This window comes from Bombus pascuorum, chromosome 2 (assembly GCF_905332965.1).
Source record: "Bombus pascuorum chromosome 2, iyBomPasc1.1, whole genome shotgun sequence".
Taxonomy (NCBI): domain Eukaryota; kingdom Metazoa; phylum Arthropoda; class Insecta; order Hymenoptera; family Apidae; genus Bombus; species Bombus pascuorum.
The window spans coordinates 5343316-6420173 of record NC_083489.1 but is presented as its reverse complement, the minus strand read 5'-3'; the positions used below and the strand labels follow the sequence as shown (position 1 = coordinate 6420173).

The window sequence follows — 1076858 nt, the reverse complement described above, 5'->3', positions numbered from 1 at the left end:
TGAAATAAATATGTATATTAATTTTAAGCCCAGTTCCATGGCTCGTCATTGTACGCTCTATGTATTTTCATCACCTTTTCGCAATTATTCACACATTAATAGCTTTCGAACGACACACGTTCACCAGTGGATGACATTTTACGGTTAATACCGATAATATCGTGAGCGCGTAGCGCGAGCACAGTCAAACACCATTCAAATCCAATCAACGAAATTATCGTGACGAAACATCGAGTCCGATGCATGTACTTACATTGTACATAAATGCGTTTTCGACAATGTTTACATCGCGGTATAACGTCAGCGGTCGGGTGATAATGTCAAAATCGCGTTGCGAATCACGCGCGTAATCACCGATTACGCATCTAGTATTTCCCGTTATCGTCACGGAAAAATCGTACATTCTCGCTGATCAAGGGAAATCTGTTGAAAAACACGGAATCCTCGTATCTTTGTAAAAAAAAACTCAATCGCATGATCGTGATTTATTGGCTTTGGCTAAATTCGTTTACTGCAACGTGTTGAATCTCTGTGTTTTCGCGTAGAACAGAGTTTTAACACAAAGTAACCGTTAGCTTGTTTTATCGAAAACATTTTTTGACTGAGATACGTTTGAAGTATGTTGCGCTATCGGAATTCGTTAATCGAGAAACGATAGATTATTCTATGTTGTTGCTGTAGTATGACGTAAAAAAGAATTTACTTGGTAATTCCCATGTTTTTTTCTTCCTCCAATAAAATTCCTTATAACAATATTTTCATATTATATCAGAGAAATAGAAAAACACGCGGGATATTTGCTTTTAGCGTAAAAGAGAATATTATGTGGAGAAAATTTAAACACTATCTTGTCTACGTATTGACAGATGTGGTAAAAGTAATGGACGTATCATATTATACTAAGCACCTTGTATAACGTATCCTTTCTATTGAAAATGTATTAATATTCACGGCTAAAACAGTTCAAAGTATAATTTTATAAATTAAAACACGATACGTATTTCGAAATGTAATTTTATAAATTAAAACATGATAGAATGTAATACGAGTTAGGTTATTCCGTTACACGTAAGATATTAAATTACGATCTTCAATTTTCAAACCTTAGGGATCGGAAGGATGAGAGAAAAATAGCATTGAATAACTTGCTAGCAGATTCGCCGCAGAGTTCCTTTCGTTCCTTTTCATAACTCTCACGTAATAAAGCACGATACTAAATAAAGAATTTTGTTGGCATCAGAGAGGATGGTGCGTGATATTGAATATACAATCGAACGATCGATTTCGACAATTTTGCAGTTTTATATATATTCACCGTGGGATCAAGTTAATTGGTAAAAATGAAGTACGTAGAAATTTAAATTAAACACGACTTGTCCTGCTGAAAGGGAACAATCGTCCGACTGACTGAAAAGATGAAATACACAAATGTACCACCGGCATTAGAATAACGCAAGGCACACTACATAGAGGTTGCACAGAATGTGTTTAGCGCGTTCGTATAGTGTGTGTGATTAATGTATACATCCAGTCATCTTCTATTCAAAGTTCGATAAAACGACAATTGTACATTAATTCTATAAGAATCGTTGAATTGGAGAAATTCCAATCTTCAAAATCGTAGTGTTTTTAGTTCCCAAAAGATTTCTCGATGTTTGTGGAATCGATTGATTTGAAAATTTGAAAAATTTTGGGAAAGAAAAAGACATCCTCGCTTCCTCTGTGGGAGAAACTAACTAGGAATTCTGAAAATGCAGGCTTTACGCTTTCAAATGAACATAAAATAATTATATGTTTTCTTATTACGAAATATAGCAGTATAACAGTTTAAATATTAGCAATTTTTCGGTGAAAATTTAGCGTTCCTTTAATTTCGCTCGTCTGTTTATTTGATAACGCGTATATGTTTTAATTATGAAAGATGTAAAACAATAAATCGTAAATAATCATGTTTCTCTATTAACGCTAACTTTATCATTGTATCAGGAAAGTGTAATGGAATATATCTTTTATTCATAGATTTCAGTATACGTCATCAATTTATGCTGCAAATTGTGCATGCAAGATTAATGAATTAAGCGTTATTTTGATTAATGACATTTTTTGTACTAGAGCAATTTAATGAGGAATTTTTACTTTATGACCGTCGTGGATAATTCAATGAATCATCACTTTAACAACATAACAATGGATGGTATAGGTATATACACAAATGCATATGCTAGATCAAGGCTTCTCAATCTTTTATGGGCCAAGATTTATTTTCGTAAACGGTACATTTTCGCGATCTACTCGGAGATTGTACGAAATGTAATTATCATCGGCAGTTGACTGACAAGCAATTTAAAACTTATTTGATATCCATGTACGATCTAAGAAAAAGTTTAAAGTTTATCAAAATTGATATTTTTATAAATACAATTGGAAAAGTAGAACATGAGCAAATATTTATTCCATTTATAAAATATTATTACATCGTAATTATATTATATTTTATATATTTTTCCCTAGTACGTGCATTGTATGCACTTTGACATGTAGCTATAATTTATAACCATGTCATAGCACTAAAAATTGATTATCATAATTATCGATTCGAACGCGTCAAATTGCGCATACATATGCTAATGAAGATATCAATACTAAGACAGAAAAAATTGTTCAATAAAATTCTTCGTATCTTAGTATGTACATCGAAAGTATACGTAAGCATTTTAAACTGTTGGAAGCAATTTAAATCATCCGAGCAATTCCTTCGTAATTCAGTTCAGTTCGAGGATATTTCTGAAAGGATGGGATATTTCTATAGCTGATCATTCCGTTATGAATATCCGGCAGAAATTATGTTTTCATACGGATCTACGTGTAATTGGAGGAGTGTAAAGCTGTACAGAAAATCAGATGCAATTACCCAAAGATTCACTACGAATCCATTACCGACTGTTTACATTTCACTTAAGTAAAGTATTTCTGGAACCGTTCCATCGGATGAGGTGTTCCCGCGAAACTGGGCCACGTCTCGACAAACAAGAAACTTCATTCGTCCTCTGTCCTTCGTTTTATTTTTCCCTTCCCCTGACATTGCTGCTCGTTTCTTCATGAGTCCTTCTGGACGCCGAACCGGGAACGAATGGCTGTCAAAGAGACAAACAGTGACACGGAAAATGGAAGAGAGAAAGTAAAGAAGGAAATGGAAGAATAGGACGAGCCATTTCACATTAAATTGCGCGTTTAATCGTGCAATTGTCACATTTTCCTGTCGAACTCGTGTAGTATTTATAGACAATCAATAGTCAGACAGATACCAATTCCTGTAAAATTTGTATTTTCTTACGAAAGCATCTTTTAAAATATACGATTTTAAACATGGTAAAATATTGAACAAAGATAATCGTTCTTTATATAACATTCATCGAATGTAGATATTCTTTATCTTCATTTTCTTAAGTGGCAACGTAGACTTTTAATCACGTCACTGCTTGTAACGAATTTCGATCATTGTTCTTTTTCAACTTCCACAAAATTATCTAAACGAAAAAGGTGTTTCTTGTACGAGTTTAAAAATTATCTAAATGAATATAGAAAAAATTCGGAAAAACATATAAAACATTTTTCTATGAGAATTGCATTAATCTCTATTTTACTCTGATTTCTCTAATTGCAGATCGAAATAATTGAATCTCGTTAGTAATTAAAATGTTGCTCTTTAAAGATTTATAGATTGCAACTAACAATTCGTCATTCGTTTTAATCAAGCTCGATAGGTAAATCAGGTGCTATTAATTATTTTTTGGATAAATTTAATTAAGAATTCGATTTTTATTTTAGTTAAAAATCGTAGAAAGCAATGGACATTATATAATGCATACTGCTGGACATAAGTATTACTCGTTAGATTTTTTGAAATACTCTAACAAATTTTACCTTATTTGGTATATTATCGATAGATTTATATTAAAATAATTAGAAAATAAAATCGATAAGAAGCGTTCAATTTTTACCGAATATCAGTAAGTAATTGATTAAATAAAGCGACCATAGTGAATAAATTAACTCTACATCCGCAAAAAAAAAACATAAAAGATATAACTTAGAAAAAACGAAGCTGGCACCCCGCTGGGGGTAGCCATCCACATGCTATATTTATTTTTATTTTATTTTTTTTTTCTCTTCACCAATAAGATATAACACTTTACCAAATGTCCATAAGGACAAATTGTAAAATAACCAAAATAAAATAAAAAAAAAAGAACATCCGCAAAATCGATATTGCCTTCTCTTCAATTTAATATTTTGAATTAATACTTTGAATTTATGGTTGTTTCTTACATTCTTTCATTATTACTTGGAACGAGTAACGTTTCATATATCTCGTTTATTAGTCTGAGATTCAGCGATTTATGGAAACGACCTTGAATGAAATGATGAATGGATAACATGTAACTCCTCCTACGTCGCATATTTGTACTGTAATGAAAGAAGCTAGCAAAAAGCTAAAGGAATATCAGACGCATGGCTGGTGCCAGTCAGACTGTCGGCGAATAACGTCGATTAAACGTTCCAGTTACGGAATTCAAGGTTACAGAACAACTACTTTCAAGTGACCGTTTCCTCTTTTAAATTTTCAACTATATCGTTTCTATGCTCCAAATTTCACGTGAACTTTGTTTCTTTCTTCTTCGTGTGTGTACTTTCTCATCTTTTATACTTCTGTCTGTTATATTTAATTAATTTTATTACATGAATTTTATTTCATTGTTCTTCGATTAATTCGTCTATGACGTTAGCATGTTTTATCATATCGATGTTATCCCACTTTTTTATCAATATTTGAAGCGTTAAATATTTAAATTATTATTAAATGTCTAGTTAATGGCCTACTAACAACTTCATTGGTTTTTTCAAATAAAATCTGAGCTTAATATGGACTCTGAACCCATTAGTTTGTCAGGTAATCACCGTGTTTCGAAGGATATCAGAATTTAATTAGGAGAAAAATTAGTAACGCAGAATTTATTCGAATTTTAACGAATCGTTTTCAAATTAATGTTTCATTAGAATATTACACGGAATCATAATTTTACATATACATTAACGAAAGAAAGATTTATTAAATATATTTTATAGTATTAAGTAATAAAGATTCTCTCTGAACGTAGTCACGTCTTAATCATTAAATAACTCACTCAAAGTACACAAAATTAAATGTATCATATTCCATTGAACTAAGTTAATTATAAAAAAGTAAACATATAAGTTAAAGAAAATTCTATACTAACAACTCCTTGGTATAATAATATCATGGTTCGTAAAACTTTGAAACAAGAAATATTTAGTAAAAAGAAAGGACCATCATGAAAAATGACTTCACTTGGTGGAAAGAGCCAGGAAGAAATAGTTAAAGGAAGAAGATACTTGACGAGGTAACGATGCAATGGATAGAAAGATAAACAGCAACCTCTGGAAAGTATTAAAACTTGAGATGGAATCATTAAAAGAAACAAGTTAACGATCGAGTCAAGTATCGACTTATCCGCATCACAACTCTACGTGCTTCATCTCAACACGACGTTATTAACTCTTAACGAAACGTAGAATTAGATTATTTAATTTTGGAATATTTAATATGTAAAACACGAGATCAATTAAACAATTTGAATTTTAATAATCTAACGCAAATTATTCTAATCATCTATGACACAATATCGTTCGAAGATTAAACGCCGGAATTTTTTTCCGGAAATAATGCGAAACCACGCTGCAACATCCTTGTTCGAGGTTTCATTAACGAGGAATCATTAAAAATTTTCAACGAAACGGTTGCAGGCAGCTCAGTCTGAAAATAATGATAATTACATTACCCCGCAAGATTATTATAACGTTGTGCAATTAAGCAAAATATTCGACGTTCACCGGAGCACTTAGCTCGATTGTATTGGGTCCGTTTTATTACGCAGCGCGTTCAGCACGTAGCTAAACATCACGCCATTAAACGAGCCGTTTTTATTATTTCGCTGCTGGTAAATCGTCGCTTTGTTGGCTGGGAGCCGACATTCGGCAAAATGGAGCAACGAGAAAAACCACGAGGTCAACTGTCCTTTGTGATTGTCCTTCCCCATTTTTTACTCAAGGCCATTTTCAAAGGGACGCGTGATGATTCCTAATTGAAGAAGCAACGCCTCTTTACAACCTCCGAACATTATTTTCATGGTATTCGTAATTATAAACGAGGGTTTTCATCGTTGTGTTAATGCTTTAACAGCTCAACCAGTGACAGTCACGGGTTTACGTATTTCGTTTGCGTGTGCACTGGATATGACATGAAAAGTTTTACACGATTTTATTATTCCTGTTTTATTAGTATAGAGAAAAGCACGTAAATTATGCTTTCCACGTAGCAAGGTACAGGAAGATGTTTTAAAATAAATTATAATTGGCAACTTATAATAAAATATGTAATTACTTACGTAAGTATGTGATATACTTATTATTATCATTTTGTCATCGTTTTCTACACAAAATATCCACTTCCGTCGTGCTTTTACTTATTTTATCCTGGACTCAAGTAATCAATTTATGAAAAAAAGCAAGTAGGCATTTTTTCGGTAGATTTTGTCAAAATTAAATTGTTTATATATCTACAGTATGCAGATACGAGTATCACCATATTGTGTGCTAATATGTGTTAATTGATGGATTAAATTTTACTTAATCGTTTATTACTCAAATTTTGTGTAACTGCTAGCTAGGCAATAAAATTTGCTTATAGAATATTTGTTATAGATTGAGGAACTGATTAGAAAGAATTTTTAATAATAATAATTTCTATAAGAAGTAACGTTTATATACAGGTACAGATGTCATAGGCAGTTAAGTAAGATTTGTTGGAAAGGGAAAAATTGCTAGCCGGAAATTAATTTTCACCTTAGCGTGTAATAAGTTAATGAAACGCTTTGAAGAAAGTGGAACGTTCACTCGCAGTAGTGGAGATCTAAAATTACTCTTACGTAAGCATAAGACATACGTATGTATTCAGAAAAATGTTTCTAATGTATAAATTGAGTTATGTACGTAATATGTAAATTGTTTGTTATCTGTTCAATGTGATATGTTATCTTAATCCTTAGATTGCAAATATTTTTACGGTGCCTTTAAACTGTAAACATGAGACTCTTATCTGCGATACATTTTTCGGTAATTAATAGTTGTTGAAAAGATAGAAAAAAGAATTCATATAATATTTTCAAACGTACTAAATTATGATTACCATAAAACTTTTGCAAAATAACTTTCTTTAGGCAGGCGAAAAAAGGTTTTCTACCTTGCGAGAAATTCAATTTGGTCGAAATAGCCTGGGCATGAAATATTTACCTTCACAGTTCACGTGTTAATTTTTTATATGTAATCTAAATCTTTGATATGTAATGTATGGAATATTTACGTAGCTGTTGCTTTATCAGAGCGTTTTCTTATCAAAAGTTTCTGCAATATTGCAGAGAATGAATAGAAAAATTTTATGGTATTTCACAATATCATCTTATCTTGAAAAGTCTATTGAAAATGCTGATTCTCAACTATATCAGTTTTCTTATAGTATCGATTCAATGAATCTCGATTTGTAAAAGCGTTTCCTATTACGTGAGAAACACAAATAAAAGATGACGCAAGAAAGATTCAGCATATGGAGAAATATATTCAAAACATAATGTCAATAACGAATTATTAAATACAGTTCCACAGTAAGAAATAAATTAACACACATAGTTCACAAATAAGCTCGAAAACGTAAAACAAGAAGCATAATATTTTAATTGATGATTTCAGATTAATTTTAATTCCATTTTGTTATTAAGAAATTTCATTTTGTTATAATCCATGCCATTACTTTATTAAATGTTCATACAACGAAACATAATTCCTTGTTACATACCACGAATCGCTAATTTCTCGACAAATAAATTTGTGTACATGAAGTTTGCACTCGTTCTATTTTTCTATACTCTTTCTCACATCGAACGTAACAAACGAAACGTACTATCGATATTTATACGCACGTACACTTATTGACATTTGTTGCAAGTAGACGACGAATTGCTCTGCACTCCTAGGAAATTTGAAAACGGGAAATTGCACAAAATCCACCTAATACGACAAAATATATAAAGTACCCAAAGTATAACGCTTCTTATAATATTTGGTAGGTAAAACGATTCTCTGCCGAGGATTCACTCTTAATTGTAGTCTCAAAAATATAAATTTCCATACAAATGCTGGTCGTAGTTAATCCCACAATCTAGTTATAAGTTGAACGCTTTTTACTGCTTTACTTCCAAGTCACTTTATTATGAATCTGTTGTTTTATGCAAATTATACGTGCTCTATAGTGTAAAACGATAAATAAAATAAAATTTTATCTAATTGAATCTAATACACGTGGCCTGGCGATGTATCAATATAAATATTCATTGCTCGCAATACCAAACTTTTCGTCATTGAAAAACACGTGCAATACGCGGAAAACACAACTAATACTCGAAAGCAGTCTCGCGAAATCGTGCCGTTAAAACGCGACAAATAATTAATTTCCACAAAAATTAATTTGTTCCGTGGCAGTCAAATATTTCGAATCACGTGCAAGATAATTTCAAATTCGATTTTTATTTTTCCCCGTGGCGCGCATTAATTTCGGCCACAGCAGCTTCAAGAGTAATTACTTTATCATTTCACTTGTTTATGCCGTTCTTCCCTTTCTCTGATTTTACCACGACCGGTACTTGTTAATTACGCGACCGCTACGTTAATTTGTAACATCTACTTTAACCACCGTGTGCATTTACATGTGCAACTAACGCGTCCGAGTAATTTCATGGACAACCAATTCCGCAATTAGAGATTTCGAGTCGTTGTTGAGAAGAAAAAATTACCGAATTACCAGGACGGGATGCGATGACACGGTGCGGCTGGAAGTGCCGCTGGCTACTACCAGAAGCTAGGACGAATCTCGTGATATGCGATATTCAAATTAGCATCGTGTTAACACGAGAACTGCGAAACCAGTGAGAATGGCTGGTATCAAATCTTTGATTTCAGTAATTATTAAAGACATGCAACCGTGTTTTTGCTACCATCAATGTTTACTTTTAATTAAGCTGGAAACGTGATTATATATACTTGTTTATTTTTGTCACATTGCTTTAATTCTGATTAATTGCAATGGCTACAACATATATTTGCGCACCATTGTATTTCTTACAACATTTACATACCAATTAATTAGAAACAAGTATATTATTAAATTTCGTATCGTTTAGTAGTATACAGTAGTATTCATAGTAGTTGCACATGATTACAAAAATTTAATATTATGAGAATGAAGCGTAGGAGCTGATTAAAAAACGACTCATTGGAAAATAAGGATGTGTGTAAATACGTATCGCACAATTTTGGAGTCTGTGTGTGTGTGTGTAATATATTTAGATATATTTACGTTAAAGACCAGTATTGTTCTAGTATTAAAGAATAAATAGTGTCATCAATAGTTTTTGTTTCTTAACCAGAGAGAAAGCATATGATAAATTGATAGATTGATAGATGTATTGATTTTTTTGGATTATGCAGTCTTTGAATTATATGACATCCTTGAATTTCACAAAATTTTCTAAATACTTATGAAGTTAACACAGTTATTGAATTGATTTTTAGAGATAAATTTGAAAAGATTCCCTTCCTTGTCATTTATTTTCATTATATTTCAGATATAAGTTGAAAATTTTGTATCTATCTATATTTCTTATGTAGATTTATTATGTACATACTGATTTCACATATTTAGCAAAATGGAATACCTAACTAGCACCACTTCGATTAAGTAATGAGTTTAATAAAAAATATTTATTGATATGTGTAAAGAAACAAACTTCATATGCCCTCCATGTGTCTTCCTATTTCATCCAACTTTTATTTGAAATATTTTTCTTCAAAATCATTAATTGCTCAGTAATCCAAGTGAATCTAGTTGTCTGCTCCACTCTTATGTATGTATTTATGTATATATTTTATTATGATATGAGCAGGATGTTCCAGAACGAATGATAGAATTGGAAATTACCTTGTGTATAAAAATAAGTAGGAAACGCAGAATAAAATTTTTTTTCTGGCACTTCGTTTTCGAGAAAATCGAGTTTGTATTGGGAGTCGTCGACACTTCGTTGACAACCGCACTAAACGCGTTCAATCGAAAGTTAGCTGAGTGCACATGTATTCGACAAGTTTTCAAACTTGATTTCCTCGAAAACGAGACCTGAAACTGTAAACTTTATTTTATTTTTTCGACTTATTTTTGCATATAGAATAATTAAATACGCGCATTATGAAAGAAATCAATGAATGACTTCTAGAGCAATATAAAAATGTATAGTGTCATAAGATAAAATGTATTGTATCGTTTCAAACGTCAATATACATATAGTAGATTATCCGGAAAGTTTCTTTCTTTCGTAAACGTGTTTTTTATAACAAATCACCTTCATACAAACGTGAAACCAAGTGTGTGAAATGTCGCGGTGTTTATCTCAACAGAACAAAATCGATCGTACGTAATTCGACAAAATAATATAAAACAAAAAACGTTGTGTGTTTATTATTTCCTCGTAAAACGAATGAAACTTTTCGGACAACCTAATATAAATGCTTTAATAAGAAAATGAATAGAGGCGAACAAACTCTGCGCTCATAAACGGTGACAGTTAAGACGGTAATGAACTTCATCAAATAAATGTAGGGATCAAGACAAGAAAGTTTGAACATGTGTAGTTGAAAACTGGTTTGGTATACGCGTACGATGCGTTTGAAATTTATTTCTCTCGAAAACAAAGCGTTTTACGAAAAAGTTATAGTCGATATTTTTCACTCCTTTTTTTAGCCAAGTTCCACTATGATTGACAAATTTTCAAACTCTATTTTAAAATAATTATCGAAATAAAACATCGTTTTACTCTACGTGATTTTCAACTTTTACTTGCGATTTCAAGTGATATATAACACATTAAACTGTAGAAAATGAAAAATATCCATTTTTCTTTCTACGCGTCAACCTTTTATAGCTACGGTGAAATTCGGAAAATTTTAATTCGCAATACGACATAGCCAGTGATAAGGAGTATACACAAGAGCATACAAAAATGTGTTAAAATTGACGTTCGTTCTTTTTCCCGTGGACTGTTCAAATGTTCCTATCCTTGAGATAAAAGCTGTAGAAATCGTTCTTATCAAATTTATCTTTGAAATTAAATGAATCACTTTCCACATCTATCTTGTAAATTCGCGTTCTGCATAATTTTGCATAATATTACTTGTTTCGTAATATGTATATTGATGTGTAAGCAGTAGCTATCAGTCCAACTATCTAATTATCAAAGAAGGTACATATACGTATTTTCTGTAATTTTATTTCATTCAAATGTATGTACATGACATTGCGTGATATCTTTTCTAGCAAAATCATCAGGTGAGGCGAAGTTGTAGCGAACCAATCACGTTAAGATCATACGATGTATTACGTAAATAATGAATGATATCGGTGGAGGGAGGCACAGGAGTGGCTTTCGTTCATTCACTTTCAAAAAAGCGAGTCATGCGTTTCTTGAAACTGTGATATTTTATAAATCTTATCGATAATAATTATCGCTTCTGAAATGTTCTTGTTATTAATGAAAAATTCATTTTGCATTCCTGCAATAACGTGCAACACTTATATAAGAATTCCATTTTAATAAAAAGATAAAATGACGCGAGAACAAATTTGTAAATAAAATATTGATATTTATATATCAATATGTATAAAAAATCGTATAAAAAACAAACTTTATCGCATATCTTATCATTTGCAAAATAAAATAGACAAAAATAATGTGCTACAAATTATTCGGAAAATTAACAACGACCAGTTATACAGTAGAACGTAGTATCTGCATAAAAAAATGTCAGATCATCAATGTAACGTTTCTTGTCAAATATAAATGTTTTAAACATGAAAAATCTTATTCAAATGTCTCGTTTTATAAATTACTACTCCTCTTTTTCAATCTTTTTCATTTCAAAATAATAATTCATTTATTCATAAGTCAACATTTATGAATTTATACTTTACCGAGCATAGTCTTTCAACAAGACAATTTTATTTTATTTTTTAATTATTTTATTTTCGACTGAACAAAAGAAATAATTTCTTATTAAATTTAATTAATAGGATTTCTGCACATTACATCGATGACTTTGCAACATCGATCTTAGAAATTTTTTTTCAATGGAAATTATTTTGTCAATTTAGAATATATTTAGAAAATACGAAACTACGAATTTTTATAAAATTGCACTTAGGAATTTTCATTTCCAAAAGTAATGGTCGAATCAAGTTCCTTTTTACATTTTTAATGTGGCAGATGCAGTTCAATTTAATAAAAAACGTTTACATTGAACAATTAATATTTTAAATTTAATTAATCTAAATTGATATTTTCTTGAAAATTGAAAAGTAATTTTTATTTTGCGAATTAGAAATAGACTATAATATAAGCAGAAAGATTGAATCTTTTTTTGTCCTAAATGACCAATTTTAAAATTCTTTCTGTGCATTGTTTTACTGATACACAACTGTTCCTACGTAACTTCTATTCACACGTAATTCGAATCTTAGTAAATTATAAATTGGGATGGAGATTTAAACGAAATACCGAATCTGACGTGATAATTTAAATGTTGAATAAGTAATTAAAATTAATACTATTGCAGTTGCATTATTTTGCTATGGTTACTTGAAAATAAAAATAAGACTATAATTTGAATGATAAATGAAAATTTTTTCACTTTTATATAGGACTGAATATTTTTTCTGTATATTATTGTTGTCGTTGTTGTTCTATTATTTAAATCGTATCAACTGTGCTACTGATATAATACCAGATTTTTTATTCATATGTACGATTGAAAATTGTACATAATAAACAAAGCAATAAACAATAAACAAGTGTAGGATCATGTTACTTTTGTACAAATGATGTAACAATAGAATATTGATGTAACATTTTATGGATATAAAAGAGTGATCATGTGAAATTTTTCTTGCTACGTGATATTTCTGAATAACATAGTACTCTACTTTTCACTGGTCTGAAACAGAATATTAGAAATAAGAACAGTGAAAGAATTACTCTCTCCTTAATGGCTTTTTAATCACACATGCTTATCGATAAAAGAACATTTCGTCATTAACGGTGATGTTATTATATGATTAATTTTATGATAAAAGTTATATCTAACCTACTATTAGTACATGACATTATTATTCTATCACTAGCAAACATATTACGAAAGAACGACGAAAGAAAGAACAACGTTTGATAAGTGTTGTACAAAGAAATTATTCACAATTGATAATGTTAAGAAAAGTCAGCTTACAACTAAAGCACGTGGATGTTTTGTGAAATGCATCTGTCTTATAATAATTATTTAGCGATAACAAAGTGTTACATAATTCTTTCGCAATTCGGTCAATAGTCTTTGAATTCTACGAGTCTTTTATTCTTTACCAATAAAACAGTTTTTTTAATTGTAACATTCTTCTTTTTAAATAATATAATTTGACTAAATAGAAACCGAATTTACTCGTCAATTTTCGCGGATATCTTGATACCGACGATCCTTGATACGTGTCACTCTTCTACACTAAAGTAAGTATGCTAAATAATTTGAAGCTTGAAGAGGAATTTCATTAGTATTTCGTTAAGAATTTCGCAGAAACATCAAGATGACAAATAGCGCTTTCTAAAGTAACTGTCGATCGAATTGATTAAATAGCGTCTACTCCGTGTTAAAGTTAAATTCCGTGCAGTATCATGATGTGAAAACAGCCGCATTAAATTCCCAGTGATTTACGAACTGCGAGTGTGTTTGTCGTGTAAAGAGAGTCAGTCATAAAGTACCGGTTAATTCCAACTTGTGAACTTTTTTAAAGAACTACGCGAATATCTCGTCCGAGATAAAGATATTGTCCTGAAAGTTTTTTGATATCCTGCCTGTCTAGCGCGGTGGAAGCTTCTTTCTATCCGGCCCAGCCCCCGTTAAATCATTTCAAGCGTCACAAACAGCGTACAACTTTTCGTCATGGGCCCCGAAAACAACTTCAAAAATTTGACTTTTAGAGGTACGGTGCTCTCGTTTTAAACAATTCTCACTCAGTGTATTCGGTAATTTTTAATTCTAAAAATACCTATTTTCTATTCACTACGTGTATTATAATTTCTTATTAGGTTTCTATTTGCTTCGAATCTTTTATCGTTAAATCGACGATGGAAGTTCCTTCTTCTTTCCGGCGTTACACTTTTTTTTAATCTTCTTCAGTTTAGAAGAAGCATCCATAAGCTGTTAAATCGTTATATTGTTACATTGACGATTGTATTTTATTTACTTTTATTTTCTGCCCTGTAGTTACATTAAAATAGAAATTATATTAATAGAACTGTACTAAAAATGTCCCCTAAAAGGAAAAGACCAATATACGAAACTAATAAATTCGTGAGTATGATATTTAATTAGCGACGTTCGATTTTAAAAACATATAATTTCAGCATAGATAGAAGTAAAACAACTCGAGAAAGGTAATTTAGAATTCAAACGAAAACCATTAAAAAATCTTTGATAATTTCAATTTAATAATCAACGCAAAAATACAAATTTTAAATGAAGATTAAGATTTAATTTCTTTTTTATGGTAATTTGAAAATCAATAAATTTTTTTAACGGTGTTGCCAATGATATAACCCAAGCAGAGAAAACGAATAAAATTAACATCAGTAGCGCTTTGTAAAGAGCACCTTTGATACCAGCAATCGTTCACAGATTACAAGCAAATTGTGCAGAATAACGGATCTTTTCCACACGTTTAATGATGAGTTTCTACATGCAGTAATCGACGATATCGCCTGGCAGGTTTAATGATTGAAAGTGCGGTTGTTCTAGCGGAACCAACTGATATTTGCAAGAGGACTCTTTGATCTTTCAACAGAATACATTTCAGGAAGCTGAAATCTAACGCTTTGCAGATTGGTTTTTTCCCCAATTCCTTCCTCTATCGTTCGTTTAATCGAACTTCTGTTTGGTGAAATCGTTCCGTTCTCTGCTCTGCATTCTTCTCAGACAGGGATTGTCATTTCTCAATTGCGCTCTTTTTAGTAGCGGAAGATTACACGATATTTTTGTCTTTCAATTTCCTGAGAGCAGATTGAAATTAGTTTTCGAGGATTGGAAATTACGAATAGTCGAAGCTTTCATTTTAAAATGTGATTCATTTATAAATTGTACTCATCGAATCGTCGTTATTTTAAAATTGCGTCCTAAATGTTATCTAATTCTAAATTCATATAGAATCGTTTACAGAGTCCGAAAATACTGTTAAAAATATAATACTGAAAATGCAGAACCTATTAATACTTGATCAATCGTTAACTGTGAAACGTTCAAAAAATATTTTTGAAATTTCTATCCCGAGAATCCTTTTCGAACTGTAGTGATTATAATTAATACAATTTTAAACATCTATATTCACCTATTTCCTCGTGTAATCGATTAACAGAAGTTTGTCAATGATCACTATTATTATTATTACATATACAGAACACAACATCTCCATATCCATTTATTACATTTTAGTGTGCTTGTATCCCATTTTTATAATCTTTGAAGAAACCAATTTATAATAACTAACATAATCTATTACTTTGACGCTATGTATTTCGTTTTATTGTACTTTCTAATCCCAATCCTTTCAACATTTCCTATGTATCGAATAAGAATTCTATTCGAACCCCTTATGATTTTCTACTCTGAAAATTGAAAAATCACGATGTATTTGGATATTTCGATGGAAGAAATGAGATTTACTTTCTCCTACAGTTTCAATTGCCCCAACATTCCGCATACATAAAAGGTGGATTCCATTTGACAACCCTAGAACTTTCTATTCTAAAAACCAATTTATACGATACTACATACTATACGTCGTATCGATACAATTTTCATAGTAGAAATCAGATTTACTTTATTCTTCGATAACAACCCTTTATCTTCTATGTAAAGAAAAATGTTCCTATTTCGAATCCTGATAATTATTTATTCTTCGTTATTTAGAAACTCAGATAAAATCAGATCTTTTTACTTCTCTATTCTAATTCCCCCAGCATCTCTTCATCCTTAACGCAAAGAACGAGTTCTACTTCAAACTCTTATAATCCTCTATTCCTTATTATTTGGAAACTCGGATAAAAGATATCGGATCTTCCAATTCTAATTCCCTCTGTACGAAACGAACAGCTGCAACAAGTTGCAAAACGAGATTGTTGCTTCGAGTTCGACCTCGTTATTAGCGGGGTCAGGTCCCAGTTTTAAGAAACACGCTCGCGATCCGCCGGTATTTCAATCATAAACGAAGTTCTCCATCGAATTGGCATATTTAAAGGCGGATCTTTCCACGTTAATCGTGCGCTTCGAAGCAATTTTCTGCCTTCCCCTTACGATATACGCGACGATTCCTTTTGCTCTCGTCATGTACGCCTAACGAGTGGTATTCATGAGCTGACGGACTAGAGTAATCGCTTCACAACGAAGCGCTCTAAAAGTTAGAAGAGCGTTCGGATTGCCGTCTCGGTTGAAAATCTGCCTCACGGTTTTCCTTCCTGGAAATCTTGTTTCTGACACTTTGGACTAGGCTCTTTAATCAAATGAAGCTCACGGCGATAAATCTTGGAGTAATTTTTATCTATTCAAATGTTTAGTGGCTGAAATTCGAAAGCAATAATTTCGGAAATTCCAGCAATATAGGAAATTTTATTCGTTTTTGCCTTGACCGATAGAAAACGAAGAATCTCAAGTTTGTACTTTGAAAAAATATGTCAAGCATGTATTTCCTTTTTAGTCTTATCGCAATTTACAATCTTTTCGTCGTGTTCTGTTACCTTAACGAATAACGAAGAGGTTTAGTTTTTTCAAATAAATGAAGCAATTTAGAAATGAACAGAATCAAATATTCTGCCAACGGTATTACAAATTGACATGCAGAATGCGTGAGAGCCTATCAATTTGCCAGTTTTTCACAACACGAATCATTAGAATCATTAACGGATGTATCATGTCACGGATGTATTTATAAATCATGCCACTGTCGTTACATATCTATCCACGCCATCAAATCATTCACCATCATGAATATTTAGCAGAAAGTCAAAAAAATCTTGCACCAGAAGAATATACGAAGTAAAGTATGAAAAATATATTTCTTCGTTATTTTTAAGGCAGATAAAAGTTTTTAGGATCACTGAGTATCTTGAGAACAGATTTAAGTTATGATATTCTGTGTAAGTTCTTAAAAATATATTTGCCATTCTCTTACGTCAAAGCTGATATTTTTGCAAATCAAATATTGAAATCCATTTAGAATTTAGAATTTAGAATTTAGAAACAAACGTTTCGTTAGAAAAATGAACATTTATATAACGTATACATAGACATATATATATATATATATACACATATGGCACGTGCACATATACACATACAGAAGAATAAATTTCTATTCGAAAACGTTTGTAGGAATTAAATAAAAGAGGAATAATGATGTATATTACATAACAGCACGTGGTATCCTGTACGTACACCCAAAGTTTGGAATCCTATCTTTATTACTTAAGAGAACCACACAGGGCTCTTGCGTAATTAACTTGTTAATGTTAATAAAGTACCATAATTTATGAAAATGCCATACTCATAATGCTAATAAATTCTGTTACGTAATAGTAAAGCAAATAAAGCATTTCCAGTAGATTTTATAAATTTCGAATTAGCTAATTGCTTGCAAGCCAACACGTCAGTCATAAATAATAATTAAAAAATCATCGACTAATATTTAAGTGTTCGTTGTACAACAGCAATGCGAGATTATTTGCAAAATTTTCACAAATTTCGACAGATTAGTAAATTTCGTTGCTGACGATCGATATTATGAATAATGTTCACTCATTCCGTTAATTTGCAGTTAACTTGCAAAATTGCGAAAACAGTTTATCCAAAGGAATTCTACAAACTGCGATTGCTAAATAATACAATCTCTTAATTTACTAATATCATTTGTTCATTGCACGTGGAAACCATGGTATTTTTTCAAATCTTGCATCGAGATTCAACTTACTTGTTAGAAGGAAAAAGCAATTTCTATCATTGAAACGAACATCGGCGAAAAATTGTCGTGTAATCGAATAAAGTCTACCGATACAAACGTCTAATACAAACAACAATTAGAAAAGAAGAGGAACCATCGTATTCGTTGAATTGATTACGCAGGAAATCCAACGCTCAGCATTCGGAAGAAGCTCGTTTCGCAGTCAACGTGGAGAAGCAACTCCGTTGAAAACAGTGGACGTTTTGGTTGGAAACGCGGTTTGGCCTAACTCCGAGGAATCTGGACCGAAACTATCTTCGAACTGCTGGCAAGACAGTTTGCCTGGAACTGGAATTCTCTCTCTCTCTCTCTCTCTCGGGAAACTATCCATTTCGTTTCTTCGTACTCTCTATATCGGTCCGTTTGCACACTACCCTTCGCTTCTCCCTTATCCATCTTCAAATCCTCGACTTGCCAATTTTCACGCTCACGCTCTGACTCACCAATTGTCAGTTGACATCGTTATACCATGCAATGTGACCCACTTTTTACGAAACACGACGACAGATAAATATCTCGTGGCTTTTTCTTTCTATATTTTGATCGTTTATTGGCAATGCCAATAAAATCAATATATAAATATTGGGTTGCCCGGAAAGTTCGTTTCCTTTTCTGTGGAATTTGCTCGACATGAAAGATCATATTGAAAAGTTTCTCACCGAACCTGAGAATCAAAATGTAAATCGAAACGAACTTTCCGGACTGTCCAATACAGTACAATATGTGCCAATCGATATATCTATTCATAAAATACAAAAGTTTAAAGGTAATTTCAGTATTTCGAGAAACTTGAAATACTCGAGAATCTTATCAATTTCAATTAATTCTTATTAAATTCCAATTAATTGTTAGTTAGTTCAGTTAACTATTTTTCTCGTTCAACTACCCTGCATTCTTCTGTAAATTGTTTGCTACGTCGTTTCTTCCCCTTGTCCGCGCAATTCACAGTTTTTCTCGTTTGCTTTTATATAGAATCTATTATAGTTCTTTCCTCGTTGCTGCCTTTGAATCTCGTTGTCATCGGTCTATCCCTTCTTAATAATAATTTATTACTGATTATACCAAAATGCAAATTTATATTTTTGAAAACGCAACAAAGGATAGAAAGATCGAAGCAGAGATTTGTTTCACTCGCTAGATATCGTAACTATATTATATATTTACTATATTTAGTATATCTCGGATATTTTACATAAATAATGTGTATTACGCGCGTTCTGTACATTTTCCTTTCTTCAAATCGCATAAATATAATGCAATCGTCATCAACGAAATTCGTATCTGAATGAACGATTCTATCGAGGAAATTAAAGATTGTAAACAGTTAGCGCGTCACTTTGACAAACGTCAGATCGTAAAATGTGCGTGCAAAATTGTTTTTCTTAGAACGACTTGTACGTTCTAGTTCTGACAGTCCGTAGACTGTCGGAAGATAATCTATAAAACATGCAAATAAATAAACAGGTTGGAAGAAAAAGGAATATATAATCTATGGAATCGTAATTTTATCTTTCAATGTTTAACTTTCTTTTTTAAAACTTTCTAATTTTAATAAAAGTGTTCGTCGTTTCACGTCTTGCTTTCCTAATCTGCGCTTGTCATCCAAGAAGACAAATCTCGTTGAATTGTTTTTTACAAGCTCTGTCTTCATCCTCCGTGTTTTCTACTTCGCGTGCTGAAACCAGAGCAAAGACAAAACGTTTTGTCGGTTTTCTTGGCAATGAATTCGCCAACTTGGCGAAAATTGAATAGATAGCAAAAATGAATGGATAGTGGTGCCAAGTTCCCTAGCAAGAAGGAAAAACAGGACTACCAGCGTAGACAGGACAAAAAAGTCATTATTCCGTTTATTTTAATCGAATAATTTCATGTATCTTTTGATTGCGTAAAATCTTCTAATTATTTTTTTTTTAATGCGTCCATCATATTACAATGAGCGTTTTTTCCTCTTTCTACTATGGTGAATTTTTTTTCTTGTAAATTGCAAAATTATTTACGTACTTATCGTGTCGGAAGTTAATTATTGTACGTCAGAAGAGCGATATTATGCGAAGATATTAGAATCAATTAAAAAGAATCAATTAAACATAGAATAAAAATAAACGAAATGAAATTTTGTATTTCATAATCTTTTTAGTCGAGAACCTGAAGTTCGTAAGATGATTTCAAAAACTAGATTAAAGTTCTTTCCAAAGTAAAGATAACGAAAATTACTTAGGAAAAATGGTGCACTACTTGGAAAAAGTTTTACCATCCCAGACTATGTTTTTGCAGAAGACCGATATAGATACATAACGCACGAACGACATTTCTCTTTTTTAATAAACTGACCGTAACTTCTTATATTAACATGAAAATATTACTTGATATCTTACATCGTAAAATTGCTTATCTTCTATTTCTTTTTTCCAAAATTAAACAAATTGCATTTTGAAAAACATAAATTGTAAAAATTAAATACTTTTTTTAAGCTTGAAACATATTGGCAGAAACGTACAGATTTTAGTACCATAAAATATCATGATAGATTTATTAAAATAAAAGAATTATTTGAAGATCGTATTTTAGAATCCTCCTCTCTTTAATCCATATAATTGGATTTTCAATAACAGATTAGCAGAAAATTTAAAATTTAGGACGATTCATAATCCATCATGCGCGTCACGAATACGTTTACGTTCTTATTACTAACGTTCTAAATGTGGATCTCGGCCCTAGCAGATAATATACAGACCACTGAAGAAAGTATATTTCAAGATAGCAGACATATACACGTAGTTTTATTACTCTCGAATAATAAACTATTTTGCCAATATACGTGTAAGACGCAAGCAAGTGAACACTCCTCATAAACAAACCAAACTATAATTGCGTTCTTCTTATAAATTGATAAACATTATTACTTCATTCGTATCTCCTTCCTTATATATACATCTGTTATTGTATCATTACACATTAGATATTACGCTTAATTACTGATTATATTTTATCTACTGTGTATTATTATTTTTCTTAATTTAATTAATACACAGTTTATTTATTATTAATGTATTCATTAGATAAATAAACTTTAGTTTTAATTTTACAAGCATTTATTCTTAATAATAAGGGAGAAATAACTTTAAGAAATTTAAAATTTCCTATGTTTGCGTGTGTGTACGTTTCGCACGATTACGTTGTTTTATAATATTATTAAGAAAATACTGATTTAATTTTAAAGGTCATATCCAAACATATTCGATCTACCTTTAAGGTTTTATAAGAAGTTTGGATCTTATATCGTAACTTTAAATAATACTGAGAAAGATAACTTTCTGCTTCATTATGTTTCACTTTCGATGCGAAGCTGCAACTTGCTAATCGATTCGCAAATTATATCAAGATCGCTTCAATTGTAGCTAACGATAACTAGCTCAACTATTCTCGTTAAAGAACAATGCAGCGTTATTAAAAAAAGCCAGAAGTGATTTTCCATGAGAACTAGATTACGTTTATTGTTAACGCTTACCATTGTAATACACACGTAATTTTCTTCAGTACTGTGAACAAATCTAAATTTAAAAGGCGACAAAACTCGTAATTTCTAGTTACACGTTACAGAATTAATACAGTCATTACCTTGTAAATGCGAGAAATTGGAAAAATATGTATATTGTTTGGTTTCACATGCGTAGAATACTACGGTAAAAGGCTTTTTCGAAATTCGAACAGTCAATGAAGTTACAATGTTGAAAGTAACGTTGAAAATATCTGTCGAAAACATACTGTTTACTCTGGCACCTTTCATAATATTTATTCGATATACTTCAAATTCTTTATAAAATTAGCTGCGACGTAGCTTACGATATTTTTGGTATTATATTTCATTTAATTTTCATAAATTTCTCACTTCGTAACTTTGGATAAGAAACAATATATAAAAATAAGGCTAAATGTTGAATAATGAACCCTTAAAAAATTGTAGGAAAAGAATTTTAAATCAACCTATTTTCTTAAACCTACGAAATGGTTTTACGTCTCTTAGGAAAATATGGCACGATATTATCGCCTTAATGCAAATTGATATTCAAATTTCCGATACTCTGTACATTGAAGCAAAATTATTCCGTACGAAGCTAGGAATATTATCTACGTGGAAATGTCTGGATTAAGCTACAAATATTATTTACTTGAAAGAGTCTCTGCTTATCTATGTATATCACATGTTACATTTTCTTTTCTTTTGAATCGATCAGAGTGTTGGAATATTTATTAAGAAATTTTATTATTGTTTTCAAAATTTTGTATATCAATTTTTTGTCAAAATTTTTAAGAAATGGTATTTATAATTTATACCACGAAAGAAGCTCATCCTTGTTTATATCATATCTCATATCCTTTTAAATCGATAATTATGAAATTATAGTGTATCTTAACGATATTTTGTTTTTCCATTGATACATTGAAAAATTCTTTATAATTAATTTTGAAATGAACATGATATCTATTATACCAGAGATGAAAATTGTTTAAAAAATTTTACAAACAGAAAAGTGACTCTTATCCATCAAGTTTTAAAGAAATCAGTGGTTCAAGTAGTTCATAGGATGGCGCCACGATACATATCATACTTTGGATTATATATATATGTATTCTTTTTTAGATACAATTTGTTTGAAACTGTAGTTTAATACAAGAAATACAAGTTGATGTAATATCCAATGTACCATCTTATTCCGCGTTTTCTGAACTTCTATTTTTTTGTAATTTTTATGTAATTTCTGACGTTACCGATTCAGCACGAAATAATATATGACATATGATCATAAACGAGGTACAGATGTAATGATATAACTGGCTAAAGATAAGATAGACCTGACATTAAATGGAACATTGTGTATCAGTTTCTGACATACCGACGGCGTAGGTTTGTAATTTATTTAACGTCTTTTAACCAGTTATACAGAATATACATAAAGCAAGGATATTTACCAGTATATCATATGCATACAAACTTACAGATGACTTTAGAATTATACAAGACACTTAATTAAAACATAAGTACAGTTTAGTCAGAGCCAGGATATGGATTTTCTCTGTTTTTCCTTAAGATAAACTGAACTTTTCTATTCATATCCTCAGTATAAATAGCTTTACATATTTCAAAATTAATCCTCCTTCTTGTCTGGGTAGGTTTTTCATAGTATCTAGTACGTCTATATTGTTCAAAAATACCTTCTTTCGATAATATACTATTTAACAAACGAGAAGCTTTTTCTACATTGTTATTTTGAACCATAACTGTCCGAGCAAGAAATTGAGCATGTCTACGCATTCCCATCTGAAAAGGATATCCAGAATTAGTCCTCTATTAATATTTTCTTTGTTTATTATATCAATCGTTGCATTTGCATATGCATTTTAATTATATTTTACAATGAGATTAAAATATATTAATACATATAATATAAAAGTATTCACTAATATAAAATGAATACTATAAAACAAAAGTAAATGAGAAACATATGACATTAACTATTAACTTATTCTAATATAATTTCAATAATTAGGTTGAATTTAAATAACACTACACTTATAGGTTAGTAATGTATTAAAAATATTAAAAGTTCTGTTTACGTTTATCATTTAAATTAATTTCAATATTAATCAAGTAGAACATTTGATACAATACCTTGAATTTTGATTAAACACGTACAGTTATTCAGAAAGATTTAAAATAATTATAAGCGTACGATCACCTGTTATGAACATAACCTATGTAAGTATACCGTTTCGATAAATCGACGTATTCAGTTTTTTCTAAGCGCGGTTCATTTGAATGCTCTATTTATCTACATTATTAGACGAATTACTTTCAATTAAAATATTCCTCGATTTTCATAACAATATAAAGAAAATATTTCCTGATCGATTAACGAATTAAAATAATAAAAGTACTGTGATAATCGATGTTGTGGCTATAAAGTAATAATACATTTTGTAAAAACTTTAATGTGTAGTATCTCTTACGTATATTAAAATATTAATCGATTTCTTCATCTTTTATCCTTTCAATAAAGATCAACGAAAAGGAGTATGACTAATATATATTTATAAATGTTATCGCCTTTACCTGTTACAGCATATGGTTCTTAATTCTTAACTCCTTGTGGACGTTCACAATAAAATCGCATATGACCCAAGAAAAGCATGTTCAACATAGTAATGACGATGAAGTATAAAATTAAACAGGATAAAATCTGTACGTGTAAGTTGTTTATATAAGTGTCATTAATCTGAGTCCATCCATTCATTTAATTTAAAAAGTATGAAACATAATTACGATGATTAAAGATACTTTAACAACATTATAATCTTATATAAGTAATTAATTACTTCTCGGTCTTTCAAATTATACCGAAATCCCCAACGGCATATACAAAGCCATATTGATAAGGATATTAGAAGCAACACCACTGAAAATGGAGTAGCATATATGTGTATACGGAACATTTGATTTTCCTAGCAATTTTACAAACCGCTTTTAGATTTTCCGTACTTCCACCTTTTTCCATAAAGTTCTTCATTCTGTAACATTTAAAGTGACTCGTATTATTAGACTCTTTTTTACACTTTTTTACTAATGATCTATACAATCCTTTTCATTTGCATTTTACATTTTGCAAAAACTGTATATTTATCTATGTTTTAGTAACGTCTGTAAATTTTGCTGAAAAGAAATAAACAAATTGGCCACATTCTCCAAGGTTTTCATTTTGAAACTATAAGAGTTTAAAAAATACAACAAAATTGAGTTTCCCAAAGATCAAGCAGTAAAATACCCTTAATTTTATTTATTACGCTTACCTTACGCTTACGTCACGTGCATCGTATGCTTTTACATCGATCTAATTAGTTGAACAAAACGATATTTGGTCAATAAATTCCTTTTCCCATGAATCAACTATGATTATACATTATTGTGCTTGAATATATGTCTTCTAAAAATATTTATTTCGATATTAGTGAACACATGGATCGGAATTTTGTAGAATTTTAACCTAGAATTTAGAATGACGAACAATCAATGCTTTTATGTTCACTCTGTCATTTGTAAATCTCAATTGTCACGATTAACCTGGAACGTTATCGACTGAACGCGAAGAATCGAAACGAAACTGTCATTTAAACGAAAAATAAATATCGTATGGCAAAGTACTGCTACGTTCAGAATATTTTACACTGAATAATTTCAACGTCATATATCTGTCATGTGAGTTTATACTTTAATATATCGTCCATTTCTGTATACGCACTGTAGAAATGTACATAGCTTTAAATTTTCCGATTTTATTTTCGCTTTGTTTGTCCCTCGTAGTATGTACGTATATAAAAGAGGATACAACAAAAATATGTCCGATTAATCGATTTATTCAGGTCAGTAAACAATGATTTGATCGATCGAGCGAGTGATCAATTTTTTGTATTGTAATACTAAGCATGTAATTTAACTAGATAAAATTAAAAATGCGCGTCGAAGATATTTCAAACAAAAATACATCTATTGATAAAGATTATGGAAGAAGTTACTAAGTAAAGTACATTTACAATATATATACACATAACTATTTAGACGTATAAATAAGTATCATAAGAAAGAAAATTAAATAAAATTAACTTTATATCATTCGCAGAACAGATGCCTACATGAGCTGTATATGGTAATGAATTGTTTGATCGATAGCTGCGTGCGCAAGGAGCTTAACAAATTTCTTAATCCAAGTATCCAGAACAAAGAGGGTACTTTATCCTATCTACACGAAACAAGGTGTTCAACGTTTTAATCGTTTCTTGTAATCAGAGATAGAAGATTATGCCACCGAAAAGAAAAAAAGATGTCAAAAAAATATCCATCGAACCGCCACCAACGTAAGTTTGGAATCACTGTACTTCAAACACAAATTATAATATTTAACTATATAGTATTGTACTATATTAACGTGTCTATAAAAATACTTGGTGGTAAATGACGTTTGGTTACTTATTTATTGTCAAACTTGATAAACTAATAATTGAAAAATGAGATGTTTCCGAGTAAATAAAAAACGGTGCGTTTTATAATCTCAATCATCTCATAAATATTTCATTTTCATTTTGTAACGCATCAAAGTGCTAAAACAAATTTTATATAACGTTTGCAACACTCGTGCTTCTATTTATTTTTTAATACCTTTTGTTCCAGAGCCCTCGTTTCACAGAGTTATTTCTTTTTTAATATTTTTTATCTCACAGCCTTAGTATTTAACATATGTAAGTATTTATAATATCACGATATTTCGCAATTAAATAATTGCATTATGCGTTTAATCGCTTAATTAAAGAAACCTATGATTTTATTTCAACAATTATGACATTTCATTTTGATTTTCTCCTTTTTTTTTTCTTTTCGAATAAAGAATCGAGCCGGATATGCTGGAAGTGATCGAACCGGAAGAACCATCGAAGCCACTAATATCAGCAGTCACTGGACAACCATTCGGTCCTCGAGTCCGTTACATCAGCGAAAAACAGGAGGAAGAAAGTACAGATGACGAACCTGAATCAGAAAGTGACGATGAAGTAAGATACGTGCAGGATGAAGCTCCGGAAGTGCCATCAGAGTTTTGGCACATACAGAAGCTTATCAGATACATGAAAGCGGGTAATCAAACCGCAACTATGGTGGCTGTCTGTCTTTTAAAAGATTACGATCTGACCAATAGGGTAATTCACTTAGTTTTTATTCCATATAATTATAATTTTAATTATTAAGCACAAAATTTCCAAGCGAAGATTCGATGAATTCACAAGTCGAAGAATTTAGAATTAATTCTACAACATTCAATTCATTCGCGTGAAATATTCTCAAAAAATCATACGATATTTAATCGTTGTTACTTGTATTGCATACGAAAATGAAAATTAATCGTATATCGTAATGCCGGAGATGCAAACGACTAGAAAACTAAGAATCTACTTTGATTATCGATTATATTTACATTACATTTATTTCATTTATTTTATGTGAAATAATGTGATTTTTTATTATTTTTTTTATTAAATAATCCAGAATGAAATAGCGGAGAAAGAAATAGGGGCAGGACTTTTTCATAGAAATTCTTAATGTATTAATTAAAAAAAATTAGGAATTCAAATTTTCCAACGTTATACTCCATAATTAGAATTAATAAAACAGGACAAATAAAATACACCTTTAATTTTCTACGATAACAGATTATACAAAAGGCGATTCGAGAGATGGGAGGTCTGGAGATTCTGGTGAATCTACTCGAAACGAGAAATTTAAAGTGCCAGAATGGCTCCCTGTCGGTTTTACTTCAAATCGTGTCATCTACAGAAATGCGACGGCACCTAATCGATCTTGGTATTGTAACACCGTTGATTCAAATGTTAAAGCATCCAGCTAGAGACATTCAAGTTAGTTTTTCGCTCGTTCAGTATACTTTCTTATACTTCACTGATCGTTCATTTGCACAAGAACATTTACAATTTTATTCCTCTTGTACAATAATAATGATAGTACACTTTTTTGAACAAATCTAATGAAAAATTCATTCACATAATAAAACAATAAGATTCGTTTCCAATAAAGCTCAATACAAAATAAGTTACATTAATTTAAAGATACGATTGAATGACATAAAAATAATGAGAAAAATTTTTATATCGAGGTCCTATTCTATTTTTTTAGGTTTTAGCTGCAGAAACTATGGCTATTGTTGCACGAATTAGGAAAGCAAGGAAACAAATACGTATTCGAGGCGGCATACCTCTCATTGTAAGCTTTCTTGATCAATGTATAATTTCTTAAATATTTATTTAACTTTTTGATCCTGTGATCAATGAAATTATTTGCAAAATTTCTTATGAAGCCTCTGACAAATTTTTTGGAATTCTTAGCGTATCATCAACGAAATGATCCTATAACGAAGATTTTATATCATAAAAAAATTGTTACCTTTAATAGTTAGATGTGATGGACGTACCAGATTCTATTCTTCGAACATCGTACAATGAGTTGAACGAAACCAACAAGGAATTAGTTGCGGTTGCCATAGGCTGTGCAAAAGTTTTAGATTCTCTGAGCAGTAGTCCGAAAGTAAGAGACGTACTTCACAAGTTTGGTGTGGTGAAGCTCATGGGACGTTTCCTGAAATCACATCACACTTCTCTTGTAGTACCGATGATGGGAGCTGTTCAACAATGTGCAATTAAGGTAAATGACATTTAAATGTTGAACTATTATTTCAAACGTGGATATTTGAGAATTTCAGGTAATATTCCACGATAAAAGTCAAAATACCTGATTTGCAATTTGTAAATACTAAAATTTAAAATATTTCGGATCTCTAATTCTTTTAACTCGATTTTATTATATTTTTACTTAAGTGTTTTAATCCACGAATTTCGATGCATGTTTTACATAATATGTTTATGTGGGTGGTATATTTTATACGATATAATATATCTTATTTTCTAGTATAACTTTTTCAGTATAAACAGAATTATTATATAACAATTATCTTTTGTTTCTCATCAATATTTAATACTACCAATATTTCTTATCAATGTTCAAGATATTATTCATTATTAAGATTGATACTATTGTACAAATTCTGTTTATATATTTGCGATAAACGAGATAATAAGCAAATTCTTATCTAAAAATTTATAGAACATTTATCAACTTACATATGTCCATCGATAATTCCTACAAAATTACAGAATGTATTTCGCAAAGCGTTCGAGACCACAGATATTATCTGTGACGTTGTACGACACCTGCAAAGTGACAATATTAAATTGAAAGAAAATTGCGCTCTGGCGATATTCAAATGTGGAACAAACAAAATCGCCAGGGACATGGTTCGCCAGACATCTGGCCTCGATATATTGTGCAAGCTTTTACAATGCGAAGAAGTCCGGGCTAATAAACAATTGTTAGCTGCAGTCACAGGCGGAATATGGAAATGCGCCATAAGTCCAGAGAACGTAATAAGATTCAATCAAAATGGTTTGGTCGCTGCTTTAGTGCCATTTTTAGAAGAACACGAGGATGATGAAGTGCAGGCACATGTTGTAGGAGCACTAGCGGAATGTTGCAAAGATCCTGCTAACAGAGACGTTCTGAGGATCAACGATGGTCTGCCAAATCTGGTGATTCTATATTTATTTCTCTTTATAGAAATATCTTTTATCTCGTCGCTCTACTGAATTTAATATGTTAAATCAAAATATGTACAGGCTTTAGCTGTTTATAGTTGTTTCTTTATCTATGATGAGAGGTATCATTATTTACCTAATCTTGACTCTTAATACACTTCGGTACTTCTGAGTATCTCTGATCTCTATTTGCTACTTTAAAGTGGCCATTATCTTCCTTTTAATCCTCTAATTCAATATTTTAAGGCCGATTTCGTCTTTGTTTTTTAAATTATGCCACAAAATTTTCTCTCGTACGTACACTGTAGATTTGAGTTACAGTAGCTGAAAAAATATTAGAAAGAAGCGAAGAAGCAACGTAATAGATACATAACAAAGTAAACGCAAAATTCATGGCATTCATTTTAATTTGACTCTTCTTTTAAAATTTCTTTAGAATTCTTTTAGAAAGTCTGTACTTTTGAGATTTTAACTTGAAGTTAATTTCAAATATGAGCTAGAAAATTCACAGTTTTGAACTGTATATAATCTATACAAAAGTAGAATGAGATATAGTATGATATACACATTAAAGGAAAAGAAAAATGTCATTCAATTCTCCTGTAATATATTTGAAAAATCATTCGTAGTCCAACAAGTACGATCATCGTCAATATATGGCAGCAAAAATATTAATAAGATCTAAATCACTGTGTAGATCAAATTATTAAGCTCCACGTACGAGCCTTTATTGGAGAACATACCATTGGTGATAAAGGAGTGTGCACAGAATGAACAATGCATGGACATCATCAACGATCCAGAGCACATCAATGATGGTGTTCGATTGGTCTGGTCATTGCTGAAACATCCTAGTGACATAATCAAAAGAAACTCCTGCCTCGCATTGGTATCTTGTATCAAATATGCCAAAGACTCTCCGGAAATGGTACGGGCATTTGTAGGTGGATTGGAGCTTACAGTCAGTCTTCTTGAAAGTACCAATACTGAAGTACTGAGCGCAGTATGTGCCACTATTGCCGGAATCGCTACGGACCCGGAAAACTTGGGTATTCTCAGCGATCATGGAGTAGTGGAGAAACTGGCGAATCTTGTGACCACGGTAATTTTTGCGACCTTTATTCGGCGCTACACATTTTCTTTCTTCTTTCCTGCAGAATATCCAAAGAATTTTAACAATTCTTTCGGGATTTTTTGAGATTCTTTCAAAGGCTCAATCTTTCTAGTTTAAGAAGGAAGCATGTTAACATATTACAGATCAGATATTAAGTGATAGCTAGAATTTATGTGTTATACTAATGGAAGTATTTTATTAAAATATTTTGAGATTGGGAATGATATTTTCTTATTACGTTTCTTTTTTTCTTAATTTTGTTTCAAATCATTTTTCTTCAAATGATTTAATTTAAATAATTGGTACAGAAATTTAAAGTATCCCTTTCATGATATTTATGATAAAAGTATATTTTTAATGTATAATGTATATCATCACGTTTTTATTGTTATATAAAATAAAAAGAGAGAGAGAGAGAGAGAATCCAGTAAATCCAAACAGTAAATGAATTCTCTAAGATTTTTGCATGCTTTTATCTATAACTTCAAGTTTGTTCATTATTAACATATTTTATTATTCTTCTTGTCCGAAAATGAACTGATTCAAATTTCTTATTCAAGTAATTCTTAACACATAGAAATAACATTTTACTAAACCCCTGCATATTTAGAACTATTTAATTTAATAATCAATATATTAATGCTTTATTTCAATTTAACATTTTACTCTCTTATAGGAAAATGAAGATTTGCGTGCAAATTTAACATTAGCCATAGCTCATTGCTGCGAATGGGGGGAGAATAATGCTAAATTTGGTCGATTGCACGCGGTTGCTCCATTAATTCATTACATGACTAGCAAAAATACAAGTGTTCTTAGGGGAGTTTGCATAGCCGCGTATCATTTGAGTAAGGAGCCCATGAACTGCATCACCATGCACTCTGCCGGTGTTATAAAGGTATGTAGTATGTACAGTAATGTTTTCCACATAAAAAGTATTTCGACTACGCCATTTCTACATTCTTTTTTTTTTTAAATAAAGAAATTATTAAGATGAAAACCGTGCGATATTAGGAAATATAAGTTAATAATAATATTTCGTCAAAATTCTTCAACAGATTTATACAAGGTTTTTATTTAAAACGGCCTAAAGCCATTTATCCTATAATTTCTACGTGTTCTACAATTTTTGATATGTATTAATATTAAAAATTGACAGCATGTGCTACGTTTGGTGGGATCAAATGACCCGGAAGTGCAAATCGCCGCCGCCTGCACTATTCGAAATATTAGGAAACTTGCACTAACAGCAGAAAAATTACACTTCAAAGAGATGTACGTATTTTTGTTATTTCAATTGTTTTATATATATGTATTATTTAATTAATTTTACCGTTATTAAATTGCAGAAGTACACTAGAAGAAACAGATTATCATTTGTAACATATCAGCGCTGCAAATCCTGTACAAAAACCAAGTGCTCATTTAAAGAATATGAAATAAAACATATCATCTTTATTCAATTGACCTAAAACGCATTTATTAAGATTTTATCGATCAATAATAAATCTATATACTTAAATATAATTATGTCTTCTTAGTTGAATAAAATGTAATGGAATAATAAATTATCAGTGAATAGGAGTCTCAGCATACCTATTTACTTGTAATATTAACGTTGGACTAAGGTTTTCAACAGAAACAATAACAAGGAGTTAGCGAAACTCTTTAGCGCGAAGATGTTTAAAAGGCGATTGACCATTCGACTTGTATAAAAAGGAACAATATAAAAAAACAGGTTATTTTTTACTCATTACCGTAAAATGTATTAGTACACCGACGGTACATGGTCAATTCCGACCTGTGAGTTGTGTTGTAAAAAGTGCACTGGCCTTGTCGCAAGATATATTGTCGGTTTATTGGCTTGAGAAAGAAAATGTATTTGTTTTCATTTCGTCTCGCTCACTCGATGTTTACGTTTCCATTTGTATTCAAAATTTTCCTGTTTTGCAAATAAAACTTAAATATATATATACTTTTCAAACGTATAGAATTTATTTTAAGAATAATGGAACCTTTTACACTTTATTTTATAAGGTCTGAATACACGAATTTGGCATGGATCAACAATGATCTGATATTGCCTCCCGATTGTTAAGATACGACTGGTCAGTCGCAAAATGCCACATATTTCTTCAACCTCTTATAAAATAACGTTTGTTCAAATATAAATTTGGCGCTACAAATATACTTAAAGCTTATATAAAAGCTTGTCTTTATACTTGTGCAAGATTAATATCAAACTTATCATTTCAAAAATTTTGCGCTTACCTACAATTCATTAATTTTTAGTATCCATACATCATACATGTATTATGATTTATGTCATATTCTCAATCTTTATATTATCTAATCCTACCCTCGCTTACAAAATTGTAGATATAAATCTCGTCATTCGTGTTACGTATTTTTTACAAAGGTCGTTTGTCTGGTGATTTTACAAATCATTATACACTCATTTCCAATACTAAAAATATTCACCTTGTTTATAACTGTAATATCATGGCATAAAAATATCTTTATACAGACAATTATACTATGATAGAAAACATTTGCTTGGATAGTGCTCATAATTGTCTAAAATATCATCAATATCCAATCACAAATGATATTGTAAGAATTATTTGTTCAATATTACTAAATTGGCTTGGCTTACGTAAAAATCTTGCAACAGAACGTAACATTACACAGCCATTTTTATAAGACTTGTAATTATAAACTTTATGTATTGATACAATTTATGACAGTATTGTGTATTTATTATATTCATTCAAAATTTTATGATCTGATGAACTACATTCCTGACAAGATATAGAAATTTATAAGATACACAATAACATGTGTAATTGGATTTTATAACAGTATCTTAATAATAGGCACAATCGATTATAAAATTTATACTACTATATAAACATTATATATAGGAAATTAAGACTGTCAAATATATTGTAGTTTCCTTTTTATTAAAAACGGACGAGATGAGAAAACAGTAAAAATTTTTAAGGCATATTTTTTAAGCCTCCAGGAATTCAAAATTGTAAATATTATTCTTGCTTTTCTGTCAGCAAAGCATTTGCTGCAGCTTTAACGGCTGAAATAAAAGTATTTTCTTTAGTAGATTGTAATAAATATTAAAGTATTAACTATGTATTTTGTCATAAAAAAATATACCAGCATCCTGAGCAGACGATATCAATGCATCAACTTTGTGATGATATCTTAAAAAGTTTGGTCTAATAATACAGTTGTATAATACTAAGGAACCATTACGTTCAATAGGGGCCATTAGCCAAATGTAAAAGAGACACTGTAAAACCAACAATATAATAGGTATATGTATATATGTGTAATAAGTATATAATAAATATAATTAAAATATAACAAAGTACCTTAAAAAGCCAGTAGACTGGAAACCAGCATAAAATGTAATCAGCGAAAAATTCAACAATTGTAAAAATTGCAAAAACCACCCAATAGGTTAGCCACTTTGTATCATCCTCTTTCTTTGGACTTTCCAAAGCTTTCATAGAACAATAAGCAGGATATATAAATCCAAAGATATTACAAACTAACTGCTGACCAATACCAAACACCAAATATAATGCTGTAAATCCAACAACACCTAAAAAATATTAAACAACATTATAGAAAAATCCGGTGAAATTAATTATTGTAAGCAGAATTTCTAAGCAAATTGCAAGAATCTTATTGTGATACAGTAAAATGTGTATGTTACACAAATGCGGAAAAATTCTATCATTCCCTTTATTGTTATTATACCTATGAATATTCAATTGTCTTCGAATGCTTTTGTAGAATCTTATGTTATAAAATAACCACGTTGTCAAGGTTCTTTTATATTCTACAATCTATATAATATCGTCGTAGTATAGTCAAATGCGAGTGAAATGTGCGTAATTTGAAAACTTCCAGAATTAAATTCAGAATTACGATTAAATTATTGTTTCCAAGAGAAATTTGTACTAGGTTCTCGTTACGTAAAATGATAATTAATTGATTTATCAAGCAAGACAAAAACTGCCACAAAAAGCTTACAAAGTATATGATTCTAACGTCCATACTTAAAAAAACATAAAGTCGATCGACTCCTGTCTTTTTTTCGACTTTGCCTAGATACTTTGCCCATGTTTTGCTTTCATCGTGTAACGCTTTTTCCAAAGACTGTTTTATGGCTGCTATTCTTGCCATTCTGTTCGAATTTTCAATACACAAAGCTACAGTTACAAACGACACTCCGTCCACGAATTTGCAAGCTCACTACTAACTTTACATGTATCGAATCGATACCGTTGGCAAACGACCACATAGAAAGGAATATCAGGACTTCAAATGCGACATCTATTGGTAAACTAGGAGAACCATTAAGAGCAGAACAAATTTAAATGTATCACATATTTTTGCCTATTATTTGACAATATTTTATAATATAGAGATTGATGTATTGATCATGAAGTACATGTAATAACGAACAAATCGTAAGTATGATTTATTTAGATATAAATAAATATTATTCCATAATAAATATCTTATCACAGAAATATATATAAATGTATCTATAATTATCAATTATGTTTCTAATACCTTTAATAACTAATATTTTTAATCGTTCTATTATTAACACGAAAAGAAACTTAATTAATAGAGTTACAAACCTCTGTCATGTCATTTATCATGAAACTCTTGTAATTAAAAGGAAACTAGCGGTATATCCATCAAACTAATTTTTCATTTGGTAAAATAACAATCAAAGTTATATAGAAGAAATAAAAAATTAGGTCATGCCAGAATAAGAAGAATTATGCAACCGTGTACAATTAGCAATACTTTTGTTTTTATTATGAAGTGTTTTCATTTCACTTGATACAGTTACACATCGTTCGAGCAATTTGATGCTATTACATGTTGTAGATCGCTTATTGTTAGTGGGCTTACAATTCGATTAAATATTTATCACATTTACAAGTTGCTTTTCTTATTATTATTTTTTATTTTTCTTTTCTTTTTTTTATAAAAATACGTTCCATTGTTATAAATGTAGATCAATTTAGTATTCGACGGAGATACGTGAATATGCGAGGATAATAAAAATTAATACTTAGAGATCTACATTCGATAACATTCTCGCGACATTTCGTGTACGAAACGAGTAGGAACATTTTAACAAATTATTGTTTGGCACCGCAGCTGTGTCGCTTGTTCACTTTTTTGCTCGTTGCTTTATGAAATACGGGCAAAATACACGAATAAGTGCTGATTCATGCCTTGACTTAGCCAATGTAATATATTTCCGGTAAATCATTGCTTGCGCAACGTCCAATTACTGTCAGTGAGAATGCTTCATTGTGTCTCGCATTATGCGTTCACCGAAACTGCTCTTAAATTAATGTAGGTAGATTGCGGTTTAATGGAAAAGTTACCGTTTTCATAAACGAAGCACTTGTATAAATTAAAATGGAGATTTTTAAAACGACATTATAATACCTGGAAATGTGATACCAGAAAGAATTTATTCTATATGTAAACAAATAAAAAAAGAATATTTAGTTATTACATCTTTTAAATCATCATTTGAATTTGAAGAAAAAATATCTCGTTAACTGCATCCCGTTTAATCCAATTTTGTTGAAATGTTGTACAATTTTGTAATAGCGGTTATAACTATAATACTAAAATCTTACTTATTCAACGATAATATTTTAATCTTTCTGCCATCGCTTTTAACAACAGCTGTACTATTGCATTAGTTAATTAATTTAAATAATTCGTAAATGATAAAAAATGAAATATAGTCTATGAACAACGAGGAAATCTTCTTTTACATTTAGCAAAACATTTTACATATGATTAGCGATCATTTTTGTCTTCTTAAATCTTAAATCTGCTTAAGAAATTTTTTAATTTTCATATTTGTTAATGATGTAGTTCATTCATTTTATGTATTATAAATTATGAATTGCAAAAATGATGAATACAAATAACTTGAGAGATTATTTCTCTCAAGTGGTTACTTAGTTATATCTCTTATGTGATATCGTTTTGTGATTATCTTTTTTCTTTATATGTAACATTGCAATTTCATCACGAGATGTAATAAGTAGGGATATAGTTTATGTCAGACGATATTACGCCCCCAAGTGTTTCGTTCACACGTATTTCATCCCGTTTCCAAGCACATCTACTTATGATTTTCTCATAACTCTTTGTCGCTTGAAATATAATTATAATTAAATATTTTGATTTGAACCTTCACATTATATCGTTAAAGTTTGCTCGCGAAATTACTTAAATTGCTCATGATCGCAACAATAAAAACGTATTCTTTGATATCTTTGATTCTGGTATGCCGCTGAAAGTAGAATTAGGATTCAATGTTCTGATTTTACTAGTCTGTACGATTTGTTAATTTGTGCATTTTTTCTTTCTTTACGTATTTTTGCTTTGAGATTTGCTTACATAACAATATCCTTCTACAGCCTCAACTTTCATTGCAACACAGAAATATGTCTGTCCTTTCATTCCATTATGGTAAATTATTATGTACAATTGACGCTAATTCTTTTATGTTTGCTAATTGCTTAGAACAACTTACTAGTACGTCCTAAGCAATTTTCCTTCATTCAACTGAGATATAAATATTCAAGATTTGAATCGAGCACCGAATAATCGTAATTTATGCACGAAGAAACCTCTCTACCTTTGACTTCAGATTCAACAATGAGAATCAATAGCATTTAATGGTATAGAAAGTGTTTATAATACAGCAATTTATTCAACGAAGAATGCTTTTATATTACATGGACTTTACACGTTCCCCTTGATTAATTATCATATTGTACAGAAGCGACGTTTATTCTCTTATGCAAAATAACACTTATAACGGTATATTAGAGTTCGCAACGACCGTACAATTAGTCCTTATTGTTATCGGTAAAAAAAATTTCTTAAAGCTTTCTCCTCAAGCGATGATATTTCCTTAGATCTCCTAATAAAGTATGATAATTTTTATCGTATGTATTTATATCTACTTCGTACGCTCTTTCGTTCGTTTTCTCTCATTTCCACGTCAACAATTTGATTTTCTTATGTTTTTCTAATTAGATATGTATGTCGAGGATCATCCGTATTTACATGTTCGCAATTTGATGGAATTTATGTTCGATCGACTTGGCTACTGCGTCGATCACAATTGTCATTTATATTTCTCGATGTTAATTCATTTGTAATATTATAAAAACGTGTAAAGTATGCACTTACTTACACATGCATACTATTCTAATCTCTGTAAAAAAATTCTCAAGGTCTCATGGTGTAACGGCTAGCACTCTGGACTCTGAATCCAGCGATCCGAGTTCAAATCTCGGTGAGACCTTCGCTTTTTGGCGATATTTTTTGATTTGGACAAGATGCTCGATTGCTTTAGCATCATACAATTTGTTTTTAATTATACGACTAGTTATATTTTCAGGTTTAATTATAGAGCATGAAGTAAAATTATATTTTTTGAGACATAATTTCTCTTGATATCGAAAGTGGAAATTAAAGAAAAAATTAACGAACGAAGGTGAGAATGTGGCAAGTATAGAACAAAGCTACAAAAGTAGTACTTTGTATTTTGTATTTTGTATTTTGTGCTGCGATTATATTTCTTTCTTTCTATGTATTGTTGTATGTACATTTTCATCTATTTTTAATAAAACCTATATTGAATGAAAATTTGTTCGGTGAATGCAAAGTTGACTAAAATCACAGAAAAGAACGAGAAACGTCAATATCAAGAACTGTCGTTAGGTATAATTTGAATATAAATCAAAATAGAAATATTTTTACGCATACAGATTATTAAAAAATAGTAACTCAAGAAGAACGAAAGCATCGTAATAAAAATGATGAGAAATCTTATTTTACTCCTCTGAAAAAAATATTGCAACGTATAGATTAAGTTATATCAAGAGAAATATCTGCGATATCTATTTCACGATTCTTCAATTCCAAATTCAATTTTGATTCGAGTTGTAAATATTTGAAGATCGTTACATCCGGCCAAATTTTAATCACATTGCAACAATCGATAAATAAACGTAGATGTCCAAATGTGGATCAAATGAGCACATGCGTAGATCTAAATTTATTTTCGCTTGTAAAAAGAAATCGTTTTATTCGAACAGATAGAAAATCGTACAAAATTTGATCAGACTTATAGTTTCGGAGTCTGCAGCAGTTTCTTCTCCATCGATCGCATTTTGATGCATTTGGCAAGGAGGGCTATTATAGTGAGGATGGCACCGAGAAACGAGACTATTCCTAAGACAACGAGTACCATAAACCAGTTTTTAAAGCTGCCGATTCTGTCGCCGAAATCGCAATTGCAATTCTCGCTCTCGTTGAAGTTTAACGCTGAAAAGTTTACCGGCCTGAGAGAGATCAGCTTGAAATCGTCCTGTACTTGACGTCTAGTGGTAGAATTCTGCGATTTCTTTATGAACCTGTAGGATATCGTGTAAGTGAATTCTTGCCCATCGTACGAGCCCTTCGCGCTATAATATTGTATTAACAATTCATTTCCGCTGGAGGTGAGAGGAACTTGAATGTTATTAATATCCTGGTGGGACACATCGCAGTAAGACCACATCAAGACACTGTTGTTCACCTGGAAGTTGAATATTCTCATGTTTATTTTATTACGACGAAGAGAGTTGCGATTTATAATTAGCATAACAGGAATTGCAGGATGAAAAAGTTCGCTGTAGGATGGAAATGGAATAGTATAAACGAAACGAGGAAGAGAACATTCTTGAAAGATGCAAATGAAAAATGCAATACAAAAGTTTGAGTAAATTTAATAAAATATTTTTGTAAAAGATGCGAATCAAATCATGCGAAGTAATAGAAAAAGTTGTAGTGGTTTTGTTGTTGAAAAAAATCAGACGATAGCATGAAAGTAATATTAAAAAATTTATATATGTAACTCTTGTTAATGATAGTCATATGTTGTTTAACACGTTGATTAATATGCGGGTCACGCCATTAGATAAGTCAGTGACGCTCTAAAGACGACGAAAGTAATTAAATCGTTCTAATTAAATAAATAACTACGTATCTGTAAAATTTTCAACGCTTTTAATATTGCGGGTGATAATATTAAAGTACTAAATATTCTATATAGAAGCACTCGAGCGTTGAAACTTTTAAGCAAACCACAACACGTTAACGTTATAAGTAAAAGATGCAATATTCATCTGCAGTCAGCATGTTAAAATACACAAAAAATGTTCATAGTTTGTTTCATAGTTTTCCAAATCATTTTTAGAGATTAGTTTCACTTAAATATATGAAAACTTATAGTTATTTTGAACAATTATAACAACTCTTAATTATTCCATTCGTGGCCATAATTGATAACTTCGACTATCTGAATTGAAGAGCAAAAGGAGAAAACAGTGAATGATACAAAATAGTGTTATTGAAAAAATTGTGTTTTAATGTTTTAGTCCACTAAGGAAGGAACTGCATTCAATTAAATTGTTCATAAAGGGAGTGTTCATAAAATTTATATCTTACTTAGACATCATAAAAAAAACGATTAATAAAATATTAATCATTTTTATTCGTGTTTTGTTCCAATAATAGACTGGTCATATCCTGTACATACCTTTTTTAATCAGCATATCAAATCTTTAATGTTATCTTATGAAGATGATTTTTGGAAAATTATGATCGTTACAATTTATGCTATTTTAATTCTCGTAAACAAAATATGTTGTAAAATGGAAAATTTTTCCCGTTTTTACCCCAACTCCTCGATTGTTTGATTGAATTATAAAAAGCAATTCTTACACCCATAGAATAGAAAATACGATAAGTGTGAAAATTAAAACAAAATAATAAAATTAAAAAAAGAACGTAATATGTTCATAATGTTTAAATTCAATTTGAATCGAAAATAAATAAAAAATTTCTTACGGTAGGTGCAACGAAATTAGACCCTATACCTACGTAATTTATTGACTTTTTTAAAAGAACGAAGAGCATTTAAGAACAATTTAGCACAATAAGACAAGCAACAGGGAAGCTATTATGTTTACCACACAACCCGTTAATTTCTTACGTTGGCTCGACGGTTACTCACCTCGATCCCATTGTAAACCGCAATCTCGTTTCCGGAGCAGTAATTCAGGCTGAAGTTCCGTTTCTGCAAAGCGTATTCCTGGTCCGGCTCGTTCCTGATTATCTTCATATGAACGGAGATCTTTTCCGACGATCTGCCCATAAATTTGTAACTGCACAAAGTATTCGGCGGATACCAGCTCTGCAACGACTTGATACTTTCCCTGGTTCGTTCCGTACTTTTGTAAACGAACTCGCAATTTCGATCGTGTTTCACGCCGGGCGCCTCTTCCGTTTCCTGAAACGACAACTGGAACCCGTCGTGCATTATAGTGCCGTCCTGTTCCGCAAAGAACTCCACGATAATGCTCCTTCCTTTCGAAAGGATCCGTGGAACGTGACCCTCTCCGCAGAACTTGGAGATTTCAAAGATCTTTCCGTCCACGTTCTCCAGCAACGCCAGATAATCGCCCACGCAACTGGTGCTTGCTAATTTTTCTGGTATTCGACTCTTCTTTGCGTATCTGTAGTCGGGAACCTTATTGGGCGAAGAAATATAATTCGATTATTTCGTTTCATCTCTACGTTACGTTAGATCGTCTAGCTAAATTCGCGAGTTGTATCTATTCCTTGCGCTAGACGCGAAGCGAAACGTTTAATCAACTTGGTCCGCAAAAGGGAACTTCGAGCAAACTGTTTAGCAAGAGTTTGGTAGTTACTGTTGTATCCTTGCAGCGAAATTAAAGCGCACCGGTATCTACTTGCAAAATAATTTCTCCAATTGCAACCTCTATTTCACACCAACAGAATGATCAATAAGTATTTATCGAGTTTCGAGGGACATTTATCGTTGTTGGTTTCCAGTGAATGAGATTAGTCGGGGGAAGACGAAAATTATGTGAGCAGTAATTATTGAAAGAATCGGAAATTGCTTGAAGATAAAGGTTATTTAAAAAGAGGCAGTAGATTGCTTAATTTTGACTAAACCGATCAAAATAATTAATTCAATTCTCTTCTCAATATAATTAAATCGTGTATTTGTAATTTATATGTGATGCTTGTAAATGGAGTTAGTAAAATAAAAGTGTTGCTTAATACGTTATCTAAAAAATGAAAAGTAATACTCGTTTTATTAATAATCCTTTTAATTCAAATTAAAATCTATTGTTTTGTTTTATGAATTATGAAAAGAATGAATAATTTTTAAATTTTAAGAGCGATTTTTATAACCATAATATTCGTTCCTTATAAGTCAAGCAGTTTGTTTGTTCAAATATATCGATTCATACTTTGGATATGCATGGTAAACGGAACTCCTTATAAGTTCAACTCGTCTATTCGATTGCTAACCGAAGCACCTTGTAAGTTCGGCTATCAGATTTCCAAGCGGTAAACCTTACAAGTTCAACTAAAATCAGATAACCTCTGTATGTATCATAGAATAGCACGATAATGGATACCGCGATCAATACATATCTGCGCATCTTTACTTGCCAATTAGTATTTGCACGAGATTTTTTCTTTCCCGCTTTTGTTGTCGAATAACACGGCAATCGATCAAACACTAGGCAAGCTGATCGAAACGATCGAGATAACGTCCGAAAGTGTCGTCCGAAATAAATTTCCGGGGATAACTCACCTGTAACGCGGTGATCTTCTCCTGGCTCAAGCCTTTCCTTGCAATCTCGTGTCCCAACCCGTCGGGTAGAATCCTCGCGTCCGATATATCTCTTAGATCATGATCGAAATTCTTTTTTGAGCTTATCGAATCCATGGACTTCTTATGGACGCGCTGCGGGTGACGAAGTCTCTTCTGGATAGATTCTAGCCGGATTCCTTGATCGCGATAGCCACCGGAATGCCTGAAGCTGCTCCTCGAGCCGTGGAACGCGTCTGCTGAAGACTGTTCAGTGATCTCTTTTGGACGGCCGATATTTCTCCGGATATCCCCGTTCGCTGCTTTTCCATGGGAATTGCCGCGCGGACCCTTTGATCCGTCCGCTTCCTTTTTGGCTTTCTTAAGTCTTCTTCGATTATTTCTGCCCTTCCTGGTCTTGTGCGACGTTTGCCCAATGATAAATTCCACCTCCTCGTCGTGATCCGGGCTCCTCCTCGCTCGCCTCTCAACCGGAACCTCTTCCGTTAGAGATCGTTCGTCTTTCGATCTGGCGACCCTCGTCTTCGTCACTTCCGCCACGATCTCAACGTGCTGTTCGCAGTTCTCCGTCTGGCAACCGTCCTGCGACGTACGGTTCATCAGGTCGAAAAGGTCGTCCGGTTGTCCGCCGATTTTAAAGCGACCCGCGCTCGACTCCAGAGCAATCCTACATTTGATACCACGCGGATACACGCCCGGATAACCCGGGGATGCGAGCCTGCAGGACCTTCGATCGTTCCTCACGGCGCACTCCAATGGGCACTCGGTCGAAGAGGACGGCGAGAATCCACGATGCCGTTCGGCGGCCAGCTGAGCAGGTAGTATGGAAAACTGGGCGGAGAAGATCACCGGATTTTCGGCGGCGAACTTTACGTCCGAGTCCATTATGATCGTTAAATTCGGTCCCTTTCGCAGGAACAGCCTGCGGGATAATTAAAAGGGTATAGCCGAATAGGTAAGGTCTGGCTAGATTACGTTTTTGCGATTTAACGAACTAAAACGTAATGGATTCGCTGGTATTTCTACGTTTAACGGTATCCAATTCGTAGTGGATGAAATGTAGAGGTTCGAAACTTTCGTTTAACATACCTAAGAATTCGTCGTAATGTTAAAAATGTTGGGAATTTGAAAAGTGGATAGTAGGTCTTTTGTTGATTTTAATGTCTGCCATGTCTATGTATCTTTTAGTTTTATTATGTATTCCAAGATTTTAGAATACATATTTAATACAAAAAGTGGAAAGTTTTTCAATACATGTAAGTAATTATTGATAAATCATTCAAGAATATTTTGTTACGTATTCAGTCAATTGGTTTACCTTTGTAACGATATATCGAAACGGAAAGATCTAAATTTTCATTCGATACTTTTGTAATATAAATGAATATAATTTATCGCTATGGAAGCTGCCGCTATCTATGAAACATTACTACATATAATACACACAATAGTTACGAATACATCATGAATAGCCGATAACAATGTTAATTTCTCTGCTATTGTAATCAGCATAAAATATAGCTGAAATAAGAAGGTCAATAAGATACGTAATGCGGAAAATATGAGTTTTCGAGATCAGTATACTCGTACATCAACGTAGCAACTATCTATCTCGTAATGGGTCAATTGGTAATTAATTAAATTCTAGAATACATTATAAATATAACAAATGTAACTATCCATTTTCCTAATTATCGTAATTGAATATCGAAGTAAAATTTAATGATGCGTTGTTATTATTGTAGCAAATTATCTTTCAAACTAAATAACATATTTTGCTTGTACATTCGATAAATTAGAGAATGATTAAATAACTGCATTAAAATGATTCGTAACGCAGAAACGTGTTAATAAGGATTACAAAAGAGACTCGGAAGCCAGAAAATTGAAATTAAAGCAAACCAAAATTATCGGATATATCGAAATGGGGAATATTTACAAACATTAAATGCCGCGTTTATAAGCGGCTTGGAATCGCTACATTTCAACCAACAGGCATCTGTTTAATCCATTATCTACCAGAGGTACTTACACACATTTGGTTTACAACTTGCTGTGAATACTATTCCAACCGGTTAATTATTTTTCATTAACGATCCCACCAATCACTCCATCCTTTTATCTCCATATTTAGCACACTCGTATTTTATCGTACAAACATTTCGTACTCTGATAATGATTTATTTTAGTAATTGCTAAGTTCTGTATATTTACGAATGCAAATTTCTTTGATATCCGATTATTCAGACGTGAGTAGATACAATAGAATAAAAAATGGAATAAAATTCATAGGAAATTATGTATGCAAAGTATACCTATCGATAAAGCAATTACGTAAATCTGTCAGTATAATTATGTGAAATATGGTAACAATCGATTGACGGTATAAGAGAAACTCTTTGCATAACGATCTTATAATGATCTGTATAATGTAGAGCGATGAACAAAGGTATTCGTGCAATCAGTTTTCTTGGTAAAATATAATAACTGAATTTAAAATCAAAGTGCATCGTAAGAAAGAACTGAAAACAGTTACGATAACCTTTATTACAAAATGTATATAATTCTAATAAAATTTATAGAACCGTTTCCTTTCTTTTTTTACCCACGGTCCCAAAAATGTTCCAGAATCGATTCTTAGGTCAATTTAACGGTAATTGAGATAAAATCTTATGTTTTATTCTACTGTTCTATTCTGTACTTTTGTTATAGAGTCCAACGACGATAAATCATGAAGTACTTAAACTTTAGAATTCGAAAGTTATAGATATTTTACAAAAAGGTTGGTTGAAAACTCGTGTGTTTTGCAGATTTATATAGAATTTTATAGGAAAATCTGACCTGTGCCGATATTTCTATTTATGACACATCTATATATAAAATTCTTTGCGATAGTAATATAATTGATAGTAACTATATAATAGCTAATATCAAATTGAAATATATTCTACCTGGTTGTGTTGCCACTCACATAGCCGCAGTAACGTCCTGTTTCATCCTCAAGATCCTCGCTGCCATCAGAGAATTGAACGTAAGCGCCTTCGCATCTGGTTTCTTTCAGGAAACCAACTTGCAACCTCCTAACTTTTAACTCGATCACCTGCGTCGGACCAAATTTTGTTACAGGACATTTTTATAGCGTTCTCGGAACATTATTACGAAATGAAATTCTGTATAAAAGGATATTTATGTATTCGATGCTTAATAGCGTGGATTTTCATTTTCTAAAAAGCTGTTAAATTTTTCTAGGAAGGAATATTAAATTTTATTAATATACTTCGACTGGAAAAAAATGTCAGCGAAGATTGTGTATCGCGTTTCTATGAAATTTCATTACCAGAAATTCGACTTATCTTCTTGTTTTGATGAAACTAACGAATTTTGCCTCGTTTATTGTTATGTTTATTCGATTTATTTACTCTTTATGCAGAGCGAAAATTTGATTTACAAAAAGCAAGAAAAAACGTAATAAATGCAAAATATTTAATTCACAATTGTTAATAAGAGAATTTTTATTTACCTGAGGATCTCTAGGAGGCGCTCTGATGCGAATAATACATCGTCCCATTCGTCCCGTCCATCGTATCCATCCAACGGAATTCCTGACAGTGCGATTGCATCCTGTGAAAAACAAACACGCGATTTTAATCCTTCGTATAACAAGAGCCGCGTTTAATTAGACGTAAATTGTTACGGCAGAAAGGTGTAACAGGATATGAATTTGAAAAAACAACTGTCCATTGTATATCTGTATGAAATCCAAATGTAAAAACAGTTTCGTTGTTTTCAATTTGAGAACATTTCCGACGAACCGAAATAATATTTAATTGCACAAAACCCTATAGTCATGAACATTCGTGTTACGTCCACGAGCATCCAATTTTTTCCAATAAAATAAAATCTAATTTTATTCGTTGCAGTAATATCAGAATTATTATTTTTAATTCGATAAGAAAGAAAGAAATCTTCAATTCTTACAATAGCTTTCCTGACGAACTTACGATTTCATAATTTGTTAAATTTGATGTTAAATTATAGAAAGTATATTGCTTGAGTTGATTCGATGTTCATTCCTATATATTTGTATTACTTAAAAAATGTTATTAACTCCTCTTGCATAATTGAACCAACGTCATTGACTATATTTTATTTGTAATAACAAGTTTCCAGTATTAATTAATAATTTAAATTAACAAAATCCGTAAAAATTCTCTCGCTATTATTTTAATTTCTCTTAATTGAATTAATTTTCCTTCTTTCTTTTATACTCTGTAATAAGATTATATAAAATATACGATCAAATTAGCGAGATATCTTTTAGTTTATATGAAACATTTAACCCATTGCAGGTGAAAGAACATTTTACTCCTACATTTTACACAAATTTCTACACGTTCTTTTATATTTTTCATGAAATTATAGAGATTGTTGCCATTACTATTTGAATACAACTCGTTATTAAAATCGTTCAGGAAACAAAAGGATGCAAATATACTTGATTCTACAAAAGGTACTACAGAGTAGCAGTTAAGTGGATTAAAGTCAAACGAAAGGGGTATTCGTAGCACAGCGAATGTTAAGTAGTTTTTCTTCGTAAATTTCTCTGTAATATCTCATTAGCGTAATAATAATACAAAGATACATAAAACGGCTTGTCGACTATTTCGAAGGTAATAGCAGGACATTTATAATGCTCTTATAATATAATTTCGTAAAATGGTCAGTTTTTAACGTATGCGTATAATAACGAAAAAATCTGCTCAAAGCACACAAAAGGAATAATTTATCGAAGAACGAGGTTACTAAGCAATTCAATTGTGAAAATATAAAAATGTCGAAAAATAAGGAAAACAAGGTGTTAAAATTATTTTTACGATTATTCTGTTAATTTTGTTCTATTCCTTTTCAAATATTCATTCCTGACAAAAATTTTCAAAACTGTTTCGCTCGTTGGCTCTTTTATTGACTATATAATTCACATTATAGCTAATGATACGATCAATTTAATTCGATTGAACTGTTCTAATTCGAAACATAATGTATTATATGTAAGTACATATAAATATATATATCCAACGCTTGACCAATGATTCAAAAGTGTAAGTATATACTTTAAATTGAGACTGATGACTGGACTGCCGATATTTATACATTTATGACTAATTTAATACTGCAAAAATATACAGAAAGCAAACAATATATAAAGATATATAAAATATTCAATGTAAAGTACTGGTTACAATATTTAAAGCAACTCCATTTAATTTTCATTTTTATAATTTCGTTTATAAAAATAATAATAAATATCCAAAAGATATACAGTGCCTACAAAAAATATTCCACATCTCCTTATTTTTTTAATGAAGTGTCTTTTCATCCGATTCTACAACTTCATTTTCATAGCATCAAATATTTGTATTCATACGAAGATACTACTAAATGATACGAAATTTAATATTATTAACCGATTGACCAATATGTAAATGTTATAACAAATATAATGATACGCGTTAACCAAACAATGCAAAATAATGTACACGTTTAACCTACTAGTAGCATAACAAATTTCTATCTTGTTTCCATTTTCGTTACACTTTCTGCAAAAATATGCATCTGCACGAACATCGACTATTCGGACTATCGGCGACATTCCTTCCTACCATTTTCACAAGAAACAATCCAAAACTGCCAAGCAACCCTATCTTTGAGAGGGTGAACTTCACCCCTTCGCAAGGGTATCCGTTACCGGGAAAGCTACGTGGCAAGTAATTCCAAAAGTTATACGGTCCTTTTAATCGTCAGTGTCCGAGGATCTTTCCCCGTTAGTCCAACGCAATGGTCACTAATCCGGGCGCGTTCCAAGCGACATAAAGTCAAAGAAGCAAATCGTTAGAGCGCGAAAAGCCACTGTATCGGCCGGTGGCAGACGGGCGTAATTCACGCTTATATCGTTACTCGCACAACGCTTCCATTGTATCGTGCAAATAATACCGGCCGTATCGCATCCGCGCCACGAATATTGTTAGGACAATCGCGCAAACAGGGGACTTAACGTTTCGCCCGTCGCTCGTACGTTGTATATTGTACGAAGATTGTACTGTATAGAGGCCCGACGAATCGAGACTGCACATTAAAAATAAGTGCGCGTTTCAAAACGGAAATGACAGTACACGCGACTTGAACAAACTGAAACGCGGATGTATTCTTTGCTTGATGTTCGTCCCAAGTGTTCTCGAGCTCTTGATGGCTTATTTTAAGGAAAGCGGAATCCTGAGATTCGTTGCTCTTATCGATATATGTAAATATAGTAGGTGATTCGTTTAAATATCCTTTATAAATCTTCTTATAACTTAATAAATATCAATCGCAAGTGGATCTAGAAATAGGTCCAATATGTACCAACGAAGCTTTTCGTATGAACAAGTGTCGATTCTAAACTTCTGATTAAAGCATAACGGCTAAAGTTTTATTTAACAGGATACATCTTGTTCTTTTCTTAAAATATGGTTATATAAATGCGTAATTATATTACGAATTACAACTAAATGTCAATAAATAAATTCATCGGTGACGATAATGACATTCCAAAATACGTATTCATCAATATCGTAATTCGAAAATACATGCAAAACGAATCCATACCACGTCAGCGTTATTAATTTTGTCAGAGATTAAAGTAAGAAGAATAATAAATATTTTATCATTTAACGACTGTCATTAGCGGTCAATATATCATCTTGAATGTCGTTAAATAAACGTAATTTACAGCACCCGATAAGCAGGATTTCCTCGCGATCCGATCTCATTATCGTAACCAAAATAACGGCGAACTGTTTTCACGCATAACTGCTAATATCGTCACTTGAACGGCTCGTTAATTAAACGATTTCTCCTACCCTGGTTCGTTCTGTACACGAGCCTTAATCGTAGCCAGTGATCACGCGCTTGCTATATTTCTGCTTGCCGGACTAATCCGACTATTTTCCGGCGACAGAGCTCCGCGAACGAGCCCCTAATATTCGCGAATGTCGTTCGATCCTGATACGCAATTATAGTATGGCCCCTCGTTAATGAGATTCCCCGTCGGACAAACGATCGAGCCCCGGCTAAAAACTTCCAAAGCGTCCTCATCTCCAACCATTCTGCACGCTGTTGTTAGGGATCCGCACGAAATATGGATCGTTCGATGATTTTAGCGAAATACGAACTGGGGAACTTGCGAGTCGAGGATAGGATTTTGGACGAGATTTTTATACGAGCTTTTATGATTTTTCATCGTGAAAAAGAATTGCGTTTGAGTGAATCTACGATCTTTTATTTTGGAGTAAAAGCTTTTCGTTGGTTTTCGGTAGAACTCGATTTGAACGAAAATCTGTATATGATCTGTTGTGATATTTTTGTCGCGAAGGAAAATTATCTTGCAGGATTCTGGATTATAGTGAAATTGTTTTTTATAATTTTTTTTATTGTGAATGCATATTTTTTATGATTTCCAACAGAATTTCATTTAGACGAGATTTGTACACATGTAACCATTCACGATTTTTCATTCAGACGAAAGACTGTAATTTTCGATTGCAGAGAAATAATATTTCATAATTTTCTGTTGTGCAATAATAATCTTTCGTGATTTTCAATTGTGATATTCCGCTTATTTGGTAAGCAATTTCAGTTAACGTTAGCTATTCAGTATCATAATACTGTTACATTATACACAATTTAATATTAGCCATATAACGATGAGATTAAAATCGCAATTAAAATTAGAAATTATAATAGAGTAATCTCAAAAAATTGAATTACAATGCACTTAGTTTAAGAAATCAAAATTAAAATGAAAGTTTCAGTACAAATTAAACTATATACATATGTAGTTTACTTCAAACTAATATTATAAAGTGTCACAAATAGAAATCACCTTTAATGAATTGGAATCTGTGTTACAAGCGTAATTCAACATTGTAAAGCTAAGGTAAAAGGCTGAGAACTTGTTTCCGTAAATTTAAGAATGATATAAATAATTATACTTGTTGCAAACATAAGTTAGATATATGAGGATTGAAAGAGTTAATTGTGTATCTTAAATGATGAATGAGTGGAATGAAGTATAGTAGGTAATAACAAAAAATGAATGACCATGGAGATACCAGTGGAATATAACGTCAGAGCGGATAACGAGAGGGTAATTAATTAAATTCGTATCGTTTATGTGTATTCGTAATGCGCTGTTTTCTTTGGTGTTTTTATCATTTGTTTAATTCCATATACATATATTATGAGTAAAGAGGTAAATACCACATTTGATGTTGACTTAATTTAGTGATAAAATTATTATCTCCAATCGTAGCTTTTATTCTTTTAAAAAATTTATCAAATATGCATTTAAAAATTTCAATTATCGTTATTGCAGGAAAATGTGTATTTTTATTTTAACTTTTGCAACAAAAGAAAGATAATCAGTTACTCGACAGCTCATTTTGGACGTCCATCACGGTAAATAGGAAAATCTGATTTAAAACGTGCTTTTAATATGTTAGTTTCATTATTAATAATCTGAAGCTTCATTATTCGTATAATTTACTTCACATATAACACTCCATACGATTTTAAAAAATTGATTAAAAATTTCTCAAGCGAATGTAAAATTACTTATGACAAAATTTTTTAAGAGAACCTCTGGCTGGGATAAATTGAAAACAATTAAAGTCAAGCAAAACCTATGCGCGTATTAAATGACTCGAAAAACGAGGAAGTAATAATTTCTTGTGATGAGAGTTTCTAGCGATGTTTTCAAACTTGAACGCACTTATGCGCAGATAAAAGGAAGATAGAACGAGTTAATTCAACTATCTTTCAAAAACGAATCGTATCTCGAGATATCGTTCTCGTCTCGAATAAACGAACGAGAGTATAATACATTAAAATATTAAAAGCTTTTCCTGATACTTACCTTCTCCACGAAATACCGTATGACTTCGTTCGTCGAGCAAAGTAAAATTCGTCGTTAAATTCTTCAATTCGGTTGCAAGCAATTTTCCATTAAAAATCTTCTCGATAATATCAAATCGATTAATTTACGAGGAAATCATTTTCATAAAATAATTTAATTTCACACGATCGCACAGATTTTCATTTTATATAATCAACATTCATTTTATACTACCATCTCAATACAATAATAATTGAAAATTTCATAAAATAACTGAAGCTATAACTGGCAGCTATAGAAAATTCTGAAGCGTTATTTGCAATACGCATGGAACAGAAAGCGTGGATTAAATGCAGGATAAACAAGCACTTTGCTGGAAAACTGAAATTCAAAAATGAATTAAACGCGATATAATAACAGGAAACGGTGTTTATATTATATTTCACGATGATGAAATACGTGGAACTTGATATTAAAAACCATCTTTCTAGACGCAAGGAGCGAAAGGTATGCGTTGCATTGCATTGTATGATTGATGTTCCGAAAAGATAGAAGCAGAAATGAAATGTTCACAGAAATTTTCATTAATATAAGTGAGAAGAAGAGAAAAATACTATCGAAACAGATACATCGAAACTTCGAAATTTACGATTCTTATTTCGACCATTTTCTCGTCAGACTCATCAGCTCAAATCATTTATTTCGTCGCGTCTCGATAAATCACCTACCGCGTTCTTCTCACGAAATTTCGTTCACGAAACCTCATCAATTTCTGCCGACGAAACGTGGAAAAAAGGTATGAGAGAGAGGAAAAGTGGGGGGAAAGAAAGAAAAAAATGGGGAGGTAAAAAAATAAAAAGAGAAAAAGATTATTCGACGTAAACGAGTTAGTTTCTTGCGTTGGTACCGTGAGCGACGACGAGATACTGTTTGTCAGGAAGCACAAACAGTTCCGTGTGTCCTTCCGGTTGGTTGGAAAAAGAGTGATTAAGGATCGCGGCGCTGGCCGGCACGAGCGATTCGAATCGCTCAGCGGCGTGCGGGCATCTTCGAGGTAGATCGAGCGATTAGGGGCTGACCCACGTGAGGAATCGTTCCCGAAATGCCGGACGACGGTATTCATGGTGAAAACAGGACCTTATTTATTCAACGGCTCTCTGCTCCGGGGACTAATGAAATTACTCAGAGGCCGACGACCGACAGGAGTTTACCAGCTAATTAATTGGCATTGATGCAGCCAATTCCATTGAAATGAAGCGCTGCTCGTTGATGCTATTTCCTCTTTGCGACTCTTATGTTCTCCCCCAACCCCATGTTATTTCTCCCTTCCCTTCTCTCCTACTCTTTCTCTACTCTGTCTCCGTCAAATCGTTGATCTTTATCTCTCTTGATCAGTCTCCTTTGCATCCTGTCGCTAGCCGTCCTCGTCTTATCGTCAGGAATCTATGATACGGACGCGGCCTTTTCAACCGTTTTCGCCGTTTCCTTCCTTTTCATCCCCTCCATCCGCCTAGCTTTCTTCTTATATTTCTTTTTCTTCTCTAAACCCCCTCCTTTCTCGTCGTTCCATCCTGTACTCTGTACAGCGTGACTTCGTCGTCCTCCACCGTGATTTCTCGTCTCTCTTCTCGTTTCGCCTTTCCTTTTTCCTCTCGTTTCTCCGTCCTCGTCATGGCTTCCTCCACCCTATTTTTCTCTCCCCCGCTTTGTCCATCAGTGCACCGATTGAATTTCTACGGGTAAAATGCGGCCATACTAACTTAATGGCGCTTTCAAACCGTGATGCACTTGATCCAGTTTAATTTTTTTCGCCAGGTAATTGTCTCGATTTTTTAACGGCAATATTACCGCGCCCCCCGTGGGGTTTTAGTAGTCGAGCAGCCTGCCGGCACGCGGCTTTATATTTTTATCATTCTCACCGTCGCCGGTTAATACACGCCCAGCGTGCGCCAGTTTTTACGCGCCTGTTTTTAGTCTTTTCGTTCCTCGTTCCCTCTCCACTCGATGTTCTCTTTCCTTTCTTTCCTTGATCAACAATTTTACGTATGAAAATGACCGGAGGCAAGGGGAGACCGTTGTTAAACAAAATTTCTACACTCTGTTAGTCGCACTGGCTTTGTAATTCGTTTAATTCAGATCGTGTTCAAAGCTGTACGGCTATTTGGACGCGTTGGAAGGTGAATTGCGTCGCGTATGGTGTTCATTAAATTATGATATTGAAAAATACGTAGGTGCGCTGTGAAATCGACTATTCCGATCGAACCAGCTCCGCGTTATTTAAATTACCTGAACTGAGAAGTATTCGGTAAATTGGGAATGGAACGAAATGGAATTAAACGTAGTATAGAAGGCAAATTGAATGGACCCGCTAAAAAATATTGTTCTAGAATTTTTGAGTATCGTAGAATTCAGCGACGCGCGTGAAAAATGCTACGTACACGTAAGTCCAAAAGTCAATCCCTGTCAAGTAAAATGCTATTTCCTGTTTGGCTACTGCAAGTGATTTACGAGGGGAACGTACAATGTTCGACTCATCGATTCTGCTCGGGTTTTGCATATGGTTAGAGCGCACTGTATGTACTAGTGTGCAGTAACAGGATGAAATCTACAATTTAAAATTTGACAAGAAACACTACTTTTTACAGATACCATCGGACTTTTATTTCTAGTAGAAAACGTTCCACTAATCTGTAAAAAAAAAAAAACGATCTTTTATGATATCACCAAAATTTTACAAAAATTTGTATAGTAACGCATTTCATATACAGTTTTGAATACTAAGATTAATAAAATATTTGTCACACGCTGATTAGATTTTTAAACGAAAACAAATTTTACATCTTTCGACATAATTTTCATGATAGTTCGATAAAAGAAATATCGTCCACGATAATACAATACGTACATAGCGATATTTTTATAATCTAGGATAAAAATTTTTGCAAGATAAAATCATCCAGAGGAATACTTTATCTCTGGCATTTCACTTAAAATAATTTTCATTTCTCCGCGTACCTACAATCTAAAAATACTCTGATTTTTTATAATTCCGCTCTTCCACATTCACCCCATCTTTTACTTACAAATATTCTCTTATTTCCATGAATACGACGCATTTCCGCGTCTAAAAGCAAACAAAAATCCACCCTAACAAACTCGATGCGTAAGCGACGACACCGTTAAAAAAAATCCTTGAATCTCCCTTGAACAAAGGGGACCTAATGAAAAAACATTGAAGCGTTTTTTTTTTTCTTAACAGGACTTGCATCCACCTCGAGGCTCGATTTTAACGCGGTCTGGTCGTACTACTTGGCAACAATCGCGGTCGTTTGCGGGATAATTTAGTCGCGTGTTGCGTGTGCTGCGAGAAAAAGGAGAAAAACCGAGGACAAAAGAGTAAATGTAAATTCGTTCTTAACGAGATATTCCCATAGGTGCATGTCCCGCGGGGAAGATTGCACACCCTTGTCCCTCGGCGAGGCGGCAAACGAAATCGTCGAAGTAGTCGAGCTGAGATTCCGCCCTGTTAAAACGACGTTAATCCCTTTTATAATAATATCCGCGTAGATTGAAGGACAACTTAATTAGCCGAGATTGTTAGGACCTCCGTGAAAGACCGCGACAATACTCTGCCGGACTGAAATTCGCCGATTATGCGGAGAATAACGTGGACTCCCTATTAAAGATTCATTTTCCGCCTAGCAATACGCCTTAAGATCAGCTAGTGCGTGTCTACAGGGCCCCTTTGCGCCATAATTTACCAAGTAACAATGTAACATCAGTGAATCGACAAGTTGCAAATCGTAAATTATTTAACGTTAATTAATTAAACTTTCTATTTTACAATTCTACGATTCTTACGTCAAATCGGACGGATAATGAAATGACTCGTAATTTATAAAGTTTATCTACTTTTAAGATATCGTTTGGTTGATCGCTAAATTTGCTAATCAAGCGCATTTATTAATAGTAGTAATTTAGTATTTGTAACTTGCGACTTGTAAAACTTCGTTAATGATACTGGTTCGATTGTACGAAAGTGCTTAGGTCTGTGTTATCGTGAAACGAAGCTAGTTCAGTTAGAACTGATTACAAGGACGAGTGGACAGTTTTTAACCCTTCTAATTCGATCATTAAATTTTTTATCCTGCTTCGTTAGAGTATCTTTAATTTTTGTCTTATATATATTAATCCTTTAAAATAAAATGAGCATTATATTACACAATTCTTATGAGTGCATCTGTAATTTATATTATGGAAGAACTATATCTAATTAAGTCATGAACTTATGGGCCTCATGACCAGGGTTTTTATAGAATTTTCATTCGATGATAAGTCAAGATACGAATCACTTTTTATAGTGTTACTAACACTATATCGTGAGTCTAGCTTCTGGCTAATATCTGGAGTTTTGTCTGTGAAAAAGACATAACGCGCTGAAATTTGAGATCGGTTTTGCTGAAAACAGAAATATATTTATGTATATTTAATTAATAATTAATAACGTAATATAAAATGTAATACAATATTAGGTAATATTGGGTGTACATCGAGTATAAAAGGATTTATTTACTCGTAAACTGTTTTGTTGGAAAGAATGTTGTATAATTTCGAGATGGAAATAAAACAGATGAAAATTTTATTTCATCAATATGACAGTGTATTTCATTAATTTTTTTCGAATTGTCTGCGATTCGAATATTCGTAACAGTGGTAGATAAACGGAAATACGCTTTTGATGGAAGCTGTGTTTGAGAAGGTAATTATTCGATAAATTCAAATTACTCGGTTGTTTATTTGAAATAACTAATAGAAAATACTAGTAGAAAGTACTGGATGAAAATATGTATTTTGTACATATTTTGAACGAAGATCTTAGTTAAGATAGCATTTTACGAAAGTTTATATACGATTTCACTTGAATAAATTTGTTTCTTTAATATCAACGGAATTGTATTTGATAAAAAGAAATTATTTGATTTCAAAAAAATGTCTGGTATGTATTTAATTCTTTTAATGAATCAAATAATTCCCTGAAAGTATGTATGAATAAAATGTTGATATTTTCATAGAAATTCCTTATTTTACGCGTATCAAATTGAAATATCGTGATTAATCTTTTAAATTAAAAGAAAAAATCTCTCTGAGAATTTTAATAAACAAGCTTCTAGTATTTTCATAAAAATTCCTTATTTTACGTGCGTAAAGATTAGATATCAAAATGAAGCCAGAAATTGTTGATGAAATTTCAGCTCGTACTTTATGACGTCAACTGAACGACCGCGGGAGGAAAAAGCGAACTCGCAATCGAGTTCGAGGAAGAAATTAAGTAGCCTGTACACGAAGGAACTCGCAACAAACAGATTGAATTAATCTGTTAATCTGTGGGTCTGTACGAGCAGACATGCAGAAACGTGGAATCTCTTACAAATTAGATTAAAGTAAAACGTCGTTAACGGAATGACTGGAAGCTCCTTGCATAATTTCCACCGTAGAACGAGCAAAGCATATGGCAACATATCACGAATTGAATCCGGACGACATGAAACAGCCGTATATTTCCATATGCGTCGCCTGGCCTTTGAATACGATCGGGCCACGCGATAAACTGGCGAGAAATTAGCTTGCATAAATCATACGTAGAATATAATAACAAAATCTGATGGTGTTGCGACGCTATTGGGAGTCGGAGTTCAACTAATTTTCAGAAACTCTAAGGATACAATCGTGTAAAATTAAATGCAACCCCCGTGAGACACTATGCAAGTGTCCTGAATCGATACTGTCCTCTTCGGAATATGTTACTAAGCGTTAAATGCAAGAGATCGTGCATTTGTACCTTAATTCCAAACTTAATATATTGTTCAGATGGTAATGTATGGAATATTGGATTTTGTTGCACTAATTCTTTAAATCTTTTCCTTTTCGATAAATATTTTTATCTTTGTAAATGAATCGTTGTATATCTACTTTATTGTATCTCCTTTAACTGTTCTGTGATTTTTTAATTTCTATATTTCAATCGCATTAATTTTACCAAAGAAAAGGACCTGTAATGTTTTAAGAAAATGTTTGATACAAACGAGAAGTCATGCACACGAACAATTTTTTTTCTATATTGCTGAAATTTTAAATATTTTTTAATATCAGAACAATACAAGATAAACAACATAACGCAACAAAGTTAAAAATGAAAATTCTATTTTGCTGACATTTACATATATCTACATATCGCATCCTTTCCAACATTCGGTGAAGTATAAATTACCAAACCAAATGAAATGTTTGGTGCATTGAAAATTATTCTTCAAATGAATTAAAATCTATCGTTGCTTGACAAGAATATTTTGAATATGAAATGTAATTTGAGAAAGACTGTAAGGCAAATCGTAACGAATTTAATTGGTATAAACTTTGTAAGTATCGTGGAAGAGGAAACGCACAGGACACACGCGTGAAGAGGGTTGACATTTTTAGTTGGACACTGTTTTCTTTTTCTATTTTTACGTGGAATGAAATAAATGTAAATGGTGAAACTATTGTATGAAATTTAGAAGTTTATCAAAATGAGAAATTCGTCAATAAAAATTCAGAGGATGAAGATAGCAAAACTACAAATTATAACTTATATACTAAGATAGCACATAAAAAGACAAATATTTATCCGATAATTTACAGAAACAAAACCGGAGAAAAATAATTGCAAGGAACGTGCTCGGAACTTTTAATTAATAATAACACGATGAGCTACCCGAGTTTATAAAAGTTCAAATAAAAAGTTAATGTAGCGCAGATGGTATGGCGTAATTATAAATATCATAGATTTTTAATCTGTTTAACTTTTCCTCGGCAGTGAAATATTTTTTTTCCATTTGTAAGAATCTCGTTTTAATCATCGTTTGGAGGAAATTGGTTCGGGAAGTTGGGCGTGCAATTAGCGTGCCGGAACAAGCGAAAAACCTGTGTCAATCGAGAAAAACACGAAGGTTTAAAACACTGACTAACGTCATAAAGGAATACGTAATAAGGGCATACGAGTCAAAGGTAAATGCTCGCGTTAATAGCCAATTACCAAGCAGTTTCCTGGTGGAACACGTTGCTTTCGATGAAAGCCTTACGCTTGCTAGCCGTATAATCGAAAATTAGGGTGCAGTTTGCAAGTGCTTAAGCAACAACTGTTTATTGATATAGTTAATGAATTTCCGCGCAAACTGTTAGGTCTCGGCAAATACTATTGCATACAACGCTGCGTTCCTCGAAAATAAATGTTTTCCGTAGAATATCGGAAGTGGTTCGTTAGAAAACAAGAAAGTGGAAAATTATGCGTTTGCAGAAATTTTGGGATATCGTGTAAGAAATATATTAAGAGAAAATATTATTTGAGAGGGATTTTGTTACGAGTAACTGATATATGGCGTGATCAATATAATTGGTACGTTGTAGACAAAAATAGCATAGCGAAAAATGAAATTTATTTAATAAGATGTAGGAGAAATGTAAACTATTAATATTTCTGTAAATATAATAGATTTTTCTAGAAATGCATTATATGTCTTATTATCAGGGATTCTAGACAATCGAACGTTAATTGATAATTAAAAAACACCTAATAAAATGCCGCATTTTTTACGATAATACTGCTATTATGCAAAAATATAGTCTGATGATACTGTTACCATTATGTTACATTGAGGGTAATAATTAATTCGATCGTAGCAGAGAAGGGAACAGCCAATTACCATAATCTAACTATTTACGAAGAATTTTCGCTACTTAAGCGAATCGTTCCTTATTGTGTTTGTTTCCCTTGTTCCCGAAAATGAATTTAATAGAGGAAAACGACGAAGTTTCATATAATTTAGAAAGTACAGTCAGAAATTTCGACTTGAACCACAGAGATTATTACGATCTCTGGTTTTCATGATATTTTACACTACGATATTACGTATTCCAGATTTATAATTTTATCTGCGGCACAACAAAAATTACTTTTATCTAAAACGTAACAGCTGAAGTCGATATGTAGTAGGACAAACATTTTACGTTGATTCTCATACTATTTAAAAATAGTATATAAAATATCTCATTTAAGGGCTACGAAATTTCAAAATATTTGATGAGAAAGTAATCTTCTCTGTCATGCAATTTACGCATATACACAAGAATATTCGCGTAACGTTAATGAATAGAAAAACCTTTCAATTTTACGATTATTTAAGATAAATAATATTAATACGATAGATCGAAATAGACTAGAGATTGGAGATAAAATTTCAAATCCTGTTAATGGTGTTGTAGAATACATCAAAACTGAATAGAGATTTCAATTCATGCATAATTATAAGTATGAATCACGATTAAATTGTCCACCTGTAGCACGCGACGTACGTGCATGAATTGTGCGCACCATCCATCACCGGTAGATAATAGCAGGTATTGGATCCATGTGCTTTAAAGACACAGAGCTTTGGGGAAGGTGGGATCAAAATTGATCCGCTATGCATTATCGTTATTACATTAAGTGGGTCGGAGTATAACCCACTAAGCTTCAAAGGCTTATGCCGAGAATTGAGTAAAGGTTAGTTATTTATACCCTAGCTGGTGAATGCTAAAATCGAAAATTTCGAGGAAGACACAAAACGGCTCAACGACATGTCTATAAAAATCAAGAAATTTCCAATTTTATGTGTATGAAGTAAAAAATAGAAGCCGATGATTTTAAATGACCGTTTCATATTCTATTTTATTGTAGTAATTGTCTGGTACAATCATTTAAATACGACAGTTCTCTTCTGTTTTTGGGGTTGTAGTTTTGAAGATATTTTTAATTCTATGTATCGAAGGGACGTAAAATATAGTTTTGTCATCCTGAAGGTTTAGGCATTTTCTATTCTATTTTAGTAATCACCTAGTATTTAAGTACACGCGTGTCTTATCTTTTACGGGGTTGTAATTTTAAATAGAAATAGAAGCACGAAGTATGCATGTTAAAGTGCATCTATTTCTGCCTAAACAAAAGGGACAAGTATAACAGAAGCATCTCGAACCGCATACTTCGTACTAACATGTTAGTCTAACTCACGGTATCTACCTTTCGAGGTTTTCTGTTTTGTTTAACTTGGACGTTACTCGAGTGTCTGGTTACCTTGTGCATTCTTTGATGTTTTAATGTACATTTATAACTGGCTGTTCCCGAGATCTATGCTTAGTTCGTGTGCAGGTGTTTTGTTTTAAACAAAAGTTTCATTTGCGTGTCATTATACGTGTATCAACATTTTTCTTCTCTCCAAACTTTACTTAATATCCATGCAAAGCTCGCTATACACTTTGGTGTACTTTGTTAGGTTCTTTTTAAACAGGGTTGACAAGAAATTGATATGAAATTTAGATCATGTTGAATAGTAAATAAATGTAAAGAATTGATGGAAATAAATTGACATAAAATTTAGATGACTAAATTCTGTTAGCAAACAGGACATGTAGAATCAGAGAGTAATTTATTGATGTTCATTTATTATTTATTTGATACTGAGAAAGTTGCGTTCAAAATTCAGTGTTTTAAAAATTCTAGTCAATAACCTTTATGAAGATCGAGCTACATAATTCCTTCTACTGATATTTCCTCGATATCAATTGTTTTTATATTTAACACAATATATCTTCTTTCCCATGCTAAATGTATAATGTATAATAATAGAATATCTTACAATAAGAATAATAATAATTCCAATCTTTTAGCACTGATTAATTTAATCAATTTTCTATATAGTTAACTTCATATAACTTTATATAACTTTTATATAACTTTTAGATCCCTTACATTTATCACCAACTATTTAACTAACTATTTTCGTTCTTAACTCAAACATGATAAAAATGAAATTTAAATTGCTTTAATTAGAATTGCTCCAAATAAAATTTGTAAGTCATGCGCAACTTGATTTTTAATTAAATAATTCGTATACACTACAATCTAATATTATTTGAATATAACTGGAACAAAAGTAAGTTGCCATCATTTCCCATCCCTCTAAGATCCAGTTTTCGAGCTAACGTTCCCACAACGCGCTCCTGTTTAATAACGTAACGACATTGTAGAGCGATAATTAATGGCGGCTGTTGGAGGGTTAAAAAAAAAGGTGAATGAGAAATGATTACACCTTTGACGGATCATTAATGAAAATCTACTCGGCGGAAAGTCGAAGAACAACATCGAATATTGTTGTCGGCAGCACAAACGATATTACTAAGCCGTATAATTAGTAGTAAGTGAGGCGTTATTAGTAATTAATTTGCACGTTTTAGGGAACGAAGCCTGCAATCTTCATAATTCAAAATTTTATACGGAATTCGGTCAAATTGCGTGACCTGTTTCCCATCGTCTTCATTTATCTCGAAACCCTTCTCGTTCGTCCCTTAAATCACTGAGAATGAATGAGGGACCGAACAAAAATTAATAACTTCTGAAATTTAGAAGTCGAACTATAATTATTTGAGATAAATCTGTATGCTTCTCTGAACTAATTAATAGTGAAGAGAATATGCAAAGTAATTTCTTCCTTGATTATTTCATTCTAATTTTCGAACAATTTTACGAACCTATTTCTATAATACTTTAGGCATTTTACATTGGTATGTTTTAGAAAATATAATAACATATAATAATAATGTATAAACTAATACAAAACTATATATTACATATAAATAATTATAAATATTTTTTTTTAATTGATGATTTACAGGTTTGTGGAAAACAAAGCGATATTATATATATTTGGAATTTTCACATGTGTTTGTACGATATATTTATACGTTTTGCGTGAAATTACTGAAAAAATCGTTATTAATTGTGTTATTAATTGTTGATTCTGGTCGTTAATTATTATGCTAATGAACATTTCATCTATGTATATTCAACGCGATATTTGAGAACTGTAAGTTAATTTTTACTTGTCTTTCGTATTTTAAATAATAATACTACCTCACTTATGCATAAAGAATAAATAAAATTAATATTCAACTGAAATCAATTCTAAAAAGAAAACACGTGAATTATAAAAAATCAAATACATGTTTCATGATGTGATCAGTACAATAAAATAATGTAATAACAAACGAATAATATGATAAACATCTAACAAAAAAATAATATTTCTGTCCCTTAATTTTTGTCAGCAAATTTCCTAATTATTTTCAATCAAACGAACATCTTTTTATAAGATTACAGTTTTGCCCTGTATCGAATAAAATAAAATAAACAAAGAAGTTTCAAGAAATACTAAATTCTAACAATAAATAAATACTCGATTACCTTCGCAATTTACTTAACCCATTAAGAACTCACCAATAGTTCCTCATAATATTATGAATACTTCAAGTTCTTTAAATTTCATAAAGAAGTAGCAACGAAAGAAAAAGATTAATGGGACCTATTTCATCGTCAAGATAAAAAATAGAATTCGTTAATGTAAATCGAGTGGGAAAAATCTTATAATTAATTAAAAATAAAGACATTCTACTACGATCAGTTAGAACAACGAACGAGTCGTGACTGCACAGCGTGTCAGTTCTTCAGAAGACATCCTCTGGTCGGCTACCATAAGTCACGAGCCAATTATAAGGGCGTCTTTGAACGGGTAAAAATCAGAGGCATTCGCGGTCCATCGACGCGGAGCCGCGTAACGACTAATAAGTAGCGCTTGCATTAATAATTAATTAGCGAGCTGTCGGCCAAGCGAGCTGACCAATTTCCATAATTCAACGACCACGGCAATATACAATATCGCGCGAGCCCTTTCGAACGTGAGGACCTCTAGCCCAGCAATAATGGCGGGGCCGATACTAATAATTACTGGTGGATTCGCACGCGAGTCAATTGCAAATTAGTCGGCGGCTGCGTATAATTGCCGAGTTTTTTGCCGGTGTCGAATCGTTAAGTTCCCCCGGTCTGCCTTGTATGGTAAACAGCCATTACGTCGCTCGAATAACGTTACGTGGGACGCGTTGTTCCTCCGGTGCGGCGCGGAGTCACGTGTACTTCCTTTTCCATTCTCCACCTCTGTCAAATTTTACGCATCGACGATCGATTAAGCTGGTTTAACGTTGAAACTACCGAAGTAGTCAACCTGACCGATTCATAATTTTTCATAGTAGTTTTATATCTGATTTACAATGCAGCATTTATGGGGATTTGAGTGGTTTTTGATGAAGTACGTAGGTATATTGTATGTATATGGGTATGGAGTTATTTTTTCCTTTGTTACTGGAACAACTAATTGTATGATGAACAAGTTATAATTTTTCATAATAAATTCATAAATTTACAACGCTGTATTTTTGGCGACATAAGTGATTTTTGTATATACATAAGGGATTTTCCCCGTTTGTTACTAGAGGAGGTAAAAGTAACCAGTTCAAAATTCTTCATAATAATTTTTGTAGATTGGAAATAGCGTACTTCTGCAGATTTCAGATTGATTTTTCATAAAATATATAGAGAAATGATTATTTGTTCTCTTTTTGCACTGTGTATTTCTCCATACGAATTTCATTTGAATTTCATTCGTACAAGCTTCGTGCTTCAATTGTCAATAATTCTAGAGTAAGTACGAATTTGTAGTTTTTCATATTATTTATCTAGTAAAAATAAAAGTAAATAAGTGAGTTCGGTTGTTGCTATTTTTGTCGAATTTTTGTATTTATTAGGATGTAAGATTGAACGAACAACTTTGTTTTCATTCGCTACGGTGCTGGTTGTAGGTGGTTTTGTTAATATCATATTATGTTCCAAGCAGATAGAAATTTCCCTTTTTGTCGAGTAGAAATATTCGTGGTAGAGTGGAGAATGGTGTAGTAGAGTGAAAATGCAAAAAGCGGGTTATACACGCCTGACGATTAAATAAGAACTCCTATATTTTAGATTTTTTAAGATCAACATTGGCAAAGTTGAATTAAAAAAGGAAAGTATTTAAATCTAGTAATCGCAATGATTTTGTTAAATAAATCAAAAAATATGATAAAAATATCCACGAATATTTATTACTACTACTTTATGCATCAAGTAATCCTAAAAAAATTATATAAAACGATAAATAAATATATTAAAAAGTTTGTAATCGTTATTTTAATTAAAAGCCAGCCAGAACTACGAATTTTACAAACTTCCTCAACGCATAATTTGCAGTAACAAAATTTATCTCCTACAATTCAAACAATTCGAAGAATCAATTTCCTATTGTTCGAACATTTTTCCAGTCAAACAATAGAAATATTTAACAACTTTTATTCGCGTCCATTCGCTCGTTTATTCATTCGTGCAACTACAATTTAATATAGGAAAAAAAGAGAGAAAAACGTAAAAAAAGAGCGCAGAATCGAGTGACGCAATTATTGACGTTATTATTTCTCCGGTTAATTAAAATAGCAGGGCTACGGTGGAGCGTGCGGCTCGAATAATTGCGACCGACGAATTGTTTAATTTGAATCGTCGTGAGTACGTGGAATTTAAATGTTCGCCGCTTTACACCCGCACGATTTGAATACCAGTGACCGGTGGTGGCGAGTCGAATTAAGGGAAAATCAGAAATGATTGTCACGTTGTCGAACCGTTGGATTATGTTCGACTTCGAGCTCGATGCCGTATGAATATTCATAGCGTTTCACCCCTTCGCGAAAAATTCCTAAGCAACCGACAGAGCGGCCCACGAATGCTCTATATAATTAATCGTATGCGTCGGCACGTATCTGATAACCGGATGATCCTTAATTCAGCCGCTCTTTATTTTGGGTAACACCTCTCCCGCTGAGTATCGCGCGCGGAATTTCAAACAATGCTAGGGAATTTTTTATCCTCGGGGGGAAAAAACTTCCTCCTCTTACCTCCTCGTTCGTTATTGAATCAACGCTGGAAACCGAGGCAAATACCAGCGTTCCTTTTTGCGATGAAATTGTAGAGATAGTAGAGATCGGAAACATGTTTGCATTGATTTAACACTGCTACTTTATTCCGTTGTCCAGACGAAGCTGTTTTCCATTTGCTCTTGTTAGAAAATTTTATACATTGATCGTGTTATTCGATTGTATGCTTTTGATTTTTTCTCGAATATAAATAAATACAGATGAAATGAAAGAGAAATACGTTACTTTAATTTTTGGTACGAATAAAATGTTATTTATATTTGTTTATCGAATTTGCTTGTTGTTTAATTTAATTTATTCTATATTTGAATATTACGTTATTCTAATTTTAGCTAGATTATTAATTCCCTCTTTCTGTCTGTCTGCCTATCTCTTTTAAAATAAATCTTCATACTTGTTGAAATAAAATCTTTTTAACGGCCAACAAGTCTATTTTTCGGAATTTACTTTCTTCTGTAATTTATTCAGCGAATAAAAGTGGAATAATTCTAACGAAGAAATTTAATAATCATTAAACTATCTTTACTAATTCTTCGAATTCGCATAATTATTCTCCGCGTTTCAAAGAAACCTTTTCCCCATTAACCGAAAGATGAAAAACTCATCCCTCTAGGCGGTCCGCGGGTTTCCATATTTCCCTTGAAAAAACTAGGAAAAAATGGAGGAGCAAAAAAGGAGGGTATTCTTTCTATCTAAAAATACTTCAAAAAAAAAAAAAAAAAAAAAAAAAAAAAAGAGACAGTAGAACATAACGAAATATTTGTTCCGAAATCCGTGCCCAAAAATTCATTTCAATATCTTCTACGATATCCTCTAACTGTGCAATATATCAAGAGAACAAAAACAGTATTCACGTGGAAATTGGTTTCGACGATGTTCGCCAAGGTTTTTATCGGGCAACGTCTAGTAAGATGAAGTATAGTCTCGATCGGATGAATTAATCTCGGAGCCGTCAGGGGGTGTGAGACGGAAGCATCGAGTCCGAAAATTCGCACGTACCTCGAGTTTCGACGAGAGCCCAGCAAAGATTGGCCAAGGAGAAGAGCAGCAGAGAAAGTAGGTAGAGCGCGGCATCCCATCTCATCTTCGTTGTTCCGGATAGCTTTCTCGGTGGCTGCCTTCACTCTTCTCTCGCCCCTCCTTCACCGGTCGCGCTCATCTTCTATCATCCCCCGGCGCGTTTTCAACGGTGCACGCCACGAAGGCTTCCGTGTTCCGGCTCGAGGACCGCACAGCACAGGCCACCCTCCGAGTCGACGCCAAGCCGTGGAATACAAGGATGCGGGGAAATGGTGGAAAAAGAGCGAGAAGAACGCTCGTGTCAGCGTGCTCGGCTTCACAGTCGGTGCAAGGGTGCTTATCACCTGGCTGATAACACCTGCAAAACAAATAGCCACTGTAGTAAACAGAGGCTACGTTTTCTCGTGTAATTAACCTGCTGGTAATCCCAAGGTGTGGCGAGGAATTTGTTCTCTACTCCTCCTCTATCTTATATGTATATATAACCAGCCAGAAATTTGGAATATTTCTCAGTTTTATTTATTATTGGATCTCCTGCTGACTATGTTATTAACGCTAGAATTATTACTGGACAAAGCGCGAGCTTGTGCCAACGAAATTAAAATGAAAAATACGTAGAAGGAAATATTTTATACGTACGATAGCTGGAATTATAAATTTATAAAATATCTGAAAAATTGTCGATCCATCATTTGTGATAAAAAATTCTGGTAGTTCTAGCGTCAATATACTCGGATGAATTGTTTCCCAGAGGCTAGGGCTCCTTCAAATTTCTCTTTAAGTTAGAAATATGATTTTACCGAGCAGTTGTAATAATTTGTCTTGCGATATAATTTTGTTCATTTAAATCTGACGTTGATAAGTCAATAAAAAGAACTTCATTTATAATCGAAGGAAAAGTATTTCTTAAGATTTTACAAACATGATATTGCCCTAATATCTATGTTTGCAGAAAAGTTTGCTAAGTCTGTTGAAGTAGTCATTATTATGTTATAAGGTAGTTAGCTAAGAAATAAAGAGAAAAAGAAAACTATATATTCATCATCCCTCTTTTCTCGTATATTCAAATAAAACCATATAATGATACACAAATTGAATGATACCAAAAAGTTAACTTCTCAGGAACTCTATGATCCACGTTTCACCACAGTAGCAAACTTTCGTTTCATAATTCTGATTTTTTATGACATAAACTCGTCCCATCTCAAATCTACTAAATGTCTCGTAGTTTATAGGTTGGAGTGTAAGCATCCTACATACATATACATAGTTGTTTTACGCTTCTATTTTTCCGTTTCTCGTTCTCCACGCTTTTTTCTCCAGCTTTTCTTTAGCACCCTTAACGAGTCTCGTACGTACTGCGAAATTGAAATAAAAGCGGACGAACGAGTCCACGGTTTCCGCGCATAAAGCGGCTGATTTAACCGGATCCTTTCTCTCTCTTTCTCTCTCTCGCATGCGGAATTCATTTCTGCGGATTCATTCCTGGATGTATCTATGGGAAGCGGTGCTCGCGGTGGTTACCTGCTCGCCGCCTCTATGAAGCGTCGTGAAATTAGTTTGCGAGGAAAATAAAAGGGAAATATGAGTGGAGATATTTAGTGGGTCGTGGATTAAGGGAAACATACCGTGGGGATCCTCTGTCCCTTCCTTTTTACGATTCCGAGCGGGAAAGTTACCCTCGCGCTCGAACAAAACTGAAGACAGGAAACCTACAGACGTGTGGAAAGAACGAATTGGACACGAACTTCGAAATGAATACAATGTGTTACACATGCTAATATTCGGACGCAACAGTATCTGTTTGTTGCTTTGTATAAGAGGGGGTGATTTAAATATCGCGTTGCTTGTATAATACGAACTATTTCTTTCTAACAATAACGTGTAACAAAAGATTTTTAACAGAAAAGAGGTTGCTCACTTTGTTTCCGAATTTCGATGCTGTCTTCTTCGTCGTGTCATCGAATAATAATCGTGCAATTTCACGATATATTTTACCTTTTACTCTATGACGAATTACATGTTGTCTTTTATCAAAGCCAGTATTCTTTGCTTTCCATGACATGTTAAATTTGTTATGGAAATATTGACACCAATTTCTTCTGGCGTAAACTATACAACATCTTTACAATTATGTAGAATAAATTTATTTCGTAATTCGGACAGTTTCTAAGAATTTTTAAATCGCGAAACGCAAACAAATGTCCTAGTGTTAGTACGTGAAAATAAGACAATTTTGGGTAAGAAATCTATCGTACAATTGAACGTTATTGTTAAGAAGAAATTGTTTATGTATCTTCAAGCTACAGTGAATGGTTTATATTTTCGTAAAATATGCAACGCGATATTTAAATCATTCGCTCTTTAGCAACCAACAAATAGAGAGAGAGAAAGCGAGAGAGCTTTTTTGAAATATTAATGTGCATTACTATAATATGTACATTGCAGAAACCTCTGTAGTTGGTTGATAAAATTATAAGTACAATCGAAAGGTTGAAATGTAAATGTCAATTAATAATGAACAAACGATACAAATGACAATTAAACTGTGATTGAGAGAGATAAACCTATAGCGTACAAATGAATAAATTTAACTAATCCAATACAATTTTTACCATATTCTTCCTCTAAATCTGCTAAGATAGTAAAGTCCCCATTTCTGACATTTACATCATTTACTATTTCAATTCTGTTTATTCAAAGGTTCAGTTATGTTTGATAAATAAATTGGGAATATATAGTAAAATTTATATAATAAATTTTGTATCTCGTATAATAAAGATACTTATGAGATTGAATATGTAAAATTCTTCTCTAGTTGGCTGATAAAATTGGAAATACTAATTCTATTTGGAAGAAGATAATTCTATAGTAAAATTTGTGAGGTAAGCATCGTGTTTGGTTAAAAATATACTACGCTTTATCACGTTTGTAAATATAGGTACTTGTATGACAGACGTAGTTAGATAAGTGGGAAGTGTAACAAAACTGTTGTCCATCTTAATCAGTAGAATTCTATGGTACTATGTGGTACTATGGGTCTACCATCAGAATTTTATATTAGTTCATCCCGTAAGTAAACGGTATAATTCTTTTAGGGCTGAATTCAAAACGTTAGACCTCGTGATGATAAGGGTTTTATAAGCAGGAATGGAATTTATAATATTCAGAATATTCTTACCATAAAGTATCTTAGAAATTATGTTATACAACAAACGAGATTAGCAACATATTATATTTTCAAAATAGTTACTTTGTTCCATGTTTATATTATATTCTACAAATAATTTTTATCTATATTTGTATTGCGGCACACCAATTAGTAATTTCAAAATATTTTACGCTGTTTTTTAATCCAATTCTTTTCTCTTCAGTTTTCAATATTTTAACGTTGCGTAACTTTTTAATAAATGTAAACTAATTAAGCCAATCGAAAACTTATCAATCTCTACGTATATCACCGATTCTGAATTTCAATCTCACATCTCTCTAATTACAGGTCGGAATACTCGTGTAAGTCACAAGATCGATCCCTGCTACCATCGCGCGCGAACAACTTTTCTAAGATCTCTCGGAACAGAGGCATTCGTCACGGTGCGGAATTGCGCAATCAAAAGTACCCGGTATTCCGCATCGTAAAGCATCCGGGAGTTCCCATAGTATCCCGTGAGCGAGCAGAATCCCTAGTGTGTCTCCGCTCGAGGATATCGTTCGGTGATCCATTAAACGATAACGACCATAAAGATACAGGTATAATAGAATCTTTCTTCAATTTCATCGCGGGCGTAACGTCATGGCACGGCGGCCAGTCGCGGATGGGCCGTTTTTACAGCGATAAAAGTGCTTCTTTATCCGAACCATGGTGAACTTATTCCGATCCCGTGATCCTCGCGGCGCGATCCATGGGATTCGCCGACGCGTCTACGTGCACGACCGCCTTCGTGTTTGCCTTGCTCCTTATGCTAAATCCCCGACGTGGATCGAGAAGGGATGACTGGATGGGAGTTCTTTTCGATCTTCTTCAGGTGGCTTCGCCGATCTGGCGAGGCGGTGTTCGTCGTCGGGAAAAGAAAAGGAAGGGAAAAGAAATGGAAACGAATAGAAAAAGAGAAAAAGGGAGGAAAAGAGCTGGAGAGAGTCTCGGTTAAGGAGTTGGAACGAAATTCCGAAAGTTCCTGCTCAGTGAAACAGGTCACGGAACGAAAGAGCCGTCGTGGAGGAACGGTGGCGGTCTTTAAAAAGTTTTTCCTAGCTCCATTGCGGCGAATCCGGCGCTGGGATGCCGCTCGGATTCCCCGGGGATAAAACAAAGGATAATCAGGTCGCTTTTTATTCCCTGGACGGGTTCTGTCGGGTAGTTGCGAAGCTGCCTCTGGAATTACCGGCTTCCGACCCTTCTTTTCCTGTCTTCGCCACTTCTAAGCTGCTCGAATTAGGCTACGTTAATCCTTCGATGCCTGGCCTTCGCTTCGGGCCTGCGGCAACCCAACAGCTAGAGAGGTATCGCTCTTCTTCTCCCTCCCTGTCACGAGACGTCTTCGTTAACGCATCCGTCTTTCGCCTTAAACAGACCACTTCTCGTTCATCGACGAAATTGGATTACGACGTGACGAGCCTCGCTTATGGTTTTTCGATGCATCCTGCGGTTGCTACCCTTTAGCTTCGTACGCTGTTGTTTGCGGCGTTTGGTAGTTGTAGCGGTTTGCTACGTGGTTTTTGACGTTGTATTTACTGATAATAGCGAATAGAGCAATTGAAATGGTAAACGATGTAAATGCCAGAAGCGAAGATTTGCAGTAGAAACAAAAAGACATTTCAGTTAATTCTGCCATTTATATTATTTATGTTTTAAACGTACTGTATTTTTATCGTGTGTCGCCTTTGCAGATTCAGACGGAGAATAAATAGTAAAAATTATATGAGATTAATTGTATCGATTTTTTCCAACTACAATTTATTTCCTGCGTATGATCATTGTATTTTAAATTATTAATAAATTAATTAATAATTAAAATAAATCAATCTACCACTTATAACTTTTTTCAGAATCTACATTTCTTTCTACTAGTACATTCCTTTTTATTCTTTTCCACTTGTTCCATTCCACGCGTTCGTTTCAAAATCGAAACCACTTCAACTTCGCATATACTGAGTGTCGCGGATGGTTATTTGGTTTGGTAATTACTAATTGCTCGATTATCGTCGTTATACCTCAAATAAACGATATTGATTTAGAGCGTGTATGTGATAGAAACTTTTTGCTTCGTTATTTGGCTTGTAACGCAAGTTGTTTTCTTCGTACGTTTTAAAGATGTTCATTTTGTTCGTAGTAATTTTCAGTATGCGAGCTGTTATTTAGCATAACTGGATAATTTGGATGATTTGCATTACTCGTATATGGTTATTTGATATTACAGTTTCTGATAGTTATGGTAGGTATCATGATCGATTATAAACGTGATATTGCATGAAACCTTCACAATTGTTAATTTGAAATTTAGTTTACGATTCAGATATCAGTTTCTATGGTACACAAAACGTTCATGTTTCGAATATGTTCTAATTTCAACATCGTATTCTGTAATTAGTTGAAATATTATGATAGACATATATTACTAACTTAATTAGATTCTTTTTTTTATATTTTATTAATAAATCGTACATTCTCGCGGTATGAAAATAAAACCTTTAAATCATTTCAATTCTGAGCATTTATGCATGGAAGATATAATTTATTATTAATTAGTGGACAACGTTACTCGATTCGTATTATTCATATTTTTGCTTCGTGGATGTTAAATGACTCAGTTTTATCGAAACATTCCGATACTCGCAGGAAACATACACAGCGATGCGTTATCAACTCTGTTTGAACTAAAATGTCCATCATTAATTCATTCATGAAGATAAGATAAGTTATTGCAACGAGAAATTCCTCCATCAAGAATCGCAGTGATATTGAGAGAGTTTGTAAAACGTTTAATAAATTTTCGTATCAGAGAACTATACAATTATTTTAGAAAATAATGTCACAGAAAAGAGATCACTTCGATCATTTAATATGTCTCATTAAACGGAAAACTATAGCCATGAAAAAGATAATAACGAAACAAAAATTTGCAAGTCGATATGTGAAAGAAAAAAAAGAAAAAGAAAGAAAAAGACGATGAAGAAGAAGAAAATAAAAATTAATACGATTGAATATATTAATAATTGTATGCTATACGCTTCTAATGAATGGCAGATTTTTTATTTAAACAAAAATAATTCTACTTCTCTAATTTAATCTCTATAAAGAGATAGAAATAATAAAAATTTGTGGCATACCTTTCTTTCGAATTATATTCACTTTCATCTCTAGCTTTCTAATCTTTTTAGTGGGTTTTTAACGATTAGAACGTGTTCTCGGTGGAAACGATGAGAATCTTGCTATTATCGTTCGTTCGTACAACGTAATTGTCGTATTCACATCTCGCGATTTTAAAGGAAAGTTTCACGCACAAAGGAAATGCTAAGAACAAGGACTGGGTATTTTGTATTCAGGACACGTTATTAACGGACGTAAGCACACCTTTAACAGAAGCTTTTTACACTCCTATATTCAGCACGCGACCTTAACAGTTCAACTATTCGGCAAATTCTCGACATCGTGCCGTAAGACCGTGTTCTGAATATAACAGAGAAAGCAGTTTCTTTCATAAAAGAACAGAAAGCTTTAATTTTTTATAATTCTTGAATGTCTACGCGTTTAAATATCAATTTACAAGAGAAAACTTTCTATTCTGTTACAACTTTCAATAGTTTTCCTATTTACTAACCTACATAGTATCGCTTTATCTTCTTCCCGTACTACCTGTCGTTGTTTGTAGTATTTAGTATTTAGTAGTTATATATTAGTATTTAGTTAGTAGTGTTTGGCTTGTAGTAGTCATTTCTCAGATAATATCACGTTTATATACATGTAGGTCACTGATAAACCAAGCTGATCAACTTTATATTCTGAAAGTTTCTCAATTTTAGTACCAAAACAGTGTTTAGTAGTGTTTAATTCCTCAGAAATTGAACGATTAATCTGAACGATGTGGATTAGTTTGGCTCTTTTGTGTCTCATTTTGCCAATTCACCAGAAGAGATGAAATATTCTTTAATTTTGAGATACACGCGGAAATTAATTCTGAACATGAACTGTTTTCTAAAATAAGAAAAATACCTATTTCAGAAAATTGATCTTCTTAAAAGATCAGGAAGCTGGTTTTCTACAAAAGAAGAAAAAAACTGACGATGCATAATTTTGATATAAAATGCCTAAAAATAAGATCTACGGTATTTATTAATAAACAACGTATTATCCATTGTTTCTTAGAACTATATTTTTATTTGTAATTCCTTTTCCATAAAATTGTTAAAAAATCGAAAACAAAATATTTGGTCGCAACATTTCTCTATATCAATTCAACATCTGTTACCTTTTTTAATTTCCAGCGGCACATTAGCATCATAAAACGATAGAATAGATGAAAATCTATCCATGTCAAGTTTAAAGAATCGAGTAGTCAATTATATTCTTTTATTTCGTCCGATATGGTATTAGTAACATGCGACTAGACATTTTCATCATAGATACCAAAATATTTTTATAATACTCGCCTCATGATAATTTCAATTCCAAAGCGCAACGATAAAAATCCCAGAGTTCATAAAAAATTCGTAGTTTATCTAACCCGATATAGAATTCCTCCATAAGTTATTTTCGTACAACGTCATATTCTCGCTCGTTCTATTCCGACGGAGCTGTTTCGTCTGCCGTGAAATTTATGTTCCCGAAGAAGGGAACCAGCGACGCGTGTATCCAGAAACAATGCCAATACCTATACACGATGTTATCGTAGCCTAAGTAAGTAGCTGCTTCGAAAGTTCCGCTCCTTAATGACGATCGGATCTCGAACTTCGAGCTCGAGATCACCTCAACCGTAATGATCGAACTTGCGATCGAATCCAGCACGGTAGAAGTTGGAACGGTCAGTGTTACGACCAGCGGTTTCATGCCGTTTGGTTGGTAAGATTTCTCTCACACTCGCCAATAATCGTATAAACTCGGAAAACAATATCAATGGAAGAGGGTCTGATTCGATGGGAACCGATAAACGTTTGTAACAAAGATGGACTTGAAAACTGAACATTGACTTCTCTATACTTTTCTATGTAATATCCTCATCCAACAGACACAAGTTAGATTGAAATTGCTCCATAAAAAGATTTTTATTGAAAGAGAATTGCAGCTTTTAACTACCGAGGGAATCGAAAGAATAAACAAAGCAGCAAAGATAGAGAAAACATATGTTTATGCGATAGTTGGGTTTTCAAATTATAAGATGGAGCGATTCATTTAATGTTTGATTGTTGGAAACGTGGTCTGGTTTGCCCATCTCGATGATGTCACCTCGTATCATGTATTATTGATTTACCAGAAATTAGGTACACATTCGACATGGAAACATTTCCAATATCTAGCTTTCATTTGATCAGGTTATTAACGAAGAATGTTAGTTGAAACTTTTTGATCAATTTACAGGTGAAAATTGTTCCGACTGTTTATTCATTCTGATTACTTCTTTATTAAATTCCGTGACTGCAAAAACAATTAAACGCACGTGTGCACTTAATAATGCACTGCTGACAGTTTGTTGATTGCCCCCATTATATTTATTAGCCGCTACATCGTCTACTGCTAGTACATTAAATACAATTTAATTTATGGACCAAGATATTAATTTGCCATTTTACCATCTACATTTACAACCTTACGTACAATTTCATATCCCCATTCCGATTTATGTTTCAATTACTCCATACGATACGTTTAATTGCCTAAAAATAAACGACATAGTGTATTTTGTGAAAATTGGAGATGGTGTACAAATAAAGCTTTTGAAGCATCTGTCGTCCAAGACGAAGATTATCAAAAGATCGTATATGGAATGAAAGTACTTAACTTTCAGAGTACGTAATGTGCGATACAAGACAAAGTTTATTATCTAGATAAAAGAATCTTCTTGCGTAAAATTGTAGGTTGTAGACTTATAATCCTTACAATGTTATTAATTGTAATTTACAAAATTCATTCAATCATTCGAAAGATTTTTTATAAATGGGCGATAATTCGTATTTTCAATCGTAACTATACTTTCATGCGTTGAGCGTACTTTGATTCTCGAGAAACAATTTCACAAAAAACGATCAATCTGTCTTGCCAATTTTTTGAAAATACCTTCAGTAACGAATTATTCTTCTATCGATTCTACAGTAAAAGCCCATCGATAAAATGTTAAGAGCCATTCTCTATCAATGTTAACAAAATTAAACCATCAACGCAATTTTATTAGCGCATGATCTACTGCATATTGTACGGGAATTAGTGAAAATATTAAAAATATCAGAAACCTCTATCTCTTTCATGTTCGATGCTAACGCGAATATCAAAAAACCCTCGATATATATTTAATTTAATTTATACTATATCCCAGATATTTAACAACCACGTATACCTAATATTCCTTGTGGTATTTGTTTCAATCACACGTATACGGATTCCTGTCTACCCTTGAACTTCCCGACGTGTACATACTTTCGAGTCAATAGGGGCCTAACAAATAGAAGAGCACACTCCATCTGACCGAACCGCGCCGGGGACGAAACGAAGCTCGCCCAGTTGAACAAATTTCCGTTTCCGTACAAGTGCGCGTAATTTGAATCTTTGAACGGTAATTGGATAGTTTGAGATACTCCCGGCCTCGGTCCAACAAGTTACTTAGTTTAACTACTTTATTGCCTGTGTACACGGTTGCCGGCCAACGGGAAGGATCGAAGTCGTTCGGCCACGCTGCTTTTCGTCGCTTACTTACAATTAGCTGCTTCTAATTGCAGCCACGTTTGATCGACTTGGCCTAACTTTCCTCGTTCTTCGTTCGACCGTTCGTTCGCTTGATTTCTTCCGTGGCCGACTTCGAGTTCCGAGGTGGAATTAAATCTAGGGAAACCTGGAGAACTTGATGAAGCAATCGTAGCGAGGATATCGAGTCGCGATCGAAGAAATGATAAAGAAAAGATGAAATTTATGTTATGGCTATTTTAATCTCTCAATGTTTTAAACGCGTATCATAATTTTATTTGGAACAAGATACTTGTATTTTGTAACGGAACAGACAAATTATTAGGTTGTCCGGAAAGTGTCTTTCTTTTACAGACACGTCTTTTACAACGACGCATCTTTATACGAACATGAAACCTAATCTGTCGGAAGTTGTAATCTTTATCTTGATAGAACGAAATGGATCGTTTGATAAAATAATATAAAACGGAAAATGTTGTGCATCCATTATATTTTCGGACGACCTAGTATTATGTGATATATTTGAATGTATTCATTCTGCTATTCTTACGCGATTGAGCTAATATTATTAGGGAAATTTGGCAAATAAATTTTATAAACTACAGGTCATTTGATTCTATTGAATTTAAAAGTTATGTTTTTCTTTCTATTGTGTTATAGTATACAAATTCAATGAAAATTATGTATTTACAGGTTAATATAGAGACACTTTCGCTTTTGTTAAAATAAATCGACTACGAGAAAGAAAAGTTAACTTTCGAAAATATTAATGTCGATTTTAAGCGTTATCGATACTACGTGTTTAACGAATATAGTTTCTGTATTCTACGTATAATCGCATAGCGAACGTTCAATGTCGTATTGTATCTCGTTTATTATATCAGCGAGACATTGGACTTTGTATAACGAGAATTTATTGACAACGATGCATGACACGGAAGTTTTAAATAATATTTCCTTATGACAAGGAAATCGCATAATATAAAGCTTGCAGTATAAATTACATTTATGATAACACAGCATTTTAGTAATACTTTATAAACATCTTCAATTTCCTAACTCGCTAAAGCAAAATTTCAACTCCGTATAACACGATTTCATTTAATAAACTTGGACGAAACTTGTTAGATTCGTGGTACAAGGTCTGGAACGAGGTTAACAAGAAATAAGGCACTGCGCTCAATCTGTTAATTCTATTGAAGCGATGAACTTTCTCTGTTAAACCGAGATTGAAATACGCATTTTCGAATAGTCTAACCTAGAGAGGTGAGAGTCAATTAAAAATAGAGAACTAAGAGACACATATATACATAGAGAATGAAAGAGAGAGAGAGAGAGAGAGAGAGACAGAGAGAGAAAGTAGATTTCAGGTGCGGGATCGATCTGTTCGAGGAGCTAGCCGAAGGAACGGCGAAGGCGAACGGGTCAGAGACGGGCTAGAGGATAATTTTAGCGGCAATTACCGCATCCAATTGGAAGTTGAATAGACGAAAACGACCTTAGACGTCGTAAAAGAGACGACACGCTCGCTGGAAAACAAGGAGCGTTCCCTGTGAATTAGAAAAGCTACCGAATGAAATTCGACTGCAGTGAGAAAATGTTGGGGCCAAAAGCGAGCTTTCTTCCTTTTATCTAACCCGGGGCCAAGTCATGGAAGGTCCCCTTCAAATTGGATTAGGCTCGTTAGTTTCTTTATCAGTCATGTAAACACACGACGTGCCTCTTTCTTCGTTTCTTTTCTTTCGCGCCTTCGATCGTCAGTTTCTCTTCTTCGCAATTCCACCACGTTTCTCACGTTTTCGTAATACGCGGCACTGCCTGTTTCGATCCTGGTCGCGTGATTTGCCGTATCAGCAGTACTTTGTAATTATCAAATTTATAGAATTACGGTGTGCACACACCGATAGGGTTCGCGCGAATTTATGGCCTGTCGATAATTGAATGAGTCCGTCCCCGCGACGGACCAACTTCGAAATTGAGTTGGTTTCGGTAAATTATGGATATACACGTATCAATCGATTTTGTATTCATTAGCGTAATGAACGACAGAATTCTGTTAATATAGCCATGACCGGGCGGAAATTCCGCTTCGTTAAAGTGGCACCGCGGGTCTACCTCTTTTAATCCAATGTTTTTCCGCCTGCCGCTGTATTTAACCGAAGGAAAATCGAGTTCGTTGTCTCGCCGATTTATCAATTTAATGTGAAAAACGTTAAATCGTCTCGGAGAATCGAATTCCACTGATCCTGATGAGCCACCTGATCTGATTGCGACGAGATTGCGTTCGATCTGACCTAATCTGTGCCGCGAATTTCCGGTTTAGTCGGGCGAAAATCCATTATATTATACCGCCGAATTGGAACTCCAACTTTCCAACCTCGCTTTATGCCTATAGAATACCTTCGATTTCTCAACTGTCCGCGTTAAAATATACATTTTTACGACCTCGTATACCTTCGATGCATCGCGTAACCTCGCAACTGATCCACGTTCCGCGCAACCTACAAGTATTATAATTTCCCATAGACAACGACGTACAAGGATTTCCTGTCGACCTCTCCACGACGCACCGGCACCGGTTCGTTTCCAGAGATCTCCCCGTCACTCCAATCACGGTTGATTGCGTATTCTTGCACGGGACGCGACGGTGGACGTCCGTCGTTATTTCGAATTAGCCCGGATACCCCTCGGAGCTCGCTGGAAAAGCTCGTTCTCCGACGATTTATCGAAATAGAACAAGCGTAACGAAGAGCTGTTCGAGTCGGGAAGGGGAAATTGCCGCGAGTTCCTTGGCTCGACAATTTAACCGTATCCCGTAAATAACGAACGAATATCCGGAACGGCAAGTAAAGCGTCCGCCAAACTGGCTGTTTGTCGACCATGGAACTGGCTGTAGCCAAGCCAAATTCTTCGATGACTCGAACAGATATGCGGGCCCTCTTTATATCCAACAGTTTGTCCAATTTCGTATCCCTCGCGATTCCTTCACGTCGTCCGCCAACGTTCCTTGCCTTTATACGTTCACGCCGACTTCTTGCTCTGCCTCTCCGGAGTCGACGTCACCTTTCCGTTGTCTCCCTTTGTCCGGGATCTTTTGTTGCTCTTAGCCTCCCAACGGTGCTACACAACGAGAGTCGATTATATTGTCTCGCGATTTACTGACGCGACACTTCCCTACCTGGTTCTCCTTTCCACGCAGTTCTGTTATTTCGGTTCTCCGTTCGACACCGGAATCATTTCCATTCACTTATGGATATGAAGGCATCGAGCTAAGAGATTCTCTCCATTCTGTTCTCGGAATGAATGAATACGCGCCTCGATTTTGAACGCGTTTTGTTTGGCTTTACGTGACACGTGTAGCGTGACTGCTCGCGCAGTTCTTTGGCCAGAGAGAACGCTTTGAGAGTACAGGCAATTCGCCTGTCAGGTAAGCTAGGTTTGCTTTCCCGGAATTTGTTAACTTATTGACGAATTTCTTTGCAGCGATATCGTTCGCTGATATTAACGTAAGAAATTCCTGAAAATTGTCGAATAATTCTGAGCAAACGGTACAAGCGTAACTTTCATCGTCGTATTAATCGTTATTATTATTATATGTTTATCATAGTAGAGCATGCATAACTGTATAATGTACGAAATTATCGATTAATTAAATTATATGTTAGCGATAGCTGGCGGCAAATTACAAGCTGAGATTGCTATTAAATCTAATCCGAACTATGATTAAGCTTCAGGAAAATTCATAATAGAGTTGTATCAGCGATTTATTACTCGCAGAAATAGGAAATTCTGCAAAGGATGAACCATATATCGGGCGTTATAACAGAGAACAAAATTTGCTACAGAATTTGCATTTTCAGTCTTGCTATAAAAAAATAAATCTACGAACTTCCTTTGCCTATTAGAGAAGCTATTATAACCGAAATAATTAATATTTTTAATGAATGCGAGCAAACCATGCGAAAAGCGATGCTCGTTATGCCGGAAAAAATCTGTAATTATCTCGAGCAGGAAGCCTTTCTTTTCACGTTCGATTCGACAAAGGACGAATTACAGTTTCGTTGAAAAGAAAAAAGAAAAAAAAAAAGATAGAAAAATAAGAAGAAAGGAAAAGAAAGAAACATACGACTCTTCCCAATTACGCGAACAAATCTCTATTGTTGCAAAAATATCGAGAAGTGCGTTTCCCTGAAAGGGAAAGTAGTTTCAATCGAATCTATTAAACAATATTCTTTGTTGGCCCCATTGTTATCGGATTTCGCCCGCATTCTAACGAGGAATGAATATTAAGGCTGCTTTGAAAGTCAAGTGTATCGCAGGCTGGGCAAATCAATTAATCGAATCGCGGTAAACGCACGGCCAAAGAACTCTTGCTTTCGATTGTGACGTGATACAGCCGGTGGTGGCTTTTGTAAAATTCATTCGACGCCCGATCGAAAATAATGGAATCAATTAAACGACGAATAGAATGGGCCGATAGACAGAGGAAGAGAAAGCCCGGGGAAAAAGATAGAAACGTTAGGCTCTTACGGTTCGGCTGACCGATTCCGAAGGAACTCGATGGAGAATTCGCTCGGACAATATTTTCGCGATTGGCGAGGATCGAACGGCACCCCGTCGAAACGCCGGCCAAAGCTTTACGTTGAATTTATCGCTTCGCCGATATTTGTATTTGCATAGTCTCCTCGCGTATATTTATTTAGAAACGTTGGCGCGCAAGAAAATATATCGTCCGCCGGGGCGTGTAGTTCTCGCACGGTCGTTCCAACCCCTATCGTTCGAAAATATTTCGATTCGACGTTTCGTAAAACGGGTGAAAAAGGGAATAAAGAGCAGAGAAACGGAAGGTTGAGGTGGGGGAGGGAAAAAAAATATATACAGACGGAGAAAATTGTACGAGTGACTGGAGAGCCGGTAGCGTTCCGCAAGCTCTCTGCCGTTGGAAAGAGAGAAAAGAGCTTGGAGAATCGTGGCGCGGCATCAATCACCATTATCGGGTTCCTTATCTCGCTAGACGTCACAATTAAACGAATCGAGGGACATTTTTCTCTCTTCTCCGACCATCTAAACGCGGTCTTTTGTATCGTGCCAGGGCACAAAAGAGCATAAAGAAGGACGATCAAACAATGTGGCAACAACGGGACCGGAAGAGGCCTGGCCGGATGTCCAGGAATTCGAGCAGCGAATCTTTGCTAATTCGTGCAGGAAAAAATCCTTCGAACCAGTGGGTGGAGAATCTCTCTTGATCACGCCGAAAAATTGTCCACGGAAGAAGGAGAAATCGGATTGAAGAGAACCGACGAGGAAACGATGTGCCCGTACCAGTCTGGGGAACAAAGTGGATAAAGGGTGGCACATAAACGAGAACGGAAGCTCTGGAAATCCTGCAGGTGTATAGAATGGAACACGACTCGATGGTAAGAACGAGAAATGAATTATTTCGTGTAGAAACATAAGCCGGAAACGAAGATTAAAACGAGTCTCGTTGTGCAATATGTAAATAAATTGGCTGTAGATCATGAATATTAAATATAATTTCAGTCAGATCAATGTATCTATGTGTCGTGATTATGCGAATCTTAGTAAGTAAGATGGTAACAAATTGATGGAAGATTTTCGAACCCTCGTTTCATTGGAATAAGATTTTGTATTTAAAAAAGAAATTAATTTAACCATAGTGCTTGTAGAACGTTTCACGCGTACTGAGATTTATCTCTACTTTTCAATCTATGACTACAAAAATCTAGCTACCGAAAAGAAAGAAAGTTTTCATGACTTTATTCGATCGAAATGTGATATTGTTTCATTATTGAAACGCCCACTTTTCGATTCTATTTTGGCTGTCAACGAAATAAAACATGCATCTTTATCTGTATTTGCCGATAGAATAAAAGTCCGCTTTATTCCAACCATCTATATCCTTACAACGTAACGACACGATATCTTCTTGCACGTTCAACGTTTTTGCAAGTTAAAATATGACAAAATGAATTCTTATTATACAGACACAAGTACTTTGTACTAATTCGTATTTGTACGTACAAATACAGATAAAGGTGCAACTACCTTCGCTGTTTGAATATCTTTCATATATTTTGTTTTGTATATATAAACAGTTTCGTACGTCTCGGACATCCTAAACGAAAAGGACTCGTTCTACGAAGTCCAAGCAAAATTTACCTTAACCCTAAAACTCCTAAATCAAGTTGACGATAGAAAAACATCAGATCGTCGGTTTAAAAAATTTATTTCATGACTGTATTTGCGCAAAGTTTGTAGAAAGAATCACCCTTCGGTCGATTCCGCGAGGAATTACTCTCCACCCTCGCATCATCTGGCATCGGGTCGGCGCAGCTTGCGAACAGGGAATAACGATAAAATGGAAGTAACAAGGGAGTCGGTAGTGTATCCGGGAAGCTGAGGAGAAGCCGAGGAGGATCTCGAAAGTAGTCCCCGGGAAAGAAGGTGGCATGGCTCTCTGCTGGGTAATAATAAATTGAAGAGTGTCTCGCAAAAACCTTCGAGTTCGCGGGCTTAACGTGTTCTCGGAGATGGAGGGCTGTGCGAGCGGAGCCAAGCCAGAAGGGGAAGGGGAGGAGTAGAGGATCGAAACTTCCCTTTTGACGTTTGCCACGTTAACCGTTATGACAGATTGTCTTTCGACCAGGAGAGCTTGTAATGAACTTTAATTACCGAAAGCTGTCGCGCTACGAGTATCACGACTCTTGTGCATCGATGTTATTGTTTGACGGTGGACTGTTACAAAGGAAATAAATTTTTTGTGAACATAATTTTCCCGATAAGCTAAAAAATATCGATCGATACTTTCAACGTTGATAGCAGAAACGTTTATATTTTATGTTCCCCATTAGAATCGTTAATAAATTTTCTCATTATATTTTTCATTATAATTTTTCATTATATATTTTATTATATCGTGTAAATCTCGATAGAAAGAGAGAAAATTCCGTTTTTCAGCTTTAATCATAAATTCTCTAAAGTCCTGGGTGTAATTTAAAGCTCTCCTGTTCATACATAACTAAACTCAAAGATGGTACGGACAAAAATGCAAAAAAGCAGATTTTTCGTTTCAGAAGTAACGGATAGTCACGTCCAAACTATAAATCTAAACCGCGCGAACAAAAATTAAAAATATTGCTCAAGTCTGTTGAAACAGACAGCATCACATAATTCAAATATATCAACGATACTGAATATCTCTGGAAATTTATACTCGAACGAGACTCGAGTAACGTAGCTATTCATCAAGCGTATAAATTTTTGTCAAAAATCAGAGGATTTATATAATATGCAGATTTCACTTTGATGTCCATCGGTTCAATAGAAATGTTTTAATCAGGAATCCTTAAAACTGTGTAAGCCTAGTCGCGTCATGGGTGCGTATAGCCCGTACCTAAGCAGAAAAGTTTCAGCCTGGACAATTGAATTCTTCACAATTAATCGAATAAACGGCAATCGACTCGTCGGAAGAAGATCAGGAACGATTTGGGGCTTCGTGAAGCTTAATTATTTTACAGTCGAGAGCGTCCTTCACTATTGTGCACCCTCTCCGAAATCCTGTGGGCTCCTCTTATCGAATTCTCCAAGCCAGTTCTGGTTGCTCCTATGGGAATCCTTTAGAAGCACCGAAATCTTAAGCTATCCCAATTTAATTATCTGCCCTTGATTAATGGATAATGCCGAACTCTTTCTGCTCATTCAAACTGAAACGGATATCTTGTTTCTCATTCATTTGTCTCCCATTCGTCATGTTTATGCTAAACATGCAACCCACGGCTCTGTTTGAATATTGTAGAATTTATAGCAGTTGTTTTGTATGTATTTTCATACGTATATGTTGGAGATGTCAACGAAACGAACTCTCGGCACATTTGTAAAGAAATCGTTTTTCTTTCCTTATAAAAACGAAATTTTCTGTAAGAAATGTGACTTTTATTCTAACAGTGAAATTATGTTTTGTCGTATCTAGTGAATTCTATATTAACAAATATAGAAATATAGTGTATGTAATGATGAAGAATGAACGGTTGTGCGAATGAGCAATATTGTTTTTACTTTGGATTTAAACTAAACTTATACAACGATCCAACACTTAAAAAGATTAATTGTACCTTTTCTTAAAAAATTCGCATGCTTCTTTTCCTATCTCGTCGATTTAAAATCAAGCAGAAATGATTGTAGAAACAAACGAGAATGGAATAAAACAACATTATTTTCGCGTTAATTGGAACCTGTCAAAAGACATAACAATTTAAAACGGAATATTTTTATTATAACGCTTTTGTTAAGATTTGCTAACGGTAACAAGGGAATTTAATCCGGAACAGAATTTACAACAGCTAAAAAATTTCAGCTCTGAAATTCGTATCGGCATGGCACGTCATTACTACGGTATGCCAACATTATTCTGTTCTACAGCAAATATAATATTGATTTCAGCATCGTATTGAATTTCATCGACCTGGCATGCACGTAAAACTTACATAATAGGAACTACAATCATCTCAATTATGTTCATAACAATAAAAAGGAAATATATTACATCGAAGCTAGAGCCAATTAATATATTGATAGAAATAGAGGATTCGAACAATCACATTTGCATATTTATTAATTATTATTTAATCGTATTATGCTGGTACGCGATATTTAAATCCAAAATTGAAATACTTTTCACTAAAGATCGATCTATAATTCTAGTTCGTTTCTTCGATATGCCTTGATTTACCAAATGATTTTGTGAATAACATTGCTCGATGAACGTGTTTTATTTCTATTCTTGTCTCTGGTGTAGGAAAAGATTTATTTGCCATTATTTAAGAATTCGATTATCTCTTGCATACTTCAATCTAAAACATCTGTAATCGATGAAACATAGGCAAAAAATGTTTACCAGATCATTCCTGATACCTTGACATGTTTCGAACACATGTTTCGAACATGTTTCGATCCTCATATATTTGAAAGATATTTTTAATAATGTTTGCAAATCTTCATTTCGGATTTACATAAAAACACGTAACGTTATAAAGAGTATTCATGGACGTCAAACTTTCCTTCTTATACTAACAATTTCATCCGCATATACCTCTAATACCGACATCGACAGAAGCAAGACAACCCCTTAAAGAAAACAGACAGTTCTGCATACAGAAATTCATCGTTCTAGAACCAAAACGAAAAAGAACAGTCGCACGTTCTCTCTGACACGAACAAGAAGGATAACGATATTTTCCGTCGAATTCTCTCTTCCCCTTTTTCTTTCTCTATCTGTCCCGCACAGTTCAAATAGATTCTCTGCAGCACGAACATGATCGAGTTAACGTTTAATTCGATTGTCATTAAAGGAACGAAATACTAAGACGGAAGAGTATGGCGAGTACATCGAGTGCCCGGGTAGACGGCTCGATTTTCAAAGTTCCCTCTTCCGTCGTCTTTATTAACATCATGAGTCATCCGTTTATTTCCCCGCGTGGAGCAAATACGCACACGGGGCCACGATATATATTTTTCTTGCAAATTTTCTCCGGGCATAATTAAAATAGATCCCTTGGGCCCGCTTGGATTTGCGCTGCTGAACGCAAGATTCGCGTTGTCTGTCGTTTCCGCACCCGGTTTTCTCCAACGTTTGTCGCGCGCTGTCGCTCGTTTCCTTTTCTACGTTTTGCCACCGTCACCGTGCCACGTGTACCGATTTAAATTCAGCCCTCGCCAGAACCACGATCCACCCTGCTAATAAGTGTTTTCTTTCCAAACAGACACCGACCGCTTGTCTTCCGTGCCTCTGGCTTCATTACCGCCACGGCAATAACTTTTCTCCTCCAACATTTCGATCATCGAGTCCTTTCCCTTCCTTCTTCTCTACCTTTCTCTTTCTTTTTACATGTACGCACGCTTTCCTTCTTCCTTTCCTGCTTTCCTCTTTTCCGCTTTGTTTCTTTCTCTTTTATTCATCGAGTGTCGTCAACCTGCGGTCTAATATCGTTCGACGCGAACGATGGTCGTGTGATATCATTGGAATATCAGAAGCTTTGAAATGAATTATCGATTCTAATGTGACAATGGGAGGGAAAATTGAACGGTCAAGATTGATGTTCCCTTTTCGACGAGATGAAAATGGAGGGAAGGGCGGAGAAGAGATCGTAATCGAATTACCTTGGTATTATTGATGGCTTATGTTTTCAAATGATTGGGCTATTCTGATCTTTTCTCTTTTCCCTGCCGTGGGATGTGTACATCGGAGAACGTAATTGATAAGCGTATTATAATTATCTAATATATCGTTTAATTTTACATAACCGAAGAATTATTTCTTCGTGGTAATTCATCCTATGTATGTTATTACTATAATCTTCTAATTGCTGATCTTTATTAAATTGGATATAAAATTTAAAAGATACTCTTGCACGTTATTATAGTTTTCTTTTCTGTCCCAAATAATAGTTTTCTAGGTAAAAGAGCTTTTATGGTACATTTTCAATTTAAACATTCCCACAATTTTTGAGACGTATTATTTCGTATCATCGTTATTTAAAAAATATAGAATGGAAAAATTATAGACGATCCAAGAAAATTCATCATCAGTCAATTCTTTTTGAATTATACAACTTCCTAAAGTTATGCTTGCAGGTTCAGAACTGCGTGTCACGGATCTCAAAGATCTTAGTCGTTACATATCTACGATATCCTATTTGCCCAAGAATTTACTTGCACTCGATTCTACCGCAGATGACTTTTCTACCATAGTCGTGATAAAACTTGAATAGAAGGAGTATAAGATGAAATCGTCACTGCAGATTGAAGAAAGAAGGTTTCATCGGAGGCGGTGTCGTTGCGCCGAAAGCTGTTACTGCCACGGTACAATGAAGAAGGCAACGTTCTTATGTACCCAGACGTTGCGAATCTCATTTGTATTTTTTAGCTTTATCGCGACACTTTGGCACGATTCGTAAGCATAAAAATGGCAATGAGACGACAAAGATACTTTTATGACATACATACGCGTTGGCGGACTCTTTTGCAACTTGTAACATCTGAATGAACATCGAGCATCACAATATCATTTATGACTTGCATACAAATATTTTATGAATTTATGAGACATTGTAGACAAGTATTTTTCGCGACAGTGATATCGCTAGAGAATTCTTCTTTGTAAATTTGTTACTCTTTCTCATTAATATCCTTGGAATTAAGTGTTCCTACAATATTAATATACAGACACAGTTTTTCTTCTGCGTATCTATGTTTCTCTTTGTATTTTTATAAAGAATATAAATTACAAAATATGGAAATGTGTACAAAGTTCTACGTCCAAATTTCTGTAATTAACGAAGCTATAAAAAGGACGTTTGAATGCAATTTTCCCAAAACAATCGTTTTCGAAAACTATTTTTCGCTTTGTTTCTATAATATTCTAATTTAATTGACTCTAAATATTAGTTACATGTAGTTTTATAGCCCTTAGCAAAAGTAATTTAATATATATATTTTTATCGTTTTAATTAACTAAAAGTACGAAATGATAAGGTAAATCGATTAATTATTGACTTCGTTCTTTTATTCTGCTACCTGTTTCAGACAAACTCGTTTTAATTAAGAATATATTTAGCTGTTTTGTGTTGCATGAGTAGAATAGTCGAAATGGAAACTATTAGATGATTTCTTATTTTTAAACCGGTCACTAACATTTCCGCCAATTTTTCCTTTTTTTTTTTTTACAAGGGTTGTGAGCGTTATTAAAATGGATACGTGGATAAAATGCTGATATAAAAAGTTAGACAAACTCGTACAGATTTGTACAAAGAGATCAAAGAAAGAAAGAAAGAGAGAGAGAAAGAGAAAGTTTAAAAATTTATAATTTCTTTTATAGTAGATTAAGTCTCTTACTAATTATGATGTAACAAATGAAAGTAGAAATTATTTTTTGTTATGGAAAAGGGCGTTTTATATGCTACGTTCATTTTAACGAAAGAGTCGAGAATTCTGTTAAATGGATCGATTTAAAACGGTAGAGTTGATCTGGGTGATTTTTAAAAGCCGCTTAAAAATACTGATTAATTAACAAGTAGAATTTCTTTCAATCACTCGAGCAAACTTCAAAAGTTACGAAGGAGTTTGATGAAACTTTCGATGAACCTACTTCTCGCATTTCCCTTCCTTCCTTCGTTACGCGTCAAGCAAACTTTCTATACTTACAGTACATTGAAAAATTTGGATAGCTAGTCAAGTTTTCCTCGATTACTAAAACGAATGTTTTTAAACAAGTCGCGAAAAGATTTTAATTCATAGACTTTAATACTTAATTTCTCTTTCCAACGTTAAATTTCGATTTATGAAAATTATTTAATTCATTGAATTAAAAAAAAACATTCTGAATCCTCTTCTATAATCTCCATAATCAAAAAGTTTACACAAATCACTTAAATTTGTATTTTATATAAATAAATTGTTTTCTCTCTACGCGTATATCATACGTATGTACCAATCCTCTTTATTGAATAAATATCTTTAAGAAATAATAATAAATAACATTCGGTAGGTACACGCGTGTAATTTAAGTAAAAGATCCTGTTTTTTTTTTTTTAACTGTGTAAATTTAAATCCCTCGCCTTAACCTTACTATTATCTACGAAAAACATTCGAGAAAATTCCACAAAGTAACAAATGAATATCATTCTTCTCTTTTATGCTCTACTTTTCAGAAAATTCCAAGGAAACTCCGATTCAACTACGGACACATCTACATGGCTCTTCTGTTTTCTTCCTTTCACCCATTACACGCTACTTAAACTTCGCCCGTGTTACAAGAAAAAAGAAGTGTCTTAAAAAAATCTCATTACTCGAGCAACATCGTTTGCTCCAGTTACTCGAAACCACGCTCTCTGTAACAATAGAGTTCACAATAGAGTTTGACAAAATATTAGTCCGAATTAGCTGTCCTATTACCTTTCCCCATAAGCCACCACTAACCAGATTAAACATCTCTTTTTCCAATTATACTTTCATCGTAAATAGCCCGCGTCGTTGGTTTATCACGCGATCCTTAGTCCCGATAACTACTTATCTGAAAATACGCCGAAAAATAGTCGTAGCTTCGACTAAAATGCAATGCAATTCCATAGTTCGCATTCCGATTTCCAGCAGTTGATTGCTAAAATCGATACTTTTATTTCCAATGCCACGATATCCATGTTTCAGACTAAATTAAAGTTACAGGATTAGATTGTTTTAAGTTTCGAAAAGATTGTTTTCGATATATTCGTAGAAAATTTGGAAAAATTACTTTTCACTTTCACTATCGAATCTGTGCTATGTAGAGTATAATAATTGACTGTAATCTATAATACAAAAATCGTAAAGTAATCTCATTCTTTTAGATCGAAACGAAGCTTCGATTATATTTCGATGAATGAGAACGAAATGATTGCTAATGTAGTTTATCAACTAATAAATTATTTCAGAAATAGCTATCCTGCTGTTTTAACACTAATATGAAAATAAAAAGCAGAATAATAAATTCTGATGTGAGCTATACTTCTATAAGAGAAATACATTGATTTCGTTTCTTTTTCGTCTTTTATAGGCAATTAGGAAAAATTATTGCAGACATCGACATAGCGGGAGAGCGAATTCGCGTGATACGTTTCCAAGAAGAACGTGCTCGAATATCTTTGCGCAATATTAAATCTTTCCACCTAACATTCCAATTTCAGGCGTTAAGTTTTTTTCTTCCTCCTCTTCTCTCATATATTATACGAAACATATATTACACGAAAGGCGCCGACTTATCCAAATCCCGGAACATCTAGCGACATTTTCCTTTCTCTTAAACAACTTTAATTCTTTCCTTTCATCCGACTTGTTACGTATAAATTTAAAATCACGCCCTTGTAACGCTAAGCTGTAGAAAAAAGAGCTTCGCGAAAAACAAATCAATTTCTTTAACCGTCCAAACAAGAGAATACTCCCTTAAAGGAGAGGTTGCCGGAGCTAGCGGGCGCGCGATTACTGAAAAGTTAAATAAGTTCGCCTGTAATCCTGTTTTCATGAAAATGCATGGCGAGGCGTTCGCTTTTGTGCCGCGTAATCCTGTACTATCGTGTAGGGCGGCTTTGCCTCTCACGGGGGACACTTTAAAGCGGCTAAAAAGCCCACAGAGCCGCAAGAAACCAGTAATAGTCGCGGGGGTTACTGAAATCCTCGTTATACTGTCGCGTAACCAATTCTTTAACGGACGTTTAATATGCACGACGAACAAGAGAAACGAGTCGAGTGATTCCCCGTGGAGATCCCATAATACTGGACGAAGAAGAGAGAGAAGCAGCAGGACGCGCGAAACCGACGAAAACGCGGTATAAAAATAATGATCCGAAACGAAGTCAGCGGAAAACAGTACTTTCGTGCATTCCCGACGTAAATAGTGCTTCAGGTTTGCCTGTTTGGCTACGCAACGTAGTTTAGTCATGCTAGAGAAAGTGCGTAACGATCTATGGCGCGTTACCAGCTACTTTACGCTGTGACCGTAAAGTATCGCTGCCGATAAATTATGATTCCCGTGTTTTGACGGAGGTTTCGACGAACAATTCGCACTTTTCTTTTTAGAGCAGTTTTATGGATTTATAATTTTTGTTTGAGGTACATCTCGAGGAATTTCAGTGAGTTTTTGTAAAGCATATAGATGAAATCTCGATCCTTTTTGCATTATATAAAAACTACGTGGGAAAAATAAGTATTTTTCTTGATTTTCTGATCTTTATTAATATCAATTGGTATTTATATCAATTTATATCAATTGGTGGTTGAAGAGAACTATTTTAGTATGAAATCAAAATGGCATGAATCTGTTATATGAATACACGAAATATTGTAAAAATACTGTATATTTTATTACGTAGCAAATAATGTTTTGAAATATTTAGAAGGGTGACGAAAATACATATTTGATTTCGAACGATATTTAGTAATATAGGATTGGATTTTGAAAGTGCTTTATTTAACATTTGATAAATGTGGCTTATCACGTTTCTCTTCTACGGCGTTCATATTTCATTTTGATTTTCTTGGTACTAGTTCTATAATTTATTCGTCGACAGTGTTAGGGTAAACAATTTTGCACGTGTTTCCGATTTCTCATTTTGTGGAATTTAATACGAATGCGATACGAACACATCTTTGAACTCTCGTTATTTTTAAACTTTTACCCAATAAATATAATAAGCGATGAATGAATCTATCGAATAAATATACGAATTAGTATTTGATGGAAAAGCGCTTGTACTGAACAAGCATAAATTAGAAATTCATAAAATTATTTCTTTTCTCTTTACTTGCCCAATTCACCGCTTTAATTCCTTTCTCGAATTGATTTCGCTCGTAAAATGTGGTTCATCATCGTCGCTATACCTCGCCAGAACACAGCGACTATATTAAGGGGGCACTTCGAAGCAAGTTAAATTTCCTGTCGCTACTGAAAAGTTAAATAACTTTCAGCTGTAATCCTGTTTCCATGAAAATGCAAGCCAGTACTACCCGCTCTGTGCAATGTAATCCTGCAGGATCGCATGACATTGCCCTACCCTCCTACTCAAAGGATGAAGTGGTGGATGAGGTGGGGGTGGTGACGGGGAAGGAATATTCCTAACCGAGTGATGATAATTAAATTAGAATAATTAAATGGACGTAGTTGTTATGGCAAACAACAATAACTTGGCGTACCTATCGCGAGAGCGCATACCCACGCATACACAGAAGCGTCATTAACCTTGGAGTAATCAACGGCGAACAACACCGACCAACTGAATGTAATTAATTCTCGTGATTGATTCGTCCGTTCGACACAGCAATTTCGTGATATTACACGGTATCTCGTTGTGAGGCAAGGCGAGAAATATTATCAGGTAAGTTGCATTGTCAGGTTGTCGTGTGGCTAATATTTTACCGGTTGGCGAAAGAGAAAAAGCGGACGGAAGAAATAAATTAATGCAATTTCAGAGGAGCAGCGCAGACACGATACAGTTGCCAGAGAATGAGAGTAGCATCCATAAGATCGTCGTTCGAGTTGTTTTTCCTATTTTTTTTTTATATCTCTCTTACTACTTCAAAGGTATTTCATAACACTCGTTTATTTTTAGTTAAGTATTTGCTTTACGAACAAATGCTACGTTATATCTATACATCCAGTTCCAAAAACGAACTCAAATTTCTTTCTACCTCTCTCTCTCTCTCTCCCTTTCTCTCTTTGTTATTTCTTTCTCCTTTTTTCTTTTTTGTAGCTACGTTAAAAAAACGATGGACTTTCTAGTCGTTGCACGCAACATCGGCTTTTAGCGGCACGCGTTAGAAAGCAAAACAATGCCGTTCGCCCACTACAACTATCTCGAAACTAAATACGCCTGTTTTCTTTTAATATATTACAGCCGGATGGGCTGCGGAGTCGAAGAGAAGAAGACACACGGACCGGCGTCGAAATAATATATTCACGTGATATCGTGTAACACTGTTTTCCTTCTCGTAAGGGGCTGCCTAAAATGAGCGCAGACCTCCCGCAGCTGCGGGTCCTACGTTATGCGCTACCACTACTCACTATGCTCTCCTATCCATTCCTCTTTCTTCCCTCTCGATTTCCCTCCGTCATTTACCCTGGTTTGCCTCGGAACCCTCCCTCTAGCTCTCAGCTCATTTCTCTTTCGGTATCGGTCCGTGTTTCGCGTTTATTTATCCTCTTCCAGCCCCTCGTCCTCCTCCTTTCTTTTTTCTCCTCCCTTTAAAACGCGATTCCATCCATTCCGGACTTCCCTTCTTTCTTTATCTTCTCCCTTCCTTCCTCTCGATCCGACGACAATCCGCGGCCACAGCTCGAGAAAACGAGACGTAAAACGATTTCCACCGAACGGTCCGTGCAGTTCTGGTTATTTTAAGCAATTGTTAAGTGCCGTGCCGGCTACCACGAAGACGCGTTTACACACTGCCGTCTCAAACACCCATGATTCAGTGACGGTTTGCACGGTACCGACCGGTGCATCTTTTCTCACCCTCTTCCTCGCTCCTGCTCGGCTTACGCCATCGTTGCCCGTTTATCTCCTCGTTGTCGTTTATCGCGCGTTTTGGCAGCTCACCCCTACGTTCAAGTTCGGGACCACTTCGCGGCCGATAAATCAACGCGCGTAATTAGACGTGGCCCGGCTGTAGTCCACGCGAAACCTGCTCCCTGTCGTCCTTTTCCTCCCCGTTTTTGCCACGAAGCGTCTACGATAGTGGCAACGGTGACACGGGTCCTCCAGGAATTTTGCCCTGTTTGTAGCACGCGCGAACGGTCGTTAACTTGGATTTCGGGATATTTATTGGCAGGCTTGTTTCTCGCACGTATAAACGCAGTCTCGCCTCTATTCGATCGATCGTTTTATAGCCTTCGCGGAAACCTTTCGGGGATGAATGAATGCGAGAAGAGAAAAGAGACTAGGGCTGGGTGGCTGTTTTGTTGATACGTTTGGGGTTGGCTGGTGATAAACCGATGGACTCTTGAACGATTGCGTAACTCTTGATGCGTTTAGGATCGGAAACGTATGTTCCATTTGTTCTTCAGACACTTTTGTTCGTAGCATTTTTGCTGAGCCTTAAAAGTAACAGTTACTCATTTTTCATAGCTTTGTTAAAGTGTAATTGTGGATGATTCTTTATACGTTCGATATCACGTAACAGATTCTTTCGAAATTAATTGAATCTTCTTGTAATAATTCGATAATTTGTTGCCGAAGAAAAAATCTCGAGACTGTGTATTTTCTATTATTGAACGCATAAAGCTATTTCCGCTTATCTTTTATTTTATACGATTACTATATCTGTATGACGAGTCTTCCTTGAAGATGATACGATGCTTTGTTTATATTCGAGAGTTCAACTACGGACTGATAACTTAAATCCTAAGCAATGCCTGATATTATATTATTATTCTTTTATTTATTTATACGCATCTCTCGAAAGACAAATTAAGCAATTCAGCCGTTCGTAGGCTTTCCAATTTCATTCTCCAGATATGTACAATCAACGTTCCATTTTCCAATTAATGTTCCTTTCCACGTCCCGATAAATGATCCAGTTATACGTGATTCGGTTATAAATGGTAGTGAAGAATATTTCAATTTCTAAGAATGAAAATACGCTCTCGTAAAAATACAAAAGGTATAAAGCTATAAGTATAAAGCACAGACTCTTTTCCTACGTCTGATACATAGTTTATTATCAAAATATCGAGGCACATTTATTGCGTATCTCATTGTGCCGGATATCACGATGAATCTTCTTTCCCCATGTTGAAGGTTTCGTTTTAAAAATATTTCTTCTATTAAACCTCTTCGTTTAATCCACAATGTTAATCGTCGAACGTGGCACGCGTCAATTTAAACTTTCCCTGGGAAACTGTACGATACTTAATTGAATAACCGAGACGTCCTGCCTTTTCTTATAATAACGACTTAATATATTCTGTTATGGTCCATTTGCGTAACTCGATAAGAAGTTAAGGTTTAATAGAAAAAAGGTCCGGCTGATAATCGAAATGAACTGACGCTGACGACGCTCGTCGCGATAAACTTCCTGGCCCGTTAGAAATTTTGTTACGAAACTTTTTTAGACAGAGTCGCCGAGATACGGAAATGCAGTCGAGTCGTAGTGTTTTTTTTCTTTTTTTTTTAACCGTACGCCTCGTGAGGATTTAGTGACGCATAAAATCTATGCTTTGATCAAAGTTACCTTTTAACACGAGAATTTTCCAACACGAAGAACAATTTGCATGTAATACAAGTATTTTGTATTTTATACTTATTTATGAATATTATACGTATCAAGAATATTATAACTTTTTAATACATACTTGGGCAAAATGTTTAGAATAGCGAATTCTTAAATCATTTCTGTTAACGTTGTGAAAGAACAATTGATTGTAATTGTAATTATAATTGTAATTGTTTAAATGAAATTATACTTTTTTTGGAGGAGATTTGACGGTAACTACAATCGGGAGAGGTCATTGACTTTGTTAGGCTCACCATATTTTTCTTTTTATTGGCCTAACGTAGGTAAAGATTTTGTCGTCAGGTTACGAACGTAATAATTCGTATAATAGTCAATCAATAAATCGCTAGTACTTAGAAATTGTTGAATAATTTATACATGTATCAAACAGAGTAATATGAAACTATAGAGGAAACAAATATTTATTACATTTTTTATTATATTTATATACATATCGTTACTTTTATATTATTATGATTGTTATACAGAATATTATAGAGAATATTTGAATTCGTGCCTTCCTGAATTATCAAGTACGCAATTATATATTCGTCAATTCATTAAGTTCAAATAGTAGCGTCTAAATATTAGCGTTACTACACGATATTAAAATTGCTAAACACGAACGTGTTCAAAATGTTTAGCATCAACTTTGTCGAAAAACCACATAGCCGGGGAACATCGCACCCCACATTTTCGACAGGAAATTGCAAACGAAATTACCCTTCGCCGTTTCTCAAATTACAAAAATTGCAGCCCGCGTGTATATTTTACAAAGTCGGTCGGCAGCTTAAAAATTTCCAGCCGCGACGAAATTTACCCTCCACTTTCTGAAACGAAGAGATCGCGTTTTGTAAAATTTCGTTCTTTCAATTTGTTCCTGGCCAACGATGTTCCAGGAAATGAGGACAAAAAAAAAAAAGAGTTGTTCCCAGAATTTAAATGTAAAATTGTTGCGCGCCGCGTGTCTGTTCGTCCTCGATGTTGTATCTCCGCGCGATTTAATTTACACAGTCCTACAGCGGGATACTTTTATAAAACGGAGTAACTTTTAATTACGCGGCGAAAACGTATTGACCGAGCGAAGCCAGGCTCCATCAAATTCTGCTAAAATACGTTTGACGATTCACGAATTGGGACACACGACTGAACGGACGCGATACGATTCTGTATCTCGTGCCACGTTTGCTCTCCACAAAGTGCAAAGAACGAACAATAGTTTCATCGTCTGCGAGCGAATCAAAGGGTGCGCGTCAATTGCTGATAACAGGCAGATCATTTTTTAACCGCAATACGTCGGCCCCGATAGAGGAAAAACCGATCTGTGGGACGTGCAGTATCATGATGTGCTCGATTCGGAACAGTATCTGAAAACAGCATACCGGTAACTCTGACACGATTTGATCGTCCAATTGAAAACTATCGAGTTGTTTTTTATTTCGAATAGCATGAGAAGAAAGAGAAGATTGCGAGCAAACGATGGATCAAATTGCAGAAATGCAGTTTTCGATTTGATACTCAAAATGTAATTTGTTATTTTAAGTGAAAGAAAATTTCTTCTTTCAACATGTGACGTGATATAATTTTCGTAGAATTTTGAATTTCGTTAGGTGTGATTTTACAATAACAGCGTCCCTTAATTTTCGATGTTGAAAGAGGATAATTGGAATAATTGAAAGACAATTAAGGATGAAGATAAAAGGGTGTGAGTTTTAATATTAATATTGGTAACCAATTCGTTCCGTTACTTTAAATAGAGGAAAATTGTCTTCTCTAATGTGAAACATATTATCGAATTTAATTATCGAATCTTTAGTTTTTTTTTATTGAATAAAAGAAAGAAGATGGAAGGAAAATTTGAAAGAAATTCGTAATTAAAATTGAAAAATTGTAATAGTATTTAATTAAATTGTCAATTCGATTGCGAAGTATCGATAAGGTAGATGTATCGTATAGGATACGTTTAATAAACGACACATCTTGTAACAAATTAAAAACTAGATTTCACTGAATTCTAAAAGATTTCTTACTAAGACGTAAAACATGGATGATTGAATTTTATATAGTAATAAATATCCTGAGATTAAAATCGATATCGATATCAGCTTGAAGAGGTATCATTCGACCAAATATGTATATGTATGTAAATATGTAAAAAGGATATAGGAGAAAAGCATACAGTAATTACTAGCAATAAAGAGAGAGAACCTAGCATTTATGCAGTGCTTAAAAATAACGTCCAATTACTATTGAGAGAGATGGTTGAACTTCTTTAGGAAAGTTTCCTATGCGAAGAAGGAAACTTGTATGAAGAATCGTGTTAGAAAAGTGTAACTCTATCCGATGATCATAAAAGTTTAATGAGTTCATAGAGATTTCTTTTTTTAGAACTTAATAGGGGAAGTGTCAATAATTAACTGCGATCTTGTCGCATTTTATGGGAAACGGGTTCTTCTCCCATACGTCGTAATAAGGTTAATCCATGCATGAGAAAAATAATGTTAAATAATTCAGATGATGTTTAAAATAGTATTCAAGGCAAGGAAGACGAGTTATACAACTTTTAACTTTACGAGACTTCCTACGCGAGAAGGAAACTTGATCGAAGGAAGCAAGTTGAAGAGGTGTAATTCCATCCACTAAAGGTGCTTTAAAGTTTAATAAAGAAATCTACAGACATTCTATCACAATTGCTCGTAACAAATGCAATCTATTATTCTAAATGGAGGAACACCGTTCTCCTCGTGTTTCACGAAATATTTATTATTCATAACATGCGTTTCAGAACAAGCGCTAGAGAATTTCAGACATTACTTAGGAGATTGTATCGAATAAAATGTTTCATATAGAAACGAATTCTCCATTCTCGATATTTTCGCAATTGCAATTATTTTTATTTTATAATTGTTACTTTCTCTATGATCGTGGTAATATTAAAAAGAATAAGGTAATACCAATTTCTTTTACATTTTAATATTTTAAAGTACTGTTAGAGGAAAATACTTTCAAGTAATAGAAATTCAATATAAATATGATATTACTTGTTAAGTATTATGATCTTTAACACCGAGGAAGTATATTTTAAACGTTTGCGACATTCTAGTAAAATTTATTCATTTATTTAATAAACTTTGTATTTAATATTCATGAATAAATACGTCACACACTTTTCCGTTCGATTTATTGAATAGCCTTAAAAGTTTGAACGGAATTAATGAGAAATAATTGTAATGTAACTTGCTATTGTATTAAATAGAAGAAAAAGTCAGTTGATTCCACGTTCCAACGATGTCTCAAACGAAAAAAAAGGAGAAAGAAAAGCAGTCGGTTGTTTCAACATTTCCACAACGTTTTCCACGCCGGAAAAACGAAGCAGTCAAAGGGAAAAGCGGCGCACAGACCTGTAACTCCAGCAACGAACAACGCGTAAAAGTTTAAGTTACAATTTTCAGTGTATTTCTCACGAAACCGCAGAACGCGACGTTCCATTATCGTTAATCCGCATAAACACAAGGGTTGCAGGCGTAGTGCACTTTTACCGCGACTTATCGCGTCTAATGAAAACACGAGAAACTCTAGATTTATCATCGAGCCACATCGTCCGTGTACCTTGTTTTAACGACGATCGCAAGCGAACGTAACGGCCAATTCATACAGGGTGATTTTGAAATCGCGATATGTTCAGAAAATAGTTGATTTCATACATAAAGGTGAGCTAAAAATATCGAACAAAACTGTTTTATACGTGCGTTCGTTTTTTAGAAAATCTAGTTTGAAAATTTCTTTCTCTTTAATTATAACTGTAATATTTATTGTTAAAAATAATCTGTTCATTCGATCTGACCAGCTACAGATATTCCTATTTGTGTTTATGAAAAATGTCGCTATTTAATATGATTTTAAACGATATAATAAATTCAACAATTGAATTATTGTAACAATTCACAGAATACTGAAAATGATCTCAATAATTCTAGTTCATGGTGTTGGTCGGTTTTATTACTCTTGTTGTTACTCTTACATCATAGAAATAGTTCACATTAAAAATAACTGTTAATTAATGGACAATACCAAGTTCGAAAAGATGAACTCAAACATCAATCGTTACCATGTTGCGGTTCCTCAGTTTCGTAAGGAAGAACGTATTTGTGAAATCAACGACGATAGTTACAATATTGTTAACATAAATCAACTATTGAAACTTACCGCACACTGCATAAAATTATATAGTTGAGCGTTCACTGTCTTTACAAATTTATACACGCGAACAAAAGTAGATACGACAAACCAGATTGTCTAGCATACCATTAGATAGTCAAATCAGACAAGAAAGGATCTCAATGTTATATTTCCGACCTACTTTTAAGCGAGGATATCTCAATTTCAGAATCGCCCTGTATACGAACAACGTTCACAGACTGGATCATCCCCTCGCTTCGCGATAGAACGTTCGTCTTGACATGATAGAGAGTGCGGCAAATTATGTGGAGCAGTACGATGTAGAAAGAAGACGCGAAGATTGTATTGTGTGCCAGCCGGTTGCAATCTCCTTGGCCCCCGAAATTGCAGAAAAGTGGTCCGTTGTATCAGCCTCTTTGTATATTAGACGCGAATGGCGGCGAGAAGCATTTTTCCTCGCTTTTATCCCCACCGCGTTGATCACTTTTTTCCCCTCTTACCGTCTAGGTAAAAAAGAGAAAACGAGGGTGAGAGGGCAAGGTTCGGTCGAGCGCGGGATTACTCGCGGCTGATTGTGCCGTTCGTCGCGACGAAAACGCCCGCACGATTAAACCTAACGATCCACTATTCCGGCCAAGAATAATACCGGCTCGTGCATCTTGCCACGAAGAGTTACGGCAAGCGGAAACTAACGAGGGCCCACCTTCGCATCCACTTTATTCGCGGAAAGGAGAGATTATTTCGCGCGTTCTGACCCCTACCTAGTCCTTTTCCAGCTCTTCCCCTCGTCCTCCTCTCGTCTTTCTCGACGAGCTACCCTTGGCGAGCCGGCGCGACACCCTCGACGAGCCATCTCAGATACCAAGACCTTGCGCCTTTGTCGCTGGTTTCTGGCTCGTGTGAACGAATTTTATATTAGACCGTCATAGAACGGTTCGTTGCAGACGAGGCCAAGAACTGGTGCAACGTGGCTATGTCGCGTCTTCGATAGTTTACTCTTACGTAATGTGTTTTTCAATGTGATACGATATGGTTTGGAATGTATCGATCAGAGAGATTTTGGACAATTGAGAAGAATGTTCGTATAGGAATAATTGTAATTATACGTTTCTGATATATCGAGAGATTAGCGAAGTTCGTTGCTTGTTGTTTCATATGTAATGAATACTATTTTTGTATAAAATTGAGCTATGTGAAGTATATCAATTTCTGCTTCTAAATAGTAGGATTTTGTCTAAATATTTAACGTGCAATTAAATAATTGTACGTTGAACATGAAATAGGAATACCGTATATGTGAGATAATTGTATTTTGATCTCGATAAAAGCTAACATTGATTTCGTCCAAATTATCCATATATCTTTAGTAATTATACAAACACGAGACTGAAACCTGTTACTCTCACGGATTTGATAGTTTTAATGTTAAACGTTTATTCTATACTATAATGTTTCTTCGTTATTTGTTCTAAAAACTAAATTTTATCCGTTAGATCGAAGAATTGTTGACATGAATTCAATAAATTATACATGCGACTTTTCGAACTGTTCGATCAAATATATTAACTCTTCTAAGCAACCACTAATGTTTCTAATACAATTTTTCAAATACCGAGAGTCGTGATTTTATCATAGCGTTAAATACGAGATAGTTTTTAAGCATTGAATGTAATGAGTTCGTTAAATATAGTAATCGTCACTTTCACGTAGAAGTAGTATGAATTTGTTCTTTGTTTTACTTTAAATATTTCTGTTAAATTTTTCTTTAAAATATTGAAGTTCCGCTTTTTGTCTACATCGGATTAGCATTAATACGTAAATGAGCCACGTTTCGTTTACTTAATAGCACGTAATTAGGCTTCTAATTGTAAGTTAAGTATTTTAGTTCGACCGTAACAGACGCACGGTGTTAAGCACTGTTTCCAACCTAATGCGACCTAAATTGCGAATTTAGAAAGCAGAATTTATTCTCCATAATATACATCGGCTAATGGCTTTTTAAATCGAACGAAACTCGTCTGTGCGATAAATATGTAAGAGGCATTCAATTGCGATTAATTGAATTTAAACAAATGAAAAAAATAAAAAAGGAAAAAGCAAAAAATGATAGAAGCATACAACAAAGCTTGAAAGTATTTTCATTTAAGTTGAAAAGAACGCCGATACAATGAATGGAAAGAGCGAACTTTTCTTCTCTTTCCTCTCTTTTTTTCACAGTGAAACGCTGGTTACGGCTATATACTATCGAACGAGGCAGAGAATTCGACGGTTTTCTTGTTAATTTATATCCTTTTATCGAAAATTTCATCGATCACCCTATCCGCGTTATTTTATGGATTATTATTATGAATAATACGCACAGGCGATAGGTATACTATGTACATCGATATATGACACAGACGATATTTAACTTTATTTTAATCCCCGACACGCGAGATAATACATCATTCTCTTTTCATGTAATGAATTTATCACAATAAAAGTATTAAACGTTAATTTCAATCGATCTGACTAATGTATTTTGACAGGGAATCTAGTAATCTGTTTCGGCGTACATCAATCCATAGAAAATCGATCCGAGCTCGGCAATACGTCGAATTTCGTGTTCCCCGCGGGTATTAGTAACACGAACTTCTGCTAATAACTACTCAGTCATCATATGGGACGTATGGTCGCTAATTAATAAGCTGTTTGATTGGCTAATTAGTTGGCCACGGCTTTTGACGTATCCTACCAACAAGTCGTTTACTGAAACAGCTTGCTTCAGGAAATTTTGTGAAGATTTTTATTCGATTAAAAATTATCCTCTTGCGTAACTTTTAATTATCTGTATTATTTCATTTTAGATGTACTTTTCGATATCGTGTCGCACTATCACTGTACAAGATTTTAAGTGCATAATAATTTATCTAATATTTTTAAAAACTTACTTCTATCAATATAATTTTCGTCCATCGTAAAAGTTAACACTATAAGTAAGAACTGATTTTCAAAGGTAGCACTTTAGTAATTTTATGTAGATTTAGTAACATGTATGCAAGATTTCTTACAGAATTGAACTTCTTTATATATCTGTTCAGATTGAGTACTGCATTACGAGCGTGCTTTTCTTACGTAATGTGGAACATTTTAATGTATTCTAATGTGATATGATTGGTTTTGAACTTTGAACGTCTTGTAACAAGTTTAATTCTTCGATATATCGTGATGGAGTTGTTTAATTGAATGTTTAAATGATATATATTTTATCTTTAAAATTAACAAGCATCTGTCTATAGTTGAAAATGATGCAATTAACACACGTATCGGCGATATTACATTATTTATACTTATTATTTTCAATACCCAGAATCAATAATCGAATATAGCCGAAGGATTAATGCATATATTAAAACGGTATTTAAAGCATTATTTTACATGCAGATTAATGCCATTTATTGAACGGTTTCGAAGATTTTAATACATTTTAGACATGTAACGTTAACTACGTCGCAATATACATACATTACATTAAATTAAATTTTGCAAACAAATACAGATTGCCAATTCCATTATATGTTACGCGAATTTCGAAAAATATTAACCGTAACAACATTTGTGAATTATTATTTGTAGCGCTCTCCATTTAAAATCAGTGGAAATCAACGATTCGCAAACTACAGATCAGGTCAATTAGATCCATTTAACAAATCAAAGTCTATTCTCTTAAATGAAATCGGCGACGATGTACTATTGAACTTGCAGATTTCAAGATTAATCAACCGGATATTATTTAATTGGTTAAATTAGGCTTATTGGCAAACGAAGTGAGTAATTTTTAATTAAAAGTCATCTACTATTTCTGAATATATATAAAGCTAGATGATGGCAATGAAAAATATTCTGACCATAAAACTTTTCCATCATATTCTATATATGTACTTACGCAATTTTATAGTTCCAACGTAAACAGTATACGACATAAACTGACCCATACATAATTTCGTCGCACAGATTCATAACATTACGCGACTGTATATTCAAGACTATTGTGGTATAAAAGATAATTTGACATTCGATTCATATAAATAATTTTTCAAACTCTCCCTACGTGAACAATACTAAAATACTTTTAACATATGTTGTCACATTATCATATGATCGTTTCAATATACCTACGTTTATAACTTCTCTCTCTCTCTCTCTCTCGCTCTCTCTCTCGCTCTCTCTCTCTCTCTCGCTCTCTCTCTCTCTCTCTCTCTCTCTCTCTCATAAATCTTCATATAATAGAATTATTGATTCGTATCTACGCGGTTGTTCGAAAGTTTGGAATCATTGATATTGTCAACTTATGAATCTGTATGTTATTAAGAACGAGAGATTTAACGAATTATAGCAGTTTCCAATTTGAAATTATTTTTCACCATAGATTTAAATAAATTCTCACTGAATAATTAGCTACATCTATAATACTTATAATTTTTAGCTATATGAAATAAAACGCAAACATAAAGAAATAATAGTATCTCATAAAAAAGCTGGAGTCGCCAAAATACTTTAAATAATAATCATAATCAGACCGTTTTACTGCAGTTGAATATACTAATTTAAAGTATATATAAACTCAAACATTTATTCATACTTTCTCCATCAAAAGTTCAAATACTCTCTCCATCGAGTAAGTAACGCCAAATTTTTCGCTAACTACCTTCGCAATAAAGTTGCCAAATCTGCTACAACTATAATTAAAACACGGTATCAAACTCATATCAAACACTACGAACGGTTTCATTCGTTCTACCTAAAAAGTCCTCGAGCGATCTTCCCCCGTAAAATTTCACCGCGAAACACAGACGTGCTCGCTTTAAAGAATGTATTTTTACCTCGATGTACGCTGCACGACCACGAGCAACATTCCCTCGTAGGTAACTATATCGGCTAGTGCTTAAAGTGCGGAGTCTCACGAGTCGTCTCACGGGGCCATTTACAATTTCATCGCGCGACGTGTCAACCGTGGTGTTACGAGTTTCCCGAACGGTTGTCCGGAGCCACTGGCCAAACTCTCCAGATCGTTAACCCCGGTTAAAAGAGCCCCGGACAGAGATGGTTCGCGAGCGAACGAAAAGACCGACACTGGGCATTTTCTAGGCCATTGAGCCCGTTTGGGTAGAACCGATACGAAAAACACGATTTATCGATTCCAGGAACGAAGCTCTGGCCGTACAGTTTCGGCCCGGTCGTCATGATAACGTATGAACGTTTAAACTGCTCGCATATGCGGACCAATGTTTACCCTGACAGAGAGAATCAGAGTCGCATAGTCACGGCCCGTGAGCTTTCGGCCCATTCATCGAGTGTTACAAATATGTTAGTCATGGTTAATTGCACCGGAGGCCCATTTAATGAGACACAACCTAGTCCATGGGTATTGGGATTCAATTCCTTCCTCCTCTAAATATCAACGAACACCAGCTGTAATCTGTGAATCGCACAGCTCGAATTAATTATTCCCCGCCTTAATACGAGGCGGTGCGATAACGCGCCGTGCCAATGAGCCGCGCTAAATATAAAACGCGCATGTACATGCGAAATACCGTCCGCATGATAAATCCGCGTGATCGATGGATCGCGCAAATATGAATAACGCGCGGTGTTTCGATTAGATTCTACCCTCTTCTCTCTGTTCTATCTGCTATCTCTATCGTTGTCTCTGTTACACCCTTCTTGTCTCTGTTTTCCTTTTATTCTTTTTTTTTTTTTTTTTTGCTTTTTGTTATCAAATTTATACTTCAATGTTATTTCGCGCATCGGATGGAGAATCGAACGAGTAGCTTCTTTTTTCCTTTTTCCTCGCGTTTATCCGGTATACTATCATTGGCTGTATCTACACAAAAGCATCGAGCACAACGCTACATGGAAGCGGATTATGGGTGCTCCGCGAAGAATCGCGCCTTTCTTACCACTCGTACCAACAGGTGTGCGAATTTCTCGGAACGCACTTTGTATATTTTTCTTGTGCATCCTAGCTACACGTGTTACGGCTATGTTAGGTTAAATAAGCCCGCGTTCTATTGTAGCCTGCACATTGTCGGGGGTAGAGGGCTAATACCAGAGCTTGCACAATGGTGTAGCGCCAAACTTTTATGAAAGCCGGCGAAATTTTTCCGTCCCTATTATTCTTTTATGCGCAACGAGGTATCTCGCGTTCTTGGAGGGGAAATATATTCAATTGTTTCCTAACACGGGCTCGTTAAGGGACATCGGGATAGAAAGGAGGGAAAAAAAAGAAGAGGCAAAGAATAAATTGCCACCGTAAATTTAGATCTCGTGACAATAACAACGAATCGTCAACGAGTCGACCTTGATTCCGGATAATCTACTTGTTGGACCGAAGTCCGATATTCTGACTCGATATCCCCGGTCGACGGGGCACGTGCTTCTTAATACGCGTTAGTTAAGTGCATCAATGATCGTGTCTTTTTAGCATTGAAATTGCATTGGCATCACCTGTCGGGCGTAAGAGTAGAAAAATTCGACAACTCAATTTGAATAAATTTCTCGGCCCGCCTACCAAGCACGCGATAAAGTTTTTTCGAGCATAAAATTACCAACTATATTTGGTGTTTTGCGGCTTACCTTCTCTGATCGTCGCACCATAAATTTCTTCGCTCCTTTCCACCGGTTGTCCTTAACGAGACCCTCGTCGATTGTCCATCAGGGCTCGCGCGTCGGAACGCGTCACACACACGATCAACGTGTAGCAGCAGATACCGTGGAAAAAAGAGCGATTTGCATTAAACGTCAACCTGATGTGTTGCGTTACGCTCGATCACACCGATTCCATCGTGAACGAGCTTCGATTATAACGAACGTAAATCTTCGTTTCACTTTCGCTTTGATAGACTGCCAGTATAGATTTTCGTTTAATCGAACTTCGCGTATGTCGGAAGGGAAAAAAGGCGCCTACCCTTGTTCGTCCTACGCGATCGTCTCGTGCCACTTTTTCAATCTTGTCCGAGTGCTAAGCTTTTACGTTTGGCAACGACATTGCGTCCGGCATCAAGGGTCCAAACTTTTCTCTGGGAGTTCGATCGGCGTTTGTTCGGAAAGGGCCCTCGCCGAAAAAGTGTAGCGTTGTTCCACCGCACCAAAGGTATTTCGTTTCTCTTCCACCCTTCGTTCCGTTTCCTTTTTTTTTGCTCTTCGCCTTCCTCCGAGGAAAGATTAGTTTCTTACGGACGATTGAATCGCGAGAAAAAAATACGGCTGAGGTTCGAGACACACCGCTCTCTGTTCGACACTGGAACGAAATTGTCGAGCGGCTTCGAGGGAAAAAGTTTTTCCGTGAAGTTTCGCGGGGTGATGATGGTGGGGGCTTACTCGCCTCCGGTCGTAGAGGGGTGTGCAGCCAGCACGTGACACTTTTTATCGGGGAATCACACGTGTCACGCGAGATTATTGGCCTTTGTGAGCGCCTTGACAAATGGTCCACCGCATATGGCGCGTCGCGCACGACTGAGGCCAGATTTCGCTTCCACCATCCTCTCCCTCTGATCTACCCCCACCAGGCAGTGGCTCCATCCTCTTCTTCGTCCCTCGCCGTTTCCCTGAGTGTCGTCGTTGTAACACGCAGACTCCGTTACGACGATGCTTTTCTTCCCGTGAGACAGCTCTTTGGTCAGGTGCTCCTCTTTTTACGTTCCCGATCAAAGCAACAGAGGAAAGCATCTACAGCCAGCTTTCTTATTTTGACCGAGTGCACTAAGTGTATTCTCGATCAGACTCCCCGCGTCTGAACCAACAAGATGTTCTTTGACCCACCGTGAATCGGATAACATGCTCATCGGACGATGCGTTTCCCGCCAACGCCACTACCCCTCTTCTCCCGCCATTTTGCGAACAATTACGCAATAGATACTTTTTCAGATAATCGCATCGACTGGAGCATCGTCGTTTCCAGGGGTCTCGTGTCCCGGTCCAACCGTTACGCCACATCAAATTTACTTTCCTCCAAGAGATATCCACGGTTGTATCATTTTCTCGAGTGTCTACCCTTCTTTCTCCTCGAGAAACGACCAAGCGTACTCGTGTATTGTCCCAAGACAAGGGAAGTATCTTTTGAGTCATCGTAGGTCCGATGGATTTCAGAGATGCGTTACTTGCTACAACAAATGCTTGAAGAATGAAGTGAGCGGACTGGTAACGACGAAAATAGGTGATCCAGAAAATTTTTCAATGACTAAAACCAGTGCTGGCGCGTCCACGTTTCAAATTACCTGTTTCGTCAACGAGTCCGCTATCGCGGCTGTTTTTCACCACTTTGAAAGTACGTGCGCACTCGGACGTGTGATAAATACCGGTCCCGCGGGTATTACAAATCAGATAGCATTCTACCTTCGGTAGTATGTTTTTTTTTTTTTTTTTGTTTCCTCTTGCCTCCTTCTCTATCCCCCCGTGTTCCCTGAACTGTTCGACGTCCCGGATAAATGTACATATGTCGTGACGTTCGTGGCGATGTTCTCAGAGACGTAATCGAAGTTCGTCGAACGTACGCTGCGTGTACCGCGATCGAAACGTCAAAAGAATCGAATTAATTCTTCGTGGCGCGATCTCTAGTGGAATTCTGTCTTTGATCAGGTGTATCTCTTTATGACGCCGATCAAAGGCGAAGGAATCCGTCTAAGCCGGCTTTCTTATTGTAACGGAGACAAGCGAGCCAGCCATGTTCCTCGGCCAACGTCCAGAACCTTTCTCGAGGCTGTTATAAATTAGCCGAGTTTTATTGTGCCTTATGTTCCTGTCACGCCTTATACAGGGAACTTCATTTCTTTCCTCTTGAACGTTTAATAGATAAGCGACCGGTAAAAACATCCTGGTGTTGCTATTCAAGGGAAGTTCGTTTATTGATTCCGCTGCCTCCTAAGAGTGATTCGTTTCCCCTTATTCTCCACGATTAAGCGTTATCTTCTCACCTTTACGATCTGACCGCTCGGAGAGAGGTAGTTCCTTTTGATGTCAGAGATGTGTGCAATATACGATAAGATATCGTAGATTGGCATTTGAATAATTTTTATACTTCTAATAATATTTTTTGTTAAAACAAAATACCTTTTGCTCCTAATTCTTTTTTTTCTTTAATAAATTCTGTATTTTGTAGATTCAACACGTCAACGATCTTCCCTATTTTTCAATAAAATTTCCGGAAATTTTTATACAATTTTAGTAACATAATATAACGGATATTGCCGCTTAATTATTTTAACGTTTCTCTAGTACTAGAAAATAATTATGATTAAATAATCGAAGCTTTCAATTTAATTATTAAAAATTCTACGATGTTTCTAGAATCAAAAACTACGGACTAACTACATCTGAACAGTTTCACCTCGTTTTGTATTATTCTTGCGAGCCATGTAAACTTATCCAATTACGAAGAAGAAGCTACTATCAAATCAAGCTCGATCTTTCTAATTTGCACTTTTGTACCGCATTTTACCCCGTCCGGGTACATTTACAGTGGCAATCTTGCGCCGCTCCATTTCACGTATAAAAGAGTCAGCCAGATATATGAAGCAGTTGGACAAAAAGGTTCTATGCGACGTTGGCGTTGGTAAAACAAAAATTACAGATGCGTGCTAGTGCGTTGGCTGCACTATCAACCGAAATGAAAAGCGTCCCAGTCGAGACAGAGAGGGGCAGGACGAGATAAGATCTACAAATTTCATACAACAACTCCGTCTGTGGAAGAGTGTTCCGTCGTGTCGAGAGATATCTTTTCCGAAATTTACTGTGCTTGTTTAGCCCGAATTAACGAGTACAATGGCGCCTTTCGAGATTGCTCCTGTCACGAGTTTCGTTTGTGACATCCTTGGAGTGTATTAGCCCGACTCACGCGTCCCGCAGGAGCAGTTTTCCTGGAAGTTTCATCCAAGTTTGAATCCAGTTATACCCTTTCTCTCTCGTCTGTCCGATAGGAGTCCCAGGTCCCGGGATGAGTCTGAACGACCAAGCAAACCTCACGATATCGCGTCCCCTTGCGATTATCCTTCTGCGCGGGGAGTTATCGCATTGCACCTGTTCCGACGACTTCACAATTAGCCGGTTTAGAGAATATCGCTTGAAATTTTCCTACGTTCCAACGCTTGTTGCTATAGACGTGTCGGACGAATCACCAACGAGAATGGGATTACACGCTATGTGAAATTGCGATGATCTTGCTTGATATTATATAATTGATGGTCGACTCTGACTGACACAAATACGATTACGTTATAAGACATATACCTGACAGATTTTTCAAATTCTCCAAGATTATACGTTGGACAAAATATCGCGAATATTTAAGGAATCAAGATTAGTAGGACAAAGTGTTTTATTTATACGGTGGTACGAAATCTAATTTTACAAAACAAAGTTATATTTGACAAGAGCAATGAATAGATATAGTGTACGTGTAATTTAAAATACGATAGATAGCACTTACCGATGTACTAAAAAATATCCAATAAATATGTTGCTTTCACATATACGTATAGAAAATACTAAATTTTAATATTCTTTCATCTGCGTGTATATAAATTTTAAATTTATAACGTAGGTCACATATAAAAATATCAGACTTTGCGTGCTACTGGTAAACAATATTCCTGAAACTTTAGTATCGTTAGTGGTATAAAAATCATGTTGTAGGCTACGCAAATAAATGTGGCAGCGAGTTGGCTAACTTGTTTAAAGTTATGAGGAAATAACTAACTTTAATATTAGAATGAAGTGATTTCACAGAGAATGGAAAATAGGCGGATAGAAATTACGAATTTTAAATACAATTTAAAAGATGTAACGCTGTTAAAAGCTTTAATATAACTTACAGGTTTAAAAATTGTGTTGAATTTCTACAGCTTAATCTTTCTATCTGAAATAGAATATTAAAGCCTGGAAATGGTAAATACAGAATAAAGAGTTACCTTTTCTTTTCCATATGTATAGCTATACATTTTCATAGCAGTCTTCATGATTATTCGTTATCCTCTGTTAATTAATGTTTTACATGCATAAGGTTCGTGTTGCTGCAAAGTTATATATGGATCGTTCGGTTTACAACTAACCACTAATATCTTACCCTGCAGTTTTGTACGAATGCCAAACCGAAGATGCATAGAAGCATATGCCACTAGCTGGAACGGCTGAGTGATGAGAATAAATATATCTCTAAAATTAAGCGCTTACAAGAAACTATGCAGCATCATAATTCAACTAATATTTTAGCTACTGCCAAATTGCAAGATTTATTACATGCTTATTATTTACAGGCTTTTCTAAATATCCTGACTTCTCTAATTTTCTTCGTTACGTTTCTACGTACGTATATTTGTCATAGTTCTCGTATTCGCATCTTTTTCAAGTTAAACGATGCTGTAATTTTCTATTACTATTAAGGGTGCCATTAACGTTGATTTATATAGCTATTTCAAAAGCAAGAAAATAATTTTTATCGATTGGTTAAAATTATTTTTCCTTCGGGTATCTTCTTGAAGATAATTGTATTGAAAGAATAAATGCATTTAGTGTATAATCTAATTTGTCGTTAGTATCATTATTGAAATTGAAAGTAATATATTCTATTTAATTTGAACATATAATCTATAATAGAATATTTGATTTCTTAAGAATATTGTCTTATACGACCCATTTGTGTTTCATAAAAATGTATATAATTTAATGATTTCATTTTTTCAAACATGATTGCGTTCTATTAGAAGATGTTTTAAGAAACAAAAGAAAGTATTTTGTCGACAATAACGTTATTTAATGGTAAATTTTTTAAGTTTGGTAAAGTACGTTACCCATTTCCTTACTGCATTTATTTTTCTTGTTAGAATTATTCAGATAAAAATGTCTGAAAGAAAAAGTAATCTCATTCGACCGAAGAATATCATTTTATACTTTTTGAAACGTTCGGAATATTGAAGTTCCTTCAAATATGATTTATATATTGTGAACAAAAATTGACACGAAACAATCATCAAAAATCTATAATTTTCAGCTGAAATAATTCCGAAATTCGCACTTACCTTTTGAAAACGCACCACCTATTCTTCAAGATTTCTATAATTCTTGGCGAAGCTAAATGTGGTGCGATTATCTTCGGCGACGCGTCGGTTCGACCAGTGTTTGTAAACGCGGTTGCCACTAAACGTTCCCGCGATATATCAAGCCGCTCTATATATAAAGCTTTTAAGCCCGGATTCTGTGCCTCCTCGTATAATTAGGACTCTAAGTGTTCAACGTAGGTGCTGGCACATATACCACCGAAGATACAATCTATAGGTTGTCATGAAGATCGTTTCCACAGATTATTCGGACTCACTCGGTGAGTCCACGTCGTTAATAAGGAACCCTGTGCTTTATTCACCGGTCTGCACGTGAACGCGATTCCCTTCTGCACGATCATTCACGCCAGATGAGATTCCTCGAGATCGTCGATCCGATCCCCGTGGCTATGGTTCGATCCCTTCGGTGAGCCAGCTGCATTTTCTGGTTGGCTGACTAAACCAGAACCTGTGAAAATGAACACACGTTAAAGCGAAGATGTTGTCGCGCCTTTAGAATTCTTAATCTGTCCCCTGCAGCACGTTACCAGGCTCGTTCGAGACGTTAATTTTCATTGGCGACTCGAAGATACCGAAAACGGTCTGAGAATGCTCGCGTCCATACTTTTTCGACGACGCGGTGACAGAAAAGTTATTCACGCGGGAATTGTTTTCCTACTGGATGGTTCGACGATTTCGTTGGCTGGTTCGAGGTGATATTCGCGAATTGGGACGCTCGCGATACGAAACGTCGTCGCTGGAAACGTCGCCAAAGTTTCATCGGGGGATGAAGTTTATTTGTGCGTCAGGCGTTTATTTCACCGCGGTGCTCGCGAAGGAAAAGTTTCGAGCACGGACATATGATAAGAGTTCGGATTGTTCTAAGACGATTTCGGGAGGCGAAGTTGCCATAGTAGAAACGGGAAAGTCCGCAGAAGTATATCAACGAGGCTGACTTCAACGTCTCGGTGATTTGCGCCACGTTTTTGAAAAATAAAAACAGCCGTTTCTCTCTCGCCAGACAAAGTGGGTCTCCCCTCGTTGTTCGACGGAATCTTCGTCGCCGAGGAATCTTAAGCCGAATGTATGTTTGCTTTCTGGTCGACTTTATGCGTTCATTAGCATCGTTATTTTATTAGGACTGGGAATTCTATCGAGAGTTTCTCTGCTTGACGTCACAAAGGCTGGATGGATGTGTAACGAATATATGTGTGGATAGAACCATGCAGCATACATTTTTGGGGGGAAAACAAATTCTGTCAGACCGGTTGAAACGCTGCCAGTGTATTTTTCACTCTATTAATAGTCGGTTCCCAGTTTTGTTCAAAACATTTTTCTTGTAACAACGATAACGTGGCTTTTATTTTTACAGCTGAAAAGGAGTACACATTTTTTTTGTATATTCGTGAGAGACATCGAGATTTTTGGAGGAAAGGAAATCGATATTTCTGGTAGCTTTTTAAAGTGGCGCACGATCGAAGATAAGACAAATATGACAATCAAAATATTAGTTATGTCGAGTTAAGTTCTTCGAAATTCCTCTTTGATTCGTGTTCCAGGGTCATTCGAAGTTGTCGTGCAAAAATTTTTCAGCGGAACAACGATTGCTTGTTTATATATTTAAAGACCATCGATCCAAATATGATTTTAAAAGAGTCTATAAATATTAAATCAAAGAATAAAAGCACTTGAAATTTTAAACGTTATTTACTACTTCCCGAGTGCGTATAAAATATGTAGGAAATTTTTAAATTTTTCGACCGAACTTTGTAAATACGTTAGAAAAATATAATTACAAAAATACACAAACTGAAATCTATACATTGACAGTAAGATGCTAATATTTAATTAAAGCATTACGTAACGTAAATATACTACATACGTGTACATATACCATAGTCCAGTGTAGCAGTGTAGTTGACCGAATTCCAATCTCATTCATCGCAGGATATCTCAAATTGCTTATGGAAGATCAGACATGAATCTACGAGATTTCATCGGCTACATTGTCAGAAATTTTCGAATTACGATCAATGAGATAACATTTCGGATCTTGTCTTCCTGTTCGGATAATTTGTTTTAAAATTGGAAAGTTCTCCCAACCACTTAATCTTCATTTATACTACATTTATATACATTACATACAATCACGCTAATCCGTATAACATTACTACCAGCTAATGAAACTCACTGAACTTGACTATTCGTTCTTCAAGGATCATTATTTATATAAAGTACTTATATTTGATAAATTTGATTTTCAACCTTAGGGACTGGAAGGGATATTGAGACAAAGATTCAACTGAAACATGATTCTCCTTCGTAGTGGGCTGGTCACAGTCTGTCACAAGTATGATTCAATATCACAATGAAAAAGGTTAAAAGATTGTCAGAAATATATATACTACTTGTACTAAATGTAAATCTTTCTAAATTTACTAAAAGTAAATTATTTTCATAATAGTGAAGCATAGTGAAGCAACTTTTGAAGCATTAAAACAGGTCTGATAGACTAATTCAATCGCAATATCGATCAATGGCGGCGTAAACGAAAGATTCCAGGGCACTGGTATTAAAATCCACCTCGTTTCTTCACCGCGATGTTCACCTCAAACGTTCCGTATTGCGAAGGGCGGTTTAAAATAAGGTAAATGCTTCTCCAACAACGAATTTACCTTACTACCACAAAAGAATGAGAGAGAGAGAGAGAGAGAGAGAGAGAGAGAGAGAGAGAGAGAGAGAGAAAGATATAGAGAGATGGGACCATAGTGGTTTATACCGCGATTCAACGACATAAAATTGAGGTACGCGGCTTGCAATAAATAGTGACCCGAGGCGAGCCAACCAGACGTCGATTTACAGTGGTACGTTTGCGTGTCGAATAAAATAAAGGATCCGCAACAACCTCGGGCCAAGGTACAACGATTTCCAACTGGAAACATTTCATTTTCGAGCCGCCCTTTTATGATTCGCACACAAACATCGGTGCTACCAGCGCGAGAAACTTTTATACACCCGTACACACCATCAGATAGTGTGTTTGTTATTTTCGTTTGTGATTACCGTAGAGTTTTTCTTTCCTGATGACGGTACGATTAGCAGAATCGATTAGGGACCGTTCGTTCAGGAAACGATCTCTTTGTTCGTTTTTCAGCCGGAATGATCCGAAAGTTTAATTCGTAACGGCACCGACCGGGAAATCGAGCGCCGGAAAACAAACTAAAAAGGTATTAATTGAGAGAGGCGAGGGAAGGGGGGTGAAAATCGTTGCGGCAAAACTTGGTCGAGCACGATATTGCGAACTCACCGGAACAAGCCGATGTTTTTTGGTGCTGTTAATTGCCAAGAATTAAAACCTCTCGAAACATTACGTAACTTTTTCCGATAGAAATATTTGACAACTATATTAAACTTCGATATAAAAACACGAGTTTACCGATCTTTCCCATTTTAAACTCAGCGATGGTCGGTGGTTTGTTAAGAATAGAAATACATAAATCAAGGAAATACCGCTGTCTGTATTTTTCGACTGATGTTCAGAGGCATCATAAATACTTCTAACCGAACAATTCCGTTCCCAAAATGTCAAGTCAAAACATCATAAAATTTATAGAGAGGAATCGTTCATAACTTTAGGGGAAAAATCATGGAATAACGTGAAATCCGCAGCAACACGATTCACGAGCATTTTTTGTTGAACCGTGTTTCAAGTACAAAAGAGCGGGATAAGAGGAGGTTCCATCGACACGTTCTCGAAAGGTCGAAATATTTATCGCAACAGGTACGTGAAAAAGTTTCCGACGCGACAATTCAATTTCACCCTGAGTGCTTAAAACTCGCGGCTTAACGGCGACACACCTATGATATATGATTTGCCTTGAGCACGAAACTAGTAACCATCCTTCGAGGAGCATTGTGCTAGAAGAATAGACGTTCACCCCCGGCAATCTTGGTCCCTCTTTTAAGCCACTTCATAGTCCTCCAATAAAAAGAACATTAATCACGATGACGGCAATGGCGATCCAGAGACATCCTATTCAAAAAACACTTACCAATTTTCTACGAATTCCATGTGGTCGAATTACCGATACTCGACAACATGGTTCGCTGATGAAGGAAGCGAATAGGATCCAAATAATCGATTCGTTAGCAGAGTGGAAATGACTCGTGGAAAGCGATAGTTCATCGTGGAAAATCCCGAACGGTGATTTATCGGAACCTTTGTACAACTCTTCTTGAAATGACGCGAGCTACGGGGGGTTAATCGACCACAACGACCAATGGGTCGTCTATGAAGCGTTGCGCGATAATAAAAGGACAGCCTCACGCAGTGGTGTCGACAATAGTGACATGTAATGGTGTCCCAGTCCTGAGAATCTCGGAAACATTTATTTTTCCCTCGATATATACGGATTATCCTCGGTGTACCAGCATGGTCCTCGGAGACGCTACAATGGCTATTTGTGACAGGCGTTTCAGGGTCGAGTTTGTGCAGGGTGTGCATATATATGTATAATGATTACAGGAAACCGTTAAGCCAACGATTTTATACGTAACCCTCTACGACGATCCTTAACGTAAGTGATTTTTATGATGCTCGTTTATTAAATTAATCCGACGAATAAATTGGGATTCTATTCCAGATGAACGTGTAATTGTGTAACCTTATTTATTTGAACGATAGAGATCCGAAGCTTTTTACAAAGTCATGAAATTCCAATTAGAATAAATACAAGCTAGTTTTGGGTAACAAACTTACTGTATATGTTCAATTTAGCGGAATAAAAATAACGTATATGATATTTTTAACAAAATTTGAATCTATCCCATTGGTTAAATTTATCAGCGTGCATTCGACATTTTATTAAATTTCTGTAAAACAACTGCCTGCTTTTACAATATTTATATTCAAATCAACAAGTAGATATTTATTTTCGATTTACAGTATGGTATATAATATGTAATATCAACGACTGAAAGTCAATAAACGCATATTCCACGAAGAGTACAATTGCAAATTTTTCACCGCGCGGCCTTCAAATAATTATAAATATCAGTGTCGTGTGAAATTTTGGAAATTTTCTACAATCTCTATTTTTTGACGAATCTGGCCGATTTCGATGAAACGCGAAGAACGATGTTTACACAAAATCGACGAGGAAACGAGAACATGCGCGATATTATCGTACAAGTAAATGAAATGAAAATAACGCTCCAACGATCTGGCTTTTCACGGCACCGAAAGGAGCCGCGATATATTTCATTGATCATCGTCCCCGTTTGTTGAAACGAAAATATCGACTGGCACCATTCGCTTCCGAATCGATGTGGCCATCGTTTCCATGAAATGCCATCGGTAGGCCTAATAAAGCGTATTGTCCTGGCGCGAATGCCTACGGGAACGCGATAAAATGCGAACCATTAGGGCTTGTAAAGTGTTAACGCAAGGGTTGAACAGCGTGTAACCAGAGTATAGAGTGCGCAAGTTACATCGTTGGTCTATGCAGGACTTAAGGGTTGCGTTGCCGCGTTCTGTCTCACCAAGAGGGTTCACGGGTCCCTACAAAATTCTAACAGTAATAAATTATATTCGAGGCACGCACCAGTCCTAAGGGTGAGCACCACGTGTGCTGCACCAAATGGTACTTTCATTGCACTTGCCTCACGGCTTTTGCATTCTGTCGAGCTCCATCCCCGTGAATTTATCGTTCTTCCTTCCAGCGACTTTTTGAAATGGTGAACACAGTGGATACTTTATACTCCTCTGTTTTGTTCCTCTTCTTCTTTCCATCCACGATCACGAGACTGCGAGTTGGTCGATTCTCTTCGGTCTCTCGTATCATTGGCACGCGTCACGATTTATCCGAGATTAAACGCCGATTTTCAATACCACCCCGTCGACCCTGACGACCTCCGTCGATTCACGAGACCGTGACCGATCGGCTTTCAACTCATAGTGAAGTTGAATTTTATTTCAGAAGCGGCGCGACCTATCGAGGATATTTTATCGAGTCTGTTTGCACGGGAAACACGGCGTGCCGGCGGTTGATTTGCAAAACGCGATTGATTGGAAGCTGGCTGCATCGTTAAAATATTTGCACGGTCGCCGCATCTCCGAGCTTGAAAAAGTCGCTTTGATGTTATTGATGCAAATGAACGGACGCTTCTTTCTTTTAATTAAAGTAATGCGGCCGAAACGATCGGCAAATTGAAGTAGTCGTGATGTTGCGCCAATTTTAAACGTTCTGTATTTCAAACGTTTCGTTGTTAACGTTTAATCGTACGCTTTCTGAATTCTTTGTAAACCGTTTTCGTTCTCGATTCTCGTGAATCTAGAACGTGATGCGATAAATAAATATGAGAGAATAATGATACCAGATTGCTAACCATTATTCTATAGTCTCGTTTCTTTTATGAAAGAAATTTATAGTAAGGGTTTTTTCATTGATAGCTTGCACATATATTTTTCTACGTTTCGGTAATATTAATAAATTTGTCTAAAGAGAAAAAATCAAAATTGGCGGTAGTATAAATTCTCGAACGTATTTCGTAAGTGTGGCTATGGTAGATAGTAGAGTGGAAGATGCTTTTTTCTTCGTGCTTTTAGCGGATAAAAACTGAAAAACGAAGATGGTTGAATGAATTCTGATATAAAAATACGTAAATTGAAGTTACACATCAAACCTAAATTTAACCTTTAATCTCGATGAGATGAAAATATCATGAAATTTAGAAAACAGTTTTGAGAAAATTAGCTCCAAATACGCTTTCACGCACTCCGCATTCGTCAAACTGCTTAACCATCTTTAATTGTCAAATTCAAACATAAACTTCAAACATGTACTTTCTTAACACGTACTTGAAAGTATCACATTTAACTATAAACTTTGATCTTCAAATATACAGTGACTAAAAAATTATTGGTACGCCATTGAATTTATTATATCATTTACATACCATAATGAATTAGGTCCAAATATATCTGCCGTATCGTTTGATAATACTTTCGTACGACTGTCAAAGATTTGATACCATGAAAATGAAATGTAAGATCTGACGAAAATCCGCTTCATTGGCATACAGGCATATGTGCCAATACTTTCTACAGGCATTTCGTTTAACCATTAAGAGAATTTACTAATACAGAAAGCTCGCTGAACGTAAAACAAACCGTTAGATATTCGAGGCACGCGGACGAAATCCTGTCTATATCCTGATTAACCAGGCTATCTATCGCCTGCCTGCTCAAAGGCTAGCAAACAGCATCGCATTGGTGCATAAATTAAAATAAAATGCAACGAAACCGCGGAATTTTCGTCGGTGGTCGACGTAACGACGTCGACATCGTAATTTTCGCTCGTCCACAAAACGTGGATATGTCATTCATTGTGGTTCGTCGAGCAGGACATACTTTACTGGCTCGGGTATTACTCGTTCAAACCACCCGTGCCTAGTTTATTTATACGCGCATGTATACGTTATCGTTAAAGTGTGAAATGATGTATCTTCGCTGACAGCTTCCGTCCCCTCGTTTCCCACGAGCGCGCGCGCGCGCGCGTTCACCAGAATGCACCCCCGAACCGCGTGCTTTGCTCGCGCGGACCACCGTTTCGCCTGATAATTGGGTTACGCGCGAAAAGCATTACCCCCTCGATCAGGGGAGCCGATCTTTTTGGCTCGATGATAGGAGAGACAGACGACCTAGCCAACTTTTCAGCTGTTGCCGATGCACGCCACGGCAAAAAACAGCCGGCTGGAAAATTATCGATCACCTTTGAACACGCTGGCTCGAGTGTTTTTTTATTAAATGCATCACGAACCGGATGAGATTCTTCGATATAAAGGCTTGCGAATTTTTCGATGCAATAAATTCCGATTTTGCTGCTTCGATTAATTTTACCTTTGATTGATGCCGGCTTCCTGTTCCTTTTCAGTTATTAATATAGGATATTGCCGTATCGTTTTACCGATTTTTTTTCTGGTATGCTTCTTTCCCAGATATTTATTGATTTTTATCTATTCATATAGCGAAATGTACAATTTTTTAAATATTGACTCTTCATTTGTAATGGCGCCGAATATAGCGTATCCTGCGTGAATGTTTAGTCGTTTATAAATGGAAGGCTTTTATAGACATGTTGAGTGTGTTGCGGGAAAAATTTTGAAACGTTATCGTCAACCGTGATTAGAAAAATTACAAGATATTCGTTACAAGCATATATTTCGCAAAGATTGAAATATTCGGACAGGGAATTATTGGTTACATTAACAAGTTACAATATTTAGCAAAGTGCTAATTATATATATATTTGAAACAACTGTTCGTCTTGTATACTAATTTTTTACCAAGTTCATGTCCGTGCTGAGTACGTTACAGCTCGTTAATCGTATTAATCACGCGCTATTACACAATTTTCTGTGCTAATTGTTCAAATGCCTTTATGAGCCACTATATTTGTAAGTATACTTCGAGCGTATCTATCGAGCATTATTTAAATAACAATTCTATCGATACGACCATTCTTGTACCGCTTATTTGGATCGTTATCTCGATATCACTTTTGTATTATATTTATCTATGATATTGAACGTGAATTGTCTGATATTCTCCGATACTTTTCGAAGCTGTCTTGCAATTTCCTCGAGCGCTACGTTTCTTTCAAGATACGAATGGAAAGAAATTGCTACTCTGAAGTTACAAACCGAATTTATACATTTAAATATATAATACATTCCGTGTTCTTGAAGAGAAAAGAATACGTCCAGTGGTCATGCAAAAGGAATAAAAAAGAATCCGTTTCCCTTACAATCTGTTTAGAAGTATGGACTAGTTTCGAATAAAGATTAGCAATTTCAAGTTGCCGAAATCGGCGTTCTTCGTTGAAAGCAGAAAGGGGCAGGTTAAATCCATAATGATTTATACCGCGCCCTAAACTGGGATTCCCGGGTAACGCGAGTTTCTTCTTTTATTTCGTAGGCCCTTTCGCCCCTAGTAGAATCCCAAATCTCTTCGTGAAGACGTCGTTCCCTCCGTTTGCTCCCTCATCCCCTCCGACCCTCGATCTTTCAACGATCGAACGTTCGGAAAAATAATTCGATCGCCTCGATTTCCTCCGGGTGACGGCGGGTAGCAGGTGCGTTCCGCTCGGCATCCGTCATTTCGCGAGTCGTCGTCGTGTTTCGACGTGAGTCTCAGTTTCCACCCTCGCAAAGCCCGAAGATTACATCCTCGACATGCATTTCCCCCCCGGCAGCGCGGCGTGGTCGCCTCTCGACAAGCTGTTTCGGAGGGTCGACCACGAGGACACGCGTAACGACCAAAGATCCTCGAAGCGGCGACGGGATAGCAAAGACTCTCTCGTCTACCCGATATATCCTTCGTTCATACGTGTCGCACTTGGAAATCGCGCTGCTTCGAACCGCTCCGATAATTCGGATCTCGTATTTTGCCATTTTCCCAAAACCGTCCCGTCTACGCTTCCTTCTTCCCCACCTTCGCTGCTCGCTCGTCCCCTTTCCAAACGGATTTTACGGCCACCCATACCACGCGACCAGCCTCCCCAAAACAACCGCCTTCACGTACGTGACCGGAGTGAGCAAACGTGCTCTCGCGCCAGGGCTCAAGGAAACCAGTCCGCACGACGGAGTTTTCAGACCGTACCAAGTTCGCACTCGGAACTCGGCAAACACGCGTGCAGCCCACCTACACGCTTCCTACGTGGCCTTTTTTTCGAGACGTTCCGCCTCGAGCGCGATTCCGCTCCAACGTCCTAACCGCCTGAACAAAGCTAACCGCCTGGCTTCTTTTCGTTCCGTGGAACTTTGAATTCGCGGATACGTAGCTGATATGGCTCCCAGTTAGGTAACCTTCGCGTGGTACAGCTATAACGAATGGTTATGGGGGCGGCCGATCGTGGGAGGTATTACGTATCGACGAGAAAGTATTGTTTTAGCGGCATAAGTTTCGGGATAAGATTTTACACGTTGCTAGGATTCAAGATGAAAAATATGCATTTGAGAAATTGTCGACGATACAAGAGATTTCATTGCATTTTACGAGTGCTGTGAGTTAACGGTTTAATAAATGTATCGCGGTATTCTGAACGAATGCCGTAAGTTTTAGCGTATCAAGAAAACGTACTTTAATGTTGGTAATCGGTATAACTTTTAATATCTACGATATCTGACTCATGCGGTTCAGTGAAATTTCCAAAGCTTATCATTAATCGATTCAAGAGAAACAGAAAACAAAATTACTTGGTATTAAAGGTGTACATTTTTCTCAGTAGAAATAACGTAACAGCTCTTTATGAACGAATTTTACATTGCCTCAGTTATCGATGGACGAGAAACAATTGTAAATTAAATAAGTCATATAATCAAGGAAGATCCTAAATTTCTTACTTTCTTAATAAATCTATAAACACGTAAAATAGTGGGAAAATTTTACTTTCGAAAGCTTATATATTTTTTAAGCGATTAATTTGCTCCTCGTGTAGAATTACCAATCTGTGGTATGTTAAAAAAAGCTCAGTTGCCAGAATCTTTATAAATTCCGATCTGAAATGCCATGAAAATTTAAACTACAATGTAACCAGAGTTATCGATCGTGACTTTAAAACGTTCGATTAAAAATTCACATTTTAAAACAATACGAACATCATGGAATTTATGACGTTTTCCTGTAGAGTACGAGCATCGACGAATTCATCCTCCCCTTTCGCTCGGTCGGCTTTGGCTGGCGCGGTGCATCGATCAAATCAGACATAAATTATTCAGGTTTCAGGTCACGCGTGCACGTTTAGCGGAAATGGAATCCATTCTACTGTCCTTCTTCGAGGTATTTTCGAGACCGTAAAGGCCGATGGCTCCCGAAGCGACAGCTGCTGGGACAGCCCTTTCGCATTTGTCTTAATTTCTCGAAATGGTGGTACAGGCCTGATTTCTCCGAATTACGAGCCAGATGAATTAGCTCGCCGAAGATTACGCTTGCTAGTTAGAACAATCTCCTTGGCACTGCCAAAGTCAGGTATAATGACGGGTCTCTCCTTACCAAGGGGATGACGATTTCCGACCCTCCACGAGTCGCTCCTATCGAAAGACCTCTCTGTTCTCTCGAGAATTAATGATTGTTTTGGATTAGTTCGGTAATCGCATCGTGCTCCTTGAGGCTTCAAAAGTAACACCACCACCATCGAATCCCGTTCGTGGGAACGTTCATTTATTTCTTGCGACCGTTGTTGTCGCACCCCTTGTACGCGGTAAGAAGCATTTGTCAATTTTCACTGCGATAAAAGTTTCCGTGAAACTCGCAGAAGACTACCTTCGCGTTACAATCGTGCACTTTTAATGCATTAATAGCATTCGTTAAGCATTTGTTAAGGCGATGAATTCCTTTTAGTTACATGAGCATTTTGTTGAGAATTTCTATCGTCATCCGCAAAAATGTTATTGAAAGTAAACAATGTTTACTGTTTCGTCCGTCCCATGAATTCACAATTAATAGGAATCTATTGTTTCTATAATATGGATCGATTCTATCGAATGTCTTTCCGAATAACGAGTATTGACAAAAACATGGATCGGCTTATTTTTGGTCTAAATCCATTAGAAGGAACTGTATGAAAATAAATGACCATACGACTGCGACTCCTCGTGAGTTTTATTTTGTGACAGCTAAAGTTTTCATTGAACCATAATAAAGTGCAGTTGTGAACAACAGCTTTTTTTTTATTACGCTTCTGTTATCTTACTTTATTACAAAATCGTGAAAACGTCTCTTCGAAATTTATTATTAGTGATGTAGGAATTAGTTTTTAACTTTTTAGAAAATTATAGTATGCACGCGTATAGGAATAGAGTAAAGAGAGAAAGAACAAAATTACAATTTTAAATATATTTGGTATAATAAAGCACGGAAGTTGCGTATTTTTATTACCGTTATAAAGTCATTAAAAACGTTTTAGACACATAAGTTTCATTAAAACGAAAATTTTATGATCACATTACTGTTCAATTCTGAACGTAATGAATATCCATAATGCACGACCTCGTTATTTCAATTTTTGTTAAATTAAATTTTTCCTTTCTGATAATAAATGAGCATATTAAGCTCTAATGTCCGTAAAATGTTTCACGGAAAAACGTTGAAATTTTAACTTTGAAGTGACTGAAGGTAGAAAAAGATTCCTAAAATAAAATCTAAAAATCTAAAATATATTCTTTGATAAATTAATTAATATATTTTTGTAATTCTTTTCTTTCTCTTGGAAAAAGTAGACCAGACTATAATGCGTTAAAGCTATTGATTAAGAAAAATCGTGATTGAAGTTAGGCGAACCCAATATTTCCTTAATATGTAGTAATATAATTACTACATTCGTGCTATTTTAATAAGCACGTTTAAAAAACTTTCAAGCTTAACAAATTTGCCCTGTTAGTCTTCTATTTTCGATATAGTAGAAAAAGGAAATGAGAAACATAAAGTTCTCTTATCGATATTTAAAAAATTGTCTTTGCTTATATTTTATTTTTTCGAGACCTTTTAACGAGAGAATTCCACGTTATCAAATCAATGAAACGCTGTTCCCAGTGGTATACGACGAAGAAAAAGAAAACAGCCGGTTACATCCGCCGATGCAATAAAAACCGTGTGTAACATGGAAATGCGCAAAAATGGGCGATAACGCGGGCCCGAAAATTTTACGGAATCTACGATATATTCAAAATTTATTGCGCGCTTGCAGTATCCAGCTTAAAATACGGACGATTTATTTGGTTCTAGTCTTACGTTAGACATAAATTTCTACTTAACCTGGAATTTAGATCGCGTGCATCCTCCGCATAGTAGCACGAGACGTTACCCTCTTCTTTTGCGCCTTGCCTCGATATATCTAACGGCTGTAAGACAAAATCTAGACGTGCAATCTCCCTCTTGTCCCTTTTCTTTGCAGACTCTCTCTCACCGCGGTATCGACTGCTCGATATTGGCCCGACGACTTTCTTCCGACGTTTCCCAGCTACAACTTCGTGATTCACGATTCCTTCGTCTCGATCTCACCGAGATTAATGTCGCGTCGCGCGTCGCCCCGCGTTTTAGAACGTCAACGGGTGTTTTCTATTAAACGTTCAGCTCCTTTCGATCGACCACTTAACTGCTATTGTGAGACGATATCTATTTCTCGTCTGATTGATCGTTTAATATCCTTAGCCAGCAAATTTAAAATACAATAGTGTTATTTCAGTTTGAGAAGGGTGATCCTCTTTATCACTTGTTTATACATAAATATGTACGAAAATCTTTGTACACTTACCGTAGAAGATTTACAATAGACGATTTTTTTTTTATGGAAGGACGAACTTTACAATAGACGATTTTTTTTATGGAAGGACGAACATTTTCATTTTTATACATTTTCATCGTATTTCTGACTTTCGTATTTCATTTCGTAGAATATGAAACCAATCTAAAGTGTCTGTAAGAGTTGCAAGATGTTTATTGTAAACATACACTTGTTAAAGTATTATCACAGCATTAGTATCAATAATTGTCTTAAATATAATAATTAGTACTAAAGATGATCCTACTAAATATTAAAACGTATTAACATTGCAGATAATTGACCGTGTAAATAGTTTTATGTAAATAGGATTTGTTTCAAACTTCAATAGAATCCTAAGAAAATTCGTTGTACAACGTGTAACATTGTAGAACGTAAGTAATACATTCAAGAAGAGTGTCACAAGCATGTGGTATATGTCTTTAGTTAAATAAAAAAATTACTTTAAAATGCTATTATTTTCTTTGTTTTTTGGTGGTAAGTGATTATCTTTCACTTTAAAAATTGTACATATGTTGTGTATATTTCCTTGTTCAATACTTGCTTTAAAAATGTATTAAAGAATGTGTATCGAATATCGACTTTTAATTTCGAGCTGGATGTACATATTTCTGCTGGTAGAATATTTTTCATTCGGAATGTTGTTTAAAACATTATCTGAATTGTGATACAAACACGAAGAAGATGGTTCTATATAAAAACGCAAATAAAAAATGTATATAAAAGAAATAATAACTTTTACGAAAATTCTTTGAATATAAAGTTACTTTATAGATACATTCAAATTTCATTTTATACAAGAACATATAATTCTTATTTTATTGAAACTATATGAAAAATTAAAGTATATATTTTATTGATACTTAAATCGTGAAAGCTGAAAGAAAGATATACTAAAAGATATACAAAATTGAAACAATGCCAACAGTTGGTAATACATATGAATAAATTTTGTGAAATGTTAATACGATTGTGTCACAGTACGTTAAACAGTAAAGACAATGATTAAATTTGACGTTTAATGCCAAGATTCATATCCGAATTATCGACTACACGATCGGCCCAAAATACGGTTCGCCTGTTGCAATAAATTTGATTCCGAATAATCAGTAAATTGCATAGAATAAAATTGTCATAAATATCACAATATCAAACAAAAATTATTATAGATCACTTTATCCTACATTGCAATAAATTTTAATATTAGACTCTTGTCTGTAAAAGAAACTTTCAGGAAAAAATGTTAATCGAACATTACAATCGTTAAAGTTTTTCTTTTCCACAAATTTTTTTTTTTTTTTATTTTATTTTGGTTATTTTACAATTTGTCCTTGCGGACATTTGGTAAAGTGTTATATCTTGTTGGTGAAGAAAAAAAAAAATATAAATAAAAAATAATATAGCATGTGGGCGGCTACCCCCAGCGGGGTGCCAGCTTCGTTTTTTTTCTAAGTTATATCTTTTATGAGGTCTATTGGGTTTTCCACAAATGATAAAAATTTTATGATTTCGCTTGTGTCTTTAATAACCTATTATAGTGATCGCTGTGACTGTAAATAATTGGCTAAAGGAAATTATCGTACAAGATATACATTATGGCACAAATATCCCTTCTAAACGTTATTCTTTTCTACATATACTTATTTCCACCATAGGCTTTTGAATCTTTCTCCAACTAACGGAGCTCTGGCGGCGCGAAAGCATCGAACAAGGAAACCTAAAACGGCTACCTTTCTTGTATTATAAAATGGTCACCCCTAGGGAACAATATGTGGAAACGTTTAATCGGGATGGACTTTAGAACGTCATCCTGGCTTGTGTATTTTATGAGATTCCGCCATCTGTTGAGTCGACACATCCGATAAAATAAATACGATGTATTAAGTTTGTGAAATATGCGTGTCCATCAACTACGCGACTTAGGGTGAATATTTTATGAAGGCCGTTGAAGAGAAACTCGCAGAACTGCCCATTATGAATTGTTACCTTGGAGGGCAATAAGGATTTCGTTTAATGTCGCGCTTAATGCCAATTGTAGCGAACAGCGTTATAAAAAAATGTAATACAATTCATCAGAAAATATTCATTTCAAGAAGAAAGAAAGATATTTGCCATTTTTCCTGAGAAAGTAAATTTAAGGTCTGAAGATTAAACTCTGAAATTATGTACTCGTATACGTGTATATATATGAAAATACAGCGGCGATCAAAAATTAAAATGTCTAAATTCAAAAGAAATGTCTTTTTACTATAAAAACCTTGAATTAATATCAACGAGTATAGCTAATTATATTTTGTTAAGTACACTCCATTGGTGAAAATTTCAACAAGTTTGAAAAACGCGTTAATACGATCGGTTCATTCCTAAATATCTTTCCTCTACGATATTAATAAAATCGCTGCCTAGAAATCATAATCAAGCTCCAATTACAACCCTGATATGAAACCTATATTTATTAGGTTGTCCGAAAAGTGTCTTTCTTTTACAGACACGTCTTTTACAACGATGCATCTTTATACAAACATGAAACGTAATCTGTCACACGTTGTGATCTTTATTTTGATAGAACAAAATGGATCATACGTAATTCGATAAAATAATATAAAACGGGAAATGTTGTGTATCCATGTTGAGCTAATATAATCAGCGGCAAATTTGATCTCGTGGATAGTTAACATCGTTTGGAAAATCTTTCGCGTGGCAAAAATTGAAATAGAATTTTGCTGGAGAAAAACAGCCAGACATCGTACAGCCAAGGATGATTTATCATGTGCTGGAAAATAATCGAGATCGAAGATAACACGTGCAAGGGAATTGGAAGAAACGCGTGTTGTTGTATTAATATGCACGATATGTATCCGGAGAGGTTTATCCGTATGCTGTTCAGTTTATGGTACACAATCTCCTGGAAAAACATCTCTCTGCAGGGCGTTTTATTAAGTATTCCACGTAGAGTGTGCCGCGCGCGTGTCAGTCGTTCGAACAGTCAGGGGTGAAAAGTTACACCGCAGGATTACATCGGAAAGACCGTCGGCTCCGACGCTATCGGAACCAGATAAAAATATATCATTTAACGCGTGAAACCTTCTGCACGGTCGACACGTGGGAAATTCCGATTTCGAGCGATCCGAGAAAACGAGTATTACGCGAATGAGAGTATTTGAGGGAACACGAATGACCAATTGGGAAATTCGTCTTTAAATTTACGAGTTAAATATAGAACTCCATCATCTGAATTCTGTCTCATTTCACGTATATTGGCTTTACAAATTGCGAAAAGGTGGTCTTCAAGAAATAGAATTTTTGATGTACGATTCGTTAAACGAGATTATAGTTTTCATCTTTGTTAGCATTTTGATACTTTTTAGGTTTTTGTAGACTTGTGTTAAAGAGAATAGAGTGCTTTTGTAGGGTAGTTGCATATTTCTTATCGATCTGAGGAAACGAGTATTATGCGAATGAGAGCATTTGAGGGAACGCGAATGACCAATTGGAAAATTCGTCTTTAAATTTAAGAGTTAAATATAGAACTTCAGCATCTCAATTCTGTCTCATTTCACGTATATTGGCTTTACAAATTGCGAAAAGGTGGTCTTCAAGAAATAGAATTTTTGATGTACGATTCGTTAAACAAGATTATAGTTTTCGTCTTTGTTAGTATTTTGATACTTTTTAGATTTTTGTAGACTTGTGTTAAGGAGAATAGAGTACTTTTATAGAGTTGTTACATGTTTCTTATCGGCTGAAAAATTAGTTTCCAGATGAAATCGTAGATTTTTAGCTAACTGTCTGCACATTTCCTGTTACTCGTTTTAAATTTACCTGATACAAGTACTGATAAAGATGGTAACAATCAGAGTGCTTTAGAGTTTACATTTTGCCTCTAAGTGATAATTGTTAATAATATTTGGATTATCTAAAGAATCTTTCTGAGGAATTACCGATATTCCGCCTTCGTTAAAACCTTTAAGTTAAATTAATTTGAAATGTTATAATTCTAATGATTTAACCAGAATGTTCCAAGTACTAATGTCACAAGAATAATATATTAAAAAAGACGTTGTTATCAGAAAAGTAAGAATAAAAATAAGATAAACAATATGTTTCGATTGGTACAGGATACAAAGAAACAAATCAAAACTTGAATGTTCCTATAAGCAGAAACAAGATACTCAATTTCACGAGATCGAATATTGGAGAGCACTCCACGAAATAGTAAATGGTACTAAAGGGGCGAATATATCTTACACCATAAGTTATCTGTACGAAGGGACGAACAGATATATCCACCATTACCACTCACTTAACCTTTAAATGTAAGTTACGGCTACTAATAATCTAAAGCTTTGGGCATGTAAGCAATCAGAAAGATTTTTTTATAAAAATGCTACAGACTGCGATGAAATTATTAAAGTACATAGCAATAATAATATTTTAAATGTCGAACAGTAATATGCTAAATTAAAAAAATATACGACAGACAGACACATATATTATTATTAAAAAATCTGAAATTCTCGAAAGTTCATTGGATTTTTACAGTTTGCTCAACGTGAACACGATACTTAATCCACGTGCAAAAATTGAAAATACTGAATGGTACGATGGAAAACATGATACGGTTTTTTTAACATTTAGCCGTAAACAAATTACGAAAGTAAAGAGCGAAATGTGCAGCAAAAGAAAATATCGGCGTAATTAATTATTGAAATATCGACGTTTTCACTGAAACAAGAAATTGTAAGTTTGCCGAATTATTTAAATATCAATCTGCCCAATCGATAATAAAAATGAAAATGTTCAAGAATTTCTATTTAACTATCCAATAATAAACTTTACAAATCTCCTGCTACATAAATGAATCATCAAATCGGAAGCGTAAATTGATAAAATAATTAGGTGATTTAAAAATGTTGGAGTACGTTATATTATACGCTTTGATTATATTTTTTTGTAACATTAGCTATATTTGTATTCATAATTATAATAGCTATTAAAAAACTTTGTTCTTTCTATACTTATAAGATAAACACAAATTTCATAATAATCAACTATTTGACTAGAAAATATATTCGATACTTCGATACATCTAGCATATATTACAGACCCATAGGTGTTATTATCGCAAAGCTTTTCACCTGCAAAATAAAATTAGATATCTGCAATTATTTAGTAAAGAAATGATAGGCACATCTGGGTCAATTAAGGTTAATATTTTTAATAGTTAGACCGCGGATGTTTATGCGTTTATATAAAATCTAAAATAATATACAGAATGCACATAATGTACAGAAACCTAGAGACTATCCACGGTCGAACCTATTCTTGTCAGGAAAGAGCCCCGTCACAGAGCTTCTAAGTCTTCTCATCAAATATCGACAATATACTCTACTATCCTTTTAAAAATTCTCAAAACCAGTAGACACGCGACTCAAAAGAATTTTTATCATCTGCAGAACGTTCTAAAATTGGCTGTTTTCTATCATCCTCTCTTTTATGCTCCTCATAAAACTCAACTTCTTCCTATATACACTAAAATTTTCATCTAACATTCAAACGACTGTGAATATTCAAGCACGGCTCTTATTTCGTGTTCAGAGTCAGAGAGAGAGAGAGAGAGAGAGAGAGAGAAAGGGAGGGAGAGAGAGAGAGAGAGAGAGCAAAGAAGAGCAAGGCGAAAAACAGAGCGGTGTAAAAAGTTGAACGAGATGCTTGGTCGGATTTTACGGGCGGATGTCGTTGCTTGAAAGCACACACCAGTTACAGAAGTGTCTTTTCGTTTGTTAACGCAGCGGCGTCGATGCTAAATTACCAGGGCAATAGCGGTTGGAGGTGTAATGTAGCGTTGCTAAGTACCATTGCATTAGTGAGGATACAGTGTACACCGTGTAGGATTGTTATCGTTTTAACAGCAAGGCTAACAGTACCAGTAAATCTCGTTGCGTAGCACAGCAGCGAACACATTTATCTGACCACGTAGTATTTACCGTGTCCGTACGGAACGATCAGTTTTAACGCGATCATGCGTCGTTTACAAGGCAGACGCACGGCCGACCGATTAACGGCCAAATATTGAAATATCTCGGCGTGAGGAAGGAAAGGAGGAAAAACGAAAGTGGAAAGCAAAGTCATAGAGGAAAATAATACACGGGACGATATTTTGCTATTGGCGATAGTCCAGCAGGAGATAGAACGGAAGCTATTCTACTTTTTTCCGGCCTGATATAGTCGACAGTTACACCGTAACCATTCCGACGACGCTGTTATACAAAAATTCATTTCGAAGACAATACAAAACAGTCGTATTTTACGATTGATAAAGATCCGTGGAATATAGCGAAGCAAGCATACGACAGACAGACAAAGCTATTACGCGTGTCTTTTTTCTTTTTCCTGGCCCCTGGTGTTTGCCCTGTCTCTCGAGGAATGGAGAAAGAGGTGGACCAACAGTCAGTCCATCATGAGATCCAGCCACGCAAGCCGATGATCGATATCTGTAATCTCGGACAGTTCGCACCTGTATTTCAGTTCTTCCCTCAGACACTAGCCGCCCCCGGTATTAACTGTAGAAATGGGAAAATTCGGTGTTACCAGCTATTACGTTAACGACCACGCGAACGCATTGCTCGCCGCTTCTCTAATGGGTACACATTGCCCTCGTGTCAGAGTAATAACGACTCTTTCGCGGCTGTTTTTCCGGGCATGGAAATCGTGCCGGACCGATAGCTCGGTGTGTATAGTGTATATTCGGTTGCCGATGCCGATGCCGATGCCGATGCCGATTCCGATCTCGACTGCTGCCTCTACCAGGGTAATCGTCGGCTGATTCCCAATCTCAATAAAGCCAGTAATAGACCAGTTACAACCTAACAGGCTCTTCCATACCCATACCCATCCACCGACCGACCGACCGACCGGTTTCCCTCTTCTCTCTATCCTCCGCGTTCCACGAAATATTTGGCCGACGCAGCTTAACCCGGGGACGACGGGCTTGCATGTGCACCCCAGCGGACTAGAAGCGCGTTCGAGCGTGAAAGCTCCGGCGAAAAATGCGATGCACCGCCGTGAATTTGTAAAACGGTCTCGTCGCTTTTCGCGGAGAACCGAGAAACGTGAAAACTGCACTGCCGTGCCGCGTTACCTTTTTTTGTGCCGAAATTATCGGCCCTTTCCCCCGTCGTCGTCTTGACGTCCAACGGTGAACGTGAGTGGTTTTGTCTCCGAGCAGAGATTCGGCCCGGTGAAACGTGAATTTCTGCTCGGCGATGGTCCGCCGGTGGTCCAACGACTACTATCCAACTCCCACCCACTAACGAATTCTTTTCTCCGCTTTATGGTGACATTGTTTCGGAGATTCTGCACAACGTGATGGCACGACTCTGTATCTACTGTCTCTGCGTGTATACGTTTGATTTTTCTTCGTTTCAATGGGTGTAATCGGCAGTATAAATTCGAACCTCGCGAAACGGAATTTTAAAGATTGTAATTCTGGTTCCATCGTCGACGTTAAGGTTGGAAGAAAAGATTCTTCGCCTGTATTATTCGTGGTTAGCGAGTCGATAGTCTCCTACTATAATGCGGCTTGTTATTGTTGCGCGTATTTTGTAATATCAGTTGAATAAATAATTATGTGACTCCAACAAAACGAAGATAATCGTTAGAGTTTATGTAAAGATTTGACAACGTATGTATTATGTGTACGAAATATAATGTACTCGTAAATTGCAATTTAATAATACAAGGATCATAAAATTAGAATTTGTTACAATTAAAATAAGACCAGCAACTACCAGAAGACTATCATTCTTTATTACGACTAATATGACGAAGTGATTGATCATTCATGGAGTTCTTACAATTTATCCCCAACAGCCCCTATGGTTTAGACATAATGTGGCGTTATCGCAATAAAGAAGGGACCATTAGCATCGATAGGATTTCTCTATACTTAGCAACTTCTGAGAATCCTCGTGGTAGAAATCTACTTCACCAGGCTCTTTTTTAGAATTCCGTATAATTATTCTCTTGTAATTATTTAAATGAATTTAAATACCAAAAATTCAATAATTTGATGAAATTTCTAACCAAGGTGAAGTAAATACAGGACGTAAAACTTTTTTAAATAATTCGTTCTACTTTACGTTAAACGAAATTCAGTGGGATTTTTCTCTATTTAGTTTCTTGTATTGTATTTCAGGTAAGTAACAATTACCAATATTTTATTTTCCATTTACGCAGTCACGAACGTACATAATTCAATGTTTCGAAAGAGACAACAATTTTGAATTATTCGCAACGTATAATTCCTAGTACCACGTACATTCAAAATTGCTTATTTCCATAGGAATACGAGTTCACGTAAAACGATACTCTGTGTAGTCGACTAAAGAACGATGTTAAAGTGATAAAGGCATATAACGATCTTAGAAGTTACGCACAGAATATTTCTCTGTGAATTATTATGCAGATGGGCGGTGCAAATCATCAACAAAGTCAAGGATGCTGGTGTTTGTGTACATGGCGTTAGTTTGGTGTCTTGTCGTGTGGTTGACGTTTAATTCAGAATCTTGTGTGTCTTCTGTCTCTGGTCTCGACTTAAGCTTACTCGTGCCGTTTCACCATGAACCCATAAATCTCAGAAAACTTGGGGGTGGCACAGTGCGAAATAGGGCTGGCTGGCGAGCTAACCACTTCCAATTAGCATCGCCAACAACTTTCAACGTCGTAGATCCATGAACGCGAATGAAACTTTACGATTACGAATAAACACCAAGTCCGATGTTGCGTTTCATGTTCGCACATCGAAACAGATAAAACAGTTTAGCACCGGTCTCGTATGCGTGTATTATGATTGTTCATTTCTGAAACTTTGCAGAATGCTAGGCAAAGTGGTAGCTTCCCGTTCACGTAATATACGTGTTAAATATTCCCTTCGCGATAATATTCCTGGTAAAAAGATACTTTTGCCGACTATGAAACGAAAGAAGTATATCACGTAGAAATGTAAGTAATATTACGTTATACCTGGACTACGGATATTCGTGCAAATTGATATTTTTATGAACATAACTAAGAAAACAGAATGTAAACGAACGCCGCAAATTTTGTAATGTACTACTTTTCCAAAGAAATCTAGATGAAATTGATATAATAGAAAATAATTGAATCCTCTTCTGAACAGCCCATCCACGCGTTAATTCCCTTCGGTATTACATTACATTAACTGATTGAAACGATAGTAATCTGCAGTTAATACTTTGAAAGATAAACGCTAAAATCCTGGCTATTTCGGGTCTTTCTTTTATTCCAATTCGACTCTCTTACGATAGCTGTTAAAAACACGATTTAACCCAAGATACTTCAGTTAAATCAGCCTGATATCCAGAGCAACGGATTCCGATGTGGACACCCTGCCTGTCGCAATGTACGGTATGGAACCGAGTGGCAAATAGCTAGTACAAAACAGTGAAAGCTCCCTATGGGCTCATCCCCATGAACGAGCTCCTGCAAAAACATTAATCACGAGCTACTTGTTACCCAGCTGGCTTTATGGCTGTATCACACATTCAGTTAACAAAAAATACCGTGATTCGTTCTGTTTCTCATCGTTGCAGTTCATATCGTTATTGTAATTTTTACCGCAACTCGTTCTACATTCCGAACATTTTATCTGCATATTTAATGTTTCTCATCACCAGGAAATATGAGACGCGCAACTGTATGGTATTATATTTAAATGATGAAAATAAACGAGTAGAAATATAATATACATATAGCGAGCTAGATTTTTATTTCAGTCATCTAAGTTTCAACATTTTAAGATTTATTCTTGAATTTTTGCATACAAAGATCAAACTTGTATATTATAAGGCACCATTGATCTATGATATAATATCGAACGAAAAAATGAGAAAATAACGTATACCGTAGATCTCATAAAAAGACATCAAAAACGAGAATATTGAAATTAGTCGAACAAACTATATTTTGATGAATGGAAGTTACATCCTCGTAGAAAATCATCGCTGTCGAGCAACTAACGTAAGTACATAATATATCCTATTTCGATATATATAACAATTTTATATAACGAAGAGTTAAATAATCTGTTTTCAGTTGTGTAGATCGCCTAAGAATTATTCATAACCGAACTGAGCGAATTACAAGGCAAATTAACTCGAGTATCCTTCTGACTCAATAACGGTACTTTAGCTTATCGCGTTAAGTTATATATTTTCTTGAATTAAGAAAAACGAAAGTTTATAAAGCTTGACAAAGCCATTTTGATATTACAATGATTTAGGAAATAGTTCACAGATCTGCCACTTTAACTTCCATAATCTTAGTTTTCCCGGCAGACACTAATCCTTCGTAGGCCATCATCGAGGACTTCATTTCGTCGTCGTGAAACTTCGAAAGCCGGGCGATAATGGCTATCCTGGCTGCAACCTTTTGAATATTCAGTCGGGACAAGATAAGACCAAGATGGAAGAATGATCGTCGCTCGTAACCGCGCGCAAAAACTGGAACTTCATTTTCGGCCGTGAGCAGCGTCACGTGTTAACATCGTTTTTCCGGCCTCGCTCGTCCAACCAACCCTCCTTTCGCGGTTTCTTTTCTCTACGATCTCGACGAGGAAAATCGATCAGAGGTTAAATGTAGCATAAAATTTGAAGAGTTCTCGTACGGCTGGGCCGTCGCGTCGCGGAGCATCGAGCACCGGAATCCTCGAGGCCGCTTCAACAAACGGACGAACGGTTCGCAGAACGTAGCACGCTGCTCCTCGACGAAAGGCAATATGCATGTAAAGAGCACTTGGACCCGCTTTACGACTCGAAAGACCCTTCCGACACGGACGATAGCAATCCGTCTGATGGAAACGATATTCCAGCCTACAATGTGTGTATCGGGAAAACTTTCCTTCGGTCGGTCGAGGTAACTTTGTAATTATTTCTCCTCCTCTGCGGGGATGCGGCGAATACGTTTTAAGCCGGCCGAAAAACGACGCGGGAGCTTTGCTAAGCGGTTTAAATATTTCATGCCCGTCGAGTCTATCAATCGAACGGCTTCTGACGGATGATTTTAGCGACTGCTCTCCGGTTCTTGGTTATCGCCCTCCCGAGGAGCGGGAACATACTGTTCGCGGATTTTTCGTGTATCGTTCTGCTCCTATTCCGAAGTACACTCAAGAGAAAAAATATCTACGTAGTTGGATTTTTCGAGTGTAATTTGGGCATCCTTGTTTTGGAATCGTTTAGAGTTGATTTATTGACGTTGAGAAGGCGTGTGACAATAAATATTATGTATATGGTGGTACTTGTAATTACATATTAATAATGTATTATCCAATAATGTATATTAATAACTATATCCTTTGTTAATATATATGCTCTGTTGTATAATGCATTATTCTGGAAGGTATTACTGGAACAATCAACATCGTCGAATAAACTAGATCGTTGTAAAATTTACGAAAGCGTTAACGCTGTTTAAACGATTTTGAAGAGAATCGCGTTGCAATAATCTGGAGCAAGCTTACTGTTTAAATTCTCATGAACGTGAAAATGATCGCAGTACAGTTAAAGCCGATACGATGTAGTAACGGAAGCCCTAAGGCAGTTTAATTGTGTACGTTTTCTGTGGATCTCGCGGGAACGACCCGAGGTTTGAGAGCTCGTGAGTGACCCTATAAATTCTCGTAATCTGATTTCCAGAGTAGTGAAACCGGCTTCCCTTTCGAAATCGAACCGGAGAATAATAGATTTCCGTGATTTCCTGTAACGTTTTTTCGTCAAATATTGATGGTTACTCAATACTGTTGAAAGTGGTCCGACGCTCTACGGTAATCCTGCAAGACAACCTAACACACGCTCATGATATTTTAATTCATTTGGAAGAATGTAAAACTATTAGCAAACCAGCATTAACGTATGCTATTACTTAAAAGAACATTCTATCTTTAACGTTATTTTCGTTTCAGAGTATGATATTCATATAGAGAAATCTAAAAGAAAGTTGCTTCTTCTATGAACATAGGAAGAAAAAGTGCGTAAATAATCGCGATAAGAAATTAAAAACTTGTATTAATTCTAGATTATTAAAACAAGATATTATACTTTCCATCCATCTTTTTTTTTCTTTAATAAGAGGTTTAGAGTCGCATCAACATCTCAGGTCATTTTGTTTTAATTATTTCTAAGAAATAGTAGCTCTTCGTTGTTAATCTTTCGACACGAAAAGATAAAAAATATTTAGCAGTATCTAAGTGTGAATTTGTTTGAATAAGTTAATAAAATTACGTTATTCGATCATCTAAACCCTATTTTTAATTTTCAAGTTATAAATTTTATTGCTCGGTATATGTACATATATAACTTGAGATAATCCTACTTTTATCTATAGCACATTCTAGTTTCTAGATCAGAATAAATAAAAGGAAACTGAAAGAAAATTTAAGTAGACATTCGAACATGCTAATATTTAACCAGCTTGAAAGCTTCCTTATCGTGCAAGTACCAAGGTTAGAGAAGAGTTATTAGTTAGAATACATGGGCGGATAAACGTCCTGAGGATCTAAGAAATGATTAATATCCGCGAAACCAAATCACCGTGACTAATTTGTAACTTGCAGTTGGGGAACCTCGCTTTATAGTACCATAACAGAAGTACAAGAAACTTCTGATGCCTTCGCAGATTTCCGCCCTTGCAATCGAGTAAAACACGAAACACTGTGCCACCCTCGACGTTACGAACTTTCATTTGTCCCACCCTAACCATTTCCTATCGGTCAAAACAATTTCGCAGCTTCTTAATAGACTTAATAAATCAACTGACTGGAATATCGAATCGAACCTAAACTCTCCAGTGAAACGTCGATATATAAGAAAAAAAGCCCGATCGTACCAATTGTATTTTAGAAAAAGTTTTCCATAGGTACGAGAAATCGTACATCATCTACCTCGCCACTGTCCCTTTATTAAAATTTTTATGAATTTACTTGAAATATACGATCATAATTTGCACGTAAATTCGCTCGAGGTGTTTGATATGGAAGAATCGGATATTGATATCGGATATTGATTTTGTTCAAGAAAAATGAGAGTGCATTATTGTGAGAATGAGGATCTCTTGCAGGTGAAAAGTACTCGAAGATGGTTCTTGAAGAATAGAGCGTGAATTTTTCCTCTATAAGTTTAATATTAGTTTTCATTCGAAAATATATGATATCTCGATTTTTGATCAATCATAACATAGATAAAGACACATGTATGTATTCTAAAGGATTGACTTCAGAAATGGAATAAAATTTATTTGAACAAATTCAGTGCCTACCATAGCAAGATATTTTGGAAATAAAACAGGTCGCTTGTAATTTTCATTAGAATTGACGACTATAGTCTATATATCATTATAACAAATTATTGCAATGCTTTATCTAAGATACATTAATTTATTTACACACAAGTACGTATATCTTCGCAAAGATGGACTGAAAGCTGGTAATAAGCAAGTGATTTCTAAATTACATTTTACACAACGCTACATATTATAATAGATTGCTACTTATCGAAACAAACCACATAGTCATGACTTCTAGAAAATTGGAAATCGAATGATTTAAAAAATCGCTTGCAGATACACCTGACTACACGATCGGATCGACGAATCTTACGATTTTTTCTTCGCGGTTCCGCGTACTTTTATTAACCCATTAATTTTTCCAGATCACTTCAGTGGGGAATTACAGCGGTTGGTTGGTACCATGACACTATTAGATTACCGCAAAAATATCTCCTGAGAAACAGTTCGTCCAGGAGGGTATTTTCCTAATCAGGAATACAGCTAATAAGGAAAATTGATGATTTAGGGAGCGAAGGAGAAAAATAATAAGAATAACTGTCGACGGGGGGTACAATGAAATTAAGTCCCAGGAAATGGTTCAACCCTCTGGCAATGGTGCGAAATCTCGAAGGGTGGTCCTTTTCTTTTTCTTTTTCTTATTGCCAGTACCTTCAACCGACTGGCTTTCGTCGGTCTTGCGTAGGCAAAATGAAAAATGGCTTCTTATCGGCTACGGGACCTTGCGCAACTTTTCTTTCGAGTGGTCATATAAATTACAGACACCCGATAGAACCTCAAGTAACGGCATTAGGGTGGCAGGGACCCCCGATATCTTCAAACAGCTCGAATGAAAATAATGCGTTGCGGCTGTAGGATACTCGAAGCTATCGAGAGCTCCTTACAAGGTATTAAACCTTTCATTGATCGTAATCACGTTTCGCTAAGCCAGCAAATTATATGACGGTCAAATAATTTGAAACCTAAGACAAGAGAACAACGATCCCTATCATTACCAGAGGAATTTCAAAATATTAAGAAATATCCATCTTTAATATGTTTCTAATATATTGTTAGATTCTCTGTGATAGAACAAGTTGCGACACTTTACAATCGTTTCCAGGTATATGGATACACATACATATATAGATGCATGGTTGGGAAAATTATGTGGAAAGTACTGGGGAAAAGAGACGGCGTGGAAGGAGCTAGGGGAAAGGTTCCGAATGATTAAGGTTTGGGATTTTGATCATTCGTCGTCACGCGTTCTTGTTTACATAGACATAGAAATGAGTGTTTGTTGCTAGTGACATGGCGATGACATAATTCCAGCTTGTCTCGACAATACTTTGTTGGATACTCATATCCAACGATGTCATACAATTTATAGAATATCTAATTTCTTTTCATAGAATTGAACGAGCAATATGATTAATAATACGTTCTAGTAGCGAGAAGCTGGATTCGCAACATATCGAATTTGAATTCCAAAATCTAACACGATGAATGTTTTATTTCCAGAAATTGAATTACCTAGAATAAAAATTAAAGATGCTAAAATATTCGTTTGCTTTCTTGAAAAAATACGCGACCAAGGGTCGTTCTTGTCATAAGCTTCTCGTTTAATTATTTTCATAATTAAAGCAAATTTTTTCTAATTAAGGAAGTAATATCCTGATTAAGTTATTAATCTTCACCGATATCCAGGAACGTAATATGCTTTGCCAAGCTGGTTCATAATTAATAATGAATGACAAACACAGGCGGAAACTTGATCAGAAACTATTAACCGCCCCAAAAACGGTCAAACCCTCTGGGAAGGAAAGAAATTGGCATTGTGCAGAACCTTGAATAGGCGTATTCCGTTCTAAATTGGATCCTTCGAATCTTGTCCTTCGCTTTTATTTCGAAGTATTGTTCTTCCAATCTTCCCGTTCGGCCAACCATTTGAAGGAAGCGAATCGCAGTCCACGAGCCGGGAACACATCGAAGAGATAACGATTGAAAGCTTAATTCAATTACCTTTCAATTCGCTTTAATTAGTTCTGGTGCGGAAGTAACGGATTGAGGAACCTCCGCTTGTTATCACTGCAAATTGTTTGCCGATATGATTGGATTCTATTTCCGCTTACTTATTTCATCATATACTAGAATTCTTTTAAGAAAGAGAATTGTCTTGTCCTTGTCTACTTCAGTGGAAGATATCAGTGGTATTCAGATCGTGTTAGTGCAATGTTGACGATGTCCGAAAATTATTTATTACTACGTTTGAAAATAAAAATGAAGAGAACAGAGTTAAACGAATGTAAATGTGAAAAAAGTATGGTCGATTTGATTTACATTATCGCTTCGTTATTTGCTGCAAATTGTAAAAATTCATTCTATTAATGGAAACTAGGGTATTTTCAAATAAATATTATCCTCAAACATTATCTTCATACAGTCCATACACACTCCAAACTACAGGATATATCTAATATAATTCTCGAGTTCTTAGGTAATTAGATCCCATATCTCAAGACTAGAAAGCAATTGAACATACAAAACATACAAAATTGAAGGAAATTATTCGTAATTTCCCATCGTTAAAAATTTATGTATTTGTTTTTCTGTTCCTACATGATTAACAAATATTTTATAATTTAATACAAAAGTTGCTTAAGACATTAAAATGTAGTTATTATGTACTTAACAGTAGTATGTTCTGTTCATATCTCAATTGTGATTTACGATGTGAGATCGCAAACTCTGGAAACGTAGACTTATTTTAAATAAATTGCATTTTAAGGAGAAGCGTTGCAACATCTGTACAAATCATTTTGAAAGATCGTTAAATGCCTTTTATTTCAGAGAATTACCAGTTGAATGATTCGTCGGAAAGAAAGCGGAATTTTTCAAGCTTAAGGTGAACAGGACGATATACGTATGAAAGTATTGTACCAAGATTCCAGCCCCATTGGAACAATCTATCCGGTTATTTCGCTATAGGATTGATCGAATACAATTTATCTTAAATTTTATTCGAATAGATTTTCTTGCACGCTATTTTAGGAATGCGTTATATGGTTTTATAAAACGTTCATGATATGCAATTGTCCATTATTAAATTATGATCTAGATGTCTATTTCTGTTTAAAATAAACTATTCTGTCTATTGAATATATGAAAATAAGTGGTAAAATTTAAAATAGTTTCCTATTAGTATAAAGTGAAAATCATTTTTTAGTTACATACAATAAGTACAATTCTATGGGTGATGTTACAATAACAACAATATATCAATAATAACGTAGATAAAGGAATGTCACTTATGAGTGCGGTCACGTGAAATGTATATATCATGTGACTTTAGTTCTAGAATTCGACTATAGATTGCCTGATATGCCTTTTCCTTTCTCACTAGTGGCAGCTACATTCATCTTTTCGTATATAAACATGTCTTTAATGATATTGTGTAATAGGAGATGAAGAAATATATTGCCTGATTGTACAGTGACTGAATGTAATAATAGCACGGACGTAATTCTGATCCTTTTTATACTTTATTTTGAGTTTTTTATTTTTATTGAAATTCAATGATATTATACATTCATACTTCGAAAATGTTTTCTTTATTAAACTTCTCAACTTTATTAAATTATAGTAGTAAATAACTTTCATAATTAGTAAAAAATATTAGTATAGAAATATCTTTTACCGGGTACTATTTCTAATAGCATATTTATTTATGTTTTATAAAAGAAAAATATAAATAGGCAGGTAGTAACACTAATGGTAAAAAATTTTAAATTACTAAACATACGGATTAAATATTTCTAAAAGCTATGTAGGGAGAGGAAATTTCCTCTCTGATAGTATGTAGTGCTATTTGGAGTATCGTAGAAATATAAAATTCTATACTGCATTGCAATTATTCAATCATTAAATATGCTATTTTATATTTTACTCATTATATTATAAGGAATTTCATAAAAGACTTTTCATTCAAACTAGTATCACAAGCGAGATCTCGTCTATGTTAATACTGCATAGAGTCGATAATGTCACACGTAACACGAAAATGATGACCTCAAAAACGTGGAACACAAAAAAACAAGTATCAGTTCCGTGATGTACCATCTACTCTGTACCTCGTCGGTAGTTAGGTTACGTTAGGTTTTCAAGCATAATAAACGCAGCGTGAGGAAACAGTATGTCAGTTCTACTCCAGATGGCAACCCATGTACGATGTTATTTTTATCTATAGAGTCCTCATTCTAATTTACTGACTTAATGTGGTCAAGTACGAGAAGATCGTGTAGGATCGATGGACCCCGTTAATTTTCGCGTCTAATTTCAGTTCCGGGAAAGAAATAGAAAATGTCCGTTGTAAGTTCAGTGTAGATAAGTAAGAGCAAGGTTAAAAAAAGATGGAAGTGACTTCTTTAAGTGAGTAATCGTAAAAAATAAACATTATACTGTCAGCTTTTATAATGATTGAGAGTGAGATTATTTATAATTATTACATTTATAATTATATTTATGATATTGTAGTTTCTCTATAATTAATTTGTAATATGAAGATTCTATACACGAACACATTGTCTATTTAAAATTAAACGTGTGAAAATGTGAACAGTTATAAAGAAAATATTAAATTAGAGCATAAAACAAAATTCGTCTTTCTCACGTGACGTGCTATTGTTGCTGCATACATTTTGACAAAATTTTGTAACTACTTTATGAAATTGCAATATTACATATGTAACTTATAAAGTTTTGGTGGAAACGTTTTATATAATATTGTTTTATATATCTCTTAATAACTAATATGATTGTTTAAAAATAATCTACAGCTTTTTAGGTTATGATGTTTTGTATGATTTGGAGTTGATATAGTAAATTTCAGTGTTTATTGAGATGTAATTGGCGCAATAAACAAAGTGCTGGAGATGGAATTATTGTGAACTTGTTGTAAAAATATTATATTTTTAACAAAACATGTTGCAATCACAAGAGTTCAGCAGTATCCAGCAATATAAGCGTCAATCATAGTATGCAAGAAAGAAATTAAAGAAATGTACAGTATTACAATAACATTATCGTAATGATATTATAACATAGTAATATTACAGAAACAATGTTGTAAGCTATATATATATAAATTGTTAAATCTTTCATATATATATGTATATATGAAAGAATTAATGAAAGATTTAACAATCAATCTCTCAATATAATACCATTTTTCTATTTTTGTATAACTGTGTATTTCTAAAATATCATTGCAAATAATAAACTCTATTAACCGAATTTAATATATTAGGCAGTATACTATATGTCATCTATATAAAAGGAAGATATATAGTTATGTTAGAGTTATATAAGGTTAGACTTAGATAATTATCTATAAATAATATGAACGTCATAATGATATAGTGTAGCTAAAACGATGAAAACATGAATATTATAATTTTTGATTCAATTTAATTTATATATTTGCAGGAACTGGAAATATAAGTTTAATGTTTTATATTAATATGGCTTTCTCTACTTCATAGCCTGATACATTTCCTATTATAAGTAATTAAAAATATTTAAATAGTAACTATGAATAAAATATTTTTCAATATTATGCTTATCCGAAATATCTTGACATTGTATTATATGTAGTTTTATTTTTTGTTTATATATATGCATCATTAGCTATTGCTAATTATCTTTATTCTCAAAATATCAAACTAATCACAAATAGATACGTTGGTTACACAATCTGTTCAAAATTTGAGCAAGAAAAATTGTTATTATTGCGAAATAATATTTTTATTTTAAACATGTTTTGTTGCATGGATATAAGTTTATTAAGTATATTTAGATAAGAAGAAAAGATTATATCTATCAAGTGTATCGTTAAAGCATTTAAGTGATTAATATAACTATACAGCTATTACTTTCAATGCGATTCTTATCTTTTTTCATTAAATTGTTTCAATAATTCATATAATTTATTTTGTGTTACATTTATAAATGACTGTTTATTTATTATCTGAGTTAAATTGCGATATTCTTCAAATTAACATTATTTATAAATTTTCTTCAATGAGAATGATCAAGTCAGATCAGAGTCTGCTATTACTTTATCTTTAGTTGGAATTATTTGAAATAAAAAATTTTCGAATATTTACTTTACTCAATGTTGAATGTTATTTTCTAAGTATATCTAGTGTACGTGTGCAAACAAACTCTTTGTGTGAAAATGAAAATATAGTTTATACATATATATATATTTCACAATTTGAAAATTTGCGTTACCTTTTTTCTCTCGGTGAAATCCCGCGCTTCTGTATTACATCTGGACGCAATGTTGAATTCATTTTATGACTCCGTATCATGAATTTCGTCACAATTATTTATGCATAGTACTATCTTGTATAGAATACTATAAAAGTTACTTATTTATTATACTAATTTAACAATAATTATCGTACTGTGTCGCGAACCAATGCGTTAGATTTGAAAATCCTAAAAGCACTACATGCTACCAACCTTTGATCACTGAAAACGTTCCTTCCGTATATCAGCGCGAAATTCAATTACTACTATGTTTTAAATTAATATATGTTTCTAGTTTTATACTTAAATTTAATATATACATATAATAATTTATCATAAATGAAAAAGATGCGTCCTTGTTGTTATACTTAATTGATAGTTATTATAATGTAATAATAAATGTTGTTAATAATTAATAATGATTCTATAAATAACTAAAAATTCCTCTCTCAATCATCACGAATATATATAAAGTAGGATGTAAATAAAGTAACTAAAATCAATGTAATGTTTGATACAAGTAAAGTTTTGAAAATTTTTGCAGATTTTCAAGAAGTCCTTGTGGAATTGGATGAAGTTATAAAAAATGGAACATTCCTTGCCATTGATGGTGAATTTACAGGACTGAATTCAGGGCCTGATGCTGGTGCTTTTGACACACCTGCTCAGTATTATGCAAAATTGAGATCGGGATCAATGGATTTTCTTCTCATACAATTTGGCCTTTCTGTATTTACATTCAATACACAAACTCAAAAGTACGAAGTTGATCTTAATAAACACTTTTGCACTTTTAACTAAATAAAATGTTTTCAAATTAAAATTTCATGCATTAATATTTTACTAAATAGATAAATACATAGCATATATAGTAGATTTTTGTGAATACCTATTATTTTTCAAGTACGAAATATTTTTGCTAATTTGAAAATTTATGAAAGTAATTTTTTACTCAGTTAAGTTAATAATCCAGTTAATAAGTATCAACATTTTCGGCAGCTATAATATTAATTTACTATTATAAACTGATAGTATGTCTGATTGCTTATTAACGGGGTGTTCGTATCTATATATATTTCCAGATTTGTGTTAATATAATCGTTCTTTTTTTTGTAGGTACAATCAACGGTCATACAATTTTTACGTTTTTCCGCGTCCTCTAAACCGTACAGCTACGGATTTGAGATTCATGTGTCAGACATCCTCTATGTCGTTTTTGGCATCGAAAGAATTCGATTTCAATAAACTTTTCAAATTAGGCATTCCTTACTTAATAGCAAGCGAAGAAGAAAAATTGATCAAACGATTAGAGGAAAAGCAAAGAATAAGGGATGAGACATCAGAGATTTTGCCTATTTCGGATGTTGAGAGGCCTCAGATCGAAGAAATTTGGTAAAAATAATTTTAATTTTAAACAACGTTTCTGCATCATTAATATAAACGAAGTTTAATTGAAAACCATTTTAGTAGAAAGATAGATGAATTCATCACTTCCGAGGAAGAAGAACTAGTGATTGATAAGTGTAGTGCTTTTATCAGACGACTAGTTCATCAGGAAGCAAGGCTGAGGTGGCCAAATAAATTGAGGATTGAAAGTAAAATGGAGAATTTTGAATGTAATCTCATTGTACAAAGATTAGGAACTAAAGAACAAGAAGAACAAAGAGAGATTGAGAAAAGAAAGAAAGAAAGGACAGAAATTGAAAATGCAGTTGGATTAAGTATACTCATGAGAAAAATTTCAGATTCTGTGCGTTTTGTTAATCGTGTTTAATTTATCAAGTAAGTAAGGTGTAATCTATAATGATATATATTTTTATTTCAGGGAAAGTTAATAGTTGGTCATAATATGTTGCTAGATCTCTGTCATATAATCCATCAATTTTTTGGATATTTGCCAGAATCATATTTGGAATTCAAGTCTCTTCTTCATTGTCTATTTCCAAGGTAAGAGTTTCCCACGTTTTTTCTGAACATTACTATTATATCTTAATAAATATGATTATTATATATGATATTTTTTTTTATAGAATTTTAGATACAAAAATAATTTGCCATTCGCAGCAACTCAAGGAAAATGTACCATCGTCGAATTTAGGTATATTGCTAGAAACAGTTAGTAAATCACCGTTTAAAATTACAGAAGTGGAACCTATCAATGGCAGAAGTTATTCAACGCTGGAAGACAAATGTCACGAGGCTGGTTACGATGCATATATAACTGGAATATGTTTCATTGCATTGTCTAATTATCTTGGTTAGTAACTGACATGATTTTATCTTAAGAACATGATCTGTAAACTTTTTTCGCTAGAAATATTCTTTTTTAGGTTCCTTACAAAACCCCGAAGTACCGATAGTTTTATCGGATTCATCATTACTCGACCCTTTTGTAAACAAGTAGGTGTTATTACATTTAATATCATTTATCATGTCTATTATAGTGTTTAATTTATTATTTTGTTATAGACTCCTCATAGCAAGATTGAAAGATATTCCGTTCATAAACCTTGTCGGAGAAGATCGTAAGTATCATTTTAAATTTTACCTTTTTATTCATATATTTTAAGGTGAATCTTATGTTAATAATATATGTTTTTTTTTGCCAGCTAATCCAAATAGAGATCATATATTTCATATAACATTCCCGAAAGAGTGGAGGTTTAATGATATATCTCAATTGTTTAGTCCATTTGGTAAGTATACAGTTACAAAATTCTTCCATTTACTCGATAATCACCACCGACATTTATATAAATGTTATTGTTTTAATGTAATTGATATAACTGTTACAGGAGGTGTGCATGTGTCATGGTTAAATGACACGTCTGCATACATAGGACTATATCGTCGAGATCAAGTTAACGCAGTAATGAAAATTCTAGGTAAAACGAATACCTATAAGATTCAAAGGTATGCTGATTATCAAGCTTCTCTAGGGGTGACTGTTGGTGCAGGAGATCGTAAACGGAAATTATCCTCGTCTGAGTAAGCATAATTACAATGAATACATATATATTTTTAGTTTGGAATCAAACAAATTATTCTTAATGAATCATTCTTACATCACAGGTTTCTTAACTTTAAACAACCATTGAATAATCTTTAACATATTTACTACCAGCATCACACTATCAGCATATGTGTGATATTCAGATTTTATTTTTCAACTTTATATACAGGCTGTTAACGCTATCAGTACCCAGTATTTTTCTCGTAAATGATAAGTATGAGGAAAAAAATGAAAGAGAAAGAAGACGAATGGTTATAAATGAACTACATATTCACGATAATATCTCTATGAAAAACAAGGAAAGATGAAACGGAATACCCTTGTATCTATGTTTTTTTTGTCTTACATATGATAAATTCTACAAAATTAAAGTTAAAATATTTCTGAGTTTAATCAGTTTTCGGCCATGTTACTCTATTTATCTTTTTTTCGTAGAATGACAAAAGGATTCGATTTATGCAAACAAAAGGGAAGCCTTTCTTTAAAAGAAAAAATAGTGCAACTGCAAAATAAACATGCATTTTTCCACTTGCGAAAAGGTATTATCGTGAATACGTATTTCATTTACAATTCATCTTCTTTTTCTTTCATTTTTTCCTATCGTTTACCGTTTGAGAAAAACGTTGGCCAAACTATTAATAGCGTGAACAGGCTGTACATGATTGTATGTATATGTTGTAGTAATAATTCAAAAAACAGAACATAGTATCCGGTAAACATATTGCTTTAATTCACTATAATGGCAAACTGTTAAGTATCTCTTCTACACCGTCTATGAATCTTATATGAATGGAACTTTTCTCCAATTTTGAACACATAAGGCAACATATTCTGCAGATGTAATATTACACTATGTTGTGCCTGTTGATATAAAATTACCAAGTTTCCCTCGTTAATTCCTTAGCTTCTCGGTAGCTGCTATTGTTTTTCCTCTTGACTCGTTGATTTATTGCTTTTCGATCATGCATTTCGCTCAGTCGTCGTAATTTCTGTCGACTAATTTTATTGCTTGTCGCGAACATCTACAGCGGTATCTTCGATGAATGAGCATAATGATGGTAACGAGTGGCGGCACATAGCTCAGTCCATCATAGTCATAAGTTATCTTAGCCAAGGATGATACTGTTGATATCGCGGGATGCGGGATATTAAACGCTGGCAAGAGGTAGCGTTTCATAGTTTAAAAGAAGGAAGTTAACGCATTATAGGAGACTGCGGAATGAGTTGCGCGTGTGCACAATAATAATTTCAAGCGAGCATCGCCGCAAAGCGGACAGAAGGGGTGTGGATGAGCAGAGGGAGGCAACGTTTCAAGCTATAGTCGACTTCTTAGAATTTCCTGTACACGAAAGATTTGCATAGGGTCGTAGAGCTCATTTTAAATTAATGCCAGCAACGCTTGTTACACGCGTGTCTTGACTTCCTCTTTCTCCTGCTTCCTATGCCGCCTGTACTCTTCTTCTTTCTCTTGTGCTCGGTTCGTTCGATGCTTCTTCTTTCTTCGTCCACTCCTTTGCCACTTCGTTCCTTCTCATGATCATAATGATGCTAAAGTCGCCAGTAAATCAGAGTTCCTCGCCCTTGCCGACGGAACTTATCGGATGCGCCGATCGAGTATCGATCTGGCGGGTATCAATAAATTGATCGATGCGTATTGAAAAATGACTTCTAAGCTATGATTAATGAACCTACTAGATTTACGAATGAAATCGAAAGAGGGAATTAATGTTGTTTCATATAATGTTAGACACAAGTACTTTAGCAAGTAGTAACTTGGACTTTCTTAATTATGTGTTTTAGATGGGTATGTTGTAAATTATTCCCAGAGGAAACTTGTTATTATATGGTTGAAAAATTATATGTCAACTTTGACTTTTTGACGATGTAGTAGGAGTTGAACAGAGTGGAAGAAAATTATGTCTTTACTTTTACCTTCAGTTACTCTACATATTTTAAGATATATTTAACGAAATTGGTTATTAGCTAATGTTATGCAGTTTTAAATAGATAAAACGGATATATATAATTCTCTTAATCAATACAATTATTATTATATACACGAAAATTGGAAAATGGTTACTATTTAGTCGATTAATCAAAGATAATATCCTTATTATTAATTTTTATTTAAAAATGTAGTTAATATTGATACTTTCGCAAGAAGAGATTTAAAAAAAATTAAAGTCCTTTATCGTGTTTTTCCTACAAATTAAGCAATTTTTATATTCAGTGGATTAACTAGGAACCTTATATTTCAAACGTAATACTGTCAAGATATTCCATGTAATATCCAAAACGGTTGATTACTCATATATAGATACATAATACTTTATAATTTATAAAATAATAAGCCAAATCTAATTTAGTTTGCCCAAAGCTGTGAGGAAATAGAGAGGATGTTTTTCTTTTTTTATTGTTTGTTCGAGGTCACACATACCTTTTATGGTTATTAGTGACCCAGTTGAGAATAATCAGTGGAACAAAATCTATTCGTATTAAATTGTATTATATAAACCGATATGTTTGAGAAAATTTAGGGAGAAAATGGTTTGTTCGAATGAAAAGACAGCTCGAAACTGCTCGTAGAATCGAATCGTGGCGACATATAATAACCTGCCTGATCGCGATCATTACGAGTACAAACGAGCCGCTTTGCCCACGTGCGAATAAAAGCAAAAACACGCTGGTATTAGGGTCTTGATTAGAATAATGTAACATGCTTCGAATAACGTGTCGTGTCGCTCGACGAGGACGCGACCGCAATGCAAATGCGCGCGTATGAATCAGTTACATCTGACACGTGGACAGCTACTGCGATGGATGCTCAAATTGGAATCGGAGGATACACTTCTTTACTCAAAAAAAAAAAGGAAAAGAAAATGCTACATATGTGCTCGCAATCAAACTAGTTCGCTGGTGAGTATCCTGTACCAGTTTCTTCTGTTCATTTTACCGTTTAGTTACTACGCTGTTGAATTATCAACGTTATTATACGTTGCACGAAATGATTAAAGATACTCATTCGTTCGACAGCTATGTACATAATTAATGCAACACAAAATGTTAAGTATGTATTTAGTTAGGTACAAGAATTCAGGACGCGAGGCTTTGATGATCTATAAGAAATTTGAAAGATTTTATGTTCTCTGAGAGAAGACATAACAGCTACTAATGATAACTAGACTGCGGATGTTCGTGTAGTTATAGCACATTTAAACGTGCAAAACAGTATATACAAACTATCCACGGTAAAGTGCGTACTCTATAATTTAATATTTCGGGAGTGAAACAAATCTAGAGATTCTTCATTTCCTTGCATTCATAAAATTCTGAATTTGCCAAGTTAAGAAAATTTTACGAAATTTCTAACGATAATTACTGCCTCTGTTGAATCGCTGTACATTTCTGTTCATTTTCTTTTTGACTTGTCCTGCCTAGACCATAGGCATTTTTTATCAAACCAAACGGCTCATTGATAAACGGTATTTTGGATTCTGTAGGTTCGTCAGAGACTTCTTAAACAAACATCGTTATTCTATAAACAAGGTTAATTAATTAATTAATTCTATTCATTTATAATATCTTCATAAATTCAAATTTAGTTAATTCTTTATACTCCTCGTTATCAATAAATACTTGACATCGATCATTTCTAGTAAGTTTCTACTGTATCCACGTTTCATAACTCGTTAAAAATTACAATTTCTAAGCCCAAGTATTTATATTAGTACTTAAAAATTCACCCTGAAAAATAAACCATCTCCCTGCGCACAAGTTACAGGAATTTAATTCCATTTGAAATCACTTTCCTCGTTACAATCCCAGGACGGCACGCGAACATTTATTCTCCCCCGAGCGACAAGAACATTGTACTCCCGTAATTGCTTAATTACCCTCGCCATGCGTCATTCGCATTTACCCGAATGTACCGCGCCGTGCTAAATGCACGGCTATTAGAATCGCAAATACGCCGTGGCCGCGGCGTATTATCGCGGTATTTATTTGCCAACTATAAATAAGAACGCCAGCAGATACAGCGACAATTTATAATGGTCAACGTGTGGCCCGGTAATAGCCGTATAAATTACAATTTGAGTTGAACACCGGCGCGCCGTTTTTTCTTTCTCAATGGATCTCGCTTTCTTAAAACGCCATTTAAATCATATCGATCGGAAAAGTCGTGGCCTTAACACGCACACATGCGCACTCGTCTGATTTCTTTGCGTTCTCCGACGCGGTTACTCGGATCCGGTCGGAAAATTCTCCGCGACTTTAATCCTTCATTTTTTCACTCCCCCTCCGCGTCTGCTTTATGATTCGCCGAAGTACATAATGAACACGCCGTAGCCGGACGCACGTGTATCTCTTACCTAGTCTTGGGCATGAGAGCGCGCGTATGTGTGCATGTGCGTGTTCGGTACTCTGGCATGCCCCATAAGCATATATCACTTGGCGGTACCAATGCATCACTCCGCAAACGCGCGCCAACACCATCGCGGACTGCTTCTGTGTCGCATGCGACTTTTATCTGGTACCGCGTTCTGGAGTGCCCCAGCTATCCTTCGGTCGTGTGCACGAGAAGCTTCTTTCCTTCGGACGAAGCTTTCGTGTCACGCGGAAACACCGTGCGCGACCAGTAATTTATCGACGATGTTGGTTCGCGTGCCGTGACTGCGCGCGCCTATCCACGGACATAGTTTCGATACCCTCGCGGTGCTTTATTAATTTTGAATACTCCTGTTTGTTATTGTCGCTTGTCTCGTTTACCAAGAAAGACTGGTCGTGTGTGACTATTCTTTTGAAATAGGGTTTCTTCTAGGTTTTACATCTGGTTGGTTCCTATGGTTGAGTGATTTGAGGCAAGCGCAGGTGGATCGAAGGTGGACAAAAGTGTAGATTGTAGGGAAATTTGTACGTTTGTTTTGTTATCGAAGTATCGCGAAAATTGGTTACAGCGTAATCGGGTTGGATGCGGTTGATATGAGAATGAAAAATGATACAAGTGTCACCCTTATTTTATAATTGACAGTATAAAGGACTTTCAATTATATTATTCATTTTCGTTTATAGAAAGATAATGTTATTGTATTATAATAAATATAGCGTACGTTGTTCGAATGTATTATTCCGATTATCGTTAAGTGCGGTTGACGTCTGCAACAACTTTTGTTCGACTTGTTTCGTAATATATCCTTAATTACTCGTTAACGTAGTGTAAATAGGATCAGGCGGAGCGCAGTGAAACGTATTATGTCAGTTTTTCTTTATAACGTTAGTTAAAAAGGAAATGTTATTGACATTATACTTTTAAAAACGCATTAATAATTTTATTATCTAGCATTTGCATTCCGAGGACGTTGATAAAACAAATCGAACAACGTATTATCAGTTTAAAATTATAATTTGCTCTGCAAATGAAAGCAGACGGCAATATCTCATTACCCTGCGTGTAATTAAAACTTTTCTTCGTGCGCGCAAGAAACAGCGGTGACGAAGAGTCTGGTCACTTTGCATATCTGGCGGCGTAACTACACCCTGGTGATTTCAATGGACAGCTCGCGAATCGAAGCAATTCGCGGCAAGTAATGACGATTTACGAGGCGGATCACTGTGCGGCTGTGCATTAAGCTATTAATATCAACCGGCGCGGCGGGACATTAACCCTCGGCCCAGCTAGATTACTTCCCACCTTCGAAAGGAATCGCACGTAGCACGCCTATTAAATGTTATTTATTGCAACGGCAATTCGTTTATTAAAGAGATTATTAGACATCTACTTCGGTTGCGTTGGTATCGAGCCGGTGAGTTGATCGCAATAAATTCCTGCTCGTCACCATGCAGCAAGTGGTACGAACGACGCGAACGTTGTAGCAACAGTGAGGATTTTTATTACGTGGAACGGCCATTAGGCAGGTCGAACTTGGTCGACACGGTTATCGGACCACGGGACACGAATTTATACTTCGATCGTTCCACGACTGTTCAATAAATTTTATTTATGCCTCGTATGTTTCATTACTAATGCGGCCAAAAAATTGTCCCATTCTTCCACGCGTGTATATTAATTGCCACGATGAAACAGGTTACCGCGCTCGACCACTCTCGTAATTACCTGCCTTGAAGCGGTGGATCCGATCTGGCCAATACGTGGCCTCTTCCAGTGCCGCAGATTAGAAAAAGATTAAAATTCAACCGCGTTCGGGATAAATTGGCTTATTACAGAAAAAGCCAGTAATAACGCTGTAGGATCGCTGATCGTCGAGTGCCATGCCGGTACAATCTAATTGTAAGTAATCTTCGCGCGGTCAGAAGTGTTATTTTGGTAGGCAAGAACCATCACTTTGTTTCTTTAGCTTTCGAGGAGGCAATGTAACGTTTTACCTATTTCATCGTAACCGTATGATTTTTAACGTTTTGTAGAACGCTTTTCTCCGACTCAACGAGAAAAAAGTATTGGTAATTAATAGAGTATTAATAAGGGTTTATTATTAATATTTTGTGTCCTAATGTTTTTGTATCGTTTGATTCCATGGAATCAATTCCATTATATTTTAATCGTATGGCATAAATCTTTGATGAAGTTATAATGTTGTGTCGGCATTTTCTAAGTAAGATGTCAACATTCCCAATGAAGAACGAGGCGTGTTTTATGTAAGTGTCATGTTATCGGGTTGCATGAGATTGACAGAGAAAATAAGCGAAAAAGTGAGACGTATTATATCTGTTAGAAACAGTATTGACGTCTAATGGCTTGGCTTTATGGGAATATCTGATGATATTTTCATGCGTCGAGATAATGTTTGTGGTTTGAAAAAGGTACTTACACCTAGCAGGAGGTAGTAGATTTCCATGCATAATGCAAATACTTTAGAGCAGCTAGTATATCTTGTATCCGAGCACAGCCCCTGTATCTGTATTATGCCTTCGGGATCGCGGCTGTAATGCGTTTAACATGCCTCCAATTTTTCTGTTCTTTTTGCAATTTATTTTCTTCTTTCACTGTCTTTTTCTTCAAAGTATGTATACTCGTTGGGTTGCTATCTCATTAGCGTTATTTCCGAGTCGATTTCGCATTCTGGGAAATTAATTTTTTCTCTATCAACCTCTTTTTACATTTGAAATTATGTTGTGAAGATCCGCATAAAATCCTTGAAATATCAAAGACAATTCAGGTATTTTAATTTGACGAGAAGAACATAAAGAGCGAAAGAAGTTTGAGAAAACTTTTATTACGAAATTTAATTCATCTTGTAATTTTTAAATAGAATCGCATTCTCTCTTTTATATATTATTGAAAATTCCAGGACATCTGTTTACTTATAGGCTCGCGTTTCATATTAAACATAAACGAATATCTTATCTGAAAAGAAACTTGCATGGTCGTATCTAACAAATTTAAACTCGTTTCGTTCGTTTCATCGAATCATCGTTAGTCTTTCGAAATCTGTAAACTTTCATTGACAATAATATCGTATGGTCAGGAATGCTTGAAAAACTATGGGGGCCGTAACTCGCATCCCTTTACACGCAACACGTTGTCTCGATTCGAGACACGTTCGCATGCATTAACCGGCGAATGCGAATGGGAATATCTAGTTTCGGAATAATAATCGGAATGTCGTGAAATAATTCGAGCCATACTCGCATAGAATTCCTTGCTATTCAATGCTTTCGCGGAAGTTTACACAGATACGAGATACATATCCGCTGCACAAAGTTCAAGGTTTCGCTCTGGGATGTAATAAAACGCTTGACAGTCACTCGTTGCGTTTGCAGTTATAACGTAGTTACCATTCCGTGAAATGACGAGAGTTATGAACGTAGTAATTGGTCGGGCACGTGGGCGCCTTATTAATACCGTGTTGCCTGCGAGTCTGATCTGTCTGTCTCATAGGGTTGCTGCCAGGGTTGTGACAATGGGATCGTACCTCCACCAGAATACGTTAAAGCTTATTCAAAGGATCAGGACATTGTTTCTTCATTTTCCACGAAGATAGACTCTTTACATTTCTGGAATAATATCATATCATCCTGACGGTGCGTTGACCTTTTAATTACAAAATTCAGTAAATTACAGAAACTCCTTTCGTACTTTCGCAATCTAAAATTCATATTAACAGCGTACGTAATATGAATAACTCAATTGTAACGTATATGGTCATTTTACGTTTTTAATCAGTTACTTCCTTTTTGACATTAACAGTACATATTGCTGTGTGCGACTATTTGTTTAAAAGATTATATGTATAATTGCAACATTTTATTGCAGAATTCATTTCAATCCCTTCGAAAGGATTAGTTTTAATGGAACAATGCACAAGATGGAGCACTACTTTCGCGGACTGAGATTCGCTATGTACTGTTGGAAGGTATGCAACGAAACGGGTATACGAATCGTTGCGTATTTTAGGGAGATCGTAAACGGCATGTTTTACTAGAATTAATTATTTTTCTGAAAATAAAATCAAAAATTGAACGAATATATGCTAATTTAATTTATTTTTTAACTCGAATATGCGCCGCAATTACAACACTATCATAAGATCATCATCTACCTGCGCTTTTTCCACCTTTTTAAAAATAATATTTTTTATGTACGGATCTCACAATTTTTTCTACGGCAATCTAATCATTTCTGTACAAATTTGGTAACCAGGATATTATTTCTATTTCTATTTAAAAATCTTTCACATTTTTAACTTTTCCTAATTCTTTCCCTACTTTCTATTCATAATCTCGATGATATCAATCAGGTGTACATCTTTTCGATTACATTCGATTCTCTCACTTGTTATTTTCTCAGTTTCTCCAAGTCTTCCCACCTTACTCTTGCTTTTTTCCTTTTACATTAACTGTCTATTCCCTTCCCATTTCTTTTCTATCTCTTTAAGAACTGGTATTTTCGTTCTGGAGAAAAATTCTCAACTCAGTTGCTCGGCCGGCATCGTTGTTGCTCACTGTTATTATTGTTTTTATTATTAAACAAGTGTCGTATTTAGTATCATTTATCATTATTTCGCATGTTTCGAATCCACGTCGTTTATTTCAGCGAAAACAACAAAAGATCTCTAATTACAGATTCATAGCAATCCGCATCAAACCCTTTCGATTTCGATGTATACGTTTTCATCGAAACCTGTTTGAGCCTCGACAAAGTTCAAGAATGGAGAAAGTATCTTAACGTGATTTACAACCATAAAAATGCACAATTTACGCAGCTGTTCCGTCTTGTAAATACCGTAAAGTCAAAATATATCCTGAGTTAGGTTCGTTAACGCAGGGGGAGAAGGAGCGATTCGAAGACTCGTTAACTTCAGCCATTCCAGCTAGTGACATGGTTGATGTTCGCGAAAGGCACGGATTGGAAGAAAATTCCCAGTTGACAGGATATCTGACATTCTTGCACTGATCAGCCATACTTAACGACGATGTACACCGCATGCACGCACGTGATGCTGCATATTCATAAGTTGTGGTCACAGTTGCGGTAACATTTCCGCGGCAAGCTTCAACACGTGCACCGAATAAATTCTTCCCACTCTTTAATGCTCGATAGCGCACGACTAAAGGCAATTGATCTATTTTTTGCCTAAACTTTGGCCAATAATCGTGCTCGTTCGGTATAAAAATAATCGGCACAATGCGTACACGGGAGAGAGATCGACGCCTTTTTATGCACGATCGCGAAATGCGTACGTAAACAGGACAAATACGCTTGACTTGTACCCGTGAATGTTTCGAACGTTCGAGCACAGTATCCTGCGTATGGAAAATTTTACATATCTCAACATATTGCAACAGTTAGACAGATACACAGCAGGATATGGTTGCACGAAAATGATTGCAAAATGATGTATGTAAGAAACGTTGGTTGTACGATATCATGCGTGGTTTACGAATAACAATTCTAACTTTGATTCGGTTCAGTCAACTAGCCATTTGGTCCTTCGTATTTACGTATATACATTTACAGTAGTGTCTAGTTTGATTGCTGTAAACGTTTGGATTATGTATGATATTTGTAATGCTGTTTAAAACTGACGTTCCTCGATGATCGAAAGAAAAATTTCTCTTTGTCCTTTGCTTCGTATATTCTCTGTCTCAATGTATATAATAGGCTATAAGCTATTCGATATGCGAATCAAGTCCATGGGTCGAGTTGATACTCTGAAATTTTGCGAATGGCCGGAAAAAATAGAAATAACTGACGCTAAAAGGTAATTTATATAAAAATAGAATAATTATGTATTTACTTGTATCGGTGAACAAGTACCTTTGTACACTCACCATTAATGTAATTTCTGCCTTGGCATTTAATGAATTTCCCAATAATTCTTTACGTCTTGTAACAAATTTTACTCGTCTACTTTTTAAGACATAGAATTTTTATAAAAAAATGTTATGTCAGAGGATAGCGCCTATTTTGGTACTTTTTGTATTATAGGTCTGTCTCGCCGAAGAAAGGGGAAAACTCCGTGCCAACGAACGGCGTGAAGACTACTGCGGACGACGATGGCTGGGAAGTAGCCACAGGTAATGACCCCGAATTATCATCAGAGTCCATCATCCCTTGCTCCTATCCTCATGAACGATCGAGAGCCACGTCGAGGCCCCGTGCAAGTTATCACGAGGCCGTCGAGACGTTCTTATTTGAACAAGTGAAGGTCAGGCAGAAAATCAGATTAAACAGCAGCGTTAGTTTGTCTACGGATTTCCAGAACGAACGAAAGAAGGACGCGATGCTGAAATACATGATAATGAAACGAAACGCGGAAACTGATAAGAGTTGCAAGGTAGACTATACGAGGCAAATTTCAAAAAATACTGAAACTAAGTTGTCGAACACGGCCAAACACGATCATTATAATTCGTTGATATTAAACAATCGTAACTGCAAGCTGGGAAAAACAAAGAAATTTAATTCTAACAAAGGCATGGGTCAACAATCTGTATCAGTGCAAACTGGTTTGTGTAACAATAAATTGCCTGAGAGAAAGTCATCCGTTTCGACAAAGTATAAAGAAAATGAAGCGTCAGTTGAATCTTCGTTTTCCTTGAAAAAGACGTTTAGTACAACTTCGCTTCTCTCAGCTAGTCCTCATCTAAGAAACCGGAGCAAAAAACAATCGAAAACGAAACCGCCGGTGGTAGAGAAATTCTATAATAACTCGAAAAACACCTCGGCGCTTGATAAAAAAAAATTTTGTTCAGATGATAAGAAACAAAATGTTTCAGAATTGTTGTGTAATTCATCTCATTCAAGTAGAATTGAACAACGATTCAGTAGAGGGATATGTTTGTTTATCATGTTAGCAAAAATTTTTACTATAATTTTTCTTTATTACATTGCGATTAGGACGGATTGAAGGAAGTGAAATGTGATTTTTACTCGAGTTTCGAAGAATAATGTTGTTAACAACGCAACGATAGCGGAATGTTCCTGGTGCTCGATCGTCAATTCCTTAAATTTACTTAATTTGTTTCTTTAAAATATAAATAGTTCGATGACATGTTTTTAGAAAGTATTTATTTTTTAATTTGAAAGAGGCCCTGGGTACTATACAGTCGAGGAGGGGAATCCTTGTTTTATGCTATATTGTTAGTATATATGATTTTCATTATTTAATGATCATATTTTCTTTTGTATTTAATATTTTATACATTTGTTTTTATAAAATATTTCATTTGATAAATGTATAGAATTTGCAATTATGCAACGGAACTGAAATTGAAGCTACATGTGACGATATATACAAAATGTCTCAACTATCGTGGAAGCGAATCTAATGGTGATTTCTCGTGTAAAGATAAGTTAAAGATACAGAACAAGCTGTTTGTATATGCAACTTCGTTTACGAGGAGAACGATATTGTTGAAATTTGATCCAGATGCACATCTACTGATTGTAAAACGAAGTCTCATATGCAAAAAGTTTGTCTTGTGCACTTTACTTCACCATAGGGAATCTCCATTTACCTATCCACGATAGCTGAGCGTTATGTATACGACTTAACTAATGACCACTCTAAAAATGCGGATATATAAATCGATTCTATAAAAGTGGAATAACGACATCATAATGATTATCACAATTTAGAGCTTTTATATTATAAAACTACGTACTTTAAGATTCTTGCAATTAATAATTATTAAAAGAATTGTTATACGCTTTTTAGGAAAGTTATTTATTAGAATGCGTTTTCGAGGCATTTTTAAACTAAACTAAGAATTTTATATATTTACATTTTTACAATTTATTTAAGAAAGTTTTTACACTCTTTTTTATATATGAGTCTCTTACATCCTACTTAAGGAAAGAGAAGACAGAGTTGTGACACTTCACATAAGAAGATTCTTTGTAATTAACGGTTTACATATTGTAAGACAATACATTGTGAAAGACAATTTCGATTTTGTTATGTGCAAAATTTATGAAATTGTGGTCACTTGTAACTGTATTTCTGTGATTAGATTGTTAACTTATTAATGTTGTATTAACTGATAAGAGAAATTGTATTGCTCAAATTTCTACGCTGCTTTCGAACAAAAATTTCAATTTTATTTAAATTTGTACCGACTCGTGATATTTATCATAAATTACAAAATATAGAACGAAATTACTCAAAATACTTTATTCTACTTTCATTGTCGGATTGTACAAAATTATTTTATATTTCAGCTGTATGATAGCAATATCCAGTTCCATAAATTGACAACTAAAATAAGTACAATTTTGTAATCTTTATTTTTTGTAATGGAATGATTAGTAGAATTAAAATTGTAGTATCGAGACAAAATCTGTTATCTACGAATCATTTGAATATTTTATAACACATTCGTTATGTCTCATATTAATGATGATATTGTAATGTTTCAAAAGAATGACTGTGTGAAATAGAAAATTTTCTAATTTACAACTAATTTACAAGTGATATGTTTTATTTCTCTTTTTGTCTATGTGTATGTGTCGAAATACTATATAAATTCATCTATGAAGTAGTCGACTAAAAATGAAGTATTAGTATCAACTAATAAAGTCGAAGGGTTATGTCGTCGCGCATAAACCGATTTTTGTTATGTGCACAGGGAAACGACGCCGGAAGCGGAAGGACCGTACGGACGTAGGTGATGCACGAAAAACGAAGCAGAAATTCCCTGAGGCTGACTCTTGGGAATAGCATTATTCACAAGAGCCAAGTTTCAGATTATAACATATCGTCCTGTGGAGAGACGGTGAATAAGTTGGAAAATCCTGAAACATTTCGACTATATTTTATTGTATCTTATTTCTTGTTCATAATATCAATATAATGATATCAATAATAACTCAAACTTTGCATGGCACTATTTTTTTTTTTTTTTCGCACTTAGAAGCATTAAAAATGTACATGATTGATCCTCTCGTTTCGTTTAATCGCTAAATTAAACAGTGAATCGTAATAACACGTCAACCAAAAATTAACATTATGTTCTGTAAATTAGCATTTTTGATCGAATTTTATATTTATACGTATGAGATCAAATATTTTCACTAAACACAATGTATTAGTACAAAAAAATGTATTATGATCTGTGAAATGTAGCCAAATAGCCTGACTCAGATATGTATGTATTTAGTTTCATGTCGAAAATGCTTTATATTGTTAAATACTTTGGAATAAATATATGATTTGACGAAATATTTTTTCTATACATACAGCATATTATCAAATGTAACATTAAATGGATTAATACAATAAAGTATTTGCTGAAAATCGACAGTCTGTCGTGCTATTTATTTCTTGAAAAGCCCCCTATATTTTCATAAACATCGCTACTCATAATCAGTGATTATAATTTTTCTTTGATACTTTTAATACCTCTGATATAAATTATCTATTAATAATATAATAATACTTACAATTTTTTTATTAGTATTCTTTTACTCATTCGTTACATTATTTAAATATTGAAATATTTAACTATTTAAAAAGTATTAAGTAGTTAAGCTCTTGGTTCTCTAAACACGTTGAAAATATTGTATCTTTTACAATATATTAAAACGCTCGGTTTTTTTTCTAAAGGAAGTAATTTTTCTCTAGAAGCTGTCAATTTGCATATATATTGGAATTTAATTGCCTAATTCATAACGATATTTATATATTTTTTTGTTTGATTATTTGTTTTTAGGAGAAAGCACTTGCAAAGAAGTATATGTATTCATTCCTTTAAATCTTACAAAATTTAATATTTTACTCGTATCGTGTTATCTGAGAAAAATTCGAATATGTATGTTTCTATGTTTATTGTATCATGAAATACATGTCATATCTTGCACTATGCTTTCGCAAATTTGTACTAAAAAATGGGAGTAATTGGTATTTATATACTAGTACCCATTTGCGCGGGAAATATCATTGGTAGTTCATTAAGTTACTACTATTTAATGCAACTTTTATAGAGTTACTAACCAACTAAAAAATCAGTAGTTTCTAACAAACTTCTCGTGTGTATCCTGTTCAATTAACGTTCTTTAACGTGTTCGCATCTTCCTGCAATGCTATTCTGAATCATTCGAGAATTTTAAGATATTAATAAGAAATTAAAGGTTCGAGCCTCATAAACGTTTAGGTTTACGCATGATTTGCATCCGAAAGATTTCATTACATTAACATGCATTTGAAACCGAGCATTTCTTAGAGTCTGTTGAAGCAATAAAACACCATTTAACACGTTCACTGCTTACGTTCCTGATTCAAGTTGGTGCGTACTTTTACGACTTACAATATGGGAATAATATCGACTTAGACACAGGAGGCAAATTATCAGGTCATACCCATAACTAATGTCTTCTCTTATTTTGCACTTTGAATTTCCAGTTAAAATTTACAACCAGCAATTAGAAAGATTGTAAAATTGATATCTACAAGAAAAGTCAATGCTAATGAGTAATGAATGAGAAAGGAATTTTATTTTATTACGAGCGTCAGATAAACTAAAGAGAATGTGTAATTGAAAATTATTACTCCATCCACTTTATTTCTTAGTTAAGTTTATCGTTAGCACGTATAAATTATCGATTCGTTCGATTATTACAAAACCCTATAAAAAAAAGTTAAGGCTTCAATGATTTTTTAAAAAACTAGTGGTTTATGGAAAAAATGGAACAAAGTGTTAGGAATGTGTTAATTATTACAAATATGTTCCTATTAATAAATTTAATATTTCATTTTAATATTTTTTTTATTAATTTATCAATACATTATATCAATGTAATCTTTTTAATTGATAAGTCCTATTTTCGAATATTTAACAGTTACATACATACATAAATATTACTTATAGAATAATTTATAAAAAGACCACATAATTAAAAAACAGTTTGTAACAATTCATATAAATACATATATAAACTCTTGCGATATAAAAACAGAATAAAGATTTTCTATAGAAATTATTTCTTATCCTCTATTATTGTAGGAAATATTTGATTTCACTCCGAGATAAAACGAAGGTATAAACAGACGTCGAAAATAATCGTAATTTCTTATGGATCGTCGAATACGTTATATATGTTTACATTTTCAAATACGCGCGACCTTGCACGTAACGTCCACGAATGTTGTCAAATTCTATTCAGTCGAACGTTGTCTGCGCGTGGTTCGGTATGCGATATTTCTCTCCGCTTTCGAACAAATTTTACGACGTAGCAAGATTTCTGTTTAACTCTAACGATTATATAATTAAGTATTTAGCGATACGTTGTTTTATATCTCAAGTTTAAACAGTGATTCGCTATCGAACGATAAAATATCATTAATTGTAAAATCGGTACATATTTGCAAGGTTCCTTGTGTTCAGTTGTGGCTAATTTCAGTTGGTAACACTTGATCAGTTCGATTTGTCGTCGCGAAGTTGCTTCTTCGAATGTTTATCGAATAGTATATTAGAGTTTGTTGAAAGATTCGTTCGTCGTGTTTCGTACGAGATACATAGTTATTTGACAGTAAGACAGTTTTCTCGGGAATTTATAGTGATTTTCATAGTGATTGTTGTACGTGTTTTCTATCATTTCGCGCACGTTTTTTTTGGAAAGTGTACGCGTACGATTATTCTATATGAACAAAGATTCGCGATCGTTCAAAATGCGAAGGATGTTATTGGACCTTCGGAACCATCTTGATCAAGAGAATGAAAATATCGATGCGACTCCACGGCGCAGAAGCTACGTTAGATTCCCGCGAGTACGGTTGCTAGACTTCAAACCGGTGAGTCATATCTTTGATATTTTTCTGTTATGTTTGATTCAATCGTTGCAAAGATTATCCTAATTCTACTTTCTACCGGATCTAGGGTATCCAAATGACATTAAACTTTAGAATGTAAAATAATTAACTCCGTGAAATATATTATGTACATATATATAAAATAGATGATCAATTTTTTACTATTAATTAGTATATCTATCTTTTAATTTAAATGACTATTGTTTATTAAATATACGATTAATATTTAGTATAGATTTATAAATAAGGTAATTGGGATACCTTTTTTATCTACTTACGTTCTTCATTTTAACAATCTTAAAATGTGATAGCCAATAGGAATTACTGTATAATATTCAATTTGACACTTCAATCGTTCGTTAAATAAATAAGTTAACGAGTATCGTGAATAAAGGAACTGTAGTTGAGTGACTTAAAAATTCTTTAAAAATTCAGTTCTTAAAATACTGAAAATAATTACATCTTGTTTATATATTGTACAATCGTTGAAACTAATATATTTTATTGGAAATGAAATTAACCTGATTCTTTACTTCAAACACAAAACCCGATATTTAATATTTGTTGCACATTAAATATACATTGCATCTTGGGCGAATATATCCAAGTTTGGATTTTGAACTAGAGCTATGTGGAGTAACAGTTTGCTGTTTTGATTGTATTCTCGTAACGTAGACAAGCGTTGGACATTTTTGGGATTTCGAAGGGCATTGCATTTGTGAAAACAAGGCACATGCCGCATAGAAACCCCAACCCTGCCTCAACGAAATCCAAAACGATCTCGTACAGTTTCGTCTCCACATCTGAAATCAAATTGCATTTTTATTTTCACGAGACATATCTTATCGCTGTGTAAGAACAATATACAACGTCGAATTGATACTGCGTGTAAAACAAAGCATTATTAGAGTGCGAATATCGTAGGAAACATAAATTTTTATTTTATTTGGTAGGTGATAAAATTTCCAAGTAATAAAATAGAATATTTACTGCCGATCGTAATAGCAGCTGTAAAAGATAAAAGATCGATACTAACATTCATCTGTGATTTACTGTCAAATCAAGTAAGCATGTAGAAATGTTGCAACTTCAAATGTGAAATCTCACGAGTGGCTTTCAGTATTCTACCGGGTTAGGCTTTGTGCGGACGAGCGGTTTGCGACGAATTTTCGAGGCAGCTCTTGGAAAACCATGGAAATACATATCGCGCCATTTCATGGAAACTGACACAAATTGAAAAACGCTATTTTCGAATTATCGTTATAAAAATGTTGCAGGGACGCTCCTCGGCCAATTATGTAAATCTTATTCATTTATCTTCATATTGTGGCCGATAGAGGACAGTTATGTCGCTTTTACTGATTTATGTGGCACTGTGCGGTATCCTTCAATTGTTCCTCGTAATCGCGAGTTGTGTTTTGACTCGAGAACTAAAATGAAAGAAAAAGAACACTCGAGCCTATTCTTTCATGAATTTGGTTTGATTACGTTCAAAAGTAGTCTAATATTTGAAAAATAAATATATAATAATATTATATATATAATATTAAGTAATATTTTAATAATATTATTTTAATAAATAATATTTTATATATTATATATATATTTGAAAAGTCTAATATTTGAAAAATAACTTTAGCGTAAATTCGTATAACAAAACATGCATATTATTTTTTAGCGGTTTTAATTTTTTAATACTTTTAAGTGACAAGGCAACAACAAGGTTAAGCTTTTCCAAGTTTCCTACCTTACACTACTTAGAATTGAATAAATATAAAACATTCTCCACAGTACCGAATCTAGTAAATTCCATTTTTGTGCAGTTTTTATTACTACATGGAGCTATTAAAAATATTGTAGATGTTCCAAGGCACTGAAAATCGTACTTAAAATACGATGAAATATCCCACGCGCAGAATTAAAAAACAAACTTTTTCAACATAAAATATTCGAGGCTTTAAAGTCTTCTCGCGAGACATCATACTTTTAACGAATATTGAACACGATATGCTGAATAGAGGCGTTCTATGATATTCTTTGCGATATTTACTTCCGGCACTAAATATTATTGATGCATCGATAGCGCGGAAGATCCTCGGTTACGACGGGATGTTTTGTTCGTTGCCTGATTCGCAGCATCTAGCTATAACGCCATTAACATTGATTTATTGCGATTTTACGCTTTTCTCTTCGTCGACACCTCGGGCATTTGCGAGAATCTTCGCACTTTACAGTCCTTCTTTCTTTGTGTTTTGTATACTGACTGTATCTTGAATCGATCGACATTCTCCTACCACCTTTTGCTTCGGAAAGTATCACGTATCATAGATACGTAACTTTATTGCGAAGAAATTCTGGATTAGATATTATCGCGATTATAGCAGTATCCTTGGAATTTTTATTAAATATTCGAGATAAATTTTTCACCTTTTATATTAATTTCTATATTATTTATATTTCTACAGTATGTTAAAAAATCTTCTAATATCAGCCCAATTCTTCACAAACTTGCGTTGAATAAAGCAATAAAGTAAATATATAAAGAGAAGATCGAACAATCGAAGACGGTTTAATGTCTATTGGAAATTAAATCTAATGGAAATATAATCAACGCTTTTTACGATATTAGTTGTTTGTATATAAACATATTACTATAATTTGTCGTGTTACGTTGGTTATTTGCATTATTTATTCACATTTGTATTATTCTTGTATGTTACTAACTAATTATTTAATCTATCTTGAATTTGAATATCATCACGCAGAATATTTTCTTTTTGCGACTTAAAGTAAGAAGTTAACTTGGAACATCATTTTTATCTTGACCGGTGTTGGCGAACATTTGCCTCTAAATTATTTGATCTTCTTTTAAATCACGCAATAAATCAAAAATAATAAATAATAATAAACCATCACAATATACACAACGATATAGTTTACTTACCGCAATATCAATTATTATTAAGTGAATATATTTCTGTACATTATTACGATTTAGTGATTGCCAGTTTCAAACTAATTTAGAACCAAATCGATTAAAAGTTCAATATCAGACGCACGATATGTTACAAAAGCAATATCTTCCACAAATCACATTCAATTTCCACTTCCTCGGGCCTCTGGTATAGAAGCCTTTCAACTTCTATTGGCCAAGTTCTAAGCTCGCTACGAGATCACCCTGTATATATCTCTCTGCACGGAGCGAAGCTTAAAAGGGCGTGCTGCGCTATATTAACAGCAATATACTGCGTCCCACTGCACTGTAATGATTTCTTCGAGTTCTATAGACCATGAGATTTACTGTGCCCGGCAGCACTGCATCGTACAATGATACGACTTCGTTCCCCTACGTAATACCGTTTCTATCCGGACGAGAGTTTCTTTTCGTCCAGGGTAGGAGTTGCACGCTCGGCGTGGGACAGTTTCGACTTGTCACTTTCTGCTCTGTCGATCAGTCTGACAAGTAATCAATCGTTCGTAGAAAGATAACTTGCATGACTGACTGTTAGGGAAACGTTGAAACGTACAAGTGGTAAATAGGCGTGAAGTTCTGCTCTTGGATTATTAAAATTAATTATGTCAGCCGAAAGTCAACATTTTCTTATTATATATCTCATTTCTCGACTTCTTGGGTTTGTCGTGACCAATCAAGTTGTAATAAGTTCGAACAATTTTTAATATTTCAGTCTTTTCGCGTGGGATAAATATCAAATCACCATCACAAGTAATTTCGTACTTCTGTACATGTACATATGTAATTTTAAAGCACTGCGAAGTGGAACCTCGTGTCTATTAATCATGTTTTTTAACGAATAACATATCATTAGCAGTTTTCAGTAACTTCTCAATTTTTCTCTTGGAAGACCTGTACGATTTCCGTGCAAAATACTTGGTTATATAAAATATTATTAAAATTCGGTTTCTTTAAATCCAATTCAAGGTGGTTATTAAACGTGTCGATTCGTTTAATACAGAGAGGAGTGGTAAAATTGTAATAGGCGATATATTAAAATCACTGTGAGTACAAGTATAGAAATAGCGTACACTGATCGCAATCGTCGCTCGCTCGAAACAATTCAACTCCTCTACTCGTTAATTACTCTACTATTGAACTGTCCTAAACAGCATGTTCGTCTATTTATAACAGCAGTTGTTATTATAAAAAATTCAAATGTAACTCCTGTTGACGATTACAAATAACGGCAATAATGTTTTGTCTGTAGCTCGTTTTCTTTTGAACCTAGAAAATCAAAACAACTTTAGTATTCCGAGGCACAATAATATGAGTCTTTCCCGATTCAAATTTTCCGTTGACTCATGTGCAGCTAAAACGAATTGTAGAGTCTTATATTGCTCAAGATACATAAAAGTAAATCTAGAGACAGATAGGGTAATCATTCACAATTAGCATGCAGATTTATCAAATATTATTTTCCTGCAACTATGCATTATTAGGATACAACAAATTTCTTTTCCAATTGAAAGGTGAATACTTTATCTTGTTCTTTAATATTTCCCACAAATATTGGGTTGGCAACTAAGTGATCGCGGATTTTGTCATTAGGTGGTATTGATAAAATCCGCAATCACTTAGTTGTCAACCCATAGATCTTTTGTTTCAAATTTTCTCAGAACAGTATTACGAAATTTGCGTTTACGAAACTTCGTAAAATCAATTAAAATCAATCATTGCAATCACTCACGTGTTCCTTTATTCATACCTTAGCCATTTTTATTACGCACAGTCGATCCTGTCCCCTGCATATCTTCGTTCGTGGCTTTTCATCGCAAAGACCGCCGAAGTAGTGTTCTTTCTAAGACTGACGATGACAGTGGAGATATACGTTTCCGTTAAACAATAGCGGTTTGGTCGAAGAGAATAATCCAGACGGTAGGACGATATCGGCATACCTTCTCGTATTGTCGACCTGTAAAATTAACATCTTATCTCGAAAATGTATAATAGCAGTTGAAAGCGCCGTGGCGCCCCGTAACTCTTCATTGACACATTGCGAATTTGCAGGATGTCGAAATATATATATACTTCTAATGACACCACTACAGTGTTTCATTTTCGTCACGTATATTTCTCTGAACGACGTTCGAAGCTTTCGTAAGGTGCTTTTTTCCACCGAAGAGCACTCGAAACTTTCGTGCAAGCTGTTTCTTTATTATCCATTTCCTCGGTGGTTATTTTACAAGCAGTATGATTTGCAAACGTCGTTATCATCGTATCATATATCTTGGTTAAAAGCAGACCGCGTAGAAAAAGATGCTGTATCTCCGCATACAGATGAAGTTCTTGTGGACTCTGTTTGAAATTCACATCCTGCCAACCGCGCTACGTGTTATTATAGAGTCGGCGATAATTCCGTATTAACAGCTAGAAATTTTTCGCAGTTTTACGAGGTCGGCTCCTTTATGGAATTACGTTCAGACTTCCATGGGCTATTAAGGTCCTTGCTATAATAGGCATGTTACGGAAATTTTTTCGGTAGACACCGCAATAATAGTTGACTTTCATTGTGTTACGTATACGTACGCGGAGTTTCATCGATTCGTTGCTAGGAAAAGCAGTTGGTTTAGTACCCTTTGGAGGTTGCTACGTTATTACTCGTTTTAACGTCGACGAGTCTCTAAAACGCAGACGCACCATTTATGTGATTAACATTTTTCTTTACACTTCGGCGTATGTAAATTACGCGTTTTAATATCGTTTAATTTTTAACACATTCGCTTTATGTAAATCAACCGTGTATTTTTAAGTTATGTACGTGGCGGTGTTTATGAATATCCGGGTGCTTTGGTTGACTTGTAATAACGGTATAAGAATCGTACTAAGGTGAACAAATTAATGATGACAATTAGTAATTAGAAGCGTCACTTACTTACTACGTTTCTTGTGCAATCTATCTAGGCTATACGAATGTAAATATAGAAAATCTGAAGGTTATTGATTGATTTCAATTCACATGAAATCATATCGACTTTAAAAGTATTAGATATAGGGTATGCCATTAGTTTTCTTCACATGAATTTTTCATCTGTAATTAAAGAGGCTTACAGTGACCACAAAAAGCATTTGCACATATCCCCGTTTTTCAGTGAAGAGTCTCTTGTTTTTATCAGATTTTACATTTCATTTTTATAGCAGATATCAACTTTATTTGATACCATGAAAACCCCATTACATGACATGTAATATACTTGGATCAAATTAATTAATATGTAAATGCTATCATAAATACAATGATGATGTACGAATACTTTTATAGCCACTGTACATCTTTGCACCCTAATAGATTATTCCTCTTTTTAACTATATTTCGTTAAAGTATACCCTACCAACCATTGAATAATATTAATATCAGAGATTCAACAAAATTGTACTTATCATATTTTTTCTCCGTAATGTTCGTGTAATTTCCCATTACATCTCCTTAGACGTCTATAGATACTAGTTTCATATTAGCTTAGGATTCCTACGCGGTAGTCGAAAGACTTGGTCGACGGTTGGGCGTGTGCACTCGGTGCAGGTCGAGGACAAGAAGAACGAAGAAGAAGAAGAAGAAGGTGCGAGAATGGATCTTCGTCCTCGTATATTTCTACGCGGTGCATAAATGCGCGCGTGCATTTAAATAAGGTCGTATCTCTGCCAGATGTTAATAAATTCGTATTCGTGGCTGTATAACGTAAGCTATGCGTTTCGATAAGCGAAAAGGGGAATACTCGAGGCAGCACAGCAATTGTAATTATTATAGCTCGATTTCATACGTCTCTGGTATTACGACTAGATACGGAATATTCGTTATTTGCAGTAAAATCTGGTTGGAATTTTAGTTAGTTCACTGATTAAAAATTCTATCGTTTGACCCTGTCTGAATTTGATTTAAGACGATCATTGAGATTCCACGGAGAACGAGAATCTTGTTTTTATTAGGTAGTTAAATCTCTTGATAGCTTTGTGTTACGATCACAATGTGCTGTTGAAGAATCGTTGAAGTTAATCATATTTTGTAGTAAATTTGATAATAGCTTGAGAATGCATATATTTGCATATATTTTTGTTGAAAGATGTTTAAGCGTTAAAGTTGAGCATTTTTTTGAAAATATCGTTGCGTTTATACAATTTGTTTGGTAACGTATTAAAGTATCTTAGATGTAACATATCGCATTTACGTTTTAGTTATTTATGATTAGTTATGATCAATCATGTATTTTTATAGAATCGAAATGCAACGTTATTTGCATTACTATTTAAAATTCTTAAAAAGTTCGCATAAGAATCTGGTTCAATTGATAAGAATCAGTAGTTTTCGCTTGATCAAGGTCGGTTATCTTTATAGCGTTTGCAATATTATTTTCTTTGAATAGATAGCTATTCGATAAGTTGAATCTGTACTTGGAAAGAAACGTAAATTTTTTATTATACATCCAATATGTATGAATATATTAAAGCTGGATGATCGATTTCCTGCACCGATTTACAAATTTACGAAATCGCGATATAAATCTCCAACTGTAACAGTAAGTATACAGTACATTTTTACTGAAATGCAATTTTAATATGACCAGTTAATAATCATTGAGGATAAATTTAAAGACACACATGTATAGAAGAAGAATTTGTAACATTTGGAAATTTTTCAGAAGTTAGGTAAGTCTACAAGTATCAATGTTAGTGCGTTCAAGAAACACGACAAAGTTTTGATAAATAAAGTAAAACAAGCTCAAACTGTTTTCACCTACGAGTAGCCTTAAAAGCCACGCGAGAATTTACTCTTTTTCTCGCCAATTTTAGTTCTTCTTTCCCACGTCCTGTTCGTTCGTTTCGCGAACAAGCTCCGATACCCCTTTTCATCGCCACTCTATCCCACGTTCGTTTGCATTCATTTCCACTCGATCTCTCCGATCTCCAATATATTCCGCGAGTGTTTTACGATCATCCCGTTCGAACGGCTTTTAGTAACAATTTGTCGAACACGAAGAACCGACGCGACGCTTGCTTTGCATCGAACTCGGTATTCGGCTTTCGTATCCTGGCCGCGGGAGGACGATTAAATTTGTATGCCCGTTAAAACACAATGCTTGTTGCATGGTCGTCAGTGGGACCTAAAAAAGTCCTTCTGCATAGCATCGTTCGGATCGGCAACAAGAATAGTACCCGGTTCGCGAAGAGCAGCTTACTCGAGCGATACAGCATATGCTGGAACATCGGTCGCATAGCGGGTGGTTGCCGACTAACTAGAGCACTTAAGAATCCTCTCGACCGATCTCATGCTGCACGAAGAAAGGTAAGCAGCGTCAAATAAATTTTCGAGCAGGCCAATTTGCCTTTTGGATACAAAAGATATTCCGCGAAGGAAATGTTCGTTCGCGATAATAAACGATCATCGGCTCGTCAGGAAGTATTTAATATTCGGATACCGCTAGCTCCAATGATTTCACGCCTTGTGCTGTCTCGGTTTTCCATTTAATAATCGTTAACACCGTGTATTGCAATAATTTCAGGCGTTTCGTGTTCAGATCGCTGTCGCTTTTTCCGCGAACGTCGCCAGCCAAGGTTCGCTGCGAATTATTACGAACCGATACCGATCTAGAATAATCTACCGGTACAGCAACCGGTCGATATTAATGTTATTAGAAAGACGATAAATATGTAAGGAATATGACAGACTTGTAATTAACTTACTCACACGTTGGTCGTGTCGTGACGCCTCCCGGGAGCCACTTAAAATTCCAAGCTTCTGTAACACGCATCGACGCTATGTTAGGTATCCCGAACGCCCGCCGTATCACGATGATTAAATCGACCGTCGATTACTTCTTCTTTTTTTTTTCTACTTTACGTTGCATCGATCTTGACAGCTTCGCCGTGATGAATAAGGCCATTGTGCGCCGTCCTCCGTTCCCGGTCAACACTTTCTTAAATCGATTTTCATTAACTACGTTAAAAGCTTGCATGTAAATCGATACGCCATACCTTTGCGAGTCCTTCTCTCGTGGTATTCCATTAAGCATTAATGGGCCGATTTAAAGGACGTAAATCACCAAACTTAACGAGTCACGTTCTTGGACGGTTACAGTTTCACAAAGAAAAAAGGATCAACGGAATAAAAATGTGCTTGCCACGAAATCTTGTCTGTTTTCGCCGATGAGGCAATAAAAAGCCACCCGCGGCGCGAGTTCACGTGCAATTAGTTTAACGGTCTCGAAACTCTATGTTCGACACGACGCGATGTTACTTTATTTGGTAAAAATAAGCTGACGATTCATCGTCGAAACTGCGCGGTTATGCACTCGTTTATTGCTGCGCGCGCTGAGGATTACTTGGGACTTAGCAGGCCAGTAGGATTCATACACAGCCACCACAGGACCACTAAGGCCCAAATCACCCTCAGCTTTTACTGGTCCCTTTGCACGGCGCAACGCCCAAAACTGGACTGGCGGAGTCGGAGCTCGTCGTTTCATCGTATTTGTATTGTTACCCTCCTTGTATTTGTCAGCGTTCCTCTGTAACGAAAAGTATTAAGCAGTTTAGTGGTGAATAATTTCTCTGTAGTCGTTGGAGATCGTAAACGATATACATATGTTAGTGTCCTTTAACCATTATGGTAGAACGTCGGCGCTTCTTACAAGTCGTTTCACGTTTGCATTTTTAACCTAATGTGTTCTTTCGGTCGTTTCAATCCGTCTTATTGTACTTTTCTGTCGCTAACAAATTTCTTATGTTGGAAGATTATTCAAACGCGATTCAAACACGAGAAGTCGAGAACTACAACAGGGTCACAGCTACGTGCGATCTCAATTTTGCATTTTAATATTTAGCCTATGTATATGAATATTTTCGATTCAAAAAATCTTTGAAAACGGCAGGAAATATCTTACAAAATACAGTAATGCAAAATGTATTGGCACGGATCCTTATTTTCCAATAAAGTGTTTTCTCATAAAGTTTTATATTTCGTTTTCGTAGCATCACATTTTTGTACTCGTATGAAACTAAATGATACGAAGTTTGATATATTTGGACCTAATTGATCGCTACTTTAATGCCCCAGCGAATATAACGGTATGCAAATACTTTCTGTAGCGACTGTATATCATAGAATATCAAAAAATTGTCCAATTGAGATCCTTCGTGACGACGATGCAAATGAATGAAACAGTGTGAGTTATTCAAGAACGTCAGCAAATATTTCAGAGAATAGATTATATCGTACAATGTCAGAACGTAATCCAATTGAAGTTGTTTTCGACGAGGGAAATCTAAGAATCGCGTGCTTCTAATAAAACGAGCAATCGATCGAATGCTACGAAATTCTATTACACAACGAAACAGCAAACCGACAGACGTTACTCTACCATTTGCATCTGCCCCACGGTATTAGCAAGTACGGTAGTGTAATCTACCGATTTAACCTCGATGCACTGCAATCTGACTGAAAGTACGAGCACAGGCCTATATTCGAACAAATGTAAATTAACGTTGAGTCAGTTTCGCGAACAACTCCTTTCTTCCGCGCGTATATATCATCGAAATGCCGCGTAATTATAATGTCACCAGTTGGCTGCCAGCGCCATTATTTATTACATTATACGCTATAAGTAATAACTGACCGACCACCGGCGTGTCTGTCTTATAACACGGCAAAAGCGTTATTCACAGAGCTGTCTATGTCCGTACGATTTACAGATACAACGATTCGACAACTTGTCTAAAACGAGTTCACGTAGGTACTAGCTGATATTTATACGAGCTAACGGAAATTCGCGTGTTCAGCAAGAACGGACCTATTATAATTCACCCTAACCCATTTTGCGTGCCGGCTAACTTTTTGCGAAAAGTACGAGCACCGTGTTCCACGGTGCAAGCGCTCGGAAGGATCTTGTCCTCTAAACAGATTACAGAGATACGTACGATTCGATTCGTTACGAGTAGTCCGTTGCACATGGTGTGCAAGAGACAGGTAATGGTAGATTTCGGGGGGCGTTTCTTCGTTACGCTGAAAACGTATCTCGACTTGGGAATTACCATTTGCGCAATCTGTGTTCGTGGACCATTTAGCACCTCGTGGGATTCGTGGCTCGTACATACCGGTCGATCCAGCGATCGTCGAATTAATAATCGGTTCTTTTCGTTACCAGTCGAGCAACGATCTCTCTCGAACGTGTTTTCAGAGCTAGCTGTGTGCCCTGTCATTGACACTTTCCTCGCTGTTGCAACTACTCGGCTAGATCGTGCATTGCCACTTCGTCGGGCAATTAATCCGAGAGCTCGGTTTAATCTCACCGCTCTCGAGCTGTTATTTATTGTTACTCGTGCTCGATAAGAGCGTCTCGAGCCGTGCACCCGTGCACTTCATCGGCGCATATCTCGCGACTATTATCGAGCTGGTTAATTAGATCTTTCGCGATTGCTTGGATTCCATTGCCGCTTGCTGTTTCGTTGCTTCGCTTTCGTCATGGATCGTGGTGCACCGCGTCCCTATCGATAGATCGCGCTGAAAGGAGAATAAAAGTAACCGAGCCGGGGATTGCTTTTCTCGTAAAAACTACATTATGTATTTCACTTTTATTTTAGTAGTCTATCTTATAATCGAGATTCGTCTCAGGGAAGGGGAACAATTCGGTTTACGCGAAAATGACGCAATCCGTGCAGAATGAGATCGATTCAGGTACAGGTAGGAAGAAAGGGTGCTGCTACAGATCGTATTAAACGTGCTCGTTGTACGAGACATTCCTCGGATCAACCACCTTTTCTTGCACCCTTCTCCTTCTCCGGACGCAACAACCGAGAAGTAAGTAGGAATACGGGGTGATTTAAGTGGTCGAGTTGGACAGTAAGCACATAGCAAATGAACATCGTGCGAGCTAAGGTGCCGTGCTAGACGCCATAGCGAAAACGGGATCCACGGAGGTAGAGCAAGCTCGTTGCACGAGGGGAAAACATCCTGACTAGCTTATTAACGAGATTCAGACAAGTAGTAACCCCCACCATCAGCTGAATTGTAATCGGGTTTCTGAACGTGTGCAACCCTTGGTATATTTGAGCCAGGCTCGATGCTTTCTTTGTTGCAACATGGTAGAAAAGACAGCGTGGGTAACTGAAATCGTAGAAAATAATATTTCGATGTGTGCACACGGCACATTAGTAAAAAACCATTGGATCTTTTATGTGGGAATCTCGACGGTTCGAGCGTTTGCGCTTTTTGTCGGATCTTTTTCGAGTCTCCCTTTCTTAATGCCTTGAGTCTCATTCACACTTGCTTTGCATTTCATTCGATCTTCTTAATGCTGTTTGAACTTGCTGCGCTTGTTCATATCGATTCCTTTCATCTTCAAAGTTTCTTGCTGCAACGTTGAACATCATTCAGAAGAAGAAATTGCAACACGAGGTATGATTACGAAGCTCGAACGTAAAACAAGATTGTTGTTTCGAATTTTGCTGGACGAATTCTCAATTTTCTTGGTAGTAGAATCTCTGCTTGATGTTTAATTTCCATTTTTCATCACGTCGGAGATTCCTGATCGCGATTAGTTTAATCGCAAAACGTGACTATCGTGGATTAAACGCGCATACGCGTGATATGTGTACCCGCGTAGAAGATACAGATCGGAAAGAGGAAAAAGACGTGCGCAACCTCTGCCGTAAACTCCAATCATGAATCAGGCTTAGGCGTTTTATGCTTTGTACGATTGTCATGCTACCAGGCTAGCCACGTTTATCGAGCAATAGATTCACATTTACTGTGTCGAGTCACGGCTCATTCGTAATTAGTTGCGAAGCAACGAGACTAATTGGGAATCGTTAAAATCCGATGGCGGTCAGGTTGTGGCGCATGTACCGGAAATTACTCTTTGGCAAATGACCGAGGCCTCCGGGCAAATTCATTTCGCCGTTTCATCTGCTTCTGTCTTGGATATCTCATCCTGGAATTCGCTGAAATTTTTCTCGTGAATGCGCACCTTGTTAACAATTCTACCCCTAAATGAACCGTATAATTTCTATACATCTCACGAAACAAGCTTCGTGAATGAAAATTTCAGACCTTTCTTTCGTTATTCAAATATCCACATGCCAGTTTGATGTTGGAAAATTTTTATATCTTTCGCTTCTTTCAAGTTGATGGATTTCAAGCTGACTTTCCATTGAAAATTGTACGTATTTCGATAAGAAACCTTGGTATTATGATTGTTTTCTGGCCGAAGCCGCTACTATATCCGAATGATTCAGCGAGAAGGATGTATCTAACGTTAACGATCCTCGATCGTGGCTACGCAAGCTCGCGAGGTTGTAGCGCAACTTAGCTTTCGGTCTGACTAAAAAATGCCGCGAACGACAGTCCCTCGAGCCTTCGCATAAATCCAGCCGTTATCCAAATCAAATCTCCAGCCGAGCGAGGAACTCACTTATTCCTCACCTGAGTTTTATCTGCCGGATCGAGCATTATACTCGACCGGCTAACGCCCGGGAACCAGGGAGAAAGAGAAACAGAAAGAAAAGGGAAAAACAGAAGGAAAGAAAGAGAGGGGAAGAGATGGTTTATCGAAAGCCCGGGGCGCTCTCTCAGACATTCCGGAAATTAACAATTATGATGCTGCTTACTATCATTACGCGTTAAATATCATGGAAGCAGCCTCTAAAACTTAATGACGCCATATGGCATCGGGCAGCAGGAAAATCTTGAAGACGTTCAACGGAAGAACGAAGGAACGCTCGATTCGAGTACGGTGCAATGCATACAGACTGTAATTAATGTATTATAGTAATGAGCAGTTCACGTGCTAGAAGCAGTTGTAATTTAGGGATCCAAGGGTGCGAATCTCAGCGTTGCGCTGGTCGAGATTTCAACCTTTTTCCTTCGTTCCTCCATCTTTTCCTTCTGCTCGTACATGTACAAGTATATCTATATGTATATATATGCGTGTGTATTATACACGTGTATTATACGCGTGCACTGGTATTTCACCTTCGAAGAAGTGGCGTAGTCCGTGGTCCGCGGACTTCCGGCACACTCGTTAGATCGTGGTGTACATAAAATCGCAGTGGATGAGTAGGTGCCTCCGTTGAAACACTTCTGGCGTCCAGCTACGTGAATAAGCTGAACGGACAGTCGTTAAATGCTTCCGACAGATCTGAATGTCGGTAACCACTGGACGTTCGGGACGAAAAGGGAGCGGACAACCAGAAAGAGCCGCTCGCTTCGATCGGACAGTCTCGACGGACATCGCGATTATTACGTGGGACGTGTTTGATCATGCGCGCCTGTATTGTTTCGGACCTCGTTTCGGACACACGTTGATGCAACGACGCGGGGACGTGCAAATTTATTTTGAGTTTCTTTTCGACATTTGTTTCATCGTTTTTAGTTTGTTAGTTTTACGATTGTAACGTTTATATCGTACACGTGTAGATGCCGTTGGAACTGAAAAATCGCATACGCGATACTATATGTATTTCTGCATATACGTGTATATAGACATACATATGTACGTTACACATTAAATGCGAGAAAAATTTGTGCAACGTGTACTAATCACCAATACGCAATAATATTTTCTGTTTTAGTCACAAGTGCCAAGTCGTATAGATTATGAATATTTTCAGATCATCTATACGTATGTTATACATATATTAAACGAGTTTGAGTGATTCGTAAGTAGAAGGGTTGCCTGATAGAATTACTGTATTGACCAAGATTCAGTATACTAATCGCTGTATTAGAAAATCATTATATTAAAAAATACACTTACATCACTATAAATTTAAATAATTTTACAAAATTTGACGTAGTATTCAGTATACTAATCGCTGTATTAGAAAATCATTATATTAAAAAATACACTTACATCGCTATAAATTTAAATAATTTTACAAAATTTGACGTTTATAATATGCTTTTATTATTTGCTATATGAGTCACCTGAAATTGTGCATATTCTCTCCACTATCCTCTCCGAAAGCATTCTACTTTTCGAAATGTGAAATTTTCTACTCTATACACTTATCGTGTTAAAATTGAAATTGCTCTGAAACTGTTAATGGAAATATATCAACTTGCAATTTGCAACTCGACAATGCTATATCGCGTGGTTATTTTTTCCTTTGTCACTTTTTACAAATTCTTACGGTACTGTTATTGTAGCGACACACGAGCCATAGGACCAGGTGAATCGAGAACGATTCATGTTGTTGTTTTGCTTCGAGACATTGAAACCGTCTTGACGCACGAAACGTAACGACAAATAAACTCCGGGTAAAATAATGTCGCCGCTACGTGCAGTCATCGATCAAAGACAAATTCGAATTTTCCGACCCTCCCCCGATCAGTAAACGGACGCGATCGCGAGCAGTTCAGTTATTATTCGAGTTATTGTTGGAATTATTATACGAGTCATTATACGAGTTTCTACCGAATTATCGACGAGTATCTAGCGAGCATTTTATCAAGTATCCATTGGCAATTCGACTTTGCGATTTTTACTCTGTACGAGCGACTCAGCGAATATAGTTTGTATACTAAATTATTATTTTAAATATATTCGACGGTTTCAACAACGAGCAATCTCGTCTATTAAACTTCACGATCAAACCTCCTATATACCAGTTCTCCACATTATAAATAAAACTTACATCTCTATTTATGCGACTTAGTGCAGATCATAAAGAATATAGCATCGTATTGTTATATGTAATAAGCGATAACAAGCATAGTAATCGACCAAGCAATTGCTTGCAGTTATTAAAATGCCAAAAAAAAAGATTTGTTTCAAATATCTATTCTTTCAATATAGAAGAGGAAACACCAATAAAAAATAAATCCTAAACCTAAAGCTACAATGCGATCGGTGGGATATGTTCGAAACGTGAAATAAAGAGAAAGCGTTCATTTAGATAGGGAACATCGATAGAGGAAAGTTTCGTAAAATCTTAGGAAAACTAATACGTTACGTGGTGTAATTTCTTATTTTACCAGTTGGAATAGCTAGTCGTGATAAAGAATGACTTTAGGCAAATAATTTACCTTGCTAGGGAGTTTCATATATTAGATATTAACACATAATGTTTGTTAGAGGTCGTATATTATACTTCATACCGCGAGTAAACGAGTTATAACTCCTTGTATATGACGCCATTATCGTACCACATTGGTGTGCATATTATAAAGACCAACCACCGAGTATTACCATTTAATACGCTGCAATATCGCAAATACTTTGGCTTAATTGGCAAATCAAGAGATTAAAAGGTTATTTAATCCGTACCCGAAATTTACAGATTATCAATACAGATTATTCGCAACATTATCGCATCCTTTGACTAGAAATATACGACAAAAAATTGAAATGTTTTTAATTCTTACATCAGCTCCTTTCCTCAAAATTTTCTTTCTTCTTTAAAATTACTTTTTTCGTGTCTAGATAATATACGGTGGAAGATGTTCCTATGGTGTGTGTGTGTGTTATATAAAACATTAAAAAATTTTATTGTCACTGAAACACATTTGTTATGATAGGTCAAATTTGAAATCAATCTGTGAGCATACACAAAAGTTACAAAATATTTCTTGCAAATATATAATTAGTAAAAAATTAGCATACAGTACGAGTAATCATATTAAACATATAAAACATATAAAAACATTAAACATATAAAGATGATGTTAAAGATGATTCCACTGAATATTTCAGACTTATTGATGTAACGATAATTGGCTCTTTATATACTTTTGTGGTTTCTGCGAAATTTGTAGTTGCATCGAATATCTTGTAGCTTCTATGTGCATTGCCAGATTTGTTTCAAACTCTATCAACATAATCGTGATAGTCGAATCTCGTTAAAGTATAGATGAAATTTCAAAATGATTCGTATAACGCACATGACATACTCGTAAAAGGTTTCCATAAGCGTTCGAATACTTTCATGGACCACTGTATGACTGGAAAGTGAACATCATAAAAATCGACCCAACGATCGTTGTACGCTTTTCTGTGAGCGATCGGCACGATTATAATTCCACGCAGTGAGTTCTGCTGCTACTGACTTTCGTCTAAACAGTCTGTTATTAATTTTCGATCATTGAAACCGCTAGCTGAGGCGGAATCAATTATTGATTAACTTATTTCAAGTAATAATTGCGACACGGTGTACGTGCGCATTTGCTCGGCTACCCATCGCCCGTACCGAGAGCATCGCACCACCAGATTTTATCTGCGTGAGAAAACGGATCCATGAAACGTTTCTACGATCGCTCGATCCGATCGATCGCTCATCGGGTAATATACTCGCCAAACGAAAGGTGAGACGCGATCGTTCCTTTGGAATCGCTTTGACGATCGTCTTGAACGCGGATGATTCGATTCTCCCCGGAATCGATCAGGCTTCTAATAGCGTGATTAATATTTATTGGAAGTTTCTTTGGTGTACGCGTACGCGTTTTCTGATCTTTCGGCCGGGAATCGAGAAAATGGAATTCCTGCCAGCAGGTCCGCTACGTTATTAACGAGAATTTTTTCACGAAGGTAATGGTTGCTTACACTGGCGTAATTGTAGTTTCGAGTTATTAATATGAGATATTCCAATGGAAGCCACTTGTTAAGATACTTCGGGATACAAGTATCGCGACTTTTATCGTTAACATAATGTTAGTAATATCATACTTGTATTGGAATATGATTACAAACGAATTAAGTGGCGTGCAAAATAGTGGGAAATATTATTTTCGGAATTTCTTTCATTTAATATTCGCTACATTCGATCTCGAATTGTTTAAATTTCTAGCAGAGAGAAATTGTGTACGAAAGTGTAATGTTTCGCTGTAATTTACATTTTATTTTTGACGACACCTTTTCAGTGGAATATCTTACTTTGCGATATTTTTATGCCAGTGAAGATACTTTAGTTCAATGTTATTCATAGCCTACCTTGTCGCGGTTTTACACATTAAAAATAACAGCGTAACGACGTAAAAAATGTAGTTAGAGTAACGAGGACGGACAATTTACTGCGATCGTTGAAGAACCAGAGAATGATAGTTAGAAAATTATAAATCATAGCCGTAACAAGGAAACGAGCCTCATTTTAAAGTCGTAACCATAACTTACGTTAACGTCTCCTATGTTTTAAGACACTTTCCATGATTCCGTGTAAATAAGTATCTTGTATATCGTGCAACTCGCTTGACTTTTTGCAATCGAATAAATTAAATATTCTAGTTACAGAGTTAGCTTATCTCTTGTTACTGTATGTGTTTGTTAACATGAAAATTGTGAACTGGTGAATACTGGACAGATAATGTTGTACCCTAGGTTAAGCTTTGTTAGTTTGTGACCAAACAACAAAGGTATTGAGTACAAAATTTAATCTTATATTATAAATATTATAAATGTAAATTAATCTTATATTATAATTTACATTTCTGAAATGTTTAGCGTTTAAAAATATTAGGCACTGATGCGAATATAATTGTTTGATTCTTCGTTGGCACTGTGGCTCAAAATATATATGGTTTGAGCGAAAAACTAGAAACTTTCGATGATTTTTATCCAAATTTATAAATTTCGCAAAATAAGTTATACAATTAGAACGAGTTAATTTTTGTTTGAACGAAGACTGGGAAATATATCGGGTGGTATAACAAGATTTATTTTTTATGATTTTTCTTTTTCTATAAATATAATAATATTTTGCGAGGAACTTCTAGATTAAAAATATTTCTAAAAGAAAATTATTTCTTATTTATGATCTCCGGATTAACATATGAATGCAATGACTCAGGAAAATGAACACACCTCATGTTTTATTCAAGGAAATATTTAAACCTGCTATGATCACGCGAATGTTCTTTTATATGCTTACGAAAGTTTTCTGTATTTCGTTCTTCAAAGATACGGTGCGAAAGACAATTTCATTTACTTGATTAAAAACCGTAAAAGAAAATGTATAGTGAGAGTAAATTCTAAAAAATAAATCTTATTCCACTATCCAATATTTTCAAAGTTATTTATCCCAGAGTTAATTAAATTTAACCTTCTTATTACGAGAAATAGGTATATCGAGAAATAGGTACATCAAAAGCATGAAAATTAATAGCACGAGAAAAGAAATCATTTTCATTTTTACGAAATATTCGTTAAGTTTTAATTTTCATCGAAACAAAAATGAGAAAAGCACAGAAACAGAGACGATACAAATACCACAATCGGTTTCTATCGCGTGCAGCGTCGATTCTTAGCGAACGCATGCGACTTTCAAAGCGTCTGCCATTTTAGAAAAGCGACGCCATGCCGCGTCGAGGAGACGCACGCAGGAAAATGCGTCGGAATCTTTCGCCGCGGCGAGGATTTATTCGCGGCCACCATCTTACCGCTGATATATAAATTGAATTGTAAATGCGAGGCATGCCGAGGCGGCTGGCCCACACAAGCGGCTTGCATTATGCGTGCGACTATTTGCACGCGTGCTATACACCCACGCGTACGCGTAGACGGTGCTCGGGCAACCTTCGTCCTCTTCGCCCTCGCCTTCATCTTCATCTTCTTCGCTAACCTCGTCCTTGCCCTCGAATAATATTCGTTTGATCATTCCGTATCCCCGTTCGAATCTATTCTTCCCAAGTAATTTTCCAACTAATAGCGTGTAACGAGGGGTGAATCAAGCAATACGTATGATTTTTATGCGTTTCTGATGCTCCCGCTTTAAGTAGTATAATTTTACATTTCTGTCTTATTTTTCGAAATTTCTCTCTTAACGATGCTTTACACGGTACAGAGTTAATTGATTTTCTTAATTCGTGACAAAGTTGTGCACAAAGATGGTGATTTGCGTATCTGATTTAGTCGTTTCTTTAGTCGATATAGATTGCTGTTGTAGAATAGCGAATAGTATGTTAGGTTTCTTATTCATAGAGAGCTTCTTTGTTAATTTGGCTTCGATTGAAATTGTCGTTTGAAGTGTGTCACTGTGCTCGATAGAACATCACTCACACGACGTAGTGGGGGTGTACGCCATTTTGAATAAGCGAACGATTCCGATGATCAATGAGAGCGTGGAGCTTGGTGAAGCACGCTTCTATTTTTATGACCGTGAAAAATACGTCAAGTAGAAAGCGTATACGTACACTTGTGGATATTTATAAATTACCATATAATTATATATATATATGATTATAATAATATAAATCAAAATAATAGGGTTAAGTAGCCAACGAAAGTTACACAGATTTCTACGTAGCTTGCATCAATTACTTTGCGTTCGAAAGCAACGAATACACAATAAATAATCGAGCGCCAACGAACTAGAAAATTATAGTTTCCAGTAGAACGTCAAAGGATCGAGTACGATGAAAAAGCACTTTGATAACAAACGCCAATAAAAAAAAGAAAAAAGGCTGCAGCTATATTCAATCCACGAATATCATGCATAAAACACAGCGAGAGACGTGTTAATCAAGGCGAACCGGTCGAAGCAGCGACACACTCGTCAATTATTTCTGAAAATATCTGGAAACTCGTTACCAATCAGCTCCAATTCATTCGCACTGCCAATCACCGGGAATCCTTTGAGCGTTAATAAAACGATACACGAAACTGCGATACCGGATATCAACGTGGTTACAAAACGAAACGAAACGAAATTTCCAGAAATATCTCGACGGGTGATGTGTCGGAATCTGGTCAGTGAACGAGACACATGCAATCTCGTCTGTCGCGAAGCCTTTCGGGATGATGAAACGTCGGAAAAATCGTAGAGTAACACAAGTTCCGTGCCCGTGCTTCGTTACTCACTCCTCATCAGCATCGGTGCAGCACGTGCATCCGGCATATCGACACATGCGTTCGCGTTGGTCACGGCGAAGACGCAGGTGCGAATGCGCAGCGTATCCAGATCCTTGTCCATCTCTGTTCGACAAAGGCGACAAAACGTTGAGGGCTTTCACCGTCCTCTTCCGTAAATGCACCAACACCAGGGGAAGGAAATCGCGGGACGCGGTGACGAGAGCACAGTGAGACGAAACAGAACTGCGAGACACGGCCGAGGGAGCAGTTTCTGCCCGAAAAGTGGAGGAGTCGCCGCGGAAGACGGTCGGTCGCGCGTCACGTTTTTCGTCGCTTGCCCGGCCGAGTTTTTCGTCGCTCCGACACTGCCGGGCCACGCACGCAATATTTTTGCTCCGCACGCACATCCCTCTCGCTTTCACGCAACGCGCCTGTGTGTGCGTCCGCGTATACGAACGCTCGAAACGATTCGTTGTATGGGTTTCGAAACGGGGCTGTATTGGCGCGTACGTACGGGGTCGTTTCTCCTCTCTTTCCTTCCCAACCCACACCGCCACCGGGTACTCACACATCACGGCCGATACGTGGCGGGCGATGTTCATAGAAGGGAGAAAAATCGATGGAGCTGGCAGGAGAGAGGCTACGCACGGGAACCCTTCTTCTTTTTAACCCGCGCGCTTTTCGAGGGCTTTAAAGGCCATGGTGATTAGCATAAATTTCGCTACCTTCGACCACACCCTTTCCCAAATCCTCCGGCCAGTTTCCACCTATCCGGGAGTGGGTCGGTGCTCAGGATGCCTGGCTCGATGGCCAGTCAGCATCGTCTTTCGCTACCCCTAGCTTCCGAGGAAGGGTCGGAGCTTCAAGGGAGGCGGGCAGAAAAGCCACCCTTCGTCGAGTTTATTCTGTCTCGGGAGTGGGGTCGCGAAATTTCGCATGGATTCCGTGCGAATACGGGCAAGGGTAGTTTCTCTTTCGACAACGTCATGCCTTCTCCTTCCTTTTCCCCTGATCCTCTATCCACCCTGTTCTTTTTGTTTCCTTCTTTTTTTTTTTTTTTTTTTTTTTTTTTTTTCGAATCCCTCCCTTGGGTTTGGGTGAGTCACGGGTTATCATGGCGGACTTCTTTGATTCCCTGCCCCTATTTCTGCCGTTGCCACGCTACCAGATACGATGGCAGGGGAACCAGGCGAATCGAGAATCGACGAAGGAGTCTTTATTTTTGTTCCACAGCCGAAAATCTATGCTGTACGTGAGCGCGCGCGTGTTCAATACGACGCCCCGTGTTATCTTTGTACGCTTTTGAAACTGGACCGACCGGATCGGACGTTCTCCGTCCAGGTGTCATACACGATCCTCTTAACCCCCTTTTTATTTTGCTTTGGGAAAATATTAGGAGAAGAATCTTCGTGGGGGACCGGTGGTCTATTTATCGGGTGCGAAGTTGTTCGTTTGTTGCTTCGATCAGACGTTACCCTTTCGATTTCATTCGCCGGTGAGAATGGCGAGGGGCGATGAATCGGTTGCAACGGTGCTCGGTGTTTCTAATGATTTATATTTTGAGGTATCTCGGGTGTCAGAATTTTAATTGTACGCTTCACAATATGTCGTTGTACAATATGGCGTTGGTATATGCTACAGAGAGATGCATTGTGTTGTGTATACGCAGAAAGAGGAATGTTTCAACGAGAGATTTATCGTAGACGCTATGTGTATTTTTATGTAAATTCGGAAAGTACGATGTTTCGCGTAAGGATGCGACTTTAAAAATTTACCCCAGAACGTAAGGTACAATTTTATTTGAGAAGAAATTTTTATTTTATTTTTATTTTATTTTATTTTATTTTTTATTTTCGACGCACACGTACGACGCGGTCTTGAATATCCGAAATATAACTCTATTCACAAACTTTCTACCTCGAAATAGCTGTAAACATTTCTTCGTAATTGTCTCTTTCTTTGTCGTCACTTAGTCGGAATATAGCAAAGGAATACTTTCACCCAAGATTTCATTTAATTCGATTTCTTCGAACTACTTCGCTCTTTCCACTTGATGCCTTGTAAAATTACATCGCACGTTCACGCTAATCGGTGAAATTTCACAAAATCCTCGCGCGTCGACCACCTTCGGTCGTTTTGAATGAGCAAACGCTGTGAACAGTTTAACAAGAAACGCGTGCAGCATCCTAAACGCCATTAGAGTAACACCAGCCAAGCCATACCTCTCGATATAAACATTACCCTGGCTGATATTTCCGTGGTGCTCCACTCGCTGCCATTCTGGTCGCGATCGAACCTTTCGAAAGCAACTTTTTGATAGGTGGCTCCGTTAGTGACGAAATGATTCAGCATCGAATGGGTCGAGCCGGTTTTTACCAGGCCCGGTCTCTCGGTAACACTCGGCTCAAGGTTCGCGGCGACATAATGTTTCAATGTAATGGGACGATAAGAAAGGGAACACGCGAGAAAAACGTACGCCCTGATCGAAATTGTTAAGTAGGCGGTTTAACGAAGCGCAATTTAGTTTCTTCTTTGAGCTGGCCGGAGCCTAGCAGCTGGAAACCGATCGTTCGGCTACCGAAGACCTATCTACCCGGTGATCTGTGGAAACTTGGACAACGGGTAATTACAAAAGTTACCGTGCCACGGTAGGCAAATAGTAGGCCATCCGTGAAGGCAGACGAGGCTCGGCATGTCCCGAGTGATTTAACGCGTCTCGAAAGACACGATGGCATCCGTCAGCCTTTCGATGGACGTTGTTCTCGTTCTCGCGTAATCGTTCGCTTTTCTTGAATGAAATTCTTTTTACGTTCTCTCGTGGCCCTTTCTTTTTCTTCGGTTACCCTCCGCTGTTGCGCCGTAAACCTATTTTACTAAGGCAATTTCGTATCGTTACTCGGGGAAAGAGCAATTTCGCCTGTCCGGTTGCCGGTTACCAGATTTAATACGCGGTTCTCGAGTAAATGCGTAGTGTATCGCGCAGCAGCGGATAACCGTGGTCGCGATCGGTTTTTACCGCGATTCGACGCAGGAGTTCAGGCGACAGACGTTGATATTTTATTTGCTCGTTGACGGATGACGCGTGTTATTAAATCAATACATCCCTTTGTCGGCGAGCGCGGCTCAGAAATTGCATCGAGTCTCCGCGAGACGTGGGACGAGGTTCAATTATTGGCGTTCGCAATACGGATGGAACGAATCTTCAGAATTTAAGGAATGCGCGCTTATGTTCTTCCGCGAGTCAGTCCTCCTCTTCTTTCTTGCGCGTCGCACCAAGGGAACAGACGTCGCGAAATGAATTGTTACGTTTCTTCGGGGCATTGCAATTTGACTAATGTAACGTTGCTCGTTCTGCGACACGTCGTCCTACGTGCTCAATTCATCTCATCAGATTTTTGCGCGTCTTTACGACTGTCCATCCCGACAGATGTGGAAATGAATACCATTTAACATCATGTCACAAACCGATTATTTGCCGAGTACTTACGTCATCGATAATGGCAACTTTTTAGCAAGACACGATAAATAGTTATTGTGTTCTGTCTGCTACGAACTCTTTGCAAGAATCTGAAGCGTTCCAATGGTACGTGCTGTAGGTTATTTAGCAATTAAATGAAAAAGACTTGTTAGTTGCTTAACAGTGGTCTCACGTATTGCAGAGACTGGTCTTGATATGTAAGGGAAGACGCACACAATTTTAGCGGAGGTACTGAATGGCAAGTACCTTATTGTGTCATTCCATTCTGAGAGAATTCAGGAGGAAGATATCGAATTGCATAGATTATATATCTGTTCTGCTTTAGATACATCCAAGAGGGTACTTTGGTAATTCTTGTCTTTTACGCGCTAACATGCACTCTATATATTTAAACAAAACGAGGTAGAACTCTCCCTCCTATTAATATTTTCTAGCTTGTGGAAAAAAATATTTTTTTGCCGATCATTGGTGGTAGAAACGCGTCTTTCCGATTTTTCGAAAGGAAAATGTAACGTACTAAAAATTAGAAACCTATTTGCCAAAACCAAGTACGTTTACCGTTCAATTAATTAACAAGATTTTGAAGTACGACGTTGCTTACGCGCAGTGAAGCGTGAAAAGGTTAAGATAAATCAATTCTCACCCTAGATTTCTACAAAATGCCCGTATAAGATTGTTCAACGAACGCAAGGAAGTATCACGCACGTTTCATTTTTCCTGCGAGATGAATCTCTGCCGTCAGTTCTTGCATCGCCATTCCCTTCCTTTCCTCCTCGGCTTTTCGTCACGCGCATAACGCATAATCTAAAACAAGCTGAGAGCTCGCGTGATTTTCACGGCCAGCGAGAAGAAGCAACCGCCCGACAATTAGCCGCGTCTCGTCTATTTTCTCAGACCAGTTGTTCGCGCGGTCCGCGTCCATCCGCGTGCACATATAGCCGCGTACGTGACACGGTCGTTTCCGAGGAGAAGCGAAAATGCGCTCGGCTCGCGGATACAATTATAACAGCGGAGCAGTTCGCGCTGTGTCTCTGCGCCAACAGTCGTGCCCTTTCTCACGGTCGAGATCGCGAGGTCGCGAGAGAAGTCTGGCCGAGTCGGACGTAAAAGTTGGCGGTAGGCACCTAAGTCGGCCTCTCCTTCGGCTAAACACACGCGAAAGCGCCGCTTCGCTCGAAAGCGTCCTGGCGTAAGTAAGTTACAGTCGAAGCCGTCCGGAGCGACACTCGTGCGGCGACACGGACATTACACCGTGGCCCAGCCGCGGGTAAATCGCCGGATAAAGAGTGCGGAGCGGCGCTCGCTCGGCCGTCGGGCCACACGATTATGCAAACGCAACTTCTGCTTAAGGTTTTCCCGATCGTACGCGCGGAAGAGCCGTGCGAAACGAGCCCACCTCGGCCTCGCTTTTACGACCTTACCGAGAAATTGATGGATAAAAAGGGACATCGAGATCGCACCGCTCGCAGAGTTACGGGTCTATTTGTGACGCGGAGCCGGTATATAGTCTCCCTCCGTATGTAGCCACTTTTGACTACACGCCGGTACTATGGGAATTTTATTAACGACGCGATGCCACTTGTTGGTGTGTGTGTTGTCGTTATTCCCAGCGCCTTAAGTGGAACGAGCTTGGAGGATTCGGAGAAGTCAGTCGTTACGGTGTCGCGTAACTCTTCCTTTCGATCTCATTATGGGGAGATGAGCAGCATGAGAAGTTTATGACGTTTGGTAGAGAAATCTGCTGAAGTTGTGCCGTTACGAAGTTCGAGGTGTTTGTAGGTTTTGTAGAAGTTTGTTTGGATTGTAGTAGTGATTTCTAGAACGGTTAGTTTCTGATCTGCAAAAGCGTCGATAATCAGTGTCTCTTGAATCTTTTCTTCCGATTTATTGTATTTTTTCCAAACAAGTAAATGAAATTGTATCATCGAAAACGAAGATATATCGACCACGAATGAGAGTTCGAATTGTATCGACGAAGTGTGCGCTGGTAACTCGATCCGTATATTACCGATACTGCAACAGCAATCAGTGCGATGACTTTAAACGCCGAAAAGTCGGGCGTTCCTTAAGAAAAAGCCTCAGAAATCAAAGCTACTTAGCAAAAAGATCTTCGTACCTCGAGCAAGAGACTGTTACATATAATTCTGCAAGTTGTACGCCAAACTGATCTCCGTTTGCGCTTCACTGAAGCCATTGAACACGTTTTTCGAGTCATTGAATAACAGACACCGATTCACCGAACGATCGAGCCGAGAGGAGTGAACGGGAAGAAAGAAGGAGCTAATAAATGCCAATGTATACCACCAAACACGTCTCGACGATCCACGATAAAACCTGAAACCTCTCCATTACGAAAGACACAGGCAAAAATATCGCTTCTTCGTTTGCCATTCGGAGGCAAGATCACGTAAAGGAAAGAAAAAGCAAGGTCCATCGGAGCGAAAGAAATCGCGTTCCCGCGATCACGAGGGAACCCCGCGCGAGCATCGCATCGTGCGCATCGGGGAATATACCGCGCCACGTTGGAAACGCTGCAACACGAAGGATTAAAACGCGGCACCGCGATTCCCGGTTGCATACCGCGGCTCCACGGCACTCGGGGGCCCAGTTTAAGTTACGTACGCAGCGATCCTGAGTGACACATGAGAACCGTATAGGACGTGGGACCGGCGCGACGCCGAGTAGCGTGCCGCATATATAGGTATATAGAGGCATGGCAGGCGCCTTGAATGGAGACCATTAACTTCAAACGTATATTATTCAAGCCATTCAGACACGAGGAAATCGTCCCTGCTCTGCATAAGGACGAGCGTAGAGAAACGGGCTTGACATGGGCCCCAGAGTAGCACCGGCTCGCCAGTTCGCTTATGAATCCTCTGCTCCTCGCATACATATGTATCGTCTATTATTGTGCGATGCTTGTCGAGCTACCGTCAAGTAGACGTCACCCGTGTCCGCTACCTTCGTATCGCCGAATTTAAACCACCGTATCGTCCGTGCATCGTTTACTTCGCGATTTATTCGTACTTTTCGGTGAAATTTTGCAAGTTGCTTTCATTGCTGGTGAAACGAAGAATATATAGGATAAGTTAAGGTTACTCGAGTGAAGTTAAATAAGTCGACTCGTAATTCGATAAGTTTGGTTATAAATAATTTTTCGACCGATCCATCGTTGAAGATTAAACACGTCAATTCGTTTTTCGTGCGGTGGCACACAGTGAAATATATTATATGCATTGACAATTTGATGGCTATAGTCGATTTGATATTAATATTCTCAGTTGTAATTGTCGTAATTCAGTAGCGCGTATGTTACTTTATTTCTGAAAATTATCTTTTCGTTTAGGTATTTTTTTTTTAGTTCTTTATACGGTGTTTATAGAATACCGTCTCGTTGACTGAAATTAATTCTATCGTGAAATTGTTCGAATCATTTTTCCGTCTTTGACATTTCTCTAGCTGCGTCTGATATGTTGCTTGATGTTAATGAACAACGGTTTCTCCTCATATACAATAGGTTTGATTATTCTGTGCATAGTTCGAGATTGAGATTTAAAATTGTTGAAGTAATTGCTTCTAGGAAAACTCTACATCCTTTTCTTTTGTATATCTGTCACCTGTACACCGCCGTTACGAAGAAAATAGAATTTAGTGAAGTAACAAAATTAAGAAAAGGAGAGGTCCATGTTATTGTGCTCTTGAATATGAACGTTGTTTTGAGTTACAAGGTCTAGAAACAAAAGAGCTATAAATAGATTTTTATTGCTGTTTCTTGTAACTTTCAGCTGAAGTTGCACACCAAGGTTAATGTTTTGGTAATGCCATTTGCTATAAATTTATCAACGTGCTTCATATCATCTTCTATTCTAATGTAACACTGCTAAAGTGTTGATCTGGATCAGCATACACTCTACCTGTATTTATACCTATACTTACTTCAATATATATTTCTATTACAAATCCATCCACGCGTTCCTCTATCAGATAACCTTAACAAAAATGTTGAAGCTCAGGTGATTCAAAAACACTATACTTCCTACTACGACCGTGTAGAATATGTAGAGAAGAAATTGAAAAAGGAGTATGGTGGTGGTACGAGGATTTATCATGGAACTATGGGATTGATAAAGATAGATGTCTGATGAGATCTTTTATTTATGTTAGAAACATCGATGTCGTAACTGGATGGATCGGTGCTGGTATCTGGAATATGGTTTTGCGAATTATTACTTAATAAAGACTGTGAGAGGAGATTGGCGTCGACATTTTTGCCCTGAGCTATTATTCGATGTGGGAAGAAACGCTTACTTCAGCCATTTGGATAAATTAATTTGCCTTGCGATGAACGAATAATCGCCTTGCAAGTAGAAACGTGTGTTATTAAACAGAGGTACGTGAGAATAACAAAGGAAGAAAATATACCTTTACGAAGATTTGGTAAAATGATGAAACAATAAAACGATAAAATTAGATTTCGGTATAAGAAACTTGTATATGTACGATCTTAACCTTAATAATTAGTTAGAATTAAAGAAATATGACCAAGACAAATATGCATATGTAATTATGTTTCTATCTTAACGAAATGACGAACACTTGTAAGCTATTAGCAATTGCGAAAGAGTAAATAAAACATATTTTTATTTTTAAAAGTTGAAATATTCCCAGTCGTTAAGATACATATCTTCCATTGATGTTAGATACTTTCTTCCCATTTTTCGGCCATTTATGATAGATGAAACAATTCTTATTGCGTATCTGTATCTTGAATTTCTTTCTAATCCCTAAGACGTTACGTTTCACTTAGAGCTCAACTATCCTTTCTTGTTAAATCAACTGTAAACTCAATGAGAGACAGTGAGACGCTCTTCTGATTTTGAAGCAGCAAAGTATGGAATAATACAGGATTGAAAAAAGAATACAAAAATTTCATCTACCTTCGATATACAAATTTATCTTCCGTTTGAGAGTAAACCGTCGAATAAAATGGAGCCGCGGATTGCCTAAAACGACGAGAAACGCGCCACTCCCCATCCTTTACATATTACCACAGCAATTTACCATTGCAAATGTTTACGTCGGTACAAACATGTTCTAATCGTCGCAGCTCGAATTCTTACCACAGCAATCCGTCCTAAAAAGCAGCGGCTGCAAGACCGAGGCAATCTCACGCTTCTAGTCCGCCTGTGTACCACACCTTGCCACATATGGAAGACTCCCGGCGAATCGTTTCGAAACGGTATCAACGAGCAAGGTAATCTGCTGAAAAGCAACGTCGTAAAGGGTCCAACTTTCTCCCGTATTCAACAGCCTGAAAAGCCTCTTCGGGATACATGTCGGCGCTTTTTCACCAGGCGATATACGCGATATACACGCGCTTTCGGCGAGGTCGAGACTGGGAAACAATGGGCCCGGATATGCTCATGGGTCGTCGTTAAGAATACGGAATCTGCTCTATCGGACGGTATTGCATATTATCTGGCCTGCCAGGGGGTACTGGTAGTGAGTATGGGCGAGCCAACGAATTATCATGGTAATCACAGAACGGTAGCCGCTGGTACTCAGAGGTCAGACCGATGCCACTAGATTGCACTGCTCCGAGGTACTCGTAGGTGGACACTGCCTATGGTATACAGTGGTATCCTGTGGTGTAACGCGACTACACTGTAATGGCTCGTACCGATTCTATAGCTGAACATTGCTCCCTAGGAAATGGAGTAACGCGTGTACTACAGCCCGTGGATTCCGTACTGGAAGCTTTGAACAACTGCTGTTTCGTGACAGTACAGAAGTTCTTAAGGGAATCGAACTGGTTTTTGGTGTTTCGAAAAATTGAACAGCTTGGCCGGTGAATAACTGTAAAATAACATGGTTAAATAATTCGCATCGTGGAGAATGATAATGAAAAGCTGGTGGAATAATGAACGTAGTTTTCGTTTTCACGTATTCCGCGAGGAAAGTATCGTATAGAATGAAAATGGATACGAGGAAAAACGGAATATTATGTAATGGAAATTGAACGAAATTTTATATTTACGCAAACAATGACTCTGTTGTACAAATACTATAAATCTTTACGAAGTAATTCTATTCAACTGTAAAGATGAAGTTTGGCCAATTCTGTGACATTATTAAATATGTTTTAAAAGCTGGAAGTCTAGCTTTTGATAAACTTATTTAACAAATTTTAAATTGAAAATTTACGTAAGATTGATTATTAAATTAATGGCGAGAGGATTCGTGGATTCGTTCGATGAAAGTGTAAATAGACGATCACGAGGAAGAAACTCTCTCGTTCGGATTGAGAATCGCTGGCTGCCTGCGGAGATAAGAAAGTCGTGATCCTGGGTAGTGCAGCACCGCATCGTAAGAGATACACATCTCGTATGCTCCGAATTAATAAATAATAATGCAATATTGTTGGCTGAGCTGACTCGACCTACCGGTCAACTGCCGTACGGCACGTATCGGCTTCAGCCAAAAGATTTCGCTAGAACGTTCGCGTTATGCGCATCTGTGCTTAATGTTTCTCGTTCACGAAATATTTTTAATTTGCCGAAAATCCGACGATCGATCGCTACTAATATCGGTTTTTTATATTTTGCTACAAATGCTTCACGAAAGATGGAATATGAAAATTACTTGGCCATTATTCTAGATTCTAGAAGAACGTACTGCTTGATCGAAAATAAGGATCAAAGATATTAAACGAATATCCCGAAAAAAATTTGAGAAATTCCAGAGGATCTATTACGATAGTTCAAGCAAACTACAAGGATTGTTTTATATCGTAGCGTGTTTTTATGAAATTACAATGTGTTTCTTCAATGTGATATTTCAAGGAAGAAATAAAAAGCATCGCGCTTATTCATTTTAGCATCGTATATTTTTTGGATCGTGGGAAAAATATTCTTTATCATCAGTAATAGAAACGTACGTTCTTTGATGCGAATAAAATTTCAGATCAGTTTCATCGAAAGCAAATACATTTATCATTTCACTAGATAATAATTTAAAGCACAATATTGTGTGTATGCGACTGCCGTGAAAGGGTTATAGATACAGTAGTGAGAAGAATATCGAATCGGTCTTACAATTAACGTATTTACACCTGTTCCTAGAATTACCTTTAAAAGATAGACAGTACAAATCTCTATAAATTTGATAGATCTGCAGAGATTGAACCTGTGACTTTCTTAACGCTATATTTTACTTCTCGATCTCGTCCGCTTAACGTGTCCGCACGAACGCGCGTTTGTATCCGTACGTTTCTATTATCCGTAATGAGTGTGAACTTTACCTCGGAACATGACAGTGATAGATCATTTCGCCGGGACTTTTTTCATACGACGTAACAACCGACGATGCCAGAAAACGCGCAAATAGCATTTAATAGTAAAACAAGCTCGCTATAAATTAACCGCGGGCCTGAAGTGCGCGTAATCGCTCACTAAATGCATCAGAGGCCGTAATCACATTCCACGCAGGTCGCACCGAGAAGAGAGATACATCGAGTCTTGAACGCTTTTGCAAAACCGTGAAACAGTTGCAGAAAATCATGTTATCGAGACGGACAAAAACAATCGTGGAACTCGTTTGAGCATCGTACTTTGATCATCGAGTGTACTTCTTGCTTCCGCGAGTCTTAAAACCGTCGCATTGAGCCCACGAACAAAAATCTGCCAACTGTAATTTATCAAAACCGTGATTGCTCCGTCTGAACAAAAATGATTTCCCTTGTTTGCTCGTGGAAACGGCTACATAAAACGCGCGTCTTTCATCAACGCGGAAACCGCTTGATAAACTCGTTTCGCTCGTAAGAATCGGCATGCGAGAAACGTCGAATGCAGCGAAGCAAAGTTTTTGAGGTGGGACGTATCCTCGTGGAGAACTGGCTGAAGTAAAAATGGCGATGAAACGCATCCGTGGTGGCTGGAGAGAAGGGTGAGTCGAAAAGACGACACGCCGCATGTCAAATGTCAGACACACCGCGATAAGGATCTCGAAGAGTCCCCGAGAAGGTACGAGGTTGTCGGTGTCGGGAGCGACGTGGTCTCTCGCATGGACTCATTACCGAGCCTGCAGGATACGTGCAGGATGCGCATCGGCTTCGGACGACGCTCTATTATGCCGCGAAACAATGGTCGTCGTGGCACGGCCTTACACTTGCCGAGAAATAGTTGGTACGTTAAGACAGCAACCATTTCAGGGCAGTAGCAAGGCTGTATCGGTAACATGCTTCTTCATAGAGCCACCATATAATGGAATATAATCGGAATATGGTGCAACGTGCGAGAAATACGACGTGTCGATTCCATTTCCGGTGCTTTCTATATCGACGCGTTCGCAAGAGAAATAGAGGATACCGACATCGTGGAATGTTTCACTGAAGTAAAAGAATCTCATGAAAGTTCTCTAGAACGTGAGTTGCTTGGATAGATAGTTGAGCTATTCAGAGTCCAAGTGGTTAACTTCATTTTTCTTAATGCCATTTAGCGTCGAAATATTTGATCGATACTTATCTTGTATAATTTTATCAATCTCTTTTACCTGTTGTTTTTCGCGGAGTAAATCGGTTTGGATCATTATAATTTGATTCCGTGGAATTTAGTTGATCTCGCTCGTTTTATTAGATATTTTTGTTCGTGAAATTATGATAGATACCATTTATCATACTTATTGTCAGCTGTTTATTTTCTAGGATATAGTTTTCCGCGATCATGTAATCTCAGACGTCGTTAAATGTTAAAATTCTTAAACACGCAACTTATAATATCAATATGAGAACAACTGTACCTTCTAAAGAGAGTTTAATCTATCCACTTTGCATGGGAAAAATATGGAAGATTGCACACGTTCGAACGATGAAAAATGATAAATTAAAAACGATAGTATTAGAAATTTTAATCATTTGAGAATTTACTTCTATCTCAATTGTTGCGTAAACACATTTACAAGCAACCCTTCCGCAGAACACTGACAATAACTATACTCTGCCTCGGAGCGTTCAGAAAGGTCATGCAGTATTCTTCTAATGGCCGGTGAATGGATTGTATGTACAAATGCACGAAATTGCTGTATTCTCATTGACCACGTGTATTGCTCGTTTCTATGTAATATCAAAATGTTGCATATCGGAATGGTACGGAATATGCAGTGAGTCATCTCGATTTACGCAGTAGCGTTGAGAGAGAAAACGGTTTAGATATAAACTCAAACTCTAACGATACAAGCAAACAATGTTTCTCCGATTGTATTCCATATTCGCCGAAAATTGACCGTAAAGTTACATTATCCACGTGTTGCAATGCAAAATTTTCATTTGAATTATCTAATCACACAATGCTATATTTTAAATTGATATTTAAATTAATATTAAGTCACAAAGAGTGTTGAAATTGTGAGAAAGGTAACAAAATAATATTTGTACCAGGCACGAAGAGTTATAATTAAATCTATACAACGTCACGAGCCAGTTTCTCATCAAATAAATTCTTCTATACAGTCGATTTTTAACATTAATTCGTTCAAAATTAGTATTTTAATATTCGTACTTGTATTGGACTAGAACAGATTTACATCGTGTCTGACTAGATACGTTCTCATGTTACTGTAACTCCTGTTGTAGTATTAATTCATAACGTATAACCAATTAATCATTAAATTACGTACAAGATTCTTAAAATGTTAAACGACATGAAATTGTTCTGCTGGTGCAGTTGAAAGTTCTAGATTAACTTTGTCAAAAGAATGAGGAAGCACGTTGAAGACACAACTGTGGCGCGTCCCGTCGTTCGCGAGTAACAGTGATTTACGCGTGATAATTAATTTTCAATTAGTTTGGTGCACGCGTTTGCTTAAGTGGCACTTAAGGATCGTAATAAAGTTAATGGTTCATCTGTAATTAGAGTGCTGACCATTGGAAGGTGTACGCATCAAATCGCGAGAACCTCTCGGTTCTTTTGTGTACTAACCAGCATCCTTTCATGTGCTAGCTATTTCTTTGCTAACAATAAGACAACCAGAATCTAATTAACGTCCCGTGTATGAGTAATAAATGTTAATAAATCATGGCAAATAGTACGCATCGGGCAAGAAGAGCAAATAAAATTGGATGATCGCACAGCCCGTTGTACCTTTGTTGGATGTTTCAGTTTCGTATTACATCTGCGAGATCCGCGAAAATATCTCTTGAAAATTTATGTTATCGTTACAAGTTATATGCTATAGTGATGCATCTGCAAATATGAATCATTGTACGTTATACGTCTCTTCTTAAGTTACTTCTTTGGATTAATTACACATATACTCTTATAGGCGTTTTATCTTATCGTTTCATAATTATTTTAATCTGTGTATGGCTCAATTAATTAATTCAGAAATTATAAATTTTCTTCTATTCAATTCATTGAAAATATTTTTTAAAATGTTTATAATATTGACTGTTAGATATCGTTGCACATTAGATGACGCAATGTGTTGGAAATATTAATATTCCTTTTATCGTGTGGTTTAGCTTTATAACATACTCTTCTAGTCTTACGAAAACATCAGTTTTCAGTAATAAAATGATCCGTCATTTCTTACTTATTCCAATTAGATAATACAGCTTTCTAGCTTTCTTAAAATTTCTTTCTTTCTCCTAATAGTTTGTTCACTGTCATTTATGAAAACAATACTTCCGCGCTCTATCTTTCACCCCACTTTGTATTCAATTTTCCCATTTTTCAAACTTAAACTAACAAATTTTCCCTTGACCCGAAAGACAATCGAGAAAATTAACTTATCCAAAAATTTATCCAAACAATTCCGTGATACAAATTCTCCGACAAATCTATCTATAATAAAATCTTATTTGCGTGCTCTGTATTCGACCGGATGTTCACCGTAAATTAACCCTAATTCGTTGAACAGAACCGGTTAAGAAAAATACCGTGTTACAATCGCTGTACGAAGGTCTTGCTCGACTCTGCTGGAGGGTGAAAGCTTCCGATCTCGAAGTATACGATTGCTTACCGGGCATAGTTGTTCTCCAGCGCTCGGGGCAGTCTTCTCTCGACTCTCGTTCCTTCCATTTGCCATTTCTCTTTCCACTCGATTCTCGAGCCTCCCCGCTGGGCTAGGTCAGGCTCGCACCTGCCGACCACGGCACCTGCGCCTGCAAAAGTTCATAATACACTTTCCAGGATTTGCTGTTTACCGTTAGATCGCCTTATTGTTTATCGTTTGGACGAAACACCGGGGGGCCCGATGGAAAATATCCTATTCGCCGCGATACGTAACGAGTGGTCGATTATGGTGGCGCACGCTATGCGGCAAGGTCGTTTCGTGATTCTCCGTTCAACATCATAAATCGCGCGCAATAAAGCTAGCAGAATGGATGAAATTTGAAATTCCTCAGGGAAAGTAGAACAGTGTGGACTTGGCTTTATTTTGTCTTCTCAACGTAAGTTGAAAATTGGAATATTCTTGGTGTGATGTTATGATTTTGTAAATAGATGCCATTTTACTCGAATATTTTAGGAAATTTTAGTATAAGGCAAAAATAAATTTCTATGGTGTGAATGACAAGGCAGCTTTAAAAGCATTATGTTTATTTGGTGTTTATTTTACTAGCGTGTAAAGGTAAATCACAGGATATTGTTACTTTGTTTGGATTTGTCACTAATTTAGAACGTATCAATCATCTTCGTTGCCATAGGAATTTATTAAAAGAAAATAGTAAATTGACGCTCAAGTGTATTTGAACTATCCACAATTGAAGTATAAATCTTGTAAAGAAACTTTGCAGAAAGTCGCAAGCGATCACCAAAAATACATCGTTCTAGGTTTACACATTTTCTATGTAAAGTTACGTCATTTTGTAAGTCATTTTATCCACTGCAGTAATTGTAGCGTAGCCTCAATAAGCTTCTCGCGCTGCTTTAACGATACAGTACTTTGGTGCAATTCATTATTTGTTGCAATAAATATTTCTCGATGTGTGTACTTGGAAATTTTCATCTTCGTATCTTATTTTCCATATCGATTGCTATATAATTGCAACCGATCTTGTAGCTTCGATTCATCGAACTGAGTCATCACGTTCGTATTGCTCGCGTTACGTAATAAGTTTCTCGATTTAACTACTATGATCTTTTAGATCCTCATACATGATTCATCTATTCGAGATCTGAAACAAATATCCAGCGTGGCGAAACAGTTGGACGATTCGACCGGTGTAGCTTCGTTCCTTCTGCTCGGATGTCACTCAATCGGCGCGATATTTCAATGATGGTGAACAGAGAAAGTGGGCAACCAGAAAACGACTTGGATTCTCTTGCGGGAGAATCGTCAAACACGGGAAGCGCATCGCTCGTTAGCGCAATAGCGGCTCTAAACTGTGGGAAATGAATCTATGCGCGCGCGAGCGAATCTCGTTGCACGTTTGAGTTAACCGTCGACTTCATTGCCGACATATTCAGTAAATAATCTTAGTTATTCGCCGCGATCGATGCAGCCGGTGCGATTCTAATCGATGCATCGTTTCGATACCGTCCGATAAACTGTAACGATAGCAATAATTATATTAAGCACGAACAATTCATATACTGCCATCAGCTATCGCCACTTCGACGTTGTTCGTTGTTCGTCATTGCTTTACTATCCGAGATCGGCTGAGAGAGTCTCGAAGCTAGGATTTTACGTTTCTGACGTAGATATAATATGGATATTTGTAATATTCAATAGCACCTAGCTGATTTTTCGAGGAAAAATTATAGTTTCAAAAAGATGAGTTTGAGTTGAGATGTTGACGTGGTAGTTACATTAGTAGAAGAGAATATCGTTTCTATATTACGTTTTATGATGGCTACGAAAATTATTTGTACACCGTTGAATTTGTTATAGCATCTACGTACATTGTTATCATTTAGTAACACTTTTATATTCTTACAAAAATTTGATAGAATGGAAATTGAATGTAGAATCAAATAGAAAACGCTTGGTGGAAAAATAAAAGTATACGCAAATAGTTTCTGTAGTCACTGTACGTCTTCGTTAATCTATTAAGAACACACGATTTATTTAATTACACATTTCATTTAATTGTATAAATATCACAAAAAATATCAAACATTGGAATATCACAGTGAATCCTTAATCATTATTAATTTTAATTTATTTTCATTACCGTTAATATTCAAAGATATATTACAAACCATGAAACACGATAATTCATACACTAGTTTCTGGAAACACGAAGGAACCTTACTGAAACGACGGTATTAGTAAAGCATTAATCATCTACATTCCGAGATATTGAATTCATCTTGAAGATACGTCTTACATATTGAGCAACGCAAATTTATAACTTCGACAGGACAAGTCCGCTCTTTCGAGCCTACTCCAAGAACAACGTAAATAAACGAACGCAAATAAACGTTTATTCGAAGAATTTAGTTTCTTGAAACACCGATATAAATTTCCTTAGCGCGTTAGTTTGCGATCCCGTAATGTTATACCGTATGGGAAGATTTATCTATCTAACATTTCTGTTTGTGGTGCCCTGGCATCAGTGGTTGCTGATGCGTAAACGCAGATTTCGTTGAGGTTAGCCTTCTAAGAAAGTTAAAATTCCTCGAGGCGTTCCCTGAGGGTCCAATTATCTCTTCTGCATATTCGCTAATAACAGCTGGCCTGGTTACCAATGGTCCATTCGAGTTTATTTGCCGCCGAGTTTCTGCAGCTGCTTGCACAAGTTTTTCGTTTTTCTGATTCATTCGACCATTCGTTTCCATTTATTTCACCGAACGAATTCAACTTCATATGGAAATTTCGTAGTTCATCGATAAACATCATTGTATTAGGTACATTTTCGCGCAACGCGTTTATGTTTCGTCATCGATTATACGGAGGTGTACACGTGACGATATTATCGATCTATCAACTGCTTTTTATTTTATTCAGATTACTGTGGCAACAGAATCGAAAGGTTCCGAGGTATCCCTCGAGCGTCCAATTATCTCTTCCGCGTGTGCGCATCGATGATTACCAGTTTCTAAAGTAGATCAGAGATTCTCCTAACAATACGTTCCTACGGTTGCTTAAAGATTTATTACCTTTAGCGTTTATCCTGCATGTATCTGTTTCCTTGCATTCTGTGTCAATGATCGCGAGTATCACGAAGGAAATTTCACATTGGATTTTTAATATTACGTTGATACCAAAAGATTCGATCAAATATTTTATCCGATAGTTTATTGATACTCGTGGCTGATAAATCTGTCGTTGATCTTGTGCCACATGAAAATGAAATAGAAATAATACGCTTTCATTTGAAAGGCTTTAGAATTGCATAAAGAATTCCTTTTCGAACCATTCGCGTCAACCACCTCTTTCCACCTTTATCGAATAATTTCATCTTTTCTTTTTCATCCAAGACCGTATAGAAATGCAAATTTTTGACGGTAACATGTCCGAGCGAAGAGTCTCTGATTCTTGTTCGTCTATTTTTATCCTTGGCGATATTGTAACTGTCACTCCTCATCAGGCATACGATTCATCGTTTTCGAAAGAATCGGCCATTTTCACAAGCGAAAGAACGCGACTGGCGCGCGGAACCGCCTCGCTTTATGCAGATTGCCAACGAAGTCAGAGGTTTTAGAGGGAACCCCCGAGCATCCAATTATCTCTTCCGCATGTTCGCTAATAATTGCCAGTCTAACCCCAGCTAGCGGTGATCCATCGAATTGATTTTCTTCCGAGTTTCTGCAGCTGCTCGAGACGCAGCGTGTTCCCTGCCACGGGCCTGGCTTCTCTCTCTCTCTCTCTCTCTCTTTCTTTCTCTTCGTTCCTCTTCCTCCGCCCTTTTCACATCCTTTCGTCGTTGTTTCTCTCCGTACGCGACGAAATCGCGACGAACTCTCGAGCACTCTCGAGGGTCAATTAAAATACCGATGACCATCGTCCCGGGCAGGATTTACGAGCGTGCTGATCTTCGGCCCTGATCGTTCATCCGACAGTCAGCTGGTGTCGAAGTCCACAGCTGGGAACCTCGTTGCGTTTATCATTTGCATTGCAGCTATGCAACGCGCGGATCTTGTGCGTCCTGAGTAGCACGAGCTTGCCATTTCCTTTCTTCTTCGTGGCTCAAACCTTGAGCGCCACTTTACCGTGAAGCACACTTGGATTGCGTCCGGATCTTCAAGCTTCGCGGAACATGGTTGCTACTCACGAAGTAGATGCTTGCACAAACGTTCGAGACATGAATTGTACGCTGGTTGCGAGAGTTTCTTATGGGCTTGTTACTTTGTTACCAAAGTCTTTTTGAAAAGACTCGACGAACGTTGCATTTTCAAACGATGATCGATCGAGAGTTACGAGTAATATCGAATTCTTTCCTGTGCAGCTTCGCTTATTGTTCCTTGTTAACACGTTTCAAGCGCCCGATAGGGAGATTCTGACAGGGATTTGAACAGAATGAAAAGATAACTTGATATTTAAAAGACAAACAAATAGTTTCAATTTTATCGATTAACTGATTTCATGAAATTATTTAGAATGATGTCGAATTAAATTGAAAATAGACTAAATATTTTTGGTAACAAGTACAGGAATATTGTAAATAATAATTGGATAGATTCTCGAAGAATAATATCTTAAGAATAATCTTATAAAAACACATTTCTTATAACTTGATCCTATTTCTATATTTCTTTTAATAATTTCTTACTTCCGAGTAAAAACATCACAGACCTCGTTTCCTATTTTAAACATCGAAGTCGCAAACCTGTTTCTAGTACACTGAATCGAACAACTTCGACATTTTTCACAATCCCACGTCGATAGCGATACAGTTCCTAACGTATCCTAAAACTACCGAAGCAATTTCTAACTCCAAACCATAGGGCATCAAGTTCAGTTCCATTAAATGTTATAAAACTGTATCGAATAAATCTTAGCCGAGCGAATGCTTATCTGCTATTCACAAATGAAAGGCACTAATTTAAGTTTCTCTAGGAGAAGTAACTCGCCAGTCTGGCATAGCGCTTCCTTGGAAGTCGGTACGATATCGAAAATTCGCAGAATCCGATAAAAGCGAATGTTACGTTCGCTGGCGGGTTAGTACCGATAGTTGAACCGGTCGCATAATAAATAAACGAAGGTCCCTAATGGATCTTAAGCCGGCAACAATGGCTCTGGCCGGCTTCTGGACATGTTTACGAACACAGCAAACCGGCGCGCGCGTATGCAGATGCATGCCACGTGCATGCACATATGCTTGTGTGATGCAGATCCGTGGAACGCATACGCGTGATGCGAACATTTGTGCATCCACGCGGAGAGGACAGATGCACGCATTCAAACGCGTACGATCGCGTGTATTAGATACGTAGCACGCGATTTCCCGATGCTGCACGGATTTCAAAATGAATCGTGTAACGTCCCTGCCCCTTTTTGTTCGAGTTAAAATCTAACCGAATTCTCAATGTAATCTGACTGAGATCTTATTAAAACGCCAACACGTGTACATATTTAGTTTTTTTAGCCGGATAGGTGAATAAGGTATAATTTATCGGCTACTGCAGTCTTTCTTTCGTATTGGATATACGTTGCATGGTTGCAAGAGAACAGAATATTTCAGAACTGTTGGGGAAGATTGGAATATGAGTTGCGTATGCTAAGGCAAGAGAAATTGTTCATAGGTATAAAAGTATATTTTGAAGCACATATTTATAGAGGCTATTCAATCTTGTATCAGTACATTTCGATGAATTTTGCGCATTGGTATCGCGTACATAAATATATTGTGGTAGTATTATAGAATGGCAGGATGCTTAATGTATTGGAATAACGGAACCCCATTTTTGTTTTTTGTTTTAATTGCACAGAATCGATACAGAATTTTTATTCCATCTTTTTGGAACGTATGAGAAATACAAAAGAATATGATTTTACAAAAAGCACGTTCTAATTATTTCCTAAAAATCTGTTTCCCTTGCGCTTTAACGTTAGTATATTCAACAATATATTTTATACTTTAAAAGGTAATTCCTTTAAAAGATAATCCACGTAAACTCCTGTCCATATGTGTGACTGAAAATTGAAGATAGCTTATACAATTACATAAAAAAAAAGAACAAAAGGAAAGTAAAGAAGATTTGATCATAAATATGGCTTTCAGACAAGCTTTATTTCAACTATGTATGTACAATAATCCTTACTGTACATGTATGTAATCCTTGGTGCTTTTAAACATTGTTACACGTAATCCAAAGTACTTATCTGCGAGAGCAAAGTATGACACGTAAACGCCTAGTCGATAAGAGACTCGTAAAATTGCAACACAGAAGTCACATTTACGCGTGATTTACGCGCGAAGGGATGAAGGTGCATTAGAAGATTGCTGCCGGCACGAACGAAGAAAAACGCGCTCTTTCTATTCTCGGTAGACGAACCACAAGGGTATCGCATTCATTACTCTTTATCTTTGCTCCTTGCCAGCTACCAGGGATACCACCACCCGTTCTTCCTACAACACGTTCCACTCGGACGAAGATTTTCGTGCCTCTGCCCGATAAAAGGCTGCCGTGCATGCATATCGCACCACGATAATTTTGACGAGGCTTACACGGTTTTGGTATTAATATTCAGAAAGTACGTGTTCTGGTTATACGAAACAGCGATAACGAACTACCGGGCTGATTGTGCTTCGAAGATAAGGAATTATATACGTTTCCACGAGAATTACTATGGTATTGTCGATAAATTTGGCTTGTTGTTCGTCGCTATTGAATCATGTTGGTAACGTTGAGTCGTGGGAATCACGGTTTACTTAGAGAGACTTGCGCAGTCATTATGTGGATGGTAAATTGTACTACGTGGTTGCCTCTATGCAGTGTAACTTAGGATTACTAGATTGTAAAGTATGAAATATTCGAGTTTCTTGTGTCACTTTTCTAAATACTTTCTTTTTCGCTAAATAATTCGCTAAATAATAGTATTATCGTATATCGTTTTAACTTTAGCGTGGGTAATCGAGGATATCTGGATATTCTCGGTTTCTCTATTCCTTTTACCAACTTGTTAATTTTCTTGGGTATTTTTATACCACAATTTATGAGGTAGTTTCGAGTATCAAAACTATTAACATACTTATACACTCGTTGAACACCGTCTTTGCAACATTTTGGTTGCCTTCGTAAGGATCAAAAATCAAAAAACTTTCTTCGTCATATACAATTTTAATATCTTAACATTTAGGTGCGAATATAGGCAAATTCCCTTTAATATCTACAACCCACTAGAATCCTAATTTCGCAATAATATAAAGATAGCACTTTCTATTGTTAAATTAATCAAAAGAGTTCCGATATCTTTCCTGTCTATGTTCGGATACCTAAAGGGTGCGATTATTTCGTCCATTTCATCTGGATAATAATTCTATCCTTCGATCAAATGTTTGATCGAACGACTAAGCCAATAGCAAACCTTAGATTTAGAAATTACAGGTTTCAATCGATAAACGCACTGTGTAATTGAGATTCACGTAGATTCCCGATTACTCTTTTTCGTTTCGAACTGCAAAATTAAAGCTCAAAGATGCCCAAGCAGAGATACTATTGGCGTCATGAAATTATGTTCACTGTTGCTCCGATTGAAGAAGCTACCTGTAAGAAAAAGAACAAGGCAGATGCAGCTGGTCGAGAGCGAGATAAGCGAGCCTATCTGTACGCTCCATGCGAGGTATGGAGTTACGAGCGAGTTAGCAGCCGATATGAATGTACGTTGTCTAATAAGGACAGTAGTCTGATTGTGAGACTTGCTTTGCCACGGTGCGGTACCGCCAACTTGCATTAGCGATTTTTCCACTTGATAGCTTGAAAAATGATTCTCTTTTAATCGGTTCAGGAAGCTCTCGATTTAGACTACGTGTTCATCGAGGATACAAAGTGCTACTCATTCTTGTTACGACTACTAATATTCCATTAAGTGACTGTCCCATGGTATAATGCCGTGGTATTTATTTCATTCTGATCCATTTTTTTTTTTAATTTTATACTTCTTGACTAATGGAGGTTTGTAGCGTTTATCACAGGCAACTGTTGGATATGACAATATATGTATTTGTTGGAATAGATATTTAATTTTGATTTGAATCGAAACTCAGTGACATGATAATTTGATTTTTGCTTTCTTTCCTTAAAGTTACTAATTATTAATTTCGAGTTTTTTTTTTTAGTGAAGTATTATGGATAAAAATTGTAACACTTTTTGCGATATATATGTGTGTAGAATTTGAAGTTATTCATTAAGTTTATCAAATAATTTATGTTATTAAGTACTTTATATAAATTGCGACCAAATCGATTTTATTTTTGTATCGCTTCCTATTCCATGTATTATAATTCATTGGAGCCAATTGGAACGTCATATTCGACAAACGCAACATTACAATCTATTTAGAATCTATCAGTTCTATCATTTACTGTTCTGTCATTGTTGCAAAAGTTCATTGTAGGTTTATCAAACGAATCAAGTTCTTAATACAGAGAATTTTACATAAACGAATTCTAGAGTCTCACGAATCGAATACCAATGGTAGGATGTATCTTTCACGCGCGTTTTCACGCCTGTTCGGCAGTCGCTTTTTTACTAGAAAAACGAACAGAATTGAACGAGTTGCAGCTACAGCTAATAAACGAGTTACGCTTACAAAACAGAAGTGCAAACGCGTTTCCAGCTGTCGTTGTCCCAGTGGAACACGATAAATATCAAAGGAAGAAGTCGCGCGCTGATTATACTCGTCGCGATACTTTGCACGTCTTCTTTTCATACCCCTGGGAGTAAAGTTATTTTTCGCGGGAACCCATGAAAGGATCCGCCGCCAGCGTGAAATCAACCAACCGTCTTCCATCGGGTTTTCTTCTGTAATGTGAGATCGTTATACGAGTTTCAGACGGGAAAAGGATATCGACCGAACAGGGATAACTTATTTTAGCTGTTGCGCGAACAGGTTCTTTTTTTCTAATCTACACCATTGGCTCATTTTCCATCGAATACTTTCGATTCCATCAAAAATTAATTCTACCAGTCTTCTCGCTTATTCTTCGCGTTTACAATTTGCGAGGTGTATGGACACTTTCCCTGGAAAATTTATGTCCATATCGTACGTATTACGTGAATATTTTGCAATTTTATTGGCACTGTAATGAGATATGGCCGTTGCGATTGTAATGTTTGTAAAATTTGAAGCCAATCTGAAAGCGTATATAGAAATTATAAGATATTTATTGCAAAAGTAGTATATTAGTAGAAAATTAGTATACAGCATGAATAGTTATCTTAAAAGTATAATTATTAAATACTGTCCCACCGAATATTCGGATTTATTAATACAATGGATATTTTGTGACTTGTACGAAATATGTCTATAATTGCACTAATTATTTTTTAATTTCTATATATATTTTCAGAATTTTTTCAACTTTACGAATACAATCATTGTAATTACAGAATTATTTTATCGTAATTTGTCGTTAGTCGAATTCGAAGATTACGAAATAGACATTAGTTAGTTTTTAATTCAACGTGGTGTCGAACGCTTCGGGGAAAGTGTTGGATTTTTTCTAAATCCTGGAAAAAATGGCTATTTAGTCACCTCTTGTTCGACGTGAACACGCTTGATCGCGTAACACATGTTTGCAAGCAAGCAACTGCTAGGTACACTTGGTGTGTAATGAACGATGACACATTAAATTAGAAGTTACTGCAGCATTGTTCGCTACGCGAAAGTATGCGACACACGCGAAACTGTTGTTCGTGAGCCATTAAACTGTGTGAGGAGAAACACGGCATACGAAAGCAAAGAAGTTCGATTCACTTCCGCGATGCAGAAGACAAATTCGTATAAGCGCATTGTATATCGACATTATCGATTGTTTATTTATTTCGAATTTCATGTTTCAAATGTTTTAGAAATGTCGATATATTAACATTAATATCTACTGGCTACTTTTCGCTCGATCGATTGCTCTAACAATTTTCGTTGTATAATAATCACGATACAACTTTAATTCACAAGAATTTCGATACAAGTTTCAACATTCCAGCCTCGTGATTTTTCAACATAGAAAGGAGAAAACAAAATTCGTCGGATAAAATCCAGCGAATCAATTTGATGCGAGATAAAATCAGAAAACGAGTTGGAAACTTGCAAACGGTAATCGTAAACTAGAAACGTAATTGTGATTTTTCAATTTCATTCTACGTTTTCCATACACCATTGTACATAGTCGTGTAAAGAAAGTCGTGAAATATGTATGAATAAGGAATAAATCATATTTATACAATCATAAGTGACTCAATGGAAACTTTCCTCAATTCCTGAGTCAGAGACCGTCTGTAGAAATCTGTTCGTAGTTTTACGTAACTAATGATCGCCTTACAATAGATAACCTCGAGATTATTTTTAATAGGTTTCGAGGCTGAGGGTGGAGCAACAAACGGTAATTCACCAGTTTTCCTCGTTGTTGATTCATTATGACAGTAAAGTTCATGTAATAATAACGCGTGCGAGTCTCGCGACGTCAATTCCCGACGTTTCAAATTGTTTTTCTGTGTTTTATAGCGAGTCACTAAACGGATCTCCGCTATATTTTCCAGGTGATATATTACATCGAGTGTAAATAAAAGTCAAGAGCATAAAAATGATATTAAAAGCGTGCAAGATTTTTTGCTCCATTTCCTTTATAGTGGTCGTTAAAATACGTCTTTCTAAAACGACGGTGTTGATTTTATTAAAAGCTATCATTACTTTCGTAAAAGAAGATTTAATCAATTCTTGGAGTTTTAATGAATCCTGTTTAGAGGAAGATTTAGTATATCGTTTTTATAAAAGCTTCAATAAACGTGTTTCCGCTAGAACTTTGCGATATATTTCTAACAAAACGTCTAACAAAATCTTAATGAAGCTACACATAAAATGATACTGAACTAAAACAAAATTTTATAATTTCTTACAATTTTTAAATGTAACTATTTTCTTGTTTCATTTTCAAAGTTACCACTTATGCGATAACGTGATCACGATAATAAAACTGATAATAAGCATGGAATACATAGGAAATAAAGATAGGTTGCGATACCAAGGAGAAAGTTTAGACTATTTGAAAAATAATTTAAATAGAAAGAACATCTTTGTTTCTAAATACGAAGCTTCATATAATAACACATTTGTATCGAAATAATCAAACGAAAAGCCATTAACATTACAATGAAATTTTGCGATGTTTTATTTCAATAAAATGGACTCTCTTACGAAGTTTACAAAAATTTCTCTCCATTTATGTATATTTATATCTACGTAGTGGTCCAAATCCGTAAAAACATGAATAAGATCAGTGTAACTAACTGACCACAACTGTAGAGAAAGCAAGAAAAAAAAAAAAAAAAAAAAAGAAAAGAAGCAGAAGAAAATAAAATCCCTCCTTCTTCGGTATTCTCAATTACAAGTTCAATATCCGGCGTTTACGCGCGTATCGCGTAATCGGCAGTCGCGATTCGACACGATTCGAGCGTGACGGGTAGTCGAATTCTTTCTGCGTGGCGCACCTCGGAATTGCTTTTACAGTCACCGATGCCGTCCACGTTAATAGCAGCTTGTTACGCGAACCGTGGCTCCGCGAAACGGCGTAGTAAATTTGCTGATCAAACGTCTAAATAAACCGAGATACATCGTAAAACGTAATAACCGGCGAGGGCTTGGGATTAATTTTCTCCATCGTAGATCATTTGCGCCGGCCTAGCACGTTAAAGAAGACACGCTTCTTTGCTTTTTCGCCTCCTCCCCGCTTCCGTAAGGTCGTTCGGTCGGATTTTTAATTATTACCTGGCAAAGCGTGTTACGCTCTTAGATGCCACCGCGACACGGTTCACTGTCACGAGCGTTTCTGCTTCGTTGCTACAGAGCCGTAGAATGATTTCTAGTTAATTACACGTCAAGTCGTACGACTCTTGTACGTATTGGACGATGTAACTCGGTATGAAAAGTTAGCGTCGATTCGCTCTCTTCCTTGCGTTGCAAACACCGTTTGAATAAGTTTGCGCTGTATCGGGAAAAGCACGAAATTTGTTATGTTTATTTGTCCTACATAGGTACACGCATCTTTCTATTTCTATGTAGATACGTAGAGTTTCTATGGCTATGTATTTATGTATTTTCCTTTGGTATTTATGCGGGAAAATATTCGCCGCTTAAAGTTTTCCTATGTAGCAACATATATATATAAGTACACCGATATTGGTTCAGTTTTATTTCGCGTATTAGTTATTTCATCTTTCTTTCTTAATTAAATTTGTATACGATTTTACGTATCTGATTCTATAGTATTTGTATAATACATCGTTTATGATAATACTTATACTGTTATATTAATACTAATACTGTTATAATACATAATACATCTCATACATCAGGTACGATCTTTCGTTCTTTGAAACCTCATAAACCGAAATCAGGCGATTATTAAAGATATATATTATTACATGTAAGTATGCAATTTTGCTTTCCTACATCTGTAAATATTTTGTCCAATAATAAAAACATGCCTACAAAAATATATAAGATGATTATGTTTGAATGAATCGAGTATCTTCACACTGACGATAGATAACAGAACCAAACTACTAGTAGATAACAGAAATAAAAAAGACATCTTAGTTACCGTTATTGAAATTTAAGGAACCAATAGAAGATAGCAACACAATGACAGAAAGAGTGTCAGAAATTATAAATGATAATTCTAATTCTAATAAAATCAACATCCAATAACGAGATTCCATAATCTCGGAACAAATATCGAAAGTGTTAACATTCACGATTGATACGTTACTTATTCTTGGTATAAAGATGTTCAAAAGATCCTGTCGTCCTGTTCTCCGCGATAACGTTGGAAAATTCCACGAAACTAGCGTCCAGTCGATTTGGAACCGAAGACGACGACCGCAGGAGCTTGTCGCCTGTCAGTTTGGCAACCTGTAAGCCGAACTGTGTCACGTTGAGCGACGCAGAGATGGAAGAATCTTTCAAATGGGAAAGAGCGAGAACGAAACGGTTGGTCGTGCCGCAATTCACCAGATTCGTCGGCCGACTGCAGTCGATCGACGCCGCGCGACGTTTCAACGATCCGACGCGACATGCGGTTACCCTTTCTTAAGAGCTCATCCGGTATTTGATTACATGCTGAGGATATCGTGCACCCTGGTAAGGTGCGTATCCACGTATCGTATCACCGTTGCGTGTCATCGTAGCGTGTCATCGTGACGTGTCATCGTGGCGTGTCATAGTAGCGTGTCATCGTTGCGTATCATCGTTGCATGCGTATCCGTATTTCGTATAAAACCTGAGGATACGATCTGTCATGAGAAATAGGGCTGCAGAAATAAGGTTTCTCCTCTGACTGCAATGACTTCACCTCTTGAGTCAGCAACAGCCTTCTACGTTTTTATACATCGCACTCTGAAGACTCCCCCCGAAGAAAAAGAAAAAGAAAAGGAGGTCATCGTCTCGTTGGTGAATGTTTTAAATATTAGATTGTCCGAAATGTTTCTCTCGTTTTATAAGGAAATAATAGACGCACAATGTTCTTTGTTTTATATTGGTTTATTGAATTATGCACGAGAATAATAGAAATAGAACGAAATGGATCATACCTAATTCAATAAAATAATATAAAACAGAAATTGTTGTTCATCTGTTATCACCTTATGAAACGAAAGAAACTTTTCGGACAACCTAAGACATAAAAGTAGAGATATATACAGTGGATTTAGTTTATTGGCTGAACTGAATGCATCCTAGTGATCTCGAGTCTTCGTTATAGTTAATTGGTACGAAAATATTAAAGAGAAATGTACCACATTTCGAAACGGAATACTCATTCAGGAAACATTGACAAAGAGTGGCCTTACGTATTTTGGCTACCAGAGATTCATATATCAGCCTTTAATATTTTTTTTTAATTTTCAAACTGTTAACACGCAAAGTTGTCCCAGAAGTATGTGATGCCATTGTGTGAGAAGTATCGAAGATTCATATTTAATTAAATACAGTATATTTTATTTTGATTTAACGTTTAACATTATAACCTACTGAAAATCGTTAACTGTATATCATGACTATCTGTTGATATATTTTATAATTATATATACATACATATATTTTGAGAGAAACATTTACGACAAATTGTGAACATTATAATCTTGAAAGATCTGTTTATTGCAAGGTTGTATTTAGGGTGAAAGAGTTTCTGATGCGTAAGCGCGATGGCTTTGAGAGGTGAAATATTCAGGAGAAAAGTTCGGTTGGATGGTAGTCTGGACTAGGGTGGAATGTATAATTAATGTTTCTGTAGTAGCCTCTGATCGCTCTTAAAAATATATTTGAAATGTCATTCCGAATAGCACAGCGTACGTGGTCATCGTACATACGCTATTTTCATGCTATTAAATTTCCAAAATGAAAACTCTCATCTTGCATGATGTTGCCGGAGTTTATCGATATTTAGAAAACTCTACTTTCGAAGCGGTGATCATCCGTCGTTTTTCTCTCTTTCGTCACTGACATTGACGTTAACGTTAACGTTGATAAATTTGGGGAAATTTTTCTCTGCATTTCCTATCGTAGCTTCTGATGGCCTTTCGATTTTTTCATTTGTCGTCACTTCGTATGTATTGTTAAAAATTCCAAAAACGTGACAGTCTGGAAAATGAGAAAATTCGGGACCGGAAGTTCATAAAAGAATCCAAATTAATCGACGGATTATTATAGTACTTACATAGTTAATCTTAAGTTGTCGCTAATGACCTTGTAGTTACTACGACATAAAACTCTAATTAAAAGAGAAGCAGAAAAATGGCTAAAAGTAGCTAGAGATTGTGACGCTATGTGGAACTTTCCACTGTATATCGGTGCTTGTGGTGGTAAACGCGGTACTCCGCGGCGCTCCGTGGAAAGTGGCAGCGAGTACATAAAGTACAAAGGGTCCTTTATCATTGTGCCTTTTTCTAGAGTTGATGCTAATTGCACCTTCGTGTTTTTGGACGTGAGTTGTCAAGGAAGAGTTTCTCTCGAGGAAGAAGGGTATTTGCAAATACCGAGTTGCATACACTAATGAAAGAGAACCGCTGGAATCTACCTCGGTCTATTGCTTTAAGCGGAAGAGAAAAGGAATTACAATCCTTTTTCCTCGTCTGAAAATCTCACGAAACTCTTTCCAGATTCCTGTACTGAAGGGTCCGCGCAAAGGATTTTTAACTGAGGGTTTTGTAGAGCCCAAAGGGTAGTTGAAAATATTTTCGGCAGAGCCTCGTCGACCTTCCGCGTGCTGAGAAAATCTCTGTTATTCAACTAGAAAAAACATGAATTATCGACTAACGGTTGCTCTGTCACACAATTTCTTGCGACGAAGAACCAATTCGACCGCACTGTACGCTTCACAAGGGAGATTTGATTCTGAAGAAGCAGGTGTTGTAACAAATGAGAGTTGGAGAGGGACAAACAACGAATAAACAAGTTCGCTATTTCCCTTAAGAAGAATTGCATGTCGAACAGGATCTACATTGTTAAATATAAGAGAAGAATTTGCCGATTATTTTTCGAGGGAAGGAAAACTAGAATGGCAAGGTAACTAACTATAGAAAATAGTATGGCAAATATATCTGTAACAAAACATATAACACAGCTATGCATAACGAAAACAAATTGCAATGGTTATATAATATAGCCAACAAGAAGTGTAACTTTACTTAAGTATCATTCTTATTCTATAACTTACTCTACTCAATGTATTTTTTGTAGATTATTTTTGTGTGATAGAAATCGTAGGCTTTTAAAGGAGAATCAGCAACTTCTATATATCTCATCTGTCCCTAGAAATAAAAGCAGGAACGAACCTAAAATTATCGCACTTAATCGAAACGACTTACCTTCTCCCATTCCAGTACTTTCCTTTATCTTCATCTTCTCTTCTCAGTGCCGGTTGAAATATCTCATTATTTTTTGCACTGTTCGATAGTTCCTTTTGCTTTCTTTGCCATTTCCTGCCATGCATCTTCTTTCCTTATTCTATCATTAATAATTTACGTTACTTGGGTTTTAAGTTCCAAGAATGCCAGCCATTTACGATACGTATCTATCAATGCGATAGTTTCCTCCTCGTTTGCTCTCACCGCGCTGATCGCGTATAAACGTACGAATAAATAGCGTCGAAGTGATCTCTTTTCGGCAGCAAAGGAACGCGTACAACACTACTCGGTCGAAATTGGCTCAAACGAATACCGCGTCAACCTTCGGCCGTATCCACGGCCAAAGAAGAAATATCCAAGTTCAGATACAGATATAATATAAGAGTCAACAACCACCAAAATCCATTAGTTACGCAATTACTTGACACGACGGATCAGATCCGCAGACTAAAAAGGAAATACCCCTTAGATTGAAGCATTAGATTCGACTAGAATCAAGCATGCTATAAACTTTTATAATTCAAGTTACAGTACCACGCCAAAATAATTTACTTAAAATTCTGTATGAGAATTGATTGTAAATAATCTACTAAAAAAAAAAAAAAAAAATAAAGAAGAACCTCCGGCCGTGAACACGCAGAAGAACGATCCGTTTGTTCTGTCTTTTTTCCGCTTTACGACATCGCGTTTCTGTATGTGTACGGTTTTTGACGTGGCGACGAAAAAAGGAGAAACCGACAAGTAACCGATCGGTTCGGTGTGTATTTTTGAATCACATTTTGCTAACCCAACAAAAAAAAAAAAAAAAAAGAAAAAAAGAAAGAAAATAAACGGTACAACACTTGCCCATCCGCGTTGATGTGTATCAGCGATACGATACGTTTTATACGCTTACGAATTATACAGGATACACATATGTAATGGGTCCGAAAACTCATTGTCGATTTTTTGCCGTCACATCAAGGAAATGATACGCATGCACGCAATATACGACGATACGCAACGATGATGTACGACGGTGATACGCAACGGTGATACGATACGAGGATGCAGGACAAATGGACACGCAGTGATAGGACAACGAAGAATGTAAGAAATACTTGGAATACCAGCTGGTTACTCCGATATTAAACGTCAGCGGCGATCTTTTCTTCGTGTCATTTTTTACTTGCTTTCTTCGTTCAACGAATCGGATGGTCCCGTCGTTGGTACTTGGACTCATCGTTTCGATAACTGCATTTGACAAGTTACCAGACAGCATTGCGTCGTTAATTGAACAGTTAGTGGTATAAAAAGCGTTGCTTTTTTTGCCTTGAACCGCTAATCAAGATTCGAGCAGCGCATTTATACAGACTTTTTCTGCAACTTTTCCAGAGCACGACTACTTAGGATGGAATTTTAATACCGACACGTAGCTTCTTTTGCTGCAGCGATAGCGATCTCTGGTAGAATCGACGTAAACAAATATGGCATGAGCTAACGGAAGTACGTATAATCGGCATAGGTTCATTGTACACATGTACGTAGCTGATAACCCACTTCAATTCGTACTTCGTTCTCTATTATCCTTTGTAATTCGTCGTTTTGCTTTCTTTTCTTTACCGTGCACAGCGAGACTGAAGAGCTCGTTAATTCCTAATTAGCTGTGGCTAATTTCTCGACAGAGAAACCCCCATGGACTACCGTATTTGCGAAAAAGAACTCGAACGATGGGAACTCGATGGTGGTCCGGAATACGATCGTTAACTGGTACAAAAGAATCGAGGGCTTGATTATACCGGGATTTCACAAGAAATTTCGAATGTACAAGAACTTGGAAAGCCTAAATTTGGTCGTACACTGGCCCATGCTACACCATGGAATTTTTAATTCTCTACAATATATACATACCTACCTTATATGTCATGGAATAATTTTGTCGTGAAAGGTTTCGGTATCACGAAGTTGTTCTTCTTGCCGTTTTTGCCCTATTGTTTGATATTCCTAATGAATCGGCGGTAGATTCTGATGCATCGATGCGAAATTTAAAGATGAAGAGACGCGTAGAGTTCATATTAGGTTGTATAACTTTGTTTTATTTTATTCCAAAGGATAATTTTGTTTTATAATACTTTGCGAGTGGATTACGTAATTTATTTATCCGATCAGTTCAATGCTCTTGTTAATTTTGAAAAATTTCTACGCATGTGCATTTTTGTATTCGTTAAATTATTTAACGATTACTAAAAAAGGTTTTCCGAATGGAAGATCGAAGTAATTAACATTCCATTATCATTCGTATCGTAAATATTGCGATGATCTCAGGGATCGAACGAAACTGTGAGAATTTTTGCTGTATTCCTTTACTAAATTGTCATAATGTTCGTTTGCTCTCAATTGTTGTCACTAAATCCACTTACAAGCAACATTTATCCATATTGCTTATGTGCGATTGATATAATAACTCCTATACTGCTCCTCAAAATTTTGTAAAATTTATCAAACACCGAAAGACGAACAGATTAATTAAATAACTTAATGTACAAAAATATATGCCTAAAACACAGAAAAATTATCCGTTATAATTTTTAATAAATAAACCGGATCTTTGTTTCTTTAATTTTCTTAATTTGTTAAAAAAAATATAAATTTGTATAAAACTCTGCAGCCTAGTAATGAATAAAAGAAGTGTATACGTGATAATTCGATAACGTACAACTTCCAGGTAATAAGGATGGAGAAATAAAGTGAAAAGAAAGCTGATAATTATGTAGACTACTTGATTATTGGATTTCATTATCGGATCTTGAACACGGCACTTGTTATTGAGTTATACGCATGTAAACACGGTAATGAGCAATTACATTCTATGTACGAAGTTGTGGAATCGTCAAATTTCTAATTTACTCGACGATTGCTGTTTCCGTTGGTAAAGGATTCGTAATATTTGCAACATTAAAACCTACCGTTTTATTTGGGATCTAAACTTTTTGTTCGTTAAAGTTGTGAAGCATCCTTAATGAAGAGATCAAATATTTTACGTTATTACTTGATGCAAAAACTATGTTAACATATCTATTAAGCGAAAAAAATTTGTACCGCTTTTACACATATAACTTGATGCAGTGGAAATTACAAATATTTACGATAGCATCGTCGTTAAAGTATTACGTGCTCCAATTAACCTCACTTGTTACCGCCATTAGAAATATTATTCAAGAATATTACGCATGTATAATAATTCGACATATATTTACGTTCAACTGAAAGATTTATCCCAAGTTTATATATGTTGCGGTTATTAGATGTATGTGAATACAAAGGAACGCGTGGATAAATTGTAAGGTAGAAAATATATATTTTAAATACTGAGGTGTAAATACAAGTCGGAATATAATTGAGCTGATTCAGATCTGCACGCTAGCAGTGTTACCCTATGACTAAAAACCCTGAAGCAACGTCGCCTATCTACTGTTTATGGTTTGTCTTCGACCCAGTCTTTTGTCTATACGCTGTCGATGGCTTCGGTGCTTGAGGAAACTAAAAGACCAGATGTAGAGTTTTCTTAGAAGTGATGACCACTTCAACAATATATCTAATTATTTTATGATATTCTATAATTATACAGAAACTGTATTGTACTTGTGGTAACTTGTTTTTAGATATTAATTACTTTTCTTTCTGAAGCTTAATCCTAAGAATTCGCTATCCAAATATGTCATATGAATTTTCCGTGCGCATAATTTTTACAAATCGATCGCGAAATATTATACATGCTTCAGCCGTTTATTTCTCTTTAGACGACTGGTTAGGATTCAAAATAGAGATGAATCGGTTAGACTCTTTTGACGATTCTGCTTGATCTGTCCTATTAAATACTTCTAGTAATTAATTAGAAACGAAAGCAGTGTTATAAATTAGTGGTAATGTAGTGGAGATGGTGATTGGAAATCTAAATAGCCAGAGAAACTTAAATCCGACAGTGAGTTCCTTCGAGTATGACAATGAAAATTTGTTCACGGTGAGTTAATATTTGGTTCTTATGAATTATACGATTATAACGTGTCTATCGTTCAGATACGTTGTCTCTCCAATTTATATCGTGCTACATCTCCATTTATTTACTTTATTTTCTCTAAATAAGCTTTCCAAATCTTCCCATACCGTAGCAAACATTTCCCCATCCTCCTATCCATCTATCAATACATTTTTGCGCCGATTTAAGTCTAATATATACAGTTTCACCGCAAAAGGAACATCCACAAAGTACGTAATTCTTTTTTTCCTGTCTAACGTTTTACAAGCGAAAACAACGAAGTACAATGAACCACCGTGAAGGTAATAAATCGCACAAGATAGGAGGGAATTGCATTGTCTGTCGGAGAAATTAAAAGGTAACGGTGCCCTGTTAGCCAATCCACGCTATACTCGGAATGTCAGCGATACAGTTACGCTTGTTCGATCAATGGCAGGCCGTGGTGGGCGCAAACGGTATAAAACGGTAGCATTCTTCTTCGAGATCTCCTGTCCACTTGGGTTCGCTTCGTCTTCTGCTGGGTTAGGTGCAGGAAGAGTCTCGCGCCCACGTTTCAACGTTTCCACGATAGATAAGGAGACGCGGGTCAGTTTTACGCGGCGATGCAGTGCGTAATTTCCTGTGATACCATTTCGAGCTTCTCTTGTCCCCGGTCGAACGATCTGGGACACGGTGCGACCGAGCCAGGAAGACCACGGAAGGGAAACACGCTATGGGACACGACTGGATAAGACCACGGCTATTGTGTCTCTGCCCACGTGGATGCTAATATTGAATACAAATACGCGCAATAAACCAAGCTGCCCTAGCCTGCCCCCTATCTCTTGGCCGCATTGTTTTCACCCCACCTTGCTACGTTTTCGCGAATATTTTTCCATCACGTCGTCATACGATTTTCGAGTGTCTGCTAAGATAACGAATCTGGTGATATACCTTTCACTCAGCTATGAATCAAGTTTCATTCGGCTCCAATTATTTGAATAAGATCACACGTTGGTGAAAAATAGTTGCTTGAATGATACATCATCCTATCTGACTGTGAATATGATGTAGAAGTAATTATGCGTTAATTTACTTTATCAAGCAAACGATTTTTCTTTGGATTATCTAGCTATCACATGAAACAATTTCTTATTTTATTTGGTTTTTACTATTTGTATAAATGTTTCTTGGAACGATCTTCACAAATAATCTTTACAAAAATTACTTCAAAAGTATAAATTTCTTCGCAGTGTCTCCTACAGTCGCTAAAGTAGAAGTAGTAGTAGTTGAAATGTTTCGATATTTCAAATCGTAACTTTTTATCTTTACCTCAAACATAATTTGCTCGTGTTTGGTTTCACTCAGATTTGTTTGAGATGAGAAATTTTATTGATTCTCGTTTGGTAGCGTTCTTGCTAGAGAGAAATGACTAGGAAATAAATGGTTCAAGGAGAGGTATGAAAATAGATCTAATTTTGGAATTTGACAAACATCGTAGTGGATATTGGTCTATAGACCTGGTTACGAGCGGAGAATTTCTTATGTTCCTTAAGCTTTCGCTGTTACAATGTCCAAGAATAAGATACAAGACATAGTTGAGAAGATGTTACTTCTTTGAACTTTATAACAATTTTAATCCTCCATAGTAAATTCATTTGATATTAAAAATAATTGTAATTGAGAGTAACGAATCATTTTCGCGTGATACTGTTAAAAATTTATCATATTTGGCTAGAAAGAAAAATTACGGGAAGAAAAATTAGTTCGAATTCTCATAAATGTATCAATCGGTTTGAACTATTCCGACTTCAAATATTTATTACAATAATTCTTATCTCACCTCGAATGCAAAAATATTTCTATTCTCTTTGGAAATCAGAAATACCATTGAGTAAAGAATTGCTGCGTATGAACTCCTGCATCTAACATTTCAATCTACTTTCACGCCGTATTATATTTCTTCGCAATTTTCCTCGAACCATATGATATAAAGCAGTTTGATGCGTACCATTGGAATTATAGAAATTCTCGGGACGCTATTGTTAGCGTGCTTCGCTCTATTTTAAATTTCCCGGGGCTTTGAAATCCAGGTTGGAACGTTGTCTATGCAATAAACTAAGCTACACAACGCGGCCTGTCTTCTATCTCTGCGGTATTGTTCCCATCAGGGAATATGTTTTCTCGTCCTTTCCTGCTTATGTTTCAGTCGACTCCCTCCGATATCGAATCTTACAACTCGGCCTGTGCTTGAAGTCAGATGTTATCGAAGCATTGTCTGCGGCATCGTTTCGCTTAAACATAGTTATCACTTCTTAGCGTGGATTTTTCTCCTAAATATCGTTAGGAACATTCTATTACTGAAAATGGAACAAGTTTCATTTGAAACTTTAGTTAGGAGAAGAATGTTTATGAAGATAAAACGAAGCTACTATAAGAAAATGAGAGAAATTGGGAATAACAAAGTACATTAGGAATTCTTACGAAGAAATATTTAGTGAAAGAAGATATTAGTATAATTTATGACGATACATATTATACGGATAGGTATTATTCAAGAATTTTATACAAGTAACGTTTAGAAATAATAATATTGCAATACGAAAACTTAAATAAATTTAATTCTAAATTAATTCAGAAATACAAAGAATTCGAATAATTCAAAAACATTTCACGTACGTCCTAAGCAACCTATCGAACAGTAATGTATACGTATAAGAGAATAGAGAAATTGCAATTATCACCAAGTATCACATTGTAAACAGACATGATAGTTAGAAGCCGCATTATTCGTTAAAAGGCTCTAGCAGTTCAAGTAATAGGAATCCAACGTTAAATAAACGAATGTTTTATGCAACTCGTTTGGTAATGTCTCGGAGCCGAGACACTGTGATTATCGTACCAACTGAAGAAAGACGTTCGAGGAACAATCTGAAAAGTACTTCCCGGAGGTGTGATCGCCAATAGCTTATCGCTTTCGTTGCCATTGAAACGGATTTTTACGCGAGAGGATCGACCGGAGGAATTCTTGTCCTCGGCCCACAATGGCCTACGCAATGTCTCGTCACATTTTTCCTCCTTTCTATGTCGCGTTCCCGCTTGTACTTTCCGAGGAGAGACGTTTCGGTTCTATTATCCGTCGATTTATTCCGAGTTACGAGTCGTTTCATATGCTGACGCCATCGTGAAAATGGAATTTATGCAAGAAAATGAGCAACGCGATAATCGTCTTGCTCGGCGGATTATCGATAAAGTTCGCGTTGCTGATGAAAGCAAAATGAAAAGCGAGTAATAAAGTTGCTCAGAATTGAAGTGTTTCGTTTGCTAAGTGTCTATTGTTCGAGGATGCTAATATTTAATATTTCTTACGATATTTGTACGTTACGTAGATGATTCATATCGGTTTGTTGGTAGTTTGTATGTAGGATTCCGAAGAAAAACATTTTCACTTCATATTCGAGAGAGATTGCCCAGTAGGACTTGATGAGTTTTGACCGTGAAGTAATTGCAAGATAATTCGGAGATCCGGCAGGTTCTGTATTTTTATGATTATAAAATTCGAATGATTCTTATAAAATAAAATAATTAATAGAGAGTAATTTTGAAGAATAATACGGCAATATTTCTAATGCGTACGTAAAGTTATGATTGCAACTGCGAAAGATGAATTTAATATTTTTCTTGTTAGAATTTTTCAAACTAATGTTAATGTTCGTATCTTTGAGTTTCAAAGTTAATATAGGTCGGGAATAACGTGTGATAATATGTAATATTACATGAAATATTTGTCTAGATGGTTCAATAAAATACAAAAGTATACTTACACAAAATGAATTCTTTATTTAGAAAAATTTTTAGGTCGGTATGTGATTCGATGCATATGAGCGAAATTACCGATCCCGTTAATATTATATTTCCTTAATTTCAGTTATATTTTTCTCAGAATAATTTATAGCGGCTTGTTTCTTTAATATACATGAACTGCACGTGACGTACATCTGAAGTACACGTAAAGTATACGTAAAGAACACGTAAAGTACGTGTTAAGTTATAATTTTTTTTCACATTGCCAGCGTGTAAAACTTAATCACCATAATCTCAGGACGTGTAAAATTCACCCTTCGAAAATTGATTTCTCGTTTCGTAGTACGTATATCACATACGGAGCATGATTTCGACATCGGGACATGTTATTTTTCCCTTGCGAAAACCGGTCGTAAAGGGGTAACGATCGAAAAATAATAAGATGCTTCTGATTGAAAGGAAAGAAGAGGACGCGCCTGGCGCCGGGTCTAAAGTCTGCTTACGTGGTTGCTTCCTGTTTGGTTTATCACACGAGAAGAGCAGCGATCGATTTCAATTAGTTGATTATATACCGAAAACATAATCCCAAAGTACAAGGAAATCAATTTTTTCCCTTGACGAAGACTAATTCACGGTTTTGAGCGGTATGATAATGCGTTTGTAATAAGATGATGGCGAAAAAATTCACATGTCGCGATATAATGGCTCCCTCTGAAACGGTGATAATACGTGGTAGATATCTGAAATATGTTTTTCAGCTCATTTTAACTTTCTTCCTTTTTAAAACGGTATCAATATATTATATTTATTTTCTGTTTCTAAGAAATAATTTTCCTCGATTAACGAGAGATTCTATCTTATTTATAGTAATATTTAATCGTATTTTTTAATAGAAAAAGAGATACTTCTCAAATGAAAAATCTTTAATGAATTTTTCAACAAATAGGCTAATATTTTTAGAAGAAGGAAATTTCTCTTTGTCGCATATAATTCGATATGAAAATTTATGAGATTTATTATTTTAAAACTTCCAAAAATCCAGAAATTCAAAGACTCTGTAAAGAATAGATTTTCAAAGTCTTCTAGACGATTGGAAATAATCGTATTGAAATATCTCAATCAGTACATTGTAATTACAAGTGTAGCGATTTTATACAAACGTGCTTTTTCAATAATCAACTTGGTACTTTCTGCTGTTTTAATACAGAGATACGTACGTCCATTCATTTCATAGAGATCGACAGTTGACTGTGTACCTCTAACGGTGCTCGTTTCATGTCCACTACTGTTAATTCCACGTCTACCCTGATAGGTGATTGACAGTTACTGCAGCTGTGCGCTGCTTCTGATTCTGTGCAGTTGCACACGGTTACGCACGAGCGTGAATTAAACGTTGACGCGCATATCCAATCGTTTTTTCTTAGAAATTCAACGGAATTTCAAGAGTACAACGCGTTTCTAGGTGTTCTTTTTTTTTTTTTTTTCTTTTCTATAGCGACTTAATGGCGCCAGTGCTTGGCTATTAACGTTGTTGGTGGCCGAACCGTGTGCAATTGAATGAGTAAACCTCGTATTAGACGTTTGACTAAGCTCGTACGCTTTAAACGTTGTATCAACCGTAGCGATATATCTACTATAACATTCAGAGGATTCTTCGTCCTAATGATATTAAGGTAGAGTTCAAATAGATTCTTTTATGAAGTAGCAATATCAAAAAAGATTTTATAGAAATTAACAAGGAAATCAGACTGTCCTTCTTCTTCTTCTTAATATACAAAGATACTTCTTCCTTTTAGTCATTTTAAGATATAGTTGGAATAGATTTCTCTGGGAAGAGGCAATATTAAAACAGATTCTATAGAAATTGATTTTGAAAACAAGTTGTACTTTCTCGTCGTCTTAACACTTCCACTTAATCATTTTAAGATAAATTTCAATGAAGTAGCAATATTAAGACGTCTTACGTTTGTATAGCTTCGCATTTACAGTTTCACGAATATATTGCGAGAAGATAACTCAAGATACGTAAATTGCATGGGATTAATATTTAAATACAATTTTCCGTATAAAGTTCAAATAATTATTATCACCGAATGATACAACGTCGTAGCTGTTCTTTTTAAAAACACCGTATTCCAATACCGTCTAATTGATGTTTCACCATTGAGTCTATCAAGCGCGACGAACTAGCTATAATTCGAAGCAGCATTCTTCCTAGGCAGCGTGTTAACGAATCAATTACCTAATTACCTTTCAAAGTACCAAAGTCGAGACAGTGCATTAACGTTTCATAACGAGTATCCTTTTGAAGTATCTCGCGGTGTTGTCCTTTCTAATTGCATCGTTTAGCGACATAGAAATTCGATCGAGACGGCTCGATAGATCGAACGACCGATATTACAGGCGTTGCACAGAGGGTTCAAGTAGTATGATCGACCGCTTGATGGAATGCAAAGCAAAAAGTCGAGCCGAGTTCGACGACCTATTCTCTCTATATGCACATATACATTAAAGTGATACATGAAAAGGAAGTGGAATTAAAAAAAGAAGGAAAATGAAATATTACAAATGGAATATCGGAGATACCGATGTGTCTCAGCGAAAAGCAATCAAGACTAATTAACGTGCCAGTTACGCCAACGGGTGGGGATCATGTGTTTTCTCCGTACGCGGGCAGAACATTATTTGTCACGTTCCACGACCGGCGAAGATTATGCAAAATGGCGGGTAATTGGCGCCAGGCGAACTGAAACGAGTTTTTAAATTGATTCCAACCCGATTAGGCAAGACGCAGCTTGGACTTTCTCACACCTTTTCATTTACAAGCTGTTTAATCTGGGCATCGTCAACGCTGCTTCTCGAAGCTTTAAATTAAACAGGGGAGCGCCTGTTATCGAACAGAAGACCGATGCCTATCAAACGGAAGTTGCGTTACGAGCTTCGTCTTCTCTTCTTGTCACGATCCTCGCCGACTTAGGAAATTCATTATTCGTGTCTTTTTATTCGATACCGAATCGTGTGCTCAAGTATCTCTACCGAAGGGGTGTGTGGATGCTTTAGACGAATAGAATTATCTTGCATAGTTAAGCTAATTTTTACAAGTTATCACAAGGTACAAATTCTTTTATATATGTAATGACACCACGTTTCGAAATAAAACGGGTAAAATTCTACGCGTTGATATTACGAATTAGACAGCTCGTAATAAAAACCACGTTTGTCCGTGCTTGTCTTTTTTCACGAAAATATTCTATTTTAATTATATTTTAGCATCGTTAGTTTCTGCCGAATGCATTTTAATCTCTTATGTTGCGACCATCGTGAGAACATTTTATAAAATCAGGAATAAGTCAAGTAGATGATAAAAAGGTCAACAAATTTAACATGAGTCGTTTTGACGAGTCCCTTTAATTATAAGCAAACTAATTGTTCTGTTCGATATAAAATAGTAAAATCATGTAATTCTAGAAATCTATAACTTACAACGTATCATTTCTCAATCTACCAATATTGTTTAATTAGTAAATCATTATGCAGGAGAGCGTAGAAAGTTGCAAGTGAAACCTATTTGAATACAGTTAGGTGTTAAGCTGAAAATAATGAAACCAACTATGGAGAGAACCGATCCGTAATGGTACATACTTTATTGCCAGATTTTATCTCGATTTTTCCTTATCTTATTTTCCATTCTTCTTCTCCATATATGCCGAGAGTTCGGTCGTCGGCCATTAATTAGGAATTGCTTAGCATAGTTGGGTACAATCTGAAAAAGCCGCGCAATTAACCGCGTTTATCTTTTTGCATACTTCTCTATGCCTCTCTGAGGAGGCGTACGTTTGTTGCTGATCGAAATAGTACTGGAATGTGATCCCATTATCGTTGTTGTTCTGTGGCTGGTAAAGGCAACTTGTTTCAATTAGCATAAAATGATACAGGTTCAGATTTTCATATAACAAGGTAAATAGCCTAGAATTATTTTTAACAATTATTTAAATATCCGGTTAAGGAACAGTTTAACTACGATCGACATTAACTACGCTTCTTCATTAATGAAGAATATTATAAAATCAATGTCCTATAGAGTTAGCAGAAAATTACCATTCGATTTCCAGATAATACGACAAGTAGCGTAGAATTATCTTCAGTGCACGATTGTTTAGAACAAAGCTTCCTGATACTTATGATATAGACGAAGATATTTAATATAATTTTTACTCTACTTTAAACAGCACTTTTTTCCAAATTACAATACTTTTTTCCAATAGAAAATTTTTAATTGGACAATTCGTTGATTTAAGGATGTCTATAAAAAGATCTGGCAACAGAGGCTTCTCAAAATTTAAGGATTACTCTCAGATTTTAGAACGTTTGCATCTTTGAACTTCTAAGATTTATTTAGAATTTTTGCGAATTTACTTTTCACAAATTTACAAACTTCCAAACTCATACGTGCAAATAAGTTTTCAATTCATTTAATAATTACGCGTTATTTATAAGCGTATAATTATTAAACGATAACTACGTACAATGTGACCAAGGAACGATTCGATCAATTGATATTAACTGAGCTACTTGATCGACGAAGAATGCCACAGGAAGATTTAACGATAAGAGTGCTGATTATTGGTAGTTCCCAGCATATGTAGATTCTTGCCCTGGATCATCCTGGATCGTTGGCGGGGAACACGGGCACGCCGATCGTGAGACGATCGCGGGGGCCGATGAATTAAAGATCACCGATCGGTCGCCTTCGGTAGAAGCCGATGAATTTGTCCCGAGACTGCCGCAGGACATTGAGAACATAATCGGTACTCTATTCTTTGAATCGCCACGTATGAGAATCTGCGACTAGAATCGCAAACGTTCACGCTCAAACCACGCAATCCTACGAAGAACGTTTAGAACACTTCTGTTCCATGGAATGTAACAATTGAATCTTGTTTCATGGATTTCTATTTGTGAGAAAAAGGTAATAAATAAAGTATTCTTTAAAGATATTTCTTTAGAGAGAAGATACGAATAATTCTGCTGATGGCTAAGAAGAATGGATTTTTATGATCAGACACTTTGACTTGACCAAATGCTCCATTACACCAATCGATTTAATTCAAATAAATATATCGCACAATTTCCAATTCAATTTGTGAGAAAAAGGTAATAAATAAAGAATTCTTTAAAGATATTTCTTTAGAGAGAAGATACAAATAATTTTGCTGATTGCTAAGAAGAATGGATTTTTATGATCAGACACTTTGACTTGACCAAATGCTCCATTACACCAATCGATTTAATTCAAATAAATATATCGCACAGTTTCCAATTTCATTTGTGAGAAAAAGGTAATAAATAAAGAATTCTTTAAAGATATTTCTTTAGAGAGAAGATACGAATAATTTTGCTGATTGCTAAGAAGAATGGGTTTTTATGATCAGACACTTTGACTTGACCAAATGCTCCATTATACCAATCGATTTAATTCAAATAAATATCTCGCACAATTTCCAATTCCATTTGTGAGAAAAAGGTGGTAAATAAAGTATTCTTTAAAGACATTTCTTTAGAGAGAAAATACGAATAATTTTGCTGATTGCTAAGAAGAATGGGTTTTTATGATCAGACACTTTGACTTGACCAAATGCTCCATTACACCAATCGATTTAATTCAAATAAATATATCGCACAATTTCCAATTCCATTTGTGAGAAAAAGGTAATAAATAAAGAATTCTTTAAAGATTTTTCTTTAGAGAGAAAATACGAATAATTTTGCTGATGGCTAAGAAGAATGGATTTTTATGATCAGACACTTTGACTAGACCAAATGCTCCATTACACCAATCGATTTAATTCAAATAAATATCTCGCACAATTTTCAATTCCATTTGTGAGAAAAAGGTGGTAAAAAAGAATTCTTTAAAGATATTTGTTTAGAGAGAAGATACGAATAATTTTGCTGATGGCTAAGAAGAATGGATTTTTATGATCAGACACTTTGACTTGACCAAATGCTCCATTACACCAATCGATTTAATTCAAATAAATATATCGCACAGTTTCCAATTCAATTTGTGAGAAAAAGGTGGTAAATAAATTATTCTTTAAATATATTTGTTTAGAGAGAAGATACAAATAATTTTGCTGATGGCTAAGAAAAATGGATTTTTATGATCAGATACTTTGACTTGACCAAATGCTCCATTACACCAATCGATTTAATTCAAATAAATATATCGCACAATTTCCAATTCAATTTGTGAGAAAAAGGTAATAAATAAAGAATTCTTTAAAGATATTTCTTTAGAGAGAAGATACGAATAATTTTGCTGATGGCTAAGAAGAATTGATTTTTATGATCAGACACTTTGACTTGACCAAATGCTCCATTACACCAATCGATTTAATTCAAATAGATATCTCGCATAATTTCCAATTTGCAAATTAACAGCCAAGCATGGAATCGTACAACCAAACAGTCTGGTGCATAGTACATATACGTACATATATTCATAAATGAATAGAATTTTTTATCTATATTTGTAATACATTTTCTTGTATCTTATAACGTCTAGCAATGTTTCAACGATAAAAATCTATTTCTCTATATTATTTCTTTATTCGATATTCTTGTCTGTAAACAGTCATTTATACTTTATTTCTAAATATTCGAAATATAAAGTCAAACATCGTGTTTCTTTTAAATCTCATATGACTGGCGTTAACAGGAGCCATAGTATGTAATACACCAAAACGTCAGGAAGCATTGTATTCAAACGTGAGATTTAGTTAAATATCTAATATCGTTTAACGAATATGTTAAAAATAGCTTTGGGCAAGTTTAAATTCTTCGCGTGCTCCATTTAGGATATATCGATTGAATAATATCTGAAAGAATGACTGTAAATGTATAAGAACGTGGACTTACCGCCACGCAACAATCACAATGTTCGCATGGAACGAAACTCGAAGAAACTGTAGGCTACGACTAGAATTGTAATTTCAAATACAAGCTGCTCCATAGACATGAAAGAGACAACGCCACCGTTTCTCGGGGACTAATGGCGCGAAATCTCAACGCTGCCCGTATCCGTTTCTGAGCTGTGTGGGTGCGTGAAACGGTATACTTGTGCATTATGCACGCAGCGTATAGTTGTTCCTGGTAAGGTATATCTGCCAAGAGGAGCAGCTTCGAGTCCTATTTGTGACACCGGATGTAGTTGTAGCTTTCGATGCAGGGTAGGTATTTTCTCCTATTCCGGTCTCGTTTCTCTTTGATACTCCGGTGCTGACTGCATATGGATTGTTCCAGTTTATTTAAATTTCACGGTTCGTTATTTATGGAGATACGAATACTGGATCATTCGTCGTTTCTTGTGAAATTAAATTTCGCGTTAGGCTAACGAGTGGAGAGTTTCGTCTTTAAAATCGTGCGTAAATGCGAAGATAACTGAAGAAGAAAATGGAATGTAAATAGAAAGTTTCGTTTACGAATTGATACACCGAATATTTTAATTTTCATTTAATTTTCATTTAATTAATAAAGTACCAACGTTTAACACGTAATATTACGAATACTTTGCATATCCGATATATTACTTCGAATTTTTCTTATATCGTATTCACCTATTTATTCACCTATGTTCGCATTTAGATATTTCACACATGCATAAACATTGGTAGTCTAGTAATAACCAGTATACCGTATAGAATCGTTTAATAAAAGCTGATAAGTGATAGTTTCACACGTGATAGAGTGTATGCATATTGAGAAACACCCCTATATTTGTCCGATCAATCATTTTGTTTCTTAATTTTATGCTCTTAAAATATTAGAGTGATCCGTTCCATTCAGATAAGCAATGCATTGAATGAAACACATTTACTTTAGAACATAACACAATATAATATGATATGTCAGTAAAATATTTCGCTTAGAATATTATACCGAACTCTTAATAGCACCAACTCGTTATGCAAATGTTTATCACTTACATAGAATCGGAGTGCCGAAATTTTAAAATGTTTCTTGTCGAAGGCATTTTGCAAATTACGCTCGTTAAAACAGATTTTCACACAAAACATCGAGTACGCGTACAAAGTCGACTTTTTTAAACAACTCCATTACACCGAAAGATTGATGTATTGAGATATAACAGGTTTCTTTACAGTTGACATCAACACAGATATGATTAGTTGTAGCAAACTGACGTTATATAAATGTGCTTGCCAGCAAGAATAACGAAATGCGCGCGATTTTCTCCTACGACACAACGCATTACGTTTCCAATGAAATATCCTGGTATTTAATTTGCATAAAATTTCAGTGAACGATATTTCAATATTACCACCCTCGATTTTAATGCATCGGCTACGTTTAAAAGCAACAACGGAATTCGCTTTGAGGATTAAGTAATCCACATGGAAAAATCGCATAATTACCATATAATCCGTCGTATTTCTCCGGTAGTCGCGTAGATTATGCGCATAATGGCTAATCCACCTAATCTGCGGTGAATCACGCATTCATTATAGTCGATCACGTGCTTCTCCGAGCACGTTTTACGAAGTTTATTTATTAACCAGCCGCATCAATTTCGAAACCAATTTAATTAATTATCGGGCTAACAGCTACCGTTTGCGTGTACTAAACGATAAATCGTGAATTATATTTGTATTATGTCGGGTTATTTAGAGATTCTAAATTAGTTTCAGGGACTTGCATATATAATCCGAATTTCGTGCCTAATCTTCTATCGAATGTTTTCCAATTACATTGTTGTTAAATCGATCGAATTATCGTGTAGTTCCTTCGGGAATTAAGATTTCGAATTCGATCGTTTGTTTAGTCTAAACAATGATTCTTTATACGGTATATTAGAAGAATGCATGTTATTACGAATATTAATTAACTAGAGTTCCGCAATATTTTCAATTAAGCTGTTTATCGTTGATATTGTTTTTGTTCGCGATTTTAGGCACGTGTTGATTTATTTTCCAAAATTCACTACCAACATTTATTATAATAAACAATGTACACTGTAATGTAATAATCTTTACGCGGAGATATAAATTGCTTAAATAAAAAGGATAGGAAAAAATAGTACGAAGAGTAACACCGACTAACACTCATGTTCAAGCCTCGTGTCACTTTCTTACAGAAAAATAGTCACTAAAGGACTAAACAATCAGTACCAATAACTCAGTAATGTCGCTGCAGCAAATTCTGGTTACAAATAATTCGAGCATCAGATATCGCGTACGACTCGTGCGAAACAATGTCGCTGCATTGTTCGCTCCACTTTTTCGAGCTCGTAAATTACGCTCGTGGACCTGGTAAGACAATGGTATCAGCGTCCGAAGATGAAGCAATCGGCGTGGAAAAACGCTCTGGTAATTACCATATAATTCATCGTATTTCGCTGATAGCCGCATACCGGGCTACGCGCATAATGGCTAATCTGCCTAATCTACAGCGTGGCTCGCATCCATTACGCTCGACCACGTGTTCCTCTCTCTCCTTGTTTCTCTCTACGAGCAGCTACACGAGGTTGCTTCGGACTCGTCTGTAACCTGGCGCCGTCTCTCGAGGGGTCTCTTTTATTCGCGGCTCGAGAGAATTCGATCTCGAGATCTCCGGGTCCGATATTCCTACCGACACATCCTGGACGTCGTGGAGACCGGGATATATCGCGATCCATGGCGAATCTCCGGTTGAGTGACACGGAGATCGCTTGTTACCGATACACGCGTGTGTAAGACGACGTGTTCGCGTGATTTAATAATTGCCTTATAAGGACGGGGCCTGTAATTGATCGATACGACTCGCCGCTATTCCAGCCTCACCACAGATACCCGTTCCGCACGCTCTCGCTCCGAGATCCACGCTCGTTTCAGCTTTATGCACCTTTTTTCTACCCGGTTCCCGATGGTTAACCGCTAGATCATCTTCCAGCCGATATAAGCCGAGAATCTGAAAGTGACTGTTCGTTACCAGCCAGGCATCATTTCGAGAACAGTGATGGTTGGTTGTTCGAGACTATCCGGGGAATGGGAGCGATTGCCGGCTGATTGTGGGAATAAGAGTGTCGATACCACCGATAGCAACCGTCTTGTCGTTAGGTCTATCGCGTAAATTTGGATGTAAAATGTGAAGCGGATGTTGTTTGTTTGAGATTATTTGAGGAACGAGAGAGATCGCAAGGCGATTGCGAAAATAAGAGTGCCGATATTCGTGTTTCGTGTTGTTAGATTTATCGTTGCTTGTTTGAATACAGTGGATAGGAAAGATTCGTTCAGAGAAAAGTGCCGATGCGTTTGATTGAAACTTATTAAATGTTAGAATATAAGGATACTCGAATGTATATAATAAGATACTGTTTGTAAGATGTGAAGCAGTCAACAGGTCTGGTATTTGGAAAATTATCTACAATTCTCGTATTTTTTCACATGGATAGTATTGGCTTTTTGCGTAGCAAGTAAAATTAGGTTTGAAAGTCTAAAGATTTTGTAATGTGAAACAATTAGGTTGGAACGATTCTGGTATAGAAATATGTGCAATCTGAATAACAAACTGATAGCAGCTTTTCCCATATTATACTTATATCCGTACGGTTCGGTGGTAACTAATGGCGACCCAATATGTTCAAACGCTTTTATATCGTTTCTTTGCGTCTTTGAATGTGATATATTTACCCCTTTATTCGTATAGCCTACTACCAGTACATATATTTCGTGTTTCACAAGCTACTCGCTTTCATTCGTATTTCATTCGCTAAAAACGATTTGCTGTTCCATCAATCAGATTATATTATTAGATTGTGGAGATTTATGCAAATTTATTCTTTCATAAAGGTAACTAAACGAATGAAATTTACAGAAGATTTATATCATCTTGTTGAATATTACAACGAATACTGTGCTTCGGATATTTTATGCATTTTTATGTATTATGTACTTATCGTGTAATTTTGCATCTTTAAATTTCACGTAATTGCATAAAAGTACTGTTTTCTATGTATCAGTCAACGTATTACCCGTTCTATATGTAGTGGCTCGAATATTTACAAAATTTTGACGAATATATCGCATGTTTTGTACGAAATATTTTGAAATCTCATTAGAATCACTAGAAAATCCGATTATCATTTATATTGGTAAAGGTTGAAACAAATATGGAAACGTACTTACTTAGCAGTTACAAGTTTAGACAGCCAATTATCCGCTGGATTAATAAACCTCACTATATTATAAATACAAACCTCAATATTCACTAGGTCCATCTTTAACACATATTATACGTTTAATATGTCTGTTCGTGGTGTATACTAATTTTCTTAAAAAATGTAATTTCTATATTTAAATTTGTACAATTTTGTCAGAGTTTGAAACCCTGTGTACCTCGAGAAACAGTAAATTTATAATGCAGGAACTTTATGCAAAGGTTAACGTAAAACCATATAACGCTCCATGAACTTTTTCTTCCGAGCTTCATAAGAAAAAAGCTTGACAAATAGAACTATTTCCACGGCGCGATCTCTCAATCTGCCCGTTGAAGAAGAAATTAATCTCCGAAGACGTTGCTGCAAGCACCAGCCGTACCTGAGGGAAAAGCAAACGGAGCACGTGTCTCTTTGCCTCACTTTGTTGAACGAGGCCAGGAACTCGCGATCGCGTTCCAGCGTGGAGAGCGTCGCGTTCTTTGATAAATATCGAGTTCGTGCTTCCTATTCGTGCTCTCGGGCGCAACGCGTGTGTTTCGTGTAAATTCCAAGTAAATTCGCGGCAGCATGTGGCTACGGTTAGAAACGCGGCGGATCACGTAAGAAGTGGCGGTGTGCAGCGCGCACGGTGCATCGAACGTAATAAATAGGAGGAAGAGAGCATTGCGAACTCCGCCCATGGTCGACTGTCTACCGAAGAAGCCGAGAGTCGTGTTGTGAGTTATGGCTTCTCCGGGTGAATTATAACATGTATAACGCATACCGACGATGGACGCTCGCTTCGAATCCACACGTACACCGAACCGCAGGGGTTAAAGGCGCGGTTGTAACTTCTGGATTTTACGGAAATTTCTTCTGGTAGCTGTGGGAGCATTCTGCCATTTAATAATCACGGCACATGTTTCGTTCTTGGTGTACGTATCGAATCGTGTCGTTGGATCTGTGAGCTTCGATATTTTCGATAGTTTTGACAAATTTATACATTAGGTATTTTTCGCAGCAGCAGCTAACAAGAAAGGTCTCTATGGTAATAAGTTGGTGTCTACGTTGGATATTAATCGACACCTCCTTTAACTGGGAATTTTATATCAAGTTATAAATGAGTTATACTTCGCCAAACCTTTAAGACGATGCGTTTATATACGTTGTATGTAATAGTTGAGGAATTCGAGTCATGTAGAAAAGAGAAAATCTTTGACTGCAAAACGATCTACGTATAAACGATCCAAAGTATAGGGAAGAATACAACTAAATGGGAATGGGACATTTCACGTGGTAAAACCTGATATTAAAAGTTAATTAAAATAATATTAAATAATTTATTTTCCGGTAGAAACGAGGCAACGCGTTACAAGCTAGAAAAATCTTAAATAAAAAAATTATTCTGCCTAAGAGTTTGGGATTTCGAGAAAGTGACGAGTTAGTGTTCGATAAATATGTTAAATATGAATATTCAATGTTTTCTTTACGACAAGACTCGTAGTATCTTGTTATACCAAGCCTTCCCAGAGTTTTATACGAGATCTATAGTTACGTTGGAAAATAATCTCTGATCCGAGAGTAGTTGATAATTAAAACAGTAAATACGTACTTTCTATTTTAATTATTAGTGCCGTAAATAACGACGTTATTTCACTGTCGTCGTCAGACACTGCTTGCAAGATGATACTGGGGGACAAGCAATACAAGTTTGAAATTGCAAAGTGCATCAACTTACAGTACATCCATCAAACCCACACGATCTCTTATATTATTCGTAAAGCCGCAATCTGATCAACATGCAGATGATAGTCGTAGTCGTACTGGATGGATCGTAAAATAATTGTATTTAAATATCGAAGATACGTCGCGTACGTACTTTCTTCGATTCTTCCTTCGACTTTTCCAATTCATTTTCAGAATAAATCTAGACTACGTCTTGTGTTTTATCCCTAATGTTATGTAGCAAACTGTATGCTTTATAATTTTCCATATCTTTCACATCACGATCTTTAACCCTTTATCTCGCAAACTTTTACTTGGTTTATCAACGGAAATGATTAATATTGTTTCGAATGAAAGAACATTAATAAGCAAAGTGGGTGTATAATATAATTACGTATAATATATCCTTGCTCTTAGATTAACAAATTCCAGTGGCTAAAAGAATCGATTATATTTAAAAAAAAAATCTAGGTCCATATGTGTCACACGTATGTGTCTTAAGTATCACAGATATCGTCGAATTTCTCTGCAACAGCAAAATATATTAAAACGAAAGTAAAGAGATTAGCTAAGATTCTTTTCTTTCTTCTTTTCTTCATTCTTTTCTTATACTTGATGAACTTACGTATAAAAGCTACATATACATTGAAGAAGACGTAACAATGGTACGATAAAAATATCCACGCCCACGAAGGAAACACGAAGTACTTCTCGTTACGTTCGTTTCCTTCTTTTGCTCTATCCAAAAAGATGGAAGAAAATTCTCCGAACGTGGAAACAGAAATGGGATATTAAGATGGTCATGATATTGAATGCGGGAGGAGTTTGTGACGATCGTTTACGTCGATGCATGATGTGGAAATATATTCCGGCCGTGTAAGTCGTTAAAATCGCGCGTGATCGGTCAGACTTCTTCTGGACGAGGGAAAACACCGTGAAACAGTAGTCGAGGAGGGCCCACGAGAGATGCGATGTCTCGACAACAGCGTACAACAAGAAAGGGAACAGCAGGATGAGGGCGAACAGGTGAACAGAAAGCGTCAAAGAAGGACTGGAATCCGAAAGAAGTGTCGGAAGGCGCTCTTTCCTGATACATACATAATTCAAGCTTGGAGGAAATCGGCTGGTCGACGCGTTCCGCGCTAAATTTAAATTTTGTGTGCTGCGAATTTAATAGCAGTTCGAATGTGTTTGAAAATATCTACGATAGTTCACGAAGCTATTCGAGTACTCGTAGACATTTTTTATGAATGCACTATGCGTATTAGACGAGACTGAATTTGAAATTTTGATAATCAGACTCGACGACGATGATTATATTGAAAAAGTTTGAAACAAATCAAAAAATATACATAGGAGCTACGGATATATTTAGCGCGAATATATATATATATATATTAATATATATATTATATATTATATTATATATTAATATATATATTATATATTATATTATATATTAATATATATATATTATATATATTAATATATTTTCCAGAGATCGTGAAGGTATTTAAGTAGGCAGTATTTAAGTTATTCGATTATCCATTATATTAATAAACCTCGATAGTCAGTGGGATCATGAAAAATATTTATTACATATTTAAAGTGGCTATTCATGCTGTATATTAATCTTTTACCAAATATATCTTTCGTACATTTTAACGATATTTTCTGCATTTTGCAAAATGGCTATTGCGTTTTGTAATAAACCCGTTCGTTATCAGATTGCATTAAATCTACTTACGTTTTATTATGGAAAACCATTTAAGTTTCATTTCCTTCTACAAGGAAATTCCTCGCTGATTATATACCGAGAAACTTTACGTTTTACGTAAAATCGAAGGCTGAACACTGTCGTACAAACAAGTACACCTCGTAATTTCCGTAGACAATTTTTCAGCTACTTAGTCCACCACAGATATAATATGCTACGTAGAAAAAAAATTCCAAGCTGTAATACCATATTAAAAAAAATATCCAGAAAATGGTTAAATTTGTAAAAATACCGAAAACATTACGTTTGCCATTACGCCAAGTAATCAATTCAATATCCTGTCACGACCATTAATTACTAACCAATTTTTATCAATTTAATATCCTGCCACGGATATTACTTCTAAACGAATCTTAATCAACTTGATATCTTACGAATATTTCAATATACCCAACGATAATTAACCCTTAGCTTTTTTCTTGTAACGACGAGCAAATCTCGAGCAAAGATTTGCATCGCTGTCCAACGATAATTCTATCTCGCAGCCTACGAATTCTGATTAAATAGTCGTACACGCGTCACGATCCCGATATGTTGTATACTGCAGTCAGAAACTGGGAATATCACGAAGTCTGGAACACACTGGCAAGAAAGCGCGAAGCAAGCGAAGGCAAGAAGTCGAAGACAAGAAGTCGAGGGCAAGAAGAGCACGAGGAAGAAGCAGGAAGAGTGGAGTCGGCGGTTTCCTGAATTCCATTGGAAGACGGCCGTACAGGCTGCGCGCGGTGTATCTTGGGTCACTCGGTGTCGGCATTTTTGCAATGTTCTAAGTCGTGCTTTACAAGACAAGTGTAGGAGGCGGGGTCCCGCGGTGAGGGACGGAAAAGCCGTGGAATAAAGGCGGAGAGGCTAGAGAGAGGTGGCGAGTTGGAATAAAGGGTATCGCGAGGAAGAAGGAGGTAGAAAAGGGCGAGGAGGAAGGGCAAGGGAAGAAGCCAACAGAAGAGAGCGAGAGAGAAGGTATAACGCATTGTAAATTGAATCTGAAGGCTGACCAGATGGGCGCTGTCATGGTGGCACGAGCGCCACTATTTCATCCGTCCTGACACTTCTCGAGTGGCCTGACCAAACGAAGGAAAATGATTGCGCCCGACCGAGGACTCGTCTTCCGGCTTAGAAATCTAGCTGCGATCACACCCCTAACCCATTATCCTCGCCCACGTGCTCGTTTCCGCGTAATATCTTCGGACTCTGACAGGACAAATGCGTCCAGCTGGGCACCGCGGGAGGAAGCTAACCGGGCAACCCGTTCAGCCCTCCGCCAAGTCTACCTGACTCTGTCAGTTCTTCCACCGTGAAAGTTCGCGGATTTCGCGTATCGTCCATCTTGGCGAAACACTCGGTCGGCGATCTGACTCGCGACCGTGTCTTGCCGCGATTTCTAATGGATCGGCCGAGCGCCGATGCGTTCGCGTCGTCTTTCATTTTCTCTCGAGCTCCGCCCGGTAAAAAGCCGGGAAACGAATGGCGAACGAGCTGCCGAGCGGACGCCACGCGCATCAACCGGATACGGGATTACAGATTGAAATTTCTCGCCGGGAAAAGGGAGTGTCATTTGTATGGGATTAATTTGAAAGCGACGTGGAAGCGGGCTCTAGTTTTGGAAATTTCATGGCGATCGATGAGGCTTCGGATATTTTAAATAGACACGATTCTAGATTAACGTAAGCGTAATTTTTATGGAAAAATTAAACGTTCAAAAATGGAAGATTAATTTGAAACCAAGTTAAAAACTGACTTGAATTTTTAGGATCGTGGAAAGAATAGGGAAAATTTCCGACGTTTGAAGCAAGTACGATTTTAACTGAACGCTGCTGTAATTTCTTTAGGAGAATTGGATTTTCGAAGACAGTAAGGGCAACGTTATTTACGTAGAGAGATTAATTTGAAAGCGAGTAAGATAAAATGGCTTAACTTTTTAGAAACTCGAGGACAACTGGCAAAGATTTAAGTACTAGAAATAGGTGTCTGTTCAAGTTTTTAAGTAAGTTGAGGCAGGTACAATTTCTTTGGAAGAATTAGAGTTTCGGAAGAAAGTAAAGGGAGTGTTATTCGCATGGAGAAATTAATTACCATGCGAGCGAAACAGGCTAGGGTTTTGGAAACCTGAGGAGAATTGAAGAAACATAACTCTAATTGTAAGCTAACGCAAAGGTGATTTATTTGAAAGACCAGACAATGTTACACGATTGGATTTATTAGGATACAGAATGTTAGTTGGAATGAAAATTGAATAATTTCTTGAGAACTTAGGGCATAACATCTACGATTCTATTGTGCGTCGAAGCCTTGAACTTTCCGTTTGAAATCAGATTCAGATTTACATCGGCAATAAAGTTAAATAAGAAGTAGCACAGCATTAGAATGGTAAACAGGCTTCGACTTACCGACGATATAGATCTCAAAAATGTTCAGTTTTCTAGTTTGTGAATCAATCATTATCCATCTATTACGCCTACACGCAACATAATATGTTTCCTCGGTAAATCTCACAAAGATCCTAATACCTCTCTTTACGATTGAAATTTGCAATAACGAACGAGGAACATAAAATCGAACAATTTACACCTGCCATTCCCAAGTTGCATTCAATAGATGCAGTACCGCGTAGAAGTATTTGAACGCTTTCGACTTATTGCAAATAGATGTACAATATTCTGTATTTCGACTGAAACTCTTTAATCTAATTCTAGTCTGTAGTTTTAACCCAAGCAATCGTATATGGTTAGTAGAGATTCACAGAAACAATAGTTAATATGAATTAATATAAATAAAAGAGTAATAATCGAAGAAAATTGATCTTGCAAAGACACTACGGTTAAGTGACGTTTAATCGCTTTTGTTCGATGTTGGGATCATAAAGCGATTGAAATATGTTTTTACTCACGTTCTAGAAAACTATATAGATTTTATGAAATTTCAATTATTCATTAAATAAATAAGCATGGAACTTACGTTACGCGGTATTCTTTGTTTCAGTCTTTTAGCAGAGCAATTGATCCGAATTAAAGTGAAAAAACATTCTTCCGTTATAACGTAGAAAACGTAGAAAGAGTATCGATCCTTCTTATCCAGGAAATTCTTATCTTAATTCTTATCTTAAGTAATTTTCTTGTAATTCGGTTAGTAGAGATTCACAGAAACAATAGTTAATATAAATTACTATAAATAAAAGAGTAATAATCGAAGAAAATTGATCTTGCAAAGACACTACGGTTAAGTGACGTTTAATCGCTTTTGTTCGATGTTGGGATCATAAAGCGATTGAAATATGTTTTTACTCACGTTCTAGAAAACTATATAGATTTTATGAAATTTCAGTTATTCATTAAATAGATAAGCATGGAACTTACGTTACGCGGTATTCTTTGTTTCAGTCTTTTAGCAGAGCAATTGATCCGAATTAAAGTGAAAAAACATTCTTCCGTTATAACGTAGAAAACGTAGAAAGAGTATCGATCCTTCTTATCCAGGAAATTTTTATCTTAAGTAATTTTCTTGTAATTCGGTTAGTAGAGATTCACAGAAACAATAGTTAATATGAATTACTATAAATAAAAGAGTAATAATCGAAGAAAATTGATCTTGCAAAGACACTACGGTTAAGTGACGTTTAATCGCTTTTGTTCGATGTTGGGATCATAAAGCGATTGAAATATGTTTTTACTCACGTTCTAGAAAACTATATAGATTTTATGAAGCTTCAATTATTCATTAAATAAATAAGCATGGAACTTACGTTACCCGGTATTCTTTGTTTCAGTCTTTTAGCAGAGCAATTGATCCGAATTAAAGTGAAAAAACATTCTTCCGTTATAACGTAGAAAACGTAAAAAGAGTATCCTTCTTATCCAGGAAATTCTTATCTTAATTCTTATCTTAAGTAATTTTCTTGTAATTCGGTTATGGACCATTTTTATGCGCTCTACGTCTCTTTGGAAATGTATAACGCAATACCTCTTCGCCGACTCAAGCGATCTTATCACATGGTTATTCAAATCATTTTCTCTTGCCGAACCTAAAGCACACGATATTTTTTCATTATTTCGTCGTTGCGTTAAAGGCTAACAGTGCCTCGTAATACACAAGCTTGACTATTCTATGCAGAGTATAAGATGCAATTGAAAAATGTTGAAGCTTAGATAACTCAAATAACCCTGTCCCACCGTGTATATCTCTTTACCGACACCTTTTATTTTCTCCAATGAGTCATTCAGTTTGCGAGGTTTCATATCCATAATTCACGAACGCCCTTTACGTAATTCCACATTGTTAGCCACGTTCTTCGCGTTGGACCGGCGGTCGTAATTCCGCGCGGGAATGCGCGTAAGAGGAAAAAAGTCGCGGGCGCTGAATTACGCGAAAGCTGGCAACGGAAACCCGCGGTCGCGTTCTTGCTTGTTGCAAAACAAGAAAGTCTGCGCGGTTCTGAATCAGCGGCGATTTGTAAATGTCGGAGACACGTCCCATGGGCTCGTAAATATTTTATCGCACGGCGAATGATTATTTACGCGTTGGCCGACACCTTCTAATCGTGGCCCCTTCTCTCGCAAACGGCGGCGTGTCGTTTTCTTTACGGGCCGCCATCCAATAATTGACATAATCGTTCTTAAACGCTCATCGTTCACCGATCTCACGGAACGGGGAACACAGACGCAACGTTTCAACGATATCGTGCAGCCTGTACGAGGGTAAAAGGAACGGAGGTTCGCGAACCTGGTCATTATCGTCTCTGAAATTGATTTTTCCCCCGTAAATCAGGCAAATTATTCCGAGGCGTCAACACAGAACGTCCCATGGCGGAGCCGCATCGTTTACACGCGAACATTTATAATGCTCGTAATATCACGGACGATCTGTTGGCAGAAGTAGCGGATGAGGTTTTAGTGCAATCTTTGATGTAGTTTGACTTTTATGGAAGTAACAGCATAAAGCTGAGGCAAAGTTGTCGAGTGAGTCGTCCGATGATTAGAGAATTATGCTTGAGATATTTATTTCGACTGCAATTGTGGTAATAACTTATTACTGATAAATAGTCGGAATATTATCGTGGCGCGCTTGACACAGAAGCATAGCGAATATGGTGTATTAATCATAAGATGATTCTATATTTCCATATCTTTATATGATATGTAAGAAATTATTTCGCAAATGGAAAGTAAGACACGACAAGAAGAATAATAGATTTGAACTCGCCGTTAAACTTATTATTTCTCTACTGATCGTAATAAACGATCGCTACGTGCCTACTTGGATTCACGAATTTCATTTTCCATGACAAGCGCTTATTATTTAAATCGAGCGGATATATCCATCGGACATAGACATCGGAACACGGTTAACACCCTTTCATTCGAAGATCACCTGTCTGCAAAGTGACAGCAGGTAATCGTTGGATCGCGCGACATCGAACTGGGACAAAATTAAATTTCACCTAAGAAGGTGTATCGAAGAAGGAGGGAACGGAAACTGGTCGCTCGTAATATTTTCACCAGTCGTCGAGAGTTGCCACCTTATCGGCCGAATGAATGCCGCCCTAATGAAAACCGGCCCCCCGACTAAAACAAGCTGATGCTTTAATTAAGCACACTTAAGATCGCGAAGATTCCAGGTTGTTCTGGTTCTGGAAGCCGGTCGGGAACCAGCCTGTGGCTTGTCCTCTTGTTTCGTCCCGCGAGTTATCCGTCTTCCTTCAGCGTCTTCCTCGATCCCGCTGACTCCCTGGCTCTCTCCTCGTCTCTCACGAACATCCTCCGCTCGAAGCAATTACTCAGGAACGAAGGTTCTTGCATTCTCGGATCCCGTGGCACCCCGTTCTTATTGCAGCTTGATAAAGTGGCCATGGCATTAACTTCTCTTCCGAGTCGCGCTATCGGGACACCGCAAATAACGTACGAGCCGATCGTATTTTCCCGCCTGTGACAGAGAGATCGAATCGGGAACCGCGGCCGATGATCGATGATCTGGTCTCCGGATGCCGACGTGGAATAATCGCAGGAAAGTGGAACCGACCAGAGAGTCTCCCGCCACGAGCCTCAACCGTGCCGAAGATTAAATGCAAAACGACCAGCTGCTCCTTCGACATTGTTTCCGTTAGATTTGCTTTATTTCTGTGGAAATATTCGGCTGGTTAGAAAATCATGTCGACGCGGTATTTAATTAATTCTCGCGTCACGGTATTGTTGTCGTATTTATAAAAAATTGTCGACGTTATATCGCTTTTATCGAACTAGGATTTTCGTTAAATAATCTATGCATCTGGTTTCTTTTATGACGACCTTTCGTTGTTTACCAGGTAGATTGATGATTTTCTAAAGAATTTTCCCTTCCTTTTAGCAAGCGTTTGTTTCAAGTGGTTTTTGGAGAATTGTACGTTATTCTGTTTCTTGTTATTAAGATTTATAACATTTCCGCTGAGATCGAATCTTTTTTAACACGCTCATATCCAAAGTTGTTTCGTCGAAACGCATCTTTTCCATTAATCAATGAAAGATAAAATGTTTATCAATGTAGGAACCTATTTCGTAGAGTTGAATTTCCAGTATTTATAGAACTATAACAATATGATAATATATTACACTTTAAACTTGGTGCTATTTTTGATAAAGACGATTTTTAGTGTCTTTAATATATTTTCGTTCTGTTGGACCTGTGGTCCATTACGGGGTGAATTCGCTAACCCATAATGTCTTTCAATCATTTATCATTATTATCTTCTCCCGTGTTATAGGAGCTTTCCACATAAAATACAGAGTGACTTAATCGAACGAATCTGCACTCGTTTCGGTTTAAAATATTTACGAACGAACCTGTGTTAAACTCTGTTTAACAATTACTTTAACACTTTCCTAATATTCGCATAGCGTTCGTATTTCAAGGACCAGATCTCAGAATTTCGTCATGCACTGATTAAACAGGAATGTAACAGGCAATAAATCAGTTATGATCAACGTAGATGTCTTCCATAGAATTTTTATTGAAAAATCTATATGGGACTTTTTTCTAACAACGATAAAGATATAACAACATGATAATACGATACGTTGCAGTCGATACTTATCACCGATCATGACATAAAATTGTATCTTGGTAAATCTATTCGAATCAAAGATCTTTGGCATCGATGACACGACTAACGTTGGAGGAAAATACAATCATTGAAAGGAGAAATGGCAAGAAGTTGCAGAGGCATTAAATCACGAACGAATAATATTTCGCCAGAAGCAGGAAGAGACTATCTTCGGTTTAATATCGAAGTTGGCCAGCGATGATGGACGATCAAGACGAGCTTCGATGACACTGCTAGATCGGACGAAAGCCACGCTCGCGGAAGAGTTTCTTACTGAGAGATAAGAGAGAAGAAAAGTCGTTGACCATTTTAGATAAAAAGAATGGCCGAAGGAGAATCGTATGTCGCCATAGATGATCGATGTCCCGTCGGCTAATTCATAATGCAAAATTATTGCCGCACGATACGTACGACAAGTTTGTTCTGAAACAGGCAGTGTCGCTTTTTGCCGGAACTCTTCGCTAGTGGATCAGAATTCAGATGGTGGTAGGATGATGGACAGCCATGACCGGTACGGATGGCACCTACAACGTCTCCAGGTTCGCATTTGGAAGATTTTATCGTAATCTGATTGGAAAAAGAACAGTATTACCCTGGAAGGTTACCGATGTAGACGAAGAAAGATGAATGTTGCAGAAGAGGATGAATATGAAAGGATTACAGTTGGTAAGTAGTGTTTCAAGTTTTATCGTGGAGTAGCAACATACATGCCGGAAGTAAAAAGTTTGAAGATGGCGACATTAATGCCTTTGGAATTCTATGTAACTTATTATATTAAAATAAATAATTGATATGTCGCGAGCAGTAATAATGATAAATAGGAAGTATAATAATGGTTGAAAATCATAGTGGCGTACCTATGTCACTGCTATTTTTCATAAAACGTTGTTTCGTTTTTACCGTTATGAGAAGATACAACGCGTATTTTTTGAAAATTAAGAAAAACGTGTCGCAACGCAGAATAAAATTACCATTTAGCTTGATTAAAAGAATAATCCTTTGGAGGGTTGTGAAATAAGAATAATTTATATTCGAACTAAGCTGACTTATGGCGCAATGATTTTTCTGCCCACTGCGTAAATTACAAATTTATTTTATTACATCACATGAAAATTTATTATCGTTCTCTGGTACATTAACCGTAATTAGTGAAACCTCTTACATCTTTTGGAACAATTCCTTCGACCTCTCTTTTCCGATGTAGGAATTAACCCCAAAATTTCGGAGCAACGGTAAAAATAATTAAAATGAGAAACACGTTATTCTTGTTACCGTACGGTTACTAAAGAATGGAAGAATCTTTAGAAATATCGATCAATGGGTTGTGTTGACTTCAACTGGACAGACAACTAGATTTCAAAGATGGCTCCATCATTAAAGACGGACGAGCGTGCAGAATATCGTTTCTGAGCTCCTCGTAGCCGTAACCTCATTTACACTTAAAGGAGCCTGCAGCAGAGCAAAAGGAGTATCCTGCATATTTAAAGTACAGTTTAAAGGACGAACAATGGCACTGCCACCATATGATGGCACCGTATTGTGCGGGGGCTTCTTTTTCTTACTCGTTTTTAGGGGCGTTGCTATTATGGATGCATGAACTTGTTTTACTAGAGACAGTTAACAAACGTCTCCCCGGCCATCTTTCTCGGTCTAATACTTTCGAGGATTCGCAACGTACCTAGGGTGAATGAATTTTGCAGGGCATTAAGCAACATTTTTGTCTGTTTTAAATATTTGTCGTGGGAAATAATAATAAGAACTGGTTCCTCGGAATACCACCCTTTGTAAGATTCGTTCTTTAAGTTCCATCGACTCGAAATCGAGCTGATATTATCATTTTGCTGTCTTTTCTTTCTCTATTCAAGTTAGACGGGGAAAGAGAGAATATCGCAAGAAATTTCTATAGAACCTGTCTTTCGTCGTTATTTAAGAAATTTTATGCTTATTGTTAGATAAAGCTTCTTCTCTCGCCCAGATTTGAATTTTCAAGTAGTTGGAGATTAAAAATTAAATTTTTATATATTTTTTTATATATTCTGTACGATACATCCGATGTATGTATCTGAAAATAATAGGACGATTTTAAATCAAAACACGGTCTTCGCTTTTCTTCTAGCAAAGAAAATTTAACGTAACAATTTGTTCAATATGCAAATATTCGAATAATTTAACGTTTGCAGCAAAATTTCCAAAAGATCTTTAAAGAATGAATTTAGATTTCTACCACCATCCTGCATCTGCTATGGCGGCCATTAGGCGACAGCCATTTTTACCTACCTACCACTACACCAGTACCATCAACCCCCATAATACCTATCTCTCGATCATTCATCTAATAACTAATCCAGCGAACAGCGTTTAATTTACTCGCTTGAACAAGATCTCTTGTTCTCTCCAAACTCATTAACCACGTCGTCTACTACCACCACTTTCACGTTGGACTTATCGATTTTTTCGGTTGCACCTCCTCTTATTTTCCCTTCTTTATGGACAGAGTCCGGCAACGTAATGAACACGTTGCTGGGCCACCCGCACACAACGACGCGAGGGCGCTGCAGCAGCTGTTCTGTAAACTAGAGGACTGCATCTTAGCGTAAAGGGTTGGTTCGGAGGAGGGTGGAGGGTCTCTCGAAGGAAGGAATAATCCGCGGGCTTCCATTGTCTCCGACGTGCCTTACCGTACGAGTATTTTTCTGCCGGCGCGAGTCGAGAACACCAAAAACGACCATATCGCCCGCGTAGCTATTGTTTAGGGAGTATATCGACCGATATGATTTAAAGACCTTGACGTAGAAAGCGGAGACGCTACCTGGACCCTTACGGAGGCCTCTTGTTCGACAGTGGTTCTCAAGATAGCAAGTGCAGATTCTTTGTTTTTTGGAATGTATAACCACTTGAGATTAGGTAAAATCTTGCGACGTATTCATTTGAGATTAGCCAGGATTTTGGAATGTAACGCATAATTATATTTAGATAGCCAGCATTTTATAACTCATTAAATGTGCCTATAGGACTACGTATGTTAGACGAATAAAGTAAAATCATTTCATCTGTGTGAAATGTGAGATTGAAGAGACAAGGTAATCAAAGTCGTGGCTTTATTAGAAAAATTGGAGATTCTTTGGAAAAATTGTTTGCCATTAACTGACGAAGATGAAACATACGTTCGAGAAACTTTGGATAACGAAATAAACTGATATCGTAGATTCTTTGTATATTTTTATTTTTCGATTTCGTTGCTTACGATTCAACAGAGTGAGACGAGAATCGATTTCCTTAGAAACGTACAGATATCTAGAAATATTTACGTCTTTCTTACGAGTCACTGAGTTATCGGATCTTCATCGGTGTGAATCTTTTAAAGGACAATCAAAGAGTTTCAGTAGTTCAAAATAATATATTGGATTTTATTAGAAATTCTGTTTCTATATTTATTATACAAACAAACTGGTCGAATATATATTTTATAATGACATAAAATATTATCAAATTAATTCTTCGTAATAAAACAAAGTCGCCTTGTAAATCAAATACCACCAACGGTTCATAAAATATCCAATTCTTCTCGTTCTTCCACTTTAACCTATATATGTAGCTGTTATTTTTTCTCCAACCAAAACACCAAGAACAACAGCAAGAACAGACAGCAAAAAAGTTCCTTACAACTCGAAGACTGAAATACCGTCTAAGGCGAGAATTGCTGCTAGTTCGCTACAGCGTAATACCAATCAGACGGTGAAAACTGCAAATCGAAGGAACGTAGGAGCACACCACTGGAATTGGGTATTAGGCGGAAGCATCGTTTATGAATGCGCACCTGGTCGTTCCGATCGTCGACTCCGCGACTCACGTATGCCGGGACTGCGACGAAATATTCGGTTCACCGTTTCGTTAAGATTCCTGCCGCACTTGAGACGCGATCGGTTTTTGTCGGGAGCTACGCGGAATTCCGGCAGATAACCGTGGCTGTGGTCGGCGGGACGGTATCGTTCGAATAGGTCGTCTTTTATGGTAAGACCGCGGTGCGCTCGATATTAGTCGATCGCATCGATAAAGCGCGGATTGCAACGCGGGGAACGAGTGGAAGCGATGCGAGGCTCGTACCTGCGGATATATCTGACTGGAGACGGGAGATAGGCGAGTCGGTATGCGCGAGTGGTCGCGCCAGAGACGCGGCAAAACGAACAATATCCATGGCCGTACGAGGGCTGATTTGTGTCACGAAGAACCGTGTTCTCGGAACCGTGACGAGATAAATTGGCCGCGCACGGACCGCTTACGAAGACGCGTGTTTGACTATATAGGCGAGCTGAACCAGTAAAACAGCCCGAAGCAGGAATTTTTGAAAACGTTATAATGTAACCAACCACCTTTTCTTTCCTTTCTTCAGCATTTTCCATATCAGTTGCGCGTGGACTACCTCCGTACGCATATTTATTACTTCTTCCTTCTACCAAGACCATGTTAACGTTCAATCGTGTCTTCTTCTGTATACAACAAATTATCGTTTAGTCGCTGTTATATGGTTTACAGCATAGATCAGAGAACTCGAAATCCAGATATTAGTCTATTGTGAATAAAAAGTTGAACCATAGAATATTCATCATTGCGATATTGGTAAGATGCTCTTTTACACCGCCCTATTTCTCTCAAACTTTGACAACTTAATTAAATTAATTAACTGGCCTTTCATATGTTATAACGAAACAATATGTATGGTGGCAAATTTTATATATTGTGGTGAAATTTGTAAACTGTAAACAGAGACGCAGAACCACGTGTTGGAGGAAACAGGCAGACATCTCCAACATTTTCTGTAATTTTCGATTTCTGTAACTTGAACGCGCACAGGGGAGATCATTATGTTCACACGACAGTTTTTCATCTATTATAATGCGTGGATTCACACCCTGTTGGGGTGCAGATATTAACATGCATTTATGAATAATCCTCTGTAAGACACTCGTTACTAGCTAGAAACTCTATAACTTTAACGTGGATATGCGCTTTCTACGCTATGCTACGCTCATTGACTTTTCGACTGAACTGAATTGTTCGCGTATCATTCTCGTATCAGGATCATTCTTATCCTTAACGAGTCGCGCTCTATCGATATATCGGTACATTCCAATTTCATAAGCGAATGGTCGAAACAGTTGTAAAAGATGATTTAAAGAAGAAGCGTTTAGCATGGTATTCCGAGGGGACATGGTCGATGAAGCGGCGGACCGGATTCGAGGCAGCGAGCAAATCGGAAAAGAAATCTCGCCGTGGAAACGAAGCATCGAGATCTCTCTCCCGATCTGGTGACGCTGGTTATGCTGCTGCACGTTATACCGCGGGGTAGACCGGCCGCGTAAAAACTTGCTTGATAGAAGAAAAAATCGGCACTCATCTAATGATGCCGTGCGCCTGCCGTGGCTCCGTCATACACCGTACGTAACGAACTGGCCGGTCCCGCAAAAAGTCCTCGCCTTCGCGTCCTAACGCGAATTTAAATCGCAACGCTTCACGATTGTCCGCCGGGGATCGCCGCCCGTTCGACCGGCAAATGCAACGTTGCAATAAATCGCCGTTTCTGTGAAAGATTGTCAGACATGTCCCCGGAGCACGGCCAATTACCTTCTGGAACTAGGAGCACAGGCAATAACTCAAAGCTGAGATGCGTTTCATACCTTTGATAATCTTGCTCTCGATCTTTCAACGGTGGATTTGATCTTTAAACCCAAAAGTTTTGTCTTTATGTTAAGAAGTTTGAGCGTCGCTGAAGAGGAACAGCGTTTTTGAGACGTTGAACAGAGATTGGGTTTCTTCGATTCCACGGAATCCATTTAATGTCATTTCGTAGACACCCTGTGAGCGCCGCTTAATATGGTTTAAGGTATTACATTAGGTGGTGAAACTTAGGTTACCGATTTTGTCATCGATTTACATTATTTTCAGAGTAAAATGAACCTACTGCTCGGAGGGATTGAAGCATCAGAGTTTGAAGTACATAGAAACGTAATTGCGATTTTTTAATCAACTTAATTATTTTTATGCAAAGTATAAGTATTTGCTAAATATTTATGGTTATATTACTGCTCCGTATCATTTTACACCTTTTCGAAGAAACCAAGGTTCGATAATTTTTTGTTTAATTAATAATATATGCAAAAATCCATTACTTGTTGAAGGAAAAAATGCTTTTGTCAGATCGCATTTTTACGAGAAGGTTAACGACTTCGCTAAATTCATCGTTAAATAAATGAAATACATCGACAAGTGTCATTTAGTTCAGAAAAATGGTCCATTTCTTGTTAATCTCCGAGCTAGATCAGAATCTTCGAGGAACTTGTAAATATTTCAAACATAAAACTATCGTTTAAATATCAATTTTCTTAGAAGTAGATCGACGATTTTGTCCCAAAGTCACCGTGACAAGAAACAATAATCAGAGCACCTTAACATCTTCTTAATGTTTCATTGAAATTTTATAAATTTACAAGGTTGCATTTTTGAGGATTTCGATAATTCTTCGTCAAATATATCGACAAGAGTTTTCTCTTTGTATTACATATCTTCTCGCATATCTTTCGCTCTGATTTCTCTGGGTACAATTTCTATACTTTAGCAGTCCCTAGATCTAGCGTTAAACAATTATTCAAATTACGAAAGATCAACTATACATCGGCTACCAAAAATATTCACACACCATTGTATTCATTACATTTATTAATTAATTAAATCCAAGTATATTACATTTCATATTATTCGGTAGTATTTCCTTACGACTACAAAACATTCATATTACGAATATAATATCGTATAAAGTAATGGGATAAGAAAATGCTTCATTAAGAAGGAGAGATACTGTGCGAATGCTTTTTACATCCACCGTGTTCCGTCGTGAATTTTTCCATCCACTTGAAAGTTTCGAGCATTGTGAGCGAAGCTTAACGGCAGAGAACAACGCCAGGACACCGGACACGCGACTCGCATACGAATCCCCGGCAGCGTGAGAGTCCAGGCGTCCCAGTCCCTTTTGCCTCCTGGATTCCTTCTAATTGGGCGCATACGCCGCAGTTGCTTTCTCGTCGAATAGACGGGGCTGGCTGCTGCCGTTGCTGCATCCCGACGCTTCTTGCGGCACAGCTACAGTTCTCTCTGCTCCGGACGCATCCGTATCTCGAGCAGCGCACACGCTCCGCGTCCACGCTCGCTCCCACGTTTTTTTTAATCAATCACATTGTCTATTGTGCGTTGCAGCTGTTCCAGCGGACCCGGGCTGATTTGAATTTAATGGGCTGACGTGCATAAGCGGCAACAAGGAATCATTAATTACACCGCCCTGAGATTTCTACATGTCCGCCGGCAAAAATGTGACATGCGCGCGGAACAGAAGAGCTGCTGCTGTTGATGTTGCTTCGCTCTTAAATTAAGCCGCGTTATCCGTCGTCGTGTGGGGCATCGATCGATCCACCGATCGGACGGATGCGTTTCATTCGGAGTAATGCCGTTTCATTGTTAAACGACGGATTGAAATGACCGCAGAGTACAAGATGAAGAACGAGGATGTGGGATTTTTGAGACTTTTGGTCCTTCCAAGGGCTCGAAGCTTTACTTTCCCTGATGTTGATATTGTTTTTTAGAATGTTGGGATAATAGCAGGATTAGCGTGTCGATGTTCTATAGAACGATACCGCAGTATCTATTGTTTTAATCATTTTTTACGCTGCACGGTAGGCTATATTTTTCTCGAGTTTCTTTAACGTTAATAGTATTCTGATGTTGTGCTTTAATATTACTTTTATTCTTTTTACTCTGCTTACATATTGTAGTAAAATTTGTAAACTGTAAACAGAGACGCAGAACCACGTGTTGGAGGAAACAGGCAGACATTTCCAACATTTTCTGTAATTATCGATTTCTGTAACTTGCAGAATTTTAGTAAGTAGATTCTAGGATTTATTGTTAAGTCTGACGCGTAAACAATGTCGCGAACTAAATATCCGCAAGTTTTGTATAGCACGTATTCTGAGAACCAAGTATAAAGTTATAAAACATTGTTTCTGCAGTCCTTCGTAAGTTCCTACGAATCCTCTATCGTGATAATAAATCAATTTTCAGGACGAGAAATTATGTACTTCCGTTTTTACATCTCGAATCTATTTCAATTTTTTTCATTTCATCGTTTCCACTGGATTTTGCCCTAAATTACGAAATGCCATTTTACATGTCATTAAACTTTTCACAAATTCTGAATTAAATGTCGTACATGAGATTCTCCAATATAATTCAGATCTCTGCGCTCTAAATCCCATAAATACAATCAAATTCTCCAACTGTATTTGTTTCTCTGAACGAATCGTTTAACTTGTGTATTTTAGCTATAAATTCAACTCATAAATACAACTCATTGATTTGTTTCAATTCAAAATATAATGTCGCCTACTTGCGACGCGTACGAGACGAACTCAAAGTGAATTACACGCGCGTCGAATCTCGCGCGAAAATTAATTAGCGGCAATCGCGATCGACGCGTGAAGAAAAAACTGTCGGTTGAATCGAAGCCGAAGCGAAATCGCGAAGAACCGTGTAATAGGATTTTTTTGCGGATATAAGCCGCTGTGGGCAACTATGGAAAACAACTTGCCGATTACCCCCGGTCTACGGTATATGGTATCGTTGGAATCTCGCGTGTCGTATCTGGCACGTGGACGCTCCTCGAACGATCGTCTCCTCGCATGACCATTTCAGGAAATTACCTTGTTCCGCACGTTTTCATTTTTTACGCTGCGTATCCTGGAATCCCCCACGAGATTGCAAAAAACCGGAGCATTCCGCGTGTTCGTTTAGAAGCAGACTTTTCATTCGTCGCACGACCAATTCCGCGATATTCGTGATTTTGTCAGTTCCGACCGATAGCCAAGCTGCAGTGAATATTTATTTTTTGTGCAATTTTCGTTACTCGTTTCTATTTTTTCTTTTTTTTTTTTTTTTTAGGTATTGTTTGGATGGAGTTTTCATTTAGATTTTGATTTTAATGGGAGTCTAATTAAAATTTAGATTGGGTATTTTTGAGAATTTGAGATCGAGTTTCGTGATAAGAAACCTCGCTGCGTTTTCCTAATTTTTGTATCTCAATCTCAAACTCGCTTCGATGAACAAAAGGACCTATGCGTAAAATTGCTACGTGAAATTATACGTACGAGTAACGATTTTTCAATTCTATCCTTCAAACGAAGAAAATGTTTAACAATGACAGGATACGATCGGGTAGAAAACGATCCAAAGCGCGCGGCAGGATTAAAATTTTAATATCTCCATTTATCCTATATATATAGACTTATCCGATTTTTCTGAAAGCGCAGTTTCTTCTTCCAAGATTTCTATAGGAAGTTGCGAACGATATCAAGACACGTAGAATGTCGTGGGGAATTTCCTTATGTTCTTGAAATTCTTAAATTTTTCCAAACGTTTTAAAATTCTTCAAGTTCAGTTTCTCGAAAGCTATGCTGGATATTATACGTATTTTTAATTCGTGAAACTTTACCATGTTGCTGCATATCCGATGATATTCACAGAATGCAGTTTTTGAATATGTAGCCAAGATAAGAGTCGAAGTTTGCAACATATCGAAACAAAGCGACGGCTTACGCCTAACAAGAATAATTCTAATCCATACATCTCGCAAATAACATGGTAATCATCGTCTAACAGACAATTTGCCAATCTTTTGCAAACTGAATCTCTCTGATGATAAATCATAAAATTCCTGAAAATCTCTTCACTCTTATTCCAATATATCACTGATTACCGAAGCGAATTTACTCACAGTGAACTCCTGCAATGAACGAAACCGTAAAACGTTCACCTCCATACCTTGTAACATTTAACAAGCTCGATAAACGGAACACCATTCGACCGATTAAACATGCGACCACCCACTGATACCGGTTCGCCATGATGGTGCTTCTTATCAACGGACCAAAACGTGAACTCACTGATCGTTAATTTATCGCCGGGTAGCTTCGTTGCGCGCGTTATCCCTCGAATCGACCAGAGGTTACACAGTCGTGGCAGCGTGTCGCGTATCACAAAGACTGAAAAAGATGTATCGCGTATTACGCGAACGGTTCGAGACCGGTAGAACCGGACCATGCGTATTTATACAGGGGGTTTCAACGGGGCTGCGCTGTTTTATGGTTGTAGAACAGTCGGTGGATGATCGAAACGCAGCCCTGGGGTGTTTCTGCGCAGGAACGCCTGACAAGATGGCGGCAGAACATAGCCATAGTTCTGTACGACGTCGGTGTATGCCTCTTGTTCTCCCCCCGAAGGTAACGAGCAACGTGTAATCTCGCTAAACTATGTGGCCGGATTGATTCCTGGCATTGGCCGCTCGTAAATTCAACGATCCTCTGTGCTTATCGCGTCACACGACCGTCTTCTCGTGCCACGACTACAGGGAAATAGTTCGTCCGTACCAATCTCTCTTGATAGAGCCAGACAAGAGAGAAAGAGAGAAAGAGAAAGAGAGGCGTTCGTATCGGTGGTTGATGCGTCTCGCAAAAAGGTGTACTTGCCATTCACGTCGCGTTTGGGGACTGTTCAGGCAGAGTTTGCCATCCACCGTCGCTGCAATTGCCCGGTAAAGCGTAGAAATGAAAGTTCGATGGGCGACGGGCGTTGGTTCGGTTTCCGCGATAAAGACAGAGACATGATTCCGCAGCAACGCGTAAAGTGGCAAGGAATAAGCAGACGAGTGAGGCTTTTTCGAATAAAGTTAGGATTATCGTTGGGGTAGTTCTCTATCGTGTTGAGTTTGAAATGGGAATTTATGTCTCAGAGATTTGTATTACAGGTTTGAATTGTTTATCGACAAGGTGTTTATAGAGTCTAAGAGTAAGGAATATTTTTCTGCTTCATAATCGATTACTCTGGTCCAATTATGCACATCGATGGGAATTATCGTGTTGTGAAACTAATTTGGAAATTTAACACAGTATGATCAAATTGTTGAATTGCTGAATACGCGTCTAAATATTGCGACCATCATGTCTATTACTTATAATGGAAATATAAAAGATCGTGGAACTGTTTTTGAAGTTACTAGGTCTAAGAGCTAAGAAAATCAAAGACGTGCGACACGTAGGAAGGTAAGGGATTAGCAAGATCTTCGAAAAATATTAAAGCATATCCTTCCTCTCTTATATTAGATTAATTTCTATTGTGAATTTTTATTATGAATCTAAATAACCAATTTAATCCGCGGATGGAAATTACAAACGTTTAAGATATTTCACAGAATATTTGTGTAATATTATTCAAGTAAAATAGAGAAGAACATTCTTATTTCTGTTGCACATCGATTAGAATAAGTATGGGAAAGAGGCTGCATATATTAAAAGAGTTATACCGTTCTAAAAATTTTATAGTAGAGAATTTTTACAAGCGTAGGTATTACAAATACCATAGAACACCTTGAACTATTATTTCCACTCAAATAAATAAAAATTCAATATATATACGATAGAATAGATGAAATCTTTGTTGAAAAATCAAAGATGAAATTTGTCCTGAAAGAATTTATTGTACCCGTTAACATTATTCGACACTTGTCAAATATATCAGGACTTATCTTCACCGACAATCTTCTTTCCTCTTCTTAATATCGTAGAAAATACCATCTTTCTCATAAAACTGCTTTTCACAGAATTTAGATATTTCCAAGCGCGTTTCGTTTTCATTCTCACGTGCCCGCATGAAAAAACGCGCAAACCACGCAGCCGCTAGCTGTTCGTGGTTGAAGTCTCTTGCGTTAATTTACGCGAACAGCAGTCACCGTCCTCGGCTGAATCGTCGTTAATCAGCGCGCATTTTTGCATGTCCTCGAATTTATTCGCGGACCTAGCCGCCTCGCTTAGAACGCCGCAAGAATTCGCAAGCGATGAAGCGAGCCGCTCGCTGACATTGTGGCCAATAATTATGACAAACTCCGTCCCGCTTATCAGCCCAAGATACTGTCTGTCAGCTGTACCGGTGCGGCGTGCCACGGTTTAAACGGATTAAGGTTCACCATACGTACGGCTTGGCTGGTTGACTTTTTTAAGACTCGCGACCTTTGCTTCTCGCGTTCGGCCCGGTTGCCCGTGTCCCGTCGCTGATTCTGAAATATGGCGATCCTTCCTTCTTCTGAGCTTTTCCCACCGCTAGGTGAGGCCAAGGAACGAGCGGACACCGCGATCTCTTGCTAGAAGAAGCTGAGTAACATCGTTACACGAACTGGGCTTGTAGTTGTTTGATTAAATGGATGCTTCGGTTGTTTGGAAATTAATAGAAATTAATAAATACGTTCAGATAAAATTTCAATGCGTTAAAACGACGGTTGTGAGAGGATTTTAAATACTTGAGCAAAAAATGTAAAGATCTGTGATACGAATATTAGTTAGAATTCAGATCTCTCGACAAATTGTCTGCAATTAGAGATTAACTTTAATTTTTAATTCAGTTTGCTTTTACTCTTTATTCGCAATTTTCACGAAGATACGAAACGGTTGCTTAGATATATAAGGACTTTGTTTTTCGTTTTCATTGGGAAGATTCGTTAATTTTGAAACGCATGAAACGAGATGTTGTAGGAGAAATTGAAGGATTTCGGAAGGGATAAAGCAAATATTTTAAGGTAATACAAGGAAAGATAAATAAAAATATTTCCTTACGAGAGATCATAGCTGTTGAATGAAGTAATTAAATCGTTTGATTAAATTTCGAGAATCTCGACGTTACAAAATATTCAGGCTTCGTTGCTACAGAATTTCTCTCTACATAAAAATTAGTGTCTCTTTTTTAAAGAAGTATTCAGACAAAATAAGAAACAGAAAATCTGGAAATGATGAAGGAATACATAAGGTTTTAGATTACTTCACATCAACTATTTTTATACTAGTAAATATTCAATGGAATATCAAGTTTCTTTTATAACTTTTCGCCATCCTTCTTATTAATAATCCATTGCATCTCTCCCATCGAAATAGCATCCTCGTTGATTACAATCATCACGGAATCAGTCATTAACGAGTGCTCTGTCTGCTACACCTATTACAGAAGATGAAAGCACAAAGTATCAAGTTTAAACAAGCCTTGGATAATTAAATTTTCACTGACAAAAAGAGGAAGAGCAAGAAAGACCGATAGAATTCGTAGAATCGACGAAACATCGATTTGTCTCTGATCCAATTAAGGAAAGAAATCCGATGCATTATGGATGATTTGCAGTTACGCCGAGGTCAATTCTCGCTGACGACTGTCTACGAATCGTTAAAGTTTTATTGCATTCTTATTGCTGGCTAATTGAAGCTTCCCTTGGAATGTGTATGATCGCAAGATGGCAATCTGGTCGTTTATGAGCAGCACGTACTTGTCCATGTGCTAAGTCGAGAATTAATGTCGGCATTATCGTGGAAATGAAGACTTTGTACGAAGCTGCGCTTTAAAACTTTCATACATTCTATTCTTATCTTCTCCGCGGCGACTGTTTATGCCCTTTGCCATGAGTAATATTGCATTAGGCGATGGCATAACCGCGTTGTAAAAACTTGAACATAGTTCTTTGGCGTAATTCATCGCGGAAAGATCGTACTTAAGTCTGTACTATCGTGAAGATTAATAAGGTGAATTATCAGGCTAAATATGAATGAAAAACTTTAAGATCTTCTTCTCGTTATTTTCTTTATTACTTGGTCGTTATCTTGCCTCATTTTTATGTTAATAATCGCATAAAGTTATTTCCTGGCATAATAAGAAAAAGAGTTATTTTGAAATGGAAAGTTAGCTTCCTGGAAAATCTTTAATTAAAGTGTCGTTGATATCGATAAATTTGTATACGTTCTTTGTCGAATTTATATCTGTTCCACCCTTGTGTCAGACTTCTTTTATCAGACAACTCACCGATTATTTCCACATTCTACGATCACTTACAATCCACCGTGTTTCCCAAACGCGTAACGAAATTCGAAGAAAATTCAGAAAAGAAAATGTACGTTTCCAAGTTCTCGTATAAAACACAATTTTATGAAATAGGGATGCTACTATTTCGTTAATTTTCAGCCATTGCAAATTCTTCCTCGAACGAATCGCAATACTCGATCAAAAAGTATCTGTTCCTGCAATTGGACGATTCACAGAACCGTCGTATGCAATTTTCACAAGAAACCGAACTTTTGTGGTAGAACGCATCGTAAAAATGTAAAATCGAACCAGGAAGTCTATAAATAGAATAGCAAATGCAAAAGGAAGGAAGAAGCGTGTGATACGGTTTCGACAAATCTCTACAAATCCTACGGTAGAAGATGCAAACGGAGGTCGTACAGGTGTTCGGGCCCAGTTACGACAGGTATTCTGTTCCGTCCTGCTCCATATCGGACATAAATCGCCGGGACTTGACGTCGTCTTTGAAAGGGCGCCTTAAAATTTATCGCCCGATAAAGAAGATGGCGGTATTCTACGGTGGAACGAGACCAGCCTCTGAAACGCCATTCCACACGCGTATTTCACACTGTTACATAAAATCTGTAGCAGGTAGGCGCGAGTATGCAACTGGATCGATACCACGGCCGAAGGATCTCTTTACGACTCGTGCGCGATCCATCACTTTTCACTGTGAAGCGGAAATGAACGGGACACGCGATTGATCTTTCGCCAACAGCTTCGCTTTACGATTGTTCGTTCAGGTTTAAGGCAAACGACGATATTTGTCTTTCTGGAAGGAATGGAACTTGCGTTTGATCCTTCTTTCTGCGTGTTTCTCTGGCGTTAAAAGCACGGTTTGTTTCTTACAGCTTTGAACACAAAGAAAGGTAAACACATTTTAGACGATGATACGAACGATCGATTCAGCAGCCACGATTGTTACAAAGTTGTTGATAGATCGTGTTGTCGTAAATTGGTTCTTTTAACACCATCAAAGGTAATTATTAACTTACCTATCTAAGAAGAAAATAGGAGCTACAGATATATAGATAGATCTAGAGTAGAGTATACGAAGAAGATTGAAAGCTGTCGTTGATATTTGCCAGCAATCGATAAAGAAATCGAAATCGAAGTACTTTTTGAAGTTAGTCGAGCTGGTGTTTTCTTCCATTTGACCTTGCGTCAATTTTCTATTGGGTCTTTTATGAATCGGAGATGCACGATGCATCCTTGTCGTTATTCTTGGATTGAAGCACAACAAGCTAATTTCTTTGTAATAATTAGTCGGCAGTTATTTGTTTTACACTCAACTAAATGTAATCTAGCGACGTAAAATATGTATTATAATAGCACATCAATTAAAAAATATCTGCCATTCTCAAATTGAACAATTACCAACGCCATTAGCAACTCCAACAAAACTGCAAAGATATCCATTGAAGCTCATCGCCAGTCCAAAACAATTCACACGTACGATCAAAAACACAAGTAGCTAAATGAAGACCCAAAAACTATAATTCTTCAACCGATCTCTACCTTCAAACATATCAATCACCCCGTACTATTAATATCAGCGGCAAAACATTTCTCTTTCGACGCGAAAAGAGAAGAACTCACGGTAGAAAATGAGGAGAGGAGTTCGATCAAGGTGCAGGCAACGCGATGATATAAAGACCCTGAAATCACGAATTTATCAATCATCATCTCCACCGGAAACAAAAAGAAGAGCAACGTGTCGATATTTACCAGTCTCTACGAGCAGGCCGATATACAGGGTGTCTCTTACTTTTTCGATCAACCTGTAGGAATATAATCTACAAGCGAAAATAAGGGAAAATTTTCACACGGAACTTTGTTGTAATAAACGCTTTGTTACAAAGTAAATAAATCGACATTGAAAAAAAAAGTAACTACTCGGATGGAATTAATACAACGAATTGATAACTTAGTTACTGATATTTAATTAAATTCTCAAGAAATTCGGAACATAACGAATTCCATGCTACATCGATGTCGACGTTGTAGCAACGTACCGTGACAACATGCTACGCGATCAGAGTTTAACCACCTAAGCAGTTGTGGTTGCTTGTAGCATGCAGTGCTAAAAATGAAGTTTATATATGGAGCTTATATATAGAAATAATGTAGAATCTATCGAGGCTGAATTCGATTTTCTTTTTACTTTCAGTCGCAAATTATGCCCCTATCGTTTAGTCGAAAAAAAGAGGAAACATCGTGTATATTATTTTGTTCCATGAGGATGCAAGCGCATCATGTTGGACTACGCGCAGAGATTTGTGGTGGCCGACAACAAGTCGAAGACAAATGCATCGAGCAAACGAATAAAACGTTGCACGAACAAACGTGGCCAGGTGCATCGGTGGGTACGTGACGTAATTGGGTGAGCGAATAGATGAAAATCCTGATCATCGGTACGGAACCGAGCCAATGGCATGGGCCAGTAAACGGTAATAGGTGAGATAGTGGAGGCTTAATGATAGCTTCCTTAATAAGGCGACCTTAGAGAGGAGAAACGATGTTCGTGGCTGTTGCAGGCCTCTCCTCTCGAGAGTCCCTCTCGAGATAATTATTATGAAATGCTACCTACTACGGGGCTACAATCAGACGAACGTGCTTCTGCTTATACACCTGGTTATTTATTTGTTTCTCTATTTAACCGGCACCGGAGGAACGGGAATTCGATTCAATTCACGAGGAAGTCGCTGCTGATGCTTAATACCGGCATCGTTTCCTAGCTAATGCTTTGCCCTTTGCTAATATCGTGGCGATTATGCATGCTTAATCGATGCTTGCCGGCAAAGGAACGGAATTTTACTGGTCGCGTGTGTTTAGAAAAAATTTCATAAAATCCCGTTTCCTAACAATACATATATTATGAAATTTCAGTGATATCGGACTTTGATGGAAACAGACAAAATCGTAAGAAATGGAGGAATACTTTTTCATTATTTAAATTGGACATACATCGATGACTTCGTGTTGATAATAAAGAAAAGAATTTCCAAGTGAAAGAGTAGGTGTAGTTCTTCAATACAAATTTCTGTTACGTAATATTTATTATTCGATTAACTTTCAGGCTTCTAAGGAAAACTAATTATAACGCTGAGAAAATATTGAAATATTTTTAGAGTTATGGACTGTATGCAGTTCATATATTTATTCTAGGTATTTAAACGACTGGAATGAAATCCTTTGCGATCCATAAAGAGTTTCAATCATTTTATCACGCGAGAATACTCACGTCGGCCACCAAAATTGTTTTAAATAGTAATCGAGGAGACGAAAGAAATAACGATGTTTGTAGACCCTCAAATATCTGCAAACTATGTTCAAGTATGAAGAGGTAAACGACCAACTATCTTATTATTAATTATTTTCAATAACATACGTCTTTATGTTGAAATAAGTAATTGTGACAACCAGTTGGAGAATTACGCTAGTGCAACGTTGATTCGTAATGAAGCTTAATTATTATCTGAAAAGGAAGTTGGCCACGTTTAATTGCCATATCGCATATAGCTCCGTATATGTCATAAAGGAACATCGGCACAGTAATTGCATTCTTCAATAATGATAATAATTTCCGATTCCTTACATTTACGAGTGGATACGGATAGAAAATATGCACTTTCAATACGGGCGGAAGTCACTAGCAGAAATTATGAAAAAAATTTCCACGTCTTTTACCGCTATCAAATTGCTATAAATTCATATCTACAAATTTTCTCCACGCCTGATAATAAAATAATTTCCAACTTTCAAATAATTTTAAACCGTACTGGGCTATACAATATCCGAATTGTAGGATTTATTAGAATTAAAAGAATTAAGGATCTTCAATAGTTGGTGCAAAGACAAGAATATAGAAAATAAATAAAACGTCAGGAATAAGTAAAACGTTTTACAATATTTAAGAGATAAATCACGCTCTTATTCAAACTTCACTTCTCTATCAGTATTTGCAAGAATAAGAATTTTTATAGAAATTCGCAGTCTAGTTACAGTGGCTGTAAAAGATAGACCAATGGCACATACTGTTATCAGCCAATGAAGTCTTTTCCGCTGGATTTGGCATTTTCACCTTCACAGTATCTTTGTAGTCGTATGAATGTACCGGATAATATGAAATTTAATATATTTGGATTAATTAGTATGTAAATGCTACAATAAATATACTGGCGTACTTTTATAGCCACTCTGTAATATTTAATAGATGAAACAAACCTCTGCTTGGGTTCTGTTTCTTCGCTTCTGTGTTCGTAAACAGGTGAGTTTGTACAAACGTGCACAGTCTTACAATAACTTGTGAGTTAGAAAACCGAGTGAAAAGAAGCTTAAGATCCTTAACGTGGAACGATCAATGTACCATAAACACCATTAACTCTCAGATTGTTCGTTCGCTCTTAAACCCACCAGATAACTCAGCAGACAACGCAGACGCGTTACTAAGACTCTCGCTGAGACGTGTATCATCGTTTAGAATTTCAATTCGCGTTTACGTGGGCTGGCATGTGTTGAAGCTTTCCACGGGGAATTCGATTCGGCGTGGTCTCCAGTCGGAGTTATGCGTTTCATTATCATAGCGCGGCGTAATGCGTGTAAAAGAGGCGAGCACCGAGCGGATACTTAGTCGAGGCCGTGGCGCCAGTGGCACGCGTGAATTCCACAGGAACCGTACGAGCTGATAAGCCGTAGCTTTATCGGAATTACGGAGGGAAACGTACACAAGAAGTAAATTGCCGGCGACTGGTTTATTGCGTCCGACCTTTTCAATGCGGACCTACACGAGGGAGTTGCATGAAGGAATAAAGATCGCCGGACTATGAATAGGCAAGCATTTCGAGCGCAGTTTACGAGTCAACTTCTTCCTTTGTCAACCTGCGCCTCGCTTTCGTATCGTGCTCGCGACGAAATGGACCTATCCTCGATTTATTCTAGCAACTAGGCTTTAATAAACATGGATGTGCTATAAGGAGATAAAATTTCTTCAGTTTTATGGTCCCCGTATACGCTGTTAACGTTACGTGTGATACGAGCTTGTTACCAGAGTGAAGAAAATTCTTCACATTGTTAAAAGGGAACCTTTAAACCGTTGTGTTGTGACATAAACACAGCGGGTTATGGAAGCCATATAACGAAGAATGTGGAAATTGTTTTATTGTTGGTATTGGTAGCCTGCGAACATTGAGCAGTTTACTGCTACGTATAATGTGACGTTATCAATCTCAGTCAGTATAGTCGATAGAACCAATATATCGTGGTAAGGTTGTAAATCGAAGCTTTAAGTAGAGTTATTTATCGATGTAGGTCTATCAACAGTTGTATAGAGTCCTTTGAATCCCACGCTGCAAAAATCTGTCATTAGATCTGTATTTTATTAAATATGTTTGGTATTAAATACATGCCGCTTCTGTGTTAAACCACTGGATTAATAAAAATTAATCTGCAATTGTTAAAAACACTAACTCTAGGTCGTCTAAAATATTTCAAATAATTTGTGCTAATACTCAAAATGTAACTCCTTCACCCACCATATATCTTCTATCAATTATCTGCTGATTAACTAGTATTTTCCATTAGCATGTACATCTGATTTACATACGATCTAAACCCATCGAAGATTGTATCCAATACTCAACATATCTCGTTAGACAATACTCTCTTATAAACAAATAAATTATCGACAAATCACATTAGCAAACAGATAGAAATTCTACCGCGTTCGTACTCCTTTATAGATAACAATAAAATATCTATTGCTTGTATCCTTTGAGAAAAAAATCAACGTTCTCTCGTTTTTTTTTCCACGCACGCTATTGATCCCACAAGAAAGAGTACAGCGCGCCGTTGCGTCGTATAAAAGCGGCATTCGAAGAGATACAAAAGCAAGAGTCTTGATAGCAATACCAGAAACCAAAATAAACATCACGTTTTAGCCGCACCGATCTCGGTTATTTGACGCGAAATCGAAATCCTTTTAATGATACTGGCTACCGGGCGCTAGAATGGTAATTCCAACCAAGTGGCTCTATAGATAACAGCCTTATCGAACTTGTTGCATTCAGAAATAGCGAGAAATAATCGCGATCTCGATGCGGTACCGCCACCACCGGAACTTCCATTGTCCATATAGAATCTGTGCGTTGAACTCTTTAAGAAACCAAAGAAAAATGGTACTCTTAGTAAGACGCGAAATACCACACGGAGCGGTGGCTTATCTGCCACGTCGATCGTCGTTATCCGCACAAAAGGAAGCTGTGCGCGATCGGAAACGTACGACTCGCTTTGGTTCGCGAGTGCTGGCTATCGCCAGAGAGCCTCGAACTAGCCACGAGAACTATAGCCGGAGAAGCATACTACCACTGACCATTCCGGCTGGCCGGAAGAGGAAAAAACGCCGACTCGTAGCCCGGCGTCGCATAATGCGATGGCACACGTGTGCAGAGTGCTTAGGTGCACGCGCGTGCTACGTACGTGTGGGTTCACGCGTACGGAAGCACGCCTCTAGCCGTGCTAAATGAGGGCGAAGCTAATTAGATGGTCCCGCCGGTCGATCCCTTTTCCGTCGCACAATGCGATATAATAATTCGTTCCTCTTTAATTGGCACGGGCCAGCATCGGTATTCCGGCCGAAGAAATCGTAAAGAAAACCATGTGCATCGCCACGGGAATAGGAGCGGATTTACATGCCAGGAAACCAACAGGACGCTCAGGATAAACCACGGTTTTATTGTTCCGTGATTGGAATTAGTGGTATTAAAGTAAGCTAGGAGTTTGCGTTTTTAAAGCTACAGTCATGCTTCCAAGCTTCACGCTCTAAGGATTAGAGTTATTAAGGCTCGAGAGTTTAACGTGTTATTTGTTGCTACTGATGCATACTATGCGTCCATTCAATTATCGTGCACGGTTTCTAAATAGTAGCGCTAAATACCGTGTGTTGAGTTTTTGAGCTCGCGTGTTTCGATAGACTGATATACAGACACAAGTAAAGTAGTAAATAGCGTGTTAAAATAGACATTATTATTTGGAATAAATACCTTTCTGATGAAAAAACGTGTAACTAACGGGTAGCCATATTTTAGTAAGTGTGAATGCACTGAGTTCGAAGATTCGCGCACACGGTAGTTGCAAGTGAGAAGCGATTCGAACATGAAGATTTAATTGTACATAAGGAGCAATTATTATTCTTATGCTGAATATTACACAGATGTAAAGTTAACTAGAAATCGAAGAGATAAATGCACGCACCAAGTGAACAATCAACTTTGAAACCTAAATTGATAGTTTAATTGCAAAGAAAGAGATAAGAGACTAATCCAGTTTATATATTCGAACCATGTTATCCTTCGTGGAATTCGCAGGATTATTCTTAATTTTCTCAGATAAATCTCAAGAATTTCCTTTGGTGTAACCCTCATACTCCAGCTCCATCAGTCAACCATTTTCATTCGTGCATACTCTCTTCGAATCCTGTAGACAATCTTCTTCCCCATTACCTTACCCTCCGATCAGCCTAACCGTAATCTTAAACCAAGAAACTGGATCTCGAAAGCAAAGCCAACGCCGCTATCTCCACTATACCGAAACAGGTTCGTCGTTTCTCAGCAACGTAAAGGTTCAAGTTCGAGCTCGACAAAATGGCCTCTATGTACGAAATTGTAGTATAAGCTAATTAAATGGATCGATATATTGTCCATCCATCTAGAATATCGTGTACGCGTGCGCGTTGGTCCTCGGGATAAAGAAAAGTAGTTGGAAATGGTCGCTATCTTAACCGACTCGCTGTTTACGAGACTAAGCACGCAGGGTTTATTTAATCGACGATTCTCGAAGATTTTGCAGAAATAAATTGGGGGAGCGCCGCGTCCATTTAATTGAACTCGATAGTCTTAATGCGCGACGGAACCGGTACGGAACGTGTAAGCGTCTCGATGGCATCGAGCTCGCTCGATGTTCCGTACGCACGGTCGCCTGAATTTATTGCAATCGTTACGTGGGAATAATATAGCCTAGAAAAATCTGTAAGCGGCAATACAGGATGAGCGATAACGATAACGGCCGGGTTATTATATCGGTCGAAAGTTGCGCAGCAAACTGGTCTTCCAGCGAACGTAGTATTATGGGCCGGAGCATTGAAACATGCTGCGGAATGAATATTTATCGGTAAATTGTAGGTACACTTGTACGGGGAGAAGAGCATGTTTGGATACAAAGGAGACGCGGGGAAGGAACAAAGTGCGTTGTTAGTTGCTCGACGAGGTTGTCTTTTTGAAGAATTCTGCGAAGAATGCGAGCGTTCCATCCCTTGGGGTGTAGATTTAAAATTATGCATTTAGTTGGGACAGTTTATCGTGCTCCTGCAGGCTGTATGATAATTTTATTTCATTTCAGGCGTCCGAAGGCTCTATAAATTAATACCTTCCGTTGCGACGGGTCGTTTATAGAAAATTTCGTAATTGATAAAAGATACTTAAATTCTGTCGTACGTACGTTTATGTAAAATAAAGATACACGTGGTCTTATGGCGTGAGATAACGCTGTTAATAGAGTCACGTTTAGAAAAATGTATTAGGTTGTTCGAAAAGTTTCCTTCGTTTTATGAGCAAATAATAGACGCACGTTTTTTGTTTTATATTATTTTGTCGAATTACGTACGATCCATTTTGTTCTGTTGAAATAAACACCGCGACATTTCACACACTTGGTTTCACGTACATATAAAGGTGCACTGTTGTAAAAAACACGTTTGCGAAAGAAAGATACTTTTCGGACAACCTAATATACATAATCTATTCGGTACATTGAAAAGCGATTCGCCAATCAGGAGTTTTATTTTTCTGCATATATAACGATATGCAGGAATGTTGTGTAGTTATAACTTATAATATACTTAAGTTTTCTATTTTCATAACCGTAAGCAATGTATGAACGTATTCTCGATGTCGTGGAAAAAATTCAAGATGCTGTTTCATCGAGATACTTAAAAACTTTCACAATCACCATTACCAGTAATGTCATACCTTCCCAAATATTTCGTATATGTCGTGAAATAGAAAATTCATCGAAAATACAATTCTACCCTTCCAATTAAATTAAAAGACTTCCAGCTACACGTACCGAGCCTTTTTTTAAACAAAAATACTAGAGTCGAAAATTGTGGACGTCTAAAAAGAAGTAAAACTCGCCTAAAAAGCAAACTTTTTACCTTTGTGTTAACGACATAGCTTAAATCTTTTTCACAAACTTCATTTTAAATGGAGACGAGCAAATCTTAATCTATCTTAGAACATGTTCAACAAAAAAACTATCTACGATGGTGAAGAACTTGGGTTAATCTCAATTTTTTACTACCTGAACAAAAATGAGAATGCAAGTGCGAGAAGCATCGTGGCGCAGAAAGATCGCTATCTTGATAAGAAGAGCCGCATAGACTCGTTCGGAGAAGAAAGAGAACGCGAACACACGAGAACACGAGGCGGGATAATTAAATTAAACTTCACCGAAGCGAGCAGGTTATGTTCTTATTGGCGTTGAACTTCCTTTGCAGTAACGCGGATCCAGACTGGAAAGCCATCAACATTATAATCCGACCTGATGCGTAGCAAATAAATCACTTCGAGCACGAAAATCCCTCGAGATTATAATCCCCATTATGATTTTTAATAAAACGCTGTATTTGCGCGTCTTTCCCTTCCCATTTAACAAAAAAAAAAAAAAAAAAGAACCAGAAAGAAAAAGAAAAATTCCAACGTGACGTGAATCAAATAAATTTCGAAATGGAAAATCGTCCAAGATTATAATTTCCTTTCCACCTTTTGGAAAAACGCAAGATTTATCGTTCTCTTCTCATTTAATAGAAAATAAAGAAAAAAGAAAAAATCGTAAACGAAAAAGGAAGGAGAAGAAATAAGGAAGGTTGGAACGATGCAAGCAATTCGAACGAGGAGCATCACGCAATGGTAGAAACAGAAAAAGATAAGATTTTCACGACAGCCGTTTTACCACACGCACATGGCTTACATGAACGGGATTCTGGATTCGAGTAAATCGCGGGATGCTCCCGGTTTAATAGGAACCGATGGTCGTAATACCTGTGGGTACCGGCGCTGAGTACCAGACAGGTACCGCGGGCCACGCGGCCCATTAAGTACGCGCTCGTGTAGTCGCACGTGCACTCGACAAGGAGCGGGGCCACTTAAGTCGCCTGTGAGTAAGTACGTAAAAGTGCAGGAAACGCTGGCTCGTGATGTTGTACCAAGACTCGAAGAATCTTGGCCCTGCTCGCAGAACCAGCTGGCCAAGTTCTCCAATCTTTCAGCATCAAAATACGATACGGAGAAAGTATCGTCGTTGACTGACAGAAATCCAATGCTTTTCAATCGTCGATCGAAATCGTCGAATTTTTAACCATCGAATGATACGGAACGTTCGTTGAAAATACGATGAGCTGATATTGCCAGAAGACCATTCAGGTTGCGTGTTAAGGTTAGTTGGGGATATTTGCTTTGGCATTTTTCTCTTTCGTAGAATTCGAAATAGCGAAAGAGAGGTTGGTTGGCAATGTAATAGTCGAATATTGGCAGAAGTTCATTCGGCTTGTGTGTCAGGGCTAGCTAGAGATATTTGCTCGTTATTAGCCTTTACAGCTTTCTCTTTCGTGCGATTCGAAACGATAGAAGGAATTATGCGTCTATAAATATGTTTTAATCGTCGGTGGAAATTATCGAATTATTAACACAATTTATCGAAACACAAGAAAGGTCCGTTGAGAATGCAATAGTCGAACACTGCCAGAAGTCCGCTCAGCTTGCGTGTTAGGGTTAGGTAGAAATATTTGCTTGTTATTGGCCTTCATAGTTTTCTCTTTCGTGGAATTCGAAATGGTAGAAGAGACTGGAAGTGGCTGGCGAGTGAGACGAAGCGTGTTGCAGGTCGTTCGTGCCTTGGAGCTTGCTGTTTGCTGGAAATCGGCCGGGAATCGCGTGTTCGTGGCTAGGCAACCTCGCCAGGTGACGTGCAGTTATCGTAGATCGCGGAAAGATTTCCAGTAGTCGCGATATAATTACGACTGCATACTGGGCGCGAACGATTCGCGTGCACTCATTAACATCGCGTAACCGTCGTGTAGGAATAGGCGCGGTCAACCATTACAACGATGATTTAAAGTAATTCGCGCGGAAGAAACGCGGAGAATGTACCGGCATTTCGTGTCAAGTCGCGGTTAGTCGCGAGAGAAAGAGGCGTTCTCTTCGGTGGAACGCGAGATCGACTGGGTGGTTTCGATCGGTTGCTGGGAATATCGGTCACTCGTTTGAGATTTACATTTAACATTTATTTATAAAACTTTCATGTTTAATACTTTAGTGCTTAGGCGGTAAATGTTAGGATCGAATATATGTACTTAGGTATCATGATTAGGTATCATTGATTGGAAATATAGAATTCATTCTCTGCATATAATAATTCTACTCATTGAAGAATACTTTACGTTTCAAATAATTTCAACGGTTTAAGAATTATTTAAATAGAGAATTATCACTTATTTATACAATGTATGTTGTAAAATGGCGTTACTATCTTAAGGAAGCAGTTTATGTAAATCTGCTAATCTCAGCTGAATATACAAAAATTTATTCTTAAGGCGTTTTTTAAGCTTCTAGGAAAAATTGTAAAATTATAGATATAATTTGTATTCTTGTGAAATCTTCTGAATAATTTCATTATCTCGTAGTAACGCGAAGTAACTAGATTGAAAAATATTGTTGTGTTTACCAGCAGCACGTTCATAAATATTTCTTTCAAGAACAACGTAGAAACGCAATATATCAAAAGGACAGAAATATCTTTTCGTAAACTTGTTCCTAAGATAACGGCGGTCATGTTTCAAATATTTTCGAGATATTTAAAAATTTTCGTAACATGCTTAATATTATTGACACGCGCCTGTTACATATTCGTTTTAAGTGTACATTTTAAATTGACTCGCGATAATATCTCCCTAAATCCATCTTGCAAAAGTGTACACGCACGCCAGACGATTGATGTATTACTGAAAGGCGACATCATCATTAGCATTTGACTCGATAATATTTCTTATAATTCCCATTACTATCGGACCGTTTTAAATCATTATCCGACCGGATCAACGAGGAGAGATACATGAAATTATGGCAAACCTCGCTGATCCAGCTGTTTCAGGATTGAACAACTTCCAAGCTAAACCTGAGAAAGTTGATCAATTAAGCTTAGTTGGCGATCGTCAAGAGTACTTTCCTGAATCGAAGTTTTGCAATAGTTCCACCAGCAATAATCTAATTTTAACTGTTACGATTAAGATTGTCTATTATTTATCGATATGGAATATATGAATTATGTTCATTCGTGTACCATAAATTCTTCTGCAAACTTATATTGGAGAATATAAGTTAAATTATCTTTATTACGAGACATAAATGTATCTCAAATACATTTGCACTTTAATTTTTAGTCTGCAATTAAACGATGTTTACGTTCAAAAGAACGTAAATCAAAAATTAATATGTGACTTTAACGCAGTTATGCTACGCGAAACACAAATTATCAAAATGTATGTATCTCGAATAATTCGCCACTGAATTATTTATACAGACACAAATGTAACCACCGACACGGTACGCGTAATCTCCGCGTTTGCAAACCTACTGTTCAAATATTCTCACATATTCTCCTAATATCTCTATTAATTCAAATGTCATCCTAATGTTAAGTCATCGAGTAAAATACATACATGGAATACAAAATAATCATTTTGAGAAGTCTCCCCAATAATTAATACAAATTTAATCACTTTTCTACCTTCTGTCAATCTCGTCAGTAAAATAAGAAACAACAAGATGAAACACCTGTATTTAATCTTTACGAAAATCTAACAGACGTTTCAACAAACTCTAACAACAATATAGCTAACTAACTAAGTAGCGTTGCGACTCGAATGAAACCGTCAGTGAGGATAAATCGTAATTAGTACGTCCCATATTTTTGCTTGTTTACAGGAAATTTAAAAGTGGAAAATTGCAGAGAATACGCGTGATATGCAAAAATGTATAAATATCTTAAAATATAGTGATTCCTATAATAACCGAGGTTCTACTCTTTTAATCATATTCTCAAAAATATGAATTCGCATGAAAGCCGGCAATCTGGTAATTACCAACTGTCGGGATCGCTATGTCTGTATTAAGCGAATATTCCTTTCAATTTGAAATGCGAATGCTCGCCAGGGAAGCAAAGGAGCGCACGCATGTATTTCACCTGCCATCTTTACGCCGCACGATCCTACCACGGACACGCGTACCATTTGGAAGACGCGCAGTCGCGGGAAGACAGCGAGACAGTCGAGCTGACAGGTAGGCAGATTTAAGGTTCTTCTTCGTTGGACGAGAAGCTCGCGTGTCACGCCGCGAAGTCGTCTCGTAGGAGTCTGGATGGAACTCGAGAATACACTCACTCGCCACGGAACGAAACAGGCCAAAGAGGAGATACTGGTAATTAGGAGGTAATTAATCGCGTAATTAATGGACCGTTACACGCATGGCGACACTCGGGAATCGCGTACCACCCTACGCTTAGGTATCGAGTGTCGATTCCACTGGCGAATGCTCGAAGCGGATACATCCTGGAATAGTACACGTGCATGCGGATGTTGAGAAAAAGTGGGAAACATACGGGGGCGGAGGAGTTATTCGTTGCTGAAGACCCTGGATCGAATGTCTGATTTCTTAGCAGAGAGAATTGTTGTTTTCGAAGCCTGCGTTGAAGTATGTTGTCTTTGAAGGCTGAATTATGCGGAAGTAATGCGTGTTGGGAGTCTCAAATGTCGTAATGATTGAGCGTGAAATAGGCGAAGTGGTTGCTGAAACATCAAATAGCCAGAAGGTTCACGCATTTTGGAAATTCAGAATTACGAAACTATGCATTGAACGATGATACTGATCGACGAATTAATTCATCGATGCAACGCGACTTACGTACCTGTGTCAGATTAAAATAACTCAGGTGACTCAGTCTGTAAGAAATTATATTAATTTTGAATGATTCTACGAGTGGTATACAAATGTTTAAATTTCTGAAATAAATAAATACACGAATGCGTACAAGATTATCACGAATACTTAATAGAGTGAATAGAAATATAAAATACGTATAAATAGAATATAAGCCTTTTATTTAGTTACTTAAATAATTTTTCACGTGACAAATTAATCTATAAGACTCAATGATATTTCTCATAATTTTCTATATAATTGTTGCTATTAACTCTTCACACCGGTATTCTCTTGTCTAATCAATCTTTTTCGATAAATTATCAATCTCCCGTTCAGTTCCGAGAAATGCAACATTTTAACAAATATGTGAAACTTGTATATTGCGACTATCCATAAAGTTTCGTTATTAGCTTCTATAATCTTATCACATTGCAATTTGCTCGATTTTTCTCGATAAATTAGTAGCGATTTATGTAGTTCCGTAAAATTAAAAATTTCCTCGGATAAGGAAAGCAAAAAGTTCCTTTCTCTATCGTAGTATATAAAAATCCACCTAATTAACCAATTCTCCCATATTTTATATCAGAGCTGTATATCCCGTTTCACAGAATCAAAAATTCCATCAAATAATTATATATTCCATGTTATTCGCACTGTCAACTTTCATTACCTTATCAGACGAAAGATTTCCTAATGAAACAATTTTTTCTCGATAAGTTATCAGTCTCGCATCCAATTACGTAGAACTATGATGCATTTCCTCGAGGATCGTGCACTAGGTGAAAATCTGTCGTTTCGATAACAAGTAGAATAAGAGATCGGACAAGCGGAAAAAGGAAGAGAGGGGCGATATCTGCTAGCGACGACAGTCTCGTTCCCAGGTACCGATCGAGTGGAAGATTTACGCGCGTACCTTCCCCGGATCGTCGCGGCTGATCGATAGATCGTGACGGCGTTCTTGCGTCCTCCGCTTCGCTTAGTTGCCAGGCTGCGTGGGCCTCGACTGCACACCATCACGCATAAACACGTGCGCCTCTTTTCCTAACTTATGCTTTATCGTGCTGGCTGACTGTTGGCTATCAGGATACGTATCACTGTACGTACACGCGTATTTTATACGCGGACGTGTGTTTTCCCAGCTTGGGCGCACGCCTGCTTACAGATAACCAAAAGATACACGAACGTGTGTTAATTTCACTGGACACAGATTTGTCTTGCGTTTTCGATAACGCTAGATTATCTGTTGTGGTAGACGAGGTCTTGTATCGCGAGTTGCATGTGCAGAGTTTACGGTAATGAATTTTTGGTAGACGAATAACAGGTTGCAAACTCTGAAGATCGTAGTTTCTTCTCGTTTTGTTTCCAAAATGAGGAATTATTTTGTTGTAATTTTACCTTTCACCAGTCGTGAAATGGAAACTTTACTTGGTGTGATTTAAAATATTTTAAGTATTAAAATATTTCCGTAACGTAAATGTTCATATCGTTCCAGCCTTTTTTAGGATATTTATACAATCACGCATAACGTATAAACAATTTTCCTTATTTTTGACACGTGCACACTACGTCGCAATGTAATATAATATATTATCTTCATGGCATGTTATGCATTTATTTAAAATACAGGACTTGAAAGCCGAAATTTAACTAAAATACAGATATTTCCGCCAGTAACTTGGAAATATCTTATTCAGTCCAGTTACGCAAAGTAAATCAGAGAAATGTAAACGCGCCACGCAACTACTGAATAGCGTATTTGTGGCAAGGAACCAGCATAATCTCGAACAAGAACGACTAGAATCATGAGCAGGGAGAATCGAATTATTCCACTGTGAGTAAAGAAACGAGATTTTTCTCTGCTTAACCCGAGCACGGTGTATTATCTAAGCTTCATACCCGGTTCTGTCCAATCGTTTGCATTAGTATCCCTTTCGCCCTCTAATGTCGTTCCGCCTTCTTCCGTCATAAACAGACGTTGCTTTGTATTATCATAAATTTCTCCCTAACGAGGAGCTCGATCGTGGCCTGAAACGGTCAGAAACGACGATCCAACAGTCTCCTCGAAACTAAACGCTGATTCGATGAACGACGATCTGCCTTCTCGTTTAAATATCGCGATCGCCGAAGAGAAAGGTATTTACAAGTGTTTAGTATAACGTTCTAATGGAATCGTTTTTGGTTTATTGATAGTAATTGACGGGCTGAATTGTTAGGTTGATTTATAAGTGGACTCGGGCTATTTCGTTTTGACATAGATTTATTTAATTGCGTTACATATCAGAATGAAAGATGGCTAATGTTGTCAAGATAAGTTAATGCGCGTAAACTCGTACGAGCTAAAAATCTTGTGGAAGATTAATTGCTTATATAAATTTTCGTGATAATACGATCAAAATGTTAATTTCCTATATTTATTGTGTAAGTTTTAGTTTATGGAAGCTTAGGTTTCATAACGCACGATGATTGGACTAGATTTTTAGTAAAATATATTTTTGAGATTGAGAAATATTCACAGAAGTGCGATCAATTCGTGCAATTAATTTTCCTCGGCAGGTTGCTACTTCTGTAATACAAACTTGGCAACATTTGATAATCAAACACGATTAGTTAAGTAACGTGTGAATTCTAAGAAAATGTTTTAAGAGCTATCAACGACCCTTCAACGGCTAACGCAAACAACTTTACCGAACAAGTTTCTCGATTCACTCGGCAATTAAACGCCGAGTCACGCATCATCACTCATCAAAATGGTTCAAGAAAGAATCGTTGAACGATCCGTCATAAAATCGTTTTCCGATCGAATGTGTTATTAATTATCCGTTGAAACGAGCAAACCTGGTGGCCGGATAATGGTAGAAAAAGGGAAAAGAGAAGAAAGATAGGATGATCGAAGGAACGCGGCTCGATTTTTGGTACGACAGCCGCTTAAATAATTTCCGGCTAGCATGTTGGTACTAGAGGTGGATACAGCGCTCGTGGAGCAGCAGCTAATGATGATCGATGATGTTCTCACTAGAACATAGCCGCGCTCCGCCTAGACGAGACGCGAACGAGGCTGAGAGCTCGCCGGAACATGGCACTACTCGGAAGAAATGCTTTATTGAATTGTCGAAGACAAGCACCGATGCCAGACATCTGCTCGTTCGAGCCGACAGAAGACGTATGTGTGTCGTCAAAGCGGTAAAATCATCGATCCGTGATTTCTTCGGGTTCCTCCTTTTGTTAGCCGGCTGATTAATCGAAGATGTATTTAAATGAAAGACATCAGTGCCGCTTAGATCGTGCACGTTACGTTACTCGCCCCGTTCTCTCCTTTTTCTTCTGCCTTCGCCTGCATGCTGTTTCTTCGGATTTCGCTGATGATGTTTGAATAGGCTTGGAATGCGTCGATCGACTATTTCCTTTCGTCTGATCAAAAAAAGGGAAGAAATCGTAGTCGTAAATTGATCTCGTAGATCGAACGCTTTCCTTTAAGAGCGAAGTCGCGATTGAAACTTCGTGATGAAGACAGCTAGACTCGCTAACGTTAAATGAGTACTCAGGGACGTGGTTTTCTTTAAACTGGTTGCCATAACTTCGAGCGTAAAAAGTTCGCTGTACTTGAAAGATATGGTGTCTATTAAGCTCGTTTGGTTTTTCTTTCCACAAAGAATTATTATCGATGTCAGTGTTTTTCGTGCTTGTAATGTTGGCTATTTTAGAGATTAGTTAGTTAGAAAAAGATACGGATATGGTCATAGATCGTTTGAGATTCGTAATTACATTTTTGTACAGACTCGAAATCATACTTTGAACTTTAAACAACATTTTACTAGAATTCGGGTAGATTTATATTTTAAAGAATTCGCTATTTTCCCAACGAGAATCAAATTTTCAACATTAGAACGAACAGATTGTCATGAATTTTATACTTTGGTGCTTCGTACGTATCATTTACGTTAAAATGGAATTATAAATGGAATAATCTCAGGTATTACAAGATGACGTTAACATTCGAAAACAATGTAATTACACAGAAATAAAGTTTTATCCTATGTATATGATGGCAGTTCATTTCGCCTTCTTAGACTAATTGTTAATTGACTAATTGTTGCGCTTTGAATTGAAGCCATTCATAAGCTGTGTTTCAGACGTATGAATCGATGACGGAAACAAAAACGATGTGAATCAAACGAATTCAATTTGGATTTTTTAAAATAATAATTGTCGCTTATCGTTATACATCGGTACCGTTACACGCATTTATATTTTATCGATCGCGAAAGATATTTCTACTTAATACATTTGTACGTACTATTTGCTCAGTTTTTAAGTATTCAGAATAAGAGTTGCGATAGAAAAAGCGTGATAACGTAATTGAGGACCTGAAAAATTAAGTATCGATGCTATCGTAAAACGTTTGATTAATCGATCCCGGACATCCCACGGACTGTTCGCGATACGGTCGAGATTTTACGGTCGAGACAGGACGAAGTGGCAATATTCATAGTGCAGCTAAATAAATAACACTTGTGTATATTACAGAGTTTAGTCTTATTACGGGCTAGATGCATTTTAATATACGCCACTATGCCGGATCCAGTGAACTTCCGCGGTGCCGATATTCCGAGATACTCTTCGATAGTTCTACATACCGGCTTTCTGAAATTAATTGCAAACAGTTCCGTGCTGTTTGCGCCGCGTAGATTAGCATGTACTTCTGTGTATCGATTTCAAATACAGGGTGTGCAAGAAAGCAGCCATTAATTCTACCGCGATAACATGGCGGGTTAAATTTTAAATTGCCGGTTCGCGTATGAACGGCGCACGAATGAATCACTAGCCTGGCGATTAAAACCGAAGCGAGACCGTTTAGACCGAGCATCCGTGTCAGTCGGTGGATTACCGACTTCCTTAGAAAGTAGAAGAAAACGTTGATAACACCGTGCAATACGAATCTTGATCCGCGATATCCACTGGGTGATCTTTGTGGAAATTCTCGGCCTGATCACTAGAATTACTTCGTTGTTCTCGGTTTTTGGAAAACATTATTCTTTTATAAAAATGAGGTACTAAATGAAACAAAAATGTTAGCAAGTCATATCCAGCGTTTATCCTTAAACCAAATACTGTATTTTATGGCTTGGTTTTATTTTTGCGATATTTATACGCTGCTTTATCGGTTGGTTCTTCTGTTAATGGATCTGTGTTTTGAAGAAAATGTAGCTTCCATTCTAGTTTCAATCTTACAAATTTTTAATACAAAACGTCGTACCGATTAAACGTTAGAAGTTATGAAATACGTAAAACGTTATGAACACTTAATCAGTGTTTCGTCTGTATTTTCTTGCGCCAATCCTATTGTTGGCTCAAAATGGATGATGCAGATATCATTTGCTTCGCTTGAATAAATTGTTGACGATGAAGCTTCCTAAGATAACAGAAGTCTAAATCGCTATATTTTTTTAACTCGTATATTTTACGAAACACAGGGACATTCAGATGTTTGTTCAATAGCGTATACAATTATGAAATTTCATAATTCTGAAAAATTATAAAATGGTGTTGCACTTAAAATTGATAATACTCGAAAAAGTAGAATTGTGTGCATCGTTTTCTGTGAATTCTCTCAGCTCTGGCTTATACTCTTTCGGATCACCCTGTATAGAATATGCACGCTTCAGGTAGCCAATGGCTTCGAACATTTAACTATAATTCCTATGATAATCTCGGCTATTATCGGGGCTCGTTTGAGTACTTTTTGCTCGACACGGGCTAGCCATACTCGCGTTACCCATGTGATGGCCTATCTCCGCCTCTCAGTCTCGCGAAAAAAGACAAGGACAAATCGCAGAAAAAATTCCATAATCGCTCCATAATTTTTCACCGGCGACAGCGGTTTAAGGCCTACACCGTCCACTGACTCACCTCGATTATGCCCGCCGATTCTGCTGCCCGCCAGGCCAATTTCACGTATCTGAAACAAAAACAGAACGAATGTCAACGACTGCCGACTACTGTCAACGGTGCAAGGATAACGCGTCACTTGAGACTACGTACGGTCCAGCGTAAGGTGCAATTAGCTCCGATCGTTGACATTTAAATACGCGAGGAAGTCTCAAGGAATCGTTCGAATGGTATTTTATTTTTATTTCTACGCTACACAGTTTAGGTACACGATATCGCTGATATTGTTGATATTTTTATTGCCGCATTATTGCCGTTGTACATTCAATTTCTAATTTATGTTTTTCTTATTCTTATTTCTCGTTCTTTCCAATTTTCTACAAAATTGTGCGTTCGTAATCAAGCAATCTTCTACTGCATCGACTATCAATCATTAACTATTGTCTGTCACCTGATTACTTGCTTCGTTATTGTTTCAGCTTCATTATTCAACTACTCCATTGCTTCTACATTCATTTCTCTATAAAATTTCCCCAAAAACAGTTCCCTTTCTTTATAGTATTTCTCTAATTATCTAAACTACTGTCTAATATTGAATACAAAACGGAGAAAAGGGAGATGAACTATATGTATATCGATTTATCAGAAGAGTAACGAAAATATGAGAATTCAATTTTTCGATAAATCGGCTCCTCCTAGAAAATTGCTAATAACTCGTCCTTTAAATAACCCCAAGTAGAAAACTTATCCATAAATCAGACAATGTAGCGTCTAATTGGTACTAAAATCTGCTTTCCATCGTCCTAACATCCTACAAATCAGCTTACGAACGAAACTAATTTCAAGTACCTCGACCGTCAGATAATCAACTTCCTGCGAATAGCCATACGCGCATAAACATATAAATACATATAAATACATCGTTAAACGCTTTACTATACCCATATTACGAGACGAAACTGCGACATTGTTCAACATCGCTGAAGCCACTAACGCCGTAGAATAACCACTTCGAAAACAGCATCTCCCAAACGAGCCAAACCAACCATCCAGACACTTTATTCTCGCCAGCTTCTTCGAAGCGTTGAACGGCGGCAAAATCCTAATAATGGCATCGTCCGATTTGAAAAATCGTTCTCTCGGATACGTAATACGCAACAGCAACGTATCACGCACGAGGCGCAGCGTTCAAAGTGTAGGAGCATAAACTCATAGCAATCATACGTGAACGCCCACGCTCGGCTACGGAGAGCTGACCGCTAGAGCAGCCGATGTCCATAATGCGTTCTCCCCTGTGTCCAGCCTCGGCACGACCATCTCTCCGTGCAGCACATGCGCTCTTTTCTTCCCTCCGCCTTCCTTGCCCGTATTTTATTACGCTCGCAAGAGTACCTATGTATCGGCGATTTTAATCGGCCAGCCTCACGGTATTACAATCAAGAACCGACGACGCAGATACGGCTCGCCACGGTAGATGCATGAATTTTAATGTTATTCCTCTTATTAACTCCCGATGCTACGCTTACACCTATCTGCGCGGTCTAAATTGCTACGAAGAAAGTAGACTTCTATTTGATCGGTAGCGTTTCGGGCTTTCTGCAATAGTTTGACTATTGCTGTTTGACGGTGGTTGGAAACGTCGTGAAAATTTTCTACGTTTTTCATCCGTTTGGTGAAACTGAGAGACACGAGGGAACTTTAGTAACAAGGTTTATTAACCTATTTATATATTCAGATGGTGTACACGTAAATGACAATTTATATTTTCATCCTTTGTCTTCGTCTTGCAGCTTATACTTCTTTCGGCGTATTCCGCGTGCGTTGTTTTTATGTTCTCGTCGCTTTGATAAACAATCTGAAATTTTGCCTTCGAATAGAACAATACAACGATCAGGACTGACGACATGCTGCAGCAGTAAATTAAACGAATCGAACAACTTATGTAACTGCTGCATATGCTTGATGGTATACGTATTTATTAATCATTTGAAGAATCGAGGACAATTTACCAATTTGCCTGATATAATACCTGCATACATGACATATTCTACTCGTTGATACAGAAGTAGAAGACACGTGGTATATTGCAGGAGATTTGAACATCCCTCAAAATATAAAATCCTTTATAACTTTCTTGAAATAATTGGGTCGTTTAAAAAATTCGACTTCGATTTCTCGCCCGATCTCGGGGAAACAAACTCGAACGTCTGCTGAGTCGATCCATTCAACGGCAGATGCTGCGCGCATAAAATCGAACGAGACGAGATCGACGGCTAAGTGAAAGGGTTAACAAAGGTTAATCATCCGTCGAGAGTGTTACACCGTTAGGTAGAAATGTTATATCCAATTTTTCCGTCGCGGTCACTGAAACGAAATCGCGTTCAGAATTTGTCTCGTAGCTGGACGCTGTTCCGCGGACAGATATTTATGATCGAGTTGAGCGAAGCGAGACGCTTGAGAGGCTGTTGAATCGAATCAGAAAATTCAAATTACATCCATTGCAACGGAGCAGACACGCGTGGAAGGGCACGAACGATTTCTGCATTTTCATATCGCGTCTCTCGGTCCTGCTTTCTCGCCTGGTGCTCGTAGATTCTTGGCGCTGACGATCGACAATGGTATGCCGATGATGAGCGATATTGCTCGCTCGAGCGAGAAATCGTTCGGGTTTCCAGCGCACGACGGCTTAGTGACTTTACGATATCAGCGTACAGAACGATGAAACTTACGAGATCGAGAAAATCCGGCTGTTCGAGCACACTCGCGGAACAATCGCGTGCACGCCGTTGCAAGGTGACTTCAATGCGCTCGACGAGATGCACGTTGCTCCGTGGAGTAATTGGAGCTTTCATGGTGATTTTGCGTGTTTATGGTTTTAGCTGGTAGATCGATTTAGACGTTCGCGATACGATGTGAATGTTTCCAGGAATTCGATAAATTTTATAAAATGATTCTTCTTTTAAATAATTCCAAGGTATGCAGAGATAGTTCTCTTTTTTTGAGAAGATATTCATCAATAAATTAGTTTCGTGTAAATTTGGAAGAGTTAATGCGTGTAATAAATAAGTTTTGTTTGAGATTAGTATTTGGGAATTTAGGAACGATCGATGGATTTAATTCTTCGTGAATTATCACGTATTTCATAGAATCTCATGCATGCGATAAGAAATAACTCTTGTGAAAGAGCCTGTATTACACACTAAAAGAAAATGTATTAGACCATTGTATTCTTATAGGTATCACATACACATGTATATGTGTGTAAATCTTCAAACTGTGTATACAGTTTTTAAATAACAGAAATATTTCAACGTAATTTTCATACTTCTTACGCAGGTTATACTTAGCATATATGCTAATTGAAATATCTTCGTTTCATATAATTTGATTAGAGAATGTTTAACGCTGTTATTATAGACTCATATTAAATACTTTTTAGCTCTTATTCTGCATTTATCCTGTGCCATTATTCGATCTTAATCGCGAGATCTTTATTTTTTTGAAATAATAAGCATATTTGAATTCGACTTGAAAGTTCTTCTGATTACACCCTACGTTATACCAGATGAAATACCCACGCTTCATAAAATTTTATTAGAAAATGTTTAATACTGTCATTATGAATGGTTAAAAGTACACAGTACTCCTACCAAACGTTTTCTATCTCTTAAGTTATATTTGCTCTGTATCCTTGTTTGATTATAATTTCAAGCTACTAGTTGCAACGGACACTTTACAATTTTATTAAACTACTTACTGATTAACCCGTTGAAGGTAACAATTTACTAATATAAATTCCTTTAAATTGGAAAATAAAGATACATCGGGTATATGAAATTAATATTGACATTTCTTGATAATATTTACTCCATAAATACTTATCAAATAATGTTAATCTTCGATCAAGATACATACTCTTTCGCTCTTCATGAATATAAATTTTCATATACTACTACTACTTTTTCAAACGTTGGATGATTCCTTACTAACGCTTTCCTCAAAAACAATGTTAACTTCCTAATAATTAAATTCAAACTCGTGAAGATGGCTCGTATTTCTATTTCTATTCATATTTATCATACAGCTGTACAAAGAATGTATTGAAAATCTTCCACTGCTATTATATTTCAAACTAAGTATACATCAAATAAAGAAATATAAATCGACATTGAATTTTATACTCTGTCATATAATTAGATCCTCTCGCAGGCAATTGGTATATCAAAATACAATCTACACGAAGAAACTGAAACATTCACCTGGATATTTCATATCTTACAACCTGATACATTCTACGATCCCTGCAATGTTCTTGCAACAATAACTATCTCTCTTCCCTGGAAAACGCATTTGCATTTAGAATTACTCCAACAGGAACCATTAATTCATTTCCCCTTTCTCTCGACGCATGCATCAATATCTCAATCCCCAGTGTCTACAAACGAGCCGTACGGATTAAACCGAAGCCGAGCATAATTGAGACATCGGTATCCGCATAGTCCGTAAATTTTCGCGGTTCCGTTGACCAATGCATTATGCATAACGCCAATTCGATTGGCCGTATTCGCGTTCAGAGAAAGTACCGGCGTCCGCCCTGTTACTTATTCACCACGTGTAAAGTAGTAAATTAGACGCAACACTTGTTTCGAATTATCCGGCTTGTAACACGCCTTCTACAATAAGGATCGCCGATCGTTCCGCGTCGACTCACGTTGAAATATCGTTCTCATGGTGCGCTTGTTTTAATTTTAGCCGACGATTCTCAGTCGTTATGATCGCAGGAAAATGGAAGGACAGAGAGAAAGAAGGGAGGTAGCGGGCGCGTCAAATATCGACACGCTTGTTGGAACGTGTGGTAATTGGGAAACGTGTCCAGGGTGATTGAAAATTTGTGTGCAGTGAAAAGTCGTGCTATACTGGCCATAGCGTAACACAGACACTGTACGATAGGTTTTATGTAGGACACTTTGTGTCGGATGTTGCGACAATTTAACTTCACTCGTTTCGCTCGAAAAAGATTTGTGTACAACGCACTGTACGAAATAATTTTCCACTTGGAAATTTCATAGCGATTTTTCATCGAAGAATGAAACAGGAGAAAGGTTGAAAAATCGTACTGACGATAATTTAAATACGATTTACGATAACATCAGAAAGTATCAAATTAAGTTTCAATTAAGTTAGTATATTTTTGATGTATACGAAACGTTTTTTTGAAGTTTGAATTTGGCGCCTCAATATCTATATTAAATTTCGTTCTATCGTTGATTCTCAACTATATTAAGGTACAAAAAATTTATTGTAAATTGCGTATATTTAATGTTAAGAAGATTCATAGCAAAAATATGAAACTTTACGTCTGTGACTTTGATGGATAAACAGAATATTTGCGTGATCTTTTGTGGGAATTTAAATTTTGGAAAAACGCTACGAAGGTTTCTGGAAGCACGAGTTTGACATTTGAGGAGCATTAAAGATATTTCCTATTTTACTTAAACAATCTTTTAATATATCGATTAATTTAGTATCGATGCTACTCGATTATACAAGTGTCGGATGTTCCCTCGATCTGTTCGAACGTTAATAAATTTTCATGTCGCTTCTTGCGTCTTAGTTCGATCGTGTACTTCTTGAAAAGTGAAAGGAACGGATATTACAACATTTCGATATTATTATATTATGACAAAAGAAAGAATTTTACTTTGCTATCTCGCGAATATTTTTTGTCACATTCGTTTTAGAGCCTCTTTTACTTGTTTCGTTCTCCCTTTCTTTCATAACTAATTGTAAGATTTAAAGAATGTTGATAAGTAGGTAGTACTACTTCCTTTAAAGATTTCATGTGGTAAATGCACAAGAGATCATTATAGTAATTACTAGGCTTACGGATAATAATATATATTAAAGTTGTACGGTGGAATAGAGTTTACATAAGTATTTCATAAGTTTGTGTTAATAGCTTCTATCCTCTTACTCCTATTTTCTCTTGGTAAAAGTTCAGTTATCCATAAAAATTCATTTTATGTTTATCTTTATTCCTCAAATAAAGTGAAATAAATTTTCCTAAATTTTATTTCGAGATCGAATCAAATTAAAATAGCTCAAATATATCAGTCTATTAATCTCTTTAATTTAATCACTTCCTATTATATGTTTGTATATATATGAAAAATTTAATAATGCAAAAATGCATCCAAAAGCATATAAAATGTTCAAAGTATAGTACTTGTTATGATATTTAGAATGTGTGAGATCAATTTCTGTGTGGTATGCATATCTTTAATCCTGATAATTTTGACGTTATTTATCGCAAAGCTAAATTATTATTTCAACAATATCCTATGTACAAGCGCGTGCCGCAAATAATCTTCCTGTAACTCTAGCAATTTTCGTGAAATCGTATTGCGAAATCCAATTGTTTCTTTGAGAAACAGAACAGCAGAAACAAGGAAGTTCAATAGGTTGAAACTCTTCGTATTTCTGATATCGTGATAAAGATTAACTTTGAAACGACTATCGCGAAAGCGATTCGAAAAAAAGATTCTCTGTATTTTCTTTTTAACGGTGTATTTACGATAACTATGAAAATATTGTTAACATGAAGTCATGCATATCGCATAAAGAATATACAAGTCTATCACGTAACGCTAGAAAGGGTAAAGACAGGCTACCATTATCCACAGAATCGTGTAAATTAAACCCGCCACCAGCATCACCACCTTCCTCTCTAACATCCTGTCCCGGTTTTCTCACCCGACACCTCAGCGTTCACAAGGAAGTCCCGCAGGGGATCGCACCGACGCGGAAACAATAAATGCAGGTTTATTTATTAACGTGTGCAAGCTCTCGGATCCATGGAATTTTTAATGGGCGATTCGCAAGGCGTACCACGACCATTCGCTTTCGTTTTCATCGAGATAGATGTTTATCGGCAGTCGGATTAGATTACCGCCTATAAAGTGTCGGGATAAGCGTGGAAGTAAGGCGCAACGAGTTGGAACAATTGGAACAAAATGAGGGATCGTTGCGCGAGAAAATGTGTGCCGGGTTCACGAGAGAAAGACGGGAAAACAAATCGTCGCTATAGTTCTTAACTATCCTACCTCCATTAGTTTGTAAACTGAGAAAACTCGGTTTAATATTGCGGTAGTATGTTAGCCGGAAAGAACGTGTGAGACGATCGAAAGTTTCTGTTTTAATATTACGCAATTCGACGGACAAACGAGTATGACGCTCTGAAATATGAAAATAAATTGTCAATTTTCTTAATCTTCGTTTAGATTTAATACTAAAGGAAAGGTCGATGGAAAAGAGGATCATTCTGAAATATGATCAGAAAATTCCATTGACCGAACATTTGTCTCTGTATTAGCTCGGGTATGACAGGTTCTACCGTAATATCTTTTTTAGCGAATTATAAACTTATGATCCGTTTCTATTATTTCCGATTGCTTGGTGTGGCTATCGTCAGCCATATATCAGTTTGAAGGGAAAACTGATATAAAGTAAATCAAAATATTTTTTTCCGGTTATACGTATATAAAAATTCCTTTGCGCTTATTATTCGCGATAATTAAACTTAGACGTTCCAAAGCTCCTCTCGTATTCGTTTAAAAAATAAAGTTAGAAGAATCTGAAGCTAGGGCGACGAAACGCAGTAAAATGGCGAGAGACAGAGAAGGAACAGGAATAGGAATAACAACGAAGCAAGGCTTGAGTACATATGCCGGGATCGATCGATCTACGAGGCCTTTTAACGAGAAGAAACGTAAGTCAACGACAGAGCACAGCATGCATATTGCACTGCGCGCCTTAGTTGGACTTTATGGGAACGCTCGCAGGCCGGAAGAAAATCCCCGGTTCGGTTTTTCATGCGTTGATAAAACGAGAAGCAAAGAGGGATCGCGAGCGTGGTAATAGAAACGATCGAGACCGTAAATCCTCGTTTGAGGGAGAAAGGGAGGCGAGGGATGATTGACTGACCGACGGTACTCCTGGTGCAATCACGCCGGACGGCCCCATGGAACGAGAGGCTACCGTTAAAGGGAAATTTTTCACGTCGATCGTATGATTGTTCCTGTTGCTCCTGGCTTTGTGGAGTATGGAATGCACGAAAGAGATTGCCGCCTGAATCCCCAGTTTCGTTCTCCATCGCATTGTATTTGACGAGTTTTGTGGCTCGTGATTGTTATTGGATTGCAGGAAATGGTTTAAAGGAGGAAGAACACGGTTACGTAAAAGTAATTAAAATGTGAATGATGGGTTTTATAAAATTAGCTCTTGTTTTTCTTTTCTTTCTTTTTTTTTTTTTTTTTTTTTTTTTTTGTTGCGATTGAATGAAACGTTGCATCGAACGAGGGTATTGTAAAATTGCACCGCGTATAGCATGCATTTGTGAATCAATGAATTTTATACAAAGACCTCGCGCGAGAATATCGTGAATTATATTTTCCTGCTTTTTAAAATGATCGTTTCTAATCGTATGTAAAATATAGAAATTATCTTCTATTTCTAGTAGTTTTATTATTAAACAGGAAAGACAACTCGCGAATAAGATATCGTTGAATTCTTTTTGGAAGACTTCTTCGCGAGCCAAGAGAATAATAATTAACCGTCTCGCTCAGAGCGCACTGCCTTATACAAAGCTAATTCTCATAACGACTAACCTACAGCTCGAACGTTGCCATACAGCAATATGCAAATAAATCTGCACCGTTCATAAAGTCGTCAGAGGAAAATTAAACGTTAAATCGAATTTCCAAGCATTCCCATCAAACGATCAATTCGCAGAATCCCGTACGCGTTAACGAAAATCGAGCAATCTCTGATCAGATGTTGATTTCAGGCCGATCGACCAAGACAATTAATACCCGAATCACGTTACACGTCCCACAATTAAATTTGGTCCCGCGATAAATGACTGGAATCGGCGGAACCGGTCGGCCACTCGTCTCTCACCATTGCGTCGCGTCCAGCTCGCGGTCCAAGGATTCCACCCTGGATTGAGTCGGTGATGTAGACGATTTCAGTTTGTTAAAGAGACCCTGGAGGTGAAAAAACGACGAGTCTGGAGAGTCCCGCGGTAGGCGTCCGCGTCGCGTATTTGGCGCGCGGCCGACGCGTAAAAACGGAAGTGGTCCGGTTTCGTGATTCCAGACGGCAGCACACGGCAGAAAAAGGACTTGAGCCGCGGCAGCCAGGTGTCACATTCCATTGGTCGGTCTACCTGGTCTGAAATCCATTTTGGTCGGCCGTCAGCTTCCCTGACGATTATTGGCCAGAATAAATTAAGTCGCTTCTCCTTCCCTCTATCTATATCCTACTCCCTTCCTCTTTCCTCCTCGTTCTCTCTCCGTGACGACTCGAAATCGCGGAATGCCACACCGTGTAATTACCAATTTAAGTTTTTCTCCCTGCTGTCCCGAGACTTGCGAATCGCTTTCGAATGTATGCATAGGTATCGTTCATTTGAATTATATATATTATTAAACCGTTTCGCCTCTGCGGCGCGGCGTCAAAACTCTTGGCGGAATCGTTCGTGACGAAGGTGAAACGAGCGGTCGTTTTGTAGACTGCAACTTCCTTTTATGGAAGAACGAGTCTGGTTTGTAGAGCATATTAGCTAGGTAGTATCCGTGAGAATGTCTTTTGTTGGCTGGAGAATGAAGATGTTGCTTATGAGTGGAACGAGAATTAACGGATTAATTTTTGCTATTGGAAAAAAGAAAGATTTCTTACATATATGTAAATATTGTGCGTCTTTTTAATTGTAATATTTAATTGATTGTGATTTATCATGTACAATAGATGAGAGTTTCATCTGTATATATTAGAAAGTGAGAATTACATTCTATTTACGTTTTTATAATAAGTGACGATCCTATAATTTTCTAATGAGAATTAATTAAATTGCGAACTTTAGTTCGCCTTTTCATTTTCCCTCCGCTAAACAAACCACATAGGTATGTTTCGTCTTAACGACACAGTATCATTACAAATATCATTGAATCGAAAAATATTATATATATTCCTATACAGTTTAATGAACAACACGTTTTTTATTTTTAATTGAACTACACATAAAAGAGAAAATGATTTTCCATCAATCGTAACTGTGCACGTGCAACAGTTCTTTACTTTCTCGTTTTCACCGTATAAATTAGGAGCAGTGAAAAATATTAATCGTTTTAATCTATTAAATTTCCCACGATTTACGTGCGTAGAATATGCAAATTTTCTATTTGCCGACGATAGACTCACTTCTTAAGAAAATAATCTGTTGAATTGATATCTTTACACGCTAGTTTGATGCAAATTTAAAGAAAGAGATCAGGTACGTATCTGCTGCCTATCGAACTACTTTTCATTCACAAACTTCAAAACCTGCTCTTTGAGAAAGTGGCGAAATATTCGCGTCAATGTCGCTGGTAAATCCGTTAGAAATGGCGAACGTGGACGTGGCTTCGTTAATGTTCGTTTAACTTCAGCGAAATTACATAAATTGATCCCATTGAGGGTTATATCGTAGTTCGAAAGTGGAAACTAGCAATACAAGAATTCACAGATGCATCATATAAAGAAGTATAAAGATGAAATTCGAATATTGGGCACTCAGGTATTGGTTAGCTTTCTTTAACCCTAAAGCAAAAATTTTAAACTGTTGCAAGGTTGTTAGTTTCCTCTTCGTTCTACTCAGATATATGATTTGCAAAGTATTGGGTTGGCAACTAAATGGTTGCGGATTTTGTCAATACCACCTATTGTCAAAATCGCAATCACATAGTTGCCAACTCAATAATTAGATTCAAAACATTACGTTCGAAAAGAATGAAGATATAAAATATGAAAATTAGGAATAGGAGCACGTGTACGGAAGAATGAAAATTACCTTGGATTCAAATCATTCGAGGGTATCTTATATTATCAAGCCAATAAATATTTTAGATTTGTTCCATGATAACAGTTGGATGGTATACTTATTTATGCAATATTCGCGTGATATCACCTGCAACGTACTATTAAAGCCATAATCGAATCCTGAAAGACATAAATATGTACTCATCTATTAAATATTATTATATGATAATGCTACTAGTCTAGGCTATCAATAACGCTACAATAATATTCTAAAATTTACCTTCTAAATGTAAGTTACTTCAAACGTCACGAATTTTCTCGTTTTAAAATTTCGATTCAAACATTTTGCTTCCAAACATCGTTCATCGTCATACTTTATCAAACCGCAGTAGACAAATCATTTTCCTATATTATTCCAACTGTTTCACCGAAAATTACGCGTAAGAATTTCCAGTGCCTATATGTTTCATCAGCATATCAAAGCGAGGCTGGAAAGAGCCTAAGCAGCTCTTTCTTCACGGGTAATTTGCGCGTTAATGAAATCGAGGCATGGAACACGGATGAATAGTACAGCCAACACCTGGTTCCAAGTTACTTCTATCGAGTTCCTCGTCGCATAGCAGCAAATAAATATCCACCTGGTGAACGTCGTACAAAGTTGAAACTGCGTTCCTTCAGGCCTTTTCCAATCTAGGCCAACATGCAAATTCGTCCAGGCCGTTTTCCTAAGTCACGCGAAGACGTATCTAACCGTCTGCATCATACGCTTTTTACGAGACACATTTCACGACATCGAGACGTCTTTGTTTTCACTGATGATCAAAGAAGGCAAATTTACTGATTCGTGTACAATGGAACTGTGAAACGGGTGATTAATTATTGGATTAACAATTTCTGTGATTTTCACATTTTGTGAGAATACATTGAATATAGACATTGTTGAAATTAAGGACAATTTCGTTGTTCGTAATGGTAGTTCAAACATTTGTGCGATCGACACGCTGTTGATATTGTTGGTTTTGCAACTTTTGAAAATACACGAGTGAAATTTGTCAATTTGCCTAATAGAACGTATTCGTAATTGTTTCAGTATCATATTTACCTAACTTTCTTGCTCGCACGTATTGATCCTGCGCTTCTTGTAGCTGATTAGCAATCATTATTATCCGCAAGTGGCTACAGTAGAGAATGTGTCTTTGAAATTCCTATCTGCAGTGCCTCTGGACACGTGTCCATCGAGGTGTGTCCACTTTTATTGTCACAGAGAGTGCGTAGGCTCGACCGCGGTCCGCTGATTTCTCTATCTAATAATTCTTCGAGGTTGTTCTTGGGTCACCCTGTACACTCTAGATGACACAGATAGCGCGAGTGAAACACAGAATGCTGTCGCCTCTTGTACACCTGTAGATCGAATCAGATAAACGCGTTTGGGAACAAGCAGGTTTACCGAAAATCCGATCGCTACGTGACGGTACTTTCTTTAATATCGTAGAACGTGCACCGACAATGAGATCTTTGTCGCGTTTTATAGACAGTACGTCTTTTGCGTTTTGAATATATGTTCAAATTTAATCCATATCGTTTGTTCTTTATTTTATTTTTATTTGTTTGTTTATTATATTTATTATTCAATAGCACTGGCGTAATTTAAAAAAATTGGTAAAAGATTATTACACCGTGTTGTATTAATAATTTATTTTAAATACTTCAAAGAGATGCAATAGAAATATTTCTCAAGCAATGGAACATTCTTATTACATCGTTGGATCTAATTTGAGATTAAAGGAGAGTTAAATTAATTTCCTATAAGTAAAGTCACTTTCCACGTAATTTATTTCAAATCACGTTAGCTATTTCCGTCGAAAGTTGATTATTTCTACATACATGGATTGCTGTTAATAGCCATCTTCGTAATTCATTTCGTACAAAATTACTACTAACAATTTGTAACTCATTTCTAATGATGCGAACGAATAGGTTAACCTTATCTTATCAAGGATATCCTAACAGGGAATACTACATTTCCTTTTTCCTGCACAGTTTGCAATCCACATACTCAAAATCTACCCAAACAGAGAGATCTAACTAAAAATTAATTTTCAAAATACGTAAATTCTCTTTCAGAATATTTTTAAATATCGTGGCATTCTAACATAGCGAATGATTATACTTGGTGAAAATACTTTGGTGACCTTTGCAAAATATATATTGTCCGAAAAGTTTCTTTCGTTTCATAAAGTGATAATAGACGAACAACAATTTCTGTTTTATAGTATTTTATTGAATTAGGTGTGATCGATTTCGTCCTATTTCTATTATTATGTTCGTGCATAATTCATTGCAGACATGTAATAAATATCTCACAATCTCTATGTACATTTTCAGAACGTCAGAAAATTCTCAAAACGTCTCACGTAACACACGCGATATACGCGTGAAAGTTTTCTATGTCAGATCTTCGAATATCCTCGTAGCCACTTCAAATACATTAAAATCAATAATCTATCAATTTGCTCACGTTATCAAATAAATACAAAGGAAGAAACATCTATAGGTGCATGAGAATCCAAAGATCATCAAACCGTGAGTAATTCACTGGCAATCTCTTTTCTTCTGGCTGCAATGTCCGCGATCAAGAAGATTAATAGAGAATCCTTAGCGCGTTGGCGGCAGGGCGCGAGCCGAACGTCTTTATCGGTGGGATATCTGTGGTCCGTTCATAGCAAAAAGTCCAGAACCGTCGGTTGACAAATTAAAACAGTGTGGCGTCCTGCTGCCGGTTCCTGCGCCCCGCTGTGAACTCCCTTTCGCTGGCTTCTTTCCATCGTGGCCGTACGCTTCCTTGTTCTTGTTCCGCTCGCGGTTTTTTCGCAGACGCCAGAAAAAGGACAGGCGCGAGCAGATCGGTTGCCTGCACAATGGGACCAGTGACAGGGCCATGAATCAATGGCGGCTGGTCGAGCAGCGGGAATCGAAGAGAAGCGGCGGGTTCGTGCGCGCGATTCAAATGACTTAATTGCGCGAGAATTATGCCGTCCCGGTCCGAATCGACCGGCCAGCGGATCCGATCCGCTCGCGTGCTCCGCGCGAAACACCGATAATCGCTACGGACGCATCCTTCTTTATGGCCCTTAGGCTACGGTTATCTCTTGCTGATCGAATGCCAACGGCTACAACACGAGCTATTGACCGTGACCGATCGTGGTTTTTGCCACACGCTCGTTTATGCACAACGATCCCGTGATACTCTGCGAACCATTTTGCCTCGCCAGTGCTCCTTTTCCTTCTATCAAGTTGCACGGACGCTCGCTATTTTGTGTCGGAAGTTACAGTGGAACGATGGTTATCTTTCTGTGCTTCTTTGTGCGGCTAGTAGCAATTATTTTGCGTATTTCGTAGTTGACTTTCAGATGTCAGACGTCTTTGGATTAAGTTTGAATATTGTTGAGGTTATTAGATGTATGTGAACAAAGGAACACGTAGATAAATTGTAGGGTAGAAAATATATTTTAAATACTGAAGTGTAAATACAAATCGGAATATAATTGAGCTGGTCCAGATCCCCTACCAGAGGTAGTGTTACCCTATGACTGAAAACTCTGAAGCCAACGTCGCCTGTCTACTGTTTATGGTTTGCCTTCGACCCAGTCTTTTGTCTATACGCTATCGATGGCTTCGGTGCTTAAGAAAACTAAAAGTCCAGATGTAGAGTTTTCTTAGAAGCGATGACCACTTTAACAGATATTACAAGAGCGTAATATTTTGGTCTACGCAGCAAATTTTGAGAATTACCTTTTCTACTCGGTAAAAGTTTCGCAGCGTATATTCTATTTATTGTATGGAGTATTAAGTAAAGTAGCATTTCATTATATCTACCAACGGTTATCTAATTTCTTCTTGATTTAATCCTCTTTTGTGTAGAGGTACAAATGAATTTTTTTTAATGTAGATAACAGTGTTTTTAATATTTAGTGTCTTTGAGCAACTTGCTTCAAAGTGAATGTTTATACTTATTTATATACCTACATTGGACGAATTAGCCTGTATATTTTTGTTGTTACAATTGTGTTTTAATCGATTGTTATTAGATGATAAAAGGCTTATTATCACGTACCATCCATGTGTAACAGATGTAGTTATATCTTAATGTTATTTACGATAACATTAAACAATCCGATGAAAATGCAGAATTTCGTCAATAAATAAATAACCATAAGAAATTTCTCAAAGTAGAAAATACATCTTCGGATGAAAAATTAACGTATCCTTATTAGACAAACGATCGATTAATTGAAGAACATAGAATCATACCTTAGATTTAATTACATTAACCATCGAAATCACAAGCTCCAGCAATCACCTGCATGAATAATCAACATGAGAATATGTTATAATGGAAAGCTTTTGCGAATGATATATTATATCTCGGAATAACGTCTAACATTTATTTCTCGGTCTTCATCGTTCATATATCTACGTATTTGATCGTAACTAATATTCTTCACATTTCTTGTAACGTTTGAGAACTACCAGGACCTGTCTATGTATCATCGTTCGTAATTTATTTCTATTTTATTCGAAATAAAATATAATATCAAGGCTCGAAGATCATCTAAAAGAGAACCTTTCCTTCTTGGAGAGCGAATGCTTGGAAGAAGTTGCAGTTGAAACGAGCCTACCTGTTCTCATTTTACGCTACTTTTTGCAATTAACATTATGATCTGCCTCGATCTGACGGGGCTTAGACCGCAGGTTAGTGCCGTTCAGCAGACCTTCAGGGCAGAGCTGAGAGCAAAGTAGTCGCGGACTAGCGATGTCACATGCATTAAAGCGCAGCAGGGGAAAGACGCTTGAGGTAGGAGTCGATATTACACGGCTCGTAAACCATAAGAGCATGTGTGTTATTCGGTGTTTACTGTTCGGTTGCGAAACTAATTATTATAAAGAAAAATTATCGTGTAAGTGAATCGCAAAGATCTGACTTTAAATATATAGAAACATGTAAAAATCGTGTCTCCACGGTTTCTGTTACGTAATTCTTCTTCGAAGCATAATTCTCCTTTTTAAGACGGCCGATTGTTACTACGTACATACGTACGTAATACACGCACCGTTGCCCGTCGATTTGTTTACGCCCGGGCAAACCTAACACGCTGCCCGTACGACAGACAACGACTGAATGGCACTGCTGTAAGTAGTATGCGTTGAACGTTCCGTGGCGGCTAGATCTTGTTACGATGTGGAAAACATCGGCAGTAGGTACGTGCATATTTGCATAAATTAACGATGGAGCAAAATGCGGTCTCATCGAAATATGATTCTTTTTAGAAATTCCTTCCTTCGAAGAGGCAACTTGTTGAAACCGGTAATCTGCACCGCGATATCTTGTTGCTTTCGTTCGAACTGATTAATCTTCCTTAGGAAGATGGATGATATATGTATGTTCATTGGATAAAATTCTTATCGCTGCTTGATAAATTAGATTCGAATAATTTTATTTACGCAGTAAGCTATGTATATTTAAGTTTGATTAAGTGTATTGCTACGAAAGAATTTGATATTATTGAAGAATTATTTTACATACTTACAGACACGAGGATATAATCGTACGCTATACCAGTCGAGCAACTACGAAAGAATAATCGCATATTTTATTACAGTCATCGTAGAATATTATGATACAATAAAAAATCTGTTTCAATTAATTAGCAAGTTAACATGCAACATAAAATTTGCGATCATTGTTTACAAAATATCGTTGTTTTGATAATGTAATGCTACTTAAAGTAAAATACGGTGGATCAAAATTACGTGTGAATCACCAAATCCTCAGAACGTTTCAACACACGCAACCCGTAACTCGGTAAATAAATCTTCGTCAGAAGACATTCGCACGAGTCAAGCTTTCAACGATCAACACTTTCCAGGCCCGATAGATTTCATAACTCCATTTCGAGCTATAAAGTATTAAAAATTACGTGCACGAGCCTGACGCGGTAATCACTTGCACTCGAATAAACTCCTTACTCTATCACTGCTCGAAGCCAGTCAATTATAACATTCCAGCTAAATCCAACAATCCTGACGAGTGCAGGTTATTCAAATACCTCGAAACAACTATTACGGAAAACTCAGCAACGCTGGCGCTTGATAAATTCTTAAAACGAAAAAAAAAAGTAATAAAAAAAGAACAAACGCGCTGAACTACGCAATTTCGTATTGTACGCAATTTCTTGGCGTTCCTTCTGTCCGTTCGATGGGCCGTTTGTTGCGCGGAGCTTTTACTCAATAAGGCGGGTTTTTCAGCGCGATAGAGGTTGCATAACGTATGAGTCAATGGGAGCGAAACCGTCCTGGTCGGCCGTGTATGCACGACGGGCCACCCAGCCGGCACAGGGAACTTGTTCTACAATATCTTCCGTCACGGCGGTCTCCTTTATAAAATCACCTTCGATCGGGACAAACGCCAGCACGGCGAAGGCGATCCGTCGTAAACTCGAGCCAACCATTTTTCCTCCATATCCTTGCCAACAGCCGTGCACTTGTTCGTCGCTTCGCTAACGTGAATTCGTTCCCCTCTGTTATTATTCATCGATCTCGCGATTCCCGTGTACAGACCTTCGGAGCTTGTGCGCAGCTTGTTGAACGAGACGCGACGCGACGTTGCGCTTTCTGAAAGGAACTTGCTCGGGAGGACGTTCGTTAGTCCTCGTGTCTTGGTACGAGATATGGGAACTTGTGAATGGAAATTTGGAGCATATAACAAGGCAGAGTTATTTGAGTCGCCTAAGTTTCCACATGTTAAAGTACAGTCTTGAATTTTCTATGCAATAATTAAACTTGTCGTATATTGTGAAACAGCGTTGGTCTTTGATGTAGTAACGAAACAGTGAGAAAATATCACGTGCTTTGGGTCCAGTAAGAGAAAATATCAAAAACGAGAAAATGATTCGAACAATCTTTTAGTAGGGTTATTTGAGTCAATGAAGAGTTGTTGCGTGTGTAAGAACGATTAAGATAAAGGAATTATCGAGAATATTGACATCAGTTAAATAAGCTGTTCTTTTAATGAGTAAAAGTATTCCTGTAGAAACTACTATAATGCTAATATATGTACGAAATTTCTTTCATTTGTGTATCGCGCAACTAACAACGAGCATCAAAGACTTGGAAGAATGAAACAAAAATGAAACAGGATGTTAATTGTTCATCCAATCTGTCTATAGAATCTTAAGTACAAATAGTTCACGTTCTAATCTTTGAACATTTACAGACCACGTGCAGAAAAACCTACTCCTACCGCAATGTTAAAAATCTATATATTTCAATGAAATAAAAAGACAATAACTCCTTAACTGTAAAAGTTCAATTTCGGGTATCTTTTCATAATCAAATTCAATTTCCATCAAGATGTTTGGCGTGCAACCTTGGCGGTAATTGAATTATTCTGAACGCCTATGGCGACCGCGAAACGAGCGGGTGAAAGAGAGCATTGAAAGTGGCGGCGGCAAAAGGATCAGCAATTAAAGCTGCTCTCTACTCGATAATTCCTCGAACAAACATGAGCCACTCGTAAAAGTCAACGCGCCCTGTTCTTGTTTTATGCTTTACGGCTCTATGAAAGCGCCACAAGCGTTCGTGCGAGGTGAAAGATGTAAAATACGCTTCCGAGATTATTTTATTTCCGCACAATGCTATATCTTGGTCTCGTTTCACGACACCTAGCTTCCACATTATGCTCGCGATTCGCGTTTCACGAGAATATCCACAGCAGTGGTTTTACGACTACTGGCGAATTTTATGCCGAAGCGCATTGCAAAGCGTCGATTTCAAACTCTATAACCATTTACTCGATTCGAGTTAAACCACTGAATGGCGGACTAGCGCTTCTGGAATGATATCGAGAGTTGTTTCGGTCGTTCGTGTCTCAGCATGTTGAGTTGAACTTGATTGTTCGAGTTGATTTGTGTTCGTTTAGTTTGGTACTCTTCTGACGGTAATTTATTCGCTGCTTTCGGTTTATTCGTGTTTCTTCTGCTTCTTCATGGTAGATTGTTAATTTAGATTTATGTTAGAACGAGATAGGGTGATTGGGTTATTAATACAAAATTAAAAATATATGGAAGTATATAATGGACGGTTAGTTGATTCTAAATGTAAATATAAAACGTTTTATCATTGAAAAGTATTTTAACGAGATCATAAATAGTTTATAACGAGTAAGTAAAACGGACAATTCAATCGAAGGAACGTTTCACAACAACATATCGATATATATATATAGAAATACTTGTGTTTCTATTATCTGCAATAAATAATTTAATATAACGCAGGAAGCAATTACACGATTAATACACGTGTAAAAGTGTAAATTGATAAATTTATAAATATAGATTTTCAATGTCGAAGTGAGTAAATATAGTGAAAAAGTGGCTAAAGTAAGTAGTTAGAAAGCAGAACATAAAGAAAACGAAATTATTATAATATATAGCACTTTACTAGTTATTGTAAAAATAGAAAATAATGCTTAATATATATATATATCTATATCCTGAGATAATTGTCCAATAATGTCAATTTTATGGTAGCAAATTTTCTCATCTTATTGAAGTTGTTATATACACAATTGAAGCTTTTTGCAAGGAAACTTGAATACGAATCGGATAATAAAAAATAGTAAATCACATATATTAATGGTGAATCGACGTTTATTGTCGACGAATTTATTGAACCATAATTGCTAGTTAGCTGTTGGAACTGGCATCTTTTATTGCTATCAGAGCAATTATCTGCAATTAGACAATTTACTGGTGAAGATGATCTTCACGGCGTCGAAGTCATATATGAATTATTCAAGATGATAATTTTCTCACTCGAGATTATATTTCATTCTACCAATCTGTTCACGAAGAAACATAAAATCGTTCTTTCAGTTTCTTTTCACGACAATTTTATTTTTCCCTATCCCTAGAATATTCGGAATCACCCAGCATAAAATTTTACTTATTAGCTTCGAAAACAAGAATACACGATAATGTCTGGTTTAAAAATTCCAGTTCCCTTTTTTCGAAATATAATACAATAAAAAATCGACCATGTACTACTTCAATATAATCATAATATTTTGAGAACGTAACAGTAGCCGTAATTATAAAAGACAGAAGTATGCAGTTAATGTAGATCCTTGAGTTTATCCTAAATTCCTTCATTTCTATAACGTGTTTTCCCAAAAGAATTATTAAATGAAACTAAATATAAGGAAAGTCATATAAAAATGAAATTAACCATCACGTTTCCTTATTTCCTAAAACCTCTACCCAAAAATATTTATTTCGCATAAAAATGAAATTAACGATAAAAACTTCCTTATGACAATTCGCTTTCTTACGAATCGATAAATAATAAAATCCAAAATCTCAAATAACAAACATTCCGTTCTACTATTAGAATGAAACGTGGCTTTCTTTCCGAACGTGCTACCTGAATATGAGAAACTACGAAATGTATCACCGTCAAAATATAATTTCGTAGTTCCATGATTCGCTGTGCATTTGGACCACCCAGTATAGGTTGTCGATGACGTCAGTGGAGTAGTGGAGAAGAAGGCATCGGTCAACGTCGTGGCACGAACATGCAAACTGACAGACACGACTCTATCAGTGATCGTAGACAGGATTCAACATCGTAAACCTCGGGCCCTCTCCATTCCCTGTCCCGCTTCCTCTTTCACTCGTCCCATTCGTGTTTCCCGTTTCGCTTTCGTACGATTCAGGATCGTAAAACTTGGTTCCTCCTTTCATGGGTTTGCGGATACCCGTATACAGAGAAGAGTGATACCCCAGTGTTGGACGTGATCGTTTTGCCAGCCTGTATTTTTGTACCTCGTTTGCTCCAGTATTTCGATATTCACGTGGCTTCCTCGTTTCTATTCTCCTTCGTTCCTTTCGTTCATCCCCTTTGTCCGCAGATTGAAGCGTCGTTCTTTCAGAGATATCGAGAATGTCTTCATCGAATCCTGTTGCCATATGGTGGTTCGTTGAAAATATTTAGGAAATATTCTTTGGAATATAATCCTTTGGAGAGTATAATTCTGCTTCAGGTTAATTTTAGATTGTTCCAAAGTTGTCTTGGGGGCTTAGAGCCCTTATTTTATGTCTGAATCTTTTATAGGCTTCAGGTGAGAGGGGTTAAGGGTTCGAATACAAATTTTATTTGCCACTTTGTGTAGTTTTTAAGTTGGCATTTTGTTCGTGAATTATTGCTTTATAGCTATCTGCGTTGAGGATAGATACATTTAGATAAATATGCGAAACTTGTTCGATGTAAGAGACATGTGTTTCACTGTACAAATTTATGTAGGTATCTGTATGAATTTAGTTAGTTTCAAAATGATTTATTCAATGCTACAAAACAGGAAAATAAAACACAGAGACACGCAGGTATAAATACTAATTTATACCAAGTTTGGAAGTCTATTTATGTTTATTATTAAATCATAATATTGTGCAGATGTCGTGTTACATAAACATTGGCTGCTATTAAAAATATTCATATTTTATAAGTAATATAGTGGCAGGAAAATGAAACATCTCATTGACTCCAATCTCCCGCGAAATTTACTACTCTCGTATCATGAGCATCCTCTGTGATTATTACGTGAAATTTCTGGTTGTCAACTTTCCGGGAATTCTTTTCATTACCTTGTTCGTCAAACTATCTTTTTAATTACACCGTATCAAGACGAAGCCAGTCATTTTTGAAACCTTTCACACGAAATAACGCGAGGATCTCAGAATCGATCGCTCGTGCAGCTGGCTATGTAAATATTCTCGTAAGAATACACTCGGTATCCTGGCACTTGATTATAAATTGCCGTCTAGAAAGTTACAGCGTGGTTTCCACGTTGCCTTTGAAAGATTATCAAGCACGGTAGAATTTTATCGTCGCACGTTCTTCGATGCATTTACATATATGCGGGTTAAAGAACTGGTTTTCCCAGGAAACTGGCGATTCGTCGCGTAACAAATTTCGCACTGGATTCTTTAAACACCTACGATTATCCCGCATGGGATTAATGTTAATTTATAGTAAAAGATAATAAAACTGATTGGGACGTTGCTAAGTTGAAATAAAAAATGTATCACATTGCAACGCTAAATACGGGGAATGCAGTATTTATAAATAACGGTAGAACTCTATTTATCTGGAGGAATAGAAATATTGTATTTCGTTTAGATAAGTAGATTCAGTCAGTGGGAGTCAGACACTTACAATAAGAATTTCGTCCCAATAGCGATTCGAATGAATAGGGTTGCATTGTAATGGAATTAAATTTAGTTTCAACCTGCAACAAATTTTAAATTAAGTAAAAAAGGTGTATAAGCGTAAATATTTCAGAATTAAGCCATCACAAGATACCTACATCATAAAGATTCTAAATGAAACTACGAAATTTCAAACTCTGAACTTTTAATTAAAAATAAAAAAAAAGTTTTTAAAAGTTTTTGAGAATAACTTACAAAAAAATTACAAAGATAAAACCTGATTTTGCTTGAAAATTTAATTGAATAAAAAATCCAATAAAAATTAAAAAATATGTACGCGATTGTAATTTGATTACGTATAACATCTGTATTTTCATGTTCGCTGATGAACAACTTACACGCTAGCTTTTCTCAGATCGTACAGATTTTATCGACGAAAGTGATCGTACATATTTACATTGACAACGTCCCTTTTATTGCTATGCTACGATCTAAGAATAACGAGGCTGTTGCGCGAGATGGAAAAGATGGACATTGTAACAAGCCTGGTCGTACATGGCCCATCTCGGGTTTCAATTAATAAACGATAAACGCCTAGCGCTCAAATCCCATAAACAAACTTTACGAGGAATCATTTTCAGCCCACACGTTAACTACGACACGGCACAAACCTAATTGACGACCGTGGACGTGTCTATACCAGTACCTATACGTTCGAACATTCGATATCTACACGGTGTTCATCAGTTGGAAATTTATCACTGATCACGGTGATCCCTTTTTATCGAGATTCCACTGTAGGCAACGAACTTTCGCACGGATTCGTGACCGTCGTTAACGTGTCTCGATGGTGTTTTATGAATGACGTTAATTTGTAGAGTGATTGAATAATCGAGGTACATTGACTCGCGTCTGGAAAATTGATGAAGTCTTAAAAGGGGATTCGTGCCTTTGTTGCGTGGGAATGATGAATCGCCTTGTCGATCCACTGATGGCTTCTACGTTTTCTATAGATGGTAAAAGTGGCGATAAATTGCGAGGCAAGAGATTTTGGAATCTCGAACGAAAAATGAAAGAATCGAAGGATATGTTCGTACTCATTCGTCGATCTTCAAGTACGTTACCTTATATGAAAATAAAAGATGTAGCAAGAATTGTATGGAATCTTTGAGCTCTCTAGAGACTCTATAGTACATTTTGGTCAGAGTAGAATTAACAATAAAGTATGGTTCTATAGTTTCTGTCGATCGTTTCAGTACACAGAGTTACAGATATTTCATCAGGTGGTGATGTAACGTGGAACATAAGAAACGCGCTAGATGTTTAAGACTTATGGAACAGTGTAACTTAAACTTCTCTCTTTTCCAAACTGTGCCATAGAGTTAGACTCATCTAGTCGAAACCAAGTAGATTATCATTTTTTCGTCGATATTCGTGCGTTCACCGCAACTATGATATGTGACTGTCCTCGGGCGAGCGTTACATCAGGTTATCCATGGCCGCGATCACGGCACAGCGCGTCGATCTGAAATTCATTAGCGCAAGCCGGTCGAGATTTAGCGATGGTTTCGCTGCTGTAGTCGTCACGCAACGATTAGTCACGCCTTTCGATTATGATTTTTATTGGGAAACCGGCTCAGCTTTTCAGGATCGTTAAGGCGAGGTTCGAGGTTCCGCTGATAAATGTAGGTGGCTGGACACGTCTAGCCCCGTTATCGCTGAATCACCTGGAGCAGATAGTTTCGGAATTCGCTTCGCTGGAATCGCCAGATTGCACGTGGCGCGACCAACGAAAAAGAGAAAAAGAGATACACACAGGAGTCTCTTGTAATATCTGAGAATATATGGCAATAGCACAGTATCGTAGTTAGAAAAATAAAACTCAGCGTGTAGTATTAATTTGATTAGAAAAAATTCGTTTGGAATGATCAAACTTCAAAATCATTGATTTTTAGACTATAAATAGCTTAAGCAGTATCTCCTGAACTGATAGAGATATTTTTACTATTAACATAACCACTGATATTTAGATAAATAGTAAGTGCGAAATGTATTACTGTTATCTCCTTTAACAGATAACCTAAACGTATAATCTGGTAATTAGAACGACAGATGCTGATTCATTATTAATATGTAGCACTTGTGGAATTAAAGTTCATGTACTGTTACTACAAATCGAGCGAAGTGTCCAGATATTTATAACCGGTAGTGCGACTTAAAATGCGTTAAGCATGAAATATTTGCATGAGTCAGAATCGACCCAACCTTCGCTGCTCGAAGGTTAAACGGCGTTAGCTGACCATAGCTCGCTAATTGCATCGATTAATAATTTGTATGGTTAGACAAGAGCGCGGGCTAATGGGTGTCACCGAGGGCATCCGACTACCTTGGCGCGTATCGGCTGAGAAAATTCATTGCTTGTCCGCGGCTCGTGGATTCGTGCTTCCGTGCATTCAGCTGGTCCATGGGAGCGAGCTGGCTCTCTCGCGATCAATGCGACCGCGTACACGCGAATAATTCACCGTTTCGCAATCGTCCCATGGGTTACGAATCTCGGCTGGGATAGAGACGGCTGGACTTTCCAACTCGCTTGCATCGGACTGTTTATCGTCGACCAGGATTGGTGACTCTTGTCACTGCTGGTACTATTCTGCGACTCCTTTGTGGGAAAACGTGTTCGCTGACTCTTTCCGAAGTTTATGTTAATTGAGCCGGATCTCTTGTTGGGTGGCTGACGTGTGATTGATGTGGCTGGTAAAGGTATCAAGAGTTGCGTATCAAATTCGTGGTTTTAGGTTTTTAACGTTAAGATGATGAAATACGTTCTTCATTCTCAGAATATTGTATTTCGAGTTAATTTGTAATCGAAGACTATAGGGGAAGAACGCGATAAATTGTATCTCCTATCTTTCACGGGGAAACGGTTTTAAGATTCATTACATTCTCCATCAATCTCATATTACCAAATTTTTCTGCGTATTTGTTTTTTGCAGATAAACGCGTATTTCCATCCCCTTGAGAATTTTAAAAGTATTGGTGATCATAATATTACTATATCGAACATAGTAAAGTAGTATTTGTCTTAATAACCATACCTATTGTTCCTTCGGATCGAACACGGTCATATTTAAATTCCCCTGTTCAACTATAAGGCGGCACTAAAATCAGAAAATGAATAAATATGTATGTACTTATCATATTTTTCTTCTGTAATCTTCAATTATATGTATATATGTTCTCTCGATGGGTTTCAATGAAATTATTGTGGATAACCAATTAACATTTTATGCAACACATAAGTCTCATTTTCCCACCTTTAAATGTCATACCTCAAAATCTAACATCAGAAGAAAGGTGATTCATAAATCATTGAAAAAAATCGAAGGAAAATTTTCCTATCTCTCACAAGTATCTTCTGATATTTTTCCTAATAGCATTTTAAACACAAGCAATATTCAAACTCCAATTCGTGCACGTACAATTTCTGCTAATTATAAATTCTACCAACACACCTGTTTTCACTTCATAGTATACGAAAGACACGCGTACAAATCGTTACTACCGACAAATAATTACCAGGAATAAAGATAGGATGTCCTATGGTGCGTTCGATCAATCTTGCTCGGCGTTGTCGCGACACAACCCCGTGGCAACTAATTAATTACAAATACCGGACATATTCATCCATCATTCGATACGGTCACGGACCGAATCTCGAAACATTCTCGAACGTTTTTCTCTTTCGAACATATCCTACGCGTTAATTATTGATTCGACTCTTGTTAAAAGAAGAGGATCCTCTGGCAAAGAGAGCGCGTTCAACGATTTTAACCTGAAAGCTTAGTTTCGCAATCTATTACACCGTGACCGGCCGTCACGTCAGCGTATTTTTTTCAATTTACAAGGTTGCAAGCCCCCGTGATTGCCACATAGTGAGACACGGATTGCCTCTAACCAGCTGAAACGGAGGTTAATCGAGGTAGCTCCGACCTATCCTAGCGCTCCTTGTGCTATCGCCCTGTGGCTTATAGACCGGCAGACATCCACACGCGATAAATCCGACGTAGCACAAGCTGCCCCGTACCTCTCCCGCTTTATAGCCTGTCATTTCGTCTGATAGAGCTTCGATATAGATGACAGTGGATTACACGGTCGCGATATAATACGAGGGACGTAGTACACGGGGCATCGCCGGACGTTACACGAGCTAGGAATTTCTGATCTCTTAGCCGCCTGAACACGATAGCTCATTGAAAGGACTGTTTTATGCCTATCGTGGATCTGTAACGCGAACGTCAGTGGCCACCTTTAAAACGCGTTCCTTGAATATATTTCAAGGTTTTGTCGATCTTCAAGAGGATTTGTCTGATCGAAGAGGCACTAGAAACACGACTGATGATGCACGCCCATTTTTGTATGTTGTACGGTTGGTATTATGTGTGTCTTTGGTGTCGAGTTTAATCGAGTGTACTTGGTAATTCTGGCTGTGACACTTCTAGACGTTTTTATCGACGATTTATTAAGCATTCTTTTGTATGACGTATGTGGTTCATGTATGGTGTTGAATATATTTCTGATTTACGAGCACAAGTAATATATGTAAGTTAGTTCATAACTGAGATCAATAGATAGGCTATAGCAAGGATAGTGTTTAAAAGTATCTATTTTTGAAATCTTGTGACAAATGAGGAATTTAATCAGACTGCGATCTATTATACGCAAGGTAGAACTGTTTTTTACTTAAACCGTCGCGAATAATATTTTCCTTGTACATTCGTCGACATAATTACACGTAGAACAATAAGCGTAATTTTGAATTTCAGGAGTTTGTCTTGACAACATCACCCTCGATCACACCATTGTCCGAAATGAATAATATCGTAGATTTTAAGGTTTCGAGGGGTTTTCATTTTGTAGAAAGAAATTTTGTTTTCTTTTTTGAAGATATTGAAGTTGAAAAATTGAATTTTGACCGCGATAAGCGGATTCTCAGACCACTGTGCGTCGCGTCATGAAGAAGTGGAAGAAGGACGAGACGGGGTGTTGTGCCCTCGTCGGTGCCGGGTCACAGCAATCCCTTTGCACTTGGTACACCGACCGATTCATCTTGCGAGATAGTATCGTGGACAGTAGGCAGACGTTGGAGGATGCTTGGAACGAGCTGCATCAGCGACAGATGAAGGTGTACCTGGGCCGATGTTCGATGCCATCGAGTTACAAGCGCGTATCAAAGCGAGACTCGCGTAAATCCTCTGCTTCTCCGCCAGTTTTTTCTTTCTTTCTTCGCATTTTTTCGCGGCCCTTTTACGGTTGTTGCGATGGCGCATTGTCAGAGAATTTGCAGCGACAGGTGCTGCTTCTACTTTTTGCTCTCTTATTCACTACGACGCTTCTTCTCGTTGTTCTCATTTGTGTTTTACTCGCGTATCGTGCGCGCAATAGCAGCGAAGGTCGTTTGTTGAAAGTGGTTTCGTGTGATCGGTAACAGTGTTACAGTATTGCGTTACTTCTGGATCTTCGTGGTTTAATCGGATACTCGTACTATAATCATACATCGTGGTACTCGATTGAACTAGCATTTTAGAGGATCAGGCGAAATGAACGAGTAGGTTGCTATACGTGAAATGTTACATTTTTAATCATTTACACTTCACTGAGTCCTAAGAACGATACGTATGTGTACAGTGTCACGAATCAACTTTCCTTTTTACCATGTGGTACGCCAGATGTGACGGTCCTTGCGAGATTCCCCGTAGTCCGGACGCCAAGACCTATCTATTGTTCTATTAACTCGCAGCAGGCCTAAGAAGACGACATAAACCGAATCTGTTCAGTTTCAGTTTTCTTCACTTAAACATTTTCGGTTTACAGATGGTCCTTATGTTTGTTGCACGCTCTTACCTAATACGGAGAAAGCGGGTGCCTGGCAAGATAAGACTTTTCCCATGAACAAGGATGCCCACGAGCCATATCTAGCTCTCCTTGTCTTTACTACCTAATTCATTTACCAATGGGCATCGCGGATCATTACCCTCACTTTTCCACCAAAAAGTGTGGACAACGAATCCGCGTTCTGAGTTCCAAAGGGAACACTCACACCGAGCTTTCTTCTTTGATGGTACGAGACCGTTCAAACAGTTCCATTTTCAATTCCAATTCAGTTACAATATTGGCCTTTGTAATAAAACTCTAAGTCTAAAAAATAAAGACTATTCTACAAATCAACAGTTGCGTAATTATTCAGAAATTACGCGACAACAGCCTCGTTCATAAATATTAGGAAACACGTGAAAACTTAAGTAGGACTGAAAAGTCATAAGGAAATTGTTAAAACGTTCGAGTATTGTTATCTTCTTTGAAATGTTAAACTGTACAGACGTATAATTATTATAATTTCCAAATACATCTCTGTTACGATACGTTTCAAAGTAGCTTTTGTGAATCTAATCATTACATCCTCGATCTTTATGCAAGTGTATTCAGAACCACTTTTTGTTGCCACGATCGGCACCAATCTGATCGTTACATATTAATACGATCGTGCAGCCTTGGTACAGCGAAAAATGGCCTCGCGACATGACGCAAATCCCTCGGCGCGTTTAATTATGCACGGCGAACAAAGCGCATCCGCATTGCTGAAGCGTTAGAAGGGTAACGCAAGCGATTCGACGTCGGATATTCTATCGGGGACGCGGCGGATAGATTTAGTGGGCTCGCTGGATGTGTGTATTACAATTAGTAATTACACCGCGGATCGAGCGTACGCGCCGTGAAAAGTAGCGTGGGCGCACTGAACGTGAGCGAACGGACGGAACGAAAGAGGGAAAGAGAGAGATCGTTCGGGTTCGATCGTAAGTTCAATCGTCCCGGGGATATCGTGGCATCCTGAGAAAAGAGAGGACCCCGAAGAAATGTCACGCAGCCGGGGAAAGTCCGCGTGTGAAATCAACGTGAATGTTCTCACGCAGCGTGAAACCGAACGTTTACCCGCGTAAATTTTATCCAGATCTGGATGATCGATAAATTCTAAGATTCGCGACATTGTTCGCGAGTGTATTTTCGACGATTGCTGATGATGGGTTTAATTGAAGACAAAATCACATGATATAGGTATAAGACTTGATACAAATTAACCTAATTACCGTGTCATGTATTGCATCATGAATTTTATAGGTACGTAGAATTCGTAAATATCTGATTAAAGTATTATAAGTCATAAGTTCTTTTTGCATCAGGAATTTTATTATTTATTCTCTAACAGAAACAGATATCTATAAAAAATTATACGTTGAAGCGCGATACTTGTCAGAATTTAATCATTTGTGAACATTAAAAAATATATTTCGAATATCAAACGTGGTTTTCTATTTCGAAAATAACATTTGACGATACAGTGTTGTATTGCACTGCTGATATGACATGTACAGATACAATTCACTATAAAAAATATGATTCGTTGTATAACGCAGTATAAGAGGTTTTAGCTATATCTTATTTCTTACAACGTCTTCTATATAAATTTTTATTAAGAAAGATATACTCTTAATATTATAAAAGACGCTTCTCTGTTTCCTGATTGACATTTTACTATGTGAAATTAATTAATAAATGGTAAAGCGAGTAAGGCTTTAATTATATCTTATTTCTGCGGTACCTATTATCAAGTAATAATAGTAGAATGAATGATTCGTTTTAATTATGGCGAGAAAGTATTTGATTGGAAGTCAACCCACTCATATCAAAGTATGAATACGAACAGACTATAAACATTGTACCTTTACGACTTCTCAATTTGAATATGAAATGTGGGTGATAAATAATAATTTTAATGTTTCCAGGGCTGTGGCGTTAATTATTTTCCTTCTTGATAGAATCTATTATAAATATCACGTATCTTCTAGTATCAATCAATATCCCTCTATATTGTTTCATATAACTATCATTTTAGATCATGAAAATAATTACCGTATCAGAATTGTCTGAAAGCCTTGTCAAAGATTAATAGAGTCTTATGATTCTGTAATATAAAGTCTGCTACAATAGGTTGCAGCATTTGGTAGATATTTCATTTTATTTCTTTCCATGAATATTTTTCACATTTTGTAACCTATTACAAGCCAACGTTATGTTGCTGCAAAATTTACTTTGCATTTTTATCAGTCAATTTATATGATCTGTGAATTCTGTTTTTTAAGATTTTGTCAAGGGTTTGCCTAATACAGCATAATAATATTTTCCATCACGGCTTCTTCCACTTAGATTTTAAAATTCTATGAAATTTAAAGAAATTAATGTATTTATGATATTGCGCAAAAGCATTGTTTGGTCGTTAACGGATTAATCAAATGCAAGATATAAAAATTTATATATAAATTTATTAATAATAATATTTCACAAATCTTATATATTGTTCGTAAATATCATTTCTTAGATATGTTTTTCTGTAAGAAATACCAAGTAAACGTTAGTATATTTATAACATCACTTTACTAAGTATAAAGCTCCTACTATGTTTTAACAATTCTTCTCTACTTAATAGCATAACTTCTCGCACGATCATTATTATTTCATTGAATATCAATCTTGCTTTATCATTCGAGAAGCATCCAAAGAGATTTCCACCAGAAAATAAACGACGAATTAAAACCCACGTCATTGGACGAATGACGGAACGTGCGTAGACAACGCAGAACGCGGAGGTACAGGCGCAAGATCAATTAGCAATTAAGGAGCCGGGTGACATGATCATTAGTCTATCTGTAGAGAGAAGTGGGGTTCCATGCTAATGGGCGCCATTGGCGAACGGACGTCGAGCGTAACACAGCTACTCTACCTCTGGAATGGGCACCGATACATGCATTAAAGCTCAGGATGCTCGGCGCTAATGAACAATCATCGCTACTACTCGCTGTCGAAAGCTCACTCGGCCTTCGATAAAGCATTCTGTCCGAGAACCAGACAGTGATACCACATCGACATACGGGGTGGTACTAAAGAGAATCTACGCGTCTCGTTTCTCTGATGCGAATTTCTTTACTGATTAATCATTTTTGTGAAAACTTTTATGGTATATGTATTCTTGATTTCTATTATATCATTAGTATTAGGCTGTCGGAAAAGTGTTTTTCTTTCGCAAACGTGTTTTTTACAACAGTGCACCTTTATATAAACGTGAAACCAAGTCTGTGAAATGTCGCGGTGTTTATCTCAACAAAACAAAATGTATCGTACGTAATTCGATAAAATAATATAAAACAAAAAAAGGACGCTGTGCGTCTATTATTTTCTCGTAAAACGAAAGAAACTTTTCGGACAACCTAATATTATATGTATCGACATTATAAGTATTTTGTGGAGTATGGAAATAGTGGAGAAATTCGTTGGAATAGGCTTCCAATTCATTGATATTTTTTAATTTTGAAATTTAGCATAGGACACGTATTTTCTGTTTTAGTTATCGTTATTCTGAGTGTTTTGCGCAATGTTCAAATCGAGAAGAGGCTCGTTGGAAATTCATAGTTTGAAATTTGGAATAGGTTCTTCGTTGCTTAATAATCTTGACAGAAATTCTATGGAATACATATTTCGTTCATTGTGCTCCTAATGTACTGCTTCGGAATGCATGTAGAATCTCTGCTGTTACTTTCAGGTCGACTAGAGTTGAAATTACCTACAGGTGTTTATCGAAAAATAACTAATCTATTCACGTGCCGATAACTTTTATGAAGGAGACAAATTTTGTTTTTATTATGGAGTTAAGATATGGTTTTCTACCGAGTAGTAATATTTCAAGGAAAATCATACCGTATTGTATAATATTACGTACTTCTCGCGTTTTACAATGGTTTTCGGGATTGACTGAAGATGCTTTGTTTTCTAAATTTGCATGCAAAAAGGTGTGAAAGTAATTCCAAATCTAATAGCATCTATCTAGGATAAAAACATAAAAAACATAGACTGTCGTAAATGTTACTAATAGGTCGTTTAACCTAAGATTATAAAGTGTCTGTAGAATTAGTTTAATATAACGTTTCCCCAGCCTCTTCAATGTACAGTTAGATTTATGATCATCTAGTTTTGGCAAGAGTAAATGTGAGGACATATCTGTATGTGTACACTGGAACGTATAAAGAAAAACACTTTACTGTTTCTTCGTTTAAACATATCGTAAACTTAATCTTACCTTGTGATTATATATCTAATCTCAAAGTCTTCCTAATACTCAAAATTCTTGAAACATATACTTGTGGCTTGTCTTATGCTCCAAGTATCGATACGTCCACGTATATAAATTAAAATTACGATCGATAGCAGTAAACCATCTACCATCTTGACAGCTTTAACTTTTCTTTAATAATCTCAACAATCAATAACGTTTCGTCCCACGTTAAGTTATTTAGCTCCCTCTTACGACACATGACGAGATCAAACAAGTTTATCAATAGTTCAACAATTCTCAAACTATTTTATAACACATTGTAAATTAAATACACCAGGAAAGGATACACCACTCCCTTCAAAAACCCACAGAGAACAACACTTTCACCTCACCGCGTATATCCGACCACAGTCCGGTACGATCAAACGGTTACGTGTAGCGGGTGATCAGTGACAGTGTCGCGATCGCCACCAAAGAAAACATCCCCATGTAGCGTATGCACAACTAGCTTGAAACACGAAGTTCGTTGCTTGCACACGGAAGCAGGTAAAAACACGAGCACCGAGAGAACGTGAAAGATAGAGGGAGAAAGAATAATCGATTAAACGGCACATGGATATCGTGAAAATTGTTAAACTGGTCGCGAATGATTCGACTGTACGATCACCCTCGATGTTCATTCGCCACTCACTTTACCTTGCCTCATCCTTCCTATCTCTAGCAGCCGCATGCCCCGTTCTTTCTTTCTTTCTACGACGTTATACTTTATCGATCGTTAGGTACGACATCGCTCTGCCGTGCTTCGTTAAGCGCGAAACGTAAACGTCAACCTAACGACCGGTGGCAGCCGCTTTAGCTTTTTCCAGCCGCGGTCCGGCTCGTAAGGTCGCCCACAGTGGAGGTCGCGTGGACTTTCTTACGACGACGTATCGATGCACCACGGCAGACGTCGCCCAACCTTTTTACGGTTCCAGCCGGTTTCCTAGTGGGAGTCGATAGCTGTACACGGACAACGAAAGAAAGAGAAAGAGAGACAGGGGTTAACGATAGACGCGAGAGGGTTGGGTGCGGGGTGAACGTCGCTAAATTGGTTCCCATCACCGGTGGAGATTTGTAGACGGGAAGAAGCTTTACTTTTGGATGTTAATGGCGTTGCGTGGGTCGCTCGCGATCCTCGGCGACTAGCCGCGCGCCTTTAACGTGGCAAAATAATTCTTCCTAGCACAGCAGTAAAACTTCGACGTTGCCTGTAGCCGGTATATAGCGAAGATTCTACTCGAAGGGAATGGCTACAGAAAGGAATTACCTGGAATTTGAATAATTGAATTTGTAAAGGATTAGGTGTAGCTAGGATTAAAGTAGTTGGCTATTGATATAGTACGATAAGAGACGAAGTTACACAGTAGTAGTGACAGATGTTGTCAGACATTTAGAACTTGGAAGATTGTACTTGTAAATTTTTATTTACGAAGTTTGTATCGATATAGGATTTTATCGTTGAAGTTTAGTATTAGTATTAGATGGGAGATAGAGCTACAGTAGAAGTGGCAGACATTGTCAGACACTGCGAGTGTAGGAGGTTCTACTCGTGAATTTTTTGTCAGAAGTTGTTGTAACGTAAGTACTTCCCAAGTGTTGGTTTTATTATACATAGGTGTTTATAAATAAAATAACCTGCTCTTCAAGATCGATAGGATAATAAGATCGCAGTTTGAAACACTAAATATGGAAGAATTTTTTATTACGTTTAACACATTCGTTTAACATATACATAAATAACGTAATTTTTTCCAAACATATTAAAACCATTCAAACGATTAATTAAAATTATGTATATAGTTATAGAATAGTAATAATAATATTATAAAGTATATTTTTAGATTTTTTTTCTCTCTCTATATATATACATACTTGACAGTGAAACAGGGTCATTAAAATAATCAATTCTTAGTTTATTGTAGCAATTTTATAGATTTACGACTCTTTTAAGGATTTTAACGATTTTTTGTTAAGCATACGAATAATTTTTTATTATATTTATTGTTTTTTATTTATTATTTATTATATACGATATAATATCCAATTCGAGCAAATTATCAACATCAGTTATCAAGTAAGGAATATATCGAAGAAAAATTTCATAAAACCCCACGTATCACGATTTCGCACGATCGACAAGTTTGTTAGCTATCTCGAAAAGATGCGTGGTAGTTAATTATCCTTAATTACATCAGCACAAGCTAAGCTCACAAACACCTTGGGCAAGCACCATAGCTAACAGAATTTGCAAGGAGTTTTCGTTCGCTCTTTCATGCGTCTACATCGGCCATCAAGCATCCAAGAGGTAACGTGACGAATGGCTATTAATCATTTTGCTAGTTGAGTTAACATGAGTAATAGCCATTGATAATATGAGCTACCATGTAGAATCGGCCCACTGAAATTTTTCGAGGTTACATATTCATACAGGATACGTTAGTAAGCTGAAACCTTGTTCACAATGTCGTAAAATCGATTAATCTATTCGATACCAGTTTAGCAGGTCGCTGATTGAAAAAAACTTAAATTTTTCCCACGTTTAATATCGTTTCGTTGCTATTTCGATCTAGCGAAATTATTTTAATCAGGAAATATTTACGTATGTACTTACACGCCTGCTTATTAGCGCAAATATTGGTATAAAATATGTAAGAGACAAGGTAATATCAGTGCGTAGTTGACAAGCTATGTTGATTAATTTCATAAATTAAAAAGTACAAGAAAGTAATAACGATTGAAAGTAATAATTATCTGCTGAAATTTTCCTTGGAATTTACAATCAGGGATGTTTATAATAATGAATCGCTTGACAAGCGATGTTGATCAACTTCATAAATTAAAAAATAAGTGACAGTAATGGTATTACGGAGTAAAATTGCCTATAGTATTATTCAAAATTGTCCATGAAATTTACGATGACTTGTGTTATCTTCTTAGGATAAATAAATTTATGGATAAATTTATTAGTCGTTTGTTCCTTGAAGAGTCGAACGCTAATTGCATATCTGGCCAATGAAATTGAGAAATTTAGTGAAAGCGAAGTTAATTAGTTTGGCTTTCCAGAGACACGTACATTTTACTTGATAATATTCACATAAATTGCCTTGGTTAAACTAAGTATTGCGCTTGACGTCATTAAATTTTTAATTGGACATTGCTTTGCCTTTTACCGTAACTTTTTATTTTCCAGATTGTTATCCCTATCATTAATTACACTCTATTAAATTACCAAGAAGAAATGACAAATGATTATCTTCGGCCAAATAAAAAGATTGATGAAATTTTTCAGATCAATTTAGACAATACTCAACTATTAACTAATAACTAAATAACTAAATTATTGATCTAAAGCTTTTGTTAAGTTCCATCGTTGGCTATATTTAATGTCCTTATTACTGCGGAACAAGCATTTCTTATCAATATCACTCTATGTATAAAAGCAAGATATTTTCCAAGTAAAACGATACTGTGATTGCCTTAGAATAATGTTCATAGAACCAATTGAACTACCTACGATATATACGTACGAATTCGTATACCAAAAGAGTAAAATCTGTAAAATTCCTAAAAAAAAAAAAAAAAAAAAAAAATAAAAAACACTCGAGAGTACGCACTTTGTACGCGATAATACAGCATATAATGTAAAGTAAATATACTTAACAGAAGCCCAATTCTTCGACGCGTATTATTAAAAGTCCACCAAACTAGGCTCACTTCCACAATAATTATTTCTATCGATGTCTTCCACGATTCATTTCGGTCTCGAAGCAACCCGCATAGTGCATCCCTATACTCTGATCGAACAACACACTTCAACTATTAATCTCTGCGGAACAAGATGAAATTAAATCACACCGGCCGCGGGCGTCGTTCTCGAGCACTCGTTCCTCTAATCATGTGGGTGCAGGCACTGTGCCATGCCACGTACTTCCAATTTCCATCGTCCAGTTTCTACTTCCGTGACCCGTGCCACCGTCGGTCAATTACGGCGCACCGTCTGCACCGTGCTGCACTTTGCAACGCTATTTATCAATGCCAGGAATCGCGCGTACGTGTGTTCCGCGTCTGCGCGGGTCAACAAGGATACACGATATTTTCCATAACCCTTGAACTCAGCCCAGAATATCCGGACCAGCTGGTCGACATGGACGTCGGTAAATCGTGTTCTTATTGGGCCAAGAAACAATTTCCGCGATAGTTGCTGTTCAGGCTCGGTCTACGCTGCTATGGTTACGAACAGACAGTCCTTACAGGTTCCCTGCTCGTGTTTTGTTTTCTTGATTTATTTATAAGTAGATCGTGGATGTTTATGCAAATTCGTGTCTTTTATAAATTCAATTAACTCCTTCACAAGCGAGGTTTACGTAACATTGCGGTTTAACGCGTTATTAAAATTCATCGAGTGCTGGCTAAAATGCGGCAGAGGATGTTTTCTCCTTCTTCAAAGCTTCATATTTATTTATAACATATATGTTTCGCGTGTATTTTTTAATTTCTCTTATCGATTTTTGGATCTTCTTAAAATTTTTAATAATTGACTTTTATATGATGCGGTTTAAAAGAGGAAATGTTTGAAAGTACATTACACTCTAAATACTAGTATCTTATTTAGAGTGTATAATTTGTTATACATTCGGTACAATAAACGATGAATTTCTTTTTATTTCAACTATTGTCGGTACTATCATTTTTATCGAATGTCTTCTCATTGAACGCGGAATATAACAAACTAAAATTCTTTTCCAGATATTTGATGTATCATAACTGTGGGTTAAGCGAAAGTATTACTTGATTAAACGATAAATGTATTTCTTTCCAGTAAACAGAGTGTTATTACCACAGAGAATACATTTTTTCTACTATCGATAATTAATAAAAAGAAAATCTTTTTCCATAGCTCGAAAAAATTGATTCCTGAAAGTGCCGACGAGATGAAACCGAAATGAAGATTTATTTCACCTTCAAAATATTACAATAATTTATTTTGAGTGTTTTATATATTCTTAAATATTATATGCATTTTGTATGTTTTTTTGTTTGTAAATTAAACTCCCTATAAATGCAAAAAAGATTCGTTGTCTTCTTATAAGTATTGCGAAGGTTGAAGTTGAATCTGATTATTTTGTAGCGTGATTATTTTTAAGAAATCTCTCTAGAGGTTTTTGGGTTTATTGATAATTCTATTATCGAATCGTGGGAATATTTATAGAGGGCTTTGGTGAGAATGTTAGCTAGATTCTTCGATGGAGGATACTTCAAGTAGGACGTGAGAATGTGGACTTGGTGGATTCGTGTAGAGATCTTCATGGTATTGCTAGTGGTTGGTGTTGTTCAAGATCGATTTTATTATCTGCAATGTCTGTTAGCATGTTTTGAAAATGAAGAAGTATGTAATTTTTATCGTATTTGTATTAAACATGGCATTCGTAAGATGAAAGGAATCTCGGAGTATTTAAACGCTCGTAAACTTCAAATGTATATGTTGCGAGCCATGATATGTTGAAACTATACCTTCGGTATTTAAATATTGAGATTTGAAATGGAATTAAAATTGTTGAAAATAAATGAAATGTATTGAAATAATTACAAACAAATACAATTACGAAGTGATTTTACATCATTGATACAATCGCCAATGAACTAACTTATACAATTATCTATAAATTATCAGTTAATATTGTTATAAATATACATGTTTCAGTTCTTTCCGATCAAACGTTGTTGGTGTATTCTATAGATTAGGATAAGAAAAAATAGTCGTATAAAGAAATGGCATTGGAAGCAGTGTTATAGAGTCATAACAATAAAACGATATACGAAATGAACATGCGTTACTACGGTACAAAGTACGAATAGATCAGGAATATTTACATCTAGTAGTAGTCAGAAGGTATCATAACATTTTTACGACTCCAACTTCACGGGTAATAAACGGGAACTTCAAAGAGTAATAAATTCAATTTCTTTTTGCCGCTGCCAATCCTGTATCGCCAAGAATTCTGAACATTTTCAAATGGAGTTGTAGTTTAAGTTGTAAAAATATTATGATATCTTCTGACTACTACTAGATATAACTATCCCTGATCTATTCGTACTTTGTACCGTAGTACCGCAAGTTTATATTATAACGTCACATTTCGTATATTGGTTTTTCTTTGTTATAACTTTTTAACAATGATTCCAATGACACGTGTTTATACGACATTTTCCCTTATCTTAGCCAGTAGAATATGCTGATAACGTTTGGTCGGAAAAAAGAAATTTCTAGTATTGCATACATTTTGATAAACATTAGTAGCAAACAATATACTTAAAAAAGAGCACATTTTTTCATGCACTTAGGTGACATTAATTAACCTTTAATTCTAATACGAAAGAAACTCAAAAAGTTACGATACAAATAATATATGCGTCGATATAGTATAATATATAAAATGTACTTCGCAGAGTAGTTGTTAATGTTTCAAACCACAAATGGTTCGGTTGCGTTTTACGTTTTTCCACAATAACTCCACTAACTACAAGCTATAGCATAAAACTTGTACGTAACATATAACTAAGATAAAACTCTATGACATAAGACTTTCCTACATTCTATCTAATAATAAATCCACGTTTCATCGTTCCATCTAATAAACTCAGGAGGCATGTCGTATCGAGATACCATTATAAGCCTGATCGAAACCGTAGAAGCGACCATAAAGCAAATCTCTAATTTCACGTGTCTCGTCGATTTCCTTCGTCGTTTTTCACGATACCACGATACGTATTTACGCGCACCTGTTCATCGTCGCGACAGATACTGGTTTAGGAAGAGAAACTTAACAGCTACTCTCTTCAGTGTTCGCAACGATACTTGTCGAAGCAAGTATGCGACTTTCATTGTGGCCTACCGTTCGGTAACTTATCTGGCGATCGGCTAAGCATTCGCCTCGCGCGAGTAATGAGTTTCCCCGGTAATGTCTGGAAATTATCGAAACATGGGCGTATCGACTGACGAAATTTTTGCACAACAGGCCACAAGATTGTTCGAACGCTTTCGTAATTCTTCCCAGGCCACGATTACTGTAATTCCCTCCTCTATCGGGGTTATTTTTGCAGAGGTTAACGATTTTTTTCCAGGGAGCAGATTTTAGAGGAATTCGTTTCGCTGGATTTCGTTTCGTCGACGGATGTTGCATTTTTTCTTTTTTTGCGGCTATTATGGGCCTGGAATTATTTAAAAATTCACTGGTTTCCGCTTTCAGTGGAGATATTGTTCAAAGTAGTGGTTGTGAAATTCTTTTGCGAATTATGTAATTTTTGATGAAATAGATTATGATTTATGTATATCGTTTTTCATACTAAAACTATCGATCTATAATATGTATTTAGATCGTATTGTGCATAGATGATTATAATCGAAGTGATACGATAATAGAGATGTATAGACATATGCAATCATGTTTCTATCTCAATAAAGTCAAAATTAATGTTACCAAAAGTATCTTGTTAGTAATCTAACATCTGTAATTTTACAATATTTTATAGTTTCAGGATTAAAAATATCGATTCAAGTGTAATATTTATGTTTCATGTATACATAATGTGTTTCAAATAATGAATTTTTGTTTCTTCTGTATTAATTTAAATCCCTACCAATTTAATATTATTAACAAAATTTGAACACTTTTTACACTCAGCATCCCTATTACAATAAGTTGTATATACATTGTATTATTGTTATAACGAAGCCTCCGGCCAATTTTTCACATCGTTAACTATCCACAAACGTTCGAATCTAAATAAGATTAAAAACGAAAAGCAAGGTTTCTTCTCTAAAAAAAAAGAACTGTTCCACAAATGCAAAATAAATAACCTGCTTTAAATCCCATCATATACCCATCAAGCATTCTCCAACTCTTCCATTCATCTCACTACTAAATTCCAATAATAAATTATATTTCTTGATTCAACACCTTGCCAAATAGGTATATAAGATTACAACTGGAACGAAGATCAGAACGTAACAAATCGCCGTACAATAAATCACATTTCAGGGGAAACCGGGAAAGTAACAAACGACGAATCTCTCGTTATCCGTCAGAAGACTGCAACATTGTCGATCACGATTACAACAGCTGAGAGCATAGAACGGCCAACGTAATTACAGTCCACGGTTGATTAATGGAGACTGAGATTTTAAAAATATAAGATTTCAAAAGATCATCCCGATCGATCGGGGTCAAAGATGGAAAAGGCATTTTCATGCGAGGAACAGCGCGCGTCTTGAATCGCGATTGATGTCGCGCACCGTGTCCCCACTCATTTGCCGCGATCACCCGGTATAAACTGCCGTGTTCGCGCGAGTAATGCGAACCTATTTACTCGTCATGCAGATGACCGGTAGCCGTTTCTTCCTTTTTCACCCTCTTCGCGGAGAATCCCCTTCCCTACGGACACCTTCGTCCCGGCAAGTTTCATTACGGCGATAAATTGCGGCCGTAGAGGCTGGAAAGGGGCTTGTGAATGGCCGAACCGATTTGTCGTTTAACGAACGCTTGCCGCGATCGCCTCTCAAGGAGGATCGTTTTACGAGCGTTCGCTTTTATGCGCGTACTTTCCACTTACCGGACGGATCAGGGATTTTTTCCGCGCCGCCCGTGAAACCTCCTCGCTTTGGGCAGATTGAGAATCCGATGCGGGGGTGGTTTCTGTCTGATGGACACTCGGCCTTCGTTCTGGAAAAAAGGAAAAGAAAATATTTGAGAATTAGAGTCTGCATGTAACGTTGAATTGTATTTGAAGATTATAGGGAAAGTAGACGATAGATCACGTTTTTGGCGAATTACGAGCTTGTTGTCTCCCCACTTTTATGTATTACTTTAATATTTCTTTGTGAAAAACTGCCTATTAGTTTTTATCGCGTGGTATAACTTCCATCTGATACATTCTTCAGTTACCATTATGACTCTAAGTAGACTACGCCGTTTTGAATCAATAGGATAAATCGAAGTGTTTCTTTTTGTTATTATTGAAGATTTTGATAAAGACTCAAGTAGATGAATATATCTTTTCCTTGTTAAATGTATATTTAATATCTTTGTGCTCATAATTGCGACGGTTGAGCTTCAACGTTCTAAAGCTCCTATCATACTTGTTAGATTTTATAAGAGAAAACAATTTTAATCCTTTGAACGCGACTGTCGCTAATGGACGATTAAATGAAAATTTCGTGAAACACGAGATTTTTAGTGAATTTGAGATGCGAGTATTTTTCATTGGCGTCTCTGTTTTATCATTAGTTTACTGTTTAAATAATTACGCTTCTGTGTTTATTTATATTTTTGTATGTGAGCGTATGGTAGAACCTGCATCTAAAAATTTCCTCTTATTATACATCCAGCTTCGCCATCCTTTTTACGTTCAGAGGGAAATGTAGATTTCTAACAGATCCTCGTTGAATTTTTCTAACGATTCATATTTCGCTGATTAGAGACGCTGAACAACATCGTACACTTCTTGACTATTTAGGTAGGTGAAACAAATTTTTATTCAAATTCTATTGACTTAATTATGTTGATGAAAATACGAATTCCGTGTGGTGGTTAATTTCTCCCCTGCAACTAAACCCTTGTTAATCATTTTCTTTATACACAAGGAAGATGATACAGTTGAGAAACATACAACGGGAAACAAAACCGCAAAGAATTTGATCGACTGAAAATAAGAAATCGTGTACAAGCCACGCTTTCCGGTATGTTCTGCTATCTGAAGCAACGCGTGTTTTTTCATTCCTTGAGATTTTTCACGATAATCGAACGAGAAGGATCGATGCAGAAGGGTTGCATCGAGACAGCCTTAACGAGGAGAGTATGACTCACGAAAACGCGGCCAGTTTTGCCTCCGCGTTCCTCTCCCTTCTCTTCTCGACCCCGTCAGGTCCGTTTTTCTTCGTTTCTCCAGTTCTCCGGTGCTTTATCTCTGTTTCCCGATTGATTTATGCGAACTCGCCGCCGGCAGTAATTAATAGAGATTACGGCCTCGTCCTGAGAAAACTCGTATCCTCGGTCTTCGGCGCCCATATCGAGATTCGATATCGAGCATTCTAGTCACACATGCAAGAATCTTTCCGTTGCATTCACTAACATTCCTGGCGTTATATGTCTTTTATTTCATCTTCTTTCCTATCTTTTTCGTACATCACACGCGCCCGATTCTATCGTAATCGCATTCAGTGGCCACCATTCGAATCGGATCGCGAGTTTGACTCGTTTCTACTTAATGACGCTTAACGAGTAGGATAACGATTTTCCAAACGACTCTCGGTGTTCCCGTTTATCCGTCACGATTCCGTTTCACCGGTGTATTATCTTCTTTCCAAAGCCGAGTCTGGTTCTGTATCCGTTTCGCGTTCATCGCCAATGGGTTTCTGTTTAGCCAAGGAGAAATTGATATCGGGTTCCTAGAGCGCGAGTACGAGCCTGATACGTTAACTTGATTTCACCCGGCCTAACGACGTGTAATCAACGCCGGAGAAATTGCAGTTGACTTTACAAATGGCTTCGCAAACTTATCCCTGTTTCACCTGTTTAATGACGCCTAAACGCCATTACGGAGACGGCAACTGGTTTTACGAAACTCGTAATCAGCATGCAGAAGCTGTTGTTGACCGTAACACGATCATGTTCATGTCGCACTGTTTCCTCGAAATATCAAAATAATGTTTCGTTGCTGGTTTTTGTCGATTCAGGAAGTTATCATATTACGACTGATATATTTGTGAAAACGTTCGCATTGAAATAGTTGTTTCGATACTTCCTTCGTCTTAGCATGTACATCGTTATTTTTTTGAGTTTATTGCTTACTATTATCCTATTTCCTTTTTCAAGTGTTAATTTTCTCATTCGAAACCCTAAGATCGAATAGCGACGAAAGGTCGGAATAGTGAAGCGAAGATTGTTATTCGTGTAAATTTTATGTTTCATTAATAAATTCGTATAATAAAAATACCACGTAAATGCAATCGTATGTTAGATACTTACATTAAATACGTATAACAGGTATAAATATATCTTATTGTTTGTCTGTTCTACAATCCTTTGACAACTGTGATAATTATATAGAATAATTGTTCAACGTAATTATATATTGTCAACGTTCAACTCTTCATTTGTTTATTCTTAATCGATCGTTACGTAATTTCTTTCGTATTATTCACGATCAAGTTACTCATATTCTTATCCACCATGACACACATGTGTTGCATTAAACAAAGACTTCTCAGTATACTTGTATAATAGCGCTGAACCACACGGCTGCATTCTAAGTGCAGCTGCAGTTGTTGCAACCATAGCGATTTATCTACGTTATTATTGTTTTTCGTAGATTCTTTTTTGTCATTTTAATCGCTTGTCTGTGCACGGTATCGAGTTTCACGAAGAAGGCCGAAATATCGCCGTGTTTTCTTCGTCTTTGCTCGCGTAATTCATTTCATTGACAAATCGCACTCGTTTGTTCGTACTCTAGATAAACGTTCGAGCGTAGCAGGTATCAGTTGGAGTAATTGGAAATGCGAATGCTAGAACCGTGGAACATGATTCGTTGGATTTTTAACGTTCGATTCTTAGGAACACGAATGTGCGTACAATTTCATTGTTAGCTTGTATGCGATATTTAATTGAATACGATTAAGTAGATTAATTGTTGGTGTGGAAAGTAGTTTAGTTCGTAACATGATTATATCTCTGGATTGTTTAGAATGACCTGAAGTATATTTTATTAAAAAATTTGTTACTGGCGCTTTTGGAGATACTCAATTGTAACAACTAAATTATCATTAAATTAAAAACTGAAAGAGTTTGAGAGCATTTACGCAGTTTAATTATTTTTTAATAACGACTGCTAATATTTATATTCATTGCTCGGTTTACAGTAAAATCTCAGAGTATAATTTTCTATCTTTGAAGTGATAGCATTTGGAGATGCAAAGTTTATTAATTTCAATATACTAAATGTTTTCATTAAAAAATTTGTTACTGACGCTTTTGGAGATACTCAGTTGTAACAGCTAAATTATCATAAAATTAAAGACTGGAAGAATTTTTCTCTGAGAGCATTTACGCAGTTTAATTATTTTTTAATAACGACTGCTAATATTTATATTCATTGCTCGGTTTACAGTAAAGTCTCAGAGTATAATTTTCTATTTTTGAAGTGATAGCATTTGGAGATGCAAAGTTTATTAATTTCAATATACTAAATGTTTTCATTAAAAAATTTGTTACTGACGCTTTTGGAGATACTCAGTTGTAACAGCTAAATTATCATAAAATTAAAAACTGGAAGAATTTTTCTCTGAGAGTATTTACGCAGTTTAATTATTTTTTAAAAACGACTGCTAATATTTATATTCATTGCTCGGTTTACAGTAAAATCTCAAAGTATAATTTTCTATTTTTGAAGTGATAGCATTTGGAGATGCAAAGTTTATTAATTTCAATATACTAAATGTTTTCATTAAAAAATTTGTTACTGACGCTTTTGGAGATACTCAGTTGTAACAGCTAAATTATCATAAAATTAAAGACTGGAAGAATTTTTCTCTGAGAGCATTTACGCAGCTTAATTATTTTTTAAAAACGACTGCTAATATTTATATTTATTCCTCGATTTACAGTTAAATCTCAGAGTATAATTTTCTATTTTTGAAGTGATAGCATTTGGAGATACAAAGTTTATTAATTTCAATATACTAAATGTTTTCATTAAAAAATTTGTTACTGACGCTTTTAGAGATACTCAATTGTAACAGCTACATTATCATAAGATTAAAAACTGGAAGAATTTTTCTCTGAGAGCATTTACGCAGTTTAATTATTTTTTAAAAACGACTGCTAATATTTATATTCATTGCTCGGTTTACAGTAAAATCTTAGAGTATAATTTTCTATCTTTGAAGTGATAGCATTTGGAGATACAAAGTTTATTAATTTCAATATACTAAATGTTTTCATTAAAAAATTTGTTACTGACTCTTTTAGAGATACTCAATTGTAACAACTAAATTATCATAAAATTAAAAACTGGAAGAATTTTTCTCTGAGAGCATTTACGCAGTTTAATTATTTTTTAAAAAGGACTGCTAATATTTATATTCATTGCTCGGTTTACAGTAAAATCTCAGAGTATAATTTTCTATTTTTGAAGTAATAGCATTTGGAGATACAAAGTTTATTAATTTCAATATACTAAATATTTTCATTAAAAAATTTGTTACTGACGCTTTTGGAGATACTCAGTTGTAACAGCTAAATTATCATAAAATTAAAGACTGGAAGAATTTTTCTCTGAGAGCATTTACGCAGCTTAATTATTTTTTAAAAACGACTGCTAATATTTATATTTATTCCTCGATTTACAGTTAAATCTCAGAGTATAATTTTCTATTTTTGAAGTGATAGCATTTGGAGATACAAAGTTTATTAATTTCAATATACTAAATGTTTTCTAGAAGATTTGCTAAACCAAAGATTACTCTACATTTGCAACTAAACTAAAACTTATACTGTACTCTGAAGACACAAAATGTTGATAAGTGAAAACGAAAGAACTTATATTTCATCATCGTTATTATCGATACTATAAAACAAGCAAATAGATTCTTTATGAATATTTCAACTTTCTCCGTTAATCTGATATCGTCAAAATCGATCATCAACTACTACATTAGTTGCAATGTCAATTTTTAATTATACAGCGAAAAATACAGTAAAACTCTATTATTCTAGTAATATAAGATTTATGAATATCGACGAATGCACGTTCTAAAAACTGAAAGAAGAAAGTCGAGCCAATTTCAAGCTTCAGTTTCTTCATAATATGTACATTTTGTAACCATAAAACGTAGCTTATTATTTTCGCATTACGAGCTCGCAGAATGCCGGAAACTGCGTCTTATGAGCTCTGAAATTGGGAGCTGACGTACCTCCGAAGTCGTTGGAATTATTATGTTGATGTAATAATGACCACTACCATAATAATCAGTACACGCGTACAGTGCACGTGATCGAACCCCTCATTACACAAATTTTTACAGCTTTCTTTGTTAGTTCGAGATCGTATGAATTTTGAATTAATAACACGTGATAATGCGTTTCGTTCTGCTTGATGCGGATCATTGGCATAACAAACAGTTACATTGCACGATAATCTGATAAGAATAATAAAAATCATAAGAAACCGACTTTTAACAATTTTATATATTGAGCATGAAATTTCGATTTCTATTGCCTTGTTAAACTCTTTCAGTTACGATACGATCAGATTTTTAAATTTATTAGAACCACGTGCTTATTTATATGCACAAAGCGCGGTTCAAATATTTTTAACGTTATCTTAAAATGTAGATATAAAACGCGGCTATTAATTTGAATTTAACGATCTATGACAGAATGCAAGATAGTTACTTTTGTGTATGTGTGTGCGTGTTGACATATTTTTTATTATTTTTGAAACAACATTGGACGTTTATTAGCTATTTGATACTTGTATTTCAGTGTTCGTTACAGTAATTTTGAGCCAGTAAAATAAATGACAGCAGATAAAAATGCTTGCAATAGTTTCAAGATTCTATCTTTCTCTTCTATATTATATTTTATATTTGCCACTTTATGCGTGAGCAGAAAATTAAATCAATCGAATCGAAAATAAAAAAATCCCATAAAATGCATGTCTAGATCAAATGTTGCAATATTTCAAGATTACCCAAACCACGGTATCTCTCTCTCTCTGTTTCGAAATCTCCTGGAAGACACGAATAACTCGAGTTATTAGCATTCGTTCTGCGACGAATACTCGCAATTACGAGAACGCTGTTCGCCGGCGATATATTTTATTATAATAATACCCGCACGGGATGTTTGAATAACAGCGAACGAGGATCGCATAATACGCATTAGCTCCGTTGATTCGACAGTTTCAACGGAGAAGTCAGCGTTCGGAATGACAGCGATCTTGTTGTTCCCGATATACCAGAAGTCGTAATGATTACCCGTGCAAGAAATCATAAGCTTCTTCGTGAACTCGATCAGGAGACTCAGGCATAAGCCGCTTAAAAGGACGATGTCCTCGCTGCTCTCGCAACAGAACACTGAAACGACGTTAGAATTACGCGTCTACTGGTAGCTCGCACCACGAAATCTATCCGCAAAATAAGCTGGAAGCTCTGTAACGCGACACTGGTCAGCTCGTGGCCATCCGATTGAACCTCTGACTGAGTCCTCTCGCACGATAATTTTGCGACTAATAATATTAAGAAATTGGTGAGTCACGCGTTGTAGATTATAGATTTTGATTTTACATTACAATTCTATATTATACAGGACTACTTAAAAGACTCACTTTTGTCGCTAAATTTATTATTATTACGCAAGGTGTGTTAGTATTGGTATATAAAATAGATCTCTTGTGCCAATTTATTCTGTTATCTTGCATTTTTGTGAATTTGTATAATTCTTTGTAAAATATATGGAAAAGTTCGTTCTTCCCCTTGCATCACATATTTTCTAATTTCGTTGATACAAATTTTATACTTTAGTTCCAGTGGATAGTTTTCGCGTTAATCCTTTAGAGATCCTGCAGAGTAGCACCGAAGATACGCGTAGAAATGATCAAGAATAGCACTATCGATTTCACATCTTAAATATCACCATGCATAGCGCAGTTATTAATCTTTATTCCCTATGAATATTGGAAAATGTGTATGTTTTGTATCTGATAGCCAAAAATGCAAGAAATCTTGCTGATGAAGAAATAATTATTCTCTAAATGTTTGTCCAGTGAATCAATATTATTGCCAGTATTATCGTATTTATCAATATTTAATCTTCTCAACATCATCGTACGCAAGAGACCTTCTAGCAACTTTGTTGTATTAAAATTTTGTATTAGACTTTTCTGTACTCAGCTTTATTGTCTGAAACACTTTTGTGCGTGTTAATGTCGATCATCTACATTATATCTATCTATAATGTAATTCTTTTTGTCAATTATAGCTCTTGCTTCTAAAACTGTCCTATTTTCTGTATTGCTTCCAAACTTTCTTTCGCTCTCCGTTACATATCGTCAATGCAATGTTGAGAACTCTGACATATCGACGATCACATCGATAATACCATTGATCGTCTGTGAGCGCTTCTCAAATCATTCATTCCCAACTCTTCCTTATTTTACCGCAGCGTCGAAGGATTAGTACGAACGATCTCATCGAGCCCGAAATATGCATGCAATTCTGACCAGAGCTGTGAACGATAAGTTTCGTGGCGTATACCGGGATTCCGTGTGCAATCAGTCGGCCAAGGTTGGCCCGTGGTCAGCTGTTTCAAGGGGTGTACGGGGGCGCGAGACGAAAACCGGTGGACGCCGGCAAAAAACGACGATGAGACGGTTGGTATGGCGGGGGCAGGGAGGAAAAAAAGGACCCACCGGTCGTCGAGGTTGCACCTGCCACATCGTGGCGCGGCCGTACAAGGCCGACGATCCCGAAGAAACTCGAGGCAGAGGAGCGACGAACAACGCTCGAGTCTCGCCTTAAGCGGCGTCTCTCCTCGAAATCACGATCGATCGATCTTGAGATTCCTCTCGAATCGCGGCGCAGGCCCGCGAAGACGATGTCAGCGCGATCGACATTGAATTTCATACAACGAGCTGCCACAGGAACTCTTCTTCTTTCTCTTTTTCTTTTTCTTTTTTTCTTTCCTAGAGACACGATTCACGAACGCTGAGGAGATTCTTGGAAGAATACCATGGCAGAAGTGGAGAGTTCGTTTGAGAATATGGAAGTTTCTTAGATAATGGATAATTAGGAAGTTTCAATTTAACGGAATCGTCTGTTAACTGGGAATTTTTGTAATTGAATAAAATAGAGAGAGGCAAATTAATTTTACTTGGGATTGTTTTAGTTCTTGAATTGAAATATTGCTACATTTATTCGAAGAGAAATAACAAAGGATTGATTTTAGAAATATTAAAGAATACATAAAGAATACATAAAGTATTGGATGATTTTTAAATAAAGAATATTATATGTAAGAAATTAACAATTTAACTCGCCTTCTCCTATTAAGGAGTCAAGAAAGTCATTCTTGAATTTGAGGAATAATCGTATTGGCTTGGTGATCATCCATTTGTTTTTATCATTGAATTTAATTTTGGAAAAATAGAAATCATAGAAAAAACATTTAATCGAGGCTACTAATATTTCCTTAGCCGCAAAATAGGAAGAAATAAACATTTTTTTAACAAGCTTTTTGAGGACTGATGTTTGCCAGTGAAGAATCAGGATTTTTATTATAGAAAGTAGCTGCTTTTTATTATTGAAACATCATAATTTTATACCATTCTAGTTCATTAACTTACTTTCGCGTGTGTTTGTACATCGTTAGAAGAATTTTAATAAATGACTAAGAAAGAAAGAACTTGGAACGTAAAAGGACTTCTTTCTACGAATGTACAACGAATCAAACGGAAGTCAGTATTACTTAATTTTGGAAAAAAATATCAATTACAGGCTCGGAATCGTATAATTCGAGTTGCAGATCCAATTATTCTTTAGTTAACTAATAAAACTTGCTTTAATATTCGATATGTTGGTAAGAAATGAAATATCCATAAAATATTGCTTTTAATAGGTAAAATGAAATACCAGTGTATTAAACAGTTAGTCTTTCTATATTCAACCTATTATTACAATAATTTATAATATATGTTTTATTTGATTTTTATATACCATAAATTTAAATTACACCGTAATAAAATGTTAGAATCTGGAGAAATTTCGCTATTTATATGCGCAGAAAGGGGTTGGAAAGCTATTTGATACAAGATAGGAATCGACAGAAAATCATGGTGAGAAAGAAAGAATACAGAGAAAGATCATATTTCTCATCACTGAAATTTCTAATTCCAGTTATTCCACCTTTGTAAAACCTTTCGTATAAAATACGATTGCTCCGCGCCACTTAATTTCCGTACAGATAACCGATCTCCGTTGGCATTCGCACGGTGTGCGGGAAGAAATCGGCGGCAAGAAGTGGAACTACGATCGATCGACCGAATCGCGATTTTACGCGCGTGCGTGCCAGCGTTTATGTTTTACGCGCAATACGTGAATCGCGCAAATTAACGCGTGGTTAATTAGGAACGAACCGAATAATAAGGCGAGAGATCACCTCGAAGCTGCAAGATTATGTGGAATTATGGCAGAAGGTTTAATTAATCGAAAGATAAAGAACAAGAGACACATAATAAGGGGAACAAAAATTTAACCGTATGAATAATTGCTTTGATTTGCATGCTTTTCATATTTATTCTCGTATATTTTTACGGAATGCTTATTTCCAACTTCCTTTTTAAAGACACAAGCGGTAATTATATATGTATATGAATTATAAAACTTGTAATTAGGGAGGGAAGGATAGTTGATAATTCGGTTAGTTCAGTGTTGGTAAAATAGTCATTTAGCTTCTTTTCTTTTTACTTCTGATCTTCGGAAGATTGTGAATGGTTGTAATCATTAAAATAATATCTTTGAATGTTGCAATAAATATTATAACTTTACGTTATACTTCGAATATTGTTATAGGGAAAAATATGATAAGTCGAAAATAAATAATGTCGTACAGTTCTGAATCACTATTTATGTAGTACCCTCTGAATGAACCAACACGCTTTTTCATACGGCTATATAAAAACGCTTGATCAAATAGAAAATGCTTAGAGCCAAAGAAGAACGTTAGAAATTACATGAACATAGAATTACAGCTTCGATCAATGGTACAAGTATAAAATATTCGAAAGTGATTTATTTCTTTTTATAATCAGTTAGTTCTACCTTGACTTTTTTATCCATTTTTATTGGAAAAACATTGCACAACTTGTGCAATTCATTGCCTCTCCATCTGACTGATGAATATTCACATAAGTATGTAGGAATTGATATTACTCATGATAGGAAATCGCATCTTTTTATAAATGTCTGGCCTGTATTGAGCAAGATTTATTCATAGGGGATAAATGAATCATCATTTGCACGTGAATACAGAATAACATGTTTAGAACTCATAGATCATAGTAGAATAAGATATTTAATTAAGATATAACATGATATGTTATTGATGTGAATTGAAAAGATTGCTTCGCGTAATTACGGAACCTTTGGTTTTTCTAAGTACACCTGTAAAATATACACATTATAGAATGAGAAATGTAACATAATACCAATCTTCACATTTTCTGTGCAAATTATCAAATACAAACAGAACTGGCAACGTTAGAAACTCAGTATAATTGTTATTTATCCATAATTACATTTTCTGACACAAAGTTCAATTTTTTACATATTTTATAGAAATTCATTATTTTTAGAGAGAAGCATAATATATGAAAAATATTCTGAAAAGTATAGTCACGAATGATTGAAACTGACATGCCGTCGAATTACATCATATAAAATTAATCCTTGCACAGTACAAATTTGAGATCTATTTTATCAAGACCGCAATTTTCCAGAGTCAAATCTCACTATTTAGCTGAAATTATTCCAATCAAATAAACAGTTCCATTGCTAAATTTGAAATATTTTACCAACAAACTATAATTTCATAGCTTTAATCTACCGACAATTTATCGTAAATCCTCAATTTCACATACGATGCATATCATATGATATTTCTAGACTGCTGATTTTCATGGAAATTACAAAAATCAAGAAAATACGCAAAGTACAGTACTTCTTATAATATTTATGGATCGTGGATGAAATAAACTACTTAAGTTGCATTTGTTTAATCAGCTTTAAGAAATTATGAATTTGCATAAAAATCCGTGGCATAGTTTGTTTGATAATATTCTTTTCGCATATTGTACCATAAAAATTCCCATCAAAAATCACGATGATGGAAGATTATCGAAACAACCAGGTGATACGTATCTTGGAAAATAATTCGATCTCCATGAACCGCGCAAAGACACAGCTGAAAGACCTCCGTCGCTGAAAAACGTCAGATTCCATCAGCTATGTAGCTAGTACGGCTCATCAGCAAGGCGGAACGATCGCAAAAGATCGCGATCGAAGCGAGTCACGGCGCGTCGTCGTCGTCATTTTCCCCGTCATTCTCGTCATCGTTGACGACGCGTCGTTTTCAAGCAGAGCGGCCAGAGAGCTTGTGCACGCTTAGCGAGCCGCGACCAGCAAGATCCAAGATCGCAGAGATCGGAGATCGTGTTCGCTTTGCGATGCCGCCGACTCGTTACCAGATCGTTCTTGCATCTCCTTGTGATCTCCGCACGCACGTATTCGCTTACGCGTGTATACCGACGTTCACCGCTTTCATCCTACCTTTGCTCAGAGAGTACCAAGATTGTCAGATTTTAGCAACGTGTTCATGCTTTCCTGGTTGTCTCCATTCTCCATGATAGTACACAGGTGGCCATTTGTTGGAAAATGTGCGTCTATCGATTATAGATATTCCAATGGTTTATCTGTTTTAGTTCTGTTTTAATTTCCATTTTATATCGCCTTTTGTCAAGTATCGAATCGTTCAAGAAAATTCAATGCATTGTTGGCTATATTACTGGTTTTATGAATTTTCCGTCTGTTCTTGTGTCTTCGATATTAGAATAGTAGACGGAGTTGAAAGTTAGGGTACGGTGTTTATGGTTTCTAAATAGGAAATGGATCTTTTAGATATAATGTTATATTATTTAAAACATATATCTTATTTAAAATGATGTTTGACGCGATAAGTATCGGAGGAGCGTCTTGTATATTTATATATCGTGTGATCGATAGCTCTCTACCGATTAATAGGAAATTTAATATTGTCTTCTCTATTGGAATATTAATTGGCTTTTATTTTTATTTTATGTCAAATTAAATTTATTACTCATAATTAGACTGTATATGTTTATACATTTATGGAAAACCTAAATGTGCAAAGATATACAGGGTGTATGTATGTACTCTGCAACAATATCCAATATATCGAAAACAGAATACTGCTTATAACATTTATAAAAATGTTTATAAAAATATAAATTTGTGTGAACATCTGCAGTTCGCTAGTGGTCCAATATTCTATTTTTCTAGAGATATCGCAAATATGATGGAAATAACAATTCTTATTGGGTCCAACAGCTCAACCAGCTACAATTAGCATTTTCCAATCAAGTTTCACATTTCGTCTTCGTAGTATTGAATCGTTGTAGTCGTGTGAAAATACTGCCAAATTATACGAAATTTGATATATCTGCATGTAATTAATTAGCGTGTAAATATTATAATAAATACAGTGGTGTGCAAGTACTTTTTGTACGTCACTATATATAAAAGGAACTCTCTGCCAAGGAACAAAGTATTACAACATCCCATAACCATAACAAAATTCTTCGATAAAATATACAACGAAACCAGCCCATCAATCAATAACCACGACTGTCTCTCTCGAATTACAAAACAGTGCCTCTATCATTCACATACGCACCCACCAATAAACGTTCCAGTACCTATAAACGCCTCTGTCGACTGAAACAATTCCAATTCCAGCAGCCAGTATAAATCTTACGCGTCGTACGTGTCAATTCCCCTGTGGCGCGTCTAAATTCGAGCGTTTCCGCGTGGAATTGGAAAAAAAGGTACAAGGCGGTCGGGTCAAGCCCGGCATTGTAAATCGGGCCGCGGAAAAATGGTCGCGCGCCGCGGCGAACGTGATTTACCACCTTAATACGTTCGGGCATAATTCGTTCCGCGGACAGTAACTAGGCAGCCGGCTGGACTGTAACGGTTCATGCGAAACGGCCAAAGGGTTCGAGCTATCCCGCGATAATCGTCGGTGGAACGAGCACGCAGAGAGGACGTGATGAAAAATCGTTGAGAGTCGCGCGCAGATCGTTTTATTTTTCGTTGGAATACTGGAGACTCGAATTCGATGAGTTACGCGGTAAGATCGCAACTATCTAGCGAATTCGAAAAAAATATCGAACGCGGTGGCAGGTATTAAATGCTTTATCACGTTCAAAGTCCCGCGATTCGCCTTAATATTCCTGCGTATCTGGCATGATCCTAGCAGCCGTGTCGGCAGATCGCGTTACACCGAACCTACCTCGCTAATTTACCGCGGTATTCATGCGTTTCTATTTCCTATGGGGTGTTTCGAATGTTGCATTGTGGTGTTTCTTGAGAAACATATTGGATACTCAGAAGCCGTGTCTACCGATTAACTTCATATATTGAAGGATAGAAATAAAAGCGATGTTGTTGCATGTAATAAAGACCCTTAGGTATAACGGAACAAAAAGATTGCGATCAGTACTTATAAATAGAACGCGATAAACACCTCATGTATCATGTGTTAGCTAAATTCAGCATTTTGGTCCCGACTTTTTGTTTATGCAAATATTTTTACACACGTTCGTTGTCTATACAACAGGTCCGTACAGAGCGATACGTAGATCCCGCATAGGGGCGTGCACTGTATTTCTTAATAGGCACTTAGCCAGAATTACGATTATTCGTGTCTAGATTCATCTTAGGATGAGAAAATTCAATTGAAGAATGCAAAAGTGTACAGATTGTACATTGACGAACCGCATGAAACGTATATATACTTATTCATTGCCTTCATTATTCTCTCAATCTGAGAGTCAATTCTCGACACACACCCTGTACATTTATCTGCCTGCGTTTCCGCACACAGTCACGACGCTTACGTACGAAGATACACACGGCTTACCTGTCCGGATTCTCGGGCAGGTGTAATGTCTTCGTGGAAGCGGAATAATCGGCGTGGAAAATCAACGTGGACGATTACCAGCGACGTCTCGGGTTTCGCATATAGCAATTAAAAGTCAACGATCGGCGTTCAATGTGGAAGGAGCGCGTCCATCTTTATGAAATACGCGGCGTTCATTGTGTCGGTGATATTTCCCACCTTATCGCCCGCTTATCGCGTTATGACTGATCGCTGGTAAAGGGAGAACCTCCGGTTAATGCGCGAATCATTAAGCGAACGCGTACAAATTATCGCTCGCGCGCGATCCTAAAGAGTTATGGATGGTGTCGGAAATCATCTGTTACCGCGTTTTCCATGAAGCATTTTTAGAGAAATCGAAACCGCGACAGTAATAGCGCCTGTGTGAAACTCGCCACTGCCGTTTCTCCTTGTCTTTTAGGGCTGTGCCTGCTGGCACGGCTAACGGACCTGTGCGTGCGTTAATTTTGAGATTATGCAGAGAGGTACTTACACAGGCTCCTGACAGTGCTCCAACACTTGTAGACACCAGTTATGAATATATTATGTGCGTTATACGAAACATTTTGAAATTTCACTAAAGTTGTTATGAGATTCGATTATCATGGTTATATCGGTAAAACCATGGTTATATGTATGCACTAAATCAATTAGCTGACGGTGAAAGATATTGGAAACAATTAATTATCTCCAAATAATAGTAATCGCTTGTAATTTTATTAGGCCATAATTTAACGAACACGGTAGCAACAAATTATGTGTATTTGTCACAAACGTTCCACGTATTACATAGAATTAAGCAACATTTTCTTTTTCAGTTAAAGCGGTCAGTAGTCTTTCTAAAGCCTTATGTAAAGTTCTCTAGTTTCGTCCATGTGAGTTTTCTCTAATTAACGCCACTTTTGATGTCTAATTAATCCGTAGGACTAATTAATATCAACTCAATAGATACGTTGGAATTTGATTGAATATCTATGTTTCCTTACGAGGAATCTCGATCGAGATATTATTAGATTTTCATTTTTTACCTTTTTATGGGAATTTTAATGGACGAGATATCCACAAATTGTAAATTTACAACTCGTGTCGATCACATTGTTACAACAATAAATCTAACAGTTGACATTTGCGAACTACAGGCCATGGAATCATGTTATAACTCGAAATTCATTAACACAAATTATAAAATCATATATACAAACATCTGTATTATTTGAAATATTATAGAGTACACGATAAAGTTGCGAAACACAATTTAGATTCCATACTTCTTATTATACTTCATATTATACAATATACAGAATTTGCCACGAGATCCAAGAACAAATATACATTTGCATTTGCACATCCATTACATACATTTGTTATAAATAATGTAGTGTACATTTATCATCGTCCCAGGATCATCCCATAAGTAATGAGGTTTCTCTGAGAACTGAATTTAAAATTGTGGAACTCGTTATCATGGAAATTCTATAAAATTGGAATAGAAAATTCGGTAGAAAAAGATAAACAATTATTTTTATCTACCGTACGAATTATTACCTACCAATTATGTGATAATGTATATCTTATATATATATTATATATACATACACTGTATACATACATTAATATAATATATTAATATAGCGTATTAATGTACTTTTTTGTAATTGCATTTCTCTGTCCTGAAAAAATTTCTCAAGTTTGAGGAAAATAATAAGGAATCATTATTCATGTAGCATCATTGCTATGCTAAAAACGTTCTTAAGGCGTCATAAGTCCTTTGCTCGACCAAAATGAAGGCGAGATTAAAATCAAGAATTCGAGGATCGCCGCGGGATTAAACTACATAACTATTCAATCATATCTATCATACATCATCGTAGCATTACAGAGCAAAGCACTATAATGTGGTCCATCGAGTCGCACGACCAACGTCGGTTAGAAACTCGTTAGGACAACGACGGTGTTCTCCTCTACCGCCCGCTACCATTTCCTACGATAGAATCCACTCGCCGTTTAAAAACCGATGTCTCGTTGGACCGTTGTTAATTACTCGACGGTTAATTACTCGGCCATAACTCGAGGCTGCTTGTCGACCGAACGATTAATTAAGAACGTACGCCTCGCTCTGCCGCGGTAATAAGTCCATCTAGTTTCTTTCAAGCATAGGCACACGCACCTAAACACGAACCTAAGGCATCAACTCGTAGAACGAAAGAAAGAGAGAAAGAGATTGAAAATGGGAGATTGGTAGCGACAGCGGAGACGAACTCGTCTTTAGGGCCGACAGGTGTGACAGCTACCGTGAGAAATCGACGGGCACCGAGAAGAGAGTAAGAGCCGATCGCAGGAAATACTGGCGGCGTGATAGAGTCAGCTGCGCTGGATGGAAACACGACGAGGTCCTGGACGAAGTACGATCCGCGAGATATCACGGTCGCTTTAAGTGCTTCCCTTCGCGGAACGTCCGATCGTTTCGTGAGCGAGTGTGGAGCACGAGATTACGGGTGTATGACAACCGTTACGCTCCCTCGGGGGCGCTATAAAATTTTACTCATGGCATTAGTCTTTGGTTGCATCGAATCGCGATTAGCGATGGCCTCCAGACGTTTCGAACTCGTTCTCCGGCATGAAGACGGTTCTCGCACGCCTCTTCCAATCGCCCTTTTTTTGCGCTCCACTGTCTTCGTTCCTCGATCTTGCCGTGGAAAGCGTTTGATTCGTTGATCGATGCGTTACGATTGAAGACTACTGGGAAAATATGACGTATCTATTTTCCTTGGGTTTCTGATTTTATATCATTCGCCTACTAAAAGAATATATCTCAATGCGAAATTGTCGTAATGGGAAGAATTAATTTTAAAATTCAAGAAACTTTATGAAAGAACATTGTAATGTTAATCTTGTAACGTTTGATATTTTTGAAATGGCCAAGAGACTGACAAAGATACGTGCTTGATCCTAAAATCAAGTGCAGGAATAATATTACGATCGATAAATTTCACGATAAATTTTCTGTGAAAAATGTAATTGTTATTTATCAGGATTTTCCCCGGCGATCTTGAATTCGAATAGGGCATCTTGAATATAGTAATTTCGAGGGTACTTTGTCGTTTAGTCATCCATCTTTTAATGTCCATCTTGTTTATTTTTGTATATTAACATCAACTATTCAAATTGTATCTTACTCCTTGTTTGTCACAGATTATGTTTGATAATATCTTTTAAAAAATTATAGTTGACGACATCCTCCGTCCTTCCTCCTGATTCTCCAATGAAAGATCATCAATCAACGTTGGACTATCGTACTATTCATATAATTTTCTTCAAATGCTAAATGTGGAATTTCAGTAGCTTCTACGATTTATTTTCTGAGTTTCAATTATCTCGATGATTCATGACGTTAAGTAATAATGTCCAGGCAGATTTATTACATAAAAATATTAAAGCAAGATATCCTCCTGAGTTTTGTTATAGATTTATTAGGTTTGAATTATTATAAATATATTTAGGTTAAATATTTCCTAATTTAGATATCGATCTGATAATTACGTACTACTGCAAATTTCTACTATGTTCATAGTTTTTTTTAAATCTGGAAGATTTGGTCACTTTGGAACTTCTTTATCGAAATCTTTGATTTCTTATCTCTTTCGTTCATTCACTCGACGTAGTCGGGCAACGTCGTAACTTTTTTCATTTTTTAAATTATTTCTAGAAAGATTCGAGTTTGAATAACAAAACAAATTGAAGAGTTGTACAGTCAATAAGCTCATAAACCGGAAAACGATCATCGAACAGCCATCGTTAACTGAAAATATCCATAAGATATAACATGTAACATGTCATGGTTACAAAGTTGCAGAACCAGTTAAGATCATGTCTTCTCGCACATTTATTTCGTCTCGGGATATATTTATTTAAATTAAATTGTGATAGATTAATCTTACAACATATTAGGTGTAGCTCCTTTCATCCTCGAATTTATGCAGTGACAAATTTCATGCCTCACTCTAATTCCCTTCTAATTTTATCTCGCAGATCGCTGATCGCATTTTAAATTCAAATTGTCCACGTAAACCATAATTCATTAATCTGAAATCATTTTAAACAAACAATAAACCTTCTTATTTTCAACGATCTTACAATTCCAGCTGACATCTACAAATTTATCAGTTGCATAAAAAAATTTAATTTCTATTCCTTAAAAGCATGAATCTTTTCTTGTCTACTTTTATAAAGATGCTTTACTACTTTATTTACTGATTTTTAAAAATTACGAGTATATTGTCAGAGTTAAATTAAATTATGTCAAATAATTTTCCAAACTTCTCTATTTAATTTACTACGATAGTCACTCTTTCTTCTACATACTCTAGAAACGCAAATGATAATATCGAATGAACGCTAGTTCCACATCAAGCACACAGATTACTATAATATTCCAAGAATATGCTGAATTTCTCTAAAAATTTCGATAAGAACAACCTTCAGTTTGTTTGACAAAAGGAAGCAGGGAAAGCTTCGCGACTGTTTCAAGTTTATATCTCGACTCATATATACCGTATTTTTCACTGCTTTAAAATCGAAAGCAAGACGAATTTCAGTTGGCTGGGCGAAAAGTACGTTCTTACTCATAGCGAATTGAGCCGAGGCGCGATTTATCGACCGATCTGAATTTTCTCGTCGGCGCATAAAAACGCGGGCAGCGCGTTAAAGCTTCCGCCCTTGTGGCGCAATTATTCAAGCGAAACGTATCGCGGCTGAACACGCGAGATACGAGTTAACTTCTGTGATACGCGACGTACGGCAACGCGTGTTCTCCGCTTCTCTCGCGTTACATCAATCGTATGTATGTACATATACTTCATATTTATACGATCGTCGAGGTCCGTTTCCTATTAAAAGCCAGCCAGTCTACGATTGCTTGTCACGAATCTTACAAATATCGAACACATTCGCAAATATCCAATAGACGATATACGACGCGCAGTATACTCGTCTGAATGGAGAGATAATTGTGCGTATTATATCCGAAAGTTGCGCTGTATTATTCGTATAAAGCTACGACTATAGATCACGTAACGGTTTTCTAATGAAATATCGTCGGAATGAATAAGATTTCTTTCTTATTCGTTCGATGAATTAAAGAGTTCCGTTCGGTAGTTCTACGGAGGCCATTACGGTGGCGATTCAACGGGAAATTAATCTTAATAATTGAGAAAGTCGAGCGTATTCAACGGGAAGATTGATCACGAGCGTATTTAACGCCGTTGATACGCGGTAATGATATAGATGTTCGGCTAGGAAAATTAGCGGACAAATAAATTGGATTAGATGGAAAAGCAGGAATGAAGAAATTGATTCTAGGAATGAGGATATAGCGTGTAATCAATTTTGCCATTCGCGCGGCCAACGTGTATGCGTAAACGCGTGCTCGGGAAAACAGTTTTGGAAGATATCAGGTTGGAATTGAAATTTTAACGCCGGATCATCGAGTTTCCTTCCATTAGTAGTATCTAGCAACACTGATCAGACGTTGCGAACGCGAAAGTTGTTCGTACGTCTTCGATAACGGATCTCGGGAGATTTACGAACGACTGTAGGCGATCCTTCTCTACTCTTCGCCGAGATTATGCAAACTACGTCGTCCGGCAGGAACTCGAAGGGATGATTAAGGAGGGAACACGACGGAAAAAGAAATTCCGGTACGATAGCTTCAACTCTCGTAAAATGATAATTTTATGTGCTTCTTCGGAAATCGCGAAAAAAAGGATTCAGTAACATCCGATCGTTCTTCTTTACGTGTTTATCGTTTATAATAAAAATACGTGGAAAGAGATGGAAATATAAAACTATGTTGATAATATGAAATCGCAAAGTAAAAATGTTTCAAGTTTCATTTCTTTTATGGTAAGCTAATTACGTGCAATTTAAACATAACGGCGTAGAAGTTAAAACGAACAAATTTCAAATCTGTATATGGTTTGCTTCACAATTTTAAGTAATATATGTATTTAATCATTTCTTTATTTAGATGTTATTTATTCTGGTTAGTAGCTTGCGATAAGAAGCTAAATTTTTTAATTACCTACTTATAAACGTTGATAGAAACTTTTATTTTTGTACTTATTTCCATAATAGGCTAACTGTATGAATACTTTTGTCTTTCACTGTGAGTACTTTCTTGTCGTGTTCATCTAAAATCGTTCCAGTTTCACAGTGAAAAATCGATTTCAATTTGTATTCGAAAGATCGATGAATTTCTTTTTTTCTTCAAAATTTTTTGTACAAAATCCGCGCAATCTTTCCTACGAAGTAGCTCGCTATTTATTCAATTACAATAAATTATACAATGGCATCGTTAGTAATGGATTGCCGTTATATTCTCCTTATGTGCCTGCCGTCGACAAAGTAAATTACGTGTTTTTACGATTGCGGAAATGGGCAGGTCAAGCAATTATTGCTGTAATATTTATGCCCCGTACTCGTTTGTGATTTAATGTTCATCCAGCTTAATATTACCACTTGCCTGTCACGTTAATTAACGTTTTTGCTACCGCGCGGAACTTATAAAACGCGTGACCAACGTGCACGCTGGTTGCGCGATCGCCGTGAACACGTGGGTTTTGTAAATAACTTTCCAAGGGGATGTTTCGGATACCTGCATTTATGGTTTCGTGAAAATTTATCGTAGCGTCCGTTTCCCTTCGGCAAAGTAGTTTAAGTTTCGCTTCGTCACGTGTAACGTTTCTCACCTGCGAGATTTTATTAACTTCACTGCAAGGAATATCCGTGAGAAGAATGTAAATTTTATTATGCATTAATTTAATGTGTATTACTGAAAGGAAAGGGTGTTTAAAATCTCATTTATAATAATAATTTTATGGCTCGTGGTACGGTCAAGAATCAAAGATTTAACTGTTAGAACAGTATTTTATGTATTTTAATTAGCAGCTTTGTTAATCATAGTAAGAATATTATCTATTATTTATTAATTGCCTTATTCATTCAAGATTTATTTCTACTTCCTAATAATCCTACGCGTGTATAGTAGCGACAAGAAGTATTTATTAGAAAAAGTATTTATTACAAGTATGTTATTCGATTTATTATAGCATTTACGTAATAGTGAATTAGGCCCAAGCATATTATTTATCGTAATATTTAGTAACAGTGCCATATGATTGCAAAAATTTAATACGAAGATGAAACGCGAAACATGTAAAACGTTACTTCGAAGAATAAATAATATTATGTATAAATAATTTTTGTACTCTTCGTAAATGTAACGTGTTAAGAGCTTTAGACAATAATCGCGAAAATAATGTATGAAATCTTGCACTTAATAATTTTGTTCCGATTGAATGACATGAATAAAGTGTAAGTGGAAACTAGCAGTCAGAGTCAGACATCCCACGCAGCTAATGCGATACAAAGTAGCTATATCCTACCAAGTGTTTCTTGTTTTTATTACTTTAGACATATTTTTGTTTAAATAAAGAATGAATAACGTGTAACTTTTTTATGTAATAATTTCGTATTTTACATGCTAATGTGATTTTCTTACTCCGTTAAAGTGCACTATATAAATCAGATTTATGGCATGGACGTAACTATATTTACTATTTTTAGAGTTGAAAATATGAATTTCTTTCCTATTCCAACTCTGTAAAGATTAGAAATTCTAATTAAATTAAAGGATAGATAAAACCTAACGCTAATTTATACATTATTCACGATTTATTTTCCCAGTCTTGTATCCATTTGCATGGCTAATTTATTTTAAGAGTATCTTACAAATTCTGCATGAAAGGAAAGCTATCTCTAGCTTTGCTTACTTAACTTTCTCAAAATTAAAAAAAAGGAAAAGATTTCAAAAGAGACGTTAGTCTGCAGAATCTGATCAAATTTGTTTTATAAATAATGGGACGAGAAAATAATTCTAAATATTTCTAGAATTAAGAATAAAACGAAATTTCATCCGAACAATCCAACAAGAAATTAACACATTCATGAGAAATTTTAAAAATAAAATAATCAAGAAATAAAGTATTCAAAAAATAAATTACGAATCATTATTATTCGAATGAATCAAACAGTAAACTTTAAATTTTACAACTTGAGTGCTTTAAACTAGCATCAAAACGTATTAGTATAGCGCATTCCACAAATCAGGCTGGCACTAGACGTGATATTACAGCTTATATGATGCACTGATTACACCCTGTGGATAAATGTAGCATAAAAGTCGTGAAAAATCATTGATGTTGTCATTGAACCGGCTTCTGCACAGGTTCGATTGAATTCACGTTAAAAATATAATCAATATATAAATTGCGATGTTATAAATTGCATAACTAAATGGGAAGAGAACACTGGGGCGCTGATACTTTAATTTTCACATTACGAGGAAGGCAGATCGGTTTTATTCTAATAATGTAGATTATGGTTGTTGTGCAATCAAAGACCTATCGAACTGGTTGCGAATAAATCGTGAAATATGTATTTTGCGGTCATGCGATCCGGCAATATTACGCGTCGATTGGACTATGACTATGATTATATAACTGAAGAAAATATTAGAGATTAGGTAGTTCATGTTGCGAATTTAATAATTTCGATTTAAGAACCTTAAAAATGTTGTTTCATTTAAACGTTAGTGGTCATTTCGTTTTTATATTAACAACAATAATTGTTAATAATTTAATAATTTTTGTGATCAGTTTTATAACCAATTAAGTATTTTCTAACGAGGTATATATTTTCATTTTTCATTCTTCTATTCGTATATTTATTCGCAGACACTTGTGTGATAATTTATCAAAAATCACAGATAAAAGCACAAAATTTGTGTGTACAATATTTTAACAAAAATACGAGAAATCATCGAGCACCAAAGTCTTAAAACCGAATAAGAAAGAGCAAGAGTGGTCACAATAACTGTGTGCAAGATTCCAGTATCAATAGAACGAAGCTTATTATTTTTATATCGAGTTCTACAAGGTCTACACAAGCAATCTTAATTTTAAATCGTATTAAAGTACAAATCCCCATAGCGTTTTTTCCTCAATTTCTAACGAGGCAACGTTACAATTCAATACGGAGAGGATAAAGGGAAGGAACATCCCTTGTGCAACAAGCTCTCACCGAATTCAATTACTCATCAATACGAACGAACCGTTCGTCGCCCATTTACTTCGTTTCAAGCAAACACCATTCATCTCACAGCAACTAGAAGATTAATAGCATTTATTTATCAGGATAATCGATGTTCACTCGTTTCTTCGCGTGACACTTGACCCGTTCATTCGCCGTGGCAAAGAAAAGCGTCATGTTTCTACTGTAAATGACATTGTAAGAGGTTCGCAACGAGAAATCTCTTAACGCCGTAAGCGCGATTGATTAGTAAGCCATATAAATCGATCAGGCAGCGTTTCGATGAGCCGGTAGCTAGTTTTCGCCGGTCCAACGGACATTTATAACCGGCTTAACTTACAACGAGGCAAAAGAAACGCACACTCGCGTGGACATGCGATCTTTTAATGAAGTAACACCTAAAACGAGCAAAATGTCGGAGAACGAATAGTAGGTGCTAGCAGTCAAACAGGCCGTAAAGGATTATCGGTGCTGAAGAAACTGGACGACGATGGCAGATGCACGATCGTTTCATCCTGTAAAGGCTGATGCTTTTGTTCGCGACACGCAAAAATCACGTGTACAAATGTCCATGGTGGACGTTGAGTACTCGTTAAGGACGTTTCCTGCTGGACATCTGCAAAGAATTTGTTGGAACTACGTGAAACTGTTCATCTCGGTTCGATATGGTAATCGTACGTGATGGCAGAACGCGAAGAAACTAGATTTCATATAATTTATTCCAATAGCAAGGATTTTGCTTGATCGTTTAGGGACACTGATTCGTGTAATTAGTATGAAATATATATGTTAATACGTTATAAAGGAATTGTGAACGGTGGTGTTGGTTTTATTATTACTAGAAAACAGTCTTCTGTTAAATATTATTTATCCTTCTCTTCTGCACAATTTTTCTTTAGTTCCTCTACCATTACTGTTACTATTACTATTACGTATTTCATAATTTATATTTTATTACATATTGCGTAATCATTTACCAACTCAAGAGTAAAGTAATAGTATCAAACATGTTATCATACAGAAAAATATCTTAACATGAATCTTGAAAGCTTCTATGATATTATAGAATGATTTAATGCGGTAGATTTCATTCAAGAAACGTAACTACAGGTCACTGATAGCTGCCTACGACGAAAACTATAGATACGAACGAGATAATATTACGTTTGAGATATCATTTTCTTTACAGTAAACGTGCTTTGATTCGCTTTTTCAACTCGTGCATTAAAATCACGTCATAATAAAATTATGATTAAATACAACAGATACAATTTAAACGCATAGGATGAAATGAAACGTATAACTCGAACATAAAGCTTGACAGTTCATTCTTCTGAAATGCATGGTCTCTGCCCTCGTAATCTATTCTTCAACGGTCCCGTGTTATACCGCTTTTTCTCCGATCTAACAAAAAAGAATCAATTTCCCAAGCAGAAGCTGCATAATACCCTTCAAACACGAAACGCAACCCCGTATTACATTCAACGTAAAGTTCAATGTTACAAGAAAACAGCGCGTATATAAGATGTATACATATAAGAAAATATGTAAGAAAATAGCGGACATTACGTCTCATTAAACTTTTTCCTCCTCCAATTCCCTCCATCTGCCTTCTCGAGGAAAGAAGAAAAAAATACATAATCCATTCCAGTTTTTCCACGACACCATGGAACCTCTTCCACTTCAAATGGAAACCGAAGAAACGAAAAACAAAATGAAAATAAAAAAGAAAGAAGGGGAGAAAAGCCATCCCATCAACTGGTAGCATCGAGAGGATTTCTACCTTTCATCGAAACGAACCAGTCGGTCTCGATATCGTTCAGCGTCGATCCGCGTGAAAAACGAACGCCACGCGGAATATTACGTTACCGGTTTCCATCGTTGACTTCGTAAGAATGAAAAACATACGCGTCGAATTATGTATACACTATGTAACGTTCGTTTTCTTTGTTCCACGCCCCGTCAATTCGTCGGCAATATTTCGTGGCACTGTGATCAAGTCGCGCCATATAAGCTTTCTACTCTTCGTATTACATTACCCGGTGTATACGAGGAGCGACGCGAAACGTTGTCGATACATTACGAGAGGATGCACCACAGCGCGTTTCGTTTTTGCTGCGTGACACACAGAGCCTGGTGTCGTTCATCACGCCCCGATCCTTCGCGATGGATGCCACCGATCGCTTGCAAATCGCCTGGACGTGTCCATAGTACGGGGCTCGTTCGAATATCGGCAAGAGATCATCGCCAGATTAACCCCTGAGTAATGGCGGGTTAAACGAACGCGCGAGTACTCTTCACCGCGAGAATGGATCGAGGAATTAAAGTTGGCAATCGAGACGGATTATGGGAGATTGTTCTTGACCTGTATCGTTTCGAGGAAAATGAAACGCTATTATGTAGAGGAATGTTTTCAAGGTTTCGAACAAGTTGGGCGGGATATTGTTTAATAAACGTGTAAATACTGTCAGTTTGGATTGGTTTGATTAGAAAGTTCAGAAGCTTTTCGATATCTCTGTTAGGGAAAGAATGTTATTCTTTTGGAAAAAGTAGTTGATTCGAAATTAATCTTACTGTCTGGACATACTGAAATATATATTTAAATATATTGTACGAAAAAGTTAAGTTGCTTAAAGAAATTACAATATGGTAATCTCTTAAGTCACAAATTCTAATGGTAAATGAAACTAATCTCTTAGAGGAAAAATGTGGGGATGTAATTATATTTTTAATAGATACAATTTAACATCCTTCGTTGATTATGATGAATTCGAATACAAAAAAGTTACCGATACGTCTATTAATTGTATAGTCACACATTTATAACAATTCCTTTAAGAAGCAAATATTCGATTATCATTCTCATTTCATTCAATCGATTTGCTTTTTTACATATTCAACTTTGTCATAAACACGTAAACCTGCGTCAACGTATTTGCAAACAAACGACAAAGTATTTGCAAACTATTCGCACCAAAGAAAAATTATACAGCTATTCTTTACTGTTAATTCAACCTTTACCAAAATATACTATCGATCCTTACTCGAGGTTCCCATATAAATTATAAATCTACTTTATCCCTGTCACAAACGTGTTTAGAAAGAAACTATGCACGATTTCCATAAAAATTGAATTAGATATGCAGCATACCGGCGTACTAGCCGTACTAGGAGCTGAGGGCAAGGCTCGCCCTTCGGCAAAGGGGTAACCTCTTGAGGTGATCGGATCTGAAAGGCTCTTTGCTCGCGGTTCGCTATCGATCGTATTCCTTTGCGAGTCTAGTGGCGTACGATGCGCAGCCAGTTTCGTATGCAACAGAAGCGGCTTCGTGTGTCAGCTTGTAGGGGGGAACGACATTGTCGACGGAGAGAGACGTTTCAATTTAAAAGCGGTCCATTGAATAAACATCCGATCTAATGGCCCTGGTCGATCTATAAATCCCTCCTTCTCCGAGGCTCGAACGGCGATCCAGCGCGATTATATCGATACGTTCGTGCACCGCGACGTTTATCGCGCGAAAGGCCGTGCTTTCACGTCCGACCGACGTCGGCTCGTCCTTTAATGCTCCCGAAAGTTCCTCTACCACCGATTCTGTCTGGGCCTTCTCCTTTTTCCGCTTGCTGATTTCTTTCTCAGAACAACACCCTTCTACGGAATGGTAAAACGCTATGCGTGCTGCGAAGATAATTTCTCTCATAGATGAAACAGGTTAATTATTCTATCTCGTGGATAGTTCGGCATTTTTGACAAGTTTAAATATACAAGGCGTACGGAATGCACATAACATGTCAAATATGCGAAATATTCAACGTAGAGTATCTCTCATAATATCTAGGAGTGAAGTAAGTTTCTACTTGCGTGGATTTTATTTGGTTTGTAGCGTTGATAAAAATATATATCAATACAAGTATACGAGTATATCGGTAATTTATTAACAATTTTAATCATTTATTTATTTCTTTTCTTCTTGATTGGCTATGTCGTTTTACAGTGTTTTCTTGAATCAACATATGGTACATTGAAATTTGTTACGCGTTTTCCTATTATCGTAAAATAGTAAGAATTTTTAAGGCTGTTACATTGTGAGAATTATGAAACATACAGCCCTACATATTGTGTTTGAAAAAGATATCAAGGACATATGATTATACATAGTTCTATCTTAAAAATGATTCTATAACGCGAACATTATTATTAGTTATAAATAACGTTATATTAACTTTGCTATAAATCAAATGTACGGATTATGATTCAATTTTTACATGAATGGACATACATGGAATTTATAGAAAAAGATATATTGCTTACTCAAATTATTTTTTTAGGAAATAACATTGTAAGAAGGATCGATATACATAAATAACGAATTGTCCATACCATACATCCAACTAAACATTTAAAAGAAATAAATTCCAGAAAGATTATTTATCTCATTTGAAAGGAACATGCAATCGTTTCCATAGTAACATGGACGCTAAAAACCGTTGAATTTCGTCAAAATGAGATCCCGTACACAGAATGCCGTACGCCAAACCACCAGCTGCAACAAACAAGCTTTTTCAAACATCTGCGTCATTCCATGCCGGATTCGCTGCTTTCCAAATCTTTCCACTTTTTCGTCGAACGAGCAGACCCCTCGGTACATCTTCTGCCGATTGAAAATCGAAGTCCGACCGAGGCTCGTCGTTTCCAATGTTAAAGAGTTCGGGCATTAACGCAGCCGATGGCTCGATTCGATCCAACAGCGAGCTGGTTGTATCTAATTTCGTGGTAAAAATCGCGCTCGCATCCGGTCAATCAGAGAGAGCCGCCGGGATAAAAATCGGCCGGCGATTCTGAATCCGCAGCGAGTCCGTTTGTAATCCTGATTGGCAATCTTCCAATCCTCGGTCCACACGATGTCCGCGGAATGGAAGGAAGGAAAGAAGGGAGAATGGTAGCGAAGAACCGCGTCCACCAGCCGCGGATTGATTTATCTCGATTGCGTTTTCTCTTCGTTCGTTCGCGGCTTCGACGAGCAGAAGTGGAATCCAATTGAAAAGAGACGGAGACGCCTTTCCATTCAGCTTTTTTTCTACAGTCTCAGCCTTGGAAGAGAAGCACGAATGCGCAAGCACGCGTAAATCGAAGATCGTCTTCGTCTCTTTTTTCGAACGCGAGGCGCGCCAAGTACAAACCGGTAATCTAATTATTCTACTCCCTTGCGTCGTTTAATCTGGCTATCGTCCGGCTGCAGCTAATTATGTTTATCGGTTACTTTATCCATCGACGATTAAAGGGATTACGCGTCATTTCCTTTGCACGATTCCGTCCTTCTTGCTGTTTTCTGCATTCGCTTCGCGAACGCTTCGTGAATCGTTGCGTTTGGAAAAAAGAAATCTCGCTTCCAAATGCCGACGAGGTACGCAGACTTTGGACACGATAGATGCAACGTGACGCGCGAAAAGTCCGGTTAGAATTATTCATTAGGGACACGCAGACGTTCATGGGTGATTCAATTAGCAGAATTCGATTATCGTCCGCTATTAGACTGACTTCTTTACGCATCGTACTGTCGGGCCTGTCGAGCTCACGATCGAGACGGTGATGGGCCTCGGTTGATTATAAGGTCGTGGAAGTAATTGAACGAAAGGATTAACAAAATGATGAAGTGTAATTGGATCTAGTTTTTATAATGCTTATCGACAATCAGTGTAGTGTTTTAGATGCGCGGAACATACTTTTATTGATTATATGTGCGCGTATAATGAGTTGTGAATTTTCATCGTCTACCGTGATAGAAAAACCATGTGCTACGTATTTAAATGATACTGTGTAGAAGACGAATATTCTGCAAGTACGAAGACGAAGAACCTTACTTACGTCTTGCAGAGATAGTTCGAAGAATTAATATTTCAGAAACTGTAATTCATGATTTTATCATGATCTATAATTTCTAACTATTCGCTTCGTTTACACCATGAAAGATAATAACTATGACAAATAGCCAAATATAGATAAGAATATTAAACTTCTCGGAATGATTCATTCTCAGCGGTAGGTATGAACAGACTTTAAATGAATACGTTAGTTTCTTACTGCAATCCAATATTTCCCCATATATTATTTTACTGCCCTAAAAAACGGACAAACTCATTTATTACCACACCATAGTTCACTTTAAACGAATTTACAACGCAACCTTCACTACTCCAACATTTAGTATTCTGACACGTACATCTAACGCGTAATTTCCAACCGGTTTTTATCACCATATCGTTTTGCATATCCAAGAAATCGTTATCAAAAGTCACATTTTAACATCTTGGAACGCCGAATTGATACAGCAGACGAAGCAATCGGTATTATTTTCAGAAAAATGAATAACTCGTTGGTTGAAAAATTGTTCGGTGGAATGATGCAACTGAAATGACTCTTGCAGTAGACGAATGTGTCTCTGGAATATGGCAGCCGGTGATCGGACGATAGTCGGTGAAATCGATTTGCGGTCGAACATCGTGGCTTCGCGTTGCCCGATGCCTGTCATTACTCTCTATGTAAACATTCCAGCCTCGTGCTCCACGCTAAATTACCCGCTTGTCCCGTCTCTTTATCGAACGTCGATCTGCATTCGTTTCTTAGAGCCAGCCGAGAATAAGATCGGAATTCGACCTGGCACAGGTGGAGATCAAATCTCCCCGGAGTTATCATGTTATCCAGTGCTCAACCGTATCGTTCTTTTCTCTGGCATAATGTTAGATTTGAAAGTATTTTAAAAGTTTTTCGATATTTATAGATTTACGTGTAGATACAGTAACGAGCAGGTTAGGTTGCTCAAAAGATAGATAATCGAAGACTTCACGGGGTTGATATCTGTTTTAGAAATCATTGTTTAAAAAATTTACCACTTAGATCTGTAGATCTGACAGTTAAATGGAGTGGAATAAACGATTCTGAATTTACACGGAATTATAGGAGTTTAAGTTAAATATATATGACTTTAAGTTATAATTCATATGTGCTTGAGATATACCGTCAAAGAGATTTCTTAATATTTTACGAGTGTGTTAAATATATGGTTGAAGAAAAAGAGAAATGAATTTCGTATAATACTTTTTTTATATTGCTGACCTCTTCAGATACGAATTCTAAAGACTAACAAGAATTACTTTTTATATTTTCCAAGAGAAACGATACACGTACATATTAAATGATGAACTATTTATCGAAGAATTTTATATACTCGGGAAATATCTATTCAGAATAATATATATTGTATTTTTTGGAAACACGTACATACATATAAATTTGAATTAAAAGAAAGTATACATAGAAATGTACTAGTATTTCTAAAAAGGTTGACTTACAAAATATGAATATAGCATAATCTCAATACGTAATATTCTACAAAGATTCCATATTTCTCCCACCAATTTTTTAGCCTATTAACATTATCTTGATAGCAGAACAGTTAACAATGCAATATCTCACGATCCCTTTTAGGTACTACCAGCAAACTTCATACATGTAACTCATCCAAAGAACTTTCCCTTAGCAATTTCAAAACAGCATAAAAACATAAAATATGTTTGCCTGGTCCCCAATTGACATTGATAAACAACCCATTTCTGCAGGATCGCGTAACGAGAAAAAAAAGCAACTTCGTCTCATACATAACACCTTAAACGCTTGTTTCTGTTTTTCGCATACCATTAGAAGGCTACGAGGCGCCCCTAAACCAATCGGCTGAGCTACACGGTGCCAATAAATTCTCAGCAAAACGTGGTCAGTTAAAGTGTCATCTTCGTTCGCGAACAGCTTCTTGAACCCGTATAGCGGCGGAGACGTAATTTGCGCGGCTCGATCACCATTACCAGGAATCATCAACGGTGTACGATCTGTTGGACGGTTTCGAGGGCTCGTTCTTGCACGACTCGGTCCGTTATTCAACGAGGAGACGCATATCGGCTTATGTGCTCGATAGTCGGAATCATTTACGATCACTTTGTAGGCCAAGAATTCAGTCGTTACGCGGTTGGTAAGCGCGCAGCTCACAGCGTGGATACTGTCAACAATTTAGCGACGCTTAACGAGCCGCGGTAATTAGCACTCTGTCTTGACGGTAATGAAGTCGTTTGAATGTGGCGTCCTACGTGCGCCATCATCCTATCGTTCATAGGGTAAACGCGTGCAAGTGTGCACGAACCAGCTGCACGTCCGTGCCATTCCCGATCGGCTCCCTGCCACGCCACTCCTCTTTTTATTATTATTATTTCGTCTTTATGCGTCGCGCCACGGTAGCTCGTCGACGCGCGTAAACGTTACGATACTTGGGAACCTCGTCCAGCCTGGAATTTCTCGTTAACGCACACCGTATTTTCACGGACTTTCCGTTCACGTCTCTTGGGTCCCTGGCTCTTATACGCTTATAATGCGAAATATAAAGCAAAAATGGGAACACGCGCTAAAGCAAGCAATAATGCGAAAGATGCTGTGAAGACAGAACGCGAAGGTCGAGAATTTGCAGAAACTCGTACGTGAAAATGACTACATTCTCTGGAGATTGTACTAGCAATTACTTTAATATCCCTTGCCGTGCTTCAATACGGTCTGATGTACTCGTGAAATCATTTTGAAAATTTTCAGGAATAAAAATACTACGTTTTTATCTACCACCAATGCGGTTTGTCTATTACTCTTTCTTTTAAAATAAAGTATTAAAAATAAAATAAAATATTTAAAAATAAGAATAATCTTAGGATGTGCAAGCGCTTATACGCACTTTGAAGCATTTATCTGGGAAACAAAGCGAAGATTAAAAGCTCAGTGACCGTCATGGCAGTAAATATGTCGAATTGGAGACCGTGAAGAATAGAACGGAATGGTGATGCACAGGTATGGTTCCTTGAGTTTCGAAGAAGGTTTATTTGAAATTTGTTGGTTTATGTTCGTCGAATCCTACTATGGTAGCGAAGTTTTATGAGTGGAATTATTTAGGCGTTGATGGCGGTGAATAGCCGTAAAAGTTTAGCGACGTTGAGACTTTGATAGCGTGATTTTTTTAATTGAAGACTGAAAAATAATATTCAGAATCGAGTGAAGGTTTGTTTGAAATTTGTTGCCTTATACTTCTTCGAGCGTAGTGTGGAAGTCAGGGTTTATGAGAGGAATGATTTAGGTATCAATGGCGGTGAACAGAGGAGTTTGGCTATGTTGAGAGTTTGATGTGATTTTTGAAATTCGAAGCTGGAAAAAATTCTGATATTCAGAATTGAGAATACAGCGACATAATTAAATAGATTTTATGGTCGCAATCGTGTGCTGTTTTAACAGTATACCATTTGCAATATGAATAGAGGTGAAAATTTCCAACTATTTAATATTAGAAATACCAAAGTTCTTCTTCACTGGTAATCTTTTTAAGTATAGGTATTCTTTCTATATCTTAAGAACCATCGTTCTTTCTTATCTTTAAAACTTGCCTTTCTTTCAGGTTAAAACTTGTAGATAATTACATATTAGAGAAAATAATATCTAACGGTTGGTAATTTTTTTGATAGATCAATGTGACTGATCTTTCTAACGTTAATTATATATCTGGCTCAATTTTTCGTGTTTCGTATAGGTATCTGACGCCAGGAATAAGATTGTAATTAATAATTCATGCTGGAACAAATTGATAATATCTCATTTATATATATTTTATGCATGTCGCTATGTAATGATGAATGCTTCAACTAATCTGTCACCTATGAGTTGTAAGTTTAAGAATGTAGGTTACCTTTAAATAACATCAGAACCGCATTACCATCGCATATGTTATAGGCACTGTATCGGATTTATGGATGATTATTAAAAAATTAATATAAAATTGAAAAGTGAAAGCGTGGAACAATGTCAAACGAAGAATACTAGAGAAAAGGTCAACTCGTCTCGTGAAACTCACACTGATATACAGGGTTATTCCAAAGTAACCTCGTCAAATTTAGAAGCGTATGCAACGTTTAAAGTTAAATAAAAGGTTCTTTTAAGTGATATAACGAGTCTAGGAATTTTATTATCCCATGAGAAAGAGCAGAAGTTGAAGGATATTTCTCTGATTTACGGCTAACATAGCCTCGATTTTTTCACTCTTAACTTTTTATTTCTACGACCAATCTCTCGTCTTTCTTTTATACATTTTTTCTACATTTCATATTTCATATTTTCTCTACTTTATATTTCACAGTATACATCGTAACATTATCATCTTAATTACGACGATTAATAACACACACCAGCAGATATTCTCGTGAGTTTAATTTATCAAACCAATGAAAATGCGAACAAAATTATTACACCACCCTTAGCGTAAAAGAATCTATTTTAAACGACGTATCAATATATTTTAATATACTATTTAGAAATTTAAAAAAAAAACTCAACAAAAGTGCTATATTTTATTATAAGAGCTTCAAACGAGAAGAGTAATTCAATTAAATTAAAATTAAATAACTGTCAATGTGAGCAGAAATTTTATAACGATACTCACAGATAAATAGGATAAGCGAAACGGTAGAAATTCGAACGAGACAAACATTCGCTCTAAACTCTAAACAGTCTCAGTGATCGAAAACGGAGACCAACGTGTTCGTCGACTGAAACCACCCTGTAGATCGCAATTAGGCGTAGTATTCTCGCGGCGCGTCTCGTGAAACCGATAATTATCGATCCTATGGCGGTTCGAGAGGCGGCCTCGTGGCACCACGCGAATCTCGCATAGCTCGTAATTTCCCGTAAGAAGACGTTAATACGACGAGGCGTAAGGTTATTAACTCGACGCCTACACGAGCCTCCGCGCATTTTTTCCATCTCTGTGGCTCGTGCGCGATCTCGCTCTTATGTTCGATTGCGTTTGATACACGCACGCCCTTGGCACCCCCGCAACGCATACACGAAATCGCAGAGAAATCGGCTAGTGTCTCTGATTGACGTTAAATTTATGTTAAGGAAACGCCGTGTTTCACGTGGTGCGGGGGATTACTCTCGCGATAAAGTACCTGGAACGCGGCGTTTGCAACTGTTGGATCGCTGACAGCCTAGCAGAAGATGTTGTTGATGCCTAGTTTGGCGGAGTCCTGCTCGAGGTTTTGCTCGTTTAAGGGTTTAGCTGGATTTATGTTAGGGAGTTGCGTTCTTTGTGTGTTTACACGAAGGAATGCTCCGCTCTGAGATATTGCATCCCGACGCAATTTGTATTCCGTTGTAACTTCTGCTGAGTTTACCCTCTTTAAATGATGATGCTCCCGTGATGGTGGATTTTTTTAATTTAGTAATGTGTTCGTGCAGTTAAGAGAAAGCAAAACGTAAATTGAAATGATCTTTTTCCGTGTTAGTTTCATAGCCAGATTTTATTTCTCGTGTAATTAGAACCTTGTTGAAATCGCCGTCCAGTAGGTAAGAGTAATGTATTATGTTTAAACATATAGAAATTTCTGAAAGGAAGTCCCTATGTAATTATGGAATCCGTTGCACAGTTCTAATTGTAGGAGAAAGATTGAGTAAATAAATACATGATTTAGCTACTTTTATAGATGTACTTAATTTTATTTTATAATTTCTTAGCACTGCCCGGTATTCTTTTAACAATATTGCTATCTTTTGAAAGATCTAACTGTAATAAAAAAATGTAATCTTTAATTTAGAGCTTAGACTCGTGAGGGAGAATATCACGACAAAATTTGGGTATATTAGGCCAGAGCTGATGAGATATATATTTTCCATTTTTTCTTATAAACGGGCAAGTTTAAAATTCTCGAGGAAAGATTCCACAGAGAAGATTTTATGTTTCTCTTCTCCTTGGAGCTTTCAATCTCAAATCTAATCAGATTCCTTTTTACGTCTGCATATTATATTTGTAACAGACATTTTACAAATTTACAATCTGTTATATCTTCACGATAAACCATAATTGATGCAAGCATAATACATAAAATAATTAAAAGATAAATATATTTCTAACCGGCTAGCGTGATCTGTGTTCAAATGTCCCATCAATTATATCGAAGATCTGCATGATCTTCTAATCTACCTTCTGTATCTAATGATATAAATCGTTCGAGTTCTTGTATGCCATTATATTTTTTTAATAGCCTTCTCTACTGCATATTAAGATAATTCATTAACTCTTGTAAATATTTATTAACATTCGTCGCAATTTCTTGTTCCACTCTAACTACTCGCAAATCCCTTCTTATAATGTTATTTATTACACCATAAACCTTAACGTTATCGCATAAACTCGAGCTCGTTGGCCAAGTTCGACTCTACCTCTTTCTAATTCAGTGTTACAGCCGACTGTTTGTTTTTCGATGAACAAGATAATTACGTTCAATTCGATGTACTCTTATTCTCATTGTTAGATTCTACATCTCGTTGAAATGTTTCTGTCATTCTCTGTACGATAACGTAGCTGTAAGAATCTTAATTACAGGCTCGTTAGTAGAGTATATAGTACACGATAACACAGAAACATACGCGATTCTTAGATCTGGTTAAACTTTTTAGTTTCGCGAAAATTTCCACGTAAACAACAAAATTGTTCATTTGCTTGTTAGATAGCGCGAAACCGATGTGATTTACAGTGTTGACCACAATGATCGAGCGACGATATTAACGCGATCGAGCGACCATATTAACGCGATCGAGATAAAACCGTTCGACGAATAAATTTCCAATCGAGACTAATGGTCACGTGCATTAGCATTCTGCGTCGTTTATACTTCATCCGGCCGATATTTCCACGACATATAACGATTATCCGTAACTGACAGCGAATTAATCGCAATTAGTTTTACACCTTCGTAATGACATTTCCGATCGGCCAGCCTTTAATACTAATTTAAATAGAATCAATAGAAGGTTTTTTAATCGAACGACGTTTCTTGGTGGATGTGTTTGGGAAAAAATACAGTAATTCATAAAAGTATACCAGGAATTATAGAAATACTTTTCTAAATATATTGTGCACATTATACAAATTTTGTGTAGATTCGTTAGTATCATAATGTATGACGACTATAGCGATAGTTTTTGATTAGTATATTCGTGCAGACCAGTCTCTGTTGTAGTTGGGTTTTATCGACAATAAACGCTGTTCGAATGGAAATAAAAGCGAGGATTATTAATTACTTTTTAATTATCATTTTCAATTTTAATTTTTATACTTTGTATTTGTTGTGCATCCTTTTAATATATTCATGGAATAAATTTGTAACAAATAATTGTAGCTTAATTAGTTTCTTTACCGTTAATAATGTTAGAAGGTATTTAATGTGTGACGTTAAGTAGTTTCATAAAATGAAAGAAGAGCGAATATTAATTAAATATACCGTTAAATATACCGAAGTAAAAAGTTTTTAATATTAAGCTGTACCTACTTTCATAGAACGATGGAAAGGAAAATGTTAATTACGTCTAAACTGTTTTGTTCCACTAATTACGATCGTAAACTGTATTTGCGTACAGTATATTATACATAATGGATTTGCATATCTATCTCGCATAAAATTTCATTTTTTCTAACAAATCTTTCCCATTTCTAAAGATTGTTTATAGGAAAATAGCATATACAGAATCTCATATTTCAGTCCAATAACATTTTCCAATAAAATTACGTCTATTGATACACAAGGATAGAAACTATCGTTTATATTAAAAATATTATCGTATATTATATATCAACTCAAAAATTTATTTACAGATGTAAATTCAATCTAATCTTCTTCAAGTTATACAAATTACGAAAAATAATCAACGATTCTCATTAAAATTGCGTGATAAGCGTAAGCATTCATTGCCTACACGTACATGTATTTCCAACAAACTTCATGCCTAGCACAATCGTGTGTAATATTTGTTTTTTCCATTTCTTCTTCTTCTACTACTACTAACTGACATTATCACCAATTACGATCACCAATTTATTCCAATAGCGTACCTAGATAGAACCACTCTCTTCTCCATTCACCTTCTCTAACAACAACCAACATCATCCATCTATACTCTATCACATGACTACCTCCATTTAAACGAGCTAGAATTCGCACAACCAGTGTATCGATCGTTCGGTTCTCTCGGAACGCACCACCATTTCTTCAACGATGGATCATCCTCGAGATAGCGTTTCGCATCTACAACCACCTCCTTACCAACTGCGCTATTACCACACATTTTTCGCGGCGCAGGAATTAATTACTCGCTATAATTACTACTGCGTGGGCGGGCATGAAAAACGAGAAATGGTAGAACTGCTACACAGTTTTCTATGGTATCGACTCTAACTTGCGTTCCATCGTATCAGATTGTTTGAGAACTTCGTAGTATCTTTTGAGATTAAAAAAACTTATTTTCTACGATTTTCTATTGAGTGTTGAACGAAAAATGTTGGATCTTAGCAATAATCTTTATCCCCGTCTTTCTTATTCATTGGCCCATCGTTCAATCCGATCTTTATCAGACGAGAAAATAAATAATCCAAGTATTTTGCAAAAGCTACTTCGAGTTTTTCAGAAAACTATCATCGTAACGCGAGGTGACGTTATTTAAGCGAGAAGAGTATTTCACTCGAATTTACCTCGTCATTCGCCAAATTCGGTTACAAGAAACTCATAGACGATCTACGTTTGCGAATAAACTGCTTCTAGTTTCAACATATATTTTCAGATTTGTTCTTAACTCCATCAACGATCTAACTAATTTTATTTTATTGAGTTGGCAATTAAGTAAATACGGAATTTGTCAGTACCACCTAATGACAAAATTCACAATCACTTAGTTGTCAACCCAATATTCTAACTAATCATGATGACCAAGGCTCGTAACAAGGCTAATGAAATTTCGGAATATTTCGTGCAACACACGTGATATACTCACAAACGACGTCTACAAGCATTCGAATACTTCTTTCTACCTGATGTTGTGAATAAACTTTTCAATCGACCGAATATTTCATACTTTTCCCACGCGTGGATCGCCTTGGTCGAGGGAAGTTGTCGTTTCGATCCGCAGGAAGAGCCTGCTCGCAGGACCGGTTCGATCGCGATCGATAAATCGGATCGCTTATTCGTGTTTGGTCGTGCACGCACTGCTCGATTCGCGAATTCGTATCTTTCCGCTAGATTCCTGTCCCTTCCAGCGACACGACCGTCTCTAATCGCGAACGATCTCGCTGATCGATCTCACCGATCCACCGTGTCTCACCGCGTGGAACATAATTATTGGCCAGCGGAGATAAGAGCGCGATGAGACTCAAGATCGGTTGATAGACTCGTGAGCCGATTAGATGGAATCGGGGAACTGGATCTTCGCCGGATGGAGAAAAATTTCCGATGATGCTTCTGTGGTTATATCTTCGGATTTCCTTGGTCGTTCTTGGCCAACGTTTAGCGAGGCGTGGCGATCGATCGGTCAGACTTCACGGCGTAGGCGCGAATTTGATGACTTTATCGAAGGTTGGAGAAACGTGAGTGTATTTTTTCAAATTATTAATAACATTGATTACGAGCAATGTGGAAAATAACGTTTCGAGTTTGTTTGAGACTATCTGTGGTAGTGGCTCGTATTGCTTTCAGCGGTATTGAAGATATTAAATCCTGACTTGCTTTATCCTCTCCATTATTTATTATATCCTGTATACACTCATTTGTGGTTAGAGAGGATCTCGGTATTTGTTTAAGATTTCTAGCTATTTTTAATGTATCATGTTATTTTCTACCGCTTGAAAGATACATAAATGTTCATAATGTTACGAACATTGCTTCTATAAAACCTTCGTCGGAATTTAGAAATAGGATTGTTTATGTTGCATTCTTTTAATTAATAAAATTTTAGAAGTAGAGAGAAATCGTTTGTTTTGTTATAAGTTACATGTTAATCACACGGATTCGACCGTTAAAATTGAAAAAATTGTAAGAATTAAAATCGGTCAGCTCGACAAATGCTTTTGATTAAAAGGCGCAAACATTTCAGTATCCTAAAAACGCATTAAATTTCTTTATAGATCGAATAAGCTGGCGATAATTAATAATTGACGTGATAAAGATCTTTCTTTTACCATAATTTATAAAGCTTTAAGTATTGCTTGCCACGAATCGATGCATTTAATAATCGAAACTCGATATAAAATTGTCCACAGCGAAAGCTGGTTCGCAAACTTCCTTTCATATCGGTACTGCAATGATGTACGCGTGCCTTTCTTTTTCAAGTTGAAGCAGATAAACCAACGATTATCATTCTTCTCATATGGCAATAAAGTTTGATCAGCGAGCCGTGAGAAAAGGAAATTTCCAAGCCAGTAGTCTGCTACATCTCGACTGGATGCTTTAATCTTTCGAGATAACAATCGAACTTCCATCAGCGGTGTATCGTGGCCCGATTCGCGCGAAAGACGATTCGATCGACGATAGAAATACACGATAGAGAAGAGAGATTGGCAGGGTAAGAGAGATCAGCCAGCTGCAGATAGCAGTAAAAGTGATTACTCCTGTGAGCCAGATGAGGTGAGGGAAAGGGTAAAATAAGAACATGATAAAATATAGTTACGATTCAAGATTTAAGAGAAACGAAAGCCATATAAAATAAGGTTACCGTGTAATTATAATTAAAAAGTGAAATAAGGAATCTGCGGAATATAAACGTTAATAAAAATGAGACTCGAAGGTTATTAAAAATTATGGAAATATAATAATTATAGTGTAATTATAACGTTTATATTACTATATAATTTTGATAACAATAAATTACAGTTGAATGATATAAATAACATAAGAACAGTGTAAAAATATAAAACAGAATCGCTATTTAATTAAAACTAAAAAGTCGTAAAAATAAAAAAAAAAAACGTCCATATAATAAGAGTTTAAAAAGTATAGGAAAAGATGATTTAAAATAATTATAAGAACATAAGAGTATAAGTGACATTCCTTCGTAATAATGGTGAGATGACATAAGTAGCACAATAAGAAGATAAAAAATTCAGAGAGTGAAAGAAAAAATTCGCTCTGTAAGAAAATAAATGGTATGTAGTATCTTGAGAATATGATATTAGACAAGTTTTTTGAAACCATTAAGTAAATGGGATGAAGGGAGAAAAGGAAGCAAGAGAGAATAAAACAGAAGTAGACTACAAAAAACATATCACTATTCAAGAGGGCTTAAAGAAAGGGGCTAAGTAAAAAAGTGAGAAACGAACAAAACGAAGGGGCGAGGAAGAATAAAGTGAGAAGTACGATTGAAGTTAAGATAACGAAAGTTTCAGGGGCAGCGAAGGCGAAACACATCGTGAAGTACAGAATGAAATAAAAGATCTGAAGAGGAAGATAGGATAGGGAGGTTAGAAGAGATAAACGACGTGAATATTGAATTGCCAAGTAGAATTTGAATCTCAAGAACAAACATCCATTGAAACATGAAGCAAATAGATACAACGAAAAATATGATGAATTGCAAATGTAATTAGATCTTGAGTAACAATTATATATATATACATAAATCTATGAAAATTTGATCGCTTGTATGTAATAAAGCAATTCATAATAATATTCGTGCAAATAAATCAAACAAAAATATAACGAGCTAGTGGCGAAAGGGTATATCCCTATAATTGAATATACAATCGCAAATAATTATAATCAATGTAAAAACTTCAGACCAAGTATATAAAAATCAACGTTAACCGAATTAATTTCTACGACATCTAAAAAAGCGTATAACTTCATTGGAAGGGACCTTCGTCCCTATCCCCACCCCAAGAGAAAAACAGCTCTCAAAAGGACCGCCTCTGAGGTTCGCTCGCCCTATGAAACTCGTTCCTCGACAAGCTGTACCGTTAATACCAAGGACACGGGGGATGAAGACCCACGAGCAATTTAGCAAATTGAACGTCGTAAGAGGTATATTATGGAAGCTGCAACGAAGTTCAGAGCGCGAAACGATGAATGGGACGCAGCATGAAGTGGCGTCCCAAAATAAACCGATGGAAAAAAGAGGAAAAGAAGAATCAAGGACAAGAAGAAAGAAGACGATGAAGAAGAAGCCTCGGAAGAAGACGAAGACGAAAGAGAACACAGGCAGCCAGGCGAATAGATGCACGAACGAGGAGGAAGACAAGGAAGAAATCTAAGGGAAGAAAAGGACGATGTAGAAGTCAGTGGCGAAGTGATGCGGAGGAGAAGAAAGGGAAGGGAAGATCGCGTAGGCCTGGTCTCTCGGGGTGAACGCACGATTATGTGATCACTCGAGGATGCACTGGTTCTTTTTATCCCTCTCACAAAACTAGTTTACACCGAGAGAACGGAGAACGAACCGGGAGGGAGCTTGTGGCTGGAAAGAAGAAGGCGAAAGAAGAAAGAGCTGGATTCGAGCGTAGAAGAAGGAAGGAAGAAGCCAAGGATCTCTGTGTCGACAGCCGATCTGATTGGATTTATCAGAGGCAAATGCGTTCGGCCGAGGCTGTGTAACCCTTTTTTCACCTTGGCAAGATTAAATCGAATGCCCTCGGGGACCTGTGTCGCTGCTCGACACGACCGTGCGTCTCTCCGAAAGGATTAGAAGAGCATCGATTATTGACACACCGCGTTTCATAATCTTCCTTAAATGTTCAGGAAAAAATTAATTACAATTCCACCGACCGTGACAACGATACCTGGTATCTTAATCGAAGACGAGACACGGTATTCTGCATGCGTTCAATTACTTTTTAAATGGACTCTTTTGACAATCTTGCTACCACGATACTGCAGGATATTAATTTTCGTTTGTCGACTGTTGGCGTTGTACGTTGTCTTCATTTTCTTGTTATCGATTTGTTGTATAGAGAGATGGTACGATGTTCGCTTTTACCGAGTGAGATAGAATCCGGATCGACGATTTCTGCGAACCAATGAAATATTCGCAAATTCGATACAACGTTCCATTGCATCGGGAATGTTTGCGTTTCTCACGCTATCGAATAGTTTCCACGAATGAACAGAGTGGGTATAATTTAGTGTTCGGTTTTCTAAACAAGTTGGACTGTTCTACGAAGGAACGAGTTTCTGCGAAATAGCATGGGGTAAGGTTAATAAGCATATCGCTACAATGTTGTTATTTCTTATTAGTACATTCATCTTGTCATAGAATCAGCCAAGTGCTGACAAATATTACCGAACATTTAGTTAAATATTCTATTAGAATTATTATATTTCACTTTCCACCACCTCAACAAATCTATCAAATATTCTCTTATCCTATGATTATTGAAATTAAAGAAACGAAGCTGTCAATTATATCTTCTACTCTTACTTTGAGTTACTGACATTGTATAATAACATCTCTACCGAGCTTATCTTACTTGAAACTATTATTTCCAAGTTAAACCAACTATAATATCACCAATTTCAAACGGCAAAGCTACATTCGACTTCCTTAATAATTACAAATAATCCTGTAGAAGATCGGTATTCCTGGACCAGGGGCGTATTTTCAAACTGGTGATGCGTTGAAATCACTAGCTTGGAGCGAGCGTGGAACAAAATGGTGTCTTTGGCGGGTATCCGTCATCGCGAGGCTGACGGCCACGCGGACAACACAACAGCAATTTTTTTCTCGTCGCCGACGTTCCACGGAAACCTGTTCATCATGTCGTGGATCTCGTCGATATATTGCCTCTCTAGGCCTAGCCTCTTCAGACGAGAGGAGAACGGCGCATTTAATTAGCCCGGCGGAGCCACCAACGGCAGGATGTTTGAAATTATGAATCGCGCTTTGATTATACGAGTTCCGAGAGAAAAAGGGCCGACTTGCGTTCAAGATTATTTTCTGCACTGGGATAACCGGCGTATGTACTTTTTCCATAACGATAGATGATTGAAGTTTTATAATATCCGTGCTGTTCGTGGATTAGAAGTTAAAAGTCTGAAGGAGAGGCCCTTAGTGTTACGATCCTCCACGTCTTTTTACTGTTTCCTATTTTGTCTGAGATTGCTACTTTTTATTAAATCGTTGCGATACAGCGTTTTACTGATTATTTGGAATTTGTTGTGCTTCTAATCGAAGTTGTGAAATTAAAAAGATTGCGTTCTATGGATGAGACGGGAAAGCAGTTAGATACTAACCGGCGAGGTTTTTGGAATGTATCGAACGTTTTACAAGTATGGAGTTTTTTCCAGAAGAGATACACGTCGAATTTTAATTTCACGTTGAAGGCTGATTAATTTGCCTACGATGTTGTTTTTCCACAGATTTTTATAGCGAGACATTTATTTCGTACTTTCGTTCATGCGACAGATATGATATCGATTCCCTCGTTGTGGATGGTTGCAAAGTCTAGCATAAAATTACCAATATCTTGGCAAAAACTACTTCTGTACCGCTAACACAATAACATTAGTTTAATATCTCAAACTGACGACTTTTCCCCAACTATAATTGACGAGTAGACTGCTAATATTGATTCATTTGTAATATAAAAGGTGCAAAAACGCACAAAAGCTATGTAACATACACAAATATAAAAGATATCCAGTTCTTAGTAGATGAAAGAAATTTCTACATTGGTTCCACTTCTTTCCTATTGTTTATAAACTTATGAAATCCCAAAAGAATCCATAGCTTCAATTCGGTGCTGTCTCTGCTGTTCGCGAATTTCCAATCATCCTTCCAGCAAATACTACCTTTCACTCACTACTTAACGCATCTGCAAACCGCGTAGGATCCCGGCTAGAGAGATGCATGCTAACCAAGTTCTGATCGCGCTGGAACCGGCTCGCGATAAAAGCAAGCGCCGGATCGGTAACGTTTCGTCGGAAGCGGTTCTAGAAAGGCGTCCGCAACGATGAGAAATACATGAGCACAGTACGTGGTAATAGGCAGGTAATTCCATTAGAATACGTTACGGTGTCTAGATGGAACGAAGAAGAACGCAGACGTTTAGAAGGACTGATAAAGAAAGAGCAAAGAAATAAAGAGAGAGAGAGAAAGCATGTTTCTGCCGGGAGAGAAGAAGGAACCGTGCACACGAATGGAGAGAAGATGGGCGAAGTAGAGGGAGGCAAGGAGAGAAAAAAGGATCGAGGCACCCCCTGGGGAGCCGAGAAGCCACCCAAGAAGCAAACTCTCCGATAACTTGTAGGACATACCGCGGCTTTGCTATTCAAGCTTCGCCAAGTAATACCATAAATATTCCTGGCCGTATGCCAGGATCCATGCTGCTGCAGAGAGCTCGATATGCGACGGCCAAAGAGAAAACGATAGACGAATAGAAGGATGCTGAGAGGAGGCGGCCGGCAGGGATGGAAGTGGATCTGTGGCTGTGGCAAGAGGCCGTGGAATTATGCAAGAAAGCTTTTTCAACGATCGCGAAACGAGGATACACCGACGTTGGAAATATTTATGGGATGAAATATGGTAAACGGGCCGGCCGACACCAACCGAGGTAAAATAGTGTTTCGAACCGAACAGACATGGAGTTCGGAAAACTCGTGTCTCGTTCGTTCTTCTGTTCGTTCCTTCGGAATACGGGCTAACGTTATTGCCGGCCAAACGAGCCTCTTCGCAAAGTATACTGTGAACTGCAATCGAGGATTTTTATATCGGAGGTGCTTGTTTTGGACGTAGCAGACGCTTGACGAATTTTCAAGCATTAATTCTTTAATTCGACGTTGCTTTTCGATATTCGAAGCTGAAATGTCCGTACTTTTTATCGGACTACTCGGATTCTTCATGAAGAAATTATTTTGTAGGATACGTTATGAAAGAAGTTATAGTTGCAATTATGATACGTTATTTTTTTAAATTATTGTGTTATAGTTTTTTAATAACCTGTGTTGTTAGTATTCTAGAGAAAATAGATTTTCCACAGAAAATGAGTTCTTACTATGAACAATTTTATTGGTTAAGGATAAGATGATCATAATTGTTGTCTTTTAATGTTACTCTATTTATAGGAAACACGACTTAGTTTAAGTGTGTTTCTTCGTTCTATGTTATAGAAAATTCAATTTCTTTCGATAAGTTTAAGTATTATTATTAATTTCTTCATTACGTTCAACATTCCATGCAACAAAGAATAATATTTCAAAGAACGTGAAAGTTAAAAATATTTAATGAAAATAAAAATATTAGATTGAATTTAAGTTCACGACTGCTGTGAGAGGATTAAAAATCTTTTCATAAAAATATTTCCTAAGCTAGAACGATGAAAATATAATTTCGTGACTCTAATTTGCTTGAAGCGCATTCTTGGCCCCCCTCGAAGATCGAGAACGATCGGCCAATAACGATAATTGTCTTTAATTACGGAAATAATTGCATCGATCCCGATCTATAACGGTTCACCGATGGAAGGTGTGTCTCTATACAGAAATAGCTCGTGCACTGTCAGCTGGTTTCGACCTTTCAAGGAGTCTCAATGGCGTTTAGGATACGGACGGCGATTTTAGATACCATTTTACTCGCCATTTTACCATCATAACATTATTTACGCAATAATAAAACTGTTCATAATGGTAATTGGCTGTAATTATGGATATTAATACCGAATACTAATACCATAAATTCTGAAATCCTAAAAAGAAGAATGTTTTTATGTTTCGTTGAAACTTCTGAAACTCTTATCTTAAATGGTACTTTTATACTTCGTTAAAATTTTAGAACTTTAAGGAAATAGTTCGGATTAAAATTTCCAATAATCTGAAGTAAAATAGGAATTTTGAGTGAAATATGTAAGTTATTAAATTATTAGTTTTTATATAACCTTATAGTGTTTTATAGAATGTTTGCTGTTACAAAACGAGATTTTCTAGTGGTTGAGGGAGGTTTTTCTTCTACGTAATTAAAGTTTCAATGATTATGACCTATAAGTCGACAATAATATTAATGGGTGTCGACGAAAAAGGATTTACTACGAGTTTCTACTCTACTATGTCGCAGTGGACGATTTACTATTTCATTCAAGTGACGATCAAGATCGATCGATTGCACAGGCAGCTTGCTTTTTGCATGTAATTACAATCCAATTAGCAATGCAAATGCGTAATTGTCAAGGAAGATAAATACAAAGCTCGGGAACGTTGTATAGGAATTTGCTTTTCCAAAATCTTTTAGAATTCCAAATAGAAGTTTATTAAAATATTTGCGATAATACTTTTACCTTCCTTCAACCTCCTACGATTTGTCTCTTTTGAAACAACAACTTTTACAATTTTCTGGTTCTAAAAATATACTCTTCGTTTATATTATAATAAAAACGAAAATATATAAATAGTAGAATCGTTGACTATGAGCAAATCAGATTATTAACAAAATTATGTAACGCAAGAATTACTATCAACTAGCTCAATTACATCACACTTTAATGTCAATGTCTCTTCTTTAAAAGATAAATCATATCAAACATTAAAACCATTAAAATTTTTAAGACAAACCAATCTTCCGCAAAAATTACAAAACTCAACCTACGAGTTGTTAATTGCATATTACAATGGTCGACGTGACTTTAAGCATCTAATTAAAAAATAAAAAAATACTTTCACACGAAATATCTAAATATAATAAACCTAAGCCAAGCAAAAACAATTGACAGCCAAATTTCAACGTAAACACACCGCTTTGCAAAATTTCACTTAAATAAACATCATAGGAATTTTCTCATAAATTCGCCACTTTCTTTTCATAACTTTTACAATTACTTGTTACTACGTAAACAACTAATTTAAATACCAACAAGAACATCACGGTAACGGTTCCAACGACGAGTATGACTGTCAAATTGCAAGAACAGCGTGACGTTAATAATAAAAAAAGGAAAAAACTTATAGTTGCTATGGTTTTCCATTAAAAGGGCGTGCAAGATCGGTCGATTACATCTTCGATGAAGCTGACCACTAGTGTGAACGTGATCATTTTTCCGCGATCGTTGAAAAAACGGGTAAACCGTTTCTTGCCACGAGCGTTTTTCAATCGTCGATTTCACGCGATGGAAATTGCCTGGTGAAGTATATCCGGGTTTTGTCGCGTTTCGGCTATTCTTTCCCAGGTTTCAGCGTAAAATCGCGATTTAGTTCTGGTTGTACTAGTAGTAGAGTCATCGTGTATTGAATGGTATTCTTAGAAGGTCATTCTCTGTTCCCGGGAAGTTGTTAAAGCAGAATCGTCACGCTCGCGTTTTTATTAATGAAGCCATTACGGAGCAAGGGACATCCCGTAGTCTTGCGATTTAATTTTCTTCGATATTAATTACCGTTCTTCTGCGCGACTTCTTTTTCGCGTGATCATCCATTTCGTGTGATTGCCTAACACTTAAAATACCAAAGGTTTCTTTTCTTTAATATATTCTTCATTTTTCTTCTTGTAGATATTTTCCTTATATCTCTCGATGTATTTTTAATTCTTTTAAGCATAAATATTCTTGTATTTTAAAAGCGGTCGCTGGGAAGTAATCAGTTGTTATTTTAGATAAAATATGAAAAAGATATTTGTCTTCCTTTAAAAATAAAAACTTGCGAATAGTTATAACTGTTAGTGAAAATAATAGTTTTCACGGATTTCTTAGTGCGTTAAGACAATGCGATTGATCTTTTTGGTATTAAGTATGTGTGGTTGACAGTAAACACTAAACATGTTTAGAAGTTCACAATTATTTTCCACAAAAATTGCTAGTAATTTAGTTTAGAATGTAATTTGTAATTATTACTATGTTCCTTTGTATAAAAATCCCATAGTTAGTTCATAATAATATTAATAATAAATTCATAATAGTAAGTAATAATAAGAGAAATTTATAAAACGCTTTTGATTTGGACTTGCTCACCATTCCCTGAATCTTCTTCAAATGTACACCTATCAGAGATTCAATATTCGTTATAAAAACAGCTAACTAATAAACTATATATTTTCGACAAATAGAGAACAGTGCTACATTGAAAACGGATAATGAAATACGAAGAAACTTCTAAAACGACCAAATAAAATTTCGAAACTTGTTGCCATGTAATTAACAATATCAAATTAACTTTAGTTTCCTGTGTCTCAACCTTAGAAACCTTGTATCCCTTCAAGAAGAATTGCTGCATAGAAACGAGAGGAAAAGCTCGAGGGGATCAGGTTGGCTGGAAATTAAAACGCGTCTCATAGAACCGCGCGTCATCGCGCTCGCTGCAAAGGAGACGTGAACGCACGGTAGGAAAAACGAGATATTTATCGGCGGCTGACTAGTGTTGAGGTCCTGTCGAGTCGTTCAATTTACAACAATTACAAAGCACAATGCAACAGAGCGGACCGTACGTTCACCGTTCGGTCGGATATTGCCTCTTCCATTACGGTAAGCGGACTTTAATCGTCGAGATTACCACAGGTTTCAGCCGTGCACGCTTTCTATCAGCGTTCTGTCCTGACCAGCCTTCCTCAAGGAAGAAAAAAAAGGGTCCAATCGTGTGTCCATGTATTGGATATCCCTTGTTGAACCGGCAGCCAATTTTACGCTTTGCAAAACAATATTGTTGCTGAAACGGCTGCTCGTTAAAGTAACGACAGCGTTAAGCGATCGGGCAACGATTGACGCGTCGACTGACTTTGCCGCCGCTCGTGTAATTATCGATCCCTCGTATTGGGAAACGCTATAATTTCGCGACTTTTAATTTATAATCGAGGAAGCGTTCAGTCGAAAAAATGTTCCACGGTAAATTAACACCTGGTCCATTTATCCGCTGCGTTGGTTTTCACGTTAGTTAAAAAACAAACTAATAATATAGTTTATAGACGAGTCGATGGATTAGTAGATGATGATGATTGAGAGAGGCTAGATATCTGGAGAATATCGGTTTTTTGTAGATACAAAAGATATTTACTTTGCGTTTAACATAACGTTTTACCGTATAGATAATAAATATATAATAAAGATAACGTACTGTTGGTTGGATTAAATTGGAAAGATAGACGTCTTGCATGGAAAAAAGCATGATTTTCCATCAATAACGCCAGTTTCGTTCATTAAGAAAGAAATTGCGGAGGACATCATTTTTGCGGTAATTCGATAGAAAATCTTTTCTTGGAGAACACTTGTAGATTTCTTCTGTAAATTGTATTATTTGTAACATTACCTATATATATTTCATTGGTTTCAAATTTTATCATTACATTCATGACAGTTATGTCTGATTACAGAGTTGGTAAAAATCTCAAAATGATTTGTTTAATATATACGATATAGACGTAAAAATTTTCTGTGGTAGATGTTCAAATATTTTCATGAGCCAGGATATGTATTTTTAATTTAACAGTTTCGTGTGGATTTTTATGTATATGTACGTAGTACAATTTATCAGTGTTCGATATAACAAATCTATCGTGCTAACAACACTATTTATTTACCTAGTTGTATGCCCTTAAAAAATTAATAAAACTAAATTATTCGTGATACAACATTTTTCGCTGATTACCTTATCCAAATAATTCGATGTCTAATTTCGCCGAAAAATTGTTGCAATGAAAAATTTCATATTGTGCATATATACACAAGTATCTATATGACAAGCGAGTGCAAATCTACATACCATGTTGAAGAAATCATGAAACGTGATAAAAGACGGCTCAAGAAACGGACAATTCATACAAACAGTGATCTAAAAGTCTCGATCAAAGCTTCTGGCGAAATCACGTATACAATTATTAAATTTCATTATGATACTCGTACTTCACCGGTCCGTCGTTCTAGCGTTAACAAATAAAAAGGAGCAAGCATCACGACAATCCTATTTCATTCTTTCTTAATTCTTCACTCTCATTCTTAACACACATTCTTAAGTCTGCATCAATCAAACGCCTGCTTCTCTCCGCGATCGCTCACAGTTGTTGCAAATTTATTTCAACATTGTCTAGCGGTTCTAGAAAAATCACATCACGAACCAAGCGAAAGAACGGCAAGTGGCACGTGTTGACCCTCTTTGTAACGAGTCTTATAACGACTCGGAGAAGGATCCAGTCTCGTGAGTAGATCGCGAACAAGCGGCAACGCTACCGAAAACACGTTTCCACAGAGGTGTCCGTTTCGCAAACGGCGTTCGATCCGGCCAGAATGCCGGCCGATCGTGCATAGGTCTCGCCGGTTATTCAGATCACCCTATGAATGGAGATGAAATAGCAGGCCGTGCGCGGTATACGTTCACGAAGGCGCACTACGCGGTCGCTCGTGCACCCGACAGGTACTTATTGATGGAGATAAGCCCATTGGTTTCCGAGTGGTGCGTTGTTGCCTCACCGCGGCTGCGGCCGAGGTAAATAAGGAGTGGGCCCAGCATGAGGCCCAACGATCGTGGCCTGGTCCGCCTAACAGGGGTTAGGTCGTCTCATAATCGTTCCTTCGGCTGACCGCTGCCTCGTCGTGTCGCGATTAGGCAACGCCAATTATCGATCGTTGTCGCTTGACGCGATTAATCGAACCCATTCGGGAGCGATCGTGAGGTTGAGGGGCCGAGGTTGGCCTGCGCAGTCGAAAGTTTGCCCTCGATAGATCATTTGCTTCGTCGATTCCTTGTTGTTGAAGATCTTTCTCTCGAGTTCGTGGGTGGTTTGCGTTAGGTTTGATAGATTTCATAGATTCGATGTCGCAGATCTGCATGTTGGATTGTTCGGTAGAAGAACTGGTCGGAGGATTGAGATTGCACGCATGTGCGATCATAGCGATTGGATAGATCGATCGGAAGGAGTTCCTCAGGAATTGGGAAAATCGACATCCAGCGAACTTTCGAAGATTACTCGAAGAAATTATTTATTTGTTGACTGGAAAACTTGATGTTTCATTCTTTGGATTTTGCTGGATTAAAAGGTTCGAGATGGTTGAGATTGTGTGTATGTGTGATCAGAGTGATTGGATAATTTAATTTTGAAAATAGATTTAGGAAATTGATGTGATTGTGAGTGAAGCTTGGAAGACGAAGATGTTAATCGAATGATAAGATGGCAGATATTGGGTATTGCGATAAAAGAATTGTTCTGATATTGCCACGTTGAGAGATTGTCAAGGCTGCATGCGTGATTAAAATGATTGCATATTTTGATCGAAATGAATTTTTAAGAACAAGGCGAGAAAATTGATATCCAATGAAGTTTGAAAAATGAAGTTATTAAACGGACTTTGCTTGAGATAAATTCAAGGTTGTAGTTTAAGTAAAAGTTGTTTCCGAGAGATTGCAGCGTTTCTTTGAAAGATTGCGCCATTTATCATCGAGATACCGTACATTAAATTTTGTTCGTTTCCAATATGCTTAATATCGGATATAAAATTTCACTGTAAAAATTAAGTCAAAGATAGATTCTTCAAACGTTTAATCTTTCGTTATATAAGATTTTCAAGGTAGAACTTTTCACTTAAATTATATTTGTTGCAATATATTTAAGCAACATTAGAATTATCGAAGAATGAGTGAAAGGTGTGCATGTGTATTTGAACAAAAACATAGCAAAATTGGTTGAAGTGCTGAATGTTTTATTATTTGATTAACCGATGAAAGAAAAATGATATATGAAAGAATTGAAATTTATATTCTCCGTCGTATTAATAAATCGGTACACTACGTGTATGATATTTGTGTCATAGTTGAATTCACAGCTGTCTAGTTCTGGAATTTTTCTGCATACATTATGCACGTACACATGTATGAACATATAACTTGTTCTTGAATTATAAATACAGATCTTACAGTCTAGCATAGCTGTACCTGAATCACAATATAAGAATATGAAATTTGACTATGTATACGAAAACTACCTCCTGCATAATGCTCCAGAATCCTTTTCAGTATTCTCCTCGTAACGATCAAATAAAAATGTATCTTTACTTTAGTAAAAATCACGTAAATATTGGTTTGAAACAATAAAAATAATATATATAACTTGAAATTTGTAAAATGGTATTCAGAACAGAGATACATATTTCACAAAAACCGCAGTTTCACAAATTAACAAATTAATTTAATTTTGTTACATCTTGTTGGCATTTCTAAGGTTACTTTTTTAACAACCTTCGTTAAACTGCCTTCCTTGTAAAATTTAAAAACCAGATAAATTTTGTCATCTTTATTATTATTTCAATTATCATACATTTATACTTCGTATGACTGTTATTGAATACCATTTGCATCTGTCCATTACTTATGATAGGTATGTCAACGTTAGATCGAATCTAAAACATACCAAGATCAATAATAATTTAAACGCCTTCGTATCGAAAGCTGACTCAAGTATCTATAGTGGTTCGATTTTTAACCACCATCTTGCTTATTCTTCTCCGTGAATAATTGTTACAAGATCGAAACAATTTGTTCCACTCGAGGATTACGATTACGACCACTTGGTTGCATAATGTTGTATGCAAATGACACAGTACTATTTTTTCCCACCTTAATACCTTTGCGTCTGTTCAGATCATTGGCTACAGTGTATAAGCTGCGATTGAACGTTGCCAACTACATGAGATGGAGATATTCGCGAAGATATGACGTGCTTTGAGTTTCGATCATACGATAGCCAGTATTCAGTCTCAAGGAATACTCGAGACTTAGAACGAAAGTATTCGATTCTTTCCCAGTGAATTAGATCACTGAATATTACAGTATAGAAGTTATCTGAGTCAGCTAAACTTCAACATCTTAACATTCAATGTTGAACTTTGCACACATTAGTCAAACCTGTTGTACATTACGAGATATCCTTAGCTTTTAATACAATGACGAGAGAATAAGCAGATATCGTGTACTTTATGTGTAGCAAGAAAAATATCAAAAATCTAAAATCTAAAAAACCACACACATGATTCAAATAACCGTATGGCAAAGATTGAGTGGAATGTGGAGATGTTTAATATAATAAGTAATAAAATAAGCTGGAAAATAACTTGCAGAAATATAAGATACGTACATTACTGAATTAATTAACCTTAGAACAAATTATTTTTCTTTTGATGAGAAGGTATCGCGTTTTCGTAGAAAACTATGACCGTCGAACGTGTTAAATTATCTGTTTTTAAATGCAGTCGCTTAAAACTTGTTCATAACCGAATTTGGTGGTTATTCAACAAACAATACGGTAATTCAAACAACCATATCTTCCTCTTCACCTCTCTGAGATCGCTTCGCTGATTCGTTTTTATTAAAAATAAAGAAGAAAACGAAGAAATAAAAATACCAACAAGCTTCATACCATACTTGAATAGCAGCGGTTTTAGTCGACGCCAACCTCAGGATAAATTCTCGTAGCAATGTTTATCGCTATATTATATTCTTTCTTGACGTCGCCGGCCGCAGCGAAGCGTGTAACAGGTATAAAGAGAATCGTTTGCCGTGTTTTTACGAGATCGTTCGACAATTTGAGGCAATATAAAACACCGTGTGCAGCCGCGTTACTCCTCCTCTCCTTGCCAGTTGAAGAAAATTTGCCAGCCACGGTAGATTTTCCGCGCGAAGCCGTTCGATTGAAATCGACCGTAACTACCGCGAGTCGAGAGTGAATCCTTTAGGCCTCGTGGAAATTTACATGAATGCAGGCTAAAATACGCGCGACATTTGAATACGAACGTCGAGCTTGTAGCCGATTTTTGCGGTATCCGACCAGGGAATTGTTATTACGGTAAATTGTGATATCGCCGAGATTTTTACTCTCGTTGTGAAATCGAAGATTTCACGGGTGGACGGAGGAATGTTTCAGTTCTTGCAACAGAAAGATGCTACGGTGTAAAGCGTGTTTTCCTAACAATGTGTGTTATGCATTTTGTTGTGCAGGTTGAGGGTGAATAAATCATTTTTGAGGTAGCATCTTTTTAGTGATAATATGCTTCGTACTGTTTACAGGTTATAAAGATAAGAATCAATATACTATCGCATTACTGTCTCTTCAAGCTTCTTAATATTCAAAAAGTTAAAAATTATCAAGAAATACTTTTTACTTTCAGACATTTTAGCCTCGTTATTTCTCTTTTACGAAGTTCTCGTACAATCCTCCAACGTTTTCCATTCCTATACTCATCGATAAACCTCGGATATTTATGCAAATTCATATTCTCATGAATATAATTACAGAAAAAAAGAAGACCGAGTTGAGAATTGTTTTACCCATGAAATATTATAACGAATACTATTCATTGCATATTTTATATACTTTTTCATATTATTCGCATTCTATTATCCGTATTCTTGCAGCTTCATATTTCCCAGAAATGTTGCATGTCTATTCATCAAATTTTAAATCTTAGGTCTCAGAGGAACTCTCTATTTCCAAACTACTTTAATTTCGTTACTACTCTTCCCAGAGGATTTCGCAAAAGTGTACTAGGAATTCTTGCGCTGTCTATCGCGCGAAGAGCCGTCGGTCGGGCCACTGCTCGCGCTCGGCGAGTCGTTCGTTCCGGGCTCCGCCCGATCGCGGTGCAACCTGCGATTATTGATGGAATCTCGGTAAACGGCGATTCCTGGACGCGCAGCCCAACCACCACCATGGGATCTGCCGCTCTCTCGGACGATTTTGCCCGCTGCATCACGTACCACCTTAATGAACGACGTCGAAACGTTTCGACACGTTCAAATTGGCCGTTGATCCACGGCATACCGACGTCCTGGCTGATATCTACGCCCGTAGCTTTCCCTCTGTTCCTCCTGTCATCCCGTCATTCCGCTGCAACCGCATTATTGCGCCCTGATGCGCTCCGCTTCGATGTAAACAGCTTCACGGCTAATGATATAATTAGACTTCTCTATCAATTTGCGTACGGCTCTCGGACTTCCTCTTCGCTGCTCAACTTACAACCTGCCTGCATTCTTGCCCTACTTTTACGTGCAAATTATCGTTCTTCCTTCTTTTAATGGATCTCGATATTTTATGCAAGCGTACGATGTGTTTTTTAATTCGTTCGTGATCGATATAGAGTAGGTTGTGATGTAGCAGCTTTTTATTTTACTTATTGAGATGTTGTGCTATTTATTTCGTTGTTCATTAGAAGATCCATATATTTGTTTCAATGCATCTTCAGGGTCAATTTTAGATCTAAATTTTAGATGAAATTTGTATGTTTTGGCGTCCCCTGTACCCTTAATGACGAAAGCTCAAGGAATAATTAATTTTCTAATCACGTAAAAATTGCATTCACGAATCGATTTGTTGCATCATGTTTCGTATCAGTAGAATTTGTATCTACCTTCTTAAAATTGTTGTTTAAATATTGGCAATATAAATGATAAATAAAAGTGACAAGGATTTTATGCAGAGTGTTAGAAAAATCTCTTACTGAATTTATAATTTAATAAAGAAACCAGAATCAGCTCTTTAATTTCAGCATATTGGAATGAGTGGGCGCGTGGTTCTCTGTAGATTCAGATTATATTCTCCGTTAAATGTTACATCTGATTGATAGTACGTATACGTATATTTCGTTCTTATCTATTTCTATTCGTGTTTCTTAAAGTGCTCTAAATTTAATTCGATTTTTAGTAATGCTACTTCAATTTTTACTCAATTTATTTTATTACTATCATTTCACTTGATATCGTTTGCATTACATTTTTCTGTACTTACATAAGTGTTGCAAATTGTAAACCTTACAAAATTGTTCTACGTATTGAGAAATGAATTAGTCGAATATCAGAATAATGTTTCATTACTAATTTAATAATTGCACACCTCTAAATGTTTTATTCCATTGACAGTTTTATTTTATACCATATGTTATATCGTATTTTATTTTGTAATTTATTTGTTTCGTTTTTATATTAAATTGTACAACTTGATGCCACACCCTGTAGATTCTCCATTTTAGCTTTGTATAGGAACGAACTTGAATGTTCCCCATGGGTTGGCACTAGGATACACCCTCGGTAACCCCTGCTTGTCGTTAAGGGCGGCTGAAAGGGGTTGGACAAAGGGGTTAACTACCCAATCCTGATAGAGGCAACAGTTAGAGGATCGAACTGGACGAAGAAGGGACGGCGTACCGCTCTCCAGACGAATTGTTCCAGCTACTTTCGAATCAAAAGTTTTATTTCAAGACGAGAAAGATTTATTCCTACCTCTTTGAACTGTAACAGTTTTCGTGATATTTCCTGAATCTATTTAACTTCTTTATATATTAATATTTTCGCTCAATCGTTAATCATTATTAAATTAACAATTATTTAAACCATTCATTACTATACACGATATATTATAATTGTTTCTTATAGAATTTGTTTAGTGAAAACTATATATTAGAAGGTATAATGAAATGAGAAGTTCTTATAAATTTGTTTCATTCCGTTTTGACAGATTAAATAGAGCTAATACATATAGGTTTCACACCTTTCTTGCCATTCTGTGCACAGGAAAGATTTCAGATAATTTAGTCCTGGGAAAGAGTTTTTAAGAATACGGTGGTTACAAAAGATATTTGTACGTATCCTCATTTTTCGAAAAAGCATTTTCACTTCTTGTATTTCATTTTCATAGTATCAGATTTTTGTAGCCAGACCAAGATACTACTTACTGATACAAAATTTTATATATTTGGACTTTATTAATTAGTATTTGGATGTTATAATGAATACAATGGTATGTAAATGCTTTCTGTACCCATTGTACATGGTAAAATAAACAAAATCCGTATTAGTAATAATTTTCCTATATCTTTCTCAAGAATAAAAATTCCAATAGAACTGAAAGAGGACTATAATATTACTATATCACCGGTGATCTTTTTACGTTGAAAGTTCAAATATTTTTTCATAATTAATATATAGGATATTATTCAACTGTACCATAGAAAAGTTGTTCTATCGTTATTCGTCGCCTTTCAGTCGAAATCGATTAGAAACACCATCGATCGAGCGTACCAATGGTAACTGCATATCGTATTATTAGTGCGCCTCTGTGCAACGCTTGGTTAGCTTTCTGAGGTAAACAGTTTCACGCGTAATGACGTAATGAACTTCTATCAATTTACTTTGCTCGCGATCTCTTTCCCCTCTGCTGCCTTATTTACCTGTTCGTCAAGATCGGTAGCCCGTTCGTAATTATTATCCTGTCATAAAGCCGCAAGACAGATTGTAAGTTCGTTGGATCTATGAGAAGATCCATTAAGCGCACGATACCAGTGCACAAGATTTTATCGTCTTTATTATTTGACGTTTCGTTTATCGCTAGTCGAACAATGCAAACGTGGATTCGTTTACAAAAATATTAATCTATTAAGAAGAAATTCCGCCACGTGAATCATCTTCGTCGATCGATCTCGTTTATCATGATTGATAATCGAATCAACGATGAACGAACAGATTTGACACCGATGAAATATTATTCCGCTTGGTTCCTTGTTTATAAATTGCTGCCAGATAATCTTGAAATCATTAAAAATACTTTGTTGCAAGTGAAGATGAAACAATTTACGATTAAGTTACACAAAATTTTAATTTTAGAGATTTCCCAAAGAACGGAAAATAATGAAATAGCTTTAGAGTTGAATTATAAAGACTTAGAATTTGAAGCAACTTTTTAGAAGAATTAACAAATTTTTTTTATACGTTTCTAAGGATTTATTTAATAAATTTTAGGTTCTACTAATTTTTCACTGAATCTTTTGCCTTATGATTAATATTTATTAATATAACATTTAAATCTTCGCTGGATAGAAGCTACTATTCTATTTTTATATCTTTATCTATATTTTTTGTAAGTTCTTCTACTTCTAGGTAGAAAATCCATGTACTAAGCAGTAAATCTTGATTTAAGCTACTCATAAAATATTAATAGGAAACTAATATATAAAACTAAGATATTAATGACGTCCTTAAGATTTGAAATAGGATATTGACTCTACCGTAGAATCCGTACGATTGGAAATAAACTATCTTGTGGCCAATTCGTTTATGGCATTGATCAACTTTTTAGACGCTCATAACATGTCATATGGTCTAACGATGTTCTACCTTATAATTAGTATTTGCTAGCATTTAAATCTTCGCAGAATAGAAGCTAATATTCTATTTTGATATTTTTATTTATATTTCTTATAAGTTCTTCTATTTCTCGATAAAAAATGCATGCTCTAAGCAATAAATTTCAATTTAAGCAATTCATAAAATATTAATAGAAAACTATAATGACATCCTTAGGATTTGAAATAGGATATTGATTGTATCGTAGAATGCGTGAGGTGAGAATTAATCTGTCTTGTGGCCAATTCGCTTATCGCATTGATCACCTTCTTAGACGAGCATAAGATGTCATATGGTCTACTTTAAAATTATGTTGATCATTATCGAGCCATAAATTTAATTAAGACATCGACGACACGTTACAGCGAAAGATTTGATGAATATGAAACTAACTGGATAACTTTCCAAAGCTTCCAAACTTTTTCTGCGTATCTGCTTATCATTTACGACTTTATATTCGTGGTTCTTCCTTCGAGGACCGCAAGAAATCGCAGCGCAGAAAGGTGAAAGGTAAAAAGAGAATCCTTGTGTTATTACGCGTGACAAGGGCGCATTAAGTTTCTGGATGCACCTGCAAAGATAGCAGAAGTCCGGCAGTAAATTCATTATAAACGACATCCTTTGGCATGTCTTACGTGACTTCTCATCTGAACACGAGCATGGCTTTACGACGAAATCGAATGAGACTTTCTATGTTAAATAAAACTGCGTCTCGTGATAATTCGAACGCCAATAAATTTCTGAACTGCAGTTGGTCAGAACACGTCAAGCTTCGTCTGTGGTTCGCATCGATATTTCGTTTAAATCCTTCATTCATCGCGCTTCTTGCTTTTGTTTGCCTGCTATAGTGGTATGTGGTGCATAAATTACAAGTCGCGTCGAATGTTGTACAGATTTTTGTTTCTACTTGTTTGATGAATTTGTAGAGCTTGTATAATACGTCAAACATCGATGATGAGATTTTTGAAGCAGATTAAAGTGTCGAAAATTGATTTATGACCGAGTGCGATGGAAATCATTGATCGATCGATGAGAATGAGGTGATTGTGAATCGAGAGGTGATTGTGCTGAATTTCATCGAGTATGTATATATTTTATTGCAGTAGATGAAAAGGGAAAGGACTAAGAAAAAGGCTACCTGTGTCGTAAATGTAAATGTATTCTAGATAATTATTATACAATCATCAGATTGTAACAGAAATGAAACTTTCAACGCTATCTTGTTTATAATTAAGCCTTGAAATATAACGTCCAAGTGGATGAATGTAGCATACAATTTAAATCGTGTCCATGTCACGGTATACTTAAATACGCAGTTGTATTTCTAATTTTATTAATAATTTAGTCAAAAATAAAATATACCCTGTTTTTTAGAAATTGTGATTCTACCACAAGAGAAGAAAGCAAATTACGATGAAATTTGCAAAGAAGTGAGCGAGATAAGTTATCAAATGGAAGCACTTTAAAAAGAAACAATTAAACGACTATGTGATCCGAAAGGATGTTCAACAGTTGCACAGTGCAAACTACTTAATGCACGGTTTCACGCGTAATGATCCAATGAACTTCTATCAATCTACTCACGCGAGGTTTCCACGACTTGACCATTAGCCTCGCCACGAACAAGCAACGAGGATTTTGCAAGCTGCACGATCCAACGAACCTTTCTATATTAGATCGACCGCGATGCAATTTTAAATCATCCTTCTCCATAATGAAAATGTTGATTTTTTTTTTTTACGGATAAAAAACATTCATATATCTCTCGCTCGATTATATTCTATATTCTCTTTTATATACTTTATTCTATTTTATGCATAGTCCATTTGCTATCGTAAAGAAGTTTTAACGATGGTCGATGAAAGATTTGTATGTTTCGCAAATGATAGAAAATTATGTGATAATTTGCTACACACGTAGGATGAAAGAAAACAAAATTAATTTTATGTTAAAGATCGTTTGCCTAAAGCCTTTCACTTAATATTCTATTTTTCTGTTTTCGCGCAAAAATAACAAATGAAAAATATAATCTTACTTGTATGCAACGTGTTGATAAAAACATTTATCACACCTAACGATGAAATCACCTTTTAAACATTATTATTAACAAGGTCAGATTGATATTACAAGACGCTGCAGCATATACCTTCTACTGCGAGGTAGTTACATATCCATGTCATTATTTTCAGATCATTGTACGCAATTTATCGTCGAAGCTTCAAATTGCTCAAACATTATAGGGTATTCACGCGTTACATCTTTTAGATCATCAATAAATCCTTTCAGTTTATACATATAAACATTTATCGCGCCGTTTAACAGGAACTAGCTGGCAAATGAAATACGGGCTGTTCGAAAATTATCCTGAACATGATGTATCAACTTTATTTATGCTTATATTCATTTGGTGCATTTTCATCTGCTCGGTTCGCGCAAATGCAATCTGTTTCAATCAATTCGGATGTCTAGTAATCGTTTAAAATCACTCGCGGCACGATACGTATCTGCGTGTTACGCGGATAACGTTCTATATTATATAATTATCATGTTGTGTTATTGATAAGAATAATAATCGATCACTCTGATCGTAAATTAAGTGTCCGTCGGTGATTCCGCGACTGACATTACCCGGATACATCTCGTCTCGTTACTTTACAATTTCTCGTTCGACCGGGTGTCGTATGATAAATCGAGCGTATCCAATCAGAACGGTTGCTTCTAGCTTGGTTACTTCTTTGTAGAAATAAGAATAGGAAAGGGCAGACCGTGATAAAGGTAGAAGAAACAAATTGTGTAGATTTCATGGAAATGATAAAGTTGAAAATAAATAGAGTAAAAAGTATGAGATCGTTGGAAAAGTTGGTAGCGAAATTTAAAAACAATTTAGAGATGATGTATTTTTGTAGAATTAGATCTCTTGCTGTTATAAATAAAATTATTTGAAATAAATTATAGATAAAGTTGAAATTCTATCTATAGTATATAGATGATATTTATTTTTCAGATTGTGTCATGGAATATGATTTTATTACACTATAACATAAACACGAATAATAGGCATCATAGAAATATTTAAAAAATATAAATATAGGTTTAAGTTAAAATTAGTTCTAATAGTAGGTAATGATAAAATTAGTCCCAATGAAGATAGAAAGAATGGAAAATCTAATTCAGAAAATAAATATTCGTCTCCTCGTGTGAGTCACAGCAACGATAACGTGAATGTATTTCTTTAAAAAACTAAACAAGATATGTTCAGGATTATTTCAGTACTTGTAATTTTTTTTAAGTTTTAACTAACTCGAATCAAGAAGAATGTTACAGTAACAATTTCCTTGATAACTAACATTAATTGCAACATCTAATGGCAGTAATCTTTATAATTGGATGATTGTAAAATTTTTTAATGCTATACAGAATCAAATAACATGCTTTAAAACATTAAGTACGAATTATAATTAATTTTTACAATACTTAATTTATACTACATACGAATGAAGGAGCACACAAATTGAACAATTATCCAAATATTTTAAAAACAAACCGTGTGAAACTCTATCTTGTACGCCGTTGGCGTAAATACGGTATCGCCAATCACTATGGAATCGCGTAATAACATATTGAATACGGATATTAAGCGACATTATACAATCAGGTTTCCAATGAAAAAATGATTGTGTGGTCCGTCACTGTGATTTTGTAACGATCGTGTACGCAAAAACAAGTACGGCCATATATGTACCTATATTAAAATAACGAGTGATCAGCTGATGAAAAATGCGGTTAGATGACTTTTTTTTGCATCATACGATTTCCATCGATGCATTTGTTAAAAGCATTAATGCATCTTCATAAAAAAACGTTCATATAAAAACTAATATCATTATCAATAATGATCGAATAAAAGAAATCTTTTAATCTATACTTTAAATTAGGAAAATTTATAAACGTAAATGCATAAAAATTACTATCACTTAATCATCGCTAATATACATATCTAATAGAAGCCTCTTCTTTTAACATAAAGTGTTTATAAATTACATCGCACACGAGAAATTTTTTAATTTAAAACCTCGTTGTGGAAGAAAGGGTTTGACCATGCTTGGCCAAGAATTAGCCTGGTACACGCATGAAATAATTTCCTATCGATTGTCTGGTTAAGATTAGGCAAATTCGCATACACTTGACAAGTTCCTAAAACTTGATTCGCTCGAACATGAAACTTCCAACGCAATTTTGTTATTCTTGACTTTTGCTATGTTTCGATTCATAGAAAAGAATTCAGTAAAATTTCATTTACTGGAACGAAATAGTCAAATTAACTGAACTATTGTCGATTGAACCCAGTTATCTAACTCCTATTATGTGACCAGAAAATAACAAATACTGTGGAAAATGAGTAAACTTCCATTACAACGTACATGTAAACTGCTATTCCTCGACAAGTTCAAAGTTCAAATAAACTGAGTTCCACTATGGAGTATGAGAGAAAGGAAATTCACGAAAAAAGAAAAATGTTGATTGCAAATCGCCATTTTCCTGAAGCTCGCTTCTTCCCGATGAGGAACGAATCCGCGGTTAATCGTGCGTGAACTCGGGTAAAAGGGCTCGCGTGCCAACACGCATAAACGACCGGGTGAACAGAGCGCGAGACTCGAGCGGATCGCACGTGGGGAAGCAGCATGGTTCGGTTGAAAAAATTTTCACGAACGACTCTCGTTTCACGGGATCGTCGCGTGACGACGCGACGCTCGTGGGCCGGGGTTGCTTGCGCAACGGAACGAACGAGATCGTTGTCGTCTTACCGGGTCGAGGCGTGGGCGTGTGCGGCCTGTTTCGAGGAGCGCGCGCTTCCGGGGCAAAAATTCGAGTCGCTCAGGTGCGACAGAGCACGGAAATTGGAACGTGACGTAGTAGCCAGGTGTAGTACCCTGGAGAAATCGGCTGATCGATGTGAGACCGGCGTATCGGCCTGCTTCCAACCAGTAAATTCAACGACCAGTGTCGAAACAGCATGGAAATTTGACGACGCTTTAAACAAGAGAAGACTACGAAGTCGACAAAGTCGAAGTTAGTAGGATGTGGGAGTAGAAAGTCTTGATGAAATATATGCGAAGCGATGAAGTTAAGTGCGAAACCTGGAACCAGTAAAACGCTGCTTGAACAGCTCTAGAGATCACAGCTCTATGGGAACCAATGGTGGAATGTTGAATTTGGTCGTCGCGGCAGAAATCAATTTGTAGCTTTTGCTCGGCTGCTAATACGTTTCAGAAGAACAGGGATACACGTATATTTAAATGGAAAGTTGATAGGAGGAGTCAATTGAAAGTGCAAGTCGATTCAAATATCAAAGGTGTAAGCGTAGAGTGTGAAGTTCGTATTAAAACTTGAGAATTGCTTGAACGTTAATGTTGTCTTATAAAATGCAATTTTTTACATATTATGTATTGAACTTACGTTTTGAAAATTTTGAATAGCATAAGGAGTTTCTAGTACAAATGATCTTTTACAATGTAATAACAATTAACTCTATATATCGCTACTAGTATTTAATGTTTTCCTTCTGGATAATTCATACATGGAAAAGATAGAAAAAGATACATAGATTCGTTACTTTCGTTTATATTTTAAATAAACAATTACAATGTTCTTAACATTATATGAAAGATATTATTCAGACAACTTCAACGATGCACAACACGTATGTATATGTATACGAAAAAGAAATATTGATATCTTATCTAGAATATAACGTTTAATAAAAATCATCGCTTGAAAGTACATGTTTACTTCTTTCTTATATCTTACATCTTCTTATATCTTTCCCTAAAATACACACTCAACACAATTCGACGATTCTAACAAACACAAACTCGACTTGAACGAAACATGAAATTCCAGCAGAACCTGTACAATCCTGCTGCATCGAAAATACACCTGGAACCGTAAAACCGCAATTACGGAGATGAAAGTAGCCTGCAGAAATTCAGGGAGTGTAAACGAAGAACGGTGTTTCGCATCCCATCGACACGCGCGATCTTAACGAGACCATTATTCAAGAATCGTTCGATTCTCCCGCGTAAAACGACCACTCGATAAATAGCCGGGCCGTTTTAATTACCCAGCTGGAGGAAGAAGAAAACGTAGCCGGCCGTTGGACCGCTCGTAGCTTCCCGGTTCACGCAGCCCCGTTTAATTAGCCCCGCGTTTCGTTCGCCTTATCAATTATCCACTTTCCGCGTAATAACACGTGTTATTCTCGGCCACGGAACCGGACAGATAAATATATTTAACCGATCAATCAGCCTGTATACCTACGTGGAAACGCTATTGGCCGTGAGAAAACTTCTTCTTCGTCGGACCGAAGCGGTTCATCAGTTTCCAGGAGCTTCGCCAGTGACAGATCCGGTGGGTTGACTGGCTACAATGGAAACGCGCCGGCTCGTTGCGTGTCAAGCCTGTTATGTAGGTGTCAACACCATTCCAAGAATCGTTTTTTACCGTCCTTTCCACTCTACGCCGGCATTTCTTCCTTGTTCTACAGAGCAATGCCTGATCGCGGATCTAATCCGCCACATGGCATCTCTCGTTCTTCCACACCCGCTATTCTACGCTATTCGAGGCTCGTGTCTCGGTCGGCCTCGTCACGCCTCGCGACCCTGTTCGCTCGAAATGTCCCGTACACGGAGCTTTCTGCTTCGTTACGGAGAAGAATTTGTTCGGAACGTGATATGGGCATTGCTAATGAAGTCTTTGGAAGCGTAAATGATCAGTGGGCTGATTAAATCTTTCGTTGGAATGAGCATGTTGAATATCTGAGATTCATATACATATGTACATTTTATACGATGATGTTGGAAATTGTGAATTTTGTCCGTATTGATCATTCGGGATTTTTAAACTTACTTTGGAAGTAATTTTGAAGAAATTTTAACTTTTGTTTCTATCGCATCGGTCTTGGAAGGTTCTATTGCCAAACGTTAGAATAATTGACTTTTAGGGGGAAGAATTTTTCTTGTTCTCTCGTTTCATAGAACAAAGGTATCGAAACTTACCGGTTAATCTAATAGGTAATATTCAATATTCGTTAACTTCACTTATTCTCCTCTTGGACGAAACTGATATAAAACTCTTAATCATTTTGTAGAAAGTTATCATTTCAATATGAAGTTCTAATTTCTGCTTGTATTTTTATTTTACTAGTCTCTTATAAGTATTTTTAATTAACGAGTTGATAAGAATAATGCCTGGGAATATCAATTAATCGATAAAATATTATATATAAGATATAAAATACCCGAGTAGTATCTGGATGAAAAATCTTCTGAACGTTTCCAATTTGTAATAAATAATCTCAGGCATACGCTAGGTCAGTTAAATAAATCAATATGAAACAGTTATAACACGAGCTGTAATACTTCCATTCAATCTTTTAAACTAATAATATTCAGCCTATAAAATTTTCATATATTTACAATATAAAAGTGATATACACGCGAGTAATAAATTAGAACCGACCAATGATTAGGATTAAGAATTATGATACATCTTAAGAGCAATTCAAATTCAACACACTAAAAGTAATATAAATTCAGACCAGTTCTTAAATAAAGTACAACCAAAGAACTTTTATGTTCGTATTTAATATTTTATTCGACTATGCAAGAAATGATCGGCACGTAGGTACATGCGAAAGCTCTGGGCTAATAGCGTATTATTAATTTTTCAATTACTTGCTAATTGTGGGACTATTAACGTAATATCTTCTAATACCTATTATCTGCTTTAGTCGCTAGCCTCGGTGGGAAGGGAGTTTTCTTTCGGAATACGGCGAGTTTCCTCGGGGGCGTTTGATATTCACGTCCCTACGCAATCGTTCGTGACGCTGCTAAAACTCGCGGATAATGTTAATACCGATGCTAAAATCAGCTATGTAGTCAACCGTAATTCTTGGTTGTCAGGATGCAGTACGCGCAACCTTTTAGAGTAAATTGCAACCCCGATTCTACGGTGAACTATGAACATACTGTACCTGATGACGATTCATTTTACGTCTATACAAAAACCATAGGTGACAAACGCGTCAGAATTACATCTTTCGTCTTTCGTGAAAGAGCAATTTTGAAATTCAATATATATTGTCAACCAATTCCGTATGAAAATTATTCTTTTATTTTTTCTGGGATTAAATGTGTGTTTCTATTAGTTTCTTAAATATTTGAGAGATATTAACAACGTTCGATATATGCAGATTGATATTAATTAAATTAAACTAACTAGTGTCACTTGTTTCTTGCGAAACACCGTGGATTTACCATCTATTTTTCAACTATTTTATATTCACTTATCCATATGATACAAAAGTCAGAACATTATAAAATATGGGCTTATAATGGTATTCTTGTGTGATCCTGCGAGAGCTGTTCGTTTAGGAATGAGCTATCGATTCTGATTAAGCTTCCCTACGTTCTTATCTTGAGCGATGCAATTTAAAGAAACCGTTCATAAATCTCCCCATCTTCTAAAACCAACTGCCGTAACCCAATAAAAAACTCTGATTAATAAACCCATTAAAGACCAAACAATAGTTTTTCGTTTAAAGATATAAACATTGCAATTTCATAAAATTTCATAAAATTATAGATTCTAGGTGAAAGAAATTGCGAAGAAAGAATTACTAAACAAACCCTTACAATTCCCTTTCAATGCCAGTGTTGGGAAACAGAATTCGATAATGGAAAGTGGTAAATTAAATAAAAAATGGACGATTAGCCTCCTAATATGATTTATCTGACGAAAGATAAAAAATTTCATATCATCGACTTCCTTTTCCCTGCTATAACCATTTCGATGAAACTAATCACAATTTTATTCGCATCTCTGCAATTTCTCTGACCACGTAAACCGTGTCTCTCTTTACGAACCAACGTAATCGACGAGGGAGCGTAAGGGATTTTCGCATGATGACACCGGTGAAACAGCCCTCTAATAACGTCTCGACGATAGCGAACGAACCAGCGATATACGCGATGGTAACCGGTTAATTATCGCGTTTCTATTTCGGACACGCCCAGGTCTTTTTTAGGGAGAGACAAAGATGCGGAACCCATTGTCGGAAAAGCCATCGACCGAACTGGATTCCCGAACGAACGCATCTCACGTGAAAGAGAACTAGGCTAGGGAGAAAGAGAAGAAGATACAACGGTGTTGGTATGGTGCCTTTATAATTTTACGCGCTCACCAAGGGTAGCTGACGGAAATTAAAACAGGGAAATTAACCGAACCATCGTTACGAAATACCAAGTCGATGTAACGAACTCGTTCACGCGGTGTCGTGGTGGAGTCGCGAATATCAGTTTCAGCTGGAGAAAGAAGTAGATTCGATAAAAATTCATAGATTCGACTTTTTGAAATGTTTGATATACTTTATCCAATCAGAAGTAGTTTAAACTATCGGAAGTTCGAGCTGATTAAGCTTCCAAAATCAAATCCTAAGAATCTGTATTAACTTATATTTATAATGTTTAATGTATCATACATATGTGTACATGTCTTTCAATTTTTCTTTCATAGAATGGTATACTATCGTTGCTGGTTCTTAAAATTTCATTCTATCAATTATTTGCTTCTTTATAAGATTTCAATATTAAAAAACGAGATCACTGTTCGTTTGAGATTGTCTTCTTCTATGTCTCGCCTTTTATAGAATTTTATATTTAAACTTGCATGTAAAAGTTGATTCTCTTTGCATTTTTCTCCTTCTTTCTCTGACTTGCTTTGTTACATGCAGGTCTTGAAATTTTCAAAATCAAGTAAATTTCAACTTGAAACGAGCTTTACCCTTTCACTCTTCGTTAATACTTCTCATATGAATATAAGTGTGAATTACTGCAAAATTGGTTGGAATCTCGCTTCTTTTGATATATCATCTAGGTAATTCATTGTTTCATATAAAGTAACCATATCTCTCATTTAACACAAATATGTCATACACAGAACAATATCTTCGTACTATTTTAACAAGAACTAGATCCAGAAAACTTCGCAATTTAATTTCATCGACTCCGTCAATCACCAAAATTTCAAACTTCAAAGTATTCGATTAATACCGAGGTCAGTCCGATCGAAATTTCCTTAAAATTTCACACATTTGTTCTCAAAACACGTAGGTGTATCCCGTAACTCGCTAGATTTCGTGATTGGAGCGTACGAGTGGGATTGATCGCGTGGTTTCCGGCTGGCTACGAAATCGATTTAGCGTCGGATCGAATCAGGTGTAGCCACGCTTCGACGTCGGATAACTTTCGAGGATCGTTCGTCACGTGATCGACGATACGTCACGATGATCGATCACCGAATACAGAGATATGCTCGAGTGTCCGCTCAACGGAATGCAATGGATACAAAGAGGAACGCGTTAGTTTCTCTTCTCTTGTTTTCCGGCCCGTGACGTACCATATCCTCCTCCCCCGTGTCGACGCTGAACTGTCATCCATCTCCACGTTGCCTTCTGGAAATATAAATGGCTTACTGGATGCCGCGTTATCTCTGCACGAGTTCATATCGATCCTTTCTCGTGCTATCGGTTGAACCTTCGAGTTTCACCAGTTGCGCGATTGTTCTTACGCACCGTATTATCGCGATTATCCGAATTTGTAATATATTGTTTGCTACCTTCTTTTTAGACAGATTTACCATTTATTTATAATTTGATTTTGGTTGGCTTTGATTTTAAATCGGCGTTAGTTTATGTAAATTATTATTCAAGCGACGAACTTAGAAACTGATTCAGTGCCTTCTTTAAAATAAATTCATCATTGATTTTATCAGCTTCACTTTGAAATTAATTCTAGTTTATTTAAATTTATTATTCAATCGATAGATATTGAAATATTCTAATTTCTTGACTTTGACCTTAAATCATTCCTGATCTCCTTAAATTATTATTCAGTTAATAAATGCAAAAGTTAGCACGATGTCTTTTTTCTAAAGTAAATTTCCTGTTTACTTCTCGTCTTTATTTTTGAATCAGTCCTTATTTAAATTATTGCTCAATTATATAGAAGTTTGAGATTTCACACGAAGATTCACCGTCCCGTGAAGTTTCAATTAGTCGATTGTCTTTATTTATGGCGACTGAACCACGCCAGGATTTTCCCGGTTTCGTTAATAGGATTTGTGGCGCGAGATCTTTGTAAGTAGATGGTTTTCGAGTCCTTTCAAGCGTCGTTAGTTGGCAGTTATGTATGGGGGCTGCAGAAACTTGCACAATACGGATGATCATTTGCTTGCACAAGGTAAAATTCTTCTGACTTGGAATAAAGCTATAATTTAGTTTTAAAACTTTTTAAAAATTTTATAATTTAAATCTTCTATTTAGAAATTCATCAATGTAATTAGTTTCAATTTCTAATCCATTTAGAAATGTGTCAGTTTTATCTACACGATCTTTAATTCAGATGTTCTGTGTAATATTTCTTTTTATAGCAATGATGGTACCAGCACGTGAATTTTCTTTGAATGAAAAATAAAATAATATTATTTATATATACTATGCTATATATTTTCTGCCATAAAGAGTAGTAATGGTACTCGTCAATGTAATGAGAGCTTTGTTATGGATATATACACAGTTTTCCAAAAGTACGAATTTACAAGAAACTTCATCAGTATCGACCTCTTCAAAATAATCAACAACGTATTCTCGACATCTATGAATATTTCATTCATTTAAACCTTACAGAAGCCAAAATGATTAACTCCACTTTTAGCACCATTCTCAATTTCTCAGTTAACTTAACAATTAATTCAATCGATCCAATTCTGAAGAAAAAAGAACATATTCCTACAAGTTTCTTCTTTGCAAGGAAAGAGCACACATAGTGGTAAATTCAAAGACGAGTTAATAAAAATAATATAATATCGCACCATCGTCACTTTTCTCTATTTTTCAATTTATAACTATCGATCAATCTGTTATAGCTTCTGAGCAACTCGGTCGATTATTTCGCGCTCGGTGTTGTATATCCTCGATAAAAAAATTCCTACAGGAACATTAGAGAAACACTTTTCCACCATCAATAAATATTGATAAAGATTTTTTCCTGCCACACAATGAATATTCTCAAAGAGATAACGCGAAGTTCGTTTCTGCTCGTCCCTCAGACCTGAACAAATCTCCTCAAGACCTACACACGCTACCTCCACTTCGTCCACGAAAGATTGTTTAGTCATTGCAAAGGCAAAAAGAATCGTTCCGTGCCACGGTGGGTTTTCCACATAGCAGCTAACGAGAGTAAACGAGTCGTAGCAACATCCTACGTGGATAGGCAAGGCGCGTTTACCCGTTTCACAACTCTTTCTCCGTAACGTCACCTCCTACCTCTGCTCCTCCTCCACCTCGCGAGCTGCTCCTCGATTGGAGTAGCTTGGTTCGCGAGAAGTCTGGCTCCCTCTCTTGCTCCATCGGCACCTTCACGAGCTCCGTCTCTCTTGTCACGTTCTACTCGGCTCCGTTTCGATGGTGCAGGCCCAGCATCCGTTAGTCAGAGCTATTCGAATGCACCGATTTCGACCGTAGCTTATCCACTTCACCGACCAATAATTTCACCTCGTGATAGCAGTTTTCTGGCGACTGCGCCTCGCTGATAACCGACCTCCCTTACCGCTGCAACGCGTATTCCACCCTCCTCCGCTTTTTCGTCTTTTTGTATCGTTGGTCAACCTCTTGCTGGGTTTGCTTTCCTGCTCGCGAGGCTTCATCGACACCCCTTCGTTCTTTGTCCTCTTGTTCGTATACACATACTTGCAGCGCTTCGCCTATGCGCTCGACTCGAATTGGATCTCTTTTGTCGGAGTGGTAGGGGTTTATAAAAGGAGGACGAGTTTCTTTAGGCAAACGGTTTATTATATGTAGAATAGTCGAAGATTTTTGAATTTATAGGGTCAGGGAAGATCGAGGAAATCGTAGTTTGGTGGTTGAAATTCGTTGAATTTTGTAGCAGTTGTTTGTTTCGTTGTATTTATTACGAATTTTGGTTTGTTCTTCTTATTCCTTCGGTGCGCTTTTTGTTTCACTTTTGGTTTATCAATATATTGTTAGACTCTCGGGAATGTCGGAGTGGAATGGGCAGCGTGACATTTTCAAATTACTTTTATTTTTTTTTTTTAATTTCTAATTTATTATTCCTTACTTTATAATCCTTTCATTATGGAATACGTTTGTATGTATTACATACGACGTTCATGGTTTTAAACTTTTCATTCGAAGTACATAATTATAAACTAGCATAAGGTGTGTCAATAAATTGTATTTTAATTCACTGACTTTTTCTCGTTTTCTGCTGAACTGGGTAATTTAGCGCGTGATAGAATAATTTAACGTGCTATAATTATTCATAGATAAGTGCAAATTTCTAATAAAATAGGAATTTCTACCACGCTTGAAGAACTTTTCAAATAACCCATATATTTATGTAAATAAGTTAATAACATATCAGAAAGAAAGATATAAAAGATATCTATGAAGATACTTAAGAATTTGAAAGCAAAAATTTTCAATGTTTAATATGCCTGAGATACGTTAGCAGTTGCATGATAATCAGTATCTTTAAACTTTTTATCAATGTTACGTATAAAGACATACTAACAGATATAATTCCCTGTGTTTTTCCTAACATCATAAATTAATATACATTTAATAATTCAAGCATTTCAATATGGTGCGAGAATGATTAAACGATTCAACGTAGCCAGAAAATTAAGTAAGACAACATCTACAAATGTTTAATAATAATTTAGTTTTTATAGTTCGGTATTTAAGTAATGTTCATGGATAATTCACATCTGGCAACTAATCTCTGTTTCTCAACGTATTAATTAACATACTACGCAAATTATCTACAAAGTTCATCATTAGTTCCTCCAAGATCAGATTAGGATTATACCTGCAAGTAATTACTCTTTCTTCGTAGACTGGATTAACATAATATAATCTGTAGACAGTATATCATTGATTCTTCATACATATGTAGGAAAACATAACATAATCATACATAGAAATATACACATGTGAAACATGTTATCCGAAAGGAGTAATTAACACATCTAGTGTTTCATATTTACACGAAAATCTGGAATAAGGGATTTAATACATTAGAATACAGAGGAAACATTGAAATAACGAAGAAATATTGAATATGAATATTAAACATATTACCGTTTAATGCAGCAATTTATTATTTATATCTGTGGGATTTCAATTTGTCAATCGTCAATATCGCAAGATATGATAAATATAATAAAACTTTGTAAATCGGACACCATAAAAAAGTCAAAAACAATTCGACGCGTAATTAATAAATTAATTGATCCATAAATATTTCAAAGTAACATCTAACCAAACAACATCGTATATCGCTTAAACAATCATCCTCCAAATATTTTCTTCAAATAACACCAAGCCTGTAACAAGGACCAGATTTCTGTTAAAAAGAAATACCCTCCAATCTCCATACAGCACCAGATAAACCGAAGTCTCGTGGAACGCGACAAAATCACGGTCGTTCTCGAGACAGGATGCGACTGAATCGAGCAAGTTATTGCGACGACTAAGTCCATAAAGGATAGCTAGCGAGGACGCGCGATATTCAGCGCGAAACAGAAGAGCCCAGGCAGCTGGATTGTGGGAGGAAAGGTAGGTGAGAGCGAAGAGATTGGAAACTGTATCGCTGGACGCGGAGGAAGTTTCGAACGGCTCTGCGTAGGACAATATGGTGATCGTTTCAAGTTGGAGTCTCGTTACCAGAAGGTGTATACTCTCTATAGGATATTGTCATTGCATGGACACGAAGAAACAACCAGGTAATTGTTGTTCACTCATGGCTATCTGTAAATAGATGCCTTACGAAAGCAACTAGATCTATCGACTATGAAATGAACGTAGCCAAGTCAGTTGACACTCAGCTATCCTCGTGAAGTCGTAGCTCGAACTTACTATAGAAGCCAATTTATATGTACTCCACTTATATAAACGAAACTTTACTCGTTACTTGTCTAATTAGTCGAACTCTAATTGAGCTGCTATTATTTGAACAACTAATACAAGGCATCGTTCCAATTCCGTTCAAATAGAACGTAAACGCACAGCAGAGCATTGATTTTTCTCTAAACGTTTATTATTCACATTTATCTCTACTACTTTAAAACGTATATTTTACTTTAACATTGATTTATTTGACGACATAAATCATTTGTCGTTCCATTTTCCATAAAACATCCGATTTATTTCATATTAATGCATCGTATTATGCTGCATGAATTCATTGTCCGGTAAATGTGTGTGTAGTATATTTTTGGTATAAGACAACGATTTTCAAGCTTTTTCATCTGACGACATACGTAAACCAATAGTTAAAATTCTGTAGCATACCAAATGTAGCAAAATATATTAGAAGAAATGTTATATTTGATTCAAGACAGTGAATTCGCACCGATTATTATTTTGTTTATTCGACGATCGAAGGGAAAAGGGTTCAGTGATCCTGGCTAAATAGTCAGATATTGCGTGTTTTAAAAGTTCTTGGGGCATACCAGTTAAAAATTGCGATCATAATATAAACAAAGAATTTATTCATGAACCGATACGCAACTATTTTGCTCGCAAAATTTCTAAATTCCTAAAGTTTGTAACACTATTATGTATTTGCGAGCAAATGTTTGAGGGAGTCCTCCTATACAAATGCTAACTTCTATTGACCAAATTTCTACCAATAGCTAGTTTCCCGATAGATTCATATCAATGGGACTCTACTGTATCGCTCGTGGTTCGTTCCTGCTTCTTTGGACTTTCGTTTACCCGAGTTTCGATTGTGACTTCTCTGATGGCGGATTAAGAGGGCAACGGAGCCGGAACAGGCGGAGAGTCACGAGAGAGTCGGGCGATATTCGTGGAACGAGCGGAATTTATTAGCGCTGCCGAGCAACGGTGATTGCAGCTGATTGGAATTGATAGTTACCATTGCTCTAGGCCCCTGACTGGCCGATCATCACAATGTATTATTATGATATCTACGCGAGACCGTTTGGACGGTGTGCTCGTTTTTCATTGATCCGCCAGACGTAGGCGCGTGCAATCGCGGAAGGAATTTTGAGAGGCTGCTTTGCTCGATCTCTAAAGTCACTTGGCAAGTAATGGATGGAAGTGTTTGTGTTCGTGTTTGAATATTGTGTAGGCGTGTCGCTGATAATTGGCATGTTCGATCAACTGTTTTGTTAGTTTTCCAAAAATTTCACTTTTCATGATATTATAGTTTGGTCTGTAGATTATTGGATCTTCGATAACCTTCAACATAATATTTATTGAAATAAATTTCAAAGTGCAATATAATTTCATTTTTTCCTGTAATATACGTAGTTATGTAATTACAAATTCTAACCGAAGAATAGCGAGAAAGAATTAAGGAACGTCGCTATTAAGAAGAAGACCAATGAAATGAATTATATTACTTACAACATGAAGCGTATACTCTAATTGGCAAATTACTAAAACCGCATACTTCCTCTTTTTTCTCTTTATTCTTTGGGTGTATAATACCAAATCACAAATGAATTATGAAGGAACATGCATATACGAAACGTACTGTGTTCACACTTAATGCAACGAAATAAGATTTTTTTGGATTTTAAATCACGAAGAACCTTGTATTTTAATAAGTAATATATTTTTGTCTAATCATAAAAAGATAACAACCAATACCTCTAAGCAAATGTAACTGTTGTCTGCGTTTAATTTTCTAATTAACTGCATTGTAGTGTGTCCGTGGTTTGTGCGTATCGATTCAGTAGAATCGACTGTCTGACAAAGTAGTAGTTACGAACTTCAGATGGACATACGTGACTCGCATCTAAAAAGAAAAATCTGTTCTGTTTAAACACAATACGATTTTGAATCTATTGTACGCAATATCTCATTGACAGCTCTGAATGTACATCATGTAATCGAATGGAGCTTTTAGCACGACTGGCTAATACCTGACGGGTGTCAAAAGGATTACAGACTTCTATTGAAACGGGAGATGGTCATTTCAATTTTCCTTTCTAATTCAAATTCATTTCTAAATCGATCTCTGAAAACATGCGACACCATCCAGTACTTTATTTTCGCTGTCGAAAAATTCTCTCTAATCACCGGAACGCAATTATCCTATGGCAACGAATAAAAAATTTTTTTAAACGCACGAGTATCATCGAAATACAGGATATCGTTGCAATATCTTCTCGAATCACCTGGTCGCGACCAAACGATCATTAACTTCTCGGAACAGGACTGGAGAGTATCATAATACAGCTGCAAAAAACAGCTCCATTAGAATATATATTATTACAAAAAAAAAGTCGAACGATCAGCGAGTACGTATAGTTAGGTGCTCGGATCTTAGTTAGGCGAAGAAACGATCGACCTTGCCTCGATCGAACGCTCGGTAATAATAAAACGATCCATGAACACCGCATGAAAAATATTTAATAGTCCGAGGGAATACTAACGATAAACTTCGATTTCCTGCTGCATCTGAGAGAGATCAGATATTGAAAAGTTCCACGCGTTATTCGCGTTAATCTCGATCATGGTCGATCGGACGACGCAAAGAACCAGGATAAAGGAAGGAGGCTATAGTTTTTGTTAATCCGACGATCTTGATGACGAAGATTCAGCTGTTCCGAGCGTATCATATTGAAAATAGCCTAGGAAAGGATGCACGGAATGCTGTATCATACCGGTTAGCGATTGATCAACAAAGATGACTTGTTACTACCGTCGACAGTGGTATCTCGAAGCACGGGATGCCATTTTTATCGAGATGTTATCGAACGCGTATTTATTGAGCAGGAAGAGTACACACACGCAAGAACGATCCGAGCGCGGATTTCGATGGGCTATCGCGCTTTATTAGGTTTCAAGAACTCACTTACGTGACTGTCTTTCGCGACGCTCGTACATCATTGTAATTGCTTATGAACCCGCTATCTCTTATACGTAACACGGTAAATGTTCGATCTTAAAGTTTCTGCCCGACTTGGTTTCTGCATTCCTTTACTTAGATCAAATCGAAGAATATCGATAAAGAATCCCTGGATACGTGGATTTTTATAAATTTCTTTCTCTTCCAAGTACATGTATCTCTGCGTGTCTGACTACATTTGGTTTGCGAGTTCATACGAGTTATGGAAACTTACCAATGGCGCCGGAAATCCATCGTCTGTGCACGCATCGAAGTCCCCGGGGCCTCGATCTTCCAACGACGAAGTCACCACTGCTCGACGACGTACATACGCACCTGAAATTTTCTTTCCGATCTTCTGTCCTATCATTATTCATCGAATTAAAGTCCCTCTTTCTCTTTCCAATCATACGTGTTATCTGTATCGTAACGAGTGTTCGCTAAAAATATTCCATTTTAATGATCTAATTCCGTTCGTTGCAAAGTTCCGCATCACAATCATTTCACGAAAATGACCATTTCGATTTCATATTTCGAGGATATTCGATACAATTAGATTATTACACTTAGCTTCACACCTAAAGGAACGGTTCAACGATTTCATCCTCTTTCTCGCTCTCTCAACGTATCCCTGTCCTTTTCTTTGTTTGCCTGGTATCATTTTCGCGCGAAAAGGAAACGGCTCTCCGTCGGACGCCCACGTGCCATGTGCTCGTTTCAACCGCTCGTTTTTCGTAACCCGCGACGCGAATGACCCGTGACAAACTCGCATACGAAGCTCGTACCGGTTCGTTTATGAAACCCGACACCTTTGGCATTAAAACCGCATTATATGCTCCTTGGGTAGCGGAGCTGGCTCGATGGACTCCGATCTGGAACCGGAAGCGCAACACCTGTCAGACTGTTGCGCGTGGGCCTCCGTTAATCGTGACGTGCTTTGACTTTCAACAGAATTTTCATTCGGATTACGAAATCGTAGTATTTTCATCGACGTTTTGCTCTCGATCGAATTAAAAGATACTGAAAATTTTCAAATTTGAGAATCGATAAGACGGCATTTTTTTGCAAGACCAAGACATTCCAATTGACCAGGGTACACGAGAGTCCACACCTCGATATTACGCTTCGACGAAGGTTTGTTTATCGATCGAGCTATACATGCTTCGAGGCGGCCTTTCTCTCACGTTCTCGGCTCGCAGGAAGTTGGCAAATCCTCCTTTTTTCGTTCCGTCTCTGTTCCTCCGGTTCCCTCGGTCTCGTTCGCCTCGTGCTTCTCTATCGTTCGCTCTTTTTTCGCCTGTTCTTTCTTCTACGCTCTTTCGCCGTGCCCGTGCAGTTTCACGTCCTTTCTTCGTCTCACTGCCCCCGTTGCACCTCCTCCCTCGATCGCGCGCGTACCAAGCCTAATCGACCACTTTGCCGATACGGTGAAAACGCGATTTATCCTCGTCACGCGTCACAAGGCACGACCGCTGCGAATCGAACTTGTCAATCAGTGGACGATCTCGCACTCCGAGTATCTTCTCACGAGGAAATAGTCCAAACGAGCTTCGACACCTGTTAATAAGATCATTTCTCCGTAGCTCCCTCTGTTAACATTCTCCTAGTATCATCGACGTATACGAAAATATGTTTTCTTTCAAACGAACGATCTTAGAACGGTCCGTGGTTCATTGGATGGAACGTCACGTTGTCCCGTAGATAAAGCTCGTTCACTGTATCCCTGATCTGGCCACCGCGCCGTAAGGTATCCCATCTTCTCCGAGCTCCTTTTTCCTCCATCGATCCCCTATCGATCCGCGTGATCATAGACCTTGCCGGTAATCGTCGGAAATGCCGGTACTCTCGATTACCCAGTCGATTTCCCGTAAAATTCGAGTCCATGGCAACAGAGAAACGATAGTCACGTTGGAACGTCGTTCGCGAGGAAATCCTTCGATCGAAACGAGATTTCAAACTCGAGGTTCGACGAGCCTGAAACACGACCCCGACGAACGCGACGCGAACATCCGTGGAAATGTTACACGAACGTCGAGAAGCACGAGATAAGGAGGGTCGCGGGTGGCACGCGCGAACTGGGAGGTTCGAATCGGTCGGAGATTCACAGGGTGGCTCATCCGAGGGATGACCTTGCCCTAGGACAACTCGGTGCTCCTCCTCGTCGGGGCATCGGCGAACGACTGAGGGCTGCAGACGCCGGGCCCCGGAACTGGGGACCCGACACGCCACGATCCGCTCGAGCACTGCACCGTGTTTCAGGACCAGTTCGGCCGCTTCACTTGGCTCCGAAGGAAGGATGCCGTGCGTGGTTGCTCACTCCTCGCGTTGCCCCTCGATCCCCTCCTCTGGCTCCCTCCTCTGCCTTCACCAGCCTCCTTGCTCGCTGGCTGCTACTCTCGCAACCCCCTCCCCACGTCACTCGTCGAGATCGCCCCCCTTTCGAACGCGTTGCCCCCTTGTGCTCGCTGACGAATCTCTTCTTTCGCGAGAACCTCGAGTTGGCTGTGGTCAGGGGACCGAACGCGCCGAATCGAACCATCGAAGCTTTTAGGTGCCCGCGAGGGTGACTCAGAGATCGAACTCGCTTTCCCTTGCGCGTGTTTCTCTTCTACAATCTTATTCAATCGTTAATTGGATATAATGTTTCTTTAAAAATACGTAGATTTGCTATGACTCAAGGAAGATGCGACGAACAAACGATTTTATTCCAATTTGATTTTGACCGATTTGGAGCTGGGTTTTCTTAGTTTACTAGAATTACTGGAAAGTGGAGCTACTTCCTTATTTCTGCAATCCCTTCGATCGCTAATGTATATTCTCATCTATATACGAAATGGATTTATGATAAAATCAAAGCATAGTATAATTTAGTTTTTCTTTCTACTACAATGTACATGTAAAATATTGGTACATTTATCAACTGTACTTTGTAATTACAATCACGCCTATCATCTATATTTCTCTCAATTTATCATCTATATTTGTGTTAAATGATCTATCTAGCAAGACGCGATAACTGATCGAAGAGTTTACAGAAACTTTTAAATTCAATATAATCGAGTTACTGTACGCTTCTCATAGGTTTCATTCATTTTAGTTCTAGTGCATTGACGCCTGTAACGATTCTTGAACGGAGATTTTAGTTGCAACGTATCCTTCTTTCTTATCGATACCTGTCTTGCCGCTTTTACGTACGCTACATTTGACGTGTCTTATATAGATAATCAGCCGGTACGAGCTTACCGCGATTTACAATCATCGCATTTTCGTTTTATCAGCCCCTACAGAATCCTGTCCCTTCGTCTTTCTGACGTATCAGTCTCGCAGATCTTCGTTTGTAAAACATTAATCTACAGCTAGTACTGCTGCCGCCTGGTCACTCGAAAGTCATCCTCCTATCTTCGTTGAATCTCTAGCGGATCGATTCGAATTTGACAAACTTGCAGCCGGTGCAGCGGTGACTGGAATATCGCGAGTTCTCGCGTTGCCTACCGTTCCACCGTATCTGTACGCGAGATCTCTCCCCGTTCGAACATGTTGCACGGCGTAGTAGCAATCCTCCTCTTTCGTTGAACCAGCCGATGCAGTACGACGATCGTAGTAAGCCTGCCAAGATAGCTTGCCCCCTTCTTCCGTTGCTTTTCCTGCTGCCAATCGCATCCTGGATCCCCCCTGCGAACCTGATGGCCCACCTGGGCCCAACCTCTTCGCGTCCGACGGGAGCCAATCGCCGTGTCTAACGTACGATCTAATGTCTCGGTTGTAACGGGTGTCGAAAGTGGAGGGAGATCGATCCTGTTGCTTGTATTGCATCGCACGCACATACTATGTTCTACGTCCGACAGACTGGATTGTTACAGGGATCGAGCTTCGAGTAGAAAATACTTGACATATTTCTGATTCTTCGGGTTTCAATCCCGTTTTTATTGCTAGTAGTTTTATTTTAACTAATTACCACCGTTAACTTTATTTGTGTTTCGTTTCAAGGTTTCGCGAGCATTCCAGTTCACTTTCTGCGGGCAGACTTGAAAAAAAAAGTCGCGTTTCCTATCTGCCGTTAGTTTGCCCTACTAACGTACTGATAAAAACACGATCGGAGCTTGAAAATCCACAAATATGTCATCTAAACATCGGGGCAAATTTGAACAAGAAATCTCGTTTCTCGTCTGCTCTATATGTCACTTCAAGGATCACTTGGAAAATTAAAATCCAGAAAATACTTGTTGCGAGAGTTTCATGATCGACTTCTTGGGGAAATTGTCGAGGATTTTACATGATTTCGCGATGGATTTGAAATAGCACTGTGCATATTGGCGTTGGAAGTAGCGGTTTAAGTATGTTGGTATAATAGGTGTGTTGGTGTTTAGGGTAAGGTTCAACAGGTGTTGGCCTGCTGGCAGGAAGTTGGAGATGGTTGTAGTAAATAAGAAATTCTTTTGTTATATTTTATGCTTTGTTTCATAGGGAAATAAACAAAAATGTTAGGAAAAAGAAGGAACATATTTGAGCAAGAGAATCGATGTATTAAATTGATTATTTCGACAAGTCTGACACGTTGTATGGATAAGTGAAGATACTAGTTTATAGACAGAAATTTAATTAAATCTCTCATACACTATGCTTACATGTAAAAGTGTAATTTCAATAAGATCGTCGTTTGATACAACTTATATTTAGTATAAAACAGCAGTATCGAGTATATGAGCACTCAATAGAGTAAAACATAATATAGCACATAAGTACAACAATATATAGGTGCTAAACCCATATAAAAATACTGACTCACTTAGAAACTTTGAAATTATTATCCAACTAACCTTTCGATACATCAAATTTTTAAGAATTTAATTTAACACTCGAATACCTCGAATCAATACCAATCAGAAAACCAACGGTTCGTCGAACCGTACCAAATCGATCTTCATCAATTAATAAATCTAAATAACTCTTATTCGTAAATATCTTATATCACGAATCACAGGACCACCTGAATTTTATATCCTGCAGCGTTTGATCGTTCGCTGTATTATCTTTGATCGGCAATTCAACAAGACTGGATCTCGTTAAAATCGTTGACCGTGTAATTAGCATGGACACGTTAATTGACCCACGTGCTCGGCTATACAGCGGGGCCACAAAGTAGGCGACACTTTGTTTCACTGTCCGTTGACCCAATTGCCACAAGAATGCCAACGTAAAACCGTAAAAATGATGACTTTGATCGCTAGAAGTATGAAAACATAAATGTCGTCACGGTTCACTTGGTGATATATTGTATCTACGGCCGCGTATGTGGCTCTAATAAGCATTTAGCTGTTTCCATAGAATTTTACGATACGATCAGCATAATTTGTCGCACGTAGGCACGACCCGTTGCGATACCGACAGCACTAATTCATTAGCCAGCGTTTCTTTCTATCCGTTTTTTCTATCCGCACCCGCTACGCGTGAACTCAATATCTGTATTACGCCGCGAGATTCTGAATCGCCAGCGGAACAACCTGTTCCCGCGAACACGTTGCTAATGCGTACGGCTTTGTGTACGTGGATTTTTCTACTGATTTCCCGCGCACGTACTCTGCGATTAATGGCGCCTCTGCAAACATCTACTTGTCCTTGTTTCGACGTCGACGATGTAGCCACGACAGTTTTCGCTTCTGTCATCATTAATCAAATTTTCGGTAATATTTCATGCTTCTATGAGATTGTACAATTGCGGATTAATTGGTTGTTTCTCAAAGATTAAAGATATTTGTAGTTAGGAGATGTTTACTGTAAACGTATGTTTAATAGAAATAATAGAAATATATTTGATAGACACATAAAGCAACATTAAACAGCGTAAACAACCATCCGAAGTATAACAATAGATGTTAAAAATGATCCCACTTATGAGAAACGAAGCTTGGTAATATAGAGAATATCCATGAAAGCTATCTACGGATGATTGAATATCTTCATGAGCAACCGCAGCTGTCGTGTCGCATTCAAGATACTATTCTTCATCAAATGGAAATTTATATTCATTTTCTATTCATTTTATATAGTATGAAATTAAATATACAACTTGCTATAATTATAAATTATAGAGACAGAATAAAAGAAACTTAAAATTAAATTACATTATCACAGGCAAGAAAATACTTTCCAATTGCCCTGTCCCCATTCAATCACGAAAACTGAAAACTCATCGTTGGATAATTACGCTTCAAGCTTCCAGTAACAAAATAGAAAAAGAACTATTTAACCAAGCGTATACAAGCTACATGAAAAATAGAACAGAACAAAAACATATTCGATATCTTTTACTTTGATAAGCGGTTAATTGCTAGAGAAGTGTTTCAATGAAAACATCGTTAAAAAGGACATCGCAATTACTAAACGGGAAACAAAAGAAAAAAATCGTTGACATACACGTTGACAGTGTAGAGATGTACACTTACATACGTGGTCGAATCTTTTTCATTTTTTTTTTTCTTTTTTTTTTTTTCCGTAATCCGAATAAAAACGTTCATGGGAGGTTGAAGATTACGATGCGTCGGCATCTTTGATATTCAGATCAGAGATTTCTGGCTCGCGTGTGCAATTGCACCTGCGCATCGTAACGTCGATGCATATGCAGAACGTTTGACGTTACGGAATGAAGAGTACAACGTGCACGATGCTACATGTTCATGCCATTAATTTGTTTCCCGTGCGTACGCCGATACCGCCCGCGGTTGAATTATTCATAAGTATTCAACAGGCCACTTTCTGACAACCAGATCAAAGCTGACATTAAACGGATCGCATTCGACCGATTTGCGGAACCATGGAAAGAATTTTCTCGGAATTCTCGATTCTTTCTCGGCTATTCAGGTACTTGAATTTTGAGAGCATAAAGGCGAAGCTGCTGTTTTTGCAAGATGCAAAAAGGTTTACATTTGCTATAGAGAAAACGCTACATAATAAACGATTTCTAGGACGTCTTAAAAAGATACCGATGATATAATAACGTATCACGGTTCAATTAATGCTTTTGTTACATTGTATGCGCTTCACGGAAGTGTCTAGTCTGTTGCCGATGTTACATTAACGCAGAAGCTGCAAGTAATGAAAGATGCGGAAGAAATTAAATTGCATCTCGATAAGATAGTACGTAGATAGCATATTTTTCAGAATATTTATTAAGCATTTGCAAAAATATATTATGCTTCTTTTACTATTTCGTTTCAACTATAATTAATATAATTCCATGCGTAGTTATCTTTTTTTAAGGGCTTTTTCACATAATTAATTTTCAAAGTACACCGTTGCCCGTTGAAATACGTAGATGTATTATATATTATAAATTTTCTAAAAATATATCTACAAAGGGTTGTAAAAAATAATTAATATTATGACAGTCTATAGTTTCGAAATATTCAAGGTTGTGGTAGAATTAATATCTAATCCAAAAATCTAATAGAATTTTGTTTAAATAGGATCGACCGTCGCAGTATCTCAAATTTGAAAATTGCTCTCCTATAAAACAAAAAATATATAATTACCTTTCATTTGTTCTTCCTATATATAAGCAATTACAAACTCAACATTTTTAATACGCAACGCACGAAAGTGAGACGAAAGTGAAAATAAGGAGAATATCAACTCTTTTCCACGCTCGGAAGACTCAACGCACGAAGCAAAGAAAGGATGAACCTGAAGAACAGACAGTATCGCGTGATGCTCATTTCTCTGCCACGCATACATTTCACGAGGGACACGAGCTCTTCTGTAAGAGTCGCTCTTCCTATCCCTTAATTCCTTGTTCTGTCATTGTTCCTCGTTGTCGTGTTGCAACTCCGTTCTCAAGAAGGACCCCCTGCGAAGTTGATCCACCGGTAAATATCGAGCTGCAGGTGTTGTGGCGAAGCTTCTCGGAGATGGCAAGGCGCCTGGGTACGTACGTATACGCGACGCATACGCGTCGCGACGCGGTATGCGTGTACGATGTCATCTGCTGACCGGTTTGAGCTGATAGAAACGCGCCACCGTGGGAAGAAAGAGCTGTTGAAGAGGACAAAGTATCGTCTGAAATGGACGTAGAAAAATGCGAAGAAATATTGGACAGTAATTTCTATGGCTGTGAGGTAGAGTTATATTTGCAAGAGGAGCTCCTTCAGCTACGTTGACCGAGTTTCGAAGGTCCTTTGCCTTGTTCTTGCAAGTAGTCTCTGGGTCAGTGTTCCGAGTCAAAATTTGAATGCCTGTGTTTCGGTGGATGTTTAGGAAGGAATATTTGATCTTGTTCTTTATATCGTTTTTTGGTATTTCAAATTATAGTTGAGCCTTACGTAATTACTCCGATTTATTCACGTCTTTACGATCATCATATTATAAATTATTCTGTCCATAGAAAATTACGATCTCAAGCGGAAGATGTAATTCACTGAAACATAATATTTCTATCTGGCAACCGAACATATTTATGTAATTTTTCACCTACTTATTACTAAGCTGCAAACGAAGTTTATGCAAATTTATACTTCTATGAGCATCTCTGAAATTGTTCCATATTATATGGCAAACTTCCACAATCCATTCATTACATACAACAATTATTAGGATGCCCACATCTTTCCTTTAACTATATTCTTTTGCATAAACAAGGCCAGTGTGTTCCAAAAACGATAAAAGTCTATCTATAATTTTAATCGACCTACTAATAAACCTATTGTAGCGGCCGATGTGACTGAAAGCGATTAGTTAAAAGGAAACATTGCTGAAATCTAGAAATATTCGGGAAGATCTTAACCTCCCCTGTATCCTCTGCACAACCGGGACCAACCCTTTAGCACCTTGCAACAAGAGACCCGTCTAGAAAATATTGGTCAGACAGGTTCGCGGCAGCTGAACAACATTTCGACGGCGCTCGCTGCTCTTCGCTGGGGGTCCTCTACATTATCGGTACCTATGGGAAAATCTTCCGCGATTTCCTACTACGCAACGTCAAGACAGCTGTTTGAGGTTTTTAAGGTTTAGCTTCATGCAAATCAGACGCTAGACCGCTGAATTTATTGGCTTCGAATGTCACGTCATCAAAGACAGCGGCGAGAAATTCGTGATACGCCTCTGGTCCCCCGTGGGACTTTGTTCCTTGACGATCTTTTCCTCGAAGCTTTCTTGTTTGATTTTTTTCTAGCCTTCGTGAGAATGAACCGAGGATTCTGGTGTACGTATATGAGAATGCATGTTGACCTGATGATATGAACAATTTTTCGATTGGAATATAATTAAAACAGGCAGGGAGAGAAACAAGTATTACAAAAATGAATAAAGTTCTAAGATAAAATCGTAAAATATCTCCGTTTATCGTCTATTAATTTTCATTGATTTTTTAATTTTATTGTATATTCACGTTGACACTTTGATTAATATTAATAGAATATTATTTAGCAATGAAAGAATGTTTCCTTCACGATTTACGTAATAGTTTTTGAATTTGTAGCGTTTCTAATAATATGTCGTTTATGTGTATTCCTACTAACCATATTATTGATTATCGCTTTTTAAAAGTCAATTTAATCCCATCATAAAGTTCTATTATTAATTCTATACATTCGTATGATGCTTACGAAGATCAATCATCATTTTCGTAATAAAAATATATCTTGTTAAAATTAACCAAGTGTCCCTATATAATTTCCAATAGACTATATCGTATGTGAATCTGACAGGAGACGAATAGTAATTGAAGTTCATGTAATATGAGTTCACTGATTTTCTCCAGGCCCTGGTAATATATTTGGTTCATATAATAATTCAGATAAGTAATTTCGATCAATAAGAATTCGTTTAAATAGAGTTCACATAAACAGAGTCCTACTATAGTCTAACACAATACTCTATACATAATTCATAATACATTAACAAAATACATAAAACTAACTAAAATTCCCACCCTTCTAACCTACAAAAATCCCCCACCTGCCTACAGTGATTTCAGCCCATGCATTTTTTGAATTTGCTCCCACGGGTATCATTGGCAATCATCACCTCGGTCCATAAAATTCGATCTACAGTTTCCACGCGACGGGGTCTCGTCTTAAACGGATAAGCTGGAATCCGGGCGGATTTTCCGCGTGAGTAGCGTGCAAGAAACACGACCGACGAAATCTCGAACGTTTAATCTCCGAGCGGCCTTACCTCCCGGTCATCGTGGTCCCGTCCAGCTTTATGCAAATGCGCGAGACTCGGTGACGGGGTTGCAGGGAGGGACACGAGGACGTCTCCTATGCGACGCGCCGGTTCGCATTATGTACACTGTACACCATCCAGACAGAGAGATGGTGGTTACGTTTCTTCTCTCGCACCCCATAAATTACCGGGCGTACAACATTTAATGGGCCGGTGCCTATGCCGGGGCCAGGTCCCTTTGCTACCTTAACGCCATATCGCGTGTTTAGCGCCGCGGGGCACTCACGAGCGGAAAATACACTCAGCGACGACAACTTTATTTTATTCAGCCTGCCCCGACGTCGATAAGAACGAATATACAAGGTGTCCGGTAACCATAAACGGCGTTACTGCCGACCAGGATATGATTACTCGCGCAGAGGTATGATGAAAATGTAGAGTGAAGTTTCTGCACATGAGGCTTCGGTTTCAAGAAGAACGATTTCGATCATCTGCTATTCATTCTAAATTTCAACTTGATAAATTTCTCTTTATGTTATTTGCTAAGTCAACAGTGTATTTTAGATGGAAAGACTAATATACACTAACAGATATTTTAATATTTTAGTAGTAGAATGGCGAAAAATTGAAATTAATCAATATTCTTGTTTTCGACCATTTATGAGGACTATGTAATAATTATTTAGTTTAAAGGGCATAAATGCGTGTGGAATATTATGCTTGACATTTTGAACTGTTTTTACATCGATGAAGTTAATTTTAAGAAGCGATACTTAATCTTAGTTTCGATGAAATTGTTTTAATCGAATTCAATAAAATAGACTAGTAGTACAAATCGACAGAAAGTAGGATAAAAGTATTGATATTGCCCTTGTTTATTAATTCAAATATGAACAGAAACAGAAGTTCAGAATCCAAAAGTGTAGAATCAGAACTTGGACTTAGTCACACACATATGCATATACATACCCAGTAGATTTTCAAAATCGTTTCTCTTGAAAACAAAGCCTCATGTGTGATAACTTGGTCTTACTTTTTCCACTTACTTTTTTATGAGGAATCATCCATTGCTTACTCGATAATGTCATCAGTTACTGGACACCTTGTATGCTATGGCTAAATACTATTCCAATGCTATAGCGTGTTTCATATTTAATTCATTATTTGTTCTATTGAAACAAAATGGATCATATTTAATTCAATGAAATAATATAAAACAAAAAATGTTGTGAATCTATTATCTCCTTATAAAACGAAATTTTTGGAACAACCAAATACATACACGTGTACATGATTTTTAGCGCTTTGGATAGTAATTCACAATGTGATTTCATGGAATGGTTGGTTGCAAAGACCTGTGCGTGGACTCGTTAAGAAACAATAAGATGAATTAGGAAAATATTAGTTTTCATTGATTTCAATAGCAGTTGATTTAGTTATTACTATTTGGTTGGTGCTTGTGTAATGTCGTTTTACTGAAGTTTCAATTTAACGATGTAATACCCATTAAGTTATATTTTACTATAAATTTAGTTTTACCATTTCAATAGTTTTGAAACCAAAACTGTAACTGGTGTTAATAATTTCTACAATTTTTTATCCTTTTCTAGTTTTAAGATAGAAAAATTTCTTGCACTGTCAAAGACAAAGAGCAATTGATGTAGAATTTATTACAGGAACGATGTAGTTTCCTTGTCGTAATAATCTTTAGAAATGTGAATTGTGTCGGGCCAACTCCCCCTTTGAGTTCAAAAATTACGCGAAGCCTATTCATATAGTATAAATGGGGTATAGCCTTAAACCAGTTTAGTAAAACTCGATTCTCTGTTAGCTTTGATGTCTGACCATAGAAATAGAGACTACAAGCTTTCTTTCGTATTGCCTCTAGCTATACTATGTGCATTCAAATACGTTTCTAAAATTTGTATATATTGAAAAATTGTAAAAATTATAAATGTTATCGCGCGTTTGAGGAATAAATTTATTATAGGAAATAAGCAATGCCGAAATTCCAGAAGGTTTTTCTTTCATAGCAAATTGTTGGTTATATTTATTATGAACATTTTTGACCTCACAATATCGAGGAATTTAAATGATAAACAATGTAAGTGTCAGAAGCAAAGCTTTCTAATAAAAAGAACAAACTTATATCACTTATATAATATAGTTTATCACTTGAACACTGTACACCTCCAGTCTTTACAAACTTAATGAGAATAAATGGTCAAAAAATGTATTGTATTAGCTAAATTTATTTATTTCGATTGAAAACTGTTATTTTTGTCAACCACAGATTAATTAGCACTTATGATCATACATTCCCATTCATAAGTACTGGGACACCTTTTGCTTGGATTTATAAGAACTCTTTCTGCGAGTTATAAGAGAAACATAATGTATCAAAAATCTTTGCGTGTACATCCCCATAATGCCCTAATCTAAATTTTATACAAACGAACTCCGAGTAACAAAATTAACACAATTGCCAGAGTTAGTGAAAGCAGCCACTGAGAGACATAAATGACATAAATATGAAGAAATTCAATGTTATTATAATATATGTATAAAGATAAGATTTTTCCATTATAGTCTTAAACATTCTTCGCTTAAAATTCAACCATCTCTGCCTATTTTTTACATTAAATTTCAAACCAGATAATATTGTACAAATAGTTCCTTAATCATTCTCGAGGATAACTTCACTTTCTGCAAGTGTCTTGATACTTATGGATACGAGCATATCTCTACCTCGCGATGCTTCTAAAAGCCAAAATATATCATTCTAGCACTTACAACTCTTTCGACCGTATCTCACATGGCACATATATGTTACCTTTCTTCTTTCTTCGACACTCGCATCTTTGATCATTCCAACTCCTCGAATCAATTTCGCAGACTTGCCAACAAAGAGAAAGAAAGGGTGGCAGGAAGGAAAGCAAAGAAATGCCAGCGTATAACCAATTACAGTAACATCCTCGAAAGAAAACCGCATGACGTAGAACCAGAAGCGAGGAGCAATAAATCGCGATACAGACGATTTAAATGGACGATCGTTCACCGTTACGGCCGAGAGAACGGCCTCGAGGGAACGCCATCGTAACTCGGAATTAGGATGCCACCTTTCTGCTTTCCCGTTTAAAGTATCGTCCCGGAAATCCAAGGCAGAAGCGCGTTGCTTGTGGCCGTTCGTGCAGCAGAAGAAGAGCCAGTATATTTATAGGAATTTCTCGCGATAAGTCCAGAACATCATGCACAGAGCCTAACAAACACACACTCAATCCTTTGGAAATATAACTTTGTGCATAAGTTATGGTCTTCATATTTCATTAACCTTTGTCGTGATTTTTATCACGTAATGATGTTTGGTATATCGCGATTTTCGGCCCCGAACGCATAAATTGCAAAATTCTCCTTTTGGCAAAATTATTGGATCTGCGATTGCGCCCAGGCGAGCGATTTTTAACGAATTTTAATAAATTCTAATGAACGATGAAAGAGATTGAAGAAAAAAAGTTTAGATTTTATATTTCACACTGATCAATGAGGAAAGATCGAAGTCCAACACAAACATTAAGAAATCGATTAGGAAGAATAAGAAATTCAAACCTGTTCGTACGTGGCTGAAAATCCAGTAGACAAGATCAGGTTCAAGACCCAGTTCTATTTGTCATTCGTTCGAAACCAGATGTTCGCTGGGGGTATAAGGCCTGCTCGATATAAATATTATCCCTTCGTACTTCACTCCACTAGACGTACATAATGCTAGCAGCTCAAATTATTTTGCCAGAAGTCCTTTATCTTCGTACAATGATAAATAAAATGTTGAATTTTACGTGTGACTTAATTTGTTCTCTTCTTATTTGAAGAATCTGTGAAAAGATATAGAATAAGGGATTCAACAGCAATATAACGATCGATAAATTTTAATATTTAAATAATATTTTTAAAAAGCATTTAAGGTTTATTTTAAAAGATTTTATTTTATAGTTTTGCATTGTATTTTTCGTTCTAATAATAAGACATTAAGAAAATTCAATTAGAATTATGGATAGGTAGTATTATAAGATTGAAAATATAAATTGAATTCTATTCTATTCTATTCTATATTCTATATTATATTCTATATCTCATTTATAATATTATTTAGAATTTTCTATTATATTCTCGAATATCTATATTTTGGTCATTAATTGTTTTTGTGAATATACCTTACTTTACAATTTTATTGTTATTAATCAGAGTATAAGGTAAATTGTAAAGTAATTAAAGTTAATTTATCGTTTAAATTATATTACTTCCAGTTTCAATAGATAACATAAAATAATATATTATATAGATCAGTTAAAAAGAAGTTTTTTAATTTGATATAATTCAAACAATTTATTAGGTTTAATTTACTCGATATTAATACGTACTATCTTATGTATTATTTTTCAGAAAAATGTTCCGAGATCAATTGCCTCGAATTGTGAACCCTGTGCTGCAAAATCTACTTCGCAAGTTACTAAAAAGTATCCATTTAAGTTTCCAAGTCAGAGTCATGCGGTAGATAGATTTATAAATATCAAATACAACAAGGAAGCTGCACATTATCTTCTGACAAAAAAACCCAATAATATGTCGAAGCAAAATGAAATCGATGTGTTTAAGCAGGTAAGCTGAATTTAGTTACATTAATTCAATAATTTAACAGAAATAATAAATTTTATACTTGACAAATGTTTTAACTTGATTTATATGAAGTTAAATAATTTTCAAATACAATAGAGCATGTACTTTGATAACTTCATATATTATAGGAATTCTACATTTTCTCTATAATAGTTTCCACTTTCTTTTTCACAGAAGATAAAAAACAAAAGGTTCGCCCTTTTATCAATTGTATAACTAAATTTTTCTTAAGCGTTCTTAAAATCTTAAAATGTTAAGCTCTTAAAATTAGAAAATCTACGTATTGTACATATATTGTACATATTTTCAGACAGTTATCAGAATTTTTTGGACAAAATGTAATATTATTATATCGTTGAACTGTAAAGTTTCAGAATAAAAAATTAGTCAGTCGCATAAGTAGTATATACGGTATCTTATAAAGTACAGTATTGTACTAATTTTTGCAAGAAGAATGTTGTTAATGTATAAGCTCCGCTGAAGTAGAATGATGATTAGGCGTACTTCCAATTTGCACATATAATATTTTACAAGATTATTATGCATACATTATTCAATACGGGTGGATCTCTATGTTGAATATCCTTGATTCCCAAAATAAATGACTTAAAATACGTACCGGTTTTAAAGCTTGCTTATAGCGTCGTTCGAAACGGTCGTATTACGCGATTTTAATGGGTCCGAACGTTAGAAAAATTATTGAACGGTAGTTGTTGCTGATTAGGTCAACATCAAACATTGAATTAGCATAAAGGCTGTCCGGATGTAGGCGTAAGTTATCTTGTTCATGTTTATCGACGTGAGGGTATATAATCTTCGATAATTGATAGAGATAAGATCGAAATCACGGCGGAGAAGAGACTCACTACACGGAAATTACTGTTCTTAGACGCCGAGAAAATAGTTGAAGTTCCACGGGAATAAAAAAGAACATAAACGGAAAAACAAAGAACTTCGTCTTTATCTTCTTATAATTCTGAATGTATCGTGTTGCCCCTTATGGTGTGTGAGGACTTCCAACAGATGATTTTGAGAATGAATATTTATTAGGTCGTACCACATAATCCATCAAGAGGATTTGATAATACTAACGCGAATTCATCTCGTGAAGGTATCATAGAAGTTCAATGATGTTTAGGCTGGTTTTACACGTCTGTAGCGATACACATATCGCCATTTGTTTCAATGTTTCGCCTGACTTCTTATACTTCTGAATGTATCGTGTTGCCCTTTATGGTGTGTGAGGACTTCCAACAGATGATTTTGAGAATGAATATTTGTTAGCTCGTGCCACATAATCCATCAAGAGGATTTGATAATACTAACGCGAATTCATCTCGTGAAGGTATCATAGAAGTTCAATGATGTTTAGGCTGGTTTTACACGTCTGTAGCGATACACATATCGCCATTTGTTTCAATGTTTCGCCTGACTTCTTATACTTCTGAATGTATCGTGTTGCCCTTTATGGTGTGTGAGGACTTCCAACAGATGATTTTGAGAATGAATATTTGTTAGCTCGTGCCACATAATCCATCAAGAGGATTTGATAATACTAACGCGAATTCATCTCGTGAAGGTATCATAGAAGTTCAATGATGTTTAGGCTGGTTTTACACGTCTGTAGCGATACACATATCGCCATTTGTTTCAATGTTTCGCCTGACTTCTTATACTTCTGAATGTATCGTGTTGCCCTTTATGGTGTGTGAGGACTTCCAACAGATGATTTTGAGAATGAATATTTGTTAGCTCGTGCCACATAATCCATCAAGAGGATTTGATAATACTAACGCGAATTCATCTCGTGAAGGTATCATAGAAGTTCAATGATGTTTAGGCTGGTTTTACACGTCTGTAGCGATACACATATCGCCATTTGTTTCAATGTTTCGCCTGACTTCTTATACTTCTGAATGTATCGTGTTGCCCTTTATGGTGTGTGAGGACTTCCAACAGATGATTTTGAGAATGAATATTTGTTAGCTCGTGCCACATAATCCATCAAGAGGATTTGATAATACTAACGCGAATTCATCTCGTGAAGGTATCATAGAAGTTCAATGATGTTTAGGCTGGTTTTACACGTCTGTAGCGATACACATATCGCCATTTGTTTCAATGTTTCGCCTGACTTCTTATACTTCTGAATGTATCGTGTTGCCCTTTATGGTGTGTGAGGACTTCCAACAGATGATTTTGAGAATGAATATTTGTTAGCTCGTGCCACATAATCCATCAAGAGGATTTGATAATACTAACGCGAATTCATCTCGTGAAGGTATCATAGAAGTTCAATGATGTTTAGGCTGGTTTTACACGTTTGTAGCGATACACATATCGCCATTTGTTTCAATGTTTCGCCTGACTTCTTATACTTCTGAATGTATCGTGTTGCCCTTTGTGGTGTGTGAGGACTTCCAACAGATGATTTTGAGAATGAATATTTATTAGGTCGTACCACATAATCCATCAAGAGGATTTGATAATACTAACGCGAATTCATCTCGTGAAGGTATCATAAAAGTTCAATGATGTTTAGGCTGGTTTTACACGTCTGTAGCGATACACATATCGCCATTTGTTTCAATGTTTCGCCTGACTTCTTCATAGGAAAAAAACATGGTTGTGAAGATACACGATGGATACACGAAATGAGTATCACGATACTGCGTTTAACGAGGATCATCGTGTGAATGTTCCCATTGGTGTACATGAATATTCAGTATCTATCATACTTGTATCTTCGCGTGAAACCGGTCTAAGATGTCCACGATGCTTTATTGGAAAATTCCTGTAAAATGTAGTATACACGTATACAATGTAGTATATAAGTCATTTCGTAAGTTGTTTTATTTTGTTACCTTATCTTGTCAAAAAATTTAGTACAGAAATATAGGAAAGTATCACACATGAGTTCAATCGTCAGTGTATTCTTCCCTCTTTTCTATCTCGCTTCAAAAAAGCATCTGTGGTTTAGAATTTGGACGAAGTTTCTCTCTTGGAACTTCGAAACGATGTTTGTTATGTTTTTACATGCAGAGCTTCCAGACAAATTAAATTATTATTCTCAGTTCTTGTAATTTGTTTGCCTATTCTTACGAAATTCATGAATACTGTGATTCTGATTGTCATTCTTCCATCACATTGCTAGTCCTCTTGAAATTTTCTCTTATTAGAGACCTTATAATAAAGAAAGAATCGAAAAGTAACGATATAACTTTTACGTAGGGCGGGCAACGATATTTCATCGAATAACAACAATGGAATAATACGAGAACTTATGAAACGACCTAAAAGAAATTATAAAAATGGAATCTAAAATTTTTTACCAGAAATATAATACTAGAAATTATAACAAAGAATTTCAGTAATTATTAATAAAGAATTTCAGACCTTTTGAAGTTGACCTAATCAGCAGGGAAATAAATGGCACGAACTTACTGAACACTTATGGGATGATTAATATACAAGAAAAGTAGAAAGGAAGTATGAAGTTATAAAATTGATCGGAAAATTCTAATTAAATGGAAATCTCGAAGTTGTTGGCTGAAGAAGTTCCAGGAATGTAATTTCCTGTGTGTAACGCAACTTCGATATCATTACTGTAATAACAGGCAGCATCATGGTAGCATAGTTTCCTCTGCCGATTTTCTATCTCCCGTCCTCTTCTCCCTTCTACCTGTTTTCTTCTTCAGCCCTGTCCGTTTGCTCTCCCTGCTTGATATTCGACCAATGCACATTTCACTTTATCCTTATTTCCGTATAATGGACCTTTATCTATGAATATAGCTTCATTGATGCACATCGTTTTACGATGCGATTTATGGCGATAATCGCACGCTGTGGCTTATTTTCGTCTCGTTCTAAAGATGAAGAGAGAAGTTATTGAGATTACTATTATTATTAGAGAGAAAGAGAGAGCAAGGGGGCGAGAGGAAGCTTGGAAATCTTTACCATAGGGAATAGGGAGACTGTGTGCAATAGTGGGTTATTTAGAAGATTCAGATGTAGATAATGGCGATGAGATTTTTATTTGCTCATTTTCTGAATGCATTGTGAAAAAATGATAATCCGTTAACTAGGAAAAACAGGTTAACTCGTTACTTGGTTTCCCTAATCTCGTCAAGATAATATGAATCTCCTACTTTTTTATGTATTACCTCGTTTATACTGAAAATAAATTGGATGTATCATATATGATATATGGAAGAATTAAAATCATCTATCAGAGATTAATTTGGTTTTATTAACTTGTAACGTTTTTACAGGATTATAGAAATTTCTACTTAAAAGATGACCTTAGCAGGTTAGCAGGTTAAAAAATTTTTAAGTAGATGATAAAGGAAATGGAATATGAGAAGAATTTCTCTTTGAGAGGCAATCCTGTAGATTCGATCTTAAGGAGTTTGGAATACTATAGATTTTATGGCGTTCAATGTAAATGTTTCTGAATTCTAGAAGGGTTGAAATATTTTTGTCAAAGAGATTTCTGAAGATACTCTAATAAAGACATGATTTGTTGATAATTACTTAACTACAGTTTTAAATGTAAATTCCATTTTGATTTCATCGTTTAGTTTACTTTAATGTAACGTAAGTTTCCAGTTTCGATATTAACTAACAATAAGTTTCTAAATGTCAGATTTAGATCTGTGATTTATGAATTTATAAGATCTAACTATTTGAATCTAACAGCGTCTAAACTTTAAGATGAATGGAATATCCCAGTTAGAGATATTTTTCGAAGTATAGAAAAATAATTTCTTAGTAATTAATTTGCTCTTGAGACAGCGGGAAGTTTTGTTTAAGAAGTAATTCGTGAATGTTATTTCAGAAGCGTTATAACATTGTGCAGCTCTAAGGATTCTAAATCGAAATTTACCACATTTCACGAACTATAAAGTACTTCAGTGATAGAGATCAAATATGTGATCAAACGAATGACAATCTTAAGTAATGTTAAATGTAAATGTTTAGATGGAGATTGAACAAGCTCAAACGTATACCGTTTCATTATCGCATTATAAACAGTTCAATTCCAATAGTACGAAACAAGATCATTATCGTGTCATTAAATTCTCATAATCGATGAATGTGTTATAAACGAACGCCGCCACGAACTACGATGTCGAACCGATCGTTAGCGACTCTGATTGTTCGTGTTTAAAGACCTAATCGATCGATCGTAATTACCTCACGAGCGATAAATCGATTTCTAATTAAGATCGTGACGCCTCAGGAAAATCAGGGGAATCAACTATTATACACGTATTCTGTACGTATTAAATTCTGATCACAGTACATTATTTTAGTCTCCACCAATTTTTCGAAATTCTATGATAACAGTTTTCAAGCTAACGTGAAACCTAATTATGGAATGGTGATTACAATCTCAAATTATCGCTATAATATTTGTCTTTAATCGAGCATGTATTCAATTTGTTGGTTAAGGTCAATTGAATTGTTGAGAATATTAAGAAATTTTGTAAATTCTAGTTTATTATAATTTATATACTGTAAATTAATGCAATATCGTTATTATTACATTTTCAATGTTTATACGTTTGTGGGAAACTTAAAACGAAAAATTGTATGAAGTATACAAAATATAGAGATATATTAAATAAAATATGCGAGATCTCATTCTCATTGCAATGTGTATTTAGTGGATGAAAAGAATCTTTATGTTTATTTAGTTGTGTTTATAAAAATCGGATTTGCATAAACACCCACAGTCTAGTTATTGTATACAACTTTATTGTACATATATTTGATTTCTCTTGATCAATCTAAGCTGAAGCTTCATTCACAATCTAAAGTTGTACTCAAAATAAGAATTACAAAAACGTTGTAAAATTCGCATTCAATTTACCAAAGTTCGTATTTTATCTTATTCCGATTGAAAATTCTCGTGGTCAAACCACGAGATACGGAGACGTTTCAAAAATTCACATCCGATTTACCAAAAAGAAAGGAAACGAAGGAGAAAATGTAGAAATTCACAGGAACACACAGTGCAAATTTTTCGCTGTCAATTGTCGCTTAAGTCACTAAACCCTGACAAACGGCACAGCTGGAATCTCTGTCGGATAATTGGCAAAAGAAATTTATGCACCAATTAATGGCGAAAGAAAACGTAATACCAGGGCTGAGGCAGAAACAAGTGCTGCGCTGCAGCCACTTATCCTCGGAAAACAAGGTGCCTGGAAGCTTAGTAGGCCTGCCTAAAGACCTGTGGGACGAGGAATACTTCAAAGATGGAATGTGGAAATCGAAGCCACGAAAAAGGCCTTTAATAGGCATTATGTATTCCATATTAAATACGCATGAGTTCTCCACGTTATCGGGTAAGAATTCCATGGCGTATTTAGAACGTTTCCATGATGTATAAAAATATGGTATGCCATCGCGAACCACCAACTTTCTTCATTTATATGGAAAGTTGCATTTTAATCTTCGATATTTGCATTTGTATTATTATATATCTAATTACGATTTACGAATTAGATATGTAAATTGACTGCATATACTATACTTACTATACCTACTTACTAAACCTCTCGTATTTGTCTTTTTATTTCGAAAATTTATGAACCTGCTTTGATACTAATGGTTTCGTTATTGACTTGTTTAATAATATGTATCTCTGTTTATTAAAGATCTTAATTAAGTTATGTACTCTCTAGTTTGTATGTTTTCGAGATGTTTATAGCACTCTATACTATGATACTATATTATTATATTATTTTACATTATAGTATACAATGCACGGAATATATTTAAGAAAATATATTGAAATTATGTTTATTCTTTGTTCTTAAGAGTACCAGAAACGACGAATTGATTGGAGTTCGGCAAATGCAATCGCAGTAGCAACTGATGATGTGGTGAAATTTTACAATATATTCAAATCTGATATTACAGACTCGATATGTCTGAAAGTACGTAATGTTGATTCATTAAAATGGAATAACGCTGGTAGGTAACGCTACGCAAAATATATAATTACTGGTGTGTTAAAGAGTCTATTACGCATATTAAATCTATTAAAAAATTGAAAACTGCCTATAATGAACTTAGCTACAAAAGTATAAAATTAACGTATTTCGTTACGTTTTCCCGACATCGTTAGATACATATTTTTTTATTTACTTTATTATTGAGTATTCGGACAAAATTAAATTTTTCATTCTTTTAAAATAAATAATCTCAATCTAATACTACATATAATTTATTATATCGATTGCGAATCTTAAAAATAGTGTTTGAGATTTTCTGGCTACAAACTTATCGACTTACGAAATTCTGCATTCCTTTTCGCTATCTACCAATTGATATTTAGAAATACTATAGATTGAAGATTCCAATAAATTTGGAAAATTCTCTATAGTATTTCAAATATGATATACCATATCCGAAATCCATTATTCAAATATCTATGGGCTTGCGAGTTGTAAGTTATAAAGCTATAACAAAATACTTAAATGGGAAGTTAATATTAATTTTTAAATTCGTCAATTCATAAACAAAGAGATCGTGTCTACATTAAAATAATTCTAATTTCAATTATCAATTACTTATGTGAGTATGTAGTTTTCTCATTGTTGCAATTAATATTGACGATATCTTACAAGAAAATGTTACATTTCTGTCCAGGTAATAAACTGTTGATATGCACTCCGTCGTTCGTGAAACTGTACTGTGCAGATAGGCATAAGATGATTTGGACGACAGCCACGTGCGATAGTGACGTGAATTGCATCTGCTGGACTAAGAATGACCAACATGCCGTCACGTGAGTAATATCTATCTATACAGGGATTTGTGCTTGTTGCATAAATATAAGATAAACACGAATGACCATTCATCATTGAATATCATTTCAATCTATTAATGACGTTTTATTACGATCTGATCTGGCTTGATAAATGTCATTGATTTACTTACCACAATTATGTACTTGTCGATCGTCTACGGTCTCGTGTCGCCTCGCCGTGAGCCACTTTTTAATTATTCTATTAGTTTGTCGTTAACATAACAATTTATGTTTCTTATAAAATCTAATAAGTGAATACAATCTTTCCCTAGGTTTTATCTTTCTACTTGTCTTCATAAAGATATGAATTTGCATGAATCTACTTATAAATCTACTCAATCTTCAATTATTATTAGAATTTAATGACCAGTTTAGTAGGTATTTTAATAAGTTAACAAAATTCAGAGTGCTGTCGGTAGGATGTTTGCTTTCATTAATATTTCGTTTGTAATTAACTAGAAAATGGATATAAATTATATGTAAATTTCTTTAATATTATGCAGTGCTGACCGAAGTATGATCACGGTATATTTAGCTCAGGATGGCAAGGTCGTTAATTCGTTCCCCGCGTTTTCTTCAACTATTTTAACGATCGCATTTTCATCGAATTGTCAATATCTCGCAACTTCGGCGATAGAAGGGAAAGTTCGGATTTTCCAGTGGCCAAGTTTGATCGTGCACATTGATATTCTTTACTACGAGCCTATTCTAGTAAGTCGATATCTCTCATTACACACGAACACTTTTATCGTCTGCAAAGTTGGACACTGTTTAAAATGAGTAATGTATTATATTCAGGCTATAGCTTGGCACCCGTACGAAAATGGTTTATTATGCATAGGCGGTGGCCTGGGTGACGCTTCGCTGACCCTTTGGGACATGAACAAGTTAAGTACACCGACTTATCGCGACGTCCGGTTCCAAGGTATCGTGAAGAATATGATATGGAATAAGCACAGTTGTGAGCTTGTCGTTCACTGGTCGTACGCGGAGCAGCATAATGAAGCATGCACTGCGATACCGGTTCTCGCGAGCCTCGATCGCATTGTGGACGAGGTACCTTTGGATAAGGATATACGAATCAACGCCATTATGTGGAACTCTGATCAAACGCAATTAGGTACGTGAGAATCCTCTCGTTTATTTTATTATTCGATGAAACTGTGAAATCGTAATTGGATCTGTGATAAGTGTCACGTGTATTAAACGTAATAAGGGTTTCGGATTCGAAGCGTCTAGTGATTTATGAGACGAGAAGAAGATCATTAGACGTAATATTAAAATATTATTAAATATTATTAAAATTAAAATTCCTTAAGTCCCATGGTATCTGCACCTGATGTTATTTCTGTAACTGCGATCGATCGTGATCGATTATTGGTTCCGTAGAATGCTCTCTGTGAGTACTATGCTAGTACTATGTCCTTTGATGTTATATGATGTCCCTATGTTGAATTTGAAATATGTTTCTCTGTATCTGTTCTGGTAGATAGGTTTCGAGTGGGAAGTATGATCATATCACTGCTTGGCAATGATAACTACACAACTGACAAAATTTTTAATTTGTTTTTATTGCACACAAGATCTACGTTATGTTTTTATTTTTACCATGTAACACGGTTATTTTATCATGAATATTTATAATCAGTTTTCCGTGAGAGGGCAGTTACGTTAAAGTAATAAGGCCTGCATTTAGTATTTTCAAAAATATAAATTTTGAGAAGCCTCTCGTCTGAAGCTTTCACATTTTTTGAGTTGTGACATTATCAACAGCGTATAAAGCAGCGATATGGAGAGTTCTTAGTTTGAACGGTAAATTATTGGTTTTTATACTATTTGCTTATTTTGTGGTTTTAAGAATGCAGTTGTTTCTGTCGAATATTAATATATATTTCTTCGCAAAAAGAAAAGAAATTCGTTGAAAAATGTTAACAGCTAGGAAGCTATAAAAGTTTCGAAAACATGTGTTTTTGGATAATGGTTAAAGAAGGAATCTAACAATTGAATATTCTGTAATTTGTATGTTTTTGTTCGTAGTACTGCGATGTAGTTTGTGAACTTTGTGAAATTATCGTACCTCCATTCTTATGTAAATTAATAATTCTAATGTCATCAAGGAAACTAACAAGTGAATATACATATTTTTTTTAGCTATTCAGTCTGACGAATCTTTAATGATATGGAATTTTTTCGGTAACGATTGCCAATATCAAAGATGTAAGACACAACGCAAACATATACAAAGTGATACAAGATCTACGAACTTTAAAGAATTTGAATATTATAATATACGGTAGAACCGATGTATTCAAGAAATTTTTTAATATTCATAAAAAATTATTAGAAATATTTTAAAAACTTACTTATAAGTAAGCCAAAACTTAACTAATAGCCGTGACTACTAACTTTTAATATACTTCATATAATTCGGTATTTTGTCCAATTTTACCACCTTTTATTTTAATATACAAATATCATGTATTTTGTTTTTTAACAATTATAGACTATCATTTTTGAACGTATTGTAAAATGTTACCAAATCTCGAATTATTGCTACAATCTATTTTTTTTAAATATCAATCTATGAATGTCATATTTATTGCTACGATTACGTGATTTAATTATAATTATTATATAATATATTTAAAAATAGATATTAAAAGTTAGTAATTCTATTTAAAAATAAAGGAAAGGATGCACTGATTTTTAGTGTTCGTTATAATGTTTGGAGCACTGGATGCACTTTATATTCTAAACCAAAGATTCTTTCTTAAAATGAAATTTATAGAGTTTCATATTATAGTGAATTCGTGATTTATGTGATTATGTACAATAAAATTCATTATTTGGATACATCGGACCTGCTGCATACCAAAAACTAGTAACAGTAACGGGTAATGTCTTGAATCAAAAATTTTTATTTTATATAATTATTTCTATCTCTCGACATTTAGTTTCATACATAATTAATGTAATCAACCTATGTTGAGCAAAATCCAATTATTTGAAAATGTAAATTAAATGAATTGAAATCGTGCTTTCCTAAGCATACGGAGTGTTATGAAATTAGGTAACTTATGTTGTAATTATATGACTCACTTTTCTTTGTTGATCAGAAGAAAAAATATATATATTCTACTAAAATTTCATAAGTTTATTTCTAAAAATCTCTTTATGTTTACCTATAAAACAATTGAAAAAGCAAAACACTAAAAAAAAATATAAATACTAACTCCAAAGATACGTACTTGACTGCAAAACTATATTTACAGTAATTACAAAAATTTAGTTTCCTATAAAATTTCCATCTATAAAATCGAAACGCGTAGCTAAATGCTATCTAGATAGAAAGAACAAGTACGGTCGTTGCAAAGTACAAGTACAGGCCACTTTAAATTAATTTTACCAATTAAGTTTCAAAAACAGCGAACAACTAAGATAATTAGATACCCTTCTTACAATTACCTATCCGAACCACTCAACCATGTTATAATTTTGTTTAAAAGAATCTTTTTCATGCCACTAACATTGTATAACATACTGTTCCTTTCAAATACATCGATCGCTTGACCGTATCTCTATCTTCACAGCTTCACACACAAAGATCCCATACCATCCTCCTATCGTATCACGAGCTACACGTTTCATCATAACGTCGAATCATTTCCAACGTCGCGATCCAGAGAACCGATGAAAAAGGAAGGAAAGAATAAAAATCATGCGAAAGTCGTTTCGTAAAACGATTATAGCGTGCCAACGATTAAGGACGATTATGATCGAATCACGCGCAATTTAAATTTTTCCGGGCCCATTGAGCAGCAGGTTTATCGATCGACCGGAAGATAAGCCGGCACAATCTCGTGCTAGAACTGTTAACGACCGTCTGGACTATCATCAAATAGATTTTCACGTTTCGCCACCTTTGGCAATTCCCGTCTAAATTACACGATTATCTTTCGGCTACTACTTACACAAGGAAAGGGAAGGGTATGTAGACCATTTTGCGAGCAACCACTCTGGCAAATGCCGTGTAATTATGGTTTTGTATAGTTCGGTAGTTTTTTTCAATTAAATACTGTCTCCTAATTCCAACTTAATGCCCTAAAAGAATTACAGTAAAGAATTTACAACATCGTGTTATAGAAGAAAATTTATTTATAAAAAGTTGAATATTTTCCAGAAGACTCAAGTACTATAGTTTCGATGTCAGAAGCTTCTTCTCATAGATTTATTTTACGATTGACGTTATAAAATAACTCTTCTTTTACTTGGTATTTTAACCAAAGATAAGGAAATGGGAAGGTGAAAGGCAATTATTGCAATGCATTCGTGGCTGAATAAAATTTGATTTATTGAGATTTGCTATTAATTATAATAAATCTTCGTCGACTACAAATGTATGCAACGATAAATTTCAAGAATCAGAATTGGTAGTTCGGGTCTGAATGGATTCAAGATTTGACAAGAAGAAAATACACATTTAAAAGATTAAATAAAATTATGGCTGTTTTATATATAAAGTCACTGTAGTTGTACTTTTGCAAATTATACTGTTTAATTATATTTATTATGCTATTTAGCAAGGACAACGCTGCAATAAAAAACGGCTGCTTTACCCCTCTTTTTAATACTAAGGATGTAACAATTGACTATAAATCTTCAATTTATTAGCTACATAACAAAAGGAAAAAGCTGTTTCCATCGTCAAATAGATAAGTAATTTATAATTCTCTGCAGCAGACTTCCTATTTTCTAAAAATTCAGAACAGTATATTTTTCTTATTTCTATCATTTTTCTAGAAAATTGACAACACTATTAATAGGCTCCAAATACGATTTCAATTACTGCCTCACAATTGCACAAAGTTATGTATTCGAAAGTTTTAAGCTTAAGTTTAACTGTCTTACAATTTCGGATATTAAGTTTCGCGTTAACCCTGTAAGGACTTGCTGAACTTTTGAAGAATGTGTGGTAAAAAACGCTTTACATTTAATTAATTTACATACAATTAATTACAAACTCTACTTATTTGTAATTCATCTATTTTTATTATTTTCCATATTCTAGCGTTGCGATAGCAGTCACCAACCTCTAAACAAAACCTATGGTAACCATCGTCCTTCGATCTGTAACAACTTACACCAATTTTCGTCGATCAAGTTAAATGTTCATTATCTTTTACAACTTACTCTTCTTAAATGAACAATTTCCACACGTCCATCGTCACCCATCGCGTTGCACCCAACGGCAATCCCCAACAACTATTGAATTCTACTTTCACAGGTGGCATGTCCAGCGCGGTGTCTTTTTGTTCGTTACATCGTCCACTTATGGAAATCGGGATTTCGTTGGGATTAAACGGCCCAGCAAGGACGCGGTTAATGGTCTCAAATTACCGTCCTCGCCGCGGCCCCCTCGCTTAACATAAAGTAACTAGAACAGACGCGGCATTACGGAGCTCGCGCTAATGCCACGCTGCTCGCTAATAACAAGCGAGCGGGACCGATGAAAAACCGCGCGACCAAACCAGTTAGCCGCCGCAGACCGAAGGAGCTTTAACGTTCCGCTCGAGCCGCGCTCAATCGTGTCCAATCGAACGATAAGTTAATCGATGACGGAAATCAGAGGCAGACGCTTGAATTATCGCTCGCGTAATTTGGCCCCTCCACGCTTGCAATTATCCGTATCTCTGATTCAACGATAGTTCAAACTTACGAAGATGATCGCCGTGATCTGCGAGCAAATTCGTGATGTAAACTTGCGTCAAGTTTTATGATGCGGCTCGTGATTAGGGAATTGCGGATTTTTACGCATTTACGTGAAAATGAATTATCTTCGTTAATGTTGAAATTCCTATCACGCATCCTACCAGAGCACACCGATACTATACAATCTCTGTCACGGTGAAGTTAATTCACTTCTTTTTATCACAAAGGTGATCCAGCAGAAAATCCAATCAGCTCATCAGACCCGAAACTAAACCAAATTCCACTAAATTGAAAATTCAGTCACGAACAGTCACCCCATATTCTCACCCTAGTGCGACCGTTCCATATCGAATGTGGTTCAAACCAGATCGAATCATGCTTGTTCGACAACAGAAACGACAAAAATTCGATCTCGCTCTGTATTCGAATACAGAGTGTACGCGCATTTCTTAGTTAGTCGAAACCGTTAATTGGCCGGCTGGATACAGTGTTTATGGTTGGGCAGTCATCGTAAAACGGTTGCTGATTATCATTACATACAATCACGCTTAGATCCACCGATACCAGTCTTCTCGAACGATATTTATTACCATAACCGTACCATAGCAGATTCTGGCTCGATTCGCTACTTTTCTTCGTCGTTTTCTCCGTGGCTCAAAACGAGAAGCGGTTCGCGGCGGATGTCAACCACTTTGAGTATTCTTTTACGTTCTACTCCCTTCCCTTTCGTTTTGTTTCCTGTTGCTTTTATGTCTCGATGCACGGAATCCATCGTAATAGGTCCTTCGATCTTGTAATCGGATATTGAATCGATGAACAGCCGGCTGATTTACATTTTCCTTGATAGCCCGCGTAATAACAGTGCATCGTTGCTCGTCTTCGACTGGGATTACAACGGTCATGAGTTTTAAGGAGATTATTCTAATAATGTAACCGTATTGCCATTGCTGAAATGGAACACTGTTGCTCGGTGAACCTGTACTTTCAATTTTCTCTTGCTACGATATCAATTAGTCAATTAGTTGTATTTTTTTATTCAGTCGATGGAAGAAAGATTATTTAGTACAATTTGAATTTACGTTCATTTGGTGGAATAATATCGTATAATTGTTTATGAATTTATTGGTTATACCGGTTAATTTATGGTTAACATTTTTCGCAATGTATCTACTCAGAAAGTATTCGAAGATCTACAGATGAATAATACAGATTATCAAGCTTAAATCTGAGTTTTAGAATGTGTATCATGGCGAATAAATCTTTGTACCCGATGACTTTTGCGATCTCTTCAGAGATTTGAAGGGTCAGATGCGGTCGTGGAGATTGCGAGCTCGAAGTGCTGATTGATCCTGCGCATAGATACACTAAACCATCGGTCGAATTGACATGGACAATTGATTATTGTGGAATATTTAATGAGAAAGTATTGACTTACTAATTCCCTTTCGTAATTACATCTTGAACTATGGAAGCATGATATTTGAGAAATTAGTGAAATAGGAGGAAAATAGAAGATACTGTATTTTGGATAAGTTCAGAATTTTCTTTTTTCAACGTAAACTAGGTTATTACAATCGCAGGAATACGTTTCAATTTCCTTCATTATTTATTTACAAGTTATTTATAATAACTTTTATTCATAAGAGAAACTCGAAATTACGATTTACGAAACACAGGAGATATGAAATAGTGAAGAAATTTTTAAATTCATAAATTCTCGTAGAATTTCTACTTTCTTGCAATTTTGTAGTAACACCCCTTTTTAATTTAAAATATTTTATGAATCGAAAATAGAAGTCAAATTTACAGTAAAGGAAGAAGAAGATAAATAGTAAAACATCCACATGTTAGCTGTAGTTTTAATCCAGCAGTATCGGAACATTCTTATTCAGAAATGTTCACCTGCGGTTTCTGATGAACCGAAAAATCCAAAGAATTATGACAATGAACATATCTACCTATGTCGTACTTATCAACACTATAGGAGGATTATTTATCCGGATCTTTCAAACGACTACTGTTCCTGATTCGAGAGATCTCATTTTTCAACAAGACATTCGCATAATATAACATTAAAGCATCAAAGCTGATACTTTAACTTTACAAAAGCTTTAACTTTAAATGACGATCTTTTAAATTTTTCCTAAATTTCGTCACGAACTTCCCGAACTGCCCAATAATTCGTCGGGCGGAATCTCGGCGTAACGTCAAGGCCACATTCGTTTCGTTCCAGATGCGTGAAATCTCGTGTTTCATGACTCGGTCTTCAGACAGAAGTAAGACGCATGGTAGCACGGTAGCCAGGGTGCACTATCTGTGTGCATTTATCATGCGGACAGTTACACCAGTCCTTGGTTCTTCTCCTCTGTCACAGAATTAATGAGACGGTCGAACATTAAGGGAAACGGTTAGAAAAAGAGAGCGAAATGTTGGGGAAAAGGCGAGTCACTCGTTTTCTTCGAAAGCGAAAGTTTTTTTTGCTTTGTGACAAAGGACACGATGTCTGTCTCATGTAGATAAAACGTATGGCAGACGAAACAGTCTCGAGTAATGTTACTTAATAATCTCCTACTTGAGAAGCGATCTATCTTCTTGAGAACGACAACGTTTCGAGTAGTACAGATAAATATATCGATCCGAGCCATAGGCAAAGAACATTTAAACGGATACATGTGGACATGTAATAGCGTCTTCGCGGTTTATCTGGCGATTCAGAAGAAAGATAATGCCTAGCCCTTCCTATGCATTATTTTTTATTATTTCTCTTTACCGAAGAATTATTGCTGGCTGTGGAAGAAATGGCGCAGGGAAATATTTTTCTTGTACCATGGATGGCCTGTATTTTAAAATACAGTGTCACTGATAAATAGAGTGGCTCTATAAAAATCATAGTTTTTAATGCATTTTATGGTACTTAGAGATAATTCTAAAGGTTCTCTTTCTCTCTTTCTTTAGATAATGATAACGATATTTATAGAAGAAAGTTTACTGGTAATTAAGATCATATTTTGTAGAATTATAAGTATTGAGACATAATGCTTTTCAATTATTAAAGTTATAGGAGCTACTGAATGTATAATTCACACGAAGTAAAAGGTAATGAAAATTATTTTAATGAAATAAATTTTGCAATCAAAATTTGATAATACCATACCATTTACCATCTGAATTAATTCCATTTTAATATAATGTTTAATACTAAATTTTGTTGATAAAATTGTTTCTCTTGATGCTTATTATTCGGAAAAATAGTATTTTTCCACGGATCATTTTGTCTTCTCTAAAACTTTCTCTACAAATTTCGCAAACTATTCTCAAATCCGTATCTCGACAAAACGTATCGTTCAATCAATGTCAATTACAACGCACCGCAAATACAAAATACTTCTAATGTACCTGGCAAAAAGCTAACTATACTTTCTACTTCCTACAATTTCAGAGACATATCGTTACGTCAATTTCAGTGCATACCGCTTAATTACCTAAATCACTTCCTTTCCACGGCATCTAACTTATAAGATGCCCTGTACTATTTTATTTCCTGCCTTCAATCTTCCTCCGGTGATCTACAATTTTCTCTCTGGTACCGAGTGAACTAGCCAGTGGAAAGAAACGTTGGAACGTCGAAAAGCAGAGGAAAAAGGAGTAGAAGAGATCCAAGGCAAGAGCTACCGCGGCAGGGGTCTCGATTACGAAGGGGAAGAGCACGTAGTGCACGTACTACTCGCAATTCGAAATAGCTAGGCCATAAATTAGTAGCTGGCTATCTGAGCGCGGCGATAGAGGGAGAAAAGGAGCAATTATTTCCTTTGGACGCCATATTTCAGTTCGAACATCTTAATAACCGTGGATGTTGTGGCTTCTCCTCGAATCGGACGAGGATAACCGCGAAGGAAACGAAGTGAGGCAGAGAGGAAGAAACAGAAGGGCGGGTGATACGTAGGAAGGAAAATCAGAAAATAAGAAAAATGTAAGATAAAGATGAGGAGGAAAAGATTTATTCGCGATCGACTCTAAATCTCAATGGCTGCGCTTATCCTTATTTTTCCTGGTTTAAGCGTCTTCCTTTTGCTATCATTTCCTCGTGGCAGCTTCTGGCTGGATCGAAAGAAAGGTGGTTTACAAGAACGGTTTATCAGTATCGACCACCTTGACGTCTTCATGCAATTATAAAGTCGGCCATGTATAGATGATCGGTTTAAATTACCATTCGCTGTTTTGTTAGCGATTCGCGCTACTACTAATAATCTTCAACGTACCGATTAACGATCATCGGAATAGTAATCGTTAATTAGTATGCACGATCCGAACGTCAACGGTATTGGTCTATGGGATAAAATTACGACGATCGAGAATTAGTTCGAACTATTTAACGATCGCAATAAAGATTCTTTACGTAATAAAGATACTCGTGGCTTTCAAATATTTTTATTTTTATGCTCATTTAATACCTCATAACGTAATGCAGGTATAACGTAACACAAGTACCGTGCCACTTTTTGTCGAAGCTGTATTTATAAAGCGCAAATATTAAGTCTTTAGATTATTCCACGTGATCTTGTGAGCAATACATGCATATAATTTGAATTGTGTCATCTGTCAATGATTTATCAAATCAGAGTCAAAATTTCTTTTAAATAGAACAAATCGTTCCAGTAAATTCAATAACATTTTTATTAAGCTGAAACGTAAGAAGGACACAACGTTGAATATGCACTTTACCGGTAGTCATTGTATTTGCGATTATTTTTATTGAGTTATAATATCACATTCGGATGCTAAAGGAGATGCTCGAATTTAAAAAAAAGTATAAAATTAAAACTGGAGAACTTTTATTTACGCGTAACGTTCAATTACTTTTCATTCGTCAATTTTCAATAGAAGAATGAATATTTATACGAAAAGTAATTGTAGAGGTTGATAATTAGTTTTACGTATCTTCATTTATCTTTACTTTACTGAAATGTGATGAAATTTCACGTGACTAATGCGTACAGAATAATACGAATCGCTAACGATGTTCAAATCAGGTCGAAAGAAAAGAATTTCAGTTTGTATATCACGTACGACTCGTTGCAGCGTACTGATTATCTTTGAATTGCACGATTCAGCGAATATAACTCTGTAACGCAAGAAACGATTGCGATACTTTCAATTACAAGTCGTTAGTGGCTTACGTTCGTCATTATCGAATCGTAACTTTTTATGCTTTCTTGCATCCTTCTTCTCTTGTATTAACAAGAACTTACTTTGCATTATTTAGCAGCGAATATCAAAAAAGGGATACATCTTTTGGAATTTATTACATCTCAATTTTTACTATTTTAATCAAAAATATTAAATACAAAAATTGACAATAATATTGATCGTCTAACGTTCCTTTACGCTACAATTACAATGGATTCTTTTTTCGGCCGGATTGATATTCGCATAAACTCCATATGTTATTCTAATGAAAAATGTATACATGTAAATTTTTGTAATCTTTTTACGCGTTCTAGTCTTCAGATGTTACATTCGTCAGAACGGCAGTTCGTCCGACTACGCATCCGCTATAACCGTAGCCTTAGACGGTAACACGTTTTCTCGTGTAAATCATTCGCGGATTAACATGGCGCAGGGAAAAGCGAATGTGCAAGTCGGCCCTAAAGAGGCGTTGCTCGGGCACCGGTATATGTACTTTGCATATACGCCGCTGAATCACGTCTCGTTGCTTGGTAGCCGTTAAAAGCGCCGTATATCATGTCGCTAAAGGACATGAATTGTGGGTGGATCTGATTTGGAGGGAACACCATGACAAAACTAAAGAGTGCACTATGCGCGGGTTGGACTAGCCGAGAGAACGAACGCTCTAACGAGCCGCGAGCTTTCAATTGCGCGATTCGCAGCTGCGTTTTGCGCAACACGCCGTTTCGCGAGGACACAATGCATCTGGAAGTGACTTCAGCGAATAGTTCTTGAACAAAAGCGTTTAAGGCGGATTTATTGGACGATCGACTAGCCCAACATCGTTCTATGCCATTTCACATCGTTCCTTTGCGAGTTTTCAGCTACATTATAACCGATAATACTTGGTTGCGTGATTCTTGTGCTGGCCGATTTGCAACGTGTCAAATACTATGAGAAATCGTTCTTGGTAATTTGGTATATGACTTGGATAATAGACGACGATTGTTATTTGGAATTTGTCATACGATATAATTGCGTGTATATGGCTGTGTATTACAATGGATACGGGTGTCACGTGAGAAAGATCGAGGAGAACTTTTTACGAAGTAGATAAGGAAGTTAAACGTGTTGTAAATTGCGATTTTATTTATGTAAAATACATGCCTTATTCGAATTTTAAGTGGTACGATGGTTTCACATTTTTCATTGCGTACTTTTACGTTATATATTTAATACAGGAATATTGCAGCGAAATTTTAAAGAAACTTTTGTTGTACTTTTATTGAATAAAAATCTGCTACTACTTTAAATAATATATACATTTATGTATGTTATCCTCCTTCAGAAATGGAAAGCTTCCTCTTCATTTGCCTATCTTCCTCTAATAATCAAGATATTGCGAATAATTACACTTACCAGTAAAAGTAATTTATTATACCAAATCGTTAATGGTCGAAAATGATCCAATTAGCCTTTCAATATTCTTGCCTGTCTTACCACACCTGAGCTACATCTCTGATGAGCTCGTTCCGAGCATCCACAAAATTCCACTCGCCGTTCTTCGTCCATTCAGCTTAGTTCGCGTTCATTTGTTGAAGCTCCTGATCACAATCATCGTAGCCCGAAGAGGCGAGGAAGAACAGCGCCATGAGTAGAGAAGTCTGATTAGAATAATTACATACGATTATTCAATCAACGTCACTCATAATAGGGTTCACTATATGTTCACAGCGATGTATTGATACACGCTTGCACGAGCGTGTAAAGCTTAAAAAGGTTAGTCTCGTGGTGAAGTAGCCACCAGACTGATTAACGGCAACGAGCAATTTAAGATTTTTCGAGGTGGAACAGAAACAGCTGAAAAATCGACTAACCGGAGCATGGTAGCAATTTGCTCGAGTGTTTTATGTTTCATCCAATCGACCGGATGAATACTAATCGAACGGGTGAATACTAATCGACTGTCCCATGGAAATTTACGAGAAGCTGTTTTTTAGAACGACAAGTTTTCCTAGTTTAATCTTCCTCGATTTATGAAAATGGAAGTGTTTAAAAAAGTAAATGTTATATAAATTACATAGTATATTTACGCACATAATTTACAGGGTCGCGTTAAAAGTATACCTGAACGTGTAAAAAGTAAACAGCATACATTCCAATTTTAGCATCAATCTAATTTCCTATTACACTAGATCAGTGAATCTCACAATTGTTGACAAGAATATTTAATTATCCAAATATTTTTATGATCTTTGCGAACTATACGTACATCTGTACAAAATATCTTCTAGCTTCTACGTACGTTTTCACATCTGTTCCAAACTTTATCAATATAAATCATGATGATCGAGTCTCATAACGGTGCTAACAGAATTTCATAACAAGACACATAGTATATCTATTTATGTAAAATCCCTGCACTAGTTCGAATATTTTCTAACTATAATCTATAAGCTACGAATCTGTTAATTGACAATTTCCAAGAAACCGTAGCAAGAACGTCCAAGAGCAACCTCAATTACACTCATCCCCAGCCTACTTGCATCAGCCAAATTTTTCGACCTCGATCGTCTACGTTTCCGTATCGCGAGTGTGACACACGTCGAACCGGAAGAGGTCGCGAATCAAAGCGTATCGTTGGTCTCGTTCGTATTTCCGCCGGCTGGAATCCAGACACTCGGCCGTAGTACAGCGTGCAGCTGCGCGGTCGGAATTCTTCGCATAAATTGTGCATGTGTGCACGTTCGTGAAAGAGCGTGGGCGGTTGGAAGCTGAATTGGTGGGGTTGCAGACCCCTGGCGAACCTCGTGGTGTGCCGCGTGTCCGTGCGCACAGCGCAGCGTGGATAAATAATCGCGGAAATCTCGGTGCAGATATAGCTAGACGGTGTGGTGAGTGAGACGTAAATGGAGATTCAACCTGATTCCGCATCGATTTCTATCTGACGCGGGTATCGGTTCTCCGGCGACGTCGCCGGGCCAGCTGTGCGAACCGCGTTTTCGCATTTTGTCATAAGCACGGAGAATAGAGGAAGGAGAAGGAGAAGATTAGCAATGAAGATTCTGTCGAGAATGTGTAAGTTGAACTCTTAATAAATGAGTTTTACTGGATGTGATTGAAAAGCAAAATATGAGTTTATATTCAGTATAATATATAAATGGCTAGGAATTATAGTGGTGTAAATCAATGCGCTATTATTGTTTGTAAGATAGTGTTTTATGTTTATTGTTATATAAGTTCATATATTTTATATATTTCATATGATTCATGGACATATATAATTCATATATTTTTTCAAGTCGCGAAAATGTATGCTGCGGAGAATAAAATAAAGCTATAACGTAATTATGAAACCAAAGGGATGACAGTTTTATGAGTCGAGGTACGTGAGTAGAATCTCAAAATCTTGATTTGTACCACTGTAACTTTAACTCGCCATTTGTATGTGTACTTAATGGTTAATGAAAGATACGAAAGGAATAGGGTAGTCATCCTAATCGGAAACAATGGCGTGTACTCGCATATACGAGATTTTAGTATTTTAGAATAAATTTCTTCTTTCTTGTAATTTAGAATACTCTTACTTCTTTTAATCGTAGTCTTAACAACAAGTTTATTTTACTTTCGTTGGTTACATTACTTTTGTCTCGCGTAATAAATGGTTTCCCAGGTTATCCAAAAGTTACATGTAATTCATTCGTGATAAGCGTGAATATTATCGTTGTATAAAACTCATAAAAACTCTTGTCTCTAAGAAACTGCCAGAAAAATTTACAAATCAACGATAGTGCATTTTTTGAGCATTTAAATAATCGTATGTAAAATATACAGCTAAGAGTTAGTTCTTCTCCTTACACCATATATTTTCCATTATAATTTTTAACACAAATTTTACTCTTTAATCACCGATAGTTCTGATATTAAGTTTCGTCAAAAGCCTCCTTCTCCACGAGCGAAAGCGCAAGTTACAGAATCTCTCGCGGAGCAGTATCAATTTCATTTTTCCCGCAACGATCATTCCATTCTCGGTTATAGCGCCGTGTGTATCCCGTATAATTTATAGTTCATTAAAACTATTAATTTACTCCATAAAACGTGAACGAAGAAAGAAAGTTCGAACCGACTGACCGTCCTTTTCTTTTTCATCGTTCGATAATACGTTCGCCTACCCTTTATAACGCGTTCGGTCGAAACACACAGCGAATCATCGGACAGAAAGCGGCGCGGAGAGAAAGAAGGAACGATCCACTCAATTATTTCTCGATCCTGCGGCGCATGAATGAACGAATAGATTCCGGGGACGCACGCGGCTGATAAATGCGTGCCGGCTTCGCCATTATTTTCTATAAACGGTCATTACTTGAATTTATAGCGCGGCCGCGGCCGCGTGCTTGCGTGTTCGCCTGCGTGCGTCGCTTAGAAACCCACCACGAAACTCTAGTTCGTGTATTAAGTCGAACAACACGCTTCCTGCGTGCGCTCGTACGTTTCACGTACCGTCCGTATATACACACGGCCACGCGTGTGCACGCCTACGATCTCGACACGAAACTTTATCCGAGAAGGCCAGCTAAATTGGACGCACTGATACCTACCTCTCCGCGATATAAGTGGTGATAAATGTTCGTTGATGTTCCGTGCTCTCACGAGTCGTCAGATTTTCCATTGATGGATGGAAAGATGATTTAGATCTCGAGAAGTTAGGATTTGTTGGGATAGGTTTGTGCTATAGATATGTCTCTTATAGCACGTACAGTAGAACTCCATTTACTTGAACGAAATTTTAGTTAATACCCAATTAATTGAATTAACAATTTTGCTGCTTGCATTCATTTGTCTGAACGTGAGCTCCTATTCTTGTGTCTACCTCTTGTGATACGAACTCTAATCGTATAAACTGTTTGTCTCCCGACAAATTCCGATAAGTGGAGTTTTACTTTATAGACGGAAGCTGGAAAGTCCTCTGATAGTCCTCTGATAGTCTCGACACAAACATACAGATAAACACGCGTATTGTCCGAAAATGTCATATATACTGTTAAGGTTATTGGATATATGTGAATACAAAGGAACGCGTGGATAAATTGTAAGGTAGAAAATATATATATTTTGAATATTAAAGTGTAAGTACAAAGTTTGGAATACAATATGAGCTGGTCCAGATCCGCACACTAACATCGTTACCCTATGACTGAAAAACACTGAAGCCAACATTGGCAAGCTGTTTATGGTTTGCCTTCGACGCAGTCTTTTGTCTATGCGCCGTCGATGGCTTCATTGCTTGAGAAAACTAAAAGCCAGATGTAGAGTTTTCTTAGCAGTGGTGACCACTTCAACACCCTCCCTAAAACTCCACATCCTTACATACAATTATCTCTTTGTAAATATTTGAAGCTTAATTTCGTCAATGCCTTTCTCTTTACCATTCAAATTAATTTATTACTAAAAAATACTACGAGAAAACTTAACAGATCATGTAGAGTTTTTCCTTTTTTTACAAGTGATAACCACAACAAGTGGCAACACGCGGTGGTGATAGGCAGCAGCACCTTTCTTGGCTCTGTTTCGTGTCATGAGATTTCTTTCCAGTTCCGTACTTTGCCAACACGTTTTTCGTATAATACAGTCTGACGATGGACGGAACATTCTACTTATATTACGCTGTCTGTAGAAAGTGATTTCGATAGGATATAGTCTGTAGATTGGAGAATTCTTGTACAAAACAGAACTTTCAGTGAATGAATAAGGAATATTTGCGTTGTCAGTAACTCATTAATTCATCGTTATGTCTAGTAATTAGTACGAAAAAATGCAAGAAGTTTAGCTATCCATAAATAGTTTAAAAATTCAAATTAAGAAAAAGTGAAAAAAAATAGATAACAGATAGGTAAATAATATTATGCCTTGAATGGACAAATAAATAAAAGTTTAGGTAATATCTTATGTCTTTTAGATGAAAAATATTTCGATTGAAGAGCGAATAGAAGATATAAATTCGAGGAGTTTCAGGAGAATAGAGGATCCAGCAGAGGTACCTGTATTATTATGTATAGCAGGTATATGAATGTCGTGTACATATTGAAGTTTCACTTTACATTATACTTCAAAATTATATAGGATAAGTAGTACTAAAGATGAAAGTTGATAAACTAACATTTTTGTGATCTTTTTGGAGGGATTAGTAGTACTATTATTTCATATCATTTTATTTTTATTCTTACTTTTAATTGAAATATTACAGAAGGAGTAAAGGTATATTTTTTATCCATTTCTAAAAGTTTTAAGAATCCTGTAAATATGATCCCTTTTACTTATTTTTTGAAACAAAAATTTTCGATTTCTCCATATCGATTCCTATCCTAAGAAGGTTAACTATACTTCCTGCATTTTACACATGTTTGATCGAATGGTTTAGGAATGAAGCAACCTGAAGACAAAGAAAGATCTCCAGAATCGCTAACAATCACTTATATCGGTATTTTAATTATTGCCTATAGCTTCAATGATAATAAAAAATAAAATCACTGCAATTCTTCTCATCCACATCTTAGTTACAAATTACGTCTTATCAAAAATAAGTAAATATCTAGGTATTTTTGAATGCTGATACGTACTAATAAAAAAAATTCTGTCAGTACACACGTTAGCGGATTTTCGATTAATCCAACACGCAAATATTCCAACGAACCGCATACTTTCAAAAACTGTAAGAAGAAACAAAAAAATGTATGAGTTTAACACGGTCAGAAGGATGATTCTTGCTCCATCAAATCGTGCGGCGGCAAGCGTGACAGAGGAGAGAAAAACACGATTAAATTTAATAATACGGAAAGTCGGCAAGATTTCGCAGGTGGTCGTACACTTTTATACTCCGCCGTCTGAAACTTCAGCCAGTTGTAACTCAAGTCAAGGGGCTACGCACTTGGCCGGCACAAAGCTATCTAAAGATCTTCCTCGCATTCTGCTGAAGAATAGACTTCTAACCGGTGTGAGATACGCGGCAGGCGAAGATCGCGATCTTTCGGTTCGACTATTCTCTCCTGGCTTGCTCGCGTAGCTCGCGCCGCGTTGCATAAACTCGACACGAGCCGAGAGTACTCGAGCCTCCGCTTCGATCCACCGGTGTCGATGAGCGATCTGTTTTTCATTCTATTCTTACGAACGCCGCCATCACATTGTTGCTCGATAGAGGTAGTAGATACGTAGGCGTTTCATAAATATTAAATTACAAGTTAGGACGTTGGCGAAACTGAGTTCGGTATGAATGTTAACGCCACTTTACGAATAATTAATTGCTGATGAGTTGTTCGATGAATAATAGTGACTTTGTGTTTTATGGACTTAGGTACAGACACTGACACCAATTTTTAGTTATCTCCCCTTTTCTTATGAAAAGTTGAAGATTCAGTGGGTACAGAAAATTATAACAGACGCGTTTCTCTTATATAACGTAGTATTTTGTCGATACTCTTGGAGGATTTCATTCGTAGGATTTTGCAAATTCTCGGTAATTAGAAATTGGAAGTAGTATCGTTTGTTACTCTTGAATGATGCGTTCGAGTTTATTGTTTTTACTAGTTTCTATGGCTTTTCTTGTTGTCCAAGAATCGGTTATACTATCAAAATTTATGTTACGAAAGAGTTAGGAAAAATATATTTATTAATAAAACAAATAAATGTATACCAACTTGCTAAACATCATTTTTATTTCACTAAATGTATTTCATAAAGAAATTCCTCAATACTATTAACAAGCACACTCAACGATATAACTAACAAATCGATCGAAATAATCAATTCGAAATTTTCCATAGGAATTCTATAAATTAACAACGATACGATTTTAGAAATTTGAATAATCTTTAATAAAATATACAGACATAAGCGTCTGTTCTTTCTCTAATATCACATATGGTTCTATTTTTCCACGTACCTTCCGTTTTCATTTCTTTCATACAAATTTCACGCTTTAGTCTCGGGTACTTCTAATGTTAGATCTCATCATCAATCATCGCGTATGAGAGTCACCGTTCCATTCCTTGCGATTCACCTATGCTACTCCGTTATGTCGGTCCAACAAATGCAACAAAGATACTGCGCACAACTCCCGACAAGGTTCTAATTCCACGACACTCCTCCACACAAGCGCAAACTCGAAGTGACGCGCGTGCAACGCGGCTGTTTGCTGCGGCGCGTGTGGCGGTCCTTAGAAAGCGGCGAATCGGCGAGCATTGAGAGCATCGAGGCCGGACATTTCGCCGGATCGAATCGCATTCCATCGGTTGGATTTTTTCCCGATGGCGGAGAGTTAACGGACCGGCCGCTAGCATAATTAATTCTTCCGGGCGGCACACAAGCGAGCGTACCGAGGTTTCTTAAGGGCTCCCAGGTGGCCTGGACCGACTCGCGGCTCTTCCGGCGACCTGGCAGTTCAAGAAACCAGCTTAAAAAGTCCGCGCCTCGCCGCGTGGACCGAGAGAGAGCAGAGGTTGTACTATCCACGGGGCCTTCTTTGTGGAACTCGTGCCGCCACACCTGCGCCAATGTACCAACGGCCAACCATTGCCACCATCCACCTCTGGCCACGGAGACAAGAGCAGGATATAGGACCCCATATAGGTACAGAGGAATGTCCTCCAGGAAGTCGATGCTCGCGGCCGGCTGACATCGTGAAAAACCAGAGCGAACGAGAAAACGAGAAGGCAAAACTTCTTTGAATTGTCCCGTGATTTTGAAGTTAACGAGCGTACCGGAATTGTCGCTGGGATTCGACATTCGCATTGGCGTCGATCGGCACATTCTGTTCGGTCGTTGTACGTAGCAGATAAGTAGAGCGGCGTAATAAAAAACGGAATAGGTGTAAACGAGAATAAGAGTGAGGAAAATTTCTTGAGTTTCAATAATTCTCATATATCATAATTTATATAGTCTTTCGATAAAAGTGTATAATTTTGGTCACGGAAGTTTCTTAATATTTGTTATATTGTAGGAAGATGTTTATGTTCATATTGTATGGGTTATATAAAACATTTTGAAATTTCATGAGCTCTAAAACAATATCCCACTGTCATAGGCAGGTCATCACAAGTTACAGGATATTCATTGGAAATGTATGTTTAAAAAATTAGTATACGCGATGAATAGTCATTTTAAACATATAATAAATGTTAACTATGGTTCTGTTGAATATATAATAATAACTATCTTCCAAATATTTAATTTCCACATTTGCTTCCAACGTGATCAATATAATCGCGGTAGCCGAGTCTTATAATAATGCTACTGGAATTTCAAAATGTTTCGTGTGACACAGATAATATGTTCATAAAAATTGTCTACAAATTTTGGAATAATTTCGCGAACCTGTCTGCCTCCTAGGGAATATCTGATGTAGCGTGGTATATAAGTTTCTAAATAACAATAGTAATTAACTCCATAAGTTGAACAATTAAAAGAAATATCTTAAATATTACAGTTATTTAACAATTTCTTTGAAATTTACATTTATTTATGTCATCCTCTTGCAGACATAATAATAAGAAACTTATGAAAGTAAATAATTTGTCTCTTCCAGAATGGGCAGTTGCTTTCAATCGCATCAGCGTCGTTGCAGTTCAAGGTCGTCTAATTTTCTGGAAGGTTAAAAAATCTGTCGCAAAATAGATTCTAAAATCTACGTATACCGCGAGACGCGCTCGTATTGCCAGTAGTCTTTTACTTAGAAGACACGTGGATTTCGAGCGTTGACAATCGCCCTAAATCAGCTCGTAGATCGCCCGAGACGTACAGAAAGACGTTTAAACGGACGGCGCGTGTAAATCATTGATCGGATCTAGCTACTTTTTCGCGATTTTTCCCTTTCACTCTTGCGAGCTCTATTGAGACGCCTTGGGTAACGGATCGCCCCATAGTATAGGGCCCATACACATAGGTTGCGTCGCGCCCTCGCGTTCTCCGCTCGTTCCATCGCCGCGTACTGTCGCGCCCTTCGGGCTACGCGACGCCTACGCGCGTGGAAAAATATCCACGGAACGACTTGTAATGCGTACTTGCTTTCTTACCCCTGTATACGCTCCTAGGGAAACGGATTTTATGGTAAACTATGTTATTACCCATAGTGAACACGCTGCGAAAGGGAGAAATATTTTTTATGTTTCATTCTTGAATTGTCGGGGAGTAAATCGAGTTATTTTAGTGTAATGAAATTTTTAATGGATTATAAAATTAATAAAATTTAATAGATTAATAAAATTAAGTGAGATTGATGATTAATACATTCTTTGTACTTCGACGATATTTATGATATGATCTATCAAGGATTCTGACACTATAGTGAAACTTTTTGAAATCAAAAATTCCAAAAAGAGAAGATTATAAACGTCTATAAATTTCTTCATATTATTTTCATTGATGAGGACGAAACCAAATAAAAATGTTCATGTGGTGTCAAATAAGTGTTACAGAAAATATAAATAAGTTATTCGTTACGTGATATATAGATCTTAACGAAAATTGATCATAATACGAGTTAACATAAGATTAGACAGCTAGCTAGACTGATCTATGAATAAGTTATGACAGATTCATAATACTGTTCAATTAGATTATTAATATTATTATTACGAGTAGTTAATATATTCTTAATAAAATGTTCCGTTCTTAGCAAAAGAAATTCTTCGAAGATAAATGTCCATTACACAAGTACGTTTCTCTCGATTTTCGAATTTTATTCCAATCTTACGATTAAACAGAGGAATTTTAATAGCATAACTAAAAATAAAAACATCTTGGATCCACAGATGTATCTTTCAAAGATAAATGGTAAGTTGAAGAAGTTTTCTGAAAACCGAAGTCATAATTAAAGTAAGCAATATTTTAATCTCTTCGATTATATCTTCGATGATATCTTTTAATGTATTTAATGTTTTAAAAATTGCTTAAAACATGAAAAATGTATCGAATTTTGAAACTTGCCCTGTGAAAAATGGAAAATATGAGTTTTCGTGTTTTTTCCCCTATAATCTTCGTGTCACATAAATTTCCGAAAACGAAATGACAAATTCTCTGGAGTACAGTTTAAATACGACGAAATAAACGACATATACGAACAAGTACGCGGAGAACAGCGCGGTTCCATCGGGAAAGGAACACGACGATGCGATGTCACGATGCAAAGCGGATATTCCGTTCGCCACGATTAATCCAAGAATTTATCGCGGTCCTTCGTCGTCGCTTCGGGCTGAAATAAAGTTTCACCGCAATCGTGGAGGCACATGCGATATCTTTCTAGCAGTAATGAGAAACCGCCTTGGGCCACCTCAGGACACCCTGAGTGTATGAGCGTAGAAATAAACTCGATGCGTCGCCGGATGTTAGTCGGGAACGATATTTTGCATGATCGTGTAGAATATGATTAGGTATGTATTTCCTTGGATCGATCAGCGTGCAATGACGTGTAAGTTCGAGATGTATATTAATAGCAACGATGATAACTACACAAGGTGTTCTTTACGAAGCGTAGAATTATGGCTGTTGCGTAGCTTCGTTTTTTAACTAAACTTAGATACATTTTAGAATTCTTCAGTGGTTGCACGAGTTGTTGTAGATGTAAAACACTATTGGATACTTTGATACGGATAACAAGCATGGAAGTAGATATTATACGATTGGAGAGCTGAATATCATAGTAGTGTAAGTCAAAATTTTGAGAGTTTTAATTTTATCACGTATATAAGCTGTTACATGTATGATCCCTTTAGTTTCATGATTTAACTTAAGATCTTAACTTAAAGAAGAAGTACATATTAAGATATGAAAATCATGGCATGAAAAAATATAGTGAATTTTTTATAGCAATAAAGACAGAACATTATTTTATAAAAATTAGCAATTTATTATTGAAATCTATCGTGGGTTTATTTTGTATTTATTCTATCAGGAGTGATAATCAGAATTATTCGTAGTAGTACACATAGGCGTAAAAGCACACTGATCGATGAAAAGTTGATCAATACTTTGGTCAGACTGAGATAACATTGTTATTACATTTTTATTCAGTGTATTTATTATTAGTGTTTATTGTTGCACCGTTATACAATAATAAAAGTACAATTTTTTATTAATATTTTATTAGTATCAGTACGTTGATAATCAAAATACAAACTTTGCTATACCTGATATGTTTAACACATTTATTTTATAAAAGACGCATTCTATACACGATTTTCTGGTTTCCAGCATTTTTTCCCTTTTATTTTTTATACCGAATTCGAAAACAATTTGCGTAAAATATTCAAGCATTTTCATAGAAATTCCTCCTTGAATTTTATAGAAATTCCTACAAACTGAAACGCAATTAACATCACAACTCCTAACAAACTGCCCCATCGTGAAGCTTAATTTATTGAGAAACGAGAAATAAACCATTTAATCGATACCCCGCTATTTGAATTGGAAGCAAAAAATGTTAATCAGAGTTAACAGCGTTACGATCGTAAACTTGGCGCCATAAGAGAAGTTATTCAGCGGGAGAGTTATAGAGAAATATTTTCTATAGAGGAAGACAAGCAAAATTCCAAACGAACTCGGCGTCCATCGAAGCAAGTTAATCGAAAGGCGTGAAAAACGCACGGCCAACACGCGTTCCTCCCTTAATATGTACATAATCGGTGGTAGGCTACTGACTTCTTCGGTCATCGATTCCTGCTGAAGTCATCGACACGTGACTCGGGACCGGTCCTGTAATCCAGTTCTGTCTCGACCCAATCAGGCCACGGCACTTAGGGTATATCGGCGAACAACAAAACAACAACCGGTGGCGAGGTCCTGATTACTATCGCAAGATCAAGGACGTCCACCTACGCCGTCGTGTATACCGTTACTATCGAATTCGTGACCACCACGAGGATATCTTGCGACTCAGCTCCGCTCCAACATGGTCCTTATCGTCTAATTAATTTTTTTTTAAATTATACCGCTACTAAGTTTACCGATTTGTCGATTGTTCTCGTTCAAGGAATTTTTTCAGGGGTGAGAGAAATTTTTTTATACAGGATATTGTTTATAATTAAAAATGAAATTCAATATAGTCCATGTTACGCTGAAGTAATTTAGTATCGTACAGCAGAGTTAGCGAAGTTTGTTACCTATATGTATATTATTTACATAAATGCATATTAAGAATTATCCAACATTATTCATAATACCATTGCGAAAAATTACTAAATTTCATATTACATTGCACAATCTTATTATTTACAGTAAAAGTAGTTATATATAAAGTCAGTATATATGTAATTATATAGCAGTATAACAGTATGAAACGTAGATCTCTAAATTTTTTTTTAAATTATGCAACAATTTTAATCTACCGCAAACATAAAATTTAATATATTCTACATTTGATCAATTTGCTGATCGGCTAGAAGAAGGAGGAATAGGATGGTTGTAAATTTAAGAAACCTGTCATCGTTGCTTGCATGGATAATTTAATAGAGCGATGTTATTACAAACGGTGCTGCAAATGTTGGTTGCACCTTGTTGGATTATTTAGGATCGATAGACTTGATTGCAAGTTTGAAATAAAGATAAAAAGCAACAATTGAAATACGGAATCGTTTCAGGTACAAATTACATACGGAAAGTACCTTGATCTCGTATGAACTGGTTCAAATACAAAGCAACAGACAGTGCATGCGACTTTAAATAAATAAGTAAAATATCAAATACAAGGTATCTCATTTATTAAAACGAGATATTTTTATTTCACTCAATTATTTGAACACGAGATTCTATTAATACGAACACAAAATCATGGATAGCGGGGAATTGATGAATTCTAATTTTGTTAATCCATTTAATCTAATTTTAATCTCATTCGTCAGAAATTTTCTGTATCATATCTCTCAAAATAATATCTCCTAGGAATATATATTTTATCTGTTAATTTTCTTACAATTTTTCCACGATCTCTTTGCAACTGCACCTAGTTGAAAATTCCCTTTATCATGCAAATTTATGCAAATTCGTCTGTCATCTTTCAATATCCTTCCATCCTCGTAGTATCAACTACGAGATCAATATCCATCATTTATCAAAGATAACGAAAGCGAACAGGATAGATTATCAACTTAACGACAATAAATTTTCATCATTGACGACATTAACAGACTGCTAACTGTAGAAAATACAACCGATCGTAGATCACGTCGAAAGACGCATAAATAATAATCAATATGATCTTTTTCTTTCTTTCTTTATTAAACCCCTCAAAATCCTCCTCATAACGAGTTACCTTTATATTACTCTCATCTTTACAATAAGTAAATATAACAATTTACGTAAAATCATGATTGCATTAGTTTTTACATTACTTTCGCTCTTGTATAAATTTTTACATAAAGATCTTACATTTATAAATTTACTATTTCTCGACTACATTTTGCGTCACTTATATTCAAACACACGACAGAGACACAGAAAGAGAAGCAGATAATCCTAAACTACAGCGATTAATATTGACGATGAAATCATATGAGAGATATTTTTGTTATTGTCTTTGAAACGAATTTCTATAAATTCTTTCGTACTCAGATTACATCTGTACAAATGATGTATGAAAATCTGTAGATGGAATAAAAATACTGTTACCAATTTGCTCTATAGCTGCTCTATAGTTTTAGCCAACGCATGGAGTTTTTCATCATCCGGTATACCTGTGTATATGTGACGAGGCCAAGAAAAATTCTAAACTATTATTTGCGAAAAGAAGATGCCTACATTTCTCTTTTTATCTTAATCTTCTTATCTATTTAACTCTTTTTAACGCTGCATTATACTTCTTCATCTTAGAAAATTATATACATAGATGAACTGAATTGTAACTTGACCGGAGTAGAGTGTCTTTGTTTGTGACAAAGGATAATCTGTCTTCTATTTTAAATTTATTATTATTCATTTATTATTAACCAATCGCATAGATAAATCAGGTAAATGATAGAAAGGAAAGACTTACCGCGATGACGGCTGGGCGACAACTCCCCAACTGATACGATTCGAACGTTCGAAGCCGTATCTTAGATCATTTTCAAGTTTCTTGCCGCACATTCTATCATTTGCTTTTGTTGGGATCGTTTACATTAATTGATATGGATCGGCTCGACATTGTTTATCACAGATGATAAGTGACTCAACGTTTCGGCAAACGACGTTGCAATGAGTTGCAAATAAAATGTGTTCGGTGTAAAGCGATTGCGTCAGCGATACATAGAAATTTTTCGTTTTATTTCTACTCTGCAAATCCTGTTCTGTTAACTTTTTTCGCATACCTCGAAATTTCAATAGGCTGTCTGAAGTTTCCGATGACAGCTTCGATATTTGATCGAAGGGAACGAGATATCTCGAGAGCAACTTCGTAGATGGATAATATTTAATAGACTTTAGGGCTTGGTAAAAATGTTTGCTGACCACATTCCATGGCAATCGGCAAATGTCGCGTCGTTCATGCTCCGTTGGACGTTGATCAGCTTGAAATCCTCCGACCGGATGGAAAATATTGGATTCTTAATTAAGCCGTACGTGAAATTACTAGTTCGTATGGACCGTAGAAAAAGAAAATCATCGCTTCATGAGCCGAGCTACTTCGTTCTTATCGGATTGCGTTGATGTTGGATACAGGATCGTAATTAGTACGATTAGAAATGGCGCGGTGGTTGTCTGATGGGTACTTTTTCGCATTTTCGATGCGATGCGAATGAGTTAATTTAAAGGTAGATCGTTTCTCGATGTTTAGGTATTTTACTTGGAATCATCGCTTCGAATTTAATTTCATGATAAAGAGTAGAGTGGTGACAGAATTTGCGATGGAGTAGATAAATACGTCCTCGTGTATAAGTTAGCACACAGTTGTTAATTTTAAATATAAACATTAATGAAATTGATCTGTATTAAAATCTTCAAAACATAACATAGCACAGTTTTTCTTTAAAGTATTTTTGAGGTTGAAGTTGACTGATTGAAGAACGAGTGGATGAATTTGTAATAGAAAAGTATATTGAAATAATTAAAGGTGTTAGTATAATGTATAAGTTTATGCTGATTCAGATCCTTACTCTCTTAGTGTTACTAGACAATGGAACGATAGGGAGCATGTTCATATATTTATAGCAAAAGGACATTACCAAAAAAGTTAACCTTATAGCTTGAGCTAGAGACTACAGGAAACATAAATAGAAATCTGTTTATTGGTTCCTTTGTTCCTAGACCTTGCAACCTAAAACATAATATATATTCAAGGGTACAATAATATGCACCGCTCCTTATTTAGAATATTTCTGCGTAATAGCAGTCTCCAGGTCACGGATATACAGAAATAAAGATGTAGGGTTTTTCTTGAAGTATAAAGATATACTTCAACAAGTATAAAGATTACAGACAGAAAGTGTGATAGGACACGCTCTTTACTTTTTATGAAAAAGCAGTTTCAAGATTCGGTGTGTCGTGAGTCAATCTTGCGTTTTTATTTAGTTTTGGAATTTATCATATATTCCTTCCTCATCTTCAAAGTAAACAATATATTGTTTTCATTCATAACTGTATCTGTGTTTTCCTTGTTTTTTCTTTTTTTACAAAATTTAGAGTTAGTTTAAAAGTTTCTGAATTGTTTCTATTTTCAACTATGCTACGTTAGAGTATTATTCTCCAGTCATGAAACGACACAGATCAGAAAATCATGCGTTTGTGACGCTGTTTAATGTCTTTATATACAGTTAATAAGTATCAGCATCATTTTGCAATTAGAATATCCATTTATGCTTATCGTAAATGTAGTAAATATTCCGTGACTTGTAGTTTAAACCTTTTGATAATGTAATAAAACAACAAAGAATTAAAAATGTACGATTTAGAAAATAATTATCTGTTTATCCAAGATTTGTTTTATATAAGATTTCCTGCGTTTTTGATATCAGATATAATATAGAATACAGTTTTTCAACCTTTTGAGAAAATCGATACAATAAGTAGATACCAATAACTAAGTTACGTGAAATGATATTTAAGATATCAAATTTACATACTATATTTTACACCTAAATAGTAGAAGTCTGCCTCATGCTACATTGTGAAAGGGTTAGTTCTGTTAGTTTCTTTGTTAGAATATTGCGTCATTCAAAATATTATTCGATGGATTTGCCTATCGATATTTGCAACGATTTAATATCTAGTAAGTTTCTATATATTTGCAAATATTATTACAGTTATAATTAACAATAGCATTATTTATTTTCAGTTTAAATTTTCATTTTGTATCGAGATACATGATCGTAATTTGGATAGGAAGCCAGTTCATACATATGTATCAGAATTCTACCGATATAATCAAAGTGATTGATCATTTTCTGCTGCAACATCGCGTCGGTAGCAGTTTGCACAATATAGATAAATTGTTCGTTGGTCAGAGAATTGTACCGGGGAAAAAGTAAAGATTATTTTTGTTATTGCAAGCAAACTTACAGTTACAATTTATTTTATTTATTATACGTATCAATTATACGTATTTACAGGTTTTCTTTAATAAAAAGAACCGTCAGGACTTATAATCTTAGACAGTGACCGATTAGTATCGATATGGTTTATAAGACGTATTGGATCGATTCTTGTTTGCAGAGCAATAAGATAATTATATGTTGCACTGGCGTTAGGTGTATCTATCATAAGTTCAAATAAGATTTAGAAACGTGATGTGGAGCTAACGTGCATTTTAGAAGCCTGCTCTGTATATTACGATTCTTATTCTATTCTATTCTATTGACTAATAGAAACTTCTATTATCGAATACAAAAACATGTTTGACTTAATTGAACAATGTATATTTAGCCTATGGCTATCGACAGATCTTTAACGCATTATTCTACTATTACAATATTCCTGAAATTAATTTTTTTTAACACGAATAATATGCAATTTTTAAGGAACTATGTTACGATCTTCTGTATAATGCAATCATAGTATTTAACGAGAATGAAATTCATTATTCTTTCTTAAAGTAATTGACTACTTAGTGAATAATAAGTTTTAATTAAGATTTCCTCCCATAGATACTTGTATCCCTTAAAAACGTTAAAACTGCTAAAAGTAAATACTTTATTTTCTCAACAGTGACTTGTGAATGTAGAGAGTAGGAAAATGTTTGAATAGTTTAAAAAATTATCATTAATGTTAGGAAGTTTCAGTAGAAAATTTGGACATTTTTAAGGTACAAGAAGTTTTGTTGGTAATAATTTGAATACGAAAAGTGAAAAAATATTGTACGATGTAAAGGATTTTTCAAAGCTCTCTAATTATTAAAATTTCCCTAATAATCTTTTACCTTAAGCAATAAAATTTCTTTAACTTTTATTCCTCTCATCATGAATTCTACTTAATTATACATATAATAATGGCGAGTATTTATTTTTAGTAAGTTTAATATAATAAACACGACAAAGCAATGATTCAATGATTACATTGCGATCGTTTTGTCATAGGTTTTCTAGCCTTTACAATCGAAAGAGGTCGTCCGCGTAATCCGGGATTCAGTAGAGCATAAACGCCATATCAGATCGATCACAGAGGAATGTGGTCTTGACTGTTTTCATTCTGAATATATTAAATATTATTCATTAACAGAACAGCAATATGCGCTTAAAGAATAACCTGAGAATTCCTTTCGCACGACACATGAATTTCAAATAAGTCAGAGAGATTTCGAATCCACTTTCGCAAATCGGAATTCCTTTTATCACAGCATATCCGGAATTCCTGTTATTTCTTACATTTTTTTCGTCGACATCGATAGTAAATTAATCTGGATAAAATTAAACTGAATCGGTGCATGGATTGTTTATTTTCCATATTGAAGGAAAATATATTCTCAAATACATTTTTTAAGTTAACAATGACGTAAAGAATTTTTACGTGGAAGATAAATCGCAAAATTGAAACTTCGTATTACCAACTCAAACTACTTGACTATTTAAATATTCATTCCTTTTCGATGTTTCACTTAAATTCCTGTACATTCCGAGGTATAGAGATTTGCTTAAGAACATGTTTGCTATCGATATGGAAAATAAATCGACTAACGAAAGCTCCAATTATACCAACAAATATACTATATATTTTTACACGTTTTTATACCTTTATAAACATAAAAGTAAGTACTTGGAATCCAAATAGAAATTCGCTTCATCCGCTAGATATTATTATATAAAGTACCCTACCTCTGGATACTCTACATATCCTTGCTTGTTACATGCATTTTATGAACTTTTGCATCTTCCTATAAATTTACTATAAACATCCGTAGTCTGCCAACAAAATACTCTCCACAGAGAAATTAAAGCGATTTTTACCAAATCACCCAGGATGTACATATTTGCCAATTCATCAGCAATCAATTAGGATTGCAGGCTACTTAAAATAAACAACAATTCACATTGAGAGAGAATCCGCTTCTCGTCGACGCGGCTAACTCGATTTCTAATCTCGAAGCTCATTGCCAGTGGTTGTCAGTCGACAGGAAGATTAGTTGCAGTACGGTGGTGCGTAATATACGCGGGATAAAGAAGCTTAAAGGGCGAACGAACGAACAGATGGTATCCACATTCCAGCCATTTTGGTCGTCTCGTTTGCAGCCACCTTATGCAATTTTATATTCAGACGTATAACAGTGTCCGCCACTTTCGTTCCGTCCCTTGATAAATATTGGATCGCGTGCCGGGGTATGTTTAACGCGAACTAAAACGGTCGTGGCCGTTTTACCGGGCAACGAGAGTAGAAGGAGAACAGGTTTTAATTGCTCAACGTAGAATGATTGAAATTGTTGAGATGATTATTGAGGTTCTTGTTCCATGAATCGTACATGGGGTATATATTCAGTGGACTGGCATCTGTGAGCAAATGGAAAAGGGGTGTACGCTGTTAATAGCTGCGTCAGTATATGGCCCTGGTGAAAGTAAATGCTGTTGGAGTTAAATTGTCTGTATTTCTCATTTAATCGGAAGCGATTGAACGTCAGCTCTTATGAGTTATTTCGAAGAAAGAAAGAAGAATAGAATATCTTGCGAAATATTCTAACTTAATTAGCATGATAGATATACGAATATACGGCGCCTAAACGACAAGCGCGTCGTTTTAGAAAATCGTCAATTATTACTTTCGTCTTTCTTTATCGTGCAAAACTTCACATACGTATCGTACTATCACTTGATCTTTTCCGATGAAAACTATTACATTTAATTATCATTCGAGTGATTTACATGCATGTATCGTTTTATTTATCTAATTTTAATATCTGCTTGAATTTAGAAAAGATTTGTAACCATTCAGTTTCAAATAGGTGATAGAATATCATTGCAAATAGACGATAAAAATGTAGAGTTTTGTCATAGCAAATAATTATCGAAGATGTAGGAAAGAACTCCTAATGAATCATTCAGATCAATAATACGAGAACCAAAATGTATTACGTGTCTGAATAGTCAATTTGTAAGTCTGCTCGTAATTAAGAAAATCGATGATAGAGCAAAATAGTGGTACCAATTTTTACAAATTAACGATAACAATAACCTAATAAATAAAGGCTACGTTCGTCGATAATATACAATAACAAATAGAGAAAGTGTACGGTTATGAAAAATACAAATTATCATGTAATATTTATCGGTCAGTATAATTAATCCATTAAATCACTCAGAAATTTTTCTAAATTAATGACAGCATCAGATCCAATAAATGTATTCAGATATCAACATAATTCCCACCTTGCCAAGTATCGGACAGCTACTATCATATACACCAAATGTCAGACATGTTGAAACTGAACGCAAGGAAACCATTTCTTATGATATTTCCTCCACGCACACATCACGCAACAACCATTCTACAATCAGATAGGTTGAAGAGTTGATCATAGGTTTTCGTATCTCGCGATTTAAAGACGCGTCGCTTTTAGGTATCTCGACATACAAAAACAACCTGGGGCAATTGATGCTTGTTCCTTTTCCTGGCAATGTCAAACGCATCGATCGGAAACATTTTTTAACAACCGTTCATTTTCCAAATACCATCCATGTGGATTTTACAGAAGGGATCGTTTAATATTTGAAAGGGACAATCGTGTTCTCTCATTGCTGTAACATTATAGCAAACACGGATAATTGCATAATCAACGTGGATCGCGTTTAAGAAGGAAATATATACTTTGTTACTTTCATGAAATTACTGCTACGGAAACTGTTAATTATTTCTTTTGGTTCATGTTTAGTTTCATCATACTTGTAAATTTTAGATACGCCTATATTACGTGCGTTTAAAGGCTTGCAATCCCTTCCGTGATTATTTTGCAAATTGAAATTAGCAGCTTTTACATGGTAACTCGAGGTTCTATGTAGAAGGTTTGGTATTGATTGACGTTATAATTGACATGCAAGATCGATAGCAAATTGATAGGTGTAGGTATTCAGTGATTGAAATTTTGCATCAAACTATGCGTATATTAAAATTATAATTAAATACGATAGTAATATATATCGAGATCGCCTTTCTATCTTTATAGTTACATTGATTTCATCCGTCTTATTCGTCCTAATTCATTTTATAATTGAAAAATTAAAGATCCTAAGGATGCGGAGATTGTTAAGTAATACGTTGCTTTCAATATTGCATATTGGCGTTCAAAAATAATATGAAGACCACAGGTAGAGAACATAGTCACATTTGTTGTTTTTTATAGAAGAGCGATTCTAAAACGCGATACACTATCAACCAACTCCACATCAAAACATCAAAACATCAAAACAATGGATTATACCTTTCCTCGACTATTTCACATGAAAAAGTACTTCTTTTCACCTACCAAGAGACATAAAAATCAAAAAACTAATAACATGGTATTATCGTATTTTTCCCCCATTTGATCTTCGTATGTTATTATACGTAACTTTTTAATTAAAATTCATTTTGTCAAAAATAAACGATTGTCGGGGTACTTTTGAACGGTAATATATTTCCACGGATTTCTCTCTAGTTGTCAATAAGAAAAAATTACAGGGATAAAATCTGTTTCGAAAGTAATCTGCGCTTAAACGACACATCGTGCCAACCACTATCGATCCGGAACGCGGTAATGGCACCGATACAAAGCATCGATAAACGTAATTGTGACCGACGCTGCCGCTGATCTACCCGAGGGCCTGATTTTCCGAGCATTCGAAGTCGACGGGTTGGCTACCTTCTCTCGCTGATATGGCCGCGCAGTTTCTTTACTTTTATTCGTCGAACGGCCTATAAATAGTGAAAATTGCCGTAATTATGAGGAGGCAGAGAAAGTAATCGGACGTAAGGCTGGTGCCGGAGGGCGATTCTTGCGATTCGTAAAGCAACATGCTCGATTATCGCGAATCTCCTCAGAGAGAAGAATTTCAAGGGAGGCGTAATCGGGTGTAACGTTAATCTCGGGCCATTTTTGTTCGTTCGAATACAGTCAAACGGTGACGTCAACAATTTATTCTGATGAATACGTTGGTAATACGATTAATGTATTCGTAATTTGATATTGTTTTTTCATTTTGCAAACATCCAGGAAGATGGTGGTAGTAATGGTATGTTACAGTAGTTATATATTTGTATGTGTCTATGGAGTTAATTTGTTCGATATCTCGTTTAATGGAGAGTTTCTTCTATTTTTTTCTCCTTTATTGGTTATTTTTTGGTTATTTTAATATCAAGTTCCTACCTTGATATATCTAGAGTGCTCTTACTTAAATTATTCTGATGCATATCTCTTCTTTTCATTCTTTTGTGTGTGTGTGTGTGTGTAACTGAAATATAATATGTTAGATGAAAGAGCGAAACGATGTAGTTAAACGAAATGCCCCTTTCTGCAAGTTAAAAAGTTCCACTAGAATTTTTAATATTCGATAGTTTGGGGCTATCGTCGACTTCGTTAACGATTTAATGTGTTTTAATATTTTTCAATTTTTCAACCATATCTTGATCTAATTCTCGCCATATATCGAACTTAATTAAGCGAAACGTTCGTTCTCATAATTTAAAAACTTCTGTAAGTTTTCAAATTTAGTATCTCATATTTCAATATTCATCACTTCAATATTCGTCTGTTTACTAAGGAATTTGAGGGGTTTCAATATTTCACAATTTTTTGAATTATATCTCAGATTAATTCCAATCATATATGAAATATAATTAAAATGAAAGATAATATATAATTATAGGGATTTTACGAGAAGCTTTGCTATTCAATATCTTAAGACACATTCGCCTACTTTGTTAGTGTCTTATGTGTATTACATAAATAACTTTACAATTTCTGGAAAGTAATAACAAACCGACAGATAAAATTCGAGAATAAATACTGAAATAAAAGTCAATATAAATTTCACTTTACCATACGTTCATCTCCTTCTCAATACAAACGCCACTCTCTATCAATACCATTCGTCATGAAATGGCAATAATGGCATAAAATGGTAAGCACAGAAATGGGAACATTTTATTTACCTAACTTACCTGAAATACTATTTACTTATAAATTAACATTATTATGCTATGGAATTAGATATTCGTGAAACTATAATAATTAAACGACATACAGCAGTTTATCGATCTGAAACGTATAAACAAACAATAATTTCGGTTAAATTGTAGAAAGTCCTTGTACCAATTTAGAACCATATCTCCTGACAAGCTCTCAGCAAGAACTTCCCACTTCTTATCCGCAGTTTATCACGTCCAGTAGTCGATTAAAGCATTTGGAGGATTAAATTTCACCTTGTCACTCAAGTCTGGCGATATATATAAACGTATTATCAAAAAAGTCAGCGACTGATTTACATAGTAAAATGTAAACACGTTATGCTGCTCGTTCCTCTTCATCCTGCGTGACAGATCATTTTTTAACAATAGTCGAGTGCGGAAAAATCAATTAAAACGTCGCGTCCCGCGAAACGACCGGATAAACAAGATCATTCGTCAATAAAAGTAATCGGCCATGCCACGGACAAGTGTAATTATATGGAGGATAATGATTACGTGCGTTTGATGAGAGACAGGGCAGGGAGGCAACGAAGCGGTGCAGCGCGATCAGGCGAACAAGCGAAGCACACCGAATACGTGAACGTTTTTCATCGATCGATCGATCGATCGACTGATCGATTCACGGCGACGAAGCGACGCTTGGCTCGATCGATCAGATCCACGGAAGGAATTTTTCCTGTAGATCCGAAGTTACGATAGTAAGAAGCTTGTGGATACCACTGAATGCTTGGATGACTCGATTAATAGCGGCGCAACCTGGCTCTGCGTTGCTGAAATGAGTGCAGTCGATACTGGTTACAACGTAGCGCATGAATTCACGTTTCTAGTGACGAAAGTTATTAGGTGTCGACATTTTGCGAATCTTTTTACTCGATGACTCAGAGGCTATAATGATATTTCTATAGTGTTGTCAAGTTGATAGGGTTGTGTAATACTTGATGTCAGTGGTCGATGTTTTGTGGTTTATCGAGAACGTTGGTTACAAGCAGCGATAAGTGTCATTGTTAGAAATGAATTACGTATTTCGATATTGACTGCTTCTTTTTAAGTTTTATCGTTGTTACGTACGCAGCGCACATGCATTTGTACGTACACTATCGCTCGTCTTTTTACAGGAAATTTGATTACGTAATTATATAGGTAAAAATTATGCACTGCTAAAAAGAAATTCCGTATTATTATTTCGTTACTATAATAGAATTTATTTTAGAAAGATTAATAGACGCGCGTTGAAATTGTCACGTAAAATAATAATGAATTTAATGAGAAAAGAAACTTTTATTTTTCTCTTATGTTTACAATACACTTCCGAGCTCTAGGCGTGACTGTTCAAGACTATCTGACTGCTCTACTGCTCTTACTGAGGAAAACTCGGTGTGGGTGTTCCCTTTGGAACTCAGAACGCGGATTCGTTGTCCACACTTTTTGGTGGAAAAGTGAGGGTAATGATCCGCGATGCCCATTGGTAAATGAATTAGGTAGTAAAGACAAGGAGAGCTAGATATGGCTCGTGGGCATCCTTGTTCATGGGAAAAGTCTTATCTTGCCAGACACCCGCTTTCTCCGTATTAGGTAAGAGCGTGCAACAAACATAAGGACCATCTGTAAACCGAAAATGTTACGTGAAGGAAACTGAAACTGAACAGATTCGGTTTATGTCGTCTTCTTAGGCCTGTTGCGAGTTAATAGAACAATAGATAGGTCTTGGCGTCCGGACAACGGGGAATCTCGCAAGGATCGTCACATCTGGCGTACCACATGGTAAAAAGGAAAATTGATTCGTGACAAAATAGTGGTACCTGCGTTTAACAAATTACGCGTTTAACAATTTTTCACAACAAATGGAAAATTTGGAAATATTTCTCATCCTTAGTTTATCTTGTCGCTACGATACAGATCAGGTAACGCAGATTCTTTTACACCTGGAAAAAGTCTATTAGTTTTAGTCCCTATTGTATGTATGTATTGTTTTTAGTACTTTCTTATTAATTTATATATTTTGTGAAATTAATATCCTATTTGTTACGCCCCGAGGCTTACTATAAGCCGTGTTCTTAACTGTCGCAGACAGATCGTCTTATATGACCGGCGAAATATATACAATGTAGCGACAAGCGCATAGTTGTCATCAAGCAGCGAGTTCTAGAAACGTCGATTCGCCTTCGGCCCGTTATTTTATCTACGCAAAGAAGGTGGCATACGTGATTGTAACGTCAATCACATCTCAATCCACATCAGAGACCAGGTCGCACGCCGAGGGCGAGATGGCAACCAGATGTCTACACATCCTTGCCGCGTACCCTCAATATTTTTAAGGACCCACCATAAATCTCGGCATTTTCATCGTTAAAAACAAGCACCTTTACACTTTTGCCTACTACGGCAAGATACGGGAAAGTTAGTTTTCTCACGTTCGGTATCATCCGTTAGCAACCTTCTCTCAAGGGCGGTTAGCACCCTTCCTCACCCACCAACCTACAGAAATTAGCCAATTGACAACGAAGTCTATTTCCCTCTCTTTCCGAGCGAAGGTCTTCCTCGACTAATCCGATGATCTCGTGCCCTTAGACACACCTATCATCGTTTTCCTCTGCAGCATCACCGCGACGGAAAACACATTCTTTTCCGTGAGGTCTTATTAGCCAGTTGTCTTTACGATCGGTGAATATTCTACGTTTCGATAAAGAGTTAGTCAAGTAATCCTTGTACTGCGGAAAAGTAAGTCGAGTCCGATTTAGACTTTGGAGCAAAGGACATCTGTTATCCCGTTGACCGCGGATTCGTTATCGAACCTAAGGCCATTGCCATTAGTGTCTAATTACCGCAGCCACTTGCCAATCTTGTAACATCCATACTTGTGTTAATAAACGTTATCTCGATTGTGTAACAACGATGAATAATTCCTGTAAAGATTCATTACACGCCCCTAATCCTAATCTTAATGATAACCTGACATATATAAATAAACCAAAATCGAGCTGGCGTGTATTTAAGTGATTATATACAGACGTTAAACAGTTGTTGTTATCAAAGTTTTTAACATCAAACGTCTTAAAGAACGAGTAGAACGCGATCGGACAAGAGTCGTGTGTCCGCGTTGCAAATTGCCGGAAGAACATGAAGAGTTTGAGTGATCGATCAGAGACCGATCATAGTACTCGAGGACGCTGTAAAATACACAAGAAACAGGGCGAACAACGAATACACTGGCTGCCGTGATTGAGATCGTGATAACGATAACGATCTTGTTGGCACGTGAAAAAGCTGCCGACCTGTTTTTTGCACGCGCAACCAGCGCGATGCACGCGGGAAAGTGAGCGGTCCGGCTCGTTCCGCCCACGCTTTCGATGTTGTTTGCCGTGGATCGGTATGTTTGCGAGCATGCTTTGCAAATAGGCGGCGGTAGAAGGGTATTGCACTTTTTAACGGAGATGGTGGAGGCAGACGATGTCTTTGGAACTCGTTCATGTTGGTGTCAAAGATCGTTATTTATGAATCAATGTTCAGTAGCATTGAGAAACTTGCGAAAAATTTTTGGTAAACTTGAAAAGTCATTAGGGAATTATTGGAGTCTTTAAGAACGGTTATTTCAAGACGTTAAACTATAAGGGATTCATATATTCAATATTAGAATAATTAGACTGCAGACATCTTCGAGTAATTAGACTTATTAAAATAAATTAAGAAATTGGGGTGAGAAATTGTTTTACCTACGAAACGTTATTAGAGGATATTACAATTTGGATTTTTTTCTTTTGTATGTTTTAAGCGTATTCTACGCATTTTAGCATCTTTAAACTCTCCATAAATGCATAGCAATAATTTCATCAATTTGATATAAAATGAATTTTCTTCTCGTTTGTACATATGTGTCGTGACGTTCGATCAATTTTGACATTCATAATGTAACTGTATTTCTTATCAAATTTACAATAGAAATTTAGATTTTGATTAGGCTTCCTGGAACTATCTAATTACTATCTAATTTATGTTAAATCTTCTCAATAGAATTTAAATTAGAAAGATGCCAGGGCGTCAATATAATTTTTATAATTTATTATATTGTGTAATTCCTTTAAGTAGGTTTAACTCTCTGCTTTTCACTTGTTCGATGGTAACCTTGCGCGAATATAGAATTCTAATCGACTAATCGTTTTCTTGGTGCTTTGGATTAATTGTTACCTTTCGTATGGAATCAATAAATGTCTTAATAAATATCTATTAACTTGTGAATACGCATATATACGTTATGCATATACGATTTAGTGTACGGTTTATTATCGTGTAAAGTGATAAGCTGACAATTAGTACCGATATCTTAGATTAAATGTGTCGGCTAGTTTCTTTGATGAGGTTCGTAAACTAGCTTCTCGTTATCGAGGGAATTTGTGTAAATTAAATTTCACGTGCAATCGATTGCGAAATCGAAGATATTTATTTTCGAAATTGTAGTGTTATAAACTGAGATTTTTCAACAATTCGAGTTTGATCATATATTTTAACTTCTAAATCTTCTATTTCAACGCGATTTGACGCCAAAAAATAAACTTGAATTTTTTTAAATAATAAGTAAATACACCCATAATAAGAATAATAAAAACATGACGAATAGAAAGAATAAAAATGGAGTGACTGACGTCAGCATGATTTTAATTAAATCGTTTAAAAAAGACAAGTATCGTTCTAGTTCTATTAATCCTATATAATATCAATTTACTTTCGTCGCAATAATTATAGTTTGGATTTAACTTCGGTGAAACCGTAGGAAAGTAATTGTATATATCGTTAAAAAATTCAGATTTCTGTTTTTCTCATGCAACAATCTCGTATAATCAAATGCAGTTTCCCATTCTGATAAAAGATCAATAATTCATTTAATATATCACACAGCGGCAAATATATGTACATCAATAAACAATCAACCATATCAACATATATAAATATATGTAAACCAATAAACATAAAATATTAATAAAATGTTGTAAATTTCAACGTTCTGTTGGAAAGAATTAACGACAAGAAAAACTTAGTGTCAGAAAGTTGTAAAGAATAATTCACGAACATATCGTTAATCTTCAAATGGTTCAAGATTGAGTTGAATAAAAAATAATAATAAAATAAAACCTAATGTTTTAAACTATAAGGGATTCATATATTCAATATTAGAATAATTAGACTGTGGATATCTTCGAGTAATTAAACTTAACTTACTAAAATAAATTAAGAAATTGGGGTGAGAAATTGTTTTACCTACGAAACGTAAAATAAAATGTTTGGTCGTTTATTAAAAATCACCATCCAACTCGCGAGATAAACATCAATTTATAGATTCTATTTCATGTATACTGTTTGAATAACTGCAAGCAATGCCGCGTATTTCATAGCAGTCTATAATTTTTCACAATTAGTAACAAAGCGTTTGTCGTTGCCTGTGACCTGCTCGCAAGCTGCTTAAACTTTACGAGCCGCTCGTCATTAATGGAACGCAAGTCTTAACAAATAGCACTGGCCATGTTAAAAATCACACGTGATAATCAGCCGTGCACGCGATTCTCTTAAACTCTCTTCGTATCATGCAACAACGCGCAAACAGCGACGAAAGCCTGGAAGGGCTAGCTGTCTCGATCGTCCAGTCGGATTTTGTGATTGCAATTAATGCCACGTAGCCGCTCATTAATTGCCCTTACAATGGGCCTGTATTTAGCGCTAACTAGTCTCACTCGAAGCAGGCTCGAAGACAAGAAAAAGGGAGGATACCGCGTCGCGTCGTGGACATTAATTAGCTAGCCGCCACGGCGCGGCGTTCAACGATAAATTAGAGATCTGCACCGATCGGAATCATCGATAATAATCGGCTTCCGAAACCACTTTGTCGCTTATGAGACGTTTTACGAAGTGTTTCCAATACATGATTCATGGTACGCCTTATTTTAGTTTTGAACGACTGATGGTCAAAAAATTATAATTAGATTGGGAATTTTTATGCATTTATGATAAATTTGGTGGTTCAGGAATGCAGAGTATACGAAAATATATAAAATATACGAAGTATGGGACTTATCGTGATATTTAATAACGAATTTCCCATAAACTCATAATCGGTAATACAACCACTAATTGTAGAAATAGAATAATTCTACATACGCGTACAGTGGCACGTGAAGGTATTTAAACGCTTATCTTAAAAATCTTCTATGTGTGCTTTACATAAAAAATTTTGAAATTTCACTAACGTTATAATGAGATACGACTGCCACGATTATATCGGTAAAATTTAAAATTAATCTGAAAATATATATGGCAGTTGGAAAACATTTATTGCAAACATATATTTCGTAGAAAACTATTATACAACACGAATGACGATCTTAAGCATGTAAGTGTTAAAATTCCGCTGAATATCGAGGCTCGTTGATATAAATAACAATTGACACTTAAGATACTTTTATGATCTGTAAAATATATACTTGTATGAAATATATTGTAATTTTCCATACATACTTTCAGTCGTCAGAAACTTTGCCTTATTCCAAATTTTACTTTAAATATAAAACATAATTGTGACAATCTTGTCTTATTACAATGTTAATGAAATTTCAAAGTGTTTCATGCACCATAATATTTTCAGAAAAAGTGTCTATAAAAGTTCGAACTACTCTGCTGAGTATGTACGTACGTAGAATATAATAATTCGAATGCTTGAATGACAGATAATGTTAATCTGTCGAGTGTTTGTTCGTGTACGCGACGTGATTCGATCATGAAGTAGTCAATTTCATGTGACGGCGAATGAAGTCGTTAAGAAGGCAAGGCCTGTGAAAATGACCACGACAACGGCGATCTATATCGATTACGAAGAGCGGGGAGATTCGATTTGGAATCGGTTCCGCCGTTGGTGGCTAATGGCCGTCAACGGAAGACACACACTGGCCATTGAGACGATGTTTTAACGTTGGTCGTTAAGGTTTTTATTCTTATGCAAGCACGCTGTTGATGGATTCGAGGTGGCTAAACGTTCCACTGGCGCGAACGTTTGGCCTCGTTAGGAGCACCGAACTTTTTCTCGATGAGGTTTTGCACACCGTGATAGATGATCGCTACGTTTCGTATGTGGCAGATTTGTTATACTGTCTGGGGATCTAGAGAAGTGTATTTCTAGGTAGATTGGTATGTGTTTGATGCTTATGTGGAATCTGGTAGAGGATAATTGTACTAATTTTGTTTTATTGGATTTAACCGTAGTTAAAAATAGACAGGTGATAGAATGTTGTTAAGGTGTTACGATTTATCGAAATTCGGTTACAGACGAATCTCTTTAATGATTTTGAGTAAGAGGAGTTCTATTTTGTGATTAGGTAAAATCGATTTGATTATCATAATTTAATTCTGTTCATTATTTCATGAAGATGGTTGATATGGAAATTGTTAACTTCGTGAACACAGATTTCGTAGTTAGATGTATTCAGCTTCTTAATAAGACGGATATTTTTTGTTCAAATATTGCAAAATGTTATTGATTAATGTTAAAAATTTTCATGTAATTAAGAACTCAAATTTGTAAAAACTTATAATATCAAACTCACTCAAAGGAGTTGCCCAAGCGAAACGCATGAAATATTACCCTATAATTAATACCTCAATATCTTCAGCAATTGTCAAATTATACACATCACAGTAACAATTTTAATCAAGTAGGAGGAGAGTTACTCGAACAAGAATTATAAAAATTATTATACACCTGATATTCTACATCTTCGTTAAATGAGAAACTCGTATATTACACCAAAATGTTTACAATTACAAAGTTCAAACGAGGAAATTAAAGAATTACTCTACGTTCAATACATTTTCCTGTCACATTCGAGCGATCTAAAATTTAAGAATAATAACGGCTGCCGAAAAAGTGGAATTTTTTTTTAGATACAGTGTTTCTATCTGAAAACATGGTTTTTTAAATCCACATTCTACATATAATAGATTCTTAATAGTAATATATATAAAGAACATTGGAACTACCAAACTGATCAAAACATAAGATTTCAAGTTTCGTTTTCTTACAAATTACATGCTAAACGTAAACAAAATTCTTCTGACAAAATTAACGTTGATTTCAAGTAAGATATATATAAGACTGAATATATATATATTTATTTTCATCGAGTCACTTTAATTACAATCATTTTTACAAACAACATATTCGGGTATACACCGACGATTGATAACTGTAGCATAAATAATAACATAAATTAAGGCGGCAGAATTCGTGAAAGAGACCGGTTACTTTTCAATCAAACATTAATGCGATCGAATCGTATCAAGGAGAGTAGGCATCTTGCGAAATCTGTAATAGACAGGAAGGAACGCCGACTGGTAGTTATCAGCGGGGTTACATACGAGGTTCAGCTGATGGTCGCATAAATATCGAGCGGCTGTTTTCCAAGACCATTTAAATGCATTGGCCGATTCATTAAAATACGGGACGGGTAATCTAGAGGCGATCATTCATCATCATTTTTCGCGTCCTCTCTGTCCTTTTCTATCTTTCTTTGGTCTGTTTGGCGCACGCATGACCGGTGGCTTCTTGCGAGCATGTTCCGCGTAATTGAATCACGGTCGCTCGAACGCGCGTACAAGCCAGTCGAGAAAGCAGAAATCAGGTTTCTAATCGATTTCTGGGTCCCCGGTATATACGCCGAACCGACGAAATCCTTTAACTTATCCAAAGGGGCCTGAAGAAATCGCTGGACAAGCAACCATCTTCGTTTTGTTCCCTTTCGCATTCCGTTGAGTTAATATTGTTCCCGACCCAGCAGACCAGATGCCTGCGTTAATCTTCGTTCTATTACAGTTTTAATTAGAAGCGTGTGTACGCCGATCTTATGTAAGTTTGAAATTGCACAGCTCATCTATCGCAATCGCACCACTGCTGCGAGCGTTCTTTAATTGGTAGCAGTTGTTAGAAGCGATAGTGAATTTCTTCCTCTTCTCTTCTTTTCCTTCTTACTTTTCCTTTTACTGAAAATTTAGTAGCAATGCGATATATGGCAGCTCGGTTCTTCGCAATACATAGATTACTGATTTACTTTCTATTTATCATAAAGTAACGTCATCCCCCATTTACATGCTCAATTGGTATGATGCGTCCAAATCGATGCGCTGACTTTAATCTCCTTCGTATGTTTTTCATTTTTTCTGTCAGAACGTTACATTTCTCACTTTTCTCGATAATTGGTTAGAACGCAAGGCCAATTGTTCATCGAACTCTTCGCTGATTAACCGTTTATTCTCAGTTATTTACTTCGCGTACGAGGTTATCAAGAATTATTATAGTGTACTTTCTCCTTGTGTTAGAATTAAAACTGCTAATAAGAACTCATGTTGTGCAGTGGAAAATGTGTTAAAATTATATTAATATTTGAGTGAAAACCATATGTAGTCAACATTAATGAACATGTATCTTATGTGATACGTTCTCTACCTAAGATCTTGTCCAACTTATTGTATATTTTTATCAACATAAAATAGGAAATAATGAAAAGTAATAAATATCATCACGAATATAATACCACTGATTTTTCCCACTTATAATTATAAATATAACTTCAACATATTCTGTATATTGTTCGTTTATTTCTTCTCGTTAAATCGTAGAAGATAAAATAGGAAGAGGAAACACTGTATGTAAGTTCCTATAAATGCTTTATTGTAAAGTTATAATCAAATATTACACGCAGTCAAAGAAACGTATTCATAACCAAAATCAGGAAGAATGAAAAATATTGTATATTCGTACAGGATAATATTTTTCGTACACTAGAAAGTAGTCAATGGAGCCAGAGTTCCCCTTTGTCGCATTCAGCAATTATAAACAGTATAACGTAGGTGTAATTTATTATCTGTCTGCATGTTTTATCAATTTTTATATTACACGTGATTTATGAATTATGGAAATCGTTGTTCATAGCTATGCGATAACTTCACTCTGAATTATTAATCGGTAATAATAATCTAATACGTCAGTAAGTTTTTCGATAGAAAATCGCCATGAATACTCTTGATGTCTCAATTATGATTTATTGTCTACTTATATTTATACATGTATCATGGTGCATCATATATCATGATATATAATTCATGACTTGCGAATTATACAAATAATTTTCCGTTACCATGCGATAACTGCGAAACTTATTCAATCGATATTTAATATTCAGATGCCAGAAATTCTCGTTCAAATAGAAAATTGGTATATTCAGCGACGCCTTAATTTTAGTTTATGCTCTAGTTATATTCGTACATCAGGATGTCAAGTATGATATATGAAATATGTAAATTGTTTCGCGTGACCAACATTCATCACATTATTATTGTACATAATTATGCAATTTATTAAATATGCATGAGAATGTTTAAATATTTCATACACAGAGCAATCAAACCATGTGTACTACTTACAATAAGTATAACACGTCTAAGTAAAAAATAATACATAAATTAGAAGTGAAACGTGTACTGAAAAGATACAAAAGTTTATGCAAAAATAGGAAAAGTAGTGATCTCATTACAACAAAAATAATACGATCTTCTTATGAAATCCACTATCGATATAAATATAGCGAATTAACAGAAACTAACAAGTTCACATGCTTCTAATACCAATACTAATATAAAACTTACAATAATAATATAAGAGTTTGATTAACTTTCTTTTGCACTATCTTGGATCGTTATCATGTAGCAAACTTCCCTGAAAAAATGTATAAAGCGACCTTTAAGTCATTAAATCAACGCATAACTTGGTAATATTTTAAGCACAACACTGAACTGACGCTAATTTAACATTTAAGGCGTGTCGCTTTCGTTCGGCCACGACAAACGGTAATCGTTTCTCTACCCTGAATTGCCATTAGAAACTTGAAGTGTTAAATTCTACTAAATCACGTCTCTCAGCGAAATTAACGATTCATTAAAATTCCTCGTAGAGGAATTTCGATATATTCACCGACCATAGAATATAAATAGAATGTTTAAAGTATATGAATACGGAGCATTACGTTATCGCAAAACTATGCGAAGAAACTATCCCTCGGTTCAAATAAACCGCTGTTTGCAACAGGTGCTGTGGTTTCGCGAATGAACCTCTGAATGAGCTGTTTCGCCACTTAAAATGCTCCGTCGAAAAATAAAAAAAAAAATAAAAAAATAAAAAATAAAAAAAGCGAAGAAGGGATCATTTTACGGTGAAAGCAGACCAACGTCATACGAGACAGTTTATGAAGCTCGTTTACGCGCAATTATATCGTGCTGGAGTCGCGTCGCAGGGCAAAAGTATTGTAGAAAGTACGAGGACGTTTGCACAACGAACGTTCCGGACGGTATTGTAATTATTAAATGTTAAATATTATAAAGGCGAGTCGTTTGTCAGGGCGAAAGCTTGCGAAAAATCGAGGGACGTGCGTGCCTTGAATGTTTTACGAGCGCGACGATATTCGAACTATATGTATAATAAATTGATAGTGGCGTAAGTGCTCGAACGCATGCGATCGAAATCGCGGTGTTTGCGTCGCTATATTGTGAAACTTTCGACCGAATTTTGTAATTATAGCGGCGTAAATATGCCTGGCTACGTTTGGAGAGTTCAGTAAATATTATTAGTGAAATTTTTCAGTGATAAATCAGAAGTAAACGAAGCCAAGTGGTTCCTTCGCGTAACAGTATCCGGTTTGATAAAAAAATAAGCAAAGTTCTACAAGCATACTTATAAATCAGTATAATCGAGAAAAATCGTCAATATTTATAATCGAGAAACATCCGCAACTTATAATAATAATCGTTAGCTTCTCAAAATTTGAAAAAGGAATTTTTATAAGTAAATATCTACAATAAAATTGTAATCGTTATGCAACGAACACTTGTGAAATATTTGAATAATATTGATAACTTAGTTTGTAATTTGTTAAACTATAATGGAAGCTTATAGATTTTGCAATTTGCCAATTCATTAATATTAATAAATAAATTGTTATATAAAAAGATATTAGGCCGGGATTTTCAAGTAAAACTTTTTACGTGTTTGGAGTTTCTGAATGTTGTTCCTATCGTTAGATTTTACTCATAAGATATGGAAAAACATAAAGAAATATCATTGGACTAATAAAGTAATAGGAACGGATAACAACTTTTAACTAAATGCAAGCGATTTCAAATGGAATTCAAACAATTTTGAATAGAATCTATATAGACGATTTTTAATAGAATTTAAACATATAATAACGAAATGAAATATAGAAAAATTTGTAAGCAAGCATAAATGAAATATTTTTACTACGAGAACAAATACACAGCCATACATATAAGTACATCTGAAAAGAACGAATATAAAATTTTAATTGGAACGTTTCGAATACTTTCATGACTAGCCATAAATACTTTTGATTATTCTGGAAAGAAGAAACAAGGATAAACTACGATATAAATTCTTGCAAACTACACGTATCTTGGATCCCATTTAGGGAAAACATAGTTGAAAAAGCACGCCAGCGATTCCTATCTCATTAAACGTGAACGATGGGGTAATAACGCGAGGCGCGTTTTAATCAATAATTTACCGCTAATTTGTTACAGTTAATTATGATATCCATTGGAACGTGGGACGTGAATTTATCGGTACAGCCACGGTGTTTGATTTCAATGTAACTCGCGAGACTCCAGCACCGAACAGTTTTGCGATTCGACATTTCTTAATCAACCAGTACACGACAGTTAAAGTAAATTCATTCTGGTTTCATAGAAACGACGATGACGCGCTGTAAGGCCATCTTTAGTTAATTACAGAGACTAGCAAATTACGTGGATATACACAAATATTTATTAAAGCGTTTTCGAGATGGAACAAGTCGTCTTTACTGGATCGATCTTATCTGGTGAAATTTTGTCATTTTAATCGGTATTCGTCCATGATTGGTTTTCTGGATGAAAAATTTTTGTTTACCTCAATGCTGTGGTTATAAGAAATTTTTGTAATAGCAAGCAGAACAGGTTCGGTAAGAAAATTCGCGTTACTTTTAATTCAACGATCTTGCCAATTAAACTATTTTAAATAAAACAATCTTGTAGCTTGATAGAAATATGGGAGCTATTACATCTTATGTCACCACTTTTACAGAAAATAATTACTTGGAAATTTTAATGAAATCGTTCACTAGATCAGTTATAATCTTTGTTGCTATAACGAAACTTATTTTAGAAGTTAAATATTGTTCTATTTTGTTTCTGGTTTTCTGTACTCCGCATAAAATTTCTAACTACTTGAAGATAAGAGTGATAAAAGAATACTCGGAAATGATTTCCTATTTAGCTAAAGGAATGTTATATACAATGGTCCAATAAGAATTTTAATTGTGTTATCTCGCAGTGATTCATCAGATTTGTATAAAATTGTGACTGTCGACGAACGTATGTGTCTTTTTACTTATTTTATGCAAACGTATCTCTTCGAGAAATCACCGGATTCCCACATAATTAAATTAATTAAATCATATGCTTGAATAAAAGTAAAAATAAAATAAAACAATAATTCTACAAGAACGTTTATTATCTTTACTCGGTGTTATTTTCACTATTCTATATGTTTCTAAGAAATCATCAAGTTTCTACATAATCAAATTAAACTAATCAAATATCAGAAATATCACTTGACGTCGTGCCATCAAATATTTTTTTATGTTTTTCCAAAATTATTTAAACTAGGTAGTGGTTTTTATTTATTTTAAAGATTGAATCGAATACGCAAATAAATAAATCATCATTTATTCTGAACACCATTACACTAAAAGTCGAATTAGGGCCTAAGACTGTCGTTTATTTTATCACACCAGGATTAATCCTCCGTGTCGTCGTTTAATTTCAATCAGATACTCTAATTCCGGTGCTGGCTTACGAATCAACGACGTCACCGTCTGAGGAACTCACTGCTATAAATGCGAAGGCAACAACGTATGCATCGGACAATAATTTGTCAGCCTTTTACCAAGCGTGATTCACGGTTGATTGATGCTTCACGGCGCGTACCCATCATCCATGGTCGTTTAAATGGTAGCACGATCGGATCCTTGTTCGGAATGATTATTAATGACCAGTATCATTCGCGCCTGTACCGCGTCAGGATCGTCGAACAGGAGTCTTCGGTGATACATGACAAGTGCTTCGGACGACGATTAACTTCTGTCTTTGGACGTGTCATTTGCGCTGTTTTAAAAATAGTGGTGTTTAAAACGGTAAAATCTTATTGCAATAAATTTTCGCTAGTCATGAACCAGCGATGAATCGAAATTTAAATAAATGTTCACTGTTAAAGTCATATTACAATGGATTATATTTGTCTATGAAGAAAATCAATTGTAGTATATATGTGATCTTGCTTTGTAAACTAATCAAAGTTTAATAAGTAGTTTTATGACAAAATATGTATAAAGAATATATTTTTTATGTGCTAAAATTAAAAGTTATTTAGATATGAGAGGAAAATTGCTGTTATTAACTTAAATTAATTGATGTGTTCTCATTCATATATGTATATATATACTTGATTTTATCAAATTTGAGTTTTTTGAAACAATAGCTGTATACAATTAGTACGTGTTAAGTAAATGCGAAGACTGTAGAGGAGGAACGTGACAAGCCACATTTTATATATTTTACAGAATATTTTTAAAATTATCGATAGTCAATGAATATTCATTGATAATTCGTACACAATGTGATTGGAAGAATTCTATAATATTTTATTAATTTCTTATTTCAACGAAAGTCAGTTAATGTATCTAAAGAAACACAGAAAAAAAGAAGATATCTTCTATGAGGATACTAAGACAGCTTGATCAGAGAATAAAATCGCAGATGCACGTCCTTGATATGAAATTTTCTTCCCTATCTTCACATTTTGGTCGATATAAAAAATATCTTATTCCGTGGGAATTATAGTTGCTTGCTCTTGATATTGTATACATACACTGTCAAGATCATACGGACGATAATTCGTGGAGATTAACAAACTGCAATTTTTTGACTTGTATCTTTGCAACAGTATGGAAAAAATAAACGTGTCACGTCGTAATAAGATCAGGGAAGAAAGAGGCAGCAATTTCTCACCAGGGATCAGTTATTTCGACGACGGTTATTTGCATAATGTTACGTTATAGACAGATCGACACGAGATACCGTATCTTAAAATGTTTCTTTGCGACACTTATGAATATCTGAGTGCACGCTATCGTAGAAGTACAGGGAACCCTACATATGTGTAGATGGTTGATACATTAATGATTGTAGTCTTTAAGTCCGGATATGCCTCGTTGTTCCTGCGATCAGCCACACTTCCTCCCATTTATAATCTTTTCAAGAATATGAAATGGTATAGTAGTCGCGCTACTTTTTCTATCCAGGGAAATGTCATCTATCGAGAGACATTGGTAAATATCAAGAAACGTTACGTTTCACAATAGGCGCATGCATTTTGTTAAAAGATTCTTGATGGAGCTATTCATTTTGTAAAGACAATTATATTTTGTATGATTATATTATTTATAAAATACGTCGTGAAGAAAATTTGACAATATAAAGAAAGTTATAAATATGTATTTTTCGAGTTTCATTGAATATTTTTCATCGCTTTTAAATTATTATATGTGCAGGATTTGATAGAAGAAAAAGATTTCTAGTTTTGGGTAAGATCCTTTTTCGTTATTGAGTACATAGCCCAAACACTCTTAAAAACATCTCATTTGGGTATTAAAATTTCTTTGTTATTTCAAAAATTATCTCGTAATTGTAGAATTTATCGATATAGTAAAACTTCACATTTAAAATTTTTATTTGCCACTAGAAGTTCAGAAAATTTCTCGAAATTCCTCTGCGAATCTAACAGCGTTCTTTGTATTGAAGTTTGTCGACATTTGTGGAACATTTGAAGAAAAAATTAGGATTAACATAGAATTCACATTTGTTAAATTTTTAATTTTTATTCCTTAATTAGATTATTTCAATTTTTTATTAAATTTTTATTCCTTATTTTTTGATTGTTTTATCGATTTGTTCAATACATGCTTTAAACATACATCGTTAAACACTATATGAAAGATTCAAGTTAAGCTGATCTTATTTATGGTACATTATATTCTGCGGAAAATAGTACTTGCTAATTCTGCGACGCTGCAGTCTCACCTGTCCCGGAAGACTTAACGAGAGATTGATGGCTATGAAATTGAAGGGAGCGAAATGATAATGTGATAAATCACAGTAAATTAGCTACAAAGTACCCTTGTTTCTTCGAAGTTAAAAAAGTCCTCTGCAATTACAACACCACATAATACTAACGTTCACAGTCTATCGATTCTGCGAAAGCTTCGCCTTTCATTACTTTTCAGTCGTCGTATTCCTAATTCTTAGAAGAGATTATGTGATATTACAGAAATAAAAGTGATATAATATTCTTTGAATGAAGTTCTTTCTTCACTACTACAGTGTTGAACAAAATTAGCTCATCTTGTTAGAACCTGTATGAATTTACAAAAAATATAGCTTTCAACCTTTATGTGAGAAATATAACTGTTATTAATTCCAAAACTACTCGTCAAATTTATTTTTAGTAAAAAAGAAATTCCTTATCTGTTCATCGTATGCACGCGATGCCCAAACAATTTAATAAAAAAAAAAGAAAAGTAATTAAAAATTCAAAACGCTCGCTCTAATCATCGCTAATATTGGACAAACATACTAAACCTTATCTAGAATCTTTGCGTGTGCGTAGAATCCGACAAGCTTGACCGACTGATTAGTTTCGATCGTGTTTTCTCCGTAGTCCGGTAAAAACAATGCTTTTCATACAGAACCCAACCTAAACGCGGAAGTGTTTGTAATGAATTGAAGGGATCATTTAGATAGCATTGTGTCTTACGACTGCTGATTATTTCTAATGAAGCTTATTTATCGCACTATTCGTTTAGCCAATATCTGACCGTGTAATCGGACTCCTACGGTTCGTCCACCATGGAGAGCGGTTCCTGGTTGAAAGTTCTCTTTCTCAAGTATGCGTCATCACCTGGATGGATTGTTCTCATGTAGCCAATTACACTTGTTCCAAATGTATAATAATCGTTTAAGATTATCTCGGTGAATAAATATTCCATGGAAAGCAATTTTCTTGGGATATTTCATACGACGTAATATAATCGTAAAATATATAAACGGAAGGTTTAGATATTCGCTGATAATAGTACGGTGGTAAGTATATGTACAAGCAAAGCAATTTGATTTCCTATTATTATACTATTATATATTATACTATAATATATAATAATTATAAAAATATTATACTATTGACACAGATCAGATTTTCCTATAAAGTTTTCCGTGCGTTTGTAATATATAGGTTTTTTCACCAAATTCTTCTGTGAAATGTAATTTTTGTGTCGTTATATATTAACAGATCTTACAATTCAATAGGAACATTACTATACATTAATTAAGATGACTGCTTAAGATGACTATTCATGCCAGATATTAATATTTCTCTAAATATATATACGTTCGCATAATACATATTTTATGATCTCTACATACATTTCTGGATTGATTCATTTTTGTTCTAATTCGTGCAATTATATGTAATATGGACATAAAACATTTCTATGGTAAATATTCAAATATTTTTATTGAACCGGTATAGGTTTACAATTTTTCATTGCAAAATTCATATAAGCACCTGTTATCAAACTGCAGAGGCAGCAATGATCAAATTTCGACTTAAAGAAGTAAATTTCAACTTGCAGATATTGAGCATTTCTTTCTGAATTCGAGTTACAGAGATAAAATAATATACCTAAACACATAGTCAATAATAATTTGAGACAAAGTAAATTTATACTTCGAATGATAGACATTTTAACTGCGAATTGGAATGAAATCAATAAAATTGAATATACATGTGTAAAGTATACATAATATATATGTATAAAGATTAGAGTTATCCAAATTGATCTGTATTTAATAAGTGAACATCAATAGTGGTTGCTCCACGTGTGACATTAAAGGGTTTACAAGGGAAGTTTCGTAGTTTACGGCGTGTTTTAGTGCTACTTTATGACGAGGTAGGGCTGATTAAATCGTTCGATTATCTCTCGCGGATTATCTGCAACCTGGTTGGTTTTACGACATAACGGGGCCCTGGAGATTGAATAATAAATGCTTTTGTATAGCAGTCGCAAGAAGTCTTCATTGCATTTGATTTGTTGTTCCGTACTAATGTTCGCGTTCAGTGTGTGCCTGATTTATGGCTGCCGTTTTGTAATGACCTATACTCGGGAAATTTAATTGAAAAACATTTTCAAGTTGCTCCGGAACAATATGTATTTAATATCGCACAATCCTACGCGTAATATAGTATAGTAACTGGTAGAGAATGTAAAATGCAAAGGTAACACAACTGCTGCTTGTAATTACTGACTGAACGAGGTTTCATAGCAGGAGTTTGAATGGATCTTACTTTAAAGGTTTCGTGATTATCTTACAATTTATTTCGTTCTTTTATCGACATTATTTTGCCACTTTAAACGTTTGGTATTTATTGACTGCAAAATCAAAAAATAAATAAAAATATTCAATCTAAATAATTAAGAGATGTAGTTATCTTTTTTTTCTGATTGTCTCCCATTGATTGCTCTCTTTTGTTTTCATTGCTTGCTCATTACATGTAAGTGGAAATTTAATATGTTTTTATCTCTGTAATTTATTATCGATGATAGATAAGATTCTAAGTTTCAAAGAGATCCGTAACATTCGATAACAAAAATATTCTATCGGATGCGAAACTGGATTAACAATTTTTGTTACACGTATGTATATCGAAATTATGTTGCTCGCACGAACATGTATCTGTGTTAAGTGCATAGAAGAATAATGATAACAGATAACAAGATTCCGAGGAAACATATCTCATATTTTATGGTACGGTTAATCTCGTGTTGATGACGCCGATTGCGTCATTTAATGAATTTCATATGTTTTATTAGTAATTTATTAGCTTTATCGATGGAAATTCCATGAGATAACACGATTTGATTTATATTGGAAGTCATTTAGTAAACGTGCCTTTTAATACAAAGTAATTAGAGCTTTACATTACATAAGAAAAATTTGGAGATTTCTACCTATAATACGTGTTTCTAGAATCTTCGAAATTACCAAATATCATAAATTGCATCTATAATTATAAGTAATTATGACATTTTATTTTATAATCACGATTTATGATAAATTTCTACGTACCTGTTATTTATTATTTGTAATATGTTTCTTCGCCAGTCTCATCAATCATCAATCTTAAATTTCATTTTGTTTATCACTTTGTACCAACTTTAACACTGCATGAAATGTTTTTTTCACTAAGAAAATAAATTGTTACATATATATATCACAAGCTTTACCGCTTAAGTATACATATACCCTTGAAACTACCCTTGTTCCTTACAGCCAACGATTTTCTTTCCCAACATTCGCACATTTTTCCCGCGAAAATAGAATATTTCTTTACGCCGGCAGCTTTTATTTTACAGAACTATCCAACTAAAAGTACTCGTAAAATTCTTCAGCAAACTCGAACAAAGGGACGTAAACGTCTAATAAGACCGTAGCCTTTCGAAACACGTCGACGATTCGTTCGTTCTTCCGATCGATAAACGTTCCAGTAGAGCGTCCCCAAGAGATCACCATTTAGAATCATTAAAAAAAGAAAGAAGACCGTGCATTGTCGCAAAATAAGTACATTTGTACGCGGCAATTGCAGTTTTTGAGCTGTTAGATCGCGATCGGTGCAACGTTGCTTACACTTATCTTTGCGTCTCACGTATCGAATGGTACGCGGGGCGGTGTGTAAGCGCGTGGCATTAAAGGTTCACAGGCAATTCCCTTTGGTTTATGGTGTATTTAGTACCGCGGGTATGGCCGTTTCATAGGCCATACGTTGCTGTGGCTGCTCGTCGAGGAGGCCGTAAACCAGGGTACAGGATCGGCCGCGCGAATCCTATGCCCGTTTTTTCGCGCCACTCGTACATTGTACACCAACCGAGTACCGAGTAATCTCTTTCTACCAAGCTTGTGAATTTTTCCAATTTTTTCTTTTTTCATATTCTTCTTTCTTCCCTTTTGATTATCTATCTTGCCTTGTATTATTCCCGGCTTCTTTTTCTCGGTATAATATAATGTTTTGCGAACTTGTTTAAGCTGGTATGGTCGCTAGGGCTGTTTAAGCGACCAGGAGTTGTAGTTTCTTCCTTCTCACGTAAAAAGGCATATGTTGAGTTTGAGCGGCGCGGCTGGATGAAAGGGGGTAGTTCTTCAAAAGTTATTTTTCCCCGCGTATATTGGACTTTGGGGAGTAATTAAGTGGCGATTAAGTTCTATTAAGTTGTAACGTACGACATTTCCTACGTTCGATGGATGATACTTTACTGAATCTTATAAAAAAGAAATATCTTTATGTAGATAAAAGGATAGGTACATATACTCCTTAAATATGAAATTAAATATGGAAATTCTACAAATTTTTTAACGCATTAAGACGCGTACTCTTAAAATGTAATATAATTTAGTCTTCACATTTATTAAGAAGAAAAAAAGTAGGAAACGAGTATCAGGAAAGAAGAAGTAGTTGGTTGAGTTAGTTAAGAAAAAATATAAGATACAATGATACAAAAATTACACACACCTGCTGCATTTACGTGAATTCATAAAAATGGTAGGCTTAATATCATATCTACTCATATCTTTTAGATCCACTCTCTTTCTTCCCTACGTTAGTGTTTATCAAAGTATAGCTATTTCCTCGGCGTTGAGAAAATTATGTAAAGTGTTCGTAATTTCTGGTAATAAAGTGTCTGTAATTTTATCCCAAGATATCTACGATTTAAATACTCTAATCTTCCTAATTCAATATGAGAATACATTGATAATAATAACATCGTTATTTAAGCATAAATAATTTCAGTTGCTTCAGTAAGGCAAATATACAGAATTCGATATGTGCAGACTTTCGTGACTGACTGTATATTGAGTATCGTCGGAGTGAGTTGAGAGCCGTTTGAATATCGTATCTGAGGAAAGAGTTGTCAAAACGTTTCAGTCGTGTCGAGTGGTATATTAATTTATTATAATCATTATACATTCTACCGCCGTTTGTCATCAACATTCATAATAAATTCTTATTTATCACTCGTAATATTTCCACAATAGATAACAATAAATTCAAGAAATATCATCGTAAATTGCAAGGTAAGAAATCTAGAGAACGAAAAGTATGGCTCACGCATACTCGAGAGACCTGTGTACACGTGTAGGCACGCGTGTTCGCGCGGGATGAATTCGTGTACTGGCCGAGTCTCGCGTGTCGGAGCGCCGTTACTCGCTGGACCGTTGTCACAACCTGGTCCGCTTCGTATCGGCTTCCTAGCCCCGCTTTCCTTCTGGAAAAGTTCCGTTTACACGCTCGTCGACGAACAAATCATCGCCCGCTGCGATTTGCCATAATTAGCATACGACCTCGCCTACGCGTCAAGCCGCGTTCACGGCGGGTGAGTTCTTTTTCACAGGATGTCCCACGCGAGTGCGTGCCCGCCGGTGTTCGTATTCCGTGGTGGTGGTCGTCTTCTTTGTGTTTGTAATGTTGGAATGGAGCTAGAAATATAGGAGAATGAAAATGGATATTGAAATGGTTAAAAAAGAGAAATCGATATAGAAATAGCGATAGAAAAATGGAAAAATAAGGGGCGGAAATTGATATAGGAACGTAGAACGCAAATGGAAAAATAGAAAAATGGATATAGAAATGTAGAACATAAATCGAAAAATGGAAAGGTACGAATGGAAAAAGGAATACAAAGTAAGTAGGAGAATGTGAAGCATGAAAAATGTGAAACATACAGGTGTAATTGATAGAAAGGTGATTGATAATGAATTGTAGATTCAACAGATTTGTAATTTATAATATAAATTTGTAAAAAATAATGTGAGATAACAACGCGAGTAAAGGTTATGAAAAAGAAAGGATAATATCGAAAATTCATATTAAAAAACGATGCACCGGTACGTATTTTATTTTGCGTTATATTCTATTATAATTTTTTTTTTAATTTAAAAAAGGAATTTTAAAAATAATGATATTCTTATAACTATATTCATGATATTTACATATTTTGGGACTTACAGTCAAAAATAAGTCCGTAACTAATTTCATTAATATAGTATTTCGCTAAAAATAGAAACTGCATACGCATACTGATTACTAAAGTTCGAAGAGTTCTGGCACTGCAGGAGAAAGGGAATTTTTAGAATAGAAGTCGTCGCTAGTACCTAAAATTGAATAAAAATAGAAATTGAACAAGTGTTCTTTTTCTGAACGAAACTTGAAGGATCATCCCGCACTGTGGGAGGGAAAGAATTTTTAGAAGTACAATTTCAGGATAAGAATTCTGAGATTAGCGTGTACAACAAGATGAAATTGTGGTAGTAGTAAATCTAGGAGTGCGTTGGTATAAAAGGAGCCGAGCCCTTAAAAAAGGGCAGACTGAAGGTTTAGTGCAGAGTTGTTGGAGAGAATTCGGAGAGTCAGCGCAGGATACGAGTGAGTGAAATATATATTTGTTTGATTAGTTATATAAGGTATATGTTATTAACATATATGAAATAGTTCGATCGTCTTAATTCGTGATTGTTACTATTTAATAATGTTAAAAAACATGTTCCAAAATATAAAAAATGGAATATTGTTCACGATGCAACTGGAAGGATGGTAATTTTATCTATTTTGCTCGTGAATTTATTAACCACCTATCTTTATGCTATGCAGCGCAGAATTTTTAATTCTTTTCTATTCAATAAAGAGAAAGTAGTTTTATTTTTATAAAATTTTATATACATACGTAGCATTGCAATTATTTAAAGCGTAATTAACAATTGTGCACGCACATTTGCGTACGTAGGTACATACATATCTACGTATAATTTTATTTTGAAATTAAAATACTAACTACACGTTACTTATAATTCTCTCCAAAATTCATTGTGAAACTATAAAACGTCAACTTAACGTACACAATCTAACAACTACTAACGATATCGATATACCTCATACAGCACGTAGTAAGTATACTTGTACTTGTGCTACATTTATATTACAAAACGAAACAAGCGGCTATACATAGATACAAACCATATTTCGCTTGATAAATCATTATCGTAATCATGCAGGAAACATATATTTTATCTCGTCAACCAGCGAAACGAAATTATTTTGAAACTATTATTAATTACTGTAACAGTTATAAGATTAATTAATTTATTCGCATTAGGCTACACAAAACCAGTAGCTAATTTAACAATTTACAATCTCGGGGCTCAATTCACGCGCCTAATTGATATCTACATTAATCAGAAAGATTCTTAGGGGAAAAAGACGAGTGAAAAAGTTCCAAGACGTATATTTAATTCAATTCGAATGATACGACTAAGAGCAATTTAAAGATACTTCTCGTAATCCTTTTTGGCTTGAACGCAATCGATCTCTGTGAACGCGTCTCCGTGTCAGCATGGCGGTCAATTAATGCACGGAATTAATTAGACGAACGATCGAATCAGTGTACGGAATTAATAATTATAATTCGAGTGGTGTAATAATTATTACGGGAAAGCAACCTGTTTCCACTCAGGTTGACCGAGGTTAATTCGATGTAAATATATGTAAGTGCTACGGATACACGTACGTGTTCCGGAGGGTTCGGCCGATTTAAATGTTCTCAAAGTTGTACGGTAGAAAATTATTGTGATCCTTCGACGAAAAGGAACTGTCCGCGGCAGGATAATAGCCAACGTTCGCGTGAACTTCGAACAAGCAGCACGCTCCCGATCGGATATACACAGTGTATCTGCAACAGAGAATATATCTATTGAATAGTGATCAGATATTAATTTATGATTTGACAAGCGAAATTTTATGTGAAGTTAGAAAATTGGATTTTCATTGCCCCTTGTGATTTAGGTTATAGCTTTCAAGTGATGTTTAACAATATTCGAATGAAAATATGTTGAATGGAAAGTTGGAAATATTGGAAGTTAAATTGGAAATTCAATTTAACAATTCGCGATATTATAGGATTTATAATTTAGAATTTATTTGTGACTATATATCCAAATGAAGAAATGTTGAGCTTGGAAATTGAATTCGAAATTCAGTTCATTATGTTATAAGATTATGTTTTGTATTCCTTGTGCAATGTATACTAGAATCGTAATTTAATCTCAACTTTAATATTCTGTGATTGTTATGTAAATTCTACGATAACAATTACTTCCATTACGATCGGTTTATGTGAAAAGTGCTGTATATTTGTACCATTGTCCACTTTGTAAGCGAAATTTTATTTTCTTATAATTTACTTTCTTTTTAATGTATTTTGTTAAGAGTTTCATATATTTGCACAAATAATTTATAAAATTAGCGTATAATATAAACGACACGTTATTTGTAAAGTACTCTAACAATATGAAAACTTTCATTCCTATCAACCTTTCAATCTATATAGAATCAAATCATTCATTAAACGATATGAAACTACGATAACAACTATAAAACGATATAAAAATATTATTTCTAAAACAAATTACAGTCCGAAGGATGTCACTATCACCACAATTCTCCCATTAATTTATATATGCAGACTTCCGCCTCCCTCGTGCAGAGCACTCGCGTGTCGCGGTCACGTGTCGCATTAATAATTCATTTCCGCATATCGTGCGTATTTCACGTATTACGCGAGTAATCGATTAACCTCCCTGGAAGCAAATTTGACTACGACATCTGGTAAAATTCAAGGAACACACGTGCGAACATCAAACGTTCTGGTCGCATTATTTTTCTTTTTCGTTAAAATTTCTTTTTCCAAATGTATCCGGTACACGAAGCGAATAAGTAATATTTTTTGCCAAACATCGCGATTTTTCGATTAAACAATGAAAGAATTTATAAAATACGTGTTGTCATGCACTGCAGACACACCCTGTATACGGGTGGTTGCAGCTACGAGCAACTACGACAGGAAGTCGTTACGGGATACCGGTAACCGTGAGGCTAAGTCAAATCGATGCACGCGAGGCGCTTTCGAAACTCGCTCGCTCCTCCCACTGCGGAAAATAAATAATAACGCGCGAGTAGCCGGCAGTTGCTCGTGGGACGATACCAAAGTTGTTTTAGCCGAGATGTTCGAGTTCGTGACAAACGTAGGATGCACTTTTCCGATGCTCGTTTTTCACTCGCGTTCCAATTAGCTACCTGATTTGCGAAGGCAGAATTATATGAAGATTATCAGGTTCTATAGTTTATCAGGTTGGTGCGTACGAAATATTGTTTCTCGAACTTAATATATCTGAGAATGAAAGAAAATATTGAGGAAAGGTCTTATAATAGATTCCAGTTAATTTAGTTTGTAATCTTTACGCGAAATAAAAATCTGTGTACTTTAAAAGCTTCTAAGTCAAAGCAAGGTATTTAGATCTTATAGACGAAATAGAAATAAAACTTTTTACAATATAATTCATTGAATTTATGAAGAAGCTTTGCCACGGTAGGAGCTGAAAGCTTCCATTCGTTATTGATGATTATATAGTTTGAAGTCCGTATATTTCTTTATCTTTTTCGAGTATAAACATTCAATAAAATTCAGCACAATTTCGCACAATTTCGCAAAAATTCTCCAAAATTGGTTAAAAGTTGGCGAACAATTCTTATTGAAATCTTGAAAAATGTATGTACTTACATTTCTCGAAACTTAAAACGAAATTTAAAAAAGTAGCCCCAAAGTACGTATTTAACAATACTGTACAAGCTTTCGAATCTGTCATTTGTTTCAAAATGAAATAATTTTACGGAGGTTATTTGTGGGATCTAAGTTCGAAGACGGGACCGAGAAACCGATCGAAAGAAACGCGTCGGCTTAGGATGAAAAGCAGTTAACGGCATATCATGAGAAGAGAGAGCGATTCAGCGTCGTGGAGGATCTTTCTCACGGAGCTCTTCGCTATAGGGCAGAGATGTCTGCATATGCCCGACGACACGATTATGATTTATGCCGAATCGAATCGAACCTGATTTATGAGAACGTAATGTTCTTAACTCTAGGATATGCCTGCCTGCTTGGAAGGCGGCTCGTGGAACGATTTCCGAAACGCATTCTGACGATCGAACTCGAGTAAAACAGTTCAACTGTCGCTCAAGGCAATGCTATCACAAAAGAAGTGTTTTCATTAAACGTGTATCGGTCATTAATAATAGTTTCCTGGAGTTTACATTCGAAATTAAGAGAATACCAATCGTATTGTTGATTTATAGTATTTTATCTTTGGCTCGCCTGTTCGAGAGATAATTTAAAGAAATTAAAAGTGATTTGATAATTACATAAACCGGTAAAGTTCAACTAACGATGGAAATTAGTTGTAGGGTATCTTACATAATACATATTAATTTATAATAACAACGTATAATAAAAATTAATTATTGCATATAATGATATGTATTACGAATGGATAATATTTTATTAAAAATTAATTACTGTGTATAATAGTAACTCGAAATATAAATAAGATAATTGTAATGGATAATATTGTTAATCTTTTAGAAATATAATTTTGAGGGATATAATAGTCTACATTCGTCTAACTTTTATTTTAATCCTAAATTTTATTTTTCCACCACGTATTGTTATTATTAAATTACAGGCTCTTACAGACTTTTGTAGGAAATTTAAATATGAAAAAATATTTAAAATACGCACGACATGCTAAATACATAAAATATCTAAATTAAAATATATATTCATGTATGTATGATATTCGTAACATCGTTTATCATCGACTAAGCACTATTTCTTTAGTTGTACTAAAAATGAACATTTGAATTTACATAAACATATTGCCAATCTATTGATTATACTTTGTTATACCAAACAAGTTATAAGTATCGATGAAAATTTCGTCTAAAAAATTTCAATTCTGTAAATCACAATTTCGTATCTATAACATTTAGCATTCAATTCTGTTTCTTTTTTTTATTTCTTCCCTTTACTTTTTTTGCCTTTTTTCTTACGCGTAGTCAATGTTGGATCTACTAAAGGTGGGCGCGGTAATTTAGGAGGCGGACTTCCTAGAGCGAGGTAATCAGCTACCGGAGAAATTCCAACGATATCTTTCATTAAGTTGCCCGGTGGAGCGGTATCCAATAGATTATCCATCATGAGATTTCCCATGGTCGCTAAATTATCTCCGACCGGTATGCTCATTCCTTTAGATAGCTCCGATAATTCCTTAGCGTTGCACTTATATTCTGGTCCCTGGGGGTGGCTTTTGAAGACAAAGCAATTGGGTGCGAGGGCGTATGGAGTTACGAGACTTCTAAATAATATTACAATTATGGTACAGTTAAATAACGATGGAATAAGATTTCTATAGAATTTGTCAAGTGGTATGTATGAGTCGTCGTTATATTTCATGAATTTTTAGTTATTTTGTCATAAAAATACTGGAAATTTTTCTTTGCACTGCAGCTTCATATCTGTATTTAACATAATTAAAGAAATGGAACCTACATAAAGATTTATTTTATAACAAGTACTCCATTTTGAATATTTTTTATACTTTTGCGAATTACATGCATTTTGAACATTTCTACACCTTTAAATCTCCCATAAGTGTATCAAAATTCGCAGTCTGGTTATAGGCTATGAATATTTATGCATTTACAGAAGAAATATGCTGAAATGTGCACACAATATACTACATGTATAAAATATTCAAAGAAAAGTACTTCGTGTCAATTTAGGTGTCATTTCTTTAAATTGAAAGATTTATCAAATTTAATAAAGATCATCTATTAATAAATTTATTTTTAATGCTATTACTGTTAATAATTTCTTTGAAGAAATTGGAAACTTTGTCGATAGAGGATGACTGACTATACAACGCGAAAGAATTCTTTCTATATGTAAATATAAATATTAAATTTCGAAGTTAAATTTTTGATTAAATTCACAAACTCCAGTTCATCGTAAAAATTAAATAAAACTTGCACAATACCTTCCTAAATTTATAACTGTAACATCCAGATCTAAGTAGCCAGCAAAACTGTTACCAGAGTCGACTAATTCGAATGGACCACTAAATACAAACGGTGTTGGGTCCTCGACGCATACTTTGCCCTATGAAGCAGAAATTTCAAATATTTGGCTACAAGCAGTAATATTTATGCCATCTCATATAATGCTGTTAAATTGAATGTATTAATTCAATAAATATACGTATATATACACTTATTAGTTAATGTATACATAAATTATTTGTATTAATGCATAAATGCATTCACAAGTAATTATGTCTAAACTTTTAATAGTAGGATCACAGTCTGTTCATGTTTTCGCAGAAATGACGAATAAAATGGAAAATAATGTCTTACCAAGTCACATGCACAGCCGCTAAAACGTGTCTGAGTGGAACAAATAGGAAAATTGTCGTCTAGTCTGAAAACGCCAATTTTTAAAAAAAGTCTCTTCATCTTCTTGACCATTTCTTCGCATGGCATTAAGAAATGAAAAGATTGGCCACCATTGAACTTGTAAATGTAAATTATATCGTCTTTAACAGATCGATCGCGTTCTAAGATCTCAGTGGCTGGGAAATTAATGAACACGACTTTCGTGACAAGCGTTGATCCGCCTGTGTCTGCGTATGCCTCCTTATTTATCATTAATTGGGACACGTAAACGTCCAAAAGATATAAGCCATACATAATTTATATTTATGTACTGTATAATTTTTTCCTTTTGTGAGAGGTTACGGAATACTTAAATTTTACGGAATGAAGTTGCGACAGTAACGTAAAGACGTTTCATGAATTATTGTCAATCATGTATAATGAATTTTGCCATGTTCTACTATAGGTGAATTTAAAAAATTAACGATTTACAAATTGCTTCAAGAAAAAATCTTAATGAAGGAGAAACAAATATTTAAAGGAACATTTATCGAATATATTTAGAAAACTTTAGAATTCACAAAAAGATTATAAAATGTAATGGTACAAACATAAATGATTTATTGGTTAGAACATATTATTATAGATATTATTATTTTATTTATCCTTATTCAGTCGAATTACTGATTTTCCTATAACAGAATTAACCCACCAAATATCTGCACAAACTCAAAAGTATTAAGCTTAAAGTTTATCACCTACAGAATTATTTTATCCTAAAGTATCAATGAATCGATATTCGTAGCAAGTAACGCAATTTAGAAACAACATAAAACTAAGTTTTTCCAAACAAATACTTTCTTTATGAACGCTAGAAAACAATGCAATTCTCTTCGTTGCTGAGAGATCTACGAAAAGTCACGAAACCGAGATTAGGATTCATCACCACCGATTATTTTTAAAATGTAACTTCTAACAAAATTCAATCGATCCGAAAATACGGTTAGACTCCTGCAGCGATGTTCTAATTGCGGGGCAAGATTTGCGAGACGTGGCTTGTGAAGTTCGGTGAATTATAGCCGGGTTGCCGTGCACGCTGCATCTTTCATGCTCGTCTAGACCAGGTTAAGCGCTCGAGTTTACGAACGATGAAAGACGAAAGGGTTTAGGTGTCTGGGTTAGGCATAGGTTAAGTCAGGGTTAGGAACCGTGAAACCGGTTTTCAGAACCGCGAGTCGGTGATTCGGAGCCGATGTGATTTACAGTTAGACACGCGAATTGATAGACTCGTTCGGGATAATTGCCGAAACATCGTTAGCTGTTTATGGTCAAATTATTTCTTCGCGCGATTCTATTATGCATTGTTGAATAGCGAGCGGATTGTAAGTTGCTGTACATAATATACATAATTATAAAAATATTCGAAAATATTCGAACTCGTAGAGAAATTTGTATTTATTACGCGTGTTATATATTACTGAAGATAATTTAGAAAATAGATACTTAAAAAATATATCATTAAAATTTGTTATTTACAAGGATAGATTATTTGAAGTAACATCCATTGGTTTCTGACGTATTGAGTTCCCTGTTACAATAAGAGTCTCGTAAAGATCAAAATAAATGATAGCCTGATGATGATATATGTCTGTGGTGAATGGGATAGATGTAATTGAACATTTCAGCTATGGTACGATATTTCTTGTCTATTCTTCACCAATAAATAAGCTTTAACATTGTGTCATTGGATAACAGCAGCCTTTGTGCTGTTTAATCACAGATTTATCTTCATAATTGTTACATTTAATATCCAATTTTGAAATAGCAATCCCAATCCACTTTCGTTATTTAGTAGAAATTCTTTCCACTCTCAAGAAATAATTGTAAATTCCAAAGAAATTCTTAAACGATTATAGCATTCAAGAGGAAGCAATATGGCTATCGAGCAGGTCGTATATTGCACTACGTGAATATTCTTTAGGTGATACATAGGTTGAAAGTATTCGAACGCTTCTGGGTACCTTTTGATGAATTATTATTATTATTATAGTATTATAGTATTATGCGTGTTATACAAAACATTTTGAATTTTCATTAGCACGGTTACGAGATTCGACCATCGTGATTATGCTGGCCAGGTTTGAAATAAATCAGGAAAAATTAGGAATTAAAGGGTATTTAGTAAATACTGTATACTTGATGGAAATCACAGAAATATTTGAAACCTCAATATTTCTTTTACTACGAGGTATTTAACAGTTAGTATATTATGTACTTTAGATGGCTATTCATGTTGTATACCAAGGACGTGATTTATACTATTTGATATATATTTACAGGAAAAATCATTAGAGTGCTAGTGGAATTTCAAAATATTTTATATAACACACACAATATACACGACAAAATTTCTTATAATAAGTATGTTAAAATATGTATGCTAAACTGAATTGTGTGGACATGTAGAATATATGAAAAAAGAAAGATTTTTTTTAGAGATTGCAGAGATTTTGATATTTACGTAGATAGGTAATTTTGATGTCTTACAAATAGAGAAATTTCTTCTTTTTCTAAAAGACATAAGTAATAGGAAAATAAATACATGAACAATGAACACAGAATGGATCTATTATTCCATATAAAAATGTGGAATATAAAATCTACATATGTGAGGCTACATTTACACATAAATATATTTTAACACGTTTCAATAGATGAAGCAATGAATTTCATATTTATTAAGATAACTGTACGGTAAAATATTTTCAATTTCGATGAACATTATAAAGAAAATCCATTAAATGATACATGATAAAAATTCAATTGAAATTATGTTATAGCCATATATTTCACAAGACATATCCAATTGCGGCAACAGTGTTGGTTTTATTTATAGCTTCGATTAAAGTGACTACATGATTAATTTTCTCACAACATATGACAAGAGGATTAGTTGATGAAGATATTAAATGCGAAATGATTTTCTAGAAAAGATAGGTAAAAATAGAGAACCATAATGTCACGATATTGAAACAACTTCTTAATTACTTTATAATTACATCGTAATTAGAACATCGATTCAGTGTTACAGTACTACAATTCCTTATCTTACTAATATAATTTTTATAATGTTGCTGGGCAATGTTGCAAAATTTTTCTGTCGATACTAATTAGTTTGGTGTCGGCTGGGCATGATACATCGCAATAAGAGTTCTTGATCATTTATCTGATTATAAGGCTACATTTATCCGATTGGAAAGCTACAATTTGTTATCTTAGTTCTACTGTTCTATCGAGAGTTACAAAATATAGACTGCACCTATCATATTTTTTATCTATATAATCAATACTTGTCAGTATTTAAACACACCTCCCTGTGAAAACTGCTTATAATTATTCTATATTATTCTAAAAAAAATTTTATTGGTGTTTGCATTACATTATATAATGTTTCCTTCTGTACATAGTTAAATCTTCAATAACAGATAACATTGTGCTCTCGCTAAAATCTAATATAACGTTTAATGTGTATTAATTATATCTAACACAATTCCACATGAAAATAAAAAGATACATCTCCATCTCTTTCGTGCGTTTATTTTCCTGCACACTCAAAACATTGACGATGCTTAGAATTCGTACATAATATTTACGACATCATCCAAGTCGTTTGGAAGATGAAAATAAAAATCAACATTAAACACTCGTACAACAAGCATCGATCAACCAAATTCGATCATAAAATGGACTTAACTACACGAAAACCATAATTCCTCACAAAAATAAAAATTCTTCATCAATTTTTGTCTTCTCGTACAAAATTCCATATTACTTTTAAGAAACGAAAATAAAAAATCAACATCACGTACTCATAAATCTAAAACAGAAAAGCCAACAGCCTACTGATCGACGCATAAAATATCTCGCACAAACGTTCGACAAGTAGCACACCGTTACGACGCGAACGAGGCACGTTTGAAAATCTCGAGCGAAGGAAAAACACTTTTCCGCGTTAACCGCGTACCTCGAGCTACGACAACGTGTAAGCATTTTCGACGCTATTACTTTTCGTGGGAGCTGTTAAGCAGCGTAAAAGCAGAAAGCGCCCACGGCGAAATAGATCCGGGGTGAGAACTAATTATTGTTATTAAGACGTTCGAGGGCGGGCTAGTGGTGTCGAGTCATATTCCTGCGGCTTATCGGCTCGCTGGCTCGTATCTCGCAATTAGGATATCGCGCCAGTGAATTCTTCTATGTTTTGCAACCGTTTCAACGAACGCGTGTTACACGCTGACTCTGTCACAGGGGTTGTGATTTTGTTTGCTCTTGCCCAACGTTCGGCTGACAGTGAACGGCTAAGTGAATCGAATCAGATCGCGTGTTTGTTAAACTCGAAAGTGTAATTGAAATAATTTTATATAGGAAGGGGAATTTTTAAATCGAAGTTTAAACCTTACGGTCTTATGTAATTTTAAAATGGTAATATATGATTATATGAATTAAATCGTTCTGTCTAGTTAAACGTAAAAAAAAAAAAAGAAGAAAACTGGAATTAAAACGTTTTCGTGTACGAAAGGCGACTTATGTTGGAATTTTAGTTGACTCGAGTTATTGGATAACGCAGACTTTGCTTTATTGTATAATTTCGAGGTGGTAATAAATGATTATAGGAATTAAAACGTTATCATCTAGGATAAGAGTGATTTTTGTATTAAGATTTAATTTGGAACTCTCGTTCTTGTGCAATTTCTTGTGATAATACATATATGATCGTACGAATTACATTGTCTTGTCTTGTTAAATGTAAAAATACAATTAAAATGATTTTTTTTGTAGAAAAAATAATTCTTTATTCGTCTTTAAGTTATTGTTTTTGCACGTGTTTGCTTTCTTGCATAATATCAAGATTGTGTACAATATACAATCCTGCAGACTAAACGATTTCGTCCTGTTAAATGTATAGATGCAATTGAAATACATTTACGTAAAGCAATTTTATATTTGGATTTAATATCAGAACTAAAAGTAGTGAAAACGACCAATTCGTACATGTTTTTGAGACACTGTATGGTATTCTAAATTTTTGGAACTATTGTGTGTATGTATTTTTATATTTAAAACCTAGCTCTTTCATGGTGTTTTATATTTCCTCTTGTATCTTTCATTCTGAATTCTTTTCTACATGCCCTATTTTTATTCGCCATTGGTACTAGTGTTAAATTGCTTGGGATCATAAATAACATAGATGCTTTGCATTCTTACGTGATTTCCAGGTGATAATGAATGGTTGTATAAGTTACATGATTATCGATTAATTTAAAAATGCGATCGAAAGTTTTCGTGTAGGAATGGTGATTTTTATAGTAGCACCTACTAAAGTTAGCTAAGGTCCTAGGTAATCTAGGCTTTGCATTCTTGTGTGATTTCAACGTCATAATGAATGGCTATCTAGGTTAAATCGTCTTGTCTGTTTTCTAAATACAGAACTGCAATTGAAACATTCTTGAGTAGTAAAGGTGACTTTCATATCGGAATTCAACGTTGGTTTAGGTTATTGGTTATCTGGATTTAGCATTCTTTTGTGATTTCCAGGTGATAATGAATGGTTGTTCGTCGATTAAATATCCTATCCATTTGTTAAATGCAGTAATGCATATAAAACCTTCTTACGTACCAAAGGTAATATTTATATCTCGATTTAAATTAGTTTGGTTTACCATTGAGCCGGAATTTACGCTCTGGTATATTTTCGAGGTGATAATGAACGATTGTACGATTCGAATTATCTTGTTTGTTTCTTGCGTTTGAAGGTGCAATCAAAATGCTTTTGTAATAGTGAGAGAGATTCTTATTTCGAGTATCAGTTGCTTACGATTTAAGTTACCAGTTTAGGTATCAGTAAAACTTGACACATATATATTTTGAACAATTTAAAATTATTTAGTATTTCAAAGGTTTTACTGGATGTTCAATAGAAACAGGTATAACTATTGCTTCAAGAAAACAAATTGAATTAATTAAACATTCTTTTTCTGCATTTTAATTCAATGTAAAGAGATATCTTTATGTGAAACTAGAGAATAGACGAATAAAATTATTTTTTATCACTATTCATTTATTCAGAAGGAGGAAGAAAGATATGTACGACAAAAGATATTGTTATTAGATGTGTGAACAAAGGAACGCGTGGATAAACTGTAAAGTAGAAAATATATTTTAATACAAAAGTGTAAATACAGGTAGGAATATAATTTGAGCTGGTCCAGATCCACACGCTAGCAGTGTTACCCTATGACTGAAAGCCCTGAAGCCATCGTCGCCTGTCTACTGTTTATAGTCTGCCTTGGTCCCAGTCTTTTGTCTATACGCTGTCGATGGCTTCAGTGCTTGAGAAAACTGAAAAGACCAAATGTAGAGTTTTCTTAGAAGTGGTGACCACTTCAACAGATATGAATATAATATAATTTAATCACCAGAATAAATATCATAATGAATATAATATATAATTCAATAAATGTTAATAGATATCATCATAGTAAATATTCCTCAACACAAGGGAGAATTACGTAACAATACTTTATCGAGAAAGAAATATGATTAAAAGGAACAGAATGTCTTTCTTTGAAATTATTGCAATTACATTCTGTTCCAATCTTGTTTGACAGCAACTTTGATGCATTCATATTTTAATTTGATGAACATTCAACGATTACGTCCTATGTACAGAAATTATAATCACATGAATCACATGTCGCCGTACAACCCGTTTCATCGTATCGTATCTACGTAATTATCCTGAATGCTACAGAATTTTATAATAGTCCTTTGAGAACCGAAGCAAAGATTGTAAAATAAAATTGGTAGATAAAATAAGAAATCTGTAATAGCTAAATAGTTGCTTCTTAAATAACGTTGTTGAAGGAGATAAACGACCAATTAGTATTTTTATTTCAAAGGACAGCCACACAATTTTTGCAGTACTTGTACTAATAATAGCAGCTTGAACGCATAAGAAAAATTATTTGATTTAACAGGATGCAATTTTATAATATATGCACTTTAATTTTTATGAGATTCCTGATTACATAGATATCGATATCAAATTTATACTTTGAAATTGTATTTCATACATTTTTTTGTTATAAGATACTATATTATAAACATTAAAATTGCGTGTATAAAGAACATATTCTTGGTGAAAAAACTTATTCGAAATATTTGTTTATTAATGAGATTCTCGAATTACATTTCTATCTTAAAGTATAGAAGTATTGAATGATATTTTCTTCAATAATAAAATACCATTCATAAAATAATTTACACGAATTATGACGGCAATGTCGGAAGAATAACATGAAAGAATAAGAAACTTCACACAAAGCAGGTCTATAAAAAAAATACAAATGTTGGTAGCTTGATTTATTTTAGTACAGAAATTGTGCTCGATATTTTTGATTTGATTAGTTAATGAATTGATGGAGGAATAATATTTTTATTTATTTGCATTAGTTACACCCTTTTAACAGAAGATGTGATATTGAAAAAACAAAGAGTCAAGTATTAAATTGGGATGAATAATATACTAGTAAAATAGTATACTACTCGTGTCGAGTGAATAACTAAACAGGAATTTCAAGATACATACTTTATGAAACAAAAAATTTATACATTTCTCCAAATTTTAAAAATAATAGATTTTGTGTGTAAGATATTATTACAAAACTTTATGAAAGATAAAAATACATAAACCAAAAAAAAAAAAAAAAGAAAAAGAATGAAATAGAATTTTTGAAAAATCTTTTTTGCCTTCATCGTATACCAAATTTTCGATTCATATTTATAATAAAAGAACTTTACATTACAACTGAAAAGTTGAGACGATAAACGAGATATATAAATATGTTTTCACCAATTATGACATTTACATCTTTTGTTGCGTGAATGCTATGAGTTTTCAAAATTGACCACCTTTGTATCGAGTTGTAACATAAATTCGTCCTATTCTTGTATTTATTATATGCTTTCCGGTAATAACACGACAAAAATGTTGCGTTATGAGATATTCAAAATTTCACAGGTGATACGGTTGATCGATCACAATAAATTTTTATCAAAATGGTTGCTGAATGGTTTTTAAATGTAATCTGAAAATATCGAACATATGTGAGAATGAAGTTGATAAACGGTCGAGGAAACAAAGAGAATAAAACGAATATGATATTGCAGTCCAGTCGGTTTAAAAGAAAAATAAATGTGATAAGTATTATACCCTCATGTTTTTCAACCACAGTCTAGTTAGCACTTACTATCATACCTCTATCTCGAGATAGGTTTAAGGGCTAAAATAATAAATTATTTCAATATTTATTACGTTTTTCCATCGCATTCCATATTAAACTTATCTCCTTTCTCAGTAAAAACACCGATTTCTGTTTATCTTCTTTCTTTTTACTTACATCGTTTATTTCAACGCCTCAATTATCAAAGTTCTCGCGTTTAGTAACATTTCAATCGCAATTTTCGATGGCGATCGAACACGTTCGTAGTGGATGGAATGCGGAGCAATTTAATGTGTCAGTGAAAGCGATTATAGTTAGTTTATGCAAAATCGCTGACCGAGCGTTAAATAATTTCCGGAAGGGATACGCTTATTTTTATCTACCATAATCACCGACAGAATTTCTTGTGGTTCTATATTTTTAATTCTTAATGTTTCTTTTAGCGAAGCAATAGCGTTGGAACGTTGTTAAAATATATTAAATGGTAGCCGTTTGTAAATCGAAAACTTTATTGCTTCTTAGTAACTGACATGATGTTAAGTAACCAAAATAACTTCCTTCATTTATGTCATTGTTTCTTTACGTTCCATTAATTTATGTGTTTATTAATTCATTATATGGGATAGAAGCTACATTTTATGACGATGAAATGATTTTTCTTTGAAGCAGATGAAATCAGGAATTCACTTCTCCACTTCTTCCGTATTTTGGCATTTTTTCGTAAAGGATACGTTTAAATTATGTATGTACGGTATACATACCACAATAAATGTACATTCAAGGGCAAAACGTAGAAGGAATACAGTATATAAAATAATAAACAGTTCTCGATCAATATTTTGACACTGTGCCGAACACGAACGAAGAACAATACATGTTTACAAAATATGTTTCCATGAATAGAAAAAGTAGGACAGATTGATTTCAGCGTAATAATGTATTGTTATTAAGTTCATAAATCTTCTAATCGCGAAATTAAAGAAATTTTATACGAATGTTTTTGATAGTTCACATGTAAATAAATAAATAGAAGATCTATTCATAATAATTAGTTATTTTGTGTCTTTTGCTATATACAGTAGAGGACAAAAGTTTAAGATGACTGTCTTTCTGCAAATTATCGCACTATGTTATACATGCTAAATAACTAACAATTCGAAGTTATCCTTACAATTTCATGTACACTCAGACTCTATTTACAAACAGCGACGAGACTTTCAAAACACGAACAATAATTGAGAGGATGAGCGTGGAACGATTCGATGCTATATTTCCTGCGAACATTAGTTTTAGTGGGGCATCGAATTAATCGAAAAATAATAAGATTATTTAACATGATATATAAAATTTATAGTAACAATAACGATTTATAATACAATAACAAGTAACTAAATTTAGGAATCTGTGTGCAGAAGATAGAAAAATTGCTATATCACTTCGCAAGAAAGAAAAACATTTGTCGAAATTGGTTTTTATATGGTGTACCCTGTAACAGACGATTACGCTGATAGGAAATTAACATTCATTGAAAAAATATTTATTAAAAATATAACGACATAGTAAGATATTTCAAAGGAACATAAATATTTTAATACTTATATTGCACAATAAAATAGTACAACAAAAATGCCATATTCCTTTAATTGACGGTAATTAATCTAATAAATCTAATAAATGGTCTACATGAAATAAAATAATATTAATACAATATATAAGAAAACTATCGTAATACATTATATAAACAAATCTTTATTTCAAGTAACGACATAAATAAATAAAATAATATGTAACGACATATTTGACTTTGTTTTACTAAATTTATCCTGTCACCGTGCCATTTCGAGAAGAATCTCTGCAACATAAATGTAATATAATACAGCATAGAATAATAGAACATCAAGAGCATAAAATATAACCAACGAAAATCGAATAACGCTAAACGATATTATTAAAAAACAAAAAATATCACCAGTGTCTTCTTCAAAACGATCGTATCAAAAACTTAATTAATAAAATCATTCAGAAATAGTAATTTAATCAATTCAATAAATCGACGACCTTAACCACATGCAAGAAGCATGCCAGGTTAAGGTGGAGTCCTGTTGAACAAAGTGATGCCGAGGGGAACTAGGAAGAACATCCTGCTAGACTATAAGGACGGGAGAATAATGCGATTGCACGTTTATTCGTATATTATTGCGGCGATAAACAGCACTGTTAATTCTCGGTCGCGTTCAGGCCGGGCGTTCAGGCCGGGCGTTAGCCTCATGCTACGTTCCTCGATCCCGATATGATATCTCAATGACGCTTGTTGAATTTGCATTGCATTAGGCACGTACATAGCTATATACGTAACTACGACGGTTACGTTAACAAGAGAAAGTGTTAACGATAGGGAGAGTGTTAACGAGAGAATGACGCGGTAACAACGAGGAAAAATAGTGGCAGTAACACTCTAACAATAAATGCTCGTCGTAATTTTGCCGTACGTCGCTCGCTCGTTAGACTTTTTACGCGCGGTGAAACCCGGCGAAACCGGAGGCAAAGGAGGCTCATTCCGCTCGCAACAAACGTTTCTATGTATGTATATTCATGTAGATCGTGTACCGAGACGTTTAAAATGTTCCACGGCTGTTTTAAATTACATTGAATAGGAATAATCGAACGCTTGGATATCGATACGATTATCTTTTCGTGTTTTTCCTACGAAATGTTTATTGCACCAGATTTCCGATCATTAGGTTTGATACTGGAAAATATGAACCTACGGTCACCTTATACTGATGTTCTATCTATTTTTTGGTTCGATGAAATTATGTATTAAAGAGTTCGGAATGTCCTTTTGCGGATTTTAAGGTAATTGGACAGATTCAATATGTTGAAGCGAGCGGAACTGAGAACTTGAATTAATTGTATACAAGAATGTATAAGGACTTTACGTGACTGTGTTAAAATTTGTTAATATCTATGATACTGTTGCGAGTATTTGACAGTTATAGTTTGAAACGTTAAGGCCTGCGTGCACTGTGGCAGAAATTTAAGAAGATGATCGAACTTCAATGATATTCGTGTTATCGTTCAAATACAACGCCTTGTAAATTGTACTTTGTAAAATACATTACCATAAATAGATAATTATGCAGCAAGACCACTGGCGCGCGAGTAACAATATTTACCAGATAATACAATTTATTACTCAAGTTCAATCTTTCCAATCACAAATAATCATTCGCAGTCTAGTTATCAAATACGAATAAATATTATAATACTCGGGTTAAATTTCTAATAAATAAATAGTGAATAGACAATTAATCAGAAAAGTCTTCAATTAATAACTAACGTTGCATCGAAAGAATACCAGGAGCAGCAGTGTAACGAGAAACGCAACATTTTGTATGAAAGAAAATACGTTTCGTCTCTCGGCTCTATATATCACGCTCGTCAAGCCTCGCTAAAGGTAGACTTCTCGTTTTCCCTCTGACTCTGCCATTAAAGCGACCAAGAAAAAAAAAAAAAAAAAAAGAATCTACCAGCGAAAAAAGCAAAAAAATGTAGATCGTCAATAGCCCAACACACAAGTTCTCATCAACGCAATCTCTCGCGGGATCGCGTTGAACCGCACAAGGATGGAACACGTCGCTCGTTGGCTTATACACGCGGGATAAATTCCAGGCGGTCATTCCGTGCTTCTGACAACGATCCCCATGGACGAAAAGCGTCCTTAGTCACCGCGGCGAACGGTGTAAGTTGCGCAGAAAAGCACCGATAACTGGAAACGTTGTAATCATAACTTCTTACGGGGTGACGATTACCCAAGCATCGCGCGATAAAACCGAGCCCATCCTGGTTTACTCGCCTTTCCCATTCACCCCTCCTGCCCCTTGAACCTTCTACGTCTACGGTCTTCTCGTTTCTTCCGCTTGGTTCGATTCTTCCCTCTCCGCTTCTTTGTTGCTACTATTTTTCTTCTATTTTCTCTTCTCGACTCTCCTTCTCCCTCTTGGCGATCGTCGTGGTTTCCCCAGGCATCGTATCCGTTCGAACTCGCATGCGAGAAGAAGGTGGGCACCGTTTCGTCGATAACGAACTGGTTAACACGCGTTCATTACCCGCGGCCACGTAGGTATATTAACCAGGCCTGATCCTGGCCGGATCCTCTTCTACCTGCCAGCGGCCATCTCGTAATCATTTCTTTCCGTTTCCCCCCACGTCGTTAGATATCCGATCGGTCACGCGGTGCTTTATCGAATTCCAATGGAACACTGACGGTACAGAGAGAGAAAGAGAGAGAAAGGGAGAGATCATTTGGATAACTAATTGGTCAATGACTTACGGCTACGTGGTAGCTATTTCGATGAAGCGAGGAATGTAGGTTAGAAGATCGAATGACATGTAATATTTGGGAACCTTTTGCGATGAGTAGAATGTTTATGTACTTGTTGGGGATTTAAGAATGCAAAAGGTAAAGAACAAAAATGTGAACATCGTGCGAATAAATACGTACAATATCCAAAGTACTTGAAGGTACAAAAATGCATATGATACACGATAGGCAGAAATATATTCGTAAAGGCTACAGGTGATGGGCATGATAAATCATATTTGTCGTCCTTCGTAGAAGAGCAATTTTATAATTCAATAATGTGTAACTCAACAATTTAATAATTCGCTAATTTGACAATTTAATGGTAGATCAATATAATCGAGTAATTTGAATATTTAGCTTGTAATTAATATTTAAAAATTAAATCGTTTCTTCACAAATATTGCTGCGATTAAAAATAACAGAAATAATAAATCGATGGGCAACACCTTTCACTTAAAAAAGGTATAAATGCGACTGAAAGATCACTGCAACGTGCATTTATAAGTACATTTGTAAGTAAAATTGCAACGGTGTATTATTAGTCTGTGCAACCAATTATTTGAGTCTCTGCTCTTGGATTTTCTCCTCTTGCTTAATTGCCCACTTAAATAAATTTTCAGTCACTTTATTAAAGACGCTTATGCACTTATTTAATCTGAACCGATAACAAAAACTCTAATCAAAGGTATGATTTAAATAAGCAATGATAAATGTTCCTTGCTCAAATTGAATATTCGCATATGTATTGCATTGTAGAAACGGATATAAAGCGATCTAATCGACACTTTAATTAGCGTTATAAAGTATTTTTACGGAGATACAGTCTAATCATACCTGATCTCGTTTGGCACGTTATGAACTGTGATTTATTAAAATTCGTAAAAATATAACGGAAATGGCACGGAAACCTGATTTTCTACATCGGGATATAAAAGGAAAAATGTTAAAAGTTCCGTATAGGTATGATGAAATATTGAGATAGGTGTAAAGTTAGTGTAGTTAGGCTCTTTAAAAGATACATTTCAGAAACTAAGTGTCAAATGTTAAGTGCCATATTATGGGACCATTAGAAATTGTCCTTTTAAATTTTCTGTTATATATAGAAATAACATTTTGTAGCTACGAAAAATGTTTAATTCTACAATATATTTTTCTAATTTTTATCTCTTTGTAGTAGGTATATCATTAACACTTACAATTAGTGGATACTAGTGCTGATACTTCTCGGATTTTTTATTTTACTTTCTTTTAATTTCACTCTCAATTTATACCAAGGATACATTATTTTTTTTATACACTCGGAACATTATATTCTAAAGTCTATCTTGTAAAATGAAAATCTACAGAGTAGTATTATTGAAACGATATTTCTTCAAATGTCTATTTTCCTTCAACGATGAAATTAACAATCTCAGATGTCAACGAATTATAATTGATCGATATAAATAGCTATATAATATTAATATATAATATTTACGTAATATTGTATACATATATTATATGTCATATAATATCACATAAATATACTCTCAAGATTTATTCTCAAACAGCCACACCTAAAATAATCCAACTTTTCAAATCACGAAACTCGTAGCTTAGACTACGCTTCATTCAAACCGTCGTGTATCGTCGTTGCTCGTGTCCTAGAGCGGAGTCGACTCGCTAAAGGAAACTAGCCGCGACTACGAAATTATGCAGTGGCCTCTTCCGTTAACGGAGGAACTCTTTCTCCGCTACGACAGACGGTCCACCTTAATCTTGGAGGTCTGGCCGAGTCGAACGGCACGGAACAACGGGCAGTAGTACACGGGAAGGCAGCATTAGCGTGCTAAGCAGATGCAGATGAAACAAATGGATTCGCTCGGTGACCGTCGTAAATCCACGGTATCGTTGACACGATCCGTACACCCTCGCACGAACCGTGCTACGAACTCTCTCCGCTACGACCTTCTGCCTTCCCTGCCCTTTTCTCATTCTCTGCCGAGAAACTGGACATCACCCACTATATACGCGCCAGTTTTGATTTATGTGAAAGGTGACGCATCGTTCGAATCGATTACCGGGGCTGATAAACGCGTTAACCTGGGTCCACGAAGAGAAAGGAACAAAGAATTAGGAGGAAGGAACTCGCAGAAACGAAGGTGGCGAATTTCTAGAGGATAAATACCGATATGGTATAAGTCACGGTAATTGTATCGTTTTGTAGATTGAGAGTGATTTGAAAGATTACAATTAATTGTTAATTAATTGTATATTGCAGATGCTTATGCGTTTGTGGGAAAATTTGATCGCAAGTCGATGGATCGTTATGTGGGATGTATAATTGGGGTTAGGGTAATTGTGTTTTTATTTTGAACATAAAAACGATTTGAAGGATCGGTTATACGTCATCGACACGTGATTTTTATGGATTTATGGGAAAATAAGTCGCACAGGTTGGTAGTTCTGTAGATATAGTTCATATCTGGGATATGGGGTAGTTGTGTTTTGTATAGCAGATGAAATATTTTACATTGTAGGTTTTAAGGGTATAGTAATGGAAGTTTCAGTAGCTCTGTATCAAGTGAAATGTAAAGATGTCAGAAGTATGCAAAAATAGCTAAAATGTAAAATATGCAAAAATAAAATATTTGTTAGAATGTTTAGTAGGTGGATGAATCTCTAATCTCATTTTACTTATGTTCATAAAAATCTGATTTTATGTAATATTGGCAGGCAAATGATTCGAATGTCTCGACAAAAATTTGAGAATTGACCATGGAAGTAAAAGAGTGTTATAGGAAGAATATATAGAATAGAAGAATAGAACATTTTAAACTTTGAAGTTGAGATACGAACTTTTTTGTAGATTTTGTGCAATTATTATTTTGTCTAATTATTAGAATATTAGAGCATAATAATGTAAATGTTTAACAATTCGACATTATTGCTCTATTATTTATATCAATATTCCTTGCAAAATATATGAATAATTTGATTACATAAATTGCTTATCTAGTTGATAGATATTAATTCGCTATATACTATCATAATTATTTTTTAGAATAAATTAGTGAAATTTTAATTCCACATTGCGCACGTTATTTAAAGTCCGTTCTATTCTTCCACTCCTTAGATTCAACCATGTGCACGAAACTAATAAACATTGTACAACTACATATATTGTATCTACTATAATTATACGTTTCAAGAGCTTTTCAACTTATCACCGTAACTAACACGAGAAATCGATTAATCAGAACAATCGACGAACTCGTAACAAAACCATTTTTCAAATCTTTTAACTTCATAATAAAGCGTACGACAGACGGAGTTGAAATTTACAACATGATGGAATCAATATTATAAAAATGATTTATGTCGTGACTACAGAAACAGCCTTCGTCAGGATTCCATAAGTGCACGATTTAATTAGATACAGCTATGCCATGTAATTACAGGTATATCCACAATAATGCAATGAATGTGCGAATAATAATAAATAATATGATACAATGAATAATATAATGAGTCGTGTAATATGCTGAATATTTTGTTAAAAAAAGTCTTAAAATATATTAAACAAAAATTAAAATTATTAAAAAGAATTCTTTTGCTCTCTCGAGAAACTAAAACATAAACAGGTATTGTTTCTCTCATAAACTCTTTAATTCTTTTATAGCAAAGTGAATCCTTCAGATGTCCTAAATTTCTTCCAACATTAGGAATGAATGAAACACTTTACATCTGTGCATGGGAAAGATCAAACGACTTTAAGCCGAATAGAATATCACAGTCGAGTAAAACCTATCTTTATTTCTACAAAATAAAATGCAGACAAAGAAACTAGCCGCTTTAAGGTATCAATTAGCGGCTAGCTACCAGTACCATGCTTTCGTAACATTGGCAAAGCTTTATCTTCTCGCGGAATGGCGCGGTAAGGCGCAAATTAGAGTCCACGCTGCGGCGCGGAGCGAATGACTAAATCCTTGGACGCAAGTTTCGCAAGTGGAACAGCGTTGAACCGTGTCAGCGGTTCGTCGATGCACGGGACTTTTTTCTTAACCGGGAACACCTGTAATAAATACGTTGTCTCAATTGGAATTTAATTAATGGTACGTAATTCCCGCTTATCGCGATCGAGAGCTCGCGGTACACCTCCGTTCCATTAACGCAATTTACGAAGCCTCGAGAGACCGAGAAACAGTTATGCGTAGTATGAATTATTTTCTACTTTTGCCGCCAACGAATACTATTCTCAGAGAGTTCGAAGGTAATATAATAACTTGTATCGTGTTTTTGAGGATTTTCAGCTTCTCTTTTTTTAAATATATGAATAAACGTGCAGTAAAAAATTTGAGTACTACAACATTGATAAGCTCCTGTGTAGAAATAATTAGAAAACGAAAGTAGAAACTGAAAGACATTGCTACATTCTTGTATTAAATTTTTATTTTTATTGTTTCAAAACTAGACAGTAAAACTATTTTAATTGATTTTAGTAAATATTATTGTTGGTTTATACTATATTGTTTTATACCATTTTGCTATTTATATAGTATATGTACCATCATAGCTCATAGTTGAGCTAAATTGAATTATGCTGTCGTTTAATTACATCGTATTTGAAATATAATGTAATTGACTTAGAGACTAGAACTCTGAAGAAGTGAGATGAATGTTTATATTTAGCTTTCACGTCTGTAATTTTTGTCATGCTCATACGCCGTATCTTCCGTTTACCGTTCATACGTGACTCAATCTTATGTTTATGTTTTTCAATTATATTATTCAATTGCACTTTGTAATTATACTTCAATTGTAATTATAGATTACACTGTGATTTAATCAAATGAGAGATCTGCATTACTAATTACAATGTAATTGAATACAATGTAATTGAACTGCTTTGTAATTATAATTGCCGGCGCAATTCTGCACAACTGTAAAATATATTAAAATAATAAAACGTACTAAAGCAGACAAATTAAGTTTGCAAACTTAAAATATCTTATACATCTTATATAACAGTTGGAGCAACAGATCATTCTACTAATATTTTACACAAATACGTGAACACACATTATACTAGGCATTAATCTCTTAATTCATCAAGTAATACTCGCACTACGCCCAAACATATCAAATTTCCACAAAAATTCCACGATTAAATCGACAAAATATTCACATGAACGAGTCATTTAACGTAAAATAAAGTCATGAATTTTCGCATAATTTTTAATACAAACACATTCAGTAAATACTAGAATGCATGCCTTGAAAAGCAGCTTCTGTTTTGAAACGATATTCCAACCGACTTCCGACATATGAATCTTTAAAGCATAAGATACTCACGTTGCACGGTTTCTTGAATGGTGGCCGAAATTCCAAATATCGGTGTGACCTACATTTTTTTTTTGGAAACGTGTACGTCGCTAGTAGTAGTAGTAGTAATAGTAGTAGCAATAGTAGTAGTAGCAGCAGCAACAGTAGTAAAAAAAAAGCTGACGCGTTGTCTGTCACTGATCACCGCACGCCCGTCGATCGTGGGGTAGGTCACGAGAGTGTGGGAGCGAGAGGTGCGAGTATACGAAAGAGATAAACAATGCGGATCTCTTTGCAAGATGATATCTCAACACTGAAACACCGTATCGAGATGAAACAAAAAGCGTTTAAAATAGTATAACTCCCTGCTTCTAATCGTGTACGAAAATTCATATGAGAAATTCGACACTTGCCAATATAAATATAATTAAAAAAGAAAGTCTTTGATATCAGTGCATCAATATCTATGGATTGTAAAGATCAAGTAATTTTAAACGAATTAAGAACGAGCCACACAAATCTAATTAATTTTTTTCTTATCGCAAAGGAAAAACTAACCACCTATGACATGTGTAACATTAAAAGTTCTATAAAATATGTTCTCGTAAGTTGCTCCAAATATGTATGGGACTAAAAGGACGCGATATGACATTCTTTAGAATTTATTAGATATTTTACAACGAGAAAACTGTAAGAAGATTTTATCATTTCTGTTGAAGCGTATTGGGCTTTATCATCTATCGTAAACAACCAACGTTTACCATCGGATAAAACGGTACAAACCTTCTTGGTTACCGTATTACTCCATGTTTCATGTACTGTGCATGTACATTATATTAAAAAAATTGTACAGTGACAACATAAAGTGGTCATAAATAACATTTAAAGATGCATGCGACCTATAATCTAAAATAAGAAGAAAGATGTTTGTTGTTTGATTAATGGTAGACAGTTCATGAGTTCTTTTAAACGTAGATTGATATTGTATGTGTCCTATATAAAAATTTTTGAAGATTTAAATGTCAATTATAATAATATTATATTAATTTTCTCGTGCAACATTTGTATTGCATTTATATCAGAAGAAGATTGGAAAATGTTTGACAAGAAACACGATGTGATGAAAAATAAATGAAAAAAACTGAATGTGAATTATTCAGGCGGTTGAATAGCTTCGTGACCAACTATACATGCATCAGTCTGTAGTTCATACTGGTCAAAAAATATGAAAAGGCGTGACCGCCTCTTGTTAACCGATTTCTGTATTCCGATATTGGAATCAGGCGTTGCGGCTGCCAATGCTGATACCTGCAATGGACGGAACAATATTGCAGAAATGTTGTCGAGAATTTACACGTTGCAGGCGTACAACCGCGGACGCAGAATTACGCGGCCGTAGGCTTCTTCAAGACCGGTTTCTTTGAAAAACGATGAAATCGCTTTTGTTCCGATATTACCTGTATTGCTTTGTTAGCCGGAATCGTCTTTAAAATTCAGTTTTTATAATCAAGCGCATAAAACCGACGATTGACTAAAATTATTAGCAAATTAGAAAAGTTAGTATGAGAATAATAGTGAGTATTTTAATTTGACATTTTTGAATCGATTTTACGTTTAAAATTCAAACCTATTATGATATTAACTACGTTTGTTATGCAAGCAAAAAATATGAAGTATCAAAGAATAGCAGCATATGCAAGAAAATTTGGATGAAAATTCCCTAGGCAACAAGCTTTGTGAGAATAAATTATATTTTAGATGAAAATTTTAAGCCTTCAAAAACCTGTCTCCACACAATGTAGATTTTAAAAGGGATAATAAAAGAATTATTTAAAAAGAATTAAAAACAATATCGTGTTTAGCTAAACATAAAACCGTGTTTCTAAAGACTCTAAGAGAAGAGTTCTTATATATAAGGAGAAATTCTTATATAGCTCTAAAAGCAATTGATTTCTATGTTTTTGAGAAAATTGCTGTCAATTAAACTTTTCTAAGATATAAGAAGACATTCGTCGAATTACAAAAAATCTTTCATTTCGATCTTTCTCATTATTCACCGAACAATTTTATAAACTACCTCGACGATGCACTTCATGTATTCCAATTTACATGTGCATTTTCCGAAACGAATCCTCACTCGCTATAATTAGCTCAGAAGTTGTATTAATTGGCCCCACGAAATGAAAAGTAGAGAAATTTAATCAGGTTACGAATATTTTTTAACATTATTTTAAATTTACGATTATTATTAACCCATCCATTTTCCGAGAACTTAAAACGTTAATCACGTATCTGATAATAAAGTTGAAAAATTTACAGAAAGTAGAGTTAATCGATTTGTCTTCTGAGAAGATCGCATGATCCCTAGGTGGTTCACAGACCAATTTAATTCATTGGGTCTGACCGCGTACCCAAACTAAGAAAATTGTCTTGAATGGAAATGCATCGCGTCGCGTCTCGATGCTACACCTTGATTGCCTAAAGTCCATAAATAGCGAAGTCGCGGTTCGCGCGATTTTCATTGAAATGCAAAGTATAAACGATAAGAAACGTTGGAAAAAGAATGGCGCGCGCAGAGCCACGGAATGGAGGCAGATGATTTAGCGGTCGCAACAGCGCGTCTTATTCTGGTCGATCCGCGTAAATCAAGGATCCTGTCCACGGCGAGGACCATACGAAGCAATTAATAGCGCGTTCGTAATGCGCTGTTGGCATGCGAGAGAGCGGTCGCGCCGCCTTTATTTTCCGATGCGATGAAATATTGGATCGGTCGGCGCGCGGGATTCCACCGGCCTCGTGGAATGAGGAAATTGCCTGCTCGCGAACGCCTCGCGCCGCTGTACCACTTGAATTCTCGCGCGCCAGCGGATACGTAAGACGTAAGCGATCGCCACGCGTTCTAACGCTTATCGATCTTAGCCAATGAGTTTTCCGGCACGCGAGTTCTCAGCATTGAGAATGAGTTCGAGAAGATGCTTGAATAAAGATTTTTAGACCGAAAGATTGATGGAGGATGGTATTAATTTATTCAATTCGTGTGAAATGTTGCTTTTTGCTTTACAGTTGTTCATTGAACAATTTATACGATATACAGGCTATTTCGGAATTTTGATGCAAAACTTCAGGAATTTATAGTACTCGTGAGAACAAGCAAGATAGCGTTAATAAATATAAATAAATAATAAAATAAAATAATACTAATAGATTCGAATCTCATTAGTTTCGCTGTTATAAGACGTTCTCGACTGTGAGCCTGTAACGAACTTAAGTCAGCTATTTTCAATCTTTTTCATCTTATAGCATGCATAAATCAATCGCTAAAATTCTGCGGCGCACCAAAGAATGTTTTTATTTTTATTTGGCTATCTAAGGGAAACGAGATGAGTGCTTTTGAGAGAACAGTCAGATATTGGATGTTTTGAAAATTCTTCCGGCACGCCACCGTTATTTATAGCTGAATATTTAACGAACGTAAAAAAAAGAAACGAAAGATTTCCAGAGAAAAATGAACCGAAGAAGTGTGAAGTTTATCTTCAGAAATAAAACACTATAGTTCAGTTTGTTATATAAATAAATATTAGATATTTTATACATATATACTCATATATGTATCTGCATGTATTCGTCTATCAAGCAGCTGTCAAGGTGTATTAGGTGTAGAGTTATGTTATATTCTTTCACTTGCCTTCAGTTGTTTATCTAAACGAATGACAGATTACATACTTGACACAGTGGGTATTAAATAGTACTTTGTTTCGCAATTCACAAAGCGGTTATATATCTTTTTGCCTTTTGACCATTCCGTAACCGACCAAGGTATTCGAAAAACGGTACACGAATAGTTAAGACAGCGAGTTCAAGACACATTGTTTTGAACTTTAACAGACACCATGATAAACTGCCACCCTCGAATAGTATTTGAATAACAGTCGCCGTCAATTCCTGGAATGCACCACCTACAATTCTAAGAATTCAGGACCTGTTCCCTCTTACAAGAATTCTTTAGCAATCAATTAGAATAACTAAGCGAAGTTCTCCACTAATCACCTTAACATACCCTACAACCAACGTGCCGTTATAAATTGCATTTTAAAATTCTTTGTCTGATTTTTATAACGAAGCCATTCCGGTATGTGCGAAAGTGTGCTGAGAAAAAACTGGAATAATATGTAACAGATATCGATAATAAATTAAAGAAACTGATTTATATCATGAGATTCTGAAATTCTGAAATATTCGAATTTCCACAGACTTTAAGCTTCAATTATAAAGAAATTGAATAAACGCAATTGAAATTAATACAAATTTAGTATAAATTAAATAAATATTGATATTCCTACAAATTTTGTCATAACTGTTATATCGTGGGCACTGTATTAAAATACCGAAATAAGTTGCTATCTGTTTATACGATGTAACACTTAACCTCGTTTTAAAGTAGCATGATCAATCGTAAGAAAAATTCTACTTTATGATTTATGCGTAAAAATACACATTTTGAAATAAATTTACGACTGACGCGTATCTCCAAAAGAATAACAGCAATAAAAACAGAATGAATAATTTGTCTCGATAGATCCGACACTTCGCTTCTCGTTTCGCTGCGAGTTACTTATCGATATTACGATAAAATAAAATTGTCGAAAAGAGAAAACAGGCCACCTTTCGTTTATTATATTACGCAACAAATATCGATATCAATGAATTGGACAGGTATATATCTACATAAATTGAACAGCGATCAGGCTGTAAACGATTGTAAATATTGCTCGTAGGAAGAAAATTAAACTCGATGAGATTCGATATAGCCAGTTGTCCGTAATAGAAGCGTAATCCGAAGCTAAATTTCTGTTGAAGGCGTTTTGCAACGACTAGAAGAAACCACGACAACGAAACGTACGAGAGAATAGAGAAAACGGTAGTGAGAGACAGAGATTTTGTAAACTGGCTGACTGAAATTGCGTAGTATATATTGTGATGTTTTCTTTCACGCTTCCTTATGCTCGTATCCGAGCGAACCTGCTACGATTTTCTTATCTCGAGGGAGACATTCTACGTTGTACTTAATGTCCAGATGACGACATCGCAGGAAAATGTAACTTCATTGAGAAATTTGTGAACTGTGTAAAAGCGTTCCTTCGTGAGAATAGTCAGGCATATTCATTATTGTTGGATTGTATGAAACTATTTTACAAATTTAAATATTCCCACAAAATCCTTTCAAACGACGACGTTAGATTCAGTAGCGCTGAATCGAGGCAATGGAAATTATTCATTCTTAGGCTCCTGATGTGCAGACTGCGGATTTTTATCCATTTATGGAAAATTCGAGGATACAAAGACACGAGATATTCAAAATAGAGTACTCATGATCTTCACTAAACGACAGAAATCACTGTTGAAGTTTCATTTCCGTAGTCGCATTCAGAAGAATATGAATCTGCGTAAATATCTGTGAGCTAATTATATCCAATGATGTTATCGTAATTGCAAAGAACAGGTAATTGTGAAAAATCATTGATAACGTATAAAAGATGAATTCTATCTTTCTTCGTCTAAATATTCGTTTACTCGTTACTTTAACAATTTGTCTATTTTCTACGCAGAACATAAAGCGAATACTTTGAAAAGCACGTAGAAAACAAAATTTCCTTCAAACACGTTGATATTCTATCTATGAATAAATTACCCATAAAGGTTAACGATTTAAATTTTCATATCCTAACACAACCATGCTTAACACAACCTATGGTAAAGAATAAAGTACGATGACTTTGTGCGTTGCAATTAAGTATCGTGTATTTTTATTTCGCTATTTGGCAAATTTCATTTGCAAACCGACCCACAGCCTACACGCGCCACTTAGCGAAAACTCGTCTGTTAAGGGTCGGTCATTGCTCGTTTTCTTGCTAGCAAAGTATCATAAGTGTTGAGGTTAACTGATAGTGGAATTATTAGTTGAATTTGTAATAGAAAAATATATTGAAATAAGTATACCAGAAAGTTAACTTTGGTGTGTAGCTCTAGCTGAAGGCTACAAAAAAAACGGCAATAGAAATCTACTTATAGCTCTTTTGTTTCTAGACCTTGTAACCCAAAATAAAATTTATATTCAAGGGCACAATAACATGGACCTCTCCTTATTTTCATTTTTTTTCACTAAATTCTATTCTCTTCGTAACTGCGGTCTCTAGGTCACGAATATACAAAAGAAAAGGTGTAGAGTTTTTCTTGATGTAATTATTTCAACAATAAGTCAGTATTCATATAAGTAGCACTAAGATCATAATTCATTAAAGATTATTTAGTACCTAGTCGTATCAATAGTTATTTCCCGCAGTAGTGGGTGGTCCTTCGAGTTAGTTGTTTTTATTAGTCGGCACACCTTAGTGCAAGTGCCAACCAACCCCGAACGATCGACATTCGATCAATCACAGCGAATTATTAACCTGCATAAACTATCGCATCATATTTCTCTGTCAACGTTGCACAGAGAAGCATCTCACTATTTATTTATTCGTAAATTACTAATAATGGTCGCAACAGCGACCTGTAAGATCCGTCATGTTTAAACCATCGTAGACTTCCTGTCAATTTATTATCGTCATATACGCGTTGTCAATGGTGAGATTATTATTCGACGAATCTTAATTACTGTACGCATCTGGCGTGTGCAATCTCATTGAACCAGTCCGATCAAGTTAGCGTTTGACAGCGATCAATAATAATCGATTGGCAAGGATCGGTGAACCAACGTCTCGATGCAACTTAGTCGACGATGTACATAAAAAGTTTCTCGCTTATCAGTCCGTTCCGAGCCGTATTTTTAATTTTTAACTTCTGATAATTATGTAGGTTCTATTAGTCTCTTTATTCAGGGCTTGCTTCTACATTCCAGAATAAATTATCATTTTTAGAATATGTAATTAAGGAAGGAAGTACGATTTATATATAGATAATCCAGCCATGAATAGTTTATTTATTGTGCGTCAATTGTGACAAAAATGTTTTCACAGGATATATACGAAGATAGCGAGAGAAGAACGTGATAAGTGATATTTTTCTAACACGATTTTGGTATTAAATATACGTACGTGGTTGTTACATTTCAAAAATATTGATCGTCACACTAGTTAGTTACTCTGTAAAACTTCTTGGATTTATTATCGATGTTTCCAAGTTGCATAATATGTTTTTGCACACAACAAATTATTTGTCTTCTCAATTAGATTGCAATATAGTAAAATACCGTCTTTTACCCACCAAATGATATAAGAATCACAGAATAGTAATAAATAAATAGTATTTCTCGCGCGTTCTTTAAATATCACAATTATTCCAAATTTTCCAAATATTCCATAAATATTCCACAATCTGCATTTTCGACACATTCATTATCATTCAAACAAAATCACTCAAATGAAATCGCCACTCGTCTCAGTTCGTGATCGTCGTGAAATTGAACATCGACACCGCGGGATCACGGGTTAAAAGTTTCTCGCTCGGCCTCGATCGTTATCACGGAGGACGGCCTCCGAGGAAGAGAATAGTTGCATGCGACGTGCCCTGGCTGACTCGGACGTATGATAATATCGCTGCCGGGTATCCACAATCTTCTTGTACGATGCGATGACCGCGATGGACGGAAAATGTCACCGAATGACGGGGCAATCGCCGCAACAGAGATCCGACGATCCGTCCTCTCATTTCGTCGAGGATAAACGCGCGCGTTCCGCGATCCGCAGGACGCGCACCAGCAAGATCATTTGCCGATCCTCGATCAAAGTTCATTGGCCTACATCGATCCCTGGAAACACGCTATTGTTCTATTATCGGGGACGCTGTACCATGTACAAGGTTGCTATGAGATTTTGATTTGTAGAGTTTCCTTGAAAATGAGATCTTTTGATAAATTTTGGGAGTTTAACGCGTGAAATACTAATAAATTTGAATTTTGAAATTTGAATGATCGAATAAAAGAAATTTGGATGTCTAGTTTGTAGCACTGTTTAATATTTTTCATTGTGGTAAATGGAACTCAGGACGATTATCTGTTTGTGAAAGAGAAAAATGATATATTTAATTAAATCCTAGATGGATGCAATTGATAACAATATAATGAAATATAATAAAAAACAAGTAAGATAGAATTTATAAAATATCTACGTATCTTTTAAATATTATATCACCGTATAGAATTAAATAAAACAAAATATTAGTGTTTTAATGTGATAACTGAACGATGGTAATTATTATCAAATACAATTTAATTTCTATTGGTACGATCTCACTACAGTTTTATTCTAAATAAAATTGTTTGATATATGATATATGATTTATTGTTTCAATCAATTCAGCCTCACACCAAAGGTAAAGTAATATATAAATGAAAATACATAATTTAGCATATCACATAGGTATAATATATTGCGCAATTTTCCCAAAATAAACACAATCCCCGAGGATCAAATCTTTCATCCTATACTGTTTCTTATATACGTAATTACATGAAAACAAATGTATAGATACGTATATACCTGTCTGTTGAAATATCATTGAAGTATGCGTCAAGCTCCTTTCAATAAGAATCATTAAAATCGACAAAAAGATTAACGTTCGTCCTTCTCTAATCTCAACGAGCAATAAAATATCGAAATGGACAGACGTAGGTACGATACAGGTAGGAAAAATCAATATAGAACCAATACGCTTCGATTTTATGGTTCATCCATTTCATATCACACGCTCCTATAATTACGGCGGAGAAAGGCTCTAAAACAGCAAAGACGAGATACATAGAGACAGAAGGAACAATCTGAAACACGTGGACGTTGGCCAATTAGAAAGCAGGAAGCGTGGTTTTTCGCGAACCACGGCTTATTAATAATTTAGCTAGGCTGCTCGAATGACATAGAACTCGGCGATTAATGCTTATCATACCTTAATCAAGGCGCTCGTTTATGCCGCGTATAAGTTAGCCTACGGACAGCTAATTGCCTAACCGAGTGACTAAGCAGCCAGCCAGCATATCAATCGATATCGATACATTACTTTTTCCTCCCTTTTCTTCTTCGCGTTATACAAAGCACGCCGTTGTGCTTGTGAAGGATTGGACGAGTCGGCCAAGAACGAGGAAGCAATCGACGAGCCATCGAAGTGAGCAATTACCAATCGTTAGGTAATTAACCGCACCGTTTTATCCTGGAACTTCTCCGTTCGATTATTCGACCTGCGGCTCTCGATCTATCGCCATCATCGTAGCCACTTTCATACATCCTTCTAATGTTGCACGTTTATTGTCTGTCACACGAGCTTTCAACACACTATGATCAATGTAGGTAGATCAATGTAGAGGGTTCATGGATCGTAGAAGATTTGTGGGGACGTTTAACCGGTCTACGGTTAAAAATAACGTCGAACGGTATTGGGTAATGTCCTATGAAAAATGACTTGCTTTCTTTGCGATGGAAATTTGTTTTGTTTTGTTTTGAGAGCAGGTGCGGATGTTTAGTGTTATGTTGTCTTATAAGTAACGTATTTTTTTTCTGCGAAAAGATTGAAACGGAAAGATTAATTATTGCATAAGTAATATCGTCCTTAGATATGTCACTTAAGAATATTAAAATATTAACAAATGATATGCTATTTGTTTCTTTCTAAAAGTTACTTCTTGTTGCTGTGGCTTTTTTATCATTTTTTGATTCCTTTCTTAGATGATTGACACGAGATATTCGACTGCCGTTTTGAGATTCGTTATTGTTACTTACTTCCTATGACACTTTATGGTAATCGAATATCCAATTGAAAATCTATCGATATTACGTTCAAAAGATACAGTCAATAACACAATATCTAATTTCCAATTGTACGGTTTTAAATATTTTATCTAATGTTTCCACTTTATTACTGTTCTATTAAAATCTTCTACGATCTATCAATGTGAAATATGATGGTTATTATAAACAAAATCTTTGATATTAAAACGGTGCTGTACCAATGATGAGTAACAACACAAGTAAATAAATGACGGGTAAATAAAATAAAATTAGAGTGATTAGATCGACTCATAGACAATTTCCTTTTTTCTCATTTTTCGTTTGTTGTTGTTCAATACATCTTACAGTTTATATTATTTCGTTATGTACAATCCCTGCAATGAAAATTAATGAGCAAATTTTCCCACAAAAAATTATTCAATCAACTGTCACATTTGCTCGTCGTTTATCAAGACAATGTTTTATAGAGAGCATTGTTTTAACCACACCGATAGCGACACCAACAAACACATTTCAATCTTTTGCAAGCAGCACAAATCATTGGACTCGGCAATAACTTTCTACGTTTGCCCTCCCGAGACACACCTTAACCGCGACAAAGATAATCATCGTTGTTCTTATCGATGCACGCGTCGGGAGCACACTAAATTGTAATAACTCCAGTGGAACGGCGCGTGTACACCTGGAGACATTAAGATGCCGTGCTCGGAATTACGTGTTAATTATGGCGTTGGATCGCTTTTAAATTCTCGGACGGTTGTTTCGGTGCTGTTCCGTGGATCCATTAAATCGTTACGCGGTATCGCTATTTACGACGACGTTTCTCATTATTAAAATTCCCGATTGGACACGACTTGAAAACGAGATCGAAAAGAGCGCGAGTACCTTGGTAAATGGAATAGAAACGTTTCGTTTTCATAACGGCGAACGAAAGCGAAGCTGGATCGACAATGACTTAGCCGCTATATGGAAAGATACGACAGGTATGCGCGAGGTGCGCCGAGAAAAATCACGCTGAAGGATATAATCCGAAACTTTAAACGCCTTTCGTCGTTTTCCGTTCAGCCGACTGTTCTTTGCCAAGTAAAAACGGAACCCACGTTACCGTTCAGCTCTCGATCGCATTCCTAGATCGTAGATCGGCCTCGGATCATTTGTAAACAATATGCTTCGGGACGAAATAATGCGAGATTCATCGGACAAAGGTCGTTCGACTGAGAAAAAATCGACGCTTAAAAGAGAAAGTGTTTGCCGTGCGTGCAGTTACGAGGGGGACGATTTGAGAATTTTACGTATGTTTGACGTATTGTTGTGAGAAACTTGTACTGGCCGTGTGTACAGTAATCACAGAACTGCAGATGTTTATGCAGATTTGTATCTTGCTGCAAGAAACCAGAAAGATGAAATTTACGCAGAAAGAGTTACTTTTTCGTTTTGGACATTTTATATATTTTTGCACTTTATATACATTTTGTTTCACAACTTCTAATTTCATGTAAAAGCATAAACATCTGCAGTTTACTGGAATCGAACACGAGTATATATATTGCGCTGGTTTGTAGTGGTAGATAATAGTGTGAGAAATTTTAGCTGAATGTTTTTTTGTTAATTTTGTATTAGTGAATGAAATATTGAGATACTGGTTTGTCCTAAAAAGTACTGTCTTCGTTTGAAATTTTAGTTGAGTAGAGTAATTGAATTATAATCAGTGATTTATTGTAGTGGATATGTTCTGTTAATTGTGAGTTAATGAATGAAATATTTAAGTACTGATCCATTGCAGTGTTGTTAGGACCAAATTGTGAAATGGAATATTTATTATCTGATATTGATTTATGATAGATTAAATTTTGAAAGGAAATATCTCGTCGTACACAGAGTGGTTAAATTGAAATTGTTTGTTTTTAGTCTTGGATAAAATAAAATATTCGGATGTTGGGTCGTTGAACGAAATTTTAATATTCACGTGTATCGTATATAGTTACAGGTACAGTGACCGATGATATTCAAGTGTGATATATTCGTGTCAGACATTTTTCACACATTACGTTTATAACATAATAATTCGTAAATAAAATATCTATTTATGTAAAGTCTTATACGTGCAGAAATAAATTTCATACACAGAATCACTTAATTGGCACATCTGATGAATCCGTTTCATCTAATAAAATCTTAATAAGTAATGAAAATTCGATTACCACTAAATGTGTTAATCAAATCAACACCTATCCACGTGAGTCAGTAATTACATTTGGAAGCATTTAATCGTCAGAGGGTTGCACCGACGAGTCACTGCGCCACTACGAATAATTCGCAGATTATCGGCTGATTGAACGCGACCTCGGTGAAGGTATTTGGAGAATTCTCGTTCTCGTGGCGACCTTAGAAGGCCTTCTCGTGACTGTGTCGGCTCCCCATAATTTTCTCTCTCGCTTTTATCCCCCGTTTCTGGCTTGGCCGGTCTACCTCTCCTGACATTAGACCTGCAACGCAACCCGAGAACACCGAACAGTTGCATGGCTCTGAACTGGCTATTCTAACGTGGTCAGTTCTCCAGGATAGGATTTCGCAAACGTTGTGTGCTTGGATTCCTATTTCTTGCTCGGTTTCATGACCTCTTAATTTTATGGAGTATCGAAAACACGCTGGCCAGCGCTGCAATAATAAGCATGCAACGTGTTAAATTGCCGTCCGGTAAACGCAAGCGATTTCGTTGCATGACTTGACGTGACCGCTGGCCAGCAAATTCTTCCCATACATTGTAGCCTCTATCATGTCGAACGTTGCAAGATGATACAGGTTTCACACTTTTGTACGAAGATAATTTAAGCTTTGCCGCCAGTACAGTTACATATGTACAGGACGTGCCAAACGACACCCTTTAACGATAGAACCTTGTCAGTGTTTTATATTCTGTGGGTATAATGAAGCAAAAAAAGAAAAATATTCTATGTACATATGTTTGTGTGCAAGACGTCAGAATATCAGCTTAGGAATTTGAAGTGGTACAAGGTAAGATGCACAATAGATCTATGAGAAATAGAGAGTAAGAAACGGGTTAATGTTTAAGGTAAATGAAAGGAGAAAATGAATGAGAAGAATGGGTGAGTTAAGCTGGTATTTTAAAGCCAGGATAAATGTAAACCAAGTCCAAATACCTTAGCTATGAGGCTGAAACAACGAATATATGTACGTGGTAAAAATTTTTTATTGGATATTCCAGAATCTCGCCACAAAATTAGTGTAGTTGAGTAATGTTTATTCTAGGATAATTCCCTGTTTCGAAAATCACAAATATTCGTAATGCGAGCCATTCGAAAGTCACATAAATCAACACCATAAATTGAAAAATACTGGAAACACCCAAGCACTGTTTTATACATTTATCTTAGAATCTACCATTATTCGTATGATTTTCTTGCAACGAACGAACTCATGAAAGTGAATCATTTCTTTTGAGGTGGATTATTAAACATGTTGGTTTGTTTATTAAAGAGACAAGTGATAAAATTGTAATAGTCAATTACATTAAAATCATTGTAAGTACAAGTACAGAGAGAGTGTATGCCTGTCGTAATCGTCGCTCGCTCAATGCTACTGTTCAACTATACGCTTGCTATTTGACTATTTGACTCGCTATAATGACTGTCCTAGAGAACACGTTCGTTTATTTGTATCGACCGGTGTTATTATAAAAAGTTCAAATGTAACTCTGGTTGACGATTACAAACAACGGCGATAATATTTTGTCCACAGTTCGTTTACCTTCGAACCTACCAAACCAAAACAACGTTGGTATTGCAAGGCACAATAATATGAGTCTCTCCTGATTCATTCATATCTTCCGTTGACTCGTGTGCCGCTACAAATTCTTAATAATTGAATATCAATCGTTTACTCACGTAATGAAAATAAAAGATTAATAAAATGCAGGGTTGGCCTGTTTGACTTCTCAGAAGCTCATATCATCATAGCATCATGATTCTAATTTTAAGAAATTTTAAGAATGTTAAGAAACAAAATATTCCTGTTAAATATCAATTTCAGCGAACAATTACCATGGTTTCCAAGTAAATTGAATCTCAAGTAAATTCCGGAAAAAATGAAAATTGTGGTTCATTAATATCTAGCAAGAAATTTTAACGAACTGATTGTTCTCGTATTGTTCGGTAGAACGGTTGACCGTTCGCTTCTATTCATTTATGAGGGTTATCATTATCTTGTCAAGCGAGTAATTACGCGAGTCGGGAGCGATTAAGAGGAGAGTATAGAATTTATTGAAGAGAGCGAAGGAAGGGAAAATGGTTAGCTACGATCCAACTTATTAATCTGAACGTATTTAAAGAGATGTGGCTTCGCGATAAAGCACCGATACGATTATGTGACACGTATAGGGTAAAATGCTCGTTATTGTTCATTCGAACTTATTATAACCTTAATGAGCGTACGGTGGTAACGGTATCTGAGAGATCGACGAATGGAATGCTCGCAAAAAGAGGCTAGATCGCTTGTCAGACACTCGAACCTATTACAAGCTCTGCTGACGGGTACGAGGTTAACCTCGTGTCAATTGCAATTGATCTATTAAATCATAAATGCCTCACCCTTGTTAATTACTTCGTCGACCAGAAGGTCAATAATTCCAGCCACTGTTTTCATGTTCCGTGATTGCTTCTTCAAGATATTGATATATGAAGGTATATTCTATAATGGATGTGCATTAAGGATATCATTTATCATGAATAAATATTAGGGTAAAAAGGAAGACACGAGGAAGAAAATTTTTCATGAAAAATAATTGGAATTTTTGCTTAGTTCTAAATTTTTTAACGTCAACTTCTACAATATATTTTATAATTTAATAGTAACCGTTTTACTTCACTTTAGATATTTAACCTCCACAATTGGTATTATTAGCATGGTAGGAGCTAGATTGTTATTTAATTTTAGTTTCGTTTTGCTCTATGTGTGCTGATATTATTTTGTATTTTATATGATAAGGACGATTAATCACGTTTAAAATATAAAATACAAATTTAAGAATTAAATTAAGTATCTAATGCAACGAATCTAGTACAAACTTTTGTTTTCCATGATCCAACTAAATCAGTTACGGATGAAATATCTGTAACAATATCAGCCAGAATATAAATGAGAAAAGCATAAATAACAAGTAATACTTTGATACGAATTAAACATAGTTTAATAAATTCCTTATTGCAAATATGATAGGAATTCGACACTCGTTTCTGTTTAACTATAAACATTGGAACTTTAATTACCAAATATATATGTACAAATATAATTCCACGGTAATGTAACTTTTTCAAAAAACCACGAAAAATCAAATTTCGAAACTTGTATTAGATTTCATCTAACCATTCTATCGCTTGAATGACACAAATTCAATCGTTCGTGATATTGCGTAAACATGACATGATACCAAAACTTCAACCTCTCACATTTTCCGCGCAGATTATTATTATACGTGTAGATTTCGATCCTTCGATAACAGGAATAGATTAGCCACGGTATTAATCGTAATAAGACTTGCATCATAAATCATGCATAGTTAATCGATGCTCGAGAAGATTGCAAAGTATCTGGAATAACGTAGGATTCGATGCAAGATATTCTTTATACACCTTTCACATTTCACGTGCACAATGGCGACCGTGTACACGATACACTCATAACGCGGACGATTTTTCGTGCGGATCAGTTCATACTTTATAACAATTACGGCTTTCGAAATATTTTTCCATTCTCGGTATGATATGTAATTCAATTGTACCGTTCTTCCACGTTGTATTTGCCTCACGGAATTTCTCTCCCCCTCTTTCGTACAAGTTCGTATCTGCTAGATTACATCTAGTCCCAGTTTACTACCGTCGAGAGCTTAAATACTGCACAGGTTAAAACTTACGGTAAAATTGCTATCTTCGTCTTCGATCGAATTCGCATTAGCGGGTAATGCTTGCCTACGAAATAGACGTAGAATCGAGCGTTTAAACCGCGCAGGAGAAAGAAATGGATATATTAAGAGAAGATGAAAAAATGTCCATAATTGCAAATTTTATCCCAGCCGATGTAGTGTTAAATTATAGTCCGCGGATATAGTCTCGGTCTAATCAGGCTATTACTAAATCGTTACGGTTTAATCCCGCTTAGCTAAGAACTCGTTTCCGATAGAAAAATGTATTAATGATCCATCCGGAGAATTGTTTTCCAAATGGATTTTTAGATTTTCATGACGGAAACGATGTTGATTCTTGTTGGAATGAATTAACAAATAGAAGAAGCAATGTTTTTTGTTCGCTAACAGTAGTTTCCTCAGCGATATCGGCGATTTTATCAAATGCTTCTATCGTTCCTTTAAATTATTTAAGAATTTATTGTAATAAAGGAATATACTATTAATATCTGTAGCATTAATTTCAAATTAATCATAAAATTGGTAGAATATTCAAAGAACAATGCCAAATTTTTGAACAGTAGTGCATATTTGTTATTAACAATTCAAAGCATCTTACATCCAAATGCCAATAGTAAAAAACAGTTATATGAAATAATAAAATGATTTAATTAGTAATATAACAAGTGTAAAACAAATTCTCTTGATTTAATAAACTAGCAACTTGAAAGAAGTTAACGATACGGCAGAGAACGATGCGATAATAAATAAAGGAACAAGTAAAATAAAGAAGAATAAGACAGAGAATAAGATAGCCTGGTTCTCGGCGTTGTTGAGTAATGTATTTCTATTTGCCGACATTGGCACCAGGTACTTACCTCGTTCAAGTGGAAGCGTCTCTTATTTATCCACGAAACCGCGAAGCCACTGTCCATGCGAGAGGCAACAAATCAAAATCGACAAAGGAACTGTCGGCGCTTCGCTCGGTAGACGATGAAGAGCAGGTTGAGCGAAGCGAAGAAGAAACATTTGTACGAGTAAATCAACTGGGAATGGTACGTGTTTCCTGAACAATGGATATCTTGTCGAGAATTCCACTGAGGAACGCAGACAAGAATCGTTTAATTCTGATTGATTAAAGAAAAAGGTAAAAAGAAAAAGGGAATAATGGAATCAGGATTATAACATCGATAATGTTTCTTTTACATTTCCAATATTCTCAATGTTATTCTCATAGCGTGATTGAAATTTAAAGGTAGATTAGCAGGTTATTGTATTGTCATATTCAACATGAAATCAGGACCTGACAGTCCTTTACAAAACACACGAAAGTTCGTGAATTCTCTAGAAAACATGCACACATGCTCCTGAATATGCTATCAAAAGGTCCACACGTCCTATATACCGGTGTCCTATTCCTTAACTGCTCTAACTCTCATTGCTAGAAAGAATACACGTTTTTTGATAATACGATGGAAATTCTGCTTTGAAAGCAACGAATATTCAGCTCGTTTAAGTTCGAACTCAACGCGATCATTTTAAACTTCACAAACCTTAAACACAGTTTTCTCAGTTCATAAATTAATGGACGTGGAACAGTTAAGAACTAAACGATGCAACGGCGAGTCGGTAGTTTTCGCATTCGCTGTAAACTTTTGCTCCGGCCATTTCCTAGCCTTTCCTTTCTATCGATCCAACCTCGCTGAAAACGATAGTACAACAAGGTAACCAACATCAGAAATGAGAGGACGAAGAGAAAGAAGAAGAACAAGATGCTCAAAGAGCCGAGCATTTGTTCAGACGGACGGATGAATATGGGGGAGAGTGCACGTGGTAGAGGCTCAGTGTGGGCAGTACGGTAACCTTCCCGGACAATGGGTATCTTGTCGAAGGATCTACGGGTTAGCGGCAAGATAATACAACGCGGCAGTGTCCGAGGTGGTAGTATAAACCTGGATCGCAGAAGGTGGAGTCACCTGTAAAATGTCGGCACAATGCCTCGACCACGTCACAGGTGTCTCGCCGTGAAAGTCCGCAAGGGGTACGTCAACCGGCTAACGTTCCTGACCGGTGTCCCGGTGGAACCCACGTATTCAGACAATGAGTAAAGAGCCATTAGATCGATTGGACACATTGTAATTGCGCTGGCCAAGCCAATGCGATATTAGTCGTTAATTTATTGAGAGCTGGATAGTTGCGTTGTCTGACTGGACGAACTCGTGACAGAAATGTGGGGGCATGAGATACTGACATTTTAATGGGAGCAATGACATTTGTTAATATAGCCTTCGAGGAGCTTGTCTCTCATTGGGTTTCATTAATTAAAATAATTAGAGTTTGTATAGTTATTTAATATGAAATGGTTTGTTAAGAGGCGTTTGTGTATTTATTTGATGTAAAAGAATTTGTTGAAAGGTGTTCGTACACTGATTTCATGAAAGAGGGTTCGTTGAAGGCTGTCTATGTACAACAATTTCACATAAAGAGATTTGTTTAAGAGATGTTTACGTATATACTCATCCGATATAGAAAGATTTATTAAAAATATTTTACGTGATAATTTGATACGAAAGGGCTTGTCGATTGGCTCTTTTCTTCTTTTTTATGCAATTCTAAGATTAGAAATGCAGACGTTCCATTGAGAAGATCGATAGCCTTATCTAGCAACGAGTTGTCTTTCAACTTTTAATATAGAACAATTATATGCAGAATATGTGTATTGCTCATAGAAATCGTTATTATATGCAATGATGTCCACAGAAATAAAGCGATCATGGGAACTATAAAAATGTTTGTAACCGTACCAAAAAAGTCGATCTATCCGATTAAATCTCTTCTACAATACAATTGTACATATATCAAGCACGCGTTGTATCTACAATACGAAACGTCGAATTAAATCATTCAATTATGTTTACATTCCGATGCAAATATAAGCTTCGCTAGACATAAATCAATCATATGCGGACACAAATTATTTCCACAGTACCAAACGTCGAATCGAATCGTTGAATTAAGTTGCAAATAAGTTCCGATGCAGGTACAAACTACCTATATTAAAACATAAATCGTCCACGTAAATACGCAAATCACCTAACTAAATCTATTATACTTGTACTCTATTTATATTAAACGAAGAACATGAGCGTAACTTTTGCGATTGACAAAGCTTTCATTCATCCTAAATATATTTCACCGATATAACGTGATATGTAATCACATCGATTGAACGTTTTGTTCTAGTCATTAATCATTGGGTAAATAGCGTGTCAAATTACCAATTAAATATAAAACATACGATATTGTGTGTGATAAGCATAAGAACTTCTGAAATGTTTTAAAAATTTTTAAAGCGAAGAAATGTTTTAAAGGACATTTTACAAATTTTGGTTAATTTTTGGCTAAATGATTATGTGCTAATCAATTACAAAGACATCAAAATTATTTTCACAATACAGTAGGACTTGGATTAATCGATTTAATGCTCGGTGGATAATCGGAGCCCCACGAGGAACAAGTGAAAACAAATTTTCTATACCAAAGTAAGTTCTTTCTTCTTAGAAGATTTCCGTTTATAATATGATCACGACGAAACATATATCTGTGTTTAAATCCGATCTATTTTCTCAATTTTATATAAATTAGTTTCTTCCACTAATTTAGAAATAGAAGAGATCCGATTAATCGGAGCCTTACTGTATTAAATTTCCACCCAAATCACATCCATTCGATCGTCGATGGCTTACTGCACAAATATTGCACGTTCATCTTCTGCAATATTTGTTTTTATATGTAACAAATAATTGTCCCACCGTTTCTTTATGCTGCTTAAAAATCATTTTCATATCTATTTCTTAAATTTGTCAAAAAATAATATTTCCGTTTCCTATATTTAGCGTGTACATAGAAATCCTCAAGGACCATCATCCATGTTTATTTAATTACAAAGTACCATTAAATTATTTCAACCGTTTTCCTCGAAAACGTTAAAAGTGGGCGTACAATATTTATGCAGTAGGCGGCCAGTCATCGCTGTTCTAATCATGCAAGTCATTGTTAGAAACTCGTAAATGTTCACCAAAGATACCACATACCGAATCAAATCATCCAAATGGATCTTATACAAAGCGAACCGTTCGAAAGCTCCAGGAAGAAGAAATGAAAGACAACCTACCGTTACGCCAGGCTAAGCGTCCGCAGTTGGCACATTCCAGTAGAAGCGCGGGCGGTCCCCGGCTGTAAAGATACCAGACTGATACGCACCAGTCGACGTAATACCGACGAATGAATCACGGTTCTTGTAGGAAGTGACCAGCCGGTGAAAATGTCCGGTTTAGACAAAGGCGAAGCGCGGTCTGGGCCCGGTGAGTGGCTGAACTCTTTGTAGTCGCGCTAACGAAGAGGGTCGGGCCGATAGACGATCTCAGCACGGCTGGAATGTTTTCGTCTGGCATCGAGCATCGCATCTGCCATTAGCATTCGAGCCCTCTCGCCTCGATGGTGCGACGTTCACTGTTAGATTCGATGCTGGTCAGACCCAGCGTCGTGCACGATTCCATCAAAAGTCCGAGCTACCAGCTGATCAGGATGCGCTCGTCCACGCTTGGTAATTTATCTTGTCTCTCGTGCTGCCAAGCTGCTGCCGGATAGCTACCGCTTTCTGTTTCCATGCCACTCGGCGACGATCCGATATGGAGATATCAGATTCATACTCTGCTGTAGAATCGAGTTTGCATCTTGCTCCATCTTGTTTCGCGAGTTTTTAATCCTTTGCGAACGTATGTCTACTCAGTTACCAAAACAAAGAGCCATTCTAATTATATATCATACGGACAATGAGTCAACATGCTTTGGAAATGCGTAGGAGATTTTGCAAGTTAGTACAGTTAGATCCTACTCCTTCTTAAAATTTAATAACAAATACCCTAAAATGGCAAAAATGAATTCCTATTACGCGAGCTGCTTGTCCTCCGACGAGTTGAGATAAATGCAGTTCTATAGTATGTTTCGAAGGACAGGGAAGATATAAGAATGCAACACGATCTAACATAACGGAATATAATTTAACAATTACCATTTAAAAATTCCGCATTAGGCCATCTGTTTGATTCTATGTTTGATTTTCACAGTGACAAAGTTTTGTAGGTATATAAAAATATTACTAAATTATACGAAATTTAAAATACTTGAACGTAGTTAATTAGTATGTAATGCTATAATAGACACAACGGCGCATCAATACTTTTTGTAGCTGCTGTAGCTAACATTAGAAACCCAGAACTACAACTACTAACGTAATTTCCTCGAGTTACCATTTCAACTTTTCCTAGAAACCGTAGCTTTCCTTACAAGCTCTCAAATTCAATATACCCAATTCATTTCACAAAATCAACAACCGTATTCTACGTTAAAACCCTCCAAACCTCTTCAAACTCAACCGCTTCCGCGAACCTCGTAGATCGCAGGTATGTACGTAAGCCGATGGAAAGGAGTAGCTCGATTAATTTCAATACCAATATACGATCCGTATAGTTACCTGCACTACACGGTCGAATCGAAAAATCTTCTAATTGAAGTAGCCCGATACACGCAAACGAGAACACGTGCACACAGAACGTTCCATTAGCTGGATCCACGTGCTCGCTCGCGCAGCACGAGCAATCAGCAGCGTGTATACTCGACGAGCGCGAAGCGAAATAAAAGCACAGGGTCCAGGTTGCGGGTCGAAGTTGCATCGATGCGTGCTTCGTAAAACAGTATCCATAATGCATCTACCACGCCCTAAAGAACTTCCATCTCGCGACCCGTGCCTGCGAGCGAATCGCCCCAACTCGTCTCGATTCTGCCTCGAATCGAGTTATATAGCTCTGTGAGGCCTTCTTCGTGTCCGATAAAAGGCTCGTTGCGCGCTAATAAACACGAGCCCCGGCGGACTTCGATCGCGCTACGTCCGCTAGAGATCCATCGATGTCGATGCCGATTCGGTCGTAATGGTACGTGGAAACGATTTGGATCGACGATCGCCGGAAGTTGATTTAATTCTCCAGTGGTTTCCTATGGAGAGATATGCGATGGTTGGAACGGGTTTGAGAAAGTACAGGTTCTCGTCTTGAGAAGATATAGCATCGATATCGTGGCGATTTATTGATTTCGAAAGAATTTATTAGATATACAGTGGCTACGAAAATTGCTATTGACACATCATTGTATTTATCATAACTGTTGCATACTAATTAATTCGGACGAAATATGTTGCATTTCGTATCGTTTAATAGTACTTTCATAGAAGTAGAAAAATTTGATATTTGATAAACGAAATGTATAGAACTTAATGAGAAACTGGTTTATTGAGAAACAAGAGTACATGCCAATATTTTCTGTAGCCACTACATTTAAATTCATGACTATAGTGGATAGATAGACCGCGAATGTTTGTCTATATTTCTATCGCTATAACTATAGAAATGAAACATAAATAGAAGTTTATTTCACATGTTGAACGTTGTAATCGATATTATACTTTGATATCTTTTACTATGCGCGTAGTCGATATTTTTGTATTTTTAATTTGCTATAGATGCATAGAAATGATGGTCATCGTATGCATAAGCAATTAAAACACTGCTGATGCAGCTGCCGTATTTTTATTTATATCGAATATTTGTTATTTTAAAGGATGATACCAGATATATTGCAAATTGGTTTGTATTTGATTAAAAGGTTTAAAAAAGAAGAATATTTGCAAGTCGATTCGAATCTTATATCGAAAATAAATCATTTACACGTTTATTTCGTCTACTAAAATTGGAACATGAATTTTAAGGAAGGTGGAGAAGATAAAAGGAAGTTTGACTCGAGATAAAATAAGATTATGATTTATGAACGTAGATGCCTGCATCTTTATTAAAGGAAGCAGAATGTTCGTGTCTCAAAACACGTACAAACCAAATTATCTACATGAGAGCCCAGTGTCGTTATTAATAAGTATTTTACCTGTGTTGCAGTATGATCGAAATTGATTTTGAGGGCTACTTTATTATTAACTTTTGGGAAGATAACATGGCGGATAATTATGGAGACTCTCTTATAAATTACGTATCTTATTAATCAAAAAATCGGAGAGAATGTAAAAAGTATTTGGAGCTAAGAGTTGGTTAACAAATTATTTCATGTTTTAGATGAGTGTATTTCTATTACTGCTATTGGTTATAACTATATTTTGCGGGGAATAATATAAAGATTATCTGTTCTTATTATTTCAATTATTATCAAGAAGAATTATAAACTGCTTCGTATATCTATTGTTACGATCGAATTTCTGGCTGGCACGTGTTACGCCAGATGCGATGGTCCTTGGGAGGTTCCTCATGGTCTGAGCGCCAAGACCTACACATTGTTACACTGACTCACAACAAGCTTAAGGAAATACCATAAACCGAATCTATTCAGTTTCATTTCTCTTCGCAGAAATATTTTCGGTTTATAGTCCTTATATCTGTTGTACGCTATTACCTATTACGGAGAAAGCGGGTGTCTGACGAGATAACAGGCTTAACGAGCCCACATCTGCTTTTCTTTGTCTTCACAGTTTCATTTATTAACCAATAGGCATCACGGATCGTTACCCTCACTTTTCTACCGAAAAGTGTGGACGACGAATCCACGTTCTAAGTTCAAAAGGACACACCCACACCGAGCTTTCCTCCTTGATGGTACGAAACGGGTCCGGACAATTCTTGTAATCCTTTTGTACGAAAAGAACCTAACTGTGCTACTAATAAAGCCAGCCGTTTACTGAGAAATCAATTGATATTGGAATTTGCTTGAGCCGTTTGTAAAAGCAATCATAATCACAGGTTACACTTCGAGTTAGGTCTTTTTCATCGGCTTTCTCGTCTGCTTTCAGAATGTAAGAACGCGCTTATGTACGTGTATATTCCTTATGATGTTGCAGATGGTTGCAGTGGGAAAAAGGAAGGAAAATGGACGATACTTCGTTTCCGCTGCAAGGGTGAGTGCTACAGACGATATAATTTATATTTCATATGTTGGAGCCTCCTATGATCTTCGAAGTTTTACGTCGTAACTTCACTTTTCCAATAAACAAAGTAATATAATGTTTTTAGAAAAAAACCTTAGTGTGTTCAATCGTAAAGAATATTCGGAACAGCTGTTTCGTATTATCGTGAAAATTTAAAAAGCTTTTAGTGATAGAAAAGAACGATTAGGTGGAAAATATTCCGGATAACATAGTGGGGTTAAATGTCTGTAGTAGTAGTTGTAAAAAAATATTTAGTATAACTTATTAATACACTTTTACATATTAAAATTGCGTTGTGAAGAAACATACAAATCAGATAAGTTCTTCCATTTGTTCTTAGCAATTAGTTCTTACTAATTTTTATTTATTATTAATTTTGACTAATTTTATTTTTAGTTTTTTAAATAAATGTATTAACGATAATAGACAGTACTTATTCATCATAGTGTGTTCACTTGTTCAAAACTTACTTATCAAAATCAGTTGATCCTTTTTTCTTGGAAGAGAATATGTAGAATCTGTCTATTAGTTTATTTGTGATAATATTGCTACGAAAGTAAGGCAACTCAAAAATAGTAATTTTACAAGAAACACTAAGAATTATTTTTATCAATCAGATGCTTGCTATTTTCAGTTTATTAATTGTAATGAATTCTAAGAAACATTCTCATAATAATAACATGAGCAATACATTTATCGATGTAACAAAACGATAAAGTTTATTTTTCTGTGAACCTTGTCATTCTAATCTTGTTATTCTATCTAATTGTCTTATTTTTTGCAAAGTGATACTATGTAAATTATACGAACGTTTCTTACTTAATTATCATAAACACTATGCAAATATTCTAGCATAATAATGATAATAAGTATATTACTACCATGTTTGCATTCATTATTATCGTCAAGCATTTAGAACACGTAGAATATAGAATTGAACTGTGTTATTAATAGTATACTAATTACAATAAAATACAATAATAAGTAGTATGTAGTCGTAAGTAGGTTTTACGTGGAAAATACCGTAATTTCAGGAATAAATTACTTTAAATGTTCTTAAGTAACGATAATTTGCTAAAATTAAATACTAATCCTTAATAAGTAATATATGCATAATCACAATAAATCTTGATAAGAGAGATAACATAATTTCCTGAATAAAGTAAATATTAAATATTTCTAAGCATCAATAATTTGCTAAACTTATATCGCCTGTACGAATAAAGTTCTGCATAATATATGTATTTATTTCTCCAATATCTACTATACATATTGTTATTAATGGAAGTTAATAATAACTAATGAACCTTTAATCATTTCATATTAGAATTTTGTAATTATATATCGGAATTCGTAATGAACGATCAAATGGCAATATATACAGATAGCGCAGATAATTTCCCTGGTCGATCTCGTCATTCAATATTTATTACACTGGTCGTTATCAAATTGCTACTGTATTATTTAATTTCGAATAGTATCAAATATTCTAAATGAGAATTCAAACTGGTTATACAAAGTGGATGTATTTCACGTACCGCGTTACAACAAGATAATTAAGAAGTACAAGACGAAGAGCAATGCTTGTAAAAACGTTTCAAACAGGAGGTAGCCGAAGAATAGCGATTCTTGTCTTTCGTAGGGGTCAAGCGCAATTTAAGATAACGCGAATTTTTCTAATGCCCTAACCCGCGTAGCAGTTGTTAGACGCTTATCAAACGTTGTTATCATCGAGCAATTATCAGACGTCGTTGCATGTCTACTTACAACTAGCACTCGAACGCTTTGAACTTTAATTATCGAAGGTGTTGGCCGATGATGAAGTTGCCCTCCTAACTTTCCTCGTATCTTCCTCAACCTGAACGTTTCGCGGTAATCGATAATAACTACCTAAACGTGAACGTCAAAGCAATAATGGCCACTATAAAACATTCCGTAAAACTGAAACTATTAGGAAACAGTTATAAAGCGTTTATAAAGTGTGCGAAGATGGATCTAAGTTGGAAATAAGTTTGTTTAAAATCGGTCTTTATTAGGATTGAAAGAGTCGATGACTGGAAATAAAAGTAGAAGATGATAGTCGATATACTGGGTTGGATGAATAGAAGTATGTACTATTTTGGATGTCTTTAAAATTAGAAGAGGAAATTCAATTAAATTATTTAGTTTCGTTTATTCAATTTCAAATAAAATTACTTTATGTAATAAGAACTATTGTACGGTTGTAATAATTGAATTTTACAATGTTTGTTGTAAGAAGTACCGTTAACAAATAGTAATGACTAAAGAAAGCACATAAACATGATTTTAATTAGAATAGTTGGTCATTACCATCATAATGATCTACTACTATACGAAATATTCTTTAGTAAAAGAAATTGTTCTCCTATTTTCATAGCACTGAGAATATTTAAATCGATAACTTTCATTATCCATGATATATTGTTTCTATTATGTAAATGAAATCATTTAGCAATAAAAATGAAGTATGCTAATAACAATTGTAATAATTACGATTGTGGAAAGAGATAATGAATATGGAAATTTCATGAAATAACATGAAATATTGTATATTGATATTTCCTGAAAATTAAATTTTCAACGCTGCTGCTCGATAAATAAAATAGAATAATTATATTTTTATAAGAATTAAATAGATAGAAATTCAGATAAATAGAACTCTTCCTCATTCAAAAATAAATATAATATAATTAATAAAAATAATTAATAAAAATAATAATTATATAATAATTCAAGCATCTGACTCGATAATTGGTTTGAAGATCCGGGATATTATATAAAAGTGCTCAGAAATTTTCCGGTTTCTTTAAAATAATAATATATTCATAACTTCCACGCGCCCGAAACGCAAATTGCTCTTGGCGGGAAGCGGGTGAACGATATTTGGACGAACAGAGGCTTTGAACGATTAGGTAGCAATCGTGAAATTCCTTCGGGTGGCCTTCGATCAGCCAGATCGTTACAATTAGTTAAGACATCATTCGGGAGAAACCACGATAACATGACGAACATAAAAGTAAAAGAGATTGTCGCTATTGCTGAAACGAATCGCCGTAAGTCCCAATGTCTCGACTCAAAAATAGTCCCTCGTCTCATTATTCGGGAGAAAACATGATAACATGACGAACATAAAAGTAAAAGAGATTGTCGCTATTGCTGAAACGAATCGCCGTAAGTCCCAATGTTTCGACTCAAAAATAGCCCCTCGTCTCATTTGGGACAAACCACGATAACATGACGAACATAGAAGTAGAAGAGATTGTCGCTATTGCTGAAACGAATCGCCTAAGTCCCAATGTCTCGACTCAAAAATAGCCCCTCGTCTCATTTGGGAGAAACCACGATAACATGACGAACATAGAAGTAGAAGAGATGGTCGCTATTGCTGAAACGAATCGCCGTAAGTCCCATGTCTCGACTCAAAAATAGCCCCTCGTCTCATCATTCGGGAGAAACCACGATAACATGACGAACATAAAAGTAAAAGAGATTGTCGCTGTTGCTGAAACGAATCGCCGTAAGTCCCAATGTCTCGACTCAAAAATAGCCCCTTGTCTTATGGTAGCATAAAATTATCAACGAAAATCCTCATCTTTTATTGCTTCGGACGGAACAATTTCCTTTTCAATTGAAGTTTCATTTTTGAATAGTATCACATATATTGATTAGATTGAAATTATATAGTGTTGTAGTAATTGATTAGACAGCTATTTTCTTTTTTTTTTTCTTTTTTTTTTTTCTTATAATACTAGAAGGAATTGGTGGATTTCAAAGTAATATTACGAGTAAACTTATTTTGGATGTACAATAATTTGAAGAAAATGAATTTCAAAATGAAACAAAAGTACATTATAATCAGTGTTATAATGATTCATATACTATGTATTTCAATAATCTTCAGAAATAATTTAAAGGAAAGAAAGAAATAATTTAATAGAATTGATTGAATGTTTCATTCGCTCACAGCAAAGGAAATTATATAGAAATTTTGCTTAGCGTTTAACCGGTATAGGAGTAGGTCTCTGATCTCGCCACATTTATTTAAATAGAGGGTTCTGACCATATAAGAAAAACAGAAAACAAGGGATTCTCGCGGCCGTCGTCGCAAGAATAGAGATACCCAGCAAACAGAAGCATGCAAGAGGTAGAAAGTCCGCAAGTTACAGACGTCTCTTTTACCGATGGTAGTTCGGTGAATTAATTGGACGCTTTACAACTGGCGCTAGCAAACGATCTATGTTCTTCTTTACCGATTGTATAGTCGGTATGAAAAGTATTTGTATTGATCTATAAATTTAATTTAGTCTACAGTTTCAAAATTCCCTGCGAGAATTTAGTTGAAATTAATTTTTCCCCTGGAAGAGTATTTTTGACGATTCGAAATTTGTATAGGCTACAATTTTTTTTCAAATTATAAATTACTTCTCGATTTATTCGTTTTATCTAAACACCGAGTATCAAAATTTACTGCGGAAGATCTAAAACAATTACATATTCTCGTAAGAAAATGTTTCGAATGATTGGAAATAAAAATTTTGTTCCAGTTTTAAAGCGTTAATGTTAAAAGAGAAATTTATTCTTTTATTTCGTGTGTCGTAAACTAGGAATCGTATTTTTAAATGCAACGCTGTTAGTAAGAAATTAATAATATTGTATAAATATGTATTAAATAACATGAAACTTATACTGAAAAATTGTCATATAAATTTGAGATGCTGAAGACAAATTTATTTAAAAACCTATTAAAACACTTAATCTTGTGAAAGTTGCGATATATCATTCAGTCTATTGACAACATATTTAAAATACACGAAATCAATAACATTAACATCCTTGATTACGAACAGAAGACATATTATAAAAATTGCTATAAATGTCAATACAAATTAAATTATGTTGAGATATTTATTTACTCAATAAAATTTGTCTTATAGTTTGCTCATTACTTTTTTTATTTATGTCTCATAATATCCCGATTCTCGTATTGAATAAAATATGAAATTAACTATCATTCGAAACATCCTCAGCTTAGACTCAACGTATGAGTCATCGTTATCAAAATTGCCTCTTGCAAAACGTGAATCGCGTTATCACACTTGGTTTCCATACCTATGTACAAAATTTAGATCGTATATCGTCTATATGTTACTTCCAAAGCCATCTCAAGAAGCGACAATATTTGATAGTAAAATAATACGTTTGTTTTCCGATTATAGCAACGAACGCCTTGTTCTTACGCGTTTAATATTATTTTTACTGGTTTTCTACATAACTTAACTCCGTTATGTTTCAGATTACGGTTTTAGGATCGGTTACAGCGTGTTAAATCGTGAAATTATTTGCCTGTCACTTCCAATCACCTACGCTTTCCGTAGTGTAAAAATTACGAGTAAAATTAAACAAAAATATGTATAATAATAAAATGCATAGTGTTTTACTCAAAATCTCAGATCATGCGATGTTTCGTTTGGTTGGTATACGAGTATGACTATAATTGAAGAACTTTATCGAAAGTCTGATCTTAGCAAATGCAATCTTGAAAGCTATGGAAATTTACTTGTAAACATTTTAAAAACTGTGGTAAATTAATAATTGTTACTGCAAGTAAGAATCATAGAATAGTGATCAAGGAGTTTTCACTAATCGAGTTAATTTGAAATGTTTTATTTACAATTGAATACTTATATTTCTCATCTACAAATAGTAAAATATGAACCGTAATATTAGTAATAACGATTTGTAGTTTGTAATTCGTCCATTTTTTTAATAATAATAATAATTCCTTCTCCTGTTGTCAGGTTGACTTAGTTTGTCGATAAATGATATAGGTCTCTTTATCATATTAATATTTTGCCATTGTATCAATTTGACAATTTAATTGAAAATAAGATGCATGAAAGTTAACAAGTATTTATCGAATATTAAATGTACATCGTTAATGTTGCACCGATGAGATATTTTTCACTTCATTTTATCCCCTTGCCACTTTCAAAGTTATTTCAAAGAAAGCAAATAGAAAAATAACAAGGAAAAACAGTTCGATTTATATGCAAAGGAGACGCGAGAAACGTCATAAAGTCGAGTTTAAGGAACCATTCACCTCGGTGCAAATGATCAAGAAATTCATCCATACGCGAATGTAGCCGCGAGGTCGTACGATGCACGAGTTTATCCTCGCGTGGCGAACCGTAAGAGGAAAACGCGGCCTTTCGAAATCACGTTCGACCCTATGGACCAGCAATTGATAGCCACGGAACTCGGAGGATGCGTTTTCGTTTCGAAGTGCCGGACGAGCGTCTAACAGTGGCAGACCGGTTTAATGAGGCCACGCTCGAAACCGCGTTCTTCTTGCATATCCTCCTCGAACAGCCTCCAGGGAACAAACTCCGCGTAATTTCGTTTCGACGGCATATCTGCGCGCGTTCACGTCCTTATATACCGACGTACAAGGATCTCGAGCGTGTGAATGGTCCAGGATGCTCGTACAAACGATCGCCATGAAAATAGACCGACTTTTTTCACGAGATTATTTATTTGGATGAAAGATAAAGAGATGGAATTTTATTTGAATTTTAGTCGAAGATGGTTCGTTAAGTATCTATTAAGGAATTTTCTTTAGAAATCATTCGTTATAAGAACTTGTTGAGGAATTTTACTTACAACTGATTTTGAATTTATTAAACAATTTTATTTAAGATTGATTCGTTAAGATTATGATAATGGATTTCGTTTAAAAATGATTAGTTGGACGTTTGTTAATCAAGTTTAATTTGAATTGAGAGAAATTAGATCTTACATGGGTAGCATGATTCTTCATAGTGACTTCTCATACAAATATATATTTAACTCTGGATAAGTCCTTTCCTGTGTATTGGCAGCCTTTGAGACGGCTATATAATTTATATTTATATAATTTTAGACGGCGATATTTCTATGATTTAAATTTGGAAGAAAGAATAGATTTTAAAAAATTATGTGTTCATTAGTAACTCCACTTTTTCGTAGAATCCAAATGGTTGGTTCTGTTCAAATATGTTGAAAGATTAAATTGGCATACTGTTGAAATGATAATAAAAGACATTTGTTTAATGAACCAAATGGTTTCGCGTAGCTAAATTTGTTTCAAATTACCGTTTGATTCAATTATGTGAGGTATTTCAAGGTAAAGTTCCCAATTAACTAGATCGGTATCTTTCCAAGACAAACGGTAAAAATTATACATACGTTCTCGAGACAATAACGTATGTACACATTTTGGTGCGATAAAGGTTGACAAAGGCTGTACAATTTTGCCAATTAACTCCTAATTAACCGTAAAATACGGAGGAAGTAATCAAAGTGAGAAAATTTATAATGAATTAATGTTTTTAAAGGGATATTATATTCTATGTAATTCGTTAAATCAATATTTCTGGAAAGATAAAAAAGATTCTCGTATTTATATATTTTGTCGAAACAACATTTCGTTACTTTAAAATTAATTGTATCATTTATTCATTCGTATTGGACAGTTAACGTTACATTATAGGTTTACTTGATTTACGTTCGCTATTAAAAATCAGCTTCTGATTGGCTCATAAAATTCGATATGTGTAATGATTGCCTTAAACGTTCATAAACGAAAGTAGAACAGGAGGACGAAAATTCGTTTATAAGGGAAGCATGGACGGATGATTAAATAAATGTGATGCAATATTTGAAATAAAACAGATGGTTGTTAGCCTTATAAAATGATGCGTCGTTATTTTAATAACATCATATACGAGACATTTCATGATTGCCTTATGTTTTCCATTGCAAAATAATCGAGTTTCATAATTTAAGATAAATTGTAAACCATTAAATTGACTGCCCAGAGGTTCTACAGCTTGTTAAGCTTACTTCTCCATCGAGATCTTTCAGAAGATTCCCAATTTTCCACACATCCTGTGCACAACCAATTACGCTTCTAGTAGTTGCATTATTCGCATTTCCAAACATGTTTATTTACTTGCTCATCGATTAGATTACTTTTGCGAATCGCTTTCTGTATTTAAAAAAGGTGTTAGAAATGCAGTACGTAATTTTCTGATATTTCCGTACCATTTATGATCCGTTATTATCACTAATGGCAGATATTTGTTCCTTTTTTTATTATTGTATTTTCCCTGTATCAAAGTGTGCCCGTACATAAATAACTAATAATAACAATAACAACAAGAACAATAATAATTATTATTATTGAAAAGAAGGATTTGATTAATTCGTAACTTACAGTGCTGTTACGCAAACGAACTTTGTAAAGACATTATTATGAACATAAAAATTATTTATACGGATTATTCACTCTCAGAATGTCTTCTTGTGGTAATCGTAGTAGAAACTATCACAAAGATCAATTTATTTAACAGAAATTTATATTGTAATTCAATTAAAATAGCATAAATCTATTTAATAAATATTATTTCTTCGAATAATAAAAATTTCATTATCTTCGCTCAGCTCAAATTAGCTCCATCAGCTTCTTCAAATCAGCTCCATTACAGAGAATTCTAAACAACTTTTGAATTCTACCATCGATGATTTCTGTAGGTTTAGAATAGTGAAACTAAGTTAATCGCTGGAAAAGAGCGTGGAATTATGTGAAAATTTCTTTGATCAACTAATACGATCTTTTGAAGAAATTGCGTGTATTTAAATGTTTATTCGAAAAAGCGATTACACCGATAATAATATATTAAAATAATACCACATTGCTACTTTTCTTATACTAATCGTAAGCTATATTATTCATATAAAACTATCTTTAAGGAACTAAATGTGCAAATACTTTTCCCAATATTTTATCCACTGTACTTTAGTCAGTCTGTTAGAGTATTACAAAATTAATTTATCTTTCTCTATCGATCGATTTAAACTTATCATCTACCGATCATTTGTTTCATAAAAACACTTCTCTCTTGTTATCTGCCAAACCATTTACATAGCATGTTATTAAAGAATGATATTGAAATCCGAACGAAACGCTTTTGGAATCGCAACATCGATCCAGCAAGCCCCGGACAAATTATAAGCTAGCAATTAACCAACGCGTTCCCCTGCGATACAAATCCTCGTAAAAAGAATTTATTCTGTTTGTTAGAGTAACGATAATGGTCGAAGTATAAAGAGACGAAAAATGGTCGGCTTAAGCTGGGCTTCGGTTACAAATCACGTACATCGAACCGCGTATCGTAATGCTTTTCCTTTCCCTGGCAACCGACAACATCGACGTCAGACCGCGAACAGACGTATTTATTCTACATCGTGGGGCAGTGTTTCTGAAAGCTGCACAATTCTCTCCGTTAAGTTGTTCAGAGCGATTCGATCGTTTGGTTTCGACAGACGGTCTCGAAATCCCATTCAGCTTGAGGGACGAGCGCGCGATTTACTCAACCGTCTGCGAGTCATCCTGAGATAAATTTCAAATACCGAAATGAGAAATAATAAGATACAGAAAAGAGAAACGGCTCTCCCATTTTATTTTGTTCCTTTAACTGATTATTTATAGCTGTATCAACCACTATGATAAGTTATTATTAACTCGCGTGATATATAATTTATTATACAAAGATTGGTTTGGTTGTAAAATTTTTAGAAATTAGAATTTGTAATGCTTCGTTACAACTTTTCAAATTATCATCTTTACAGTAATTTGGAAAATTCTGTAGTCAGATTTTAGTTATACGTACATACTACTATACACGTTTAGTACTTGGTTTCTAGAAATCTGAGGTAATATCACAATTTACCTGTCGATATATTTGTATATTATAGAAAGTCGTACACACACGATGTACCGCCGAAGAAATTACTTGTCGTTAAAAATTTGATCAATTAATTGTTCTATAACGAAGTACGTACTTTAGATGCTGCGTTTTGAACGAGTTACAGATGATAAGATTCGCACTAGAGCTTTTCGTTCAGCTTCTCGAGAGGCTGGTCGATATGCCATTTCCCTCGTCGGGGAGTGCTCGAAGTGACGAGCGAATAGCGAGACTGTACGATTAGGTGCCTTAAGGTCCGTAACACGGTTCCGAGCCCCGATGATATAACCGGGTGCTTCTGGGTTTTATTCAGACAAGATTTTACGTTGTACTGTCTTTACGACTTTTCTGGTTTACTGGAGAATGCCGGAAGCAGGTGATTAGAAATTGCTTCTATTTACATAAATAACCATTTTCTTATTGATACATACTAACTTCGAATGAGTTTTAAGATCAGAACTCGAAATCTTCTCGATTAAGTGGTCTTAAATTTCATAAATTTAAAAAATTCGAACTTTGAAATCTCCAAATTTAGAAACTTACTGATAATTTTATATTTAGTTTCTAGTTTTTGAAAATTCAAACTTAAAAATTTTTTATCTTATAATACTTTAATATTTAAATCAAAAGATTCTCTTAGAAATTAAAATGTTTAATGTAAAATGTATATATACAATCTTTAATGTTAATTGTAATTCTTTCATCCAGTAATATTTGCCAAGTTTTGCTATTCTAAATACCTTCACGCACGTTATATAATTGACTTGTCAAGTTTATTAACTTAATGTAGTTAGTTCGCAAACATAGTTCGTGAGTAAGTTGATCTAAAACGTGGAATAAATGTAGAACCATTGAGAGAGAAACTGGTGGTAATTTAATTCAGAACTAAGAAGAAAGAAATATCTCCTTGTACGGTATATGGAATTTTTTAACAAGACTGCAAATTGTACTTAAATCCACATTTACTATGATTGGTACAGTTAGATAGGAATGATCAAAGATTTAATAATAGACAATTAATGAAAAGGAAATTATTCCTTATACATCAATGGAATTTTTAGTCATAATTCTGTATAACATCACTTGAAGTCAAAGATTTAATAATAGACAATTAATGAAAAGGAAATTATTCCTTATACATCAATGGAATTTTTAGTCATAATTCTGTATAACATCACTTGAGATTGCCATCTTACGTAGAAAATAAAATAAAAAGTGGCCGAAACTTGAATTAACTTCTTCAACTATTTCTGATCTTTAATTAATTTAACACGATCAACATTTCTCTTTCCAAAATTTATTATAAACGTTCAGTGGTAGATGCAACATAAATCCTGTAATCAAAAAGAAAATATTTAATTAATAGTAAATTTCTTTCTTTTTTCCTTTCAATTTTCGCTAAAACACAATATTATTTGGACAATATATTTCCAAAAATTCAAGCAATATTAGTATGTAACAATCTTAAAAACCAGTCGTTGATCCTTTTTCAAACCAACTATAGCGGCTAATTGGAATTGAAAAAGATACATACCTATACGTATATCTATACTTTTTGAATATTAGTCCATCTCATATATTATCATTACTATGTATTTTGCATTGTCAAAGGAGCGACGTTTCGAAAGGAGTATATCTTAACTACTAAATACCGTAATATAAATTTTACTTTTTATCCTTTATATGTATATTTTCCATATTATCGTCACTCTGTGTCCATATTACCCTTTGGTCCATTGTTGCGTATTTATACTTATCATCAGAGCATAAACATCCGCAATCTAATTATCATCACATTATTGCATAGCTTTCAAATAACGTATATATTTATCACAAGCATTCTAAATCTGGCACCTATTTTATCTACTAAAATAGAAAAATAATAATTGGCCATAACTTAGCCCGGTGAACACGAAAAATCCAATTACACAGGGTTAACAAGTAACCTCAGGAAAGGTAGTCTTCCACAGAATTCCAAGTCGTCTCTTCGACGAAGACCTTTCCCTTTCGTTCGACAAGGCACCGATAAACTTTGGTTTTAAAGGGAAATCGTGCGTGGGCTTCTAATCTTGCGTTTCGTTCGACGATTTGTTTCACGATCGTGCTGGCCGTAAAACGAGAAGCTCGTTCGAACAATTTACAAAGCGAGAGGGAAAGAGAGAGAAAATTTCGAACGCGCATTGAAGTCACGTTTGCTCGGTTCCATATAAACGGCGAATCGACAATTAGACCGGCATATTATGCCGGTAGACGGTCTCGAGCAAGACCTAGAACGAAAAAGTTTGATCCAAAAGCAGACGCTCCTAATTACGACGATCCATCTACGATGAAGTGACTGGATCGCGTGATCGCTCGTCCATAAAAGAAAGTTTCGTAAGTTTAACGATCTAGTTGGCGAAAAAGAAGACACCAGGGAGAAAGATGAAGAGAGGAGATGCTTGAATTTCACGAGAGAATTTCCTGGATGGATGTGACGTGGATAAATCCCGTGCATTTACGGGAGACGGTTTAATAGGACCGATTCGTGTGAACGAGATATTCTGTGAGAAAAATGGTTGGTATGTCGTAAATCGGTGTCCAAAGCAATTTAGAAAATTGAATGTTTGTAGAAAGTGGTGTATCTCTCCAGTTTTGTACGATTTATATTTTTTGTCTTATTTAATAATTAATTCAATTATGATTTTAATTAAGTGTGTTGAAAGGAGACTGTATTTTTGGAAGGCAGAATAAGTGGAAGATGAAGAATGAAATTTACATAATTAAACTGATATTATATATTATTCAGTTTATAAATTGAGTTCTTAAGAGAAGATAAATCAAGTAAAAACAGATGGGTGGAAAGTTATAAGATAATATATTGGTAACGGTAGTTCAACATATTGTCTGGCTGTCTTTTACTTTTTTATATTCGCAGGTTTTTTATATATCATAGAGAACAGCAATGGTAGAAAGTCAGAAAAAGAAAATAGAGCAATCTTCTAAATTTTTAACATTGCCTCGTAAGAACATGTCAATATCATAGTAATTCTATTCTTTTTAAAAATTCATATTCTGACTTTTCAAATGATTTTCAACTCTTTCTATTTCCTTCTTAATCTCTTTCAATTATAACAAAAATATCTTTGTTCATTTTAAAATCTATCGCAATTACAGTCTTCTAGAATCTATATCTTTGTTTCAAAAATAAATGACACGCAAAAAGAAGCCGTGTTTTGAACGAATTATTCTTCGCTCAAATACAAGTCGACAGATCGGTACAACCTCTTGATCCTACAAAAAGGAAAACATGCTGAACGTAAGAGTCTTAAAATAATTCTCGATGAACCGAGAACGAGGTCGGTGAATAATATTCGTTGGCGGCTGAAAGGAAAGTAATTATAAAAGTGTTATACAGTGCCCTCGTTGAATTATGCATTTCCAGAGAAACCCTGTTCCGCCCTTGTCAACCTGTCACTTCATGTCAACGTTCTCTCGAGATTAAGTTCATTTTCGGTAGAAACACTCGTCGTTTCTGGACCAGACGCCACCAACGACGCGTTTTATCATATTCTGGACACTCTGTGGTTTAACATATTTTTCTTTCTCGACATCGCCTGGTTCATCTTAATTTAGCCACGCCGATTTTCGCCTTAAATGAGTTTTCTATCGATTTTTCTTTTAATTCAGGAACTAACATAAATTGAAATATATAAATTGTATAAATTAACTGAAAATTTTAGTCATAGAAAATATCAAAGACTATCTACAGATGATATCTGACAATAGCTGAAGATTGGGGCTTTAATTAAAATTTAATAAAATCTTAATCGATTGTTAAATCGTATATTTAATTAAAGATTAATTAAAGTTCGAGGTTGCGTATATTATAATAAAATGAAATTTCCAATTTTTATAATTTAAAGCGTCTTTCTTTTGTACGGTGTATATTATATGTTATGTATCATTTACGTTCTTATTACACGTAATGCTGTATATTTGATGGAAACTTTTATTTGCTTATCGGTTTGCTCTCATATCTTCATTTGCATAAAATATGCGCTTGGGAAATTTACTTTTCTATTTTAATGCTAATTTTATGTTCCTTTACGTTCTTAAATTAAATATTGAAACTTTTATTTTGATCATACCGTGTTCTCAGTGCTTTTATTTCTCCCAGAATGCCTAACGAGTACCCTGCAAATATTTACATATTTATGGGAAATTTAAAGATACTACGATGTGGAGAATGAAATATATCATACAGAATTATATAAGATATCCACAGTGAACGTAAAGATAAAATAAAATATCTAAAAATGTATAATTCAGTAAACATTACTCAACATGTATCAAGTATTAAACATAACATATACTGAATTTATTTATGAATTAGTATAAGCGTCGTTTATGAGCCATAAAAAATCTCCTTTGGAACTCGGTGTTTCGACAACAACCCTGAATTATGTTGATTTTCTTTTCCAACAAAATTATAGGGGTTATAAAAGTGTTTTAAAAGCAATGCAGACAGTATTCTTCTATGACTACAGATTTGATAGCTGGCGAGGGTGAATGGCACTGATGTAGCACATAAAGATTAAAGACACCTTTCATAATCGATAAAACTGGTTTTTGTGTAGATGGTATGCGTTCACGTTCAATCTTTCACGCCTCCCGATGTTTTATCAGGTGGTCGTTGACCTGCCCGGCAATCATTTTTACCGTAGCAGCACACAATAGATAAATATTTCGTGTAGGCACATAAGAACGACGACCCTTTGGTTTTTCATTCAGGTTTCAATCAGCCTACTGAAATTGAATTTTTTGTTTACCGAGCTCTTCCATCTGGACGAATTAAACAACCGAACCGAGAGAAAGAAACTATGCTACCTCAATTTTACCGATGAAACTTCAACCTTTTTTTATCGATGTATTTAATATTGAGTTCGATAGAGAAGAAATGAGACGAGTCTATAGTGAATTTCTTATCAAATGTAATATATACACGGTTACAACAAATACGAAAGTTGGATGCAGCTGATTTTCGGTCGCATGATTTTTGGGTCACCATGCGTCTCTGTTAAGTAAACATTTAATTCTCATACGAAAATTGGTATACAGATTCTAATACATAAAATGAGAATATTTTGATACGTTTGATAGTGAGGTGGTTTACTATACGTGTTAGTTTATTAAAGAAACGAGTGATAAAACTGCAATAGCCAGTGTACATTTAAATCACTGTAAGTACAAGTAAAGAGATAGTGTATGCTGGTTGTAATCGTCTCGCTATTCGACTGTATGACTCGCTATATGATTTGCTATAATCAGTGTCCTAGAGAGCACGTTCGTCTGTTTATAATTACAGTTGTTATTATACAAAGTTCGAATGTAACTCCGGTTGACGATTAGAAATAGCAGCGATGATATTTCGTTCGCAGTTGGTTTACCTTTGAGCCTAGTAAAGCAAAACAACGTCGACACTCCAAGGCACAACAATATGAGTCTCTTCGAATCTTCCGTTGACTTATTTGACTCTACAATAGTATTAATATAACAATAGCATACTAAGTTCAAGCAATAAGAAATTGTAGGAGGTATGCGTGTAGGAATGTTTGAAATATAAGAAACAAAAATGATACTTTAGAGTATTATCTTGTATATTAATTCTTGCTGAAGAATAAATAGTGGGAATATTCAACACATTTTATAATATATAATAATTTGTATATTATAATATATAAATATTAGAAGAATTAAAGACATCAGCACTAAGTATATCCTATCTATTACAAATATTACAAATTTTTAAAATATTGAATACCAGATATATACAGATATTAGAAGTATAAAGGATACCAACGTTATTAGGAATACTGGAAATGCTAGCAATGCTTAAGCGTTCCAGGCTAACAGCATTTCTATGAGAAACCGACTTCAGGAAAATCGCCTGGAATGCACGAAGCAATTAATTAAGCAATTAACTACGATCAATTAGATGTAGTACCTAAAACGAAATCATTGAATCCACTTTTCTACGAATTTGTTCCAATTGAAAAGTACAGATAGTAATAAAAAAATACACCATTTAAAAATTTGATAATATAAGAAACAATAGATAATCGTTATTTTGAATAATATTATTCTTCAAAAAAGATTTAGTAAAATATAAAAGCGCAACACGAATTATTCAATCCAATAATTATTTTATATAATATAGACGAAGGGAATATTTTCTACGCAAAACACGAACGGGTTTTACAAAAATAGAATACGGATGTTTACTGGTCTCACGAGTAAGATACTGGGCGTGTAATTTGTTTTTCTCTGACTGGAATTCCAATGATTTTCCGGTTTAAATTACAGATGGGAATTTATCGGCTGATTTCGATAAATACTTGTAGGTGAGAATTATAATCTTCCGTCGACATATACCGTGTGAACGAGCTGTACGCTTGAACACGGAAATACCTTTGTTTTTCGTGGTCGGAAATTCCGATTTTTACTTCAGGTCCAGTTATTTAAATAATTGCTATAAACAGCAATATGAATGTTTGCAATGTGCTAATGACACTCAACAACAATTTCAAGCAAAGTTAACGATGATCTACGAGAAATCTCTTTACATAATCTTCTTCGTACGAAATAAAACTATTTTTCTTTCAAATGCGTACATGCAAATATTTATTTAAACAAAATTAAAATTTGGATACATCAATATATATATATACACTTCCTATAAGTAATGGGACAGTACGAAGGGAAAGTCGAATTCTTTTATTTCGGAAGTAGTATAAGTCAACCATTCGTGCAGCATGTTATTCGAAAAACATTACAAAGATATTTACACGATCGACTAATATTATTTTGGGTTATATCAAACGATACGAGTTATATTTTGATCTACATTTTAGCTCTGAATTGTGGAATAAAGGATAATGAAATCGCGTTTCATGTCAATATGTGACTATCAGATCACGATCACTTTCGACGATCAAAAGAACGCCCACTAACTATCGAAACGCGCTTTCCCTTCTTCGAATTACTTCCTCCAAACGAAAGCCTCTCATTGTGAACAGTGATTACACAGTCTGAGCACTTAATCATAGATCATTACAGTCTCTACCGCGTATTCTTTTCGTTATTTTGCCCGTGAGACAACGCTGATTCATGTGTCTCGGCATCAGTAACATTTTCCGGCTCATCTGTTGCACGAGTTAATACACTTCACAATAAACTTCCGCCAAATATCAAAGCTATATTTTGTTTAATTTGGAGGTAAAATCGCGGTTAATAATATAGTTCAATATAAAAGCATCGTGAATAAATGTACTTTGTGGTTTTGAATGAAATATTGTATTTGTAGGTAATGATATGTGCAATGTGCATTGTGCTTAATTTGGGATATTGTGACACTTAATGATATATTCAAGGAAATCATTTCAGATAATTTGTGTTAAATAGCTTTGTAAAATAATGCATGAAAAAGTTTCTCATTCAGTCTTTTTAAATATATGAAGATTACGTATTGATAAATTAATTTTGATCGTCGAAATTTGCATTAAAAATCAACGTGATCGTAGGATTTTATTTTCTAATAAAATTAACTTACGGAATAAGTGAGCTACACTATCGCTATGCAGCGGCTCGATTGATCCGAAGCCTTTCGATTATCTCATCGAGTAATTTTTGTAATTAACAAACTGTGTTTTTTGTTACTTTTGCAAGAAAGTAAAGATCTCGAACGAAAGATATAAATTATGCTCGAAACCAACCGATCGTTATAATAACAACGAATCGAGTATTTTCTCGCACGGCTCTGCACATTTCCAAGAACCATGTTATTGCCAAATAAAAATTCCTCCGTACAGAATCGTTCTTGGTAGCCATGAATTACCCGCGGCACCCTAAGTCACGTTCACGCGAAACCCACAAAAATCGTGAAGGCGACGGAACCAAGCGAAGGAATGTGGTAAACGGTGATTTACGGGTCGACTTGCTGGCCGGCGAATTGAAAAATTAATTAACCACAATGCAGCAGCGTCGATTACTGCGGTCACCAGCTTTTTTTTTACGGTTGTACTTTTCCTCTCGTTGATCTTTTGCCGGACACGTGTCTCTGTATCTCCAGCGTTTCTTTGGCTCGTTGGTTCTCCCGCGCGGGAAACGGCGACGTGCGCCAACGACTGTCATTAACTTACGGCCACGGTGTCGGTGTGACATTTCAGAAATGTCTCCTGCCGCGAAGTGGGTTACCGTAGCAGGTCCAACTGGCATAACGCGTGCACACAGTGTCTCGCCAGGACCGTCGATAAATCGTATAAGTGGACTTTCCATTGGCTCGATTGATCGAAACCTTTCGAATTAGAGGCAAAGATAAAGATTTTCGATTGTTGCGTGTAATTCGATAATCATCGGTTGTATTAGCTTTCTTTGCCGGAATTAAATATTTTCAGTAAAAAATTCTATGTTCGATGTAACTAGCTCTAGGGCTACTTTTAAACGACGCATTTCGTAAAAGATGAAATTTTCTATTTATGTGTATGTTTAAGAAATTCCTTATCCTATTTGTAGGATACTATGCGTTTTATTAGCAGTTTATTTTCAAGCACGTTCGTTCTTTAACTTATTAATTTAATAGAACTGAAATATTTAAACTTGTTAATTCTCGTATTGCCAAGACTTTAATTTTTCAAACTCTCGCCGAATTTCTTTACTCGCACATTTTCAGACTTTTAAATTTGCTAGTACTGAAATAAATCGAAGGTTTATTAGAGACTTCAAAACTTGATTTCACAGTTCACAATAACTTCTTCCAATAACAGATATTGGAAAAAATAAATTTTTGGAAATGAATTTGAAGTAGTTTCATTCTGAATATTTCTGAATATATCCGTAATATACTCTTTTGAATATATGTATCTTCAATTTCATGATGTTTTATTAGAAAATTATTTTTATTTATCATAAATTTGATTCGAAGTCCGATACTTCTCACTAAATTTGTTCCTTTGTATGAAAATTAAGTATCTTAGTAAGTAACTTAAATAGGTAGACAAATTAGGTAAATTAAGTAAATTTAAATGGATAGATTTACGGAAATGTGAAAATTTGAATGCGTAACACGAAACTGTAAACATATGAAAATATGAAAATGTTTCATTTGAAGATCTCCATTATTTAAATCATTCACGAATGAATTCTTCTTTCATCAATGAATCGCTTATTAAAAGAGACACCTTATAGAGTCGTTTAGTTGCAACTCGAATCGTCTACCGTACATAGCAACCAACATCGTTAACGTTCAATCTTACTCAAGTAACTACTGCAAAAAGTTGCATACATCAATCGCTTAATTTCGATCCTTACTCGTGCTTGCTCAATTCAAGATTATCGAAAGTGAGATTTTAATTCGATTCGTAAACCTCGAATATTTAGTTAACTCTTTATAGGATTTGAAACATGATTTGAAAGCTTGGAAGTAGGTGTATATTTCTTAAAATTTCGTTCTTTACATTACACACGTCTGCATTTCTTAAAATTTTTGTGAAATTTTCGTAGTATTATATCACTGATAAGAAATTTACTTCTAGCAACTATTATTAGACCATAATTTCTTTTCTCAGAGGCAAAAAAGATTTTACTTTTATACATTTCCATTTAAAATTCTAAAGACGCCTCCTATTTTCAATAAAAAGTTGTTATTTGGCGCAGACTACAAATTTTAAGCTGTATACATTTTTTCGATAAAATTGTTCATCTATTAGTAATGTATACTTTCTTTATTCTATAAAATATCAAATTAAAAGTCTATGATCTTTATCAATTTTGCAACAAATACAACAGATGTTCTCTAAGACACCTAAGAGTGGATGTGTACATTTATACACTTTATACAATTTCATTTTTCCCAGACATTAAAGTATTGAAAATAGTATACTATTGGAAATGATTATTAAAACCATAGTATCTGAAAACCATTCAACAAATACAACAAATATTAAAAATTTAAAGCTACGTAAATTCTAAAACGATTTCAAGAAACGTAAAAACATATGTTCCTCTACACAATTCAGCCAACGACGATCAACTCCAGGTACGCGCAACACGAAATGCTCATTTGCAGAATTTGCTAATCCCCCAGCTGTCAGTATAAAACGTCTGTATAAAATGCCTCTAACTCAGATCTTATCAACCATTATTATATTACTGTCAAGAAGTCTGTTTATAGTAATTTGCCAGTCGTTAAATTAAAATGAGAAACTACAATCAAGTATGATTCTTTCATCTGAGAAACAGAAAGAATTCCGATTATTTATCTACACTTACCATACAATTTCGATTTTCATAGACGCCAACAGCACACAATATAATATGATATTCACTGCGACATTGAATTTCACGACTATTAAAACCACGCAACTTGAAAATCCTTCAACGAATACAACAAATACCATAAATTGAAATCCATTTACAACGTAAATCCTAAAGAGACTTCGCATAAAAACACGCATTCACTCGTTCCTCTGCACAATTCACCCACCAACGATCAATTCCAGCTACACGCAACACCGAATGCTCATTTACAGAAAATTTACCAATCCCCTTGTCGTCGGTACAAAATACCTCTAACTCAGATCCTATCAACGAACGATCCTCCTTTCGATCACGAAAAAATCCTGAAACATCGCGTGGGTGTCGCCCGATCTCGAATTCAGTCGATTCTCCTGGAGAAATCCCCTTCGTTGTATACTACTTTCTTGTCCTTTCTCATTACCGTGTGCTGGGTAGCAGATAAGTTTAATTATAATTTAGGTCGTAACCAAGAGGGGTCCAGGGGTTGGCCTTGAATCGGGCAGCGGCTAAAACCTTCGTTTTATCGCGGCCCGTGCAAGGAGAGCGAGAGCTGGACGCGAATGGCGATCGGAGAACCAGCAAAGGCGGACAGCCGATAAGGCAAGTTGGCCAGGACGAAAACAGGACGTGGCAGGACAAGGAGGTCTGTGAAAGGTGTGCGCAAGAAAGACCGTGTGTCTGTATGCTTGGCCATTCGCGGTTGACCACCGGTCCAGTGGGTCCACTTTACGCTCGTGGAATTGCGAAATCGAACCATGGGGCTACACCGTGACTGCGTCTCACATGGTGTGATTATTATTTCGACGTTGAATTCGTGCATCCGCCACGCGATTACGTTTAACTTCTGACAGGTTTCGAGAAACGGCACGAGATGCGTGCTCGAACGTCGATGCACGCAGACGCATTTCTGTTGTGCGAATGATGATGATGAGCTGCGAAAGCATGGGAAGAAAGTTGACAAGGCTTCTTCTTTTTTACGCGATCGAATCTGATATGATACGATATGAAATTAATCCTTCTTTTTGTTTTTGGATATCCTACCATCGCGTCGTGTGGGAGGAAGATTGTATGAATTTTTAACTTAACGAGATATTTACTGCATTTTTTATGCAAACATTTACAATCGTGCACAAGAATAAGTGGACAAAATAATGGAAATAGGTATGAACGAAATTTCGTTAATTTGTTTACACAAAAATGTAAATGTCAATTTCAATCGTTTAATAAACAATCTATGTACTAACACTTGGTACTAGTTAAAGCTTTAGTACCAGATTAAACTTTATTGATACCTACTTCCGCTACCTGTACACTTATCCTTGTCCTCGACTGTAGTTGATAAAAAGATTAGTACATAACATGAATAGTTATCTCAGATATATAAAAAACATTAAAAATAGTCCTATCAAAAATTGAGCTTTTTTAGGGTAATGGATAATTGACCATTTAAATATTTTTATCATCTTTGCGAAATATGTATATGTATTTTTGCAATAAATATCTTGTACCTTATATGTATAATTTTAAAGTTTCAAATTTTATTAATACAATCACGATGACCTAATATCGTAGCAGTGGTAATTAAATTCTACACTGTTTCATACAACATGTAATATATTTATAACTTTATATTCACTGTTGACACCGTAACGAAATAAACCAATAATTAAGTACAACTAACTCGATCAATCAATACACTTTCTCCATAACTTGCCTATAAACCAAAAATTCATGTTGATAAATGTACTCGTAACATACTGCCTTAACAGTTTAATGACTTGTGGCGAGAACATACGTTTTAAGTGTCACGTAATATTCGTCACTGTTATGACGGTAGATTGAAATCTCTCCGTTGAAAATTATGCCAGCTTGAAACAAGTTCCAAGACACGGAGACTAAAGAGGGTTCGTATGTAAATTTAATTGTATTAGGTAATCTCGTCGATGTTCGCGATCTGCGTGTTAAACATGCGCAATTTGTTCTTGTTCGTTACAAGGCAGGAGATGAGGAATAAATATGGGAAAAAAGAAACAAAAAGTTAATGGGGCTATTTGTCATTGTATACAAAGTCATTATTCGGATATTAAATTTCCAATAAATGTAAATTCAACGGAAACTATCTCGAGAATAGTTCATGATATCCATTTGAATGAGTCAACCCGATTTAACGCTTTCAATCTTGGAACCGACGCGTTTTATTGTTACAAAACGAGAAATTATTTGGTTGAATGAAATACCTTCGTGCTTTTATGATATTTGATATGGCTGTTTTGTATTTGAAGAATGAACGTAATATTATAACCAGTAATTCAGTCTCCTTTAGTTTCTATTGTAATATAATCTTCCAACGCTTTACAGGCTCCTCAATTTCTTTTTCATAAAAATTTTGTTACTTCAATGCGGAACAATTTTCACCAATTGCTCGTTTCATCATAAATCTTGAATTTTTTTATACGGATGATTCTTACGATGATGTAAATAGATTATAATCGGGTGTTACTAAATAACTAGATAAACATACAGAAAGAAACGTAAAGAACATAAAAAAAAGAATTTCCATAACTTGGCAGTTTAATTTCCTTTCTTTCTGACATCAGAAAACATGCAAATATTTCTCTTAAAGACTTCCTTTTCGGTTAATTAAAAATAAACTTGCAATTATGACATCCTATAGAAAAACTTTCTATTCAATTTAGTATTTCTATCTAGATGCATAATCTGACCGCTTTAATGAGTTAATTGTGCAATTTTATTTTGCTTTGAAGGACGAAAGAGAAAATTAATTTATTCCAGTTATTACATAAATTATACTGCATATTGTCGTTCAAATTATATTACGTATATAACGAATTAATAAAAAATTTTGCAAGAATAAACGAGAATCAAGATTGAAGCTCTAATTTAATTCCATTAATGTCATTCTTGATTCGCGATTACGTAAAGAGTAATTGCAAAATATCAAGCTTTTAATTACTCCATATCGTTACGTTACCATCACAAATTGGGTCTGGTGCGTGAAAGAGATTATGTAAAAAGTTCAAGAGAAAACAAATATTCTACCCGCTTTTGATTCATTTTTGCACGAGATTCTGCTGATACAAAAGTCTCGTTTGTATTCTGCAGCAAAATATAAATTGTTGAAAAAATTAAATATAATATATATGTATTATACTACTGATACTTTTTCTCCTTTAAATACTCGCCATTTATTCATGTTTTGTAAACCATATACGTATCTACCAAAATTTACTTCTATTATTGCCAAAATTCAATATTTGCTTTTCAATTTCTACCTGCTTTTCATTTCGGTTTGAGTCCTTAATGACTCATAATAATTACTATTTTTAAATTAAAATTACTATTTTAAAAAAATTAGAATCTTCAACAGAAATTAATGCAAATTATCCCATTATGATAATGCGATATATAAATGCTAATATTTTCTAATGTCAAAGTCATTGGTTCGTGTTCGACTTTCATGGCTTGCGATAATTTTCAACTATACGAGGAAAGTTGTTTCCTCGACACGATGAAAAATGATATTGCCGGTCAAATTTGTTTCCAACGCCTATCGTCCACTTTAATACTTGAATAATTTTTGGAATATAATATGCAAATAAGTTGGAGTAATGAGTGTTACGATTGCAAAGGAACATGTTGCAGTGGCAACATATTTCAGTTGTCATGCAATGCATATATTATCCTATAATTAACAGAGCAATGTAAGATTAAATTCGTTAAGGTGTTGCGATAATTAATCGCAGCGGAAATTAAATCGTTGCAATTTTCATCATACGAGACATTTAAGTGTCTTATAATACGTCGAGCAGAAAATTAGAGGTATGCATAAGATAGTTATATTAGCTTGTCAAGTCGTTTCTCCTTTTTTTTCCTTTTCCATTTTCAAGCGTAAATTTTGATTAGTAAAATAGAGCTACACGTATACTTGCGTAGCTTGTGCCTATTATGTGCACAAAATGTTTCCTATGTAGAAATTTGTTAGACAAATCATAGTTCAGGATAAAATGAATTCAAAAATTAATTAATTTATATATGTAATATTTAATTGTGAAGAGAACTTAAGTGATGTATTTATAGACACGTTGTGATGTTACACATTTGTTTATAGAATAGTTTTATCAATGTAAAAAGAAGTTCAAAGTTCAATTTCAGATTTTGAAAAATTTATCAAACTGTTATTAAATTCATAAATAATTAGTTATTGGTCATAATAGTACCAGTTTTGCTGTATATAATTTATCATCTAAGTGAAGCAGGTCCTCAAAACATAAAATTTTTAAAGGCTTCAAATTTAAACGCTTCAAATGTTAATATTACAAATAAAATATTGCAATTTGTTAAACATACATAGGCATTAATCTTTAAACTACGTAAGTTCATTTAATTAATTTTTGGATTCGTTGACCCTTACGTCACATAAGCAATCTAAATTATTGAAAATAATAATTAACAATACTTACAAGCAATTTAAGGTATGAACGATATATTTTGATATTTGATTACTATAATATGCACTCGAAATAATGAAACGAATTCTGCCATCAACGAGTCTAATTGATAAAAGAAGACAACGATGAAATGAAATAGTAGCATTTATATTGAAGTTATAGATTACAAATCAAGCCAATTTCCAACATAACAGACTTTGAGAAAAGGAACACGATACTAAAATAATTTTAATTAATGAATACGTATTCTGTTCTTCTTGCCAATACTCCTTTAGACATAACAATCAACCACTTCATGAATATTCACTCCTCTTCCTTTTCTATTCTTATCATCCCTCAGTTTCTCGCATCTCAAGGTGAAACCAGGATGCCATTGTCCGATCGATTATGTAAATCTCGACGTAACATGCTACGACGAACAGGGGAAAGATAAAATTTGACTCATCTCCGACCTGTTCTGGACTGTCTCGATAACATGACACGTCAGGAAGACGTTTAAGGTATACATGCGTACGTATCATAATCGTTACAAAGGGAACTGTGTCGATGTGTATCGCGAATGAAAGTCAGTTAAAATAATTCGCCTAATGCTGTGATAAAATAAATCACAATTATATTTATTGTACATATATAATAATTATTATTTCTTATATTAATTTTATGAGAAAATAAATAATGATAAATTAGAATGTGATAAAAGTAAAATTCATTCGATTATGATCTCTTATTTTTTTTTATTTCTCATTACCAGACCTCCAGGGTTCTATAAAGTTTGTTTAAAAAGTTCTGGTCTCAATAGAAATTTTTTTAACGAAAAATTTAACTATGTGAAAGGGTTGTTCTCGTACCTTTTAGTGAAAATATGAAATTTAAACTTTCTAGAAAGCTGCAAATATTAAATTTCAATGTTAAAAACCTTGAGTTTAAAAGCTTCACGTATAAAATAAAATATTTATAAACAGCTTTACATGCAATATTTCTACTGAAAGTCTTCTATCGTTTACTATACAGTACTAATTCAGATATTCAGTGAAAAAATGATACAGTTGTATCTTCTACCGAAAGCGAGATAAATAGAGAAAACAATGCATAATATTCCATATTTATATTTGGAGTATTTTCTTACCAATTTCCAAATTTTTGTAAATTGTACAGTAATGCGCAGACTGCAGATATTTACACATTTTTGACAAGTGTAATATGTAAAAACATACGTATAAAGATGTATATACATAAATGCAAAAGTACATGAGTTATAGTATTACATTTAGAAAAATAAAACATTCATTCTTTTTCTATATCTATGTCAATGTTTGAGTAATAGAGATTTCTCTATCGCAGTTAACTTCACGTACAGTTCCTCAAACTAAAAATTTTCTCACGTGTACCACTTTTCACCCTACATCACTGAGTTATTACAATAATTATCAAATAATCAACATCATTGGACAGCGGATTTTTATGAAAACTTATATTTTCGTAAACAAAACTAAAGAAATAAAATTTAAATATATATTTGTTTTAAGCATCAATAATCATAAAAATTACTTCACTTTGGATATTTTACATATTTTTGTATATTACGCACACGTACGCAGTTTAATCATCACAGCGACACTTCTTGTAAAGATTACCGTGCATTTATTATTTCATAATTCCTATAAAAAAAATAAACATGTTAATTCTTACAAAATAATAAATGCACAGAATGCGTAATTAAAGAGAGATTAAAGAAGAAAGAGAAGCCGATTCTTCAGTCTATAATCTGACAATCTTTTACGATGTTGTCCGCCGTCAACGGAGCTTGATATGCATCCGACAGGATCGTTAATGTGTCTACTCGCTGTCAAGCGTGGAGGATCGACGAAAATCGTGGCGGTTCAAGAGTTTCAGGCCGCTTTCGAACCGTGTGCTCGAGCTCTCGTTTGCGTAATTCGATCAAGGAAAGCCGGACTGGACCGATAATGAAAGCTCCCCGCGAGGGAACGCGAACTCAATTTCGTATGCACGCTGACAGTGTAATTACCGAGCGTTACAACCAGTGAAATGACAATCGATGTGATCGAGCCAGTGGATATAACGAGTTATTACTATGAATTCTTTGAATGTGATTTCTGAGAGAGGTTCAGTTTTCTGGGAAAATTGAGACGAATGAAAATTTTCGCAATTCAATGATGCGATTAATGAATGTGATTTGCGTTTGATTCGAAGAAATATGAGAAAAGAATGTGTGCATATATGTATACAGGCTTAGGAAAGTATTCGCACACTCGTTGATATGTTTTATTATGTTACACGAAACATTTGGAAATTTCATCGACACTGTTGCGAGACTCGACTATTAATATGATCGTCTCGATAAGGGTTGAAACAAAACTGAAAATATACATGGTGTGTTCGAATGACACGTATAAGCAGCCATAAAGCGATTCCCTGTTAAAAAATAAGAACGTGTAGAAGAAATTTTTTTTATATGACGCTTCGTTTCTGACAAAATCGAGTTTGAAAAATTGTAAAGTGAACTTAATCTTTGGTTTGTTTCGGACTAGACAAAAGTAAAGTAAATCATCGATAGGATCCTGTATAGTACTTAATATAGTAATTCTACTATAGAAAAATTACTATTCTTTCATGGAATGCTATATTTAAATGGACATTCAAAACGAAGAGCAAAAAAGACGTATATATAACTACGAGTTCATGATATTAAGCGACTGAACTGACAGCAAGTACCGATCAAACGAACATTCTATAAAAATATACTTCAATACGTTTAAAAGACTTTTTATTCGCTTCTATAATATTAACAGGCTGTATTGACAGAAATTTTCCATCATGAAAATCCCATCTGCAATATCTATTATTATATTCAATTAAATCGCCAATAACTCATCGAAAGTTGAATAAAGAGAAATTTCAAAGCAGAGCAAAGATTATATTTATGATACTTCTCGGAGATAAAAATTCCTCAATTACAGGATGAAATAAGTTACTGGCACAAAACGCTTAAAAGCATTCCAACGTCCAAAATCTTAATCTGAACGAAAGTAAAATATATGCACAGACTTTCGTGAGGAAAAAAGAAATTGATTCCTCGAGTCCATTTTATTCGCATAACTTTTTCAAGTGTAAACCTCGTATCGGTCCATTAAACGCGATGACCACGTAAAATGAAGCTTGTGATCGGTATATCTTCTCTGTCGGTTACTCTACTCTGTACACACGATTTAGGCAAACGATAAGAGGATTATCTGAGGGTATCACGTTGTCATTCGGCAGAATTAACGATGACGTCCCGCGTAAGTACCTTTCTCCGTGTATATCACCTTGTACACGTGTGCAGTGCACACTATGCGACGTGAAGTGCACGTGAATTTATACGTGCACGAGCACCTGTCTGTCGTTATCTCCTGCTTCTTTTACGCGTTACGAAAGGAAAATGATATTTTGTTTGTTGATATACATACATTGTTACGTGTACATTTATACTCGTGCCGTGCTTCTGGAACACTCGTTTGTAGATTTATTTGCCTGAAAGGCGATAAGAAAACCGTGTTTGTTCTCAGTTTTCAATTTTTGTTAGTTCCTCGAATTTTCAAATTTTCCTTTCCCATATTTGAACTTTCCCATATTTTATCATCTTGTACTTTTCACACGAGACGATATTACTCGTGAAATTATCTAATACGAAGATACAATGAATAGCAGCAGAAATAATCGTTCTCATCGATGATTTCAAAAACAACGTGCATCGATTATTCCCTATCGAAGACCACGTCCAGGCGAATTTTTGAAGTAAGTTGCGCGCGATAAATTACGGGACGCGCGTATAGACGAGTCAAATACGTGATCGAGCAGGCAGCCACGAACAGGCGCGTGTGGATCGATGCACGTGTATGGTTTCGGGCGATTAAATGGAAAGTAGCGAGGCAATCAGCAGGTAATGATCTTCGTTGGGTATCGTGGTTGCTGGCCTCTTCTTCTCGGTTGGCCGCGACCGTCTATGAAACCTAGGAATGACTAGGAGGCCGAAGCGACTGTACTTTCCGACTTTCCATTTTCCCGGCGAGCTCACCTTTTCCGGGCAAAATCTTTCTTTCCTGCAACTTCGGCCGATCCAACCACGTCCAAGTATTAACGAGGGAAAATTTATCACGTGCCTTTACGTGGCCGTGCTCCCGCCAAATAAGTACTTCCTCCTTCTGCCTCTGGAAGTCGCTCATTCTGAGAATCTCTCGAGAGACGATTGCCCTTGGAACGGTTTGTTCTTTGATGAGTTTCGTGAAAGGTCGATGAAATCGATTTTTGGGGTACATATGTGAATGATAGTTTCACATACATACTATCATCAGTTGATTATGAACATTTTTGCATTGCATAATATGTAAAAATATACGTATGGAATATTCAGGTTAAAGTATTTGTTACAATATTTAATAGTCGAAACAAATCTTTGCTTAGGTTCCACTTCTTTAATTGCATTCATAGATGTATGAAAATTTATTCGTAAAACCAACAAATTATGAAATTTTATAATTTTATAATTTTATAATTTTATAATTTTATAATTTTATAATTTTTAGACGCGCAGTCTAATCGTCAGATACAGAGAACGACTGGATAGAAAATCCATTATAAAGGAGAATTGAAAAAATCATAAATTAATAGAAGAATTTACAGTTGTAAATCACCACGTATCTCCGCAGAATAAATTTACTCAAAAAAAGAGGTTTCATATAAAAATATTGTTATTCTACCGGTTTTACTTACTCTTTTTTAGGAGAATCTGTGATCTGTTATTTTAGTAACACTTGTATTTTGATTAGATAACGGGCTTCCTCTCTTGAAAGATGTTCACGGTGTTTGTCATACCGGCACATTTGTGGTTCACTGGATTTATTGTAAATCGTGTTTTCGATAATACGCTACGCTTTGTACCAAAGTTTCATGAACATTTCGGTTCATTATTTCAAGGCAAGCTTTTCAACTAAAATTTCTGCTGACGCGTGAAACGTCAGACCTGCCCTGAACAAAACGAGCTGGAATGTTTACGAAACATGGGAACAATGCGCGAAATACTATTAAAAACGCAATCGAAATTTCGAGAACTATAAATACATTGTCGATCACGGATATTACGACACCTACATGTATTGAAAAATTCTAACAAATCTTACCCTATTTGGTACTTTACATCATAAGACACGTATGAGACGAATGAAATAACAGAATTGTAAGAAAATATTTAAATAAAAGCGACGAAAAGAATGCAATTTGCATTAAATATCAGCTACTATCTCCATACTTATCCTCCGGCAGTGTGTCTCATCTAAATATTGATTCGTACGATCATCGAAGGTCGTAAGCTTTGACTGATTTCACAACCTCGCTAAATCCTTTCCATCTACTATGAGTAAGCATAGATCATGGATAACATGATCTGGAAGTAAGTTTCGCGCGTAATCCGCGCGTGTCGCGTGAATCGGTTAACCAAAGAGTCAGAATCGCGAACGGGCGCGTCAAACGCGCGTGGAGAACGTCGTAGAGCAGCCATGCTCAAAACCGAGCGTCTACTCTCATTTTAAAAACAGAAGAGCAGAAAGAGAAAGGAACGATCGTGTCGCGAGCATAAATCGAAACAAATCGATAAATCGGAAGGATTAAAAGCAACAGGAGGTCTCTATAAACAGTGATCGATACGGTTGACGTTAAAGCGCGAGGTAACAGTGATCGAATCTTGGGAAACGAGGCGAGTAATCGTCGAGCGAATCGCGAGCAGTTCTAGAGGGAGGAAAAAGGAAGGAGAGCGAAAGGTGTGGGACGACGAAGCGGGGAAATGAAACCGATAAGGCGATTCGAGGCTAACCTTCGCGGCGGAGAAAGAGAAAAGTGAATTGGGGCAAAGGTCTCTGACATCGTGGCTGGCCGTGGGAGAGGAACAAGCTACGGAGAAGTGGTACGACCGGCTTCTAGAGGAGAGAGAGGTAACTGTTAAGATCGAAAGTGCTTTTACACGAAGACACCTGTTGGACGATCCTCGCGCCAAACGACCGTCGCTCCATCTCCCCGTTCGTGATTTCAGACCAGATGCTCTTCCATTTTTTATCCACCTCTGTTTGATCATTTCTTCGATCGGGAGAGATGGTTGATTTTTATTGATACACGGAATTTTGCAAAGTGTTGCGAATTTCGCAAGATTTGACGACGTTTTTAGAGAAACTCTGAGAGAATGTGATTTCGCCAGTAGTTTTGGATCTAGGAATGCAATAAAGTTAGAAATTTTGGAGATCGGAGCTTGAGCGTTTGACGAGGAATTTCCTTGGTAAATGTTTCAAATTTTAGGAATCGTTTCGAGTTTCTGAATTGAAAATCGTGTTAGGTTTAGCATAAAATCTGGCTCCTTTTTAGAAAAATTTCTGTTTCGTAACAGTACATTTTACTTATGGTTGTTGTACTGCAAATACAATATATAAGCGGATTTTTCCTTCATTTTAGTTGTTATTTATTTTATTTATGATAAATTGTATTATAAGTGTCGTACAGATGATATCGAAAATGTTAACTATGACGTGCACTGACGTATACATTTGTTTTACATCATAAATTTGCAAATTTAATGTGGGAAGTTTCACTTCATTCACTATATTTCATTTACAGATTATTATCTTTTTCACGAAAGATTTTTTTACGAAATTATAATGAAGTAAGAAACGTTTGTAAATCACTCAGATGCACGAAATTATTTAATTGGCTGTACCTTACAAACAGGAAGATTGAATTGTAAAGTTACGATACGTGTATAAGATCTGAGTACAAGTTAAGAAGAGATTGTTGAGTGTAATACATTTTATTATACTTAATCCTCTATAAGGTCATGAAACATAGAAGTATTTTTGTTATAGGGAGCTAAAACGATACATTTATCACATACATAAATTCATTGTATCAAAAAGGCCATAACAATTTTTCGTCGGACTTGATGGAAGTTGAAATTCATCTATTTAAAGAAAATTTCTTTCATACATTTTTCCAAGCTTGTAAAATATATTAAATTGCAGCTTTGGTGTTACAATTATTATTATATTACTTATATATTATATATTATATATATTATTATTATGTTACTTCATTTAGATAACATAACATTTGGAACATGTTTTTGTTCGAATACTTCACTCAAAAATTCTCAAAAAAGTAAGAATGTAGACAGAGGCGTCAGAAATTTTGGAATGATTTCTTAAATCCAGACGTCCTCAATTTCTGAAACCGGTCTATAATCGCAACCTGTTTTAGCAATTTTTAACATGCGAGGAAAGAAATTTCTAGAAGGTATAATGATACACCTTTGAATAAAAGTATGCCAGTTCCTTTATCAACACCGTGATAAATGGAATTATACTTTATAAAGACGTGCATTGCTTTAAAACTGAGTATTCGCATTATGATGTATACTTTTACTCGATGTTACGCTTACTTCCATTCACAAGCCAGAGAATATTTTTCAAAACAAATTAAAATATATATAATTTTTTCAAACGAGTCGCTTCGAACACGTATACTTTTAAGCTTAAAACATTCGATTATGACAAAAAATCACAAACTAAAGATTGTTTAACTCTTAACAGCATACATATAATACATACATATATCGATACATTTAAATAAGATAATATTATATGATTTTGTATTTTTTAATTGGTTGCTTATAGTGAGATTCTATGAATTTATTGAATCATTGTAACGAATTATTCTGTTGAAATCATCGATGGAATTTTACAATTTTTTGAGAAAGAAGTTTGTTTCAAGAATTGTGTTAAAAATCGTGACAGTTGTTAATTGGAACCTCTTCAATTATCTTTTATAAAAAAGAAATTAATATTAGAATATGATGGAACAGTGAAAAACTTGTTATAGTGTAAAATAAAGTTCTGGTTATTTTCCATAAATTATGTCATATATATTCCATAAATATATATTAATAATTAAAAATCCGTGGTAATTTTTGTATTGTATGGATATCAAACTTTTCCAAATCAAACCAAAATCAAACAATATTAATAATAATAACAGACATAGATTGTGATAATAGAAATGGTGATAAAAATGATAAAAAGAGCAATGTCTATTGATAGTGGATCTTCGTTTTTAAAATTTGAGTCATTAATTTGATATATCCGTATATACAACTCAATAATATTTCGAATTTAGTCTTTTTTTAAGCAACTACTTAATCCTACTATATTCACCGTGTACATTTTAATCATTGCCATTTAAAACACGTTGTTATCTCATCAAATGCATCATTAATACATAGAATCGAAGATGTTAGATATCTCGTTTGGATAGATAATAGTTCGAAGACATTATTTTACGCGCATTATCTCATACACAGACATTCCTTTGACGTATGTTTGCTGACTAATATCAATTTAAATACATAACGTTGACAGTTCATGTCGTATTGATAAATTTTTCTATAACAAATAATTAATTACACTGGTTTCCTTCTACATATCTTTGATACGTATGAAATTAATTCTTTAACAATAATGCTTTAATAATGAGTGTACGTGTTTATATTAGTAATGCACTAATGGTGGTTCTTAAAAGCAAAGAATATTTTTATTTAGAATTTTCCTATTATAAATTTTCTGACTAATTTTATATTTGTAGCTTTATTCTTTAGCCCAGGAAGATTTTAAACTTTAAATTGTAAAACATTTTAAAACTACTGGACGAAGTGACTCTTGCATTAGATCACAAACGATAAGCTTTACTTTAGTATATTAGAAAATTGTACTAAAAGTTGTGTAATAATCTTTAGAAAACAGAAATTACAAAATGCAAATATACGTAAGATGTAGGCAAAATATTAAAGAGAATTATTTTTCTGATTCCAAGCAGCGATCGTTAGGTTGCTTATTCGATGTATCATTAATTTTGCTAAAAGCAAAAATATTCAAGAAGCACCGGAGGAAATGTCAGACAAATTAAAAACACATCTATAAGATATTACTACAAATCGAAATTCTATTTCTGGAAAATTCAATCGAAGCAATTCATAATGTGGTATTAACTACGAATATCGAATTCACTTAGCCAAGAAATCTGAAATTAAGTTATTCAGCCATAATCGAGATGTTTCTTCGCGACTTTGACGTATGGAGACGACGAATTGTTGTATTTCAATCGAACCGGTTTCTTTAGCGAACCGAGAGACGAACAGCTATGGGAGTCATACGGTGGTCCATTGAAAAATACCATAATCCTAATAAAATAGTAAGAATAGCCAGCGTGAATTATTGTCGATAGATATGCGAGACGCATTCGTCGAAGGCGAACAAGACGATGTCCTTGAGGCAAAGAAAATCCAAAGAACTTGAATACGAATTCCTTAACCTCGTGTCTACAGCAAAGTATTAACCCTTTTTACCCTACGTGTGAGATAAAATCCATTTTTTTTGTTTTTTGTTTTATGAATATACAGGGTGTCTGAAAAAATAGGAATCAAACTTATACTACGTATTAATCAGATGAATTCATATAAATTTATGACCGAAAATGCTTCATTCGAGAGCTGCAAGTGTTCAACCTGTAAAAATTCTTTCAATTGAAAAATTGTTCACTTTGACAGTTAATTACATTGAGATTAGTGTCAGGTACTAAGCTTGTCTCTTTCAACACTATGAATGTTTCATAAAGGAAAGCAATCTTTTTTTTTACTATAATCTTACTTATTGATCGCGAAAGTTAAGAAACAGTAATTGTTAGGAATAGATTTATCGCCAATATATCACTAACGTATTGGTAAATTACTATAGCACAACAATGAATACATAGAATAACGTTTAAAGAAGCACAGGTAAATAAGTGTATAAATTCTAAATAACATAACATTATAGAGGATTAAATTCGATTCAAAATGATACATACGCTTGCATTGAGGATTATGTAAATTGATAGTTGAGCATATTGAGAAATGAATAACAGGGAAAATAAGAGAATCGGATTTTGTTCCAATCACTGAAGAGCTCAAGTTAAGGGTTATTGCAGCGATTGCGTACGTTAGGCAACAAATTATGGCGAATTAATATTACAAGACTCGTAAAATGGAGCAAGCGAGTTGCATTAGGTATATTAATGCTCTCCAGTTATAAATTATTTCGATTCTAACTAATAATACGTCAAAGAGGGAATTATGATGGATTTACATTTCGAGAGAGTATGATGTATAATTTATGGAGCAAAGTAATAAAATTTAATTTTGAGATTTAAAGTTACTAAAAAAGAAAGAAATTCTTTGCCCGTTACGTTCAACCTTTTTACATACAGAACAAATTCACACTGTAAATTAGTACATTTTTAAATAGATTCGTTATACAGATTCAAATTTTAATAGAGATTTGTAAATAAAATAAATAGACTCTTTTACATACATTGAACCTTTAGCAAAAATGCGTACATTAAATAGATTTTTAAACTTATTTATTTTTAATGTTGCTGTTATTTGTTTTAAATGTTGCTGAACGAATATGAATTATTTTTCTGAATATTGAATGAGCAAGGAAATATCATATTTACCACATTGTTTTCGTGTCATGTATAACAAATTAATTGAAATAAAGGTATTCTAATCCTGTAGAGGTATTCTAGGCCTCTGTCCTACAAAAATGTATTAAAATAAGTTAATGGACAAGATCAACATAATACTTCACAAAACGCAAATAAGATTCGTATCAGAATTCAATTATTCGGCAGTCTAAAAATATACCGATAATAAGGTTGTGTAGAAATAAGGCAGTTTTATAATCCTTGAAACTGAATTAATGCGAGGAAGTTGATTAATATCAGGCAATACATATGTATGTAGGTATTTCGTTGCAATTTTCCAAAGATACATGTAACGATATTATTTCATTGATTAATTAAAAAATACAGCATTGTGACGTAATTAGGGATGGTAGTTGGATGATATTTGTGTAAAAAATATGCAATAAATCAACTTTTTTATATATGTTACGTAAATTATTCTTGCGATTAAAAGTAACGTAATCGTTATTACGTCGTATGTTTCATTGAAAATCAAAATAAAATTATGATTACGAAAAATACAAGTGCGATGTTCCTTCAAATGATATTGATTAATGTCCTGATTTTATCATTATTCAAGAAATAATCATTTCTATAAAAATCAGTTATACACTGGAGTATTTCTATAATCTCCTAATTATAAGATTTGTATGTCCCGAATATAATGTTCAATTACGTAATGAGAATGCACGATCTAATATGTAACATCATCGCTTTTAGACTAATTGCGTTGAGTTAATTTAATTTATTAATATTCTTGAGTTTATTTTTAATCTTGCTCACCTACAACTCCTTTAAAGTATATTTTATAACAGTTGAAATAAACAAATAAATCTTAAAGATTATTAATTTACTTCGTTCCACCTTTATGTTACCATAGTCAAAGTCATAAAATTAATTGGCTTCGTCCACAAGTATGATAATCGAAGTAAATAACTAGAAACAAGTTGGTTGATTATCACACGTCTAATCTTAGAAATCTTATCTCGCCTATTGCCAATTATGTACATCTCCAGTGAATCGATATTATTAAATTTACAAATTAATAGTTTCTCGAACACGATTACTCTTATATGAAATTTAATCAAAAATGTATAACTTCGAGTGAATTTTTAGTGGTAATAAAATTTGTATAAATTTGTTCCCTATTATTAAAATATTTAAACAGACTTTTTTTATATTTCTTGAAACAAACGTGTATATTTGAATTACTTCTCGATGTTCTTCATAACGAAAGCTATAGAAATAATATATACTCGTAGCTTTAAAAAATTTACGTATGAATCGCTGTAGGATACTTTTGTAACAACCTGTAGCTTCGATACATTAGTATTGGCGTATCATGAAATCACAGCTAACGAGTAGCTCCGGCAGGTGTTCCCGGAAACATGTAAATAATGTTATTCAGAATGCAGTAAGAATGCACAGTTGCATAAGTGCTATTTCCCGATAGCGACGCTGAAAATATTCAATCCAGGCGATAATCGACCGAATTTACCTCAACGCTGAATTGTTACAATCGCAATAGATTCGCTACAGATATTTTGTTCGTTTAAACAAGCACATCCATAATTTCACATGGATTTCGGAGCACTTTAAAAATAAATAAGCAAAATTGCAATACTATGCAATATTGCGCAGCTTGCGTAATTTATTTCTTTTTCTTCTTGAGCATATGAAATCTTGATGGAGATTTATTTCGCCTTACCTTATTATCTTAGAAAAGAACAAATCACAAGTTTGTCCTTTAATTTATAAGATGCGTATTAAGATTGCAAGTTAAGTATAATATATATTGATTGTAAATTTAGTAAAATAATTATATGAATGTATATAATATAATAATAAATCTGTTTAGACAGTTTGTTGCTTTACATTTAGTTCGAGAGTGAGGGAAAGGCAGGGGGAGATTAGGATGGAATGATTAGAAGTTTTTGTGTAATTTCTTCTGTAACGAAAATCTTCCATTATAGGGTTAATTATACAATTAATTAAATATTTCATGTTTCTGCCTTTGCAAATGTAAACGTCTACATTACCAAAAATACTCGCACACTTTTAAGAATTGCGAAAGAAAGGATACTGAAACCCATTATTTCAACAGGTTTAATGATTCCAGCGTTAATTTAATAGTTTGTAAATTGTGCTAAATTTCATGATATTAGTGTTAAATTAATAGACAGTCGTTTTCCTTTGAAGTTGAGTCAAGCAAGTCAAACAGAATTTCGCAAAGATACCCTTACGTATTTGCACGAAATTATTGATTAACGATAAATTTGCAACGTTTCTTGGAATTCGTTTCACAAAATCCCCTGCAGCCAGTGTTTCAGACGATTCGCGTCGTTGTCGATGACCAGTGAACATTGTACAATAAATCCTAACGAAATCCCCGATGCGTGTGTAGCAAATGCGATAAATAACAGTTTTAGAAAGCATTATGGACATGGACGTTCGCCTAAGTTCTCGATTTCCATTCACTGCCCCCGCTTAATATTCCCTGCGAGGAGAGCTCGGATTATCGTTCATCTTTTTCCTTTTTTTTTCCATCCTCCACTCTCGGGTGGCCGATCTAAGGGGAGAGTTAAAAGACCGTACGATGTCCACTGAATATCCACGTTTATGCACGTTCGCGAATTTCCTTTCAGGAGGTACACGACACACCAAGATGTTTGCTTCCATGCACGTTTCTTGTTATACGTCGCCAAGATTCGTTGACCTTTGAAAGAACCGTCTTACGTTTTTAACCAAAAGCATGTAAAAGCAAATCGTTTATAGTTCGCGTTTGTTCGAAGATTTTGCTATGAATGCATCTTTTGCGGAAAACTTCAAGTTTATGTGTATATGTATATTTTTTTCTCTGTATCATAATATTTAATAAATTTAAATTTAAATTTATCGAAGTCTCCATGTTTCTAAAATTAATAATTTATCCGGCGTGGAATAATTTATTATTGTATATCATTGACTCAATTTTATTTATTATTGTTATTATATATTTTTTCCTTTACGTTATTTAAAAAGTTTAAATCCAGATTTATTTATTCAAATTTCAATATTTATTATATTGAGAAATTCTCCAGTTTGATACATTGAACAATTTATCTTGATGAAATTATATCAATTAAAATTTTATCAATTTATTAATTCATATTTTCGATCATTCTTATTTTCTCTTCTCTTTCTGTAACAAATGAAGTTGTAACAAATGAAGGCTGGGAAGATTTTTTAACTGTTGAATAAATATAATCATTTCTTTCGAGAAAATGGATTAAAAGAAACTGTACGTAATTAATTTTTACAAGTGTCGGATATTTGCTAAAAGGAAGATTAAAGCGGAAAGAAGTTTATTTTATATACATACTATGCTTGTTGGTTTGAATGACTTAAAAACTACATAGTGTGGTGAAAACATTACGTGGTAAAAATATCATGTGTTATTATTTAAGTATTTTTGAGGATAATCTGCAGGGAGTAATAAAAATTATTTTTTTTTATGAAAATGCTTTTGCAAGTTCTTCTGCAGTTATCGCAAATATTGTTTTGTACTCTTTTTTGAAATATTACGATAATGTTATTTCATGCAGCTTTATCGTTCTTATAAATTATTCTTTCTATCTTTTCTTCGATGGTTATTTTAGCAACACTGTCTAAATTTTGCTTTTTTTTTTTTTTTTTTTTTTTTTTAAGTATTTAAGGTCATATGCACCTTTCAAGATTATTAGTGGTCCCAGTGACAGTATAATGGTCATATAGTGGGACAAGCACTTATCTATAGTAAGTAGTAAAATCCAGTATCCTTCAGCAAGGCTAGGGCCTTTTGGCAAAAGACTCCTTTTTTTAGCGAGTTTAACGAATTTTGTAATTCGTGTTATGCTCTTTTCATACTGTACTTAGAGACAGGTATTTAGGATGTGATTGATGTGTTCTGTATGTCGCAAGTATCACAAATTTTTATTTATTTTAAGTACTACTTGCTTAAGTACTATTTTATTCTCCTCCTAAGAAGATAATTAAATGTTTTTGTGAAAACTTTAATATTCCTTGGTATATGAGTTGACAATGATGTGTACAATATTATTTTCTCGAAATGTAGATGCACAAAATTTCATCAGGTCATGCTACAAATAGTTTTGTCTCTTATTTTGCTTCCTGAATTCCGAAAGCAAGATTAAACAGTAAATATTGAAAATAGTTATTTAATGCTTAGAAACATTATAAATAGATTATTAGTACAAAATGATCAATAGTAGTAATAGTGCTTAATTGTGTTTTATGACAACAGTGTTTAACCGCAGGTAGCAAAAGCAATATTATATAGAATAAAGCGATCCAATTGAAAATTATTACGTGATCCACATTATTTTACACATTTACCATTAGCGTAAAAAAATTCGTTCATTCGTTCTGGTAACATTGGAATACTTTAAAAGATACGATACGATGAAACGTTCCAAAGCAATATAGTGAAATATTTTTGGTAAAAAATCTTAACAATCAAAATCTGAATGTTTTGAAAAGAAATTTAAGAACGCAAATAATATTTTTAAGAAGTATAAACATAGTTCTAACTAAACATAGTTCTACAAGATAATAGATAATACATCATACGATAGGAAATACGATAAACTTTTTATGTTCTAAGGTTAAATATGTATAATAAACACGTTAATTGCGAATTTAATTATTCTCACGGTTTATCGTGTTTTATTCTATTGAATTAACTTGCATCTACAAGCGAACGTTTTTTGTAATTAGCTTTACGAATCGGTTTCGTTATGCACAAACAGAGTATCAGTCTTAAAGGATTGTTGACCTTGTTATCGCTCCAACACCTGTATAATTAACGATGCAATCTACGTACTTATCTGGCATGTAGTTAAAACAAGAAAGCACATTACGAATTGACGAAACGATAGATATGCAGGTTTTATCAGAAGTTAACATGCCCACAAAATTGAGCAAGCTTATTATACAGTCAGACCGTTTGCATTAAGTCTTTACAATCCCTTTTCCTTATCTTCGAAAGCTTGTATTTAAACTTGTATTTCCTACTTTCGGTTTATCGTTCGATAAATAGTTTTTCTATGCAAAGACTGTATCAAAATTCAAATATTACATAATCAACAAGCACGAGCTACGAAATTTTTTATCACTACGTTTTATTATCGAAGACACTAAAAATGCATGCAAATAAAGTTAAAAGCTTTCAAAGGTATCATGTTTTTTTTTAAATATTTTAACGATCTATAAGAAGTTTTTATTAATCCTTTTATTTTTTAAACGAAACTCTTGGATTCTGAATATTTTTCTGTAAAAGTCTGCTGTAGTTGTTGGTTAATCATATAATCAAAATTTTGAAATGCAGAATTAAATCAATTGCAATTGTACAATGCTATTTTTCTTCGATATAAACCTGTATGCAATTTATAAAGATTATGACAAAATTATTATTTATTAATATTCTTCAATTATTTCTCCATCATATGGTTACTTTCTCGTGTCAAAGAAGTACAATTATAAGGAGGACGCATAAAAATCAATAAGAAAGCACGTGAGTATATACTTATTTTTGCTCTTGTAACTCTAAAAGGAGATTTCTTTCGGATAACTGTCACATTATTTCTATATTAATAATCGTTAATGGCTGGCTTGAGGTGGGTGTCGTAAATTAGACAATATGAATGCACCACATATACTTAATGACTATCATTATCTGCAAACAGAACAGTATGAAAGAGTACCCGCCTGCGGGGAGCCTGGTTGCATTCGATTCAAACCCTTGACCAAATCGATTTTGGGTCGCGATACCCGCATGGAATTCTCTGTTTGATTACGTTCTGACGCTCGTTTGTTTGCTTATTTCTGGAATAACATACACGAAGTTGATTAAATAACAGAACGATGGAGGCAGTGTCAATTAATTGGGCAATAAGCAATGAGTTATAGCTTATGCGACATAAATTTCAGTGGGTATCGCATCAATAAGAATAATACGCACGATAGTAGTGAATTTCATAATAATTGATCATCAGGTTATTATATATATAATCGATGAAGTGTATAAATTTCAATTAATAATAATGATACAGGAGATCGTAGAAAAAAGAGTTGGTTCTTGTTTATGAGAGAGATGTGTATTTTATACATATTGAAATTTCTTATTTAATTATAAAAAATTGTAAATATGAAAGATTAATGGTTGATATGGAAGTTTATCTTAAATTGATTATCCAAAGTCCTGTACTCCTTATAATATTTAATGTAAGTAATACAATTTTCTATCTAAATTACATCTCTTTAATTATATTCGTAAAAATATAGATACCGACATTTAGCGATGACGATCTCGTGTCATCGTGATGTTAAATTTTATGCTCGTTCGAAAACGCGTTTTAATACGATTTAAAAGGGAAATTAAGAAAAGAGTGGGGAAAAAAGGCAACTTTCGATCGACTGAAGAATTCCGCGAACCGTAGCCGGCCGATTTCACGCAGTGGCATTTAGGAAATGCAAATTCCCCGGCCTGACATTTCGCTCGGTCTCGCGCAGCGTCACGTTAAACTGTAAGTCGCTTCTTGACGGCTACGAATCGCTTACCTGCGGCTAAATAGAAGGGAAACGATCCCTGAACTTCCTGTCGGCTCCGCTATCTTGTCAATCAACTGTGAATCAATTTTTCTAACATTTCAGGAGGCACGTTTCACGCGCGATGATTGGATCAATCGTTTCGACGTTACCTAACCAATTCAGAGATTGAAAACGCTGTTTTCAATTTTGTATGTTAAGCACGAAATAATCGATGGAAGAATGATTATACGAAGATGTTGAAAAAACGAATTGATTTTTAGAGGGGAAATTAATGTCTTCTGTTCGATCTTATACCTTGAGAGTAATGTGAAAGGCAATTTCGTATCATTAGATTATTTATGAATTATCGAACCAAATTTACTTGAAAATGCACGTAGAATGCAGTAAGTAAACGTAGTTAGGACGAAACTGGTGAATCAGCGATCTTTGCTTTCTCATATTATTTGCGGAAAACTAAAAATAATATAAACTCGCCACTATGCGCTATTGAAACATTTTTAATGATTTAAATTTTCCCTGAATAATATGAAATTGTATTGACTATTTGTTTAACTTGTGATCTTATTGAAACTTCACTTATTAGTGTATGTTACTACGTGTTATATTGATAATTTGTTAATATCTTCTATTTATTCTCTTCAATATATTATTATAGAAATAATATAGATATTCTGTCCATTGTTAAAAAATAGGGAAAATAACTAAAACACCATCTGTGTATATTATTCACAACCATTTAGTTATTATGAATATCATTTTTAATCATTTCTAAAGGTTTCCTATCTTTCGTACAATCTCATCCAATCAACGTAAATCTAATTATGTTAATAAACAGAATATTTCTGCATGATATAACAAAATATTTTTTAAATAAAGAAATAATTATTACATCGAGAAACATTATTTATAATATTTACAATTCAGTGTGTCAACGGTTCGCAATTTGTATTATTTATCCAATTATTACAGCTCGATTATTATCAACCAAGTGTGGCGATAAAAATAATGTGTATGTTACTATCAAATTCATGAAGTCTTTAAATAGATGAAAGCTTATTAATACCGAAGTCGATCAACGAAATGCTGGATAGTATCTATTATTACTGCTACTAATATTTCTAGTTGTACCGTTCGAAGTTTAAAATGTGACTCAAAATTAATATATTCGTAGTTTCCATTGCTAATTTGGGACATTTTTATTGCCACAAAGTATTTTAAAATTAAGTTTTTCTCAATGCTTAATCCGAATAATTTTCGACACAATGTGTATATTTCCATAAAAAAAACATAGAAATATTTCTTAATTGATGTATAATTTTTACAATAATGGTCACAGGTATCCAACAAACCCTAGTATAATTGCATAACGCAGTTTTTAGATAAAAATTTGTTATCTTCGCAGAAGAAAATATACAACTTACCGAAGTACATAAATATTTTATTACATGGAAAAAAACATATTACGTATTTTACTATCCCTTTACTATTCCAGATATCATAATTCTACGATTCAAAGACTAATTAAAATTTCCTACAAATTAATTCCATATCTACATTAAAGAATATAATCTGACCTAATTAAACTTTTTATAAAGCTTCCAAGGCTTGATCTAAGTTATTTAACTATGTCTATACTTTTGCTAAATAAATATACATATATACCTAATCAATAAACTCTTCAAACTACATTTATATTAAAAATCTATTATTTCTCATAGAGAAGTACCACTATAGTTTGTCGTGACAGCTTCACAATAATTAAAAAAGTCGATAATAAGGATGATTAAGAGAACGTCAGCATCTAACTGAGCAAAACGAAAAATTTGTAACGCTGTAAGGTAAATTTCGGGAACGTTAAGGAGGTTATAGCTGCTAAGATAATTTCGATGATGGAAGACACGTGAGGAACAGTTGCATCCTCAAATTACCAATAATGATTGCCTTCCACCCGATAACTTTATTCAAGCCTGTTATTACAGACAATTTTTTCGACACAAGCGATTCCGTATGAAGATTTAGTTTTGTTCATTTACGAACGATGCGCGTATGAAATATTCGTTTCGAATTCAAAATAATTGCAAAATTGATCGTAGTCGATAAGATCGAAATTTAAAAGGCGTCTCGAAATGAACATCGAGTTTATTTCGTTTGAATTAAAAGGAAGTATGCTCATGAAACTCGAGGAAAGAAAACGAGTGGCAGATATTAACGAATATCAATGACGATTTCGGAAAAATAATTATTGAAAAATCTACTAAGCCTTGCGTATCTTAATATGAATATAATTTCGACATTTTTGTTTCGGTGATAATAATAAGATTTCCTTTTAGGTGTATGACACGGAATTATATTGAAATTGAAATCTGCATGATAATTTTACACTTTGATATTTATCTTATTGGTTTTATCTTATAAAGAGACGATTTTGAAAGAACATGCAAAATTTCTTGGTATTCAATTTGAACGCATTATTTTTCTTGCCCGTTTTTCTTCAGTTTATTAATCTATAAATTGCGAATTGTATCGAGTAAATTAATTTGATTTCGTAAATGGAAGTAGATATGAAATTGACTTTAATAATATTAATAGAAATGAGTATTGTTATATATTGTTAATAGAAATGAATAATCTTATGATATTTGTACATCTTGTTAAAACACAAGTTTTGAAAACCTCGAACAAAATACAAGAAAAAACAAGGAGAGGAAAGTTTTAAGCGTTAAAAAAATACGCAATTATTAGAGATATTCAACGATAAGAATGTAATTTACAAAATGTTCTCAATTATACAACAGAAGCAATTGATAAAATATTCAACGTTAAAAATACAACTGGTATAAGTGATTCTTTTCATACAATAAAATAAAGAATGTTAATTTGGATTTTCGTTTTCGTCTGTGAAAATATACAGGAATATATTATCTTATCTCTCTTTCGAATATTATCTTTCTCGTTCAATCTGTTGTTCGTGTGTATTTAACATTTGTACTTTTTAACATAACAAAACTTTATAAAAATCCATCTTTAAATATGTATATCACAATAATACGAAACAGTAATATTGTTTATTTGCTTATATTATTTGATTTGCAGTTCCTAAGTACTTAAATACTATCCTTGTGAAGTAATGAGATTCATTATCGTGCTAACATGATTTGAAATCAATTGAAGGTCAAGATAGTAGACAGCAATTATGTTTAGCTGCTTAAACGAATCATCAAGTAATTTTCTTCAATGACCGAACTAAGTGGGATAAGTAACAAGGTTTTATACTATGCATATAAATGTGTTTCCTCGACTTTATCATATTCCGCTATTCTTTCCAAACGATCACTAAAAATTGAGTTATTTGCGATACTACTCTGTACGTTCTTGAATTTGTTCCAAATTTTATCAGCATAATTATAATAACCGTTTTGCGGTTATAATATCAATAAAATTTCAAACAAATCTACATGTATAATATATTCAACATATCCATAGCAATTTTCTATGGTAAATAAATTCAAATACTTTCATGAATCACTATATTTACTATTATTATATCGTACGTGAACAGATTTTACGTCTACATTGAAATATTCCTGCTGTTATTCTTCTACTACTTATTTTCCACTTGATTATTTTACATTCAAGTAAACTTTCAGCTTTAAAATATCTAACTTACATCATCAAATTCACTTCACCCTATACTTATAGTGTTATTTTTCATCAATATTTTTCCATTTGTGCCAAACAAATTGGATGTTTTATCTGCTTTATTACCTATTATTTACTAACTTTTATCATTCATACTTTTTCCATGCCAGATTATCTGCAAATTGAGGAATATCGCGAAAGTAAGTATCTTCTCTTTTTAATCTACCCATCACTTACTCACGTGCGTATTCATGTTATCCGTACTATCGCTATTCTTTACCATCGATAATATTGTACCGTCTCCATTCAACAATTGACACGTTATACGCGTAACGTACATATAAATTACTTCTGATCGAAGACTATCGCGGATGGTTAGTCAATTTACAGTCACGCCCTGGATACACATACCATTAGGATTGAGTGGAATTAACATACACGTACATGTTTGCCTACGCGGAATCACGCGACGGAATACACCTCGTAGACTTTTGCCGACCTCAATAACGTGACGTCCTATTAGCGGTTCGATCGCGCGGTTCGACTAATTGCGTCAGACGTGAAATTAATTAATCATTACCAACCGGAAGGTAATCGCGATTTATCACCAGCACCATCAATTTGTTTTGCTACAGACGAGATGCAGACTGGACACGCGACGCGATTCTGCTCTATATTTTTATTTCTGTACGAGGTCTCTAAGATATTTATATGATACTTTTGTCAAATCTTACGACGATTACTAATTTTCCATGGATGATAATATTGGTGACTAGTAAAGTGCGAATTTCTATGCATTTGTGAAAAATGTTTGGACACCAAAACGAATAGAATATACGTAATATGCAGAAATTAGGGGTGTGCTGGAACCATAAAATATCGGGAACCCGACCCGATCCGTCCCAAGTATCCCCTAATTCGAGATTGTTGGGATTCTCGAGAATTATAAAATTATATAGTATACTATAATATTTTATAATAAAATATCATATCTGTCGCATATTTCGTTATTACTTTTGCTCCATATTCTAGTCAGTATAATTTTAAAATTCTCGTGAATCCCGCGAGTCTTGGGAATCCCGACTTAGTCGAGAATCTTGAAACTCCCGGGAATCCCAACAATCTCTAGTTATAAGATACTTATGAGGTAAAAATTGGCTAGCCGATCTGATCCGATATTTTTGGGATCTTGCACACTTCTGTGTAAAAGTGAACCATTTTCTAAGGTGAAAATATCATTATTTTACCTAATAGGATTATATTGGTTAAAAAAACAAAAAATGCACGATACACTATGAACTTTACACGCTAGAAGAATTTTAGAAAGTGTTTGAATTAATTGTAAACACGAGGTTTATTATTTATTTGAAATCCATACTGAAGTTTAGAAATTCAGGGGAAAGCTTAGGAAAGTCCACCATGACTTTTATAATATAACAGGTATTTATTATAGTATGCGATTAAAGTATTATATACCCATAAAACTAAATCTAGATTGAACCATGTAAAAGAAAACTATGTACGCATCGAATATACATATAAGGAAAATGTACATATTTTTTCGGTATACAGTAGTTTCTATATCTTGAGATTGTATTGTTGTTTTTTAATTCTGTGTATTCATGTGTCTGTTTAAGATTAATGGAGAATCGCATACTCATTACTCATTCTTGCAATAATTTCTTGTAAACGGACTAAGTAACGAACGCTAAGTCATAATAAATAGTCTTGAAAAAAGTTATGCAAGTCATACGGATTAGTAAGTCTGTGATCTTGACACTTACAATGAGATTCTTTGTAGCAAAATTAGCAGTACCGCTAATGAAAACGAAGGATTGTTTCAGGAAAATTAACGTTTATTTATCTGTACAATTTCATAGTGGAATATCTATTATATTTTCACAAATAAAACATTATTAAATACAAATTGTCAATTAACGTTTAAATTATTTAAGCGATGTTGGAATATTTAGATATTATTAATATTAGTAATTCCAGATAGAATAATAAGAACAAATAAAACAAAAATTTCACTGAATACTATTTTACGCATTTCATTCTAGAAGAAATTCTTAATATGCGTACTAGGCGATCAAATTATCTAATTGCGGGGTGAATGACTCGTTGAATCGTTGAATTCTGAAACAAAACACGTCCGCGTGTGCGTTTAAGCTCGCTTCGAGCACGTTTAGTACGTGTCCGCAATATTAACATTTTTTCCTTGAAATTCCCCGGGAACACCTGAATTATCATTTTTCAAGAAAACTAGACGTCAATTTGTCGGGCTACGTTTTCTTAGAAAGCAAACTTTTCTCACATCTCGCATCAGGTAATAAACTTCGCGTTTAACAAGTCACTTTTCAATTTTAAGTAGATTCGTCACTCGTGTACATCCGCCGTAGTCTTCGTCACTTTAAATTACTCAATGCAAAACATTTTTAGAGTTTGATATTTTTTATAATAAATTGAATAATCATCAATTTATTATAAAATACGCGTATTATTTCTTGCATCGTAAAACATTAGGACATTATACCGCAGATATTTAGAATTAAAAGTTAGTTATACGTCGAAACTTAGAATAATTTCTAATGTAATATATAATGTTTCTAAATATAAAAAGAATTTTCTGTTGAACAGAATCAGTAAACTTGTACCAGTTGGACTGTCGCACAACTTTATTATCAGACATATTTTGACAAGTGGATTTAAATTATGGAAGATCGGGACCTGCATTGATAAATGGGTAAGTAAGATCCTACAAAACTTCTATCATTTTTTACTAATTGATTAAACAGTATGCGTGGTTTATTATTATTAATAATACAAATATCTCAGTTTTTTCTTGATTAATGCGTTATTCGTTTCTTTGATCTTATTAAATATATTACCAAAAATCTGGGAACAAGACAAGAACATTTTGAATACCGCGACTTCATCTCAATATATTGACTTTACTATATACGTTGCATAAATTGAAAATTGAAAAGATATAAAGTACGTAAGGAAGCTATAATAATAGTAATAAACATAGATAAGTTTGTAAATCAGACAGTATTATATAAATCTCATTTTTGTAAATTAAACATATACTCACTTTTCATTTCTCACTCTCACATACGTTTTATCATATTCATATCATATTTGAAGTTTTTTTTATTAGAATTTTCTTAATTAATTTGTCTGGCATTTACATTACCATCCATAAATACTTGATGTAACTTGATTAAAAGGTTGATACTTTTGTCATATGTCGATTTGTTATATCTTGTTATGCAGCTGTGACAATAAATACACTCTGATAAGTTTCAACGGAATATATCAGCATCATTCATGATTGACACTTGACAAAATCTCTATAAATTTTTAGATCAACTATTGTCTTCATTAACATCTCCAAACTGTATATACATATTTACCAGAGATAAAACCAAAGACTAAAATTAAATTAAGGACTTTCGTTTGAAGTATATTCTATATATTTTCAATCATAATTTGGAAATGTCCAAATTTTTACGGATGCACTGTAGTGTATGCATATCATTTACCATCACACTATTACTACCACCAAGACATAGATCCAAGTCATCTTCGTACAAAACCTACTTACTACCCTTATCATTCATCCCTCTGTACGCGTCGTAAAGACAAGTATGATCATAGTCGTTACTATTTTAACGAGGTCCAGACGACACTTAACTTATGCATTCTCGTCACATGCGCCTCAGCAAATAGGTATGTAGGTGATAGAAACTTTTTTTCCACGTGCAACACGCCCGTGCTGACTCACTTCGAGTATGCATCGAGTCGAGAAATCGACTCTGCATCCTGATCGGAACACGATTTCCGTGAAACCGTTGATTTCACCGTTGCGCCAAAATGCTTCCGTTTTCGTTGACAACCTTTTAACACTCCGATGATAATCCACACCAATGGTCATAATTAACAGAAATAATAAAACTTGTGTACATTATACGAACCTTTCAGAAACGAAAGTCGAGGATTGGACTTTGTCTCAATTTCACTATTTAGACATACGATTAGCGTGCAATTTTTATCAAATGACAAATAATTTATTTTTATAAATTTATAATTTTACTTGTCGTAAAGAAGAGTTACAGAGAATTGTAAATTTCAAGATAGATTTTAATTTGTGCAGTAGAACTGTTGTTTGTATAAACTGTATTTATTTGAACGATATTTTAGTTAGTATCTAGTTCAATGAATGAACTTACTGAATATACTTATAATATCTGAATTTATGAATTTCTACTGTATGAAAAATCGTAGTTCTTAATTATATTTATAAAAGTGTGAAGTTGTATAAGTATCCTCCTTCGAATTTCTATTTACATCGAAATATATCGAAAATCATAATCATAAAATTTAAAGTAAGAACATCTAAAAGTCGGTATTAAATCTCCTTCGTTATCAATCTTTCTTGCCATTTTTCGAAAAATGTTGTCGATAACAGGTCGTCGTTAGTAGTAAAAGCAGCTGGCTGATAAAGCGTTAATATTTCAATACGTAATCAATTGTATGAAATTTTCACGCCGATTAATCGTGTCGTCCCTGTAGCACGATCAAACGCGACTCGCGACAACTTAATGGAACGATAAGCTAGCGGTTAGAGAAAGCTGAGCTTGATAAATTCGAACGTTATTCGAGTTCAGGTCTTGATAAATTCGACCATGATAATCGTGACGGAGAACGATGGTCTCGAATGAATTTAATTTTCTGTTAGATGTCGTTTCTGTTCATTCTATATGAATGTGGTTCTTGGTGAGATAAAAAAATAAAGTAAAAAGGATTTTATTCTGCTGATTTCGATGCTTTTGTGCGATGCTTTTGTCGAGTAATTGCGATATATTCCGATTTACAACTTTCCTTTTTTTCTCATTCTTTTTTTTTTAGATTTATTACAGGTAAATTTCACAATTGTATTAATACGATTAATGGTATTTTTCAAGTTACAAGTTACGAATCAGAAATTGATAAATTCTATCGTATAGTAGTAATAATTTTGCTAAATTTATAAATTTAACTAATAAATTTCACAAATTGTCCTATTTGATATAAAATTCTAAAATGAAATTTCACATGAATAACCTATGACTTACTTAATTGCTTAATTATGCAAAGAGAGTTCAAGGGGATTGATAACTATACCGATTTGTATAAATCTAAATGATTAGTCTGAAACAAATGAAATGGATTTACATAGTATTAGAAAGACAGCAGAATGCTTATACAGAAATTTTCTTAACGTTGAATTTTTCTGTTGCAGAATTTTTATTTCACCAATTTTCGCTTTCTTTTAGAATACACATACAAAATTATATCAATATTCTGACTATTCACGATGAATATTCAAGAACCGCTACTATTTTTATTACAAATCCTGTTAATATTTGATGAGCACGTATTAAAGGATGATATTGAACCGTAAAATCGAAACTCTGAAGAAACGACATTTCACACGCATCAACTTAATATTTTTAAAAGTAGCCATAATTTTATATAATCTTGCCACGAGTATTATATTGGCTGATTAATAATATTGAAAACTGCTAATTTAATCGATGCATTTGCCTTATCCTCGTATAAAATCTATTAAAGTTACATGTTTAAACTCTAGCATTTCGTTTCATACATAATAATCACATGGTCTTTTTTCAAGCATCCTTGAAATGTTACAGACACTCGATTCAGTCGATCAATCGAAACTTTCTTAAATATGCTTAAAATACAACGTTTCGAATAAGTTGAAATCACGTTCGTTTCACAGTCATCATTCTCCGTCAGGTTTATCGTTGTCGAATTTATCAATCTCGAAAACAACATGTATCCGTTTTTTGTTCTTCGCGAGACTTATTTCTTATTGCAACGAAGCGATGCATTTTGGCATATCTTCGGTGCTTTAATGTATTGAAGTACACAGAGTGTTTCAGGATGAGAGTTAACAATTCAGAAAGTACTTTGGAATATTTGTTGCAAAATAAAATTTGTTCTAAATAACGTTGTTCTTTTATCAATTGTATAGCTTATATTTTTTAATTAAAATTACATTATATAATGTTAGTAACGTAGAAATGTATATATATAGGGAATGCATCATGCAACCGATGACTACTAACGAAACAACTGATAAGGGAATATTTCTTGAATAGGAAAAGTAGAACAACAGAATTCTGTTCCATATTTCAAATTTGTTTTATTATGTAGTTTCAGTTTCGTTTCTAATAATTGTAAGAATAATTATACGGCGCTCTATATGATAATCATACAACAATAATTTCATCAAGTTTAGAATTTACATTTCTATTCAAGAAACTCATTGTAAGAAACATTAACTATCTATGCTGGAACAACATGCTGTATTCTTTAATGCTGAACATGGAGTCTCTATCATCTGTGAAATATAAATACAACTAATTGTAAAAAAATTTAAAGAAAACTAACTAAAAAGGCTAAAGTTTAAACAACTTCAACGAATTTTTCTCTCAACTTATCATACATCTATACCGATAGATATACATATATATGTGTATGATTAATCGTGGCAAAACCTTTCCACCGTATATAAAATAATTCCATTTCATTAATATTGCCAATGTAGACGTAACAACGAGTAAATACTTTTTCATAGAGTATCCGACGATATAATTCTGTACCAATGACCAATAAAATCTATAAATACCAAAGCTCTTTCTTTAAAATAAGACAAGTAAAAAAGAAACGAAGAACATTCTGAGAAGATTTATCGCAATAAGATTAATGTATAATATAAATAACCACAGTTGCTGAAATTCGAAAAATAACTAGTTCTAGTATAACACGTTATTTTTTAAGAGTGTTTTATAGTCTGTCAAAAAGTTCACATCTATCTTGAAGTATTCTGGGTGTTTATCCTTGTGATTAATCGAATATTGCGATCGTTCGAAGTTTGTTGGATTTTGCACGTGGTGTACCAACTAAGTAGAAAACTAGCTATTTAGCTCGAAGGACCAGCCACTAATATGGGAAATAATTTCCGGCACGATTGCTAAGGGCAAAGAATAATACATAAACTAGCGAAAACGTGATTTAATTCGAGACAACAACCAACTATTGGCTAAGACAGGTGACGACTACAAGTGTCGACTTTGTGACGAGTAACGACTAAGGAGGACAACTAGCAACTAAGGATGGCGATTGACAACTAACTACTTGTTTCTAAGAGACAACCAATTTTACAGCATCCCGTTCCAGTAAATCTGTAGCGAAACATACCCCTGGGGGGAAAATAAAGAGATTAGTCGCTGGTTTGGCAACAGGGTAATCTCGCCAGGTCAAAGGTCACCAGAAGATTTTTTGGGATATGACCTTATGCCACTTTTCTAGCAAGGAAACGAACAATGATCTCTAAAGAGACGAATTTTTACCAAGTGCTGCATATGGGACGCATACTAAAATGTATAAGATGCTTCGCTGTGTCATAAAGTCATCGCGTTGCATTCTTTAACACTGAGTATTAAATAAGAGTGAAAAAAGTGGAAAAGATGTTTTTGATTATATAAAGTCATCGTTCGACGCAGTAGTCTTGAAGAAGAGAAAAAAAAATATTTCTCTTTTATATGTCATGTAACATCGTATGTAAATAACGTTAATGTCCATCGATTCACTTTCTCTCTTACCTCCCTCGATCTTCGGATCGCATGACACACAGGAACAGTGAACGAGCATTCGTTGAAAGGAGATTGTCCCGTGGCCGATCTATCGATCGATAGATCTCTGCGGGTTGACCGACAGGCCGATTGAAAACCGGTGAAAGTTGCCTGTGGTTCTCTGTATTCTGCTTCCATTGCCATCGATTCCGTTCATTTCTTTGCTTGACCGCGTGTTAGTGCGATTACAAAACCGCGAGCTTTTCTTCCCGTTGTCTGCCGATCAATTTTTCCTTCACTTCTCATTCTCAGCTCTAGTTTTTAAATAAAATTAGCTGCTTGATAAAATTATGTAAATATTTCTCCATGTTATATCGATTTTCTTTAAACGTGGCTGTTACATCGTAGCGACTCCCTATTATCGGACTACAAATGTTTCTGCACTTTGGAGAAAATTAAAGGGCCAATGATCTATAGGACGCATATAATGTGCAAAAATATATAACATGTTCAAGGTAGAATATTTATTATAATATTTAGTAGATGAGATAAACTTACAAAATAAGAATCCATAAATATCCATAGTCTAGTTGTTATTTTTATTTTCGTGCCAATAACATTTCATAAAAGAGATAAGGCTCTTTTAAATTGATCGTGGTTTCTATAGTAGTAGGCAGATTGTAAATGCTTATGCAAAATCAAATTTTATGCATATATCTTAAGAAATAGAACCTAAGCAGAAATTTTACTCGCCCACTAGAATTATAATGATTACTATGGATATCTTCTGCATACTATGTATATCTTGGATATTCTTGCATCTTTCAAATTTGCATAAATGCATAAACATTTACAGCCGAATAATAGGAAATTTATGTTGCGAATAAATTAAATGTTTTAGTACGCGTAAAAAATACATTATACATATAGTTGACAAAAAAATTGAAATCACTTATTCCATTGTATCTATACAGAATCTCGTAAATTATTAACTTCGTTATTAATTCGACGTCATTGCTATGGATACTAATAATTCTAAAATGATAATTTTCTTTAGCTGGATATATTTTTTACGAAAATGTTCCTATAATAGAATTGAATGAAATTTCATTTGTTAGAAAAATTCTATAAAAATTCTATTGACAAATACGAAAATAAATGGAAAATAAAATTTTTAAATTATAGAAGGAGTAATTGCTTTCTAAAGAATCTTCTAATAGTGTGACTTGTAGAATTTTTTTCTATCGAGTTTCGTTGTTTATTAGAGTCGAATTAAAAATTAAAGAAAATTTCATTCTTCTACATTCCTTAACCATTTCCTATAACATTTTCGATGACGCGATATTTTATCTACTAATGCTATTGTTCTTAGTAATTGTCCTATCACTGTGATTATCACGCTCGAATAAAATCAAGTACATTGCTGAGGTGTTTGTAATTTATAGAAACGATTTCTCTCTTAGTCATAGTTAGAAAGATTTAATATACCAGATACCAATGTTTTATCGATCTCGAGAAACTAGTATAAATCTGATTGCAAAGAAATATTAAGACTAGGGATAATAAATGAACCTAGCGTTTCAACAATGTTTCATGTACTTCGTGTTTGATTAGATATCGATTGTTTATAAAGATTGAGTAAAAGTCATACGTATCGAAGAAAGGTGGTTGCAATCGTTATCTACATTCTATATCATAGGAAAAGAAACCGAGTGAAATTCCACTTTCACCTCTCTTTTAAACTGGCTTCCCGCTACGAAGAAAGAATCATATCACTCTTATTGCACATTCGTACGCACGCGAGGTATTTTCATATAAAAGATATTTATTTTTATTTTATTAACAATACAATGTTAGCTGCGAACTTTCATACGTTAACATACTTAAGAGATATGTAATCCTGAAAAACCTTAATGAATATATATGATCGTTGTAATGTACGAGTAGAAAGTATAAATTTGTCTTCTGAAATATAAAAGTGTTTAATTATTGTAACATATGGCGTGAAACCGGCACGATGACTTTCGTCTTGACTAATCCTTAAAGTCTGCCATAATTTTTATGCATGATTCATCAATATCGATAGTGTTCCCGTTATCTGAATTGTGTCAGAATGACGCATTAAAGCCTCTTAAACCTCACATACGAGTCTCTCAGAAACCAAACCTATCAATTCCACTTTTCATCAGTTTCTCGATTTTATTACATAAACACACGATTAATATTCAATTCTTAAGAAGTAAATTACACGCATTCATTTATTCCATTTACTATTATGACACAAAATTTTTTTTTATTAAAAAATCTATTTTTACCACAAGTTACACAAGTTATCTTGACTAGTAGTTTAAAATAGTCTGGAAACTTGGACTGATGTTTGAACAGAAACGCATCGATTAGATTAATTCGATCGATTTACCAAAAATTCTACTACAGAGGTTCTTTACATCATCAAGTTGTACCGACATCATTTATTTTCAGATAAACCTATCACGAGAGAAAGAAGATTATTAAAGTCCCAAATTACATTCGATATTACAAATCTATTCAAAAGTACATTCACTATGGCAAACATCGATCCAAATGAGTATTCACCATCCCTAAATTCCCCTTTCAAATGCACATTCATCATCACAAACACGTGTCGAGAAATTTATTCTCTATTACACACAGCTTTTCGAAAACCTATTCAAATTTACATTCAGAACTACAGATTCTAAATCTATATTTACGTTCACGAATTTTCACAAGAAGTGAAAGATCATGCAATCTCCATCAGAATCGAATCTTTTATCACCCGACGTGATACCGATTCCCGGCGTAATTTTTCACCGACGGGGAAACGGATCTCACGCCCCGATAAATTGACGTCTGGTACTGTAATCTCGATGATCCAGAATGAACGATAGCGTTTTCTGTATCGTGAGCAGATTACGCGACCTCACGTAGAACTCTGAACGATTAATCGGCGCGGTTAATGAGCCGATCGGTAACGAGATCCAGGAACGAAATCACTGGACCAAGCGCGAATCATCGTCCACAAGAGAGGAAGAACCGTCTTTCTAACTATGTACGTATCTATCTTGCTTAGTAGGTCGAATCGATTACTCCCCCTCCCCGTATGCTCGAAAACAAGATTAATCGAAAGCAGGCGCGCCAGTATGACGATACCGCGATGCTGTGATGCTGCGAAATAGGCCTTCGGATCGCTTTTGTTCTTGCCTTATTATTTTCAATTGCATCAACTGCCAGGATTATTAGCGATTACTTTTTGATAAATAATGCACGTGTATCGTCGTGGTATTCGCGTACGAAGCTTTAATAGTCTGAGGCACATGGACCTCTGTTATCGGTACCAAGATACTACTATAATTTTTCGATACGTATACGCAGAGAGAGTAACGATGAGTTCGTGAAACTGACGAACACGAGGTTAATCTATAGTTTCGTGTAAATTTCGAAGCACTAAAACCGCAGAGAAATAATCACGATAGAGTTACGAATCGATCATATAGATCTTGTTTCGTCGATATAGCTCTAATCTTCCTCTCGTATTCTCCCCTTTAGTTTTCCGCCCTGGTGTTACTCAATCGCTATATTACACCTAGCGTGGAAAACTTTCGAGGTTTCGATCGATCGTTTCCTACAGACGAACGTGGTGACATGACGTTATGCTATTTATAGACCATCTTTCGAAATACTTGCGGGATAGAAATAGGATAAAGTAATGTACTTATTAGTGATTTAAAAGATTTGATTGATATTGTATTAGAGAAACTGAAACAAATTAATTAGTGAACACGATAAATGGAAAAAAAGTTTGAAACGTTTTCTAAACTGTATAAAATGATTTCTATCTTGTCTGATTAGTCGACTGGTTTATCGAAACTGGTTTAATGTTGTTTGATTAGGTTGAATCGTTTTAAGCGTAAGGTTAGATGATTAATTCTGCTATCGAGTGTCATTCCTGTCAACTAACTCTGGCTCTCTTACACTTGAATGCAACGGAACCTCCTTGAAATTGATTAATCTTGCACGTGGTTTATGCGAACTCTCTTGCGACAAAGTACTATTCGTAAGTAGAATGCTGACACGTAAAGTAGACTCGTATTTTAATCGATTTTATAATAAAGTCTAACTTTTGTCAAGTTAAAGTATTTACGTATAATTATCATGATCTTAATTTACATACTGGCGTTTCTTTAACATTTTTTCGACGGGATATTTTTTATTAATATAAGATGATTGATAGATCGAATTGAAACTAAGTTTATAATTACAAACTGTGAGCAAGATAGAAAAAATGGTAATACTAATTAATATTATATTATTATCTTTGTTGTTAAAAGAAAAATTCCATTCAATTGTGAAAATTTTTATTTAGAAAAGAAAGAATACCGTCGACGATAAATAGAAAGTGCAAACGCAACGAAACAGATAAGATTACATTGTTTCATAACAACGACGAATTTCGCACTGGCAAATCATTAGTTGATAAGGAGGTTCAAAATGGAGCAACGTTTGTATCAATCACTATCGTTTCGACGAACCGATAATTTAATTGCTAAACACAGAATCAGCTACGAGGAATCGCAATTCACTCTGCAACGTTCGACAAGCTCGCAGAACATCGTTTATCTTCTATTTCGATCGGCGTTGCTTTGAAATAGCATTCGATGACGAACGAAATACTAGATTCAAATCTAAGAGACAGGTCGCCGTAACTGCAATAACTTGTTGCTATCCGATCCGTGGAATTGAAAGGACAAATGCATCGTAGGATATATATTCAGTTTGTATCGATCGTTCTTCTCGTATCTATGCGCCGTTTAAATAACAAAAGAGTACCTAATAGCGATGATGTCATAATAAAGAATACAATTTTAGAATTCTTTAAAAATATAATATTTAAACAATAAAATGATTCTCTTTAGCCTTTGGTAAATTACTCTTGTTATTCTAGTACTCGTTGTAATACGCTGATAAATACAGTTATAAACAATTATTGTAATCTAAGGAAAGCTTAGTTTGTAAATATACATTAAGGAGTGAACATGAACAGAATAGGTCATTCCACAATTCACAAGAATATTATATGATATATAGGATCGTAAGAACGTATATGCGTGTGTTTTCTCATGTATGAAAATATCTTCCTACATTGACAAGGATGGAAAGTAGATTTATTAATATTTTCTGTAATATATGAGGACATGCGCGAGTGAAAGATGTTTCTTTATAGAAAGACTTTTAGGAAACTAGCTACATAAGCCAACATTGTCAATTCATTAGAAGAGTAACAGAAATAAAAAGGTAAATTTCCCAGAAAATCAGTTTAAAGTAGAAAGTTTGAAATGAAAAGTTATTAATCATCGACGAATTTCGCAATAAACGAAATTTGTTTCTTCTATATTGTAGCTACTAGCCTATATTTTCAATACGTCTGGTAAAACGTTGTTTATGTGGATCGCTTATTGAAACAGTTTTTGAATCATGATATTAGGTTGTCCGAAAAGTTTCTTTCGTTTTATAAGGAAATAATAGACGCACAATGTTTTTTATTTTATATTAGTTTATTGAATTATGTACGAACACAATAGTAGAAATAGAACGAAATTGATCACACCTAATTCAGTAAAATAATATCAAACAGAAATTGTTGTTCATCTATTATCACCTTATGAAACGAAAGAAACTTTTCGGACAATCTAATGTTTTCTCACTAGCTATTATAATTGTTCTCGAATAATACTCCTAGAAAATAATTCGCTTTTAGCGTTTATTTCTACTGAAATCTGAAGCCTGACGACTTTTAACATTTAACACTCTACCCGTAAAACAACGATATATTCTTTTATCAAAAAAAGAAATAGTTCGAGTTATTGTCTGATCTTACCTTGACCAATTCAAGGTTGTACGTTAAGAAACAGAAATAATTGCTTCTTATCAAATGGTTCGTAAAGACAATCGTGATAAACGATCCTAGCAAGTCTTAAATCGGCGTTGTACACGATTATCCGATACTCGGAAGTGAATAACAATACTAAATTGCCGCGTCACTAATGCCTGTGTATCCTCGCGATAATGAAACTTATATTCCAATAGAAGAGAGAAAAAAAAAACATATTCGAAGATACAGTCAATTATTTAACATCGTTAAAGCATTCGAGAAACGTTGTATGGTCGGCAGTTTTTCCAGAGATAGATAATATTACAACTTAGTCATCTGATATATAATTGACAGTTTTTGAGAAACGTTTCATATTACCGAGAATGAAAGGAAGAAAATTATACGATGTCGTTGAGTAATGGATGGAATAATTCAAATATAATATTGCAACGTTAACAAAGTTGATCGAATGTGAGAAATGGATTGAGGTGGACGAATAATTGAAATTGCTTTCGACCTTATTGAATAATTATTTGGGAATTTTCCGTTGCACTTTTAAAAATCTTTTTGAATTGTTTAAGCTATAGTATTTTGTTTGTTTTTTTTTAAGAATTTAAAGAAAACGAATTGATACTTCAAAAATATTAGACAAAAAATAAGGTAATTGAGCAGAAACACAGACTCTGTACTGCGACCATCAACCGTCTTGGAGGAAAAATATAAATTCAATCGTGAAAGAATCTTTGAATTCGATTTGTTCCTTTCTTTATTAAGGTCAGACTCTACACTATTTTATGCAGTACAGTCTATTTTATCTCCACAGCACTAAACTTTGTGTCAATTGTTATTACCAGTTAACCTTAAACAGATGGAAGATAAAATTAAAAGAAATCTTTAAAACTTTAAATTTTTTAATATACTTTAGAATTAAAATATATTTAGTAGAGTATACGACGAAACGTTTCTCAAAAACTATTAATTATTTATTATATTGATTAATGGTTAAAGTTATTTAACTCTTACCATCGTAATCGACATCTTTACGATGTCATACGTTCTCTATGCCAAAATATAGAATGTTAAGCACGTTAAAGGAGAGAGGAGAACGAAAAATATTACAAATTGCGAGAATTTGATACCAGGTATTTAATGATCACATTTCATTAAAATGAAGATATTCGAAGCCCAATTTAAGCTGATATATAAAGCTATAAAGGCTATTACACCGTATCATTTCTAGTTCTACAGCGTAGCATTCACCGTCAATTTTTCTTCATTATTTAATCGCGTGCTCGCTGTTTATCATCCGATCAAACGTGTCACAGCAACCCTAATCCGTGTCACGATTGTAGGAGAACCTATCGTGATCATCTGTCTTTATTAGCGCATAAATAACCGTGCGCCAAAGTCCCGAAATGAGCGTAAACGGTGAGAAGGTCATTAATCGAGACACGCTGGCCAGCGAAACCGGAAAAGTGCGCTCTCTGCCGGTTCCTGGTACGATAGAGCAACCTATAATTACAGAGAAAGCGGCATATACGTACGTATATCGTTCGTGTTCAGATGCAACAAGGTCGCACATCATCGAGCCATGGTCTACGTTTCTACGATGCTTATTATTAAATTACGCAACCGTGACAGACGTACATATATCTTTCTTTTATTATTCCCGCAACCTTTTTGATTTTCCCCCGTGTGTTGTAGCTTGCTCTGAATTAATTAACGTATGTATCTACTCGCGGAAATTCACAAAATCATTCGAACGCTTACATATACCTTTTATGAATATACCGTGTGTATTACATGAAATATTTTGAAATTTTATTAGTATTGCGACGAGACCCGGCTATCACGATTCGTTTGATATAATATAAAATTATATTGGGACAAAGACAGGCTTAAAAGTGCACGTGGAGGCTACAAGATATTTATTTTATTTTATTTTATTTAGTGCAGTACATATATGTACATCTACATATATTTGGTAAAAATCAAAAAAATATTTGAGCTGTCAATTAATCACCAAATTAATAAACTGTAGGTTCAATGGAACCATTTTTAATACTCGTTATGCGTCTAAGATGGTTATTTATACAGTGCAATAATTTTTTACTAAATATATGTTCACGATCAAGTATTATATGATTTATATATACAGTCTCGGATTAATTTCAAATTTTTTCAATATAATCATAACTTATCAATATAATAAAGAACGTCTGATATAACGTACACAACATGCACACAAATGTTGTCTATAATAAGTGTTTAAACATTTTCCTAAACTGTTGTGTATGGAACGTTGATAAGAAGTGGTAAATCGTAGACAAATCGGTTGCAGATTTGCAAATATTTGCAGATATTCAGCTGTATTTTCGCGCCAAGATTTTGTGAATCTAATTAAATCTAGTGTTAAAAAGAACATATTCAGTTGAAGTTTAAGCTTTTTCAGAAATAATTGAATTTGAACGAATTTCAATGAAACAGTAGCCTATCCGATTGGGCTCCATAAAATGTGTATTTCATTGGTCGTGTTTACAAATCTTTCATTTTTCTATTCTTCTTATCATCTTTAACATAGAATTTCCTTTCTAAAATCATCGATTTTCAGAAGAATTTATACAAATATAAGTAACAAGAGAGATCATAATTATCGCTAATCTTCTACTCTTTAAATAACTGAAGTATTACCTATATAGATAAAAAATATCATAATCTACAAATCCTTAGAGATTTTACGTTTATATCTTTACGATAAGATAGCAGCAAATGGTTCAAATAACTTGCATCAGTTAAAACTACGATAATTTTCTAAACTTGACGGATCTTTTTCGATTAAATCAAAGTAACAACTGAAACCATAAATCAACATTTTGTGTAACTTGTTGGGATACGATAGGCAATCAGGCGCTAAGGGTCAACTGCGTGCATTGATAAAGAATGTTGGAAAAAATGTTTGATAAAAATTGTGCGTGGAAGTCGTTTTTAGTTGCTGTCGTCTAATTGTCGACTAATCAAGCAGTAATTTGAATATCAGCACGCAACATAGATGTTTCCATGCAACACATTTTCGCGTAGAAAATTCAAATATTTTAAGTTCTGAAAGGATTGTATAATAAACTATTAATTTCTATTTTGAAATTAGTAAAAACTTGATGTCTTTGTGCGATATATCCATCAATAGTTAATTAATAAATTTATTTGTATAACCTTTCTACACGAGAAAATTTGCGATTCAGTAATTTTATAAGGAGGCAATATTAAGAGGTACTGCTATACCTATTGTAAACATTAACATCTAGGATAATTCATCGAACTGACGTCAGAGCTTCAGAAACGCTGATAATGAATGGCGCGTAAAAAAATCTAATAAAAGATATGAGAATGAAATTTCGTAGGAGGAAGATATAATTTCAATCTCATCATTCTCATACGCGATGGGAATTAATTATTTTTCTCAAACTATACCACTATAACGAGTTTATATACGTGCATTTCTTTTTACATTACAGGCAACAGAAAGATAACAAGCGTGCGTACATAATGATGTTAATTACACGTCTTCGTACGGAATAATCCTAAGGTATTTAGTAGCCTGGAATTACGACTTTCCAGTTTCACCTTCTCAAACATTTTGCTTCATAGACCCATAGAAGTGAAGGACCGCTGAGATTCACTGAGCGTACGCAAATTTCATTAATCAGATTCGACATGGAATGACATTTATGTTAACAGCTTCTACAAACAGAAGTATAAAAAGTACCGATTGAAATGAATCGCGATCTGTAGTGTCATTAATTTAATTCTATTTTCTCTTATGTTCGATTCTCATGTCTGTTACATTATTCGGCGCGTAATATTGATGATTTTATTAATGTTTCCGAGCGGGGCGGATGATTGAAATTAAGTAAGGGGTCGTGAACTGCTTGATCAACGTGCAACATTAATATGTTGATGAAAATAATTAAAGGATCATCCGTTGGAATGACTTCATCGTTTGGTAAAACAGCCGGTGCAAATGGCTTTATCGTTTAGCAGAGCATCCAGTGTGTTATATAAGGTAGAAACTCTCCAGGGATTTGTATGAAATATCGTGCACCAGTTCAAATGAACTTTTGTGAGCGTACAAAGAAGCAGTAGATGTTAGATCATGCAGTAGATCATACTATAATCAATAACTCATGTACATTTTTATCGGTTCGTTCCTTAACAAGATAAATTCGTGTTTCTACAAGTATAGAAAATTGATAAAACGAAGCAGGAAAATTAATATGCATATGTTAGGTTGTAATGTATGAAGTGTTCGTTTTCTTCGATTGAAATAAATGTGCTTTTGCACTTCACCGGAATAAGGTTATTAGCCTATGTAACTTTGTCATCGAGATACGCTATTTCTGATACTATTTCTAAAAGATATTGGTTTTCCAAATTTTATAAAATTTTCACAAATTCAATACCATCTTCCTTTTCAACGTTGGTGTCACTTAAGGGAAATTTAGAAAACAACGATGTACATAACATTCTCTTCAAAAATTACGTTATACGAGGTATATAATAATTTATTTGTCCAAATGAATATGTGTGAAAATATTATTATTTCAGTATTTGTAGATTGACAATAATAAACAGCAATGACCGGATTGTAGCAATTTGTTCCTTGTTCCAAAAAAACTTATTACTTTACACAAGCAATTATTCAAGATAAGATAAAGTTGATCTTATTTCACCCCATTCTGTCATATCGTACGATAAGGACACACCATCGCTCATTTGAATGAAATAACCTTGACATTTCCACCCAACAACTTCTGCCTACGCAGTCACCTACACTCTATTATTCATTGTTACTCGGTAACTTCCACCCACATGTTCGCTTAAAACCCTATTCACTTCCACCCAACAACCACCTACGTATCCACCTACACCCTATTCACTTCCAACCTACATTGTAATATTTTCTACGAACCTTTTCAACCCCCTGAAATCAATTCCTTCCAATTTAACCTATACGTGTACTCCAGTTTTAATCTAGCTTCGACCTACACTGTACCTTTCAATCTCTTTTAACTCTATAAAATCAATATCCTCCAATTTAACATTTCAATGTGAGTGCATGTACAAAGTGAGAGTGTAATCTGCGTATGTATTTAGAGAATATTGAAAACAGAATATGTCACGAATGATAAACAAGGGTACCGGAAAATTACTATATTTCAAGAATATGAAAATATCGAAGAATAGAATATTTAACCCTGCTGTTCTCTTCTCGGATCTGTACGAGCCGAAATTCTGAATGTTTCGATAGATTTTATTAAATACATACATACAGTACATGGTTTTTATAATTTTACCGCCTTTGTGCATTCTATATCTTTTGGGAAGAGAATATACCAGAAGAAAAGTATTCCATGAAAAGAAGGTATCTGAAGAGATACAAACGTGAAGTAGAGAGAATAGTGGGATTGATATAGGAAACAAATATGCTGAATTTCCAATTTATGATATGTGATCATTTATTGTACTTTATTCAAACGTAATTCTTGATTCAAAAGCTGGATTTCCAAGTCATGATGGTTAGAAGAGTGGCGAAATGTTCTCTAAACCCCAACAACGATCATTTTATTCCTTGGCAAAACATTTGGAAATCTAAAAGCAGTCATGAGAAATACGCTTCAAAGAATTCGTGTTTTCGAATGATGGTGACTATTTGACAATAACATGATTTTTTACATTTATACGCATAAAGAAATCGACGATTTTTTCATTTCCCTTACGAACGATTTAAAAACACGAAGAGGGACTATTTCTTGGGACACGCTGCATTTACCACACGCACTGTAAATAAAAATATTCGTGTTATTATTTTGTTAACACTCAGAGTATTTACATTTCAACTCGATCGATTCGTTCAATTCGATCGAAACTGTCCCGAGCTGCAAGACACGTGCTTGCGAATTACGACACAACTTTCCGTACCCCAAATCGTGTCACAATGTTCAGGTTCATTTAAAATCACCAAACGCCGAGATCCTGTTAGTGGGTTTCGGGAAATTGGGTCGGCGATCGTTTAAAAAAGGCGATCGTGGCCCGTGGACGGAAGAAAGGCGGACAGACGAGATCACGTCGCGTCCTGAAGCGGCGCTAATTTAGAAGGATCGTGCGCGCCGGTTTGTCCGAAACGGTTGCTAAATCGGTCGCCATTACGTTGTGCGCGATCGGTCCACTTAACCTCTTGCGTCCCATCGACCGATTATTACCGGCAACTAGATAATGATCAATGATCGAACCGTCTCGCTCGAGCGGCTTTTGATAAGTTCATTGCAAACCGGTCATCGCCGTATAAGGGCGAGAACCGACGCGACGATCGTGAAAGACACGGTCCGTCGATCGTCTCGCGATCTTTCAACGATCGATCGCGTTTTCAACGTCGTCCCCTTCTCTCTTCTACGACGACGTTGCACCAATGGATATAGTACGTATTCCCTTGGCCGTTGCAGACATAAATCTTCCTCGCGCCGAACGGTGAAACTCGTTAGAAACTCGAGGAACTTGCGACTGGGTTTCACTTCGATAAAAATGAACGCGTTCTCGCTAGGAAAGATTCGTTTTTCGCAGTTTAAATGCCATTCGATGACGTTTGATAGAGAAAGTTTATGGATACGGAATTTTATTGTATTTTTCAAGTTGACGATCCTATGATCGTATTTTGTGAAAAAAAGTCTTTGAATACGTTGGGATAGTTCTATTGAGGATTCGATCAATGACATTGTAAACATAATTGATCTTGCTATGTAATAGATTTTGTATGTAAGTACGTGCAAATGTATAGGTGTGTTGGAAGCATAAAAATGCTTCTTTCGTTAGTGTGTTAATTTCGACGAGCTTTTATGGACAATTTTTTCTGTAATGCTAATCTCGTTATGACATTGCTAAATTTTCATAAGTAAACAGATATTAATAAGAATAACGTATAGAATCGTTTCTAATCGAAGACCAAGAATCGTAGTAGAATAGACTTTCCAATAGTTTTAAGAATGTAATAATTATATTCGATCAATCCCATATTACCAAGACTATTGATTAGTAGCATCAAATTATCGATTTTGGGTAAGTTGTGTATTTATACTTATGTGTTTCTGTCTGTCTTTTGAACCCATTAAAAATACTGATTAACATATTACATAAATATTAATTGTAACTTTACTTGCTTAATTACTCATTGACAGAACATTAGCTATTTACTATCTACCTATCTTTTCTAAATTTATGTTTGTGAACTTGACAGGTTATTTTCCCTTTTTCACTATATCATATATTATAGTATCCCGTTAGCCACTAGATGGCATTGAAATTAGAAAATCAACAGAAATGATTTATCTTATCTCGTTTTTGTCTCACATTTTTCAAATGTGATTGCGATAAATTGAAAAGATATAATGCAACCATAAATTTCGAAGCATGGTAAAGTGTTACCAATTATATTATAAAGAATATTTTGTAATTAATAAAAAAATATGCAAAATAATTTATTTAAAATATCACGGATACGTTACGATATCAATGAACGGAAAAAGTTTATTACGTAGATACACTATCATTATACATATATTTGGGCATATATTATGGCCTTTTAATGTATCAAACTGTTTTGTATACATATTTTGTAGATAATTATGAAAAATAAAGATCTTGCAGACATTTTCTCACATACACACAATATACTGGCCGTCATTATTAACAAAAAGAAGAATGTAAAACGATACGATAGATATTAATTAACATGTTATCTTGAATCAACATATTAATTGAACGTCAGTTTGATTTAAAAAATATTCGAGCTTGTTATTGCGTTAATATTATTATGAAGAAATAATCGAAATTTTATAATTCGCGATTACATTCAACTTCGATATTTTGTTTCGAAATTACGTTTTTGTATGTTTACAAATCACGATACGATAATTATTCATTACTTATTCGTTATTATAATTAAATAATGTCAAGAATGATATTTCCGACATTACTAATTATTGGTTTTTAATTAACATTTAAATTGGAAGAGGATAAAGAAATATTGAGTGTACAATGTGAAACAGTTTTATAGACTTAAGTAACATTGAACTTTAAAAATTATACTTAAAAAGTAGATAATATATTATTTTGACTAGGTTATTAATGATACTATCAATCGTATTATTTTTAAATTCATGAGAAAAACATAGTTGACTATACATGTACGTTATCAGTTAATTTTAAATAATTGATAGCGATTTATTAATAACGTTATCAATGTTATGCTTGCATGAATTGATAAAAAGACATCGAACGTGAGACAGTTAACATTATTATCTGAAATATTGCTATCGATTGTACTAACAAATGTGTCGCATACATGTAGAACAGGTTCAATAGAAAAATTATTATGACGGTCTAGGCTTATCTAATTGTTTCAAAAGGTCACCTTGATTTTTTCTGTAATGTCACTCCATAGTTCTACTTTGACAAAGTGACAATACAAACTGAATAAATAATCATGTAAACAGATGTGTTATCTCCATCGACACCATTCGCATGCTTGTTTCCTAAAACTTAAAAATATTACCAGAGGTCATAAAAAAAAGTAGAAACAAGGATTATAATAATTTATATATTATGTACATGTAATATAATATACATGTATAAAAATAAAACGATCTTATACATGAACAAAAATAAATTTATATAGAACATATTATTTATTAACTAATTTTAATAGAATAAACTTTTCTTTCCACGACGATCTTTTTCGATATCTACCGTTTACTCTCAAATTTAAGGCTTCGGTATATATTTCATTGTAACGAGTAGGTTACGAATAATTATGCAAAAATATACAAAATATCGAAATTAAAGTGCTACAATGAAAATTTTATTTAAGTTTCATTTCTTGTATTATTTAAAAATAAAAATTGTATTTACTCATAAAAATATGAAATTCTATGCACATCACATAAGGCAACATAACAATTCTAGCACAAAATGAATTCTTCGATCGAAATAACATTTTGGATAGAACAACATTCTCTGCAACAAAGTTTGTTAATTGAACTGATTGAAAGTTAAGACAACGTCACTAAGACAATCAGGGCAGTATTAACATCTTTGTTTCTTTATTCCACGAAGAAGTGGGGGAAATGATCTCCAAGTGTTCTAAAGATTATCTTCAAAATGAACAAAAAAGAATCAACCTTCAACGATGTAATTGCGTTACTTGTTCAGTTCGCAAGGCCACTGTACCTTTTTCCATACCATTGATAGGAAGCAAGAAAAATCGAGACTCATCGATCGACATACGCAAGAAACGACCTTGCTTATTGTGCACTTGTTAATACACAACAGCTGTGTACTTATCCTGTGTTTGATCACATGAAAACAAGTACAATCTTTTAGAGTTTTATTGGATTCTCTTTGTTCCAATCCGAATATAGATATAAAGACATTTTTGTTCACAAAAATGATGTAGACTGTATCGTAAGTCAATGCTGTACAACGATGGACGTTTAGATTTGTTAGTTTGCATTTAGAAAAGAGAGAGAGATAAATAGTTACTGTTATCATAGAATAAAACTGACACTAATCAGCCATGTGTATTATCAAGGAAATTAATTTGTATTATATTTCAAAGACCTTATTATGCATCTATTTTAATAAACACTATGTTCACAATTAACAAGTTTCCCTATTAACAAGATAACTATACTGACAGGATAACGTTTTACGTAAAAATATTTAAGTCCAACTGTATAATTCTATAAAGAGAAATTTCCTTCGAAAACTAGGCTTCGATCATAAATATTCAGTGTGTGTTTAAATAATAATTTTTCTTACATAAAAATTTCAATGTAAAATCTTTGAATGAAAGTCTTGCTTTTTGAAATACAGGGGTTAACCTTTTATATTAAATTATAAATTACGAAATGGAGACGATAGTTAAGAATTTTCATATTAATTAAAAATTAGAATATTGTAAATACAACTTACTCATTTAACGATATAAGAATACTCATTTAATTATGTTTACTGTATCCATGATACCATCACATTTCTGTCATTCTCTTTTTTCTGATACGATGAAATGAAGCGATCACTAAGGTTGGAAACACTTTATTGCAAGCTGTAAACGTTTCAGAAAACAATATCAAGCGACTATTATTTGATTATCAAGGCAGAAGGTCGATATCTTGTACGAATGTTGGTTGAAGTGGTCTTGGTATTGGTATGAAGGCCACCTTTGTAATTCCTTGATGAAACAATGGTATATCTTTTTCATCGAGTATCAATAGTATTTTATAGCTAAATTTACGAGCAGCAAGTTGGCCTGTCGATTCATTGGACACGTGCCAATCTCCATTCGGTTACAACATAAAATCATTTTATTGGATTACTAAGCATATTACACCCATATGTTAAAAACATTTATAATAAAACTGTTACCTTGTAAATGAATAAAAAAGCTGACAAAAAATTATTCATCCCATTTTTAAATCGTGATAATTTTTTTTCATTATGAAAAAGATAATAGATGCAACAAGTTATAATTATTTGGAAAGTAGGTAAGATATACTCTTCTGAATATGCTGAAATTTTGTTATTACAAATTACGTATCGACAATGTTAGAAAGATGTATAATAAAAATGTTAGAATTTTATTATCAACTATCGCGAATAAGAAGAATAATTGCTGTGAAAGATGTTGAAAATAAAAAACATAAATTTAACATTTACGGCTCAAAAACATCATCTTCTATTTTGCTTAAGATAATTTTGTAAATGGATAAATGGATAAAAATAATTTAAAATAAATTGCTCTTAAACATTAACAATATTAGTAACATTAGTTATATATATGTTATTAACATCTATATATATATGTGTGTGTGTGTGTGTAACTAATATTAATTAAGTTACAGTTAAGAATTAACAAAAATGTGCTTATCACACTTTTCATATGTCGTCTTGCAATGCAACTCGTATTTTTTACATTTCAATTATAATCACGAATACGATTAAACATTAGAAGGCAAAGTGTTATGAAACGATATCGGTATATCGGTTTCCGTCCCCAAGTTGAACATCTCAATCCGGTGGAGTCGAGTGGGTACAGGTCGTTAAGCTTTCGTATCGAATTCAACATTCGTTGGCCGTTATCCGATAATGATTAATTAAAACGTCCGATCGCCGACGGTGTTGAATTTCCGGAGTTTCCTTGGCTGCTGCTGCTGTATCGTACCGTAACGCGGGAACGTTCAAGGACGAGCCAGGTGAAAGCGTTTTGCGTTTTTCCTTGTACACCGTCGCACATTGCGGCGTACAGTGGACAAAAATCGAAATAGTCATTGTTCGATTTTGATCTTATTATTCGATGATATCATCATTTTGCAAGCAAGTTATATGTATAAACGTAAATAATAATTTCCCCCAAAATTGTTAAATAAAAATCGTCTGTACGTGAAAATATAATAACTTGAAAATTAGTTCATTCAATCACTATACGTCTTTGTTCTGTAATTCTTGTTAAATAGTATTTGTTACGCCTTAAATATGGAGAATTTGTGCAAAGATACGTATAATTTTAGTTTACAATCGAGGAATTTCTTTCTTTCTTCAACGAGTAATTTAACAATGACGGTTCAAACTATCCTGTCATTTTGATCGTTCTGTGTCAAGAAAGTATCGTGCTACATTGCTGAAACTTCTTTCTACCGCAGACTGCTATACTGGATGTTCTTTTCTTCTTTTTTTTTTTTTTTTTGTCAAATCTATTCGTAATCGCAATTTAATGAACAAATGGATCTCTGACTATACTTGTTCCAAGAAAAGTTTAAAGACTACAAAAATTCTCCGTTCTTTACTGGATGTCAGTACAATATGTGACGAAATGGGAGGAAGGATAAATGATTTCCGCATAACACGAAAAAATGACAAGATTGTTTCCGGGATCGACACTACATTTACTTAAACGTCACCGTGTGTAATTGGACAAAGAAATAAATATTCATGATATTTAAACTGAGTCAAAGAGTGAGGAAAATGCTAACAAAAATTTAATGAATAGTGTCTTACGTCTGATAGCCTGTTATCAAGTTTCAGGAAAATTGCATTTTTTGTATCTTTATCCCGAATCCTCATTCAAATGCCGCACTGTAAAACGTAAGAACATGAAAACGTGCCTGCAAACGTGCGAACGTGACCTGTAAACGTGCGAACGTTGCCTGCGAACGTACGAACGTGATCTGCGAACGTGGCCCGCGAATTTTGATTTTTCTCCTGTATCCTGAATTGTCACATTGTGCTCCGCGGCGAAATCCTTCTCGTAGAGATTACATGCTCGCTGCGCGTAAAATCACCGTTCATCGATAAACTCAAATAGCAAAAAAAGAGAAACTGCTGGAGAAACGACAGCCACCCAATATTCGTTTATTAATAGACTATGGAAGTTTATGCATATTCATGTTCTTACGAAGGCAACTAAACAAATGAAAGCAACACGCAGGTTCGCTTCATCCACCGAATATTATAACGAGTACTAGACTTTGAATATTTTGTAAATATACATATATAACCGCAATTTGTTAGGAAGAACAGGAGATAGGTTTATGAAGAAAATTAATGTCGAATTGAACATGAATAAATGGTTATGTGTGAAAAATATTTATTTGCGTTACGTTAAAGCAATTAATTACCAATTTGGTGGATATAATAAATTTTTCTATTTAGAAATTCCCTGTTTCTTTCTTTTGTATAAATTATACCATATTTGCATAATACTAATATTTAACTAATAAATCTTAATATTTAAACTATATGTATAATATGTATAGATTAATATATAAATATATATGTATAGATTAAATAACCAATACTTATACAAATTGTCACTGTTTGTTGTAGGAAGTAGGAGCTAGTGTGACAGAAGCTGATAATCCCCTTTAGTGAGTGAAAATATTTAACATTCTTTGACGTAATGGATGCTTCATGTTCGCTTCTGTGAACAAGTACGTCTTACGTAAAATTGTGCTCGATATTTGCTTGTTGCTGCTAATTTGCATCTCATTTATTCGACTATGTTCGATAATTTTCCTTTTTACAAACATTAAAACGTAAAATTTAAACATATGCTTACGCGTGCACATTCTGTTTCACAATGTTTGCCAGACGCGTTCACGTGAATGTAAAAAGACAGAAGACTATTAGTTATACAACGTCGTAAGTTTTGCATATTAATTGTATTGATGTTTAACACTTTAATGCTTGTTTGATAAACTCGTAAATTTTATGCCACATGTCGTTTGTCGCGTGAGATAATAGCTGACATTGAATTGGAAATAACTGAGTGAGTTGGAGTGTAAACTGAAAAATGTGGTTGAAATTCGATTTTTCATTCCAGTTTAACCGAATTTGTATTCGGGTTATAAATTCCTGAACGTTCATTAATTTCATTTGCACGCATTGGGAAGGCAATTATTTTAACAATTAAGCATTTTAATGGACTAAATGTGAATTACATTAACGACGAGAATAATGATTTTTAGAAATGGGTTACGAAATTTGGAAATTTTGAATAATTTTTTTTTACGAAATTGATTCACAAATAAAAAATAGTTGAATTATAACACATTCGTTTCGTTTCATTTCATTTCAATCAAATTGCGTTAGCTATGTAAATATATTGCTTTTGCACCTCTTATGTATACTAAATTATTTTTTTATACAATATCCATGAGCGCATGTAGTACGTAATATAGTCCAAGTGTTCTAATTTCATTACATACATAGTATTTAAGTGAAATTTCAACTACGTTTCGTAAGTGTTTATATTTTCATATATTAATTAAAAACTGAATTCAAAATCCATAGTCAAACGATAAATTACGTTTTGTCGTTGATTCATTCGATGAATGTACCATTTCATAGTATACTCGATCTACGCTAATAAATCAAACTTTCCAATCAAATATTTCTCATAGAATTTTTAATATACATTTCATCATAAATATTATCTTTTCCATCATACTGTTCTAATTTTAACAAGAATTCATGAATACTAAATATTATGAGTATCGCGTATAGTCTCTTCATTTATAACACTATCGTGACAGTTTATTCAAAAAAATTGTTAAATTCTCTCAATTAATATTCACAGTTATTATCTACCCGAAGAATATTAAAATGGAGCCATTTATCACATAAAATGATCGATGTTTTGTGTAACGTGATTTTGACGTTAACTGCTTAATTCTAGATATCTTCAAATTTTCTCCAGTGCCAATAAAAATTCAAAATGTTTCGTAATATACGTAACATGTTCATAAGGGGTGTCTGCGACTGCTCTAATACTTTCTTGAGCTTGTGTACATCGTGATCACGGGTCAATTCTCGACCGATAATCACGCGGTCGCGGTTTGCGAGATCTCACGAACGTGTACACGTAAGCCAGAACGAAAATAAATGGCGTGCAACGGTACGAATAATCGTAAGTTGGTCGAATTACTCGCGAAATCATCTCGATTGACTTATTCGCCCCGCGAAAGCAGTCACGAATCGATTGTAAACATCGGTTAAGCGTTGTTAAACGACGTTACTACAAGCCTTCGATCGATGATCGTTTACCAACCACATGCCGAAAAGTCGCCGTTAATTCGAGACAATTTCACGGAGGGACAGGTCCATTTGATCGCCTCTCGTAGCTGTGTATTGCCTCAGGATCGACTCGAAGGACCGGAATCCGGAATCGATTATCCGCGGAGCCTGCAGCCGCACTTGTGCAATGAGATATCGCGCACGTGTCTGTGAAAGTCGCGTTGCTGATAGACGTGAAATAGTGGTGCACGGTTTATGGAAAAAATTCGAAACGAAAGTGCCGACTTGTTGAATACGAAATGAGGGAACGCATGGATGGAAACGAAAGTTGGGGTGGTGGAAGAATGGATTCGGGGAGATTTCGCGTGAAAAAGTGAGAGATAGAGTTATTAGTTTTTAGAATTATATTAGATTTCTGGTAAACTGATATTTTAGAATTATTAATTCGGTATTGATTGAATCGCTCGTCGGTTAATGTTGAGGTATAATTCAGAAGTATTTATGAATTTTAAGTATTTAATTTTCAGTATGAATATTAAACAGCTGGGGTAATTTTGTTTTTGAGAGAAATAAAAATGTATTCAAATAACATGAATATTGCGAATATCCGAATTATCTGAACGTGAATTTGAACAACGAAAGGAAGCAATGGGAAGAATCAGTGAACTGCTAAATGAACCATCTCGTGGTGGATCCAAATAAATGCAATTTTAGAAACTATCAACGTTAACAAGTTTTCTCGTATAATAGCAACAAATTTAGCAATGAAACAAGCGAAGCTCTATAAATGAATTTCACAAGTTATAAGTCAGTTGATTGTCCTATTTGGTGTAAAATTATGAAATTATAATCTATAATTTGTAACTTACCGATTCACGAATGTTCTTCATCGATAAATTAGAAATATATCGACACAAACATATAGAAAAATTTAAAAATAATGTGCAGGAGTATCCAGGGTCTCTGATTCAACACTTCAACATTGTTCACTAACGCTCGAGAAACACGATCATACCGGAAGAACAAAGATATTTTCTTAGAATCAATTTAGACCACAACAAAGCAGCGAAATAACGCAAGCAATGGTTAAAGAACAGAGCGACGATTCGAACGATAAAGTTAATAGCGAGAATGGTGCGATCGCATGTTGTCGTTCAATCGAACGACCGACAGCGTGTCCCGGTTTCTCGTTGTCTTGTGTTCCCGTAAATCGAAATCTAGTGACGTTCTAGATCGGTAATTACAGCGTCCAAAGCAAATAGAAGTCGCTTATCTGCCGCGTTCCGCGTATCGCACAGATTATCGCTGCGATCCCACGATCATTCGAAGAGCAGATTAATCGTACGGTTTTGTCTTTTAATTGCAGAAATCGGGGCCGTCACGCGACTCTTTCAATTCATGTCGACGCATCTGTCTCGCGAACATGTGTACGGTATACAGGGTGATCTACTTTAATGCTAGTAGATATAATATAATCTTTTAACCTGCCACTTTATATGTATTGTTTTGTCAATGTAGAATATTAACATGTGCGATGAAAATTATTTTTTAATAAATACACACTAAAATGGATGGTCAATTGATCGAGTAGCGACCTTTTTTTGTTATAACTACACTACGGATTTGTATGTATGTATAGTTTATAAAGTTCTGTATGTTATCTGCAGGTAATGCACACAATATATATATAAAAATATATAAAATATCCAGAGTGAAATAATTATTATAATATTTACTAAGTGGAATCAATCTGTGATTAAGTTTTAATTTGCTATTTTTATTAACAAAAATATGAATTTATATGAAAATCCGTAATCTAATTATAACCAAATAATCAATGCATATAAAACAGAATATTTTCATTTAAAAAAAACACACATTAAGAATAGGTATTTAAAAAGATAATTGAATTGAGTTGCTACAATATAAGGAGGCTACACCACTTTCTAGTAGTTCAAGTAAACCAACAGAAACCAACTTAAAATCAATTAAAATCAAATTGCTTTTACAAATGTGCTAAAAATTCATAGTCCACTAATATTGGTAGTAGTAAACTTTTGCAGTTTTCCATGTGAAACCTGTAACTTACTTTCTTTTCTAATAAATACAATTTACAGATTGGAGCTATCTCCTTATCGCTGCAAATCTTTTAATTGCAACTGAATATTTAATCGTCTGAATATAACCGTAGTGTCCACCAAAAAATATTTTGTAATTCACCAAAAAAATACACCAACAAAATAATAATTTTGAATTAAGAATTCACGATTTTGAGTATCCTTTGGACTAATTATAGTTTAATTTTTTCAAAATTCTCGATATCAGATTATTTCTAAATAAAAGCTTTGCTATATTTAGAAGAAAGAAGATAGACATTTATTTCTTCTTACCATTAAATTATAAGAAATGATATGAAGAATACGCTTTGATCAATCTTTAACTTATATCAAGGAGATTTACATTATAGTTCAAAAGTTTGTGGTTATTTTTAATATTTATGATTTACGAGAAAAATAAAAATAAGGTAACTTATTCATTTTTATCAAAGAGATTAATTTATACACTTAAACCAAGCAGATCACAAGTATATTTATTTATTTATTTAGTCCTGACTTTTATATTGTATAGTACATCTTTGTCCCTGGACGTATATTTATATGTATATGTAGATACCATCAATGGGCAGCATAATTTAGCTTAAAAAAACTGCATCGTCAAAGTGACGTTAGAAGATTACAAATTCACGGTAATATTCAATTAAGTTTGATTTGCACAAAATGTACATTTTTGTCATTAAATCATAAAATAAAATTATATTGACCTACGTAAGCTAATGGAGATTGATACAATATTGAGAAAACGTCACGCCGAACATTCTTATATTATGTAGTAGACAATTCTAATTATCCTTGTCATTTATAATTCTTGGTATATTTATTACACAACTTTGGGAATGCTTATATAATTTCCCTTCAATTTCTAAAATTACACTTTTGAATATAAAGAACGAAAAAACATAGAGAACACGGAATATTCTTACCTCATGGAATGAGGTACAAGAAGCATGTTTAATGTTTCATAACTTCTTCAATCATCAACTTTTTATCAATGTCGATCTTAAAGAACTATATTTCATGCTGAGCGATGAGTATGCTTTTTAACTTTACGGAAATAGATATCGTAAAAAATGAATTTTCAATGAATATTTATTATTTTTATCTTTTTGAAAATGATACATTTTGATGTTTTAAAAATACGTTGTTTTTTAAATTATTCAAAACTAATATTTCTAGAAAAGGAATATTAACTTCTGAAATCTACAATTGATTTCAGAAAGCTCGAATTTTTCTAGTTTACAAAAATATTTATTACGTAGCATTCGAAATACATATTTTGCAGACTAGATAAAAATAACAAATAATTGTTGAAAACACTATTTTTATTTCAATCATATTATTTATCTTATTGAATACGAATGCTTAGTAGAGCTAAGATACGAATATAATTTTTTTAGTCAGATGACAGTAGCAAATCGTTCTTAACGATTTATGTATTCTAATAAAAATTATAGATAGTTCATTAAGAAATGCAACATAGTTAATTTTATATACTTGCACATGAAATAAGATACCTGTCGCAAAATTTTTCCAGTACATATAAATGTTTAACCTTCGTATATCGGATATAATTTTCCATATATTTCTATGTAATTAGATAATTTTCTGAAACACACGAAACATTGCTTCAAAAAACGTAGTCGAAGATCTCAAAGAATTTATTAACATAGCAGCATAAGGATATTTTATACACATTCTTGAATCTATCTTAAGATGACAATAAAAAGTATATAAGGTATATATCTTCTCTCAAAAAATTATATTAATATCAATTATATTAATAACAGTTAAAACATCCTATTAAGTTTAATTCGCAATATCAGACGATTTCCGTATAGAAAAATTCTTGCCTTCTCATTTTTCCTATTTAGGTGATTTTTATCTAAAAAATTTTCCTTCGAAAATAAGTTTTACCTATGAATATAATTTATCTGGAAACGAAATTTATTATGCAACAACATAGTTTCGCAAGATCAAATCGATCAGCTGATCAAATCAGCAATTTCTCTATCTGAAGCGTATTAGATGTTTTAACCAACCAAGCGTCTTAAATGATAGCCATAAAGGACCACCCTGTATACGCAGAATCCATTTCGAAACGCGAGCCAATAACGAGACTTTTTGCTACGTTAGACATGAGAGATCAGCTCGTCGTCTGACCGAACATCGATCGTTACGAAATTACATTAATCAGAGTCGTTTCGCGTTGCCGGTCGTTAATTGCTCGGAAGAGTCCATCGTATAGAGCGTGCGAATCCGAAGCTCGATGCGAAACCTTTCATTAGGAATTACTTTCTTGTCCTTCGTATCCTGAATTGTCTCGATAGATCGATACGAATTTTCTCACCGTAACTCGCGAACGTCAACGAGCATTCAGAGCCAATTATGTCGAGATCTGCTCGTGTCTAATAAAAATACCTAACATCTACCACTCTTTCTTTTCTTTAAACGCAATTTATGTTTGTGTAGAGTCAAATTAGACGTATAGATATAAATAAGGGAATTTTATTTATTTCAAATTTCACTTATTCCATTCGGTATTTTAGATTTCCCAGATTATTTAATATCCTCTATGATTTTGTGTTATTTATTTTATGAAACGAATAAATTACTTCCGATTTTGATTAGTTTGCCAGTATTTGTTATTTTAATCCGTAAATTGAAAATTATGCTGCTAAATTTAAAACATACAATATAACTCATAGAAGAAAATGTTATGAAATATAACAAATATTTTAAATATTTTTTTTAAATATTGAAGTATTTTAAATATTGAAAAGAAATTATTATTCATTAAGGATAATTCATGAATGTAAAGAAAGCATTAATATAGCAAAACATTGATTAAAGAAAAGAGTTACATAAATCAAAGAAGCGCCAACTACTATTTATTTATATATCGTAAAAATATTTCCAGGTATAAAATGAATACATCGTTATCATATCATGAATCAGCAAAGTATAAGATCTTCTGAAGCAAAAAACCTAAACGATACAAAATATACGTAAGAAACCTTTAAGAAAATACATCGTGTTCTTCGATGTTAAGGATTCCTTAAATTTATGGTAACACACGCTTTAGCGGTGTCGATGACTTTCGTCGTTACGGCAGACACGGCCAAGTCGTACATTGTGGTTCACCATAAATGATTGCTCGTCATTAGTGATCGTGTTCCCGACCATCCAACATTATCGCGCCACGCACCAAACAAAAACGAGGCACTATTCGTTTCTCTGTGATTCCCGTTCTCGATGTTTTTACTCCATTAAACGTGAAATCTCTCCAACCGTGTAAATTAATGAGTTTCTTGCCGGTGAATTACTCATAAGATACCATGTACATGGAAGATTTCTCATGAAGAGGATTACAAGCATATGTTTGTAAATTTTGTGGAATATTAATCCCTTTAACGAAATGTAGTAGACTGATGGATCAAAGAATGTTTAAAAGGTAAACGGTGTGAAAAAGGACTGTAATTTTACAATATGATTGTAATAATAAAAAATACGAAAGTTGATAAAATTATATTTTAGGGTAGATCATCTGAAAAAGTATTTATCAATCTTTCATTCTTTTTTATCTGACATTATGTTATTTCGTTTGTTAAATTTTTGTGTATACGGAGCGTTATAAAAAGATGGGGCAGTTTTGAAATTTCTAACACGGAAATATTTTAGGTGTTAGATGTTGATATAATTACTGTGTCAAGAGTCATTAAATTTTGATGTCGAAATAAATTTTTTGATCACTTTTAACATAAAATGATTAAAAATTTTGCTTGCCTGTATCAGTTTATTTTTATTATATAATAAATATCTTCATATAATAAATATAGAAATTTCACATGGAAATATAGAGAAATTTATGAATTATGTGAAGGATAAAATTTATATATCCAAATTCGGAAACTCTACGCAAATATCGTGAATTTTCAGCATTAATAAATTTTTTTAACGAGCGTAGCCATCATTAAAAATTATATTCATACGCTATAAATTAAATGTATGGATATTTTATCCGCACTTGTAATTCACTTGATAAATCTATATTCTGCAAGCATAAAATAATTTCTAGAACGGCGAAACAAAAGCCAATTTTTATTGATTCGAGTTTAAACAATATAATCTTACTTATTCGTTCCTTAGAACTTATAATCTAACAATATACGAAAATAATGTATTATAATTTGCGATGCGTTAACAATGTCTGATATATTAAAAATTACAGTTAACGATGTTACGTAATTGTGTGTAATTTGTTTGATAATTTACACAGAATGTGCAGTTGTACTGAAAAATAATCTCTGTACAAAGGTTCCAATTGCCTCGATAAAAAAAAAGTTTGTATTGCACAGAAATGCATGATATTTAAGAAACGCGTTCGTATCTTCTATCTCAATCCGATATATCTCTTTCTCTACCTTCTATCTCTTTCGGTAACGTCGCGCAAAGTGTTAGGAAAATATGTAGCATCGTAAAGATGAAAGATAAAATTCAACTGGCGCGGATTGAAAGTCGAACGAAACAAATTTACTACGCGAGTTTACGAACGAGCGAATCGTACCTACCTATACGATCTTTATCGTCCATTGCCGTAAATGTTAGAAGGATGTGCAGAGAGGATTTGGGGAAAAAAAATATACGTAAACACGCGGAGAAAGTTGGAACGGGAAAATGTTCCGCTCAATTATCCTTTAAACGGCACGTTTAGTAGTTAATCTGATTCTTTTTTGTTCCCTCGTTCGAAACTTTCAGCCTCGAGGAAAATGATCGTCGTATAGCGATAATAATGGGATAATAATATGTACATATACACATATGTATATATATATATATATACATATTTCGTTGTCGGTACGAAGACTTTAATTCCATGGGAACTGACAGGCACCCGAGTTTCCAGGTGTTAGATCTCTGGTTTCACTTGATTTATAAACGCGATTGTGGCATTAATATTTATACGCGCAGGCATTGTTGTTATCATTAATGCAACATTGGATCACAACAGAATCTTGAGAAGAACAGAGATTCTCTCACGCTCAAGTTGAAGATAAATAGATGAATTCGATAAGTTAAGAGAAATGTTTTTCAATAAATTGGAATTTAGCAAAAATTAACCAATAGAGTTTAATAATACTCGATAATGCTAAAATTTATATATATAATAAATAAAATTTGTATCATTGTAAGCTGTTGATTGATTTTTAACGTTTGAATGTTTTCTGCATAAAACTGTTTAGCAGCAATAACGAAATACGCAGAATTTAAATCTGGCTGATGTAAATAATTCGTTTATATTGTACGAATATTTGCAAATTAATTGATATGTATTGGAATATTCTTAGGATTATTTTGGATTATTTTGTATTGGAATATTCTTAGGATTAGTGTCTATACCTCTTTCCTAACACTTCGAAGTACGAGAAACGAGGTTCCCAGAACGGTTGGAATGCGACCGTGAAACAGTTCACACATTCTGGATTGTAAATTTTGATCGTGAGAAGTTGATCCCGTGTGCTTGACTCTTGGAGAGTGAATCGTCAATATAATTCTATAGAAATCATTTAAAACGTGTTTCTATGTTTCTAGAGTTCCAATGAAACAATTCAAGTTAGTAACACGACTACATGAAATATTCATCTTGTAGCATATTTTCCGTATATTAACAAAATTGTTATCATGTATGTCATATAACTCGTGTCCATTTATTAGATAATGTATTGTTACTTTAAATTATATATCATCAACAAATGTTCGAATTTTCCTTTCAACTTATAGAAACAAATCTTAATTTCTCAAAATTCAAACAAAGTACATCATCAGATTGTTTTCTGTTTAAGATACATATATCTGGAAGCAAATTGAAAAAATCGATTATTACAATGTCATATTATACTTTTTATTACTTTTATGCTTCATAGCATGTTTTTTGAATTTTATTAAATATTTTAGGAAACATCAACATCTAACAAATACGCGTTATTAACGTTACAAGATAAAGATGCCAAGATCCAATCCGAAGATTACGAAAAAAGAAGAATTATTTAAAATAATTCTCTATCTCTTGTAAGAACTTTAATAATTCTTTTTAATTTAATATTTTAAAATGTTAATATTTCCTAAAATATCTAATAAAATTCAAAAAACATACTATGAAGCGTAAAACTTTCAACTCGGAGATTAAAAGGAATACCATTCATAAACTGTTAATAAAACAACTCACAAAACTGTAAATCTCGGTACACAAGATTCATGTACCTACTACAAATGATAATTTCAAAGGATATCGCTAACCGGTTGTACAAACGTAACAGAAGATTGGACAAGAAAGAGAGAATAAAAAGGGGATGTAATGGGCAAGTTGTTTGGTCGTGAAACCCGGATGCCAAACCGTAACACCATAATCACCGCTCGCCGTAGTTTCACCGTTAATGACGTTGGCGCGCGTTTGTAACGGGCGCTTCATCGCGATGGAGGCCAGTAGAGTTGCGTCTATTCATCCCGGAGGATTAGCCCGTGCCACGGGTTACAGGTACTGATCGATGCCAACGTTAATTGCACGCAAACGTAACGTACGCGCGCGCTGTTATGTAAATGCGGCACGTATTCGCCAAGCCGAACTGTATTTCCGCTAAATCGAGGCAATCTTCCAAGCCTGTTACAATATCGACGGCAATAAATTGTTGGCCGACTTGCTATTTCTGGGGTTGAATATCGTTTAGCCAATTAACTGGCCGCTGATTCGCTTTTTATCTCTGTTTCTTTTGGGAAAGTGTTCCACTTCCTTTTTCATTCTCATTTTCTCTCATTTTGCTTTCTAATTTCCACGCGTTTAAAAAAAAAAAATCCTATTTTCCGGTAACGCAGTCAAGTTTTCTTAGATTAATGGTAAATCGATACCGGTTAGACGAGCTTGTGGTGGTCTCGTATCATTTTTACGTCTTTTAGATTTCTTTTAGGAAATACTTGCCTTAATAGGCGGTTTTGTTAATGATAACACGATACGGAATAATGTTATTCATTTATCAGAGAGATCGCGTTGGTGTATTTAACAGTAAATTTCCTTTTACTTGCGTCGTTTTTATTTGTCGTTGATCTATTCGCGTTGTAAAAGGAGTGCTCGGAGATTTTCTGTGAAGTTACGTAGGATGTATAGATTCTTGGAGGTTTCGAAGTTTCGCGGTTGGAATGTGCACTGATGGTGTTTGAGATTGATTATGGCTGATCGGGCATGTATGTGTTACACGCATGCGAGATTGATCGCCGGCAATCGGGACTGTTGACATAGTTGGTGTTGAAATTTGCGGAGTGGAACGCTAATATAGAAATTTTCTTCAATATAGCAAAGACGAGTTAATAATTGTAGAAATTCATTTTAATGTTTCATTAACATATACATTTTAGTTTCATAATATCAATATTTTCATAACTTTGACTACGTTTAACAAGTAATAATTTCGACCTTTAGTTTGCTGAAATCCATCATCAAATTGAAGGAAAATTACATTTGAAAATATACTTTTTATTCGAACGAAGATCTTAACAAATTGATTTAATATATTTGTATAAGTCAAACAGGCTGTACGTATTTTTTTCTAATCAAATTCTCATTATGTTACATTAGATTATTTTAATCAAAATAATGAACCAAATCTCATACACAACAATTTAACAGGATACTTATTATCTCTTAGAAAATAAGATGTTATAAATACTAATATTCGATTGTAACGAAGTTAAAGTAACATTTAAGTGCACGACAATTGTCACAAATTTGTTCACAACTAAGAAAATAATTCTGATCTTTATGTCTAACTACAATGGCCTTTTTAGGAATATTCGTTCATTAACTAAACTGAAATTTACTTTAAGTAGCAAACTGAATTCCAGTTATAAATATTTTAATTTTATATTGTTAAATAGGTTTTAGAGATATTAAGTGAAATTAACATTATATATAAAATTTGAACGTCTTCAATGTATCTTTGTATCAACACTAATATATCTATTGAAACCAAAATTCAGTAATCTTGCAGAAATATTATACAATTTGTTTTTTTTTCCTTTTTCTTCTAATTCAACGGAATTAACGAACAATGACCATCAACTCTTTATTATTATAATCATTTGCGTTTCTTCACTCAAAGAATTTCTCTCTAGTTGGGATTAATTATTATTATTACTATATGTGTTTCTTCACTCAAAGAATATCTCTCTGGTTTAGATTAATATATACGGACTACATCAAATTCGTATTAATGTGATTATTATAGAAATGCTCGTACTGTTGTTGATGTATTTAGTATTACTTCTATCAATCTCATTATTATTATTATTTACATTTTAATTTAATAGTAGTATTAAAATTTTGCAAATATGAAAAAAAACTAAGTGTGCCTGTATGTGTGTTTTTTCGCAGCTGTTACAATTTTCAAGTTAAATATAGTCGATATTAAGTAACTAGATCCACAACTTTCGACGCAATTTATTTTACTACAACTGAAAGCGTCTCAATCTACTTACATGAAAAATCAAACGAAACCTCAACTCAACTCTATGAATACAATTTACCTCGTGTCACGACAACAAACAACAACAAGCTGTCTATAATAAAAATTACACGACAGTGACATCAATATGATTCGATATCATCCATATGATCGTTGTTTTCAATGTTTTGTGCCAATCACGTCACGATTTTACCGCGTTCACGATTCATCGGAATAATAGAATTATGAATGGGGAAGTCGTCGCGTTACGAGCATGGACGTGTAAGATAATTGCGACCGGTTGCTAATTGGACGGTGCTCGCGTAAGCGTCGCTTGTTTAATTGTCGCGATGATTTACGAGACTCGTCGCCGGTTAATTGCGCGTTCTCGTGTCTCGAGCACCGATGAAAAGTGAAAACTCGGCATGTTTTTCCATCTCGTAAAACGCGTACAGCGATACCGACGACGACGTGATTGATGGAAATCCTTCGTGCCGTCTCGTTCGTTTGGAAAAGTTGCGACGAACGCTTACGATCCGCGAACCAGGTGAAAACGTTGTACAGCTATAATGGATACTCAAGCCTGGCAGGAAGCCTTGCAGCTGTTAATTGGAATTTAAATTGGAGTTTTGAAAGTGTACACAATGGGAAACAGCGATAAATATATTTAATTACATTCCGGGTTTCTTGAGATGCGCTGTGCATTTAGAGAATGCTTGTATGTAAACACTGCTGGGCAATAGTCTTACATAGGGTGTCCTAAACTTAAACCGCCAAACTGTAAGGGTTTAATCCAGAGGCGAAAAGAAGGGAAAGAACGTTACGTAAAGTTTGTCAATAAACGACGCATTTTCCATTACAACAGACAAAAAGTGACTGTATTTTTGTGTCAGCGTAGTTACATATTTCTTATCGCGTGGTAGCTATTTCTTGTCGTTGATAGTTATGATAATAATAGAATGAAAAATGATTGGCTAGTATTTTTTAATTCTTCATTTCGAAATGTCGTCCTTGTGCTCGGGTACAAGCTTGACATCGATGAACAATGGAAATAATAATATTTCCCAGTTTCTGAAAATTTCGTTGAGTTTCAGGAACTGCATTTTTTATACGTTTCACTAGTTTATCATGGGACCTCACTTTTGTAAAATAAACCTTTTGTTTTCTAGTTCTCAGTAATCAAAAGATCATGGAGGCTAAACAGCTGGTCACTACGATCTTTCCATCTTTTAAATGTGTTTTGCATAAAGAACTAGTGTAACGAATAAAAAACGCAGGTTTTGAAACTCGACGATATTTTCAGGAACTGCGTAATATTATTATTTTCATTGTTCATCAATGTCAAGCATGTGTCCGAGCGCAAGGACGACGTTTTGAAATGAGGAATTAAAAATACTAGGTAATCATTTTTTATTCAATTATTATCATAACTATTAACTACACGGAATTGCTACCACATGATAAAATAAAAAAAAAACGTGCAACTACACTGACACAATAATACAGTCAACTTTTGTCTGCTGCAATGAAGAATGCCTTATCTGTTTCATACATACAATAATCGTTTATAACTCTGTCACAAAGCGTTTATTGACAAACTTTATGTAACATTCCTTTTCCCTTCTTTCTATCTGTAAATTAGGTTTTTTGCAGCTCGACTTTTAAGTTTGGGACACCGTGTATGGGATTATTTATTTGCAGAAATTTCTAGTAAAATTTATATTTACTTGTTGAATTTATATCGAGACGAGAGTGTAAATAATATAGAGGAAATTATTAAAAATATAAATGACAGAAATTCTATGAATTGCAATTTATATGTAAATTGATACAGGACTGGAAAATCAGTAACAAGTACTACTACGTACTACGTATTATATTATACACTACATGTATTACATATTATATATTTATTTCTTTGAAAACTAAAAATGCATATCAAACACTGAAATTATATGTTCAATACATTTTACATAGCAGAGCAACATTGTAAAATGCTTATTACGAACGTTGTATTAAAATGTCGAGTACGTTTTCAATAAAACTTCGTTTCACGGCGTTGCAATTAAACTAATTTAACCGAAATCCGTAACAGAACCGTAACACGAGGACAGAATTCAGTGTCGCGATAATAACGTTAAATAATTGAGTTTGCGACACGGAAAGGGGTTAACTTTTATTATCACGCTTGTGGCGCGTAGCGACTCGACTTTCAGAGAAAATAATTAGTCGAAACGGAGGCTAATTGAGCGTGGTTGGCGTAATTCGACGGTGATTTTCGTGGAAATGAATATGTAACGTAAGCTAGGCCGGTCAACGGCTTTGCGTATTGTTCGTTATACTGTGTAATTATGTGCAAATTTATGACTCACCGTGGACCTTGGCTTTAGGATAACGGATTTACCGCGCGTACCAGTAGCGGTCTGCGAAAAGAGAAGAAAAAAAAGAATAGCATAAGCACCTCGTATACCATGTAAAATATGTAAAACAGTTGGCGAGGTAACTGTAACGTGTGTAATTGCTGTTCGAAAGAGTTATGGTGTTATAGTGCCGTAGTTGGATAATTGTTTGAAATGTAACGTTTAATATGATGAAATATGTATTTGCAACAGTGGTTCGAAATACGTAATTCTGAATAATTCAACGAGCTAAGAAATGTGTAACTCGTTACTGTTATGTAGCACGTTTAATAGGAAAGAAGCTTTTCGGGAAAAGTTCATTCCAATTAAAGATTATGTGTGTAACAGTCTTCTTTTTTTTTTTTTAATATTATGATAAATTTTATGAAGTATTCAATGAATAATCTAATAAAAAAGATAAAATAAATTGTATCGCGAAATATTGTATTTCTACTACAAGATGACTCACATATTACGATACGATATTACGTAGTCTAATTTGTTAAAATTAATTCGAATATTTTATTGAATCAGTTTAAAGATTTTTTCCTAATGTGCTTGATTAATAAATTATAACATCTTTATGTTTTTCAAGTTAGCGAAATCAGTTTAAAATATATTTTCAGGAATACTGTTTTAAGCATCACTTTTGCAAACAAATCAAAGTACATATTTTCATACTATCTTTCGTATGTTTTATATTTTTTATAGTTCTCTGTATCTTGTGCTAAATATTATATAAATACTAGTTAGGTACATTTTTACTTACATAATAAATTTAAAAAGAAGTAAATCAAAATAAATTACTTTAATCTACATAATATTCCAAATTTTCTATAAAAATAATTTACAACATGCGACAGTAAGTATACTAATATATACAAATATCTGTTTAACTAAAACATGCTTTGTTCCAATTCCTCGTCCGTTTTGCATAATCTAGACACACCAGAAATATTCATATATCAACCAATTACATTTTTCATCACTTGAATTTTCATTGCACTTAATCGCTTACTAACCTGTTCCCTCAATCCTGATTAGAATTTAATGACTTGCATAGTATCTTTTAGTCGACGGAGCACGTACATAAAAACTGTATATCATAACGCTCGAAAACAAACTTTTTTCATTAATTCCAGATGGTTCGAATAGCACGAACAAGGAACTCGATCTCGATCGCGGACATTTACGTAATTCTTCCATTAGCAGCACGGTGAGCATTTTTGCGGATAAGAACAATGATCTGCGCGAAGGTAGGCGAACAGCTGGAATTCTCTGCTGGTCTACAAAAAGTTCCTCTTAGAAATGCTTAATGGTGGCTCGCGAGGCATTCGTAGGAGTATCGAACGTTTTATACCAAAAAAAAAAAAAAAAAAGAAAAAGAAAAAGAAAAAACACTGTTGGACCTATATACGATGAGAAAAAACATGTGTCGATTTGTACGCGATGTACAAAATGCGTAGAAAACGAATTCTTGTTTCGTAGCTTTCACATTGAGTTTCAGAGATCTCCAGAATCGAAATAGCTGTTTAAAGGACTCGTTGTGCAGTTACTTGTTCCAGGAATATCAATCGACTGTGTAAAGTGTAAAACGTATTGTTCGATGGTTTGGCAAGGTTAAATTAGCTTTTGCAAAATAATTAGCTTGTAGCGACAGAAATTTATAGAAGAAAATCTCGGTTACAGGAGCAAGAAGTGATATAGGTATTTCATTCGTGCAACGTACAAGTATTTTTGTTTAGTAACTGATAATACTAGCTAGTATTATTAGCGAAATTCTCAATCTGTAAGTTACTATAATTGTTATACATATTAAATATTTTTGCATTGTGATAACAAGTTCGATAATAAATTAAGTTTCACAAATAAATTTTACGAATTACAAGTTACATATTTGATTGTCCTATTCGACGTGAAATTGTAAAAGAGAAATCTATAACCTACAACTCTTAGCTTATTATTTCATTGATACCACTAATTGATGAATTATTTTGCAAAAGGATCCAGGTACCTAAGTAGCAGAATATCATTAAAAATATCTAGAAACAATTCGCAAAGTAATTTGCATTAAATTCACAATTTTTTGATAATGAAACGTATCTGTAGTTTATAATCAAATAATAATCGGAATATTTTCATTTTATTTATGTAACACTACTAACTACGTAATACGAATTCATGAAACGCATTGCAATTTACAATGTATAAGATTGGCAGGATATGAAAGATAATATCTTGTGGCAAAATAAATTAAAGATAATACAGTAAAAGATTTTCAAGCTTCCTTTTAGAACAAAGTTTACGACAAAATTTTGTCGGTCTTAAAATAATCTAAGTATTTATAAAAGTATTACTTAAACGATATTTAATATCAAACAGTTCTCATTGATTTTTTAAACAGCATCTAATATCGAACAATCATTATTTATCTCTTAATATATAATTTGCTTGGTATTCAATATAGAATTTATGATCTCCAAAATCAAAGTTTGATCTTCAAAATCAAATAATTTCCCCATTGATTTATCACGATATTTAGAGAAGCCAAAAAAAAAAAAAACGCCAAAAGATTTCCTTGTAGAATAATCCTAATTCCATTCATGTCTTGAAAGATTTTCTCTTAATGGGCAGCGACTGTTGTTTATAAACTTCGTAATGTATATGATTCATGTTTATGAGCTAGAATGGGGCGCGATTGCTATTTTTAATGAATTGTTGATACTTGATCCGAGCTGCACGAGAATTTTGCTGGTCCTCTGCCGTGGAATTTCGATGCCATTGATTTAGTAAGCCACGCAGGCTCCCGTGTCTGGTTCTGAATACAATTTCACGTCCGGCCGACGATTTTTGGATGGTCTGTCTGCCGAGGGTCAACGATCCGTTCCTTAATGCAAGAATGCTACCTGACGCATTCGTAATTGCTGGTCGTATGATATAACACGCCGTTGATAAGCTATTCGAACGACCGATTGCCTAATATTTATGTCACAAACCGGTAATTGTTCGACATTTGATATTCTTTTCATTCCTATTTCTTCTTTAAATTTGTGATGTTCTTAACGCCTGTCTTTCTCAATGATAGGTATATTTTTACTTTCTTTTTTTATCTCGATGCTTCAAATCTTTTAATCGTTATTTTTCTTTAAGTTTGACATTTTTCGATTTGATATTTGAAAAATCCTTTTCATTCTAACTTGTGTATTTGAGATCTCCAACATTTCTCTATTTTCCTGATTTTCTGTCGACAGTTTTCTTAAAAAAGAGTGTGAAGAGGATTAAGGTAAAGCTTTCGAAATACGGGAACGTCGAAAAAGATTAAGCTGTATATACGAAAGAGATAGCCATAAAATTACAAAAAAAAAAAAAAAAAACGTTAGATTTCAAAGTAAAAAGAGAATTAATGACTCATGATTATTAACTCAAATTAGAGTAATAGTATAAACGCAGTAGCGAGATTTAATAAAGCTCCTTTTTTTCTTGCAAACGTGTTCCAGAACTCTAATTAATATTGCGTCCTGCAAACTAATTACGCCTCTTCAAGAATTTCCTTTGATCGTTTAAACGAGAATTTCCCAGCGTTTCTACGGTGGCGCAAATATATTACCGGATAAAACTTTGTAACGTCACGAAAGCAATGAAATTGCATTCAAACTTTCTACAAAGTATAATAGTACATAAACTCCTGCAGTAGCCCCGACGCTTTGAAATTTCAAATGGAGCTTTTATTAAGAGATTGATTTTCCTCTTTTTTAATTTTATTCCTTACTAAATTCCAAAAGTACTCATTTAAGTATGAAATATGTCATAGGATGATTAGAGTACTAAATTATCAGTATAAGAGTGATATTTCTGTATGTAATAATTATTATGAAACGCATCTATGTATCTTATGTAATAATTCTACTTTCATGCACTTTAGCTATATCGCAAAGTTTTACTGTTTTTAGCTGCAGGCAAGACAATATTACATATTATTCTTTTAAAAGACAAAAAGTTTTATGTGAAAAGAAACAAGAAATTTATAATATTCTAACTCAAGAAATTCTTCGTTTGATTCAGTAAGATAAGCACATGTTGAATAACAAAATTCTTGTTTTTTTTTTTTTGTTACAAAAATTAAAAGGAAAATTTTTAAAAATATTTTAGAAACAACAATTAATAACATTAACATTTCACATTATGCGCGTTATACGTCATTTAAACGTATTTTATACTTTTCTAATTATCTCCCCCTTAATTCATATATAGACCACATTTATCATTTTTTGGGTATGCTGAATTAGTATGGTAAATATGGTATCATATCACATTTATTATTTGTATCGTATCGTACGTCTAATTAATATTAATGACCAGACTGCGGATGTTTATGCATTTATGGTAACTTTCAAAGTGAATAAATGCACAGAATACGCGTAATATGCAAAAGTGTATAAAATATACAAATTTTTCTCTATCTGCCTTTATAAACATATGAATTTGCATAAATATCAACAGTCTATTAATGGCATTCCAGTTTCGAACAAGAGAAAGATAAAAAGGCAAATCTCATAAAAAAGGAAACGTTTTAGCGTCCTGCAATTTGCATTTGTTTCGTAACAAATTTTTGCAGTTTAACCACACGTCTCGCTGGATATTTAAATATTTGCTAATAGTGGCACTACTTTTTTCAACTTCCTACATTCTCCTTTCTCGGTATTACCTGTATCCCACGTGTTTCGTGACCAACATGTCAAACACAGCGAAACGATCAACTACAGTTTAATCAAACGGAAGACATATCATTACGAAGTATAATTATCCACTGTCTTCACAAGTAACATGAAATTTATGAAAATTTCGAAATAACGAACACGAAAATTATTACATCATTTGAACGACTTTATTACTAGAAAGGGCAAAGGATAACGAAACTAACATGAGAACCTAGTAGAGCAATTACTTTCTTATCGAATCCAAAGTGATTTATGTTCAATAAGATTTGATCCATGTAAAAAGAAAAAAGAAACATAAAGCAATTGCTGAATTCCCAAGTGTCCTACACTAGCAATATATGTATATATATGTATACCACAATTCATAAGTATTTGCAATAGTTTGGTCGATTTTTAGTAACAGTATTTGAATTTGAACAAAGCATACAATATAAGAATGAGTTAATAATTCTAAGCGATACGTAGTATCTTTTTATAGTATCAAAGAGGAAGAGTATAAGTTTAAATTATTTATTAAAGGACCAGAACCACTTTTGTTTACTACTTGTTATTTACTATTAAATATTTTACTATTTACCAGATATATGTACTACAAACATTTATTATTTAAATATGACTCTTTACACCAACGTCGGAAGGGATTCTATTAATTTAAAGGAAGTAATTTCATTTAATTTAGAATTCAGAAAATAAATAGTTCGTGGATAAAGAGCTTGCCAGCTAATAAAATGCTTCTGAAAGGATTGACAGTTACAAATACCAGTTTTATTATCGTCTATTGGAATTTAAAACAGTAATTTAATCGCGATATAATATTCTATCATACGTGTATAAGTAAGATAATTATGAAGAGTAAAATTATTGTGGTTTAATTTATTCGTGATGTTGAAAATCAGAACGTGTTCTATCAAATATAAACAAATATTTGAATACTTTCGTGCAGTAGTGTATATGGCTCTCCAAATGAAATAAGTGCTCTTTGCATTACTCATTTCTTCCACTAATATTTTATTTTAATTGCATTGAGAAAACTCGTATGATTTATAAGAGTTATACAACTATCCTATATATTGTGTCAATAATTTACATTTTACTATATAATTTTCATGAATGTCTTGATATATTGCGACTAATTATTAAGAATGAAGTACAAGTAAAATATACATGTGCCTACTGCATTCCAATCTCATTTAAGTACCAAATATGTCATAAACTAACTGCAGCACTAAGTTATCAACACGAGAGTAATATTTCTTTATTTAATAACTTTTAAAAGAAGAATGTACAATATCTTGAGTGTTCTACCTTCCTGTGATTTGTCTTGCAAATTTTTACAGCTTCGATCTCTAAGAAGAGAGTTGACACGTCATTTTTCTAACGCAAGCGCAATTTCATGAAATATGAAGTTATACGTTTAAAACCATTTAATTAAGCAGTAAAATTACACGTAACATTCTCCACGCTTAGAACATGCAACTTGCAACATTATCAGAACGACTTCATTACCCTAGAAAGCGCAAAGAAAAACGAAACTAAAGGAACTCAATTACTTGGTTACCAAAGCCAAAGTGATTTATGTCGAAGAAAAATTCGAGAGCATACCAATGAAAATATCTTAATTAACACACCTGTCTCACTCGCGTACCGTTTTAATTAGAGAATGAATATCAAAGTGGAAAAGATTCCACAAATAACGAATTCGTAACGCGGGATTATTCGTCGCTTCTCCCAGGGGAAAGTGCCCGGTAGGCTGTTACAAATATTCACGCACAGTCATCAATCATCGATTCTTTTCCTTCCAAGCGAATAATCCGACAATGAACCACAGCTTCGTATAATACGCCAATTATCCTTAATGCTGATTAATCAGATCTTTGATAGGAAGTGAGATATTCTAATTCGCAACAAAGAGCTAAAAATTTGAATGCAAGTGTTCTCCATTTGTTTGAAACGAAAATTTTCAATTAGAATCACGTGTTAATTAGTTCGATAGACTATGCTGGAATGTAGAATAGAATAGTACAGTTAGATGCAAAAGTTTTCTATACTCTACAAAATGACTATTTATATTCAATTAAAATATAGATAAATGTTTGTTGTGTAATTATTATGTTTTATATTGTGAAGATTTTCCTTTTATGGCTTTATGCATTAAGTACATTTTTACAAAAAAGTAAGAAAATTTTTTTGATTGTATATTCATATATAACTACCATCCAAAAATTTTGAAACGATCATATTTTGGAATTAAACATATTCTCTTCTTTTTCTACTAATTCTATTGCTTATTTTATTCCATTTTCTTTTTTTTTTTTTTTTTTTGCTTATATATCTGTTTTGTAACTTTTCTATTTTTGAAACAAGAAACGAATTTCGTATAGGTAATAGTGTACAAAATTTTCACTTTAATAAAATATACCTGTACATATAACTCGAATTTATAAGATTTCACTTAATTGTTTCCGAACTTTTGAACAGTGGTGTATGGCCTAAAAAACACAAAATTCGATGAGAAAAGACTTTTATATTCAGATTAATCTATAATTTATGTTGGTCGTTAAAATTAGTAGCTAATACAATAATTAGAACAGCGATCCTTAAACGTATCAACGCTAATTAAGCGTATAGAAATCTCTGAACTTCCTGTGTCAGCTATAATAGCTGGAATGAAATTATAACGAATTATGGATATCTGTATTCTGAATTTAATCACAGATACACTTATACAGCTGTACATAACAACTATCATTATTTTTCTCTTCACATCCGAACCGGATATTTATATATATTTAGAAAAAAAAATTAAAAATTGTATTTTTTTATATATTATTTACTATATTGGAATCGAGAAAAAGTTATATTAGTTATTAATTCTTCTACAATATATATCATAACCATTTTTTATACTAACAAATAAAGCTCGTAGAAAATTAATTTTAGAATCGATTACTTTCAACGTCGGTATATGTAAAGGTAGCCAATTTGAGAATTTTATCTAAAGACTAACATTCTCCGCCATTGAATTTCATAATCGATGTCATATAATAAAACCACGAAATAGCAATAACCACGAACCGAATATTCTTATCTAAATCGGAATTTCAACGTGCACTCGTATCATGGCGTTTTATTGGGAAATATTATCGGAATAGAAGACAAGAATTTTGTGTAAACCCGCAAGGAATCTATATCTCCGGCTAAAATTCGAACAGCGATCGAACAAAATGATTTCATCTTTCTGCTTGACTCAATACGTTCACTTGGTTCCACATCCTTGGTTTTCTTATAAGGTAGACGTATGTAAAAAAATCGGCATTTTCTAGATATCAAAAATTAATTCTGAAAGCATGCTATGTTTAGGATAGGAGCGTCATAGCTATCCTATAATGTAGATTATTAATTATATATTAATTATGCTATAATGTTATGTAACAAGAAAAATGTATCAATTTACGAAAATTGTTTTATCCCTTTCTTTACTCGTGAGAAATATACATAAATAATATCATTAGAGACTCTCTTAAAACTTGAATAATTTTAGCTAATTTAATTATGTGCATATGTAGATCATGTTCTCGAAATACGAGCTTCCAGAGTTAATAGAGTTAATTGCTTGTACATTAAAATTACTCCGTATAGATATCCACCGTGAACAACTTGCAGAACAATATAGAAATGTGAAATAATAGGATACTAGAAAAACAAAATTACAGAATAATATATGTCCCCAGACAGAATTTAGTTTATGAAATTTTCCAGGACGTATCTTGTGCGTGGGAATGTTTCAAAAGTGGTATAGGTCAATGAATAATAGAATAATAGAAAATTAGAATCGTAAGATAATATGTCTCCAAATTTTGTTAATTTAATTCACGAAATTCGGTCGAATGATGAAAATACCTTACAAAATTTATTTTCAATAAAAGACGGCGAGAAAAATGTGAAATACAAATATAATTGTTAAATAAATAATAAATTAATAGAACAATATATGTTTCGAAATTGTTTAATTTTTCTTATATAATTCAGTCAAAGGGCAAAAATATTTGCGAAAAAGAGTGAAAAACGTCATGAGTGGAATGGGTCAATGATTAATAGACTAGCGGAAAGATAAGATCGTGCAATAATATATCATTTCAATCCTTTTAAATCGACTTATAAAATTCAGCCAAATAACAAAAAAGAACAAAAAAAGATTACCAGGAAGTAGCGAAAAAAAATGAAAATGAACCATGAGTGGAATAGGTCAATAAATAAATAAACGACGACGTGCAAAATTGCTGAAAGGGTAACGAGAAACGAACATCTCCTTCCAGGGGAAAGCAGCTCGCGAATATACGTGCAGCATTGTTCGTGTGTGTACAATGTGCCGGCTAATGAGCGTAATGATTCCTTGGAATGTGCATCTAAACTGCTATCTGCGGCTCGACGCGTGCACGTACGGTTCTTCACGCGAGCTGCACACATGTGCTAACCGAGCCAGTCCTCGTTTTACATACGTTCTAGTGGAGAGCATTTATGGAATGAGTGGCATTAAATGATGCTTGAAAGAACGAAAGGGGACTTAAGACAGCTCTTAAAGCGTGATTTTAACCGAGAATTTTCGTTGGTGATTAGCAATTAGAGAAATGGAAATGAAGTTTCATAGGTCTGTCTGTCTGAAAGACAGATATCGTGGAAATTTATCCACGAGATGATCAGATGTTAATTTACGTTGTTTATGGCACATGTATTATTCATAGTTGTATGTTTAAGAAGGATAACAGTAATGAATTTGTAGGTGAAAAATATCAGGCTTTAAGGTATTATCTAACGCAGAATATTTTAAGTTGCAGTATTTGGGAAATGGACAAAAATTTGAATTATTGAATCGTGAACGAATAATTCTAGAAACATTATTCTAATGTTTGTTATATTAATATAATTATTGGAAATAAGAAAATATTGTCTGATATTGGATCATAAATGAGCATTGTCTTAGAAGTGGATTCAGGAATATTATTGGAATGTCATACAATTATTGGAACTAGAACAATCTCGTTGGATTTTCAATCACATTGAATTAAGTATTATTTTAGGTTCAATTTTAGTAAATTATCTAAACGAGATTCTAGACGATGGAACTCTGTCGATTCAAGAATTTTCGAATGGTGGAACTGATAACTTTTATTAATCCGAAACGATGGAAATAATTTGGACAGGAATAGTAGAAAATAGAAGTAAAGCTTTAAAGAAACGGTCATTTCTTGTTCTATTTATAAGATATGGATAAAATATAATACAATATATAACATAAAATATCAGCTAATCAGTTTCATATCTCTGAGAATGTAAAATCAAAACCATCTATCAAAAGGAGAATTAAATCTCTTGAATACTCCAAAAAAGAAAGACATTCATCGATACTAAAAGCAATGGCGGTTAATTGAAAACCGGAGTTGCCCGTTAATTAAACGTTTGTCAACCGGAATAACTACACGGAGTTTTAAACGAAACTTTCTTTTTTTACGTATTTTAGTTGGAACAAAGCTCAGATGCAAGGATAACATCTGTTATAACTTGATTACAAAATAAACGGTTCCTATCTGATCGATCTGTTCCCGTGTGCGACATCGGGAGAATTAATTTCGTTCGTTAAGTTAAAGGATCCCCCGTACCGAGTTTCTTTTATCGCTTCGTAATTTATGAATTCGACTGCGTGATAAATTGCACTCTAAAAGCAAGCCCGAAAATTACACCGTGATTTATAAAAGTGTCTTGCATTGCAAAACGTCGCGGGCGTAATCGCTTTGGCAATGAGACTTTTAATTGCCGTAATATCCACTCGATTACATTCCATGTACACTTGTCATTTCGCGATCATTTCCATACCGAGATTCTATTTTTTTCTTTTTCTTGTTCTTCTCTGTGGGCTACTTGTGTAATTTTGTTAGCTTTGTCGTGATATAAAATGTATCTTTCTTTGCAAAGAAACGCATGCAATTTGTTATAATGGTTTGGAAAGTCGGAATAAAATTGTGGCATTTAACGATGTTTAGTTTTGCGCAAATATGCAGATTGTATTTCTCTTATGGTAGCTATTGTTTTAGAATTATTATGTCTAGAAATATTTTTCTAAAGTTTATGTTTTATTCTTCTTGTACTTCGGTTGTTACTATAATTACTTTACTTTTCCGTTTCTTCTTATATTTATTGCCATACAGAATTGCGTATAAGAATTGCTATATACAATTAAAGGTAGAGCGAAGACAACGTAGAATGCGTGTTTCAGTAATTTATCGTATAATGAACAAAACGGTATCTTGTAAACGTTTTATCACGTCTAGTGTAGTCTATAAATTTTATCTCTTTATATTTATCTATTCACATAGATTATGAGAATTCATATATGATGTTATGTTGGTTTTGTAAAAAATACTGTTTGAAAGAATAGGTGTCATGAAGGATCAGCAATTAAATACATCAGTATTCAAACAGAATTATACTACCATTAACAGCACAAAGCAACAATTACATCGATGTAATTATTTGCTATGAGATTGGTGCGTGTGAAACATTTCTCTGAAATTTTAATTCCACGGGTGAGTAACGTCCATTACATTTTGTTCCGTCGTTAATTATCTACTAACATTGAAGAAAAAGTAGTTTGTTACAAGTCACACGTATTGAATATTAGGAGGATGTAGAATAAAAATATTACAACCTCATTATTAGTCATCATGAATAATCGGAACGTTCGTACGACTTCCTTGTATGAGCTCAACTTTGGAAAAAAGTGTCCTGAAAGTTCCTGAAAACACGAATTCGATGTTTTAAACGCTTTAATGCATAAATTATTTTGGAAAGAAAACTATAAAAGACTGTAACGATCTTCGTTAAGAGAATTTTGTAATTCTAGAACAGACAACTTTATAAAGCCGATGTAACGAAAGCGTGTTCACAGAAACACAGAAACAGAAACTGAATATCACTCTGAATATGCGTAAATTACTTTGATCAAATATATGACTTTACTGGGAAACCACATATGGTTGAAGTTTTATTTAATAAAATATTTCGTAACTAGAGCGCGGATTTCCATGCAAATTTACATTTTCATCGACACAGTCAAGGAGATAGAAACGAAACAGGGATACCTTTTACCATTTATTAACAATTCTATCGAGTATTCTACTATTGACTTGGCAACGAAGTGACTGCTGATTTTGTCATTACCACCTAATGCCAAAAGTAGTTAGCAAGATTAACCCTTACTTAGTTGCCAAGCCAATATTTTCTGCATTTATGAATCTTCAAATGCTGCATGAATGCATAAAAATTCCCTGTCTACTAATAACATTAACTACTTGCAATTTTCCTAATGTGGCCGGTGCACGAAATGCGACACTCCTGCAATAAAATTAAAAGGCGATAAAAAGAAAGTAATATGGAAGAAATCCAAGCTGATACCTCGATTTTAACATTATGTCGCAACAAATTTCTGATATATCGATGAAACATTATCCGACACCTTCTCTTTGCCAAAATAAAATCTCATTTCCACTGCAACAGGCGAAACACGAATCTTGTATCAGTTTCGTGTGACTGAAAAATGATCATTCAGCCGAAAGATATACTCGCTGTGCATTCTCCGGGGCGAGTGACAGGACTCAATCTTCTTATCGTCAGCGGGTTATTAATCGATCTCGATCAGGGACAAGCGTAAACGAAAATCCGTGTATCTGTTTTGGAACGCGGTTGGAATCGATCGATTCCGCAGAAACTTTCTCTTGCGAGCGGCTGGTCGGCAACCACTCGTTGATTAAAAATACCTTTTCATTCGCTCATATACCGCAGCAAGATCTCATTGCTTGTATACGCAGAGAGACTCGCTTACCTTGTTTCGGGGAATCGTCAGATCTGTTTTCTTCATCTTTTTTCTTTTTTTTTTTTTTTTTTTCAACGAAGGTCCCCAAGTTCGTTTCAACCAATTTATTCCGGGATCGGTGTTTGCGAAAGTCGAAAATTCCTGTTCCAACCTCTTTTGTTCGATTTCTGCATTCTTTATGCTCACGTGCGCGATCTTATTATACACGAGAGCAAACATACGCGTTGAATTTCACGAGAAAAAACTAACTTTATTTATACACAAATAATGAGGTCTTATCGTGGTGTATGAACAAATTGAAAGGTATTTTTAATGAACGAACGATTCCCAGTAATAGGATGTTTGCTGATATAATGATTTCAGGTGGAAGAATATTGGAGACGATCGCAGAGAGGAGAAATTTAATGATAATAGTATTGTGCAATGAAAAGTTTTGAAGTTACAAGCGTGTTTATTGAAATTGAGAAAATTCGAACGAAGAAGGTTTGGAAATCGAAAGATCTCGAATAAGATGATATTCGAGGACGCAATGATTTCGAGCGGAAAAATATTTCGTTTTTTTTTTTTCTAAATAGAGAAGTACTCGATGATAGAAACATAAAAAATATAAATGTGTTTTAGAATCAAGAAGTTTCAAATTAAATGTTTCAAATTCCGAATGGAAGAAGAATAGGCGATTAAGAAGAAAAGAATTTTAAAATAACAGAATATTCCATAATATTCAAACTCTGAAAATACCAACGTATTTAACAATTACAAGAGTTTTGAATCGTCTAAACATTTTTAACGATAATTAGATATTTATAAATTAGCGACGAAGAGAGGAAACTTTTAAAAGAAATGCAATTGTTGAAGTGTTGCGGATAGAAAAATAATTTTTTAAATAAAATAGATTCATCGCAAAGAATCGTAAAACAAATACGATAATCCAAAAACTTTTAATGTAGTATTTGACTCAATTGCTTGCAGGTATTTGGCATTGACAATATTTAAATTAATTAATACTTGATATTAAAACAATTCTTAATGGAAAATATCCCATGATAAAAGAATCTTGAAAGAAAGAACATTTCGAATAAAAGACTATTTGATCGAAAGATTCGAACGCAAATCACGCATCACGATAAACGATACACCGTTTGTCTTGAGCCTTAGGCGTTGAAATCACCTGGTTCGCTTAACCATCGTGATTTTGGTCGTTAAAGATGATTAATTCACAAAAGAATACGTATTAACCATTGAATATTATAATTTTCGATATTAGTAGAAATTTCTGGTTTGTACACGTATTATTATCGTGATTACCCTGCGTGAAAGCGGAGATGTTTGCGATGATTTTAAGGTTGTAAAAGCGAATATACACGCGTATTGGTAATGATGATGGGAGAGGTGTTCGCAAGAATGATCGTCAATTTTGGTTTTGTTACTGTTTGAGAGAAAGTTATAAATGCATATGAATTATAAGATTGAACGACATTTATTACAGACCGGTTAAAAGTGGATCTTTCTGAATCTTTCCTATAAGCCTTAAAAACAAAATAAACATCTGTTAGTTTAATACCGAGAACTGCCACAACGTGTACATAAATATATCGTATATTGATGATTATAATTAGAAGTAGTATAATGAAAATAAATGGGTATACTTAGCTTACACTGAATATCTAAATATCTTTTTATTTTGTATAATATTATATAAAACCTAATGATAGGTTTAAGATATAATGATTGGTTTGAGAGTAGGAATGTCGTGAAAGAAAAATTTCTTTTTAAGATTATTTTTTATGAGCCCTTCTAAAGTCATCGTTATTTCTTGACGAAGCAACATAGTATATTCCTTTTAATTACTTATGACAAATTATAATTTAAACATTTTGCAATATCGTTACAAACGAGGAAAATATTCAGACGTTAGTTCTCAGTCGAGATATTTGAAATAATTGTATTACTATCCCAATAAAAATCATCATAAAACTGGGCATCGGTATTTACCAAAGCACGTGCAAATACGTGAAATCCGAAATTCATCGCGATAAATTTAGTACTTGCAGCGTTAAAGTACGAATATGTCAAGAAATATACAGAGACAGCGAAACTTCAACCTATTTCAAAATCTTCCTCCTATTTTAAGAACATATTATATATACACATACATATATCGGTTATACAACGATTATACAACGTAGTTCTTAAATCTTTCACACAGCACAGACAGCTTACAAACCTAATTAAACGTACAGATGAAACATGTTCAATTAAACCTCTTTAGCTTTATCACGTCCGATAATCAGCAGCATGCGACTTAATAGCCCTCAACTTTCAAAAATGTCTGTCACAGTTCGCGTTATCTGGATCGATCGATTCGACTGAAACTCGTGGAAAGAAATCATCGTGAGTCAGCATCCCTTTCTATCTCCTTCCCCAAATGAGAGGCTCAGAGGAGAAATTGTACAAGTACATATTTTTCAAACTCAAGGAAAGCGTAGGAGATGATAGATGACGTGTTTATCCGTGAATTTTTAAGTCTTTGCACAAACACTTTCATGCGCGAGTACCTACATAATAGACACGTATTATTAATAAAACGATTAATCAACGGTTGACTGGTTGATATTTTGTATTTGTGCAATATAAGGAATAAAAATACGATACAATGAAAGTTGGCGAAAATTGTACTTGTGTGGGTTATGGAAAAATAGTGGATTATGTGTTAAATCGATAATCCGTTGATCTAAGGCTCATTGAGAACATTTGCGGTGAATTGACTTAGTTGAGAAATGCCGTAGTCGACTATTGTATCCTTTCTGCTAATTTTATGGCATTTTCTAGCAAACTATGTACGATGATTAGCGAAGTGATCAGTGAGAAATAGCTGTTATATTATTTATTTTCAGGATGAGCAATTCAATTTCTCAATTCTTCATCTCATATATCACCTTTATTAAAAAGATCATACATAAGTGTAATATTGCAGGGTCATTGTTTAGAAGCATACAGATTTCTTTACTACAGACTTCACCTTTCCCCACAGGTTTCTCCAATTAAAGATTCTGTCATTCGTTTCATTCCTCGTCGAAACTTTTCAGGGAAATCTTGTTGGTAAGGCGACAAGGTAAGACATTCGATGTTCAAAAATCAGTATCCGTAGTGCTAGATGTGTGAATACGCTGATACGTAGACAGAGTGCGATCCATTAAAAGCGAGGACAAATTTTTCACTTGCTGTAGACCTAATTTGGCTGATGCGCAAAAGAACAGTTCAGTCCTAGAAATTATTGAGAGTGTACCGTAGTGGAATTTGAATACTACGAAATATTTACGTAACTTCGGGGAGCAATTTAATTCAACGAAATTCTTAATTGCAAGGAGATCTAATCCGCGATGATGTTAATCCCATGGTTCTTTAATTTTCAGAAAACATTAACTCCGCAAAATTCTTTTGAATTACAGGATTTTTGATTAACGAGTTTTGAGAATAATCGCTTCTTAAAATATAAACTAGTATTGAGTGTCTTTTTATATACAATATTTATTGTAATATTGTGCGTCTCGTGTTCTTCTTGTTCGTTAGCTTCCTTCTGTTATCGATTGCTTACGAAAGAACTCCGACGTTAAAGATAGCAAGTTATTAAAGTAGTATCGAAGAAAGTTGAACGTTCGACCAACGTTGCAAATTTATCACGAGGAACGATTCGATATTTGTAATATAATACGTTATGCTCTTCCCAGATTGCAAATCGATGATAAATTTTCGTTGGCGTAAAAGCTAATATTCAGTCGTAATAGTCTTTCATACGGAGTGGAGTGGCTGAAAAGAGCACGAACAAAGACACTAGCTCGCGAGGCATTCTCTAATATCGACTTTTAAAGAGTTCGCCTAGCAGAGAAACCTTTCGTAAGGCCATTGTCTGCATTTAGCCTGTGCCAACCCCGATTGATCATCGACGATGACCCCGTCCGACTCGCGAGGTCATCGCAAGTATGCTCCAACATTTCTATAGGAGCCACATAGGTCGATGGTGCATCGGAGATCGATACAAATAATCATATTGCTGTCAACACATCGGGACGATATCTTTCGGAAATTTACGCGTTGCAGTAGAACTCCGTTTGCGACAAACTTGCTATGGCACAAACAATTCATGTAATTGAAGTTACCATAATAGGAAAACTACAGGAGAAGATATAATAAGTCGTATTTTTTATTTTTCACGTGTTATCGTACATATTACCAAAAATGTCTTTTTATTTACTTTACTCACGGAAATATAAAAATATCGAAGATATTCAAGTATTATTGCTTGTCTTAATTTTTGCGCGCTTGGTCTTCGCAAAACTTCGTCAACTTAAAGAGCTGACTTCGTCGTCGCTGCAAAGTGCAACGTACTATTGAAAACGTGCTTGCAACTCAGGATGCCGCAAATATACGATTTAACTCTTGCGAAAGTTACAAATTTTAAAAAGTTTAGAGACCTATTTTTATGAGATTCCTAACTTTGAACCTAACAGCTTGTTCTCATTTTCAACCATGTCGTAATAGAGTATTACTCTTTGGTCATAAAGTGACATTAAAGTCAGAGAATTAACAAAGATGTATTTATCGTTGTTATCACGATGTTATTACGTTCTTCTCCTATGATCTTCGTATAATAGTTCACGTCCAGATAAGCGAATGCAACTAATAATTCAGTTATTTGGCCAGCAACTAGAATTTCCTTCAATTAGGTGGAGTTCATGCAAACGAAGTTCTATTATTTGTGTTTGTTTAGGTCAATTTTAGAGTTCTATTAAAGCTGTACTGTAGGCATTAGATTCTGTTAGAGTTGCGCTATTCAATAATGTTGCACTATAGTAGATATTATAGATGACTATAATATTTGGAGCAATATTCGGCGAATATTGTTAGAAACTTTAAAACTAGGAAAATTCAAAAAGAGGAGCTGCAGTCAGCAAGAAATTCCGATATCAAAAATGTAGACTAAAATGGGATATTCTTAGTTTAAGCTGAATAGTTTATATCTCTAATTTAATTTATTATTTAATCTATGTAAGATTTAGCTTTTTAAATGAATAATTAAAATGAGCGATAGCTGAAATTTTCTCTCGTTCTAAACTTTGGGGAATATTACTCTAAATACTATATATAATACTACTTCTGTTAGGGGCTTGAGAAGTTTTTAACGACCGAAAATGTTTTTAAGATTGAATTTGATTTAAAGCAAAGATTTTTATTGTTGTTGGTTATCTTAGAATTATGATAATATAGATTTCTTTGAAAATGAGAAAGCTATAGGATTATAGTCTTTCTAAAATTAAAAATTGGAGATTTTATAAAACTAGTGCGCTTAATAATGAAAAAATTTTGCAGAATTATTTTACGATTTTGTCAAAATTAAGGGCAGCTCTCATGGGACTAACTAACGTTTTTTTTAAGATTAGAATTATTTTAGGATTCCACCAAATGAAATTTTCCTCGTACTCACATGAATATTTCCTAGAAATTCGTCAGATTCTATCAGGATTGGAAATTTCATCAAATGAAATTGCTCCGAAGGTTTCGCGAGATTTAATGTTCTAGAATTACATCGATATCCCGTAGAATCGGAGTTTTATGAAATTAAAGGCTCCTTCGAATTAAATTCCTTACAATTGAAATTCTCCTGGAATTGAACAGATATTTCACATAATTACAATTTCTTCGTGATTATAATTTACATAAAATTGCAATTATTATTCGAACCAAATTTCGCCAATAGAAATTTGAAACACTTTCGTGTTTAAATAAAATTAGCACTAAAATTAAAATTCTCTTAAAACGCAGCGTCAATCCCATGAAAATCACAATAAAGCTCACTTACGTAGACAGAACTAATTAGTAGAACTTTTTACTACTTATTAATGACTCAACTAATTAGCGGTTGCTAGTATATTGGCGCTTGATTATACTAATTAAATATATGAATCGCGAGTCTATAGTTAATTATTGAACAATTAATCAGTTAACCTTTTAAGCGTGAAAGACAAGATATCTGATCACTCGAAAACGCCTTCGTAACAGGCACGATCTATTACTCTCCTCCAAACTCTAGCAATTGCAATCATTCAGAAACCGTAAAATATGATTTGTTGAACTTTCCGCCTCGCATGATGGATGTACTTGTCATTAGTCAATTTTTACGCCCACGGAATTGATTGTTTTCTACGGACAATACATTTATTTAACAATTTTTATTGTTCTTATGAAACGAAACGATATACAAACATTTTATAAGTCACTAACATTATTAAAGATGTCAAAGGTATAATTTTCTTGATATTTTAAAGCGATGTTTTCTACGAACTATTATTCACCGGATAAACTATGATTATTAATTGATCTGCTTATTTTGGAACTCTAGAAACGATTATGCTCGCGTATCTCGTTACCTGATACTTTCTCACATATATACTCGTACATTCATAGAAAACTATGCCATAATTAAATCATGAAGACGAAATTTGACTGCTTGAGATTTCCCACAATAAGCTAAGACAAATGTTGCAAACACAGAATTTTCTTCAAATGAGAAACTAAACTACACAATCTACACGATCCCTTTTATTTCAACTATCCACCAAATTTCCATCTCGAACATTATAATCAGTAGACTTATCCAAATTTATATTTGAACAAACATAGCGAATAAGCTGTGATCTAGACAGAGATTTGTTCCATCTGTTAAACATTCTAACAAATATCGAATTTTGAATATTTTACAACAATCTAATTATTGGACTACGATTTTTATGTATTGTAATACTTGGAGATCTAGAAACGCGTAGAATGCATATTTGCTGTTTTAGGTATTTAAGACAGTGTGTCGTACTCCTTATATCGTAACATTTAGAATAATCTATCATTCTATATCTATATTTACAATACTACGTCAAAGATAATTCCTAACTTTTCATAAATATCGGCAGACTAATCACCGGTTTCTTAGAATATCCAAGATAGAAATCACTTGCTGTAATATTTCAAAGAAATAAATCTCTATTTAAATTTTATTTCTCTAATTTCGTTCGTACAGGCGCATTTATTTCCATAAATATCCGCGACCTTACATTCAAAGAAACATCAACCGAACTATGTATACTTTACTACTTTCCACCGAATGATCGATCAACTATCACCAACGGAAGTCTAAATCTGCCAACCAACCAAATTCCAAGATCCTTCAGGTGGTCGCGTAGAGATACTATTGACCCAGAAAGTAGCGAGATGATTCAGCAGGGGCATGAATGCAGCCGGATGATAATAATCGCAAATCGCGACACGGCTCGGTGAAAGCACATCAGAGCGTGGTCGTGTTCCACCAGGGATACGATCGAAACGGGACGCGAAGGAATCAAACGAAACGAAGAAACGCACGACTTCTCTAGCACTCGGATTTCCACGCAGCAGAGATGTACACGCGTGAACTCTCGGTCTCTTGCTCATAGCCTACATACGAGGCGACGTTAATGGACGAACACGTGACACAAGGCCGTACGATCACCTTGGTGCCCCACACGCCTCTCGAGACGCCTTGTCGTCCTTTTTCCGACCAACGGAATAGCGGAACTCGCCATTTTACAGTTAACCAGCAACCGACGAGCACACCGACCGATACCGAGTCCATCAACGGCTCTCTTCAAACTAAGTCGCGTACTCGACCTTCGACCGATCGACGATATCGATCCATACGATGTCGATTGGTTGTATTATAAATATTCGTGTATGGGAGACGACTGACTGTCACGGCTCGTGCTTGTTGATATGTTATGTAACTACCGTTGACTGTCGTGTTGGTCATTGAGAATTCACGCTACTAATTTCTTTAGAACATCAAAACTATTTAATCGAACAAAGTAACGGTTTTTAGATTTTTCTCCTTTTTTTATGGTTACTGAAAAAATATAGGTATTTTTGCGAAAGTTAATATAGATTTCTATTTAGGTTGATTTTTATTTGTTCGCATTTTTTTCGTAGCAGTCGACGTGTTAATGACAGAGAATACCAATTGGCGAACTAATTATAATTTAAGCTATCGAGTGGTATAAGGACACGTTATATTTATTGGAAAATTCTAACTTTCGCTTTATTTTACACTGGAACTTTATTTAGCTGATCTTCATTTAATCCGATAAAATGTTAATTAATATGCGACCCAGTGAATCTTTGTTGGTTAAACCTAGTAATTTGGATGTGATTACCTATTATGCGAGCGTGGAAAATAATAGGCAGTGGGGAAAATTAATGAATTCCTATTATATGATTCACAGTTATATCGTTTATCCTTTAGACAAGGAGTGATCGCTTTAAAGTGATAGTACAGTTATCATGTTTAACAGATAACACGAATCTCTCTTTAATTTCTGTTTATGTAGTTGCGTTCATAAAAATATAAATTTTTATTAATAATAACACGCAGTCCAGTAGAAATCAGAAAGAATCAAAAGAACTCTGAATTTGGAAATACCTTTCCATTGTAATCGTGTCGTGAACGATACAGACGAAGAGTAGGTGCAAACTCATTGGACAACAAACTTTCGAAGATAGTCAGAGGTCCTTAAAAAATGAATCAAAACACGTATTAAAAATAGTCAGAAATTCTTAGAAAACGGATATAGGGGACTATAAAGAAGCATATGTATGAGAAGCGTGGAATCGTGACTAGCTCTTAGAACTTCCTGTTCTTAGACGATAAGGTCGAGGTCGACGGACAACGAGCTCCGTGAACAAAATTGCTGGTTGAATTTTAGGCAGTTTGTAGCTCGTTAACCTCTTTAGAGATCGCCACGATGAATTGTATGGAGATTTGGCGTGCGGTTTTATTCTAATCTCACGATGGTTCTAGACATTCCGGATGGGGATTGATGGTGCCAAAGACATTGTGGTTTTCGGAATCTTGGCAATTTAGCGAGTTGTACGTCCTGGCTTCTTTCTCATGAGGTTAAAATTGTTTTCTTGCGTTTAATGGATATCATAAAGTAATTGTGGATTTCTGCTGTTGCGTTATAATTGAAATACTAAACGATGTGGACGGAAAAAGTGAAGAATTTCGATGAAAATAAGAAGAAGACACATTTTTGTTGATTTTGTCGTTTACGTCGTTCATCGGACGAACGCTATAGATTTTCAAAATGTATAATGTTTACAGATTTAAAAGAAGAATATATGATAAAAAATGTATCAAGTTGGTTAAACTGATTTATTTGAAAATTATACTTTCATCTTTGTATGATCTTGAGATAGCCTTAATAATTGAAATAAATTATTCTAACGTTTATAACTTTCATTGCCATATTCAGCGTGGAATTTACATCCTTTCTCGCAAAGAAAGTTGGAGACTTATGTTTTTACTATTTACATTGTCCTCACCATTCCAACTCTTCAATTATCATTTTTTATTAGTTTTATTTACGTAATATCGTGATGAAAATTTATCATTAAGAAGAATCTATTGCAAAATTATATTATAAAATCTGAAATTGTAAATTATATTACGTAGTATTTAAATATATATTACGTAATATACACATATGCCTGTATAATACATATACGTAATTAACAACTTTGCATAGTGCGTATGTCTATTATAATTTATAATTACGTGCATATAATGTACAGTGTGCGAATTGTAATATGCATTATAAGCATTACCGAAAAAGTATGTCGTACGCGTATCTATTTATCTACGCTACTGATAGAGAGTTTGAAAGGCGTATGATCCTTAATGAATATGCAATGTGATAAATGTACGCTAAGAATCTTTGGTAATAACATTAAATTATAATTCGTGAATTGCTTTACATGATATGCAATTAGAAGGTTACGAAGTACCATGCAATGAGATACAATTTGCCACCTCCTGTGCTTATTATTGTGTTACATACATACGTATATATGTATGTTTGGAATTTGTAAAAGAAAGTAGATGTAGCAAGGAAGCCTTCGAATTAATGGTAGATGGAATATTCAGAGCACAATCTAAATAACGGAGGAGAAAATGAGCATAATAAAAATTACCATGTATGCTATGTACAATAATACTTGATTAGCTAGAAGAATCTATACAATTTTATAACAAAAAATGCACAAAGAGCGATCTCTGAGAGCTAAGATACTCGTTATAAAACTTCGTCCACGGTGTTACATATGATCAATAAAAAGTATTAAATCTATATTTGGGAACATACGAATTTTTACTAAAGAACATTAACAGTTTCCACGCGCCGATAACCGGTCCTTCTCTCGACTTTCATATTCAAATAGGTTTTTAGCAATATAAACGTGAATTGACGCGTGAATCACACGCATAAACTTTAGCTTTTTATTTTTAAATCCATCAATTTATGACCGTACATTGCTCAGACATATAGAGACATAAATTACACAACCATTTTACTGCAGTCCATAAAAAAAAGAAAAACACTATTAATAGAAAAATCAACAGAAAAATAGGCATTATTATCACTATATCACAGATTTGCTTCAATACTGACGCAACTCGAAAACATCAATTTTGATGTGTTATATTATATGTATTTGATACATTACGGTAACTCATCTTAAGAATCCATCAAGGAGAATAACGCTCATAAAACGGTACGAGATATTATCCTTGTCGTTTCCATTTTATGACTCTAACGAACTCTGAAGAATCAATCACATTTACGTCTTTTCCAGCACTATACAATACACAGATAATTAACCTCAAGCATTTAAAACCAGTAAAGAGTGTTTACACTTTGCTCCATGAAACCGAGGAATGTGTAAATAAACTGATAAAGATAATCATCATTTTCCACGTCAAATGCCAAGGAATATTCTCTTGACACTAAAAGCTTTGCTAAAATGGAAACGAATTTTTTCTGATTTTTCGTATTTTAATACTCGGTGAAAGATTTTAGATAAAAATATATCCTAATAACCCGAATATTATCTATTTTATTAATCTATTAACAAATTCATTCTTATTATATTATTACCCAATATTAAAATATTATTAATACACATACATATTTGGAGATCCATAACGTTCAAGTGATAAATGATAAAAGCTAGAATTAACGCAAATGTATTGTTTCCTTCTATTGGACATCTTCCCTTTTTGTTACCTTGTTGTCAGCTCCTCTTTAAGAAATCGTACGAACTCCTACACTTTCCTTGAATCTATGACGTGGTCACTACCATATTCGCGTCTCTTGAATTGATTCTCCGCCCAAGTGTTTGTAAAACACACGAAACGTAGTTTTTTAAAAAGCATAAATGAGCAAAGATAGCCATCGTTTCTACGTGAAATGCCAACAGGTATTTCCTCGTAGGTAAAAAACCTAGCTTTGATAGCTCAGCAACGATTAACGTAGCAGCGTTTAAACGTCGTTTCCGCGATAGCCGCGATTATGACATTTACGCGCCTACGATACACGTCGAAACCACGATCGCGGTTTGCCAATCGCGACGGCCGGCGAATTATCTAGGAATTCAGGTGAGCTTGTGGAAAGAAACGCGGCAAGAAGCGAATAATCAATGAATAAAGAAGATCCGGCCGGTAATTCGAGCTGGATTTTTCATCGTGCTCAATTATAGCGGACCGTTAAATGGCCGGTCGTCTGGCAAAAGCAAAACGTCGCGGCTAACTCTCGCAGCTTTAATAGTTCCAGTCGCATTCCGTATCCAACCACGTAATGAATGAAATTGCTTGTTGTTAATTGATCTACTTTTCCTAGCCGGGCCACCCTTTTCTGGTCAGAAGGAAACACGTTTTTTCACCATGAGACCGATGATCGATTCACAGGCATTCATTTTGGTTAACATCGGTATGGTGTAATAATATACCGACTAATAATGTTAGTGAACTGGCGCATTACAAATCATTGGTTGTACACCTATTTTTTTTTTTTCTTTTTTTTTATGGTTTCGCAATAATCGACTGACTTGTAATTTGTAACATTTACTTGTAAAACTTCATTTGTTTCATCATCGAATTGCTGCTCTTATACAAGTTACTGAATTGACAAGTAGGTTATACATAGATTTCTCTTTTATACCTTTAAGATGTTACGTTGAATAGAATAATTAGGTGGTTTGTACGTTTGTAGTTTGTAAAATTTGTTTGCAAACTTTTTGACTAATTCATTGCCTACTTTGCTGTTCTTACGCAAGAAAATTGGTAGCAATTTACGACTCGTGACTTGCACAATTTTATCAATAACATTAATTTAAATAATAGTGCGAGATTGAATTTCTATGTAACTTGTGACTGTTATGGGAGATGATTAGATCGCCGTTCATATTTGGAAAACGATGGAAATGATGAAGTAATTAGAAGAGACAAGATCCTGTAATTTTGATTATGTATTGCTTGCTTTGGAATTTAAATAATATTTTCAGGTATATGTATATTAGGTATTGATTTTTCGTTAAAATTTTGTATTTTTTACTCAAAAAATATATAATAGAAATATTTATGTATCTGACTTTTTACCACGTCAGTGATAGTCGTCTATTCTAAAGAGTACGTTAATAATAAATTGTGTTTATAAACACAAAGTTAATAAAAAATAATGTTTGTTCGTATCTGTTTTCTCCTCTACTGTATACATATATATCTGTACCACTTAATTTATAATTGTTACTTTAAAATCAATATTCAACTTTCAATTTATCATTTAAAATACGTTCTTACCAATTTTTACATACACTCCAGTACTCTGATCAAATATTATGTAGATAATTCTAAACTTAACTTCTTTCAGAGCATATTATCATTTCCTTCACTCTGAAATCAAAACTATTCAAATAATTTATCAAGAAGGAAAATAAATATTTTATGAAGATTCTTTTCAATATTATTGAACATGCTAGGGATTAATAATGATTCGATGAGTGGGTATTTAAGCGGGTCGGAATGTAGGAAGCTGTTTAAATACGTCGACGATTGCAAAACAAATTAGAGAGAAAGTGATGAAACAAATTGCCAGTCCGGCATTTCCTTCTTCTATTGTAGAAATAACTACATTCCGTGGGCCGACTTTTCGCGTTCTTTGTTGAATTACCAATTTTTAATTATTAAGCATATTAAGCATAATTTTACAACACACGCGTGTGTGACGTAAAGTATGCGCCGGAATGAGAACATGCTTACAAAAGAACGATATACATGACGTTCTTATGATTTCTTTGATACTTATAACGATGCAATTTAATTGGAATTTGCCTATCCTTTCCATTAATTATGTGGAAGAATTACGAAGGATATAACATGGATCCAAACGATGATTAATATATATACTTTTTACATAGAATTCTTTCTTGCACTTTAATTGCAATCATTGTTATTGATTTATGTAGATATTAACGATTTTAATAAATTGAATAAAAATTTCAATTGAATAAAAATGCGCTAATAAATTTCATCTTTTTTAACGAAGTCTATAGGAATTTTTTCTTTGAAACACTTTTATACGATCCATTTTTATTGACTATAATAAATATTTTTACTATTTTATAATGTACACGGATGTAGTCGTAAAATTAAAGGTGCAGTAGAAACACGGTCTCATTAAATCAGAACTATAATTGGAATAAGAAAAGCTATATTAATTTTTTATTTTAAACCAACAACACTCGTATAATTTGTTGTAAACGTAATAATTTTGAAGCACATTGTTAGACAGCTAACATAGATCACGTTGCTTTAAAATTAATATTTGTGCTCATTAAAATCCATGCAATAATTAATCAAATATAATAAAATGAAATTATAAAATACGTGTAATGCTTAACAGTAATAAATATATACTTTGAACGTCTATGCAATCTCAAACCTTTACGAACAAAAGTAAAGAAACACGACCTAGATAGAAATTTACTTCATCGTTTAAATATCATAACCTCGATACTCTACATTTTATACTATATATACGTTTAAAAATCATGCACATTTTGTACATTTTCGCGTCTTGAAATCTCCCAGACATAAACATCCAGTCTACTAATAACTAACTTCTCAAACAGTCTACCGTTCATTTCTGCACAAAACAGCGTTACCATAATTACCATTAAAAACCGACTATATAATTAAATCCAAACGCGCACCACCATAATCACACGTAATTTAACATAATGTTACTATTGATGCTTACGAACAATTCGACGCAGTTTCAAGCGTCGGACTTGTTCCTTCACGGTGTTTTTACTACTTTCACTAATTCCGCCGCTTCTGCCTTTACTTTCAAGTGGATAGAACGAACGTGCTCGAATCGTAAAAGTACATACGCGTGACGAAGAATTTAATGGTGAAAGACGATCGGTCCTCGAGTTATCGTGAAACCCGGTCGTTTTACAAAGGGAAGGGTGATTATACGCAGAGAAGGAATCGATTGGAGGGGTTCGAGATAAATGGGGTGTGTGAGGGTGGAAAAAAAATATTCGCAGCCGGTAGGATTCGAACCTACGCTCCCAGAGGGAATCTGATTTCGAGTCAGACGCCTTAACCACTCGGCCACGGCTGCTCACCCCTTGTACGTTTCTTGCGCACAGAGGGTAAACTGGGGCAAACCACCCCTAATCATAACTTCATATATCAATTTTCTTATTTATTGATTTAAACACCGAACGAATTTATATATTTTTCATGATGTAAAGTAGCGTCAAAAATTTGTAGACCTTCAGTCTGTTAATTATTCATAAAAATTTAATTTTGCTTCAATTGGTTTTAACGTTGTTTCAACGTTGAAACACCTTATGCGGTTGATCATTCATGTAGAAATCGTTAACTAAAAATTTAGTAATTTACGATCTTCGGTATATTTTTGATGTGGATAAAAATTGCCTAAGATTCGTTAAGTTTTCCTTTGGATTTCATTCCTCAAACGGTTATGTCGTATATGTACGTCAGAAATAGAATCGATTCGTAGCCAAAATTGCGGATTCTGATAATTGTTACGTCTCTCAATTTTTGAGACTTTTCTGTGTTAAACCTAAATAGATATATCGTATCACGTTAATCGACTTATTCAAACTTATCTTCTTCCGTTTAATAGTAAATTCAAATTTACATACAGTACTGTATTGGTTATAGCGTACATACACATATAGTGAACAAAAATTCATGTCAGTATGAAGTATACTTTCAGTGATAAATCGTAATAGTCAAGGAGTTATTAGGATCTCCATATATACGTTTCTATTCTTCTCGCAAGTAATTTTGTAGTTTTTGCACTCTAATAGAACGTGTTGGATGGTAGTTGGTACATAAGATGACTCACTGATTAAGCTTTGTGTTTATCTGATAAGTATGAGTAGATTAGATCTGCATGACCTACCTTAATTCTGCTGATTGAAGCTCATATTAAACGGTTAATTGGGACAGGAAATTTTTCTTGAATTCTTTAGTAGAATAAATTTTTTATTAATATATGCCTGTACTTTTGAGATTTTGGAGGAAAGACATAAGAATTTTATTAAAATTATTTTTGTAAAATATAGTCAGTGATATGAAATAATATAGAAGCTATATCGTTGAGTTATATTTAAAGTATGTTAATAATAAAGCTATACAGAATTAATGTATAATAAAGTTCGTAAAAAGTTGGGTTTAGTTTATTCAATATAGTATACAATTAGTTTTCTATTTGCTAATTGCTCCTCAGCCTTAGCACATTTTTCGAATTGTATATGTATGTATCTACATTCCTTACACGCTCAGAATGTATCGAATACAATTGCATATTCTCGATGATGTATTATAAAATAGCGTTGAAAATTTATATGTTTTTAATTTGTTTAGTTTTTTAAAGAAATTTACTGTTAGTTAATAATAAAATCATCGTGCGATTATTATTAAGCAATTTGTTTTTCCTTGAGTAAATATTTATAAATTACAGTAAATAAAAATTATAAACAATAAATTCTAAATCGTCGTTTTAAAAATATTTTCTTTCTATCGCATTTGTTGATATTTTTAAGACACATAAAAGAACAACGGATCTCCAGTAACAGATTTAAAATCAAAACCATCAAACTTGAAAATCGAAAGTAACCTTGAAAAAAACTGTTTATTGGAAAAAAACTGGTATCAGAAATTTCGTTTCGAAGTAAACGAAGGAACACGATTAAGGATATCTAGTTATGTTCGCCCAGATCTTTAATAAATCATAATAAATTTGGAGATTATTCAACATTCCCTAGTAAACTTATTTACATAGCAATCTCACGATAACAAAAAAGCTCACGAGTCGCAAAAACAAGATGAATAAAAGGTAGCTCGTTAAATTAATGAAGGATAGTGTCTAGAAGGAAAGAACATTTAATAATTTGAATTCTATATAACTTTTAACGTAATGAATCGAATTGTTAAGCTATCGAATCGAATTTATTAATAGCAAATGATTATAAATTAATATCTAACAGCTGATTTTTAAAAGAAATATATTTCTCGCTGCAAAAATTAAACAATTCTCATGATTATAATTTTAAAAGTCACTTCTTCCATAATTCTTGATTTATTCACTGTGGAAAAGGAGATTTTTTAAATAAGTTGGAATAAAAATGTTTCAAGTAATATGCAAGATCTGTATTAGAAGTTTTACTAAATGTAAAAATCTGCAGGTAATTTCAAAGGAAATGATATTAAACGTAAAACGTTAAAAATTAACGACTAAAGGGTTATCGAATTATTTGAGTACACTCGGTAAAAGCATTATTCTTCTCTCTAAAATTCTATAAAAATTTAAGGGATTTCTTTGCGAATAAATATTTTTAATGCCACCTAATCTTGGAGAAGATATTTGAGAAATAAAGATATCATTTTTTTCTGCAACTTATTATGTATACATATGCGTATATAATTTCCAATTTGTGGAAGAACCACATTTTTAATAAAAATTTATAACAAACATTTACATTTCCAATATTTTTCCATATACATCTGTATTTAAAATACTTATGTTTACTAATTCAAAATTTGTTAAAGACGGCTCTTTAAAAATCGTCTTAATAATGATATTCGTCGAGGAATGAGTTCCTGAATTTTTAAAATAAAATATTGTGAATGATCACTATGGAATGCTGAGATTGAATTACTCGAGATGCCGGATGGTGCTATGGACCATCGAAACATGATTCATACTAACTGTACGCTGGAGAAGCTTATAAATCGCAACGAATCTCGCAATTCGACGCTCGTTACGATCATTGGGAAAAATAAGATCGTGGGAAACGCGAGGGCGAGAAGAATGAAAATTCATAGGCAGAGCATGTAATATGATCTGCTTATAAAAAATTATGAAAATGGCGAGAAACTTACCAAGTACTGTGCGCGGGATGAACGTTTCTCAAAAAATGTAACAATACACCTTGGATGAAACACAAAAAGATTTAACAAAAGAATTAACAAAAAATTCCTTTTGTGTAGTTTTACAAATGAAAAATTTCGAAATAGGAAGTATCTTGATGTATAATAAATTAAAAAGTTGCTAAAGTAAGATTAATTCGTTGTGGAGTGTGAGTAGGAAGTTTGATACACAGTTTAAATTTCTACGGCTTAAATTGAACCTTTTTATAAGAAAAAAAGACATTAACGAACGTAACGAACTTTTAATCTTTCTTCTTGCTTCATTTGTTACTAGAATTAACTTTTCATAATCTTGTGTTAAAAGTTCCAACTGCGATGACACTGTATCGGACGTCTTCAATCGCGCAAAATTCAACTTCTAAAATTCTCGAGCTCCTATTCCGATCATCAACGAGGTTTCGCCATACAATGATTACGTATAAACATATACATATTATTTCTTTTATATTATTATTTAAGGAAATAAACAGAAACGTATTTTTTGTGCAAACGTTATTGCGCAACGTAAAACCTTTTCACGAATCTCCTCTGTATAAAATAACAAATAAAAATGAACGTGCCCTTACGTCTCAAAAGAGTCTGATCCTACCTTGTCGATAGTTGTCTGAAGAAAAATTCACGAAGATCGGTTGTATTTAGACGCGCTACACGAAAACCCAACTCAACTCTATCGACAAACTTAACAAAGCGTTACATACCATAATTAAAATCTACACAATTATATCGTTGAATTTACAGTGGCTACAAAAAGTACATATGTGCACACATCCCTATCTCCCAATCAAGCGTTTCTTTATAATCTCCAAAGTGTTTCTTTAGAATATTTCATCTTCATAGTACTAAACTTTTGCACTCATATAAAAGCTCTATTAAAATGATACGAGATTTAATATATCGGAGTCAACAAACTAATATGCTACGATATTTTCTGTAGCCACTACATGCGCCGTAAAATCTACTCGTGAGCAACATTCATGGATCGTCCTTAAGGAATGATTTACGCCTATCCCGTGCGTTTGCATAGTATTCGCAAGTCACCGTTAATTCACCATGAAGATCGATTCTTCGTTCACGTACAAACGATCGATATTTTTCACTCTATAACGAGATGCTCGCGTGGAAGGACACCGGATATTAAACAGGATATTAATCGGAGCTACCAGGAGAGAAAATGAAAAAGAAACAGTTGATGTAACGCATTAGAAGCATTAGGATAGAAAAACAGAACAGAGAAACATAGTGGACTTTCTCGTGGTGTCGTTTATGCATTTATTCTCTGTAGAATCCGGACGTGTAAGATGTGGCCAGCAACCAGTCACAATCAGCGATCTCTCAAGCAGTGAAGTCCGTTTGCGGCTGTTCCAGATTGCGTCCTTGCCGCGCGGAGTGCAACGGCATGCGTGTCGGTACGTAACGGGTGTTCCGATCTCGCGATGTGCCGTTTTTTCGCCGTTTGAATAGTGCAAGGCGATTTCGTCGTGTTAGTTAACGTACAGTGGAACTGTATTCGTTCGAACTGCAATTATTGGAACGAAATTATAGCTAGTGTCTAATTAAATGCACTCTTGCCGGTTGAATCTATTTGTTTGAATGTATAAATTATCTGTCTAAACAAACACGTTCGAAAGCCACGTTGATCAACACAAATAGGAAAATACGGTAAAGCGATGATGTTACAAACTTTGTTTTTTAAAGCTACTTTAGAATTTACTACTATTTATTTCGAACATTTCCTTGCGACGTCGATGAATTTGTGGGAGTTGCGTCATTTGCTGTTTGAGAATTGAACGTTAATCGGGTGATGCAAATAGTGATGCAACGACGTTACCAATTAATTAATTAACAAAAAGTGGAGTTGGTCAGTTTGATTTCTCGGAGGCTCGTATATCACGCATTAATGGAATAATATATTTAAAAAAAGAGAAAATATACAAATTCAAACACAATCAATGTCAGATATTTAGTTAATCGAGAATATGTCCGTAGTCCACAATTAAGTTGATAGATAAGTTATAAGATTAGATATCAAAATCTTCAAACGTTCAAGATTAAAATCTTTAGACATTAAAGATTAGAACCTTTAACATTATTGACGTTTCTTTAAGTGCTTCGGTTCAACTTTTCAAATTTTAATTAAAATCTGATTTAATTAAAATTACAATTCTATTAAAGTCTTCATATATTATTGTATACCAGTATATCAGAACTTCGCTAAATCCAAGCCATTGTTTCTAAACGATATTGTATTCAGTAACCATTCTCCACATCTGTAACCCTATATGCAAATGTACACTTCACTTACGAAATCTGTATGAATAAATATATCCAAGCTTCTGGCGGCGTGAAATTGGAACCGAAATTGTAATGCACTTTGATCAAACCTTTCGATTTACTAACAGGCAAAAAATAAAAAAAGACATTCTGACACACTTCTCTTACGAACAGGCAACGGTATACTTTCAAGCCAGATGAAAAGAATCCGAACGACGAAAACAACGCGTTCCATCCAATTAAAGGAATATCAATGATCTTTATACATTTACTGTTACTTCCTCCCCGCTCCTTAAACGAACGAGCTTCTCCAGCTTACGAATTGTGAAAGTGCACCTTCGAGAAAAACAAAGAGATCGATTCTGGTTCACCCTTGTTGGAATCTTAACGAGCTCTTAAGATTCTGAAGGACTTGAAATGACGAACAACGTGTATAGTTGCCAAAAAAAGCGAAAAAACAATTTTTTAAATAGAAGGGGATATAAATTTTATACAGAGCACAGTGGGAAAGATTATAAGCGTTAAAATAATTGAAGGTTTCATAATAAAAATGAAAATTGTTAAATTTTTTGATCTTTTAAATAATTATTACGTATTTTAAAAATTATTATCCGAGTATTATTTTTCGATTGTTTGTTGTATATGTGATAATTTATTTTCTTACTAATAAGAATAATATTCATATATTATCGATATACGGTGAGGGATAAAAGTATTCGTACACTCTCTAAAACAAAATAACTTTTTTAAAATTACACCAAATGTATTTTCTTTTTTTTTTTTTTTTGAGACGTTATAAACATTAGTTTACTAGACGATAGTAAACAATATTTTGAACAAATTTCAATTAGTCGGAATTGCTAAGAAATGGCAAATGGCCACGTTTTACAACTTTTTAATGTGAACCTGAACGTGTAAGGAAACTTTGAACAATACGTTTTATAAATTTATGTCAGTTACATACATACTGTGAATCTCATCGTTTCATTGTATTGAATATATTCATTTCTTGCATTTACATGCATTATTATTTTAATTTCTCCTTAAAAAGTCACATGATCTCATGTATCTTCTTTGGATCAGTGACAATAATACCACGTTTGGATCTTTGAACTAATTTTTATCATTTATTAATGTCTAGGTGTTCGCAGAACATATGAAAAGAAGTTTTTCTAAAATTTTTCTGTTTCTAGGAAGGCTCATCTACTTTTTAAAATGTTTTCCTTACTATTAAAGGAACATGAAGTATTGCGTCAATTCCTATAAAATGTACATAGAAGGAATATTTTCTAATCATATTGAAGTGGAATAAAGTTTGTTGAATTAAATACAAAAGGAAATTAGGATACAAAATTTAATAAAAATTCATCCTCTGAATTTTATTTTCATAGGAAATTTTATAAAGTTTTCCTGTTTATTCTGTGTATTATAGCAGTTAGCAAGAAGTTACTTGTTAATTACAAAGACTCAGTTATATCAGTGAACATAAATATGCAATCAAAAAGAAGGAGAAGAAGAAAAGTTTTTGATACTTAAGTAGATTTATTTGAATACAGCCACCATAATGACTGCAGAGCTGTCAAAGAGATAATATTTCGCAAAAGCAACTCAACTGAAAACTTATCTCTCTTATTATGTCACGATCAATAACATCTCAACAGAAGTTTTCTTTTTTTATGGTAGTACCTATATGTCGGTTTATCGAGGTATACTTGTACGATATTACTGCGTGTTATTAATCGTTCGTTGGTCCACATATGAATACATTTGTCACATTTGCACGCATAAATGTCATACAGTGAAATCTTGATTATTAGAACATTAATTATCACTCAATGAAAAATTATGGGCGACACGTTGTAGGTAAAATTGCGAAAGGATAATAAAATAAATTATTATATCTTTATTTAAAAGTTCCCGTTTGATAATAATATCTACGAAATAATTTAAAAGGAATTATGTCTCGTATAAAAAATGTTCGCATATGAGAAATTCGAATAACGTGTGCCGCAAATATTTTTCATTTCAATTATTGGTAACAATCGAAAAACGAAGAATTTAACAAATATCGAATATAATAATAGCAATTAATGTTCCTGCAGAAAGTCGATCAGAAATCCCTGTCCTTGGCTCCACATTGCTAAAAATAAAGATTATCAGAACAATTACAGTGAAACAACCATAATTACAGTGTTTGCCTCTCGTAAATTGAAAGGCCATTACTGTTTGGTAGAAATAGCCGGTGTAAAGGCAAACAGCTAACAGGGGAAGAAGCAAAAAGAAAAAAGAAGTGCAACGAGTCGTGGCCGGCGTTTCTTATCTCGCCATTTGCCGTGAAACGTAACGCGAACCTTTGACATTCACTTTCTAACGGAACTAATGTGCGCGCTGATATTGTGAAAAATCGACGCTTGAAAATATGCGAACCGAGTCGCCAATGGTTAAGCAAAACGGAAAAATGATTGGGAAAGGTAGAACGGGGTGGAAAGGCTAGTGGTAGTTCATGATAAGAAAGGGTTCGATAACTCTATATATATATATATACAGTGGCTATAAAAAATATTTGCACAGCAGATTCTACATTTCAATTTCACAGTAACAAATTTTTGTACCCGTACAAAAGCACTACTAATAGAAATAATTGTTATAATCACTATAAGTTTACAAATAAAAAGCTATTTGTAATATCTTTTTTATACATGGTTCTGTATCTGGAAATTTTTTTATGTATATCTATATTTACTTTTTTTGTATATTGTAAATATGTATAAAACATTATTATTCTCTCCTCCTTATAGAAAAATCTTTCTTTTTACAAAGCATATTTTTCTTGGCATTCTTATGAATAACACGTGGTGTACTTAAATTTGGATCGCCTTTACCAAAAACAAATATATATTTCGTTTAGTTGATTATACAGTAATTTAATAAAATATGGCGTTATATACAACATTAAGTATAGAAGAATTAGTGCAGAAAAAGGTAACATATAAAAATAACCGTAGAATTGACACATAATATACGATAACCAATATATGTATAAACGATAATCTATTTATTTTCGATTTAAAAAAGAAAAAGGGGAAGACCATCCAATATAATAATTTTTGCATAATTCCAAATAGTCTTTTCCGTTTCTTGGAAATGGACTGTTTTTCTATTATTACAATATTTATAATGCGTGTATTAAAACAGAACGAATCTATGTTACGGTACAATATAATATTTTTACGTGAAGTAGTACATCGTGCACGAAGAAGAATAAAAAAAAGTCAATTTCGGAGTGAGATACAAAAGCGTATCAGGCGCGTAAAAAGTTATTTCGTGTCCATAAACACCGGTTGGCTTCACGCATGAATGTAAAGTGAACGTGCTCAAGCAGTAAACCGCGGCTCACCCGTTAGATTCGCATTCTTACCGAGTACGCGAGTCCTAGTTTTCTGACTCTCACCCACAACAGCGTCGAGAGCAGATTCCAGAACAGAATATATACTGTATCCTGTCTATCCTATCCTATGCTATCCCTATCCATCTGTCTGCGATCGTTCAAAGCCGTGGAACGTATGTACGTATCACGTGTACGAATGGCGTCTTTCGAAAGTATCCTGAACGATTGCTAACTTCTTCATCGATACCGTAGATATACAGTACCTGCAAGTATCAGTCTATTTCAGACAGAGATCTCCACAATATCCTTTTTATTACTTATCTTGTTTGATTTGTTTCTCCAATGTGATTGGAGAATTGTGAATCAATGTGATTGGAGAATTGTGAATCACATTGGAGAAACAAATCAAACAAGATAAGTAATAAAAAGGATATTGTGGAGATAATTATTCTGTAACATAAGTTTGTTTCATTTTCAGATATCACTGATTTATGTAAGGTACGTGATAAAGTAATAGGACTTTATTCTTTTCCTTTATATATATACTTATTGTAAAGTGAATTTTAAGACCTTTATGACGGAGAAATTGTATGTTTACCTTGTTCTTAAAAATTTATTAGTAGAAGAAGAGATTATGATAAACATATATATATTGTCCTAGCTTTTCTGTTTTATTATATATCTTATTCCTTTCTGCCTTGTATAATCGATTTCTTTAACCATATTAAATAATCTATGATGATTCTTACTAGCAGGACCAAGTAGCTTTCAAAAGCAAAATATATCTGAATTTTCCTCTTGTAGGGTAAAAATTAATTTCCATTTTTGTTTACTTTTGGATAAAATAAAATAAGGAATTGTTTTTTAGAACATTTACCTTTAATTTTGACGCAGATGATGATTGAAATGGTGATTTGAAGAAGGATTTTAATCGAAGTGTTTGGAATTTCAAAACATTGAAGCATTAAACATTTTTGAGGCGACTAATATTTATAGAATTCTTAATATTAATAAACATTTTCATGATTTATGGAACAAGTATCTGGATTCATTATCATGTCATTATCTTCTCGACTATAGTTTGCTTTTTATCTCATAGATATTATATTCGTAAAAAATTTTAAATGAAGAAAACAAAATAATGCGCTTTGTTTATTCTATTACATAAAATTTGTATCCACAAAATAATTATTGCGAAACCAGCAAATATCTATAATTTAAAAAATGACAGACTCGAAAAAATTAGTTTCATTATCTGTTGAATATTGCTTCGGTTGTAAAAATTAACATGCCTATAAAACTTCAATAAAAAAAAGGTACATATTTGTAAAAGACGTAACAAAAAAGAAAAAATAAAGGACATTCGCCTAGACGCAAAAAACATAAAATCTGTCGTTAAACCTGTGCTCTAAGAGATGCAATAAAACCTCATGCGATAATCGAATAATCGAGGTCATATTTTATGTTTAAAAATGAGTACAATATTTACACGCAGATAAACGTTACATTACAATCAAAAGCATTAAGATAATAATACGAAATTAATAATATCAGAATGATTGAAACCCAATTGTTACTTATTCTTCGTTCTCTGCTTCTTTCAGCATTTAACGTTTTATCAGTGTAGGAAAGATGGTAAAAAGTGTATCAGACGATCCTTTTCAACCTCATTCTAATTAGAACTTACAACTCTAACTTTAGCTTAGCTTAATTTTAATGGCTAAAGTAAATCGTTCAGCATTTGTATCTTTTTTCACAGTACTCCATATGGAACTTACACTTTATTTGGACTTTACGCACTAGAATTTACTTCAACCGGTAAAAGAATCGTTCTTCACTTTCTTGACACTTTAACCATTTAGCATTACAACATTTCAATTATGATGCGTGATCTATAACAAAATTACACCGTTAGGAAACACTTAAAGAGCTGCTATAAAATTGTATTACAAAATTAGCAGCTGTAAATATTGTTATGTAATGTGAACACTGATAGTTTGTAAGTGTATTACATATAACATATACAAGATGTGCACGCTATTAATTCTCGGTGTTTTTCTCGTAAAAGATAAGTATGAGGAGAAAACGAAACAGAAGAAAGATGACTAGTTCGAAATGAACTATGCACATATTCGCGGTAATATCTTTTTGTAAGTGCAAAAGCCTATGGGCATTTTGCAATCGCAGGAATGGAAACCTTCCTTTTTTCGCATACATTCGATCCTCTCGCGATTCCACGAAAAGAAAAGTATTGCAGTAATACAGTCGAAAACTGATTAGTCTAAAAGATGCTTCAACTTTAATTAGGATATGAAAAGCAAGAAAGGACGAAGCGCAGTACTCTTGTATTTATGTCTTCGTTGCTTTACATGCGACAAATTCTAGATGAAAGAGAAAAATTAAAGATAAAATATCTTTTAAACTAATCAGTTCTCGATTATACTACCTTTTTTCGTAGAATGACGAAAGAATTCGATATATGCAGACAAAAAACAAAAGTTTCCATTTAAAAAAATATTTTTCCGTTTGCAAAAGAAATATTATCGTAAATACGTCCACTTTGAGCCATCCATCTGTCTTCTTTTTCATCTTTTCTCCGTACCTATCTTTTGCGAGAAGAATGCTGGAAACTAATAGCATGATCATATACGCAAGATACACAATTTACAAGTGCATACATGTAACATATATCCACATAGAATTTACGTCCTTCTCCTTTGAAAACATCTCAAAAGTTTGCCTACTTCCGTGATTTATCATATCAACGTCTCCGTCACCAAGTCGACCACTTTTTCTCGAAGAAAATCGTCTCGATATAGCATATAATCGTGTCTACGTTAGTTCGATCCGAACAAACGAAAGAAACGATCCCCATACTCCGGCCGTAACGAGGCACAATGGTAGCAAACGTGTAATCGCGGTGTCGAGCAGACGGCAATGGGCCAGAGGAGAGAACCACCGTTACTCACTCTTACTTCTGCCTGGTGAACGACGAACGGTTCTCCCGATCGGATCGTCGTAGCACACTTTCGCAACGCAGGATGCGCGCGAGAGACGCCAACGGACCCCGATTCAATTGAAATTCAATTACAAAACTATTTTCGAGCCTTGACTGGCCTGGATCCCCTGAAACCGGTGTGTCCTGTGTGCAGGGCCGAGAATCCTTGCCACTTCCCCTCCCCTCCCCACCCCTTCCTTGTAACCGCAAGAAAGGCATAGCTCCGAGGAGAAAGTATTCTTATTCCGCTCGTAGGATAGTCTGCCTCTGGTCTGCGCCTGACCGATCGTCCGATGCTTGTCGTAATTTCTATCCTAAACGGAGATACGCTGATCGAGCCGACCCGGGAATCCCGTTTTTCGAGAGTTCTCTCACGCGTTCTTAGGGCAAAGGATTTTTGTTGTATTCGGTTGTTCAAAAAATTCCTGACGTTTCTGACAGATAATTACCGTAATTACTGTAGCGGGTTGTTTGAAAAGCTCTTGGCATCTTTCGACGATCGCTACACGTATCTTGTCTTGTATTCGATGAAATGGAATTTATTTATTCTTAGGAATTATTCGTTCCTACTGAAATATGAAAATGCTAAAATTAAATACCACTCCTGATTGAAATCTGTTTAATTATAGATGTTTGGTATCTCGGTAGAACAGCTATGTCCCGTGTACCAATGAAGAGCATACGAGGTACACGTTAAATGTTAATTGAAGTTGTCTTTGTTTTCACTTTTGGAAAGCCTTCTCAATGGTATTCAGCCTCTAAAGAGAAAATTGGTAATTTCTTCGGCGTGTCATTTTTGTAGAAAACCAAAGGAATTATTAATGAAAGAAAAATTCCTCAAAAAATATGATATTACCGATATTAATCGGAAATGTCAAATAGCGTTAAGTATTAGGTTGTCCGAAAAGTAACAAGTCTTTCTTTTACAGACACGTCTTTTACAACGACGCATCCTTATACAAACATGAAGCCTAATCTGTCAAATGTTGTGATTTTTATTTTGATAAAACAAAATGGATCATACGTAATTCGATAAAATAATATAGAACGGAAAATGTCGTGCATCCATTATTTCCTTATAAAACGAAAGAAACTTTTCGGACGACCTAGTAGAATCGGATTGAAGTTTTGAGGCGAATGTATATAACAGCAAAAATTTTTATTGTAGCAGGTTGAGCATGACGTAAAAAATATGTTTTCGGAGATTATTATGTGTTAATTGGAAAGAAGAAGAGATTAAAGAAGAAATAATATTATGACTAAAATGACTATCGTTTCTTAATACGATAAGAAAGTACGAATATATTTTGTATTGAGAAATCCTTTGCCAAATTGAATAATCTAAAGTGGAAAGTTTGCTTGCTTCTTAAAGTTTCGCAGTAATAATATTTGCATTGAATCAAAATAAAAATCTGTGTTAGTCATCGATAGAAATTATTTTAAAAAATATTCACCATTTCATCAATTATCATCAATTATCACTCAACTATCAATTTTGTAATGGGTATTATAAAATATCGTAAATTCTTTGAATTCTACATATTTTGCGAATATAGAGAGAAAAAAGATAGAATTTAGTTTATGTCTCAATTTCTTTATGTAAATTATTTTTCAAACGAGAAATTCCTATTTCGACATATGTCTTTCTTTTTTATGCAAAAAAATTCCATATGTAAAATAGAATTTCTTCGATCACGAAGTTACGAAGTTAAGAAATTATAGCTCATCCTACTTTTCAAACAACGTAAATAACACGAATCAAGACATTTCTAAAAACCACCTACTCATCACTTTCTATTCGATCCTAATAAATTATCCCATACTTAGCTATCGATATATCATACGTTGCCACGAAACACATGATATATCATTAATATTATACTATAACAAGAAATTTACTTTACTGTTTCCTTCGACAGTCAAATTCCAAATTTCGAACTGAATTTCGAATATCCTCGTCGCTGGTATATATCTAAAGATGAAAAAAAATACGACTTCTACTGCTGGAATTCAATAATCTTATTTGACACGATTCAAAATCGAAGAAAATGTTAATTTTAGAAGCGAAACTAAATATCTGGAGAACTAAAATAAATTGAATTAAATATCTTTCGTTAACGATATACGAAAACGATATCACATAGAATACGAAGAATTTTAAAGTTAAATTAGAAACCATCGTTAAAGATATTCAAAAATAAAAAAATGAAATATCTTCGTCGGCGGTATTCGTGAACGAGGTAAAGGAACGATTCCATGAAATAGTTCGATTGGAAAGCACGTGATCGGTCGAATGCAAAAGATCGCCGTAGTCGAGCTTCATTGAATTTCATTGGTCGATCACATTCAATCTCCGTACATCAGTTTTCGATGAGGAACAACGGGATTCGTGGCATTCTAGGTGCGGTGCCCGTTGTATTCACCGGCCGTTTCTATTCGAAACTCGTGTCGACCAGCGCGGTTCTACACGTTCCTTACACCCGTGCAAGCCTTCTTGCAAGATGAATGCTCGAGTACTCTCTCGATTCTCGGTTTCGTGCTAGGAATAAAATCGATCTCCATAGGTGTATTAAGGTCTAAATGGGAAAAGAATCTTCGGCCTTCGGTCGTTAATTCTACCACCACTATAAATAAAGGGAATACGGTGTGAATAGATCAGACGTGATAATGATATTAAAAATGCCGACCGAATTGTATATAGGAAGAAGTTTCAGTTTCACAACTTGTCGATTTGGTGAAGATAAAGGCAATCGTTCCATCCTTCGGATAATTGTGGGAAATATATACAATTTGAAAGGTCGATACGAATTTAATAAAAATTCATGTCATTTACTTTCATAATCGTTTTGTGAAAGTTTGTAACCGGATAACGCGAATTTCCATTAATTCGATATTTATTCAACTACAGTAAGCTTTTAGCGAACCACGAAGTACTGAAAAATAAAATATTGGATTTGAGGTAGTGGAAAAAATATTAGCAAAGAAACAGTTTAAGTAACCTTAAAATTGAATAATCGTAATAACATTTTGTAGAAACGTGATATACATATACGTGCATGTATTTGGCTTTAAAGTTAAATGCTTGCGATGCTTAGACTATGTTTTGGTATATATTTAGTTTGATATATATTTAGTTTTATAATGAAATATTCGTAATACTTAGTGAACACTTTGTAAAAACGTAAAATTAATTTTGTTCCCTTATGACGGTCGTAAATCGTATTTTCAAACTTAATATTTTATTATTGGGAATTATTGGGAATAGCGCTAAAAAATTTCCGATTAGTTTAGTAGATTTAAAGAATAAAATATAAGTAAAACGTTTAGTGTACCTTTGTTCTCAGGAAATAAAAATTCATGAGCAATATATACATATGGGTAACAGAAAAAAATATTAAAAATATTTTTCACAAAATTTTGTCATAAATAAATATAACACAACGTTTCTTTATTTATCTTTCTGAAAAATGTAATAAAAAATGTAGAAAATAAGAAACACATGTTTTAACATACTTTGTTACTGCATAACCGTAAGCTTCAGCTTCTCAATGAGCAAAAACAATTTTCTCTAACGTTCTATATAGATTATTTATTTAAGAATTCGATCTGTAATAGCGAACACTTTTTGTTCATCGTATAAAATTAATTCATAACATCAAAATGCACTTTTATGTAATAAAACGATTGTTTCGTGCGTTACGTATAAAATAGCCAATAACTCTAAAAGTACAAAAACTTCAAGTTCCTTGTTCCAAATTTACAACAATAAGAAAAGACAATCGAACAGTCCATAAAACGACTAATTGATACCTGCTTACATTATCATAAAAATAAAATAATTCCAATCAAGCTAGCGATTTAAATATAGGAACAGCATAAAAAATATTTAAAAAAATTGATATCGCGACAATTAATCGGAAAAAAGTTACATTTAGTGCGTAATTAATGGATACCAAAGAAGATAACGAGGCAATAATTCCTAAGATAAACATTTTCATCCGGACAACGATAGGCTATTAAAAATTAATTGACATCGATAGCATTTCACTTTTATTTCTTTCGAGACAAACGGCTATTCTTCCGTCATTTTTGTAATCAAAGTCGAACGAAATTTAGTCATCACGGATTCGAATTATTATATGTGGCCAATAAACACCATATAGGTACGTTTTACAAATTTCTGCACAGTGATTATTTCTACCAGAATATTTATTAAATTAAATTTATAATAAAATTTATATGATTTATGATCATTAAAAGATAAAAAATATAGCATACACGAAGAACTACAAATGTATAGAAGAACTAGATACTAACAATAAGCGAAGAAGCATACTAACATAAATACGTCTAAAATTTTACATTCTTGGTTTATAATAAAATTTTCGTAAATTGATTTTTTCTGACTTTTGCAAACCAAAATGATAATCTAATCTAGTAATAAGCGTCAATTTTACTTTATTGTTATTTCACTTATTCCTATCTCAAACGTACGTGTTCCCATCTTAAACATTATTCTACATTTTTCATGCAATTGCCTTTATTTCCTCTCTAGTTCTTCGACTACATAAATTTTACATGAGCATTGCATCTGTAGAATTTGACGATCCACGGTACGGCGATGATAAATTTTTATTGGTCAGTTGCTCGCCCGACCTGTCGACATTTATTACTGCTGCTATCTGGTACCGGTTCGTGGGCACGCGGATTGCAATGCGAACCAGTATCGAGAGATGAAAGGAAGGAACGGAAGGCTATGTTAACGCGTCGGGGGCGACAATAATAGAGTTCTGCGTTTCGATTTATTGTAGGCTGGCCGTTAGCGGCTTGTAATTTATTGAAGTGGAATATTGGAATTGTTCGAGTAGCCTTTGACGCCTCGACTGATCGATATTGCTTGCTTGCTTCGTACACAGCTTATTCGTTTCGGTTTTTGTTAAGCAACTAAATGAATTTTATCGTTGTTGTTCTATTATTTAAAGTCACGTCAATTAGCGACCACTTTTCTTAAAACAACGCACACGTACGTTCTCGTTTTTCGCTAAGCTGCAGCAGTCTAAAGGCCAGTCTACACTAGCAGAGATTTATCCGTAGACACGTATTCGCAGACAATTTTCCACGGACAAAGGAAAACGAAATTCAAGTCCAGAGACAATCCGCGAGTAAAAACCTAGTGCGGACAAGTGTCGGTAGACATGCGTTCGCAGTCAATCTATATACGTCGTCCGATGAAAAGCCTCGTAAAATGCACGTTCACGGACAAGTATTTTGTCTTCCATTAGAATGGAAGACGAGAGACAACGTCTGCGAGCAAATGTAGGGAAAATGTGTTTTTTACTCCATTTAGGAAGCAACGATCCCGCTGTGCGATGGTGAGATTTATGACGAGGCATTCGCTATTGCAGCAAGGAAAGGCGAAAGTAGAAAATTTGAAAATACATGTTGTTTGTCGAAATCACTGCAGAGTCACGTACCATCCATTCGTGGATATGTCGTAAAGAATTGTTCGGAAAGCGAACTTCAGCTCAACTTCATTTTTTTCAAAGGAATTACACAGTTTTTAATACACTACTCGGTCTGTCATGGTATTTCCTATAAAAAGTTATTAACCTGTGTATTTATATCGAAAAAAATTGCTTGGAAGGGTTGAAAAATTTTAATCAAATTATTAAATTCTGGGTTTCTATCAAGTAGTAACAAACGCATGTGTAGTATTTTATGGGAGAAAACTTTTTCATACATAATATTCATTGTTTATATTAAATGATATCCGGCTGCAGAAGTAGATGTATGCATTTATTCTTCAAAAGTCAGGATTTAAAAAGCACGAGGTACTGGCGCTTCGTACTTGAGAAGAACTTGGACAATCCGTGTATTCCATCTCTAACATATCTTCAACTCATCGACATAGAAATATACCCGGGTAGCCGGCACGCTGCTAGTGAACAAACGACATTGCCTGCGATGTACATACGTCTTTTGGCGAGTGTAGGCGGGCAATGTACGTGGACGATGTCTGTCAGTGTAAACGCGCCTTAGATCTGCTAGCAAGGTATCGTTTGTGACAATCATTGTAGTACAGTCGACATCTATTTATTGAAATGAATTGTTAGTTAATGCCCGATTGACCGAACTTTTACCGGTTGAATTTTCTTATCTGAACATGAGCTCGTATTATACGGTAGACAAATAATAGCACGGAAAATTTGTGAGCTCCGATTACATGAATTCGAATTATATAAACTTCTATCGTGTAAACTGTTTGTCCTGCGATAAGTTCTAATAAGTGGAATTCTAATACACTTAATAATTAATAGTTGCGTCTAATGTTTATTAAAACGTTCATGTACATTCACAATACAGTCACGTACACGCAGGGTGAGCGACAACGAGTGTGCGAAGGTTGGATCTAGGGGGAACCGACTTATGTGCGCTGTATTCGCGTCATTCGGAGTATAATGCGCTCCTAATTGTCCTCATATCTCTCGTAGCAGGGGAGATACGTCAATTTGAATATTTCATTCATACGTAATTTAATAAAATGGGACGGTGGAAGTTAAAAGCGATTTTCAGGTTTGATTACACAAGCAATTTCCTTCTTATCGTTTTACTATAACGGTCTTGAAAGGTGTTTTAAGTGCATCCATGTACGAACCTATTTCACAGTTTTATAAAGAAATGGATTTAAAGCATATTATGTTGACAAAGAGGTTGAAAAATTCTCTACGCGTATACACACGATTTATTACAAGTTTCTAATAAAAGATAACTTGAAAACCAGATCAAAAATCATACTTCAGAAACTAAATGGGAAAGAGCAGTTTTTTTTTTTTTATTTTATTTTGGTTATTTTACAATTTGTCCTTGCGGACATTTGGTAAAGTGTTATATCTTGTTGGTGAAGAAAAAAAAATATAAATAAAAAATAATATAGCGTGGGGAAAGAGCAGTGATCAAATATTTTCACAATATCAAACTCGTTACTCTACTTTCTCTAAACGTCAAATCAAAAATCCACACGCACATTTCAAGTAACTTAGCGATCTTAATTTCATAATCGGAGCAAAAATCGTGAAATTTATGCATAGAATTTGAATTCGAACATTAACTCTAAGTTATATCGAGCTTTAAGTATAGAGACTATAATCGCCCAGATATATCGGCTTGCTCCTATACCTACAACTTTTTAAACAATTGCAATCCAAAAATTGAAAGCACCATCGAAAAGATCTATGTACTCTTCATCCGCACGAACGTCGTACTCTACTCCAACTGCATACTCTTTATCCATACAAATATAGATACTTGTATAGGGAAAATAAAGCTCGTACGAGTTGTTAAATGCCCAGTGAAAAAAATATCGACCTAAAAAACGAAAGCAGCAATAAAATGTTTGCACAGTTCCATAATGTTTCTGCATTCTCCGCGTGACATAAAAGATATAACTTAGAAAAAACGAAGCTGGCACCCCGCTGGGGGTAGCCGCCCACATGCTATTTTTTTATTTATATTTTTTTTTCTTCGCCAACAAGATATAACACTTTACCAAATGTCCACAAGGACAAATTGTAAAATAACCAAAATAAAATAAAAAAAAAATTCTCCGCGTGCATCAAACCAAAGAATGATTCTGGCTGAAGTAAAAGTCTGAAGCAAAAGTATTCCAATAGCAACCGTCGGTAATCCACCCAAATCTGAACATTCGTTACAAAACCTGCATATAATTCTCCGACTATACAACGTTATAACATCTAACATGTAAAGTTACCGGCTAATAAACCGACTACCGAACCAGCCCGCCATTATATTTTAACTATCTACCAATATTTCACGGTTGAGCCATGCGGTTTCCCTCTCACTTGACAAGCGACCAGAATCTTTTTCTACCACGGGGCGTGATCACATAGGTGTACCGACACCCGATTTACATGAAAAGAACGCGCGACAAGGAGCAGCGCGTGTACGCAATCGGCAGCGAGCGAGACCCGCGCGTCTGAATTATGCGAACCGTTGCACTGGCTGTTCAATAGAAGAAAAGAGAAGAAAGGAAGAGAAAAAAGAAAAAAGTCGATTCGAGATTCGAACCTGCCGATCGCGTTAGGCCGCGTCGATTGAAAGTTGCCGCGAATTTTTTATCTCTGTTAATTATATTCCCTGCCAAGGTCTTTTTACGCTGTTACATTCCTCGCCGTTGCCAGCAACAAGAGGCTAAAGTCTCGTTCAGATTGATTAAGCTGAGTACCTATTTGCTTGAATTTCAGTCGTTCGAGGCTTTAGTTCGTCGTTGAAACATTAAGAACTTTTAAGAAGAAGAAGTTGTCGTGTTATTGTAATCCTAAACTTCGTCACTAAGAACCGATATTCATTTTATCAACAAAATTTAATCAACATTTCAATTTACTACAGAGGAGAAGACTGTACGAAATGTTTGTAATAATGTTCTTATTAAATCCTGTTAATTTACCAAAATGGTTCATTATATTATTAAATGTAATACGATCAGTAGGAATGAAGAAATTGTTAGGGAAGAATACTAAAAACAACAAAGCCTTTTAAATTACACGGAGCTAAGTAACTTGATTAACGAGGATCACAGTAGGAAGAATATTTCAAATCAGGTACATATCAGTCATATAAATAAATGTCTTCAAGTTACGTGGATTAATCTGAAGGAGGCTCAACGTTTTGATACCCGTGCACGTGCGACGAGTAACATTTTTCCTTCGATGAGTCTAGTGGGGAACGAGTCTCGGTGATCGAAAGGACGATCCAAGACACCTGTTCTAATCGTCGATCTAAAGATCTAAGACTAGAGAATCGAGCGGCTCCGCGGGGTTAAATCACGACGATTCGACGTCGCTTCGTGGCAACCACTAGCGAAGGATAAGGAACTCGTCCTGCGCGAGACCTTTCACTCGCCACACAGATTACGTTCAGCTGGTCAGGTTCATAAAGAGATTTATCGATCCCTCGATTTATAAAGTCGCCGATTTGCCACCTGTTCGCTGCCATACTGGACACACTGAGAAGGTGGTTAGAGGAACTTGCTTTGATGTAGTTGTTGTTGGGATTCTTGGTTGAGTTACTCGCTTGTTCCTTGATAACTTGTGATCGAAGGAATGACGAGAATACAGAATATGGTTCAATGAGTTTAGGACTAACTCTTTAGCTCTCTGCCTTTTACGGCTGAGTTTAATTCGTGACGTGAATTATACGGTTATAATTCGACAAGGGTGAGTTATATTTATGAGAGAATCTAGTTTGAAGAACTTCGATATTTCTACGTGTAACTTTTAAGCCCAATTTCTGTTATTAAATAGGTTTGAGGTTTGATATTTAATTGATTCACACAGATTGCTTTTTTATGCTCTGTATTGTACAGCCATTTACAACACCGCATACTCAGTTAAAAAGAAGTGGCGAACGGGGAGAAACAGAAGGGAATCGCAAGTAGTCGTACCAACTCTGCATGTAGGAATTAGTGATCGTACCAACCTGTCATTTATCTTAACAATTTCGAAGCTTGGAAGATATTGAGTACAAATTTTGTCTATACAAAGTTTAACACTTCGCATTTGATACAATGTTATAACTAGATTGTACATAACTGTGAATGCACATAATACGAAAAAATATGTAAAATATTTAAAATATAGTAGTCAGTATTGTTAAAGTAATACTATATAACGTTTTATTAAATACAAAATTTATTTAGAACAGAATAACTTCTTTAGATATAAGATAATAACTTGAAATATTCACGAACAGCGCTCTATTCTCTTGTACATCTCAAACAGGAATGAATTCGTTTTATTGCGCATTCATTCATTCAACACGTACGCGATGCGCTCGTCTCATGGCGTTTTCCTTTTGTCTTGCTCTCTTTCATTCCTCGCTCGTTCAATACATATGTACATACATCTATTTTCTAACAACTATATCTTTTATCGAGGTTCCATTATTTCAAATTACACTCGTGGAAGTATGAATTTGCATAAATATTTGCGGTCTAGTTACAACAACAGTAACTATCTTAGTAACTCTCAAAGCGACTAAATTAAATAGTCACTAAACAAAATCTTGGAACAAGATATTAAGTAATTGTTTTAGATAATTTTGCGAAAATTTGGGGTGATGTTTGAATAGGGAGAATTATCAGTTTACAGTCCTCTTACTTAGCTATCGACTGATTCGTACGTCGAAGGTTTCCGGTTGAAAAAGAAGAAGAAATTCAAGCAGTATATCTTATGTGGAATATATGAATATGTTGAGAATATAAGTCAAGAATACAATGAAATGTGATATAAATTTGGAAAGAAATGTGGTACGACACAGAGCATGATTATGTTCCAAATAAAAGATATAATACAACACGAAATAAATAATACAGCACGCGATTAAATGTTGATTTTTTATTATGCACATAGAACTATAGTTTATATAGTTTCCTACTCTTCTCAAATTACAGTTTGAAAGGAAATATAGTCTTATCATGATAAATCTTCAATTGACACGACCATTCATCTGTAGAGATTTAAGAAGACATTTATTAAACCATAGACGAGTGCAATCATTTATTTGCCATCTGCTCTTCGGATAATATATTGTAAAAACGACAGTAGAACTTCTTTGAATGCACGATGATACCAAGACGACGTTACCAAGAAATGTGAAAGATTATATTTAAAGAAAACATATGACATGGTAAGTGTCAGACCTAGAAAGATGCACGAAGACTTTTATTGAGTTTTTGATTTATAAAATCGCTGATGAGCCACCTGTTTGCCAATAATTGCACAGTAAAGATGGTGATTAGTGCAATTTATTCCATCATAAAGATTCTTGATTGTCTTCTATTTATTTTCTCTTCGAACTATTCTCACAATCTATGACTAGAAAATGGTAAATGAATTATCTGAACTTTGTAATTCTTTAATTCTGGAATCTCAGCTACCACCTTTTATTTTTTTACTAACAATAAACGTACATACAAAAACGGATAAATTAACGAAACAATATCGGACATAAAGATAGCGAGGTAAATAGTTCTTCGATATTAGAATTACATTTCTATTAAAATAGCCATGATAATTGGCTCACAAGAAAAATTGTTCATATTTTTCACCGAATATCGCATCGTGAAAGATCAACATTAATATAAATTTGCTCGATCTTTACGAAGAGTCACAATCTAATTAATTAATTTTTACAACGAATTAGAAGCCACGTCAGTTTCCAAACAGTTTCTGTTCTGAGGAACATCGAGGCAATGAAATCATGCCCGACGGAATATTTCTTAAACATTAAGTCAGTGCGCTCAACATCCCTTATCAAAATTCATCATCGACTTGTCCTCAAAGAATGAACACATCCAAGTTCGGCGTTGCACCTCCGAAAAACTTGATCCGTGAAAAACAATTCGGCTCAGTCTCGACGCGTTCCGCATGAAGAGACCGTAAATTATCCACGAATCGAGGCGAGATTTATGCCTTTCGATTCTGGCCCGTTAAACGTGTCCTGTTAAAGCGCGAAAGAGCGTACCGATGACGGTAACCTACCGACAGAGATTATATCCACGACGACAGGGCGAAGCGGAAGATTTATGACCAACTTTTTATCCAATAGGATATGGGTGCTTGGAAAAACGATCCGCTCGATGTGTTTCACGTCGAAAGAGGTGTGGATTATTTCCGCGCGGACAGGTTGCAATGAGATTTACACAGCTGCTCTCTGCCCTTCATTCAATAATACTACCGAACGCGTATCCTCGAGATTCTCGAATAAATCGAGTTGAAAATAATTCCCTGAGACTAAGTGGATCGTGTTAAGATTAAGGTGACGGCGGCACGGTGCCCTTGAGTGGATCGGTCAGTATCGGCGAAGGATTAAAAAGCTGAAACCGCGAACGATTTTCGGATGTCAAATATAATTTCATCGCTATAACAGGTTCGAGTAAAAATTCGCACCACGACCGGTTTACTTTTTCGTCGAGCTGCGCTCGGTTAGAAAGTTAACCTGCAAATGGTTTAATTACTAAATGCCGCGTGCTAAATCAATCGCAGAAATGATTTATCGCACGATTTTCCTCGCGTTTTAACGTCACGTTGAGTCACGTCGGTGTTTTCGAAACGGTCAACCGATTTTCACGTAGCTGTAAGGATAATTTTCAGTGGAATTTAACGAAGATTATGGCGCTTGCAAGGATATCGACTGACTGAAATGTGGAATTTTTCAAATTGGTTAGTTTCGCGAGGGAAACGTTCTGCTGTTTTTCATAGCAAGTTGTTTTTGATATTGCTAAACTTCACATTTTTAGCGAAGTTGTTAATCGTTTAGAAGCGAATGCAAATTCTGTGATAAGTAATGCTCTTAGGCCATCGATGATTGTAAATAACAGAAGGTTTGAAAGGTACAAATGTATGTACGTGGTGAAAGTCTAAGGAGTAGGTACTTCCTCTTAAAAATATTATGCAAATTGTATATTGTAATATGAAAACATTAATACTGTGACCTTTAAATCCATAAATGTAATCTTTTTCAAATAACTCACCCGTTAAGAAGTTGAAGCGCAAGTTGTTGAAAGTTATACCCGTGTGGGTACAAGCGAAGGCGTTTGTTCCTCTTCTCGTTAATAGAATACTCCGAAGAATAATTCACGAACGAAGTTTATGAAAATTCTATGAATAATATTAAAAAGTAAAATTTCAAGATGATCTTCTTTGAATTAATTAATGAATTATAATTAAAAAATGAATTAATACTTAATGAATTATAATTGCTCGGTATTACTTCGTGATGCGCGTATATTTAACTATATAATAAACTATTACAAATTATTTTATATAATTCTATCTTTCAGCGTATTATGCGTATATCTTATCTTTGTAGAAGTTACAACGTTTGATAATAATGTCAGGTATTAAATAGTAATGTTCATGAAAAATTAAAACTAAGCTACTTGGTGTTATTTTAAATATAAAAAATTATATTTAAAATAATTATATAATTGTTGGAATAGATTTATTTAATCGACAGTAACCGATCATCGTATTTACTCATTTACGTAATATGTAAATTTCATTCTTAATCTGGTTCCAAGGTCCGAAATACACGATATCGTTGCAACAAACAGTTTACACGCTTCGAATAAAACAAACTACATATTTTACCGATTTGCCTGCTTGCAATACTTTGCAAACGTGTAAAATATATTTTACCGTAAATCTGTTATCGTGAGAACCAAGAGATAATTTAAAAACGAACCGTGAAAAACACTTTACCTTTTTGATGGTATCGCTCATACGAATTCCATGCGTTGTTTATGCACTGTTCCTTTCGTTTGATACACAATTTGTTTTCGCATTGCCGTGAGCAGACATAAATAAAACAAAAAACCAGATCGTAATGTGTACATAAAAGAAATATATGCGCTCTTTTGTATGCAAGTGTAATTGATTTTTATGCCATTATCCTTATTCCGTAGTCATTTTTTGCATAGTATACACCTACATATGTGACCACATACAATGGCTCGTAAAAATATTTGAACATTTACCATAGAAAATTTATATATACACATTGTGTATATGTTTCTGTTTTATTATTATTTAAAGTTTACAGTAACTGCCAGGATTATTAGCAAACTACATTTTTGTACAAATGAAATACACACATGCATATTCTCGTTTTTTCTTTCTTTTTTTTTTTTTTGCTAGAGACATTAATAATTACTCTTTATTTAATTCATTAGTAGCCTAATGAAATTTTCAAATATTTTCTATAACACATAGACGATATTCATAAAAGAATTGTACATGTGTTCGAATAGTTTCATATGTATACGTAAAGCTGATTTATTCGCTATAAATAATCAAATTATATTTCGTAAAGAAAATATTTTTAACCAGTTTAATTTGAAAAATGGTGAACTAAACAATCCTTGATATTTATTCCTTTCGGCTATTTGTTCTTGGATACTGAATTAGTGGGATTAGTATACCACTAGGCGAGTAAGGTTAAATCATTTTCATGGAAATGTTTTCAACGATGAATAAATGCGTCAATAAAATTATTAATATACATTAATGTCTCATATAGATATCGAAGTTTTTAAAAGCAATTGATGTGACTATGCAATGGAAGTGTCTCTTTACTGTGTAGGTGGTGAAAGAATTTCTGCAACGTACAAAGGAAGAAGATGTCGCAGCAATTCCGGAGAACATTCCTGCAATAATGTGACAGATCGTAGAATTCATCGACGGTGAGTAGAATTTTTGCTGAAGATGCAATGAAAATGATTATTGCTCGTATAAAGTGCGTGTAAAATATACATGTGTGTGTGCGTGTATGGTTAATATTTTCAGAATTATGTGTATGGATTATTAGTCATTTACAATGATAGTAAAAACAATTACAGTGACAAACCATGATGAGTAAATGTAATATGAATTATTACTAAGAACGAATTGAGATCTAATCTTTTCTAATACTCAAAAATATGTTAAATAGTAAAATAAATAGAATTTTATTTTAATATTGTTAAAACGGTCGGTTCCTCGATATCCAACGACTTTTCGTTATCTCCTAACGATAAGAATAAATGACCTACTTGAAATCCTCTTTTATCTTATTCAATTTTTTATTAAATTGTTTGAAATAAAATAGAATGCGAATAAGGTAGGTGAAGATCGTCAACGAGCATTCTAAACTAGAAGCGTCAAAGAGATAGGATTTTATATATATATTGTTTCGATAAACAGTATAATATACCGATTTAGTATTTCGTTAAAAACTGCAGTTCCGGTCCATTTGTTTTAACGTCTGATAACAATCTACGCGCTTCTTTAGTTTTACCAGAATCGTATTAGGTTGTACGAAAAGTTTTGTTCTGTTGAGATAAAAACCGCGACATTTCACAGACTTGTTTCACTTTTCTATGAAGGTGCATTGTTGTAAAAAACACGTTTGGGAATAAAAGACACTTTTCGGACGACCTAATATTAACATTTACCGTATCTATCAATAATTAGAATACTAACGAAGCTTCACTTTCTTGTTAAACTATGTAACGTTTATAGAAATCCCCGGATCATTCTATAATAAAATGATTTTATTTATGTTCTTGTTATATTAATACACGTTTTGTCACTCAGACTTTTAACTGTTCCAACTTTATTTTTCGAAAAAAGGTAATTAACCGAGGTCGTCGATATAAAGAATACAGATTTATGATAATCCGATGAAAATTCTACATAGAAAGTAGCAAATCTTCAAAGATTCCTTCAAGTCCTAACTCCACAAAAAAACATCAAACTCCACTAACTTTAAGCTCAGTTTTCTCAGTTTACAAACTAGAAGCGTAGACATAAAAGCATTAAGAACTAATACGATGCTATGCAGAATTTAGAGACAGAACTTTCCAATCAACCTACTATTCCATTTCTCTATCCTATGTTTTTCATTTCTATCAAACTATTTTCTTCGTCGTGGTCGTACATGGACGAACGTTCTTTTGCGTTGGTTCATAAGATTCTTAATGCACTTATTGAATCTACGGTCAAGGAGGAGATTACCAGATTCGCAACAAGATACAGAACAAGAATAGAAACACACCCGAACCAGCTGGCAGCTGAAACGTGCAACACAACATTATCGCAAGAAGACTAAAAAGGAAACACCCAATAGACCTCATAAAAGATATAACTTAGAAAAAAAACGAAGTTGGCACCCCGCTGGGGGTAGCCGCCCACATGCTATATTATTTTTTTTATTTATATTTTTTTTTCTTCACCAACAAGATATAACACTTTACCAAACGTCCGCAAGGACAAATTGTAAAATAACCAAAATAAAGTAAAAAAAAAAAACTTATTGAATCTACCAATAATTCAAATAGTTGCGCTATATCTGAAACCACATGGAGCTCATACAGACGATCAAATTGTATCATAAACATTCGTATAGAATTCTGTCGATAGAATTTTCCAATCGACGTGTTACATCTCCTACGTACTTTACATGTTATCCAATTTTTTTCATCGTGCCTCTACGCTTTTCGTTGGACACAAACGTTTTATCGTTCCCCAGGCAACCTAGACGAGCAATCAACGAGATATGGAAACTGTTCGTATCACGTTGAATCTTGATGGTATCGTTATCGATTGGCCGCTATTAACTCGGAGCGACGACTGACCGATAGAATGCACTTAACGCCCCGCGTGAAAAGTGAAAGAGCTTTGGGGCGGCCGTGACTTTTAGCCGCGCAGCTGCTCGAAACGACAACGATCACGATGACAATGTTTTCATTAGCGTGTTAACCATATCTCCTTGTCGAGCTACGATCTTGTCGACAGGATATAATTCAAAGTTGGAAAGATGTGTAATTTATGACGTAGATCGTCGTATCTAAAGCAGAGAGAAGAGACACAGATATTGAGCACATGATGTTTCGCTGTAAATCATTGCATGTAAATACCTGTATTGGTTTATCGCGTCGTCCAGGACGCTGATTATTAATCTAACTAATTAACCAGATTATCAAACTGCAGATTTTTACGCGTGTTTGTTCAACTTATTGTTTAAAATTAAATGGAAATTACTTGAAGCCGTTTAGAAAGAAAATTAGAAGTTTGTTGCACTTATTAAAAATTATAATCAACACTCTGCTTTAAATACTTTATATATTTTTCAATATTTTATATGTATTCTGTATAGTTTTAGTGTTATTATTATTTCATTTGTTCTGCACGTAAATGCATGAAAACCATTAATTATATAAAATCTGACTGATTACTAAATGACATAAGTAAAAATTACGGATGATGAATTCAACAATTTTTTAACAAAAGTAAAGTTTTTTCTTTTTTTTTTCTTTTTTATTGAAATGCAAACCACAATTTTAGGATTTTAAATAGGCAATTTCCGACTTGTAGGTAACGAATTAATTTACATATTGATATACAATAGATTAATATTACGTGGTGATCGTTGAAAAAAAGCAGACTACGGAGGGGAAATGATTTTGTGGCGTTACGAAGATAACGTTAATCAAATTTGTGTAGATTAAAAGCGTATAAGTTAATAGATATCATCCGGTGTGGAAACTGAATTAATCGGACAGTAATTAAGGTATTTAATGGAAATACTGATTAACGAAATAAACGAAATTATTATAACGTAACGTGGAATTTAATATCAAATTTTCTCAATTTACTACGAATAATAGAATTCTCTATCATCAGAATTTGTGTTTAGCGTAATAGTATTATGTTATTATGTTTCACGTTACCAGTATGCTTAATCACGACAATAAAATCATTAATTGAACGAAATTATAGCATAAAAAGGCTATTTTCATTTATAACAGGAATACAAAATTTGTGTACTTGGAGAAAATTGTAACATTGAACATGACTTAAAGAATAAATTGCACGCTGTTTCATCTTGTTTTTTATTTGTCACGATTCCTCTGGCAATAATCACCACGTCGTATTTTCAATTCTACTGTATCTACGTTTGTATCTATTTCAGAATTATTTTCATACGCGTTTCTCTCATATTTACAAGTTAAATCTCAATGGTATATTCTCACGATTTTGCGCGTCCGACGTTCGAAGCGAGAAAGCGCACGTATTACGATCACGAGAATTCGTGATTCGCGTTTAACAGAAGGAAAGTCAACGAAACTGCAGACAAAAAGAAGATCAAAAGCTTACACCATCGGAATCTCGCACGGGGACGTGCGAAACAATTGTAAAAGATGTATAAAACAAGCTTTTTGCACGGAAATAGGATTTGCTTTCCTCTTATTAATCAATTTTAAAATATATATCCAATTTAAAATGAAATTTCATCGAAGAGAAAAGTTTTGGTAGAAAAATTGATTTCCTTATTGTTTTATTTAATATTCTAAACAGCTTTAAATATCACGGAATATTGAAAAAGATTATAATTTTTATATGAAAACTGATTTCTACTATATTAGATTACATTAGTTTAATTGAAAAGAAGAGATTTTTTATATAAAAGTGCTAGATCTGTAGATTTTGAGATTATTTGGAACGATATGAACACATAATTGTGAGAGAAGCGGAGGAAGGTTTCCTTTTGCCAGCAATTGCATAAAGTCTGATAAAATATTTTCAAGTTTTAACTACGTACCGTGTGGAATCAACGCAAACTGTATATGTCGTGTGCACGTGTGCCATAAACGCTTTGCAATGTTTACAGTATGTACTCGATTCTTGAGATATTATTTGTTTAGTAATTCAAAAGCACGAATCAATGTATATTTGATAAAATAATATTTTTATCAAACACCTGGAGTTTTTATTTCATGGAATAAAAACTTTAATATCAGACTTTAATATAAAATTAATTAGACAACAGACTAAGATACACAACGATAGGCTATTTACTATTTAGATTATTTTATGTAATTTATTAATTCAAATGTCTCTGCGTATTCGAATAGAATTATCAATAAAATTTTTTCAAATAAATAAAGTCAAAAAGTATCAAAGAAAGGTCAAACTATGGATAGACAAAAGCACTGAGAAAAATCCTTTGAACAATTTCATAAAATTTTATAAAATGTTTTAAATGTGCAGAATCTGGAAAATTAATGTACAAACGTTTGAAAAATCTGTAAATTATCTCTTTGATATGAACTATAAATCCCTAAAAATGTGCAAATCTTATCTATCTTTTTAAAAGTGAAATACTTCAATAGTATTTATATAATAGCACTTCGATAGTATTTTATATAAATTAGAGACTGGAATGGCGCAGAATGTGCAGCTCTTTTAATGAATATGAAATGAATTTATGTAAACTAATAAGGTAGTGCATTTTATCGAATTTCGCACAGCCGAGAAAACGCGATAAATTTCGCCAAGTAGATTTGAATGGACAACCTTCTTCCTACAATATATCTATGTATATTGGTATTACGCGTGTTTTCGTTGGCTAGGAATTTTATTGCTTAAATATTCTGACTTGAAACACACTAATGAACACCCGTTTGCTCGCGTAATGACGCAATTGAAGTGTTCGTGGTATATTCAAATAGCGAAATAAACCGTGGAAATCATTTAATCGTGGAAACATTAAAGAATCTTACTAACGTTTACGCGGACGCAAGTGTTTTTGCATTACCTCTCATTCCAACCGTCATTTTTTCTCTTAATTCGTTTAAACTTTGTAAATATTGAATTTATTCAACAATTGCTTCGGTTTGATAGAGATTTGGATTAAGTCGATTACTTAATAATTCGATCATTATTTTTATTTGTATTAATTGGAGTGAAAGCGAAGCGTTGTAGAAAAATGTTAGAAACTCGTGTAAATATTTTCACTTCGTGCAACACGATATTCCTTTATTCCACAGGATATTCCTTTACGTGTAACGTGAAGGATGTTAAGGAAAGTAGCAAATTTGTACTTTATATCCACGTTATAATAAAATAATGAATATAAAGATATATAATTTCCTGTCCTATATCGATAACAGGTAGACTGCAAATATTTATGAAAATTCACACTTTTATAAATATTATTAAATAAAAGAGACGCGAATGCGAATTTAGTTTACTCTACAATTAATACTTCACAATGATATTGGATATTTTGCATATCCTTGGGTATCATATGCACGATATATATTTTCGCATCCTTAAATTGTCCATAAATGCACAAACATCCGCAGCTTAATAATATATAATAATAATAACAAATTACTACTTTTCTAAAATGTTACTCCGTAAGTTTATATTTTTTAACAACGACAACAATATTGTGAAAAATTGTCAAAATCGAAATATTCTCTAATCAAAAAGGAATTCGCTATCAACATGAAAATCGACCAACGACCCAACCAATCAAAACAGAGAAAGATTACTTATTGGTAAAATATACCTACTAACATTGCAGACGTCTATGCTTAATAATTACACAGAGATACACAAGTTTCATTCACTCTGGAGTATAATTTTTACTGTCATCGACCACGAAACTCTCTATCGGATGCAACATGAAGACGAAACACGTCCATTTACCGATCGTGATTCGAGTTAATTAAGCGCACGCGATCGTAATATCCTTTCGAAATGAAGCAGTGGATCGGATTGTCGGCGCGGAATCCTAAACGGGATCGACGAAATGAACGTGACGTTAATGTCGGTCAATTAATCGTTATTAATAAGGTGTTCGATTAAAATATCGTCAGGCGATTGAGACCGCTCGGAAATGTAAGGATAATTATAATGGATCGAGGGTAACCAGTGGAATAAAAAGAAAAACAAAAAAAAAAGTGGTAGACATGAAACGGCCGGCAATGGAGAGGAATCCGCCCTCGCCCGGGGCGCAATTTCTCCCAACCGATTCAGGTCGAAGCCTCGAGAGCAAAGAAGACTGGCGAAAAGAGAGAAGCCACTCTCCATGGGACCAGACCGGAGTCTCCGTGGAACAAGAAGAAAAAGAAGAAAGAAAGAGCGTGGGGAATGAAAGAGGATGAGAAGAGCGAGGTGGGGAAATAGCTGAAGGTGAAGAAGAAGACGACGAAAGGGAAACGTGGAAAAATAATTGGTACGATAAACGAATAGGGGATGCGACGATAGAAATTTCAGAAGCTCAGATGAAATTGTTCGTAAGGTGAGAAAAATTGATGGATCAATTGATTTAGGAGGTCGCAGAGATTGAAGATGGAGGAAGAAAATGACGAGAAGGTATCGAAGAATTGGGATATGAAAGAGATTATGATCGAGATTATGATCGGAAAAATACAGTTAGAAAGAGGTTTTGGAGATTTTAAACGAGAAACTCTATTGGAATTTATACTGGACGATTGACTTTTAAAATTTCACGTTCGTCTAAGGTCGATGTGCTATATTCTTTGCTGGAATGCGGATACTTCATGAGAATTCAAATCTTTACGTATACTTTGGATATTTTACATGTTTTCGCACCTTTATACATCTTGTACGTTTTTTCATACTTTTCGCCATTATGCATGAATGCTATCATAATATTGTTGAGACACTTAACGAGGAACAACTTTTTCTTTTCATTTTTAAATGATATATAGAAATTTCAGGATTGTGTGTGTGTGATTATTCCGAGGAATGAGTTTTGTCTATTGACAAAGCTAATATCCAATATTCGACTCATACTTAAAGATACACTCTCGAAGTTGATGAGGGCAACTATTATAGTTTTCAATAGTAAATGGCATTCTCCTACGTAAAATTTTATAGAAATATTAAACGATTATCATGACGCATTGATAAATATCGTCAGGAGCAAGGTACGGTGGTTTTCTAAAAAGAATGACACGCGTCAAACTTAACAGTCAAATACAAAAGCTTATATCTTTCTTACAAACGACAGTGACAAAATATCATGTTCGAAATCCGAGGGATATTTAACAGAATCGAAATCAAAAATATCAAATATAGAAAGCCCATCGAGATAATAAGAAAAAAGGAAGAAATCGAACAAATCGAACCATCGATTTAAACGCGAAACCGAGCGTCTTCCACAAAATATAACAACATGCAACAGCGACAAAGAAGGAAAAAATTCTTCACGCGCAAAACGAAAGGAAGGAAAGAATCGTTGGAGCAAGAACAACGTTAACACGTAAAAATCCAAGGAAAACGAGCCGCGGCAAGGTATAAATGTACGAGAAAAGATGAACGAACGTAGAAGAAACGAAGAAGAAGAAACGAGATAGATGGCCCGATGAAAAATGAAGCAAACGATGGCTGATTACGAGAAGAGCCCACCGTGTGCCGATCCTGCACGCGTATATATCTTCATTTCGCAACGATCCTTGGTATGGTTACTCGATATACGAGGCAATAGCGGCGCATAAAATGCGACTGCCTCGACCGGTGCATGCAACGAAGATTTACATTGGCTTCGGATACCCTCGATGCTCGTTGCCATAGGCCCATTTTTTTCCTTTTCTCCTCTCATTTCGTACTCTTTTCTGGGGCTTCTTGCGCCTACGAAACGCGTCCTCTCGAATACCTTTGCTTCTCCTCCTCCGTCGTCAGCCACGGAACCGATCCAGACATCTTTCAAACGTCTTCTTGATCTATATGCTCGCCGTTAGATTCCGGGAGCAGAGCAATATCAGGTCGAACCTTCACCGAGATGTTCTTTTGTAACCGAGAAACGTGGCGAGGAACAAAAAGAGAGGGACAGAGAAAGAGAGAAAGAGAGGAAGAGGGAAAGAGAGAAAGGGAGAAAGAGATATGTGTAACAGTAGTTGGCAGAGACTGTGTCTATTTCACAGGTGAACGCGATCTCGCGCGATTTATAACCGCCATTTTAGATATAATCCCGTTTAGTGCGTGGATTCGCTCCATTTTGTGACGCTCTACTTGGTTACTGTTCTCCTCCTCGTTCACTTTTTTCCTCCATTTTGGTCTGGTTTTTTTTTCTTTGATTTACTGGAGACAGGTTAACGGATCGAGGTTTCATCGAACAACCGATTTCGCTTCTTTCGATGCTGAATGGTCCCTTACGAAAACACGCGCGATTGTTTTTAAGAGAGCCGTTTCAATGATGAATTATATCGAACATATAACGACGATCATATACGTTAGATATTGTCGAAAAGTAGCCTCGATTTTTTTCAACAAGATGTATTTTAATACTATTTTACTTTAGTTAGTCGTGTTCTACTTTACTTCCTTTCGAAAATATGCGCGGCATGCGGCTACGATTATCCTTTAAGAAAACTAAAGATTACGTTGTCATATGCTTGTCAGCGTCTCTAACTCAATAGTTTTCGACAGACGTATTTTGGTTTGAAAATTATTGTAATTATATGTAAAATATAAAATCTTGCAATCATCGTAGCTATTACGTTGTCCGATAAGTTTCTTTCGTTTTATAAGATGAGAATAGACGAGCAACAATTTCTATTTTATATTATCTTATTGAATTAGGTATGATCAATTTCGTTATATTTCTATTATTATATTCGTGCATAATTCAATAAATTAATATGAAACAAGAAACATTGTGCGTCTGTTATTTCCTTATAAAACGAAAGAAACTTTTCGGACAACCTGCTACTTACGTATGGTAGAATATTATGATGTAATTAAGTTCATTTTCAGAAGCTGACATTTGTAAATACTGTTGCTGTGAATCTAAAGAATTATTTTGCTACTCGACAGACCCTTCATGTTCAGATCCTTTAATTTTCAAACGATGTGTCAGATTAGAAAGGTTTGTCTAAATTGGTCGAAAGACTTCTACTTATATAATAATATATACGTATAGCAAATAGTAAAATTGATTGTAATCATGGGTTTTGATAGGTAATTTAAATGTATACTCTGCTATATAATGCCATAAGAAGACAGTAAATATAGCTTCGAGTGTACAAATTAATCATTAATTTGTACACTTCGATTAAATTGAAATACTATTACCATAAATTTATTTCCATTTTCGTCAATGTAAATATATCTTTTAATGATTTTGATTTATTAGAATAATTGAAATAATTTAAGTATTTATATAATTTAGGTTAAAGTAACAAACTTGATTTTACGTGCGATTACGTTTAAACGTATTGAATTTATTACTACTCTCTACCACGGTTGCGAAAGTTTAATGGCTTGAATTTAGTTTGGAATATTCTGCTAGAGCGAACATGGTAGAGCTATTCAAAGTATTCTAGCAAGTTAAAGTGGATCGGGTGTATGAAACCGTTCATCAAATAACTCTGTGTCTAACTCAATTTCGAATCGAATTTCATGTTTCTAGAAAAATGTTTAGAAACGTCACTTTTTTTCCGAGTAAATATCATATCTCAAGGCAGCAAGTCTTCAAACTTAGATAAAAATAATTTAATGCTCACGTAACTAAAAGCCACTCAACGAGACTTTCGTGTGTTTAAAAGATTTTCGTATAATTGGAAGATTATTTCAAAAAGCATATTACGTAAAAAAGATAAGAATAAGAAAGTAAAAGAGGGGACAAGGTGCCATTAGGTTTACATTGATGAACTTTCGTGCATTTACCTGCAAGTACACAGCAATATTGAAGATATTTGTTAATTAACCTTCTTAATTGACCTTCTTAAGCAATTAATAGCGTAAGGAAAACTTAACATCGTATCTTAAGTAATGTTACTTGCAAGATATAATTATCGAAGATTTTTATTGTATTTTACGCTAGCCGTTTTTATTTGTAGCTAACTGCTTAGGCTCTGATTCCATCGTACAATCTATTTCATAATTGCGTCTCTTAATTAAGGAAAATTCTAATTAATTGATCGACTCTTCGACCTTTTCTTGCTGTTCGACAAACGTAGGTGCGTGATTATATATTTAAACTGTTTGGAAAGAATCATGATGAAATCATGTTGGCATTTAATAGATTTATTGTGCTAATTGTAAACGACTTTTGTTGAAAAATGTATATTACGTTTTATTAAATATATTATTATTATTACATTTTATTTATTAATCTAGATTTTCATTGCTTGACATTCAGTTTGTCAAAAGACATTCCATTACTTATCAAACGAATTATTAATTACATCAATAAGATCGTTTTAAAATAATTCACGTGATGAATACCAATGACGCTTTCATTTCTGAAGTTCACATAGAATGAAGTCGACAAAGTTGATGCTAGATATAACGAGTCCACGCACAAAGATTAGATTAGATAATCGCTGAAACAAATAAATCGACAGACTGCAAACAGGGCAGAAGTCTGCCGAGTTAATTCGTGACTTAATCTCCTTAATAGTTGTTTGATTAGAAGTATAGATTTTTGTTGCAACCAGAACACGATACATCGCTTTAAAGAGGAAAAGAATGCTATCTAGCTGATAAAGAAGTTCCAGTCCGGTAAATCACGTTAGTTCCTACTCTAGAAGTATTCCATTAAAACTAGAATTTGTGCTACTAGATAAATATCTGTAAAACAAACCTTCGTTCCTTTCACTCTTATTTAAGAATATTATTTACCACGTTGTTACGACTTAAATAAAACCAGATTTACATATTTGCTGTAAGAGTCAGATATGGTATAAGAGTGACACAACCAGGAAGAGGAAATTCGAAGTAGGAAATTATTAATTAAACTTAATTACCTAACAATGAAAAGCCTTTTATCTTGTTTATAATTTAGTTAATCATCTTTGGGAGAGTCTAATCAAATTTTGTTTATGTATAACGCTTTCTACGAGCAGGGGGAGGAATTAAAACAACTTTCCATTGAATTATGACATTGTTTCTGTTAAATAGGCAGTTTAATGTAATACAATGTACTTAAAAGTAGTACAAGTAGTACTAGTTGTAGCTTTTTTCCAAAACTAAAGTGAATGGAAAAGAAACACATAAGATGTATACCTATATAAGTAGGTATTACGTAGCTGTGTCACCATAAAACACGCACTTCAGGACTACTGCGTGGAATGTGATAATAAGGACAAAGAAAAAATTAAAAATTCTCAACAGCGTGCAGTCACTTCTTGGAAAGAAAATGCCTCTTAAAAAGTCCTTAAACGTCTTAAAGCAAGTAGGCATGCCCATTAAGTACAAAAATCAGCGAAACTCGTCAATCAGCAATACATTTAACCTGATATCCTTTCAGGAAATATGACATTAAATAAGTAACTACGAAAGAAGAAAATTATGATACTTCCTTGTTATTAAATATCCCGTTTTTAAAGTTAACACGATATATCAAAATCATTTTTAAGATGTGTCATTTTTCTCGACAAATTAACGATATAAAGAGACACAGCTCATTTCATACGACGAAAATCAGGCAACACATTTGCGTTGGTATATTTTCAATTAAGCGAAAAGAAGGAAAGAAGCATTGCTCTCACAGTATTACGTAATATCTAGTAACGCGAGTCTCGATATGCGAAAGGGAGTGGAATTTAAATATAAAAGGACGTTCCACGTTATCTCCTTACAATGGACAACGAGAACAAAGGGGAAAGAGTTAAAACGAAGCGTAGCTCTCCCCCATCCATGCTTTTATTCCGTAGAAATCGTGTCGTGTGTCGTGTCTCGACCCTCTCGCGGCCAGTATCGAATTAAATCCTTGTAAATACATTAGTCCTTTGGCTCGTGAGCGTGTGATAGCCGCGTTGTAGAAAAAATAGCGTTACGCGTAAAAATCGATACCGCGATTGCATGGCAGACAGCGGTCGAAATCGACTAGGTAATCCTAGACAGTGCAAGGTGAGCATTACGTCTCCATCGGTTAAGCAACAGGCCGCCTACTGTAATTTCAAGATCCCTAATCGTCTGTAGCCGTCTAGAAGAAACATTAATCCTGTCGCGTATTAATGATCTCCCGATAGCTGCGATTTATTAAGATCTCTAACCCCCTCCTATTCCTGGCATCGGTCTGCAAGGAATATTGTAATGTTTCGCGTACTTTTCGTCCAACTATCGAATCACGTAGAACAAACACACTTGTCGAACCTGGGAATTTACTGGAAATTATTCGTGTTAATACGAGATAGTAGTGCGGTAAAATTGTTTCTAGATTATAGGAGCCGAGGAACTGGTTATATGGAAAAGATTCGAAAATTTGTACCTGTACGATATTACTTTTTCCCTTTTTTCATGGCAAAATAATTCGAAGATTTTATGTATTTCTATCTAGATTAGAATTCTATGTGTATAATCATTAAATTGAAATGTGTGTGAATTAAATTTGTAATTCTATATCATTTTCTTAAATTGAAATAATTCGAAATCACAGGATTATGATAAAGAGCTTGAAAATGGAAAGTTACCATTCCTCTCGTTGATATATTGCCTTTTATTCATTTTTTATTTTTATTTATTTATTTATTTTTTACGGTATTCGTTATGTTTTATTTACAAACGAAAAGGTATTTTGTATTTGCAAGTTATTATACGATATTCCAATACGTTATTAATAGAATTATTGATTAATAACGATACTATAATAACATTCTATAAAAATATTAAATTTTTGTATTTTACAAGACACATTGTTAAATATATCGCTAACAGATAGAACAAATTTTAACAATGAACAGTAAGAATGAAAAGATAAATGGATAAATAAACGGAGGAATAGTGAGCGAGAAGAAGTAAAGGAAGCTATAAAAACTAAAAAGTTTTTATAATGAAATATAATAACTAACTCGAACGTAGAAAACAGAATTATCGTTAGAACTTCCTTTAGAACATATTAGTATCACGCTTTTACCCATTAAAGAAATCGGACATAAAAGATATAACTTAGAAAAAACGAAGCTGGCACCTCGTTGGGGGTAGCCACCCACATGCTATATTTATTTTTTATTTTATTTTTTTTTTCTTCACCAACAAGATATAACACTTTACCAAATGTCCATAAGGACAAATTGTAAAATAACCAAAATAAAATAAAATAAAAAAAAAAAGAAATCGGTGACATAAAAATATTACGGATAATAACATTCTCAAGAAGATAAACTGGAATAAGAAATTTAAAATGAAAATCTAGTTCTAAAACTTCGTTACTTAATTCGACTTCCTATAACTCAACACGTGCACGGCGAACTACATACATATATAACAATATAACATCTGCTAGGAGAAAGTTTAGAAACTCTGAAGATGACATTGTCCAGATCATCAAATCTTTTCATTTCTAAAGATCAGCTCTCTCTCCCTCTCTCTCTTTTTCTATGGACTTAAGGCTACCTCGTTTAATGAGCTCCTCAATGAGATAAAATTAATGTTAACCCGTACGTTATGAATAACGTCATACTTGTACACGTAATCAAGCAAGCTGGCCAATGTACATACGCATTTAATTCGAATCAATCTAAAAGTCACACCAGACATTTTGCGAAACATTTATTCGAACGAGACGTTTTTCTTAGTCTAACCGGTAGACGTTTATTATGATTTCTAAGAGAAAAAGCTATCAACGACGAAGATTTACGAGGTATCGATCGACTACCGATATTTCTCGATTCACTTTCCTGTTTTCTCGCGGGACAGTCTAAATGAAACCGGCATGGAGAGGCGGCCGCGCGAAATCGATCGCGAGATTTCATCAACGGAGCTTTCCAGCTCGCGTTACACCGCCTAGAAAAAAATGCCAGTCCGCAAGTATCACGATTCGATTCACGGTGGATCTGTGATCCGTTTAATCGAGATCAACGACCTCGTCGATGGTCGATTTGTTGGAGATATCTCGCCGAGGCTCTACCTTGTCTTGCTTCTTTCTCTTACGGCTGTGTATTTTTTCTAATACGGCAGCTAACGAAGGTCTTTGAACATTTATGACAGAAAACATTTATGTACATGTACGTCGTGTGTGGTTTATAAAATATTTCGAAATTTCATTAGGTATTGCTGTTACGATTATATTGGCAAAATTTGAAACCAATCTGAAAATGTATAGAGAAATTGTAAGATATTTAGTGCAATGAAATATTTAATAAAAGGTAGGTAATAAATAGTAAGTTTTCTGCGTGAATGGCCACGTTAAGCATATAATAAGTGTTGAATATTATCCCACTTGAATATCGAAGTTTATTAATATGAATGGTTGATTTAAAATACCTTGCAGCTTCGATATATTTTTAGATTTGTTCCAAGTCATAATAGTCATAATAGTCGGATCTCATTATGGCGCTAATGAAATTTCAAAATTGAAACGAAATTTCCTTTAACACACACGATATTTGCACAAAAGGTTTCTACAAGTGCTGGAATATTTTCATAAGCTGCTATACGTTTCGAAATCTCTTTCCGCTTTACTTATTTTCTCTTTTCGCTTTCTTTATCTTTTCGCTACGATTCTCTTGAAATTGAAGGCCACTTCGTTACATAAAACGAAGATAGATTTTACAAATAATATAAATACACATAGCTTGAATATTTGACTACTTTAAATAATTGATTATAGGGCACCATATGTATGTAAATAGAATGTTTATCGCTTTCAACTACGTAGCCCTTAAAATACAGATCAGATGACAGAACTTTTCCAAATTGATATTCGTGATTAACTTAAAACAGTGATATTTGAAACCACTAGATAATAACTTATAGTATAATATTATATATAATAATTGATTAACCAGAAGATATTTGTATTGGTCATTTTCTAGACTAATAAATTTGATTACCTGTCTGTTTCACAAATAGGTGATAAGAGACGTATTAGGAATTATTTCTTCATTAATTTATGCGTTTTAATACTGATATACGATTATCATGAATCAGCTAAAATGTCCTGATACTTATGGCCGGTACAAATATTCGCAATCTGGTAATAACGTAATGACATATCTTTAAAAGTTTCGCGATAAAATGGAAAAAGAAAGCTGTAAATATAGCCAGAAAAAAACAAAACAAGCATAATCAGTCACAATCCAAAAACAATTAATCGCTGTAGTGTGCGATAAAAAATCTTGGCGGGCGATCTGAAGAGGATGAAACGCAGAAGATCGATTATGAAACGAACAATTAATCGCCAAAGCAGACAAGACGAGACAAAAGCAATCGGAAAGCTGATTCGAGCACGTGCTCGTACGTTTTATCATCGTTTTTATCGGTCGGTTTGAATACTTGCGCACGATCGAGCGTCCCTTTTTCGCGAAATCCTGTGTCGGCACGAAACGACTCCTTTCACCCGGATCCTGCCAGGAGAATGCTATCGTTGAAACGAGGAGGAAATGAAAGGCAAGAAAGAAGCGCGCGAATAAACACGTGCAAGGATGCCTTTAAGAGGCCAGAAAGAAATTACGAGGTGGAAGTATAAAGTCGTTTCGACGAAAGTGAGCGGCGTAATTTCGTTTTGCAAAAAGATCCCGTTTCTTTCTCCGTCTTTACCTTGCGCCGTTACAAAGCAAATCGGTAGAAAGAAGCCTCGATTAATCATGCGGTGCGTACAATTGGTTGAAGCGACATAAAGATCGTAGGAGAAAAACATGATAAATATATTCTTGTCGATTTTATGATTTTAACGTTATTTTATAATTAAACTGAAGAATTTCACCGTGACACGATTTTCATTGTGGCCACGACAATCTACCCGACTATAAGTAGAATAAATAACAGTAATAATTATAATTTCGTGCATTTGATTTTAATATTATTTTGCGAATTTTAAGGAGAATTTCAGTAGGATATAAATTTCCTGACTGTAGTGTCGCTCTATGATTAAACAGGTGAATTTTGAAGAATGATACAATTGAAAATGAAAAAACACGTCAAATTCAAAGTACATAAAAGATATAACTTAGAAAAAAACGAAGCTGGCACCCCGCTGGGGGTAGCCACCCACATGCTATATTTATTTTTATTTTATTTTTTTTTATCAACAATAAGATATAACACTTTACCAAATGTCCATAAGGACAAATTGTAAAAAACCAAAATAAAATAAAAAAAAAAAAAATTCAAAGTAGTACAGTGTACAGCGAGTCGCAAAATTATTCATTCTCCTAAACGTGTGAAATTCATATGATTAATACGTGTGCCTTGTTACTACGGTGAATAATTGACTCTAAATACATACAACCGATTGCCATACCAGTGCTAATGAAATTTTAAATATGTTTAATATAGTACACGGAAAATATCTTCACGCGTATTTGAATATTTTCTGAGACACTGTATAAATTCCATTTTCCATAATTAATATGCTCCTTAGAGTCTTTAGAAAATTTCAAATTGCAACATATGCATATTATAGCATTTGTTTTTTCATCATTTAGCATTAAATTTTAAAATACGGTAGGTAGTAAGGCGATAGCAATAATTCCTACTAACGAAGTATCTCACGTTACTACCAACTCGCCATTTCATTTTTTGTCATTATATCACAATCAAATACACAATGTATCATCATTTAAACGCCTGTCTTTGGATTTCTCCTTTAAGCCAAAATGATCACGATTGAATAATAAACAACGCGATTATCTCGAACATGCCCGGACCGATAAGAGAACGTACAGAACGAATAATGATAAAATAATCGAAATTTTTAATAGTTCTGGGCACTTTTATGAGTAATAAGTCCAGAAGTTTATAACCTTTTTTTAACTGGTGTAATATGTGACCACTATTGTTATTCGGTGTACATATTGTGTTCGAGCAATAAAAGTTTTTTTAAGAATAACGATTGCTATATTGTAACGTCGAAATGAAATGAAATTTCTGGCTTATGAATTGGTGCAAGAAGAAGCATGCAGGTACATTTTTTTTAATATGAACTTTTTCCAATGAAATACACGCTTTGGCGAAACTTAAGTAATAGTTGAGTTAGAAAATTGAACGACGAGTAGTCGTTTTTCTGATAATAGTTTGCGTGAAACTTAATATTCATAGAATTACGAAATGCGAGCAATAATGAAAAATAATTGTCAGAGAAGAATAAAAGTTTTAAAAATTTCATTTATGCACGAACGTACTATTCGTAGAAAACTTATTTTAACGCTACGATAAAAATTAAGATAAAGCGTTGCATTAAAATGCAAAGATTAGATAGCAGCGTGGTATATGAGGAAAAGGATTATTCCGAATATTGCAAACTCTATAGATAACACTTCTAGTTAAACGAAACCAAACACAAGTGTCAGCGAAATTATTTAATTTTGTTGTATGAAACCACAGTTTCAATTTAATAAATACGCAGTTAAACACGAGAACCGAAGAAAGAGCAAGAATTAATTAAATTACTATCATATTAACTGCAACGAGAAGAAAACGATTCCTTCTCAGACGTCGAAGATTTCTTTGTTTTATATTTATTCTTCTAAAATGGAACTATTCTTGATTAGATTATTAATTAGGAAAAATAAATAAACATATATCGACAGAAACTATCAATATTTTCAACATAATCTATTTACTTCGTTCTAACATATCTTCCTGTATGTATTGAATCCATTAACTTCGCTATTCTTATTCCCATTTGCTAAGAACTAAGTAAATAAATAAACTTGCAGTTTACTAGACAAACGAGTGTTTGAACGCGGAAGTGAGAAAAACAACGAGAACAAGTTCATTACGATATGCGACAGCAGCAAGGACGATTCCGCTAAAAATGTCCTTATTCTGTAACTTCCCTGAAATAGAAAACAAATTCTAATGGAACCAAGCTGAACGTAAAAGAAAATAACACGAAGTTTGTTCCAATGTACGAAACAAGTCTTCGAACGTATATATCGATTAATTAACAAAGGCACATTAATTACAAGGACAATTCTCATCGATAAAAATCATATTTTTACGCATTGCTTCTTACATAAAGACCCGTGCGTTGAACGAAACTAGATATCAATGTTCAAGAAATATAATATTTGCCTTTTAAGGTAGAACATAAAGTTCTACTTCACCCGACAAGTATCTGAACGCGAAAACCGAAGAAATGCACCTTTTATGGTAAGAAATGAAGTTCTAATTCATCAAACAGGTATTTCAGAGTGAAAACCAAAGGAGCAGCGAGAATGTACATTAATTACGACAAGAAGAAGCACATTCCTCTTACGTTGCCTTAATCACTCATTAATCCACATGGCATTTACTTACTTCAACTTCAGGAATACTTTGCGAAGTTGAGTAGCAAGATACCGTTAAAGGCTAAGATTTATTGCACGAAGCGAATGTGAACGTTCCTCTGCAAGTGAAATGCAGCTTTCATTTACAAATCCAAATGTTTTAAGCGAAATGGAGGAAATCGATACACCATAAAGGAAAGAGACAATGGAACAATATATATGGAAGCAAAAATGTGTTGCGTTAGTCACGACATTTTGGATGATATATTTATTTATAAATTTATTGGATTAAAAATTTATCCATTTGAAACATCTATAGAATAAATCATACGATTTTGATGTGATTAATACAACCAATTGGTAAAATAGATCTCCCTGTATATTTATGAATCTCATTCTTATCTAAGATCATTCAATTGGCAGCAAAATGTCATTGAATGAACTTACGTATCGTGTTACAGCAACATTATTAATGATCAAGTTAGCAGACAACATAATCTGTTTTCTCAAATTTTTTTTACCCTTTAACATATCGTTGACCGGCTGTGTGTTGTTTAAACGATTAATTTATACAATTTTAAAATTTAATAACTGTTTGAACTCGTTGTAGCATTGCTGTATTCCGGAAACAGTATGGAAGACAGCAACAATGCATTAGGCTTTAGCAAGGTTTTGACGAATTTGGATAAAGAGTCATAGACAAAATTAATGTTAAAAAGTGTTGTGTAAAAAATACCGTAAGACGGATTAACAATATAGAATTGACAGAATTCAATTCAGACAATCTGAAAATTTTTTATTCATTATCACAATCTGCGATATTATAGAATTTTTGGGAGCTTTGCGACTTTAATATTCTCGATTAATAAAACCTGAAAAATTAGATATACATATGTGCATCGTTAGGCAAAATAATCACGTTGGGTCAGCTTTCACAAGAAGTAATTTGATAAACAAAATAATCAAACCCGAGAAAACTGTAATAATATCAACAAGAATACGGATGTTTAAGAATCAACAGGAAATGATTTGATAGTTTCCAGACGATAAATCTCGTACGTAATATACTATATTTCTACTCGATCATTCGATCTTTTCCTTAATTTAATAACTTTCATAATCCGTACAAAGCGTAAAATTCCAATTTCCATGTTCCCTACAGAGTATAGACTTACAATTTCCATATCGAGGATTTCAATAGATTGCGCTTATCGTGCGCCCGCGAAGTATCACAGGATTGATCCATTGATCGCTGAAGGACGTTAAAAAGTCCGGTATCTAACAGACACTATCAGCTGCAACGTCAATCATATTATTGGCAGTACCCCTACCTTGACATCAAAGGTTGAATGCAACGAAGGCAAACAGGATGTTAATATATAGAAAAGGTTAAACGAACTACATAAAAAAATAGAAAACGGGAAATAGCATATATAATCGATAATTAATTGCTGCTTTTTAACCATGGACTGTATAATGAATCGCTAGAGAAAAGTTCACGCGGTATTAATATACGGCTATGCATGACACGCAGCCATAATTTATTCGTAGAACAGCGAGAATTTTACTTAGGAACGGTCGTTGCACTTTAAAAGGCGATTTAAGGATCTTGCAAAATTGCCTCGCATGCAAATAAACGATAATAAACGATGCTAAGTGATACTTATCGGAAGAAAGAGCGTTATTTAGAGCCATAATCAAATGCTATCGCCGTTAACCGCTTGATTCAATGCATACAACTTTGTCAGTTATACGTGGAAAGCTTTACTTACCAATCGATGTAAGTGGTGTTTTGCGACGAAGTTCGAGAGTCTTAAAATCGAAAGTAGCATTGCAACTTGTACACTAATCATTGCAGGAAGTACGAAGTTACTTTCTGACAACGCGGAAAACAAGATAGAAACTTTACGCGCTACTCCTTTCGAATTCGATCAGATTTATCGTAACTCCTTCGACTCGATAAGCAAACCAGTGTTTCCAAAATTTGGCATCCACATTGTACGATTGTATTAATATTTCTAATTGTTCCAAGGTAAATATACAGTCGAACTTCTGTTGAGAATTTCGCTGATGAGCTTTCTAACCAGCCCGATATTTAACTTAATTTGTCTGACACAAACGCATCTAGCGAGGAATAAAAAATTAAAGGTCCTCCTGAGAGTTAATTTGGAAAACAATAGAATTCACGATTTAACAATGTTTATCAAGGAAATCTAATCACTCGACGATTTAATACGATATTTAAAGTTTAAATTACAGTGCTATTCTTTTAAAGCGTTGCTGTATAATAACCTTCTAATCGACGTAACATAACTAGACATTGTTAGATATGTTTTATAGCTGTGCACGAATATTTCTTCGCGAAATAGCGCACAAATACAATTACCATACGCCGGGCTGAAAATCACAATGGTGTAAGTCGATTCACTTTCCATAACATAACAGTATTCTATGTTAATTACTGTAAAAAAATTCCTGGTATTTTCCTAAGTTGTGAAAATCAATGACATGGCCGAGAGTAAAGTTTATAACTCAATCAGGGTTAACGAGAATAAAGTTATAACTTAAATACACCTAGAACTTGTAAGAGTTGAAATATGCGAGCAGATTTAAATTCTCGACCTCGACTTCCATCACTACGATCTCTAGTCTGCGATATACAGCAGAAACGACGTTTAAACGATCGCTAAACGATCGTTGGCCCGATAAAACAAGTAAGTTCGAAGATCGAAATCAGATCTAATTCGATGATATCGAATTCTCTGAGCCGACAATGCGGCCGATTCACAAGAAGAAAACGCACGTTGCGTTTGACATTTGTCTGGCATTTGGAAAGCACGCGAGCCGTCCCGTGTCGCTCGTGACAAATCATAATGTCGGACGTGCGCCGACAATTCGAACAACGCGACGATGAAAAATGATGCGCGCACGCGGCGGTACTATTTTCTCGTCCCGGAAAAATCAGCTTCTATTGTTCTTGTTTCGCGGTGGGGCGCAGATCGTTGCTCGACGTCTTACACCATTGGGAAACTCGAGTCGTGGAACTCGAATGCATGCAACGATACGGCGCGCCGATGCCACGCGATAACGCACCGTTCGCTAATGAGCAGATGATGAATGGACCCGTGTTACCTCATAGATAACAGTGAAACCCGCCGTAAGAATGGGATGTTGCCGTGCATTGGGGAATACCTCCGTCTCGGGTCGGTGTGCACCGATTCCCGGAAATGTCGACCGCTCAGAATGCTACTCTTCATAGGAGGAGACTTGGTTTTGTCGTCGTTATTGGCGATGAGATCAACTGTGTTCTATAAGCGTTACTTCGTTCATTCGTAACGAGTAAACCGCGGATTTTTATGCGTTTATATTTATAATTAGAAAATTAGAAAGTATTAGGTCATTCGAAAAGTTTCCCTCATTTTGTAAAGAAATGATGGATGTATAACATTTTCCATTTTATATTATTTTATCGAATTACCATTCTGTTCCATCAAAATAAAGATCACAACGTTCGACAGATTAGGTTTCATGTTTGTATAAAAATGCGTTGTTGTAAAAGACGTCTGTGTAAAGGAAAGGCACTTTCCGGACAACCTAAACAAAGCATGAAAGAGTGTATGAAATATCCAAAATATAGTGCTTTGTCTTATAATACACCTACGTCTGTGACTATTTTCACTGAGATTCTAATTTCCATAAAAATTCGTTGTCTAATGATGAATAAAGTTTAGGGTCTGTCACGTCCTAAAGTTCATTCGCTTATAATAAAAAATTAGCTTATACAAGGAATTTAGGATTTCAATTTCCTCACAACCTAACATCCATACGCTTGTCAAGAGATACGTATTAATTAATACGATAAACGGAATTTGAGGTTTCTTGCAACCTAAGATATATTCGTTCGTAATGAGATATAGATCAATTTAGGGTGAATAAAAACGTAAAAACAATTTTTAAATTACTCGGTAAGCGCTACGGAGAGAAACTGATGCAATGGAACATGTTCGTATTGTATGATGAGTAGTTGGTCTGCGCACTAGTGCGCATAGCGTTCAGGTGCAACCTCGAGGACATAAATATGGACGCTTCTCTACGAGATTGCACCATCAAACAACAATGTGCTGCAGTTCGCTATCTTTGGGTCGAAGGAGTGAAACTTTGTGAAAATTCAACAATCTGAGTTTGAACTTCTTCCGTATCCTTCTTATAACTTGGATATGGCAGTATGTGATTATCGCATCTTCGCTCAAAGAGACGTTACTTCGCCTTAGATTCACCTCTGATGATAAAGTAAAAGAAGCTGTGCATACTTGGCTTCGAGAAAACTCAAAAAGCTTTTCCTCGGAAATAGAGAAGCTAATGGAACGATACAACGAATCATGCTGAATCATCATATTCATTTATTCGCAATTATTGTTAGATTAACTAATTCAATTAATTAAATAAACAGTTAAATGGTATTTTACTTTGTCCTTGTTGTTTTCTTCACCCTTGTACGTATAAAAGGTTCGTTTCATAAGGCTCACTTCACAAAGTTTGTATTTCGTCATTCGAACATTTCTCACAGTAGTATACTAAATTATACTAACAAACGAAGATGAGAAAACGGATGAAAATTACTGTGAATATATAATGAAAGAACGCGAGAGCGATCGCCGAGTTTCTGACACTATGAAAACAGCAAATAATAAAGACTCGAAGTTGTAAATTAAATGTCATAAATTAAGCACGCTATTGAATTATGAGACATACAAATTACATTCTTTGTAGAATTGTCTACGTTAACAAACATTAATTAAAAATATACGTATACCACGTGAAAGTAATATATATATATATATATATATATATATAGATATGTACCATAAGTTAAAACTTTAGAAAATGGCATTCATTTAATAGAAGTAATTTAGATTGCTGATTTACAAAGATTACTTACGATTTAATAATCCCCTTACAACGTCTTTCATGAAAATATTCGCATATACTCGAATACTTAGTATCGTTTTACGTATAAAGCCTCGTATTCTTTATATTTGGTTAGTTATAATTTTGTATAGTTCGTCTAAATAAGAGATTATACGTGACATTCGTAATCATTGGTATTTAGACGAATATATTGGGTTGGCAATTAAGTGATTGCGGATTTTGTCATTAGATGGTATCGACAAAATCCACACTTAGTTGCCAATACGATGTAATAGGTTCAAACAGTTGGCTGTATGGTGTACGAGACTGCATGAAGGTAAAGAGACAACGAAGTTTTAAAAAGAAAGTCACAGATTTAATATGAAATTTTCTTTCCTTTGTATGGTGCTTTTAAAAGTAAAACCTGACAGCTGAGAGATACGTAATATATGCAGCAGAGCATCATTTAACCTTTTCGTTCATAAAACACTGTCACCACCTTGACGTGTATCTGTAACCGACACACAACTATTAAACATGATGTTGTGAGAAAGATTAAAAAGGTAGGGCAAAAGAGAAAAGGGATTGAGAAGTTAAGCCTCTTAACGCTATTGACGTTGCATTTCTCTTGCATTTTTTTCTACGCGATTAATCTTAACTTCTATGCGATTGGTCCATTTCTCATCTTGTTAACTGGAACGTTTCTCAATTGGAAATGTTCTTCGTTCTCTTTGTTAAAACTGATAAACCGAATTAATTCTTTATCGTCTGTACAAATGCACTTGTAATGCAAAAAATGTAATAATAAAAACTTGGTAAGTTAATAATTTTCTAGACTTTGTATTAGAAAGAAGCTCTTAGTCTCTATGCCTTGCATCTTATCGTTTAAATAAAATTTCTTATCCGTGAGCAGAATATGTTTATTTTAAATTTCTCGTACCTCCTACATTTGACTTTTATCTTCTTTTACATTTTATAAGCGATTTGCATCGATATCGCTCCTCTAAACTTTAAAGATTACACCGCATCTCGCGTTTCTTGTTCGATGTAATTAAACGTTGAAGGTCTCGTTTCAAATCGATTAATAATCCCCAGCAAGACATTTTAAATAAAAAGCTCACAACTCGAAACACCTAAAGAAAAATTCCAATGATTATGATTAATCGCGAAATGATTAGCGCTTTCACTTGTTTGGTTAGAAAGTTTAAAGGTCCCTTTACTTTTTATCTCGTACGAGCCCAGCGAATAATATTTTATAATTATATCTCAGATTATTTTGACTTAGTTCGTTTGGGGGAACGTCATTAGCTTCTCTATCGACCTAGTGCTCATTACGAAACTGTACTAATGCATTCTTCGAGATACGACTGAAAGAAATTACGAACGATGAGCAAAATATGTCTTGTGTCTGATTAAGTATGTGACACGCAATTAACTTGTCAACACGAAAGTGTGGATTGTGAAATCGGCTTAAAAAGTAATTAATGTGCGGTATATGATCGAAGGAAATGCCGCTTTATTACCAAACTTCCAACTTGTACCGCATTCCGTTGTTCAAAAAATGATCGATGAAACATCAAACGTGGCAACAGTCAGATTTCCAATGTTAATCGGTTTGGTACTGGTTAATCGGACTGTCGGATAATTATGCGCTTAATCACCTTTGGTATTCCTGAGTCATTTATTGTTACAGTTAATTATCGTAGAATTCAGGTAGCCAGGTAATTTGGCCTTCGCTCGTTATACTCGAGTTCTTTCGCCAAATTATTTCAGTGATCTCGCGAATGGCATTAGCACTCGTTCGTACAATAATTATATGATTACGAGCATCGACGATATTTTCAGTGACAACAAAATTGCACTTGTACAGAAAAATTCGTCTAAAGTAAATTCTCGGGGTACATCAGAAGATTTTTCGACGTGTTTCATCGCTCGAAGCGTATAATCTCGCTGCGTGCACCGATTTATTATATAGCGTGGCATAAAATAAGAAAGGTAATTTAAAATAATTATTTCAGAAGGCATCGGGTTGGCTCGTGTTGATTTACTCGAATTTACAACTCCGTCTGCCAGAAAAATCACCGTTAATCACATCCTTAAAAGAAATTTGTTATCATTATCGTCTGCCATCATCATCATGCTATGCTTCCGTTGCTCCCTTTTCCCTCGTATTCACGATCGATACTTTTCTACATATGAACTCTGATTGAAGACAAACCATTCGTTTTTACGAGTCAGTTGGAGAAAAACTTCTGTCGATTATTATCAAATGCAATTACAATCGAAATTCTTGGATATCATCTGTGACGTAAGAATACCAATTCTGGTTTGAGATATCTCCGTGATTGAGATAATCTCTGGGTTATTCCCCTAAAGAAAATAATATTTCGTAGAAAAATAATTTCTCCACGCTCGAGAAGATTCTAATCTTATAAATTTCTCGAGATCAAAATTATCAAACTTTTACAACAACGATGCCACCAGTATCAATATATCTTATCTGATATCAATCGGAAAATCAATCATGTAATAATCAATTTTTGTTATCTATATAATCGAATCAGTATAAATAGTCGTTAATTTTAATCGCACAATAAAATTTATAAAGTCACTTGTTATCCAATATCAATTATAAAATAATAAATTTTTGTTATATAAGTAATTGAATCGCCATAAATATTCTGCCACTTTTAGTCGTAGAATTAGACTTATAAAGTACTATTTAGGCACGCCTAAAGTACCATCAAGTAGTTACTATTTGAAGTATAGTCTTTGCATTAAAGTATTGCGTATTTGAAGAAGCCAAATATGCGATGCGATCCTGACGATATTTAAGAATATTATTTTCATGGATCTTTACATTCATGCTGTAACAATGGTAAAAAGTATCTATACTTATAATACACGTGTTATTTGAAAAGTTTCAGAACATCTGGAATTAGACTAACAATGGAAATTAAAAGTAATATCCTTCAGGATATAAAGAATTAAATCAAGTTTAAATGAAAATACTCGTTTTCGTGAATAAATATCGATATCTATTATCGAGATGAGACATAGTTATTACACAGTTTTCCATAGTCACTGACTGTGAGTCAGCCAACAATATCCAATACTTAACTCTTAAAACGTTCGGAGAACCTCACAATAAGTAAATTTATCAATTCAACAAAGTCCTGGAAGAAGGAAAAAGCTCCAACAAAAACACAATCTTAGTATATCATGCTCAAAGAATGACAGATCGATACCAGGTGTGTAATTGATTTTTCTCAATCGACCAGGTGCGAACGCGGAAAGAAAAAGAAATAGTCGCAGCGCGTGGTACCGTTCTCCAGTCTCTGACGTATTTTCGTTCGCGTGTGACCAGCCTTCGTATCCGGATTTGCGTGACCTTTTGTGGATCGAGCATGTGTCTAACAAGCGTGAAAACGGAAAAGGAATAAATGGAAACAGAGCCAAGAGGTAAGAAACAAAAATACTGAGAAATAGAAAAAAGAACAATTATAACGTGAAATAAACTATAATGATACCCTTATCAAGAGTTTCGCCGTTCAAATATATGAAAAACGTGAAAATTGTTAAGGATCCTCGAGAACGCGCGTTGCGATCCTATTGAAAGTTTGAGGTTCGAGAAAAGAGAGAAATCTATTGTTCCGTGGAAGTCGACGAATAGGTAAACATTTTCAATTTTCCTAATGTTTCTCCGTTTCGCTACTGAAAGCATCGACAGCTAGGTGTATAGAAAGCATAGAAAATCTCAAGGGTACCATGGTAAAACAAATTGAAAATTCGACGAACGAACTTCTTTTCTTTTCTTCGAAATATTCGAAAAATGGAGGAGGGCGGTTGTTCCTTGGGCGATCACGGGAAAATCAATGGATACAAATACGCGGAATAGTTCGCATAACTGAATTTCATTTTACAGGAGACATGACTTTTCATCTATGTAATACAAGTTTACATTTAGATAAGTGAATTCAATTAGTCAACATCAAGCAATTTAAATCATTTGGCAACATATAAGCGATGCAGCCTTTTTGAAAATTAAATTTAAACGAAAGTTATTACTATTAAGCTTTTATGCAATTAGAATAAGAACTAATACAAAAAGGATAAAAAATTACAAAAAAAAAAAAAAAAAAAAAATACAAGGAGATTCATTTCGAATTAATCGCAGTTGGTAATTTTGTATTTTATTCGGACCAAGGACCGCATTAATTACGGAGTAGCCTAATGTCATTATTTTTTGCATACTTTTATTCCTCACTAACCGCTCGCCTGATTTATTTACAAGTAACCACGCCCATTCTAAAAAGTAACCTAATTAACTCCACCATTGACGTGGAACAGATGAATGAGAAGCGTGTCCGTGTCTTCTAACGGTTACCTGTACTCCTGCTGGCCGCTATAAGCCATAGTTTTCTTGGACGATAGTGAAATTTGTTAAACGAGCAGCGTCGAACCGCGTCTCGTACTAAACGACACGTGGCTTTGGTAAATTATCGCGCACGCGAAACGATCGGATCCAAGGCGTTATTCGCGAGAAAAAATGAGTATAATGCGTTCGAGGGAGGGTGGCCATAAATCGTTTGCTACGTAACGAAACCGCGGCTAATTTATTCGCAGTTGAAAATCTTCCGAGAAATGTCAGACGAGCCTTCGTATACGCTAATATCAGGAATTACGCATCGTCGACTAAAATTACAGATTGCACGGCATCACGATGTAATCGCGCAAAACAGGTGATTGATAACGTACAAAGCTGAACGGAGCTCAACGAGGGAAATGGAAATGAGCGATAGAGAGCCCGGTGATGGTTGTCAAAAGGCGAGAAATTATACTTGTCGAACTGACACGCCTGATTTCCAGTGGCCATTGTGGAAAGTACTTGCGAATGACGTTTCGAAGATGAGCAGAAGTTCAAACGTGCGCTAAATGTTAGATTTTGATATTTTGTCTTTTGGTCTGATTGAATCTGAATTAAAATAGACGAAGAGAAGAAGTATACATGTGGTTGATAAGTATTGAAATATCCGAGCAACGTTTAGGGAAATGGGATTGGTGTCATGAAAAGTATGCGGTATAGTTTTGTCACAATGATTTCGCTTTTAACCTTTACACGCTGTCAGGCGACAATGGCGACATAGTAAAGAACGTGTTTTATAGCCGCAGGCAGCTATAATCGTTCTCTATTTACATTGTAATCTTTTCGATACTCAATTATTCATTTCTCATTTTTTTCTTCTTCTTCTTCTGTTATTTTTTCTCTCGGCTCTAAGTATAGCGTTCGCTTTCTGATATCGAACTTGATTATAGCATGCCATTCTAGATATAATAACGCGCCGATGCTTTATGAGCTATTATACGCTGTAAGAAAATGTCTCTTCTAGACTCGATTAACACAAAGGATTTCAGGTATGCGTTCCTTCGCATTTCCCTCTTACAGATTTTCTTCCTGTTGAGAATATCAAAGAAACAGTCGCGATCGAAGGCTATGAAATTTAAAATACAAGCTTGAAGATCGAGTGATTACGCGACTTCCATTAGTCTCTTCAAGGAGAGATAATTAATCCTAAGAAGATTCATGGAAACGAATTTAAATGACCGATGATATCACTTGAGGCCAATTGTTTCCACTGGTACTTAATTCTTCAACAAATAATTCAAATTTAAGTAAACTCAGGAAACATTATTTTTAGACGACACCAGTGACCATGCTATAACCAAAACTTCATTTTTACCAAATGTAATATCTCCGTTATTTCGAAATCTTTATCGCTATTATTATTAAAATTCAATATAATCACTATTTACCGCTTATTGATTCCAATATTCTTCAGTTCTCTTATACAATCGACGTCATTCTCCCGTCATATTATTTCATCCTCAAATAAGAGGTTGCTACAAAAATTCGCACACCATTGTATTTATTGTAACATTTATATAGCAATTAATGAGATTCAAGTACATTAAACTACGTATCAGTCAGTAGTACTTTCGCTTAATCGTCTTCAGACATTTTACTTTTTATTTATATCTTGTAGCGTTTATTCAAAAGGTAACTGAGAATTTTTTCTTTCTGTTTGATTGATTTCTAATTGTATGTCCTTATTCGCATCTGACGTTGCTTTAGAAAAATTTAATTTCAACGCGACTTCCTTTTACGGACAAATAGAATTCGATTGATGAATGGATGAAACGCATTGGGAAAGCACGATGGTAGCAGAAAATGATCCAGAAAATAATGGCGCCAGCAACGCATACATCAGATTGTCAGCTGAAACAACCGATGGCGTATAGGAGAATTACGTAAGAGTCTGTTAGCAGAAGCGATTACTATAACCGCCGATGCTCCTTCGAGAAACATCCCAAAGAGGAGGCATATTCTTCTTCTCTCTTTCTGTCGTGTCAGAGACACACGTAGCACGGAGAAATTGCGGTTGGATGTCAGGCTAACCAACGACTGGTGAAGTTTCAATCGCCAATAATTTCTACCGCGCATCGCGCGTGCAAAATGAATTTCGCGCGTGTCGGCTGCACGACGGTAAAGCGATTTTAATTTCTTCTCGGTGCTCGCGTTCATAGAAAATGCACTCCACGAAATTCACCTAAGTGATTCGAAAATAAGTATGATGACTCTTATTCGAGGATGAAATAATATGACGGGAGAATGACGTCGATTGTATACATCTTGTTAAATTGATTTTCGTTTCTCAGTGTAAATTTAATAGCGTCTGTACCCTTTTTCGGCTGTAAATTAATCTTTTCATTCTTCTTTTTTTTTTTCTTTTCTTTTGCGATAGAAATTTTCGATTTACTGGAACATATGAGGGAATAATTTCTTCAATTTTCGTTGGTTGTTGCAATTTGTAATTTTACGAAATTTCGCTGATAATATTCATTTGGTCGTACAGGAAGGCTAATATTTCATTCGTAAAAAAAGATTTTCATCGAAGTATAAATTTCAAAGTATAAATAGACAAATATTTAATGCCATGTGTAAATGTTTTACTTAAAAGAAACTCCGAAGAAGTCCAGAAAATATTTGACATGGCAATATTCGGGAAGGGACGTGAATTAAATTAAGAATAATATCTGCGTCGTGTAATGCGCATGATTCTAATCAACTGATTAATCTACATTTTAATTTCCAGCAAATAACCAAGAATGGAAACATTTGAAAGAACGCTTGAATTATGTGATCGTAATAATAACTTGTAGCACTAGCAACGAACTTCCTGTAGAATTTCTACGTTTCGTAAAAACGAGTTGCATTAAAATGCCAGGGCAGCAATTTACTATTTATTGTAACTGGAAAATCCAAAAACCCTCACTTTCTCGTGTTCCATTCTAATAAGCAGAAGGTATTTCTTCCCATTCTCGATATCACTGAATCATCGTGCTTTGAAACGTTACTTTTACCCGCTACTAAAAATAGAATAATTAAAAGGAAAAGAAGCAAGAAGAATTACAAAATCACCTCATCTCACAACTTCGTGTTCTTTTTAACCCGTTATTGATAAAAGAAACACCGCAAGAAAATGGCGAATGCATAACACGAAAATGGAAAAATATCAAATAGAATCTATCCGTTAAGAAAATTAATGGCTGGTTTAGAGGAATTGCATTGGCACATTCTTCGCCATCCATCATCCATCCCATAGATTCTAGTCCGTTGGCATTTTTATTTTCTGGCGACATGAACGCGCCAAACGATTCGCGACGCATCCTCCGCGAGGTTAATATAGGTTTGTAGGCGCTTATTGAACAGACAGAGTTGACACCGCTCGACGCCGGCGATGTTAAACGAGCCGCGGTGCAATTACATGCCGTTGTAATCACCGTACCCGCTCGATGCTGACTCATAATCAGCTTGCTCTCTGAGCCGTACGTATCCCTTTGCCATTTAATCCTGAACGTGGTAATTTCGCAGTCCCGCGAGATCGAACCTCCGTTCTCGCGAACACGTACAGCGTTTCTTTAGCCGAGCTTTTGCATTCGCGATGCTTTCAATTTTGGGATTACAGGAATATCCTGTCGGTGATAGGGTGTCACGGCTGTCGTTTGTTCCGTCGTTGTTCAGAATTTTATATTTTATTTTCCTCTCTTTCCATGATCATTGATATTTTCTTTTATTAACATATCTGTCGTATCAGTTTTTATTTAATTATTTGGAATCTCGTGCGTATGTCAATTTTCTCTTTGGTATTTTCTGGTTTTTGATATTTTATTCTTTTCTTTTTTCATTTTATATCGATTTATTTTTTTACAGCCGTATTACGTTATCGTATATAGCACTCTATGGTTATTTGCTTTATTTTACGTTTTATTTTTATTTCGTGCTTTGTTATATTTCATAAAACGGACTACGCGAAATTACGCGTTAGTTTATTGAATATTTGCAGATAGACGGAGAATCGAAAAACAATAATCGAATTACGGTTTACGATTTAAATAAAGAATTTCTGGTCGATGAATTTTATCATTTTTGCCGTTTCTTTTCGTTATTTTATATTCTCTGCTATTTTATTTTATTTTATTCCGATTAATTTTATTGTAGCTATATCCCACGCATAAAATTCGACTTTATTTCTTATACTGTTTCCACTTGGTGTTTCAGTATATTAGACAGGAAAAGTATGTGAAGTTATACATTAGGTTCGTCGAATGTTCGAAGATAAATAGCGAATTGGAAAATATAAGGATTACGGTTTATGGTTTAAACGAAGAATTTCTGGTCGATGAAATATTCAAACGCAATAGTTAAGTGTTTCTGTCAAGTGAAATTGCTTAATAACAGTATCAGACTTGTACAGGTATATCTCTTTTGTCAGAGTCATTTAACTTCTGTGCAGGTAGGTATCTCTACAAGCGCTGATTTGTGTAGATTCGAAAGATAAACCTCTAAGTATACTAAATATGATAGTTAAAAGATTTGTATACGAATAACATGAAAAGAACCAATATTTGCAATCAAAAACAAGGAATTTTAAAAATTGAGAATCGTATTTGCAAGGGGATATTTAGCGTTGCACATTTTTTTACAACAATAAAGATATAATCGAAAGAAATTTAATTTCAACTATCTTCTTTTTGACAACTTTCTCATTAACGAAAGGATTACGTAAATGGAAAAAATGTAATAAAAATAAGAATTAGAAGCTAAAATAAAATAATAAGTTACAATCGGTCAAAGCATGATTACTTTTTCTGATGTAAATCGAAAATGATCAAACCTTCTGACTTTGTAAGAAACTTCAACGCAGACCTATTAGAGCAACATCGAACACGCCCAACACTTTGGATGATTTTGTCGAATAAATGCAACGTGCGATCAAATAATATTTGTTGTCACTAATTTACAACTTGATACTGGTCGAATATTTTCGTTGAATATTTTGATCGATATTTTGTTAATTATTTTATTGTGACAAAATAGTTCGGATCGAAATTATAATCATAAAGTTAAAAGTTGGATAACTAAGGATAAATCAGTTTCTGTTATAGAAGTCGATTTCAATTCAAACAAATGTAAGTATAATTTAATGCATATTTAACACAAATGAAACGACACTTGAAAAATTAAGGAAATTACAAATTATTATGTTCGAGAGATTCCGAGTAATCCGAGTAACGAACTAACTCGTTTTAGCCGATTAACAAGTTAGGAAATCAGACAACTTACTGTTGGTGTTAAAAATTTAGTTAACCACCGAGTCATCAATTAAGATCAAGTAGATTTTGATTACAATAATTTTGATTTTATTTCACGATGGTCAAGATGTACTGGATCTCTTCAATCATACTTTACTTAATGTTACGTATTAGTTTATTGCACAAGAAATGTCGTTTTTCACTAAAACGTTAGTGATTCCTTCGATATGCATTATATACGTATTAAATCAAAGTAATTTTCACATAATTTAATACAGGTACTTTTCGAATGACTAACTACGTTCATTACACTAGATTTACAAGTTCAACATACAAGCTTTACAGGAAATGTCAGTTATATATTTAAAAATTCTTGAAATACAACTATAGCAGTTTCTTGTCAAATAATTTATTCATTAAAAAAGTTAAATTTATATTTCCGACACTTTCATGACATTTTTTTTCATAGTTAAACTCGTACAAAAGAGAGCAAATCATATAAATATTCTAATTATCCATGAGTCAATAATGAAATTTCGATATCTTATTATAAATCTTTTTATCATTGAATGTATATAAAATAGCAAGTTTCTTCTTTGATATGGTTGATAAATGACAAAGGACAAAAATAACTGGTATTAACTGGACAAGTTAAAACTTCGTTAAAACAACGTTTCAGATGCAAAACTATCAATATTAACCTTCAGATAACGCAGACTGGGTCAGTACATATTGACTTATACAGATATACAGATATAGATTTTCTTCTTTATTTCTTGCTGAATTAAATTTAGGTATAATTGTTCTATCAAACTACACATATTTACGAAAGTATTCGAACACTTGTAAACACCATTTATGAATATATTATACGTATTATACGAAACATTTTGAGGTTTCATTGACACTGTAGCGAAACAAGTTTCTTCTGATTATACTGATAAAATCTGATACCAATCTGAAAATGTATATAGAAGATACGAGATATTTACTACGAATATACATTTAATTAAAAAAAAAAAGTAGTATATAGCGTGAATAGCCGTCTAAACACATAACAAGTGTTTTAAGAACGATTCCACTGAAGAGTGACGTTTATTGAAGCAATAGAATCTCGAGTGTTTAAATACTTTCGAGATCTCTGTGAAATATAGTCTTGCAATTATCTTGTAATTTGTATGCAGATTTCCAGATTGGTTCGAAGTTTTATAATCGTGAGAATCTCGAAGCAACAGTAATAAAATTTCAAAGTGTTTTACTTAAAGATACGTTCGAAGCAACGTGCAAAAGCAGGAGCATTCGCTCATTTTCGTTTAGTGTAAACGGTCATGAAGCAATCTGTTCATAAACTGAATCGCCAAACAGCGAAAGTATACTCGTTTACACGTTAATTTTATTAAATTTCCTCGCTCAGTCATATGAATTATTTCGTCTGTTAAATCTGTAACATCTGGCGAGATAAACCGGTGATCATCCACTTATCAAACCATAGCATAGAAATATATTGTATTTGAAGGAACATCTCTCGAAAAAGGTAATTATTACCTGTAGAATAAGGTAGTATTTGCAAGGGGATCAAGGAGAGGAAGAAAATTATCGATGGTCCGATCGAAAGTTAGGCAAGCTTTTCTAAATGTTGCAATTTGAGAATAAATTGCCGGTTGGTTGCAATTCTCGATCGAGAACGCGCAATCGTTCGTGAAGTTACGGTGTGCGCGAGCGCGGAGAGCTCACGCGCGCGCGCGTTCCTAGTTATTGCAGTAATAGTGTTACAATTTTGTAACTCGTTCGACCTTTTCCCACTTTCTCTCGAATCTCGGCCTAGCAAACGCGCGGCGCGTACTGCAGAAAGGACAAACATGTCGCGAGCTCGCTGACAGCTCGCGCTGCCAGAACACGTACGGCCTTGCCGAGGAAAGTTGACCACTGGCTCTACCACGCCCTACTCTGGCATTCTCCGGTTTGCGACCATGCACACGCACCCACACGCGTCTGCACGCTAACGTTCGCTCTTTTGCGCCAATATACGTGCAGGTTCCGGTTGAATAACATATACGAGCAAAAACGAAGTGATTCCTTGTGGTAAAATACGAAGGAAACATAGAACATTTTTCCATACGATGTTACGTATCAGAAAAAATTCAGTCTGAAAATTTATCAAGTATACTTGAACGTGGCTACGGTTAAATTATCAACGACGAAATTTTGTTGGGGATACCGATAACAATTATGGATAGCAGTGTTACACGGTTGGTCATTTCAGGACAATTATGGAAAAGCAAACCGATAACTGAAAAGTCTTCAGGAAATTAGTAAAACTTTATGAAACTTGCAATTTTTCTTTTTAATTTCTACAGTCTACGAATACAAAATTTTTACTGACTGTTGCTGTTCATGGGTACATCGTTATCTTGTATGAATATAAAATTTTTTTAATTTATTTATTCCTTGATAACCTGTGTGAATTATTGTACTTTGTGCGAGATGTACGTTGTTACATCCCAATCAGTTTATAAATATGCGTGTATTCTACACTTGTAAAAAGCAATCTATACTTTGCAAAAGGATTTGCAAGGAATTAATAAAACCCTTTAATATTGAAGAATCGAAGGAAAAGAATGATCGTACGTAGTCTATTCTAAATCGAAATACAAATTTTAATATGACGTACATATATGGCAAAAGGTATGAGGTTGCAACGTAATAAGAAGGAAAAAATTGGAAAACTTGGTTTCAGGAAGATAACCAATTTTTCCAATGGAAGACTGATCAATGTTCAACCAGGTGTTTTTCAGAGATACGCTTCGATCGCAATAAGCAGAAGCACGAGTCTTTCTTTAATAATAATGAAAAGTAGTACTTTTCTACCCTCTGTGTTTTATCATAACAGCTCATAAAAAAGTTCCTTTAACCTTCTTCTGTTCTATACTCTTAATCTTACGATCATTGTTAAAATGTGGTCCTTACTTCTTCCGAAAAAATTATTCTCTTTCCCAAAGAACATTTCTTTTACTAAAAATAGCGGTAGACCAGGATCCCAACAATAAAACGAAATTTTGCCTTCATAAAATTTACAATCAAATTTTTTAAGAGGATTTTTTAAGGGGATTCATTCTTATGTTCGTACCTGTTCTCAGAAAGGTGCAGACTTGTTATAGGAAACAGGAATATTAAATTTTACTTTCGAATTTAATTTACTCGAAAACAAGTATTCCTCGAACGAAAGAGAATGTTACTCCTTTTTCCTTTCCTTATTTTTACACGTAGAATGGTCACTGATTTTCGGGCACCCTGTATATGTACGGCTCGATTCTATACTGTGGGCGGATAGTCGCTTCGCGGATTAATGGCCAAAAGTGGGCTAAACGCGGCTCCCGTAGACGATCGACCGTCGCGATTTCGTTCTTCCACTCAGCATTGCTCTTTCATCCGCCCACGCGTTCAATCTCGAGCACGCATGACGCGCGGATCACGAGCGGAACGCGATTCTCCGCGCCTCGCTCAAGCGGCGCAAGAGAAATTTTTCGCCTGTCACTGCGAAGCGCCGTTTGTCTCATGGGGATCCTTTTGTAACATTGTACCGATCATGAATCAAGGGATCGATGAGGATACTCAAACCGATCTTATTCGTATTTATCGATTGCTAATTTCAAAAGAAATCTCTCAATAAGAAATTGCCAAATTACTAGGTTTAACTAAGTACCATTACTGTTGCGTGCCATTAAAAAATTTTGCAAACATGTTTAACCAGACGATGGTGTAATGGAGTACGATATAACCCAACATCGTTGAACTAGCACATCAAAAGCGATACTTTAGAGAATTTTAATTGGTATCGTATAATAAAATGACGGTATTTAGTCGTTCGCTGTTTTCTTTTATTGTAGTCAATAGTCTTGTAATCAATATTAATTGTATTTATACTTTACGATACTTTAGAGAATTTTAATTAGTATCATAGAATAAATTAATGGCATTTAGTCGTTCACTCTTTTCTTTTATTTCGCATTTCCTTGCAGTCAATATTAATTAAAATTATTACAGACATTGTTTTTGGATTACAAAAGCGAAAGATCTATTTCTACGGAAATTTTTGTACGCCTTTGTGCTACTTTCTTGCTAAACTTCCTTGCTATTGCTAGTGTTCAATACCTTCTGCTATACATATGACATACTGAATACTAATATTCCATGCATATCATATTCTTCTATTATCAAGAAATATTTACTTTTATGCATTAAAGTTATAAAGGCGATCTATTATGCTTAATCATAATTGAAGTAAATCTTGCTTGGAAAATAGCATTAGGTAATAATATTATTATAGTTTGAGTTCTCTATATTCTTTATTACTTGCCTGTGAGTATTATATGGGTTAGAGAAGCATATTTATGATTCAATACAAAGTAGTGTAGTATCTTGTACTACTGTGATTAGTTTATTTATAATAAATGGATTAAACAGACGGTGGTTAAACAGGAAACGATGGTTATTTAACATGAACTAATCACAACAACGTATTATATTTGAGACAACTAGATAATTAATTAGCAACTCTCGTCACCACGGATTCAACTCTCTCTCAATAACGCTAGCAACACTATCTCGACAACGCAATTCGCACTCTCTGGCTTTTCAACTCGTACTGCTGTTAATTCGTTTATGTCCCTTAACAACTCCTTGTCTTTTGTCTTAGCCTCATATCTTTTGTCTTAGCCCCACCACGCACATGCTCAGCAACCGCTTGTTTATAATTCGCACGACACCACCCAGGCTCCTCGTCCACGATACTACAGTAGAATTAGTGTCGAAATTAAAAGAAAATAAGTTAGAGTATGCGATGTCTCGTTAAACGAGTTATGTTAAATTTGTTTACAACACCGATGGGTTAATGGAATCTTATTTTTGCTGATGGTTATAAAAAGTGAACGATCTCAGCTATGAAAACCACGTTCGAGCTTCTTCTGATACTCATACGACTTTCTAAAAAAAATAACTGTTCTAAATTGAAGAGATAAAGTTTCTGAAGATTGTAATCTATGTAGTTTCTCGCACGTGTATCTTCGAAATAGGTCTTTTATGAATTATAACGACGTTATTTAAATTGCTAGAATTTTTTGATTTCGAGCACAGGTAAATATTACTTTAACGTTCGTTTATCTTCTATTATATTATAAAAAATAATATAATGACAAGTTGAATAGCTTAGCGTACAAATTTATTCATCGTCAACTAATATTTTTCTTCAAATAAAAACTTTCTACATAATGGTGTAATCTTTCAAATTGAAATAAAAGTTAGGTGAGGATTAACAGAAAAATGAATCTTTCACCAAAAAGAATTCTTCGACAATTTATCTGAATTTATACGAAGTATGAATCGCCATATACATTGAGCAAGTGTGTTAACATATATCTACTGCCGTATAGATTGTACAGTACGAGGTGTAACCGATGAGGCAATATACTGAATATATTACCACAAATAAGGTTATTCTATTAAAACGTTCAAGTTTGCTGTATCAATTTTTTAAACCTTTTTCTTCTCAACAAACACTTTTGTCTTTGTCAATCGCTTTATATATCGTTTAAAAACTTTGAGAATATTCTTTTTCGCATATGATGCTAACCTTCTAACATTTACTTGTATAATAATCGTCTGGCGTTCGATAGAACAAAATTGCTCCAATGCTGCCGTTCTCTTCAAAGATACCGATCTCATAACTCACCAATTATTTTGCAGAAAAAGGACAGTAAATTTGTTCACCTCGATATTCGTAAAAATGAAACACTATTCATATCCTAGAAAACCTATAACTCGAGCCTTTCAAGAGATCAAAAGTGTGCAGGGTTGTTTCAAACCGCCCAGTCGAACGGAATAGTCCACTTATCCCCGATTAAGAAAATGGCTGCGAAAATCGACATCGCGTGGAACGCGATAATTCCTTCCCTTTCGAATCGGAAACAACGATATTCGTAACTATCCAGAGGGAACGGGTCGCCGCGCCATCGTAAAGATCTATAATTTGCCACTTGTGCAATTACGCGGACGATTGATGGAAAAATCCCTCTATCAACAGATCGCTAACTGTATCCGTGCAACCCGTTTTGCACTATGTAAAACACGTTTCACTCTTACAAATTACACGTTTCACGGACGTTAACGCGATCATTTCAAGCGCTGATAACGTCGTCGGTCGGCCAACATGGCAGGATACGATTTTTTCTAGCGTGAAAACGCGAGGAGACACGCGCGGATTCTTCTCATCATCCGGTTCTTACATTCCCCCGCCGTAGAGTTAGGACCACATACAGAAATTTCACTTCTCTGACTACTTGTCTAAAAAATGTCATGCATGTATAAGGTAAAAAAAAGGATAATTGCGATAACTATAGTATGTAATTATAATATAGTCTAGACACGAGATAAAATATTTATTGCACATTACTTTTCACGAACTTAAACTATTGAACTATTAGTAGAATGTGAAAGCAATTAGTTTTAGTTTGATTTATTAAATAAAATTAACAACTGTAAGCGAAAAGTGTTTCTCATTGTAATTATCTACGCTTTCGTGTGGGTGATAGATTTATGCTTCAAATATATATTATATGTATATATCTTGTATACTTTAAATATATTATATATATCATATACGTACCTGTGTATACATTTTATTTAAAATTACTATTCGTTACATAAATACAATTTATGTCTCCAACTAATCACAATAAGTGTGTTGTGATATATTAGAGAAAACAATGGATACAATAACACTATTGGAAACAAATATATAGGACAATAATCCATTGAACATCATAGCGTTCGATCGTTAACAGTCGCTTAGTAAGTCGCTTCTTCGATTTCCAGCGGTAGAATGGCTAGACTTGTCGCCAACCGTTTGGAGCCGGAACACACGCGGCCTTGTCGAGGATAGTTTAACCACCGGCCTCACCACGCCCTGCTCTGACATTCTCCATGATTACGCGCGTACACCCACACGAGCTCGACGCAGACTTCGACGCTGTCCTCTTTGTTGCGTGGGCGGACTATTCCTTGCAGTGAAAACGCACGAGGATGTAATATCGAATTTTCTTTTCGCCTCGTGAAAACGTTGCTCGTCGCCCGTACAAGTAGCTTTACGCGGTGTAAACCGCCGGGAAAGTAACACAATGACGTTGGATCGCAGCACGTGGTGGAAAAGAATCGTCGTTATCGTTGAATCTGTGCGTTGGTTTTCCTTATTGGACTCGGAAAATAGAATTGAAGCTAAAGGATATAATTTGATATCGACTATTTGAAAATATTTTTGTTTTATTTTGGAAATTTAACGGTAGATTGCAGATTTTTGTGCGCTCGTGGGAAACTTTACGGCGTGATCGTTTATGGAATCTACGTAAGTGTGAAAGTATATAAAATAAAAGTAAAGTAATATTTGTTACGATATGTAGTAAAGCGAAGCAAATTTTTCTTCAGATTCTACTTCTTTAGGTAACAAGTATTATTAGCTATTAGGTATATTCATAAAAATATGAAATTACATAAACGTCCTCGGCATATTTGTTCTTACTCTATATTGTTACTCTATAATAGTAACTTATTAAATTTAATATATTTATAATTGTACGATAAGAATTTTCGCTCCTGGATGGGCTTATTATCCTGGATTATGTTATATTATAATCCTGGATGGATTTGACTGCTGGTTATATCCTGTTACTCGGAATAAACGAATTTATTTGCTTAAATAATTAAACTTTCCTATGTTTAAAGCAACAAATCGATGAATATTTTTACTGTATTATTTGCTTCACCGTTGCACTACGATGTAAATTAAGTACACTTTTATGGTGAAAGATAATTGCTTCCTCTGTCTCTAGCTGTACTATATTTGTTTTATCTTTGATTCGATCCAACATCCATAATATTTTTTATACTAATTCACTTACATACTTTAGTTCCACTCGGAAATAATATAGAAATTCGAGTCGTGTTATACGATATTGAAATTTCGTAAAATAATTGTAATAATAAAATTATAGAAAAGAATATTAAGTTTACAGTTTCAAAAAAAAATAATTATATGACTAATGTTCACATTTTCTGAATTTAATCTTTCCTTGCAATTTTAGGCAATACGCAGCATGATTTAAATCAACTTGTAACGATTATTTAATGTATTTAATATCTTTTGTCACAGTATCATGCTATGTGCGTGTTTTGCCTTCTGTCGTTTTACTAAAGCTATGAAAATTAGATTTCCAATGACGCAGTTATCCTGATCTAAACATTCCATGGAACATATTCATATAGAATAGTTATACATATTCATAACGAACAGGAGTGATCTGACATTTCAAATTTCATTTCCTCTTTGTTCATCAAGCAGGGAAATCGAGAATTGTGAAAAGATTTTATTTTGTGAAAGTCAGGTTCGCACTTTGATAATTGTGTGCGTGTGTGTATGTGAGCGAATTATTGACTAATAAATAAATAAGTAGATTCGATTTCAGGGAAGGTGAACGTCGCCGTTGCGGTTTTAATCGCGGTCTTACGTTAGAAAGTGGCTATTATATGCTTCGTATACCTGATTAAATATCGTAAAGATTATTGATGACGAAGTTACTCGCTAATTTTCTTCTCTTACGCTTCCCGAAACGTTCCATGATATTTCCTGAAATTTAATACGTCGCGTTCTTCCTATATTACGCTTATAAGTTTCGTTCAACTATTACAAATTAGATTTGCTCCCTTTCATTATACCAAACTACTAAAATAATAATTTATCACGTATAATAATTTACATGTAAATTAATCCAGTGTCTTTTTTAATAACCATTCACTTCTTTTTAATAACCATTTTAATTCTAAATATATTCTCGTTTTATGGTGGCTTACAAGATATATTATCTTATGTAATTTGATCCGGTTTAATCGAATAATGGAGATTTTTCTTGATGTTTAAAGCTGATAATATGCGAGCAATAACTAAAATTCATATGTCGTTTGAAAAGACATTGAATTAATTTACGTACTAATTATTGGACAGATTTGGAAAATTATAGTGCATAGACATAAATAACTTCTTTAATCGTTTACAATCTATTTCTACGGTGCTCGATACGTTTTACAGCGTGAGACTGTGTTCTGTGTTTTATGAGACGATGGCGAACTTCTGACAATGCGAAACGCGGCTAGTAGTATATCAGTTGACAGGATTAAACGTACAGAATTACCATTTCGTATCTCGGTACTTGGCTTATCTGTGGCTTCCTGAGTTATTCAAAGTTATGAACTAATTAATTATCGAAATTATTCGATGTTTACAGAGACAAAATGGGAGGAAATTCCATTATGTAATTACTATTATTTATGACGCGACATGAAGATTTAATCTCATTAAATCGTTTCAATATTATTAACTTGATACAGTAATATATCGATATAATTTTGAAATGAATATTAAAATTGAAATTGAAATTGAAATTGAAATCATTAATAATCAGTCAGTGAGAAAAGATACACAAGAGTAACAGATAATTAAAAAATGTTGTATTTATTCACGTAGCTTCAAGCAAAATTATTCTGAATATTCATAGCATGTTGAATAAACGTAATATAAATATTTTTTCAAAAGAATCGTACCTAAAAATATGTAGATACATAACTTATATATAGAGCAGCTGCAACATGAACATCATTAATTAAACTATAATTTCCTACGAGTTGCAGCTGTAGCAGAAGCATTAATTATTATCAACTCTACAAAACTTTCAACGATAACGGTTTGTTCGTCTATTCGTTATTATTGTGCTTGCAATTGGCTGATGAAAACGCTACGACTGTTATATTGTACATTACTCGTAACAAAAGACAGCAAGGTCATAGGATACCGACAGTCTAGGCTGTCTTTCACACAACTAAAATCACAATATCGAACAATGATTTCACGTGCACGATTATTTTCCTGAAGAAAGACAGACAGACAGACAGAGAGAGAGAGAACTTAATGTTCTATATCGTAATCCTTTTAAGTTAAAACACACGCTTCTTCGCACACGTATAAAATTAACGCATGAAATTTTATACGTGGTTTTCTTAAAAATGATAATTTTATATGAGATATATAGTAGAATGATATTACTTTTAATTTTGCAATCTACGACAGTATGTGAAATTAATTCCTTCATTTCTGAACTGTAATACTTGTGGATTTAAAAAAGACATTGTAGTAAAAATAGAATGTACAAGAATATATTTAAAATATACATTTATATAATGAAGTATAAAAAGATATTTTTCTGTCAATTTATAAAATTCAATTAAAGATATACTTTTTAAAAAAGTGCAGTCCATGTCTCACGAATAATAAATACAATTTTTACATAGAAAGGCGATATTTATAAAACAATCAACAAGTGCATCGTAAGCGTAGAATTGGTCTTAAAAACTGCACCACCCTCTTTTCGCAAAAATATCAAAGACCATTTTTTCCTCCTATTGATAACCGATAGAAATAAATCTCTTCCCTGTACATCGAAGAAACTTCGATTCCGCAAACTTTAATTACATAATGTAGCATTTTTTACCCAATAAAATACTGCTTTGTCATATAAATATCGTTCACAGGGATTCCCTTGACTCAACGCTCACCAAAAGGATCAAAAATAAATTTAACGTGTCAGCTCGTACACGCAGGTCAGTCCGGAACGTATAAAAGTGGCGCCATGACGCAAAAACGAGACACGCGCGAATATCATGAAATAAAATGTGCAGCAATTACATAACGAGAGATCAAAAGACGCGCGTGCATAGACTTGGCACAAAGAAACAACATCGGTGTATAAACCCATCAATCGTAATTATTACGATACACGTGAACCAAACTCGTCCATGCCGCCCGTGTAACTGAACCTGCAGCAACTACTGACTTTAGAGTTTTCGAAACAGCACAGCACGGCATTTAATTTGTAACCATGAATTGCGACTTTTGCTAATCGTTCTAGTCATAATGAGGTTATTAAAATTATTAAAACAAATTATTATTATTATGCTATTTCCAATAGATTAAACATAATAGACGTTTAAGGGTCTCAACGCCAAATAAGATATAGTTAACCACGTGTGTTTAAATATATTAAAAGTAATTTTAAAATTAAAAGATAAGATACATACGATATGACCTGACTGAGCACCGCACAAAATAACTTAACGACTGTCATTCACAGACGCACTTTTTATATGAAACACAAGATAGAACAACGTTTTGTTATATGAAGTTGCATTTCTAAATGAATCAATATTGAAGATTCCAGGAGTACGTGTGTACATTCGACTGTACTGTAGAATAGCTGTTGACTTGTGGCTCGTTTACCATTCACGATTCAAATTCTTAGTCTTTGTCAAAGGTCAGTAAAGAACCAGACGTCGTTACATTAGATAATTAACTGGAAAAGGAAAAATTCTTGAACAAACGGTACTCGTATTTCGTTATGTATCCCTTACTTGATACGATGAATTAAACCAACGATAAAAATACCATAGTGATATCTATTAAACACAGATGTAAATAAGATTGTGCGTAAATGTATATTGCACATGTAGCCGCCGAATTATCGACATCAATTTATTCCGAAATAAAGCATCGTACGAAAAATATCGCTTCACACATTTCACCTATGCTTTCACCTAAATTTAGTTCCCTTTCCACAGATTATAATAAGACATAATTCCTGCCAGATTAATTGGCATTGGCCATTTCTATACGAATGCTATTTACGATCTTCCCATTTGTTAACCGTAAACTTCAGTAACTAGCCGTTTTGTTCTATTTTATAAATTTAAAGTACAAAATAAAGAGGAAAATTATCTATGGAATAATCTTACAACAACCGCACATTTTCTCTTCCCATAGCCTACAATCTCTTATGGCCAATCTCTTATGGCTATCGAAAACCGTAGGTGGTCATGCATTTTTCTCTTATCCCCTAATTTCGGGCATTCAACCCTTTCCCTATCTCTTGCACTCGAAATTCAGTCACTGGGAACACACGCTTTCAGCAAATTTCCGTTCCCACGTGATCACCGTGACTGTGCTATCGATGAGTCGGCTGATAATTGGACGATCCGTAAAAGGATTGAGATCGGCCGTCAGATTTCATTTCTTTCGCGGCAGGAACAACAACCGGTTGTTTACTTCATTGCAATCGGCCGAGGTACCATCTTAGCAGCTGGTCGAATGGAAGCAGAACGGTGGCTGAATCTGCTGCCAACGATCGTACCGGATAATTAATTATTATGCTCTTGGTTTGGTCACGGTCCAGCTACCTTGTCCAGACGCTTGCAAACGTGAAAGCCGATTGTCGTTCGTGAAATGAATCGAGAAACAACGCTTCTGTGCACCTACTGCGTTTTCCTTCCGGTTTCCTCGTACTATCGCTCGTAAAGATTTGCATACTCGATGCAACTCGATCAACGAGTCGATATCTTCTCTCGTATTTTGACTAATAAACAAACAAGCAAACTAATAAACAAAAATATTCGGATAATGAAACTTGCCGGTAATAGAACAATCACTGTTTTGATATCAAATGTTATTTGTTCAAATAGAGATGAGAGAAATTGTCAGTTTACTGTAATATCCAAGGACCCCATGTCTTTTTGGCTGCCGAATTATATACATTTTTAGCGTGAATACGTACATTCTCGTCATTTTCATTTACTACTTAAACATTTGATACAACGATACGATGATACATTGAATGATAGCATTTGTGACAGAAGAAAGCACGTGTTACCAGCAGGCATTCTGTTCGGATAACAGAATATTCGGATAGTAAAACGTTCAGATACTAAGATATTCGACTATGTGAGACTCTACTGTTTTTCCAAAATTATAATTGAAGAACGTTTCTATACTTTTTGCAAAGAACTAGGATAAAATGTTACATTAAAACTGAAACAAGGAATATATATATTCATCACACGAGCTCGATATTTATTTACGCCTAAGGAGTAGCTGTAAATACTGTAAAATCTATACAAAGTTTTCGTATGTGGCTAGAAACGCATATTTCAATCGCCATAACATCCGAACGTCGAACAAACGCGCATGCTTAAAGTGATTTTCAAGCCACAGGATCAATTTTCATCCTAATCGTTTCATTTTATTTTATAAATTCAAAGTACAAAATAAAGAGCAAAATTATCTATGGGATAATTTTACAATATTTTTGATTAACTACTACCTATTTTTTTATACGAACTAATATCAAATACTGTTTTCGTCGTTATCTATTAACTATACTTGAAATGAAATCAGAGTCCAAAATTAGATTAAAAAGTTTCGCTTGCGATGTATTTTATATATTTGTAATTATTCGAGCGCCCAAATGCTTGTTATGGGCAACGGTATACACTTTCACTTTTGTCAGCGCTTCTGTTGCTTTTCTTTGTTCCCTTTTCCCTGCGTTCATTTTTTCCTGATTCGATGGATGAATAATCGGATCGAAGAGATTTACAACATCAGAAACGTAGACGACTGATTAAAGATTTGCTTTGAAACAGTTATCTCTGAAAGCAAGATGTCTGCGATATCCTGCGGAGAAATTTCAATTTTAATTTATGGGTCGAAGGGTGAGGGTTACTCTTTATTACGTAACGATGGTGTATACTAATTTGAGTCGCATCGGTAATATGAAATGGCGATCGTAAATTTTAGGTTGTTCTTTGGTAAATCAGCTGCGATTGTGTTATGAATGTATTTGAAAGCTGCTCTTGAATGTATATGTATACGTATATGTATATATTTCCTTACGAATTGAAAGAATATGCCATTAATTTTATATTCTTGCAGTCACCTTTTTGTGTCAGGATTTAAATCAGACACATGATACAAATATATAATCGTTTCATCATTGATGAAATCTCTATATATGAAAACAATTTTGTTCGTTCTTTTTAACAATAGATATTTCTTTACATATATACACGCCGTACTTTTGTTATTATGAAATCATATCATTGTTATATCTTGAATATGGAAACCTCGAATAATCGTAATTACTGCATTCAACAAAATTTAATAATTTTCAATTTTGTATATGAATATCATAGAAAAAAAGTAAAATAAATACATTTTTGTTATTTTCGCCTAAAATGAAATGTTTTAATAAGATAATTAGAAATGAAAAGAACCTATTAGACGTAGCTAAAGATATGCTATACAAATATGTAAATACAGATAATATTTTAATACCTTCAATATCTTCATATCATTAGTGTACGCTAATTAATGTTAATTAACATAGCAATGTATATGTAAACTATTATTTTCAAAATATAAAAAGGGTGGAAACGTATATACGCTGTAATGAAATCAAATGTTTTCGATAGAAAACTCATGTGTTCTTTCTCTGTAGTTTCCACACTTCAAAAAAGATGTGTAGAAAAATACATTTCAAAAGAAGAGCACAAAATTTCACTTCTGCGTAAAAAGAAGCAAATCGAATTTCTAATATCAGTGTGAGTTACACGCGTATCACACGTGAACATGTTTCTTTTTACGAACACGTTTGCCCATTTGTTTTCTCTTTCTCTTTAACCGCGTACACGATTGACTATCACTGAAACAACTAGGTGAGAATAATAAGAAAAGAAAGAAAGAAAAAGGCGGGAAAAAGAAATAGCTGGCGAAAGAATGATCTAAGCGTGCGCTGTCTTTCACGCGTGCATTGCTATTCGAGATTTATATGGACGCATTCTTCGTATTTTCATGGCATACATTGCATACGCTTATTATTGAATGTTCTCCACCCTCTATTATTCCGCGATACATATCGATTTATTGTCGGCTGTTTTTGCCGAGGAAACGTAGCACGATAGCCTTGAATGTCAGCCGAGAATGTGAGAGAGCAATTCGGTGCACGAGATTCGGTCGTATCGAGTTGATGGATCTGCCATGCTAATTGAATAATTCTGCATATTGGCCACCCGTTATCGGCCCGACACGAATTCGCTTTAGCAATTTCGTCGAAGCATCCGCGATCGTGGCTGGAACGTAGTTGCGCAACGGTTCTCCGATTTTCTCCTCGTTTCGTTCCCGTTTTATCTCGCCGTTGCATTGTTTCACTCGCAATCGCGTATCTCCAGCTGACATAATACCGACGCGTAGGACGTGCAAATGTAATGACGTAAACGGATCCAATGTTTTGAGATGAAACGATATAAAAATTTATAAGGAGAATGCGCTGAATTGACCGAGCGTTGAACCGAGGGTTACTCTATATACATATTTAGAGTTTTCATCGATAAGTAGACGGAGAAGTCACGAAATTTGTTGCACAAATAAATCAAAGTTATCGGTTTTAAAAAGTAAAACTGCGCGGGGAATGTTTGCTCATCGTATAAAATTATACGATGGGTTGGGATTCAAAGGGATAGAATCATAAAATATACGAAAGTCAGCAAAGAAAATATTTAAATGAGAATATTTTGATATTTTATAAATGAAAGATATGCATGTATGAGGAAAAGAACAAAATATACGAAAAGAAGATTATCCTTAATTTGCTAAAACGTTTATTATCGTTATCGGTAGTTTGGTTAGTAAAAAATATGTTGGAAAAGATATTGAAATGCGAGTTACGGTAAGACCAACAAGTTAGCAAATACTTGCAAGAATTTATACCAATAAAAATGTCAAAGTTTATGCGTTATAATAGCATTCTCGAGTTTCAACGATCGAAATTATTTTATGAAGACAGTATGTGATGATATGACGTGAAGAAAATGGCCCGAAAGATACCAAGGTCTCAATTGAGAAATCTTGTGGTGATCCATCATATTCGCTGGACGTTAGCCTGACAGATTTACAACTCTCTCCAGGTTCCTGAAGCTATATGGGCACGAGATGAGGGTATAAGAGTCTGCGCGATGATGTCAAACGTGGTATTTTGTAAGTAAATTTAAGTGAATTTCGTAAAAGTCAAAGTAAAAAAATTAATTGAAAAATAAAAAGATTCGTGAATCACCTACCACTTAAAACAATTATCGAATCATCAAATTTCAGATTATCGCATATCTGTTTATATTACTTGATCTTTCATTATTTAACTTTGCTGTGTCGAATATTTCAATTGAATCAATTTAATTAACAAAAGAATAAATAGGAATTAGAAATTATGTATATCGACATTATATTTTTTCGTTAGATTTTCTTCCAAAATTAATAAATTCCTTAAAGAGAAAAAGAAATACGATTATATTAAAATGTAGATCAGAATAAGAACACATTATCCTCGTATAATTTCATAACAACTAATTAAAGTATACTAAAAAATAAAATAGTTTAACAATGAACTATTTCCAGAAATTCATGAATTATCTTTTATCTCTCATTTTAAATAATCAATACTCACATCCAGATAATTTGAATTGCAAACATACATCCAACTATCCCTTAAATTAGCGTCAACGCATCATGCTGTTGCTTCTGACAATACGAAGATTTTAGTTTTTTAATTAACACAAAGAATCGTCTTTGGATACAATAATCAAATTCAAACTCATCAGTCACAGGAAAAATGCGTGTAAAACATGATTAAGTGTTACTTATACTACGATGTTTGTTACACAACCGATTCTGCGATAATAAGGGCAATCGGTTTGCGAAATCACAGCGTATAAATACAAAGGGCACGAAGAGACACGTGAATGTCCTTCAATGTAAAACATCCTGGTCAATGGCCCAGTTTGTACACGTGCGAACGCATGTGTGTTCTCCATGTTGAGCGCTTTCTTGCTCGAACATCTACTGAACCGTTTGTTGCAAACGGCTAATAGCGTCAACTGTCGATCAATTTATAACCAATCCTCCTTTTCCCTTTCTTTCGCATAATTACGCACGCAAAGTTACTAATTGACTGAAATTTTTCTGTGTTTCTTATATATTTCTTTGGGGAAAAAAGAATCGAAGAACCGATTAGATTGCCTTTCATATGAAAAGTTAAAGTAAATATCATCTCTTACGATGGAATGAACGTGGCATAGCATTTCCAATGCTTTCGTATCGTTATTAATGATGCATTAATTTTATTTGTGCTATTGAACGCTTATAGGAAAATTATTATTATCGACGTTGAGAAACAATGCTCTCTTCTTTATATTAAATTAAAGATACATTTGATGAAATATGGTATATTAATTATAAAAAATTGTACTGCAAATTAAACTTTAAAGAATCGAGGTTAACAAATTCATTTATCATTAAGGCTGAGTAGTATCATTTGAGTGTCAATTTAAATCTTTACAAACAAACTGAGTTGTCGAAGAAAGTTCTGTTCTATCAAGTTTCTATTTTTATTCAAGAAAGTTTCAGGTATTTGTTTCGTATTATAAAAGCGACATTGAGATAAGTATTTCCGATCTTTTTAGAATTTTTTGAGGCTTTAAAATATGAAAAAGTACGTTTGCTTAGGAAGAGTTAATACGGAAATACGATAAAGTGTGCTATAACAAATTTTGTCGATTATACACGAAAACAGGTGCAAGATAATATACCAGAACCTTGGTAAAAAAGAAAAAAGCTGCGAAACGAATCTGTTGCACATAAGAAATTTATTGCATTGACGACCAGAACGAATCGAAACTTATAGTTCCAACGTGCACTCATATACCCGTGAAACACGGAAAGTCTACTTTCTAAAATAAAATTTCAAATGCATAATTGTTCTATTTCCATATTAAAGATTAAAAATCATGATACGATCCCCGGTTGTTACATAGTTACTTTAGGAAGTATTTTAAATACCGTCGACAGGCTACTAACCTGTTTGACGGGATATCGACGTTAAATAATCGACGACGAGTAATTAACATAATTTTTAATATAGGTTTTATGAAATAAGGACAGAAGCGTGGGTTGAGAAAATGGCAGAATTTTTGCTATTTATTATCATTGGAATGTCGGCGTTATTTTGTAACTGTTATATAACTCCTTACGTTTCTACTATTGTAGCAACAAGGTAGCTTTACACTCCAAGTTTGTTATTTATTTAATTACTTCTAAATAATAATTTCCTTTTTATGGTAACTGTTGAAGTTCTTAGTAATAGTTTCATCTATTGTACAATTGAGTAAGCTACAATATATATATACATATTGTATGATATTCGCAGAAATAAAGTATTTCATATAGGTATCATTTTCCCGTTTCTTCCGAAAAAGTGTTTTTTGACCAATTGCAAAGTAACATTTTCAAATTAAAATCTTCTCATATTAAGAAATTTTTAACCTATTAAAATAAAGAACGTACAATTTTAATGGATAGAAAAGAAAAAAGATAGCCTTTTTCACGTTGAAAGAAGGTCATTGCTCGTACAGTGTTTTTGGTGAAGAATTCTAAAAATATTTGTAACAAATTTATTCTTGATATTATTATATTAACCCAATTGTGACAAGGAAGAATTCCAAATGTAGATCAACTACTCTTTCCTATGCGGTACAGTAGGAAGTCCACTTACTATCCAATTTACTGTGAACTATACTATCACAATATACGTAGTGATAGCAGTATTGCAGATAGCAATATTGTTATAATTTTCCTGTCAAAGTTATCGGGATGTTTTACTACAACATACAACAATTACGCTGTTGTGTAATACTTTAGATTAGATATATAAGTAAATACAGCTTGCATAATTCTTAAATATCGATCGTCGACAAAGTTTTACGCCAGTTATTCTGACCATCAGTCTCGTCTCGGTATTACTGTGCTCAACGATCTATCGCCCTTTTCGCTGATTCGATAACTACTTTTCGAATCATATTTTTTCACAAATACAAACTTGGTCGAATCTCTGAAACAGAAATATCCTAATGTATTTTCTTTCGTTCGATAAAAATCCTTGTCGCTTACTATTTCTTCGTGAATAAGTTGTAGAACAGAATTAGGTTTGAAAGATCATTATCTTCGAATTAATTTCACCTGAAGTTTGTGAAATTTTATGTTACACGAAATTGCTTCCAATTTTCAACAATATTTCTAATAAAAACTATTTTCTACTAGTCCAGCGCGTTATACAAGTGTCCCTGAAATTATCAGACTGCGCTGTTTCACAAAAATCATATTGTGTTACGTACTAGCGACTACAAACATTAGGTAGAGTTAGAAAAATTGTTTCAGATTGGTTGATAACGTCGTATAATGTAAAACACCGACTGAAGTAAAAGTTGGAGAATCCCGATAAACGAAAAGTCAACTGTCCGTTTAAAAGTCAACCTGATCGATTCTGTTTCCTGACAGCTTCGCAATTTGTCTGACAAAATCGTTGTTTAATCTAGAAAAGAAGAACGAAAGGAATAAAATCGGAGTTTTTCAATTTTTACGCAACCAAATTGTATCGCAAGTAGGTGTCCAAATACTTGTACGCGGCAGTGTAGATGGATCGTCTATACCACTATACACACAATCAACGCTGTCCCACTTCTGAACAGTTCAAACGCGGCGAACAATGGTAAAAAGCAAAGAAAAAGGGGAAGCAGAATAGAAAAGAAATAATTTATCGCTCACACGAAAGCAACCTGATATAATCCATCACGACTAGTTCGATGAAGTTTGCGCAACATGCAACAATGTTAGCGCGGCATGGCGATTCGGCCGCGGGCAGGACGCTTAATCATATTCACGATAATTAATATTCATCCTTGCGCGTTAATATTCAACCTTGCACAATCAGGAATGTCCGATCGGCGAGCGATTTTCAGACAGAGCCGGTGTCCCGTTAAGAAATTGCATTTGTATGCTATCGAACGAGCCGATCTCCCCTTGGAGAACTTGGTCGTAGCTGGATCGTATTATTTCTATCTTTCTTTACCTTTTTTCCTCTTCCTCTTCTTTCTCCTATTGGCTCTTCTCGTAACAGTAAATTTGTTTCGCGACCCCTTTCGTATCCCGAACTCAATAGCAGACGATATCTAATTGCAAAGGGAGTCGGGAGAAGCAAAAGCTTCTTCGTGGCTTGGCGACGTGCGAGAATTCTTATCGCGATTGTCATTAGCCTGATTCGAGACCTCCCGCCGGCGAGCAGCTTTCTACGGGTACGCGTTATTTATTGGCGGATTAATAAGCGGCTGGCTAACCGGTGATTAGAGGCCACCGCACCGCGACTTACATTATCGTAAAACGTCTCGTTTGTGATTATACCGCAACACCGTGGAAAAAAGTAACTTTGTTCCATAGGCGCCTCTCTGTTTCAAACCATCGACTGCTGGTGAAAATTGGTGAATCGAAGCTTGATTGTAGTAAGTGGAATATCTTAGGGAACTGATCGTTGGTATCTAATTCTGATACGACAAAATTAGTCTTTCTTTTATCTGCAAACGTTATTGTTTCGTTAAAAGTCTAAACAATTATCGATTCTGATACGGATTAAATTCATCTTTTTTATTTTTAAATTTTGTTTATTTACTTTCTTCTTTTTTACTGTTTTGGATTCTATAATTTTATTAAGTGGTCAAAAGCTTACCGTTAGCGTTCCTGGTGTAGTCTATGTTAGTTTCTGTTTCAGTATTAAACTGCCTTTTATTAAATCGTAAAAAGTTTACTGACAAGCTTCCTGATGTCGACTACACGGGACCTACTTTTTTATTTCGAGCTTCTATCTATATTCGTGCTGTGAGTTGCCGGTTTTTGTACAACAAAAAACACGCTAGTGTGGGCTAAATAAATTAAGCATCGTTGGTATCGAGCGCGTATCTGCGTTCCTAGCCTAAATTGAATAGTTCAGCGAAAACACATGCATATGCATTCATAGTCCACGGCGAATAATTTTTCAGGACGCATATATATATGCATAGCGCTGAAGAGGCTAAATTTGCTTTTATTTATTATGTTGTTAAGGCTATTACATCAAATTTAGTTTCATCTCTCCGTTCAATCTTGTTTAAATAAAATTCACTATAACATCTAAATATTGTATTTATTACCTCATGCATATTAACTAATATCAACTTATAGTTGCATTTGTTTCTAAGAAGACTTTCCTTATCTATGATCTACGCTAAAGACTGTTTCCAAAAATGTGTAATAAAATTATGAATTAGCCAAAGTCTTTTGGTAACCACTGGTTTAGTTGGAATAGGAAAGTACCTTACTAAATACAATAGCGGAAGACTTTTATTAATTTTAATTAATTATTATCAGTAAGCAACAATAGATAAGTATCACAATACGAAAATTAGATCATACTTTCATAATTGTTCGTAATTCCTATAACAACAGATTCGTTTTTGTTTTGAAGTGATAAATGATTTTGTCGGATTTATGTGTAATTCGACCATTTGATACGATTAATATAAATTTACTGAGTTTTTTATAACGTTAAGAAATAAGTGTAAGAAAGAGAAATTGAGATATAATTGTACCATAAATTTGTCCGACACATTGTCCAAGTTATAGTAAGAATACAAGGATGTCAATAAAATGTATAAGTTAGTGGTAAAATAATGACCAAAATTAATATCTGTCACACAATCTTACAGAGTCAATACATCAAAAACTTAAATCATTTGCAAAAAGAAAGTATCATGTTGAAATTAAATTAACATATTCGAATTAGATATGCGATTTGTCAAATCAATATACCTGTCAGATTTGAATTAGTCACGGCAGTTTTTCTACCAGTCAAGAGGGACCTTATTTACAGTTGATTTATAGCTCAAGAATTAAAAAAATCTAAAGATAATGAAATATAATAAAACAAATGTATAAGGTTTGCCATCTCCTATGTATGCATTATTTTCTAAAAAAACAATTTGATCGTATTATAATATTTTACTATACGTAGCCGTAATAACAATGAAGAATAAAATCACTGAAAAATCTTCTATCTATAATTTTATAATAAAATTACACTTCGTTTTAGGAAATAAATAAGATTTTCTTTATTTTTAAAGAACAGTGTACGTTACAATAAAGATGTTCCCTTATTAATCAAATTACTAATGTAATTCTCGATTTTACTTACGAATATAATTGCCTTTTTTACTTAATCCAATGACTACTAAAAGAAAAAGTATAATTTCATTATATTTTTTTATAAACGATTCTTAGTTAGACAACATTCAACGTTGTAAAAATATAAAATTAAACCAGGAAATATCCGGCACAGTTTTTAAACTTGCCCTGCTAAATAACAAAGAAACAGCTAAACTTTCAGCATCAATATTAACATACTTGTCCGTTGCAACAATGCTGCCAATATCTCCATCATTTTGTTCTTACAGTCTGAAATGTTCTATGAGATATTGTCTATAAAGAAAATACAATCGATGAATTTAATTATTTTTCCAAATATTTCTATCAAAATGGAAGAATAATTTCTACGAGAATTCATATTTGAACTATTTACCATCTGAATTTTACCAGTTGAATCACCATCTGAATTTTATTACGTTTTCACGCATCAGAACCAAAGAGGCAAACTAAATACATATGCATTCGCTCGAAATACAATATAAAACGTGCTAGTAGACGTACATTCGATCTTAAATGTAGGTAAATTTATTCGTATTATTTTATACATATACAAGGATACAGAGAACCATAATAATTGTAGATATTTCGTAACATCCAGACGATTTTCCATAAAAAGTTTCATCCTGTATACCGGAGACTCGGAATACGATTACCTTATCGACCTACAAGGGAAAAACCTTTCAATCGAAGGAATTGATCGCAAAGAATCGATCGAGTGTATCGTCCTTGCTCGACAGAATAGAGAAGACCTTTGCCATGATGACGCTCCCACTCACGATAGAAAAATTTTTTCTCACCGATGGGCGTTTTATGTCGCAACCGACTGAATGATAACTCTGTGTCGTTTAATATTTAAAACAGATAACGGCACGTAGAATGGTTATTGCAATAAACAACGGTTAATCCCTTGTAATTCTAAGCAGTGACTGGTTTGACATTATGTTATTACACATTCCTTTCTGTTCGAAGCTCGGTTGAATGCTAAATCAAAGTTATTTACGTGTAATCAAGATATCCTGCAAAGGCAGGGATTCTAAGCAGTGTAGCATAGAAAATTGTATATTAGTAACATAGTATCAGAGAGTTTAATTTTTCTGCTAACTATGAGCTGTATTTGCTCGATGAGAGCTGGTAGAAATGAAACAGAGAAATCCAATTTAGAGATTTTTTACCGTTTACGATTTATTCATTCGTAAATAAACAAGAAAGAAGAAGTATTATAAATGGTACGACTGTATTATTTCAAAGTCGAAGACTATGTTAAAGTTGTCAGAAAGATAACAAAAAAGAAACATTACCATACGTGACTACTATTCAAATAATTAATAGAATAATTGAAACGATTTGTCCATAAGAAATTATAAGTAGCCTTTCAGACAATATCGTAGCATCTTTTCTAGCAGTAAAACGTACTAGTAGAAACTTCTAACTACCCCTTCTCTGAAAATATAATAAAGAAATGTTATTTCTTTTTTGAAGAAGTAATTAAGATTTTTCTTAATTTTTAACGTGTTGCGTTTTGTATCTCGTACTTATACAAAAATTGAAAATTCATTCGTAAATAAATAAGAAAGAAGGAGTATTATAAATGGTACGACTGTATTATTTCAAAGTCCAAGACTATGTTAAAGTTGTCAGAAAAATAACAAAATAGAACATTGATACACGTGACTAATATTCAAGTAATTAATAGAATAATTGAAACGATTTGTTCATAAGAAATTATAAATAGCCTTTCAGACAATATCGTAGCATCTTTTCTAGCAGTAAAACGTACTAGTAGAAACTTCTAACTACCCCTTCTCTGAAAATATAATAAAGAAATGTTATTTCTTCTTTCAAGAAGTAATTAAGATTTTTCTTAATTTTTAACGCGTTGCGTTTCGTATCTCGTACTTATATAAAAATTGAAAATTTTACAGTAATTTTACAGTTACAAAAATCGGTGTACGTACATATAATAATGAAATCCATTTTCACAACAGCATGTCAATTACAAATCGCTCGAAAAAGCAACCTCGATCCATAACATACTTTCACTAAATTCGAACACGTCGGTACCGATACAACAATCACGTCAACGTCGACGAAACGAACGATCGAAATCAGTTTGAAGCTCAGCGCTTCCTGGTTTCTAATTCACTGGCGAACGATGGTAGTATAACAAAATTCAAACGGCACGTACTATCAATCATTGAGATTGCCTGAAACTAGTCGGAGCAAGATCGATCGTTGTCAAGACAAACTCGAGCATCGTATCGTTATCGCGCCGGGTTTTTTCTTCCTCGTCGATTCTCTTCTTTTTTTTTTTTTTTATTTGTTTCTTTCTCCTCTCTATCGCTTCCTGTTTGCTCATTTTGAAGAGAACAAGACGAGCTCGCCGAGAGGCAAGAGTGACTTTTTAGCGAGGGAATCGGTATACGAGTTGAAGAAGGACCCAGCCCTCCAGAACCAAGATAGAAATACCTTAGTCGATGGTGTCGTTCACCTTCCGAATGACCGTGCTCAAAGACCGGTCCAAAACGAGTGCTGGAACACAGGTCAACAGAACGAATCAAGCTTTCTTGTTGTCGTTTAAAGCCTTTGCTTTCGCAGTGTTTTGGCCCAAATATCCTAGATTATTTTTTCGATGTGTGAGAAATTAGGGTGATTAAATTGAAATTTATGGAACAGATGATTTATGTATTAGGTCGTTTCATAATTTTATAATCAAATTGCATTCTGTTCCGATATATATATAAGAAAAAAAATTGGTATTCTTATGTCTATGAGAAATAACATATAGTGTCAATAAAAATCTTGACTCGTTCTACTTAATAGTACAATTCCCTATTCTACTTACGAATATAACGTCCTATTCTACTTAATCCACTAACTATTAGAAGACTGTAATCACAGAATAATTTTATTACATTTTTTTAAACATAGTTTTTGAAGTATAAATTAATATGAATTAACGTATATATTTCTTACAAACAAATATGGATATAAGCTAGATCTGTATAATGAAACTTTATCTTTCAAGATTCCCTAATGTCATAGGATAATATATCTCTTAGACGCCACTGTTTCAATTACATCGAGCAATGCAGTATCAAATATAATTTTAAAATTTTCTATCGTGTCAAGTGTCGTGTCGTTGCTTCTTAATTATTTGTTATCTGTTTTAAATAGCCAATATGTGCAATTTTTATGGAAATTTATAGAATGATAAAAAGATAGCAATATTCGTGACACAATATGCTTTAGGTATTTTATTTAAAAGATGAAATGACAGTAGCAGCTGAAAAGGATAATGTGGTTTATCTGTAAGTTTTAAATACAAGAAATAATTTTCGATGTTCCAGGAGAAAAATTTTAAGCAAATTGATATAGGAAAATTGACTTCTAAGAAATAGAAAGTAAGGAACAAGAAATTGATCAAATTTACTAATGGTTTTCTACAATTTCATGTGAAACTTTTGATAAACAGAAGATAGAACTTATTAAACGATTTAATAAATTCATTGCGATGGATGATTTATTGAAATGTTAATTACTTTCTTACTAGAAAAGGTATACTGCAATTATTTTTACTCGACTCTCTCTCTGTTACTTTATATTAGACAAAAATTTTATTTTTCATTCAGCTGAACAGAATATACTAACTATCTTTTACGAGAAATTTTGTATTATCATATGTAATGATTACTGAAATATTGAGAGTGAAAACAATTATATATTTTATATCTGTGGTACTTTAAAAATCGCGACCAGTTTGAAAAATACGATTTATAATCTTCCTTTGAATAAACCCGAGTAAAATTGTTGATGTAGAGCAATGTAAATTGAATATCGTTTCAGTAATGAAAACGTCTCCATGTTAAAATGCTCAATTCTTCATGCGCAGTCTCATGACTGAGGGAATAATTTACAGAAAGAGTAATTATGAATGTAAGTTGGACTTTAATGTATGAGTTTGTTACTTATTAAGCGTTTTCACTCTTGGTGAAAGTAATTTCGTTCAAACAGAAATTAAAAATAGAATGACTCACCTACAAGGGACAGCCAGCAATTAAATATTACATTTTAATCGGCAAAGAACTGTCGTAAATCTTCGTTGAACTTTAAAACATATCGATTTAACAGTCGATGAATCTTCAAAAATAAAATTAATATTTTTCGATCGAATAATGTTACTTTCGTTCGGAATATTTATTTAATCATAACAGTAATTACTTAAAAAAAAAGAAAAACCAGATGGAAGAAAGATAATTAAATACGAAAAAATTTACATACATTATATGTGGACATGAACTATCTAAAATTCTTATAAAATAATTTTCTGTACAAAATTATTAAAATAATAGTTTCCAAATTATCTAGTAAATTTTCACTTATATTAGGTTGACCGAAAAGTGTCTTACTTTTACAGACACATCTTTTACAACGATGTATCTTTATACAAACATGAAACCTAATCTGTCGAACGTTGTAATCTTTATTTTGATAGATCAAAATGAATCATACATAATTCGATAAAATAATATAAAATGAAAAATGTTGTGCATCCATTATTTCCTTATAAAACGAAAGAAACATTTTGGACGACCTAATATTACACAATTAATAAAAAAAAGAAAAGAAGCATAACGCATTAAATACAATTATTAAAGGGTCATATTTATTTCTTGCTCTCACATAAATTTTTATCTTTTATATTGTGATTTACGACCCATATAAGGGAACGTGTGTGAATTACATACGTATAGGATGCACAATATGTAATTGCCTTGCCATTCGACTCCATACTTATGCCAAAGATAAAGGTGCCGGATAAATGTTAGCATTCACGCGATGACCGGGTAAAGGGAAAGAAGATAAGGACATTTACAAATTGGAAATCAGAAACACGGAACTCATGTGCAGGCATCCTTTGATCGTGTACACGACCAGGTCGCTTTCTCGAAAATTAAGGATCTGAAAATATTCGCGGTTTTGATCACAATCATTTTGCGGTCGATCGTTCTTCAACCCGTCATTATACCGTACCGCACAAAACAAGTACACATACATATCTCTCGTTCCGAATAAAGGCGTTCGTCGATTTCTTGCGACTGAAGCTCGTTACGCGCTTAACCCCGCCTTGAACAGGCATTCTTTATCGATTTGAATTCTCGGTTTTTGTACGTTCTCACAGTCCTTTCCATTTCCTTACATACATAATTTATTTCTTCAAGTTTTATGTCTTTGTTACCGTTTAACGTTAGATGGGGAATATCATTCGTTAAACTTCTGAGGATTATTCCGAGAAAACAATCTCTTCTTTAATCCCCGTATTTCTACATTCTCATAGTCGTTACCATCTTCTTACGTATGTACATGATTTATTTAGTGAATGTTTTATGTTTTTATTAGCGTGTAATATCGAATCGTAAATATCATTTATAATAAGCAGCAAAATGGTGAGATTAAAATAACCTTGGTATTTTGGAAAATTATTTCATTTACTCTTGTATTTTTGGTAGCTTCCTTTTTTGTAAGTAAATGATAGTAAGTAAATGATTAGAATCTTGACTTTTTTAGAATAGACCTTAAGTCAACGTATTAATATCAATTGGTATTTTTAATCCTTCGCGAATCGAATCGCATCGATGCATAGAAGACAAAACACGAGATAACCAGATTTGTAAATAAAATAAATGGAAACCAATGTGTTTATCCATTACGTAGAATGAAGATACTCTACGAATCAACGAAAGCACAGTTTCATACTATTTCCCATTACCACTTACGAGAAAATATTTCCCTCGTACACATATATTACGCAACACGAATACATTAACCTCGTAAGGTTAATATAACGTACAAAATACAAATCAATTGAAACATCGTAATCTGATAAAACATACACGCGATTACCAATAAATACCATTGATATAAATCTAAAAATAAATATAACGTTATCCGTTATAACAGTGAATACGCTAATGAGAGAAACGCCGACACTTGATCAGTTTCACCTAATGCAAAAGAAATGTTTTCTCAATCGTGGAGTTTCCCTAAACCACAGAGGCTGAAACAAGCTGCACCAAAAGCGATTAACCTACTACCAGTTTATTATCCGCAGTTGAAACGCTTCGAACCTTTAAGTACAATATATTAGCGCGCGTTTACGTTTAATCGTACGATTGCTCAACCGGTCGACGCATTACGAGGCGGCGCGGCGGCGTACGAGAGGGAAAATTAATTCAACGACGGGAGATTTATGGGCGAACGCGGAAGATAAAATTACCTTGGTCAGATTATATTTTATTGCGTATCGCGGAGGTGTCAAGAAGGGTTGCGCTCGTTGCGTCGCGAGCGAAACTATAAAATGGAAATAACGCGTGTAGCAAACTAAACACGCGCGATCGACATTTGCATAATACCAGCTCCGTACACGTAATTGATTTTGTGCTTAAGCATTCGCTATATCAGTGTTAACATGCGTCGTGTCACGGAAGAAATAAAAGTCTCCGGACAATCTGGAAGCTTTTGTTTCTTTCCCGGTACACCGTTTCAATCGCTTACAAATCACTTCGATCAATTACAAGTTGATGGTTTTAAAGTTTCTTTATTTTTCTTACTTTACTGTGGCGAATAAGTTTATCAAACGAGTAGATTGAATTGGTAAATGAGTTTATTGAATATTACAAGTATCTGAATCGTGAAATCGAGAACTTTGAAGAACAATGGCAATGATCAGTTTGGCTACTGAAAGAGTCATTTATATGGTATATTTGTAGTAGATGGCATCGATCACTCGTATGGGTTATTATTAAACCCACAAAATGAAATGTTACGATTGTTGATTACTATAGAATTTAGCGCTTTAGGTATTTTAATATTTTTCTCTTAAATTCAATATTTATAACTTTTTAAATTGTCTTTTATGATGAGTTTGGGTTTGAATCGCTATATACAACTAGAACATTTCTTTCATTGGAGAATAAGATTCTTCTATTATATTAATGTGACATTGTACAATTCACAAGACTCGAATAATGCTTATTATTAGTGAAATTAATGACGATTTCTATCGTTAAATTCCAAAGCCTGAATTTCAATGCGTTTTTGTTGCTTTTGCTTGTAGGTTATATAGATATTGTTCATGATATAAATTTGATTAATGTATAAATGCCAAGAAATATCTTATAATAAAGAAAAACCATCATGTATGAAATATTTTATCGTAGAAAAATAGGAATCATTGTATTCTGAACTACATGAGAGTTATTGACGAATCATCTTTAAAAATGACTAAAAATAAAGCCTACCCCCTACCTTAATAATGCAAAATTCTCCATCACGAGAAAAATATTCGTAACTGTTTCAGCATGCAGAATAAAAAGCGAAGTTTCAAATTAATGTCACTAAATAACAAAAAGTTAATAACCACGCCACTCCTCTTCGAAAAAGTGAAAGTGAACTCCACCACAAATTTTTGCACTCAAAATGTGTAATTAGTCCCCTGTCCCACTTAATTTGAGAAAAAGGAAGAACGAACCGATATCTGTTCCGAAGGAAACAGCTTATAACACTTTATGTGGCTCGCTCTCTACATACCTCGATTCGTTTAACGAAAATTTTACCGTAAATGACTGCTACGGATCGAATAATATGACAGCTACAACCCACACGACACAGTTATGTCAAAATATTTGAATATCGTTACAATATTTGCATTCGTGTAGCAATATTCTGTATGCATATTACTTTTTATTCGTAACTTATTCTATATTCTGTGTTCGTATCAAACAATTCGGTTTGTCGTATCGAGAAATAGGATTGTTCGTCAGTTTCCAACCTTGTTTTCTACGATAGGCAAGATATTGTATTTTGTGAATGTTAACATAGAACGTAAACACGTAGGTTATTTTTAAAAATCAATTATACGTCGATTTTAAATAAACGTCGACAAACAGCACGTGGTAAATTCGTTCTTCGACATCGATATTCATTATTCGTACTTTCCTGCAACCCTCGAGTTTGCATTCCAATACAGCATGCATAAAACCAACGTTAGCCCGAAAGATGTAAAACAACAGAGAGAAATGAATGTACATGGAAATTGTTTTCGACGCTAGTATTCGTTGTTAAAAATAGAAAATTAACAAACACTTATATGGCAGCACAAAATTACGAATATGATATATCTCCACGAAAATTAATTCTTTTTGTAAAAATTGGCGAGTGGACTTAAAAAATCGTACAACTAATATTCTTCTCTTTTATAGTTAAACGCAACTAACGTAGCAGTCGATTTTCCCATATAAATATAATATAATAAATATGGAAATAATAATTTCGATATTATTGCCATTCCAATCTTCCAATGCAAATTATACAAAAAATATTTGATTTATTAAAAAGAAAAGTTTAAAATCTCACGAATTTTATCTTAACCATATAAGTCCGTGATTTCCGACCATCAAAGAACTTTTCGAACACGCGATATCTGATTACTTAATCAGAAACAGTGACTTTTCCCTTTTTTTCTTTTCCTTTCGATTATCAAATATATTAAAGGACAGTGGCCGCCCGGTGTGAATGTTCTGTCTTGAATCAAGTACAATTTATCTTTTGCTGTGTCACAGAATTTTAATTATTACTTTATATGTGTTACGAAACGAAAAAGGTCGAAAATCGCTGATATACGTAATGGAACTTAAGAACTTGCTTTCCACTTATAACGATCCTTTATTTCAAGTAATACTTGAAGATGCTGAACTTAAAGCGGAGAATCGTAGCCAGACGACTTTTCAGGTTGGCGAGAGCACTTGTACCTGTGCCAGGACCTCTCGTGTCAGTTCCGGCAATCTGCCTAATTATACGTTGCATTATACATTACACGCGTTCGCGTGCACGCCTCGCTATAAGGATAAACCGTTGTTGATCGCGGCTTTCTCACGAACTTACCTTTCTTGTCTGTTAGTTCGATCGATCTGTTCATACCACTCTTTCCCTCTTGTTCGTTATCTCTGCCCGAGGAAGACGAAAGCTTGACGTTGGTCGATCAAACCGACCGTCACGGAACATAGCAACGATGGGGAACGATCGAGCGGAAAAATGATTTCTTTGGAGTCGCAGTTGGCAGCTAGCTATCGGCTGAGGTTAGCAGGCAATGAAAAATGGTTGTTCCATTCACAGAGTGGAAATTGATACAAGTAGGGATATAAGATTGATTGATGCAATATTGATGGAGAATTTAATCTATTAAAAAGATATAATTATGTGATCCATTTTCCATGCTGTGTGAGATCATTGAATATAGAGTGCTCGGATTATCAATATTTATGCGGCTTTTTCGGCATTTCTGAGAAATTTCGAAGTAGAAAAATCCACAATGCAAACAATTAATAACCATCATGGTAAATATATAAACTTGGTACATACGCCAACTATATAGCAGATCGATACATCAATATGTATACCTAAATGTAAGGGAAGTTATTTAACATTATTTATTATATTTATGCTTTTATGCAAACCGCGCGATCATGCCATCAAGTTTAATAACTTCTGTACAGCAAGCGTTTAAACGTGTGGTTTTAAAATTAAGGAGATCGAGATAAAGACACCATCTGCCTACATGTTTTACCCTCGATCGACAATCTAGTAAATTTCGCCAGCATAAACATTTTATTGGCGTTTGATGCGTCCCGATTTCGACACGAGTCGATCGATAAATTAAAATGAATTAACCGTGATTTATGAAAGAACGCGAGCGACGTTGGCAAAGTATAGTCTTGGATCGCGCGTTGCTGCTTGAGATCTCGATCGGATCAAAGGAAAAGCGATCCTACGCACTGGAATCTGTGCACGTGCACCTGCATGTGCACTTGCTGCACTCGCGTTTGAGCACGGCGGATATCGATGCGCCCGACCACGATTTTTCGATCGGTGCAAGCGCAAATTATACGCAATTTGCATAACTGTACCCGTAAATCTTCTCGCGAAAGATGTGAACGACGCATCCATAATCGGCGCACGGTTATCCAAAAACGATTCATTTAATTAACCACAACGACCGATCTGCGGAAACTTGTATGCAACGTGTTGCACAGTTTATAAGAATTTGACACTTCCCGAATGTAAACAAAAATCGCGAGAAAAGAATGCGTTTAAAATTATATGCTAAATATTGAGAAGGTATTTGCATTTATTCGGCGATTTCTTAAAAATTGTCTAATTTATTGGATAAACATGACTAATTTATCTGACGATTACGTCGATTAAGAGAGACCTACGTATAAATACGAGTAAAATTTATAATAATTAGAAATTTCAGTAAATCTTACGTTCTTTGCTTGCCTATAACTGACATTTCCTCTGCTTTGACATCTTTAGATGTTATTATTAGAATTATTTCAATGAAAATTGCTCTATAAATTATAATCAAAACGATTCATCTTCTTAATGAATTTTTGTTATGACAATTTCATTCGTTTCATCGTTATCTGTATGCACAGAAACAATTAATACATTATTATGTAAGTAAATATCCTGATTTGCTATTTCAATTACAATACAGATCGTGTGATTATGAAGATTGTTAGTAGAAGCTTCTGTTACCGGTTAAAAAATGAGTTTTTTAATTAAATAAGACTTTTCTTTTAAATATACTCGTATAACAAATTACTAGCGACTCGATGAAAGTCATAGAATTCTACTAGCTTTCGGCAAACGTTGATCTGTTTCAAAAACTTTTGCAATTTGTAAGCGTTTGTTTAAAATCTTCTAAGTGTTTTTGTATTGAAATTTGTCACGATTTCTCACAAAAGTATATTTCTCTGCGCAGTGTTAAGAAAAGGAAAAACTATAATGAGAAATCACAGCAAGAAATGGAAAATAAACTTTCACCCACGAAAGCCAGTAGTCGTTTCAGCCACAAACACAAAAATGGTTGATGCAATCGAGAAACTCTGATTTCGAGGAACTTCGCATGATCGAGCATTAATAACAGTCGCATATAACTACCAGTGCAGTTCGATACACAATTTATAACAAGATCGCGTATCATCGATGCGTATCGATCGCGTTTCGATAGCGTTCGAATAATTATTGATCTCGTCACTGACGTTGGATATCTTCTTCGATCGCAAACACAGGAAGAAAATTTTGCTGGCCACCGTGAAGGGAAAAGCAGGCAACAAGCATACAAAATTCAGGCTTGGACGAGAAACGGATCCGAAACCTGTTCGATAATTAGCAAACTCGTCTTAAAGTGTCGGTTGAAAACCGGCGACATTAGCAAGGCTATAAATTACGTTGCGTATGCATAGCTGTGACTACTATTTTAGGATTTTCCGCTAGATGTCCGAGAACCTTACTGGTCCTATCCCTTTTTCTAACCGGCTCCTAGTTACGCCAGACAAACAAATTGGCTCCCGAGATGATGGGATCCGAAATTTTGTTATCCTTCGATCGATACGCTTTTCAATTCTCTATACAAAAATATGTAGCGGCACTCGACACCAACTAGTGTCGGACGACGGCAGCACAGTGGTTAGCGTCCGAAGCGTCCTGTTTTGCGGCCAAGTTTCAAGACAAAAAATACAACACAAACAAGAATACACAAAAGCTCCGCTCCCCAGCGGCTTAAATCCAAAAACACAAGAATAAAAAACACAAAAAACTGTAAAAACTACGACACATAATATATCGGTAATGTATCGGTACCTTTGCCTAACACACCTTATGCTAATTCATAGTTGAATTACATGAATTACATTCAATGTATAAAAACACTATCTTGGCATAAATAAACACAATAAACACAGTGGTTAGCGCCTTAGGTTACAAACGTTCGGGACCAGGGTTCATATCCCGGCGACCGTAGTCTCCGATTTTTCTTCCGCGGCATCAAAAATGAGAAGAGAAGCAGCAGTGCCCCAGCAGCGACGACATCTACACACGCAGCGGCAGCTATCACGACCTATCCACCTCAGATATATGGGATAGTATAGTGCTGGTAGGTTTGGTAACGAGATGATTTGTTTCAATATCGTTCACATCGACACAAAATCAAATATGATGCTTCGTCAATCTATATGCACGCAGTCATCATTCGTCACTCGGTTCCAATGCTCTTTTTCACTCCTTGACAACGCTGACAACACTCACCCCTCGACTTACTAACGGCTATCTCCTATGCATTGCTCAGGTATACTCGGCACGCACATGTTCCAAAGATGTGGATGACCCATGATCAAGTAGACCTTAATTACCCAGAGTTTTTCCCCGATACTACAGATATTAAAGATATTTGTCTGGGAGAATGCTTAATTTAACTTGTTTTTCAAGTTGACTTCTTAAATAATGGCTGGCTTTTATGGTCGAACGCTTTGAACTCGAAACAACGATTCGTATTACATGTGCGTAGTGCGTTGAGTTAGAACGAATACCAAAGTTGAAACAATGCTGGCGGTAGCTGTTAGCGAGGAAAGAATTTTCTCGAGATGCTATCTCGATGGCTTTGTGATGGGAGCGTGCGTTAATTTGATTGACTACCCGAGAAGCATTTCTCAATTATACTGTTGGAAAGATAATTTAATGGGGAAGACGTCGGGTAGATACATTTCGGTGATGTCAAAATCCAATGGTTTCAAGTTATCGTCGTCTACTTTATAATCTCTGCTTCTCGCGGAGAATTAAACAGATCTCGTTCCTGCTAGTCGTGAAAAGGAGGCCAACAGCGATCTAATTCGCGAAATTACAATTAGATGAAAATTATGTTATTGCTGTAGAAAATATTTGAACACCTTTTAAGAAACATTCATCGATTTGTTAATGTAGATTTATATTTTATAATTTTATTCTGTAAATTCTACTGTAGGCTCGTTATAATATACATTGATACAGCTTTTCCCTAGAATGAAATTGTCCCATGAATTTCCTACAAAATAAGTTAATAAATCATGCTGCATGCATATACATGTGTATACACAGTATATGAATTTCATTCTTAATTTTATCATCCATAGTTTCCTAACTTCTCTCTCTTCCCCTTCCTAAAATGGTGTAACTTACTTATCTAGAAAGACATAATTATGTTGGAATACAACGATATTTCACGCATAGGCACAAACACTCTTACACAGGCACCCACACAGGCATTTGAACAGGACACTTACACAGGTCATACTCATTACTGTATAGAGAGTGGGGTTCAAAATATTTAAGGGTTCCTGAGTCACTACCTACGTCTGGTCTGAAAGTAACTGGCCAACTATCAACAATTCTTCTATACGTTGTTAATTGTATCACTCGCTTACTTGCATTTGGTTCTGTAGTTCTGGTTATAAATATCACTGAATATTATTTTAACATAGACATTGTGTCTTCCACAGATTATTAATCTTAACTTTATGATTAAATTCTAACAAATTGTAAAAATTACTTTTGAAATCAGTCTTCTTAATTCAAAATTCAGCTAGAATTCATGTATCAAAGATTCCTTACAATTCTCAAAAATTTCGTACAATTCACATTATTATAAAAGCAGTTATTACTCTCTTACAAAGAGAAGAGACTAGTAACTAAAAATAAATACAAAAGCCAAGCTCCTTAGTTCAGACCTGGATATTATAAGTCGACGCATACATATTATAAATGGACTGCGTATAATTATACAAAACCATATTCCCACGAATATGATATAAAAATAGAAGCTAAATAGAGAGCTGCATTATGCGTAGAAACATTGTAAATGGTACTAAGTTGGAATATTTTATACACCTCTGTATATTAAAATACACATTCCGTGAATTTTTGCATCCTCGCATTTCCCAGAAATGCATAAAAATCCTATCTAATTCTAATTATAATATCTATGAATCAGAATAACGAAAAATAAATAGGAAATTACTTTAAAAATTAATCGCCTTTGTTCAAACCTCCAAGCAACGAATTCGCACGTTCGAAAGAACATGAATGGGAATGATAAGCAAAAATACACGTGAAGTTACTTTGCAGATCGATGCTACTAGTTCAAAATCCATTTATATACTTCTTATAAAACTGACTACGTACATAGAAGTTCTAGTCTACAGCCCATATACGATAAAACGTGTGCGGACTCTTTATTGAGTTATACAAGAGTTTATTCGATCGTAACTTCGACTCGCAATAAAATCTACGAGAAGTATGTTAACAACGCGCGCGAGGAGATAAATCGCGACAGGAATCGCGGCGCGTTCGAGATCGTTGAAGGATCGTGGGGACGCGTGCCTACTCTAGCGGATCGAAACGCGTATGCAGATGCACGAGGACGATCGCGTGGAACGTTAGAATGCAGAAAAGAGGTGTGTACCGACGAGTTAACGTTTTGAGTTAAATTCTTGCCGAGTCAAAGGAACGCTGCAGGCATCAAGTCCATTATCTTCGCCTTCGACGACCTGCTCGGATGCCGCGCGCAATTCCCTCAGAGTGTAACAATGCACCTCTTCCAAAATGGCTTCGTTATTCTTACCTCGCGATGACGACACGCCCGTTTAAGAATTTTCTATTGTCTCGAAATACGACGACTAGAATTCCACTTATCGCTCGTCTCGTCGATCTCGCAATTGGCTATATCCTTGTTTCGTGAAACTTTATTATTTTTAGATACTAACTCGCACAATTATTATTCAATTTCCTTTTTCTTTTTCTCTTCTTTCTGACAATTTTACGGGGAATGAATGGAGGGAATGATTAAAAGATTTCAGTTTCGTAGGATTGTAAGTAAGTATTCAGGTTTGGAGATGTGTCGGCTGTAAGTAAAGTTCTCCCTTGATTACAGACTACCACCCAAACCCTAATTATAAGTGGAGTCTGTGTTTTTATTTTGTTACAATCCCCTAGAGGAGTTTAGAAGATGTACTGACGAACAAAATAGTTGTACGTGTTACATTCAATTTTATAACACGAGAAAGATATAAATTTAGTGACTAAAAATATACCTGTAGTCGAGGGTTGAATATACGATCGATCCTGCTACTGCTCCCGAATTTTTATGTCTGAGTCATAGACTCGTTTTAACAAAAAGACGTTTAATGTTTTAACAAAATATCTAGTAAAAATAGAAACGAGAAATCACGCACATCAATGAATATTATCTATTACACCTTTTCCTTGATCTTAAGAAGGTTAACGACGAAAGAATACGATCAGACAAAGCATCAGAGTTAATTTTTTCAATTTGCATCGAAAAATTGCTAATTTAAAAGAAGTTTTAGACCTGTGGTTTCAAATGAAAGCGAGAATGCGCACGTGTAATGATTTCCGTATATTTTCCTCAAAGTTAAGAATCAAATTTTCGACGAAAATCGAACGCAAACTGATTTGTATTGACGAAAATGGATGAAAAATCATAGTGGAATCTTTACAGTAAGAAAATTTACGAATTATTATTTATTATAATTTATAATTTAAATATTTAAATATTAAATAATATAATTATTATAATTTAAATTATGAATTATTGATTCTAATCGTGCGTTTACACGCTTTGTCGTTTGTCTACGATAGAAATGCATTTAGAAAGTTACGAGTGCGCACTAACTGTGCACAAATTAATCTCACGTTTGAAAAACATTTGGGATTGACTTTCGCGTGTTCTAATTGGCGGAATAAAAGAGACAAGTTGTTCCATAGATTAGAGCTTGATAACGTTAATCTGTGCGTGTAATTAATTCGCATGAACACTATAACATTATATTACATCGTGTAATTAAAACCCTAATGCTCAGCACTATCTTATACCAACTATTTAATAAGAAACAAAAAGCAACAAAAATGACATCTTACGAAGTTTTCGTTTCATATCATCGGCGTATTAAACTTCGCGATAAATCTCGCTGCATCTTGTATCGTTGTTAAAAATTATTAACGCGTTTCGTTCCAGGTGATGCTGTCAGTGACTTAAGAATTAGCAGAAGAAATAAAATGCTTTTTACGTTTCTGAAGAAAATACAATTTCTAGGCACACGCTTTCTTATTCAAAATAACGTACTTACAAGTGACAATCATAAATATTTTATTTATGAATGTAGATATATATATATATATATCGTTGAAAGGGGCAAAAATTATGACTTCTAATACAGTGCTTTTGTAGTATAATGTGTTAGTTATCTATTGTTCAATAAAGAAATTAATTAAGTTTCAGAATTAATAAATAAGTCAAGGATGCCTCCCAGGTGATTAAAAGTTATCAATTTATCAACATGATAGTCATTTGTACTTACAAATACGAGTTTTCGTTAAAAATCCTTCTAACTTCTCATGAGAAATCTTTTCATTGAGCTTTTCATTAAATATTCTTATCGGTAGAACTTTTTAATCCATAAAAAAGAACTCAGAACTGTACGAAAAAGATTCGATAAAGGCCAGATATTTCCATATAGAATGATAATATCAGATTTGACCAAACTCCAAATCTAATAATTTTTTCAATATTGCTGACCAATATTCGTTTCTATAAGTACTATTCCATAGTTTAAATATTCTAATCGCACTTTGAAATGCCATAGCTCTATTATTTCAAGAGCGAGAAATGTTGTAAAGAATTCGTACTTTCGAATGGAAAGATTTTCTAAAAGTCAACTATTTAATTTCAACTATACGCGTATTCCTTAAAGTAGAAATCTCTATCTACTTTAATCTATAAAATTTAATAATCAGAATTTCCTACGAGCTTACAATCTATCCCGATCAATATACCATCGTTAATTGTACAGAAAAGACATTAAACCCAATACAAGTTTCTCGACATTTTCCATGAATCATAGAAACCCTCGAGGGTTCGACAATAGATAAAGTCTGTTGCGTCTATCGATCCGCTCTGGCTGCAAATTGCAGCATGAAATCTCTCGTGCGCAGTCATGCACTTCTTTGAAAATAGTTTCTCCGATTAATCGCTTTGCCATCGAGTCGAATACGAACGAAAGGTTATGCTGTTTTATTAAGAAACAACGCTAGGAGAGAGAAGGAAGGAGGGCAGAGAGACGTGGAGGTGAACAAAAAACCCAGCTGAGAAGAATTCGCTTTCTAAACTATCTTTGCAACAGGCCATTAAAAGCGACGTTTGTATATCAGAAAAGTATAAACGATTCTATTAACCGTAAGGTGTTCCGTGTGAATTTTATTCAAAATTTCATCTATGTTTTTACACAGAAGCTGCTATAATACGGAATTTTTTTAATTGAACCAATAAAAGATATTAGAAGATACGATAAAAATATAGGAGAAATCTATACTTAAAGAAAAAATGTTTAATAAAATAATCTTTGTGGTAATAAATACATTTCATAAATTTTAACTATACAGAAGTAATGCAAAATTTAATAGAATATAATGCAATTATAATGCAGTGATGTCCCATTTTTGGAGAACGGATAACTACATTAATTAGACAAGTTCAGAAATTCATTTCTATCTTTGACTCGTCGCTTTCGATATTTTCGCAATCTAGTCGTCCTTATCTTCCCGAACTTTCCTCAATTCCCTATTTCGCCCTCCTTGCGTTGCTCACAACCCCATCCAGTCGTACTTTTAATTTATAAGTACATATATCTAATTTATATGCATATAAGCGAACTTCTTGCATACGCGCCAACTGCTTTTGCAATAAAAAGAATAGCAAATTTCCTTCTGCTGAACTACATGTTGCACGTGTATTTCAGACGCGGCGCAACTCAAAATAATATTTGATTATCGTGTGTTAAATTTTAAATTTAAGTTCCCTAATAATTTTCCACTTCGGCTGAAAAATTTACTTGAACTCTCCAATAAATTTTTTCTTTATCAGGTTCTACATTTTTTTTCTTTTTTTTTTCAGGATATTTTCACGATCATATGAAAAAGTACTTATTACCAAAATCTATAAACGATACAACGAACACAATGACGTGGCAATACTTTGTAGTCGCTGTACGTGTGTAATAATTTCTCGTGCAGGTATTCGTGCTCCAAAACGCAAATGTATTTCGATCGTCATAGAATCAAAGAGAGCAAATTTTACAAAGCTCGTAATACGATATAGGAGCTTTCCCATCCAGCTCGAATTATCTAAATCGTGTACTTAATAATCGGTTGCGAAACAAGCCCGGCAATCAGTGCCCCTTCATAGAGAAATTCGCATCAGATACGCGGTTGCCGCTTACGGAGCGCGCGTTAATGATTAACAACGATAGATAATAAGGATCATTATCGTGAACTGTTAGCTACAGCTTTTATATAAATCGACTAGAAGAGGAGATAAGTGCGCGAGCACGGCGGAAAAGAGTGTAATTAGAGCGGATGAGGAGAAAGACATCGATAGTAGCGCGTAAAAGGGAAACTCAAGAATCTTGTTCGTGATTAGGTTCATAAAATCAATGGCGGAAAACAGGCTCATAAAGAACGTCCGAAGGGAATTTCGTACGAAGCTCGGCAAAGTTCATTATGCGGCGAAGAACATCAAATTGAATATAAATTATCGGTTTTTGCGCGATAATCGATCACGCGGATCGTTAACGCGCTAAATAATTGCGAATCCGACAGCGTCCGCCTGGGAGCTCGTTAATCATTGGTTAATTGAAACGCAATTTCGACGCGACGAGGGAAGCGGCGTCGATACCCGATACTACCTTTTATATACCGTCGTTGAGCGTTCGATCGCGTCGAATCGTCCTACTGTTCGCTGTCAGAGAGAGAAATGGTCTTAATGTTCGTGCGCCGCGCCGGCCTGATGGCATTTTACAGCGGTGACGCGTGTAATAATTTCCTGCTTTTGCAATCGCAGCAACGATGCCGTTTTTCTCTCGCCTTCTCAATTTCCTTTTTGATGCTCCGACCAACGATGAATCCAACAAGTGATTCACTCGAGTGCACCGCCTTTCTATCGACCGAGAAATTCGAGCGACATAATATTCGAAAGGTAGAATTTCTATTTCCTAATACGTTCTATGCTGTTTAGAGATGACGTAGATAGACGTATTACTAATAACATAGGTTGAAAGTTATTAATTCTGTATAGATCATAATCTTCCGAAAATCCATTGTAAAAGAAATGCAAAGAATGAATAATTAAATAAATTAAACAAAATCGTTCGGGGAATCATTGCGTCAGCTTCTGTTAAAGTATCTTTAGATAGTAGAAAGCTTGTGACCAATAACAGTCAATGCTAGTTAACGAACAATAAATGAACAGTAGCAAAAAGTTACACATCAAAACCCTAATTTTATAAAAATCGATACATTGATACAAAAATAAAGAAAGTTAAAAAAGAGCGTTCGGACGATCGATATTATTGTCGGTATTATCATCGATATCTAAGATTTTTAACATTGTATTGAGAATAATATCGATCGTCTGAACGATCCTGTATGATAATCCCTTAACCACGACAGAATTAGCGGAACTGTATTTGAGATTGATACACCAAGTAGTCACAGTACGTATATGAACATACAGAGTGAAATTTTGTGGCACGAAGAGTTTGTTGCCTGACACGTAAATGAACGTGATTTATAAACGAGAAATGGACGACATTTTGAATGAATAAAACATAGGAAAAGAAGGCAGTTTTCTCGTCGAACGAACGCGGTTTTCTGCACGGATGAGCATAAAATGTAAAAAATGGAAATTTGCGTGACCTAACGTTGGTCGTAAGCATTCTGTTGCAAATTTGCTCGGTGAGGACGGTGGGCTGCCGTGCGGTTAGGGAGAAATCACTTTGGACACGTCACGGTGCGCAAAGAGTCTTTCGACATCGCTATTCGTCGGAGATCATTACAGGTGTAATCGGCATTCGTTCGTTCTGACGCAACAGGCGCATTGTTTCCACCACAACGAAATGCATCTACGTCGCTCTTGTTCGCGCGATCTGCTTGTCGGCTCGCCTGACAAAGAACTAGGAGGTACGCGACGAAATTGAACGCGAATTCTTCTTGTTGTTATTAGCGTTCCTTCGTTGTCTTCGCCAATTTTTATTTGACCAATAGTACTAGCGAAGTATTCCATAAGAAAAATATAAGATTGGAAGATCTTTCGTTCTTAAAGTTACTCGAAACGTGTAAATGTTTTTAACGAGACTATTATAATTGACTTCAGGTAAAATTATAATTACATGTATATTTATATATTTTAACCCTTATTGTGATAGAGACATAGCTACCAAGTTGTTTTTATAATTACTAGAAACAGATGCTCCTGGCAAAATTAACGTTGATATTTATCGAACAAAAACATAAATTATTCGTCTACGTGATAAGGATTAATTTTCGTATTTGGTTGGGGTAGGATGTAATGTTGTGATTAAGCTTATCCAAATTCATGTTTTTATCAAACAACGAGACATAAATCTACATATTTTTCCATCTACTTCATATTTTAACGAGTATCATACTTACAACGTGCCTTTCCCCGCTTTTAACTTTTTCGCATACTTTAACAAACTACCACGACGAATTTTAATAAAACTAGCCTTTTAAATTCTCCCACGTTACTTCTTATTTACGAAATAATTAACAATTTATAGAAATACACATTTTATTGGAACGGTCATACTTCCCATAGATGTATAAATATCCAGTTTAATATTCAGTGTTAATGACGCCAGTATGAATATCAAGTTATAATTAATTCTAACTGACGCGGTATATCTCTCAACTACGGAACACTTGCACGATATTAATCGCCATTGCCTACGTATGCAGTATTGATTTGGAACAGTATAAGGAACGTTATGGATAGTACTAGAATAATGATAAATTCGAGTAACGTAAAGAATTGTAAAAGGAGAAATGTGGGAAAATGTATTAGAAGTCGTATTTATTTGAGTTATGTCTCTTGTCTCGGACGTCTACTTGCAGACTGACCCTCATTCTTTTCTGCAAAATGCGAGCTCGTGGTATTAAACACGAGTCAAGGTCGATATATTTCTTAGAATGTACTCTAGAAAATTGGTAACGTGCCGTATTAAACTAGTACGAGTTCTAATATATTCTTACAATATAAATTAAATTATATAGTAGAGTAAAAAGAAATATATACACTTTAGTCGATAAAGATACTCATAAAATAAAGGGTATTTCCCGAAAGATTATTTTCTAAGCCATTTACAAAGCGAAATATATTTGGAATTAGTTCTCTAACAATTAGTTTGAACAAATATTTAAAACAATGGGACTTGATAACGTTAAAATGAACAGTAGCAGGAACTTGTGAAATAACCAATGATACTCTGTCTATGATAAACATGTCAGTAATTACTTATACTAAGTGCTGTCTCAATAATATGAAAACCGACGACGATAAGAAGAGGCACTAATAACCACGTGTCAAACAATATTTAAAATAAAAAGAAACAGTCCTTTTTAAAACAATCCTTGTGTATTTAAACAACGATATAACAAAATAGACAGGTACGTGAGATAATACCAGAAAATAGGAAGATCTGGTAACAATTCCGGACGACACATGTCAATTCATTCACAGATTCGCAGAATTAATTTAAACAGAAATTGAATGTAAACTTGTAACGATTCTACGAGATGATATAACTGATTGAAAACACGACCGGAATACAAATATGCTCAACCATCAAATAAATACAGGAAGAACAAGATTGAGTACGGTTGTTTGCTCGAGTAACATAGAGGAAGAGTGAAGTGTGACGTGCGCTCGCGCTTGTTCAACAGCAACGTACATGCAAGTAAACACTCTGACGAATCGATTTAAAGTATTTCACCGATTAGCATTGTAATAGCAAATCGTAACGGAATTTGTCAGTGAACGAGTTTACAGAGCCAACCCTATGACTACGTACACAGAAGGAAGCATCAAATTTATAGTATCGTAACGATCCACTTTACGTATATCTTTAAATCGGCAACACCGTTATTTACCAGGTCGCATGCGATGTAGAAACGAAGATTAATTATACTCGATTAATCCAGCCTTCGTTACAGAACGTCACGCAAGGAATTATGAGAGAATTATCGTCCAAAGAGTATCGTGATTGCGACGTTTCTATCGATCTTCCACGATGTCAAGAAAAAAAGAAGAGGAAAAGGGAGGAAAAGGAAAACATCGCGCGAGGGGTTCCCAGAGGAAGAAGAGCACTGTTTGGAAACTTTTCCAATGAATAATGAATTTTTTATGCGTATACCGTACCAATAATGAATATGCACGAGGATTAAGTATAGCGTTCGCAATCACCATACCAACTTATGCGACTCTGGAATGACGCGGGTCGTTAATTTATCTCGATGGCCCCTGTATACACGCGTACGTTTCGTATACGTGCGATAATTTGTAACCCAATGTAAGCATTTGGTCCACCGGTTTCAAATGGTAATAAGGCAGCGTTTATCAGACGTCGCAAAACTACTCGGTAGATCACCGGCAACTGGCCTTTCACTCGAAGTCGAAAATTCTTTACGGACAACGGTACACCTGATAACCGAGTTGCGGTTCCGATCGATATTATTCACCGGTGACAGCTTTCAATTCGCCTTTTCCCCGTCGACTACTTCTTTCAAAATTATTCTTTCTTACGGTCGCTGATTTCCCAGTAAATCGAACGATAGATGAACCCAATATAGCTATCCTTGATTATCGTCAATCCTGCAACAATTTGGTAAATGTTTATCATATGAAATTTATGGCACGATACTGATATAAATTTTCTTGGCACGATCCACTTGTTTTATTTCTATTGCATCGAATTTGTAATGAACGTATGTACAATATATAGACTGAAGTCCATCGAAATGTATAAAGTTCAATTACGAACAAGTTACAAATCGTTTTCCGTCTGTCAAGTTGCATAGATCAGGCATATTTGCGAGTCAAAGATGCAAAGCCGACCTGAAAACAAATTTTTGTCCTATCCTGAAAAAGTGAACCGACACGTTCACGAAACGTCGTAAATAATCATTGCTCGTGCGAACGTAGTCCGCGAATTTTCATTTTTGCTCCGAATCTTCGTTGAAATGCCGCCATGTGCGTCGAAACGAAGTGCAACGCGCTAACAACACGATTGAAAGCCGAAGTATCAACAAGCTTTAGAATCTAAAATTGCACCAAGTTATCTAAACTTCCGTTCGATTTTCTTCATAGACGATACACTACGTACAAACTTTACAAAGCACAAATAACTTTACGATATTACAACCACGACTGTTAACAATCACAATTCGCACCTAATATCGTTCCAAAAGCGATTTACACAGCCGTGGCTTGCCTTCGTCAAATTCCAAAGTCTACGGATCTCACTGGGCCGCGCAACGAACGAAGCTGTCATGACGTCGCCTTATTGCAAGATCAACGCGATGGCGAATTCCATAACCACGCGATTACAGGAATAACAAACGACCGGGGGACGCCGCGTGACGCATGAAAACCGCGCGTTTATTAAACGTTCCGGGGATTTTTACGGTTTCGTCACGCGTACGCGCCTTTCTATCTGCGCTGCTCACCCCGAAGCCCACACCCTGCGCCGATCGGATCAAATCGGATCGTATAGATCGTTATCGTGGCAACGGACCGCGTAAGTGCATAGATCACCGGGAGTGCAGTAGCACTGACAGTTAACTGCGCCCACGACATCGACCTCCCACGCGCTGACTTTTCTGGACATCGACTTGACCGATTACAAGTACGAGCCTGGCCGACGTGTATCCGCGGATTTCGCGGCCACGTCGCCATCGCTAGTCGCGTCGGTTCTCATGATTTACGATTAAAAGGGTTACCAGAGACAGACTGTCGACCGAATGACAGTTCCAATGGTTGGACTTCGCAGAATTTTCTGGTAAACCACACGATGGTTTTAGCTGGGCAGCTTATTGCTTGTGCCTGTTATTGTTATGCGGAATATCGTTTGTCTTTGGATTTCAAAATGAATAGACGCGGAATATTACAAAGTTTGATCAAGATTTTATGAGTGGTTGATGAAGAACATTGACTATTAGTTACTGACATTTCTTAGTACGTACGTTGACTATTTCTAGGGAATGAAGTTTATCCATTGGTATCGTACTGTTTGAAAATTTCATTGTATATTTTTCTCTTTTCGCAAAGGTATATTGTATTCCAATTCTATAATCGAAATATATTATAGGGATTGTGTAATTTTGAGAATATATTCGAGTTTATATAGGTACATGTGAAATGTTACGAAGTTAGATCAGGATCTTCTAAACGATTGGTAGAAAGGTTGGGTATAGTTTCATGATGTTTATTGATATGTGGATTAACTAGTTCTGGAGAATAAGAAATTTGTATATCGATGATTTTATTTTATTGCAATGGTATATCGTGTTTCTCTTTTTTGTTTGCAGTACATTACCATATTGATTAATATTGATCACGAAAAATATATAATTTTGAGTATCAACTTAAGTTTATATTGATATCATTTATTTATTAAAATGTAGAAATGTGATGCTGGAAATTGTAGGTAATTATCTAATTATAATAAGTGTTACACGCTACTGGTACAAAAATTCTGTTCTAAAGTCTACGGTTACAAAGAGGCGCACTATCCGTCGTGAATTTCATTATACCAATTCACGAGAACAAATAATTTTACCATTTCCAAAACACGATTTTTGCATTAGTAATCTTCTAAAATAGTCAAACCAAAGAAACCATAGCCATCATAATAATGATATACTATACAATCTTTCTTGAATTTTTAAATTCTATTCTCCGTGTTGTTCGAACAAGCAAGAAGACATAATATTTGTAGAAAATTTTCAGCGCAAGATTGAAATAAAAATTCATGCGTATTAACAGCGACTTTTGTATTTCCTTCAAACTTGAAAAATTTGAGAAATTGATTCGAAAATGACTTAAAAAATACCGGAAGTTTAATGTATATTCAAAGGCAAATTAACATTTCACAAAGCTTACTAAACTTCAAGGGAACGCGACAAAATATAGCGGCTTCTTTTATTCCACTGCCGTGTTATATGAAATTATTTCTTAGAATTTTAGAATTCGCAAAATTGTATCTACCTTTCCGCTTATAACAAAGAATTAAACAAACGAAACAACAAATTTTATGACAATTTTTCGTCATAAAAATTTTTACAAATATTTCAAGTTATATTTAAAAAAAAAAACTCAAAATTATCGCCATAAAAATATAGTCACAGTCTCTTCTGTCAGTTTTTCCAAGTAAAAAAATCGTTTTCCTCGTTCCAAGCGTACGCACGGTGACACAATTTCGCAGACAGCATGCGACTAATCTAAATATATCGGAAATGAGTGTGTCGGCGATTCCGTACAGAGGCCGTGAGGTCAAGACTGCCCCCTTTCTACGAGACCTTGGCGAACGTCCAGTCTCGTGCATAGCTAAACTAACCTCGCCCAACCTAACCTCACCTTGCGCAGACTCTCACCTTCTATTTCGTTCTCTTTCTCCGTTATTACAGTCGAGGAGAATCCCCCGGTCGTTTCTGTCCCACCTTTCTATTCTAAGTTCTTGCGCCTCCTTTTCTGGAGGCTCGCGTCAGTTTCTTCTTTTGTTCCCGGATACTTTCACTGTGCTTCCTCCCTTTTTCTCTCTCGACTTCGCGGTGGTCTTCCTTCTTTTTTTCTTTTTTCCTCTTTTCGAGATTCCCGCTGCACGAGCTTTCTCTTTCAAACCTACCTCTGTTCTCACTGACACCTGTCTGCTTCCGTTTTCGATAATCATTTTATCGAATCGTCGCTCACGTTTCGTTAGTTAATTTATTTCTTTGTTCAGGCATTTCATTATTCTTTGACCTCTTCGGTGATATCTTGATGAATTATTTTTTCCCCTTGTTGGTTCGTATCATTTTCTTTCTCTTTTAATCGATATTACGTGGAAACTGCGGGGAGAACGCGGAAAATTATATTTCTCGCTGTATACATCAGAGCAATTTTAGAATTCAGTATATCGTCAATTGTTATTAAATTGTGTTATTAAAATTATTCTTTTTATTTGATTTTAGAAGTGTACTTGTATTTTCCACTCCCCTTCGTAATTTTAAAAATAATGCTCGTCAAAATATTAAACTATTGTTTTAACAGTTATATATTTGCCTCTTGCAAAACTTCATCAACTATATCTCTGAACTTATCGGACCTTTCATCTTTATTTATTTTTGTTAAAGTGGCGTTAAAATAAAAAATCAACAAAAATATATTTATCGTGTTCTTTCCCATGATCTTTATATAATACAAAATTTGTCTTCTTATAAATTTACATTTTCCTATAGTATTCTTTCTCTGAACCATCGTATGCGTTGTTTTTAACTCTTTATTAATAATTGTCTTCCAATCTTTTCCGATTTGATCTGCAATTCTTCATTAGAGCCATTCACTTCGTTGCTTACTCTCTCCTGATTTTAATTTTCCTTTCCAAGAAGGTTAAATAGATTTCTTTTCAATTTATGTCCTTTGTCGATAACGAGTAACTGTAAACTACGTGCAATATTTCGAATCAATCTATTCCGCGAACCATCGTTGATAGCGTGTCGCAACTGTTCGCAATTTGTACGAAATCGGTAAATTTACTTCAATTTCCTTTCAATCTCGACTATCCATCGATTGCAACTCTCGATTCCAACAGATGTGGCCGATGATCGTCTTGAATCTTAGATTGGATAGTCACCGAACGAGGAAATACTTAAATACGTCTTCCTCATTCTTCCGTCATTCTGTCATTACTTTATTATCTGTAATATTATCCCGTCTAAATACGTATACGATGACTAATAATTTTGTTATACTGTATCAATGATGCTAATCTAAGAAATAAACCATGTATACGAATATTTATTTGCGCATGCATGTGTTGCTTCTTATATAAACCTTCTTTCGATTCCTACAACCAACGTCGACAAAACTTTCACGTTTTATAATTTCTATTGAAAATTGGCTATTGCCATTAATTAGGACTTCAGGATATATTTCGCTAAATTGGCCGAAAAGAATTATTCTCCATGTACTCGTACGGTTAACGTAATTACGAAAGGAAAACTTGATTCCATGGAATATTCCTCATAATTGTATTAATATATAAATATACTCTGTGGTGAGTATGCTTTATATATTATACACTTTGTAAATAAAAAAGTCGTAAATTTCTTGAATATAATAATAAAGCTCGTATCTAAGGCACTTGCTAATTTACCGAAATACCTTTGTTACGTACCTAACTATTTCAGATCTCTGATAATTTCAATAATAGCGTTATATTAGACTATAACATATATCAGTCCTGTTTTCTCCGTTTATGTAACAAATATAAAAACAAGACGAATTTATGTTAGAAACTAATACAACTTAATCCAACGCAACAATACTCTGTCATTTTATCAATTCCGCTCTACCCTATTTTACCTTTCTCCTAATCGAATACAGGCTTGCGAATTTTTTCTATTAACCGAACTATTTCCATCGATTAGAGAGAATCCTAAAATTATCCTAAAATTAATCCTAAAATTATCCGAATATCGTAAAAAGAACAAATATCAATAACAGTCGTAGAAAATCAAACTACGTAGTTGTTTTAAATGCAAAGAATGTTCGTCGTAAGGATACGAAACAGCGTAAAAAGTCGTAAAAAGGAATTAGTATGGAGGTGTAAATAATCGGGAGACGAAAGGCCGGTTTCCTTGAAGCGACGAAAGTTCGTCGACTTCCGCTATCGTTACAGCAAATACCGATCGATAGGTACTAAAACGCGGACGCCATTTACGGTGTTGACTGTTGACGTAACATTACGTCAGGTATTACCGTAATGACACCTCGTTGTTTGCCGGTTGACCCGTCAGAGAAGGATGACACGAACGATGAAAAGAGAGACACGCTATGGGGACTGAGCCGTTAGACAATACGTAATTAGACGACACAGACCATGAAAGGTGAAGGAGGTTGACCGAAGTGAAGTAGAAGGAGGAAGAAGAGAAGCATGGGAAAGAAGGAAAAGGGATAAGAGGCCTTGACCGACTCTGCGCCGCACAATTCCCCTCTAATGTTCAGATTGGATTCGTCCTTAAAATATAAACAGAAAGAAGACTAGCTCGAGTCTGTTGCATTGCACCAGCAACTGTATTTCTCTGTTATATAGTTGTAGTTTTTTTCGTTACTTTTATATAGTTATATATAGATAATGTTGTATATTTTATAAATATATGTATAGCAACGCGTTGTATACAATTTAGACATTGACACCGTTGTTTTAAGATTCGAACGAAACTTGTCAGCGTATCCTCGTTTTCCCAATTAATTAAAGACGAATCTGAAGAAATTTTCTAACACGTCAATTATGGATTTCGTCTTGAAATCTGTCTATAACGTTAAACTAACGAAAGAATATGCAACGCTAAAAATTTGTCTTAATATGAATATTGTTCATTCGTTGTGCTAAGCTGTTAAATAATAACGGAGGTACTATTATAAAAATAAGAATAAACGCAAAGAATTTTGGAGGATATATTCACGTGATATTTCTGATTTCTTTTTCTTATGTATTTTTATGTATTTCATAGTTTTCATTTTATTTAGTTTAACGTACGTTTTCGATATATATCCATCTCTCTTTAAAGTAAGAATAGATTTTGATAATTTAAAAATTCGTTATTTGCTGATTCATTCGTGAATTCGAGGAATTCGTTAACAGTATTCAGGTTTTTATGCGCTTACAGGAAATTTGAAAGTGCAAAAATATTCGTAGACACGACAATACACGTGATGTACAAAAATATACAAAGTGTAGTGCTGGTTATAATATTTCATAGCTACAATTTTTCTAATCGTTCCTATAAAAATACGAATCTGCATAAACATCCACAGTGTTCTGTTCGTTAACACGTGTACTACATAATGCAAAGCATAAGTTGGAGAAAAAAAGAAACGACGTGGAAACAGTCGGTGCTTTTGTAACATGAAAATTTATGTAAATCAAGAGGATTAAAGAAAGAACATAAATTCGATTTGTCATGTTGCTAGTTTAACACGATTCACCATAATGCCCATTTGTCAAACTGGTAGGTTTAAAAATGCGATAGAAGAAGTTAGAAGTGTATACGATGTTGCATAAAAGGGGGAAATCATAGGCGCGCGTGTAATCGTCATGCAGCGATGAATTCCTTTCTCGTAAAGCATAAAAAGTTTTTATTATATCTTATGATAAATAGTCTGTTTATACTGTCACCATTCGGCGCCTCTATTTATGAATCATTGGCGAACGCTTTCACTTCCTTCAGCTAGAAGAACAGCTTTTTATTACGAGAAATATTGTCCGCTGCGTAATTACATTAGAAACTTGTCAATGAAAAGCTGCTAAATTAATTATCAAACAGCGCTCTGATTATTCGAAGCGACAGAATAATAAGTGGAATAAATAATTCTCGATCGCTTACCCAATCGTTTGAACCAAATATTACCGATCAATGCAGTTTAACACGTTCGGTGTTTACAATGTAGATACGATCGTATAGAATGCTGTCCATAAGTATTTGAGTACTTGATGCGATCACTGACAATTGGTGCAATAATCAAGTGTGTAATTAAATTGAATACTTGGTGTAATTTAGTCGAAAGGTTGATAATTTTGGTAAATGATGTAGTAAATGTACATAGTAATATATACAGTAAATAGCGAAACATATTATTATTATGTTTTGTTGCTAATTAATTATATAGTCTAGCGACTCCGCAAAAAGGTAACAGGTAGTGTGTCTAATTACTAATTCACCATCAATTTCGTACGCTTTTGTAAAATTCACGTACAGTTGCTATAAAACAAATAAAATCCGTGGATAGTTCCGAACTGTTAGCGCGTGTAAAATTTTACGATAAAACGGTAAGTATCGTATGAAAAGTATATACTGTGAAAGAGTATCATAGAAAACGTAAATCAGATCCTCGAGCAGGTTATTAAACGCGCTAACGCACAACTAATAAATACGAACAATAAAGGAAACACAATAAACATAAATATATGCATAGAGAAAAGTATAGTCATTAACAGCAACTCTTAACACTAATAGCACTCCTGCGTAAATGTTAATCACACGTTTCTCGAATATAATTCAAAATGTAAAAATCGATTTCAATTATCCGCCCACGCGTTTCACAATCGGTCGTTACCCACTCGTTAATAAAACTTAATCTTTCATCGTTACTTTTACACTCACACAAATTCTCCACTCGACACAAATTCCTCTCCTGGAAAAATAAAAAGCTGGGATACCATCAGGTCGGTAAACCCAACTGAAAATCGCGTAGCGTGCATGCGTTTCGATCGATTCAGCCTCGCCTTGGATCGTTAATCAGACAAGGATCGAGGGACACGAGAGCGGGTGACACGATCGATCCCGACTGATTACGTTAAACAATACATAATTAAAGAACGTAAATAACGGAAGGTGAAGGAGGCTGACTACAGAAGTGGAACGACGTCGAGGGAAATGAAAGCGAAAAGAAGAGAACGATAGGAATTTTATAAAAGAGATACAGAAAACTTAATAGCCAAGGCGATAAATAACTGTGAAAATCTCAAATAAAGATCTTGCACGTTTGCGTACTGGATATAGCAGATTTTAGTTAGAGTTAGATCAGCAATAAAGTATGGTGCAGCCTCTGTCGATCGTTTTAGCACAGACAGGTTACAGATATTTCATCAGAAGGCGATTGAACGCGAGAAGCACGTTAGGTCTTTGATACTTAGGAAATATGTAACTTGGAAACGCTTTCTCCAAAATATGCCAAATCTGCTTCAGAATCTTGTTTGAGATTTCCATTCGTCCGAAGACTACCGAGGGGCGAGGAGACTTAATAAATCAAATTTTCTGTTTTTTATGCCACTTAAAAATACATTAAAAAGAGATACATCGCTACAATATACTTGGGCAGAGAACAGTTTGTTAGATCCAAAGATACCTCGTATAATAAAAATAGATGACGCGAGTACATTTGTGAATTATACAAATCCAACGATTAGTAATTAGTGTTATGATTATCAATGCTTCCTAAACGTGGAAAATATCGACAAAAATACAAATGTAGTTCGAAGACTATATAAAAATAAGATTAATTAGGTCCTCGTATGGGAGCAATTTTAAAATCCAATATTCTTTATTTCTAAAAATTATTTTGTTACCTATTTTATAATTTCTATATAATCCTGCGCTGACTTAAATGATCTTACCATAAGGGTTAATCGAGTCATTTTTTCCTGTTCGATATTTCCTCCGCCACCTAAAGTACATGATATTTTCCCATTCTTTCGTTATTATATCGAAGATTAACAACGTCTCGTAATATACAATAAGTTTGATCATTTTATGCAAAGTTCAAGACTGAATTTTAAGATGCCGAATCTAAGATTCCCTATTATCTTGCCATACTGCAATTAATCCGCGTATTATTTAAGAAAATTTAAGACCAAAACTACACCGGAGAATCTGGTTAAAATGATATCGTGAACAAGAGAACTAACGATATATTGAAGGCGGGAGCGGGTGACACGATCGACCAGATTCCAGCCGATTATGTTAGACAATACATAATTAAAGAACGTAAATAACGGAAGGTGAAGGAGGCTGACCGTAGAGGTGGAACGACATCGAGGAGAGGGAAAGCACGAAGGAGAGAAGAAAAAAGGTGGAGGAAGGGCCTTGACCGAACCGATGCGTGACCATCGACTATAGACAACACAATCGGCCAAGAAGACTGATTCATTCAGGCAGGAATGTCTGTCCGTACCGTTATGCCATGATTTTGCTGCCACGAGGATAAAATGATCGATCTACTGTGCCGATTGATCAACAAACCAAGACCCAATACTAGGGCAATCGCGTAACGAAAACCATGGAACGTACTATGAAGTACGCATGAATCTTTTATTTTTATTAAAAGTGTAAAGTTGGAAAGGTGTCGCAAGAAAATTAGATTCTCGATTGCCTGCAGCGTGGAAAATAGCTGGAAAGCAGAGCGGAACAAAACTCGGACTTTTTTTACATATGAAATTGTAGGGAATAGAAAGAAAGAGAGAGCGGCGTACTATTGTAGAACGACGCGACGATTATCTGTGACGTTGAACGTTCATGGTCGAGGATAACGTAAACTTACCGAGTTCTGTAGTTTTTTGCGTGAATATGTTGCGTGCGACGAAGGTTGTGAATGAAAGGTAACTAGTAGAGATAATTGGTTGAATTAATGAAGCAACAGTGAAATAATGATTTAGTGATAGAATTAACTTGTATATAGAGTGGTTCAGGAAGGTATGTGAACACACATATTGTATCTATCGTATAAAATATTTTGAAATTTTATTGTCGTTGTAAAGGAACGGGTATATTTTTGCTGGTAAACAAATAAATAAAAATTTGCTGGTAAAAATAATTTTTAATCTCTTGTCGTCGAAACATATCGGTATTGAGCTTATGTTCGTTCGATTATATAGATCGATCTAATTTTAAAGTTTGCGTATGGAGGTACTTAATATTGTAATTTATATTTTGATGCTAATATATTTAAATGAAAATCTTAATACAATGCTCGATGGTATAATACCAGAACTCGGCAAGTGAAAACTTTGAAAACTAATGTTTATTTCCATCGAAAGTTTAAGTATGTGCATTTTTATGATCCTACAAGTAGGAATCTGTATATTTATAACTTTTAAGATTTTGAATACAGCGTACGATTCATATCGTACATATACATATTCGAATGATAAAAAAGAAAAGGAATTCTAGGTTACGTACCGTAGATAATATTTGGATCTAACAAAGTTAGAGAGTACGTTCGCCTTTCAAAAGCAAAATTTACAACTCGAAACTAACTAGCAACTACGCATGGTGACTGACAAAAATATTGGCATGTTTATCGCAGAAAATTTGTATGAGTACATTATGTACGACAGACGAAACATTTCAAAGTTTCATTAGCATCACAGTGAGACATGGCTATCGGGTTACTGTTGCTAACATTTGAAATCCAATCCGAAAACGTATGTAGAAATTACAAAATTATTTATTGTAATACATACATTTAGCATAAAATTAGTACGCGGCATAAATAATAGTCTTAAACGTTAAACTCGCAACACTATGCTTTTCTAACAATGAATAATTGACTGTTCAAATACTTTCATGATCTTTGCGAAGCGTGTGCTTGCCACGAACATCTTATACTCTCTATATAAGCTTCTAGATTCCTTTCAAATTTTACTAATGTAATCGTAATAGTCGTGGCTCTTTACATTGCGAATGAAATTTGAAAATTTCAGAAAGTATACGCATTATCGCATAACACGTTCGTAAAAGGTTTCTACGAAAGTGGAAACACATTCGTGAGATATTGTGTATGTATTTGATGGAACCAAACAATCTCTTAATCTACAGAAACTACCGTACAGTCGCTTTACTTTCGATACTATGATTTACGATGGCCAGAAATAAAAATTCGACACCGCGAAACAGCGGTAGTCAATCAATTTATTAGAAGCGTTATTAGCAATTACCTGCAACAGGAGAAAGTGGTTTTAATCACAAGCAGGTTAGACCTGGATTTCGATGGTGGATTCCTTTTTCACACCGATCCTATGAGATCGCCGAGAGAACAAAAGGAGAATAACGGCGAGGCACAGATACCTGAATTATTCTCTTTTCTCCTCCGTGGCTTTAGAACAATACACTCGCATGCCCAATAATTTGTTTGTAATAACGATAACCGCAGTCTCCGCTACGGTCTCACCGTCTCGACTGTTTCGTCGTTTCACGGAAGCTATTAAATTACGCAACGAAGCGTCACTTCCTGGTTCTTGGTTAACGTGAAAAATGAGAACCGAATATTGTAACACGGCTATCATAAAGATGATATTTTCCAAATACGACTAGTTCCTTTCTTTTTCTTTAATTTTACTTTCCTAAATGAAACCTTGCTCTGTTCGTTTTAAAACGCTCGAACAACAGATGTAAAAGCTGCTACCTTTCGTTAATGAATTATTTACGCGTTGCATTCGAAAGATATTGTTACGAATACCGAATAGATTTCACGGAATACTTTGGCCTGAAGCGGAAACAAAACGACTACCGCTCGGTGAGGACCGGAAGTATCGATTAATCAGGGAGCGCTCCCTACTAAGTTGATGGTAACAGGACGTGTATAAACTTTTGTAACATAAACCGTAAAATTATGTAGAGAGAGAATCAAAAGCAAACATACACCTTGCAACAATGAGATTCGTATAATATTGACGTTTCTACAGATTTACTAATGCTTTTTTTTTTTTTTTTAATTATTAATTTGTATTCCTACATACTTTGTATCTTTCAAACCGTTTTTCAATTTACGCGTCATTTTTGGTATCAGAGATTTTGACAAAATTTTGTGCCTTTAATGTATATACTATACACCAGATTCTCACTGTACATAAAATTTTCCACATTATACAGACTTGATCAATTTGGGCCATCTTGTACGATCAAACTAATAGTAGCATTATTATTTAAGTTTACAAGTAAATTTTATAAATTGTAAATCATCCGACTATGAAGAAATGAAATCTGACTGTGAACTACGAGGAAAAGAAATCTACAACCTCCAACCTGTAACTTGTCAATTTATTAATATTATTAATCGGCAAAATATTGTGCAAGAGATTTGCTCTATAGATAAAAACCTTCAAAGGTGTCAAAAACCAAAATACAGAGAATTATTATTAATATTAGCAACGTTAATTTCAGATTCATAACGAAATTATTAAAAAATTTACGATTGTTACAACCAAAAAAGTGATTCTAACTTTTGGAACGATGCGGTGCATAAAGTACACGGTGGATAAACCATGAAACGGTGTCTGTTGAATTAATTTTTAATGTCTGTAGGTCGATTCGAAGAATGCCATCATGTCCATAAACGTCTATAAAGAGTACGAAATGAGGCCTCTTCCATCAGAAAGATCCTTGAATGCTTGTAGCGGCCCAGTTTCGTTGATCGTGCGCTGTTTTAATCATTAAAATATGATTAGAAACGAGCAATGCCAAGTAGATTAATGTCAATGATTTGCCTGAAGTTCCGGTGGAAGGTTCGCGTCTCTCGTGCCAAGCAGCATTGAAATCTCTTTCCCTTCGTTCTGTTTTCTTATTCTCTCTTTCCCCCTCCCGCCACTGCTCTCACTCTCTTCTTCTCTCTTTCTACCACGACTCAGCCGGAACTTATGTTTCTTTATAGCGGAATAACGCGACAGACCAATTGAATAAACATTATTTTTCGTACGAGGAGAAATATTATTTGTTCGTTATAGGCGAGATACATATCGACTTCGATATCTCTCGAAGGCCATCGATTCGAAACGAAAGTGGAACACGAAACGGTATGCGAAAAAAGGGAAGCTAGAAAATAATACGGAATGAAGATTGAAACTTTCGATGGTGGGATGCACCTGTGAACGTTGACTTTAATCGTATTAACGCGATTGTGTTTCCATCTGAACGAGTCGCAAACCTAGAATCGTAGATCGGGTTCCTGGTAAGCCGAGCATTATAATCTGAACAATTACCAGCTATCCAAGGATCGTGCTGGCTGAAGTTCGAGAATCAATCGCGAAACACCATTCTGAAGTGCGGAAAACGGTGAAAGGAGAAACTTCGAGTTGAAGAGAAATTGAAGCGTAATCGAAATGTGCAACGGTAGAAACGTGAGTTCTACGAAAGATCTATTGATAAAAGGTTCCTGGAAATTGTTGCAATATTTCGATGGATTGAAAGTATCGTACAATAGTATCTACAGTAAGATGCACTTCCTCGTATGAAAAGTATCATTATGATTATATTTGTAACGAAAAGGCGTGGATATTTTTTTTTATTTTATTATTTTATATGCTTCGCTTTATATTTTTATTGCTACAGATATTGATCTTTTATCTCTAAACAAGTCATTATAGAAGGTTTCAGTTCTATTGTAAAATATGTTTTCTAGTAAGTTTAATTATCGTTTATTTTGCCAACAATCACGTAAATATCGCGTATAATAATAACGTTACCGAATTATAATTTTACAACTACCTTATCTGTTTCAACTATTAATAGACTTGGAATTTTGTCTTGAACGTATAAATTCACGAAAATGATTCGCCATATTTTTGATTGATTCCAGTTAATTATTATTTTGTATTCCTGTGTTTATCGTGGATTTACGTAGTTGGTTAATTATACGAAAGACTTGATTTAACGTTATTCGTATTTATTCCACGTCGGCTGGCGCGTTTTGTTTTATCATATAACATGACGTAAAATTTCAAAAAGATACCTCATTAAAATATCACTCCCAAAATAAAAACGGTCCGTATTAATCTCGTTAAATCAATATTGGAAACAACTTCTCCTCTGTTATTGCACGCGATCCTTTCGTTCTGCGTGTTACTTTCAACCGAAAAAGGAGCAAAAGTTTTTGCTGGCGTATAAAATTTCAACGAGAAGCATGGGTAATGGCAGAAAGATGAAATAACGGTAAAAGGTAAAATGCAATGGAAAGTTGGCGAAACGAAATACTCGTTCGTCGCTGGTAACGTTTGACAACATTGTAACACAGAACTTGGACGAACTCGATCTTATCTTGGCAACTGGCCACAAGTCGAAACCGAATGATTGAATTACACTTTGCACGTCTTACGCATGGTACTCAGATATACGGTTTTTGCATTATAGAACGCAATCATGTGACCAAATTGAATTTTAAATCGAACTGTATTGAACGTAATTAAAATTGAATTTTCCATACCCTTCGTTTCATTATGAACACACTATGATTGATGGCTTTCCATCTGCCGACAATGAGAAAAGACAATCTACAATGTTTCACGAAAGTAGTTGCAGAAACTTTTTATGAGTATACTATGTGTCTTATGCGAAATATTTACAAATTCATTAACACCAACTATCGCGTGTATATCGATGAAGTTTGAAAGACATTTAATACATACAGTGCTGGACAAAAGTATTGGCACAGCATGATTGTTATGATAGAAATGCTTATAACTACTAAACAAATTGATTTAAACAAAAAACTTTTTGACGTATTTATTTATTATCTATTCTAGTTTATTACATAACAAGAGCAACAATATAAATAAAATAATACGCAAAATAATAACAAAAATATATTTTTTGAACATTTTATGGGTGGACAAAACTATTGGCACAGTAGAATATTTACGCTTATAACTAATTACATAATAAACTTCTAATATTTTGTTGGCAGTCCTTTTCTTTTAAGGACTTCCTTTAATCTTCTGGGCATCGAGTGGACTAATTTTTTAGTGAATTCAGGTACAATATTGCTCCATTCCTGCAGAAGAACTTTCTTCAGTTCAGACTTGCTTGTGATATTATGTTTCCTAATTCTTTTTTCCAATTCGTTCCACACGTGCTCAATGGGATTCATATCGGGACTTTGAGGTGGTGTGTTTAATGTGTGGGCAGTATTATATATTATCCACTGACGAACAATATACGCCATATGTTTAGGATCTCGATCCTGCTGAAAATAGAAATCCCTGGGGAGGTTTAATTTTTGAGTACTTTTCAAATGATTTTGCTTGAGTATATTTAAATATACATATTTATCCATTATCTCATCAATGAATATAAGTTCTCCTACACCCGATGATGCCATACATCCCCACACCATTAAACCACCACCCCCATGTTTCATGGTGGCTTGCAGATTCAGTTCGTCCATCTCTGTGTTGGGTTTTCGCCATACTAATATTCTGCCGTCAGATTTAAAAATATTAAACTTACTTTCATCTGAAAACATGATCTTTTCCCAAAAATCAGTATCTTTCGTAACAAACTCTTTCGCGAATTCCACTCTTTTCTTTTGGTTTATTTTACTGATGTAGGGCTTTCTTCGTGCTGCACGGGCAGAATAACCGGCATCCTTCAATACCCTACGTACAGTTTTGGTACTTACTTCTTTTTCACACTCAGCTTTTAACATCGAAGCAATTTCAGTCGAATTAGTTTTTGGATCCTTCTTTACAATATTTACGATTTTCCTTTTTTCTCGAATTGTTACCTTAGAAGGGCGACCACTCCTAATTTGATTCTCTAGATTTTCTTCACTTTTAAAGCGTTTTATGACTGAACGCACAGTAAAACGACTTCTGTTTATGATTTGTGCAATTTCGTTGTAAGATTTATTCATCTTATATAAATTTAATATTATTTTTCTTTCTTCAATTGTGGTTTCTTTCGTTTTTCTAGACATTATTACTCTTTCTTGGTTTTTTGTTGTTTAATAACTGAAGTCTCCAGTTTCACTGATCGAGTGTTATAATTAAGAAGATTAAAGGAAGTCCTTAAAAGAAAAGGACTGCCAACAAAATATTAGAAGTTTATTATGTAATTAGTTATAAGCGTAAATATTCTACTGTGCCAATACTTTTGTCCACCCATAAAATGTTCAAAAAATATATTTTTGTTATTATTTTGCGTATTATTTTATTTATATTGTTGCTCTTGTTATATAATAAACTAGGATAGATAATAAATAAATACGTCAAAAAGTTTTTTGTTTAAATCAATTTGTTTAATAGTTATAAGCATTTGTATCATAACAATCTTGCTGTGCCAATACTTTTGTCCAGCACTGTATATATTGCAGACATCAGAGAAGTTTTTAAACTTCCAGCTATCGATTATATTAATAAGCCTTTGTATTCAATCGGATTATCATTAACGCTTTTAATATGTTTAAAACGCATATGCGTGATGTATATTAATTTTCTATTAAGCGTATGTCAGCGTTAAATGTCTGGCAACTTCTATATATATTTAGATGCGTATTAAATCTATCTTGATTTTACCGTTTACAACCATCATACATATGTATAATAACATATAAGCCTATAAAATTGATTTTCCAAAACCGATATTTAATAATAAATGTGGCGTTTGTAATTGTGCAAACAATTGTCTCATAGACAAACTCGTATCTTCGCCTTTTTTAATTTCTACATTGTAGATTAAATTAAGAAGCGTGTTGTAAACTGATAGAAAGATTTCTGCTGTTAATGTAATCAGTGGTGTTTAAATGGCAATGTAGTATAATAATATACGTACATGGTAAATGTAATAATAAAATATATCGTTGATAGGATTTTTAATAAGTGGTTTACAGTCTGGTGGCTGCATAAAAAGAAAATGGATACTGCTTCTAATTACTAATTCATTATTAATTTGTGCTCTTTGATAAAGTTTACATACTGTTATTACAAATCAAGCACAGTGTGTGCTCGTGAACAGTAAAGTATCCTGAAGCAAGTCACGAGTTTGCGATTAATTACGATCGCTGCAAATGACGGCAATTGCCCGAACAGTTCGTGTAAAAAGCGAAACATAAATGGGAGGTTATCGATAACGGGGAAAACGAGGTGAAAAGTAGTCTCGCGTTAGTTTAACGCGCTCACCGTTACAAATTAAACGACGGTGCTCGATTCCTTGCGTGGTAGAGCCGAGTAGAGCGTAATATAGCCGACGATTTCGCAACTATAAAGTATCGCTTCTGATAATTACCGATATTCGTCTGGCTAGTAATTTATAAAACATCGGAGACTCGACTAAAAACTCTAGGAAGAGCGTGTGTCCCGCTAATGACACGATTTCCTTTTCTCTTAACGCGTTTCATGCAGCTAGATAAGTAAGCGTTTGGCCCATTATTATCTTTTATAACTCAACAACTGTTCGCAAGCTGTCCAACCGTTTAGCTGAATAAACTTTTAGAAAACGCTATACTCTTGCAATTATGTGATCGTAATGGAATTACGTATTTCGTAAATATTCGCAAGATCGAAAGATATTTATTTACCAATGAAACTCACAGAGTATTCGAAATAAGCTATTTGTAATTTTTCATAGAAATTTGATTGATTTACGGTGATGTACTTCTAGGGATTCGCATGGTGTATTTTTATAAAGTGAACATATATGAGTGAAGACTCGTTTTCCTCTAGTATTATGTAGTTTTTCATATAAGTAGCTTTCATTCTGATCTCTTTCGGATAAGTTTTATAGTTGCTTCGCACGTTCTTTTAGCGCTAACGTATTATCTTTTCAAATCAGTAGAGCTGGATATAAATATACTAAAAATAGGTTCTGAACTTATCTAGGACGTTTTGAATAATATAAAAGTGGAGAGAAGAAGAGAAGAAGAAATACTTTAAAGAATATTTAAATTTAGAAGAGATATCAACTCTGTACGTATACCTAAGTGCTTCGAAAAATGTACATAAGCGGTATCTTTGAAGATGACCGAATCTTTACAAAGTATTAGATCATATCTCGTAAATAATCATTAAAAATTCAGTTTGGAACAATATTATAAAAATATTATGATAGCAGTAATTCTACAAGAGAGCATTAGATACCTAAATACGTGATAGAAAGATAGCAAACTATAAATTGTAAAAGCATGGAAAAATACATCATTGATTAATTTCTGACAGAGAGTTATCTACTTGTGGCACGATAAAATAAATTTTATACGTATTTTAGCCAGAAGCTTGTTAGATTTTATACTGTACGATACTTGTATGTATGCTATTCGTGGTATGCCTGGCTTCCTATTTTTCAAGGTTTCAATACATTTAGAAAGTTTCACTTTTTCAAATGTTAAAGTACTTGTAAGTGCACTCTCCGACCTTACTTACTTAGATACTGTTTTCTAAGCTCGAGTCCATCTTATATCGCGAATCAAGTATTTTGTAAATATAGAAAATGTGCGTGAAACATCATTTTAGATGAATAATAATTGAACGCCAGGAATTAAAATTTCTGTGTCGAAATTGTCTTAGATTCGTAAATACACGTAAACATCAAATCGTGGACGTAATCTCTCTTCAAAAATTATTTCATTTTGTAAAAAATTCGGACAATTCGGATGAGATCGATATCCTAAACGGTAAAATATAAAATACGTATTGTAACGTACGCTCATAGAAATATCCACTTTAATTCAAGTAGCTACTCGATATATTTATGTGATGTTCACAAACGATATAACGGTGTATAATACTTTCGATTAATATAAATAATTTGACAAAAAAACTTGTTGCAGAGAAACTTGTTGTATATATAATATAAATCAAATCGTCCCGATGCCGTGGTATTTAATAGAAATTTGAAGACTAGAACCGGAAAAACTCATTAAAATCACATCGTAAACAAGAGGACCGAAGGGCTATTCGATTTCAAAACGAACCAGCCGAGGAGCAAGCCTTTCCTTAGGGGGGCGGGAAGAAGAAGAAAGAAAACGATTTAAATAGCCATCATGGAAGGTCCACGTTTCCCAATTTAGGATGAACAGAACCGGTTCCAGAAGAAGGTTCAAGGAACCCCGATAGATTTCTGTGGATTATTTTAGAAACTTAAGGGTAACCATAGGTTTGAGTATTTCGTGACGAATACCTTAATTTATTTCATCCAAGATGAACTCGCTCAAATAGCCATTTTCGTTGCGTTTCGTCGTCATGGATCGTATCGTTGTGTTGTTGTGTTTCGTTGTAAATTTCGTGAATTGATGGTTCCACACAAACTGTACGAAAATACACTACTGTCTATAAATATATCGACTTACGTCCAGATTTTCACATTCCTTTCAAACTTTACCGATATAATCTCGATAGTCGAGTTTCATTACGATGCTAATGAAACTTCAAAAGGTTCGAGGCGTAACAAACGCAAGAAAAAGTATTGGCGCGTCGTTGTATTTATCGTAGCATTTACCATCATACCAATAAATTAGGTCTAAATATATTCGCATCATTTATCATTACTGTTACACGACTACGGAGATTCGCTACTACAAAAATAAAATGTAGAACCTGATAAATAAAAAACAAAACGCTACATTGGAAAATAAAGATGCTTGGCAATAATTCTTGTAGCCGCTGTGTAATATATATTCATAAAAGATTCCTACAACGATCGGAATAATTTTGTGAGCAATAATTTTCCGTGCAATAAATTGCAAGTGTTCAAATATTGTTGAAAATGACAACGTGAGTTCGCGCTCGCCAACCATATGCAGATGCGCTAGTTACAATAAATAGTAACTGGAAGATAGACTACAGATTTAATCGATAGGTTTAAGATATTCTTTTGTTTTTATTCCTAGTCCATGTAAGAAAGTGCAATAAAGGTTTCTCGGCTCAAAACGGTGTGATAGATTTATCCAAGAAATAAAATAATAACTATTGTGATCCTACCTCTAAATACAGAAATAACAACAAATACTTATGAAGGATAGTGTATTTTTGAAACGACGCGTTTAGGCAACATTTATACGCTTGCTAGGTAATTTTGGACGCTATTCATTGGGAAACGTTGTCATGGAGGTGATCCGTTAAGAATTTGGTTAAAAGCGCAACGGACGCGCCCAGCATGTAATTACGACTCGATGAGACAGCTGGAAAGTCGGATCGCGTCCTAAATAGCTCCTTAATCCTTTTTATGTTTTTGTTGAAATTCGAACATAGCTATCGGCGATTCGATTTCTTCCTCGTTTTTCGGCTCGTTCTTATCTTTCCGTTCGTTAAGTATGTCCGAGTTGAATAGTTCAAGTCAAGTAGATGTTAATTAGATTTTACGAGGTTTTTATCGTTCAACACAATGATAAAATGCAACTCTTTAGGTTTGAATAATTGAGATAATTTGACATTCCTTGATATATATACATATAGGTATCTTGCGAGTATCTATTTTTGATAATTTAATACGAATTACCTAATCGAATAGCTTTGTAGAATTTTCTACATTATCTTTCCCGTGTTTCAGTGTTGCGCAGTTGAGCGATATGAACGTGAGAATGAAAAATTTATATTTCGCGTTAGGCAAGTTTTAAGTATTTTATTTAACATAAGTATTTAACATATGCACACGTTACTTTGTTTTGTAAAGCGTTATCAATATTCTGGAAAGATAATAACACAACTGCGAGAATGTAACTTTCCAAAAGATGAAAAGTATCAATTTGATTTATAATATTTATTTACACTTGTAATTAAATATGAAAGAATTGTTTATTGGTATTGGACGAGCTACTTTTATTATATTTCCATTACTTTATTTTATTGGAGAAAGTCGATGTTTCTGACATCAATCACACGTTATCCAACTTTGCGACAATTTTGCTGTTACATTTCTATCGATGTTTAATCGTATTGTGAATTTATAGAAATAGAATTCATGAATCAGTGAGTAAAAACCTAACGGTACTGGTCGGTGCACATTAACGTGCACATTCCACAATTTAATCTTCGCTCATCATTTCCTAATTTTCCTATTTCTCACTGCTCGGCGAACATTTAAAAAATTGCAACCGTACCATCAATTTTAACTTTCTTTCTTAGAAAAGCATAGAAAGCGGTCATCAAACGAGTCGCTGCTGCTTGTAATTCCGAACGAAATGATCACGATCAAATGGTTAGATCGTTCGTGCCCGGCACGCACATATTTTCACGTGTTTCACGAGCCGTTCGAAGCCATCGCCAGGAAAGCACCTGCACTCCGGTGACGAACGCATCGTTCACGCAGCTCATACCGATAATCACGTAGAACCAGCTCGACAGAGGTGGAAACTCATTCCCACGCGTGTCGTGGCTTTGAACAGCTTACCTGTATTTTTCTTTTTCCTCTTTCACCGACCAGTTCGATCGACGCACGACTCGACGATCCGACCGATCCTCCGAAAAGATTTGGTCGCGTGGCCCGTCACGTCTACCTTCGATCCTCGATTAACTGCAAGATCGTTGATTTAAAAGCCTGCAACGATCGTTTGTATAATAATTAGAACTACATATGTACATATGTTAAATAAATAAATAATAAGTATGTATAAATACATGTATGAAAAGGTTAAGCGATGAGATAAATTGATGTTATTTCAGTCAAATTTAGTTACTCTAAATGTATATTTGTATTTATATAATTATATATTATCATATGTTTTATTAATATTTTTATTGTATTAAATTTAATCATGATGAGAGTATAGGAACATAAAATGAAAGCATAAAATAAAATGGAAGAAATATGGGGTTGGTAATTATCATGTTAAGACATTTACATACATTATAAGAAGTTAAACTTTGCTAGGTAAAATATTTTATATTAATAGGAGCTCGTTTATTATAGAACTTGATTAGTTATTGTATAAATGATGACAATTTATATCTTTCAAAATGTCTATGCACAGATGTATTTAATAATATTTATCAACAGTTTATTCTTATTGAGGTGGTTGCAATAAATAAATAACGCAGGTGGTGATGTTTTAGAAGAGTTTGGAAAGGATACAATTTGATTATGTTCACTTGACATTAACTTAAGTTATGAATAAACATAGAATTTTATATTTGAATTGAGAAATCACGAATTTAATTAAATTTCCTTTCATTTCAAATCCTGAAAGAACGAAGACTATCTAAGCTACTAAATTTATAACATTTTTTGAACGAATAAAGACTGGGCAAAATAAATACTTCATTAATCATTCAACTAAAAACATGCTAATTAATTAAAGAAGAAATAGGAACGTCCCATAGCTCTTCAACATAAATCTATTTTCGAATAATTTATATTCTGATTACCGTAATAGCAGTTATTGCCAATTATGTAAAATTCTTCTATGAAAGAACTTATTTAGAATTTCTGCTTTTAGGTCATCGTGAGTCGTGACAAACTATTATAAGACAGACTAGCTCGTCGAATTGTCTCAACTTTCTCATCGACGTCGAAGGAATTACCGAGAACACAAAAGTTGATTATCAAATTAGCCTGATTCATCAATCAAGAAGCTATTTTGATCAGGTTCCGTACTAACATAGAGTTAGTAAATTAATCCGAACAAAAGATCTTAATTACATTTCTCTCGTTAAAAACAGCGCAGTAAAATTTCATAAAATGTGTCAAATTATAAATATAAAATCTTCTCGATGAATTCAAACATTTCTACGATATAATTCACGACAATACTATATCAAAGCTCGATTCTATAAAACATACCATTTCTATTCAAAAAATATATCTTTAAAAAGTCGATAGACAGAGGTTGATTCGTATCTACCGATTCAATTTTGCTAAAATAAATCTCTTGTCTCGTTTCTTAAGAATTTTCAATACTTTTGATTTATATTCTTCGTACTAAATTTTCTTCAAATTTTACTGAAATGAGTTTCTTTATTGAAAAGACTTCCCATCCCTTGCCTCGACTTTAATAAAATACCTACGTACCGAAAACTAACTCGCCAATGAAATGAAATGCAAACTTCGGACTGAATCGAAACGAAGTAGATGCTGAATGCACGAGAAACTTAGCGACGTTGAAAACCGGAAGTTTCTCTTTATTCAACGATGACCGATAGCCACGAATCAGGTGTGACAATGACTTTCTTGCTGCATATAAATTAGAACGAGGCTACGACTTTCCCTTTCTTTTTGCAGCGCGCTGCAAAAATCTAGATTTTGTCATGAGCCACGGAACGTCAGTCGCAAAAATAACGAATGTAAACAGGGTGAAGTAATTTATCGTCGCGACTTAAAAGTTGCCGCGTTGCCTGCCGCTCGTAAATTAAAACGCATTTTCACGGAAGAAGAAACAAAAACCTTACGCGTATTTCTATGTTCCATGACATAATTTCGAGCGCATAAACGTTCTTGCTTCATTCTCGGAATCATTCCTGTCCGAAAGTAAACCATCGCCAGATAAAAGGTATTTTGTGACGAATATTAAAGTGTAGTCAGGTTTCATTCTTAGAATCGTTCCTGTCCGAAAGTAGACCATCGCAAGGTAAAAGGTATTTTGTGACGAATATTAAATTGCAGTCAGGTTGCTGACTTAAAAAAGCTATTAAACGAGTAATTATTAAAAAACAATTGCACGTATAGACGAGACATAGAAAGCCATGATAGGTCATCCTTTTTTAGAAGAGGAACTTTGTAATTCGGTACGTCGTCAATCAATTCTACGCTAAAATTATCTCTTCGATTGATTCTGAGATTGAATGATATGCTTTTTCGTACTTTTATTGAATATTTAATTAAACAGAAATAATATTTATTGCTTATAAACACTGTAGATTTATGACGATTATTATAAATAAGATATTCCCTATACTTATAATTACCACTTACTAATTAAATAATCTCTTGATCCTGTTGCGTTCTGCTGATCATTTTCGATAAGCTAATCGTGTTTCTCTATCATCAAAGAATCTTTAAGCGTGTAAAAGAAATATGAAATAACCGTTATTACTATGCGTAATTTCGTTTCTATCTTATGCTAGAAATCTTTTTGAAAACGTAAAAAATTGTCTTATCTATCAAAGCGAGAAGAATTTGGGTTATAAAAATTCCAAGATCGAAGCGGAGTTAAAATTACGTGACGCAAATTACGAAAAGTTTCCTATATTTTTCAAACACCGACAGGTGTATATCTTACTCAGTCTGAAGCACTTCAAACGTTTGCTATCTCGTAAAAGATAATAACACAGTCGAAAGTATCTATATATATATAAGTTAACGTAATAAAGTTACAGCAACGATGTAAAATATTCAGATAGAAGAAAATTGAGGAAATACGATGTTCGTGAAAAATACGCGAGCAAGTTTCCCTTTTCAAGAAGCTGTTAATACCACTATTCGTAGCTTAACGATCGCGTAACCGGGATCGTGCCAAAATGAAAATTTCACTTCGGCTTTTTGTTCGTTCTCGTGTAACGCACACGTTCATCGCTGGCAAGCAACTTTCTTCGTTCGCGAGCTGCTCCTGGAATGTAGTCGTGTTCACGCACTAATTATTTTAGATAAAAAGTCGAAGATACTCGGACAGCACGCGTTGCAAGAAAGGAAGAAAGAAAGAGAAGCTTGCGTGTTTATGTTTGGAAAGAGGAGAGACCGCCAAGTAAAGAAAAGAGAAAATGATCGGAAGCGGAATGAACTGCGGCAACGTTTTCTTGAACGTGACGAACGCGCTTTCTGAAAGCTCGGGACGATCGGCTCTCTTCTTCTATCGATCGTGGGACAAACGACACCCAGAAACGTTTTAAGGATATGAGAATGTTTTTTGTATAGAAAATATATAGAAAACAAGCTTCGTATACTAAAATGGAAAAAAGTTGCTTCGTGACATGGACCAAATTGAAAGATTTTCATATTTCTAGGAATAGTATTTAACTTTTGAAAGAAAAAATATTGAACATGTTAATTTTGTTATAAAGGTGTTTTGATATTGTAAGTTTTGGAGATACTTTTTAATAAATTGAAATATAATTTTGTTATTAGAATAAAATTTCACCTATGTATAATAATATCTCATAATACGGTAGCTGTAACGTGTACACGAGAAACGTTATCTATTCTCAAAAGTAATTACGTTTATTCATTCCATATTTATTTATTCAGAGTATGAGCAGTTAAAAATATTGCATTATTGCATTAGCGCTTAACTACCGTAAATTAAATGTAATGTATTTGCAAATAGACAACGAAGGATCATAGTGATCTAAGTCGATTCGTTGCTACATTTCACAAAATTCTGTCCTACGTCTATCGTTGTAAAAAATTCGTTATATCTTCTGCAGCTCGTAAGATCGTACGATAGCGAAGAGCGAAGTTACAACTCGATCGATCCTGAAACTAGAGGGATGATATTTGTAAGAATCGAAACGTACTTATGCGAGTGCATCGAAATTCACAAATTCTTGACTCGCACCGCTATAATTTCCAATTCATCAGATGTGTCGAGGTACAAGTATCAATTAACATACTAACATAGTGCTCGTACGAAATACATAGAATCAATTACATAGAACGATTTATGTAATCAATATCTAAATGTTTCAAATTAACATATTCTCCTTCGCTTTGGACGACGAGAAACATTTCTATCGCTGATAATATGTCAGCAATAACAGGAAAAAAAAAGAAAAAGAATGAGATCTATCGAGTATCAATTAGACAGTGGAACGTTCAACCATAGCCTACTGGAATATGCTAAAAAAGAAAAAATCAGAGAAATTATTCGACATTATCGTGAGTCACCGATTCGAGACGAACGGCTCTCGATAACCACGCCTCTTTAATTTATTCAACCGGGCACGAGGGAATGTAACTTTCTTGGCTTCGTTAAGTCCGTTTAAATCGAATATGATAATTTTATGCGAATATTTCACGTAACGCTGGTAGCGGTGAAGTACGCCGTGAGTCCAAGTGCGAATTTTTTTTTCCATGCCACGCGCATAGACCCGAGGAAGAAGAAAAGAAGGAGAGAAAAAGAAAATCGAATATACTTTATGTTATCGCACGCACTTTCTAATCGTGTTTCCACGGTGTGAATTATGCTTGCTGTCGCGAACTATGCACGACGATTGTGCACCTTTTATGAAAGGACACCGCGTACACGATCCCTCTGCTGATATTAATAAGTACAGTTATGGAAATACACGACAATTATTTCATTACGTAAACCTGTCCTGTCGCTGAACAGTGGCATAATATTTCCTCCAGTGTCATTCATTTTGTGGGGAACAAGAGGAGATTTTCATTCATTATTTAAACATTTTTCTGAGAAGCGTGATACATACAATATGACACAGGTATGTTTATTCCTATAATTTACGTACAACTTTTTTCCTTTATTTTAAAATTCTTTTTGTAGGACAGACAGACTTGTCTCTGTCTTTGTTCGTATTTATCCTGAATTCTTCTAAGTCGTAAACTTTGGACTCTTACCTTTTCTAAACTATACGACAAGTATAAAATGCAAATTATACGCTTACATAATAATATCCTAATGTTATAAGAAGTGATATTTTTTAAATTACTATCTAAGATTACTAACTAAGAAGACAATTTTGGTAACGTCAGTTTGATCGACGACGTATAGAATTTTAAAACTGCTGGCGTATAAAAAAAAATGGAAAGTATGATTCATCGCGTTCTTCCTCTTTATGGTTCAAACTCATCCAGTTATAGGTTGATCACGCCGTATGTAGCGACGACAAACGGCAAAATTATCGACTGGTGGCTGGGAAACGAGCGAGAGAACAGAGCCGATGCGGGTCATTTTCGATCGTTATTATTCGTTCAAATACAATAACGAGCAATCAGTTTGCGTACGTAAGCAGAAGGGTGGATGATCGGAAAAGGAGAGGAGGAAAAAAGAAAAGTAGAAGGAAAAAAGAACTACCGACAGTCTCGTCTTGCTATCTGTTTTCAAGTGGTCGTAATTATATCGTAAATTTAACAACGCCAGGGCAGCATCGACTCTCCGTTTATGGCTCGGTTCGTTAAAACTTTCCTCGAAATGAATTCTGAGCGAACGATGCTCACGTAACGATCAAAAAACGATTGTACCTACTCTCATTTTGTGATTCCTTTTAATGCCGACTCTTTCGTTCCCCTCGCTACACCGCCTAAGAATTCCTGTAATCTTTTAATCTTGAACTTTCACTTCTACACTTTTTTATCCTGTTTTTATATTAGGTCGCCAGTAGACGAATCTAAATGGCACGGCGCGAACCGCAAAGAAAAATCAGGATATCTCGGGCAATTTAAAAAGTATCGTTCAATGCGCTGATAATTGAACGAGATACCGCTGCCAGCGACGTTATAATGCACGCGTAGAAAAACCGATGAAAAAGCGGGAACCAGAAAAACCGTGATACATCGACGCGATACTGAATTTGCTTCGAGTTACGAGCCACTTTTTTTCAAGTTCGCGTGCTTGCGCAAGAAAAAGTTCGGCTCCATTTCAAAGGGCGTAAATCTTCTCTCTCAGCGACGTAATTAGAATTCTGAAACTCTTATGACTATTTGGTCGATCGTTTCACTTTGTTTAAATCATGTTATATGTGGCACGTAAACGAATAACGCAAGTACTTGTTATAATAAGAATATTCAGATACGAAATAGGCAAAAAATTCTCGCTTTTTTCCATGGTGGTTTAATCTGCAAATTAGTGTTTAAAAGATCTCGTATAAAATTTTGATCGATTTTGAAGATGTCTTTATAGTGAAACCTAACTACAAATCTTCCAATTACGAATTTCTATAATAAATCACGAAAATTGCTTTGAAAGCTTGATACGATACTACGTGTGTGGTTTTACACGATACCCCCTCTTCAAGATAATTACTAAAATCTATGAAATCTTTCCAATTAACCTGATAGAAAATTGCAGGAATTATTTTCGAACACCTGCGCATCTTATATTTTGGTATTTAACGCGTTACATTCCCATACTATCCAAACATGTAATCCACGTCAAATGAAAGAATCAGAGAAAATGTGTCACAAGGGAAAAACACTTAGATCTGAAGAAAGACTGTAACTAGAATTAAACGAATATAAATTAAATGATTTATATGAACCAAGAAATTCACAACTCCTTTATATAAACGCGGATTTCACGTATCATTTTCCATGTTCATCTTATTTTTGTCGAAAAATTCACTTGTGCATCTTTATCATCGATAAATTGAAATAATTGTACACAATTATTTTGCACACGATCGCTTCTCGAGTCAGTGGACGCGTATACATCGAACGAGCGTACAATACGTGAAAAGTGGAGAGGCTGACAACAGGTTCAAATAATTATTACGATTAGCCGTATTTTTTGCCTACTTTAGCCACGGCAACGAGGTACAAAATGTATAAGTTAGGAATTGCCGACAGGCTCAGCACGCGATAATTGTGCGGTTGCACAACGATCGTTAAGGTTTCACGAGTTGCTTGTATTTCATCGAAAAAAGGAAAAGGAAAAGGAAACTAGACGAAAGAAAACGAGAATGATTTTCCATTTCACTAGGCACCCGCTTCTGCCGCGAAACCGTTTTGTTTCCGCTGGCCACCGATACCGATCGACGTAAACGTCCAACACGATACCACACTGTCCGCACCATGAATAAAAATGTCTGAACGAAAGTTGCCAGGTAAACGTTTAATGATGCAAAGCTTCCACGTTGTCCTGGATTCGTTTCGAGACCGTTGCAAATGACAGATGTAAAATACGTCCAATTACCAATGAGAAAAGAATCGAAGTATATTGGGAAAAAAATCAGGCTGTCGTTTCGTTATTGTACGTTATGAAATGAAATATGCAGACAGATTATACATACGCAAAGATTCAGATTGCTATAACAACAAGATGGTTATAATTATATGTATATATCATTTTTTTCAAATTACTATTTAGGTCCTCGCGTAATGTATAGGGAACGATGTTACACCGTGTTGTTAATCATTACACGAAATAGTGGTTGAGTAATTTGTTACGAGATAAGCGATCAAGAATATATTGAAATTATTACTCGCGTCGATCGACGCTTATGTGTATTTGTAATATGAAAAAAACAATTGAAAATTGATATTTTTGATTCAGCCTCGTACTTTGATGTTCGTAGAAGATGATCGAAATAACAATCCTCGGTTTGTATACAAGTTTGCTGTCGTCGTGTCAAGGAACTTCTCGATCTTCCAGAAATTCCAGATGTACGTCGAATGATACCGAGAATAGTCGGTTCGAAGTTTCGAGCGCCTTCTACGAAGGTAAACAAATAGTTGCGGATTAATGAAACACAAAAGTGGCTATAACATTGAATCAAGATCAAATAGGACACGTATTTATACGAACATCTTTGTCCCGCATGTTGTGAAACACTCTACATATGTGTGTAATAAAAATATTGTCATTTCCATGTATATTATGTTGTCCGAAAAGTTTCTTTTGTTTTATAAGGAAATAATAAACGTACAATGTTTTTGCTTTTATATTAGTTTATTGAATTATGCACGAACGTAATAATAGAAATATAACGAAATGGGTCATACTTAATTCAATAAAATAACATAAAACAGAAATTGTCGTTCATCTATTATCACCTTATGAAATAAGAGAAACTTTTCGGACAATCTAATACATACGTCTTTATATTTGTTTGTCAAACATTGCCAATAACCGTAACGTCTTCTGCAAAATCTTCAACGTAACATACACGTTTATATGTAACTTCTGTACGCGTATACTTTCACGCGTTTCAACTACAAAGCGGCAATAGTAAAAAAAAGGTAATTTCTCGGAAAAAGAAAAATTGAAACTAATCATCCACCGATCCATTTTAAAGTAGGAGATCCTACGACGGTCGAGAAAGAAATTCCGGTGATCGTCGAGGAATTTTATCCCGAGACGAGGTCAGACGTATTTTCCCAGGCCGAATCCCCGGAGCCGAGTAACTACTTTTCCCAGCCTGGGAGAGGCATTTCCTCGTAGAGCGGCGTCGTTACATTGTCAGGAAGAACATTTGCATTGACATAGCAAAGCGCCGCAAATGGACAGGCAGCAGAAAGTCGCGAGGCGTTGGCCGTCGTTTAAAAGTAACTTTACGGTGCGCGCCGCGCCGCCGCAAAAAGATCTGGTTCACGTCGTTCGGTAAAAAGCATTGAATGCCGATACCGGGCTGAGGCGGAGGCCCCGAGTGAAATGTGGCATAGCAGAGTCGATAACAACGACACAAGCCCGGGGACCACAGGCCAGGACTTTCACGCGTCCTTCGACGAACATGCTCCTTCGAGTTGTGCACGCGCTCGGCCATTCGCAAAAGTTTCCCTCTTATCGTTCCCATATAACGCACGCCACGTCGCTTTTTGTCCGGTGCAACCAACCCAACGAAAACTTATTACTTATCCCCGCTGTCTCGTTGTATTCGAGCGTCGCTATCGTTCCCGCGATTGAATAATTGCACCCGTGAGCCGGTATACCCGGCCAACCGTGCACTTTCCTCGGTTCTATAAAGGGGATTTTAAAATTAGAAGGGCGGAAGAGATGCGTTTCGATAAGCATCGATACAGACGTTTCGAATCGACGATCGAAGAAGACGTTTTTAATGATTCGAGAGAGAACTGTTAACGACGCGTTCGTAACGCGATCACAGGATCATCCTTTTGACGGATAATTATTTTTGTGAATTTGAGAGGGCTTGGAGAAAGAGGGAAGTGGATATTGTTGGAAATGAAAGTCTAACACTCTCAGCGATCGTGTAGTATTTATTGGAAGAAATGAAAATTGTTCGAATACGTTGAAGTTGAAATTAATTCTTTCTATGATATCTGTGAAGATTAAATTATCGAAAGAAATGCAGGCTTGTCTGCTACTTGTTCTTATATTTATTGAACTTTCTGTACGATTGCGAGTATACGGAAGATAAAAATTGACTCGATAAGAGACATAACTTTTTGAAAATTTTTAGAAGAGATTAGAAAGGGAATGGAGCAGAAATATATTCTATCGAAATCAAACTATCGAGAATCAAGCAAATTTTTCCGACACTTAAGATGATTTTTTTTTAGAAATAGAGGGATATACCGATAGCAAAGCAAAAGTTTCCCATTCGCGCTTTTATAACGCACAATTTTTTTATAATAGAAAACAATTTACAACGCAGACATACGATATATTTTTCATAAAACGTATATATATATATTAATCGTAGCTTCTGGCTCCATAAAGATCAATATCTAAAATAATTGGCTAAACTTCACGGACGTCTGCGTTAATTGGTAAAAAATCCAAGGAAATAATTTCGTAAAAAGCAAAAATACCACGGAAGAGTCAACACGCGTTAAACTTTTACCGAAATCAAGAGATCTCGATGATTCATTGCTAGATTTCCATCGCTCGAAGCGCTCTTGTTCTGATCGTTATTCTATCAGACTATAAAATAGCGTCGCGCCAGACAATCACGCTCTCCTACGTGGACGTTGTAATCGTAAAATATGGGGCGTCGCGTCGTAGCCGCAGAATCCAAAGTGAAAAGTTATTGCTTGTCGTGCTGCTCTGGTGATTTTGAATGGGGCTAGAGTTGAACGATTGGATAATTATGCGCTCGATACTTGAATAATTCGAGACCCTGTTATTATATGCGGTTATAGCTTCGCAGAGTATTTATAAATCGACGATTCTGTTTGCCTCCGTAATTGTTATCGAATCGTCTATTTTATCAGCGATCACGTTTGTGGTCACTGCCAACAAAACTTCGTCATTGATTATCCTTTTCAACTCGTACGCGTTGTACCGAATGATTTTGATTTAATGGAACGAACGATTTCTCTTCTATAGATTCGTTAATTTAATTTGTTTATGTGTGCAGATGTGTAGGTGTATATAACGGAGTGAAAAGTTACTGGAATATTTATGCCACTTATGTTTGACGAACTGTTAAGAATAATCTATTTAACAGGTGAGTTGCAAACGATAATCAATTTAACTGTTTGCAGTTTGACAAATTGCAAGTCGTAGTGTATTCGAGCGTGATACTTAAAAATTAGTGAAAATAATATTACTTTTATTTGATAATTAATAGTTTATCCTTTAATTACTTACATTTGACGACATATTGAAAATAAGACGAATTTTACTATTACTAATTTCCAAATCTAAATCATCGTCTTTGAACGCATTATAGTTCGCAGTCAACGTAACTGCAAACAATTAAATCTCTCTTTCTCTTTAATTTAGATATGTTACATTTATAATATATAACAACGTGTACCTATTTTTAATATAATAAATTTAAATATATATCAATGATAGGGAAAATCAATGCACTCGTTCGACTTAATATGTTTGAAACTATGAAACGTTACATTATGCTAGCACAATTATGAAAGACAAGATTCTTATTTGCTTAACATCGTTGAAAATGGTAATAAAAATTTCTCCGATTTAGATAAAATATTCAGTTGCAACAGATTCATGAATGCTTAACGATTCGTTAAATTTATTGTAATTATATAATCATTCGTGATATCCTTTTATGAATAGTCGACTTCAGATATGTAAATATAGCTTTTTAAATTCGCTTCTTATCTAGAATAATAAATTATTTTAAAGCTAGCGTATCGTGACTAGTTATATCTATTTATTACAACGGCAGATGACCCGTGAAAGGCGAATATTGTTTTCAGAAACATTGCTCACGAGTTAACTATGCTCGCGACCGCGTTAAGAATTCACGTCACTTAACAATTACCAATTTCATACGTTCACCTGCAACCACCTACGCTAACATTAAAGTCGACTGGCATCGACAGGTACGCGAACAACTTTGAATACTAGTCTGTTATTACCAATATCATTTATTGTGTTTTTTATAATGCACGCAAGGCCAAAAGTGTTAACCATCAAACGATTTAACCACTGCCATTTTCTTGCCCTTAACAATTTTTTAGCGGAAATGAATTGCTCAACCCTCGTTAAAGCACTATATTTCAAAGTATAATACACAAAGTATATAATACCGAGATACGAAACTATTTCGTACAATAATTTACGAATTTATTTATTTTATTTATAAATAATTTACGAATTTATTTATTTATTTATTTATTTATTTATAAAAAATTAATAATACGTATAATATTATTTATTGTAGATAGTCATCCAGGAAATTTGTATTTTAAATAAAATGCTTTAAAATTCTAAGCGTAAAGTTGATGTGTTCTATACCAAGTTAATCACGAGCTGCGTTATTATCGTCTTAATTGTGTTACGTATTATGTTAAGAAATATAATATATATAAATGTTATATATGCTTCATTTAAATCAACATGCCCTTTTTGTAAGATGCACTAAAACTTTTGTCAGTGATGATATTGCAGAAGGTAAACTCGTAACAAACATTCGAAATATTATACATATAAAAGAAATATATATATATATACATATAAAACATAGCATTATATAAGATAGAATATGATGTACAAAATGTAAAAAGTTGCAGAAAGATCGTCCAAAATAATTACAGGATCTCGTCTTACATACCAGGAGGACATTATTATTACATAATAAAAATTTATTCAGCGTATAGTAGTATCTACATATCAGAATAAAAAGTATACTAAAAAAAATATTTAAAGAAGCGAAATAACCAAGGGTATCTAATTTGAAGATCAGAGACAGACGTTTGTAATGATTCTACAATTTATACGTAAATGTATCCATAAATTAAACTTATAGTAAATTATGACAGGCCAATAGTCGATAGAAATTCTGTAAAGTTCAATTTTAACATCAACTCTTAGTATTTACCTCTTACCATGTATCCTTGTTCTACAAAGCAACTCCAAGATATGTACATTAAACTAACAACTGCGTGATGTAGAAACTACAGTCATAGAATTCAGCAGAAGACACTATCGTTTGCGTTTAATATCCTTAACGAACGGGTAAATTGAATTGGATAATCAGAATCGACGTACAACAACTGCGCGTTAATTGACATTGCATGCGAAATCGGATTCAGACGCGTATGTATGTATTGTACGTATGTATATAGCGCATTTAGAACGGTGGCCAGTAACCGCGTTTACCGGCAAATAATTGTTGGCCTTAATTAGAAAAAGCATATTTCTTGATTACAACGTTAAATGCAAATCTTGCGAGGAATCAACGTTCTACAGTTAATACACAGTGAAATTGTGAAAGTCGATTAGATTTTTCAATGCACGAAAGATAAAAATTGACTTGATGAAGATGTTTCGACAACTATGTTGCATGAAAGCGTGCATTGAGCAATTTTTAAAGAACATGAATTTCCAATTAATTCTAGTAAAATTGCATTTCCAACGGTCTATCCGACTTTTTAAAGTTTGCAATAGGGAAACTTAATCTTGTGACTACGTTCGTTCGTCGCTACGTAGTGCTCTATACTTTCAATGTATTGGATTATTCGAAAAATTCCTAACCTTTTTAGTATGAATTTCTATGTAATAATAAAATATTCAAACAAATACAGTACCCAGTTGGATATCAAAGAGAGCTAAGGAAAGATATCTAAATTTCGTTAACAGAGCAGATTTCTTTTTCCCAATGATACAATATCGAACTTCGTATGTACGAGAAATTTTTATTTGTTGTAATTTTCGTAAAATTTATTCGGAAGGGTGATATAAAAAATTTAATTTTTTGAAAGCTTGTAAGAATTATCTGAAGGAATTTATTAAAGAAGAGGAGAAGAAATTTTACAAGAAATGATTCGTAAAATTATAAATGACAAAACGTCTAACTCTTATATTTAAATCTTCGTTAGGTTTCTCTATGAATTTTCCGAGAAACCTAATGTATTTTAGTATCGTTCATATTACATTAAAAATGTGAATGTAATTATAATTCTTAAGAACTCTCGTGTCTTATTCATAATTCTCTTTCTTATAACGGTGTTTAAAAGTATTAAAAATGTATTCGAGGAAATATCACACTCATCTCGATGATTAAATTAATATTAATAATTCATAAAATATGTTTGTCAATGCCTGAAGAAATTCGAATTTCCGATTTGAAGCGCAGTTTATACAGTTTTTTTTTTTATTGTTTGGAGATAAATTTAACGACATCCACGTTTTTAAAATGTGTAAAAAGGAGGTAATAAAACACTCTAAAAGAATTATACCGACGAATAAAGTCCAGTTAATAATTTCCATTTGACGATATTACATTTCCTAACAAAATTATTTATCATACGACGTACAGTACGTAACTGATTCTATAATTTCTCTACTGCAGAGTTTACAGTAACAAAACTATTAATTGAATATAATTTAAAACCCACAGAGGTGGAATCTGTTATGATAGTAATTTACTGAATTAAAGTAATGGCGTACAACTAGATTCTTCGCTACGATCAGTGAATAGAATTCTACTTTAAATTTGTTTGACGCGAGTAAATATACGGCGTGGCCTGAAATAATAGGAATTTTGTCCGTTACCGCTATTATTAAATCCTGAATCACTTAGTCGTACGACAAGAATACTCGCAATAAGACAAGTTCTCGTTTGGACGAGCATTAAGGCGTATTCATTTCCAGTAATGAGATACAAAATGCAAAAGCCAACCGTAAAATTTCACGAAACTCGTCGACCATTTCGTTGCAGCGAATTTGTTGCAGACGATCAAAACGATTTTGTGCTTCGATAAACCAGCCATCGGTCAGAGTAATGGAACTGTAATAAAAACAAGGCAAAAGAAAAGCGTAACGCGTAAGATAAAAATTCTACATGGTATACAAATAATTTCATCACGCTGAATGGTGACAAATTATAATATGTGACTCGCGAGGCGTTAGAATATATATACAAAAAGATTAAAAGTAATAATTCAGCGATAGATTACGGAAGGTTATCTCTAGACAGAAATAGTAGCCTGCACTATATAAACGTACTTAAACACGTTTCCATAATTAATACAGTTAATTTCAAGCCACTGAATGACCAAACGTCACAACAGACAATGCGATTCGTGTTTCCAATACGATAACCTTATCTGGAGGTTTATTCAAAGCAACGAGACAGCAGAGACCGACGGACTTTTAAGAAATAGTTTTCATACGTATCGCTTTGTCGATGCTTGGCAATAGTAATTTCAAGGAAAATACAAGTCCTCATTGTTCGTGAAGAAAACGAAACACATCGAGTAACTCGCTTATCTCGCCGACCGCATGGCAATTATAAAGAAGATTTGTAAATGAACTCTAAAAGAACAAACAGTCTTTAGCGCGATCTAGCTGTATTATTGTTAACGAGCGTCTTGACAAACTTTCGATCCGAAACAAAGAACTCCTGATTTGTCTATCTTGCTAATTATAGGCGAAAAACGAACGTTAACGCGCGACTTTATTTAACCCTCTCAGAAATCAGTCTGCCACAGGCATTCTCCTTTCCCAGAGTGATTCTCACGATCTCGTTCGTACGTACATATATACACATCAAAGTGAATTTCATCGACGTGAAAAACGTCGCTCAACGAACGAAGAAAGAACATACAGCTGTATGTAACGATACGACAACATTTGAAACTGAAACATCTAAACCTAAAAACTAAAAGAAAAAAGCTAAATATTAAAGATGAAACCTAAAGAAACTAAAGAAAACTAAACATCGATAAGGAACATCTTTATTTAGTCGTAGACTAATCGGGTAGAGAGCAACGATAATGTTCGATAAATGACCGAAAAATACACGCACGATATCAGACATAATTATTGGAACGATAGTGGATTCCAATTTAGCTCCCGTCGTACGATTATTGTTCGAGATGACGAATTTATTTTTGAAAGAACGGATGAATGGTATTTTTCTGCTGCGAAACGAAAACATCTTTGTTCGACGTTGAATTAGGAAATTTTATTTGAACTCTATTAATGTATCTTTTGTTCGTTGATAATGATCGTAATTACATTATAATGTAACTATAAATTTAGTTGGTAGAATCGGGTCACTCGTTAAGCGTTAACTAGCTCAAAATATTCTCTTCAGTTTTTGGTCATTTTGTATTATTGCATTCTACTTTATGATATCACGATTACGAAAGGGAATTCCAAAGATTTGCTTAATACTTTTTATCGTCGTTATTCCTTCTTCCATCTAGATGCTGCAATTATATGAATTATTTATGAAAGTCAGCGTAATAGTAACGTGAAAACAATCTTTTTTAAATCATAGAAATTCCATTTTACGCTTCTAATCCTTATAATGGGTTCCTATAAAATATCTATTATTCTAATAATTTTTTCGTACTTTGATAAAATAATCTGTAGGTTATTTTATTTCTATTTTCCAATAATACGACATTTATTCAACTTTTACATAATATTTTACTGCTTCATCTTTAATGGTTTAACGTAATTGTGGGAACTAGGTTTCTTTACAATTATTTAATGTTACGTACTCATATGGCTTTTGAGGACAGAACAAGTAGGTTTCCTTTTGTTGCTTTTAAAATATTAATAGGTTAATGCAGCCAGAACCAAGCAAAAACTCTAACAACGAAAAACCATCATAATGATGTGTTTCAAATAGTTTGTTGATCGTATCTATTACATCATGAGTAGCTACAAACTGGTACTAGTTCAATAGAGACTACAGTTAAGTTTAACGCACCATAACATGTTTCCATCTAATATTATACAATTGAAAATCGTGCGTAACATAAATTAAAACAGATAACAGATAAAATTACGCTATTTAATTAACTAAGATATCAATTACATTGAATCTCATTAACCAACATTATACGGAAGTTTACTTGTATAATAACTTACCAAAGTTACTAAAAGTATTTATGCCTGTTTTTAAACGTTATATTTTTATTCGTTTCTCATAATGTTTTTAAATTCTTTACATTTGTAAAGTTATTTGTATAGTTTCCCAGCTAGAATATCTGAGTTTATCGAGAACGTTTGCTCAAAATATCAATATTTGATATTGTCAAATTGAAGATTTTAATTTAGCAATGGTCCTTAGCTGGAAATTATATGTTGTTTCTCAAAACAAAGATGTAAGTTTATTGAAAGTTTTGAGCTTTCTAAAATTTAAGAAGCACAAACGAAGTCTATCAACAGAAAATTATGTTTCTTGAAAACCGAAGATATAAATTCATTGAAACAGTGTTTTGTTGTTCCCAAATCTAAAATCTAAATGTGTCGCAAATCTTTCATTCAAAATTGGTTTGTTTCGAGAAACAAAGATATAGGTTTATTGAAAACTTTCAATTACTGTCAAATCTAACATCTAAATTTATCAGAATATTTTAACTCAAAATTACATCGCCTGTCAAAAACAATTTCGTTTAAAATGACACTCAAATGTTAAGCTGGTATTTTCTATGAAATCTTCTACTACGGAAAGTACGTAAATATAGAGAATATTTTATAAATGATTATACAATCGAAAAAGAATATGATATCACACGACGAAAGAAGCTAAAGATATAGAAAAACATTTTTCATTTGTTTGTGACAAAATTACGTGCTATCTGTTGAATACGTATGCATTTAACTACCCTCTGTCTAGACTTGATGATCCTATCGTAGACTAATATCTCTACGTATTTGTGTTTACTGTATTGAGTAACGAAGAACGCACGATAAAACAATTTCTTCACGCACAATAAATTTTATTAATTTAGAAATTGTTGGAAAAGCGTTTCTTATTCCGTTGAATACAAAATTTTGCTTTTCGTGTCATATTAAGTTTCTATGAACCCTTTCTACTTTTTTCTAATATTTTATTTTATCAAATTTTTTCTTTTTAATTGCTCGGTGCTTTAACTTCTTCAGAGTAGGTTAATTGATTTAATACGACTGATTATGAACTATGAAGTATATTAAATATATAATTATGTCGAAAATAAATACATATTATTTACATAATCGCGATTCTACTGCAATGAAACTCAACAATAATTTTTCCATAAGCACTTTTTAAGCATATTTCAATTAATTGAAGAAATAGAAATCTCTGAAACTCGTCGTTTGACGGATTTGCTAAATGTAGAATAAAATATACAACTTCAAACACGATCATTTGCTCAAAAAGCGCAAGTATACGTTTACTATAACATAAAATCGTTTTTATTCCCTTGCACACTATATTACATCGTAATCAATTAACTTATTATTCGATACAAAGTATTTAGATGACATTCGCGTGTATGTTTTTGCTTTGACCTATATATATATATATAGCAGAAACGTCTTTAGTTCTAAGAATAGCGTACCGGAAGGGTTGAAGAACGGTATTTAAATTCGTACACGATATTCAAACCCACTTAACTGCTGCAACCGCAAACAATTCAGCATCGTTTCATACATCCTTGAAACCGGTCTCGTCTATGCGCACCAAACCGGGCCAATAACCTAAGTCTTTGCTGTTCCAGTGAACTACATAAACCTTCCGTCTTAATGCTTACGTCTCAAACGTAATCCTTACTTTCCCCGACGCATAAATCGCTGCAGCCAATCGCGAACCAACCCTAACCTACTTCCATTCGGTTATGTTAAAATTGGTAGGAAGGGGTTATTTGACTCGCATCAACGTTCAACGTTGATCGAGCTCAAAGTGCAGTCACCTAACAGAAGTCACTTGCACTTAAAAACAAATACAACGCGCGACATATATTTTGGTAGATATTTTATGTAATATAATGTAAACATAGGCTTCTATCTACAAAATATTATACTCGCGTGTATATTGTCAACTTTTTGCCCCGTGAGCGTTTGCTTGCTTCCTCTTTATCTGCTTCTTTTTATCATTTTCAATAACATTTTTAATATTAATATCACATATCCAAGTTACTCAGCTTTTGACTTTTTTCTAACATCCTCTAATTACCTAATATCTGATTAATCGAACGCTTATCGATCCAGTTATCTGAACACGAAACTATTATTTAAGCGACAAATCATCGATAACGGAACGGAAAAGGATTTCCTATTACATAAACTGCTATCTCTCCTCCGACAATTTCAAATAAGTAGAATCCTACCGTAAGAAAATCGCACGTTCTATCATTCAGAGTACTGAAGATCGTAGCGATGTAAGTCAAGATCATTGGAATTTGAATTTAGTCACGTACTCAAACGTCATCCCTTCAATTTCGTAATAAATTATTTCGTGACCTCATTCTTTGCCACGGTACGTTTTCACCACTTGAAAGAATATAATATATTTTGCGTAACAGTAGAACACCATTTTATGAAAATTAACGATACTATTAGCGCGTCTATTTCATGGCTAGAAACATGAATCTGGAGAATCATACACGGTCATTGCAACGAAATCGTATCGAAATCGTAACGACGTCGAATCACTCGACGTGCATTACGGAAAGTAGCACATTTCAGTTGCCTTAGGAAAAAGAACAAGTCTATGTTTGATATGTTTCAACGTGCGGCTGCCTGTTTGGCCGCAACAGAGTCATCGTACCATGTGCAGACTAATATTGCCTGACGCTTGAGTTTGAGTTATTGTATTTATTTCTTCAAGTAAAATTACCTTGTTATGGGTAGCTTTGTATAGGTCATAGATATTCTAAAGATATAACATAACCTAGTAACTGAAATAGATACGGAAAAGGATTGCAAAAACTGGCACTTTATTTTTACGAGAATCAAAGCACTGAAACTACCAAATAGCAGTGCGATTGTGAGCAATCCGCATCAATCCAGATAGCTTTACTTTTAAAACCGAGTATCAAATATTCGTTCCAAAAATGATTGTCTTTGAGCGTCTCTGTTCAGAAGCATCGTCAAATCTTTGTAATCTCTTTATTACGAATCTTAGGTCTGCGCTTTTCTCTACATATACATGTAATACATAAGACAATTCGAAAGATAAGTGGTATTCTCTAAGACAACAAAGACTTCTACGTACACGTTTTTATAAGCAAATGGCTTTTATTTAATTCTAATTAAAGATCCTTAGAAATACAAAAAGCGCAAAGATAGAGTAACCGAAAACGATCAGAATTATGACTTTTTCCCTGTTAGGCAGTCATTTTAAAGCACTGTGCGTGGCAGGGATCCGCGCCAGGGCTAAGACGCGCGATCTCGTGCGCTGTATTGAAAGAGCAGAGGAACCAGAGCCGGCATATTTCGGCCAGAGCCGGTTCAAGGTGGAAAGACCGTGTTGCGCGTTTGCTCTGTTTGGATTCGGGCGGGCGCAGTATCGGTGGCGGCGGCGGTGGCGGCGGCGGTGGCGGCGGCGGCGACGGCAGCAGGTGGAAACGCTTCTGAAGCGGAGCCGACGAAGGTGGAAGTGGCGAAGCGCATCGAAAACTGGTTTGGAGCGGGAGCCCGGCGGCGCAGCGGCGTGGCGCGACGCGACGCGGCACGGCGCGGCGTGGCATGGCAGTTGGCGAAGTGGGGAACGATCCGTTTCGCGGCGGCCGGTGGGGGCAAGCTTGGCAGCGACAAGTGATGGTTTACAGTTATAGTCAGTCCGGATCGGGCGTTCGGTCAGCCGAGACTACTTGTGCCAAGCGTTAAGCTCCACAATCGATTCCGATTTGTCGAGCCGGTGTATTAAACGCGACGTCGCTTATACGCGCATACACGCGCGATCGCATCGAAACGAGAGAGTTTGAGAGTGAAGTGTCGTCGTCATCGTCGTCACCGTCACCGTCGTCGTCGTAGTCTGTCCACCCCTGTCGACGTTTCTCTACTTTGGCCACGCAACGAGCATCGTTCTTATTCAAGGATCGTACGTTCATTCTCGGCCTCGACGATATCGCTACAGTTGCACCGTGTGGCCGTGCAACTTTTTTTCAAACGAACGAGTTGAAGCTGGACCACCGAAACCCTCTGTGAAACTTGACGAAATCGAATCGAGCACAATTAACGGTATATACCAGACTGGCGGAAAGGAAGATCCGCGTGGACGAAACGACAGCGCCGTGAATATGTGTACGTCATCGTTCGTGGGTTCATTGTGCACGATTAATTGGATACGGGCGCACGTATATCGGCCCGTCGTTCGCGTTTCTTTTTACCTTCCAGTTCGATTCTTTTCGCGTTTCGATCTCGCGCGACCATCACTGCCTTGCCTGCCTCGTCTCTTACCGATCGTGAGAGTTCCCCGATGAATCGTCCCGTTCTAACTTTCTTCTCGTACGTTTATTTAGCCTGTACGCAACGTGAAAGAGAAACAATCTTCCCGTCGTCTTTATCAGATAGATCGTCAGAACTTTCCGGATCGATAACCAATCGGAGAGCGCGAGAAATATTTCTCAATCGTATTCCACGACGAGTAAAGGAACGAACGATTCGAAGAAACGACCATACTCTTTCGCTCGCCAATTCGATTCCCTCCGTTTGTTTCGATGAATTTCTTTTGTATCGAACGCGCGACATCCGCGAGAAAAGCGACGCCTCGATGCGCGTAAGAACGCACGCGAACGAATACGGTCACTCTCGTACGCGGATGTGACCTCGTAACACTCGGCGAGGACTTCGAGACGATCACGATGGAAATGGGAAATGAAAACGCACACGCGGAGATAATCCGCCTCGTAGCCAGCGTTTCCGTCGCGTGCTGCATTTTTCTTTTCTTTCCTCGTTCTGCGCGTCCTACGCGCTCGCCAAACAAATACGCTGACTCAATGTACGTTGCGTACCGCAAGAAACAGGAATTCCCTGAAAAGCGTTCAGGCTCATGGGAACGAGTTTCGTTCACGCAACCAACGTTCGCGAAATTCCATACACGTGACTCGGAATAGCTTTACCAAACTCATTATCTCCGAACATCGTTCTTGAAAATCCAATGCATTATTTCTTTCCTACAGACCTATCCAATTTTAATACTTTCGTTATATCGTTCGAGAGATTTTCCATAGTTAAATCGTTTTAAGAAAAAGAGAAAGGAAGATTCTCAGGGATAAATTAGAACATAACACGATCTTATTTGTATTTAGGGTGAGAATGATAGTCGCCGATTTAAGAGGCTTAGAGAAAGAGGAAGCGACTAGTAACACGGTGAGAAGAGAAAATCACCGCTCGCGTTACATTGTTGAACTTGAATCTAACGTTAAACTCTAAATTCTCATTCGACTCGTGTCGTCATCGTTAAATTCGATCGGAGCTGTTCTTTATTCGACGCGCGAAAGCTAGATTTTGTGGATGCGATACTACTCGCCGATCTTTTTCTAAATATAAACGAAAAGAACTCTACGAATATGCATAGAAACGATGTGAACAACATTTAGATCAGATTTCCGGTTTCACAGTGTTATTTAGAATACGAAGAATGAATTGAAATAATGAATTCGATGGCTCCAACTATCACACGACGTTAAAAGTTTTTTAAACGATCCACCGATATTTCAAAGGTGCGGCTCGATCGTGCAACGATACTACTAAAAATGTTGGAACGTTCAGTTACACGATAATTCTACAGATGCCACAATAAGGATGAAAAAAAGCGAAAGGAAGCAATGATGGCAGGGAGAAAGGAGGAAAATCCCGCTAGTCGTACAACTCGTTTCTTTGGTCGTCTCCAACGGAGGTTCTTCTTCCATTCATAAATTCGAATCAACAATAACAACTCGCGGTGTTGTGTTGCTACGGTCGCGTATACGTGAAAACGTATTCCGTCGCGCGATATAGATTCACCACCTTATTTACGATCGCTGAGAGAGGAATTAACCCTCTATAATTGCATAGTTGGTTATAATTTGCCACGTTGATAAAAAGAAAAAGTAGAAAGTAGCACGTAAATTATTTGATGGAAATACGAGGGTATAATAATAATAAAAGAAATATATATACAAATGTATGTGTAAAATAGAAGTAACATGATAACGTATCGTATCAGATGTGGAAAAAAAGATTCCGTGCTTTTAGTTTTATGTCGATTTACGATTTTTGTGTCTTTCGTTCTTAATCTTATCCTTGGTATAGAAACGACTAAAATAAAAATAACACAGTGTATATGTATATTAGGCGTAGAAGAAAAATTCTGTACTTTTAGTTTCACGTTCTTTTGTGAGCAAAATGTACCTTCCAATTCTTAAAAATTAAAATTATTTCCTATCTTCTGATTATTTCAATGTTTTCTTTTCCATTCTTTCAGTCGTTTTAACCCAGCTGTTTCTGCATCTCGAACGTTTTACGATTACTAGAACGCGACGTACGAAGGATTTGACGAGTAAAAGATTTTACTCAAAATCTTGTTTAAATAAACTCCGATATTGTTTCGTATATGTTATATTATCTATCAGTATTATCGCCAACAAAGTATATCGTTCTTACAACTTCGATAGATAACTGCAGGAAGAACATACTCATAAATACACGTTTTATCAGAGACAATTATATTTGCAATTATTATTTTAATTATGTCAGAATCAGAATATTAAAGAATACGTTAAGGCAGGCACACGCCATGATATAAAACTAAATATAAGAAGCACCGAATTTTTTTTGCATCTAATAGATACATAAATAAAGCACATAATTTTCAATTCGCATAACGTTAGAAAGCATTAACATTAGAACTATCAAACCAATCAAAACGACTGCTATCGGATTTTTCCTTTTCGATAATATTAACATTTACTTTTACCAAGATAGAAACGTGATTTCATCGAATTTTTATTATCGATCAAAAACGTAGTGAATTTCGAAACTGTTTCTCCGCGAAAAACAGGAAATCCTGTACTCTTCTCCTCTAGCCTTCCTGTATAACGTATTTAGGTACATATTAAAGATGATAGCTCTAACGTTAAAAGAAGGACGATAACGTTCTGGGTTCTCAAAAATATTCTTTGATCCGTTGTTTTGCATGACCGAAGCTCAAATTCGGGAGCAGGCACGGCGCGCGTAAATTTCTTCTCACGACGACTGTTTGCATAAAAATATCTTGCTCGCGATCGTTACGCCGTCGAAAACTTTCAAACAAGAGAGAAATAAATCCCGTTTAAACGAGTTTGAACGTGGATTGCTAAACGTTGGCGACGCAAAATCGACCGAATCGAGTGAACGTGCAACAGGTCTCCTATCCGAACGAAAGAATTGTCAATTTTCTGTCGTTTCGTTCTCGCGGCTGCGAGATAAGCCGTGGAAGTCTTCTTTTCTTCCATCGTAATACGCGATAATACGCAACTTTCACCTCGTCAGCCAATATAATTTCCACGTGTTGCGCAGATAGTGCCTTCCTCCGCTGGCAATCGAAGGTAATTTCATCGGATGCCCGAGAGATCCAGCTGGGAATCCCCGAAAGAAACTCGAAGCACGAGTTATTGATCAACTCTGGCCGCGAGCGACAGGCAGAAGAGGAGGAGAAGGATTCGTTGGACGGAGGAACCTGAATGACGGGATGAAACTTGTGTCGGTCGAAGCGAGAAGGAAAAGTGTCGTGTGTTAAAACAATTTGGAGCGAACAAGAAGCAAAGAGGAAATATTTTTTCGTGAAAGAAGAAAACGTAATTAAAAAGAAACGGAAGAATAATCGAGAATTTATATAAAGTGTCAATTGGAAAGTGTCGATTGTTCTGCGTGGAAATAGGAATATAATAGAATTGATATATTTAAGAAGATTGGCAAACGGGATAATAAACGGATTCTTCGAGTTCGTCGAAGGAGAAAGCATCGATTTTCATCGAATTCGAGTGTCGTAGAGAACGAGAGCTGGTTTCTTCCATGGACGCGCGTCGAAGATAATCGAACGCACCTCAGCCAGGACCGCCGACATCCAAGGTAAATATAGCACCTGTTTTCCCGTCTTTCTGTTTCACCTTTAATGCCCACGCGTTTCTTCTGATCGAGCAGAAATACCGGTGCGTGCGTGCATTCACCTACGTTTGCATAGCAATGCACATTTTTGCATCGCGGCCGTGCGCGAGCGCCAGTGTCTCGGCGACGAGAGAAAAAAGAGAGAGAGAGACAGAACGAAGAAAGGACGAAGAACCGAGTGAGAAAGAAAAAAAGGCAACGTGTGCATGCGTCAGGTTTTCTTTTTGCTCGCGTATAGCGAAATGTAAATGACGTATGTTGCCATGATACGACATTATTCCTTCGTTGACAACGAACGTAACGATTTCGTTACACGAGTCGATCGCTTTCTATCCTACCGTTGCCGCCAAACATTTATACATACTTTTATTCGCGATTTGTCACGGCGTTGCAATGAAATATAAAAGCAAGATTACGCGGTTTCGTGATAAGTTTGCCGTTCAGTCGAAGGTTATCGTTCGTTTGGTAATTACTATCGGCGACCGTTCGATCATTCATTAACCGCGTCTCGTAAAACCTTGCACGAGAATGTCCTCGGAACATTTTCTCTCTCCGTCTCTCTCTCTCTCTCTTTTTTTCTTTCTTTCCCTCTGTTTTTACTCTCCGTTGGTTCTTTCTAAAATTAAGCGAGCCAACGATCAAGCCAACGAGCGAACTTTCGTTTCACGAACGAAGCGGTGTTTACGGGAACGGTTGCACGTTGCCCCGCTGTTTTCCGGTGTATCTGACGTTTCGAAAAATCGGCTCGCGTCGCCTTGCCGTGTCTGCAATCTGCTCGACTTTCTCCGCAGCGGAGCGGCTTAGATGAGCGACGGAATTTGTTACGCGGAGACTCGCGTTAGAAATTCAGAAAACGGGGCACATTACTTATACAGGTAGAGAATACGACGGCTCACGAAAGTACTTGAACGCTTGTAGAAATTTTTTACGAATATATTATGTGTGTCGTAGGAAACATTTTAAAATTTCATTAGCACCGTTATGAGAGTACATTATCACGATTACATTGGAAAAGTTCAACATAAGGTAGAAGTTACAGGATATATATGCCAAGCGTTACAAGCATATACAACGGCTATAAAAAATGTTTGCGCAACACTGTATTTATATAGCGATCATACTAATCATACTTACTATTTTACGGAAATTTGATACTATGAGAAACGATAATTTTTTCATACTGTTAGCTTGATAACGAAAAAATGTTTCATTGAAAAATGAGAATACTTGCATCCACTTCTCGTAGACACTGTACTTTGCAAAGATCATCGAGATATTTAAACGGTTAATTACTAATTATATTAGTAAATTAGTATTACGATATTTAGTGAGATCAATTTTAATACCAATTATATGTTTGAAACTTCTATGTACGCTATATATTAACTTTTTATTAATCGTACGTGTATGTTTGTATCTTTTATATACATTTCCGGATTGATTTCAAATTCTACCAACATAATCACGATCGTCGTGTTTCGTTAATGAAATTTCGGAAAGCTTCATATGACACGCGTAATACGTTGATTAAAATCTTCTACGTCACTGTGTATGTTTGTGTACTTGCGTGAGTTAGTGTATATTTTGAGTATATTCTTATGAAAAGTGGTTTCGTATATTCGTATTCTTCTGCCAAATGATCTTTAGAATAGCATAACAGGACTTTTGTAGGTAAAGAAAAGGAAACGTGGATGAAATGATATATATATCTATACTATAAAATAACATAAGACTTGTAATTATAAAATACCGTTAATAACGAAGTGCCATAATTCGTTTTCAATAAACACTTGGACGATGATTATTTCGTTTCGTGTATTGCGTACTCTGTTCGTATAAAAATAATTCTATAACCAAGGGTCTCGTTGTTGAAGTACATTTTCGAAATCCACAATTATTGACAATTCTTTTCTTTGCTCGATGATTAACGTAGTATTTCTAAAGGTTGCATACTGTCAACGTTGAACTTCTTGTATTATCCACATTGATAAGGAAATAAGTATGCTGAGATTGAAAATATCTGGAGAACAAAATGAGTTATTCTTCCAACATAGGTTATTGAATATTTCCGTAAACATAACACAGTTATTATTAACTATATTATCATACGTTTAAAATCTAACACGAGATTCTTGAAATTTATATTTTATTCGTTCACGTATTTTCTTACATTAGTATCATTTTATTTATATCTTATATAACGACAAAAACATAATTGTTGAAATATTATCTTCCTCTCCCTCGCCAATAAATGTTATTTTTTATTAACACGAGTAATAAAAATATTTAACGAAATTGAATATTATTTATTATTTAATAAACTCAAGACTATTTATTATCCGATAGCTGATATATGTAGGTAGACAATTGCCACTGAATTCGAGTACTTTGGTACGTACAATCATTAATTATCGATAAGCTTTCTTATTGCTCCATTTTAATACTCTCGATTTCATCTATTGCAAAACATCATATTATTATAATCACATTTAAAGAAGAATTTAAAAAAAAATCAAATCTACTTAATGTTCAAATGCTAGCCAGTGATAATACAAACAATAGGATTCCCATTAAATAAGGAAGTCTTGCATCGATTTACATCGATCACAACACACTTGTGAGAATCACTCCCTGTAAAGAATCCGAATATGCATTCTCGTGGAACATGATTTAATTAAATTGACACGCGTCATTGGAAACTGTTTCCTCGCATCGTATTATTGCGAAAACAAGCAGAAGGTAAAAGGAAAGTTTCTTGTTTAGTAGCGTGTGTTATCGTTTTTATGTGGAATTGTTATCGTTATCGCAAAAACCCAACTGTTTGTACAAACGAGAGCAACTAAGTAGCACGTAAGAAAAGTCAAATAGGTTTTCGAAGTATGCTATCACGCGGATAGTGTTTACTATCGATATTAGAACACGACCAACCCATTAAAACGTACACAGGAAACAACTTTTGGCTTAGATTAGTCCCCAGGGATTTGCATATAGAGGCCGTTCCTCCGCACCGGTTCGAGGTACCAAACGAGACGAGTGTACACTTGAAAAGAAAACGTTCGTATTTCAATACACGTTGTTAAACATCGTAATTTACTGTTTACTGAAATTCCATTTCGTTTCGACGCGTGTGAGTATATAAGGAAACACGATTGGTTGATCAAACACCGCGAAAGCTAAGTTTAAGTTGTTCAGTTTGAAAAATTATTTTTGAAACTTTCAATATAGCAAGAATTTTATCAGAATTTATACAATTTATTACAATTTACTTGAGTTTTAATATCATGATATATGAATTATTTTGAACATAAGAGAAATACAGCAATGAGAGTAACAAACTTGGGCATGAACAATAGGAAGAACTGTGTGCAATTCACATGATTACAACAAATTACGAACGTAATTATATATATAGAATTCCTATTTTTGTTTGTCGGACGAAATAATTATTAGATATTATTGTTACAACTACGTAACACTTATGCTTAAACAACAGTTTAATGCTTAAACAACAGTTACTTGTCGATACAATTGCTGATGTTCTATTTACATACTTCGATACACATCCGCACTTCTATTTTTATATGAGCAAACGTTTAAAAAGTACAGGATGTTTAAAAACAAAGTAACTTTTATCAACTCGTTTCTCCGAGTATTTTATCTTTTAAGAAAAATTCTATCGTACAGTTTGTTACGAAATAATGACTAAGTATTTCAAGTTGAAATTGAAAGTGGAAGGTAGCGCGAAGAAGATGATAAAATTCCAGTTATCTTCAATTTCGAAATCATAGGGCGTTTTAACTAAGGAGGACAAAATCAAGTACGGTAGAGTTATTTTTAAGTCACCTAAGACATTCCACACCTTAACATTCGATCTTCAACTTTGCTCAAAATAATCAAACTTGTATGTGTAGTATGAAACACCACCAATATAATATGTTAATCTTTAACATATGTTATCCTATCTATCTTATATACATATTAATCTTTGATGTATCGTAAAAGCGAAAGAAAATATCGTCTACTTTAAACATAGCAAGAAGAAGCATCAAAAGCCAGAAAATGACACGAATAACCCTGTGATAGAGTTGAAGGTAAAAATAAATACCCTCCAGAAATAAAGTGACATTCACACTGAATTGATAACCACAATCGAGAAAATTAATTTCAGTTGAACGAGTTTTCCTTTTCACGAGCAAAAGCTATATTCTTGTAGAAATAAATATAAAAAAATAATTATATATATATATATATATATATATATATATATTCTTGTCAGGCTGCAATTTTAAATACAAGATATATTTCATTATTTAGCACGCGATTAATGACGAGTTAAAATAGTCCGGCTTTTAAATACAGATCGCTTAAAAGTGATTCATAACCGAATTTGTCGAATTACAACACGAATCACTCAGCTCGACTCAAATATCCTTCTGACCCAAATATAACCGCAGTCTCAATAGCGTCCGTTCTATCCGTTATATTAGTAACATTTCGTGTTTTAATAATTCCGCGGTCATCACACTTTCTCTTATCGTTTCACTCGGTTCCGTCACTCCGATTGAAGCGACGCTCGTCGTTGCTCGAATTACTGATACCTCGTCGTGGCACGTGAACGTCATCGTCGAACAAATTTCCTACTTTAAAAAAATGATGGACACGCGTTAGTGTACTTCGTCGTTCTATATCTACAAGCCATTAATTATAACAATAATTAACTGCAACGCGCTTTAGCAATATGTGTAGACTAAGTCACGGACTCCGTCCGGTTTTAAAATACTTTCGTGTCGCGAGTGTCATAATAATAACGAGAGTCTAGGCCCGTAGTCAGGAAACCGCGCGGCCTGATAATATCTTCCATCGTTCTGCTTCCTTAAAACCATTTGTCGAAACGCGACCAAGAGGAAGGAGGGCGTGCTTGAATTTCGACCGAAAGTTGAAATTCACTCCACGACCGTGGTCGACTCGTCCGCTTTCACGAACGATTTGCTTGCAGCGAATAAAATCTTCACGGCGATTCGTGGAATTTTGACGTCGTTAAAACGAGAATAAATGAATGGATTTTTCGACGCGCCACGTCGTTCCGGTTGATTCGAGTGCACGTTGAAAATCTTTGATGAGAACCCATGTAGGTCATTCGCTATGATTAAATTAGCGGAGAATAATAAATTGATACTATTATTACCTTATCTGATAATTGATCTTATTACCTAGGATAATAAATTGATACTATAACTATTATCTTATGCAGTTTGTCGAGAAAGTAAGGAATTTTATAACTTGTTTATTATCTTTTTTAAATATAGTGAAAATTTTATTATTGAAATCTTTTCTTGCAACATTATTGTTCTGTGTTGTAAGTTTGGAAATTGTTGATATAAGCGAGATATAACTGATAATTCTGGATTAAAAACTAGTGTGTAAAATTACATCTACTTGATGATTGACTATTTTTTCGTTAATAACTGATTATCGCGATCGAATAGTATTCGGTGATTAAAAATGGAAACTTGTTGGCTAAAATGGCATTCCATTCCTAAAATTCTCCTTCTGTATTTCATTAAATGTACAAAATTCCGCAATTATTGAAGGCAAAATGGATTTTTCCGACAAAGGGAAATAGTTAAATTTAAATTATTTTGGAAATTAAAACGAAAATATATAATAATTGTAATTGTATAATTATATTAATTTAGTAATATACTATTAGTATACGATATAGCATGTAACAATTTATATTTTTTGTAATAAAATCTGTTGGAATCACAAATACAATTTTATGCAAATATACTTATTGATTTATATTATTAATTCGACATATGAAAATGAAAATAGACGCTTCAAATTTAAAATTCTTCTTTTCGGTAGACGTGTACTCTTTAAATTCGTTTCACACCAATAAAATATCCTAAAATCTTTCAGAAGAAAAAACTTATAGGTAGCTAAATATTCGCAGTGCAGCGAAGTATGAAATAAAATGATGTTTATGAAGATAAAGGAATTCTAGAAGCAAGCGGATGTGACATTCTTTGGTTCGCTGTTCCGTGTGCTCTGTACACTTAATGGTTAACTCGTTGAGTGTGTCGTGTTTTTATCAGCGTGGCGTTATCTTTGACGATATTGATCAAAGCCGAAAATAATCCGTTTATTGAAAAAGTCCTTAACGCAGTGTTTCTGGATTGTCTCCAAATATATAATATTCGTTCATTTATTAAATGAAACTTTTATGTTTTCTTTAATAAGCAATGCTCTTAGCTATCGCAATTTATTTCGTTATTTAAAATCGTGTCGATCGTTATATTTTAATAACGAAAATTGTACATTTTTCTGGCTGGAAAACTACCGGAGCAGAGATTAGAATGTAAAGAGCCGTATTCCATAGAATGAAACTGTATTTCAAGAAAAGTTTTTTATAATCAAGCGAGATTCAGTTCTGCGTAAAATTATAATATTCGTCTTCGACGTATGGAACTCTTACAAAAGAGAGCATTAAATATTTGGGAGAAGAACTTGGATAACATTCCACGTGAATGAACTCACAAACCGGATCTTTGAGGTGAGAAAAACCACTGTTATTTCCTGTCAGCGAAAATATATTTTTAATGAAAAAACAAGAAAGAAGAAAACGTAATCCGATCGATAACATTGAATATCTCGCTAATTTTCTGACTATTTCTATTCCTTATTTTGAATAAATTCGAGTTCCTTCGTCGATATTTTCATAAAATATTCGACTCGTCGAAACATTTGCGTTTTAGTAGCTGTTTCTTCAGGCGTGTCGTGTTCGGAACAGTTTCGCATTGTGAACATGGTGCTTTCTAAAATTCCACTTACGATGCTAAGAATTATCCAAATAACTGTGCACAGATATTGTCGAAACTACATATTCAGAAACGTAATATATTATTAGAGATGCTATCCGATTCTAAAATATGTTGCGAATCTTAAGTAACGATTCAAAGATATTCAAGTTCAAAAATTCGTTCAATGTTATCTCTGCAGCATTACAAAATTCTATTGACAAATATCGTCTAGAAAATAATTGATAAGTTTTATTTATATGCAAGATAAGAAGAATGAAAATGCCAGATAATTGCAAGCTACTGTGCACCATTCCGAGAAACATTTCTCTTTCGATTAGTTTGACATGTACACTATAACTCAAAAGTATCCTAATACTTATTTATTTTTTTCGAAACTGTATAATTTAATAATAAACGATAATTTAATAATATATACGTATATATTGATATATTAAATATTTACATAATTATCAAAGAAATAATAATAAATATAAACCAAACTGTCATGAATATTATTCTTTGTAATCATCGTAGCTGCATAGAACAGGATATTAAAACCGGATTAAATTTGGACTTTCGAACGACAATATAAAATAATAAAACTGGCGTTTGTAATTGATAAACATTATAGAACTAATTTGTCATTTGATAGCTTATGTATTAGGTTGTCCGAAATGTTCCTTTGTTTTATAAGGAAATAGTAGACGCACAATGTTTTTTGTTTTATATTAGTTTATCGAATTATGCACGAATATAATAATGGAAATAGAACGAAATGGATCATACTTAATTCAATAAAATAATGTAAAACAGAAATTGTTGTTCATCTATTATCACCTTATGAAATAAGAGAAACTTTTCGGACAACCTAATACTTGCTAAGGAATCTGTTGTTCTTAATTATTTATAGATATCATACGATTCAATCGTACACAAGCAGAATAATATTTACAAAATGGATTTAAAAGTCGCAACGAAGGAAAAACGTAAAGGCATGTGACGTGGAGAATTTCCACTCCCAGGAAGCGAGGTAGGAACGATACTCTCGAAATCATTGCTAATCTCACATTGAAATTTTACGTTTCTACGCGGATATGATATCGTAATGTCTGCAATTTGTCGAAACGAGGCATCGCTGTACGGACAAGTACGTTCCTCGAAGAGATTCGAAGTAACGAGACTTAAGTAAATACTGTACTACGCGAAAGAAATTTCGTTCTTAACTAGCTAACTTAATCGTAACGATGGAATTAAAAATTAACAAAGACAAAGTTACCTTCGTCGATTTTATTTCGTGGAGATGCGAGAAGGATACGATTTATTTTTATCGGGAACGGCACAGTGCATCAAACGGTAAATAAGCGAATAAATGACTAAAAAATTATTACACCAAGATTATGGTAATCTGAACGAGTTCACTCGCCTTTCTAAGTTAAGAAACTAAAAGAATATCACACTGATATGATATATATACTTTGAGAGTTTGCTTGTACGAAACTTACAAATCGCATTTAAGAGTTATCGACAATCAAGTTAAAGATAACGTTTTCTGTAATTAATCGTAGTTGACTGAGACTTGCAGAACCATTCGTGACAATTGTTCCACGAACACAACTATAAAAATGAAATACAAGCAGGTATTCATAATAATATTTAATACGTCTGTTTACGTTCCACTTTTATAATCATGTCTATAGAAATACGAATTTGCGTAAACATCTGCAATTTACTTTCTAGGAATATTCAACGGTGCATGCGAAACATTATCATCGAGGATTCTGACAGTCTTAGTCAACTTATGATTAATTGCAGAAAATTGTAAACTTACCTACTCATAATGATATTTAATAGGTCTAACTTCGGATGTTTTATAACATTTGCGTATAAAACCTGCATATCTTTGCGTATAAACATTTTTCATAAATATACAAACATCTAGCCTATTAGTAAATACTCACCTACACGCAAGTAATGTTGCACGAAGAACTTCTATATATATATATGTATATACCACCTAGCTGATGTCCCATCATGTGCCATTAATTTTACGTGTTTTTAAAACGCTACACTGGCGTATTATATTGCCGGCATACGAAACATCGCAAAAAGTGGTTCAAGTCCCACGAGTTTGCTGAATTTTCGAGCAAACCAGCCAGTTTCTTTTTCCCGACTTGTTTCGCGAATATTCCGGCTACATATACAACACGAATAAATATCCCGACATGTTTCGCCAATAATATATATATACAAATGATTCCTGGTGTGCAGATAATAATGTGATCCGGTGCATTATATCGCTAATGAATAGACGACACACGTCCAACTGCGAAGGACTTGACACGCGGCGCGACTTAGATAACTCCGGTAACGTAACGTTCACACAACAGAGTCGTGTGTGTTCGGTGTAATGGTCCCACGTGATACACCGTGTCCCCGTCATTAATGAAGTCGCAGAATGTATTCGCATTGGGTGCCATTATACGCGAGCTTCGAGCATGTACTCGGCCGTGAGCAAGAATGCTTCTGTGAATGTCGTCAACAGAACCGCTGCGGTCTGAGGTCGATGACGGCGCAAAAAAAGAAAAGAAAAAAAAAACAGAGGGTAAGAAAAAAGCGAAGAGAAGATAAAAAGTAACGACGACGAGAGAAGAGTAATCATTTTCTTTGGCCGTAAAGAAATGACGTTTATAATGTCAATGGGAATATCGTAGAGGAATTTCTTTCTCTCTTTCTTTCGATTCGACCGAGCCGCAATTCATCCAACGCCGATGGTGTTCGACGAACAGAAGGATGTATTACCAATAGATTCGACGAAGATTAATATCGAAGGATGCTCGAAGGCATCTCGCGAATCGAGCCATCGAGTCAAGTTGATGTCTCAGTTGAAGTGCACGCTGAAGATCTTATTGTGACACTCGATAAAGCGTGTAAGACTCGCCGAGTTTAATTGCCTTTTTCGCATGTAACGATGCTCGGTGCTCGGTGGCTCTCTGCAAACGTGTTTTTAAACGAGGAATCTTGCATGTTTATTCGGAAATCGCTTCCAGGCATTTCGATGGGAGATGATGACATCGTGTTTTAGACTTTTATTTGGTGTTGTAATTTTCTATTATGTGTGATCTGATAGTATTGTGAAATTATCTTGTACAGGATAATCGAGTGATATGTGTGTATATAGAAAAAAAGAGGATTCCAGACTGATTTACGAAATAGTAAATAATTTACTTTGGTTTATTACCGAGTCGTTAATCTTGTATAGATTAATTCGCGTTAATCTAGTTAAGAAATAGCTTTCTGTCTAATGAGTGGTATTTTTAAACCACTTGAGAAAACTTATGATATAGTTCGTTAGAAAGAATGTTTGAATTTCTAAAAAATAAAACTCTAGGATATCACGAAATTGTCATACTTTTATAAAGAGAATTGTAAAATTGAAATTTTCATGGGATTTTTCAAGAAATGAAACGACGAAATCCTTTCTAAATAAAATTTCAACCAGCCACAAGGTAATTTTCTTTCTGAATGACAGCTCTTTTCCTTTCCATCTTTCACACGGTTAACCTTTCTCGAGCAAGAATATTTCACTGAGAAAAAAGGATTCGCAATATTCCACTTCCTGGCTAGCTGGAATCCACGTTCTCTGTGTCAATATGTACGTAGCCTGTGCAATTATGCTTCTACACTAGATTCTATGGAAATAATAGGTGCCTTCTGCAAATTTTTATTGCACCGTACCAGTATGGAACGCTGTACGAGCCAGTACATTAGAAACAATTACGATAACAGATTATAATGTGGAATGTATAATTATTTTCACATGATCGTAAGTAACTCGCTAACGTAACAACATCGACAGTCATGAATTTCGCCAGTATATTATTTCGTAACTTATTGCCGTAATTATTTATTAGCTCCGTTTATCCTATGTAAAACGTTTAAAAATTATCGTCTGAAATGTTAAAACTCCGTTAGCGTTAACTCTGTTCAGTGTTAGATACGTAGTTGGGAATATTCAGCGAAGAGTATAAAAACGCAGAATTATTACGAGTCAGTTTCCCCAACGAGAAAATCGAACTGACCAATCCAGAAGAAAGCATCAGTCGCAGCAGGCTTTCTCTCCATATTTTCTTCGCTGCTTTTTCTCCTCAAAGTAATACTCGAACTTAACAAACGCTAGAACTTGTCTATTTCTTCAATTCTATACATATATACACTAGGAATTTTAATTACGACCGTGTTTTGATAATAATTATACAACGTTATTTCAGTTTCTACGTATATTTTTCTTTCGGATTTTGTAAACTCGTTGTTTCTGTTCAATAAAATAATCATTCGTATGTATGTACAATATACCATGCATTTATACCAACGCACGATATTTTTAGTAAATTCTTGTAATATATAGATATCTACTAAATACTAGAATTAAACATAGTAATATCAATGAATTTTAAATTTAATTTGTCGATCGTTCTTATCATAATGTAATTAAATATGACGTATTAATTAAATAATATCGATCCGATAATAACAGTCTATCGAAATATATATACATGTATGTATATCGTATTAATGATAATAAAAATACCATTTGGAAACCATCTTTCTCGATTCAAGCATACAGAAAAAATAGAGAAAAATGAAAAATCAAACAACATGATGAACATCGAGAATAATAACTAAAAAATGGCAGAAATCGTGATTACATTATTTTCTTTAGTCGATAATTCCTCGACCTATAACTGTCCATACGTCGCGCCGGGTCGTCGCGTTGATACACACAATTACTTAATCGCAGATCGTAGAGCACAGCGAACGACGTAATTGTGTGCGAAGAATTCTTGGCATTGAATCAAGCAGAGTCAGGGAAAACGGGATATCCCAGTTCGATTATCTCTCGGTTTGCGTGCACGTCTCTCGTGCGAGTGGTTCTTGATTGTCCTGAAATGTTTATACATACATCCGTTCAAATTATCGGGAGATCCCCCAGTTTGTTTGTCTGTTTGCTATGGCAATCTTCCACTGTTTACATTTGTACTTCCCATTGATTTTAAAAGTTGAACATTCTAGACCTTTCAAATTTTTCTATATAGTTTTCCACGCGTTTGTGATCGATCAAAAAAATAGACAGACAGTTTAGAATTTCGGTATGCTTGGAATTCGACGAATACTTGATACCGAAATTAGAATTTCTCTTTACAAACTGTTAATATGCGCACAGTATCGTTGCATATTTACTGTGCTTACTTCTAGTTGACATTAGGAATCGACGGCTATTGCAACAACGAATTATCGAAATTCTTACTGCGTACGTTTGTCTTCTCGTAACTTACAGGAATTCACAGTTAGCTTCACCCAGTTCATAATTGATATCGAGTTAACACGGTTACGCGTCGAACTGTTAAACTACTTACGATGGTTTACGAAAATATTTGAACACTTATCGACGAAAATTTTTTAAGAATGTTACTATTGCACGTGTTATATGAAACTGTCTGAAATTTTATTAGCACCGTAATGAAACAGCCTATGGTGATTACGTATGTACGTAGATTGGTAAAATTTGACATCAATCTGAAAATGTGTATAGAAGTTACAAATTGCTTACTGCAAACCTAAATAAACCAAAATACAGAAGACCTAATATACATTATTAAAAGTAGAAATTACAATTCTAATTCCTGCGCATTTTCAAAGTTTCAATGTTACCAAATAAACCGTGATAATTATGTCTTATTATAACGCTAATGAAATTTCAAAATGTTTTATATAAATTTTTTTTTATTTTTATTTTGGTTTTTTTACAATTTATCCTGATGGACATTTGGCAAAGTGTTATATCTTATTGGTGAAAAAAAAATAAAATAAAAATAAATATCGCATGTGGGTGGCCACCCCCAGCGGGGTGCCAGCTTCGTTTTTTCTAAGTTATATCTTTTATGAGGTCTATTGGGTGTTTCCTTTTTAGTCTTTTTTTTATATAAATGTCTAAATATTTTCGTTGGACAATGGCACAGTGTGTAGAAAAAGGTTAAGATCCTGCTATCTCCTGCCATCTGACGAATCGATTCTCATGAAATCCGATGTAGCCCAACGAATATTTCTTAACCTTACAGAACACACTTTGAAATTAAGAAGCCGCCTATGCTATATGTCACGTTATAAAGTATACATTTTTTCAACTAAATCCTTTTCCCAAGATATTTTGGACCGTTGATATTAATAAAATAAATATACATATACCCTTGAATCTTTACGATTATTTTCCACATGAAAACTTATAGAATAATACTAAGCTAAAGAGGTAGGGGTAATAGACCTGTCGACAGGCCAGACGGTGGACTGATGTGATTTTTCCTCACATGTGCACTGATGTGATTGTTGTCTACGTGTGCACTGATGTGATTTTTGTCCACCTGTGCACCATAGGATTAATGACTAACAACAGTCGACTTACTCAAACGCTTAGCTATTATACAGCAACATACACGAGAAGATCATTTATTGCTTTGTTAAACCGCTTAACGATTACATAGAAAAAAGAGACAATGACCTGCTATAACTCAAGAAGATGAATTGATTCACCTGAAATCCAATGTAGTCGAACGAATTTCTTAATGACTGACGACTTACTTAGACACAGCAATTAGCAACGTGATTGCACGACAAAATTATCGATTCTTTTCGCGATACTTTCTACGAATACTAACGGAACACAACCGAAGAACCGGACGTCTGAAACACTAGTGACAATGAATCGATGAATATCAATGATGAAATTAGCGGTATTTAAATATTTTCAAACGTTAAACGGAGATTAATGTTGGATCCGTGTACGATTGCAGGGGGTCCAAAGCGTAACTTTCCTCAGGATAATGCGAAGCCTGGAGAGGTTATCGGGTAGCGATCAAGACTGCGATCAGGAGATGTATATCGACCTAGACGACGCTTCCGTCGATTCGCTTACCGGAAAACGAAGTCGCCACCATGTCGTTGGCGCGGAGGTAAGGACTTTTCTTCTATTTTCGGTGTAATTAAGTCCGACGTGCTAGCGGAGGCACTTCGAGGCCGGATAAATTAAATTCTACTCAAACTAAAATAGCCTGTGTTACTCGTTTCTTTGCGCTTGGGCACTTCTTATAGCACTGTGCAGGAATAAAAATGCGAGAATACGTGGAGTTGTATATATACATATATATAAATTAGACGTGTACATTGATGATTAAAAACATCGGCATAAATCGCGTTTTCCAATATTTTTAAGTTTTTGCTAAGGTACTGTGCTAGAGTAAACATAAGGACACGATAAAATTCTGCGAAGAAAGCATAATGAATAAAAATTCTCACATGGTGTACATCATATTTTCTTGGTATGATTTGTTATAATATGAAATTTAATAATTTATATGGATTGATTTACCTCACTGTAGTTACAGTATTAATTCCTTAAGATTCGAGATTAATTACAAATTCAAGAACTTTACCTCGCTTATTATATAAAAAGTCATTCATAAAAATGAACAGATTTTTCGTCGACGGCAGCAGGATAAGATGAATAATATACGAAGATAAATTGTCAATTATCAATATGTCTGTACCATAAAAATAATACATGCGTATATTATGCAGTTAAACTATGATCACTGCATACATGTGAGAGTTACGCGTAAAAGAAAATACAAAGATAAAGTTATCACATACTGAGCTTTGTAAACGCTCTGAACAGGTTATTTTAGTTCTTGTAGAAGCATACAACATATACAGAGATAACAAGGAGGATATATTTAGAATAATATATATTCAAATGAAATCTAAAATTGCAAATATTTTTCATTAGCATCGATTAAGATTCGGTACGTTCAACAGAGTTTCTACAATTTCACAATAATTTTGTTTCCAAGAAGAGCTGTACAGGTGCAGCAACTTTCTGTTATCTTCCTTTGATTGATTAGAGATAACGTTTGTTGTAGTTCCAATTCAATTAACGTAACTGATATACGGAAATAAGTACTCGTGTACTTATTCTTTATAAATAACGATAAGACAATTAACTTGTAAATGAAATATTGGAACGATACGTGGATTGCTATACTCGCAAGAAATATCACCAGTAAATGTATCTGTCGATTGCCTTTTCGAAAAAAGGACTGCAAGCGAGAATCTAATTACGTATCATCGTAGTTTGTACAGAGAATATACGTGTAAGTGTAGCAGCAAATAAAATTATATTATAGATATCAGAGCAATCTTAATCTTATCTGTTACATTACGAGTAACTTGAATTTCCAGAGGATATTAGAATACGACTCGTTATATAATTCCGTGATTATACCGTACATAATGAAAATACATCGATGAAATGCGAGGATCAATGCGAGAAGTTTCGCCTCTGATACGTCTTGGAAAAAAAGATGGAGAACACAGTTTCATTAATCAGCATTGTAATCAGCGTTTCTTATTAAAAGTAAACAGAGGTCACTTCAGAGGAATATTCCAAATAAAATTCATTTTTCTCTAATATCTTCTTCCATCGATCGGTCGTACTTGTAAATTCCATAAACCTTTCGTAAGTTTGCTTTCGTCGTTGAAATACTCAAATACTCGATCTGGGGAAAATTCTTCCCTGCTAATTTAGGAACGAGAAAGAAAAATAATTAGCGAAGTAATTAGAATAGTGGAAGGAGCGAACATAACATTAATGAGTCTTTTCGAAACGATTAAAAAGGTGGGTGAGGAGAGTGACAGTAGTGGCAGCGAGAGAAGCCCGAAACAAGCGAAAAGAAGAAATCGCGGAGGACCACCGACGACGAGAAGACGAAAAAGTGGAATTTCTGCGCGGGAAAGGAACTTGAGGAGGCTCGAGAGCAACGAGAGAGAAAGAATGAGAATGCATTCCCTAAATGACGCTTTCGAGGTAATTTTCCACGCGTTACAAAATACCTACGATTCGTGAGCAGCTTTTCACGACACACTTCAATCGTCCTAAAAAAAAAACAATAAATGTCCACGGTAAATTTACTCGTTTGAAAGTTAATCGTAGGAAATCTGAAAATCTGAATTTACGCTAACTAACAAAGATATTATATATTTAAATACTCGTTATGAAAATCTTTTACAATTATAGCATAACTGTTGCTTATGATGAAAACAATATATTTATAATATATTATAAATATATAAACATATATATATTTATTTATTTTATTACATATATATTTTGTGTCGATTCTATCGAATTGTTATATTCATGATATATTACAACGCACGTAATACGTTCGCAACAATGAGACGCTATATATTGAAAAGTACTCAAATTCAATTCAATCTTTCAATTGGTATCTTTTTATCTAGAAAAAAATTACACGTCAATTCGTGATATTATCAAACTACAAAATCTCCAACTTCTATTTCCAATATAATAAAGCACAGTTACCTAAGTCGATAGGAAATTTCATTTTTCAAACCACGTATTGAACGCGGTAACTTTATCCTTTCGAATACCTCGTTCCAATACGATCTTATTATTTCATATCCCCAAAGGCTTTTTCTTCCATGCTCCGCACAATACTCCGTTCAACGGAATAATAGAAGCGTAATATCTAGGAGATGTTGCCAGTCAGTGCCGGATCTGCCTTGAGCGTGGGCGATTCGTGTAGTACTTGAGATGTTATTTAAGGGCGGAGACGCGCGGTGGGGTGTGAAATAAGGGAATCCAGAGTTGTAAACTTCATATGGTAGCTCGTTGCATCGCCTTATGCAAAAGTCATCTTTCCGCAAAGAGGTCGAGGAGAAATAGACAGACAACGAGATATGGATATCGTAAGACATAGAAACATGTAGACATGTACAGGGTGTTGAGAACATTTTGAATATTTATAATACAATTGTAGATATCAAGGATATTGAACGAATGAAAAAAGTTCATGTACAAAACTATCGTTTCAAATTATAAAAGAATTTAGTTTTAGAGATAGAAATATACTGATAGCTAAGGAAGTAATCGGCTGACGAACCTTTCTCTCTATTTCACTCGCACTTCGCGTTTCTCGCTTTGATGACAGTTGGAATCCAATTATCATTTATTTCCTCAGAGTGAAAAACATAGAGTACGAGTGAGATAGAGAAAAATATTCGTTAGCTGATTCATTAACCTGCATAATAGCCTAACTATTTAGTAGTATACTTCTAACGTAAAGTCGAATGGTAATTAGAAAAATAGGTTTGAAGCGATATTTTTGTACGTGAACTTACTTCATCGTCTAAAATCACAGCTTATCAAATGTCATTTATTTATTAACACCCTGTAAGAATAAAATATTTTAAGGAACTTTTCTATGTTTAAATGGTTTCTATGGATAAATTCTTACTCGTGTCTTTATTTTATTAATCTTTTCTGAAATCTTCTCTGTGATATAAATACCTAGCTTCTCTAGCATCCACAACTTCAATTGTAATTGAAGTGTCGACTTTATCGGGAATAATGTTATCATTTTCAGCAACTACGCGAAGTGATACCACACGTAAAAATGGAAAGGAAACTCAGCAAAATAGAGACGCTTACGTTGGCCAAGAATTACATAATGGCCCTGACAAACGTCATATGCGAAATGCGTGGCGAGGAGCAACCGTATACGTAAGTAGTTTTATCAATTCGTACGCGAATTCGTTTAAAAGGATTGTACGTAATAATAAAAAAAGATAAAAAAGAAAGCAGAAGGACAGAATCGCGATTATCGATAAGAGAAAATAAGACATCTTTGCGGCAAATCAATTACACTTGATTAACTTCGAGACTATCGCGTAATTCTGTTTTACCTGAGCGTCCTCGGTAATCCACGGTAAACGTAATCTGTTGATAAAGATAATGCCCGTAGAGATATTCAAATTTCGTATTTTAAAATGCCATTCGAAACATAATAACTTATTTTCTAGTTTCTAGTGTAACGACAGCTTGTGTTTCACGTTCACACAATCTATACGTCAGAAAAAAAAGTAGGGCAGTCGTTAAAATATTTCTCTTTGGTACTCTTCCTTTGCTATATCGTAAGAATTCTGTATTTTATATGTACGTACTTCAGTTATATTTCAATTAATTATTAAATGGATTTTCACGGTTCAAGTCGAAGGCATGGTTTTAATGCACACTTTTTTCTTTCCCCTTTTTTTTTTTTTTTTTTTTTTTATGTTTTAACATCACGTCAATTGCGTATAGTCAGTGAGGATAATAAAGATTGAAAATATTACGAGGATTAGATCTTGTTATGTAACGTCGCGTCTTTCAGAAAAAAGAAAACCTGTGGTGATCAAAGCAGTTGAGACTTTTATTTAGAGTTTCCTTAATCTGGAATTTAAAACGAGACTCTCTGTATCTAGGGCAATTCGATAGGATAGGTTCAACGATAATTTCAAATATCACACGTTGGTGAGTGACATTTGGAAATTCTTTAAATAATCGACTTTTGCAAGAGGCGTTTCGAATGTCGTGTACGTCGATGTAACCGAGTTAGAGTACAACGTCCGATTGCCATTAAACGGTCGAAGATGCACCGCTTTTTCTTTATTTTCACCGTTCTTTCAACGCCTCGATGCTTTCTCGTCCGTTGCACTCGCATACTTACATATTTCCAAATATCTTGCTTCTTTCTTATTTATCATTCCATCCCACTGATCGAAGACTACGATATAATTTCAAATAGGGTTACAGAATTCTTCTTTTGAATCCATTTAACAAATTATTAATTATTATGTCTCGGTATTAGCAAAGACACGATCAGTTTCTTCGTGACATTATTATACATGTGGTTTTTCATTGAAATTTTCGTAGAAAGTTTTGATCGTATGCAGTAAGAATTAATTTTCAAATTTTTTATTAAAAACTTACGAATGAATGTTTAACGATATAGTTTAATATAGATAAATCCTATCCAGTAAATTGTAAGTAAAGTAAATAATTATAAATTATAAATAATTATTCTGAGTAAATTAAACTTCAGTTCTATGCTCTCGATGAATAACGAAACAGGAATTATTCTAGTGAAATTAATTGTCTTGATTCCGTGTGACAAATGCTCGAATCTGATATCATCGACAAGTCATTTAATCGATCTGTACCATCGTTATCAAAAATCGGAAGACTTTATAAAGACAGAGATTAAAGTAAGAATTTTATACGACTTCGAACACGTAAAATACTCGTCGAAAATTCGAATCAGCTGAATTACTTTCCTTAACGCGTATACGTCATGTATAAAATTCATTACATCATTTTATAAAGCGTTAAAAACGCAACCGAAAATATCGTTTCGAATATCGAAAGATATTCATAAATATGAAGATAAAGATCAAAACGAAGAACAAGTATATTGCTACGATTTATAGTTCTACTACCAAAAGTAAATCAATTAAAGTCAAATAAAATAATCATCAAGTAATCGATTAAAAATATTCAATTTCCTTATTTCGTTATAAAAATAGCACAAACTTTCTGTCTTTCCAAATGCATTCAGGAAATTCTGATTTCTCAACGCGAATGAGGATTTTACAAATATCTCTATCAGTAATTAATTTCTGAATTCCCCGACCTTCTTTCATTGATTGTAAATATCCGTTGCCGTGACATTATCTTCTAATTGCAAAACGAACAGCGAGCAGTAGTTGTTAATTCTGATAGGAGCTGTGCATACCAAGTAAATTAGTTACATGAACATTTATATTCCGATCGTACTGCGACTCGTTGCCACAAATTTCACATTTCACGGCGATTGCGCTCGCTGAACCCTAAATGGTGCAATCGAAATGTCTTCATTAACATCGGATTCGCGTTTTATCGAATTTGAACATTCCGTGTGTATATATATATATATATATAAAGATACATATATATACATTCGCTAGCCGACCACGTTCAAGATAAATAGAATATTATTCGTTATTATTTATTAACGTTAACATTCGCCGATATCGAATCGACATTCGAAAGCAAAGACAGCAATTTTATCGGCGACCTTTGCTTTATCCGTTGTCGGAATACTCGTCTTACTGGCATTATCTTTCCTTCTGCCGCGAATAAACTAAACACCGATTAACGCTTTGCTTAATTTTTGACTTTGAAATTCTTCTTCGGCGAAATTTATCGATTTCGCAAATATACAAAAATTGAATGCTTCTCTGTTTTCCTTTCTGCTCTTCCTTTCCTCGGATGATCAATCGATGTTTCATCGACAATCTCAGGATCGACACTGTTCGATGCGATGACACAAAGATTTGTTCGATCGTTGGCGAAAAAGGAAAAAGAAAAATCGAGAAAGATGCGAAGGAAAACACTTGGTCAACATCGAAATTATAAGATAACATTGTAAGATAACGGGCAAGATAGTGGTATCGTGTCAGCTTAATTGCATCATAGGCATCGAAGTTGTAATGCAGCGTCAGTAAATATTGGAAAATATCAAAAGTTGGTCGGTCGACATGTACAAACTTCGTTTCACAATTTTAAAAGATGACCGTTTAAAAGAAATTCGCCAATAAATATTTAGCGTGAAATCAAGAACGAGTTCAATTTTTTTAACATCCATAATTTACGGAGCCACTCCGCTCCTCTTGCCTCTGTCGCGTATTCAATGAAAAGAGACATCTCTCGCATGCGCCGTACAATTCGTACCCAAATGCGGAATAATTAACGAAGAGAAATTCGAAAGTGTTTTCGGTAACCGCGTTAAATCACGACAACTCGATTTATCTCTCAGTCGTTGGAGTAGAGCCAACAGCCTGTCTTTGCCACGAAAACAGGCCTCATCAACGGTACATTGACTAAGAAAACAAAAGATAGTGACGCGATGCTGTTTCTTTCATGCTTACGTTTTTTTCTTTCTCGTGTGAGCGTCACAAGGCCAAGGTAATTAATTGCATTATGATTCATTGCGTCTGAAAGCAGCGTCATATCGTAACATGCAAATAACGTTAATAAACTATGGCATGCGTTACATATGATATGTATAATGCTCGCAATATTGGGAATAGTAATGTAATACGATTTAAACATAGTTTTAGATTTAATAAAATTGTTCTATTCCGAGAGCAGAGATATTGTCACAATACGAAGCTATCGAATCTTGTTCGTAATTCGTAAATTGTTGGAAATATCATCGAATTTTCGATCAGCGTTCTGTTTACTGAAAATGTTTTAAAATGCCCTTTAAGACGCTACAAGATCTATCGGATTGAGAGTAGTAAATACAGGGAATAATACACCAGAAATAAAACGCATAATTATCTCTCGTCGTATTAAAGATATCCGAATAAGTACTTGAGATAAAAGTTAAATAACTTCGTAAAATGTTATTTCTTTCGACTTTTTTCGGTAGTATTTTATTTCAAAGCTTTTATTTCTGATTAAATCAACTATTTTTTATTGACTTTAATTATTTATTTGTTACTTTAGTACGTTATTATTTTCACTATTTACCCTTTTTAACGAATAAAAGAAGTAAGTGCTGATAATTATCTTTAGACGTTCAATTTTTCTCTTACAAAGGTAAGGAAAAAAGTATAATTGTATTTCTAATAAAATATTGACGATAGTTTAGTTTATTTTTTAGTCTGAAGGAGATAGACCTTTCGAAAACAAGCAAGAACACTTTGTGCTTCGTTTAAACGTTGCTCTTAATATTTCCCTGTATCTCTTACAAGAAAATAAAACACTTTAATATTTTGTTTCTGATAATTCACTCTGCGGATACGATATTCATTTTAGAGACTTCGAAAGACCATGAACTTTATATCTCAGTCGATTGAACGCAAAAACTGCAAATATGTACATGCACGAGACATTTAAACGCGTTTAAATTGTTTCTCTATAAAATAGAAAGTAAATTAGCTAGTACCACTAGCCACGCACTACTCGAAATATCAATAGGATCGCCCACTCGAATGTTTTGCATTTCACAGAGAACTATTCAGCTCTTTGGTCGTTAAAAAATATTGCTATATCGTATACACTGTCGTCCATAAATACTTGAACAATTCCAAATTATTACAAAGATATGAAATACGCTTGAAATGGATCTCTTTAATATAATTTTGGCCTTTGATCTTATCTCGAGCAATCATATACAATTAGCAGATATTGATCGAAATAACAGTTAATATTAATTAATATAAACGAAAGAGCGATATAATTGAAGATTTATAAAAGTTGACGTGTCAATAGATTTACAGTATTTGGGTCTTCGAACAATTGAAATATGTGTCTCGAACCACTTTCTAAACGTTTATGTAGATTTAGTAAGGAGTCAGCTACTCGTTACAGATACATAAAGAACTTGTACAATACAGAAATATTTAAATTTACAGAACGTTTGATTCCATTGATGGGAAGAGAAGGAAGAATTAATAATAGGAAAATGTTCTTGGATCAAAAATATCGTCCTTTTGATTGATTTGCGCTAGATATTTATAGATGGTAGTGTACGTTATATTCTTGTGATATCCAACGTGTGATTAAACGTGGAAGAACTACTTGAATACTATAATTATATGCTGTGATGTTATTAAAATATTCGAGAATATTGCAACAAGTTTAAAAATACCATTGAAACAATAACAGCTACAATGATAATTAGCAAAGCAATTATAAATACCAGCTTCGATACGGAGTTAACTAAATTTACAACAGAACAATCGTATTATGTCGATAATTACATTCCAATCGTACGTCATACGGTCTGTCTGGAAATCCCTTTGGCGGGCAAGGGGCTGTTACGAAAACAGAGAGCAATTAAAATAACACGAGACAATTGAATTTCAGATTCGTCGATGGCGAGTGTGGCTCTAGCAGCGGCGACAGCACAGGCCAATTAGAATTAAGTGGCGGTGAACAACCGGAAGAAGCATCTCCAGCATCGATGCACGAAACTAACAACAATAGCCTACTTCATGAAGATTTAGAGCGCAGGATACCGTAGCTGGCCCAATTGCGTGCGAAAGTGATCGATCCTCGTTGACAAATCCCAGTTCGATGAAGCTAAACTTCGTTTCTGGTAACGAACCGTGAAGAAAAAAAGAATCGGTCATGAATTTTAAAGCTTCGTAAATTAAAAGGAGTAAAAAAAGAAAAGAGAAATCATAGATAACGACAGTGACAAGAAAAGAAAAAAAGAAAAAGAAGAAAAGAAAAGAAGGCTTCATCGAACCTAAGTAAAAGAGGAACGGGAAAGCTAAGAGAGAATCATCGTCGTCGAAACGGTCGTATTAAATAGCCACTCGAGATTTATCGAAGAAGATGCAATTCGGCTTTTACGAAATGATCCGTCCAAGGTCGACCTCTGGAGATCTTTCGAAGGCCAACAAGGTGCGAGGATGACAGAAAAAGAAAAAAAGACTGACTTCACGGCCAGTCCGGCTGCAGAATTCTCTGCTTCTTCGTCTCTTTTTTTTCTTTTCTCTTTGTCGCGAACTTTTTCTCCTCCTTTTTCCGGTGACATCGGCCAGTTACCTTGAAACACCTCGATCTTTCGACCACAAGCGACACCGATGTAAAATGGCTGAGACTGTATCGATTGTCACGGATCCGTACCATCGTTGTACCCATTTTCAATGTATTAATCACGTGCCAAAGGTATCCGAACAGAAACGAGGAACGAGCAAACATCGAGATAGTTTAGTCGGTTCGAAACGATCGAAAGAAATAGAAAGGGAGCGAGCTTACTACTCTCCTTGAGATTCGCGATTGTTTGAAAGAAGATAATTCGAAGGAAGATTGGAAGATTCGCACGATGCTTGGCTGGAATTTGAAGGATTTCGAGGTCGACGCCGTAAGATCGGATCGCATCGACGACGATAAACGATCAGATTGCGACTCGATGAAAAATAAAAAGATATAAAGTGTGAGAAACTGTGATAGAATTTCGTATTAGAACTTCGTTGCACATCGTGCCGCGCGCGACACTGTGCTAAATACTTTTTTGTTTCTTTGTGGTAATCGTCTACGGGCTGCAAGTTGAATAGAAACCGATGGGGACGTTCGTCGGGCCGGAACGAGCCGTCTCCGGAAGAGACGATCGAAACAGGACGACACACGACAGCCGTTGACCGCTGCAGAGCAACAACGAACGAAAAAGATGGAAGTGACCGCGGTAAAAAGAAATATATATATATATATATATTGGGTTCGTTTAACGCGGTTTACGCATCAAACGGAACGCACCGCTTCGAAAGTTAAAATATTTCCTTTAAAACTCGCTGTTACTATTGCCAAATGATTTTGATCGGAACGTAATGACGTTTAAAAATTTCGAAATGAGAAATTTTAAGCGATTCTCGTGTCAATAACCATGCAAGTGGGTAAATTGTTAATAGAAATAAATATGACAAGAGGAAACTGATATTAGTGGCAGTAACAGTAAGAGAATTGTAACAAAAATAATATACGAAAAAGCAAAGGGCTCCGTTTAATGTCTGAATCGAGTGGAAAGAAACGGGCGTAAATATATCTGAAGACACGGACTTCGAAAAATAACGCGTACCTTAGACATATACATATTATATATATATTAATATATACGTGTGTTGATGTTAGCACGTTGGTGATTGATGCGATGTATATTAATCACGAATGTGGTAATATAATAATTTACTGTATTATCTCGAGAACGGGGACCAGAGACATCGACTTAAGTTACCAGATCTCGCTAAAAGGCGAGATACACACGCTTCGACTAGCTTCGTACGATCGACATCACGAAGTTTGCGCTTCTCTCTTCGGTAAAAGAGCGGGCGATGCATTTAATCGATAATGTTCACGGTCGATGCACGAAACTAGTCGCGCACGATTTTCATCTTTCGCTTTAAACTCGAGGATGTTTCCTTCTCTTTTTTTTTTCTTTTATTTTCTTTTTTTTTTTTTTTTTTTGTACTTGTCTCCTTTTCTTACTTTTTTTTTTTTACCGATTCGAGCGCGAACAGTCGCTTCCTTTCGACGTTTTTCGTGCGATTACTGTTCGATTGCGCGTAAAGTGGTCGTCGTGCATAGCTGAATTCTATGCGTTGAAGTTAACGAATAGGTTTCACGACCAAGTGAAAGTAAAATTAGCGAAGGTGAACGAATTTAACGAGAATCCGGATGTTACGCGTACGTCTGAAAATTGTGATACTTGCCTTGCGCTGAAATCAGCGTTTCTACCGAAAAAAGAAAAGAAGAATTAGAAATTTATAGATAGTCCTCGTGACTCGTGCAGTCTGGATTTTTCAAAACTGCTAGAAAGTTTCAAACGTGAGCTGCGTCTTCTCATAAAATGACTTGAACGTTTCGTCAGTATTCCAGTTGACCTGATCAGAGGTCCGAATGTCAAATTAAAACTGCATTCTTGGACCTGTGACGAGGTTGAATATAATTCGAGTGAAACGTTGACATTACTTCGTATAAAAGAAAATCAAGCTACATACATATGTCTAAGAATTTGTGTCAGTTTTAACTACTTAATATATAAATTTGTGATGTTTCGAATGGCCTGAATACATTAGAGACTTATAGCAGTGTCAGATAAAAATTTCACTGTTTTTACCGTTAAAACTGTCGGATCGTCTTCCTTTTATTAATGCTTGATTCGAAAGTTTCGTAAATATTTCTTCCTTAACTTTCTACGAAACATAGCTCTCCTAATGTAAAGGAAAAGAAAACGCGACTACTCTAATTGTTACGATATAGTATGTACTTCGATCTGTAGATCATATTACGATGCCTAAATCATGCACAAAAGAATGTTATAAAAGAGTGATATCGCTCTGTCGAAATTTAAATACAAACGAATCTTATATTTGTGTGTGTGAAGCTTCCAGCTCTGTTTGACGTAATATACGATTACTATATAAGAAAGTGATATGCATGTTAAATCCTTAGTAATTAATAGTGTCGCTACGATTTTCATTTAACGTATTGACCGAGCACGAAACATTCGAAAAGAGAAAAGCAGAAATAGTTTCAATATTTCATCGTATCGTATCACCACTTTTATATTCTTTCCTTGATTTTCCTCATTTTTAACTATAATAGAAAAATTATACGTTTCGAGAGCACCGATCATATCGAATTACTAATGATTTTCAAGGATATACGCGATTAAGTACCATAAGATACGAGTAAATATAAAAAAGAAGAATGTATATATAGGTACTTGAGTTATGTTTCTATGTAGTATATATTATGTATATGTACACACATACGCAAAATTATCTATAACATAATTATATATATATATATATATGTTATATATAATTATATTATTTATATATATATATATATAAAATATATATATATAAATATATAAATATATATATATATATATTTCTCTCTTCTTCATATATATATATATATATATATATATATATATATATGTTATATATAATTATATTATTTATATATATATATGTTATATATAATTATATTATTTATATATATATATATATAAATATATAAAAATATATATATATATATAAATATATGTATGTATGTATGTATGTATGAAAATATATTTTCTAAACGAAAGAGTTTTATAAGTGACCATATTCTGCATACGCATTTGTGTGCAATCGTGTGTATACACGCACAGCGGTTGTGCGTTTGTACATGTATCGTCGAAAGAAAAAGAACGTAAGAAACAATATATGCATATGTAGATATGTATACAAATGTAACGGAGTATATATTATGTACATTGTATTCGATTCAAAAGTGCACAATCACTTATTTCTTGGTTTACCGAATCAAAAGTTTTATCGAAGATCTAATTTAAAAAATGAAAGTAGTAAGACGGTAGAAAATTTAATATTCTTTTTTAATTTCTATAGGCTTGAAGAGTCAGTCTTTTATCTCGTTTAATAACTATCTGCATTTTTATCGTAATCATAGTTATCTGCAGATATCGGATCTAAAGAGAGAAAATTTAGTCGTAGTCGAAAGAAATCGACAACGAATTTCTCCCTCTCTCTCTCTCTCTTCTTCTTCCCCCTCTACTTGGTTCATCTATAACCGCAATACTTGCAAAACTACCAAAACTCTAAATTTCTCTTACTATTAATTCGGGGAGAAAGAATCTCTACGAATTCAATTCTTAAATCAATGTGAACTAACTTGATGTTTCAAATAATTTAGATCGTGCATGGATATTGCTGTTAAAATCGGGTCTATTAAATTAGAATAGTACCTAAAGATTATTTATCACTGTATGTAATTAATTTAACATAAATCTTCACGCGACACTAACATTTTACGAATCAATAATTACATAACATCGTTCAGGATAGAAAAACTGTACGAGATTAATGAAAAATACCGATGGCAGCTAATAATTAGAAAAATTGTTCGATTTCATCGTTACATTTTCATAATGGAAAGTTTTTTCTCTCGCGAGTATGTTTGTTATATCTACGATATCTAAGAAATAATTGAATGTGTACGACTAATCCGGATGTAATGTACAAACACACAAAGGCACGTACGTGCACGAAGAGTTTGCGCACACGTATATAAGCATACGATTAAATAATGGACACGAACGTCGCGAGAAACGGAAATATATTGTCTTACAATGATGAGTCTCAAATGCGGGAACTTCCTTTCGTATGTAAGAAACAAAATTAAATTATCGCGAATTGATATTTTTCATTTAGGATACGTATGAATGCTAACTCTTCTCTACTTCACTTCTTTCTTGCGTTTTTGTTCGTTGAAAAAATCCCAGAAAGAACCAATATATATGTATATCGTGCAATCTTGAAACCGAATTTAACGTTAACGATAGAAAGTATGAAGAAGTTCCACGCCATATTTTTCATGGTTCTCTAAATGTAATTGTGCTCTTTCGAAGGAATATAACGATCGAAGCTAACGGTGATACACATTTACCATCCATTACAATTTCATACTCACGATCAGAATTGCATAATTCAAGAGAAAAAAACATATTCCTATGCCACATATTAGATTATATTGCGCACCATATTATTGTTATCGCTATGATTACTCTACGATTTGTATTATTATTATTAATTATTATTATTATTAATATAATTATTAATATTATTAATATTTTATTGATGTAGTTTAATGTCACGTTAGTACAATTCTTGTCATTTCGAGTCGATCGGCGCATATACGCGAACTCTTTGTTTCATGATGAACATGGATCATGATATTATTTATCGCTAACAATAAAAGGAACTGAGTAAAAATAGTATTTGCAATAGAAAGTAATCACGCACAAAGTTTTCTGTGCTTCTCATTCGATAATCGATATATCGTATTTTCTTGAAAATTGATCGTAACCGAACATACGAATCGACCATCATTTCTTCCTGTTTCTATTCCGAATGCTATTTTGTTCGGGTCTGATAACGAGTTACAGAATTTTACTAGCGTACGTACATAGACGAACGAGGGGAAAATTTTGTGAATACGGTAACAAATAGATGATACGTTGATCGAATATTACACGTAAAGCATAATATACTTGTATGTAGATACTAAAGGAATTTTTCGAAACATATTCTCCCTCGATCGAACAACCACTATTCATCTAACATTTCAACACGCATAAAATACGCGCTCATATGTCTTGCGATATAAAACGGTATGTAAACGAACTTTTAAGCGAATCAGTCTCGTTCGTTAATATTACTAAGGTACTTAATTTCTGAAAATAACAGGGTGCAATTTTCTACGGCATGTATTCATCTTTTAATGTTCTAAATGGAACTTCCTTGATTTTGTACACGAAGAAGAAAAGGATTATTTTATAGTCAGACGAAAGAAACTTTGACGAAACTTGGAAATAGCTATGAAAAAGAGAATTTGAAGTTTCTAACATCGATTTTGTTTGACATAAATATGTAAATCTCACCACTGAAACGCGAAATGGAATATATGGGCAAAATATTACGTAAAAAAACTTTGACGACGTTCTAAAGATTGTATACAGCGCTTTAAATATACATATATATATGTGTATATATATATATATACGTGTATATATATATATATATATATATACGTATACATTGTGTACAAAACAGAAATATAAGCCTCCTAAATAAAATGAGCTGGCCTCTGCAAGCCCTGTTTTACGTAAAAAAATGTCTTTTTATTTTGTAGCCTTTTTATTCAGAAATATAAAATTTTATATCAATATAAATACATATATTGGTTTTTATTTTTAGCATTACAATTTAATCGTTTTAAATTATATTTGAGTTTAATATCTCATTTATTTGAGTTTAATATCTCATTAATTCACATGCTTTTTAAAAAACTGTGTGTTATTCGTAAATATTATCTAATATAACAAAAATGATCGTTGATTCAATTTTGAATAACCTTTCTGTGTAACCTATGTGATTAACCGGATATATGTAGAAATTAATGGTGAAAACGTGTTCTACTGATTACTGTTGACTGACAATTTCGTAAACTTACTAATATAACATTTTTTTGAGTTCAATATTTCAATATTTATTTTCTAATTACAAGCTTTAATTAGTATCAAAATAGTAATGAATTTTTTTGGAAATATTAACATGACGATGAAATCTATATAGACTTGTAATTGAAAGTGTTACTTTCTATTAGGTTATATTTATATTGAATATAACAAAAATCTGTTCTTTCTTCTATCTTAATCAATTTAATATATTATAATTTTCAGTTTATTAGTGTCTCTTTTTTTTATGCAAAACATCAGTTAGTAATTAAATTTAAATGAAATATTAGTAGGTACTTAGCTATTAAGTTAAGGTAAATGTTGATATATAAAAACCTTTTTCATAGAATTCTGTATACACATCGCTTGACCTTTATTTTGACTTGTTAAAATGTTTTAACTGAATTTTATGTAACAAAGATATAGTGTAAATAATATAGTTTTACATAGTTCACAATAAATATAAAGTATATAAAACATTATTTTGAATTGTTTGTTAGAGGTAATACAGAAACAGTGGACTCAATGGATGTGTTAAAAGACGATGCTGCAGCAAATGAAACATCTTCTGACGATAAATTAAAAATGTCATCGGCTCAAGAAAATATTAATCATATCACAAATGTGACAAGAAAAGAAATTATTGAAAATATATCTTTAACAAAAATCAACTTACATAGTCTTCCTAATGGATTTATTGAATACGTATCAAAACTTGTTGATCTAGATTTGAGCAATAGCGGCCTTCATACTTTACCAAACTCTGTTAACCTGCTAAAGACACTGGTATCTTTAAATTTAAATAGTAATCAATTTTCATCACTCCCAGATGTAATTTGTGAATTACATAATCTTGAGAAATTATGGGCTTCTGAAAATAAAATCATATATCTTCCATATAATTTAGGATATTTATCAAAATTAGAGACTTTGTCTTTAAATGTAAATCAATTAAAGGATCTTCCAAATTCATATGCAAAATTAAATCAGTTAAAAGTTTGTCGTCTTAGCACTAATAAATTTAAAAAGATTCCAAATTGTATAGCCAGAGGAATGGAAAGTTTGCAAATTCTTGAGTTCTCACAAAATAATTATGTAAACTTAGATGTCTATCCCAAAAGTACTAATTTAACCACATTTTATGCAGAAGAAAATGATATCTGTCCCTCATTTCCAAACTGGATATTGAGCAGCAATTACAAGAAGCTTGAAACGGTGTCACTGAATAAAACAAGGTTTGAAACGTTCTATCAGCCAATGAAGATATCCACATGCTATGTTAAAAAATTATTTATGAAAGAGTGCGATCTCAATAACAAGATCGTTGAATTCATAATCGCTGGAATGATAGATCTTGAAGAGTTAGTACTTGGAAATAAAAAAGTGCTTTACCAAAATTATTTCCCAATTATGCCCATTAATACAAAACAAAGACCGTGTAGTCTTAAAGAACTTGACATACAGAGCACAGGACTTCCACAAGTACCCAGAACAATAAAAAAATTTGTTAATCTAATTAACTTAAACTTAGGCTGTAATAATATTTTCTTCTTACCTAAAGAAATTTGTACTTTGAAGAATTTGATTACATTAATAATAGACAACAACCACTTGACAACTCTTCCTAAGAATTTTGGAGAATTAACATCCCTAAAGGAGTTAAAACTATGTCACAATCAATTGAATAAATTACCTTCGAGTATGAAATCATTGCACAATCTGGAATATATAGATCTGTATGATAATGAATTTGAAGTATTACCAGAAGTAGTACTGATCTTTCCAAATTTGAAAGGATTAGATTTAGAACAAAATTACTTCCCAACTGAACATGTGGCGGTAAGAGTATAAAAGAAACACACTTTTGTAGGTGAAACTAAGCCAAATTTCATTTAAAGTCAATTCAACAGTTGACTTCACTTATTTTCAAAAAATTACCATGAGTTTTCTATATTAATGAATTTAATCAATAGCAAACTAGGTGTCCTCGTTATAAAAATATGAGAACAGCTTTGAGAAATTATTGGATGGATTTCATGCATGGTAGTAGATCCTTCAATGGACACAAATGGAAGATGTTTGTGGATAATTCAAATATCTTGTCATTGCCGAGCTCTTCTGATACTAATTCAGAGTGTTCTTGGAACTCGTAAGTTAAAAATAATATTTACAGAAATCTTAGCTATATATGTGAATTATTGAGTAATATATAAATCATGCATTATTATCATTTGTCAATACATTATTACATTCAATTATCTTTCTACTAAAATATTATATTTGTTTCAGAGCAGATGATATACATACTAAACATTGGGATTCTTCGGAAGATTCGGCCGACGAATTTGATCCCCACGGTAAAACAAAAGTATATGAATTTAATAATTCTTTTCGTATGATAAGAATTTAATTAAAATTGTATGTATGTGTCGATTGTTAAACCGAATGCATTTTAAGACACGTATGAAATTTCATTTAAAGAAGTATACTTCATCCTCATTAATTTATAAAAAATTTATATATCGTGAATAAATCATGTGTCAAAGAAACTAAAGATTATATAAATTAGTGATATATCTTATTTTCAGAATGTAGAAAACCAAAGCAACGATATTATCCCCCTTTGACGTTTTATCAACCATACCAAGAAGTATATCGTCCTGCGGACTTGCACGAAAGCAGAATTCAGACACGAATTAGGAAGATGTTAGAATGTGGAGCTATAGTTAGGCGATCAAACTACGAGGAAGGTCAATTTGAGGATGCCTGAATTAAAATAGTGGAACGGCATCTGATTTGACGATTATATTTTTAAGTCATTTTTAAGTTATATGTTTCTAAATGACATATTCTAAAGTCAAAGAATACAGAATAATTAAAAGTCTTCTAAGTTAAATATGTTTAACAGGATAACCCTGTCATATAGGATACTTTTAAAGTACTAAATAGCTTACTGTGAGAGAAAAGAAATTTTAGTAATTGATTCTTTGACTTTATTTCATTCTTATGTTTCATCATTTAGTTACTTGCATAATCTTACTTCAATTACAGAAAGACAAATGAGACTGTTCATGAGATCTCTAGACTAAGTAAATAATTAATTAAATTACATTTTTATATAATTGCAGTAATTGAAAAAATTACATTTTCATGTAATTTTACAGAATCAATTCCGTAATTAATAGACAATAATTTTTGATAATTAACAAATAAGCTTAACTGAATGAATAGCTTTATAACTATTTTTAATCAATCAAATTAATTTTAATTTAAACATGAAAGTTCAAATATAAGACAATAGTTAATGTAATTTAAACGAACATTTAACTTCATGATATTTGATTAATAACAAAAATAATAATAATAACAGTCATACTGCAATTTTTAAATAAGTATGCATACTTGCGAGAGAAATTGAAAAATATTTTTATTTCTAATTACGTTTCATAATACGACATACATAATTTGTAGAAATAGAGATCAGTGAGTAATTTTTGTCTATTGTTAGAAACTTATCCATTAACATAAAATAATCAGTTTTTTGAAAGGTATTTAATGTTGCCAAATATTAGTTACTAATATGCAAGTCATATGTATTATTTTTGTTCTTGTTTAATTTCTAAGATATACAATTTTCTTTCAGTACAGTAAAATATAGTACAGTACATTGTTCAATATAATTCCTACATTGTGCAGTATTATTTTCAATCCTAATAACAGATATATTCTACTCATATATTGATATATACAGTATAGAAATTAATATTGATAAACATTTATTTCTTTCTAAATAGTTTTGATGTCAATATTGAAATATGATATCTAGCTTTATTATCGTATAGTTAAAAGATTATAAATGATATATTTTATGACCGAATTTTTATAAAAATTTTTCTAGATAAAAGTATAAAATAAAGAATTCTAAATACATATCTGTAATAATTAAATTGCCTACTATAAAAAAAATATAATGTACAAACCATGGTTTTGCAGTATTAAATATATTATCTCTTATCGTTCTTTAAAAAAATTTAATTTTATTTCTTACTTACATAGATGCTATATGCTATAGTGTTTTTGGTAAAGACGATAGTAATCAGCAATATCACAATCTTTTTTACACAGAACAGTATTTTATAACGTAACGAACTCACTACTAAAAAGACGAACTACAAAGTGGTGTACAGAAATGCGCGCGAATTCTCCTTCGATAATCGAAAGATCGATATTCTCGACTTGGAAAGATATCATACTCGATACTCGATTTAAACGCGGGATTTCAATATTTCTTTCATAACAATTAAAATCTAAAATGATTATATATACAAAAATATATTTATATATTACATTTGTTGAATATAAGACAATTAAAAACAAAAAATTATTTCAAAGACTGATTAACGATTAATAGACTATTATTTATACATAGTTTAACTTCTGCAATAATGAACATCATATAATAGTATTAATACTGGAATAAAATATATTAGCGTAATAATATTAAATTTTCATTTTCATTAATTTTTATTAAGTATTTAATCGAATCTTAATATTTCTATGACGTTTCTCTAATAAATTTCCTTATTTCCTTTTTTTCCCCCCTCGAATATTTTAAATATTTGTTCTTAAGTAATATTTAAAGCACTCAAATAACAAATGCAATAGTAATTTATTTACATGTCTCTTTGAAACATACATTTGCGAGTTGTTTTGCTCTCTTTGATTCTTCTTTCTTCCTTCTCTTTTCTTCCTTCTTTCTCCTTGCTTTCCACTTGCGTATTTCTCTCTTCTCACGTAATATTCTGTCTGTACACACATAACTTGAATATAACAATATACATAATACGAGTTTAAATATAAAAATAGTATTCTGTTTACCTTTAGAATTCAAGGTACATCTACAACATTTACATTGATCTTTTTGAACAATTTGCGGCACTTTTTCATATTTCTTCGCGGCTACGTTCTCCAAAATTTTCCTTGATTCAGAATGAAAGAAATTGTTACTAATAACTCTATAACAGGATGCATCACGTTATTTTAAATAAGATTATTAGGATAAACGATCGTGATGCATCCTGCCTATATTCAAATTCTATCGTACCAGGATTCCTCCTTTTTACGCACTTCCTATCCCGATTTTCCTGATCCTTTTCCTTTTTCTGACAGCTTCTCTGAAAGAAACTGAACCGTTGTCTTTTCTTTTCTTCTTTCTTCGGTTGATGTATACAACTCATACTTTTGATAGAATCGTCAATACAAATTCGATGATCCGTTACGTAATGTGTTTGACAATTTCGATCACATATTTCATATTTTCCTGTACAAGCTTCTTCAATATCCGAACAAGCACATACGTCTTCGTCGTTCCATTCCAAGCAATCAGTGAAAGTATCCTTATCCTTTTTACTTTTGTCCCAGACGTACCTGAATACCAAATATATAAATAAAATGAATTTATAAAATACCATACTGAAATTAATCGAATGTTACACATTAAATCAATTTATAGCATTATGTAGAATTATTTATTTCGTAATCTCTATGTTTTAAAGAGATTGGTATAAATAGGTATGCTTTTTCTAAAATTAATTCGTTTCAATTGATTATTATATCGATACAAGAATGATGAACAAATTTTGTACATCGATATTAAAAGAACATACAAAGTAAATTGCTGCAGTTGCAGTTAGATCAGGAAATGATCAACTTGATAATAAAGGAAAATATGTACGTTGACAAAAATGTACGATCAGATTACGCTTAGGTTTCTCTACGATAATTACTTGAATCGCGTACCGCGTGCCTTCGAAACATTTCGCTTGTAATAGATGTAGACAGCGACAAGGCAAATGATAATAAAGAATAGAATGAACAAAAGTAAACACCAGACCGATGTGTGCGCGATGGAATTAGTCTTCTTTGAGCGATGATTTTCTTTCTTTTTTAATTTATGGTTCTCCCCGCTAAAAGAAATGAAAATTACAAGCTTGAACAACATTTATTACGTTCGACACATATTTAATTGCAAAGTAATAAATTGAAAGTAGAAACTAATTGAAAGTTTTTGACAAAAAATTGTTGTTTGTGTGCCAATGATTGTACTAATTTTTTTGGCTCGAATAAATAACGTAGTTTCCTGAATTATAGTTGGCAATTATTTTATTATATGGTTAATCATTCTAAGGAAAGACAATTAAATTGAAAATTCTTACAGCGCAGTATGTGCTGCTGCTACCATTCCCTTTTGAACTTTTTTATTTTGCATATTTCGATCGCATTCTTTATGTGCATGACGCATACGTTTCTTCTTTTTCTTTTTCTTTTTCTTTTTCTTCCTCTTTGCATGATTGCGTAATTTTTTGTCCGTTTCTGAAGTATGCCTTCTCGACAATTTGTGTCCTAAAAATCCTAACGTACCTGCTGTATCGTAATCCCCTGTATTAAGGGATTTACTCAATTTGGGATTTTCTCTCACATACTTTGCCAGATCGGGTCGTCCTAACCATCTTAACGTCATTTCCATTGCTGCCCGCCCATTAGGTATCATATTTGCTACGAAAAATTTCATTGTCTATGTCGTTTTCTTTTGAACTTTATTTTTAGGAATTCTTTAAAATTTAAACAAAGTATTAACATTACGCCTATATCGTAATTTAAATTATTTATCGTTTCATCATTCATTATTCAAATTTAAATATCTAAAATCTTCGTTATTGTATCCTATGAAGGATGATTAACTATATTTTTCGCGAACGTGTTCAAACTTAAAGAAATATCAATTATATTGTATAGAAACTGAGAGGATCATATCCACGCTTCTTTAATAGAAAAATATACATTGAATAAAACAGTTCCATACGATATACGCATAACAAATACTATACTATACAAATTGCGGTTTAATAACAGATTCTTCATCGGTTAATTATTTAAGTTAATTCCATTTATTAGGTTTTACTTGGAAAAACATTGTCCCATTGTTCAAGGTCAAGAAGACATTCCTTCGACGTAATTGGCATACGATTTAAGTCTTCACGTTGAATCTCGTGTTTTCTCACGTTACGTTCCGCTCTTACTGGAGTTATTTCGTATATAGCTTGTATAAGTTGCAAACATTCTAAGGGGTTTAATTTCTGTGACAGGTAGACGAGCTCGTTTTCTTTTATATTGGCGATACATCGAACCAAAAATTTGTCCTTGTAAAACAATATTATCTATCTTACACCGTCTCGTTTTAAAGGATATTTATTACAAAAGCATTTCAAAAGCAAGTAATTTTTATAGTACTCTCTTTAAGGAAACTATCGAATATTTCGCATCAATATTTTGCTAATATATTTGTTCTTTTTTCCAAAAGATTTGCACGCTTTTGTAAGAATAGAAGAAAATTTCTCAAAGGACACGAACATGATATCGTGCAGTTGAAAAATCATTTGATTATCTTCACACTGTCTTATCAGTGTATCGTCAACGTGTTCCATTGTATGATAAGATAAGATATTGATTTGTACTAAATCTTCCAAAACCCCTCAAATTCGTTCTACCTAGATGCTCACCTTATTCTCCGCTAAAACCACAATCAAAATGTAAATCGAGCATACAAGTTGCATTATAAAACAAACACAGGTGAAATTCACTATGAATCGATGAATTACATTTTGCTGTCAGGCGAGAAAATATTTTTTTCCTTTCTTTTTTTGACAGATCCATAATCGACAGTCGTTTCAATGATATCGATTACGAACCGACTATGACATCTTTCTTCAGCTCCAAATGTTTTAATGGATCAATTCGAAAGATGATCTCTTTGACAAATTATTTAATCGTACAACGTTAAACACTATATTCATGGCACACGTATGAGCGTTTGTGAGACACATTAACTTGAAACATGAAGTTGGATGTAAAAAATATTTCAGAGTATTCTGTTTGTTCTGTGTCGCTGTTCTTGCATAGTTAATAAACTAAGGACAATTCTGTACCACTCTTTTACTAAATAGAATTGTCAGTTATGTTGAATAGTCTGTTAAAGGAAATATCATTTCTAAGGTTCCATCCCTTTTATTACTTCAGTGTTACCTCGTTCTTTCATACTGCTATTTCTCACACCTTCTGCTATCTTAACCAATTAATTCTACTTATTACAGAATATTGGGAAGATTTGACTTGAACATAAAAATCATACAATCGATATTACTTTTCCGAAGACTGTAATGAATTAACGTAAAGCATGTAACGAAACCGTGTTAATTCGTCGAAACTCTCGATGAATTTAAGAAACGTATTGAAAAATGCACTGTTTCTTCTTCTGCTCAACCTTACCTGTTCCCTTCTCCAGGTATGTTGTATTTCATGTAGATTGTTCAAATAAGACACGTTATAACGCAAACAAAAATTCTAATTGAAATGAAAAAATAACTTTGTCATTTTATAAATTCGTATCTTCGTTTTGTTGATGTGAAAATAATTGTTACGTAAAGCATAATTAAAACGATCATTCGCATTATATAATCTGGTCCTCTTTCGATCTCATTATCGCCGTTAATCCAAAGAGAACATTTTTCCAAATATTCATCAAAGAATTAAAATGCTGCAAATCGTTCGTTGTCTGTTATAATTACTCTTAAACGAATCAATGTGACAATTTTGTCTTAAACAATGATCGAAGAGCGAAAGTCAATAAGGCTGTAAGTCATACAACAAAAATTTTGTGCAAAACAACGTCTTGCTTGCCAAAATGTTACTTGTTAATAAAATATAACGAAACTTATCTATTACGTGTATTGTTCTACTTTGTATAACTTTACGATATTTCTATTTTAATATTTCAAACACTTGTTAATTAACAACAAAAGGAAGTTTATATTTTAAAAAGGAATGTAAGTCCATCGTGTGTAGCTGCCTTAAAAGGCTACGATCGCCAGTACCCACGACGAGTGATGAAAATAATAATAACGTCTTTTCGGAATCAAAAACGCAATGCTTACGTTCAAGCACGAGGAAGCAGCTCGTTGCCACATGGCATCTTACAATCTAATTTAAGAAACCGATCGTGCAATGTATACGAAATGCTAAAAACGAATTATGGTGATAACGTTTCTCTTCATATTTACCGAGCTATTTGAGGAAAGAAACGATCTTTTTCAAATGGCACTTACACCCTTTTTTACTCCTCTTCAATTATGATACAGGACAATGTACAGACACAGTTGAAATTGTCAAAAATTACAATGTATTGTTTTTTACTTCGCAAAGATCATTACCGAGGTTGATGTGCCAGAATTGCAGCTGTTAGCGTCAAATTTGAAGCCCGAAGAGTGTGTGAAACTTGTGTCCTTAGATTCTAATAGTAAGTAAATATTACATTCGCGAATTAACGCTATACCGTGTATACCTTTTTATACATTTTTCCGAGGAATAGAAATATTATAATAGTAACTCTTATTTTTAAATGTCATTAATTACAATCCCAACATACATCTCATACGTATAAAATATTTTTGTTGTACGATTGCAACTAATAAATCGCTTCTAATGTGCAGAAATTTCTTATGCCTATGCGTATATTACATATAAATGTTCCATGCTCCATTTTTTTCCTATTAATTTGCTAAAACATTTTCAAGAAATATTTATACATATACACAATAATAAGGAAAATATAGCTAGTGAAAGTGATATGGTTTTGGTAAATATCATAAGCAAATATCAAGATTACTTAATTACTAAATTTGTCCGTATTAGTTACTGTAAAAGATTCTTTTTTAATATTCATAAGGTTTTCAAACGATTAAAAATATAGCGTAAAAGGTATCGAATGATGGTATGAAAGATTACTTAATTACTAAATTTGTCCGTATTACTTACTGTAAAAGATTCTTTTCTAATATTCATAAGGTTTTCAAACGATTAAAAATATAGCGTAAAAGGTATCGAATGATGGTATGAAAGATTACTTAATTACTAAATTTGTCCGTATTACTTACTGTAAAAGATTCTTTTTTAATATTCATAAGGTTTTCAAACGATTAAAAATATAGCGTAAAAGGTATCGAATGATGGTATGAAAGATTACTTAATTACTAAATTTGTCCGTATTACTTACTGTAAAAGATTCTTTTTTAATATTCATAAGGTTTTCAAACGATTAAAAATATAGCGTAAAAGGTATCGAATGATGGTATGAAAGATTACTTAATTACTAAATTTGTCCGTATTACTTACTGTAAAAGATTCTTTTCTAATATTCATAAGGTTTTCAAACGATTAAAAATATAGCGTAAGAGGTATCGAATGATGGTATGAAATATTGTAACAGCTCAACTATCGGAAGCACAAATACAAAAGTTAGCTCGAGAACAAAGTTGCTTTCGAAGACTAGTGAAATGGATTTGTCAATTAAGAACAGTTACGAGGAACACGTATCCAATCTTGAACAGTCTTCTTGAACGCATCGGAAGGAGGGATTTAATCGCGTGTCTCGCAGAACTCAGCACGAAAACTTCCAAGTCACCGAAAGTAATTCGCGAAGCTCAAGCGGACGATTTGGAGTGAGTTATCGTCGTTTAACAAACAAAATAAGCTTTTGATATAACTCAGGCATAGTTTTTAAGAAGATATGCATTATAATTCCTCAAACAGCAATTTCGAAATTTTCAAATTGAATAACTCTTAATATTTAACATGAATTCGTAAAAATTATCAATAAGAATAGATGATAAAATGTAACAGCGATAATCGTATAGATGATTATAACGGTGAAATATAATTTTATCAGATAATTGAATTTTTACCGAATAACACCGATAATTGGTAAATAATAGAAACGAGTTCACATCAGCAATTAGAAGTTTCTAATATCATTATCTATCTTATAATTAATATCTCTGATATCGTTATTGATTTTCAAATAACTTCTCAAACTGTATACGATCGACGCTAATAAGACTTTAGCGATGATAGTTTTACGCAGTAAAAGAACAATTCGTTGTTTATTTTGAAGAGGTGAAAACAGTTCTCAAAGTTAAGATTTGAAAACATATTTTTTGAAATATTTTGGAAACTAGAGGATATAGGAAAGAGTACTTAGATTTTGTTTTTAGATAAAGAATTAAATCGTAAAAGGAATTTCTTTAAAAATACTCGTTTAAAAATTTCTATCTTTTTGATCATTTTTCTTTGCTGAATGCTAATCGATATTCATATAAATTTGCATATATATACGGTGCTGACGATTATAAAAATAGCCTACGTTCAAGAATCTAAGAAAAGTGAGTTTATCGTTTATTTTCGCGATAAATCTACCTACATTACAATAATTTGAAACTATCCTTGCAAAGTAGTAGATATCGAGCCAATGCATTGAGTTGGTTGTTGCATCGTTAAATAGAATTCAACACGTACGTCAAACGCAAAGCTTTAAATATCTCGAAACGATACATCTCGAATATATAACTTAGGTCATTTTCATAATTGCTAGCGCATACATAATAGGGAAGAATGCTAAAGCTGAGAATATAATGTGTCTTTTAAAATTTTTCATTCTTCATCGCATTGTTTATCGTCGTGTCGTATGACAATAATTATTACATATGGATAATTAAACGATTCTAACAATACCATAATATTTTCTTCGCGGAAAATCTTTTACTTTGTCCTCCGTCCCTATCGCGTTACAGATAAACTATTTCGAAATTTTTTCTAAATATACTCGTGACGCAAGCGATAAAATTATAAGAAACAATACTACGCGCATTCTTACAATACTCTTTACGATACTACGATATACAGACGTTCGTTTAATTTTATCACGCTGTCTTTTTCATTCTGTAACATTCCTCAGCGAATACGAAGGAGTCGCGACAACAGCCACGCTGAAAGAGAAAGATAGCAATACAGAACCTCAACTCTCGGAGCAGATGATTCAGAAGATCAGTGGTAATAAATGTCACATTTTGGCTGTAATAACTCCTCTTTAATCTTAATGTATTACGTTCGTTCGCAGGACGTACTACTATCAAACTGTCGTTGCACAGCGCAGGCATCGTTCTCGCTTCAATCATAGTCGTATCTTGTTTATGTACTTTACTTATAAGGAACAGACTGATGAAACTATTCGATAGAATACGAGGAAAGAAGAAGAAAGGGTGATTATAATTATTCTAATTCGTTCTTCAAATCGATACGCTCCGGGCAATACCAAGTAATACTAAATACTAAGAAACCATTAGAACATTCGTAAAAATCTTTTATAAATCTATTATGCGTTATACGAGATATTTTGAAAACTACTACTGTAATAAAACCTACAATCATTCAAGCAATTCTAAAAATGTGGCGTAGAAGCTGCAAGATATTTAGTGCAAATATACTTCACGAAGATTACAGAAGAATTTAAACAATCGATTATACGTTATATTGATAAGCCTTAATATTTAACGAGACTATCTTTAACGCTATTTATACATCTGAGACCTGATCGTTAACGCTATACTATTACTATGCTATTGCCATGTGCTAATATATTTGTATGTTTGCAATAAATAACTTGTGACTTCTGTATACGTACATATTCAGATCTTAAATTTTATCAGTACAATAATGAGAATCGTGTCTCATTAAAATACTAATATTTCACAATACAATAATACAATACACATATACGTCAGAGTTTTCTATGACAAAGATTCAAATACTTTCACGATCCACTGAAAATGAAAAGGCAAATGAAAAATGTAGAGTATCATTTTCTTATACCAAGCTTAACTTTTCAATAGATCGATGCTGAAGATTCGTTAAATAGGATTACATATCAACATTGGTATTTGAACTTATCGCATTAGATAGCAAAGGATAAACAACGAAATAGAAGTATTCTTTGACAAAGAATCTTTTTCCTTTGTCGATGGAAAGATTGTTCGAAATGATCGCCTTTGTTCTGCCAGCATTATTGTGCCACGCTTACAATATTTTTGTGAACGCATATCAGAATATTTTCCATCTTCAAATGTTTAAATACGGAAATAATTTTCCTGTTAACTTATTCTGATTCAGACAGTTAACACGTCACCACAAGGAAAATTATATTAGAGTTAAGGCCAAAAATTATGATAGCTATTTAACCATTATAACGATTCAACGCGGGCAAATATTTAATAATTTAATAACAAATTATTCAAACTATCTTAAACTTATTCAATGTTTTTATCAAAGTGTAACGATGATAATCTATCTTGTCGAAGAAATACATTTTTGTCACTTAAAACGTAATAGCATATAGTCTGACCAACGAGACGAGACAATAAACGCAACTTGATTGCTGCAGCTGCAACTTTTGGCTGGCGATTAATGAAACGTGTATCGCTAATAATAGCGTCTACTACGAAGTAGTAACATAATAATAGTAGTAGCATATTTTCTGATAATTCGAACAAATTATTGTCAAAGGCGTGCATGCTCGATGAACGCGTAATGTGGATTTATTCGAAAATGAAAAGTCCTATGCAGCTACAATTGTTACTCTACATTTTGAATTTATTTTTTCGTATAAATTTATTCTTTCTCTAGTTGTACCACTTATTCGAAGATATTCTACATAGTGAACTTATCGAGTAATAATTGCTTTCTGATCAGTAAATTTATCGCGATCGGAGATGACGTAGAGGATGTGTCTAGAAGTTACTTCATTCGAAAGCCACGAATAAAAAGGAAACGACCTCCGTCGTACGAAATGGTGCATACAGCCACGCAAAACACCGTGCCACCTCCATCCGTACCACAGGAACCGGAAGAACCAGAGCCGATGGCTTGTTACAGATGTTACAAGAAGAAACGGAAGAAAAGCACCAAAAGACCGAAGAGATGAAACATGTAATTAAATGTACCATTTAAGATAAACATGAAAAGACTCCTGCATGGGTTGTATAAAGCTCTCATTAAACGTTCACGCGTGTAATTTTTCTTTGCAACGATCGTACACTGGCTCACGAACACTTACCGTAACAAGTTTTCATCAACACGCAATTTGTTGACATTTTAATCGTAATTATATTATTGGTCAAATTTCAAACTAATTTATGCACATAGTACGATCTCGAGAACCAGTGGACGGATTTTCATGCGATTTTCACCATTTTTAAAAAGCATTTCTCGAGTAAGATTTAGGATCGTGAAATGTTACCCTATGGCAAAAGGAAACAGGAGTTGAAAATATTTATAAACCAGAGACAATTTACGACCATTCGCAACGCAACGGTGACCTTCTACGCTGGAATTGTATTTTGTTTAGAATCGCTACCACTATACACATAACGAGGTCATGCGATCCCCCCTCTCCAAGCAGCGTCTTCTTCTCTTCGGCGTGCGGTATGTCAGAAACTGCTTCGCGACGATATTGTTTCACGGATTATAAAACGTTTACCGAGCCAATGGAAATTCACAGAATAGTTGTCCATATTATCAAAAACGATTATATTAAGGTTCAGGACAAAGACCGGTCATACGAACTGATTAGAAAATATATGTAGAAGCGACAAGATATTTATTGCAAACATGCACTTAGTAACTTAGCACACAACGGGAATAGTGGTTTTAAATAAACGATCAATGCTAGAGATGATCTCATTAAATACTGTAGTTTCTTAATATAATTAATAATTGACCGTTTAAATACTTTCACGGTCTTTGCGAAATGTATACTTGCAACAAATATTCTGTAACTTCTATATCTATACATTTTCAGACAGTTAACGCGTCACCACAAGGAAAATTATATTAGAGTTAAGGCCAAAAATTATGATAACCGAGCTATTTGACCATTATAAACGATTCAACGCGGGCAAATATTTAATAATTTAATAACAAATTATTCAAAATATCTTAAACTTATTCAATGTTTTTATCAAAGTGTAACGATGATAATCTATCTTGTCGAAGAAATACATTTTTGTCACTTAAAACGTAATAGCATATAGTCTGACCAACGAGACGAGACAATAAACGCAATTTGATTGCTGCAGCTGCAACTTTTGGCTGGCGACGCTGCAACTTTAAATTTCACAACTTTTTTGTACAACTCGCATAATATGTCCATAAAAAGTTTCTTTAAATATCCAGGTACTTCCATGAGTCGCTGTGTGTCTATTTCATAAAATATATTTTGCTACTCCATGTATAACTGCATTCCAGCAACTGCAAATTATCGAACGATGAGCGAATCATCCGAAATTCGTCAGATTCGTCTTATTTGAAACTCATCGAAGTCCGTCAGCCGTGAAATTCGCCAAAAGTTAATTTCTCGCGAAATAAAGCAAAGGACGATCATTTTATGTCGCCGTTTCGAGACGTTTCGTTTCGTGGACCTCGCAATGAAAGAATTATCAAGGACGCACGAATGGCCCACAAGGTTAAGCCTCATCGTTATTCTATTGCGATACGATGTTCTCGGCACGATCGACGTCAATTTAAACGAGCTGGAATATTTAGCCGCACGTCTTAATCCTTTCGAGTGTCGACGCTTGATAGCTGCGCTTCATTATATTACTTACGATCTACCGAACAATCTCGCAGCTGCTGGTAAATCGGCCAATGATCGAATAGAATACAATAGCGACTATATCAATTCTTATTGGAAGAAATATATTGTAATTGTAAAATCAGTCGAAAATTGAAGTATATCCATCTCAAGTGGTATAATGAAGAGATTGATAGACGCGTCAAGAAACATAAGCTTTAATTTCAATCGAGATTTATTTATTAACTTCTTCGATTCTTTCTATTGCTTCTGGGTGGGATTCGAGTCGGGAGATTGTTATAACTAGATCGTGAGGCGAATATTTATTTATTTTATGCGTATACGAAACCGCGTAGAATGTACATAATACTTAAAAATACAGAGTATAGTCCCGTGTAGCATCGGACACGTAAAAACGATAAAAAGAGTTCGTATAAACGCATACGTTATTTGACTGCGTTTGCGAGCTATAGCAAATTTTATATTTGCAATAAATTTCCCGTTGACAGCGTCGAAATACTTCGCGAGAGAATCGAGCAAGGCTTCCAGGAAATCAAAACGATACCTGGAGAAATAGGAAGGATAAGACAGTCAATGGGTAAAATGTCGCTGGACTTGTGTTCGAATGCAAGAAGGGCATTCTCAACATCTTTTGTAAAGTTATGCAGATATAGTTCGTTAAAACTCGTAACTCGGAAAGTAGGTCAAATGGGGTATACGAACTTCTTTTTATTGTTCACGTGCAGAATCTATCGCCAAAGTAAGTTCCCGATGCTATGAGACACCCTGCATTTAAAATATCCAAGGTAGATATAGTATAGTCTGGTTCGTTATAATACTTAGCGAGTGATACAAACTTCTGCTTGTGTTTCAGTTCTTTAATCGTGTTTATAAAGATGTAAATTTGCATAAACATCAGCAACTTAGTTATGATTACGTTCGTATTTACGATAAACTATCTGCTTGTTTTAATCCAAGATAATTCTGAATTATATTTCGAGTCAGTTGAAAGTACTTCAATAACGATTATTCTAAAACAGCATATTGTGTATATTTAATATTATATTATAATACTAATACTAATTAATTATTATATTTACTATATTACTATATATTATGATATTAGTATTATAATTATGCTAAATATAATAACATTATATGTTATACTTCTTCCATTAAAAATAATAACTTTTTTAATGGCTGATAATACTATTGATAATCTTGCGAGGAAGAACGTAACGTGGACGACGATATTCCTTGCATCCGCCATCTGTTGCACTGGAATAGTTCTCCAGCTGAAGGCAAAGGAAACACTCACGAGGTTTTAACACACAGACTTCGTCAAATAAATCGAAATGATCTGGCAGATTGGTTAGGAAAATCCTCGTTCGTGCAAATAGGGAAAGACCTCGACAGAGCACTGGTAAACACGTTCGATGAACTCGTCAAAGAAGAAACGGAATTACCGTAAGTTGCGTGTAATCGTATCAAGATGAACGACTCGATAATCTTGATGAAATTTTTCGATTATCGTTTAAATAACGATACGATATCGGTTAAACAAATTTTTCCTTCGATAGAATAAAACACACCTTAAGTCTCGCAAAATATAAATACGAAGTTCTTTTTCTTCATCTAAATAAAAATTCCATTTAGTAGGAAGAAAAATTCCCTCTATAATACTATCATAATGTAGTTTTATACTTTATTTTAAGTAGATACTATTCCGAAATTATTTTCGTATTTTACAATTAACTTGAGAGTATTAATTATACATTGTTTTACAATCTTGAACATTTAACGTATCATTCTTCAAAAATATGAGTTGCCATCACCTCTGTCTATTTAATAAAATATATTGTTTCTTCAAAAATAAAAGCATCATAGCCATAAACAGTCTTGATAGTCGGTACATTTGCATTTATCGTTTCAAATTTCACAGTCATCCAGTAACGCTTGAACCATTCAAACGCCATGAAGAAGAAGATCCTTGGTTACAAATTGATGTTATTCTCATGGCAATCTTATTAGGACTGCTAGGAACCCTACTAACACTGATATGTTACACAGTATTGCAAAAGATCAGACAGCACTTTCGCAAAACCAAGTACAAGTACGATTATTATTCGATTATCATTTGCCGCATATTTTTGCCGTGTTATAGATACCAGTAACAAAAATTGTCCATTTGTTTCGTGTTTCGTTTTACACAATCGCAGGATGTGCAAAAAAATGGGGAAAATACTTTAATATAGTATAATACTCATGAAAACAAGCAAAAAAAGGTCTTAATAAACATGGGTAGAAAAAGCATTAATTTCAATGCTACGAGATATTTTTCTCAATAAGACATTACCTCTACGGTATATAATCAATATGCCTCTCGTTCATTCAACACACACTTCGACACGTTTTTTCATACAATTGTGTACACGACGACATATCCTGCCATTTTTCTAATCTTTCGGCAGTGTTCGATTCGTTGTATCAACACATTTCACGAAGCAACTACTGGTTTACTTATATACTATACCTTTATACATTAAGCGATAACTATGGAACGGATGGTTTTTCAACCCATATATATTAAGACATTTTTCCTTGTTTTCACGAGTATTATATGCTCCTAAAGCTTTTCCCCGACTTTTTTTTATACACCCTTTATATACTCGTGCTTAATTTACAGAAAATTAAAGCAGCAGGAAAGTGAAGACGAAGAATATAAAGTGCAAAGAGAAAGAAGAAAGAAGAAATACACTACTGAAGCAAGCAGTGTAGCTACTGATTATATACATCCAGATAGCGATAGCGATACAGATGCTGATTAAAAAAAATCGTTTAGTGGTTATACACTTGCTATATCATATCTTCGCCTTCGAATATTTTTGAAAATAAGGCATCGATCGCTTTGTCCCAAGCGACTTCCACTTCGGTGGTAAATTTCGATCCAAACGCGTCTCTCATTGCGTCCATCACCACTCCTTTCAAATCCTGAAATGTAACATAATGATAGTATGTAACGACCGAGTAATAAATAATAATAATATAGAACATGTACGAAACATTTCATTTGTAAAATAATGTAAAGGCAATATCCTGTATTATTCAAATTTTTGTGTCTGAATCACGATCTCATTTTAATTTTTGATTTTTTAAAGTATAATAAATTTAATTTCTAATAATTTTGCTATTCGAGATACTTTTAAGTTTAATGTTTTAGTAGAATCTCTAGCAAAATATTGACGCATATACATAACAATCATTTCATTTTTCTTTCTCAACCTTAAATTTGTTAACGACAAAAAGATACAATTAGGTCAAAAATAGCTCTTATCGTTAATTATTTTGAAGAGAAGATCAAACTTTAATCCCTAAGCTTGTTATATCACATCGATTATGAAGATTCAAGTCACTAAATCTTATTACCTACAAACTGCAATATTTACTGACACGATTCAAGAACCATTGCAGTACTCTGTAATTCTATAATACTTGAAAATTGAAACACGTTAACCTCGCTATGTTAACCTTAACGAGAGTATCTTTCGTCTTAAAGACATTACCAATAACCTATCACCTTTTATACTCTGCAGTATTAAATTCGTTGACGATTATCGATTTGTACAATCTAAAAATCTTCGATATTTAATCAAATAATTAATATGGTAGCTAATAATTAAAAAATTATCGATAACAAAATTTATTAATGTATTGATATATAACATTATATCATTAATATTAAATGATTGAAGAAATAATCGATATTGAATTATTTCTATCTGAAAACGCTTAACGTTCTATCTTACTTCGGTTGTCGATACAACGTCAGTCTTGGTCTTGAAGCTATCATTATCAACGCGAACAACCTTGCTCGTCACATCTTAATATCCGGAAGTCTGCAAGCTATCGTTGATGCATGTTAAAACCATCCAAGACTTCCGGTTGCAAGTTTTGACCTTGTAGAAAAATGTTTCGTCAGCGTCGTTTCAGTTTCAATGCATTTAAAGTAGCAGTCTTAGCGAACTGATATTTTCCTCCCATTTCTTACAGTCAATAGTAATAATATTGTATAATTTTTCGGTGTAACGATAGACTAATTTGTTTTTAATAGTTAATGGCTTAAAAAAGCAAAATGAGGAATATACTTGGAAGAAAGAAGAATTATTATATCAAAAAAGGAGTAATTATTTCATAGTATCTCATCCTATGCGATAAAGTCGATCAAACTGAAAATTAAAATTTTAACAAAATGTGTTGATATGGACGAATAAGTCAAATTGTGATTGATTCTATCATCTTCTATTGATCATCCATACTTCTGCTGTTACGTATACATATAGCGATAATGATGTCATATGATATTCTGCGATAAATGATGACTTTAAGGTTTTATCTCTACCGAAGGAACATCGACGACTATCAATTTGCGCAATTAATCTAATCGAATCTTTATATCTGATACATAACGATAATATTGTAAGAAATATTTTCGCAATATTGAACGGCAATATATTTGGAACTAGAACTAAGATACACGTATAGCTCAAGAGCAATATTTATAATACATTGCACTATATCATGCGCTTATTAAAAAGTTCAAGAGGTAAATTAAAAAAAAAAAAATTTGTGTTTTTGATCTTAGTACACGGACACTTTAGACAAAGATAATAATTGTTTGAATAATTTTAATTATTTCATTATCCTCAAAATTTAATTTATTCTACGTTATTGTCACGCGTCAATCTCTATGTTATTTAATAACAATACGATAAATATTTCACCAATTACATTTAATAAATAAATTATTAATAAGGAAATTCATAAGTTACACAATTAACGTTAACAAGATTAAGAATAGAAAGCTTGATCGGATATATAGTAGTTAAAAATAAGAGACTTACAATAAACTCTTGTCTGCCCTGACCACGTCGTCCATGTCTCTTGCCAGTAGTATGCAATATCGCATCCATTAAGTCAACATCGTCCAAAGCATCGATCGCATCGTTCAATGTACTCATAATACCCTGACAATGAGCGTGAAACTTTTTATTGCCTACTAAATCATCTGCCGGAATATCCTTAAACGGAGGGAAAGCTCTATGATGCTGAGGAAATCTTTTAAAGTAACTGAAACAAAATAATCCCGTATACTTATACGTGATACACGCTTCATCGGACAAGAATTTCCATATTAAAATCGTATCACATTATCTCCTATATGGTAGTATTAATATTTCAAAGATCAATATTTTATCTTATCGTTAACATAGTGATTGAATTTCGACTCTAACAAGTATTGCAAAATGTTACATCACATAATTAGCGCCAAAAAAAAAAAGAAAAATGATGCAATACGTATTTATATACATTGTCTTACCTTATCATAATATCTACGCCAACTTTTACCGAATTAGCACGCAATACACCCCATGTTTCTCTTATAATTCTCTTTTCCTTATTAGTCAAACCAAGTTTCGGATCTACGACATCATCGTCTGGATTGCCAAGAAAGTAGGTTAGCATAGAACCCATCTTAAAAGGTGCCTCGTACTTTTTTCGTTATCAACTTAGTCTGCTTACGACCTTTCTATCAACACACTGTAGTTGGAATTTATTGTATTATATAACTTCATTATCATAGTATAATCCATTTATTACAGCGAGCATTTATTGTACCTTCAAAATTGTATACTATAACACTACACGTGTCACATGTATTCCAGCGTCGACTGAAATATTGCTAGTAATAAATTGCTACTAATAAAAATCAAGTAACGTACTACTTCGTCTTTTTTTTTTTGTCTCTGATCATGCAGATAGATGAAGATGTTGATAATATGTAGTCGTTTATTTCTACTGATGACTGGAAGAGTTGCTTGCGTAACGGTAACTCGAAAACGACTGTTCTTTGGGCCGAAGTACATGCTGCTTTAAGTGGACTAGCCCACTGATAATTATCGTTAAAGGTAAAAATAGCAGGAACCAACTTTCAGTTTCTCACGTACGATTTTGTAATAGCGAATCACATCAAAGAAAAATGCTATTCTGTGCGAATACCGAAATATTTTAGAAAATAGCTTAAGAGCTAATAGCTCTAGAGCTATTTCTTTTAATATAAATGACTGTTTGTAGCGTTTATAAAAAATATATGAGGACTGTTAAAACTGTGTGTAGAAAATATTAAAATATTATTAAAATATTATTGAAGTACCTGTGGAATTTATAAAGTAAATGTATTGTGCTAAATATAATATAATAATCATTTGGCGATAGTCCTAATAATTGTGAACATTTTAATACCTATTACATAACAAATTTAATATGCTATTATATAACTATACTATTATGTAACAAATATTAATATCAATAAAACAGAATTCTGGTATTAACGATATGTATGTTCTATATGCTCTGAATTGTGTTACAATTAACTAAATTAACAGTTTCAGTGATTTCTTATAATTGCTTATACTTCACTATCAGGAAAAGATAAATTAAAACAATATTGTTTTAAATCAAATTAATTTCGATGTTACGTACAAATAGAATAACTTCTTTGAGGATGCTAATGTATTGCTTAATACTATTATACTTAATAATAGAGTAAAAATAATACGCCTTGTCCAATAATATAACTATCATGCTTTTTTTGCTGCAGCACAATCTGAGCAATTATTAAATTGAACATTCAAAAAATTCAACTATAATTCGTTCTGAATAAAGAAGTGATTTTATTTAAATCTGCAAGCAAATGAATTACGTACACTAATTTTATGCCGAAACGTATATATTGATTTTTCCGTTTAAGTCTTCCTGACTTGAAAGAACGGAGTTATAGTTATAAAAGCATAAAATTAGCACGTAACAAGAAATCTCGGCGTAACTTTTTAAAATATATTGTATATACCCAATGGAAGAGAATATATAGCAATAACTAATATGGTTGACCTGGAAATATTTAATTATCATAAGAATATAATTTCAAAATTAATTAATTTTGTAAAATTATGTAGGCTTATGATTTATGACACGACAATCGCTATTGAAAGCTAGTTAATATTTCAATTTCTTCAAACTTTTATTTACAACTTTTCTGTTTGATAATTAATCCTGCCTATGGAATATAGCAAAATGAATATTCTCGCTTCATAGAGAGTCTCATTAAATTACTACCCATGTCGATGAATTACCCTAGGGAATGACAGTTTTCATTTGAGATAAGAACGTCTAACATCGAAGACGATGTCACCTATCCAAGAATTATATCTGATAGATAATGATAGATTATTAATATAAAAATTAACGTAGTATATAAAATATTACTGATAATACTACTGAGTATAACGATACAGTGAAACAGCTCATTCTACTATAATAAACAATATTATCTAAGCAAAAAGTAATTGATAATTTTATTGTCGGTTATATCTATCATATATATCATAGACAATGATGTAAACGCTGGAAAAGGGAAACCAATTGATATCGCGAATATACAACTTTGCGAAGATCGTCGTTGCTTCTTGTGTGGAAAAATATCCTTATCTGATTTTGAGTAATCGAGAAAGTTTATAAAGTGGATAGATCGTAGCAGTTAGTATCAGATGTTTAACGTGTCTCAGAATTACACCAATGTTTTAATAGTGTCCAATCTTTCCAGCCCTTAACAAGTTATATATTGTTTTACTTACAATATTTTGTAGCAGGTGAGTAATTATTTCTTACATTAACATTTTCGAGTGATCGTGCGTCTCTTCGTATACTTCCAATAGCGTTTCGTTTTGATAGTATTTTCGTTTCATCACGCTCTGTAATGTTTAATATTGAATTGCGATGCTGGACGGATGTGAAACTTGTGCAGAATTTCCAACGTTCCACCTTCTTCTTCTTCTTCTACAAACGGTGCGCTTCGCTTGTAATGTAAATGTGAATAGTCTTCTATAGAACTCTAGATGACACTTGACCCCTCTACTTATCCTGGAATTCAGTGCTTTTGATTGCACGCGAAAAATACGCGTCCCACCTGGTTAGATCGGCATCGTACAAGTATTATGACACAATTTGTACTTAGTTTAATTATCTATCCGCTGTGATCGACCACGCTCGATCACCTGTTAGTCAAATTGCTCTTTCTGGAATATTTATTAAAGAAGCGCAACTTAGTTCGATGATACCAAAAGATAAATCTTGTTTCCGAAGAAGAGACGTAAATTGAAATATGGTTATACTCTAGATGTGATAATAAGAAAGATGACAATTTTATTATCTTTAATGGTATGAGATTTGTACTAAACACACTTGCAAAGCCCCGAAAATTACTTGCTAACGAAGAAGATATAGTCATTGTACATAATGTAAGATGTATAAAAAAAGAAATATTTTGTATATTTCCTTTGGAGTCGTTGCGTGTTTAAAAAATTATAATCTTTGAGAAATCAAAAGTCTAAAAATTATAATTCTTCTACTGCGAAATAGAATTTTGTAATTTAAAACATAAATAATATCTAAATTTACGGACTCATTGCGTAATAAGTACGGTTGCATTATATCTATCGGATGAACGGATAAAATAAAACGAAGACAAAAACAAAATGCAAGAATGTGAAAGAAGAAAAAGTGAAATAAAAGATTTATACATTTGGTCTAATAAATTGACGTGCAACTTTAATTCAAACATTCAATGGTTCAACATGCGTTACATGAAGTCGAAAATAATAAAATAATATAAAACCATGTCCATATATACATGCATTATACGATACGTTAACATTAGTGTGCGCAAAAATCTATTAAGTGTTGAAGATATAAACGTATATATTTCTGCGATATTCACGGATAATTTGTGAAACATTTTTTTCCATTTTCATCCGACGTAGCTCTAGTGATTGTAACTGTGCAAACATGTAAAATAGTGCGTTTTATGTACAACATTTAATTCTTAACAACTATTATGGAGATTCGTTATTTAGGGTTAATTATATCGACGAGATTCATCTTTTTCGAACGCGTTCGATCGTTTCGTCCTTCAAGAAGCGAAAACCTGATATATCTTCGCAAATACCCCTTCCAAGGTTTTGCTCCACGCCTCGGCCACTTCCGGTGTGTATTGTTTCCCTAGTGCTTGAGAAAGCACCTTCAACACTACTCCTTTCAAATTCTAAAAATCGAGATCAAATATACGATAAATCGTCGATTTTTTCAACAAATTTTTATAAATCAGATTTATTCCACTAATAAATTTTTGATAAGCGATAAATAACATTTTATCGTTTGCCACGTACAATTATAGTTCTGAGAATTGTATAGCAGAGTTTTCTATCGAGAGAAACGTTCATCATTAGCACGTTGACCGCCAGTCGAATTTTATACAGTATCTCGTTCTATAAACCGCAATAGTTTAAAATATATTACTTTGTAACATTCAATTTTCGTAAAATACGATATTGTATCTACGCGTCTGTTCCCTTACAATCTTATCTAAGTAGTTCACGTTATTGAAAATTTTTTAATTTCTGTGAAATTTATCTTATTTTAATCATTGTAAAAAATTTATTAACGTGAGTCACCGACGATTACCGTAGCAGTGAACGTGTTAAGACAGGATGTTTCGTCTATCTTAATGAAAGTTTTCGATCGTAATAAAAATCAATAAGTAGTTCTTTTCGCTCCTAAACGACACGAGCATAATTGCGTTGGATTTTTTACTGTTATTTCCGTACTCGTACCTCAAATTCTTCTTTCGTTTGGCCACGTTTTTTATGCCTCTCGCCCAAGCTGATTAGGCTCGCCTCCATTAATCCTGGGTTGTGCAGGGAATCGATAACACTATTTAAGGCCGTAATTACGCTGACACAATGAGCTTGAAACCGTTTATTAGCCGGTAATTCGTCCAACGGAACGTCCGCGAAGGCGCTAAAGTATCGCTGATATTCTGGGTATGTTTTAAAGAATCTGGAAATAATTACCGGATAGTCGAGTTTCGTTATCGTCAAAATATTCAAATCGACGTTAAATTTTATAAGCACTATACGAAAATCACATAGGAAACATATGATAGATTTATCATATCCATTTTTATCGGTTTTCTGACCTTTATATCGCTTGATGGCTAAAAAGAGGCATTTCGATATGGAATAATTGAGAAGGAGAATAATCTAATAGAATTGAAAATATAAACCCGAAAATAGGCGATAAATCGATATTTTGTAAGCAACTGAATGATATTAATTTAATTGTTGCGTTCATTTAAGATTAATCTGTATAACTAAAGTTATTAATATCTTTTTTATGTTCCGAAGGTTGGCAAAATCAAGTGCAACGACAGTCTTGATATGAAATTGACTAATTCTAATTGCTAACATATTGAATATTGTATAAAACGCAGCAAATGTGAATTATTACGTTTCTCACCTATTGCATGCGTAATTTTAAAGAAATGTCTATCGAACTTATCTGCTGTTTGAAGAAACAATTTATCGCTATTTATATCAGAGAATTAACATATTATCTTAATAGCGTGTTATTAACGTCGATTTTTGTTTGCATCAATTAAAGCAAGTATTACAGAAGCTTTATAAGAAAAACAGTAATTAAAGAGATGAAATAAAAGTAAAATAAATGCGTAGCATTGAGATTCCGTAAGATAAGTCAGATCAAACAAGCTGAAAGTTAAAATCGTTTAAATAAAACGAAGAACAGAGTTATACAAATATTTTGTATCGAAATTAAAACGAGAAAAAAGAAAGAAATGACATAAAATATAATGCGAAGATTTTTGATAGTTTATCTCTTGACGAAGGTTATCGATAATTTAGAAAAAAAAGTCAAGAAAAAAAAAACTATAAACTCAATAAGCTTACAGATAACTATAAACTATAATCAACACGCTGTTTATTCAGCTATATTTTTATCGATTCAGTAGTTTTCCGAAATGTATCTTCTTCGCTTTCTTAGATTCGCAACAGTTGACTAAAAGATATGTATCACTTACGTGGTCATCACGGCAATCCCGGAAGCCACCTCGTCCTTTCTGATAACGGCCCACGTGTTCTGCACTAATTTCTTTTGCTTCTCCGTCAACCCTGTAGCTTCATCGATTCTGTTATCGTCCGATGACGAGATTCCGAAAAAACGAAGGAACGTTTCCATGTTCGATGGCCGGATATCGTCGAAAAAGAACGAAACCCTTCGCAGAAAGAGGATAATGATTTTCGTTTCCCAAATCGAAAGGAACCACTGTATAAGTGGTGAGATGGTACGCGGTTCCACGATATGACATTTCGTTTAAGAAACGATGAATGAAAAATGAAAATAAGAACGTGACAGAGGGTCTGAATGCACGTTGAATAAATCGATTCGATGTCTAGATCACGTCATGATCGCCGGTTATCAGTGTGCAAGCGGTGCACAATTACCGTAATTCTGTATGATATGTCACGTGCCACGTACTGTCGTTTCAATTCGCTCAATCGCTGACACGGTTGGACGACGACTACTCGTTCTTCGAGTCCGACTGACGGCACTGCCTATGTATCTAATGCTATTTTAAATCCACCCCCTCCGCTTGATCGTCGCTATGTACTACTAATACCACGCGGTTAAATGATTAAAGAATTAAACCTCTTTACACGATCTGCAACCAACTGGTTAAGTCGGTTAACCGATTCGACTAGTTAACGCTTATGGTCACTGAACTCCTCGCTCGTTCACCGAACACCAATAACGTTCGATCGTTCGATCCTTGCTGCGAGTGGCTTGGTGACGACAACCGCAACGAATGCCCCTACTTCGTCAGACCCTAAATTGATTTACGATCGTGCCACCGGCATCCGGTTAATTAATTCATATCGAGTTATCTCGATATGGTAAACTCGTTACTTTTAATCGATTAACCTTGCGCTACACGTTGCCGCAATGCATCGACGATACATGCGCCAGTTGCTCCGCCAGATAAATGTTCCTTGTACACGCTTCCTTTTTGCTTTTTATATCCTTTTTGCCTTTGATATCCCTACCCTACTTTTAATGCATCCCTTTCATCGATATTCGTTTTTCCTTGTTTACTATCTAGGAAAAGTTATCCGAGCTAAGTAAAGTACTTTTTATAACTCTATATAGGTTCTGCTTTTTCGGTTGTGAATAAGAACGCGAATTGTCACGAAGATTCAATACTTATTACGAATATCTTAAGGGTACGACAGAAGAAATAAATAAAAAGAATTAAAAAATTAAAGATCGAAGAACAGAATACACATAGATATTTAAACAAGAAGACTTGTTACAAGAGATCAGAAAAATAATAAACGTGACAATTACGAGCATAAGAAATTATGACAGAAACATTCCAAACGACTTGAAATACTCACACCAAGATAACGTACTTTAAAATTCATTAGGAATATTATTCTGTGATACAGACGCGATTCATTGCCAGTCTAAGAACGAGCCAATGATATAATATAATATAGCACAACGTAACATAATATAACGTAAAACAAAAAGAAAAACATCAAGATGAACCGGAACGTTAGTGACCGAATTTCCTGCAGGATCGTTCATTTAAAATTGGAACCTGCGCCCGTAAGACAGGTAAGAATGGCAACAATGTAACATGTACTCTCACTACCAAATCATGTGTCGATACATCTGCCATCTATGAGCTGTCCCTAGAAATATAGGGTTATAAACATAGTTGTATTCAAATTAATTTCGAAACTAAGATCTTTAACCGTTTTAAAGCTAGTTTCTTCAAATATGAATTCCCTGAGATGTTTTGTCGTGCACTTCCCTTTGTTGAAAAGACTTATTTACTTTCCTTGGTTCTATTCGTAGCAGACCGGTCCAAAGTCAGATAACAGCGGCTAACTTGTCGAATGTCATTGTTACCTTTAAGTTGCAACGCGTGGAAGAAAATATTTAATATGTTAACAGTGAAAAATACTGAACAAAGTAGGAAGAAGATCAAAAGTTATGATGTGGACACGTTTGCTTACACGAAAGCTTCGTGAGCACGCAGGGAGATGAATGCTCGCTTCTCTTTGTGTTACAGAGTATAGAGAAAGGCGATCGTCTTCTCTACCACTTGTGACGTCAAATTTAAAGTTATATGGCGACAACTAAAACCACTTTGTGTTCCCGCCTATCATCACATGTACATGTTACATCGTTGCCATTCTCATCTGTTCTCACATGCGCGGTTTCCAATTTAGGTGGATGATCCTGTATAATCCTGATCATAATTTTTCCCACTGACATCACTCTACGAACTATATTAGACAAACCTAATCGTTTAAAGCTCTTATAAAATTTCCATATAGGATACAAGGAGCTATATATTTCGATAAATGTCGGAAAGTCAAAAGGCTAAAAAGTGTTCTATTAAATGACGACGATGAACGATAAAATCATTGTTACGTTTAAACCTTTGACAAATGTCTAGTACAAATAAGAAATTGAGGATTCTTAAAACGACATGATAACGATGAAACAATGACGACGATTATGATGGAACGTGATGTGATTGATAAACATATTCCTCGTGACAAATACGGGTTGATGTGCACCTGTCAGGTGGCAAAATTGCGACATCATTTTAATTGCTTCGCATGAGATTCACGTACAATAAGAAAAAGATGAAAGCTAGTCATGTCACATAATCATTTCGAAATATGTCGCCTTCCATACATGGGAAAATCGTCAACTCGGTCGATTTGTCCTGTTTTATATTGCTAGCGATTGAATCGAATTTCAAGTTGCATAAAATAATGAAAAATTTTGTTTTGCAGACAGGAAGGGAATAAAATCTCTCAACGAGCATGATGGACATAGAAGTCGATTTAGAAAAAGTAGACGATGGTGCCGACGAAAAAGTCAAACCCGCCAAGGGGGACAATAGTAGAATTTATTTACAATTAATATCAAGCATTGTAGGTAAATATCCTTAATTAAAACATGTAAGACGAGTGGAAAAATTTTGTCGATTTTAAGCAATAAATGATTCGGTAAATCTCTCTCCACTTTAATGTTACCAATTATCATCGTTCAGAGATAGAATTCAATAAAGGATCGATAAAAATATAGGCAGAATTTTTGTACTCGTATAATAGTCTATTAACATGATAATAGCGAATATAGGTATACGTTTAACTATATAATCGTAATATTGTCATCGATTTCATATTATTTAGCAACCAGAGACGATGAAAATATGCAGCTTCCGGAAGATTTTCGAATCTTGGATCTTAAAATTGTACCAATTTTCTACTGTATATGTGCACATTATGAATATATTTTGCATATAAAGCAATTTCCATGAAAAAGTAGTGTCTGATGATTCCAATCACAAACGCTATTTATCTCATCTTGTCATGAAAATCCTGTCGAACTTTGCTTTTTAATAATAATCATTATCATTATCATTATATACTACAATATGTCGCAAATTTTCTCAATAGCACAAATGAATGAGATAATTACATAATTAAGAATGAACTATTGATAAAATAACGATCTCGTTAAATTCTTCAAAACTTCGACCTCCTTTATTTCTAGTTCATTTGAAATTATCCGTACAGTCCATGAAAGTCTTGATGAAAATTAGTATAAAATTATAGTATACTTTGAAGATCACCTAGAAATGGAAATGGACATAATTTCTTGCATAATTGAAAAGTTTATACGAGTGATAAAATCTTCAATTTGGGAAAACTGTATATTAAAACACGCTAGATATTCATAAGGGCTTGGAAGTTCATAAGAAAAATTATGTATCATTTTCTGCTTGTTATCTTCCTTTTGGAAAAAGAAAGCAATGCACTTATACCACTTTTCCACTGAGCCTCTCAATTAGTGTAATCTGAATGTAATCGAGAAATATAATATATATCTTTTGTTTTTATTTTCTTTAAGTCAACCTAACACTACTGGCTTCTGGAATATGTTTCTCTTGGTCGGCAATTGCTATAGAACAATATGAAGACCTACAAAATGTCGACAATGCAGGCTGGGTAGTTGTTGCGTTGAATATTGGTGCCATCTTCGGACCTATTCTATCTGCATTACTGCTAAATCGCATCGGCAGGAAATGGCTCATCTATGCAACGAGCGTCCCATTTATCGCCTGTTGGATACTCACGTATTTTGAAAAATCCTGGCTGTATCTTTTCGTGGCAAGATTCTGCGCTGGTATATCGGTCGGTATCTCATACGCCGCAGTCCCACTGTACATCGGAGAACTGGTAGAGACAAAAATTAGAGGAGTGAGCAGCTCGATGATGCCTGTGATGCTTCATTTGGGATATATGTTCGTATACGGCGTTGGTCCGCATATGGATAAAAGGGTAATTATTTCAGATTTTCGACTAAAATGTTATGAAATCATTATGGAATCAAAACAAATTGTTAAAATAATAATCACGCGAAAATATGACTTTATCGTCTTAAGTAGATGAAATCTACGAGTACAGAAAATAACGAAAGAGAGAAATATAATGTTTGTAAATTTGTACATGAACATTGATAAAAATGTTGAAAAGAATCAGTGATCAAATTCTAAACGATAAAAATCGATAGATATTACATATTTCAACTTAAGAGTAATCATAAACGAGACAATATATATATATATATATATATCGTATTTTACACTTGTTTCAGATATTCTCATTGATGAGTATAATACCAACAGCCATATTTCTATTAACTGCTATATGGTTACCGGAATCGCCTTATTATTATTTAATGAAAAATAAGGAAAAATGTGCCGCGCTAACCTTGGCATGGCTAAGACGTAAGAATGACAATAATAACGAGATAGAGGAAATGAAGAAATCGGTAGAAACGGAAAAACAGGGTGGCTACAAGAAATTATTTATGGTGCCGGCACACAGGAAAGCGCTTTTGCTCGTGTTATTGTTACTTGCGGGTCAACAATTTTCCGGATATATGGGCGTTTTATCTTACGCCAGCGTTTTAATTAAAAGTTTCCATGTAACTTTTGATAATAATTCCATTCTTCTGGTAATAAGTGCGGTGTCCATGATTACATGCTTAATGTCTTCGTTTGTAGTCGACAAACTCGGTAGGAAACCCGTTTTCCTGATATCGTCGTACGGTAGTTCGCTATGTCTTATGGTCATTGGAGTGTTTTTCGTCCTTGAGAAATTAGATATGGACGTTAGTAACCTCTCTTTGGTACCATTGATCGCGCTCATACTTTACATTATTAGCGTCGCATTTGGTTTATCCTCGATTCCAGCGATCGTCACCTCGGAGATTTTTTCAATAGACATGAAAAATTGGGCAACCATGACCACTAATGTTTACGGATCCGTACTCGGCATAATCGTGGGCAAATGTTACCAACTCGTATCAGATCATGTTGGAAATCACGTAATATTTCTCGCCTTTGCTATTATCGAATTTGTAATTGCTATCACTGCATCCGTCGTCATGCCGGAAACGTCGCGAAAGACTTTCGGACAGATTCAGGAAATTTTAAATAGAAGCACAGCTAAACATTCGAATAAGACGGAAGACAAAGAAGAGGAAACGAAATAAAAAACCTATGCATTCTATTTATTTAAACTTCTTCTGTGATTTTCATTACATCATTGGAACCCTATTTCAAACTGTTCAATTACCACGGGAAAGTGTGAGCGTCTCATATACGTTCATGCATGCAAATTTTTCAAACCTCTGGAAATGTTAACACGAAATAAATGAGTAGAATATTAAGAAAAAAGAATAAAAAATATTTTATTATATGCCAATACTAAATTTCAAACACCGAAATGAGTAAGATAGTGACGCATTCGTTTACGTTCTCTTGCCGTCTGGCTCACGATCTTTGCATTTGTACCTATAACGTAAGAATTTTATCTCGTGATTATATCAGTTGATAAAGAACTAAAAGGAAAATATGAAAATCAAATATGAAAATCAGATATGAAAATAAAGTATAAGAATATACGTATGTATATATAATATATATTTACTTTCCTGCAATTTTGCAGAAAATTGTTTTAAGTTCTGCGTAGTTGCCCCATTTAAATTTATCGGATCATTATTGCCATCACGGTCACTTTCCACCTTAAGGAAGAAGATATTACCAATACTGTGTCTATTTTTAACATTAATGCGTTATACATGTAAAATAATAAACTGTCATTTCTATAATAAAAGCGATACAAGCAAAGATTATTTGTCTACCTCCAGAATAAATTCCATCGGAGAAAATTTAGATTTAACGTTTTCTTCGATTTCTTGTCTTTCTTTGTTTCGTTTCGATAGTAACAACGAGATTCTTGTCGACTGGCTGATGCGACTGCTTCTTCTTCCTTTCAATAGTATGATCAAAAGAAAAAGAAAAAGATTGGAAAAACATTTTTAATCTCCTTAAAACTAAAATTAAAAACTATTCCCTTAAAAACTATTTACTTTACTGATTATATGTATATTCATAATTATGATTAATATTCATATATTACATACGTAACAATATCTGTAGCAGTCTTAAATCTTAAGTAGTAGAAATAGTACAGCGGAAAATTTCATAACTTGAAATATATTGCGTTACTTTGTCTTGGTTGATCCAACAACGTGTTGCTATCCGAACTTATGGCTATTTTTGGTGTTTTCGGTTTTATTTGTTTCTTACGATATAGTCTGTTGTTTTCCATAGACTTTTGATGAAAACTTCTTCTTTGAAAATTGCTTGCATTAGTATCATCCGTCGAATTTGTCAACAGATCTGCTTCCATCGATGCCCACATCGCTTTCCGATATTCCCAATATCGTTTACCATATATCCAATATTTCAATGGAAAACCATATACAGTCTGTGACTCTGGATCAGGTTTGCACACATAACACTATTTAAAATTTATTCTTAATTTTATACAAATTTAATATTCCATCCCTCAACAGGTTCATGAAATGAAGTTTTTTCTAAAACATATACTTTTCTTATTCCATTTCTCGTACGTAGTATTTGTGACATCCTTTCAACATAATTGTCCATAAGTTCTATCATTATCTCAATTACGTTGTTAGAATATTTTGTCTGAGTTGCAACATACTCCTCGGTCATTAAGTATGGTAACTCGCTAATTAACGCTTCCATTAGATCTGACATAAAGTTCTGTAGATGAAATATAATTTACATTATATAATATCTCTTCACCTATTTTATATGCACAGAATATAACGAACTGTGAGATCCTCGAACGTCAATCCCATGTCCTTGTGAACCATTGCGATGTAGCCAAGAAAATAATCTCTGCGAGATGGTTTATCGTAATAACTTATAAACAGAGCACATATGATGTCGCATATAGTAATAAATTTTTTTTTAATTATAGCTTCTTGAACGAATTCCGGAATTGATTCATCTTCGAAATACTTCACGTATTGCGGGTGATTTTTAAAAAGCCTGCGAGTTAGTATATTTCATATTTTATCTATTCAATAAATTTATATGTACTTGCATTTATAAAGATTACACTGAAACAGTTTATAATTACATAGTACAAATTGCAAATCCATAATGCGACGTATCCTTTTCCACGGCCAACCAAATTTCTTTTACTTTCTTGAAATCTTCGCATTCGTCTTGAACAGATAGTTGCGCATCGCAATCTTTAATCAGTTTTAAACCAGCAAACTTATAATTAAGGAAATTTCCCATTTCTTTGGAATTTTAAATACTCGAAGGTAGGGGCATATTGTGACACGTGTAATATTCGTACAAACTGAATATCGCGCTTAACACTGCTACGAATCTTGGGTATTTTTCAACAAATTGTATTCTCATTGCATAGAAAGATTCTCTAATGTTAAGAAAAATATAAAAAGAGGTTATCCTATGCGTGTTTCCTTATTATACTTTAATGCTAAAATTCCATTTTTGGAAGAAATTCATTTGAACAAACGAGAACACGATTCAATCGAAAATTTATATGTCCTTAGCTGCTTTCATTTGATAATGAAGGTAAACTACAATCATTAAAATTTAATACAATAATTGCTTATAATAAATTACAACATTTAGCAATTTCTACATTGAATAATTTTATTTTAGACACAATTTATTACATTAACATTGTATTTATAAATATAGATGTGTAAAAATGTAATTTTAGGTAGTAACTTTCCCTAACGTATCTGCATATTGAAATTCTGTACTATTCTCATACTCGCACATGTCCAATGCAATTACACAACTTTCTCGTACAACTCTTTTACTGTCGTTTAAATACTCATTTAAAATATCAAAACAATATGGAGTAGCAATAGAACCCAATGCTTCTGCACATTCGTGACGCACCATTTCATTTTCGCTTGTGTTCCTTAAAGAAGCTTCTAAATGTGGAATAGCAATCTCTTTCTGAAGTTGTCCAAGAACAAAAGCTATCTCATGTTTGAACAAAGCACTGGCTGCTTTTAAACCTAAAATTATAAAAACAATAAATTATAAAAATATAGCTGAAAAAGGAAAAAAGAATCATTATTATTTTATTTACCTTCGCTAAGAGCAAGAATACTGTCTGGAGTACATATATTTCTCAAAGAGAACATGGCTCTGTATCTTTCAAACAAAGAAACATTTTCATTTAAAAGAATCTCTTTTAACTTCTTCACATCAGTAATATCTGTTGGTGGTGCTGGGTCCACGGACATATAAGGACTTTTTTGCAAATTTGTTGAATGACTATTTAATTTTAACCATTGCAATCTGCATAATGCTAATTCACATGTTTCTGCAACCTCTGGTACACAATCTTTGCTGTATTCTTCCAATATTGGTATTACAGTAGGATCTCCAATTGCACCTAAAGCTTCGCCTATTATAAAGAAATATGTTACTTATTATATGTAATATACAGAATTTGACATAGAATAAAAAATAAATATATAGTACCTGCCTCATGACGGACCATTGGTTCTTGTGTAACGTCTTTCAATATTTCTATAAGAACTGGTATAGCACGGGAATCTTGCATTTGACCAAGACAATATGCAAGTTCGTGCTTTAACAAAACTGATTTATCGTTAAAGCAATTATTAATTTCTTGAATAGCTATAGCTCCACCGATATTTTTTAACGTAAATAAAGCACGAAATCTTTCTTTTAATGGTCGAGTTTGGTTATTTAAGATACGACCAATTGCAGATATTTGATTCTCATTTACTTGCAACATATTTTCAAGTTCTTAATGAAATTAATTGAAGATATAAAATTTTCTAATGTTTTATAAAATTTATTCCGTTATAATTACAATTGATGCCACTTTTTATAAGTTCTAAACAGAAAAGTATTATATGTACTAAACTGCTGTTATATAGAAGCATTTGAGGTTAAGTACCAAATTGAATAATGTGATATGATCAAAATTTCGCGGAAAAAATAAGAGGATATATGTATACACAGTGTACATCAATTAAATACTACAATATACGCATAAAATTATAATTCACGAATTATAACGCTATATTTAAAACATGGCACAGAGTAGAACAGAAAGAATTGGAACAATATTTACAAGGTAAAATTATTTTGCAGATGTTTATGGAATTTTAAGGAATATATTCTATATAAAAATTAAGAATTGTACCATTACATAAATTGTTTATTATCATATAGATTATTTTTGACGTTGTATATTATACACTTTACTATTTATATACAAAATTAGTGGCAACAATAAATATTTCCATTCTATTAAAAAATGATAAATGCGATAAAAGGTTAAAATTCAGTTATCTTGAAGTTCTCAGGATAAACAATTATCCTTAGGAAAACAATTTTATTTTAATCAATTACCATAGCTATACGAGAAAGTAATTTTTTAGAATTTCAAGGTAATTTTATTTTTCTAAATTATTTTTAGAATAACGTCACTGTTACGTTCAGATGTATTACATCCTAATAATTTACCAATATGGTATGAGGTATACAAAGCCTATCCTCCAAAATATGAACCAATTTTTAGTAGAAAACCATCAACAATGAATATACAAAAAATATTTTATGAGGAAGATGTTATAAGAGCGTAAGTAAAATTTCAAATTATATGTAAATAGTTGTAAAATTTATATTTATATTTGTAACATACATTTACATACATACATAACATACATTTACATTTCAAATGTGTAATTTTGTAGAAAATTTCACAAAGATGTATCGCTACCTATTATAGATATGAAAAAAGATAAGATTACCCAAACTCAAATCTTTTTTACTATTTATGATTGCTTATTACAGGTAACATAAAATAGAAATTCTATTAAACATAATGCTATATGACATATATAATTATATGACAATCAGATTACAAATTTATTCTAATCGTTATAGGGTGGTGTTAAAAAAGAAGATGCGTATAAGAAAGCATTGAAGAGTTATAAAATAATTTTTCAGACTCAAATGTTATCAGCAAGTATCACCACATCATCAAAGGAACCATCACACAGAAATATTGAACATAATAAAGAACAAAAAACATAAGAATTTGTATATATTGTATTTATAATGATATACTGAATAGAGAAAAATATAATATTAAATTAGATGCAAAATGTGGATTTAATCATCACTGTGCATACTATCTTGTTTTTGTTAATATTATATATGTTGTTAATAAATATAAGGATTTTCCTTATTACTTTAAACGTATATATAATTTTGTAATATATCATTGCTACACAATAATTTACACGCTACTATGCTACCTAAAACATCAAATTGTATAAAAATTTACAAACCTAACTCTTAACTCGCTAATAACCCATACAAGTGATTGATGTGAGGTTAAATTAAAATTAAAAAATGAATAATTTAATAAAAGTGCTAATCTGCTTATTTATTATAAATATTAAAATATAATTAATAATACAAGATAAATTAAGTGATTAGATTAGATTAAAAATATGTATTAGTGATTAGATTAGATTAGATTAAAAATATGTATTTTATTATAGAAGGTATACCATCATAAAATTTTCCATGATAACACTTTGTAGGATATAAATATGTGCAAACGTACATTCAGAAACTACTCTTATTGTTAGTGTACTTTAAGCATTCTAATAGCAGCATAACCTTTCAAGCACTTTAACTACGTTCAAATTAAAGCGTGAAATTTTATATTATATAATAACTCTCTTATTGCAAATTCAACCTTTATCTAAGAAAGAACCAAAAATTTGAACTATAAATTGTACAAAGTTAGTACTATATGTATTACTGTTGTGATTTTCCAAAAGAATTTTATCATACGCAAAATAGAATAAAACTTCAAGTTTCTGGATAAGTTTATAGATCAAAATGTCTACAAAAGGAGTTTTTTCGTTAGTCTTTATTAGAAAAACAATGGAAATTTTATTGGGCTGCAAAAAACGAGGATTCGGAAAAGATAAATGGAACGGTTTTGGTGGTAAAGTGGAACCAGGAGAATCTATTTTTCAAGGAGCTGTGCGGTAAATAATTTTAAATAACAAACTGAAATTACCTCACGTAAATCGATAAGAAAAACGTGAATTTCAGTTTTCATTGTAATACTATATTATATATAAAGTAAATAATATAAACTTTTTAAAAGAGAAATTATTGTTAGTAATAAGTTGAAAATATTATATTTAACAATATCTTATATTTCATAATAACTGATACATTAAATAACAACGAATCTTAACAAAGATTTTTATCACTTTGTTTAATTATATACAGGATGAGTCATGAAAATGACAATAATATAAATTTGACAAAGTTAAAGAAAAAATATTTATGAATATCAGAGATCTTTTTATTTAGAATATAGAAACAAAATTGTTATACACAGGATTTTTTATTTATAGTTTCTAATAACGCCATATATTTAAAAAGCATTATATGGCATTAAATTGTTCATTTAATCCTATTTAAATCTATTTCTGCACATAATACATCTACAAGATAATTGTAAAATATTTTTCATGAATCATCATGTATACACAGGTACAATTTTAAATAATTAAATAAATACAAAATATTACACTTAAATTAAAATTGTAATAGTAATTGGTAAAAATAATAGAAAAGATATTTGAGATAAGCTAAAAGTAAAATATATGCAATATAATATGATTATTGCATGTAGTGTTTTATAATATTGCTATCACACATAAACAAGATAAAAATTAAGGTGTATACTTCTTAAATTATCAATGTGTAATTTTATAGTGAATTAAAGGAAGAATGTGGTTTATCTGCACAAAAATTAAAAAAAGTTGGAATTTTAGAATTTGAATTTGAGGGAAATGAAGGTCTATTAGAAGTTCACGTTTTTGAAACATATGAGTATTGTGGAGATATAACAGAAACTGAAGGTATTTAAATTTCAAACATTAATATTATAACTAAAATTAATATTACATTATCAAGTATTTATTCTTATTATTAATTATGTATATTTTTATGTGCAATATTAATTATTATTCAATGTCTCTATATTTGTTTATTTTAATCATACTGCAATAATATTTATCTAATCATAATCATGAAATTACATGTTATTGTTTAAACTATGCAAACTATAAAAACAATTAAAAGGACAAAGAAACTAGGATATGTTTGAGCAAAATAAAAAGGTTTAAAAATATATCTATTACACTTTTTTTTGTAATATCTAATGTATACCTACTTAAAAATATAATAAATACACTGTAATTATATTTATATTCTTTTGTTCAGAAATGCGACCAAAATGGTATAATTTGAAAGATATTCCTTTCAAACAAATGTGGCCGGATGATGAATATTGGTTCCCTTACATGTTACGAGGGGAATTATTCAGAGGATATTTTTTGTACCGAGGTCAAGACCTAATTCTTAAGTATAACATTGAAACTATGGAAGAACTACCAGCATTAGATCATATCTCTTAACATTCACTTTTCATTCTTAACACACACCCTGCTATACATTATTAATAAGTTTAATTATTATTAAAAAAATTCACTTTCACATTTTTATAATTATAATAAAATTTGGCTTTATACTAATTTGATAATCTTTTTAGTAGTAAAACCATCTTGTAATCATTACTTTTTATCACTCATTAGTCTTAGACTATATCAAGAAAGATTTTTAAGCAGACATTATACAAATATGTTACATTGGTATTACATTAATTGTACCTGTTTGCCGATTTTCCATCAACTAAAAGCACATATGCTAAACTGTATCCGATATACAAATATTTTGTGATATTTCAGAGATCATTAAATAATTTTTCAAATATGTTGCGAGGCTAATAATCCCTTTTTCTACCTTTTCCTTTTTATTAAATGAATGTATCATTACTTTAAAAATCTAAGTACTTATATAATAAGTTATAAAACTATATTGTGATACATCACATAAAGATAAAAATATCCTGCTTAAATTATGATTATTTTGTAAATGAAGATTTGCAGAGAATATATCAATCAAGCACCATATAGCTTGGACATATTAAAAGATAAATATTTTTATCTTCAGCTCAAAAAATACAAGATGAGGCAAGATAGAAAGCTTAAAGTCTACAGACTAAAATATATCATGGACGTATAGAATTCTCAACCAGTTATATCACTTTTATCTTTGCACCATAAAGCACTCTTGGCTTTACCTTGTCATAAAAAATTATAATTAAGCAGCTGACCAATGTTCAGATCTCCATAAGAGAGTATACATACTATGTTTAAGATCTTCTGCATCTAAACTGTCAATCAGAAAATCTGTATATCGTGAAATTAAACTTCTGTAACCTTGGCCAACAGTTGCTAGTACTAATTTCTTTTCATCTGTTGATTTAAATGATATTATTTGACATACTTTACCTTCGAAAGGTCTGAAAACGGTAATCGGTCTAAGAGAGTTACATTCAGCTACTACAATACATCCCCAAGTAGTACCAATATATAACTGATTCCTACAAGCTTCCAAAGCTGTTACTTGGCACTTTTCTGTTGATAAATTTTCTTCTATAGAAATGGACTTTAAACTTTCTGAACAAGGTACTAATTTAGACATATCTAATTTATTTATTATTTGCCTAGTATCCACATCCCATTGATACACAATACATCCAGGATATGTGTATGATAACACAGAATTTTCAGCACTCAATAAATGTGTAGCAAATAAATTTTTAATAGCTGTTTCCCCAGTTACATGAGAAAGTTGTACTGTATCTATTAAGCTGTTGTCTTTTAAAACATAAATTGATACTTTACCAAAACTTTGTCCCACCCATAACTCCAATATTCGTTTCTTTTTATAAACAGCTGCCAAGGAATATGTCTTTATATTATCTTGAATATCAGTTGTAATTTCCATCTTTTTCATTTGTGTGAAAGAATTTGACAATAGAAATGTCTTACCGCTATGCAGTGCTACTGCAAATTGTTTTATTTGTTCCAAATAAATTAGACCTACTATTTTAGATTCCATACTATGATCAGGTTCAAGATTATAACTGGCAACACAACCAAAATTACTGCCTAAATAAACATGCACTTGCCCTATATCATCACCAATCCATATGTATCCATCTACTCCACACATTGCATATGGTATTATAGGAGTCTCAATCCTAACATGTTGTAACCAACCTTTCTGTGTTCCTAATAACATATCAACTTCACCATTATTATGTCCAAACCAAATTTCATCTCCACTTAAATTTTCTTCTATAGTTCTATTTGTCATAGTAATAGCAGTTACTTGAGTTCTTTCTGTTAATAATATGACGTCTATAAGATGCGTAAATTCAGGTGCTGATGCAATGGAAACTATTTGACTTGCAGTAGGTCTATCTTTTGGATTTTGAGCCCAACATATAACCATTAAATCAAGAGCATAACAAGGATGAAATGTTTCCCTGTATGTTAATGGTGGTCTTCCACCTTCTAAAATACATTCTTTAACTGCTTCATGACCCTCAAATGGTTGTCTTAAAGTGATCAATTCATATATAAACATTCCAAATGAAAAAGAATCAACTTTTTCAGTATATTCTTCTTCGCCGTTATATTTAATAATTTCAGGTGCCATAAATCCTTCTGTTCCTCCAAATCCTTTAGCACCAGTTGGTAATGTAAGTCTGGATATACCATAATCAGCTACTTTAACATGAACAGGATGTTCAGGGTAATCTTGAAATGGCAAAGGCATCTGCCAAACTAAAACATTTTCTGATTTTAAGTCTCTATAAATCACATGTTGTTGATGAAGATATTCTACTGCTTTTGCTACTTGGAGAATTATAGCTTGTAATGTGTATGGATCTAATTTAGCACCAGAACGTCTGTAATTTTTCAATACATTGTCTAATGCACCTTCTGGTGCCAAATCTAGTACTAGTGCTAGTGGACTGACCACTATTCCAATTAGAGGTACAATATTTGTATGTCTGAGTGTCAACAAAATATTTAATTCTTGTCTTGCAGTACAGTAGGCTTTACAAGCATACTGTAAAGGATCTCTATCCCATTTACTTTGTGCAGCTTTATAAGCAAGAATAGCAGATTGTTTTGAATTTGGACCTGGCGGAACTGGTTGCAACATTTTAATGGCAACATCAACTTTGTGATAAGTTCCTGGTAAGCGACAGACACCTTTAAATACAAATCCAAATGCTCCACGACCTAATAATTTCCCTAATTTAACATCCTCTGATTTTATTAAGTGTTTCGATCCTAAATCCATAAAAATAATATCTGGAGCTACATGTGACAATGGTATATCAGAGTGTTTAGGACAACTAATTGGTTTATTACTATAGGCAGACAAAATGCATTCTTCAACCATCCAGGAATATGCTAAAATACCTTCAAACTGAGTGCTTTGTTTAATAATATCTGGATGACCCTCTAAAGATGGCATTCTGCTTGATGTTAAGCTATCATATCCTACACCGCTATCGCCATCAGATTTATAACTATCCTGACTTTGTCTTTCTTTATTTATATAATATTTTTGAATATCTTCCGTCAAACGATCAGTATCACTAATTTCATTTTCGTTTTCTCCATTATTTAATAAACAACGTGGACACGGTATTAATCGTGTGACTAATAGTTTACCCTCGGATGTATGCACAAAACGTGTTCCTAATGTAGGATACCAATCTTCTAATAAAATATCAATATGATCGACTATTAGCGCCAATAATTGTGGCATACTTTCTGGTCGAGGTTCTACTACAATTGCTTGATAGCCCATTGGTTCTTCTTCGGCTGAGTCTGACATAATGGGTTGTTTTATCACTAAAGTATCAACTGGAAACCAAATTTCTAAAATTGCCGAATTCTTCAAATCTACTGTACACCATATTCCATCTTGTTTCAGTTTAAATTTAAATTGTCTATAGTCATACGGTGAATTCTTTAAGTTATAATTGACTTCTTTGAGGCGTAGTAAAGTAATATTAGAATATTTTAACTCTATCCCTGTTTGCCAGAGTACCCACTCAGCTTGTGTATCTAACAAGCTTATAAAAATATTATCATCAACGAAATCTTTGAAAGGCGCTAGAAATGACATCACAATCTCAACAATAGCATCGTCGGCTAAAATTCTAGTTATGAGCCTCGACCAAAAACCACTAGGAAAATAAGACATTAAAAGCAGCCGTGTGACAGAACAATCTGGTTGTGACCTAGACGTTAATACACATTCCGTACTTGATTTACTTTCTCCAGTAGAATTTTGAAATGTTATCATCGGAGATGTAATCTTTTTAGAACGTATGTGCCAGCTTCGTGTTTTTACAGGAATTTTGATTATTTGATTATTTCTTAAAATATCTTCTTCAGTTGGCAATAAAGAAGGAATCAATAGAGTACGATAATCCCAAGTTAACGCAACTTCAAACTTATTTAACAAGCTAACGATATATCCTTGGGTATCTATAGACGATATCGTAGAGGATTTAAAAACATGTTGAATATCGTCTAATTTCATTATACCACACCTGGCAAAAGGATTAATTTCACGTATTGTTACTACATGTGCTAACATATCGCAAAGCCACTGTGGATCAAGAAAGTATAAATCCTTTAACGTAGCGTCATCATAATGTAAAATAATACCATTTTCATGAAGAAAAAGTGTTGCTTGATGTAGTTCAGCAGGATCTCTAAATGATCTATGCAATTTTTGAAGCTCGTTATTAACGGCTGTGTAATACTGATCAGCTTTTAAGACCGGATCTGCACCAGACAATTTCCTATCATGTGCAAGCTGTATTACCACATCTTCCAAGGCAAGATAACTGGCAGGAACTTTTTGTTCAAGCAATAATTCTTTGCTTCCGGGTGATCTTAAACTAAATACAACATCGTATATCAAATTACATAGCATTTTTATATTGTGTTTCGTTTTACAGCTCACTTCAATTGTCTCCATGACTTTTGGTAAGCCACATTTTTCAGCGTCAACCACGTTTATAAACTTATCACGGATATATTGTTGTAACGCCTCGCTATGCTCGTACGATATATCATAATGAGTGCCAACAATGATTACTGGAGAATTCGGAGCTCTGCTTTGAATATTTACTAACCATTGAAATATTTCAGATACACCTTTAAAACCATCAATGATTCTCCATACAACCAAATATAGACTTCGTTTAGATAAAAAGTATTGATGTGTTGCATAGTATTCTCTCTGGCCACCAAAATCCCACGTTCTAAAATAAACTGGGCCATGGGATGATTGACCTCTCACTTTTTTTTCATAAATCCAGTCTCCTATATCAACGCCAACGGTAGATATCGTTGTTCCTCTGGCAGTCTTCGCGTTAATATTTTTATTACCCATTCGTTTTGCCCAGTGTTCTGCAGCTTTTTTTTTATTTGGAACTTCACCCTCTTGTCTCAACTGTTCCAATAAGCTAGTTTTACCGATACCTTGAATTCCTACGATCATTAACTTCATGCGTGCATACGGTTTAGCGTCCTCTAAAATTGATTTTAAATACCCAATCACGTCCATTGTTTTATATTTTTTCGACTCGATCATTGTTTTCAAAGGTTCTTGCAATCTACAACCTTGAGTATTTAAATTCCACAAACGGGAAAGCAGACCCATTTGTGGTGGCAATTCGATGATTTCCGGATTACCGCTTATATTTAAAACAGATAGATTATTAAGCTCGTAAATGTTCTGGGGAATTTCTTTCAATTTGTTATTGCTAACGTCGAGCATACTAACATTAGGAAACAGAAGATACAATTTTGAGCCAGAATAAGTGATTCTTGTGTCTCTGTCTACATTTTCCTCTTCTAAATTTGGCATTTCCCCGTCATCGATCGATGTTAATTGAATTCTACTCAACAGATTGTTAGCAAGAATCAATGTTCTTAAATTCTCTAAGCGTAAGTGACGTCTATGCGTGCAAACCGACATGAGAACTACATCGCGTAATGATGTAGCCGTTTGTCTGTTACTGCCTGGAACGATTGGTGACTGTACATTTGTTGCGGGACAATAACACGCAGTATTTGCTTGTTCCATCAAGTCAGCACCCTCCACTTGTGGTAAACTGGGCCATCGAGAGATTTGATTATTGGATAAGTCTAACTGTTTTAAACTCGCCGGATATGATGTTATATGGCTCATAGATCGAAGAGAATTATAAGCCATATTTAATCTCACTAGATTAACAGCTAAGCATGGCAAAGCTACTGGAATACTATTAAATAAATTATGCGCCAAGTTCAGGGATGTAAGCACCGACCTTGCTCCACTTTCATTATCGTCTGAAACCTTTTCCGATACTTGAACGGATTTAGTCCAAACATGAGGGCGATCCATCTCGATAATTTGTGCATTTGCTATTTTAGTGAATGACTCAAACTCCAAGGAATCTTCACGTGATATAGCCAATTGCGATGCTAAACTTCGACTGCTAGGACTATTGTTTAAACAATCCTCCCTTTGTGTTTTTCGTGAAATATTTTGCGAAACTTGACTAGGTAAAATCTTCAACAGATTAAACGACGCGTTCAATTCCTTTAATTTCGGTGCTCGCCATAAATTATCTGGAAGACACTGCAATTTATTGTTTGAAACATCCATGATCTCCAATGCAGGTAAATTCATTATGAATTCCGGCAATTGTTCCAATCGATTGTCTTGAAGATACATCTCTTCCAAAACTGGACACAATTTGTCTTTAGGACTTTTTGGTTCAGCTGTAAGAGTGTCTATTTTATTTTGAGCCATATTGAGGTATCGCAGGCTTTGTAAATAAAATATGATAGGTGGTACGGAAGTGATAGAATTAAGAGAGATATCTATCCTTGTGATAGCATATAACACCAAATCGTTATTTTTAGCACTCAGCTTTTTATTTACGTGTAATACGGCATCTGTCAACCACTGAGCACGTATTTGTGAAAGATGACATTGTTGATCATGCCAATTAATCATCGTTGGTGTATTTGGAAATAGCGTCGAATACGTTACGTTTCCAAAAGAGGATAGTGCAGAAAAGTGAGAAGTTTGGGTACATTCGGTCATAGCCTTTTTGTTAATTTTGTATTCTGAATCAGGGTAAGCTTTTATAGATAAAAGTTTTGCCGTAAGAGGTTCGTCTCTGTTTTGTGCGGCGATTTTGATTGCTTTGCATGTATTATCTACAGCACTGTGCTTCAGTAAAAGATCTGCAATTTTTATGTCACGCTGTTGACAAGCTATAATTAACGCGCTAGAGTAATTACTCTCTGAATCACTCTGATCGTAAGGAACTTTTACAGGCAAATTAGGATCGGCACCTGCCAATAATAAAGCGGTAACGACTTCTGTGTGCTTGCCTTTTACAGCCGCATGTAAAGCAGTTTCGGTAACATTGTTGCAATACAAATCTAAGATTAATGGACATATCATATTGTCATCCTTTTTATCGAACGCTTTGCTTCTAAAATTTAAACTAGACATCAATCTTTGTATACCGCTCGAAATCTTTCTTTTAGACATCGGGAGTGGCTGCGCCACCCCCATATCTTCTTCTTTGATTTTTCTTGCTTTTACTTTATAATTTAGTAGTAATTCTACGATTTTTATGTTTCCAAGCATACTAGATATATAAAGAACATTTTGTCCCGTAACGTCCTGAGTATTGATATCAAATGGCATTTCGTATTCATACTCTCCGGATGAGTCTTTATAGCGTTGATACGTAGTTTGTGGATATTCAAATTTCAATAGTAAATCAATAACTAAATGATGACCATTTATAGTTGCCACATGAATTGGTAACCATTTCTCCACAGTTAAAGATTGTACTTGTTTAGGAAAGTGTCGGAGAAGCAATTCCACTATTTCTACTTTACCATTGTAACAAGCTATATATAATGGACAATATTTGGTAACAGGATGCATTCTGCAATCTGCACCATGATCCAGAAGCAAACGAACTATATCTTTGTGACCCATCTCGCAAGCTATAAAAAGTAGAGTATTTGCACCATTTGGTGCCATGTTGATAATGCATTCCAAATCTGAAGTATGTCCTTGAATAAGATTTTTAGCTGCTACAACATCTCCTTGAATACAGATTGCACGCAAAGAAGCATGTACTGCAAGTTTTTCCAATTCATACTTTTCAGCTGCCGATTTGAGCAAATTTATGCTGACATCTTGCTTAGCTTTCTCAGCCACATCTAATGGTCTTTCACCATTATTGTCTTGGATCATTAGATTTGCATCGAATTTTAAAAGTTTTTCAATGTTGGAACTATGTCCATGTTCTGCACAAATATGTAACGGTGTCCGGTAATGACCCCGTGGTCCACATGGAATATTTGGATTTGCCCCTGCAGACAGTAATACATCCAAACACCTTGAATTTTCAGTAATAGCTGCAGCATGTAATGGTGTTCTACCCCATGAATCTTGACTATTTATATACTGTGCATGCTCCCCTCTTAGAAGATCTTCTAATAATTCTGCATTATCCCACAAAGCAGCTTGGTGTAGCAGACGACCAGGAAAATCTTCATCAATAGGAGTATAATCTTCCATGATGTCAACTATAAATATTTACTTTATATTCTTATATTCATATTTTTATAATATATATTCTACTTGCAAAAATATTATTTTGTACTTACTATCTGTATCTTGAATATAGATATCTTGATTACATGATTATAAATTCATCTGATCATCAGTTATGCAGTAATATTGTTTGTATACTCTTCTCTTGTGATATTTTGCATATGACTTTTTATTCTCAATTTGATCAAAATTGAATGTTTTATATTCAATATAATTTAGTATGCAAAAAATTGCACCATTCTTTATAAATTTTAGATCCACTGTGTCTAAAGTGGAAGTTAAATATTTAAAATTGTTTACATACATTTGTAAAATTTCGATTATTTATTTACGTGTTTTTACATAAAATTTTTTATATATTTTAAATAGAATCTCTGAATCTTGTTACTTTCTTCTCATAATTAAATAACAACCTTGTTTATAATTTAAAATTTAGTGCATAAATACAAAACTCACATATATGTCAAAATATATCAATTGGAGTACGGTTTAAAAATATTCACAAAAATCATGTTCGATTAATATTTTCAAATTTTTCACTGTTCACTGTACATGCGTAATTTTTTCTCATAATTTTTAATTGTTTCCTTTTTGACTGACAATTAAAATAGTAGCTTGTTTTCTATGATAGCTTTGGAATAAAAAACCAGTATGATATTAAACATAACACTTAGCGACCGCCATTTTGTCAGTTCTCTTTATCGACTGTACGCACCTAACACACCTTTAGCTACAATTTTATGCATGAATAACATCGGATCGATTTAAATAAATATCATTACCACAGACGAAATACAGAGTATATATATTGTCTTATGGGGCTTTGTGCTACACAAACTGAAATACCGATCGTGTAAAAAAAAATTAGAGGTTTTGTTATGCCTCCTACGCTTTAAAGTGGTGGATTTAGAAAACATAATCAGTCCAATCACCGAGTGATAAAGTCAGTGAATACAACAAAAAAACGTCTTTCTTTGCACCTATGAGTAAAAATTTTGTATCGTGTAGCTAGAACCATAGTAAACTGTTGACATATTGCACCCCACACGTAATGAATCATTCATGAATGAAAAATTACATTTTCATATTTCCTATTGTATACAGCGTAAAGAGAACATTATTAATAGATTTATAAGATAGTATAAATTCAAACGCGACCTTATTTGAACTCGTTTTAATCATACATATTATCATAATATGCACTAATACATTATGTATATATATAATGTTTATATATTATGTACATATATAAGTACATTCATAGATATATGTGTGTGTATATCGTGGAATTTTAGCAATTTAGCGATGATAGTTTAATTTTTGATATGGTATGGTACATACAAAATTTAAACCCTAAATCGATTTTTTTTACTTTCTCCATAAATTAGATACACATCTAACAATAAGTACATGTTTTCTATAAGAGGAAATTTCACACTGAAGACATTACGATCATTGAACGAGCAAGTTATATTAATACTGTAAATTGTAGAATATTCCCAATATTATTTCGTGATACTTATCTATTTATAGCTCTTAGATTTATATTCTATTTCACATATACTCACAATAAGAATTCATTCTTCTACAGAACGGTAAAAAAGATTAGGATTTCTATCTAAAAAGTCAAAATTTATGTAGTCTTTCCTCGCAATCATAAAAAAGCTGTTACCATAATCATTGCGTAAAGCAAAACAGTTTTCAAATATAAAAGCACATTTGAATATTTGGAACGCCATTCGAATAAGATAAATAGCGTTCAGATACATTTTCACGTGAAGTACCTTATTTATTCTTTTTTTATCTATTTCTGATAGTTTCACGAAGATTCTATGAAAAACAAAGATTTAAATTTTCACTGATGACCTTTAATTAAGATTGGACTTTTTTAAATTTGTTATGGCAGATGCGATGATTCTCTTTCGTAAAATAAAATAATATAAATAATATAAATGTGTTATCATACATGGCTTTAATCATATAAACAATAAGAGGTATATATTTAATGAAAATAATATTGAAGTAGCAATAGTTACGTACAATTATGAAAGTAAGGAAGACAGTAATTTATGTATACGAAAGAAAAGCGGTCATGTTCCTCTTTTACGTAAAATTTATTCAAATTTCGGATGCACAAGGTAAATATTTGTAAAACCAAATTTGTAAAAATAAGTTATCTAAAAAACTACAAAATACATGATTTTTGGATTTTTTTACATTTCTGCTTACAATTATGTGAATCGATTAATTAATTTTTATGTACACATACTATATATATATATGTCTTGTTTGTCATATTTTATGGTCAAATTTAATTTTAATTCTATCTGTTACTAATGTTGGAATCTATGTTAAAAATCGGTAACACGAAAATGATAATATAAGCTATATTGGCCTCGAAACACCTATATTATTACACCTATATTGAGTGATACACCTCTGTATACCGCGTTTGTGGTATTATGTCTGATATTACGTAACGTGATTACTGACTTTTTTTATCAATTGATTACATTACATATAGTGCATGATAATAGCACTACATGAGTAGCACTATGCAATTACTTTTACTACTATTGAATAGATTATTTAAGTTAGAATATGTAATCTTTTTTTTGTAGATACACAAATTGCAAATTTTTATGTAATTTTTTTTGTAATAGTGCATATTATACTTTGAGATAATAAGATTATTTATGTTTTTATAAGATTATTTGAAATTATATTCGTCTTAAAGAATTAATGTAATTTGGTATGTATTAAAATTTAATTCAATATTGTGTATGTTAATTATAAGTGAGAATAAACCTTGGTCCCAATATCAAATGTGTGAAAACCAATGGATTTTTACATGTAATATTTTTATGGTTACTTATATGTATATGAATAAATATTAATAATAGTATTCTATTACTACAACTACTACTAATATATTCATATTTTATTGGAAATTTACCTTTACTTTTTATTGGAATTTTATATATTCTATTAAAAATCTATTTCTTATTAGATGTTTATCATAATAAAATAGTGTTAATAACAGTAAAAAAAATCATATTTGAGATTGAAATGTTAATGAAATCCATTGTCATTGTTATAAATAATTTTAATCGTATGTAAAAATATTTATTTACAAAATTTATCGTTATATTTTTAATATTAAAATGTACTATGATTTAATGAAATACATTGATGATTATGCACGGAAATTCTTTTTTAATTAAAAAATTAAAAAATTCTTTAACATAAGTTGATAATAAATCTTCTAATGTTCCACTTGGCAGCCTTCAAGACTCAATGCTCGAGCTAGATTCCTAGCAACGGCTAGTCGGAAGATTTCAATTTTATTTTGAAACTTTAGATCATCTCCATGTGCTTCTACACAACGTAATAATTCAAAACAATCACTGGAAGATAAAATTACATCTTTGGCTTCTAATAATGGAATAGCATCCGATAAAAGAATCGACCAAAAGCTGAAATAAAATTTTTCTATTAAATTACTTTTCAATTCAAAGTTTGGGTGTAGATATATGGATAGCTTACTATTTTGGTGTTAAATTTGAAACTAAAAGGGACACTAATAAACTTGCTGCTTCTTTAAATTCTCCGATTCCATACATTTGATGAAATTCGCAATACTTTCCTATTGTAAAAAATAATAAAAGTTATAATTGAATAAAAATTCTACTTTTTACTAAAAATTTGCTTGTGTTTCTCAACTCAAACTCCAAAATTGATTTACCTAAGAATGTGAGTCTATCACTAGCCATCATACAAAAACCTAAATTTTCTAGTAGATCACGACAATCCAATTCTCCGTGTTCTGCATAACGCTTCAAAAACTGATCTGCAATATATGTTATAAAACCACTATCTTGCGCTTTTAATGCCCATGCAAGTGCATTTCCCAATCTTCCTTGCCTCATAGATTTTAGTCCTTGAATTTTACAAATGCTAGTAACTAACAAAGAGAGTTTTTAGATATAGTCAATATGTTTTATATTAAAATGAATTATATATATGTACATAATAATTTGAGAAACAATATCAACCTATATGATCCATCTTATTATCTCGTGCTATATCAAGAATTTTATTTACTCTTGCTTCTGACCCCATTGGAAGTGACTGTAACAGTATTTCTAGTCTAGCTAAGCCTTGAATAGGACAATGTATTAAGTAACTTGCACCACATTGCCACAAAGAATGATGTGCCATTAATGTGTTCCCATATTCCAATATAAGAGATTCATGAAGTTGACTGCTAACTCTGATAAAAAATAAAATAATTCTCATTTCGCAAACTTTATATAACATAAATTATGTATTAACTTACTTTATTTGATCTCTATCCAATATTTTAAGTTTTCCACAAACATATAATAGATCTACCAAATGAGTAGCAAACCATCCATTATCACCCATATATTGTATTTCTTTAATAACATGGTGTAAGTTGCTTTCCATAACAGCAAGTATAGCATTATCAGAAGGTCTATTAGCTTGCCATCTTTTGGAAATATTATTAGCATGATGAGAAAGTTCAGGTTGCTTACAACATGGAGAAGTATAAAATAACTTTGCTGCCAACAGTTCATACCAAGCATCTGTATATTGTGCAAATTGCCACAATATATCTTGTTCTCCTGCAATTAACTGCATTAAATGTTTTTAATAATTTAAGTAACATTATTTCATTGTATCTGTACACGTATATATTTATATAGATACCTTCATAATCATTTCTAAATAAGTATCAACGATAAAAGCTTTACTATTTAAATTTGAACACAACTCTAGTTGCCAACGTTTCCAACATGTAGTAAATCCATCTATAGAATAACCGCCATACACATTATAGATGGGCATTGTTTTAAGAATATTTTCTGCCATTACAAAAGCAGGGTGATCTGCTTTGCTATGTAATGCTAATAAAGCTCTTACTAAATCTAACTTCCCATGTAAAGCACAGCCTATTACAGCTTCCCAATAATTTGGATACTCCAAATCAGCACCGATTGTCTTCTGGGCTAATATTTTAACTGCTACAAGTTCTCTAGATGGAAAGTGAAATCTAATCCATTCTAACAATTGTGGTAATACTACATCACCTAAATTAAAAATATTATATATTAGGACTTTTCAATATATATTTGCCATTTTCTGTTTTTAATAGATAATTAAAACAAAATAATTTACCTGGTACTATATCTACACAAAGGATTTCGATCAAGTGCCATACACATTCTATTTGATAAAAAATGGTCAGAAAATTTTCTAGTGATTCTTTTTTATCAGTCAAACATTTTCCACATATATCTTGCAAACTTTCTATACATGCTCTTAAAATAGACCTGTATTGTTTGCTATGTTTTAAAAGTTCTGGTCTAACATCTCCAGAAGAAGATTTTATTTTTTGAATGGACAGAAAGACACCATTACTTTCGTTTACTAATTTACGTAATTGTGGAGAAAACAGAATTACTTCTGGCTTTAAAATATGTACCGTTGGCTCATATTTCTCTGAACTTTTTTTAGTTGAATTCTGAAATCTTTTATTCGTGTATATACTGATTCTACTACTATTTACCCAACTTCCAGTAATACATAGATGTTTAGGAGTATTTGGAATATCCTACAAATAAAAAATATGATAATATTAAAATGGAGTAAGCTATATAACCTTATACATTTTAAATAACTCGTATAAGAATAAAAATATTAAAATAAAATTATAAATATTTTATCATGATGAGTTTTATAAGATCCGGATAATATTAATTGTATTAAACGAAAGAAATATAGGTTAAGTGTTAATTCAAAGCATGCATGTGGTTCACGAAGTTTTATTACTTACGATTGTAGGAGGACTGTAGTTTTCGTCCATACTTGATACGAGAAAGAAACTATTAGTCCAAGTATACTTTACTATATAATGACATTCACGTCAATTTATTCGTAACTAACTTTATTATTTCTCCACAGAGTTAAATGCACGGTGTTGTCAACTATTGGTATCTGTATTCGATTGGGAAACAATCGATATATCGTATAATTCTGTACTGTACCTACATATCGATACTCGACAAATACTATCGATAATATGAAAAGAAACGTTCTATCGAAACCTATAAAGTCTATGTACCAGCCATACTAAGATTTTAAGAAGATTCAAAACTTTGACAGGATATATAAATGAAATTTTTGTCTCGTCATTATATTCAACATTGTATTTTATACGTAAAAGTTTCATACCTTTGATTGATAATTATCAGTAAATATATAGTCTGAAATTGGCGGGAAAAGAAACATCGATCAAAAAGATCAAAGTAAAATGTAACACCAAAGCGTAAGTAGCTATTAAAATATATTTTCATAATAATTATTATTCACATTAATTACTTATTTTTTAATTAATTATAATAATTACATCCTAATTTTTTTTAGTTTCTACATGTCCAATATTCTATCGTATGTTTTAAAAAATTCAAGGATTTAAATTTCAATTATCAAACAACCGTTACATCAATTACCAAATAACCAATGTATTATAATGCCAGTGATTTATAGAATTTTATAATCTCTATCGAAAATCAATATTTTTCAATATCACTTGAGACATATATATGTATACTGCATATAATTGGATCTATCATATACATCGAGTCATTATCAATCAACGAAACTATACGATATATAACATTGAAATTATTTCAATACTCATTACACGAATATCAAATACAAATTGAACATTCATATCCAATGTTTGTTCATAATTATAAATATCATTTACAAATTAAAGCAATACAACGTTGCTAAAACGAAGGTTAGTTCAGTAACATTTTTCTAAGCTTTTGTAATTTTTAAGCATAACAAAGCATGAGTCAATCTCACACACAAAATTCTTAGCAGGTCGGGTTCACCATTGGCGGTCGAACGTAGCCGAGGAGAAACGACCCTTAACACGATCGTAGATATCGGGTTGTGCACGAATAGCTTGAGCTTGCGCGGTGCTTTCGAAAGGCGCGTCCTGGCTTCGTCGTCTGATCGCGGTTGGGCTTTTATTCGTCGTCGAGCTTTCGTGCTGGAGCGTGCGCGTCTCTCACCGTAGCGAAATAAAAAGAGAAGAAAAGAAGAAGAGAGCGGTCTCGTTCGCGTCCGGCCGGGTCACCACGTACTAATCTCACAAGTAGCAGAGACGCTGTATCCAGGAAGACTAGATATAGGATCGTTTCGCACGCGAAAATGTAACGATCTCAGTAGTGGGGCCGGTTGTCTGGAAAATTGGTTTAGACAGAAAGGGAGAAAGAGGTGATATCCCTTTCCCCGCGTCGCGGCTCGCGAGTGAAGCATCTTGCAGAGGGGATCCATGGCGTGAAGCATCGGTTGGTTCATCCAACTATTTCTACACAGAAGTCTGAAACTCGAAAAAACTCAGGTAAGTGGATACGCATATACGTTCTTTCTGTTTTCGTTTGTTCATCGGGTAATCAATCGCTCGAAGAATTTACGATCTACATAGTTGCTTCGCTTTCTTGCCTCGCTACCGGCTTCTTTGACCATTTTCGTTTGTTCGCGTAAACGGGCAAACGCTCGAAATCACTAGCTATATTGTATTCGAACGAAAGTTTGTTGTAATTTGAGGAGAGTCATGTTTTCAAAGGAGATGATGTAATTTGATATCGGCTTTTCGTATTGGCTATTAGGAGCACGAGTAAGAATATCGAGTATATGAGGTTTTAAAAGTCGTGGTGATAGTCACAGTTGGCGTTTTGCGCAAAATTCCGGCCGACTGCGTGGTTGACTACGTACGACGCAGTACTTCGTTGGCCTCCCCTTTCACCTTTCGCTGACATGTCTTAATTCTAGCGACTACAGCTATATTTTAATACTTTTGCCAAAATAATTTATACATTACAATTTCGTATTAATGCTTGTTATAAATTTATTCGGAATTTTTACATAGACATATATATATATGTATAGATGTATATGAAAAATTAATATTAATAAATAGAGTGTATATCTGCTTAAAATGAAACGAGACAAGATCAGAGTCACACAAATTTGTCTAATATTCGAAATAGTATCATGATTTATTAATCGATTATTGGACTTTCTTGTGAATAGTGCCCGTATATACAGTATATAGATTTCGTATATACATGCAGTATGTTGTATCTTGAATTTTCGCAACAGGTTATGTTTATGGAGTTCGAATAACGTAAGAAACAGTTTACAAAAACAATTTACAAGCCGTAAATAGACAATATCTGTCAATATATCTCACATAATTGAGTGGGTGAAAAGATATTTCAGACTTACGTATTACCTGTATACTTTGAATCCACCAATTTTTATAGAAAGTTCGGGGAATGTCATTTCATTCTTGAGAAATAATTTGACTATTTCTATATCTATTACTAAACCAAAAGACTATTATTTTTGAAACTACTAAGATACGTAAAAATATCTAAATATTATTTTGAATTATTTTTCGATTCATTATCTACATAATTAAAAATCATGTATAGTTTTTAATGATATTTAACCTGCAGCATAATTTAATTAAATGAAAATATTATATAAGACCTTGTTATCAGTGTATCCTTACATCCTTTAGAAAGAAAACTATAAAATCGATGATTCTTTAAAAAAAATTTTTAAAAAGATACTACATATCATTAAAGTAACAGGTTGTTTTAATCATATATAAAAAACATTTTTTTTTAAATATTATTATATGTAATATATAATTACTTTATTGCACTCTACCCAGGAAATAATTTTTTAATGTGAAAAATGTGTATGTTGTGTTTCAAATATTGAAACAAGTTCTCTATAAAATTGATAAACCATTTGATATTTGTTTTACCCAAGGAAGTTACTTCTACTTTAACAAAATCAAATTTAAAGTGCCCTATTTCTGGTGCAATGGGTGAATAAAATTGTTGTTCGTCAAGCGTCACATATCCTTCTTTTTATTCTTTTTCTTAGAGTCATAGATAAAGGGTAGGTTAAAGATCTCTGAATACGTAAACACTACTTCGGTCGATGACTGCTCGGGGGTGAAACAAAATAACAGAAACATTTTATTCATCTTGTTTCGCTTATGTTTTTTTTTTTTTTTTTTTTGTTAAACGATTGGCAACTTCTTGGAGAACTTTTTTTTGTTTATTATTTATTGTAATATTTTGATTATTTTATTTTATTTTTACTAATCGTAACGTAAATTTCTAGTAGTAGTAACTTGGCAAAGTAAATCTGGCAAAAGGTGTTTTACTTGATGTAGCATAATACGAAATTAATTAAACGTATTATAATTGTTTTATGTGCTTATTTGGTTAGGAGGGTAAAATAAATTAATAAATGCAACGAAAATGTACTGCGACTTGCACTTGGGGACCGCAATTTTCTTTATTCCCCGTAAACTATGGGACGAATGTGTGAAGTATGGTTGGGGTCTCGTCATTCTCTCGGAATTCTTTAATTAACTATGCATACAATGCTTCAGTGCTTTCCCCTTTCTAGCTGAAAATAAGAATATTTAATTAGAAAAATGTGCGATACAGCGTATCGCATCAAAATTTATAGCCAACAGGAATCGTGATTATACAAAGTTTTAATATATGTATTAAGTTTTATTCTGCTTTGTATATTTTAACTTCGCTTTGTTTTCCTTTCTATCTGTGGTATATAAAAATTTTGCAAAGCGTTATAACAATTTTATATTTAAAAAACCTTCATTTTACGTCATAAGGTTGAATATTTTTTAATTTGTTACTAATTAATAACGTCTCTGAGTTATAGCGAAATAAATGAAATATATATCTTTAAATTCATAAAAGTATAATTTAATAATTTTATAGATAGTACTCTTTACAGTAAGCTTTTTGATAAATGTTTATACTATTGCTAATGAATTATAATATATATTAATTATGTACTATTATATATAATACTATTAATTATAAATTATAATTTGTGTGGACACATATATAAGAAAAGGTATAATGTTACGAAGGTTAATAAAAAAAATTCGATTTCATTAATAAGGAATCTACGTCGATACTGTTTCGTTAACGAGTATATGTGTAAATATCAGACTTTTCAAAATTGCCTACTGTGAACTTCGTAAAATGTTTACCTAAACTAAATATATGTATAGATATTTCCATGCACATAGGTAAACTCATTTTAATTTCGTCTGATTCGCAAACGATAAATGTTACGAGTTCTAAACAATAGATTTCGTTACAAATTCTACATTTCTAGATTTATAAAACGAGAACATATTACACAGTTTATGGTATTTTCCACGTTGACTGATTTTCTGATATGACTTCTTGTATGACACTTAATACATTATGTATAAAAGATAGGCGGCAAAAGATTTTCAAAAGTAGAAATACAGTAGCTTCCGGATGTTTCCGATTAAACGTCATAGTTCTCTTTTATAGATGACTCATAAGTAATATCTAGCAGATATTATGACTTGTAAAATAGCATTTCATTAAATTGTCTGCAAGAAATATTCCATTAATTGTGTAAATGATTTAGATTAATACAGTTTGACGCAGTAAAACGGTTCATAAAGTGAAAATAAATTTAAACATTTGCGTCTTATAACAGTTTTTTAAACCTATACATACAGGCGTATAATAAAAGAAAAAAAATAATAACTAAAATAGCATAATAAATCAACTACACAGTTTCAAACATAAAATAACATGAAAATCAGAAAATTAAGAAAATTATACTTACCGTATCTTCCATCTCTTTCCATCTCTTTACTTATATTCCTAAATATTTTCGTATAAAAATCGATAGTCCACTTATAAATGAACTTCCTAACTAGCGTGCAGTAATATGAATAATTGAGAATCGGACGGATAAATTAAGCTTCTATTGGATTAAACCGAAGAGGTTCGTGATGTCGAAAGTCGAGTGTTCGGCACACGTTATTCTCGTTGCGATCGAACTTTCTCCTCCGCTGTATCCTCGGTGTTTTTAGCCGCGGTACACGACCTAGCTCTCGGTCTCGTTTGATGCGATGGTATGTCCTCTGTTAGCCGTGGATCTCGGTGCGCGTGCCTCTTTTGTCAAATGCATCGCATCGACGCGATGAAACACGATGAATCCAGGGATTAAAAGAAACGGGACTCGGAAATGTCTCGAATACAACCGGTTCTATCGACTGCTTCAACCTTTTCCTTGCAATATACTATACGTCGCGACGAATGCAAAGAGTTTCACCCCTCCACGGATTTCAAAACAAATATTTTCTTTGAAAGGAAACGCCGATAACGATATAGCTACTCACGAAAGTATTTGAACACTTATAAAAACCTTTTACGAATATAGCGCGTATATTATAGGAAAGATTCTGAAATTGGATTGTCACGATTATAGATGAGGTGGATGTTGGATGAAGGTGCCAAGAAATACTCTTGATGTTCAACAAAGAAAGTTTATTTAACAATTAACAGTCAACAATTAACAATCAACGATTAACAACAATAAACAATCACACTTCTCGAACGCGTTTACTTCGCTGTTACGCTAGATCTTTCGCACTTCGTTGTTCGAAACGGAATGAACCAAAACCAAACGGATTATTTTCTCTGTTGCCCCTCGATATCCCCACTATGCACGCGTTTGTTACATGTCCGTGACGTTTACCGCGTATGCATTTTTCCGAATATTCGGCGAAAATCGTAGGGATATCGATGGTACATTAGGCATGTCGGCCTTACGCTTTGAAGGTATAGCGCTTCCGTCGTCGAGTGCAGTTACATATAAATAAAACTATTCTGAAGATGTATATAGAAGTTAGCAGACATTTGTTACAAGTATACACTTCATATAAATCACCAAAGTATTTGATCAGAAAATTATTCATTATATATACCAGTGAACTACAACATTTAGTGAAACAATTTATTGCTATTTATTATTCTATGTTTAAGACCACTATTCGTGCTGTGTATTAATTCTTTATATACGTTTAGTATACGTTAGCAACGATTGTCTCGTAACTTCTATTAACATTTACATCGACTGGTTTCAAAATGCACCAATATAATTACAAATAGTTGCATCTCATCATAGTGTTGATCAAACAGTTTCGTACAACACGTAATTTATAAAAATTTTCTATCGTAAGGGTTCGAATAATTTTATGAACCACTGTATATTGAACAAATTGTACAGAAATCGTTTTTAGCTTTAGCATTGGAGAAAATCAGAATGGTCATTGACGAAGTACGAAATCGAGTCTTTGAATTGAAACTTATTGTAGCAATAAAAGTTAACATTATTTTAGAAACGAAGATCAAATACAGTTGATTTTGTGGACTGATTTGAGTATTTTATCGCTGAAATACGTGTTGAATGTAAAAGGTCCTCCACAAATTCATTGTATGCATGTAAATATTTTGTTGGCGACAATCGTGTATCGTGTATCGTACGAGCTATCGCGTGTTAGAGAAATAAAGAAATCGTTTTTTAGCATTGGAAAAAATTGAGATGTGCGTTGACAAAATAAAAAGTAGCATTGTTGTTGAAACGAAGCTGAGTTGGAATACAATCGGTTCTATGGACTGTTTTAAACAGTTTTTTTGTCGGCATGCATAGGTTTTCATTCTTCTACAGGTTTGGAATAAATATTTTATCGGAAATCAAACAATGGCAATCGTGTATCAAATAAACTATCACGTGTTAAATATACAAAAATCATGTTTTAATATTGAAACGCATGTACATTTATAAAAAATATAGAGAAATTGTATTTTATCATTGGAACGCACGTCTAAATTGGAATACGTGTAAAAAGACTGATTTCGTTGGAAAAGTAAAAAACGAAACTTAGTTAACAAAATTCAGATCGATTGGAATTCCTGGATTTAAATCGTTTATTTAATGCGAAATAATTTATATTTTTTGTTCGCTTGTCCAATTATACGCGTCACATTAGGACAATACACATTTAAAATTATGTTTGATAATAATACACATTGTTAGTAAACATTTTGACCAGTTAGGATATTTTGATACTTTAGTTTAAGATAGTATTCTATTTTGAGAAAAATTATTTATCTGAGGATTTATTCAAGTAAAACACAGAACGTTACGTAATATTGAAATTAAAAGAAATTTGAAGTAGCTTTTTTGTCTTATAAGATTGAAGGTTAGTTATAAAAAATTACGAGCATTCTGTTTTTAATATAATCGAGTGTCTAATTATCACTTGGAAGATAATTTTTGTTCTACATACTTCTCAATTCAATACTTAATTAAAATTGTTATAAAACTTATTTATTTATTTATGAACCGAGGGAACGAACGTGAGGCACTTAATATAATTGCTATTTATCCATAAATCAATATTCTTTATTATTTTAGTACGCATCATATATCGTTTATTTTATTTAAAGCAGAAGATGTTAATCAACTATTTTTAGAAAGATTCTCTTTTTCGTGGAAAAATTTCGACAGGCTCGAACATTCGTGGAAATCAAAGCCAGTTATCTATTAAACTACGTATTTCGGAGTGTACTGCGTGAACTTCAAGATGCTCGATTTCAAACTCACGCTCATCTGTCGTTAATAGAAATGCAATCGATTTTGAAGGACCACGACGATTGCTGCCAAATCGAAAAGGTTATTCGCATGACCCATATTCAGCTTCTCCACGCGAGATGAATTTTCATACGGATGGAATAACGTGAATTGGTCAAACATGATCACACGGTTAACTAACTGCCCATTAAAATTTGACAATGTCTAATATCTGTTCGATAATTCATATTGATCCATTGATGATACACTGACAGACGTAGAAACACGAAAATGACATTTCTTAAATTAGATAAAAATGTAAAATATGAAAAAGTATTTTGTTTCGAGCGATTTAAACATGTTTATACGAGATTGGAACGTTAAGTATTAAAAGTCGATTCTATAACAAGTCTGACTAAGGACGACGGTGGCGATGCGGTTAACTTAGTTGGCTGTTTAACGCCCAGGACCTGGGTTCGAATCCTGGCACCGAGTTTTTCATGGATCGTCGACGTTAGGGATCGTCCGAATGGAGGAAACAGACCACTAAACCGATGTTTAGGCTTTTACACCGTACTGGCTGCCATCCAGCACGAAGCGCATTTCCGGGATGATGAATGTCGAAGAAAAAAGGAGGGGATCAAGCAGGGGGAACCATTGGGAGAGGGCTCTGTTTTCCCATAAGGAGGGATGATATCATCATACACTCTGCTGCCCACAAAAAAAAAAAAAAAATGCACTTTAGGAGACTATCTATAACACTCACTCCTTTAGCGCCTAAAAGAATCAAGAAAAAGAGAAAATGAAACAAAAGAATGATATCTACCAAACAAGAAAAAATTCGGGCAGCAGAGAAAAAGAATTGCAAAACTCAGAACGGAGCAGTTTTGTAGTATGAAATCAACCCCTGTTGCCGTTTGATTCAAAGTCTGTAATAAGGCCTTTTAGACCCTTTCAGAAAGCGCTTCGTGGGATTGTAGAGATTAGGTGTCTGAAAACACACGCGATTCTCGGACAACGTTTTCCTTAGTCAACCACGTACGCCAGCTAAGTTTTACGAGCTCGATAGCCGTGCGTCCATTTTGCATTTTTTTTTAATTTTTGTAAAGTAATACTGTCACTTATGTCCCTATCTTTTTGAAGAATTTTACAAGTAACGATTCAGGAATAGCTCAGACTAGAAGGTTTATTTTAATTATTATTTTAATAAATTTGTGTGTATATTTGTTGATGATAATGTATAATTATCTTTACAAATTTTATATTAGTTCGAATTTGTCAAGGAAGTCGAGTTAGCGAGCAATATTACAGCAAAGGAGCCTTATAATGAAATAAAAAATCCTATTACATATAATTTATTGTATTTGTTTGCCAGAAAAATTAGTTACAAGCCAAGAATATTTTACTTCTACAGCTCCTTGCTATTAAGAACTAAAATTAGACTATGATTTATGATCCATGATTTATTTTTCAAGTACTAGAAACTTCGCGAAGTTAACGAACTAATGAATAACGATATGGTGATAGTTGATGTATCGATTGATTGTCTTTGAGAGCTTGTATTTCTTGAAACTCTCAATCTTTCACGATTACAAACCGTACTACCTACTTTAGTTATAGATTAAATTATGCAGTATGATAAAAGAGGTAAGTTCGAGAGTCTCATAGTATGGATAAGACCAATTAAGCTGAATATGGGTCAAAAAGTTAACGGTGCCAGATTTACAGGAAAAATTTCTCTGTTTCTAACGTTACCTTAATATATAAAGGCGTAAAATAACTTTATTTACCATATAATCCACTGTAAAACGAATCATTCTAATAACATTGATTTTAGAAACTGTAATAAATTCATTGTCCATTTGTTATTCTATCTGATGCGTACTATCCGGTTTGCGAATCTTAAATTCTTTTCCCTAACATCACTTTGATCTTGAAAGAAGTATATTTTTGCTCGCATAAACTAGCCTTAAATCTTTCTCACTTCTTGATCCTATTTCAATGGAATTTGTATTCGTAGTTACGATTAGCCTTCTCAAAATATTTTGTTTCGCCCTATATATATGCCACTTTCGTATTATATACTTCGTTTCTCGCCTATATTAATCGTGCTTGTAGTACAACTTTCTTAAACGAAGTTGTAGTATCCTGTCAATAGATACAATATGACGCTTGATTGTACTTAACTTTTATTCGTGATCATCTTCACTTTTCTTATAGTTACGACCAAAAATAAAATGTACAAGCAGAAGGTAATTTCTTATATGAAAATAGATGAGAAGTGTAGAATGCAATTTATTATCCGAGCTGTGAACATGTATCTAGAAAGGATCGCAAGGATTTCCCAAGAAAGAAACATATAGAGAAGTGTTAAAATGTAATATAGTAAAAAGAAATGTTAGAGTATGATACATTTCTTTCTGTTGTCCTAACGCACCACGTGTTGAAAACTACCCTTTGCTTTTTTAGTCGGTGCACACACTCACACACACACACTCTCTCACTCACACACTCTCTCACTCACACACTCTCTCACTCACACACTCACATTGAGTCACGTCATGACTCAACCGTTGTTGCGTCGGCATCGGCGTCAATATCTGCTACTCAAAGATATTTTGAAGTGATACCACTTTTACCGCAGTTAGAATTTCTATATACATACATGTATAACAGAGATACTGTTCATAAAGCTATTGTTTTTCTTATATATTTATAGAATACGTGTAATTGCAGTAAATACCTTATCAGACAATGTGACAAGAAAGAATAAATAAAAGGAGAACTATTGTTTCTCCATATAATATTTACATAACTTTGATAAGTTATTAGTTTCCAGAAAGTACAAAGGAAGATTTTATCAGCAATACTTTATTTTATGAATTATCTTAAATTCGAGTTTTTTTTGAAACCAAGACTAGAGTGAAAAATATTCTACAATTTTAACTCATTTTTTCTATCTTCCTATATTGTACTTATCCTATAGTTATTATCACACTTGCTTTATACGAAAGTTGACTTCGTTCAACATCCATGAAACTTCAGTTATCTGTGATTTGAAGTTTGAACGCTTGAAGACTACAGGAAAGAAACACGATCACATAGTCCATCTATTTTAGAGGGAAGTTGTTTAAAGTTCAGTACGTTATTAATTAATCCCACGTTTCCAATATACTTGACATACTTGATTTTGAGACAAACCATATACTTTACAACATTTTTCATAATTCTAAAAATATTACTTATCATATTACTGAAATATTGCTTGTCTTAACTATAAAATCATATCCATGTAGTTGCAAGACCTCGTTAATCATATTTTCGGACCTAGCAAATTCTTTTCATCTTTAGCTATTTTATACTAAAATACCACTTTTTGATTAGAATATGATATTAAAATTTAAAAACTTATCATATACCTATCACAGTTTTTTCATTACGAGTTGTTTTCCGAAAAGATTAGTCTAATTATTCTAAAGATGTCGATACACACTAATAAAAGTGACAGCAACAACTACGGAAGAACGCCGTGTACCGGAGACAGTTAATGCAAATCAAGATGTATGCATCTGTCTTTCAAGAGGCACAACGACAGGCAGAAAGGATTGGCGCATCGCCAGTCTGAAAATAACGAAAAATAAGCAACGATCAGGATTTGCATAATAGCGGAGGGAACATCGTCCACGAACGGAAGTTTCGTGCGATGGGCGTCCGAGGCGTTGCGAAATATGGAACCAAGTATACGTTGGGTGCCTCGTGATTTTGATGAAAAACACCGTGTAACCCCGTGGAAAAATAGACAAGTCTGGGTACACGTGGTACGGTGGTCGTTTGTTATCTTCGCGCTAAAAACGAACTCCACAGTTCGCTACGCGTGAAAGATTACTCTGCACGGTTTCAATTCGTTTTTACGACCGACCCCTGTTTTATAGTCGATGCGCCATTACCTTGCCGAGAAGCGAAATCGAGGATGTTGTCGAATTTCTCGCAGATGTTCGTCGAATCGAGTGAATGCCACCGAAAAGAAAAAAAGAAAAAGGAAAAAAGACCCTGTTTCGCAACGAAACCAGCGGGCGTTGTAGAAATGGATTCGTCTCGATATTTGCAAAGTGAGATGGTAGAAGCAGTATTATAGGATGAAATTCTTTTAGATTTTTCCTTGATTAGTCTTGATCTGCGTCGAATTATTTTTGGATCATTCTTTCTTGCAATTATTGGCTAAATGCGTGGAATATCGCTTGACAGGGAAATGCGTTGTTTCGCAGATCTACAAAAGGGAGAAAAATAATTGTTATGGGTTTTGAAATTTTATAATGTAGATTTGTTAGACTAATGGAGTATTTGTGTGCCGTATAAAAATGAACGAAATACTTGTCAAGAATTATACGAATGGTTATGAATTATTTTCGATTAAATTTTTCGAATTTAAGTGTCTTAATGACTTTATAGAGAGAATAAAAAAATCCAGCGATAAATATATAGAAGAATTCATCGTTCTGTTTGGAAAAATAAATGTGATGTTTGAATATTCAAAACGCAGTTCACATTGGATTACCGTTTAATTTTATTTACTACTTTATTATTTGGGGATATAGCTTGTCCTAGTAGCATGGAATTTTACACATGAGAAAACCTCTTACATATATACAACTTTATATATCTATAACAGATATTCGAAACTTAAAAGATATTATATGTTGTATCAGTCTATGATATTTGTAAAGTTAGATTACAAGGTAGTTAGTAAGGTAGACTACAATTTGAAGAAACTTCATTGAAAAAAGAAGGATAAGGAACATTTTACAAAATACTTAATTATAACAGGTTAAAAGAACTCCTATCGCATAAATAAGAATTTCATAGAAAATATAGTTGGAAATAAAAAAGCAGCTAAAAGATAAAATGATTTTAATGCATTAGGTATGCATATTATTCAGAAGACAGCTATAGCATATTTTAGATCCTAAAAACACTCTTTACGATCACTCCAATAACGGAGAATTCCTAGAAGTTTTAATTCTTAGAAGAATAATTTGTAAAATTAAGTACTTATGACATAATCGGATTTACGGTCGCGTAATTTGCTTTCACGCGATGAAGTACGCGTCGCGATGAATATCGATGAATCAAAATTTCCATCGTATACGGAGAATCTTTCAATTTATTATCTCTATTACTGTATCTATGAGACTACACGATCGATCATGATGTCTGGTTAGAAGACACGTGGTATAACCGAGAATAATGGCGGGAAAAATGCAGTAGCAATTTGCGTGGCGGTCGAATATTTAACTACGAGATTAATTATAAGAATTATTTTCTGGATTACGTTTGTTTCGTAGGGTTTTGATTTGTATTAGTCAGGCGATCGTTTCAAGTTTTCTGCTATAGATTAAATAAATCATGCACTTTCACGAACCGATTCGATTGTTACGTCGCTTAAGAGAATTGATTCGATTTGCTACGTTAGTTCCCAAGTATTCACGCTTGTGCATCGTGTTCGAAATAAATGTATCGAAAGTATTTTGATTTCGACTTTTTAAAAATGTTTCTCCGTGATATATCTATCAAATTAATCAAATTAATTATTCACTGAAATTTTTGAATTGTTATGTAATTAATATATAATTGATTAAAATTACCTTATAGCATATACCTTGTAGCAAATATTTTGTAATTTCTCTGTATATTTTCAGAGGAGTTACAAATTTTATCAATGTAATAACAACAGTCTCGTTTTTTAACAGAACTAGTGATAATTTCAAAATATTTTATGATTTATACAATAGATCAGCTATTAAAATAATCATAATTTTTCAAAGGAATTTAAAAATTGCGAGAAAACGAACACTTCTAGTAGACAACAACTAAGAATCATTCACTAATAAATACGATAAACTCAATATTTTAATCTATTGAAGATATATATTATATTATATATATTATATATATTATATTAAATACGATATTACTTAAGGAATATCCTAATATTGTAACGTTACAAACTCATAACTCTTAAATCTCTGCATAAGCAACATACTATTCCGTTTCTCTTTCTATTCCCCCATTTTTTATTTCGATATTTATCACATATATCGCTTGCATGCTGTTAAAGTGCGAATGCCTCTAAATTGCCCAAAAATGATTAATTTTTGCGTATCGTTCACGAGGGTTAAGAATTGGCAGCGTGCCCTGTTTGCAGCGGTGTAAAAGCAATTCGAGGGTGTACTCGTGCAACCGTTTGTTACGTGTCAGACTTAATTAAAATTTGATAGACACATCGAGAGAGAAAACGTTTTTTCACCCACGTTTTGTAGAACTGTGTTTTCTGTCGTCCATCTTTTTCTTCTTCCTTTATATAGATTTCAGCGTCCCATCAATTACACCTACGGTGGATCTTGATGGACGTGGTTTTGCAGTTTCAATTGCGTTCACATCGTTCGTTCACGTTGTTTGATTTATCTCAGAAAAATGAGAAAAATTTCGAGAATACTTGAGTCGTCAAGCTTTTTGTTTCGTGAACAAAAACATCTCGACGAATATAGTTCCACGTTGTCCACGTATCGGTCGTGATTTGCTCCGTTTTATTATTTGTTTGTTCAGGGGAACGAATCATTTTGGCGATCCGCCTCGCGTACCGAGAAACGTTTGAGAAGCGAAAATAAAATTGCTGTATAAACTGTTCCTCCGCCGTCAATACAGAGGTAAATTATTCTCTGTTTCGTCATGTTTTTTATTCTGTAATTCTGCTACGTACGAATCAATCTCGAGTTTGTTTAACGTTACTTGTATCAGTTTGTTTCACAGACTGTTGCGAAAAGCTATGCACCTTTTCATTGTTACTTTGCATCGATATACAATAACTATAGATATCATATGTAAGAATTTTTCCAAGAGTTTGAAGTCACTATTATTTTAAAATCTCTATATAATTTCAATTTTATATTATAATTTTACATAATTATACATATGGGAGAATTAAGTGGTTAATTAATTCATTAATTAATTAGTTAGTTAATTTTTAAGTAGAATAAAAATTATGCGTGAAGTATACGAACTTACATCTAAATATATCATACATTGAAGAAACGTAACGTTTTAGTGTAACTGATATACGTATTGTTTCATTCTAGTAACAACAAAATTTCAATTCTTTATATATAATTTTCAACGTTTGACAAAAACGGAAAAGATCAAATAGCGCGCAGTTATATGTAGTGCATAGTATATACCATAATTAAAAAGATCGTTTATCGTGAAAAGAGCAGTTATTGCTTTTAAGTTAGAAAAACTACTTGGATTTTAGTTAGATTAAAAATATCTTTCGTTCTTTACGTTTCGAACTCGGTAGTCGTTTCGAGCGGTTGTACGTGTTTAGTAACAGTATCTAGTGTAGCATAAATTTTAATCAATGTGATGATACAGTTGCTCGCCACAGCTACTACTAATTTCAGTAATATAATCTGGAATTGCTCTTAGCACTAATTGCACTCAGTATGCATCTACTTTATTATCATCTTTCAGAATCGTGTCGTTATTATCATGCAAATGATTTTTACAAAGTTCTTATGACGAAAGATTTACGTATATGCATAAATATTATTTATTACTTTTGACAGTCTCAAATTAAAAGTGCCTATAGAAAAGTTTAAATTTTATTTACGCTTGCAAGCAACGAAAATATGGAATTGATATTTGAAAATTCTATTTTTTTTTTTTGTTCAGCTTAAAAGTATAATAAAAAGATAATTTTCATTTAAACTGAATTCATATCTTCATTAAATAATGGCGGGGAATAATATTGTTCACGATCGCTTTTTAAAAGAATTTCCTTACCTTTATATGGAATTATGGAATTTTCTTATTGTAAATTTTTCCAGTGTCATTATCGTTCATTTGCATTTGAATATTGTAAATCATTAACTACTTGAATCATAAGCAGGACAAATCAGGCACCTACATTCAAAAAAGAATGAATAATTGAAAGAGGTTGAAGTTTGTAACCGTAAGTAATTTACGGACTGTATACTCGTTATTCATAAGGCAGAAACTTTCTTGGCTTTTGTACCCTGCCTTATTTATTAAAATTTATACTTACTTGCACAAATATGGAATAATATCAGATAAATGCTCTTAAAGTTAAAGCTCAATTAGGAATATTTCTGAACAATGAGAAATTTGTACGTTCGTGCTCCAACAATTTTTCGATACGTTTAACCAAACGATTGGTAATTTCACCACACTTATGTTTTAAAACTTTCTGAAAAGCCATGTTTCTAAATCCATAATATTTATGGATTTTTATTTATATAACAACATTTTTCCTTTTCCAATTTTGGTCGCCTAAAACTAACATTTAACCTAAAATTTCTTTGTACTAAGCGCTCTTGTATTATAAGACATAGAATTATGTATACATTCATACTTATTGCTAATCCTAATTCAGATTTATAAAACTACAGTATTTTCCTCGTTTTACTCTGTAAACTTTTGCTTCTCCGCCACCGTACACGTACACAGGAGTACAAAAAATTGATAATTTCTATAAATATAATTTTGATCAACTGTGTAAAATGGAGAATATATATATTTCTATCACAGATATAAAAAAATCGTAGAGGAATATTTTACATCGTATATCAGACACTATCATTGTGAAATGCCATCTTATTCAGAAATGCATCGGTATAGTTGCAAAGTTCGATCGTATTATTTTTTCTAAATGAAACTCTACGATCATTTTTGCATGAATTGATTCGACGTGTCATTAAATGGTTTCGAATAAAAGAAGTATTAGAGTAAAGTCAGAAAAAATTTAATACTGTTCGGCAAGATATAATTTTTTTTTTTAATCGTTTTCTCGCACATTCTTAAACATTTTACACAACTATTATATAATTCATTTGTACACTATTTACACTTAAGCAGTATCTTTCAATTCGTCGTTTCACGTCATCGATTGAAATAAAAAGTTTTGTATATACACCCTACATTTTAAAAAACTCCACAATCAAAGAGATTTAACATAGAAGAATGTGTGTGGTCAAGACGTCGGAAGTGCCGAAACATTTTCCTTCATATACATCTACCACACCATTTGAGTTAATGTCGCACATGATGGAAATAACGAATACATCCACATCTTCGTTACTTGTAAAACCCATTGCAATGCGATTGTACAGTGTCGTGTATTGAGGCAACTCTAACTATCGTAATGTTTAACAAGAGAATAAGGTGTAGGAACATCTGAATATCAGGATACATAAACAGAACACGAAAACACGAGAATTCTGTTGAACTGTAAGCACAATGTCACTGTTGTATGTAAACATAGTATGTATGTAAACATAGCAGCGACGCGACGTGTCATTTTAACGTTGAAGGACATTGTATAAAATTTAAAATACATTTTTTTCCAAATGGCACGAGAAATCAATTAGTGTAAAAAAGAAAATCAGAGTATTCCATGCAAAACATGTGGAATTGCACTTCGCGACTGCGATGGTGCATTTCTGAACAAAATCGCCCTGCGGAATGACAATTTGATAAACGATGTAAAATTTTCCTGTACAATTTTGTTATACCTGCGATAGTATCAGAGCAATATAGCCCGTTCCAGTTACTAGACTCACCCTTTGTATTTAATTCACTGTTCTATAACTGATTTTCCTACAAAACAATACGCGAAATACAGTGTGAAGGGAATGCCTAAATGAAGCTTCGTCACCGATGTTTGATCGAACCTAATGCCTTGTGTCTCTTCATAGAACGAAATAAATGGCTTACCGTTCTATATAAGAGACCGTTAGCTTGTAATTCGAAGTTGTGACGTATTACGCGCTCAGTGGTTTACGAAATTTTGAGATGCGACGCGGAAATTGCTTGATTCACTTTCGACCGGTACTGTCGCGTTTAAATAAAGCGTGTTACACAGTAGTTTGTGACGGCGATACTCTGTGCTTTCCGTCGTTAAATGTCGCGTCCAAAATTTCAGAATCCTTTATATACGTTGTCTACCTGTGAAACGTGTCGTACAGTGATTGGCTTCTTTTTCCGTTTGCGAGACTTTACGAACTAACGATATTCGTAATCCGTTGTCCGAGTTGATTATGCTTAATTGAATTAGTATTGATGCCAAAATTCCGGCCAATAACGCGGAAATTCTATTTTTTGAATATTTATGCTTTTTGCAATGGATTAAACGGTTAGGTAGAAATTTAAGTAAAGAAAAATTTTAAATTTGAATTTTTATTTGAACTTCTTTTGGATTTGTTCTTTTCATTGAAATTGTGTCTGTATTAACGGTTGGTAAAGAAGATGTAGTAATATTTCAGAGAAATTATACGATGAAGAGGCATTTTTAAAAATTTCTTATTTATTTGATTTCATGACGTTAGATATCAATCAATTTTATTAAATCTAAGGTTCGCTTACTTTTGCTACAAAATTTTAACATAGAAAATTCCTGATCATTTAAATATTCCCACTTCCATACTCATTAAAGTAATGTTATTCCTATATTTTCATGGAAAAATTTTGTCAGGTTCGATAATTCGTGGAAATCAAAGCTAGCATTACCTAGGATTAACTACGTATTTCGGCGTGTAATGCGTGGACTTCAAGATGCTCGATTTCAAACTCATGCTCATCACTCGTTAATAGAAGTGCAATCGACGTTGAAGGACCACGACGATTGCTGCCAAATCGAAAAGATTATTCGCATGACCCATATTCAACTTCTCCACGCGAGATGAATTTTCATACGGATGGAATAACGTGAATTGGTCAAACATGATCACACGGTTAACTAACTGCTCATTAAAACTTGACACTGTCTAATATCTGTTCGATAATTCATATTGATACATGGATAATACACTGACAGACGTAGAAACACGAAAATGACATTTCTTAAATTAGATAAAAATGTAAAATATGAAGAAGTATTTTGTGTCGAGCTATTTAAATATGTTTATACGAGATTGGAACGTTAAGTATTAAAAGTCGATTTTATAACAAGTCTGACTAAGGACGACGGTGGCGATGTGGTTAACGTAGTTGGCTGTTAACGCCCAGGACCTGGGTTCGAATCCTGGCACCCGAGTTTTTACGTTTTTCATGGATCGTCGACGTTAGGGATCGTCCGGATGGAGGGAAAGAGACCAACCACTAAACCGATGTGTTTAGGCTTTTACTTACACCGCCGTACTGGCTGCCATCCAGCGCGAAGCGCATTTCCGGGAGGATGAATTCCGAAGAAAAGTACTCTTCTGCTGCCCACCAAAAAAAAATGCGCTTTAGGAGACTGTCTAACACTCACTCCTCTGGCGCCTAAAAGAACCAAGAAAAAAGGAAAAATGGGCAAAAGATCATATCTACCAAAAAAGAAAGAAAAAGCGGGCAGCAGAGAAAAGGAATCGCGCAAAACTCTGAACGCCTGTCGCCGCTTGATTCAAAGTCTGTAAATGACCTTTAGACCCTTTCAGAAAGCGCTTCGTGGGATTGTAGAGATTAGGTGTCTGAAAACACACCCGGTTCTCGGACAACGTTTTCTAGCCAACTACGTACGCCAGCTGAGTTCCACGAGCTCGGTAGCCGTGCGTCCATTTTGCATTTTTTTTTAATTTTTGTAAAGTAATACTGTCACTTATATCCCTATCTTTTTGAAGAATTTTACAAGTAACGATTCAGGAATAGCTCAGACTAGAAGGTTTATTTTAATTATTATTATTTTAATAAATTTGTGTGTATATTTGTTGATGATAATGTATAATTATCTTTACAAATTTTATATTAGTTCGAATTTGTCAAGGAAGTCGAGTTAGCGAGCAATATTACAGCAAAGGAGCCTTATAATGAAATAAAAAATCCTATTACATATAATTTATTGTATTTGTTTGCCAGAAAAATTAGTTACAAGCCAAGAATATTTTACTTCTACGGCTCCTTGCTATTAAGAACTAAAATTAGACTATGATTTATGATCCATGATTTATTTTTCAAGTATTAGAAACTTTGCGAAGTTAACGAACTAATGATTAACGATATGGTGATAGTTGATGTATTGATTGATTGTTTTTGAGAGCTTGTATTTCTTGAAACTCTCAATCTTTCACGATTACAAACCGTACTACCTACTTTAGTTATAGGTTAAATTATGCAGTATGATAAAAGAGGTAAGTTTGAGAGTTTCATAGTATGGATAAGACCAATTAAGCTGAATATAGGTCAAAAAGTTAACGGTGCCAGATTTACAGGAAAAATTTCTCTGTTTCTAACGTTATCTTAATATATAAAGGCGTAAAATAACTTTATTTACCATATAATCCACTGTAAAACGAACCATTCTAATAACATTGATTTTAGAAACTGTAATAAATTCATTGTTCATTTGTTATTCTATCTGATGCGTACTATCCGGTCTGCGAATCTTAAATTCTTTTCTCTAACATTACTTTGATCTTGAAAGGGGTATGTTTTTGCTCGCATAAACTAGCCTTAAATCTTTCTCACTTCTTGATCCTATTTCAATGGAATTTGTATTCGTAGTTACGATTAGTCTTCTCAAAATATTTTGTTTCGCTCTATATATATATGCACTTTCGTATTATATACTTTGTTTCTCGCCTATATTAATCGTGCTTGTAGTACAACTTTCTTAAACGAAGTTGTAGTTCATTGCGTTCATTTCTAGCTTATAGCTCATAGGATAAAGTTTAATAAATAATAAAAACTAAAAGAATCAATATTAAGGTATATAAGTATGAAATAAATGTTACAATGAAATGTTCTTATTCAAGGTAAAATAGTTAAACCTATATACTGTTAGTTTTATTTCATACAAAGTACTCTGCTTAGTATTAGTTACTTATTTCTTCTTCAGAGGTCTTTGGTACAGCCTTACGATGTGTTACGTCGCGCGAGATGGTCCGTGCGACGTCCCTTTCGGTCTGGCCGCCAAGGCCTACCTCTCGTTACACTGATCCACAATAAACCCAAGGAACCACCATAAACCGAATCTTTTTAGCTTAACCTCTATTCACATAAGTATTTTCGGTTTCTGGATGGTCCTTTGAACGGTCTTTGGGTTTGTTGCACGCTCGTGCTAATTACGGAGAAAGCAGATGTGCTCCGCGAAACAGCTAGTTTTTCCCAAGAACAAGGACACCCATGAGCCACATCTGCAGGAGACTTTCTCCTCGTATTTTGTTTATTAATATTGGCTATAACCAATGGGCATCGCGGATCGTTACCCTCACTTTTCTACCGAAAAGTGAACAACGAATCCGCGTCCTTAGTTCAGGAAGAGTACACCCACATCGAGCTTTCCTCCTAAATAGTACGAGATGGGTCATTGACTGCTCTTACACTCCTCGGACAGTCAAGTACTTTGCTCTAACATACCTCGGATAGTCAACTCTACTGTTCTTTCGCTCATCGGGCAATCAAGTCTACTATTCAGTCACGTTCTTGGTATTCAACGCGCTAACTCTATCAACTCTCGGGTCAATCAGTGTACTTTCCGATGACATCAAAAAATTTTCTGTGTATGTTATAAGTGTTGTAATGTGGTGTAAATATATCTATATTATATAACTGTAGACTACAGTTATTCAACAACAAACACCCCTATTATCCCAAAAGAAATAAGGGGATCGCCCTGCTCGTGGTATCGATTCGTATAATCGTAACGGGAATTTACGACTCCCGTTGACGCGCCTCAACGCGATCACGTCTCCCCGCGAATGGACGAAAATACACGATGCTTATGAAGTAAACTATCGCTAAAAGATGGTGCTCGTATGGGAGTGCTACCTCTTTGTACTATTTGCCTAACGAACTTTCGTTTCCTATCTGTACTTATAATTAGTATTGAGACTTAATTAATAAGAACACAAGTTTCCGTAGTACAGCTTCGCTTGCGAACGTTATTAAGTTATATAAGCGTTGATAACAATTGGAACACTAGTATCAGGTTTGTTTTGTCTAAAATAATATAATGACCATGTTCAATGCGAAAATAGATGTGGAACGACGCGGAAATGTTAGCTACATTTATTGTAGCATGTATTCACGTGTAGAGCACGTTTACAGATTATTTCTAAACTATATAAATGCATATTTACAGAATTCTATTAAAATAATTTGTTATTTCGCAACTTTGTTAATTCTTCAAATATCGAATTTCTTAATTTTGGCTAAAATTTCATTCTCCTTCCCAGTCAAGTAATTTAAATTCTTAGTTAAATAATTTAGATTTATCTATTAGATAGATGTATAGATGGATAACATTATTAAATATTCTTTATTATTGTTTTATTATTGCGACATTTTTCTTTCATACTATTTTTCTCTTGATCGTCATATTATCGAAATATGCCTTCCAACATAACAATCTCAAGCAAACGATATTTATAAATGCCGAATACGATGAAACATTCAACGCGAAGCTTAAAATGTTGAAGCGTGAATGAATTTCATTTTCTGCTTGTCCATCGAATTTTCTTCGTTAATATACCATTTTTATTAAAATCCTTTTTCGATGAAGAATTCTTTCGCGATGATCCTCCTCTTTCGATTATCATTCTTGAATGTTTTATATCGTTTTGCGCAATATCTACATTCTGTGCATTCTTAAATTTCCAACGAATGCATAAATATCTCCAATTTATTTATTATGCAAAATTATCCCAATAACGTAAGAATTTCCTTTCGTTCGAGATCAATTTAATAGTTATTTACAGGAAAAAGAATATGACAAACGATAAACTAGTTTGTAGTTGGTGTGACGATCATTTTGCAATAAACAGACGATTAACGAAATGTCTCATGTACAATGGGTACAATAGTACGTACAATGTATCATAATGCGTATGTTTCAAATGGTTACAAAAATAGACTCTGATGGATTGCCTTCGCCATAACACGATTACTTTTCAAATGACTACAAATAAAAATTCCTAGAATTTGATAGACCGCCTTATCGATTATTTTAAATAGACCGTCTTACGCGTCGATACGAAAAGTTCAACGACAAAATGATCGCAAGAACCGATTGTCATGTAGTTACAATCCTCTTTAATATCTTAACTGGACTTGTTTTTTGGACGATCTCCTGACACGGTTGAAGCAACAGTTTTCAGCTGCTTTTATCTTCATCAGACCTATTTGATCCTCTCAAACGCACACGACAATAGCTTGAAAAGTTTCATCCTTCCTCTTGTCTGTGTGTCCGCCCTTCTGTTTCTCTTATGGCTGATCGTTCGGTAGTCTGCGAGCCTGGGAGAAGCCTTGTGCGAATAGGCTTCGACCATGCCAGTAGACTAAAATCATTGGCTTTTCTTGCGCGACACGACGCTTGTTGCACCCTGTAGATCCAATTTTCTCTTTATACATTGAAGCCACGATATTCGAACATGATTGGGCAAGTCGAGGATCGTTCAACGATTCTGTTCCATGATGCTTCACTACTCTGCTCGCACTTGGGTAACTTTCCCAGTACACTTTTTAATCGTCTTCCTTGTTAAGAGCATTTTTCTGTATTAAGTATCGTGAAACTTTGATTGGTGAAAAATAATGTTATTTTCCGGAATCAGGTTGTTATAGTTGATGGATATGTTGTATATTAATATTTCACACGTCTGTGGCAAATATTTTGTAATTTCTCTGAATATTTTCAGAGGAGTTACAAATTTTATCAATGTAATAATAACAGTCTCGTCTTTTAACAGAACTAGTGATAATTTCAAAATATTTTATAATTTATACCATAGATCAGTTATCAAAATAATCATAATTTTTCAGAGGAATTTAAAAATTGCGAGGAAACAAACACTTCTAGTAGACAACAACTAAGAATCATTCACTAATAAATACGATAAACTCAATATTTTAATCTATTGAAGATATATATTATATTATATATATTATATATATTATATATATTATATATTATATTAAATACGATATTACTTAAGGAATATCCTAATATTGTAACGTTACAAACTCATAACTCTTAAATCTCTGCATAAGCAACATACTATTCCGTTTCTTTTCCTTTTTCCCCATTTTTTATTTCGATATTTATCACTTGTATCGCTTGCACGCTGTTAAAGCGCGAATGCCTCTAACTTGGCTAAAAATGCTTAATTTTTGCGTATCGTTCACGAGGGTTAAGAATTGGCAGCATGCCCAGTTTGCAGTGGTGTAAAAGCAATTCGAGGGTGTACGCGTGCAACCGTTTGTTACGTGTCAGACTTAATTAAAATTTGATAGACACGTCGAGAGAGAAAACGTTTTTTCACCCACGTTTTGTAGAACTGTGTTTTCTGTCGTCCATCTTTTTCTTCTTCCTTTATATAGATTTCAGCGTCCCATCAATTACACCTACGGTGGATCTTGATGGACGTGGTTTTGCAGTTTCAATTGCGTTCACATCGTTCGTTCACGTTGTTTGATTTATCTCAGAAAAATGAGAAAAATTTCGAGAATACTTGAGTCGTCAAGCTTTTTGTTTCGTGAACAAAAACATCTCGACGAATATAGTTCCACGTTGTCCACGTATCGGTCGTGATTTGCTCCGTTTTATTATTTGTTTGTTCAGGGGAACGAATCATTTTGGCGATCCGCCTCGCGTACCGAGAAACGTTTGAGAAGCGAAAATAAAATTGCTGTATAAACTGTTCCTCCGCCGTCAATACCGAGTTAAATTATTCTCTGTTTCGTCATGTTCTTTGTTCTGTAATTCTGCTACGTACGAATCAATCTCGAGTTTGTTTAACGTTACTTGCATCAGTTTGTTTCACAGACTGTTACGAAATGTTATACACCTTTTCATTGTTACTTTGCATCGATATACAATAACTATAGATATCATATGTAAGAATTTTTCCAAGAGTTTGAAGTCACTATTATTTTAAAATCTCTATATAATTTCAATTTTATATTATAATTTTACATAATTATACATATGGGAGAATTAAGTGGTTAATTAATTCATTAATTAATTAGTTAGTTAATTTTTAAGTAGAATAAAAATTATACGTGAAGTATACGAACTTACATCTAAATATATCATACAATGAAGAAACGTTACGTTTTAGTGTAACTAATATACGTATTGTTTCATTCTAGTAACAACAAAATTTCAATTCTTTATATATAATTTTCAACGTTTGACAAAAACGGAAAAGAACAAATAGCGCGCAGTTATATGTAGTGCATAGTATATACTATAATTAAAAAGATCGTTTATCGTGAAAAGAGCAGTTATTGCTTTTAAGTTAGAAAAACTACTTGGATTTTAGTTAGATTAAAAATATCTTTCGTTCTTTACGTTTCGAACTCGGTAGTCGTTTCGAGCGGTTGTACGTGTTTAGTAACAGTATCTAGTATAGCATAAATTTTAATCAATGTGATGATACAGTTGCTCGCCACAGCTACTACTAATTTCAGTAATATAATCTGGAATTGCTCTTAGCACTAATTGCACTCAGTATGCATCTATTTTATTATCATCCTTCAGAATGGTGTCGTTATTATCATGCAAATGAGTTTTACAAAGTCCCCATGACAAAAGATTTACGTACTACATGCATAAATTTTATTTATTACTTTGGACACTCCCAAATTAAAGGTGCCTATAGAAAAGTTTAAATTTTATTTTCGCTTGCAAGTAACGAAAATATGGAATTGATACTTGAAAATTCTATTTTTTTTTTGTTCAGCTTAAAAATATAATAAAAAGATAATTTTCAGTTAAACTGAATTTATATCTTTATTAAATAATGGCGAGAAATAATATTGTTGACGATCGCTTCTTAAAAGAATTTTCTTCCCTTTATGGAATTTTCTTATTGTTGATTTTTCCAGTGTGATTATCGTTCATTTGCATTTGAATATTGTAAAACACTAACTACTTGAATCAGAAGCAGGACAAATCAGGCACCTACATTAAAAAAAGAATGAATAATTGAAAGCGATTGAAGTTTGTAACTGTAAGTAATTTGCGGACTGTATACTCGTTATTCATAAGGCAGAAACTTTCTTGGCTTTTGTACCCTGCCTTATTTATTAAAATTTATACTTACTTGCACAAATATTGAATAATATCAAATAAATGCTCTTAAAGCTAATAGGAATATTTCTGAACAATGAGAAATTTGTACGTTCGTGCTCCAACAATTTTTCGATATGTTTAACCAAACGATTGGTAATTTCACCACACTTATGTTTTAAAACTTTCTGAAATGCCATGTTTCTAAATCCATAATATTTATGGATTTTTATTTATATAACAACGTTTTTCCTTTTCCATTTTTGGTCGCCTAAAACTAACATATAACCTAAAATTTCTTTGTACTAAGCGCTCTTGTATTATAAGACATAGAATTATGTATACATTCATACTTATTGCTAATCCTAATTCAGATTTATAAAACTACAGCATTTTCCTCGTTTTACTCTGTAAACTTTTGCTTCTCCGCCACCGTACACGTACACAGGAGTACAAAAAATTGATAATTTCTATAAATATAATTTTGATCAACTGTGTAAAATGGAGAATATATATATTTCTATCACAGATATAAAAAAATCGTAGAGGAATATTTTACATCGTATATCAGACACTATCATTGTGAAATGCCATCTTATTCAGAAATGCATCGGCATAGTTGCAAAGTTCGATCGTATTATTTTTTCTAAATGAAACTCTACGATCATTTTTGCATGAATTGATTCGACGTGTCATTAAATGGTTTCGAATAAAAGAAGTATTAGAGTAAAGTCAGAAAAAATTTAATACTGTTCGGCAAGATATAATTTTTTTTTTTAATCGTTTTCTCGCACATTCTTAAACATTTTACACAACTATTATATAATTCATTTGTACACTATTTACACTTAAGCAGTATCTTTCAATTCGTCGTTCCACGTCATCGATTGAAATAAAAAGTTTTGTATATACACCCTACATTTTAAAAAACTCCACAATCAAAGAGATATAACATAGAAGAATGTGTGTGGTCAAGACGTCGGAAGTGCCGAAACATTTTCCTTGAGTTAATGTCGCACATGATGGAAATAACGAATACATCCACATCTTCGTTACTTGTAAAACCCATTGCAATGCGATTGTACAGTGTCGTGTATTGAGGCAACTCTAACTATCGTAATGTTTAACAAGAGAATAAGGTGTAGGAACATCTGAATATCAGGATACATAAACAGAACACGAAAACACGAGAATTCTGTTGAACTGTAAGCACAATGTCACTGTTGTATGTAAACATAGTATGTATGTAAACATAGCAGCGACGCGACGTGTCATTTTAACGTTGATGGACATTGTATAAAATTTAAAATACATATCTCACGAAATACTAATTTTTTGCATATTGTAATATTTTTTTCCAAATGGCACGAGAAATCAATTAGTGTAAAAAAGAAAATCAGAGTATTCCATGCAAAACATGTGGAATTGCACTTCGCGACTGCGATGGTGCATTTCTGAACAAAATCGCTCTGCGCAATGACAGTTTGATAACCGATGTACAATTTTGTTATATCTGCGATAGCATCAGAGCAATATAGCCCGTTCCAGTTACTAGACTCACCCTTTGTATTTAATTCACTATTCTATAATTGATTTTCCTACAAAACAATATGCGAAACAGAGTGTGAAAGATAAATGCCTAAATGGAACTTCGTCTCCGCTGTCTGATCGAACCTAATGCCTTGTGTCTTTTCATAGAACGAAATAAATGGCTTACTGTTCTATATAAGAGATCGTTAGCTTGTAATCCGAAGTTGTGACGTATTACGCGCTTAGTGGTTTACGAAGTTTTAGGGTGGGACGCGGAAATTACTTGATTCACTTTCGACCGGTTCTGTCGCGTTTAAATAAAGCATGTTGCACAGTAGTTTCTGACGGCGATACGTTGCTCTGGAAGAAATGCAAATTTACTCTTGTGCGATTAATCCTCTGTGCTTTTCGTCGTTAAATGTCGCGTCCAGAATTTCAGAATCCTTTATACGCTGTCTACCTGTGAAACGTGTCTTACAGTGAATGGCTTCTTTTTCCATTTACAAGGCTTTACGAACTAACGATATCCATAATCCGTCATCCGAGTTTACTATGTTTAATTAAATTAGTATTGATGCCAAAATTCCGGCCGATAACGCGGAAATTGGTTTTTTGGATATTTGTGCTTTTTGCAATGGATTAAACGGTTAGGTAGAAATTTAAGTAAAGAAAAATTTTAAATTTGAATTTTTATTTGAACTTCTTTTGGATTTGTTCTTTTCATTGAAATTGTGTCTGTATTAACGGTTGGTAAAGAAGATGTAGTAATATTTCAGAGAAATTATACGATGAAGAGGCATTTTTAAAAATTTCTTATTTATTTGATTTCATGACGTTAGATATCAATCAATTTTATTAAATCTAAGGTTCGCTTACTTTTGCTACAAAATTTTAACATAGAAAATTCCTGATCATTTAAATCCCTTCACTTCCATACTTATTAAAAGAAAGTTATTCCTACAACAAGTACAGCTTCTTAAATTTCTTTAACTATAAAGACACTCTCCTACTATTAAAAAACTTTGCCATTAGAATTCCAACAATTTGTAACTTGTCCCAAATAATTACGTATAAATCAATTGTATTTTAATTATGAAAATTTAATTAAAAAACAAAATAAAAATCAAGGTGTTTTATAATTCTAATACTATCAAGTATGATACCAGAGATAATAGATGCTATTTTATCATTCACTACTATTAAATATCGATACAATAATTAAAGATAATTGCTGTCACTAAATGTGTTAAAATTATTGCATATATTTTTCTAAAACATCTGCTCGTTCTGGCAAAAAGTAATTTTCGCGTGGCCGTATAGTCAGCCAGGTGAAAAAATGAACGTCAGTTCTAGAATTAGCTCGTCTTCGACTGAATTCATCGCAACAAAAGCCCTCGCGTTGAATCGTTTCGACGCTATGCGATCCGAGCTCATTTCCGGGCATGCCTGATGATGAATAGGTTCACTTTCTGGCCATAAAGGCGATTTTACGGTGGTACGATATCGGTAATCTTCATTCTGTAAGTTTGGTTTAATCTTTAATTACATTATCGAGACAAAACCATAGGGCTTGTTATGCGGTGAATACAGACCAAAGATAACGATTTATCTAATATATTTAATATATTTATTTATGTATTCAAACCCATTTACAGCGGAGAAATCCATTCAAGTGTTCTGTCAATTAATCATTCACAAATGGAAACTTATTGTTTATAAATTTGCATTCATTCTTTCAATGATATATTTTTGCAATTTTCTGAATATTAGTTTCTAAATTTACGAATATGATATTTTAGTTAATATCGATCAACTCTTAATGATCGATGATTCTGTAATTCTGTATAATATTATACGAATAAACGCTTATAATGCTAGAGACGTTCAAAACTATATTGAAATAAGACCAAGCAGAATCGTAAATAGCGATTAGCTTTTAAACAATATAGATAAAGGTTGATGTTTTTTTATCTGTGTGATGCTATAATACTTATTATTCAAAATTGTAGCTACGGTAAATAAAAGTGTGAACTGAATTCTTTAATGAATCCTGTAAACTATTTCGAAAATAAGTATTCTGTACGTTTGGGTAAAAAGTAGAAAAATCTTTTCTGACAGAATTTATGTAAAAGTACCAAATATGCATGAGCATATTGCAAAGTATTATTTTTGTGACGTCGAGTTGAGATATGCTATTCCCATTTATATTTATCCTTTGTCCTGTTTTATATACGTGACAGAAAAATGAATATTTAAAATTTCTGAACTGTACACTCCTTTGGAAAGCAATCAGATGTTTCCAGTCACGTTTAACATTTGATGAGAATGAATTAAAAGAGAGATATCACGAGATTAAGAGATCGGTTGGTCAAAGCTGACGTCCGTATGTCTGCTTTGAGAAATGTAAAATCCCAGTTAATTCAGCCTTCTCGAGTGATCCTTGACCTCAAAAAATTAGGTTCGGATTTTGAATGAAGCACGCAATTTCCTTTCGTATACGCACCATTCTTTCATTTTTCTATGACCGATTTTATTTCCTGCGTATTTTCATTATAGAGTTGCTAACTTGAACTACGTATGTATGTCTCTCTCATTATATTCACAGTTTATTTCAAGATAGCTTTTTATTCCGTGGAGAATTTATCTGAGAATTTATTCAAGTTGAACACTCATCGTTATCTGATATTGAAGTTTTTAAAAAAATATGAAGTGACTCGTTCTTTTATAAGGTTAAAAAATTCTGTACGTAAAATCGCCAAAAAATTACGAGCATGAAATAATATAAAATATATATTATTCTTTTCTTCGTATAATCGAGTGTACCTAATTATTATTTGAAAAATAATTTATTATATTTCCCAATTTAATATCTAATTAAAAGGAATCTAAAATAAAACGAACCAAGGAAATGGACGTAGAGCACTTAAAATATTGGCTATCTTTCAAAATTGAATATTCTGTTATTATTTTAGTACGCATCATATATCGATTGTTTTATTTGAAATAGAATGTGTTAATCAATTATTTTTAGAAAGTCCCTCTTTTTCATGGAAAAATTTTGTCAGGTTCGAAAATTCGTGGAAATCAAAGCCATCATTACCTAGTATTAACTACGTATTTCGGCGTGTATTGCATGGACTTCAAGATGCTCGATTTCAAACTCACGCTCATCTGTCGTTAATAGAAATGCAATCGATTCTGAAGGACCACGAAGATTGCTGCCAATCCAAAAGGTTATTCGCATGACCCACATTTAGTTTCTCCACGCGAAATGAATTTTCATACAGACGAAATAACGTGAACTGCGCAAACACGCATGATCACAGTCAAGTTAACTGTCCATTAAAAACTGACAATGTCTAATATCTGTTCCATCATTCATTGACTTTTGTTGATACACTAAAAAACATGGAATCACGAAAGTGACATCTATTAAATTAGTTAAAAATACAAAATATGAAAAAATATTTTGTAATCGCAGTATCTATTGATATAATTCAATTAATATCTAGGATTCTAAAAACGTGGAAGATTTGCAAAGGAATGTGCAGGTAAAAAATGGGTAGTCAAAGATTTAAATATATGTATGTAACGCTAGAACCTTCAGCTTAAAAGGAGATTTTATAAACAGAAATGTTATAGGACGACAGTAGCGCTGTGGTTAGCGTAGTTGACTGCTAACGTCCAGACCTAAAGTTCGAATCCCGGCACTCATAGTTTTCTTCACGATTCTTGAAAACGAAAAGGAGCGGCGTCCTGGATGGTTGGAAGAAAAAAAAATCCTCCACTCCGGATGAATGCCGATTCTCATCAACACTTAGTATTAATTATGTACAGTTAGAAAATAAGACTTACACCTAGAATAAGGGGAAGACAAGAGAGGAAGGGGAAGAGAAGAGAAGAGGAGTAGTGAGAGATGCGGGGTCCTCTGTGGGATGGTTGGAAGAAAATCCCCCCCACCCCCGGAATACACGCAAACCTAGTACCTAATTCACTCTAGTTATAGATATAAGTATTAGTTATAAATATTACTCTACGAAATATAGTCTTATATTAGAGTATGGAAGACGAGGGAAAGGGGTAGGAGGGTGTAAGTTTTGTGGCTATATACACGAAAAACTTAGGTGATGAATAAGTAGACTTTGTCACCACCACCAAACTACGAGAAAGCGACAAATGAATCTCAGTAATTAGAGATATAAGGGAAACGGGATGTTTATAAGTTACAGTTAACCCGTTATGGAAAACCTTTCTTCTACTTTCTTCTACCTTCTTCTTCTATCTGAATTTAGAAACGTCTGTATAGAAAAAGCCCCAAGGAAAAGAGAAAGAAAAATCATTGAAGGGGGGGGAGGATTATTAGATGTCAGGAAAACCGGGCCTGGGTTTGGTCATTAGTTAGCCTATTACGCGCGCTATTCAAGCTGTTGTCCTTATTTTGCACAATTTCTACATATATGTCTGAATTTTTATAACACAATAAAAAAATGAATTCCTTCATTTTCTGTAAATGTTTCATTTATATTCATATATTTTAAAAAAATTTATAAGTAACGATTCAGAAATTAATTCGATATTTTTTGATATCTATGGTAAAAATAGCAAAAGCATTATATGCTTAATGTTAATTGCACAGACTAAAAGATTTATTGACAAATATTTTAATAGACTCGTATGTATATATTTTTTAATGAATATGAATATATTTTAATGAATATCTTTACAAATTATATATTATTTTGAATCTATCAAAAAAAGTTAAATTATTAATCATGGAAAAGAAATCATTAATTATGAAAGTAATAAAAATTAGTAATTGACATATTGCTGGACCACATGGCCCATTGGGATTTCCCATCCTTCCTAGTCCGTCAACACTTTTACTTTTCCCTGTAGTTCATCTGTTTTTTTCCAAATGGTTTTTCCACGATACTACAAGATTACTAATAGAAATATTTTATACCTATTTTCGATTGAAATGTTTTTCAAACACTTTTAAGATTATTCAATTATAAAAATATATATTCATCTCATTATTACATTTTGTAAGTTATGCTTTATTTTTCAAAAAGTAACCGTTTACTTGTTAGGTTTACACGATGGGTTTATCGATCCACTGGTTCCAGTGTACCTTAGGTTTTAGTGGTTTCCCAGGCCTGCTGCCCTTTTTCACAGCATGTTGCACAGCATCCACAAAAAAGTTGGAAAGTCAGAATTTAGTCGGGCAAGTTGGAGTAAACTTGTGCTAAAAAAAAAAAACATATCGCTCTTCTTGCCTGGGGAACGTATCTATAGATTTAAATTTTACGATCTCAAAAGTTGAAGATGAGAAATTAAATCGGCTGAGTCGAAATGAATTATCTTTCATAGTACTTATATTAAAAGAATTTTATAAATCTAATGTTTCTTACAAACGTGTATGTAGTATTTTATGCTCTTTAGATTATAATATTTTTTACGATTTTTTGAAAAACTTTCCTAAAAGTTATAAAGAAAGAAATATACAAATGTAGTATGAAAACATAATAATCGTAAAAATAAGAAAGAGTGATAAATTACTGATAAATAAGTAACAGAGAATCGTCTTTTTCTTTTACTTATTGTATGTATGCCTCGTAAAAGTCCGCGTTACTTGTTAAGTGATTTAATACGAACCTTCCAGAAATTTTTTCATTTAAAAATTCTCTATTACGATAAAGGTAGTTTTTCATAACGATAGTTTTCCACCACTATACATTTCTCATAAATGAATGCATAATCTTCAGAGATATGAAGAACATAACGAGTATCATAGAATCTTCCACATCTTTCTTATTAAATTTCGTAATTCACGTCAGTATCATGACCAATATTAAGTAAATATAATTATCTGTATATGTAATATTTATCTATCTATTCCAAATCTATTTAAAATGTATATGATACATTGAAATAGGGATTAAAAATTAAATCCGTGTCATGACTTTAACTACAATAAAATATATATTTCTGTACATAAGTACATTCTATATAGCAAAAGATGTATCGATGATTGAAATTTATCATTACTAAATTTCTTATTTTTAAAAATATCAAGACTATTTTTTAACGTTTCCATCTAAGTAGAATTTTTTAAAATGAAATGTATACATATACATTAAAAAATAGCAATCTAAGAAGGAAATTCTAAAAATACCAAATTTACTATGTCCCACATAATACACAAAGGAATATGATCAATTTACAAATCATAAATGATTTTTGCAACCTAAGATTCAAGGTGCCATATATCATGTCGTTGATTAATACCTTAATTTACAATATTATAAAGTACAAATATTTTTATCTTCGATGCAAAATCGAATTGAGTATTCTTTAACTTTCTAACGTTAGAAAAACACTGACGAATTACGCATGACATCTTTTGATGGTTCGATAAATTTTCCAATCGGTTACATACATATATATGGTGACGAGCATATTTAATTCTGAAACGCGCGACAATCGACCATTGTGACGCAATTCGGATACAGATAAATGGAAAGCAATAGGAGCCTATATCTGATTTTTCGGTTGAATAAAGTTCGTCACTCACTTCTCGATGTTGTTATGGACACATGAAAATCTCTACTATCATCTAAACTAGGACAATGGAAATATTTTACACGAGCAATTTTTGAAAATAACAATAACAGTTTAATAATACCGTGATAACTCCGACTTTTCACATTTCCAATCTGCATTGTTTCCATTGTTCCCGGTTTTCTGCTTGTTCACGAGTATAAAGCGAGTATAGTTTCCGCTTAACTATCCAATACATATTTCAAAATGTTCAACATTTTGCCTTTCGAACCTAAGTTCGAATCCCGGCACTCATAGTTTTCTTCACGATTCTTGAAAACGAAAGGAGCGGCGTCCTGGATGGTTGGAAGAAAAAAAAATCCTCCACTCCGGATGAATGCCGATTCTCATCAACACTTAGTATTAATTATGTACACTTAGAAAATAAGACTTACACCTAGAATAAGGGGAAGACAAGAGAGGAAGGGGAAGAGAGAGGAGGAGTAGTGAGAGAAGCGGGGTCCTCTGTGGATGGTTGGAAGAAAATCCCCCCCACCCCCGGAATACACGCAAACCTAGTACCTAATTCACTCTAGTTATAGATATAAGTATTAGTTATAAGTATTACTCTACGAAATATAGTAATATACTCTACGAAATATAGTATTAGTAATATACTCTACGAAATATAGTCTTATATTAGAGTATGGAAGACGAGGGAAAGGAGTAGGAGGGTGTAAGTTTGTGGCTATATACACGAAAAACTTAGGTGATGAATAGTGACTTTGTCACCACCACCAAACTACGAGAAAGCGACAAATGAATCTCAGTAATTAGAGATATAAGGGAAACGGGATGTTTATAAGTTACAGTTAACCCGTTATGGAAAACCTTTCTTCTACTTTCTTCTACCTTCTTCTTCTATCTGAATTTAGAAACGTCTGTATAGAAAAAGCCCCAAGGAAAAGAGAAAGAAAAATCATTGAAGGGGGGAAGGATTATTAGATGTCAGGAAAACGGGCCTGGGTTTGGTCATTAGTTAGCCTATTACGCGCGCTATTCAAGCTGTTGTCCTTATTTTGCACAATTTCTACATATATCTCTGAATTTTTATAACACAATAAAAAAAAGAATTCCTTCATTTTCTGTAAATGTTTCATTTATATTCATATATTTTAAAAAAATTTATAAGTAACGATTCAGAAATTAATTCGATATTTTTTGATATCTATGGTAAAAATAGCAAAAGCATTATATGCTTAATGTTAATTGCACAGACTAAAAGATTTATTGACAAATATTTTAATAGACTCGTATGTATATATTTTTTAATGAATATGAATATATTTTAATGAATATCGGTCGAATATGACGGTCTTTAGCTTTATCTGTCGTTTCTCTTTCTTTTTGCTTATGTTTTGCTTGAACGTTATCTTTTAATCTTTGTTCTTAATATTTCGTTTCTTGGAATTCTTTGTCAGTATTATTGTCATTCTTGAATATATAGTACAATCGTATCGTACATACACAATACAGCTAAACACACACAAGTACGTATCCCCTCCCTAGTATGTATATAAAAGTCGGATGATGGCCTAGGCCTCTGTTACTACAAAACAGTGATGTGGTGAGCATAGTTGTGTAAATATTCAAGTAAAGTTCTTTGTAAAATACTTGTCCAAATTCTCTCCATACCTTAACAGTCATATTTTTAGAACATAGACTACCAGCCATATTGACTATGAGACTTTCTAACATTTGTTACAAATTGAATGCTTTTCACTGTGTTTACCTTCTAATTGTTTTATTATAAATGTTATTTCATTCGCATCATGTGTTTTATAATGGAAAATACTAAAAAGAAAGGATAAAATTTATTGAAATTTTCTAATATATGTATCGAATCCCGGCACTCATAGTTTTCTTCACGATTCTTGAAAACGAAAAGGAGCGGCGTCCTGGATGGTTGGAAGAAAAAAAAATCCTCCACTCCGGATGAATGCCGATTCTCATCAACACTTAGTATTAATTATGTACAGTTAGAAAATAAGACTTACACCTAGAATAAGGGGAAGACAAGAGAGGAAGGGGAAGAGAGAGAGGAGTAGTGAGAGAAGCGGGGTCCTCTGTGGATGGTTGGAAGAAAATCCCCCCCACCCCCGGAATACACGCAAACCTAGTACCTAATTCACTCTAGTTATAGATATAAGTATTAGTTATAAGTATTACTCTACGAAATATAGTAATATACTCTACGAAATATAGTATTAGTAATATACTCTACGAAATATAGTATTAGTAATATACTCTACGAAATATAGTCTTATATTAGAGTATGGAAGACGAGGGAAAGGAGTAGGAGGGTGTAAGTTTGTGGCTATATACACGAAAAACTTAGGTGATGAATAGTAGACTTTGTCACCACCACCAAATTACGAAAAAAGCGACAAATGAATCTCAGTAATTAGAGATATAAGGGAAACGGGATGTTTATAAGTTACAGTTAACCCGTTATGGAAAACCTTTCTTCTACTTTCTTCTACCTTCTTCTTCTATCTGAATTTAGAAACGTCTGTATAGAAAAAGCCCCAAGGAAAAGAGAAAGAAAAATCATTGAAGGGGGGGGAGGATTATTAGATGTCAGGAAAACCGGGCCTGGGTTTGGTCATTAGTTAGCCTATTACGCGCGCTATTCAAGCTGTTGTTCTTATTTTGCACAATTTCTACATATATCTCTGAATTTTTATAACACAATAAAAAAAAGAATTCCTTCATTTTCTGTAAATGTTTCTAATATTCACAGAGCAGCGAACAAAAGAAGATTTAAATATATGTGATACAAAAAATATCATAATTTTATAAAGCAGAATTGTATTTGACAATAGCTGTCCGGTAGTCTACATATTGTTCCAAAAACAGATTAGGATGTGTTAAACGTTTAGGTGCTTTTTAATAACGATTTTAAATTGTTTTTATCTCTATTTAATAAGATATAGGATATAATAGTATAATAGTAATAATGACAATAGTAATTTCCGAACCATAAATGGTCTTATTTGTTCAATTTATTCGGTTAAAAGGAAAGGAATTAGTATACAGAAGTTATTGAAGCTTCCTTTGTAAGGAGTTGATCAAATGATAAAGCTTTTAGAGGAAGCTCCAATAACTTTGCTTTTCATTAAGAGCTTTTAGAGCTTCTTATATAGAGCATTTATATTTGATGAAGAAATTAACAAATGTTATATTTTCCCCACGGTGAATTTTTCCTCGTCAATTCATGTCAAACGAATTATCGATAATTCGATAAACTAGGGATTTAATATTTTCTTCCCCTTTACCTGCAAGACTGCAATTTGTGTCGATACTCTCCACGCTCGAGCCGTTATTCGTGCATATCTCATTGAATTTTAAAGTTTGATACGTAGTACAAGAGGATAGAATTCTCCGACAGGATTTTTCAATCGAGCGAATCACGCTTCAGTATCATTTCTCACTTTCTTTTCCAGCTAGAAGAATAGTTTTCTCTTTTACCTCAGATTCACGATATATTACGTAGCTACGTGTGAACATGTATATGCGAAAGATCTATTCTTTATTGAGTTGAATACACGTACTTTTATTACGAGATAAATAAAAAATGCGCCTACAGAATTATCGTATTTTGCAAAATAATATTTTTCTTATTGTATTTTCGAAGAGTTTGCTCAATCAATTCAAAACTTTTCTTTAATTTGATATTTTTATTCAATCGTAAAAATAAATGACTTTAATAGTTTATTTGACAATTCGAATCCAGATTAAAGCATGAATTCTACGTGTAATTTTAAACTAAATATAAATCTGCATTTCCTAATAGAAAACGTTTCTCTATTTGTTAATTAATTTTTTATTATATCGTTTATATAGAAAACTGTAAATAATTAAAAACGAATATTAGACAATGAAGTTTGAATTTAATAAAACAGTAAACTTCGTATAAAGAATATAAATTTCTCAAAGTCGCTGAAATAAATCTTCACTTTATTAAATATCATTTTAGCCCAGAGTCCGATAAACAAATGTTCCATCTAAAAGTTTCGTTATTTAGTTAACTGAATTTTTGAGTTTTCGTATGAACGCATACCAATTGGAACAGCTAACCACCTTGTGCATCGCCCACAATACAAAACAGCACCATAGAGTTTCAACATCTAACATGACAATTTTTATTATTTATTTTTTATAGCCTTCTTTCTCAAGATCAGGACGAACTCCTATTTGATTTACACTTATGGTTTATTTTATTAACTACCAAGCTTAACGTTCGTCGTATTTAACGTGATTTTTATTACATTAGGTAATTAATCAAAAGAATCTTTTGATGTTCTAAAATATTCTATAGGATCGTCTAATTCTAGTTCTCTGAGAAGGCTACTTGTAGCTCTAATCGAATTATTTCTATTTTATCCATTTTCCCACCTATACACGCTTTCTTGTGTTTATATCTTTTTCTATTTCTTCTACAATTCTTTCTATTGAAGTCAGAGCAAGACTTCTGACAGCATCATACAGCATCACACAACAATGCGTCGTCTGTTCATCTTTCGATAGTTCAATTGTACTTTGCACCTAAGTGCTTACCTAAGCACTTACATGAATAGCTACTTGCCAATCTACTAAAATATTAGACGTGTCTGAACGAGCGTATTCAGACAGGTCGAACGAGGTTCGTTAAGCGGCGAGTCGGTCTACTCGATCAACTTTAGACGAGCTGTAACAAGCTTTAGAATCGCTCAGTGCAATTACTAACGCTAATACCATTAACGATAATCTCTAATTATGGAAATTATGGATTATTATTATACTGTAGCCGAAGATATGGAATCTAATGTTTACGCGTACGAAGCAGCTAAGTAAATAAGAACACTGGTTTACACGAGCTAAATATTCCCAATCACCGATCCACACATGCCAGCTAATAAAATTAAAGTTCAATTTGTGTGCTTTCCAGTGAAATAATCAAATCTTAATTCAATGAAGCATTTTAATTAAATGTTATTTTCACGAATCACGTATTGATGGATTTTAATATTTTCAACAAATATTACAGCTTTCAAATTTTACTAATTAAGTGTCAAAAAATGTTTACGGTTCTTTTAATTTGAATACCACAACTTTGAATATCAGAGATAATAAAGCGTTTGTTCTTTCCATGCTGAGTATTTACAAAATATATTATCATGTGTAATATGTAATGTAATATTTTCTCTGAATTACATACTTGTAATTCTGTGTTTCTACAAACTGATCCAGGTTCACGCTAGAGCTGAATTATAGTAACTTTTCCATGTTGTATGTTAAAATAAAAAATTCCAGATCTACATGTGTCAAATACTAACTAGATTTGCATAGATTAAGTATTATTCGAGTGAATTGGGTTAGCTAGCTTCATGCGAATTAAAAATATTATATCGATCAGAATTATAGTGATCTTTATTTATTATATAGATTTATTTACTGTGATTGAAACAGAGAACTATGACTATTAATTAGAGCTATTTCTTAATATAGTAATGTGATACATCTAAAACAACTAAATTTGTACAACTAATCAACTTACAACTCACAACTAATAAGTAACGATTAACTCGCAATTACTCGCAATTTTCTCGTAATTGACTATTCTCTCTACCAAAATGCCCTTTTATTCCATAGTTTTCGATATTACCACCACCTACTTGTGTTTTACAGCTATTAATGACTCAAGATGATCATCGATCAAATAAATTCTAGGAATAGAATTTCCTAACACGAAATATTTTTATATCTTTATATATCCTTGTGAGAAGGAATACCTTTTAAGAATATCTTTTAAAGGAGAAGATCTTTTTCTTAGAAAAAAATAGAAAAGAAAAGACCTCGTAAGAAATAGCTTCAAAAAAAAGAAAAAGGAAACAAACGATGTACGTCCTATGCTTCTAGCGAAACTCTCTTTCCAAGTGATTGTTTGTTTCCATAGTTTACGTTTCTTTGCCTGGCAAAATGAACATAGAAATGAATTAAAAACGAATAACCTTATTACCTTTTGCCGGGGCCAATAAATCGATACAATGCTGCATTTCTTGCACAAGATGCAGAAATAACTCAGAATTAACTGAAGAAAGAAGGAGGAAGAGTAATAAACGAGGGTTGAAAAAGCAGTAATACTTTAAGTCCTATGAAAGAGAGCTGAGTAAGCAAATAAGACGTCTGTTATTAAGAAACATTAATGATTACGCCCACGAAGACGATGAAACGTAAAAAGTGGAGAACTACAGATAATAAAAGTGTCAAAAGACTGGGAGCAAATCCTGCAATTAGCGTTTGATAAATTGGCCTATCATCGTGCCTTTCATAAACAACAAATTGGTTATATCCATCAAAGCACTATCGAGGGTATTAATTTAAAAAATAGGTTCGAGTTACTTAAAGCGTGTTCGTTAAACATGGGAACATGAAAAGCGTGAAACACGTTTATTCGTTTAACGTTCTATTCTTAACTCAGCTTAGCTCAACAGATGTTATTAATTCGTATCTTCGCTGATATACAATTTTATTAATTCCCATTTTTATCGATATAAAACAAGCGATTCCAAGAGTTCGTTTTTAAGTATCTACATGTAAATTACGCGTTTTCTTTGTTTTTATTACAAATTACAAATTTTTGCACTATATTTTATCATTACAGCGAACATTATTGATATTTTATAGATGTCATTACATCTGAATACAATATAGATTTATGGTATTAGTACCTTATGCAACGATAAATAATTTATACTTATTTTAATATTACAACGGTAAAATTTATAAAACAATATAAGGAATAATTTTCCCTACAAACATAGCTAAAAACAATTGAGAAGTGAATAAGAATGTATTATAAATTAACGTATTAAGATAGATACTCATCGTTAATACTTATTAATGTCAGAACTTATGAACCATCAATTTATTTATGCTATAAGAGGATAAAAGATTATACCTGTGTAGCAGTATGAGAAATGCAGAAGTAAAGTAAATTATATACTTGCTCCCTCGATTTAGAAATAACTGTAACCTCTTTCAGTAATTTCACGATAGTTTTCCTTATATCTACCAGGGCTTTTTTATTCCTTTGAATAAAATTTCAGTATTTTTACTATTTGCGTGTCTGATATTTAGAGTTTCGTTTATGAATACCGGCAAGTTTAACATTCCGTTCAATGTGTGAGAAGCAACAAATTCTCCAACTTGGAAGGCACTCGAACTATACGAGCATTAAACGATCAATCGAGTCAGTGAACCAAATATACCGAATGCAACTAACATGTTTGGAGCTTTGGTTTTGGAATTGCTGTATCAATGATTCACTATGTGGACCGTGATATCAAACTCAATCGTTATCTCAAAACGTCGATAGTTATCTTGTAGTTTCGTTGAGAACACAGATAAAATATAGAATGCAGATAGAACGTTATTCATTCGTAATGTTTAGCGTATTCTTATCTATTATTTTATCATTGTAAACAAATTTTATTAGAAGCAGATCTTTGACAACGATTCGCCACAGTTGATATTAGAACTTCGATCAATGATATTCTTTTACCTTTGTTTAATTATTTTTATTGATAATATCAATTTTTGTTACGAAATTATTTGTTCATTTATTTAATCGGTTAATCAATTATATTCACAACTTCGACATTTCAAGATATTATAAATGAACGATTTTGAAAGCATTGTATCAATGTTAAATGACATTCAATTGTTATAATAACCAATAAAATTTTATTAGCCAGAGTTGATGTCATTGATTGCCGTTAAATATCATTTATAAGATCGTTCATAGTATAATGGATAAAGGATAAAGGATAATCAATCAAATAAAAAGGAAACAAAAGAGGGAAAGAGCTATTGTTGCCATAACCAGCAATCTTCAATTGGCATATAAAATTCAGCACAGCTTAATGTTTCTCTGTAATAAAAATTTGATCAGAAATTTTATTGTCAATAATTCACTCTTCCATTGAAAGAAGTTCTTTTTATCATCACCAAGGTTTCATCTCCTCTCTCTGCTGACGAAATCCATTTGCCATTTTATGTAACTTCGTCTGCTTTTAACATCGATACTTTGGCGTACCTCGATAAATTGCCATAGTAGCTGACATTTGACACAAATAGAAAAAAAAAGGAGAGAAGTGAAATAAAGCTGAACGATCCATCTAAAGTTTCCCTCTCAGGAATCCTCAAAATCTATTTTCAAATGCCTTTGCATTTTTTAAAGCCTTTTTACGGAGATAAAAGTATTTATTTATTTATTTATTATTACTTAGTCCGTGCCTTTCGCCTTTGGACCAGTTTTCGGTTTTACATCTTTTTTGCCTAATCACGCTTTTTACATTTTCTCTTTCTTATGGCGTTATCATCTTATTGTCTCCTTCCTTATATCTATCTAACTAAACTTTTCTTTCTTTCTTTTCTTACGTTTCCATCTCCCCTCTTATCTACTCCATTATATTGCACTTCGCTGTGTAAGGAGATAAAAGTAATTATATACATTGTGATTCAAATATACACAATATATTTACACATTATTTATAAATTATATAAACGATCAAGCAAAGACTCATTTTTTAAATGTTCGGCAATAGGAGCAAAAATATATATATTTAGTTCCATAATTTATTAAAAGAATAGTTTTGGTATTTATTAGTATTTGGAATTTTATAATTCGTATCTTGCTACAAAATTTTTAAAAATCTCTGGAAATACGTGCATAATCGAAATCCCACCATAGAGTTTCTTCAAACAAAGATCCTAACTCTATCTTGAGTATGGAAGTTGCATCTCTTTCATTTGATAATTATCCAAGCAGTTTCATTAAAACCATCACATTTTTCCATGCAGTTTATCTACCAGCTTTTCTTTTATCTGCTACTGGAAATTAAAGTTTAACGCACTACAGGTTCATAATTCTCATTTTAGTAAAACTCCTTTCTCATATATTTTAAAAATCTCTTTTTCTCAAAATACCTGCATAATCGTTACGTTTTTGTCTGCTGCCACTGTATTTGTAATTCATACCATAGTAGAAAATTTCTACAATTTTTTACTTTTGAAAATGTATATACATAGCGATCTAAATTTTACCATAGAATTTCTCCACGCGCAAAATCTACCAATCCTTGTGCTATCATGAAAATTACATCTTTTCCATCTGGTGACTATCCAAGGAATATCGACCACCATTGAACGCCAGCCAAGTTAAGAGCTCCATGTGCTGTCAACATTCGTAATTCCGAGTAGAGTGGTTTCTATCCGCATTGGCTGTCGTTTAACCGTTAACGCATAGAAAGGAAGAAAAACGAGTAGAAATGAGCGAAGGAGAAGAAAAAAAAGAAAAATAGAAAGAGACGAGATGAAAGTATATTTTATGAACGATCGGTTGCGGCCGATGATTCGTCGAAACACCCCCGGGAGCCGATGTTTCGCATGAGAATTAAGGTCATTGCAGGGGGACTCGACCGTTAATTTCATCTTCTTCTCTGGCAAGCGACGAAGCGTCGCGGCGCCTAGCATCCCACACAAGCTCACGCACTGATGCACGTGCTCATGTGTGACCCGGTTGCGCGTGCTGCACTATCCCGAGCCATGTACTTTGCGTTTGCGTTCCGCAAAAGGGGATGGAGGATGGTTTATTGATCGCTCGAGGAAGAAACGATTCTGCGTCTCGCGTCTCGCGATCATCGCGAAACCCATCGGTTGCTATCCGTCCACCTTGCTCGAACCAGTCTTTCTTTTCATACTTTTCTACGTGTGAATCATCGTAGCCTTCCCGTTGTTAGTCGAATGACGTTACAAAGCTTATGGACGACCAGATTAAAACGAAGATTTAACGGAAGATTTCTCTTTTATGATTCCTCCCTTAGAAAGGGCTATAGCAACCTGACAGTTTAAAAAAATTAAACTGTTTTTATTGTTTTTTATCCTAGTTATTCTCCACGGATCTATACGATCCAAAGTGGACGTTGTATTTCGATAGAAATAAGCTGTTAAAAATATAAATAGTTTCTAAATATTTACAATTATTCGTATTATTATTCATGCAATATGTATTGAAAACAAGAAGATATCTGAAGAGATACGAACGTGAAGAAGAAACGAGGCAGGATTAAAAATATTAAGTTTAAACAGATAGAAATGATTTGTTATCCTTGAAACTCCCGTTTCCTTTCCGTTCCTACGATCATAAAAAGTCTTGAAAAATCCCACGTTATATCTTTGATAACTGATTCTAGTTTAGAAATCAAACAGAACTTTTTATTTCCAATGTCCTCAAACGATCGCTATCTATCGATATACTATCGGAACAGGTTTCACATACGACACATATAACTTCGTTATTTCGTAGAATGTTTCTTTGAAAAGAAAGCGATAAAGTTACATTGAAAGATCTGAACTTTTCGTTTGATGCTTTCCTACGAAAACTTAAAACTCGAAATTAATCAAATTTATATTCCCAAACTTTATCTACTTTTCAAATGTCTCAGGGTAGTTCGTCTCTTTAGGAAATCACGTTCCCCGTATTTTCTGGGGAATGGAAGAGAAATGGACCTAATTAAGATGAGATTTTATTACACCGAGAACTTAACTGCGTTGTTAGGCTGATACATTATCCCTGTAACACTTGGAAGAAGAGGCGGAGACAATATTTCGGTCGTTTCGTATCCGATATCGTAGATTTCAATCGAATTAATCGAGACAAATTGAGTTGCTCAAGAGAGAAGTAAATGTTCAGCGAGTTAAATATAGGTTAGTTCTAGATTAGAGCTGACTGGACGGAGTTTGGAAGACGGGAACTCGAATTTGCTGAGAAGTTACTTGTTGCGATTCGTACTGCGACTGATGTATGTACGTTTACTCGCATTTTCTGCTCTCGCTGTTATGCTGAATGTTCTGTTATGAGAAATTTCTGCTTATTTGATCTGTTGTTAGGAACTGTCTGGTATTTATTAAAGTTTCACAATAATTCGAGTAGCTTTAACATTGTCAGGACGTATGTTTTCTTTCAACGATGAACGCAATAATACAATAGTACAGATTATAACATACTCATGTTTGAAGAAGTATGTGTTAATTATAATTAATTCTATTTATAATGGGATCACATGCACCAATAGGTCTTAGTGATGTTAGAAAAATTATAACGATTCAGTCATTTTCATAAAATTATCTTGGGTCATATTATATCTCTCGTATCATTATTACTCACATAAGAGTTAGAGAAATTGTTAGAACATTTTTCCAAAATTTCAGTTTGTCTGAAACACAGTTGCTATATTTTTCATTCAAAAAATAGTATATATATAAAAGAAACAATATTTTTTTAATCTTATAAGTGTTTGGAACGAACCTGAAAATGTACGTAAGAGTTGCAAGGTATTTATCGCGAACATGCATTTCGCGAAGTATTTAAACAGTTGATTATTAATTACGTTAGTCAGCTATAATATTTAGTGCAATCATCTCTAGCACTAATTGTGTGCATATTTCAGATTGCTATTCGTACTGCATTCTAATTTTTTACTCGGTACAACTACTATATAAATCTTCAGATTGGTTTCAGATTTTACCAATGTAATCAGGGTAGTTATATTGTATAGTCATATAACACACATAAAATTATGTTTTCTATGTTCAGTGTTCAAATATATTCGCAACTAGATACTTAAGATCGCTTGTTAGTTCAAGAGATATACATGTTTGTCGAGGTATATTACACCATAACGTTAAAATAATTTTAGTTTCAACTTCTAAACCACAAATATTTCTCATTTCCTTATATCGTGTCGCTATAACAGCGGAAATACGTATAATTTCAAGAAATTAAAATTATTTGCTCAATTATCAATTTACGAGACAATTGTTTATCTTTTTCTGCAAGATTTAATACATCGTTTCACAACAAATATAAAACTTCCTGCGAGAAAAAAAGGGGATATTGCTATTATGAAGTCATCTTAAGGATGAACGAGACGTCTTAACATCGTCAAACGTCCTTTCGCATTCCAAGACTTTCAATTCAACTCTGGTACACAAGTATGCGTACAAACGTCTTAAATCGTACTTGGGAAAATCTACAATTTCTTCGCGTTACTTGTTAGGACTCTTAAACGATAATTGGATCGACATGAAAACTCCAATTTTTCAACAATCGCGAATAGGAGAAGCACGTTCGAGACAAGCAAGATGAAACGCAGTTTCGAGACAATTTATGCGCGGTGCTGATCTACATGCTTTAATAACCGGAAACTGTTGAATATTTTATTCGACTAAAGAGATAAAGTGCTTCGAACGGGGACGCGCATCGAACAAATCGTATTTTTCGATCGTTTAATTACATACAACGGAGTATTTTTAAATTTATTTAATTGGAAACTGGAAAATTTATATGGCCACGGATCGTTGCAAAAGTAAATTGCTTTTGAATGGGACTTTTCACCGATCGTTATGAAAAAGTGGCTGGAAAACGATGCTTAGCTTGCGATTAGTGCAATTAGAAAATAAATTGGGTTGATACTTTAAATCACAACGTTTTCGATCCGATTACTATCGCGCCTTTGTAAAATAGTACAGCGTTTTTATTTTATATTTTTATTTACGGCGATAGAACAGAAAACTATAATTAATTAACTAAAACTATTTCTTAATAAATTAATGTATTGCAACTAGAACAAGTATATCGATACTAATCGAACTAATCAACTCGTAACGGTTAACGACAACTCAGAACTCATGTCAACCAACGACAACAACCACCTTTTCTGCTAAAACGTCCCTTTAACGAATTCCGTACTTAGGAAATATGATCACGGTCCCCTTTCGATGTACCTGCTTTTCCCAAAGGGTCACTTTCGCCACAACACTTTCATGTTTTACCTGCGCTGTAGTTTATACCCCTAGCAAGTGCATCGAGTTTCACACGATTGTTTCTTGATGCTACGATAGAAAATTCGAAAAAAGGTGCCAAAAGCATAGCTATTAAATGAAACTAAAAACTAAAGAAATAAAAGTATGACTGGAATAAAAGTATAACGAGGAACTACTTTTACGGTTTTACGGTTCATAAAAGAAATAACTTGTTAAGTAATTAAACGTAAATTTTACGATCGGTTCGCGGAAGAGAATATCGAAGAGATTCATCGTAATTCTATAAGAAAATAGTTAACTGCTAAAAAATTTGTACGATTAGAAGCCAGGACGAAAGTAAATTGAACAGGATTTGTCACAGACCGCCAAGAAAGAGTGTCTACGAAATGACTTTCTATCCAATTATTACTGCCTTTGAAAAATAGTAAATTTAAATAATGACGATGACGAAAGTTGTAGTTGATAATTAAGAAAACAAAAGAAAAGAAGAGAATAAGAAGTAGCAAGAGCAGTGGTTTTCTTGTCAATTTATAAAAGACGCCTAAGAGATTAGAAGAAAACTTTATAATCACTTCGCAAGAGAGAACGTCAAAGATTCGACGTGATAATCCATGCACATTATCAACTCGGTCACAACTTTGTTCCAATAGTTAAGTACATGATTTCAATAATTTGAAATTACGAGTTAGACATGAATCTTAATAATTTATTTCCATAACGTTTATAGTTCTTGGAAGAACAATATCAAAGTAGTTAGAAGTACCTCGTTTTTCCATTAAGTTACGGATTAGTCAAAGTCGAAAGATCGATAATGTTATTGAACAGCCTCTACAAAGTGTTTAAATATGACGTTATCAGTATTGGTACAATATGTCCAATGTTACAGATATAATGTATCTTTAAGATATTGTTTGATTGAAAAAGCAGAAAATATGCATACCAACGACAATTGTTCGATCTTGTATTTTTCTAACATTGAAAAAATGTAATTAGATCGAAAGAGATCAAAAGAAGAGAACACATTAATCGTATTAATAAGTAGCTATGTAATGTATTTTATACTTCATAGTCGAGCAGAGCTCTTCTAATAAACGGATTATATACAAATATCGAGTATGATGGCTTATTTGATGTTTTAATGGAAAGACGAGTCGATAAAAGAAGAATATCGCAAAATGCAAATAACGCAGTAATTAAACATTGAGAGGCACACTCGAAACTTCTGGTCTGAATTTCTGTGTAATTACTGCACAGTCCTTGTTTGTATCGTTACTGTGTATCAAAAATATAACGTGTATTTCAACGAAAATTTGAAATATCATATTCCAAATTTTACGTGGAGGTATTTAATTAAAGTACATTTGTACTTGTAAGTACATATTTGTTAATGTAATTATGGTTTCTTTCTATATTCTGCAGGATTAAAAACGTAAAAAGTATAATGGAACTTTAATATTATTTAAATAACGTTATTATAGTATTCTATTTTAAACTTTATTAATTTATAAATTTCGTTCAAGATTACTATTACAGTTTCGAATTTTATATTTCTTCATTTAAGGATATTAGCAATGGATCATCTTTTTGTCTTACGTATTTTTTTGCAAGGAAATATTAAACGCCATGATTCCTCAAGTTTAATTCGAATATAATTCATGCATCGAATTTGTAATTAGTCTTAATATTTTGGGAATTTGTATTTTATAGAGAGTATGAAAAATGTCATTCGGTATTAACAAGTTCATTTCACAGGGAACTTTGTACTGGAAATTTAAAGCTTTAATTCGTGTCATTGATATTTTGGAAATATTTCAATAGCTATAGGAAAATATAGGTGAATATTATATTAATATTAAACGAAACAAATAAATGGATAGAAACAGAAAAGGCTATTACTAATTGAATCATTAAAATATACGATATTTGCAAGGATTGCTAGATTAGAAGTAGAAGTATAGCGACATTGCGTTAACATATTTCGTTTCCTCGCAACGAAATTTGAAATTGTCGAATCTCAAAAATTCTTTCATAAGCATAAATAATCACGTTTTTATTTCAATGAAAGTTGACATACTTCTACTATTTTTATTAATAACATTGCACTTTCAAAAATGATAAAAACGAAACATCTGCATTTCTAATGGATTTGTAGATCCACTGTTAAATATAATTAATTCTCAAACTCAGCCAAGTTGTTCCTTTTAATAAATTACTAAACTAACGAAGAAACTCGACATAAATCTCCGATCTACAACACTTTTTGTGCCAATGTATTCCATTCTTTATTAACTGTATGTACTCCAGCTCTTCCGAAATTCTCTTATTTGTGTAACACTACACATGAATATTCAGGTAGCACGGCGCGCGAGAGATTATGGCTCTAGATATTTGTTTATAATAATGCAGTATATCGTCTATATATATATTTTATATAAATTACTATGAATTTTACACATATGAAGATCACAGGAGGAAGCATTTTAATGTCATTTTATCGCTAAACAATAGTATTTTGATATGACTCAGTTGACAATCGCCTACAAAGCATTTATCAATTCCACGAAAAGCGTGACGACTCTATTATTGCAATCGTATGAGATTCGATCGGACAAATAAAATGCCATGAAATCCGCATTCAACTCGCGCGTGAACTTGACAGCCTTGGGTATCGTTCACCGCGATACCGATCGGCTCGATTCGATCGCAGAGAACGGGTTATCGTTGTTTACGACGGGTAACAGAGGCACGAAGATAAAAATCTTATCCGCGAGCCTCGTGCGGGGTGAGTCTCTTCGGGCTTTCCCTATTGGAGCTCGACCTACATTTTGGTTACAGCGCTGGTAAATATAAACCTGGCCGCAAGCCGGAGTATGCTTCCTCGCTCGCGATTCGCGATAAAGAAAGTTTTCAGCAAAACAATCAGGCGAAACGCCGGGTGTATTCGAAGAACCGGAAGCGATGTATACGCTACTGCGTTTTCGCCAGAAACACGGCTCGACAATGAGCCATTGTCGAATTTCTGTCACGGGAAATTGAATCTGGTTCGTTCGAACCTGGGAAATTAAACATTCCCAAGGGAAACCCGAAAACTTTGAATTATGCATGGAATTTTCAGCGCACGCTACCGTCGAATTAATTTTCACACGAGAATCTATGGCAAGATTCGCTGGCGCATCTTTTGTGGCTTTGGAAATAGAGAACTCGATGGAAGTTTGTTAGGAAACACGAGAACGAAATATAGCATGAGAGTTTGTTTTCATCTCTCGCTACTCGTTGGAGAACGTTTGGATGCTATTTTTTCAGTAGATTGATTATTGGAGGCGATTTAATGGAGTATTTTTAGTTTATTGATTCTTCCATGGTATTAAATAAAAGTGACTGGTGTTTACGCGTAGAAGACTGCGGAGGAAATTCGTGTTAATAAATGGAACGGAAGTATACTTTGTTTGTTAAGCAACTATAAAAAGAGCTTCTCTTAAATTCATGTTATATTACTTAACATCCTTTTTACCAGTTATGCGTTATCCATCTTCTTTTTTAACACGCAATATTAAGATTTTTTATACGTATATTGTTCTTAATGTTCAATTTTTAATATTAAGCGTTCAACCGTTCGCGGAGAGACGCGTTCACGGTAGATCGCATCAACGGGAGTCGTAAATTCTCGTTACGATTAGATAATCGACGCCGCGAATTGGACGATCCCCTATTTCGATTAGGATTATAAAGATGATTGACTGATTATAACACTGAAGTAACAGTACAGACATATTCTCAGAGACGTGTTAATAGTAAGTTACAACTGATGACTGATCAATGAACGAAAACCAGTCAAGACATTGATCAACGGATGAAAAGCCAGTTAAGAGATGTTCACTGATCTAAGGATGACAAGTTCAGTGACGATGCTACTACCATCGGTCGTTAGCGGACGGAAATGACCTTTAAACGGTCTTCCCATATTTACCATTTCGACTTAAAGATTTTCTATAGCAATTAAGGGCCTTAACGGTAAAATAGAAATGCTTAGTTTTGTGACAGTTCCTTAGAATTATTGCGGACCGACTAATTATATTTGCACGGATTAGTGGCCGTCTTGACCGAGGGATGGATCCTGGATTATCTGAAGAATTACCGGACATTAAGCGTATTTGATTGAAATATTTGGAAGATTTAGAAGATTGTTTGTTTCATTTAAAAAGAACACTGGAAAAACATTCAACGTTTAAAAAGAAATTTCTAATTTAGTCGCGACGGTTAATTACAAATAATTATCGTACTAATACGCTCTTTTCTTATCACTGTTGTCTATCTCGAACGAAACAAACGATACAATTTCTCTGAATTAAACGAGCTTCCTCGCATGGATCGACGCGAACAAAGTATTACAATAAAAATCTCGCATTTTGTTATCATTGAGAAGAGATAAAACAATCTTTTTTAAAAAATGGAAAGTCACGAAGTTTCGTTAGGATTCGAGAGGATAAATATATCCAGATTAGAAAGGAGCTTAGATTCTGAATAGAATTAATGAGATTATAATCAATATCGCGATAAAATATGAATATGCAATTTTCGTCGCTGATCCGTTAACAACCACATCGAAGAAAGTAGGTTGAATAATTTCAAGAAAGAAGAGGAGAACCAATTCGTCGATCCCGTTCGCGATCTAACTTGTAAATCACGAAACAGAAAGGTTATATTTAAAGGAAGAAATAAATTACTTTAGAATAGTAAACCATCTGATATTCGTTCGGCATAACGTCGAATATAAAGGTGGATCGTGTTCAAGAATTGTATCACGCCAACACGCGATGTTTCAAGCTTTGATTTTTCGTTGAATCTCTGAATGTTCTCTGAGAACATCTATCATGGTTTTCATTAACAGAAATATCCATGTGAATTCTCGTAAATAGGAAAAACGAACTTACGTTCTTCCTAAGGTAACTTGCTGCATATTTTCTGTTGGAATTTTAGTTTTATCAAACTTGAAATTCCTTTCGAGATGTTCAAAATATTAGTTTTAATTAACTTGTTCAAATATAGAAAATACGTTTAAAGACGACAGATAAAGGATATGTCTACGTCTCTGTTGATTTTAGATTTGAATGTCATCTTATGACCAAGAAAGAATATTTTAGCATAAAATAGCTAAAAGTGGAAGAATCAGGATCAATTGTCTAATTTTTGTAGGAGAAATTTTTGTAAGATTTAACTGTTAAGAGAAGCGGTAGTTTAACGTCTTTCAACATTTTAATGCTCTGGTCAAGAATAATATTTTTAAAATTATGAAGGGACTGGAAAAATATATGTTTTAGCCTGAAATAAAATAAAAGGACAATTTTGATAACGTAGAATTAATAACGTACTGAACTTTAAAACTGATCTCATAAGAAAAATGGGCAATTTCGTTGTAGTCTTCATGCGTAATTTTGCGTAATAGAAAAATACATGATGTGCACGCAATGAAAACAGCGCTCAATTCAAAGTCTTAACTCACTTACAAATGGCCAGCCAAACGTACAATGGAAATCTAAAAATTTCCTTTTTTTAATAATTAATTTGTACTTTACAATTTGTCTGGACATTTGGTAAATTTTTCTAACTAATTGCTAAATAATATTTCTTCGGTGAGATCAGTGGAGTGTTTTTCGTCTTCTTTTTATGAGTTTTGCTCGCTTCAGCGACAAGATCTGTTGCTGCTATTTCCTTGTATTTTTCTGTGTATCTGCCCATTTCTTCCTTGATCATTGGTATTATCGTCTTTACGTATACGCTATTTAAAAAAGTGAAAAATATGTTGTTTTAACGATTCGAAAAAATCTTTCAAACGATGCATTGAAAAATAGTATACTTGGATAGGTAGTTTTATGAATAACTAAAAGCGAAGTGAACAGATTTTACGTGATATTTTCCGGGGCAGATTTAGAAATCTTTAATGTATCGAAAGTAACGAGAGACAAACTCGTCATTTTACGTTATAAAAATAAAGACGTTGAATTTTAGAAAAACTACACTCTCAACATCGTTGCACGATAAGAAAAAGAAGAAGAATAGCGGCAGAAAAATCACTCACACGGGAAAAGATTATTTTGGCGCCGTTAGCAACTATTTATAAGGGTACGGGAAGTATAGAGAGATTTCTAGAAAGATATGTCACAGCGATGTGCAATTTACAAGAATCTTACCTTACGTACGCCCTGGGAGTACCAAGAGTAGAGGAGCTTTGTCGAAGGTCCATTAAAGCAGCCACAGCAGCGTCGTCATGGGGCTTCCTGCGAAGAAACGAGGGTATAAAGAAACGAGGATTACACTGCTACGTCGGTGACACTTACAGTGCCTCGCGGAAATATTTGAACACTTACAGAAATCCCTTATGCATATTGTATGTTGTGCTTCACGAAGATGAACACTTTGGAAACATCTTATAAATATGCATATGTACGATGACTGACGAAAGTACTTGAACAGCCAGAGAAACTTTCTATGAACATCTTGAAATTTTATCATCACTGTAACACAACACATTCGCCGTAGATCGCGTCAACGAGAGTCAAATTTTCGTTACGATTAGATAGTCGACGCCGCGAATTGGCCGATCCCCTATTTCGATTAGGGTCATAGAGGTGGTTGAACTTATTATAACACTGAAGTAACAGATCACAGTATACACTTCACTCCACAACTTTGTAGATATAGACAATTACGCGCAGTGCGTGTAGATGTAGTCTTAGCGACGTATCAGCAGTAAGTTAAACTGATGGCTGATCAACGAACGGAAGGGCAGTCAAGACTGTTGTACGGTCGAAGAACTAATGAAGTTCGGTGACGATGTTCTGGCAGAGGAAAGCTATTGGGCGTGTCTAACGTACGCAACAATCGGATTTATTGCTAGCAATTTTGCCTAGGAAAATGACGGTAACAGTCATTGTTTGTAATCAGGTAAGAAAATGATGAGTAAGTCTGAAAGGGTCCTAATCGTCCCCGAGGGAAAATTGCTAACGGGAGATATTATATGTGCGAGAAATCAAATTTTCTGTACCTTTCCGGAGTGGAGGATAAATCTAAAGAATACTTTAACTAGAAAGATACTTACTTGGTTTTAAGCTCCTTAACTACGGAAAGACCAAGACTAATGGTGGGTCCTTAAAATTACCGAGGGTACGCATTAAGAGTGTTTAGACATCTGACACTTATCTTACTTGCGGTATGGGGCCTGGTTTGGGTAGAAATTCACCGGATGTAACAATTATATTGACAACATTTGAAATGTATTTGAAAATGTATGTGTAAGTTACACGATATGTACTGAAAGGTGTATATCTAATAAAAAGTTGATAGTAACATTTTTTTATTTTTATGTAGTTTATTTTGGTTTTTACAATTTGTCCTGAAGGATATTTGGTAAAGTATTATATCTTAGTTATTAGGAAAAAAAAATAAAAATAAAAATATAGCATGTGGGTGGCTACCCCCAGCGGGGTGCCATCTTCGTGTTTGCTAGGTTATATCTTTTATGTAGTTGATAGCAACATGGATAGCCATCGTATTAAATGTTGAAAACAACGTGAACTTTTATTCCACTGGATATCGAGGTTTGTTAATGTAATGGACAACTGACACGTTAAATATTTTACACTAAATATCCTGTAGCTTCTATGTACATTCTCAAATCTGATGCAAACTGTAGCAATATGATCCTGATAATCGGGTCTCGTTACATGTGTTGATGAAATTTCACAAAGTTTCGTACAACTCACGTAACATGTTCATAAAAACTTTTTGTAATAACTGTCCGAGTTTTTTCGCAAGTCACTGTGAGACCGAAATGAACGGGGTGGGTTGTTTCCTATTGAGTCAGATTTTACACTATTTTTAAAGCTTTCTAAAGAGGAACTCTGCCACCCAATATTTGCTGCCAAATTTGCATGGAAGTTGGAATTCGCGAAATGGACAAATATTCGACGCGTTCGCAAAAAGAAAGAATTCGTTGGAAATTGGAAGCATTCGGGGAAATTACAAGTATTCACGATACAGCGCCATTGAATTCAGGCATGTATATATGCTCGTGAATGGATTAAAAACACATTGAGGCAGTAGGTCAAAATACACGACTGTCGATGAAACTGCTAGATTACGAGTATGTTTCTTTAAAAACGAGAAGTGATTCTCGTTCACGAGCGAGTCACGATAAAGTTTGAAGGAAAGGAATAAAAAGAATAGAGCGTAGTATATCTTAGGATAAGATCATATCGTGGTCTTTTTATTGGACTTTGAAAATATATAATTGTATAACTTGAATTGTATTTTTAAATTATCTTGATCTTTGTTCCATTTTGTGTAAAGTGTAAAGTGATTATTACACTGTGAATATTCGTGCATTTATGAGAAATTTTAACGTGTAAAAATGTACATGGTATGCAAAAATATATAAAATGTCTAAGATATAGTACTTTTTATGACATTCAGTCTTTTGTATTTACTGAAATATTGATTCGCATAAGTATCCGTGGGCTAATCATTATAAGATATTATATGGCAGTACAAAGCATCTAAAAGAACTTTAACTAATATTGTGTATAGAGAAACAAATAAACAGTTTCATGGACTGTTGAGTTGTGTAAATCAGCTCATTCCTAGTTTCATAAAATAATATCTTGCATTTATTATTTTAACAAAATTCATTATATTTTCGCTGCAAAGAATAAAATTATCTAATTATGAAACTAAATGGATGATACTTTTAAAATTTGGACGTAACTAAATTCGAGTTCCGAAAATCTTGACTTGCATAACAATGATTTCTATTATATAGCATATTATATTAGTAAAAATTCCTTCAGATATCGTTCTTAGAACGTAAAATGAGAAATCTACCTGGAAGAATACCTTCGTACATCGTTATAGAGCTATGAAAATTTTCCGATATAGTTCTGTTATATTGTATCGTCGAAATAACAAGTTTCTTTAGAAAGCATAATGCGAATACAGCAACAAAAGGAATTGTAAGATTCAATTCCATTTCTCTTCTAATAAATAAGAATATAAGGCATTGATAAGGAAATTCCTATGGGAAATGCATTTTTACGATAATATCTGACGAAAGAAAAAATATCGAATTTTTAACTTACAACCAAGATTATTACATATATACAGAGCGAAATTCTCAACGAATGTTGAATAATTATTACATATAATAATTATTTACTATACTATATAATCTCTAGAGTTTTTATTACGCAATTTTTCTACCATACTTGTAATTTATAACGAAAAGAAGTTTATGCGAATTATCAAGAATGGAACTTTTTACGATTAAAGTAGTATGCTTCGTTTAACTTAAAAAAGAAAACTATAAAAAGATATAAAGGAATTAATACATTAAAAAAAGTTAGTGTTCGTGTAAATTATATGTGAAATATTTGCACGTACATGTATCAACATTCTGGAAGATTGTAAAGTTGTTAGGAGAGTTTCATCTTATTTATAGCATCTATGGGAATATCGTTCTTGTACCTTGTACCTCCAATGATTATATAGAGCGTGAGTCACGCAACGCATTACGAGTAAATATCTTCGTAACTACTTCAGAAATTGTAACAAATGTTGTTACTGACTACTGGATATTGCTTCCTACAAGTTATGTAATTCTTCTATATCGTTCTTCTATAACGTAAGAGTTTTCGAAGGAAACATCCAAGATAGAATTATTTGTAAATTCGTATATCTACCAATTCCCCAAATAAATTTTTATTACTTCTAAATTTTCGAAACAATTCTCAAAATAATAGAATATTTTATAATTAAAAATTGAGTGAAAGGCAAAAAACAATTAAAGCGCTTATATTCAGTGTATGATAAAAACTATATCTTTACGTACCTTCGAATAAGAATTTTTAACGTTAATGAAGATTTTACGTATTTTCAGAGAAGATTTTTAATATTTTCGTTTAAATTTTAAAGAGTTCAGAGTATTCTTCAGACATCTTTGTCTTTGCGTGGAAATTTTTACTCGCTTCAATAAATTCTCTGTGTGAGAAAAACGTATTATAAAATTACGATTTTTACAAGCAGCAACACTGTAAATAGCGTCATTGTAAATCACAAAAAACACAGACCGAATCTTAAATTACTTGTTCAAATACGTATGTTTATGTTTCATAAATTAGAACCAAAAAATACACTAAATCGAAAATAAAACACGTGACATACGTACGTACATATTTTTTTTACTAAAGGAACGGTTCAACTGTAAAGATTTCTGAAACAACAAGAGACAGAAACATAAAAGTTTACTTTTACTGTTACCACTTTTGCTATACGTCCACTATACCTATTTTATTATACTTGCTACACGTCCAAAATTGTAAAGACTATGACATTGAGAAGTTACTACGAAAGTTTTAAGACACCAAAGTTCTTTCTACAACGATACAATGAAGTCGCAAGGAAAGATACGCGAACAGTGACAGTGAAACGAAGGTTATTTCGAAATATTAAACATCACATTTTTATTACGTCTATCACAATAAAGTTTTATATTTGCGCTGCAAACACACGATGCGCTTTTATGCCGATAAACTAAAATATGTTCATAAACGTACCATTTTAAAAAATATTCAATTTTTGTACGAGAATTTGAATATTCTTATAACTATCGTAAATTTTAAAAGCTAATAGATCGTGACAAATAAAGCATAAAGTTAAATACGCGGCGACGTGACATTTTGATACTTACATACGTACATAAAGACTCACGCCACATTTTATTCGTCTTTTAGCTCTTAAATTTCCTTAACAACTGGCATTTACATTTCGAATCAATTCTGGATGATATTTCATATTCTTATCACGTAGCATACAATGTGCAACGTTTTCTCTCAGAAAAATAGAATGTTACTTGTACAAAGATGCGAGAGGAAGTAAATAAGATGCAAACGTTAATACAGAAAACATTTAACCTGCATTTTCTTAAATTTCATTTTTATACTTGAGACGCTATTGATCTTTTGAAAAATTAATTTGCTAAATGCAATTTATTCTGTACTGACAGAGAGACGTATATTACTGGAAAAGTTGAGAGCAAACACGATGTTCGCGTTATTTTCATTACACAGAGTAGTTTTACATTTTATACATGGAAATTTTATTACACGCACATTATTTGTATTATGTCTTTACTTTATCGGATTCTAATAAATTTTCGTCGCATTAATTAAATTACGCAGTTTTACTTTGATTAAAAAGGAAAGATACGGTGAAATACGGTATCATTTTTCGAACTGAACATTTTCATACTATTTCACCGGAGAAATTAACCGCGGAAACTGTCCTATCCAGCTCTTTTTTAAATGTACCGTTTTCGACCGTAAAAGCAAGCGTAATAATGATATTACGACGAAAAGGAACGTCAGAAACGTTTTTAACCTTCCTTCAACTTAATTTCCCCTAAAGTAATATTCAATATATCAAATTATTCTACACACAGACACACATTCATCCTCGTTTCACGTAATTTCTTTACCGCGATTTAGCGGAGGGAACAATTTTTTACGAGATTCTTTGAAATATAATTTATGACTTGTATTTTAATCGTGATCGTAAAAGAATATTTAATTTGGAAAATTTAGTACAGGTTTTTCTACTGAAATCAACGTGAAGTTATATTTACATTATTATTATAAAAAATATTAATTTTGATATCAAATATACACGATATTAATGTTTATCTGTAAATGAAATAAGTGAAAAAGTATTAATTTATATTTGGAATTCAAAATGTTTGGGATATAAAACATTTGAAAATAAAAAGAAATTATTTTTTTATCGTCGAATAATATATCAACCTTCTTGAAATAATATATTAGTCGTGCATGATGATTCTTATTTAAAATTAAATTTCAAATATCTTGATACATTACGCGTTTATAAAATCACTTTTACTCGATTTCTTAAGAAATTTCTATTGATTCATTCATGAAACACCGAATCCACTTTGCTTCGATACTTTTTATTCTACTTTGGTGCACTTTGGTAACTTCTTTACTCGATTGAAAACGCCGTAATTTATATAAATAATATAACAGTATGTTGAAACATACGCTTTTGCTTGATGAGAGAAGAGAAACTTGCCAAGAAAACTTGATCTACGTTCACACGTGTAACACTATTTTGTCGTAATTCACGTAGCAAATACGTCGATTCGAAGATAGTCCGTGGCGACTTTTCTCGATTTGTATTTGTCAGCCGGACATTAGTCTGTAAATTGGTCAGCTTCCGGAACACATATCGAACCGGAAGTCGAGTACACGTCAACGGGAGAGAATCGTACGCCAGAACCGAGATAATTAGAAATTCTAACTAGACGACATCGGTAAATTGGAGCAGCAACTTTCGCACCACTTTATTTACGCAAAATATGCGAAACGAATAACGTCCTTTCAATGAATATTCGTTGTAATATAAAACATGGAACGCGTATTAATTAAAATGTTTAACAACGATTGTGATTGGATCTCGTGCAAGCTATCCATTGTAATGCTTATACGTAAGCGCGAGCAACAGAAGAAAAAAGGAAATGAGGTGTAACAGAATAATTAAAAGTTCCGCACAATGGAGCCTCTGACCTACACTTTCTGGTTTTGTGAGTTTTAACAAAGAGAACAAAATATTCCGCGTAAGAACTGAAAACGCCGAAGTAATCTTTTATCTTTGCTTGCACTAAAAAGAAGGACTGTAGCAGCTTCAAATTAAGAAGATATTCATCTCATCTCCTTTTTTCCATGTCGCCGACCATCACGCCGTTGAGGAATCGAGCAGAGACGTGCAAGAAGAGATTTTCACAGGTTCAACGGCAGCGGCAGAAACATTTTGGTAATTCGTTTATTGCGAAAAAACGTAGCGAATTTAACGCGGCGATTCTATCGCAGTGCATCCTGTGAACCCTGTGAGCGAACCTTGTACAGCCTTTAGAGTTACGAACGTATCTAAGCGATCGATAAAACCCGAAAACGCGTAAGAGTTCACGGAGACGAGCATCGTCGTCGCCGAACTAGAAGCACGATAAATTCCCTCGAGTACGAGCAACGTATACGCTTCGAGAAACAGGAATCGACATCGTTTCCTGCCTTCGATAGATCGTCGACTGTATTATTGCCTCGTTATACGATTATTAAACGTCAGAAAGACCCTCTGCTTTTGTAAAAACAGCATTACACCCGGGCGTGCGAGTCCAGTGCATGTGATCGAACGCATAGAAACAACACACACGTAGAGAAATTAGAAATTAGCGAGCAACCAACGATACTTAGCGCTTCAAGTTCTAACGAACCCCATCTTCAAGATCGCATTGTACAAATTAGCGATGCTCGTCTCGGCGTATCGACAGATTTGCCTCATTAACAATTCAATTAGAAATTCGATCTTTCGAAGAAAATCGAGTGGAAATTCGAATAGAAGAAAAGAACGAGCAAAAGACACGGTAACGGTAGTCAAAGAAATAGAGAGAAAGAGAATGAGAGAGAGAGAGAGAGAGAGAGAGAATGAGAGTTGTAGAGGATTGACTGAGCAAGGGTTGTCTTTCCGGTGTTGCAGGATGCACGCGGTTGGATTGCACTCGGCGCTGGCCATCAAGCGTCAGAGAAAACGCCGGGACGAGCAGCGTCGTGCCCGCGAGCGTCGTTATAGCGCGCAATCGGGCGAGAGCGGCCTGACGTCGCCCAGGGCTTCGACCGGTTCCTTGGATCAACAACCGAGACACCATAAAACCGGACATCCGAATCGTTCTGCCGGCCAGGGTATGTTGGATTCGAAGGTGGTCACGTCGGTGGGAATGCTTCACATCGGCGTGGTCTTCCTGGTATTCGGTGCTTTTCTTCTGATGAGTGGCCTGTTGCCGGGAGATCTCGCCCAATGGGGAACCAAAGCGTCTGGAGGCTGGTGGAACGAACTGGTAGCCATAGGTCTGTTCGCTATCATCGTCGGCATGTTCCTCATCATTTTGAACAGGGTGATCGCGAAGAAGGAAGAAAACGACCTGGAAGAGTACGTTCAAAGGCAATTAACCAGGTCCAAGTCGGGACACAGACTGGAGAGAGACGCGGAAACTGGAGGATTGACCACCAGGCAAGCCAGAAGAGCGAGGCAACTGCAACAACAGGCAGCTACCGCTGCATCTATAGAAACGGAGAACGAGAAAGAGTCTAGTTCTCCACCGAGAAGTCCTCCGCCTGCTTATTCGCCGCCACCGACGCTCAACGGGGATCAGCAGACTGCTCAGTCCGCCCTATACCTCGAACAGATCACCGAAGAGGAGATTATCAGTGACCGCGTAGAAACGTCGACCACTAACAGCCTGAGTCCCGGTTCACCGAGCGAGACCAGGGAATTATTACAGAATCCTCGCCATTCGAAGCAAAACGGCAACCCTCAACAGGTTCATCGGCCGCTTTACGTGTCCAGGATTTAAATTACGAGAGAAAGTTCGGAGCCCGTTCTGGCTTGAAGTTTGTACTATCGCGAGGATCTCATATATATCGGGAACAAACTTGAGTAGGCGGTTTCTGCGACGGCGACGATGATGACAATGGGGCGGCGTTTTTACAATTTGGTATCGCGAGAGCTTCGAACGTGTTTCGATCGAATGGGTAACATCTTGGAAGGCGTAGTTTATCGATGGGATTTGTAAATGGTTTTGAAATTCGAGGAAAGGGAAGAAAAAATATTTAGAAACGAGAAATTGAATCGTCCAGTTAAGAGATTTTCTTTGGAACGAATTATCGGTTACGATGAACTAAGACACACGAGCCAATATCGATAGTCTGTTTTTCGAAGTTATCGAGATTTCGTCGATTTCTTGTAGCAGCCGTTTAAATTTAAATATCTCACTACTGTCTTACAGCTGATTCGATTCTTCCCGTAAGCTATCAGTAACGAGGGATTTTTCTTCCAAAACAAGGATCTCGTCGTTAAACGTTCGCAAAACCTGATCAATGGGACCAAGGTTTCGTGCGTGACATCAATTTTCTTTGAACCACTTAAACAAAACGCAACACTATCATTCATCAAATACGATAAGAGATTATCAAAGTACGATTCGTCAACGAAAACATTCCCGTAACAAAATTCATTGTTCGACACGTCGAGCGTTTAACAATTCCATTAATCGAACTCTACGGTTCAACTTTGCGGATGCTGAATGAGGGCAATCGACCGTAAAACAAGCAACTAATCGAAAGCATCTCAATCGAACTACCAGTCGACGAAAGTGTAATCTACATAGTCGAAAATGCAATTTCCCGTGCGCTAATTTCGATTCGAGCACAGCCGCCTCTATCTCCTTGAAAGTTTCGTATTCTCGAGGAATCGAGTTTCACAGAGCGTATTCACCGAGCATTCCACTTGGCGCCGAACGCAATTCTGCCCCGGGCAATTTCCCGTCAGGAAGTCCAGCGGGAACCGATACCGGCTCCTGTCTACAGGGGCAACGTGTCTCTTTGTGTATACGCTTCGGTTGTTACAAGGAAAGGGAAATTTAACAAGATACAGAGAGAGAGAGAGAGAGAGAGAGAGAAAGAGAGGGAAGAAGAAATCCTTCCTAGCGAACGCTCGATAGGAAATCAATTTCCTCAACGAATTACAGCGGTGGTGAGATCGTTATTCGTGACATTGTCGCTGCTTGTAGAAAATGATCGAGATCTCGATAGTTTCAGCTCAGACTGTGAGCTGAGAAAGTCAAGTTTCCCCTGTTACGGTGCGAAAGGTGCAACGACACGTGTACAGTTTTTGAATAGTTTCCTTATAGTTGTTCAGACCTGCTGCGTTCTTTGCATCTTTTTAGATTCGAATTTAGATTGAGTAAAAAAAAAAAAAGAAATAATTTCTGGTACGCACGATGTCTCGTTTTAACTTAAAGTTGAACATCTTCGTGAAATATCGCAAATCTTTTTTATTTGATCAACGAGAACAAGAAATATAGAATTCGGGAATCGCAGCAGGGTTAAGAATGGAAGTTTTTAAGACACGTTAAGATTAATCGTGTGATTAATCGTTAACCTGTTAAGGGTTATTTAGCTTTCTTCTTTATCAAGGTATCGATCCAAAAGACAGTGCAAGTATGAAGAATGTACGCGTACAAAAGGTAAGGACAAAGAATAAGGAATGTCACAAAAGAACTTTATTACGAAAATTAAGTTTGAATATCTTGGTATACCTCTCGAAACAAACTTCGACGAATTGAACTATATTCGTAATAAAATTTGTAGTATCGTGAAAAAGTAATTATTTTATATCAAGTTAAATACTACAGAATACTGGGAGAAAGTAAGAAATGTCCAATCCTGTTATTGTCGAAACAAAGATATCCGCCAATTTTATTAATATTTAGATACTTTGTTCCTTTGTTCCTTGTTCGTGTTACGCATGTCGCTTTATTATTTAGCGATATGCAAACATACAAACATGCAAACTTTCTGTTTTCAGTTAATATACCAGATCTCCAACGAATATTTCTGTAATTCTAATTACGGTTGCTAACGACTATTAGTCGACGATAAATAAATAAATAACAATAATAATTTCTGTAATTTTTCGTGTTCTAAGAAAACATCTAAGTGCCAGTTGCCGTCAAAAAATACGTCACATCACCTTGAAATCGTTTAAAATAGACACTTCCTATTCTTCTTTATCCTTGTCTTTCGTACGTGAACAATATTACCAATTTAAAAATTATTACATTATTTCTCTTCAAGAAAAATAACGATAAACTAGAGTAATTATCCTTCATCGACTTCCAACATCAGCAAATTCGTTCCTGAGGAGGTTACCTCGTTTATTGACCTCGACTTTTCTCGATGATGAACATACGGAAGAGCGAAAGGGACGATCCGAAAGTTTGCGGTAGGAACCACGAAAGCGAGAAAGCTATTCGTCCATCGAAGCTTCTGGTCAGAGTTACGATTTCTCTTTTTTCGAAGAAAAGTTCGGAGAAGTCGCGGAAGTTCTCGACAGAACCGATTTAATCTTCGTTAAGTATGAGGAAGTAAGTAAGAGCGAGGAATCGATCGAGTTGTCAGATTTTTCAAGTTCTTTCGTGGTATTGTCGAGGACGCGGAAGGGAATATTTTCGAGGCTGTTCGTGGCAGGCTTTGAATCGTGCCATATTATCGAGAATATGACAGGATTTATGTTTTGCGTGCGATGGAGGTCCTCGTGGTGTACGTGTAAGGCGAAGACTATGCGAAGAGTACCATGAAGAAATTCCGGAGAAACGTATTGGTTCGCCATTGAAAGAGGAAGTCGAATAATTAGATTGCGTTTCATAACCATAAAACCACATTCTTTTTTCATTCACAGACTTTCGATTATTATATATTAACGCGATACGGAACGAAATATGATACTTTAGATCTTAAAATTTAATCATTATCGGATGACATATTTGTGGTCCTTTGGGTTTCGATCGTGTTTGTTCCGAGGTTTTGTGAACGTTTCACTTTTCTTCTTCTGGGCAGAGCTGAAACTGAAGTTACGATGTCACTGGATATTTGTATGCTCGCTATGTACAAAAATATGACACGTTTGAAATCGCATTGAAAGACAAATTGTCTTTTCCAACATTGAAATTTCATTTGGAAATCATAAAAAGGCAGAAAATTAGTTTAACCTTGTTTCGTAAACAAACTACGAATGTTTGTACAAATTCACTTTTTTCTGAAAATTATCAAAGATATAGAACGTGAACAAAGACACGCATCATTTTTGCTTTATAAAAGAACATTATGTGCATTCTTGTACACTTTGGCGTTTCTGAATCTGCCATAAATGCATGAACAGGGATATAGGATCGATGTAACAGAATATTCTGGTATACGAAAATTGAATTCAAGATACGATAAAATAGAATTTTAACGATAAGTTTTATAAGTTTGTCCGTCCAATTTTTTACATATTTCTAAACACTGTGTATTTCTTGTAGCTTTATAAAAATTCGAAATTTTACTGTGGTCTTATAGTTATGAGACGCAGCTTATAGAAAGGAAAGGATAGAATATCGCCAAACGCGAAGATATAAAACCATGTACTCAAGGACCAAGATATAATTAATTCGAAATGGTTGAGATAGACAATTTTAAAGAGGATCTCGAAAAAGACGAAGAGAGAATAGAAAAATGACGGGCGGGAAAAATGATACCGCATGATGGCTGATATGTTTCTTCGGCCGCGGAATATCAGTAATTGAATTCATCGATTAATCATCTATATCCGAAAAAAAATTCAATTTATTAGATGTATAAGAAACTATACAGAGGTTTTCGACGTCAACATACTCATATTATACTTTAATATTTAAATTGTAAGTAAAAACGGACCGGAGATCGGGACTACGCGTCTTTAGAGAGTACGATTTGTCGAAAACGAATGTCCTTTAACGTTTAAGCATGTCGTTCCCGATATCGATGGTCTGATATCAGTAATTGTATATGCAAAATCCTTCGCGTTCTAATCTAATTTCACGATTTATTCGGTCTGACGAAATAGGATTATTAAAAAATCATTTCGATTTCGTGCGCGTATAACATTTATCAACAAAATGAATAAATAAGTGTATCATCCTGCCATTCGTTTTATTAGGTAAGTCGTCGAGTAGTAAATTTCGTTTTGAGGTGAACGGTATCAACAAGTCTGTAACTTGTTTCATGTGAAAAAGTAAGAACTATTTCGAATCGATGCATATCTCTTTTATTTTTTTTTGTCATTGTATTATCGTTATTATCAGGGTACCTTTGCACAATGATTTATTAACTCTTTAATATTAGCAAATTGAAGAGTCACGAGTTTCTCTTCCATCATTTTATAATTTTCCGTGAAATAATACGATCAGATAACATGTAATTTGTACAATTTGCGTGAACAATTCCGTTGATTAATTACTACATTTGTTCCTGTGGTATAAGAAAATTTATTACAGTCGATAACTCGTGATTTATAAGATTTCATTAATTTCAATCGTGCAAGAGAATCTAGGTTTTGTATAATCGAGTAATATAATTTTTAAATTTCATTTATATTTAATAGGAATGTTTTGCCACGCATCGCATAATTAATTATTCTCCTTATCTCGTATTTCATTTTTTGAAGTATTTTTCATACGTGCAATAAATTTCCTTCGTAATATCCTCCATTTTCGCAAACTTGTACGAAATATCATGTTTTTATTTTTCTCCCAAAAGATTTATTAAATCTACAACACAGTATGAAATATGTATTCAATCGCGTCTGCGAGCACAAAACAATTATACAATCGTTGAACGTGTCTCCTTTCTTTTTTGCTACATCTGTCTCATGTAATCACTTAGCTAATCGATTTGATCGGTAAGAATAGCGATATTTAACGGAGAATCGACGCGATGAAACAATCCGCTGCTCTCGGATCACGAGATCGCGTTATTTTCATCCCTTAAACATTACATTCCAATTTTGCATTGGATGTAATTAAACATTGCGTTCAAAGTACTTACGAGTAGTCATATAGCCTTAATTCTTCCAGTTGAATTCACGGTTTTTCGTGAAAGAATGGTCGAATTAGTAGGAAGTTTAGGTAGTAGAGCATCTAGTCGAGAGAGGATACTTCATTGTAGAAAGTGTCACGAATCTCTACCGATTTTTGACTATAGTCAAGGTGTAAACTAAAAGTATAAAATTAAGGTCGTAAATTGTAACAGATTACGAAGCATTTCATTACATTTTCCATTACGTTCCAAAATTTTTTCAAGAAGAAGCTTAGCGTTCTGTATCACAATTGAGAGAGAATAAGATTCGTGAAAGAAAACTGTAACGTTTCTACTTTTCCACACGTTATAGTTTAGTCCAGAGATATCGATCGTTTAGGGTAATTCAATCGCTCCATCCATTACGTTAATCAGCTGTTCGTCTCTTTTTAACACCTCGAAAGGCTCTAACGGTAAGAATGGAACAAATATTATTCCACGAAGTGATATAGACAGAGAATATGATATTTAACAAATTCGAGGCCGCTGATTATATATTACGTGACCCGTGGTATTCTTCTAAGCTGTGAAACGATGAAAAGCAGACAAAAAATTTATTGAGGAAGATAAAATGGTCTCGAATGATATATCACGTGAAGTCTGCTTCTAAATTGGGAGCGTTCCAATCTTTTAAAAGTCACTTACTTACATTTTTTATACACCAATTAATATTCGATTCTCTATAAAAGGAGGTAATAAAGTATTTGTACGTGAAAATGGTTACATTAAAAGACGTTCTACTTTCAACACGACATCTAAAATATAAAATACAATGTTCGAGTTTGTATTAGGTCGTCCGAAAAGTTTCTTTCGCTTTTAAGAAAATAGTGGATGCACAACATTTTCCGTTTTATATTATTTTGTTCCATTTTGATCTATCAAGATAAAGATTACAACGTTCGACAGATTAGTTTTCATGTTTGTATAAAGATGCGTCGTTGTAAAAGACGTATCTGTAAAACAAAGATACTTTTCGGACAACCTAATACTTCCAGTTTCCTTTAATGTTCTTCGAATTCTTCAAAATCGTATCTTGCAATATAAAATCTGGTGAAAAATTAATATCGGTATTCAACTTGTCGAAAGAATAGAACTGTACTATATTATTTTACAATGTTGCGGTAAATTTTCTAAATGATTTTTTCAGTTTTCTGTTAATAAAATGTTTCGAAATTGCTAATTTACGTGTCACACAGCTACGACACAGTAATTGAAAACATCAATTTTCTTCCCCACGCGTATCTTCGTTTGGGAAAACGACTCCCTGGTATACGTATACAACGTATAAATAAATCACAAACTATAGTTATCGTGAAGATACAAATAAACTTCGTACCTTGTTAACCGTTATCTTGTTATATCGTATATTCGCAGTGGCAATTTCTAAAGCACTGTACACGATAACATTCTAAATATAAAAGAAGGTAACGATTACGACTAATGCTATAAAACATTCCAACTACAACAAGCAAGTTCTTTCATTTTACTTAATTACTTTGACATTTTATAGTTTGATAAAACGTTATGCAAGGAATGTTACGCGTTTGTTATATCACGAGATATATATAAATGTACTATCAAATACCAAAACTATTTCTAAAAGTGGAAATTAAGGCAGACTTAAGGTGAAAAACGAGTGAATCAGAGTCATTGGCATTTAGGGTAACGTAGAGTTATTCGACTCAGCTAAGTTTTTAAACCATAAAAACTTCACTTTGAACATTGAACAGAATGATCACGAGACGCTATTAGTCTCTGTAACAACGGAAGTATGAGAGTATACCGCGTGCTTAAAATTGAGCAAGAAAAAGCATCAGGAAGAAAATAATCGAAACAACCGTATGGAAAGATACTCTACCATACTTTATAGCAGGATCTCGATCTCGAATTCGTTAATATACTATCGAAGGAGAAATTGGGACGTGTAACGATAAGAAAGTACGTATTATCTGTGATGTGTTTGCAACCTAGTTGAGGCACATAGTGCGGCCGTGAAATGGGTGTGGTATCTGACGTGGCGCAAGAAATAACCCTGGACGATCGAAATGTTAAGGGGCGATGGTTAAACTTGAAAACTGCGTCGAGATTCGTGCACTGTATTTCGTATCTTTGTATTTCGTTCAACGACGTCGTCGTAATCTCGACGTTAGTTAGATTTACGCTGCGTGTATCAAGTGCCGCTTTTCTCTCATGAGCGTATTCAATCTCGAGATTTTCGAACCCATGAACGTTAACATTTAACTATAATTAGTCGAGACAGCTGCAAAAATCTTTTCCGGCGTCCTGATTTATCGATAGGGGGGCGTCCATTGTCCAGTGACTGATAGCGCAGTACATGTTAAGATAGTCTGTAATTTTAATATGCTATATTCCATTTTGTAATAACTTGGGTATTTAATTACATATGCTAGCTTTAGACGGCGAGATTTTCGAAAACGACCCGATACGCGATGTTCATTTACATATGTGTGATTGATATCGTAATTATGCCATAACGGTCACACGAATGGTGTACGATTAAAAGACAGGAAGCGAAGCAGAAAGAAAGAAGAAAAAGCGAAAAAAAAAGAGAAAGACACGACGAACGAGAGTGGAAACGATTTCTTTCTTTCTCTTTTTCTTTTCTTTTCGCGAATGCATTGAGAACGACGTTCCCTGTTTTCATCGATCGGTCGTTTTCGAACGTCTTCAAGAAGAAATTGCCACGCTCGGGCGCTACCATTCTGTGATCCAATGAAAAATTAATTAATTAATCTCATACCGAGAAAACGTGAATGATGTTCTTTCGAGGAATCTTACTCTGTACATATATTATATTATTATACATCTCTACCTTTTTTAAATTGGGACACCGTGTATTTATTAAGAAAAGAGAGATAGAACGAAGAAGGAGGAGAAAGAAGAAGGGAGACAGAAAGACAAAGAAACGAGATGAACTAGTGAACGAAATCGAAAATAAACATAGAAACAAGTGGTGTCTCCACTTTTTCCATTCTACGCAATTCAAACTTTTTGTATACTCTTGCAAAGCTGAAGAAAAACAAGGGAGAAAGAGAGAGAGTGAGAGTGAGAGAGTGAGAGAGAGAGAGAAAGCAAGAGAGCGCAAGAGTAAAAAAGAAAGTAACACGAATGATGATAAAGAAACGAATGCCGTGAGTAGAGTTATGAGAGAAGTAAGCATAAAAGACAAAAAGAAAAAACAATGAATAAAAAGAAGGAAGAAAATTAGCGAAGCGATTTGGTTCGATTGAATGTTGAGTGAAAGTGCCTTTTGCGATGTGTTTCGTATTTCGTATAGCTTTTCGTCGTTGAAGGGAACCGATTGCTTTCGATTAACAATTCTGTGCCATTTCCACTTACTATAAAGCAAGAATTGTATGGGTAACGCGTATTTATGAAATATTCGATAACGAAAGGTGAAACCTTAATTTTCCTAATTTTTCACGTTTCATCGATCGATCGATAAATCAATTATTATGTAAACTATTGTGTATAATACTTCGACGTATAGGGTGTTTCGCAACATATGACAAAATGGTCAAGTAATAACATATGGTTTTATTATCAGTGTTATTGCTGTTGTGTAATATTTGGTTCATTCAGTCACTCGAATTATTTGGTTTTGTAACACATAACTCTCCTCGTATCATACCTCTATGGTAGTCGTCGAATTTTTGTTAGTTCCTCCAAGTGCCAATTTCGCTTAGAATATATCGTCCAATGTTTCTCAAACATCCTGTACAGGTTTAAAATATATTTAAAACGTGAACCAGCAATTATCAACATTTAAATACCTTAACAAATATGCGTATAATTAATCTGCAAGCGCAGGATGTTATAATATTCTACACGTTAATGTACGAATTACATCAAACTCTGTAAATGAAAAAAGAAATAAACGGAACAACAAGAATAGGACATAAACTACAGAAAATACCAAGAGATATGGTTAAAAGCTTGCAACAAATAGGATCAAGGAACGAGCTACACAAATTAATATAAACTCTATAAAATCATATTTGCCACATACCGTGCAAACTTATTCAAGAAAGTATTCCAATCTTCTAGATTCATGCGATATTTCAAATACATTTGAACAACGATAATTACTGGTTCATCTTGTACATTTTATACGTTCGAAGTTACGATACTTACTATTATAACATCGTTTAAGGTAAATTAAAAGGTCTCTTTTTCGAACGATTAATTTTATTCTACCATTCTACCTTCGAAACTGAAAGGCTGAAAGCGCAGATTAACTTTAATCATAAGTAACCTCTGCACTTTTCTCGCGTTCATTTAAACGATCTATATTGTGTGTTCATCGAACGGTGGACTTATTCTATTATACCATATCGTATCAAATTATAAAGTTTTTTCTTTTTTTATTGTTGTACATTGTAATGGATTTTTAAGGCACGACAAATCTCCCATTAGGAATACACGCTTCGCGTATATTCTACGATCGGGGGAAAGAGGACGTTAAATGGGGGATGGAAAGTGCTATTGAAAGGGACGGGTTCTACGGCACGTTAATTTCAGGTACAGAAATATCTTAAAATAAGTGGTACAATTACATTTATGTAGTACCTTGCGCACACTTTTAGAGTGTGAAAGCTTAAAGCTTTAAAATGGAGGGAGGAGAAGGAATGAAATTCCGTCTTAAAGTTAAGGGTCCCTTCCAAGAATCATCCAGTATGTGAGAATTTTTCGCTATTCGAGGATTTTTAAATAATTTACGTCGAAGAGTGGAACAACGATAATTTCATTTGAATAATTCCTTCGCGGTTGATTTTACACGCACCAAATTGATTTTGTTTTTTTTTTAATAAATTAGTACTTATCCGATACTGTACTGATAAGACTGGTTTCAAATTTTAGTAGATTATGTCTTTACAAGACTGAAAATTGTGCGAGAAACGTGTTTCTATTACTGACGATTAATAGAAAATAATTTTTCTCACAGGCTAAAAGGAATTTGGTGCTGAAAGAGTTAAAAGTAAAAATTATTTGATCATTTCATAAAAAATTATGCCCTGGTAAAAGCAATTCTGTTCTTGGTAAAGATTAAATTTCCGTCGAAAAATTTCTAATAAGAGTACATTCCTCTCGATGAAAACATTAATTTCAAAATTATAATGACAAGTTTAACAAGAGTTAGATTTAACAAGAGAGAGAGTAACAAGAGAGTTGATGAAAAGTAATTTTACGGTCGAGGAGTAAAGGTAAGGCACACGCGAAAACAAATTAAAAATATCTGGTTGTTCTGAAGTATCTTGTTTGCTCTGCTACGTAATTTCATCCAGTTTTTTTTTCTCCTGATATAATTATAATCAAGGTTTCCCATGAATATGTAATTTGCCTTCTTAATTTATGAACGCTATTTATAACGTTGTCTCGATACCTTTATCGTTATTATCGTAAATTATTCGGTGATACCAAACTGGACAGTTGAAAATGATATAATAAATTCTTATTACAATCGACATATTCGGACAAAATAATTATATGTCTTCCGATAAAATTAACGCAAGATCTTTTCACTTTGATCAATTTTTCTTTATGAGATCATTAATTATTTTCTATATAATGTAGGTAAATATATTTGTAACATCGTGAAACAACAAATCGCTCCTTTTCTTTCGTTTTACTTTTTTAGAAATTTTTTTAGAAATTTTTCTTTTAGAAATTCCTTTTAGTAATATTTTACATCGCGGAATTAAAAAAAGAATCTAACTTTTAAAAAATTGTTTAACGTATCTAGATGTTAAGAGGTAATACTCTTTTAGCGTAAACTATAGTTTGGTGTCTTCTTTTAGTTCCATACTTTTAAACAAATTCTATTTTTTCATTTACAACCTAATATTGTTCAATCACAGCAATAAGCACATGTGGCACAAGAAAGGAATATTTAAAATTACACATACTTAATTCACAATCTGCACATATGACTGTTGTATTCAAACGGGAGAAAGGAAATACATTTTTGTGTTCTATTTCAATCTTTTCTCAATATTTTCTCTTAGCCTGCTGTAATTGTTTCTAGATTATATTCTTTATTCGCATTTACCACCTTACCACAAAACGTGCTTAAATATAGCAAATATAAAAAACAAATTTAGAACTATATTTTGCTTTGATATCACAAGAAACATCGACTCTCAAAGTCTTGCACCACACAGCAAAATTTATTTTCTAGTATCTTCTACATTTCGATTACATATACCACACATCCTTCTCTACATGCCGAACATTGGAAAATCTTCTACGAAACCTAAGAAAGAAGGGATAATGAAAAAGAATTAACAAGTATAGTTGACATCGACGAATACTCACGAAGGGACCCTGAAACACGGAATATTCCAGAAAAAAATTCGAAAGCTTCGCGGCGGAATTAAATCGAGCATTTCTAATCGGTAATTTGAAAATCGAGGCTCGTTAAAAAAGATACTCGGCAGTTAATTAGCGAGCGACGTGAAAGGCGTTTATAGACGACGTGTCACTCGTCTCTTCGTTGTTGATTCTCATCTATTATACGATCACACAGACGTACTTACGTCCATCGAGAGACTCGTGGATGTTTTATTTCTGTATGCGAACCGTCTCGTTCGCCTCAAGGACTAAACTCGACGATGAAACTGGCGTTTTATTCGCTGCGAGAATGGTCCCATTGGGGTGGTAATAGACCCGCGAAGTTCTTCGTTCACGGCATATCGATTCGAGACTGGAAAGGATGGCGGAAAAGCTTAGGGTAAGCAGAGGAGAGAGGAATTCCCTCGTGTGTGAAACAGAATTTCGTAGTAATAAGGAATCCGTCGATCTTTAGGGGACGGATAAGCAACTCTGTATCGGCGTTTCCTTGTTGGTCGCGCTTTGAAAGATCGAGAAACAACATTTCGTGTAATTGATTAAGAAAGCGTGTTTATTTCTACGAAGAGTATTTAGTGAGGGATAAAGCGTAGACTGATATGGAAACGAATCACTTTTTAATCGGCGAGAATACGTAATTACGATGTTTTCTCATCTCGCGAGGTTTTTCTCCTTCGAGTTGGAAATCCAAAGAAAAAGACTCGTCTCTGACTAATCGTTTCAGTGTTTGCTATAAGATATACATTTGTAAGAAGGGAATGTGCGTGTGCGTGTGTATACCAGACACACAGTTTGTCTTTTGTAATTTTTTTCGACTCGAAGTATGCACGTCTAATAGTTGTAAAAATATGAGAAATATATGTGTTTTATGTAAATGTGCTAAATAACCATTCACGAAGCTGAGACGACATGTTATACATTCAAGAGATCTCTTATCCTATACGATGTATGAATACGTTGTGTGAACACTAGTGACACGGAATCAGAATTGAATTGAATTAAACATGGTATTCGTTGAATACGAATGATTTAACATGGATGTGCGTATTACGGATTAAACACAGAAATGGTAGTTTTTAAAGAAAAGAAAAAATATTGACTTTGGATAGAGGAAAGGATCAGAAGAACGTAATCCATTCGAACGTAAAGTAATTTTACGCGTAATCTTACTGTATGTACAAGTTCTATTAGGACGTAAGATAGACGATAAGAATTATGGAGTATGTGGCTGATTGTGGACAGCGACGATCTTTATCATTGTTATAATTATTATAGCTCTTGCATACACTATTGCAATACGTATTACTACTGCAACTATTATAAATAGGAATTAATAAGCTTTCTTATGCCGTTTCTCTATTGTACCACTTATATACACCTGATGCACGACTTTTCGAGAATAAATCTTTATGAAACGCTCCAGTCTTTGTAACTTGGTTGTTCTTTCTAGACTTTTTCATACCGTTACGTATCCCAACGCGCTCACGGAAGTCTCATTTATTGGTATTAGCATTATTTATACTGAGAAATTTAAGAAATGAAATCTGAGAAATCTAAGAAGTTTAAGAATAAATTTGGAACGAGGAAAGATTATTATATATCATTCTTATATCATTTATTTCGATTATTTCAATTTCGAGTAATTTTTTGTTATTTTCTCCGAATTTCTAACAATATTGGATAGATTGTAACATTCGCAGAGAAATTTGAGAAGAATATAAAGGCAGATGTATTTTCGTAAAATTAGTATTTTCTTAAATAACTCACATATCTTTTGCTATCTTCTCGATTTTTTCAAAAAATAATTTTTCTTTGAATTCTCTCCTTTTTACATATCTCCGATATGTTAGAAATAGTCTTTCTGTTACTAAAAGAATTATTGTAGAAATTAAAATAGATAATAGTCGAAGTACATATGTTCAGCGTGTAAAGTAAACAAAGTAGAATATGTTAGTTGAGATCAAACACATTTTGTTGGCTTTTCATTGATATATGAGATTTAATATCGTCTGCCCAAAAATATCATCTTTTTTATTGGATCAATCTTCTGTTCTCTTACACCTACTTATATCTTCTTTTTATTTCTTTTCGACTTTGATGTAATTATTAATAGCAATCATCCGAGTTAATTGACAGAAGTTTATAATAAATCATTCTCTTATGATCCTGTGGAGTACACAGCAAAATTTAATATCGATTGAACTTTCTGAACAATCCAATATATTGAGATTGAAAAGAAATCGTACTGACAAATTGTGCGATAGTTTACGATACCGATGGAAAAAAAACTTATCGGAAAGTACTTAAGCGTAAAATAAATGACGATCCATAATCCTATATAAGAAATTCTCACCAACTATCTTGGATATACGATATACTTTCACAAAAAGAAAAAAAAAATTCAAGTTAAAATTATGCGAATTAAAAATATGAAATCTTCCAATACGTTCTGAATCGAAAACGTTTGCCTGCTAAACATTTTTAAGATATTCTGAAAAGAAAACAGCATCGAAGACTACATAGAACAAACGCGACAAGCGCATTTTCCTCTATTTTCAGATTTTTATATTAATCTAAAGAAAAGTATTCTAGTGTGAACTTGAAATAGGTATAACCTGTTATACAAATCTACGAACCATTACAAAGACGCTAATGGCGTAATTATTTTCATAACAATTAATATTTTTGAAGTATTCATATTTCGAACAATTTAAAAAGTCTGACTAGTTTTTCTCCTGTAATTTCCAATTTTCAACGTAGCAATCAAAGTGTCTAAAAACTGAAGCAGATAGGTGGTCTTTTTTCCAAGAAACATCTTCCAAAATTCTTAAGAATAGATTATAACAAATTACAATGTTTAATCGCAGAATGTTGGAGTATTCAAACGTTAAATTTGCGCGAGAAATATCAAAATACGATAAAATAAATAAAGTACAAGACAGTGAAATACGTCGAACAACGAACTCACATTAGAATCTCCATCTTATTTAGGATATTTCTAAAATCAATCCTCACGGAGAAATGCGTTCGTCGAAAAGCGAAAAACATCGAACGAATAGCATCTGTATTTTCTATACGACTGGAAACGATCGGACGTGACGTTACGAGATTTCATACTGAGCTTCGTCTACGTTTTATGTTCAATGATCTTAGAGACACGATCGAGCGGTTCGGAGTAGCCGTCCTTTCGCTTTAAGTGAAAAGTCCAACAGCGTGAAAGATGTACTGTGCTCCTGGAATAAAGATGTTATCAGTAGAGATACACACCATCGCGAGGTATTTGGTGTCATGATAGCTCCTTAAAGTCGTTTGCGGAAGATATTTAAAAAACAGATTGGAAATGTCGACAGTTGTCTTTAGTTTTTAGATAAAATTTATCAACATTAAAATCATCAACGATTGATGTACTTTTATATCTTAATATTTTAAATGTCTCTAAAAACAGATTACTTTGATAGTTCTTACGTTGATGTAATATTCTGATCTCTTCTGGATTTGCGTCATCTAATGTTTTAATCTATCAAAATTCATTCTGACGTTCTTTGTGTTGTATACGGTACAGTGTGCTATAAGTAGTATTAGATTTCCTGTATATCAATCAATAATATTTATTTCTTTGTATACTATAATTAATTTTATACTATTTTGGTAGTTCTTAGTGCAACTAATATTTATTCTAACATCCTCTGAATATTCTTAAAGTATAGAGTTTATCAAACGCAATTTAATTTGATAATAAAATTCTGAATTCTGAGAATATTTGATTTAAAACATATAAATTAATAGATTATTCTAGTATGCTAATTATTGTGCAATTTATATGTAGATTTTGTCGAGAGATTAATAATGGAACTTTTGATATCGCACCCGAAATATTTGTTTCATAGCGGATTAATTAATATTAGGATGAAAGCATGGAGAAGGTTAATTAAGTCTGAAAGGAAAGCTGAAGACTCTAGATTTTCCTATATATGATAAATTACAGAAACAATAACAATTTTAAGCTAAACGTAATTCTTTCTTCTATCTCATACTTGTAATATTTAACAATGAATCGTTGAAATAAATTATAATACGTATTAAGTAACTTTACTATTTCATTTGCATTTTGAATTTAATTTATATTTCATGGAGAAAGGGAAAGAGCGAGACGGGGGGACAGCGAAATAACACATTTATTGGTCGTTTAAATTATTCTATAATTATATTTCTACCCCAGGGTAAAATTTCAAACATTGAATTAGCCAAGAGCCTGATAATGAAATAACAATTATTTAGCGCTACATTTTGATGTTATCCAACCGTATCTTCCCTATTTCTACTGCCATTCCTATGAGACATTCCTAAACGAAAATCTAGAAATTTATAATTATTTTTGTCAAACTATATTAAAATTATAATGCGTCATGTCCTTTTAGATATCGAGATACAGCATCCTCGATACTCCTATGATTTTAATATCAAATTAAATTATAATTCCATTATAAGATAGAATGGGGGTAAATCTTCAAATGCACGGATTAAATTAAATAATTTCGTCCAGAAAATAAAGACATGTACAAACGACATATGTTAAATGCATAAAACTAATCCAATAGTTCCTAACAATTGATTCGTCTCGAGTGAAAATATAAAGTAATGGAAAATATATTGATTTATCATAGAATTGCAGACGAATAACAAATTAATGCTTTTTCAGTCTTATCACGAATGATTTACGTCATTCGAATGCTGATGCAATGAATGCAAATATTTTCGATGCATTTCTTTGATACCGAATACCGATCAAAGTATCGAACGTAGGTAGCACATTTTTACAATTTGCATGACACGCTAAATTGGTTTTTCATTCTTAGAAAATCAATTTCACGAAGGATTCGTTTCGGCTGAGGCACTGATCAGTGCATTGAAATCTAGTGACAAGACGCATCCCACAAAAAGTTAATCGACTCCTGAAAAAGTCGTATTACGCCCCTGCGCTCAGTTTCTAAGATTCCATGAATCTTTGTCAAGAAAGAATTCCAAGGCTATCATTAATCTAATTTCGTATCAAATTTTATCGTCCTTCTTCGTTCCCGGGCCAACTGAAGATCTTAGAGGAAAAATAGCGCAAATGCGGCACAAATCATATGGTAAGAGGTAACAAGTTTTCATTAATGGAAATAAATTATTTGATATGTTGTACTACTACAACAACATTCGTAGAAGTATTTGTTTAGTTTTTGCCACGTTTTCATCTCGCAATTAAAAAAGAAACATGTTTTGCTAAAAATTATTCAACGATGTAGAGGACGTAAAACTACAGGTGGACAAATTTTTTTGATAAAAGGTGAACATGTTTTATTTTTTTTTAAGAAGGGAAAACTTTTTTTTAAAGAAGGAAACAAATTATATTTAATACGATTGCATAGTAAAGTTAAAAGAAATTAAAATACGCAATCATCGGGCAATTGGTTAATCATGATTTTGTATGAATGCGACATAACGGTGCAAAAATTTTGTAAAAATTGGTAAAAATATTTTCACAAATTTTTGTAAAAATAAAAATTATTTTGTGAATAGTTTGTAAAAGTTACAAGAAAGTAACGAATTAAGCGTCATTCTCGTTGGCTTTGACTATCTCTTAACCAAATCCCATTGGGAGGATTTTGTACATTGTGCATGAAATGGGAAACAGAGAATTTACCTAAAATCTAAATTGAAATTTTGGAATTAAACGAGGACATGTATCATAGAAAAGTTAATAATACGAAGAATTAGTTAAAGAACGACGAATTTGTCGTATTGCTCAGTACTCTGTTGCTTTAAGCAGAGGAACTCGGTAAGGCAACGATCAAGAAATATAAAAGATATAAATTTTTATTATAACGTTGAACGTATGAATCTTTTTGTTCATATATTAAGATTACACTATTTCCATCTGTTCTTACATGCTTTTAAAGGGTCCTCTCGCACGATTGAACTAACATTATTAACGAAATTTGGTTTATTGCTATTAATAAATTCTCTTGCATCGCGCTAACAAGTTTTATAGTAAAAAAAAAAAAAAAATGGAAGCTTAGAAGTAAATTTTACAACGTACATGTTACCTAATTGTTTTGTCTAACGAAAAATTGCAGAAACATATCAAAAAACTCTACAACCTACGGTTCATAACTTTTCCAATTACTAATATTTTTAATTGATAAATTATTATGTAGGGGGACCCAGATAATAATTGTCGAAGTTCTTAGTAACTTATTATCCATTTTTGAAATCTATTCCACTTTCTGTAATACTTACGAATAGGATTGTACACTTAACAAACGTCGATGTTTCTCTTATCGAACTGCAAAGTACTCACTGTTCAACCTAATATTCATCGAGTCAACGATATAGAACGCGGTATACGAATATAATTGATGCAGTCATTTTTGTAAGTCAGATTTATCGACACATACATACATCTATCCATCTGTTTCGTTTCTGTTGAATTAATCCCGACATGGAAAGTGGCTTTGAAACAGCTTGTTAGTAATTTGTTGAAATCCATAATGGATCATCTCATTGGCAGATGACAAACTTTTACGAATTGGGATCGCAGATATTTTCGCGATATATGTATTGTAAAAGCTTTTTTGCATGATGTTTGCTCGGGATATGGATTTTTCGACGGTCGAGAGTACTGCGCAATGAGACAGATTCAACGACCTGGATAAAAAGTTGCTTCGTTCACCGACTCGTGCTTTAGGACTCTTCGAACTAAAGCAAACGTTCACGATATCCGGCTTTTGGAAGTTATTATACTCTTTGGCTCGACAAGATATTCGAAGAAGAAGGTCATCCCCAAACATAGAATTTATGGTTAGGATAATCAATTTTCTATTGTTTTCTGACATCATTCCTTTCGTGAAATATAGCGTTAGGAATGTTCCAAAATTTAGTCTTGGACGTAATATAATGTATCTTTTTCATGCCAAGGAAACTTGCGTAAGACGATCCTTTGTACGATGATAATTATTGAAATATTTTTAAGTACTATACTTCAACTTTATATATTTTTACATAAGGATGATAGTAGGAATATTTGGTATTTAATATTTCCATTATTTTCTTACTTTTTCCTTCTATAATTTTCTTCCGAATCCTAAACAAACAGAAGTAAACAAAAATAAGAAGAAGAAACGTAATAGGTACCTATAAGTTCTTACAATGTGCTTCAATATGCATTTAAGAATAAAAAATGAAAGGTTCAAATATTCATAAATTAAGATTCAACAAAATATACGTTTTAAAATATGGAAGTAATTACACGATACGTACTATAGACTATTTTTGATTGCATTTTATATAAGCGATAATATAATACACAAACAGTGATAATATTGTGAATTATTGATATAAAAATTATGAACAAGTGAATGAAGAGAAAATAGGATTAACATACAGATATTCTAAAGAGAATCGATAATGGGATTGGTTTACTCAATAGTTCAATAGCTGCTGGCGAAATTTGAGAAGAAAATGGTTTTAACCTTTTATCGAGTCACATCGAAATGACCTAATGACATTTTTAAGCAGGACCTAAAAGAGAAGCTTCTTGCATTACGTTTTGTATTTTCGTCGCAACTCTCTCAATCTCACGCCTACGTTTATAAGACATTTATTTTCCTCCAAATTTAAGTGAAGTGTGCTTTATGGCAAATGTGTTCTTGAACGCTTTCCTATATCAAGATTTGACGAGAAAATGTTTCACGACGGAGCTTCCTCGCGGAGACAAAGGAAAAAGCAATGTCAAGAAAAATTATCGAATAGAAAAGAATATTCCCATTCTGTTAGATCTATATTCTAATTCGGAACGGGGAGGAACAATGTGTTAAATAATATTACTTTTTAGTAAAAAAAACTTGTTTCCCTATGTCAGTTAACCTTGTAAATAAATTCAAGCGTTACCTTGTATATAGAAAAAAAGGGGCAGATATAAAGAGAAGATGAAAGTCTCTGAAGGGAGCCTTACGAGACGAGGATTGCTGCTTTGAAGGTCCTGTTTTGATGACATTACGAAGTCCTGCTGAAGTGCAAAGTTGAAACTCAAGCAAAGAGATGAATTCACTTGTTTATTAGATAGATTTCTTTCATCTCCGGCTGCCTTGTATTATTCGCTTCATTTTAAAACAGGAAATATCGAATTACCAGAAGATCAGAACTTTCACGATGACTTGTTCCATGGCAGTATACCGTTATCTTTTTTTTTTTTTTTACTGTCGTCTGAGTGAAATGTTCTATTAAGATAAACTTGTTCTGCAACTGTTATAAATTCTTTATGAAACACTGTATCTAAGCGATCATTAATTTATATTTTATAAAGTAGTTTATTACTTTAGTAGAAGATTAATGTAATAATTTAATAGAAGGAAAATCAGATTCAAAATTTCATAGAATTTTACCAATGATCACGTGTAACTCTTTTTAGAAAAAGAAAAAGGATATGTAATAAATCGAACGTATGATAAAATTTAGTCTTTATTTCAATTTCGAAATTTTCTTAAAATCTTAACATTTTCCATCTACAGTAAAAGTAGCAAAAAAGGACACTGAATGTGGTCCATTAAATTCTGCTTGCTATCCAACAAGATAGAAAGACGCTCCAATCGTTAAAAACAACATAACCCAGTAAAGAAATAAATTTTACGCGAACTGATAATAATTAACCTTTGAAACGAAGTATCCCATGTTTCCTTGCTCCTTTTTATAAACGGCCGACATTTTTGAGCAACCGTCGACATCGAGCGAGCGCCATTGTTAAACAAGAACAAAGCTGGTCGAATGTCGATAACTTTATATCCAGATAATATGTACCATGTAATACTACCATAACGACCTACTCTACCTTGATTTTCCCCTATTTAATAACGCTATCGAATCTCCATAAATTTTCTTCGACTTTCCTTTCCCTCTTTCTTCTTCTTCTTCTCTGTTTCTTTTCTTTTTTCGCTCGATTACCAGAAGAAAGTTACCGAAATCCTCCGAAGGAGCCGGATGAAAAGGTTAAATGTTGCGAGATGACAGCGGTTCTTTTATTTATCGTTCGATAGCGTTTACTTTGTTAACAAAAATCTCCGGGATATACCGTTAACAGGGACATGTGCACGAAGCCGATCAAAAGCATCGCAACCTCGTTTTTAACGTCGATCGGAGCAACCCCATGGAACCCGGCTAGTTCGAGCTGGCTGGTGAGCCAGCAGGGCGAAAGGGGTGGCTGTAGTGACGTATCGACCGACGGGGTCACCTGGGGTCACCAAAGTTCATAGCGTCTCCTGGTTCACGAACTCGCCGAAAGTGCGGCCGCCATTCTGTTCCGTCAAACGACCATTTCCACGAAATCGAAATTTCGTTTTCTTTTTTTCTCTTCTCTGTTTCGTGCAGTTTTGTCAAAATCAATGCACCGATAGATGCCACAAGAGTTTGCTGTGATTCTCCAACTTGCATAGTTTCATTTGGTTCGCTGTAGCCATCCCTTCGCGTAATCAAATTCGTATCGATCGTTGTGAAATTAAATTCTTGATTGGCTTACGTTGTTTTTAACGATTCGTCTGTTCTTTTTCTTACGGATAGCAAACGGTATTGGATTAGTTTCGCTATCTTATTTTCTTTTTTACACGTGTTTCGTTCTCTTCTGTTCCATGCATTTCTATCAAAATCAATTCATCGATAGATACCTCGAGTATCGAGATTCTCGAATTTTTCTATTTCAACGTTGCTCCCGTTTCAACAAACAAAAGGGACTTGTAACGTTTTAAGGGAACGTTTAATATATATATTAAATGTATCTTTCTTTTTGAGAACAACGATATGTAAAGATAAATGATCTGTGTCAGCTGCAGGTTTTTGAGATATTTAAATGAATTTTTATGGAACATTGCAGAGCTTCCTGAAAAACAGACCTATACTAGATGTATGGAATCTATTTTAGTAAATTGTTAAAGTTTTAATTGAAAAACTCGATAGTTAAGCGAAACGAGCGCGTTTGTTTTCAAAAGCCAGATGAGTAAAGAAAATACGTCACATTATTATGCATTCATGAGAATTTTATAAAATATAGGAGATATAATATGGTATACATACATATACTAAATATCTAAAAAACAATTCTCATTCTAATATTTAATGGATGAAATAAATCTCTATTTAGTCTTCATTTCTTTAGTTATGTTCACGAATATTTGAATTTGCATAAATATCAGCAGTCTAATTATGATTTTTTAAGTTTTCTAAGTTTAGGACCGTACAGATTTCTTTATGGAACTTCAACTTTACCCACAGTTTTGATAAATCAAATTGAAATTATCATTTGTATCATTTTTGCTTGCTCAATTAACTATCGTGTATCAACAAATCTTATCAAAATAATTTTACTGTTTTAACATGAATTTCTTTATAGTACTTCTTATGATACAAGATCATTTAATCACATTTGAGAGATATACGATTAACAGGCAGAATGTCAGGGCGAATTGTGTCTTATTGAGTTTAGTATGTTCGACTATTTATGTGTTATTCTACTGGCTATCATGTTCGTACTATCAGAGAATGTAACCAATGGTGTTGTTGCTGAAATTTCAGCTTCAACGCCATATACCTGAATATTCAAATTTCTTATAAATATGTCATTGAATAAATTTTAAGAAGCATCAATAAACTGTGGATAATTATTAACACAAAATATAGTATATAATTTTTAAAAGGAAATATGACGCACATGAGCATACAGTAGACATATACGACAGAGCAAGTAATTTGCAACTGTACATATAAATAAAAATGTATATAATGTTTAAAAAAATAACTCGAAATGGTATAAACGAAGATATAAAGTATTTAAACAAATCCACTTTTGTTATTCTAATATATTAACCATGTGCTACAATTGTAGAAGTAAATACACAAGAATATATTATATGATATACGCGTTTAAATTTCACTTAGTGTAATTTTTTACTGTTTAGCATAATGCATAAAGAAAAAGGGAAAGTGATTTATCATTGATATCGTACAGCGAAAGATAGAGCTATCAGATTATCAGGCACACCTAGAGTAGATGTAAAGTAATCCCTCCTGTTATCATCACTTATTCCCTTGAAATATGATATAGCATTTTTATGCGTCGTATATCAGAGATAAACGGTAAAATCTTGTGTAAACTTCGGGAATTGGGGCAAACAGATTCATCGACACGCATCAGGTGCTTTTGCACTTGAAAAAAACGGGGTAAGTGAGTCGTAGCGTTCAGCCTAGAATTTTCTAGCAGGACGTGTTTCGTTTTTGCATAATAATCTTCTCGAATTATATTTTGATGTATCCTCGAAATAATAATTCTTGAAAATATTTTAATAACAACTCTTGGCTTTCTTGAAAATATTTTAATAATAATTCTTGGTTTTCTTGAAAATATTTTAATAATAATTCTTGGTTTTCTTGAAAATATTTTAATAATAATTCTTGGTTTTCTTGAAAATATTTTAATAATAATTCTTGGTTTTCTTGAAAATATTTAACATCAACGTTACTAAAGGATATTCTCTCGATAAAACGAATCGAATGATTAAATACAATATATATTTTATACTTGTTACCGTGAAACCTAAAATGCTTATTATTATATTGTAGTAATTTTGGTTGAAATATTTAACTTATGTATAATTAAGTTTCAAACGATCATGCCTTTGTGGTTTTGGTGCGAAAATACTTTTATGTATTCCTAATTCCTACACGTGTGTTCTTAAGACGTTTCTATAAATATAGCGTTTAATAGCAGAATCAAATACCGTATATTTGTCGAATACTGGAATTTCAAAATAAACCTGCGTAGAATTAAAATAAACATAGTCATGCCGTTGGGTTAAATAAAGACTATGATATATCTTACCTACTTACATGAACGAGGTCAAATTGACTTCCTCTTACTAGTTGTACGTGTATAGCAAATATTTTATCCATCAATTGAAACTACTAGTTTCATAGTCGAAAATCCACAGTATAAAGAAAGATAAAAGAATAGAAAAACATCACTTAAGACTACTACAGGATAATCTACGGACGTAATAAAAATGAAAAAAAATGTCCTTAACGATGACGTTTCTAAATTTTTGCCTCTTTATTGTGTTTATTTTATCAACGTTCTAAAAAATCCATGAACTAAGGATTAAAATCTTTAGATAAGATCAATATAGCGTCTACAAAGAGAGAAAACTTCATCTAATAAAAAATTACAACGCATCAGTAAATAAAAAAAGTTTATTAAAAATGTTAAATACGTAAGAAATCTTACTTTTTATTCAATGAACCAATAACTGTGTTACAGAATTTCATATTTCAAAAAGAGAAATTTTTATTTAAAACCGTCAGCTCAGTTGTTTATTATAATGTACGTGTGAGCAATATATATATTCCAGCCCCCAGTTTTACCTCACCTTATTACCAACTTACATAACAATTATGTTAGCTATAATGACGCGATTCACGCTGAAGGGAAACATACAATAAAATAGGATATGCACAATTATCATTGCAACAATTTCATATATTTTTCTTATAAAATATAATGTAATAGGACATTTTCAGTGCATTATATATGCAATTTCGTTACATCGTAACAAAGGTCTACCACAGACCAGGTGGAGAATAAACGTGAAATGCTTTTTCGTGTCCCGTTTTTGGGGATCACCTGATCCCCCTACCATTTTCGTGTTACATGCGACGTTATTGATTGAGTATAGTACTGTTCTGAATTAAAACTAAAGTCTTGTATGAAATTATAAATAAAATATAGAACGAGATATCCTGTAACCGGAATGAAGATTCAACTTACAATATAAATATACATACCTCGCAACATCTATCTCCAACACGCGAATTACATCGATCACTACATTGTACAATAAGTCTAGACAATCCAAAATTCTTTTCGCGGCTTTTGGAGATCCGCACTGGACTGGTGCGTAGTTCTTAGCTTGGTATCGTTTTCCCAAGATTAATCAACTGATTAACTTTTGGAAAACGATGCCAATTACCAGGTCTCACCACGAGGAGGTGACTACGCGCGAGACCCGCCCATGAGTTATTCAACATTACACATCGATCTCAACATTCAACCCGTTGGCAAGAATGTCGAGTTCTGACTCTACGTGATCATGGGCCTGCGTAAAGAGATAGCTGTTTCGTAGCCTAACTGCGAAACATATATCTCCAACGCAGCGGTTACACGAATCTTTACAAACGTAAAACAAAGCTTACACGACGCAATATCTATCTCCCACACAACGCAACATGTATCTCACGCACAACGATTACATCGATCAGTACAAACATCATACAATAATTCGCAGCCCTATAGGCAACATTCCGTATCAAAGATACATTTGTCTAACTTGGAACGAAAGAAAAGAAATGAGGCTGCTGTGGAAAAGGAGCCCCAACAATCAGACGATGAAAGAAAAACCGCGGATCGCCCGGAACGAAAGTAATCGCGATCTCTCGAAGGAACTAACAAACCTACGTGACGTACGATTCCTGTCACGTCGTTTGGATCTTATCACGGTCGATGGCACTTACCGATGATACCAGTGACCAGCAAATGGGACTGCGATTTATCACACTCCAACGGAACATGTTGAACTCTGGGAGGGACCGCTGAACAGTATTACAAAGGCAAGGCCCCAACAACACAGTGGGGTCCACCCCCACGGGTTCGATCAGAATTACGGAGGACGTGAAATGCAGATCCCTGTCCAAGTACCGAAGTACCAATCGGACAGCATTGCGGAGCCGCGACTCAATCGTCAACAGATTTACAGGTATCACCAGCGTGATCACGGTCGATGGTACTTCACGATGATACCAGTGACTAGCAAATGGGCCTGCGATTTATCACACTCCAACTGAACATATTGAACTCGGGGAGGGACCGCTGAACAGGATTACGAAGGCAAGGCCCCAACAGCACAGTGGGGTCCACCCCCACGGGTTCGATCAGAATTACGGAGGACGTGAAATGCAGGTCCCTGTCCAAGTACCGAAGTACCAATCGGACAGCATTGCGGAGCCGCGACTCAATCGTCAACAGATTTACAGGTATCACCAGCGTGATCACGGTCGATGGTACTTCACGATGATACCAGTGACCAGCAAATGGGCCTGCGATTTATCACACTCCAACTGAACATATTGAACTCGGGGAGGGACCGCTGAACAGGATTACGAAGGCAAGGCCCCAACTGAACAGTGGGTTCCACCCCCACGGGTTCAATCAGAATTACGGAGGACGTGAAATGCCCCTGTAGTGAAATGTAACGTCCCTGTCCAAGTATCGAAGTACCAATCGGACAGCTTTGCGGACCTGCGACTCGATCGTCAACAGATTCACAGGTATCACCAGTGTGATGACAATGCCCGTGATTCGAGGCAAATAACGAGCAGTCGTCGAGTAGTCACCAAGACAAGAGGTGTCCTTGGGCGACCTATGAATCCAAAGAGTTGTCCAGTGCACGTTGACCCGCACGTACCCGGAATACGCGCGAGCGAGTTTCATGCGGCAGTTTGAAAGAACTGAGCGATCGTGAACTGATAAATCGCGGGAACAATTTATCCAATGTGGTAAGCGAGGGGATCAAGAGAGACGAGATTAATACATTTCGTTCCAAGATGGATAAGTATCCTTGTACGGAATGAGCTTACAATGCACATAACATAGATATCTATCTTATGATTAATTAAGCCTAAAACGCACGCATCCCGCGATGTCCAACGGCGTCCCACGTCGTCCAACGTCGTCCAACGTCGTCCCACGGCGTCCCACGTCGTCCCACGGCGTCCCACGTCGTCCAACGTCGTCCCACGTCGTCCAACGTCGTCCCACGTCGTCCCACGTCGTCCCACGTCGTCCAACGTCGTCCAACGTCGTCCCACGTCGTCCAACGTCGTCCAACGTCGTCCCACGTCGTCCCACGGCGTCCCGCGGCGTCCCACGGCGTCCCACGGCGTCCCACGTCGTCCCACGTCGTCCAACGTCGTCCAACGTCGTCCAACGTCGTCCAACGTCGTCCAACGTCGTCCAACGTCGTCCCACGTCGTCCCACGGCGTCCCACGGCGTCCCACGGCGTCCCACGTCGTCCAACGTCGTCCCACGTGGTCCCACGTCGTCCCACGGTGTCCCACGGTGCAGTCCAGTCTAGATCATCCAAAATTCTTTTCCCGGCTTTTGGAGATCCACACTGGACCGACGTTGTCCAGCGTTGTCCACCGTTGTCCAACGATGTCCAGCGGTGTCCAACGGTGTCTGACGGTGTCCCACGGCGCAGTCCAGATTAGATTACCCAATATTCTCTTCGTAGCTGTTGGTGATCCAAACTGCACTGTATTAGCGTAGTTCTTAGCTTGGTATCGAATTGTTGTACAATGTTTGTGCTGATCGATGTAATCGTTTCCCAAAAATTAATCAACTGATTAATCTGCGAAAGTTATTACATCGATCAGTACAAATATTGTACAGTAATTCGCAACCATACTGGCAGCATTCGGTAACAAAGATACATTTGTCTAACTTGGATCGAGAGAAGGAAAATGAAAATACCGATACTGCATATACAATTTAGAGTCTTGCAGAAGGGACATACAACTCGTTGTGCTAAACTTTTGAAGATATCGAAAGTTACAAATTCTGACGATACCGTAATATACTTCTCTTAATAATGTGATATCAAGAACAATCTGACTATGAAAGAAAAATCATTTGGGCCTCTTGCATATATATTTAATATGCTATGAAACGTTGAAATATGTAACTGAAATGTATTTTCTGTAAATTAATAAATCTGAAACAAACTCATTTACTGAATTTGATACATATAAAAGAAACAGGCATCTCTAAAACGAGAACATTTTATATATAAAAAATAAACTACTAATAATGGTCAATTATAGATCAAATTACTATTGATTAAACTTTAGCAAATATAGTGAATCATTTGTATCTTTTTAAACGAAAGTAGGGTTACGTCGAGAACAAGAATTTTAAGTAATTGAATTTAAACTGAATTAAAACTTGAAAATTTCATATAAAATAACTTAGATGAGAGAAAATCCGATTATTATAAAATCATTTGTTTTGTCTTTTAACTTTTAACGGTATCTGTTATTTCCTACAACAACATAGTGACTTGCAACATAGTGAACCGAAAGATATGCGAATAAATCATATTTTGCAGAATTTTTGCTACAAACGTGACGATAATCGCGAATGAACTCTTGTTTCATGCAAATGAAATTCGAATATTTATAAAAATACTGTTACTCTTATGTTACTGTGAAAAGATAGAAAATATCGCGGCCGAAAGGATTCTAACAGCTATGGTTCTAAGAACGAACAATCATCAGCATTAATTCTAATAGCAATGAATTAAATTTTTTAAAATATTTCAAGCCTTCGTAGCAATATTAAGATATTTCATTATAATACTTTGTTACGTGTTGAAATCGTTCACAATTTCATACATGTATATATATATATATTACATTCGTAATAAAGTACTATATTTTAACAGTCATGGTAACGTTAACGCTGATACAGAAATAAGTCTTTTAGCAGTATTTTCAGTAATAAACGTACTAATAAGGGGCGCTGAAAAAAAAAACAAAGCAGTAGCCAGAAGGGCTACAAAGATTCGATCGTCTTCCACTCTATATAAACCCGATCAACACGCTGAGAGTGGAACTGAATGTTCTTGTTTCGCAACGCTAATTTACTACTAATATTTATGATGCAGAAAATTCTCAAAATCAAACGCGAAGAGTGCTTTGTTATATCTGCAATATCAATTAATCTATCATTAAAATAAAAAAAAGAAAAGTCTGAAAATTCCCGAAACTTGAGACGCAACGCTAATAAATTTAAATCTACGCACTTGTATTTAAACAATACGCAACACTAATAGCGAGGGATCGTACTGCAACCATTTTGGAGGTTGCTGATGAACGATCACACTTGCACAGCTCTTGCAGCTGTACGTGTGATCCAGGAACAGTGTCCGACAAATGCAGTCGGAGGGTTTGGGTATTTTGTAAACGCAACTCTACTTAAAACGCGTTCATTCGTTGTCGCAACGCTAAAGGGAAAAATAAGTAGAACTCGCGATGGAACAATATCGCAACGCTAACTCTTAAAGTGAATTTAATGAAAATAATTATTTAATATATAAAAAGCTTTTTTAAATATTCTGGTATTGCTACTTGCAATACTATAAAATAAAGTGAACACTTTTATAATCTAATTTTAAACAATAGAAAACAGGAAAAATTCTAAAAATTGCAAAAGGCAATCGCGATATCGTAATTCGCAACTCTAAAGCAAACGCGATTATCATTTTATCGCAACTCTAATTCAAACCGTAATCATTTTCTCGCCACACTAATGCAAAGCCGCGATATTATTTCGCAATTCTAATACAACCCGTAATTAATTTATCGCAGCACTAATAAGAAAAATCGCGAGTGGAGGGCTGACATATAGCAGTGCAACCATTTAGGAGGTTGCCGATGAACGATCACACTTGCACAGCTCTTGCAGCTGTGTCGTGTGATCCAGGAACAGTGTCCGACAAATACAGTCGGAGGGTTTGGGCATTTTATAAACGCAACTCTACTTAAGAAAACGCGATCATTCGTTATCGCAACGCTAACAGGAAAAATTAGTAGAACTCGCGATGGAACAATATCGCAACGCTAACTCTTATAGTGAATTTAATAAAAATTACTATTTACTATATGAAAAAGCTACTTCAAATATTCTGATACTAAAACTTGCAATACTATGAAATTAATTGAAAACTAACATTTTTATAATCTAATTTTAAACGATAGAAAACAGGATAAATTCTGATACGTATAGTTCTATAAGAAATTCTAAAAATTCATAATAAAATTTGCAAAAGACAATTCACGACTCTAAAACAAACGCGATTATCATTTTATCGCAACTCTAATTCAAACCGTAATCATTTTCCGCCACACTAATGCAAAGCCGCGATGTTATTTCGTAACTCTAATACAACCCGTAATTAATTAATCGCAACACTAATAAGAAAAATCGCGATTTGCCCAATAGGACGATGGACCGATATATACATCGGTCAAAAAAGCAAAGACTACTACTACTACTATTACTACAAATACTAAAAGCGAGCATAGTGACAAAGTAGTAACAATAATGACTTCCCATGCTCTGGATGACCCAGAAGATGGGCAGCCATCAGTAGTTGCCCTCTTGAGTGACAGTTTGTCGGGCCTCTTCGGCTTATAGCCTCTTCTTTCTTCGGGCGCAATGCCCGCTGAAACTTATATCTAAGCTCGAGACTTCTAAATCGCAAACAAAAAAAAAACTTGAAAATAAAAATATAAACCGCGGAAGCTGATTGAAGTGCGCATGGACTGACCAACGATCACAGCGGTGATCGTTGCCCACTCGCATGTGCGTGCTCGAGCGATAAACGTTCGTTCGCCCACTCGCGACCGCGATCGCGAAATTCGAAAAATCGAAAGGCAAAACCAGAGACGAGAGCATGCCCTACTCGTGCCAGTTTCACCGTCGATTTTTCAAATAAATTTCCAGAAACAGGTTGGTCACGCGAAAACGTGCCTACCCGACCAGAGACTGTGCCAACCTGCCCGGCCCTACCTACTTATAATTAACAGACACACCAGAAAGTATACTACCTATCCTACCTAGCGCTATATTTAAAAAATGGCAAAACGGGCACACCAACACACTCGCTCCACGGTTCTCACACAAACGCCCGGGCGCAAAGGTCCTACACTAGAGAGGACGTCCCGGGACGCCTCCGACACCCGAGCTTAACACAACATGCATACTCTAAGGTACGTACCATTTTCCTGAAATCGACCGACGAAGGCTAGCGACCATTGCGTAAAACGTGATAAAACACGTCTAAAGAAATTATATTTTTAAAATAAATATAAGCAAAGTTGGAATTATAATTGCAATTGATAGCAATATTAAGACTGTGATTACACTTAATCGTGTAGATTATATTATCACAAATTGTGATTGTATCGAGACGTCAATTGAATCGATATATGTCTCGACATTTTTAATATTCGAAGTTTTAACGAATGAGAAAAAACGACGCAGTTCCACGGCCTAACAACACACATACATAATGTGGAAAATACGTCGTGCACGATACACTAACACATCGTCAGTCGCTGAGAAATTATTACATTACTTAATTCTAGATCATCGTGCCCAATGTCTTTCTCCCATTCAAGTAGCACCTGAGCACGTGAACGAGGTCCTGACAATGGGCACGGAAAGGGTTAAATCTGAAAATCCTGATCTAAAAATATGATTAGCTTGTGTAATTTTTTTTAACCGACTAACGTTCTTTGATTTTATATTTTACTACTTCGTTTCTGATTAAATCTACTTTATTAATTTAATAGTAACTAAGTAACTCTACTTTATTAATTTAATAAATTAGAGCAAAATTTTAATATTGCAAAAAAGGTAGCGTTAATTGAAAAGGATTGAGGCTCGATCAAATGGAATTATTAACTCTAAATATATTATTAAAAAAGAAATAATCTCAGGCGATCTTTTTATCAAAGCACATACTCGAAAGTGCAGAAGCAGTGTTCAAAATTATTACTTTGATTCAAAAATCTGCCTGTCGCGAAGTGTCTTCTTGCACGTAAAATTTCACACATTCTTATACGGAAAAAATGAATTTTAACTCATATTTTAAATTCTAGCCAAAGTGAAATAAACGAAAGTGACTTAATATTGTCACGATCGATTCATTGCTAAAAATCAAGTATATTTATGTCATACAGGTATATTCGTGTAGATATTTGCCATTTGCAAATATTCATATGGAATATTAACATGCATATTTATAAGTAACACGAATATATATTCAAGTGTATATGTTTAACCTAATTATTAAAAAACTAATTATTATAATCGCGATGTGCAAGAAGACCTATCCTAAACTAATAAATTTCAAAAAAGAATGTTACTACTCACGGGTATAAAAAATACCCGCGGTCACTATGCTCGGAAAAAATTCTACGTAATACAACCAGTCACCCGTGCCGATTCGGACCTTTCATCCTACGACATGATGGGGTGACCGGAGGAACAGAAACGCATGCGACTCACCGTTCGAAGCGGAGAAACAGAGGACGAATATCATCAAGAACTGTGTAGGGTCCAGTGGTGGAAATGGAGGTTGCAAAGAATCTGTAACAAAACAAAACACGATGAGTGATTGCTGATTATTTAAAAGGTTGGAGATATTGAAAAATGAAAGTTTATTAACTGTGGTAACTTTAGTAATAATAAAGATTGAAATACTAATATACTTTGGTAAGTATACAAACTGAAACTCTAATATGAAAGTAAAAAATCTAGAAATTAAGAATCTAATGATTTCTGAAATACGTTAGTCATTTGTTTCATAATTCGGTATTAAGACTTCAACACTTATTTTATTTTAATGAAAGAATTACCCCAGAAGATTCTAATCTGCCAAATTTTCAATCAAATTGTATTTCTTAATTAATAGTGATCAAAGAAAAATATACAGAATAGACATAATTGAAGTACGATATGTAAAGATACTTACATTCCTGGCTTTTGAGCCACTGTTAGAAGATTCCCAAAGAAGGTAAAGAAGTTGAAGCAGTGGTATGTCTATAACCAAACACAAGATATCATTAATATCGTTAATACATAATAACAAACTCGAAACTTTACCAATAATTAAGAATATATTCTAATAAGTATGTAAATTGGAACTCTAATATAAAAGTTTGAGAACAAAATATTCAGTGATTTTTTATACGTATCAGACAGTTTTATTGTACTTTAATGCTAAGACTTTAAGACTTTATTTCAATTAAAAAGGACATTTACAGCTTTTTGAATTATCAATCATTTTTATTTTATAATTAACAGTATTTCAAACAAAATATACTAAATAGAACAAATTGAAATACAATATATAAAACTACTTACATTCTTGAGCTCCTGGAGAGGCTTTATCCTCTTGAGGGAGGCACTGACTCTAATACCGAAAACAAATATTCAACAAAATAAATATATATAAAAGAAAACATAAAAGACTACGTTACCGCGACCGTTCAAATTATAATCGGCGAACAAGAACTCTAATATCGCGTACAAATTTGATTGATAAAATTTTATTACTTTCGCGTATGATTATTCGATCGAATTTGATTAAAACTATCGTGATTTTAAAATATTAAAAAGAAACTATTGCGTAGCAAACACTGACTCTACAACCGCATTGCGCGCGGTCACAAATATTCCCTGAAAATAAAACAGTTTATATGCGGGGGTGTGGGGGGTGGAAAAGAAGCTAAAAGTCGTTTCGACAATTTTCTTCTTTTTCCTATCGAACGTTTATTTAGAAAATACTGCTATTTCTTTATACTTAAAAATTATTATTAAGAAATTGGAACAAGTATGAAAATGTAAGTTGAAAATTGTGAGATATTTCTCGATAGCGAACAAATGTTTACGAATGCCGTAAATGCAATGCAGTCGTTTGCAAGAATTATACTGTTCGCAATTAGAATATATACTGTGAATTTTCGTTACTAGAATACGAAATATACACTCCACTAATACACCATAATCGCGTGTTATAAATATTGGAAAATATTTGCAAGAATTCAAGAGATCGCCAATAAATATACTTAAAGAATACTTGACAAACGCACGCGAAACCTTGTTTCGAGGTATTTGAATCTAACTGTTACTAAGTTGCAAGTTTATGACGTTAACTGTATTGAATTCCACAAGTGAATTATTGAGATATAACTCAATTTGAAACAATAAGATAATTCGTTAAAAATTTGTCTGAAATAAGAGAATGATTTCATATATCGGAAATAGAAGAATAATTTATTTAATAGAAGCTATTGACACTGCATATACAATTTGGTATCTTGCAAAAGGGACATTCGAGTCATTGTACTAAATTCTTTAATATTCTATTCTCGCGACTCTAAACTTTTAAATATATCAAAAAGTTACAAACTCTAATATGACCGCAGTAATTTTTCCTTAAAAATGGAAAAATAGGGAAGAAGCCCGAATAAACAGACAATGAAAGAAAAATCGCAGCGCGAACTCGTTCCTTCGCGATCTTTCGAAAGAATCAATGGACTCGCGCGACGCACTCCAGTGCACAAAATAACCGCAAGATTTAATGGAAAGGAAGAATCGATTTTTATATGTCGTTCCAAGTCAGATAAGTATCATTGTACAGAATGGGCTCAGAATGGATGTGAGAATCAAGACATATCCCACGGTGTCCCACGGTGTCCAGCGGTGTCCCACGTTGTCCCACGTTGTCCTACGTTGTCCCACGTTGTCCCACGGTGTCCAGCGTTGTCCCACGTTGTCCCACGTTGTCCCACGTTGTCCCACGTTGTCCCACGTTGTCCCACGTTGTCCCACGTTGTTCCAAAAATTAATCAGTTGATTAATCTTTGGGAAATGATGCCAATTACCAGGTCTCACCACGAGGAGGTGACTACGCACGAGACCCTCCCATGAGTTATTCAACATTACACATCGATCTCAACATTTAACCTATTGGCAATAATGTCGATTTCTGACATTACTTGTCCACGGGCCTGCGTAGATTAGTATGAGATAGTTGTTTTGTATCCTAACTGCGAAACATCGACCTCCTACGCGACGTACCTCTGTACACGAGATAACACTAGGGTTCAGCGGAAAGCCCAAGGATTGACCGTAACTCGATTTCTGTTTCGCCGTTCGAAACTTTCACAAGTCGCGGTCAATAGCGCCGACCAATGATGCCAGTGATCCACTGGTGATCCAGCCGTGGATGCATCACATAGACCGGCAACTTAACACACTCCGACTAAACAAGTTGAACCCGGGGAGGGACCGCTGAACAGGATTACGAAGGCAAGGCCCCAACTGAACAGTGGGGTCCACCCCCGCGGGGCCACTCGAACCGAATTACAGCTTGTTGAAGATTAATAATTTAAGTGTTATAAATTGATAGGTCAAATGTTGTAAATTAATGGTTTAAATGCTATATTTAAATTCGGAATTAAGTTGTTAATAAGTAAACAAAGGTTTCTTACCGATCTTCACGTTAGGAAGGTTCAAGCGCAAATGAGCTCGCGCGCGAGTCGGATGTTCCTTATATACATGATGATCAACCGTTGACAAGGTTACAGATGATTAGTCGAAAGGTGACAATGCACAATATTCTGTTGCACTGATGTTATGAAAATTGATTTTTCCATTATAACACAATAAAATTTAATTATTTTGACATTTTTATTGTAAATTGACTCCTCCAACAATTTGTTACAATAATCAGTTTTATAATTTTTATATTTTTTACCAGCTTAAACTAAATTTACACTTTTAAGGTACTATTTTTTCATTTACAACTGTGTTAATCTGTATTAAATGCCAGTTTATGAAAAGAATAATTTTATTATAATAACAAAATATGAAAGTGACCAGTGATCAAGAATGATCATTCATCCCAAAGGGAAAAGAATTTATACGATAGTTTAGTTTTTAACAATTGCAGACTTTTCCGCATTCTTTTACAAGATTTTAAATTATTATATTTTATAACAATTTATAAATGTTCTTAACTTAATTCTAAGCATATACCATCGTTCATTAGTTAATCATTAAATATATAAATCTAATATGTTTTCACACCTACAACTCTATTTTACTTTTTACAACTACAATATAATATAAGCACATATCCTCGTTTTCCAAAAAGGTGTCTATCAGATTCTGTTTTCGTAGCGTATTTTTTTATGTCTATCTGATACTGATTTCATTCCTGTAATATCAAATTTTTCAAATTATGCGACGTCTAAGGACCTAAGACTTCATTATTATATAAATGCTATAGTAAATACATCGATGTATCGATACTTTTTCTAGCCTCTGTCCACAATCTTATCGTGCAATCTTAACAATCTAGTTGAAATCATTGAAACGAACTTTTCACAAAATTCATCTATGAATTACAAAGACACAATGGTAAATTTACGAAATTTCAAGAAAAGCTTATTTGCATATATAATATTTTAATTATCACTAACGTTCACCGACTGTTTTGCAGGATGATCGGTGCAATGCCTGCGGTGGCAGTTCGCCACGAACGTAAACGACAGGAAAAAAGATTAAAACGTCCTAGTCAGCTTTACCTAGGGGGCCAGTGGATGCCACCGCCTCAAGGCTCACCGCCTACCCCCAGTCCTCATGGCCACAACAACCACCTGGAACCTTTACCCGAGTTGTATCTCTGTGGCAAGGTAATTTTTCGCTTAACGTACAAACATACGAACATATGTACGTACGTACATCACAGTGTAGATGGATATCGTCGTGCTAACGTGACTATTTATTGATCTCAACTGACCATACGCTACGCATCATGGATACACTTTATGACAACACGAACGTTCGATTTCTGTGTTCTTGAGTTATTCCACTGTGTGGAATTTATGTGTGCCTGTGTGCCATTTATAGGTTTGCATATCTTCTTATAATACGTATTTCAACGACTTGGCAGAACACTCGAATCACTGAAACTCAAGAATCAAAATGATCGATTCTATTTTCTGAAATTTTTATGTTGAAAGAAATTGCTTAGAAATCAAGGTGATCGAGTCTGTAATATTTACGATTAATCAAATATTTCTGAATATATTTAAAAAAATGGAATCTAAAGAGAAATTTGTATGATTCATTAAATGTTATAAAACGAATTTTTCTCTAGATATTACACGCGTATATTTTTGTGCTTATAAATTTTCCATAAATGTCTGCAAATCGATAATTGGTATTTATTTTTTCGAAAATAAAAATATATTTAATCTCGATAGAACCGAACAGTTTGCTCTCTGCGTGGATTAAGTAATGTTCTAAATAGATTTTGTGGTTTAGAAGAGTTCTATGTTTTGTTAAAACAGACTTAAGATTAACAGATTAAAAATTAAGCATCGAGCAGCAAAAACCGTTTTGAGATTAATATTATAGTATGCATTGACAATATAAGTATGATTAGGAGATTAATTAAAAAAGTCCTTGATAGAGATTATATATAGATTTTGATAGACTTACCAGATGCACGACGTCAGTTACATAATACAGTGGATTGAAAGCTCAAGAAACAACAGAGTTACTACTATCCATTAAAATCTTGCAGAAAATTTACCGATTACGTTATACACCTAAATATTTACGACTAAAATATTAACATAATAAAGCCTTGTAATAGAAAAAATAATATCATAGAGAAATCATTCATGCATCTAATATTCCAATTTTTCATCATCTTCTTATAATATTTTGATATGTCCTTGAAATAATAATTATTGAAATTCTTGAAAATATTTAAGATTATTAAATGGTATTTTTTTAACAGAATTAATTAAATGATTAGGAATAGAAGAATATTTTATACCTGTCACAAAACGTTGCATACTTCAGTCATCCGTCTAATTTTCCAATTTTTACATTAGTTTAACAATTTCTTATGCTTCTCTATATGAGTTCATATTCCCATAGTCAAATACAGATGACCACAAGTAAAATATTTAAAAAATACGGAACAAATACAAGAATTAAAATGTAAAATCATGATTGTGTTAGCAAAATGCATAATTAATTCAAAGATGTACATAGAGCATACGATGCACTTATTGCAAATGTACATTTAGTAAAACAATAATATACAATATGATTAGCGAATGATTTTAGACATTGCTATAACGAATAATTGATCGTTTAAATACTTTGGTAATGTCCACGAATCGTACGTTTGCAGTAAATAATCGCAAACAGGAACAACATGCTACATGCATTTTCAGACTCGTTTCTGCTAACATAGTTCTCAAATAGTTTGTACTATACGTTATATGTACGCAACATGATTAAAAACAATTTCTATATACGTTCAAATACTTTCGCAAGCCACTGTGCAAAGGGTAACGTATTTTAAAAACTGAATATATGTTATAACGTGTTTTGTATTACGCATATTATAATATATTCGTAAGAAGTTTCTGTAAGTGTTCAAATGCTTTCGTGATTCGCTGTATGAGCCGTAGTATATCTTAAAATATAAAAGAAATAACGTACAGAGCATTTTAATTGTGAAAAGCAACACAGACCATCAGAATTATCCTGTAACAGGGAATCATTCGAGAGGAACACTCGCAGGATGATGAATAATTCACACCTTGCAGGTGGAATCGCCAGCAGATGATCCCTATGACCGTTAGACGTGGAAAGTGATTTAACAAGAACATTGTCGTTTACAGATATCAGGGCTACACGCGGTGGTGGTGTGCCTATTGTTAGGCGCAGTGGTGCTAGTCGTTGGTCTAGTCCAACTTGCCCCGGGTGCGACGACCACCGACCATAGACTCGCTTTACTCGTAGCGGGCACCATTCTGCTTCTCCTAGGTGAGCCATTTTTCTCAACCCATGAAACCGTACCAAGAAAACTCTGAATTTCTGCCAGAACGATCCGGTGTGCTTGTGACGAATGTTCGCCAGAGAATAATATAAGAGAATAATGGGTCAAAGAAATACATTCATCTCATCTGTAATGCATATGTAAAGAGAAGAATAAATTCCCAAGCAAGTTGTAACTTCAGTTGTAATCTTGTATAGTTAAAACGAATTTAAGAATATTCCAGTGAAATTAATTACATCTGGAATTAGCGTTTCTTTTCAAGCCTTCTGGAAGCCAAATTGTTTAGGCTGTGGGAACAAAATTTATTATTAGCAATAGAAACACACTTTTTCTGATATTTTTATAAAGGAGATACAAGATCACTAATTGACCCAAGACTCACTAACATCAATTATATCTGTCGTTTAGTTGATTAATAACGATTTATTACGGTAATACACTGAGCGTGAAAGAGACAAATATAATAATACGGAGAATTTCAAATTTGTATAATTTTCGTTTATTTTTAGTATAGGTACACCTAAATGAATAATATGTTTTAGAGAACAATTTTGAAAAACGAAATAAATTATTTTTATGTAGTAGCGCTAACGGAAAGCGAAGCAAAATTATACATAAATCGCTGGTTTGATGGATTTAATACGTTATTTTTAAGTATTACCTGCTGTTATTATATATGTGTATTTTATAACGATTTAATTTTATTGTACAAACAGACGTATAGTATTTTCAAAACAAAATATCATATCGTAAAATATAATTCTATTGAGTAACTAGGCCACATTTTTCCGCAGTTGAATACTCTCAAATAGGATCTATTATCTATCATGTAAGTTGATTTCAAGTAATTAGGCTACATATCTGTGGTAGAATAATGACGTTTTCAACACATAACATTTCGACTCATTATATTGCATAGTTAATTTCATCGAGTAATACATTGATAACGAGCGTAGGAATATTTTCAACAGAATATTTAATTATACATTTAATTATGTATTCTCAACAGGATATGTAATTCCATTGACTAATTGGATTACATCTACAGTTAAAATGTGACATTTTCAAAAAAACATATCACGGTAACATGATTTCATCAAATAATTCGAATGCATGTATTGTTCATATTTATATATTTTTTGACAAAAATGTAATATTTGTAACAAAATATTGATTTAAGATATTAACATTCAGTTATTACGAATTTATTATACAACACTACAGTTTGTAATTAAAATATTAATGAATTTTCGTAAGATGGTAAATCAAGGAAATACGTTTCATGATTGTTCCTTTATTTGAATGTCTTTCATATTGGACACACCCAATTAAAAAATGCTAATTTAATAAAATGGAATGAAAAGGAAATGATACGAAGAAAAACAACTTTTAATACATTCTTCTTTTAAATTTTGCAAATTCGTACCGCGTATCTCGTCGTGCAGTTCTGAATTCTGTAACTTTTGAACTTTAGAACCACCGAGTTTATGCTTGGAAACTTGCGAACTGAATAGACTCAATCATACTAAATACTAACACGCCTTTGCAAAATTTCAAGCGTTTGTTAACTAGTATTTATGTTCGTTGCAAATGCTTAAATAACGATTCAAACTTGTATAGTATACCAGACAGTTACAATTACAATATACCAAACACTGTTCTCAAATCTCACATAGGGAAATAAAGATCAAATGAAGTTATTTAAAATATCGTGATATTTTGTCTTTTTCGTTTTATTGTTTCTGAGGTGGATAGGTCGTGATAGGTGCTGAAGAATCCCTCGAATATGGTTAACAATATATTTATTAACGAGTAGCTGTTATAAGTTAGACTTCTAGGCGATGCATTACGATAGTGATTCATGTTCGGGTGATGATTTCTCAACTATCGACTTTCGGCTAACTATGGACTATCAACTGACTGGAGACTATGGACTGACGACTCGAGACTCGACTGTCGACTGGAGACTCTCGACTGTCACAATGATGCTGCAGAGGAAAACTATGATGGATTGTGTCTAAGGATACGAGATCATCAGATTCGTCGAGGGAAATCTTTGTTAGGAAAGTGAGGGAAATGGACGTTGTTGAAGGCGGTTGAGGAAGAATGCTAACCGTCCTCGAGAGAAAATTACTAGTGGGAAACATCGTACTTGAGAAAAACCATATTTCTCGTATCTTTCTTTCTTTCTTTAGTAGGTAATAACTTTAGGAAATGCTAAAACAAAGGCTATTTGCTCATTTGAAGAACCTTCGCTAGGGAAATCCTAAGGTTCACAGCGGGTCCTTAGGCTAGGTAGAAAATGTGCTATAGAAATATTTCGACGTTTGGCAATCATCTTGTCCGAAGGATACTGTCTTCATGTAGCAGGTCATGGGATAGAAACCGCTAGAAAGTTTACTGTCGAGTGCCGCTACATTTCTATCTATTCATTTCATATCAAGTAGATATAGTATACTGATTAATAGAAGAATAAAAATAAGATATTCTAAAATTATGTCCCTTTATTTAACGCTCGAACTTGAAACAGATCCAACTTTTATTAAAAGTTCTATTAATATTTTACTTTCAGAAAAAGTTTCCAACGATATTAAACGTTTATCATGTTCGTCCTCGAAATTATATTATTAAATCTCCTACAGAAAAATGTAGGAAAAGCAAAGTGCTTCTGATGAAATATTCACGTCCTTTTATTTATCGAAATTTTAATAAAATATTCCGAATGCTTTGTTACTGAAATAATGGAATACGCGTATAAATTCGTTTTATTTATTCTATAGTTAGCAATGATATATTATACAAGACAATGACGAGGTAATAAGAAGCAGTTTGGAAAGAACTTTCTCTTCTTCAGAGATTTTATGACAAAATCATATTACTGTGAGCTATCTATTCAGAGTAATCAAGTTAATGTCGTTTAACATCGTGGTCGGAATAGAAGTGATAGCTGTTCTTTGACTTAGCTAAAAGGTAGACCTTCAAGGATGGAATATCCTCTGTATAAAACGTTAAATACATTTATCGTCACGAATTTATACATTCTTACAGCGGAAATGTTTAACAAAGTAAAATTAATTTTATTATAAGTACACTGCAAATGCTTATAAACACATCTGAGATTAAAATATACTCGCATATATATAAAAATTGCGTGAGTTTTACAGACGAGATAGAATAGTTTCATCAAAATTCCCTCAAAAAGTATAATTCTAAACAAAAAAAAGGAATAAAAATTAGCTGAATTTTCTCTGAATAAGATCCAAAATTGTCTTGTATCCTTTTGCACTTTTATTATTATTTGCACAATAAACACATCTGAGATTAAAATATACTCGCATATATATAAAAATTGCGTGAGTTTTACAAACGAGATAGAATAGTTTCATTAAAATTCCCTCAAAAAGTATAATTCTAAACAAAAAAAAGGAATAAAAATTAGCTGAATTTTCTCTGAATAAGATCCAAAATTGTCTTGTATCCTTTTGCACTTTTATTATTATTTGCACTTTTATTATTATTTGTACAATAAACACATCTGAAATTAAAATATACTCGCATATATATATAAAAATTGCGTGAGTTTTACAAACGAGATAGAATAGTTTCATTAAAATTCCCTCAAAAAGTATAATTCTAAATAAAAAAAGAATAAAAATTAGCTGAATTTTCTCTGAATAAGATCCAAAATAGTCTTGTATCCTTTTGCACTTTTATTTGCTTCAAAAAATTTTACGAAACTAATCCGTGAACATTCTTAACAGCTTATTAAAAGTACTTACCGTATTTAGGTCGACTCGAACTTTTTTCAACAAACATTTTCAGTTTTCCATAAAATCGATCATTTTTTCCCCCAACTGCTTTTAACGAGTTATTAGAAATCCATGTACGTATAAGTGAATAGGAAATTCTGGTAGAACAAAGTCACTTTGAAAGAAATTGTTCCCTTGTTTACTTCTCTACTTACTTTTAATTACACTCTCCTTAAATGAAACGAAAAATGAGAGCGAAAGTGGACTATGCCACGTTTTTTCTGAATTGTGAATTTATTAATTTATTCCAGTAAGCTATATTAATCGTAGAAAAGTGGCAAAATTTAGTTTTTCCAAATCAAACCCAAATAATATGGCGAAATTAATTGCTGCGCTGAATATTTTGTACTTGTCTATCTATTTTTAAAAAGTATTTTCAAAAGTAAAATTGAAATAAAACAATTTTTTAAAGTAAAAGAATTAAAAGAAGAAATTAGAATGTCGAATGTTATTACGAAAAATAAGTATACAATTACATAGCAAACGTTATTCGATATTCTTGTACTCGAATGTTTCTTATCAGATACGTTTAAGTGCATATCAATTGAACGCAATAGCAAGAATCTCCATAACATTTGCATGAACGATAAAGTTGACCGATGAAATTCACATGCATCATATTATCAACACGATGCCATGCTCGTAAACTTAGCAACAGATAAAGCGGTTGCTTCGGAATTAAATTGTCAAAGTACACTGCATAGAGTATTAATTACACAGTATAAACGCGAAATATATTGACGTGTAGCCGGAAATTTATAGTGCAAATTTTGATTGAATTCTCGTTACACTAAACTAATTACATTCCAGCCTATGAAAATTACCGCAACGTAAACCAGTAAAGCTCATTTTCATCGTCAAAGTTCCGTTAAATTAACAAATCTAAATTTTATGTTGTATCGAAAATATGTATATCAGATCAACATGTATAATCAAATAATGCATTTTAAAAATGAAATGGTTAGTATTTGAAAGTTTTATTAGGGAGACAACAATTATAAATTGTTACAGATATTTCAGGTAAATATAGAATATATAAGTACATAAAGATATAAGAAAAGTAATTTAAATTTAACTTGGACATTATCTCCTCAATTCACTTAAATAACACAGAAGTTTCTTTACGTGTATCACACGTGCAACGTGTTCACAATGCACGATCCCGGTATTTGTCAGACGCTCAGTGACTTGTATTCTTTCGTATTGTTTCGTTCACTCGCGGAGACGTGATCGCGAGGAAGCACGTCAACGGCAGTCAAATTCCCGTTACGACTAGACAATCGACGCCGCGAAATGATCGATCCCTTATTTCAGTTAGGATAATAGAGGTAGTTAAATTGAATATGACACTAATATAACAAGTTATAAGTTATAGTTTATTCCAACAACTTTGTAATGAAGATAGTTACGCTGGTGCGTATGTATAAAATAAGTAGGTGACTGATCTTAGGATGGAAACCCTTTCAAAGGTGTTGACCGTTCGAAAGATGGAAAATCAGTGAAGTTCGGTGACGATGCTGTGGCGGAGGAAAGCTACGGATGAATGTGTCTAGCGCACGGAACCATCGGATTTGTTGATGACAATTTTGGCTAGGAAAGTGAGGGCAATAAACATTGCTTCTGATTGGATAGTAGACGGTTGGTGGACTAGGAAGGGTCTTAGCCGCCCTCGAGAGGAAGTCGCTAACGAAAGATACTGAACGTGCGAAAAACCAACTTTCCCGCGTCTTCTCGTAATAGAAAATAAACTTTAGAAAACAATTCAGTGAAAGAATATTTGTTCGGTCTGAAGAACCTTAACTAAAAAATTCCTGAGATTTATGGAGAGTACTTGAGACTGCGCAGATAGTCTGAGGGTACGCAGTAAGGATGTGAAGATATCTGGTTGCCAAATTTACTTAAAATTCCCAATGAGAATTGATCATAAATAATCTATTAAATAAAAAAAAAAAAAAATATGATTGCCATCTTGCCCGCGACGTGCGGCCTGGTCTACGTAAAGATAAAATGTATAGAAATAACAAATAAAATCTCTGATTAACAAATACAACTTTTAAATGAAATCTCTATAAAATGAACAAATAAAGTAATTAAATTGTTTTTTATCACCGTTATTTGTGTAACGAGTATGTCATATTTATCTTTCGAATTTTATAATTTTTTGAATTAAACATTCATCGTTCACATTGTAAATTCGGCAATACTTGTCCCTAAGAAGCTATTTATATTAATAATAGCACAAGATATGAAGCAAAACAAAAACTAGGAATATTATTTGGTATCAAATTTTAGAATTAAAATCACGAGCAACAAAAAATATAAGAAATAAATATCCACCGTATAAAATAATTATATCACTATTATTACATCATAAAAGATATAACTTAGAAAACACGAAGCTGGCACCCCGCTGGGGGTAGCCACCCACATGCTATATTTTACTATTATTACCATTGCATCAATATCATTCGTACTTATAAAAGTTTAACGCTACAACCATCAGAGTAGTCGAACTGACCAATCCATAATTTTTTATAAAGATCGTATATATGTATCGCGGTACATTTTTAGAAATTTTTAATGATCGTTCGTAAAGTAAATAGATGAAGACTTGTCTATCAGCTTATTTGTGTTTTCTTCATACTCCTGCTATTTTAATGCCCGTAATTCGTTGTAAAATGTTACACTTTAGTATAGAATTAGCCTAGTTCTAGTCCGATACTTTTAGTGCTGATATTTCTAACAAAAGATAATGATAAAACTTATCGCTTTTTATCAAAGTTTCCTTTAAAGACATTTCTATGAAAATTTTATAGCGTAATCAACGTTCATCAAGAAGAGTTTCGTTCTGGTTGATATTTGCAACGATTCCCCTTTTAAATTCCACAATTAAACACCTACATTTCACAAAGATCGTAGTGAGTTACAAGCGAATAGTTAACTTACAATTAGTTTAATAATCCTCAACGTTAAACGGTGAAACGATCCTATAAAATACCATCATATCGAAAGCTCGAGTAACTGCATTTTGAGTTGCTTGGTACAAAGTTTAAATTTTAATCGTCAGTAGTTTCAACGTTAAACAGTCAAACTACCTCATAAAATATCATCGTAACAAATATCCAATGATCGTCCTTTGAATTCTAATGATCATTATGTACCCTTCCATATTCCTCTCGTTCTTGATCCATTTCGTACAAGTTTCACACTTTAGTAATAAAAAAAAAAAAAAAGAAAATACTAGTGTTAAATGGTAAAACTATCGTATAAAGTATGTTAATGACTAACAAAAGTCAATGTTTTTTAGGTATCATACTAGCCGGTGTTAGATGCTACGTGTTGCACTGTGTGCCATTACCAAGCGAGTCGCCCGTGGCAACTCCACTTCCACCTCCAGCTAACGATCCAGCTGGACTTCCACGAGGCACGCTGGACCTGCTGGTGGGCCATCAGAATCAACCAGAAACCGACGCGTTGATGCACACCGATCAACATCATGAACACCATTCCCATCATCATCACCACGGAAACCATAAGAAGAAGCGTAGCTCCCAAGGCTCTCACTCCGACGAAGCCTAATGATCGACGTCAGAGAAACCGGCTAATTAATTGGATCCGGTTAGTCGATGATGAAAGTACATCCGCTGATAGAAAGAAACTCCTCAGGCGTTCCAGACTTAAATTAGAAAAAGAAAGGAGAAATGAATGGTGAAGATAAGGAGAGAGAGAATGAGGAGAGAAATTGGAAAACGTATAAATCGAAGCTTTTGAAAGGAAAGTAAAACGGAGAACAACCGTTGAAGACAGTCTATACATCGTGTACATTATACTCGATTCTTTTATCTTTTGTAACTTTCTATATATATATAATTATATATATATAATTATATAATATAAATATATATATATATTATCGATATGTAATGCGTAACGTGTACTCAGCTTGAATCGTCGCTGAAGAAAGTGCACTTTTCTATCCTGTATGCTGGGTGTTCGAGCTTTATCCGATCCACGATATCACTTCATTGGCCGTTGATATTTTACCTTTACGTAAACGAAATACAAACTGTTTGGAATTACTTCTGGATGCAAAGTGCGAAACGTTGAAGAATTCCACGTAGAGATAAGGGAATAGGACAGGGTAACTTTGTTATCGCACCTTCTCTGGTCAAAGTCAGTGGACATAAATCCTTGAGATATTGCGAACAAGTCTTTGTCTTTTTATGTATACTTGAAGCCAGAAACATTTTACTTAAAGTTGCTATTTTGTTCATTCTCAATTGGAAATCGAAGAAAGAAGAACACTATGAATATCGATGTAAGACTCTTCTATATTACTTTATGGTTTACGTACGTTTCAAGAGGTTCTATTTAATTCTATTGCGACAATCAACTCGTTTCTTATCTTTTTTACAATCTGTTTCTTATTAGTAGAAAAATTTCTTAAATTTATGGAAGATAAGAATCGTTGTACGTTAAAACGTTCTGGTTTTGATTTTGCGCTAAAACGCGTCCTAAAATTCTAGGAGTCTCTATATTTATTGAAACGAGAGCGAGATTGGCATACAGAAATTCGGAAATCGTAGAGCAATTAAAATTTTGTCGAGATATTTCTCTGAGTTGTTGTTATTACACTGAAAGATGCTTAACATCGTCTAAGTGAATTTAACGTGAACGTAAGTGGATTTGAAACCTTCTTCAGGTTTCTAAGAAGTAATCAACAGTTATGGTTCTTCTACGATGGCAGGAATAAATTGAAATACAGAGCGAACAGAAAAAAAGAAATTGCCAAACCGAACACCCTGCATTCAATCGAAAACAGTTCGTTATCACTATGAAAGACTAATTCCTTCTTCTCGAAAACCAAAGAAAGCTCTGTACAAAAAAAGAAAAAAAAATAATAACAAACGTGTATACATAGAATAGATGCATTATATATATATATATTTCTCATGCGACTAAATCGGAACGTTCTACGCACGAGCATAATGAGACAGAGGATAACAACTATGAATTATTGAAGACGCGCAAAGAAGGAAAATCTCGGGAAATATTGGAATATCGTTAAAAGAGGAGGGACATTTCGTTCAAAAAAGAAAGAGGAAACGGGTAAAACTTGAATGAAAGAAATCTAATGAATTTAATAAATCATCCGAGTAATGCTCTTAAATCTGATAAGAAATATTAGGAAAAGTTGTTAAGTATAATTTTTACGTGCCAATCTAAAAGTGACAACTTCTATGTAGATGATTCAGTTGCATTTGTAGCAGCACCAAACGATTGTATCGTACCGTCTCGAGTATTCTCTTTTTGTAACTCTATGTTCCTCGGTAGCTTGGCACATGTGTTAATCATTATACATAACGCGCGCATGTGTGTGTGTGCAAATGAAAATTTTAGGATAAGTATCGATATTAAAAGGTGTTTTAGAAGTCTAAAAGAATTGGCCTAGCGTCGGTAGTTTTACGGATATTTAGATATTTTACTGGCAGACATTTTTGGGATTTTAAAGATCATCGCCTCGAATTTTCATTGAATTTCAATTGTTTAAGGTATTTGTATTATTTGACGAACATATCTAGTCTGTTGGATCTGTGTGTAATGTACTAAATGGCCCATAATATCTTGCACCAGTTATCAATATCACACACTTGAATATTTTAAAGTCAATATTTTAAAGTCTTGATAAATTATTATTGCACCCTAGGGAAAGTTAATAATTTACGGAAAAATATCAGTCGTTATCGAACAAATGAAATTCATTCGTATGGTACAAGTAACATTTGTCTGTTAAGAAGTCTATTCCAAAAAATGATTTATTACTATGTTAGATATTTGCTGTTTTGAATCAAGAAAATTTTTGTATAATATTTTACACAGTCATGATATATGGACCATTCTGTATATGGCAGAACTAGGGCACCTGTTTATTAGGAAATGCTTTTATTTTACCACACCATAATTCATCTGAAACTTATGGCGCATTTTATAGGGAAAGAATTAAAGGAAATGAAATTTGAAAGGGATTCTGGCCAAAAAGAATTCTATTTGAGCTTATCTCGGTAATCATTCAACATTTTCTACTTTCCGATGTTGAATAATTTTGATACCACGAAGTCGAAGGAACTTCAGAGAAAAATTTATTATGCAAAATAAATTATTAAAAGTAAAAGCAGTACACGTAAAAGCTTTGAAGAAAAATTTGAAAATTTCTTTTCTTCCCAAAATATAATACGCTTGATTATTTTAAGAAATTATTGAAAAATGTACAAAACAAGTATTTCGAGATCCTTCAATTTCTTCCTGTTTACTTATTAATTTAAAAACTAACTGCTTGTAAATAACTTGATTATTTTCTAATAACAATTTTCTTCTAATAAATACAAAGATATTCCTTTCTAACAAATGAGGTTCCTTCGAACGCACACGATCATTCGTGGTATCATTCACGATTTCAACTATGGGAATACAGTTTAAAGTTCACGATATGATTCTACCTCTGTCTTGAATTTCGTCTTTCGTGAGAAACTTCTGTCTCGACCAATCGCGTATGTGGTAGGTAGGCCTATTAAAACGTACTGTGGTCGTTCCGTGAACAACAAAAATTTAAAGAATAATGTGGTACTTAGAATGTTCGTAGCACGTTGGTATTTCATAGAAACTGTTAGATTGATTTTTATATGTATATCGTTACCTTTATGGATAAATTTCTGTCACGACCAATTAGACGTTTACAATAACTATTCTACATTCAGAGAAATTCGATCGTATGATTTCTATATTTCGATACACGACAGAAGTATAATTACGTGATATAAGGTAACGTGTATTGATACGATAATTGAGCGATTGAACATTTGATTTCCTCGGTGAACTTCACCTCAAAAGAACATTTTTCATTGTTTCACACCTTAAACAGGTGTTCGGATAATGTGTCAGGAATAGACTGCGGATGTTTATGCATTTATGGAAAATTTAAAGTGCACGAGTATACAAAATATTGATATATCTACTATCCGAAGATCTAATGTTTGAACGATTACATTATCTGAATTGGTCAGAACGTTTTTGACTATTTTAAACAATAGAAAAATTTTTCTTCAGTTTTGGTACAGGCGGTGAAGAAATGATAAAATTTATAGAACGTTGAATTTACGAGATTTTGATCTTAAAGAAGAAGAAGTTATTACATCTTAAAGAAGTTATTTTGAAGAAGTTATTAAACAGAAAACGGGTATGGCGAGACTATCGCTATAATTGTATAATACAGTAATTTCAGTTTAACCAGACACGACGTCGGCTTTAACTGATAAAAATGTTGTCAGTGACGTTTCTAAACCCGACGCTGAGAATTCTTTTTCAGCATGAGGAACGTAACGAGAATGGAAACGAAGGTGTTAAAAGTACTTATATATTTATGAAATTAAGACAAAGACATACTGTTACATAATTTGAAGTAGAAACAGAATTCAATACAACTTTGTTGAACGTGTTAAAAACTTTATAGATACGATTTAGAAAGAAGACAAGACATGGTATTCGTAGATAAATAAAAGATATCACATTTGTTGTGAACTAAAATAGTACAAGCGTGACAAACTTTACAATATGAGAAAAGATGCTTCTAAATATTAAAACATATTAGTATACATACTCATAAGAGAAATGAATGATAACAATCTTTAAACGAGTACTTGTTTAAAAATTCGATTTTATCTCGTTTTTGGAAACATACGCTTGTACGACTTTCCCATTAAGTCCTTCGGTTGTGTTCATCAAATTTACATGAACATATAAATTTTCATAAATATCCACAGTTTAATCGTGAAACATGATCGAATAAAACTGGAAATCGCGTGCCTGTTCATAGACGAAAAGTGGCAACACATTGGTAAAAGAAGAAAAATAGAGCTAGAAATTGCAACTTTTTTAGACACGACGTGTATGTTAACGATTCATCCGCGTCATTCTCGAAGAGCCTTGTACGTGAACTGGCGTTGCGTACCGATTCGAGAACAAAAGAGGGATATAAAAAGGAAGGAACGACACGGGGATGAAGAAACGATGACAAAAATTACGGAACGTCGCTATGAGCTATTTACAACACCTTGTCGATAAATGTAACTCAGCACCTGCACCCGACTTCGATGTTATTTTTTCGAGGGAAAATTTTCTGTGCGGGAGAGGAAATCGTAGCGAGTAATTTTTCCGATGATCTTACGACGCAACGTAAAACATGCGATCTAGATGTGTCTTTCGAGTAACAAATATTTAAATTATCTATTTACACTGCAATATTTATACTTAAAAACAGTTATAAATTCTTCTGTGCCCGTGTGTCGAGAAGACTTTTTCCTAGGAATTCACTTTTTACGAATATTCTATGCGAAGAAAAATGGGTAGAAGCGAACCATAGCGATCTTTTAACGTCGACTTACGCAGAAGCTTCAACTTTTTAGAATTCTATTGATTATAGCGTTGTATTTTAAACAGCTATCTAGATTTACACCTATGAAACACCATGAAAACTGCGAACAGATATAAATAACGTTGACTATAACGATTTTTATTGTCATCTCCGTTTATAATTCTGTACATTGATTTCAAGTGCAGCGCGATGTACTTCACTTGATACAACCCTCTATTGTATATATTTACAATGTTTAACTTGTCACGAAGCGGCATGCTTTATTTCAAATGGAGAGATATTTTATCAAATTTTAATTACCCCATCCAAGACGATGTAAAAATTGAAAAAAAGAGAACGTTAAGAAATTGTTCCTCTAGATATTACAATATCATACTGTATCTAATTTTTCGCATACTCTCGTAGACAGCCAGTTTACTTGTTAATTGATGACACAGTCTTATATAATAAGAACTCTTCTCGAGGCACAGGCGTGCACGTTCGACTACCGTTCGGGTCCACTTAAAGTTATTACAAAAACGTTACACCGATATATGTATATGAGAACAGTTGTAAGTTATTTTACAAAGCGTTGGGCACTAGGTGAACGAGGAAGAAATTCCACAAGTATAATCTCCAAGTTTCAGTTCTCACTCACCTAGTGCTAGTGATATATAATAATATAGTATAATATAAAATATAACATAACATAACATAACATAATATAATATAATATAATATAATATAATATAATATAATATAATATAATATAATATAATATAATATAACGTAATATAATATAAAATAATATAATATATTATAATATAATGCATATGCATAAAGAAAACAAAAAAGTATATATACATACTCTTGATATAATAATAGCGGTACACGCACGAATCATCTCTGAACTAACTAAGGTATCTGTACGTAACTGTAAGCCGCTAAGCTTAAGTACAGCGACATACGAGCATGTATAACAAGCTCGACAACCTTCCGTTTAATGCGATCTGTGTAAATAGTTTCGTAAACTAATTTAAGCTCGCTGATAGACACACCGTTCAACTGGGATTTTTCTATGCGCGCGCGCTATCTTTCAACTTTTTTACTGTGTTTTGCGCTCTTTTTAAGGTTTGACAATGCTCTGTCGAGTCGTCGTTCGCGAATCGAGAGGCGAAGATATCGTTAAAACGCGTCTTTTTCACATTGTTTGTCGACGATTCTTCCAGTGAATCATCGTGTATGGGGTATTTCGCTTAATTTCTATACTTAAGATGATTCCAATTGCTATTAACGACGGCGTGAGAAAATAATCATAATGGTAGTTGGTTCTATACGAGGAAGATTGTACAAGAATATATTATATATATATATATATTATATAATATACAGGAATACATTTTCGCCTTCGTAAATTTCAGATCGTTAATTTGATCGAATAAGAGAATATATTTTGGCGAAGGAGATACCGAGTTTAATTAGAAAATGAAATTATATGATTTCGCGAATAGATCAAGCGATCAAGTGATTAATTTTACAAACTGAAAGTACAAGAAAGTAACAATGTTAGAAGTATTTGTCTTTTGAGAAATTGAATGTTGCCACGTGTTCGAAGAACGAAACTAATAAATTTACAGAAATTCAGCCGATATATTTTTACTTCTCGCATATAAAATAAAAAAATAAAAAATGAGAAATTGAATGTTGCCACGTGCTCGAAGAACGAAACTAATAAATTTACAGAAATCCAGCCGATATATTTTTACTTCTCGCATATGAAATAAAGAAAGAATATAGCAACTGAAGCAGAAATAATCCTTGCAAAATTACAATCATAAAATAAAGTAACTCGTGTCAAAAGTATGTTTTTTGCATCGTCAGTAGCAAACGAATTAGCGCGTTCAATGCGACGCACAAAAGCGAAATGGGTCCCTGGTGGCGGAAATCGATTTTTCTATAACACGTGTCCTTTTATCCAGACGTCTTCACCCGCAAGACGATGGGAAGTTCTGACGACACGCACGTTCATGTCTTCCGCATTGAATGTGTTAGATGAAATACCCTGTATACGAGTCCATTGCATTTGAATCGGTCCTCGATCCCTACGATCGATCATGTACGAATTACGCTTACTTGCAATTCGTTGCTTTCCTGCGCTGATTCTTGAATTTCGCCAATTAGTTACACAGACAAAGGGCAATTTTGATATTTTCAGTCGACAGTTGCCGCAATTGCTGTCACTACGCCAAACTATTTTATAATCGTGGACATTGAACATTTTTAAGGTTTCTAAACGATATTACGCTTACGATTAATTGATTGCTTTGCTGTGATGCTTTGTGGAAGCTTGTTTGTTCCTCACACAGAATGTTTCATCGCTAGAAGGTTTCTGCCTTCTACGAAGCGTTTCTATTTTTTATTATGTATGATATTATTGTGCGTCCAAAATTAATTAATCGTTGAGCATGTTTCTTAATCCGAGTGCAAATAATGTAACATGATCGTTTTTGAATACGCCAGATGTTAGACGAAAATTCTGTGCTTTTAATTTTACGTTCTTTGTACATAAATCGTGATTTTGCAAATTGAGATATTTCCTACGACCGAAGTGCGCTTTATTTTTTGACCATTTTGATGCACTGATTCTTCGGTTATTCGTCTGTTTTAACATTAGTTCTGAATCTTAAATCTCTTTTATAGCGTTTCTAATATTACTTACTTACTGTACGTATTACCGCAAGGCACAAAAGAAATCGTTTGAATAACTTTATCAGCACTTTTATTCCGTTACAGTACAGAAACAATACAGTTAAACATGCATATTATTGAATTATATCGTAATCAGAATATATTATTTTAAAAATCGTACATCGATGCTGCGGATAAGCTGAAAGACGATACTATAAAAATCAATTAAAATCAATTAAAAGCACAGAATTTTTGTTACGTGTAAGAGTTGACACTTCATAAGAAAAAATAATATAGAAGAAAAATGATTATGTGCAATTAAAGTATTTACGTCTTGTTATCTATACAGCCTTGCATGGTTAATTGATTTTGGACAAAAAATGTCGATTTTTAACCCTTAACGACAGATGCTCGTATTTTTGTCATTATCACAAACTTTTCTCGTAGATTAATGATTTTATTTTTAAAATCACCATGTTTTGAAAGCTTTGAATAATTATATATATTTATTTATTTATTTATAAAAATCTTTTACAATTAAAGTATATAAATACTTGCAAGTATTTAAATAAATACAGCTTCTAAAATTCTCCACCAATTTGTGATAATGAAAGAAACACTCAGATTCTCCTCGAGCATGTGTTTGTAATTAAGGGTTAATCATCTGCTGTGTCTTACTAACCAAGATTAATATCGTTATGCTCTGCGAGTTCATTTATTTTGAATTTCTGCTATATTAAGTGATATCTAACACCATGATACTTATACAGAAGCTATTATAGTATTTCGTTACTGTTACGTAACATTTTCATCCTTCGTGTTTTCGTTTTAGTTATATTAATAGCGCCGTTGGTCCGAACTAGAAGCTAAGAAGCTACGTTTAATTTACGGGTTATCGTAATCTCTAGGAATAACTGCGTTAACGTTCTTTCAGATAGTACGAAAAAAAGAATAAGAAAAAAAAATAAAAAAAAAGATGGATTTAGCGTAACACATTGCGACAAATATAACGGAGCCTATGTACGGAATATCTTGGACACTGTTGAGCAACTTCCAACAGACTATAATTAAGCAAACGTGAAAGCAATAAGAATATCGTGTCGTAACACTTCTAACTGTGACTATCATCGGCTATCTTGATTTTTTAGTTTTCGAGACGTTAAATACAGTGAAACCCTCGTATTATAAAACTGTATATAGCAACGAGCGCTATTATGCACATACGATTGAATTTAATTTATTAATCAGTCGCAGTGGTGCATAAAATAATCGATAACGAGACAAATCAACCGAAATATAGTAATAATGATTATACGAGCCTCTCACAAGCCAAACTAATGAAACAATTCTACTTTTTCACGATTTCATAATTTTATTACATACGTATACGATTAATATTCGATTCTCAAGAGATAAATAGGTTTCAGTCATGTTCTTAAAAGTATAAATTTGCATAAAAAGTAACAATCTAATGATAACGATGAAGCCAATGCGACATAGCGCTATTAATAATGTACTGTTAAAAGAATCATCTGCTTTGGATGATCCTCAAACACTATTCGGTGTTTCGCAATGGGTTTTCCTAATATTATGAATCCTTGATGATGAAATTTAGGAATTTTCTACCTAATATCATGAGATCTTGGCGAAACGCGAATACGGGAATTTTACTGTATTTGCGTGCAGAAGAAGAAATGCTTTTTCTTTCGTAAAGAATCGTCCAAGATACTCCAAGATCTTTATCATTGTACTCTAGTTGCCCTAAAAAGTCGACGACGGTAGGAAATCGGGAGTAAAACACGTTCGCTATGCAAAACGTTCAGAAAACTCCATTTCTCGTGAGATTATGTGATCTTCTAGCTTCTAAAAAAAAGTCTGTTATATTTTATGTATATACACATTCGCCTCGGGTCTCTATCGGGTGATCATTCTCCGTGTCTTTTAGGAAAATGCGATGGACAAACATGGCACTCTCAACGAACTCGTGAGAGGTCTGGCTACGATTGCACGCGAATTTTGTTTAACTTCGTTCGTTAAAACGGGACTTCGATAATGAAAAAATATGAGTCCCCTCGAAGATCGATGCTTAAACGAATCATGACCGATTGCAAGTTGAAAATCTTTCGGCTGAGAGAGTGTGAGCGAGAGAAAGAGAATGAGAGAAAGAGATAGATAAGCGACGAGAGGTGAACTTTTCAAATTTACCTGAAATATACACACATACATATATCTATATATGTATGTATAATTTATTATCGCTAGGAAGTATCCAAACGCTTTAATTAATCTGTAATAACGATTCATAACTGCTGTTACATAGTAATACGATTAATGATGGATTACTGGCTAAAAGCGATATTTATATCTTTTATTATATTTATTCTCCTACGTAGTCAGGCAATTTTGATTATTCGTTAAAAACATTTACCATTAACATATCGAAATTATTCGTCGACATACCCCCGGTTTTAATTATCGTTGCTCGAATTAATCACGATAGTGTTTCTATGTGTATATATTTCATCTATATTCTATATATATTTTTAATATTTATATGGCTTTTTAATAATTATAAAAAAATCTGAAAATACAGAACATTATATATAACGAAACTGTCCCATAACGAATGACAAGTTCTTGCTCGCATATTAATTTTGAACGGTTAATTTTATCACGTAATGGTAATAATAAAAACACAAACTCATCTTTGCTCCTTTCATTTATAATCTTGTAATTAAATTACATTCTGACGAAAGCAAACAAGTGTTCAGGATACTTCTGAGCGATGTTAACATATGCATATGTGTAATGTATATACATTAATATGCACACATATGAATAGGTTAATATATATGCAACAATGTACATATAAATATGTGTGTATATATACATATATATATATATATACAAGAATAATATATATATACGCTACTTCTTCGGTATAATATTTATTGTACGTTTACACACAAAGCCATACGCACGTATCGCATGAAAGTTAGGTTCGTGCAGGTTACGATTATCGTGGAACCTTCTTATCGCACATTCGGCTCGATAATTACCTGGTAACATAACGGGACTTCGCATGCATGAACGACATGATCATTTTTCTTGTCGCATCCGAGCTCGTCGTAACTTCGTGCGTGAAGTTTCGTGACAGTACTCAGAAGCCGCTAGGGCCTTTGATTCCTTTCCGATTGTACGATCATGCACGAAATAACGTGGACATAACGAGGCTGTAACGATGTTACGATAGCTATCGACTATAATTTCGAAATTTTCGGATAAGATTATTTTAAAAATGGTATATCGACGATTGACTTTTTAAACAATTTTTCACACTTCCCTGGAATCGATGTTTCTCGTTTCTTGTTTTCTAAGTAGAAGCAAAAAGTATAGTTTTCCCAAGTAAAATCAGAATTAATTGAATTACTTGATACTTTATTAACAACAAAGAGAATGAAAGTATTTTATTAATACAGCAAAGGTAATTCAAAATTGTTACGAATCAAGAAGATGCTACAAGCATCGATTTCGGAAAACTTCTTAACTTTTCTTCGTCTTTGTGCTTTTACTTAATTCTGTAAAAAATAAGAAAGAAAGAAAGAAAGACGAAGAAATAAGAAAGGGGAGAATGATAGTTCGTATTATCGAATAGTTTAGATGAACAATAACTGTTTACATACAAACATGAGGAATTGAGAAAATTTTATAAATAAAGCGGAGAGATTAACTCACAGCGACAATATTAATATGGAAACAGATTTTTCCACAGAAGTCTAGACTTCAGGTTGATCCAAAAGGATTGCAATATCGTTCACGTTATTTCGCGCGATCCTTAGTTCGAAAGCAAATGTCAGAAGGAACTGTTTATTTCAAAGATGCGGGCGTTGATAAATCAAAAGGACTGTACGGTTTTATGCAAATCATTACAGATTGTCATTCATTCGATAGTTTCGTTGAAAGCTCTAGCCAGGGAGGCGAGCGTTTGTCTCCTAAGGTACGTGATAATGATTTTTGGAAAGACTGAATTATTTCTTAACTTTATGAGAACGTGAACACGGAATTACGACGAAACTTGAGGTTTGCACGGAAATGTGTCGCAATTATTACGCATGGAGGGCCTCAAGTACTGTAACCTTGTATGTGATTCTACAGTAAAGAAAAAAAATCGTAAATAACAGAAAAAAAAGAACTCTACTGCTATTGTAACTTTCAGAGTTTAATAAAACGTTTTCACTAACAGAGGGGAAATTCCAATTACGACAACCTATCTGTAAAATAAAATACGCTGAAAAATTACCCTTTCGCAGTTATACCGTTTCCACAAATCGACTTTTCCACCAATCGCATTTTTACCGATAATAGGTCATTTTAATTTCAAGGGAAAATCTTCCCTCTACTTTTGCTATTACATTCGTTGTTTCAATTAAAAATATCTTTCAATTTCAGTTTATTACAATGTATCCACGGTGAAACTTTATTAAGAGATACTTGGCAACAGGTAAAAATAAATTAAAATCAAATCGATATAAATAAAAAATAACAATAATATGGAAAAGGAATTTTATGTTTATAATAATTATCTACATTTATCGTTTTACTAAACTAAATTGATCGTGAACAATTGTTGCCAATACATACACTGAATCGTTTAATTTGCAGGTGTATGGGTACACGTGTGCCGGGATTGAGACGGATCGAAAGAAGTTTTCGGCGGGATTGGGCTGATCTCGGTATACCCATATCACTGAGGCTTTTGAAAGTTTGGGGATCCCGAAACTCGATACGGGTGTTGGCAATATAAACCGAACGAACGGGCCATCTAATTTCGTATCAGCTCGATAAAAGTCAAACGAGATTGACCAGAGACACGAGAGCCATATTAAAGGAATATGAGAAGACACACGAATAACTATCGTATCTATTTCAAGTAAACTCTTAAAATTTTAACTGAAAATAAATATTGTCATAGGTTTTCGATGAAATGTAAAGATTTCGTATTAAACCCATGCAACGTTCGAACGATCGTTTGTATTTTTAACTTGAGTAAAATTAAGCAAAGAAAAAGGTAAATCGTTGAAAAAATTCAAATTCGTTTTCAGGGATGAGAAAGGAAGGGAAACGATACGATTAGAACCGCGTTGTTCTTTTAATCGGGAAAAGCACGGATTCTTCTTCATACCTGGTTGCATGTGCATAGCCGTTCGAGCTCTGTCCACCAACGCATTTCCATGTCTGTGTCAGCGAACAAGACAGAAAATCTATAGACCTGCAATGCAAATTACTGTAATAAAATCTTCTGGAAGCGAATTGGAAGGGCACAGCCAACAGAACGCGAATACCGCCGAGTTAAATATTAAATGGTCGCAATTACACGAGATACTAATGACGGAGTGAAAGTTTTGTATTTTAAAAATACAAAAATGAGAAGTTTCAAATCATAGATAATTTAGTTTTAATGAAACGTCTCTCTTGATAACTGTAGAGTACCAAAAAATGTAAGTTACGGTCCTCGGTTAATTCCCAGTTACAGTTACAATTGAATTCCATTTACTTGAACTTCGTCGTAGGACAACATATAACAAAGTTATATAATTGGAGTTTGCCAATTTCCCTCGTTATCTATCATTTTTCCTTCACATAATAGAAGCTCGCGTTTAGATAAGTGAATCAGCAAAAGTTAAGTTAATCGGGCATTAAATCGATATTTCGTTCCAATAAGCGAGGGTCTTGCTGTATGTTCAACCTGTTATTAATGTTGATGTTAATGAAAAATTAATACCGTAAATATCGATAGTAATTTCTCTTTTCTTTGAATTTGAATGAATTTTTTAAATGTATCTTCTTGATATGTAAGGGATATTTATGTCTTTATTCGTTATAATCATTTATAGTAGTAGGAAGTAATGAAATAAATAATTATTCTCCGCTTAGAATGTGTAAGAGATATTTTCTAAATAAACAAAGTTAAACAACACGTATTTCTTATATTGTTATCACAAAATTCTATTGAAATTAAAGTACAAACTAAAAAGAAGATATCTGTTTAAAGGCAGGAGTATATTTTTGTATAAGAGGCCAGTAACCTTTCATCCTATTAGACGCATAGTGTCAGCAAAAGCAATAATGCGATTGAAACGGCGCTACTATTTTCTTTCGTCCTATTTCCTTTGCAAGATTAATTCACAAAAATAAAACCACATAAAAGTTATCTTCTTTCAAACGAATACGATACCTCCGTCTCGGTGAGCCGGAAATTGAAACGTAGCTGAAGACCAAAGCAAATGAGATACGATTTATTGTGAGATACTGTGCTAACAGTAACAATCATTATCTATGGTCCTCGTATTTCAAAACATCATACATATTGACATCGTTAAAATTGAACAAACAGGTAGGTCACGATAATAAAATCTGAGATTTTTATTCTTGCGATCGACAATCGCCAAATTCTTCGACTATTTTAAATAATAACGTATTTTTTTAATAATTCTAGTAAACAAAAGTCGAGCACGCAGCACGACAAAATTTATATTACGAAAAGTGATCTATACCTTAACATATCGTCGAATAAAAATTAATTTCATAAAAGCAGCTTTTGTTACGAAATCCAAAACTTGATGATTTAATCAAATATAATTCTTCTACGATATAACTACGAATAGATTTATAAGAATTTTACAATATAATGAATATTTTGTTTAAAAAGATTGAGATGTATTCAACAGGAATTTAAGAGAAATTCCCGTACTCTTTTCTCGTCGTCAAAGGAGATAAATACGGACAAACATTTTTCTTATGAATTCTTTTATCCAACCTTTCCACGCGTATCGCTGCAAATGACGTTGAGAGTTAAAAATACATTTTTTGACGTAAAGATGTGATTTAACGCGACCAACGATCTAATCATGCGAGTTACATTACAAGTTCTCGTATTTCAAAATATCATCATATTGACAGCACAGAAATTGAAGAAGCAAGTGTGTTGCGATCATAAAATCAGCAATTTTTATTTTGACTATATTTTTCCACAAGACTTAAAAGAGTCGAAACAAATTGAAAAGGTCAAAATTAATATTTGACGCCATAATGCAATATAATATGATCAACTAGTAAATCGTGCGATTTACAGTACGAATTACATCCGCATTACATAATCTACGACACCCACGGCCAAGTAACACCCACTATATGAACACCGATATTATAGTTTGGATGTCGTGAGATCAGTCAGAGTTATAATACTTATAACATCCGATACACGAGAGTGAACGTCGACAACTTTGATCGAAAATGGATCAGGCGAGTTAATATTAACTTTACAATTTCCGTATTGTCAGATAAAATTTAATTTATAGTCGGCTGATTAATCAGACAGGAATATCTCCAGGATTGTATCTGCTGGGGACGTAGGTTTCGATGTACATTTGAATTGACGCAAGATGGATGGGGCGAGCAGGTTGATTTTCTTTTTTCTTTTTTTGGTCTTGAAAGTAACATTAGTGAAACATCTTCCGATTAATTATTCAGAATTAATCAATACCACAGTGGTCATCCCCCTAATATACACATACATATTGCAACAGTGAAGATTCCACCTACGTAATATTACATAGGATTATATGAGTTTAATCTTTTACCATAAGAATAAAAATACTGTTTTCTGGAAAATGAGTTTCAATATAATTTTATGCGAATATTTATAAGGCACGAAGTAACGGGATAAAAAATAAATATATATTTACACGTTTTCAAAAATTTGTTCGAGCTTTTAATTAAAAAATGAACTTGTTGATGAAAAATGAATTAAAAAATGAATTTGTTTAATGTGTTTGGAAAAGTGATAGAAAATAAAAAAGCAGAAATTATATAAAATATCATGAAGTACTTTTATTCAAATTAGTTTTTTATTATCTTATTATTCAATAAAGTATATTCCAGTTATACATATACACCCTTGGACAAAAAGATAGCACATGTGTGCTATCATTAATTTCTCATAGATAGAGTCCGAATTTCCCAAGTTTGACGAATGGCATATAAACAGTACCTTGTAGTAATAAGGTATATGAGCTTGAAACTGTATCTTCGCTATTCCTCTTGTATTTATCAACAATGATTGTGAAATCCGGTCGGCGAAATGATAGCACACCAAGCATTTTGTTTCCATTCCTTAGTATTTCTGTGTATTCTGAGTGGTGTAGACGTAGTGAAAAGTAGAAGAATTTCATTAGAAACCTTACAAATTTCGATTCAAACAATGGGACGTGGAAAACAGCTAAATAGTGAAGAGATTCAAACAGTTTTGAAATTAAAGAAAGAAAACTTTACTATTTCTAAAATTGCAAAAGTTCTCAGTAGAAGTCGGAAAGTCATTTATAATTTACTGAAAGATGTAAATAATTATGGAACAAAAAAAAGCAGTGGGAGACCTTCCGCGATTAGTACTCGTGAAAAACGTGCAATTTTACGTGCCGCGTCAAATTCGCTTCTCACGTCACGTGAAATTGCAGAAAAAGTTGGCGTAAAAACTAATCCTCGGAATGTCAGACGTGTACTACAACAATCCGCGCACATAAAGCGGATGAAATTAAAACGAAGACCAGCTCTAAAGCAGATTCACAAGGAGCATCGATTATATTTTGCAAAAGAACATATACGGTGGAACAAGAAGTGGAGGAAAGTTATATTTACAGATAAAAAAAGATTTAATTTAGATGGCCCAGATGGATTCAATTTTTACTATCATGATGTAAGAAAAAAAAAATTGTCACAAATACGGCGTCAAATGGGTGGAGGTAGCATTATGCTTTGGGCAGGTATTGGGTATAACGGAAAGACTGATTTAATATCAATTCGCAGCAAGATGAATGCTATAACCTATCGTAATTTGATACAAAATCAAATTGCAAAGTACGCAACACATATTGCGAGACAAGATTTTATTTTTCAGCAAGATAATGCTGCAGTTCACACCGCTAAGGTTGTGAAAGAATATTTTTCAACAGAAAATATTGCAGTTTTGGACTGGCCTGCATGCTCCCCCGATTTAAACATAATCGAAAACTGTTGGAGTAAATTAAGCAATGCCGTTTATAGAGAAAATAGGCAATTTGAAAGTATTAATCAGTTAAAAAAGTGCCTTGAAGAGGAATGGAGAAATATATCGCTGGATTATATTAGAAAACTATATCGTTCTTTGCCGAAACGAATGCTGGAGGTGGTGGAGAATAAGGGAGGATCCACACATTATTAAATTTTAAAAGGTTTTTTATTTTTGTACAATTTAGTAGATAATAAACACTACAACTTTTGAAAGTGTGCTATCATTTCGCCGACCGGATTTCACAATCATTGTTGATAAATACAAGAGGAATAGCGAAGATACAGTTTCAAGCTCATATACCTTATTACTACAAGGTACTGTTTATATGCCATTCGTCAAACTTGGGAAATTCGGACTCTATCTATGAGAAATTAATGATAGCACACATGTGCTATCTTTTTGTCCAAGGGTGTACCTTATTACTACAAGGTACTGTTTATATGCCATTCGTCAAACTTGGGAAATTCGGACTCTATCTATGAGAAATTAATGATAGCACACATGTGCTATCTTTTTGTCCAAGGGTGTACCTTAACAGGTACTTGCTAAACCTTCTCAGTGTTAATAGTCTTATTGTTATTTATTCTCGTAAATGCAATGTTATGCAGTTAAAATTCGAAGAACGATTTACATGTAATTATAACTCTGGTAAAACATTTTGACATTATTTTTTTTTGACATTTTGACTTCGACATTATTCACTTTTTTACTACATTATCAATAAATTAAATACGTTGCTCTAGTACGATGCATGTTTACGTTAAAAATATTTTATGTCGAAATTAGATTTATTAATTTCTTTCCACATCAAACTCGTAAAAGCGTATTTTTCTTAACGACAGTATTTCAATAATTGAATCTCTATTATTACGTTATAAAATTTCTTGTTTGTCTCGATATCCAATACCACAATCTACAGATGTCATCTTCATTCAATTTAAGCAATTAAACGCTACCTCATTTACTATTTCGAGTCAATTGTACTTTAATGTAACTTCATTCTAAATTTTCATATTACTATTAATCTATAAATAAATATAAATCTATTAGTCTACAAGAAATATTTATACACCAGTATATTTGTTAAATCGTATGTTTATTTGAATGCAATATCAAAATTCATACTTCACTTCACTTTGCATATAAAATGCGTCATATTTTATTCATTATTCAAGGAAATGAGACATTTGTATAATGGAAGCGAATCTCGAATGACGCGCAAAATTAGGTTTTAGACTCCAAATACAGTTGCTACGAAAAACATTTGTACGTACCATTATTTTTCAATGAAGCGTGTTTTTATCAAATTCCACGTTGCGTTTTCACAGTATCAAATTTTTCTAACCGTGTGAACGTACGACTGAATGACACGAAAGTTAATACGATAATGAACCAATATGTAAATATTATAATAAATACAATACTTTTCCTGCAAATACTTTTTCTAGCTACTGTATATTTTGAAATTACTTTCCTCTGAGAAAAGAAGAAATATGACTTGCCGTATTGCAATTTCAATCGCAATTTTTCTGCAGGAACGTGCACTCCGAAAACGATTTTATTACATCGGGAAAAAACGACGTCACGATACCAGCAACGTCTTGAATAGCCGTTTCGAAGAAACGGTTCTACTAGAATTCACTTCTGACGCAAGGAACAACCAATTCCCTGAATGGGAGGCATTCAAACTGATCCTCCATATTATCGATCCAATCCTAATTAGTTTGTACTCGGAAAATTTCTTCGTACCACCACGTTTTCTATGAATATTCCATGCACAATCCAAACATCCTATAATTTGTGAACGTCTTGTACAAACAGACAGAAAAGTTGGTTTAGGTTTGGAGAAACGTCTACGTCGGACGGAAGTTCCGCGATTGAACGTAAAGAAACACAATAGATCTACACTGGAGGCTTTAACGAATGGATACATTTATTGGTTGTTTTGAAGCGCGTTACTGTAGATTGCGATTCGATGATAAAAATAGGTCGTGAGCGAAGATAAATGTAGGCGAAAGTTTCGAAGTCTTTTTTTATTTGATTATACGGTACGGTTGATGGAAAGATTATGGTGATTACCTTAAAATATAGATTATCTGATTCTTTCGATACGTTACTATGTACGACGCACAATCGAGTCGACACGTACCTTTAGATTATGTATAACACTGTATAATGTATGGTATCGAACGGGATGTGATATTTGAGTTAAAAATCCCGAAATTATGAAGAAGTATTTCATAACAATTCGTATTAAACACATATATAAAGTTGCACGATTTAAAGAAAGATATTGTATGAAAACTTTTTGTTTACAATGTGTATACTACATTGTAGCACAGACAGTATGCACGGCATTGTACGAAAAGAAAGTTAGATCCGCAGCGAACATGATAAATGATATGTAAAATAATAATGCAACAATAGATTCTAAACCTAAAATATATGGAAATTTCTTTTTAGAGTGATTTTCGAAATAATATTAATTTTACATTATCTAGTGGTTTAAATTGAATTGTAACAATTAAATTTTTATAGTAGAGTATCCTTTTTATCGATTATAAGGTTTTTAGTTTTAATTGGGACATTGTGGGAAAATATACCAGCTGCAGAACATTAATATCGTACTAATTCGACGAGTAATTTGGTTTCTTTGATGAACATTAATAATTTGTGGATTTTATTGCCTTCTAAATCATCTTTCAGGATAATTGTTATTTACTATTCAGTCATTGTTCGAATCAATACTATTAGAAATCGCAAAATAATGTTACCTTACGATAAATATTTTTGGAAATATCGCAAGCATATTTGAATTAAGAATAGAATTTAATATTAATTTGTTAAAGGAAAGTTGTTAATTTGTAGTTCTCGTTTTAGTAGAGAATGTCTGTTGTCACATTTATATTGTAATATAATAATTTTATTTATATTGTAATATAATTTCGTGTAATTTAGTCAAGTATAATTCTTTTATAATACTATAATTTCCAGTATTAGAAAACGTTCACTTAGTTTCGTAATTATTAATTTATTAATTCACTTACAATTAGAAATGTTTCACTCTTATTACCAGCAGAGTTAGCTTTAATTTTAATTCTACTTAATTTTACTTATACTCTTAATTTAACATTGAATGTTTTATATATAAAAATTTCTGACTTCTCTCATTTTAATAGTGCTCTCGTTTTCATCCCTTAATATAATATTTTCGCGACACTGTTATAGTTATACTACACAACACTATTATTTCGTACATTGATACAATTAAATAAAAATATAGTACCGTTATATTTCTTCCGATTTAATGGTTATTGGCTTTAATGTCTATTTAAAGTAAGAACGCCTGACTTATCATATGCTTTATCACTGTACCTGATGCACTTGCATTCAACGTACGATAATAAAATCTTTACCAAGTTCAATCTAATCATTTGATTATTTCCTTGCGATACAAATATTATCGTATAAAAATTTTTTAATATTAACAATTATAAGAAAAGATCAAATTAACAGTTGAAAAATAAAGTGAATGATGAAACGAGTGAACACTAATTTGTGGAAACTATCTGTCGTACGATTGACAAATCAAATATCTGTATTATCGGACTAATAATGTTCGTTGGATGAAACGTTATTATTGGTTATTTTACAAGGTTAATTACGAAATTAATTATTGCCGTTTAACGCATCGCGTTAAGCTCCAATGAAGAGACTGCCAACCTTGTAGAGAAGGTCTCATCGATATTTTATCGATAGCGCAACACCTCAACGCTGAACGCTCTAAAAATAATCACGCTGAATACTACGGACTGTAAAATCTGCGTCTCGTGTTAGACGCGTATGGAAAGTGTCCGTTGGATGTTTCCATTTACACATTCTAAACAAAAATTTTACGTCCTAATTGAATGGAAGCAAAGATAGTTTTTTTCTTCGTTGTTAATCATTGCTTGATATGCACGTGCATCGAGAACTAACTACGAAGTATAAAATTGCGTTTTATATATATATTACATATAATAAAATTGATATACATATATTATACATATATATAATATACATATATGAAAATTGGTCGTAACAAATTTTTGAAAAAATATAGAGTTCTTTTGGGATAAAGTTCTTAATCTTTGATTAATATTAATCAACTTTATTATGTGGTTTATTAAATTAACGAACTGAGTATAAAGTAGGTAGATGAACGCGTGAAAAACTGCAGGATATAAGATGGGAAATATGTTTAAATAAATTTTAATATTTAATAAAATTAAAATAATAAGTCTATATTTCTATAGAAACGTAAATATTTTTCGTCCAAATTTTTGAAATATTCACATTCTTTAATCAAGATTTATACGAATAAAGTTATGTAACATTTACGAAGATATAATTTACTATTTCTCAGTGTCAGTTTTTGGTCTGATTCCAATTAATGGAATTTGAAATATGTTGTTGCATATTACACAATACTTTCGTATTATTTCAATTTCTTCTGAATTTTTCTCTATCCGTCATTGTTGTATTTCCTTTATTTAAGCTTTCATATGATTTTCAACATATTTTGCTAATTACTTAACAACTATTTTGTTGTATGAAATTTATTTAGCGAACTTAGTAATTTGATCGTGAATAATACAGCTATAACTTAAAACTGAATAGATTATTTTAAAATTACCAAACAATCACTGAACGATTACATTAAATCATTTAAATATTTTAATAAAAAATAGAAGGAATTGCAATGTAAAAATTATTGATAACGCTAACAAGTATCGATAATTATTGTGTAAGAATATAGAGTAAGAACATAGAGTATTAAAGACGAGGACGCATTTCTAGATACTTGAAAACATCATTAAGTGGTTCGCCTCCCGTTGCAAAAATGTCATCGGTAGAGAAGAAAGGTTAAAGGTATGTTAACGAGGAAAGCCGCGCAGTGCATAAATTGTAATACAACAGGTTAAAAATATTAAAGCTAGTTAAAGTAGGTATTTCCATTTGTTTCTACTTCCTCGTTAACTGTTTTATATTATATATGAATTGTTTCACAATATTTTGTATAGAAATTATAGCGCTTTGTATTATAATGCTACAATTGTCTCCATATCCTGTGCTTTATGCTTTAAACTTTAAACTTTATAATTTACACCATTTTACTTTACTTCGTGTTTTATTTTGCTAGCATTATTTATTAAAGTCGATGTTCGTTTCAAGTAATGAAAAAATGGTACGTGTGACAATTTTTCAAACGCGATAGACACGTGTATGTTCTACATATTTCAAAACAACTATAAAAATATTTCATTACAGTTTATGTAAAATTCTTTATCCTACGGTCAGAGTAAAGAACGAGACAGTAATATTTGTTAATTCTTACATTTTATTTTGTTTCCAATATTTATAATCGTTCTAAACTATAAATTAATAAGCTTTAGCATATCTGATTAATTTCTAGTTGTTAATTAAACTTCATAGTCGATTAGAATTTCCAAGGTATTCTAAAAACAAAAGCAACATTCCACTTAGGAAAGTTAAAATCTTCTTTTTTTGTAATCTTCTCTTAATTTTTATATTATAACTGTCATACGTTGGTTTTACAGTTGTGAAATAAGAATAAGCTTCTTCTAGTGTTTTACTTTTTCGGTGAATGTAATCTGTTCTTTTGGGGGACGAAAAAGATCAATCGTTTTTCAATACAATATCAAATATATTATAATTCGTTCCTTATCACGTTAACGTATAAAAATATATATATAATGCAATATATAAAAATTGAAAATTTTTCCTCGGTTTTATAGTTATAAACAATGTTGCTTCGTAACAGTATATTATTCTATACAGAAATATTCAAACATATAAGAAAAAGGATAGTATATCTATACAATCTTATTACTTCGCCTGAATTATGGATTATAACAATATTAAATAAACATCACGTTTAGCGACTCTCAATTAGTTGTCTAGCATTAACTTTTAAATGGCAAAGAATTTAGAAATAATTTAACGCATGATTTAACGCATGATAGGATTTAAAATGTGAAATTTATAGTAGATGCTTCTATTTGAAAGCTAATTAAAGTACTAAAGATTTACTTCTGAAACTTCCAAAGCAATTAAAATTATTGATTTCGAATTCTGCATGTTGAATTGTTCATAGCACAAGACTAACATTGATTTTTATTAACACATAAACGTGACTACGTACATTTATTCATTTTTATCGCGCCACTATACTCATAGTCTTCTGCATATAATATATTTAAGTACAGACTAGAAATCAGTAGTTAGTTCCAGCGTTAACTAAGTAATCTACACCGACGCTATATCCTGCAAAAATAATACCTCAAACATTTCCTACTATCTGAAAAGCCCAACTTAAACTCCCAGCAACCAAACTAAAACACTCAAATCGCAGTGCGTACTTACTTGTTGCACCGCGGATCTACGAAACGCATCAGCAGATAATAACGAGCATCAACGAGATTCCTTCGGGTGACGTGTAATAAACAGCGGGCAAACAGAGAGGAGCGAACAAAACCGAAGAGAATAGCAGAACCGAGCAAAGATCAAACGGATGCGAACAGACAAGTCATAAGGCAAACGAAAAGAATAGCAACCTGTCGTTCGAAATTTCGTTTTGAAACTTTGGTGCACGCGCACGCACCATGCACCAGGATATAAGTACATGTTGGCAGCGTATCGGTCGGTAATCAACGTGAAAGGTTAAAGGTGCGTTTAGGGTAAGTGTGAATGCACGGGAGCCCACGTGAGCCAGCGCAGGTGTGATCGTACCTTTAGTGCGAGTGGGTGGCCCGGAGGGGTGTCTTATTGATCAGGATACGAAGCTCCGGAGCCTCAGTATTCGCGGGACCACCACCCCGTCGAAGCGTTCTCTCGCCAACCGGGATATATACACACATACACAGTACTCTTCACGGTGCTCCTCGCGGTGCAGCTCCGCTACGTTCGATTTCTCCGTCTGTCGAGCTCCAATGTACCGTGCGTCGTGAGAAAGAGTCTTCTCACCTGTGACCGGCGTTTTCCTCGCGAAACGACGCGCTGTTTCTTCACAGAAGCTCGTCGAACGCAAAATCATCAGAGTAAGTCTTACAGCAGATAAATATTTGTTTTCCTTTATTATTTGTTCCGGGGTAGGACTCGCGGAAAAATAATTAAATTTCCGAAGATCCGATAGAAAGTGGAATCGGGAACGAAGGTGACGCGTTGGTGATAGACAGAGTAAATACAGAGGCGACTGGCGTTCTCGTCTGGTGATTTCCACGACATTTTCTTGCAGATCAAAAGATAGATCGTTGTTACTACGGATGTAGTTGTTGATGGTAGTTCGCGTTGGTTGATAATCTGGCTCGTTCGCTAATTGTCTTGTTGTGATCATTGGCGTAGGTGTAAATAGGTACGAAGCGTTTCCGTGCTTTGTTCGTCTTTGTGGAACGTGTTCTCTCATGCGGAAAGATAATAGGCGATTCGAATGTGGATCCCAGATAGTCTGTCACTTTTGCCGCCCATTTTCGCTACAGTCGAATGACCCAGTTGACGATCGAGTACTCGTCGTGGATACATGAGATATTGCCCGACGACCTGCGGTGACCCATTTATCGATTCTCGAGATTTTAATGAATCATTTCCACGATTGTTTTCATCGCTTTCACGCACGCACGAGTACATCTTCAACGATGTTTCCATCAAAGCCTTTTGTTGCCATTATTACCAACTATATAGCTAGCTATTCATCGAAGCTTAATTTAACAAATTTAATAAAAATGTAGCTGATTACAAATATGCCTTAGGAACGATCTATCGCGCAATCCTATTTGTCCTTATTTCGTACATCAAAGTAAAAATCCTAGAAATCACGTTCCATCGCCAAAGAAGTCTCGTTATTAGATTTTTCCCGGTTCTCGGTGTCCGGGGCCAAAGTTCGACGAAAGAGGCGCGCATTAAAATCACTCTACAAATACGTATATCAAAGCAAGGGGTACACTGACCTCGATTACCGAATCTATCGAGGCAACTTACAGTTATACGACGCTGGAACCGAGCCAGAGCCAAAGTTGCAACTGCATTTCGTGCGATTGGCAGCCGTGAGTCAACGTACGAGGAATCCCTCTCGCCGGGGACGTATCCGTAAATCAATGTTGTTCGACGCTCACGAGGATCCCGGCCTTTCACACGGTCGATAATTAGGTCTCGGTGAGATTCAAGTCGGATATTCGACTCCGTTTCCTGCTGGTCCCTCGCTAGACGAAGGGAAGTTATGCACGAGGCACGGGGAAACCGAAGCAGCTTCGAGCTTTAAGGTAATCGCGTTTCCCTGTCGCACCAAGGACCAATAATTAAAGAGAAAATAGTTTCAAGGAACGATAGGAAGAGGAGGAGAGAATTTGTACGATGGAATATTTATGCTTCGACGCTTCGAACGCTGTACGAACGATACAAGAAGAAATGAAACTTGGGAAAATTCTATCGAAATTAGTTAAGAAAGCACGAGAGCGATTAATCGTGAAATACAAAGGGAATGGTATCAGTGAATTAATTCAGAATTCATAAAAGTATGGTAAGATGATTAGTTGGTTCTATGATCGATGGGAAAGGAGGGAAACCTAGAAGAATTTTATTAAAACCGATTCGTAGTCTACTAAGCTGTTGTTTATTAAAAGTTCTATTCATAAAGTTGAAGAAATACGTAAGCGATTAATTACGAGATACGAAAGAAATATGATTAGCGAGTTAGTTTAAAACTTGTAAAGATGTGGTAAGATGTTTGATCTTACGACGAATGTGAAAGAAATGAAAACTAAGAGTTCTATTAAATCTGGTTTAAAAAATACGTAAGTGGTTAATGACAAAATGTGAAAGTATCGTGATCGACGAAAAAGAAATGAAAATTAGGAAAATTCTATTAAAACTGGTTCGAAAAACATGTATACGAGTGATCGTGAAATATACAAAGGAAATAACGTTAGTGGATTTAGAATTTCGAGTCGTTGATGGCTTATGACGAGCAATTTATGTTAACAGAAATTATTAAGGGACTATCCATGTGATTAATCGTGGTAGGTGGAGAAAAGGATCAAATGTCGGGGTAGATTTCGTTGAAATCAGTTTAGGGCGACTACTGGCGAGTCTGTTGGCGGTGACCGACGTGGAACGCTTATTTTCACGCAATGCACGGAACACCCCTGTAGATTGGTACCTTCCGCGAAAGGGTGAACCACCTTGATGTCGTGCCACCTTCGATAAAACTGACTTGCATGCACCATGCGAAGGCGCGTATTTGCATAAATACTTCCCAAGCTATTTTCTTTTATCGTTAGGACTACACCTATGGTCCGATCAATTAAACGTTCTGGAGAAAAAAATTGGTCGGTCGTCGGTTAATTTTCTCTGATGTAATCTCCGATGAATTCTCATCGTATTGTACTTGTCATATTTTTTTCGTGCGATCTTCGGATGATTTATGCCTGGATTTATCGTCGAATGAAAATCGACCAGTTCTATAAAAACTTTTATCGAAATACAATTCCTCCGCGATATAAATACAAATGTATTTATCGGAATCGTGTAATACGATAAATAGTTTATTAAAAAGATTGAAATATATTGAACAGAGATTGAAGCTGCTATTCTTTCACTTTCTTGGAAAAAGACGAACACGAGCAAGGGTAGTTTTTTATTATTAATTCTTCGAGTAAAAGATCGTTACTATGAACGGTCGTACTGTACCAATCTCAGCGAATGAAAGCGAAACGATTCTATGTGCTCGATAGATTGACGTGTTGTTCGCATAATACTGTGACAAGGATTGATTTTTAAACGATTAGTATGAATAAAAAATGTGCAGGTACAACAAGTAGGTAATTGCTCTATGGTAGTAAATTATTATAGGAATTTTATAACTATTTAATAAGACGTGACGAAGACTAATCGTATATTTTCTATGAGACCGAATTCAATCGCGTGGCATGGACGCACAAGGATCGTTTATCGCGGTCAACAATCTGTTTACTAATTTTTGCTCGAAACTCTCTGGCGTGTCCCGTTAATCCAATTTTGCGAATCGATAATTTTATCATGCATGAAATAGATTATCGATCGTCCCCCAATTGTTTACGTCCTACAGCCAGGAACTGGAGATCCTGTGAAAGTATATCAAATATGAAACGTTCCACTGCCAATATGAATCGTTCATCCGTTTACCAACAAACGATATTAATAGAATCCCACGAACCCTGCAGAATTCTCACAAATACTCATTCCTCCATCCTCCATCTCGCACCGTTCGTGAAATATCATTTAATATTTATCTAAAAGTGAAATTTTATACGGACGAAATGTCATTCTTCTCTCTCAACGTGAATCGTTCATCCGTTTACCAATAAAATCAATTCCACGAACTGTTCAGAATTTTAACAGACTTCCATTTCCCTGCACCTTTCTCTTCGCACATCGTGAAACACCATTTACTCTTTTGACAGTGAAATAAAGCAAGAAGTTCGAAACGGATAATCTAGAAAATAGTTGTCTGTTTTTCCTTAACATTTCCTGCATTTTCTGATATAAAATACAAGGAATATTGTGAAATTTTTGTAAGGAATAACTTTAATGATTAATAATTGTATTTTTGAATTCTTTGCGCCTCAACTTCGCTTTTGTTTCAATGAAAAAAGAGCTTTCAACGAGTTAAGAAAATTTGTAGCATAAAATTGAAACGGAGTCCTTGAACATAAAGAATTTTCTGAGAGTAGAAAAAAACGATTCAATTGAAAATGTCCCAAAGAACATAGAAGAATTAAGATGTAAAATTTGTAATATTGTATTTCGGTTATATTCTCGCCTATATTTCTGAATGCTCAATGATCAATTAGAGTTAAAATTTTAAATCGACGAATATTTATCTTCCTGGATATAAAGTCTTCGTCGAGCTACCAATGGAATGGTGTTATAATAGATTTCCACATTTACATTTTTCTTCATACGTCATGAAATACTATTTTATATCTATTTAGAGACAATTTGGAAATTTCAAATTGTCAATTTGAAAATTTCATCAAATTTCATATCTTTCCTCTCTTTCCTCTCTTTCCTCGCACATTGTCTAGAAACGTTATTTACTATCTATCTAGAGCCCAAATTTTAGACCAACGTAAAATCATCGATACGTAAGTTTGTTTATTCATTTACCAATAAAACATTCCCTTCTCCGTCTTTCACTTGTTACAATACTAAAATATCGAAGATATTCAAATATGTCTTGTCTTAATAATTACTCTTTTGAAATTTCCATAGAACTTCCTTGCCTCGGTTATTATTAAAAGACTAACATCTTTGCATCGCAACAGATTATTTTCATTTCCATTATCTCGTATCAATCTCCTTCTACTAAAATACTCCTAATAAATAACATTACAATCAACAAATCGAGATTGTGCTTATCACATTTCTCTCCTGCGATCTTCGATTGTTTCATTTAACAAAGAAATATTAAAATAGATAAAAAGGTATCCATGTAAAGCGTTAATATCCATTTAGAACGAAACTTTTAGCCAAGCAAACAACTATGTGTACATTTGTTTGAAGAGATAAAAAAATATGTATTTACGGTATTAATATCCATTAAGAAGCAAAATTTTGGCCGAAATGATCGTAGCTTGGTCAGCTCGTTGCTACCAAACGAACCGAAAAAAGTGGAACGAATCAGAGCGAGGAACGTGGAGGAACCAGACGAGTCCACTGTGCGCTCGCATAACGCGCGCATATTAATCCTACGTGTTTCCACGTTTCATTCCTTTTCTCTTTTTTCTTCCTTTCTTTTTTTTTCCTATGGTTCCTTTTACACAAACGACGAAAAGAAGAGAGACGGAACATGCCCGCGAGCTTTTGGCAAAGATCCAAGACAGACTCGAACAGTGGAGTACTGGTTGCACATTCGGTGTGTCTATAGCCGTTCCACTCTGGTCGGTGCACATGCAGCTGCAGCCATGACACCAGGAATCAGGCCACTGTCCCACTTTACGCCTTTCCGAGCAATAAAGGTTACCCCTTCGTTCTTCGTGCACGTAACCAACCCGTTGCGAAACTTGTACGATTCCTTGGCTGTAAATGCAAGACGCCGGACAGGCGCGCCGCGCCGTTTCGACCCATTCGCTTCGAGGAGAATCGAACCGCGTGCGTTTAGAAACGGGGACGAAGTGTGAGCCTGGTTGACAATCCGGCCGGCCTTGCGATTTCGTTTACAGCCGCGCTTGTGAAAAGCCGCGACCATTGACGAGATCCTCTTGAACGGGGCAGCCTTGAAAGTTCTGCGCCGACGAAAGTTCTCCGCACCGCGAATCTAGGTTCTATCGAATCGCCAGCTCTCTTACAGTTTCTTCCGTAGCCTCCTTTTTAATTGTTATATATCGTCGAACAAGAAATATCGGTGCTGCGGTGTTGAGAAGGTATGCTTGGTCGTTCTGTATTGGAAATGTATCGTGTCATGATACGTTTTTCTTTTCTTTTTTCTTCATTTTGAGTAATATCGTTATTTTCTTATTTTATTTATTTATCTCTTTGGAATTTTTATACAGAGTGTTGGGTTTCATATGGCTTTAAAATTGTAAAGGTTTACAGTGGTCATTGAGAGAAATATAAAATATAAAATATAAAATTGAGAGAAAAACATTTTTTGGTAAGATGTGACTTAGTAATTTAATTACCCTTCTTGGTAACATATCAAATGCAGAATAGAAAGATGTGCAAATACGTTAATTAGAGAAATCTAGAGAAACGTATCATAACAAATAGTTGTGTTGAGGTGAAAGACTTCATCCTTTCTTTGATCTGATTTCTTTTCGTTTGAATATGAAACTCGTATTTGTAATTAATTTTTCTAATTCGATTATGTATCGTGGATGAGTAGAGTAAACTTATTAGTCTGTAATAACTAAAATTCTGTTTACTTGCGAGGAAAAAAAATTATATTTCAATCTAAAATTTAGGAAATAATTATTTTCATAAATAGATAATATTTGGTATCGTTATAATAGTATATTGAGAGAAAAATACAATAATAAAAAAATAAAATTAAATTAAGTAAAAACATGGACATACGAAAGTACATCTTTTAAGTTACATGGCGTTAAATGATGAAGTATCCTTAATATGAAATATACCAAATTATGTTTTGCACGAAAAGTACATACCGATTTTAAAACTTGCATCGATTAAACATTCTTTTATTTAGTCTGTTAAGTACCCCTTTAAACCTTTAAAATCTCAGACCTCTTTTTAACACTCGTATGTTGAAGCACGACTTGCAATCACGAGTATTGTGTTTCTTTATGCAGAAGTTTTCAGCATGGCAATAGAAAGTTTCGATGGAGTAGTTAGATAATTTCGTGCTAAGTTTTTATTTATCGTGAATATGATTTCTAATATAATAAATGTAATTATTAAACTTTCAGCTGGATATACATGTTTCATGAAGAAACCAGTGAATTTCATGAACGAAGTACAACATTGTTGTTAGAAATTGTTATTAGATGCGCTAGATTAGATAACTCTGTTTCATTTGCAATATTAAACAATCTTATTCTTGGAAAATAATCTTTTCTTTTGCACTGTACTTAATGCAAAATAAATTATTCTCAATTTTCATTGTCATTAGAAAATCATTCGAAGAAGCAGGTTTCTATCGAAACAGCTTTAACAATAAAACTGTAACACGCGTAAATAATTTCAATCTATAAAATTTAACAAATCACAAAAACTTATACATACGCCTTCCCTATCAAAAATGTCGTTTTTATTAAATTAATATTAAATTAAAAGCTTCCTTTTAAAAGTTTCAATTAAAATCCTTATTTCATAACTTATTAACTAACACGAAGAAAGCCAAAGAAAGAGAAAGTAAAACGTTGATTATGTAGGTTATTCAGTAACAACAGCTGAAGCTTTCTTTACGTTCTAATTCAAACGAAGCCAGAACAATGAGAACAAATTCAATAATTGGAAATCCACGAGCATGGCGGCAACAGCTTTTCATCGAAACGTATGAGTAAACAGAACGGGAATTGTTGAACTACTCGGTTCTGTGATTTGTTTCTATCTGTCCAAGCCCTGGATGAAATTCGTGCACGTTGAATAGCCGGGCTGTGCAACGCATGGTAACACAACACGTGCAGATTGGATCTCGTGTCGTTCATCTTCCGTCCTTCGTGAACGTAACCGTGGACACGCGAAATTGTGTTTATCATTAGCACGCGCAGAATTATTCTTTTGTAAGATTAACGATGAAATACTGCGGGTCGTTCCCGCCAGCCGGCCTATCGCGAACATAAACTAACTCCATTTTCGAAAATTTGTTATCATTGCCTAGGAATACACAATTTTCTAAATTTGTTGTTCAGACGAAAGCGTAAATATTTGTGAAAATGGGATACTTAGTAATTGCAGTGGAGTTTATAGTGTTCTTGTTAAACATAGCTATCGTTCGTTATCAAAATCATGGACATTGTACGACGTATGATTTAGACAATTTCGAAAGATGGTACGATAGGTATGTATTGCGTTACGTCTTTTGTAGTTTAGATCGTAGAAACATCGTCTACGATGGTTTCATTTCTGGCATATGTTTCTATATTATAACAGATACTATCGTGTTATTTTGCAATGTCAAAATTGTACAGTATCGAACAAATATTGTGCGTTCGCTCTAATAGTTGTAAATTATCATAAAATGAAGTTATGCTTCTATAAGATCAAAATATGTGTACTTCTCGTTAGATCATTTGCTCTTTATTTCTAAGCAAACAAATTCTGAACCACCAAAAGATTTCCTAACAATTTAATAATATTAAATAATAAAATAAAATATAATTAAAGTTCTAATAAAAAGTGCCACGAATCATATAATGTGCGAAACAATTTTCTAGGAAGAATCGTGTATGTTGCCCTTTTCTTCTAGACCGTTATTTGCCCTTAGTCCTCAAATATGGAATATTACAAACTATTTACCATAGAAAAAGATTTCAGAAATATTGGAAGAGCAAAAAAATATATTGCGAAATCACTGCAACTTTTACTAATCCCTCGAGCTATTCAATTTTAATTATAGATCAAAAAGTGCGAAAACTCGTTTATTACACGAAATGATTCCATAGAAATAAAAAGAGGAATTAAAAAGGATATCGTTAAATCGTTGTAACTACGAAATTGTCTCCAGATCAACTAACCGAGTACGTACCGAGTTATATATTTCCACTTTCAGGCTATTCTATTTTAATTTTTCACTCAAACGTACCAAAATCCTCTTATCGTACAAAAACCCGATTCTCTAGAACTCAAAAATATATATATATGAGTGTGTGTGAGTTTTCTTATATATCTTTCAAACATGAAGAATTGCAGTCGAACAAATCTCTTTAAAGATGACCTTAAAAATAGAGGTTTCAAGCATACTGACATCGATTCAGACACAAAAATGGATCGGTTAAATCATCGGTGAAGATGGCAAGTCGATGTTTACAAGTCGAAACGCTCTCTTGAGCGTGCTAATTTCAACGCAACCGGTCGATTCCAAAAGGAAATCAAGGAGGACGCCAAAAACGGGACTGCAATAGTTTTCTAGCCGTGCAGCTGCACCCGGTGCAAGCTCTGCTGTTCGATAACCGAGGTGCAACGGCCGTCGGCCCCAAGAACGTATCTAGGCCACCGGCACCAGCATTTCCACCACCACCACCGGCACCACCATCAATATCATTGCTACTGCTACAACCATCGCGAACCATCGTATATTAATACTACAACGTTGTTGTTGTTGCTGTTCATTACATATACACGAGACGCTATTGAATTAAGGAATCGCGTTTCCCTGGATGATCAGGAGAAGCGAATTGAACACGAAGAAAAAGATAATCAAGAGGCTCGCTGAGAAAAGTGGTACAAGTGCATTTTTACAAGAGTAAGATAAGTATAAGCAACGATACATAAGATTCATGTTTATCTCGAGAATTTTCCTATAAATTTTTCGACTCTTCTTCGTGAATCTTGTATACAGAGGAATGAGATTTTTCGTACATCTGTAAACAAACGTATATTTTTTATTAAAGTCTAGTTAAATCAGAGATTTTTCCATTCGTATCACTTGTTTTCCGAACTCTCAGTTATCGTGTTCATGTGTCGTTATGTTGCATTATGATCTTGACGATTTGATATTATTAGTAGACTGTTCATTGACTATCACGAGAAAGAGTACAGAACAAGAATTACGTGGTTTTATGCTGAGACTAAAATATCAAAATTTCAAAGGTTACTTTGATATTTTTGTTTAATGGAACATCCTGTATTTCCTTGCGGAAAGTAAGGGGACATTTTTAAATCGAGATTTCGAAAATCATTGAACTTTATTCAAGATGAAATTGCAATATTCTTTTCCACGTAAATGCCACGCAATTTCCTTAAAATTTGGAAAACAATCGAAACTATTCGTATTGTCTTGAAATGAATAGATTAATTACGAATTGCTTTTGGAACTCTCTGGTGTTTTTGGCACACGACGTGGCAAACGTATGGCGTTGAAGACATTGTCTAAGAACGAAGAAGGGATATTTTAAAGACTTTAAAACAAAGGAATTGATATTTGTAATTAAGATAAGAAATATTTCTCATTTATGGCAAACAACGTAGATTTCCTCTGCGACATGAGAGAATCGAAAAAGATATCGTGGATGTCGAAATATTGAATATTTTGATTAAATGTAAAAAGATTTAAGTAGCAATTATCATATGGCGCATTGTAAATACGGCTACTACTATCCCTGCCAGGGACTTGACTATGTTACCGCCGTTAATCGATGTGAAAGGTCACTACTATTTTTTATCAAACGTATGCACTTTGATAAATATATTACGGGGCCAAAGTTACGGGTGTTTTACAAAAATAATGTTGCATGAACTACATGAACCTATTTCAAATTTGACAAATAAAACAAATTTCTAAAATTACATCGTATCAATTTTTTTGAAAAAAGTATATCCCACAATATCTAACTCAAAATATTTGCATCAATCTTTCGAAAAACATTCTATAGAAATCATGCAACGTTTCAATCTTCAAAATGATCACCAAGCAATGTCCTTTACCTCTTGGAATAAAGTTTTATATTATACCGACAAACGTTGGTTACAATACGATACTTAAATGTTCTAAATTGAACAAAAAGAAAAATAAATAGAAACTAAAAGTAATACAATCAGCTTACCAAAAAAAAGCAGTGCACTTCATCCAACACCATAAAACCAAGTCACCGTGTTACAAAATCCAGTGAAACTCGAACAAATCCAATTTCCCTGCGTCAATCAGCAGCAAATGCATGATAAAAAGAAACTAAACTTCGGCTTGCACAGGAAGATTTCTAAAGGTGTGCCAAGGACGCGATCATTAGTTTCGCTGGAGACACGGGCTTCAAGACACCACCGCCTTGTCATTGATCGCGGCACAAAGACAGAAAACAGGAGTTACAAGAGCAAGAAGAATACAAAGTCTGAGGAGATCTTGAGTTTCCGTGATACATAGAATGGATGGACAAGAGATTGCCACATGTTGAGCGAACAATAGGCTCGTCGCTGTACCGTGGAAATACAGCACGGTCGGCTCCTTTGTCGTGTAAACGTGCTAGAAAAAGGGATGTTCGCGGCGATCGGGGAATTAAAGCCAAGGACAGGCTGCAACCTATCTTTGAGATCGAACAACGAAAAGGGGAGGGTCGCGTTATTGCCGTTTTATCGACAAGCCATGGCGGACTCTCGGAGGTTTCCCTTGTTTTCCCGGATTCAGCCACATCATATACGACAGCTGGTAGTGCTGCTAGATATTGTGTGTTCGAGCAACGTGGAATAAGGCCGGGGAAAGTTTCTGCGAGGACACCGGCTCGGGACGATAACTCGAGGGACGAGACACCGCTACGAAGTCGATACGCAATTTCACGCCACGTACACTTGATCCTTTTTTCACGTATCGGGTGTTGCGAAAGTATATTTGGCATGTTTGCTCTGTTAACCCCAGAATGGAAGATATATTAACTCGTTACTTGGATTTCCAATTTGTTTCATTTCTGTCCGAAGTGGTTCATACTATATTTATACTTAAAAGAATCGAAATCGATCTATCTTTATTAACTTATAATTTTATAATTATGGGATTTCCAGTTAAGAGATGATTAACAGGTTTTTCTGTCTCAATCTTGCTTTAGTTCTAAGGCAAAAAGAGATTTGTTATGTTCCTGTAGATATTTTTCGTATAGAATTAGAATGAGAAATTACACGTATAAAAGATTGAAATTGCCAAGATATCCTCGTTTATTTAAGAAAAGGCTATCTTAATTCTATTCTACTACAGCCATATATGCATTTTTTTAAATACATTCATCGCTGAGGCTGGTTGTTCTCTATAGAAAAGTATTAAATGCTTTATGCCAGAAACTTAGTCTAGTCAACTTTTTATATACTGTCATGTGTAAGCTACATATAGTTACATTTATATAAAAGTATACAAATTTAAAGAGAAGCTTATAATCTCAACGATATAATAAAACCACACTGCAGTTAAAAACTTCAGCACTTTAACAACTACCATATATTTGTTTGTGTATAAAACATTGGTATCGTGTACTCGAATTAAGATATTTTTAACAACAAAGAATATTTTTATGAAAATGCCTTAAGCAACTGAATTGTCTCTGCGCGTATTTATATTCTGTCATATGTTTTTACTAGATAAACATAGTACAGTAATATGTAGTAATACTTTATGCGTGTGGGTTTTATGTTTGTGACTTTTAAAGGCTAAAGTTGAAGACTTCATTTACTGATTTATCTTGATACGTATCTTGCGATTTATAGTTATAAGATCAGTTCAAAATTTACAACTTTCATTATAAGACCTATATTATAAGAGTTCTTTTTTCTTTTTTATTATAAGATAACAGTTACAAGTTTTATACGTTACGGTGAAATGTAAATGACAAGTTTACAACATATTTTTCCTTCTTTTGTATATAAAGATGTTTCTTTTTAGAATAACGATTTAATAGAAAATTTTAAAATAGTTTGATGTTAACGATTAGATTAAACGCAATTAACTCAATGTATGCATAATACTTATCTATATAGGAAACATTACTTTTGAAACGCAACTCTTTAAAAAGTCTGGTCTTTATGCTAAGAATACTTAAACGCGAAAATTCTTTAAAATTTCCTATACTTTTATATCTATAACTTCTTCTTGTTAGTAAAACGATATATCTTCATATCCTACTTCTCGACTTTCAATGACTTCAAAGTAAACGATCTACTCACTCCTGCATTTATTATTCAAATTTATACAAAAATAAATATATCTGGAAAATGATTCGAAGCAAAGAGCTGAAATTATGTACAACGATTTAAATTTAAATTTTAATGAGAATATACAACAAGTTTAAAATTTAAGTATACTTAACTAAATCATGGCATGAAGAAAGAAATCATGCATGCATTTTTCTTTGTACCTTACTATAGCATACTTAGCTCTGCATAGTTTGAAGTAATACTAGTATAAACTATACAGTAAACTATTTTGGACAAACTTAGGCAAATTATAGTTATATAGTATGCGAACACTATCGTCAATTCGTAGTCATAATACCAAAATGTTAACAAAACGCATGAATTAATGGTAAATAATTAAAATGAATGTGTACCTTGTCCTCGATAATAAAAACTTAAAAAATATACTAATGATATACTAAAATTAAATATATTAAATTAAATATTTAAATAAAACTAAAATTAAATATGCGATTCATTGATTAAATATTATTGCTAGAATTAGTCATTATAATCTCTTTGTGAGTTCAAAAGAATCTTCTCTATCTGATTCATAGCTTAAAAATCAGAAAAGATGATACTAAATTATTTTTCAAATAAAATTATGCCATTACGTTTAACACTTTAACATTCACATAAGCCAATATTATTATTACACATCAACTTCTAAAACTAGATTTTATCGTGTCATTTTTTAAGTGTGGGTTTTTATACACTTATGGAAAATTTAAAGGTGTAGAAATTTCCATAAAAATGTAAATTTGCATAAAAATCCTCAGTTATCATAGTATTTTACAAAATTTCCTCATTCGTTATTTACTAACTAAATTACATCCTATGTATACGAAAACAAGCGTACAAATACTTAAATATCGACAGACAGATTTGATTAAAATAGCAAAGAAAGCTGCCGCTACAAAGTGATGTTCGATAAAGTTTATTTTCAAATTATCAAACAGTTAGTTCAGAGTTTTCACCACGCCCACCTTTCCCATCGACAGAAATTTAAATTGCAAAATTGTTCATTATTGATTGATTGCCTCTGCTTAGTACGATCTGCATTTGTATTTTCTTTTTTACCCTGTCAGCGTATTGTTTTTAAAAGAATAATCGATATCCGGTTTATCGGATTTTTAATTAAATATCCAGGTATTACAGGAATAATGAATATCTTATTTATGGTGTCCTTTCAAAGATGATCACGGCGTTGCCAGTGCCCTCGGTGAAGGTCTTCCACAAAACTTACTATCAGGAAAAAGGATCCAGGATAGGGAACAGTCAACCTGGAAGTCCTTTGGCCGAGAACGAAGCAGTACTAGCGCTAGTTGACAAAGAACCTCTGGAATATTACTTTTGTGGCAAGGTAAGAATTATTATATCGATAAACCATAAGTATTAAATATTTTTTTAAATAAAAATAAACGTGTTCACGTAGTATCGTGGCTTAGAATACCATGCTTTTAGATACAGTGGCTACTAAAAGTATTTGTATTGTATTTATAGATCATAGACAAAAAAGAAGCAATTTTTAAATTCAATAATCGTCCTTTTAAGTTGTCCTTTTATTTGCTTTTGATATCACGTATATATCTTTGCAACCTATTGGACACTTCAATAATAATTCGTTACTTGATTGTTCGCAAAATTTCACAGATCATCTATTTTTAAGAAAGTTATATTTATAAAACGAACAAATTGATCGAATTCACGAAATTAACAAAAACGAATTTGTCGTGTTCTTCTCGTGTGCTCTCCATTTGTTATAGCGTTCACGTGTTATTTGAGTATGTACAAGTGCTTGTACATTAAATTTCGTACTATTTAATAGTATTTTCATACGATCATAAAAATTTGATACTATGAAAATGAAATTGTATAGGAGAACTGGTAAGAAAACGCTTTATGGAAGATTAAGAATATGCGTACTTTTGTACCCATTGTATTTTTGGAAATCTTTTTCCAAAGAAATTATAAAATTTTGTTGTATCGATTCTTTGCATGTATATTTATTAGCACTTGAAGAACATTTATCACATTGTCACTTTCTTCGGGTAAGAATAATCTAAATTACATGAGTTACCATTGCCATTATGTAGAACTCCTTTGAGAAAGTGTTCTCTCGGCTGACACGATTTCGGTCATTCTACTTATCTGAAAAGGGAAAATAAAAAAGCTCTTGATCACTGACAGCTAAAAATTAGACGAAGAAAGCTAATAATGTTCTGAAGTGACATTTATCAAGCGTCTAAACATAATTCATAATCTCCTCGATTGCAAAAGGTTAATTTAGTACCTGCTGCATTCAATTGACAAAGATCGATTACTTTTAATCTTTTAAACGTACGAATCGACCTAAAATAAAAATGTCAGAATTTTCTTCAGAAAAATGACTAATCAGCGAAAACGAATGCAAAGCTACTGTCAGTAATTCTCTGAAAACAAAAGGTACTTGCTACTCGAAACAACTAGACACAAAGTTTAAGGAGATAATTTTACACATGATTAGCGAAAAACTAAAAAGTCAGTGACTCTTTGAAAACAAGAGATATTTACAAAGTTATTGCATATAAAACTTGGTATATAAGAGGAAAAGGTAATTATTGACAGTTCGCTAAAAGAAAGTATAAACAAAGTCTCTGAAAACAAAAGATATCGATCACGTTAGTTAAATATAGAAATTAGAAAGTTTGATAGTTAAAACTTAACCGATGGACAACCGTAAATGGTGTTTACTACGTCGTAAAGATCAGAAGCAAAATTTCAAAGAACATCGTACCAACCGATAAATCAACAGACCTCAATTACAATCTTAACTAACTCCAAGAAGTATTATCTTAGTACATATGTACGTACATAGTTCTTCGTATTTATACAGTCATTGTTCTCTTCCTTTGCTTCGCTCTTAACTATTTTCGAGTGTAAATGCAATTTACGTACGTGAAATTGATATCAATGAAGGACACGATGAATTTCCACAAAATGCTTCACACGCATCGGTTGCTCAGGTTATTTATAATTTTTTAATCGATTTACGACGAACTACGGTACGGTTTCGAATTACGACGAATTTTAAACCAACTACGTAGCGTTCTTGGTATTGATGAAAACACGCATATACATAAGTAGTACGTAGTGACTCACGAAAGTAATTGAACACTTCCAGAAACCTTTTATAAATATACGTGTTATGGATGTTATGGAAAACATTTCAAGATTCCATTGATATTGTAACGAGATACGTCTATTATAATTACTAATTTCATATGCATTTCGTAGAAGTCAGAAAACTATTTACGCAGTTAATTATCCATTATTAATAAACCACCCCATGATATATTTTAATGCACCCATTGTTATCACTAGTTATATTTGAAGACAATAGGAAAAGAACGTAATTCTTCGTTGATTTTCTGATTTTAATGTTATTTGCTAGCTAGTGTATAAAAGAACGTATTTTAAAATGAGACTATCAAAATGCGGATAATTAAGTGTACAATGAACATTTTTGTGAACAATCAATAATACCTACGTAATATTGGTATAATATCGTAAGCCTAATCGCATAACGTTCAATATCCTCGAGATGTACGTTTCCAATAAATATCTTATAACTTTTATATACATTACGGACTATTTTCGAATTCTATCGATACAATGATTAATTATTAAATGTTGGAATGCAATTTTCCAAACGTTGCGTATAACGCAGACAACGTATTCATAAAAATCTTCTATGATAATTATTCGCGTAATTTTTATAAAAAAGAAAACAGTGAAATTTCTAAAATTCGTAGAAAAATGGAGGATGCGGTCAAAGGTCGTTTCTGATCAAATATAAGATTACGAAGAGGGACAAGGCACAAAATTAATGAATTCTGAGATCGCGGAGGCGTTGTACACGATTTTCCTCGGGGCGTTTAAAATATTATTGTTAATTAACTTTATTCGTTTCTCTGTCAAACTCGATTTTCCAACTCTCGCATTTTACCACTGTCGGCAAAAACTTTTCAATCTAGTCAAGTGCTCTTACGATGGTCGAACGTGTTCAAGAAACGATCTCTAATACTCCTACTGTTGCTGACGCAACGTTTTATCTTCCTACCCAAATGTTCTGTACTTTTTCAACGTCGTCGCTCTGAGACGTTACCTACTGACGTAATATCATTTCCTCTTTTACTTTTTTGAGAAAAGTTAAGCACTTCATGTATATAGATATATTAACGGTAAAAGCAAATAAACGTGCTTCGGTTTATTCTAAATGAATAATTACGTCAAACGAAGATTATACACGAATAGTATGACTTTTATGAACGAATAACATGTTGCAAAGAATATATGTATACACACGGTCTATCCCAAAAAATAACCGAACTTCTTAAAAATAGCAGAGAAATCGTTTCGGGGAAAATCTTTTATTTTATTCAACTACTACTAAGACGTTGCGCGTCTTTTCGTGGTATCGCTTTGAATATCTTAACGGCTTCTCTTCGTTGTTATTTGAACCCGTGAGAAGGATAAGTAGTTGCATCGCTGCATCTGATGAATAGGACGGGTGGTATGATATCTTAATTTACTTGTTTTCAAGAAAAGCAATTACAGCCGCATTATCACGTAATAGAACCAGATTTTTCGACGCGTCAACGAACTTTACCCTGACGTTGATTGTTATGACTCTTTAGCTAATTCTGTTATAACTCTAATCTTTAAATGATATTAATCGCCATAAGAATTTAACATGATGATAATAAAGGATGTATTTCTACGTGACAAAAATTTCGTTATTGTTGTTGCCATTGGTCTTTTCTAATCCTAAGAAATTCGATTATTTTTGGACAGACCGTGTATAATACACGAGAATCGAATGATTCGTGTAATTTAACACGTGGGTGTTTCTGTTAAACATTTTGATTCTCAAATGTTGTGTTCGTATATTTCATCGAATGAATAGTACAAATATACTTTTTGGAAATTATTTTATAATTCACAGTTTAAGTAAGGGAAGTTGTAAAATAAAATTAAGTAAACTAATCTAAATTATGGGAGTCACTTATTAGTCCGAGGATACCGCTTGAATGTTAGTATGAATTAATAATTCGATCTGAAAATCATTGCCAACAAGTAGCACACAGAAACATTGATATATTCTCAATTATTAATTCTATAACAGCTGTACAATATATTTGAAAAATTAAATAATTGTAAAATTTAAAAGGTTTTTAAAGTTTCTTCTATATGTATCATCAAAATTTTATTTATACCTACGTTTACTTATATAATATAACATAAACCTTTGTTAAGAAGATTCCATTATATTTTTACAACAAATATCGATCGTATTAATAATTAAGATGAGTGCAAGCATTTCTATAACTCTGGTCCTCTCCGCAAATGATTATTTCAAATATATAAATGCATCCGCAATGATAAAAGCAGTTCTAAAACTTTTGATTAGAAGCAATCAGTCGCACAATCTGATTAGAAGTAAATGTCGCACACGATTTTCCAATAATTTACATTAATTTAAAATTCTTCATTTAAATTCAGTTGCGGCGCACGAAACTGAACAACTTCGGAATAATTTCATAGCTGCGAAACGCGGTGTACTCTACGTTCGGAAAAAACCGATGTCGGGGAAAATTGTGCCGTATTCTTTATCAGATTCCATCGTCGCTCTTTATAAATAGAATTTCCGAGGCAAGTCCGGTTAAAAACGCGGCGGACGTGATCCTCGTGTAAACGCGTGAACGGAGCGGCGGCACGCGTACGAGAAGAAAATCCTCCGACACGAAGAAAAGAAAGAAGAAAGGAGGCTACGAGCTTCGCTTATGAATTTCAAATGATTTCTACTTGAGATTTCAAAGGCAAATTACCTGTGAACGCGAAACTTTCGGCCGTTCAGAGGAATCCACGTATTCGGTGGAATTAACATTCTTTATTGCTCGTGAGAATCTGGGTCGAGAGAGGAATCGTCAATAAAAATCGAGAAATGCAAGAATGCAAGACGCGTAATAGAATTTTTCCTGTATTTAAAAATAAATCTAGTACAGTGTGAAATTAAGACAAACTGCCTGCAAACACGAAACGTCAGGATGTGAAATTAGCGTTTTTGGTGTTAAGCTTGAGGAACTTGAACGGGATAATTCGAGATACATTAAGGAAAGACAAAATGAAAAGGATAAACGATTAATTTGTTTGATATGTAGATTATTTAATGTATGGGATAAATATTAACGAAGAAAAATACCCTTTTAACAAATTGAGTAAATTATAATATAAAATTAGAATAATTGCTAGTTTGGATATTTATTTAATTAATGAAAAAGAATAGAAATTCTTGTATAGTGTTCTACGATAGACAGAATCGGTTAGTTTACGCAGGCAGAGGGTATACATCAAATTCATTGCACGTGATACGTACAGATATTTTTTCGAGTACCTCTTTACATTGCTACATTGCTTCTCTTTAGAACATCCCAAATGCATTTCAACTGCATTCATTTTGAAATAACTCGACGCATTTAACGAATGTATTTAAAAAGTACTTGAATCCAAAGATCCAAGCAATTTAAACTCAAATAAAGAGATTCCAATTAGTATCAAATTATGTACGTATTATATTGCGCGATATATATCACTTTTTGCATACAATTTGTTGTATCACGTGTTTAGTTGGATTGTATAAGAAAGTTGAAATTTAATATGTCAATTAGAGAACTACGATTCACGGACATATCCTTGGAAAATGCGATAGTGAGAAAGTGTTGCCTTCAACTTTGAAGCCTGAAACATTCGACACCTATTACTCAATAATGATAAAAACAACGATCGATATTACTTGTAGAAAGAAATGAAGAAGAATCTAACAGAATATAATATACGCTCACAACATCCGTTATTTTCTACCAGACTCCGAAAGGTGAAGGTTGAAATAAGAAGTTAGTGGAAACGCAATCTATGGATTAGCCATGTATATAGATGAAATTTTTATTTCAGCCTTATGACCCTTATTTTATTCTCAAATTTCCTCTCTAACAAAAGCTAATTTAAATTGGGTAATAATAACGTGTATACGTAAGAGGAAATATCGTAAAACTTTTGCTTCTGTTTTCTCCTTCTTTTTGTTCCTATTTTATTGAATTTATTAGGTTGTCGGAAAAGCGTTTTCCTTTCGCAAACGTGTTTTTTACAACAAACGTGAAACCAAATCTGTGAAATGTCGCGGTATTTATCGCAACAGAACAAAATGGATCGTTATGGTACGTAATTCGGCAAAATAATATAAAACAAAAAACGTTGTGCGTCTATTATTTCCTCATAAAACGAAAGAAACCTAGTTTCCATAGTTTCGTATAAATTCTACGATAACTATTCATCGATTTAAACAATCGCAAATTTTATGATTCGTAACACTTGACATTTCGCTAACTTTGATCTTCTATTTTGGAATTTATATTGTCAAAATTTTCTTTCTAAAATTTTTTAACGTTTACATTTAAATCGCGCAAAATTTTATTTATCAAATAAATATCGTCGTATCTGTAAAACACAGAGAAAGTTCGCCAATGTTTTTCTCAACCGCGATACAAACACGCTGTCAAACTACAATTCCGATTAAAAAATTTTTACAGATCGTACCCGTTTTCCAAATACCTGCATGGTTCATAGGACGACCATGTTTAGAGAGAACTCTCTAAACTCTTAAATTAGACTTTAATTGCAAGTAATCTCATTTTATAAAATATCGATCAGCAAATTCTCTGGCTGTTTCAGGAACACCGTTTTCGCTATATTTCACGGGATACCTGAAACTTTGTCCTACAAACGCGAGTTCTTTCCATCTTAATTTCATTATGAAACTTTACGGGAGGCATAACGAAGAGAAAAAGTAGCTCGGTGAAAATGTAGAATCTCCGTGAAAATTCTCGTTCAGTCAAACGGTGTTGATTTTGTAGCAACAGCCAGAGGACGATAATTCGATTAGGGAACGACGAAAGTCTCTGGTCGACTCGGGGATGCGAACGGCTGCAAATTAATCACGACTTTACCTTTGCATAATTTTTCCATGGAAAAATGGAAGCGCCGCGTTTCTCCGTTGTAGCATAGCGAATTACCAGGACAGAAATTGAATATTTCCTGGACGCGGCGCGGCGTGCGGAAAATGACGTCATTGAAAACTCGTGGGCGTTCTGTTGAAGCAGCCCGTAACTACGCGATAAAGCACATAGAGTCCTGTTTGGAATTTATTTTCCCGCCTCTTACCGCGCACCTCCTCCGCAGGTAATTTTTATGAACATCCTTCCCCGATAATCGACACTAAATTTAGCTGTTCTTTTTTTACATCTAAACGACCATCTTCTTCTTCTTCGTCGTCGTCGTTAATACAACTTTCGGGATAATAATAGGGCGATGAGATATGGAGTTGTTATCGTCGACACGGTGCTTTACGATGTGGATCCTATGACGTGTAGACACAGTGTTTGTTATTTTCGTTATTCTGGACGAAGGAAGTTGTTGTTGTTGTGAAATGATTAATGGACTTTTACGATAATAATTATACGTTTCCTGTCTTGAGATTCTTTTTCGCGTACATCGTGTGAATGGAGTGAAGCGAAAGTGGGAATGTTAGGTTTAGATGATTGGAAGGTTCGAAAGAAACTTAATTTCGGATCGAAGAAAGAAGTTTATGAAATTTTAGAAACAAAATTTATCAGAGCGTGAACTGCTATGAATTATAACAATTCCAAAAAATTGCAAATGTGATTTTATCGTAATTTTGTTTGAATCCCTCAAACTAATAGGATAATACTTCTATATAGATTGTTATAATTTTTCTGACATCGGAATGTAGAATTTCGTGATAAATGGAACTGTATACATAGTCTATATTATAGACTATATCATAGGGTGTATCATAGTCTATATTATTTTATTACCGTGATTACTATTAGAAGAAAACATCTCAACAGGAGGCTCTTAACTTTTATTTCGGGAATAAGCTACTTTCCTGCTGGGAAAACATTGAGAGAAATATGAAAGAAACGTTTTTAGTATACGTTATTTCCTGTTTTAATTTTCCAAACAAATCCAACATCAAAAGCAAGATCAACTGTAGTAGGATCAAAGGCGAAGTTTCAGTTAAGATCGAATATAAATGTATACGAGCTGTGAACTTATTAAATTTGGTTTTAAAAATTATTTTTTGAGAGAAAAGACTAGAACTACATTGACGAAGGAAAATAAAATCAGTTAGATTTTCATGAATAACGAATAAGTTAAGAATAAATGAAATTGACAGATTTTTATTTTAAAAAAGGATAGATTTGAATAAATAGTTGAATTTTATCCACCTTATAAAGGAAATTATAGAGTTTTTGGTGTTTCGCTGGTTAACGTCGCATGACGTTAAGCTAAGTTTAAATCTGCTAGTTAGCAAAATGATGCAATTTGAGAAATTCATTAAAACCTTCAAGGTTCAACCTTGAAACTCGATATTATCTATGGATAGTGAGAGAGGAAATGCGAAGTTCGAATTTTCGCTATTTCAATGCTAGAAATTGCTTCCCTTGGATGTTCGTCCGCCTTGAAAATTTGAAAGTAATCTCAGAAATCCTTGAATATGAAACGAAAACGCCTTAAACGAACCATCTAAATTTTCTGCGAATTTATTAACGAACTTTTCAATAATTGCAACTGTTGTAAATCATTATTGAAATGTTTTCAGGTAATATTTACAAATGTCATACGGATATTTTGAAAGCAGAATGATTAGCATATAATCAAAAAGAAGAGAAAAAACCGGAGAGTATTTCCTTTTCGTTGTCTTTATAATCTATAAAAAATATATATAAAATATATAAAAAAGTGCTCAAAGCTCTTTCGTTTATCTTTTATGTGAAACCATCTTTCTTTTCATCATCCAAACATAGCGCAAATGCGCTCGCATGCTTAATAGATTATTCTACACCCTTTTAACGCTTTTCTCTGTTTGTTATGATTTTCATAAAGAGAATACTAGAAATTAATACGACACTATAGCTATCCGTTTAATTATTCCATCACAATCTAATTAATAATAGGTTTTTGAAACATGACGTCGCACGTCCAAGTTCTGGCGTTTCTTCTTCGTTTAACTTCTCAGTTGCAGGATATTTCAAGAATTCTATTTCTAATTAAGTCGATCCACTCCTGCGCAGCGTAGTGGGAACAATGTTTGCTTTCGCGTAACTCTACATATAAAGGAAAATTCCTCACAAAGAGGAACCTTCAAAGTTAAAGCTCGCATTTAGCAAAGTAACTTGTTAACGGCAGCTGACACAACATTAAATAAACCATCTTTTAAGCAATGAAACAATGTAGGAAAAGAACAAGCAAAGTACGCTTTCAAAGAACCGTATGAAATATGGAATTAAAAAATTCTTTTATAAATGGAAAGTATAGATTTTTATTCTTTGAGAAATTTTGAAGATTACCTCTAAACTTGAAATTTAAAGTCGATGACATTTCGCTTAGATCACGATGAAAACAAATAACAAAGCAGCACGGAAAGTGAAAATAAATCGAAGAAATTACAGAACGTCTAGACGGAGAAGAATTGATATTTCACAAGATAACAGTATCGTAACATAATTAAGGAAAAGAATTTAGTGTTCGAAGTAACTAGAATTCTCAAAATATTGAAATTGGTTACTTGATTGTCATTAAACTAAAAGAATTATAATAATATGTATAGAACATAAATTCTCTATTTATAAATAATACAAATTTTATCAAAGAGCGTACAGATCCAATTTCTACGACGATGTTCCACTTAATTAATTTAATTATTTTGATTTATTTCATTCCAATTACAACATTTCAAGCAATTTAAATTCCATCAAATATTAACTCGTATAATTATTCTATTCGTATTAATTTCTCAATCTCTATATGTATCGGTTATTTATTTAATTATTTATTAGTTATTGTCAATCTCACCTTTAAAAAGATTCTTGTTTCACAGTGTCATTTTTTTAATATACTCATACTACTCATAGAATGATCTGATAAACTACGTAAAGTGTAAACTATGAAGTTGATTATTGATTGAGGCTTTTTCAATGTTTTCGAAGGTCAGTTCTTTACACGTGGTAGTTGGATCATTGCTGTTGGGCATAGTGGTGTTGGTGGTCGGTCTGGTGCAACTTGCACCTGGTGCAGAAGCTGCACAAAACTCCACCGCCCTTATCGCCGCTGGATCTTTTTTGCTGATGATCGGTGTGTTGGTCATGCTTCTCAGATTTTTGTGCATCAGGACCCAATATGAGGCTGGTCAGAAGGATGGAACACATCAAAGAAGTGTTACCAGCATAGACATGCTTTTGGCTCAACACAGGTGAGTCCGGACGCGGTGCGAATTATGTTTTGCGACTGAAATAATACAAACGACGACACGGGTATCATAGACGACTTTTTTAATAGCTCGTGAAATTTTTATTGTTTACATTTTGCACTGTGCAGTCGATTGAAAGAAAACATCAATACAGTTTTTCTCTGTTACTTAATTTATGAATAAATATGGGAAAATTTGAATATTTCATTCCGTATAAAATTTAATGTAAATATTTGATTCATTTGGTACATTTTAACATTATTGTCGCGTCAAACGTAATGTAATCGGTTTGAAATCATAAAGAGATAATTCTCTTTTTTTTAATCAGGGAATCTTGCAATAAATCAATGAAAATTATTAATATTAGATCTGTCGAAAAATTCTATTGTTTCTTATATTCCTATTTACTTACTCGTTTAAAACTTATTCGTTAATTTGTGATACGATGACTATCATTGTATGAGATAGTATTCCATCTTTCTAGTGATTCAGTGATTTCATTCGCAGAAGAATCTTTTATTTTTTTTTATTGAAATTACGTCATCTTCGTTCTTTAAATATTTTTTATCCAGAAGATACTGTAACGATCGAAGTAAATGAGAATCAAAAAGGATCAGATCGAGTCATTCTTTCCAAAACCGTTTTAAAAATTTTCTATCACGACGCACACGCGATAACATTACCTTCTGGTATTCGTACAAGGTAGTATCATTATCTAATAATGTATTTATCGTTTAACTTTTAGTAACAAATTAATAATTGCCATCTGCATTCATCGCCTCTGTGCCTGAAGCGAAAATAATAGAAGTCAGATGTACGAAACTTTCCCACAGAGTTACTAACTTTCGAAGCCAATTCCAATCTCGAAATTAACCCTTGATATTCGAATAAGGATTAAATGAAAATGTTTGAAGTTTTTGAGAAATGAAATGAAAAGACTTTATAATAAGTAAATAAAACGCAGTAGTAACATTGCCGAATATTTTTTACAAACAGAGACTTCACAGTGCTGACGCCTGATGAATTGGAAGATCTCGTCGGCCGACCAACCTCCGCCCTGGGGAATAGAATCCGTAAACAGGGACACAATACCTAGGTATTGTCGGCCTCGAAGAAGGCCCATTCATCGTCACCATCGTGCTCGAACACGCCATCGTCATCGACGTCGCCAGGAACTAGCTCATCTATTCTCTACACGCATCGTTACGACTCTCGAGAACATAGTCTGGTTTAAGCAAGAATAAAAAAGAAAAAGCAGAAAAATCGAAAAAGGCGAGAAAAAAGGAAACTGGCGTACGGTCAGCTTGACTTTTTAGATAAAATCAATTTTCGACTAGTGTGCACGTACCAAGAGCTGTTTCTTTCTACGAAGGTTGCACGTCTTGCCTTTAGCTTGATGCAAGCGGTATCCCTAAGGCGATCGAGCGAAACATCATGAATATCATGAACGATTACGTTGCTTTCGTTTGATAAGTACACGCGATAGAATCGCCTACAAACACACAGTACGTTCTTTACGATTGATTGACCGTTGTTGTTGCTTCGTGGACTCGGGTCCAATTGTTCCGAACACGAATAAAAGATCATGCAGCAGAAACTCGACATGTGAATCGAAGAAAAATCGACGACACTAGCAAGGAAGATATTAATCGAAGACGTTGAAATCTTGACTACGAAAGGGGCATAACGTGATGACGATGATTGGTCTAACGATCCCTTCTAACCGTGAACATTTTCTTCGTAAATCGATTGGACGAATCGGAGTGTTTGAAAGAAGAAGTTCCAGAACGAATGGCATTCAATTCGCATAAAATGATGCAAAAGATCTAGCAAAAAGGGACCTAATTACCGGCTGCCTTCCTTTCATCGTCGTCCAAAACTCTCTCGGTTCACTGTAGGATCTTATTTCCTTAAGCACGTGCGGACTTTACTATCGTTTCAGAGCAACAGCACACTTGTTTCGAACGATCCTGTGTACGAATGTTTTGACTAGAGTAATCGTGTAATGTATTTCAAGTATAGTTAATCCCGTGATCGTTCGTTGGCTAGCAAAAGCGTCGAGAATTGCGAAAACAGACCCGATGCACGCGAATTACGTTTCAGCTGAGTCTTTGCACCACTTGTCGTTTGATAAGGGTAAGAGTAGAGTTTCAACATGACGAAATCGACTCGTACGCGCGAATCTCGAGAGGATCTGCCTTTTGGTTATACTCGTTGAAGACTATACCAATGACGGAACTAGTCTTCCCTCGAACGAACACAGCAGAATACATTCGTCGTCGAGGAGTCTAGCTTATTTGTTCGTGTAGAAATCTTCGAAGAATCTTCGACAAAGGAATGATCGGAGAAGATTTGTGTAGATGGCTGATCGAATTGTCATCAGGGACATCCAAAGGCTGCTTCACGGCTAACGATCACTGAAAGTTTTCGATTGTTCGGAACATAGTTTACCACAAGAGACCAAAAAAGCAATTTCGTTCGAGACTTCATTGTGTTCAAATCGCCAAGATACAAGTCTGACTCTCAAGCACGTTAATCGTTTAAACGTTATTAGAAAAAAAAACATTTAAATAAAAATATAGATCGATCGGTCGACGTGCCGCGGACAAAAAAAAAGAATCATATATCGTAAAGTTTTTTGTATAAAAATTTAGATTAATTATAGCACTTGATTACTTCATTGCAACTGATCACTTCACGAAATGAAAGGATAAGACGAAGAGAAAGGGACAACAAGAGGGTAAAAGAAGAACGAAACGCGAAGGAAAAGAACAGTAAATATTGCATGCATTTGATGACGCGTGATGATTAGAATTTAGCGATTTGGAAACGATCAAGCGAGCCAAGTAAGTAGCTTGGAGCGGCCTTGTTACAGTCAACAGACACCCTGCAGATACTCGAAAAATATTTTTAGTCGGGACCTGGTGCCCGTCCACTTGCCAGTAATGCGTTTAAGTGAATAAACTTTCACACTATAAGTATCTATCACCGCATGATGTATTTGCACATATCTTCGACTATTAAGTAGTAGCTGTAAAAAGATTTGAAAGAATTTGGGTAAACGAAGTGGAATATGTATTTGTATGCACGAAACAGCGTGACGAGAGTCGATATCTCGAAGGAAGAACTTCTTAACTGATGAAAATGTCATATCTAATTAAGCTAATTAATTCTCGAAACAAGGATTAACTTGCGAACGAACTAGGAATTATTTCATTCAACCATTATGTAGATAATAACGATATCATACCTAGAATTAATTTGCATAGTTTCTTTAAACATCCATCTGCTCCTCTGAAATCACATAAAACTATATAGCCGTACATATGTATACCGCGTAAACGGAGAACGACAGTTACTTTCAGATATCGAGTTCCTGCTAAATTATCGCTAAAATATCTTGTCGATACTGTTTGTGTTCGATGAGATACGTTTCGAACAAGAAAAACGATAATTAAGGCGAGAAAACGAGTAACGAGAACGAAAATGAAAAGATCTACGATCTCGTAAATATTTGAATAGTTTAAAATAACGAAAAAATAAAATGATTACTGAGCCGACCTCACTCGAGATACTTTGCGAACGTTCTAATAAGCTAGTGAATTTTACGAGCGGCGATATATTTCATAAAATATTTTTATGGTCGACAAATACCATGAGAGAGTTTAAGGAACAAAGCGAGAGGAAAGATTCGCGGTATACATACATATACATACGTATTACGTATACACGTGTCTTTTAAATTAGTAATTCGTTTCGCGGACATTTATGTACAGATGTACATATATGATAATTATGTACTGTACTTAAATCATATCAGCATCGTTAGGTGTTTCATTCGGACACCGTTTCGTTGATTCTCGCAGCGCACGTTTCTATGGTTTCGAGCATCGTTCTCCAGCGAAATTCTCCTCGCGGTTCACCAAGAACGGTTTCACCAGTGTTTTCAAGAATTTTCATCGCGTAACAATATGAATGTCGTATCATAATAATCGTGGCATGATAGAAACGAATGTAACGCGGTTCATCTACCTGACACCCGTTATACGAGATCGTGGAACACGGTAATATATTATTCCGTTTCATGAAATAACTAGAGAGAAATTCGTGGTTTTCATCGATCGTCGAAAGACGATTCGAAGGAAATTCGATCATAAGTTGAACGTGTCGTAGCCGAACAATGAGGCCGCGAATGCTGAAACATACCGGAAAACGAATATTAATAAATTATATGCTTCATAATACGAAACATAAATCGATGTTTAGGCTTAGTCCATAGGCGTTAAGGCTGCTCGTTCATTTATTAAAGAAATGATGAAGTGAACGAGACTCTCGAAGAACGATTAAAAATATTGTCGAATTTAGGAATAATTGCTCGAGGAAAAACGATCGTATCGATCCCAGAAAGGCTGTTAGAATCATATTACATTTTCTATTTCATGCGTATAATTATAAATGATAATTCACATTCGAGGATTCGATTCTCTATACACGCCCAGACTATCGTAGACGATTGTTTCCTAATAAATAACTAAGAAATATTAGATTCATAAAATTTTTACAAATTTTAGTGCGATTTAATATTAGAATACGCATTAATAATAATCTTCCGATACCGATCAATTCAATGGAATAGTACTATTACGATACAAAATTAAGAAGTTATACGTAATAATTTCAGATAGATAATATCAAAAAGTACTTTATATATACATATATGTAAAAAAGATCGTATATTAGCGTTAAATTTTAGAAACCTTTACTGAACAAACAGATTTCTGTTTAAATCCTGTTTTTTTACACACCCTCTATATAGGTATGCATTTGTATAAATATCCGCAGTCTAATTATAACAGTTCTAAACAGCTTAAAATCCAATGTATTCAATAAATTTCAATTATAAAAGTAATCTATATGTGGCGATCATGAGATTCATAATGGCGTAAATCAAGATTTCGGAAACCAACATTTAGTATGCAAGCATCTCTTAAGAGTATCGTTTCTTTAGTTTCCTAATTAACAAAGTTATAACTTTGTTCTCTCTTGCAACACAATTTCACAACTTGAAGAAATATAAATTTGTTATTATAGTAAAACAATGGATTGACTTACACCATTATGATTCGCATTCAGCTTTCCGTACGATTCAAGCGAATAAATATCATATCCATAGTACATGGTCTCCTTTAACAATAATTGTTTAATATTTTATTCGTGTAATACCGATCGATAACTACCATTTTCTGGGCGTACAGAATGAATCCAGGCACACGAACATTGCGAAAAATCTATCGTTCGGAATTTTTAACGATTTTCTCATTGATGGCTGACGATAACGATGCGTATGGTGTTGTGAATTCCTGCAACAAGAAAGAAAGACAAACTCACGCTTAACAGCGTAATGAATGTTTAAATAGCGTTACGTCATCTTTCATTGAGAATGGAAGTGAATGGAACAGCTTAATTGATCAGCACTTGTTTACGTGAAAATGTCATTAAATTATTACGATCGATCTCGTTTTCAATCGTCGCTAATAATCGTGAACATAATGACGTAAGATTAAACGATAACACTACGTAACTAACGTAAGTTACTATAAGTAAGGAAACATAGAACGTGGATAGACGAGGTAGCATTCATTTCGCGCCTGCAAATCTTTTCCTTTCGTTCACGGACAATGGTCGTGGTTTCGGAACCATATCTTTTTTGGTCCTCGATTAAGGAAACGAACGCTGAACAAATTACGTCAATGCTCTGTCACAACACCTTAACAAAAAAATGCAACAGCAACGTCCTCATTAATGTCAAATTTCGTAATTTAATAGAGAGTTAAGAGAAATTAACGCGTGTTTGATAACGAACCATTTAATTATACAAGATATCGATTTTGTCTTATGATTTATACGATCGGCGTTCTGTCTTATTAATTAAGGATCAACAAAGGGTACAGCGTACGTTTCTTCTTTTTTGCAACGAGCAATGAATTTCGAAGGAAACATATCTATCGAACAAGCGATACGTAGATAATTATTTTTTCATTGCCATTAGTATATACAGCAGAATGAAATAAAAAAAAAGAGTAAGAGAAAAAGGAAAAAAGAGAAAAAGAGGAAAGAGCGATTGAAACGACGCTAGATACGCCGCTATCGAACATTCGTTTATTATCGAACGACATCCCATTTTCGCTGAGATTTCCTTCTACAGTGAGAGACGTTTACCTTAATTTGTAAAATGTCCGCTTCCTTTACATATATAAACATAAATCTTAGAAGGAGTTAGCAAAAACGAATAGTTTCGATGATGGATAAATATGAATACGTTTCTAGGCGAGCAAGCAGTTATTTTCGAACGTGAAGTAATTTGTAATAGACGAAAGGGGAAAAGGGCGATGGAAATATTTTTGGGAGAAACAAAGATTTCGATTCTCCTCTGTTCTTGACGAATTCATTTCGTTTCGCGTATAGCTCGCGACAGAACAGTAAGGATATTGTCATTGCTAAAATTATAGTTTCTTTATCATTTCGAAATGCAAAGTTAGTTTCCTCCTTATCTGACGCTTCATTAATCAGTGTGATCAATGTCTCAAGACATTGTATTTCTCCCTAAAATATTGCTCCCATGATAGTACTTAATGTGAAGCGAATCTGGGTAAGGTGCAACAAGGAAAATATCATTCACATATTAATTAGAAATATTATTAAAATTGAAAATAAAATCAAAGATAATTATCCTGAGTTTGCAATAATTTAAACGTAAATGCTTCGTACATTCAAAATTGATATTTTTATTTTCTTTTCATTTCATAATTGACTGAACCACGTTTCTCAATAATTTTTAACTGCTTCAATTTATCATAAATTCATCGAAATTACACATCTCACACAAGATAATAAGAATTATAAAATTATGTATATGATTTATACGGTAGGAGTCTCATATCATACTTTATTTGCACAGAATAATTGTAATAATAAAGAAGAACAGATTTCTTGTTGCATATTGGTATCCAGTTTAAAATTAAGTCATTCAACGCACACACTTAGCTGTAAGAATTTTTATAATGGTGCTCTATGAGATCGTCTCTGCCGTCGAATGCTGATATCATCACACGATTTGTCTCTTTTAAATATCAAAACTTTTCTTTTTGTCGCTTATTAAAGCTAGAAGAAGGAATCGAAAATATATTGCGTGTATTTACATCTTTGGCTTATTCCACAGAACACCATAGTACACGCTGAGTACTTTTTATTGTAAATATTAGGATACGTAAAGGAAGGATACTAAAAAGTGATAAAAAATCAGGGGTAGGGTGAGTTCAACGCGCAATGATAATTTTTTTGTTAGTCGTAGAGGACGTTCGACGACCGTAAAAAGATGATTATTATTGTTACTATCCTTATTATATATAAGTAGCCGTGTTTAATGATCAATTGGGATGTCATGACAAAATTGTTAGGACGAATTTTAATTGAAGTTACTGAGGTGGACAATTTTTAATCCGTGTCTGATAAAAAAAAGAGCAGTTGCTATCGAGAATGATTTAAAAAAATTTCGTATAAATTTCATGTTTAATTACGATTATCTTCTGTATTTCTAATTTCCACTCGATATTTCACACATATTTTAATTGATGTTAAAATTGATTCGATAACATTGTATTCTGATTTTGTGGATTACGAGACTCTGTTAAAGTTATTTAATCGCGCATTCATATAATCCGTGGCCGATTTTTTAGCCACGGAATTCACTATCAGATACGAATTAACGAGGCGCTATATGTTACACAGGAATTTAAGAAAAACGGCTTAATGCAAAGAAAATTTTGTAACGACACGAAATACACTATCGTATTGCCGATTAGTACACGTAATCGAGAAAGTTTTATCGATAAGCTTAAAACTAGAAATATCACAATAACGTCTACGGAATAATGATAAAACGTTCACGATGGCGTAACTTTTCATCGTTATGTCCGTGATAAATCCATTTAGCATTATCTCCATAATTCACATTGCTATATATCATTTTGCAATCACAAATTTCAAAGCACATGGTAAAAAGAATTCCAAAGTTATGTAAATTTTTCGTTACTATTAATGAGTTGCTCCTCCATTTAAATAATATAGTTGAACGCTAATGATTAATAAAAATGGCTCTCAAGAACCAACTGGGATAAAGCAAACTTTTCGTATGAAAAGTTTAGTCTGTTTTATCACTGCCAGAGAGTATTTGAAAAATAACGTAGACTTCCTAAAGAAAAAGTATGATTAAAAATATAAACATAGATCGATCAGTTTCATCACTTTCGAATAAAGGAATCTTGATCGAGTTGATATACTAGTTTGTTTAATGTATGCATACTTGTAACGAGGCTCTGACTTCTTTTTAAAAAAATAAAAGAAGAAATGGATTTTTATTACACAAATTATTCTGGCATAATATATTAATAAAAAAGCAGGAATAAAAGGAAAAAAGTAAAATTAACCAGATATCGATGTTCTCTTTCGCCATCGTAAACGTATTAAAACTTCTACTAATGGCTATTACACATTACAAATATTTTATCTGGAATATTATTACCTTGTCGCTTGAAAGTTGTGTTAATCTGTATATTTTGTAAGCAAAGATTATCGATAGCAATTAATAAAGATACTATTACGACAGAAAATATGGTTCTAATTGTCATAAAATGAAGAAACATTTAAAAATACATAATATGTTTAAAATTTAAACGAATAGTGGTCATTACTTAATTGTACGAAATATTGTCTATTGGAAACAGAAGAATTTATTATATACATACATATATAACATTTCTTAATTAACTGTAGAAATATAATTAGTAATAAATTTTACTGAAGATCAAACTCAATTAACGAACCCGTAAATAGTAAAAATATTAATAAATAACAAATTTTTGTTATTTACTATATCGTTTTTGGTAGTATAAATAACATATAATTTACACGTTACATACAAAACGTAAACCAAAAGATATACTTTCCTAAATAGGGTTTATTTTCATGATTCTTAAATAAGTTTTTAATATAAAATATTCCTCATATACGTAAAAATTTATATGTAGTATATTATATATACTCGAATAAATATACTATTAACAAAAATAGTAAGTTAATTACTAATTTATCTTTTGATTTTAAAAAACCCAAGTATTATCGATAGTTCCCAATTGTAATTTGTACTGTAATTATAAGCGCTACGGAAATTTGAGATCGAAAATACGTAAATGAAAATACTTACTTTATTTTTGCTCAATTGGTTTAAATTTTTAAATGCACTTATATACACACATATTCCAACGATTAATAACAAAAATATTTATGAACTTCACTCTTATCATGTACGATTAAAATTATAAAATTGGGGGAAATACTGTCAAAATTTTGGAAGAATTACAAAATGAAAGCTGTACACGTGAATTTCGTACAAATGTAATTCATGGAAATCAAACTTTAGGTTTGTGGCGCCTTCACGGTCGAATACACAGCATCTCCGATAGCATCACAGAATCCAAGAGAAATGGTTTAATGGCTACCGTTGTAATTGCAAATGGCTGACATAATGATAAAGGATGGATCTTGATTTCGCATGCCCAAAACTAACAATTCTAAAAATGCCGTATAATATTCACACGTGCTAATTTGAATAGTGTTTCTTGTTGAAATTATTGTCATAATTATACATGAATTACACGTAAGTGGGATAAGTGTAACAAAGTACGCGGGAAAAAAATGACTCGTGGCCGGAGACACGCGCCCTCAGTTAAACTCATCCGGTAACCGTTTCGAGGCACGTAAGCGCGTGGAATTTCGAATTAATCGATAGCATTGTGATTCTACGTGGTCGTGGTCAGCAAATATCGTTTATAATATAAAATGTGTTACAATACCGTTGATAAAAAATATTTGTATAAGATATAACGTATATAATCATCAGAAGAAGGTAAACAATGAATCTGTTGGCGCGGTATCTATTGCACGCCGCGTGCTTTTAGTGTACTTTGTTAAAGGTTCGGTGCGATGTCGTGTAATTACATGAAACATTTCACGTAATTTCGTCCGTTCCTTCATCGTATCGAGAAATTCGTATATATCGTTGCTTCAATCCATCGTAAATAGTGCTTTCATAAATGAATTAATAGTGAAATTAACCCTTTTGACTCGGTATCTATGAAGCAGTGTATTTGTAGTAGATACATATCTTAAGTGAGAAAGAAGGAAATGTTTGATTGTTGTATCATAGAAAATTTTATTTGTTTTTAAAACGTTTCTCCGAGTGATATATCTAATAATTATATTATTTTATTATGTCTTATTAAAAAATCTTGATTCTTTATGCGTTTGATTACAAAATTTTCTAAATTATTTATTTTTTTCATAATATTCGTTATATGAATACCATATTGACTAGAAAAAATGTAAAAAATCTAAGTTTTTTAAATGTATTTATTAATGTTAAAGTTAATATATAAATATGAGATATTGCTTCTCATTCATGTAAGAATTATATGTTCTCAAACATTGTATGCATATTGCAAAAAATAATATTAAATATTAATATTATTTTTATCTTTTGATATCTTTAAATATCTTAATAATGGAATAGTTATATTATTTAATATAGTTGTCTCATTCTTACATATTCTTTTGTACGTAGGGAATCAAATAACAAAACCTTTTAATATAAAGTAAAATAAAGTAAAAATGCCTGCTGTAAGCATTTGTGACCCGGTTGCGGCCACTCTTCGTCGTACATTGGAAACTAATCAGTCCAAAACATCAGACGATTTAACAATAAATTTAGTTACCAGTGCATCAAGAATTCTTCAGTCAGAAATTCAATATAAAGAAGTTGATGATTATCAAACAACAATTCTAGATCAACTTAAAGCAAAATACATTGTATTAAGTTTACCAAATTCTGAAAACTCGGATGATAAAATGAAGGATGGTGCAAATTATATAAAGAAAAATGAAAAAGTATCTAAAGGACTCAGCTTGCCAGAGCCAACAGTTACTTTATATTCTCCAAAGAAAGTTAGTCTAGGGTGGAAGGGTACATTTCCTGTTGGGGCTGGCATGTATAATGTTGGAAATACATGCTATTTAAATAGTACTCTTCAAGCTCTGTTTCATGTACCAGCGCTTGTAAATTGGTTATTGTCAGATTCTCATCATACATCAAAGTGTGAACAAAATGGTAGGTTATTAAAATTTATAATTTACTTTACCATATTCTACACATTTTTAAGAAATGAAATTATAATCCCACAGTTTTGTATCGTATTGTGATAATAGGTTAATTTTAGATGGAGGTGGAGAATGCCTTACATGTGCAGTGGCTAAGACTTTACAATCTAGTCACCAAAAATCAGGATGTGCTATCAAGCCATTCTACATATATAACAAATTAAAACGTAAGTATTAAATAATTATAAAATTATTTATTATTAAATCTTATATGTTTGTTATATACATATATATATATATCTCATTTTTTCTATTAGTTATTTGTCGAACCATGGTGCCAGGGCAACAAGAAGATGCTCATGAGTTTTTACGTTATTTATTAGAAGGCATGGAAAAAGCCTACTTAGCAAGACACAAAGCTAGTAAACTAGACAGCTATTCTAAAGAAACAACACCTATCAACCAAATTTTTGGTGGTTACATTCGTACTGAAGTAAAGTGTCTACAATGTCGACATGTTTCCACTACTTTCCAACACTTTCAAGTATATATAATATGCAGCTTTTCTAATAATCATGCTGTTGATTAAGTATGCAATAAAATAAATATGTTTTCAATTTTTTGCAGGACTTATTAGTTGATATACGTAAGGCAAGCACTTTGGATGAAGCATTAAGTAGCTATTTTAGCCGTGAACAACTAGATAACAATGATTACAAATGTGAAGCTTGCAAAAGAAGAGTTCCTGCTACGAAACAATTTAGCTTAGAACGACCCCCTAAAGTGCTTTGTGTGCAATTAAAAAGATTCAGCGTTCTAGGAGGAAAAATATCTAAACATATAGGTTTCAAGCAAACTATAGATATGGGCCCTTATCTTTGGAAAGAACCAGGCGAACCTATGCAGTCACTTACATATAAGCTTATGTCAATAGTTACACATATGGGTCCATCGGTTAATTGCGGGCATTATACTGCAGTTGCGAAAGTCTCAACAGGCCAATATTATTCCTTTGATGATTCTTGTGTATGTATTAATAATATTTCTTTATTTGTAAAATATCGAACTATCTTGTTAATACTAAAAATTCTTTGTATATAGGTTCGTCCACTTAGTTTGAGTAATGTATTCAGTACAAATGCTTACATAATGATCTTTGAGATGGAACAACAAACGCAATCTCAGGTTCAAACTCAACAGACTGTCAAATTAAATGGTACAATGACTGTGAACAACACATTATCTTCATCAGGAAGCCCTATGAATAAAACTATAACTCCCAAGGCATCAACATCTGGATTACACGCATTAAATGGATTAATCAATGGCACATCAATTAGTAAAGATAACACAGATAATTCAGAAACGAATTTACAGATATCAACAAATAAAAATGCGGGACTTCAATTTAATACCCAAAAAAGCACGAATTTTATCGGGCCACAGTTACCACAAAAATTACAAGATAAGTCTCAACCAAGATTAATTATGCATATTAAAAATGGGAAAATTTTGAATGGAAATAGCTTAGTTCCTTATGATGGATCTAGTGAAGAAGAAGATGTTAATTTTATTGCAACATTAAAAAATCATACAAATTCAAATACACTTGCAAAAACAAACACTTCTGCTAGTACTACTAATGGTACACAGAAATGTTCCCCGACAAAAAATGGTTCCCCTAAAGCAAATCTTAATGTATCAAAGACAAATGGTAGTAGTGTATCTCAGAATCAAAGTAATGTAACGCAATGTACAAAAACACAAAATGGTTCTAGCTGTAGTACCATTACAAGTACAATAAAGTATCAAAATGGTAAATCAGAAACAAATGGTAAAACAGAAAATAGTAATAATAATAGCAAAAGTAAGTGGCATCAATCTGTTAGAAAAACAGGACAGGACGATAAAGTAATTACAAAAGCTTCAAGCAGTAGTATGAAAGGTTGGCAAGTTTCAAAAGATACATCTTTTTCTGCTACATCAACTATAACACCAAACGGATGGTCCGTGACTGATAAGTAAGTTACATTTTATTTTTGATATAATGTTATTAAAAAAGCAATATAAATTAAGCATTATAATTCTAGCAAATTTAATTCAACGTTGGTTTAATATACGTATTGAAACATTTTCTTATAGGGAAGATATCCATAAAATTAGTCAAAATAATACCACACCAAGTGCTGCAGCTTTAAGAGATTTCAATGGAACAAATCGTTCCGATACAGTTTCCCATTTATTAAAGATGTCTCACCGTGGTTATGGCAGTTCTTCGGGTCAGTACAACAAAAGAATTCTATTGAAGAACCAATTGAATCCAGCTGCTTTCCCTTCAAAATCTTCATCAACCTATTGTGCGCCCATGCGTCCTAAGTCCAAAAATTCTACATAAAGCAATAGAATAAACATACAAGAAGCGAAAATTCTTATTCGCTCAAATGTTTTGAAACCAAAAATCCCGCCAATAACTTTAATAGAAATAATAATAAAATAATAATAGTAATAAAAAGAACACTAGAAAATAAAGAATAACTTTTCAGTGATAAATTATGGATATTATAAAACATTATGAGCTATTGTTAATCCTTAAATTAAAAATATTTGTTTTGTTACACCTCTGCTAAGTCGATAATAATAAAAAGTATATTTTGTGATTTATTAAAAAAATTATGTTAAGTGTTAAAGTAACACTATTAAATGACAAAAATATTAAAAACTGTGTACAAATATTTTTATTCTAAAAATTTACTGATAAAATAATGTCATTTTCTTATCAAACGAAATAGTGAATATTAAAGTGTATGCTTGTTGGTTTACAGTTGCAAATTGGAATGGTAACAGAACACACTTAGATAGAGAAGTTGATAATGATAGAAGAGAAGAACGTAAGCGACATTTCAATGCAGACGATGAAGAAATCGATCGTGGCCGAGTCAAGAAAGTAAAAGATCATCGAACATATGAAGAAAGAAGTAACTCGGGGTATAATCCTTTCCAGGAATATCAAAATGGCAAAACGTGGAACCGATCTCTTGGTGGTTATTACCGGAGACATTACTATAATACTTCCAATAATGCACGACCACGGCATGGCAGAAATTATAGGCCTCCGCATTACAGATATCATAATCATTCTCGTGCACATTGGCAACGAGAATAAGATAAAAAAGATAAGTTGTTGAGAAAAAATTTCGAAAGCAATCCAACGTCGAAAGACTTCGTTAGGTTTCAATTACTAAAGCAAATTATAATTTTTCAATACGTTAAAATTAAAATAAAGATGTGGCAGTGTTGATTTAGATAATTAATGTTGGACATTAATAGATATTCAACATTCATTATAATAAATCGCTAAACTGCATCGTAACAACCATGCATGTTCCTGACAGAGTATTCATGTACTATATTGTTGTTTGTAGCTCACGTACGTATGTGGACATTGTACTACACAGTACAGGGGGGATGAGTATCAATAGCTCTGCCAATCTTGTGTTCAGTATGAGCGAAGTAAAATTTATTATAAAATTGTACTATACTATATGTGCGTTATTAATTTAGACTGCGTATTAAAGAAATATGTGTATGGATGCAATGGTTAAGAGTTTAAACAGTATATCGCTAAATGTTTAAAATTTTCTTGTTGACTTTTTTATACTTTAGTTATGGTCATAAAATTATGTTCTTATTTCATTTGAAGTAACTTTCATATTACATAACAATGTAAAAATCTTTAATAAGTATTTTATACTAATCTTATGTTACTTATATTGATACTATTATTGAATTAAAATTGTAAACACAATATTTGACATATATATATATACTCGGTGTTTAATTGCTCATAGAACTTGATAAGTGTCCATACATTTTCAGACAAAAAAGGAATGCATGTTAATCAACAAAAAATAAAGTTATGTGTAAAAATAAGTTGGTTTTAACGACACGAAGATAAAATTAAGTTAAAGAAAATATTTTGAAAATTTTATGTCAACAACATCTTTCGTTTATCATATAATAATCCGTCCTTTGTTTTAGTTAACAAAGATACTCCTCCCTCATCGAGCTGTAACAAAAAACATTCAATTAAGCAGTCAATCTTGCTCGATCAAGAAACGTGGTCTTCGTCATCGCTTACTGAAGAGAAATATATTCATAATAATTACAATGATTAATCAATAAGTGAATGATTTCTCTTAACATGGTGAATATGCATACTTGTGAATACATGTGACTTCAATTCTCTTTTTTTAACATTATATATATATATATATAATATATAATATAATATATATTATAATATTATATATATAATATATTATATACAGGTAATTCCAGAATGTTTGTGGAACTTGTGAATAATTGAGTGAAGAGTGTTTAATGGTAATGGATTAATAGTATCAAGTTATTGAAATATTAATTTCAAAAGAAAAGAAATTGTAAATTACATATATAAGCGTAGAATTTTAATATTATGGATTTTTCATAGAGCATTAAAAATTGCAAAGCCATAGATAATTTGTTAAGCCAAGGATAAAAAAAAGCTGGCTTTTTCGCCTGCTCGTTATATATAATACCTCGTTATATTATTCTACAAATTAAATATTAGCCAAAAAAAAGAGATAAACAACCATACGTTAAAATCTGATGATTGTTACAGATTTTATGGTACTCGATATTTTTCAAAAGATATATGACTTGGACGTACATGCTGGACCTGTATCTTTATCCAAGATATTAGTCGCAATTGAATAATCACACTAGCTTGATATTGCGGTGAATACAATATAATTACCGTAATATAGCCTTAAATTAAGCACCATGTTATTACATGCGCTAAAATATAATAACAATGGTTTGTGCATTGTGTAAATTCATGTATCATTTGAAGAATGAGATTTGAAGTTCTATAAAATCGGTACATCTGATACTGTAAACGTATGTGATATTGCTCTGTACAGAGGTGAACAACAACAAACACCAGATTTAATTTATGTATGAAGTATCATAAATAAAACGGAAATTGTCGTTTGTACAACATTCAAACTATCGATACAAACAGAGTGAGATGGACGTTAAATCCATAGAAACCAATTCATTTATACTATAAAGGAAAGAAAAAGACTATCGCGTTTTCTAGCGAAGATAATATAATCTGTAGACGCACTTAATGTATTTTTATTTTCATCTTGTATTCTTATAATTTGTTAAAAGGTAATTCTTCATACATATTTCTTGAAATGGAGTGTCTGATGAAAAAAGAAGAGCCTTCATCTAACGAACTCATAAAAACACTCGAAAAAAATGTGAGTAAGCAATTTGACCCTTTCGTGCTTGAAATATATTCATATTAATTATTGTTATTAGTTTTATTAAAATTAATTTTTAAATTACCAATATAAAGGATTTTTAGAAATTTCACGCGTATTATATACTGATTTCGAAGATGCATTTTTTTATTGTTTAGCATGGAAGAGTTAAATAATAAAAAAAAATTAACAATAATTAGTGAATATTGGAAAAAAAAATGAAAAAGTGCATTACTGTTTACTTGAAAAACTGATTTTAAAAAATGTAAATAAAGATGAGCAACACAACACAACACTGTTAACGTTTATTTAGGTAGCGATCTTAAAAATAGAAAATCACTATAATTCAAAGGTCAGTTACGAATTGGATGTTAAACTCGTGTATTTCCATAACGTATCACGTAGTCTCGCGGATAAACTTGAATCTTTATGGAAATTAGCTGAAGCGCATCAACCAACGGAAAATGAAATAAAACAATTTGCTGATCAAATTGCAGGTTTATGGACTTCTATAAATCGTCAGGTAATATTTATTTTACTATTAATAAAATCTTTTTTCATACTCGAAACTATGTTTCTTCACTTCTTATATTTGTTTAATTTTAAACTCACTCTGTTATTGCGAAATAAAATATTTTGTTGGAAAAATATAGGAATTCTAAAATAATTTAACTATATGTATAGATTTGTGAAAAATATTCTAAAATACGAATGGGTAGTGGAACATTGCACGGAGTGCCATTATCAATAATTCTTAATAAAATAAAAAAAGAAATTATTCTATTCAAAGTATCATTACAACGTCATGAATCTATTTATGATCAAGAACATATATTAAAAGGATACAAGCTAATTACCAAAAGTGAAAAATTTATAAGCAGCTTACAAAAATGTGATAGCAAGGTAAAACTTGCTTAATATTTTACTAATATAAATATTAATATTTAATATAAATTACTTTTTCAAATTACAGTTGCAACAACTTTTGTGCATATCAAATATTATGCCACGTCTTATAAAATTACAATCTGCAATTGATAAATATGTTACCACTATTGAATTACTACCTAGAAGTTTTCCTGCATATGATTTAAGTGCCTTTGCATTAGTTACAAAGTTATTGACTGGTGAATTACTTGGTTATGAATCAATTGATCCTAGTTATGTTCTAATGGAAAATATGCCCAAAAAGCCAGTTTTTATTATCAAAAACGTTAAACGCAAATCAATTCATCCATATTATCCTACATAAAACATATTTAATATATTTTCAGTCTTACACATGAAATATTTAAAATGTTTCCAAATGAAATATTGTATCTAGGACAATGTACATAAATATTAATAGTAAATAATGACTTTATATAATTAATTAATTATTATTTTTATTTACTTAATGACTGATATTTGGCAACGTGTTGCACACTGGGCAAATGGAATTTACATCGATAAAAGTATACAAGTCCTTATCAATACTATACACAATATAGCTATATTAATTTACAATATACAAACATACAATATTTGAATCCTGCTAAGCAGAAAAATATCTTAAATACCACAGTTCCAGAAATAGTGAAAAATATGGATGGCGTATTTTTATATATGTAAAAGGAAGCCTTGATAAAAACAATTATAATTTAATTTTGCATATAAAATATGATAACAGAACAATCTAATTGTTCATGGAATGAAAAATAAGAGATCCAATGTAATATATAATACATGTATAACACGCAGCAGTCATTTCTACTAACAGACTGTTACACACCAGAGGTAAGTGTAATATTAAATTGTGATATTCAAAGACTAGATTAAAAAATACCCTCAAGATCCGGTAAGGAAGTAGGTGGTGCAAGTCTTAAAGAAAGATCTTTATTACGCATAAATTCTGGTGGTAGAATTTGTTTATGTTCCTACAAAACGACAAATTTAAATTTTACTATAGAAATATCAACGATATCTTAATAATATATATGTATAATATGTTTATTTAGAAATGAAATCAATATATTACTTACATGGAATGATTTAGTAGTATGTGTGATATTAGTAACAATAGGTGCCCATCCTTTAGACTTTAAACATTTATAACAAGATTTAGGTTCTCCTAAACATTCCGAATGAAAACCATGCCCACAACTGAAAACTATTATATATTCCGTACATTGTGATAACAAATGTCTACATATTGAGCAGATTACTGATACGCTTGCACAAGCTCTTCCTGCGTCCCTAAAAAAGATAAAAATGTTAGTATTAAATAATTATTACTTTAGTATTAAAAAATTACTTATATGGACCTATACATACCTAAGCGACTTTTTCAGTGCCTTGTGAAGCTCCAAACTGACCAAACGTGCAGTAGTTTCAACTAAAGTTTGTTCATATCGGGAATGTGTAAGTACTCCAGACAATAATTTTCTTATGTCACCTATCGTTCCACTTGTCGCCAATGGATGTTTCAATATTTGCTCTAATACGGTCGATAATGCTGTTGTTCCACTGAGAAATTCTAGTGCAATTCTTAATAACTTTCCACTTAATTTTTCAACTGTAATTTCGTTAGATAATTAGAAAATATTATTTACGATTTGCCATTATGTCAAAATGTACCATACCTTCTTTGTTAGTACTATTTGAATGTGTTTGAAGTATAGTTTCCACCAGTGGCATCCAATCTAAATTTCCTGCAGATCGTCTGCATATTCCTGCTAGTTGTATTGCACTGTGAATTGATGCATTTTCTGATACTTTGTTCTGACAATACTAAAAGTAAATATTGTTAAAGTAGAAAATAATAATCAATATTATTACATTATTTTCATACAATATACCAATTCTAAATTATTTTGAAATTCTTTCAAAAGAATATCAAACGCATCCTGATAATTTCCCAATTTTTCTAACATTACTGCTTCAGCATCTTTGTGATTTGCTTTCTGAACTATTTGCAATGCTTCATTTAGTCTACAACCATGAAATCCTTGAATATGTTCAACAACCTAAATTTAAAAAAATAATTAAAGTTAATAATATATTTCAATATTTATCTATAGTACAAAATTTTACTAACATGGTCTGGTTGTAATTTACACATTAATTCCAAATATTTTTCTAACATTTCAGTCGTAAGCTCTAATGTGATGTCTTCTTCTTTATATTGTACTATTTGATATAAAGCTTCTAGTAAAGTATATTGTAAGGTTGGAGTATTTTCTAGTATTTGTAAAATTTCAGAAACGTTGTTTTGCAAATGTGTTGCTATCAACATAGCAAATTGATTTGCATTAATTCCCACTAGAGCTACGGCATTTGCCATTATGACTAATTGCAACGAATTTGGAGAAAGATGTTTTAACCAGAGCCAAATATCATGATGTCTAGATGGATGCAGTATCATACATTTACAAACTGCAATCCAATTTTCTCTGGCGCTATACAGCAACTCCGCAACACGCATACTGTAACATTATATACTGCGATACAAGTTACTATGTATGATGCTATTAATATTAATAATGCTATATAATTTCTCGAAATGTAATATTGACATAGGTACACTATAATATCTTTTTTATTATGAATATATTCTATCTAGCTAATAAAAATGCGGTACACAATCAAAATTAAATAATGGTATACATGTGTAAAGTTTTATATTTATATACATATACTTACAAATTGGCTCTTTCTGCTAAATTCAGTAAAGTATTATCCGATATATTACGCAATTTTTTTGAACGCAATAATCCCAGTATTGCGCTTTCTTTATCAGTCTTAAGCTCGTTTGATGATCCCATACTTGAGTCAGTACATAATATTTCTATCATTTTATTTAACATACTAGGTTCTAAATTAACAGTATTTTCTGCAACTTCATTAGCTATAAATATAAGAACTAAATTTCTTTGTTCGTCAGTAATATAATCAGGATTCCTTGGACTTAACGGTGTGCTAGGCATAACAATATTTAATAATATATCTATGAGTCTTTGCCGTTGTCTGAGGCCCATCTCAGACGTAAATTCCGGCTCCTGGAAGGCAATTGCTATCACGTCAAGGAATCCTTTTGCGTCAAACTGTAGCAAAGTTCTTAGATATGGATATTGTCTTTCTGTATCATTAGCCAAACTCGAATGCTGTGAAAGCAATGCTCTTAATACATCTGTTTTTGCTCTTTGGGACATACCCTCGGGAAGTTCATCTCTGGGAAAACCACGACCGGCAAGACAGCAACTAGCATAGACCAAAAGTGCATTGCCAAGTTGTATACTATCTCGAGTTAACGAATCCTTTGAATTCGTTAACATATTCTGTAATATTGGTACTAATTGATGAATTGAAGCAGTAAAGTCACCTAATGCCGTCGTTTGAAGATGTATTAAAGCTTCCCAGAGACCTCGTTGCCGACAAAGTGTTGTTACCTGTAATATTTTTAGATACAAGTAAGTACTTTTAGATTGAATTTTCACAGATTACTTTTTTTAATCAAATAAAAACATTAAAAAGATATAAATATGTTTACTTACTTGATGGATATCTAAACAATCAACATCTAGTAACACTATAATTGCTTGAAGCGAATCTACTTTTTCTTCTTGATCGTAAAGGGTAACTAGCTGTTGAGCTATTAATGGTGGTAGTCGCGGTCGTAAACTCCCATCTAATAAAGGATTTTCGAGGGCATGTAAATAACTCGCTTTTAATCCTTCGGACTCCGAAACTAAGTCCCATAATTTCCCAAATAATAAATCTGTATTTTCTAGTTGTATACAATAATCTACACAAGTTGTGACTATTTCAAATTCTGCATTTTCGTCTGCAAGACAATGATTCAATTCTTCCATATATTGAATCAAAACTTGACATACTTTATCGCGAGCTATTTGTTTACGACGTTGTTTCGAACCACGTAGACCAACAACTGCTTTCCCTTTATCTTGATAAAAAGAAAGTCCTAAAGCTAATGCTTCTGGATATCTCCTCTGAAATGACAAAATATGTAATAAAGTAAAAAATTATATAATTTCAATATATGTACAAACCTGCATCGTTAAATGTCGCAATCGTTCAGTCCATGTCCGTATACAGACTACATGTAAACTTTTGGTACCCAATAATAAAAGTTGAGTACCAAATGTTACAACAGTATTATAACATGCTCTTTCACCAGCCAATGCCATTGCCTGTAGTTTTATAAAACAAAACAATGTGATTATCAACTTAAATTTGATAGATTATTGATCTAAATTTGATAATTAAATAGTACGATGATTTGATTAATACCTTTGAAACATTTCCACCAGTGGACAAACCTTTGAAATGGCTAGATGCATATGAAATACCAACGCGACTCATATCTAAAGTTTCCAAGTTATCCTGTGCTCTTACATCTAATAAATGTAATCTTTCTTGAGTATCCAATACTGCTAATGATCTCGGATTTAACCACCGTAAGTTACTTATTGTATATGGAAGAGTCATTCTTCTTAAGGGAGATAATTTTACTCTTGAACCAGCTTCAGTACATACCTAATAAAAAAATTTTATCAATATATATTTATTAACAATATAGTTGTTTAATGAATAGAATTATGTTATATAAACTCTATACTTGATAAAAATGAACCACATCATCTCTTGCAAGAGCCAGAACAGGATCAATTACACGAGAAGCATCTGCTGCTTGTATAACAACAAGCTGCCAAGATAGTTGTGGTGGTGCTATAGGTGCACCAGATAAAGGATGAGTTAACACAACACGCATTCGTGGTCTTATGCAAACTACTATTACCTACAAAATTCAAATAATATGAGATTATATATATACTACAAATATCAAAATCTTTTTTAGCAATAGATAAAAACCTTTGATAATGTTGCCATTGCCACTAAGGTATAATTTTTCAGGGCATGTGACGGCAGATGATTCAATAACAATGGTTCTAATGTACACACTTCACCTCTAGATCCACTAAATAAACACCTGCTATCACAGCCTCTTACACCCATAACCCTTGTAAAATTTAATTCAAAAACGGATCCACCACTATCACTACATAATGCTACCTTTGGTGAATCTGTAAACTATACAGAAATATATTGTTTTTTGTTAATGAAAATTTCACACAATTATATGTCAAATATTAAAATGGTATGAGATAATCTCACTTTAACATGTAACACAGCTGTATCAAGAGGATGTACATCAGTAAGTGTCCTTAATACTTTTCCATTAGAACTATCTATCATTAATATATGTCCCCTAGCAAATCCAGCTAATATCCTGCTTCCATCATGATTGAAACATAATGCAGATACAGATCCTTGGTGCCTTGCTTCCTGATCACACCATCTTAATGTCTGTGAAGAATCAAAACCTAATACCAGACCATGACTAGTTCCAACTACTAACATATTCCCTCCAGCAGCAACCGCACTTGCTAACCCAGCATTAACCTTCTCCTATACAGAAAAAAAAAGAAACAATTAAAGACAATATATTATAAACTCAACGTAATTATAGATTTTTTGTAAAGAAAATATTTTTCCTCACACTAGCTGATATAATTTGTGACGATATTCCTTTTAATATAACATGTCTCAAAATAGCACCAGAGGACGTTGGTTGTGAAGCTTTGTTTGATTTATTTAAAGAGTTTAAGGATAAATGGCTCCCAACGCTTGTTGTTTCACTACTCCCTAGCTTTTCACCTGATGTTAAACCAAAGTCATCATCTGTTCCAGATAATGATGCGCAATCAGGTTCTGTCAATATACTTTCTAAGGAGGGTAATTCCTCCACAGCTGGTATAGCATATTCTGTGTTATCCAACTAAAATTATAAAATATATATAACTTCAATAGATTTAGCAATAAAACATGATAATTTAGGTAATAATATAATTAAATTTAATTAAACAAGAACATAAGTAAAAATAAAATAATAAGAAAGAAGTATATAATAGATTTCAATATCAACAAAGTAAAATGAAATAAAATAATTGCAATTTCTACATGTTATACTAAGTTTATAAACATACTAAAACAGTAATAGAGTAAGAGAATTATGAGAACATAACCTGAAAATTAGAAATTTTATAATGTACTTAAACATTTCTATAGCGAATATAATTAATTACCTCTTCGATATCTAAATTAATAACCTCTGTTGCAAGGTATTCTTGAGACCCAGCATCCGACCCCAACCCATTTTCAGCCATTTTTTATCCCACCTGTCATTCCACAGCTGATACACGTAAATATAGCGGCCACTCATTAAGTTATAGGACATATACAATGATAGAATCTGCTATATATATGTACATATGCATATGCAATTTACAGTATTTTTTATATTCATACATTTGATACTTTTTTTTACATATATATACGTACATATACATTAATCATTGATTTAATTAATTATCTTTATAGAAAATTGTATAACATAGTTTTAAATTTATACATGAAGAAACATTAAAAGTCTTATGATTTACATAGTATTTAAATTTAAACATTTCAATTTTTAATCTTTAATCTATTGAGAAAATATAAAAGAAGTAAACACATATTTAATTCGTAGAGCTTAATTTGATCAGTTTATGAAGCAGAATAACACTTCATATGTATTTTCGTTTATTTATTTACAAGAATCTACGGATCATAAAATATTGGAGCCGGTTTCTTTTTTAAGAAAACATAAAATAGGAAACGAATCAAATATCTATGTTTATTCATAAATCGTTTATTTTTATGTGTTCAGGAGTATAGTTTTTGGGTGTACCAATTTATCTTATTTGTGTGATATAATAGTAAAGTGATAAAACCGCTATCACTATCACAGGTGTCATATTAAACTAAAGATAAGAATGTAAATTCACATGTTACATCTAGACTTAGTTATAAAACCGTATAATTATTAACTTACATTTTCTTAAACATGTAGCGTTTTTACGATAATTTTATCTCATTAATCAGTGAAACAATTTTGAAGTTCGCATAATGTCTTTTACAGAGTTAGTAATTATTTTATTATTATTTTCAAAATTAATCTGTAATTGTCAAATATATAATCGCATGAAGTCCGATTGTGGTGTCACCATGCGGCTATAGTATAATCTCTAACATTGATATCACTGGTATAACTCTAATCCGTGATATCTATGACATACGTAGTAGGTTTTTGATACGTGACGTCTGGGCATCTGTATGTCATACCTGATCATAGTTGCACATTGTATCTGCATTGCGAATATATATATATATACATATATATACATATGCGTGTGTATATACCAAGAAAAGGGTGAAAAATTACCATTGCAGTGCACGAAATAAAAGTTCAGAAGTAATTAGAAGCATTGATCGAAAGTTGACACGTTAACAACGGAATAATATCACTTTGTGCGTTGTATTGGGTAATACCATTTTTTTACCCATCTCCTATCAATAGATTTAACTAAAAGTTTTACGCGTGATTATAAAGTGCCCATCCGTGGGCCGAGAAAATTGTAAAAATTGCGTATATTTCGCGAGAAGATATGCCAGATAGTGGTGCTGTTTATCAACCTACAACAGTAGGTTACACATATGATAGCGGAGGTGACGGTGCTGTAGGTGGTGGCAGTTTAAGAAGTGGTTTCTGGAGAGTTATATCAAGACATAAACTCAGCTCCAGGAAATGGTTCGAATGGGTATTACTCTCGGTTGCTTTATCGTTTTTCATTGCTGGTTTAACGATGATGCTGGTCAGTTTTGTATCCGATGACACATCACAAGAGAATAAAATAGAGATCATAAGAAAGGTACTTATAACCTTCTTACACCATGATGCTTCGTATTTACGAATATTTTAATCTCTGAAAGATGATAGCAGCATGACATATATTTAAATGAAGTCATGATCTTTCTTAGTATTCAAAATATGTAAATGCATGATGTATACATAGTACATAGCCTTACTTTAATTAACAGGTGTCTTGTTAGTTTGGTACTTAAAAGCTAACAGTAATTCTTATTTTAATCCAAAAAATTTCTATTGGTTTACATTCTAGGAAAATAATTTTTTTGCATTGGTTTCCATTATTAAAGAGTATTTTATAATAATAGTAATAATACATAGATATTCATTAGAAGATTGAACTTTAATACTTCATATCTTCTTATTATTTTCATTATCTTTTTTATTATACATATATATTATAGATATATATTATACATACATATGTATATATTTGATATAGTAATATACAGGATAAACCACAATTTCAAGCAATGACCAAGCTCCGATTTCATTGAAGATAGAGAAAAATTGTAGAGAGTACTCACTTTTGTTTTAGAATACAATTGCACTTCTTTCTCAAATTAAAGTCTATAATCTTATTAACCAGTTAATATTCTTCTCATTAATTAGTATTTAGTAATTCATTTTTTAATACTCCACAAGAAAGTATCAAGGTACTTGGGTCAAAATATACTTAGTTTAAAAAATATCTCAAATTTAATATTGTAAAACTTTGATTATGAGAAACAAGGAAACATATAGGGCAGAATGCTTGCGTCTATGTTTTCCTCATCTTTCTTAAACTAAATTTGATGAAATTAAAATTAAAATATCTTTTAAACTAAGGATATTTTCAAATACCTTAATACCTTTATAAAAAATTAAATGATATATTGAATGATTATAAAAAATTATAGAATTCCATTTAGAAAAAGAATGTAGTTGCAGTTTCCCAGTGCGATGTTGCATATTAAAAGGAAGCAAATACCTGTGAACATAGATTTTATACATTCAATATTTCTCTCCATGATTTTTCTTTATCTTCAAGAAAATTGGAGCTACAGTCAGCCCCAGTTGGATGGTCAACTCTGTATAAGGCTAAATAAAAAGGACACAAAATACTATCATTATTGCTTATACATTTTCATGCAAAATATATTTATACAAATTTATAAAATCAATTTTTTCATGCTTCTAAAGTAAATTATTTTATCAGTTATTTATATGTGTTTTTGTTGCCTAATGTATGAAACTAAATTCAAAAATAATTATACATAAAGGTAAACGAGAATCCAACTACATCTGCAACAAGCATTGAAGAACATATTGAAGATGCTGCAAAAAGTTCCATAGCATTAGGTGCTAGCCTGATGTTAGTTGGGCTTCTATTGGGTTTTGGTTGGGCCTGGCTGCATTTCTTCCGTCGTGGTAAATCTCCAAGAGGTGGAATGGTTGGAAGTAGTGGTCAGGTAGGCACAATTTGTTTGGTAGATTTATATTTTTTTGTTTGGTTTTATTTACCGGAAGCCATCCATCTGTGTTTTGGCTCGTACGTTCGTTTCTTTATCTTATATACGCGTTGCTATGAGGAAAGATGTTGGGCGGTTTGAATCCATCGACTGACTTGCTGGTGGGTTCCACTTCGCAGTACGGGCCGGTACTAACGGAGCTGCCGAGTCAACTGAAGCTGAAGCAGACAAGTTCGCATGATACTCCAGCAATACCACTTTCCGATCAGGAAGAAGAAACGCGTACCTTAATGCAGGATTCTACAATTCCTTCGGTTGTCTCCACTGGTCCTAATACCATTGCTAATCAGATTCCCGGTTGAGTACAAAGGTTAAATGCGTCGATGTGTAGTAAGAACACACGAGGCGAACATTCTTTTAATTTTATGTGAAACAACCTGAATCACAATTTTTGTCATTTTTGTGAATTATGTGATTTATTTACAAATAGGAGAATTATACTTTCTTTATCTTTTCTAGTAGTAATTTTAATTGATGACGATTCATATAAATTTATTTGAACAATTTTGCCTGACTTTAAAATGTAAGAAATTTTATTTCCGTAAATTATCAGCACAAGTCATAGCGTAACATATCATTTACCATACTTTTCTTAAATTTTACCTTTTAGTTTGTATCTATGCATTCCTCCACTCCGTCCATTATCATTGGTAATATGTTAGATAAGCATTGAATCCAGATATTACATATAGTAAATTTTAGAAGAATTTATTTACAATGCAATATAAGCTATTTAAAAAAAAATATTGTTTTGATTATTATTTAAATACATAGCATGTTTAATAGTAATACTAATATCGGTTGTCTTGATATAATAGTAATTTATATTAGCACATTATTGGTCTGAATTGACCAGTTATGAATGCATGTATAAACAAACGATATTTTGTATTATTCTGCCCAGTTTAATATGATGGCAGCATTAAGTGTGACTGACAATATTTGTAACAAACTATTTGCTCATCTTATATGTATGTATATGGGAAAAAATGAGCTCTAACACAAGGTGGTATTAGGAAAATAAAGGTATGTGTATATATTAGGATAAAGTACATAAAGTATATTACAAAGTAATCCCATCTTTTCAAAATAAATTGGTATGGGTGTGATATGGAGCAGTGAAGGGAAATACACTGCACAAGTTTTGTTATATTACTTTATCGTTTTTATACTTACGTTATTTATAGTTAATACTTCTAATTACATACAATTTAATTAGTATACATATATATATATATATATATATATATATATATATATATATATATATATATATATGTATATATGTGTATATATATATCAGATATAAATACTTTTTACAAAATAAGTATTTTAACATTCTGATGAAATTTTGGACTCTGTTTTACTGACTTTTCGTATATCTATTGAGACTGGGTAATATTATGTATATATAAGATAATCTGTGGTTAAGCTATTCTGACTATCAGCTACAAATTTTAAACCATTATTGAAATTTCTAAATAATAATCTTTATTTATATATATAATTTTACTTAAATTTGAAATTGCATTTACAAAACAAAAGAACAATTTCCATTGTATAAAACAATATCATTAAATTTTTGTCTATCACTCATTTTTTTATGTATAAGTTTCATTTTTTCTTTTTTTTTTTTAATTAATCTATTTTATTCGTTATAATGTAATATAATTCGTTAAAATAACACTTTACAAATATGAATATTTAAAACAAAGAAATTAAATAAGTATCTGTCTGGATTCAATGCTACCATAGAATGAATATGCATTAACAATAATATTATTTCAATAATTTATGTCAAATCCTTACTATATTAGTTAATGATTTATTCATTCATTTATGTAAGTATTTTTATTAAATAAGAAAAATAAATAATTAAAAAATGACATATAGCCTTATTAAATCTTTATTATTCCACTTTTTCTTCGCGTGTACGAATTTTTGAAAATATAATTATAGACTTCAATTTACAATATATTATATTTATTTTATTATATAAATACAATATATTTGATTTAATATAATCATTTAATGTCTATATTTAATTAGTAGCTATTAGTAGTATCTGGCAGTATGTATTTATATACGCATTTGATGACTATAAATAAATCATCAATTTTTATATTACTACGCATGCGCAGAAATTTAAATTATTAGTTCAAATCACGGAAGAAGCGCGGAAGGTTATGTTATCTTCGAGCTATATTGCTGTTTGCAGACATGACATTCTTTTGTTTATCTCAAGTAGAGCTCTGACATATACTTCATTGTGTTGTAACCTTTATAAAATGAGTAAAAAGTTAAAGCTTGATGTCCTTACAAAGCCAAGGTCTTTACGATCTGAAAATAAAGGTGACAGTAAAAATATATCTACAACATCAGGGTATTTTGATAATAAAGATACTTCACCAAAAAAAATTGTGAAGAAGAAGCATACACCGGTTAAGATAAAACATGAAGAAATGAAAGATGCAGTTGCTTCGAAAAATAGTGAAATTAAAATTGAAGATTTACAAAATAAAACTGTGAAAAAAGACCATGCACCGGTAAAAATAAAGCATGAAGAAATAAAAGATATAACCGACTCGAAAAATACAGAAATTAAAGTTCAAGATTTACAAAATAAAATCGTGAGAAAAAAGCGTACACCAGTAAAGATAGAATATGAAGAAATGAAAAATGCAACTGAGTCAAAATCCAATGAAGTTAAAGTTGAAGATTTACAAGATGGAACTGTGAAGAATGAGACCGTAGAAGATAAATGGATGCCATTAAATTGGGAAACAATTTTAGAAAATGTTAAGGAAATGCGAAAACATAAAACAGCACCTGTAGATGAGATGGGTTGTCACAAATGTACAGATCCAAATGCCACTGCCAAAGTTACTAGGTATCAATCATTAATAGCATTGATGCTCAGTAGTCAAACTAAGGATCAAGTTACTCATGCTGCCATGCAAAGATTAATTACTTATGGTTGTACTCCAGAATTAATATCAGGTACTCCTGATGATACTCTTGGAAAACTTATATATCCAGTTGGATTTTGGAAGGTATAATTTATATCTTAGTAATTACTTGAACTTTGTGGTTTGTTAATATTTAATTGTTATGTAGGTAAGATATATTAAAATAGTATAGAATCATGAAAAAGGTTTTATTAGTTCTGAAAGAAGTAAAGAATTACTTAAAAAGTATGTCAGACCAAAAAAAATTTTACTTTTCAGAGAAAAGTACAGTATATTAAGAAAACTTCAAAAATTTTAATTGAGAAATACAATGGTGATATTCCTAGGACTCTGAAAGAGTTATGTCAATTACCAGGTGTGGGACCAAAAATGGGACATATATGTATGCAAATAGCATGGGGTGAAGTTTCTGGTATTGGAGTGGACACACATGTACATCGTATTTGTAATAGATTAGGATGGGTAAAGAAACCGACTAAAATACCAGAAGATACGCGAATTGCAGTGGAAGAATGGCTTCCCAAAGATCTCTGGAGTGAGGTAAACTATTTACTTGTTGGATTTGGACAAGAAATTTGTTTACCACGATTTCCTAAATGTGATGAATGTCTAAATAAAGATATATGTCCATCTAGCACAAAAAGCAGTATGAAAAAAAAGACATAGTATTGTAAAAATGTTAATTATAAATTATATTTATTTATAATATTTAAAAAAGAACTTTGTGAGATAATTTAATGATTTAACTTTTTTTTAAATTTCCCACTACGTTTCTTAGCTTTTTCAACTCTTTTACGTTTTCTCATACTCTCTTTCTTATTCTTTTGACGTTCCATTTTCTGTTTTTGTTGGAATGCTTTACTCCTCTTCACTTGTTTCAATGCAGCTCTTTTTACTGCTTTCTTTAAATCTTTTCTATTGTCAATTTGCTTCCCTTTTACATTTTCTTTCAAACTTTTAGTTTGTTTCTTTTCATTTAAAGGCATCCCTACAATTTCTTCATCATTTTCAGAATCTTTATCACTCTCTTCTTTCTCATTACTTTCCACTTCATCAGTGCCTTTATTTTCACCAATTAATGCATTCTTCTCTGCTAGATCTGCAACATTTAATTCCAAAATACTGACAGTATGTCCTTCTGTTTCATATTCTTCTTGAGATAATAGTTGTTGAATTTCAGGAATATCACGGTTTGATAATAGCGTTTTATAACGTTCTCGTGCCTGTAAAAGCAATACTTTAAATTAATAATTTATTATTGCATCACAACAAAATTCATATGGATACTTTCCTCATGTTTAATTCTTTTCCGTTCTTCTTTTAATTGTTGTTGCAACTCGTCCTTAGCTTTCTGTTGCCTTTGTAATTTCCTTTTACGAAACCCCTTCAGAAATTCTCTGCATTTGAAAGTATAAAATGTACATATGACTTATAATCTATATAATCCATAATTGATATTAATATAATTACCGTCTCTTGTTCTCATCAAATACAAGAACAATCTTCTTGCGTTTCTTTGGCTGATTCTGCGTTCTATTCACATTGAGTAATTTCGGTTGCATTTTTACGTGTGGCGCCATGTGCACTTGTGAATATATATCAGTTCTAGGTTATGTCGGTAAGAATTATATTTTACAGTTCTTTAGATTGTCTATATGATAAAAAATAATATAAAATAATAATTGAACTAATATAAAAACAAGATTATTTAAAATTTTGTTATTAAATATTCTATTTATTTAAGAAAATGATCAGATGAGCATTCGTAGATGTGAACAGAATTTTGCAAAATACATTTCATAGAGGGTACTACAAAATTAAAGATTAAATATGTATAAAATAGAAGTTTTTAAAGCTTACTGTATACGTCAATACTGTTCACTTAATACATAGAAATTTTATCAGAGATATTGTTAACATTTTGAAGACACATATTACAAGTATAAGGTGTACTACAATATACTACTTAAGAAATCACTTCTAAAATAGTTATAATTCATGGAAAATTATGTATACTTTATTTCATGAATATTTTCTTAATAAAGATTAAAAAGGATCGTTTATTTTTAAGGAAAGAAAAATGTATTGCACAAAATGAAAGTTAGTATCTTCTATTTTAAGTTTTTTAAACTTATTAATGATTTTTAACATAATTATTCTATAAAATTATCGTTTCTTTTTATTTATTTATCACATTACAGTCTCGTAGTAGTCTCGGTAGTCTGTTACAATACATATCAGTGTCTCTAAAGCCACTTATGGTGGCAACGATGGTTAGCTAACAAAGTAAACTCCCTGGTCAGTAAACGCGGCGTTACTGGTATTCAGGTTATAATTTAATTATATTAACACACTTTGTATTATTGAGATAACGTTTATAGATAGTACATCCTAAAGCATCTAACTATCCTAAAATACTCAAAATATCATCATTCAACGTGTTTTGGTTGTATCTTCCACAATTGTGATAATTACATACTAATAATACTCGAGCAAACATAGCATGGAAGTGACTTTATGAAACCATCCTATAAAATATCTAATTGCGCATGCGTAAGAAGTCCTTTACATGAAAAGAATCCCCCAATCTAGTAGGACGTAACAGCATCGGAGAGAACAGAGGTGGAAGAAAGCATTGGTTATTTACGGCGAGAATGTATCGGGTGTAAATGATTGGTTCCTTTCACGAGGAGATCCGTCGGTAGGCGGGTAGTCATAGGGCGGGGGCTCTATTGATTTAAATTTGGTTTGCCGGTGCGCGTGTCAATAGTCAACACAGTGCCGCGAAGAGCGCGCGCTCAAGCATCTACTCTTTACTGATCGTGTTCTGCGGACTAAAAGGTTAGGCCCTTCGCGGTGCGGTCAATAAAAGATATGTCGTCTAATACGAAAAACGATACGAACGAGGATGCAGAGAGTTTAAATGGACCCATCCGTTTCAAGAGTGTTGTGCCAAAAGAAAGGTCAGTTTTGTACCAGCAATTTTTGGTTCATATCAATTTGTAGAAACTTCGGTGCGGACACCAGGGACAATATCGCGATGAAGTGTTGTACGAGAGCGTGGATACTGCTAAATTACTTGCAGCCACGCCTCGAACCCAGCACTAGCTGACTCATCGGCAGATGTTACGAATCTAAAGCACCCCTTGTACTATTCGAGCGTGAAAGAGAAAAGAAATCGATCGACTTTTTTCCGTCCTGTGACAATTGTGACCTCTTTTGTAAATATCACGACCTGTTTGTGTGATAAATAACGAAAACATCGGAATGATTCATTTCTTTTATCATTTTTGTTATTACTTAGTATTTTTGATGAAAATTTCGATTCATTTACCGGGTAGAAACTTACTATATGAGAGGCTAATACTGTTTCTGTTCCTACCGATTGGTTGCTTGACCAGTCACGTGGTGTAAGAAACGCGCGCGCCAAGGATATATGAATCTTTATTCGATTTCTCTTTTATCTTTCTGCAAGACAAAACAGCAAATGGTGAAAGTATGTGTTAAATAACTGTATCTTCTTGAATTGTTAAAGGCAAAAGGTTCTCAAGTGGAATGGTTGGGGATACAAAGACTCGGAATTTCGTGTGAACCAAAAATATATCATCGAATTCACTGGTGAGAGGTAAGTCTTATCAATATTTCAATCTTCATCTTTTATTAATATTTTAGAAAATAATAATAGTAACTATAAATATTTATATATCTAAAAGATGATTAAACTTTATACATAAATTGTTTTATTTGTTTTGTGCATAGATAAATAAAAAAAATTATTTACATATATTTTAATGTTTCAATATGTTTATTTGTTACATATTATATTATAATATTTTTAATAATATTTTTTATCAATATAACAAATAAAATGTTAGTTCCCTACATGTTATGAAAGTAGATTATTTCGATTCTTTAAATTCGAAAAAAATTAATCACTTAATCTTTGTTTTAATTTTCTATGTTTTTATTTTCTACAATTTTTTATCAAAAGTTTTAAAGGCAATCAATAAACTAATAATAATTCTATAATGTTCATATTATATGTAAAGAAATATTAATGATATATTAGAGGGAAATGGTATTTTTTTAAAACATAATTTAATTTTAATTTGTTTACAAGAAACACACGTATAATTATGCTGTTAGATAATTATACTATTCCATAATTGAATAAGTAAAAGGTTGATTATGTTTCGAGAGTAGAATGACAAATAATTTAAGCTTACCATATAAGCGGATTAAGATGTATAAAATTCAGTAACACTTGTTATCACGATACGAAATTTCTAAATAGATCTAAATGAACCACTTTAATTTACTTAAGCACACATTTGGTTTTGTGTATTTAGTTCTTGCTTGATTAATATTCTAACACATTCTAGCAAATATCCGTTGCAAATAACTTCAAAAACGGGTCGAATTTATCACATAAAATCAATATACATCGACATTAATTTTATCGTACAATTGAGTTTTTTTATTTCCTATTGTATTCAACGGTTTTAAAAGATTCGTATCATCAATTTAACATTTGATTGTTCGATTCGCTTAAATGCAAAACTATTGTTTATTCGATATTCATTATGTTATTTATGTTGAAACAAAGAAGCAAATAGTTAATCTGTATAATATTTATTTTTCTACATTTAATTTATAATCTGTAATGCTTAATCTATAGTAAGAAATCGAGTATTTTGAGAAGATCAATCACTTTACTTTAACTTATAGAAAAGATCCACAACCTGAACATTAAAAAAATTGTGAAATTTTTTATTAATTTTTTACCACCCAAATTGACTCTAAGAGGGTAAAATAACCCCTGAAAATTTGGCTACTTTTCGATTTTGTGTTATAACTCGCAAATTATAAAAGATAGAAAAATAGTTCTCAAACAGAAATTGTTTCTTTTAATGAGGAATATCGTCTAGTAAAAGATTTATCAGTTATTTATATAATTAGACAGAATTTATAAACAAAAAAATTAATAATTTTTCTAAAAGTTTCTGTTTTAGCGTAAAATCTTAATCGGTAGTTTAAATAATTACGAAACAGCATAAAAGACAAATACTTTTTTTTTAAATACAAATACAAGCTTTGTTCTATTGCACAATTACAAAAGTAAGGTAATTTATATTGTATACTTCTGTCGCTTATTACACAATAAGTAAATATACCAGATGGAAATAAAAGAAAAGAATAGAACTGTAGGTATAACATATCTTCGTAAGAACTTGTCATTATCAACATGATTGTCAAACTTCTTTTTTATTCTTTTTCGTAGCAAATAATATAGATGTTTAATAAGCAATTAAAGAAGTAAGTATATAAGTAAGTAAGTCATTTATTGCACTATTTGTACATTTTCATATTTTCGGATGTAATATATAGCGACTAATAATACTCCAATAGTCTGCAAGATATGTAGGAAGAAAACCATGATATTATTCACATAATCAAGCTGTCCTCGTTGTTTAGTTTCTCTTGCCTCCTCCTTTCCCGTCTCCTCACTCTCTCTTCTTATACATTTTCCTTTTGTATATTCTATTGTATGCTCATGCTTTGACATTTAGTTTTATCTTCAGCATCTTTTCTATCTCCTCTGGATCCCTCTCCACTCGCCCGTCCAGTTACTCTAGCAATTCCTCATTCACTTTTATGTGTATGAATAGACACTTAAAGAATAGATAAATAATTTGGAAAGTACAAATGTCATGTGGATTGTATTATGAATTATTCTTCATGATAATGAAATTCTGCAAAAGAATGTTTAAGAACAATTTTGTTGTGAGAAAGCAAAATCTACTGGATTTTCAGCATTATTTGATTTCCTTTCTATCGATATAATATTCGCTTTTATACTACGACTAAGCAAGTATGTACATACACCGTAATACTTTGATGACGAAAATAGAGATAAAATAAGAAACTGTAATTTAATGATATCAATCATCGCAATTAAATAATACTACAAGATGGAAAAATATTCATATAAAGTTCTTCGTTATGCGGAATTATATATATATCAGTTACATTATTCCTCTATTCGATATTGTGAATATTTATAATATGAAATTTGTAACAATTTTTCCCGCCATGTTCTCCGTCTGTCTACCGTCTCTTTCCATCTAATAATCTAAATAAAGCAATTATGCATAGATACAAAATGGATAGATAACTATACAATTATATACTTATACAATTGTTAAAGAGATAAAACTTTTCAAAATTTATGCCTGGCAGTGTCCAGGGAAAGTCGCGTCCTCTTTCCACTTTTCCAAAATGCAACAACATTAATTTTGTATTCTAAAGTCACACAATATCTCCTCGTTTTGGTACACACTCATCTTAGACCTCTATCGCTTCTGAAAGTTCTTCGCGTGCACCTCGTTATATATTATCCAGAAATTCTACAGAATGTGGTTTAAGCAAATTAATACAATAAGCGTATCTTTTATCATATCTTGTAAGTCGATTTCTCTTCTCATTATAATATCTTATTATATTGTTATTATCCACAATTTTGAACGTAATCATAAGTAAACGAATTGTATTTGCGGGATTTACGTGAACCATTTTTATACGATCGTTACAGAGATACACTTAGATGTACTTACTAATTGTTGGCACCTATAGTACTGTATTATAGCACGCTACAAAGCAATATTTTTTATTGTTACTCTGTTTTCGCTAGACAAATGTTAACCTTCGACGATGTACTGAAATGAAAATAACAAAGAGTGAAATCACTTATTACTTATTATTTTACTTACTATTTATTATTATTTTACTTGTAATGCCCATTTAAGCATAAGTCGCTAACGCCATTATTTCTTGGAAATGGGACTTCGACACGAGCTTCGAGCATGCAGAACGAGATTAAGTGTTAAACGAAACTTGACATCGATCCTTATCGATTATTTGGTGCAAATATTGATTGACGCTCGAGTTCACGTTTGCACGTGTCAAATATCAGTATCTCTCTCATATGTATCTCTTCTCCTTTCTTTAGTTGAATTTGCTCAGATGTCACTTCCTCAGATAAGCGTTCATATCTAGTCTTAACTGCGAACACTAAAATGGACATTGCACGTTTACTTATTATTTATTACTTTGTCATTAAATACGTTAGTCCGTATATTTTTCTTTTTTTCCTATAACTGAATGCATACCTGCCTTACATGATGTGTCAGGTGCATAAATGTGCACCGGAAATTTTTTATTGCACCTATGTGCATAATGAAATTGAGAAGTTCTTCGGTCGTCGAAGAACACAATTCAACAATGTAACAAAGGTTGTATTTATATTAAAAAATAACTATGTTTTTTATGTTGTTTCATAATCGTTTAAATCATTGATTAAGATTTTACGCCAAAGAATGAGTTTTTTGGAAATTTATCAATTACTTTCTTTATAACTTTTTTGTAATTATATAAACAAATGATAAATCTTTGGTAATTATGTGTACAGGAAGCTACCGGCATTTGCTACATCTTGCATTTCGACGTATTTTTTATATATTGTCGGGACATAATTCTGAACAACTTTTTTCTATACACGTAATCGCCTCTCGGCTATACTTTTCGAGATAATTTCAAAAAAGTTGTCGGTAGCTCATAATGAATTCTGCTTATAATTGTGCGGCCATGATAGCGTATGCATTAGTATTGGTTGTCGGTCGTCTCACCGTGACTACGGGATTAAATAACACCTAACCCACTTATATAAACTGTAAACATTGGCGAGTATTTTGCCACGAATATACAATTATATCCGACAAGTTTTTCGCAGATATCTCGGAAACTCGAATTTTTAGGAGTCGATTTTACCTTCTTAGAGCGAATTTGGGCAAAAGAAGAAAATTGCACAATACATGGCTACATATTCTCTATATATCCCCAAATTTTCATAATTTATCAAATTTCCGGGTTAGAGATCTTCTCTTGTTAATCGTAGTTAATTACTAAACTACTACTACTAATTACTGCTATTACTATATGCTATATTGTCTAATTACTGCTAATCAACGATGAACGATACAATAAGCTTTTGAATTTAAAAAATGCAACAAGCTTGTTTAAAATCGTAAAAGCAGAATGGTAAATAGTACAAGATAAGTTTATTGAAAAATTATTTGATACAATTCCACGAAGAGTTCTTATAACGAACATGTTATATTATGCGTTTCTTATTATTTATTTTTATTATGCAGCTGCTTACTGTTTACCAATACGAATTACGATATATTCTGTTGTATATCGATTCTTATATCGCCTTTAAATTATTTTTTTGATTTTATGTCGGTTTCGAAATAATTCTAGAACTATTTGCCTCGTGTCAGTTTCATGATAATTTAAATCTAATATCACGTTAAAATATTAAAAACATTCAGTTATGCGTCTTTAATTATTCATTCATATTCCATAGCTGCGCACTAATAACAAATTATGATATACCTACATTTTACGCTTGAAAATTACATTTTACAAAAAATCGTGTTTCACAAGTTTTCTGCAATATTTTAAGAGAAAATGTGGTTTGTGTAGATTCTTTGATTTATCACTATATATATTATTTGGTGTTAAATTGTGAACTGAAGAAGACGAATTAACTCGTCACTCAGAGCCTTAATAATTTTAATATAATAATTTCTTTATTTATAGGTTCTAATGTTCTGTTTTTTAATCACTTGTTCCGTTCGTGTCGTAAATATATTATGTAATATTTATATTTGTACGAATTAAAGTCGATCCATCTGACAATGACAATTCCATGGTCATAAAATTTCTGAATAAGGGATGATGCAGTTAACAATTTAAATATATCGTATTGTAGATATATGTATTCTTGGACAATGAATGTTATTTTCGAAAATATATTCTATGTAATTGTCTCAAGTTCGCACAACTAAGAAACTGTTTCTTATTTACTTTGTTGGTCTCGAAAAACGCAGTTACACTTAATGTTTTCTATCCAGAAAATTGTTTCTAATGAGCCTAAACAAACGTATGTGGTACAAGCTAGCAAAAATATAAATATAAAAATATATATTCTCTTTGTGTGTTTACTGATTTTTGTTTAAAATGTTTAATTAATTTTCATTCATTATTGAAAATTAAATGAATTTTAGTAGAAATTGATTATAATAATGAAATATTATAAAACATAACTGAAACCCTATTCTTTGTGATATTTCGTTAAAGGAAGAAAGGAAACATTGTTTAAGTGGGTTATGACCTCAATAACGACGTTTAACTTCTGGGAAACATATGATTAAGTTCATATACGATCGTCATGATAAGATACGCTGATTAAACAAATCTAAATGTAATACTAATAGTATAATTTAATACGAGACATCTCACTTAATCTACTAACTTGCAACTCATAATATTATATTACTATAATTATAACAGTTAAATAAAATCAATCATGATAAAACACATCCTTATGATAGTTAAGTGAAACCAAAATAAAATAGAAGTGTAGAAGTATTTTATAATGTAATTTCTTAAAATCGAATAAATTATATAGAATTTAATTTCATCCATCATCATACATCCTACGTCATTTCGTGTTTTACATATACGTAATTTAAATTCAAAACTTGAAAGTGGAATTAACTACTTTTAGTATTTCAATTTGATTATTAAATCAAATTTTTAATTAATTTTGATTAATATAAATTTTATTGCTAATATCTAGTACTTAATAAATAACTATTTTATATATTTTATTTAATTCCTTTGCCTATTAATTTAATTAAGAAGTTCACTGACACAATCAAATTTTCATAATTAAATAATCTTATAAGTAATCCAAAGTATTATATTTTTCTTCCAAAAAATTAACTTGTCTATACTTCTTGTTGGTCCCTTTTTTAAGTATTGTTATTACTGTACAAATAAATATCGAATTAATTTAATATCAATATACTTTATTCTTCTTTGTAATGTTTTATTACTCTTGTTAATAAATGAAATATTTTTACAGATATCCGATTGGAAACCAGCAACTTCCTTATTTCACGCAATGGGTAAAAGACACATTTGGTATAGATCCGACCCAAAGGAATATTTCTCAATCGATACCGACAAATCTACCAGAACCGATCATATCGTTGAAAGTGTTGGAAGCGATTCAAGAATTAAAGATCGAATATTCCTTGAAGGGTATCGATCGGTTGGTTAGAGCACATGGGCATACACTTCGGGAAATTTATCTCCTCAAACATGGATCGTTCGATCGAATACCGGACATAGTTCTCTGGCCAAGTGAGTAATTTTAAATTGTTATATTATATTTTTAGTGATCTAAAATATCTTATCAACGTGTTTAATTATCGTATCGGTGATACAGTTCATATACTTTCACATTGATAGTAATATGTATTAGTATACACTGTATGATGTAGTTGTTGATCTAAAAAACATGATCTAGATAATAACTACCAATTAGAAACTATCTATGTACTTATTATGTACATTTTGTTTATTACATTGCAGTTCATATGATATTCCTTGTGGCAATATGTACAAAAATCATCTGTTAAGAATTATCAACTCATTTTTATCTTTTCAGGTTCATTTGTTTTTTTCTTTTTGTTTGTTAATTTCTTTTAGCTATTACTAAGAAATGTAAAACCATTACTGTTACGGTAATTCAATAAATTAATGCAGTTACTTTCAAAATCAATAAGCAGTAAGACTAAAACACTTGTAAACAAAATAAATTTCATAATTTACACAGCATGTCAATATAAAGAAAAATAATTATCAACTGCTTGTTACAAGTAAATATAAATATACATACGTGCAGATTTTTCTTAGTTCATATTCTTTTTAAATTCAAATGTTTCACTAAATAGTTCATTTAAATGGAAATTTAATATATATTTTGCCACTTGAGGTGAGATTTATCGTTTAAAGTTTCTTTCATTTATTTAAGGCACGTAATAAACTAAAAGCTAGCTTCAACTATGTATAGTGTATGAAATGAGTTGAATATCGAGTAGATGAACTACAAACTTCTGAACCTTGACTTAGTTATATGTGAATATGTTGTCTATAATTTCCGGAAAACGTTTCTCTGTTATATCATGAACTACGCGAATAAGTGATGACGAATAAGTAAACGAATACCTTTTACATACGTATAAATGTGAAACGACACAATGAATATTTGCTTTATCTTTTCATTTCGAATATCTTTTCAATCGTTACATATTCATAAAAGATATAACTTAGAAAAAGACGAAGCTGGCACCCCGCTGGGGGTAGCCACCCACGTGCTATATTTATTTTTATTTTTTTTTTTTCTCACCAATAAGATATAACACTTTACCAAATGTCCTTCAGGACAAATTGTAAAAAAAAAAAAAAATCAAAATAAAAAAAAAAGAAAATTGTTACATACGTCAAAATTACTCTTTTGTAAGATAGTGTAAAGAATTAGGAATTAGTATAGTTAGAACTAGTATAGAAGACATAGTCAACGAAGAAGAAAAAGATAGGTCTGTAGACTGGTCGACGAAATTGGAAAAGAAGAAAAATTAAAATTAGGCAATTAGATAAAGATTTATGCAATATATAAAAGATAATAGACATATATAATAGCTAATAGTTAGAGATAGATAGATTAGACAGTAGATATATGATATATAGATTGTAATAGAAAATTAAGAATTGAATGAATGAATGGATGTGTGTGTAAATTGTAGTTGAATCAATGAAAATGCAAGGCAATAGGGAAAATAATTGTGTACCGAGTTCTTTTCTCGGCCGGAAGGCTAAAAATAAACTGTACTACTATAAAATCGTAAAATCTTTGTGCTATCATTTTTATTTACTCTTCATTTCCATTTCCTTTGTTACTTAAAAAATAACCTATCGATTAATGTCACTTTAATGTCACTTTAATTTTTCTACATATATCAGTGTTTGTATTATATTATGTCCTGAAATGGATTGATATTTTATCTTTTGAATGCTTTGAGTGAGAATAGTACTTGCCTACAAGTGAATATATTTCCAGAGTATGACTAATTTAGCTCCTCTATACGGCGCAGTGGGTAGACATACCTACATACACATATTTATTCACCCATTACGTAATAATCATATTATCATGCATTTATTAGTGTTATTGAATTAATGTTATAGAACAAAACATAAATGTTTTATTATTGCTTACTTCTTAAATTCATAAATGTTTTATTCTCGTCTATTTCTTTAAATTCATAAACCTGTTTTATTATTGTTTATTTGCCTAAATTCGTGGATGTTTCGCTACTACTTATTTTTTAAATTCCCGATGTAGTAGGAGTAACCAGTAATATAATATTGTCGCAAATCTTCAATCTAATACTAAATTTGATATGTAATACCGTAAATAAGATTTAGTTGCAGCATGTCTGTGAAAATGTAGTATATGTTTGAAATAATTCGAATTTGAAATACATGTTTTTCTTGATCGCATCGAATTTGTTGTAATTTCAATTTTGTTCAAATATTCCAAATGATTAAGAAGTTAATTTTCTTCAAATTGTTAGATCACAAATTAGATTACTGTTTCTTAGATTACAAGATATATATGTTAAAGAAAGGGCATCGTTATTGAGTAGAGCCGAACAAGGTCAAAAATGAAAATTTAAGTTTTCTCAAATTTTTCTTAGATTACAAAATATGTCAAAAAGTTGACATAATTATCGAGCAAACCTTAACAAATCAGAAGCTAAAATGCTTTGTCTTATAACAATGACATCTGTGTCTATACATTTCCAGAGTGCCACGAGGACGTCGTAAAAATAATTAAATTGTGTGCTCGATATGGGTCAGTCTGTATTCCATTCGGCGGTGGAACAAGCGTAAGCGGTGCTGCCTCTTGTCCGACGAACGAACGGCGAACGATAATATTGTTGGACACTTTGCAAATGAATAGAATACTGTGGATAGACAGGGAAAACCTAATTGCTTGTTGCGAGGCTGGTATTATCGGCCAGGACCTTGAAAAGCAACTCCGACTGCAAGGTCTGACTTCTGGCCACGAACCCGATTCTTACGAATTTTCTAGGTACACCATATTATATTAAAACAGAATGTCCGTTTTGTTCGTTCGCAACAAATATTTGTTTAAGATATCAACTGTTTGAATACAAACACGTGTAATTTTGCGACGTTTTACGCAATGTTTGTATATGTATAATAAGAATCGTCATAGCTAGCAAGTTATAAAGTTCTTTTTTTTTTTGAAATCTTCTATTACGTATTTGTGAAAGAACGTATATGGAAAAAAATGGACATTGAATCGTTTTAATTAGCGTACTTTTCATGGAATGCCTTATTGCGAACTGCTATTCTAAATTTGACTTTATTTTTCTTCTTCTTGCTGTTTTGTTTAATTGTAAATATAATTTTTTTATTTAAGAGATAGATTAAAGTTTATAATGCAGTAAACTATAAAATGTAAATCTTCCTAAGTAATATTAAATGGCAATTATCTTTTATATTCAATTGGACTATTCTCAACTTCTTTAAATTAAAATTAATTCTTACTGGAGTGATTTACTGAATACTAATTACGTTACATTTAGTCGTGCATGTCAGAGAATTGTTGGAGAAGATCGTGATCATACTAAATGTCGTGAAAATTGCAGGTGCTTGTATTTTAGTATAATTAAAAGCATACTTATATTCTTTGCATGAGTAAAGCTACACAATATTTTAGTTTCATTTAAAGAATTAAAAGTTACTTCATAAAATAAAAAGCACAAAGAGCCTATCACTTACGTTTCATCTCACATTTCTATGAACAATCTTTCTTGCAAATATCATATGCACAGGTATACGATAAGAAAAGTATGTCAAATAGTTATTTACATCAAGTGCAAGACTACTAGCCGCATGATCGATTTTATTTCTTGAAAGAACAGTTTAGGTGGATGGGTTGCAACGAGGGCGAGTGGCATGAAAAAAAATCGATATGGGAACATCGAAGACCTAGTTGTACGAGTGAGAATGGTTACCGGTAGAACGGATGATCCAGAAATAACACTCGAAAGAAGTATATTGGTACCAAGAGCTTCTTGTGGTCCTGACTTTGACCATATGATCCTTGGTAGCGAAGGAACTTTGGGCGTCATTACGGAAGTGGTGATCAAAGTTAGACCATTGCCAAAAGTAGTCAAATACGGTAGCATAGTTTTCCCAAATTTTCAAGCCGGTGTATTAGCGTTGCGTGAGGTAAAACTTTATTAATTTAATAGCGATATATATAATTTAAATTTAAATACTTTTGCTATTATAAAAATTTGTTGCTATTATTATATAATATGAATTTTTAGAGAATATCTATTATATATTGCAGTTTTATTATTATTCTTTTTTGGATAGCTCAAATTAAAATAGGAACTGGAGCTTTATTTAAATTTTCTTGTTCTTGAATTCTTTTTAAAGCTTGACAAACTTTCTTGGTTATTAAGATATTTGATTAAAATTAACATTGAATATATTGCAGTTGTTTGTTATAAAGAAAACTGTACCATTTTTATGAACAGGTAGCTAAGGAACGATGTCAGCCGACTAGTATACGATTGATGGACAATGAACAGTTCCAGTTCGGTCAGATGTTACGACCAGAATCTAGTTGGTGTGGTTTACTTTTGCAAGGATTAACACAAGCTTACATTACTAGGATAAAACGTTTCAAATGGGATCAAATATGTGTCGCTACCTTATTGTTCGAAGGTAGCTCGATCTACGAGGTGGCAGCACAGGAACAAAAGATTTACAACATTGCGGAGCAACACAATGGTATTCCAGCAGGAGAAACGAATGGTGAACGAGGTTACCTTTTAACATTCGTTATAGCTTATATCCGAGATCTGGGTCTCGAGTACTACGTTTTAGCTGAATCATTTGAGACGTCCGTCTCCTGGAATCGTGCGTTACCGTTGTGTAGGAATGTGAAATCTCGTGTGATCAGAGAGTGTTATTCACGTGGTATCGAACAATATTTTATCTCTTGTCGTGTTACACAGACTTACGACGCCGGTTGTTGTGTGTACTTTTACATGGCGTTCAATTACAAGAATCTTCCGAACCCGATAGAAACGTATGAGGCTATCGAGCACGTTGCACGCGAAGAAATTCTTGCAAACGGTGGTTCTCTGTCTCATCATCACGGTATAGGAAAATTACGTTCTTGTTTTTACGCGGATGCAGTAGGAACAGTGGGAGTGTCCCTTTATAGAGCAGCCAAAGCACACTTGGATCCCCATAATATATTTGCAGCCGGGAACTTGGATCCGAAATGTTTATCGAAACTATGAGGTGAACATGAAATTGTGATAATTGCAACTTATCACATTGGAAATCATTTTAAACAGAAAGAAGAAGAGAAAAAGACAATTAACATTGCCATTTTTATCAATTGATATGTTGTGGTGGTATACAGAAACGATGATAAAGGAAGAGACTAGTATAATATAAATAAACACATCACAATGTTGTTTGGTACAAATACGGAATTGTAATTGTATCAACATTTTTATAAGTTATTATAAATAAACAAGACTCGCTTACTCATAGTACTTAATCAATATAATCTTATTTATCTGAGTTTTTTCCTTCCGTATCTTTTCTTTTTTATAAGTGATTCGTATATTCCTTTATATATCCATTGATTATTTGTCATTCTCAGTCCATAAAATTAAGATTACTGTTTTGCTATCAGGTCAGATTCGTGTATGTTTCACAAAGTGATCATCTTAAACACATGTAACTGTTAAATAAATGTACTCGATGATACTGATGTGTAAAATCATAAGCTCACTTTAAAGTAGATAGAAATGACTGAATGTCATATTCATCGTCATATTGTTGTTGTTCCCATAGTTCAGGGAGAATTTCTAAAACAGAACGGCTAATGCCTGGAACCTCACTAATTTTAGACGTGGCATCATCTTGTATTTCTGATTTTTTCTCTTTGCCATCGTCCAATGTAAACAAGTCAAGTAGCTATAAAAAATTATTACAAATAAAATCTATTATAAATTGAAGTTTCTTTCATAATTAATTATAGCGTATTTCAAGAATTGTTTTGTATTATATGTGTGTGTATTTACATCTATTTAAAGCTTTATTGTAGAAATAAAATGAGGAATATGAAGTAACATAAAAAATGTTAAAACACGAAAAAGATAAATATATCAGGGTTATATATAATATATTTTTGTAAAAAAATAAATTTATTTATTAGTTTATTACAAAACTTTTATTGTTGAAATAGCTATAACTATGCAAGTTAATAAATTTAGATTTATATATTTTACCTGATCAGTTGCCATTGTTTCTAGAGATGCATTTTCCGTTGAAATTACGGTATTTGCTGTAAGAAGTTTGAATTTCTGCAGTCCCATGATCTTTTCCTCTACTGTCGATCTTGTGATTAACCTGTATACGTTCACTACTTTTTTTTGACCAATACGATGTGCTCGATCCATCGCTTGAAGATCTTTCATAGGATTCCAGTCATGTTCCACGAATATAACAGTGTCAGCGCCAGTTAGATTTAATCCAAGACCACCGACTTGAGTCGTTAACAGAAGCACGTCTATGGATGGGTCTGCGTTAAAACGTGTTACTATGGAATGCCTTTGCGTAGTTTGTACACTTCCATCGAGACGAAGATATGTAACAGTAGGTAAATGTGCACAAAGAAGATCTTTTTCCACGATATCTAGCATTGCTTTCAATTGACAAAAAATTAAAGCTCGATGTTGGCTCACTAACTGTTGCTCCTGCGGTGGTTGATTATCTGATGTACCATCAGTAGTTACAGAATTGCGGTTTTGTTGTCGCTGTGGCTGTCCTATGCCACAATCTAATAATAATTGTTTTAATGCAGGTAACTTGGCTGCATATTCTATCTCGGCTAATGTGCTCTTTCGTTGTTTCAATGTATTACACACCTAGAAATAAAATAATTATCAATTTAAAGTTACAAGTAAAATATCTTAACGGATGTCATGTTGATACTAACAGTAGCGTATAACGGATGTCGTGGATTTAATACTAATTTGGGATGATTACAAACATTACGCAGATATCGTAATGCTTCAAAGACACTACAACCATTATTTCCAGTTGAAGTGCACGACGTAGCGGATAATAAAGTGACAGAACGTCGAGTATGGAAATCTTCGTATAGCGTACGTTGTAATGACGATAAGTCGCAATAATAGTCTTGTGTAATTTTTGGTGGTAAATCTTTGAGGACATCTTCTTTATTTCGTCTAAGTAAGAATGGCAAAACCTGCACAATGCAAAATCACAAAAAGTTGTAGATAATTTAACAAATATATTCAATTATTAGTAAGATTAAAAAATAAGATACAATGCACATGAGAAAGAAGAATATTACTTGTCTATGAAGTGCTTCCATTGCTAAAGCTCCCGCCTCTTGTTCTTTTGGGCCAGCTTTTGGTTCCCTACAGGCTAGTATAGGACGTGAGTACTTTGCCGCAAATTGTTTCTCAGTACCCAGGAAACCTGGCATTAAAAAGTCAAACAAGGACCATAATTCAAGTACATCGTTTTGTATTGGTGTTCCCGAAAGTATAAGTCTATGATTCGCATGTAATCGCTTAGTTGCCTTAGCACTTTTTGTCTTTCCATTTTTAATAATGTGACCTTCATCGAGCACACAGTAGTTCCATTGACATGTTTCGAAATAATCGATATCCTTACGCATTATTTCATAACTTGCAACGATGAGTTTGTGATAAGTAACCATTGGACGTAATTTTTCACGCTCAGGTGGGGTGCCAACATATTGTAACACTGAGAGATCTTTGGTTTTGAAGAACTTTTCTGCCTCATACACCCAATGACCAGTTAGAGTTGGCGGACACACTACCAAGCTTGGTGGGGCACGAGGATTACGATGATGATCTAAAGCTAGTATACAAAGAGTTTGTAAAGTTTTTCCAAGGCCCATGTCATCGCATAAAACACCATGAAGTCGATAACGATTCAAGAAATTTAACCAATTTAAGCCTTGTTGTTGATAAGAACGTAACTCTGCAGATACTGGAATCGGTAATACGGTATCTGGGATACTTTGTGGATTCAAAAGTTGTTCTAAGAATCGCCATTCTTGTGTTTTCTTTTCTCTAAAATATTTTAAAGATTTATGATGTACATGTTAAATTAACATTTGTTAGTAAAATTTAGACTTACATTAAATCTGGTGGATCCGTAATCGCACCAGGATCAAGGGGCAAAAGTTGCACGAGTGTTGCGAACGTAACACTACAAGCTAATCTTACAGCCTGATTTTGATCACTCATACGCCCAAGCAAAGGAACCATAAACAGCACAGCGTATGGAACGATATTAACACCTAAACTTTCGACAAGACACGCTAACGCTTCAGCTGCGCCTTGTTTTACTGAATCTACTTCGCTTGGTGCTGTTACAGTCGCTGAGTATATTTTCTCTCCACCAGTTGATTCTAGAAGTGGTATTACACGGCTTGTAACCTGCATTATTATCTGGAATACAATTTTTTGGGATTAAGATTTAATCGTCAAACTGACATCGAATATTATATTAACTTAAAGCATTACCTTCTCTGTATCTAATGTAGCTAATACAGCTATACATCTGGATGCCATGTGTCTGACAGCTTTGTAAGGATGAGCCAATAATTCACATAAGAATGAAAGGCACTCTAGGACAGGAGGCAGTAAGGCTTTATGAAGGCTGGGAGCCATAACTTCTAAAACTTGTAAACCAAAAATTAACTGATTTACTTCTTCTTCAATATTTTCACGACTACCGATTTTGTCTTTTTCTTGTAATACGTTTGGTAATATTAGTTCCCAAAGATGCGGTAAACGTGTAGGTAATTGTGCACCAAATAGAGTAGCTACAAAAAACAATGAATATTCTAAATTTATATAACGCGTTTATATCGTATTAGAATGTTGTATTGCAAACCTATAGCGGTAAGTGCTAAAGTAGCTCCGCGACGACGTGTTCTATCAGCCTTAGCTTCAGGTTCTTCATAAGCAAGTAGTTCTAATAAAGGAATTTCAGTTGTTGGTGGCCGGCCAGGCCCTCTGCCTCCACTAAGTCCGCTGTTGGTTCCCCGATTATAAGCTATTCTTTCAGCATGTTTCTGTCTATTGCTTAAAGTAAGAATTCCGTCAAATAGATTTGTGTTTGTATTACAATTTACACGAGGTGTAAATTCAGTGTCCGAGCATAGGAATGTACATAAATTGGTCGATATCTATGATATAAAGTTAAATTAAATTATTCAAAGAGAATGTAATATCCGTTTATGTTAACGATATTGTTTTCCATGCAAACCTTTGCATTAGGAGTAGGTTTTCTATCTACACAGAGATCAACTAAATACGACAAATGCTTTGCAGCCAGTTTTTGTAGTTCTTCATTTTCTTCACGTTTAATAGCTTCCATTAATGGTTTTATCAATGGGTTAAGAGGTTGTGGAGATGGAGGAAGACAATGTAACATTGTTGCAGCACCAGCGAGTGCTGCCATTGACATAACATTATATGAAAGTTGCTGTGCTGCTATATCGGCAGCACCTATTTTCACTGCACTCCGCCTTTCTTCTAAACTTTCAATCAACTTTGGCTTTAATTTAATCGGGATAGCGGTGTTGCTATAACTTCCACTAGGTCCTCCATAGCTTGTCGTATTACCCATGGCACAAAGTTTTGAAATTGGTTTCCCAGCAAGGACTGCAATTTGGTCGAGCGTCATCACTCCCGATGGTTCTACCTTGATAAGAACAGGCAGGTTATAATGTTTGAGAGTGGCAACGTAACCGCGACTGTCGTGTAACAGACGAGTAAAAGATGTGGCGATCTCATCGTAGTATACGTACTCGTTCAAACACTCCAATAGTCTCTTCCTTTTGAGAACAAATATATTATTATTGTATTGTATTAAATATAAGTAAGATAGGAAGATTTCATTTGATACCTTAAAATATCTGGTATTATAGGTGGTTTCATGTTATTTACAGTCGCCCAATGAGACATCGTTAAACCTACAATGGTGCGTTGTAATGCTGAATGCGAATTCAGATGTGCCAGTAATACTTTAGCATAACAAAGTGAAGGACTAAGTATATCTGGTGTGTAAGTAACACCTGGTGCTGGTTGTACTACGTAATGCGATAACAACCCTAACATTCGTGCAGCTCTACAACGAGCACGAGTTAAGTTTGATTTCCTTATGTTTGGAGCTACAGTTTCGATTCCACCAATATAAACTTTTAATTCGGATATGGATTTTGCATTTCCACCAACAGTATTACTTCCTCCGTTATTACTAGCATCTGATTGTCCGTCGTTACTACCAGAAACTTGATTATTCTTAGCTCCTTTATTAGGAGTGGTTATCATGAGTAAGTTCGGATTAAATGGCACGTGTTCCGGTTGCATTGCAAGGCAAAGCCATGTGCTGACAAGAGGACACGCTGCATGCAATAGAAGTTCGAGATCGCTTTGTACGACTAGATTTTCCCAAACACGTTCAGCTACATCTTGTATGGCAATTACGTGCTCTATTAACGCTCGTTGAAAAACATGACGGAGGGCCTCTTGCAATACAAGTCCACCTCCTTCGCCCCATCGTTCTTTTTTATTCTCATTATGAGCACCATCATCTTCAGTTAGTGTTTGTAATGTTTGTAAGGTGGCTTTACGTACACTGGAACTAGAATGACTAAGAAATGGCCATAATCGTGGTAAGACCTAAAACAACGTCATATTAATATTATAGTTAAATAAAAAAAATTACATTTCTATTAATATAGATCTTACTTGCGATAATGGCTGAGGTGTAATATAAGAGCGCGCCCAAGGTAATGAAAGTATAGCAGCAAGTAATTTCATGAAACTATTACATGCTGCTGCTAGATCATCTTGTTCACGTAAAAGTTCCCAAAGACGAATTACAATTGCTTCTAGTTCTGATGGTTTTAACAAACGTGGTAGAGCAGATGCTACTGGTATAAGCGCACTTGCTGCCGCAGCACCTACATCATCGACTGGATCGGAAAGACCTTGCATAGTAGCTGGAAATACTTTTGGTAGTATGTCGTCTAACAGATCATCTCGTATAGCAAGTAAATATTTGAGTGCAAGTAGCGCACCATGTCTTGCTTCCCATTCATCGTGCTCTAACAGTTTTAGCATGACTGAAAGTATTCCTGTAATTCCCCTATTTTTATTTTCATCATCTTTTTGATTTGGCACTAGTAATAAAAGAGATCCTAGTGCTTGGGCACATGTTTCTCGTACGGGCGCAACAACTTGATCAGAAACAAAATCTCCAAATCTATCTAATCCTAAAACACATAGTAGTCGCAGGGCGGCATCAATAAGCCACCGATAATGACTTTCTGCCATTTCCTCTGCAGTTTGATTCTTCGATTTACCTGCACCTATAACAAATTTCAATTAATATTGTATTTTATTACTTTTTAAATGCAACTTGCAATCATTTTTCATACCTTTTCCATGAAGTTTTACAAGTTCACGTAAAGCAGTCGCTGCTCCGTGCCTTATTTCCCATTTTTGACTAAATAAATCTTGACAGAGACTTTCTGCAAATGATTCTAGAGGCCAATTTATTACAGAATCTGGCCAGCAACCAGTACTATCTGGTACTCCATTGACTGATTCAGTCTGTGAATTATAATTAACGCCAATCTCTAATGAAATCAGTTCCTCTAATTTTATTCTTTTATTTAGTGATTCCCCTTCATTACTGATGGGAGATTGAGCATTTGAATTGTTGTGTTGAATTGAATCTTCGTTGTTACGATGGTCATCAGGTTCTCGTGAACGTTGTTTTGAAACCGTCTGTCGTGCCTATCAAATAAATGATACTATATAATATCTTACTACATTAATATCAACGAGAGCATATTAGTGACTCAATTATGTATTACCTTACGTCTAGCTCTATTCATTTCACGTCTACTAAGGCCAGTAGGTTGTTTTAGCGTTTCACTCACAGATACATTAGTTTGTATATTTGATGCAGGTGGTAATACTTCTGGCGTAAGATCTTCGTTGGTAAACAGTTCTGATGTATCAACTCCCATTAATTGTGGATGAAGGCCTAATTTAGCAGCAATTTTTTCCTTTTGATTAGGAAGTAGCATTTGCTCCCCATCAGTAGCTGTTAAATCATATTCATTGCCTTCTGATCCAGTAAGATATGAACTACGTGATAAAATCTTTTCCATATTAAAGTCTTCCAAATTTAATTTACTGTTTGGTCTTTTTGCTTCTTCATCTTCTATGAATAAAAAATTTAATATTAATAACAAAATTTAGTATATAAAAAAATAAAATTAGCTACCTGTACATGTTTCTTTTTTAATGGGTTGTGGATCCCAAGTAGGAACTTGAGCAAGTATAGCTTGTACAGCTTGTGCAGCACAAACTCTGGTATCCCATTGTGAAGACTTTAAAAGTATAGAAACTCTTGCCAATAAATGATGTAAATCATGAGGATGTAATCTTTGTGCTTCTCCTAATTGTTGTGCTGCAGCTCTTTTAGTTACTGCATTTGTCCCTGTTTCCAATAGTATGAATAGCCTGTCTAGCCTAATAGAATCCATATATTATGATGTATGCAATCATGTTATTAAATCAACTATGGATAGATACAATCATCTATTGATATTATTTTCAATTTTTTTTATTATTATATAAAGTAGAAATATAGCAATATGATAAATATACACGTTATAAAATTTTATTGAGATAATAGATATAAAATTTAAAAATATTAATCACATGAAGATTTACTATTTATTAAATATAGTTATTATAAATTATATTTTTATGTATAAAAAATATATAAATTTTAATAATAATATATTATTAATGGTACATTAATGTTTGTTATTATATCATAGTATCATAAAGAAGTAGTCTATTTTTGTACAATTGTAAGTAGATTAATGTAAATATTACTATTATTCCATACATCTCATTTTAATAACACAATTATAATTGTCATGCTTTACCTTGATGTCATGTTTACAAACTATGTTGATCAATAAACAGCTGTGAATGCCTAAAATCAAAATAAGAATGTACATGTATATATAGTATCACATGAAGATAGTATCACAAATATATGAAGAATGAACTATCATTAAAAAATAATTATATATTTGGAATAATATTTATAGTAAATAAATGAAAACATTTAATAAACATACATATCAGAAACATAGACAAAATGATCATTAAATGTATATTTATTATTGGATATTACAACAGTTCAACAGGAAATATATTGAATGCTCCAACTATACAAAATAAAATGGAGTATAGGGAATAATAAAACAACCAGCATATTATTTATTATTTATTTGATAAAGTAAAAGAAAATGATTCAAATAGGGAAAATCGATTGTCAACTTGAAGAACGAAAGTTTGTTGCAGTTAGGTTGATGAAGTGAAGATGGATAGATGACATCTGCGAGTATGCACTTTTTAATCGGTACAGAAGTTCAGGGATTTAAATAATGCAAAATTTGAGGAAAACTGTATAAGTTTTAATTAAGGAAATGAAACGGAACATAATATTTATCAAGATATCGTAAGGAAACACAATATGGACATATAAATAAATAGCGATGAACGAACGCTTGAACATACCTGATTTCAAAATATAATTTATTTTACTGCTACGCTTCAGCTAATCCGCATAGCCGTTTTCCACTGTATTGATTCCCCGAAAATCACATTACGCTCTATATTTCGAAAAAGGTGATAGATAGACAGACTACTTGTCAAATTTTTCGGAGAGAAACGCATGTTCAAGCATCAAATTTATACTGACAGCCATATTGCAAGGGAACCTGAGTTTTGTCCCCCAATTTTGCTCTCATTGGTCGATTATACGGATCTTATAAATCGATGGACCAATCAACGTTTCCCTCGTGCAATGATCATGTTAAATTGCACACGTTTTATGCGTAGGATGAAATTATGCCGCGTACACATAATTTACTAGATGCATTAATTCTTCCTAATTCTTTCAAAATTATTTCATAATTCATACTTTAAGAACATTAAGTATATACATATTACTTGTTGCTACTCATTTAATTGTGTTTTTAATCAGTATGCAATCAAATCACTTGCATAATTCAACCTTTTGAAAATTTACTTTATATTCTTTTACGCATCGCAAAATTCTATATTTAGAACACATATATATTTTATTTATGAATATGATATTTTATTAACATATTATGATTCATTCAATGTTGTATTCTTGAATATACAGGGTGTCTAAAATTTTCATGACGAAAGTTTGTTGGTATACATAATCTATAGATCTAAATAAGGAGAAAATATTATATAAACATAGGCCGTCTAAAATCTTATAAAAAGATTGTAACAAAAAAATGAAATATGAAGGAAACAGTAAACAATTTGTGGTTATTGCGATATAATGTAGGAATAAATCAGCAATATTTATTTTGCATATTTCGTTTCTTTTCTTTCATATTTCGTTTTCTTGTCATAACTTTTTTATAAGATCTTAAAAGATTTATGTTTATATAACATTTTTTTCTTATTTAGTTTCATAGAATATGTATACTGGCAAAGTATTGCCATTAAAATCTGGATCATCCTGTATAATATGCAATTTTTCAAGCAAAGTATGTATGTTAATACGAAATACATTTGAGTATGAATCTGTTTATTTTGAAACACAACTAAAAAATCCTTTAATTAAACGTATGTAAAAAGCTTCTATTATGTACCAAATATTATATACTAAATTATTGAATTCACGCTGTGCTTAAATTTTTTAGTGTTGTATACAACCGCAAAATATTGTTTCATATTTCGCGCCATTATGATGACCTCATGACTTTATTTGAATTTCTGAATTTTGACACGCTGTAATTTTAAATGTGAAGTTTTATTAGTTTTGAGTATAATTTGGACTGAAATCAGAAGACATCGCATAACAATTTGAGGTACTTAGACTTAATATATTTTTCTCAAAATTTTGAAAATTTGTTCATAAAAAATCATCTTGCAAAATTTCAAAATTTGTTTTATAAACGTAACGACAGA

At 34.3% G+C, this 1076858-nt stretch overlaps 31 protein-coding genes, 3 long non-coding RNA genes and 2 other non-coding genes across 53 annotated transcripts; 18 read left to right on the top strand and 18 right to left on the bottom strand.

Moving 5' to 3' along the window:
• Positions 1 to 23137: 23137 nt before the first annotated feature.
• On the bottom strand, positions 23138 to 24080 carry LOC132916211 (small ribosomal subunit protein bS21m). Its single transcript, XM_060975999.1, has 2 exons — positions 23937 to 24080; positions 23138 to 23585 (listed from the first exon to the last, which is right to left on the bottom strand). Exon 2 carries the CDS (start codon positions 23583 to 23585, stop codon positions 23313 to 23315), a length of 273 nt encoding a protein of 90 aa, XP_060831982.1. The 5' UTR covers positions 23937 to 24080; the 3' UTR covers positions 23138 to 23312.
• Positions 24081 to 25002: 922 nt separating this feature from the next.
• On the bottom strand, positions 25003 to 29086 carry LOC132916212 (uncharacterized). 2 transcript variants are annotated; one of them, XR_009660041.1, is made up of 4 exons: positions 28997 to 29086; positions 28291 to 28454; positions 26475 to 26840; positions 25003 to 25245 (listed from the first exon to the last, which is right to left on the bottom strand). It is a non-coding gene; the product is annotated as an uncharacterized LOC132916212 (long non-coding RNA). The 2 variants fall into 2 exon arrangements; XR_009660040.1 differs by lacking the exon at positions 25003 to 25245 and having other exon boundaries at positions 25660 to 26840.
• LOC132916208 (armadillo repeat-containing protein gudu) lies at positions 26077 to 32108 on the top strand. Its single transcript, XM_060975997.1, has 10 exons — positions 26077 to 26173; positions 26701 to 27007; positions 27518 to 27721; positions 27996 to 28082; positions 28272 to 28520; positions 29030 to 29461; positions 30165 to 30569; positions 31258 to 31479; positions 31741 to 31856; positions 31931 to 32108. The coding sequence occupies exons 1-10, from the start codon at positions 26118 to 26120 to the stop codon at positions 31962 to 31964; spliced, it is 2112 nt and encodes a 703-aa protein (XP_060831980.1). The 5' UTR covers positions 26077 to 26117; the 3' UTR covers positions 31965 to 32108.
• Positions 32109 to 33523: 1415 nt separating this feature from the next.
• Positions 33524 to 34882, bottom strand: LOC132916210 (receptor expression-enhancing protein 5-like). Its single transcript, XM_060975998.1, has 4 exons — positions 34664 to 34882; positions 33971 to 34203; positions 33753 to 33888; positions 33524 to 33672 (listed from the first exon to the last, which is right to left on the bottom strand). Exons 1-4 carry the CDS (start codon positions 34788 to 34790, stop codon positions 33626 to 33628), a joined length of 543 nt encoding a protein of 180 aa, XP_060831981.1. The 5' UTR covers positions 34791 to 34882; the 3' UTR covers positions 33524 to 33625.
• Positions 34883 to 35411: 529 nt separating this feature from the next.
• Positions 35412 to 107350, bottom strand: LOC132916207 (uncharacterized). Of its 2 annotated transcripts, none has more exons than XM_060975996.1 (7): positions 105726 to 107350; positions 66209 to 66621; positions 45884 to 45984; positions 45315 to 45463; positions 42346 to 43285; positions 40729 to 41244; positions 35412 to 39249 (listed from the first exon to the last, which is right to left on the bottom strand). In XM_060975996.1, the coding sequence occupies exons 2-7, from the start codon at positions 66291 to 66293 to the stop codon at positions 38797 to 38799; spliced, it is 2244 nt and encodes a 747-aa protein (XP_060831979.1). In that variant the 5' UTR covers positions 66294 to 66621; positions 105726 to 107350; the 3' UTR covers positions 35412 to 38796. The 2 variants fall into 2 exon arrangements, with proteins under 2 accessions (XP_060831979.1, XP_060831978.1); XM_060975995.1 differs by having other exon boundaries at positions 66209 to 66587.
• Positions 37900 to 37971, top strand: Trnaq-cug (transfer RNA glutamine (anticodon CUG)). The gene has a single exon. It is a non-coding gene; the product is annotated as a tRNA-Gln (tRNA).
• Positions 107351 to 142118: 34768 nt separating the features above from the next.
• LOC132916286 (poly(A)-specific ribonuclease PARN-like) lies at positions 142119 to 160860 on the top strand. 2 transcript variants are annotated; one of them, XM_060976165.1, is made up of 12 exons: positions 142119 to 142284; positions 144713 to 144926; positions 145285 to 145560; positions 145636 to 145918; positions 145994 to 146115; positions 146199 to 146425; positions 146499 to 146568; positions 146638 to 146693; positions 146778 to 146864; positions 146964 to 147156; positions 155076 to 155218; positions 155451 to 155625. In XM_060976165.1, exons 1-11 carry the CDS (start codon positions 142266 to 142268, stop codon positions 155176 to 155178), a joined length of 1650 nt encoding a protein of 549 aa, XP_060832148.1. In that variant the 5' UTR covers positions 142119 to 142265; the 3' UTR covers positions 155179 to 155218; positions 155451 to 155625. The 2 variants fall into 2 exon arrangements, with proteins under 2 accessions (XP_060832148.1, XP_060832147.1); XM_060976164.1 differs by lacking the exons at positions 155076 to 155218; positions 155451 to 155625 and adding exons at positions 157626 to 157714; positions 160268 to 160860 and having other exon boundaries at positions 142120 to 142284.
• A 1936-nt stretch (positions 160861 to 162796) lies between these two features.
• LOC132916289 (protein cortex-like) lies at positions 162797 to 420585 on the top strand. The gene is made up of 8 exons (XM_060976167.1): positions 162797 to 163428; positions 409950 to 410165; positions 416260 to 416533; positions 417009 to 417164; positions 417843 to 417981; positions 418506 to 418713; positions 418801 to 419122; positions 420154 to 420585. Exons 1-8 carry the CDS (start codon positions 163279 to 163281, stop codon positions 420297 to 420299), a joined length of 1611 nt encoding a protein of 536 aa, XP_060832150.1. The 5' UTR covers positions 162797 to 163278; the 3' UTR covers positions 420300 to 420585.
• Positions 420586 to 431758: 11173 nt separating this feature from the next.
• LOC132904702 (class A basic helix-loop-helix protein 15-like) lies at positions 431759 to 810775 on the top strand. 7 transcript variants are annotated; one of them, XM_060955411.1, is made up of 9 exons: positions 431759 to 431953; positions 522636 to 522692; positions 570787 to 570892; positions 594613 to 594653; positions 662092 to 662191; positions 798809 to 798967; positions 800689 to 800877; positions 802460 to 802596; positions 807769 to 810775. In XM_060955411.1, the coding sequence occupies exons 6-9, from the start codon at positions 798839 to 798841 to the stop codon at positions 807923 to 807925; spliced, it is 612 nt and encodes a 203-aa protein (XP_060811394.1). In that variant the 5' UTR covers positions 431759 to 431953; positions 522636 to 522692; positions 570787 to 570892; positions 594613 to 594653; positions 662092 to 662191; positions 798809 to 798838; the 3' UTR covers positions 807926 to 810775. The 7 variants fall into 7 exon arrangements, with proteins under 7 accessions (XP_060811394.1, XP_060811393.1, XP_060811396.1 ...); XM_060955410.1 differs by lacking the exons at positions 431759 to 431953; positions 522636 to 522692 and adding an exon at positions 552855 to 553313; XM_060955413.1 differs by lacking the exons at positions 431759 to 431953; positions 522636 to 522692; positions 570787 to 570892 and adding an exon at positions 552855 to 553313.
• On the bottom strand, positions 475612 to 760858 carry LOC132904714 (uncharacterized). Its single transcript, XR_009657646.1, has 3 exons — positions 760713 to 760858; positions 609280 to 609330; positions 475612 to 476447 (listed from the first exon to the last, which is right to left on the bottom strand). It is a non-coding gene; the product is annotated as an uncharacterized LOC132904714 (long non-coding RNA).
• Positions 479622 to 481379, bottom strand: LOC132916213 (uncharacterized). Its single transcript, XM_060976001.1, has 3 exons — positions 481022 to 481379; positions 480646 to 480767; positions 479622 to 479964 (listed from the first exon to the last, which is right to left on the bottom strand). Exons 1-3 carry the CDS (start codon positions 481352 to 481354, stop codon positions 479622 to 479624), a joined length of 798 nt encoding a protein of 265 aa, XP_060831984.1. The 5' UTR covers positions 481355 to 481379.
• Trnas-cga (transfer RNA serine (anticodon CGA)) lies at positions 636350 to 636431 on the bottom strand. Its single transcript has one exon. It is a non-coding gene; the product is annotated as a tRNA-Ser (tRNA).
• A 3972-nt stretch (positions 810776 to 814747) lies between the features above and the next one.
• On the top strand, positions 814748 to 817645 carry LOC132904667 (protein lap1-like). Its single transcript, XM_060955356.1, has 4 exons — positions 814748 to 816271; positions 816406 to 816581; positions 816722 to 816789; positions 817021 to 817645. The coding sequence occupies exons 1-4, from the start codon at positions 814958 to 814960 to the stop codon at positions 817200 to 817202; spliced, it is 1740 nt and encodes a 579-aa protein (XP_060811339.1). The 5' UTR covers positions 814748 to 814957; the 3' UTR covers positions 817203 to 817645.
• Positions 817646 to 818806: 1161 nt separating this feature from the next.
• On the bottom strand, positions 818807 to 822045 carry LOC132904666 (uncharacterized). The gene is made up of 7 exons (XM_060955355.1): positions 821992 to 822045; positions 821394 to 821649; positions 820648 to 820987; positions 820219 to 820398; positions 819560 to 819859; positions 819311 to 819411; positions 818807 to 819238 (listed from the first exon to the last, which is right to left on the bottom strand). The coding sequence occupies exons 1-7, from the start codon at positions 822043 to 822045 to the stop codon at positions 819102 to 819104; spliced, it is 1368 nt and encodes a 455-aa protein (XP_060811338.1). The 3' UTR covers positions 818807 to 819101.
• A 2736-nt stretch (positions 822046 to 824781) lies between these two features.
• On the top strand, positions 824782 to 828378 carry LOC132904712 (uncharacterized). The gene is made up of 4 exons (XM_060955428.1): positions 824782 to 824985; positions 826278 to 826372; positions 826440 to 826581; positions 828068 to 828378. Exons 2-4 carry the CDS (start codon positions 826354 to 826356, stop codon positions 828297 to 828299), a joined length of 393 nt encoding a protein of 130 aa, XP_060811411.1. The 5' UTR covers positions 824782 to 824985; positions 826278 to 826353; the 3' UTR covers positions 828300 to 828378.
• A 1422-nt stretch (positions 828379 to 829800) lies between these two features.
• On the top strand, positions 829801 to 831489 carry LOC132904665 (uncharacterized). Its single transcript, XM_060955354.1, has 2 exons — positions 829801 to 830008; positions 831179 to 831489. Exons 1-2 carry the CDS (start codon positions 829801 to 829803, stop codon positions 831415 to 831417), a joined length of 447 nt encoding a protein of 148 aa, XP_060811337.1. The 3' UTR covers positions 831418 to 831489.
• Positions 831490 to 831626: 137 nt separating this feature from the next.
• LOC132904708 (globin-like) lies at positions 831627 to 835871 on the bottom strand. Its single transcript, XM_060955420.1, has 4 exons — positions 835623 to 835871; positions 835324 to 835544; positions 834848 to 835073; positions 831627 to 832937 (listed from the first exon to the last, which is right to left on the bottom strand). The coding sequence occupies exons 2-4, from the start codon at positions 835476 to 835478 to the stop codon at positions 832803 to 832805; spliced, it is 516 nt and encodes a 171-aa protein (XP_060811403.1). The 5' UTR covers positions 835479 to 835544; positions 835623 to 835871; the 3' UTR covers positions 831627 to 832802.
• Positions 835872 to 837401: 1530 nt separating this feature from the next.
• On the top strand, positions 837402 to 846530 carry LOC132904695 (facilitated trehalose transporter Tret1-like). Of its 2 annotated transcripts, none has more exons than XM_060955397.1 (4): positions 837402 to 837652; positions 843735 to 843875; positions 844854 to 845284; positions 845601 to 846530. In XM_060955397.1, exons 2-4 carry the CDS (start codon positions 843761 to 843763, stop codon positions 846501 to 846503), a joined length of 1449 nt encoding a protein of 482 aa, XP_060811380.1. In that variant the 5' UTR covers positions 837402 to 837652; positions 843735 to 843760; the 3' UTR covers positions 846504 to 846530. The 2 variants fall into 2 exon arrangements, with proteins under 2 accessions (XP_060811380.1, XP_060811378.1); XM_060955395.1 differs by having other exon boundaries at positions 837403 to 837652; positions 843731 to 843875.
• Positions 838584 to 841587, bottom strand: LOC132904706 (cytoglobin-2-like). Of its 2 annotated transcripts, none has more exons than XM_060955419.1 (4): positions 841395 to 841587; positions 840937 to 841131; positions 839672 to 839897; positions 838584 to 839103 (listed from the first exon to the last, which is right to left on the bottom strand). In XM_060955419.1, the coding sequence occupies exons 2-4, from the start codon at positions 841092 to 841094 to the stop codon at positions 838972 to 838974; spliced, it is 516 nt and encodes a 171-aa protein (XP_060811402.1). In that variant the 5' UTR covers positions 841095 to 841131; positions 841395 to 841587; the 3' UTR covers positions 838584 to 838971. The 2 variants fall into 2 exon arrangements, with proteins under 2 accessions (XP_060811402.1, XP_060811401.1); XM_060955418.1 differs by having other exon boundaries at positions 841361 to 841581.
• A 625-nt stretch (positions 846531 to 847155) lies between the features above and the next one.
• Positions 847156 to 848669, bottom strand: LOC132904699 (uncharacterized). The gene is made up of 4 exons (XM_060955403.1): positions 848468 to 848669; positions 848157 to 848376; positions 847906 to 848085; positions 847156 to 847816 (listed from the first exon to the last, which is right to left on the bottom strand). Exons 1-4 carry the CDS (start codon positions 848629 to 848631, stop codon positions 847496 to 847498), a joined length of 885 nt encoding a protein of 294 aa, XP_060811386.1. The 5' UTR covers positions 848632 to 848669; the 3' UTR covers positions 847156 to 847495.
• Positions 848670 to 848989: 320 nt separating this feature from the next.
• Positions 848990 to 850144, bottom strand: LOC132904698 (deoxyhypusine hydroxylase). Its single transcript, XM_060955402.1, has 3 exons — positions 849865 to 850144; positions 849467 to 849787; positions 848990 to 849392 (listed from the first exon to the last, which is right to left on the bottom strand). The coding sequence occupies exons 1-3, from the start codon at positions 850142 to 850144 to the stop codon at positions 849082 to 849084; spliced, it is 912 nt and encodes a 303-aa protein (XP_060811385.1). The 3' UTR covers positions 848990 to 849081.
• Positions 850145 to 850347: 203 nt separating this feature from the next.
• On the top strand, positions 850348 to 851526 carry LOC132904710 (small ribosomal subunit protein mS23). The gene is made up of 4 exons (XM_060955424.1): positions 850348 to 850489; positions 850835 to 850996; positions 851112 to 851211; positions 851305 to 851526. Exons 1-4 carry the CDS (start codon positions 850446 to 850448, stop codon positions 851452 to 851454), a joined length of 456 nt encoding a protein of 151 aa, XP_060811407.1. The 5' UTR covers positions 850348 to 850445; the 3' UTR covers positions 851455 to 851526.
• Positions 851527 to 851996: 470 nt separating this feature from the next.
• Positions 851997 to 854227, top strand: LOC132904709 (oxidized purine nucleoside triphosphate hydrolase-like). The gene is made up of 3 exons (XM_060955421.1): positions 851997 to 852425; positions 853168 to 853313; positions 853678 to 854227. The coding sequence occupies exons 1-3, from the start codon at positions 852274 to 852276 to the stop codon at positions 853869 to 853871; spliced, it is 492 nt and encodes a 163-aa protein (XP_060811404.1). The 5' UTR covers positions 851997 to 852273; the 3' UTR covers positions 853872 to 854227.
• Positions 853802 to 863058, bottom strand: LOC132904684 (leucine-rich repeat serine/threonine-protein kinase 1). Of its 2 annotated transcripts, XM_060955376.1 has the most exons (3): positions 862495 to 863058; positions 862092 to 862304; positions 853802 to 862010 (listed from the first exon to the last, which is right to left on the bottom strand). In XM_060955376.1, the coding sequence occupies exon 3, from the start codon at positions 862000 to 862002 to the stop codon at positions 854617 to 854619; it is 7386 nt and encodes a 2461-aa protein (XP_060811359.1). In that variant the 5' UTR covers positions 862003 to 862010; positions 862092 to 862304; positions 862495 to 863058; the 3' UTR covers positions 853802 to 854616. The 2 variants fall into 2 exon arrangements, with proteins under 2 accessions (XP_060811359.1, XP_060811358.1); XM_060955375.1 differs by having other exon boundaries at positions 862092 to 863058.
• A 2093-nt stretch (positions 863059 to 865151) lies between these two features.
• Positions 865152 to 868151, bottom strand: LOC132904691 (nuclear pore complex protein Nup85). The gene is made up of 8 exons (XM_060955389.1): positions 867899 to 868151; positions 867241 to 867676; positions 866773 to 867152; positions 866378 to 866697; positions 866094 to 866311; positions 865784 to 866002; positions 865585 to 865684; positions 865152 to 865514 (listed from the first exon to the last, which is right to left on the bottom strand). Exons 1-8 carry the CDS (start codon positions 867926 to 867928, stop codon positions 865304 to 865306), a joined length of 1914 nt encoding a protein of 637 aa, XP_060811372.1. The 5' UTR covers positions 867929 to 868151; the 3' UTR covers positions 865152 to 865303.
• Positions 868152 to 869079: 928 nt separating this feature from the next.
• Positions 869080 to 986295, top strand: LOC132904700 (uncharacterized). Of its 2 annotated transcripts, XM_060955405.1 has the most exons (4): positions 869080 to 869479; positions 964786 to 964978; positions 966992 to 967136; positions 974266 to 986295. In XM_060955405.1, exons 2-4 carry the CDS (start codon positions 964787 to 964789, stop codon positions 974535 to 974537), a joined length of 609 nt encoding a protein of 202 aa, XP_060811388.1. In that variant the 5' UTR covers positions 869080 to 869479; position 964786; the 3' UTR covers positions 974538 to 986295. The 2 variants fall into 2 exon arrangements, with proteins under 2 accessions (XP_060811388.1, XP_060811387.1); XM_060955404.1 differs by lacking the exons at positions 964786 to 964978; positions 966992 to 967136; positions 974266 to 986295 and adding an exon at positions 928250 to 942004.
• Positions 986296 to 997997: 11702 nt separating this feature from the next.
• LOC132904705 (uncharacterized) lies at positions 997998 to 1027992 on the top strand. The gene is made up of 4 exons (XM_060955417.1): positions 997998 to 998259; positions 1011720 to 1011887; positions 1021633 to 1021895; positions 1022889 to 1027992. Exons 2-4 carry the CDS (start codon positions 1011720 to 1011722, stop codon positions 1022986 to 1022988), a joined length of 531 nt encoding a protein of 176 aa, XP_060811400.1. The 5' UTR covers positions 997998 to 998259; the 3' UTR covers positions 1022989 to 1027992.
• A 3459-nt stretch (positions 1027993 to 1031451) lies between these two features.
• LOC132904688 (ubiquitin carboxyl-terminal hydrolase 36) lies at positions 1031452 to 1038143 on the top strand. 2 transcript variants are annotated; one of them, XM_060955380.1, is made up of 8 exons: positions 1031452 to 1031607; positions 1032571 to 1033113; positions 1033223 to 1033330; positions 1033421 to 1033647; positions 1033731 to 1034129; positions 1034205 to 1035124; positions 1035246 to 1035382; positions 1035926 to 1038143. In XM_060955380.1, the coding sequence occupies exons 2-8, from the start codon at positions 1032618 to 1032620 to the stop codon at positions 1036264 to 1036266; spliced, it is 2628 nt and encodes an 875-aa protein (XP_060811363.1). In that variant the 5' UTR covers positions 1031452 to 1031607; positions 1032571 to 1032617; the 3' UTR covers positions 1036267 to 1038143. The 2 variants fall into 2 exon arrangements, with proteins under 2 accessions (XP_060811363.1, XP_060811364.1); XM_060955381.1 differs by having other exon boundaries at positions 1031452 to 1031856.
• Positions 1038144 to 1038334: 191 nt separating this feature from the next.
• On the top strand, positions 1038335 to 1040029 carry LOC132904703 (uncharacterized). The gene is made up of 4 exons (XM_060955414.1): positions 1038335 to 1038409; positions 1038726 to 1038935; positions 1039097 to 1039315; positions 1039386 to 1040029. The coding sequence occupies exons 1-4, from the start codon at positions 1038344 to 1038346 to the stop codon at positions 1039662 to 1039664; spliced, it is 774 nt and encodes a 257-aa protein (XP_060811397.1). The 5' UTR covers positions 1038335 to 1038343; the 3' UTR covers positions 1039665 to 1040029.
• LOC132904686 (vacuolar protein sorting-associated protein 8 homolog) lies at positions 1039772 to 1045716 on the bottom strand. The gene is made up of 15 exons (XM_060955379.1): positions 1045558 to 1045716; positions 1044972 to 1045250; positions 1044587 to 1044880; positions 1044284 to 1044502; positions 1044030 to 1044209; positions 1043702 to 1043947; positions 1043461 to 1043601; positions 1042945 to 1043400; positions 1042094 to 1042839; positions 1041489 to 1041876; positions 1041250 to 1041417; positions 1041034 to 1041181; positions 1040726 to 1040966; positions 1040434 to 1040647; positions 1039772 to 1040328 (listed from the first exon to the last, which is right to left on the bottom strand). The coding sequence occupies exons 1-15, from the start codon at positions 1045636 to 1045638 to the stop codon at positions 1040227 to 1040229; spliced, it is 3903 nt and encodes a 1300-aa protein (XP_060811362.1). The 5' UTR covers positions 1045639 to 1045716; the 3' UTR covers positions 1039772 to 1040226.
• An 870-nt stretch (positions 1045717 to 1046586) lies between these two features.
• Positions 1046587 to 1050613, top strand: LOC132904704 (uncharacterized). 2 transcript variants are annotated; one of them, XM_060955415.1, is made up of 3 exons: positions 1046587 to 1047222; positions 1048481 to 1048669; positions 1048795 to 1050613. In XM_060955415.1, exons 1-3 carry the CDS (start codon positions 1046959 to 1046961, stop codon positions 1049029 to 1049031), a joined length of 690 nt encoding a protein of 229 aa, XP_060811398.1. In that variant the 5' UTR covers positions 1046587 to 1046958; the 3' UTR covers positions 1049032 to 1050613. The 2 variants fall into 2 exon arrangements, with proteins under 2 accessions (XP_060811398.1, XP_060811399.1); XM_060955416.1 differs by having other exon boundaries at positions 1046588 to 1047222; positions 1048849 to 1050613.
• An 83-nt stretch (positions 1050614 to 1050696) lies between these two features.
• LOC132904696 (endonuclease III-like protein 1) lies at positions 1050697 to 1052436 on the top strand. The gene is made up of 2 exons (XM_060955398.1): positions 1050697 to 1051782; positions 1051957 to 1052436. Exons 1-2 carry the CDS (start codon positions 1050916 to 1050918, stop codon positions 1052362 to 1052364), a joined length of 1275 nt encoding a protein of 424 aa, XP_060811381.1. The 5' UTR covers positions 1050697 to 1050915; the 3' UTR covers positions 1052365 to 1052436.
• LOC132904713 (nucleolar protein 12) lies at positions 1052365 to 1053685 on the bottom strand. Of its 2 annotated transcripts, XM_060955429.1 has the most exons (4): positions 1053559 to 1053685; positions 1053169 to 1053349; positions 1052986 to 1053095; positions 1052365 to 1052935 (listed from the first exon to the last, which is right to left on the bottom strand). In XM_060955429.1, exons 2-4 carry the CDS (start codon positions 1053276 to 1053278, stop codon positions 1052433 to 1052435), a joined length of 723 nt encoding a protein of 240 aa, XP_060811412.1. In that variant the 5' UTR covers positions 1053279 to 1053349; positions 1053559 to 1053685; the 3' UTR covers positions 1052365 to 1052432. The 2 variants fall into 2 exon arrangements, 1 of the variants encoding a protein (XP_060811412.1); XR_009657645.1 differs by lacking the exon at positions 1052365 to 1052935 and having other exon boundaries at positions 1052946 to 1053095; positions 1053169 to 1053303; positions 1053559 to 1053673.
• Positions 1053686 to 1054461: 776 nt separating this feature from the next.
• Positions 1054462 to 1067276, top strand: LOC132904694 (alkyldihydroxyacetonephosphate synthase). Its single transcript, XM_060955394.1, has 6 exons — positions 1054462 to 1054661; positions 1055234 to 1055323; positions 1061690 to 1061970; positions 1064479 to 1064767; positions 1065627 to 1065936; positions 1066251 to 1067276. Exons 1-6 carry the CDS (start codon positions 1054573 to 1054575, stop codon positions 1067022 to 1067024), a joined length of 1833 nt encoding a protein of 610 aa, XP_060811377.1. The 5' UTR covers positions 1054462 to 1054572; the 3' UTR covers positions 1067025 to 1067276.
• Positions 1056755 to 1059070, bottom strand: LOC132904715 (uncharacterized). The gene is made up of 2 exons (XR_009657647.1): positions 1058487 to 1059070; positions 1056755 to 1058414 (listed from the first exon to the last, which is right to left on the bottom strand). It is a non-coding gene; the product is annotated as an uncharacterized LOC132904715 (long non-coding RNA).
• On the bottom strand, positions 1067202 to 1075617 carry LOC132904685 (TATA-binding protein-associated factor 172). 2 transcript variants are annotated; one of them, XM_060955377.1, is made up of 15 exons: positions 1075422 to 1075617; positions 1074782 to 1074831; positions 1074109 to 1074356; positions 1073693 to 1074045; positions 1073252 to 1073612; positions 1072560 to 1073182; positions 1071715 to 1072490; positions 1071073 to 1071643; positions 1070698 to 1070992; positions 1070325 to 1070626; positions 1069936 to 1070249; positions 1069118 to 1069868; positions 1068737 to 1069009; positions 1068027 to 1068665; positions 1067202 to 1067712 (listed from the first exon to the last, which is right to left on the bottom strand). In XM_060955377.1, exons 2-15 carry the CDS (start codon positions 1074790 to 1074792, stop codon positions 1067524 to 1067526), a joined length of 5706 nt encoding a protein of 1901 aa, XP_060811360.1. In that variant the 5' UTR covers positions 1074793 to 1074831; positions 1075422 to 1075617; the 3' UTR covers positions 1067202 to 1067523. The 2 variants fall into 2 exon arrangements, with proteins under 2 accessions (XP_060811360.1, XP_060811361.1); XM_060955378.1 differs by having other exon boundaries at positions 1073693 to 1074042.
• Positions 1075618 to 1076858: the final 1241 nt, after the last annotated feature.

Coding starts and splice junctions, on each gene's coding strand:
- LOC132916211 (XM_060975999.1), bottom strand. CDS start 23,585: ATGGGAATGCGTAGACATGCTCAATTTCTTGCTCGGACAGTTATGGTT.
- LOC132916208 (XM_060975997.1), top strand. CDS start 26,118: ATGCCACCGAAAAGAAAAAAAGATGTCAAAAAAATATCCATCGAACCG. Junction 27,722..27,995: donor ATCCAGCTAGAGACATTCAA/GTTAGTTTTTCG, acceptor CTATTTTTTTAG/GTTTTAGCTGCAGAAACTAT. Junction 31,480..31,740: donor ACTCTGCCGGTGTTATAAAG/GTATGTAGTATG, acceptor AAAAATTGACAG/CATGTGCTACGTTTGGTGGG.
- LOC132916210 (XM_060975998.1), bottom strand. CDS start 34,790: ATGGCAAGAATAGCAGCCATAAAACAGTCTTTGGAAAAAGCGTTACAC. Junction 34,204..34,663: donor TCGACTTTATGTTTTTTTAA/GTATGGACGTTA, acceptor AATATTTTTTAG/GTGTTGTTGGATTTACAGCA. Junction 33,673..33,752: donor ATCGTCTGCTCAGGATGCTG/GTATATTTTTTT, acceptor CTTTTATTTCAG/CCGTTAAAGCTGCAGCAAAT.
- LOC132916207 (XM_060975996.1), bottom strand. CDS start 66,293: ATGAGATGGGATGCCGCGCTCTACCTACTTTCTCTGCTGCTCTTCTCC. Junction 41,245..42,345: donor AGAAGATCACCGCGTTACAG/GTGAGTTATCCC, acceptor TCGCCCAATAAG/GTTCCCGACTACAGATACGC. Junction 39,250..40,728: donor CGGTTTACAATGGGATCGAG/GTGAGTAACCGT, acceptor TTCAACTTCCAG/GTGAACAACAGTGTCTTGAT.
- LOC132916286 (XM_060976164.1), top strand. Junction 145,919..145,993: donor TGAGAAAAATTTCAGATTCT/GTGCGTTTTGTT, acceptor TTTTTATTTCAG/GGAAAGTTAATAGTTGGTCA. Junction 146,116..146,198: donor CTTCATTGTCTATTTCCAAG/GTAAGAGTTTCC, acceptor TTTTTTTTATAG/AATTTTAGATACAAAAATAA.
- LOC132916289 (XM_060976167.1), top strand. CDS start 163,279: ATGAACAAAGATTCGCGATCGTTCAAAATGCGAAGGATGTTATTGGAC. Junction 416,534..417,008: donor TGAGTTCTCCACGTTATCGG/GTAAGAATTCCA, acceptor TTTGTTCTTAAG/AGTACCAGAAACGACGAATT. Junction 417,982..418,505: donor AATGACCAACATGCCGTCAC/GTGAGTAATATC, acceptor AATATTATGCAG/TGCTGACCGAAGTATGATCA.
- LOC132916213 (XM_060976001.1), bottom strand. CDS start 481,354: ATGTATGGCTTATATCTTTTGGACGTTTACGTGTCCCAATTAATGATA. Junction 480,768..481,021: donor GCGGCTGTGCATGTGACTTG/GTAAGACATTAT, acceptor TCTGCTTCATAG/GGCAAAGTATGCGTCGAGGA. Junction 479,965..480,645: donor ACAGTTATAAATTTAGGAAG/GTATTGTGCAAG, acceptor AATATTATTTAG/AAGTCTCGTAACTCCATACG.
- LOC132904702 (XM_060955406.1), top strand. CDS start 794,419: ATGTATTCGCATTGGGTGCCATTATACGCGAGCTTCGAGCATGTACTC. Junction 800,878..802,459: donor CCCTAAATGACGCTTTCGAG/GTAATTTTCCAC, acceptor TATCATTTTCAG/CAACTACGCGAAGTGATACC. Junction 802,597..807,768: donor GGCGAGGAGCAACCGTATAC/GTAAGTAGTTTT, acceptor ATTGAATTTCAG/ATTCGTCGATGGCGAGTGTG.
- LOC132904667 (XM_060955356.1), top strand. CDS start 814,958: ATGGATGTGTTAAAAGACGATGCTGCAGCAAATGAAACATCTTCTGAC. Junction 816,582..816,721: donor TCAGAGTGTTCTTGGAACTC/GTAAGTTAAAAA, acceptor TATTTGTTTCAG/AGCAGATGATATACATACTA. Junction 816,790..817,020: donor CGACGAATTTGATCCCCACG/GTAAAACAAAAG, acceptor TCTTATTTTCAG/AATGTAGAAAACCAAAGCAA.
- LOC132904666 (XM_060955355.1), bottom strand. CDS start 822,045: ATGCAACTTGTATGCTCGATTTACATTTTGATTGTGGTTTTAGCGGAG. Junction 821,650..821,991: donor TGGTTTTAGCGGAGAATAAG/GTGAGCATCTAG, acceptor GGTGTAAGATAG/ATAATATTGTTTTACAAGGA. Junction 819,412..819,559: donor CAGGAAAATCGGGATAGGAA/GTGCGTAAAAAG, acceptor TTCTGAATCAAG/GAAAATTTTGGAGAACGTAG.
- LOC132904712 (XM_060955428.1), top strand. Junction 826,582..828,067: donor CGAGGAAAGAAGAAGAAAGG/GTGATTATAATT, acceptor CTTTCTGATCAG/TAAATTTATCGCGATCGGAG.
- LOC132904665 (XM_060955354.1), top strand. CDS start 829,801: ATGAAAGAATTATCAAGGACGCACGAATGGCCCACAAGGTTAAGCCTC. Junction 830,009..831,178: donor GAACAATCTCGCAGCTGCTG/GTAAATCGGCCA, acceptor CTTGCGAGGAAG/AACGTAACGTGGACGACGAT.
- LOC132904708 (XM_060955420.1), bottom strand. CDS start 835,478: ATGGGTTCTATGCTAACCTACTTTCTTGGCAATCCAGACGATGATGTC. Junction 835,074..835,323: donor GGCGTAGATATTATGATAAG/GTAAGACAATGT, acceptor ATTTTGTTTCAG/TTACTTTAAAAGATTTCCTC. Junction 832,938..834,847: donor AGGGCAGACAAGAGTTTATT/GTAAGTCTCTTA, acceptor GTTACATTTCAG/GATTTGAAAGGAGTGGTGAT.
- LOC132904706 (XM_060955419.1), bottom strand. CDS start 841,094: ATGGAAACGTTCCTTCGTTTTTTCGGAATCTCGTCATCGGACGATAAC. Junction 839,898..840,936: donor GGGATTGCCGTGATGACCAC/GTAAGTGATACA, acceptor AATTATTTCCAG/ATTCTTTAAAACATACCCAG. Junction 839,104..839,671: donor AAACGAAAGAAGAATTTGAG/GTACGAGTACGG, acceptor CTCGATTTTTAG/AATTTGAAAGGAGTAGTGTT.
- LOC132904695 (XM_060955397.1), top strand. CDS start 843,761: ATGATGGACATAGAAGTCGATTTAGAAAAAGTAGACGATGGTGCCGAC. Junction 843,876..844,853: donor ATTAATATCAAGCATTGTAG/GTAAATATCCTT, acceptor ATTTTCTTTAAG/TCAACCTAACACTACTGGCT. Junction 845,285..845,600: donor GTCCGCATATGGATAAAAGG/GTAATTATTTCA, acceptor CACTTGTTTCAG/ATATTCTCATTGATGAGTAT.
- LOC132904699 (XM_060955403.1), bottom strand. CDS start 848,631: ATGGGAAATTTCCTTAATTATAAGTTTGCTGGTTTAAAACTGATTAAA. Junction 848,086..848,156: donor TGACGTTCGAGGATCTCACA/GTTCGTTATATT, acceptor TTTCATCTACAG/AACTTTATGTCAGATCTAAT. Junction 847,817..847,905: donor CGAGAAATGGAATAAGAAAA/GTATATGTTTTA, acceptor AATTTTAAATAG/TGTTATGTGTGCAAACCTGA.
- LOC132904698 (XM_060955402.1), bottom strand. CDS start 850,144: ATGTTGCAAGTAAATGAGAATCAAATATCTGCAATTGGTCGTATCTTA. Junction 849,788..849,864: donor AATGGTCCGTCATGAGGCAG/GTACTATATATT, acceptor TCTTTATAATAG/GCGAAGCTTTAGGTGCAATT. Junction 849,393..849,466: donor TATTCTTGCTCTTAGCGAAG/GTAAATAAAATA, acceptor TTATAATTTTAG/GTTTAAAAGCAGCCAGTGCT.
- LOC132904710 (XM_060955424.1), top strand. CDS start 850,446: ATGGCACAGAGTAGAACAGAAAGAATTGGAACAATATTTACAAG. Junction 850,490..850,834: donor ATTGGAACAATATTTACAAG/GTAAAATTATTT, acceptor AATTATTTTTAG/AATAACGTCACTGTTACGTT. Junction 850,997..851,111: donor GAGGAAGATGTTATAAGAGC/GTAAGTAAAATT, acceptor GTAATTTTGTAG/AAAATTTCACAAAGATGTAT.
- LOC132904709 (XM_060955421.1), top strand. CDS start 852,274: ATGTCTACAAAAGGAGTTTTTTCGTTAGTCTTTATTAGAAAAACAATG. Junction 852,426..853,167: donor ATTTTTCAAGGAGCTGTGCG/GTAAATAATTTT, acceptor GTAATTTTATAG/TGAATTAAAGGAAGAATGTG. Junction 853,314..853,677: donor AGATATAACAGAAACTGAAG/GTATTTAAATTT, acceptor TCTTTTGTTCAG/AAATGCGACCAAAATGGTAT.
- LOC132904684 (XM_060955375.1), bottom strand. CDS start 862,002: ATGGAAGATTATACTCCTATTGATGAAGATTTTCCTGGTCGTCTGCTA.
- LOC132904691 (XM_060955389.1), bottom strand. CDS start 867,928: ATGGACGAAAACTACAGTCCTCCTACAATC. Junction 867,677..867,898: donor ACTACAGTCCTCCTACAATC/GTAAGTAATAAA, acceptor TTTTATTTGTAG/GATATTCCAAATACTCCTAA. Junction 866,698..866,772: donor ATTTAGAAATGATTATGAAG/GTATCTATATAA, acceptor CATTTAATGCAG/TTAATTGCAGGAGAACAAGA.
- LOC132904700 (XM_060955404.1), top strand. CDS start 928,251: ATGCACGCGGTTGGATTGCACTCGGCGCTGGCCATCAAGCGTCAGAGA.
- LOC132904705 (XM_060955417.1), top strand. CDS start 1,011,720: ATGATCACGGCGTTGCCAGTGCCCTCGGTGAAGGTCTTCCACAAAACT. Junction 1,011,888..1,021,632: donor AATATTACTTTTGTGGCAAG/GTAAGAATTATT, acceptor ATGTTTTCGAAG/GTCAGTTCTTTACACGTGGT. Junction 1,021,896..1,022,888: donor ATGCTTTTGGCTCAACACAG/GTGAGTCCGGAC, acceptor TTTTACAAACAG/AGACTTCACAGTGCTGACGC.
- LOC132904688 (XM_060955380.1), top strand. CDS start 1,032,618: ATGCCTGCTGTAAGCATTTGTGACCCGGTTGCGGCCACTCTTCGTCGT. Junction 1,035,125..1,035,245: donor GGATGGTCCGTGACTGATAA/GTAAGTTACATT, acceptor ATTTTCTTATAG/GGAAGATATCCATAAAATTA. Junction 1,035,383..1,035,925: donor TGGTTATGGCAGTTCTTCGG/GTCAGTACAACA, acceptor GTTGGTTTACAG/TTGCAAATTGGAATGGTAAC.
- LOC132904703 (XM_060955414.1), top strand. CDS start 1,038,344: ATGGAGTGTCTGATGAAAAAAGAAGAGCCTTCATCTAACGAACTCATA. Junction 1,038,936..1,039,096: donor GGACTTCTATAAATCGTCAG/GTAATATTTATT, acceptor CTATATGTATAG/ATTTGTGAAAAATATTCTAA. Junction 1,039,316..1,039,385: donor TACAAAAATGTGATAGCAAG/GTAAAACTTGCT, acceptor TTCAAATTACAG/TTGCAACAACTTTTGTGCAT.
- LOC132904686 (XM_060955379.1), bottom strand. CDS start 1,045,638: ATGGCTGAAAATGGGTTGGGGTCGGATGCTGGGTCTCAAGAATACCTT. Junction 1,043,401..1,043,460: donor TGCGACATTTAACGATGCAG/GTTTGTACATAT, acceptor TTGTCATTTCAG/AGGAGATATCCAGAAGCATT. Junction 1,041,877..1,042,093: donor TTAGCAGAAAGAGCCAATTT/GTAAGTATATGT, acceptor ATAATGTTACAG/TATGCGTGTTGCGGAGTTGC.
- LOC132904704 (XM_060955415.1), top strand. CDS start 1,046,959: ATGCCAGATAGTGGTGCTGTTTATCAACCTACAACAGTAGGTTACACA. Junction 1,047,223..1,048,480: donor AAATAGAGATCATAAGAAAG/GTACTTATAACC, acceptor TTATACATAAAG/GTAAACGAGAATCCAACTAC. Junction 1,048,670..1,048,794: donor TGGTTGGAAGTAGTGGTCAG/GTAGGCACAATT, acceptor CTATGAGGAAAG/ATGTTGGGCGGTTTGAATCC.
- LOC132904696 (XM_060955398.1), top strand. CDS start 1,050,916: ATGTTATCTTCGAGCTATATTGCTGTTTGCAGACATGACATTCTTTTG. Junction 1,051,783..1,051,956: donor ATCCAGTTGGATTTTGGAAG/GTATAATTTATA, acceptor TTTACTTTTCAG/AGAAAAGTACAGTATATTAA.
- LOC132904713 (XM_060955429.1), bottom strand. CDS start 1,053,278: ATGGCGCCACACGTAAAAATGCAACCGAAATTACTCAATGTGAATAGA. Junction 1,053,096..1,053,168: donor TTTGATGAGAACAAGAGACG/GTAATTATATTA, acceptor TTTCAAATGCAG/AGAATTTCTGAAGGGGTTTC. Junction 1,052,936..1,052,985: donor AAGAATTAAACATGAGGAAA/GTATCCATATGA, acceptor ATTAATTTAAAG/TATTGCTTTTACAGGCACGA.
- LOC132904694 (XM_060955394.1), top strand. CDS start 1,054,573: ATGTCGTCTAATACGAAAAACGATACGAACGAGGATGCAGAGAGTTTA. Junction 1,054,662..1,055,233: donor AGTGTTGTGCCAAAAGAAAG/GTCAGTTTTGTA, acceptor GAATTGTTAAAG/GCAAAAGGTTCTCAAGTGGA. Junction 1,061,971..1,064,478: donor GGACATAGTTCTCTGGCCAA/GTGAGTAATTTT, acceptor ATACATTTCCAG/AGTGCCACGAGGACGTCGTA.
- LOC132904685 (XM_060955377.1), bottom strand. Junction 1,069,869..1,069,935: donor ACGGATCCACCAGATTTAAT/GTAAGTCTAAAT, acceptor AAAATATTTTAG/AGAAAAGAAAACACAAGAAT. Junction 1,068,666..1,068,736: donor GACATCCGTTATACGCTACT/GTTAGTATCAAC, acceptor TTTTATTTCTAG/GTGTGTAATACATTGAAACA.